The 1138555-nt window shown below is 44.4% G+C and overlaps 6 protein-coding genes and 3 long non-coding RNA genes across 11 annotated transcripts in view; 8 read left to right on the top strand and 1 right to left on the bottom strand.

Annotated features, from left to right (window-relative positions):
- Positions 1-95255: 95255 nt before the first annotated feature.
- Positions 95256-96555, top strand: LOC138667556 (uncharacterized). The gene has a single exon (XM_069755716.1). It carries the CDS (start codon positions 95270-95272, stop codon positions 96524-96526), a length of 1257 nt encoding a protein of 418 aa, XP_069611817.1. The 5' UTR covers positions 95256-95269; the 3' UTR covers positions 96527-96555.
- A 2803-nt stretch (positions 96556-99358) lies between these two features.
- On the top strand, positions 99359-99709 carry LOC138667555 (uncharacterized). The gene is made up of 3 exons (XR_011318818.1): positions 99359-99460; positions 99548-99610; positions 99686-99709. It is a non-coding gene; the product is annotated as an uncharacterized lncRNA (long non-coding RNA).
- Positions 99710-218898: 119189 nt separating this feature from the next.
- On the top strand, positions 218899-452398 carry LOC138664827 (signal transducer and activator of transcription 5B). 2 transcript variants are annotated; one of them, XM_069751807.1, is made up of 20 exons: positions 218899-219195; positions 356870-356932; positions 382697-382833; positions 386534-386690; positions 388742-388831; positions 388983-389157; positions 424655-424785; positions 430255-430406; positions 430559-430714; positions 431079-431258; positions 432260-432347; positions 433269-433391; positions 436780-436872; positions 437052-437258; positions 437615-437709; positions 439579-439709; positions 443342-443506; positions 444324-444372; positions 446210-446308; positions 450583-452398. In XM_069751807.1, exons 3-20 carry the CDS (start codon positions 382706-382708, stop codon positions 450710-450712), a joined length of 2349 nt encoding a protein of 782 aa, XP_069607908.1. In that variant the 5' UTR covers positions 218899-219195; positions 356870-356932; positions 382697-382705; the 3' UTR covers positions 450713-452398. The 2 variants fall into 2 exon arrangements, with proteins under 2 accessions (XP_069607908.1, XP_069607909.1); XM_069751808.1 differs by lacking the exon at positions 218899-219195 and having other exon boundaries at positions 356882-357016; positions 450583-450856.
- Positions 296429-913569, bottom strand: LOC138664828 (uncharacterized). Its single transcript, XR_011318392.1, has 4 exons — positions 913468-913569; positions 296758-296814; positions 296607-296666; positions 296429-296498 (listed from the first exon to the last, which is right to left on the bottom strand). It is a non-coding gene; the product is annotated as an uncharacterized lncRNA (long non-coding RNA).
- GHDC (GH3 domain containing) lies at positions 476422-553170 on the top strand. 2 transcript variants are annotated; one of them, XM_069751806.1, is made up of 9 exons: positions 476422-476470; positions 480329-480594; positions 483557-483753; positions 487459-488062; positions 488201-488390; positions 489594-489665; positions 492711-492844; positions 494443-494531; positions 551577-553170. In XM_069751806.1, exons 2-9 carry the CDS (start codon positions 480333-480335, stop codon positions 551796-551798), a joined length of 1770 nt encoding a protein of 589 aa, XP_069607907.1. In that variant the 5' UTR covers positions 476422-476470; positions 480329-480332; the 3' UTR covers positions 551799-553170. The 2 variants fall into 2 exon arrangements, with proteins under 2 accessions (XP_069607907.1, XP_069607906.1); XM_069751805.1 differs by lacking the exon at positions 476422-476470 and adding an exon at positions 479614-479747 and having other exon boundaries at positions 551577-551934.
- LOC138664825 (uncharacterized) lies at positions 557725-562921 on the top strand. The gene is made up of 2 exons (XR_011318391.1): positions 557725-558824; positions 561831-562921. It is a non-coding gene; the product is annotated as an uncharacterized lncRNA (long non-coding RNA).
- Positions 559456-562921, top strand: LOC138664824 (uncharacterized). Its single transcript, XM_069751804.1, has 2 exons — positions 559456-562144; positions 562676-562921. The coding sequence occupies exon 1, from the start codon at positions 560593-560595 to the stop codon at positions 561553-561555; it is 963 nt and encodes a 320-aa protein (XP_069607905.1). The 5' UTR covers positions 559456-560592; the 3' UTR covers positions 561556-562144; positions 562676-562921.
- Positions 639175-789053, top strand: LOC138664823 (inactive phospholipase C-like protein 2). The gene is made up of 6 exons (XM_069751803.1): positions 639175-639632; positions 726660-729140; positions 731870-732073; positions 734988-735063; positions 765143-765252; positions 788436-789053. The coding sequence occupies exons 1-6, from the start codon at positions 639393-639395 to the stop codon at positions 788622-788624; spliced, it is 3300 nt and encodes a 1099-aa protein (XP_069607904.1). The 5' UTR covers positions 639175-639392; the 3' UTR covers positions 788625-789053.
- Positions 913570-1008802: 95233 nt separating the features above from the next.
- KCNH4 (potassium voltage-gated channel subfamily H member 4) overlaps positions 1008803-1138555 on the top strand; it is a 373359-nt gene continuing 243606 nt past the window's right edge. Inside the window, exon 1 of the mRNA XM_069751801.1 lies at positions 1008803-1009097. Coding sequence (XP_069607902.1) covers positions 1009022-1009097 — 76 coding nt within the window. The 5' untranslated portion in view covers positions 1008803-1009021. The remainder of the gene's footprint in view (positions 1009098-1138555) is intronic.

Genomic DNA, 1138555 nt, shown 5'->3' with positions numbered 1-1138555 from the left:
GCTCTAACAACACATCTAGATGAGTTCCCTGGGGGGTCTAGTTTCCATAATGGTGTCACTTGTGGGGGGTTTCTACTGTTTAGGTACATTAGGGGCTCTGCAAACGCAATGTGACACCTGCAGACCATTCCATCTAAGTCTGCATTCCAAATGGCGCTCCTTCCCTTCCGAGCCCTCCCATGCACCCAAACAGTGGTTCCCCCCACATATTGTGTATAATCGCACTCAGGACAAATTGGGCAACAAATTTTGGGGTCCAATTTCTCCTGTTACCCTCGGGAAAATACAAAACTGGGGGCTAAAAAAATAATTTTTGTGGGAAAAAATGTTTGCTTTATTTTTACAGCTCTGCATTATAAACTTCTGTGAAGCCCTTGGTGGGTCAAAGTGCTTACCACACATCCAGATAAGTTCCTTAGGGGGTCTACTTTCCAAAATGGTGTCACTTGTGGGGGGTTTCAATGTTTAGGCACATCAGTGGCTCTCCAAACGCAACATGGCGTCCCATCTCAATTCCTGTCAATTTTGCATTGAAAAGTCAAATGGCGCTCCTTCCCTTCCGAGCTCCCCCATGCGCCCAAACAGTGATTTACCCCCACATATGGGGTATCGGCGTACCCAGGACAAATTGTACAACAACTTTTGGGGTCCATTTTCTCCTGTTACCCTTGTTAAAATAAAACAAATTGGAGCTGAAGTAAATTTTGTGTGAAAAAAAGTTAAATGTTCATTTTTATTTAAACATTCCAAAAATTCCTGTGAAGCACCAGAAGGGTTAATAAACTTCTTGAATATGGTTATGAGCACCATGAGGGGTGCAGTTTTTAGAATGGTGTCACACTTGGGTATTTTCTATCATATAGACCCCTCAAAATGACTTCAAATGAGATGTGGTCCCTAAAAAATAAAAAATGGTGTTGTAAAAATGAGAAATTGCTGGTCAACTTTTAACCCTTATAACTCCCTAACAACAAAAAATTTTTGGCTCCAAAATTGTGCTGATGTAAAGTAGACATGTGGGAAATGTTACTTATTAAGTATTTTGTGTGACACATCTCTGTGATTTAATTGCATAAAAATTCAAAGTTGGAAAATTGCGAAATTTTCATAATTTTTGCCAAATTTCCGTTTTTTTCACAAACAAACGCAGGTACTATCAAATAATTTTTACCACTATCATGAAGTACAATATGTCACGAGAAAACAATGTCAGAATCACTGGCATCCGTTGAAGCGTTCCAGAGTTATAACCTCATAAAGGGACAGTGGTCAGAATTGTAAAAATTGGCCCGGTCATTAACGTGCAAACCACCCTTGAGGTAAAGGGGTTAAAATAGGAAGGTGACATTAACCCCTTATTACCCCGCTTGACACAGCTACAGGGCAAGTGGGAAGAACCGGGCAAAGCATCAGAATTAGATGCGCCTGTTCTGGGCAGCTATTTTTAGGGGGGGGGGGGGAGGGGGGGTGAAGGGGGCTATATCAATGGCCCTTTACCAGCCCCCAGCTGTGAGCTTTAGCAAGGTTGGCTGTCAAAAATGGGAGGGGAGCCCACGCTGTCTTTTTTTTTTTTTATTTAAATTTTTTTTAAAAGCGCGAGGACCCCTCTATTCTTGATAATTATCCTTGCTGAAGCTTTACAGCAGGGGGTTGCAGCCCCCAGCTATGAGTTTCCTCTAGCTGGCTATCAAAAATAGGGGGGAACCCACACAATTTATTTATTTTTTTAAATTATATATAGCAGAGGAGTGGCAGATGAAAACTCCCATCCGCCGCTCCTGTTGCCACTGTAATTATCGGCTGAAGGTGTCAGATGATGTGAGCAGTAGTCCTATCAGCTGACACCAGTGATCGGAGGTGAAGTTTATACCTCCGATCACAGCTGAGCGCTCATGCTGTCTTCAGACAGCCTGGGTACTGCGGCTTTCTGACCGCCGGGGATGATTTCTCTGCCGATCACAAGCGGTGTTTGCTGTGCTCTCATGCATGACAGCGTGTCAAGCACTGTAATATCAGACCCCCCCCATTCAAGTGCATGGGGTTCGGGTCCGCTCTGCTGGATGACAGGCTGTATGGACGTATCATGTAGCCTGCCATCTAAAGGTAGCAGAGCCAAGTGTGATGTCACATATTGCTCTCCTTGACTTTTCTGCAGCGTATTGTTGTGACTGATCTCCAAAACCAGAAGAATTGTATGGCAGATATCATTTGAAAAATCTGAAGGCCCCAGTGCACGAGATGTTTGGCTGACCAGGGTTCAGCCAATGGCATTTTCATGTGGGGGCCATTACTCTGCCAAGGTAAATGGATTTGGCATTTACGAGAGTGGTTAGGCGAAAAATATTTATAACCCTTTTTACAATACATATGGGGTCACAGAACCTTATATCATGCTTTCTACTGGTCAAGCAATCTGGTTATTACCAATTTAAGCCACTTTGTGGTGGGTTCTTTTACATAGTTATATTGTACAGTGGAAAAAAGACAAATGTTCATCAAGTTCAACCAAGGAATTGGTAAAAGGAATGGGGTATAGGTAGAGCCGTAATACAATGACCCAGTCCGCCCCAAGAGCAAGTTTTTGTTGATTTTGACTGGATCAACATTCGGAACAAAAACTGTATACTTGTTGTCACGATATGGTATGAAATATCATAAGTAGTTCTCTTGCTAGCCTGCGTGGGCTAAGCCCCCCTTCTTGGAGTAACAGTTTGTAGATGCCAATTCCTGGCTTTCCTTCTCAGAGAGTGTGGGGGAGTTTTATGGCCGAACGGTATTTACGACCAGGTTAGAATCTTCCACTAGCTAGAACTGAAAAATGGCTCCAAAATTCCTGAAAGATTCTTTGTTTGGTTTTTATACGATATTATGCACCATGTTTACAGTAAGAACACGAAAATATATATTCATATTCCCACTCGGTGTATGTACCCATCCCTGGAAACTCGGGCTTCTAACTCCGTCTGGTAAAGAAGTAGGGTTTTCTCTGCAAATATGTATCCCAGATAGGACATATTTGATCTCATTAGAATGCTCACGTTAATCCGAGATGAATTATGAGTATGTTAGGACTCTGACATGTTTTGTAGTGAAGTTATAGAAATCAGAGAAAATAGTTTAAAGTTTACTCAGAAGGTAGAGAGAGGAGGGTCTGGATAAGCCAGCCTTTCTGTGATGTCACAGCCTTGAAGTTATAACTGGCTGCACACATCCCCAGCTCAGTCTTTCTGCTTGATTTCTTGTCTTCTCCTGGAAGAGCCCTGCTCACGTCCAAATGAGCTGGGACGTATGGGAAAAACTCCACTAGCCTGGTTGCCTGTCATGCTTTGAACATGTAAGTGTTGCTTTTTCTCATTTATTCCCTTTGTTATAATTACCCTTGTACATATTTGCAATTGTCTCATTTGTAACATCTTTATAAACTATTTTTGATAAAGCACTGCCTAATTATTTTTACGGGATATAATATTTCATATTAGTTCGTTCATCCATGCTCTAAACATACCCTGTCTCTTGAAGAGAATTACGCTACTGTGTTGGGTTAGCTTCGGACCCGTTTAATCGAAGCTGGTGGCAGCATACGTTTTGTACCGGGTAGTTGGGTGGCGTTATAGCGACCGCGGCATTGATAATTATTGATCCTGCCTAAGTGGGAGTAGTTATCGCGTCGTTGCAGCGTGCCCAATAGCCAGTACATAGCAGGCAGCCTTTCTGGCGACTAATTACCCAGGGTGCAGTACCTAATCTGACCTAAGAGTAAGGGGGCGCCAGAGAGCTGCAAGTGTTAAGTGAAACTGTAAGTGGGATATACATAAATCCCTGCAGTTTGTGGTATATTGAAAGCAGTGGGATACCTAGAATAAACCCCTGCTGTAAGCTAAGAGGTCAATAGCCTTGTGTGTGGTTTTTCATCACATCGTGGAGTGGAGGGATAACTAAGATAAGCCCCCCTGCACATGTGATAGCCGTCTATTGGCCTAAAGTCACCTCAATCCGTGACGTTGGGGTGACGGTCACGGTGTGAATCCTGACCAATTGGTGACAGCGGTCAGGGGAATCGTGACACTTGTACATAGGAATTTGTTATTTTCCTCTTATAAAAAAAACCAAAAACATATAAGCTTTTTTGGAAACAATCGAGTGTTCCTGCAGTGGTCAGTTTATCTGTCTTTTCTGGAAATGAAACTTTTTTTTTTTTCTTCCCTCCCCCCAGAGGAAAATGTTTTCTTATCTTTCGATGGGTTTTATATTAAACAGCTTTCTACTATACAAGTAACCTATAGATGAACCCAATAATAGAAGGCTCTCCCACATAAAATATCAATCCTACATACAAAAAAGGAGTATTATAGCCAACTTGAATACAAATAATACCTGTTATTATATATCACGTGATGTAAAAGATGTAAATACAGAGGAGGATTCCACACTACAGACCCCTTAATGGTATATATGTCACCAAGCTCCGCACATAAAACTTATATTGGTACCATGGGTAAAAAATGCATATACATCAAAGATCCTGTTTATTAGGCAATTCCCTGTATGTGTTGCGACTGTCAAACAGCCGTGAGACATGCTGGCACAGAACTCGGACATATCTTTCGAGCACCCCAAAGTCACTCGGTCAGCACCTGAGCATGCTCGAATAGCACCGTATCCCTGCACATTCGCTCATCACTAGTAAAGATGTAAATCGGTGTGGACGTCTACCAAAGAAGCACCACTGATACGCGTTTTGTGTTTGACCTTGTTCCAAGGGGTGATATTAGGGCTGGATATTTATGGTGTCATTCATCAATAAGCAACGAGCAATAATCGCCCTAGCATCGTCCACACCGTAGCCGGAACGCCACAGATCAGCGGCTGACTGCATCCACAGCAGTCCCATCAAGGTGCTGGTGGGGAGAGGCAAGGTCGGAAACGCGTGTTGTTATGGACACCGAGGATGGGGTTGACATTACGAGCACACGCTGCTGGAGGCTCTGACATCCTGTACGTGTGTCTGTGCTATGCCACTATATTGGTCTACCCGAGTCTCGGCGGTGGAGTTGTCAGCATCCTGGATTTGGTGAGTATATCATGATTTAATTAACACTTGTGGGGGCATCATTAACAATGGGGGACCCTGAAACAGTAGGTAGGGGGCCTTCATACATTATAAGGGCCTCCATAGTAGTCCCTATAAAGTTTGGGTGCAAATTTGACCCCATTATACAGTATAGGAGTTAATATGGGGTCACTTATACAGTCTAGGAGCTAATGTTTGGGCAATTGTACACTATAGGAGCTAATGTGGGGGCAGTTATACAGTATAGGAGCTAATATGGAAGCCGTTATACAGTGTAGGAGCTAATGCAGTGACCATTATACAGTTTGAGGGCTAAGGCGGGAGCCATAATACAACGTGGAAGCTAATACTGGGGCCATTATATAGTTTAGGGGCTAAGTCTTAGAACCATTAAACATCATGGAAGCTCTTGTGGGAGCCATTATACAGTTTGACAGCTAATCCGGTGGCCATTCTACAGTTTGGCTCATGCAAGGGCCATTATACAGTTTGGGGCTTAATGTGGGGGCCATTATGCAGTGTGGAAGCTAATGTGTGGGTAATTTGAGGGCTAGTGTGGGGACTAATTTGGAGTCCATTATACAGTGTGGGGGTCATTATAATGTGGTATGGGGGAGCAGTGGGGACATCATATTATGTAAATAAAAGCTGTAGGGGGTATCATACTGCGTATAGCGGAGCTTTGGGCCCACCATATTGTGTATAGAGGAGCTGTACATTGTGGCACGCAGTAGATGTTATTAAGTGTTACATTGGCACTTAAGAAGTACTATTGTTATAGGGGCACTCAGAGTATTTTGAACGTCAAAGGGGAAAAATGTAGACACTTTTCTAGGGCATAAAGGAGGCATTATTACTATGTAAGGGGCACAGTGGTGGGCATTATCACGTGGGGCACTATGATGTTTGCAGTTATTGTGTCAAACAGCAGGTGCAGTAATAGGGACACGTGGCAGTAGTAGCTCGGGGTTGGAGTATTAGTAGGATGAGGCACTTGTGTCTTTGTTGTAACCTCTGTTGATGAATAATTGCTGAAGAAGTTGCCATGTCGGTCTGGGCCAAATGGAAAATACATGAAAAATGAATGACTCCATCAGAAAGAATGCCATCTGTAAATCACTATGTATAACCGTGCTCTAATCACTTGAGTGTTCTGCCGGACTGGTATCTACCACTGGATTTATTTATTTTACTTAATTCCACAGTGCTTCACAGACATTATCGGCACTTTCTCCATTGGGGCTCGCAATCTAATTTCCCATCAGTATGATTTTGTAGTGTGGGAGGAAACCGGAGAACCCGGAGGAAACCCACACAAACACGAGAAGAACATACAAACCCCTTCCAGATGTTGTCATTGGTGTGATTTGAAACAAGACCTCAGTGCTGCAAAGCAACAGTGCTAACCACTATGCCACCATGTTGCCCTATGGCGGTAATATTAGTGTGCCACCATAGGTGTAATCAGGGTTACTCAGATATTTTGTCCCCATTGAGTTGAACCCCTAGCTATTCCTCTACCCAGGCTACACATCCTGTGACAGTACTTCACAAAATCATCCTTTTTTTTTTTTTACTATCAATCGCAAGACATTCCTCTCTAGATATCTTGTGCCAAGAGGAGAAACAAAAAATAAGTGAAACTCTCCCTGTAACCTTATGTTCTGTAACCTCTCTTTAGCTACTCATATGTACCATAGTCTCCAAACCTAGAATGCACTGCATCAGAAACATGTAAGAATGTTATTAGAAGCTACATAGGTGAGGAGTTGATCATTCAAGTGATTATTAAACATTCAATAGACCAAATTGCTATGTGATAAAGTTTTAAAACCACAGTGAAGGTAAGGTCATATAGAATAGATGTTACTAATTTGTATTAAAGAAAGTCACACTTTAGAAAATACCAAGATTTTTCACGCTCTTTTAAGTAAGTGATAAATGTTGTATATATCACTGATCCTTACCATCTGACTTCATTAACCCTAGTATTCTTTTTGTGGTTTGGAAGTAAATCCAGTTATTTCCCACAACTATTCCTGACTTATAGCCTACATCAGGTTTCAAAGCCTATCCATTAAAACCTACCCATAGATATGTTATAGCGAAACTATCTGAAATGTGAAAACCACGTTGTCTGTACTCCATGTATGTATGTTAATATATATAGAATTTCTGATAAAGCTTAGTATTTATTCAATGTGTCGGATTCCTTTTTTTTTTTAAACATTTTTATTGATTTTTTTTTTAACATAACAATGGATAGGATATAACATCAGTAATGACACTGTAAATTACCATAAGTACATATACAAATCTTACTAGTCAGATAACAGGTCCGCATAACTTTTTAAAATAGTATATAGATACGTAAATAGATCTGTCAGTGCCTTGTAACACAAATTTTGGGGGGAATAATAAGAGAAAAGACTGAGAAGGTGACTCTTCAGATTAGAGCACTACATGTTGAGGATATTTCTTTTAGTTTTGCCACTTTGGCACATCAGTGCTTTTGAGACTTTTATGTCTAAGGCTGCATCTTTATTCCATTTATTAGATATCTGACCACTTCGTCCAATGTGGGTCACCCTTTTTGCAGAACTGCTCAAAACTCTGCCTCTACCACCTTTTCTAGAACTCTGTTCTGATGCATTTATCTCCAATATGCCTACCACTCACTAGGACTTCACAGATGTCTTCTCTATGTTTAGGGCCAAGACACTTCTTCCATGTCAGCGGCTTGACTGCACGATTTCTTTTCTTCCAGGTATTGAACAACACAGAGGGAGAGTTTTTCCTTTGCGGTAAAGACAATATCGAGGGGGTTGAACCACAAATCTATATCTACGGCCGATACAAGTTTCTTCTTTTTATCCCCATCGTGATGTACAGTAGTATTCAAAATAATAGCAGTCCAATATGACTATCCAGATAAATCACTGACGTGGTAATAAAATTTATACCAAAAACAACCAATATACCAGTTGGTGCAGTAGATTCTAAGAAAACCAACAGACTCAGCATTCATAATTTGCATTTTTTTTAATGTGTGTATTAGAATAATTAATTGAAAGAGTGTGTGTTCAAAATAATAGCAACGTGGAGTTCAATTAGTGAGGTTAATCAATCTATGAAGAAAAAGAAGTGTCAGGTGGCCCATATTTAAGGGTAAAGCCAGGACACGCCTGAGAAATATGGGTCATTCAAGACATTGTTCAGAAAACAGCGTACTTTAATTAAAAAGTTGATTGGAGAGGGTAAAACTTATAAAGAAGTGCAGACAAGGATGGGCTTTTCAGCTAAAACTATCTCCAATGCTTTAAAATGGAAAGCGAAACCAGAGAGATGTGGAAGAAAACAGAAGACTACCATTCGAATGGATGGAAGACTAGCCAGAATGGCAAGGCCATTAAGTAAAATTATTCTTTTTGGGTGCAAGTACTGCAGACTAGGGTTGAGGGAAACAGATCGGACAAATTCAAAAATCGCCGACTTTCGGCAAAGTCTGGTTTCATGAAACCCGACCCGATCCTAGTGTGGGATCGGCCATGAGGTTGGCGATCTTTGCGCCAAAGTCGCATTTCGTATGACACTTTCAGTGCCATTTTTCAGCCAATGAAGGACGCAGAGTGGGGGTGGTGTGATGACATAGGTCTCGGTCCCCACCATCTTAGAGAAGGGCATGACAGTGATTGGCTTGCTTTCTGCGGCTACAAAGGGGCGTGCACGCCGACCGACATCTTCTGCCGATCATAGCATAGGGAGAGGTTGCTGCAGCTTCATCAGAAGAAGGGATTTAGATAGGGAAGATTAAGCCCCAAAATTCATATATCTTCCAGCCACTTACATTGTATTACTTTATACATTGGGCCTGAGTTTTGGTTCAGTCACCCCCAAAAAAAGTGAGATTCAAATTCTCACAAAGTGGATACACTTCTGTCCTGTTAGTTTGTCGTATATCAGCCAGCCACTTTCTGCCACTTAGATTGCTTTGTTATATACACTGGGCCTAAGGAGTGCTCCAGAGTCCCCCCCTTCCCCTCCCCCCCCAAAAAAAAAGGGAGATTCAAATTCTCACAAAGTGGATATACTTCTGTCCTGTTAGTTTGTTGTATATCAGCCAGCCACTTTCTGCCACTTCGGCCCAGTGTATATAACAACGCTATCTAAGTTGTGGTTCAGTCTCCCCAAAAAAAAGAGGGAGATTCAAATTCTCACAAAGTGGGTATACTTCTGTCCTGTTAGTTTGTCGTATATCAGCCAGCCACTTTCTGCCACTTAGATAGCGTTGTTATATACACTGGGCCTAAGGAGTGGTTCAGTCTCCCCCCTCCCAAAAAAGGGAGATTCAAATTCTCACAAAGTGGATATACTTCTGTCCTGTTAGTTTGTCGTATATCAGCCAGCCACTTTCAGCCACTTACATTGTGTTGGTTTTTTTTTGCACAGGGCCTGATTTTTCGTTCAGTCTCCCCCAAAAAATAGGGAGATTTAAAATCTCAACACGTTTATATACACCTTCTACCTTGTTTTACAGTACCATATAACGGTTGTTATTTTGGTTAGATTTTCCAAAAAAATGAAGTCAGGTGGAAGAGGCCGTGGGCAGTGGTTGTGAGCTGGCACTGATGGTGGTGGTGGTGCATCTGGTGGTAGTGGCAAAATCACAATAGCACCTAAGGCTGGAGGTGTTGAGCCAGCGTCATCGTCTGGCTACACAAGGCTTCGAGGGCTCCCTTATCTGGGAGTAGGAAAACGGCTTTTAAAGCCGGAGCAGCAGGAAAAAGTTTTGGCTTTCCTTGCTGACTCAGCCTCTATCTCTTTTGCCTCCTCTTCAGAAAGTTCCAAATATAAAAGCAGCGAGTCGTCAGTGGATGCTCCCGGTCAGGAACAAGACGTTTCCTTGTGTCCTTCACCCAAACCAAAAGTGAAGGATGCGTCAGGCGACACTACAGGTTACTCCATGGAGCTCTTCACACATACTGTGCCTGGGTTAGAACGGGAAATTGTTAACTGCCCATTACAAGATGAATCGGACATGGAGTGCACTGATGCACAGCCACAGCTAGATTATAATGCTGTTCCATTGAGTCAGATCACTACATTGCCCTCGCAGTGTACTGAGCCAGAATCTGACCCTGATGAGACTATGGTGCCCCGTCCCGAACGCTATAGCACCTTACACTGTGACACAGAGGAAGGTGCACATGACATTGAAGGGAAGGTGATAGATGACCCAGTTGTTAACCCACATTGGCAGCCATTGGGGGAAGACGGTGCCACTGACAGTAGCTCAGAAGCGGAGGAGGATGATCCGCAGCAGCCATCTACATCGCAACAGCTGTCATCTGGCAGGCCCGTATCAGGCCAAAAACATTTGTCAAAAACAAAAACAGTTTTAGGACAGCGTGGCCATCCGGTGAAAGTAGCACAGCGTGCAATGCCTGAAAAGCTATTCCATAGTAGGAAGAGTGCAGTGTGGTAATTTTTTAACCAAGATCCGAATGATCAGTCAAAAAGTTCTCTGTAAGAAATGCTCAAAGACCTTTAGCAGAGGGAGGAATCTTCAAAATTTAAATTCAATTTAACCAGCATGCACTTGCAAGCCTGGACTTAACTACCAAACGTCCCGTACCGTTGGTGCACCTGCTCAGAATGAAGGTAGTCCGCAACACTACATTGCTTCACACACTGTAAGCCCACCGGTTAGGACACCACCAGCAGCAAATGTGGAGGTATCGTCGCAAGGCCAAAGCAGTCGGAATCACAAGGTTATTGGTAGGAAACACTGTATGTAGGCCAACATCGAGAATACCATCACCAACCCTCTCTCAATCCGCCATGTCCACCACCGCTAGTTCCACCATATGCACCACTCCAGTCCAGCTCACCCTACAAGAGACTCTCGTTAGGAAAAGAAAGTACTCATCCTCTCAGCCGCGTACACAGGGTTAGAACGCCCACATTGCTAGACTAATCTCGTTAGAGATGATGCCCTACCGGTTGGTTGAAAGCGAAGCTTTCAAAGCCCTGATGGCCTACGCAGTACCACGCTATGACCTACCCAGTCGACACTTCTTTGCAAGAAAAGCCATCCCAGCCCTCCACCAGCATGTCAAAGACCGCATTGTCCATGCACTGAGGTAATCTGTCAGTAGAAAGGTGCACCTCACAACAGATGCATGGACCAGTAGGCATGGCCAGGGACGTTACGTGTCCATCACGGCACACTGGGTTAATGTGGTGGATGCAGGGTCCATAGGGTACAGCCTTAGTGGGACAGTTCTCCCTAGCCCACGGTCTAGGAAAGAGTTGGCTGTAGGCGTTCGCCACCCCTCCTCCAGAAGCGAAAGCTCGTCCACAGAGCGCAGTCGCACGACCACTCCATCCGCAACTGCCAGTGTTGCACACGAGGTGTCCCATTATCGACCAGCTAGTGGTAAGCGTCAGCAGGCTGTGTTAGAAATGAAGTGTTTGGGTGACAACAGACACACCGCAGAAGTACTGGCTGAGTACTTGCAGCAACAAACTCAGTCATGGCTGGGCAATGTATATCTTGAGGCAGGCAAGGTAGTCCGTTATAACGGAAGGAATTTTATGGCTGCAATAGCCCTTTCCGAAATGAAACACATACCTTGCCTGGCTCACACCGGAACCTGGTGGTGCAGTGCTTCCTCAAAAATTATCCGGAGTTACCAGCCCTGCTCCTGAAGGTGCGAAGACTTTGCTCGCACATCCGCCGGTCGCCCGTACACTCCAGCCATATGCTGAACCATCAGCGATCGCTGAATCTTCCCCAGCACCGCCTAATAATCGACGTTGCAACAAGGTAGAACTCCCCACTGCACATGGTTCAGAGGCTGTGCGAACAGAGGTGTGCTGTAATTAATTTGTGGGAGGATACACATACACGGGCAGGCAGTTGGATGGCAGACATGGAGTTGTCTGGTGTGCAGTGGTCGAAGCTCCAAGACCTCTGTCAAGTCCTTCAGTGTTTTGAGGAATGCACATGGCTGGTAAGTGCAGACGACGCCATCATAAGCATGAGCATCCCACTAATGCGTCTGCTGATGCAAAGTTTGACGCACATTAAGGAGCTGGTGTCTGCAGCCGAGGAGGAGGGAAGCCTTGAAGACAGTCAGCCATTGTCTGCTCAGGGAACTCTCCTGGACGAGGTGGAGGAGGAGGAGGATGCTTCACAGGGGGCAATAGAAACTGGTGGCGTTGCAAGGTCCGGTACAGGGTTTTAGCGGGACACAAGTGATGTTGATTTGCAAGAAAGTGCTCCTCAACCCAGCACAAGCAGTGAATTGACACCTGGAACACTGGCCCACATGGCTGTGTATGCCTTGCGTATCCTAAAAGGGACCCCCGCATTATCAAAATGATGACCGATGACGATTACTGGTTGGCCTGCCTCCTGGATCCACGATATACAGGAAAATTACAAAATATGCCACATGAGAACCTTGAATAAATATTGGCTACCAAACAAGCAACTCTTTGGGTCAGGCATTCCTAGCACACAGCGGCGGTGATGGTTCTCACACGAGCTGTAGGGGGCAACATGGCAGAGGTGTTAGAGGTGCACAAATCCAAAGTGGCGTTGGACAGAGGGGTCTTATGACCAGGTTGTGGAGTGATTTCGCAATGACTGCTGACACGACAGATAGTGCTGCACCGATGTTCTCCCTCACAGGTCATTTCCCTTTGATTACTGGGCATCCAAAATAGACACCTGGCCTGAATTGGCAGAATATGCATTACAGGAGCTCGCTTGCCCTGCTTCTAGTGTGCTATCAGAAAGAGTTCAGTGCTGCTGGTTCAATACTGACCGAAAAAAGGACACATCTGGCTACCCAGAATGTTGATGATCTAACCTTCATTAAAATGAACCAATCATGGATTTCAAATTATTTTGCCCCACCTTCTCCTGCTGACACGTAGCTTGCCTGAAAAATGTCTTGCTTTTGGCCTCTTCTTACTGACTTCTCCAATTCTGCCATTTGCAGCTGCTGAATGTCCACCATAGGCCATTTTTATACCTCCCTAAATGGGCTGACTCCCCTCACAGGGCCGTGGTCACCACCTGGCGCAAGCACCGTGCGAGTGCCGTTTGCCTGGACAGGTGGGTGCGCCCACTCTTGGGCGACGGCACTGGCACAGGGTCCCTCATAGTACAATGAAGTGTCTCTGATGGTGGTGGTGCACAACCAACGTCAGACACACCGTCGTAATATGGAGGGCCCTGTGCCAGTACCGCCGCCCACGAGAGCGTGTTCCCCCCAGCTCGAACAGTGCTCTACCACTTGCAATACTTACCTCTCCCTGCTCCACCACTGTGTAGTCTGTGCTGGTAAATCCTTCAATGGCACTGCCAATACAAATTTGTTGAAATGATAGTTAAAATATACAGGGGCCCTGGCCTCCATTTTGACCAGTTAATACTTTGCGCCTACTACCACTGTCTGCTACTCAGCAGAGGAGCCCACCCCAGTACCTAGCTATGCCACCTGTTTAGTCCTGTTACCAATTTTGAACTGCTTTTAGCCTACTTTTTTATTTTGGGCCTTCTAACTGTGTCTGCGCCACTCATTACAGTTGTCCTCCACTGAACAAAGCTGTGCCGCCTATTTAGTCCTGTTACCAATTTTGAACTGCATTTAGCCTACTTTATTATTTCGGCCTATATCTGTGTTTCCTCCTCATCCTGCCCATTGCCCAACCACTGCTAGATGAGTCTGCTGGTACATTGACCCAGACCACTACATTCCCCTTGCACTCTACACATCCTGAATCTAACCCTGCTGAAAGTCAGGTTCCCCTTCCCGCATACTATACCACCTTACATGGGGACAAAGTTGAAGGTGCAGATGAAAGTGCAGGTTCCTTCATCAGGTGAGGGAGCATACTCGTTGGCGACATCACTGGCACAGGGCCCCTCATAGTACGCAAAAGTGTCTCTGGCAGTGGGAGGCGCCACCCACCGTCAAACACACCGCTGTACTATGAGGGGCCCTGTGCCAGTGCCAAGTGCCAACGAGTGGGCCCCCCCTGCTTGCTCAGGATCACAGCACTTGCAAAGTTGAAATACTTACCTCTCCCTGCTCCACCGCCGTGACATATTCTGCGTTTCCTGGGCCCACGAAAATCTTGAGCCAGCCCTACCCCCCCACAACTTTAGCCAAATGACCCCCAGTTTACAATGCCTAACTATTATTATAAAGTAAATTAAGATTGACAAGCTTAAGAAAAAAGAATTGATGTTTTTGGCATTAAAATGGGCACTGTAGGTGTTTTCCTTTCCTCCACTCACTGCCGACTTTGATTCCCCATTGACTTGCACTGGGTTTCGTGTTTCGGTCGGCCCCCGACTTTTTGCAATAATCGGCCGATTTCACCTGACCCGACTTTTGACAAAGTCGGGTTTCGCAAAACCCGACTCGATCCTAAAAAAGTAAGTCGCTCAACTCTACTGCAGACAGTTTGTCAAACGACCCCAAAAACTGCATTAAAGCAGTAGTACACCCTGAAGACAGTGAAGCATGGTGGTGCAAGCATCATGATATCGGTATGTTTATCTTACTATGGTGCAGGACCTATTTACCACATACCAGGGACCATGGACCAATTTGCATATATTAAAATACTAGAAGAGGTCATGTTGCCTTACGTTGAAGAGGATATGCCATTGAAATGGATATTTCAACAAGACAACGACCCTAAACACACCAGTAAATGAGCAAAATCTTGGTTCCAGTCCAACAAAATTGAGGACAAAAAATCTGTTTCTGAGGCAAAGCCAACAAATGCCAGAAAATTGTGGGATGTGGTTCAAGCATCCTGGGCTGGAATACCAGTTGACAGGTGCCAGAAGTTGGTTGATTTTATGCAACACACATGTGAATTAGTTCTAAAAAACTATGGGTATACAACTAAATATTAGGTTAGTTATTCATAGGAATGATAAATATTAAAAAAAAAATTGCACATAGTGTGAGTTTGTAAAGACAAATGCAGACAGTATTTTTTTTTTAGAACAGCCCAATGTTAATTTTTTATTTTCTGTAAAGTAGTTAAAAATTATATACATTTTTCGATCATACATGACGGCACCATGAGAGAGGGGATCTATCCCCCGATGTAAGCTGCCCATGTGACCAGTATCACATGTGGCACCTCCAATGTTATATACTATGCCACGTGTAGATGCTCCTTGATCTATATAGGATTGACATCTAGGGAATTACGTTTGCGTGTCCGTGAACACATCAGGGACATTCGTGCTGCAAGGACGGTAAACGATGCCTCAGACCTGAAGACGATCCCCCGTCATTTTAAACATCATGATTGTGACGAAGGGACTCTTCGGGTAAGGGGCATCGAAAGTATAAATCTGGGAGTGAGGGGCGGCAACTATAGAAAAATCTTAGCACAACGGGAATCAAGTTGGATTGTGCATTTGGACACCATGGCACCCAAGGGATTGAACGAATTCCTAAGCTTCTCCTCCTTCCTTTGATTTGACCTTGTCCCAACATGGGCCTCTTTTCCTATTTTAAATCAACCTGCCTATAGTGGGATTAGATCCGTGTGATATTTCCCCAGTCATACATACCTCTCGTTCCCATCCTCATAATACCCCCTTTTGCGGGTCTCTTTTTGGGATCCTTCTTTTAAAATTCTTTTAATATTTGTTATTTTCTCCTTTTGTATATTAGTTTCACCTCATCTATCGTCAAGTCGCTGGGACCTGTTAGTTGTCACACCATCTGGGCCTGGAGCGGATTTTTACCCCTTTCTTATGCTGAAGACTTTAATACATCTTTGATTTTGCTGTTATAAATGCTGAGTTTTGTACCATCACCTCTCTAAACATGCTGTGTTCTTGTAACTCTTTACAGAATATTATTTGTTATGGTAGTGTCTGTGCAGATTTTATGACTGCCGCTCATACTGTACTTTCTCCAATCAATACATACTGGTGGTTGCATTATAAATGCCATACTCTGTATTATATTGCAATTGGATGTGTTATGTTAGTTCTGCCGTGCATACTACATTATTTGTTTGGGTAATATCCGTTTAGACCAGGGGTGGGCAATTAGTTTTGCCATGGGGCCGCATGAGAAATTTGGATGGTTTTAGAGGGCCGGACTAATATAATTAACTCATTTTCTCTGATCGCCCATGACAGCACCACGGAGAGAGGGGATCCGCCCACCAAGGACAGGAAACCTACGGATAAAAAGGCGGTACCACTCTCCTGCATCAGTTGGTTTCCTGTCCTTGATGGGAGACCTACGGACTTACCAGTTCGACGTTGGAATTCCGGGGCCAACCAGTCCGATTCAGGCAGCTGGGGTCCCTCTGCCTCGGCTAGGGTGGTGACCCGAAGCGCCACCGCTGGGAGCCAGTGGGCCGACAGGGTGTGCGGGGGAGGTGACAAGGAGTTCGCGGTCACCTCCCCAGGTAAGATGCAGCAGCGGCAACATCCAGGGGGGTCCCTCTGTGGTTGCGGGAGGTGCAGCGCGACCCTCCCTAAAACAAGCATCAGTCTGCACGCTGCACCGCCATCGGGCGTGCAGAGTAACGAGCTATAGGGACTGCATAGGACCGGGGGCGCCGGTCAGCAGCGCCATATCTGCTTCCTGGGCGCCATCTTGAAAGTTCGGCGCATGCCCGGGATCTAAGCTGGTCTCGCGAGGTAGGACGCTTCCGCGCAGGCGCCGGCGGATTGCCGCTCGAGCGCTGGGCGCGGTCTGCGCAGGCGCCGGCGGGGCTGCCGCTCGGGCGCTTGGTGCGGTCTGCGCAGGCGCCAGCGGGGCTTCCGCTTAGCGCGGTCTGCGCGGGCGCCGGCGGGGCTTCCGCTCGGGCGCCTGGCGCGGTCTGCGCAGGCGCCGGCGGAGTTGGCGCTTGGCGCGGTATGTGGACATGCGGGCGCCGGGCTTAATGCGCAGGCGCCGGCGTTCGACGCTCCTCTCCGTGGAGCAGGCGCTACTGCGCAAGTGCAGAAAAAAAAAAAAAAAGCAAAGCGGCGGGAGGCTTTAAATAGAGGAATCCACATCCTCCCAGTGGCTCTGCAGTAATAAGCAGGAGCCTCAAGAGATAGTGCCGCAGCGCCAGCTCAGCCGAGTGTCAAGGCAGCATCCGCAGACCAGCAGCAGTATGAGCGACCCGACATCACCTCAGCCCGAGTCACCTCCACCTGTAGCATCGCTGCAGCAGCAAAAAAGGCGACAGCAGAAAGGGCACCAGGACACCAGCAAAGAACGCCAAAGGTCCCAACACAGTAAGGAGTCCAGTACGGCGTCGGGGAAAAAGCCAGAGGCAGAGAATCCCCAACCGGTATTTATGGGTCCTGGAGGTGGTAAGTGGATCTTCGTGAATGTCAGAGACAGTAAGATTGTTATTTGTCTCTTTTAGGGGAGGAAAAGCGTAGGTAAAACTAAGCACAAAAGTTGTGCCATCTGTAGAGAGGATCTTCCACCTACATGGGATAAGAGACTATGCAATACTTGCATTCAGCAGACTGTATCTGAAAACCTTCCTGGGTTTGCAACAGATCTTTAAAGCCTGATTAAAGAGTAAGTGGAGGACACCTTCAGATCACTAAAAAGTGGGAAAAAAAGGAGAAAGACCAGACACAGGTCCCCATCTCCAGTCTCAAAATCCGAAAGCGATAGTGAGAGTTCAGTGTCCTCCGACTCCTCCACCTCATCTTCATCGTCTACTTCTTCCTCGGGGGGACATAACTGTTTCCCTCTAGAGGATACTGATGGCCTCATAAAAGCCGTGAGAAGTACCATGGGTCTGGTAGACTCCCACCCTAAAAAATCGGTACAAGACATCATGTTTGGGGGCCTGGAACAGAAAAAGAGAAGAGCTTTTCCTCTTAACGAAGCAATAGCAGCCTTAATTAAGAAAGAATTGAAGAAGCACATGAGAAAGACTCTCTTAACTCCAAAAAGGAAATACCCCTTCGAGGAGGAATCCTGCTCTTTTTGGGAGAAGGCCCCCAAATTAGACGTAGCAATTGCTAAAGCCTCAAAAAAATTTGCCCTCCCGTTTGAGGACATGGGGGTCCTAAAAGACCCTATGGACAAGAAGGCAGATGCCTTTCTCAAAGGCTCCTGGGAGGCAGCGGGAGGAGGCCTGAAGCCGGCAGTAGCAGCAGCATGTACTTCACGCTCCCTGATGATTTGGCTGAACCAACTAGAGGGTCAATTAAAGGGGAAAACTTCCCGGGACTCAATGCTAGACACATTACCAGTAATGAGAGGGGCCGCGGCTTTCCTAGCTGATGCCTCGGCCGACTCCATCAGGCTATCCGCCAGAGCAGCAGTGTTTGCTAATGCGGCCAGGCGCGCCCTCTGGCTTAAGAATTGGCCAGGCGACCTGCAAACGAAAACAAAACTCTGTACCATCCCCTGCGAAGGAGAATTTCTGTTCGGTTCCACCCTAGATGACATCTTGGAAAAAGCAGGGGACAAGAAAAAGTCCTTCCCCTCTCTGGGTCTCCCCTCTTATAGGAAGCCCTTTCGGAACAAGAGGTTTTTCTGTAAGAACCCAGGGAGAGGCCAGGGGAGATGGGAAGATAAGAAGAACAAAAATAAGGGGTTTATCTTTAACAAAAACCTCAATGACAACAAAAAACCTTCACAATGAAGGTTCGCCCCAGGTGGGAGGGAGATTATCCCTCTTTCTCCCAGCCTGGGAAAAGATTACCTCAAGTCGATGGATACTAAACATCATAGAATCAGGACTGAGGTTAACATTCAAGAGGTGCCCTCGTCCCTCTTTCAAGATAACACCCACAAGATCCTCGGCAGAAGAGCAGTTGACGCTAGAAAACGAGGTTGTCGGGTTAGTAAAAAAAGGAGTACTCCTGGAAGTTCCTTCTCAGGAAAGAGGGCAAGGGTACTATTCCCCTCTATTCCTGAGGAAGAAGCCAGATGGTTCCTTCAGGACCATTATCAATTTGAAAAACCTAAACAACTACCTAGAGGTTCAAGCATTCAAGATGGAAACGATAAAATCATCTATCAAAATGCTGTTTCCTCAATGCTTCATGGTGGTCCTGGATCTGAAGGACGCATATTATCACGTCCCAATATACAAGGATCACCAAAGATTCCTCAGAATGGCGGTCCACATCAAGGGAGTCCTAAGCCACTTCCAGTTCTCAGCTCTACCATTTGGCCTAGCAATAGCCCCGAGGGTTTTTACAAAGCTGGTCGCGGAGGTAATGGCTCACCTCAGGGAAGAAAACACCCTGATCGTACCATATCTGGACGATTTCCTGGTGATAGGCTCCTCCCCGCAACATTGCAAGAGTCAACTAGATTTAGTGATCCATTCTCTAAAGGATCTGGGTTGGCTAATAAACCTAGAAAAATCCAGACTGGTGCCTTCTCAGGTTCAGGAGTACCTAGGTCTCACGCTAGACTCCAAAAAAATGGAATGTCGGCTCCCAGAGAGCAAAATACAAAAGATAAAAAGTTTAGTGTTAAGAGTACAATCTCTTCCCTACATAACACTCCGTCAGGGCATGTCCCTATTAGGCTCTATGACCTCTTGCATCCCGGCGGTCCAGTGGGCCCAACTACATTCAAGAGATCTCCAATGGCAGCTGCTGTCAGAGCAAATCCTTCTAGGAGAGCATTTAGACGGGCGGTTAACATTGTCTCCTCGCACCAATCACTCTCTGACTTGGACGTTGCAGGAAAATCTTTCCCAGGGAGTCCCATGGGTAATCCCGATCTCGAAGGTCCTAACTACGGACGCAAGCCCCTCAGGGTGGGGGGCTCATCTGGGCGACCTAGTAGCCCAGGGCATTTGGTCTCCGTCCCTTGCAAACAATTCCTCCAATATGAAGGAACTCCTGGCAGTAAAATTTGCCCTTCAGGAATTCTTGGGAGTCCTTCAATCTCACCATGTAAGGGTGATGTCGGACAATCGGGTGGTAGTATCTTACCTAAATCATCAGGGGGGTACCCGTTCCAAAAATCTAATGGAAGTGACCAACTCGATCCTTCAAATAGCCGAGAGCAACCTTCTATCCCTGACAAGCCTACACATAAAGGGAGTAGACAATTACAAGGCAGACTTCCTCAGTCGATCCAGCCTAAAACAGGGGGAATGGGAACTAAATCCAGTGATATTTACCCAGATCACACAAAAATGGGGTGTTCCCAAAATAGATCTCTTCGCGAGCCATTTAAACAAAAAAGTAGCCTCCTTTTGCTCCCTATCTCCCCTGGGGAACTCAGTAGCTGTGGACGCTTTCCTAATTTCTTGGGGTCACCATCTGGTCTATGCCTTTCCTCCTCTCATTCTGATTCCAGCAGTGCTGAGGAAGCTTCGGGAGGACGGGGCGTTGGTCATCTTAATTGCCCCGTTCTGGCCGAAGAGACCTTGGTTCTCATGGATGAGGAAGATGTCAATATCCGACCCTTGGGTATTACCAGACCTCCAGGATCTGTTGTCACAGGGCCCAGTCTGTCATCTACGAGTCAAGAACTTGCACTTGACAGCCTGGCTCTTGAGAGGAAAATATTAGAAAGCAGAGGGTTCTCTTCGGGGTTAATCTCAACTCTGTTAAAAAGTAGGAAGCCGGTTACAACAAAACAGTACGGAAAAATATGGAAAAAGTTTCTGTCGTCTTCAGGTGCAAAAATAGGGAAAGAGATTCCCCTTAATTCCATATTAGAGTTCCTACAAAAAGGTTTGGAGATGGGTTTAGCCACTAGTACCCTAAAAGTTCACGTGGCGGCATTGGGAGTGTGGCACCCCTAGAGGTATTTGCCACAAATATAGTTACTGACACTGAATACAAATACTAAAATAGCAAGACTGCACTACCTCCTCCGGCCAGAAGGGGGAGCTCCAGAGACTCCCCTTGATCCATTCTGGTCTGAGAGAAGAACTGGCAGTTGGGCAGTTGGGCTAAGGAGCTGAAAGTGAGAGGTCATACAGCTGAATTTCTAACAGCCCTATGACGGTTTCCAGGCCCAAATCACCGGCCTGAGGAGAAGAGGGATAGAGAAAAAAGACATTGTGAGAACCGGGTAGCATTAATCACTACCCAGAACAGGCGCAAAGACGGATACCGGATCCGTGGCTGTATTCATTACATATAATACAGCAACCGGAAAAACGTGAGGTGATATCAGCTTCACTAGGGTCGGACGCAGCAACAGACACAGAGTTCAGCGGTACTCCCGGAGGGGGTAAGCCGATAAAAGGACTCGGGTTGCCCGTCGAACCAGGACCCGGAGGGGACAGATTGGGCCGGCAGCCAGTTCACATACAGCAGCAGGGCCACACAGATATTGCGTACAATAAGAGGCGAAGACCCCGGCAGGGTCAAAGTAACTCAGAGTTCCCATACAGACTCCGGTGACAGGACTGGTTGTAAATCCTTTTTTGTTAAAGTAAACTGGTTAAACGTTTCAGTGCCTCAGTCTTTCATTTGGACAATAGCCAATATCCAGGATCGGGATCATCGCCGCTGGGAGAACCTGCTGCTGATCAAGTAAGTGCCTGTTCCCTCACGATACCCTTTACACTGTGCATTGCCTGAGGCCACAGCACCGGGTCAAGCCACCTGTGACATCCCCCTCAAGAGACAGACCCCATTGGTCCGGTGCTGGGTACCCCGGTCTCTCGGGCGTCACAATTGGCGTCACGAACAGGATAGAGCCAGCCCATATACCGGGTATTGTGTGCCGTGATTGGAGCCCAAAACTTTGAAAACTTGGATGAAAAATCGTGAAAATTGACTTTATTAAAGAAAATTCCATTTTCCATTAAAAACTATTGAAAGTGACTTTTCCCCATTGGTTATAATGGAGTAAAGATGGCCGCCATCCCCTGAGGTACTCACCTCATAACCGTTAGGCGCGAGACTGTTAATTGAGCTACGCCATTACCTGAGCCCCAGTCTAACTGAAAAACTTCAGAATCCGCCATTACAGAGCGCGCGGCGGGCGGGAGCAGCAGGGGGCGTGTCATTGTGGGCGGCACCAAGCTGAGCGCTCTGACATCAGAGCAAGGGGAAAACCAATCCTGCTGCACAGCAGAACGAATCTACACTATCCCGACGGAAGCGGAGGACCGGAAGGGTCCGGATTAACTAAGGGGGCACAGTATGTCGCAGCACGGAGACGCCGCAGCACCCGGCGGCGCTAATGCAGCTGAAAGACAGAGTGTCGATAGAGCGTCTGGTAGCGCAGCGGTGCAAGGAGTGGCGCCCATCATGCCGGTGCTGATGCCATATACCCCAGGTGGCCCGTGGCTTCCAATGTATGAAGGTGAGCCTAATACCCTTGACGATTTCAGAGAAAAGATGCTGGCCCATTTTAACATGTTCCCCGTGGGTGAAGTTCAGCGTGTTAGTCTCCTGATGATGCAGTTAAGTGGCCATGCTAAGCGAGAAGTCACAGCATGGGCAGCTGATCTAAAAGGCACTGTTGAATGCATATTTGCTGGATTAAAAGCTACATTTGAAACCACTGCCAGCAGCAAAGCTAAGATACGATTCTTTAATTGCAAACAAAAAGTTAATGAGGGCGTGAGAGACTTTGCCTTAAACCTGCAGGAAGCCCTTAAATCACTTACACTGGCTGAACCCATTTTTAACACCGGAGCGGATAAACTGCTAAGAGATCAATTTATGGAGGGACTCTACACCCCTTCTCACCGGGGGCATGTGAGCATGCTTGTTTTTAAGAACCCTGAATTGACATTTGCCCAATTAAAGGAGAGCGCTATACGTCTCCAGCTGGCAGAGGCACCTCGGGATCAGGATCCTGCGCAACCTATGGCAGAGGCACCTCAACAACAGGGAGTGCCAGTGACATCAGCTATGTCCGGGGCCATTGCTAAGCCCCTGGGGCCCAGTACTAATGAGGCTCTTCAACAAAAGCTTGACTCTTTAGCTGATGTTGTTGCTTCAATGGCTAAAACCATGCAGGAGATGAGAGGACACAAGATGGAGTTGGCAAACTGTAGAGAGGATGTTCCATGGATGAGACCCCGGAGATACCCGACATGGAGAGGACGACCCCGCGACCGCTACCAACCGGATAGACAGCCCATTTGCCGCCGTTGCCAGCAGCCAGGCCACTTTGCACGAGATTGTGATTTAAACGGGAATCCTCTGTGAATGCGGGCCGCTTCGCAGGAATGAACTTTCAAGGCCCAACACCCTGGCACGACAGGTACGTCGGAGGACGACCCATTATCCCTATCGTGCTGGACGGAATGCCCCTCAACGCTTTGCTGGACACAGGTTCCCAGATTTCATCTATACCGTATATCCTTTATAAGAGGTACTGGGCTGATGCAGATATTGATAAAGGGCCCTCTGATGTTGAACTAGATATATGGGCCAGTAATGGTAAGTTGGTACCGAAACTAGGATTCAGGGAGATGACCATAAAGATTGGTAAAGTAGAATTGAAGAAACAGGGTATAATTGTTGATGTTGACCGGCGGAACTGTGAACCAACTGTATTGATAGGAATGAATGTGTTAGAGAACTGCTTTTCCGAAGTTATTTCTGTCTTACAGCAAATTGCTGAAACTGCCCAATCCTGCCAGCAGAGAGTTCTCCAAAGGGAAATAAAAGTATTGATGTTAAGGCAACAGGTAGAAGTTGCAGGTGGAGAAATCGGCAGTGTGAGGGTAAGTGATCCAACATCTATTGTAATCCCACCAAAAACAGAAATGCTGGTATGGTGTAGAGCAGCCATTGGTACTAAGGGACGAGATTATCAAGCCTTAATAGAACCAGTGTACACCGACAGCAGGCCCACTATACTCACAGCACGAGGGGTAGTCGAGGTACACCGGGGACGAGTGCCGGTACGACTTTTGAACTGTGGAGAGGAAGAGGTCACTTTGCCAAGGTATGCTACAGTGGCAAAGCTATATACTGTTGACAACAATGCCATCACAACCATTGAGCCCTTAGAACCAACCTGTCAGGTGGAAGGCAACGGCTCAGACGGAGAATTGGAGGATTGGTGTCAACAGCTACACGTGGGCATAAATTCAACACCTACCCATCAAACACAAGGGGTGTATAGGCTAGTGACGGAATATGAACAAGTCTTCAGTAAACACCCATTGGACTTCGGATGGATAGAAGGGGTAGAACACACAATCCCCACCAGTGACCATCCCCCAATAAAAGAAAGATATAGACCCATACCGCCCGCTCACTATCAATGTGCAAAAGATATGCTGAGGGAGATGAAACAGGCCGGGGTAATAAGAGACAGCTGTAGCCCCTGGGCGGCCCCTCTAGTGCTTGTCAAAAAAAAGGACGGAACCATGAGAATGTGCGTAGACTACCGGCGTATTAATAACATCACCCATAAAGACGCCTACCCCTTGCCTAGGATAGAAGAGTCCTTGACTGCTTTGAAATCTGCTAATTATTTTTCCACCTTAGACTTAACAAGCGGGTATTGGCAAGTCCCTGTGGCTGAGAGAGATAAGGAAAAGACGGCATTCACCACACCAATGGGTCTATGTGAATTTAATCGCATGCCATTCGGACTCTGCAACGCATCCGGTACCTTCCAGCGGCTGATGGAATGCTGCCTCGGACACGAGAACTTCGAGACCGTCCTCCTGTACCTAGATGATGTGATCGTCTACTCAAAGACTTACGAACAACACTTAATAGACCTGGCAGAAGTGTTCGAAGCCTTATCCAGGTATGGCATGAAAATCAAGCCATCCAAATGTCACCTTCTCAAGCCAAAGGTACAGTACCTGGGACACATCGTGAGTTCGGAGGGAGTAGCACCAGATCCCGAGAAAATAAGCGCCATAAGGGATTGGCCAAGACCTACCAATGCAAAAGAAGTGAGGCAATTCCTGGGATTGGTGGGTTACTATCGCAGATTTATAAAAGGATTTACCAAATTGGCAGCACCCTTGCAAGACGCCTTGGTAGGGCAGACGACGAAACCTTCAAACCGAAACCCTCCTTTTCAGTGGAACGATGAAAGGGAAGACTCCTTTGAACAACTAAAGAAGGCACTAACCGGAGAAGATGTTCTGGCATACCCAGATTACCATCAACCTTTCATCCTCTACACCGATGCCAGTAATGTGGGACTAGGAGCGGTGCTGTCACAAAAGCAAGAAGGTCGGGAGAAAGTCATCGCCTTTGCAAGTAGAAAGCTCCGGCCTACTGAAAGAAATCCAGAAAATTATAGCTCCTTCAAATTGGAACTACTGGCAGTAGTTTGGGCTGTGACTGAACGTTTCAAACACTATCTGGCTGCTGCAGAATTTATTGTCTATACTGACAACAATCCGTTGACCCACCTGGACACAGCCAAATTAGGTGCGTTAGAACAGCGATGGATAGCCCGGTTATCTAATTACAACTTCAAGATCAAGTATCGAGCAGGTCGCAAGAATGGAAATGCCGATGCCCTATCCCGGATGCCACACTTGAGAGATGTAGAAGAAGAAACGGGGGAGCTTGAAGAAATTGAACTACCAGCCTTCCATCATCCCAAGGCAAAACATCATCAGTCAAGTACCTATCAGAAACAACAAGAGGTGAATTTTAATCCGTTAGCACACCATAGATGGGCTGACACCCAAGACAGCAATCCGGCTGTGAAGTTGGTGAAGGAACTGTTAACTGAGCAAAGTGCATATCCCGATGAGGATGCCCCAGAAGAGACGCATCAACTCTGGAAAGAGAGAGGCAAAATGTTCCTGTATCAAGAGAAGCTCTGTAGAAGGTACACCAATCCAAAAACACATGAATTGGTTTGGCAGATTATCGTGCCTAAACAAGATGTCAAGATGGTCCTCGAAGCTTACCATAATGGTGCTGGTCACTTCGGTTGGAAAAAGTTAGAAGTACTTCTAAGAGACAGATTTTATTGGGTCAGGATGAGAAAATCAATCGAACAGTGGTGCAGAAATTGTGGCCCGTGCAACCTCAGAAGAAACGATCAAAAGAACCAAAGAGCACCACTGCAGCCCATAATCACCAAACAACCACTTGAACTTGTAGCCATGGACCACGTGAAGTTGACACCAAGCCGGTCCGGCTATGTCTATGCCTTGACCATCGTGGACCATTATTCACGCTTCTTGGTAGTAGTACCCGTAAAAGATCTGACAGCAAAAACAGCAGCCAAAGCGTTCCAAACGTACTTTTGTAGACCCCATGGATATCCGGAACAGGTTCTCACCGACCAAGGTACAGCCTTTGAATCAGAGATCTTCAGAGAATTCTGTAATATGTATGGTTGCAAAAAGATCCGGACGGCGGCCTATCATCCACAAACAAACGGCTTATGCGAGAAGATGAACCATATTGTAATAGAACTACTAAAGACTTTACCTGAGGCAGAAAGGAATCAATGGCCAGAGAAATTGCCTGACTTGGTGGATCTGTATAATCATGTCCCGGTGAGTTCCACCAATTGCACCCCAGCTTACCTTATGCGTGCAAGACCCGGCCAATTACCAATCGATCTAGAAATGGGAATTCTGAAACCAGACGCAGAAGTCCAAGACTCCAATTGGGATATCATACGGCAAAAGCAGTATCGCCAAGTGCAAGAGAGTGTGGAAAGAAGCCTTCAGCAAACTAGAGAAAGACAAGAGCGAACTTTCAACCAAAATGCTCTAGCGACCCCATTAAGACCGGGTGACCAAGTGCTCAAGAGAAATCGTCGAACCAATAAACTAGACAATCAGTCGGAAGCCGTACCCTACACAGTTTTACCAACAAGAATGGATAATCCTAAAATGTGTCTCATTAGCAAAAACGGGGGCTTATCATCTGTACTAGTGTCAAGAGACAATCTTAAATTATGTCCGGAAGCATTGAAAGAGACAGAAGTTGTCCAGCCAGAACCAGAAGTTATTCAACCCATGCAGGTCCAACCAGTAAAGGAAAAAGAAGAGGAAATGTATCACACCTGTATAGGAGACTTTCCCAAAACCCTACTAACATACCATGGTGCAGTAGTGGTTCCCATGGTGACCTTTTACCCAACACCGAACCCAATACCAGAAGTCCCAAGACAGGAAGAGGCTGACCCCGTACTACAGGAGATTCCAGGCCAGGAAGAACAGATTCCTGATCAGAGTGATCCCATTCACGGTGGACTTGCCAACTCCATAGTCGTGGAATTATCTTTAGCAGAGCGGGCAGATACTACATCCGCAGTAGACAGTAGTACACCACATGGCGAGATACTGCTGTTACGTAGATCACAGCGTAGTACCCAGGGTCAATTACAGGCCAGGTATGCAGATTACCAACTATAAAACTATAGTCATTGTTATCATTCTTCAACGTTTAAGCCCAGTACCTACAGAGACTTGTCTGTATGAACTTCTTGCATATTCTTGAACTTGTTATCAGCCCGGAGGCACTAAATCAAAGCTCCGGAAAGACTGCTTTTTGAACTTTGCTTTTTGCTCTTTTTGAACTTTCTTTAGACGTTATATTGATAACTCCGTTGGAAAAATGGAACTAAATTCTTGGATACAAAGTGCAGTGCCTTTCCTAGTACCTTCAAGGATAGAACTGTATTAATGGACGCTATTTGAAGTGACTTTTTACAGAACTCTATTTTTGTTTCCTTGAGTGGTTTTTGTAACTTTTCATTTTTAAGACTCTGTACATATTAATTGTTATTTCAAAATGTTATCGTCCCACAGTCCCGGAGTACTGTTCTTAACTAAGGGGGAATGTGGCACCCCTAGAGGTATTTGCCACAAATATAGTTACTGACACTGAATACAAATACTAAAATAGCAAGACTGCACTACCTCCTCCGGCCAGAAGGGGGAGCTCCAGAGACTCCCCTTGATCCATTCTGGTCTGAGAGAAGAACTGGCAGTTGGGCAGTTGGGCTAAGGAGCTGAAAGTGAGAGGTCATACAGCTGAATTTCTAACAGCCCTATGACGGTTTCCAGGCCCAAATCACCGGCCTGAGGAGAAGAGGGATAGAGAAAAAGGACATTGTGAGAACCGGGTAGCATTAATCACTACCCAGAACAGGCGCAAAGACGGATACCGGATCCGTGGCTGTATTCATTACATATAATACAGCAACCGGAAAAACGTGAGGTGATATCAGCTTCACTAGGGTCGGACGCAGCAACAGACACAGAGTTCAGCGGTACTCCCGGAGGGGGTAAGCCAATAAAAGGACTCGGGTTGCCCGTCGAACCAGGACCCGGAGGGGACAGATTGGGCCGGCAGCCAGTTCACATACAGCAGCAGCAGGGCCACACAGATATTGCGTACAATAAGAGGCGAAGACCCCGGCAGGGTCAAAGTAACTCAGAGTTCCCATACAGACTCCGGTGACAGGACTGGTTGTAAATCCTTTTTTGTTAAAGTAAACTGGTTAAACGTTTCAGTGCCTCAGTCTTTCATTTGGACAATAGCCATCTATCCAGGATTGGGATCATCACCGCTGGGAGAACCTGCTGCTGATCAAGTAAATGCCTGTTCCCTCACGATACCCTTTACACTGTGCATTGCCTGAGGCCACAGCACCGGGTCAAGCCACCTGTGACATCCCCCTCAAGAGACAGACCCCATTGGTCCGGTGCTGGGTACCCCGGTCTCTCGGGCGTCACAGGAGCATTATTCAATTTTGACTTAGCTTCAAATAGGTGGGTCTCTAGATTCATCAGAGCAGCAGGAAGATCGAGGCCTCTGCCAGTAAGAGTGGTTCCACAATGGGACCTAAACTTGGTCCTTAAAGCCCTGACTAATCCTCCATTCGAACCATTACACGAATCTACAATAAAAACGCTATCCCTCAAAACAGCTCTATTAGTCGCCCTCACTTCGGCCCGCAGGGTTAGCGACTTACAGGCTCTCTCAGCCAACCCTCCTCACACACAATTTCTAGAGGATAGGGTCGTTTTAAAAACAGACCCAGCATATCTCCCAAAAGTGGCTTCAAAATTTCACAGGTCTCAAGAGATATCTCTCCCCTCCTTCTGTCCCAATCCTAAAAATAAGGAGGAACAAACATTACATACACTAGATGTAAGAAGGTGTCTCTTACATTACCTAGAAGTCACTAGAGAGAGTAGGGAGGATTCCTCTCTGTTTGTGTGTTTTCAGGGTCCCCGGAAGGGGAAAAAAGCATCTAAAGCCACCATAGCAAGATGGATCACAGACGCCATCTTTCTCTCATACACGGCAAGTGGGATGTCCGCTCTCGGGGAGGTTAAGGCTCACTCAACAAGGGCAGTAGCAACTTCCTGGGCGGAGAAGGCCGGAGCTTCCATTGACCAGATATGTAGAGCTGCTACCTGGTCCTCACCATCCACATTCTATAGGCACTATAGATTGGACCTAATCTCCTCTTCAGACCTTACTTTCGGTAAAAGGGTTCTAGAGGCAGTGGTCCCTCCCTGAATGTACTATCTATGCAATTCTCTCCGTGGTGCCGTCATGGGCGATCAGAGAAAAATACAGTTCTTACCGATAACGGTATTTCTCTGAGCCCATGACGGCACCCGTACATTCCCTCCCTTCACTTATGGGTGCGCACATTTAAAGAGTGCCATAGTCTATTCATAATCTATTTATAGTTAGTCACGCGGTATCTTATTAGGCTAAACAGTTAAAATTTGCAAATGCCTTAGTAGTCTCCCATCGTTCTCTATGTAAACAAACTGATGCAGGAGAGTGGTACCGCCTTTTTATCCATGGGTTTCCTGTCCTTGGTGGGCGGATCCCCTCTCTCCGTGGTGCCGTCATGGGCTCAGAGAAATACCGTTATCGGTAAGAACTATATTTTTTACCCAATACTGTAGTATACATATGTTATCTTTTCATAAACAGTATGTTAAACAATGCAGAGATTTACAATACAAAGAAAATACGGAAGACATACTTACATCATTATTTAATGATGAGATGATGAACTGCACTGCAACGAGCTTGTGTTAACTGTAGAAAACTGTAGAAAACTTGCTGTTGTTACAACAGTGTTGTAGATCAAGATATGTTAGCTTTTTTAAAGACCGGTATCCCTTTAACTTGGTAAATAACAGTAAATGAAACATTTCAATAACATGAGAATCTTCAATGAGAGTAATCTAGCCTGTTTTGGGCCCGAACAAGTTCACTGAAGTTAGGTTCAATATCTGAGGTGGATATGCAAAGAACAGCACACAAGTGATCATCACTGAGAGAGGATCTGTATCTGGATTTGTTGAACTTCATCAGTGAGAATGTTTGTTCACATACGTAGGTAGATCCAAAGAGAACTAACATCCTCTGAGCATGCCTTCTTATGGGTGGAAAGTTTTCCTCTTTTGAGAGAAGAATAAAACTCCAGCAGTGATACTGATTTAAAAAGCTCTGCCAGTAGATTGTCAGACTTCAGATCAATGAGTTCTAACTGGATATCACTGGGGGCATTATCCACACAGCATGTAAAAGGAGAAGAAATCATGTGCATTTCACTCTCAACTGCTTTGAAGTCTTCAAATCTTCTGGAAAATTCATCATGTAAAGCCGCAAACCTGGATGAATATTTGTCGAGGTGATCAGCTGATGGTGTGACTTCTTTCAGTGTTGGCATGTGAGTGATAATATTGATCTTCAATTGGCTAGAAAGAAACTTCAATTTTCTCATGAAAGCTGTCAACAAGGAGAACATTTCATGTGCAAAGAGGCCTTTGCCTTGCAGCTTGGTATTCCGCTCATTTATTAGTGTAGTCACATCAATGGCAAAGGCCAGATCTGCTATCCAGTGCTTATCTGAGAACTCTGGGATGTCTTTGCCTTTCATTTGACAAAATGTGTGAATCTCAGCTCTCAGGTCCCATACTCTTTTAACCCCTTCCCAACCTTTGATGCAGCGTATGCGTCATGAAAACCTGTGCCATTCCAACCTGTGACGCAGCATATGCGTCATGGCCGGATTGGGCTCCTGCAGGCCGGGTGAAAGGGTTAACTGTAATTTCACCCGGCCTGCAGGAACAGGAGGAGTTGTACTTTAGCCCAGGGGGGGTGGCTTCACCCCCCTGTGGCTACGATCGCTCTGATTGGCTGTTGAAAGTGACGTTTCACTTTCAATCAGAGCGATAGTAATATTTCACCAATGAAAATTGGTGAAATATTACAATCCAGCCATGGCCGATGCTGCAATAGCATCAGCCATGGCTGGAGATCGTGATCTGACCCCCCCCACCGATCACCTCCCCTCCATCCTCTGTCCTGTCATTTCCTGTCCTCCGCTCCCCTCCGTCCTCCTGTCCGCTCCCCCCACTGTCCGTTCCCCCTCCCCCACTGTCCAATTCCCCCCATCATACTTACCGACCTCCCGTGTGCCTCCCGGTGTCCATCCGGCTGCTGCATGGGCGCCGCCATCTTGGAAAATGGCGGGCGCATGCGCAGTGCGCCCGAGGAATCTGCCGGCTGGCAGATTCGTTACAAGTACATTTTGATCGCTGTAATAGGTTCTATCACAGCGATCAAAATAAAAAAATAATAAATACCCCCCCCCCTTATCACCCCCATAGGTAGGGACAAAAATAAGATAAAGAAATTTTTTTTTCTTTGCCCCACTAGGGTTAGGGTTAGTTCACACTGCATCTAAGCAGTCTGTTAGATGGACTACGTTACACCACGGCATAAACGCGGTGTAACGTAGTCCGTTATGGCCGCCATTGACAGCAATGTCGGACGCATCACTAGCGCACGCCCACAATGGGTGTACGCTAGGGATGTGCCGTCATTGAGTGACGGACCCGGAGACGCGGGCTGCAGCGTTTCTGGGTCCGTCGCTGCTAGCGCAGATAGAGCTAGCAGATGCTCTATCTGCGCTAGCGCAATGCAAACATCGGCACTTGCGCTAGCAGCAGCCCATTAGCGTATGTGCTGAACGGGCTGCTGCTAGCGCAATGTGAACCTGGCCTTAGGGTTTGGGTTACGGCTAGAATTAGGGTTAGAACTAGGGTTAGGGTTAGAATTAGGCTTTGTGCACACGGTGCGGATTTGGCTGCGGATCTGCAGCAGATTTGGCTGCGGATCCGTAGCGGATTGGCCGCTGCAGATTCGTAGCAGTTTTCCATCAGGTTTACAGTACCATGTAAACCTATGGAAAACCAAATCCGCTGTGCCCATGGTGCGGAAAATACCGCGCGGAAACGCTGTGTTGTATTTTCCGCAGCATGTCAATTCTTTGTGCGGATTTCGCAGCATTTTACACCTGTTCCTCAATAGGAATCCACAGGTGAAATCCGCACAAAAAACACTGGAAATCCTCGGTAAATCCGCAGGTAAAATGCAGTGCCTTTTACCTGCGGATTTTTCAAAAATGGTGCGAAAAAATCTCACACGAATCTGCAACGTGGGCACATAGCCTTAGGGTTAGGGTTGGAATTAGGGCTAGGGTTGGAAATAGGGTTAAGATTAGGTTGTGGTTAGGGTTAGGGGTGTGTTGGGATTAGGGTTAGGGGTGTGTTGGGGTTAGGGTTGGGATTAGGGTTAGGGGTGTGTTGTGGTTAGGGTTGTGGTTAGGGGTGTGTTGGGGTTAGAGTTGTAATTAGGGTTATGGCTAGAGTTGGGATTAGGGTTAGGAGTGTGTTGGGGTTAGTGTTGGAGTTAGAATTGAGGGGTTTCCATTGTTTAGGCACATCAGGGGTCTCCAAACGCAACATGGCGCCACCATTGATTCTAGTCAATCTTGCATTCAAAAAGTCAAATGGTGCTCCCTCCCTTCCGAGCCCTGACGTGCACCCAAACAGTGGTTTACCCCCACATATGGGGTACCAGCATACTCAGGACAAACTGGGCAACAAATATTGGGGGTCCAATTTCTCCTGTTACCCTTGTGAAAATAAAAAATTGCTTGCTAAAACAATTTTTGAGGAAAGAAAAATGTTTTTTTATTTTCACGGCTCTGCGTTGTAAACTTCTGTGGAGCATATGGGGGTTCAAAGTGCTCGCCACATAACTAGATAAGTTCCCTGGGGGGTCTAGTTTCCAAAATGTGGTCACTTGTGGGGGGTTTCTACTGTTTAGGCACATCAGGGGCTCTGCAAATGCAACATGACGCCCGCAAACCATTCCATCAAAGTCTGCATTTCAAAAGTCACTATTTCCCTTCCGAGCCCCGACGTGTGCCCAGTGGTTTACCCCCACATATTGGGTATCAGTGTACTCAGGACAAACTCAGCGACAACTATTGGGGTCCAATTTCTCCTGTTACTCTTGTGAAAATAAAAAATTGTGGGCTAAAAAATAATTTTTGAGGAAAGAAAAATTATTTTTATTTTCACGGCTCTGCGTTATAAACTTCTGTGAAACACTTGAGGGTTTAAAGTGGTCACCACACATCTAGATTAGTTCCTTGGGAGGTCTAGTTTCCAAAATGGGGTAACATGTGGGGAAGCTTCAATGTTTAGGCACATAGGGGCTCTCCAAACGCGACATGGTGTCAGCAAACGATTGGAGCTAATTTTTCATTCAAAAAGTCAAATGGCGCTCCTTCCCTTCTGAGCCCTACCGTGTGCCCAAACAGTGGTTTACCCCCACATGTCAGGTATCCGTGTACTCAGGAGAAATTGCCCAATACATTTTAGGATCCATTTTATCCTGTTGCCCATGTGGAAATGAACAAATTGAGGCTAAAAGAATTTTTTTGTGAAAAAAAAATACTTTTTCATTTTTACGGATCAATTTGTGAAGCACCTGGGGGCTCAAAGTGCTCACTATGCATCTAGATAAGTTCCTTGGGGGGTCTAGTTTTCAAAATGGGGTCACATGTGGGGAAGCTCAAATGTTTAGGCACACAGAGGCTCTCCAAACGCGACATGGCGTCAGCAAACGATTGGAGCTAATTTTTTTTTTTTTTTTTTTTAACAATAAATTTTTATTGAAGTTTGGAAAAATAAATGGTACAGGAAAGGAAGGAACTTTAACGTTATCCAATAGTACATTGAATCATAAAAAGTATAACAGTCCTTCGCTTATGTTCCAGTTACCAGCAGTAAACATAACACAAGTCATAGCGAAGGACGAGTGTAACAACAAAGACAAGAACAAACATAAAATGTGGGACAAGGGTTCAGGGAGGGGGAAGGGAGAGGGGGACCCGAGAGGGGATTATAGTAAATATGTATCCGTTTGGGTAGTTTAGTCAGACGCCTGAGGACTAAGCTTAGACAGTCGAGATACCGGAGCAGCAAAAGGAGTGTGGCTTGCATAATCTGCCCAGGGGAGCCAAATAAGTTCAAATTTGTTGACTCTATCAGTTAGTATAGCCGTTAATTTTTCATTTACCATATACCAGGATAGGCGAGATTTAACTCCCGATAAGTCCAAGCCTGGTTTTTTCCAAGCCGATGCTATAGTTTGTTTAGCTGCTAAAAATATAAATGTGATAAGGGCCCGGGAATATCTAGGAATATTAGGAATACGCTTATTTAATAGAGCTTCCCAGGGGTTTTTCTTAAGGTTAATATTCGTAATTGAAAGAATCAAGAAATAAACTCTGGTCCAGAACCTTCGAACTGTTGGACATAGCCACCAGATATGAAGCATATCCCCTATGGCAGAGGTCCCCAACTCCAGTCCTCAAGGCCCACCAACAGGTCATGTTTTCAGGATTTCCTTTGCATTGCACAGGTGATGCAATTATTACCTGGGCAAGACTAAGGAAATCCTGAAAACATGACATGTTGGTGGGCCTTGAGGACTGGAGTTGGGGACCCCTGCCCTATGGAGTTACATCTCCGAAAGCAGTTTGGGGAATAGTTAGCCACAGCCTTTGCTACTCTGGCAGGGGTCAGGTACCATCTGGTTAACACTTTGTAGTTAGTCTCCAACATGAGGGTATTGAGCAAACCCCCGGTGGAGGAAGACCAAATTTGGGTCCACTCCGAGGCCGTCAGCGTTGAACCTATGTCAGACTCCCAGCGAACGGTGTAACCCAGGGACCCCCTCTGAGTTGGGGAATTAATGTGTGAATAAAGAAGGGATATGATACCCGGGGCATATGGGTTTTGGCGGCATCTCTGTTCAAAGGGGGTAAAGGAATAAGGGGGTGCAGAGTTTCTTAGTAAGGATTGAACAAAATTTTTAAGTTGCAGGTATCGAAATATTTCTCTCGATGGGAGATGGTATTTTTCATTCAATGCAGAAAATGGGATAATTCCATCCACGTTGAAGAGGTGATGAACTCTCGTTATTCCCGCAGCTACCCATAATCGGAAGTCCCTAAGGGAATCCACTCCCGGAGGGAACTGGGCATTACCCCACAGGGGGGCCAAGGGAAAAAATGGTGAAATTAAGTATGAGGAGTATTTTAATGAATCCCAGATTCTGAGAGAATGAACCATGATGGGGTTAGTAATTTCTCTCTGGTGTACTGGGAGAGTCCAGAGTATCGTATCGAGGGTACTTGAGTGAAGTTCCGAGGCCTCTAGAGCTAGCCACAGGGGGGGTTCGGAGTAGGCGTGGTACAACGTCAGTTGACCTAGTTGGGCTGTTTGATAGTATTTCGAAAGGTTTGGGACCCCCAATCCCCCTTTTAGACGATGGCGGTAAAGGGTGGCTCTATTAACCCGAGGGAGACCCCCCCCCCCCTTCCAAACAAAATAATTAATTGCTCGTTGGGCTATTTTGAGATATTGTGTGGGGACCGAGACCGGGAGGACCCGGAATAGATAAAGTAGTTTAGGGAGAATAGTCATCTTTAGTGCGCGTATTCTGCCGAGCCAGGAAAGATGAAGTTTACCCCATGACTGGAGTATTAGGCGGATTTTACGGAGCATATGAGGGTAGTTAGCCGCGTATAGTGAATCGTATTCCGATGTAAGTTTCACTCCTAAGTAGTCCAAATGGTTAGAGGTCCACTGAAACGGGAATTCTTGTTTTAACAATGTGATACTAGAGGAGGGGAGATTGATATTCATAGCGTAGGACTTAGAGGGATTAATTTGTAGACCTGAAATGCGCTCAAAGTTATTAAGAGTTTGCAGTAGAGCTGGGAGGGATGAACGAGGTAATGTTAAGAGGAGCAGCATGTCATCAGCAAACAAGAAAAGTTTATGGGGAACTGATGCGATAGTGGCTCCCTGGATGGATGAATTGAGCCGAATGTGTATCGCCAAGGGTTCAAAGGCTGAAAGAAATAATATGGGTGATAAGGGACAGCCTTGGCGAGTGCCTCTTTGAATAGGGAAGCGTGGGGAGGAGAAGCCGTTGTATCTAACATATGCAGAAGGGGAGCTATAAAGGGCCTGAATCATTGTAAGAAAGCAAGGAGGGAAACCCCATTTCCGCAGGACCGCAAACAGATAAGGCCAAGAAACGGAGTCAAAGGCTTTTTTAATATCAAGCGATAATAACATGCTTGGTAAATTGCGCTGTCTGCAATGATGCAGCAGGTGAGAGACTTGTCTTATGTTATCTGATGCTTGTCTATTGGGAACGAAACCCACCTGATCTCTATGTATTATAGTCCCTAGCCCCGAGTTTAACCGTTGAGATAGGATTTTAGCTAATATTTTAAGGTCTATGTTAATTAGAGATATTGGTCTGTAGTTGGACCATGCTAACTGATTAGAATTAGGCTTAGGTATCATAGACACAGCTGCTATCAACGATGCTTCTCCGGGTTTATTTCCGTCTCTCAAAGAATTAAAATAATTAGTAAGGTGGGGTATCAAGAGTGGGGCATACTGTATTTTTTATAGTATAAGGCTGTAAAACCGTCCGGGCCGGGTTTTTTATTGACTTTCAATTGTTGAATAGCTAACTCTATGTCATTGGAAGAAATAGGTTGGTTTCACAAGTCAATCAGACCTGGTCCCAGCGCCGGGAGTGGGACAGAGTCCAAAAAGGCATCCAGCTCTCTGGAATCGACGGTTGAAGTGGCGCTATATAGTTGTTTTAATTTCTGCTGAAACAATTGGGTAATCTTCAATGGGTTGGACGTGATTCCTGAAGGAGTACGTAGTCTTACTGGGGGGCAGGGTTGAGGTAAACATTTTATCCGTCGCGCTAGGTTAGAATTATTTTTATTATTGAGGGCATAAAACCGTTGTTGGGACCAGCGTAAGGCTCGGTCAGCGTTTTCAGATAGACAGAGATCAAGTTCAGTTCGGGCGTGGGTGAGATTTCTGTATATGTCCGGGGATGGCGAATTTTTCAATAGAGTCTCAAGCATTGATACCCTGTCTTCCAATTCAGCCTCTCTCGCAAGTTTCTCTTTTTTCCTGCGGGAGGCCGCTTGAATACACAGGCCTCTCAATACTACTTTGTGCGCTTCCCACAAAGAAATCGGAGAAGAGGCTGATTGAAGATTAAGAGAAAAATATTCCTCTAGGTGGCCTTTTAATTTTAAAGCGATCTCAGGGTAGGAGAGCAGAGAATCATTCAGGGTCCAATTATATGAATATGGTTTAGGGTGCAGCGCAGAACATATAAGCAAGATTGGGGAGTGGTCAGACCACAGGGTGGAGAGGATGGAGATGTTAGAGATGTTAGGGATGAAGGATGGATGGACAAATATGTGATCTATTCTAGTGTGGACTAGATGTCGCGGGGAAAAATACGTATAATCCCTTTGAGAGGGGTGCAAGTCCCTCCACAGGTCTACCCACTGGTATTGGGAAAGGAGTTTATTAAGGGAGGGCTAGTCCGTCGACGGGAGTGGCGATGGGATAGTAAGGGATTGTGCGATAGTTGACCTATCCAAATGGGGTTTGAGTGTACAGTTAGAGTCACCGCAGAGTATTGTGGCTCCCTGGGCATGCTCGGTGATTAGTTCACATAATTGAGAGAAAAAGGCGGTTTGATGGGTGTTAGGGGCATAGTATGAGACGATGGTGACCAGTTCATCAGAAATAGTGCCTGTAACTATCAAGTAACGCCCTTCCTTATCAGCTACTAAGGATTTAAAGACGAAGGGAACGGACCTCTTAAAACAAATGGCCACACCTTTAGTTTTATTGGGGGCGGTGGCTAAATAATATAATGGGTAGGAAGCGGATAAGAACTTTGGATAAGAACTGGCCGAGAAGTGTGTCTCTTGAAGACAGACCACGTCAGCCCGCTGAGACCTATAATAGCGAAAGGCCTTGGTACGTTTGTGTGGAGAATTCAAACCTCGAACATTGTGTGAGATGATCGTTAGCGACATGATAAAGGGATATGGGGTTCGCCTATGTTAGCTATCACTCGTGCCTCCGTGCTGGGAAAGAGGGAGTCTTCCTGGCTCAGGCGAGATAAGCTGTATTTACTCTGGTGGGAGATGAGGGGGAAGGATTGGGCAGTCGGGACATCACTAGTAAGGAGAGTCGGGTACAACAGGGGTAAAAGAGTAACAAAGGAAACTATAACATTTGCTGAGCACAACATGCTGAGCGGCAGTGTATAAGGACACTGTAAAGGCATAAGAACAGTTCAGGGACAACGCAATTTAGAGTAAACCTAATAATTAGGTGTATAGGAAGGGTAGGGTAGATGGGGGGAAAGCTGGGTATGTGAAACACCAATAAGGCCTAGCAGTATATCAGGGCTATATGTGTGTTGTTAACTATGCCGGCCTTGTAGTGACGGCTATGGAGGGAGAACTCACAGCCACGATAACTCACCAAAAACAATACATGGTGGAAAGTCCATATCAGTAACCTGAAAATATGAATAAAATACAAATAAAATAACGGAACATTGCAAGAAAAATAGACCTTTCCTGGCGTTCATAGCTGGTGGAATAACAATTCGGAGCTGAAATCCAACAAAACGATCAATAGGGGCCATAAACACCAAAGAGTCATAGAAAGGAAGCTGGAAAACAACCTAAAAATGTAAAGTGATGAAACACTAAGATGAATCAATATTATTAACACAAACTTTCTGTCTGCTATAAAACAGCCAAAAAAAAAGGAAAGAAAAAAAAAAATTGTCTAGGTGTGGAACCAAACTCTATGTAAAGCTATAGTAATCACTGAGTCTCAAGGGGGCCAAATGAGGCCTTCGGCTCCGGTCGTCTATCCCCTGCCCGCGGCAATGACGATGGCGGCAGTGAGGTAGGTGAGGGGGGATTCATAAGTTGTAGCTTGGTGAGGCATCGGCTTGCTCCTTCTGGGGAAAGGACCGTATGAACCATCTCACCGTGGGTAAACATCAGCTTAAAGGGCAATCCCCAGCTATACTTAATGTTTTTGGAGCGTAAAACTTCCAAATATGGTCTCATTGCCCGTCTTTTCGCAATAGTAGTGGGGGCCAGGTCCGGGAACAGTTCGTAGGAGTGCCCCTGGAAAACCAAAGAAGTAGAATTTCTGGCGGCTTGGAGAAGTTGATCTTTAGTTTTATAGTAATGTAGCTTTAAAATTATGTCCCTCGGGGGGCCGTTGGGGTTTTTCCTGGTTAAGGCTCTGTAAATACGGTCCATCTCAAGGCGTTCGATGGAAATGCCTGGTAGGAGTTCTTGGAACAGAGCTGTAGCTGTTGTGAATTCTGTGGCAGAGTTCACTCCTGTGGTCACAAGTGGTACTTCGGCTGATTCTCTCTGGGATCTTCCGTTTGTGGAGGAAAGTGGTACTGCAGCTTCTGAGTTTCCTCCCTCAGGTGATCTGGTGAGCTTGTTAGCTTCTTCTCTACTTAACTCCACCTGATGCTTTGATCCATGCTTCCTGTCAATGTTCCAGTGTAGGACTTGTTTTTCCCCTGGATCATTCCTGTGGCCTGCTGCTCTGCAAAGCTAAGTTTTGCTTATGTTATTTTGTTGCTATTTGTCAGTCCAGCTTGCTTTATTGGTTTTTCTCGCCTGCTGGAAGCTCTGAGACGCAGAGGGACCACCTCCGTACCGTTAGTCGGTGCGGAGGGTCTTTTTGTCCCCTCTGCGTGGTTATTTATAGGTTTTTGTGCTGACCGCAAAGTTATCTTCCCTATCCTCGTTCTGTTCAGCTAGTCGGGCCTCACTTTGCTAAATCTGTTTAATCTCTATGTTTGTGTTTTCATCTTACTCACAGTCATTATATGTGGGGGGCTGCCTTTTCCTTTGGGGAATTTCTCTGAGGCAAGGTAGGCTTATTTTTCTATCTTTAGGACTAGCTAGTTTCTCAGGCTGTGACGAGGCGCCTAGGTTCTGGTCAGGAGCGCTCCACGGCTACCTTTAGTGTGGTTTGATAGGATTAGGGATTGCGGTCTGCAGAGTTCCCACGTCTCAGAGCTCGTTCTATTATTTTGGGTTATTGTCAGATCACTGTATGTGCTCTGACCTCCATGTCCATTGTGATTCTGAATTGCCTTTCATAACAGTACAGGAAGCCAAAAGTGCTAATGATTCTCAATAGAGGGAAAAAAAAAGTTCTGAGACCATTTTTTTTTTCTTTGCACTGTGTTTTGTCATTTTTTTCCCCTAGACATTTGGGTGGTTCAGGACACAGGTGTAGCAATGGACATTAAAGGTCTGTCTTCATGTGTGGATCAGCTCACGGCAAGAGTTCAAAATATTCAAGATTTTGTGGTTCAGAATTCTTTGCTAGAACCGAGAATTCCTATTCCAGATTTGTTTTTTGGAGATAGAACTAAATTTCTGAGTTTCAAAAATAATTGTAAACTATTTCTGGCTTTGAAACCTCGCTCTTCTGGTGACCCAATTCAACAGGTTAGGATCGTCATTTCTTTTTTGCGCGGCGACCCTCAGGACTGGGCGTTTTCTCTTGCGTCAGGAGATCCTGCATTGAGTAATATCGATGCGTTTTTCCTGGCGCTTGGGTTGCTGTACGATGAGCCTAATTCAGTGGATCAGGCAGAAAAAAATTTGCTGGCTCTTTGTCAGGCTCAGGATGAGATAGAGGTATATTGTCAGAAATTTAGAAAGTGGTCAGTGCTCACTCAATGGAATGAATCTGCGCTGGCAGCAATATTCAGAAAGGGTCTCTCTGAAGCCCTTAAGGATGTCATGGTGGGATTTCCTATGCCTGCTGGTTTGAATGAGTCTATGTCTTTGGCCATTCAGATCGGTCGACGCTTGCGTGAGCGTAAATCTGTGCACCATTTGGCGGTATTACCTGAGCTTAAACCTGAGCCTATGCAGTGTGATAGGACCTTGACCAGAGTTGAACAGCAAGAACATAGACGTCTGAATGGTCTGTGTTTCTACTGTGGTGATTCCACTCATGCTATCTCTGATTGTCCTAAGCGCACTAAGCGGTTCGCTAGGTCTGCCACCATTGGTACTGTACAGTCAAAATTTCTTCTGTCCGTTACCTTGATCTGCTCTTTGTCATCGTATTCTGTCATGGCATTTGTGGATTCAGGCGCTGCCCTGAATTTGATGGACTTGGAATATGCTAAGCGTTGTGGGTTTTTCTTGGAGCCCTTGCAGTGTCCTATTCCATTGAGAGGAATTGATGCTACGCCTTTGGCCAAGAATAAGCCTCAATACTGGACCCAGCTGACCATGTGCATGGCTCCTGCACATCAGGAGGTTATTCGCTTTCTGGTGTTGCATAATCTGCATGATGTAGTCGTGTTGGGGTTGCCATGGCTACAAGCCCATAATCCAGTATTAGATTGGAAATCCATGTCGGTGTCCAGCTGGGGTTGTCAGGGGGTACATGGTGATGTTCCATTTCTGTCAATTTCGTCATCCACCCCTTCTGAGGTCCCAGAGTTCTTGTCTGATTACCGGGATGTATTTGATGAGCCCAAGTCCAATACCCTACCTCCGCATAGGGATTGTGATTGTGCTATCAATTTGATTCCTGGTAGTAAATTCCCAAAAGGTCGATTGTTTAATTTGTCCGTGCCTGAGCACACTGCTATGCGCAGTTATGTGAAGGAATCCCTGGAGAAGGGGCATATTCGCCTGTCATCGTCGCCATTAGGAGCAGGGTTCTTTTTTGTAGCCAAGAAGGATGGTTCGCTGAGACCTTGTATAGATTACCGCCTTCTTAATAAGATTATGGTTAAATTTCAGTACCCCTTGCCATTGTTATCTGATCTGTTTGCTCGGATTAAAGGGGCTAGTTGGTTCACAAAGATAGATCTTCGTGGTGCGTATAATCTGGTGCGAATTAAGCAAGGCGATGAATGGAAAACTGCATTTAATACGTCCGAGGGTCATTTTGAGTATCTCGTGATGCCGTTCGGACTTGCCAATGCTCCATCAGTGTTTCAGTCCTTTATGCATGACATCTTCCGAGAGTACCTGGATAAATTCCTGATTGTGTACTTGGATGACATTTTGATCTTCTCGGATGATTGGGAGTCTCATGTGAAGCAGGTCAGAACGGTTTTTCAGGTCCTGCGTGCTAATTCTTTGTTTGTGAAGGGATCAAAGTGTCTCTTTGGTGTGCAGAAGGTTTCATTTTTGGGGTTCATCTTTTCCCCTTCTACTATCGAGATGGATCCTGTTAAGGTCCAAGCCATCCATGATTGGACTCAGCCGACATCTCTGAAAAGTCTGCAAAATTTCCTGGGCTTTGCTAATTTTTATCGTCGCTTCATCTGCAATTTTTCTAGTATTGCTAAACCATTGACCGATTTGACCAAGAAGGGTGCTGATGTGGTCAATTGGTCTTCTGCTGCTGTGGAAGCTTTTCAAGAGTTGAAGCGTCGTTTTTCTTCTGCCCCTGTGTTGTGTCAACCAGATGTTTCTCTTCCGTTCCAGGTCGAGGTTGATGCTTCTGAGATTGGAGCAGGGGCTGTTTTGTCACAGAGAGGTTCTGGTTGCTCAGTGATGAAACCATGCGCTTTCTTTTCCAGGAAGTTTTCGCCTGCTGAGCGAAATTATGATGTGTGCAACCGAGAGTTGCTGGCCATGAAGTGGGCATTCGAGGAGTGGCGTCATTGGCTTGAAGGAGCTAAGCATCGCGTGGTGGTATTGACTGATCATAAGAACTTGACTTATCTCGAGTCTGCCAAGTGCTTGAATCCTAGACAAGCTCGTTGGTCGTTGTTTTTTGCCCGTTTTGACTTTGTGATTTCGTACCTTCCGGGCTCTAAAAATGTGAAGGCGGATGCTCTGTCTAGGAGTTTTGTACCCGACTCTCCGGGTTTGTCTGAGCCGGCGGGTATCCTCAAGGAGGGAGTAATTGTGTCTGCCATCTCCCCTGATTTGCGGCGGGTGCTGCAAAAATTTCAGGCTAATAAACCTGATCGTTGCCCAGCGGAGAAACTGTTTGTCCCTGATAGGTGGACGAATAGAGTTATCTCTGAACTTCATTGTTCGGTGTTGGCTGGTCATCCTGGAATCTTTGGTACCAGAGAGTTAGTGGCTAGATCCTTTTGGTGGCCCTCTCTGTCGCGGGATGTGCGTACTTTTGTGCAGTCCTGTGGGATTTGTGCTCGGGCTAAGCCCTGCTGTTCTCGTGCCAGTGGGTTGCTTTTGCCCTTGCCAGTCCCGAAGAGGCCTTGGACACATATCTCTATGGATTTTATTTCTGACCTTCCCGTTTCTCAAAAGATGTCAGTCATTTGGGTGGTCTGTGATCGCTTTTCTAAGATGGTCCATCTGGTTCCCTTGTCTAAATTGCCTTCCTCCTCTGATTTGGTGCCTTTGTTCTTCCAGCATGTGGTTCGTTTGCATGGCATTCCAGAGAATATTGTTTCTGACAGAGGTTCCCAGTTTGTTTCGAGGTTTTGGCGAGCCTTTTGTGGTAGGATGGGCATTGACTTGTCTTTTTCCTCGGCTTTCCATCCTCAGACTAATGGCCAGACCGAGCGAACCAATCAGACCTTGGAAACATATCTGAGGTGCTTTGTTTCTGCTGATCAGGATGACTGGGTGTCCTTTTTGCCTTTGGCTGAGTTCGCCCTTAATAATCGGGCCAGCTCGGCTACCTTGGTTTCACCATTTTTCTGCAATTCTGGGTTCCATCCTCGTTTCTCTTCAGGACAGGTTGAGTCTTCGGACTGTCCTGGTGTGGATACTGTGGTGGACAGGTTGCAGCAGATTTGGACTCAGGTAGTGGACAATTTGACCTTGTCCCAGGAGAAGGCTCAACTTTTCGCTAATCGCAGACGCCGTGTGGGTCCCCGACTTCGTGTTGGGGATCTGGTTTGGTTATCTTCTCGTCATATTCCTATGAAGGTTTCCTCTCCGAAGTTTAAACCTCGTTTCATTGGTCCGTATAGGATTTCTGAGGTTCTTAATCCTGTGTCTTTTCGTCTGACCCTTCCAGATTCTTTTTCCATACATAACGTATTCCATAGGTCATTGTTGCGGAGATACGTGGCACCTATGGTTCCATCTGTTGAGCCTCCTGCCCCGGTTTTGGTGGAGGGGGAATTGGAGTATATTGTGGAGAAAATTTTGGATTCTCGTGTTTCGAGACGGAAACTCCAGTATCTGGTTAAATGGAAGGGTTATGCTCAGGAAGATAATTCCTGGGTTTTTGCCTCTGATGTCCATGCTCCCGATCTTGTTCGTGCCTTTCATGTGGCTCATCCTGGTCGGCCTGGGGGCTCTGGTGAGGGTTCGGTGACCCCTCCTCAAGGGGGGGTACTGTTGTGAATTCTGTGGCAGAGTTCACTCCTGTGGTCACAAGTGGTACTTCGGCTGATTCTCTCTGGGATCTTCCGTTTGTGGAGGAAAGTGGTACTGCAGCTTCTGAGTTTCCTCCCTCAGGTGATCTGGTGAGCTCGTTAGCTTCTTCTCTACTTAACTCCACCTGATGCTTTGATCCATGCTTCCTGTCAATGTTCCAGTGTAGGACTTGTTTTTTCCCTGGATCATTCCTGTGGCCTGCTGCTCTGCAAAGCTAAGTTTTGCTTATGTTATTTTGTTGCTATTTTTCAGTCCAGCTTGCTTTATTGGTTTTTCTCGCCTGCTGGAAGCTCTGAGACGCAGAGGGACCACCTCCGTACCGTTAGTCGGTGCGGAGGGTCTTTTTGTCCCCTCTGCGTGGTTATTTATAGGTTTTTGTGCTGACCGCAAAGTTATCTTCCCTATCCTCGTTCTGTTCAGCTAGTCAGGCCTCACTTTGCTAAATCTGTTTCATCTCTATGTTTGTGTTTTCATCTTACTCACAGTCATTATATGTGGGGGGCTGCCTTTTCCTTTGGGGAATTTCTCTGAGGCAAGGTAGGCTTATTTTTCTATCTTTAGGACTAGCTAGTTTCTCAGGCTGTGACGAGGCACCTAGGTTCTGGTCAGGAGCGCTCCACGGCTACCTTTAGTGTGGTTTGATAGGATTAGGGATTGCGGTCTGCAGAGTTCCCACGTCTCAGAGCTTGTTTTATTATTTTGGGTTATTGTCAGATCACTGTATGTGCTCTGACCTCCATGTCCATTGAGATTCTGAATTGCCTTTCATAACATGTAGCTGTAGATAGAAGGTCTGTGATGGTTTCTGGCAGGCCTCTAATTCTAATATTGCCTCTACGAGCTCGGTTCTCAAAGTCCTCAAGCTTATTATTGAGGGTATAAATCTCCTCATGAAGCGCCTCTATGTCTTTTTCATGGGTAGCAATGTTGGCGAGAGTCAAATCCATTTTGTCCTCCAAGTCTGAGGTACGAGATCCCAGCTCCCTAATTTCCTTCGTTAAGTCTTTAGTCAGTTTGTCAGACATTTTGGATAGTTCCGTATGTAAAATAGACTGAAATTGAGAGAGTAGAGCATTATGGTCCGGAGCTGGGGTACTTGGAGTCCTAGTGGTAGAGGCTGGGATTGTTTCGGACTCTGCTCCGTCTATTATGGAGGAGTTGGAGGATTCGGACTGGGAAAGTGGTCCTGAAGGCATATTATCCTCTAGATCGGTCAGCGCCTGGAATCTATTGCTGGCATACCTAGGATTATTTCTGCACTGCTTAGTCATGGGAGCGGTTGGAGTAGATAGAGAACCACGGTTTTATACGACCAGCTTGAAGAAGTAGAGTCAAGGATGATGCATACTGTGCGTTGTCCCTTACTGGAATTGGGGGGGGGAGCTGAGTTCAAGCCATTAGAGTGGCCTCAGAGAGGCCTAGAATTAGAACACCACAGTCCATGCCACCTGATACTGAAGTGTCAATAATGTCTGGAGAGCTGTCAGGGCTAGGGTTGTTGGGCCCTTAAAAGTGTTATATGGGCAGAGGCTCACAACTGTCCTGGCCAGGGTTCGCCGCACAGAGCACTACGGCAAGACAGTCTAATAATCAAAGCCCCTCAAAATTGCCATGGAGGAGCTTAACTGTTATGACCTGGTGGTTAGGACAATAATGGACCTGGTGGTTAAGAGCACACGGAAAGACCTGATAGTTACTAATAATACAGGACAAGCTCTGGGACGTGTGAACTCTGCTGACCGCAATCCCTAATCCTATCACACACACTAGAAATAGCCGTGGATTGCTCCTAACGCTCCCTATGCAACTCGTCACAGCCTAAGGAACTAGCTAGCCCTAAAGATAGAAAAATAAAGCCTACCTTGCCTCAGAGAAATTCCCCAAAGGAAAAGGCAGCCCCCCACATATAGTGACTGTGAGTTAAGATGAAAATTACAAACACAGAGATGAAATAGATATAGCAAAGAGAGGCCCGACTTACTGAACAGACAGAGGATAGGAAAGGTAACTTTGCTGTCAGCACAAAAACTACAAAAAGACCACGCAGATGGCGCAAAAAGACCCTCCGCACCAACTCACGGTGCGGAGGCGCTCCCTCTGGGTCCCAGAGCTTTCAGCAAGCAAGACAAAAATCAAAATAGCAAGCTGGACAGAAAAATAGCAAACAAGAGAAAAACAAGCAGGAACTTAGCTTCTGCTGGGAAGACAGGTCACAAGAACGATCCAGGAGCGAACTAGACCAATACTGGAACATTGACAGGTGGCATGGAGCAATGATCTAAGTGGAGTTAAATAGAGCAGCCAGCTAACGAATTAACCTCGTCACCTGTGGAAGGAAACTCAGAAGCCGCAGCCCCACTCACAACCACCAGAGGAAGCCCATGGACAGAACCAGCCGAAGTACCATTCATGACCACAGGAGGGAGCTTGACAACAGAATTCACAACAGTACCCCCCCTTGAGGAGGGGTCACCGAACCCTCACCAGAGCCCCCAGGCCGACCAGGACAAGCCAAATGAAAGGCACGAACCAGATCGGCAGCATGAACATCAGAGGCAAAGACCCAGGAATTATCTTCCTGACCATAACCCTTCCACTTGACCAGGTACTGGAGTTTCCGTCTCGAAATAAGAGAATCCAAAATCTTCTCCACCACATACTCCAACTCCCCCTCAACCAACACCGGGGCAGGAGGATCAACGGATGGAACCACAGGCGCCACGTATCTCCGCAACAACGACCTATGGAATACATTATGGATGGCAAAAGAAGCTGGAAGGGTCAAACGAAATGACACAGGATTGAGAACCTCAGAAATCTTATACGGACCAATGAAACGAGGCTTAAACTTAGGAGAGGAAACCTTCATAGGAACATAACGAGACGACAACCAAACCAAATCCCCAACACGAAGTCAGGGACCCACACAGCGCCAGCGGTTAGCGAAACGTTGAGCCTTCTCCTGGGACAATGTGAAATTGTCCACCACATGAGTCCAAATCTGCTGCAACCTATCCACCACAGTATCTACACCAGGACAGTCCGAAGACTCAACCTGCCCTGAAGAGAAACGAGGATGGAAACCAGAATTGCAGAAAAACGGCGAAACCAAAGTAGCCGAGCTGGCCCGATTATTAAGGGCGAACTCAACCAAAGGCAAAAAGGACACCCAATCATCCTGATCAGCAGAAACAAAGCATCTCAGATATGTTTCCAAGGTCTGATTGGTTCGTTCGGTTTGGCCATTTGTCTGAGGATGGAAAGCCGAGGAAAAAGACAAATCAATGCCCATCCTAGCACAAAAAGATCGCCAAAACCTCGAAACAAACTGGGAACCTCTGTCCGAAACGATGTTCTCCGGAATGCCATGTAAACGAACCACATGCTGGAAAAGCAATGGCACCAAATCAGAGGAGGAAGGCAATTTAGACAAGGGTACCAAATGGACCATCTTAGAGAAGCGATCACAAACCACCCAAATGACCAACATCTTTTGAGAGACAGGGAGATCCGAAATAAAATCCATAGAAATATGCGTCCAGGGCCTCTTCGGGACCGGCAAGGGCAAAAGCAACCCACTGGCACGAGAACAGCAGGGCTTAGCCCGAGCACAAATCCCACAGAACTGCACAAAAGAACGCACATACCGTGACAAAGACGGCCACCAAAAGGATCTAGCCACCAAATCTCTGGTACCAAAGATTCCAGGATGACCAGCCAACACCGAACAATGAACCTCAGAGATAACTCTACAAGTCCATTTATCAGGGACAAACAGTTTCTCCGCTGGGCAACGGTCAGGTCTATCAGCCTGAAATTTTTGCAACACCCGCCGCAAATCAGGGGAGATGGCAGACAAAATTACCCCCTCTTTGAGAATACCCCCCGGCTCAGGAACACCCGGAGAGTCAGGCACAAAACTCCTTGACAGGGCATCAGCCTTCACATTCTTAGAGCCCGGAAGGTACGAAACCACAAAATCAAAACGGGAGAAAAATAGCGACCATCGAGCCTGTCTAGGATTCAACCGTTTGGCAGACTCGAGATAAGTCAAATTCTTGTGATCCGTCAAGACCACCACACGATGCTTGGCTCCTTCAAGCCAATGACGCCACTCCTCGAATGCCCACTTCATGGCCAACAACTCTCGATTGCCAACATCATAATTGCGCTCAGCAGGCGAAAACTTCCTAGAAAAGAAGGCACATGGTTTCATCACCGAGCCATCAGAACTTCTTTGCGACAAAACAGCCCCTGCTCCAATCTCAGAAGCATCAACCTCGACCTGAAACGGGAGCGAAACATCTGGCTGGCACAACACAGGGGCAGAAGAAAAACGACGCTTCAACTCCTGAAAAGCTTCCACAGCCGCAGAAGACCAATTGACCACATCAGCACCCTTCTTGGTCAAATCAGTCAACGGTTTAGCAACACTAGAAAAATTACTGATGAAGCTACGATAAAAATTAGCAAAGCCCAGGAACTTTTGCAGACTCTTCACAGATGTCGGCTGAGTCCAATCATAAATGGCCTGGACTTTAACAGGGTCCATCTCGATAGTAGAAGGGGAAAAAATGAAACCCAAAAATGAAACCTTCTGAACTCCAAAGAGACACTTTGACCCCTTCACAAACAAAGAATTCGCACGAAGGACCTGGAACACCATTCTGACCTGCTTCACGTGAGACTCCCAATCATCCGAGAAGACCAAAATATCATCCAAATATACAATCAGGAATTTATCCAGGTACTCTCGGAAGATGTCATGCATAAAGGACTGAAATACTGATGGAGCATTGGAAAGCCCAAATGGCATAACCAGGTACTCAAAATGGCCCTCGGGCAAATTAAATGCTGTTTTCCATTCATCGCCCTGTTTAATACGCACAAGATTATACGCACCATGAAGATCTATCTTGGTGAACCAACTAGCCCCCTTAATCCGAGCAAATAAATCAGACCGCAGCGGCAAAGGGTACTGAAATTTGACTGTGATCTTATTAAGAAGGCGGTAATCAATACAAGGTCTCAAAGAACCATCCTTCTTGGCCACAAAAAAGAACCCTGCTCCCAATGGTGATGACGACGGGCGAATATGACCCTTCTCCAAGGATTCCTTTATATAACTCCGCATAGCGGCGTGTTCTGGCACAGATAAATTGAACAGTCGGCCCTTAGGAAACTTACTACCAGGAATCAAATTAATAGCACAATCGCAATCCCTATGAGGAGGTAGGGCACTGGATTTGGGCTCATCAAATACATCCCGGTAATCCGACAAAAACTCCGGGACTTCAGAAGGGGTGGATGACGAAATAGACAAAAATGGAACATCACCATGTACCCCCTGACAACCTCAGCTGGACACAGACATAGATTTCCAATCCAATACTGGATTATGGACCTGTTGCCATGGCAACCCCAAAACGACCACATCATGCAGATTATGCAACACCAAAAAGCGAATATCCTCCTGATGTGCAGGAGCCATGCACATGGTCAATTGGGTCCAGTACTGAGGCTTATTCTTGGCCAAAGGCGTAGCATCAATTCATCTCAATGGAATAGGATACCGCAAGGGCTCCAAGAAAAAACCACAGCGCCTAGCAAACCCCAACTCCATCAAATTCAGGGCAGCGCCTGAATCCACAAATGCCATAACAGAATAGGATGACAAAGAGCAAATCAGAGTAACGGACAGAAGAAATTTCGACTGTACCATACCAATGGTGGCAGACCTAGCGAAACGCTTAGTGCGCTTAGGACAATCGGAGATAGCATGAGTGGAATCACCACAGTAAAAACACAGCCAATTCCGACGTCTGTGTTCTTGCCGTTCAGCTCTGGTCAAAGTCCTATCACATTGCATAGGCTCAGGTCTATGCTCAGATAATACCGCCAAATGGTGCACAGCTGTACGCTCACGCAAGCGTCGATCGATCTGAATGGCCAAAGACATAGACTCACTCAGACCGGCAGGCATGGGAAATCCCACCATGACATCCTTAAGGGCTTCAGAGAGACCCTTTCTGAAAATTGCTGCCAGGGCACATTCATTCCACTGAGTGAGTACAGACCAATTCCTAAACTTCTGACAATATATCTCTACCTCATCCTGACCCTGACACAGAGCCAGCAAGATTTTCTCTGCCTGATCCACTGAATTTGGTTCATCATAAAGCAATCCAAGTGCCAGAAAAAACGCATCAACATCACGCAATGCCGGATCTCCTGGCGCAAGGGAAAATGCCCAGTCTTGAGGGTCGCCACATAACAAAGAAATAATGATTTTCACTTGTTGAACAGGGTCACCTGAGGAGCGAGGTTTCAAAGCAAGAAACAATTTACAATTATTTTTGAAATTCAGAAACTTAGATCTATCCCCAAAAAACAAATCAGGAATTGGCATCCTAGGCTCTGACATCGGATTCTGAACCACAAAATCTTGAATGTTTTGTACCCTTGCAGTGAGATTATCCATCCAAGAGGACAGACCTTGAATGTCCATATCTACACCTGTATCCTGAACCACCCAGAGGTAAAGGGGAAAAGAGAGACAAAACACACTGCAAAGAAGAAAAAAATGGTCTCAGAACTTATCTTATCCCTCTATTGAGATGCATTAATACTTTGGGCCACCTGTACTGTTATGACCTGGTGGTTAGGACAATAATGGACCTGGTGGTTAAGAGCACACTGAAAGACCTGATAGTTACTAATAATACAGGACAAGCTCTGGGACGTGGGAACTCTGCTGACCGCAATCCCTAATCCTATCACACACACTAGAAATAGCCGTGGATTGTTCCTAACGCTCCCTATGCAACTCGTCACAGCCTAAAGAACTAGCTAGCCCTAAAGATAGAAAAATAAAGCCTACCTTGCCTCAGAGAAATTCCCCAAAGGAAAAGGCAGCCCCCCACATATGACTGTGAGTTAAGATGAAAATTACAAACACAGAGATGAAATAGATATAGCAAAGAGAGGCCCGACTTACTGAACAGACAGATGATAGGAAAGGTAACTTTGCGGTCAGCACAAAAACTACAAAAAGACCACGCAGAGGGCGCAAAAAGACCCTCCGCACCAACTCACGGTGCGGAGGCACTCCCTCTGCGTCCCAGAGCTTCCAGCAAGCAAGACAAAAATCAAAATAGCAAGCTGGACAGAAAAATAGCAAACAAGAGAAAAACAAGCAGGAACTTAGCTTCTGCTGGGAAGACAGGTCACAAGAACGATCCAGGAGCGAACTAGACCAATACTGAAACATTGACAGGTGGCATGGAGCAATGATCTAAGTGGAGTTAAATAGAGCAGCCAGCTAACGAATTAACCTCGTCACCTGTGGAAGGAAACTCAGAAGCCGCAGCCCCACTCATAAACACCAGAGGAAGCCCATGGACAGAACCAGCCGAAGTACCATTCATGACCACAGGAGGGAGCTTGACAACAGAATTCACAACACTTAACTCCACTCTGCCTTGTAGGTGGACAGGCAGGGGAGGGGTGCTGATAGTGCAGCCGAGCTGGATACCAGGGGTGCAAGCAGCAGGGCCTGCAGGTCGGCTGTGCCGTACTCACCAGGGACGAGGCGCCGGCTGACTGCCCCCTGTGGTTGTTCTAGGCCTGCTCCGTGAGGCAAGTCCAAGGTCTGCAGCTGCCGGTGTGTCTTCTCTGCGGGGCGCCTCTGTATGCGCAGTCCCAGCTGCAGGTCAGGGGAGCACCTGACTTCAGCGCTCCGGATCTGTCTGGCACCGCTTCGCCGGCTTCCGGCGCCTCACAGCCAGATGCCGCAGGGACCACTCCACCGAGGATGCCGCAGGTGCGTGTGCCCCTCACCAAGGGACCCCACTTCCGACGGTGTGTGCCGCTGAGCACCTCCGTCCCAGGCGCCGTCCTTCCAGCCGGTGCGGGTATAGCAGGGGGCCGCTGCAGCGATGGAGGATAGGGAGGGCGGGAAAGCTACTGCACGTGTGCCTAAGCGCCAATCTTCCCCCGACGGTCTCTTCCTCCTCACGCCGGCACCAGATCACCCACAGGGGTCCCAAATCACGGGGGCAATCTTCACCGCCGCCCCACGGTATGAGATCTCCAGCCTAGGGGCCCACGAATAGCAGGGAACCACGCGCCATCGCAGGCTTCAGGTCTGCAAGTAGGCCTCCAATATTCCTCACGCCCGCTCTCACAAATATGGCCAATATGGTCCAAATAAGTGGCTGGGGCCCGCAGGCAGGTGTGTGGAGCTTTTAAAACGAGCAGATTGTGACTCTAAATAGGTAGATTAAGCAGATTATATCTGCAATACGAGGAGCTCAGGGAATGTGCGTCCTGCTTCTTCTGCGGCTAGCTACGCCCCTTGGTGCTAATTTTTAATTGAAAAAGTCAAATGGCGCTCCTTCCCTTCCGAGCCCTGTCGTGCGCCCAAACAGTGGTCCCCCCCCCTCCCCACACATATGGGGTATCGGTGTACTCAGGACAAATTTTACAATAACTTTTGGTGTCCAGTTTCTCTTTTTACCCTTGGGAAAATAAATAAATTGTTGCTAAAACATCATTTTTGTGACTAAAAAGTTAAATGTTCATTTTTTCCTTCCATGTTGCTTCTGCTGCTGTGAAGCACTTGAAGGATTAATAAACTTCTTGAATGTGGTTTTGAGCACCTTGAGGTGTGCATTTTTTAGAATGGTGTCACTTTTGGGTATTTTCAGCCATATAGACCCCTCAAACTGACTTCAAATGTGAGGTGGTCCCTAAAAAAAATGGTTTTGTAAATTTTGCTGTAAAAATGAGAAATCGCTGGTCAAATTTTAACCCTTATAACTTCCTAGCAAAAAAAAATGTTGTTTCCAAAATTGTGCTGATGTAAAGTAGACATGTGGGTAATGTTATTTATTAACTATTTTGTGTCACATAACTCTCTCGTTTAACAGAATAAAAATTAAAAATGTGAAAATTGCAAAATTTTCAAAATTTTAGCCAAATTTCCATTTTTTCACAAATAAACGCAAAAATTATCGACCTAAATTTACCACTAGCATGAAGCCCAATATGTCACGAAAAAACTCAGAACTGCTAGGATTCGTTGAAGCGCTCATAAAGGGACACTGGTCAGAATTACAAAAAATGGTTAGGTCTTTAAGGTCAAAATAGGCTGGGTCATGAAGGGGTTAAGCACCTTCCCAAGGCTGAGCCATCTGACAGCTGTGTGGTAGCCTATGTCACTATGTTCACTTTCTTGCAACTCCAACAGTAAGGCCATGTGCAGTATTTTTTGCGTTTTTTTTCGCTATAAAAACGCAAAAAAACCGCTTACATATGCCTCCTATTATTTACAATGTATTCCGCATTTTTTGTGCAAATGAAAAAATCGCATCACGGGAAAAAAAAGCAACATGTTCATTAAATTTGCGGAATTGCGGTGACTCCGCACACCTAGGAATGCATTGATCTGCTTACTTTCCACATGGGGCTGTGCACACCATGCGGGAAGTAAGCAGATTATGTGCGGTTGGTACCCAGGGTGGAGGAAAGGAGACTTTCCTCCACGGACTGGGCACCATATAATTGGTAAAAAAAAAAAAGAATTAAAATAAAAAATAGTGATATACTCACCTTCGATGTCTTTCCGCCTCTCAACGGTGCACGCTGCCGATTCCGTTCCTATAGATGCTCTGTGTGAAGGATTGGTCGCGCGACCGCTCATGTGACCGCGACGTCATCGAAGGTCCTGCGCGCACCATCTATAGGAACGGACGCCGCTGAGGACATTGGCTGTCTGCAGAGGGTGAGTATAACCATTTTATTTTTTTTTATTATTATTTTTAACATGATATCCTTTACTATTGATGCTGCTTAGGCAGCATCTATAGTAAAAAGTTGGTCACACTTGTCAAACACTATGTTTGACAAGTGTGACCAACCTGATGCTACAGATCGCTTGGAAAACTTTAGCATTCTGCAAGCTAATTACACTTGCAAAATGCTAAGAAAGCCGTAAAAAAGCGCAAAAAAAAATGCGGATTTCTTGCAGAAAATTTCCGGTTTTCTTCAGGAAATTTCTGCAAGAAATCCTGACGTGTGCACATACCCTTAAACAAATTGTCTGTGATTCAGTGCTCTTGCCCTGATGAAATTAACTATCTTAATTACAACATCCACAACATGGCTGATTTGTAGCACCGACTTGCACAGCACTTCTTGATGTATAATGCAATGCAAAAATATCAATTTCTGTTCTGGGTTTATTTCATTCACTTTATCTTGCATCCGCTTCAAAAGTCCAACATTTTTCCCTGTCATATTTGGACATCTATCGGTTATAACACTTACTAATTTGTTCCATTTTAGGGCCCAGTTTGTCCACGGATGCATTTACTTTGGTGAACAAATCACTCCCTTTCGTGGTACCTTACAATGATCGCAAAGCTACCAGCTCTTCAGTCATCTCAAAGTTATTTGTTATTCCGCGTACAAAGATAAGTAACTGGGCGGTATCACGGACATCACAGCTCTCGTCCAGAGCCAGGGAAAAAAAAATAAAATGATCAACTTTGTTTTAAAGCTGAAACTCCAAATTCCCCGCAATGTCTTCTACCCATCTTGTTACGGTTCGTCTGGAGAGGGGCACATTTGAAAACGCTTCTTTTTTCTCACGACAAATTATTGCTACAGAGTCCCCCAAACATTCTTTCACAAACTCCCCATCAAAGAATGGCTTACTGTTTCTAGCAATTTTGTGGGATATTACAAAGCTTGTCCTGATGGCTGCATCCTTGGATGCGTGGAGCTTTGTAAAAAATCCTTTCTGCATTTGCAGTTTTGATAGCAAATCTTCAGATGCCCGTGCCCGCTTTGCCTCTGTCAAGTTCTTGTATTTCTGTGTTTGTTTTGTTTCGTAATGGCGATTTAAATTATAATCTTTCAACACAGCTATTTGCTCTCCACAAACTAAGCACACAGCTTTGCCTTTGGTTTCAGTAAATAAATATTTAGAAGTCCATTCCTTGCTAAAAACTATGCATTCTCCATCAATCTTTCTTTTTTTAGCAGACATATTTAAGGGCTAATTCTTCTGATGGGAGTCACGATTCTCTGCAGAAGGAGAAAATGCAGTTTTATACAATAAATATTGCAAGGTTTCTTTTTTTCATGAGTACTATTAACCCCTTTATGACCCAGCCTATTTTGACCTTAAAGACCTTGCCGTTTTTTGCAATTCTGACCAGAGTCCCTTTATGAGGTAATAACTCAGGAACACTTCAATGGATCCTAGCGGTTCTGAGATTGTTTTTTCGTGACATATTGGACTTCATGTTAGTGGTAAATTTAGGTCAATAAATTCTGTGTTTATTTGTGATGAAAACGGAAATTTGGCGAAAATTTTGAAAATTTCGCAATTTTCACATTTTGAATTTTTATTCTGTTAAACCAGAGAGTTATGTGACACAAAATAGTTAATAAATAACATTTCCCACACGTCTACTTTACATCAGCACAATTTTGGAAACAAAATTTTTTTTTTGCTAGGAAGTTATAAGGGTTAAAATTTGACCAGCAATTTCTCATTTTTACAACGAAATTTACAAAACCATTTTTTTTAGGGACCACCTCACATTTGAAGTCAGTTTGAGGGGTCTATATGGCTGAAAATACCCAAAAGTGACACCATTCTAAAAACTGCACCCCTCAAGGTGCACAAAACCACATTCAAGAAGTTTATTAACCCTTCAGGTGCTTCACAGCAGCAGAAGCAACATGGAAGGAAAAAATGAACATTTAACTTTTTAGTCACAAAAATGATTTTTCAGCAACAATTTTTTTATTTTCCCAATGGTAAAAGGAGAAACTGAACAACGAAAGTTGTTGTCCAATTTGTCCTGAGTACGCTGATACCTCATATGTGGGGGTAAACCACTGTTTGGGCGCCCGGCAGGGCTTGGAAGGGAAGGAGCGCCATTTGACTTTTTGAATGAAAAATTGGCTGCACTCTTTAGCGGACACCATGTCACGTTTGGAGAGCCCCCGTGTGCCTAAAAATTGGAGCTCCCCCACAAGTGACCCCATTTTGGAAACTAGACGCCCCAAGGAACTTATCTAGATGCATAGTGAGCCCTTTAAACCCCCAGGTGCTTCACAAATTGATCCGTAAAAATGAAAAAGTACTTTTTTTTCACAAAAAAATTCTTTTAGCCTCAATTTTTTCATTTTCACATAGACAACAGGATAAAATGGATCCTAAAATTTGGGCACATGGTAAGGCTCGGAAGGGAAGGAGCGCCATTTGACTTTTTGAATGGAAAATTAGCTCCATCGTTAGCGGACACCATGTCGCGTTTGGAGAGACCCTCTGTGCCTAAACATTGGAGCTCCCCCACAAGTGACCCCATTTTGGAAACTGGACCCCCCAAGGAACTTATCTAGATGCCTAGTGAGCACTTTAAACCCTCAGGTGCTTCACAAATTGATCCGTAAAAATGAAAAAGTACTTTTTTTTCACAAAAAATTTCTTTTCGCCTCAATTTTTTCATTTTCACATGAGTAATAAAATAAAATGGATCCTAAAATTTGTTGAGCAATTTCTCCCAAGTACGCCGATACCTCATATGTGGGGGTAAACCACTGTTTGGGCACACGGCAGGGCTCGGAAGGGAAGGCGCGCCTTTTGACTTTTTGAATGGAAAATTAGCTCCAATTGTTAGCGGACACCATGTCGCGTTTGGAGAGCCCCTGTGTGCCTATGCATTGGAGCTCCCCCACAAGTGACCCCATTTTGGAAACTAGACCCCCCCAAGGAACTTATCTAGATGCATACTGAGCACTTTAACCCCCCAGGTGCTTCACAGAAGTTTATAATGCAGAGCCATGAAAATAAAAAATAATTTTTCTTTTCTCAAAAATGATTTTTTAGCCTGGAATTTCCTATTTTGCCAATGGTAATAGGAGAAATTGTACCACAAATGTTGTTGTCCAGTTTGTCCTGAGTACGCAGATACCCCATATGTGGGGGTAAACCACTGTTTGGGCGCACGGCAGGGCTCAGAAGGGAAGGCACGCCATTTGGCTTTTTAAATGGAAAATTAGCTCCAATCATTAGCGGACACCATGTCGCGTTTGGAGAGCCCCTGTGTGCCTAAACATTGGAGATCCCCCACAAATGACCCCATTTTGGAAACTAGACCCCCAAAGGACCTGATCTAGATGTGTGGTGAGCACTTTGAACCCCCAAGTGCTTCACAGAAGTTTATAACGCAGAGCCATGAAAATTAAAAAAAAAATTTCTTTTCTCAAAAATGATTTTTTTTAGCCCGCAATTTTTTATTTTCCCAAGGGTAACAGGAGAAATTTGACCCCAAAAGTTGTTGTCCAGTTTCTCCTGAGTACACTGATACCCCATATGTGGGGGTAAACCACTGTTTGGGCACATGCCGGGGCTCGGAAGTGAAGTAGTGATGTTTTGAAATGCAGACTATGATGGAATGCTCTGCGGGCGTCACGTTGCGTTTGCAGAGCCCCTGATGTGGCTAAACAGTAGAAACCCCCCACAAGTGACCCCATTTTGGAAACTAGACCCCGAAAGGAACTTATCTAGATGTGAGGTGAGCACTTTGAACCCCCAAGTGCTTCACAGAAGTTCATAACACAGAGCAGTGAAAATAATATACGTTTTCTTTCCTCAATAATAATTATTTAGCCCAGAATTTTTTATTTTCCCAAGGGTTACAGGAGAAATTGGACCCCAAAAGTTGTTGTCCAGTTTCTCCTGAGTACGCTGATACCCCATGCAGGGGCGGACATACCATTGGTGCAACCTGTGCGGCCGCACAGGGGCCCAAGAGGTAAGGGGGCCCATTTCTTGCTCCAAAGCAAGTGCAATTTTGCATTTTTAGGAGTTCTCGGGCTGCAAAGGGCCCATATATTTTTCTTGCACAGGGGCCCTTTTTTGACTGTGTCCGCCAGTGACCCCATGTGTGGGGGTAAACCACTGTTTGGGCACACGTCGGGGCTCAGAAGGGAAGTAGTGACTTTTGAAATGCAGACTTTGATGGAATGGTCTGCGGACGTCACGTTGCGTTTGCAGAGCCCCTGGTGTGCCTAAACAGTAGAAACCCCCCACAAGTGACCCCATTTTGGAAGCTAGACCCCCCAAGGAACTTATCTAGATATGTGGTGAGCACTTTGAACCCCAAAGTGCCTCACAGACGTTTACAACGCAGAGCCGTGAAAATAAAAAATCATTTTTCTTTCCTCAAAAATGTTTTAGCAAGCAATTTTTTATTTTCTCAAGGATAACAGGAGAAATTGGACCCCAGTAATTGTTGCGCGGATTGTCCTGAGTATGCTGGTACCCCATATGTTGGGGTAAACCACTGTTTGGGCACACGTTGGGGGGCTCGGAAGTGAGGGAGCACCATTTGACTTTTTGAATACAAGATTGGCTGGAATCAATGGTGGCGCCATGTTGCGTTTGGAGACCCCCTGATGTGCCTAAACAGTGGAAACCCCTCAATTCTACCTCCAACACTAACCCCCCCACACCTCTAACCTTAATCCCAACTGTAGCCATAACCCTAACCACAACCCTAACCCCAACACACCCCTAACCACAACCCTAATTCCAACCCAACCCTAACCCTAAGGCTATGTGCCAGCGTTGCGGATTCGTATGAGATTTTTCAGCACCATTTTTGAAAAATCCGCGGGTAAAAGGCACTGCGTTTTACCTGCGGATTTACTGCGGATTGCCAGTGTTTTTATTGTGTGGATTTCACCTGCGGATTCCTATTGAGGAACAGGTGTAAAACGCTGCGGAATCCGCACAAAGAATTGACATGCTGCGGAAAATACAACACAGCATTTCCGCGCGGTATTTTCCGCACCATGGGCACAGCGGATTTGGTTTTCCATAGGTTTACATGGAACTGTAAACCGGATGGAACACTGCAGCGAATCCGCAGCGGCCAATCCGCTGCGGATCCGCAGCCAAATCCGCACCGTGTGCACATACCCTAATTCTAAAGGTATGTGCACACGCTGCGGAAAACGCTGCGGATCCGCAGCAGTTTCCCATGAGTTTACAGTTCAATGTAAACCTATGGGAAACAAAAATCGCTGTACACATGCTGCAGAAAAACTGCACGGAAACGCAGCGGTTTACATTCCGCAGCATGTCACTTCTTTCTGCGGATTCCGCAGCGGTTTTACAACTGCTCCAATAGAAAATCGCAGTTGTAAAACCGCAGTGAAATGCACAGAAAAACCGTGGTAAATCCACAGCGGTTTAGCACTGCGGATTTATCAAATCCTCTGCGGAAAAATCCGCAGAGGACCAGAATACATGTGCACATCCCGAACCCTAACCCTACCCCTATCCCTACCCCTAACCCTACCCCTAACCCTAACCCTACCTCTAACCCTAACCCTAACCCTAGTTCTTACCCCAACCTTAGTGGAAAAAAAAAATTATTTTTTTTTTATTGTCCCTACCTATGGGGGTGACAAAGGGGGGGGGGGGGTCATTTACTATTTTTTTTATTTTGATCACTGAGATAGGTTATATCTCAGTGATCAAAATTCACTCTGGAACGAATGTGCCGGCCGGCAGATTCGGCGGGCGCACTGCACATGCGCCCGCCATTTTGGAAGATGGCGGCGCCCAGGAAAGAAGACGGACGGACCTCGGGAGGCTAGGTAAGTATGAGGGGGGGAGATCAGGGCACGGGGGGGCGTCGGAGCATGGGGGGGTGGATCGGAACACGGGGGGATGGATTGGAGCATGGGGTGGGGGATCGCTGTGCGGGGGGGTGGATCGGAGCACGGGGGGGATCGCTGTGCGGGGGGGATCGCTGTGCGGGGGGGGATCGGAGTGCGGGGGGTTGGATTGGAGCACGGGGGGTGTGATTGGAGCACAGGGGAGCGGACAGGAGGACGGGGGAGCGGAGCACAGGACGGAGGGGAGCGGACCACAGATCGGGGGGCTGGTGGGGCGATCGGTGGGGTGGGGGCACATTAGTGTTTCCAGCCATGGCCGATGATATTGCAGCATCGGCCATGGCTGGATTGTAATATTTCACCAGTTTTTTAGGTGAAATATTACAAATCGCTCTGACTGGCAGTTTCACTTTCAACAGCCAATCAGAGCGATCGTAGCCACGTGGGGGCAAAGCCACCCCCCTGGGCTAAACTACCACTCCCACTGTCCCTGCAGATCGGGCGAAATGGGAGTTAACCCTTTCACCGGATCTGCAGGGACGCGATCTTTCCATGACGCATACGCTGCGTCATGGGTCGGAATGGCACCGACTTTCATGACGCAGCGTATGCGTCAAAGGTCGGGAAGGGGTTAATTTATGGCGGGCGGGTTACATGATACATATCATGGGCATTCATTTTGGTGCCCCCATAATGTCCAGATCTCATTTGCGCCCCCATAATGTCCGGATTTCATTTGTGCCCCAATAATGTCCATGTCCAGATCTCATTTGTGCCCCCATAATGCCCAGATTTCATTTGTGCCCCCATAATGTCCAGATTTCATTCAGTTGTGCCCCCATAATGTCCAGATTTCATTTGTGCCCCCATAATGTCCAGATTTCATTTGTGCCCCCATACTGTCTTGATTTGTCACTTGTGCCCCCATATTGTCCTGATTTGTCACTTGTGCCCCCATATTGTCCTGATTTGTCACTTGTGCCCCCATACTGTCCTTATTTGTCACTTGTGCCCCCATACTGTCCTTATTTGTCACTTGTGCCCCCATAGTATTGGTATAGATACAGCATGTGACCTGGTCACATCGAATAGCCCACCCTATTTGAAGGTCCTGGTGATACCCAGCACCACTTCCCCTTGAGAAAGGAAGTCTATTGGAGGGCGAAACGCGCGTCGGGGGTCCGATCTGGTGGATCCTCCCGGTGTTCCCTGCCCTGCTGTCTGGTATTGGTAAGCGCTGCTTCTTATATTTGATGATTTCATGCTGTGGGATATACTATACTCACTGGCTTACGTGGTACATTTACTTTCGGCAGCACTTTCTCTCTGCAATCGTGCATACTGGTCACATGGGCAGCTTACACCGGGGGATACCCGCTTCCTTTTTAATCATCCTTATGCGCCTTATTTAACATTGAATGTTGTACACTGCATGCACCTTATGCTTTTTAAAATTTATTCAATAAAATATAAAAAAAAATTAATTACGTATATGCTCATTTTGTACTCCTTCCCTATAGTCTTTATGGAGTTGGTTCTTTGCTCTGGTGGGGGGGTGGGGGTGGGGGGTTCTGCACTACTTAGGGTACCGTCACACAGTGGCATTTTGATCGCTACGACGGCACGATTTGTGACGTTCCAGCGATATATCCGTGACGTTCCAGCGATCTCGCTGTGTCTGACACGCTCCTGCGATCAGGGACCCCGCTGAGAATCGTACGTCGTAGCAGATCGTTTGAAACTTTCTTTCGTCGTCTAGTGTCCCGCTGTGGCGGCATGATCGCATGGTGTAACAAAGGTGTGCACGATATTGTATACGATGTGCGCATAGTAACCAACGGCTTCTACATCGCACATACGTCATGAAATTATCGCTCCAGTGTCGTACATTGCAAAGTGTGACAGCAGTCTACGACGCTGGAGCGATATTGTTACAATGCTGGAGCGTCACGGATCATGCCGTCGTAGCGATCAAAATGCCACTGTGTGACGGTACCCTTAGTGCTTTAATCTCACTCCTGTGTCAAATATGTTGCCTTGTTCTGTTATCATGCTTACTTACTATATAACTAGTTGCAGTTTTCTTTTTTTCTTTTTTCTAAAACTTCACCCCCCAAAAAAAAATATTCAGTCTGTTCTGTCAGACTGGTGCCTGTTTACAAAATCATAGTTTGTCAGGCATACGTTGCATAGTTTTGTGTGCTAGTCTTGCGCCACTGTTTTTTTTGTTGTTGTTGTTTTTTTTGTTTTTAATTCATCCAAAAGCCCCCAAAAAATTAATACAGTCTGTTATGTCAGGCTGAGTCCTGGTGTATCTGTTTTTGAAAAACCGTATTTCCAGAGGCATACGTAGCATCGTTCTGTGTGCTAGCCTTGGTCAAATTTTTTTTGTTTACATTCACCAAAAAGCAAAAAACACATGAATACAGCAGACCTGGTGTATCTGTTTTTGAAAAATCAAATTTCCGCAGTAGCATGGCTCTGTGTGGTAGCATTGTGCCACTCTTTTTTTGGGGGGATTTAAATTCACCAAAAAACAAAAAAGGCCTCATATCTGTGTGCTCCAAGTTTGGGCATTTTACGCCGGTTTTCCACTGTTTTTGCTGTCTGTTACTCTACTTATATACAGCACTATTTTGCATTTAAAAAAATACAGGCCACATATTTGGCAGTGTTGTATTTCCGTGACAGGCCTCATATATCTGCTTGCTCCAAGTTTGGGCATTTTATGCCATTAGTCCATTTTTTTCCAGTCTGTTACTCTACTTATATACAGCACTATTTTGCATAAAAAAAAAAAATACAGGCCACATATTTGTCAGTGTGGTATTTCCGTGACAGGCCTCATATATCTGTGTGCTCCAAGTTTGGGCATTTTAGGCCATTTGTCCATTTTTTCCTGTCTGCGACTCTACTTATATACAGCACTATTTTGCATTTAAAAAAATTCTACAACCCCCCCCCAAAAAAAAAAAAAAAAAAATTAAGACAGTCTGTTATGTCAGACTGAAGCCTGTTGTATCTGTGGTAGAAAAATCATAGCTTGACAGGCATAAGTTTCATAGTTCTGTCTGCTAGCCTTGTTCTTTTTTTTTTTTTTTTAATTATACAAAGCCCTAAAAAAAGATAATACTGGCTGTTATGTCAGGCTGAGTCCTGGTTTATCTCTTTTTGAAAAAACGTATTTCCACAGGCATACGTACCATAGTTCTATGTGCTAGCCTTGGTCAATTTTTTTTGTTTACATTCACCAAAAAGCAAAAAACACATTAATACAGTCTGTTAAGTCAGACTGAGTCCTGGTGTATCTGTTCTAGAAAAATCAAATTTCCACAGTAGCATAGCTCTGTGTGGTAGCCTTGTGCCACTCTCTTTTTTTTTTTTTTTTTTTTTTTGGGAGAGGGGGGGTTAAATTCACCTAAAAGCAAAAAAGGCTTCATATATCTGTGTGCTCTAAGTTTAGGCATTTTAGGCCAGTTTTCCACTGTTTTGGTGTCTGTTACACTACTTATATACAGCACTATTTTGCATAAAAAAAATAAAGGCCACATATTTGCCAGTGTTGTATTTCCGTGATAGGCCTCATATATCTGTGTGCTCCAAGTTTGGGCATTTTAGGCCATAAGTCTATTTTTTTCCTGTCTGTTACTCTACTTATATACAGCACAATTTTTGCATTTAAAAAAATACAGGCCACATATTTGGCAGTGTGGTATTTCCATGACAGGCATCATATATCTGCGCGCTCCAAGTTTGAGAATTTTAGGCCGGTTTTCCACTGTTTTTGCTGTCTGTTACTCTACTTGCATACAGCACAATTTTGCATTTAAAAAAATACAGGCCACATATTTGGCAGTGTGGTATTTCTGTGACAGGCCTCATAAATCTGCGTACTCCAAATTTGGGCATTTTAGGCCAGTTTACCACTGTTTTTGCTGTCTGTGACTCTACTTATATACCGCACTATTTTGCATAAGAAAAGTAAAAAATACAGGCCACATATGTAACAGTGTGGTATTTCTTGAAAAATACTTCTCTTTCAAGTTGTTATGGCTGCTTCATGACTGTCTTAAATGCTCCAACTACTACTACCATCATCATCATCTTCTGCCTAGAGGAAGTCACTGCGCACATAGAAAGTCTGAGGAGCAGAGTGTGAACACTTGGGTGGTGTTGTACTCTGTCTCTGTATTAGGCTTGGTTCCCATTGCGTTAATGGGAAAGTGCTAACGGACAGCGTTGCACGGTGAAATTAACGCCGTGCAACGCGTCCGTTAGCGCGCCCATTCACGGCAATGGGAACGCGCAGCACTAGCGCGTGCCATGTTCGGCACACGCTAGCGACGCGCCGGCGTTTCCTGGCGCGCCGCGGACGCTGCTTGCAGAAGGGCTCAGAAGGGAGGGAGCACCATTTGACTTTTTGAGCGCAAAATTGGCTGTCGTGTTTGGAGACCCCCTGATGTACCTAAACAGTGGAAACCCCCCAATTCTAGCTCCAACCCTAACCCCAACACACCCCTAATCCTAATCACTGACCCTAACGATAATCACAACCCTTACCCCAAAACAACCCTAATGTCAACCCTAACCATAACCCTAATCAAAACCCTAAATCCAACACACCCCTAATCCTAATCTCAACCCTAACCTCAAACCTAACCCTAATCCCAATACACCCCTAATCACAACCCTAACCTTAACCCTAATCCCAAACCTAACCCTAATCCCCAGCGTAACCCTAATACCAACCCTAATCCAAACCCTAACCCTAATCCCAACTCTAACCCTAACTTTAGCCCCAACCCTAGCCCTAACTTTAGCCCCAACCCTAGCCCTAACTTTAGCCCCAACCCTAACCCTAGCCCTAAGGCTACTTTTACACTTGTGTTGTTTGGCATCCGTCGCAATCCGTCGTTTGGGACAAAAAACGGATCCTGCAAATGTGCCCGCAGGATGCGTTTTTGCCCATAGACTTGTATTTCCGACGGATCGTGACGGATGGCCACACGTCGCGTCCGTCGTGCACTGGATCAGTTGTGTTTTGGCGGACCATCGGCACAAAAAACGTTCAATGTAACGTTTTTTTGTACGTCACGTCCGCCATTTCTGACCGCGCATGCGTGGCCGTAACTCCGCCCCCTCCTCCCCAGGACATAGATTGGGCAGCGGATGCGTTGAGAAACTACATCCGCTGCCCACGTTGTGCACAATTTTCACAACGTGTGTCGGTATGTCAGGCCGACGCATTGCGACGGCCCTGTACCGACGTAAGTGTGAAAGAAGCCTAACCCTAAATTTAGCCCCAACCGTAACCCTAAATTTAGCCCCAACCCTAGCCCTAACCCTAGCCCTAACCCTAGCGCTAACCCTAGCCCTAACCCTAACCCTAACCCTGATTTTAGCCCCAACTGCTCTTCTCCTGCCGGCCAGCAGATGGCGACAGATGGCGGGCGCACTGCGCATGCGCCCGTCATTTTCTTTCCCCATGAAGACGCCGGCGGGCAGGAGAAGAACGCAGGAGGACCCAGGGACACCGGTAAGTATAATAGGGTCCCCGAATCCCCCTATTTCTCTGTCCTCTGATGTGCGATCACATCAGAGGACAAAGAATTACACATTACTTTTTTTTTTTGCGGTCGCCGGTAAACAGTTAATTACCGGCGATCGCAAAACAGGGGTTGGTAAAACCGACCCCGATCATGTTCTTTGGGGTCTCGGCTACCCCCGGCAGCCGAGACCCCAAAGATTCTCCCGGTGCCGGACGGCGGGCGCACTGCGCATGCGCCCGCCATTTTTTTGCCGGAAAAAGATGGCAGCGCCCATCGGGAGCCACGAGGAGCACCGGGGGAGACAGGTGAGTATCGGGGGGCTATCTGGGACCCCTTTTCTCTGTCCTCTGATGTGCGATCACATCGGAGGACAGAGAAATTAAAAAGAAATCGCGGTTTGTTTGTTTTTGCGATCGCCGGTAAACGGTTAATTACCGGCGATCGCAAAAGCGGGGTCGGTAAAAAAAACCCCGAATCATGTTCTCTGGGGTCTCGGCTACCCCCGGCAGCCAAGACCCCGGAGAAAATCGGACTCTGGGGGGCGCTATTTACTTTTTCCACAGCGCCGTTAATTAACGGCGCTGTGGTTTAAGTACCCTTAGCGGCCGCCATTAAAAGGCGTATTGGCGGTCGTTAAAGGGTTAAGCCTCTATATGTTTGCTGTTAGTCATTGTAAAACATTAAGGTTTACTGAAACTCTGCCTGTGGTGGTTTGATCTAAATCCTTGTGGCTTTTATATTCTAGGGGTTTATGTTCCCTCCTCTGATTACTCCATGATATCTCAGTTTCATACAACCTTGATAGCTGGCCACTTGAAGGGATGGGTGAAACTAGAGTTACTACATAGTGTAAATCACTATATAAGACCAGAGAAACATGACTAAGACATATGCCAAAACTGGGGTACCTGTACATGTACAGTGTGCTCATACCTGCATAATTGGGGACACCCATGCAGTGTAGGTAATCTCCAAGGGGTTTTCTGACTTGGTGTTGCTTATCTTATATTCCAGATGGATGATGTTTAAAAGCCTCTTGTTGATGATGTAAGTATACTGTATGTAGTTAATCTTTATATATAAGTAATCATTATATGTATTTAATCCTTATGATATGTACTTATTAACCTTTGTATGTTAAGTACATATACAAAAGTGTACGCACTCACACTATTCAATCATACTATTCCTTGAATTTTGTACTTTGCAATAAAATTGCGTTGTATTGCAAGTATTAGCCTTCTTTAAAGCCGTATCTGAACCTTAGTGTTAAAAACATGGCAAATAAAATTGCCAAATTCTCCTGTAAATAATTCTGCAAAGAGGGAACCATTATACCATTAAAAAATACAAGTGGATTTTCATGGGCCCATCCAGTATGTTGGTTCCAAGGCGTAATGGGGTGCATATGACTGACTATGCAGCAGGGCTGGCCTTGCTGCCAATGTGCAAAACAAAGGAGTATGGGAGTACAAAATGAATATTGTGAAGTGGATTTGCATGGGCCCATCAAGTATGTGGGTTCAAAGGCTTATAGGGGTGCATATGAATTGGTAGCAGGGCAGGCCTTGCATTCAAAGCAACATTTTTTCAGGTGGCCCTTCTGGACATCTTATGAAAGGGGTATTGTGGTGCGTTGTAATTCTTGGCAGCCCATCCACTCACAACTTAAGGCCCCTTCACATTAAGCGACGCTGCAGCGATACCGACAACGATCCGGATCGCTGCAGCGTCGCTGTTTGGTCGCTGGAGAGCTGTCACACAGACAGCTCTCCAGCGACCAATGATCCCGAAGTCCCCGGGTAACCAGGGTAAACATCGGGTAACTAAGCGCAGGGCCGCGCTTAGTAACCCGATGTTTACCCTGGTTACTAGCGTAAAAGTAAAAAAAAAAAAACACTACATACTTACCTACCGCTGTCTGTCCCCGGCGCTGTGCTTCTCTGCACTCCTCCTGCACTGACTGTGAGCACAGTGGCCGGAAAGCAGAGCGGTGATGTCACCGCTCTGCTTTCCGGCTAACCGACGCTCACAGCCAGTACAGGAGGAGTGCAGAGAAGCAGAGCGCCGGGGACAGACAGCGGTAGGTAAGTGTGTAGTGTTTGTTTTTTTTTACTTTTACGCTGGTAACCAGGGTAAACATCGGGTTACTAAGCGCGGCCCTGCGCTTAGTTACCCGATGTTTACCCTGGTTACCAGTGAAGACATCGCTGGATCGGTGTCACACACGCCGATCCAGCGATGTCCACGGGAGATCCAGCGATGAAATAAAGTTCTGGACTTTGTTCAGCGACCAACGATCTCCCAGCAGGGGCCTGATCGTTGGTCGCTGTCACACATAACGATTTCCTTAACGATATCGTTGCTACGTCACAAAAGCAACGATATCGTTAACGATATCGTTATGTGTGAAGGTACCTTTAGGCTACAACAGTTTAGGAGACCCATTGTTTAATAATGGCCCTTTAAGAAGATTAATGCTGCCTGATGCACCAGTAAAAATAGGCTCTGTGACTTTAAGACTCCCCCCTTCATAAATGAAACAAGATGGGTCTGCTTATGTGTCACACACCACATGGCCAGCTAGGGATGTTAAATGTTACAATGACATTTCACAGTGAATGCATTTGTAGTGGTTGAAAGCAATGCTAAAGTTGAAAAACGCTTCAAAAACGCTGCGTCTGAACTAAGCCCAAGTGGGGGAGGACATTTTCGGTCTGGGGTTAAATATTTTGCCTTTCAGGCAAGTCATTAACCTGCAAAGCATGTGCCTTAACTTATTTCCCAGCAAAATCCGTTTTGTTTTTGTTTTAGTGTGTTTTTTGTGGCACCAGGAAAAATGGCACGAATCTCGGAAAAAAGATTGTTTAAAGCTGTGAACTAGGAGTGAGAAATGCTTCCAGGGGCAATCCCCATGATGGCCCTGTGTCATTTGAGCAGTGTTTCCATCATTTTCAGACGTATTTAGACCTTAAAAGGTCCCCGGGGGATCGCAATAAAAATACTCGGGTCTCCTATAGACTTACATTGGGCTCGTTGCGCGGGTCGAGTAACCGAGTATTCCAATTTGCTCGACCTGAGCAACGAGCACCCGAGCATTTTAGTGATCGCCCATCACTAGTTATCACCTATCCACGGTAGATGATAACTTTATAGGTAATAACATTAAACATGATAACTTTGTAGTTGGTGGATGTCTGACCCCACCTGACGGCTGATCAATGAACTCTATGTTGGTCTTCCGGAAAAAGCCAAGTGCAGATCTCTGAAAACACATAGGGAATTATTGGAACACAAGTCATACATGCGAATTGCTGCTCCACTCTAATGGGGATAAAAGTTCCTGTTTTACCAATCGGTGCCATTTCCAATAGTCGGACCCTCACCGATCAACAGGTTAACACCTGTCCTGTGGATAGGACATAAAAGGGGTTGTCCAGTTAAAACAAGTTGAGTTAAACAAAAAAAAAAAATAGGAGCAATTTAAACAAATAGGTGCTAATAAAAATCTTACTATTATTTATTACCATTTTTCTACAGAAAAAACGGCCTCAAGCAATTATGAATTGTCCCCTATGCTAAGCATGATTAAATGAAGTATAATAAATGAACAGGAAATGAGAAAAGTGTTCCAGCTCCTTAAAATATCAAATCTTTATTAATCCATTTAAAACTTCTTAGTCAGCTTGAAGCTATGATAAAGATCTATTCAGATTGAAACGCGTCGCTTTAACATGTCTTTTCCTACATGTTTGCATCCCTTGCTTGCAAGGATTTTATGCTGACTAAGAAGTTTTTAATGGATTAATCTTCGTCCGGCTGAGTAGGTACAATTGTAACTATTCCGTTTTAACCCCTTTCTGCCATTGGACGTAATATTCCGTCCATGTGGGGTGGGCCTTAATTCCCAAGGACGGAATATTACGTCCAGCGCGATCGGCCGCGCTCACGGGGGGAGCGCCGCCGATCGCGGCCGGGTGTCAGCTGCTTATCGCAGCTGACATCCGGCACTATGTGCCAGGAGCGGTCACGGACCGCCCCCGGCACATTAACCCCCGGCACACCGCGATCAAAGATGATCGCGATGTGCCGGCGGTGCAGGGAAGCATCGCGCAGGGAGGGGGGGCTCCCTGCGGGCTTCCCTGAGACCCCCGCAGCAACGCGATGTGATCGCGTTGCTCCGGGGGTCTCCTACCTCCCTCCCTGCAGTAAGTCCCGGATCCAAAATGGCCGCGGATCCGGGTCCTGCAGGGAGGGAGGTGGCTTACCAAGTGCCTGCTCAGAGCAGGCACTTGGTAACGCTGCACTGCTCTCAGACAGATCGGTGATCTGTCAGAGTGCTGTGCAAACTGGCAGATCACCGATCTGTATTGTCCCCCCCTGGGGCAAAGTAAAAAAGTAAAAAAAAAAATTTCCAAGTGTGTAAAAAAAAAAAAAAAAAAAAAAAAAAAAAAAAAATCCTAAATAATGAAAAAAAAATATATATATTATTCCCATAAATACATTTCTTTATCTAAATAAAAAAAACAAAACAATAAAAGTACACATATTTAGTATCTCCGCGTCCGTAACGACCCGACCTATAAAACTGGCCCACTAGTTAACCCCTTCAGTAAACACCGTAAGAAAAAAAAAAAAAACGAGGCAAAAAACAACGCTTTATTATCATACCGCCAAACATAAAGTGGAATAACACGCGATCAAAAAGACGGATATAAATAACCATGGTACCGCTGAAAGCGTCATCTTGTCCCGCAAAAAACGAGCCACCATACAGCGACAACAGCAAAAAAATAAAAAAGTTATAGTCCTCAGAATAAAGCGATGCAAAAATAATTATTTTTTTCTATAAAATAGTTTTTATCGTATAAAAGCGCCAAAACATAAAAAAAATGATATAAATGAGGTGTCGCTGTAATCGTACTGAACCGAAGATTAAAACTGCTTTATCAATTTTACCAAACGCGGAACGGTATAAACGCCTCCCCCAAAAGAAATTCATGAATAGCTGGTTTTTGGTCATTCTGCCTCACAAAAATCGGAATAAAAAGCGATCAAAAAATGTCACGTGCCCGAAAATGTTACCAATAAAAACGTCAACTCGTCCTGCAAAAAACAAGACCTCACATGACTCTGTGGACTCAAATATGGAAAAATTATAGCTCTCAAAATGTGGTAACGCAAAAAATATTTTTTGCAATAAAAAGCGTCTTTCAGTGTGTGACGGCTGCCAATCATAAAAATCTGCTAAAAAACCCGCTATAAAAGTAAATGAAAAAAATGTATTTATTTCCATTTTCCCATTAGGGTTAGGGCTAGGGTTAGGGCTAGGGCTAGGGTTAGGGTTAGGGTTAGGGCTAGGGCTAGGGCTAGGGTTAGGGCTAGGGTTAGGGTTAGGGCTAGGGCTAGGGTTAGGGCTAGGATTAGGGCTAGGGTTAGGGCTAGGGTTAGGGCTAGGGTTAGGGCTAGGGTTAGGGTTGGGACTAGGGTTAGGGCTAGGGCTAGGGTTAGGGCTAGGGTTAGGGCTAGGGTAAGGGCTAGGGTTAGGGTTAAGGCTACAGTTAGGGTTGGGGCTAAAGTTAGGGTTAGGGTTTGGATTACATTTGCGATTGGGATTAGGATTAGGGGTGTGTTTGGATTAGGGTTTCAGTTATAATTGGGGGGTTTCCACTATTTAGGCACATCAGGGGGATCTCCAAACGCGACATGGCGACCGATCTCAATTCCATCCAATTCTGCATTGAAAAAGTAAAACAGTGCTCCTTCCCTTCCGAGCTCTCCCGTGTGCCCAAACAGGAGTTTACCCCAACATATGGTGTATCAGCGTACTCAGGACAAATTGGACAACAACTTTTGGGGTCCAATTTCTCCTGTTACCCTTGGGAAAATACAAAACTGGGGGCTAAAAAATAATTTTTGTGGGAAAAAAAGAGATTTTTTATTTTCACGGCTCTGCGTTATAAACTGTAGTGAAACACTTGGGGGCTCAAAGTTCTCACAACACATCTAGATAAGTTCGTGGGGGGGTCTAGTTTCCAACATGGGGTCACTTGTGGGGGTTTCTACTGTTTAGGTATATTAGGGGCTCTGCAAACGCAATGTGACGCCTGCAGACCATTCCATTTAAGTCTGCATTCCAAATGGCGCTCCTTCCCTTCCGAGCCCTCCCATGCGCCCAAACGCTGGTTCACCCCACATATGGGGTATCAACGCACTCAGGACAAATTGGACAACAACTTTTGGGGTCCAATTTCTCCTTTTACCCTCGAGAAAATACAAAACTGGGGGCTAAAAAATAATTTTGAGGGGAAATTTTTTATTTTATTTTCACGGCTCTGCGTTATAAACTGTAGTGAAATACTTGGGGGCTCAAAGTTCTCACAACACATCTAAATAAGTTCCTTGGGGGGTCTAGTTTCCAATATGGGGTCACTTGTGGGGGGTTTCTACTGTTTAGGTACATTAGGGGCTCTGCAAACACAATGTGACGCCTGCAGACCATTCCATCTAAGTCTGTATTCCAAATGGCTCTCCTTCCCTTCCGAGCCCTCCCATGCGCCCAAACGCTGGTTCTCCCCCACATATAGGGTATCAGCGCACTCAGGACAAATTGCACAACAACTTTTGGGGTCCAATTTCTCCTGTTACCCTCAGGAAAATACAAAACTGGGGGCTAAAAAATTATTTTTGTGGGAAAAAAATTTTGTTTTATTTTTACGGCTCTGCATTATAAACTTCTGTGAAGCTCTTATTGGGTCAAAGTGCTCACCACACATCTAGATAAGTTCCTTAGGGGGTCTACTTTTCAAAATGGTGTCACTTGTGGGGGGTTTCAATGTTTAGGTACATCAGTGGCTCTCCAAACGCAACATGGCGTCCCATCTCAATTCCTGTCAATTTTGCATTGAAAGGTCAAACGGCGCTCCTTCCCTTCCGAGCTCTCCCATGCGCCCAAACAATGGTTTACCCCCACATATGGGGTATCAGAGTACTCAGGACAAATTGTGCCACAACTTTTGTGGTCCAATTTCTTCTCTTACCATTGGGAAAATAAAAAATTTGGGGCGAAAAGATAATGTTTGTGAAAAAAAATGATTTTTTATTTTTACGGTTCTGCATTATTAACTTCTGTGAAGCACTTGGTGGGTCAAAGTGCTCACCACACCTCTAGATAAGTTCCTTAGGGGGTCTACTTTCCAAAATGGTGTCACTTGTGGGGGGTTTCAATGTTTAGGCACATCAGTGGCTCTCCAAACGCAACATGGCGTCCCATCTCAATTCCTGTCAATTTTGCATTGAAAGGTCAAACGGCGCTCCTTCCCTTCCGAGCTCTCCCATGCGCCCAAACAATGGTTTACCCCCACATATGGGGTATCAGAGTACTCAGGACAAATTGTGCCACAACTTTTGTGGTCCAATTTCTTCTCTTACCATTGGGAAAATAAAAAATTTGGGGCGAAAAGATAATGTTTGTGAAAAAAAATGATTTTTTATTTTTACGGTTCTGCATTATTAACTTCTGTGAAGCACTTGGTGGGTCAAAGTGCTCACCACACCTCTAGATAAGTTCCTTAGGGGGTCTACTTTCCAAAATGGTGTCACTTGTGGGGGGTTTCAATGTTTAGGCACATCAGTGGCTCTCCAAACGCAACATGGCGTCCCATCTCAATTCCAGTCAACTTTGCATTGAAAAGTCAAATGGCGCTCCTTCCCTTCCGAGCTCTGCCATGCGCACAAACTGTGGTTAACCCCCACATATGGGGTATCAGCGTACTCAGGACAAATTGTACAACAACTTTTGGGGTCCATTTTCTCCTGTTACCCTTGGCAAAATAAAACAAATTGGAGCTGAAGTAAATTTTTTGTGAAAAAAAGTTAAATGTTAATTTTTATTTAAACATTCCAAAAATTCCTGTGAAGCACCTGAAGGGTTAATAAACTTCTTGAATGTGGTTTTGAGAACCTTGAGGGGTGCAGTTTTTAGAATGGTGTCACACTTGGGTATTTTCTATCATATAGACCCCTCAAAATGACTTCAAATGAGATGTGGTCCCTAAAATAAAATGGTGTTGTAAAAATGAGAAATTGCTGGTCAACTTTTAACCCTTAACTCCCTAACAAAAAAAAATTTTTGGTTCCAAAATTGTGCTGATGTAAAGTAGACATGTGGGAAATGTTACTTATTAAGTATTTTGTGTGACATATCTCTGTGATTTAATTGCATAAAAATTCAAAGTTGGAAAATTGCGAAATTTTCAAAATTTTCGCCAAATTTCCGTTTTTTTCACAAATAAACGCAGGTAATATCAAAGAAATTTTACCACTATCATGAAGTACAATATGTCACGAGAAAACAATGTCAGAATCACCGGGATCCGTTGAAGCGTTCCAGAGTTATAACCTCATAAAGGGACAGTGGTCAGAATTGTAAAAATTGACCCGGTCCATAACGTGCAAACCACCCTTGGGGGTAAAGGGGTTAAAATTGCAATAATTTTTTTTTTTTCGAAAAGCCGCAGAGAGCTGAAATTTCGTGACATCTCTGCAGTTTTGGTCCAGAATATATTGGCCAAATTTCAATAAAATATATATGAAGGTACAATTGTACCTCTGCAGCCTGTTGACGTTGTAAAATTATGCAGCCTGACAAAGGTTAATAAAGATTTGCTATTTTAAGGAGCTGGAAGACTCTTTTCTCATTTCCTGATTACTGCACGTCCAAGTCAAGAATGAGTTCCGTGCACCTGTGGCTGTCGGTGAGCTGGCTGAGGCTTTGTGCCTTTATTTTATTTCTTGCATAAAAAATGAACCCATACCAGAATATGCCTGTATGACATCAATGCACGTTTCGAAGATGCCTTCTTCAGGGTGTCCTGAACTGGACATTTGTTCACCTATTATACCACATGGTACATTATGAATATGCATCAAACTTTGTAATTGCATCATTGTGCATTTAAGTCCCATTCCTGTAAATTATTTGCACCTCCCATCATTTATTGTACTGTATTGTCTGTATTCATCTTTTCTGACTTGTCATCTCTTTGCCCATTGTGGCTCTATTTTTAAATTCTTGTATTAATAATTTTTATTATATTGCTGATCTAATAAAAATGTTTTTATTTAAGTTCTTTTCAACTCAATTCTTTATAGGTTTATAGAATTATGAAAGTAACAGCAGTAAAACCCGCAGGACCTGTGAACAATGCCACCAACACTGCATTAATTTAGTTCCTCTTCCTCGTCTGAGGACATCATGCAACACAACATTGCGTTTTGTACAATATTCCAGCCAAGCACAAAATTCACTGACAGTGCTGCCAATTTTATATTGCCTCCCAAACACAGCACTGATAAGAGCACTAAGTGTAAATTAAAAAGTATGAAAAGTGTTTCATGTGAAAATAATTTTTATGTGTGCTTTAATACTTATGTCCTGTAGGTGGCAACATTGCGCTTGTAAAAATGAAGATACAAACTAGCAAGAGTAGAAAATATCCAATTCAACCAAGGCCAGAAACTTTTTAGGCTATGTGCACATACCACCCCCAGGTTAGCCCCCCCTTATTGAGAATTTGGGTAAAAAATTATTCTATTTGTTAGATCTTTGTTAGATCCGGTTTGATCAACCAAAACTAACGTTAGATCTCCCCTACAAAATTAGATATTTACGATCTATTTCAGGGGGGGCTATCCCGTAGCTAACCCCCCCTACTTTGAAATTTGCCGTTTTTTGGATGGATTCTAATAGATATTCGTTAGATCCGGTTTGATCAGCAAAAATTAACGTTAGATCTCCTTTCGTTCCCGAGATATTGGGGGTGTCAGGTGGGGGGTTAGCTACGGGTTAGTCCCCCCTACTTTGAAATTTGCCATTTTTTGGATGGATTCTGATAGATATTTGTTAGATCCGGTTTGATCAGCAAAAGTTAACGTTAGATCTCCTTTCGTTCCCGAGATATTGGGGGTGTCAAGTGGGGGTTTTGCTACGGATTTCGTTAGATCCGTTTGAGCAGCGGTCCTGAGGTGTAGATGGAGAAGAGGAGGGGTCCAAGGACAGAGCATTGGGGGAGACCAACAGAGAGAGAGTGAAGTGAGTAGGTGGTGAGTGAGTGGGACAATCTGAAAGTTCGATCAGTGAGTCATTCTTGTCCCCCGTGATGCCTATAGGCCCGCCTCTTCACAATCATCGCAGCACACTGCCCCCCTTCTCCACCACGACACATCGCCAGTGAAGTCCTGATGCTGTCCACAACTGGCCCCCGCCAAAGTCGCCGCTGCTCAAACGGATCTAACGAATATCTATCAGAATCCATACAAAAAACAGCAAATGTCAAAGTAAGGGGCTAACCCGTAGCTAACCCCCCACCTGACACCCCCAATATCTCGGGAACGAAAGGAGATCTAACGTTAATTTTTGCTGATCAAACCAGATCTAACGAATATCTATTAGAATCCATCCAAAAAACGGCAAATTTCAAAGTAGGGGGGGCTAACCCGTAGCTAACCCCCCACCTGACACCCCCAATATCTCGGGAATGAAAGGAGATCTAACGTTAATTTTTGCTGATCAAACCGGATCTAACGAATACCTATTAGAATCCATCCAAAAAACGGCAAATTTCAAAGTAGGGGGGGTTAGCTACGGGTTAGCCCCCCCTGAAATAGATCGTAAATATCTAATTTTGTAGGGGAGATCTAACGTTAGTTTTGGTTGATCAAACCGGATCTAACAAAGATCTAACAAATGGAATCATTTTTTACCCAAATTCTCAATAAGGGGGGGCTATCCCGGGGGTGGTTGTGCACATAGCATGTTTTTGATGCGTTTTCACAGCATTTTTTTCACCACGGAAATGGGACAAAAACACTATGCAATCCTTATGCAAGCTAATTCAATGACAATCCTGAAGTGTGCACATGATCAGTAAATTTCCTTAAGTATTTCCAGTGTGTTTTTCTGAAGCATGTCAATTCTTTGTGCGTTTCTGCAGCGTTTTTCACTCATTTACTTCAGTTGAGTCAGTCAAATCTGCAGCAAAAACGCAGGTGTAAAATTGTTGCGGATTTGCTGAGTTTTTGTCTGTGATTAACCAGCTTCCTATGGTGCTTTCCCACGCTGTCATCTGTGTGACAGCGTGGGAAACACCGATGCGGTGGCTCTTATCGGTGGTAATGCAGCCGCCGGTAAGGCTGTCGGTCAGAATGCTGCGGGGCCATGCTGTCAGATGCCAGCTTGACCTCGCAGCTGTGACTGCGACCCACGGTAATGCTACCGCCGGTACTGTCGGTCAGAGCGCTGCGGGGTAACTGTCAGATGTCAGTGTGACCCCACAGCAGTGACCTGTGGTAAAAAGATTACCACAGGTTAGCAGACTTTGACTGATGAGACTACTGCTCCCTTCAGGCTACGTCTGCTGTCACTGATAACAGGGACAGCAGGTGTGGCTGATTGGAGACGTAGTCTCAACTGCTGGCGCCTGTAATCACAGTTGGAAAAAATTAAATAATTACATACACATTCACATAAAAATAAAGCACATTATGCTCACCTAATGCCAACTCCTCGATGCCCTCGTCTCCTAGAAATAATGTAAAGTAATAAACCACCATATACTCACCTTTCCACGTCCACATAATCCCAAGTGTCCCACTTCAATCTCACTTGTATATCAGTCACATCGGGAGACATGACTCCTCTACCCGGCCACCGGCGATACTCTGACAGGAGGTAATCGCTTCCGCAGTGCAGGGCCGTATTTAGAGTTTCTGCTGCCCTAGGCACTTAGACCACGCCTCTGACCACACCCATTTCACAACTAGTCACACCCATATCCACTGCTGATCACACTGTTTCATAAACAATAATTATAAACAAAAAAATATCGCCACACAGTGCTCCATACTGTATAATGGCCACACATGATGCTCAGTACTTTATAATGGCCACACATGATGCTCAATACTGTATAGTGGCCACCACACATGATGCTCCATACTGTATAATGGCTGCACCAGTTCTCCATACTGTATAATGACCCCACATGATGCTCAATACTGTGTAATGGCCACACATGATGCTCCATACTGTATAATGGCCACACATGATGCTCAATATTGTATTATGGCCACACATAATGCTCCATACTGTATAATGACCCCACATGATTCTCAATACTGTATAATGCCCCCTTCCCTTCTTGTATGCATGGCTCATCTCCCCCATCCTGTATGCATGGCTCATATCCCATCTCCTGTATGCATGGCTCATCTCCCTCCCATCCCATATGCATGGCTCATATTCCCCCCCTCCCGTATGCATGGCTCATATCCCCCCTCCTGTATGCATGGCTCATATTCCCCTCCTGTATGCATGGCTCATATTCCCCCCTCATGTATGCATGGCTCATCTCCCTCCCATCCCATATGCATGGCTCATATTCCCCCCTCCTGTTTGCATGGCTCATATCCCCCCTCTTGTATGCATGGCTCATATCCCCCCTCCTGTATGCACGGCTCATATCCCCCTCTCCTGTATGCATGGCTCATCTCCCTCCCATCCTATATGCATGGCTCATATTCCACCCCTCCTGTATGCATGGCTCATATTCCCCCCCCTCCTGTATGCATGGCTCATATCCCCCTCCTGTATGCATGGCTCATATTCCCCCTCCTGTATACACGGCTCATATCCCCCTCTCCTGTATGCATGGCTCATCTCCCTCCCATCCCATATGCATGGCTCATATTCCCCCCTCCTGTATGCATGGCTCATATTCCCCCCTCCTGTATGCATGGCTCATATTCCCCCCCTCCTGTATGCATGGCTCATATCCCCCCCTCCTGTATGCATGGCTCATATTCCCCTCCTCCTGTATGCATGGCTCATATCCCCTCCTCCTGTATGCATGGCTCATATCCCCCCTCCTGTATGCATGGCTCATATCCCCCCTCCTGTATGCACGGCTCATATCCCCCTCTCCTGTATGCATGGCTCATCTCCCTCCCATCCCATATGCATGGCTCATATTCCCCCCCTCCTGTATGCATGGCTCATCTCCCCCCCCCTCCTGTATGCATGGCTCATATTCCCCTCCTCCTGTATGCATGGCTCATATTCCCCCCTCATGTATGCATGGCTCATCTCCCTCCCATCCCATATGCATGGCTCATATTCCCCCCCTCCTGTATGCATGGCTCATATCCCCCCTCCTGTATGCATGGCTCATATTCCCCTCCTGTATGCATGGCTCATATTCCCCCCTCATGTATGCATGGCTCATCTCCCTCCCATCCCATATGCATGGCTCATATTCCCCCCTCCTGTTTGCATGGCTCATATCCCCCCTCTTGTATGCATGGCTCATCTCCCTCCCATCCCATATGCATGGCTCATATTCCCCCCCCTCCTGTATGCATGGCTCATATCCCCCCCTCCTGTATGCATGGCTAATATTCCCCTCCTCCTGTATGCATAGCTCATATCCCCCCTCATGTATGCATGGCTCATCTCCCTCGCATCCCATATTATTCCCCCCTCCTGTATGCATGGCTCATATCCCCCCTCCTGTATGCATGGCTCATATCCCCCCCCTCATGTATGCATGGCTCATCTCCCTCCCATCCCATATGCATGGCTCATATTCCCCCCCTTCTGTATGCATGGCTCATATCCCCCCCTCCTGTATGCATGGCTCATATTCCCCTCCTCCTGTATGCATAGCTCATATCCCCCCTCATGTATGCATGGCTCATCTCCCTCCCATCCCATATTATTCCCCCCTCCTGTATGCATGGCTCATATTCCCCCCTCCTGTATGCATGGCTCATATTCCCCCCCTCCTGTATGCATGGCTCATAATCCCCCACCCCTCATGTATGCATGGCTCATCTCCCTCCCATCCCATATGCATGGCTCATATTCCCCCCTCCTGTATGCATGGCTCATATCCCCCCCTCATGTATGCATGGCTCATCTCCCTCCCATCCCATATGCATGGCACATATTCCCCTCTCCTGTATGCATGGCTCATATTCTCCCCTCTCCTGTATGCATGGCTCATATTCCCCCCCTCCTGTATGCATGGCTCATATTTCCCCCCTCCTGTATGCATGGCTCATATCCCCCCTCCTGTATGCATGGCTCATATTCCCCCCTTCTGTATGCATCGCTCATATTCCTGTCATGATCCCAATGGCAGGGGATCACAAAAATTACAAGCACAGATACAAACAAGCTCTAGGGCGATGGAACCTGAGCTGACCGCGACCCTGAACCTAACACACACATAAAAGTAGCCGGGGAACGTGCCTACGATGATCCTAGACGTCTCGCTCCAGCCGAAGATCTAACTTCCCCTATCAGAAGAAACACAGACCTCTCTTGCCTCCAGAGAAATACCCCACAGCAAATAGCAGCCCCCCACATATAATGACGGTGAAATGAGAGGAAAGCACATACGTAGTATGAAAACAGTGTCAGCAAAATGAGGCCCTCTAAAGCTAGATAGCAGAGGATACAAAAGTGAACTGCGCGGTCAGCGAAAAACCCTTCAAGAAACCATCCTGAAATTACTTGAACTCATGTGCCAACTCATGGTACATGAAAAGCAATTTCAGCCCACTAGAGCAACCAGCAGCAGAGAATCACATATCTGCAGGCTGGACTAAAAACCAAATTAAGCAAAACACAAAACAGGAAAATCCAAACTTAGCTTGTCCAGAAGGTTCTAGGAGCAGGGAGCAGAGGTAACAAGACACACTGGATACATTGATAACCGGCGAGGAAATGCCAGCAAAGCCAGGTTAAATAGGAAACTCCCATATGCTGATGGAACAGGTGGAACCCAGAAACCCAGGAAAGACAAGTCACCCAGTACCATCAGTAACCACCAGAGGGAGCCCAAAAACAGAACTCACAACATATTCCCCCCCATCCTGTAAGCATGGCTCATCTGCCTCCCATCCCATATGCATGGCTCATATTCCCCCCCTCCTGCTGTATGCATGGCTCATCTCTCAACCCCCCGCTCCTGCTCCCATCTTGCATGGCTCGGCTCCCCGTCATCCTTCATCCCCCCTGTCCCCCCATATCTCATACTCACCTTTCCCACACCACGCGGCCGCGCCGAACATCCCTCTAGATCTGTCCCGACTCCCGGCGCAGTACCTTCTTCCTGCGTAAGCGGTCATGTGGTACCGCTCATTAAGGTCATGAATGTGCCCATATTCATAACCTTAACGAGCGGTACCATGTGACCGCTCACTCAGGACGAGCTGCAGGTGCTGAGACCAGGCATCTATGAAGCAGGGTGAGTATGACATCTTCAAGGAGGGTAGGAGGCGGGCGGGCAGGCGGGCGGGGCTGGGGGGCGGTCGGTCGGTAGGTGACCCAGGACTTAAATTAAAAAAAAAAAAGAAAAAACCTTGCTCAGGTGCCACCCCCCGCATCGTCCCGCCCTAAGCACGTGCCCTCAAGTGCCTAGTGGCAAATACGGCCCTGCCGCAGTGTATCACTGAGATGCCATGAGAGTTCACCAGAGTTCATCAGCTGATCAACTCCGGTGCTCTCACTTACGGCACCGCTGGGTGAGAATTTTCTCACGGCAGCTCAGTGATACATTGCGGGAGCGATTACCTCCTGTTAGTGTATCGCAGGCTGTCTTTGAGAATATCAGTGACTGCTTTCAAAGTGATCAGGATTGTCGTGGGGCATTATGGATTACCTCCTCTGCTGACAGGTGATGAACATTGTGGTTTATTTTATTTTTGTTGCAGGAGACGTTGGCATCAGTGGATTAGGCGTTCGGTGAGAATGGTTTAATTTAGATTCAATAATGGAATCCGTGTCATTATTTCAAATAAAGGACTTTATTTTGGGTGTCTTTGTGTTTATACAATATCACTATGGGGTTAGTAATGGATAGGTGTCTTATAGACGCCTCTCCATTACTAACCTGTGAGCTTGATGTCACCTGACAATACAAAGGTGACATCAACCCCACAAATAGGAACCCGACTTGCCACCGCTACAGGGCAAGTTGAAAGAGCAAGGTTAAAGGGACACTGTCACCTGAATTTGGAGGGAACAATCTTCAGCCATGGAGGTGGGGTTTTTGGGTTTTTGATTCACCCTTTCCTTACCCGCTGGCTGCATGCTGGCTGCAATATTGGATTGAAGTTCATTCTTTGTCCTCCGTAATACATGCCTGCACAAGGCAATCTTGCCTTGCGCAGGCGTGTACTATGGAGGACAGAGAATGAACTTCAATCCAATATTGCAGCCAGCATGCAGCCAGCGGGTAAGGAAAGGGTGAATCAAAAATCCCAAAACCCCGCCTCCATGGCTGAAGATTGTTCCCTCCAAATCCAGGTGACAGTGTCCCTTTAAGTGCTAGATTTGGTGCATCTTATAGATGCGCCTTTTCTGGGGCAGCTGAGAGCTGATGTTTTAACTCTGGGAGGGGCAAATATCCATGGCCCCTTACTAGGCTATTAATATCAGCCTGCAGTTGTCTGCCTAGCCTTTGCTGGTTAGATTTTATAGGGGGACCCTATGTCAATTTGTTTCTGGTTCCCCTTGTAAACTAGCCAGTAAAGGATAAGCAAACAGCTGTGAGCTGATATTAATAGCCTGGGAACCTTTATGGCTGTTGGCTCTTTCCCAAAATGTTAACATCAGCCATCAACAACTGCTGGTTATTAAAATTACATGGGAGCCCACACAATTTTTTTCTTTTCTTTAAGATTAACAGTTGCTGTCTGGCTACAGCCTATGTATGTTTGTTCTGTTAATGCTCCTACATAGGCTGGTGATAATGTGTGTGTGTTTGTATTTGTGTGTTTTTGTTTACTTATCGGCTTAGTGATGAAGGTGTCGGGCTGACACCTTTTTATTACTTAAAGTACCTTCACACTGAACAACTTAACAACGATATCGCTAGCGATCCGTGACGTTGCAGCGTCCTGGATAGCGATATCATTGTGTTTGACACGCAGCAGCAATCAGGATCCTGCTGTGACATCGTTGGTCGGAGCAGAAAGGCCAAAACTTTATTTCGTCGCTGGATCTCCCGCAGACATCGCTGAATCGGCGTGTGTGACGCCGATCCAGCGATGTCTTCACTGGTAACCAGGGTAAACATCGGGTTACTAAGCACAGGGCCGCGCTTAGTAACCCGATGTTTACCCTGGTTACCATTGTAAATGTAAAAAAAACAAACACTACATACTTACATTCCGGTGTCTGTCCCCTCGCCGTCAGCTTCTCGCACTGACTGTGAGCGCCGGCGGGCTGTAAAGCACAGCGGTGACGTCGTTGGTCGCTGGTGAACTGTCTGTGTGACAGCTCTCCAGCAACCACACAGCGACGAAACAGCGACGCTGCAGCGATCGGCATCGTTGCCTATATCGCTGCAGCGTCGCTTAATGTGACGATACCTTAAGCCTAGAGCTACAGTTAGGGCCAGAAATATTTGGACAGTGACACAAGTTTTGTTATTTTAGCTGTTTACAAAAACATGTTCAGAAATACAATTATATATATAATATGGGCTGAAAGTGCACACTCCCAGCTGCAATATGATAGTTTCCACATCCAAATCGGAGAAAGGGTTTAGGAATCATAGCTCTGTAATGCATAGCGTCCTCTTTTTCAAGGGACCAAAAGTAATTGGACAATGGACTCTAAGGGCTGCAATTAACTCTGAAGGCGTCTCCCTCGTTAACCTGTAATCAATGAAGTAGTTAAAAGGTCAGGGGTGGATTCCAGGTGTGTGGTTTTGCATTTGGAAGCTGTTGCTGTGAGCAGACAACATGCGGTCAAAGGAACTCTCAATTGAGGTGAAGCAGAACATCCTGAGGCTGAAAAAAAAGAAAAAATCCATCAGAGAGATAGCAGACATGCTTGGAGTAGCAAAATCAACAGTTGGGTACATTCTGAGAAAAAAGGAATTGACTGGTGAGCTTGGGAACTCAAAAAGGCCTGGGCGTCCACGGATGACAACAGTGGTGGATGATCGCCGCATACTTAATTTGGTGAAGAAGAACCCGTTCACAACATCAACTGAAGTCCAGAACACTCTCAGTGAAGTAGGTGTATCTGTCTCTAAGTCAACAGTAAAGAGAAGACTCCATGACAGTAAATACAAAGGGTTCACATCTAGATGCAAACCATTCATCAATACCAAAAATAGACAGGCCAGAGTTAAATTTGCAGAAAAACACCTCAAGAAGCCAGCTCAGTTCTGGAAAAGTATTCTATGGACAGATGAGACAAAGATCAACCTGTACCAGAATGATGGGAAGAAAAAAGTTTGGAGAAGAAAGGGAACGGCACATGATCCAAGGCACACCACATCCTCTGTAAAACATGGTGGAGGCAACGTGATGGCATGGGCATGCATGGCTTTCAATGGCACTGGGTCACTTGTGTTTATTGATGACATAAGAGCAGACAAGAGTAGCTGGATGAATTCTGAAGTGTACCGGGATATACTTTCAGCCCAGATTCAGCCAAATGCTGCAAAGTTGATTGGACGGCGCTTCATAGTACAGATGGACAATGACCCCAAGCATACAGCCAAAGCTACCCAGGAGTTCATGAGTGCCAAAAAGTGGAACATTCTGCAATGGCCAAGTCAATCTCTAGATCTAAACCCAATTGAGCATGCATTTCACTTGCTCAAATCCAGACTTAAGACGGAAAGACCCACAAACAAGCAAGACCTGAAGGCTGCGGCTGTAAAGGCCTGGCAAAGCATTAAGAAGGAGGAAACCCAGCGTTTGGTGATGTCCATGGGTTCCAGACTTAAGGCAGTGATAGCCTCCAAAGGATTTGCAACAAAATATTGAAAATAAAAATATTTTGTTTAGGTTATGTTTATTTGTCCAATTACTTTTGACCTCCTAAAATGTGGAGTGTTTGTAAAGAAATGTGAACAATTCCTACATTTTCTATCAGATATTTTTGTTCAACCCTTCAAATTAAACGTTACAATCTGCACTTGAATTCTGTTGTAGAGGTTTCATTTCAAATCCAATGTGGTGGCATGCAGAGCCCAACTCGCGAAAATTGTGTCACTGTCCAAATATTTCTGGCCCTAACTGTAGGTGTCAATGACAGCTGCTGACACCAATCCCTAATCCCATTACCCAGATGCCACACTGCATCAGCATAAAAAAGGTGGTGTTGAACCAAGAAATTACATCACAAAACTTTTTTTTTTTAAATATTTTTATTTAGATCAAAAAAGCCTTCATTGCTGTTCAAAGATGCACCAAAAACTTGGCAAAAATGCATGCCAAGAGAAGCAGAAACCTTGCAGAAATTTCTGCAAGCAAATACTCAATGTGCGCACATTGCCTTAGCCCAAGGGAATTCTGTTCTATTGCATAATGGAAATGGTTCAAAATATTTTGATAGTTAATTGTAATTAAAGGGGTATTCCCATCTTGAATATTCTATCCCATATGTAGTAGGTGTAGTAGTAGTAATAATAATAATACCTCCAAATTGAAATGTATTGAAATGTATAGTTGATCTGATTCAATATGTCGCTTACCCCATGTGCAGGGCATGGCAGTAGCTTAGACATCCATGGTTATGACCACTAACAACTAACTGTCACTATAACAGCGGTAGCAACCATGGATATCTAAGCTACTGCAATGCTCTACACAAGGGGTAAGCAACATAGCGAATCAGAACAACTATACTACATTTCTAATTGGAGACAGGTGATAATAATAATAATAATACACCTGCTACATATTGTGATAGGATCTTGGAGATGGGAATATCCCTTTAACAGAGGTTCCCACCTAGTGAAGACAATATGCCGAACATTTTACCATATAGCAACCATTCCTGGTTAATTTTTACAGATACGCATTTGCAGCGCCCCAGAGTCCTGGTCGTTGCAGTAATGTCGCTCTGCCACTAAGGGGAATGATGTTATGTCTGATTGCACTAAAGGAGTTCACCTGACCAGGTATCACAGTCACACACTACACTTCACACTCCGGCCACCAGGGGGAGCAAAGGGTTCTATGTATTAGGCCACTCCTCACACTTGGGTAAAACTGGGAGTTGGATAGGAAGTTAGTGAGAAAGCAGCCTGGGAGAGTTCCAAGGAGGACCTGTCAGGGGTGGGACCCTGGCAGAGACCTAGCAGAAAGGACAGATCGTTATGGAGCCGCGCCTGCACTACCTTGCGGCGGCATCTTAAGGAAGGACACGAAGCGAAGTATATTGTGGAGAAGTGAGAAACGAAATCACAGCAAAAAGGCGATAGAACCAGTAGAAATCATGCCTCGAGATCAGCAACATCCTACTGAGGCGCGTGGCCGGAACGCCGAGGAAGTAACAGACGTCAAGCATTACTTCAAACAGCGGCAGGACAGTTAAATATAGGTTGGCTGTCTCACCTAAATCACCTTAGCAGACATAGGAGGCAATCGTGGGAGAGGGGCGTCTCTAGGGTCCCAGAATAACTCCAGGCCTACCTGTCATACGGGTGAGTCCTAGCCATATCATCTGGGGGACGGAGAGAGAAAGAACAAATACGACAGTTGTGAGGACTATCCCGTGGTGCTCAGCAGGGAAGGGCTACAACACACAGGCGCTAGTAGGTAGGCACTGACTTCCACCTGCAAAGGGAACTGTGGATGTGCCTTCAGACCGGCCGGTCTCAGCTAGCCCTGTTAGCAGTGCTCTGGATTGCGGATCCCGAAGTCTTCAGTAAAAAGGTAAAGAGACTGCACCCTTTGTGTCCTCGTTATTAACCGCGCCTCACATCATCACCATCTACACTACTGGGAAGCCCTGGGGAAACACTTTACCTGTGGGAAGGTATTCCATCTAGCTGCCATAACATCACCCCAGTGAACCCCAAAGCAGCGTCGGTCACCCTGACCGAATACCACAGGTGGCGTCACGAACACTTGACAAACTTTCATCACCTTTCATTGGACGCCCCTTAGCAGGGTCACGGACCGGGTCTAGCCACCGTGACAACCCCAGGACCGAGACAGAGAGGCCCGGTACCGAGTACCCCGCGGCCCTGCGTCTGGGGGCGCTCCACATTCAATGGCTGGGGGAGCTTGGATTACTTACTGCATCATCCTCCGCATCAATAAGAACGGCAATTAGAAGCAGAGAAGAGGTACAGACGTAGCAGCAATGACACTCATTGGACCGGACCAAATACAGTGTGGGAGCAAGTCAAATGTTATTTTGGTATTAAAGGTGGTGGCATTTGTTGAGTGACTCAAAAACTGGTGACATGTTTCTTTTAACTATGGTCAATTGCTCCAGCTTTTGTTCAAGACCCAGGGAGTGTATGATATATTGCATATACTCTATGTATATGTTATGTATGGTTTCAGGTTAAAAGACAAGAAATAGGTCTCACCTTGTATGTATAGGAGCGTTGGAAAGGATGTTCTATGTTATGATAAGGTAATTCAGTACCACAATGGACATAGAGGTCAGAGCACATACGGTGACCTGACAATAACCCAAAAACATAGAACGAGCTCTGAGACGTGGGAACTCTGCTGACCGCAATCCCTAATCCTCTCCAACCTGTCATGATTCCAATGGCAGGGAATCACAAAAGGACAAGCACCAACGAGCTCTAGGGTGATGGAACCTGAGCTGACCGCGACCCTAAACCTGAACACACAAATAACAATAGCCGGGGAACGTGCCTACGTTAATCCTAGACGTCTCGCACCAGCCGAAGATCTAACTTCCCCTATTAGAAGAAACACAGACCTCTCTTGCCTCCAGAGAAATACCCCACAGAAATAGCAGCCCCCCACATATAATGACGGTGAAATGAGAGGAAGGCACATACACAGTATGAAAACAGATTCAGCAAAATGAGGCCCGCTAAAACTAGATAGCAGAGGATACAAAAGTAAACTGCGCGGTCAGCAAAAAACCCTTCAAAAAACCATCCTGTAATTACTTGAACTCATGTTCCAACTCATGGAACATGAGGAGCAATTACAGCCCACTAAAGCAACCAGCAGCAAAGAGACAATTATATGCAAGCTGGACAAGACAAAAATAAAGCAAAACGTGGAACAAGAAAATCAAAACTTAGCTTGTCCTGAAGATTACTGAAGCCAGAAGCTGAGGTAACAAAACACTCTGATAACCTTGATAGCCGGCGGGGAAATGACAAGAAAGCCCGGTTAAATAGGAAACTCCCAAATCCTAATAGAACAGGTGGACACCAGAGACAGCAGAACACAAATCACCCAGTACCATCAGTAACCACCAGAGGGAGCCCAAAAACAGAACTCACAACAGTACCCCCCCCCTTGAGGAGGGGTCACCGAACCCTCACGAGAACCACCAGGGCGACCAGGATGAGCCCTATGAAAAGCGCGGACCAAATCATCAGCATGAACATCAGAGGCAACCACCCAAGAATTATCCTCCTGACCATAACCCTTCCACTTGACCAAATATTGGAGTTTCCGTCTGGAAACACGAGAATCCAAGATCTTCTCCACAACATACTCCAATTCTCCCTCCACCAGCACCGGAGCAGGAGGCTCAAGCGAAGGAACAACAGGTACCTCATACCTCCGCAACAACGACCGATGGAACACATTATGAATAGCAAACGATGCCGGGAGATCCAAACGAAACGACACAGGGTTAAGAATTTCCAAGATCCTATAAGGACCGATGAACCGAGGCTTGAACTTAGGAGAAGAGACCTTCATAGGAACAAAACGAGAAGACAACCACACCAAGTCCCCAACACGAAGTCGAGGACCCACGCGGCGACGGCGATTAGCAAACTGCTGAGCCTTCTCCTGGGACAACTTCAAATTGTCCACCACATGACTCCAAATCCGATGCAACCCATCCACCACCATGTCCACTCCAGGATAATCAGAAGGCTCCACCTGACCAGAGGAAAAACGAGGATGAAACCCCGAATTACAAAAGAAAGGAGAAACCAAGGTAGCAGAACTAGCCCGATTATTAAGGGCAAACTCGGCCAGCGGCAAAAAGGTAACCCAGTCATCCTGATCAGCAGAAACAAAACACCTCAAATAAGTTTCCAAGGTCTGATTAGTTCGCTCCGTCTGGCCATTCGTCTGAGGGTGGAATGCAGACGAAAAGGACAAATCAATGCCCATCTTAGCACAGAACGTCCGCCAAAATCTAGACACAAACTGGGATCCCCTGTCAGAAACGATGTTCTCCGGAATCCCATGCAAACGAACCACGTTCTGGAAAAACAGAGGGACCAACTCAGAGGAGGAAGGCAACTTAGGCAAGGGTACAAGATGAACCATTTTAGAAAAGCGGTCACACACAACCCAGATGACAGACATTTTTTGAGAGACAGGGAGATCCGAAATAAAGTCCATGGAAATGTGCGTCCAAGGCCTCTTCGGGATAGGCAAAGGTGACAACAATCCACTGGCTCGAGAACAGCAAGGCTTAGCCCGAGCACAAACCTCACAAGACTGCACAAAAGAACGCACATCCCTCGACAAGGAAGGCCACCAAAAAGACCTGGCCACCAAGTCTCTAGTACCAAATATTCCAGGATGACCTGCCAACGCAGAAGAATGGACCTCGGAGATGACTCTACTGGTCCAACTATCCGGAACAAACAGTCTCTCAGGCGGACAATGATCAGGTTTACCCGCCTGAAACTCCTGCAAAGCACGTCGCAAGTCTGGGAAGACGGCCGACAAAATCACCCCATCCCTAAGGATACCAGTGGGCTCAGAATTTCCAGGGGAGTCAGGCACAAAACTCCTAGAAAGAGCATCTGCCTTCACATTCTTTGAACCTGGCAGGTATGAAACCACAAACTTGAAACGAGAGAAAAACAGTGACCAACGAGCCTGTCTAGGATTCAGACGCCTGGCAGACTCAAGGTAAATCAGATTTTTGTGATCAGTCAAGACCACCACACGATGTCTAGCACCCTCCAGCCAATGACGCCACTCCTCAAATGCCCACTTCATGGCCAAAAGTTCCCGATTACCCACATCATAATTCCGCTCAGCGGGCGAAAATTTTCTAGAAAAGAACGCACATGGCTTCATCACCGAGCAATCGGAGCTTCTCTGTGACAAAACCGCCCCCGCTCCAATCTCGGAAGCATCAACCTCAACTTGGAAAGGAAGCGAAACATCAGGCTGACGCAACACAGGAGCAGAAGAAAACCGGCGTTTAAGTTCCCGAAAGGCCTCCACAGCCGCAGGAGACCAATCAGCAACATCAGCACCCTTCTTAGTCAAATCCGTCAAAGGCTTAACAACACTAGAAAAATTAGTTATAAAACGACGATAGAAATTAGCAAAGCCTAAGAACTTCTGCAGACTCTTAAGAGATGCAGGCTGCGTCCAGTCACAAATAGCCCGAACCTTGACGGGATCCATCTCAATAGTAGAAGGGGAAAAAATATACCCCAAGAAAGAAATCTTCTGGACTCCAAAGAGACACTTTGAGCCCTTTACAAACAAGGAATTAGCCCGCAGGACCTGAAACACCTTCCTGACCTGCTGAACATGAGACTCCCAGTCATCAGAAAAAAACAAAATATCATCCAAATACACAATCATAAATTTATCCAGATATTCACGGAAAATATCGTGCATAAAGGACTGGAAGACTGAAGGAGCATTAGAAAGTCCGAAAGGCATTACCAAATACTCAAAATGGCCCTCAGGCGTATTAAATGCGGTTTTCCACTCATCACCTTGCTTTATTCGTATAAGATTATACGCACCCCGAAGATCAATCTTAGTGAACCATTTAGCCCCCTTAATGCGAGCAAACAAATCAGTCAACAAAGGCAAAGGATACTGATATTTTACGGTAATCTTATTCAAAAGACGATAATCTATACAAGGCCTCAAGGACCCATCTTTTTTGGCCACGAAAAAAAAACCTGCTCCCAAAGGGGACGAAGATGGACGGATATGTCCCTTTTCCAAGGACTCCTTAACATAATCCCGCATAGCAGTATGCTCTGGCACTGACAGATTGAACAAACGACCTTTAGGAAATTTACTACCAGGAATTAAATCTATAGCACAATCGCAATCCCTGTGAGGAGGAAGCGAACTGAGCTTAGGCTCCTCAAAAACATCCCGATAATCAGACAAAAATACAGGAACCTCAGAAGGAGTAGATGAAGCGATAGAAATCGGAGGTGCATCATCATGAACCCCCTGACATCCCCAGCTTAACACAGACATTGTTTTCCAGTCAAGGACTGGATTATGAGTTTGTAACCATGGCAGACCAAGTACTAGAACATCATGTAAATTATACAATACCAGGAAGCGAATCACCTCCTGATGAACGGGAGTCATACGCATGGTCACTTGTGTCCAGTACTGAGGTTTATTCATAGCTAAAGGTGTAGAGTCAATTCCCTTCAAAGGAATAGGGACTTCCAGAGGCTCAAGACTAAACCCACATCGCTTGGCAAATGACCAATCCATAAGACTCAGGGCAGCGCCTGAATCTACATAGGCATCGACGGAAATGGATGATAATGAGCAAATCAGAGTCACAGACAGAATGAACTTAGACTGTAACGTACTAATGGCAACAGACTTATCAACCTTTTTTGTGCCTTTAGAGCATGCTGATATAACATGAGCTGAATCACCACAATAAAAGCACAACCCATTTTTCCGCCTATAGTTTTGCCGTTCACTTCTAGACTGAACTCTATCACATTGCATTGTCTCAAGTGCCTGTTCAGAAGACACCGCCAAATGGTGCACAGGTTTGCGCTCCCATAAACGCCGATCAATCTGAATAGCCATAGTCATAGACTCATTCAGACCCGTAGGCGCAGGGAACCCCACCATAACATCTTTAATGGCCTCAGAAAGGCCATCTCTGAACTTTGCAGCCAGGGCGCACTCATTCCACTGAGTAAGCACTGACCATTTCCGAAATTTTTGACAATATATTTCTGCTTCATCTTGCCCCTGAGAGAGAGCTAATAAAGCTTTTTCAGCCTGAATCTCCTGGTTAGGTTCCTCATAGAGCAAACCCAATGCCAGAAAAAACGCATCCACATTAAGCAACGCAGGATCCCCTGGTGCCAATGCAAATGCCCAATTTTGAGGGTCACCCCGCAGGAAAGATATAATAATCTTAACCTGCTGAGCAGGGTCTCCAGAAGAGCGAGATTTCAAAGAAAGGAACAGCTTGCAATTGTTCCTAAAATTCAGAAAACTAGATCTATCTCCAGCAAAGAACTCTGGAATAGGAATTCTAGGTTCAGACATAGGAGCATGTACAACAAAATCTTGTATATTTTGAACCTTAGCAGCAAGATTATTCAAGCTGGAAGCTAAACTCTGGACGTCCGTGATAAACAGCTAAGGTCAGAGCCATTCAAGGATTAAGAGGAGGAAAAAAAAAAAATCAGCCTGGCTGCAATTAAGGCTAGGCAGCAACCTCAGAGGAGAGAAAAAAAAAAAAAAACTTCCTCAGACTACTTTTCCTCCTACTTCAGCCCAAACATTTTGGCCGGCTATACTGTCATGATTCCAATGGCAGGGAATCACAAAAGGACAAGCACCAACGAGCTCTAGGGTGATGGAACCTGAGCTGACCGCGACCCTAAACCTGAACACACAAATAACAATAGCCGGGGAATGTGCCTACGTTGATCCTAGACGTCTCGCACCAGCCGAAGATCTAACTTCCCCTATTAGAAGAAACACAGACCTCTCTTGCCTCCAGAGAAATACCCCACAGAAATAGCAGCCCCCCACATATAATGACGGTGAAATGAGAGGAAGGCACATACACAGTATGAAAACAGATTCAGCAAAATGAGGCCCGCTAAAACTAGATAGCAGAGGATACAAAAGTAAACTGCGCGGTCAGCAAAAAACGCTTCAAAAAACCATCCTGTAATTACTTGAACTCATGTTCCAACTCATGGAACATGAGGAGCAATTACAGCCCACTAAAGCAACCAGCAGCAAAGAGACAATTATATGCAAGCTGGACAAGACAAAAATAAAGCAAAACGTGGAACAAGAAAATCAAAACTTAGCTTGTCCTGAAGATTACTGAAGCCAGAAGCTGAGGTAACAAAACACTCTGATAACCTTGATAGCCGGCGGGGAAATGACAAGAAAGCCCGGTTAAATAGGAAACTCCCAAATCCTAATAGAACAGGTGGACACCAGAGACAGCAGAACACAAATCACCCAGTACCATCAGTAACCACCAGAGGGAGCCCAAAAACAGAACTCACAATACCAACCACACTAGAGGCAGCCGTGGATTGCGCCTAACGCTCCCTATGCAACTCGGCACAGCCTGAGAAACTAGCTAGCCTGAAGATAGAAAATAAGCCTACCTTGCCTCAGAGAAATACCCCAAAGGAAAAGGCAGCCCCCACATATAATGACTGTGAGTTAAGATGAAAAGACAAACGTAGAGATGAAATAGATTTAGCAAAGTGAGGCCCGACTTTCTGAACAGAGCGAGGATAGGAAAGGTAACTTTGCGGTCAACACAAAACCCTACAAAAACCACGCAAAGGGGGCGAAAAGACCCTCCGTACCGAACTAACGGCACGGAGGTACACCCTCTGCGTCCCAGAGCTTACAGCAAGCAAGAAAAAACAAATAGACAAGCTGGACAGAAAAAACAGCAAACAAAATAGCAAAGCGGAACTTAGCTATGCAGAGCAGCAGGCCACAGGAACGATCCAGGAGGAAACAGGTCCAATACTAGAACATTGACTGGAGGCCAGGATCAAAGCACTAGGTGGAGTTAAATAGAGCAGCACCTAACGACTTCACCACATCACCTGAGGAAGGAAACTCAGAAGCCGCAGTACCACTCTCCTCCACCAATGGAAGCTCACAGAGAGAATCAGCCGAAGTACCACTCGTGACCACAGGAGGGAGCTCTGCCACAGAATTCACAACAGTTCTACTCCCTGTGACATGCCCACTGGCTAAATGTATTTTATATTAATGTATGTTATCTGAGAGTAAAACCCTCTTGGGCTGCAGTTTAACCTAGACAGGGTTAATTGTAATGGCCGGCCCAGATTAGGGAGGAGGGAACTGAGAGTTGGTGCCAAGTTCAGGAAGTGTCAAGGGCAGTTAGAGAAAGTATGGGGAAGTGGCAGCAGTGCTCACCTGCAGTAGGCTGCTTGGGACAATGTGAGCCTGTTAATCCGGGAAGTGGATTGCCATAGAACCCTTCCATGCAAATCCGTCTGTTGGCCTGGGAAACTCAAGATGGATGCTGTGGACCTCAGGCGCACTGAGCCTACGCAGCTGCAGGGAAAGATGGACTCAAACTTTCCGAGGCAGGAGGTGATGGAATCATGATGCACTGCTTGTGGTGAAGAAGAATTTCTAGTGCTAGAGGAAATAGCAAGAGGAATTATCTACCTAGAACTAGGACTGAAGTTATGTTCGCTACTGGTGGGAAAGACTGTAGCCTGTTGGGCCCTATCCTATATGATTGTAATAAAGTAAAAGTTTGACTGTTTTAAAGAATTCAGTGTCCACTGGATTGTTTGCTGCACAGGTACTGGAAGATGAAAGCCTGGAGCCAGTGGAGGTTGATGGGCCACAAGTAAAGGCCCCGTCACACACAGCGAGATCGCTAGCGAGATCGCTGCTGAGTCACAAGTTTTGTGACGCAACAGCGATCCTGCTAGCGATCTCGTTATGTGTGACACGTAGCAGCGATCAGGCCCCTGCTGTGAGATCGCTGGTCGTGTCGGAATGGCCTGGGCCATTTTTTGATCGTTGAGGTCCCGCTGGGGAACACACATCGCTTTGTTTGACACCTAACCAACGACCTCATTGACGACTCAGGCACCGACATATAGGCGTGCATTTGCGTTGCCTTTTCCGCGCCCATTCTGTTCCGATTGGTGGTCGCTACTGCATTCTGATTGGTTTGCGGCCATGCTATGAGGCGACACATAATAGCCCTTCCGTCCTTTGTTCCTGAGCGCGTGGTGGATTGCAGAACGTTGTAGAGTTCTCCGGCCTGCGACTCCTCTTCCATTTCGATAATCTGTTCTGCAAGGATTCTTCTGACAACTATACATTGTGTATGGTAGGTATTGTTTGGGGTCGCAAGTGCGTTTTCATTTCCCCCTAAATTTTTATATAGGGCAACTAAAAATAATTTCCTGCTATCATTGCTGTGGAGGGATGGAGTGAGGGCTTGTCTGCTATCTGTGTACATATACTTTTACACGGGCTGATATTTTAGGGGGTCTTGTACTTGCACACCCATACAGCACGTTTTCTGTCATGCATGGTAACGGTTTTTTTTTTTTTTTTATTAACTTTATCTTCTTTTTCTTTTATGTGTTTCAGTGTGCAGCATCATGAACAATGCGCAGTGTGCTGTTGTGTTTGCTGCATTGCTGGTTGAGGAAGCTCGGCGGCAAGATGAGGCCCGGATGCAAGAGAGGCGTTCTAAACGAAAGCGTCGCATGTGGACCAGAGAATGGCTGCAGAAGAGGTCTGATTTGTCCCACATGCAACTTGTAAGAGAGCTTCAGGAGAAGAACCCTCATGATTTCCGCAACTATCTGCGGATGTCTGAGGAAACCTTCCAACATTTACTGGAAAGAATTACTCCACTGATTCAACGGAAGGATACAGTGATGCGTGCTGCCATCCCGGCCGATGAAAGATTGGCAGTCACGCTGCGATTCCTGGCCACCGGGCGCTCGCTGCAAGACTTGCATTTTTCTTCAGCCATTTCAAGGACCCTGCTCAGCGTTCTAATTCCAGAGACATGTGATGCGATTTTCCACAGTCTACGTAGCTACATGCAGTTTCCCAACACGGAGGAGGAATGGAAAAAGATTGCCTCCGATTTTGAGCAGCTTTGGCAGTTCCCAAACTGTGGTGGGGCTTTGGACGGGAAACATGTCCGGATCACTCAACCACCGAACAGCGGATCCTACTTCTTTAATTATAAGGGCTATTTCAGCATCATCCTGATGGCCCTTGTTAACGCGAATTATGAATTTATAAATGTAGATGTTGGCATGAATGGAAGGGTTTCCGATGGTGGCGTTTTAGAGCACACACTCTTTGGAGAGCGTTTGAACAACTGTGAACTTCACTTGCCTCCCAACTCTGAGACTAGAGGCAACCTTAATTTTGTTTTTGTCGGTGATGAGGCCTTCCCGCTTCATCCCAATCTTATCAAACCGTTCCCCCAAAAAAGTCTAACAGAGGAAAGAAGAATTTTTAATTACCGTTTGTCAAGGGCACGTCGGGTTGTAGAAAATGCATTCGGTATCATGGCCAATCGCTTCAGAGTTTTCCACACGCCTATTAACATGAAGCTTGAATCGATAGACTCTGTTGTTTTGGCTTGTTGTGTGCTTCACAACTTCCTTCGCCGTCGAGATTCTTTGGCGTACAGTCCACCTGGCTTCATGGACTCTGTGGGCCTAGTAAATGGGGAAGTGCAGCTCGGTGAATGGCGCGCAAATGATCCCGCAATTGCAGGCCTTCAACCATTGTTACCTGGCAGAAACACCCACGATGCGAAGACCTGCCGAGACAACTACTGCCAATATTTTAACGGTCCTGGTGCTGTTACTTGGCAGCATCAGAACTTATAGTGGGCTACTACTGACATGTATACACTGTTTTAGTTATTGCACTGATTTGTCTAATAAATTGTTTGTTTTACTTTGAAAAAGCTTTGTTTCTCATTCTTTCTGCAGTAAGGGCCCATATATACATACAGTGAGGCAAAAAAGTATTTAGTCAGTCAGCAATAGTGCAAGTTCCACCACTTAAAAAGATGAGAGGCATCTGTAATTTACATCATAGGTAGACCTCAACTATGGGAGACAAACTGAGAAAAAAAAATCCAGAAAATCACATTGTCTGTTTTTTTAACAATTTATTTGCATATTATGGTGGAAAATAAGTATTTGGTCAGAAACAAAATTTCATCTCAATACTTTGTAATATATCCTTTGTTGGCAATGACAGAGGTCAAACGTTTTCTGTAAGTCTTCACAAGGTTGCCACACACTGTTGTTGGTATGTTGGCCCATTCCTCCATGCAGATCTCCTCTAGAGCAGTGATGTTTTTGGCTTTTCGCTTGACAACACGGACTTTCAACTCCCTCCAAAGGTTTTCTATAGGGTTGAGATCTGGAGACTGGCTAGGCCACTCCAGGACCTTGAAATGCTTCTTACGAAGCCACTCCTTCGTTGCCCTGGCGGTGTGCTTTGGATCATTGTCATGTTGAAAGACCCAGCCACATTTCATCTTCAATGCCCTTGCTGATGGAAGGAGGTTTGCACTCAAAATCTCACGATACATGGCCCCATTCATTCTTTCATGTACCCGGATCAGTCGTCCTGGCCCCTTTGCAGAGAAACAGCCCCAAAGCATGATGTTTCCACCACCATGCTTTACAGTAGGTATGGTGTTTGATGGATGCAACTCGGTATTCTTTTTCCTCCAAACACGACAAGTTGTGTTTCTACCAAACAGTTCCAGTTTGGTTTCATCAGACCATAGGACATTCTCCCAAAACTCCTCTGGATCATCCAAATGCTCTCTAGCAAACTTCAGACGGGCCCGGACATGTACTGGCTTAAGCAGTGGGACAGGTCTGGCACTGCAGGATCTGAGTCCATGGTGGCGTAGTGTGTTACTTATGGTAGGCCTTGTTACATTGGTCCCAGCTCTCTGCAGTTCATTCACTAGGTCCCCCCGCGTGGTTCTGGGATTTTTGCTCACCGTTCTTGTGATCATTCTGACCCCACGGGGTGGGATTTTGCGTGGAGCCCCAGATCGAGGGAGATTATCAGTGGTCTTGTATGTCTTCCATTTTCTAATTATTGCTCCCACTGTTGATTTCTTCACTCCAAGCTGGTTGGCTATTGCAGATTCAGTCTTCCCAGCCTGGTGCAGTGCTACAATTTTGTTTCTGGTGTCCTTTAACAGCTCTTTGGCCTTCACCATAGTAGAGTTTGGAGTCAGACTGTTTGAGGGTGTGCACAGGTGTCTTTTTATACTGATAACAAGTTTAAACAGGTGCCATTACTACAGGTAATGAGTGGAGGAAAGAGGAGACTCTTAAAGAAGAAGTTACAGGTCTGTGAGAGCCAGAAATCTTGATTGTTTGTTTCTGACCAAATACTTATTTTCCACCATAATATGCAAATAAATTGTTAAAAAAAACAGACAATGTGATTTTCTGGATTTTTTTTTCTCAGTTTGTCTCCCATAGTTGAGGTCTACCTATGATGTAAATTACAGACGCCTCTCATCTTATTAAGTGGTGGAACTTGCACTATTGCTGACTGACTAAATACTTTTTTGCCCCACTGTACGTGTATTCCTATGTCTACTGATACATCCATATACATCAACATTGAAATCTACAGAGATACCTACATATACACATACATACTCACAGACATACAAATATAAATACCTATCTAAACATTAATACATATCCATACATGAAACCACCAACACTCCAGTCTTCCAGTGCAACCGGAGACACTGTATTGAGAATGCGTCACATTCAGAACGCAGTAGCGTCTTCGGTGCGACCTGGAGATTACAATACAGGCCGCTGAACGCAGTAGCGGTGACGTTGATGCGTCGTGGGCGTGGTTTACGGCGCTGATGCGTTGTGGGCGGGTTAAAGGACAGTGCTGCGGCCTTGCTTTTCACTAGTGGCGGCAAAATGGCGGCCAGGCGTCGTGCAACGCCTTGGGGTGATGCAGAAGTGCGTTACCTAATTACTGAATTAGATGCCCGTGATTATGGGTGTCATAATCACCGAGAGCATCCCGTCCTCCATAAGCAGGCTGTGCTGCGGAGGATCAGTCGGGGCCTAGCCCAGAGGTTTGGAGTACAGCGCTCCAGTACCCAAATCCGTAAGAAGCTGGCAGATCTGCAATACAGGTCCAGTGAGCGCCTAGCCAGCATCCGGTCACAGAGCCTTCCACATCGTGGTGAGTGTTGTTAACATAGGTTAGCATAGTATATGGCCACGACCGTTTTTAGTGTTTCTGCTGCCCTCGTACACACACCAGGCTCGGCTCCGCACGCCTCGTGCACACACCCGGCTCTGCTCTGCACACCTCGTGCACACACCCGGCTCGGCTCCGCACGCCTCGTACACACACCAGGCTCGGCTCCGCACGCCTCGTACACACACCAGGCTCGGCTCCGCACGCCTCGTGCACACACCCGGCTCTGCTCCGCACGCCTCGTGCACACACCCGGCTCTGCTCCGCATGCCTCGTACACACCCGGCTCGGCTCCGCACGCATCGTGCACAGTCCTGCATACAAATGAGGCCTTTGATCATATGACCAAAAATCCGGCCTTGTATATTGCGGCACATTTGTTACAACAGTAATTACAGTGCAGCACCTCAGGTATGTAATAATGTAATATTTTTATTTTTCTCCAGCACCAGCAGACCCGGAGCCCCAGCAGGAGTCAACTACAGGCTCGTCACCAACAACAGGCTCGCCAGCATCACTCCGTGACATGGGTGAAGTCATGCCCCCCGGTAATTATTGCACTAAAAAAAAAGGTCCATACAACTCGTAAAAGGATAGGACTGTCGTGTACTATGAAGTGTTGTATCTTTCCCTAGGCGGTGATGCCAGAGGATCCGGGTGGTCCCTTAGTTCTTCCTCACCCGATTTACCCGGAAACCGTAAGTGTTAAATAGCAAACACGTACATGATAGTTAGATGCATGTGCAAACTAAGTTTTACCATTCCCTCCATAGAAATCCCAACATTAGAGGACCTCCAGGCATCACACAGGAGGAGGATGGTGACACAGGGGACACTGGCTGAGCAAGTCAAACAGCACGGAGTGATGCTGGATCGTTTTGCGGCTGCACAACAGCAGAGCGGCAGCCATTAATTTTTTTTTTGTTGATGGTTTTGTATTTTGTTTATTTTGTATTTAGTTATTAGGTTGTTGGTATGTTAATATTGTTTATAAAACAAAATAACGGTTTATCTCCCCTGATGTGTACGCTTTGTTAAAAACAACAAACATGTTTCATCACGCACACTCATTATATGTATGCATCTGTATACATGCACCCAGCCCATTTCCCCGCCTACTAGACCTGCAAATAAGTATATGCTGAATTCAGTAAAGCAGGCTGGAAGTTTAGAATTATCAAAACAATTTTATTTATAACAATTTTTAACATAAAGTAACATTTAAATTTAACTCTTTAATATAAAATAACTTAACTATACTACAATTATACTTATAACCTGAAATATTTAATGGAACTATAATTCTTCATAATGGTTTTCACCGTTCAAAAATCCTTGGCTGGGCGGAGATGATAACTGCCCAAGAAAAGAATGAGAAAACCTTGGATATTGTGGTGGAGGGGCAAGCGGCATGTTCAGGTGTGATCTAAATTGACGGTGTGATGGTGTGCCACGCATTTCCCGAGGCGTTTCATTCATTCGCTGCCATGAACGGTCCATAAAACTTTGCACACTTGAACTTTCATCTAGCTGTCCAGCTGCCGCTTTGCTCAAAGTTTCAAAAATCACCCTCTCGGCGTGTATCCTTTGTTGGTCTTGCAGCTTCCCTAGCCGATCAGCGGCAAAGTTGTCAACGGTACTTTGGCTCTGCTGGCTTAACATTTGCTTCGCCAAAGTGACCAACTCTGTTGATGGCGACACGGTTTCTTTTCTTTTACGACCATTGTTTATCCGCCGTGGTACAAAAGGTGTGTTGGGGGTTGAGGGTGCAGGGTCTTCAGTAGACCCCTCAGTAGCCTCCGCCCGGCTTGGTTCATCTCCCAGCAGGTCCTCACTGGTCGGGGTGGACAGATCATCATGCCGATCTTGCTGCAGGAACAGAAAATTTAGAATTAAGGGGAGAAACTAGTAGTACAGGATAGGATTTTTTTCATTCAACGGTATGAGCACTGAGTGGGGCCAAAAAGTTAAGGATTTTACTTATCTGAAGTGGAAGGGATAACTTGGATAAAATGCAGCATAATAAAAGAGGGAAAAACTTAGTTACTAGTTACTATTTTCTACTCGACTATGGCATGAGAGACCAAGTTTTAAAGCTTTTTACAGGGAAGCAAGCAAATAAGGTACTTACATCTCCAACAGGGGTGTCAGTCGGGATCACAGGGTCTTCATCCAGGGTCTGCCGCATTGAAGATGCCATTGTATGCGGGAGCTCCTGGTCACGGGTGAAGCCAAGCAAGTCAAAGTACCATAACGATGGCACATAAACCTCGTCTGTGGCGGCACCAGACTTCTTTGACCTCACCACCTTGTTGAGCTCCTTTTTATAAACTGTGCGTAGACCCTGGATCTTTTTCTGGACAACACTCTCATCCACCTTCTCGCTGGGGTTATGCTGCTGAAACAGAGCAACAAGTTTGGCAAAAGCCTCCCTCTTCTTGTTTCTGTTGCTGTAGTCAGCGGATTTAATCTGCCAAAGGCAGGGCAGGGATCGATACATCTCAATCAATTCCCGTACAAACTCCTCGGTATTGAAAGACATCTGAAAGAAAGAATAGCATACAGTGAGCATATATGGAAAATTTTAAATAACATTTTGAAAAGAGTTATGTATGAGCCACACTACTGTGAATGTAAAATAAAGAACAATGCGCCTGGCCTCCTAATAATCTCTGCCAGTCTGCAGTCCCTCCTTCCAATAGTCCTCCACCGACCACACCAATGCTGCCTGTGTACCCCTGCCATGCAAATGGAACCGGCATAGAGCCAAATTTATTATTTAAAAAATAAGGCCTAGTAACCCTGTCTGCGGTCACTCTGTGCCCACAAGACTGCCTAAAATGGCTCCATGTGCTAAAGTATATATACACAGATACCAACAAAGCACTCCCTCCCTCCTTCCAGAGCAAAGATAGCAGATTAATAGGTGCCAAGGGAATGGAAAGGGAATGGAAACGCATTTGAGACCCCAAATGATACCTACCGTGCACAAAGTATAGATTTACGAAGAACCGTCGAAGAATAGCAACGAATAGAAGTCGCAGGCCGGAGAACTCTACAACGATCTGCAATCCACCACCACGCGCTAGAAGTCGCAGGCCGGAGAACTCTACAACGATCTGCAATCCACCACCACGCGCTCAGGAACAAAGGACGGAAGAGCTATCGTGTCGCCTCATATGGCTAGGCCGCCGACCAATCAGAACGCAGTAGTGACCACCAATTAACTGAATGGGGGCGGACAAGGCAACACAAAGGCACGCCTGTGTGACTACAACGTCACACAAGACGTCCCTCATCGAGGTCTGTATCGTTATCATAGCAGCCATGTGAAAGGGTCACAACGACAAACGACATCGTTGTACAGGTCGCTACAGGTCGCCGCATCGCTGCTGCGTCGTTGGGAAGATCGCTCTGTTTGACATCTCACCAGCGATATCATAGCGACGCAGCAACGATCCCAGACAGGTCGTATCGTTGTCGGAATCGCTTAAGCGTCGCTGTGTGTGACGGGGCCTTAAGTGTGATGCACCCCATACACAGCAGCACACCACGTCTGGGACACTTTTGACTGTAGGGGGCAGAGTGAACAGGAGCAGCAGTTTGCCCATGACTACCTCGCTCAGGCACCTTACGCATGATCTCAAGAACAAGATGATGAATGTTATTATGCTTGGCCTTCCAATGACATCTGAGAGGCTTGCTCAATAGTGTCCTGTGGTTGCTGTGCAAGCAGATTAAGGCCCCATGGACTTACTGATAAGAATGAGGCAGACACCACAGTGACTGTAAAGGTACCGTCACACTTAGCGACGCTGCAGCGATACCGACAACGATCCGGATCGCTGCAGCGTCGCTGTTTGGTCGCTGGAGAGCTGTCACACAGACCGCTCTCCAGCGACCAACGATCCCGAGGTCCCCGGTAACCAGGGTAAACATCGGGTAACTAAGCGCAGGGCCGCGCTTAGTAACCCGATGTTTACCCTGGTTACCAGCGTAAAAAAACAAACAGTACATACTTACATTCAGCTGTCTGTCCCTTGCCGTCTGGTCCCTGCACTGACTGCTGGCCGTAAAGTGAAAGTGAAAGCACAGCACAGCGGTGAGTCACACAGTGGTGACTCACCGCTGTGGCTGTGCTCTGCTTTCACTTTACGGCCAGCAGTCAGTGCAGGGACCAGACGGCAAGGGACAGACAGCTGAATGTAAGTATGTACTGTTTGTTTTTTTACGCTGGTAACCAGGGTAAACATCGGGTTACTAAGCGCGGCCCTGCGCTTAGTTACCCGATGTTTACCCTGGTTACCAGTGAAGACATCGCTGAATCGGTGTCACACACGCCGATTCAGCGATGTCTACAGGGAGTCCAGCGACGAAATAAAGTTCTGGACTTTCTTCCCCGACCAGCGATCTCCCAGCAGGGGCCTGATCGCTGCTGCCTGTCACACTGGACGATATCGCTAGCGAGGACGCTGCAACGTCACGGATCGCTAGCGATATCGTCTAGTGTGACAGTACCTTTATGCTCATTAACAGATGATATGATACAACTGTTGGCTCTAATTCAATGTTTCACTATCTATGAGTACTACCCAGCGTACAAGTTCTGCTTCCTATGTTAATGCGCGTGACTCTAGTTTGAGTAGAATGATAATACATTCTTAAGGTACCTTCACACTAAACGACGCTGCAGCGATATAGACAACGATCCGACCGAAACTCGATCGCTGGAGCGTCGCTGTTTAGGTCGCTGTAGAGATGTCAAACAAACCAACTTTCGAGCGATGCAGGAGCGATACCATGACGTAACAGCGACTCACATATCGTTCTCGCTGGTTGTTAGCACCATGTCAAACAGCAGCGGTGTAACGATGTGATAGAGAGCAAACCTAGCCAGATGGGTGTGTTTCCCCACTGGGAGACACCCAGGATGTGACGTCCCGGCGTCGCGGAATATAAACCACGACGCTACAGCGATTGATTTCATATTGCTTCAGAGCAGCGTCCACGTTCTACTGCCTTTCCAGCGTCCTGTCTGGAACGATCCTCCGCCAGCTACGATCCTCTTCACCCGTGAACGTTGTCCGGAATGCCGTACTCTATACTGCCGGTGTCTTCATTGGTTCTTTTCTTCTTACCAATGGTATGTATAGTTGTATGTATGTTTGTATAGTATAGTATAGTTATAGTATAGTTATGGCTATGCAGCAATGCTTATCTACGTACATGGTATAATTATGTATACACCATCTCCGGCAGCCATCTTGTGCATCTGGCAAGCGGACGCACAAGATGGAGGCACTTTAAGATGCTGTTTGCAAACTCTTTTGCAAACTGGCACACACTATATGGATAGGTAAACCAACTCTTTTGTGTCTGCCTAGGCCTGGCTGGCCCTGGCCTGCTCCGCTAGTAAATAAAAACAGCACACAAGCACACGAATTAACGGTAACAATATTATTTTGTATTGTTTTTGAAAAACTTAACTTTTTTTTTTTTTTTGTGGGTGTGGGGGGGGGTTTAGATAACAATAATAACAAAATTAGAAAAGAAACAAACAAAAATATTACATCCTCCCACGCCTCAACTGGTGTCGCAGCATGCGGCCATGCTGCTGTACTTGGTGCAGCAGGAACACAACAGTGCGCTCCATCCGCTGTTGCTTGGCCAGCAGCTCTCTCACGGTGTCCGGTTCTGTGGATAGAAGATAGAAAAAGTTGGAGAACGGAAGGTGATTAAGGCTTCTTTCACACTAGCGTTGGGTCGAGGTTTCAAAAGCTAGCGTTGTGTGTCCCGCACAACGGGGGCAGCGGATGCATTTTTCCTGCGCATCCGCTGCCCGATTGTGAGGTGGGGGAGGAGTTCAGACCGTGCATGCGCTGCCGAAACTGGCGGACCTTTACATGTAACGTTTTTGCATCCGGCATTTTTTGCATCTGGCGGTCAGCAACAACTCGGCGCAACGGTCGCACAACTATTGAGACGTGTGGCAATGCATCGCAATGCGTCGCTAATGTTAGTCAATTTAGAAAAATGCATCCTGCAAGCACTTTTGCAGGGTGCGTTTTTTTTCCAAAACTACGCATTTTTTTTTTTTGGGGTCGCCGATCACCCGCTGCCATCGCTGCATCGGCGTGTGGCAAACAAAATAAAACCAGTACATACTCACATTGCGGTGTTGGGCAAGTTCCTCGCCGACAGCTTCCCGCTGTGCTGTGCTTTATGGCCGGCGCTCACATTCAGTGCGGGAAGCTGACGGCTAGGGACGTGACAGACACTGGAATGTGAGTATGTATTTGTTTTTGTTTTTTTTAACATTTACAATGGTAAACGGGGTAATATCGGGTTATTAAGCGCGGCCCTGCGCTTAGTTACCCGATGGTTACCCGGGGACTTCGTCATCGTTGGTCGCTGGAGAGCTGTCTGTGTGCTATTTTTTTTGGGTTGCATTTGTCGTTGTCAAATGTGACATCCCAACGATAATCCCTCCCACTGTCTGTATACTTACGGAGAAGGGACGCGTGTTGCTCATCACTGGAGCTGCTGACCACCCATCCCCTCGCGTGGGCCAATGCAAACGCTGCTAAAAGGAAGCAAATACATATCTGGTAAACAATTGAATTCGGTGTGGGGAAGTGCGCGCAGTTTTGGTCACTTACGACTGCTCGCCGCAGGGGAGAAAGCCGCCGACCCGGGGGAGGAAGATGGGTGGCGGAAGGGCGGGGTGGTTTGCTGCGGTGGGGTAACTGCATCTGTAATGTATACAATATTTCAGCTCCCCTCTAATGTCCTGTATGCAGTTATAAAATTGCAATATATGACAGTTAACTTACGGGACGGTACGGGCTGTGGGCTGCCGCTGGTGGCCGCAGTTGTGGCTGTGGCCGCAGTTGTGGCTAACGCCGCAGTCCGGTGGCGGTGGCGTCTCTCTACACCCCAAAAAAAAACACAAAAAGAAATGCAAGATTTAGACACCAAAACTACAGAGCTCTATACAAAAAATAAAAAAATGGCGCCATTGACAGCAAAAGTTAGGAGCCAATGGAAATTTGCATGCATTTGTAATGTATACAATATTTCAGCTCCCCTCTAATGTCCTGTATGCAGTTATAAAATTGCAATATATGACAGTTAACTTACGGGACGGTACGGGCTGTGGGCTGCCGCTGGTGGCCGCAGTTGTGGCTGTGGCCGCAGTTGTGGCTAACGCCGCAGTCCGATGGCGGTGGCGGTGGCGTCTCTCTACACCCCAAAAAAAAACACAAAAAGAAATGCAAGATTTAGACACCAAAACTACAGAGCTCTATACAAAAAATAAAAAAAATGGCGCCATTGACAGCAAAAGTTAGGAGCCAATGGAAATTTGCATGCATTTGTAATGTATACAATATTTCAGCTCCCCTCTAATGTCCTGTATGCAGTTATAAAATTGCAATATATGACAGTTAACTTACGGGATGGTACGGGCTGTGGGCTGCCGCTGGTGGCCGCAGTTGTGGCTGTGGCCGCAGTTGTGTCTGCCGCCGCAGTCCGATGCCGGTGGCGGTGGCGTCTCTCTACACCCCAAAAAAAAACACAAAAAGAAATGCAAGATTTAGACACCAAAACTACAGAGCTCTATACAAAAAAACAAAATGGCGCCATTGACAGCAAAAGTTAGGAGCCAATGGAAATTTGCATGCATTTGTAATGTATACAATATTTCAGCTCCCCTCTAATGTCCTGTATGCAGTTTTAAAATTGCAATATATGACAGTTAACTTACGGGACGGTCCGGGCTGTGGGCTGCCGCTGGTGGCCGCAGTTGTGGCTGCCGCGGATGTCTGTTGCCGGTGGCGTCTCTCTACACAAAAAAAAAGAAACACAATTTTTAGACACCAAAACTACAGGGCTACAGACCAAAAAAAAAAAACCTAGGCCATTGGCGGCAAGGAGTTTAATTAAATATTGCCTTGCCAAATGTAGGTACATATATAGAAGATAGGAAGCGCCGCACGGCAGCGTGCGGCTCCTGATTCCCCCCTCCTGGCAGGGCAGGGCGCGCAGAGTTGCCAACCTCCTCGTAAAGATTTCTGGACAATGTACATAACAATAGCGGACATCCATAAAAATTAAATATATGGGGGGGGGGAGGAGATTCTGGAACCCATGACGTGAGCACTCAATCACGGACAACGCATTTTGCGCAGTCAAAACGGTCATGAGAACAAAGTGGCATGTCCAGGACAAGTTGGCAACCACGAGCACGAGTCTCCTAATTCCCCCCTCCCAGTACCGTGCGTCACCCAAATACCCCATACTGGTACTTGCCTCGCCTTGTCTCCGCCAGCAACTCTGCCAGAAGAAGTGGCTGCTTATAACGTAGATCCGCCCACTTCTTCCGGAGCTGGAGCGCACTGCGGTGGATACCAAATCTCCGCTCCATCAAACTGGCAATGCGGCGCAGGACCTCATTTTTATGGAGATTGGGGTGGGCAGAGCGACTCTCCCGACCCTCGTAATCAAGGGCATCCATTTGAGCCACAAAAAAATGGACCTCAGTCTGCCCCAGCGGAGCAGATCGCTGTCTCGCCGCCATTTTAGAAATTGAGACGCACGGCAACGCCTAGCCACGCCCAGAGGACGTCCTTGACTCTGCATTGCTGCCGCGCGATCCGCATCGCTATAGCGTCTCCGTTTATGCACAGCGTCGCTGTTGTGACGCCGGCTCCAGAACTCTCTTTTTGGCGTTCCTATTATTAAGCTGCAGCGTTCATCGTACTGGTTTGTTTTTCAGCGGCTTGTACAGTAATTTTTGGGTATTCATTGAGTATGGTTGTTGTGTTAACAAAATGTAACTTACCGTATATACTCGAGTATAAGCCGAGATTTTCAGCCCAAATTTTTGGGCTGAAAGTGCCCCCCTCGGCTTATACTCGAGTCACGGTAGCGGTGGGGTCGGCAGGTGAGGGGCTGAGGGCGCTGAGGCATACTTACCTAGTCCCAGCGATCCTCGCGCTGTCCCTGCCGTCCCACGGGCTTCGGCGCTGCAGTTTCTTCCTCTCTTCAGCGGTCACGTGGGACCGCTCATTACAGAAATGAATAAGCGGCTCCACCTCCCATAGGGGCGGAGCCGCTTATTCATTTCTCTAATCAGCGGTGCCGGTGACCGCTGATAGAGAAAGAAGCTGCGGCACCGAAGACAGGAGGGGACAGCGCGAGGATCGCCAGGACTAGGTGAGTATAGCATATTCACCTGTCCTCGTTCCAGCCGCCGGGCGCCGATCCATCTTCCCGGCCGGCGCCTCCATCTTCCCGGCGTCTCTGCTCTCTGACTGTTCAGGCAGAGGGCGCGATGACGCATATAGTGTGCGCGGCGCCCTCTGCCTGATCAGTCAGAGCAGAGACGCCGGGAAGATGGAGGCGCCGGAACGAGACGCCGGGAGCTGCAATCAAGGGAGGTGAGTATGTGTTTTTTTTTCTTTATTGCGGCAGCGGCGGCACAAATTTATGTGGAACATCTATGGGGCACAGTGAACGGTGCAGGGCACCGTATATGGAGCACATCTATGGGGCACAGTGAACGGTGCAGAGCACCGTATATGGCACAGCACAGCTATGGGGCACAGTGAACGGTGCAGAGCACCGTATATGGCACAGCACAGCTATGGGGCACAGTGAACGGTGCAGAGCACCGTATATGGCACAGCACAGCTATGGGGCACAGTGAACGGTGCAGAGCACCGTATATGGCACAGCACAGCTATGGGGCACAGTGAACGGTGCAGAGCACCGTATATGGCACAGCACAGCTATGGGGCACAGTGAACGGTGCAGAGCACCGTATATGGCACAGCACAGCTATGGGGCACAGTGAACGGTGCAGAGCACCGTATATGGCACAGCACAGCTATGGGGCACAGTGAACGGTGCAGAGCACCGTACATGGCACAGCACAGCTATGGGGCACAGTGAACGGTACAGAGCACCGTATATGGCACAGCACAGCTATGTATGGGGCACAGTGAACGGTGCAGAGCACCGTATATGGCACAGCACAGCTATGTATGGGGCACAGTGAACGGTGCAGAGCACCGTATATGGCACAGCACAGCTATGGGGCACAGTGAACGGTGCAGAGCACCGTATATGGCACAGCTATGGGGCACAGTGAACGGTGCAGAGCACCGTATATGGCACAGCACAGCTATGGGGCACAGTGAACGGTGCAGAGCACCGTATATGGCACAGCTATGGGGCACAGTGAACGGTGCAGAGCACCGTATATGGCACATCTATGGGGCACAATGAACGGTGCAGAGCACCGTATATGGCACAGCTAGGGGGCACAATGAACGGTGCAGAGCACTATATGGTTCACACCTATGGGGAAATATGAACGGTGCAGAGCACTATATGGCACAGCTATGGGGAAATAATGATCTATTTTTATTTTTGAAATTCACCGGTAAATGCTGCATTTCCACCCTAGGCTTATACTCGAGTCAATAAGTTTTCCCAGTTTTTTGTGGCAAAATTAGGGGGGTCGGCTTATACTCGGGTCGGCTTATACTCGAGTATATACGGTATGTATAGAAAATGTGAACGTAGCCATAAAATAGTATAAAAAGAAATAAACATGTGTGAACGTTACGTAACAGTATTGGATGTCTTGTGTCAGTTTAGCTAATCATATTGTGGCACCCCTAGGGGTATTTGCCACAAAAATAGTTACTGATAGTAAATACAAATACTAAAATAGCCAGACTGCACTACCACCTCCGGCCAGAAGGGGGAGCTCCAGAGACTCCCCTTGATCCATTCTGGTCTGAGAGAAGAAATGGCAGTTGGGCTAAGGAGTTGAAAGTGAGAGGTCATACAGCTGAATTTCTAACAGCCCTATGACGGTTTCCAGGCCCAAATCACCGGCCTGAGGAGAAGAGGGACAGAGAAAAAGGACATTGTGAGAACCGGGTAGCATTAATCACTACCCAGAACAGGCGCAAAGACGGATACCGGATCCGCGGCTGTATTCATTATATATAATACAGCAACCGGAAAACGTGAGGTGATATCCGCTTCACTAGGGCCGGACGCATCAACAGACACAGAGTTCAGCGGTACTCCCGGAGGGGGTAAGCCGATAAAAGGACTCGGGTTGCCCGTCGAACCAGGGCCCGGAGGGGACAGATTGGGCCGGCAGCCAGTTCACATACAGCAGCAGGGCCACACAGAAACTGCGTACAATAAGAGGCGAAGACCCCGGCAGGGTCAAAGTAACTCAGAGTTCCCATACAGACTCCGGTGACAGGACTGGATTGTAAATCCCTTTATGTTAAAGTAAACTGGTTAAACGTTTCAGTGCCTCAGTCTTTCATTTGGACAATAGCCATCTATCAAGGATCGGGATCATCGCCGCTGGGAGAACCTGCTGCTGATCAAGTAAGTGCCTGTCCCCTCACGATACCCCTTACACTGTGCATTGCCTGAGGCCACAGCACCGGGTCAAGCCACCCGTGACATCCCCCTCAAGAGACAGACCCCATTGGTCCGGTGCTGGGTATCCCGGTCTCTTGGGCGTCACAATTGGCGTCACGAACAGGATCTAGCCAGCCCGTATACCGGGTATTGTGTGCCGTGATTGGAGCCCAAAACTGTGAAAACTTGGATGAAAAATCTTGAAAATTGACTTTATTAAAGAAAAATCCATTCCCCATTGAAAACTATTGAAAGTGACTTTTCCCCATTGGTTATAATGGAGTAAAGATGGTAATCACTTCATAACCATTAGGCACGAGACTGTTAATTGAGCTACGCCATCACCTGAGCCCCAGTCTAACTGAAAAACTTCAGAATCCGCCATTACAGAGCGCGGTGGGTGGGAGCAGCAGGGGGCGTGTCATTGTGGGCGGCACCAAGCTGAGCGCTCTGACATCAGAGCAAGGGGAAAATCGATCCTGCTGCACAGCGGAACGAATCTACACTATCCCGACGGAAGCGGAGGACCGGAAGGGTCCGGATTAACTAAGGGGGCACAGTATGTCGCAGCACGGAGACGCCGCAGCACCCGGCGACGCTAATGCAGCTGAAAGACAGAGTGTCGATAGAGAGTCCGGTAGCGCAGCGGTGCAAGGAGTGGCGCCCATCATGCTGGTGCTGATGCCATATACCCCGGGTGGCCCATGGCTTCCAATGTATGAAGGTGAGCCTAATACCCTTGACGATTTCAGAGAAAAGATGCTGGCCCATTTTGACATGTTCCCTGTGGGTGAAGTTCAGCGTGTTAGTCTCCTGATGATGCAGTTAAGTGGCCATGCTAAGCGAGAAGTCACAGCATGGGCAGCTGATCTAAAAGGCACTGTTGAATGCATATTTGCTGGATTAAAAGCTACATTTGAAACCACTGCCAGCAGCAAAGCTAAAGTACGATTCTTTAATTGCAAACAAAAAGTTAATGAGGGCGTGAGAGACTTTGCCTTAAACCTGCAGGACGCCCTTAAATCACTTACACTGGCTGAACCCATTTTTAACACCGGAGCGGATAAACTGCTAAGAGATCAATTTATTGAGGGACTCTACACCCCTTCTCACCGGGGGCATGTGAGCATGCTTGTTTTTAAGAACCCTGAATTGACATTTGCCCAATTAAAGGAGAGCGTTATACGTCTCCAGCTGGCAGAGGCACCTCGGGATCAGGAGCCTGCGCAACTCATGGCAGAGGCTCCTCAACAACATGGAGTACCAGTGACATCAGCTATGTCCGGGGCCATTGCTAAGCCCCTGGGGCCCAGTACTAATGAGGCTCTTCAACAAAAGCTTGACTCTTTAACTGATGTTGTTGCTTCAATGGCTAAAACCATGCAGGAGATGAGAGGACCCAAGATGGAGTTGGCAAACCGTAGAGAAGATGTTCCATGGATGAGACCCCGGAGATACCCGACATGGAGAGGACGACCCCGCGACCGCTACCAACCGGATGGACAGCCCATTTGCCACCATTGCCAGCAGCCAGGCCACTTTGCACGAGATTGTGATTTAAACGGGAATCCCCTGGGAATGCGGGCCGCTTCGCAGGAATGAACTTTCAAGGCCCAACACCCTGGCACGACAGGTACATCGGAGGACGACCCATTATCCCTATCGTGCTGGACGGAATGCCCCTCAACGCTTTGCTGGACACAGGTTCCCAGATTTCATCTATACCGTATATCCTTTATAAGAGGTACTGGGCTGATGCAGATATTGATAAAGGGCCCTCTGATGTTGAACTAGATATATGGGCCAGTAATGGTAAGTTGGTACCGAAACTAGGTTTCAGGGAGATGACCATAAAGATTGGTAAAGTAGAATTGAAGAAACAGGGTATAATTGTTGTTGATGTTGACCGGCGGAACTGTGAACCAACTGTATTGATAGGAATGAATGTGTTAGAGAACTGCTTTTCCGAAGTCATTTCTGTCTTACAGCAAATTGCTGAAACTGCCCAATCCTGCCAGCAGAGAGTTCTCCGGAGGGAAATAAAAGTATTGATGTTAAGGCAACAGGTAGAAGTTGCAGGTGGAGAAATCGGCAGTGTGAGGGTAAGTGATTCAACGTCTATTGTAATCCCACCAAAAACAGAAATGCTGGTATGGTGTAGAGCAGCCATTGGTACTAAGGGACGAGATTATCAAGCCTTAATAGAACCAGTGTACACCGACAGCAGGCCCACTATACTCACAGCACGAGGGATAGTCGAGGTACACCGGGGACGAGTGCCGGTACGACTTTTGAACTGTGGAGAGGAAGAGGTCACTTTGCCAAGGTATGCTACAATGGCAAAGCTATATACTGTTGACAACAATGCCATCACAACCATTGAGCCCTTAGAACCAACCTGTCAGGTGGAAGGCAATGGCTCAGATGGAGAAATGGAGGATTGGTGCCAACAGCTACACGTGGGCATAAATTCAACACCTACCCATCAAAAACAAGGGGTGTATAGGCTAGTGACGGAATATGAACAAGTCTTCAGTAAACACCCATTGGACTTCGGACGGATAGAAGGGGTAGAACACACAATCCCCACAGGTGACCATCCCCCAATAAAAGAAAGATATAGACCCATACCGCCCGCTCACTATCAATGTGCAAAAGATATGCTGAGGGAAATGAAACAGGCCGGGGTAATAAGAGACAGCTGTAGCCCCTGGGCGGCCCCTCAAGTGATTGTCAAAAAAAAAGATGGAACTATGAGAATATGCGTAGACTACCGGCAGATTAATAACATCACCCATAAAGATGCCTACCCTTTGCCTAGGATAGAAGAGTCCTTGACTGCTTTGAAATCTGCTAATTATTTTTCCACCTTAGACTTAACAAGCGGGTATTGGCAAGTCCCTGTGGCTGAGAGAGATAAGGAAAAGACGGCATTCACCACACCAATGGGTCTAAGTGAATTTAATCGCATGCCGTTCGGACTCTGCAATGCATCCGGTACCTTCCAGCGGCTGATGGAATGCTGCCTTGGACACAAGAACTTCGAGACCGTCCTCCTGTACCTAGATGATGTGATCGTCTACTCAAAGACTTACGAACAACACTTAAAAGACTTGGCAGAAGTGTTCGAAGCCTTATCCAGGTATGGCATGAAAATCAAGCCATCCAAATGTCACCTTCTCAAGCCAAAGGTACAGTACCTGGGACACATCGTGAGTTCGGAGGGAGTAGCACCGGATCCCGAGAAAATAACCGCCATAAGGGATTGGCCGAGACCTACCAGCGCAAAAGAAGTGAGGCAATTCCTGGGATTGGTGGGTTACTATCGCAGATTTATAAAAGGATTTACCAAGTTGCCAGCACCCTTGCAAGACGCCTTGGTAGGGCAGACGAAGAAACCTTCAAACCGAAACCCTCCTTTCCAGTGGAACGACGAAAGGGAAGACTCCTTTGAACAACTAAAGAAGGCACTAACCGGAGAGGAGGTTCTGGCATACCCAGATTACCATTAACCTTTCATCCTCTACACCGATGCCAGTAATGTGGGACTAGGAGCGGTGCTGTCACAAAAGCAAGAAGGTCGGGAGAAAGTCATCGCCTTTGCAAGTAGAAAGCTCCGGCCTACTGAAAGAAATCCAGAAAATTATAGCTCCTTCAAATTGGAACTACTGGCAGTAGTTTGGGCTGTGACGGAACGTTTCAAACACTATCTGGCCGCTGCAGAATTTATTGTCTATACTGACAACAATCCGTTGACCCACCTGGACACAGCCAAATTAGGTGCGTTAGAACAGCGATGGATAGCCCGGTTATCTAATTACAACTTCAAGATCAAGTATCGAGAAGGTCGCAAGAATGGAAATGCCGATGCCCTATCCCGGATGCCACACTTGAGAGATGTAGAAGAAGAAACGGGGGAGCTTGAAGAAATTGAACTACCAGCCTTCCATCATCCCAAGGCAAAACATCATCAGTCAAGTACCTATCAGAAACAACAAGAGGTGAATTTTAATCCGTTAGCACACCATAGATGGGCTGACACCCAAGACAGCAATCCGGCTGTGAATTTGGTGAAGGAACTGTTAACTGAGCAAAGTGCATATCCCGATGAGGATGCCCCAGAAGAGACGCATCAACTCTGGAAAGAGAGAGGCAAAATGTTCCTGTATCAAGGGAAGCTCTGTAGAAGGTACACCAATCCGAAAACACATGAATTGGTTTGGCAGATTATCGTGCCTAAACAAGATGTCAAGATGGTCCTCGAAGCTTACCATAATGGTGCTGGTCACTTTGGTTGGAAAAAGTTAGAAGTACTTCTAAGAGAAAGATTTTATTGGGTCGGGATGAGAAAATCAATCGAACAGTGGTGCAGAAATTGTGGCCCGTGCAACCTCAGAAGAAACGATCAAAAGAACCAAAGAGCACCACTGCAGCCCATAATCACCAAACAACCACTTGAACTTGTAGCCATAGACCACGTGAAGTTAATACCAAGCCGGTCCGGCTATGTCTATGCCTTGACCATCGTGGACCATTATTCACGCTTCTTGGTAGTAGTACCCGTAAAAGATCTGACAGCAAAAACAGCAGCCAAAGCGTTCCAAACGTACTTTTGTAGACCCCATGGATATCCGGAACAGGTTCTCACCGACCAAGGTACAGCCTTTGAATCAGAGATCTTCAGAGAATTCTGTAATATGTATGGTTGCAAAAAGATCAGGACGACGGCCTATCATCCACAAACAAACGGCTTATGCGAGAAGATGAACCATATTGTAATAGACCTACTAAAGACTTTACCTGAGACAGAAAGGAATCAATGGCCAGAGAAATTGCCTGACTTGGTGGATCTGTATAATCATGTCCCGGTGAGCTCCACCAACTGCACCCCAGCTTATCTTAGGGTACCGTCACACTATACGATTTACCTACGATCACGACCAGCGATATGACCTGGCCGTGATCGTAGGTAAATCGTAGTGTGGTCGCTGAAGAGCTGTCACACAGACAGCTCTCCAGCGACCAACGATGCCGAGGTCCCTGGGTAACCAGGGTAAACATCGGGTAACTAAGCGCAGGACCGCGCTTAGTTACCCGATGTTTACCCTGGTTACAAGCGTTAAACTAAAAAAAAAAAAACAGCACATACTTACATTCTGGTGTCCGTCAGGTCCCTTGCAGTCTGCTTCCCGCACTCAGTGACTGCCGGCCGTAAAGTGAAAGTGAAAGCACAGCCACTGTGCTCTGCTTTCACTTTACGGCCGGCAGTCACAGTGCGGGAAGCAGACGGCAAGGGACCTGACGGACACCAGAATGTAAGTATGTGCTGTTTGTTTTTTTTTAGTTTAACGCTTGTAACCAGGGTAAACATCGGGTAACTAAGCGCGGTCCTGCGCTTAGTTACCCGATGTTTACCCTGGTTACAAGCGAACGCATCGCTGGATCGCATCGCTAGATCGCTAGATCGGTGTCACACACACCGATCTAGCGATGACAGCGGGAGATCCAGCGATGAAAGAAAGTTCTAAACGATCTGCTACGACGTACGATTCTCAGCAGGATCCCTGATCGCTGCTGCGTGTCAGACACAGCGATATCGTAACGATATCACTGGAACGTCACGAATCGTACCGTCGTAGCGATCGAAATGTTATAGTGTGACGGTACCCTTATGCGTGCAAGACCCGGCCAATTACCAATCGATCTAGAAATGGGAATTCTGAAACCAGACGCAGAAGTTCAAGACTCCAATTGGGATATCATACGGCAAAAGCAGTATCGCCAAGTGCAAGAGAGTGTGGAAAGAAGCCTTCAGCAAACTAGAGAAAGACAAGAGCGAACTTTCAACCAGAATGCTCTAGCGACCCCATTAAGACTGGGTGACCAAGTGCTCAAGAGAAATCGTCGAACCAATAAACTAGACAATCAGTGGGAAGCCGTACCCTACACAGTTTTACCAACAAGAATGGATAATCCTAAAATGTGTCTCATTAGCAAAAACGGAGGCTTAACATCTGTACTAGTGTCAAGAGACAATCTTAAATTATGTCCGGAAGCATTGAAAGAGCCAGAAGTTGTCCAGCCAGAACCAGAAGTTATTCAACCCATACAGGTCCAACCAGTAAAGGAAAAAGAAGAGGAAATACGGAGAAGAGGATACCCAGCACCGGACCAATGGGGTCTGTCTCTTGAGGGGGATGTCACGGGTGGCTTGACCCGATGCTGTGGCCTCAGGCAATGCACAGTGTAAGGGGTATCGTGAGGGGACAGGCACTTACTTGATCAGCAGCAGGTTCTCCCAGCGGCGATGATCCCGATCCTGGATAGATGGCTATTGTCCAAATGAAAGACTGAGGCACTGAAACGTTTAACCAGTTTACTTTAACATAAAGGGATTTACAATCCAGTCCTGTCACCGGAGTCTGTATGGGAACTCTGAGTTACTTTGACCCTGCCGGGGTCTTCGCCTCTTATTGTACGCAGTTTCTGTGTGGCCCTGCTGCTGTATGTGAACTGGCTGCCGGCCCAATCTGTCCCCTCCGGGCCCTGGTTCGACGGGCAACCCGAGTCCTTTTATCGGCTTACCCCCTCCGGGAGTACCGCTGAACTCTGTGTCTGTTGCTGCGTCTGGCCCTAGTGAAGCTGATATCACCTCACGTTTTCCGGTTGCTGTATTATATATAATGAATACAGCCGCGGATCCGGTATCCGTCTTTGCGCCTGTTCTGGGTAGTGATTAATGCTACCCGGTTCTCACAATGTCCTTTTTCTCTGTCCCTCTTCTCCTCAGGCCGGTGATTTGGGCCTGGAAACCGTCATAGGGCTGTTAGAAATTCAGCTGTATGACCTCTCACTTTCAACTCCTTAGCCCAACTGCCATTTCTTCTCTCAGACCAGAATGGATCAAGGGGAGTCTCTGGAGCTCCCCCTTCTGGCCGGAGGTGGTAGTGCAGTCTGGCTATTTTAGTATTTGTATTTACTATCAGTAACTATTTTTGTGGCAAATACCCCTAGGGGTGCCACATTCCCCCTTAGTTAAGAACAGTACTCCGGGACTGTGGGACGATAACATTTTGAAATAACAATTAATATGTACAGAGTCTTAAAAATGAAAAGTTACAAAAACCACTCAAGGAAACAAAAATAGAGTTCTGTAAAAAGTCACTTCAAATAGCGTCCATTAATACAGTCCTATCCTTGAAGGTACTAGGAAAGGCACTGCACTTTGTGTCCAGGAATTTAGTTCCATTTTTCCAACGAAGTTGTCAATATAAAGTCTAAAGAAAGTTCAAAAAGAGCAAAAAGCAAAGTTCAAAAAGCAGTCTTTCCGGAGCTTTGATTTAGTGCCTCCGGGCTGATAACAAGTTCAAGAATATGCAAGAAGTTCATACAGACAAGTCTCTGTAGGTACTGGGCTTAAACGTTGCAGAATGATAACAATGACTATAGTTTTATAGTTGGTAATCCGCATACCTGGCCGGTAATTGACCCTGGGTACTACGCTGTGATCTACGTAATAGCGGTGTCTCTTCATGTGGTGTACTACTGTCTACTGCGGATGTAGTATCTGCCCGCTCTGCTAAAGATAATTCCACGACTATGGAGTTGGCAAGTCCACCGTGAATGGGATTACTCTGATCAGGAATCTGTTCTTCCTGGCCTGGAACCTCCCGTAGTACAGGGTCAGCCTCTTCCTGTCTTGGGACTTCTGGTATTGGGTTCGGTGTTGGGTAAAAGGCCACCATGGGAACCACTACTGCACCATGGTATGTTAGTAGGGTTTTGGGAAAGTCTCCTATACAGGTGTGATACAATATGTACTAATTTTTTTTTTTTTCAGGTTGCCATGTCTAGTTCAGATGTTCCTGTGCTTGTAGCGGCTGCGTTGTTGATAGAAGCTCACAACTAGCTTGAGGCTCAAGCGCGAAAGAATCGTGCTAAGCGTCAGCGCCGCATGTGGACCAAACAGTGGCTGCAGAAGAGGAATCAATTGTCCCATATGGGCCTTATAAGGGAACTCCAGGAGAACAACCCGCAAGACTTCAGGAACTACCTTCGAATGTCGGAGGATTCCTTTAGAGTGCTACTTGCAGCTGTGGATCCTTATATCAGGTGGCAAAATACAAAAATGCGAGCTGCTGTCCCTGTGGATGAGAGGCTGGCTGTCACGCTGCGGTTCCTGGCGACTGGCAGGTCTATGCAAGACTTGCATTACTGCGCAGCTATTTCCCGATCCCTGCTCACCGTCATCATCCCAGAGACATGTAAAGCAATTGTCTCTGCTTTACACCGCAGTTACATGCCTTTCCCGGAGACCACGGATGATTGGAAACAGATTTCCCAGGGATTTCACCAGCAATGGCAGTTCCCTAAGTGTGGTGGGGCCTTGGATGGGAAACATGTCCGCATAACCCAACCACCACACTCCGGATCTTTTTTTTTCAATTACAAGGGTTATTTCAGCGTAATTCTCATGGCCCTCGTTAATGCAAACTACGAATTTATAAGTGTTTCTGTTGGGATCAATGGTAGAGTATCTGATGGCGGAGTTTTGGAGCACACCGATTTTGGTGACCGCTTGAAAGAACAGAAACTGGCCTTACCGCCCAACAGCGACACTACTGAAAACCTGAACTTTGTGTTTGTCGGAGATGAGGCGTTCCCACTGCATCCCAACCTTCTGAAGCCATTCTCCCAGAAAACTCTGACACTGGAGCGGCGCATTTTTAATTACAGACTTTCCAGAGCTCGCCGCGTTGTGGAGAATGCTTTTGGAATTATGGCAAACCGATTTCGGGTTTTCCACACTGCACTAAATATGAAACTAACGTCTATTGACTCTGTGGTGCTTGCCTGTTGCGTCCTGCACAACTTTCTCCGCCGCCGTGATGGCACTGCATACAGCCCTCCACAGTATGTTGACTCTGTTGACCCTGCAAACGGAGATATAACCCAGGGAGAATGGCGTCTAGACGAGCACAGGGTTTCTGACTTGGAAAGTCTGGGATCCGGAAGGAACTCTGATGATGCGATGATCTGCAGGGAGAAGTATTGTAACTTTTTCAATGGGCCAGGGGCTGTCCCATGGCAGCATCTTCAGCAGTAACATAACTGTTGTCATTACTTGTCATAACTTTTATCATGTATTATGCAATACATTCTTTGGGGTACATGTGCAGTGTACCATTTTGTTGAAGACCCATTAAAGTCATTTTATTTTTCAATGTCTACATGAAGATATATCTATCTATTCACAGTACTCAACTTCTGTATCAAACATAGGAATAAATATATCTATCGAAACAACATACTCTAGTTCTGTATCAGACATATGAATCTTGGGAGTCCGCAGTATCGTCACACGTCCCTATGTGTCTCACCCCTGCCATTCCATATGTATCTCTCTCCCCATCACACTCCCTATGTGTCTCACCCCTGCCATTCCATGTGTATCCCTCTCCCCATCACACTCCCTATGTGTCTCACCCCTGCCATTCCATGTGTATCCCTCTCCCCATCACACTCCCTATGTGTCTCACCCCTGCCATTCCATGTGTATCTCTCTCCCCATCACGCTCCCCATGTGATATACCCCTGCCATTCCATATGTATCTCTCTCCCCATCACACTCCCTATGTGTCTCACCCTTGCCATTCCATGTGTATCCCTCTCCCCATCACACTCCCTATGTGTCTCACCCCTGCCATTCCATGTGTATCCCTCTCCCCATCACACTCCCTATGTGTCTCACCCCTGCCATTCCATGTGTATCTCTCTCCCCATCACGCTCCCCATGTGATATACCCCTGCCATTCCATATGTATCTCTCTCCCCATCACACTCCCTATGTGTCTCACCCCTGCCATTCCATGTGTATCCCTCTCCCCATCACACTCCCTATGTGTCTCACCCCTGCCATTCCATGTGTATCCCTCTCCCCATCACACTCCCTATGTGTCTCACCCCTGCTATTCCATGTGTATCTCTCTCCCCATCACGCTCCCCATGTGATATACCCCTGCCATTCCATATGTATCTCTCTCCCCATCACACTCCCTATGTGTCTCACCCCTGCCATTCCATGTGTATCCCTCTCCCCATCACACTCCCTATGTGTCTCACCCCTGCCATTCCATGTGTATCCCTCTCCCCATCACACTCCCTATGTGTCTCACCCCTGCCATTCCATGTGTATCTCTCTCCCCATCACGCTCCCCATGTGATATACCCCTGCCATTCCATATGTATCTCTCTCCCCATCACACTCCCTATGTGTCTCACCCCTGCCATTCCATGTGTATCCCTCTCCCCATCACACTCCCTATGTGTCTCACCCCTGCCATTCCATGTGTATCTCTCTCCCCATCACGCTCCCCATGTGATATACCCCTGCCATTCCATATGTATCTCTCTCCCCATCACACTCCCTATGTGATATACCCCTGCCATTCCATGTGTATCCCTCTACCCATCACACTCCCTATGTGTCTCACCCCTGCCATTCCATGTGTATCCCTCTCCCCATCACACTCCCTATGTGTCTCACCCCTGCCATTCCATGTGTATCTCTCTCCCCATCACACTCCCTATGTGATATACCCCTGCCATTCCATGTGTATTCCTCTCCCCATCACACTCCCTATGTGTCTCACCCCTGCCATTCCATGTGTATCCCTCTCCCCATCACACTCCCTATGTGTCTCACCCCTGCCATTCCATTTGTATCTCTCTCCCCATCACACTCCCTATGTGTCTCACCCCTGCCATTCCATGTGTATCCCTCTCCCCATCACACTCCCTATGTGTCTCACCCCTGCCATTCCATGTGTATCCCTCTCCCCATCACACTCCCTATGTGTCACACCCCTGCTATATATATATATATATATATATATATATATATATATATATATATATATATTCAATCATACATAATGTGACACAGTAAACAATAAATCACAATATAATTTTTCATGTAAAACTTCTAAAGTTTATTAACATCTTACAACCGTAACTTGTGAAAAATGTGGCTCACTAACCAAAAGGTTAAAAAAAAAAAAAAGGGGAAGGCATAAAGTACTTATGAAACGGAAGTCTATTTCTTTCTGTCCAAGAACACTACAGCTGCTGATAGTAGTGGTCCATCTCGCTGTACGGCTGTGTGGCCGTAGAAGGTCCTTGTAAATAGTCACCAAAAGAAGGGGGTGGAGGTGGTGTACGGAAACGCAAATGAGGTGGGGCCGGTCTGTGGACAGGAGTGCTGTGCATGGGCTCCTGCTGGGGCCCCTAATAAAGCTGGCCACTGGGCTGATGGTCGCCGATGGTCATCATTGAAGTGTCACTCAGTTTGCCAGCGGCTGCCGCGTTCAACACCTCAAGTATCAATCTCTCCGCGTTGCTTCGCTGGGTAATGTCAAGACTGTTTAACCGTTCCCCTACGAAGGTTGGAAATCCGGAGAGCCGGGTTGTGGCATGCTGGATCATTATCTTGTTGGCCAGTGCCAGGAGATCCACCGGTTGACCCGCAGTTGCCTTTCTTTTGCGAGATGGCTGCTTTTGACGTGTCTGCTCCTCAACACACGGGCTTGAGGAGGAATGAGGGGTATCACTATCGGTCCCTTCCAGTGTATCGAGCTGTTCAGGAGGCACCTGCGAGTACAGGAAAAAAAATAAAAAGTTAATAACATACAAACAAATCAGCCCCAGAGAGCCCCCACCTGCCCAACACCTCTATGCCCGTGCGTGGGAAGCAATGAGGAACAGTTATTATCTAGGTAGCAAACCACAGGGGTTACAGAGCTTAACTACTTTTTCCGACTATACTGCACGATTGTGCGGAAGACAAAAAATTTACATGTATAGTAGACTTTTGCAATAACACAGCATTTTAAGGTTGGGAAGGACTGTTTGGACATCTGAACAGGAAGTGGAAACTGTTATTATCTGGTGGATTAAACATGAAAAATGTGAATTATTATAATTGGAAACCGTGCAGTCTCACATACATATAAGACACACGACATGCTACAAGCAGGGAAGCTACGGGGTACTTACATGCTCGTCAGGAGACTCTTCAGCTGATGGCGCACAAAGACTTGTCACAGTCTGGGCCGGGCGAGGTATTTCCTGGTCCCGTGTGAACGCCAGCAGGTCAAAGTACCATAACTTGGGCACATACACGTTGTCGGCTCCGGCCCCAGACTTCTTGGACTTTTCAACCTTGTTCAGCTCTTTTTTGAAGACTGTGCGGAGAGCCTGTATCTTCTTACGCACAATGGTTTCATCCACAGATTCTGTGGGATGATGCTCTTTGTGGAGGGCCACTAGCTTCTCGTATGCAGCTCTCTTCATGTTGCGGTTGCTATAATCCGCAGACTTTATTTTCCATAAGCAGGGCAGGGAGCGGTACATATCAATGAGTGCCCGCACAAATTCGTTGTCATTGGCAGACATCTGAAATAAAGAAATAGCAATAAGAAATTGAACGCTCAAAATGGCTGCCAACAAGCGCAACAGCGCAATTGTTTAAAAAGTTGCAAGCTCAAATGGATCTCTGCAGAGATCTCGTATACATCACTCTACAATAAACATAAATTACCATTGCTGCATGGCGGATGAAACAATCAGCACAAAAATATAACGTACCGTTGATACTCTTATAGGATTCAAAACGAAGACGTTGCAGAGTTCTGGATAGCACTGTTGAGGGACACAGAACGAAGACGTTGCAGAGTTCTGGATTGCAAAATAGGACGCACAGGTAGCGGAGGATGCAAAAGTGATTCCAAAGGCAGGACTGTATAGATTCGCGGTTTATATTTCGGAACGCAGCTACAGATGATCCCGCTGTGGCCAATCAGCGTTCACAGGAAGACGGTGTCATAGCCAGTCATTGCAGGCCTTTTTTAATTAATGTAATGTATTCATTACAGGGAGGATATTAGCGAAGGGAATGAGGATGTCGAGTCCATATGGGTTGAAATTCATGGAGGGAAAAATGGTAACAAAATTCTCATTGGGGTCTGTTACAAACCCCCAAATATAACAGAAAGCATGGAAAGTCTACTTCTAAAGCAGATAGATGAAGCTGCAACCCATAATGAGGTCCTGGTTATGGGGGACTTTAACTACCCGGATATTAACTGGGAAACAGAAACCTGTGAAACCCATAAAGGCAACAGGTTTCTGCTAATAACCAAGAAAAATTATCTTTCACAATTGGTGCAGAATCCAACCAGAGGAGCAGCACTTTTAGACCTAATACTATCTAATAGACCTGACAGAATAACAAATCTGCAGGTGGTTGGGCATTTAGGAAATAGCGACCACAATATTGTGCAGTTTCACCTGTCTTTCACTAGGGCGACTTGTCAGGGAGTCACAAAAACATTGAACTTTAGGAAGGCAAAGTTTGAACAGCTTAGAGATGCCCTTAATCTGGTAGACTGGGACAATATCCTCAGAAATGAGAATACAGATAATAAATGGGAAATGTTTAAGAACATCCTAAATAGGCAGTGTAAGCGGTTTATACCTTGTGGGAATAAAAGGACTAGAAATAGGAAAAACCCAATGTGGCTAAACAAAGAAGTAAGACAGGCAATTAACAGTAAAAAGAAAGCATTTGCACTACTAAAGCAGGATGGCACCATTGAAGCTCTAAAAAACTATAGGGAGAAAAATACTTTATCTAAAAAACTAATTAAAGCTGCCAAAAAGGAAACAGAGAAGCACATTGCTAAGGAGAGTAAAACTAATCCCAAACTGTTCTTCAACTATATCAATAGTAAAAGAATAAAAACTGAAAATGTAGGCCCCTTAAAAAATAGTGAGGAAAGAATGGTTGTAGATGACGAGGAAAAAGCTAACATATTAAACACCTTCTTCTCCACGGTATTCACGGTGGAAAATGAAATGCTAGGTGAAATCCCAAGAAACAATGAAAACCCTATATTAAGGGTCACCAATCTAACCCAAGAAGAGGTGCAAAACCGGCTAAATAAGATTAAAATAGATAAATCTCCGGGTCCGGATGGCATACACCCACGAGTACTAAGAGAACTAAGTAATGTAATAGATAAACCATTATTTCTTATTTTTAGTGACTCTATAGCGACAGGGTCTGTTCCGCAGGACTGGCGCATAGCAAATGTGGTGCCAATATTCAAAAAGGGCTCTAAAAGTGAACCTGGAAATTATAGGCCAGTAAGTCTAACCTCTATTGTTGGTAAAATATTTGAAGGGTTTCTGAGGGATGTTATTCTGGATTATCTCAATGAGAATAACTGTTTAACTCCATATCAGCATGGGTTTATGAGAAATCGCTCCTGTCAAACCAATCTAATCAGTTTTTATGAAGAGGTAAGCTATAGGCTGGACCACGGTGAGTCATTGGACGTGGTATATCTCGATTTTTCCAAAGCGTTTGATACCGTGCCGCACAAGAGGTTGGTACACAAAATGAGAATGCTTGGTCTGGGGGAAAATGTGTGTAAATGGGTTAGTAACTGGCTTAGTGATAGAAAGCAGAGGGTGGTTATAAATGGTATAGTCTCTAACTGGGTCGCTGTGACCAGTGAGGTACCGCAGGGGTCAGTATTGGGACCTGTTCTCTTCAACATATTCATTAATGATCTGGTAGAAGGTTTACACAGTAAAATATCGATATTTGCAGATGATACAAAACTATGTAAAGCAGTTAATACAAGAGAAGATAGTATTCTGCTACAGATGGATCTGGATAAGTTGGAAACTTGGGCTGAAAGGTGGCAGATGAGGTTTAACAATGATAAATGTAAGGTTATACACATGGGAAGAGGGAATCAATATCACCATTACACACTGAACGGGAAACCACTGGGTAAATCTGACAGGGAGAAGGACTTGGGGATCCTAGTTAATGATAAACTTACCTGGAGCAGCCAGTGCCAGGCAGCAGCTGCCAAGGCAAACAGGATCATGGGGTGCATTAAAAGAGGTCTGGATACACATGATGAGAGCATTATACTGCCTCTGTACAAATCCCTAGTTAGACCGCACATGGAGTACTGTGTCCAGTTTTGGGCACCGGTGCTCAGGAAGGATATAATGGAACTAGAGAGAGTACAAAGGAGGGCAACAAAATTAATAAAGGGGATGGGAGAACTACAATACCCAGATAGATTAGCGAAATTAGGATTATTTAGTCTAGAAAAAAGACGACTGAGGGGCGATCTAATAACCATGTATAAGTATATAAGGGGACAATACAAATATCTCGCTGAGGATCTGTTTATACCAAGGAAGGTGACGGGCACAAGGGGGTATTCTTTGCGTCTGGAGGAGAGAAGGTTTTTCCACCAACATAGAAGAGGATTCTTTACTGTTAGGGCAGTGAGAATCTGGAATTGCTTGCCTGAGGAGGTGGTGATGGCGAACTCAGTCGAGTGGTTAAAGAGAGGCCTGGATGTCTTCCTGGAGCAGAACAATATTGTATCATACAATTATTAGGTTCTGTAGAAGGACGTAGATCTGGGGATTTATTTATTATGATGGAATATAGGCTGAACTGGATGGACAAATGTCTTTTTTCGGCCTTACTAACTATGTTACTATGTTACTATAATTATAGAGCCCTCTTAATAAAGCCCCTTAATGTACATGACACCTCCCAGGCCGTCACCTTTTGTAATGAAAAGCGTCACCTTTCTAATTTAATTAAATGTTTTGGAAAAGCACTCTTTTTGTAATGTATAAAAAGGTGTCTCATTTTGGTATGTACTTGTTTATGTTATGTCACGATAGCATCTCCTTAAAATGAAATCCTATTAAAAGGCGTCCCGTTTTATAATGTCAGTATTGTATGGCGTCTCCTTTTTTATGTGATGTACGTTATAGCGTCTCCTTTTTAATCAAAATTGAAAAGAAAAGACGTCACCTAATGTAAAAGGCGGGTCGATTTGCAATTTTGCCACCTCCCTTGCCATCATGACTGAGGGTGTCTACTTTTGTAATGTTAAACGCCTACCTGGCTAGAACGAGACGCTGCGACGCCCCCCTTTGATCGTTGCTGGCGTCGTTGCTTTTAATGTCAAACATGACGATACAAGCCGACCTAACGACCAAATAAAGTTCTGGACCTCTAGCCCCGACCAACGATATCACAGCGGGATCCAGATCGCTGCTGCGTGTCAAACACAACGATATCGTTATTTAGGACGCTGCAACGTCACGGATCGCTATCGTTATCGTTACGAAGTTGGTTAGTGTGAAGGTACCTTAAGCTAAAAACTAACCAGTGAGTTGTTAATTCTTCGAATAGGGTTAAACAGTCCATACATTAGTTATTTAATTTTTTAGTTATATGATTTCCTTGCAATGACGTGTGATGACCAATATGACGGTAGTGAAGCACTTCCAGAAGTTGTTACCACTTCTTCCATACTAAGCAATGGCAAAAATGCAGTCATACAGTATATGGTGACCAATATGATGACTTAAAAGGGCATGTGGACAGTGGCTGTCAAAGTGAAACAATGCCTTTTATGGTCTAATCCTGCTCAAATCACCTATAATGTGAAACCTTGTATTTGTGTTTGAAAGGCCTTTAAAGGGCCACTGTCACCCCCTCCAGCCGTTATAAACTAAAAGAGCCACCTTGTGCAGCAGTAATGCTGCATTCTAACAAGGTGGCTCTTTTAGTTTTTGGTTCATGTATTCCCAAAATAAAGCGTTTTCAAACTTATCCAAAATACCTGTCTTTATCCACGGAGGCAGGTCCTCACCCCCCTGCTTGAACCGCCGCTCAAATCTTCAGGGGCTCTGGGCGCCGCCTCCTCCGCTCTGTTTACGCATGAATTCTGGCGCCTGCGCTGTGTTGGACTGTCTCATGCAGGCGCAGTAAGCTCTGGCCATCTGACGTCCCAGCCAGGCTTGCAGACTGCGCCTGTGCGGGCAGTGCGGCCACCCACCTTGGTAATTCCTGCCCCGCAGTGTGTTATGCATTATGCACAGTGCGGGACTGGGATTCCTGGGCATGCGCACTGCGTGTGTCAGCAGGGGGGGGGGGAGGGGTGGCTAGGTGAGTGGCTGACACACAGTCAATTTTCATGGACTGTCAGAAAGGAAGAGTAATCATGTAATCTCTGCATGATGATAAAGCTTCTGACAGTTGATTCTCCTGTACTTCTCAGCACCAAGAGGATGCATTTTCATGATTAGCTAAGCAGTTCTTTTCTTTAGTGAGGGAAAATATGCTAGCTAAAAATGTAAACCTAAAAATATACCTAAAAATGAAAAGTCTAGAAATCTAGACAGTCTCAGAAGAAAGTGCTCTAAAAAAATTCTTCCTGTTTTTTAGTCTTCTACATTTTCATCTGTTTACTCATCTGGTTTGTGTTCTGACTCCTTGGATAATGATGTTTGTGTGTCTGAAGAAAATTTCTTATTTAGAAAGTATTATGTGGCTTAAATTGATTAAAGCTGTTTAAAAGATTAGAAAAACTAAAATAGATGCAGTTTCTTACCAAGATGGTGACAATTTGCTTTTTTCCGCAGAAGAAGAGCCATGCTCTACCCACCCATAATATCAATATTAACAGGGTTTTTCACTTTTGGACAACCCCTTTTTAGCAGCTATAATGTACATCATAAAATAAAAAACAAATAAACATATACTTACCTCTGAAACCGTGTCTCTTGGACACTGTCAGTGACCGCAGCAGCCAATCTGAGGTCGTTTATAAGCTGTAGCCTTTCTTATTTTATTAGAATATACATCCACTCTTATGGAATTCTGAAAGGCTGCAGCCGATCAGCAGCCACTGATTGACTTCCGTCACATAACGGATGGGAGACACGGACTTGCGATAGCAGGAACAAAGCCAGACCAGGAGGAGGTACAGTACTGGACAACTGCTTTAATTCTATTCTAGAACTAAGGGATTTAGGCACAAGATTTAAGTCCATTTACGAATTAGGGAGAAGACTCTAGCGTAGATGGGGAGCCAGGGCTGTAGTCATGGCCGATAGCAATCCCTTTATCACTCTCCAGCCTACCCCCTCCTTACAAACATGTGTACCTCTCTGAATACCTCGGTGCTGTTCCTCTGCGCCATCAGGGTCTTCCCGGCATGGAACAGTTACCTCTGCAGACGATTCCAAGAATGAAGAGTCACAGTCCAGTTTTGCTTCAACTTCAACATCTTTACTCAGCAACTTGTCATCCAGGACACACATTGTTACAGCATCGGGCATCGGTGTCTCTGACCCTTGCCTGTCGCTAACCCTGCATTCGGGACAGTCAGTACTATACGGTCCCATGGTATCCTCAATGTCCAGTATCTCTGCCTTTCATGGGGGTATTCCCTGCTGTTTTGCCCCGGGTCCTGAGAATGGCGGCCAACGCAAAACCTGCCACATCTTGGTGCACTTTCTCCCACTTTGCTCAGCCTTCTTCTGTCCAGCAGCTGCAGTCCCACTATTACTGCGCTGCTGTTCCTGTAGTTGCTGTACTGTCTGTTCTAAGTTATGGCCCCCTGGATACTACTGCTTGGCCCACGCTTCCTAGAAGAATGTTATGGGGCACAATGTGCCCTGGGCAAGCCAGCCCTCTGTGAGCTGTACGGGAGCTCAGGCCCCAACTCACTAAAACAGGAAGACCTAACTGTCTTATCCCATTGTGCCCCTCCTATATTAACTATTCCCTAAACCTAAGTCTAGAGTTGAGCGACCTTGACCTTTTTAGAGTCGAGCCGGGTTTCGCGAAACCCGACTATCTCAAAAGTCGGGCCGAGTGAAATCGGCCGATTATGACGTAAAGTCGGGATCGACCGAAACACGAAACCCAATGCAAGTCAATGGGGCAGCATAGTCGGCAGTGAGTGGGGGCCAGGAAAACACCTAGAGTGCCCATTTTAATGTCAAAACCATCCATTCTTCTTAATGAAGCTTGTCAAGCGTAATTTACCTTATAATAATTGGAAGGCATTTGAAATTGGGGGTCATTTGGCTAAAGTTGTGGTGGGTAGGGCTGGTTCAAGTAATTAGTGGGCCCAGGAAATCTGGACCACGTCACGGCAGTGGAGCAGGGAGAGGTAAGTATTTCAACTTTGCAAGTGCTGTGAACCTGAGCAAGCAGGGGGGGCCCACTCGTTGGCATTGGCACTGGCACAGGGCACCTCAAAGTACAGCGGTGTGTTTGCACGGCGGGGGCGCCTCCCACCGGCAGCAACACTTTTGCGTACCATGAGAGGCCCTGTGCCAGTGACGTCGCCAACTAGTATTCCTCCCCCCACCTGATGAAGGAACCTGCACTTTCATCTGCACCTTCCTGTTTGTCCCCGTGTAAGGTGGTATGGTATGCGGGAAGGGGGACCTGACTTTCAGCAGGGTCACAATCTTGCAGTGTAGCGTGCACGGGAAATGTTGCGTTATGGGTCAATGTACCAGCAGACTCATCTATCACTGGCTGGGCAATGGGCAGGATGAGGAGGAAACACAGATATAGGCCCAAAGAATAAAGTGGGCTAAATGCAGTTCAAAATTGGTAACACAGGACTAATCAGGGGGCATTGCAGTGGAGGACAACTGGAATGAGAGGCTGACACAGAGAGTAGGCCCAAATCAGTAAGTAGTCGAAATGCAGTTCAAAATTGGCAACAGTAGTAAACAGGCGGCACAGCTTTGTTCAGTGGAGGAGAACAGCAAGGAGTGGCAGACACCGATAGTAGGCCCCAACCCAACTAGTCTAACATTAACAACTACTTAACGAGCGCCTGAAAACGGAATTTCAGGACAGGAAACCAGGAGAACAGCAAGGAGCGGCAGACACCGATAGTAGGCCCCAAACCAACTAGTACGCCAAATGCAGTTGTTCCGTTTAACCACAATTTAATGAGAGCCTGAAGATAGAAGTTCAGGAAAGGCAACCTGGAGAACACCTTGGAGTGGAACACACCATCTCTCTACAGTGGAACACACCATCTCTCTACACCCCATACCCAATTTGTAGGCCTAATGCAGCGTAGTTTCCAACAACTACTAAACGAGAGCCGGAAGATCGAAGCTCAGGAAAGGCAACCTGGGGAACACCTTGGAGTGGAACACACCATCTCTCTACACCCCATACCCAATTTGTAGGCCCAATGCAGCGTAGTTTCCAACAACTACTAAACGAGAGCCGGAAGATCGAAGCTCAGGAAAGGCAACCTGGGGAACACCTTGGAGTGTAACAAACCCTCTCTCTACACCACGGAAGGGCTGATTCTTAGGAAGGAAGGCTGTCGGAAAGAAGCAGGGCGCGTCCGAGGGTGATTATATTCTTATTAGGTATATACTCACCCTCGGACGCGCCCTGCTTCTTTATTTGTAATGAATGTTTATTTGCAATGTGGTTTTGACTTACTCTATTTTTTTGGTAAATAATGATTTTATTATTTTCATTGTTTTGCATCTTCTTGGCAATAATATAAAGAAGACGCGACAGGACAACACTCGGTGGATGCCATATCTGTGTTTAAAATTGAAAAAACCTTTCAGTTAACTACTTGCAGGAGAAAGTTATTGTAGCTGGTGGCCATTTTTAGTACTGTACCAGATTTTTGTTGTATGTGTTTGTTTTTAATGTTAAAATGTCTGCATTTGATATCTCTCCAGTATTTTCTTTTTTATAAGCAACATACTTATTTTTATATTTTCTGATGTTGGTTCCAGGGGTACACGGGCAGCAGTGGTGTGGTCAGTGGAGGCCTAGTGGAAGGAGTGACCGCAGACAGGCATCGAAGGCCTAAAATAATAACACATGGCTGTAGGCAATTTTAAATTGGTTACAGGGGTACACGGGCAGCAGTGGTGTGGTCAGTGGAGGCCTAGTGGAAGGAGTGACCGCAGACAGGCATCGAAGGCCTAAAATAATAACACATGGCTGTAGGCAATTTTAAATTGGTTTTAGGGGTACACGGGCAGCAGTGGTGTGGTTAGTGGAGGCCTAGTGGAAGGAGTGACCGCAGACAGGCATCGAAGGCCTAAAATAATAACACATGGCTGTAGGCAATTTTAAATTGGTTACAGGGGTACACGGGCAGCAGTGGTGTGGTCAGTGGAGGCCTAGTGGAAGGAGTGACCGCAGACAGGCATCGAAGGCCTAAAATAATAACACATGGCTGTAGGCAATTTTAAATTGGTTTTAGGGGTACACGGGCAGCAGTGGTGTGGTTAGTGGAGGCCTAGTGGAAGGAGTGACCGCAGACAGGCATCGAAGGCCTAAAATAATAACACATGGCTGTAGGCAATTTTAAAATGGTTCCACGGGTACACGGACAGCAGTGGTGTGGTCAGTGGAGGCCTAGTGGAAGGAGTGACCGCAGACAGGCATCGAAGGCCTAAAATAATAACACATGGCTGTAGGCAATTTTAAATTGGTTCCAGGGGTACACGGGCAGCAGTGGTGTGGTCAGTGGAGGCCTAGTGGAAGGAGTGACCGCAGACAGGCATCGAAGGCCTAAAATAATAACACATGGCTGTAGGCAATTTTAAATTGGTTTCAGGGGTACACGGGCAGCAGTGGTGTGGTCAGTGGAGGCCTAGTGGAAGGAGTGACCGCAGACAGGCATCGAAGGCCTAAAATAATAACACATGGCTGTAGGCAATTTTAAATTGGTTCCAGGGGTACACGGGCAGCAGTGGTGTGGTCAGTGGAGGCCTACTGGAAGGAGTGACCGCAGACAGGCATCGAAGGCCTAAAATAATAACACATGGCTGTAGGCAATTTTAAATTGGTTCCAGGGGTACACGGGCAGCAGTGGTGTGGTCAGTGGAGGCCTAGTGGAAGGAGTGACCGCAGACAGGCATCGAAGGCCTAAAATAATAACACATGGCTGTAGGCAATTTTAAATTGGTTACAGGGGTACACGGGCAGCAGTGGTGTGGTCAGTGGAGGCCTAGTGGAAGGAGTGACCGCAGACAGGCATCGAAGGCCTAAAATAATAACACATGGCTGTAGGCAATTTTAAATTGGTTCCAGGGGTACACGGGCAGCAGTGGTGTGGTCAGTGGAGGCCTAGTGGAAGGAGTGACCGCAGACAGGCATCGAAGGCCTAAAATAATAACACATGGCTGTAGGCAATTTTAAATTGGTTCCAGGGGTACACGGGCAGCAGTGGTGTGGTCAGTGGAGGCCTAGTGGAAGGAGTGACCGCAGACAGGCATCGAAGGCCTAAAATAATAACACATGGCTGTAGGCAATTTTAAATTGGTTCCAGGGGTACACGGGCAGCAGTGGTGTGGTCAGTGGAGGCCTAGTGGAAGGAGTGACCGCAGACAGGCATCGAAGGCCTAAAATAATAACACATGGCTGTAGGCAATTTTAAATTGGTTCCAGGGGTACACGGCCAGCAGTGGTGTGGTCAGTGGAGGCCTACTGGAAGGAGTGACCGCAGACAGGCATCGAAGGCCTAAAATAATAACACATGGCTGTAGGCAATTTTAAATTGGTTCCAGGGGTACACGGGCAGCAGTGGTGTGGTCAGTGGAGGCCTAGTGGAAGGAGTGACCGCAGACAGGCATCGAAGGCCTAAAATAATAACACATGGCTGTAGGCAATTTTAAATTGGTTACAGGGGTACACGGGCAGCAGTGGTGTGGTCAGTGGAGGCCTAGTGGAAGGAGTGACCACAGACAGGCATCGAAGGCCTAACATAACAAAAATGTCAATACAATGGTATTGTCAGTGGCAGGCACTGAAGGATGTCAGTGCATAGACTAAACATTGGTGGAGCTGTGAGATAATTTTGCAAGTGGTAGAGCACTGTTTGAGCTGGGGTGGGGGGAAACTGTCTTGTGGCCGGCGGTACAGGCCCAGGGCCCCTCATATTACAACGGTGTGTCTGACGTTGGGTGCGCACCACCACCGCCAGAGACACTTTATTGTACTAGGAGGGACCCAGTGGCAGTGCCGTCGACCAAAAGCGGGCTCACCCACCTCTTCAGACAAACTGCACTCTCACGGGTGCTGTCGCCAAGTGTCGATACCACGGCCCCGTGTGGGGAGTTTGGCCATTTAGTGAGGTGTAAACATGTCGTATGCTGGACAATCAGGTGCAGAAAATTACGAGATTGGAAAAGGCATTCAGAATAGTCCACAGGCAAGACCTTTTCATAGGAAAGCTAGGTGTCAGCCGGGCAAGGTGGGGCAAAAGATTTCGAAATCCAGTTGTGGTTCATTTTAATGAAGGTTAGATCATCTACATTTTGGGTAGCCAGACGAGTCCTTTTTTCTGTTAGTATTGAACCTGCAGCACTGAATACTCTTTCTGATAGGACACTAGCTGCCGGGCAAGCAAGCTCCTGCAATGCATATTCTGCCAATTCTGGCCAGGTGTCTAATTTTGATACCCAGTAATCAAATGGGAATGACGGTTGAGGGAGAACATCGATAAGGGATGAAAAATAGTTTGTAACCATACTGGACAAATGTTGTCTCCTGTCACTTTGAATTGATGCTGCAGTACCTGTCCTGTCTGCGGTCATAGCAAAATCACTCCACAACCTGGTCAGAAAACCCCTCTGGCCAACGCCACTTCTGATTTCTGCCCCTCTAACTCCTCTGGTCTGCTGGCCCCTGCAGCTCGTGTGAGAAAGATCACGGGCGCTGTGTGCAGGGAATGCCAGAAGCAAACGGTTAACAAGAGTTGATTGTTTGGTTGCTAATATTAGTTCCAAGTTCTCATGTGGCATTATATTTTGCAATTTGCCTTTATAGCGAGGATCAAGGAGGCAGGCCAACCAGTAATCGTCATCATTCATCATTTTAGTTATGCGTGTGTCCCTTTTGAGGATACGTAAGGCATAATCCGCCATGTGGGCCAAAGTTCCAGTTCTCAAATCTGCGGTTGTGCTTGGTTGAGGGGCAGTTTCAGGCAAATCCACGTCACTTGTGTCCCTCAAAAAACCAGAACCCGGCCTTGCCGCGCCACCAATTTCCAGTGGCCCCGGAAAAGCTTCCTCATTAAAAATATAATCATCCCCATCATCCTCCTCGTCCTCCTCCTCCTCTTCGCCCGCTACCTCGTCCTGTACACTGCCCTGGCCAGACAATGGCTGACTGTCATCAAGGCTTTCCTCTTCCTCAGCTGCAGACGCCTGATCCTTTATGTGCGTCAAACTTTGCATCAGCAGACGCATTAGGGGGATGCTCATGCTTATTATGGCGTTGTCTGCACTAACCAGCCGTGTGCATTCCTCAAAACACTGAAGGACTTGACACATGTCTTGAATCTTCGACCACTGCACACCTGACAACTCCATGTCTGCCATCCTACTGCCTGCCCGTGTATGTGTATCCTCCCACAAAAACATAACAGCCCGCCTCTGTTCACACAGTCTCTGAAGCATGTGCAGTGTTGAGTTCCACCTTGTTGCAACGTCTATGATTAGGCGATGCTGGGGAAGGTTCAAAGAACGCTGATAGGTCTGCATACGGCTGGAGTGTACGGGCGAACGGCGGATATGTGAGCAAAGTCCACGCACTTTGAGGAGCAGGTCGGATAACCCCGGATAACTTTTCAGGAAGCACTGCACCACCAGGTTTAAGGTGTGAGCCAGGCAAGGAATGTGTTTCAGTTGGGAAAGGGAGATGGCAGCCATGAAATTCCTTCCGTTATCACTCACTACCTTGCCTGCCTCAAGATCTACAGTGCCCAGCCACGACTGCGTTTCTTTCTGCAAGAACTCGGACAGAACTTCCGCGGTGTGTCTGTTGTCGCCCAAACACTTCATAGCCAATACAGCCTGCTGACGTTTGCCAGTAGCTGCCCCATAATGGGAGACCTGGTGTGCAACAGTGGCAGATGCGGATGGAGTGGTTGTGCGACTGCGGTCTGTGGACGAGCTCTCGCTTCTGCAGGAGGACGAAGAGGAGGAGGAGGGGGTGCGAACGGCTACAGCCAATTGTTTCCTAGACCGGGGGCTAGGCAGAACTGTCCCAAACTTGCTGTCCCCTGTGGACCCTGCATCCACCACATTTACCCAGTGTGCCGTGATGGACACGTAACGTCCCTGGCCATGCCTACTGGTCCATGCATCTGTTGTCAGGTGCACCTTTGTGCTCACAGATTGCCTGAGTGCATGGACGATGCGCTCTTTAACATGCTGGTGGAGGGCTGGGATGGCTTTTCTGGAAAAAAAGTGTCGACTGGGTAGCTCGTAGCGTGGTACAGCGTAGTCCATCAGGGCTTTGAAAGCTTCGCTTTCAACTAACCGGTAGGGCATCATCTCTAACGAGATTAGTCTAGCTATGTGTGCGTTCAAACCCTGTGTACGCGGATGCGAGGCTAAGTACTTCCATTTTCTAACCATAGTCTCATGTAGGGTGAGCTGGACTGGAGAGCTGGAGATCGTGGAACTAGCGGGGGTGCCGGTGGACATGGCAGACTGAGAGACGGTGGGAGATGGTATTGTTGCCACCGGTGCCCTAGATGCAGTGTTTCCTACTACGAAACTGGTGATTCCCTGACCCTGACTGCTTTGGCCTGGCAAAGAACCCTGCACAGATACTGCAGGTGGTGCGGAAAATGGTGGCCCTACACTGCCGGAAGGGATGTTGCGTTGCTGACTAGCTTCATTGGCCGAGGGTGCTACAACCTTAAGGGACGTTTGGTAGTTAGTCCAGGCTTGCAAATGCATGGTGGTTAAATGTCTATGCATGCAACTTGTATTGAGACTTTTCAGATTCTGTCCTCTGCTTAAGGTAGTTGAACATTTTTGACAGATGACTTTGCGCTGATCAATTGGATGTTGTTTAAAAAAATGCCAGACTGCACTCTTTCAAGCATCGGATACCTTTTCAGGCATTGCAGACTGAGCTTTAACCGGATGGCCACGCTGTCCTCCAACAGGTTTTGGCTTTGCCACGCGTTTTGGGCAAGATACGGGCCCGGCAGATGGAACCTGTTGCGATGTTGATGCCTGCTGCGGCCCCTCCTCCTCCGCTTCAGAACTGCTGCCGCCTGCACCCTGTTCCCCCAATGGCTGCCAATCGGGGTCAAGAACTGGGTCATCTATTACCTCTTCTTGTAGCTCGTGTGCAACTTCGTCTGTGTCACCGTGTCGGTCGGTGGTATAGCGTTCGTGATGGGGCAACATAGTCTCATCAGGGTCTGATTCTTGATCAGCACCCTGCGAGGGCAATGTTGTGGTCTGAGTCAAAGGACCAGCATAGTAGTCTGGCTGTGGCTGTGCATCAGTGCACTCCATGTCAGATTCAACTTGTAATGGGCATGGACTGTTAACTGCTTCACTTTCTAAGCCAGGGACGGTATGTGTAAAGAGCTCCATGGAGTAACCCGTTGTGTCGCCTGCTGCATTCTTCTCTGTTGTTGTTTTTGCTGAAGAGGACAAGGAAGCGACTTGTCCCTGACCGTGAACATCCACTAACGACGCGCTGCTTTGACATTTACCAGTTTCACGAGAGGAGGCAAAAGAGCTAGAGGCTGAGTCAGCAAGATAAGCCAAAACTTGCTCTTGCTGCTCCGGCTTTAAAAGCGGTTTTCCTACTCCCAGAAAAGGGAGCGTTCGAGGCCTTGTGTAGCCAGACGACGAACCTGGCTCCACAGCTCCAGACTTAGGTGCAATATTTTTTTTCCCACGACCAGCTGATGCTCCACCACTACCACTACCCTCATTACCAGCTGACAATGAACGCCCCCGGCCACGACCTCTTCCACCATACTTCCTCATTGTTTTAAAAACGTAAACAAACTAACGGTATTTGTTGCTGTCACACAAATTACACGGTGAGCTATAACTTCAGTATGATTTAGCTACCCCTTTACAGGTGAGTGAGACCACAACGAAAATCAGGCACAATGTTACACACTCTGTTGTTGGTGGCAACAAATGAGAGAGATGCCACACACGCAGGACTGTCACTGAAGCACAAATGTAAATATTAATCTCCCACTGATTTGATTTTTTTTTTTTTTTAAGGGAGACTTTAGGAAAAAAAATAATAGAATAAAATGATTTTTTCAGGAAGAATTTAGAAACCAAATAAAATAAAATGATTTTTTCAGGGAGAATTTAGAAAACAAATAAAACAAAAAAAGGCTTTCTATGGCCCACTGAGTGAGAGATGACGCACACAGGAGTCAGGAGTGGCACACAAGCCCAGAGGCCAATAGTTATCTCCCACTGATTGATGTAGTGATTTTTTCAGGTAGATTTTGGAACCCAAATCAAGCTAAAAAAAATAATAGGCTTTCTACGGCCCACAATTGGAGAGAGAGAGAGAGATGGCACACCCAGGAGTCAAGACTGGCACACAAGCAGAAAGGGCAATATTAATCTCCCACTGATTTGTTTTTTGTTTTTTGTTTTTCAGGGAGACTTTAGGAAAAAAAAAATAGAATAAAATGATTTTTTCAGGAAGAATTTAGAAACCAAAGAAAATAAAATTATTTTTTCAGGGAGAATTTAGAAAACAAATAAAACAAAAAAAGGCTTTCTATGGCCCACTGAGTGAGAGATGACGCACACAGGAGTCAGGAGTGGCACACAAGCCCAGAGGCCAATATTTATCTCCCACTGATTGATGTAGTGATTTTTTCAGGTAGATTTTGGAACCCAAATCAAGCTAAAAAAATAATAGGCTTTCTATGGCCCACAATTGGAGAGAGAGAGAGAGATGGCACACCCAGGAGTCAAGACTGGCACACAAGCAGAAAGGGCAATATTAATCTCCCACTGATTTGTTTTTTTTTGTTTTTTTTTTTCAGGGAGACTTTAGGAAAAAAAAAAAATAGAATAAAATGATTTTTTCAGGAAGAATTTAGAAACCAAAGAAAATAAAATGATTTTTTCAGGGAGAATTTAGAAAACAAATAAAACAAAAAAAGGCTTTCTATGGCCCACTGAGTGAGAGATGACGCACACAGGAGTCAGGAGTGGCACACAAGCCCAGAGGCCAATATTTATCTCCCACTGATTGATGTAGTGATTTTTTCAGGTAGATTTTGGAACCCAAATCAAGCTAAAAAAAATAATAGGCTTTCTATGGCCCACAATTGGAGAGAGAGAGAGAGATGGCACACCCAGGAGTCAAGACTGGCACACAAGCAGAAAGGGCAATATTAATCTCCCACTGATTTGTTTTTTTTTGTTTTTTTTTTCAGCAAGATTTTAGGGAAAAAAAAATAGAATAAAATGATTTTTTCAGGAAGAATTTAGAAACCAAATAAAATAAAATGATTTTTTCAGGGAGAATTTAGAAAACAAATAAAACAAAAAAAGGCTGTCTATGGCCCACTGAGTGAGAGATGACGCACACAGGAGTCAGGAGTGGCACACAAGCCCAGAGGCCAATATTTATCTCCCACTGATTGATGTAGTGATTTTTTCAGGTAGATTTTGGAACCCAAATCAAGCTAAAAAAATAATAGGCTTTCTATGGTCCACAATTGGAGAGAGAGAGAGAGATGGCACACCCAGGAGTCAAGACTGGCACACAAGCAGAAAGGGCAATATTAATCTCCCACTGATTTGTTTTTTTTTTGTTTTTTTTTCTTCAGGGAAACTTTAGGAAAAAAAAAATAGAATAAAATGATTTTTTCAGGAAGAATTTAGAAACCAAAGAAAATAAAATGATTTTTTCAGGGAGAATTTAGAAAACAAATAAAACAAAAAAAGGCTTTCTATGGCCCACTGAGTGAGAGATGACGCACACAGGAGTCAGGAGTGGCACACAAGCCCAGAGGCCAATATTTATCTCCCACTGATTGATGTAGTGATTTTTTCAGGTAGATTTTGGAACCCAAATCAAGCTAAAAAAATAATAGGCTTTCTATGGCCCACAATTGGAGAGAGAGAGAGAGATGGCACACCCAGGAGTCAAGACTGGCACACAAGCAGAAAGGGCAATATTAATCTCCCACTGATTTGGTTTTTTTTTTGTTTTTTTTTCAGGGAGACTTTAGGAAAAAAAAAAATAGAATAAAATGATTTTTTCAGGAAGAATTTAGAAACCAAAGAAAATAAAATGATTTTTTCAGGGAGAATTTAGAAAACAAATAAAACAAAAAAAGGCTTTCTATGGCCCACTGAGTGAGAGATGACGCACACAGGAGTCAGGAGTGGCACACAAGCCCAGAGGCCAATATTTATCTCCCACTTTTTTTTTTTTGTTCCAGGGAAAATTTATAAACCCAATAAAAAAAATAATAAATAGGCTTTCTATGGCCCACTATCTGAGAGACAGAGAGAGATGGCACGCTTAGGACTGGCACACAAGCCCAAAGGCCAATATTAATCTCCCTTTTTTTTAAGGGAGAATTTATAAAACCAAAAAAAAATAAATAAATAGGCTTTCTATGGCCCACTATTTGTGAGAGAGATGGCACGCTCAGGACTGGCACACAAGCCCAGAGGCCAATATTAATCTCCCACTTTTTTTTTTTTTTTCCAGGGAAAATTTATAAACCCAATAAAAAAAAATAAAAATAAATAGGCTTTCTATGGCCCACTATCTGAGAGAGAGAGATGGCACGCTTAGGACTGGCACACAAGCCCAAAGGCCAATATTAATCTCCCACTGATTGATTGATTGATTTTTTCAGGTAGAATTTATAACCCAAATCAAGCAAAAAAATAAATAGGCTTTCTATGGCCCAGTGAGTGCGAGATGACACAGACAGGGATGGCACTCTAGCAGAAATGTCAATCTTAATCTCCCACAAAAAAAAAAAAAAAAAAACAGGGAGTGTCCTTCAGTTACTATCTCCCTGCAGTAATCTCAGCCAGGTATGGCAGGCAGCAATAAGGAGTGGACTGATGCACAAATTAAATAAAAAGTGTGTACAAACCAAAAAGATAGCTGTGCAGAAAGGAAGGAACAAGAGGATTTGTGCTTTGAAAAAAGCAGTTGGTTTGCACAGCGGCGTACACACAGCAATGCAGCTATCAGGGAGCCTTCTAGGGCAGCCCAATGAGCTACAGCGCTGAGGGGGAAAAAAAAAAAATGTAGCTTCCACTGTCCCTGCACACCGAAGGTGGTGTTGGGCAGTGGAAATCGCTACAGCACAAGCGGTTTGGTGGTTAATGGACCCTGCCTAACGCTATCCCTGCTTCTGACGAAGCGGCAGCAACCTCTCCCTAAGCTCAGATCAGCAGCAGTAACATGGCGGTCGGCGGGAACGCCCCTTTATAGCCCCTGTGACGCCGCAGACAGCAAGCCAATCACTGCAATGCCCTTCTCTAAGATGGTGGGGACCAGGACCTATGTCATCACGCTGCCCACACTCTGCGTTTACCTTCATTGGCTGAGAAATGGCGCTTTTCGCGTCATTTAAACGCGACTTTGGCGCGAAAGTCGCGTACCGCATGGCCGACCCCGCACAGGGGTCGGATCGGGTTTCATGAAACCCGACTTTGCCAAAAGTCGGCGACTTTTGAAAATGAACGACCCGTTTCGCTCAACCCTACCTAAGTCTATGATGCCACCATCCTAAAACTATACGGGCCCAGGGCACTTGCTTTCCCTAACAAACATTGTGCAATTAGGGGGAACAATGACATGACAAACATATTATACATTTAGACTCTTAAAGGTAATACACCTAAGGTTTAGCAATACCATACATAAATAACAGAGATAATCTACTATATAATTGTCTACGGGTCACTTCCGTCTGTCTGTCTGTCACGGATATTCATTGGTCGCGGCCTCTGTCTGTCATGGAAATCCAAGTCGCTGATTGGTCGTGGCAAAACGCCCACGACCATTGACACGACCAATCAGCGACGGCACAGTCCGGCGGCAACATGGCCGCTCTTTCCTCCCCGCAGTCAGTGCCTGCTCCATACTCCCCTCCAGTCAGCGCTCACACAGGGTTAATGGCAGCGCTAACGGACCGCGTTATGCAGCGGTGTTACGCACTCCATTAACGCTACTATTAACCATGTGTGACCAAGTTTTTACTATTGATGCTGCCTATGTGGCCTGTTTTATATATACTGCGTGGGCTGTGCACAGCATGGGCTGTGCAATGTACTACGTGGGCTGTGCAATGTACTACTTGGGCTGTGCAATATACTACGTGGGCTGTGCTATACACTACGTGGCCTGTGCTATACACTACGTGGCCTGTGTTATACACTACGTGGCCTGTGTTATACACTACATGGCCTGTTTTATACACTACGTGCGTGGGCTGTTATATACTACGTGAGCTGTGTTATCTGGTGTGCAATATACTACGGGCTGTGCAATATACTTCGCGGGCTGTGCAATATACTGCGTGGGCTGTGCAATATACTGCGTGGGCTGTGCAATATACTGCGTGGGCTGTGCAATATACTGTGTGGGCTGTGCTATATACTCCGTGGGCTGTGCAATATACTGCGTGGGCTGTGCAATATACTGCGTGGGCTGTGCAATGTACTACTTGGGCTGTGCAATGTACTACGTGGGCTGTGCAATGTACTATTTGGGCTGTGCAATATACTATGTGGGCTGTGCTATACACTACGTGGCCTGTGCTATACACTACGTAGCTTGTGTTATACACTACATGGCCTGTTTTATACACTACATGCGTGGGCTGTTATATACTACATGAGCTGTGTTATATGCTATGTGGACTGTTATACACTCCGTTGGCTGTGCTCTATACCAAGTGGCTGTGCTATATACTCCATGGGCTGTGTTATATACTACGTGGCTGTGCTATATACTCTGTGGGCTGTGCTATATACTCCGTGGGCTGTGCTATATACTACGTGGCTGTGCTATATACTATGTGGCGCTGCTATAAACTACGTGGCTGTGCAATATACTATGTGGCTGCTATTTACTATGTGGGCTGTTATATACTATGTGGCTGTGCTATATACTACGTGGCCAGCCGCGAACAATCAGCGACAGGTGCAGTCCGCCCCCGCGAATTGGCGCTGGAGTTGAACCACGCTTCGCTAATTGGTCGTGGCCATCCAAATCCTGTGTATTCAATTTATTATTCTAAAATCTTCATAAATAAACTACATACATATTCTAGAATACCCGATGCGTTAGAATCGGGCTACCATCTAGTACTTTGAATAATGTAGCACTATCACATGACATCTGAATAGTGGGTTAAGAGGGAGCAAGGCATCAAACTATCACATCCCCTACACTAGCATAAGATGATTTTGCTGTGGCAAATGTATCCCACAAGTCATTCTTTCCAGGTGACAATTCCAATATTTTAATGGATCTTCAGTTGTAGATTAGTCAATTAGGCCATGATGTTTAATTTGGGATTACAAGAGATGTTCTCCTTTCACAATTACCTCAACTCAAACATGTGGTTGGATACTTACATGACTTCACATTGGATACACTACCTGTGGCCTCCAAGAATCTAGCACTGATCAAGTCCTCCAAATCAATATGGATCAAGATGTGAATGGAGATGTTACATCTAAGAATATATGTTTACTATGCAAAAGCGTTTTCACTGTCCTATATAAGTACCAAAAGCTGCATGAATAATTGCACTAACTGCCTTTGTGTGTGGTCATACTAAAATAGTGAAATAGAAATGAAGCAGATATACATGCGCTATATATAGAACTGTGCGCACAATGTGATGGGAACATAGCATGCATAAAAGTAAAGGATCATATGAATGAAAGTCACGGTTGACACTGTGCCTACCTGTGTAGACGGGATGTAACACTTGGAAGCTACGTGGAGCGTATGTGTCAAACTGCCGGGATGGGGGATTCTTCTATCGTCTGTAAAAGAAGAGGTCCATGAAGATCCAAGGTAGGAGGACGCTACCTCTGAAATGCATAGGATCACTTTGCAACTTGTTTTTGCCCACAGGTAATCCCGTAGCAGGTGACCTCACATTAGCTGCAAGTGTCGGTTCCTTTTGTACCAGCGTTACCTTTTTTGTACTAGCGCTACCAGCCGGAATGATGAAAACACTGCGCTATGATCTTCTGACCTACTTAATCTATCCCGTACTCTACAGCATTATATGCAGCAGTATTCACAAACCTACCTCAGATCTTCACGGACAATTACTTTTACCGACAATAGAAGAATCCCCCCATACTGGCAGTTAGACACATAGGGTGTTGATTTTTTTTTTTACAGTGCTAGGCCTCATGTACATTGATCCGGACCGTGTCTTCCTTGCTGAGTCTAAGCTACGTAAGCTCCAGCAGGGAGACCGGCCATCATAAGATTTTTGCTCAGAGTTCCATAGATGGGCTACTGACCTCAGGTGGAATGATCCTGCTCTTAAGAGCTAGTTTTGTCTGACTGAAGAGCTGACTGAAAGATTAAAAGATGCAAGTGCAGCGCCCCAGAGTCCTGGTCGTTGCAGTAATGTCGTTCTTCCACCAGGGGGAGCGATGTTACGTCTGATGGCACCAAAGGAGTTCACCCTGCCAGGTATCACAGCCACACACACACTTCACACGCCGGTCCACCAGGGGGAGCTAAGGGTTCTATGTACTAGGCCACTCCTCACAAAGGGTGAAATTGGTGGGTTGGTTAGGAAGTCAGACAGTTGGAGCCAGGAGGAGGAGAGGGAGAGAAGCAGCCTGGGCTCAGCCCAGGGAATTCCTGTCAGGCAGACGGAGGAACAAGAAAGAACATCAGCGGCTCAGTGGGAAAGAAGGACACGGAGCTGCGCCTGCAACCAATGCGGCAGCCTCCTAAGAAAGGACAAGAAAGGAAGTGTGCCATAGTGAGTGAGCACAGAAGTCATAGCAACAGGAGTGAAACAACAGTGGGAGACCAGCTAGAAGCAGGCTGCCTCCATCTGAGCGCAGATCCGGTGGCCGGAACACCGAGGGAGTAATAGACTCTACGCTTTACTTCAGAGACCGACAGGGCAGTTGATTCCAAGTTGGCTGCCGACCTAAACACCTAAGCAGACAAGGTGGCAACGCGAAGGAGGGGCGTCTCTAGGGTCCCTATAAAATAGCCTCAGGCCACCACCGTCATACGGGTTATGTCCTATCCATCTGGGGGACAGAGAGAGAGAAGTAACAAGAATGAGGACCTTATGGTAGCTAATGCAAGTAGGGACCTACTACGTTACTGTGTGCAAGGGGAAGGCTACTGATTTCCACCTGGATAAGGGGACTCTGGAATTGCCATCGGACCGACCAGACTGTGCCTACCTTGTCATCCGGCACTCTGGACTGTGGATGCTGAAGCCTTCAGTAAAGGTAAAGAGACTGCACCCATTGTGTCCTCGTTATTTACCGCACCTTGCACCATCCACCATCAACATCTACACTTCTGGGAAGCCCTGGGGATATACTTCACCTGTGGGAAGGTATACCATCTAGCTGCCATTCCATCACCCCAGCGGACCCCTAAGCAGCGTCAGTCACCCTGACCGAATACCACAGGTGGCGTCACGAACACTACCGTTATCTACGAATGCTGCTTTTTATTGGGCACCCCTCAAAGGGCCACGGTCCGGGTCGGGCCACCGTGACATCCTCGCTGAGGGAACTGAAGGACCTGGTACCGAGTACCCCATTGCCCTTACGTGGGGGCGATCCACAATAGTGCTTTATGAAACTCCTGCGTTGTTGGAGGCCGTAATTGCTCTGGCCCTACGTATAGATAGATGTCCCAGGCATAGACCTGTTGTGAATCTGCCCTCTATGGTACTCCCTAAAACTAAAGTTCTCCCTGTGTGCTCTGAAGAACCGATGCAGTTAGGGGGGCCTTCCCTCAGTATGGGTCTCTTGTGGTTCGCCGCAGAACAGAGCTGTGCTTTTTCTGTGGTCAAAAGGGTAAGCACAAAAAGCCGTTGGAAAACTTCTAACTCCAGGTTGTATGGAGGATTACAACCTGGGTGTATACATTTCCTGCGTGTCACGGTTCCACCCCTCAGCGTGTTTCGGATGAAGATACTGACAGCTCAGTCGTCCAGTCTGGTGCATAGACATGCTGAATTGTCGGTGTGTTGATTTACAGCTCAGCCATCGAATCTGAGACTGGGAAGCGCTGACTGTCTCCAGGTGTTCATTATTCCAGGTGATTGCCAGGCTACTCAACTGAGCTGTTAGTCCCAGACCTCTGCCAGGCATACATTCATCTAATGTGTGGTTTGTCCCTCTGTGCCTTGTGTTCTTTATTTTGATCTTTCGCTGCCTGACCTTGGCCATTGTTTTGACCATCTGTCTGTTTAACCCCTTCTGCGCTAATCCGCTATCCTCATGGTATTCTGACCTCGGAACTTTACCCGACTATGCCTTTGTCTCTTCCTTCTGTTTATGACGTACCCTCCTGGCTTTTGACCTCGGACTCTTTGATAATCCTATCTCACGGCTTGGTCGTGAGAAGTGAACATGTGATTATGTGCTGCACGTATATCAACTTAAACCAAGCTCAATTTTTGTGCTTTTTCTTTGTATTTTTGGGTTTTGTGCAAGCCAGGGAGTGGCATCCTTCCCTTGAGCTGCAAATTACGTTTAAAAGCTTCCTTAGGCTGGTGTCACATGGTAAGGTTTTTAATATTAGACAGCATAGGACCATCCTGATCAGGGTCACCTTGCCGATGGTGGGATGGCTTTTATGCTATTTTTGATCAAAAACAGTGTTACTAAGAATCCTGTGTTATTTAAACGCACTTTTGCATTTTACTTATTTAGTTATAGCAGGGTTTATGTTTATTTTGTTTCTTGTAGGTTTTGAATGCTTTATGGCCAAAGTGAACATGCGATTATGTGCTGCATGTACAGTACAGACCTAAAGTTTGGACACACCTCCTCATTTAAAGATTTTTCTGTATTTTCATGACTATGAAAATTGTAAATTCACACTGAAGGCATCACAACTATCAATTAACACATGTGGAATTATGTACTTAACAAAAAAGTGTGAAACAACTGAAAATATGTCTTATATTCTAGGTTCTTCAAAGTAGCCACCTTTTGCTTTGGTGACTCCTTTGCACACTCTTGGCATTCTCTTGATGAGCATCAAGAGGTAGTCACCGGAAATGGTTTTCACTTCACAGGTATGCCCTGTCAGGTTTAATAAGTGGGATTTATTGCCTTATAAATGGGGTTGGGACCATCAGTTGTGTTGAACAGAAGTCTGGTGGATACACAGCTGATAGTCCTACTGAATAGACTGTTAGAATTTGTATTATGGCAAGAAAGAAGCAGCTAAGAAAAATGAGTGGCCATCATTACTTTAAGAAATAAAGGTCTGTCAGTCCGAAAAATTGGGAAAACTTTGAAAGTGTCCCCAAGTGCACTGGCAAAAACCATCAAGCGCTACAAAGAAACTGGCTCACATGAGGACCGCCCCAGGAAAGGAAGACCAAGAGTCACCTCTGCTTCTGAGGATAAGTTTATCTGATTCACCAGTCTCAGAAATCGCAGGTTAACAGCAGCTCAGATTAGAGGCCAGGTCAATGCCACACAGAGTTCTAGCAGCAGACACATCTCTACAACAACTGTTAAGAGGAAACTTTGTGCAGCAGGCCTTCATGGTAAAATAGCAGCTAGGAAAACACTGCTTAGAACAGGCAACAAGCAGAAGAGACTTGTTTGGGCTAAAGAACACAAGGAATGGACATTAGACCAGTGGAAATCTGTGCTTTGGTCTGATGAGTCCAAATTTGAGATCTTTGGTTCCAACCACCGTGTCTTTGTGCGACGCAGGAAAGGTGAACTGATGGACTCTACATGCCTGGTTCCCACCGTGAAGCATGCAGGAGGAGGCATGATGGTGTGGCGGTGCTTTGCTGGTGACACTGTTCGGGATTTATTCAAAATTGAAGGCATACTGAACCAGCATGGCTACCACAGCATCTTGCAGCGGCATGCAATTCCATTCGGTTTGCGTTTAGATGGACCATCATTTATTTTTCAACAGGACAATGACCCCAAACACACCTCCAGGCTGTGTAAGGGCTATTTGACCAAGAATTCTTACGTATAGTCAGTTAAGCTTGGGATCATCACATAAAGTAATCATGTAAAAACTCAATCATGACCAAGAAGGAGAGTGATGGGGTGCTACGCCAGATGACCTGGCCTCCACACTCACCAGACCTGAACCCAATCGAGATGGTTTGGGGTGAGCTGGACCGCAGAGTAAAGGCAAAAGGGCCAGCAAGTGCTAAGCATCTCCTGGAACTCCTTCAAGATTGTTGGAAGACCATTCCTGGTGACTACCTCTTGAAGCTCCTCAAGAGAATGCCAAGAGTGTGCAAAGCAGTCATCAAAGCAAAAGGTGGCTACTTTGAAGAACCTAGAATATAAGACATATTTTCAGTTGTTTCACACTTTTTTGTTACGTATATAATTCCACATGTGTTAATTGATAGTTTTGATGCCTTCAATGTGAATTTACAATTTTCATAGTCAGGAAACTACAGAAAAATCTTTAAATGAGAAGGTGTGTCCAAACTTTTGGTCTGTACTGTATACCAATTTAAACCAAGCTCAATTTTTGTCTTTTTACTTAACTGAGGTGTTAGTCTCAGACATCTGGGGACTAATACTAATATTACCCACCTAATGCACATTTTAATGCCCTATTTCTATGGGTATTTATTGCTAGAAGTACCTTATTTTTCGGATTATAAGACGCACTTTTATGATTCGCAAACTTAGGGGGAAAATGGGGGTGCGTCTTATAAACCAAACACTGTTCTTTCTGATGCTACGGTCTGGAGCTGGGGGTGTTGCGGTAGTGCTGCGGTGGTCCTGTGGTGTTGGTATGGTGGCGAGCGGTGGTGGTACGACGGTGAGTAGTGGCCCTGGAGTGGTGACATATGGCGGCCACCATTCTTCTTCCATCCACGCCTGCCTCTACACGATGTCTCCACGAAAACGGGTGTGGATGCAGCACAGGCGCAGATGGAGCTCTCGGCCCAGCCTCGATGATGTCACCGCTGGTCAATGATACTGCGCTCCCAGCAGCTCATTCACCAGTGGTTTTCAGCCTGGACGGTCGCATCTTGGCACCGTCCAGGTTGAAAACTGTTTCTCCCCCAAACATGGATTACGGCGTGGGACAGAATGACTGACAGGTTTGGTATATTGTTGATTTTTTATTTTACTTTTTTTACAGGAGATTGAGGGCTTCAGTGGAATTAGGCGAGGTTGTAAGCATGGTTTAATTGTGATTATTAAAGGAGTCTGTGTCATTTTTTCAATTAAAGACTTTATTATGGCTGTGATTTTTTTACAGTACAACTATAGGATTAGTAATGGAGAGGTGTCTTATAGACACCTCTCCATTACTAAGTCATGGGCTTGATGTTACCTGACAATACAAAGGTGACATCAACTCCACAAATATGAACCCCACTTACAACCGCTACAGAGCAAGTGGGAAGAGCCAGGTAAAGAGCCAGAATTGCCACATCTAATAGATGCACTTTTTCTGGGCAGCTTTGGGCTGCTATTTTTAGGCTGCGTGGGCCAATATTCATGGCCCCTTACTAGCTTAAGAATACCAGCCCCCAGCTGTGAGTTCTAGCAAGGCTTGTTATCAAAAATGAGAGGGACACCACGCCGTTTTTAAAATTTAAATAAAAATAAGGCGTGGGGACCCCTCTATTCTTGATAACCAACCTTGCTGAAGCTGATAGCTGAGGGTTGCAGCCCCCAGCTGTAAGTTTTGCCTGGCTGGTTATAGAAAAAAAAGGAACACATGCCGGGTTTTTCATTCATTTAGTTATATCGCAGGCGGCGGGTGAGGAACACTCCCATCATCTGCTCCTGCTGTCACTGTTATTAGCGGCAGCAGGTGTAGATTCATGGGAGTAATAGTCCAAAAAAAAACACCTGCTGTCATTGTTCTGACTTGAATATAACTCTCATTATTCTCCTCTGCTCATGCTGATCGCTGGCAGAGCAGGGGAGAATGATGAGAGTGATCTTCAGCACCTGACGCAGGGGAACAGTGCTTTCAGTAGCGCTTCTTCCCCGGCGCCGATGTGTGTCACACGGATGACATCCATCTGTGTTCTCTGTGTGCTCACATGCGGGACGTTTTGCCGCCCATGCTGACAGTAAAAAAACAGACATGTCTATGTGTGGGGCACACACGTCCGTGGAAGACACACAGTCCGTGGAAACACACTGACGTGCACAGACCCATTAGATCCCAACCTGGCTTCCCCAAATACTTCCGTGAGTTCAGTGATAGTCAATGGAGCAGATCGGTATTCTTCCAGCTAGGGCTGTGGTCCTTAAGTTGACATCCTGTAAAATGTCAAATCTGTGTTCCCCTTGAGGGTGCCATGATGTCTTGTCTGTTGTTCTGTAGAGTCTCTTCTTTGCAGAAGAATAGAAATCACTTTTTATCACCACATCTGTGGTTAAGGTCATAATCCACATGTCAGAAGGGAGGTGAGAAGAGATAACTCCCATTGTTTGAGTATTTATTCAATCTGCATAGGTTCTTCTCCATTGTTTGCATGTCAACAAACTGTATGGCCTGGTAAAATGGGTAATCAACATATTAGCAAACATCGATTGTCAATTACCTTGCGTCCCTGTCCTCCAAAGATAGCAGACAATAAGAGGTAAACAGCAGTAATTTAACAATTCACAAACATCAATTTCAAGAGTCAATATTCAGACTCATATGACAATATGGGGCTGTACTGTGTGACCACCCCGCATCTGCTACATGGGTAAGGAACCATACCTGGGGCCTTTTATTGATTGTGGGATAATTTACCAAAGAAATACAATTCACTAAAGAATAAGTGACATGAGACACTTTTGATTACTTGGTCCTAGGGGGGTTCTGTTTCCCATGACATCCGGATGTGGGCACATAGCACTTTACTATATATACTTGGCAGTGTGTGGTGGGTCACACAGGTCAGGTTGTTCCCTTGCTGAGCATGCTATAAACTGTAATGTATTTGATATATCATGTTATGGATTGATATCTGGTATAAATAAAAATTGATTATATATTTTTATATTATCCTGGACTCGAACTCCCTTTCTCTATGAGTATAATGTATTGTCTATGGAGTGTCCTACATTGTTAAAGTGACTCCGTTATCAACAGTTCCTCCATATGGAGATGAACTGATATAGGAGGATTATTGGTTTCATTATGGGATGTAATTGTGTCATATGACAAGTCTATGTTTGTTTACCCAACCGATGAAAAACACATAAATTCAATAGACAACGTTCAAACAATGCCTATGTCACTTGGCCTATTGAAAATAGGCATCTGGCCTAATGAAGATTAAGGCTATGTGCACACGTTGCGGTTTTTACCGCGGAACCACAGCGATTTTGATGCTGTGGGTCCGCAGCAGTTTCGATTGTGTTTACAGTAAACATGTAAACCTATGGAAACCGCAATCCGCTGTGCACATGCTGCGGGAAAAACCGCACAGAAACGCAGCGGTTTACAATCCGCAGCATGTCACTTCTTTTGTGCAGAATCGCAGCGATTCTGCACACATAGAAATGCATTGATCAGCTTACTTCCCGCATGGGGCTATGCCCACTGTTGTGACCTGGTGGTCAGGACAATAATGGACCTGGTGGTTAAGAGCACACGGAATGACCTGATAGTTACTAATAATATAGGACGAGCTCTGAGACGTGGGAACTCTGCTGACCGCAATCCCTAATCCTATCACACACACTAGAAATAGCCGTGGAGCGCTACTGATGCTCCCTAGGCGCCTCGTCACAGCCTAAGGAACTAGCTAGCCCTAGAGATAGAAAAATAAAGCCTACCTTGCCTCAGAGAAATTCCCCAAAGGAAAAGGCAGCCCCCCACATATAATGACTGTGAGTAAAGATGAAAATACAAACACAGAGATGAAATAGATTTAGCAAAGTGAGGCCCGACTTACTGAACAGATAGAGGATAGGAAAGGTAGCTTTGTGGTCAGCACAAAAAACTACAAAAAGACCACACAGAGGGCGCAAAAAGACCCTCCGCACCGACTCACGGTGCGGAGGCACTCCCTCTGCGTCCCAGAGCTTCCAGCAAGCAAGACAACAATCAAAATAGCAAGCTGGACAGAAAAATAGCAAACCAGAGATAAACAAGCAGGAACTTAGCTTCTGCCAGGAAGACAGGTCACAAGAACGATCCAGGAGTGAACTAGACCAATACTGGAACATTGACAGGTGGCATGGAGCAAAGATCTAAGTGGAGTTAAATAGAGCAGCCAGCTAATGAATTAACCTCGTCACCTGTGGAAGGAACCTCAGAAGCCGCAGCCCCACTCACAACCACCAGAGGAAGTCCATGGACAGAACCAGCCGAAGTACCATTCATGACCACAGGAGGGAGCTTGACAACAGAATTCACAACAGCCCACCATGCGGGAAGTAAGCGGATAATGTGCGGTTGCTACCCGGGGTGGAGGAGAGGAGACTCTCCTCCAGGCCCTGGGAACCATATTTGTGTAAAAAAAAAAGAATTAAAATAAAATATATTGATATACTCACCTCTCAGTGCTGCACGCGGCCATCCGGTCTCAGGGTTGCTATGCGAGCAGGGCCTGCGATGACATCGCGGTCACATGACCGTTACGTCACGAAGGTCCTTCTCGCATAGCATCTTTGGAACCGGATCGCCGCGTGCAGCCCCGAGGAGATTGGGACGTCGGGGGTGAGTATAACCATTTTTTAAAATTATTTTTAACATTACTATTGATGCTGCATATGCAGCATCAATAGTAAAACAAGTGCAGGAGTAAAACCCGCAGCGGAAATCTGCAGGGATAACCGCAGCGGTTTTGCCCTGCAGATTTATCAAATCCACTGCGGGAAAACCCGCAGAGGACCCTGCCTACGTGTGCACATAGCCTAAAGGCTCAGGTGTTTGTCACCCACCAAGATCATGAAGCTTCACGGGGTTCCCTCCAATGTGGTGTCAGGTCGGAGGACCCAGTTTGTATCTAAATTCTGGAGGGCATTTTGTTCTCGTTTAGAGATGCATCTGCGGCACCCCAGGGTCCTGGTCGTAGCAGTGGTATTGCTTTCCTCCAGGGGAGAGTGATGCTACGTTTGGAGGCAAGAAAGGATAACTGCATCAAGGTATCACAAACATGCAACACATTCACACTCCAGGTCACCAGGGGGAGCTTTTGCTCCTATTTATTAGGTCACTACCCACATATATATAACTGGTGGTCTGTAAGGAAAGGCAGTCAGTTCCAGACAGAAGTTAGTTGCTGGCTGAGCTCAGCTCAGTCAGTTCCAGATGGTAGTCTGAAGAGGACAGAGGGTCAATGGTGCTGTGCATACTCTCAGAGCTGCAGCTCCCGGAAAGAGATATTGAAAGGCAGAATTGTATTGCAGTGAGCGTGAAGGAAGTCGAAGAAAAGGGGAGGATACCAGAAGGGGACCAGCCCCGAACAGGCTGCCTCCTTCTGAGGTGCAGAATCCCGGTAGCCGGAACACCGAGGGAGTAAGGACCTCTACGCCTTATTTCAGAGACCGGCAGGACAGCTAATTGCAGGTTACCTGTCTGCATCTACACCCAGGAGGCACGGTGACACCCACAGAGCCGGGTTATCTAAGTGACCCTATAAACAGACTCAAGTCACCAGTCATACGGGTTTTGTCCTATCGTATACGGGGGACAGAGAGAGAGCGAGAGAGCGAAACATCGCACCTGTGAGACCCTTATGTGAAGCCATAGGCAGTAAGTGACTACACCACTGCAGTGCAAGGGAAGGCTATTGATTTCCACCTGGACAAGTGAACTCTGGACTTGCCTCCAAACCAGACGGACTCTGCCTACCCTGTGGTCTGGTGCTCTGGACTGTGGATGCTGAAGCCTTCAGTAAAAGGTAAAGAGACTGCAACCTTGTGTCCTCGTTCTTCTCTGCGCCTCTCATCATACCACCATTTACACACCGGGAAGCCCTGGGGATATACTTCACCTGTGGGAAGGTATAACATCTAGCTGCCATAACATCACCCCAGTGGACCCCTTAAAGCAGTGTCGGTCACCCTGACCGAATACCACAGGTGGCGTCACGAACATAAACTTTATCCCTTTAAAGACCTTTCCCCCTTTTATAGGAACATCCCAGGGCCACGGACCGGGTTAGCCACCGTGACATCCCCCTGTGAACCGCAGGACCCGGTACCAAGTACCCCACAGCCCTGACGGGGCACTCCACATCTATCCTTTTTCTTCGGCGTTCCATCCTCAAACTAATGGTCAGACTGAACCTCTAAACCAAAGTTTGGAGACATATCTCATTTGTTTTGTGTCAGATAATCAGAGAGATTGGTCATCTTTTTTTTACCATTAGCTGAGAATCAGTGCAGTGAGTCCACTGGCAATTCATCATTTTTGGTGCATATGGCTTCCATCCACAGTTCTGTACCTTCAGCAAAGAAGGTTCTACAGGGGTTCCTGGGGAGGAATGATTTTCTTTATCACTCTCATCTGTATGGCAAGGAATTCAGAACATCATAAAAAGCATAGGGGACAGATACAAACTCATGGCTGATAGAAAAGGTTGTCAGGTCCGACCTTGGGTGTCAATTATTTATTTTAGCTGTCTAACAGAAATATTAAACTGAAACTTTCTTTTGGGAAATTAGGTCCTAGGTTTATTGGTCCTTACAAGGTGGTCGCCAAAATTACCCCTGTTGTTTTTCGTCTTGAGCTTCCTCTAACTCTCAAAATCCACAACATTTTTCACAGGTTATTGCTTAAAAAATATGTAGCGCCTGTGGAGCAGTCACCCTTGCCTCCGCCAACAGTTTTTCTTGATGATAATTTGGAGTTCCAGGTGGCAAGAATTATGGATTCATGTATAGTTCGCCGCACTTTACAATATTTGGTACGCAGGAAAGGGTTTGGTCCTCAGGAGATGATGTTGGTACCAGCAACAGAGGTTAATACCAGTAAACTAGTTTGATCCTTCCATGCAGCCCATCCGGATAAACCCATTCCTGGGCTCCAGTAGCAGCTCGTAGAAGGGGTGTGGATCTATCACGATGGTGTCACGTCCCCCTGGGGGACCTGGAGTTAGAAGATCACAATGGGTAATGAATCTAGAGACGGTGTCATTCGTGTCCTATTTTAAATGGATTTCCTTTCTCTCAGCTTTAGAATATATACAGTGGGGCAAAAAAGTATTTAGTCAGTCAGCAGTAGTGCAAGTTCCACCACTTAAAAAGATGAGAGGCGTCTGTAATTTACATCATAGGTAGACCTCAACTATGGGAGACAAACTGAGAAAAAAAATCCAGAAAATCACATTGTCTGTTTTTTTAACATTTTATTTGCATATTATGGTGGAAAATAAGTATTTGGTCAGAAACAAAATTTCATCTCAATACTTTGTAATATATCCTTTGTTGGCAATGACAGAGGTCAAACGTTTTCTGTAAGTCTTCACAAGGTTGCCACACACTGTTGTTGGTATGTTGGCCCATTCCTCCATGCAGATCTCCTCTAGAGCAGTGATGTTTTTGGCTTTTCGCTTGGCAACACGGACTTTCAACTCCCTCCAAAGGTTTTCTATAGGGTTGAGATCTGGAGAGTGGCTAGGCCACTCCAGGACCTTGAAATGCTTCTTACGAAGCCACTCCTTCGTTGCCCTGGCGGTGTGCTTTGGATCATTGTCATGTTGAAAGACCCAGCCACGTTTCATCTTCAATGCCCTTGCTGATGGAAGGTGGTTTGCTCTCAAAATCTCACGATACATGGCCCCATTCATTCTTTCATGTACCCGGATCAGTCGTCCTGGCTCCTTTGCAGAGAAACAGCCCCAAAGCATGATGTTTCCACCACCATGCTTTACAGTAGGTATGGTGTTTGATGGATGCAACTCAGTATTCTTTTTCCTCCAAACACGACAAGTTGTGTTTCTACCAAACAGTTCCAGTTTGGTTTCACGAGACCATAGGACATTCTCCCAAAACTCCTCTGGATCATCCAAATGCTCTCTAGCAAATTTCAGACGGGCCCGGACATGTACTGGCTTAAGCAGTGGGACACGTCTGGCACTGCAGGATCTGAGTCCATGGTGGCGTAGTGTATTACTTATGGTAGGCCTTGTTACATTGATCCCAGCTCTCTGCAGTTCATTCACTAGGTCCCCCCGCGTGGTTCTGGGATTTTTGCTCACCGTTCTTGTGATCATTCTGACCCCACGGGGTGGGATTTTGCGTGGAGCCCCAGATCGAGGGAGATTATCAGTGGTCTTGTATGTCTTCCATTTTCTAATTATTGCTCCCACTGTTGATTTCTTCACTCCAAGCTGGTTGGCTATTGCAGATTCAGTCTTCCCAGCCTGGTGCAGGGCTACAATTTTGTTTCTGGTGTCCTTTGACAGCTCTTTGGTCTTCACCATAGTGGAGTTTGGAGTCAAACTGTTTGAGGGTGTGCACAGGTGTCTTTTTATACTGATAACAAGTTTAAACAGGTGCCATTAGTACAGGTAATGAGTGGAGGAAAGAGGAGACTCTTAAAGAAGAAGTTACAGGTCTGTGAGAGCCAGAAATCTTGATTGTTTGTTTCTGACCAAATACTTATTTTCCACCATAATATGCAAAAAAAAAATGATTAAAAAAAAACAGACAATGTGATTTTCTGGATTTTTTTTTCTCAGTTTGTCTCCCATAGTTGAGGTCTACCTATGATGTAAATTACAGACGCCTCTCATCTTTTTAAGTGGTGGAACTTGCACTATTGCTGACTGACTGAATACTTTTTTGCCCCACTGTAATATATTCTTATAACATAGCCTATTATTTTGATATTGATTTCTCATACAGATTATTATATTGTCATTCTATTGATTAAGAGGCTGTGTTATCACTAATTGTTTATTATATTCTATCTTTTATTATACCATCTAATTTTGGCAGCATTTACTGCTACTACTGTTTATTCATTGTATACATTTTTTATCCAGGATTACCCACCTCTTTTTGTATCTGTATTAGACTGTTTCTTTATGTGTTTTGTTATCTTTTTAAAAACTATTTTTAATATCAATAAAGATTTTTTAGCCTTTTCATAGAAAGTTTTTTTTTTCTTTTAGGTGTTTATTAAGTGCCAAAGCAGCAGAATCCCCTCTGAAATTACTCCATTTTGTTATGTCTTTTTACATCAGCTAAGGAACTTGCCCATCAGACCATGTCGGGTCGCCACAACAGAGACCCTAATCACAGGACAATAAAACAATCCTTATCTAAGAATTGGCCCAAAATTTATGGACGTAACTGTTTATCACCCATGGTAATTCTGCTTCATGTCACCTGGCTTATCCATGGTTTTTTTTCCCCTCCTTTTTTTTTCTATACTATGTTGTGCATAAATATGTGATTCTTCACAATTTGTTTTAGTCTTTGCCTGATGAAGAGACGTATGTAGTCTCGAAAGCTTGCAATTTGTTACCATCTTTTCAGTTAGCCATTAAAAGGTATCAACCACTGAGGACTCTCAATTCTAAATATTTTTCCATTTTGTTAATAACACCCCTGTGGGAATTCATCTATGAGTGTAGTGACCATTTTCACTCCATGGATGATTCCAGAAACAAGCATGCAGTGGAAGTTTTATAGAAAAAATTACAAATATGCCATTCTAGTGCCCAATATATTGTTCCCAGCTTGTGTCTGTGGAGACATTCCATCCAGAAATTGTTAAACGAGCTCTACTTGAATGTGTAATTTACTAAATAAACCAAATGCTTGAATGACAAAATTGGATAAATTAATACAGTTTAAAAAAGTGGTTCTGTGTGGAAGATTTGAAAGCAGTCAGTGAGGAATAAGGCTGATAATGATGGTTAATAACAACGGGTATCATGCCTCATTCCTATCTTGTTACATACAGTACAGACCAAACGTTTGGACACACCTTCTAATTTAAAGGTTTTTCTGTATTTTCATGACTATGAAAATTGTACATTCACACTGAAGGCATGAAAACTATGAATTAACACATGTGGAATCATATACTTAACAAAAAAGTGTGAAACAACTGAAATTATGTCTTATATTCTAGGTTCTTCAAAGTAGCCACCTTTTTGCCTTGAGGACTGCTTTGCACACTCGTGGCATTCTCTTGATGAGCTTCAAGTGGTAGTCACCGGGAATGGTCTTCCAACAGTCTTGAAGGAGTTCCCAGAGATGCTTAGCACTTGTTGGCCCTTTTGCCTTCACTCTGCAGTCCAGCTCACCCCAAACCATCTTGATTGGGTTCAGGTCTGGTGACTGTGGAGGCCAGGTCATCTGTCGTAGCACCCCATCACTCTCCTTCTTGGTCAAATAGCCCTTACACAGCCTGGAGGTGTGTTTGGGGTCATTGTCCTGTTGAAAAATAAATGATGGTCCAACTAAACGCAAACCGGATGGAATAGCATGCCGCTGCAAGATGCTGTGGTAGCCATGCTGGTTCAGTATGCCTTCAATTTTGAATAAATCTCCAACATTGTCACCAGCAAAGCACCCCCACACCATCACACCTCCTCCTCCATGCTTCACGGTGGGAACCAGGCATGTAGAGTCCATCCGTTCACCTTTTCTGCGTCGCACAAAGACATGGTGTTTGGTACCAAAGATCTCAAATTTGGACTCATCAGACAAAGGCACAGAATTCCACTGGTCTAATGTCCATTCCTTGTGTTCTTTAGCCCAAACAAATCTCTTCTGCTTGTTGGCTGACCTTAGCAGTGGTTTTCTAGCAGCTATTTTACCACGAAGGTCTGCTGCACAAAGTCTCCTCTTAACAGTTGTTGTAGAGATGTGTCTGCTGCTAGAACTCTGTGTGGCATTGACCAGGTCTCTAATCGGAGCTGCTGTTAACCTGCGATTTCTGAGGCTGGTGAATCGGATAAACTTATCCTCAGAAGCAGAGGTGACTCTTGGTCTTCCTTTCCTGGGGCGGTCCTCATGTGAGCCAGTTTCTTTGTAGCGCTTGATGGTTTTTGCCACTGCACTTGGGGACACTTTCAAAGTTTTCCCAATTTTTCGGACTGACTGATCTTCATTTCTTAAAGTAATGATGGCCACTCGTTTTTCTTTACTTAGCTGCTTCTTTTCTTGCCATAATACAAATTCTAACAGGCTATTTAGTAGGACTATCAGCTGTGTATCCACCAGACTTCTGCACAACACAACTGATGGTCCCAACCCCATTTATAAGGCAAGAAATCCAACTTATTAAACCTGACAGGGCACACCTGTGAAATGAAAACCATTTCCGGTGACTACCCCTTGAAGCTCATCAAGAGAATGCCAAGAGTGTGCAAAGCAGTCATCAAAGCAAAAGGTGGCTACTTTGAAGAACCTAGAATAAGACATAATTTCAGTTGTTTCACACCTTTTTGTTAAGTACCGTATAGACTCGAGTATAAGCCGACCCGAGTATAAGCCGACCCCCCTAATTTTGCCACAAAAAACTGGGAAAACTTATTGACTCGAGTATAAGCCTAGGGTAGGAAATGCAGCAGCTACCGGTGAATTTCAAAAATAAAAATAGATGCTCTATACCGTTCATTATTGCCCCATAAGATGCTCCTTATAAAGCTGTGCCATATATAATGCTGCTGCTGCAATAAAAAAAAAAAATCACATACTCACCTCTCTTCGCTCAGGGTGCTGGCGCTTTCAATAATTACCTGCTCCTCGTGTGGCTCCGTCTCCAGCACTGACACTCAGCAGAGGGCGCGCACTGACTACGTCACCGCACCCTCTAACCTGAGCGTCACAGCCAGGAGACGCTGCAGACGGAGCGAGGAGCAGGTAAATATTGCGCAGCGCTCCCCGTATACTCACCAGCTGCGGCGCGGTCCCTGCAGTCCCTGGCTTCCCCGGCGCTGCATCTTCTTCCTGTATTGAGCGGTCACAGTTACCGCTCAGTTACAGCAATGAATATGCGGCTCCACCCCTATGGGAGGTGGAGCCGCATATTCATTTCTGTAATGAGTGGTGCCATGTGACCACTCAGTACAGGGAGAATCTGCAGCGCTGGGGAAGCCAGAGACTGCAGGGACCGCGCCGGGAGCAGGTAAGTATAATTACACAGCCCCCGCTCCCCCTCCCCTGCTGACCTCCCGGTATATGACTCGAGTATAAGCCGAGAGGGGGACTTTCAGCCCAAAAAATGGGCTGAAAATCTCGGCCTATACTCGAGTATATACGGTATATAATTCCACATGTGTTAATTCATAGTTTTGATGCCTTCAGTGTGAATTTACAATTTTCATTGTCTTGAAAATACAGAAAAATCTTTAAATGAGAAGGTGTGTCCAAACTTTTGGTCTGAACTGTATACAACATGTTCTCTGGGGGTTCTTTTTTATTTCTGTTGTTGGAATGAGTGCAATAAAATGCTGCTCAGTGAATCTTTTGAAATCTTCAGGTTCTAATGTTGAGCCAACATTTGCAAAAACAAGATTTTCAATTACCTTTTCCTGATAATCAAGGAAAGTATCTGAATTTCCTGCTTTCTTTGTATAACACAAAAAAATTATATGTGTCCACCTGAAACAAGTCAATGGCTAACTTTTTATACTAGGTATATGATTTTCTTGTTACCTGGAGTAGTGGATCCTAGCTCTACAGTGACCCTTGTGGCCTCTGTGCGGATCGAGCTGAGGATAACAATATCTTTCTTATCCTTATACTTAAGGGCAAGCAGATCTCCATTGCGTACAACCCCTGACTAACCCTTTTGGAACTTTTAATCGACCAATAATTGTGGAAATCCTTGACTATTTTTACGAATAGTCCCACAAGCCACAGTGTTAAGTTCAACCAGACTTCTAAATAGGGGTATGCTGGTGTAGTAATTGTCTACATTCTGGAAATAGCCTTTATGTAAAAATAGACTTATCAGCTCCCAAACAATTTTTCCATATGTCCCCAGATAAGTAAGACTTCCTGGTGAGTTTAGTTGGCTATCTCTCCCCTCATAAATGCGAAAATCTGATGTATATCTTGTTGAACTCTCACATATTTTATAGAGTTTAATTCCAAACCTTGCCCTCTTAGATGGAATAAATTACTTGAGGTGCAGTCTTCCTTTGAATTTTAGATGGGACTCCTCAATAGAAATGTTTTGTGTTGGGGTGTAGAGGCTTCAGAAATTTTCTATCAAGTCTTCTATGGTGGGTCTGATTTTATACAGTCAGTCATGTTCTGAGGCATTTCTGAGCAGGCATTGACTATTGTTGTTTAATCAGTAAGACCGAATACTCATTTTTTTTAACAATCCATTTGGCAAATGTATGTCCTAAAAATGTTTCATTTCCAGAACATTAGTTGGCATTCATAAATTTGATCACATAATAGAAACGTGAATTCTGACTGATAAATTGGGACATATATACACTTGTTTGTTGGACAATATGCTCTAATAAGCTATCTGTCATAAACAAATAAAATTATCTTGTCAAAAATCTTCCACCTCCACATTTATACTAGGAATGGCATTAACCCCTTTCTGACATTAGACTCTGGGGGTGCACGGGCGATCGCCGCCGGGTGTCAGCTGATCCTGACAGCTGACAGCTGGCACTAAGTGCACTTAAACCCCTGAAATGCTGCGATGGAAAGCAATCGCAGCATTTTGGGGGCAGGCAGAGGGCTGACAATCCCTTTGCCTTTGGATCGGAGACACCGCGGCGTGAGGCGAGGTCCCGATCATTGCTACGGTGATCTGATGTTGTCATGATGACACTAGATCACTATGTCACTAGAGCTAGGAAACTTGCTGGTCATGCACAGTGCATGATCAGCAAGTTTCTCTGCCAGTGCAGAGCTGACAGTTTTTACAGCATGGTGATGCTGCTGCATCCACCATCCTATAGAAGTGATCACAGCCTGCAAAAAATTATAGTCCCATAGTGGGACAATGGAAAAAAAGTTTTTTAAAAAGTTTTAAAAATATTGTTTAAATAATTGTAAAAATACTTTTAAAGAATCAAAAATAATAATAATAACATAAACAAATATTTGTATGAAAAAAATATATATAAACAGTAAGGCCGGGGTCACACCTAACATATCAAAATATGGCTCGTTTTTTACGCCCGAGATACACAGAAAATTTCCTGAACAGTGATCCGTATTCAATGCGAGAATGTGATTTTTTTCTCCAAAAATTATCCGTGTGTCGTCCGTATGGCAGCTTGCAAAATGGACATAGAATGGATCAATGGGCTCAAATATTCGTGAAAACATATATATATAGTCTATATATATATATATATATATATATATATGTCAGAGAGACACATATATATATATTTATATTTCATACAGAGCTAGATAGCAGAAAAGCCGGTAATTCAATTGCCGGCTTTTGCTATCTCCTTATCAAACCCGACAGGAGATGAGACATGGTTTACATACAGTAAACCACTTCATATCCCTTATATTTTTACATATTCCTCACTACTAATGTTAGAAGTGTATGTGTGTAAAATGTGGGAGCTCTAGGTGTTAAAATAAAGGGTTAAATAACGGAAAAAACTGGTGTGGGCTCCTGTGCAATTTTCTCCGCCAGAGTGGGAAAGTCAGTGACTGAGGGCAGATATTAATAGCGTAGAGAGGGACCATGGTTATTGGCCCCCCCTGGCTAAAAACATCTGCCCCCAGCCACCCCAGAGAAGGCGCATCTGTACGATACGCCTATTCTGGCACTTGACCACTCTCTTTCCACTCCTGAGTAGTGGTGGGATACGGGGTAATAAAGGGTTGATGTCACCTTGCTAATGTAAGGTGACATTAAGCCAGGTTAATAATGGAGAGATATCAATAAGACACCTATCCTTTATTAATCCAATAGTAATAAAGGGTTAAATAAACACACACACATTATGAATAAAGTATTTTAATGAAATAAATACACATGGGGTTTTAATATCTTTATTGTACTCTCAATCCAACTGACGACCCTCAATCTTCTGAAATAAAAGGAACAATAAAAAACAACAATATTCCATACCTGTCCGCCATACAGTCATGTCCCACGATGTAAATCCATCTGAAGGGGTTAAATAATTTTACAACCAGGAGCCCAGGCCAGTTTTTTCTGTGATTTAACCCTTTATTTTAACACCTAGAGTTCCCAAATTTTACACACAGACACTTCTAACATTAGTAATGAGGAATATGTAAAAATATAAGGGATATGAAATTGTTTACTGTATGTAAACCATGTCTCATATCTGGTCGGGTTTCATAACGAGTTAGCAAAAGCCGGCAATTGAATTACCGGCTTTCAAGCTATTTAGCTCTGTATTAAATATAAATATATACTGTATATAAATATATATATATATGTGTGTGTTTACGAGTATATATATGTACAAGAATAATACCTATTCTATGTGTAGACATTTATTTTATCGATTCTATGCTAACCTGTCAGTGTGATTTTACTGTACACCGCACTGAATTACCGGCTTTTCTGCTATTTAGCTCTGTATTAAATATATATATATATATATATATAGATAAGAAAAAATGAGTGCAGCACAGAGCTCACCGATGGGTGCCAGGCCTCCTGGAAAAGACCATCCTCATGTCCATCCACGTAATATGTCAAACAAAAAAAGGAAGGCAGCACTCCAATAGATTATGAAGGTGAAAAAGCTGTGAAGTTTATTTCAGACCCACATCTCGCGAGATGTGGGTCTGAAATAAACTTCACAGCTTTTTCACCTTCATAATCTATTGGAGTGCTGCCTTCCTTTTTTTGTTTGATATATATATCACCTAGAATATAAGACATAATTTCAGTTGTTTCACACTTTTTTGTTAAGTATATAATTCCACATGTGTTAATTCATAGTTTTGATGCCTTCGGTGTGAATGTACAATTTTCATAGTCATGAAAATACAGAAAAATCTTTAAATGAGAAGGTGTGTCTAAACTTTTGGTCTGTACTGTACATATATATACATATACAGTACAGACCAAAAGTTTAGACACACCTTCTCATTTAAAGATTTTTCTGTATTTTCATGACTATGAAAATTGTACATTCACACCGAAGGCATCAAAACTATGAATTAACACATGTGGAATTATATACTTAACAAAAAAGTGTGAAACAACTGAAATTATGTCTTATATTCTAGGTTCTTCAAAGTAGCCACCTTTTGCTTTGATGACTGCTTTGCACACTCTTGGCATTCTCTTGATGAGCTTCAAGAGGTAGTCTCCGGGAATGGTTTTCACTTCACAGGTGTGCCCTGTCAGGTTTAATGAGTGGAATTTCTTGTCTTATAAATGGGGTTGGGACCATCAGTTGTGTTGTGCAGAAATCTGGTGGATACACAGCTAATAGTCCTACTGAATAGCCTGTTAGCTGCTTTTTTCTTGCCATAATACAAATTCTAAGTAAAGAAAAACGAGTGACCATCATTACTTTAAGAAATGAAGGTCAGTCAGTCTGAAAAATTGGGAAAACTTTGAAAGTGTCCCCAAGTGCACTGGCAAAAACCATCAAGCGCTACAAAGAAACTGGCTCACATGAGGACCACCCCAGGAAAGGAAGACCAAGAGCCCCCCCTGCTTCTGAGGATAAGTTTATCTGACTCACCAGCCTCAGAAATCGCAGGTTAACAGCAGCTCAGATTAGAGACCAGGTCAATGCCACACAGAGTTCTAGCAGCAGACACATCTCTACAACAACTGTTAAGTGAAGACTTTGTGCCATCATGGCCATCATGGTAAAATAGCTGCTAGGAAACCACTGCTAAGGGCAGGCAACAAGCAGAACAGACTTGTTTGGGCTAAAGAACACAAGGAATGGACATTAGACCAGTGGAAATCTGTGCTTTGGTCTGATGAGTACAAATTTGAGATGTTTGGTTCAAACCACCGTGTGCGACACAGAAAAGGTGAACGGATGGACTCTACATGCCTGGTTCCCACCGTGAAGCATGGAGGAGGAGGTGTGATGGTGTGGGGTGCTTTACTGGTGACACTCTTGGGGATTTATGCAAAATTGAAGGCATACTGAACCAGCATGGCCACCTCAGCATCTTGCAGCGGCATGCTATTCCATCCGGTTTGCGTTTAGTTGGACTATCATTTATTTTTCAACAGGACAATGACCCCAAACACACCTCCAGGCTGTGTAAGGGCTATTTGACAAAGAAGGAGAGTGATGGGGTGTTACGCCAGATGACCTGGCCTCACAGTCACCAATCCAGATGGTTTGGGGTGAGCTGGACCGCAGAGTGAAGGCAAAAGGGCCAACAAGTGCTAAGCATCTCTGGGAACTCCTTCAAGATTGTTGGAAGACCATTCCCAGTGACTACCTCTTGAAGCTCATCAAGAGAATGCCAAGAGTGTGCAAAGCAGTCATTAAAGCAAAAGGTGGCTACTTTGAATAACCTAGAATATAAGACATAATTTCAGTTGTTTCACACTTTTTTTATTAAGTACCGTATTTTCCACTTTGTAAGACGCACTTTATTTCCCCCAAATTTGGGGGGATAATGTGGGTGCGTCTAACAAAGCGGATATACCGCTTACCATTACAGGCTGGGATGAGGGGGTGTCCGCCGCCGCTATTGCCCGCCGCCGCTGTCGTCCGCCGCCGCTGCTGGGGTTGTCCGCTGATGCCCCAGGTGATGCTGGAGGCTCCGGTGCTGCGGGGGGCTCTGGCGACATTTTGTGAAAGGCCAGAGCCCCCCGGCAGTTCGTCCTGGTGTTCCAGTATGACTAATTCCGGGAAAATGTCCGCCGTAATCTCGGCAGATGAGATTTCAGCGCTGAGATCTCATCTCTCGAGATTCCGGCGGCCATTTTCCCGGAGTTAGTTCTAGTATGACTGACTCCGGGAAAATGGCCGCCGGAATCTCGGGAGATGAGATTTCAGAGCTGAGATCTCATCTCTCGAGATTCCGGTGGCCATTTTCCCGGAGTCAGTCATACAGGAACGCATGGATGAACTGCTAGGGGCTCTGGCCTTTCACAAAATGTCGCCAGAGCCCCCCGCAGCACCGGAGACAGCCCTGCAGCACATGAGCCCGCTGCAGACCCCTCATCCCAGCTTGCAGCACAGGAGCCCCCCTGCAGACCCCTCATCCCAGCCTGCAGCACAGGAGCCCCCCTGCAGCACAGGAGCCCCCTGCAGCACAGGACCCCCCTGCAGACCCCCTTATCCCAGCCTGCAGCAATGCTCCACTCCTGCCTCCAGCAACGACCCTGGGACCCTGATCCACCACAGCCACAACCCCTGGTAAGTAATAAGACGCATGGATTATAAGACGCCCCACCAATTTATTAAAAAAAGTTTTTTCCTATTTTTCTCCTCAAAATTTGGGGTGCGTCTTATAATCCGGAGCGTCTTACAAAGCGAAAAATACGGTATACAGTATAATTCCACATGTGTTAATTCATAGTTTTGATGCCTTCAGTGTCAATGTACAATTTTCATAGTCATGAAAATACAGAAAAATCTTTAAATGAGAAGGTGTGTCCAAACTTTTGGTCTGTACTGTATATATATTTATATATATATGTGTCTCAATGACATTTACATATATATCTACCTATACTATGTGCAGACATTTATTTTATCTATTCTAACCTGTCAGTGTGATTTTACTGTACACTGCACTGAATTACTGGCTTTTCTATAGAACACCGGTGCGTATTTCTCACAAGTCACACGCATGGTCCGTGCGTAATCCGTATTTTTCTTGCCCTTCATAGACTTTCATTAGCGGATTTTTTTTGCACCATACACTGACAAACGCAGCATGGTGTGATTTTCTCAGCCCGTAAAATACGGCCGAGAAATATACGGTTCATGGGAGCTGCCCCATAGAGAAACATTGGTCGGTGTGCAATGTGTTGTTTTTGCGCCTCTCGCTCGTCCGTATTCCTCTCTAGTGTGACCTCGGCTTTAAAGTACACATATTTGGTATCGCCGCGTACACAAAGACCCGACCTATAAAACTGTCCCACTAGTTAATCCCTTTAGTGAACACCATAAAAAAAATTAAAAAAAAACAAGACAAAACACAATGCTTTATCATCATACAGCCGAACAAAAAGTGCAATAAAACACGATCAAAAAGACGGATATAAACAAACATGGTACTGCTGAAAACGTCTGCTTGTCCCATCAGCAGAAAAATAAAAAAGTTATAGACCTCAGAAAGAAGAGATGCAAAAATAATTATTTTTCTCTATAATATATTTTTTATTGTGTAAATGCGCCAAAACAAAAAAAATATATAAATGAGGTATCGCTGTAATCGTTCTGACCCAAAGAATAAAACTGCTTTATCAATTTTACCACCACATTTTGAGAGCTATAATTTTTTCATGTTTTGGCCCACAGAGTTATGTGATGGCTTGCGGAGGGCAATTTCATGACTGTTACCTTCGCCCAATGGCATGCAATCCCAGTAGTGATGCTTCCTAAGCTGATGTCCATTCGGGTGGCTAATGGATCTGTTTTACCAACCCTGATTTCCCATTGGACTATACCTCTTACTCTTACTATGCCTCCAAGACATCAGGAGAAAGTCCTGTTTCTTGTCATTCCTGAGGGTATGGATGAGGTACCCTCTGCACTAATCCGTACCTCTCACTCCTGACTCCAACACTTCTCCTGCGTTGCGCCAATCCTCTGGAATGCTCTACCCCAAGAAATTAGGACCAGCCACCATTTGCCCAGTTTTAGGCGCTCCCTCAAAACACATTTGTTCAGAGCAGCCTATCACGTTCCCTAATCAGTCCTTTTATGTGGAAGTGTGTGTAGCCCATTCACTCTCTTTGTCTATCCCCTACTCCCTCAAGATGGCTGGCCATCATTGTAAATACACACCTGTACTTTGTATCTCCCCCACCTCATTGTAGATTGTAAGCTCTCACGAGCAGGGTCGTTTTATTTTGCTTTAATTATTGTATTATTGTTAAAGTTGTTACTTATGACTGTTATGTTTGAAACTGTTAAACTGTAAAGCGCTGCGGAATATTTTGGCTCTGTATAAATAAAGATTATTATTATTATTAAGCAGGTGACAGTTAATGGAGAATTTTTGTTATCACTTATCATGTTGTCCATCATGGGATTTTCTTGTGTAAATACTGTTGAAAAAAGTCATTTAGCATATTGGCATTTTCCTCATACTAATACATCATGTCACCCAGACTATTTTTAAGGGGACCAACACTATCACTTTTTTAGTTTCTTACTATTTATGTAGTTAAAGAATATTTTGGAATTATTTTTACTTTCTCTGGCAATGAGTCTCTCTGTCTCAATCTTTGCTGCCTTGATTTGCTTTTTTACAGAATTTATTTAATTTTCTGTATTTAATGCCTCATCACTACGTACTTCTTTTAATTCTCTAAATGCTTTCTCTTTGTCACTTATTGCGCCCTTTACAACTCTATTTAGCCATTGTGGTTTCCTCCTATTTCTAGCATGTTTATTCCCATAGGGTATATATTGTGCACGGGTCCTATTCAGAATGCTAATAAACGTCTCCCATTTTCTTTGTGTACTTTTATGTGCAGTGGGCCGTGGCGTATCTAGGGGGGGCAGCCGGGGCATGTGCCCAGGGCGCAGTCGGCAGGGGGGGCACAGTCGGGCCACCTAATGCGGTGGTCCGCAGTGTCTCCCCCGGTGGCTGCATTCTGACGCCCTTTGGACTGAGAGTCGGCTGTTCTCTGTGCCGACTGTCAAGCTGACAGTATGGTGAACAGAGGGGATGTGAGAGGAGACAGTATGAGGAGGGAGGGGAATACTGTGAGGAGACAGTATGTTGGGAGAAAAATGAGTGGGCACAGAATAGACACTGAGTAGTGGGGGCGTAGCATGGAAGGACAGTGTAAGGGCACAGCCAGGAGCAGACAGTTTACCAAGGAGTGGGAGTGTGATGAGAGAGTACAGTATAGACTGAGCCCTATAGGGGTACACGGTATGAGAGAACAGTGTGAAGAGAGGGCCGGAATGGAAAGGAGAGGTCAGTGTGAAGAGCATGTATCATAAAAGGACAGTGTGGGTGTCATATTTTGTGCAGACAATATAGTGAGGGGCAATTTTTTATTCAGGAGCATTATAATGACACTTGTATCTTTAAGGACGTCATGTGGAAATTTTCTGCAAAAGAGCGGAGAAGATGGAAGTCTGCAGAGACAAGCTGTGGATAAGAAAACTTATCATGGGGTCTGGACAAGATGAAGAAAAGAAGAACGGCTACAGAGAAGACGTCATCTATGAGGTACCTGGATGTAAATGTTATTTGTGATACTAACTAACTCTTATGTTTTTATTTATGTTAGGAGCATTAAAAGGGATGTCCAGGTTTGCAATGAGTCTGCAGTCATTCTTTGTGACTGCAGACTTCTTAATTCTCACTGTGCGCTCTGCATGCTGTCAGGATTCTCCCATGCTGGCGATTTACATACATGCGGTCATGTGCTGACTAGACATGTGTGCCCCCACTCAATGAAAATGAACTGAGCGAGGTCGGGCACGTCTAGTTGGAATGTGGTCAGAAGAATACAAATCACATGCTTGCGCTGACATGACTGTCCACCAACAAGGGAGAATCCTAAAAGTGTGCAGTGCATTAGTTGTGAGAATTCAGAAGCCTGCGATGTCAGGATTCAGCTCTGCAGGTTCCAGTAGTCATCACATGGACACTTCACTCATATGCGACTTTCATACTTGTGGTCCTGTGACAACGAGCTTCTCTTCCTGCTTCTCTCAGTTTTTCACTGAATATTGAGAGCACTAGGGAGAGTGGATCGTCGGTACATGACTAAGTGTGAAAATCGCATATGTTCTTGGAGGGGGGGGGGGGGGGTTGTCGCCAAAATGAATTCTTGCCCCGGGTGCCAGAAACCCTAGATACACCTCTGTTTATGTCTCAGAATATCATCCCAGTTTATTGCACTAAGATCATCTCTCATCCGTTGGAAATTTGCCTTCCTGAAGTTTAGTGTCCCTGTAACCCCTCTACTACACATCGTATTAAAGGATACATTAAAACTTATTATTTTGTGATCACTATTCCCCAAGTGACCCCCAACCCTTATATTTGATATGCGCTCTGGCCTGTTGGTTAATATTAGGTCTAGCAGTGCCCCCCTTCTTGTTAGGTCCCTATCTGCACTATCTTCCCCTCCTATAAAATGAATATCCTCCCCCCCCAATCCCTGGTTTAAACACTCCTCCAACTTTCTAGCCATATTCTCCCCCAGCACAGCTGCACTCTCCCCATTGAGGTGCAGCCTGTCCTTAGCCTAGAACCTGTAGCCAACTAAGAAGTCAGCCCAGTTCTCCAGGAACTCAAACCCCCTCCTTCCTACACTAATTTCTGAGCCACTTGTTTATCTCCCTAATCTCCCGTTGCCTCTCTTGCATGGCGCATGGTACAGGCAGTATTTCAGAGAATACCACCTTGGAGGTCCTTGCTTTAAGCTTGCAGCCTGATTCCCTGAAATCGTTTTTAAGGACCTTCCACCTACCTCTAACTTTGTCATTTGTGCCAATGTGCACCATGACCACTGGGTCCTCACTAGCCCCTTCCAGTAATCTGTCAACCCGATCAGCGATGTGTCGGACTCAAGCGCCAGGTAGGCAGCACACTGTTCGATGATCCCTGTCTTTGTGACAGATTGCCCTATCTGTTCCCCTAATAATTCAGTCCCCCACTGCCAGCACCTGTCTGGCCTGCCCTACTCTCCTATATCCCCCTTTACTGGAGCAGACACTCCTCCGGCTTTCAGAGGACATGCCTTAGTGCAGCAGTGCTACCCCTGCACTGACACCCCCCTCATTTGCCAACTTAGCAAACTTATTGGGGTGTGCCAGATCAGGACTAGCCTCCCTGGCACTCTTCCCTCTACCCCGCCTTCTAACTGTCACCCAGCTAGCTGCCTCACTTTCCTGCAGCTCCATACTACCATCCTCCCCCACATCTATCCCACTGAGCATCTGCTCAGTGAGCAGCAGACTCCTTTCCATATTGTCTATTGAGCTCAGTGTTGCCAGCTGCACATTTAGATCCAGAACCTGGGCTTCCAAATGCACAACGTGTTCACATCTCGCACAGCAGTATGCATCCTCAGCCAGCTGTTCAAGGATTGCATACATGTGGCAAGATGTATACAGGATGGCATTGTCAAATATGGAGCTCATTTCCTAGTAGCAGTTTTCCATCTCTGCACGGTGGACCCCAGGTTGCGATTGTGCATTTTTATTTTATTTATTTATTTAGCACAATCCGCAAACCCTAACACAAAGTTATAAACTTCTGTGAAGCACCTGAAGGTTCAATGTACTCACCACACATCTAGATCAGTTCCCTGAAGGGTCTAGTTTTGAAAATGGTGTAACTTGTAAGGGGTTTCCACTGTTTAAGTACATTAGGGGCTCTCCAAATGGGACATGGCATCCGCTAATGATTCCAGGAAATTTTGCATTCAAAAAGTCAAATGACGCTCCTTACCTTCCGAGCTCTGCCGTGCGCCCAAACAGTGGTTTTCTCCCTCATATAGGATTTCGGCATACTCAGGACAAATTACACAACAAATTTTTGGTCCATTTTTTCCAGTTACCCTTGTCAAAATGAAAAAAAAAAAAAATTGGATCTGAAGTAAATTTTTTTCCACATTCCAAAAATTCCCGTGAAGCACCTGAAGGGTTAATAAACATCTTGAATGTGATTTTTGAGCACCTTGAGGTATGCAGTTTTTAGAATGGTGTCACGTTTGGGTATTTTCTGTCATATAGACCCCGCAAAGTGACTTCAAATGTGAGGCGGTCCCTAAAATAATGGTTTTGTAAATTTTGTTGTAAAAATGAGAAATTGCTGGTCAAATGTTAACCCTTATAACTTCCTAACAAAAAAAAAAACTTGGGTTCCAAAATTGTGCTGATGTAAAGTAGACATGTGGGAAATGTTACTTATTAAGTTTTTTTTGTGACATATCTCTGTGATTTAAGGGCATGAAAATTCTAAGTTTGAAAATTGCAAACTTTTCAAAATTTTCGCCAAATTTCCATTTATTTGTGAAAAAAACTGAAGGCATATCAAATAAATGTTACCAGTATCATAAAGTAAAAGATGTTATGAAAAAAAAACAATCTCAGAATCGCCAGGATCTGTTGAAGCGTTCCAGAGTTATTACCACATAAAGTGACAGCGGTCAGAATTGTAAAAATTGGCCTGGTCAGTAGCATGCAAAGCACCTTCGGGGGTAAAGGGGACAGGGGTTAAAATCAGGGATGAATGGAGTAGCTGAATCCAAAGCTTCCCATCTGGGAAACACTACATCAAGTGGCAAAGCCCCTTGCACGTTGGTATGCGCTAATTCACTAGCACTGGGGGCAATGCTTGTATTGGGCATTATTCCTTGATTTGGAGACATTTCTCTAGTAGCGCTATTTGCCCCTCTTGTACTGGTGGTTTTGTTTGAGTTTGGACCAGAATCACTGCTCATTTCTGAACTATCACTGTCGCTGCAACTAAAAATCTTGAAATCCTCATCGTTATCGTCATCTGAAATTACACTTTCTTCACTGTCAGAACATAAAAGGGCATACGCCTTCTCTGCAGTATAAGGCCATGTTCATACGTTTCTGATTTCCCTGCTGTTTTTTCTGCACTAAAAACCGCAGCTCTTGGCAGAAAACGCAGGTCCTTTTTTTGGTGCGTTTTTTGATGCGTTTTTTAGTGCATTTTTTTATGCAGTTTTCTATGCAGAGTCTGTGTGTTTTCTAGGAAGTTTTTTAGGGTTAAAATGGCTGAAAATACCCTAACCCTACCCCTACCCCTAACCCTAACCCTAACCCTACCCCTAACCAAACCCCTACCCCTACCCCTAACCCTACCCCTACCCCTAACCCTAACCCTACCCCTAACCCTAACCCTATTCTAACCTTAGTGGAAAAAAAAAAATTCTTTATTTTTTTATTGTCCCTACCTATGGGGGTGACAAAGGGGGGGGGTCATTTACTATTTTTTTTATATTGATCACTGAGATGAGGGCACGGGGGGGTCGTCGGAGCACGGGGGGTGGCATCGGAGCATGGGGGGGTGGGATTGGGGCACGGGGGGGCAGCCACACTGCAGCGGTTCTGCACCACAAACCGCAGAAAACCCGCAGATATTTTTTTCATCTGCGGGTTTTACTGCGGGTTTGACCTCACAATGAAGGTCTATGGGTGCAGAACCGCTGCAGTTCCGCAAAAAGAAGTGACATGGTACTTCTTTTTTGCCGCAGCTATTCAGCGCGGCTTTTTTAGTTAATTCCCGCATCATGTGCACAGTGGTTCCTGTTTTCCATAGGGTACAGTGTACTGTACCCTGCATGGAAAACAGCTGCGGACCCGCAGCGGCAAAATCGCGGCGGTTCCGCAGTAAAAAACGCACTGTGTGAACATGGCCTAAGACTGACGTGCCATTTTATTACTTTTTTATTTTTCATCAATGTATATAAACCTATATAGTTACTGAACTAATAGAACACTCAACAGTATTAGCTATATTTTAGTACAAACTACATTCCTATCAAATTATCTATATAGTGTATATAGTATACTATATAATTAACTATACTATATAATTAAACTAATTGACTTGACTAACTGATGTCACTAACTGATGTGACTAATTGGCATGACTACTAATAAATCATTAGTAAAACAATTGCTATCAAGCCTAATCTCAATTTTAAGCCTAACAATAACTTTAAGCCTAACCATAACCCTAACTAAGCTTAACTCTAGCCTTAAGGCTAACCCTAACTCTAACTTTAAACCCCAACCCTGACTAAGCCTAAGCCTAAAGGTACCGTCACACTAAGCGACGCTGCAGCGATACCGACAACGATCCGGATCGCTGCAGCGTCGCTGTTTGGTCGCTGGAGAGCTGTCACACAGACAGCTCTCCAGCGACCAACGATCCCGAGGTCCCTGGTAACCAGGGTAAACATCGGGTTACTAAGCGCAGGGCCGCGCTTAGTAACCCGATGTTTACCCTGGTTACCATCGTTAAAGTAAAAAAAACAACCACTACATACTTACCTACCGCTGTCTGTCCCCGGCGCTGGGCTTCTCTGCTCTGGCTGTGAGCGCCGGGCAGCCGGAAAGCAGAGCGGTGACGTCACCGCTCTGCTTTCCGGCTGCTGTGCTCACAGCCAGAACAGAGAAGCAGAGCGTCGAGGACAGACAGCGGTAGGTAAGTATGTAGTGGTTGTTTTTTTTTACTTTAACGATGGTAACCAGGGTAAACATCGGGTTACTAAGCGCGGCCCTGCGCTTAGTAACCCGATGTTTACCCTGGTTACCAGCGAAGACATCGCTGAATCGGTGTCACACACGCCGATTCAGCGATGTCAGCGGGACGTCCAGCTACGAAACAAAGTTCTGGACTTTCTTCCCCGACCAGCGATATCACAGCAGGATCCCGATCGCTGCTGCGTGTCACACTGGACGATATCGCTGGCCAGGACGCTGCAACGTCACGGATCGCTAGCGATATCGTCCAGTGTGACGGTACCTTTACCCTAACTTTAAGCTATTGCTTTGTCTGTTTTTTTTACTATATGACAATATTGCTGACTGTCACAGCTGTTATCAGCAGCACTTGTCACACTGTTTTTCCTTTGATCTCTCACTGACAGGAGATCAGAGGACTAACCACGTTTTATTAGGCAATCACCCGGGAAAGTTTGTTACTACAACAAACTTTCCTAGGGATTGCTGTCATTGGCTGGCATGATGATAACGTCATCAGGACCTAAAACAATCAGGTCTTGATGAGGTCAGGTGTCACAGCCAGCGTTCTGCACCAGAATCAACATGTATAAAGGTATTTGGGGGTCTCAATCAGAACAAAGTCGCTGACTATAGACAAATGTCAGTGCTGCAAAGCCCCACAAGCACCTGTGTTTATCTGCCGTTGGCGGTCGCAAAGCGATGAAAAATTTTCCAGTACTTAGCCCTCCACAATTGCTGACAAGTAAGTGCTAGTTGTGATTTATTTTGCAGTGTCTCTAGAGTTCTAGTTGTACTTTACCACGCATGTTTCTGACAAACAACCACATAAATCTCTGCGTGCAGCAGTTAATACCAGAATTTCTGAACAAAAGAGCCATAGAATAACTGCTGGAAAATCAAAAGGGTCAAGGTAATTACTCGTGGGTTTTTCCAGTTCCAAACCTTGAGGGTGTTTGGTGGTCAATTATAGATTTGAGAAGTCTCAATCATAGTGTTAAAAGAGAAAATCAAAAATAAAGATCTCAATCTTAAGATCTTATGGTATCTCTGGACTTAAAGGACTCTTAACTTCACGTTCTCACTCATGCAAGTTACAGGAATTTTCTACATATTGCTGTCAGAGCCGGCCAACAAACCAGGAATTTTCAATTCAGTGCTTCTCTGTTTAGTTTGTCTCCAGATCTTTAGATTTTTAAGACATATTAGCAGCTAATTAACCTTTTTAGGAAATTTGTCTAGTCTTCCATTTAGAAGACTAGTTCATAATAGCAACCTCTCATCGGGAGTTGTTATCCCATGTAAAGATTGTGGTACATTGTCTTCAACATCATAATTTTCTGATAAATTGCAAAAATCTGAGCTAATTCGCTCACATTGTAAGAGGTTTTTTCAATTTCTCTGTCATTGATAGTGTTTCTTCATCAGGAAAAGATCAATATCATTTATGGTAGAGTCAAAATTATGATTCAATCTCCACAAATTTCTCTCCAGGCAGCAGTGAGCATTTTAAATCGGGTAATATCTTTCATTTAGACAGTTCCTTGGGGAAAAAAAAACCATTCTACTGTAGATAGATGAATATTTTTCTGCCCAATGATGACAGAAGTATTCTAGGAGTAATACCTTTATTGGCTAACCAGAAAAAAAAATATTATATTCTGGTTAGCCAATAAAGGTATCACTCCTAGGATACTTCTGTCATCATTGGGCAGAAAAATATTCACATCGATTTTTCTGGCTAACATTGTACCATAATACAATTTGTTATTGTACATCATTACTGTAGATAGAGTAATTCAAGTAGAAATTTGAGATTCTTGCTCCTTGGGACAGAAGTATTCCATCTCTCTACAAAAATGTTTCCTTTCCTAGAAAGACTCGGGCATCTAGGAAATAGCGACCACAATATTGTACAGTTTCACCTGTCTTTCACTAGGGGGACTTGTCAGGGAGTCACAAAAACACTGAACTTTAGGAAGGCAAAGTTTGATCAGCTTAGAGATGCCCTTAATCTGGTAGACTGGGACAATATCCTCAGAATTAAGAATACAGATAATAAATGGAAAATGTTTAAGAACATCCTAAATAGGCACTGTAAGCGGTTTATACCTTGTGGGAATAAAAGGACTAGAAATAGGAAAAACCCAATGTGGCTAAACAAAGAAGTAAGACAGGCAATTAACAGTAAAAAGAAAGCATTTGCACTACTAAAGCAGGATGGCACCATTGAAGCTCTAAAAAACTATAGGGAAACTATAGGGAAAAAAATACTTTATTTAAAAAACTAATTAAAGCTGCCAAAAAGGAAACAGAGAAGCTCATTGCTAAGGAGAGTAAAACTAATCCCAAACTGTTCTTCAACTATATCAATGGTAAAAGAACAAAAACTGAAAATGTAGGCCCCTTAAAAAATAGTGAGGAAAGAATGGTTGTAGATGACGAGGAAAAAGCTAACATATTAAACACCTTGTTCTCCACGGTATTCACGGTGGAAAATGAAATGCTAGGTGAAATCCCAAGAAACAATGAAAACCCTATATTAAGGGTCACCAATCTAACCCAAGAAGAGGTGCGAAACCGGCTAAATAAGATTAAAATAGATAAATCTCCGGGTCCGGATGGCATACACCCACGAGTACTAAGAGAACTAAGTAATGTAATAGATAAACCATTATTTCTTATTTTTAGGGACTCTATAGCGACGGGGTCTGTTCCGCAGGACTGGCGCATAGCAAATGTGGTGCCAATATTCAAAAAGGGCTCTAAAAGTGAACCTGGAAATTATAGGCCAGTAAGTCTAACCTCTATTGTTGGTAAAATATTTGAAGGGTTTCTGAGGGATGTTATTCTGGATTATCTCAATGAGAATAACTGTTTAACTCCATATCAGCATGGGTTTATGAGAAATGGCTCCTGTCAAACCAATCTAATCAGTTTTTATGAAGAGGTAAGCTATAGGCTGGACCACGGTGAGTCATTGGACGTGGTATATCTCGATTTTTCCAAAGCGTTTGATACCGTGCAGCACAAGAGGTTGGTACACAAAATGAGAATGCTTGGTCTGGGGGAAAATGTGTGTAAATGGGTTAGTAACTGGCTTAGTGATAGAAAGCAGAAGGTGGTTATAAATGGTATATTTATATTTATATAAGGCCAATCATCTGTGCCTTTATAGCCTTTTTACTAGGCACTGCTCCTAATAGCCAGATTCCTACTCCACACTGATGAGGGGCAAACACCCCGAAACAGCTGTCTGTGGATGGATACCATGCTTGGCATAGGTGGCTTTCCTTCATTGGATGCTGCCCTTCCCGTGGTTGTTCCTTCCCGGGGAAAGGCCTGGCTATTCACTGCTTGCGTCGAGAAACACGTGATGGTGTCTCCGCAGCTTCTTTACATGCATCTGCATATTTCCCATAAGGGATGGGGGCAGTGTTCTGGAATCACTGCGTTGAGAAACACGTGATGGTGTCTCCGCGGTGTTGGATGTTTTGGTCTCCCCGAGGCCAATCATCTGTGCCTTTATAGCCTTTTTACTAGGCACTGCTCCTAATAGCCAGATTCCACTCCACACTGATGAGGGGCAAACACCCCGAAACAGCTGTCTGTGGATGGATACCATGCTTGGCATAGGTGGCTTTCCTTCATAGGATGCTGCCCTTCCCGTGGTTGTTCCTTCCCGGGGAAAGGCCTGGCTATTCACTGCTTGCGTCGAGAAACACGTGATGGTGTCTCCGCAGCTTCTTTACATGCATCTGCATATTTCCCATAAGGGATGGGGGCAGTGTTCTGGAATCACTGCGTTGAGAAACACGTGATGGTGTCTCCGCAGTGTTGGATGTTTTGGTCTCCCCGAGGCCAATCATCTGTGCCTTTATAGCCTTTTTACTAGGCACTGCTCCTAATAGCCAGATTCCTACTCCACACTGATGAGGGGCAAACACCCCGAAACAGCTGTCTGTGGATGGATACCATGCTTGGCATAGGTGGCTTTCCTTCATAGGATGCTGCCCTTCCCGTGGTTGTTCCTTCCCGGAGAAAGGCCTGGCTATTCACTGCTTGCGTCGAGAAACACGTGATGGTGTCTCCGCAGCTTCTTTACATGCATCTGCATATTTCCCATAAGGGATGGGGGCAGTGTTCTGGAATCACTGCGTTGAGAAACACGTGATGGTGTCTCCGCGGTGTTGGATGTTTTGGTCTCCCCGAGGCCAATCATCTGTGCTTTTATAGCCTTTTTACTAGGCACTGCTCCTAATAGCCAGATTCCTACTCCACATTGATGAGGGGCAAACACCCCAAAACAGCTGTCTGTGGATGGATACCATGCTTGGCATAGGTGGCTTTCCTTCATAGGATGCTGCCCTTCCCGTGGTTGTTCCTTCCCGGGGAAAGGCCTGGCTATTCACTGCTTGCGTCGAGAAACACGTGATGGTGTCTCCGCAGCTTCTTTACATGCATCTGCATATTTCCCATAAGGGATGGGGGCAGTGTTCTGGAATCACTGCGTTGAGAAACACGTGATGGTGTCTCCGCGGTGTTGGATGTTTTGGTCTCCCCGAGGCCAATCATCTGTGCCTTTATAGCCTTTTTACTAGGCACTGCTCCTAATAGCCAGATTCCTACTCCACACTGATGAGGGGCAAACACCCCGAAACAGCTGTCTGTGGATGGATACCATGCTTGGCATAGGTGGCTTTCCTTCATAGGATGCTGCCCTTCCCGTGGTTGTTCCTTCCCGGGGAAAGGCCTGGCTATTCACTGCTTGCGTCGAGAAACACGTGACGGTGTCTCCGCAGCTTCTTTACATGCATCTGCATATTTCCCATAAGGGATGGGGGCAGTGTTCTGGAATCACTGCGTTGAGAAACACGTGATGGTGTCTCCGTGGTGTTGGATGTTTTGGTCTCCCCGAGGCCAATCATCTGTGCCTTTATAAATGGTATAGTCTCTAACTGGGTCGCTGTGACCAGTGGGGTACCGCAGGGGTCGGTATTGGGACCTGTTCTCTTCAACATATTCATTAATGATCTGGTAGAAGGTTTACACAGTAAAATATCAATATTTGCAGATGATACAAAACTATGTAAGCAGTTAATACAAGAGAAGATATTATTCTGCTACAGATGGATCTGGATAAGTTGGAAACTTGGGCTGAAAGGTGGCAGATGAGGTTTAACAATGATAAATGTAAGGTTATACACATGGGAAGAAGGAATCAATATCACCATTACACACTGAACGGGAAACCACTGGGTAAATCTGACAGGGAGAAGGACTTGGGGATCCTAGTTAATGATAAACTTACCTGGAGCAGCCAGTGCCAGGCAGCAGCTGCCAAGGCAAGCAGGATCATGGGGTGCATTAAAAGAGGTCTGGATACACATGATGAGAGCATTATACTGCCTCTGTACAAATCCCTAGTTAGACAGCACATGGAGTACTGTGTCCAGTTTTGGGCACCGGTGCTCAGGAAGGATATAATGGAACTAGAGAGAGTACAAAGGAGGGCAGCAAAATTAATAAAGGGGATAGGAGAACTACAATACCCAGATAGATTAGCGAAATTAGGATTATTTAGTCTAGAAAAAAGACGACTGAGGGGCGATCTAATAACCATGTATAAGTATATAAGGGGACAATACAAATATCTAGCTGAGGATCTGTTATTACCAAGGAAGATGACGGGCACAAGGGGGCATTCTTTGCGTCTGGAGGAGAGAAGGTTTTTCCACCAACATGGAAGAGGATTCTTTACTGTTAGGGCAGTGAAAATCTGGAATTGCTTGCCTGAGGAGGTGGTGATGGCGAACTCAGTCGAGGGGTTCAAGAGAGGCCTGGATGTCTTCCTGGAGCAGAACAATATTGTATCATACAATTATTAGGTTCTGTAGAAGGACGTAGATCTGGGGATTTATTATGATGGAATATAGGCTGAACTGGATGGACAAATGTCTTTTTTCGGCCTTACTAACTATGTTACTATGTTACTATGTTACTATGACTCGTGTGAGTCTGAATTGGGGGCTGTTGCCACACAATATGATGCTGAGAAAAACTTTCCAGTGGAAATAATCACAGATTCTCCAGTTATTGACTGGAAGCCCATATCCAGGGAGTATAGACTCGGTGATGTTGGTCTCCTTCGCGCAGGCATCAGTCATCAAATTTCTAAGAACTGAAGGTTGTCAAAATGGTTTTCATGTTTTTCCAGAATATGATGATTAATAGATCTATCCTCGTTCAAACAGACAATTTGGCCACAGTGTGCTAAATAACAAAAAATGAGGAACCGAGTATCGATCGAATGAGTCTGTCTAGTGCAGTTTGCCAAACTTGATCTCCTAGATATGAAAGCAATTCACATCAAGGGAAGTTCAGACTGCCAAGCAAAATCTCAGACACCATTCCTTATATTTAGCGGAATGGGAGCTAAATAACTCAGTCTCTCTCTCAATCATCCAGAGATGACAATAGAAAATTAAAAGAAAATAGAAAGATGTTTAAATTTTGTTGCATGATCAAATCAGATCATTCAATGGGACCAGGTGTCTTTTTCATCAACTGGAGCAATTATTTCTTATCATCCAGTATCCCTAATTCCAAAGACTTTGCACAAGATCATTTGGGAACTTCCAAAAATAATCCTCCTAGTTCCTTTCTCACCTTGAAGGGCCTGGTTTCCCACACTGTTGCAGATTTTGAGAGGAGAATATTGGAAAATTCCTTGCATCCAAGATTTAATAGTCTAGAATGGATGTGGTCTTCTGCTTCCAGAAAGACTGCAACCAACAACTTGGAATAGTACAGAAACTATTTACCCACCATGGGCTTATCTAGTAAAGTTATTGAGATCTTCTAGTTTCTAGAAATCAATAGAATTTATGGAAAAATCAGCAAAAAAACTCCCTCTATTTCATGTCCTGATAATATTGTTTAAAGGAGTTGTCTTGTACTTTAACATTGATGTCCTTTTTTTTGTTTGGAACCTTCTAGGAAGTGCGCCATTCCTTGAAGACACAATTGCTGGCCAACAATTCCCAAATATCAATATGATAAATCCTCTCTGCAGGTGCAAGCAAACTTTCATAAAAAAGGCAAACATATGAAACTGACAGTGCTTTTTTGTGATAGCAACACTCCAACTCCAACCTCTGAGTCCTCTACCTCCACTACAAAAAGTGAACTAATACAGGGTTTGAAGAGAAATTTCCCTTTCACTCAGAGAACACATGGATTCCCTGAGGTTTCAAGTTGACAATAGTAGACCATTTGTTAGTTTAACCCCTTAACGACCGCCGATACGCCTTTTAACGGCGGCAGTTAAGGGTACTTAAACCACAGCGCCGTTAATTAGCGGCGCTGTGGAAAAAGTAAAGACCCCAGAGTCAGATTTTCTTCGGGGTCTCAGCTGCCGGGGGTAGCCGAGACCCCAGAGAACATGATTTGAGTTTTTTTTTACCGACCCCGCTTTTGCGATCGCCGGTAATTAACCGTTTACTGGCGATCGCAAAAAAAAAACGCGATTTCCCTTTTAATTTCTCTGTCCTCCGATGTGATCGCACATCAGAGGACAGAGAAAAGGGGTCCCCGATAGCCCCCCGATACTCACCTGTCTCCCCCGGTGCTCCTCGTGGCTCCCGATGGGCGCCGCCATCTTTTTCCGGCAAAAAAATGGCGGGCGCATGCGCAGTGCGCCCACCGGCCGGCACCGGGAGGATCTTTGGGGTCTCAGCTGCCGGGGGTAGCCGAGACCCCAAAGAACATGATCAGGGTCGGGTATACCGACCCCTGTTTTGCGATCACCGGTAATTAACTGTTTACCGGCGGTCGCGAAAACAAAAAAAAAGCGATGTGTAATTCTCTGTCCTCTGATGTGATCGCACATCAGAGGACAGAGAAATAGGGGGATTCAGGGACCCTATTATACTCACCGATGTCCCTGGGTCCTCCTGCTTCTTCTCCTGGCCGCTGGCGTCTTCTTTGGGAAATAAAATGGCGGGCGCATGCGTAGTGCGCCCGCCATCTGTCGCCATCTGCCGGCCGGCAGGAGAAAGCAGTTGGGGCTAAAATTAGGGTTAGGGTTAGGGTTGGGGCTAAATTTAGGGTTAGGGTTGGGGCTAAATTTAGGATTAGGGTTGGGGCTAAATTTAAGGTTAGGGTTGGGGCTAAATTTAGGGTTAGGGTTGGGGCTAAATATAGGATTAGGGTTGGGGCTAAATTTAGGGTTAGGCTTCTTTCACACTGGCGTCGGTACGGGGCCGTCGCAATGCGTCGGCCCGACATACCGACGCACGTTGTGAAAATTGTGCACAACGTGGGCAGCGGATACAGTTTTTCAACACATCCGCTGCCCAATCTATGTCCTGGGGAGGAGGGGGCGGAGTTACGGCCACGCATGCGCGGTCAAAAATGGCGGAAGCGACGTACAAAAAAGTTACATTGAACTTTTTTTAGTGCCGACGGTCCTCCAAAACACAACTGATCCAGTGCACGTCGCGATCCGTCGGCAATACAAGTCTATGGGCAAAAAAACGCATCCTGCGGGCACATTTGCAGGATCCGTTTTTTGTCCAAAACGACGGATTGCGACGGATGCCAAGCGACGCAAGTGTGAAAGTAGCCTTAGGGTTAGGGTTGTGTTGTGAGTTCTGTTTTTGGGCTCCCTCTGGTGGTTACTGATGGTACTGGGTGACTTGTCTTTCCTGGGTTTCTGGGTTCCACCTGTTCCATCAGCATATGGGAGTTTCCTATTTAACCTGGCTTTGCTCGCATTTCCTCGCCGGTTATCAATGTATCCAGTGTGTCTTGTTACCTCTGCTCCCTGCTCCTTGAACCTTCTGGTCAAGCTAAGTTTGGATTTTCCTGTTTTGGTGTTTTGCTTTATTTGGTTTTAGTCCAGCCTGCAGATATGTGATTCTTGCTGCTGGTTGCTCTAGTGGGCTGAAATTGCTCCTCATGTACCATGAGTTGGCACATGAGTTCAAGTAATTTCAGGATGGTTTTTTGAAGGGTTTTTCGCTGACCGCGCAGTTCACTTTTGTATCCTCTGCTATCTAGCTTTAGCGGGCCTCATTTTGCTGAAACTGTTTTCATACTGCGTATGTGCTTTCCTCTCATTTCACCGTCATTATATGTGGGGGGCTGCTATTTCTGTGGGGGATTTCCCTGGAGGCAAGAGAGGTCTGTGTTTCTTCTAATAGGGGAAGTTAGATCTTCGGCTGGAGCGAGACGTCTAGGATCATCGTAGGCACGTTCCCCGGCTACTTTTATTTGTGTGTTAGGTTCAGGGTCGCGGTCAGCTCAGGTTCCATCGCCCTAGAGCTTGTTTGTATCTGTGCTTGTCCTTTAGTGATCCCCTGCCATTGGGATCATGACAGTATAACCGGCCCACAAAGTGTTAATTGTATTGGCTGAAGTAGGAGGATAAGTAGTCTGAGGAAGTTTTTTTTTTTTTTTTTCTTTCTCTTTCCCTCAGAGTTTGCTGCCTAGCCTTATTGCAGCCTGGCTACTTCCTCCTCCTCTTAATCTTTGAATGGCTTTGATCCCAGCTGTTTATCATGGACGTCCAGAGTTTGGCTTCCAGCCTGAATAATCTTGCCACTAAGGTTCAAAATATACAGGATTTTGTTGTACATGCTCCTATGTCTGAACCTAGAATTCCTGTCCCAGAGTTTTTTTCTGGAGATAGATCTCGTTTTCTGAATTTTAGGAACAATTGCAAGTTGTTTCTTTCTTTGAAATCTCGCTCCTCTGGAGACCCTGCTCAGCAAGTCAAGATAATTATATCTTTCCTGCGGGGTGACCCTCAGGATTGGGCATTTGCATTGGCACCAGGGGACCCTGCGTTGCTTAATGCGGATGCGTTTTTTCTGGCATTGGGTTTGCTCTATGAGGAACCTAACCAAGAGATTCAGGCTGAAAAAGCTTTGTTGGCCCTCTCTCAGGGGCAAGATGAAGCAGAAATTTATTGTCAAAAATTTCGGAAGTGGTCGGTACTTACTCAGTGGAATGAGTGCGCTCTGGCTGCAAAGTTTAGAGATGGCCTTTCTGAGGCCATTAAAGATGTTATGGTGGGGTTCCCTGCGCCTGCTGGTCTGAATGAGTCTATGACTATGGCTGTTCAGATTGATCGGCGTTTACGGGAGCGCAAACCTGTGCATCATTTGGCGGTGTCGTCTGAACCGTCACCTGAGATAATGCAATGTGATAGAATTCAGTCCAGAAGTGAACGGCAAAAGTATAGGCGGAAAAAAGGGTTGTGCTTTTATTGTGGTGATTCAGCTCATGTTATATCAGCATGCTCTAAACGCACAAAAAAGGTTGATAAGTCTGTTGCCATTAGTACTCTACAGTCTAAGTTCATTCTGTCTGTGACTCTGATTTGTTCATTATCATCCATTTCCGTCGATGCCTATGTGGATTCAGGCGCTGCCCTGAGTCTTATGGATTGGTCATTTGCCAATCGCTGTGGGTTTAGTCTGGAGCCTCTGGAAGTCCCTATTCCTTTGAAGGGAATTGACTCTACACCTTTGGCTATGAATAAACCTCAGTACTGGACACAAGTGACCATGCGTATGACTCCCGTTCATCAGGAGGTGATTCGCTTCCTGGTACTGTATAATTTGCATGATGTCCTAGTACTTGGTCTGCCATGGTTACAAACTCATAATCCAGTCCTTGACTGGAAATCAATGTCTGTGTTAAGCTGGGGTTGTCAGGGGGTTCATGATGATGCACCTCCAATTTCTATCGCTTCATCTACTCCTTCTGAGATTCCTGTGTTTTTGTCTGACTATCGGGATGTTTTTGAGGAGCCTAAGCTCAGTTCGCTTCCTCCTCACAGGGATTGCGATTGTGCTATAAATTTAATTCCAGGCAGTAAATTTCCTAAAGGTCGTTTGTTCAATCTGTCAGTGCCAGAGCATACTGCTATGCGGGATTATGTTAAGGAGTCCTTGGAAAAGGGACATATCCGTCCATCTTTGTCCCCTTTGGGAGCAGGTTTTTTTTTCGTGGCCAAAAAAGATGGTTCCTTGAGGCCTTGTATAGATTATCGTCTTTTGAATAAGATTACCGTAAAATATCAGTATCCTTTGCCATTGTTGACTGATTTGTTTGCTCGCATTGAGGGGGCTAAATGGTTCACTAAGATTGATCTTCGGGGTGCGTATAATCTTATACGAATAAAGCAAGGTGATGAGTGGAAAACCGCATTTAATACGCCTGAGGGCCATTTTGAGTATTTGGTAATGCCTTTTGGACTTTCTAATGCTGCTTCAGTCTTCCAGTCCTTTATGCACGATATTTTCCGTGAATATCTGGATAAATTTATGATTGTGTATTTGGATGATATTTTGGTTTTTTCTGATGACTGGGAGTCTCATGTTCAGCAGGTCAGGAAGGTGTTTCAGGTCCTGCGGGCCAATTCCTTGTTTGTAAAAGGCTCAAAGTGTCTCTTTGGAGTCCAGAAGATTTCTTTCTTGGGGTATATTTTTTCCCCTTCTACTGTTGAGATGGATCCCGTCAAGGTTCAGGCTATTTGTGACTGGACGCAGCCTACATCTCTTAAGAGTCTACAGAAGTTCTTGGGCTTTGCTAATTTCTATCGTCGTTTTATAACTAATTTTTCTAGTGTTGTTAAGCCTTTGACGGATTTGACTAAGAAGGGTGCTGATGTTGCTAATTGGTCTCCTGCGGCTGTGGAGGCCTTTCAGGAACTTAAGCGCCGGTTTTCTTCTGCTCCTGTGTTGCGTCAGCCTGATGTTTCGCTCCCTTTTCAGGTTGAGGTTGATGCTTCCGAGATTGGAGCGGGGGCGGTTTTGTCACAGAGAAGCTCCGATGGCTCAGTGATGAAGCCATGCGCGTTTTTTTCTAGAAAGTTTTCGCCGGCTGAGCGGAATTATGATGTTGGTAATCGGGAACTTTTGGCCATGAAGTGGGCATTTGAGGAGTGGCGTCATTGGCTAGAGGGTGCTAGACATCGTGTGGTGGTCTTGACTGATCACAAAAATTTGATTTACCTTGAGTCTGCCAGGCGTCTGAATCCTAGACAGGCTCGTTGGTCACTGTTTTTCTCTCGTTTCAATTTTGTGGTTTCATACCTGCCAGGTTCAAAGAATGTGAAGGCGGATGCTCTTTCTAGGAGTTTTGTGCCTGACTCCCTTGGAAATTCTGAGCCCTCTGGTATCCTTAGGGATGGGGTGATTTTGTCTGCTGTCTCCCCAGACTTGCGACATGCTTTGCAGGAGTTTCAGGCGGGTAAACCTGATCGTTGTCCGCCTGAGAGACTGTTTGTTCCGGATAATTGGACCAGTAGAGTCATCTCCGAGGTCCATTCTTCTGCGTTGGCAGGTCATCCTGGAATATTTGGTACTAGAGACTTGGTGGCCAGGTCTTTTTGGTGGCCTTCCTTGTCGAGGGATGTGCGTTCTTTTGTGCAGTCTTGTGAGGTTTGTGCTCGGGCTAAGCCTTGCTGTTCTCGGGCCAGTGGATTGTTGTCACCTTTGCCTATCCCGAAGAGGCCTTGGACGCACATTTCCATGGACTTTATTTCGGATCTCCCTGTCTCTCAAAAAATGTCCGTCATCTGGGTTGTGTGTGATCGCTTTTCTAAAATGGTTCATCTGGTACCCTTGCCTAAGTTGCCTTCCTCCTCTGAGTTGGTCCCTCTATTTTTTCAGAATGTGGTTCGTTTGCATGGGATTCCTGAGAACATCGTTTCTGACAGGGGATCCCAGTTTGTGTCTAGATTTTGGCGGACGTTCTGTGCTAAGATGGGCATTGATTTGTCCTTTTCGTCTGCATTCCATCCTCAGACGAATGGCCAGACTGAACGAACTAATCAGACCTTGGAAACTTATTTAAGGTGTTTTGTTTCTGCTGATCAGGATGACTGGGTTACCTTTTTGCCGCTGGCCGAGTTTGCCCTTAATAATCGGGCTAGTTCTGCTACCTTGGTTTCTCCTTTCTTTTGTAATTCGGGGTTTCATCCTCGTTTTTCCTCTGGTCAGGTGGAACCTTCTGATTGTCCTGGAGTGGACATGGTGGTGGATAGGTTGCATCGGATTTGGAGTCATGTGGTGGACAATTTGAAGTTGTCCCAGGAGAAGGCTCAGCAGTTTGCTAATCGCCGTCGCCGCGTGGGTCCTCGACTTCTTGTTGGTGACTTGGTGTGGTTGTCTTCTCGTTTTGTTCCTATGAAGGTCTCTTCTCCTAAGTTCAAGCCTCGGTTCATCGGTCCCTATAGGATCTTGGAAATTCTTAACCCTGTGTCGTTTCGTTTGGATCTCCCGGCATCGTTTGCTATTCATAATGTGTTTCATCGGTCGTTGTTGCGGAAGTATGAGGTACCTGTTGTTCCTTCGCTTGAGCCTCCTGCTCCAGTGCTGGTGGAGGGAGAATTGGAGTATGTTGTGGAGAAGATCTTGGATTCTCGTGTTTCCAGACGGAAACTCCAGTATTTGGTCAAGTGGAAGGGTTATGGTCAGGAGGATAATTCTTGGGTGGTTGCCTCGGATGTTCATGCTGATGATTTGGTTCGCGCTTTTCATAGGGCTCATCCTGGTCGCCCTGGTGGTTCTCGTGAGGGTTCGGTGACCCCTCCTCAAGGGGGGGGTACTGTTGTGAGTTCTGTTTTTGGGCTCCCTCTGGTGGTTACTGATGGTACTGGGTGACTTGTCTTTCCTGGGTTTCTGGGTTCCACCTGTTCCATCAGCATATGGGAGTTTCCTATTTAACCTGGCTTTGCTCGCATTTCCTCGCCGGTTATCAATGTATCCAGTGTGTCTTGTTACCTCTGCTCCCTGCTCCTTGAACCTTCTGGTCAAGCTAAGTTTGGATTTTCCTGTTTTGGTGTTTTGCTTTATTTGGTTTTAGTCCAGCCTGCAGATATGTGATTCTTGCTGCTGGTTGCTCTAGTGGGCTGAAATTGCTCCTCATGTACCATGAGTTGGCACATGAGTTCAAGTAATTTCAGGATGGTTTTTTGAAGGGTTTTTCGCTGACCGCGCAGTTCACTTTTGTATCCTCTGCTATCTAGCTTTAGCGGGCCTCATTTTGCTGAAACTGTTTTCATACTGCGTATGTGCTTTCCTCTCATTTCACCGTCATTATATGTGGGGGGCTGCTATTTCTGTGGGGGATTTCTCTGGAGGCAAGAGAGGTCTGTGTTTCTTCTAATAGGGGAAGTTAGATCTTCGGCTGGAGCGAGACGTCTAGGATCATCGTAGGCACGTTCCCCGGCTACTTTTATTTGTGTGTTAGGTTCAGGGTCGCGGTCAGCTCAGGTTCCATCGCCCTAGAGCTTGTTTGTATCTGTGCTTGTCCTTTAGTGATCCCCTGCCATTGGGATCATGACAGGGTTGGGGCTAAAGTTAGGGCTAGGGTTAGGGTTGGAGCTAAAGTTAGGGCTAGCGTTAGGGTTGGGGCTAAATTTAGGGTTAGGGTTAGGGCTAGGGTTGGGGCTAAAATTAGAGCTAGGGTTGCGGCTAAAGTTTGGGCTAGGGTTGCGGCTAAAGCTAGGGTTAGAGTTGGGATTAGGGTTAGGGTTTGGATTAGGGTTGGTATTAGGGTTAGGGTTGGCATTAGGGTTACGCTTGGGATTAGGGATAGGTTTGGGATTAGGGTTAAGGTTAGGGTTGGGATTAGGGGTGTATTGGGATTAGGGTTAGGTTTGAGGTTAGGGTTGAGATTAGGATTAGGGGTGTGCTGGATTTAGGGTTTTGATTAGGGTTATGGTTAGGGTTGACATTAGGGTTGTGTGGTGCAGTAAAAGGTGTAGTGTTGGACGGAAGATATATTTCTCACAGCAGGATAAGTTTTGGCCTGTTATTTTCCTAGGTTGAGGACCTGCAGTGATGTCACGATCATGTGATCAGCCCATGTGATGGATACCTCACCTGTGGGTGTGGCTATAGACTATGTAATGGAGTTTCTTTTTGTTTGGCACATGTTAGTCTGGGTTTGGAGCTGGGCTGGAAGAAGCCTGAACTGTTCGCTCTGCCATACATGTCACAAAGGATGGTGACATAACGGTTAGCAACCCTGGGAATGGCACCTGGCGGAAGCCGCTGACCTGGCAGCCGCTTAGTTAAGCCCGTCCCGTGTAAGGGTGAGTCTGAGACCAGTTGTTCTCCAAGCTGGAGTATGTTTGTTTTTTTTCTTAGTTTCTGTCACGGACTGTTTAAAGTGAAAATAAACCACTGAAGTTTGGACTGGAAGCCTGTGTGTTGTCTCATTACTGCGGCCCTACCATTGCTCACCTGAGCCAATCCCCACAGTTGTTTTGGGGTAAGGGTTGTGATTATCGTTAGGGTTGTGATTAGGATTATGGATCGGGTTGGGATTAGGGTTAGGGGTGTGTTGGGGTTAGGGTTGGAGTTAGAATTGGGGGGTTTCCACTGTTTAGGTACATCAGGGGGTCTCCAAACATGACAGCCAATTTTGCGCTCAAAAAGTCAAATGGTGCTCCCTCCCTTCTGCGAAGCACTTGGGCATTCAAAGTTCTTGCCACACATCTAGATAAGTTCCTTGGGGGGGTCTAGTTTCCAAAATGGGGTCACTTGTGGGGGGTTACTACTGTTTAGGTACATCAGGGGCTCTGCAAACGCAACATAACGCCCACAGACCATTCTATCTAAGTCTGCATTCCAAAACGGCGCTCCTTCCCTTTCGAGCTCTGCCGTGCGCCCAAACAGTGGTTTACCTCCACATATGGCACATCAGTGTACTCGGGATAAATTGGACAACAACTATTGCGGTCCAATTTCTCCTGTTACCCGTGTGAAAATAAAAACTTGGGGGCTACAATATCTTTTTTGTGGAAAAAAAAATATTTTTTTATTTTCACGACTCTGCATTCTAAACTTCTGTGAAGCACTTGGGCATTCAAAGTTCTCACCACACATCTAGAAAAGTTCCATGGGGGGTCTAGTTTCCAAAATGGGGTCAGTTGTGGGAAGTTGCCACTGTTTAGGTGTAATGACCAGAGGTCCGAATAAGATCCAGTGAGTCACAAACCAAGACCAAGGCAGAAATCTCCAACGGTATTTACTCAAAGGCAAATTAATCAAGGTAATATGGAGAATATTAAGGCAGATGCACCCCAAAGATACATTAATTCAGCAGCAGCTGAAATCACTGTGCCACTCAAAGGTCTCCTGAGAACTGTGTACTACAACAGACTAGTAAGAAATTTACCTAACAGGCAACTAAAAACAGGAACAAGTGTAAATTGAATGTAGTGTTATTAAGGGAGCCCCTGGAATGGCACATTGAGTATAACTTACACAACTCTAATATAAGATACACCTCTAAAGTAACAATTTAGCACTCTGAGCAGAGATACCCGGGTATCTATAACTATGGTACCGTATCCTGAGATGGATTTCCTCTCAGGCAGGAATCCGCAGAGGCTGTAGCCAGTTCATATCTTCAGCGCCAATAAGTTACAGCAAGCTCCTCTTGTCTTGTCGGCCGATGCCGAGCCCAAACGCCGGGGACTTAGTTAGTGGTCTCACGATGTAGTCTCTGCTTCTGTAGCTCCTAGGAATGGTTCCACGACAATCCGTCCGTCTCTGTATCAGCAGTCTGTCCAGACTTGTTCCTCCACTCAATGCACAGGGAATCCACAGACTTCCAAATTCGTACTGGGTTCTTAGCAAAGTCTCCGTCTTTTCTTAGATAAAGGGTTAGCTCCTCTCCAGGAAACGTTAGCAACACAAGTCTCTCACAGAGTTAAACAAAAGGTTAGCTCTTCTCCAGGGGAACGTTAGCAACAAAAAGTCTCTCAAAAGCTTCTTTTCCTCCAAAAACACTTGCAGTAAATCCACACAGTCTCTTTTTAAGATCTCACAGCAGCTTCTCCTTTTCTTCCCGCCTTTTCTCTCTCAGCTCTCACTTCCTACTTTCACTTTACACTCGAGACACTAGACCCCACCCCGCAGCACACATTGTCTCTGGGAGGTCTGTCCTCTGCTGCAACAGGCAAAAACCACAGGGTCCTAGTGCCCTCTCAGTGGGACTACAGTTCACCCTCTTACATGCCACCCCACTAGAGGTTGGCGTCCTTGACATACCTTCCCACTCAAATTCATCTTGAGCATATCGCTGAGGCGGTATTCCTGCCGTAGATCGTGTAGTTCTCCTGAGTCCTACATCAACAGGTGCGACCTTAGAGGGAGCTAGAGTCTCTTCCGTGGTCGTGTTAGTGGGCGTAAGTGGAGTTGTCTCCTCCTGCGGCTCGATGTCCTGTGATACAGCGTCAGGACCAAGCAGTTTACCTGATGCACTCTCCTCAACAACATCCTCCATATCCCCAACATTCTCATCACCCAAGGCCAGATCGGTCACAGGGGGCAAATAAGCAGGCGCAGGAGTAAGCACACCATCAAACTCAAGATCATTCAGAGCTTCCGCCCCTTGGAACATGGCCTCTGGCTCTAGGGGGGTAGGCGCCGAATCTTCAAACCAGCACCGTTGTAACATGTTACGATGCAAATTACAGGTTGGCCCCCCTGTCCCCACCGGTTCGACCTCGTACACTGGAATCTCAGGGTTCACCTGTTTTTTTATCAGATACAGTATCGCCTCCCATCGGTCATTCAGCTTTCCTGACCGTCGTTTTGTCCTCACCAACACTCTGTCCCCCGGAGAGAACCGCTCTGTTTGTACAGGTCGCGTGTCCTTATGGACCACCTGTCGAAGGCGGTCGCCCACCACCTGATGCACCACCCTCAACCGCCGCCGATGCTCTCGTACCCACTCGGATGCAGTCCGAAGGGGGGCGGAGGAGGGATCTGGCATGTTCAAATCCTCAATGTCTCGGCCAGGTCTACCAAACATCAACATGTGTGGTGAGTAACCAGTAGTACTGTGCACCCTGTTATTGTAAGCCCACATCAATTCGGGGAGATACTCAGGCCAGCATGTCTGTTGCTGACTCTCTAAGGACCTCAACATTTGCAACAGGGTCCGATTAAAACGCTCACACGCCCCGTTACCCTGAGGGTTGTAAGGCGTTGTTCTCGACTGCTCGATACCATAGAGCTGGTGCAACTCTTTCATCAGCGTCCCCTGAAAGCAGGCCCCTTGATCTGAATGTATTCTCTGCGGACACCCGAACACTTGGAAGAAATGTCGGCACACTGCCTCAGCCGCCGACTTGGCCGTCTGATCTCTTGTCGGCACCGCTACAGCATACTTGGTAAAGTGATCTGTCATCACCAGGCAATAGGAGTACCCTGACGTAGAGTACCCTATCAACACGTAGTCAATCATGAGTAGCTCCAGTGGAGCTGAAGTCTTAATAGACTGTGTGGGAGCCCGCTGCTCAGGGCTTTTGTTGAGCCCACAAATTCGGCACTGCCGACACGCGTCGGCCACCATCCCTCCCAACTCAGGGCAGTAGAGGACTCGCTGCAACCACTGAAGTGTCTTTTCACTTCCAAAATGGGCCCCCTTCTAATGCGCCTCACGAGCGACCACTGGCCCCATCCCCACAGGAATTATCAGTTGGTACCGATGCTGCAGCTCCGATGGCAGGTACACCTTACGATACAAAAGACCTTGCTCCACACACAATTTATCCCATTGTCGAAGGAGTTTTATTCCTTCCATGGACAACTGAGCCTTGTCCTCTGCACTGGGCCAGGCCTTGTTTTGTACCCAACGGCGCACAAGTGCAATGTCCGGACACTCATCCTGGACTCTTGTCCAATCTGAGGGTGTTTTACCCAGGACACAGGGCATCCCGGTGGCCACCCCACTTGAGTGTACCACACTTTGGAAGATAGGTATCTGCCCCAAAGCTGGAGTTTCAGTATCCTCAAGTTGTTCGTCAACATCTTCCCCGGATGACCCAAGGGGCACCCTTGACAATGCATCTGCATTGCCGTTCTCTCGACCAGAGCGAAATTTAATGCGGTAATTGAACTTGGCCAGTCTGGCGACCCACCGCTGCTCCAACGCCCCCAGTTTTGCATTCTCTAAGTGAGCTAGCGGGTTGTTATCTGTCATGACTAGCACCTCAGCCCCTGTTAGATACTCGGCGAAGCGTTCTGTCATTGCCCACACCAGGGCCAGCAATTCCAGCCGGAATGAGCTGTAGTTAGCCGGATTTCGCTCGGAGTCTCTTAAAGATCTGCTGCCATAAGAAATCACTCGTTCTCGGCCGTCCTGCACCTGTGCTAGTACTGCCCCCAACCCATGAAGACTACCATCGGTATACAACAAAAAAGGGGTGTCAAACCGGGCGTAGGCCAGCAATGGGGCACTCGTTAGGGCGGTTTTCACTCCATCAAATGCCTTTTTCTGTAGGGGCCCCCATGGAATGGGGCGATTTCGAGGACCCAGCGCTGTCCCTCTCAAAAGTTCATTCAAGGGACTCACCACTTGTGAGAATTTAGGCACAAACCGCAGATAGTATCCTGCTAGGCCCAGGAAGGCCCGCACTTCTCGCAGGTCACAAGGAGGTGGCAACTCTTGTACCGCCTTAATCTTACTGGCTAAAGGTAGTACCCCGTCCGGGGTCACCAGATGCCCCAAATATTCAATCTGGTTTCGTAACAGTTGACATTTTTTTGGCTTTATTTTCAGGCCGTAGCTCTTGAGCCGCCGGAGAACTTGACGCAGCTTCTCCAGATGATCTTCAAATGAGGTTCCGAACACCACAATGTCGTCTAGATATATCAGGACTGATTCAAAATTTAGATCGCCCAAGCAATGTTCCATCAGGCGTTGGAAGGTTCCTGGGGCGGTAGCGAGGCCAAAGGGCATCCGGTTGAACTCAAAGAGCCCCATTGGCAAGACAAACGCCGTCTTGGCCCGATCTTTTTCAGCCATTGGGACCTGCCAGTACCCGCTTGCCAAATCCAACGTTGAGAAATACTTGGCCCGACCCAGGGCCGACAGGGATTCTTCAATACGGGGTAAAGGATATGCGTCCCGTACGGTGTGGGCATTCAATTTCCGATAGTCCACACAAAATCGGAGTGTCCCATCCTTCTTGCGGACCAAGACTACAGGGGCCGCCCAGGGACTCCGGCTCTCTCGGATCACTTGGTTGTCCAGCATACTGGCCACCATGCTCTTCACCTCTTGATAGAGCGCCGGAGGAATTTGACGATATCTTTCTCTAATGGGTGGAGTATCCCCCGTTGGAATCTCATGCTCAATCATCTGGGTACACCCGAAGTCCTCTCCATGTCGGGAAAATGTCTCTTGATGTTCCCACAAAACTCTCTCCAACTGCTCCAACTGCACGGGGGTCAGCTTCTCCCGATCCACTCCCATCTGCTCCATGATCACATGAACATTCCATTCCTCCGTAGGAGGTTCAGTCCGGCCTACCTCGACCGCGAATGTCCAGGATGACTGTTGGTCTGGTCGCAATTCGAACCCTGCATTTTCCGGCACCTTCTCTGCCGGCACGAACAGTTCAGCCAGTATGGTCCCAGCGGGAATTGCAACAGCTTCATCTAAAACATTGATGCATCGGACCGGCACTCGTCCATTCTTCACAATCGCCAAAGACCGGGCCACATGTACCTTGGCAAATGAGGAACCCTCTCGGGCGGGCTCAAGTAGCACTTCAAGCCCATTCAATCTCTGGGCAGCTCCCACAGGCAGCATTAAGAGTTCCTCTTGTCTGGGTCCCAGCAGGATCGGGGCCCTCGAAGTCACTCGGACCCGGCCCACCCGGCCACCTGGGACCGCACTTTTCAGCAAGTCGCAACTCAGCACTAGACAGTGTAGAATTCTCTGTGTGGGTTGGTGTCTTGTCGCACGGGCCCAGTATCGGGGTCCTTCACTGGCATACATCTGGTGATTCAAATCTCGCAGCACGTTCATTCCGAGCGTCACTTCCATCCCTCTTCTAGGGGGGTGATCCACCAGTACTACCCCTTTCTGCCCCAGCTCTTGACCAAACATTTTTAGTTGCATCCACACGATCCCTTTGACTGACAATTGACCATTATTTGCGGCGGTCAGTCGTATCACTCGGCCATCCTCTGGAATCACTAGTCGACTGAAGTATCTCTCATATACTTCTAGAGGCATTATAGTACATTCGGATCCCGTGTCAACCAAGCACCTCATCTTCAGCCCTTCAAACTCTGCTTCTATCACTGGACTACATGCAAACAAATCTTGTTCATTCCGTCGAGGGCTTTGTGTGGGTGGGGCCGCTGCTGCTTGCCCTCTCATGGCAGCGGCCGGAAGTTTAAAGCCGGCGACGGGGTTTCTGGGGCTGTAAGCGCCCGGCAGTAACGCGAGATGTGTCCCTGGCGGCCACACTTCCAGCAGGTGATTGTTCCTCGTGGGCGAGGGCTTGACTCATTCTGATAGGACGACCTGGCCATTTGCGGGGTCACCGTTCCAGGGGGTGGGGCAGGAGGTTCCCGTGAGGTGGTAGAGGCGGGATCAACTGTCAGTTGAGACAATTTCAGCTTCAACTCTTTCACCTCAGCACGCAAAGCTTGTACCACGCTTACAAGCCCCTCTCCCCCCGACCCTGATGACACACCTTCCTCCAGCTGGGCACTGTTCACTGACCCCTCGGGAACATAGGCTGATTTCTCTTCCCTTTCCACTGCAGCTCGGTAAATCTGCCAGAAAGATAACTCTGGTGCAACCCGAGCCATTTCCAACAGTTTGTCCCGGAGAAGTCTATGGGCTAAACCGGTGATGAATTGGTCCCGGAGCAAGCGGTCTACCTCCCGGAACGCCCCCATGGCCCCCGGGTCTAGTCGCTGCATCTCATTCAACATCTCTTGTAAAATATTAGAGTACTGCATCAGGGACTCACACTCTCTCTGGGGACGATTAAAGAATAGGGACCGAAGCTGGGCCACACGCGCTCGGCCCCCCAAACTCCCCTCTAACAGTTCCAAAATCTTTTCTAATGTATCCCTCTCTGATTCTGGGCGCACCATCACCATACGCCTAATATCACCCTCCAGTGCATTTAATGCCAGCTCAGCGCGTAACGCGGGGGTCAAATTACACATGCGCAGAATACTCCGGATTCTCTCAGCCCAATCTTGCAACGCCATATTGCGCTCATCGTATTTCGGCATGTGCTGAAGTAAAGCTCCTACAGGCACATACCCTCCCGGAGTCGCAGCGGCTGCCAGGGGAACCCCAACCCCCGAGGAGGATGCGGATACAGCGGGGTCATTTCCACCCTCGCCCTCGTCCATGACAAACACTGGATCCTGCCGACTACGCCAAAAATGTAATGACCAGAGGTCCGAATAAGATCCAGTGAGTCACAAACCAAGACCAAGGCAGAAATCTCCAACGGTATTTACTCAAAGGCAAATTAATCAAGGTAATATGGAGAATATTAAGGCAGATGCACCCCAAAGATACACTAATTCAGCAGCAGCTGAAATCACTGTGCCACTCAAAGGTCTCCTGAGAACTGTGTACTACAACAGACTAGTAAGAAATTTACCTAACAGGCAACTAAAAACAGGAACAAGTGTAAATTGAATGTAGTGTTATTAAGGGAGCCCCTGGAATGGCACATTGAGTATAACTTACACAACTCTAGTATAAGATACACCTCTAAAGTAACAATTTAACACTCTGAGCAGAGATACCCGGGTATCTATAACTATGGTACCGTATCCTGAGATGGATTTCCTCTCAGGCAGGAATCCGCAGAGGCTGTAGCCAGTTCATATCTTCAGCGCCAATAAGTTACAGCAAGCTCCTCTTGTCTTGTCGGCCGATGCCGAGCCCAAACGCCGGGGACTTAGTTAGTGGTCTCACGATGTAGTCTCTGCTTCTGTAGCTCCTAGGAATGGTTCCACGACAATCCGTCCGTCTCTGTATCAGCAGTCTGTCCAGACTTGTTCCTCCACTCAATGCACAGGGAATCCACAGACTTCCAAATTCGTACTGGGTTCTTAGCAAAGTCTCCGTCTTTTCTTAGATAAAGGGTTAGCTCCTCTCCAGGAAACGTTAGCAACACAAGTCTCTCACAGAGTTAAACAAAAGGTTAGCTCTTCTCCAGGGGAACGTTAGCAACAAAAAGTCTCTCAAAAGCTTCTTTTCCTCCAAAAACACTTGCAGTAAATCCACACAGTCTCTTTTTAAGATCTCACAGCAGCTTCTCATTTTCTTCCCGCCTTTTCTCTCTCAGCTCTCACTAGTGATGTGACGTTCATGAACGAGCCGACTCAAAGAGCCGGCTCTTCACTGTGAACGATATGAGCCGGCACCTATCAGTGAGCCGATTGTTATCTAGTGGCTCTCTGCTCTCCTCCCTTCCCTCAGCCTGGTGGTGGAGGGGGAGGAGAGGAGCCAGGAGAGACTGTGCTGGAGGGGGAGAGAGGAAAGCTGCTGCTGAAAGTCCTGTAGGAGAGGAGTCGGCAGCAGCGCTCAGTGTTATCTCATTCACCCGGCCAATACAGAAGCAGGATGTAAATGAGGGCAGAACATGTGACCACAGAGCAGCCAGTCACAGCTCAAGTTTCACTTGTCCTCATGCACTGTCTTCTTACATCTTTGGCTACTTTCACACTAGCGTTAACTGCAATCCATCACAATGCGTCATTTTGCAGAAAAAACGCATCCTGCAAGTGTTTGCAGGATGCGTTTTTTCTCCATTGACTAACATTACGCGACGGATTGCCACATGTCGCAACCATCGCGCGACGGTTGCGCCGTGTTGTGGCAGACCGTCGGCCGCAAAAAAAACGTTCCATGTAACGTTTTTTGCAGCCGACGGATCGTCTTTCCGACCGCGCATGCACGGCCAGAACTCCGCCCCCACCTCCCCGCACCTCACAATGGGGCAGCGGATGCGCTGAAAAGCAGCATCTGCTGCACCCGTTGTGCGGCGGAGACAACGCTAGCGTCGGTAACCTCGGCCCGACGCACTGCGACGGGCCGAGCCCGACGCTAGTGTGAAAGAAGCCTTTATTGGCATCCTGCCCTGTGTTCAGTAGCAACATCAGTCCCTTCAGAGAATTTTCTCCAAAACAGGGCAGATAATCACAGAGAGAAGAAACCGGATCAGCCCGTCCAAACTGAGGCACTTAGTGTTTCTTAATGCCAATTTGTCCTAATGACCTTCTAAAAATGTTTCACTGTTAAGTTATACTGCTGTTTTGCACATTTTTTGCATTTGTTTGATGTTGTTATAATGAAAAATAATATAAACAATGTTAATCTGTTAACTAGAAGGTTTTGTGTCATTATATTGGTGAGATTACTGAAGAGCCGATTCAAGAGCCGAAAGAGCCGGCTCTTCTTGCTGAGCCGAGCCGAAAGAGCCGATTCCCAAAAAAAACCCCGAAGTCCCATCACTAGCTCTCACTTCCTACTTTCACTTTACACTCGAGACACTAGACCCCACCCCGCAGCACACATTGTCTCTGGGAGGTCTGTCCTCTGCTGCAACAGGCAAAAACCACAGGGTCCTAGTGCCCTCTCAGTGGGACTACAGTTCACCCTCTTACATAGGCACATCAGGGGCTTTCTAAACGTGACATGGCGTCCGATCTCAATTCCAGCCAATTCTGCATTGAAAAAGTCAAAAGGCGCTCCTTCACTTCCAAGCTCTGCGGTGCGCCCAAAAAGTGGTTTACCCCCACGTATCGGGTATCGACGTATTCAGGAGAAATTGCACAACAACTTTTGTGGTCTAATTTCTCCTGTTACCCTTGTGAAAATAAGAATTTGTGGGCGAAAAGATCATTTTTGTGTAAACAAATGCTATTTTTTATTGTCACGGCTCTACGTTATAAACTTCTGTGAAGCACTTGGGGGTTCAAAGTGCTCACCACACATCTAGATAAGTTCCTTAAGGGGTCTAGTTTCCAAAATGGTGTCACTTGTGGGGGGTTTCCACTGTTTAGGCACATCAGGGGATCTCTAAACGTGACATGGCGTCCGATCTCAATTCCAGCCAATTCTGCATTGAAAAAGTCAAACGGCGCTCCTTCACTTCCAAGCTCTGCGGCACGCCCAAAAAGTGGTTTACCCCCACATATGGGGTATTGGCGTGTTCAGGAGAAATTGCATAACAAAATTTATGGTTACATTTCTGTTTTTACACATGTGAAAATAAAAAAAAATGATTCTGAATTAAAATGTTTGCAAAAAAAAGTTAAATGTTCATTTTTTCCTTCCACATTGTTTCAGTTCCTGTGAAGCACGTAAAGGGTTAATAAACTTTTTGAATGTGGTTTTGAGCACCTTAAGGGGTGCAGTTTTAGAATGGTGTCACACTTCGTTCTTTTCTATCATATAGACCCCACAAAATGACTTCAAATGTGATGTGGTCCCTAAAAAAATGGTGTTGTAAAAATTAGAAATTGCTGGTCAACTTTTAACCCTTATAACTCCCTAACAAAAAAAAAATTTGTTTCCAAAATTGTGCTGATGTAAAGTAGACATGTGGGAAATGTTATTTATTAACTATTTTTCGTGACATAGCTCTCTGATTTAAGGGCATAAAAATACAAAGTTTGAAAATTGCAAAATTTTAAAAATTTTCGCCATATTTCCGTTTTTTTTCATAAATAATCGCAAGTAATATCGAAGAAATGTTACCACTAACACGCAGTACAATATGTCACGAATAAATAATCTCAGAATCAGCGAGATCTGTTAACGCGTTCCAGAGTTATAACCTCATAAAGTGACAGTGGTCAGAATTGTAAAAATTGGCTCGGTCATTAAGTACCAAATTGGCTCTGTCACTAAGGGGTTAATACATCAATGATTTAACAATGTTTGAAAAGTTTTTAATACATTTACGATACATTTACGATAGTAATAATACTGCAAAGCATTCACCATTCAGAGATTTGAAGTGTACCCAATATTTAAAGGGAACCTGTCACCTGAATTTGGTGGGACTGGTTTTCGGTCATATGGGCGGAGTTTTTGGGTGTTTGATTCACCCTTTCCTTACCCGCTGGCTGCATGCTGGCCGCAATGTTGGATTGAAGTTCATTCTCTGTCCTCCATAGTACACGCCTTAATAGCTTGGGCTTTATTTAGATCCATTCAGAAACTTTGGCAGACAAAATATACCCAAGGAAATTCACTTTTTGAAACAGAAAAACACATTTTTCAAACTTAGCAAATAAAGAATCATCTCTAGTTTTTGAAGCCCAATGCGTACATATAGGATGTATAACTCATAATTGGGTGAAAAAAAACAAGACGTCATCCAGATATTCAACCGCATATTGACCACTTATGTCTCTGAGTATGTCATAAACAAAATTTTGAAAAACAGCTGGGCTGTTACTTTGTACTTTGATGGCTGCACCGCTTATTAGTGGAAATCATTGATACCCTGTCTACCTCTGCTGTTAAATCATTGGCCTAATCTAATACCTATAGCTGGGGGTCGACGGAATGCTAAGCGGATCCACCTCCCAGTGCGACTTGTCCCCACGCCCCTTCCACCTCCTTTCAGTGTTGGTTTAGCCATTCACAGTACCAGCCCTCTAAAGTAGAGATCCAAATGACTTTTCTTACTGCACCTGCCCCACATCCCTTTATTATACCACTGCTCCCTACCACATCTCCTGGAACACAACAACATGTAATAGCAGTGTATGCTGGTGTAAGGAGGTGGTGGGGACCCTCACTTGCCTCTTCTCTCCTATACACTGAGCCCATGCGGCACCCAATGGTTCCCTCAGGTTTACACTGTTCTGCTGTGTGTTAGGCTACTTTCACACATCATGGTTCTGCCGTCAGGCACAATCCAGCAAATTTTGAATAAAACGGACCCTTTTTTTCTGCCGGATCCGTTTTTTTCTCATACAGTTGCATTAGTTCTGGATTACGACGGATGGCTTAACGTTTCATCCAGCAAAAATAACTTTTCTGGCGGCCGGAGAAAACGTCCAGAGGAACGTTTTTTCTCTCCGGCAAAAAAACGTGCAGCAACGTCTGGCCATAAACGGATAAAACTCTTTCTCTCCCTGGAAATCAGCTCGTCGGATCCGGCAAAAAAAACAATCCGTTGCATCAGTTTTTCACAATTTACAATCCTTTTTTTTCAAAAGTCGACGACGAATCCAGCATGACAATGAAAACCTGATGTGTGAATGTAGCCTTAAAGGGACACTGTCACCTGGATTTGGAGGGAACAATCTTCAGCCATGGAGGCAGGGTTTTTTGATTCACCCTTTCCTTACCCGCTGGCTGCATGCTGGCTGCAATATTGGATTAAAGTTCATTCTCTGTCCTCCATAGTACATGCCTGCGCAAGGCAAGATAGCCTTGTGCAAGCATGTACTATGGAGGACATAGAATGAACTTCAATCTAATATTGCAGCCAGCATGCAGCCAGCGGGTAAGGAAAGGGTGAATCAAACACCCAAAAACCCCGCCTCCATGGCTGAAGATTGGTCCCTCCAAATTCAGGTGACAGTGTCCCTTTAATGTTGCATATTGTCTTGTCATGTATTAATGTGTCATGTTTCATATGTAATGAGTAATGCTTTGCACCCCCTATGCCATTGCATGTTCTGTGTCATTGCAATTGTATTAAGTTAGTTTAGGGATAGAAGGGGTTAAGAAAAGGGGCCGGTCCAGCAAGCTTACAAGGCAGGAATTTCCTGCTTCTGTGCACTGCAGAGCCCGAGCAGGCTTGCCCAAGGCAGGATGTGCTTCACTGCCAGAGCAGGGGGACACTAGCTGCCAAAGACTCCCGAACAGTGTGGATGGGCCCTAGTGTTGGGGGACCATCCCTAGAAGGACTTTTAAGGCTTCCGAACTCGAATGGGAGCTAATGCTGCTGGTGTCACAATAAGTATAGCGACCCCACACGGTAGTGGACGGCACAACAAATACTCAATGGATGGAAAAGGGGGGAGGAAGGCCCTAGCAATAGGGAAATAAAGGAATGGTCACCTCATACTCAAACCTGAACCTCACCCAGCAATCCCATAACACCCTAAGCGGGTTCTTCCCCTCGCCGCCATCAGGAATCTCGTCCCTCTCTGACACCTCACACTGCCCTGGCTAGTGCACTGGCCGGCAAGGAGCGCTAGCCTCACCTAAGCAGATAGTAACACACAGGGGACAGTGACAAATACAAAAGGGACGAGGAGAAAACACCACACAGCTTCCAGACTCAGCTGCCCAGCTCCACATCACAGATGACACTGAAGCCAGACTCCAAACTCCACTCAGCGTAGGATACGACACCAGGACCTCAAACAGCTGATAAACGCTGGCACCAGAGCGCTCCTCAGTCCTCACACATCGGCTGGTCTCCAGAGAAACTCTATCACCAACAGTCAGCTGATGCATCAGGTGACCCAGCAGCACTGCAGTTACACCAGATTGCCAGCGGGGGAAAAACTGACATTAACCCCTGATGGTCCTGAAAGGAAAAAAGCTACTTTTAAAGAGCCACTGTCACCCCCCTCCAGCCGTTATAAACTAAAAGAGCCACCTTGTGCAGCAGTAATGCTGCATTCTAACAAGGTGGCTCTTTTAGTTTTAGGTTCAAGTATACCCCAAATAAAGCGTTTTTATACTTAGCCACAATTCCTGTCTCTAGCCAGGGAGGCGGGTCCTCACTCCCCAGCTCTAACCGCTCTTCTGCCGTCACTCCAATCTTCCTGCGCTTTCGGCGCCGCCCCCTCAGCGCTGTGTACTTTTCAAAACCAGCGCCTGCACAGTGTACTGCTGTGCTGCGCAGACGCAGTAAGCTCTGGCCGTCTGACGTCCCAGCCAGGCTTGCAGACTGCACCTGCGCAGGCATTGCGGCCAGCCACCTTTGGAATCCCCGCCCCGCACTGTGCATAATGCATAACACAGTGCGGGGCGGGGAAATATTGTTAACGTTGTTACTTATGACTATTGTGTATGAACTGTTAAACTGTAAAGCGCTGCGGAATATGTTGGCGCTATATAAATAAAAATTATTATTATTTACTATTATCCTCCTATGCATGGTAGGTGCCACATAAAACACCATCCCAGGGCTTTTGCCAGGAGAAAGTTCTCCTGATCCTCTTAATAATGCTCCACTTCATCTTCAGAAGTCACTTCAACATCTCACCCAAATCTACACTGGTCTTAGCAGGAATCCAACACTTTAAAAACGAAGCCATGGTTTCATGAGCTTCTTTTGATCGAGCTATTGCTCTGGTAAGGGCGACTGGCAAGAGTCTCTCCTGGCGAAGTTTGACATGAAGTCAACCTTCCTGTGATCATGACACACCAACAGTCTGTTCAATATATTGGTATTCCTTTAATATGTTATGTTTGTTTCTTGAGTGGGTAGTCCATGCGATATGAAACAGGCCAGAGATCCATGCACTTCCTAAATTACTTCCTTTTTGTGGCAAGTGGATGCAGTCATGTTTGTCAGTATATATTGGATACCTTTAATTTCTTGATGAAGAAATTTGATGTTCCATAATCTGAGTTTAAGATGGGGGTGCCCATCACAACCTTTTATAATGGGCAAAACTATACTGAACTACTCATTAATACAATTGACATTGAATGCCTGCATAGGTGTGTATAATAGGGAGGTAATAGTTAACAGGAGCTTACTTTTTCTACCCTTAGGGTACAAAAAATAGCGCTACTGACCCGTCCACTTATTTACACAACCAGGAAAACTTAATTAGCAAAAAAAATGTTTTTCCTATTTTCTGATATCTAAACCTGAGGGTGAATTACATAGTTTAAAAAACAAGATATATGTCCCACCTGCACTGGTCAGCATCAGAACATGACATTACCTGGCGGGCGCATTCACAATTTTGCTATGTAGCCCCTTTTCTAGATACACCCCTGGATTCTTCTTTTCTTGGAGATAAAAATTAATATCATCCATATGGTGTTCCTTGTAAAAATTGGAAAGGTTGTTGAATCTTATTGAGATTTCTGCTCTGGCCCCAAAGTCACACTGAAATAAATGCAATTGTTGTTAGGATTGCTGGTTTTCAGTAATTTTGAGTAATGCTAGGGTTTTTTCCAGCCCCTGCCTACTTGACGGGTGAATGCTCCAGATCCCGGCAATTCACTTAATAGGTCATTGAAAGTACATTTGGAAATATGGGAAGAATTTTTATCCAGGTACAACGAAAACATCTACTATATGACCGCAGATTGCACTAACTTTGAATTTTCATTATTCACTGAGGCCTCAGCCCATCGCAGATTCGGGGTAGTGTTTTCGTCTCACCAGCAGTATGGCTTGAATTGGGTTTATGTAAAAATGTCACCTTGTTCAAAATCTTCTACACAATTGTAGCTGACGAGGTCTGGTAAGAATATCTTAACAACCATCACATTTGTTTTTGGACAGACACTATGATCGTGTTCCATTGTATCAACAATTTGCTCCTTTGCATGTCATTTTTTTGCTATGGCATTTTTATTTGCACTATGTTCTCATGGTAGATGTTTCGATTTTTCCATTTTCCTTGGTAGGAGTGTTACAAATTCTTACTGAAGGCAGATTTCGAAGACAAGAAATGCTTTTGGGACTTGGTGGACTTCAGTTGATGCTGTTGATTAGCTCATCTGTTACTCCAGCCACAGGAAAAAACTAGGAGGAAAAGACAGCGCAATAGGGTTATATCCAAGGGAGATAGGGGTGATAAATAAGGTTACGCTAACCTAATTTGGTTGTGTATGCACAACATCAGATCGGGGGGGGGAAAAAACAGATAAGGAGAATTTGTGGATAATCTGCACTGTTGTTATCCCATAAAATAAATCCAAGTCAAGACAGAAACTATTTGCATGTTTTCTTTATTCAGTCAATGCGTTTTACAGACTTCTTCATCCGGTCAACATATTTCTTGATATCTCATACATCAGGAGAATGAGGTCACGTAACCCATTTGACACTACAGTAAGGAGTATATCAATAGGGGCTCGCTCACATGAGCGTAAAACATAGACGACTGCTATCTGATATTTTATCGGATAGCACTCAGCCCAGTGTTATAATATGGGGCAGCTCATATCTGTGATTGTTGTCTCATACCGATTCGGCATGAGAAAATAATTGCAGCATGCGGATTATACTCACTCAAATAAATCTATTGGTGCGTGTGAAACATCGGACTACACTTGGATGTCATCCCAGAGAATAGAGAAGATGGAAAAATTAAGTTTTCCATCTTCTCTGTGCCTGTGATACGATTCATGCGATAGAATCGGATCACAGTAAGATGACACTCGGCTCCATCTCTGACAGAGTTTAATTCAAGTGACATTGAATATTCAGAAAAAGAGAATAGACAGCACCTCCAAAAATCATGCATTGATCTAATGCTGCTAGACAAAAATATATTTAACTGGACACGAGGTTCTTAGTTTAACATTCTGATCAGACTGTTTGAAGCCCACTACCATGTCATGGCGAACCTCTCAGTCTCTCCTAACTTTTATTGCCTTAAAGGAGCAGCGTCGTGTGCCAACCACCGTTGTAGTGACAATAAACCAACACGGCGAGTGGCCTGGTGTCTCACAGCGCACATGCTGCAAGACTGAGTCCCCATGACTCTCAGCTGCACTGCCCCACAAGCACAAAACCACAGCAATAATGGCCGCCACACAGCATCAGCACCAAACGAAAAGAGCATTGAAACTCACCTTCCTTAAGCTCTTACATGAGAGCAAAAATAGGTTGTACCCCCTTTGCGGTCTCCTGCTAATTAAAGTCGCAGACTCAGTCTTGCAGCATGGGTGCATGCTGGTGCATTGTCGCTGCGGCGGTGGTTAGCGCACAACACTGCTCCTTTAAGGCTATTAATGTTAGGACCAGAGGTTCGCCGTGGTGTGGCAGTGGGCTTCATGCAGTCAAATCAAAATGTTATTAAACTAAGATTCTCATGTTCAGTAATATGTATTTTTGCCTTGTGGCATTAGATCACTGTATGATTTTTTGGAGGTGCTGTCCATGCTCTTTTTTAGCGTATTCCAAGTGACATTAGTGGATCGCCCCCAGTAGGGCAGTGGGGTACTCGGAGCCGGGCCCTTCTGTTCTCAATGGGGATGTCACGGTGGATGACCCGGTCCGAGGCCCTAGGGGACGTCAGTTAATAAATGGGGGAAAGGTCTTTAAAGGGATAGTGTTCGTGACACAATCTGTGGTACTCGGTCAGGGTGACCGATGCTGCTTAGGGGTCCACTGGGGTGATGTTTTGGCAGCTAGATGGTATACCTTCCCACAGGTGAAGTATGTTCCCAGGACTTCCCATAGTGTAGATGGTGGTTGGTGTGAGGTGCAGTGAAGAACGAGGACACAAGGTTGCAGTCTCTTTACCTTTACTGAAGGCTTCAGCATCCACAGTCCAGGGTACCGACCACAGGGTAGGCAGAGTCTAGCCAGTCTGAAGGCAAATCCAGAGTCCCCTTATCCAGGTGGAAATCAGTGGCCTTCCTCTAGCGCCTGGATGTTGTAGTACCTCCCTGCTGAGCTTCTCGGTAAGGTCCTCACAACTGATGTTGGTGTTCTAGATGTTATTTCTCTTTCTCTCTGTCCCCCTGATGGAATGGATAGGACAAACCCGTATGACTGATGGCCTGAGGCTTTTTACAGGGACTCTAACACGCCCCAGCCCCCACAAGTTGCCACGTGCCTCCTTGGTGTAGGTGCGGACAGGTAACTTGGAATTAGCTGTCCTGCCAGTCTCTGAAGTAATGCATAGAGATCCTTACTCCCTCGGTATTCTGGCTACCGGATTCTGCGCTTCAGAAAGAAGCAGCCTGCTCCTGGCTTGGCTCCCTCTGATATTCCTCTCCTGTGCTTTGCTTTCCTGCACACTCTCTGCAATATGTTCTGCTTTCTATGTCTCTTCCCAGGAGTTGTAGTACTTCATGCCACAGAGCTCCTCTTCCTCTGTCTTCCTGACAGGAACTGAACTCTGAACCCCCTTTCCCTCCAGATCAGGATGTTTTATAGGGGAGTTCACCTAAAACAGGCTTAGAGCTCCCCTTCTGGCCTGGAGGGTGAACATGTTGCATGCATAGTATTTACCTGGTAAGGAGATTTCCTTTATTGCCTTCAGACGTACCATCACTCCCCCTGGTGGAAGAATGACATTACTGCAAGGACCAGGACCCTGGGGCGCTGCATTAGCATAATCGGCCCGATTCTCATGTATCAGATAATCGACCCAGCCTGAGACAGGTGGCCTTCCATGTCTGTCGCTCGCTGCACTGTCATTTATGGGAGTTCTGAAATATTAGGCAGTAAGGAAAAAACCTATGATCTGTTGTTTGGATCCATGTACACACATGACCTCTTCCTCTTTAGGGCTGATTCACGTAATTTTTTTTACAAGGATTTAGAAGCGGATACAAATCCACATAAAAAATGTTTCAAATACTCTTTGAAAAAGCTTCTTAAAAGTTATCCAATGTTTAAAATAACATGAAAAAAAACATCACTGTGTGTGAAGTAGCTTTTCACATTGAAATCAGTCAGAAACAGCATTTGATACAGTTTTTGATGTAATTTAGGAGCAGACTCTATTCCTAAACCATAATCAAAAAGCTCTGTAGCTACATGAAGTTACATTCCCAAGGTGAGCATTCGGTGAGTTTTTTGATGTTACATTTTTGCATCTATTAAGTAAATTAGCTTACTTGCTTTTTTTTTTCATTGCATTTTTAGGTTGTTTTTTTTTCTGGCATTTTTATCACGTTTTTGGCAGCGTGGTTTTTTGTCTCTTTTTGGTGTGTCATGCTTCAAATAAAGCTGCTTTGTTTTTGATACTTCATGGTATTAGGCTTTGAGAACACTTTATTGATGTCATATGTGGATTTTCCGCACCTAGTGCAGTTCAATGGGGAAAATCTGACCATAAAACTCAGCGTACTTGAAAGAGAAAGTAACATGTTGCAGATTTCAAACGTGCACCAAAGGTCAGATTACAATGCAAAAAAAATACCGGTTGGGCAGGAGTTTTCTATAAATCCCAACCATTTTGCTGGAACTGTAAGACGCTGTGTTTTTGATACACAAAAATATGCAGTGTGAAAAACTCATTGTGGGCACACAGTCAAAGTGGTGATTGATGGAGGTTAGAGTCCTGAAAGTAGGATTTGTACTGACCAAACACTGCAAATGAATTGTACTGATGGCTGGTGCGGAAATCGACTGTGTGGTTATATGTGTGTGATGTAGGTATTTGCGAGTGTGGTTACATATGTGTTGGAGCTTTTGTGTATGTGTCTCTTTTCGGGTATCTTTGTTAATCTGTACGCCTCAGCCTGTGTCTGCTTCCTGTCCCCTCCCGTTCACACCATCTGGAAGTCATGTGATTTCTCCGATGTTTACTTGTAAGCAGCCCCCTCCCCCTCTTTTTTTATTACCTGTACTCACCACTGTTATACAAAGAACAGGCTCATGACCGAAAATACATAGGTGCATAAGCAGGAATGGAAAGCAGAATAAACATTCAACACCCTATAGGTTTAGAAGCAAATTCTACATTTCTGATGCCCTCGATGTTACTGTTTTGGTGCTGACTTCAGAGACGGTTGCTACAAGAAAAGGTTACGCAGCGTATTTTTCACAAATTTCTGCAGAAAATCTCTAGTGGCAAATCCAACCCAAATTGTGCAAATGATAAAAAGAACAAAGTAAAACCTAATGGGTATACAGTTGAGCAAAAAGACTTTTGGGACGCTCATGCAGGTGGTTCATGACCACTGCGAACCTACTATTACCTGCGGCATCCCCTAACGCCTCTTCTGGTGAGTAAGCCTTGCAACGTCATTACAACTCATGCATGATGTCACAGGGACCAAGTAATCAGAAGAAGCGCAACGGGGCAGAACAATGCAAACGGCCACAGTCTATGGCAACAGGCGCTGGACCAGAGTCCTGCGAACGTTTTTGCTCAACTTTAAATGTGTATAAAATGCGCAACTACTGGTAATTTGCAGCAAAAACAACAATAGTCAGGGTCGGATGGGGTGCCAAGAGCCAACGCTAATGTTGACTCTAGGGGCTCTCTTTTCAGCTGCATGCAAACATTACCTGACTCTTATTCACACATTTAATTATGTTTCTATATATTAATACACTGAGTAGTTTGCAAAATGAATGATGTGATGTTGCCTTTGTCTTCACTCAGGCTTGGACTGGCCCACATGAGTACAGGAAAATCCTTGGGTGGGCCACAATATACTTGAATCACTATGTACAGGCATAGGCAGTATCTTATTCACTTAGAATATACCCGTTCATTGTTATATAAATCTGTGATTGGGGATAATGTCAAATTTGCATGTGGATGAAAAGTGGGGCCCTGGAGTTGACTACTGGTGGGCCCTTGGCACCACTGTCCGACACTGTGTTCCACTTAGTGAATTGGGTGTATTGGGCCAAGTGCTGCTCATATAGGGTGATGAGGGGCTCAGTCTTGCAAAGAGGCCCACCCGGGGATTCACCTTTTCTCCTGTTGGTCAGTCCGAGCTTGAATGCAATTGCGATTTGGGCTTTTCAAGTTAAAATCAATAAGGAAAATACACAACAAATATATGACATAAAAGCTGTGTTCACATATTGTATAGTGGAAATCCACAGTGCTTCAAAGTAAATGAGATCCTATCCAGTGTCATCTATATGCTGTGTCAAAATATCCATCTGCATGTAAATTCATCTACAATGTGGATTTAAAAAAATTATTTTATTCAGGGTTCTATGTATGGACCGGCGCATGCTTTCTGTAGTCATTGAATGATACACAAAACAATGGACTCATAGTAATGTATAGAGAAAGTGACAGTTGCGACGTGTGGCCATACGCCGCAATGCGTTGCTAATGTTAGTCTATGGGAAAAAAACGCATCCTGCAGACAACTTTGCAGGATGTGTTTTTTCTCCTAAACGACGCATTGCGACGTACAGCCAAAAACGCTAGTGTGAAAGTAGCCTATAGCCAGATTCCAGAAAAAGAAGCAATTGACCAGACCACAAATATTTCTGTTGATTTTTATTTTAGGGATATTTACTCCATTTGCTCCTAATATGATGTTAATGGGCTTGTATGGGAACATTCGCAGGATTAAAACCACTAGTGTAAGAAAGCGCGATGTAGATCTGTGTGAGAGGATTCCTTTCCTAAACTGTTCAGATAAGATGTGACTCCTCTATTTATTTATATCAATATATTAGATAGCAGTGAAGGCCAAAACCTTCAGGAATAATCCAGTGCAATAACAAAGTAAAAAATAGAGGGATGGAAGAGGTCTAATACAGAGCATTTCAAAGACAGCCGTCAGCAATAAAGGATTGTTAGTAGACATACACACTTAAAGGGGTTGGCCAGCCGATAATAAAGGATTGTTAGTAGACATACACACTTAAAGGGGTTGTCCAGCCGATAAAAATGTTTTAAAAAACACTTAGTTTATAAAATAACAAAGTAAGTAAAGCTGTACTAACCTCCACTGCTCCATCATTTCACACTCCTTTGCAGCTTTCTGTACTTCCAGATAGCACACCAGGAACCTTGGAGCCCAGGCAGCAGGAGGTCAGTAAGATGTGAAGACTTTTGTTATTTTATAACCCTTTAAGTAATTTTTACAAGAAAAAAAAGTTGGACAACCCTTTTAAAGGGAGTCTGTCATCACATTTTGTTCAATCTAAACTATTTATATGGGCATACAGGTTAGGCTACGTTCACATTTGCGTTGCGCGCCGGTGCGTCGGCGACGCAACGCACGACGCACACAAAACGCGCGCAAAACGCGCGCAAAAACGCTGCGTTTTGCGACGCGTGCGTCGTTTTTTGACGAAAATCGGACGCACGAAAAATGCAACTTGTTGCATTTTCTTGCGTCCGACGCTAGCGTCGGAAACAACGCACGTGTCGAAAAACGCGACCAAAAAAACGCACGCGTCCCCTATGTTAAACATAGGGGCGCGTCGCCGCTGCGTCGCCGCTGCGTCGCCGACGCAACAGCGACGCACATTAGCGTAACGCTAATGTGAACGTAGCCTTATAGACTGCTGAGGAGAGTCCTACCTGTATGCCTCAAATCAGATGCCTTGTTTTCTTTTTTATTAAATTTGCAAACATTTCTACATTTCTGTTTTTTTTCTGTCAAGATGGGGTGCAGAGTGTACATTAATGAGAAAATAAAGAACTTTTTTGAATTTACCAAATGGCTGCAATGAAACAAAGAGTGAAAAATGTAAAGGGGTCTGATTACTTTCCGTACCCACTGTAAGTATGTATCATAAGATTGCGAGAATAATACATTCCGAGTTGTCAAAGACTGACATATTGCTGACATATCCATCAATATGAGATCTGTAGTGGGCTGCCAGCACCACCGTTCAGCTGTTATCATTGTTGGACCCCTACCGATCTGATGTAATGACTTACCCTAGGGATAAGTCATCATTATGTCAGTCCTGGACAGTCACTTTAATTTGACTGTCTGTCCTTGAACATCATTTTGTTTTTTTCAAGTTATCTAAGTGGGTCAAACAATATGTTCTGTTTCATTTCTTATTAACTGTTTATAGCTATGTAGGTTGAAAAACGACTTAGGTTGAACTTGATGGACCTATGACCTATGTTATACATTCTCTAACTCTATTTATGACCCACAATGCCATTTGTTGTGCGGAAAGCATCCAGCTCTGTTTTAAATGCTGATATAGTGTCTTCCATTACTACCTTTTGTGATTAGAGTAGGCAGACAGTCATTCCACAGACTGACTAATCTAACTGTAAAGAACCATTTCCTATTTAGATGCTGGAATCACTTCCTCCACATGCAATGAGTGCCCCCTGGTCCTTTGTTAGGCCTTTGGAAGGTAAAAGTTATGTGCCAGTCCTTTGTACTGACCACACATATATTTATACATATACAGTTGTGCTCAAAGGTTTACATAACCAGCAGAATTTTTGCTTTCTTGGCCTTTTTTCAGAGAATATGAATGAACGAACGAATGAATGAATGAACACCAAAACCTTTTCTCCGCTCATGGTTAGTAGTTATAATAATAATCTTTATTTTTTTTTTATAATAATAATCTTTATTTTTATATAGCACTAACATATTCCGCAGCGCTTTACAGTTTTTTGCACACATTATCATCACTGTCCCTGTTGGGGCTCACAATCTAAATTCCCTATCAGTATGACTTTGGAATGTGGGAGGAAACTGGAGAACCAGGAGGAAACCCCCGCAAACACGAGAGAACATACAAACTCTTTGCAGATGTTGTCCTTAGTGGGGTTTAAACCCAGGACTCCAGCGCTGCAAGGCTGCTGTGCTATCCACTGCACCACCGTGCTACCCCAGTTGGTTGAAGACATTTATTGTCAAACTACTATGTTTTCTCTTTTTAAATCATAATAACAACCCAAAACATCCAAATGACCCTGATCAAAAGTTTACATATCCCACTTCTTAATATCGTGTATTGCCCCTCTAACATCAAAAGACATCAATGTCTTTTGTGGTAGTTGTGGATGAGGTTCTTTATTTGCTCAGATGGCTGCCAACTATTCTTGGCAAAAAGCCTCCAGTTTCTGTAAATTCCTGGGCTGTCTAGCATGAACTGCGTGCTTGAGATCTCCTCAGAGTGGCTCAAGGATATTGAGGTCAGGAGACTGAGATGGCCACTCTAGAACCTTCACTTTGTTCTGCTGTAGCCAGTGACAGGTCGACTTGGCCTTGTGTTTTGGATTGTTGTCATGTTGGAGAGTCCAAGTACGTCCCATGCGCAGCTTCGGGGCTGATGATTGCAAATTTGCTTTCAGTATTTGCTGATAACGTGCTGCATTCATCTTTCCTTCAACTTTAATCAAGTTTCCTGTGCTTTTGTAGCTCACACATCCCCAAAACATCAGCAATCCACCTCCGTGCTTTACAGTATGAATGGTCTTCCTTTCATCATAGGCCTTGTTGACCTCTCTCCAAATGTAACGTTTATGGTTGTGGCCAAAAAGTTCTATTTTGGTCTCCTCACTCCAAATTGCCTTGTTCCAGAAGGTTTGAGGCTTGTCTCTGTGCTGTTTTGAGTATTATAGGTGAGATATTTTGTGGCATTTGCGCAGTAATGGCTTTCTTCTGACAACTCGACCATGCAGCCCATTTTTCTTTAAGTGCCTACTAATTGTGTATCTTGAAACAGCCACACCGCTAGTTTTCAGAGAGTCCTGTATTTCAGATGATGTTATTTGTGGGTTTTTCTTTGCATTCCAAACAATTTTCCTGGCAGCTGTGGACGACATTTGTGTTGGTCTACCTGACCATGGTTTTGTTTTTACGGAGCCTTTGATTTTCCATTTGTTAATCACAGTTTGAACGCTGCTGACTGGCATTATCAATTCCTTGGATATCTTTTTGTATCCTTTTCCTGTTTTATACAGTTATTATTATTATTATACATTTTTATAGCGCCATTTATTCCATGGCGCTTTACATGTGGATACGGGGCAAATATCAACTACCTTTTCCCGTAGATCCGTTTACAATTATTTTGCTTTCCCCATGACTCACAATCCAGAAACGTCAATGGCTGATTGAAGGATGCAAGAGTCTGTCTGGATCCCAGAAACTCACTCAGCTTCTATGCGCACACACTGATTGCAAGCAAACAGGTTACGGGTGAGGATGTTACCTTTAGTAGCCATTCAAACCCATTTGTGTCAACTTCTGCGCATGTTGTCAGGCCAAAATCACCAGGCTATGTAAACTTTTGATCAGGGTCATTTGGATATGTTGGGTTGTCATTATGATTTAAAAAGAGAAAACACAGTAGTTTGACAATAAATGGCTTCACCCAAACACTAAACATGAGTGGAGAAAAAGTTTTGGTGATATTATTAATTCTCTCTGATAAAAGGCCAAGAAAGCAAAAATTCTGCAGGGGTATGAAAACTTTTGAGCACAACTGTACATGGCCGGTTTTAGACAAAGTGGGGCCCTGTGCAAAAGTTTAAAGTGGGGCCCCAAATGCTCACATATTTCACCATCACACAGAAACATTTCTGTTGTATTTACAAGAGCTAAGTTCAAGCCGCTAAATGAGAGCGATCGACAATATTGAAGTCGTTCAACGCTTGTTTCCCAGCCTGTTTAGGATATGTGCACATGTTCAGTAATTGGCAGCGCTTTGGATGCAGCACATGTCCAAAGTGCTGCCGGCTATTGAATGCAGGTGAATCCTCATGTGTTTATTGAACCATGCGAATTCACTGCATCCAGTACATTGTATGGGTAAAATTTATCTGGAGAGATGTGCCGCATGTCCGTCTCCGTTGATGAGCTGCGGGTGTATTTGCACGCATACCGGGCATGGGATTTCTTGAAATCCCATCCACTGTGCTGTAACATCTGGCCGCTGCACAAGTACGCAGCGTCCAACCCACATCGTTTACTGGCCGTGTGCACCTACCCTTACTCCGGCTGAGGAAGAATGATTGATTCAGATAGTCCACGATACAGTATAATGCAGGTCCCATATAGTACATGTAGTAAAATGCACTTCCCATGATCCTTGATAGAGTATAATGCAGCCCCCATCAGAAAGTATAATGCAGCCCCCTCAGAGTATACTGCAGCCCCCATCAGAAAGTATAATGCAGCCCCCTCAGAGTATACTGCAGCCCCATCATAGAGTATAATGCAGCCCCCTCAGAATATACTGCAGCCCTCTCATAGAGTATATTTTAGTCCCCACATAGAGCATAATGCGGCCCCCCTCAGACTATAATGCAGCCCTCTCAGAGTATACTGCACCCCCCTTCATAGAGTAAAATGCAGCCCCCTCAGAGTATACTGCAGCCTCCCTCATAGAGTATACTGCAGCCCCTTCATAGAGTATAATGCATCCCCCTCAGAGTATACTGCAGCCAACCTCAGAGTATAATGTAGTTCCCATCATATAACATAATGTATGTAACTCCTTTCTCATGTACAGCACCATGAAATTAATGGTGCTATATAAATAAATAATAATAATAATAATAATAATAATGCCTTCTCAGAGTATACTGCAGCCACCCTCAGAGTATAATGTAGTTCTCGACATATAGCATAATGCAGTCTTCTCAGAGTATAATGCAGCCCCCACACAGCATAATTCAGCCCCTCCACAAACACACACACAGTATAGTGCAGTCCCCGCACTGTATAATGCGGCCTCCACACATACACAGTATAATGCAGCCCCCACACACACACAGTTAGGCCTGGCCATGTGAAACGTGGCCCTGAGTGGTAGCTGTGAGCGAGGTGCTTGTCTCTGTCACCCCGACATGTTACATGAAGGTGGGGCCCTGACTTGATGTGTGGACTTGTGCTGTGGGGGCGCTATGCCTTTGCAGGCCGCATGTTACTCATGACTAAGGTTGGCCAGGACCAGATACTTGACAGGTCAATGAGGGAGACCACGAATCAAAAAACTTTTTAGTCAACGATAACTTGGAGGGGATTACATACATTGAATAGCACACATCTTTACCAATGTTTCTTTTACAATATGGTGTATTTTCCACACACAGTTTCAATTCCTTCCTCTTTACTCATTTGTCCTCTACCTTCAACGTTCCTTTCTACTTGACCACAGCCCAGCTCAATACTACAGTCCAGTTAGCAAGACTCCTATTCTCAACTCACGGTTCCGTGTCTTCTTTCCCTTCTAGGGAACTATATTGCCAGTATGGATGATACTTATCTTCTCTGTTCCAGACGTGAACTCCTGTCTGGTGCACTCTCTTCGTCTGATGTACTATGTCCCGTCTAGGCCCGTTACTTCTGTGAGTCATAAAGTCTGGGCCGTACTGCTAAGCGTCCTGACCCAGGACCTGTCTCCGATTGATCACTCTATCTTTTGGTCACTTTTTCTTCGCTAATATCTCGCTATTCTCTGTCTCCTCTCTCATTAAAGACAAAACCTGTCAGCAGGGTTGTTGCACAGTAACCTACACACAGTGTCAGGTCAGCACCCTTATACTGATTAAAATGATACCTTGGGTAATGAAATCATCTTGTGGTTGTTGTTTAATCTTTATTTTACCTCTGTCCCTTCAGCTTAGCCCCTCCCACTCCGGGCAAATCCCAACCATTAACTCACACTGTCCCTGTAAACTACTAGTTGCTGGGCAGGATACATTCCCAATACCATAATGTATTTCACAGTTCACTTTACACATCAACAATACACATATTCTTCAAGGGGGAACGTTGGACAATAAGTCCATGTCTAAACAGGCCTGAAACTGGGATAGGTGGGACAGTATTATATCATAGCAACAAACACAGGGGATACAGACAGTGGCATGTTATTTACATCAGGGTGCGCAGTGAAACTAATTATTTTAGGCAGACCACATTGTCATTATTATTTATTTCAGGGGTTTTCTTTGTGTGTCCTGATTGTCTATGGGGAAGGGGTGATAATGAGGAGGAAGCAACTGCAGAAGGGCTCAGACACTGCTGTTTCTTTTGGTAAGTATTCTACTGTAGCTAACATAGAAAAATTCAAAAAAACACAATATGAAGAGCAGACTCACCAAACCTTGTCAGATGACAAATGCACTCGCAGGGTGCAGCAGGCCCCCGATAATAAATGCTAAAGCAGCACAGGTGCAAGCTACTGATGAGAGCAACCACCCACTCGCCCAAACATTAGAGGGGTTGGCTGCCTAGTAGGAAAAATGCACACAGGTAAGGCCTGCATAAGACACTATTCACACAGATAAATGTGATGCACAGTGTCTGGACAACCTATTGATCACGCTCCATAGTATTAGCAGGCGGGCTGTCCAGCACTATAGATATACATGCAACACACAAGAAACAACATAAAGGGGCCCTGCTGCACCCTGCAAAAAGATGACAAAAAGTGCAAAAAAGATGAAAAATTAAATAATGTATATAATACATTAGATGAGGTATTAGTTACAATTTTGGCCAAAATGGATAAGCCCGCAACCCAACGTCAAGGGTCCTCATCAACTTGCGAGTCCTACTCTAATATCAAAAACACCTAACATAGAAAAATTCAAAAAAACACAACATGAAGAGCAAACTCACGAAAAATTTGTCAAATGACAAATGCACTCGCAGGGTGCAGCAGGCCCCTGATAATAAATGCTAAAGCAGTGGTTGGTTGCTCTCATCAGTAGCTTGCACCTGTGCTGTTTTAGCATTTATTATTGGGGGCCTGCTGCACCCTGCGAGTGCATTTGTCATTTGACAAGTTTTGGTGAGTTTGCTCTTCATGTTGTGGTTTTAAGTATTCTACTGCCTCAGCCCAATTCTGGATTCACAGTAACACTGCTCAGTACTGCTATATAATGTCCACCATGCTGCTACTGCTTCTGTGCAAGCTGCATGGAGACAGCTGGAGCAGAACCTCCTCGTCTATATGTGTTCTGTGTTTTAGAGACATAACATCTAGTCCCCACCCTTTAATTGTGGAAAAACTGAGAATTAGCTTTGGAGACTGCAGAGGGAAAATCTTTACAAAAGTGAAGGGTGCAAGTCATATAATGACCAAATAAAGTGCTATTATGTGTGTACACACAGCCGCTTTCTCTGACAAGTCACCTGAAATGCTAGCTATGCTTTGAAGGATTTGCCCCACAAAATTGTATCACCTACCCATGAGATATAATAAATGTATGATCTCTGGGGTCCAGCTGCTGAGGCTGCTCAGTGATCAGGAGCACAGGAGGCCTTAAAGGGACACTGTCACCTGAATTTGGAGGGAACAATCTTCAGCCATGGAGGCGGGGTTTTGGGGTTTTTGATTCACCCTTTCCTTACCCGCTGGCTGCATGCTGGCTGCAATATTGGATTGAAGTTCATTCTCTGCCCTCCGTAGTACATGTCTGCACAAGGTGCAATCTTGCCTTGTGCAGGCGTGTACTATGGAGGACAGAGAATGAACTTCAATCCAATATTGCAGCCAGCGGGTAAGGAAAGGGTGAATCAAAAACCCCAAAACCCCGCCTCCATGGCTGAAGATTGTTCCCTCCAAATTCAGGTGACAGAGTCCCTTTAAAGTCCCCCTGTGAATGGAGTAGTGAGCATGTGAGACCACCCCTTCTGCAGCTCATGAATGGAGCAGTGGTCAATATTCTCATCACAGCACCATTCGGATAATTGTTGGGGGTCTCAGCAATTGGTGATCATACATGTATAACCTAAGGGGTTGTCCGGGACTTTTATTTAGGATAGGTCATCAATATCTAATTGATGGGGGAAGAGGGCAGCATGCCCGCCAATCAGCTGTGCTCAGCTCTATCAATGGAATATTGGCGCGGCCAGATGCGGGTACGGCTGCTTGGCAGGAATACTGGGCGTCTCCCTCCACCAATCAGACATTGATGACCTATCCTTAGGGCGCAGTCAGACGGAGTGTGATGGGGTCACAGTGCGCGGACTGGCCGGCGGCTCTCCTGCCCCGAGTGTGACAGCGGCATAGGAATACATGAAACTGTCATGCTTGGGTAGGGAGGGCTGCCGGCCAGTCTGTGCACTGCGTACCTATCTGACTGCGCCCTAAGAACAGGGCATCCATATGAAAGTCCTGGACAACCCCTTTAATTTCTGAATTCATTTTATATTTTCCTCTCATTGAGCCCCCCTATAATAACACATGCATGTGTCAATTCACTGACAGCAAAGCGAGCTACTGAACCCAGGGAGGACCTGCATCACTTGTTCTAATGAACTTTATTGGTAGAAAACACCAGACAAAACTGCGCACATTCTGCCAAATAGCTGCTGCTGGCTGAAGAGTTCAAGGCCACTCAGCCTCGACCACCTCCTTTATTCTCTGCACTGATTGGCTGCCCCCGCAACCTTCGTCCAATAGGAACAGTCCAGAAGAGATTGTCAGCGGTTACTAGAAGGAAAGTGGCGGCCTTATATGACGCCCGATTGGCTAGGTCTCATCACGTGACGTCACTTTATTTACAAACCACACACCGAAGCAGTGCGGCTCACACTGGAGGCGGAGCTGAGTGACAGTGAGGTGGGAGCGCGCTGCTTGTATCAGAGCACACGCGCCGCATTGTGTACTGTCATGAACGCGCTACCAATAAAGTTGTGGAATTGCGCATCCGTGATTTAAAGGGGAAGTGCTTTTATTGATGGCGTAGTGTTTTTTTTCTAGCGGTAGAGTTCCATAGTCCCATACTTTATGGGTCTGTATAGGCGGACATTTTGTTGGCGTTTTATTACCTGTGTAACATTACTCTGTGGCTTCATAAACATGGCGGCTGCGCTTACAGCGAGCTAATGGGCTGCAGACACCTGTTAGCTCTAGGAGATTCCAGACTAGTGACTACAACTCCCAGTAGGTGGAACTAGAACGTGAATACTATGCGTGCGCAGCCGGGGGCTACGGCTGACGGATGGGGGCGTGGTGCTGAGCGGCGGAGAACGCGTTACCCCAGGCAGGTGGCGCTGCTGAGCGGCTGAAGGCTGCAGCTGACGCTGGGACGAGCGGGGCAGGTTCTCGCCACATTTACTGCCACAGCTCGTGCGGACGGAGCAGCCACCCGCGGATTAAATGTGCGGCAGGGAGGAAAGCAAGGAGACACAAGCGCTCGTTCTCCTCCTCCCCTGGGGGAAGCAGGGACCGACCACCTCCCTGGGGGGAGAGGCTGCAGCCCCCTGAGGTAAGGAGCTGCTGGAGAGTGGGGTCTGTCAGCTGGAGAGTAGTGTGCAGGCGGGAGAGCTGCGAGGCTGTGACACCGAGTGCAGGGGATGGAGGGAGGGAAGGAGGGCTGACTGCTACTGTGTGTACACATACTGCAGCAATGTGTGTATATATATATATATATATATATATATATATATATACATATAAGGTGTGCATAATGATGTCTATATAGATAATTTATATGCATTTGTGTGTGAGAATTAAAAAATATCTATATGTGAGTTGTGGCCAGAAGTTTTAAGACTGACGCATTTTGGTTTTCGCAAAGTTTGCTCCTTCTGTGTTTTTTCATCTCAGACAGATGTTTCTATGGTTACTGAACTACAATTCTAAAGATTTAAGAAGTTTTTCAACTTTTAGTGACAAAAATATCAAGTTTATACCAAGACCCAATATTTACGCCGTTAACCCCCTATTTTTGAAGGCTTCTGCCCTTTGTCCTGGCAGCTAGATCTCCACCTCTGGGCCAAATCCTGACCGATGACCCATTCTTGTCTGATTAGTGCTTGGAGTTTATCATCATTTCTGTGTTTTTGCTTGCACGCTCGTTTGTTTTTTTTAAAAAAATATTTATCACAGGTTCTCAGTGAGATTGCGATCTTCTTGGCCATTTACACAAGTGTTTTGTTTCCCGAGCCGCCTAGTTATCACTTTTGTCCTGTGACATGATGCTTCATCATGGTGGGAAAAGTATTGCTCATCATCAAATTGTCACTGGATCATTTGGAGGATTAGATGACATTCTTTTTATTCTTAGGCAGAATTGTGAGTGAACCCACTCTCCATGGATGGTCTCAGGAGGCTTTACTGTTTGCACAGGACTCCTGGTAGCACTCACTGTATCTTTTCCCATATATCCCATGCAAAAATATTTTTTCTCCGCGATGAATAAATATACATGTAAATTGCTCCGCTGTGTGGATTCCCCCCCCCCCCAAAAAAAATAACTTTCTTGAGTGTTCTATCTGTGAACTAGAAGATGTCTGCAGTTAGGGTATTGCTGACCTATCCAGACCCAGGGCGACCTTCAGGGTGGCTTCATTCTGAAGCCTTGTTCATACTGCAATGCCATCCCACCATTGTGTGATGAAAAAATGTGCAAGTAATATATTTTGTATTTTTAATCCTTGTATTTCCAATATCTGTAATTATTTTATCTTCTTTGAATAAAGAATGGTATCTAAATATCCTCCAAGTGCAGCTTGCACTTGTCTCAACTATCCAGGAGCAAGCTCAGCTTGCACGATTTTTATTCCTGTTCTGACGTCTGCCAGAAAACAGAGCCAAGATGGACCGATATAATAATTTTTAGTGCCCCATTCTTCCTAATGGAACAGAGCAATGGAATTACTGATGTGTGAACTCTGCATAGGAAAACATGCTCCAGGAATTTTATAGGGTGTACAGATATTATCTAAAACCGACATATCAGGATAGGTGACGGATACCTTTTAATCAATGACACCCTAAAATGTGTGTTGTTACATGTGAGTATGTCTTATGTCAGCAGCAGTGCTGTGGAGTCTGTATAAAATGGACCAAATCCAACTCCTAAAATTTATATTAAATTGGGTACAGTAATTCAGTGCAAGATGTGCCACTGTGTGACGGTACCCTTAGGGTCCTAGCGATCAAAGTGCCACTGTGTGACGGTACCCTTAGGGTCCTAGCGATCAAAGTGCCACTGTGTGACGGTACCCTTTGGGTACCGTCACACAGGTGCCACTGTGTGACGGTACCCTTAGGGTACCGTCACACAGTGGCACTTTGATCGCTAGGATGGCACGATCCGTGACGTTCCAGCGATATTGTTACGATCTCGCTGTGTCTGACACGCTACTGCGATCAGGGATCCCGCTGAGAATCGTACGTCGTAGCAGATCGCCTGAAACATTATTTCGTCGCTGGACCTCCCGCTGACATCGCTGAATCGGCGTGTGTGACGCCGATTCAGCGATGTCTTCACTGGTAACCAGGGTAAACATCGGGTTACTAAGCGCAGGGCCGTGCTTAGTAACCCGATGTTTACCCTGGTTACCAGCGTAAACGTAAAAAAAACAAACTTTACATACTTACCTTCAGCTGTCTGTCCCCGGCGCTCTGCTTCTCTGCACTCCTCCTGCATCCTGTGTCAGCGCCGGCCAGCCAGAAAGCACAGCGGTGACGTCACCGATCTGCTTTACGGCTGACCGGCGCTGACAGTGCAGAGGAGAGCACAGCACCCGAGGACAGACAGCGGAAGGCAAGTATGTAGTGTTTGTTTTTCTTTACGTTTACGCTGGTAACCAGGGTAAACATCGGGTTACTAAGCGCGGCCCTGCGCTTAGTAACCCGATGTTTACCCTGGTTACCGGGGACCTCGGGATCGTTGGTCGCTGGAGAGCTGTCTGTGTGACAGCTCTCCAGCGACCAAACAGCGACGCTGCAGCGATCGACATCTTTGTCGTATCGCTGCAGCGTCGTTTCAGTGTGACGGTACCCTTATTGTTAGCTGAGCAATAATATGAGCAAACTAGGTATCAAATAGGCATATTGGAAAGACATCTGCAAGTTCTCACCTCAATGTTCCAGCTGCTTCTAAAGCAAACCTGAGCAAGCAAAGTGTATTTACATAGTAGGGTAACTACCTAGGAAGCAGAACCCGAAAGTGAGCAGTAGAGTTGTGGAATGTAGAGAGATGGAGGGAAGGGACCGATTCTGCATCACATGCTTCATAAAGGCGACCTGACAAATCTCCTGATGTGAACTGTTAGTAAGTTATTGAATTTCCACAATAAAGCAAATTTTCTGAATATTGTGTTACAATTCTTTGTGCTGCTCTTCTTTTATTGTTACTGAACTATTTATATATATATGGGTATTTAGCACCGAGGGACGAAGCTGTGTCTCCGCACATTATGACAGTACCCAATCTGTGCTGACAGTGTCAGATTGTGTAAAGAACCCTGGGGAATGGTAACCTCTGTTTGTAAATGTATTAATAGTTATGTTGGACCTCAATTCAGTTTTTGCTATGAGGCCCCTTGGTCAGCGCAGATAATTGTATAACCTGCTTATAATGCCTGCGTTACTGGACGGGAAGGTGGGTGATTGCCTCTGCTTTTAGAACAGCTGTTGTACTTGGACAACACTGCTCACCCTGGTGACATGTCTCTGATTACAGTATATCTCAGTATTAATAATTCTGAGGGTTTCCTATCAGTCTTAGTATTATTGATCTCATCTCGTGCTACTCAGCGTTTGCCCTGGAAATGTTACCTGTCTAATATCATTTATACTCATGATTTTCTTTATATATTTATATGTTGTAACGGTTTTATGTAGGTATTGGAAAAATGCTATTGAGTAAGATTACTTTAAAAAAGGGGTTAATAACACAGGTATAAAATCTTTTTTTTTCTTCTTCAGGTGCCAGGTTTTTTTTTAATGGATTTATGGTATTAGAGGGTGCTAAATTGAAAAGTACCATTAGTTTTGCTGAATTGGTTTTAGTTTTTTAGATAATTCATCCATGAAAATGAATCATTCTCCCAATGCAACTTGGGTGTGATTACAAATGCAGTAGCTTTTGCTCTATTTGTCTGTCTTTTGACGCTTTTTACAGTGTCGTAGGTAATAAGATATCCCATATAATTATTTTGTATTTCAATTTGTAGGCTTACAGTGCTAGAGAAGTGACTCTTTGAAGTCCGAATTCAACTGTAATTAATTATTAAATATCTGAGAAACTAGAGCCAATCTGTCAAAACCAAAGTCCTATTCTTAATCAGCACCGTAAACTTAGTACAAAAACCGATCAGGCATTGTTGACACCAAAATTACTCTATACCAGTGTAATCAATTAACAACATTCAAAGTGAATGATCTGAAGAGAAATCTAAATCTAATCAATATTTGGTGGGATCACCCTTTGCCTTCAAAACAACATAATTTCTTCTAGGTACACTTTGACAAAGTCAGGGATTTTGTAGGATAATAGTCGGCTGTATGAGTAACCAATTGTGCCAAACAAGTGATAATGATCACGATTTTCATTTGTCGGTTGAAAGAGTCATTAATAGTGTTGAGCGATACCTTCCGATATCCATAAGTACCGTATCTGTATCCAATTGGATCGGCCAATATCCAAAAAATATCAGATATAGCAATGCAAGTCAATGGGACACAAATACCGGAATGTAAATAAGCCCTTTCTGTCCTTCTACATCCTGTTCCGGAGGGGGGGAAAGTGTGGGCGGTGCGTGGGCGGACACTGTGTGTGTCTGTGCGGGCCTGCCGGGGCTCTGTGCGGGCCTGCCGGGGGCTCTGTTGCGCGCCTGCCGGGGGCTCTGTGCGGGCTATACATACAGACCTACAGTACATTAAACATAGAGTACATACTCACCATTACTTGTCATTTTGATCCCCGAAGCCAGTGTCACCTGTAAAAAAGATTGAAATAACTAACAACGAATATACTCCCTGTCCGCAGAAATCCACGAGTGTCCCACGACTATCTCCCGTGGAGAACGGCAGCATCAGCTGATGCGACCGCTCTCCTGGGGCTCCAGGAACACAATGATGGGAGGAAGGTATCCTTCCGCACTGTATTCCTCCGCCGCTGTAAAAAAATAGTCCCTAGTCTCACTTTTGGCATTGCCGTGTGAGAAATTTTCCCATGCAGTAATTGCCATAAAGTGAGACTTTGAACTATAGTAACCTCAGTGATGCACTGCAGGAGCCATTGTCTCCTGGCAGTGTGTCATTGAGGGTCCTATAGAGCAGTGACATCGGGTGATGTCACTGTTCTTTAGGGGAGATCGTCATGGGACACTCATTATTAATTGGACTACGGCGGACAGGTAGTATACGGTTTATTATTTTACGTTTTTTGCAGGCGCTGAAGTATGCTAAGTATGGTTAAATGAAGAATATTAAAATACTTTTTTCCTAATGTGTGTGTGTTTTATTAACCCTTTATTACTATTGGATTAATAATGGATAGGCGTCTTATTGACGCCTCTCCGTTATTAACCTGGCTTATATTCATAGCAGGCCACAAATATTGGACCCCGGTCGTCGGCTTTACCCCTCTGGCGCAGAAAATTGCATGGGAGCCCACGCTGTTTTTTTCCGTTTTTTTTTTTTTTTTTTTTTTTTTAAATTAAATGCTCATTAAGGCCACTTTCACACTTGCGTCGGTACGGGTCCGTCGTTATGCGTCGGGCCGACGTACCGATGCACGTTGTGAAATTTGTGCACGATGTGGGCAGTGGATGCCGTTTTTCAGCGCATCCGCTGCCCATTCTGAAGTCCGGGGAGGAGGGGGCGGAGTTTTGGCCGCACATGCGCGGTAGAAAATGGCGGACGCGACGGACAAAAAAACGTTCAATTGAACATTTTTTTTGGGCCGATGGTCCACCAAAACACGACGTTAATACAAGTCTATGTGTAAAAAACGCATCCTGCGAGCACATTTGCAGGATCTGTTTTTTTCCACCGGATCCGTTTTTTTCTCACAGAGTTGTATTAGCGCCGGATTGTGCCTGATGGCCACACATTTCATCCGTTTTTTGCCGGATCCATCAAAAAAGCTGGAGCAACGGTTTTTCTGTCTGGCGAAAAAACGCACAGCGACGGATCCGGCAGGCACGCACAGACCCCTGGCAGGCCCGCACAGACCCCGCCCACACACACACATGCAGTCTCCGCCCACGCACCGCCCACACTCCATTATAGTGCATCATTGCACTATGGGAACTTCCGATTCCGGTATCCGATATCGCAAAAGTATCAGAATTCCGATACAGCGAATATCGTCCGATACCCGATATTTGCAGTATCGGAATGCTCAACACTATTCATTAACTGACACAAACTGCTGTGTAGTAGGCTTAAAACTGGGTGAGGAATGGCTAAATTCTACTACAAAGGTGAGTCTATGGAAGACTGTTTCCTTTCTCTGGTCATACACCATCACAAGACTAAGCACAGTAGTAATACACAAGTTACATATACTGCATCAGCTCGCCTCGCGAAGGCAAAAATTTCAAGGCAGACTGGGGTTTCAAGAGGTTCATGCTGCTTTGAATTGCTGCCTAAAAGTCATACCTTCAACATGGAAACAAGGCCAAAACGACTTCACTATGCACTAAAACATAGGGATTGGGGTGCAGGAAGATCTGTGGTTGGTCCTCCAAGATGTTTGATGCAACCTCCCTGATTAGCTCCTTCAAAAACTGTGTGCAAGTGTACATGGAAGAATTGATGCTGTTTTATGGAAAAAGTGCTGTCACACCAAATGTTTGATTTTGTTTAGTCATTTTGCATTTTTGTTAATTGATAAAAAAAATTAAAACTTAATAATTTTTCCACACCTGGCTAAAACTTTTGCACAGTATTATATGTGTGTATATAGATGCATAACTATTGTGCCAGTGTAGGAAACTGTGTATTGATCTGTTTGAAACCTAACATGGAAAGAGCAGAGTTTCTGATTAATGCTACTTCAGACTTTGGGCCTACAACTTCATTACTGCCTTTAGTCATATTTTAGATTACCGTATTAGTAAGATGGCTGCACATGTTTCATGTAGGCTAAGTGTACCTCCAATTTCCTCAAACGTCTGATACGTCAAAGTGATAAGTTAGGGTATGGATGCGGAGACCCCCACCAATGTCTCAAGGGGCAGGAGTGCTCCGCTGAGCACTTTGCGTCTTTGGCTGAGTTTTTTTGACCTGTACATTCAGCACACTTTGCATAAATCAATAAATGGTATAGGTGAATACTCAAAACATTGTAATATCAGAGAATTCTGCTTCTTTCTCCCTTTTTGTGAGCTATTGTTTTCTATCTGCTCTGCCTCCTGAACGCTCTCATTCACTTTGAGAAAAATGCCACAACTCAATCTGACTGCCAACACAGTGATGGGTCAGGTCACACCTATAATACTTTATACAGAGCGAATGTGGTAGCTGGAGTGATGAGCAGAATGGGAAAACAAGCAGCGGGAGAGGCATACATATCATTGCTTGCTTTTCTAATAAGTGTTATTTCTTGCCCTAGAGCTGGATATACATCTACACTGCTCAGTACTGCTGTATAAATTCTTCATAGCTGTTGCTTTTTTCTGTCTGTGTGCTAGCTAAGGAATGAAGAACAGGAATCTGTGTGTCCTGTGTATGGGAGATATCAGAAGCTAGTCTTCTACCACCAGCTAAAAACTGGTGAAAATACAGGACACAAGTCCTATAATGGCCAGAAGTAGTCTTAATGCTCATGTAGTCACATGACAGCCCATTCTGCAAAGTTTGTTGAAAGTATAGTTACCCATCAAGTTAACACCGATTCACCCCCTCCCCCATTACAAGTTCTAATTAAACCATGTTAGTAAAAGGTACTACCCATTCCCGAACCTCTATATATGTGTTATATCTGTAGGTTTTGAGGTAACATGTACAGTCGTGTGTGTGTGGCTGCATCTGCATTTTGCAGCAATAATCATAGCTGAAAAGTCTCGAAAGCCATATAAGGGTATGTGCACACGTTGCGGATTTGCCTGCGGATCCGCAGCAGATTCGCAGCAGTTTTCCATCAGGATTACAGTACCATGTAATCCTATAGAAAACCAAATCCTCAGTTCCCATGGTGCGGAAAATACTGCACGGAAACGCTGCGGTTTATTTTCTGCAGCATGTCAAATCTTTGTGCGGATTCCGCAGTGGTTTACTCCTCAATAGGAATCTGCAGGTGTAAAAACGCAGGTGAAATCCGCACAAAAACGCTGCAAATCCTCGGTAAGGCTACGTTCACATTAGCGTTGTGCGGGGCTGCGTCGGGCGCAGCTGCGGCGACGCATGCGTCATGCGCCCCTATGTTTAACATGGGGGGGCGCATGGACATGCGTTGTCTTGCGTTTTGTGACGCATTCGTTTTTTTGGCGCAACAGAAAACGCTGCATGATGCAGTTTTTTCTGCGCCAAAAATCATGAAAAAAAGAATGCATGCGTCACAAAAAGCTGCGTTTTGCATGCGTTTCTGCATGCGTTGTGCATTGCGTCGCCGACGCAGCACCGCACAACGCAAATTTGAACGTAGCCTAAATCCGCACAGAAATCTGCAACATGGGCACATAGCCTCAGTTGGACGAGAGAAACAGTCTGTTTTTCCAGGCAGCAACCGCTTCCTTAGGTTGCTCTGTTTTGCAGTATTGAGATTGTTTATTGTGTGCTATTGCTCCCGATAATTTAGCTGTGTGAGGGCATCTGATAGATGGGTGATCGGTCTCCGTAAGTGTATGTAAGCTTTACAATACATTAAGGCCAGGTTCATACTGCATTAAAGCAGCCCGTTCCACGCACAGCGTTGACGGACTGCGTTAACGCTATAGCATACACGCCATCGCGTTATGCCATACCGCTAGCGCAGATGATTAATCTGTGCTACGGTGATGGAGCCTCAGACGCTGCAGCTCGCATCCGAGGCTCCGTCACTGAATGACGGCACATTGCTATTGCATGCGGATTATGGCATGTGGCGATGTGCCCGAAAAGAGGTTATTGGCAGCGTTAACGTACTGCTCTACACCTCGTTATGTCGCGTTGTAACACAGTCCATCTACTACCATAACGTAGTGTGACCCCAGCCTAATATGTACATTGCTACCCTGCCATTCAGCCACTTCTCAGTATTGTGTAACTTGTTTAGTGCTTTACTTCCTTTCCAAAAACTTGTGCTCAACTTGTCTGACTGTAAATTGAGAAAAAGTACGAAAGAAAACTATAGACATCTCCCTTACAATGGATCTATAGTCACTGCTGGAATTAGGCTATGTTCACATTTGCGGTGCTTCGGGCTCAACCGCGGCAACGCATGCGCCATGCGCCCCTATATTTAACATGGGGGGGCGCATGGACATGCGTTTTGTGACGCATGCGTTTTTTGGGCGCAATCGTCAGGGCGCAGAGGACGCTGCTTGTTGCATTTTTTTGCGCTATAAAAATGAACGCATGCGTCACAAAACACAGCGTTTTGCATGCGTTGTGTGTTGCGTCGCCGACGCAGAACACAACAACGCAAATGTGAACGTAGCCTTAGCTGTACTATGCATGGTATAATTCGGTCCTAGATTGTTGATCCTTGTTTGTGTGTATATGATACACACTGCTAAAAAAAAAATAAAGGGAACACAGACAACACAATGTAACTCCAAGTAAATTACACTTCTGTGAAATCGACCTGTCCAGTTATTAAGCAACACTGATAGTGTATCAATTTCTCCAGCTGTTGTGCAAATGGAACAGACAACAGGTATAAATGATAGGCAATTAGGAAGACACACCCTGTAAAGTAGTGGTTCTGCAGTTGGGGACCACAGACCACCTCTCTGTTCTCATCCTTTTTGGCTATTGTTTTGGTCACTTTTGCATTTTGTCATTGCTCTCCACCCTAGAAGTACAGTAGCATGAGGGTGTCTACAACCTACAGAAATTGCTCAGGTAGTGCAGCTCATACAAGATGGCACAACAATGCGAGCAGTCGCAAGAAGGGTAGCAGTGTCTGTCAGCACAGTGTCCAGAGCAGGGGTGTCAAACTGCATTCCTCGAGGGCCGCAAACCATGCATGTTTTCAAGATTTCCTTAGCTTTGCACAAGGTGCTGTAATCATTATGTGTGTAGGTGATTAAATTATCACCTGTGCAGTACAAGGAAATCCTGGAAACATGAGGATTGCAGTTTGACACCCCTGGTCCAGAGCATGGAGCCGACACCAGGAGACAGGCCAGTACACCAGGGGATGTGGAGGGGGCCGTAGGAGGGCAACAACCCAGCAACAGGACTGCTACCTCCTCTGTGCAAGGAGGAACAGGGGAGCAGTGCCAGAGCCCTGAAAATGGACCTCCAGCAGGCCACTAACATTTGTCTCTTCTCAAATCATTAAAGGGAACCTGTCAGCAGGAAAAAAAAAATCTGTTTGAAAATGGCGCCAGCTGCTACTGCGCCGGCCCTGGTGGCACCATGTTGCTAGAGAAGAAAAAAATTTCCTCCAAGATGGATTAGTGACCTGTCAGAAGTCATACTGATGAATACCTAACTAGAGCACCACATGAAGAGCCCCAACACGGAGCACAAGCATGTCATTAACTCAAAAGTGAAAGTAAATATTAACAACCACAAGACGGATTTCATCAACCTAGGTATCGTTTTAATCCGTATAGACGCCAACCTGACACTCTCTGTAGGTTACTCGGCACAATCCTGCAGACACTTTACCTTTAACATAAAACATTAAAACTATTTCTCCACAACTAGACCGCACCTATGAGGCATACAGTTGAGACTATTTTAACCTTTCTGTATGACCATAGTAATAGCTTGAATGCGTCCAGGGGGTGACAGATTCCCTTTAATCCAGGTCTGGGAGGAGATCCCTCAGGAGACCATCCGCTGCCTCATCAGGAGCATGCCCAGGCATTGCAGGGAGATCATACAGGCACTTGGAGGCGGTACACACTACTTAGCATCATTTTCTTGTCTTGGAGCATTTCCACTGAAGTTGGGGTAACCTGTAATTGAATTTTCCACTTTGATTTTGAGTATTATTGAAAATCCAGACCTCCATGGGAAATTCATTTTGATTCACATTGATGATTTTTATGTTTTATTGTTCTCAACGCATTCCACTATGTAATGAATAAAGATTTGCAACTGGAATATTTCATTCAGTGATATCCAGGATGTGATACTTTAGTGCTCACTTTATTTTGAGCAGTGTATATATATCATACACATTATAATACGTAGAGTTCGAACTATAGCAACTACTGAGATGAGCTATACTATATATGTTCAGTCCTGCATTGAGGATCGTTGTACATAGTGAAGTATATGTGTTACAATGGGATCTGTACTTACTACTGTGAAGAACTGTGTTGTACATGTTACAGTCCTGGAATGTGGATCCCAATTTATACGTAAATCATGGATGAAAGGGATTAGTGTATGGTTTCCGTGCTTGCTGATAGTTATTGGGACATGCAGGTGCTTCTCACAAAATTAGAGTGATCTATTTCAGGTGTTTATTTCTGTTAATGTTGATGATTATGGCTTACTGCCAATGAAAACCCAAAAGTCACTGTGTTTTATTCAAGACCAAAGTCAGCGCGGCCGTCGACCGGGAAATTTTAGAGCACTTCATGCTTTCCCCTGCCAACAAGCATTTTGGAGATGGAAATTTCTTTCTCCAGCAGGACTTGGAACCTGTCTGCACTGCCAAAAGTACCAATAAAAACAACAGTATCACTTGCAAATCTATAGAGTATTGTCAAGAGGAAAATGAGAGACACCAGACACATCAATGCAGACGAGTTGAAGGCTGCTATCAAAGCAACCTGGGCTTCCATAACACCTCAGCAGTGCCGCAGGCTGATCGCCTCCATGGCACGCCACATTGATGCAGTCACTGATGCCAAAGGAGCCCCAACCAAGTATTGAGTGCATTTACTGAAACAAGCATTTCAGTAGGCCAACATTTCTGATTATAACACCAGCTTGAAAAATGATTTTAAAAAGTATTCTAATTTACTGAGATAATGACTTTTGGGTTTTCATTGGCTGTAAGCCATAATCATCAACATCAACAGAAATAAACACTTGGAATAGATCACTCTGTTTGTAATGACTCTATATAATGAGTTTCACTTTTTGTATTGAAGAACTGAAATAAATTAACTTTTTGATGATATTCTAATTTTGTGAAAAGCACCTGTATATCCCAGTGAGGTTAAACGAAACAGTGGTTTATTCAACTCGTTTTGAATTACAAATGACTTCTTCGGTAAAGACCTCAAAGTATCTGTGGTCTGTCCTGAAGAAGGGACTGGGAGCTATGTCTCAGCAAGCATGGAAACCGTCCTCTAATCCCTTTCATCCTTGATGTCTCATGGTCACTTGCTGACTCCTGGATCTGCTGCAGCTGATTTTCAACATGATATGCTTTATCAGTTTGAATAGGTGAGTCTAATCTGATTATATCACCTACCATATCTCTTGGAAAAGACCCTATTTTGTACTGAGCTCTCCTACAGCTCTTTAAAGATTTATGTGTAAAGTGAGATCTATAGTAACTACTGTGATAATCATTATATATGTTATTCATTACTCCTATGTGGATCCTTGTGGACAATTATACATATGTATTGTATGCTTCAGTGTTGATTGTGGATCCCGGTATATAGTGATTAATATATGTACAGTAGGATCTATAGTTACTACTATGATGAGATCAGGCATAATCTGTCTATAAATAAACATGACCTCTCCAAGCAGAAGCTGAACATAGACTGGCATGAGTACTTGGCATACTGGCCATGCATTATATTACTGGATTGCATGAGCATTGAAAGGGGGGTAATACTTTTATTTTAGTTATACAATCTTTGTCCTCTTGGTGTCTCATGTCCTATAACTAGGTGTAGCAAATGCTTAGTGATTGTTTTGTTGCTGTTCTGACAAATATTTAAAGGCAAGTTACAGCAGGTCATGGGGTCGCTTAGTTTTGGTTTAATTAGTTTTAATTCACTTAGTATTTATGACATTCTTATGTATATGTGGCACTAATGCAGTTTTTTTAACCCCATTTAAGGGGTTTTCCATGCTGTCAAGGATAACCGCTATGGGGGAGGGTCATATAGATCCCACCACTGTTACAAATTTGTCACAGAAGATACCGGAGAGATCACCCAGATCCCATCACTGCCCTCGATATGTCAGGAAATGCCACTCCGCTGCCTCCAATCATCAGGACAATTACGCAATTGATGAGGCCACGGCTGCTTGCACTACTAGGCCAGTTATTGGGGAACTCAGTGAGCGTTTGGTATATACAACTCCGACTCCAACACATGGAATATATATGTACCCCAGTATGTTCACTGCCAACTCCACAATAACAGCAAAAAAATAAGCCACTACTAGCTGCCACCACCAATTGTTTAAACAGACCAGTTGGACACCCTTTACAGGTAGCGTATGGCTTCAGGGGTGCGGTCTACAGAGCAAGAGGACCAGAGATATTAATTTGTATATTTTTAATCCAGATAGGCAGTGTTTATAAATAATAAACAAGATAATACATAATGGGAGCAAAACAATACGGTATATATATATATAGTACGGTATATATATACCGTATTTTTCGGACTATAAGACGCACCGGACCATAAGACGCACCCCAAATTTGGGGTGAAAATTGCAGAAAAAAAGATTTTTTTATAACATGGGGGTCCGTCTTATTGTCCGAATTTACAGTATCTTATGGCGGTGGCAGAGCAGGGTCACAGGAGGCAAGGTGGGGTGATGCTGGGATGAGGAGGTGCTGGGATGAGAAGGTGCTGGGATGAGGAGGTGCTGGGATGAGGAGGTGCTGGGATGAGGAGGTGCTGGGATGAGGAGGTGCTGGGATGAGGAGGTGCTGGGATCAGGAGGTGCTGGGATCAGGAGGTGCTGGGATCAGGAGGTGCAGTGAGAGGTATGGCGTGAGAGGGGTCCCTGGCGTACCATGCAGGCTTACCTAGGTGGCAGAGGTCCGGTGGCAGAGGTGCGGTGGCGGGGGTGTGGCAGCAGAGGAGGCGCAGGAAGCGGGGTCCCTTTCCCCGGTATGGTGATGCAGCAGGCCCGGTATGCAGCAGAGCCGGGTGAATCCTCTTGTTAACGGTGGGCGCGGCCATCTTCCTGAGGTCGCGCGTGTGCAGATGAAGCGCTCTGCTCCCGGGGCTTCAGGAAAATGGCCGCGGGAGGCCGCGCGTGCGCAGATGGAGATCGCGGCGGCCATTTTCCTGAAGCCCCGGGAAGCAGAGCGCTCCATCTGCGCACGCGCGGCCTACGGAAAATGGCCGCCACCACCGATAACAAGAGGATTCACCCGGCTCTGCTGCATACCGGGCCTGCTGCATCACCATACCGGGGAAAGGGACCCCGCTTACTGCGCCTCCTCTGCCGCCACACCCTCGCAACCGCACCTCTGCCACCGGACCTCTGCCACCGCACCTCTGCCACCTAGGTAAGCCTGCATTGCGACTATTAGACGCACCCCCCATTTCCCCCCCTTTTTTTTGGGGGGGGGGGGGGGGAAAGTGCGTCTTTTAGTCCGAAAAATACGGTATATATATATATATATATATATATATATATATATATATATATATATATATATATATATATATATATATATATATATAATGTGTGTGTGTGTATATATGTATATATGTATATATGTATATATATATATATATATATATATATATATATATATATATATATATATAGTCGTGAATTAAAAAGGAATAATACAAGAAAATTACTAAACCTGATATCACGGAAATGGTTCAGCGTTTATTGGATTGAGGCACTCAGGAGAAAATGGGACAAACAAGCAAACTTGTGCCTTCCAGAATGAGCGATGAACCAAACCCAATTACTGTAAAGCGCTGCGGAATATGTTGGCACGCTATAAATATAGATTATTATTAATTACAGCTGTTTACTAGATCAAAATTACGCTCGCATAACTTCCCTTGATGAGCTTGACGGGGCTGGTTGTAGGATGTGTTCAGCCCTTCAGAATTTTTCGAGACCCCCAACTTACAGGATATCTCCAGCCCTGAAGGTCCCAGGTGGTAGATTTTGTCGTCATGTTTCTTATCGCGATTTTATCTTTTGATAGAAATGAAATATGACAGCTATAGCATTGGCTATTGGACCATGAAGTTGAAGGGGTTAGAATAGGCCTACACTGATGAGTGGATGCGTCATGTTCATCCCTTCCCCACAATGCCAAAAATATATCTCCCATAAATATCATGGGAATAGGTCATCAATATCAGATGGGTAGGTATTTAACATCCGGCATCCTCAGCAATCAGACATTAGCAGCTTTTCGACCCCCGAATGTACACAGTGCAAGGCACCAGATTGAAACCGCTCTGTACAAGTGTTGTGTTCAGGTGCAATGCTGCTTACATCCGGCCTCTGCCAAAGCTCTGAATGGCTGACCATTGGGGCTGCATGAGGTTGGATCAATGCCAATTTCATATTGATGACTTAACAAAAGGAGGGGTACACAATAATCATCAAACATTAGCCAATTGGCAGTATCAAGTCAGAGCTGACAGTGTTGGACTATGTGGAAACGCACTGTATTGACATGATTCGGCTACGGCACGCCGTCTGCTGCATTGGGGTTCTTGTTGGAATCCTGTTTTTTGGGGATTCAACTCCAATGGAGCCTTTCACTATTATTAGACAGATGTAATCATTTTTAGACACTTTTTGGCCTCCAGTCTTGGCAGTTTGTCATTTTTTTTAGACATATGGAAAACATGGTCTGCCACGTTTGTGAGGTTGTGAAAAATACAAATACTGCTGGGACAGAGGTAAGAGAGAATCCAATAGTTATTCCATGAGTCTCAAAATAATGAATGGCTCTTCTTGGATTTTCATGAGTCTTGTTTTTTGTGGATTCCAATGAAACCCTAATGTAGTCCTTTGTGGATGTCACTTGGATATGTGTGATCCTAGCCCAATTGGTAATACCTGGTTAAAAATTTCCTTATAATTTTCTTGGTGGACTAATAGAGGAACAGTATAATGAATGAGTTCTAATAAAAGATTAAAAGATGCTGCAGAATTGTTAGTTAATAAGGGATGCATGTTCCTTTTTAAACATTAAAACATGTCATTTTGTCTTCCTGCTAATTGTATAAGAATATGTGTAAGTATGTCTTGATCCTGCCCACACACTGTACAATGTCCTGAATATTGGAGTACTGAAGTACCCTTCATTTGTGGTGAAGGGTTTGGCTTAGGCTGGGTTCACAATGCGTTAACAGCAGCCCGTTCAACACATACGTTAACGGGTTGCTGTAAAAGCAAGTGCCGACATTCCATCGCGCTAGGGCATCTGCTAGCTGTATCTGCGCTAGCAGTGACGGACCCGGAAACGCTACAGCCCGCGTCTCAGGGTCCGTCACTCAATGACGGCACATCGCTAGCGCACGCCCATTGTGGGCGTGTGCTAGTGATGCGTCCGACATAGGAATTGATGGCGGCGTTAGCGGACTGTGTTACACCGCGTTAGGCCGCAGTGTAACGTAGTCCGTCTAACTGACGAAAGCAGCGCAATGTGAACCCGGCCTTATCAACTCCGTTGTCATGAGATTTTCTGAGCACTGGCCTTCCCAGCAGTAATGGAGGGGAACTTATTGTACTGTGTATGTACTGGCTGCAAATGTCCCTGGAAATCCGAGAGAAATGTTAGCATTAGTGATGAGCGAGTGTACTCGTTGCTCGGGTGGTCTCCGAGTATTTGTAACTGCTCGGAGAATCTTTTCGTCACCTCAGCTGCATGGTTTACAGCTGATAGACAGCTTGAATACATGTGGGGATTCCCTGGCAACCCCCACAAGTACTCAGGCTGGCTAGCAGCTGTAAATCATGCAGCTGCGTCAACAAAAACTAAATCTCCCAGCACTTCCAAATACTCTGAGACCACCTGAGCAACGAGTACACTCGCTCATCACTAGTTAGCACCCATAGAACACATAGATAAAAGAAGTGAATTGTATCTAAATATATTTTCACTTTTCTAGTTCTCCTGCCGCTTTGTCAGATGGTAGAAAAAACTGTATTACCAGTCAATTGTTACATGGTATTGATTGGCAGGATGGTATTGATTGGCACCGTTCATTTTGTCCCATAGCTGTGCCCCATATAGTGCTCTGCACCGTTCATTTTGTCCTATAGCTGTGCCCCATATAGTGCTCTGCACCGTTCATTTTGTCCCATAGCTGTGCCCCATATAGTGCTCTGCACCGTTCATTTTGTCCCATAGCTGTGCCCCATACTGTGCTCTGCACCGTTCATTTTGTCCCATAGCTGTGCCCCATATTGTGCTCGGCACCGTTCATTATTGCCCCATATCTGTGCCCCATATATGCTCTGCACCGTTCATTATTGCCCCATATCTGTGCCCCATATATGCTCTGCACCGTTCATTTTGTCCCATAGCTCTGCCCCATACTGTGCTCTGCACCGTTCATTTTGTCCCATAGCTGTGCCCCATACAGTGCTCTGCACTGTTCATATTGCCCCATAGCTGTGCCCCATATAGTGCTCTGCACCGTTCATTTTGTCCCATAGCTGTGCCCCATATAGTGCTGTGCACCGTTCATTTTGTCCCATAGCTGTGCCCCATATAGTGCTCTGCACCGTTCATTTTGTCCTATAGCTGTGCCCCATATAGTGCTCTGCACCGTTCATTTTGTCCCATAGCTGTGCCCCATATAGTGCTCTGCACCGTTCATTTTGTCCCATAGCTGTGCCCCATACTGTGCTCTGCACCGTTCATTTTGTCCCATAGCTGTGCCCCATATTGTGCTCGGCACCGTTCATTATTGCCCCATATCTGTGCCCCATATATGCTCTGCACCGTTCATTATTGCCCCATATCTGTGCCCCATATATGCTCTGCACCGTTCATTTTGTCCCATAGCTCTGCCCCATACTGTGCTCTGCACCGTTCATTTTGTCCCATAGCTGTGCCCCATACTGTGCTCGGCACCGTTCATTATTGCCCCATATCTGTGCCCCATATACAATGCTCTGCACCGTTCATTTTGTCCCATAGCTCTGCCCCATACAGTGCTCTGCACCGTTCATTATTGTCCCATATCTGTGCCCCATATATGCTCTGCACCGTTTATTATTGTCCCATATCTGTGCCCCATACTGTGCTCTGCACCGTTCATTATTGCCCCATATCTGTGCCCCATATATGATCTGCACCGTTCATTATTGTCCCATATCTGTGCCCCATATAGTGCTCGGCACCGTTCATTATTGCCCCATATCTGTGCCCCATATATGCTCTGCACCGTTCATTTTGTCCCATAGCTGTGCCCCATACAGTGCTCTGCTCTGCACCGTTCATTTTGTCCCATAGCTTTGCCCCATATAGTGCTCTGCACCGTTCATTTTGTCCCATATCTGTGCCCCATACAGTGCTCTGCTCTGCACCGTTCATTATTGTCCCATAGCTTTGCCCCATATATGCTCTGCACCGTTCATTTTGTCCCATATCTGTGCCCCATACAGTGCTCTGCACCGTTCATTATTGCCCCATATCTGTCTGAACCGTTCATTATTGTCCCATATCTGTGCCCCATATAGTGCTCTGCACCGTTCATTTTGTCCCATAGATGCTCCACATAAATCTGTGCCGCTGCTGCAATAAAAAAAAAAAAAAAACACATACTCACCTTTCTTGCTTGCAGCTCCCAGCTTCCGGTCCCGGCGTCTCTCTCCGCTCTGACTGATCAGGCAGAGGGCGCCGCGCACACTATATCCGTCATCGCACCCTCTGACCTGAACAGTCAGAGCGCAGATAGACGCCGGGAAGATGGAGGCGCCGGGAAGATGGAGCGACGCCCGGCGGCTGGAACGCGGACAGGTGAATATAAAATACTTACCTAGTCCCAGCGATCCTGACGCTCACTCTGCCTGTCACAGCTGGTCTTCGGTGCCACAGCCTCTTTATCAGCGGTCAGCGGCACCGCTGATTAGAGAAATGAATACGCGGCTCCACCCCTATGGGAGTGGAGTCCATATTCATTTTTCTAATGAGCGGTCCCACGTGACCGCTGAAGAGGGGAAGAACTGCAGCACTGAAGACCGTGGGACGGCAGGGACAGCGCCAGGATCGCCAGGACTAGGTAAGTATGCCTCAGCGCCCTCTCCCCCTCACCCGCCGACCCTGCCGCCCACCTTGACTCGAGTATAAGCCGAGAGGGGCACTTTCAGCCCAAAAATTTGGGCTGAAAATCTCGGCTTATACTCGAGTATATACGGTATATAAATAATATGAGGTATTAGTTGATATTTTGGCCAAGATATGTAGGCTTGCAACCTGTGCCAAGGGTCCTCACACTTGTGAGTCCTAACGCTAAACTTTATAGATAAAAAGCACATGCAGTATTTAAATCCCATCTACTTAAAAGCACATTACAATTACAGACCTATTTTAATGTGGCTTTCCGAGAATAAAAAGAGCTCAGATTGCAGCTGTTAACCCCTTAACTGCCACTGTTAATCTGACCGCAGCATTTAAAGGAAACCTGTCACCCCCAAAATCGACGGTGAGCTAAGCCCACCGGCATCAGAGGCTTATCTACAGCATTCTGGAATGCTGTAGATAAGCCCCCGATGTATCCTGAAATATGAGAAAAAGATTAGATTATACTCACGCAGGCGGTCCGATCCTATGGGCGTCGCGGACCGCCCCTGGGTGAGTATAATCTAACCTCTTTTCCTCATCTTTCAGGATACATTGGGGGCTTATATACAGCATTACAGAATGTTATAGATAAGCCCCTGATGCTGGTGGGCTTAGCTCACCTTCAATTTTGTGGTTGACCGGTTCCCTTTAATGTGTTCGTATTAGGCTAAGTGCACACGTTGCAGAATTGCCGCGGAAATTTCTGCAGCAATTCTGCGCCTCCTGCCGCGGGTATATCGCATGCGGAATTGGCATGCATATTCCCGCAGAAAACTAGCGTTTTACAAGCATAGTTAGCTTGCAGAATGCTAGCGTTTACCCAGCGATCTGTAGCATCGCTTGGAAAACTGATTGACAGGTTGGTCACGCTTGTCAAACATAGTGTTTGACAAGTGTGACCAACTTTTTACTATTGATGCAGCCTATGCTGCATTAATAGTAAAAGATAGAATGTTAAAAAATAATTTAAAAAATGGTTATACTCACCTTCTGACGTCCCGATCTCCCCAGCGGCTTCCGTTCCTATAGATGGTGTGTGTGCAGGACCTTCGATGACGTCGCGGTCATGTGACCCCGACGTCATCTATAGGAACGGAAACGGCCGCGTGCACCGCTGAGAGGCGGGAGGACTCCGGGGCCATCAGAAGGTGAGTATGTCACGATTTTTTATTTTAATTCTTTTTTTTTTTTACCAATTATATGGTGCCCAGTCCGTGGAGGAAAGTCTCCTCTCCTCCACCCTGGGTACCATCCGCACATGATCTGCTTACTTCCCGCATGGTGGGCATAGCCACATACAGAAAGTAAGCAGATCAATGCATACCTAGGTGTGCGGAATCCCCGCGATTCCGCAAATTTAATGAACATGCTGCGTTTTTTTCTGGAATGTGATTCCGCTCAGGAAAAAAATGCAGCATGTGCACAAAAAATGAGGATTGCATTCTATTGAATAGGATGCTTAATGTGAGCGTTTTTTTGCGGTTTTATATAGTTTTTATAGCAAAAAAAGCGAAAAATCTGCAACGTGTGCACTTAGCCTTAGTATATACAGATACAATCCCCCCCTCTCCCCCAAGAGATACGTATACTACATGTGCAATAAAAAACATGAAACAAAAAAAAGTCACTGAGAATTACAAGGGATTTATAAATAATGTACCCTGAAGAATACTTAATATAGCTAAGTACCCATTGTGTTCTTTCTATAACAATAATTAATTATTCCTGGGATGTATTTATGGAGATAATATCCTGTTTCTTTGGTGTGCCAAATATTTATTGAGATGTTTAGAAGAGTATTGATTGGATTGTTGTGGCATATTTATAATGGCTCGGTTGTTATTGCTGTAGAATACATTCCTAGGAATGTGTGTGATTTTCACACATTAGAGTTTTTCCTTTGCGCTAAATTTTGGTATTTCTAGAGAGGGTGCACAAAAATAATTTTAGGGCCATTCTACATTGAGCGGCTGCACCATTTTGTTAATTTAGGGTGCCAACCTCCGTGGTAAGGTTGCGACAACTTGTGGGAGGTGGAGGGGTTTCGAGGGATACATAGTTTTCCTGTTTTCTTTTACTTTGCCCCACTCAAACGGCCTTGGTATATTTTTGTGTTTGGTATAAACACCTCTCTGCTAGTGGAACTCTTGGAATGACTGTTTTTTGGTCTCGTGTTTTTAACCCCTTTCTGACATCTGACGTACTATCCCGTCGAGGTGGTATGGCCGTATGACCACCGACAGGATAGTACGTCATCACCGGTCAGCCGCGCCAATCGGGGCCGGGTGTCAGCTGACTATCGCAGCTGACATCCGGCACTATGTGCCTGGAGCGGTCACGGACCGCTCCTGGCACATTAACCCCCAGCACACTGCAATCAAACATGATTGCAGCGTTCCGATGGCACAGGGAAGCGTCGCGCAGGGAGGGGGCTCCCTGCGTGCTTCCCTGAGACTCTCGGAGCAACACGATGTGATCGCGTTGCTCCGAGGGTCTCCTACCTCCTCCCTGCAGGCCCGGATCCAAAATGGCCGCGGGGGGTCTTCCAGGTACTGCAGTGAGGTGGCTTGCAAGCGCCTGCTCAGAGCAGGTGCAGGGAAGCCTCCGTGCAGTGCCTGTGTGATTGCTGATCTGACACAGTGCACTGCAAAGTGTCAGATCAGCGATCTGACATTATAAAGTGATGTCCCCCCCTGGGGCAATGTTACAAAGTAAAAAAAAAAAAAATATTTACACGTGTAAAAAAAAAAAAAAAAAAAATCCTACATAAAGAAAAAAATATATATTGTTCAAATATATACATTTCTTTGTCTAAATAAAAAAAATAAATAGAATAAAAGTACACATATTTAGTATCGCCACGTCTGTAACGACCCGACCTATAAAATTGACTACTAGTTAGCCCATTCAGTGATCACTGTAAAAAAAAAAAAGTGAAAAAAACAACGCTTTATTATCATACCGCCGAACAAAAAGTGGAATAACACGCGATCAAAAAGAGGGATATAAAAAAAATGGTACCGCTGAAAACAACATCTTGTCAGCAAAAAACGAGCCTCCATACAGTGTCGTCAGCGAAAAAATAAAAAAGTTATAGTCCTCAGAATAAAGCGATGCAAAAATAATTATTTTTTGTATAAAATAGATTTTATCGTATAAAAGCGCCAAAACATAAAAAATGATATAAATGAGGTATCGCTGTAATCGTACTGACCCGAAGAATAAAACTGCTTTATCAATTTTATCAAACGTGGAACGGTATAAACGCCCCCCCCCCCCAAAAGAAATTCAAGAATTGCTGGTTTTTGTTCATTCTGCCTCACAAAAATCGGAATAAAAAGCAATCAAAACATGTCACGTTCCCGAAAATGGTACCAATAAAAACGTCAACTCGTCCTGCAAAAAACAAGACCTCACATGACTCTGTGGACCAAAATTTGGAAAAATTACAGCTCTCAAAATGTGGAGACGCAAAAACTATTTTTTGCAATAAAAAGTGTCTTTTAGTGTGTGACAGCTGCCAATCATAAAAATCCGCTAAAAACCCCGCTATAAATGTAAATCAAACCCCCCTTCATCACCCCCTTAGTTAGAGAAAATAATAAGATTTAAAAAAATGTATTTATTTCCATTTTCCCATTAGGGTTAGGGCTACGGTTAGGGTTCGGGTTGGGGCTACAGTTAGGGTTAGGGTTTGGATTACATTTGTGATTAGGGATAGGATTAGGGGTGTGGTTGGGATTAGGGTTAGGGGTGTGTTGGGGTTAGGGATGTGGTTGGGATTAGGGTTAGGGGCATGTTCAGGTACCGTCACATTAAGCGACGCTGCAGCGATCTAGACAATGATCCCGATCGCTCCAGCGACCAACGATGCCGATCCCCTGGTAACTAGGGTAAACACCGGGTTACTAAGCGCAGGGCGGGGGACAGACACCGGAATGTAAGTATGTAGTGTTTTTTTTTTTTTACGTTTACGCTGGTAACCAGGGTAAACATCGGGTTACTAAGCGCTTAGTAACCCGATGTTTACCCTGGTTACCAGTGAAGACATCGCTGAATCGGCGTCACACATGCCGATTCAGCGATGTCTGCGGGAGGTCCAGCGATGAAATAAAGTGCTGGACTTTCTGCTCCGACCAACGATGGCACAGCAGGATCCAGATCGCTGCTGCCTGTCAAACCGAACAATATCGCTAGCCAGGACGCTGCAACGTCACGGATCGCTAGCGATATCGTTCAGTGTGACGGTACCTTTCGGGATAGGGGTGTGGTTAGGGTTAAGGTTAGGGATGGGATTAGGGTTAGGGATGTGTTTGGGTTAGGGTTTCAGTTAAAATTGGGGGGTTTCCACTGTTTAGGCACATCAGGGGCTCTCCAAATGCGACATGGCGTCCGATCTCAATTCCAGCCAATTCTGCGTTGAAAAAGTAAAACAGTGCTCCTTCCCTTCCGAGCTCTCCCATGCGCCAAAACAGGGGTTTACCCCCAACATATGGGGTATCAGCGTACTCAGGACAAATTGGACAACATGATTTGGGGTCCAGTTTCTCTGGTTACCCTTGTGAAAATAAAAATTTGGGCTAAAAAATCATTTGGGAAAAAAGATTTTTTATTTTCACGGCTCTGCATTATAAACTGTAGTGAAACACTTGGGGGTTCAAAGTTCTCACAACACATCTAGATAAGTTCCTTGGGGGCTCTAGTTTCCAATATGGGGTCACTTGTGGGGGGTTTCTACTGTTTAGGTACATCAGGGGCTCTGCAAACGCAATGTGACACCTGCAGACCATTCCATCGAAGTCTGCATTCCAAACGGCGCTCCTTCCCTTCCAAGCTCTGTCATGCTCCCGAACAGTAGTTTTCTCCCACATATGGGGTATCAGCGTACTCAGGACAAATTGGACAACAACTTTTGGGGTCCAATTTCTCCTGTTACCCTTGGGAAAATAGAAAACTGTGGGCTAAAAGATAATTTTTGTGGAAAAAAAAAATAATTTTTATTTTCACGGCTCTGCGTTGTAGTGAAACACTTGGGGGTTCAAAGTGCTCACCACACATCTAGATAAGTTCCTTAGGCGGTCTACTTTCCAAAATGGTGTCACTTGTGGGGGGTTTCAATGTTTAGGCAGATCAGGGGCTCTCCAAACGCGACATGGCGTCCTTTCTCAATTCCAGTCAATTTTGCATTGAAAAATCAAATGGCGCTCCTTCCCTTCCGAGCTCTGTCATGCGCCCAAACAGTGGTTTCCCCCACATATAGGGTATCGGCGTACTCAGAACAAATTGTACAACAACTTTTGAGGTCCAATTTCTCCTGTTAGGGCTCTTTTCCATTTGCGAGATAAGCGTCCATGTCTCGCATGTGAAAACCAAGCTCTGGCGCCGGCACTTGGGAGCAGAGCATGCAGCTCCATGTGTTGCTATGCAGCCGCACGCTCCACTCCGGAGTGCTGGTGCCAGAGCTTGGTTTTCACATGCGAGACATGGACGTTTATCTCAGGGCTGTGGAGTCTGAGTTAGTTTTGGTTGGAGTCGGTAGAAATGTACCGACTCCGACTCCAGCTTTAAAAAAATGTATTAATATTTCATAATTGAACTTTCATATGAATTTTATAAATGTTACTCAAATATATGTTCTATCAAACTATGAACAACAGTGATAAGCAGATAAGAACACAGCCAGTACATTTCAGCAGAATTTTTCATCTGCACTAAAAGAAATTGAGAAATTTGACCGTTCATCAAAAATAACAGTGCAACAAGCGATTCCTCTGTATCCTGACATTGTCAGAGATGTTGCCCGAGTGGTTACTGCTTTGCCACCAACCCAAGTTAGTGTAGAGATGTTGTTCTCTGCTCTCAAATAATTAGATCAGATTTGAGGGCATCCATGAAGGAGGATCTGACAGAGGCAATACTTTTTATGAGGACAAATTTATAGATTTCTTCTTATTAACTGCATAACAGTGTTTATTGCATATTTACTTACAAGAGTTTAGAGAAGTTTATAAAAGTTATTTGCTATATTCTAATTGTGTTCTAATAAACATAGTTTTTGCTCTAAGTGGTCTGATTACTTAAGATGTTAATATTTGACAACAGTAAATTTATTGTTACGAATTGGCCATTTATGAAGGAGCCGGCGACGGAGTCGGAACCTGATAAAATCCAGGAGTCGGAGACGCAACTGTGGCTTACCGACTCCACAGCCCTTGGTTATCTCACAAATGGAAAAGAGCCCTTAAGGTACCGTCACATTAAGCGACGCTGCAGCGATATAGACAACGAGCCGATCGCTGCAGCGTCGCTGTTTAGGTCGCTAGGAGACGTCAGACACCGGCAACAGCAGAACGATGCAGGAGCGATCCAGTGACGTACTTATCGTTCTCGCTGGTTGTTCGCTCCATGTAAAACATTGCAGGCATTGTTCATTTTGCTGTCAAACATGACGAATCACGCCGACCTGACGACGAAATAAAGTTCCGGACTTTCAGCTCCGACCAGCGATGTCACAGCAGGATCCTGATCGCTGCTGCATGTCAAACACAACGAGATCGCTATCCAGGACGCTGCAACATCACGGATCGTTGTCGTTCTCGTTGGTAAGTTGCTTAATGTGACGGTACCTTTACTCTTGGTAAAATAAAAGAAATTGGAGCTAAAGTAAATTTTTTATGAAAAAAAGTTAAATGTTCATTTTTTTTTTTTTATATATATTCCAAAAATTCCTGTGAAACACCTGAAGGGTTAATAAACCTCTTGAATGTGGTTTTGAGCACCTTGAGGGGTGTTGTTTTTAGTATGGTGTCACACTTGTTTATTTTCTATCATATAGACCCCTCAAAGTGACTTTAAATTTGATGTGGTCCCTAAAAAAAATGGTTTTGTAAAACTGAGAAATTTCTGGTCAACTTTTAATCCTTATAAGTTCCTAACGAAAAAAAATTTTTGGTTCCAAAATTGTGCTGATGTAAAGTAGACATGTGGGAAATGCTACTTAAGTATTTTGTGTGACATAACTCTGTGATTTAAGGGCATAAAAATTCAAAGTTGGAAAATTGTGAAATTTGTTGCCAAATTTCCATTTTTTTCCACAAATAAGCACAGGTAATATCAAAGAAATTTTACCACTAACATGAAGTACAATATGTCACGAGAAAACAGTGTCAGAATCACCGGGATCTGTTGAAGCGTTTCAGAGTTATAACCTCATAAAGGGACAGTGATCAGAATTGTAAAAATTGGTCCGGTCCGTAACGTGCAAACCACCGTTGGGGGTAAAGGGGTAATGCATATCTAATAAGTATTTTTGGGGTTTTTTGTTTGCATGTATTTTTAAATTGGACCCCTTCTTTTTATATCCACACTTTTGGCCTATAGTATAGATTAGATAAGGGTGGACCGCAGTGTGAGCAGCCTCTTCTTACCTTGGCACCCTTGTTATGTACAGTATTGGTTAGAATGTCCACTGGCACACCTTTCTTGCGTTTAAAGGGATGTTGTTTGCCTTCCTTCTGCACATGTTCAGGCTCTTGTCTTTTTAATATTCTAGGACAACTCTGTCAGTGTAACAAGGAGGTGGCTATGTTTTAATGTACTATAGTGCTCACCTCCCTCGACAAAACAAGTGTGGTTTGCTAATTTAAGCTATTTAGCAGTTTACTTACAATAACTTATTTCTGTAATTTTTTTTCTATTCATGCAGCACACCATTAAGGAATTATACATGCATAAACCAGAAAATTAGGAGAGAAATAAATATTCTATCTTTTAGGCGGCTGACTGCACCAGGAGCCACCTTCTGCCTTGTCTTCAGTAGTACACTTGATACCACTACTCTCTCAGCAGTTTGCTAGCCTGCAGGAAAAAAGCTCAGCATGACATGATCTTCTGTATGTTTGTGGGATTTTTACAAGACTCTTGAAACAGCTGTTATCCTATGCTGTCCTGTCTATGTACTCTTTTGCTTCCACCCATGGAGCTGTCTTTTGATCAGACACGGCCATTACACAGTACACAGAAAGGGCACACTTATAAGATTATCTCAGCACAGGTACATTGATTTAATCACTTCCCATTGTGGAAGCTATTTTCATTCCAAGATCTAGTAAATAAAATGAACTTTTGTTCTCGGGAAACCCCTTTTTTATGTGAGGGAAAACATTTCACTACCTGTTTAAGCAATATTTTACCTCACACAATCAGCAGTGATCTCATGATGTCCTGCTTTCTGTGTAATCTCTTTTCCCTCCTCCCCTGCCCAGACCGAGTTACTGTACAGTCAGACTCTGCCATTGCACAGTAGGGGCACATTTATAAGATTCTCTCAGCACAGGAACATTTGTTTTACTCACATCTAACGTAATTGTAGAAGATATTTTTATTCCAAGATCTACTGAATAAAATTTAACTTTTGTTTGTGGGGAAAACCCTTTTAAGGAACATGCACATTTTACTACAAACTAAGGCTGCCGTCACACTCGCAGTATTTGGTCAGTATTTTACATCAGTATCTGTAAGCCAAAACCAGGAGTGGAACAAATAGAGGAAAAGTATAATAGAAACATATGCACCACTTCTGTATTTATCACCCACTCCTGGTTTTGGCTTACAAATACTGATGTAAAATACTGACCAAACACTGCGAGTGTGACGGCAGCCTAAGCCTGCATTCATACAGCTGAATTTTTCGGTCCGTGTGCTCAGCAGACAACCAGTGCACTTAATGACACTTTTAACATGGTCTGATGGACCAGTCACATTTGCCATGTGCAGACGTCACTCGGCCCGAATTTTAGTACAACCTTCTGAACGTAACCAAAGGCAACATTCACACACGTCACAGATCGAGCTTGGACCGTGAAACACACGTGGGAATACAGCATAAAATTGAACAAGCAGCTCACATAGCGGGCAGCTGAGCTCTTTCAGCAGACACGTCTTACCCAAGCTCATGTCTGTGCAAGAAGACAACATGGTCACCTAAACATCTGTCAGAGACCAGCACAGTAGGTAGAATTGAAAAGAGGGTATATGGTCTTGTGCTGATTATCATCTTTATTACTCTAGAAGAATGTACTCCGGAAGAATGTTTTTCTCAGGAATGCCTGTGTCATTGTGTCAGGCAGCCTTTATGAGGGCATAGCACTCTCCCAACCTGATCCCTCCAAAAATGACCTCATATGGGAAATTGGTGTTGAACCACAAGAATCTGATGGTCACATGTAATGGTAATGTTGTTATATGTGATACCATACAAGTCCAGACATCTACCATACTCCCAAATTCATCTGTAATAATAAAGGACAGGTCACCAGGTCAAAAGCCGACAGTTTTTGGTCTTTAATTTTTATCTTATTTATTTTTTTATACACTGCTCAAAGTTAAGTGAATACTAAAATCCCACATCCTAGATATTACTGAATGAAATATTCCAGTTGTAAAACTTTATTCATTACATAGTGGCATGTGTTGAGAACAATGAAACCTAAAAATTATCAACGTAAATCACAACGAATATCCCACGTAGGTCTGGAGTTGGAATGATGCTCAAAATCAAAGTGGAAAATCAAATTACCGGCTGATCCAACTTCAGTGGAAATGCCTCAAGACAAGGAAATGATGCTCCGTAGTGTATGTGGCCTCCACGTGCCTGTATGTTCACCCTACAATGCCTGGGCATGCTCCTGATGAGGTGGCGGATGGTGTCCTGAGGGATCTCCTCCCAGACCTGGACTAAAGCATCCGCCAACTCCTGGACAGTCTGTGGTGCAACGTGACGGTGGATGGTGCGGAACATGATGTCCCAGATGTGTTCAATCGGATTCAGGTCTAGAGAAGGGGCGGGCCAGTCCATAGCTTCAATGCCTTCATCTTGCAGGAACTGCTGGCACACTCCCGCCACATGAGGTCTAGCATTGTCCTGCATTAGGAGGAACCCAGGGCCAACCACACCAGCATATGGTCTCACAAGGGGTCTGAGGATCTCATCTCAGTACCTAATGGCAGTCAGGCTACTTCTGGCGAGCACATGGAGGGCTGTGCGGTCCTCCAAAGAAATGCCACCCCACACCATTACTGACCCACTGCAAAACTGGTCATGTTGATGGATGTTGCAGGCAGCAGATCGCTCTCCATGGCGTCTCCAGACTCGGTCACGTCTGTCACATATGCTCAGTATGAGCCTGCTTTCATCTGTGAAGAGCACAGGGCGCCAGTGGCGAATTTGCAAATCCTGGTGTTATGTGGCAATTGCCAAGCTTCCGGCACGGTGTTGGGCTATGAGCACAACCCCCATCTGTGGACGTCAGGCACTCAGACCATCCTCATGGAGTCGGTTTCTAACCGTTTGTGCAGACATATGCACATTTGTTGCCTGCTGGAGGTCATTTTGCAGGGCTCTGGCAGTGCTCCTCCTGTTCCTCCTTGCACAAAGGCAGAGGTAGCGGTCCTGCTGCTGGGTTGTTGCCCTCCTATGGCCCCCTCCACATCTCCTGGTGTACTGGCCTGTCTCCTGATAGCACCTCCAGCCTCTGGACACTATGCTGACAGACACAGCAAACCTTCTTGCCACAGCTCGCATTGATGTGGCATCCTGGATGAGCTGCACTACCTGACCCACTTGTGTGGGTTGTAGAGTCCGTCTCATGCTACCACGAGTGTGAAAGCACAACCAACATTCAAAAGTGATCAAAACATCAGCCAGAAAACATTGGTACTAAGATGTGGTCTGTGGTCCCCACCTGTAGAACCACTCCTTTATTGTGTCTTGATAATTGCCAATAATTTCCATCTGTTGTCTATTCCATTTGCACAACAGCAGGGGAAATTGATTGTCAAACAGTGTTGCTTCCTAATTGGACAGTTTGATTTCACAGACGTTTGATTTACTTGGAGTTATATTCTGTTTAAGTGTTTCCTTTTATTTTTTTGAGCACTGTATTTTTTCATTCAAACCCACCGTATGATTTTAGAGATATGAGCTTTTATGCAGTACTAATTTTAACGGTCTTAACCACAAGGGCGTTAATCACAGGATTCTCTACTTAAACTGTGATCCATATTTAAAAAAAACAAACAAAAAACAATCCACCTGCTGAAGGGATCAACAGAAATAAATAAGATCGAAAAATTTCCACTTTTAAAGGGAATTTGTCAAACCCCCCCCCCCATGCCTTTGTTGCACTAATGCTGCATTCTGACAAGGTGGCTCTTTTAGTTCGGGTCCCTGGCACTGCTGCAATAATCGCTTTTGAAATTTGTCCCTCATACCGTGAAATTGCCAGGGAGGCAAGTCTTTCCCCCCTAATCCAGACGCCTCGCAGCCGTCACTCATGGCCTTTGCGCGCCGCCTCTTCCTTCATTAGCGTCTCCGGTGCCTGTGCTGCGCTGTAAGTTCGAAGGGCAGTGCAACTGCGCCTGCCCGAAAAAAATAAAAATAAATAACAGCGCAGGCATCGGGGACGCTAATGAAGGAAGAGGAGGCGGCACCCGGCACGCACGCAGAGGCCATGAGTGATGGATGTGAAGTGTCTGGATTAGGGGGAAAGACCTGCCCCCCTGGCGATTTCCCGGTATGAGGGACAAATTTCAAAAGCGATTATTGCAGCAGTGCCAGGGACCCGAACTAAAAGAGCCACCTTGTCAGAATGCAGCATTAGTAGTGCAGCACAAGGTGGCTTTTTTTAGTTACAAACGCCTGGGGGGGGGTGGGAGGGTGGTGACAGGTTCCCTTTAAGATAGGGACACGTCCTCTTTAAATGTGATCCCATAAGAGCAGACTGTTTTATGTGAAACTTGAGCTCCAGTGCTTCCAATCTGTTCATAGTCCATGTCTGCCCCAGTGTCTCTTTCGTGGGGGATCTGAATAACAATATGCTACTTTTTGGATATAAGTTTTGTATTTGAATGATAATTTCCTTTCTTCCTCTGGGCTGGAAACCCATTACCATTGAAATAGAAACCCACCTGTTGATCATCTTTGTTTATTCTTGGCTTTGATGCAGTAGATGCCATACATAGGCTGGTGGGACCATGTAGCAATCCTCATGCATTATGCAGAAACCACACAGCTGTTCGTGTTTTTTTTCTGAAAATAGTAAGTGATCTCCTGTCTCTAATCTGAATAGTGTGAAGGTCCTTCCTGCTTACCTCCCCTTTGTTCGTTGTCCATAGGACCTTCGGAGAAAGCAGAGTTCTGTAATCTCCGGCAGTCCCATAGACAGTGATAAGAGTGGAGAGGAGCATGCTCGACCTCTGCTCCATTCAGACAGGACTACCCAAAGCTCCATTCTCGGGGTCCCAGTGGGTTGTTTTCCATGTAGTGTCAGTGTAATTTCTCAGTGGTGAGCGCAGGATGGGCAATGAGGACTATGCGGGAACCTTTGTGATGTACCTCTCTTGTGTCAAATGGGCCAGTGTTGCTGGAGGTTCTCTGGTGATCACATCTTAGTGCTCATGTGTCGCTGATTACCATCCTCCGCTCCATATCACACCCTCATTGTCCACATTAGGCTGTTATGTAATGCATTAGCTCATCTAATACTTTACAGTCACAAGAGCCTCACAGCATTAGTACTGTCAGCCTCAGTCTGTAAATAAGCCATTTGTCCTGGGGCACTCAGACTCCCGAGTTCTGCCCTGCACAAAGCTACACTTTGAAGCCACATGGGCAGAGAATTACCGGAATGACTGACATGTCATGACTGCAGCAATGCTATAAATATACGTTTTTTTTTTTGTCTCGACTCAGGGTCTTAACCCCCACACTCACACTACTGCATATTTTTCAGCACTTTGTTTTTTTTTTTTTTTTTTTTTCAAAAAGTGCAGTGTTTATTCTAGTACCCATTTATATTACTGTTATTTTTTTGGGCTTCTGTTTTGTCCCTCATCCACCAGTGTACAGCTATGGTCAATGACTGCAGCTTTGATATGTTGTCCAATAGTATGACATCTACCCCCTGTGCTATAAGAAGCTCTGGCTGCTGCTTTTTTATTCCTTCTTGTGTTCTATTGCAGTCCTGATTGTTCAGGATCAATGGAGAGTTATCGAATAATCATAAGCTACAAAGAACTGAACCACCAGTGAGAAAAAGATAAGCAGATGTGTAACTAATAGTGATGAGCGAACATGCTCAGATAAGGTGTTATCTGAGCATGCTTGGGTGCTAACCGAGTGTCTTTGGGGTGCTCGAATAATATCGGCTGCCTTGTTTGTTACGCAAAGTGTTGCGGCTGTCAAAAAGCCACAAGAAATGCAGACGCAGAACTCGAACATATTATTCGAGCACCCCAAAGACACTCGGTTAGCACCTGAGCATGCTCAGATAACACCTTATCCCTGCACGTTCTCTCATCACTAGTAACGAACTGAGCCTTGATGTGTGGAATCTAAATCTGATGATATAGCCATGGGTAGCATGCGATAGAGACAGGCTCCCCTTTTTACACGGGGCTCTGTTTTACGCTGTGGCTCTTCCTAGAAAACTTAACTTGAAAACAAGCTGGAATCAGGAGAGGGGGGCACCAGTTTAGGCTATGTGCATATGTTGCGGATTTTGCTGCGGATTTGACAGTGTGGATCTGCAGCTGTTTCCATGCGTTAGCAATTGTTACCATCCACCTCTCGTGTCTTCCCTTTTCCTCATAGTTTGTAAGCTTGCGAGCAGGGCCCTCATTCCTCCTGGTATCTGTTTTGAACTGTATTTCTGTTATGCTGTAATGTCTATTGTCTGTACAAGTCCCCTCTATAATTTGTAAAGCGCTGTGGAATATGTTGGCGCTATATAAATAAAATTATTATTATTTTATTATGCGTTGTACAGTACCATGTAATTGTATAGAAAACCAAATCCGCAGTGCACATACTGCGGAAAAAACTGTGCGGAAAACGCTGCGTTGTTTTTTCCTCAGTATGTCAATTCTTTGTGCGGAATCCGCAGCATTTTACACCTGCACCTCAATAGGAATCCGCAGGTGTAAAACCGCAGATGGAATCCACACAAAAAAACGCGGTAAACCTGCGGATTTTGCAAAAACAGTGCGGAAAAATCTGCACACCAATCCACAACGTATGCACATAGCCTTATTCCGGCTTCAACCTGCCTGGCTCGGCTTGATTGACAGGTCTATCCTTACATGCAATTGGTAGAGACTCCCCAGTCAAGGCAATGTAGGGTTGGAGGAGTCCGAGGTAGCATCTTGGCTGAATTCCTGGGCACGCACTTGGGTTATTTGTAGGGTACAACATTCTGTAAGTTGCATTCATACTCGGGTTTTAGCTTCAGGGAAAATGTTAGGCTACTTTCACACTAGCGTCGGATTCGGCCCGTCGCATTGCGTCGAGCCGAGATTCCGCCGCTAGCGTTTGTTGTGCCGCACAACGGCTGCAGCGGATGCATTTCTCCGGCGCATCCGCTGCCCCATTGTGAGGTGAGGTGCGGGGAGTTGGCGGCGGAGTTCCGGCCGCACATGCGCGGTCGGAAAAAATGGTCTGTCGGCTGCAAAAAAACATTACATTTAACGTTTTTTGCTCCCGGCGGTCCGCCACAACACAGCGCAACCGTCGCAAGACGGTTGCGACGTGTCAATACGTCGGTAATGTAACTCTATGGGGCAAAAACGCATCCTGCAAACAACTTTGCAGGATGTGTTTTTTCCCCTAAACGACGCATTGCGACGTATTAAAAAGAAAAACGCCAGTGTGAAAGTAGCCTTAGGGATCATGTTTTTATGGCTGGCGAGTCAGGTTAAAGACTGGACCACTGAAAGGATTGTGCTTAATGGGGTATCTGCAGTGAGGTCCTCAGAAACCCAGGTGCTTTTTCACAGTAGATTAGATAGGACTGGACATGAATTGTTGCCCTGGACATTGTTAGAAGCTGACTCACCTGAAAATTGGAGACTTTTGACCTCTGTGAGCAGGCCCGGTCCTGCTGTAATTGTCACCGTGTAGGGTGACCAGTTTTGGCGGTCCGGGAACATACAATGCCACTGTCTAATATTATAGCTATGTTTCCATTAACTGGAAGGACTCTGAAATATCTGAGGAAACCAGTAAGTTAATTCCTCCCCCTCCTTCAGTGGAAAAATGATTAAAGCAGGCGTCTTTGGCTTTATCTCTGTGACCTCTTAATTTTTACTTTGTCATGCTTCCTCTCCTCTTTCCAAATAACTGTCTCCTATCTCTTACCAGCATTTCTGTTACACTTCTGTACCTTGCAGGGGCCCTCTCTGGCCACCAGCGAGTCAGCCTGAGACTGCTGTGAATGGAGAAAGGGAGTCAGCAGATGCCAGATGTTGGTCATTTACGTCCCTGCCAATATCAAGTCTGTATTTGCCATGCCAGTTGAAGCTGCATTCTCCATTTCTGTGCTTCACTTGCTTTCTTTTTCGCACTCCGCATGTATGTTTGTGCAGAAAAATAGCCCATGGCATAATCTACGGGGTATGAACATTGTAATATAGATTTGCCTTACATATACTGTGAATTTTAGATTTCTAGATTCAGTGGTTTTGACATTACTGTAGATGAGCAAATATTTTGGGAAAACTATCGCCAAATCCGAATTAGCTACCATATATTCGTGCCATGTTCATGCCGAATTTGTTAATTACGACTAGTAATGAGCGAATATACTCGTTACTTGAGATTTCCCGAGCACGCTTGGGTGTCCTCCGAGTATTTTTTAGTGCTCGGAGATTACGTTTTCTTCTCCGCAGCTGAATGATTTACATCTGTTAGCCAGCATAAGTCCATGTGGGGATTCCCTAGCAACCAGGTAACCCCCACATGTACTTATGCTGGCTAACAGATGTAAATCATTCAGCTGCGGCAAGAAAACTAAATCTCCGAGCACTAAAGAATACTCGGAGGACACCCGAGTGTGCTCGGGAAATCTCGAGTAACGAGTATATTCGCTCCTCACTAATTACGACGTGTGTGTGTGTGTGAAGCCACCTTTTGGCCACTGGACAACCCTTCCCCCATGTCGGGGCAGCGTTAAATAGGTCAAAATCAGTCAAGCCTGCTAATTTTGATGGGATCCGCCATAAATCTAATGTATATGGGACCAACAGACAGTTTTCATTGTGAAAAAAAAGTCTGGAGAAAAGATGCTTTGGGGTTTTTCCCTCTCCCTTTAAATGTAGACATGCACCCTCTATACATATGTGGGTTCTCATGTTATTGGCCCCCACTAAGCATTAAGGCAAATTGAAAAAAACAAAACCCTCATAATGTATTGTTTAATATCTTTTTTTATAGAACATCTGGCTGCATTTTTTTTACTGCAAAAAAGTGTCTGAAAAAGGGGTGAAGGCTTTCTTTAGTTGTGAATGAGCGTAAACCTAATATAATAATAAGCAGCTGTATCATTCCCACTGCTGGTCCGAGCACAGGGTAATAAGAGAAGTCCTACTCCCCGGACCGCCCTTAGCACCAGGTATTTACTGCAGCCTATGTTTGGATCATTCTTGCCTTCAGTGACAGCTAATTGGCGATTTGCCTCGTAATAGAGATTTGCTCATAAATCCTTTGCACTTTGAAAACGGAAACACATTTTAAGTGCTATCTTTTTGTAATGGCCAAATATAGCACCTAATACCGGTTTTAGTTACCTAAAGTAATGCAAGGTTTACTTTGTTACATAATTGAGTACAGTAATTATCTTGTTAAAGCCTACCTCCTTAAAACATATTTCCCAATAGTCCAAATCGCCTCAATTTATTATCCAAGTCCACTTCCGATGTGACTGGCTACTTACCGTCCACAGAGCAGATGTTGATGTATTCGGCTTTTCTTTGCAGCACAGTAGGTCTTCCCACATGTCACATCTCCTATTCTCTGCCCCCCGTTTATACCAGACTTTGTTAACCATGTCTGCTAGTCAAAAATCTGTTCTTTATGTATGGTTGTCCTGAAGGAGTTGGACATTTTACCTTACTACTGGATTGTCGTGACTCCAGGGAGCGCAGAAAAACTTCAATTCCCAATATTTTATTCATCTAAAATCTGTAAAGCTGTTTTACATACTGTACTCCGCTACACTGCCTGAAAAATATGCCCATAAGGGGGTATAGTGTACCATGTCTTAGGGGTGATGTAACAGAAGATTAAAGTCATTTTTTTTTTTTTTTTTGCCAAGTGTCTAGCAAAAAAATGTCTACCTATATATTTTCTATGCGTGATTCCCCTACTGTTCCAACCATGTGGAATGTGTTGTTTCCCTCTGTCTCTACAGATGCACAGCCTGCTGTAGCTATGAAGTCTATCGACTCTCTGATAAACTACTGCCGCCTGTGTGTCCTGCCATGTTCAACCTCCTCTTCCTAGCTTCTGCAGTCTTTACAGAAGTAGGCATTGGAGCAGAGACAACCTACACAGCTTGGAGCCATATGCTGTGGGATGTACAGTGGCTTGCAAATGTATTCACACCCCCTTCCTCAGACCCCCCCAGGCATCTTTCTTGCTTTGCTACCTCACAAACTGGATTTTCACAGTTTTTTGGGGGGTTTGCATTTCTTTTTCTTTTTTTGTTGTGAAGCATACACCAAATATGACAACATAACTGGAAACGTCAGTGTGCATATCTGCTCCCCCCCCCCAAAAAAAAAATCAGTTCTTTGTACAACCTCCTTTTGCAGCAATTACAGCTGCAAGTTGTTTTGGATAATTCCTCTGAGCTTCCCATATCTTGCCGCTAGGAGATTTTTGCCCATTCCTCAAGGCAAAACTGCTCCTGCTCCTTCAAGTAAGTAATGGATTCCATTGGTGAACACCAATTTTCCAGCCTGACCACAGATCCTCAATCGGATTAAGGTTTGGGCTGTGACTAGGCCACTAACATTTACAACTTTCCCCTTAAACCGCTAGAGTGCTGCTTTAGCAGTATGCTTTGGGTCATTGCCTTGTTGGAAGGTGAACCTCCATCCCAGTCTCAAATCACTGACAGACTGAAACAAGAAGATCCCTATATTTCGCACCATCCATTTTCCCCTCGACTCGAACCATTTTCCATGTACCCGCTGCCGAAAATTATTCCGACAGCACGATGCTGTCACCACCCTGTTTAACCTTTTTTTTTTTTTTTTTAACCAATGAGACATACTATCCAGGTATTAACAAGAAGCATATAGATTATTTATTTTAAAATATTATTTATTTAATCAATATCAATTTTTTTTTTAAAAAGACATGAAAAATATACACAAAGAAAGGTGCTGTTTGAATGAGAGAACAAAACCCAAAGTGGTAGCACTAATCTGTGGGCAGCTCAGGATAGTAAATAGTTGTAACAGAAGATGTACAGGATGCAGGGAGTAATGTTAAAATAATTTTTACTGCAAATGGTATGCATGCATTACGTTGTAACTGCTCCCCCTAACCTGGATACAAATCTTTTACTAGCAAAAGGTCAACATCAAAAGCTAAGTTGCCCAAAATGTTTGTTGTAAAAGTGCTCAATTATTCAAAGTGCATGCCCTGCCTTTTGTAGTACTACAGCATATGGAAAAACGTCAGAACTTGCAAAAACAATTTTTTTAAACATGAATACCTGTCGCTGAATGAGCAGCCATTGCCAACAATGGAGTCCGTCTTCCCCGATGCGCGTTTCTTCAGCCTCCCGAAAATTACAGGTTGTAATGTAACAAAATAGGTAAAAAGCTAAGGGGGTGAATAGTTTCGCAAGCCACTGTATGTGAGCAGAACCATCAGCTTCGTGAAACAGTCAGACGTTACAGCAGCAATATATTTACAAATCGGTAATAGAAGGCTATTAAGAAAATTGACTAATTACATTAAAACATTTAGAAAGCAATAGAACAATAACAAAAATTAATGCAAATGTATTCATAGATTTCAATTTTGTTTTATTAATGAATGGTCTGGCAAGTCTCACATCCTTGTAGTCCTCCATTGTGTAATTGGCTGTCTACTACATTTGCCACCAAAAAACAACAAATAATAAAATGATTATGAGATCTGGCTTACCTGAGCAAACAGCTTCTAGAATGACGTTTTACAGTAGCTGCATTGTGTTATACTGTGCGATCTGTTCTTGTGTCATTGCTCAGGGATGGGTAGGAGGTGAGCGGTCACCCATTATTAGTAGTGGAGATTGTGTTATTGCCAAGTAGGTTGCAAAATCAGAATTGCATGTAAAGTAGCCGCTCAATTGAAAGCCTTTGTTGACTTTGGTTGCAGTAAAGAGTTGCACTCATCAGGCGACGCTATACATTTTAATACTGAACACTGTAAATTTACTTTAGTAGATTCAATAGCCGTTTATTAGAATTTCCCCAAAAATCCATTAGAAATGTGCAGCCCTAACTACAACCAATCAGCTGCCATTTTATTCAGGCAGACTGCAATTCCAGTTGAAACTGAACAATCAGACGTAGCTCGTTTAGTGTGCATAGACTGCCATGGTTCTCGGCAGCACAGGTCCTGTTTACACAGGGCGATGCTTTGCTTAGGCTATGTGCACACGTTGGGGATTTGCCTCTGGATTTTTTTGTGCGGATTCTGCATCTCTTGGCAGAAAGCGCAGGTGCGGATTTGATACGATTTTTTAATGCGGATTTCATGCGTTATTTACCCCTGCAGATTTCTACAATGGAATGGGTACAAAAACGCTGTGGATCCGCACAAAAGAAGTGACATGCTCCTTCTTTTAATCTGCAGCTTTTCCGTGCGGAATTTTCTGCACCATTAGCACAGCATTTTTTTCCATTGATTTACATTGTACTGTAAATCACTTGCGGATCTGCAGCGTTTCTGCACTGAAAAAAACGCAGATCCGCAGGAAGTCTGCAACGTGTGCACATAGCCTAAGAGCTCAATCTTTTTGTGCAGTTTTATGTTTGTTCATCAGGTGATCGGCAGCATATTTAGACTGCACAATGATCATGAAAATAATGTTCCTTAGAGTAAGTTCACACAGGGCATTTTTGCAGATTTTTTTTTAATGCAGCAAACCAGATTTTGGCAGGAAAGAATCCGCGTCAAAAACCCAGGTTCAGGTTTTTGGTGCTCTTTTTTTTCTCTTTGTCCATGCTAATGTCCTTGAATTTTCAGCAGCAAAAACGCAGCAAATAATGATACCTGCGTTTTTGCTCCGTTCTTTTATTCAACACCCATTCAAGTCAATGGGCGAACAACGCTGAAAAAACACTGAAAGAAATGACATGCGCTATGTCCAAAAAACGCAGCAAAGCACGAAATACTGATAACACAAAAAAACAATGTGTGCGCATGAGATTTCTGAAATCTCATAGGCTTTGCTGGTAATGGAAAAAGCAACTGAAAATTGGCATTAAAAATGCAGCAAAAAAACGCCCTGTGTGAACTTACCCTAAGAATACTCATTTATGAAAATTGTGCAGTGTAAATAGAGCTTTAATGAAGTCCTCCCGTTATTATTTTTTTTTACTAAACCTTTCTATATGTGTATGTAAACTCGCCTACTGCCGCCTTCTTTGGGATCATTCGTTATTGTGCTTTTCCTCTGTGAGATGTTACCACGATCTTGACTCTCCGGGTCACGCTACACTCTGTGTAACCCAGAAGTGGCTTTTACAATACAGTAATGCATATTATAATATTATTATTACAATACATGCATATATACACAGATTTGGTTAAAGAAATCTTAATGGGAACTCTTCTTTAACCCTTCCCGACCCATGACGCCACGTAGGCGTCATGAAAGTCGGTGCCAATCCGACCCATTGACGGCGTCAATGAAAGATCGCGTCCCTGCAGATCGGGTGAAAGGGTTAACTCCCATTTCACCCGATCTGCAGGGACAGGGGGAGTGGTAGTTTAGCCCAGGGGGGGTGGCTTCACCCCCCCATGGCTACGATCGCTCTGATTGGCTGTTGAAAGTGAAACTGCCAATCAGAGCGATTTGTATTATTTCACCTATTATAACTGGTGAAATATTACAATCCAGCCATGGCCGATGCTGCAATATCATCGGCCATGGCTGGAAACACTAATGTGCCCCCACCCCACCGATCGCCCCCCCAGCCCTCCGATCTGTCCGGTACACTGCTCCGGCTCCCCTCCGTCCTGTGCTCCAATCACCCCCGTGCTCTTGTCCGCTCCCCCCGTGCTCCAATCACCCCCGTGCTCCGATCCAACCCCCCTACGCTCCGATCCACCCCCCGTGCTCCGTTCCACCCCCCCGTGCTCCGTTCCACCCCTCCCGCGCTCCGATCCACCCCCGTGCTCCCCCCCACCCCATCATACTTACCGATCCTGTCGGGGTCCGTCCGTCTTCTCCCTGGGCGCCACTATCTTCCAAAATGGCGGGCACATGCGCAGTGCGCCCGCCGAATCGGCCGGCAGATTCGTTCCAAAGTGCATTTTGATCACTGAGATATAATCTATCACAGTGACCAAAAAAATAAAAATAAATGACCCCCCCCCCTTTGTCACCCCCATAGGTAGGGACAATAAAAAAATAAAGTATTTTTTTTTTCCACTAATGTTAGAATAGGGTTAGGGCAAGGGTTAGGGCAAGGGCTAGGGTTAGGGTTAGGGTTTCGGTATGTGCACACGTATTCTGTTCCTCTGCGGATTTTCCGCTGCGGATTTGATAAATCCGCAGTGCTAAACCGCTGCAGAGTTATGGCGGATTTACCGCGTTTTTTCTGCGCATTTCACTGCGGTTTTACAACTGCGATTTTCTATTGGAGCAGTTGTAAAACCGCTGCGGAATCCGCACAAAGAAGTGACATGCTGCGGAATGTAAACCTCTGCGTTTCCGTGCAGTTTTTCCGCATCATGTGTACAGCGATTTTTGTTTCCCATAGGTTTACATTGAACTGTAAACTCATGGGAAACTGCTGCGGATCCGCAGTGTTTTCCGCAGCGTGTGCACATACCTTTAGAATTAGGCTATGTGCACACGGTGCGGATTTGGCTGCGGATCCGCAGCGGATTGGCCGCTGCGGATTCGCAGCAGTGTTCCATCAGGTTTACAGTACCATGTAAACCTATGGAAAACCAAATCCGCTGTGCCCATGGTGCGGAAAATACCGTGCAGAAACGCTGCGTTGTATTTTCCGCAGCATGTCAACTCTTAGTGCGGATTCCGCAGCGTTTTACACCTGTTCCTCAATAGGAATCCGCAGGTGAAATCCGCACAAAAAACACTGGAAATCCGCGGAAAATCCGCAGGTAAAACGCAGTGCCTTTTACCCGCGGATTTTTCAAAACTGATGCTGAAAAATCTCACACGAATCCGCAACGTGGGCACATAGCCTTAGGGTTAGGGTTGGAATTAGGGTTGTGGTTAGGGGTGTGATTAGGGTTATGGCTACAGTTGGGATTAGGGATAGGGGTGTGTTGGGGTTAGTGTTGGAGGTAGAATTGAGGGGTTTCCACTGTTTAGGCACATCAGGGGTCTCCAAACGCAACATGGCGCCACCATTGATTCCAGCCAATCTCGTATTCAAAAAGTCAAATGGTGCTCCCTCAATTCCGAGCCCCGACGTGTGCCCAAACAGTGGTTTACCCCCACATATGGGGTACCAGCATACTCTGGATAAACTGCGCAATAATTACTGGGGTCCAATTTCTCCTGTTACCCTTGTGAAAATAAAAAAAATGCTTGCTAAAACATCATTTTTGAGGAAAGTAAAATGATTTTTTATTTTCACGGCTCTGCGTTGTAAACGTCTGTGAAGCACTTGGGGGATCAAAGTGCTCACCACATATCTAGATAAGTTCCTTGGGGGGTCTAGTTTCTAAAATGGGGTCACTTGTGGGGGGTTTCTACTGTTTAGGCACACCAGGGGCTCTGCAAACGCAACGTGACGCCCGCAGACCATTCCATCAAAGTCTGCATTTCAAAAGTCACTACTTCCCTTCTGAGCCCCGACGTGTGCCCAAACAGTGGTTTACCTCCACACATGGGGTATCAGCATACTCAGGAGAAACTGGACAACAACTTTTGGGGTCCAATTTCTCCTGTAACCCTTGGGAAAATAAAAAATTCTGGGCTAAATAATTATTTTTGAGGAAAGAAAACGTATTTATTATTTTCACGGCTCTGCATTATAAACTTCTATGAAGCACTTGGGGGTTCAAAGTGCTCACCACACATCTAGATAAGTTCCTTTTGGGGTCTAGTTTCCAAAATGGGGTCACTTGTGGGGGGTTTCTACTGTTTAGCCACATCAGGGGCTCTGCAAACGCAACGTGACGCCCACAGAGCATTCCATCAAAGTCTGCATTTCAAAACGTCACTACTTCCCTTCTGAGCCCCGGCATGTGCCCAAACAGTGGTTTACCCTCACATATGGGGTATCAGCGTACTCAGGAGAAACTGGACAACAACTTTTGGGGTCAAATTTCTCCTGTTACCCTTGGGAAAATAAAAAATTCTGGGCTAAAAGATCATTTTTGAGAAAATATTTTTTTTTTTTATTTTCATGGCTCTGCGTTATAAACTTCTGTGAAGCACTTGGGGGTTCAAAGTCCTCACCACACATCTAGATTAGTTCCTTTGTGGGTCTAGTTTCCAAAATTGGGTCATTTCTGGGGGATCTCCAATGTTTAGGCACACAGGGGCTCTCCAAACGTGACATGGTGTCCGCTAATGATTGGAGCTAATTTTCCATTTAAAAAGCCAAATGGCGTGCCTTCCCTTCCGAGCCCTGCCGTGCGCCCAAACAGTGGTTTACCCCCACATATGGGGTATCAGCGTACTCAGGACAAACTGGACAACAACATTTGGGGTCCAATTTCTCCTATTACCCTTGGCAAAATAGGAAATTCCAGGCTAAAAAATCATTTTTGAGGAAAGAAAAATTATTTTTTATTTTCATGGCTCTGCGTTATAAACTTCTGTGAAGCACCTGGGGGTTTAAAGTGCTCAATATGCATCTAGATAAGTTCCTTGGGGGGTCTAGTTTCCAAAATCGGGTCACTTGTGGGGGAGCTCCAATGTTTAGGCACACAGGGGCTCTCCAAACGCGACATGGTGTCCGCTAACAATTGGAGCTAATTTTCCATTCAAAAAGTCAAATGGCGTGCCTTCCCTTCCGAGCCCTGCCGAGTGCCCAAACAGTGGTTTACCCCCACATATGAGGTATCGGCGTACTCGGGAGAAATTGCCCAACAAATTTTATGATCCATTTCATCCTATTGCCCATGTGAAAATGAAAAAATTGAGGCGAAAAGAATTTTTTTGTGAAAAAAAAGTACTTTTTCATTTTTACATATCAATTTGTGAAGCACCTGAGGGTTTAAAGTGCTCACTAGGCATCTAGATAAGTTCCTTGGGGGGTCTAGTTTCCAAAATGGGGTCACTTGTGGTGGAGCGCCAATGTTTAGGCACACAGGGGCTCTCCAAACGCGACATGGTGTCCGCTAACGATGGAGATAATTTTTCATTCAAAAAGTCAAATGGCGCTCCTTCCCTTCCGAGTCTTACCATGTGCCCAAACAGTGGTTTACCCCCACATGTAAGGTATTGGTGTACTCAGGAGAAATTGCCCAACAAATTTTAGGATCCATTTTATCCTGTTGCCCATGTGAAAATGAAAAAATTGAGGCTAAAAGAATTTTTTTGTGAAAAAAAAGTACTTTTTCATTTTTACGGAACAATTTGTGAAGCACCTGGGGGTTTAAAGTGCTCACTATGCATCTAGATAAGTTCCTTGGGGCGTCTAGTTTCCAAAATGGGGTCACTTGTGGGGGAGCTCCAATTTTTAGGCACACTGGGGCTCTCCAAACGTGACATGGTGTCCGCTAAAGAGTGGAGCCAATTTTTCATTCAAAAAGTCAAATGGCGCTCCTTCCCTTCCAAGCCCTGCCGTGCGCCCAAACAGTGGTTTACCCCCACATATGAGGTATCGGCGTACTCAGAACAAATTGGACAACAACTTTCGTGGTTCAGTTTCTCCTTTTACCATTTGGAAAATAAAAAAATTGTTGCTAAAAGATAATTTTTGTGACTAAAAAGTTAAATGTTCATTTTTTCCTTCCATGTTGCTCCTGCTGCTGTGAAGCACCTGAAGGGTTAATAAACTTCTTGAATGTGGATTTGAGTACCTTGAGGGGTGCAGTTTTTAGAATGGTGTCACTTTTGGGTATTTTCAGCCATATAGACCCCTCAAACTGACTTCAAATGTGAGGTGGTCCCTAAAAAAAATGGTTTTGTAAATTTCGTTGTAAAAATGACAAATCGCTGGTCAAATTTTAACTCTTATAACTTCCTAACAAAAAAAAATTTTGTTTCCAAAATTGTGCTGATGTAAAGTAAACATGTGGGAAATGTTATTTATTAACTATTTTGTGTCACATATCTCTCTGGTTTAACAGAATAAAAATTCAAAATGTGAAAATTGCGAAATTTTCAAAATTTTCGCCAAATTTCCGTTTTTATCACAAATAAACGCAGAATTTATTAACCTAAATTTACCACTAACATGAAGCCCAATATGTCACGAAAAAACAATCTCAGAACCGCTAGGATCCGTTGAAGCGTTCCTGAGTTATTACCTCATAAAGGGACACTGGTCAGAATTGCAAAAAACGGCAAGGTCTTTAAGGTCAAAATAGTCTGGGTCATGAAGGGGTTAAGCTTGTGAGGAGCTTTGATGCTACAATAACATCATCTCTATAATAGGGTGTATCCTTGGAAGGAAAGTGGAAATACAGGAGCGCTATCTAAGCATACACATGATGAAGGCTGGATAGCTGAAGCACGTTGTGTTTTTATAATGTTTTGAACCTTTTCCACATTCTCTAGCAATTCCATGTTAACGTATTTTAACAATAAAAGATTCAGTCGGCTTATAACTCTAGATCCTCTGTTACTTTGAGTGGAAACGACCTATAGTTTGGTTCCTTCTTCAGGATCATCTCTGTAGTAGGATGTGATATCTCACTAAGGTATCGAACTCAACCTGTCTGTGATCTGATTACCAGCCTTCTCTCTACCACATAATCCTCATCCCCTCCTCGGTGCCCTGCAATTTTCTTTGCAGACAGCATACTTTGTTTCCTATGTGACATTACCTTGTAGGCATTCACCCACTTCTTTCTCCTTAGGGTATATGTCCACGGGCCGTTTTACATCCGGACTAGCTGCGGATTGAACGCTGCGTGGAGCCGCAGCGTCCAGATGTTACAGCATAGTGGAGGGGATTCTATGAAATCGCATAGCATCTGGCGGCCCTGTGAATCTGGACATGCGGCGCGTCTTTTTAGATCGCAGCATGTCCGTTTACCTTGCAGCGCCGCTGCGCCGCCGCAAGGTCAATCACAGGGCCCTATGTGTGGGGTGTGATGATTCCGGATGTGTGCAATGAACACATCCAGCATCATCGCTTCTCCAGAAGGGGGTGGGGCTTTGGGCGGAGCGAGTTTTCCGCTCCGTCCAAAGCGGCGGCCATCCTGAAGGTGGACACATACCCTAACAGTTACCATTCATAATCTGCCTTCTCTCTTAATCTTTTCTATCATCTTGTTTGATTTGTCAATGAAAGGAGCGCTATGGCATTGTGAATGCAGAATTAGTAATTGACTGGACATTTAACTTGAATGTTAGGCCAGGATCACACATGCGAGAAGCACGTCCGTGTCTCGCATATGAAATCCAAGCTCTGGCGCCGGCACTCCAGAGCGGAGCGTGCGGCTCCATGTGTTGCTATGCGGCCGCACGCTCCGTTCTGGAGTGCCGGTGCTCGAGCTTGGATTTCACATGCGAGACACGGACGTGTTTCTCGCATGTGTGATCCCGGCCTTAGAGTGAGAATCCACAGATATGTGAAGTTCAGTAATAATTGTGTTTTCTATTTGGAAATTCTAATGATAATATTGTTACGGTAAAGAAACCAAGGCTACGTGCCCAGGATCAGCTTTTGGTGCGTGTTGGACACTGTCTATTTTCGCTGCGCTAAAAATGCACCGTCCTCCAGTTCTAGCAAAGTGGATAGGATTTATAGAAATCTCATTCCCTTTGTGCTTCTTTTTAACCCTGCGTAAACTGACTTGTGGTGCGTTTTTTCAAATCCGCAGTATGTCATTTTTTCTATTCCAGGTAAACTGAGATTTCTGTATGGATTTTCCACATTAAATGAGGAAAATGCGCAGCAAGAAATGCTCATGCGTTTTTTCAAAATGTGTTTCCACTTCGGAAATTCATAAAAAAACACAAAGCTCCAAAAAAACGGCTGAAGGAGGGTATATAATAATGCTGCTATTTGTACCTGTGTGCTTTTGCTCAGAAATGTGACATCAAAACAGTATCATCAATTCTCACTGCATCTGCAAAAGTCACTAACACAAAAAATGCACCATAAAGTATGGAATAATCTCACCCGTTCCTGAAGAAGCCATACAAGGGATGCACTCCACCACTCAGTCATTTAGGAACTCACCCAGGATAGAAAGTATTGATGGCTGGGTATTCCATCATACAAGACTGCTACCTGACCTTCATATCCCCTGATGAGTTCCTTTTCCCGGAATGTAACGCGTAGGGAGGTGGTCCTGAATAAGAAATGGTCTATGGAGTGTTATACTGAATTTCTGAATCTCCTAAATGACTGAGTGGTGGAGTGCATCCCTTGTATGGCTTCTTCAGGAACGGGTGAGATTATTCCATGCTTTATGGTGCATTTTTTGTGTTAGTGACTTTTGCAGATGCAGTGAGAATTGATGATACTGTTTTGATGTCACATTTCTGAGCAAAAGCACACAGGTACAAATAGCAGCATTTTTATATACCCTCCTTCAGCCGTTTTTTTTGAGCTTTGGGTAAGGACATGCTAGCAGGAGAAGCAGTTGTAAATTTGAGTATTTTTCTGCTTTAAGTACCGTTTCTCTGTGATTTCCTTGGATAACTGTTTGACCAACTGTTAGTATTACCGTATACATGTTTGTCTGTGTGTATTGGGTTATGTCATTTTTAGCTAGTATATTAAATGTTATGTTTTAGGTCCCTTTATTGTACTATTTACATTCATATTTTGGGTACCCTTGGCTTTTCTAAAAATTGTGGTTGGTTTCAACCTTTTGCTGTTTTCTCTTCTGCATTAGTTTTTGCCAGAAATCTATCTGAGCGCAAGACCTTTAACTCTCAATTTCTCTAGACATGGGTGACTGGGCACATATCCATGGTGTTTAATAATGAATCTTCCTTTTAAGCATTTTTATTCCATATTGTACACACTCTTCTCTGAGTTCTTCTACATAAAGCTCTGTTTTGCCATAGACAATTCTAGAACTGAGGTTGTTAGAGGTGCTTATTGCAAGTTTATGTAATGCATGTCATCCCATGGCTGCATATGACTCTTCTGCTTGTTGGGAAATTCTTAGACAATGGGCTTTTCTCAGATTGACTTTTTCTTCTTGTAAACCGCTCGGTTTTCTGTAAGACTTGGTCTTTGCATATACAGGGACGTTGATGGCTGCAGAGAGTCTCTGGCGTCATAACATAACTTGGCATTCCGTTTGACAGTGTTAGTTTCGGTCCCTAATTGCTTAGGTGGATAGCGGACTCTGATTATCATTTGTTTTGTTTGCCAAAACATCGGTTTCTTTATCTGCTGATTCTGTGGATAGTTTGGAGCCTGGGGCAGAAGACTAAGGCTAAAGGTACCTTCACACTGATTAACTTTCCAACGATCATGACCAGCGATACGACCTGGCCGTGATCGTTGGAAAGTCCTTGTGTGGTCGCTGGAGAGCTGTCACACAGTCAGGAGCCGGCGGCCCACGCGTACCAGGACAGGTGAGTGAGTCACACGTACCAGGACAGCTTTGGGGGCGCACTGAGCCACGCATACCAGTACAGCTGGGGGGGAGGAGCAACGCATACCAGGACAGGGATGAGGGGACAATGCATACCCGGCTTATACTCGAGTCAAGTAGCTTACTCAGTTTTCTGTGACAAATCTAGGTGCCTCGGCATATACTTGAATATATACGGTAGTTAAGATGGCAACACAGGTGCAAAATACTGATGAGACAGCAACTCACAGCCTACCAATCCATGGAGGGGGGGGGGGGGGGGTGACTGCTTAGTATATGATTGCATTGGCATATCTTGGCCAAAATATCGACTCATACCTCACATATTTTTACATGTGTTTTTTGCACTTTATTTTTCAGGGTGCAGCCAGGCCCATTATTTTTGGTCTTGAAAACTGGGGTGTTTTTTCCACATGGGATGCATTTAGATGACACTGGTGTGCTTAGAATCAGCAATTTTCCTTGCGTATTTGCAGTGCATTTTTTTTCTGCAGCATGACAATTGTTTGTGCAGATTTTTAGTGTTTTCCCACACATTTACTTCAATTGAGTCAGTCAAATCTGCAGCAAAAATGCAGAAATAAAAATGTTTGCAGATTTGCTGCGGATTTGCTGAGTTTTTGTTTTTACCGGCTTCCTATGGTGTTTCCCACGCTGTCATCTGTCTAATAGTGTGGGAAACAAGGACGCGGTGGTTCTTATCGGAGTTAACGCTTCCGCCGGTAAGATTGTCAGTCAGAGCGCTGCGTGGTCAGATGTCAGCATGACCCCACAGGTGTGACTGTGACCCGCGGTAAAAAGCTTACTGCAGGTCAGCAGGTGTGGGCTGATGAGACTACTCCTCCCATTAGGCTATGTCTGCTGTCACTGATCATAGTGATGGCAGGAGCCGCTGATGAGAGAAGTAGTCTCTCGTCTGCCGACGCCTGTGCTCACACTTAAAAAGAATGAAAAACATGTAAAATACAGGTCCTTCTCAAAAAATTAGCATATAGTGTTAAATTTTATTATTTACCATAATGTAATGATTACAATTAAACTTTCATATATTATAGATTCATTATCCACCAACTGAAATTTGTCAGGTCTTTTATTGTTTTAATACTGATGATTTTGGCATACAACTCCTGATAACCCAAAAAACCTGTCTCAATAAATTAGCATATTTCACCCATCCAATCAAATAAGTGTTTTTTAATAACAAACAAAAAAACCAACAAATAATAATGTTCAGTTATGCACTCAATACTTGGTCGGGAAGCCTTTGGCAGAAATGACTGCTTCAATGCGGCGTGGCATGGAGGCAATCAGCCTGTGACACTGCTGAGATGTTATGGAGGCCCAGGATGCTTCAATAGCGGCCTTAAGCTCATCCAGAGTGTTGGGTCTTGCGTCTCTCAACTTTCTCTTCACAATATCCCACAGATTCTCTATGGGGTTCAGGCCAGGAGAGTTGGCAGGCCAATTGAGCACAGTAATACCATGGTCAGTAAACCATTTACCAGTGGTTTTGGCACTGTGAGCAGGTGCCAGGTTGTGCTGAAAAATGAAATCTTCATCTCCATAAAGCATTTCAGCCGATGGAAGCATGAAGTGCTCCAAAATCTCCTGATAGCTAGCTGCATTGACCCTGCCCTTGATGAAACACAGTGGACCAACACCAACAGCTGACATGGCACCCCACACCATCACTGACTGTGGGTACTTGACACTGGACTTCAGGCATTTTGGCATTTCCTTCTCCCCAGTCTTCCTCCAGACTCTGGCACCTTGATTTCCGAATGACATGCAAAATTTGCTTTCATCAGAAAAAAGTACTTGGGACCACTTAGCAAAGTCCAGTGCTGCTTCTCTGTAGCCCAGGTCAGGCGCCTCTGCCGCTGTTTATGGTTCAAAAGTGGCTTTACCTGGGGAATGCGGCACCTGTAGCCCATTTCCTGCACACGCCTGTGCACGGTGGCTCTGGATGTTTCCACACCAGACTCAGTCCACTGCTTCCTCAGGTTCCCCAAGGTCTGGAATCGGTCCTTCTCCACAATCTTCCTCAGGGTCCGGTCTCCTCTTCTCGTTGTACAGCGTTTTCTGCCACATTGTTTCCTTCCAACAGACTTACCATTGAGGTGCCTTGATACAGCACTCTAGGAACAGCCTATTTGTTGAGAAATTTCTTTCTGGGTCTTACCCTCTTGCTTGAGGGTGTCAATGATGGCCTTCTTGACATCTGTCAGGTCGCTAGTCTTACCCATGATGGGGGTTTTGAGTAATGAACCAGGCAGGGAGTTTATAAAAGCCTCAGGTATCTTTTGCATGTGTTTAGAGTTAATTAGTTGATTCAGAAGATTAGGGTAATAGGTCGTTTAGAGAACCTTTTCTTGATATGCTAATTTATTGAGACAGGTTTTTTGGGTTATCAGGAGTTGTATGCCAAAATCATCAGTATTAAAACAATAAAAGACCTGACAAATTTCAGTTGGTGGATAATGAATCTATAATATATGAAAGTTTAATTGTAATCATTACATTATGGTAAATAATGAAATTTAACACTATATGCTAATTTTTTGAGAAGGACCTGTAATTACATACATATCCAAATGACAATAAAAGACACATTATAATCGCCTAACGCCCAATCCACCTTGCCTTTGTCTCCTAGAAAATAAAAAAAATCATGGACTCCGCCGTAGTCCACATAATCCCGAGTGTCCCACGTCAATCTCAAGTGTAGAACAGTCACATTGCGAGATGTGACTGCTATATCCAGATGCAGACGATACTTTGGAGGTAATCGATCGCTGATGTCACTCCTGCAGTGTATAGAGCTGCCGTGAGAGAGTTCACTGGAATTCATCATCTGATCAGCTGTGGTCTCTCACTTAAGGCACCACTGCTGGTTGAGAACTTTCCCACGCAGCAGTGGTGCCGTAAGGGAGATTACTGGAGCTGAACAACTGATGAACTCTTTGAACTCTCTCATGGCAGCTCAGTGCTATACCCTGCAGTAGTGATTATCTCCTGTGTCAGTGTATGGCCAGCTGTCTTTTGAGAGCAGTGACATCAGTGACTACTCTCAAAGTCATCAGGATCACCATGGGCAGGGCTGGTTTTAGACAAAGTGGGGTCCTAGGCAAAAGGTTAAACTGGGGGCCCATATGCTCACATATTGCACCATTATCACACAGAAACATTTATATTGTATTTACATGCGCTGAATTCAGGCCGTTAAATGAGCGTGATCGACAATATTGAAGTTGTTCGATGCTTGTTCCCGAGTTTCTCTACATCCGCTAAGGAAGAATGATGGGGACATGTAGTCTTCGATACAGTATAATGCAGGTCCCATATAGTACATATATATAATGCACTCATCATGGTCCTTGATACAGTATAATGTAGCCCCCCACTCATCGTATAATGCAGCCCCCCACTCACAGTATAATGCAGCCCCCCCACTCACAGTATAATGCAGCCCCCCACTCACAGTATAATGCAGCCTCCCCACACACAATATAGTGCAGCCCCCATTCACAGTATCATGCAGTTCCCCACTCACTATAGTGCAGCCCCCCAAACACACACGGTATAATGCAGCCTCCCCACACACAGTATAATGCAGCTCCCAGCCCCGCTGCTGGTACAGCGTGGCGCACAATGAGTGATGTCATCAAGCAGAGGAGGAGTGATGGGAGAGGGAGCATCATCTGACACTCTCGCCGCCATCACTGTTTTCAAATGTATCGGTATCTATGATGCTGATAAGTTGAAAGCGCAATGCACATTGGTGGTGGCACTGGGCCCCAGATCGGCCGCGTGGTGTGTCACAATTGGCGGCACGCCACTGGCTCGGGGCCTCTGGAGGTGTTGGGGCCCTAGGCAGCTGCCTACCCTTAAAGGGAATCTCACCCTAAAAATCGTATATGAGCTAAGGCCACTGGCATCAGGGGCTTATCTGCAGCATTCTGTAATGCTGTAGATAAGCCCCGATGTAACCTGAAAGATAAGAAAAACAGGTTATATTATACTCACTCAGGGGCGGTCCCGCTGCAGTCCGGGTTCGATGGGCGTCGCGGTCCGTGTCCGACTCCTCCTAGCTTCATACGATGACGTCCTCTTCTTGTCTTCCTGCCCTGTTGAGGGCAGAGCAAGGTACTGCAGTGCGCAGGCGTCTGTTGTATCTATCTATCTGTTGTATCTATCTGTCTGTTGTATCTATCTGTCTGTTGTATCTGTCTATCTGTTGTATCTATCTGTCTGTTGTATCTGTCTATCTGTTGTATCTATCTGTCTGTTGTATCTATCTGTCTGTTGTTTCTATCTGTCTGTTGTATCTATCTGTCTGTTGTATCTATCTGTCTGTTGTATCTATCTATCTGTTGTATCTATCTGTTGTATCTATCTGTTGTATCTATCTGTTGTATCTATCTGTTGTATCTATCTATCTGTTGTATCTATCTATCTATCTGTTGTATCGATCTGTTGTATCGATCTGTTGTATCGATCTGTTGTATCGATCTGTTGTATCGATCTGTTGTGTCTGTCTATCTGTTGTATCTGTCTATCTGTTGTATCTGTCTATCTGTCTATCTGTTGTATCTGTCTATCTGTTGTATCTGTCTATCTGTTGTATCTGTCTATCTGTTGTATCTGTCTATCTGTTGTATCTGTCTATCTGTTGTATCTGTCTATCTGTTGTATCTGTCTATCTGTTGTATCTGTCTATCTGTTGTATCTGTCTATCTGTTGTATCTGTCTATCTGTTGTATCTGTCTATCTGTTGTATCTGTCTATCTGTTGTATCTATCTGTTGTATCTATCTGTTGTATCTGTCTATCTGTTGTATCTGTCTATCTGTTGTATCTGTCTATCTGTTGTATCTGTCTATCTGTTGTATCTGTCTATCTGTTGTATCTGTCTATCTGTTGTATCTGTCTATCTATCCGTTGTAAATTCAAATTCAAATTCAAATGAGCTTTATTGGCAGGACTAAGTACATGTTAGCATTGCCAAAGCATATGGTAAAAATACGGGGGTGGGGGAGGGGGGGCATATAGAGGTCCAGGGAATATCAAATTCCTTTTAGAGGATAGGGGATGTTTCCAGGGTGGGGTATAGGAGTCCATGACATATCGGGCTCTTTAGTCGGGGGATAGGGATATGTCCAGTGTTGGGGTACGGGAGTCCATGACATATCAGGCTCCTCTTAGTCTGTGGCAGGCACTGACATATTCCGCTGCTACGGCCACTGCACTTTCCTCTTCCCCCAGTATTATCGGCAGTTTCTCTTCCTCCTCCTTGGAGGTGAAATCTGGGAGGAGATCATACAGCCTCTTGAAGTGAGTGTCCCTCACTGCGGAGTATTTGGGGCACCTCAGCAGGAAGTGGGCCTCATCCTCCACGGCCTCCTGGGGGCACTGCTGGCAGAGTCTGTTCTCTCGAGGCTTGTAGTTCTGTCGGTGCCGCCCGGATTCGATGAGTAGGCTGTGGGCGCTCAGTCTGTACCGGCTCAGGATCTGTCGATCTTTGGGGTTTTCTAGTTTCTCTAGATATGGGGCCAGTTTGTACTCCCTCTGTAGATTCCGGTATATTGTCAGTTTCTGGGATTTGTTTATGTCGTTCCTCCAGATGCTGAGATATTCCTCTTTGACTTTGTGTACCATTTTCTGGATTTCACCTTTTGTCAGGCCATGGAGGTTGATGGCTTGGTCAGACTGGCTTTGGGTACTTTTCCTTGGGGGGCTTCCTGAGGCTTCCTGGTGTAGGAAGGCTTTGTGATGGTAGGAGCTGGGACTGCTACTTTGTAGATGAGCCTTGAATGACAGCGCCTTCTTCTTTATTGCGATGTGTAGTGGGAATCTGCCCAGCTCTGCTCGGCAGGCGCTATTTGATGTGCTCCGATGGACTTGGAGAAGATGCTTGCAGAACTCTAGGTGGAATATTTCTGTCGGCCCAGCGTCCCACTTTGACCAGTTTGGGTATGAGACTGGGCCCCAGACCTCACTACCGTATAGAAGAATTGGGGCAATGATGGAGTCAAAATTTTTTAGCCATACGGTTACTGGTGCCTTGAGGTGGTACAGACGCCTTCTGATGGCATAGAAGGCTTTGGATGCCTTGTCTTTTAGTGACTCTATGGCTTGCTTGAAGCTCCCTGACTGGCTGAGTTCTAGGCCCAGGTAGGTGTACCTGTTTGTTTCAGTAAGTGGACGGTTGTCTATCATAAAGGTAGGATTGCCAGTGGGTTTCTGCTTTCTTTTCTGGAACACCATGATATTAGTTTTTTTCTCGTTGATTGGCAGTGCCCATGTGCTGCTGAAGGTCTCTAGGATTTTCAGATGATCTTGGAGGCCTTTCTCAGTTGGTGATAACAGCACGAGGTCATCTGCATACAGCAGAAATTTCACCTGGGTGTCATGGAGGGTGAGTCCTGGTGCTGAGGAGGACTCTAGGGCCACTGCCAGCTCGTTGATGTAGATGTTAAAGAGCGTTGGACTGAGGCTGCAGCCCTGTCTCACTCCTCGACTTTGTTGGAAATAGGCTGTCCTCCTTCCGTTGACCTTCACACTGCAACTGTTCTCTGTGTAGGAGCTTCGGATGACATCATATGTTTTGCCTCCTATTCCGCTCCCCAGCAATTTTAGGAATAGTCCTGGGTGCCACACTGAGTCGAAGGCCTTCTTGAAGTCCACAAAACAAGCGTATATCTTCCCGTTCTTTGTATTGTGGACGTGGCTCTTGATGAGGCTGTGCAGAGTGTAGATGTGGTCAGTGGTGCGGTGGTTTGGCATGAACCCTGCTTGGCTCTTGCTGAGGACGTTGTGCTCGGTGAGGAAGGTGAGGATCCCCTTGTTCAGGATGCAGTTGAAGAGTTTACCCAGGTTGCTGCTGACACATATCCCTCGGTAGTTTGCTGGGTCGTACTTGTCCCCATTTTTGTGTATAGGGGTTATGAGGCCTTGGTTCCAGTTTTTGGGGAAGCAGCCGGCCTGCAGTACAATATTAAATAGTTTTGTTATCGCAGCCTGGATGTCTGGAGGGCTGTATTTCAGCATTTCTGGGAGGATCCCATCTGGACCACTGGCTTTTTTACCTTTTATCTGTGTGATCCTTTCTGTTATTTCTGTCAGTGTGATTGGTGTATCCAGAGGATTTTGGAAATCTTTGAACTTTTCCTCCATATCTTTCAGTTTTTTCACAAGCTCTTTTTGTGCCAGGTTCAGGTCTTCACTTGGGATGTCATTGTAGAGGTCCTTGAAGTACTGGAGCCAGATGTTGCCGCTCTGGATGTGGAGGCTGTTGCTTTTCTGGTTGGATCCAAGGTGATTCCACAGTTCCCAAAATTTGTTGTCTTCAAGGGCATCTTGGAGTTGGAGGAGTTTGGCAGAGATGTCGTTTTGCTTTTTCTTTCTGAGGATGGCTTTGTAATTTCGTTGTACGGTGTGGTAGGCTTCTCTCAGAGTGGGGTTATTGGGGTCTCTGTGTTTTTTATTTGAGGCCATTCTTAGGGCCTTCCGTATGGTCTTGCATTCTTTGTCAAACCAGTTGTTGGGATTTTGTTTACTCGGTCTCTTGTTGATGATTCTTTTCAGGTCAGACATTTCTGCCATGGCATATAGAATGTCGTTAAGGTCTCTTACCGCTAGGTGTACTCCTTCTGGGTTGAGTTCATACACGTTATTATGGAAACATTGGAGCTTCTCCTTGATCTCTGGTGTGTTGATGGCATCTTTGTATTTTGGGGCCGACATCTTGGACCATTTGAAGGATGGTGGCAGGCTAAAGAGGCCGGTCTTTTGCGGGGTTTGTGAGGGTGATTTCTTTGTGGATTTGATGTATAGGAGCAGTTGGTTATGGTCTGACAGATGTGTTTGTGGGGTGACTATAAGGGCGCCAATATTTGTAGGGTCCATATCTGTGATGGCATAGTCTATCACACTGCTGCCCACATGGGAGTTTAGGGTATGTCTTCCCAGTGAGTCTCCCTTGGTGCGGCCATTGAGGATACGAAGTCCAAGGCTTCGGCATAGGTTCAACAGCGTTCTGCCACTTTTATTAACTGTGCAATCATAGCTGTTCCTGTCGGTGTGCACTGGGTTGTCACAGTCGGTATCTGCTCCAAGTATATAGATGTTTCCATCAGTGGTCAGGTAGTCTCTTTCTCTTCCCGTTCTTGCGTTGAGGTCTCCGTAGATGATAACGTTCCCAAGAGTCTGGAAATGGGCAGCTTCAGTCTTTAGGGTCTCAAAGCTGTCTGGGTTGAAGTATGGAGACTCTGGAGGAGCTACGTACACTGCACAGAGGTAGATGTCGGCCACGGATGTGAGGATGGAGCGGCTTATTCTTATCCAGATATGGCTGTCTCCTCTCTTCACTGCTCTGATATGTTCATGGAGCTCTTCTTTGTACCATACTAATATTCCTCCTGAGCTCCGGCCCTGTTTGATGTTTTTGTTTTTCAGGGCGGAGACAGAGAATTCCCTGTATCCGATGGGGACATAGGATTCATTATTGGCCTTAGTCCATGTTTCAAGGAGGATCTGTATATCAATGTCTTTCAGTCTTTGGTTAAAGTCTGGGTCATTTGTCTTGTATCCAAAGGCTGAGGTGTTCAGGCCCTGGATGTTCCAGCTACTAATGATTAGAGTTGACATTGTGTAGCTGTATACCTTGTAATGGGCTGTCCTGCATAGGACATCTTGGGTTGCTGACTGGTGAACTTGTTGTAGGCAATTGGTCCAGTCGCGTGAGTTTCTTGCATATGGAGCTGATCATGGTCTTTATTTCTGCCAGCTCACTGCTCTGTTTCACTCTGTGTGGGGAGGGTGGTGTCTTATCTATCTAGCTATTTATAAATAGATAAATTTATAGATAGGTAGATGGATATTAGTTAGATACAATAAGTAGATAGATACAATAGATAGATAATAAATGATAGATAGATAGATATTACCAAGCCCGATGTTAAGTAATAAACATAATAAAATGTTAATAAAGAGTTAGGCAGGGATCACACAAGCGAGAAACTCGCACGAGTCTCGCACCTCAATACTCGGCACTGCCGCCGGCACTCGGGACCAGAGCGTGCGGCTGCATGTATTTCTATGTAGCTCAACGCTCCGTTCCGAGTGCCGGCGGCAGTGTCAGGTATTGAGGCGAGACACTCGTTGGAGTTTCTCGCAAGTATGACCCGGCCTTAAAAGCAATATCTGTTTAATTTTAAAAAATGTGAAAAAAAATGATGTGGGCTCCAGCGCAATTTTCTGCGCCAGAGAGGGAAAGCCAATGACTGGGGGACTGATGTTTGTAGCCTGGGAAGGGGTTAATACCCACGGATCTTCCCAGACTACGAATATCAGCCTGCAGGTGTATATTTAGCCTTTACTGGCTATAAAAATAGGGGGACCCCCCAAAGGTTATGCAGACAGCTGTGGGCTGATATTCATAGCTTAGATATTGCCCCCCCCCCCCCTTCCTTGGCTACAAATACCAGCCGCCCCATAAATGACGCCCCAATTCTGGCGCTTAGCCTCTCTCTTCCCACTCCCGAGTAGCTGTGGGATATGGGGTAATGAGCGGTTAATGTCACCTTTGTTAGGTGACATTAAGCTGGCTTAGTAATGGAGAGGCGTCAATAAGATACCTACCATTACTAATCCTATAGTAGTGAAAGGGTTAATAAAAAAAAACACATGCAGAATAAAGTATTTTAATGATATAAAACACCACACAGTTTTGACCATATTTTTATTGTACGCTCAATCCATGCGAAGCCCTCATCTCTTGGGAAAAAAAGAAAAATAATAAACCAACAGTATACTACCTGAGTACGATGTAGTCCTTAATAACGAGTATCCCACAACGAGTCCAGCTCTGCTACATCTGGATGCCTGACATCCAGACATAGCAGATCTGGTAGATGATAGCCGGAGATAACTCTCCAGCGATCACCTTCATTGTAACACTCACGGTCAGCTGACCGTGAGAACTGGCCTAGTGTGACCGGAGATGACCCCCGGTCACGTGCACGGCAGTTCTCACGGTAAGCCAAGTTATCGCGAGAACTGCAGTGGACGCTGGACTTCCGGCGGAGGGACAGGTAAGAGCTTATTTAAATTAGGAGACATGTGTAGTAAGCTGCCTTTACGCAGTTACTACGCATGTGACTGATCATTAGATGTGGTTTTACCGCATCTATTATATCTATGGGAAATTTACGGTGCAGCGATGGAGCGTCACCACATTGTAAACAGACATGCTGCGTTCTGTAAAGAAGCGCCGCATGTCCGTTTACGTGGGTTTGCCGCCTGCGTGTTTTAACGCATAGTGGAAACAGGATTTTATGAAATCCCCTCCACTATGCGATAACATCTGGACGCTGCGGGTTTGACGCTGCGGCTGTACGCAGCGTCAAACACCCAGCGTTTCCTGACCGTGGAAACACACCCTTAGAGTATTGAGAAGCTTCTGCGCTGCTGGAAATGTATGTTTGTTCATTCAGCTATACATGGTGTTCTAAAGCATCACTTGGATACACAAATAATTAGCGTAGCATTTACGCATATATGTATTGTCAGCAGTAGTGTTCCAGCTGTGTGTGCAGATTTCTGCTTCTATATGTAAGAGTGGATTTCCACACCTTCTTATAAAAAGAGGCCCAGCATGGTGTGAAAAGAACCTGCATACTCGCTTTCTGATGAATTATTGCATAGCGGGGACAGGTGGTCCTGGCCATTCTTTGTAACGTCCTGTTCATGTCATTCAGACATGTGATTCATTGTGCACCACTACAGCAGTCACATGTTTGTCCCCCTGGAAACTGAAGCAAGGAGACTGATGAGGATGTGGAGATTTGTCTCGCTAATAGATTAATGGCTGGGGATTGGTATTTTCTACACAAAGTTGGGTTTGCAGATTGGACGCCGCTCTGGCATGACATAACAATGTGACGCGAGCCTTAGGAGAGTGAGTGCTGACACCTCTGGAAAGGCACCTGCACTCGGACCAATGTTGTTCAGTGAAGCAATGCTGATGCACATTTTTTTCACTGGCAGACTCTTAGGAAAAAAAATAAAGTGAAAAAAATAAATAAAATTGCAGCGTGCTGTGATTTTAGTTGGACATCTGATGCCATTTAAGTAAGTAATTCTACGCGTGTGTGGAAAACATCAGAATGCACACTGATGATGTCAAAATGTAGTCCAATTTCCACGGACTCGCAGAGTTGAGAAGATGGAGAAATTTTGTTCTCCATGTTCTCCTCAGTGTGTAATCCGTGTTAGAAGTTTTGAGTTAATGATATGCCCATGCTCTTGGGCTGGACTGTATGCAGAGTCTTATGTTCTTGCTCTAGGCCAGAGAAACCAAGGCGAGACCTGCCCACTGGCCGCCCCGAAGCGCAAACTGTCTGTTTCTATGTTGAGGAACATGTTTGTGCTTTGGGGCGGCCTGTGGGCAGGTCTCTCTTTGGTTTCTCTGGCCTAGAGCAAGAACATAAGACTCTGCCTACAGTCCTGCCCCAGAGCTTGGGCATATCATTATCTGAAAACTTCTAACACTGATTACACAAGAACAACAAGACAGATTTCTTCACAGCAGGTATAATTTTAACCTCTTAGTGACAGAGCCAATTTTGTACTTAATGACTAACCCAATTTTTGCAATTCTGACCACTGTCACTTTGAGGTTATAGCTCTGTAACACTTCAACAGATCCCACTGTTTCTGGGACTGTTTTTTTCATGACATATTGTACTACATGTTGGTGGTAAAATTTATTCGTTATGTTTTTTTTTTTTTTTAGGGACCACCTCACACTTGAAGTGAGTTTAGGGGATCAATATAACAGAAAAGACCCAAAAATGACACCATTCTAAAAACTGCACCCCTCATGGTGTGCAAAACCACATTCAAGAAGTTTATTTTAACCCTTTAGGTGCTTCATAGAAATTTAAAAAAAAATAAATAAATTAACATTTTGTCGCAAAAAATTGACTTCAGATCCAGTTTTTTTTTTTATTTTGACAAGGGTAACAGGAAAAAATGGACCCCAAGATTTGTGGTGTAATTTCTCCTGAGCATGCAGATACCCCAGTTGAGGGAGAAAACCACTGTTTGGACGCACGGCAGAGCTCGGAAGGGAAGGAGCGTCATTTGACTTTTCTTGAATGCAAAATTTGCTGGAACAATTGGCGGATGCCATGTCACGTTTGGAGAGCATCTGATGTGCCTAAACTGTGAAAATCCCACACAAGTGGCACCATTTTGGAAACTAGACCCCTCAGGGAACTGATCTAGATATGTGGTTAGCACATAGAACAATCAGGTGCTTCACAGAAGTTTATAACTTTGAGCCATAGAAAAAAAACAAAAAAAAATTCACATTTTCCCCACAAATGTTTTTAGCACAAAATATTGCATTTTCATAAGGGTAGCTGGAAAAATTGCACCATATAATTTGTTGTGCAACTTCTCCTGAGTACAACGATACCCCATATGAGGGAGAAAACTACTGTTTAGGCGCACAGCAGGGCTCAGAAGGGAAGGCTTGTCATTTGACTTTCTGAATGTAAAATTTCCTCAAATCATTAGCGAACATCATGTTCCATTTAGAGAGCCTCTGATGTGCCTAAACAGTGGAACCCCCCACAAGTGACCCCATTTTGTAAACTAGACCCCTCAAGGAATCTACATAGGTGTGTGGCGAGCACCTTGAACCCCCAGGTGCTTAACAGACGTTTATAACATTGAGCTGTGAAAATAAAAAATCACATTTTCCCCACAAAAAAATGTTATTTTGGCTGCAAATTTTACATTTTCCTAAGGGCAACAGGAGAAAATGCATCATACAGTTTGTTGTGCAATTTCTCCTGAGTACGCCAATACCCCACATGTGGGGGAATACAGCTTTTGAGGCACAGTGCAAAGCTCAGAAGGGAAGAGGCGCCATATTGGAGTTCAGATTTTTCTGGAATGGTTTGATGGTGGCATGTCACACTGGCCGAGCCCCTGAGGTGCCAGAACAACAGAAACCCCGAATATATAAGCTTATTTCACAAACTACACTCCCCAATGAATTCATCTAGTGGTGCAGTGATCATATTGACACCACGTGTGCCTCACAGAATTTTAGCCCTCTGCCAGTTCCCGGAATGCTGCAATTGTGTTCGATCACAGCATTTCGGGGGGATAAAGTGCTGGAAGCGGTGCGTGATTGCTTCTAGCACTTTGTGACAGCTGACACCCAGCACGATCAGCTCACACCCTACGGCGATTTCCCTTACACCACCCGTGTGCACGGCGCGATCGTTCAGACGTATTAATCTGTCCCTGGTCAGATAGACCCAGGTCACATGGATGGATTATTATGTCTGTCAGAAAGGTATTAAAGGAGTTGTACGGTCCAAATGAATATCTGCAGTCACTGTGTGACTGTAGACCAATGAATCCCACCAGCGCACGCACTGCGCTGCAAGGATTTGCCTGGTTCAGACATGGGAAATGAGATATATGTGAGTTATACATTCCCCCGGCCAGTGAAGTGCGCTCTAACTCTCCCTACATTTGTATGGAGTGAGGCCATGCTCTCTAGCTGTACACGCCCACTGGCCATCCACATCACTGGTCAGGGCACAGCCTCAGCTCAATACAAGAGTATGGAGCGAGGCTGTGCTCACTGGCCGGAGATATGTATAACTCATACTTATCCTCCGTTCCCGCTGCAGCAAATCCCCACAGAGCACAGTGTGTGCGCTTGGAGAATTCAAAAGTTTGCAGTCATACAGAGTGACTGCAGACCTATCCATTTTGACCTGACAACCCCTTTAGAATTAGACACTCTGGCTGCTGCAGATCCATGACCTATCTATCGCAATTAACAACATCACGCCTTCCCCCGTACCGGAAGTCAGCTGCCTCGGAGTAACCCTTGACTCTGCCTTGCCCTTCAAACCGCACATCCCAGCTCTTTCCACCTCCTGTCGCCTCAAGCTCAAAAATATCTCCAGAATCCGTCCTTTCCTTAACCACCAATCTAATAAAATGCTTGCGCATGCCCTCATTATCTCCCGCCTCGACTACTGCAACATCCTTTTCTGTGGCCTCAGTGCTAACATTAATACTGACCTACAAAGCCATCCATAACCCGTCTCCTCCATATATCTCTGAACTAATATCCCGATATCTTCCCTCATATAATCTCCGGTCCTGCCAAGACCTCCTTCTCTCCTCCACACTTATTCACTCCTCACCCAACTGCCTCCAAGACTTCTCCCGAATATCCCCCATCCTCTGGAATTTTTTGCCCTAACACGTCCAACTATCAACCACATTTGGGTCCTTCAGACGGAACCTGAAAACCCATCTCTTCAGGAAAGGGGCAGCACAGTGGCGCAGTGGATAGCACTGCAGCCTTGCAGCACTGGGGTCCTGGGTTCCAATCCCACCCAGGACAACATCTGCAAAGAGTTTGTATGTTCTATATATAAAAATAAAGATTACTATCATTATTAACCCCTTTACCCCCAAGGGTGGTTTGCACGTTAATGACCTGGCCAATTTTTACAATTTTGACCACTGTCCCTTTATGAGGTTATAACTCTGGAACGCTTCAACGGATTCCAGTGATTCTGACATGGTTTTCTCGTGACATATTGTACTTCATGATAGTGGTAAAATTTCTTTGATATTACCTGCGTTTATTTGTGAAAAAAATGGAAATTTGGCAAAAATTTTGAAAATTTCGCAATTTTCCAACTTTGAATTTTTATGCAATTAAATCACAGAGATATGTCACACAAAATACTTAATAAGTAACATTTCCCACATGTCTAGTTTACATCAGCACAATTTGGAACCAAAATTTTTTTTTGTTAGGGCGTTATAAGGGTTAAAAGTTGACCAGCAATTTCTCATTTTTACAACACCATTTTTTTTAGGGACCACTTCTCATTTGAAGTCATTTTGAGGAGTCTATATGATAGGAAATACCCAAGTGTGACACCATCCTAAAAACTGCCCCCCCCTCAAGGTGCTCAAAACCATATTCAAGAAGTTTATTAACCCTTCTGGTGCTTCACAGGAATTTTTGGAATGTTTAAATAAAAATGAACATTTAACTTTTTTTCACAAAAAATTTACTTCAGCTCCAATTTGTCTTATTTTACCAAGGGTAACAGGAGAAAATGGACCCCAAAAGTTGTTGTACAATTTGTCCTGAGTACACCGATACCCCATATGTGGGAGTAAATCACTGTTTGGGCGCATGACAGAGCTCGGAAGCGAAGGAGCGCCATTTGACTTTTCAATGCAAAATTGACTGGAATTGAGATGAGACACCATGTTGCGTTGGGAGAGCCACTGATGTGCCTAAACATTGAAACCCCCCACAAGTGACACCATTTTGGAAAGTAGACCCCCTAAGGAACTTATCTAGATGTGTGGTGAGCGCTTTGACCCACCAAGGGCTTCACAGAAGTTTATAATGCAGAGCCGTAAAAATAAAACAAAAATTTTTTCCCCCCAAAATTATTTTTTAGCCCCCAGTTTTATATTTTCCCAAGGGTAACAGGAGAAATTGGTCCCCAAAATTTGTTGTCCAATTTGTCCTGAGTGCGCTGATACCCAATATGTGGGGGGAACCACTGTTTGGGCGCATGGAAGGGCTCGGAAGGGAAGGAGCGCAATTTGGAATGCAGACTTAGATGGAATGGTCTGCAGGTGTCACATTGCGTTTGCAGAGCCCCTAATGTACCTAAACAGTAGAAACCCCCCATAAGTGACCCCATATTAGAAACTAGACCCCCCAAGGAACTTATCTAGATTTGTTGTGAGAACTTTGAGCCCCCAAGTGTTTCACTACAGTTTATAACGCAGAGCCGTGAAAATAAAAAATCTTTTTTTTTCCCACAAAAATTATTTTTTAGCCCCCAGTTTTGTATTTTCCCAAGGGTAACAGGAGAAATTGGACCCCAAAAGTTGTTGTCCTATTTGTCCTGAGTAGGCTGATACCCCATGTATTGGGGTAAACCCCTGTTTGGGCACACGGAAGAGCTCGGAAGAGAAGGAGCACTGTTTTACTTTTTCAACGCAGAATTGGCTGGAATTGAGATCAGACGCCATGTCGTGTTTGGAGAGCCCCTGATGTGCCTAAACAGTGGAACCCCCCCAAATTATAACTGAAACCCTAATCCAAACATACCCCTAACCCTAATCCCAACAGTAACCCTAACCACACCTCTAACCCTGACACACCCCTAACCCTAATCCCAACCCTATTCCCAACCGTAAATGTAATCTAAACCCTAACCGTAACTTTAGCCCCAACCCTAACCCTAACTTTAGCCCCAACCCTAACCCTAGCCCTAACCCTAGCTCTAACCCTAGCCCTAGCCCTAATGGGAAAATGGAAATAAATACATTTTTTTTTTAAATTTTTCCCTAACGAATGGGGTGATGAATTGGGGTTTGATTTACTTTTATGGCGGGTATTGTAGCGGATTTTTATGATTGGCAGCCGTCACACACTGAAAGACGCTTTTTATTGTAAAAAATATTTTTTGCGTTACCACATTTTGAGAGCTATAATTTTTCCATATTTTGGTCCACAGAGTCATGTGAGGTCTTGTTTTTTGCTGGACGAGTTGACGTTTTTATTGGTAACATTTTCGGGCTCGTGACATTTTTTGATCGCTTTTTATTCCGATTTTTGTTAGGCAGAATGACCAAAAACCAGCTATTCATGAATTTCTTTTGGGGGAGGCGTTTAAACCGTTCCGCGTTTGGTAAAATTGATAAAGTAGTTTTATTCTTCAGGTCAGTACGATTACAGCGATACCTCATTTATATCATTTTTTTTGTTTTGGCGCTTTTATACGATAAAAACTATTTTATAGAAAAAATAATTATTTTTGCATCGCTTTATTCTGAGGACTATAACTTTTTTATTTTTTTGCTGATGATGCTGTATGGCGGCTCGTTTGTTTGCGGGACAAGATGACGTTTTCAGCGGTACCATGGTTATTTATATCCGTCTTCTTGATCGCGTGTTATTCCACTTTTTGTTCGGCGGTATGATAATAAAGCGTTGTTTTTTGCCTCGTTTTTTTTTTTTTTTTATAGGTCGGGTCGTTATGGACATGGCGATACTAAATATGTGTACTTTTATTGTGTTTTTTTTTTTAATTTCGATAAAGAAATGTATTTATGGGAATATTTTTTTTTTTTCATCATTTTGGATTTTTTTTTTTTACACTTTTGGAAACATTTTTTTTTTTTTTTTTACTTATTTACTTTTTCCCAGGGGGGACATCACAGATCGTTGACAGTTTGCACAGCACTCTGTCAGATCAACGATCTGACTTGCAGTGCTGCAGGGTTACCAAGTGCCTGCTCTGAGCAGGACCCGGATGCCGCGGCCATTTTGGATCCGGGCCTGCTACAGGGAGGGAGGTAAGGAGACCCTCGCAGCAACGCAATGACATCGCGTTGCTGCGGGGGTCTCAGGGAAGCCCGCAGGGAGCCCCCCTCACTGCGCGATGCTTCCCTGTACCACCGGCACACCGCGATCATGTTTGATCGCGATGTGCCGGGGGCGGTCCGTGACCACTCCTGGCACATAGTGCCGGATGTCAGCTGCGATAGGCAGCTGACACCCGGCCGCGATCGGCCGCGCTCCCCCCGTGAGCACGGCTGATCGCGTATGACGTACTATCCTGTCGGTGGTCATACAGGCCCACCCCACCTCAACGGGATAGTACGTCATATGCCAGAAAGGGGTTAAAGCCTACAGCCTGCACTGACCCTGCTTCCTTCTCACCAACACCGGAGCTCCTGCAACCCCCAACCTACTGTCTCCTTCCCCACCATCCTGTAGAATGTAAGCCCGCAAGGGCCGGGTCCTCTTCCCTCTTTATCAGTCTGTTATTGTTAGTTTGCTTACTGTAAAGGTACCTTCACACAAAACAACTTCACAACGATAACGATAGCAATCCGTGACGTTGCAGCGTCCTGGATAGCGATATCGTTGTGTTTGACACGCAGCAGCGATCAGGATTCTGCTGTGATGTCGTTGGTCGGAGCTAGAAGGCCAGAACTTTCTTTCGTCTCTGGATCACCCGCTGACATCGCTGAATCGGCGTGTGTGACGCCGATCCAGCGATGTCTTCACTTGTAACCAGGGTAAACATCGGGTTACTAAGCGCAGGGCCGCGCTTAGTAACCCAATGTTTACTCTGGTTACCATCGTAAAAGTAAAAAAAAACAAACACTACATACTTACATTCAGCTGTCTGTCCCCCGGCGTCCGCTTCTCTGCACTCTTCCTGCATCCTGTGTCAGCGCTGGTCAGCCGGAAAGCAGAGCGGTGACGTCACCGCTCTGCTTTCCGGCCGCTGTGCTCACAGTCAGTGCGGGAAGCAGAGCGCCGGGGACAGACAGCTGAAGGTAAGTATGTAGTGTTTGTTTTTTTTACTTTTACGATGGTAACCAGGGTAAACATCGGGTTACTAAGTGCGGCCCTGCGCTTAGTAACCCGATGTTTACCTTGGTTACCGGCATCGTTGGTCGCTGGAGAGCTGTCTCCAGCGACCAAACAGCGACGCTGCAGCGATCGACATCGTTGTCGGTATCGCTGCAGCGTCGCTTAGTGTGAAGGTACCTTAAGTGATATCTGTAATTTGCATGTACAGCACTATGGAATCAATGGTGCTATATAAATAATAATACAATGAACAACTCCTGTTCATGCAAAGCAAAACAAATTGCCAAAGGGTTTGCAAGTAAACTATGGGCACTTTCAGGTTGGCCGCGTTACACTGATTAAAATGAGACCTGAGTTGAAGAAATAAGTCTTGTGGTTGTTTTATTATTATTATTACTAGATGGCAGCCCGATTCTAAAGAATCGGGAGTCTAGAATCCATATATACTTTATTCAAATGTAAGAATAATACAATTAATAAATAATAGTAAGAAAGAACAATAATAATAGGCAGTATATGGAGAAAACACCAAACAAAAGTTCAAAATTGGTGTGAAAATGTCACTGAACCACTTCACAACTAAATATATATAGTTTTGGTAAATGGTATTATCATTTTTTTGACGAAATTCGGCAGGAGCTTGAAGAGCAACGTCACTGGGCCCGCCTCCACGCAGTAGAAACTTGCTGTGAGGTAAAAATTGAAAAATCACACCAAAATGGCGGGCGGAGTGTGTCACAGTACGGCACGTTTCTGATTGGTCGCTCGCAGCAGGCGGCAACCAATCAGACACTGGACACTGTTGACGTCACTTATCTCCGGACATTAGCTCCGGACAAAGCCACGGAAGTTGGCACAAATTGCAGGAAGTAGTATTCTAGGCAATTATATATTAGATTATTTATTTATATAGCACCATTGATTCCATGGTGCTTTACATGAGAAGGGGTTACATACAAGTTACAGATATCACTTACAGTAAACAAACTAACAATGACGGACTGATACAGAGGGGCGAGGACCCTGCCCTTGCAGGCTTACATTCTACAGGATTATGGGGAAGGAGACAGTAGGTTGTAATTTTTAAAGCAAACCTTTCATCAGGATTTTGCTACGTAAACTGTGGGCACTGTCAGGTTGGCCCCGTTACACTGATTAAAATGAGACCTGGGTTGAAGAAATCAGTCTTGTGGTTGTTTTATTTTTGTTTTCAGTTGTCAGTTTGAGATTCTCGTGCTCTGAGATATTGCAGTTTATAGTGTGGGCTTTGAAAACAAACAAACAAACAAACAAACAATTTTCACCAGCTAAATGGCTCCTGTGCAGTAGCATCTATCGCTTACCAGTTTTGCTGGAGGAATAGAAAAAAACATGGCTCCAGCAAAGTGGCGCTGGCGTTATTTTGCTGAAGGTAATTTTTTTTTTCAAATCCCACACTATAAACTGCAATATTTAAAACAGGAGGCAGGTCACTGAAGAAACAGTCAGTTAAGTCACAATAATGAATATGTGGCCAGCGAGCACCACAAAGGACTTCCCCGGAGAACAAGCATATCATTGACTGATAACTGAAAACAAAGATTAAACATCAAATATAAGATGGATTTCTTCACCCCAGGTATTATGTTAATCAGTATAGTGGCGCCAACCTGACAGTTTCTGCAGGTTACTGTGCACAATCCTGATGACAGCTTCGCTTTAAGGATGGTGATAAGTCGAACCCCAACTAATGTAATCTGATGATATACAGTACAGACCAAAAGTTTGGACACACCTTCTCATTTAAAGATTTTCTGCATTTTCATGACTATGAAAATTGTACATTCACACTGAAGGCTTCAAAACTATGAATTAACACATGTGGAATTATATACTTAACAAAAAAGTGTGAAACATCTGAAATTGTGTCTTATATTCTACGTTCTTCAAAGTAGCCACCTTTTGCTTTGATGACTGCTTTGCACACTCTTGGCATTCTCTTGATGAGCTTGAAAAGGTAGTCACCGGGAATGGTTTTCACTTCACAGGTGTGCCCTGTCAGGTTTAATAAGTGGGATTTCTTGCCTTATAAATGGGGTTGGGAACATCAGTTGTGTTGTGCAGAAGTCTGGTGGATACACAGCTGATAGTCCTACTGAATAGACTGTTAGAATTTGTATTATGGCAAGAAAAAAGCAGTTAAAAACGAGTGGCCATCGTTACTTTAAGAAATGAAGGTCAGTCAGTCTGAAAAATTGGGAAAACTTTGAAAGTGTCCCCAAGTGCAGTGGCAAAAACCATCAAGCACTGCAAAGAAACTGGCTCACATGAGGATCGCCCCAGGAAAGGAAGACCAAGAGTCACCTCTGCTTCTGAGGATAAGTTTATCCGAGTCACCTGCCTCAGAAATCGCAGGTTAACAGCAGCTCAGATTAGAGACCAGGTCAATGCCACACAGACTTCTAACAGCAGACACATCTCTACAACAACTGTTAATGGCCGGAAGCACTTGCTAAATTGCGGCATTTAGCTAATTAATAGGTATGGGTCACCCACTGTTGACCCACGATCACGTGACGGGGTTCACAGGTGGGCCGATTTCCAGCGTGATTGCCAGAAGCGCTTGTTAAATTACGCTGTCAGAGTTTGACAGCGGTATTTAACGGGTCAATAGCCGCGGGTGAATCGCGATTCTACCCGCGGCTGTTCCGTGCACATGTCAGCTTTTGAAAACAGCTGACCTGTGCTGGGAAAGATGTGGGCTCACTGACGGGAGCCCACATCAAAGGGAGGGAGTCTGACGTAGGTGTACTATTATGCCCAACGTCGTAAATGAGTTAATGTATAATGCAAAATAATATATAGACTATGGTGAGTACTAATTATAGTATTACTGTGATTGTTATTAATGGATATTTACATATTCAGTTAGGTCCAGACGTATTTGGACAGTGACAAGTTTTGACATTGTAGCGGTTTACCATAACATATTCAGTACACAGTTATATAATCAACGTGGGCTTGAAGTGCCGACTCTCAGTTTTAATTTGAGGGTATTCACATCCTAGTTGGAGTAATAGTTTAGGAATTATAGCTCTGTAATATGTAGGTGCTAGTGATGAGCGAGTGTTCTCGTTATTCGAGATTTCCGAGCATGCTCAGGTGATCTCCGAGTATTTTGGGCGTGCTCGGAGATTTAGTTTGGGTCGCCGCAGCTGCATGATTTTCGGGTGCTAGACAGCCTAAATACATGTGTGGATTGTTGCCTGTTTGTTAGAGCATTCTCGCTCATCTCTAGTAGCTGCCTCTTTTTCAAGGTACTGAAATTAATTGGACAATTATCTCAAAAGCTATTAATTGGTCTGCATGGGCTTTTCCCTTGTTATTCAATCATCAATTGAGGAGGTAAAATGTTGGAGCTGATTCCAGGTGTGGCATTTGCATTTGGAAGCTGTTGCTGTGAACCTGCAACATATAGCCAATGGGACCTCTCAATGGAAGAGAAACAGACCATTATTAGGCTGAAAAAAAAGAAGAAATCAATCACAGATAGCAGAATTGTTAGAAGTGGCCAAATCAACAGTTTGATACATTATGGAAAATAAGAAGCGCACTGGTGTGAGCTTTGGAACTCAAAAAGGCCTAAACGTCTACTGAAGATAAGTGGTGGATGATCGCAGAATCCCCCTTCACAACTTTCACCCAATTTAAGAACACTCCCCAGGAAGTAGGTGTTTGAGTATCCAAGTCTACCATAAAGCAAATACTTAATGAGCGCAAATACAAAGGGCTCAACACAAGGTGCAAACCATTAATCAGCCTTAAAAATAGAAAGGCCAGATTAGACTTTGCCAAAAAGAAACATCTAAAGTAGTCAGCCTATTTCTGGAAAATCATTCTTTGGACAACTCAGACTAAGATCAACGTCTATCAGAAGAAAAAAGTATAGAGAAGGCTTGGAATGGCTCGTGACTCAAAGCATACCACATCCTCTGTAAAACATGGTGGAGGCAGTGTGATGGCTTGGGCATGCATGGCTTCCAATGGCACTGGCTAGGTCACTAGTGTTTATTGATGATGTGACTGAAGGCAGAAGCAGCCGGATGAATTCTGAAATGTACAGGGCGATATTTTCTGCTAAGATTCAACCAAATGCAGCAAGGTTCAAGGAATGGCGCTTTACAGGACAGGTGGACAATGACCCAAAATATACAGCCAAAGCAAGCTAGGAGTTTTATTTTAAGGCAAAGAACTGGAACATTCTACAATGGCCGATACAAACACCAGATCTCAACCCCATCGAGCATGCATTTCATATGCTTAAGGCAAAACTAAAAGGGAACCTGTCATCAGGATTTTGCTAAGTTAACTACAGGCACTGTCAGGGTGGCACTGTTAAACTGATTAAAATGATACCTGGGTCGATGAAATCAGTCTTGTGAATGTTTAATCTTTGGTTGTAGTTTTCAGTTAATGAGATTCTCGTGCTACAGGGCAGACTGTGGGCTGGGCTTTTTTAGTGCTCAGTTCTCGTATTTATCCTTATGGGCTTAAATGACAGGTCTCTGCACCTTCAGTAATACTGCGCCTGCCCAGTTCATATTGTGGTCTCTAGGTGTGTAGTTCACCTACACTCCCAAAGACCACATTCTAGTAAGTGGCGAGAAGCTGCTGAGGACCTCACTCAAACTAGACATCCTAGATGCAATGTACCCCAAAGTACCCCTGTCTTTACAAAGTATACATTCTCTGAAACGCCCAACATTTCAAAGTAAAATGTGCATGGCTACAATAACACAACCGTTGTCTGATTCATGCTGTCCATGGATTAGGAAGCATGTATCTACTGTCAGGTTTCCATTAAGAAAGGAAGTGCTGGGATTTTTGTTTTTCATTTCGGTATGTTTTAGTGCCGAGTCTCCTCCACCCTCCACGCTGATGTGTAACCATTTAAAGCTGCTATCAATCTGACGGCAGCATTTAAGTTGCACAATCCTGGTAGGGCTTCCATTTTATGGGTTATTAGTCTGGGAACTGCTGAAGGCCCCCATTGCCTCCTATATTGTCGCTCATGTGAAGCATAACCACATGTTTGACTTCACAAGATTGCTTGATATTTATATCATAACCTACTGAAGTATAGCAGTATATAATGCAAGCGGTTCAAGGGCCAAGTCTCCCAGAAAAAGTAAAAAGGTAAAGTTTTTAACAATCAAAATTCCCCATGCAAAAGTAAGGAAATTAAAAAAAAGCATATTTAATAATTCTGTGCCTGTAAAAGTCTGTCCTGTCAAGACCTAACATTAATTAAACCCAGAATATAAATCCGTAAGGAAAAACAAAAATTGAAATGCCAGAATTGCTGTTTTTTGGTAGCCACAAATCACTCACAAAAAATGCTATACAGTGCAATATATAAACATTGTACGTGCCCTGTGATGCCAATACAAGCTACAGCTAAGCACGCAAAAAAGCTCTCGTGCAGGTCAATGGAGGAAAAAACAAAAATTGTATTGGTCTTGGTCTTTTTTTTTCTACAACGTTCAGAATTTTTTTAAGCCACTGAAATATTTGGATAAAAAAAAAATTTGCGAATTTGAGATTGCTGAAGTGGAGTATCATGTGTTCCAGGTCATTTCTACTGCACACTAAATGCTATAAAGACAAAACCCACAGACGAATGGTGGCATTGCGTATTTTTCATAATTCCAACTCGCCTGCAATTTCCCCCCCGTTTTTTCAGTACTACGTAGCTAAAATAAATGGTGTCATTCAAAATTATAACTCGTCTTGCAAAAAAGTCAAACTCTCCCAAGGCCGTTGGCAGAAAAATAGTTATGGCTCTTGGCTACATTGTTAAGGTGTTTATATTTATGTGCAAGTATGTATATAGATCTTTCACCATAAGGCCGGGATCACACGTACTAGAAATACGGCCGAGTCTCGCATGTTAATACCTGGCATTGCTCCGCTCCTGAGTGACGGCAGCAATGCCAGGTATTAACATGTGAGACTCGGCCGTATTTCTAGTACGTGTGATCCTGGCCTAAGTGTGTGATCTCCTCAGAGGCTCTGTTAGCACAATATAAAATGCAAAGGCTCCAATAAGAATTAACACCCCCCCCCCCCCCCCCGCTCTCGTCCCGATTATTACAGGATCTGCCAACAATCTTATATATTTTGGATGGAGAACAGATGTCTACCGCAACAATGTGACAGGCTGGATATTAAACTGCACAATACTCTATTTTGGCAGCTGCTTTTTATTCACAGCTGAGATGATTGTGTCTCGCAGCTGTTATAAACTACAATTCCCAGCATGCCCGGACAGCCAGTGGAGTTATAGATTAACAGCTGTGGAGTCTTTGGCTGGAGGTCACTGATCTAGGCTGCAAACTCTATAGCTCAGTTTTCACTTTTCTTAGCTGCTTTTTTTTTTTACTTTTTTTTCCAGTTTGAACCAACAATTTTTTTAAAAAGAAAACCTTCATTTTTTTTGCTTTTTGAAAAGAATCCGGCCCCGATAAATTAATTTGCCTGTTTTACTGCTTAGTAAAAGTGGATCAGGAAAGACTGGTCCTGCCCCTTCTCCTGGTTGTTGTGACATCCACATATCTTCAGGGGGAACAGTAGGGTGGATACACTTTGTATTCCTTAACCCTCGGAAGGCTGCAGGGTCACGAACACCCATCCTTTTATTGCATCATTTGCAGTCCCTGGTATGTTACATATGTGTGCCGGAGGGCTGCACCTTTCAGCAGATTTCTGTTTGGGAGATGAGCCCTCTCTGCAGCCGTTGGAGTAAGGGTGGATCATCAGGTGTCAGGAAGCCTTTGCTGATGTGATTTCCACAGTCTGCTTAGTGATAGTGAAACTTGCTCATTGCTGCAGGGTTGAAAGTCTGAGAACAAGGACATATGTACACTTCGCCTTGTCCTGCTTGGTCTGTGGCTACATGTTTATGGCACAACACGGGTTATAATTGTATGGGGAAAGAACTATAAACAATAGATAAAAAGTCCTGCACTTATCACTTTTCTTCAAGATGTTCTTTCTTATTTGTGGGATCCTTATAAATGGAAAAATGAGGATAACTACCGCTACTCTGACTGCCATTGCATCCCTCACAGTGTTTGTCGCCCAGTTTTGAAAGCATTTTCCTAAATCTGGTAGCCAATGGTGGATAATGCATGGTAATTTTAACATGCAACTTAAATGGGAACTGTACTTCCATAAAACGTTGCGTTATAATAATCGATAGCACAAGCAAATTATATCAACGTCTCCACTAAGGAGCCACTTATTTCCTTCCCTTCTGCCTCCTGAACTCACCATCCACTCTGAAAAACACCTCAATTGTTTTATTCAAGACAAGATGGACTGCCAGAATAATGTATTGTCAAGTTTCACCTACACCTATAGATTATGAAAAGAGGAGTGGGTTGGAGGAAGGATGACCAGAGGGAAACACAGAAAGATCATGTGGAGCTTTCTAACCAGTCTTTCACCTCCCCACAAATCTGGATCTTCATATACACTGCTTATTGCTGCTGTACCCGTGTCTCCATTCTGCTGCCTATATGAGCTAAGAAATTAAGTGCAGGAATTTGTGTTCTGTGCATAAGAGACATCATGTCAGCTAGTCTCCCCCCACCAGCTCAGTAAATTGTAAATTAATAGTCTGAAGATGGGAAAACTGGTGAAAATGCAGTGTACAAGTCAAATAATGACAATAGGTAGTCTTATGTTTCATGTAAATGCACATGGTGGCTTATTCTGAAAAGTTATTTGAACGTAAAAAACTTACCAAAATCAGTTGTTCCTGATGCCCATATGTGTAGTGTCAGATAAACCCATCAGATAATAATTTTATTTATATAGCACCAACATATTCCGCAGCGCTTTACAAATTATAGAGGGGATTTGTACAGACAATAGATATTACAGCATAGCAAAAACACAGTTCAAAATAGATACCAAGAGGAATGAGGGCCCTGCTCGCAAGCTTACAATCTATAGGAAAAAGGGGAGACACGAGAGGTGGATGGTAACAATTGCTTTCGTTGTTCAGACCAGCCATAGTGTAAGGCTCGGGTGTTCATGTAAAACTGCATGAACCGGTTATCAGCCTAAATATGTAACAGTACAGACACAGAGGGCTATTAACTGCATGAAGTGTTTGAGAGCATAATGTGAGGAACCTGTTTATGTTTTTTTTTTGAATGAGCCACACAGGGATAGTTAGGTTAATGCGTTGAGGCGGTAGGCCAGTCTGAACAAATGCGTTTTTAGGGTACGCTTAAAACTGGGGATTAGTCATATTAACCTGGGTAGTGCATTCCAAAGAATTGTCGAAGCACGTGAAAAGTCTTGGGTGACGGGAGTGGGAGGTTCTGATTATTGAGGATGCTAACCTCAGGTCATTAGCAGAACGGAGAGCACGGGTAGGGTGGTAGACTGAGACCAGGGAGGAGATGTACGGTGGTGCTGAGCCATGGAGTGCTTTGTGGATGAGGGTAGTAGTTTTGTACTGGATTCTGGAATGGATGGATAATCAGTGTAATGACTGGCACAAGGTAGAGGCATCGGTGTAACGGTTGGTGAGGAATATAATCCAGGCAGCAGGATTCAGGACAGATTGGAGCGGGGAGAGTTTGGTAAGAGGGGGGCCGATTAAGAGAGAGTTACAATAGTCAAGATGAGCATGAATGAGTGAAACAGTAAGAGTTTTTGCAGATAAACCTCTTTAGTACTTTGACAATAGGGGGCAGAACAAGTGGTAGTTTAGTCTCTTAAAATTGTCTTCCAGAAGCTTTAGATCCCTTAGGCTACGTTCACATTTGCGTTGTGCGCCGCTGCGTCGGCGACGCAACGCACAACGCAAATAAAAACGCACCAAAACGTACGCAAAAACGCTGCGTTTTGCGACGCATGCGTCCTTTTTTGCTGAAATTTGGACGCAAGAAAAATGCAACTTGTTGCGTTTTCTGCGCCCGACGCTTGCGGCAAAAAAGCGCATGCGTTGCACAACGCAGCACAACGCATGTCCATGCGTCCCCCATGTTAAATATAGGGGCGCATGACGCATGCGTCGCCGCTGCGTCGCCCGACGCAAACACGCAAAACGCTAATGTGAACGTAGCCTAAGGGTACCGTCACACTATACGATTTACCAACGATCACGACCAGCGATAAGACCTGGCCGTGATCGTTGGTAAGTCGTAGTGTGGTCGCTGGAGAGCTGTCACACAGACAGCTCTCCAGCGACCAACGATGCCGAAGTCCCCGGGTAACCAGGGTAAACATCGGGTTACTAAGCGCAGGGCCGCGCTTAGTAACCCGATGTTTACCCTGGTTACCAGCGTAAAAAAAACAAACAGTACATACTTACATTCCGGTGTCCGTCAGGTCCCTTGCCGTCTGCTTCCCGCACTCACTGACTGCCGGCCGTAAAGTGAAAGCACCAGCACAGCGGTGAGTCACCGCTGTGCTCTGCTTTCACTTTACGGCCGGCAGTCAGTGAGTGCGGGAAGCAGACGGCATGGGACCTGACCGACACCGGAATGTAAGTATGTAGTGTTTGGGTTTTTTTTTACGCTGGTAACCAGGGTAAACATCGGGATACTAAGCGCGGCCCTGCGCTTAGTAACCCGATGTTTACCCTGATTACCAGCGAACGCATCGCTCGATCGGTGTCACACACACCGATCCAGCGATGACAGCGGGAGATCCAGCGACGAAAGAAAGTTCCAAACGATGTGCTACGACGTACGATTCTCAGCAGGGTCCCTGATCGCTGCTGCGTGTCAGACACAGCGATATCGTAACGATATCGCTGGAACGTCACGGATCGTACCGTCGTAGCGACAAAAGTGCCACTGTGTGACGGTACCCTTAGGTGACTGTTAATAGTTTTGTTACTGTAAATGTTAATTTACACTTTTTCTTTCCAAAAATGTACTTTGGAATGGACATCCCCCGTTAAAGAATAGCTAAGCTTTTACATTTAAAAAAAAAAATGTTTTTAAGGCACTTTACATGTCTGCAGATTGGTGGGGCACTGTGTCCTGTTTAGTGAAGCAAGGCACAGCACAACCTATAACTTTCTATTGTATCCATACTCCTCTCTATGTGCACGCCAAGGCAGGACCTGTTGTCCTGTCCTGCCTTTTTAGCTGCACACTTTTCTGTAGTCTTTTGAGAATATTATGGATCTCGGACCCCGATTGATCTAGAAGAAAGTAAAGTACCTGCAAAATATAAAAAATGTAAATGCATTTTTTTCCTGATCGCCAACATCCTATCCCAATATGTAGTAGGTATAATAGTAATAATAGGAAATACCTCCAATTAGAAATGTAGTATAGTTCTCCTGATTCGCAATGTTGCTAACCCTTGTTTGCAAGGCATTGCAGAAGCTTAGGTATCCATGGTTACGACCACTCATATAGTGGCAGTTAGCCATGGTTACGACTAGTAACAACTATCTGAACTACTGCAATTCCCTACACATGGGTTGAGTGACATAGCGAATCAGAATAACTATAGCACATTTCCAATTGAAGTTATTTGCTAACATTATTACACCTACTACATATTGGAATAGGATATTAGAGATAGAAATACCCCCTTTAATGAAAGTTTGCTGCTCTTTTAAAAACAACAACTTTGTTTAGTGTTTATGTAGAGTTATGGTCATGCAGATTCACATAATTAAGAGATCCCCATACATTAGTCTACGTCTGCCAAACTTGTCGATTTTCTTATCTGTATGTGCTCCTCCAACATCTGAATTTGGACCGCCGATCATTTTGTTCTTTAAGAGATAGTCGCCGCCAGAGATGTCTAGCAGGAGCTGTCTCCTATAGAATACAGGAGTGCTTGGCAGAGTGACTACACTTGTATAAGGCTAGGTTCACATTGCGTCAAGTACATGGCGTCAAACGGATGCGTTAAACGCATGTACAGAAACGGAGCAAAAATATGTGAAATTCGTCGTCACGGTAACGCTAGCGTTAACGCATGTGATCGCGTTTTTTCATTTTGATGTCCGTTTACGAAGTATCCGTTTGTCTGCGTTTGTCACTGTCAATAAAGTTGTTCTTTTTTTTTTGTTGGTAAATATTGGATAGAATATTTCTATTTTATATTTACCACTGGCAGTTGTGGCGACGACAGACGGCTAGGGACCTTTTTTCTTTTTTTGTCCTCCTTGTGCCACAACCTATTGTGTATGTAAAATGTAAAAAAAAATATTTTAACATTAAATAATGTTAACATTCATTGGATCAATAAATTTATGCCTGAAAAATTCAACATGTGTGCTATGTACCTTTGTTGTTTTTGCGTGTTTTTTTGGGGGAGGTCTAACAGCCTTGGGCTCAGAAGACTCCTATTCACAATAAAACAATAAACAGGATTGTTATGCCTAGCTCAATACAATGGAGTTTCACACAACATGGTTTTTTAAAGTGCAAGCCTACCGACTCAGAAGAAAAAATCGCAGACACGCTGCTGCTGCTGACATCTGTATCCGACATCTGTGTGCAACAAAACAATACATTTTTAGTACACACACATCCGACGGACATTACAGACTCCCATGATGTATACAGAGATATATAATATATAGAAATGTACTTACAATTTAGCTACGGCAAAACACTCTGTCACGTGCAGGAGACTTTGTGTGAGTGGGATATTTTAATGGCCGAAGTCACATTTCCTGTCACATGACCACATGTGACCACCTTCAAAAGCTATTAAAACGTGTGGTTCTATTTGGAAATTTTTCATGATTTGCGTCTGACTGCGTTTGCCATAGCCTTCTATGGCAGAATGAACGCTTCCGTTAGTAGTGCGTTAGCTTGGCCGGACCCGAAAACGCTGCAAGCCGCGTTGAAGGTCCGTCAGAAAAAAAACGTTATGTGACAAACGCATACCAATTTAGGGATGCGTCACGATGCGTCAGACAATGCAAGTCTATGGGCGCGTTAGTATGTGCGTTACATTGCGTTTTTACTACTTAAAAACGAGTCCGTTAGACGGACACACCTAGCGCAATGTGAACCCAGCCTAAGGGAAAGCCAGCCGAAATTCTGTTCTGCCGACATCTATCTAGGGTGTATGGGGGACTTTAGAATGGCCCTTTAAAATACTGCTAACATTAAGGGAGCCCTGGAGGGGGACCATGTTTGCTTTTAGAAGGCTCACTATTGATGATAGGGCTAGTAAAGGTAACTTGCCAGAGGGCTGCGCTAATATTGCCCAAGAGGGCTGAATAATCCTTCGATGGAGGCTTCTATTGCATATATGAGCACAGCAGTAATCTTTAAAATGTAAAATATAATTGAATGACAAATTAGGATTTGGGATTTTGTCTCATTACAGACAGTGTAAAATCATAGGATTATTGCTTTTGCCGGATTCGAGAGGGCAATACGTATTTATTATCTTACTGGTGTAACTTTTCTATGTCTTACACTAGTAATTTTTATTAGGAGTCTTTCCTTATACAGTTTCTTTCATCCATTCCTTGACACATGATCCACATTGTTGTGTGTCTTTACACACTCTATGGGCACAGACAGCTGTAAAAATCAAAAGAGATTGGAATGCTGTGCACGGACTGGCCAGCAGCTCTCCCCACCCAAGTGTGAAAACTGCATAGAAATGCATGAAGCTGGAACACTCGGGTCAAGAGAGCCGCCCCATTTATACAAATGTCTGACTGTGCCCTCAGGCAGAGTTCCCACAATGCGTCTATTCTGCCGTATCTCCACTGCTTAATTGCGTGCGAGAAAAACTCAGCATATTAGCATTCAAGCAAAGTGAATGAGATTTATAGAAATCTTATATCCGCTCTTCATGATTTTTTTTTCTTGTACACCTCATAAACTGAGCTGCAGTGCACTTTTGAAATCTGCATCATTTAAATTTCTATTGCAATAAGGCTAATTTCACATTATAATTTGAGTCCGCAACGTGGTGCTGCGGACTTCTTTCCTTAGCTCCGCCTACTTCCGTATGAGTCCTGTGTACCTATCTTTAACATTGGGTACGCAGGAACATGCGTTGTATGCGGATGTGTCCCCGTCCGTCGTTTTGATGTGCCCGTCGAACGCAAGAAAATGCAACATGTTGCGTTCGGCGGGCACGTCAAAACGACGCATGCGGACACATCCGCATACAACGCATGGCCCTGCGTACACAATGTTAAAGGTAGGTACGCAGGACGCGTACGGAAGTAGGCGGAGCTAAGGAAAGAAGTCCACAGCACCACGCTGTGGACTCAAACGCTAATGTGAACCCGGCCTTAGTATGCATTTTGTTTGCAGGTACAGTCATGGCCGAAAGTATTGACACCCCTGCAATCCTGTCAGATAATACTCAGTTTCTTCCTGAAAATGATTGCAAACACAAATTATTTGGTATTATTATCTTCATTTAATTTGTCTTAAATGAAAAAAACACAAAAAGGATTGTCCTAAAGCCAAATTCGATATAATTCCACACCAAACATAAAAAAGGGGGTGGACAAAAGTATTGGCACTGTTCGAAAAATCATGTGACCCATCATGGACCCGTGGAAGCACTAATTGTGCGAAACGGCCGTCGTCCAGCTCATTCTCCCCGCACCCTCGTCGTCTCCGCTTGTCTTTTATGCAAAGTCTGTACATGGATTAAAGACAGATTAAAGATATTCAACCTGGGTGAGTGCCGCATTCTTCTACTTTCTTGTGCAAAGTTTTACTATATATATATATCATATGCATATATGCATGTTTTTCTCCATGTCTGACATGAAATCAGAATAAACCTTTCCAGCTTTAAGTAAGTTAGGATTACCATAATTGTTGTTTGCCAATTGCCAGAATAAAGAGAGAGAATATTTTAAGGCTTTTTTATTACTTACTGCAAAGTCAAAAGTTTACATACAATACATTAGTATTTGGTACCATTGCTCTTAATCTGAATGACTTGGGTCAAACGTTTGGTTTATTCTAACATAAGCTTTTCGCAATAGTTAGTCAGAATTTGAGCCCATTACTTCTGACAAAACTGATGTAACTGATCCAGGTTTGTAGGTCGGCTTTCTCGCACCGGCCTTTTCAGCTTTGCCCATACATTTTCAATTGGATTGAGATCAGGGCTTTGTGATGGCCACACCAAAACATTGTCGTTGTTCTCCTTAAGCCAATTTTGACAGTATGCTTTGGGTCATTGTCCATTTTGAAGGCCCATTTCCGTGCCAAACTTTAACTTCCTGGCTGATGTCTTGAGATGTTGCTTCAGTATTGCCAAATAATCTCCTATCATGATGCCATCTTTTTTTGTGTAGTGCACCAGTCCCTCCTGCAGCAAAACAACCCCAAAATATGATGCTGTCACCCCCACGTTTCACAGTTGGGATGATGTTCTTAGGCTTCCAAGCTTCTCCCTTTTTCCTCCAAATGTAACGATGGTCATTATTGTCAAAAAGTTAAATTTTAGTTTCATCAGACCACAGGACGTGTCTTCAAAAATTAAGATCTTTGTTCTTGTGTGCATTCGCAAACATTAATCTGGCTTTTTATGTTTCTTTTGGAGTAATAGCTTCTTCCTGGCAGAGTGGCCTTTCAGCTGATGTTGATACTGTACTCGTTTCACTGTGGATATTGACACATTACCTGTGTTTGTACTTGTATATAATACTTTGTACAGCTGAATGAGGCACCTTCAGGTATCTTGAAATTGTACCCAAGGATGATCCAGACTTGTGCAAGTCCACAATTCTCTTCCTGATATCTTGGTTGATCTGTTGAGACTACACAAATAAGCAGTGTTTCAGGTGTGCATTAAAATCCATCCACATGTGTTTCTAATTAACTCAGATGTTGCCAAAAATCAGAAGTTTCCAAACACATGACCTCATCATATGGGCAGTCCAGAATTGTTTAAAGACATAGTAATCATGTATGTAAACTTTTGACTTTGTAGTAAGTAATAAAAATGTCTTAACACATTCTCTCTCTCTGTCATTATTCTGGCATTTGGCGAATATTAATAATTATGGTAATCCTAATTGACCTATAACGGGAAAGGTTTATTCTGATTTCATGTCAGATTTTGAGAAAAACATGCATGTGTATCTTTTTATATACTATATGTAAGCTAAAATATTTTCTGCCATGGCTGTCCTAGTATACAATATTCCTGTCTTGATGAACTTGGTCAATGCAATGCACCTTTTTCCCCTTAACTTATCAGATTGAATTAAGAAAACCCAATTTACCGTAAGTATAAGCCTGGATAAAAAAAAACTCCAAGGTTTTGCAAATTGAGATTCTGGTTTGGTTTTTATTCTAAGTTATATTGCAAGACTTATTAAAGAGTCGATACTGACTTTTAGAATCAATACTTTTAATAGTTGGCTCTAGATTTCTAGTCCTCTTCCTCTCTGAAGAGACAATTTGCATATTTAATTTCCCAGAAGAGTATGCATGGCTTATGTCATGTCAGGCCTGGCTGATCACTCTACACAAGGAAAAACGTTCAAATCTAGAGGCCAAACTTCACAAGAGTTATGGGAATTGAAAACAAATCTGGTGGTACTTTTTCTTTCTGTCAAATGAATAATTTCAACGTGCAATTCTGAATGACTCATAGTTTTCCTCAACATCAAGGCTGCATTGCACAATAGAGATAGTAACTCTAAGCTCAGTGCAGTACACAAAAACATGCTGCATGTGCAACTTATACAGATTCCTCCTAAGGGTATCGTCACACAGTGGCACTTTTGTCGCTACGACGGTACGATTCGTGACGTTCCAGCGATATCCATACGATATCGCTGTGTCTGACACGCAGCAGCGATCAGGGATCCTGCTGAGAATCGTACGTCATAGCAGATCGTTTGGAACATTCTTTCGTCGCTGGATCTCCCGCTGTCATCGCTGGATCGGTGTGTGTGACACCGATCTAGCGATGCGTTCGCTTGTAACCAGGGTAAACATCGTGTTACTAAGCGCAGGGCCGCGCTTAGTAACCCAATGTTTACCCTGGTTACCAGCGTAAATGTAAAAAAAAACAAACAGTACATACTTACATTCCGGTGTCCGTCAGGTCCCTTGCCGTCTGCTTCCCGCACTCACTGACTGGCTGCCGGCCGTAAAGTGAAAGCAGAGCACAGCGGTGACGTCACCGCTGTGCTGTGCTTTCACTTTACGGCCGGCAGTCAGTGAGTGCGGGAAGCAGACGGCAAGGGACAGACACCGGAAAGTAAGTATGTACTGTTTGTTTTTTTTTACGCTGGTAACCAGGGTAAACATCGGGTTACTAAGCGCGGTCCTGCGCTTAGTAACCCGATGTTTACCCTGGTTACCCGGGGACTTCGGCATCGTTGGTCGCTGGAGAGCTGTCTGTGTGACAGCTCTCCAGCGACCACACTACGACTTACCAACGATCACTGCCAGGTCGTATTGCTGGTCGTGATCGTTGGTAAATCGTATAGTGTGACGGTACCCTAAAGCTTCATTCAGACGACCGTGAAACATGGTACGTTATGGGCCATTATCTACAGACTGGCAGCTGGTATCCCGACTCGGACTCTACAGCCTCAGATATGCCTACGAGGCTGTCAAGTTTGGGTCTGGACACTCACTGCCGGTCTGTGCATTGCAGCCCATTTTCACAGACATCTGAATGAGGCTTTAGATTGTGAGGTGGAATAGTCTACATTCATTTGATTCTATTAGTTCAATGATGAATGACAATATTGACTGGGGTGTCAGACATTGGTCTAATAGCTGCGTTATATCTTGTGTTCATAGCCGTGTTAAAGCCTAACTTCATTGTACACTATTAGAATTATCATTGTAGATTGTAAGCTCTCACGAGCAGGGTCGTCTTATTTTGCTTTAATTATTGTATTGTTAACGTTGTTACTTATGACTTTTGTGTTTGAAACTGTTAAACTGTAAAGCGCTGCGGAATATGTTGGCGCTATATAAATAAAGATTATTATTATTATTATTAATTACCGGTACATATATTTTTTCCATAGTGTATTCCCCATAGTTCTAATCCAGTTTACAAATTTCCTAGTTGACCACCATATCTGTGCTTGAAACATCATATATTCAAGTGTCCCACAAATACTGATGTACTGTACACGAACTGCCTCTGTGCTGCATAGACTTGTCTATTTCTCTTGGACAACACGTGAAGTCATAAAGCTTCATCATGAAACTTTACTAAACAAACAAAGGAAAAGGTGCAAAAAATGGTTATGTGCACGGAGGAGGCTTATTACACACAACACGTACCAAGCGGAGATAAAATAAAGTTAATTGTGCTTACAAGGAAGCTTTATTTTCCAGGCTGTGATTTTTATGATTGTCTTTGGACTGTGTACATAGTTTAATTGCAGTCAAAGTATTAGAAAGGATCTGTATTATTTTCCCTTCCCATTATTTATACATTGTCATCCTGTGCCACAGTCATGTCAAGAATAAGCATAAAGTCACTGCCCCATTTTTACTGATATTCCAAAATCAATGGCGTTTAATAAGGGAAAAAAGTACCATATTTTTTGGACTATAAGATGCAGCAGACCATAAGACGCACCTAGGTTCTTGAGGAGGAAATTAGAAAAAATTGAAGCAAAAAATTTTGTCAATTCTCTACTTAATATCCTGGTATATATGGCTCCCTCATCCTTATCCTGGTGTGCTTGGCCCCCTCGTGCCTATCCTGGTGTGCTTGGCCCCCTCGTGCCTATCCTGGTGTGCTTGGCCCCCTCGTGCCTATCCTGGTGTGCTTGGCCCCCTCGTCCCTATCCTGGTGTGCTTGGCCCCCTCGTCCATATCCTGGTATGCACGGCCCCCTCATCCCCATCCTGGTATGCACGGGCCACTTCATCCCCATTCTGGTATGCAGGGCCCCCTTTTCTGTCCTGGTATGCATGGCCCCATTCTTATCCTGGTATGATTGGACCCCCATCCTGGTGTTCATGGCCCCCATCAGAAAAACACACAAAAAAGCCCACATTATATTTACCTTCTTGCGCGCGCCCTCGCAGCGTCTTGTTTCGATGCCAGCAGCTGCTTTATGCTTTTAAGCGACAGGGACATCATGCGCTGCTTACAAGCCAAGGGTAGCTGCTGAAATACTCACTGCTCCCCACGCTGGGACTGTGTGTGTGTTCAGAGCAGTGAATATACAGTGTTAGCCACAGCCTCCGGCTTCCTGCAGATGCCGGGTGTTCACGTGTGCTGCTAAAGGGAATGAAGATTTGCTGCATTCCACGCCTATGGGAGTGAGAGCAATGAATATTCAATCCCTTAAGTAGCGGGCACGTGCGAATGCCCGGCAGCTGCAGGAAGCTATTTGCTGAGACTAACAGCTTGTCTGCTATTAGACAGAAATTAATATTCACTACCCTCCACGCCCATGGGCGTGGAATGCAGTGAATATTCATTTCTCTTCAGCAGGCAAAGGAGTTAGCCACTACCGCCGGCTCCTGCCTCCTGTGACCCGCTGCTGCTGCCGCTTCCTATGACAGCCAGAGCAGGTACATCCAGGCTATAAGACACAACCCCCATTTTCTGCCACGTTTTTGGAGGAAAAAAGTGTATCATGTAGTCCGATAAATACAGTATGTATAATCTGCATAACAGTCTAGCTAGCCATTTGGATGCTTAATGAAAGCATTGGTGGTGCATCATTTAATATGTCATGCAGTGTTGATGGGACTGTGAACTTAGAAACTATGGCCGTCCAATACAGACTGGAGGATGACAGCTGTCAGTGCAGTTCTTTGTGCAGCGTGCTGTATTTATTGACCTTACTTACCTTAGAGTTTTCCAAACATTGGCTTCAATTGAGTCAGTCAAATCCGCAGCAAAAACACAGGTGTAAAGTTTTTGTTTGCGTTATTACTGGCTACCTATGGTGTTTCCCATGTTGTCATCTGTGTGACAGCGTGGAAAACACCAGCGTGGTGGTTCTTATCGGTGGTAACGCTACCGCAGGTAGACTGCCAATCAGAGCGCTGCGGGGTCATGCTGTCAGATATCAGCAGGACCTTGTAGAGATACTGTGACTCTCACCTGTGCTCACACTTAGAAAGAAAAAAAAAAAAAAAAAAAAAAGTAAAATAATTACATACATATTCAAATTAAAAAAAAATTATACCTAATGCTAGGTTCACATTGCGTTAGGGCAATCCGTTAAGCGCATAGCGCTAGCGGATTGCGCTAACGCAATGTTTGTTTTGGGTCGGCGTTCGGCGTCCCTGCTAGCGCAGATCCCCAAGGTTTAGATGGCTGTGCACAGCTCTGAGAAAGCTCCCTGGTCCCAGCGCCGACGTGGGCGCCAAAGCAATTTAGCGCACGATGGGGCCCGGTGAGTAGAAGCAGAAGAGGCGGGCCCCGCTCTGTACTGCTGCTCTTCGGGCCCCATTCAGCAGTAAGGGCAATAATGCCCTGATGGCGGCTCTGGGCACACTACAACAGCCTCTGCTTATATTTTTGCAGGTGATGCTGAGAGATAATTTGTTGGGAGTCTGATTGCTTTATGCCTGCGCTCTTCTAATGCCTAAGTCTGTACAAGTCCCTTTCTTAAATGTAAAGCGCTGCAGAATATGTTGCCGTTACAGAAATAAAATTATTATTTTTATTATTGTCGTTCCTCTATAGTTATGTGAAAGTTTTAAGAAAGTTTACTTACAGTTCAGACAATTGGATCTGTATAAGCCAGCCTATTTATCACCAAGGAATAAGTATTGCTGCTGCTCTGCTAGGGGGAAATATTATAGGAAACGTCCACGTGCAAATACTCGATGAGCTGTTTTATATTAAGTAAGTTAGCTACTGAGTGATTACACATGGGTATGTTAACCCTTGCAAAGGCATCTATCTAGGTCAATAAACACTACAGAAATTCCTAGGGAAGCTGACGGCTACGGAAAAACATTGGAAGTCTGCCAGTTGGAAAGTGCTGCTATATGTTACAGTGACTGGCATGATGCCACCTCCTAATCGCAATAAAGCCAGGTTATTTCCCATAATAATGGTTGGCATGTTATCACCATAGTATGTATACTTTACAAACTGCCACAACTGGCATTGTGCCTTGTGATTCTTTCTCCATGGCATGCTGGTGCCCTTTGCTCTTTAGCAGTAGTGTAGGTTTAATAAAATAGACTCTAAGGCTATGTGCACACAGTGCGGTTTCTCCTTGCGGAAATGGGCCAAAAACGCTATGGAATCCTTATGCAATCTAATGCAATGACAATCCTGAAGTGTTGTGCACATGATCAGTCATTTTTAGTTTTTTGTTCTTTCTGCAGCATGACCATTAGAGATGCCCTTAATCTGGTAGACTGGGACAATATCCTCAGAACTAATAATACAGATAATAAATGGGAAATGTTTAAGAACATCCTAAATAGGCAGTGTAAGCGGTTTATACCTTGTGGGAATAAAAGGACTAGAAATAGGAAAAACCCAATGTGGCTAAACAAAGAAGTAAGACAGGCAATTAACAGTAAAAAGAAAGCATTTGCACTACTAAAGCAGGATGGCACCATTGAAGCTCTAAAAAACTATAGGGAGAAAAATACTTTATCTAAAAAACTAATTAAAGCTGCCAAAAAGGAAACAGAGAAGCACATTGCTAAGGAGAGTAAAACTAATCCCAAACTGTTCTTCAACTATATCAATAGTAAAAGAATAAAAACTGAAAATGTAGGCCCCTTAAAAAATAGTGAGGAAAGAATGGTTGTAGATGACGAGGAAAAAGCTAACATATTAAACACCTTCTTCGCCACGGTATTCACGGTGGAAAATGAAATGCTAGGTGAAATCCCAAGAAACAATGAAAACCCTATATTAAGGGTCACCAATCTAACCCAAGAAGAGGTGCGAAACCGGCTAAATAAGATTAAAATAGATAAATCTCCGGGTCCGGATGGCATACACCCACGAGTACTAAGAGAACTAAGTAATGTAATAGATAAACCATTATTTCTTATTTTTAGGGACTCTATAGCGACAGGGTCTGTTCCGCAGGATTGGCGCATAGCAAATGTGGTGCCAATATTCAAAAAGGGCTCTAAAAGTGAACCTGGAAATTATAGGCCAGTAAGTCTAACCTCTATTGTTGGTAAAATATTTGAAGGGTTTCTGAGGGATGTTATTCTGGATTATCTCAATGAGAATAACTGTTTAACTCCATATCAGCATGGGTTTATGAGAAATCGCTCCTGTCAAACCAATCTAATCAGTTTTTATGAAGAGGTAAGCTATAGGCTGGACCACGGTGAGTCATTGGACGTGGTATATCTCGATTTTTCCAAAGCGTTTGATACCGTGCCACACAAGAGGTTGGTACACAAAATGAGAATGCTTGGTCTGGGGGAAACTGTGTGTAAATGGGTTAGTAACTGGCTTAGTGATAGAAAGCAGAGGGTGGTTATAAATGGTATAGTCTCTAACTGGGTCGCTGTGACCAGTGGGGTACCGCAGGGGTCAGTATTGGGACCTGTTCTCTTCAACATATTCATTAATGATCTGGTAGAAGGTTTACACAGTAAAATATCGATATTTGCAGATGATACAAAACTATGTAAAGCAGTTAATACAAGAGAAGATAGTATTCTGCTACAGATGGATCTGGATAAGTTGGAAACTTGGGCTGAAAGGTGGCAGATGAGGTTTAACAATGATAAATGTAAGGTTATACACATGGGAAGAAGGAATCAATGTCACCATTACACACTGAATGGGAAACCACTGGGTAAATCTGACAGGGAGAAGGACTTGGGGATCCTAGTTAATGATAAACTTACCTGGAGCAGCCAGTGCCAGGCAGCAGCTGCCAAGGCAAACAGGATCATGGGGTGCATTAAAAGAGGTCTGGATACACATGATGAGAGCATTATACTGCCTCTGTACAAATCCCTAGTTAGACCGCACATGGAGTACTGTGTCCAGTTTTGGGCACCGGTGCTCAGGAAGGATATAATGGAACTAGAGAGAGTACAAAGGAGGGCAACAAAATTAATAAAGGGGATGGGAGAACTACAATACCCAGATAGATTAGCGAAATTAGGATTATTTAGTCTAGAAAAAAGACGACTGAGGGGCGATCTAATAACCATGTATAAGTATATAAGGGGACAATACAAATATCTCGCTGAGGATCTGTTTATACCAAGGAAGGTGACGGGCACAAGGGGGCATTCTTTGCGTCTGGAGGAGAGAAGGTTTTTCCACCAACATAGAAGAGGACTCTTTACTGTTAGGGCAGTGAGAATCTGGAATTGCTTGCCTGAGGAGGTGGTGATGGCGAACTCAGTCGAGGGGTTCAAGAGAGGCCTGGATGTCTTCCTGGAGCAGAACAATATTGTATCATACAATTAGGTTCTGTAGAAGGACGTAGATCTGGGGATTTATTATGATGGAATATAGGCTGAACTGGATGGACAAATGTCTTTTTTCGGCCTTACTAACTATGTTACTATGTTACCATTCTTTTTGTGTTTTTCACCAATTGACTTCAATTGAGTCCGTCAAGTCCGCAGCAAAACTGCAGGTATAAAATTGTTTGCAGATTCGCAGAGTGTTTGTTTTGTTTTTTACCGGCTTCCTTTGGTGTTTCCCACGTTGTCATCTGTGTAACAGCGTGGGAAACACTGTCACAGTGGTTCTTCCCGGCAGAAACAGGTAGGGGATAGCTGAAAATTCTGGTAAGATGTGCGATGACAGTGTTAATAAATCCTGAGGCATAGAAGATTTTGAGCCAATAACCACAAATAGTCTGATACTGTTTTGGATCATGAGCCTTGGGATATGTAATATGCCTGACCATGGAAAGAGCTTTACAGAACAATGCCAAGTAAGTAAACGGACTCCACCAGGGTTCAGTGAACTGCTGGCAGAGGTTCTAGCCATCCAGTATAATGTGTCACTTTAAGCACATACTGCCCTTTGCCCTCTTGCTAGTCCCCTGTTTTATGAAGGTTTGTTCCGGAATGGGCTACCTATTTGTAAGGTTTTCTTTCCACTATATGCCAAGTCCCCTCCCCCACTCATACAGATCTTAGGATATCAGGTCTTGCCGTTTGTCCTAGTATATTGGCCGTGTGGTGTTCTGCTTGAGGCTTTGCACCTTGCCACCGCTTTCCTGCATATGAGGTTCTACCAATTAGTGTAGATAGGTTCCTGTTGACTAACCAACTGTGACAATGCAAAGTGAAGATGGCACAGAGGAGCAGGAATTGAGTGACAAAGCTGTTGCGTGTATGTGCTATGGGAATACATGGTGGATGCTTTCCTGAAACGGAAAGTACTTGCAAGCAGCATAATACAAAGAATAGCAGGTTTACCCAGAATCCTCTGCAGTAGGCGGAGCTATGCAAATCATCTCTTTCCACCCTAGTCTAATCCACAGCGCTTGGAACCGCCAAGCGTGCAATGCTGCGGATTAGTTTCTAAATTTACACAGCCAACCAATTCCTACCTGTGGACACGTGTTTCGGGCTTTAGGCCCTCATCAGCACAGGGCTGGAATTGGTTGGCTGTATGGAGTGGGGCTCGGTGAGCAAGCGATACATATATGCTAGCAAGTACTTTCCGTTTCAGGAAAGCATCCACCATGTATTTTCTTTAAGTAGAGGGCTTTTCGGTCTCTTTCGTCCCGCTACATTTAGCCCAACTTGGGTCTCTCCCTAAGGTGGCTAGCATATATGTGCTATGGGAAGAAAGTACATACTGCAATATGTTTTGTTTGCTGTGCTTTTTTATTAGAAGGGCACATTGAGAAAAGGCTGATCAAAGGATATCGTGCTTCTTGGACCACCAGCGATCAGCTGTAATCTGCATAGGGACCTAGCAGTAAACGTGCAGCAACCAGCACAGGGGACATTAGGCATGGCGCAGCGCTTATTAAAATCAGTGGGCTATTCTATGGCCTTGTTTCCGGATAGCATAAACACTGCATTTGTTATAGAGAAGAAAATCCCCAGACTTTCGGGAAACTTGTTCACTGTAAAAAACAAAACAAACACGCAATTGTATTTTTAGTGTAGTTTCCCAGCTTCTCTCCACTAAAAACACATACAAAAACACTGCTTCAAATCTGCAGCAAAAATGCCATGATCGGAGCAATTTGCTTTTGTATGTTTTGTATGTGGACACCTGCAGAAGACAAATGTGGTGCTTAAGCTATGTGGGAACACGGCTTGTCGTGCGTCATTTTCGGACGTGCACACCTACTGGAGTCACTCAGACGTAGTAGACTGCATTTGGGAGTCGGCATATACCCCAAAAATCATGCATGGCAGAGTGCACGTTCTCTCTGCCGGAGCATATGTCCAAATCCCGTTTTGCGGGGGGCTCTGACGTAAGCCACTGAACGAGTGCCTATAATGCAGTATAAAGGACCTTTATCTTGGTCATATCAGGTCCTTTAGAATTGGTGATCAGCAAATTCCAATACTAGTTTGATCTATAGGACAGGAAGGTGGGGGGTGATTTAAGCAAGTTCCTGTATATGCATTCTAATGTGGTGCACATCACCTGCTGAGAAGTCATTAACGTTCTCATTTTTTCCCAAACATTCATGCTTTTCAGCCCCTTCCTGTCTAGATTGGTGTTATTTGGCCAATCCAATGGCTTCTGGCACATAGGCTGTGAAATGTGGAGTACTGGCAACGGCTTAATCTGCTCATGCTTGGACCCAATCATTGAAGATGGGAAGGGGATGGCCAGTTTGACTGTTCGGGAGTGAGGAACCTCTTCTGTGACTCTTCAGCGACGCGCCTGAATTTAAACTTCTTTTCGGGATGTACTCAGTCAATATTCCCTGCAATATAACCCAGTAGTGGCCATTTATTGTGGTCTAGCATATCATTAGTGAGAAGTTCACATGGTGCCTATTTGTCCTGCCTGTGGTGTTTCATTATGTCTTCGAATTCAGTTACCTTGTTTCACCCTTGTTGCCTCATCTCTTTCCCTGTTACAAAACCGCTGTTGTAGTTTTCACCTTTTCCACACCCTATGTTAGCTGATGTGACGGACACATTTTAATCACTCACTGCTAGTGATGAGCGAGTATACTCGTTGCTCGGGTGACCTCTGAGTATTTGTTATTGCTCGGAGATATAGTTTTCATGGAAGCCGTAAATCATGCAACTGAGGCGATGAAAACTATATCTCCGAGCAATAACAAATACTCGGAGGTCACCCGAACAACGAGTATACTCGCTCCTCACTACTCACTACCACTTCACTGTCAGTCATTTAAGGTCTACTTCTGTCATTGCACACGTCAAAAGATGCAGAACTAAAGTTCTCTTAAAGGGAACCTTTCATTAGTTTCATGCTGCCAGAATCATCGGCTGCATGAATTAGAGCCTAAATTTTACTCTGAATTCCTCCAGCATTTCATAGAAAATTTAGTATGAAAAGCCAGTTGGGAACGATAGGGAGAAATGTGACTAGTTTGATGTGGTGCTTGTTGACAGGTCTCTCCCTATGTACACACATTGGAAAAACTTGTCAATCAATTGTAGTGTAAGGGTACCGTCACACAGTGGCATTTTGATCGCTACGACGGCACGATTTGTGACGTTCCAGCGATCTCGCTGTGTCTGACACGCTCCTGCGATCAGGGACCCCGCTGAGAATCGTACGTCGTAGCAGATCGTTTGAAACTTTCTTTCGTCGTCTAGTGTCCCGCTGTGGCGGCATGATCGCATGGTGTAACAAAGGTGTGCACGATATTGTATACGATGTGCGCATAGTAACCAACGGCTTCTACATCGCACATACGTCATGAAATTATCGCTCCAGCGTCGTACATTGCAAAGTGTGACAGCAGTCTACGACGCTGGAGCGATATTGTTACAATGCTGGAGCGTCACGGATCGTGCCGTCGTAGCGATCAAAATGCCACTGTGTGACGGTACCCTAAGGGGAGAAGCCGACTGGGGATTGCATCGGACCAGTTGGGTCTCTCCTTATAATCTCTGGCCTGCATTTCACTGTTTTCTCTGAAATGCCAGTTTCAATTTAGTAAAACATACCTGGCTGCAATCACTCTTATTCATGCTGCCTGTGGTTCTGACAGCCTGACTTTTAGCACAGATTCCCTCTAAAGCAAATGTCCCATTTGGCCACTGCGTTAATCGATCCTACTAATGTGGAACTGCAGTTCTTGTAGCCATGTACTGCCAAAATAATGCAATCATACATCAAAGAAACTGTTGGACTTTTGTTGGCTGGCTCTGGGCGTGCTTGCATGGGGCAACAACGAAGAACAATTGTTCCCATCAATGCTCATTTGGCTGAAAGACTCTTAAGGTACCTTCACACTGAGCAACTTTCCAACGAGAACGACAGCGATCCGTGACGTTGCAGCTTCCTGGATAGCGATCTCGTTGTGTTTGACACGCAGCAGCGATCCGGAACTTTATTTGGTCGTCAGGTCGGCGTGATTCATCATGTTTGACAGCAAAAACAACGATGCCTGCAATGGTTTTCCATGGAGCGAACAACCAGCGAGAACGATAAGTACGTCACTGGATCGCTCCTGCATCGTTCTGCTGTTGCCGGTGTTTGACGTCTCCTAGCGACCTAAACAGCGACGCTGCAGCGATCGGCTCGTTGTCTATATCGCTGCAGCGTCGCTTAATGTGACGGTACCTTTAAGCTAATGCAAGATTCCTCCGACCTCCCAGTACCTCTTTGAGAACAAAAGGATTGGGAAAATTTAATACAACTTCTGGTACAGAGAATCCGTTGAACTCTGAGTACTGCTGCACCTGCAGTCATAAATACTTTATATATTCCTGTGATTCCCCCATAACGCCATATTAACAGCCTCTGCCGGCTCTGCTAATATACTGTGACTGTAACTGGGCACTGCTTCGGATTATAACTTCAATTACTCTGCCGCCTTCATCTTTATTCAAATGCACCACCCCAAAGGACTGGGGGCGTCTGATAAATTGAAAAAATACGCTAGAGAGGACCCTATGGATAGTGGACGGACACTCAGAAATACCCCCGCGCAGGTCCAGCGTAAGGGTCAGCCTCCTGCTTGTAATGAGGAAGGGATACAGGAGGAACTAACCCTTAAACAAGCTTCTGAACAACTAATGCAGGCCATTTCCTTAACCAGATCCTCTCTTACTGAAAAGATAGAGGATGTACACACTGAGGTGGGCCGCCTGAGACTAGACATGCAGACCATGGGAGGACGCATTGTGGAGGTAGAGACGAGAGTGTCACAGATAGAAGATACTATTACACCCATGGAGGCTAAACTGACAAAAGTGGCGGGTTCCATCAATGCCTGGAAAGAAAAAGCGGATGACCTGGAGAACAGAATGCTTCGGAACAACATTCGTATTATTGGGCTACCGGAGCACTCGGAAGGTCAGCGGCCTGAAGAATTTCTGGAGAACTGGCTTAAGACCGCTCTGGAAGGCGAATTTTCATCAACTTTCTCTGTGGAGAGGGCCCATAGGGTCCCCACGAGACCCCTCCCCCCTGGGGCCCCTCCGAGGCCGTTCCTGGCACGCATCCTCAATTGTAGAGATAGAGACGCCATTCTACGCCTGGCACGGCAAAAAAGCCCTATCAAGTTCCACAATCTCAATTTTCCCTGATTTCTCCATGGAACTTCAGAAACAACGAGCACGGTTCCTGGAAATTAAGAAGCGACTCAGAGATCGGAATGTCATATATTCCATGCTCTACCCTGCCCGCTTGCGAATTGTTCACGAGGGCTCCTCGATATTCTTTACTAATCCGGAGGACGCGGCTGAGTGGTTGCGGGTCCATGAAGGGCCCAGTATGAAGACACCCTAAAACATTTGAGTGGATGATTTTATAATACAGCTCTCCGTGTGGGTGCCTAACCCACTAACAATACCGAACGCTTAATTTTTAGCGAGGGTATCCCCGATTTTATTTGATAATAGGAGCATGGGAATATGCTCCTACACTGTTTGGTTTTTTGGTTTGTTCTCTTTTCTATGTTTGTTTTATCTGTTTTGTAGACGGACCCGCCGCCAATGGATCTCTCAATTATGTACTACCCCTAAGTTTGCCTGGACAGTTATTGCTTATCATATAGTGTTGTGCTAGTATGGGGTCGGAAATAACATTTATGACCTGGAATGTGCGAGGTATCAAATCTCCCCGGAAAAAGATTAAGGTATTCTCGCAGATCAAGCGTTGCCACCCACATATTGTAGCATTGGTCGAGACACACTTAACTAGAGACACAGCCCGATGTGTACAAAAGCCGTGGGTGCAATGGTCCATACACGCATTTCATACCAGTTACTCAAGAGGGTCTCACTGTTAGTTCACAAAGACGTTAGATGGGAGATGAGGGACCCTGAGGGTCGATTTGTATTTGTGAATGCGTTAATCAATTCTCGTGAATATGTTATTTTATGTATTTATAATCCTCCTCCAGCTAATCTATCAGTACTCCGAATGGCAATGAGCTTCGCTTTGAGCTTCCCAGACGCAAACATCATCTGTATGGGGGACTTTAATCTAGTCATGGATACTTGTTTAGATAGGCTGAGATTAGGTGACGACGTGGTTAGGGAGCCCCCCTCTCAAACTTTATCCCAATTAGCTTTGTTTATGGAGGGCAGTGGTTGGGTGGATCTATGGAGAGTGCGTCATCCAGGGGTGAGAGGCTATACCTGTCATTCATCTACCAGACGATCCCTCTCCCGTTTAGATTATATATTCGGATCAACGGGGTTGGCAACATGGATAGATAGTGTTGAGCATGGCAATAGGGGAATATCTGACCACAGCCCGGTTGTTCTTAAACTTAAATTTGGGCAATCAAATGGCGGCATAATCTGGAAATTGAATCCATTTTGGCTTAAGCTGATAGATTCCAATGATAGAACTGTAGACCAACTACAGAGTTTCATTTTATCCCACCCGGAGCCCCAAGATACTAATATTTTTTGGGATACTCTTAAGGCATATCTGAGGGGGTGTCTATCATCCACAATATCTTATATTAAGAGGGTGACCTCACGGGAGGATGATGAGGTGGAACAAAGATTAAAGAATTCAGAGTCCGCATATATATCTGACCCAACCAGTGGTAATAGACTTGAGTGGCTAACTTCCCAGAGGCTATATGTTCAATATAAAGATACTAAATCTAAACGTAAACTATTTTTTACTCGCCAATCCTATTTTGAAATGGGAAACCAGGCCAGCAAATTTTTAGCTTTTTTGGTGCGCCAACATAATGTCTCAAACACTGTATTGCAGATCCGAACATCAGATGGGTCATTAGTGTCCTCGAATGAGGAGATTATTTGCTGCTTTCATGTTTATTATAAATCATTATATACCTCTAAATGTGACTTCGACATTTCTAATAATTTAGACTATCTGGCAGATATAACATTCCCTTTATTGACCTCGGCTCAGCAGGCCTTTATGGATGCAGAGTTCACTTTGGAGGAAGTTGAAAAGGCCTTGACGGATATGGCCTCTGGGAAGGCCCCGGGCCCGGATGGGTTTCCTATTGAGCTATATAGGAAGTATAGAGATATACTGGCACCGCTTTTATTGAGGGTGTTCCAGGGAGTATGTGAGAGGGGTTCTATGCCTGACACATTCTACGAGGCAAACATCATCTTACTTAAAAAAGAGGGGAAGGACCCGCTGGAATGTGGATCATATAGACCCATTTCACTGGTAAATGTGGATTACAAAGTTTTTACCAAAATTCTAGCCACAAGATTAAATTCGGTCATACTCGACCTTATACATCCAGACCAAACGGGTTTCATGCCAGGTAAAAATACCTCTATTAATATCAGACGGGTCCACTCAGTGGTACAGTACAGCTCATTGGTACCAGATAACATCTGGGCTTTGGCGTCACTGGATGCAGCCAAGGCCTTTGACTCTCTTGAGTGGCCCTTCCTTCTGGCATGCTTGAAAAAATATGGCTTCGGAGATAATTTTTTAAATTGGGTGGGCCTATTGTATATGAAACCTAGGGCTCGTATAGTTGTTAATGGCTCCATCTCTAAGTCTTTCGCACTATCTAGAGGGACCCGACATGGGTGCCCTCTCTCCCCGGCCCTTTTCGCCCTTGCGATTGAGGCCTTGGCGATACGCATAAGATCCTCTATCGAGATCAAAGGTATAAATATAGCTGATCGGGTAGACAAGGTTGGTCTGTACGCTGACGATATGGTGATATTTATGGATGAGGTGGAGGTAACGCTACCACGGGTGATAGACACTATAGATATATTTAGTAGACACTCAGGCTTGTATATAAACTGGGATAAATCAGCATTGATGCCCCTTTCTCATGTCCCGTCACTTGGTCTTGGGGCTCTCTCCCCTCTCCCTATTGTACCCAGCTTCAAATACTTGGGCATATACATCTCTCAGAACAGCAGATTTGATTTACAACTTAATATACTCCCGCTGTTAGAACTAATTAAACTTAAATTCACAACCTGGAGCAAACTACCGTTGTCTGTAGCCGGCCGTATTAATCTAGTCAAGATGATAGTACTCCCTAAGTTCAATTACTGTCTTCAACACAGTGCTGTGTTAATTCCTAAATCCTTTTTTACAAATTTGAACTCTCAAATTACATCTTTCATATGGGGGAAATCTAGGCCCAAACTTAAATTATCTACGCTACAAAGACCAAAGTCGGGGGGTGGGGCGGCGTTGCCAGATTTTTCTTTATATTACCTACCTGGTCAAATTAAGGCTCTGAATAGGTGGATGCCCGATAATTACCTTCCGAATTCAGAAAGTCATCTTCTCCATGTAGCTCAAACAAACTGCCCGCTGGCTTTTTTAGAACTGGAAAAAGTTAATATCCCTCGAATGCTTCCTCTACTTCGCCTAGCGAGATCGGTTTGGAGGCAAATTAAAAAAATTGTAAGATTCATGGATGTCGTGGCGGAGATGCCTCTATGGAGAAATGGCTATTTCCCAACTTTGCTGAATCACCCATCTACTGACTTTTGGCTCGGGCATGGGGTCTCCTCAATAGGTGATTTGTATGATGAGGGGTCCTTTATGTCTTTTGAACAGTTGCAGATCAAGCATGATATACCAAGATCCCAGTTCTTTCGATATTTACAGTTGAGATCAGCCGTACAATCACATATGAAACAGACAGGTGCAGGTCGCACTATATCCTCTTTGCCCTTGATAGGAATTCTCAAGTCACAGGGACCCCAGGGTCTTATCTCCTCCCTATATACTTACATGCTATCTTCGGGAGACGCATCTACTGTTAATTCTATTAAGGGGAAGTGGGAGGGACTTCTTTCTAATATGCAGGGGGAGGAATCTGAGGATATTCTTGAATCCCCAACCAAAGTATCTCCATCAGTTAACAACAGAATGACTCAACTATACATAATACATCAATCATATTTAACTCCGATACGGCTTTTTAGAATGGGTCGATTTCAAACATCAGAATGTACGCGTTGCCACTCCTTAGATGCAGACTTCATTCATATGATATGGTGCTGTCCTGTTGTTTCTCAATACTGGAGGGAGGTGTCTTCACTACTCACATCACTGTTGTCCATCCCGGTTCCCCTCGACCCGTTAGTATGTATATTTGGAGTATGGGAGGAGGAGACTTGGGATCACTACATTGATATTTTTTTACGTGAGGCGCTCTTTATGGCAAGAAAGGTATTGGCTTTGAGGTGGATGGGTGGTACAAACCCGACTAGGGGAGCTTGGATCGAACTGGTCAACTCAATCATCCCATATGGGCGCACGCTGTATCAGAACAGGGGATGTCCAGGCAAATTCAAAAAATTTGGGGTAGGTGGAATTCTTCCCATCTTACTCTATAGAATTGTTGTATAATAGGGGTATTGAGGGAAGACTAACAGAGTGCGGCGGCAAGTTACAAGTTAGTAGTTAGCAGTTAGCGTAGATATAGTATATTTGTAAAAAATTCATGTGTTACCAATGATCCAACAGTTTTAATAATCACAGTACAATGTTGGTTATGGATGATAACTGTACTTTATTCCGAACTTAATAATATGCAATTTGCATATGTTACAGTTTATGTATGACAATCCTGGATGCAAAATGTTTGTAACATTACTATTTTGTTGTTAATAAACGAATCTAAAAAAAAAAATTTAATACAACTGACCCTTATCAGCTGCAGTGTCTCTCATCTGGAGGGCCCCATATTCAACTGGCTATTTTAGCAATAGTTTAACGCATAAGCCATTGTAGAAGACTAAAGAACATATGAGGTGTGAAAATTATCTAAAAGTTTGTCTTGAAAAATCTGTTGCAAAATATGTGTTAAAATTATAAGAATTTTTTCTCTTTTCTTTTTAAGATTCCCGTATCGTATTTCACATGTAACGATATTTGACTGACCAATGGTTTGACCAACAAATTCTAAATCTTTTCTGGCAAATTTGTTTTATCTCTTTGCTCACTTTAAGATCCCAATAGTGACTTGTACAGTAGTATGAAAGCCTCACATCACCTGGAATTTTGTGACTGGAATTAAGAATTCAAAGTTGACTTTTGTAAGGTTCCTAACTTTTTGAATAACCAGTAGTAAAATGCATCCTATAATGGAGGAGCAAACAAAGGGCCTGATACATCAAGATTGGCGTTGCTCTTGTTGGTCTTGAGATGTCCTAGAGTCAGATGTTCCTGATTCATAAAGAGATGTATGATGAGTGGTGTATACCTCACCATAAATCCTACTGTACTACCTGTTAGAGTAAAGGTACCTTCACACATAACGATATCGTTAACGATATCGTTGCTTTTTGTGACGTAGCAACGATATCGTTAAGGAAATGGTTCTGTGTGACAGCGACCAACAATCAGGCCCCTGCTGGGAGATCGTTGGTCGCTGAGGAAAGTCCAGAACTTTATTTCGTCACTGGACTCCCTGCTGACATCGCTGGATCAGCGTGTGTGACACCGATCCAGCGATGTCTTCACTGGTAACCAGGGTAAACATCGGGTTACTAAGCGCAGGGCTGCGCTTAGTAACCCGATGTTTACCCTGGTTACCAGCGTAAAAGTAAAAAAAAAACCATTACATACTTACCTACATACATACCTACTTACCGACATACTTACCTACCGCTGTCTGTCCCCGGTGCTCTGCTTCTCTGCACTCCTCCTGCACTGGCTGTGAGCGTCGGTCAGCCGGAAAGCAGAGCGGTGACGTCACCGCTCTGCTTTCCGGCCGCTGTGCTCACAGCTAGTGCAGGAGGAGTGCAGAGAAGCAGAGCGCCGGGGACAGACAGCGGTAGGTAAGTATGTAGTGTTTGTTTTTTTACTTTTACGCTGGTAACCAGGGTAAACATCGGGTTACTAAGCGCGGCCCTGCGCTTAGTAACCCGATGTTTACCCTGGTTACCCGGGGACTTCGGGATCCTTGGTCGCTGGAGAGCTGTCTGTGTGACCAAACAGCGACCAAACAGCGACGCTGCAGCGATCGACAAAGTTGTCGGTATCGCTGCAGCGTCGCTGAGTGTGAAGGTACCTTAAGATTTTGTGGCGCAGAGAACATTGCCACCTGTCTCGCCCCTGCTCTGCCCACTGTGTCGGAGCTGGGCGAAAAAGGGCGTGATAACACCTAAAGTCTAGTTATGGGCGAACCCGTGGATGTTAGTCAGGCGGGTTCAGTCGAACTTCTAAAATAAAGTTTGGTTCAGGTACCAGAACAGTACCTGAAACCGAACCCCATTCACATGAATGGAGGGCCCGAACATCCGTTGTTTGCCACATTGTCATCTGCATGATAGCACAGCAAATGCAGGCTCTGATCGGCTGTAAGATCATTACCACTGGTCAGAGAGCTGCGGTTCCCACACTGTCACAAGACAGCATGAGCCAGCAGCTAATACCTGGATAAGTTGCATTTTTTTGGCCCAACTGCTCTAAAAATTATTTCACTTTAGAAGAAATGAGCAAACCCAAACAGTACAGTTCGGGGTCCGTACGGAACATCTAGTGTTACTGTTTCAGTTCGGCAAACAGCAGGCGTAGGCTGATAGGAGTAGTACTCATCAGTTGACGCCTGTGACCGGAGGTAACCTTTTTACAGCCGCTCACAGCTGCTGGCTCCAGCTGTCATCTGACAGTGTGGGAGCCACAGCTCTCTGACCAGCAGTAATGATCTTACCTCCTGTCAGAGCCGCTGGTGTTTCTCGCTCTGTCATGTAGTTAACTGCACGGGAAACGCCCATTTTTCTGGGTGCCGAACGAAAACAGTAAGACTGCTTTCACACATCAGGTTTTTGCCATCAGGCACAATCTGTCGAATGTTGGAAAAAACGGATCAGATGCAGATTGTGAAAAACTAATTCGACGGTTCCGCTTTTTCGACGGATCCGACTAGCATATCCAGATAATTGGATAAAAAAAAAATTGGAGCATGCTCAGTTTAAAAAAATGGAACCCGGCGCCGGAATCCGTTATTTTCCGGCTCCGGCACCTTCCGGCTCCCATAGGCTTCCATTCTAGCAAACAGCCAGAAGCGCCGGATTTTTCGCTGGAGACAAAAAAACGTTGCTGTGGACATTTTTTACCGAAACCGGAAGGGAAATCCTGACGAAAAGGTGATCTGGCGCAATCCAGCTCTAATACAAGTCTATGGGAAAAAAACGGATATGGTGGCAACATTCACCGGATCCGTTTTTTTTTTAAATTAGCCGGATTGAGTCTGACGGCGAAAACTTGATGTGTGAAAGTAGCCTAACACTGACTTCTACTGGAGAAGTCAGTGTTCAGGGTTCGTGCCCAAACAGTATGTGTTCGGTATGGACCCTGATCTTTATTGTTTGGGTTTGCTCATCTCTTCTAAAGTCAGATAATTTTTAGCACAGCTGCCAGTTGTGCCAAAATGATGCAAGCTTTCTACTCCAGAATACTGGCCCATAGTGTTTAATTGTGTCTGTTTAATAAATGATCCACTTTTTTTGTGATGTCTTCTGTAAGATCCGCACTTGTGGACTGAAGTGTAATAACTCTTGGTGATTTTATATTTATAAGGTTTTCATTGTTTTGTTTTATCTTAAACGCAATGTTGTTTTTCTTTTTCTTTCTTTCTTTCTTTCTTTCTTTCTTTCTTTCTTTCTTTCTTTCTTTCTTTCTTTCTTTCTTTCTTTCTTTCTTTCTTTCTTTCTCTCTTTCTTTCTTTCTTTTATTCTTTCGTCGTGATTTCTGTACTCTTCATTGTTGCTGGTGCATAAGCAATAGCTAACCATCTAAACCTCCTATTTATTATGCATTGTTTATATAGCGCTATCTTATTCCGCAGTGCTTTACATACATTATCATCACTGTCCCTAATGGGGCTCACAATCTAATTTCCCTATCACAGTGTCTTTGGAATGTGGGAGTAAACCGGAGTACCTGGAGGAAACCCACACAACCACATCCTTGCAGATGTTGTCCTTGGTGGGATTTGAACCCAGGACACCAGCACTACAAGGAACAGTGCTAACCACTGAGCCACCATGCTGCCATCTTTGGGTTTAATGGTATTTCTCATATATGTTTTTTTTGTCTTTGGTAACCACTTTTAATCGTTAATTTGTTTTCGGCAGATAATGTCTTTATCAGCTATCCATAGGATAAAAGAGAGCTTTCTGATGGTGGGACCTAAGGTACCTTCACACATAACGATATTGTTAACGATATCGTTGCTATTTGTGACGTAGCAACGATATCGTTAATGAAATCGTTATGTGTGACAGCGACCAACGATCAGGCCCCTGCTGGGAGATCGTTGGTCGCTGAATAAAGTCCAGAACTTTATTTCGTCGCTGGACTCCTGCTGACATCGCTGGATCGGCGTGTGTGACACCGATCCAGCGATGTCTTCACTGGTAACCAGGGTAAACATCGGGTAACTAAGCGCAGGGCCGCGCTTAGTAACCCGATGTTTACCCTGGTTACCATGCTAAAAGTAAAAAAAACAAACACTACGTACTTACCTACCGCTGTCTGTCCTCCAGCGCTGCGCTCTGCACTCCTCCTGTACTGGCTGTGAGCCGGAAAGCAGAGCGGTGACGTCACCGCTCTGCTTTCCGGCTCCCAGACAGTACAGGAGGAGAGCAGAGAAGCAGAGCGCAGCGCTGGAGGACAGACAGCGGTAGATAAGTATCTAGTGTTTGTTTTTTTTTACTTTTAGCATGGTAACCAGGGTAAACATCGGGTTACTAAGCGCGGCCCTGCGCTTAGTTACCCGATGTTTACCCTGGTTACCGGCATCGTTGGTCGCTGGAGAGCGGTCTGTGTGACAGCTCTCCAGCGACCAAACAGCGACGCTGCAGCGATCCGGATCGTTGTCGGTATCGCTGCAGCGTCGCTAAATGTGAAGGGGCCTTTACACCCATATGCAGAATGTGGGAGCTTTTATCCTTACAATGGAGCAGCAGCATGCACATGTTTGACCACCTTTCCATTCACTTCCTATGGGGCTGTTGAGTGTCACACTAGGCTATTTCCAGCAGCCCCTTGGAGAATAATTTAAGCTGCGGGTGGACAACAGCACTGGCATGTTATTCTAACTGTAATAAAAGTTCCCTGTCTTGATGATCGCTGAGGGTCCGAGTGGTTGGACCCCCACCTATCAATAAGTTAATCAGATATCCTTTGGATAGGTGATATCTTGTTTTCACTGGGGAGTCCCTTTAAAATTACTGATTGCTCTTTGATTTCATTGAACCTAGTATAAAGGTGCAGATTACGCAGGGGCTCCCGCTGCCATATTAGAAGAACTATGATAGATTTATTAGCACTGTGATAAAGGTCAACAAAATATTTTGTACCTTAGGAGCCTAAAAGTCCATTGTGACATAAGATTAGTAAGGGCGTTCAGCCCTATCCAGCTGCAAGTCCAGAGAGTCAATGGCTGCCTAGTAATGATGGGTTAAGAGCTCCTTCTCTAGTCCAGTAGTTGCATTGATTGCACACCCCAAACTTTTTATACCCTGGAAGTCGTTTTTATAGGAATTTTTTTTTTGCCGAGTTATACACAGTTTTGTTTGTACCGCTCATCTCTAGCTGTTGCTACAGTTACCACCATTCACTTTTCCTATAACGGTAATAGTCTTCAGTTGTTGTAGACTTTGCAAGTCAACTGGTGGTATTTTTTCATTTTTCTTGGAAAATGGTGACATTGGAAAGTTGTGTAATCTTCTGGGATTTTATTTACTGGCTTACTTGACTCTGTGTCCCTTTCCACAGACAACTTGTCACTACCTGTTTCTAGCAGTAGTCAGTGTATTATTATTTTTATTTATTCCATGGCGCTTTACATGTGAGGAGGGGTATACATAATAAAAAACAAGTACAGTAATCTTAAACAATGGAAGTCATGACTGGTACAGAAGGAGAGAGGACCTTGCCCACAAGGGCTCACAATCTACAAGGGATGGGTGAGAATACAGTAGGTGAGGGTAGAGCTGGTCGTGTAGCGATTTGGTGGTTACTGCAGGTTGTAGGCTTGTCGGAAGAGGGAAGTCTTCAGGCCCTTTTTGATGGTTTCCACGGTAGGCTAGAGTCTGATATGTTGTGTCTTATAGCTATACCTCAGTCTGCTGCTGAAAGAATGGGGAAGTAGCGGACTGCAGTTATACAAGTCTTCTACTCTGCAGTAGAGAGCGCAGCATCATTCACCAGCGGTGACCTCATCACCGGCTTTTTCCCACGGTCTGGAGGTCACCACAATTCAGGCCGGCCTTGATGATGTCACCTCTGGTCAATGATGCTGTGCTCTCTGCAGCTCATTCACCAGTGGTTTTCAGCCAGGGCGGTCGCACCTTGGCAAAAAAAAGGGGCCTAAGACACTTTTTTCGTCCACATTACATGTGAAGACATGGCAGCTAAAAAACATTGCAATTGTCCTTAAAAGCATTTACCGTATATACTTGAATATAAGCCGAGATTTTCAGCCCTTTTTTTTAGGCTGAAAGTGCCCCTCTCGGCTTATACTCGAGTCATTGTCCCAGGGGGTGGGAGGGGAACGGGCGGCTGTGACATACTCACCTGCTCTTGGCGAGGTCCCTGCATCTCCGGTCTCCGAGCGCTGAGAGCTTCTTCCAGCGTTGAGCGGTCACATGGTACCACTCATTACAGTAATGAATATGGACCCGACTCCACTCCACTTCCAATAGGGGTGGATCTGCATATGCATTATTCTAATGAGCGGTAACGGTGACCGCTTAACGCTGGAAGAAGCTGTCATCGCCCGGAGACCTGAGATGCAGGGACTGCGCCAGGGGCAGGTGAGTATAATGGCGCCGTTCCGTCTTCCGCATCCTCTGCAGTGACGCTCAGGTCAGACGGCGCAATGACGTGGTTAGTCCGTGCCCTCTGCCTGAACCTTAGTGCAGAGGACGCGGAAGACACAGCGGCACTGGAACGAGGAGCGGTGAGTATTGCAAGTGCCGGGGGCCTGAGCGACGAGAGGTATGTCGTTTTTTTTTTATCACAGCAACAGCATATGGGGCAAATGTCTCTATGGGGCCATATTCAACATTTGTGCAGCACTATATGGGGCAAATATCTTTATGGAGCATCTTATGGGGCCATAATCAACGTTTGTGCAGCATTATATGGGGCAAATATCTTTATGGAGCATCTTATGGGGCCATAATTGACGTTTGTGCAACACTATATGGAACAAATATCTCTATGGAGCATCTTATGGGGCCATAATCAACATTTGAGCAGCATTATATTGGGCAAATGTCTCTATGGAGCATCTTATGGGGCCCTTATTAACCTTTATGCAGTACTATATGGGGCAAATGTGTCTATGGAGCATCTTATGGGGCCATTATTAACCTTTGTGCAGCATCTTGGGCATCTTATGGGGCCCATCATGAACTGTATGGAGCATTATATGGGGTCTATTTTGTATGGAGCATCTTATGGGGCCCATCATGAACTGTATGGAGCATTATATGGGGCTCCTGATTCAATATGGATATTCAAAAACACTTAATCTACTGATATCTCAATTAATTTTACTTTTATTGGTACCTATTATTATTTCTGAAATTTACCGGTAGCTGCTGCACCCTAGGCTTATACTCGAGTCATTACATTTTCCCAGTTTTTTGTGGCAAAATTAGGGGGGTCGGCTTATACTCGGGTCGGTTTATACTTGAGTATATACGGTATTTCATTACATAGAACAGGTTTTCTTATTTTTTGGACAGTAAAGCTTGACACACTTTTTTATGTTTTCTTTTTAGCATTTGTGTGTTTTTTCTGCAAGAACCAACATAGAGTCTTGGAAGGAGCTGAACATGCTATGATTATCTGGTGTTGAGGCGGCAATTTCTCACCTCAGTGGATCGGTGGAGCTCCATCTGTATTTTGGCAGGTTTCTTTTGCAGCTCATCCAAGCAGTGATTGACAGCTCATGCATTACAAAAGATGTGCACTTTACTATGTGCTTGTTTGTTGATGACGTCAGCCCCTTTTTGGATGATAAAATGAGTAAATCTTCCAAACATATTCTCCTAGACCCTAATTCATAATCTCTTGTCCCCTCACTACCATGTGCAGTTAATTATAGTAGCTGTGTTATAATATGGTATTGGGTCCTTTTTGGGCCCCTTCAGGAGCCAAGCTCTGTTTTGACCGTTAAGTTGGCACCCTCAGTAGTTACTCGTCTATGTATTCGTCCGATGTCAAGACAAAATGTCATGTGAACATGGCAATAACATTGCAGAACTGAGTATTTCCTTCTCTTCTTTCTATTCTAATGTAAAATCAAATGATTCAATGCTACACCCAAGAAGTACACCATGTGTGCATTTCCCTCTTCTGAGATTGTGGGTTACTCAATGCAGAAATGAAATCTGAAAAAAATGTTTAATTTTTGTGTGTCCCTCACGATCGCCCTCAGTTTCCCTACTCTTCAGATCAGACACCTCCCAGTAGTCTTGGCAAGATTCAGCTCCATTATCCTCTGCCTGTGATTACAGGGAGACTGTCAGCAGGATTTCACCCCACAAACTTATTAGTATGTGCGTAGGGTGCATTGTGGACGGCCCTTCCTTAACCCCTTTACCCCCAAGGGTGGTTTGCACGTTAATGACCGGGCCAATTTTTACAATTCTGACCACTGTCCCTTTATGAGGTTATAACTCTGGAATGCTTCAATGGATTCCAGTGATTCTGACATTGTTTTCTCGTGACATATTGTACTTCATGACAATGGTAAAAATTCTTTGATAGTACTTGCGTTTATTTGTGAAAAAAACGGAAATTTGGCGAAAATTATGAAAATTTCGCAATTTTCCAACTTTGAATTTTTATGCAATTAAATCACAGATATATGTCCCACAAAATACTTAATAAGTAACATTTCCCACATGTTTACTTTACATCAGCACAATTTTGGAACCAAAATTTTTTTTTGTTAGGGAGTTATAAGGGTTAAAAGTTGACCAGCAATTTCTCATTTTTACAACACCATTTTTTTTTAGGGACCACATCTCATTTGAAGTCATTTTGAGGGGTCTATATGATAGAAAATACCCAAGTGTGACACCATTTTAAAAACTGCACCCCTCATGGTGCTCAAAACCATATTCAAGAAGTTTATTAACCCTTCTGGTGCTTCACAGGAATTTTTGGAATGTTTAAATAAAAATGAACATTTAACTTTTTTTCACAAAAAATTTAATTCAGCTCCAATTTGTTTTATTTTACCAAGGGTAACAGGAGAAAATGGACCCCAAAAGTTGTTGTACAATTTGTCCTGAGTACACCGATACCCCATATGTGGGGGTAAACCACTGTTTGGGCGCATGGGAGAGCTCGGAAGGGAAGGAGCGCCGTTTGACTTTTCAATGCAAAATTGACAGGAATTGAGATGGGACGCCATGTTGCGTTTGGAGAGCCACTGATGTGCCTAAACATTGAAACCCCCCACAAGTGACACCATTTTGGAAAGTAGACCCCCTAAGGAACTTTTCTAGAGGTGTGGTGAGCACTTTGACCCACCAAGTGCTTCACAGAAGTTTATAATGGAGAACCGTAAAAATAAAAAATCATATTTTTTCACAAAAATTATCTTTTCGCCCCCAATTTTTTATTTTCCCAAGGGTAAGAGAAGAAATTGGACCCCAAAAGTTGTTGTACAATTTGTCCTGAGTACGCTGATACCCCATATGTGGGGGTAAACCACTGTTTGGGCGCATGGGAGAGCTCGGAAGGGAAGGAGCGCCGTTTGACTTTTCAATGCAAAATTGACAGGAATTGAGATGGGACGCCATGTTGCGTTTGGAGAGCCACTGATGTGCCTAAACATTGAAACCCCCCACAAGTGACACCATTTTATAAAGTAGACCCCCTAAGGAACTTATCTAGAGGTGTGGTGAGCGCTTTGACCCACCAAGGGCTTCACAGAAGTTTATAATGCAGAGCCGTAAAAATAAAACAAAAATTTTTTCCCACAAAAATTATTTTTTAGCCCCCAGTTTTGTATTTTCCCGAGGGTAAGAGGAGAAATTCGACCCCAAAAGTTGTTGTCCAATTTGTCCTGAGTACGCTGATACCCCATATGTGGAGGGAACCACCGTTTGGGCGCATGGGAGGGCTCGGAAGGGAAGGAGTGCCATTTGGAATGCAGACTTAGATGGAATAGTCTGCAGGCGTCACATTACGTTTGCAGAGCCCCTAATGTACCTAAACAGTAGAAACCCCCCACAAGTGACCCCATATTGGAAACTAGACCCCCCAGGGAACTCATCTAGATGTGTTGGGAGAACTTTGAACCCCCAAGTGTTTCACTACAGTTTATAACGCAGAGCCGTGAAAATAAAAAAATCTTTTTTTTTTTTCCCACAAAAATTATTTTTTAGCCCCTAGTTTGTTTTTTCCCAAGGGTAACAGGAGAAATTGGACCCCAAAAGTTGTTGTCCTATTTGTCCTGAGTACGCTGATACCCCATATGTTGGGGCAAACCCCTGTTTGGGCACACGGGAGAGCTCGGAAGGGAAGGAGCACTGTTTTACTTTTTCAACGCAGAATTGGCTGGAATTGAGATCGGACGCCATGTCGTGTTTGGAGAGCCCCTGATGTGCCTAAACAGTGGAAACCCTCCAATTATAACTGAAGCCCTAATCCAAACACACCCCTAACCCTAATTCCAACGGTAACCCTAACCACACCTCTAACCCTGACACACCCCTAATCCCAACCCTATGCCCAACTGTAAATGTAATCTAAACCCTAACCCTAACTGTAGCCCCAACCCAACTGTAGCCCCAACCCTAACCCTAGCCCTAACCCTAACCCTAGCCCTAACCCTAGCCCCAACCCTAACCCTAACCCTAGCCCTAACCCTAGCCCTAACCCTAGCCCTAAGCCTAGCCCTAACCCTAGCCCTAACGGGAAAATGGATATAAATACATTTTTTTAATTTTTCCCTAACTAAGGGGGTGATGAAGGGGGGTTTGATTTACTTTTATAGCGGGTTTTTTAGCGGATTTTTATGATTGGCAGCCGTCACACACTGAAAGACGCTTTTTATTGCAAAAAATATTTTTTGCGTTACCACATTTTGAGAGCTATAATTTTTCCATATTTTGGTCCACAGAGTCATGTGAGGTCTTGTTTTTTGCGGGACGAGTTGACGATTTTATTGGTAACATTTTCAGGCACGTGACATTTTTTGATCGCTTTTTATTCCGATTTTTGTGAGGAAGAATGACCAAAAAACAGCTATTCATGAATTTCTTTTGGGGGAGGCGTTTATACCGTTCCGCGTTTGGTAAAATTGACAAAGCAGTTTTATTCTTCGGGTCAGTACGATTACAGCGACACCTCATTTATATCATTTTTTTATGTTTTGGCGCTTTTATACGATAAAAACTATTTTACGGAAAAAATAATTATTTTTGCATCGCTTTATTCTCAGGACTATAACTTTTTTATGTTTTTGCTGATGATGCTGTATGGCGGCTCGTTTTTTGCGGGACAAGATGACGCTTTCAGCGGTACCATGGTTATTTATATCCATCTTTTTGATCGCGTGTTATTCCACTTTTTGTTCGGCGGTATGATAATAAAGCGTTGTTTTTTGCCTCGTTTTTTTTTTTTTTTTTCTTACGGTGTTTACTGAAGGGGTTAACTAGTGGGCCAGTTTTATAGGTCGGGCCGTTACGGACGCGGCGATACTAAATATGTGTACTTTTATTGTTTTGTTTTTTTTATTTAGATAAAGAAATGTATTTATGGGAATAATATTATTTTTTTTTTTCATTATTTTGGAATATTTTTTTTAATTTTTTTTTACACATTTGAAAATTTTTTTTTTAACTTTTTTACTTTGTCCCAGGGGGGGACATCACAGATCGGTGATCTGACAGTTTGCACAGCACTCTGTCAGATCACCGATCTGATAGGAGTGCAGGCTGCTTCACAGTGCCTGCTCTGAGCAGGCTCTGTGAAGCCACCTCCCTCCCTGCAGGACCCGGATCCGCGGCCATCTTGGATCCGGGCCTGGAGCAGGGAGGGAGGGAGGCAAGACCCTCGCAGCAACGCGATCACATCGCGTTGCTGCGGGGGGCTCAGGGAAGCCCGCAGGGAGCCCCCTCCCTGCGCGGTGCTTCCCTGCACAAAGATGATCGCGGTGTGCCGGGGGTTAATGTGCCGGGGGCGGTCTTTGACCGCTCCTGGCACATAGTGCCGGATGTCAGCTGCGATAGGCAGCTGACACCCGGCCGCGATCGGCGGCGCTCCCCCCGTGAGCGCTGCCGATCGCATATGACGTACTATTGCGTCCTTGGGAAGTAAAGCCCACCCCACATGGACGCAATAGTACGTCTAATGGCAGAAAGGGGTTAAAGGGAATATGTCGGTAGGATTTCGCACCCCATACTTTTTATATATGTGCCTTTAGCTTTCAAAGACATGCCCAGCATTACTTTTAGCCAAGTCCATTGCTGAGAAATAAGTCTTTGAATTAATATGGTACCAGTCTGTCATCATAAATTAGTTTACTGTAAACGATATCTATAACCCTGTATGTAACCTCTTCTCATGTACAGCATCATGGAATTAATATAATAATGACATGGAGGCTGTAGATCTGAAGCCTCTGTCACTCCAGCTCCAGTCCCCACTCTGCACCGCCTCCTCCTGCCTGCTTGCTATGCTGTGTGACTTCAGACAAAGGAGCCTTCAGTCAAGGAGGAGGAGACTGCGCTGGGCGAGTAATAGATCTGGAGTGACAGAGGCTTCAGAACTACAGACTCATTTACATATCAGTTCAAACACTGATTTCTCAGTACAGAGTAATGGACTGGCCAAGTAAAGGTATTGCTGGACTTGTCTTTGAAAGAGGTATGTGCACATAGAAGTTGGTTACGATGTGAAACATTGCTGTCGATTTCGACCTTGCCCAATGCATCCTATGTAAGCCACACACAAGAAGTCTGCTGCATGCTTACAGAAGAATGCTCTGTGGCCTTTGTGATTATCACCGTGTGCTTTTTCTCTCCATCAGAAGTGGTCAGTCACTGCTTCTATATTCATTTGTTTTGTTTCCTCTTTCATCCATGAACCATTATTTTGTTGTTATTTTTCCACGTAGCCGTACGACAGTTTGTTATATGTGGGACGAGTTGTACTATTGAATGACATAATTGATTTTATCATGTGATGCACTATAAAGTAGGAGAAAAAAATCCAAGTGCATTAAAGTTGCAAAAAAAGTAATGGTAATATGATTCTACATACCGTATGAGTACACAGACACCAAACGTGTGTGTGTGTGTGTGTGTATGTGCATACTAGAATAGAATGGTAGAGTTGGAAGGGACCTCCTGGGTCATCTGGTCCAACCCCCTGCTCAATGTAGGATTCACTAAATCATCCCAGACAGATGTCTGTCCAGCCTCTGAAGACTTCCATTGAAGGAGAACTCACCACCTCTCGTGGCAGCCTGTTCCACTCATTAATCACCCTCACTGTCAAAAAGTTTTTTCTAATATCTAATCTGTGTCTCCTCCCATTCAGTTTCATGCTATTGCTTCTAGTCTTTCCTTGTGTGGACACAGTATTCCAGATGAGGTCTGACCAAAGATGAGTAGAGGGCAATAATATGACTTCACGTGATCTAGACTGTATGCTTCTGTTAATACATCTCATACTAAAATATTTGTTTATTTTTAGTGGTCTTTGTTTTTTTTGTTTTTTTTTATTGCAAATATTGTTTGTGTTGCCATTTTCAGAGAACCATAACATTTTCATTTTTCGGGATATGGGGCTGTGTGAAGTGGGGTTCTTATTTTTTCCATTCTGATATGACTCTTTTACTGATACCATTTTGGTGTAATCCGATGTTTTGATCTCCATTTATTGCATATTTTGGCTGCCAAAAAACAATAATTCTGTGGTATTGATTTTTATTTTTTTTTATTACGCTGTTTACCAATCTGATTAATTTATTTTATATTTTGGTAGTTCGGACTTTTACGTAGTGTTTTTTTTTACTTTTACGCTGGTAACCAGGGTAAACATCGGGTTACTAAGCGCGGCCCTGCGCTTAGTAACCCGATGTTTACCCTGGTTACCGGCATAGTTGGTCGCTGGAGAGCTGTCTGTGTGACAGCTCTCCAGCGACCAAACAGCGACGCTGCAGCGATCCGGATCGTTGTCGGTATCACTGCAGCGTCGCTTAGTGTGACGGTACCTTAAGGGCCTGCCGAAGATTGCTGGAGGAGATAGGTGCTGAGTGCTGACACTTTCACTGCCATCATCTGTACTCCAAATTAGTACGTTCTCATATGCAGGTAAATAAATGAAAAGCAGGGGTTTCAAAACTACTTGCATTGTTCATTTCTTTTTTTAAACTAGTGAACAGATATCTCCAACTAAAGTGATTTGCTAGGTTTCAAAACTTCCCATGCTAGGCAAAGTTCTAGAAGGTTAGAGTTTAGTTTCTCTTTAAATGAATCCTTGGGCAATATGTAGATGCACCTGCATGCAACATGCCCCTCTCATGATGTGTATTAATCACTTCCTACTGCCCATAGACATTAGGCCTCATTCATCCGTCAGACTCATCATTGATTTTCATCAGATTTTCTTTAGTTTAGTCAGAGCTTCCATTAGTTTTCTTCACAGATGAGGAAAAAAATAAAGGTCACCACCTTCTCCTATTTATCAGTCAGTGGAAAATGGACAGCACACGGATGGCATCAGAAAGCTGTAAGATTTATTTATTTATTTTTTTTAAATCACTGACCCATTTCCAATTTTGATCTTTGCACAGACCATTCGGTCCAATTGAAACGTCGGCCATAAACAGCCCTAGAGAGTGAAAGTGCTATCGATAAAAAGAAATGGACCGCACTCGTACAAGAAAAACTGACTTTTGAATGAGCCCTTACACATCCGAGAAGACTGTATATTACTCTGCAGAAATCTCATGCACACGCATTGGTTTTTTGTGTGATCAGTATTTTGTGCGATCAGTATTTTGTGCTTTGCTGCGTTTTTTGGACATATAGCATGTCCCTTCTTTCAGCTTTTTTGTTGCGTTTTTTCAGTGTTTTTCACCCATTAACTTGAATGGGTGTTGAAAAAATGCAGCAAAAACGCAGGTATCGTTATTTGCTGCTAAAAATTCAAGGACATTAGCATGGACAGAGAGAGAAAAAAAAAACGCAGCAAAAAACACGCACCAAAAACGCACCTAAACCTGCGTTTTTGACGCAGCTTCTTTCCTGCCAAGAAGATCAGGTTTTGCGGCAGAAAAAAAAAAAGCAGCAAAAGATGCCTAGAGGTCATTTATGACCCTTTTTGGGGGGGAAGGGAAGAGGGGAGGCACATTTAGTGAAATAAATGTAATATTTTTTTACCTTATTTTTGTTTAAAATCTATTACCAGTCCAAATTGCTGTTACTAGATCCCCCATAATGTATGTAAATATATAAAAAAAATTGCGAAAGTGGAATAAAATTTAACCCCTTCACGACATACACCATACATGTATGGCACATGTTGGTTCCTCCCCTTTGGTGCGTGCTCTGGTGCTGAGTACACATCTTTTCCCACACATGTCAGTTGATTTCATCAGCTGACATGTGCCCCTAACAGCCGCGGGTGGAATCGTGATCCACCCGTGGCTGTTAACATCTTAAATGCCGCTGTCTATCTTGGACAGCAGCATTTAACATGTTTGCATCGGAAGCGTGTCACAAACCATGCCCATCAGCGCCCGTGTCACATGACCGTGGGTTGCCGATGGGTTGGCATGACAACCCGGGGTCTGCAGTAGACTCCTGTGGTTGTCATAGCAAGTGATCATTTTAGCTACACACAGCAGATTGGATGATCGCAGCTTCTAGCCTAAAGAGACTATTGAAGCTAGAGAAATATATATATACTAGATGGCAGCCCGATTCTAAAGAATCGGGAGTCTAGAATCCATATATACTTTATTTATTCAAATGTAAGAATAATACAATTAATAAATAATAGTAAGAAAGAACAAAAATAATAGGCAGTATATGGAGAAAACACCAAACAAAAGTTCAAAATTGGTGTGAAAATGTCACTGAACCACTTCACAACTAAATATATATAGTTTTGGTAAATGGTATTATCATTTTTTTGACGAAATTCGGCAGGAGCTTGAAGAGCAACGTCACTGGGCCCGCCTCCACGCAGTAGAAACTTGCTGTGAGGTAAAAATTCAAAAATCACACCAAAATGGCGGGCGGAGTGTGTCACAGTACGGCACGTTTCTGATTGGTCGCTCGCAGCAGGCGGCAACCAATCAGACACTGGACACTGTTGACGTCACTTATCTTCGGACATTAGCTCCGGACATTAGCTTCGGACAAAGCCACGGAAGTTGGCACAAATTGCAGGAAGTAGTATTCTAGGCAATTATATATTAGAGATATATATATATATATATATATATATATATATATATATATATATATATATATATATATATATATATATATATATATATATATATATATATATATATAACAACAAACAGACAATCCTTGCATGTGTTCAGACTGTCTAGCAGCCGGAAATCATGCAGCTGCGGGGACAAAAACATAATCTATGAGCACATCCAAAACCCCCGAGCATGCTTGGAAAACTCGAGTAACGAACATAGTTGCTCATCACTACTCACCACCTCTCCTTGCAGCCTGTTCCACTCATTGATCAATCTCACTGTCAAAATTTTTTTTCTAATATCTATTCTGTTTCTTCTCCCTTTCAGTTTCATTCCATTGCTTCTATGTTTCCATGTGCAAATGAGAATAAGGATAATCCCTTTACTCTGTGACAGCCCTTCATATATTTGTAGACCGCTATTACCGTATATACTCGAGAATACGCTGAGATTTTCAGCCCATTTTTTTAGGCTGAAAGTGCCCCTCTCGGCTTCTACTCGAGTCATTGTCCCTGGGGGATCGGCGGGGGAGGGGGAGCGGCGGCTGTGACATGCTCACCTGCTCCTGGTGCGGTCCCTGCACATCCCTGGTTCTACGGGCGCTGACAGATTCCAGCGTTGAGCGGTCACATGGTACCGCTCATTAGTAATGTTTATAGACCCGACTCCACTCCCATAGGGGTGGAGCCGCATATTCACTACTGTAATGAGCTGTAACGGTGACCACTCAACACTGGAAGAAGCTGTCAGCGCTCGGAGAACCAGGGATGTGCAGAGACCACGCTGGGAGCAGGTGAGCATAATGGGAAGGGGGAGCACTGCGCGATATTCACCTCTCCTAGTTCCGGTGCCACTCCGTCTTCCGCGTCCTCTGCAGTGACGCTCAGGTCAGAGGTTGCGATGACGTGGTTAGTCCGTGCCCTCTGCCTGAACGTTAGTGCGGAAGACACGGCGACGCCGGAACGAGGACAGGTGAAGATAGCAAGTGCCAGTGGCCTGAGCGACGAAAGGTGAGTATGAGATATACCGTATATACTCGAGTATAAGCCGAGATTTTCAGCCCAAATTTTTGGGCTGAAAGTGCCCCTCTCGGCTTATACTCGAGTCACGGTGGGCGGCAGGGTCGGCGGGTGAGGGGGAGAGGGCGCTGAGGCATACTCACCTAGTCCCGGCGCTCCCGACGCTGCCCCTGCCTGTCACACTGTCTCCGGGTGCTGCAGCTCTTCCCCTGTTCAGCGGTCACGTGGGACCGCTGATTAGAGAAATGAATATGGACTCCACTCCCATAGGGGTGGAGCCACATATTCATTCCTCTGAGCGGTGCCAGTGACCGCTGATAGAGGAAGAGCTGCGGCACCCGAAGACAGTGTGACAGGCAGGGGCAGAGTCAGGAGCGCCGGGACTAGGTGAGTATTTTATATTCACCTCTCCGCGTTCCACACGCCGGGCGTCGCTCCATCTTCCCGGCGCCGCTCTGTCTTCGCGTCCTCTTGCACTGACTGTGCAGGTCAGAGGGCGCGATGACGCATATAGTGTGTGCGCCGCCCTCTGCCTGATCAGTCAGTGCAGAGAGACGCTGGGACGAGACGCCGGGAGCTGCAAGCATTTTTTTTAAATTATTGCAGCAGCAGCAATTGCACAGCTTCATACGGAGCATCTATGGGGCAAAAATGAACGGTGCAGAGCACTATATGGCACAGCTATGGGGCAATAATGAACGGTGCAGAGCACTATATGGCACAGCTATGGGGCAATATGAACAGCGCAGAGTACTATATGGCACAGCTATGGGGCAATAATGAACGGTGCAGAGCACTATATGGCACAGCTATGGGGCAAGAATGAACGGTGCAGAGCACTATATGGCACAGCTATGGGGCAATAATGAACGGTGCAGAGCACTATATGGCACAGCTATGGGGCAATAATGAACGGTGCAGAGCACTATATGGCTCAGCTATGGGGCAATAATGAACGGTACAGAGCACTATATGGCACAGCTATGGGACAAAAATGAACGGTGCAAAGCACTATATGGCACACCTTTCTATGGTACATCTATGGGGCAATAATGAACGGTGCAGAGCACTATATGGCACAGCTATGGGGCCATAATGAACGGTATGGAGCATCTATTTTTATTTTTGAAATTCACCGGTAGCTGCTGCATTTTCCACCCTAGGCTTATACTCGAGTCAGTAGGTTTTCCCAGTTTTTTGTGGCAAAATTAGGGGGGTCGGCTTATACTCGAGTATATACGGTATATATATTTTTAAATCGTAGCAGCAGCATATGAGGCAAATATCTATATGGAGCATCTTATGGGGCCATATTCAACGTTTGTGCAGCACTATATGGGGCAAATATCTCTATAGAGCATCTTATGGGGCCCTTATTAACCTTTATGCAGTACTGTATGGGAGAAATATGTCTATGGAACATCTTATGGGGCCCATCATGAACTGTATGGAGCATTATATGGGGCTCCTGTTTCAATATGGATATTCAAAAACCCTTAACCTTCTGATGTCTCAATTAATTTTACTTTTATTGGTACCTACAGGTAGGTTCATATATATATTTGGACAGACACAACATTTTTCTAATTTTGGTTATAGACCTTAGCACAATGCATTTTAAACAAACCAATTCAGATGCAGTTGAAGTTCAGACTTTCAGCTTTCATTTGATGGTATCCATATTAAAATTGGATAAAGGGTTTAGGAGTTTCATCTCCTTAACATGTGCCACCCTGTTTTTAAAGGGACCAAAAGTAATTGACTGCGACTACACGGCGACTTTCCCAGCTACACAATCGGATTTTGTGCGACTTGTGTGGCCATAGTACCATTGATACGTTGTAGCAGCAACACCCAGCGAACTTTGGCTGCGCAACATGTCGCTCCCAAAATCTCCTTGTTGCCCCAGCCTAAAAAAAGCCTAGTATCTTCCAAGCACAATAAAAAAAACGTCTGCCACTTTTCAAAGGCATCTATTGTCCTGACGAGCTGTATCTTTGTTGTGTGTGTGTGTGTATATATGTATATATGTATGTGTGTGTGTGTGTGTGTGTGTATATATATATATATATATATATATATATATATATATATATATATATATATTTAATGTGCGTAAATATAATATATAGTTTTTATCACGTACATAGTTTGGTCTTTTCTGTAGTAACATATGGATGTCAAGCCTGGACAATAAAGAAAGACAGGAGAATCTTATAATGTGTGCAGATCATTTAGGTCCCTCATGCTTTGAAGTCTGTAGCTGAGGGATGATCACAGAGTGTGCTCACGAAGTCCTGTATTTTCTAGCTGATTATGATGTAAAATGATTTTCCATTTAAGACCCCTTCATAATGTCCCCACTTGAGATTGGCTGTGTCCATATTTCTCTTTGGAGTAATTATATGTGTCTAGTACACACCGTTCCCAGGCTGCTCTGACCCCTGGAAATTGATGTAGTGTGATGAGGATGCCTGGCATCTGATTCATCTGAACCTGTTGACTTCAATCTGCAGAGAATTACCATACCGCTCGCACACACAAACAGATTAATGTCACCAGCTCAGAAATGCTGGAGTGAATCTGTAAACCTCTCATATGCAAGCGTTGTGTGGGCATTAATTTTTCTTTATATTACCGGTAATCTGTATATTGGAAAACTGTCTAAGCTGAAAGCCTAACAATTACCCAAAATGTTATTCTGATTTTTCAGTATTGCAGTGTTGGCAGTGCTTTGTTTCTAGTAGATTAGTTGGGGAAGCATCAAACCTCAAGCACAAGGACTAAAGCCTGTATTAGGTAGAACAGTGTTTGTACATCTCCCCAATTGAAATTCTACTCATTAGGTTCTCTGTGTGCTGTCTTTCATATTGTGCTTTACTTGTTCAGTGACCAGTAAATATTTTAATGCTCTCTTAAAATATGATTTATAATCCAAGTTTCACAATGAACACTGCACAAAATATTGAATAAATTACAGACCTGATGAAGCTGGTGTATTTACTTTGTCAATCCAAGTTATAATGGCTATATGTTTTATTTTCCTGCCTTCCAATAGTGTGGCCTTTCAAAAAGGATTGTGCAATCATTCTTGATGTGGATATTCCAAGTACATTAGCCTCATCAAGTTTAAGATCTGCTTAATGTGTGCAGTTTTGTCTTGTGTAATCAGGTGACAGAACTAGATTACCATATTTACCACAATACAAACTCCAAGCTCACTTTATGGTCTTTTCTCTCCACTTGCCACTCACATTTATGTAATCTGTTTCTCGTGGTTATTTGCTTTAGATTCAAAAGTATTAAAATCAATGGCTAGAACACTATGCTTTAAATTCTAGTGCACATAAAGAACGTTGTTTCCAAAAGGAACACTCTAGGAAAACACATTGTGTTGCCTAAGGAGGCATTTGTATGAATAATTGTAAGGACATTAATAAAGCGTTCCTGTACCACTCCTACAGATGCAAGACAGTTAATATTTTTTTTTTTGTTGTAGTGTTTTTTTTTTTTTTTTTTAAAGGGAACCGGTGTGCTCATTCATGCTGCCTACACCCCTGAAGCACGAATCGTAGACTGTCTCCCGTACTCTGAACATCTATGTTTTACTCTGAAATGTTGAGGTGTTTCAAAGGAAAACATAGTTTAAAATGTGGACTCTATGACTAGTCCAAGTGGAAGGTCCACACTGGCACGTTCCACCCGCTCAGCTAGACTGACAGGTCTGGGATCCAGCTGTCTGGGACCTGCCTCTTGGACTAATCACCCTTGTGCTTTCAACTATGTTTCTTTCTGAAATGATGCAGTATTTCAAAATAGAACATGGATGCGTAGAAAGCCTGAGCCTGTCTCTGATTGGTCCTGAGCCTGTCTCTGATTGGTCCTGAGCCTGTCTCTGATTGGTCCTGAGCCTGTCTCTGATTGGTCCTGAGCCTGTCTCTGATTGGTCCTGAGCCTGTCTCTGATTGGTCCTGAGCCTGTCTCTGATTGGTCCTGAGCCTGTCTCTGATTGGTCCTGAGCCTGTCTCTGATTGGTCCTGAGCCTGTCTCTGATTGGTCCTGAGCCTGTCTCTGATTGGTCCTGAGCCTGTCTCTGATTGGTCCTGAGCCTGTCTCTGATTGGTCCTGAGCCTGTCTCTGATTGGTCCTGAACCTGTCTCTGATTGGTCCTGAGCCTGTCTCTGATTGGTCCTGAGCCTGTCTCTGATTGGTCCTGAGCCTGTCTCTGATTGGTCCTGAGCCTGTCTCTGATTGGTCCTGAGCCTGTCTCTGATTCGTCCTGAGGCTGCCTCTGATTCGTCCTGAGGCTGCCTCTTATTCGTCCTGAGGCTGCCTCTGATTCGTCCTGAGGCTGCCTCTGATTCGTCCTGAGGCTGCCTCTGATTCGTCCTGAGGCTGCCTCTGATTCGTCCTGAGGCTGCCTCTGATTCGTCCTGAGGCTGCCTCTGATTCGTCCTGAGGCTGCCTCTGATTCGTCCTGAGGCTGCCTCTGATTCGTCCTGAGGCTGCCTCTGATTCGTCCTGAGGCTGCCTCTGATTCGTCCTGAGGCTGCCTCTGATTCGTCCTGAGGCTGCCTCTGATTCGTCCTGAGGCTGCCTCTGATTCGTCCTGAGGCTGCCTCTGATTCGTCCTGAGGCTGCCTCTGATTCGTCCTGAGGCTGCCTCTGATTCGTCCTGAGGCTGCCTCTGATTCGTCCTGAGGCTGCCTCTGATTCGTCCTGAGGCTGCCTCTGATTCGTCCTGAGGCTGCCTCTGATTCGTCCTGAGGCTGCCTCTGATTCGTCCTGAGGCTGCCTCTGATTCGTCCTGAGGCTGCCTCTGATTCGTCCTGAGGCTGCCTCTGATTCGTCCTGAGGCTGCCTCTGATTCGTCCTGAGGCTGCCTCTGATTCGTCCTGAGGCTGCCTCTGATTCGTCCTGAGGCTGCCTCTGATTCGTCCTGAGGCTGCCTCTGATTCGTCCTGAGGCTGCCTCTGATTCGTCCTGAGGCTGCCTCTGATTCGTCCTGAGGCTGCCTCTGATTCGTCCTGAGGCTGCCTCTGATTCGTCCTGAGGCTGCCTCTGATTCGTCCTGAGGCTGCCTCTGATTCGTCCTGAGCCTGCCTCTGATTCGTCCTGAGCCTGCCTCTGATTCGTCCTGAGCCTGCCTCTGATTCGTCCTGAGCCTGCCTCTGATTCGTCCTGAGCCTGCCTCTGATTCGTCCTGAGCCTGCCTCTGATTCGTCCTGAGCCTGCCTCTGATTCGTCCTGAGGCTGCCTCTGATTCGTCCTGAGGCTGCCTCTGATTCGTCCTGAGGCTGCCTCTGATTCGTCCTGAGGCTGCCTCTGATTCGTCCTGAGGCTGCCTCTGATTCGTCCTGAGGCTGCCTCTGATTCGTCCTGAGGCTGCCTCTGATTCGTCCTGAGGCTGCCTCTGATTCGTCCTGAGGCTGCCTCTGATTCGTCCTGAGGCTGCCTCTGATTCGTCCTGAGGCTGCCTCTGATTCGTCCTGAGGCTGCCTCTGATTCGTCCTGAGCCTGCCTCTGATTCGTCCTGAGGCTGCCTCTGATTCGTCCTGAGCCTCTCTTACTCGTTCTGAGCCAGTAAGCAGGGTGTCTTTTTATCCCTTCTTGGTCCTAGGACTTTTTATTTAGAGGTTTCTTAGTAATACTTTCAATTATATTAGTCATCTGCAATGTAAGCATTCTCTCTTCCATAACTTCATTTGGAGCCTGATTTTCTTTTTCCCCCCTAATTTACTTTTATTTATAAAAAGATCATCATCAAACAGTACGTCTGCACAAATTTTGTGATGAGGGTTATTTGGGGTTAGATAAAGGCACACTGCAGTCAATGCCCCCTATTGATTCATGGTCTGTGAGTGGTATTGCAATTCTGAGGCTAAACTGCAATACCATATACACATGGGAAGAGGACCTACCACCAAGTGAAAATTGGCCATTTTTTTTTTTTTGCTTTCATTTTATTCCTGCTGCCTCTCTGAATACTCATTTTTGTTTCTTTAGTTTTTTTCTAAATCTGCCACATGTTTCTGGAGATGTGGGCCTGTGAAGGATGGGGCGATTTATTGACAGCTTCCAGCTTACTCCAGAAAATGCTCAGCTGTGACAGAACAACTAGACCCCCTTCAGTGTGAGGTTAGCAGCAGCAGGGGAGTCAAGGGGGGAAGGGGGGGGGGGGCAAAAGGCTGTGAGCTACAGATCTAGCACCTTGAGCCAACTAAGCTCAGAACAAAAGGCTTGCTTGCCATGTGGATACCATGCTGTCTCAACTGCTTTGTTGAGTCAGCTATGATTCCATAAGGAGTTATGGAGCTGCTGCAGGTGCTTCTCACAAAATTAGAATATCATCAAAAAGTTAATTTATTTCAGTTCTTCAATACAAAAAGGGAAACTCCTATATTATATAGTCATTACAAACAGTGATCTATTTCAAGTTTTTATTTCTGTTAATGTTGATGATTATGGCTTACAGCCAATGAAAACCCAAACGTAATTATCTCAGAAAATTTAGAATAACAAAAAACAACTGCAAATGCTTCCTAAGCCTTTAAAAAGTCCCCTTAGTCTGTTTCAGTAGGCTCCACAATCATGGGGAAGACTGCTGACTTGACAGATGTCCAGAAGGTAGTCATTGACACACTCCACAAGCTGGGTGTTCAGAGTGCGGTATCCAAGCATATTACTGGAAAGTTGAGTGGAAAGAAAAAGTGTGGTAGAAAAAGGTGCACAAGCAACCTTGATAACCACAGCCTTGAAAGGATTAAGAAAAGGCAATTAAAACATGTGAGGGAGATTCACAAGGAATGGACTGCTGCTGGAGTCAGTTCCTCAACATATCCAGGACATGGGTTAGAAGTGTTACATTCCTTGTGTCAAGCCACTCATGACCAATAGACAATGCCAGAAGAGTCTTACCTAGGCCAAGAAGAAAAAAAACTGGACTGTTGCTTAGTGGTCCGATGTGTTGTTTTCAGATGAAAGTAAATTTTGCATTTCATTTGGAAATCGAGGTCCCAGAGTCTGGAGGAAGAGTGGAGAGGCCACAATCCAAGCTGCTTGAGGTCTAGAGTGAAGTTTCCCCAATCAGTGATGGTTTGGGGAGCCATGTCATCTGCTGGTGTAGGTCCACTGTGTTTTATCAAGACCAAAGTCAGCACAGCCATCTACCAGGAAATTTTAGAGCACTTAATGCTTCCCTCTGCTCGCAAGCTTTTTGGAGATGCAAATTTCATTCTCCAGCAGGACTTGGCACCTGTCCATGCTGCCAAAAGTACCAATACCTGGTTTAAAAGCAACAGTATCACTGTGCTTGATTGGCCAGCAAACTCGCCTGTCTATGGGATGTTGTCAAGAGAAAGATGAGACACCAGACCCAACAATGCAGGCAAGCTGAATCAGGCAGCTATCTAAGCAATCTGAGCTTCCATAACACCTCAGCAGTGCCACCAGCTGATCGCCTCCATTCCACGCTTCATTGACACAGTAATTGATGCAAAAGGAGCCCCGATCAAGTATTGAGTGCATTTACTGAACATACATTTCAGTAGGCCAATATTTTGGATTTTAAAATCATTTTTCAACCTGGTGTTATAAAGTATTCCAATTTACTGAGATAATGACTTTTGGGTTTTCATTGGTTGTAAGCCATAATCATCAACACTAACATAAATAAACACTTGAAATTGATCACTCTGTTTGTAATGACTTCATATAAAATATGAATTTAACTTTTTGTATTGAAGAACTGAAATTAACGTTTTGATGATATTCTAATTTTGTGAGAAAAACCTGTATATGTCCTAGCCGTGCACTGTGTATATTTCCGATATCCCCAGAACATGGTGAATGCCTGCCTGGGTCTTGACCCTTTCTAGCACCCAGGAGTATAGAGATACATAGAACAGCCAGTAGAAACCAGATAGCAAAGCTGTGTTTGATCTTAACTTGTAGCAGGCGCCAGGCCGGATCTGATGGCGCCAAAACCACCTCCCTAGGACCATCCATTAAAGAGTTATCATTTATCTTGGGTTTTGGAGTTTTTAGCTGCCTGAGGCAAGGGAAAGGGGATCTACGCTTGGCCCTGAGTGCAGGAGGGCAGTGACCTAAAGGGGATAAATGCTTGTGTAAAGCTGGGCAATTGCTTTTTCTCTGGCAGGTCGCGACTACATATTGTGTGAGGAGAAGTTTTTATTTTTTTTACTGATCCTAAGCAAAGTCTTCTGAAACCTCATAATGATTAGATATGTTAACGATGAATCATATTTTGCAAAGTTTGACTAATTCTGAAATTCCTCGCAGTATTTCCTCACTGTTGGGTTTTTACGTGGCCTTTTCTGTCTTCTCATATACTGGGTTTAAGATGGAGAACTAAAGCCTCAACTGCTGTGTTGCTTTTGCAGATGCTGTAAATGAGGGAGCTTATATTATACTGGAAATGTAGACGTTACCGTTCGTTGTGTCTGTTAGCAATGTTAGGTGCCTCTGTAAGTTTGTTTGTTTTTTTTTTTCTTTTAGAACTATTGTGAAAGCTGAAGGCATATGATTGTTAATGGATAATCCCCCTTACATGATGACATTTTACAGCTCCAATAGTAGCCTACATTATACAACTTCACCTACAAGACTGTGTCTCCATCAGGGACTGATAAAAGCTCACCACCCTTCAGTTCACAAACCCTTTTAGCTGCAGGTATAATAAACTGTCAGTTTGTTCAGGGAAGACAAGCCATGGGATGTTGACGGTTGCAATGTAGGTTGGAACGGGATATGGAAAACCAGCACATATAGTGCTGCTAGAATGCTGATTAAGTGGAACCAGCCACTAAAGGGAAAAATAAATTTGACAAGTTTTAGAGCATCAGAATATATTTCTGGACATATAGCACTGCTATTGCCAGAAGATATAGTCGTAACTCATGGGGATGAGGGCACAGTGTATGCTTTGTGTGAGATATACTTAAACCCTTCCTGACATGAGATGTACTAGTCGGCTGAGTTAGGCCATGTGCACCTGTTCAGGTTTTTTTGCGTTTTTTTTTTCCGTGTTTTTTCGCTCTAAAAACGCTCTAAAAACTCATTAAAAACGCATACTTTTTGCATTCTATCATTTAGAATGCATTCTGCATGTTTTGTGCACATGGATGCGTTTTTTTCTGCGAAAAAAACGCATCGAGGTAAAAAATATGAGCATGTTCATTATTTTTGCGGATTTTCTGCGTTTTTCCCGCAATTCTATGCATTTGGGGAAAAAACGCACCAAAAACACAGTAAAATCGCGGTAAAAACTCATGCGGATTTCTGGCAGAAATGTCCAGTTTTTGTCAGGAAAATTTCTGCAAGAAATCCTGACGTGTGCACATACCCTTAATCTCATACATGGTGTTAACTCTTTCGATCCCATTGTCATTGTGGGCACCCATCACCCTCTCCCCGTGCAATGTGATCATAGAGTACAATTGGGTTGATATGACAGCCGGGGCCTGCATGGCTTTGATCTGGCACCGAGTTAAGGTACCTTCACACTGAACGATATCGCTAGCGATCCGTGAAGTTGCAGCGTCCTGGCTAGCGATATCGTTCAGTTTGACAGGCAGCAGCGATCAGGATCCTGCTGTGCCATCGTTGGTCGGCGCAGAAAGTCCAGAACTTTATTTCGTCGCTGAATCGGCGTGTGTGACGCCGATTCAGCGATGTCTTCACTGGTAACCAGGGTAAACATCGGGTTACTAAGCGCAGGGCCGCGCTTAGTAACCTGAGGTTTACCCTGGTTACCAGCGTAAACGTAAAAAAACCAAACACTACATACTTACCTTCCGCTGTCTGTCCTCCGGCGCTGTGCTTCTCTGCACTGTGAGCGCCGGCCAGCCGGAAAGCAGAGCACAGCGGTGACGTCACCGCTGTGCTTTCCGGCTGGCGCTCAGTCAGTGCAGAGAAGCAGAGTGCCAGGGGACAGACACCGGAATGTAAGTATGTAGTGTTTTTTTTTTTTTTTTTAGTTTACGCTGGTAACCAGGGTAAACATCGGGTTACTAAGCGCAGCCCTGCGCTTCGTAACCCGATGTTTACCCTGGTTACCAGGGGACCGGCATCGTTGGTCGCTGGAGAGCTGTCTGTGTGACAGCTCTCCAGCGACCAAACAGCGATGCTGCAGCGATCGGGATCGTTGTCTGGATCGCTGCAGCGTCGCTTAATGTGACGGTACCTTTACTGATGCGTGCTCCCCATGGTGTGAGCAGTATTTATCAGCTGACCGGTTCCATTTAAGCTCAGGAATTTATGTAAACCCCTCTTTTTATATCTTTAAATGTTATCTCCTACTTATCATTGGGATAGGTTATCAATTTTAAGGTACCGTCACACATAACGATATCGTTTACGATATCGTTGCTTTTTGTGACGTAGCAACGATATCGTTAAGGAAATCGTTGTGTGACCGCGACCAACGATCAGGCCCCTGCTGGGAGATCGTTGGTCGCTGGGGAAAGTCCAGAACTTTATTTTGTCGCTGGACCTCCCGCAGACATCGCTGAATCGGTGTGTGTGACGCCGATCCAGCGATGTCTTCACTGGTAACCAGGGTAAACATTGGGTTACTAAGCGCAGGGCCGCGCTTAGTAACCCGATGTTTACCCTGGTTACCAGCGTAAACGTAAAAAAAAACAAACTACATACTTATCTTCCGTGTCTGTCCCCGGCGCTCTGCTTCCCTGCACTGACTGTGAGCGCCGGCCAGCCGGAAAGCACAGCGGTGACGTCACCGCTCTGCTTTCCGGCTGGCCGGCGCTGACAGTGCAGAGGAAAGCAGAGCGTCAGAGGACAGACACGGAAGGTAAGTATGTAGTGTTTGTTTGTTTTTTACGTTTAAGCTGGTAACCAGGGTAAACATCGGGTTACTAAGCGCGGCCCTGCGCTTAGTAACCCGATGTTTACCCTGGTTACCCGGGGACTTCGGGACCGTTGGTCGCTGGAGATCTGTCTGTGTGACAGCTCTGCAGCGACCAAACAGCGACGCTGCAGCGATCGACATCGTTGTCGGTATCGCTGCAGCGTCGCTTAGTGTGACGGTACCTTTAGACATGGGGGATCTGGCACCCCTCTGATCAGCTGTTACCAGCTTTGACAGCAGCCGGATATAGTCTATGTACAGAGCGGAACAGCACAGCTTTGTACACTGTTTAGTGGCCTCTCCAGGGTATGGCAGATCAGATATGCGGTATTATTTTGCAACCATAGTCTACATTTTCATACGTCAAAACTGCTGGTGGTTCAAGATCCATACTGTGATTTACGGTGTTTTGAGCTAAGTCAGCAGAAAGCCCTTTTCACCTTTTGCCCTTTTCTTTATATGATAGCAGAATCTATCTCGGCAGCAGTACCGGGCAGGATGCTGTGCTGTAGTTGGGTTGAGCGGACGATGCAGCTGGTTCACTGTATTCAATCAAAAAGGAAACCAATTGTATGTGCAATTAAATTGTCATGCACCAATTAGCAATAAAAATCCTCCCAGAAAACCAAAGTGCAATAAAAGGCAATAGTTACAGAAAATTTCTTTATTGAAAGTAATTCCAAATATTAAAGTTTTTTTTTGTAATGTTATACAGCTGATAATAGGAGCACATAGAATAATATTGCAGAAAAAAACAAAATTAATAATAAATATACCATGATAAAAAATGTGTTTAAAAAATGTGGATAATTCTCAAGAATATAAACAATAAAAATATATGTGAAAAAAACAATGTATCATACACAACAAATTATATTTTGTTATTAATAACCTAGTGTTATACCTAAATAGTGTGAATATGTAAATCGGTGACAAAACAAACACTATATGAAATTAATTGTGATAATGAATAAGAATACTGTCAAAAAGTGCTGCAGTGCAAAAAAAAAGTGCAATAGTTCTGATACTACAGATTTTATTAAGTATATCCCAAATAGGAACCGCTTTACAAAGGCCGTAATGTAAAACACTGCCGTGCAGTAAATAATATAGAGTGCTGCAGTGCCAAAAAGAGAAAAACACATTTAAATAGCAGGTAAATGCTAAAAATAAGTTAAGGGCTTCTCATACCTATCGTTCATCGGGTCTCTACGCGCGTTTTGGCGCTTGCCTGTTTGCCGGCGTGGTGTTTTTAATACAAGTGCGCAAGGTGCTTCATACAATGTAGGTAGAGGAGTCAGATGTTGATGACCAAATATGATTTCCAATCTAGGGTAAAAGTAATCTAGTGAACCCCAGCAGCACATGATCTTCCTGGGGGGGAAGGGTGGGATTATAGAGTGCCCAATCTTCTCTCCCTTGCCTTGTACATGTCTGCGATACGGAGCTGTTTATGGCGCTCATATTCCCTGCACGACAGAGCTTTACCACAGCACCATGACACTATTTTTGAGAAGGTCCCACTGTTCTGATGGAAGGCCTTGTAATTGGCCGAAGCGCCAACAAACCCCCTCCCCCCCCCCCCAAAAAAAAGGAAGAAGGCAAGCGTCGAAACGCGTGTAGAGACCTGGTGCACGATAAGTATGAGAAGCCCTTAACTTATTTTTAGCATTTACCTGCTATTTAAATGTGTTTTTATCTTTTTGGCACTGCAGCACTTTATATTATTTACTTGTTGTTTTACATTACTGCCTTTTGTAAAGCGGTTCCCATTTGGTATATACGTAATACTGTAGTAGCAGAACTATTGCTCTTTTTTGCACTGCGGCACTTTTTGACAGTATTCTTATTCATTAGCACAATTAATTTCATATAGTGTTTGTTTTGTCACTGATTTACATATTCACACTATTTACGTATAACACTAGGTTATTAATAACAAAATCTAATTTGTTCACATAAATTTTTTTTTTTATGTTTTTTATTGTTTAGATTCTGGAGTATTATCCACGTTTTTTTAAACACATTTTTTTGCATGGTATATTGGTATATTTATTATTAATTTTGTTTTTTTTTCTGCAATATTATTTTATGTGCTCCTATTACCGGCTGTATAACATTACAAAAAATACTTTTAATATTTGGTATTACTTTCAGTAAAGAAAATTTCTTTTTTTTTGGTTCACGATATTGCAGAGAAGGAGCAGCAATTTCATTTCTCTTGTAACTTCTCTATTCACGGCCGGCCCCTGTTTGTGATTCCCCTTGCTGAGTGATCGGGGCCTGCATATTCCTTGTGGTTTACACTTCTGTTTCCCCCTCAGCTTATCTCTTTCACTTTCCTTGCATTTTGCCCTTGTCATCGGCTATGGCAGTTCTATTAAAGAGCGTGCTCACTAGACTCCTACAGAATAAGTCATTTGGTAATGTGTCATGCTTCTTAGCTTTTTAGCACTTTACTTTGTTGGTGTGGGTAGTGAGTTTTGTTGTTTTTAATAAGTGCGCAAGGTGCTTCATACAATGTAGGTAGAGGAGTCAGATGTTGATGACCAAATGTGATTTCCAGTATAGGGTAAAAATAATCTAGTGAACCCCAGCAGCACATAATCTTCCTGGGGGGAAGGGTGGGATTATAGAGTGCCCAATCTTCTCTCCCTTGCCTTGTACATGTCAGCGATACGGAGCGGTTTATGGCGCTCATATCCCCTGCACGACAGAGCTTTACCACAGCGCCATGACACTATTTTTGAGAAGGTCCCGCTGTTCTGATGGAAGGCCTTGTAATCAGCCGAAACATCAAAATCTCAATTGTTGTCCCAATTTACATAGATTTTATATTTTGGCATTTTTTGTCTATAGGGATAAAAAGCTTTTACTTTTCAATGAGATATGTGAGTTATTCGAAAATACTCGTAAAATACATGTTAATGACCGCATGCAGCCAGCAAGCAGTGTAAATCTGGTCTTGTGACATTGTGGCTTATTTTTAGCTGTCCGAGTGTGTACATTGGTATGTGACCATCCTATAACATGTCTTCCTGTGGAGTTTCACAATTTACTCTGCATACCATAGTACACTGAGCAGTTTGTCTTTAAATAGGCCAGAATAATGTACCGTCACGTTGTTCTACAGAGGTGCTGTTTGTTTTTTTAATGGCGACTGCGTTCATATGGATTTGCTATATAGTATGTGTTTGCTATTATAATAGCAGGATAAAACATTGACGATTTACTTATTTTTCCGTTTATTTTTAATCTTGTATAATTTACAAATATTTCATGTTTTATTCAAACAACTTTTGTCAAGAGCTTATGTTTCCATGGTAACAGACTACAAACAAACCCTGTGTAGTCTGATCTTGCAGTCATTGCTGTTACAATTGACGTGGATGTGGGTGGACGTGGATGGATAGATGCACACAGCACATTATACTCCCTTTTATGTAAAAGCCTTTTCCTTCCTGGTTCGTCCAATCAGCTGAGTCATTCCCCTGCTGCCTCACACTGTGTGCTGCAGGAGGCTGGAGCAGGAAGGGTAGGCTCTGGCAGAGACTGGAGGTGGTTACAGCTGTCTCTGCCATACAGGGAAACTTGTCAGGGAATGAGCAGCTCCTCCAGAATCCGGAAAGAGCTGCTCACATGAATAGGTGTGATACGTAGGACACCATGCTGGCAGAGTTTATATAAGGCTTCTTTCACACTAGCGTCGGAATCTCCCCGTCGCAATGCGTCGGGCAGAGATTCCGACGCTAGCGTTTAACGTATTGCACAACGGAGGCAGCGGATGCATTTCTCCGGCGCATCCGCTGCCCCATTGTGAGGTGCGGGGAGGTGGGGGCGGAGTTCCGGCTGCGCATGCGCGGTCGGAAAAAAGCAGTCCGTCAGGAGCAAAAAACGTTACATGTAGCGTTTTTTGCTTCCGACGGTCCGCCAAAGCACGACGCATCCGTCGCACGACGGAAGCGACGTTTGGCAATCCATCGCAATGCGTCGTCAATTCAAGTCTATGGGGAAAAAACGCATCCTGCAAGCACTTTTTTTTTTTTCTTCTGCAAAACGACGCATTGTGACGGATTGCAGTTAACGCTAGTGTGAAAGTAGCCTTACACACCATTAGCATTCTGCATCCTATGTACACAAAGACAGCCCCAACAATCCCTTTAAGTTTTGTCTTAAAGGGTTTTTTCCCAAGAACAAGATTTCATCTTAATCAATACATCTTGGAATAATAATAATTTCCACAATTGGATGTGTCTAAAAAAAAAAAGTTCCTGTGCTGAGATAATCTTATAAATGTGCCTGCTGTGTAATTGCTGTGTCTGACCGTACAGGGACATAATCTGATCAAATCACATATCCTGGGCAGGGGAGAATGCAAGCAAGAGTATACAAATATTACAGCATGAGATCACAGATGATTCGTTCTTTGAAATAAAACTTGGTTTAAAACAGGCAGGGAAATTCTTTACCTCACAGAAAGAATGAGCATGTCCCTGCACGGTCAGACACAGCCGTTACACAGCACACAGGAGGGGCACATGTATAAGATTATCTCCACACAAGGATGTTTTATTTATACATATCCAATAGTGGAACTTATTATTGTTCCAAAATATATTGATTAAAATGAACTTTTGTTCGTGGGAAAATGCTTTAAAATGTGTGCTCGATGGGATTGAGATCTGGTGATTGACTCGGCCATTGCAGAATATTACACTTCCTAGCCTTAAAAAAAACAACTCATAGGTTGCTTTCAGTTGGTTGAATCTGAGCAGAAAGTATAACTCTGTGTACTTCAGAAGTCATCCGACTGCTTCTGTCTCCAGGTAAATCATCAATAAGCTTTAGTCACTCAGTGCCATGCATACCCATGCCAGCACATTGCCTCCACCATGTTTTACATAGGGTGTGGTGTGTGCCTTTTCAAGCCTTCTCCGTGCTTTCTTCTTCCCATCCTCATCATGGTGGAGCTAAAATGACTAGTTTCTTCCCATGGTGCGGGGTTGTAGCATTCGGATTGTAGGAAGTAAGATACCAGACCAGATTGTCTGGTGGCAGCACCAGACAGTATATGTGGAACCAAGAAAAGATAAAAATATATAGATAGGTTGTGTTGGTGCACTGCTAATGATGTTAGTGAGGATGCAGTAATGAAATTATCTTTTATTTAGGATCAAAGTCACAAACCAAGTGTATGGAGCAAGGCCGTGCCCACTAGTCTGATTCTGGCCAGGAGTATGTATAACTCCTATCTGCCCACCGATCCTTGCTCAGACAACGGCGATTCCCCACAGTGCGTTCGCTGGGTGATTCAAAAGTCTGCAGTCATACAGAGTGGCTGCAGACTTACAGATTTGGACCAGACAACCCCTTCAATGAGCGTCTTTAAGTGCTGTTTTCTCGGCAGAGCTGCAGTGTGTGCAATATGGCCAATCCAAAAATCATGTAAGAAAACAAGTACCGTATGTTTGAGAATTTGGTTTTAACATTCTCTTTAAGGACCATCCAGGGTAATATCTTAATTTGGTGATACCCACTCTAGGGTTGGGAGGGTTGTAAATGAATGAAGCTATGATTAACCAATTAGTTGTCACTTTCACTTCGTGTCTCATGGATTGTTCCTGCAGAGCATTCACTGGGAGGATGTCCTCTTTTACCTCCCTTCAAGGCGGCTGGATGGAACACGTCGGGAACGGCTCTCCTTAGTACTTGGCAAAGGGCAGTATTTCTTTGTCAGGACACATAATAGCATAGTTGAAGTAATGTCAATATGCTTTCCCCAGCACTTTTAAAATGTCTGAGTTTGTGTGGGGTACATATTTGGCCTTTACTAGATGTATCTGCCATTATTGGGTTTGACTAGTTTAATGTGGGTTTTAGTTATGTGAAGGCAGCAAGGAATATAACAAAGACGTCTTATCTGATCTCCTTATCTGATCTCCTAAAGAGACTATGGCGATATGCATGTGGCAAACCCAAACAGGTTACTTGGTTTTATTTTTGTGTACTAAACATGTGCGAACATATTCATTGCAATTGGCTCCATGCAATGTATTTCACTTTGCTGTCCTTGTTTTGTTGCATTTAAGGCTTTATTTTCCAATTTAACACAACATAATAAACAACAACAACCACTAGAAACGTACAAATGATGTAATAACTATCATCAATGACCATGTTCATTGAAAGCACTTCAATAAGAATGTGGAAGGTTATTTAAACACTTCCAAGCCCGGAGTATAGTAATATCAATAACATACTTCAAACTCAAGATCAATATTGTGAATAGCATAGAAAAGATGCAAGACTCATGTACCCATACACTCCTCAATACCAGCTCATTCACAACACCCAATTATACCGATCCCCTGGAGCACCCACCTCCCTCTGCTGATGTATCAACACCTTATACCGACATACGATAGCTTTAAAGATGCAGAGAGCCCTGCTGGGAATCCTATTGGGTAGGGTCTGCTATTGCTGACCACCATCCCCATACCTTATCTAATGTATAAGAACTTCTCTTCATCTAGAGAACTTTTATACAGTGGAATATATTTGTTGACTGAAAAATTGCAGACAGTGAAGCATACAAGGGAATTCCATGAATTTCCATGCCATTATAATTATTTTTCTAGCTCAGAAAAAAAGGAATCTGAAACAAAATTCTATGAAAGGACCCATCAATAACTCATCTATAATACCCAGTACTCTCACTTTAGGGGACAACACCGTAGGGAATTCAGAATGGTCTTGAACAGTATTAGCTCAGACCAGAATGGAAGAATTTTTGGACCAGACCAAATTGAGAGCAGAAAAGAGCCCACCTCCGTTTTTGAATGAAAACCTACATTATTTATAGCCACCCAAACTTCCTAAACCTCTTTGGGGTATAATAAACTCTGTATGGAAAAATTGGCCAGATCAAACAGTCCCTAGCACGCACAGTAGGTAAGTACATACCCGTAAATTATAAATAAAATATTTTTTATGGGCGATATTGATAGAGATTAATGTCTGAGTATTTCAACAGATCACACTCTTGGCATAAAGCCAGGCTGGACAGATCCCAAGTACCCAGTGCACCCAAGACTTTGCAGCTTTTGACAACTTTTTTTCACTCGGTCTGTATTGATTTTTATGGCACTTTTTATTGCCTGACTCACAAGTGTCTATACTATAGGATATACTTGGCACACTCTCGTGGGTCTGATGCAATAAGGTGTTTATTATAATACATACGGTATCACAATGTTCAAACGTTTCGGTCAACAAAGGACCTTCATCAGTGTGCTCTATAAAAAGCGAAAAAAGGGTACATGGCACAGACCCTTTAAGAGAGAATATTGCATCTGCAGTGAAACAAAAGTATATAGGTATATATGTGCATCCATCTATACGTGTGGATTAAAGAGGTGGCTTGATGGTGTTTAACCTTTGTCCGGCTGAGTAGGCACAATTGTAACTATTCCGTTTTAAAATTGCAATAATTTTTTCTCTCGAAAAGCCGTAGAGGGCTGAAATTTCGTGACATCTCTGCAGTTTTGGTCCAGAATATATTGGCCAAATTTCAATAAAATATATATGAAGGTACAATTGTACCTCTGCAGCCTGTTAACGTTGTAAAATTATGCAGCCTGACAAAGGTTAAATGGACGTACCAAAAAAACATGAACTGAGCAGGAAATCCTGAAATAAGAGGGCTATAACCAGCCGATCAAGCCATGAGTGAGGCTGGAGAGGAGGAGACAGACGCGGTATCCACTTTTGTTTCACTGCAGATGCAATATTCTCTCTTAAAGGGTCTGTGCCATGTACCCTTTTTTCGCTTTTTATAGAGCACACTGATGAAGGTCCTTTGTTGACCGAAACTGATGAAGGTCCTTTGTTGACCGAAACGTTTGAACATTGTGATACTGTATGTATTATAATAAACACCTTATTGCATCAGACTCTCCAGAGTGTGCCAAGTATATCCTATAGTATTCACAAGGTCTGCGCACCTACTTCTTCGGCACCTCCACCCTCGGGCTGTGCTTACCATTTATTATACTTCACAAGTGTCTATAGACTTTTGTCTCTCATAAAATCTCCATTTGTTGCAAAGTTTGATGAGATCTGTCGTTCTTCGGCGGGATTACTGACAGTAGTTAAGAAAAAAAATCCCTTCATTACTTTTTCCAAACATAACACCTCTTCTGAGGACTTCCAGAAACATATGCTACATGGGAAAGTGTTTAGGGGTGTTTAATATTCTTCAGAGTGGAATATAAAGCTCATTTTCCAAGAGATCCTCTCCAGCATATTGAGTGTTTATTGCAAGACTCAATAAAATGGGAGCTAAGTGTTGAGGTTTTGCTGTATGCATTTTTAGGGCCTGATGGATGGTTGGAGCCGAGCCTGTTGGATGAATGAAGAGTAGAAAGCTATGGGAGAAAATAACTTTGGGCTCAGCGAAGTCACAGAAATAGAGCCTATTAGTTCAGAGTCTCTTCACATCAGGTTACCTTCAGTGCTCTAGAGACTTGAGCTCAGCTAGGTATCACCTCCCAGAAAATCCATTTGTGTTGATATTTTGTGTTATAGTGCCTTCTGAAATGGGCATAGAGAAACTGCAGATGCTTCTCCAAGTTCAACCTAATGTTATTTCCACTGAGTTACTATTTCTGCTCATCAGAGCCAGCTTCCATGATACCATCTACTGTGGCTGTAAGGCTAAAACCAAACTGTGGCTTTGACTAACCGGTGGAAGTCAGTGGGAACTATTTGTTGCAGTTTGCCATGATTCTTGCTCAATTTATCGCTCATTTGATACATTTCTGAGAAGATGTTTCACATTAGTTAAGTGGTGATTAGTGATGTCCTTCATGGCAAGAAAATGAAGCCATGTCTCGAATAGTATTGGGTAACTCAAGTCGCACTATACTTTTCCTCTTGGTATTACTTGGCACATAGCCATCTAGCTGTAGTATAAAGCGCGTTCTTACTGTTAATCATTTAAAGCCTCTTTTAGAATGCCCTCAAATAGTCTTTGTGGTGTACCTACAGCCCCAATTATTAAAAGCTGATATAAAGGGGGGTTTTGGGTACTGTTAAGTTGTAGCGATTTCGCTGCCTGCCCTTTATATGGATACATGTCCTCGCCCTCAGTTTTCTTTCCTGTCTCGGTAGGGCAAAAACAAAAAAAACTGTGACCTTTCGACTTTGCAAAATTCATTTTTATTTTTTATTTTGTCAAGATTACGGTATAAAAAAAAAAAAATCAGTAACTGCTCCCATGTTTGACAGATGACCTAGAAGCAAGTGGTTCTCCAGAATGAGACCCTTGTACATAAAGCTACTTTCACACTAGCGTCGGACTCGGCCCATCGCAGTGTGTCGGGCCGAGGTTCCGACGCTAGCAGTGAATGCGCCGCACAACACCAAATTAAGATCTTACCCTGGATGGTCCTTAAAGAGAATGTTAAAACCAAATTCTCAAACATACAGTACTTGTTTTCTTAGGCTACTTTCACACTAGCGTCGGAATCTCCCCGTCGCAATGCGTCGGGCAGAGATTCCGACGCTAGCGTTTAACGCACTGCACAACGGAGGCAGCGGATGCATTTTTCCAGCGCATCAGCTGCCCCATTGTGAGGTGCGGGGAGGTGGGGGCGGAGTTCCAGCCGCGCATGCGCGGTCGGAAAAAGCGGTCCGTCGGCAGCAAAAAACTTTACATGTAACGTTTTTTGCTCCCGGCGTTCCGCCACAACACGGCGCAACCGTCGCAATGCGTCGTGTGGCAATGCGTCGCTAATGTTGATCTATGGGGCAACTTTGCAGGATGCGTTTTTTTTTCCCCATAAACGACGCATTGCGACGTATTGCAAAAAACGCTAGTGTGAAAGTAGCCTAAGTCCACCTCTCATTGACCTGAGGTATTTAATACAAGACTAAATTGCTTTTATGAAATGGTATAATCAAATAATCTGCAACTGTACTGTAAGAACAAGGAAAAGGCCAACGTCTGTAGGCAAATAACACGACGCTCTGGATGCCTAATAACCAGAACCCAGCTAATGTCACAGATCTCTCTCCTGCCTCACACCTTCCTGGTTTCCTCTAATGAAATGTCCTTTCCTCATGCTCCATTATCATTAAGACACAAATCTGGTTTCCTCTCTTCGTAATCTATTATAGTTCTAACCTTTACCCCCAAGGAGTGTATCAACTCACACGCCTAAGCCTTAAATCCCAAGATTAATGTGGCGTTTGGCATGCAGGCACCAGCTCGCATATCAATGTTTATCCCAGCAGAGATTTACCAAGATGCTGTGGGGCCAGATGTAATGTCCTTATAGCTGGTGGCACAGCACGTCTTACGTCTGCGTCTTCATTTTAGTAATAACCATAATCTGGCAGACTTAATGAGATCTGGATTGTGCCCAATCTGTAACATGCAAAGTGGGTCAAATAAGATGCAGTGGAACATAGAATCAAAATCCAGCTTAAATATTAATCGGGATCAATGTTTAGTGACTCGTATGTGAGAAATCATTATGGGTTGGACTAGGTGAACAAGGCAATGGCAAGTGGAATTTTGTAGCGTTTTACTACTCCGCTAGAATACAATTAAACGGATTGTCTTAAGGTAGAAAGTAAATGTCTTCTCTATCCCCATGCATATAACATAAAAGAGCCGAGTGTTGCTGTACAATGCGGTTTGCATAAATCCCATTGATCACTGTGGGACAGCATAGCTAAACTCTTTTTGAGACCCCTACCTTAGCTTGGTGGGATCTAGAAGCCGTTATTAAAGTTCTGTTACCCATGTCAGTTGGGCAGGCCATATGCAGAAATTGTTGTAATAAGAAATGGTAAAACAAATCAAATCATTTTGAAGGGTGTTTCCCACTACACATTTAAAATTATTGTCTACAAGCAATAATTATTCCTATAAAAAGCTGTTTTTCTTGTATCTTTCCTTGCCTTATAAACCAAGGATGACCATGGCGTGTCAATTTTTAGGGTCAAAATATTGTTTGAGGGTTTTTTGTTTTTTTTTTACGTACTGTTTACTGGATCATTAATGGGCTACAGAAGCCTATAGCCGCCAGAAGCAAATACTTTTTCAAGGGACGCTGCTTATCTGAATCTGGGATTTTGTTACTTACTTTAAGGCCGATTTGATTAATTCAGCTGAATACACGGAGTTAAACACAAGTGATGTTCTCATTGTCTTAAATCACTGGCTGCACAATATTTCTAATACGTTCCCGTCCCATCTGTCCGGACAGCTGCACTTTTTATGCGTGTTAATGTTAATACAAAGAGACATATATTATTCCGCGGCCTAGGATTTCTGATTAACACGAAGACATTAGAAAATATGTAGGATTATAAGACCGGTAGAGCGCCGTTCATTCAGCTCTAATACTCTGTACACATCGGCAATAGTTGTTTGTACAGAGCATAGTAAGTATTCTCATTTTGTCTTTCTGGTAAAAACACATTATAAATGTAGGATGGCATGTGTGAATGATTTCTATAATTTCGGTCCATTGTATGTGTTTTTACTCTTATGTTGTGTGCATGGTATGGTTGGTTAGATGACGTAACATGTGAGTCCATGCAGGCAGTGCGAAGGTAAAACTGTCAGCCAAACATTCATAAAAGGGTCATGACTTGTTATAACTTTTTTTTCTTTTCCTTCTGCAGAAATTGGCGAGGCTTGTGACCGGACTTTATCCACTCTGTAACCTCACGCGGGGCCTCTGTGACGTGAGTAAAAATCATGCCTCCTACGTGAGGTTTCACCCCGTTATGTCATCAGGGCTGAGTTACATGGAACTGAGTTGAATTTATGTACGTTGATCTGTTTTATCTATTATTTATCTATTATTTTATATATTTCTCATATGAATACATGAATGACAAAGGGGCAACGTTCACATTTTGAGGATTTGGTCAGCACTTTACATCAGTATTTGTAAGCCAAATACAGAAGAGGTCACGTGTTTTTATTATACTTTTACTTTCTGTTCCGCTTGTGGTTTTTGGCTTCCAGTTATTGACCAAATACTGAACGTGTGAATGTGGCCTTATATCCAGACTAGTCCAGAACTGCAGGTTTCTGATCCTTGCCTTGTAGGTTTCTTAGTGAATTGATAGTATGACAAAATATTTTTTTTTACGGAGCACCTTGCATGGACTAAAGAAATAAGCTTACACAAATTGTGAATCAGAAGTGGGGAATATCATGCGGATTCATTTTACACTCTTCAGATTAAGGGCCCAATTCATCAAGACCGGCATTGTTCAAACCGGTATTGATGAGGGGGCATGCTGGAGTCCGACTCTACTGATTCATAGAGACATGCTCCTCTTCATGAATCAGGAGCATTAGACAAGTGGCGCTGTGTGTGCCTCAACAGAAATCCTACTCTAGTCCCAGGTAGAGTGGCATAGCGAACTCTGCAATCGCCATGTCTCTGTCCCCCTCCAGCTCCTCTCACTTTATTGGAATTGGGCATAAATGGCGTGAGAAGTGTCACCAAATTTTAGCGCAGCCTCACATTATGCCAAAATTATGCGAATTTTCAAGGCTTTTTATATCAGAATATTAGCATAAAAGCTTTGATCAATTGGGCCCCAAGTGTGGTAATAAAAAATCAGAGCAAAATAAAATCTAATTTTTTTGAATTTACAGACTTTGGCTCGGATTTAGCAATACTGTCACTTTCTTAGTGCTAACTGGGACTCAGTGACTATTTGTGTTTTTTTTAAAGCTATTTTTTTCTTTGTCTTGTTGTATTAGTTGTCTTTTTTTTTTGCACGTGCGATTCATGATCTTGGCGTACAGTCAAGAATTTGTTGATTTTTTTTTTTTGATTTTTTTTTCTGTCTTGAACTGTTTTTGCAACCTTTTCGTGTCAGAAGTCACATGTTGGCAAAATGATGCCAAAGTACATCTGGGAGACTGCAGTGGAGTTGCGCTAAATTTCCAGACTTTTTAAAAGTCACAATTGATGAATCAGGTGAAAACATCTGGAATTGCTGATCTCCATCCACAAAGTGGGGAAAAAAAATGAAAACAGCCAAGCAAATTCAAAAGAGAGGCATCAATAGAATAAGTATGACGCAAATGCAATGATGGGGCTTCAGTCTTAAGAGGCCAAATTCCTCCTAGTAAATTCACGTCATATGATAAATTTGGTGAATCTATTGACTTTCTAGTCTGTTCTCACCAACGATTAGGTAACCTAGTTTGTACCAAAATTTTGTTTCAAAATATGGTGCTTTTCCTTGCGTAGTGTCGCATCTTAGATCATACCTCCTTGTTGGACAAAGAGCAGAAAGTGTGAAGCAATAAATATGGCACAAGTCCTGAAAGATGGGTTTATTTGGTAGGCAAATAGCATCAAATTGATTATTTTTCCTCTTTGTGTAGAGTATGGTGCTTATCTTTGTTTCATTAGTTTTGTCATTGCTGTATGGAACAACATTTCACTATGACGGTTTTTGCCTCTTCTTGATGTAAAATGTAATAATCATTGTACGTCAGGTCACCAGGAGCTGAACTTGCACAGTGCTTAGCTGCGCAGATGTGTCACAGCAGTGACCAGAGCATGCTCCAATCACTTCTATTTAACAATTTAAACTCTGCTGTTAATTTGATGACTCATTTGCCAATTCGCATGCACACCAGCTCTCATCGCAGGGCGCTGATGGGCTGTCATGGCAGCCGTAGGCCTACTGAAAGCCCCTACTGCTGCCATCTCGGTCTTTCTGTGAAGCACAACCCAAAGATTGCCAGTATTGTAATATAACCACTGATTGTTGTTCTAAAAAGTCCCTTAATAATAAAACTAAAGTTGAAAATACCGTAAATAAAAAATCTAAATCTAGAAAAAAAATAATTTAAGAACTTGAAGCACCTCCTTTTTTGTCCAGAAAATAAAATCATATCCTGTATCACCACGTCCATAGAAGTGTGATTTAGCAAAAGATAAATGCCAACACCATAAAGGAAAAAAATGGCAAAAATGGCCCAGACATCCCCTTTGAGGCCAGTTCCTTAAATAGATCGCAATAAGGGGAGACTGAAAGCTGGCTTGTTTTGTTTTTTTTTGCCTTTGTGAAATCTTTAACCATTTCTTAACAGAAATAAAAAGGGTATGTGTATATGGGGCGATAATGTCACAATGGGGACAAGCATGTGGCACTGTTGTTGCCTAATGGCATCCTGCGGTAATCTAATGACCTTTGCATCAGGGGACTCATGTGTTTAACACCTACGCTTTTATGCATTGTTTTTGTCACTGTTGTTCACTTTAAAAAATTGTCTGTGTCTGACCGTGTACAGAACATACCACAGCTCATGGGCAGGGGAAGAAGTGAATTATTTTACCTGACAAAAGGAATCCACTGTGATCCCTTGCTGTAATGTCAGTATTATCTTTTGCTTCCTCCCCTGCCCAGTAGATGTGGTATGCTCCATACATGGTCAGACACAGACAATTTTTAAAATGAACTTACGTTCATGGGAAAGCCCCTTTAATGTGACCGGCTTCCTGTGCCTGTAGACATGTCGTGCATCTGCCGCCAGCTGAATGATTCACTGCACCTGCACGTAATTTGCGCAGGTGCAGTAAATCAGACCGCTGCCATCTTTGTGCAGACAGATAGCGGCGGTCACATTAAAACTGCGCTCCTCCTGTACAAGGATGGCGGTGGTCAGTGAATCATTCTGCTGATCCCAGCGGCGGCGTGTTCGCGACGGTGTTCCGCTGGTGGTACCGCACAAAAGACTGTGTGTGTGTGGTGTGCGACGGTGTTCCGCTGGTGGTACTGCGCAATAGGTTGGTACCAGCAGCAGTTTCCATATTGAGACACCTATCACTTGGGTGTCCCAATATGGCGGTAGGTGAACTTCCTCTACTTGAAATTCTTGGATACGGTGACATCTGTACAGAACAGGAAATTAAAACATTACAAGGCAATTCTACGAATAGATACAAAAGCACACACACACTCCTATATACATATAGGGTCAAAAGATCTTTACTGGACCATTAATGTGCCACAGAAACGTGTGTGTGTGTATATATAGATATATACCGTGTTTCCCCGAAAGTAAGACAGTGTCTTACATTCTTTTACCACTCAAAAGTCCCACTATGTCTTACTTTCGGGGTATGTCTTACATTGGAAAAAAAACGCTGCGTTTTTTTTTCCAACGTACAGTTTACTACCGTACTAGTGTTGAGCGATACCGTCCGATACTTGAAAGTATCGGTATCGGATAGTATCGGCCGATACCCGAAAAATATTGGATATCGCCGATACCGATACCAATACAAGTCAATGGGACACAAGTATCGGAAGGTATCCCTGCATGGTTCCCAGGATCTGAAGGAGAGGAAACTCTCCTTCAGGCCCTGCGATCCATATTTAAGTGTAAAATAAAGAATTAAAATAAAAAATATCGCTATACTTACCCTCTGACGCGCCCTGGTACTAACCGGGAACCTTCCTTCAGAAGCCGCGACGTCACCGCAAGGTCCTGGAAGCGCTGATTCGAAGGAAGGAAGGTTCCCGGTTAGTACCAGGGCGCGTCAGAGGGTAAGTATAGCGATATTTTTTATTTTAATTCTTTATTTTACACTTAAATATGGATCGCAGGGCCTGAAGGAGAGTTTCCTCTCCTTCAGACCCTGGGAACCATCGAGTTTCGGCCGACCCCGACACTACTCAGCACTACGGTATTTACTACGTCTTACTTTCGGGGTACGTCTTACATTAGCCGACCCCGCTAAAACCCCCACTACGTCTTACTTTCGGGGGTGTCTTACTATCGGGGAAACACGGTGTATGTATATATATATATATATATATATATATATATATATATATATATATATATATATATATATATATATATATACACACCGTATATACTCGAGTATAAGCCAAGATTTTCAGCCCATTTTTTTGGGCTCAAAGTCCCCCTCTCGGGTCATACCCAGGGGTCGGCAGGGGAAGGGGAGCTGAGGCTGTCTAATTATACTCACCTGCTCCTGGCGTGGTCCCTGCAGGTTCCTGCTCCCCGGTGCCCCAGCTTCTTCCTGTACTGAGCGGTCACATGGTACCGCTCATTACAATAGTGAATATGCGGCTCCACCTCCCATAGGGGTGGAGCCTCATATTCATTACTGTAATGAGCGGTAACGATGACCGCTTAGTACAGGAAGAAGCTGCGGTGCTTGGGAAGCAGGGACTGAACCGCGCCAGGGGCAGGTGAGTATAACAGGGAGGGGGAGCGCTGCGCGATATTCACCTGCTCCTCGTTCCCGGCGCCGCTCTGTCTTCAGCAGTGACACTCAGGTCAGAGGGCGCGGTGACGTGGTTAGTGCGCGCCCTCTGCCTGAACGTCAGTGCAGAAGACACTGAAGATGGAGCAGTGCCAGAAGAAGTCAGGTGAATATTGAAAGTGTCGGGGGCCTGAGCGACGGAGAGGTGAGCATGTGATTTTTTTTTTTTTTTTTTTTTTTATCGCAGCAACAGCAAATGGGGCAATTGTCTGTATGGAGCATCTTATGGGGTCATAATGTTTGTGCAGCACTATATGGGGCAAGTGTCTGGGGCCATAATCAACGTTTTCTGCAGCACTATATGGGGCAAGTGTCAGTATGGGGCCATAATCAAGGTTTGTGCAGCACTATATGGGGCAAATATCTTTATGGAGCATCTTACGGGGCCATAATCAACATTTGTGCAGCATTATATTGGGCAAATGTGCCTATGGAGCATCTTATGGGACCATTATTAACCCTTATGCAGGATTGTATGGGGCAAATTTCAATATGGAGCATCTTATGGGGTCATAAACTTATGGAGCATTATATGGGGCTCCTGATTCAATATGGATATTCAAAAACACGTAACCTACTGATATCTCAATTAATTTTACTTTTATTGGTATCTATATGGTGTGTGTGTGTATATATATATATATATATATATATATATATATAAATATATATATACACACATATATATATACACGTATATATATATATACACATATATACACACACACACACACACACACACACACACACACACACACATATATATATACATAATTGTCTAAGGGGTACTTCCGTCTGTCTGTCTGTCCTTCTGTCACGGATATTCATTGGTCCTGGCCTCTGTCTATTATGGGAATCCTAGTCGCTGATTGGTCGCCGCAAAACAGCCACGACCAATCAGCTACAGGCACAGTCCGGAAGAAAATGGCCGCTCCATACTCCCCGCAATCAGTGGCCGGCGCCCGCTCCTCGCACTCAGTCCCCAGTGCTCCGCTCCCCGTAGTCTGTGTCCTCGGCGCTGACCAGATAATACCAAATAATTTGTGTTTGCAATCATTTTCAGGAAGAAAATGAGTATTATCTGACACAATTGCCGGGGTGTCAATGCTTTTGGCCATGACTGTATATAATAGAGCCCACGCAGTATGTAACCCAGCCCATGTAGTATATAGCAATGCGAAACGTGTGTCGGGTGTTGGTGGGTCCCCCAGGAGTGCCCCATTTGGTAACTATATCATTACATTGTTTTACTTGTACACTGTCCGTATTATTACTTACCTTACTATTATGCATGTTTGTACATGGTCACTTGCACAATGATTGTTTGCGTTAATATGTTTTGGTTTGTACTATGATACCACTACTAATGGAGCCCTTACCTGGGTAGCCCACCTATTCCTGTGCTTTAGGTGTGTACCCAACTGTATTTTATACATATATATTATTTTCTGTTGTTGGTTAATAAAATTTATTCTATTTTACTGACCTTGTGTGAAGGTAATTTTTTGGTGCAGCACTAAATGCATGGTTAAAAAAGACTTAAAATACAAAATAAACATATACTCACCCTCCGAAGGCCCCTTGAAGTTCTGGCGCCTGTGTGCGGTGCACGCGGAAGCTTCCGGTCCCAGGGTTGGTATGAGCGCAGGACCTGTGATGACGTCACGGTCACATGACCGTAACGTCACGGGAGGTCCTTCTCGCATAGCATCCTTGGCACCGGAACCTGCCGCTTCCACTGCCGAGGACAACGCAACGTCGGAGGGTGAGAATAACCGTTTTTATTATTATTATTATTATTATTATTTGTAACATTAGATCGTTTTACTGTTGATGCTGCATACGCAGCATCAATAGTAAAAAGTTGGTCACACAGGGTTAATAGCTGTGTTACGGAGTGCATTACACCGCGGCCCGTTAACACTGGCATTAACCCTATGTGAGCGCTCGGCGCTGACTGCAGGGCAGTAAAGCAGCGGCCATTTCGCTGCCAGACTATGGCCGTCGCTGATTGGTCGTGGCAATGGTCGTGGGCGTTTTGCCACGACCAATCATCGACTTGGATTTCCATGACAGACAGAGGCCGCGACCAATGAATATCCGGGACAGCCAGACCTGTATATACATCACCAGCCCAGCACCTGTATATACATCACCAGCCCAGCACCTGTATATGCATCACCAGCCCAGCACCTGTATATACATCACCAGCCCAGCACCTGTATATACATCATCAGCCCAGCACCTGTATATACATCACCAGCCCAGCACCTGTATATACATCACCAGCCCAGCACCTGTATATACATCACCAGCCCAGCACCTGTATATACATCACCAGCCCAGCACCTGTATATACATCACCAGCCCAGCACCTGTATATACATCACCAGCCTAGCACCTGTATTTGCATCACCAGCGCAGCACCTGTATATACATCACCAGCCCAGCACCTGTATATACATCACCAGCCCAGCACCTGTATATACATCACCAGCCTAGCACCTGTATTTGCATCACCAGCGCAGCACCTGTATATACATCACCAGCCCAGCACCTGTATATAAATCACCAGCCCAGCACCTGTATATACATCACCAGCCCAGCACCTGTATATACATCACCAGCCCAGCACCTGTATATACATTACCAGCCTAGCACCTGTATTTGCATCACCAGCGCAGCACCTGTATATACATCACCAGCCCAGCACCTGTATATACATCACCAGCCCAGCACCTGTATATACATCACCAGCCCAGCACCTGTATATACATCACCAGCCTAGCACCTGTATTTGCATCACCAGCGCAGCACCTGTATATACATCACCAGCCCAGCACCTGTATATACATCACCAGCCCAGCACCTGTATATACATCACCAGCCCAGCACCTGTATATACATCACCAGCCCAGCACCTGTATATACATCACCAGCCCAGCACCTGTATATACATCACCAGCCCAGCACCTGTATATACATCACCAGCCCAGCACCTGTATATACATCACCAGCCCAGCACCTGTATATACATCACCAGCCCAGCACCTGTATATACATCACCAGCCTAGCACCTGTATATGCATCACCAGCCCAGCACCTGTATATGCATCACCAGCCCAGCACCTGTATATACATCACCAGCCCAGCACCTGTATATACATCACCAGCCCAGCACCTGTATATACATCACCAGCCCAGCACCTGTATATACATCACCAGCCCAGCACCTGTATATACATCACCAGCCCAGCACCTGTATATACATCACCAGCCCAGCACCTGTATATACATCACCAGCCCAGCACCTGTAGATACATCACCAGCCCAGCACCTGTATATGCATCACCAGCCCAGCACCTGTATTTGCATCACCAGCCCAGCACCTGTATATACATCACCAGCCCAGCACCTGTATATACATCACCAGCCCAGCACCTGTATACACATGCCCAGCACCTGTATATACATCACCAGCCCAGCACCTGTATATACATCACCAGCCCAGCACCTGTATATACATCACCAGCCCAGCACCTGTATATACATCACCAGCCCAGCACCTGTATATACATCACCAGCCTAGCACCTGTATTTGCATCACCAGCGCAGCACCTGTATATACATCACCAGCCCAGCACCTGTATATACATCACCAGCCCAGCACCTCTATATACATCACCAGCCCAGCACCTGTATATGCATCACCAGCCCAGCACCTGTATATGCATCACCAGCCCAGCACCTGTATATACATCACCAGCCCAGCACCTGTATATACATCACCAGCCCAGCACCTGTATATACATCACCAGCCTAGCACCTGTATATACATCACCAGCCCAGCACCTGTATATACATCACCAGCCCAGCACCTGTATATACATCACCAGCCCAGCACCTGTATATACATCACCAGCCCAGCACCTGTATATACATCACCAGCCCAGCACCTGTAGATACATCACCAGCCCAGCACCTGTATATGCATCACCAGCCCAGCACCTGTATTTGCATCACCAGCCCAGCACCTGTATATACATCACCAGCCCAGCACCTGTATATACATCACCAGCCCAGCACCTGTATATACATCACCAGCCCAGCACCTGTATATACATCACCAGCCCAGCACCTGTATATACATCACCAGCCCAGCACCTGTATATACATCACCAGCCCAGCACCTGTATATACATCACCAGCCCAGCACCTGTATATACATCACCAGCCCAGCACCTGTATATACATCACCAGCCCAGCACCTGTATATACATCACCAGCCCAGCACCTGTAGATACATCACCAGCCCAGCACCTGTATATGCATCACCAGCCCAGCACCTGTATTTGCATCACCAGCCCAGCACCTGTATATACATCACCAGCCTAGCACCTGTATATACATCACCAGCCCAGCACCTGTATTTGCATCACCAGCCCAGCACCTGTATATACATCACCAGCCTAGCACCTGTATATACATCACCAGCCCAGCACCTGTATTTGCATCACCAGCCCAGCACCTGTATATACATCACCAGCCCAGCACCTGTATGTACATTACCAGCCCAGCACCTGTATACACATGCCCAGCACCTGTACAGGTCCTTCTAAAAAAATTAGCATATAGTGTTAAATTTCATTATTTACCATAATGTAATGATTACAATTAAACTTTCATATATTATAGATTCATTATCCACCAACTGAAATTTGTCAGGTCTTTTATTGTTTTAATACTGATGATTTTGGCATACAACTCCTCATACAGCACCTGTATATACATTACCAGCCTAGCACCTGTATTTGCATCACCAGCGCAGCACCTGTATATACATCACCAGCCCAGCACCTGTATATACATCACCAGCCCAGCACCTGTATATACATCACCAGCCCAGCACCTGTATATACATCACCAGCCTAGCACCTGTATTTGCATCACCAGCGCAGCACCTGTATATACATCACCAGCCCAGCACCTGTATATACATCACCAGCCCAGCACCTGTATATACATCACCAGCCCAGCACCTGTATATACATCACCAGCCCAGCACCTGTATATACATCACCAGCCCAACACCTGTATATACATCACCAGCCCAGCACCTGTATATACATCACCAGCCCAGCACCTGTATATACATCACCAGCCCAGCACCTGTATTTGCATCACCAGCGCAGCACCTGTGTATACATCACCAGCCCAGCACCTGTATATACATCACCAGCCCAGCACCTGTATATACATCACCAGCCCAGCACCTGTATATGCATCACCAGCCCAGCACCTGTATATGCATCACCAGCCTAGCACCTGTATTTGCATCACCAGCGCAGCACCTGTATATACATCACCAGCCCAGCACCTGTATATACATCACCAGCCTAGCACCTGTATATACATCACCAGCCCAGCACCTGTATATACATCACCAGCCCAGCACCTGTATATACATCACCAGCCCAGCACCTGTATATACATCACCAGCCCAGCACCTGTATATACATCACCAGCCCAGCACCTGTAGATACATCACCAGCCCAGCACCTGTATATGCATCACCAGCCCAGCACCTGTATTTGCATCACCAGCCCAGCACCTGTATATACATCACCAGCCTAGCACCTGTATATACATCACCAGCCCAGCACCTGTATTTGCATCACCAGCCCAGCACCTGTATACACATGCCCAGCACCTGTACAGGTCCTTCTAAAAAAATTAGCATATAGTGTTAAACTTCATTATTTACCATAATGTAATGATTACAATTAAACTTTCATATATTATAGATTCATTATCCACCAACTGAAGTTTGTCAGGTCTTTTATTGTTTTAATACTGATGATTTTGGCATACAACTCCTCATACAGCACCTGTATATACATTACCAGCCTAGCACCTGTATTTGCATCACCAGCGCAGCACCTGTATATACATCACCAGCCCAGCACCTGTATATACATCACCAGCCCAGCACCTGTATATACATCACCAGCCCAGCACCTGTATATACATCACCAGCCTAGCACCTGTATTTGCATCACCAGCGCAGCACCTGTATATACATCACCAGCCCAGCACCTGTATATACATCACCAGCCCAGCACCTGTATATACATCACCAGCCCAGCACCTGTATATACATCACCAGCCCAGCACCTGTATATACATCACCAGCCCAACACCTGTATATACATCACCAGCCCAGCACCTGTATATACATCACCAGCCCAGCACCTGTATATACATCACCAGCCCAGCACCTGTATTTGCATCACCAGCGCAGCACCTGTGTATACATCACCAGCCCAGCACCTGTATATACATCACCAGCCCAGCACCTGTATATACATCACCAGCCCAGCACCTGTATATGCATCACCAGCCCAGCACCTGTATATGCATCACCAGCCTAGCACCTGTATTTGCATCACCAGCGCAGCACCTGTATATACATCACCAGCCCAGCACCTGTATATACATCACCAGCCTAGCACCTGTATATACATCACCAGCCCAGCACCTGTATATACATCACCAGCCCAGCACCTGTATATACATCACCAGCCCAGCACCTGTATATACATCACCAGCCCAGCACCTGTATATACATCACCAGCCCAGCACCTGTAGATACATCACCAGCCCAGCACCTGTATATGCATCACCAGCCCAGCACCTGTATTTGCATCACCAGCCCAGCACCTGTATATACATCACCAGCCTAGCACCTGTATATACATCACCAGCCCAGCACCTGTATTTGCATCACCAGCCCAGCACCTGTATACACATGCCCAGCACCTGTACAGGTCCTTCTAAAAAAATTAGCATATAGTGTTAAACTTCATTATTTACCATAATGTAATGATTACAATTAAACTTTCATATATTATAGATTCATTATCCACCAACTGAAATTTGTCAGGTCTTTTATTGTTTTAATACTGATGATTTTGGCATACAACTCCTGATAACCCAAAAAACCTGTCTCAATAAATTAGCATATCAAGAAAAGGTTCTCTAAACGACCTATTACCCTAATCTTCTGAATCAACTAATTAACTCTAAACACATGCAAAAGATACCTGAGGCTTTTATAAACTCCCTGCCTGGTTCATTACTCAAAACCCCCATCATGGGTAAGACTAGCGACCTGACAGATGTCAAGAAGGCCATCATTGACACCCTCAAGCAAGAGGGTAAGACCCAGAAAGAAATTTCTCAACAAATAGGCTGTTCCCAGAGTGCTGTATCAAGGCACCTCAATGGTAAGTCTGTTGGAAGGAAACAATGTGGCAGAAAACGCTGTACAACGAGAAGAGGAGACCGGACCCTGAGGAAGATTGTGCAGAAGGACCGATTCCAGACCTTGGGGAACCTGAGGAAGCAGTGGACTGAGTCTGGTGTGGAAACATCCAGAGCCACCGTGCACAGGCGTGTGCAGGAAATGGGCTACAGGTGCCGCATTCCCCAGGTAAAGCCACTTTTGAACCATAAACAGCGGCAGAGGCGCCTGACCTGGGCTACAGAGAAGCAGCACTGGACTGTTGCTAAGTGGTCCCAAGTACTTTTTTCTGATGAAAGCAAATTTTGCATGTCATTCGGAAATCAAGGTGCCAGAGTCTGGAGGAAGACTGGGGAGAAGGAAATGCCAAAATGCCTGAAGTCCAGTGTCAAGTACCCACAGTCAGTGATGGTGTGGGGTGCCATGTCAGCTGCTGGTGTTGGTCCACTGTGTTTCATCAAGGGCAGGGTCAATGCAGCTAGCTATCAGGAGATTTTGGAGCACTTCATGCTTCCATCGGCTGAAATGCTTTATGGAGATGAAGATTTCATTTTTCAGCACGACCTGGCACCTGCTCACAGTGCCAAAACCACTGGTAAATGGTTTACTGACCATGGTATTACTGTGCTCAATTGGCCTGCCAACTCTCCTGACCTGAACCCCATAGAGAATCTGTGGGATATTGTGAAGAGAAAGTTGAGAGACGCAAGACCCAACACTCTGGATGAGCTTAAGGCCGCTATTGAAGCATCCTGGGCCTCCATAACATCTCAGCAGTGTCACAGGCTGATTGCCTCCATGCCACGCCGCATTGAAGCAGTCATTTCTGCCAAAGGATTCCCGACCAAGTATTGAGTGCATAACTGAACATTATTATTTGATGGTTTTTTTGTTTGTTATTAAAAAACACTTTTATTTGATTGGATGGGTGAAATATGCTAATTTATTGAGACAGGTTTTTTGGGTTATCAGGAGTTGTATGCCAAAATCATCAGTATTAAAACAATAAAAGACCTGACAAATTTCAGTTGGTGGATAATGAATCTATAATATATGAAAGTTTAATTGTAATCATTACATTATGGTAAATAATGAAATTTAACACTATATGCTAATTTTTTGAGAAGGACCTGTATATACATCACCAGCCCAGCACCTGTATATACATCACCAGCCCAGCACCTGTATATACATCACCAGCCCAGCACCTGTATTTGCATCACCAGCCCAGCACCTGTATATACATCACCAGCCCAGCACCTGTATATACATCACCAGCCCAGCACCTGTAGATACATCACCAGCCCAGCACCTGTATATGCATCACCAGCCCAGCACCTGTATATACATCACCAGCCCAGCACCTGTAGATACATCACCAGCCCAGCACCTGTATATGCATCACCAGCCCAGCACCTGTATATACATCACCAGCCTAGCACCTGTATTTGCATCACCAGCCCAGCACCTGTATATACATCACCAGCCCAGCACCTGTATATACATCACCAGCCCAGCACCTGTATATACATCACCAGCCCAGCACCTGTAGATACATCACCAGCCCAGCACCTGTATATACATACAGGGTTAATATATCTGTGAAGGCAGAGGGGTGACCTGCAAGTTGGGATGGGTAATTTGGTGAGGTAGAAAGTGTGTGACCTTCTGCACAATGCAGTGGAGATGAAGGTGGGGCACTGGTAGTGAGCTGATTAAAATCTTTGGTTTACTGTAAATTTCAGTCAAGTCACCTACACATGGACATTGTTTCCTCTCAGTTGACTGTTGTGGTTATGAGGTGCCATCCTACTGTGGTGTATAGTAACACCATTGTGCTGTAATTCATGCCTTTCCTTTCTCTGAAGTGTCTTCCTCCTTTTCGGCTCCTTAAAACTTTGCTGCCATCTGTCCTGGCTTTTAAATGCATACTATTTTTTGCCTTAACGGGTTGACTTGACGCCATGCTTGCATTAATGCTTTTAGGAATGCACTTGATTCATGCCAGATGCAGATGTGATGCCTGTGCCAATAGTAACCAGTGGGTGGCGCACTAAGCAATGCTTCCCGGCAGTCATGTGACTATAAGTTTGAATATGCAAATAGGCTCTTCAGAGGAAGAAAATTGGATCTCCAATACAAACTATTAGGAATTGAAATGCTAAATGTCAATATTGTCCCTTTACAGAGCCTTGCCACATGACTTCAGCTGTTTTCAGGATTATTGCTCTTAATCAATACATGGTAGGAGACCAGAATATTTTGCAAGATGGCAAAAAATGTTAGAATTTTTTTTTCTTATTTTGAAAGGCAAACATTTTGTGTGGGCAACATCTGATGTTGTGGATCTATACTCTTGCATTCCCCATGGCATTGCAATTACAGCTTTACAGTAAAAAAAAATACAGTTCTTATCCTAGTGACACTCAGTGATTCATTCTGCACCGTCTTACATTCAACACCAGTTATTACCTACCTGTGAAAGGATCCCTGATGGGGATATTTTCACTTGCAGGTCTGGTCCTATTGTGGTGGGAAGAGTTTTCATATACCGCTATCTGTCTGCACAAAGATGGCGGCGGTCTGATTTACTGCGAGAATTACGCACAGGCGCAGTGAATCATTCAGCTGATTCTAGCAGCAGATGCTTGACGTGTCTACAGGCGGTCACATTAAAACTGCGCATGCGCTCCTCCTGTACAAACATGGCAGCGGTCAGTGAATCATTCGGCTGATCCCGGTGGCGGCGTGTTCGAGACAGTGTTCCGCTGGTGGTACCGCGCAAGAGGCTGGTACCACCAGCAGTTTCCATATTGAGACACCCATCACTTGGGTGTTCCAATATGGAGGTCGGTGAACTTCCGCCGCTTGGAACTCTGGAATCCGGACACATCTGGACGGAGCAGGATGTGAAGACATTACACGGTAATTATATATTAAGAAGATACATATATATATTTTTTTAATAATTACATAGTGAAATGTGTTGAGAACAATAAAATCTAGAAATTATCAACTTAAATCACAACTAAGATCCCACGGAGGTCTGGAGTTGGAATGATGCTCAAAATCAAAGTGGAAAATTAAGTTAAAGGCTGATACAACTTCAGTGGCAATGCCTCAAGACAAGGAAATGATACTCAGTAGTGTGTGTGGCCTCCACGTGCCTTTATGACCTCCCCACAACGCCTGGGCATGCTCCTGATGAGGCAGCGGATGGTCTCCTGAGGGATCTCCTCCCAGACCTGGACTAAAACATCCGTCAACTCCTGGACAGTCAGTGGCGTAACGTGACCTTGGTGGATGGTGCGAGACATGATGTCCCAGATGTGTTCAATCGGATTCAGGTCTGGGGAATGGGTGGGCCAGTCCATAGCATCAATGCCTTCATCTTGCAGGAAATGCTGACACACTCCAGCCACATCACGTCTGGCATTGTCCTGCATTAGGAGGAACCGAGGGCCAACCACACGAGCATATGGTCTCACAAGGTGTCTGAGGATCTCATCTCGGTACATAATGGCAGTCAGGCTACCTCTGGCGAGCACATGGAGGGCTGTGCGGCCCTCCAAAGAAATGTCACCCCACACCATTACTGACCCACTGCCAAACCGGTCATGCTGAAGGATGCTGCAGGCAGCATATTGCTCTCCACGACGACTCCAGTCTCTGTCACGTCTGTCACATGTGCTCAGTGTGAACCTGCTTTCATCTGTGAAGAGCACAGAGCGCCAGTGGTGAATTTGCAAATCATGGTGTCCTGTGGCAAATGCCAAGCGTCCTGCACGGTGTTAAGCTGTGAACACAACCCCCATCTGTGGATGTCAGGCACTCAGACCATCCTCATGGAGTCGGTTTCTAACCGTTTGTGCAGACATACACATTTGTGGCATGCTGGAGGTCATTTTGCAGGGCTCTGGTAGTGCTCCTCCTGTTCTTCTTGCACAAAGGCTGAGGTAGCGGTCCTGCTGTTGGGTTGTTGCCCTCCTACGGCACCCTCCACGTCTCGTGGTGTACTGGCCTGTCTCCTGGTAGCACCCCCAGCCTCTGGACACTATGCTGACAGACACAGAAAACCTTCTTGCCACAGCTCGCATTGATGTGCCATCCTGGATGAGCTGCACTACCTGAGCCACTTGTGTGGGTTGTAGAGTCTGTCTCATGCTACCACGAGTGTGAAAGCACAACCAACATTCAAGAGTGACCAAAACATCAGCCAGAAAGCATTGGTACTGAGATGTGGTCTGTGGTCCCCACCTGCAGAACCACTCCTTTATTGAGTGTGTCTTGATAATTGCCAATAATTTCCATCTGTTGTCTATTCCATTTGTACAACAGCATGTGAAATTGATTGTCAAACAGTGTTGCTTCCTAGGTGGACAGTTTGATTTCACAGAAGTGTGATTTACTTGGAGTTATATTCTGTTTTAGTGTCCCCTTCATTTTTTTGAGCAGTGTATATATATGTAGATAACTAGCTACAGTAGCTAGATAATAGATGGATAGATAATTAGAATCTTCCAAGCGTCAGTGTCCCATGTGCAGTGCCAAAGCTGCTTTATGCTAGCAACATCAAAGAGCACAGTGTGGGCCAGCAGTGCAGCCATGCCCACGTCCCAAGCTGTTAATCTCTGGGAGCGCACCACCCCCAGAAAGTAGGAGGCAGACAAGCTGGGGGCACTCCTAAAAATAGAAACAGGAGTCCTACCTTTTAAGAAGACTCCTAAAATGGCCTAGAGGGACTTCTAAGCCATGGAATGCACATAGGAAGATAACAAGGTCTCTAGGGCGGTATGTTGGAGGTACCGTAGTTTTTTTTTAAAGTGGACCTGTCGTCTTGCTAATAGTGCCCAGTTTTTGTTCCTTTTTTATTCCCACTCCTCCCCCTGAATGTAACTCTCATAAAGACACATACTTATTAGGATGAATCATAATGCATTAAGCTCTTGGAGAGTGCCAGAAGTGTTTGGGGCACTTTATTTTTGACTGCCGTAGCCCCTGATGAATCCATTCAGGAAGAAACGCGTTGGGAGGCGGTCCCAACCAGGAATGGCTGATTGAATACCAAGCGATGGTTTCAAGGGTTCCTGTGTTTTTTTGACATTGGAGGGTATCACATTGACCGGATTGGTGAGATTGTTCTGATTTTCCCTTCTTTTCTACGAACCCTCTATTTTTCTAGACACCATTTACATGGTGATCAGTGGTACTGATTCATCCTAATAAGTTACATTGCTAGTGTTACTGGCAGTCTCTTTTCCTACAATCAGTTTCCCCATTCTGGTTGTGCAAAATTCAATTGTTTGAGTACCTGATTTTAAATATTGAATTTTAATAGGTATATTAAATGTTAAGTTTTAAGTCCCTATTTTTTTGCTGGTTGTCTGTGATAATTTGGGATCTGGTAAAAAATATTGATTTAATTGATTTGGCTATCTTGGAATTTTTCAGACTAGCCTAAAGACACCTCCTCCAACTAATCCTGTGAGCTACGCCCCCTTGATAAAGACCATAACAATGAACATACTGTGTGCTCTAAATAAGAAGACCCATATCTCTGGCACTGTATGGTGGATTTAAAAAATAAATAAAAAGAAAAGTGAAAAATGAAATACTTAAAGGAGCAGCTGGAATGTAAATTTCAAAAATTGGCCTCTCTTTCACCCTATGACAGGTCCTCTGTAAGGAGCCTTGCCACGTGATTTAGGACATAAAAGTGAACCAGAATCTCCATTTGCGGGCAGCTGGTTCGGTCCTGGCCTCATCTGTGCACAGTGGCTTTGAATCTAACACATTAGCTCCATGTTATTTGGGTGTTCTACGCTAGTCCGTGCTTTACGCAAGGTGGTGTGATGTGCAGAAGTCTGCAGAATTGTAGTGAGGGCACATACACGCCACGTTTTACTTAAAATAAATCAATATTCCCTGAACCTGTCATAAGATATGCAGAAGTGGATGCTTCAGTGACGGGATTCGTAACAGCGCTACCCACATATTTAGTTGGTGACTGTCGGACTCCCAGAAGAATGGAAACCTACAATTAGATGTCTGCTAGGCAACACCCCAGACCTATTTGTACCATTGCCTGGCAAATTGCACATTTAAGATTTTATTGGGAAGCGCATATTTTTTTTTTTCTTTTAGCCATGGGGTTTCACGTTTGGATAAATCTCCTGCAACATCATATGATTGTATTTATCAGAGATGACCATAAGAGTCGGAAATGAGTAATGTCTGATAATGATTTTTGTTGGACACACCTTGATCTCGAGCATTAATCCTATAAAACTCTCTGTAAATTTGTAATTCTTACATTTATTACTGTATTTCTCAAGACCGTGCCACTCAACTTACTCCAATAGTGCCCTCTAGTGGCAAAACTCTGCGTAAATTATTATAATTGCAGTAGTGATCATGAACTGGAACTGATCTGTGAAGATTAGTAGGATTAATGACCGCTTTATACTATTTTTGGCATCTGTTCTCAGTCTGTTTACTAGTAAAATGAATAATTGCAGTCACCGTGCACATGCCACTGTATTGTGAGTCCGTATATCACCGAGGTATTAATTTGGAGTATGAGCTCGTGCGTATGAGAAAGTACATTGGGTTATACGAAGGTAATTTGGGGGCCTCTAATGATTGACAACGCCTTGTTCTATACAACCACTTCTATGTATACATGAGAATAAGGGCAGCGAAAAGGATCGTCCAACATTAACAGATGATTGCCACAGCCCCCACCATCAGATGCTGACAAGGTTGCTGCTTTTTTCTACTCGGTGCCTAATAGCGGTTCCTATGTAATTGGGGTATCTTGGGATAAATGATTGTATGTCCTTTAATGCAAGACGCTCCCACTTGGATCTGTTGCCCACTTTCACAATATGGAATGCATACATTTAATGTCTCTTAGAGCTGATGAATTTAGTCTGCTTACTTTGAAAATGTCTAATCATTTTTTAACTCTTCTCTGCCGTTGTGACGAGGATTTTCAGAGTAAGTACAGCAGCCACATTGTAGACCTAATGTATGTACATCCATGTCACATTGGCTGTATAATCGTGCTATAGTTGCACTCCTAAAATGCTCATTTTTTTTATTTAACGGACCTGGTTCTTCATGTAAGGTCACCAGTCTCATCAGGTTTAAGGTTATTAGAGATGAGCGAATATACTCATTACTCGAGATTTCTCGAGCACGCTCGGGGGTCCTCCGAGTATTTTTTAGTGCTCGGAGATTTAGTTTTTCTTGCCGCAGCTGAATGATTTACATCTGTTAGCCAGCATAAGTCCATGTCGGGGCTGCCTGGTTGCTAGGGAATCCCCACATGTACTCGGAGGACCCACGAGCATGCTTGGGAAATCTCGAGTAACGAGTATATTCGCTCATCACTATTAATAATGTTTGCGGTCTGTATTGTGAAATCTGGAGACAGATCCGCTTTGGATCCAATCATGTATCTCCCTATTAGAAAACGAGACCTGGGAACATTACTGACATCTGGATTTGTAGCAGGTCCTCCTGACACGTCCCCTTTGTATTGGGGTTGTAGTCTGAGGGCCTGATATCGGTTGTATCTGCCTGTGAAATGTTCATGCTGGTGCTGAGCGTGCACTTGCTGTATACAGACTGCCTCCGACATGCTTTCGTCTTGTGATCCTATCTGTTGCTCATCACTGGCAGTCTCTCTGCTGACCTGTGTCAGGCAGCAGCTCCAATCATCTAATTAATGAGACTGATTTACAAGCATGAGATTGTGGTTACATCCAGAGTCCGCCATGATCAAACACCGACACGCTTGTACCAGTAGCTCAGGCTTCCTGATTTGGCATGCTTTAGTCCGCCAATGTTCCCTGGCCCGTGTCATTACCGCCTGTTGCACACTTTGGCTGTAGTTTTCATTTCCGTATGGGATCATGATTTTCTCTTTGCGGGTTCTATCTCATCCAAGGACACGTTCAGATCACTTGACATTTGTCTTCTCCTTGGCGTGTATAATCGGGGCCCTGGGAATAGCCTGAGTCTTCCTAGGCTAACCAGTTCATGTTTCTAGCCTGGGACTGCATTGCTTTTCTAATTAGCGCCCTGATTTGCATTCACCGCCTGAGGTCCTGGCTAGGAATACAGTTTAACGATTGTGAGTACTTGGTGCACATCCAACACCGCCCTTGTAGTTCCAAAAATCTTACGGCCTCAAATGCTGCGGTTAGCATTGCTACTGCACAGCACCTGATTTTTGAACGGTTTTGTGTAAATCCCTGGATTTGTGTTTTTCCTTAAGGCTTCTTGCATAATGTTTTTTTATTTTTTATTTTACTGCTGCTCTCTAATTTCTCCAATTGCCTTCATTGTCTTACATCTTGAGCCCCTATACCTGCTCTCAAGACATCTTCTGTACCTGTAAGTAATTTTCAGCGTGTCCTCGCTTCTAGGCTTATTAATGCATAGCCTCATTAGTCCTCTGAGTGTGCCAGTAGCCAGGACAGGTTAAGTAAGAGTTTCCATAGCAACTAAAAAATGGCATCCTAGTGATGAGCAGAGGGGGCTTAAGAGCTGGCAGACTGTCCGCTCGCTCTCTGACCACTGCTGCTAACCTTAGACAGTCACATGAAGGCTATCCGTTGGTAAGTGGATGGGCAATGGAGGACCCATGCCATTGCCTACTGTCACCATTATCACCCACCATTATCACCCCGCCTTCTCATTTCGTTGTCTGGGATGCCGCAGAGTGGGGTCTCTTGGTGACTTTGTGGTCTTGATCTGGCTTTAGCACTGCTCTGGGTATAGATTTCCCCCCAGATATACTGTGGGTGGAATACTGCGTTTGTTGAAGTAATAATTGTAGTTCCAGTATGTCCGGTTACTCTTTAGCGATACATTCCACATGTTAGAAGGAACTGGAGGGTCACTTTAAGATCAGAACGGATAATAGTAGCATGAAAGGAAGGAATGCAATGTAAAGTGTGACTATTTCTTACCTACAACGAGTACCTCCGCCTGAAGACGTCAGGGGCTGGTTAGAAGGCACACGTATAGGCAATCCATAGTAAGGAAGGTAGGCACACTTCTCCGACTTAGATCTTGGCAAAGGTTTTTTTTCAGTATCTGTTTCTCTGTTTCTTACAAAACCTTGCAAAGAGCAGTAGTTAAACCAATCACTTGCTTTGCTTTCGGCCTGTTGTGTGCAGCTTGTCTTTGTTTTCAACATTGTAGACGGCGCACCATCAGTAGGCTGAGGCCTGATGTCTAGGACTCCTGAGATGTGGAAGGACCATTGACTGCAATCTCACAAGATGGAAATGGTCCCGTGCATGTTATAGACATTTCAAACACTTTGCAACTATTGAAGAATTTTTTTTCTATATTAATGGATAGAATCCCTGTTTTCTCAGTTGTAGGTGTAACAGTGGTCCGAATGCTGAGCGGTGTATAACCCTGCCTATACCCTGGATTGGCCACTTCCTGCGTACACTGTGCATTCTCAGCAAGCTGCCAATCAGTGGTGAGGGGTGGAGTTACACAGACTAGCCTGACTGGTCTGCACATGAGACCTAGTCCTGCTGATAAAACACTGATTGTATTGAAGCTACAGCACACAACCCAATATGTGACACATTCCTGGACTCGGGGTCTCTGTCCCTATGTAACGCTACTCTCAAAATACATACAAAAAAAACTGCTGACAGATTCCAACTAACCATGTGGCCAAGATGGACTAATGATTTAAAAAAAAAAAAAAACTCAGGGACCAGCCCTTGATTTATATATTTCACCTTTTTAGACTTATTTTTTTTGTATTAATTCATTTCTAGCAGCTAAATGTTTTATGATTGTTGACTTGAGCTTTTTTTTTCTTTTAAGGGAATCTGACCTGCATTTACCAAGACCTCTCTGTATCTCTGGTTCGTCACCCGCCTTCTCTTTATCCTCTACTCCCTTGTGTATTGCAAGAGTTGCGTAACAAGAATTCTGCCTGAAATTGCTCTTCCGGCAGTAGCAGCCATGTGTCGAAATCGATACGTTAACCTTTTTGTCTCCAGCGTTGACTATTATAATTTGTACATTTTGTACCCTTCGTCCTTTGGTCTTCAGGTCTGTAGTGGGGTTGTCTATGTTTAGGCCTCGTTCAGATGCCATTCAAATCTTTCTTATACACATCAGTGTTTTGGATCGTATTGTTATCGGTTTGGTCAGTGTCAGTAAACCATCTTTCTCACATCTAAAAAGAAATGACAAAGCTTCCCCTACCCATTCCAGTGTTAAAAAATGATGGCACACCGACGTGTGCTGCCCGTGATCTTCAGAGGCCTATAAACTAGTATGGGTGATTTTGATCCATGCATTAGATCAGAAGTAGACACCTTTTTTTGCAGACAAGTGATCAGCCACATTAAAAATAAGAATGCAGAAGTGGTGACATGTTTCTATGAGGGTAGGTGCATCCGGTCAGTATTAGGCAGCACTTTGGACGCAGGTGATTCAGCATGTGTTCATTGAACCATGCGGAATCACCATGTCCAATACATCTATGGGTGGCATTTTTCTTGCGGAGGCTAGCGTCTCCTCAAGATAAATTGACATGCTGCGGTCTGGTGATCCTTGGGTGTCACAGCATAGTGGATGAGATTTCAAGAAATTCCATCTCTACTATGTGCACTAACATCTGGCCGCTGCACAAGTATGCAGCGTCCAACCCGCAGCGATTACTGATTGTTTGCACAGTATACTTTTCCTCTGATTGTTCCTCTCCTGGTTTTGGCTTCCAATTATGGAGGTAAAATAATGACTAAATACTGAGTGTGAACATGGCTCAACAGCCATGCTCATGTGATTATACCAAGACAATTTGATTTAAACTTGAGAAAAGCACAAAAATAAGTAAGTTTCACACAATGCTATACCTGTATTTTTTTCCACTAAAAACGCCGCAAAGACTGATGGCAAGGTCTTTGCTGTTTTTTTTGTTTGTTTGTTTGTTTGTTTTTTTGTACTTTCACATTGCTTTCTTTAAAAAAAAAAACTGCAAAAAAGCTGAAAGAAATGACATGCTGTAGTTTTCAAAATGCATCACATTTCCAATTTGGTCACAAAAAAAGTGTAAGTGCGTGAGATTTCTTAAATTTGTGCTGTGAAAAGCAGCTTTTAATTTGCATTTCATAAACGTGGCAAAAATGCAATGTGTGAACATAGCCGTATGTTTTTTTATGATTAGCGATGTCGCTCACCCCATGTTCAGGCATTGCACTGGCTTAGGTATCTAACTTAAGTAACTCACTATGGTTGTTCATAACCATGGATACCTAAGCTACTGCACATCGGGTAAGCGATATAGCAAATCAGAAGAACTATACATTTGTAATTGGAGGTATTTGCTAATATTATTATTATTACACCTACTACAGATTGGGATAGCATCACTGACTTACTGTGAAGTTTGTGTGAGATTAGATTGTGAGCCCTGATGGTCCATACAGTCCCTAACTGTTAGGCCTGCCACCGGGAAACGTGGTCAGTTTTTGCGATTGTTTTTACTGCTTTTTCTCTGAGTTTACCAGTTTTGATTTCTTTCTTTTTTTTCTTTTTTTGTTAATTCCGCCATACTGCTGCAGAGATATGGGCCTTTATATTCAATGGAAACTTTTATGGCCAATGCAAGGTGTGAGGCTCACAGGATTCTCTGGTGGCGAGGCTCACAGGATTCTCTGGTGGCGAGGCTCACAGGATTCTCTGGTGGCAAGGCTCTCCGGATTCTCTGGGGGCAAGGCTCTCAGGATTCTCTGGTGGTGAGGCTCTCGGGATTCTCTGGTGGTAAGGCTCTCAGGATTCTCTGGGGGCAAGGCTCTCAGGATTCTCTGGTGGTGAGGCTCTCGGGATTCTCTGGTGGTAAGGCTCTCAGGATTCTCTGGGGGCAAGGCTCTCAGGATTCTCTGGTGGTGAGGCTCTCAGGATTCTCTGGTGGTGAGGCTCTCAGGATTCTCTGGGGGCAAGGCTCTCAGGATTCTATGGGGGCAAGGCTCTCATGATTCTCTGGGGGCAAGGCTCACAGGATTCTCTGGTGGTGAGGCTCTCAGGATTCTCTGGTGGTGAGGCTCTCAGGATTCTCTGGGGGCAAGGCTCTCAGGATTCTCTGGTCGTGAGGCTCTCAGGATTCTCTGGTGGTGAGGCTCTCAGGATTCTCTGGGGGCAAAGCTCTCAGGATTCTCTGGTGGTGAGGCTCTCAGGATTCTCTGGTGGTGAGGCTCTCAGGATTCTCTGGGGGCGTGGCTCTCAGGATTCTCTGGGGGCGTGGCTCTCAGGATTCTCTGGGGGCGTGGCTCTCAGGATTCTCTGGGGGTGAGGATCTCAGGATTCTCTGGGGGCAAGGCTCTCAGGATTCTCTGGGGGTGAGGATCTCAGGATTCTCTGGGGGTGAGGATCTCAGGATTCTCTGGGGGCAAGGCTCTCAGGATTCTCTGGTGGTGTGGCTCTCCGGATTCTCTGGGGGCGTGGCTCTCAGGATTTTCTGGGGCTTTTCTTAGTCTGCTTTGCATTATTTCCCTGTGAGCCACAACCTTTTGTAAAAAAAAAAAATGTAAAAAATATGTCTGGAACCGTATGGCAGAGTTTGGAAAAATAAAAACCTAAATACTCAGAAGAGCAGCGGGAATAATATGGGAGCAAAAACTGGCCATTCTATACCTTGTGACAATTCCTCTGTAAAGCTTCTTTGTGATGGCGCTTGAACTTTTAACTCTATAAGTGTACTAGTCCCCTACAATGATCGCTATGAGCAGTATCATTTCTCATTTGTCAGGAGACTGATATTTTTAAGCCAATGCTACAAATTAATTGATCACTTGACTTTATATAAGCGACCTTTGTTCACAGGTGATTACATCCACTCTAAAGGGAAACTGTCAACTGGTTTGTGCTTCCCAACCTGAGAGCAGCATAAAATAGGGACAGGTTCCCTGATTCCAGCAGAGTATCGCTTACTGGGTGCCTGGCTGATGTTTGGTTAATATCACTACCTTTTCTGCCGCATCTCTAGTGTTACCGTTATTGATGTACACTGCCTAACCTGATTTACAGCTTTCTTCTTGGGCCGAAAGTTGCTGATCAGTGGTGGGGAGAAGGATTACTCATGAATATTGAGGAATACATAGTTGGAGGCCATCACGGACAGGACTAGCACAGCTACAGCAGATAAAACAATGTTTTATCAAGACTACAGTAAAGCTATGTTCACATGTTGTGTTTTTGCAGCGTTTTTTTTTTTCAATGCTTTTTTTTTATGGAAATTTTCACCTGTGTTTCACAGCTCCAGCAAAGTCTGAGATTTCAGAAATCTTATTCACACACCTTGTTTTTTTTTCCTGACTGTCAAAAGAGCTGCATTTTTTGCAAAATGAAACATGTCACTTCTTTCAGATTGTTTGAATCAAATTATGTTTTTATGCACTAAACTTGACAATGCTGCAGTAAAAAAAAAAGCACCAAAACACTGAAAAACTCAGCAAAACCAGCTTTTTTGATGTTGCTTCTTTACTGCCAAGAGAGCAGGTTTTGCCTGTGGGGGAAAAAACGCACAAAAAATGCAACTTGTGAACATAGCCTAAGAGGCCCAGGAAATCATATACTGCTGGAATCAGGGTCTATGCCCATACCTTTTTTATTTAACGATGGGATTACATAGTCAGAGGCCTCCATTTATTGTATATGACCCTGTGTGACATTTCATTAGGCATTGCCTGTATGACATACCACATCACATTTTTGTGTACTGTTTTGGCTTATGGTTTTGTACCCTTTACCTTCCTAAAGTTGCCTACTCCGTTCCGCCACAGATAAATAGTTTTACAAGACTGTTCTCTCCATGTCCTGCAGGTCGTCACCATGGCAGTGTGGATCCAGGCGCAGCAGCTCCAGGGCGATGCCCTACGTCAGATGCAGGCTCTGTATGGACAGCACTTTCCTATAGAAGTCCGACATTACCTATCACATTGGATAGAAGCACAGTCCTGGTACGTGCCGAATATCCCACTATTAATCTGCCGTCGTCTTCATTCTATGAGGGAAACCAAACTAAAACCCTTTTGTAATTGTGTGCTTTGTTTGGCTCAAATAATGTGTTCACATTTCAATTTTGTAATATTTCATTGACATATTATCTCTTGGCATACAGGTTTTTTTTGTGTGAAGGTGGTCTCATGCCACCATAGGAAAAGACCAGATTATAGCCATTTTAGAGCTGCCCCTAATAAAGAAAAAGAGGCTGTAAATAAACTCCTGCTTAATCAATGATGGTCCCATGGAAACTAAATACAATGTATACCCTCTTCACAGCAGCGCCAGTTAGGGGTATTGGTGTTGCACTTCCTAGAACTACTAAGTGGAATAGTATAAAAAGTGGCCACAGATTGGCTCATCAGTATTATGTCATAGTGGACATCTGCTCTGACTGAACGGTAAAGGCTGCAGTCAATCAGCGGTGAGGGCACATTGATTTTTGTCTTACATGAGGCCCTGAATTCATTAAGCAGGGGTTGTTTCCTTTTGTTGTGAGAGTTACTGGGAATCTTCCAGAAAATGATGAATACTGGCCGCTGTCAAGAGAAACTGGCCAATCTGAACTGGTGAGAAGCAACAACTCCACTAAACTGTATCGTCTACAGGCTGGTTTGTGCCCAACCAGACACACTTAAAGGGACTCTGACAGCACAGAAGGACTGTGCAAACCAAGCACAGGCCCAGTGCATACTTGGCGTGGCCAAAAATATAAGTACACCTTACTACCTACACTTGTTTTCATTGTCTCTACCCCCCATACCTACCCATCCTCTCCTCTTCGTCTTTATAGAGCCACAGACTGGGTGAGATAATAATAATAATCTATAATAATAATAATCTTTATTTATATAGCGCCAACATATTCCGCAGCGCTTTACAGTTTAACAGTTTCAAACACAACAGTCCTAAGTAACAATGTTAACAATACAATAATTAAAGCAAAATAAGACGACCCTGCTCGTGAGAGCTTACAATCTATAATGAGGTGGGGGAGATAAAGTACAGGTGTGTATTTCCAGTGATGTATTTACAATGATGGTCCAGCCATCTTCAGGGGGTGGGGGATAGATGGAGATAGTGAATGGGTTACACACACACACAAACATAAAATGACTTTGATTAGGGAACGTGATAAGCCGCTCTGAACAAGTGTGTTTTGAGGGAGCGCCTAAAACTATGCAAATTGTGGATGGTTCTAATATCTTGGGGTAGAGCATTCCAGAGGATTGGCGCAGTACGGGAGAAGTCTTGTAGTCGGGAGTGGGAGGTACAGATTAGTGCAGAGGTTAGTCGAAAGTCGTTTGCAGAGCGCAGTGGTCGGTTTGGCCGATAGACAGAAATGAGGGAGGAGATGTAAGGGAGTGCCGCACTGTGGAAAGCTTTGTGGGTGAGAAACAAGTACTTTGAATTGGATTCTATAATGAATGACAGCCAGTGTAACAACTGGCGAAGAGCGGACGCGTCCTAGTAACAATTAGCCACATGGACATCCCTGGCTGCTGCATTAAGGATAGACTGGAGAGGAGAAAGTCAAGTAACGGGGAGGCCAATTAATAGAGCGTTGCAGTAGTCCAGGCGGGAGTAGATCAAGGCGACACTGAGGGTTTTTGTTGTTTCCATGGTGAGAAAAGGGCGGATTCTAGAGATGTTCTTTAGGTGTAAGCGACACGAGCGGGCAAGAGATTGTATATGGGAGGTGAAGGAGAGATCGGAGTCAAACATAACACCCAGACAGCGCGCCTGCTGCCAGAGGTGTTATTATGGTGCCACCCACGGAGAGGGTAATGTCAGATTTAGGGAGGTTAGCAGATGGTGGGAGCAGAAGAAGTTCAGTTTTGGAGAAGTTGATTTTCAGATAGAAAGCAGACATGATGTTGGAGACTGCAGACACAGTCAGTGACGTTCTGTAGTACAGTAAGGGGGTAAGGTCAGGGGATGACATATATAGTTGTGTGTCATCGGCATAAAGATGGTACTGAAAGCCAAATCTTCTGATGGTATGTCCAATTGGGGCCGTGGAGAGAAGAGAAGGGGGCCAAGGACTTAGCCCTGAGATACTTCGACTACGAGAGGAAGAGGAGATGAAGTGGAGCCAGCGAACAGAACACTGAAGGAGCGGTCAGAAAGATAGGAAGAGAACCAGGAGAGAGCAGCGTCCTTAATGCCTAGTGACGGGAGCCTAGAGAGCAGGAGAGGGTGGTCAACAGTGTCGAAAGCTGCAGAAAGGTCAAAAAGAATGAGCATAGAGCGGTCACCATTTTGCTGTCTGAAGGTCATTGGTCACTTTGATGAGTGCAGTTTCTGTCGAATGTAGGGGCGGAAGCTGGACTGTGAAGAGTCTAGGAGGGAGTGAGTGGAGAGGTGATGGGTAAGGCGGGAGTAGGCTAGGTGCTCCAAGAGTATAGAGATGAAGTGGAGATTGGAGACCGGTCTGTAGTTATTTGTGCAGGATGGGTCGAGAGTGAGAGGGTCGAGAGCGGGTTTCTTTAATAGTGGAGTAATGATAGTGTTTGAAGGAGGAGGGGAAAATGCCAGAGGAGAGGGAGAGATTAAAGATTGTAGTTAGGTGAGTAGTGACGACTGGAGATAGAGACTGGAGGAGATGAGAGGGAATGGGGTCGGTAGTGCGTGTAGTTGGACGGGAAGAAGAGAGGAGCCTAGAGACTTCTTTGTCTGTCATGGGATCAAATGTGGAGAGTGAGCCAGGGGAGATACAGGGAGGGATGGGAGTCACTGAACTTGGTGATTGGGAGCAGATTTCCTGACGGATATTGTGTATTTTCTCTATAAAGTGGGAGGCCAGGTCATCCGCTCAAATGTCTGTGAGGGGCTTGTGCTTTTGGCCTGAGGAGGAAGTGAAAGGTGTCAAAAAGTTTCTTGGGGTTGATGGATAGTGAGGAGATCAGGGTGGTGAGGTAGGTCTGTTTGCCGGGGTGAGGGCAGAATTATAGGTTCTTAACATAAATTTGAAGTGTATGAAGTCTTCTGGTGTGCGAGTTTTCCTCCATAAGCATTCAGCACTCCTAGAGCATCGCTGGAGAAATCGAGTTAGTGATGTGAGCCAGGGCTGTTTTCCTCTGTATTTGGAGGTTCTGAGGGTGAGGGGAGCTACTTGATTGTCATTGTAGTGATGTATAGCCAGATCAGGACAGGAAAAAGAGGAGATAGGGGACAGTGATGAGTGTAAGGAGTCTGAAAGTGTATGAGGGTTAATGGCTTGTAGATTTCTGAATGTGTGGTAGGTAGGAGTGAGCGTGAAGGAGAGAATGTTGTGGTCAAAGAGGGGAAGCGGTGAGGTATTAACAATTCTATGCAGATAGGAGGGGGAGGAGACAGACAGCTCCGCCTCCTCCTCCCATCTACATAGAATTGTATCCATAGCAGCTGCCATCTCCTATCTCGTAATAGGACAGTCGAATAAAGGTTTTACCTCAAAAATGAGAATTTTCATGACGACTGATCAGTCCTGACCGACAAAGAAGCAGATTTCCCTGATGAGATATATTACAGAGTTGCTTATCTTCACATGTACTATTGATTTATGAAATAAAAATTAAACCAACAGTTACTCTTTACATTGTATGTTGAGAGCATAGCATTAAGCATGTGAAGACGACAAAATGATTAATATAATACAAATATGTAATTTACCAGGGACTCTGTGGACCCAGAGAACCCACAGGACAGTATGAAAGCCACCCAGCTGCTGGAAGGGCTGGTGCAGGAGCTACAGAAGAAAGCCGAGCATCAAGTAGGCGAGGACGGCTTCTTACTGAAAATTAAACTTGGCCATTATGCTACACAGTTCAAGGTAGGATGAGAAATGACCAAGTTATATAAACTATATAAATAATCCTATAGTTTGTATCCACATAACTACATTTAAATGTTCACATACAATTTGTATAAAAATTTGTGAGAACATTGAATTTTATATCCTGCAACGATTATCCATTACAGCGGCATTTAACGCACACAAACCAGATGCCCGTTATTAGCTCCGCCCATGGGCGCCCCTTTTACATGATCATGGGTTGCCGATGGGTTGGCATCACGACCCAGGGTCTGCAGGAGGCCCCTGTGGTTGTCAATGCCAAACTGCTAGCAGATGAGCATTTTTGGCACACATAGCAGGGCTGCAGCACAGGCGATCAGATGATTTTTTTTAATTATTTAAAAAAAATTTAAAAAATAAAAAAGGAGCGCAAAAGTTCAACTCACTCCCTTTTTGCCCCATTCGAAATAAAACAATTAAAAAAACAAATTAAAAATATACATATTTGGTATTTAAAATAATTAACCCCTTAATGACCAGGCCAGTGTCACTGTATCTGGTTATAACTCTGGAATTCTACATCAAATCCCAGTAATTTTGATTGTTTTTTCGTGTTGCATTATAATTTATGATAATAGTAAATTTAGGTCAATATGTTTTTTGTTTATTTATATAAAAAAGTATCAAAAATTTGTCAAAGATGTAAAAAACGATTAGCAATTTTGCAAATTTTGAATGATTACCTTTTTAATCCAGATAGTCATACCACAGAAAAGCATTAATGAATAACATTTCCCTCATGTCTGCCTTACATCAGCACCATTTGTAAAATGTTTTAAAAAGTTTAAAAATGTAGCAGTATTTTTTTTTCATTTTTTCAAGGAAATGTACAAAATTTATTTTTAGGGACCTATCCAGCTTTGAAGTGACTTTTAGGGGTCCTATATACTGGAAAAACCCCAAAAGTGATACCATTTTAAAAACAGCACCCCCTGCCATTCTGAAAACTGCTGTCAGGTAGTTTATTAACCCTTCAGGTGTTTTTCAGGAATTAATGTATTTTTACCACCTAAATGTTGCTAACTTCTGAACAGGCTGCTGTAGTCGGTAGACTCTTAGGCTGTGTGCACACGTTGCTGTTTTTTCGCGTTTTTCCCCGATAAAAACGCTATAAAACCGCAAAAAAACGCATACAATAAGCATCCCATCATTTAGAATGAATTCCGCATGTTTTGTGCACATGATCGCGGAAAAAACCGCATTGCAGTAAAAAACGCAGCATGTTCATTAATTTTGCGGGGTTTTTTTTGCGGATTTCCCACTACAAAATGCATTGGGAAATGTCCGGAAAAAAAAAAAACGCACCAAAAACGCATGCAGATTTCTTGCGGATTTCTTGCAGAAAATTTCAGGTTTTTCTCAGGAATTTTCTGCGAGAAATCCTGAACGTGTGCACACAGCCTTAGGGTAAGTTCACACATGTCTTTTTTGCTGCTTTTTTTTCTGCAGCAAAACCTGATCATCTTGGCAGGAAAGAAACTGCGTCAAAAATGCAGGTTTAGTTGCGTTTTTGGACCGTATTTGGTGCGTGTTTTCTTCTCTTTGTCCAGGCTAATGTCCTTGGATTTTCAGCAGCAAAAACACAGCAAATAATGATACCCGTGTTTTTGCTGCGTTTTTGCAAGCCCTCACTTGGCCATATTGAAGTGGAAAAAAAAAAGGCTCTGGGAAGAAGGTGAGCAAAGGTGGAAAAGGGGTTAAGCTCCAAATACTAAGACTGGAATTAGAAGTGTGAAATGGGGCTCACTGTGTACCTTTTATTTAAAGTATTATGGTAAAGTGTGCCCTACGTGATGTTCATAATAAACATGGGACCGCTACCATTATTGTATAAAATAGATATGGAAAAAACATACGGCACAGTAGTTGGTGGGGGGTAACAGATGTCACAATGCTCCAGCAAGTTGGTTCTGCGGATCAGTGGGGTATAAAGGGGTAGACCTACACAAACCAAACAAAGTTAAGTTGGTGATTTTTATTTTTTATTTTGAAGTCTTTAAGTAAAGTTTTCTTCCCCCTCCTTGCAGAATACATATGAAAGGTGTCCAATGGAACTGGTTCGATGCATTCGACATATCTTATACCACGAGCAGAGACTGGTGCGTGAAGCATCAAACGTAAGTCTGCATCTAAACCAAAGTCCTTAAAGGAATAGTTTACCTTTGTTTGTGCTCCATTTGCTCATCCATATGAATATGATCAAAATGGTTGGATGCATTCACTTACCATTTTCACATATTATTTTATGGACTCTGATTTCTCCTGCAGTCGAGTTCACCGGTTGGTGGTCTTGTCGACACCATGTCTCAAAAGCACCTCCAGATAAACCAGACATTTGAAGAACTGAGACTTATTACTCAGGACACAGAGAATGGACTAAAAAAGTTACAACAGACACAAGAGTATTTCATTATTCAGTATCAGGAAAGTCTGAGAATTCAGGGTAAGTGCCATTTACACCTGATTCAGGGAACTCTTCATTATATGCTATGCTTCTTCATATTTTCGAATTTAGATGTTTTTTCAGCGAGTTGCTTAATGGCTACGGAGCTCTGTGACATAGAAAAAATATTTTTAAATTTTAGTGGTTACATATTAGTTATTAAAATGGCATTACAGTTTACAGTTTTAATTCGTTCATTTTCATCCCTGTAAATATGCAGTTAGCTGCCTGATCCAACTTTCAGATTTTGCTCTTATGTTAATGTCTTCCTCAGTAATATAGCCTACATGTGAGATTTGTGTGTACCAGGGTACTGCTCTCTTAGCTGATATGTCAGCATAGCTTCTATCCTGCACTTATTTTTTCTTCATGTGATTATTTATCTATAGACTATTTTCTCTGCCCTCTTTGATACAGTAGGTACTTTCTTCCCTGTCCACATTGTAGAAATCTGTGTATCTCCTGTAATCTCTATCAGGGAGAGAAGAACGTGTAAAGGGAGAGAGATCCATCAGTAGATGGAGCTCTGATGGATTTGTAACATATTTGCAGATCACTCAGCTAGATGAAAGACTTTCAGGCACTTTGCAGTAGCAAATGTTAGAAAATGTTTAATTATGGCTATTTAGGAAATGGTGAAACTTTGGTTTATATTTTATGTAACCTTATATAATGTACCTTTTTTCCATATTAATATGTCTGTATATATCTATCCATCCATCCATTCATCACTATGTATGCATATTTTGAAAATAAATCCTAAAATCTTGCAGTTTTCACCCTGACCACTAAACCTCTATCAGTTTTTTTAGAGATTACTTTCCAGGCACTTACCTCATTACAATTCTTATCACAAAGCATTACATTGACAGATGACACCTATTTATAGATACCATAATTTCCATCATAGGTGATGGTCACAGCTCACCTCTTTTATCTCCCTGCTCAATGATCTTGGTGCAGATCACAGAGCATGCTGAGAATATTCCCCCATAGAAGTCAGTGAACATCTCCAGTTTATGGTTTGTTATTCCTTGTACCGGCTGTAAAGCAGATGTCTGAATGTTAGCAGAAGCTCAGAAAGAGTGGATGACCCTTATAATCACCTGAAGAAAATAGATTTGAGAAAATTTAATCTAGATATATCTTGTTTAAGTAATAAAAAAAAAACATAGTTGATGTATTTCCTTCAAGTACCACTTCAGTGGTGGGTTTTTTCCATTGCTGAAGTGGTGCGTTAATGTACTTATCCTCCGGGGTCTTCATCATTATTCCAGGCCTCTCCAGTCCTGCGGCACCATCTTGTGAGCACAGCTTCTGACTGGCTGGAAGTCACAAGCTACATCACAAGCTCTCAGTGTAAAGGTACCGTCACACTTAGCGACGCTACAGCGATACCGACAACGATCCGGATCGCTGCAGCGTCGCTGGAGAGCTGTCACACAGACAGCTCTCCAGCGACCAACGATGCCGGTAACCAGGGTAAACATCGGGTTACTAAGCGCAGGGCCGCGTTTAGTAACCCGATGTTTACCCTGGTTACCAGCGTAAAAGTAAAAAAAAAAAAAAACACTACATACTTACATTCCGGTGTCTGTCCCTCGGCGCTCTGCTTCTCTGCCCTGTGTAAGCACAGCGATGACGTCACTGCTCTGCTTTCCGGCCGCTGTGCTTACACAGGGCAGAGAAGCGGAGTGCCGAGGGACAGACACCGGAATGTAAGTATGTAGTGTTTTTGTTTTTTTTTTACTTTTACGCTGGTAACCAGGGTAAACATCGGGTTACTAAGCGCGGCCCTGCGCTTAGTAACCCGATGTTTACCCTGGTTACCAGCGAAGACATCGGTGTCACACACGCCGATTCAGCGATGTCAGCAGGAAGTCCAGCGACGAAATAAAGTGCTGGACTTTCTGCAGCGACCAACGACATCACAGCAGGATTCTGATCGCTGCTGTGTGTCAAACTGAACGATATCGCTAGCCAGGACGCTGCAACGTCACGGATCGCTAGCGATATCGTTTAGTGTGACGGTACCTTAAGTCTATGAGGCCAGAACGAGGCTCTCATAGACTTGTGTTGAAAAGCGACCTCCGCGCCGCTCTATTAAACAATGGAGCTGCTAACAGGTGACTTTTCTTCAGAGACCGACGGGAGTGACGCTGGAAAAGGATGAAGGCGGCAGCAGGTAAGTATGAGACAGGGGGCAGGGGTATTACATTTCAAGTACCCTCAAGTGACACAATAAAAAAAAATAAACCCGCAGGAGTGGTGCTTTAAATTATTTTCCTACTTGTTTACAGCTCCCCTGATATTGTGTCATCAAGAACACTTTATATTTTACTGCAGGTTATAATTGAGATCCAAACTGCTGGAGACAGCTAGTAATGGGAATTTCTCCACAGCTATGGGATGCTTCTCATTTTAGTTTTACGTTATGTTCTGCACATGTGCTGGGAATCTTCCCGGCGCATGCATCAGATGCACCATTAAGTCGCCATGCACTCAAAGTAATTTAAAAAAAAATTTTTTAATTTTTTTTATTTACATTGTTCTCCAAGGGATGAAACTTCTGAAGTATAACTCTAGTGTTGCCATTTTAATAGAGCCTGATGAAGGTCCACGTGATTTATCTGGTAATCTTCCCGTAAAAAGTACTGATCGATTAACTAGAAAGTCAGTTGGTAATCCTTTAGCTTAATTTTGTTTGCTGCAATCATTGTCAGCAGATGATCATGCATTTGTTGTCATTTATTCCCATACAGTTTCATTATTATTGGCAGCTCCTTTCCGGTTTACATAAAGGCATGTGCTGCCAACTTCTAGAATTTCTGTGTCCACACAAAAGATGCGATCAAACTGCAAATGAGTCTTTGCTGTTTTGGTGGGACGTGTTTACACAGGGCAGTGATCTAGAATGAACGCTCTTATGTAGTATAGGATGTTGTGGATTGTTATTGAACCCATTCATGAGCCCTGACATACATATACATCAGTGTTGGGGTGCTCATGTATGGAGTAGGCTAGGAGCTCGGCCCACTTTATACCGGGGAGGTGCTTTACATCCAGCATCTGCCTTTAACAGCAGTGACTGAAGCTGGTTACATTTGCTGGCTTTTAACCATTTCGATGCAACTGTCAGTTATAACTGCCTTTAAATAGTTCAGTTGTCTGTACACACATTCTACCACCCCCTTCTAGCTTCATGGCATTTTGGGGTCTACTAACCCCATAACCTTCATCTTTGTGCTCCTATGAAGCCCAACTTCTGGCCTGTGGCTGGGCTTCATTGAAGAACGTCTGTTTCTATGTGAAAAATACTTGTATATTTACTAAATTTAAAAAGAAATGTTTCTGTAATATGTATGTTTTTGTATTTGCAATTTTATCACATTATATATATATATATATATATATATATATATATATATATATATATATTATACTAGATGGTGGCCCGATTCTAACGTATCGGGTATTCTAGAATATGTAGGTAGTATATAGCACAGGCTACGTACTATATTGCACAGTGACGTAGTATATAACAGCGCTACGTAGTATGTAACACAGCATACGCAGTATGTAGCAGAGCTACGTAGTATATAACACAGCCACGTAGTATATAACATAGCCACGTAGTGTATTGCACAGCTACATAGTGTATTGCACAGGCACGTAGTATATTGGTCAGCCATGTAGTATATAGCAGAGCCATGTAGTATATAACATAGCCACGTCGTATATCGTAGTATATTGCACTGCCACGTAGTATATAACAGCCACGTAGTATATTGCACAGTCGACGTAGTATCTAACAGAACCGACACAACAACATAGTATATTGCACAGCTACATAGTATATAGCACAGAGCATGTAGTACCGTATATACCCGAGTATAAGCAGACCCTCCCCCCCTTCATTTTGCCACAAAAAACTGGGAAAACTTAATGACTCGACTATAAGCCTAGGGTGGGAAATGCAGCAGCTACTGGTAAATTTCAAAAGTAAAAATAGATACCAGTAAAAGTAAAATTAATTGAGACATCAGTGGGTTGTGTTTTTGAATATCCATATTGAATCAGGAGCCCCATATAATGCTCCATAAAGTTCATTATGGCCCCATAAGATGCTCCATATTAAAATATGCCCCATATAATCCTGCATAAAGGTTAATAATGGCCCCATAAGATGCTCCATAGACATATTTGCCCAATATAATGCTGCGCAAATGCTGATTATGGCCCCATAAGATGTTCCATAAAGATATTTGCCCCATATAGTGCTGCACAAACATTGATTATGGCCCCATACAGACACTTGCCCCATATAGTGCTGCACAAACGTTATGGCTCCATATAGTGCTGCACAAACATTATGGCCCCATATAGTGCTGCACAAACGTTATGGCCCCATATAGTGCTGCACAAATGTTATGGCCCCATATAGTGCTGCACAAACGTTATGGCCCCATAGATGCTCCATACAGATACTTGCCCCATTTGCTGTGATAAAAAAAAAAAATCACATACCTCTCTGTCGCTCAAGCCCCCGGCGCTTTCAATATTTATGTGGTGATCGTTCTGGCACCGCTCCATCTTCAGCACTGACGTTCAGCAGAGGGCGCGCACTAACTACGTCACCGCGCCCTCTGACCTGAGCGCCACTGCTGAAGATGGAGCCGCGCCGGAACGAGGAGCAGGTGAGTATCGCGCAGCACTCCCCCTCCCCGTTATACTTACCTGCTCCTGGCGCTGTGCAGTCCCTGCTTCCCCGGCGCTGCAGCTTCTTCCTGTAGTGAGCGGTCACCTTTACCGCTCATTACATTAATGAATATGCGGCTCCACCCCTATGGGAGGTGGAGCCGCATATTCATTACTGTAATGAGTGGTACCATGTGACCGCTCAGTACAGGAGGAAGCTTCCGGCGCCGGGAAGCCAGGGACCTGCAGGGACCGCGCCAGGAGTAGGTGAGTATAACTAGACAGCCCCCGCTCCCCCTCACCTGCCGACCCCTGGGTATGACTCGAGTATAAGCTGAGAGGGGGACTTTCAGCCCAAAAAAGTGGGCTGAAAATCTCGGCTTATACTTGAGTGTATACGGTATATTGCACAGCCACGTAGTGTATTGGACAGTCACGTTGTATATTGCACAGTCATGTTGTATATTGCCCAGCTACATCATATATAGCACAGAGATGTAGTATATAACAGAGCCCACGCAGTATGTAACAGCTCACGTAGTATATAACAATGTGGGCACTATATGCGTGGTTAAAAAAGACTTAAAAAATAAACATATTCTCAACTTCCGAAGACCCCTTGAAGTCCTGGCGCCTGTGTGCGGTGCACGCTCAGCTTCCAGTCCCAGGTTTGGTATGAGCGCAGGACCTGTGATGACGTCGCGGTCACATGACCGTGACGTCATGGCAGGTCCTTCTCGCATAGCATCTTTGGCTCTGGAACCTGCCGCTTGCATTGCCGAGGACAGCAGGCGACGTCGGAGGGTGAGAATAACCTTTTTTTTAATTATTATTATTATTTGTAATACCCATACGCAGCATCAATAGTAAAAAGTTGGTCACACAGGGTTAATAGCTGCGTTAACGGAGTGCATTACACCGCGGTCCGTTAACTCTAGCATTAACCCTGTGTGAGTGCTGAGCGCTGACTGCAGGGCAGTAAAGTAGCGGACATTTTGCTGCCAGGCTACGGCCGTCGCTGATTGGTCGTGGCAATGGTCGTGGGCATTTGCCACGACCAATCAGCGACTTGGATTTCCATGACAGACAGAGGCTGCAACCAATGGATATCCCAGACAGACAGACAGAAAGACAGACAGACGGAAGTGACCCTTAGACAATTATATAGTAGATACTAGCTGAAGAGCCCGGCGTTGCCTGGGCATAGTAAATATCTGTGGTTAGTTATAGCACCTCACTTCTCTTATTTTCCCATCACGCCTCTCATTTTCCCCCTCACATCTTAAATTTTCCCCCTCACTCCTCTCATTCCCCCCTCACTCCTCTCATTCCCCCCCTAACACTTGTCATTTCGACCTCACAGCTGTCATTTTCAGATCACTCCACTATTTTGCACTCACACCTTTTCATTTTCACCTCACACCTCTCATTTTCACCTCACACCTCTCATTTTCCCCTCAGTATATACATGTTTGTCATCTCCCTTATATATAGTATACACCTGTATGTCATTTCCTGTATATAGTATATACCTATATGTCATCTCCACTGTATATAGTATATACCTGCTGAATGTCATCTCCTCCTGTATACAGTATATACCTATGTGTCATCTTCTCCTGTATATAGTATATACCTGTATGTCATCTCTTCTGTATATAGTGTATACCTGTATATAGCATATACCTGCTGTATGTCTTCTCTATATACCTATTTGTCATCTCCTCTTTCATATAGTATATACCTGTGTCATCTCCTCCTGTATATAGTATATACCTGTATGTCATCTCCTCCTGTATAGAGTATATACCCGTGTGTCATCTGCTCCTTCTCCTCTTTCATATAGTGTATACCTTTGTCATCTCCCCCTGTATATAGTATATACCTGTATGTCATCTCCTCCTGAATAGAGTATATACCCGTTTGTCATCTGCTCCTGTATATAGTATATACCTGTGTCATCTCCCCTGTATATAGTATGTACCTGTATGTAGTAATCTCCTGTATTAGACCTTGTTCACACGTTATTTGGTCAGTATTTTTACCTCAGTATTTGTAAGCTAAATTGGCAGCCTGATAAATCCCCAGCCAACAGGAAGCCCTCCCCCCTGGCAGTATATATTAGCTCACCCATGCACATAATAGACAGGTCATGTGACTGACAGCTGCCGTATTTCCTATATGGTACATTTGTTGCTCTTGTAGTTTGTCTGCTTATTACGGTAATCAGATTTTTATTTTTGAAGGATAATACCAAACTTGTGTGTGTTTTAGGGCGAGTTTCATGTGTCAAGTTGTGTGTGTTGAGTTGCGTGTGGCGACATGCATGTAGCGACTTTTGTGAGATGAGTTTTGTGTGGTGACATGCGTGTAGCAACTTTTTGTGTGTCGAGTTGCATGTGACAGGTTAGTGTAGCAAGTTGTGTGCAGCAAGTTTTGCTCATGGCGAGTTTTGCGCGTGGCGAGTTTTATGTGTGGTGCGTTTTGAGTATGTGCAACTTTTGCATATGTTGCAACTTTTGTGCATGTAGCAATTTTTCCGCGTGTGCAAGTTTGGCGTGTAGCGAGTTTTCCATGAGGTGAGTTTTGCACGTGTGGCTAGTTTTGCATGTGGCGAGTTTTGCATGTGGCAAATTTTGCGCGTGGCGAGTTTTGAGCTTTGACTTTTGTGTTTCGACTTTTATGTGGCGAGGTTGGTGTATGTGTGGTGAAATGTGTGCTGAGGGTGGTATATGTGTTCAAGCACGTGGTAGTGTGTGGCGCATTTTGTGTGTGTGTTCATATCCCCGTGTGTGGTGAGTATCCCATGTCGGGGCCTCACCTTAGCAACTGTATGTTATGTACTCTTTGGCGCCATTGCTCTCATTCTTTAAGTCCCCCTTGTTCACATCTGGTAGCTGTCAATTTGCCTCCGACACTTTTCCTTTCACTTTTTCCCCATTATGTAGATAAGGGCAAAATCTTTTGGTGAATTGGAAAGTGCGGGGTTAAAATTTCACCTCACAACATAGCCTTTGATGCTCTCAGGGTCAAGACGTGTGTCTGTGCAAAATTTTATGGCTGTAGCTGCGACTGGGCTGATGCCAATCCCGGACACACACACACACACACACACACACACACACACACACACACACACACACACACACACACACACACACACACACACACACACTCAGCTTTATATATTGTGTGTGTATATATATATGTACTAGATGGTAGCACGATTCTAACGCATCGGGTATTCTAGAATATGTATGTAGTTTATTTATGAAGACCTTGGAATAATACATTGAATACACGGGATTTGGCCAACCGCAACCAATTAGCGAAGCGTGGTTCAAATTCCACGCCAATTCGTGACCAAACTGCGCCTGTCACTGATTGTTTGCAGCCAGCCACGTAGTATATTACACAGCCACGTAGTATATTGCACAGCCACGTAGTATATTGCACAGCCACGTAGTATATTGCACAGCCACATAGTATATAGCACAGCCCACGGAGTATATTGTTATGATCTGGTGATTAAGGAGCGACATGCGTCTAGCTCTGAGCAGGTGGCAACTATACTGACCGCAGTCCCTAAGCTCAACACAACACTAGAAGTAGCCGTGGAATGCTCCTAACTCGGCCTAGGCATCTCGTCACAGCCTAAGAGCTAACTACCCCTAAAGATAGAAGCAGGAAAACTATCTTGCCTGAGAGAAAATCCCCAAAGGATAGATTAGCCCCCCACAAATAATGACTGTGAGAGGAGAAGGAAATGACATACGTAGTATGAAACAAGATTTAGCACAGGAGGCCACTTCTAGCTAAATAGAAATAGTACAGAACAGAACGCTGTGCGGTCAGTAAAAAAAAACTAGAAAAAGTCCACCGCAGAGAAATGCAAAATTCTCCACACCTGACTAAAGGTGTGGAGGGCAAACTCTGCTGCCCAGAGCTTCCAGCTTAGCTGAATAGATCCATACTGAAAAGCTGGACAAATGAACAAAAACAAAGGAAGTGCTGAACAACAAAGTCCACAACAAGAGAACCGCAAAAGGACAAGCAAGGACTTAGCTTTGATGAACTGGTCAGAGTGTCAGGAAAGTCCTAAGAGCAATGACTCCAGGCAGGAACAATTGACAACTGGAATTGAATGAGGGATAAGGCCAGACTAATATAGCCGAGCCAGAAAGACGATCAGTGAAAACCGCTGCTGAAGCTAAATCCAAGAAGCAGCCATACCACTCAAAACCACAGGAGGGAGCCAAAGAGCAGAACTCACAAAAATGCTACTTACAACCACCGGAGGGAGCCCAAGAGCGGAATTCACAACAGTATATAGCACAGCCACGTAGTATATAACAGCCCACATAGCAAATAGCACAGCCACGTAGTATATTGCATAGCCACGTAGTATATTGCACAGCCACGTAGTATATTGCACAGCCACGTAGTATATTGCACAGCCACGTAGTATATTGCACAACCATATAGTATATAGCACAGCCCACGGAGTATATAGCACAGCCACGTAGTATATAACAGCCCACATAGTAAATAGCACAGCCACGTAGTATATTGCATAGCCACGTAGTATATTGCATAGCCACGTAGTATATTGCACAGCCACATAGTATTTAGCACAGCCACGTAGTATATAACACAGCCCATAGAGTATATAGCACAGCCCACGGAGTGTATAACAGCCCATATAGCATATAACACAGCCACGTAGTTTATAACACAGCCACGTAGCATATAACACAGCTCACGTAGCGTATAACACAGCCCACGTAGCATATTGCACAGCCCACGTAGCATATTGCACAGCCCACGTAGCATATTGCACAGCCCACGTAGCATATTGCACAGCCCACGTAGTATATTGCACAGCTCACGTAGTATATAGCAATGTGGGCATCATATCCCTGTTAAAAAAAGAATCAAAATAAAAAATAGTTATATACTCACCTTCCGTTGGCCCCGGATCCAGGCAAAGCGTTTACCGATGCTCCTCGTGCGCTCCGGTCCCAAGAGTGCATTGCGGTCTCGCGAGATGATGACGTAGCGGTCTCACGAGACCGCTACGTCATCATTTCGCGAGATCGCAATGCATAGGCAGCGTCAATAGTAAAAAGTTGGTCACGCGGGGTTAATAGTAGCATTAACGGAGTGCGTTACACCGCGGCATAATGCGGTCCGCTAACGCCGCCATTAACCCTGTGTAAGCGCTGACTGCGGGGAGTAAGGAGCGGCCATTTTGCCACCGGACTGCGCCCGTCGCGGCTTGGTCGTGGCTGTTTTGGGATTTCCGTTACAGAAAGAAAGACAGACAGACAGAAAGACGGAAGTGATCCTTAGACAATTATATAGTAGATATATATACTAGATGGTGGCCCGATTCTAACGCATCGGGTATTCTAGAATATGTATTTATGTATGTATATAGCAGCGACATAGTATATAGCACAGGCCACATAGTATATAGGACGAAGGCAGACGCCGAAACGCGCGTCGGGGTTCGGCACATCCCTGGGACACACTCACCATATAGCAGGTAATATCCATGGCTGGTTTTGTCCTATAATACTGACACCTTACTTTGTTTTGGCACTGTCTATTAGGTGCTCTATACCTATTTGGTTTTTTGGTCCTTTTGGCCCTTATCTAGTTTAGTCAACAGTATTAGCTGGTACCATCTCCTATACTTCTGCTAGCACTTTATTTGGAATCCTCCAGCCCATTGTTTATACTTTTGCACATGCACTTTACAATATGTTAGTATTTCATCTACCTTTTGACACCGCTGTATGGTCTACCAAAACGGTCTATTGATACGGATAAATTTATCATCATACTTTTTTGTATTAATTTTGTACTATTTATATGTCCCTGGTGATGTGCTGTGTTTGGTATTCTTTCCCACCGTTCCACTGTATATTTTATAAATAAATATTGTTATTTCACACTTTATTTTGGACTTTTGTCTCGGTTCTTCTTCGTTTTTTTTTATAGTATATAGGAGCCATAACACAACCAGGGAAAACTCAAACATAAGAGACCCAAAGGAGTATATAACAAATATTTATTGATACAATATAACAAAGCAAGATAAACACTACCAAGCAGGTAAAAGACAGATACAGGTGGTCCGCATAAATAACAATAGCCCAAACCCTGACCATGTACTGAAAAAAATAGCACTAATACTAAAGAAATAACAAAATCAAAAAAATATAGTATAATTGTGCAAATACCAAATGTAAATTCTAAAGTGCAAATGCTAGCTAAAGTGCTGTAGTAATACAGGTGCTACACTAATTAAGCCACCCAGGCCCCATTCAAAACCTATGCTGGAAGCACACCAATCCTAAATAGTATGCAAAGTGCATGGAGTGCCAGGATAGGGAGAGATGGGATAAAGTGCACACATATGTATAAGGTCAGGGGATGCCAAGAATAATAAAGTACGTAAAAGGAGAAAATACCTACATGCAGAAAACCATCTGAAGTCCTAGCCTGCCGCCTCAACGCGCGTTTCGCCGGTCTTCGTTTGCAATATCGGAAATCGGTATCGGAATCCATATTTAAGTGTAAAATAAAGAATTAAAATAAAAAATATTGCTATACTTACCCTCTGACGTGCCCTGGTACTAACCGGCAGCCTTCCTTCCTAAGAATCAGCGCTTGAAGGACCTTCGGTGACGTCGCGGCTTGTGATTGCTCGCGCGAGCGGTCACATGGGCGGTCGCGCGACCAATCAAAAGCCGCAACGTCATCTAAGGCCCTTCACGCGCTGATTATTTTAATTATTTATTTTACACTTAAATATAGATCCCAGGGCCTGAAGGAGAGTTTCCTCTCCTTCAGACCCTGGGAACCATTGGAAACCCAATGCACTGCATTGGGTTTCGTGTTTCGGCCGACCCCGACTTTTTTATAGGATCGGCCGATCTCACTCGACCCGACTTTTGAAAAAGTCGGGTTTCGTGAAACCTGACCCGATTTTATAAAAGTAAAAGTCGCTCAACCCTAATTGGCACTGTTCGAAAAATCATGTGATGCTTCTCTAATTTGTGTAATTAACAGCACCTGTTACTTACCTGTGGCACCTAACAGGTGTTGGCAATAACTAAATCACGCTTACAGCCAGTTGACATGGATTAAAGTTGACTCAACCTCTGTCCTTGTGTGTACCACATTGAGCATGGAGAAAAGAAAGAAGACCAAAGAACTGTCTGAGGACTTGAGAAACCAAATTGTGAGGAAGCATGAGCAATCTCAAGGCTAGAAGTCCATCTCCAAAGACCTGAATATTCCTGTGTCTACCGTGCACAGTGTCATCAAGAAGTTTAAAGCCCATGGCACTGTGGCTAACCTCCCTAGATGTGGACGGAAAAGAAAAATTGATAAGAGATTTCGACGCAAGATTGTGCGGATGTTGGATAAAGAACCTCGACTAACATCCAAACAAGTTCAAGCCGCCCTACAGTCCGAGGGTACAACAGTGTCAACCCGTACTATTCGTCGGCGTCTGAATGAAAAGGGACTGTATGGTAGGAGACCTAGGAAGACCCCACTTCTTACCCCGAGACATAAAAAAGCCAGGCTGGAGTTTCCCAAAACTTACCTGAAAAAGCCTAAAACGTTTTGGAAGAATGTTCTCTGGTCAGATGAGACAAAAGTAGAGCTTTTTGGGCAAAGGCATCAACATAGAGTTTACAGGAGAAAAAAAGAGGCATTCAAAGAAAAGAACACGGTCCCTACAGTCAAACATGGTGGAGGTTCCCTGATGTTTTGGGGTTGCTTTGCTGCCTCTGGCACTGGACTGCTTGACCGTGTGCATGGCATTATGAAGTCTGAAGACTACCAACAAATTTTGCAGCATAATGTAAGGCCCAGTGTGAGAAAGCTGGGTCTCCCTCAGAGGTCATGGGTCTTCCAGCATGACAGTGACTCAAAACACACTTCAAAAAGCACTAGAAAATGGTTTGAGAGAAAGCACTGGAGACTTCTAAGGTGGCCAGCAATGAGTCCAGACCTGAATTCCATAGAACACCTTTGGAGAGATCTAAAAATGGCAGTATGGAGAAGGCACCCTTGAAATATCAGGGACCTGGAGCAGTTTGCCAAAGAAGAATGGTCTAAATTTCCAGCCGAGCATTGTAAGAAACTCATTGATGGTTACCGGAAGCGGTTGGTCGCAGTTATTTTGGCTAAAGGTTGTGCAACCAAGTATTAGGCTGAGGGTGCCAATACTTTTTGTCTGGCCCATTTTTGGAGTCTTGTGTGAAATGATCAATGTTTTGCTTTTTGCTTCATTCTCTTTTGTGTTTTTTTCATATAAGACAAATTAAATGAAGATAATAATACCAAAGAATTTGTGTTTGCAATCATTTTCAGGAAGAAACTGAGTATTATCTGACAGAATTGCAGGGTGTCAATACTTTTGACCACAACTGTATGTTACAACTGAAAAGTCCTGGGTTCGAATCCCACCCAGGACAACATCTGCAAAGAGTTTGTATGTTCTCTCCGTGTTTGCGTGGGTTTCCTCCGGGCACTCCGGTTTCCTCCCACATTCCAAAGACATACTGATAGGGAATCTAGATTGTGAGCCCCATCGGGGACAGTGATGATAATGTGTGCAAAACTGTAAAGCGCTGCGGAATATGTTAGCGCTATATAAAAATAAAGATTATTATTATTATTATTAAAAGTCCAAATAAGGCTCTGTGCACACTTTGCAGTTTTTTTCGTGTGTTTTCGCATCTTTTTCCCCATGCAGAAATTGGCCAAAAACATTATAGAATCCTTATGCCAGCTAATTCAATGAGAATCCTGAAGTGTTGTGCACATAATCAATAATTTTCCTTGAGTATTCTCAGTGTGTTTTTTTCTGCAGCATGTCAATTCCTTGTGCGGATTATTAGCGTTTTTCACCCATTGACTTACATTGAGTCAGTGAAATCCACAGCAAAAACGCAAATATAAAAATGTTTGCAGATTTGCTGAGTTTTCATTTGCATTTTTACGGCGTGGTGGTTCTGATCAGCGGTAACGTTACCGCTGTCAGAGCGCTTGCGGGGTCACACTGTCAGATGTTGACGTGACCCTGCAGAGATACTGTGATCCGTGGTAAAAAGCTTTACCGTAGGTCAGCAGGTGTCGACTGAGACTACTACTTCCATCAGGCTACGTCTGCTGTCATTGATAACAGTGAAAGCAGGAGCCGCTGATGGAAGAAGTAGTCTTTCTGCAGCCAGGGCCTGTGCTCAAACTAAATAATATATATACAGTACAGACCAAAAGTTTGGACACCTTCTCATTTAAAGATTTTTCTGTATATTCATGACTATGAAAATTGTACATTCACACTGAAGGCATCAGAACTATGAATTAACACATGTGGAATGGTTTTCACTTCACAGGTGTGCCCTGTCAGGTTTAATAAGTGGGATTTCTTGCCTTATAACTGAGGTTGGGACCATCATTTGTGCTGTGCAGAAGGCTGGTGGATACACAGCTGATAATCCTACTGAATAGACTGTTAGCTGCTTTTTTCTTGCCATAATAAAAATTCTAAGTAAAGATAAACGAGTGGCCATCATTACTTTAAGAAATGAAAGTCAGTCAGTCTGAAAAATTCGGAAAACTTTAAAAGTGTCCCCAAGTGCAGTGTCAAAAACCATCAAGCGCTACAAAGAAACTGGCTCACATGAGGACCGCCCCAGGATAGGAAGACAAAGAGTCACTTCTGCTTCTGAGGATAAGTTTATCCGAGTCACCAGCCTCAGAAATCGCAGGTTAACAGCAGCTCAGATTAGAAACCAGGTCAATGCCACACAGAGTTCTAGCAGCAGACACATCTCTACAACAACTGTTAAGAGGATACTTTGTGTAGCAGGCCTTCATGGTAAAATAGCTGCTAGGAAACCACTGCTAAGGAAAGGCAACAAGCAGAAGAGACTTGTTTGGGCTAAAGAACACAAGGAACGGACATTAGACTAGTGGAAATCTGCTTTGGTCTGATGAGTCCAAATTTGAGATCTTTGTTTCCAACCACCGTGTCTTTGTGCGACGCAGAAAAGGTGAACGGATGGACTCTACATGCCTGGTTTCCACCGTGAAGCATGGAGGAGGAGGTGTGATGGTGTGGGGGTGCTTTGCTGGTGACACTGTTGGGGATTTATTCAAAATTGAAGGCCTACTGAACCAGCATGGCTACCACAGCATCTTGCAGCGGCTTGCTATTCCATCCGGTTTGCGTTTAGTTGGACCATCATTTATTTCTCCTTCGTCTCATTGGGGGACACAGGACTGTGGGTGTATGCTACTGCCGCCAGGAGGCTGACACTAAGTAGACAAAAAAAAATTAGCTCCTCCTTCGCAGTATACACCCTGACACTGACCCAGACAGATCCAGTTTATGCTTAGTGTCCGTAGGAGGCACATCTCTGGGTTTCCCCAGATGCATTTTTTTTTTGCCTTTATTTATGAAGATGAGACAGGGGCGACGGACCCTTTTGAAGGGGTCCGATCTCCCCAAACCAACAACGGGCGAGCACGTGGAGTGTCGCCTCCACGTATCCTCTCCCGCAATGTGGGACCTTTTGCTGGACTAATCCCTAACCACCCTAAGGTAACGAAAACCTAGGTTGTACAGGCATACATGGTCTGTCTGTGCAGCCTCCACTTCATCACCAATGCTCTGACTGCGGTGATTAAGGCTACGTTCACATTTGCGCAACGTACAACGCAAATATGAACGTATGCACAAACGCGTTTTGCGACGCATGCGTCGCTTTTTGCATGGTTTTGGGCGCAGGAAAAACTGCATCATGCAGCGTTCCCTGCGCCCTGACTCATGCGCTGCAGCGACGTATGCAACGCAAATGCAACGCATGTCCATGTGCCCCCATGTTAAATATAGGGGCGCATGGCGCGTGCGTCGCCGCGTCTGCGCCCGACGCAGCCGGGAGCGGCGCAAATGTGAACGTACACTAAAAGAGGCGGAAGGTCCCTCTCCTCACCCCCTGAAGGGCTGATGGAGTTAGGGTGCCTCCACCTTCATATATATATATTTGTGTGTGTATCAGGGTGGATTTGATTTAAATCTAACTGATTTAAATCACGATTTAAATCACTAGTCAGTAAGGCTTGATTTAAATCAGTGAGTTAAATCAAAGTTTCTACCTAAACTAGTTCTTGCTACTTTAACATGCAAGTAGATGAAGATTTTTAGAATCACTTTTTATATTACTTTTTTCTCCCCAGTTTAATGGGTTAATCATTCATATTTGGACACCACTGTTCTGTTGTACTTAGGAAGGAGAAAAATAATCCTGACCTTAATAACAATTTAAATAGATTTATTCAACTGAAACAATAACAACATTACAGCATAAGTTACTTGCTTAAACAAACATCCATGTTTGTTAACTAATTTGGCTAAGCAAAATATATATATATTATAAGAAACTTAGACTGTCAGCCCAGCCGACACATGAAAAACTTAAATACTACTGTCCCTGCTGTCCTCTGTAGCTCACTTGTCGTCATCTTCATCATCATCATCTTCTTCTTTGTTCCTATTCATAATCTGGAAAAGAAAAACAAGCTTACCTGCTTTATTGGGTCCCAACCGATTTCTCAATTTAGAATGAATGAGTCCAAAGGAAGAGAATATTCTTTTAACGCCTGCAGAAGAAGCTACTGCTGTTAAAAGTGAAATCATTACTTGAACAGTCTCTAAATCCAAGCGCTTAAGTGACTTCCACCAGTTTACTGGTGTAACCTTCCGTAAAATATCTTCAGCAAACATATATTTCTTGAATGGTTCCCCCTTAGCTCTGAAGTTTATTATAGTTGGCATTAAAGATGGATGATTGCTGGATACCCATGTCATAGCTAACTCCTCTTCCTCAGCACTTAGGTTTTGACCCTGATATTGGATATTGACAATAGTTGCCAAAAAAAGAGCTGGAGTCAGTGCTTGTCCCATTCGTTTGTTTACTGCTTGTAATTTAATTCTGTCCATGTGTAGTTCTGTTTTTAAGTGTTCACTCAGTTCCTTCCAAATTTCAACAGCAATAAAACAGCTATTTTTCTGTATTTTGTTTAAAGCTTGAGAGATGGGTTTCAGGAAGCTCAGCATATGTTCAACATTTCTCTTAAGCCCAATGTTGAGGATTTTGGCCATCTATTTTATCTCGATTTTCTTCACAAAGTGTCATCAGAATAGGCCAGTTTTTGATGTACTGCTCAAAACAGTCCACCACAGAGTTCCATCTAACATCTTGTGGGAGCGTTAGCTTGGTTCCACCCATCCTTTTCAGAGCTGCTGCAGCAAAATGATTATTACGGAAGTATTTAGCAATTTCAACAACATTAGCCTTTATTTCTGGAACACTTAAGTCTTTGGCTAAGAGGTGCAGCAAATGAGCACTGCAACCATATGTTATTAGCAGCTTTGTATTCCCTCCCTGCTCTTCTAAATCTCTTCTCATCTTGGATACGTTTGCAGCATTGTCAGTGATCAACCTGCTTACTAGACATTTGAATTTTTGTTCACATGTCGTTATAGCTTTTACTGCCACTTCTTGTAAGTATTCTGCTGTGTGTGAATTTCCTGACGTATCAGTTGTTTGTGCAAGGAAGACTTTACCTTCTTCTGTGGTTATACAAGCACATACAATAGGATCATTGTGGACATTACTCCACCCATCAATACTTAGGTTAACAATTTTACCCTCCAGAGCTGTTGCAAATTGCTCCATTTCTCTGTCATACACTTGATCCAGCAGTTTCCCTGCAACATCAGCTCTGCTGGGTGGACTGTATCCTGGTCTCAGTGACTGAACCATATTAATGAAATGTGGGTTCTCAGTCAGACGGAAAGAAGAGTTCGTTGCATAAATAAACTTGGCAATTTTTTCATCAATCAACTCTTTTTCTAATCTGCTAGTTCTTATCACAAATCTATCTATGGTGGTTCCAGGAGGTAAAGGTTTTTTCTTCCTTTTGGGTGATGGTGATATGTGGCTGTGGGTGTCTGATGATGATGCTGCTGCTAATGAAGCACTATCCTAGATGGATAACTCTGAAACTGTAGAACAGGATGATGGTGATCTTGGAGGTGGATAGTTTCCAGAATCCATGAATTCCCCTAAACAAAAAAAGTCAATGCTGTTATTTTATTGTTTATACAATTTCTGCTTATTGTACACAACACATCACTGCCCCTGCCCCAAAAGGAATATTTGTTTTACTTCATAACTGTACCAAATGACAGTAACATGCAGTAATAATAAGAAATATAATTTTTCTCACACATGACAGTTCAGTCTTTAGAAATAGGATTCAATAAAAATGTTTACCAACCTGAAGATCCTGCCTGTTCAGAAGTGTTTCTTTGGTCATCTTCATCACCGCACTTCTCATGATGTTGCCTCATTCGCGCCACCAGGCCTTGCATCTCTTTGTGGCATCGTTTGCATTTTGCACGCATGCCTGCCTTACCGATAGGCGAAGGAGCTTCATTAAAATATTCCCAAACTGGGTCTCTTTTACGGCCTGCTGCCATTATAAGGAAAGAATGTAATAAACCTCAGATCTTACACACAAACAGATCCAGACTTGTCTGTCTGTGGCTATGCTGCAGTATTGTGCTCAAAGTTTCACTTTCATTTTCTTGTCTGCTTGCCCTTCCTCCTCCTCACACTTAGATTCACATTCTTCTTGTGTTGTGCAGATCTATTCCACTTCAAACAATCAGAAACATATTGTCTAACTTCTTGGACCTGGCACTGAAGGGGTTGATTCTGTATTCATAGGTTGGTAGAACAATAGGATTAAGGTCTTTTTCTCAACTCTGTTCATGTTGTAACATTTTTGCCGTGAAGAAGAGGCTGGGACCTCTGCGGAGTCAAATTCAGTTTTGAGAACTGCGTAAGTAAAGCGAGCGTCTGTGATAATATAGGAGAGAAACTGCCCACTAATCCTACAGAAACCTCTGGAAGAGCATGGCATTGTGAATGTTACACATATACAGCCTTTATTCTACTTAGTTAAACAACTCGGCTTTATCTCATGATGGAAGAACCTTTGGATGGTAAAATATTTTCCTCAAAAAGCAGTTTATTGAAAAAAAATCCGATTTAAATCCAAAAAATCAGATTTTTTTTTTTTTTAAAACATTGATTTTTATCCACCCTGGTGTGTATGTATGCATACAGTGGGGCAAAAAAGTATTTAGTCAGTCAGCAATAGTGCAAGTTCCACCACTTAAAAAGATGAGAGGCGTCTGTAATTTACATCATAGGTAGACCTCAACTATGGGAGACAAACTGAGAAAAAAAAATCCAGAAAATCACATTGTCTGTTTTTTGAACATTTTATTTGCATATTATGGTGGAAAATAAGTATTTGGTCAGAAACAAACAATCAAGATTTCTGGCTCTCACAGACCTGTAACTTCTTCTTTAAGAGTCTCCTCTTTCCTCCACTCATTACCTGTAGTAATGGCACCTGTTTAAACTTGTTATCAGTATAAAAAGACACCTGTGCACACCCTCAAACAGTCTGACTCCAAACTCCACTATGGTGAAGACCAAAGAGCTGTCAAAGGACACCAGAAACAAAATTGTAGCCCTGCACCAGGCTGGGAAGACTGAATTTGCAATAGCCAACCAGCTTGGAGTGAAGAAATCAACAGTGGGAGCAATAATTAGAAAATGAAAGACATACAAGACCACTGATAATCTCCCTCGATCTGGGGCTCCACGCAAAATCCCACCCCGTGGGGTCAGAATGATCACAAGAACGGTGAGCAAAAATCCCAGAACCACGCGGGGGGACCTAGTGAATGAACTGCAGAGAGCTGGGACCAATGTAACAAGGCCTACCATAAGTAACACACTGTGCCACCATGGACTTAGATCCTGCAGTGCCAGACGTGTCCCACTGCTTAAGCCAGTACATGTCCGGGCCCGTCTGAAGTTTGCTAGAGAGCATTTGGATGATCCAGAGGAGTTTTGAGAGAATGTCCTATGGTCTGATGAAACCAAACTGGAACTGTTTGGTAGAAACACAACTTGTCGTGTTTGGAGGAAAAAGAATACTGAGTTGCATCCATCAAACACCATACCTACTGTAAAGCATGGTGGTGGAAACATCATGCTTTGGGGCTGTTTCTCTGCAAAGGGGCCAGGACGACTGATCCGGGTACATGAAAGAATGAATGGGGCCATGTATCGTGAGATTTTGAGTGCAAACCTCCTTCCATCAGCAAGGGCATTGAAGATGAAACGTGGCTGGGTCTTTCAACATGACAATGATCCAAAGCACACCGCCAGGGCAACGCAGGAGTGGCTTCGTAAGAAGCATCTCAAGGTCCTGGAGTGGCCTAGCCAGTCTCCAAATCTCAACCCTATAGAAAACCTTTGGAGGGAGTTGAAAGTCCGTGTTGCCAAGCGAAAAGCCAAAAACATCACTGCTCTAGAGGAGATCTGCATGGAGGAATGGGCCAACATACCAACAACAGTGTGTGGCAACCTTGTGAAGACTTACAGAAAATGTTTGACCTCTGTCATTGCCAACAAAGGATATATTACAAAGTATTGAGATGAAATTTTGTTTCTGACCAAATACTTATTTTCCACCATAATATGCAAATAAAATGTTAAAAAAACAGACAATGTGACTTTCTGGATTTTTTTTTCTCAGTTTGTCTCCCATAGTTGAGGTCTACCTATGATGTAAATTACAGACGCCTCTCATCTTTTTAAGTGGTGGAACTTGCACTATCGCTGACTGACTAAATACTTTTTTGCCCCACTGTATATATATATATATATATATATATATATATATATATGTATATATATTATATGTGTGTGTGTATTGTGAGGTTCCAAGGGGAGAAGTACTTGAAAACAGATATGTTTCTCCCCGTTTCATTTCATATGTATCACGGTATTGATTGTGAAGCTGTTTATTTCACTGTAATCCGGTCCTGGTTTTCTTTAGTGATCAGCCTGAAAGGACTGGTGCTTCCCTTCCACACATTCAATCCAGCTTTTGACTCCTGACTGATTCAGCTGATATAATCAGGAACTGCTGGGATCTCAGTCTCTCATCTGCTGGTCTGGGAAGCTGACACAGTAAGGTTGCACAAACTTCTTTCTTGTTGTCTAGGTTTATTTTGCAGTTAGTATCTTGTTGTTAGTTAGTGGCCAGACGGCCTTAGACATTTTATTTCATGTTTGGTACGTGTAACATTGTACGGCAAATGTGTACAATAAATACACCTGACACATACCTGTGTGGAACTCGCTAGCCTGCTATTGTTCGTTGTGACTGCATAGCCACCTGCTTGGGCCAAAGCAGAGATCCCTGATGAGCTATATCTCCACAATATGTGTGTGTATATAATGCGTCTCTCTGACCTCAGAATTTGTCGAGAGGCTGGGGGGGCTCCTGCTCCATCACGCAGCTCATTTTGGCACATACTGCTGGAAGATCCCGGCGCTGCTTTCCGGATATCTCCTTCCTCGACGTGAGCAGCTTATTTTTCATCCCCGGCGTACAAGGCCGCGAGTGGAAGTCCCGCCCCTGTTGTCCACGTCTACTTCCGGGTTTAGACCCCGGCTTCGGCCTGTTGCAGGCCGGTTACTGTAGTTTCCGGCGTCTAAGGCCGCTGGCGGAAGTCCCGCCCCTGTCGGCCGCGTCTGCTTCCGAGCGCGTGGACCTTCTCCCTGGATGAGATCAGGGAACAAAATTTAGTGCCGAAGCCGGTAGACCGGTAACTCTGCCCCCCTTTTTGGCGCATCCACCCTCTAATCAGGACACGTAAAGGAGATAGCACTGAAGCACGGTTCAGTGACAGGCTCCACGGGACGCACGGGGACACAGGACTGGGTTAAGTGCTACTCCTCCCAGCCTGACAGCGGCATTATTTTTGATCCAGCAGCTTATTTGAGAGTGCAGATTATAGCAGCAGCAGCAGAGTCATGTCTAGAAAGACTAAGACTCATACGGTTTTATATACCTCTTGTGAAACTTGTCGGTCTACTTTTCCGCATGCCCAGAGTAACCGTCTCTGTGAGGCCTGCGATTCCGAACGCGCTCAGGAGCCCCCCCCCCCCCCCCCGCGACCCTGTCCAGTGTGTCTGTACCTGAGACTGCGGTATCGCCCCCTGAATGGGTCATGTCCTTAGTGCAGTCTATGGCGTCCCTAACAAAGGCGATCAAGGCCCTTCAAACCCCGGCGGGGGTCAGGGACAGAGATTTGTCTGTCTTGGGAAGATCCTCCGGTTCTCAGGATCCTCCGGCCTGCAGGGGCCGTGCTCCCTCTAGGCAGATGCGGGGGAAACAAACCCACACGGCGTCTCCCAGTCCGTCGGGTGCATCAGCATCTTTGTGTTCCATCTCTCATTCTCCCTCACCTGTGGAAACGAGTGAACACGGTTCAGACTATGATTCCGAGGGGTCTCTTGATTTTGAAGCCCCTGATTATCAGGAATCAGTAGACAGCCTCATTGAGGCCGTTAACCAGACTTTGGGAGTAGAGGACGTAGCCACCTTGCCTTCGGGTCATAAGGTGTCTTTTAAGAAATTCAAGCAACCTCATAAGGTGTTTTCTACTCATCCTGAGTTTGAGGATTTAGTCCAAAGTTCTTCGGCAGCCGGGCCCCCACACAATCCGGTTTTGCATGAGAGTCTTGGGAAGGATGGTGGCTGCTATAGAGGCAGTGCCATTTGTACAACTCCATCTTCGTCCACTCCAACATGTGCTTTTGACAGCCTGGGACAAGAGCCCATTTTCACTCAATCTCAAGTATCGTCTGTCACCCCGGGTCAGATAATCACTAATATGGTGGACAATGAGTTCCTCTCTGCAGCAGGGGAAGGCTTTTCCTCCAGCCCATTGGCTGGTAGTCACTACAGACGCCAGTCTACTCGGTTGGGGAGCAGTGTTTTGCCAACACACAGCCCAAGGAACGCTGGTCCTCAAGGAAGCCATCTTTCCCCATCAATCTGTTGGAGATAAGGGCGATTCGGCTGGCACTGCAGCACTTTCATCATTTTTATGGCGGGTCGCCCGGTCCGGATTCAATCGGACAATGCCACGGCTGTAGCTTACATAAATCATCAGGGGGGCACCTGCAGCAGGGCGGCCATGCACGAGGTAAAACAAGTCCTCCTCTGGGCCGAGAAGAACCACTCGTTGATCTCGGCAGTTCACATTCCGGGCAAGGAGAACTAGGGGGGCGGATTTTCTCAGCCGACAGAGCCTTGCGTCCGGGGAATGGTCTCTTCATCCCGACGTTTTCCAGCCGATATGCCAGCGTTGGGTAACCCCGGACATGGATCTGATGGCCTCCAGGTTGAGTGTCAAAGTACCCAGGTTCTTCGCGTGGTATCGAGATCCACGAGCAATCGCCGTAGATGCAATATTCCTATCTTGGAACCAATTTCATCTCCCATATCTGTTTCCCCTTCTGGCACTGCTCCCAAACGTAGTCAGGAAGGTCAAGACAGAGGGAGTTTCAGCAATCCTAATCGCTTCAGATTGGCCTCGGCGGTCATGGTACGCAGAACTAGTACAGCTGCTTGCCGAAATTCCTTGGCAGCTTCCAGTGCGACAAGATCTTCTATCGCAGGGTCCGATATTCCACCAGAACTTAGAGGCCCTACGTTTGACGGCTTGGCCATTGAATATTGGATTCTAACCAAGGCCGGTTTTTCACAAAAAGTAGCTTCTACTATGATTAACGCCCGGAAATCCGTCTCTGCGCGTATTTATCATCACACCTGGAAGGTTTTCCTCTCATGGTGCAGGAAGCGAGGTCTTCCTCCTCTACGGTTCTCCATTCCTAATATTTTAGCTTTTCTCCAAGCTGGTCTGGATTCAGGACTCGCACCAAGTACCCTTAGAAGGCAAATATCAGCCTTATCAGTTCTTTTTCAGCGCAAAATCGCTGTCAATTCGCAAGTAAAAACTTTCTTGCAGGGAGTCTCTTACATGGTCCCCCCTTACAGAGCTCCACTGGAAGCTTGGGATCTTAATTTGGTCTTGAATGCTTTACAGGAAGCACTGTTTGAGCCTCTCCAAGACATTTCTTTAACGTATCTTTCATGGAAGGTTCTGTTCTTGGTAGCTATAACCTCCGTTAGGCGGGAGGCAGAACTAGCGGCCCTGTCCTGTCAGGCTCCGTTTTTACAGTTCCATCAGGATAATGTGGTGCTAAGACCAGCACCGTTTTGCCAAAGGTAGTTTCCTCATTTCACATCAACATCGAGGACATTGTCTTACCTTCTGATTGCCCAGCACCAACGCACCGTGTGGAAAAAGCTCTCCAAACCCTGGACCTAGTGAGAGCTCTGAGAAGATACGTTTCTCGGACTGCATCTTTTCGACAGACGGATGTGCTGTTCATTCTCCCGGTGGGTCATAGGAAGGGACTCACAGCCTCAAGATCGACGTTAGCAAGATGGATACGATCCACTATTCAGGAGGCCTACCGCATCAAGGGCATAGCCGCCCCGGCTGGGATCATGGTGTACTCCGCTCGAGCTGTAGGGGCTTCCTGGGCGCTTCTGCACCAGGCATCGGCAGAACAGGTTTGCAAGGCAGCGACTTGGTCCAGTCTGCACACCTTTTCCAAGCATTATAATATCCATGCTCAGGCCTCTGCTGATGCAAGTTTGGGAAGAAGGATTCTTCAGGCTGCGGTAGCACACGTTTAGGCGATAAGTGCCTAGGGGTTTATTCCGGTGAGTCTTCTTCCCACCCTGGGACTGCTTTGGGACATCCCACAGTCCTGTCCCCCCCGATGAGAGGAAGGAGAAGTATGGATTTTTGTGTTACCGTAAAATCCTTTTCTCAGAGTCGCTCATCGGGGAACACAGCTCCCACTCTGTTAGTCTCTTGGTTTTTCGACTGGTTTGTTCAGTCAGTAGAATTATTCAAGACATGTTGTCCTTGAATTAATGCTGTTTTATTTTCTTTCTCCTACTACTTTTGCACCAAACTGGATCTGTCTGGGTCAGTGTTAGGGTGTATACTGCGGAGGAGGAGCTAATTTTTTTTGTCTACTTAGTGTCAGCCTCCTGGCGGCAGTAGCATACACCCACAGTCCTGTGTCCCCCAATGAGGGACTCTGAGAAAAGGATTTCATGGTGAGTAGCACAAAAATCCATATTTTTTTCAACAGGACAATGACCCCAAACACACTTCCAGGCTGTGTAAGTGCTATTTAACCTAGAAGGAGAGTGATGGGGTGCTACGCCAGATGACCTGGCCTCCAATCACCAGACTTGAACCCAATCGAGTGCTACACACTGCAGGAGTGATTACTTTCTGTGTCCGTGTGGAGCTGGCTGTTCTTGAGAGCAGTCACATTAGTGACTGCTCTCTAAGTCATCAAGACCGTTGTGGGACATTATTGTATTATTATCTTCTCAGCTGACTGGTGAGGAATATTGAGGTTTATGATTTTATTTTTTGTTACAGGAAACATTGGCTTCAGTGGATTAGGCGTTCGGTTTACTTTAGAGTCAATAAGAGTCAGTGTCAATATTTCAAATTAAGGACTTTATTCTGGGTGTTTGTTTTTATAATATCACTATGGGGTTAGTAATGAGGGTGTCTTACAAACTTTTCTCCGTTACTAACCTGTGGGCTTGATGTCACCTGTCAATATAAAGGTGACATCCACCCCTATCCATTACCTCTCTTGAGATCACTAGAGGGCAAGTGGGAAAAGTGAGGCTAAGAGCCAGTTCTATAAGATGCACCTTTTCTGGGGCAGCTGAGAGCTGATGATTTTAGTCGCTAGACAGTGTGCTCAGCACAGGTGCAGCCGAGTCGAAGGTCAGGCCAGGATCAGTGGGCATGATTCGCTCTCATCATGTAGTGAGTTCTGATTGATCACTGCCCTCTAGTGCAGCGAGGACTGGAAACAAGCTGCTGCATGGAGTATATAAATTAAATTGGTTTTAAAAGTTCATTTTAATCAATATATCTTGGAATATTTAATCTGATCTGAATGTTTTTGGTGGTGGCCACATGGGTAAATTATCCAACTACCACCTTAATCTTGGGCGCTATGGATGGGGTGGTCTGAAGAGCAGCGAGTGGGGTAACTAGGGAGAGAACCTGAGGGTTCTTTGCAGTTGCTGAGCTAAGCAATTGATGGATTTAACGTGCTTTATATCAATGTTCTGTATTTCAGAGATTTCAGCAGAAAGTATACAACCCTTTTGAAGAAATAATGTGATAAATTGTACCTAGAATTTCTTACAAATAATGACATTATTGTGTTCAGGTTTTCTAGAATACTTGGAAAATAAGTGCGGGATAACAATCAGTCCTGATTGCCAGAAGTGCCCTTTCTTAGCAGTGAAGAAAGCTCTGCATGGTCCAGATCCATGACCTTCTGATTTTGTGTAGAGACTTATACTATATAAGGCAAACATCATTCCCAAATGGAAATCTGTATCTCATCGCTCAGTAATATGTATTCGTACATTTCTTGTACATATTAGGAAACCTGCAGGTACCAGAAAATGGCTTCCACATGTGCAAAACATGCATAATGGCACATTTTTCTTTTCCACTCATATCTGAAAAATCTAAAATAAATCCTCTATACTGAGTCACAATTCAGAGGCACTCTAACTTCTTTCTCCATCCAGCCCAATTTGTTACCTTTACCTTGGTTATTTGCATTTTTATAATTACTATCATTTTGACAACGATTACCCACCAAGCCGTTTTAAATAAAGGTGCTTATTATGGGAGCCTAATTACATACCCCCGCGCTGCTCTCAGAAACTTGATGGATTCGCGATTGTTAAACCTTGCCAGGAATAATTAAGCTCCTTCAGTGATTGCCTCTGTCATAACCTGTGTAAACAGTCAGACACCGAGCTGGAGGGAGCACAGAGCTCAGTGCTGGGATGGTTAGGCTGGCATGGCTGCCACTAAAGAGCATCAACAGCCAGCATGCTCATGTCTGTGCAGAGGGCAAACAAGTAGTCCTACACATATGCCTCTGTGCCCATGAGCTAATCCAGTAGAGATTATTCTTGTTGTATTGACGTGCACATTAGCGGAGTTCTCTCACTTTTCTGTAAACCTCATTGATGTTCTTAGAGTGGGCCTATTCACCTTGACTTGGGACTTTCTCGTTGTTCTTCATCTGTAGAGTACCCAACTATTGGAATTGACTTTTAGGATATAAAACTTTTACTTTAAGAAGTGATATGTTTGTTATAGGTCAATGGAAAAGTGTTTCTGAATGGGGAAAAGAGGTGTTAACCAAGGATGTTAATTCCTTAATTATAATTAGGAATTATGCACCCATATGAAGTGTCACAACTTGTATTGAAGATCCACGTCAGTGCGTATACCCCAGACTTCTAGCTAATTGCCCAAGTGGTCTCTATTTTGAACTGCTGTACCACAGCATATGACTATCGTATTCAGCTTTAACCCCGTCAGTTGGATCCTGTGGTAGAGCCGAAAGAGTGCCTACTTGACCCCAGGGCTGTGGAGTCGGTAAGCCACAGTTGCGTCTCCGACTCAGACTTCTGGATTTTATCAGGTTCTGACTCCGGCTCCGACTCCTTCATAAATGGCCAATTCGTAACAATAAATTTACTGTTGTCAAATATTAACATCGTGCTTATTCAGTTTCTCACCATCACATAAGTAATCAGACCACTTAGAGCAAAAACTATATTTATTAGAATACAATTAGAATATAGCAAATAACTTTTATAAACTTTTCTAAACTCTTGTAAGTAAATATGCAATAAACACTGTTATGCAGTTAATAAGAAGAAATCTATAAATTTGTCCTCAGAAAAAGTATTACCTCTGTCAGATCCGCCTTCATGGATGCCCTCAAATCTGATCTAATTATTTTGAGAGCGGAGAACATCCTCTCTACACTAACTTGGGTTGGTGGCAAAGCAGTAACCACTCGGGCAACATCTCTGACAATGTCAGGATACAGAGGAATCGCTTGTTGCACTGTTATTTTTGATGAACGGTCAAATTTCTCAATTTCTTGTAGTGCACATGAAAAATTCTGCTGAAATGCACTGGCTGTGTTCTTTGATGGGGATGACTCTTCTATGCGGGAACGCTTTGCACGGTCCTTGTGATCCAAATATCTTTCGAAATTAAATTCTGTTATTCCTCATGTACTCACAGTTAACTGATGCAAAGCTTGTTGAAAGGATAATACTTCTTATAGTCTTCCTCTTCTGAGTAGCAGCTGTGAGATGCTTGGAAGACGCAAACCAAACAACGAGTCTAGAGGAGGAGCTTTACTACTAAGAATTTGCAACACATTTTCATTTTGTTTCATACATTGTAAGTAGTGGGGTTGGGGCAGCTTGAGGTTAACCAAGTATAAGATTAGATAAGGGCAGTGGAGAACAGTGACACACAAGAGGTAAGAAATGTCTCTATCTCCAGCAGAACTGCTTATCACTGTTGTTCATAGTTTGATAGAACATATATATTTGAGTAACATTTATAAAATTCATATGAAAGTTCAATTATGAAATATTAATACATTTTATTTAAAGCTGGAGTCGGTACACTTCTACCGACTCCGACCAAAACTACCTCCGACTCCACGACTCCGACTCCACAGCCCTGCTTGACCCACCTATCTTCGTTCTGTAGGCCAAAGTGGATGTAGGCCTGTCATCACTGCATTGCGTCACCTGTGCCACTCTGTGTGCAGGTGTGACTGTAACAGATCATAAACTTTATTTTTTTTTAACTCAAATAGTTTGAGTATAAAATTTCAATAAAACATTTGACATACATGTATTTTCAAATTTTCTCCAACAGTAACCCCCTCTTCCTACCCCTCCCCCCTCTTCCCCAATTAGACAGCTCACGCTCTTCTCTTAACCTGTCTTGTAACAGTATATACGTTAGCATTATATAGTGTCTTCCATTATGAGCATATAGACCATTATTTTAAAGGCGAAACCTCCTCAGGCCTATCTTCCCTTAACCTCCTCCTAACCCAATTCCAGCCAAGGCGTCCACAATTTGTCATACAAGACCATTTTCCCTCTTTTCTGATACACTCCCTTTTCTAGGGCAATGACTTGCCCCATATTTAATGTATTCTCCCCTCGAGGGAGGCTCTACTTTTATCCAATTTCTTGCTATGACTTTCCTTGCCATGTATAGCAATCTAGCGATTGCTATTTTCAACTTGTTATCCACAACTATCTCCTCAACATATCCCATCAAGCACACCACTGGTTCCCTTGGGATTACACATCTGTATGCCCTCTATCCGGCTGAGAACCACCAACCAGAAAGTAGTCCATCTCGGACACGTCCAGAGCATGTGATACATTCCAGCATTCTCAGTCCTACATGTAGGGCATTCCGAATCAGAGCTCAACCCAGCTCTGTATGACATCCGGAGACCTATACACTCTGTGTACAATATAAAGCTGGGAAAGTCTATACGGATCATTCAATGATAATTTTGGTATCCATTCTAATACAGATTCCCACGTTTCATCCTCTAAGTGACCCAACTCTCTTTCCCATTTAGCCCTTGCGCCAATTGGATATCCCAACAAGTGAGTATGGAGTAAATCCTTGTATAGGGAGGAGATAACACCCCTTGCTGTCCCCACTCCACAGATGTATTCCAATACTAAGTCACTTTGGATTTTGAGACAATCCCCCTTATTCTGAGCCACAAATGCATGTCGAACTTGTGCATATTGATAACCCCCAAATGTCCTAAGATCATACTCCGACTGCAGCTGGGAAAAGGGTTTCAACTCCCGCCGCTCTAAAATCTGATAGACATATCGAATCCCCTTACCTTGCCATGCTGATATACATCCCATTGCCGAAAACTCCGGTAGATTGTTATTAAACTACATCATAAACTTTATTATTTTTTTTCAAGGTATGATACTAAGGTCGCATTATTACTTTTGAAAAGGACAGTGACTGGGGATCATTACTTTCTAAGGGGACAGTAATACTTTCCAAATAAAGCACACATTTAGCATTATTACTAGGTTAGTGGCATAATTCTTCCCTTTCCCTGATGTTGGTAACCCACGCCATGCCATTGGTGATAACCATCCAAATATTTCAATAAAATAGTCTCATCGGGGGTGACTCTCCTAAAAATGGTGACTTTGTACAAATAAAAAATACAAATTACGTTCAGATGTCTGATTGACTTCTTTTGTTTTCTTTGTTTTCTCAATGGTCAATCTCTGCCGAATATTTTATCTTTGTTCATTGCAACCCAGTCCAGTATGCAAAAGAGAAAATATCCAGTATCGAGTAATCCTATTTGTGGTAGGGAATGTGCATCATGTAAATATAGAAGGTCGCACGCAAGTCTCTCCTCTTTATTTCAGAAATAGGCTGATGGTTTTGAAATGACTCTTCTTTCTTTGTAGATCTGGAATTATTTCTCATATTCTTGTATGAAATATACAGTTACAGATCTTTAATCTGCATGTTGGCACTGTAGCCCCCCTACTGACTGTATTGCCCGAGCTATCGGCATCTTCTATAACACTTGGCTTTTACCAATCCATACAGATCAGATGTGGCTACAGTGGCTTGCTAAAGTATTCACCCCCTTGGCTTTTTACCTATTTTGTTACATTACAACCTGTGTTTAAATATTTTTGTAATCTGATTTTTGTGTATTGCATCAGCACTAAATAGTCTAATTTGGTGAAGGAAGAAAAATATAGGCAAAAATTTAATCTATGGGATCAAATAACTAAAAATTGGCACGTTAATATGTATTCATCCCTTTTGCTATGAAGACTTTAAAAATTTCTGGTGCAAGCAATTACCTTCATGAGTCACATGCTTAGTGAAGGGAAGCCCATCTGTGTGCAATCTCTGTCAGTATATACACACTTTTTCTGAAAGGCCACAGCAGCTGCAACACCACTAAGCAAGCCATATCATGAAGACCAAGGAGATCTCCAAACAAGTCGGGGACAAAGTTGTTAAGTAGTACAAGTCAGGATTGGGTTATAAAATAATATCCCAATCTTTGATGATCCACTGTCGCATCATCAAATTCATTATTTTCAAATGGAAAGAACATGGTACCACAACAAACCTGCCAAGAGAGGGCCGCTCACCAAAACTCTCAGCCTGAGCAAGGAGGGCATTAATCAGAGAGGCAGCACAGAGACCAAAAGTAACCCTGAAGGAGCTGCAGAGTTCCCAAGCAGAAACTGGAGTATCTGTGCATACGACCACAATAAGCCGTACTCTCCATAGAGGTGACCTTTGTGGAAAAGTGGGCAGAAAAAAGCCTTCACTTACACACACAAATTGTTTTGCTTGATTTGAGTTTGCCAAAAGACATGTGGGAGACTCACCAAATGTATGGAGGAAGGTGCTGTAGTCAGATGAGACCAAATTGGACATTTTTTTTCGCCACCAAAGTAAATGCTATGTCTGGCGTCAATCCAACACCGCTCATTACCCCAAGAACACCATCCCTACAGTGAAGCATGGTGGTGGCAGCATTATCGTGCTGAAGGTACGTTTTTCAGCTGCAGGGACAGGGAAAATGGTTTCAGTTGAGAGGAAGATAGATGGTGCGAATACACAGATATTCTTGAGCAAAACCTGTTTGACTCTCAGTGATTTGAGACTGTGAAGGAGGTTCACCTTTTAGCAAAGCAATGACCCAAAGCATATTGCTAAAGCAACACTCAAGTGGTTTAAGGGAAAAAGTGTAAATGTTTTGAAGTGGCCTAGTCAATAGCTTAGACCATATTACAATTGAGAATCTGTGGTCAGACTTGAAGATTGCTGTTCACCAGAGAAAACAATCAAACTTGAAGGAGTTGCAGCAGTTTTGCCTTGAGGAATCTGCAAAAATCCTAGTGGAAAGCTCAGAGACTTATCCAAAGCGATTTGCAGCTGTAATTTTGGCAAAAGGAGGCTCTACAAATACTGCCTTTAGGGGGTATATAGTTATGCACACTGCAGTTTTCCACTATTTTGTCCTATTTGTAGCTTGCTTCATAATGAAAAAAAAATGCAAACCCTCAAAAATAAAACCTAAAACTGTGACATTCCAGGTTGCGAGGTAGCAAAATAAGAAAAATGCCAAGGGAATGAGTACTTTCACAAGTCACTGTATTTACTTCTAGATTGTGAGCCCCATCGGGGACAGTGATAATAATGTGTGCAAAACTGTAAAGCACTGCGGAATATGTTAGCGCTATATAAAAATAAAGATTATATATGATATATTCTTCATCAATTATGGTCTACAAATGTAAATGAACCCCTGTAATTTTCCTCTTGTTTGTAAATTTTGCTGCATTTGGTGAAAATCTGTTAATTGATACTATTATGTACTTGCAAAGACAGGCCTTGTCCAATAAATTACTGTTACGTTGGTATACTAGTTAAAGGGGTTGTCTGAAGTCTGTGACCGCAGACTGTCCAATAGATGCACACTTTTATTCCACAGTATGCCCTGTGTGGATAGGGTGTTTTCGTACCCCAATGTATGTGATTTGCAGACTGGCGGTCACTTCTTGATCAGTCTCATTGGTTGTCATCTCATTCTAATGTCATTTTTTCCGCTGTGTTACCAGTACGAGTGGCCAGTCATGTGACCACAAGTATATGATTTGCAAACTTGTGGTCACCTGCTGACTAGATCCACATTTGCTTATGTGTTCTTAATGTTCTGCGGACTGTGCATAAAGGTTATTTTACTATACACTGAGGGTAAGGGTGTGAGCTGTCTATCACCTATTGTCAATGATGTGTGATCCGGTGTTTTATATATAAGTTAACTTTCATTGTAATTGTTACTGTGATGATCAGATACCTGCTGAAAAGTGAACTTTCCAGAACAGTAATAGGCTAATGACCAGAGTGAAAATTGCCAAATTTTAATTCCTAGATAGTGATAAGCCATACATTTAAAAGCTGATTTAAAGGAGGTCTGTCACCTTTTCGAGGTTTTGGAGTTAATAATATGGGCATACAGGTTGTATAGAGGTGAAATTAATCCTACCTGTATGGCTTTAACCCTGCTGTACTGTTCGGGTCAATATGACCCAAAATGATGTTTGAGACCCTGTAGATTTTTTTATATGAGGATTTGAAACTAGTGGTATCTTGACTTCTCCTCATTTGTGGAGCTCTATATATTTTTATTTTTTTGTTTACTTTTTGCTACACGCTGATTGTTACACTTGTACTGTTCGGGTCAGTATGACCCGATAGCATTTTATACTGTTCTACAGGTCTCTGATTATTTCTGACTGCAAAAGTTATGTTTTTTTATGTGTACTTCATCTCAAAATGGTGGTGGTTTCATTGTTCTTATCATTAAACAAGTAATTATCTAGTATTATCCATTTGCTGTTTGTGAGAGAGGAGACTGGTTGTCTATCATTCAAAGGCTGGGGGTTTCACTGTCATCAGTAATCAAGTATTTATTTAGTCCCATGCATTTTCAGTTTGTGAGAGAAGACACTGGTGTCTTATAAATTGGACACCAGTCATTTGACTTACACCCTGAAGCTAAGTCCTGTGAAAGAGACACTGGAATCTGTGAGAGAGAGAGCACTGAGCTGTGAATACACATCTTTACAGGTATTCTTTTTTTTCCAAAACTTGGATAAAAATGTTTCTAAAATGTCTATTGACTGACGCTGTGAATGCATATCTTTACAACTATTCTTTTCTTTTCCAAACTTAGGTAATTCTAATGAGCACGATGCACCATGACAATGCCGTAAGTGATAGAGAAGACTGAGAGCCTGACATTATTTTGGATTATAATGCCACAAAGGGAGCAGTTGATACTTTAGACCAAGCAATATAAACATATACATGCAAACACAAAACCAATCCGTTTCTGCATACAATGCATTTGTCTTATGGAGAGAAATCGACCCCGATTGGAACCGGAATAAGCTGCATAAAAGAAGATTATTTCTTGAGGAATTGGGCAAATCCCTGGTTAGGCCATATATTGAGAGCAGAAAAGTGACCCCCAGAAGTGAAGGAGCAACAGCCATTGTAAAAAGTGTCCAGCATGCTCAAGAAAGAGGCTTCACATCCACGGCCTCCACCAGCACAGCTACCAGCAGCACAGCTACCAGCAAAAAAAGGAAGAGATGTAGCTTCTGTCCATCAGCTTCTGTCCATCTTCCTGTGACAATAAGACTAATCTGACATGTGCTGGATGTTCAAAATATCTGTGTAAAGGACATGTGTCTTATTATTGTGTTCAGTGTGAAAACGCATGAACATGTTCAGTTTTTCTTTTTTCTTTCTAAAAAGGTTAAAGTTTTTATGATTTTTCATTTGTTTTATAAATATTGTTTTCAAAAAGTTAAATTTCATGTTTTAGTAATAGTAATGTAAAGCTTCTTTGTTATTTGTGTGCAGAATGCCAACAATCAGAGATAATTGTAAAAAGCCTGTGTAACCTTTTTATGAAAAATAAATAAATTATTAAGTTTAAATTTACATTTTTCATTCGTTTATGATCAACCATGTTCACATACAGTATAATAATGAAAAAAGTATTCAAATAAAACACTTAGAGTAGCTAAAAATCAAGAATTAATAGGTCGGGTCATATTGACCCGGGAACAGTACAAGTGTATAGCAAATGCGAACAGAACAGCAGGGTTAAGTAAAAATCATCTTTTATACCTTTGATCTTCCAGGCTTTGGGGCGTAGGCTTACCGGGATATAAGACTGCCTCTGGCCTTCATTATACAGGTTTTCTCCTCCCCTTCTCTTCAGGCGTCCCTTTGATGTCATGTGTGCCTCCTGAAATCCTGCGCATTCTGCCCGCCATCGCTCTCTACATTATGGAGAATTCACCTACTGTGTGCCGGAGATCACTGGGACTGGAAGTTGCGGTGACTCTCCAGCGCCTGCGCACATCAATATTGAAGGGCGGAACAGAGGAGAAATGGCAGGCTCTGGAGAACCCGCACAGTCCTGCATTGTGCAGAAAGCCCATTGATTTGAATGGCCAAAGTTTAATGTTTCATTTTTTTCTATGGTGGGAAATTGAACACTCCTTATGCCACAAATCCAGCTGATAACTGGGGATCCCACCAATGGGGGAACACTTTGTAATCTGTTTATTGTCAAGAACCCCTATAAGCAAGTAGGGATTGTACAAGTTGGAGAAACCGCTTATTGACTTTACAATAAATTAACCCTTTCCATGCTTCATACATAGTGATGTAATGGATCTTACTGTAATCAGTTTAACCCAAGGTACTGGAGAGATGCCAGTCACGATTTTACCCACTCCTGTATGGTAATGCAGCACGGGAGGCATAAAGCAAACGTCCATCACCTAACAAAATCAATGCGGTGGCTCATTGGCTTATAATGTTGGTTGGAATCTCTGTATACTAGATTATATCCAGAAGTGGGAGCTGGAGGCCTCAGAGGAACTTGTCAATTACGAGTAGTGTTCAGCCGTGTTCACATGTTCAGTATTTAATCATTTTTTGAGCTCAGTATTTGTAAGCCAAAAAAGTGGTGACGTGTTTCTATTTTTTTTCCTCCAAAATCAGTGGTGGAACAAATACTGATGTAAAGTACTGAAAAAATACTGAACGTGTGAACATGGTCTTCCTCTCTATGGCTGATAATCTATAAAAAGGAGAGTGGTAAAAAAAAAATGTGGACACGTGTAGTAAAGTGTGTTACACTGTACGCGTTTCTAACTAATTGTCCGTCTCTCATAACAGCTCAATTCTCCCAGCTGTCACAGCTCAGCCCTCAGGAACGCTTGCCCCGGGAGGCCACCTTACAGCAGCGGCAGTCGTCCTTAGAGACCTGGCTGCAGAGAGAGGCCCAGACTCTGCAACAGTACAGACTGGTAATGTTCACAAAGGAGGGAAGGGAATAGGGAGAGGTATGGACATGTGAATAGTGACACTCGTGCTTTGCTTCAAAATACAGAGTTTTGCCGTTTAGGGAGTTCTTGTTGTAAAATGTCAGGGAACTGCATGAATATCATTTTACTCCTAGTGTTATCAGCAGTGAAACAGAGGAAATGTCACATTAGCTAATGCTTTCTACAGGGCTATACTTATAGTAGGTGCAAGGGTTCCAATGATACCAAGGCCCAGAGCTTAGGGGGGTCCAAATAATGACCTGCGATAGTTTAAAGCCCTTTTGGAAATTTTGCATTGGGACCCATAAGCGTCAAGTTACGCCACTGCCTTTCTACCAACCTATCAGGTATGTATCACAATTTACCACAGTGTGTAGTCCACATCTCTATAGCTACATCATGCAATGGTGACACAGCAGCTAGTATATATAGTTATGGGGGTGACCATGTCCAAACCTTGCCCTGTGCGACAGAACCAAAAAGTCAACCAAATAGTAGCTATAGTTTTAATGCAATCACAATTAATTCTTTTGTAGCCCCAAATTCATGCATAGGTTACTCTAGAAGCAATCAACATGTGAATGTTTTTTTTTTACTGAACACTAGTTATTAAAAGGGTATTTCAGTCCTAAAAAATGACTTCTTATGCAGTGTAAAGATGTTTGTCAGATAAGTGCTAGACCCTCACAATTATTTATTATGCATTGCTTATAAAGCACCATCATAATCCACAGAGCTTTACATACAGTTGTGCTCAAAAGTTTACATACCCCTGCAGAATTTTTGCTTTCTTTGCCTTTTTTCAGAGAATATGAATGATAACACCAAAACTTTTTCTCCACTCATGGTTGGGTGAAGCCATTTATTGTCAAACTACTGTGCTTTCTCTTTTTAAATCATGATGACAACCCAAAACATCCAAATGACCCTGATCAAAAGGTCACATACCCTGGTGATTATGGCCTGATAACATGTGCAGAAGTTGACACAAATGGGTTTGAATGGCTACTAAAGGTAACATACTCACCTGTGACCGGTTTGCTTGAAATCAATTTGTGTGCATAAAATCTGAGTGAGTTTCTGGGATCCAGACAGACTCTTGCATCTTTCATCCAGCCACTGACGTTTCTGGATTGTGAATTATGGGGAAAGCAAAAGAATTGTCAACAGATCTACGGGAAAAGTTAGTTGAACTGTATAAAACAGGAAAGGGATGCAAAAAGATATCCAACGAATTGATAATGTCAGTCAACAGCGTTCAAACTGTGATTAACAAATGGAAAAACAGGGGTTCTGTAAAAACAAAACCACAGTCAGGTAGTCAAACAAAAATGTCATTCATAACTGCCTGGAAAATTGAACGAGATGCAAATAAAAGCCCATAAATAACATCAGCTTAAATATATGACTCTCTGAAAACTAGCAGTGTGGCTGTTTCAAGATGCACAATAACGAGACACTTAAAGAAAAATGGGCTGCATGGTCGAGTCACCAGAAGAAAGCCATTACTGCGCAAATGCCACAAAGTATCTCGCCTACAATACACAAAACGGCAGAGACCAGCCTCAAAACTTCTGTAACAAGGTACTTGGAGTAATGAGACCAAAACTGAACTTTTTGACCACAACCATAAATGTTACATTTAGAGAGAGGTCAACAAGGCCTATGATGAAAGGAACACCATTCCTACTGTGAAGCACGGAGGTGGATCGCTGATGTTTTGGGGATGTGTGAGCTAAAAAGGCACAGAAATCTTTGTCAAAGTTCAAGGAAATATGAATGCAGCACGTTATCTGCAAATATTGGTGGCAAATTTGCACTCATCAGCCCGGAAGCCGCGCATAGGATGTGCTTGGACGTTCCAACATGACAACAATCAAAAACACAAGGCCAAGTCGACCTGTCATTGGCTACAGTAGAACAAAGTTAAGATTCTGGAGTGGCCATCTCAGTCTCCTGACCTCAATATCATTGAGCCACTTTGGGGAGATCTCAAGTACGCAGTTTATGCTAGACAGCCCAGGAATTTACAGGAACTTGAGGCTTTTTGCCAAGAATAGTTGGCAGCTTTACCATCTGAGAAAATAAAGAACCTCATCCACAACTACCACAAAAGACGTCAAGCAGTCATTGATGTTAGAGGGGGCACTACACGGTGTTAAGAAATGGGGTATGTGAACTTTTGAGCACAACTGTACATTATTATCGCTGTCTGCATTGGGGCTCACAATCTGAATTCCCTATCGGTATGTCTTTGGAGTGTGGGATGAAACTGGAGAACCTGGAAGAAACCCACACAAACACAGGGAAAACATACAAACTCTTTGCAGATGATGTCCTTGGTGGGATTTGAATCCAGGACCCCAGCAGTGCAAAGCAACAGTGCTAACCACTGAGCCACCATGCTGCCCAAATCTTAACCCATTCACGAACTTTGACGTATATTTACGTCAAAGGTCGCATCCCTGCCTGTCATGTGGGCTCGCACACTGATCTCACATCTTTCCCCGCACATGATGACTTATTTAATCAGATGCAAGTAAAGAAGCTGCGGAGACACCATCACGTGTTTCTCGACGCAAGCAGTGAATAGCCAGGCCTTTCCCCGGGAAGGAACAACCACGGGAAGGGCAGCATCCTATGAAGGAAAGCCACCTATGCCAAGCATGGTATCCATCCACAGACAGCTGTTTCGGGGTTTTTGCCCCTCATCAGTGTGGAGTAGGAATCTGGCTATTAGGAGCAGTGCCTAGTAAAAAGGCTATAAAGGCACAGATAATTGGCCTCGGGGAGACCAAAACATCCAACACCGCGGAGACACCATCACATAGTAACATAGTAACATAGTAACATAGTTAGTAAGGCCGAAAAAAGACATTTGTCCATCCAGTTCAGCCTATATTCCATCATAATAAATACCCAGATCTACGTCCTTCTACAGAACCTAATAATTGTATGATACAATATTGTTCTGCTCCAGGAAGACATCCAGGCCTCTCTTGAACCCCTCGACTGAGTTCGCCATCACCACCTCCTCAGGCAAGCAATTCCAGATTCTAACTGCCCTAACAGTAAAGAATCCTCTTCTATGTTGGTGGAAAAACCTTCTCTCCTCCAGACGCAAAGAATGCCCCCTTGTGCCCGTCACCTTCCTTGGTATAAACAGATCCTCAGCGAGATATTTGTATTGTCCTCAACGCAGTGATTCCAGAACACTGCCCCCATCCCTTATGGGAAATATGCAGATGCAAGTAAAGAAGCTGCGGAGAAACCATCACGTGTTTCTCGACGCAAGCAGTGAATAGCCAGGCCTTTCCCCGGGAAGGAACAACCACGGGAAGGGCAGCATCCTATGAAGGAAAGCCACCTATGCCAAGCATGGTATCCATCCACAGACAGCTGTTCGGGGTTTTTGCCCCTCATCAGTGTTGAGTAGGAATCTGGCTATTAGGAGCAGTGCCTAGTAAAAGGATGCTGCCCTTCCCGTGGTTGTTCCTTCCCGGGGAAAGGCCTGGCTATTCACTGCTTGCGTCGAGAAACACGTGATGGTGTCTCCGCAGCTTCTTTACTTGCATCTGCATATTTCCCATAAGGGATGGGGGCAGTGTTCTGGAATCACTGCGTTGAGAAACACGTGATGGTGTCTCCGCGGTGTTGGATGTTTTGGTCTCCCCGAGGCCAATCATCTGTGCCTTTATAGACTTATTTAATCAGTCATCATGTGCCTTTAACAGCTGCGGCTGTTAACTAGTTGAATCCCACTGTCAATCAAGGGATTTAACACATTCCGGCATGGAGCACGTCATTAGTGATGAGCAAGAGTGCTCGAATAAGGTGTTATCCAAGCATGCTCGTGTGTTACAGTATTCGAGCACGCCGAAGATACACTATGTTTGAGGAGCCGTAGCTGCATGTCTCGCTGCTGTTTGACAACCACAACACATGCAGTAATTGCCTGTGGGGCAGGACTCGAGCATAGTATTTGGGCATGCCAAAGATACTCTATTAACAAACAAGCGTGCTCTGATAACACCTTATCCGAGCATGCTTGCTCTTCACTTCATGTCATACATCCTGCCCATCGGCACCCCTGTCACGTCATCACAGTGTGCCGATGGGTTGTCATGACAGACAGGGGTCTTCAAAACACCCCCGTGCCTATCATTATTCCTGTGAATGCCGACTTGTGGCCAGTGTTCATAGATCAGCACTGCTGTGTATAGCAGAAATTACGAAGCCCTGCTATGTATAGCACAGGCGGTTGGACAATCACTGCTTCATCTCCTAGTGACTATTGAAAACAGTAAAAAGTAAGAATAAGAAATTTTTTAAAATATGAAAAAAAACAAAAAACACACGTTCAAAGGCATTAATTTGCCGTATTAAAAGTGAAACAATAAAAAACACAGATTTCGTATCGCTGCTTTCAAAAGTGTCCAAATTGTCAAAATATAAAATAAATTAATCCAAGCGGTAAACAGCGTAATGAGAAAAAAATATCAAAACACCATAAGTGTTTTTTAGGTTTTTTTTTGGCTGCAATAAGAGGCAATCACAACTTCCTATCTACCCCAAAATAGTATCAATAAGAACGTCCACTCAGGACGCAAAAATAAAGTCACATAGCCCCAGATTGCAAACAATGGAAACACTATGGGTCTCGGAAAATGACAACACAAGCCATATATATTTTTTTAATTTTTGCATTTTTTTACCACTTTTAAAAAACAAAACAAAAACACAATACATGTTTGGCACCTGCGTACTCATACTGACCTGGAAAATTCTATTACTAGGTCAGTTTTACCATATAGTGAACATGGTAAATAAAAACAGAAAAAACAATTGTGGAAATGCATTTTTTTTTTTTTTTGCTATTTCAATGCATTTGGATTTTTTTTGTCCCTCGCTTTTTCGTGCAACTCGTCCTGCAAAAAAAAAAAAAGCCCTTACACGGATATGGGGTCAGAAAAATAAAGTTATGACTCTTGGAAGAAGGGGAAGAAAAGCGAAAGCGTAAAACAAAAAAATGCAAGTTTATGAGGCAGTTAAGAGTGGTAATGTTATGTCCCCCATTCTGCACTGGTTGCATGATCGCAACCAGAAGATTGACTGGAGTATCTGCTGACACTTGTGATCTGCATCCATTGTCCTAAGATGTGGGGCACATTGCTTTCTTCTTCAGTGGTGCCATATACTTTCCATGAGGCAGCAAGACAAGTCCTTAACTGATTGCTCATCCAGTGGATATTTTTATAAAGACTGGAATATACCATTGTTGAAATCAAACAAATCTGATCTTTGTTTTTCCTGCCATTGGGTGTTAATTGATTGATAATTGTTAATTGATCAGCTGATCCCCAGCTGAAATTGGTGGGTTTGAGAAACAATGGTTAATAATATATGGCCTGCATTTTTAACCTTTTAATTAAGTTTACTTTGTTTCTTTAGGACTTATCAGAGAAGCACCAAAAGACCCTACAGCTTTTACGCAAGCAACAAACAATCATCTTGGACGATGAGCTGATTCAGTGGAAGAGACGGCAACAGCTTGCTGGGAACGGTGGTCCTCCAGAAGGCAGTTTAGACCTTTTACAGACCTGGTATGTGTCTTCTGCCATTGTTTTTAGATTTGTTGTGAGCTCTTACTTGTGGGGTTGTGTTGAATAATGCCAATAGCCATACCTGCGAGGAGTGGGAGAATTTGCACATAGAAGACATTCGATTCATGTACTTGCCCATCTCTCCTTATCAGGTGTGAAAAGCTTGCAGAAATAATCTGGCAGAATCGACAGCAGATACGGCGGGCAGAGCACCTGTGCCAGCAGCTGCCTATCCCTGGGCCTGTGGAAGAGCTTCTCGCTGAGCTGAATGCTACCATCACCGATATTATCTCTGCTTTAGTAACCAGGTAACATGTAGCCCATGTGCCCCCCAAATCGATCTTCGGCATTGCCAGAAAACTTGTGAATGTGTGTGGTCTTCTGACCCGACATTAATGTTCATACTATTGTTTCCTGCATTAGGAATAAGTAAAATGTTTGAGGTCACTTAAAGGGACAAAGCCCACTCATACATTCTTCATTAATGCCCCTTTTGCAGTGCTATGTCTTCTACAGGTTAGACATGAGTCAGGCATGTCAGGGTGGCACTAGACAGGAAATAATGTGCAGGGTAGATGTAGTTGCCTCCACTGTCAGCATATTCATTGTGATGAACTGCTTGCCTTTTCTGGAAGAATTGCATAAAAGTTGGATGGTTGTTTCTATTTGCAGCACATTTATCATAGAAAAGCAACCACCACAAGTTCTGAAAACACAGACCAAGTTTGCAGCAACAGTTCGGCTGCTGGTGGGTGGCAAACTGAATGTCCATATGAACCCACCCCAAGTGAAAGCCACCATCATTAGTGAACTACAAGCTAAGTCTCTTCTGAAGAATGAAAACACTCGAAAGTAAGTCTCCTAAGTGACACCCAATGCCGCCTAGACTTCTCCTCTTTACATCTAGCCTTTTTTCTGTGCTGAAGTGGCCATATGCATTGGATTTTGATAGCAGATACACTGGATGGACTAATTATTGTGTTGATGATTAATATCATTTGCCCTCCCTGTGTGTATACAGTAGCATAGTCTAAAATTCAGAAATGCCAAGAGCATGATAACCTTACCTAGTGCATATAAATTGATGTATAATTTTTAAAGGCAATTTGACACCTGTTTTTGCCATTGAGAGCAGTGTGATGTATGTAAGGGCAGAAACTCTTGATTCCATTTACTGGGCTGCTTTCTGAAGTTTTGCTAAATCCCGGTTTTACCTGCTGAAGATTTGCTAGTTCTCTAATGCTGAGCTCTATATAACCCCACTCATACTACTGATTGGCAGCTTTCTGTGTAAACTGTGCATAGGCAGAAAGCTTCCAATCAGTGGTGGGGGTGGGGTTATACAGAGCTCATGATTATGGAGGACTACCTGGAAGCAGGTTTAGTAGCCCTCTAAGGATCTCTGCTGTGATTTTTCTTTTTACAGTATATAGTAATGTGTATGCATAGAGTGTATTGTAATGCTTACCGACTCCGGTGTCACGTGACCACACTTGTGCCGAATACTATGTGGAGCTGAGGTCAATTTTTGAATTTTCTCAATGTACATCTGAGACTCGGATGTGGACTCCCGGACTGGAGCGACGCTGGAAACAGCAGAAAGCAATGACCAGTAAGTATTGCAATACGCTCTCTGCATACATATTGCCATTTGCTATTAGAGGGGGAAAAATCCCTAGAGTGTTCAATTATTATTACATTGCTATCACCTAAGGTATGTTTTCTTATCTGCATCCTTGCTCCTAATTAGAATAGACCACCCCTTATTTGTGTCTGAACCCTATTTTGGCCATTATTTTTCCTGTGGCATAATCCGATGTAATCCTCTGGAATCCTTTGCTTTTGTTTCACAGTGACAGTAGCGGAGAGATCTTGAATAATTGCTGTGTAATGGAATACCACCAGGCCACTGGCACACTAAGTGCACACTTCAGAAACATGGTAGGTGTGCATGGATTTGGTACCGTAGTAGTTTCAAATGGTATTCCTTTAATGAACCCATAGAAGCAATCATACTCCAACGTTAGTAAAAGAGGCTGAAAAGTTTAAGCAGGTGCGGAGAAAATGCTGCAGGGTTAATAGTTTAATTTTAGCAGTTAACAAAATGCAAAGTTAAAAGACAAAAGAAAAATCCAAATCAAAACAATATTTGCTGTGAATTCCTTTGCCTTCTAAGCCTCGTCAGTTCTAGTGCACGATTTTAGAAGGATCTCGGCAGGGAGGTTTTTTTTCAATCCAAATATCGTGGATCTTCTGTGGATGTGGACCTGTGTAATCCCAAGAATAGCGGATAATGATGGGATCAGTGCTCTGAGGGGGACACATCCTCAATTCAAGGAGGCCTGGTTCTCCTTTACACTGAAGATAGTTCTTAATAACATTTGCCGTATGTTTGGAGGTGTTGTGATGATCTGGCCTCCACATCCTTGATCCCAATAGAGAGTTTGTCTGGAATTTCCACACGCCTACATCCACAGAAGATATGTGGTTAGTTCTCAAAAATGTTTGGAACAACCTCCTTCAAAAACTATGTACAAGTATACCGAGAAGAATTGATGCTGCTCTGCAGGCTAAGGGTGGGTCACAACGTTCTATTTTGGAAAGCTTTCTTACTTTGCAGTATCTTTATCACGCCTACCTAAAACTTTTGTATAGTAGTGTACAATCTGGAAGTAATGGGATCAGATGTGAATTTCCTTATTTTGCCTAATGTGAGGGCAACCAGCAGGGCAAGTTGATTCTTTTTTTTTTTTTAAAGCTTATTTGCTCCATTAGTATGGTGCCTCATAATTAGAGGGTCCCCACATGTAATCTAGGATGAAGTTATACATGTTGATATACGTCTTATTTTTTTCCACTTAGTCGTTAAAGAGGATCAAACGTTCAGACCGGCGAGGGGCAGAGTCGGTCACCGAGGAGAAGTTCACTATATTGTTTGAGTCTCAATTCAGTGTTGGAGGAAATGAATTGGTTTTCCAGGTGAAGGTAAGTAACAAAATACAAAATGGCGAACCTTCTACTGTAAGTGTTCCTAAATAGCAATGTGATTGAACTCGTTTTACAGTCCAGTTATCTGGACCCATAAAAGCATTGAATTATTGGATTTTGGACCCACTGAGTGCTTGATTTAATAATTTTGCAATACTACTAGTGCCTTTTAAGCAGATTTTATCCAATTTTCTGTAGTTTTTAATGTTATTTTATAATCTAAAAACAACGAGAGATCGGTTGGGAATTGGCGTGTTTAGCTGAAATATAATTTAAAACCTCTCAATCATAATTTTGTAGGATGCAGTTTGTCTTCATGAGTTGAGACTTAATCTTATTGTATGGGCGTGCGTCACTCTTAAGGTGTATTTATGCTGAAAGATTAGCATGAACGAGTGTTTCTTGGAGCACGCATTCACAATAATCATGCAGTGTAAACAGTCTGCTGATCACCCGATAAGCGAGCAAAATACTCGTTCATTAGGTTAAATTGATTTTTTAGTAGGCATAAAAAAAATCATTGTTCTTGGCAGCGCATCGTCCTGTGTAAACAGAATTTGCGCTGCCGAGAACAATGGCAGCCTATGCTCACTGAACCATCTATTACAGATCATTCAGTAGACACTAGGAACGTGGTCTGCCTATATAAAAATGCAATTAAATATTAAATGACCGCTGATCAGTAAACAAGTTTCTGATAGGTGGGGTGTCGTTAAGTGCAGCACATCGACTAATGTAAAAGGACGCATAGACTTTGAGCTGACATGGTGCACTTCTTCTGATCGTGTGACTGGCCCCGTATGCATGCACAATATATGTGCAATTGTAGTACCAAGTAGCCACCATTTATAATAGGTGTGTCAGTGACTGTTCTTCTGTATCTTACATCTTTGAAAGAAAGGAGGTACTCCAGCTTCACGGGCAAGCAATCCTGGTGACAGATTAAAATGCGGACACCTATTCATTTCTGGTGCTAGGAGCAGCCTTAAGGTACCGTCCCACTGAACGATATCACTAGCGATCCGTGACGTTGCAGCGTCCTGGCTAGCGATATCGTTGAGTTTGACAGGCAGCAGCGATCTGGATCCTGCTGTGCCATCGTTGGTCGGAGCAGAAAGTCCAGAACTTTATTTCGTCGCTGGACCTCCTGCAGACATCGCTGAATCGGCGTGTGTGACGCCGATTCAGCGATGTCTTCACTGGTAACCAGGGTAAACATCGGGTTACTAAGTGCAGGGCTGCGCTTAGTAACCTGATGTTTACCCTGGTTACCAGCGTAAACGTAAAAAAAAAACAAAAAACACTACATACTTACCTTCCGCTGTCTGTCCCCGGCGCTGTGCTTCTCTGCACTGTGAGCGCCGGCCAGCCGGAAAGCAGAGCACAGCGGTGACGTCACCGCTGTGCTTTACGGCTGGCGCTCACAGTCAGTGCAGAGAAGCACAGTGCCGGAGGACAGACGCCGGAAGGTAAGTATGTAGTGTTTGTTTTTTTTTATGTTTACGCTGGTAACCAGGCTAAACATCGGGTTACTAAGCGCGGCCCTGCGCTTAGTAACCCGATGTTTACCCTGGTTACCATGGGACCGGCATCGTTGGTCGCTGGAGAGCTGTCTGTGTGACAGCTCTCCAGCGACCAAACAGCGACGCTGCAGCGATCGGGATCGTTGTCTGGATCGCTGCAGCGTCGCTTAATGTGATGGTACCTTAAGTCATGGCAAATGATTTATGACTACTCCGACGAGACAGTTTTCTGCATATTAGCCCTGCCTCAAACCTGTAATCGGGCCCCAGGGGAGCGTGATTAAGATCTTCAATACTATTCTTTATACTATCTTGGAACAGCCTGTATCATGCCCAGGAATACACAATAAAGCCGTGTAAACTCTCATTGGCTTCATCTGCCCATACACAGGATGCCAAGTGCACATTGAAAGACTAGAGAGCTAGAATGTAACTACTGTGCACATTAGGCCAGGGTCTGGGCAGGCACTAGTGGCGAGCTCCATGGAATCCAGCTGTCCGCTATGAAAGATAAAAGTTGCCATTGCAGGAGAATGACAGCAGATAGAAAAAAAAAGTACTGTAAGTCAATTGCTAACTTGCTTATTTTCATGCCGTTTAATTGGCGCAATTTAATACCCCTTTAAGCTATGTTTTATAGAATAGCTTTTTCTAATAAGAGAGTTTGCTTGTATTTTATGCTTATCCATTCCTCAGACAGCTGGAAACGGCTTATATTTTTAAGTTAATGTTTTAAAGGGAACCTGTCACCCCGTTTTTTAAAGATTAGATAAAAATAGTGTGAAATAGGGGCAGAGCTGGGCTTTACACTAGTGCCTTTTTGGCGCCTTTATTCCCCCGTTAGGCTGCCGAAATACCTTTGTGAAGTGGCCGTTTTGTCCTGTCACTCAAGTTGGTCAGGTCGGATGGGCGTGGTCAAATAGCGGTTCCTCCCCCCTGCTTCTCGGCGTGTCTGTCGTAAACGCGATTTGTGAATCGCACAGATCGCGCTCTTTCTTAGCAGTTGCGCAGTGAATTCGCCTCTGGCGCCTGCGCATTATGCTTTGTCCAACTGTGGGCATAGCATAATTTACATCACTGCGCATGCGCGGGTCGTAACTTTAGCCTGGGTGCCCCGGAAGTGATCATATGGGCATAGTGTTTATCTGGATGCCGGTAAAATTTTCTCATCCCGAACTGCGAGTGTAAGTTTGGTGCCAAAATCGCTCGCAGTTCGGGCTGAGAAAATTTTACCGGCATCCAGATAAACACTATGCCCATATGATCACTTCCGGGGCACCCAGGCTAACGTTACGACCCGCGCATGCGCAGTGATGTAAATTATGCTATGCCCACAGTTGGGCAAAGCATAATGCGCAGGCGCCAAATTAGACGTTAATGCGCAGGTGCTAAACACAACGCCAACGGCGGGACTAAATTGCGCAGGGAAACGCAAGAGGTGGGGGAGGAACCGCTATTTGACCACGCCCATCCGACCTGACCAACTTGAGTGACAGGACAAAACGGCCACTTCACAAAGGTATTTCGGCAGCCTAACGGGGGAATAAAGGCACAAAAAGGCACTAATGTAAAGCCCAGCTCTGCCCCTATTTCACACTATTTTTATCTAATCTTTAAAAAACGGGGTGACAGGTTCCCTTTAATTAGTGCTGTCTTTCCTTACAAGTTAATCTAATTTTATGTGACTGCTCTATCATCCAGAATTTTTGATAATTTGACACTCGTCAGGTTCTGTTTCCGCTTGACCAAACATTTTTTTACTATGTTATTTGGAAAAATAGAATAATCTGTCATTAGATTTAGAATTTAAAAAAAATGTATTTACGGTATATTTTTTCCAAATAAATCTGTTTTTCCTGCAGACTCTTTCCCTCCCTGTTGTGGTAATCGTCCATGGGAGTCAGGACAACAATGCTACAGCGACAGTCTTGTGGGACAATGCGTTTGCCGAGCCTGTAAGTCAAACGTTTCTTTGATGTGACTTAAACGGTGCTGGTCTTGGGCCCTCCTGTTCTAGTGTGCTCACAATGCATTGCTGGTTTCACCTACATAGAAGCTATTATTCCCAGTATTTCATTTTTTTTTCCCTGTGGAAAATTTTCCATCTAGTTATGTTTGCATTTGTTCTCCACAGGGCCGGGTGCCATTTGTGGTCCCAGACAAAGTTCTTTGGCCGCAGCTTTGTGAGGCTCTGAACATGAAGTTTAAGGCAGAGGTCCAGAGTAACCGAGGGCTCAGCGATGAAAATCTAGTGTTCTTGGCACAGAAACTTTTCAACAACACCAGTAACCACAAGGATGACTACAACAACATGACCGTGTCCTGGGCGCAGTTTAATAGGGTGAGAGGCTAACTGGCCGGAGGCTATTAAATTACAAGTATCTGATTACATTCTGTGCCCAGTTAGGGGGTCACACACTCCGAGCTGGTCACAATCCAAAGTAGCTGCTTTGGAATATCACACCCTAGTCCAGCACATTGCTGAGCTACTGTGTACTGGTAATGCAAAGAGCACTATCTAATTTTTACTCGTGTCATTTTAGGAAAGGTTATGTAAGACTTGCACAACAAATAGATCGATGTAGCAGATACATTTTATAAAAACGGCTTATTTTCTGCCCTTTCCTCCATCATGGCAGATTGGGACATAAGCAATTAGCTGTAGTTTTGAATCGTGTGCCTTTTTCTTTTACGCAGGAGAATTTGCCAGGATGGAATTACACCTTCTGGCAGTGGTTTGATGGAGTAATGGAAGTTTTGAAAAAACACTTAAAGCCTCACTGGAATGATGGGTAAGTGTGAACTGTGGAAGGTTCAGAAATGCCAAGAGGCCATTGCAGCACGTCGTTATCACTGATCCACCCAACCACTTACCCACATAAACATGCTAAGTTTTCTACTGCAAATTATCTCTGGGGCAATTCTTTGCCCTTGTCTCTAATGTTAATTTATAACCGAAAGTCCTTTAAGTGAATCTCCGCCACTAAACAACATTTACATTATTCTTTTTGATTCATGTTACCAAAATAAGTTCATCATTCAATGTTGAGTAATTCTAGAATATATCCATACTAAAGATGCAAAGAAAGGAAAGTACATCCGTCCAACGATATATGAAAAATTATTTCATGCTTTGTTGAAGATTCATTAAAAACATGGAGTTTAATGAATCCTCAATAAAGCAAGAAATAATTTTTTATATATCGCTGGATGGATGTTCCATTTGCTTTCCTTTCTTTGAATCTTTGGCTGAACATCACCAGCATGATCGGCACCCGACACACAGATTTCAGCTTTCAGCATCTGACGGCATGGCGTGGTAAGCTCATAACCCTTTGCCCCTTCCCCCCTCTATCTATGCTATTCGGAACTCCATTTTTCTGATGTAGGGCTTCAGCTATCCTGTATAGACATAGGTTAAAAACATAACATGCTGGAACCACCACTAGAGAGAGCACCAGAGATTACCAAATCCAGACCTTACTCCCTCTAGTGACAACTGTAGGTAGCCGTCTTGTTCACTTTTAGGCTGTGTGCACACGTTCTGGATTTTGCGCGTTTTTTTCTGCGGTTTTCCACTGCAAAAACGCATACACTAAGCATCCCTTCATTTTTAATGCATTCCGCATTTTTTGTGCACATGTTGCATTTTTTTACACAATAAAAACGCATCGCGGAAAAAACCACAGCATGTTCATTAATTTTGCGGATTTTTCGTGGTTTTCCCGCTATTTAATGCATTGGGAAGCTCTGGAAAAAAATGCAAAAAATCCACGCACAAAAACGCGAGAAAAACGCATGCGGATTTCCTGTGGAAAAAGTCCAGTTTTTTCAGGAAATTTCCGCAAAGATTCCTGACGTGTGCACATACCCTTAAAGGACTTTCATAAACTTTTTTTTTTTCCCCCTAAACCTCGTGTATATATGTATCTAGTGTAATGGCAGGGTGTTAATATACTCCCCTAACTGAGTCTTCTCCAGTATCCAGCACTTTTTTGTTCCCACTCCACTTCTGAGTCACCTGATGGTGCTTCCGATCAGCCAGATAACTCTATGCTCGGAAAGCTATTACAATGGAAATCTATGAGGCCTCATTCTGACGCTCCATAGGCGTATATTGTAAAACCCACATCCGGGTGTGACACGGAGAGTCTGAAGAGCGTTGACGGCACTGGGTCCTGGAGAAGACGGCGGTAGGGGAGTACATTAACACAATTACATATCACAGTACATACACACATATACACAGGTTTAGGGCTAAAAATGTCAGGGGAGGGCATTTTTAAGTTTGGGTCTATTGAGTGGATTTGGAGCTCTGTATCAGAAACATGAAACTTGCATTTCTGTAATGATGTATTATGCACAGAATATTACATCTAAAAGTAATATGATCATGAAAGGTGCACCTTCCCTCTAAGTTGTGCCATCCTGTTGTCATCAGCAGTGAATAAGAACATACTCGTCACAATTAATCTTAGTTGAAAGAAGATATTAATGTGTTGTAGGCACCTGTATCTGTTATAAGCATTTTCCTTATTTTTTATCTTTCGATTCTACTAATTACTGGTTCAGTGCTACCATCCCTTGTGTAATTTAGATATCTCCCTTGTGTAATTTAGATATCTTCTAAGGTCATAGGTATATTTTATTTTTTATTTTAGGGCTATTTTGGGTTTTGTCAACAAGCAGCAAGCTCATGATATGCTGGTGAACAAGAGAGATGGGACTTTTCTCCTGCGCTTCAGTGATTCAGAGATAGGAGGCATCACAATAGCGTGGAAGTTTGAGCTGCGTAAGTTTCAGCCTGTAACTAAGGTCTAAGGCAGTGATGGGCAACCTTTTGAGCTTGGTGTGTCAAATTTCACCAAAAAAACTAACATAACTTGGGTGGGGTGTCACCTTGAGAAAAAAAACATAATTTTGCGACATGTATAGTTTAAATAACAAATATGTATAATTATTTAACTTGCCTGCTTAGTGACTTCTTTGTTCATCTGTCAGTTGGTTTCTTTTGTTGGTCTTGCTATTATTTAATTTGTGTGGGGTGCCGTGAACTAAGATAAGTGAGGGGGAGGGGGAATTCTTCCAGTGATGGCGAACCTGTGGCACTCCAGCTGTTGCAAAACTACAATTCCCATCATGTCTTCACAGCCAAAGCTTTTGCTTTGAATGGCCAGGCATGATGGGAATTGTAGTTTTGCGACAGCTGGACTGTCACAGGTTCGCCATCACTGATTTAGTGACTTTTTTGTTGCTGAATTTCATTGGCTAAATGTTCAATTGAAGGTTGGTATTTTGTACACTTCAAGCCCAAGCAAGCGCTACTAAGTTCATCTGTCAATCTGTTTCTTTTGTTGGTTTTGATATTATTTAATGCTGAGAATAAGGTCTCACAAAAGTAGGTAGAGGGAAAAATAGTGAGTAAAGCCATTGCTATATTTTTCAGGGTGCTAAAAGTGTCTGGTAACCTATTCCAGGCACTCCAAATTTCCTGTTCATAGTGGCACTCCTCTTGATTCTCCAAGCGGCGCCTTTCTAGATTCTCAAGCTTTGACCTCAAGTCAACAAACACCTGAGCCCAGATGCTGTCCTGAAATTATGCAAGTTGCATCTCCAAATCATCACTTTGTATCCACTGGAAACCATTTAATTCCAAACTACTGTATACTACTACATCAGGATACTTAATTATTTTCATGGTCTGTTCTAGGCTTCTAAATTGATTAAATCTATCACTGAACTGGTCAAGTAATGAGTCTAAAACATGCTGGTACTTTAGATGCAAGGGTTCCATTTCATTTTGTACAGCTGCACTGGCCTTCTCAAAATACTTTGTTACTCGAGGAAAATACTTATAAGTTTTAGTTTCTACATCTCGCTTGAAAATTTTAAGTTTACTTTCAAAAGCTTTTATGTATTCAAACATAACGTCAATACTTTTGCCAAAACCTTGTAGTTTAAGTTCAGTTCATTAATATGAACAGAGAGATCTGTAAAAAACATCAAGTTGTTGACCCACTTAGAATCATAGAGCTGAGGAAAGTTTCCCAGATCCTTATCCTCAAGAAATACCTTAATTTCTTCAAAGCACTCCACAAAGCGCTCAAGAACTTTGCCTCGGCTCAGCCATCTTACATTATTGTACATCAGCAGTCCACTGTAGGTGGAATCAACCTCCAGTAAAAAGTGCAGAACATTCTCGCTTGTGAAGGGGGTGAGCAGATATTAAATTAACTATTTTTGTAACAATTGACATTAAGTCGTTTAAGTCAGTGAATCCTGCTTTGGCACATAAAGCCTCCTGATGGATAATGCAATGAAAAGGCACAATCGGATGTCCAATACCTTCCGTAAACAATTTAACAAATCCGACTTTTTTCCCCACCATGTTTGGTGCCCCATCTGTCGTCACTGACACAACTTTAGAGATATCAATGCTTAGGTCACAGAATGTTTGCATAACAACCTTACATATTTCACTTCCTGATGTACTTGTTGGCACTGATACTAACTTTATCAACTCTTCTCTCATTGTGAGACCATCAGAATATCGACCAATAATGGCCAACTGAGCATGTGATGTGACATCCGTAGTTTCATCAAGAGAGATCGAAAAATATTTACAATTACTTATGTCTCTCTTTAATTGATGTTGTACGTTTGTGTTCAGTCTAATTATTCGGTCTTTTATGATATTTCTACTGAGTGGTAACTCAGATATTCTCTTAATAATTGCATCTTTATTCTGCATATCATGAAATAGAACTGGTGCACATCTTAAGAGAGTTTCATTAATAAATTCTCCCTCACTGAGTGTTTTTCCATGCTGAGCTATGGAGTGAGCAATGCTCAGACTTGCAGATGTTAAGTTTGTAGAGCTTTTTACAAATTTAAGGATGGAATTAGATTGGCTCTTATGAAGGTGTAGCTGCCTGGAAATGTATTCCTTCCTTTCATCCTCACTTTTTTTCAAGAGCTGGGAATGATTAGTTTCAAAATGTCTATTTACATTCCACGTTCTGCTTACTACCGTTTCACTACATAGAACGCAAAATGATCTGCCATTTTTTTCTATAATGCCATACATCTTAGTCCATGTCTCTTGAAAGGGTCGGCTACTGCTACTACCACTCCCTTTACTTAACTTTGTTTTTTTATTTTGTGGCTTCTCCATGAGAGGGGCAGTGAGAGAACATTTATAGTTAGCCCTGCAGGCAATTAGGGGTTAACTAACCTAACTGACCATATGATGGCACATGTAACTTTTAGGAAAGGGCAGAGTTAATAAGCAGAAATAGGTGTTAATAAGGATGCACAGCAGTAATGGTGGTGAAATGGAGTCTGTACTATGCTGCAAGATGGCGTTCCTAATGTAAATTAATGGCGGGAAACGGCACCCATAGCACAGGCCTCTTGCAGCCTCCCCCTCACTTATCTCAGTAATGGCCAATGACACCCCACAGTTCACTGGATGATGGTTGCTGTAGTAATCACAGGGCCTGCAGACAGCAATCACAGGGCCTCCAGACAGCGATCACCTCAGGCCTCAGAAGTGCGTCCCCCGCGGCATTGCGCTGCTCCCTGCTTCGCCAGCCGGAAGTTCGGGCCTACCGGAAGTCCCAGGCCTAGACGCTCTGTGCCTGAGCTCTGTTGTTTTAGTGGCATTGCGCTGCTCCCTGCTGCGCCAGCCGGAAGTTCGGGCCTACTGGAAGTTCCAGACCTAGACGCTCTGCGCCGGAGCTCTGTTGTTTGGGCCTACAGACCTCCGGCACAGACCTCCTGCATGGCATCCGATCCGATAACAAATCGGAACGGCTTGCCATGCTAAAGGATGCTTAATTTCTATGGGGCCGCGGCCGGCGCCCGTGTGCCCCTGAAAATGACTACGCGTGTCAGCACTGACACGCTTGTCATAGGTTCGCCATCACTGGTCTAAGGGCTAACGTTTCTCCTTGTGGAGAGCGACAAGCCAAGCCTGGCATGTCAGAGTGAGGAGACTTATAAGCCATGCTTGCTCTTTTGGGAAATTAAATATGCTAATTTTCTCTTCAGAGCAGAAGAGAACTAGAACTCCAGGGCCACCTATTGGAAGCAGCCAGCCTAAAAGTCAATATAGACTCTTTATCGAGTCTTGCAATATTACTTAGGATAAAAGCCAAACCAGGACCGTGTCTGCAAATTGAAATTCTGGTTTGGATTTTATCTTTATTGATATTGCAAGGCTTATTAAAGAGTCGATATTAACTGTTAGGATCACTGCTTCCAGTAGATGACGCTCGAGAAATGAGTGTTTGTATTAATCATGTTTCCTAGACCATCAGATAGTAAAAGTTTATCTTTTTTATGCAATTCTGAGATAATTTGTCAAATTCAGATATTTTGCTTCTCTTCATGAGCTAACACGCCTGTAATGTGTCTGTTTAGCGGAGAGGGCCTTGTGGAACCTGATGCCATTTACCAGCCGAGATTTTTCAGTACGTTCGCTGGCGGACCGACTTGGAGACCTGAACTATCTCATCTATGTGTTTCCTGACAGGCCAAAAGACGAAGTGTTCTCAAAGTATTACACGCCAGTGCTCTGCAATCCTTGTAAGGCTGACCCACCTGCCGATCACCCTGTAGTGGTAGAAGTGTATGCATGTGTGAGCTAGCTGCTTGTTTGATCCTAGATTGTCGCATTTTGTACCTAGCTTTCTATCCTTATCTTTGCTGATTTTGCGATATACATAATTTCCTTCCCATTCACACCTTGTACAGGTAAAGTTCATTAAAACAATGTGCTTCATCTATACAAGTTGCACTATTGAAAACCTTTTTGTAAAAATGCTGCAATGCATAATGCTGGAATATTGCTGCTCAGCACATTACTGCCCCATGACAGCATTGTGCATGTACCATCGTACCCCTAAAGAAATACTAAGGGCTAAAGGCAATTGGCATCTAAGGATCAATAATCTGTGGCATCCTGATGTGAGCTTGCTTTTACCCACTGGTCTGGGTGATGCCAATAGTTACTTGGGTACATTCTGGTTACCTACTCCATTTGCTATCTTTGTTGGGTAAATTCTCTTTAATATTAGGTAACGATAAGATGCATATATAGTTAGTTGTATATCACTCAGGCCAAAAATATTAGTTACTCAGATGGAAGGCCTGATAATAAAATCAGCTAAGTGCTCAGTCAGGCATAATGTATCTTTCAGTATTTTCAGGTATACGTGTTTGCCTTTTTATTATTATTATTATTATTATTGTTAATAATAATTATTTATTTATTTAGATAGCACCATTGAATCCATGGTGCTGTACATGAGAATGGCTGTTGGTAATAATAAGCAGCAATGAATGAGAAGTTTGGTGGCACTTGGTATGTGATTTAATTCTTCTTTATTTTCATTCCCTGTAGCAAAAGCAGATGGATATGTAAAGCCAGCCATAAAGCAAGTGGTCCCAGAGTAAGCATCCTTTCTCTGTCTATATAAATCATCCCAGAATGCAAGAACTCATGGCCGATCCCCTTAGTCTTCATCTTCTTTTCCATTACGGACCATGATATTTCTGTTTACTGAATTATTATTATTATTATTTTTTATTTATATAGCACCATTAATTCCATGGTGCTGTACATGAGAAAGGGGTTACATACAGGGTTATAGATATCAGTTACAGTAAACAGGTTTACAGTGACAGACTGGTACAGAGGGTAGAGGACCCTGTCCTTGCGGACTGACATTCTATGGGATAGTGGGGAAGAGACAGAAGGTAGGGGTGAGGCGGTGGCTCTGGCGGCGGTGAGGCGGCGGCATGGTTATTGTAGGCTGTAGGCTTTCCTGAAGAGATGGGTTTTCAGGTTCCGTCTGAAGGATCCGAGGGTAGTGGATAGTCTGACGTGTTGAGGCATGGAATTCCAGAGGATGGGGGATATTCGGGAGAAATCTTGGAGGCGGTTGTGTGAGGAACGAATAAGTGTGGAGGAGAGTAGGAGGTCTTGGGAGGATCGAAGATTACGTGAGGGAAGATATTGAGAGATTAGTTCAGAGATATAGGGAGGGGACAGGTTGTGGATGGCTTTGTAGATCAGTGTTAGTAGTTTGATCTGGATTCGTTGGGGAATTGGGTGCCAGTGGAGCGATTTGCAGAGGGGATAAGCAGGGGAGTAGCGAGGAAAGAGGTGGATTAGCCGGGCAGCAGAGTTGAGGACAGACTGGAGTTGTGCAAGAGAGTTAGCTGGGAGGCCACAGAGGAGGGTGTTGCAGTAATCGAGGCGGGAGATGATGAGAGCATGCACAAGTGTTTTGGTAGATTGTGGGCTGAGGAAACGTAAACGTACATGCACCTTATAGTATAGCTATAACCTACCGTATTTTTCAGACTATAAGACGCACCGGACCATAAGGCGCACCCCAAATTTGGGGTGAAAATTGCAGAAAAAAAGATTTTTTATAAGATGGGGGTCCGTCTTATTGTCCGAATTTACAGTATCTTACCTGAGGGCTGGCGGTGGCAGAGCAGGGTCACAGGAGGCATGGTGTCGGCAGAGGTGGGGAGGTGCTGGGATGAGGAGGTGCTGGGATGAGGTGGCGCAGTGAGAGGTATGGCGTGAGAGGGGTCCCTTTCCCCGGTATGGTGATGCAGCAGCCCGGTAAGCAGCAGAGCCGGTTGAATCCTGCGGTGGCAGAGGTGTGGCGGCAGAGGAGGCGCAGTAAGTGGGGTCCCTTTCTCCGGTGAGGTGATGCAGCAGCCCGGTAAGCAGCAGAGCCGGGTGAATCCTGTTGTTATCGGTGGGGGCGGCCATCTTCCTGAGGCCGCGCGTGTGCAGATGAAGCGCTCTGCTTCCCGGGGCTTCAGGAAAATGGCCGCGCGTGCGCAGATGGAGATTGCGGCGGCCATTTTCCTGAAGCCCCGGGAAGCAAAGCGCTCCATCTTTGCACGCGCGGCCTCAGGAAAATGGCCGCCACCACCGATAACAACAGGATTCACCCGGCTCTGCTGCTTACCGGGCTGCTGCATCACCTCACCGGAGAAAGGGACCCCGCTTACTGCGCCTCCTCTGTCGCCGCACCTCTGCCACCGCACCTCTGTCACCGCACCTCTGCCGCCACGGTAAGCCTGCATTGCGACTATTAGACGCACCTCCCATTTTCCCCCCTTTTTTGGGGGGGAAAAAGTGCATCTTGTAGTCCGAAAAATACGGTACTTAATATCCTACTTGGAGAAAAAAATCATAATTTTTTGTGTTTAGAACAAATGGCTCATTAATATATTTTATACATATTTGTTTTGTTTTGTAAGGTTTGTGACCACTGATGTAATCCCACCAAACAGCTACATGGACCAGGCACCATCCCCTGCAGTTTGCACTCCGTCACACTATAACTTGTACCAGCAGAAGTGAGTTATACACTGATGTATATATGATAAATCAGATTTCCTTTGCTCATCATTCCGTAGATGGTAAAAAGGAGGTGTACACAAACCAGAACAAATTATGTTTAGCAGATTGGCCCAGATTTATCATTGCTTTTTGCATGTGTTTTTTTTTTTTTTTTTTTCCTTTTTTTTCTGTTTTGTACCATATTTTGTTTGCTCCCAATTAATTATTGTATCTGCATGTTTATTGAAGTATATTTTATTAGTGCTCGCCTGTTTTGTTTTTTTCACTTGGTGGATGGATAGTTTGAGTCATCAGTTGCCACTTTTTGAAAAATTGCAACATTTGGTGCACCTTCACTCGAGTACCCCCTACCCATGGTGTATTTTGTATTACTTTTTTTTATTTATTTTACACCAAATTCATTAATCGCATGTGCCTGTGTCATTTTGAAGAATTATTTAACAAAAGCAGTAACTAATACCACAATACAAAGAAGGAAAGTGACTAAGCCCCCTGCCTAATGAATTAGCGCCTTTGTGTCGCAGTTTTTTTCAAAAGTTTTAGGCAGGTGTGAAAAACTGTTGCAAGGTAAGAATGGAGCCAAAATAGAAGTTTTAATAGATTAATTTCATTAGTTAACAAAATTCAAAATAAAAAAACAGAAGCAAAATCTAAATCAAATCAATATTTGTCAGGATCTCCTTCTGCCTTAAAGACTTCATCCGTTCTAAATACACCAAAATCGGGCATTTGGAAGGATTATAGTCAGGTGTATGAGTAATCAATAATCCCAAACAGGTGGTGATCAACATTTTCATGTGTATGCTGTAACACAGCCATTACCTGAAACAGGAACAGCCAAACTTTACTATGAAGGCGAGGTTGTTCAAAGGGACGAGAGCTGCTACTGCGCAGGCAGCGCCATCTTGGAGGAGAGCACCACATGAAGACCCCCCACAGGCCCGCCTCGGGGCGCGAACATATCCTTAACTGAAAATAAAGATTAGACAACAACCACAAGACTAATTTCATCAACTAAGGCAGGGGTCCCCAACCTGTAGTTCGGGAGCCACATGTGGCTCGCGGTCCCATGAATTGTGGCTCGCAGCTGTCTGCTACACCTGGAACTATTGCACTAAGCTGGCAAACAGTTATGAAGAGCACATCTGAAAATGGTGAATTTTGTGAGCAGCCCTGCACAAAACAGCAGATCTGGATGCACATATACTGGTCTTAGGGGTTTTGAGATGATTTAAGTATGGTACGCTGGTGATAAGATGACACCACCTGTCAGAGGAGGTGTTTGAAGCTGGATTTGACAGTGTCTTGGGAGTGCTTTATAGGAGAACATTGAATGGGGGTATTATAGGAACCCATGGATCTTTGTATACTGCTTTGGGGTGATTGATTTTTTGTGGAAAGGCTTTGGCTCCCATTATTGTGAGGGGGCGGGAGCTGAATGTGGCTCGCGACCCTCTCTCAAGGCTGGATGTGGCTCACGACCCTCTCTCAAAGCTGGATGTGGCTCACGCCCCTCTCTCAAGGCTGGATGTGGCTCACAACCCTCTCTCAAGGCTGAATGTGGCTCTCAAGGTCAGAAACGTTGGGGACTTCTGAACTAAGGTATCATTGTAATCAGTGTAATGGCGCCGACCTGACACTGTGTGCAGGTTACTGTGCACAATCCTGCTGACAGGTTCCCTTTAAGACCATCCATTTCATATCACAGGTCACACACCGTGGCAAGATTTAGACACATTAGTTATACTGCATCAGCAAATATCTGTCCTATGCAAAGATTTCACAGAAGACTGAGGTTTCAAGATGTTCTGTTAAAGCTCTTTTGAAGAAGCACCAATAAATGGGTAATGTTGAGGACCGTAGATGAGGTGGTCGACCAAGGAAACTTAACCCCTTACCGGCATCGGACGTACTATACCGTCCGATGCCGGCTCCCCTGCTTTGATGCAGGGCTCCGCGGTGAGCCCGCACCAAAGCCGGGACATGTCAGCTGTTTTGAACAGCTGACATGTGCCCGTAATAGGCGCGGGCAGAATCGCGATCTGCCCGCACCTATTAACTAGTTAAATGCCGCTGTCAAACGCAGACAGCGGCATTTAACTACCGCTTCCGGCCGGGCGGCCGGAAATGACGTCATCGCCGACCCCCGTCACATGTCCGGGGGTCGGCGATGCGTCTCCATTGTAGCCATAGAGGTCCTTGAGACCTCTATGGTTACTGATTGCCCGTCGCTGTGAGCGCCACCCTGTGGTCGGCGCTCACAGCACACGTGCAATTCTGCTACATAGCAGCGATCAGCAGATCGCTGCTATGTAGCAGAGCCGATCGGCTTGTGCCTGCTTCTAGCCTCTCATGGAGGCTATTGAAGCATGGCAAAAGTTAAAAAAAAAGTTTAAAAAAATGTGAAAAAAATAAAAAAAACATAAAAGTTTAAATCACCCCCCTTTCGCCCCAATCAAAATAAATCAATAAAAAAAATATCAAATCTACGCATATTTGGTATCGCCGCGCTCAGAATTGCCCGATCTATCAAATAAAAAAAAGTATTAACCTGATCGCTAAACAGCGTAGCGGGAAAAAAACTCGAAACGCCAGAATTACGTTTTTTTGGTCGCCGCGACATTGCATTAAAATGCAATAACGGGCGATCAAAAGAACGTATCTGCACCGAAATGCTATCATTAAAAACGTCATCTCGGCACGCAAAAAATAAGCCCTCAACCGACCCCAGATCACGAAAAATGGAGACGCTACGAGTATCGGAAAATGGCGCAATTTTTTTTTTTTTTTTTTTTTTTAGCAAAGTTTGGAATTTTTTTTCACCACTTAGATAAAAAATAACCTAGTCATGTTTGGTGTCTATGAACTCGTAATGACCTGGAGAATCATAATGTCAGGTCAGTTTTAGCATTTAGTGAACCTAGCAAAAAAGCCAAACAAAAAACCAATGTGGGATTGCACTTTTTTTGCAATTTCACCGCACTTGGAATTTTTTTCCCGTTTTCTAGTACACGACATGCTAAAACCAATGATGTCGTTCAAAAGTACAACTCGTCCCGCAAAAAATAAGCCCTCACATGGCCAAATTGACGGAAAAATAAAAAAGTTATGGCTCTGGGAAGGAGGGGAGCGAAAAACGAACACGGAAAAACGAAAAATCCCCTGGTCATGAAGGGGTTAATACAGCAATTTTCCCCGGGATCAATAAAGTGTAGCGTATCGTAAATGAAAGACTCATGCTTACTTCCTATAAAAATTAGATGATGTCCAGCAGTGGCATCAGCTGAGAATTAGCAGCAACTAGTCGGTCCCACCTACTGTTCGAAGAAGTCTGGCTAGAAATGGTCTTTATAGAGGAATTTCAATGAAAACCATACCTTTTACATAGAAACAAGGCCAAGCGCCTCAACTATGCATAAAATATAGGAAATGGGGTACAGAAAAATGGCAGCAGGTGCTCTGCACTGATGAGTCAAAATATCAAATATTTGGCTGCAACAGAAAGCAAGTCAGGATGGTGTCCTCAATGCTGAGAAGTAAAGGCAGCTATTTATCCATCAAAATATGCTTTGATACTGTTTTGAAGCCAAAGGCGGTTACACCAAATATTGATTTGATTTGGATTTCTTTTTTATTCATTCCCTTTGATTTTTGTTAATTGATTCAAATAAAGTACTGATACTTCTATTTTTTAAAATATTGTTACTTTGCATAATTTTTTCCACACCTGCCTAAAACTGTCGCACAGTACTGTAGTTAATATGGCTTCCAGACAAAGTTCTCCATGTCTCCTCAAGAGCAGTCTTCTAACTTCTGGAGATATAGACTTTTGTGAATAAGCCTGGGATAGGGAAATAAGTGAAAAAAAGAAAACTGGACTGCCACTGCTCTCGCGGCTGGTGTCCCCAATCAATTTGAGGGGTTGGGGGTATATGTTGCCTCCAATGAGGTGATGCTGATCTGCTCGTACATTCATTTTCTCACTGAGTTGCTGACTTCTCTGTTTCACCACAATCTGGAGAACAGGTAGTAATCAGTATGACGTCTTGTCATTTGGTAAATAACTTTACCTTAGAGCAGCTTTTCCCTTCTCTTTCAATATGCTTTCTATAAATGTGTTCAAACCTCATTGTTTCCTCAAAGCTCCGTTTAGTGTTTTAAGAGCAAATAGAAAATTGGGAGGAGGGGGATGCAGCTGCAGTTTCTTATCAGAGGGGATGTGGTTCCTTTTTAACCACACTGAAAACACTTTTTTTTTTCTTCCCTGCAGTCCTGACTCTGTTTTGGATCCTGATGGCGACTTTGACCTAGATGATAGTATGGATGTGGCAAGGCATGTGGAAGAGCTGCTCCGGAGACCCATGGATAACAGCCAGTGGATTCCTCATGCCCAATCCTGATGTAGTCCTAACCCGCGCCTTACTGCCTCCAAAAATCAAAATGTGAATTGTTTTCACAAAATTTAATTTTGGTATTTTGTGCATGGTGATCAGTAGGTTTTATTTTCTTTTGTTTATTTTATGGTACTTTTTGACAAGAAAACTGTATCTCCCATTATATTCTATTACCCATTCTGGGGGTGGTGATGCCCTGGCCACCTTTTCTCCGAAGAGAAGTCATACAGTGCTTTAACCTGCAGCACAGGAGGAGACTCGGTCTTCAGTTCCATCCACACGTTGTCTATGGAGTTACGTGTAAGTGTTGCAATGGACAGGAACTGAGCACATTGAGCCTCCCATCCTGAAAAGTGGAATGCATTTATGGCTGCCAGCTGGTGTTATGACGAGCGAGGATTCCTCTATGTTATGGGGGTATAAGTAGGTCATACAGAGGGTGAACAACCTCGTTACTTATTATTTAGTTTGGGATTTTTATCTTTGTGTCAGTATATATCCCTTACACTGCTTGAGTGGATTGTGAAACATTGCAACACAATTAGCCACAAGCAGTGTAAAGGCCGTAGTCAGCGGAGATTCGGATCATGCTAGATGTCAATCATGTTTACTTCACGATATGTCGAGCGTTCTCCTCCATATCTGAGCCCCAGTACGGGGTTAGAAGATGAGAGAGCTAATATAAATGAACCCTACTTAGGATTAATCAGGGTTTTAAGTTTATTTAACATTAAATATATATAAAAATATATATACTTCAAAATATAACTAATTATATGAAATGTTTCTATTTTATTACTTTTCTTTTTTTTCCCCACTTTTCTGAAATGGCTTCATTAATATTGGAGACATTCTCAAAAGACCTCCAGAAATGTATTCTAGTACCTTATTACAACCAGAACACAAGGGCAGCATGGCGTGTGACAAACACAAGAGGACTCTTCCCATGACTTCACAAAGTCTGGGCTGCGTCCTATGAGATATGTGACAATAGAAAAGAGACCTGCAACCATCTTGTCTTGTACACGACAACCACATTCTTCATTCCTGTAAGAGATGCCTTTTAATCTTTAAACTTTCCCATCAATGCACAAGAAATGGATCCTGCAGTGTCAATCGGGTGGTGTATGTCATTGCACCCCTATCAGATCTACTGAGAGGCTCAAAATGTCTCTCGTGATGAATAGATGCAAGGTGATTTGTGAAAGAAGAGCTGTTTCTATTTTAGCAGTCAAACATCTCTACATAGATGACCCCAGAATATTGCCCCTTAGGCTCAGGCTACATGGCCTGCACAGTACAGTGACATCGTGGCATTCTCTCAATGCAACCTCTTTTTTTTTTTTTTTTTTTCTATAGACCAGATTAGTCTTTTGCAAGGTCTAGAAATGTTGCCCTCGACTTTGTTTTCAGGGAAACATTTGGTTTTCCCTGTGTTAATGCCGCTATTTTGCCACTACTTGTATACTATCATGTAGCACTAACCTTAAAGGGAAGGTTTATCTTTGAGTCCAATTTTTTTATTGTTCCAATAGATCTAAAATGTAATATTAAGCAACACTGCAGACAAATTACACACAAATAATATATGGCCTAATTATTATTGCCAGCCATCAATTTTTATTTTTTGTTGTTGTTGCCGCCAAATGTGTATTACCAAGAAAATGGGACTGATGACTAACAGGATCAGACATAAAAAAGAAAGAGACAATTTCCATCGTACCTACATTTTAGGAAACACCTGTCTTTATTTTCCGGATTGCCATTCCAATGCTGCTGACCGGCCGGAAATATCCAATGCAAAAAATAGGTGGACAGGCACATCCAATAATAAAAAATCTTCAAGCTTTATTCCAAATACATATCTTTAAAAATCCATCCAAAAATGATGCGGCACTGTAACCACTCTGATGTGTTTCTGGCACCTACTGGGCCTTTAGTGGCACAGTAGATGCCAATAACGAGTCAGAGGTTCCCGTGCCACATCATCCTTGTATGGCTTTTTAAAGATATGTATTTGGAATAAAGCTTGAAGAATTTTTTATTATTGGATGTGCCTGTCCACCTCTTTTATTCATACAGGATCAGACAGGCTGTTTGTCATCTGGTACTATGCAGACACAATCCACAGTGGTTCTACAAGATTTTTAATTGCAGTTTTAGTTGAGAATATTGTAGATTTATTGGGACAAAAAAAAATGTTACAAAGGTGTATATTGCCCTTAATTTAAAGGGTTTGTCCCATAAACGACCTTACACCTAACCACAGGGTAGATGATAAATGCATGATTGCTTGGTGTTCGGATACTAAGGCACCCACTAATCCTGAAAGATCTATTGATTAAAGTGTATTTTGTATGAATTAAAGGGGTGTCCCACGAAAAAAGGACTTTAGGTCTCCTGTTCTAGTGATTGGTGGGGTGCCAGCCAGCGATAAATCATTTAGCACCTGTCCAATATATTTTTACTGGACCTCACCCTTAATAGACGCTTATACTAAGCTGTGACCTAAACTTTGAAAACCTGACTTTTTTAAGGTTGGCAACAAACCAGAGCCAAGCGGCCATGTTTCTATAGGTGTGCAAGAATGTGAAAAGTGACGTGGTCTCTATGTACAACTCATTGAATTCTCATTTGCACAAAGTTTTCTAATTATTCCTCATATTGTTTACACTGACACTGTAGAGATTGGAGATTTTGCACAATCATGCTCCATGAGATATGGTAGTGGTATATGATTTACTATTATCTCACTAGCGGTCACTTTTTATACAAAAAAATTCTATTTCCTCAGGACTGGGTGCAGTATGTACTCTCATCATCCTCGCTCTTACGTGATGGAGGGCATATTATATAAACAAGGAAACATCATATCAATGGCCTTGCTTGTACAGTGAAGCCTTTGATAGAGGTCCAGTTAGTAAGATAAGTCACTCCCCAGACCTCTAGTAACATGAGTATGAGATTGGGAAAAAAGATCAGCTATTTTTGTAAACCAGCGCCACTCTTGTCTATGGGCCATGACTGGTATTGCAGCTGTGCTCTATGTGATTGTTTGAAGCCCACTTGTAAAACACGGTGCATAAACAAAAGTGGTGCTGTTCCTGGGGGTACTCGTATACCTTTCTACCCCTTTGTAGATATGGGAGTAGAAGCAGGACACTGGTGGTCAGATAATGTATTTTTTTATATACAAAATACAATTACGATCTTGATTTTAGCTACATTTGGATTGTTTTATAAAAAATATCACATTTAAGGCACCCATACTTATTTTGTGAAAGTCGGTCAAACCTGCTGATTTCAGCGAGACTGGCCGACCATCTGAGGTGTTTGAGGGCCTCCTGACTCTCTCAGGCAGATGATGCATTAGTTTTTAGGGGTGATAAGCTGCTGCCAGAAATGTCTGCCAGAGGCTTTCTCTGCTCTTTGTGGAAAATGTATGTGTATGAGGGAGTCTGGTGACAGAACCGTCCAGTTGCCAGCTATCTCAGATGTGGCCAGCTTTAGTTTCCCTGTCTTAGATAGCTATGGATTTAAACAATTGGCGTGAGGTATAGCACCCAACATAAATTCTTTTATATACCAAAACACAACTGTGACTCTGAAAAAGCCATTTTGCACATTATTATCATAGATCCCAATAGTTGTTATCTATGTTATATAAGAAAAGCCATGCAGAAAAATAAATATATATATATTTTTAATATCTAGAAAATCACATATTCCTCTTTCTACAGATAGCAAAGTAAAATAATATTTGCTAGTATCATCATGGTAAATCAGATCTGATGGATCAGCATCCTGGAATACAGTCACATACTTCTCATTCCAAAGAATGGTTCAGACGCATAAATAGACATAAATGTGGTCACTTAGGGGTGGATTAAGCAGATTGACAGCTGAGGTCATCCATTGACCTGACACTTGTGGTGGGCCAGGCCGGGATCACACATGCGAGAAATACATCCGAGTCTCGCATGGTAATATCCGGCTCTGCCGCCGTCACTCAGGAGCAGAGCGTGCGACCGCATAGCAATACATGCGGCCGCACTCTCCGCTCCTGAGTGATGGCGGCAATGCCGGGTATTACCATGTGAGACTCGGACGTATTTCTCGCATGTGTGATCCCGGCCTAAGCCTATCAGTAGCACCAACTTCTTTCCCCTTCACTTTGCATGAACAATCTGATGCAACCAAATCAGATGAGGACGATATGTCTTGACTGCTGCCAAGATGCTTGTCCCCTTCTCTCCTCCGCTCTGAGACACGCAGCACTAGTTGCTAGATATAGAGTGCCATACGACAAACATCTTGTGAGTGTGGTTGACATGGAGCACATTCATAGTAACGTATGAAGATAGAACCTGACAGATGGCTGATACATGCTGTCCGGTCCACTAGCAGCATGCATCAGACACTGAATGTGTGATCTCAGCCAGGTATGTTCGACTCTGCGCACTGCAGCACTTCAGACAGGACAGGCAGGTTCCTGGCAGCTTCTCCCCACCAGCTGCCCTGGATTGACAGGTCTGCCCCTGTCTGTGTATAGGGAGTGACTGGTCACTTAGGGGGAGTGGGTAAGGACAAGCCAGGGACCAATCTGCCCAACTAGTTTCCCAAGCAGCCCAGTCCCTGGCATTTTTCTCTGGAAAAAAAACGCAGCGTTTCAGAGTCAAACATACTTACCGTAACTAAGATCATGCAGCCAGTGCCTGATACATGGTGCTTGTGGATCGGGCAGCATGTATCACCTGTCAGGTTCCCTTTAAGACCAATTTGCCTCTGATTTGAAGGCAGAGACTGGAGCAGCATATTGTGTCTTGGTCAAAACAAAAAAAATTCTATTGTAGTAAATGGAATATTTTGACGTCCGTTTCCAGACTTTAGACTATAATGATGGATGTGTGTGAGCAGAGCCTTACTTTTGTAAGTCATGTTCCAGTGGGCAAAGGCATTCTCAGATCATTCAAGTCAGTTCAGGACCTGAGTCCTTCAAGTAACTAAGTTTTGTAAGGATGGTAGATAATAGAATTGATAGATATTCCCCAAGCTGTCACTTTTTACCAAAATGTTTGATTACTGTATTGAATTTTTAACGTCCCTGGATTGCTGTTCTATATTGCGAAGGTCTGAGAGCAAGTTTGGTCAGGAAATGCCACACACTTCTGTCCGTGCCTTTCTTTTGTAAGATTGTTAGGAATCGTGCATTTCTGGACCTCCATTTAAGCTCTCCACATCTCTTCTTGGTTTTTTTACCTTCTCAGAATTTTTTTTTTATGGCGACACCTCTTTCTTCAAAGTTGGCATCTGTTTTCATATTGTGCCAGGAGGCAGATAATTCGCCCTGTAAGTTCACAACTAGAGCATAGCAGAAATAGCCTCTCACTTCTCTCATATACCATGTTTTTTTTGTTTTTTTTAAGCTACTGTGTATATGTATATATTTTAGTTATAGGTTCAGCAATGGCAAGAAAGGTTGTTTTTAATCATTATTACTAGTTCAATCTGTTAAATGTTTCCTTTGTGGCTAAGGGTTTTTGTGTTCTTTCCTAGAATTTAGTGCTCAAAAGAAAAAAAATAAAATACTGGCCTTCAAAAATATTGATAGAAATAGACCAAAAATCTTAGTAGTCCATGCCATAGTTTGACTACAGTTTAATTGTCCATATATTCTGGAAATTTTCATGAAGTCTGAACAAGGCCTAGTCAAGGGCTTCTTATATTTGGATAGCATTTCTCTCGTATTCAAAAAATGTTCCTCTGCTGACCTCTATTAGGCTATGTTCACACAGAGTTTTCTTGGGGATGTTTCTTGGAGTGGATACTCCAAAACAAACGCCACAAAGTCTAAAAAAAAAAAAATAAAACACTAGGAAAAACTTTTCCTATTCTTTTCAATATTGATTTGGTTTTCTGTTCACTTATACAGCATTTTGAATATTTTTTTTCTTCAGATTTTGGAAAACACTAGGGAAAAAAATTAAAATGCCACTACTTTGAGGCGGATTGCTCTGCTTTCGCTGTTAATTTGACACATCCAGTCAGACAGCTGCAAAAAAAAAAACAATAAAAAAAAAGCTTAAAAACTCTTCAAAACTGCTTCAGGAAAAGAAAAATTCTACGAAAAAGCTAGTTTTATAAAGCATCAAGGACAACAAAAACGGTCTGCACATAGCCTTAAGGTATACAGATGTAGAGGCGGTCCTCCATTTGGGCCACACTTCTTTCACCCATAGTACAAAGTTGCCTAAAAGAGCGTCTATTCCTTCTGGAGCATTATACACACAGCCCATTGATTTCAGTTGCCGCTGTGTAGTACCTCATTTCTCCTGCGGTGTCGCTGTAGGAGAAAGGAACACTCCCTGGCGGTAACAGCGGTTTGTGGGATCAGTTAATTGCAAAGGGATCCTTTAGATTGGTAGGGGTTGTCCAAACTGGATGACCCCAATAAACTCTTTAGCTATGTAAGAATTGTATTCTCACGGTTCTACTGTTGTATAAAAAACCTCATAATATTGAATAGATCTCAGACAAACTAATAATATATAATGAACCGCACTCAGGACAGATGTATAGTGTGTACATACAAACCTTTTTAGATACAACTCTCCAGATACGATACAAGTGTTTTTCTGAATGTTGGATTTTTATGTAATGTTACCGAGGAGAGAAATAACTATTTACACACAAACTAGATGACAACGCCAATCTCAGCGAACCTATTTAGTTTTACAACCTGCCACCGATTCCTTAACGTGGTTGGGTGTGCCTTAAAGAAGCAGAAAGTGACTCCCTTAATATGGTAGATACATTTCTGGCCATATCTTAGTACTTTTCTATTTATTTCATTTTTAAATTCTCATGGAAAGGAGAGGTATTTCTGTATTAGTACACGATAGGTTTATTGGGAAATACCGCTGCTCCATCCACATTACTATCAATTAGCTACTTATTAGCCATAGGTTGGTCAAAACTTAGTACAGTATGTTGTTTGTTTGTTTTTCGTCATTTAATAGGAGGTCGATCGTGTCAATTCAACCTCCGACTTACACCCTAATTATTACATAGGGAGTATTTCTTGGGTTTTCTTTACTTTTTTTCTCTTGAATGTTTGAAAGGTATCTGCTTCCTAAAATCTGTTATGTTTGCCTGCTCCTTGCTGTTAAGTGTCTTTCCCTGTTCTATAGTTACTCTTTTATTCAGCAAATTACATTGTGTTATGTGCATCTGTGACTTTTATTTTGGAAATAAAAATGTATTTTCCATTATAAAATTAAAAATTGGTTACATTTTTTGTTGTCCTCAAATGGAGTGCTGTGTATTTTTATTTCCATTCACAAGCTTATATCTCATGCAATTTTCTAGAATTTCAGCATTCATATATATGGGAGTCTCCTCATCAGACTAATGACCACACCAGATAGAAGACTTCTAGACCTAGAATTGTTGAGAAAAATGAACTTTTCAGCACTATGTCCAATTTCCATTTTACACATGTGTGTGCGCTATCCATGTGTTTCACAGATAGTTTGTACCCATTAATCTATGGCGCTGTTCATTTGGCCCTATTAATTTTGCAGACTAAGGCCGGCGTCACACACAGCGTAAAACAATACGGTCCGTATATTACGGCCGTAATACGCTGAAAAGTCCCGAAAATAGTGGTCCGTAGCTCCTCCGTAGGCAGGGTGTGTCAGCGTTTTTTGCGCATGGCATCCTCCGTATGTAATCCGTACTGCGTGTTTTTCTCGCAGGCTTGCAAAACCAACATACGGCTATAGAAGGGATCCATGTGTCAAAAAAAAAAAATATATATATATACATATATATATATATATATATATATGTGTCAGTAGACACACATATGTATATATATTAATATTTCTTCCAGCGCGAGATAGCTTTAAAGCCGGTAATTCAATTACCGGCTTTTGCGATCTCCTTCCTAAACCCGACATGATATGAGACATGGTTTACATACAGTAAACCATCTCATATCACCATTTTTTTTTGCATATTCCACACTACTAATGTTAGTAGTGTGTATATGCAAAATTTGGCTGATCTATCTACTAAATTAAAGGGTTAAATGACGGAAAAAGTTGGCGTGGGCTCCCGCGCAATTTTCTCCGCCAGAGTAGTAAAGCCAGTGACTGAGGGCAGATATTAATGGCCTGGAGAGGGTCCACGGTTATTGCCCCCCCCCCCCCGGCTAAAAACACCTGCCCCAGCCACCCCAGAAAAGGCACATCTGGAAGGTGCGCCTATTCTGGCACTTGGCCACTCTTTTCCCATTCCCGTGTAGCGGTGGGATATGGGGTAATGAAGGGTTAATGCCACCTTGCTATTGTAAGGTGACATTAAGCCAAATTAATGGAGAGGCGTCAATTATGACACCTATCCATTATTAATCCAATACTAGTAAAGGGTTAAAAAAACACAAACACATTAGTTAAAAATATTTTAATGAAATAAAAACAAAGGTTGTTGTAATATTTTATTCAACGCCCAATCCAGTCACTGGAGACCCTCGATCTGTAACAAAAAAAACATAATAAACCAACAATATCTTTACCTTCCGAAGATCTGTAATGTCCAACGATGTAAATCCATCTGAAGGGGTTAAAATATTTTGCAGTCACGAGCTTTGCTAATGCAACGTTGTTCGTGGCTGCAAAACCCCGGGGAATGAAGGTAAAGTAGGTCAATGACCTATATTTACCTGCATTTGCGGTGAGGCGCCCTCTGCTGGTTGTCCCTAGATCGTGGGAACTTTCCTAGAAAGCGCCCAGGCTCGAGTTCATATGAGGACAACCAGCAGAGGGCGCCTCTTATGAACTCGAGCCTGGGAGCTTTCTAGGAAAGTTCCCACGATCTAGGGACAACCAGCAGAGGGCAGGGGCTGACTGGCAAATTTTAGCCTGGGGGGCAAGCACACAGCAGTGGCCCATGAGTAGCGGCTCATCCTTAAAGGGGTTGTCGGATCTTATGCTACATGTCTACAGACACTATGTGTGAATCCTCATATCATGCGCTATGAAGATTCTCTGGTGCCGGCAACAGGTGGTCTTGTGACTGCAAGCATGCGATATATATATTCCCAGCCACATTTCGACTAGACTGTTTTGGGCCTTGTTCAATACAGTTGCATTAGGCCATGCAAGTCTGGTCGGCATGTGACCGCATGTATGCAAATCACAAACTTACAGCCACACACCCGCCAAATGACCACAGCACTGCCAGCAATGTGAGAAGCACAAGTCTGCAGTCCAAAGAATGACAGAGTGAATGCACCAATGGCACACAGACACACGCACAGCCCCACTGTATAATGACAGACACATGCACAGCCCCACTGTATAATGACACACACACACACAGCTACACTGTATAATGACACACAGCCCCACTGTATAATGACACACACAGCCCCACTGTATAATGACACACACACACAGCCCCACTGTATAATGACACACACACACAGCCCCACTGTATAATGACACACACACACAGCCCCACTGTATAATGACACACAGCCCCACTGTATTATGACACAGCCCCACTGTATAATGACACACACACACAGCCACACTGTATAATGACACACACATAGCCCCACTGTATGACACACACAGCCCCACTGTATGACACACACACGCACAGCCCCACTGTATAATGACACCCACAGCCCCACTGTATAATGACACCCACACAGCCCCACTGTATGACACACACAGCCCCACTGTATAATGACACACACACACGCACAGCCCCACTGTATAATGTCACACACACAGCCCCACTGTATGACAGGCACATGCACAGCCCCACTGTATAATGACAGGCACACGCACAGCCCCACTGTATAATGACACACACACAGCCCCACTGTATAATGACACACACACAGCCCCACTGTATGACACACACACGCACAGCCCCACTGTATAATGACACACACGCACAGCCCCACTGTATAATGACACATGCACAGCCCCACTGTATGACAGGCACACGCACAGCCCCACTGTATAATGACAAACACACACCCACAGCCCCACTGTATAATGACACACACGCACAACCCCACTATATAATGACAGGCACACGCACGGCCCTACTGTATGACACGCACAGCCCCACTCTATAATGACACACACACGCACAGCCCCACTGTATAATGACACACACACAGCCCCACTATATAATGACATACACACACACACATGTACAGCCCCACTGTATAATGACACACACACGCACAGCCCGACTGTATAATGACACACGCACACACGCAACAGCACCACTCTATAATAACAGGCACACGCACGGCCCCACTGTATGACAGGCACACGCACGGCCCCACTGTATAATGACAGGCAAACGCACGGCCCCACTGTATAATGACAGGCACACGCACGGCCCCACTGTATAATGACACACACACAGCCCCACTGTATAATGACAAACACACACAGCCCCACTGTATAATGACATACACACACCCACAGCCCCACTGTATAATGACACGCACACGAAGGTAAGGATATTGAAGGTAAGGATATTGTTGGTTTATTTATTTTTTTTTTGTTACAGATCGAGGGTCTTCAGTGACTGGATTGGGCGTTGAATAAAATATTACAACAACCTTTGTTTTTATTTCATTAAAATATTTTTAAATAATGTGTTTGTGTTTTTTTAACCCTTTACTAGTATTGGATTAATAATGGATAGGTGTCATAATTGACGCCTCTCCATTATTAATTTGGCTTAATGTCACCTTACAATAGCAAGGTGGCATTAACCCTTCATTACCCCATATCCCACCGCTACACAGGAATGGGAAGAGAGTGGCCAAGTGCCAGAATAGGCACATCTTCCAGATGTGTCTTTTCTGGGGTGGCTGGGGGCAGATGTTTTTAGCCAAGGGGGGGGGGGGGCTAATGACCATGGACCCTCTCCAGGCTATTAATATCTGCCCTCAGTCACTGGCTTTACTACTCTGGCGGAGAAAATTGCGCGGTAGCCCACGCCAATTTTTTCCGCAATTTAACCCTTTAATTTAGATAGAACGGCCAAATTTTGCATATACACACTACTAACAGTAGTGTGGAATATGCAAAAAAAAAGGTGATATGACATGGTTAACTGTATGTAAACCATGTCACAAATCATGTCGGGTTTAGGAAGGAGATAGCAAAAGCCGGTAATTGAATTACCGGCTTTAAAGCTATCTAGCGCTGTATGAAGTAATATATATATACATATATGTGTCTCACTGACATATATATATATACCTATTCTATGTGTACACATTTATTCTACCTATTCTATTGTAAGCTGTCAGTGTGATTTTACTGTACACCGCACTGAATTGCCGGCTTTTCTCTCTAATAGCGCTGCGTATTTCTCGCAAGTCAGACTGCTGGTCCGTGTGTAATCCGTATTTTTGGGGCTTCCATAGACTTTCATTGGCGTTTTTTTTGCGCAATACGGTGACAAACGCAGCATGCTGCGATCTTCTACGGCCGTAGAAGGCCGTATAATACAGATCAGTAAAATACGGCAGATAGGAGCAGGGGCATAGAGAATAATTGTGCCGTTTGTTTTGCGAGTTTTACGGACGTATTTTCTGCGCTCTTACGTCCGTAAAACTCCCAAGTGTGACGCCGGCCTAAGGCTGGGATCACACATGCGAGAAATATGGCCGAGTCTCGCCTGTTAATACCCGGCATTGCCGGTGTCACTCAGGAGCGGAGCGTGCGGCTGCATGTATTGCTATGCTCCACATTGGGGGAAAAAAAATTCCTTCCCGACTCCACATCGGCAGTCAGACTAGTTCCCTGGATCAACGCCCTATTTGGTCGGAGAAAAAAAAATTAGGCTTCATTAAGCTTGCGGCACCTGTGCAGTAGCATCTATCGTAACTAGTGATGAGCGAACATACTTGTTACTCGAGATTTCCTGAGCATGCTCGGGTGTCCTCCGAGTATTTTTTTTAGTGCTCGGAGATTTAGGCTATGTGCACATGTTGCGGATTTTGCTGCGGGTCCGCAGCAGTTTTCCATGCATTTACAGTACCATGTAAACCTATGGAAAACACAATCCGCAGTGCCCATGCTGCAAAAAAAATCGCACGGAAACGCTGCGGGTTACATTCCGCAGCATGTCAATTCTTTGTGCGGATTCCGCAATGGTTTACACCTGCACCATAATAGGAATCCGCACAAAATCCGTGGCAAATCCGCAGGTAAAACGCAGTGCCTTTTACCTGTGGATTTCTCAAATCCGCTGCGGAAAAATACGCAGAGCTCAAAACTCCGTGTGCCCATACCCTTAGTTTTCATCGCCTCGGCTGAATGATTTACAGCTACAGTTAGGGCCAGAAATATTTGGACAGTGACACAATTTTCGCAAGTTGGGCTCTGCATGCCACCACATTGGATTTGAAATGAAACCTCTACAACAGAATTCAAGTGCAGATTGTAACGTTTAATTTGAAGGGTTGAACAAAAATATCTGATAGAAAATGTAGGAATTGTACACATTTCTTTACAAACACTCCACATTTTAGGAGGTCAAAAGTAATTGGACAAATAAACATAACCCAAACAAAATATTTTTATTTTCAATATTTTGTTGCAAATCCTTTGGAGGCAATCACTGCCTTAAGTCTGGAACCCATGGACATCACCAAACGCTGGGTTTCCTCCTTCTTAATGCTTTGCCAGGCCTTTACAGCCGCAGCCTTCAGGTCTTGCTTGTTTGTGGGTCTTTCCGTCTTAAGTCTGGATTTGAGCAAGTGAAATGCATGCTCAATTGGGTTTAGATCTGGAGATTGACTTGGCCATTGCAGAATGTTCCACTTTTTGGCACTCATGAACTCCTGGGTAGCTTTGGATGTATGCTTGGGGTCATTGTCCATCTGTACTATGAAGCGCCGTCCAATCAACTTTGCAGCATTTGGCTGAATCTGGGCTGAAAGTATATCCCGGTACACTTCAGAATTCATCCGGCTACTCTTGTCTGCTCTTATGTCATCAATAAACACAAGTGACCCAGTGCCATTGAAAGCCATGCATGCCCATGCCATCACGTTGCCTCCACCATGTTTTACAGAGGATGTGGTGTGCCTTGGATCATGTGCCGTTCCCTTTCTTCTCCAAACTTTTTTCTTCCCATCATTCTGGTACAGGTTGATCTTTCTCATCTGTCCATAGAATACTTTTCCAGAACTGAGCTGGCTTCTTGAGGTGTTTTTCTGCAAATTTAACTCTGGCCTGTCTATTTTTGGTGTTGATGAATGGTTTGCATCTAGATGTGAACCCTTTGTATTTACTGTCATGGAGTCTTCTCTTTACTCTTGACTTAGAGACAGATACACCTACTTCACTGAGAGTGTTCTGGACTTCAGTTGATGTTGTGAACGGGTTCTTCTTCACCAAATTAAGTATGCGGTGATCATCCACCACTGTTGTCATCCGTGGACGCCCAGGCCTTTTTGAGTTCCCAAGCTCACCAGTCAATTCCTTTTTTCTCAGAATGTACCCAACTGTTGATTTTGCTACTCCAAGCATGTCTGCTATCTCTCTGATGGATTTTTTCTTTTTTTTCAGCCTCAGGATGTTCTGCTTCACCTCAATTGAGAGTTCCTTTGACCGCATGTTGTCTGCTCACAGCAACAGCTTCCAAATGCAAAACCACACACCTGGAATCCACCCCTGACCTTTTAACTACTTCATTGATTACAGGTTAACGAGGGAGACGCCTTCAGAGTTAATTGCAGCCCTTAGAGTCCATTGTCCAATTACTTTTGGTCCCTTGAAAAAGAGGACGCTATGCATTACAGAGCTATGATTCCTAAACCCTTTCTCCGATTTGGATGTGGAAACTATCATATTGCAGCTGGGAGGGTGCACTTTCAGCCCATATTATATATATAATTGTATTTCTGAACATGTTTTTGTAAACAGCTAAAATAACAACTTGTGTCACTGTCCAAATATTTCTGGCCCTAACTGTATTAGCCAGCATATGTACATGTACATATGGGGGTTGCCTGGTGCTAGGGAATCCCCACATGTAATCAAGCTGGCTACTAGCTGTAAATCATCCAGCTGCGGCGAATAAAAGTAAATCTCTGAGCACTAAAAAATACTCGGAGGTCATCCGAGCGTGTTCGGGAAATCTCGAGTAACTAGTATATTCGCTCATTACTAATCGTAACGTGATAGATGCTACTGTGCAGGTGCCGCCGCTGGCACCATTTTGCTAGAGAAGGATAATAAATTAAGCTCCATCAAGATGGCGCCTGTGCAGTAGCCTGCCTGATGAATGTGAATTTTCTTAGTTTAAAAAAAAAAAGAAACAATGATATTCAGTATTTAAACTAGGTGGCAGGTCAGTGAGGGATCAGTGACCAGTCGGAATCCATACATCTAAATAGCTAATCAGAGCACCACATGAAGACCCCCACAGGCCGCCCTGCAGCTGAGGGGAAGGAAATCTACACCAACATTGTCAAACAAAAACCAAGTAAAGGTACAACAATATCTGCTCTAGACAAAAGGCACAATGACTGATATATTGTGGCCTGAATGTTCATTTTCTGACCACTGAGGCACATTAAACACAGAAATCCTCCTACTAAGTTACCTGAAAATCTCCTCTTCTAGGCCCCATACACCGTATAGTTGAAAGTGCTGGTTCTCTTTTCGACAATATGTTTTATTTTATAAAAAGAAAAAAAAAACTTGTGGATTACTTGCCCTCGCCAGGTCCAACACTGTCTTGGCCACCTCCCCGGTTTCTGACTTGCCATATGCACCACAGCAGCTCATGCTCTGTGTAGGTCTATAGGGCTCCATACAACTGGCTTAGGCCAAAATAATGTCTTTTCTCCTACGCCTCATTGGGGGACACAGGACCATGGGTGTTATGCTGCTGCCACTAAGAGGACACTAAGTAAATAAAAGATTAACTCCTCCTCTGCAGTATACACCCCTTCACTGGCTACAATTTCACCAGTTCTTGCTTAGTAACATAGTAACATAGTTAGTAAGGCCGAAAAAAGACATTTGTCCATCCAGTTCAGCCTATATTCCATCATAATAAATCCCCAGATCTACGTCCTTCTACAGAACCTAATAATTGTATGATACAATATTGTTCTGCTCCAGGAAGACATCCAGGCCTCTCTTGAACCCATCGACTGAGTTCGCCATCACCACCTCCTCAGGCAAGCAATTCCAGATTCTTACTGCCCTAACAGTAAAGAATCCTCTTCTATGTAAGTGGAAGAACCTCTCCTCCAGACGCAAAGAATGCCCCCTTGTGCCCGTCACCTTCCTTGGTATAAACAGATCCTCAGTGAGATATTTGTATTGTCCCCTTATATACTTATACATGGTTATTAGATCGCCCCTCAGTCGTCTTTTTTCTAGACTAAATAATCCTAATTTCGCTAATCTATCTGGGTATTGTAGTTCTCCCATCCCCTTTATTAATTTTGTTGCCCTCCTTTGTACTCTCTCTAGTTCCATTATATCCTTCCTGAGCACCGGTGCCCAAAACTGGACACAGTACTCCATGTGCGGTCTAACTAGGGATTTGTACAGAGGCAGTATAATGCTCTCATCATGTGTATCCAGACCTCTTTTAATGCACCCCATGATCCTGTTTGCCTTGGCAGCTGCTACCTGGCACTGGCTGCTCCAGGTAAGTTTATCATTAACTAGGATCCCCAAGTCCTTCTCCCTGTCAGATTTACCCAGTGGTTTCCCGTTCAGTGTGTAATGGTGATATTAATTCCTTCTTCCCATGTGTATAACCTTACATTTATCATTGTTAAACCTCATCTGCCACCTTTCAGCCCAAGTTTCCAACTTATCCAGATCCATCTGTAGCAGAATACTATCTTCTCTTGTATTAACTGCTTTACATAGTTTTGTATCATCTGCAAATATCGATATTTTACTGTGTAAACCTTCTACCAGATCATTAATGAATATGTTGAAGAGAACAGGTCCCAATACCGACCCCAGCGGTACCCCACTGGTCACAGCGACCCAGTTAGAGACTACACCATTTATAACCACCCTCTGCTTTCTATCACTAAGCCAGTTACTAACCCATTTACACACATTTTCCCCCAGACCAAGCATTCTCATTTTGTGTACCAACCTCTGTGCCGCACGGTATCAAACGCTTTGGAAAAATCGAGATATACCACGTCCAATGACTAACCGTGGTCCAGCCTATAGCTTCTTCATAAAAACTGATTAGATTGGTTTGACAGGAGCGATTTCTCATAACCCCATGCTGATATGGAGTTAAACAGTTATTCTCATTGAGATAATCCAGAATAACATCCCTCAGAAACCCTTCAAATATTTTACCAACAATAGAGGTTAGACTTACTGGCCTATAATTTCCAGGTTCACTTTTAGAGCCCTTTTTGAATATTGGCACCACATTTGCTATGCGCCAGTCCTGCGGAACAGACCCCGTCGCTATAGAGTCCCTAAAAATAAGAAATAATGGTTTATCTATTACATTACTTAGTTCTCTTAGTACTCGTGGGTGTATGCCATCCGGACCCGAAGATTTATCTATTTTAATCTTATTTAGCCGGTTTCACACCTCTTCTTGGATTAGATTGGTGACCCTTAATATAGGGTTTTCATTGTTTCTTGGGATTTCACCTAGCATTTCATTTTCCACCGTGAATACCGTGGAGAAGAAGGTGTTTAATATGTTAGCTTTTTCCTCGTCATCTACAACCATTCTTTCCTCACTATTTTTTAAGGGGCCTACATTTTCAGTTTTTATTCTTTTACTATTGATATAGTTGAAGAACAGTTTGGGATTAGTTTTACTCTCCTTAGCAATGTGCTTCTCTGTTTCCTTTTTGGCAGCTTTAATTAGTTTTTTAGATAAAGTATTTTTCTCCCTATAGTTTTTTAGAGCTTCAATGGTGCCATCCTGCTTTAGTAGTGCAAATGCTTTCTTTTTACTGTTAATTGCCTGTCTTACTTCTTTGTTTAGCCACATTGGGGTTTTCCTATTTCTAGTCCTTTTATTCCCACAAGGTATAAACCACTTACAGTGCCTATTTAGGATGTTCTTATAAACATTTTCCATTTATTATCTGTATTCTTATTTCTGAGGATATTGTCCCAGTCTACCAGATTAAGGGCATCTCTAAGCTGGTCAAACTTTGCCTTCCTAAAGTTCAGTGTTTTTGTGACTCACTGACAAGTCCCCCTAGTGAAAGACAGGTGAAACTGTACAATGTTGTGGTCGCTATTTCCTAGATGCCCGACCACCTGCAGATTTGTTATTCTGTCAGGTCTATTAGATAGTATTAGGTCTAAAAGTGCTGCTCCTCTGGTTGGATTCTGCACCAATTGTGAAAGATAATTTTTCTTGGTTATTAGCAGAAACCTGTTGCCTTTATGGGTTTCACAGGTTTCTGTTTCCCAGTTAATATCCGGGTAGTTAAAGTCCCCCATAACCAGGACCTCATTATGGGTTGCAGCTTCATCTATCTGCTTTAGAAGTAGACTTTCCATGGTTTCTGTTATATTTGGGGGTTTGTAACAGACCCCAATGAGAATTTTGTTACCATTTTTCCCTCCATGAATTTCGACCTATATGGACTCGACATCCTCATTCCCTTCGCTAATATCCTCCCTTAAAGTGGACTTTAGACAAGACTTTACATAGAGACAAACCCCTCCTCCTCTCCGATTTTTACGATCCTTTCTAAACAGACTAACCCTGTAAGTTAACTGCCCAGTCATAGCTTTCATCTAACCATGTCTCGGTTATTCCCACTATGTCAAAGTTACCTGTAGATATTTCTGCTTCTAGTTCTTCCATCCTGTTTGTCAGGCTTCTGGCGTTTGCGAGCATGCAGTTTAGGGGATTTTGTTTTGTTCCAATCTCCTCGCTGTGGATTGTTTTAGAAATGTTCTTACCTCCCTTCTGAGTATGTTTTCCTGGGTCTTCTTTGTTCGAGTCTAATGTTTTTCTTCCCGTCCCCTCTTCTTCGTCTGTAGGAGGCTCTTGGGTCTGTTTTCAGACCCCAACTTTCTTGTTTTTAATTTTAATTTTACCCAACGGAGTGAAGGGAGCGATGGGTCCTTTTTTATAGGGTCCGTTCTCCCCCGAACCAACAACAGGCGAGCACGGCGAGTATACCTCCCCCGTCCGTCTCCTGTAACGTCTGGGGCAAATTTTGCTGGAGCAAATTATTGCTGGGGCAACGGTTCCATCCTTGGTCCCGATTTCCCCCCACTACCCCCCTCCCTGCAGCGAGCACATAGAGCCCTGCTCTCATGTACCTCTCCGGGACACGACAGAGGAAGATCCACAAAGCCCCAAGACAAACCCCTTTTTGGGGTGCATGGATTGAGTGCGCACCCTCACAGGACAGGAGGTCCTGCGACGCTGTGAGTATACAATCTCCCTGCGCCCCCACTCTGCGGCAGCGGTGCGGTCCGGGTCCCTGGGGAGAGGCGCCGTCAGCCATGGTCAGCGGTGGCAAGCAGCGCTCCGTCGCGGCCGCGCATCGCCGGGCAGGCCAGAAATTTAGTCCCCGGATTTTCAGCCGGAGTAGGCCGCAGTGGTATGCAGCGCTCCTTGCGGCCGTCGCTGCACATCGCCGAGCAGGCCAAAAATGAACTCCCCGGCTTTTCAGCCGGAGTAGGCTGCAGTGGGCAGATCCCTCCCACGGCCGAATCCCCGCCCCCTATTTCGGCGCTTCTCGTCTGGGACAAGAGGCGCCCTGCAGATCTCGGGGGCCATATTGCTCTACCTCCCTGCAAGGAGCCCACGCGTCCACAGCTCTCCAGAACGGCTAATTCCTCCCCGGGGACACAGGCACAGGATCGTGGGTAAGCTGCTTCAAGAAAGCTTAACCCCTTCCCTGCGTATACTGCCCGCTCTGTCTCCAAAGACACTATGTCTCAATCCAAGGAGACTAGAAAGGGAAACAAGAAGCACACAGTATTTTTCACTGTATGTTCCACTTGCAATGCGGCCCTGCCCCGAGCTCACACTAGCCCTTTGTGTGCAGATTGTGTCCCGGCCCCTGCGCAGCCACCGATGCCGCCGACCCTGTGGAGCCTAGTCTCCTTGAGTGGGCAGCTTCTCTGTCACGATCTATGGATTTTCTAGTCAGGGCGGTTGATTCCCTCCGGATCCCCCCTTCAGGTCAGTCCGCGGTGGATACGGGCGACGGTACGGATCCGTCCACCAGCAGGGGGTGCACGCTATCTCCTTCTCGGGGTTCCAGAAAACGGGCCCATGTTTCTTCCCCTGACCACGGGCCAGCTGGTTTTTCAGCGTCGGCGACCTCTGCGTCCCGGTCCCCTTCCCCAGACAACCCGAACGACTCTGAAATGAGTCCGACGATTCTTACGTTCAGGATTTCTCCCCCTCCCAAGAGACACTCGACTCTCTCATTGAGGCGGTTAACCAGACCCTGAAGGTGACCGAGGAATCCGTGTCTACGCCCGAACACGTGGTGTCGTTCAAAAAGACTAAACGTGTCCAAAAGTTTTTTTGTCACTCATCCTGAGTTCAAAGAAATTGTAAAAAAACATAGAGATCGCCCCGATAAACGTTTCATGGGTCAAAAACCCATAGAGGCAAAATATCCTTTTTCTCAGGACCTAATCAAGGACTGGCTGCAGTCCCCTTCTGTCTACCCTGCTGTGTCACATCTCGCTTCCAAAACCATCCTGTCCCTGTCAGACGGCTCCTCTGTTAAGAACCCCTCTGACCGCCAGATTGATTATCTGGCTCGCTCCGTCTTCGAGGCCACAGGAGCTTCCCTCTTTCCCTCCTTCGCTGCCTCTTGGGTGGCTAAGGCTATGTCCGCTTGGGCCGAGATGCTTTCCTCGACCATGCAAGCTAGAGACTTTCCTCCTGAAGCAGTCAACCTGGCTAACCAGATAGCCCAGGCTGGGGACTTTGTAGTCAATGCCTCAATAGACGCAGCCAATTGCGCGGCACAAGCAGCCGCGAATGCAATCTCCATCAGAAGAGCCCTGTGGCTCAGGGATTGGCGAGCAGATTCGGCCTCCAAGCGCTCCTTGACATCTCTGCCCTACCAGGCGGGTCGTTTGGTGAAAAACTATACCAAATCATCTCGGACACCCCCGGGTGAAAAAGTAAATTTCTTCCCCAGCAAAAGCCTACCCGGCCATTTCGGTATCAACAACCCCGATTTCGGCACTTTCGCAGCAATACCAACTGGTCTACTGCACCCTCCACCTCCGCATCAGGGCAAGGCACGCGCGGCGGCCGAGGCTCCCAGGTCTCTTACAGACCTAACCGTAATTGGAAACCCAGACCGAGACCTCCCGGGTCTAAGGGATCCCATAGATCCTCCACGCAATGACTCTTTGCGGCTTCCGGGGGGCTCCAACAGGGTAGGAGGGCCTTTAATTTTGTTCCACCAGGCCTGGCTCTCAGTCGTTTCCGACGAGTGGGTCAGGGAACTGGTATACACCGGATACAAAATAGAATTTTCTCCCCCCCCCCCCCCCAACAAGACACGCTTCTTCCAGTCTTGCCTTCCAAAATCAATGACAACAGCTCTTCTTCAGGCCATACGGGCACTTCAAGGGGACGGAGTCATCATTCCTGTTCCCCCAGACCAAAGGTTCAAAGGGTTCTACTCAAACCTATTCGTGGTCCCAAGGAAGGACGGATCGCTCCGTCCGATCCTGGACCTAAAACGGTTAAACAAATTTGTAAAAGTCCGTCACTTCAGGATGGAATCCCTCCGATCGGTGGTCGCGTCTATGGAAATAGGAGAATTCCTCGCGTCCATAGACATCAAGGATGCTTACCTCCACATCCCAATGTTTCCTCCGTATCAAAAGTTCCTACGCTTTGCGTGTCGCAGAGAGCACTTCCAATTTGTGGCCTTGCCTTTCGGCCTCGCCACCGCCCCCAGGGTCTTCACGAAGGTCATGGCGGCTGCCATGGCCATTCTTCATTCCAGGGGAGTGGTGGTACTTCCGTACCTGGACGACCTACTGATAAAAGGTCCTTCTTACCCAGCCTGCGAAGAGTCCATCACTCTCACGGTGGATACTCTTTCTCACCTGGGTTGGAAGATAAACTTCGAGAAATCCTCTCCGATTCCGGCCCAGCGGATTACCTTCCTTGGAATGACTCTGGACACTTCTCGCGGTCTGGTCATCCTCCCTCAAGACAAGGCCTTGGCCTTGCAGCAGGGAGCCCAAAGTCTTTCCCGTCCAGTCTCCCACTCCATCCAGTTCAGCATGCGCGTTCTCGGGCGGATGGTAGCTGCCATAGAAGCAGTTCCATTCGCGCAATTTCACCTCCGTCCTCTTCAGCATGTGCTTCTGACGGCGTGGGACGGCAATCCGTCTTCCCTCGACCAACGCTTCATCCTGTCCCCACGGGTCAGAAAGACCCTCAGGTGGTGGACGTTGAAGTCCTCCCTAACCCAGGGAAGATCCTTTCTCCCTGTGCAGTGGTTGGTGGTGACCACCGATGCCAGCCTCATAGGCTGGGGGCGGTTTTCAACCACCACACAGCTCAGGGGCGGTGGTCCTCTTGAGAGTCTCGCCTTCCCATCAATCTCCTGGAGATACGAGCTATCAGATTTGCATTGTTCCAGTTTCATCACCTGGCGGGTCACTCAGTCAGAATCCAGTCCAACAACGCCACGGCTGTGGCGTACATCAATCGTCAGGGGGAACCCGCAGCAAGATGGCTATGCTCGAGGTGTCCCACATTCTGCACTGGGCGGAATCCAATCATTCGCCCATCTCGGCGATCCACATTCCGGGTGTGGAGAATTGGGCGGCGGATTTCCTCAGCCGCCAGGGCCTCGCCTCGGGCGAGTGGTCTCTTCACCCGGAGGTTTTTCAGCAGATCTGTCTTCGCTGGGGGACTCCGGATGTGGATCTCATGGCATCCAGGTTGAACAACAAGGTTCCACAGTTCTTTGCTCGGTCACTCGATCCACGGGCCATTGGAGTAGACGCCCTGGTCTTGCCTTGGCACCAGTTTCGTCTCCCGTACATTTTTCCTCCTCTTCCCCTGCTGCCCAGGGTCATCAAGAAGATCAGGGCAGAGGGGGTACCAGTGATCCTTGTCGCGCCGGACTGGCCGCGCCGGGCATGGTACGCGGAACTGGTTCAGCTGGTAGCCGACGCCCCCTGGCGTCTTTCAGATCGCGTGGATCTTCTCTCACAGGGCCCCATTTACCACCAGAACTCAGGGGTCTTTGACGGCCAGGCCGTTGAATCCTGGATTCTAGGCCAAGCGGGTTTCACTCCCGAGGTGTCTTCCATGATCAGGGCTAGGAAACCTGTTTCCATGCGCTGTTACCACCGTACCTGGCGAATTTTCTTCTCATGGTGCGATGCACAGGGGCGATCCCCTTTGTTATTTTCCATCCCTGCCATACTGGAATTTCTTCAGTCTGGACTAGAATCGGGACTTGCCCTTAGCTCTCTAAAGGGTCAAGTTTCAGCATTGTCAGTCCTTTTCCAGCGAAAGATTGCCAATAGATTGCCGGTGAAGACTTTTTTTTTCCAGGGAGTCTCCCACGTGGCGCCTCCCTACAAAATGCCCTTGGATCCGTGGGATCTTAATTTAGTTCTCGGAGCTCTCCAGGAGACTCCCTTCGAACCGCTACAGGACGTGTCCCTGACTTTCCTCTCCTGGAAAGTAGTGTTCCTAGTGGCTATTACGTCCATCAGGCGGGTTTCGGAGTTGGCTGCACTCTCCTGCCACCCTCCATTTCTAATTTTTCATTCGGACAAGGCGGTATTGAGGACTTCTCCCGCTTTTCTGCCCAAGGTCGTCTCTTTCCACCTCAATGAGGTGGATGTCGGTACGTCTCGCGGACGGCTCCCTTCCGCACGTCGGATGCCCTGTTTGTTCTTCCAGAGGAGCCAAGGAAGGTTTCTCCGGCTTCCAAAGCTACTATTGCTAAATGGATTCGGTCGGCCATTGAAGAATCCTATCATGTCACAGGTGTTCCTATCCCAGCTGGGATCAAGGCCCATTCTACCCTGTCGGTGGGCGCCTCATGGGCCATTCGGCACCAGGCGTCAGGACAGCAGGTCTGCAAGGCTGCGACATGGTCCAGTTTGCACACTTTTACCAAACATTACCACATTCATTCTCTCTCTTCTGCAGACGCCGCCCTTAGCAGGCATCTGGTACATGGGGTACATGGGGTATTAGCATATTGCTCCCCACCCAGGGACTGCTTTTGTACGTCCCATGGTCCTGTGTCCCCCAATGAGGCGTAGGAGAAAAGGAGATTTTTGTGTACTCACCGTAAAATCTTTTTCTCCGAGCCAATCATTGGGGGACACAGCACCCACCCTGTTAGCCTGTTTGGCTTGTTGTTACTTCTTGGTTTTTGACATAGTTTGTCATTTGTTCATGCTCCTCCTGCTTTACTACCGAACTGGTAAAATTGTAGCCAGTGAAGGGGTGTATACTGCAGAGGAGGAGTTAATCTTTTGTTTACTTAGTGTCCTCCTAGTGGCAGCAGCATAACACCCATGGTCCTGTGTCCCTCAATGATTGGCTCGCAGAAAAAGATTTTACGGTGAGTACACAAAAATCTTCTTTTTGCCATATGAAGGTCTGGCAAATGTCATGGGCTTGTACTCATTATCTACAGGTTTTCCCATATTTAGAAGTTCTCATTATCCTGTCCTGTGAGGGTGCGCACTCAATCCATGCACCCTGGATGGGGGATGGAGAGGTCCCTGATGCGTCCTCATCCCCAAAAAGGGGTTTGTCTTGGGGCTTTGTGGATCTTCCTCTGTCGTGCCCCGGAGAGCTACATGAGAGCAGGGCGTTATGTGCTCGCTGCAGGGAGGGGGGTAGCGGGGGGAAATCGGGACCAAGGATGGAACCGATGCCCCAGCAAAACTTGCCCCAGACGTCGCAGGAGAGGGACGGGGGAGGTATACTCGCCATGCTCGCCTGTTGTTGGTTCGGGGGAGAGCGGGCCCTATAAAAAAGGACCCGTCGCCCCCTTCACTCCGTTGGGTAAAATTAAAATCAAAAATTAAAATAAAAATTAAAAACAAGAAAGTTGGGGTCTGAAAACAGACCCAAGTGCATCCTACAGACACTAAGCAAGAACTGGTGAAATTGTAGCCAGTGGTGTATACTGCAGAGGAGGAGTTAATCTTTTGTTTACTTAGTGTCATCCTAGTGGCAGCAGCATAACACGCATGGTCTTGTGTCCCCCAATGATTGGCTCGGAGAAAAAGATTTTATGGTGAGTACACAAAAATCTCCTTTTTGCCATATGAAGGTGTGGCAGATGTCATGGGCTGTACTCCTGTCTGGCTCTAGCATGGGAGCTCATTATCTACAGGTTTTCCCATATTTAGAAGTTCTCATTATCTATAGGATATGTGATCCCCCCACTGATCGATCAGCCAGTTCTGACCACCGCCCCTATGAGCCCTGGCCAGCTCTCACCAGCAGTACCATAGACTACGACAGGAGCACAGTACCATAGACTACGACAGGAGCGCAGTGCCATAGACTACGACAGGAGCGCAGTGCCATAGACTAGGACAGGAGCGCAGTGCCATAGACTAGGACAGGAGCGCAGTGCCATAGACTAGGACAGGAGCGCAGTGCCATAGACTAGGACAGGAGCGCAGTGCCATAGACTAGGACAGGAGCGCAGTGCCATAGACTAGGACAGGAGCGCAGTGCCATAGACTAGGACAGGAGCGCAGTGCCATAGACTAGGACAGGAGCGCAGTGCCATAGACTAGGACAGGAGCGCAGTGCCATAGACTAGGACAGGAGCGCAGTGCCATAGACTAGGACAGGAGCGCAGTGCCATAGACTAGGACAGGAGCGCACTCCTGGACTGTGCACCGCTGCTCCTTTTAAGATGGGCTCTGTAGATCCCAGAGCTTTCTTTTGATCGTGGAGGTTCCAACAGTCGGAGCCTCATCAGTAATTTAGCCCCAATATAATGGGTAGGGCATGAGTTAATATTTTGGGAATAAGCCTTAAAAGTGACTGAGCTGCAATACCAGATTCAGCCTATTGGCAGGAGTGGTGCTGTTTATGGAAATAAAAACAGACAAGGCAACAAATGATCAATGTGAGTTTTGCTGGAATAGATTGTCATTTGCAGGTAATGCAAGTGACTAATTACTGTCATTGTAGATTAGAAGACCTAGAAAATACTGAGACTACTCCTGTCTGATGGAACAACTTCCCCTTGGTCTTAAGCGTTTATCACGTGGAAACATGGCTTTAAACTTTGTTCTTTTCCACCAGAATTATTCCCCTTTATTATTTCACTGCCATTTTCTTTTCTCCCGACGTCATCGCTGTTTACTTGTTAGTAGCTGACAGGCGAGGACACCTAGTGGCCATGATGGGAAATACAATAAAACCAGCGCTGCTACAGTTTTTACATATATACTGCTGTTAAAAAAAGCCTACAGTTACTGAGCTCTGCTAAGAATATAGAAACCCGCAGCTCTGGCGGCATCATTAAAAACAGCTGCTTCCTGATCTGCCAGCAACCAACATGGCGCCTCATTTCTGTTTACGAAGCTTAGCCTACAGGTCACGAGGGCACCTTGCCATCAACAATCATGGCTCCCTGTGTACCATGTTATCCTAGCAGTCATTGGCTGCAGGCTGAAGCACGTGATTAGGAGGGGCGGGGTTTTCCGTCTTCTCAATATTTTGAACCTGGAAGTAAGTGATATTATTATTATTATTGTGCCGGAGGGTGGGCGCCTGACTGCCGGCATCAGCAGTGTGAGGGCGCAGCCATTGGGGAACAGACCACGGTGTCGCTCTGCAGTGAATTGTGATGAAAACTATATTTTACATAAACATTGCGAATGTAGGGAGTGCGCCCCCCACAGCCCGCCCTGTTGGAGGTCCCCACATTCTGGGGGTCACATTTGGTTGTTGGCATAATGCGCCAGGCATAGTGCCATGTGTGTAGTAGGTGCGGAGCGGGCGGCCCGGGTTCCTCGTCACGGTCCATGTACCGGATGGAATAAATATGACAAGATGTTATTAGATTGGGCGGTTACACAGCGGTGGCACATCTGGGGCCTGGTTTAGAGGTCCAGGATATATCAGACTCCTTTTAGAGGCTAGGGACATGTCCAGGGTGAGGTATAGGAGTCCATGGCATATCAGGCTCCTCTTAGGCCGGTTTCACACTAGCGTTTTCCTGATCTGCGGACTTCCTCCGTGAAGCCCCGCCCTCGGCCGCACCTCCACCGCTAGCTCCGCCTACTGCATGCGGCCTGCGTACCTATCTTTAACATTAGGTACACAGGTCGTGCCGCTGTATGCGGACGCTTCCGCGTGCGTCGTTTTGACGATGCGGAGAAAAAAAATTGCTACAAGCTGCGTCCTACGCTGGTCGCCGCATCGTCAAAACGACGCATGCGGAAGCATCCGCATCTAGCGGCACGACCTGTGTACCTAATGTTATAGATAGGTACGCAGGCCGCGTGCATAAGTAGGCAGAGCTAGTGGACAAGGGCGGGGCTTCACGGAGGAAGTCCGCAGATCAGGTAAACGCTAGTGTGAAACTAGCCTTAGTCTGTGGCAGGAACTGACATATTCAACTGCTATGGCCGCTGCACTTTCCTCTTCCCCCAGTATTATCAGTCGTTTCTCTTCCTCCTCCATGGAGGTGAAGTCTGGGAGGAGATCATACAGCCTCTTGAAGTGAGTGTCCCTCACTGCGGAGTATTTGGGGCACCTCAGCAGGAAGTGGACCTCATCCTCCTCGGCCTCCTGGGGGCACTGCTGGTAGAGTCTGCTCTCTCGAGGCTTGTAGTTCTGTCAGTGCCGCCCGGAATTCGATGAGTAGGCTGTGGGCGCTCAGTCTGTATCGGCTCAGGATCTGTCGATCTTTGGGGTTTTCTAGTTTCTCTACACACGGGGCCAGTTTGTACTCCCTCTGTAGGTTCTGGTATATCGTCAGCTTCAGGGATTTGTTTATTTCGTTCATCCAGATGCTGAGATATTCCTCTTTGACTTTGTGTACCATCTTCCGGATTTCACCTTTTTTAGGCCATGTAGGTTGATGGCTTGGTCAGACTGGCTTTGGGTACTTTTTGTTGGGAGGCTTCCTGGTGTAGGAAGGCTTTGTGATGATAGGAGCTGGGACTGCTACTTTGTAGATGAGCCTTGAATGACAGCGCCTTCTTCTGGATTGGGAGGTGTAGTGGGAATCTGCCCAGCTCTGGTCGGCAGGCGCTGTTTGATGTGATCTGATGGACTTGGAGAAGATGCTTGTAGAACTCTAGGTGGAATATTTCAGTCGGCCCAGCATCCCAGTTTGGGTTTGAAACTGGGCCACAGACCTCACTGCCATACAGAAGGATTGGGGCAATGATAGAGTCAAAGATTTTTAGCCAGACGGTTACTGGTGCCTTGAGATGGTACAGACACCTTCTGATGGCATAAAAGGCTTTGGATGCCTTGTCTTTTAGTAACTCTATGGCTTGCTTGAAGCTCCCTGACTGGTTGAGTTCTAGGCCCAGGTAGGTGTACCTGTTGGTTCCTGTAAGTGGGCGTTGTCTATCATAAAGGTAGGATGGCCAGTAGGTTTCTGCTTTCTTTTCTGGAACACCATGATATTAGTTTTCTTCTGGTTGATTGGCAGTGCCCATGTGCTGCTGAAGGTCTCTAGGATTTTCAGATGATCTTGGAGGCCTTTCTCAGTTGGTGATAACAGCACAAGGTCATCCGCATACAGCAGAAATTCCACCTGGATGTCATGGAGGGTGAGTCCTTGTGTTAAGGAGGACTCTAGGGCCACCGCCAGCTCATTGATGTTGATGTTAAAGAGCGTTGGGCTGAGGCTGCAGCCCTGTCTCACTCCTCGGCTCTGTTGGAAATAGGCTGTCTTCCTTACCATTGACCCTCACACTGCAAATGTTCTCAGTGTTGGAGCTTCGGATGACATCATATGTTTTGCCTCCTATTCCGCTCCCCAGCAGTTTTAGGAATACTCCTGGGTGCCACATTGAGTTGAAGGCCTTCTTGAAGTCCACAAAACTAGCGTATATCTTCCCATTCTTTGTATTGTGGACGTGGCTCTTGATGAGGCTGTGCAGAGTGTAGATGTGGTCAGTGGTGCAGTGGTTTAGCATGAACCCTGCTTGGCTCTTGCTGAGGACGTTGTGCTCAGTGAGGAAGGTGAGGATCCTCTTATTCAGGATGCAGTTGAAGAGTTTACCCAGGTTGCTGCTGACACATATACCCCGGTAGTTTGCTGGGTTGTCCCCGTTTTTGTGTATAGGGTTTATGAGGCCTTGGTTCCAGTTTTTGGGGAAGCAGCCGGCCTGCAGTACGATATTAAAGGGAACCTGTCACCCCGTTTTTTCAGTATGAGATAAAAATATTTTTAAATAAGGCCTGAGCTGTGCGTTACTATAAGTGTATTTTGCGTACCCTGATTCCCCACCTATGCTGCCGAAATAACTTACCAAAGTCGCCGTTTTCGCCTGTCAATCAGGTTGGTCAGGTCATATGGGCGTGGCGACATCGCTGTTTCTTCCCCCAGATCTTGCATATATTTCCGTTGGTGGTGTAGTGGTTTGCGCATGCCCATCTTCTGAATCCACTGGGCAGGAGAAGAAAAAACGCGCGATCGGCGCCATTTCCCTGGTGATCTGTGGGGGCGGCCATCTTCCTGAGGCCGCGCGTGTGCATATGGAGTCCTCTGCTGCCCGTGGCTTTAGGAAAATGGCCGCGGGATGCCGCGCGTGCGCAGATGGAGATCGCGGCGGCCATTTTCCTGAAGCCGAGTTCGCATCTCTTTTATTGTGCCCACATTTTTTAATTGTTTTAATTATTATACTGCTGTCATTTGTATCAATAAAGACATTTTTAATATTATCTCTACTGGCTGGGAACTTTTTATGGTTTTCCATAGTGTTGACTCCTGCACATGCGTCGGAGCTTCGGACAGAAGGACACATTTCTGGTTATAGTATAGGTATTATTTTTTATATTTTTCATCGTTTATTACAACTTAGCATGCTTCTGATGCCTAAAAATAAACATCATATAGATGACAATGCAAATGAAAACTTGTCCTTTTTTTTTTTTCAAAATATCAAAATCAGATTGTTTTTTTTCTACAATCGTGTTAACACAGTCTTGTAGACACCTAATACTGGTGTCACCATTGCTACATTGACATAACACCTACGAGAGCTCAAGACCCCGGCTGTAGTAGGTGTGGAATTCCTACCAACGGCATAAATCCACAGTCACACTATCAATATTTGGTCGGTATTTTACCTCAGTATCTGTAATCCAAAACCAGGAGGGGAACTATCCAAGGAATCCACGTCACTACTTCTGTATTTATCACCCATTCCTGGTTTTTGACTTACAAATACTGAGGTAAAATGTTGACCAAATACTGAACATGTGCACAGGGCCTAATGTGGGCTTTCACTTTTTTAAAATTTTTTCCTACAAATCCGAGGCTCGCCTCTTCACAGGATATCAGTTTCAGGATGTGAAGTCTCCCATATACATTTCCACGACTAAGACAGTTTTACTTTTTAGGACAATGTATCCCTTGCTAATTGCCGCAGTGACCTGTGTGAGTCTCCTTCTACTTCTCCTATATCACGGTAAGAGAGTAAATCGATGGATGTCTGACCTGACGTCCCGGTGGGGACTAACGTCTCTGTCCAGGGAGAAACACAGAGAGAACCTGGAGCGGGACACTTGTAATGCTCGGGATATACAGGAGAAACTGCTTTTGGAAACCTTAGAAAAGCATCAAAACACGGAGTATGGTCTCAAGTACAATTTCCAAAACTTACGAGGTAAGTACAGTCAAAGCCCCAAGATATTCCAGCTAACTACTAAGTTGATGGGTATCTGCCATCTTTTCATTTGAGCAACTCCAATCACACTGATTAAAGTAGTCAAATATCTACTATTCTCAGTTATATAGATAATATACTGTATACAGCCATTGGAATTAAAGGGATATTCCACCTTGCACATTTATGGCATAATGTACAGTAGATAGGCGTCACTTCGATGGGATCTGCATCTGTCCTGCGAATGGGCTGCATCGCTCACCTGCTTTCAGTGAAGAGGTGGTCACAGTTCTCATACAAATCAATAGGAATTTCACCTCTCCAGTGACAGCAGCACGTTCCATGGTCCTATTTCCAACATAGATACAATGATTTCCATTTACTACGGTATACATTTATGACTTGTGCTGTGGATATCCATAACAGCCAGTTAGTAACATACCTTTTAAAGGGAATTTGTCACCCCGGGACATATGTGACCTATTAATATGGGCATACAGGTGATAGAAATGTTACCCTAGTCCTACCTGTATGTCACATATTAATTAGGTCTTGTTGTGGAGAAATGTTATATTCTGTCTTTGGTAATGATTTCTTCCTGGCTCCGGGGCGTGAGGTGCCCGGGAAAAATCCCTGCCCCCTGTCCTCATTGTAATACTACCCCCTCCCATCAGCGTCGGTTATGGCCCCGGAATTCTGCGACTAATCAATTTATGAGCTGCAATATTGCTGTAAGTATTGAATAATAACAAGATACTTGATGTTTTTTGATCAAAGAGCTCAAAAGCCATCCAACTACATCAAGATGTACCTAATTATTATAGATGGGCCCTAAACACTACTGTCCTACCTCTTCCTTTCCCAATGTATCTCAAGTTTGGGCACCTCAGTGGTCACCACTGTTCTTTTGCGGTCCTGGGCTCAAATCCCACCAAAGACAACATCTCCAAGGAGTTTGTATGTTCTCACAATGTTTGCATGGGCTTCCTCCCACACTCCAAAGACACACTGATAGGGAATTTAGATTGTGAGCCCCTATGGGGACAGCAATGACGATATCTGTAAGGTGCTGTGGAATATACAGTAATGGTGCTGTATAAGTAAGCATAAGAATATAAATAAATAATGTTACATCAGGTTGATGGAGGAAACCTAAAGAATGTCATGTCCAGAACTTTTTGGGGGGAAAGTGGGTGAAGCATGACCAAAAGCACTGTTACACTAATACTACCAAGGCCTACAGTGTAGACCAAAAGTTTGGACACACCTTCTCATTTAAAGATTTTTCTGTATTTTCATGACTATGAAAATCAAAACTATGAATTAACACATGTGGAATTATATACTTAACAAAAAAGTGTGAAACAACTGAAATTATGTCTTATATTCTAGGCTCTTCAAAGTAGCCACCTTTTGCTTTGATGACTGCTTTGCACACTCTTGGCATTCTCTTGATGAGCTTCAAGAGGTAGGTGGGAATGGTTTTCACTTCACAGGTGTGCCCTGTCAGGTGTAATAAGTGGGATTTCTTGTCTTATAAATGAGGTTGGGGCCATCACTTGTGCTGTGCAGAAGTCTGGTGGATACACAGCTGATAGTCCTACTGAATAGACTGTTAAAATTAGTATCATGGCAAGAAAAAAGCAGCTAAGTAAAGAAAAGCGAGTGGCCATCATTACTTTAAGAAATGAAGGTCAGTCAGTCCGAAAAATTGGGAACACTTTGAAAGTGTCCCCAAGTGCAGTGGCAAAAACCATCAAGCGCTACAAAGAAACTGGCTCACATGAGGACCACCCCAGGAAAGGAAGACCAAGAGTCACCTCTGCTTCTGAGGATAAGTTTATCCGAGTCACCAGCCTCAGAAATCGCAGGTTAACAGCAGCTCAGATTAGAGACCAGGTCAATGCCACACAGAGTTCTAGCAGCAGGCACATCTCTACAACAACTGTTAAGAAGATACTTTGTGCAGCAGGCCTTCATGGTAAAATAGCTGCTAAGAAACCACTGCTAAGGACAAGCAACAAGCAGAAGAGACTTGTTTGGGCTAAATAACACAAGGAATGGACATTAGACCAGTGGAAATCTGTGCTTTGATCTGATGAGTCCAAATTTGAGATCTTTGGTCCAACCACCGTGTCTTTGTGCGACGCAGAAAAGGTGAACAGATGGACTCTACATGCCTGGTTCCCACCGTGAAGCATGGAGGAGGAGGTGTGATGGTGTGGGGGTGCTTTGCTGCTGACACTGTTGGGGATTTTTTGAAAATTGAAGGCATACTGAACCAGCATGGCTACCACAGCATCTTGCAGCGGCATGCTATTCCATCCGGTTTGCGTTTAGTTGGACCATCGTTTATTTTTCAACAGGACAATGACCCCAAACACACCTCCAGGCTGTGTAAGGACTATTTGACCGAGAAGGAGAGTGATTGGGTGCTATGCCAGATGACCTGGCCTCCACAGTCACCAGACCTGAACCCAATCGAGATGGTTTGGGGTGAGCTGGACCGCAGAGTGAAGGCAAAAGGGCCAACAAGTGCTAAGCATCTCTGGGAACTTCTTCAAGATTGTTGGAAGACCTTCCCGGTGACTACCTCTTGAAGCTCATCAAGAGAATGCCAAGAGTGTGCAAAGCAGTCATCAAAGCAAAAGGTGGCTACTTTGAATAACCTAGAATATAACACATAATTTGAGTTGTTTCACACTTTTTTGTTAAGTACGGTATATAATTCCACATGTGTTAATTCATAGTTTTGATGCCTTCAGTGTGAATATACAATTTTCATAGCCATGAAAACACAGAAAAATCTTTAAATGAGAAGCTGTGTCCAAACTTTTGGTCTGTACTGTATGTATGAGGCACCAACTGAGGAGGTGACATAGATTTTGTGGGGTTTGAGGTTTTTTATTTTTCTTTTATTAATCACATTTGGTAAAACAATGCTGTAATTTCATCTTTGTAGATGTGTCCTCATTTCAGAAGCAGCACCCTCTGACTCAATACACAGATTATAAAGACTATCTACAGCGCACATCACAGGGAGAAGAAAACGTACTGGTTCAGGGAAGACCCTCAGCCTTGGTGGCAACTGCAGGGACTTCTGGAAACCGTTCCATGGTCCCTATCAGTCATAAGAGTGCAGCCGAACGTTTCCATCAGGTATCCTCCATGCATATTTCTAGCCATGTGTTCTTGTCGTCTGGCCCTGTGACTATATTGGGAAGCTTTGATTGTCTCATATGTGATGTACCTCTGTAGTGATGGAGAGATGCGGTTACAGAATGTTTTTATTTAATATATTTTTGATTAAAAGTCTATTTATAGTAATTTGGCAGTCGTTGGACAAAATAGCAGTAGATAGGCTGTCCCAAAAATAGATATGAAATACTGTTGGTTTGCTCTACAATCAAGTAAGGTACTGATAGGTCATAATGGATGCACGCTTTATGCAGTCAAGGCATACAGGTTCTTAAAGGCGTTGTCAACTCCTATTTATTAAAAAAAAAAAAAAAAAAATAAGACATTGCAGACTTGACTACCAATCATCTGCCACTCCTCTTCTGGCACTGCCAGGGGGTCCCCTCTAGTGTCATACTCCAGAAAGGTCAGATGCAGCTAATCATTGCTATATAGCTCATGACTACTGCAGGTAGTCATTGGCTGCTGCATCTCCATGTCTGGAATAGGATATACAGTATACGAGTGGACAACCCCTTTAAAAGTATGCATTCAGATGACTTTTTTTCAAGGAGGTCTCCATCTACAAGTGCTAAATTAGAATATCATCAAAAAGTTAATTTATTTCAGTTCTTCAATGCAAAAAGTGAAACTAATGTATTATATAGAGTTATTACAAACAGAGTGATCTATTTCAAGTGTTTATTCCTGTTAATGTTGATGATTATGGCTTACAGCCAATGAAAATCCAAAAGTTATTATCTCAGTAAATTAGAATAATTAACAAAAACAGCTACCTAGGCTTCCTAAGTGTTTAAAAAAGGTCCCTTAGTCTGTTTCAGTAGGCTCTGCAATCATGGGGAAGACTGCTGACTAGTGTTGAGCGATACCGTCCGATACTTGAAAGTATCGGTATCGGATAGTATCGGCCGATACCCGAAAAGTATCGGATATCGCCGATCCCGATACCAATACAAGTCAATGGGACACCAAGTATCGGAAGGTATCCTGATGGTTCCCAGGGTCTGAAGGAGAGGAAACTATCACCAGGTTTGGTCGATAAGAGATACAGCCATCACCTTTCTGGCCTGATATAGAGCATTCTATAATGCTGTATATCTGCCCCCAACCCAACCTGCAAGAGAAGAAAATAACTTTTATTATATTCACCTGCGGGGTGGTCCGGTCTGATGGGCGTCTCTGGTCTTGGTCCGGTGCCTCCCATCTTCTTATTATCCCCGCCTTCCTGCTTGCTTCGTGTGGATGACACTTCCCTTCATCATCCACACAGTCTCTTCGGCACAGCGCTCCTTCACAGGCGTACTTCTCTGCCCTGTCGAGGGCATAGCAAAGTACTGCAGTGGGCATGCGCCTGGGCTCTTTGATCTTCCCCAGCACCTGCGCACTGCAGTACTTTGCTCTGCCCTCAGTAAGGCAGAGAAGTGCGCAGGAGCACAGTGCTGAGGAGACTCGTCATCCCCACGAAGCAAGCAGGAGGGCAGCATCGCTAGAAGAAGGGAGTCGCCGGACCAAGAAGAGCGACATCCATCGGACCGGACCGCCCTGCAGGTGAGTATAATAAAATTTATTTTTCTTCTCTTGCAGGTCGGGTTGGGGACAGATATACAGCATTATAGAATACTGTATATAAGCCCTGATAGGCGATGGCCGTATCTATTATCAGCCAAACCTGGTGACAGGTTCCCTTTAAAATATTAAGAAAATGCTATTCAAACATTTGGGGGAGATTCACAAGGTGTTGACTGCTGCTGGAGTCATTGCTTCAAGAGCCACCACACACAGACGTATCCAGGACATGGGTTACAAGTGTCGCATTCCTTGTGTCAAGCCACTTATCCAACAGACAATGCCAGAAGCATCTTACCTGGGCCAAGGAGAAAGAACTGGACTGTTGCTCAGTGGTTCAAGGTGTTGTTTTCAGATGAAAGTAAATTTGCAAACAATGCAAGCTGCTTGAGGTCTAGTGTGAAGTTTCCACAATCAGTGGTGGTTTGGGGAGCAGTGTCATCTGCTGGTGTAGGTCCACTGTGTTTTATCAAGACAAAAGTCAGCGTAGCCATCTACCAGGAAATTTTAAAGTGAATCTGTCACCCCAAAAACGGCCTATAAACGAAGGCCACCGGCATCAGGGGCTTATCTACAGCATTCTGTAATGCTGTAGATAAGCCCCCGATGTATCCTGAAAGATAAGAAAAACAGGTTATATTATGCTCACCCAGGGGCGGTCCCGGTTCTGTTCGGGTCCGATGTGAGTCGTGGTCCGGCGCCTCCCATCTTCAGTCAATGACATCCTCTTCTTCTACTCTTGTTGCGGCTCCTGCGCAGGCGTACTTTGTCTGCCCTGTTGAGGGCAGAGCAAAATACTGCAGTGCGCAGGTGCCGGGAAAGGTCAGAGAGGCCCAGCACCTGCGCACTGCAGTATTTTGCTTTGCCCTCAACAGGGCAGAGAAAGAACGCCTGCGCAGGAGCCGCAACAAGAAGAGGACGTCAGCGTATGAAGATGGGAGGCGCCGGACCTCGACTCCCATCGGACCCAAACAGAACTGGGACTGCCCCTGGGTGAGTATAATATAACCTGTTTTTCTTATCTTTTAGGATACATCGGGGGCTTTCTGTAATGCTGTAGATAAGCCCCTGATGCCGGTAGCCTTTGTTTATAGGCCGTTTTTTGGGTGACAGATTCCCTTTAAAATTTCCTGGTAGATGGCTGCGCTGACTTTTGTCTTGATAAAACACAGTGGACCTACACCAGCAGATGACCCTGCTCCCAAAACCACCACTGATTGTGGAAACTTCACACTAGCCCTAGATTTTGGGGTGACAGATTCCCTTTAAAGCACTTCATGCTTCCCTCAGCCGACAAGCTTTTTGGAGATGGAAATTTCATTCTCCAGCAGGACTTGGCACCTATCCATGCTGCCAAAAGTACCAATACCTGGTTTAAAAACAACAGTATCACTGTGCTTGATTGGTCAGCAAACTCGCCTGACCTTAACCCCATAGAGAATCTATGGGGTATTGTCAAGAGGAAGATGAGAGACCCCAGACCCAACAATGCAGAGGAGCTGAAGGCTGCTATCAAAGCAACCTGGGCTTCCATAACACCTCAGCAGTGCCACAGGCTGATCACCTCCATGCCATGCTGCATTGATGCAGTAATAGATAGAAAAGGAGCCCCGACAGATACATTTCAGTAGGCCAACATTTTGGATTTTAAAATCATTTTTCAAGCTGGTGTTATAAAGTATTAAAATTTACTGAGATAATGACTTGAGTTTTCATTGGCTGTAAGCCATAATCATCAACATTAACAGAAATAAACACTTGATATAGATCGCTCTGTTTGTAATGACTCTATATAATACGAGTTTCCCTTTTTGTATTGAAGAACTGAAACAAATTAAATTTTTGGTGATTTTCTAATTTAGTGAGAAGCACCTGTATATTGTGTACCTGTTCCCGCCGTGCTTGCCTTCTGTTTCATTGTTAGGTCTCTTTAGTACAGGCCACTTTTTTAACTTAGTAGATTCTGTAAATAATATTATGGAGCCCCCAAAGTTAATCCTAAAACTCAGGTGTTAAAGTACTTGTTGAGAATCTGCCATACTTTGTTACATAGTCACTACTTTCAGTGTGTCCTTTCTAATCTGGTGTCTCATATCCTAGGGTACAGCTGTATATCTGGAAATCATTAATAATACCTTCCCCGGAGCTTTGGAAAAAGGGTTTAAGTTCACATTTCCACCCATTGCCGCCCACTCTGATGCTGGGATTCCTATTATTCCATGTCCTTCTACCTTCTCCTCAAGTTTTCTGAAGGACTTTTCCTGTCCTCCAGTACCGGTCCATCCCACCATGTCTTACCATGAGATACTTTATACTAAGCTGCTCTTCTCGCTCAGGGATCCAGATATAAATATGCTTGAAGCCAACTTTTTCTGGCTCCTTCGTTATATGTTCTCCATTTTGGAGGATTCTTGGGAGTCTCTGGTTACTGATATTCAGAAAGGACGCCTGAGTACAGAACTCAAAGTTCCTCTAGAGATCAGAAAGCAAATAGAAGACATGCTTGTCCCTGATGCACTCCGAGCTTCAGAGCTGCGCTCTCAACTCCAAAAAGGATTTAATGGGATTGTGAAGAGATTATGGCCCAAGTTACAGGTGATCCTAGCCATGGAAAGTGGAGGCAGTGACTTGGATCATCAGATTCTTCAGGACGGAGTATGTCACGGGATTCCAGTTTATTCACCGATATATTGTACCGCAGAAGGTATTGGATTCACGTTCACCTGCTACTTCTCATCTATCCTAATGTACAGTATTTTTAATGCTTTATTGTCTCATTCTCTGTTCTTTTATTATTTTTTTCTAGTATTGTGTCACTGTACTAATATCTCTTCTTTGTAAGGTCTAAATGGAGTAAATATTTGGCCTAGAGAAGATGTCCCACGGTACGTCCTGTGCCCCCGATCTGTATTCTTTGAGTTCATACCTGTGGACATTAGTGATCAGGAGCAGCCAACCACATTGTGTATACAAGACGTGAGTGCAGACAACGCCTATGAGTTGGTTATCACAAACAGAAATGGACTGTACAGGTGAGTACGCAGCTTTCAACATCCTTTATTGGATTAAGACCTTCAAGCTTGTTTAGCGAATTGCATGTCTTAAGAATTGTACCTCTACACAATTTTCTGTGGACATCTGCAAAGTCTTCTGTGTTGATAGTAGGTCACTTTCTTAATGCAAGTCTGAGACTCCGAACGAGGCTTACATTAAGAAAGGAGCATACGACGTGTCGTCCATAATCTTTGCCATTGAAGGCTGCTGAGGGACATGCCAGATCACTTGCCTCCTCAATCAGTGGCCATGTTTATGACAAGAACATGGAGTAGTTGGAGGACTGGCTACTGACTCGTAAGTGTCACTGATCTGCTGATAACTGTATATTAATATATGGCGTATAATGTGTGTGAAAATAAACTCAAAGACTTATTCCCAAAATAACGAGTTATCCCCTATCCATCAGATAGGGGATAATTTGCTTATAACTGTGGCCTGACTGCTGGGTCCTCTGGGAATCCTGAGAATGGGACTGTCCAGTATTGACTGGACTGGATTGGCACATGCCTGGCCTTAGCTCTATTTGTTCTCCATCGGACTGAAGGAAAAAGCTGAGCACGGCGCTCCATTATTTCCGGTAGTCTCACAGACAGTGAATGGGAGCGGAGGCTGAGCATAGGTATCTCTATGCCATTCTTTCTCAACTGCACTGACAGAGATAGACGAGTCAAGCACTTGGCTTTGTCCCAATGTCTCATAGGCGATGAACAGAGCAGATGTTTGCATGCTCGATCTCCAATCCATTCTTGGCATCGATGGGGTTCCTAGTTGGACCACCAGCGATCGTTTAGTTTTCTCCTGTCCTATTGGTATCCCTGTCTGATGGATATCTTATTATTGTGGTACAATTACTTTGATTCAAATCTGTGTGCTAGCTACAGATTTCTGCAGCAGATCCTCTTGTAAAGTACAAGTGTGAACATAGCACAATATGGCCGCCTGCCCCTGATCATTCCATTGCTTGGAAATGCTCTGTGGAAATCTAAAACGTGTCCATAATGTGCCTGGTAACAATGGTACTGTTAGTCCTGTATCCCAGCTGTGAGGAGGGTTAGCGAAGCGGCGTGTTTTTACATCTAATTCATTTTATTCATACTGTGTCCGTGTGTAGTTATTTCTACTTGTTTCCTTTCTTCTTCTTCCTGTGACTACGATGATTGTGGTTATCTGTATTTTAGGTACCGGCTTGGAGATGTTGTACAGGTTACTGGGTTCCATAATCAGAGCCCTATAGTGACATTTCTATACAGGTACGTTTTAAAGGATTGGATTTTAGTATTTGCTTCTAACAAATGAGTTTCGCACATGTACCAGTTAAAATTGATATAAAAAGTTGAGATTTTGGATGACTGTTTACATGAAAAGAAAAGTTAGGTAAGGTAGGTAATTTTCTGTTGATTTGACCTATGAAATGATGACCACTTTAGGTATTTCCCTCCATACAACACACCAAATCATTGCCCGAATACTCATACTGACAGATTGTGTGGCCTGTTGGACTTATCCTATAAATTTCAACATTGAAAAGGCTTTCATTTAAACTTCTCATCCTATCAAGCTAGTTTGCTTTGTTGTGGCAGCGACATTGACGTCAGGCAATGCGACAATATTATTACAGAATAACAGGTTATCAGTTTCTTGGAGGCTAATGTCACTGCCGTTTCGTGATAACTCATTAGTACAAGTGAAAATACAAAAAGGTCTCTAGTTTCATCAGGGAAATCTGCTTCTTTCTCCTCTTATTAGCCACCACTCCTCCTTCTTAGCCTCCTGAACCCCATGTTCACTCATACATCAGTTGTGCTATAGATAAGTCTGACTGCCAGCTCACTGAGGTAACTGAGCACAGCTGCCTATTGAAATCCATGGAGAGGGTAGGGAAGAGATAGAAGGTTCAGCAGCGTGAGAGAGGCAGAAAGTCAGACCTTTCTAGTAAGTGTTTATCTCACCTTGGACTTGCTTTCTCCTACTGGGTCATTAACGACAGTAAATTGGAGATAGAGCCCTCAGAGGGGAAACCTGGTGAAAAATACAGGGTGCAAGCCATACGATAGCCAGAAATCGTGTTATTCTTCATGTACAACCCCTGGCAAAAATTATGGAATCACCGGCCTTGGAGGATGCTCATTCAGTTGTTTAATTTTGTAGAAAAAAAGCAGATCACAGACATGGCACAAAACTAATGTAATTTCAAATGGCAGCTTTCTGGCTTTAAGAAACACTAAAAGAAATCAAGAACAAAAAATGTGGTAGTCAGTAATGGTTATTTTTTTTAACCAAGCATAGGGGAAAAAATTATGGAACCACTCAATTCTGAGGAAAGAATTATGGAATCACCCTGTAAATGTTCATACCCAAAAATAACACCTGCATCAAATTAGATCTGCTCGTTAGTCTGCATCTTAAAAGGAGTGATCACACCTTGGAGAGCTGTTACACCAAGTGGACTGACATGAATCATGGCTCCAACATGAGAGATGTCAATTGAAAAAAAGGAGAGGATTATCAAACTCTTAAAAGAGGGTAAATCATCACGCAATGTTGCAAAAGATGTTGGTTGTTTACAGTCAGCTGTGTCTAAAATCTGGACCAAATACAAACAACATGGGAAGGTTGTTAAAGGCAAACATACTGGTAGACCAAGGAAGACATCAAAGCGTCAAGACCGGAAACTTAAAGCAATATGTCTCCAAAACAGGAAATGCACAACAAAACAAATGAGGAACGAATGGGTGAAAGCTGGAGTCAACGTCTGTGACCGAACTGTAAGAAACCGCCTAAAGCAAATGGGATTTACATACAGAAAAGCTTAACGAAAGCCATCATTAACACCTAAACAGAAAAAAAAACAAGGTTACAATGGGCTAAGGAAAAGCAATCATGGACTGTGGGTGACTGGATGAAAGTCATGTTCAGTGATGAATCATGAATCTGCATTGGACAAGGTGATGATGCTGGAACTTTTGTTTGGTGCCGTTCCAATGAGATTTATAAAGATGACTGCCTGAAGAGAACACACAAATTTCCACAGTCATTGATGATATGGGGCTGCATGTCAGATAAAGGCACTGGGGCGATGGCTGTCATTACATCTTCAATAAATGCACAAGTTTATGTTGATATTTTGGACACTTTTCTTATTCCATCAATTGAAAGGATGTTTGGAGAAGATGAAATCATTTTTCAAGATGATAATGCATCCTGCCATAGAGCAAAAACTATGAAAACATTCCTTGAAAAAAGACACATAAGGTCAATGTCATGGCCTGCAAATAGTCCGGATCTCAATCCAATTGAAAATATTTGGTGGAAGTTGAAGAAAATGGTCCATGACAAGGCTCCAACCTGCAAAGCTGATCTGGCAACAGCAATCAGAGAAAGTTGGAGCCAGATTGATGAAGAGTACTGTTTGACACTCATTAAGTCCATGCCTCAGAGACTGCAAGCTGTTATAAAAGCCAGAGGTGGTGCAACAAAATACTAGTGATGTGTTGGAGTGTTTTTTTTGATTGTTTGTTTTTCATAATTTTTTCCTCAGAATTGAGTGATTCCATCATTTTTTCCCTATGCTTGGTTGAATAAAGTACCCATTACTGACTACCACATTTTTTGTTCTTGATTTGTTTTAGTGTTTCTTAAAGCCAGAAAGTTGTCATTTGAAATGACTTTAGTTTTGTGCCATGTCTGTGATCTGCTTTTTTTTCTACAAAATTAAACAACTGAATGAACAACCTCCAAGGCCGGTGATTCCATAATTTTTGCCAGGGGTTGTACATACAAAGGACAGCTTATCTGGAAAACTCATCTAAAAAGGCTAACTATTTAAAGTTTTAGCCAATACGGCCGGTCTCCATGTTGTCACTTTCACAAAAATGACTGTTACAAGAAAGTGAAAAATGCCAATATTTTAGTAAAAGAAACATAATTACTAAAGTTTTGGCTACTGCTTTGTCAGATTTACATTTTCACCTGGACATGGGAAGATGCTCAATATGACTTTAGTCTAACATCTTGCTGTATACACAGGGACCATAATGGAATCATTTGATACATAAAAAAAAAAATATTCTGCGATTTATGTCTTTGCCTAAGGTGTCCTCATATGCACTGATTAATAAACCCCCTGATATTGTACGAAGGACATCTGAGCCCTCCTGGCACTCCTTACTGGGTCACTCTATAATTCCTGTGCCTTTGCCCTGTCAGTCGCCCAGCCCTAACTTCAGTGTAAAATTATCTTATTTACCTGTCTGTTATTGTTACCATAAAATACATTAACATTTTTTTTTATGTAGGAAAAGCCAAACGCTAAATGTTCGCGGAGAGCGGATTTCAGAACGTGACTTCTATAAGACTCTCCGCAGCACAGTGAATATGTGGTCCGGGGCCGCTCTTCTCAACTACTGCTGCTTGGAGAGCACCGTTCTGGGTAGGTGATCCTACCATCATATACAGTATGTCTTATACATGTTCAATGCTCATTAATCAGATGTAAATGAGTAAAATCCCCAAAATCTAGAAATTTGAATGGAGTCATTTTAGCCATTGAAAAATTCTTTTAATTTATACTATCCTTTATATATAGGTGATATTGAATTTCTTTTCTTCTTCCTCTCTGAAGAGGTAATTTGCATATTTAATTTCCCAGAGGAGCGTACATGGTGTATATAAATCTCCTCATCGTGACATGCCAGACTTGGCTTGTCACTCTCCACAAGGAGAAACTTTACCACTTAGATCCCAGATTTATTGAAGAAATGCTTTCTGAACAAGTACACAAAACACCCTTAAGGATATGTGCACACGTTGCGGATTGTATGCATTTTTACCGCGTTTTTTCGCCGCGAAAACGCATACACAACACAGCCCATTGAATTCAATGGGATTCCGCAATGCTGTGCTAATGCTGCATATTTTTCCGCGGCGCATCACGTAAAAATATGCAACATGCTCATTCTTTGTGCGGAATCGCGGGGATTCTGCACACATAGGAGTGCATTGAAACGCTCACTTTACGCATGTGGCTATGCCCACCATGCGTACAGTGAGCTCTTCATGTGCGGTGGTACTCGGGTCTGGAGGAGTGGAGACTCTCCTCCAGGTCCTTGGGAACCATATTTCTGTTAAACAAAGGTCCTTCGCACAATGCATCCCTGGGAACAGAAGCCTCTGGGAGCGCCGCTGAGGAGATCGGGGGCGGTCGGAAGGTGGGAATAACCATTTTTTAAAATTATTTTTAACATTCTAACTTTTACTATTGATGCTGCATAGGCAGCATCAATAGTAAAAAGTTGGTCACGCTTGTCAAGCACTATGCTTAATAAATGTGACTAACCTGTCAATCAGTTTTCTGAGCAATGCTACAGATCGCTTGGAAAACGCTAGCATTCTGCAAGCTAATTACGCTTGTGAAAAGCTAGTGTTTAGCGGGAAAACACATGCCCATTCTGCATGCGATATAGTTGCGGAATTGCTGCGGAAATTTCCGTGGCAATTCTGCAAAGTGTGCACATAGCCTAAAGGGGTTATCCATGAAGAACACCTCTGTCCATATGTCCTATTAAAACTTATCGAAATCTTAGCCTCTTTCTCTAGAGGACAACTGTGTATTACAATGTTTTCCATTGAATCCCATGGACTCTGTATAATACTACACCTTTCCAGCAACTTTTCCCAGGAATAACCGCTTAGTGCCAGGGTCTCTGACAGCCACACAAGATGGGGTATTCCCACCTTACACGTAGCCAGAGGAAATGCCTAAATGTCTGGTAGGAGCAGGTACCGCCTCATGTCTCGGCTATTATCTCCAGAATGGGAGCCATGACCTCCTTTCCCCGGTAAGGTGGGTGCCACATCTCAGGTGAAATATAAGTTTTTAATGGATCTTAATTCTGAAGGACCCATTGATTTGTCATAGGGTAGTTCAGTTTCAGTACAGCCAACAAGTACAAATCTTAGTTACCGAATGTGCCACATGTAATTGGATTCTTCCATATATGATACAATATCTGTTTCCGGTTGTTGCAGGACCATTATCTGGCGGCTCTGACCCACACTATGAAGTGTTTGTTGCCCTGAAAGGTGTGAGAAATCTGACGGAAGATCAGAGATATAAGGTATGCCACAATGACTTGTTCTTATTTTTAACTTTTATGCTGGACATACCTGTGCAGTGTAAAATATATAAACACACGCAGCTTTCATGAAGGTTGTATTGGTCACAGGAAAAAATACAAATAAAGCAGTAGATGTCCAAGTCACCCTGTCCTGAAAGCCAGAAACTCCTCTCTGGGCCTCTGAGTGCATCTTCCTTGTAACTCGCCACAGTTTGTATCTGTCCATTATACACTGAGTTCCAAATTATTATGCAAATTGTATTTGTGTCATAAAGATGTCAATTTTTTTGTTTTTCAAATAAATTCTTTGGATCACTGAAATCGATCTCCAACACCTCTGATACTTAGTTTACCAGGTGAGTCCAATTAAAGGAAAACTACTAAAGAAGGATCAACTTTCGTGTTAAGCAGGTCACAGGTTTCAAGCAATATGGGAAAATAAAACAATCTCTCTGCTGCCAAGTAGTGCAATGCCTTAGACAAGGTGTGAAAACATTGGATATTTCATAAAACCTTAAGCATTATCATCATCATCGTACTGTGAAAAGATTTGTGGCTGACACAGATCACAGATGGGTTCGTACAGATAAAGGCATAATGTGAAAGATTTCTGCCAGACAAATTCATCGGATTAATAGAGCAGCTGATAAAATACCATTACAAAGCATCAAACAGGTATTTGAAGCTGCTGTTGTCTCTGGAGCCCCGCAATCCTCAAAGTGTAGGACCCTCCAGAGGCTTGCAGTTGTGCATAAACCTACTATTCGGCCACCCCTAAACAGTGTTCACAAGCAAAAACTGTTGCTGTGGGCCCACACATACATGAAGACTAATTCTAAAACCGTCTTGTTTAGTGATAAGTCTTATGCAACCCCGGACGGTCCTGTCCAGATGTGTAAATGGTGGATGACCACCATGACCCAAATACGCTGCGACACCAGCAAGGAGGTGGCAGAGTCATTTTCTAACTGAAATCATAAGGAGAGAGCTGGTAGGGCCCTTTTAGGGTCCCTGAAGGCGTGAAAATGACCGCAGCACAGTGTATAGAGTTTCTCACGGACTACTTTCTTCCATGGTACAAAACAGCTAAGCGTGCGATCAGTAGTAAAATCATCTTCATGCTTGAGAATACACCACTCATGCTGCTATAGGCGTACAGGAGAGACATGGGTGATCACCATCCTTCCCTGCCCCCAACCCTATAGAGAACCTTTGGAGTATCATCAAGTAAAAGTTCCATAACAGTGGAAGGCAGATCACATTAAAACAGCAGCTCTGGGAGGCTATTCTGACATCCTGCAAAGAAATACAAGGAGAATCTATCCAAAAACTCACAAGTTCAGATGCCAAAATTGTGAAGGCGATATCAAAGAAGGGGTCCTATGTTAACATGTAACTTGGCCCGTTAAGAAGGTTTTTTTATTTCAGTAAGGCTACTTTCACACTAGCGTCGGAATCTCCCCGTCGCAATGCGTCGGGGAGAGATTCCGACGCTAGCGTTTAACGTACTGCACAATGAAGGCAGCGGATGCATTTCTCCGGCGCATCCGCTGCCCCATTGTAAGGTGCGGGGAGGTGGGGGCGGCGTTCCGGCCGCGCATGCGCGGTCGGAAAAAGCAGTCCGTCAGGAGCAAAAAACGTTACATGTAGCGTTTTTTGCTCCCGACGGTCCGCAAAAGCACGACGCATCCGTCGCTCGACGGATGCGACGTGTGGCAATCCGTCGCAAATGCGTCGTCAATTCAAGTCTATGGGGAAAAAACGCATCCTGCAAGCACTTTTGCAGGATGCGTTTTTTCTGCAAAACGACGCATTGTGATGGATTGCAGAAAACGCTAGTATGAAAGTAGCCTAAATGTGACATCTTAATGCTGCAAATTCAGCAAATGACCATTTTTACATTTGTAGTTCTTTACAACTTACAAAATATTTGGAAACTCCATTGTACAGTATATAATTTGGAACAGTGCATTTTGAGTTTTCTTCATTTTGAAAACAAATCTTATCATTGAGAGTTTTGTCCAATAAAATGTGATTTCTTTCTCGCCTCAGTGGGGGACACAGGTAACCATGGGTGTATGCTGCTGTCACTAGGAGGCTGACACTATGCAAGTAAAGAAGAAGTAACTCCTCCCCGGCAGTATACACCCTCCGACAGGCACCAGGCAACTCAGTTTTTGCTTAGTGTCTGTAGGAGGCGCACCTGGATCTAACACCAGATCCGCATTTCTTTTACAGGGATTTGTTGTGTTTTATTAACCTTTTCCCCCTTTCTTTTCCAGATACTTTTCTTCAGGGTAACGGTGCAGTTTTTCTCACCCTGTTTTCCCCACTTTGAGCGACCGAGAGAGCAGTGTGGTATCACCCACATCGCACCCTCTTGGACCCGCTGGGCAGGACTTTGTCCCCTGTCACCCATTCGGGTGTTCAGGGTGACTTTCTTCCTCGGTGGCCAGTCCTGCCCGTTTTCCCCTCCTCATCCCTCTCCTCGGAGAGGGCTGAGAGGAAGACTTCGGTCGCTTCCAGTGACCCTCTCCCCCTGGTTAGGGGTCGACGCCGTCTTCTGCGCCGGAGTTCGAGGCGCAGGAAGGAGGACTTCTTCCAGGACCCTCTACTCTACAAGGGATCCTGATGTGTTCCTCAACTCCAGGTAGGGGATCATCAAGCAACAGTACGGAGCCCCCCGCCCGCCCGCCCGGCAAGCGATCTCCTAGGGTGTCACATCTTACAGGGCCTCTGTTTAATTGGGGAGTGGGCTACAGCACTGCCTTTTTTCTGGCGCCGGGATGCACTATCACCGCACGCCGGCATTTCTCCTTCCCTCCTTTTATCTCAAACCTACGGGCGCGCGCGCCCGCAATTTTTTTTTTATCCCGGCTTTTCTTCTCCTTCGTTCGACGCTTACGTGCCCCCTTGTGGCGGCCTGCTTTACAGTGGCCAGGAGTTTCAGCGCTCTTAGGGGCGTTCCTTATGCATTCCCCCTTCGGCGCTTGTGCACTCCCACAGCATCTTGCTGTCTCCTCGTTCTTTCAGCGACTTCCTGCTCCCTGTCAGCGTCTGCTCACGGCGTGGGGCAGAAGAATCTCGGGGGTACACAGGCAGACTCCTGCGGCTACCGCTGTCGCTGTCCTTCAGCAGGCTCAGCGCTACTGCTCTCTCGGGCTCTACTCCTCCCGGCAGTACTTCTCAGCACCCGGACAAGGTAATATCTCCACCTATGTCCGACCCCACTTCGGCCTTTGCCACTACGGCCATCCATTACGCCTGCGCTCACTGTAAGAAAAAGTGGACCTCAGGTCAGCCTTCTCCTTTCTGCCCGTCCTGCGTTCCTCCCACCATGTCAGCCCCTCAGGAAGCTCCTAAGTCTCGGGATGAGTGCACCCTCCCTCCCCCTGAGTGGGCTATTGCTATGTCTCAATCAGTGTCTGACCTGACTAAGGATCTTAGTCCCTTGTCCAGGCACTTGAACGTATCCAGCTTCTCTCTAATGCCACCAGTGCCACAAACGCCTCACACGGCGATTCGCTCGCACCTGTCCCAGACCCTCACAGAGGCAGACCGGACAAAAGAGACAGAAAACGGACCTTATCTAGATCCTCTTTCAGTTCCCTGGACGGGATTCCCCTATCTGCCCGTTCCCCTTCCTCGCAGGCGGACGTCGGGTCTGACCTATCCTCTCAGTCGGATTCTGACTCTAACGCAGATCAGACTTCCAGAACACAGGAGATGGTCGATAGCCCTATTTCAGCTATCATTCAGACGCTTGAACTTAAGGAGGATGAGGCAAGCTCTCAGGACGTCTCCGTTGCGTTTAAACGGATTAAACGTCCCTCTAGGGTTTTTCCTAATCACAGGGAGTTTGACAACACTACCTCCACACACTGGGAAAACCCTGGTAAGCGTTTCCCTGGCAGGAAACGGCTAGACGTGTTATACCCTTTTCACTCCGACCTTGTCTCCAAATGGTCCGAGTCTCCTAAGGTCGACCCGCCCGTGTCCATTCTATCCTCGCAGACGGTTCTGTCTATCCCAGACGCGGCTTCCCTTAAGGTCCCCACGGACATACAAATCGAGGCATTAGCAAAATCGGCATTTGAGGCTTCTGGAGCCTCCCTTTGCCCTAGTTTTGCCTCGTCCTGGGTAGCCAAGGCTGTGTCAGCCTGGGCCAAAACCCTGCGCAGGGGCATTTTGGCCTCTGCTCCTGCTGAGGAACTGTCTGATTTGGCGGATCAGATTTCTCTTGCAGGAAAATACATACAAGAATGCCTCCTTTGATGCAGCGTCCTGCTCCACCAGGGCTAATAGCAACATTGTGGCCATTCGCCGGATTTTCTGGCTAAAAGCGTGGAACGCTGACCCTGCCTCTAAAAAATCCCTCACTGGTCTGCCCTTCCAGAGTTCTAGACTCTTCGGCACACAACAGGATCAAATGATCTCGGATGCTACGGGTGGTAAGAGTACCTCCTTACCCCAGTCCAAGCCTAAACGTCCCTTCAACAGGAGGGGCCCCCAGTCCTTTCGTCTCTTTCGGTCCTTCGCCTCCTCTGGAAACCCCAAACAGGACCGTTCTTCCTCGCAAGGGGACTGAAGGAAACCTTCTTTCAGGCCTCCACCGCGCTGGAGAGCTAAGAGCCACCCCGCAAAACCATCTGGATCTCGGGGCCACAGGTTTTCCAATGGATGACGGGTCACCCCCACCTGGAAATCCCTCCAGGGTGGGAGGCCGGCTTCTTCTGTTCTCAGAGGTTTGGCTATCGGTAGTCGACGACGCCTGGGTCAGGGAGATCGTCACGTCAGGCTACAAAATAGAATTTTCTTCGCCCCCAGGAAGTCATTTCCTGCTCTCTCGTCCTCCCAAACAGCCCTCTCATTTCCCAGGGCTTCTCCAGGCCGTCGATTCGCTCCTCGCCTCAGGAGTCGTAGTTCCGGTGCCTTATCGCGAGCGGTTTTCGGGTTTTAACTCAAACCTGTTCATGGTTCCTAAAAAGGACGGCTCTCTCCGTCCAATTTTGGACCTCAAGCAGTTGAACTGCCATCTCCGGATTCGGCGCTTCAGGATGGAATCTCTACGCTCTGTGGTCGCGTCCATGGAACCAGGAGAGTTTCTGTGTTCCGTGGACATCCGAGATGCGCACCTTCACGTTCCTATTTGCGAACGGCATCAGAGATTCCTCCGGTTCGTGATCCAAAATCATCATTATCAGTTCACGGCCCTCCCTTTCGGTCTGGCGTCTGCGCCCAGCGTCTTTACGAAGTTCATTGCAGCTGTCATGGCCATCCTATGTTCAAAGGGGATTCTGGTAATCCCATACCTCGACGACCTCTTGATCAAGGGTCCATCCCGTCGGGATTGCATCCAGAGCCTCCAGCTTACTCTAGGCACGCTTCTTCGCCTCGGCTGGATAATCAATTACCAGACGTCTTCCTTGACTCCAACTCAGCGTCTGGAGTTCCTGGGCATGGAATTCGACACCTCTCAGGCTGAGATCTTTCTCCCCAAGGAGAAGTTCCTTTCTCTTCGTTGGGGTGTCAGAGCACTAAAGAGGCCGAATCCTCTGTCTCTCCGCCTCGCCATGAGGGTTCTGGGGAAAATGGTCGCTTCCATGGAAGCAGTCCCCTATGCCCAGTTCCTCTCTCGTCCCCTCCAGCTGGCCCTTCTGTTGGCCTGGGACAGGAATCCACTTTCCCTGGAACGCCTGTTTCGCCTTTCTCCCAGAGTGAAACAGTCTCTCTCTTGGTGGACGCTGTCTGTTGTGAATTCCGCTCTTGGGCTCCCTCCGGTGGTTGTAAGTGGCACTTTTGTGAGTTCTGCTCTTGGGCTCCCTCTTGTGGTTTCTAGTGGTATGGCTGCTCCTTGGAGTTAGCTGTCATCAGCTGCCTCCACTTATCTTCTCTTCTGCTCGGCTATTTAGGTCTGGCTCTGTCTTCAGCCAGTGCCACTTGTAAATGGTTTCTGGTTGGATTCACATCTCTTTGGAGTTCCCTGTTATCCTGACCAGTTCAGCTAAGCTAAGTTTTTGCTTGGTCTTTTCTGTCCATTGATTGTGGACTTATCCATTCTGTGCTTTCTATGTTTGTCCAGCTTATCAGTGTGAATTTATTCTGTCTTGCTGGAAGCTCTGGGAGGCAGATTTGCCCTCCACACCTTTAGTCAGGTGTGGAGTTTTTTTTGTAAACTCTGCGTGGATTTTTGTAGTGTTTTATACGGACCGCACAGTATTCCATCCTGTCCTATCTATTTACCTAGACTGGCCTCCTGTGCTCATCCTGGTTTCATTCTGTGTATGTCATTTCCTTCTCCACTCACAGTCATTATTTGTGGGGGGCTAATCTATCCTTTGGGGATTTTCTCTGAGGCAAGATAGTTTTCCTGCTTCTTTCTTTAGGGGTAGTTAGCTCTTAGGCTGTGACGAGATGCCTAGGGAGAGTTAGGAACATTCCAAGGCTACTTCTAGTGTTGTGTTGAGCTTAGGGACTGCGGTCAGTACAGTTACCACATCCTTCAGAGCTCGTTCCATGTTTCTCCTAGACCACCGCATCATAACAGCTGTCCACCTCCATTCTGCGTGGGAGGTCATTCCTCCCTCCCCGCTGGCAGGTCATCACCAGCGACGCCAGCCTTCAAGGTTGGAGAGCGGTTTTTCTCCACTTCACGGCCCAGGTCCGCTGGACTGCTCAGGAGGCGTGCTGTTGTGAATTCTGTTGTCAAGCTCCCTCCTGTGGTCATGAATGGTACTTTGGCTGGTTCTGTCCATGGGCTTCCTCTGGTGGTTGTGAGTGGGGCTGCGGCTTCTGAGTTTCCTTCCACAGGTGACGAGGTTAATTCGTTAGCTGGCTGCTCTATTTAACTCCACTTAGATCATTGCTCCATGCCACCTGTCAATGTTCCAGTATTGGTCTTGTTCGCTCCTGGATCGTTCTTGTGACCTGTCTTCCCAGCAGAAGCTAAGTTCCTGCTTGTTTTTCTCTTGTTTGCTATTTTTCTGTCCAGCTTGCTATTTTGATTTTTGTCTTGCTTGCTGGAAGCTCTGGGACGCAGAGGGAGCGCCTCCGCACCGTGAGTCGGTGCGGAGGGTCTTTTTGCGCCCTCTGCGTGGTCTTTTTGTAGTTTTGTGCTGACCGCAAAGTTACCTTTCCTATCCTCTGTCTGTTCAGTAAGTCGGGCCTCTCTTTGCTATATCTATTTCATCTCTGTGTTTGTAATTTTCATCTTAACTCACAGTCATTATATGTGGGGGGCTGCCTTTTCCTTTGGGGAATTTCTCTGAGGCAAGGTAGGCTTTATTTTTCTATCTTTAGGGCTAGCTAGTTTCTTAGGCTGTGACGAGTTGCATAGGGAGCGTTAGGAGCAATCCATGGCTATTTCTAGTGTGTGTGATAGGATTAGGGATTGCGGTCAGCAGAGTTCCCACGTCCCAGAGCTTGTCCTGTATTACTAGTATCTATCAGGTCATTCCGTGTGCTCTTAACCACCAGGTCCATTATTGTCCTAACCACCAGGTCATAACAGCGTGCCTCCCTATCAACCTCTTGGAAATCGGAGCCATCTTCCTAGCCTTCATCCGCTGGGAGTCCCTCTTCTCGGGAAAGCCGGTCGGCATTCATTCGGACAACGCCACAGCCGTGGCTTACATAAACCATCAGGGAGGGACTCGCAGCAGTCAAGTCATGACGGAAGTGGCAAAAATTCTCCGTTGGGTGGAGGATCACGTTCCCTCCCTGTCAGCCGTCCACATCCCAGGGGTGGACAATTGGGAAGCCGACTTTCTAAGTCGCCAGGGCATCGTGGCGGGCGAGTGGTCTCTTCTCTCCGCAATCTTCAGCCAGATTTGCCAGCGGTGGGGCGTCCCAGACGTCGACTTGATGGCCTCCCGGGTAAACCACATGGTTCCCCAGTACGTCTCCAGATCTTGGGATCTGATGGCCGTCGGATGCGACGCTCTCGTAATCTCGTGGACCCAGGTCCAGATGCCCTACCTGTTCCCACCCCTCCCCTTGATCCCAAGGGTTGTAAAAAAGATCAAGACAGAAGGGGTCCCCGTACTCTTGGTAGCTCCAGATTGGCCTCGCAGGGCCTGGTATGCGGAACTGGCGACCTTGCTATCGGACATTCCGTGGAGGCTTCCGGATCTTCCGGACCTTCTTTCGTAGGCGCCCCTCTTTCCACCCGAATTCTCGGTTTCTGAATCTAACGGTATGGCCATTGAGGCCGCGGTCCTGAAGGACGCGGGTTTTTCTCATAGCGTCATCCAGACTATGATAAGAGCGAGAAAACCGGCTTCTTCGCGTATTTACCACAGATGTTGGAAGGCCTTTTTCCGGTGGTGTCAGGACAACAGTCTGTTTCCTATGACCTTTTCCCTTCCATCCCTTCTCAGTTTCCTTCAAGCGGGTCTAGATTCGGGTCTTTCCCTTAGCACCTTGAAGGGTCAGATTTCCGCTCTATCCATTCTTTTTCAAAGAGACCTGGCCTCCCTGCCTCAGGTGAGGACCTTCATCCAGGGGTCGCTCATATAGCTCCCCCTTATCGTTCTCCTGTCGAGCCTTGGTATCTTAACCTCGTGTTAGACGCCCTCCAGCGTGCTCCCTTTGAACCGATTCAGGACATTTCCTTCTCGCTTCTATCCTGGAAGGTAGCCTTTTTGGTCGCCATCACCTCCATCAGAAGAGTGTCGGAGCTGGCGGCATTATCCTGTCGTTCTCCCTTTCTAGTCCTGCATCAGGACAAAGTGGTTCTTCGTCCGGTTCCTTCTTTCCTACCAAAGGTAGTTTCGGCTTTTCACATCAATGAGGACATTTTCCTCCCTTCCTTGTGCCCTTCCCCTGTTCATCCCTTGGAGAAGTCTCTTCACAAGTTGGATGTGGTCAGGGATATCCGGATTTATCTCTCCAGAACTGCCTCTTTTCATCAGGCCGATCCTCTGTTCATCGTCTCGGAAGGGCGTCGAAAGGGGCTCCCCGCCTCCAAGTCTACAATTGCTCGTTGGATCCGTTCGACGGTTCTGGAGGCATACCGTGTCCAAGACAAACAGCCTCCTTCGGGGGTGAATGCTCACTCTACCCGGGCTGTGGGAGCTTCCTGGGCAGTTCGTCACCAAGCTTCGGCCTCGCAGGTTTGCAAGGCCGCAACATGGTCATCCATTCACACCTTTGTCAAATTCTACAAGGTGCATACTCAGGCTTCTGCGGACGCGAGCCTGGGTAGGAGGATACTGCAGGCGGCGGTTTCTCACTGGCCGACCTAACTCCTCTTTTTTTCTTGCAGAATTCCCCGCCGTAGGGACTGCTTTTGGACGTCCCATGGTTACCTGTGTCCCCCAATGAGGCGAGAAAGAAATAGGGATTTTTGATTCTTACCGTAAAATCTATTTCTTGGAGCCTTCATTGGGGGACACAGCACCCTCCCTTGAAGTTGTACCGTGTTGGCCAACGAGCCGTTGTTGTGGGTTGGTACATAGGTTGAGTTTTATATTACCTGTTCCTACTACTGCTTTTGCACCAACTTAGTTGCCTGGTGCCTGTCGGAGGGTTTATACTGCCGGGGAGGAGTTACTTCTTCTTTATTTGCATAGTGTCAGCCTCCTAGTGGCAGCAGCATACACCCATGGTTACCTGTGTCCCCCAATGAAGGCTCCAAGAAAGAGATTTTACGGTAAGAACCAAAAATCCCTATTTACCATATATACTCGAGTATAAGCCGAGATTTTCAGCCCAAATTTTTGGGCTGAAGTGCCCCTCTCGGCTTATACTCGAGTCACGGTGGGCGGCAGGGGCGGCGGGTGAAGGGGAGAGGGCGCTGAGGCATACTTACCTAGTCCCGGCGGTCCTGACGCTGCCCCTGCCTGTCACACTGTCTGCGGGTGCCGCAGCTCTTCCTGTCAGCGGTCACGTGGGACCGCTCATTAGAGAAATGAATATGGACTCCACTCCCATAGGGGTGGAGCCACATATTCATTCCTCTGAGCGGTGCCAGTGACCGCTGACAGGAAGAGCTGCGGCACCTGGAGACAGTGTGACAGGCAGGGGCAGCGTCAGGACCGCCGGGACTAGGTGAGTATTTTATATTCACCTGTCCGCGTTCCACCCGCCGGGCGCCGCTCTGTCTTCGCGTCCTCTTGCACTGACTGTTCAGGTCAGAGGGCGCGATGACGCATATAGAGTGTGCGCGGCGCCCTCTGTCTGATCAGTCAGTGCAGAGAGACGCCGGGACGAGACGCCGGGAGCTGCAAGCAAGAGAGGTGAGTATGGCATATTTTTTTTTTATTATTGCAGCAGCAGCAGCAGCAATGACAGAGCTTTATACGGAGCATCTATGGGGCAAAAATGAACGGTACAGAGCACTACATGGGGCACAGCTATGGGGCAATAATGAACGGTGCAGAGCACTATATGGCACAGCTATGGGGCAATAATGAACGATGCAGAGCACTATATGGCACAGCTATGGGGCAATAATGAACGGTGCAGAGCACTATATGGCACAGCTATGGGGCAATAATGAACGGTGCAGAGCACTATATGGCACAGCTATGGGGCCATAATGAACGGTGCAGAGCACTATATGGCACACCTTTCTATGGTACATCTATGGGGCAATAATGAACGGTGCAGAGCACTATATGGCACAGCTATGGGGCAAGAATGAACGGTGCAGAGCACTATATGGCACAGCTATGGGGCAAGAATGAACGGTGCAGAGCACTATATGGCACAGCTATGGGGCAATAATGAACGGTGCAGAGCACTATATGGCACAGCTATGGGGCCATAATGAACGGTATGGAGTATCTATTTTTATTTTTTTAAATTCACCGGTAGCTGCTGCATTTTCCACCCTAGGCTTATACTCGAGTCAATAAGTTTTCCCAGTTTTTTGTGGCAAAATTAGGGGGGTCGGCTTATACTCGAGTATATACGGTATGCTCTAATGGGTGATGATTTGAGCATCATACTGATTCATTTGCATCTACCGTTTAGTAAAAACAGCATTTGCTGTTATGTTTGCTAATGACAGGTGTTATGAAGGCAATCCAGAAACACAGTGTGCTTAGCGATCAGAGCGCACACAGTGATCTGACAAATACCCAAAAATACAAGAACGAGCTCTGAGACGTGGAAACTCTGTAGACTGCACACCTGATCCTATCCTAAACACAACTAAAAGCGGCTGTGGATTGCGCCTAACAACTACCTAGGCAACTCGGCACAGCCTAAGAAACTAGCTAGCCTGAAGATAGAAAAATAGGCCTGACTTGCCCCAGAGAAATTCCCCAAAGGAAAAGGCAGCCCCCCACATATAATGACTGTGAGTAAGATGAAAAGACAAAACGTAGGGATGAAATAGATTCAGCAAAGTGGGGCCCGATATTCTAGGACAGAGCGAGGACAGTAAAGCGAACTTTGCAGTCTACAAAAAACCCTAAAGCAAAACCACGCAAAGGGGGCAAAAAAACCCCACCGTGCCGAACTAACGGCACGGCGGTACACCCTTTGCGTCTCAGAGCTTCCAGCAAAACAAAAGACAAGCTGGACAGAAAAAAAACAACAAAAAAGCAAAAAGCACTTAGCTATACAGAGCAGCAGGTCACAGGAACAACCAGGAAAAGCTCAGATCCAACACTGAAACATTGACAAGGAGCAAGGATAGCAGCATCAGGCGGAGTTAAGTAATGAAGCAGTTAACGAGCTCACCAGAACACCTGAGGGAGGAAGCTCAGAAGCTGCAGTACCACTTGTGACCACAGGAGTGAATTCAGCCACAGAATTCACAACAGTACCCCCCCCTTGAGGAGGGGTCACCGAACCCTCACCAGAGCCCCCAGGCCGACCAGGATGAGCCGCATGAAAGGCACGAACAAGATCGGAAGCATGAACATCAGAGGCAAAAACCCAGGAATTATCTTCCTGAGCATAACCCTTCCATTTAACCAGATACTGGAGTTTCCGTCTAGAAACACGAGAATCCAAAATCTTCTCCACAATATACTCCAATTCCCCCTCCACCAAAACCGGGGCAGGAGGCTCAACAGATGGAACCATAGGTGCCACGTATCTCCGCAACAACGACCTATGGAATACATTATGTATGGAAAAGGAGTCTGGGAGGGTCAAACGAAAAGACACAGGATCGAGAACCTCAGAAATCCTATACGGACCAATAAAACGAGGTTTAAATTTAGGAGAGGAAACCTTCATAGGAATATGACGAGAAGATAACCAAACCAGATCCCCAACACGAAGTCGGGGACCCACACGGCGTCTGCGATTAGCGAAAAGTTGAGCTTTCTCCTGGGACAAGATCAAATTGTCCACTACCTGAGTCCAGATCTGCTGCAACCTATCCACCACAGAATCCACACCAGGACAGTCCGAAGACTCAACCTGTCCTGAAGAGAAACGAGGATGGAACCCAGAATTGCAAAAAAATGGAGAAACCAAGGTAGCCGAGCTGGCCCGATTATTAAGGGCGAACTCAGCCAACGGCAAAAAGGACACCCAATCATCCTGGTCTGCAGAAACAAAACATCTCAGATATGTTTCCAAGGTCTGATTGGTTCGTTCGGTCTGGCCATTAGTCTGAGGATGGAAAGCCGAGGAAAAGGATAGGTCAATGCCCATCCTACCACAAAAGGCTCGCCAAAACCTTGAAACAAACTGGGAACCTCTGTCAGAAACAATATTCTCAGGAATGCCATGCAACCGAACCACATGCTGAAAGAACAAAGGTACCAAATCAGAGGAGGAAGGCAATTTAGCCAAGGGCACCAGATGGACCATTTTAGAAAAGCGATCACAGAACACCCAAATGACTGACATCTTTTGAGAAACGGGAAGGTCAGAAATGAAATCCATCGAAATATGTGTCCAAGGCCTCTTTGGGACCGGCAAGGGCAAAAGCAACCCACTGGCACGAGAACAGCAGGGCTTAGCCCTAGCACAAATCCCACAGGACTGCACAAAAGTACGTACATCCCGTGACAGAGATGGCCACCAGAAGGATCTAGCCACTAACTCTCTGGTACCAAAGATTCCAGGATGACCAGCCAACACCGAACAATGAAGTTCAGAGATAAGTTTATTAGTCCACCTATCAGGGACGAACAGTTTCTCTGCTGGACAACGATCAGGTTTATTCGCCTGAAATTTTTGCAGCACCCGCCGCAAATCAGGGGAGATGGCAGACACAATGACTCCTTCCTTGAGGATACCCGCTGGCTCAGATAAACCCGGAGAGTCGGGCACAAAAGTCCTAGACAGAGCATCCGCCTTCACATTTTTAGAGCCCGGAAGGTACGAAATCACAAAGTCGAAGCGGGCAAAAAATAACGACCAACGGGCCTGTCTAGGATTCAAGCGCTTGGCAGACTCGAGATAAGTCAAGTTCTTATGATCAGTCAATACCACCACGCGATGCTTAGCTCCTTCAAGCCAATGACGCCACTCCTCGAATGCCCACTTCATGGCCAGCAACTCTCGATTGCCCACATCATAATTACGCTCAGCGGGCGAAAACTTCCTGGAAAAGAAAGCACATGGTTTCATCACTGAGCAATCAGAACCTCTCTGTGACAAAACCGCCCCTGCTCCAATCTCAGAAGCATCAACCTCGACCTGGAACGGAAGAGAAACATCTGGCTGACACAACACAGGGGCAGAACAAAAACGACGCTTCAACTCCTGAAAAGCTTCCACAGCAGCAGAAGACCAATTAACCAAATCAGCACCCTTATTGGTCAAATCGGTCAATGGTTTGGCAATGCTAGAAAAATTACAGATGAAGCGACGATAAAAATTAGCAAAGCCCAGGAACTTTTGCAGACTTTTCAGAGATGTCGGCTGAATCCAATCCTGGATGGCTTGGACCTTAACTGGATCCATCTCGATAGTAGAAGGGGTAAAGATGAACCCCAAAAATGAAACTTTCTGCACACCGAAGAGACACTTTGATCCCTTCACAAACAAAGAGTTAGCACGCAGGACCTGAAAAACCATTCTGACCTGCTTCACATGAGACTCCCAATCATCTGAGAAGATCAAAATGTCATCCAAGTAAACAATCAGGAATTTATCCAGATACTCACGGAAGATGTCATGCATAAAAGACTGAAACACAGATGGAGCATTGGCAAGTCCGAACGGCATCACTAGATACTCAAAATGACCCTCGGGCGTATTGAATGCAGTTTTCCATTCATCTCCTTGCCTGATTCTCACCAGATTATATGCACCACGAAGATCTATCTTAGTGAACCAACTAGCCCCCTTAATCCGAGCAAACAAGTCAGATAACAATGGCAAGGGATACTGAAATTTAACAGTGATCTTATTAAGAAGGCGGTAATCAATACACGGTCTCAGCGAACCATCCTTCTTGGCTACAAAGAAGAACCCTGCTCCCAGTGGTGATGACGATGGGCGAATATGTCCCTTCTCCAGGGATTCCTTCACATAACTGCGCATAGCGACGTGTTCGGGCACGGATAAATTAAATAATCGACCTTTAGGGAATTTACTACCAGGAATCAAATTGATAGCACAATCACAATCCCTATGCGGAGGTAGAGCATCGGACTTGGGCTCTTCAAATACATCCTGATAATCAGACAAGAACTCTGGGACCTCAGAAGGGGTGGATGACGAAATCGACAAAAATGGAACATCACCATGTACCCCCTGACAACCCCAGCTGGATACCGACATGGAATTCCAATCCAATACTGGATTATGGGTTTGTAGCCATGGCAACCCCAACACGACCACATCATGCAGATTATGCAACACCAGAAAGCGAATAACTTCCTGATGTGCAGGAGCCATGCACATGGTCAGCTGGGCCCAGTATTGAGGTTTATTCTTGGCCAAAGGTGTAGCATCAATTCCTCTCAATGGAATAGGACACCGCAAAGGCTCCAAGAAAAACCCACAACGTTTAGCATAATCCAAATCCATCAGATTCAGGGCAGCGCCCGAATCCACAAACGCCATGACAGAAAACGACGACAAAGAGCATATCAAGGTAATGGACAGAAGGAATTTGGACTGTACAGTACCAATGACGGCAGACCTAGCGGACCGCTTAATGCGCTTAGGACAATCAGAAATAGCATGAGTGGAATCACCACAGTAGAAACACAGACCATTCAGACGTCTGTATTCCTGCCGTTCAACTCTAGTCATAGTCCTATCGCACTGCATAGGCTCAGGTTTAACCTCAGGCAGTACCGCCAAATGGTGCACAGATTTACGCTCGCGCAAGCGTCGACCGATCTGAATGGCCAAAGACAAAGACTCATTCAAACCAGCAGGCATAGGAAATCCCACCATGACATCCTTAAGAGCCTCAGAGAGACCCTTTCTGAACAAGGCTGCCAGCGCAGATTCATTCCACTGAGTGAGTACTGACCATTTCCTAAATTTCTGACAATATACTTCTATATCATCCTGACCCTGGCACAAAGCCAGCAAATTTTTCTCAGCCTGATCCACTGAATTAGGCTCATCGTACAGCAATCCGAGCGCCAGGAAAAACGCATCGACACTACTCAATGCAGGGTCTCCTGGCGCAAGAGAAAATGCCCAGTCTTGAGGGTCGCCGCGCAAAAAAGAAATAATAATCAAAACCTGTTGAATAGGATTGCCAGAAGAATGAGGTTTCAAGGCCAGAAATAGCTTACAATTATTTTTGAAACTTAGAAACTTAGTTCTATCTCCAAAAAACAAATCAGGAATAGGAATTCTTGGTTCTAACATAGATTTCTGATCAATAGTATCTTGAATTTTTTGTACATTTATAACGAGATTATCTATTGAAGAGCACAGACCCTGAATATCCATGTCCACACCTGTGTCCAGAATCACCCAAATGTCTAGGGGAAAAAAAAAAGTGAACACAGAGCAGAAAAAAAAAAAAAAATGATGTCAGAACTTTTTCTTTCCCTCTATTGAGAATCATTAGTTTGGCTCCTTGTACTGTTATGTTTGCTAATGACAGGTGTTATGAAGGCAATCCAGAAACACAGTGTGCTTAGCGATCAGAGCGCACACAGTGATCTGACAAATACCCAAAAATACAAGAACGAGCTCTGAGACGTGGAAACTCTGTAGACTGCACACCTGATCCTATCCTAAACACAACTAAAAGCAGCTGTGGATTGCGCCTAACAACTACCTAGGCAACTCGGCACAGCCTAAGAAACTAGCTAGCCTGAAGATAGAAAAATAGGCCTGACTTGCCCCAGAGAAATTCCCCAAAGGAAAAGGCAGCCCCCCACATATAATGACTGTGAGTAAGATGAAAAGACAAAACGTAGGGATGAAATAGATTCAGCAAAGTGGGGCCCGATATTCTAGGACAGAGCGAGGACAGTAAAGCGAACTTTGCAGTCTACAAAAAACCCTAAAGCAAAACCATGCAAAGGTTGCAAAAAAAAAACCACCGTGCCGAACTAACGGCACGGCGGTACACCCTTTGCGTCTCAGAGCTTCCAGCAAAACAAAAGACAAGCTGGACAGAAAAAAAACAACAAAAAAGCAAAAAGCACTTGGCTATACAGAGCAGCAGGTCACAGGAACAACCAGGAAAAGCTCAGATCCAACACTGAAACATTGACAAGGAGCAAGGATAGCAGCATCAGGCGGAGTTAAGTAATGAAGCAGTTAACGAGCTCACCAGAACACCTGAGGGAGGAAGCTCAGAAGCTGCAGTACCACTTGTGACCACAGGAGTGAATTCAGCCACAGAATTCCCAACAATTTGCATAATAATTTGGAACTTGGTGTATATAGCAGGAGACAGAGTTTTACACATTTGTGTACTCTGGTCTCTACGTTTACAGATGACTAAAAATATATTTCCACTCACATAAAGTCTTTTTTTATTTTACATAGGACTGTAATGTTGGCACATGTACATATGGCAACAATCACTTGTTAAACGAGCAAAACACTTATTTTTCTTTTTGACTTTTTTCTCGTTAAGTCCATTTATTATTGTAAAATGAAGTTTTTAAATGAATTATTATAAATTTAATATTTTCGTTATTGTCAGCAGCACATCTTTATCGACGTAGCTATGAGTAGTATAAGGGATTGGCTTTTGCAGGACTAGTTGCATTTTTAATGGTGCCATTTTGGGTGCAAATAATGAGTTTAAAAACTTGTATTTTGGAGGGTGTGAAGGCTGGGGACTTTTATAAAGTTTGCATTATTGTTATTTTATTTAAAGTGTCCACCATGCACTATAAATTGCATGATAACTTTTCGCCTAAGGATTTCATGCTGCATCTGGGTGTCCTCCTCCAGTAGGCGTATACGGTCAAAAATGACGCATGGAAGAGCACACCTCCGCTCTGTCGGCACCATTATAACACGTCCGAGCACACCTCCGCTCTATTGGCACCATTATAACACGTCCGAGCACATCTTCGCTCTGTCGGCACCATTATAACACGTCCGAGCACACCTCCGCTCTATTGGCACCATTATAACACGTCCGAGCACATCTTCGCTCTGTCGGCACCATTATAACACGTCCGAGCACACCTCCGCTCTATTGGCACCATTATAACACGTCTGAGCACATCTTCGCTCTGTCGGCACCATTATAACACGTCCGAGCACACCTCCTCTCTGTCGGCACCATTATAACACTTCCGAGCACATCTTCGCTCTGTCGGCACCATTATAACACGTCCGAGCACAACTTCGCTCTGTTGGCACCATTATAGTGTATGAAAATGCCAACATTTGCAAAAAAGAGATGGGGGTCCCAGGTGGTCAACGTCGACGCGTTTCGACCATCAGGTCTTAGTGTTTCCAATAAATTGACTTTTTAGAAGATTCATGCTGGAGATTATTTTTTCTTTTTCATTGCTGGCTCTGGACTACGCCCTTGACCAAGTCGGCTCCGTGCGTGGACATCATTGCACTGTTGAGGGATTGGTGAGCTGACTTATTTTCTTCCCATTTTTTCCTTTTTCCCTATTTTTGCATCCCGTTTTGTGGGACATTTGGCCGTAAGCCCCAACAGGACCAATGAACGGGTGCCAAAATGCAGTGTGAAAGCACCTGAAAATGTTAAACTGTGGGGATCCTTTTTCCTAATTGTTCCCTGCAGTGTCAGCAGGAGCCCGTCTCTGTCTATCAGCCAGGCTCCTGGTTGCTTGTCTGCAGAGTTATTACCTGCCCTATCACCATGACTGATGTATCCATCATGGAGTGTCAAGGGGTTAGCTCTTTGTTCATCCACATATGGTTTGCATCAGCCTACAAATGAGAACCAATCTACAGGTTACATCATCGATTCTGCTCGTGATAGTAGGAAATCTGCCTTTGGTGGTCTAAGAGGGAATATTGTCACTCAAGTGTGAATTTTAGCATAAGGGTGAAGTTAAATATTTTTAGCGGCTACCACTTCTATTAGGTTTGTACTTTACATCTGTGTTCACTTCTTGGCATTTTGCGTACACTTCTTTATGCCATTTTATAGGTAAAGGAAGCAGTGCATCCTACAAGGATAAAAATATTAATTCAAATGTTACTCATGTTTTTTTTCTAATTCCTTTACTACTTTTAACAAAAAAAGTCAACATAGATCTATGTGACTAAATGATTAGGATGAGCTATATTATAATGGCATTACTGTGCATCCGCAGTGGTTTTTACCGCTGGCCTACTAACTAGACAAAACTGCGACTCCCAGTTAGTTATCCCAGAGAACTGGGCAAAGAATGCTCTGTATCAAAAGCAGTGTATTGTGGGTTAACAATACTACTAGATGGCCTATAGGGCCATCTAGTGGTATGCATCATGTACAACAAGGAGGTTGTACATGATCCATACCACTAGATGGCCCTATAGGCACGGTGTGCGGAAATGCCAAGACGCGCCTTAAAGCGCAAGTGCACTTAGTAGATTATGCTTTAAGGGACTCCTACAGCATTGAGGTTAACCTTGTGCTCTCCTAAAATCATCTGGCTCTTCTGTATCCTAGAAGATACTGCAGAACAGGATATAAATGAATTGGAGAACACCGTGGTCTTGCCGTTTATGGTCCACTTTTTCCACTATCGTCCCCTCCAGGAGGACTGTAGTGTTCTTCTGTCATTAGATGGTCTGTTGAAATAATAGTCACACTAGAAGCAAATCCCAATGTACAATCGGATCAGGACATGTTGTGTAAATGACAGCGCCCACCTCCTAATGTGTACGCGGCTTCCTTTTGCAGTTGGGTAGTCAGAATCCTATATCTTTAATTATTTTTTATTGGTGCATATGAGATTTAGAAGAGAATTACCGTAATAAAAAAATTTTACACTAGTATTGACCTGGTGACAAGTCCTCTGTGAAGGTGTTTCTATTGGCAGCTTATAATATGGAGTCCTGGAACTTTCTGATACAGTTTGCAGGTCCAAATGATGAAACATGTGCAGATCACACGGGGCACGACGTGTTACAATCTATCAGAGCCTAACGCTAAGTGCACGCCAGCTAATGAAAAGGGTTCATTTTATTTTGAGAAAAAAAAAAATTTCTATAGTGTCATAAATATGGCATTCTTATGTCCATTTTTATATCTGTTTATACATTATTCGAACAATTATGAAAGGCCAAATACCGTTTCCAATGTTAACAATTGCAATAGTTTGGCTAAAAGCTGACTCCATACAGATGGTGTCTATATGAAATCCTTTTTTTTTTCTTTTTGCATGCTCCATTGAAATCTATAGGAGAGGCTCATTTGAAAAACAGATGAGACTAGGACACACAACAATTCTTTCCTCCCATCTATTAGAAAACCATTCATGTAAATACCATATTGGTGAGCTTTTTTTTTCACATTGATTTACATTGTACTGTAAATCACAGTGCAGTTCTGCAGCGTTTCTGCAGCAGAAAAATCCGCTGCAGATCTGCACTAATTCTGCACGAAATGTGCATCCTGTGCACAGGCCCCTTAATAGACGACAGGAAACCATGATGCGTCTAAGGGTACGTGCACACGTTCCGGATTTCTTGCAGAAATTTCCTGACAAAAGCCGGATATTTCTGCCAGAAATCCGCATGCGTTTTTTTCCGCATTTTTTTACGGAGCTTTCCCAATGACTTAAATAGCGGAAAAAATCGCAAAATTAATGAACATGCTGCTTTTTTTACCACAATGCGGTTTTTTTCACGGAAAAAAAAAACGCATCATGTGCACAAAAATTGCGGAATGCATTCTTAATGATAGGATGCATATGTATGCGTTTTTTATGCGTTTTTATCGCAAAGAAACGTGAAAAAAAAACGCAAAAAATCCTGAACTTGTGCACATACCCTAAAAAGCGCTGTTTTGGTTACGTGCAATTTGAAAATTCTGAAGAAAACACTGTATTGTCTACATCTTTAACCCTCTCCAAAAGGCAGCTGTTGTGGAAGTGAATAGGTTAAATATAGGGGAGCCCCCCACAGCTTTATAAGTGCTTCCAGTTGCAGGTCATGGGCTCTACCCTATGTAAATGCTTGCAGATGTGCGGGGAGAGGTGGCTGCTTATGTCTGCGGATGGCACTGGCTGTATGATGTGTGTGATCAGGAGGTTATCTAGTGAGAGGAGATAAGTATGTGTAATCCTGTTTATGACCGTTCTATGGGTGGAGGGCGGATTCCAGGGCATATATTGGTGTAAGCCTTTAGGGTACCGTCACACTCAGCAACTTTCCAACGATCACGACCAGCGATACGACCTGGCCGTGATCGTTGGTAAGTCCTTGTGTGGTCGCTGGGGAGCTGTCACACAGACAGCTCTCCAGCAACCAACGATGCCGAGGTCCCCGGGTAACCAGGGTAAACATCGGGTTACTAAGCGCAGGGCCGCGCTTAGTAACCCGATGTTTACCCTGGTTACCATTGTAAATGTAAAAAAAAAAAACACTACATACTTACATTCCGGTGTCTGTCACGTCCCCCGCCGTCAGCTTCCCGCACTGATTGTGAGCGCCAGTTACCAGTGAACACATTGCTGGGTCGGCGTCACACACGCCGATTCAGCGATGTCAGCGGGTGATCCAGCGACGAAATAAAGTTCCGGACTTCTAGCTCCGACCAGCGATGTCACAGCAGGATCCAGATCGCTGCTGCGTGTCAAACACAACGATATCGCTATCCAGGACGCTGCAACGTCACAGATTGCTATCGTTATCGTTGTAATGTTGTTCAGTGTGAAGGTACCTTTAGACACCCCGGCCGGCCGGCAATTTCTCAGACAATAGTCTCTCCACCCTTAGCAGATCTATTTTTGCGGTGACATCTAGCATTATCCTGGTCATCGTCAGAACATACTTGTAACTGAGCAGCTTAATCACACAGATTCAGTTTTCCTTCAAGGATGAACATCCCAAGCTCTCCTACCCAATGTTCAGCTCCTAGACAGGCAGTATATATATATATATATATATATATACATATATATAAATATATATATATATATATATATATATATATATATATACATATATAAATATATATATATATATATATATAAATATACATATATATATATATATATATATATATATATATATATATATATATATACTATTGTCATGCCTGAGTCACTCTCCTGTGAAATTACATCTCTATTAGCTGATGCTTTTATACTCGCAGTACATTTTTAATAGAAGGTTAATTATCTTTTAAAGACATGTAAGGCTACATTCACATTTGCGTTGTTGGGCGCAACGTCGGCAACGTAACCAACAACGCATGTGCACAGCGCTGCGTTTTGCGATGCATGCGTTGTCATAAGAAAGCACAGAGCAGGAATTTCGGCGCAGGAAAAACGCTACAAGTAGCGTCCTCTGCGCCCTGTCTGTGCGTCTATATGACGCATGCGTTGTAAAATGCAGTATAACGCATACCGGCGCATGTCCATGCTCCCCCCATGTTAAAGATAGGGGCGCATGATGCATGCGTCGGTATGCGTCTACGACGCTGCGCCCAAAGGCGCAAATGTGAACGTAGCCTTAGTCTAGAAGTTAATAACCAGAAAAACATTTATGTCTACAAGAATTTTTGCAACATCTATTTACATGGGGTAAAAATTGACAAAAGAACATTTGTAGGAACAGTTGTTTCCGAAAATTGGCCAATGTAAATATTGTTGTGTAAATGAGAAATATTTCCAACAAAATAGATTCTGCATGGGGAGAAAATGATTGCAGTAACGATTGTTTTGTCTCTGTACAGTTTGAATCGTCTCGCGTGAACAGGCACTAAACAGGCGCCAATTACTTTTTATATGTAAGTGATTGGCACTGGGTATAGGTAGAAATCTTCAGTCTTGTACAAAGCTAGCAGCAGTCAATCATCTCCTGTTTCTCGTCATGTTTGGTTCAGTGTTGGTAATGTGTAACATGTGCACATGAGGAATAGCGCTATAGCTCATAATTAAAAGACCTTTAAAGGGAACCTGTCACCTGAATTTGGCGGGACCGGTTTTCGGTCATATGGGTGGAGTTTTTGGGTGTTTGATTCACCCTTTCCTTACCCGCTGGCTGCATGCTGGCTGCAATATTGGATTGACGTTCATTCTATGTCCTCTGTAGTACACGCCTGCGCAAGGCAATCTACCAATCATTTAATGTAGTTAGTTTCTGTGATGTTTTTTCTTTATTTCTTATTAAATTAAAACACATATACTTTAGTATTCCATTAATACATTGTCACCAAGAGTTTTGCTTGTTTTCATCTTTCCATTTATTTTACACAAGGTTGTAGTATTTTCTGCAAATTGTTTCTAGAGGACCACCACATTGGTAACTTGGTCTGATACTCTACTCACATTTTCACAATCCTTTTATCCTTTTATTTTGTTTTCACGTCGGCCCTAAATCTTAACTAAAGAGATTTGTGTTAGGAGCATCCTTCCTGCCCACAGAAGAAGTCCTTTCATCTTCCAAGGGCACTATCACATGCCCCTCACTTCCTTCATTCCCCGGGCTGTCTCCATGGTGTGATCAAAGACGACAAAGAAAGGTCTGCAGGATGTTGTGGAGTGAGAGGTAGATGTGTATGCCGCGGGAGAGGACTCATACTGAGTACAAGGCCTAGTGGATCAGGAAAATATGGTGAGCTTAGGAATCTTAGAGAAGTTCTTCACAACTGCATTTTTTCCTAAAATATACCTGGAATCTGATTCAACCTTGTTTTCATGAAATGTGTTTCTGAAAAGGCAAAATATAGTCACCATTTCAGCCCATTACAGGGGCAGGGGTTTACATGCACCTTTTCTAGATTCTTGTTATTATGCAGTGAAAAGACACTTTAACCCTAGGTTAGTGCATAGATAGTCATTATAATAGGTGTAGATCTGTCCATGAGGTTTCTGTGGATGCTGATGATCTACCAGAACTGAGAGCATCACTATATGTGTGATACCCAACACCCGTGTGTACTCCACACCCTGCCCGCTCCTCGTGAGACATCTAGGGTTATACTTATTTACGAGTCTTATCTGGGTAAAAATTCTATTTGCTGAGGAGATCCAGCCTCTATTGGTGTTTTTCGCATACATAACTCTTCTGGTATTTGCCCCAGGCTTACAGTGGAAGAAGACAGATGTTTCTCCAGCTTAGGATGAAGGTCTCTCTACCCTCTGACCTGACCGATAGAGTCTTTGAGCAACCATAAAAGCATGCGTAGAACTCATCTTGCCTATTATCTTGTGTGTCAGCCCCCGGCTAGGCTCTGTATGTTTTTCTTAAGAGTTTATGATACTTTATTTTTTCCTGTTATGGTGTTTATATTGGAACGTCAGTGAGATATAATTAGATCTTTTGTATTTTTTGTCTTTTTCCTTCATAAGAACTTAAACTAATTTAACCTATTCTTGCCATCAACGCCCATGCTGCATATGATGAGTATAAGAGCAGACGTTCTTATGAATGAAAGATTGTGATAGCTGTATATGTTCCAGTGGCTTCACCTTTTACCGACGCAGCTCCAATCCCGCAGCGCCATCTTTTGCCCATTACTTTTTTTTTTTTTTTAAATTCGTTTATTAACCATAATGTTGAAAGAACAACAACATAATACACAAATTTATACTCCTTAGTATTACATACAATATTGAGTACGTACAATGTATACATAATTGAATATCATAGTGTGTGTCCAACATATCTTTTACTCCACTGAAACCGTACATATCTGACGTGGAGTCATGAAAAATTTACAGTTATTAAATCTTAACTATAACTGTATCTTACTAACTACCTTTCTGCCGCCTAACAATAAACCTACGTCCCTTTCTGCATGATACCTAGAGAGAATTGACACTTTACACTAGTATAAATAACCATGAGTTATAAAGTGAGGTGAGAGGAGTTCCAGCCGCTCCAGATCTTCTCAAATTTACCCGGGCATCCTCTATTTTGATACAGTGTACGTTCGTATGGGATAATCGAATTTACTAACTCAATCCAGGCTCTGAGTGAGGGACACGAACCCCCCATCCACCGCATTGCCACCACCTTCCTTGCCATGAAAAGTGACTCTCGTAAGAAAATTGCAACGTGATGACCCCAAGTCTCCTCGTCCCACACCCCAAACAAACAATTTAGTGGCTCAAGAGGAACAGGGGCCAATACTATAGAGGAGAGTAATGAGGTCACCTCTTTCCAATATTGAAGAATGACCGGGCAGCTCCACATCATGTGAACAAAGTCCGCATCTGACAGGTGACAGCGCAGACATTCCGCAGAGTGAAGTCGACCCATTTTAAAAAGCCGCACGGGAGTTAGATATGATTGGTATATTATGTATAATTGTGTCATTCTGTTATTAACCGACGGGGATACCTTCATCGGGGACTCTAAAATTTCCTCCCATTCTTCTTCCTGTGTGTCAGGGATGAGTCTCTCCCATTTCTCCTTAATGAGTCTTATAACTGATTCCGCACCTACTGATAGCATGTAAGTATATAAAGAGGAAATGAGGCCCTGGGGTCCCTGGGATTTGAGGATTCCTATTAGAGGCAGAGACGAGATTGTGCGGCCCGTAACCACCCCCCTCATATATGACTGGAAAGCTGATCTTAATTGTAAAAAACGAAAAAATTGGGATCTCGGAATATCATGTTTAGTCTGCAGCTGTTCAAAGGACACAAAGGTCCCCCAGTCATGTAGATCCCCCACCGAGGTAACACCATGCATCACCCAGAAGGCGGTGGACGGGTGATTCAACAGCGTTGGAAAATAGCTATTTTCCCAAAGGGGCATTTCAGCTATAATATCTGTATATCCAACAATTTTTTTAATTTGTCTCCAAATTAATCTTGCCAGTCGAAGCATGGGCAGCGGATGAGGGGTGATCATTCTCTCCGATTCTAGAAAACCCAATGGACACTCCACCCGAGCAGAATGAAGCAAATGATGTTCAGAGTTAGGGAGATAACCACCAGGCATCCACGTGACCAATGCCTTAGCCTGCCCCGCCAGATAATATAGAAAGAAGTCCGGTAACGCCGCTCCACCCCCCTGCTTAGGTCTCTGTAAAACAGAAAGTTTAAGTTTGGGCCTAGATTTTCCCCATATAAAGGAAATTATTAGGGAGTTTAAATTAGTAAAGAGGAACTTAGGTACTGGTACTGCGCTATGTTGCAAACAATAATTAAATTTAGGGAGCAGAATCATTTTGATTAGGTTGATACGGCCCGCAACAGACAGTGGGAGTTTGCTCCATGATGCAAATTTGGATTTGACTAGTTCTAGTAAAGGATAAATATTAAGTTGTAAATCGGAATTGCTACTTTGGGACATATAAATACCCAGATACTTAAAATTGGATACGACCGGTAGTGAGGACAGAGTTTCAAGATTTAACATGGGAGTATGAGAGAGAGGTAGTAGAGCAGATTTGTCCCAGTTTATATACAGGCCAGAATATTTACTAAAGACGTCTATGATAGCAATTACTTTGGGCAGTGTTTCCTTTGCCTTATCCATGAATATTACCATATCATCGGCATATAGGCCGATGGTATCCACCCGACCCGCTATATCTATGCCTCTGATATCCGGGGAGGATCTCATACGTATTGCCAATGCCTCTATTGCGAGAGCAAAGAGAGCCGGTGAGAGGGGGCATCCCTGACGAGTTCCCCTAAACAATGAGAGGGACTTAGAGATGGAATTATTTATGATTATGCGCGCCTTAGGTTTCATATATAATGCCCTGATCCACCCTAGAAATTTATCTCCAAAGCCATATCTCTGTAGGCATGCTGATAGGAAGGGCCATTCAAGAGAATCGAAGGCCTTGGCCGCATCCAAGGATGCTATTGCCCAATTGTTATCTGACATCAAAGAACTATATTGGATTATGGATTGAACTCGCCTAATGTTAATAGAAGTATTTTTGCCAGGCATAAAGCCAGTTTGATCTGGATGGATAAGGTCCAATATGATGGAATTCAGTCTAATGGCCAAAATTTTAGTGAAAATTTTATAATCTACATTAACTAACGATATGGGCCGATAGGAGCCACAATCCAGAAGGTCCTTCCCCTCTTTTTTAAGTATAACAATATTTGCCTCATAAAAGGTATCAGGCATGCATCCTCCCTCCCATATGCCCCGGAACACCTTCAGTAGGAGTGGTGCTAGTATACCCCGGTATCTCTTATATAACTCAACAGGAAACCCGTCCGGCCCAGGAGCCTTCCCAGAGGACATGTCCATTATGGCATATTCTACCTCTTCCAAAGTGAATGCAGCATCCATAAGTTCTCGCTGAGTGGGATTCAGTGTGGGGAATATTATATCTGATAAATAATCTAGACATTGTGAAACGCCGAGGCTACTTTTGGAACTATATAATGATTCATAGTAGTCATAAAAACATTGAAGTATTTCTTCGGTCGTGGACACTAATGAGCCGTCTGGCGCACGAATCTGTAGTACTGTATTAGATGTATTATGTTGACGTACCAGATAGGCTAGGAATTTACCGGTTTGATTTCCCAATTCAAAGTATGACTGACGCGTGAAGAACAGCTTACGTTTAGATTTGGTGTCCATGTGCTGAGTGTATAATCTCTGTGAGGTCAACCATTCAATTCTATTGCCATTGGTTTGGCTAGCTATATATGCGGCCTCCGCATCTTTCAGTCTCTGTTCCACCCCGTCGTCCTCCCTCAAGGTCACCCTTTTTATGTATGTAATTGTGGAGGACAGGCATCCCCTCAAGTATGCTTTGAGGGTGTCCCAGAATAAATTGGTGTTCTGGGGCTCTGGGTGAGACGATATGAAACAATTTAACTGATCCTCTGTTCTGTCGTTATTATCCATTAGTTTAAGCCAAAAGGGGTTCAGCTTCCAGACCATGCCACTCCTTGGTTGTCCAAATTTGAGTTTAAGTATAATCGGGCTATGGTCCGATATCCCCCTATTACCGTGTTCCACGTTATCCACCCATGTTACCAGCCCACTAGAACCAAATATGTAATCTATGCGGGATAGGGATTGTCTAGTAGATGAGTGACAGGTGTATCCCCGCACTCCAGGGTGACGTATCCGCCACAGGTCAAGCCATCCACTACTCTCTATAAATGATGCCAATTGGGTCGGGGCCGAAGAGGGGGGCTCCCCAGATCCCCCGTCGTCTAGTCTCAATTTATCAAGGCTATTATCCATGACTAAGTTAAAGTCTCCCATACAAATGACTTGTGCGTCCGGATAATTTAGAGCAAAGCTCATTGCCATCCGGAGAACTGACATACTAGCAGGGGGAGGGTTATAGACACATAAAATCACATATTCGCTAGAATTGATTAATGCATGCACAAATACAAATCGGCCATCAGGGTCTCTTCGAGCCTCCTTAGCTTCCCACCTAACATCTCTATGTATTAACAATGAAACTCCTCTCGAGTAGCTGGTGTGGAAAGCATGTATGTACCATTGTACCCACGGCTTCTGTATATATCGGGCCGTATCCCTGGTCAGATGAGTCTCCACAAGGGCTATTATGTGAGGGTGGTAGTGCCTGATTTGCGAGAAAACCTTAATTTTCTTTCGGGGGGATTTGATGCCTCGTATATTCCACGTCATGCACACTATTTCAGACCCCATGTCTATTTATCCAAATATGATACATGCTATTATTCAGGCAAAGATCAAAGGTGGTACATAGGAAGCAAGAGCATTGTCGACGGCAGTTTCTTCTTAAATAAGGGGTGCCAGTACAGGGGTAGCACTGCTGCAGCCAGGCATGTCCTCTGAAAGCCGGAGGAGTGACTGCTCCAGTAAGGAGGGAAATAGGAGAGCAGGGCAGGCCAGACAGGTGCTGGTAGTGGGGGACTCAATTATTAGGGGAACAGATAGGGCAATCTGTCACAAAGACAGGGATCGTCGAACGGTGTGCTGCCTACCTGGCGCTCGAGTCCGACACATCGCTGATCGGGTGGACAGATTATTGGGAGGGGCTGGTGAGGACCCAGCGGTCATGGTGCACATTGGCACTAATGACAAAGTTAGAGGTAGGTGGAAGGTCCTTAAAGATGATTTCAGGGAATTAGGCTGCAAGCTGAAAGCAAGGACCTCCAACGTGGTATTTTCCGAAATACTGCCGGTACCACGTGCCACGCCAGAGAGGCAACGGGAGATTAGGGAGGTTAATAAGTGGCTCAAGAATTGGTGTAGGAAAGAGGGGTTTGGGTTCCTGCAGAACTGGGCCGACTTCTCAGTTGGCTACAGGCTCTACGCTAGGGACGGGCTGCACCTCAATGGGGAGGGTGCAGCTGTGCTGGGGGAGAGAATGGCTAGAAGGTTGGAGGAGTGTTTAAACTAGGAATTGGGGGGGAGGGTATTCATTTTATAGGAGGGGAAGATAGTGCAGACAGAGACCTGGGCACAAATAAGGAAGTTGGGGGTGGCGGTGGCATGGGGGTTGGGGTCAGAACAGTTAATAATTTAAGAAACAGAAGTACAGAGAGGAACATAAAGTGCATGTATACTAATGCCAGAAGCCTCGCCAACAAAATGGACGAATTAGAACTAATGTTGTTGGAGCATAATTATGACATGGTGGGGATATCTGAAACGTGGCTGGATGAGAGCCATGACTGGGCTGTTAACTTGCAGGGCTACAGCCTGTTCAGAAATGACCGTACAGATAAGCGAGGGGGAGGGGTGTGTCTATATGTAAAATCATCCTTAAAACCCATCCTGCGCGATAATATAGGTGAATTTAATGAAAATGTAGAATCCCTGTGGGTGGAGATAAGGGGAGGGGGAAAAAATATTAAATTACTGATAGGGGTTTGTTATAAATCTCCAAAAATAATGGAAGCAATGGAGAATATCCTCGTAAAGCAAATAGATGAAGCTGCGACTCAAGGAGAAGTCATTATTATGGGGGACTTCAACTACCCTGAAATAGATTGGGGAATAGAAACCTGCAGTTCCAGCAAAGGTAATCAGTTTTTGACAATTATGAGAGACAATTACCTTTCACAACTGGTTCAGGACCCAACAAGAAGGGGGGCACTGCTAGACCTAATATTAACCAACAGGCCAGACCGCATATCAAATATAAGGGTTGGGGGTCACTTGGGAAATAGCGATCACAAAATAATAAGTTTTCAAGTATCCTTTAAAAAGATGTGTAGTAGAGGGGTTACAAGGACACTAAACTTCAGGAGGGAAAATTTCCAACGGATGAGAGAGGATCTTGGTGCAATTAACTGGGACGATATCCTGAGACACAAAAATACACAAAGAAAATGGGAGACGTTTATTAGCATCCTGGATAGGACCTGTGCACAGTATATACCGTATGGGAATAAACATACTAGAAATAGGAGGAAACCAATATGGCTAAATAGAGCTGTAAGGGGCGCAATAAGTGACAAAAAGAAAGCATTTAGAGAATTAAAGGAAGTAGGTAGTGAGGAGGCATTAAATAAATACAGAAAATTAAATAAATTCTGTAAAAAGCAAATCAAGGCAGCAAAGATTGAGACAGAGAGACTCATTGCCAGAGAGAGTAAAAATAATCCTAAAATATTCTTTAAGTACATAAATAGTAAGAAACTAAAAAATGATAGTGTTGGCCCCCTTAAAAATAGTCTGGGTGAGATGGTGGATGAGGATGAGGAAAAAGCCAATATGCTAAATGACTTTTTTTCATCAGTATTTACACAAGAAAATCCCATGGCAGACAAAATGTCTAGTGATAAAAATTCCCAATTAAATGTCACCTGCTTAACCCAGCAGGAAGTGCGGCGGCGTCTAAAAATCACTAAAATTGACAAATCTCCGGGCCCGGATGGGATACACCCTCGAGTACTGCAGGAATTAAGTACAGTCATTGATAGACCATTATTTTTAATCTTTAAAGACTCCATAATAACAGGGTCTGTGCCACAGGACTGGCGTATAGCAAATGTGGTGCCAATATTCAAAAAGGGGACAAAAACTGAACTCGGAAATTATAGGCCAGTAAGCTTAACCTCTACTGTGGGTAAAATACTGGAGGGCATTCTAAGGGATGCTATACTGGAGTATCTGAAGAGGAATAACCTCATGACCCAGTATCAGCACGGGTTTACTAGGGACCGTTCATGTCAGACTAATTTGATCAGTTTCTATGAAGAGGTAAGTTCCAGATTGGACCAAGGGAACCCAGTGGATGTAGTGTATATGGACTTTTCAAAAGCTTTTGATACGGTGCCACACAAAAGGTTGATACATAAAATGAGAATAATGGGGATAGGGGAAAATATGTGCAAGTGGGTTGAGAGCTGGCTCAGGGATAGGAAACAAAGGGTGGTTATTAATGGAGCACACTCGGACTGGGTAGCGGTTAGCAGTGGGGTACCACAGGGGTCAGTATTGGGCCCTCTTCTTTTTAACATATTTATTAATGACCTTGTAGGGGGCATTCAGAGTAGAATTTCAATATTTGCAGATGACACTAAACTCTGCAGGGTAATCAATACAGAGGAGGACAATTTTATATTACAGGATGATATATGTAAACTAGAAGCTTGGGCTGATAAATGGCAAATGAGCTTTAATGGGGATAAATGTAAGGTCATGCACTTGGGTAGAAGTAATAAGATGTATAATTATGTGCTTAATTCTAAAACTCTGGGCAAAACCGTCAATGAAAAAGACCTGGGTGTATGGGTGGATGACAAACTTAAATTCAGTGGCCAGTGTCAGGCAGCTGCTACAAAGGCAAATAAAATAATGGGATGCATTAAAAGAGGCATAGATGCTCATGAGGAGAACATAATTTTACCTCTATACAAGTCACTAGTTCGACCACACTTAGAATACTGTGCACAGTTCTGGTCTCCGGTGTTTAAGAAAGACATAGCTGAACTGGAGCGGGTGCAGAGAAGAGCGACCAAGGTTATTAGAGGACTGGGGGGTCTGCAATACCAAGATAGGTTATTACACTTGGGGCTATTTAGTTTGGAAAAACGAAGACTAAGGGGTGATCTTATTTTAATGTATAAATATATGAGGGGACAGTACAAAGACCTTTCTGATGATCTTTTTAATCATAGACCTGAAACAGGGACAAGGGGGCATCCTCTGCGGTTGGAGGAAAAAAGGTTTAAGCATAATAACAGACGCGGATTCTTTACTGTAAGAGCAGTGAGACTATGGAACTCTCTGCCGTATGATGTTGTAATGAGTGATTCATTACTTAAATTTAAGAGGGGACTGGATACCTTTCTGGAAAAGTATAATGTTACAGGGTATATACACTAGATTCCTTGATAGGGCGTTGATCCAGGGAACTAGTCTGATTGCCGTATGTGGAGTCGGGAAGGAATTTTTTTCCCCAATGTGGAGCTTACTCTTTGCACATGGGGTTTTTTTGCCTTCCTCTGGATCAACATGTTAGGTTAGGCTATGGGTTGAACTAGATGGACATATAGTCTTCCTTCAACCTTAATAACTATGTAACTATGTAACTATAACAGAGAAAACCAGTAAAAGAAGAAAAATTGAACAAAAACCAAACAGTGTAGGAGCAACGTCCTGTGCTCCCATTGTTAAAGAAATAAGGGGATACCCCTGCTGGATTCAGCGTCCGGTATAGTTGGTAATCTGGACTTCTCCAGAGAGAGCTCCTTATTTAGTAATCCAAAGAGTTCTACTTGACTAAACATATTCAGGATTCCTTTACTCAAGACTCCCCATGAGATCGTAGCCATTCGGTCACCTCCGCCGGATCCGTGAAAAACACCGAAGAACCCTTGTAGACAACACGGAGCCGGGCCGGGAAGACCATTGAATAGATGATATTTTTGTCTCTGAGTTGCTTCTTGATCTCCATAAATCTGGCCCTTTGTTTTTGAAGCTCCACGGAGAAATCCGGGAAGATCGAGATTACAGCATTATCGAATTTAATAGGGCTTTTCTGCCGTGCCAACCGTAAAATAGTATCTCTATCCTTGCAATTGAGGATCCGTGCCAGAAAAGGTCTAGGAGGGGTCCCGGGAGGAAGAGATTTTGTGGGTACTCGATGGGCTCTTTCCACAGCAAATGTCGATGAGAATTCATCTCCCAGAGAAGATTTGAGCCACCCCTCCAGGAATGCCTCAGGTTGTTGACCCTCTGAACGCTCCGGCAGACCAATGATACGGATATTATTCCGGCGTAGTCTGTTCTCTAGGTCATCAGCCTTTTGTTTCCAGGCATTTATAGAGCCGGCTACTTTTGTCAACTTGGCCTCCATGGGTGTGATGGTATCTTCCACATGTGATACCCTCTCCTCTACTTCTGTAATGCGTCCCTTCATAGTCTGCATATCTTGACGGAGACGTCCCACCTCAGTGTGTACATCCTCTATCTTCTCAGTGAGAGAAGTTCTGGTTAGGGAAATAGCTTGCATTAACTGGTCCGACACTTGTTTAAGCGTCAGTTCCTCCTGTTCACTTCCCTCAGTACCATCAGAGGGACGATTTTTGCGTTGCATTTGAGAGGGGTTATTTCTCAGGTTACGTGTGTTATCAGAGGGATCAATTCTGGCAAATTCCTTCAGTTTGTCAGCTGCCCCTGAGCCCTTAGTGCGCTGCATGATTAGCAAGGTCAGAGTCACAGTATATATATATAAGCCCAGCAAAGTTATCACAGGATGGTGATTGCAGCAAACTGAAGTTTAAGTTATAAGTGGGGCAATCTCAAAGTTCCACTGGGGTGCCGCGCACCAGGGAAGGTTCACTGTGCCTGCAGTGTCAGCAGCCAAAAGAGGGATCCAAAGCCCTCAGGGGTAATGGCACCGAGAAGTGGAGTGTCTTATATATGAGGAGCGCAGGGCCCAATCTTCCAGGGCACACACCGCGCGTCCTCCCAATGTGTCCAGGATATGTGCTCGCACCCCCACTCCTACAGTGCTGCAGAGATATTAAGATGGCGCCGCGTCTTCAACTGCGAAGCGCGCGCTCTGAGGGTGACAGCCGCCCCACACAGGCACCACCTCTGCCCCAGTCTCTCACTCACCCGGTGCACCGCTAGCTATCAGCGCTCGCCGCTGGTGTCAGTAATCGCCTGGTGATCAGACCGCGGCCCCGTCCTGATTCAGAGTGGCACCGCGCTTCTCCTTGCAAAGCACGCTCTGCCCAAGATGGCCGCTTCCCAGCCGCGGGTCCCGAGATCTTTAGTCCCCGCAGCTCCCCGGCCACATTGATCTCTCGGCAGGGTCCCGGAAAGTCGCCTGGAGTCTAGGGGGTTCGGCGGTGGTGAATATATCACCGTATGCAGGGGTCTTGGTGCAGGATATTCAGAAGGATTGGGGAGCTCTCTCGCAGTGCGTCCTCTCTCCTTCACTACATAGCCACGCCCCCTTGCCCATTACTTTTGACTGGCCGGAAGTCAGAAATTACGTCTCAAGAGCTCAATGCAAGGATATGAGAGTCAGAGCGAGGTTCTCATAGAGATGTTTTGAAAAGTGTCCTCTGATGCACTCCATGAAACACTGGAGCTGCCAGCAGGTCACTTTTCACTGGAGACCAATGGGAGTGACTCTGGAAAAGGATGAACATGACCACAGGTGAGTATGAGACAGCAAAAAAACAAACAAAGTTCTTGACATAGAAAATAATAAAATAGAGGTTGTCATGACTTTAGTGGAAACTCCACCTTTGCTATAATCACCAAGTGACCATCCTGGACTTTACTTGCTCATGTAGAAACCTGCCGTTCTGTAATTCTGCTGTTGCCTCTTATTTATGACTTGCCAGTAACATTGAAAAGATAGAAGAATATGTGTAGAACAGGTCACAAAGTAACCGAGAACAGAGGATCAATGATGCATAAAGTTTTTTAAAAAAATTCTTCATGATTCAGCAGATCATATCCAATTATGTCAGTATCGTAAATTGAAAGATATTTGCTGTCATTGTATTTAGTCTTTGGCTAAATCCATAAATTATTTCTGGAGAGTAGTGAATCATAAAGCATCGTATATCAATTGATAAGCGCACTATAAATACACTGCTCAAAAAAATAAAGGCAACACTTAAACAACAGAATATACAGTGGTGTTCAAAAGTCCTGCATAGGATAAATTGATTTTTCAAGTTTTAAACGATTTCTGTTGAATATCTTCGATGCTAATATGACATATTATATATGGTTTTGTTCAGAATACAATTTTGCATTCTCTCCCTGTAATATTTTTAGCTTTTGAAGCAGTTTTGCCTGAAATTATTGCAACAATATGGGAGTTGAAAGCAGAACTAAACATTGTACACCTTCAAATCCAAATTTAGCCAATCACAGATGAGGTTATTGTGACCAATCATAACCTGGATATGGCAGCCAATCACATTGCATTACATTGTTTGATCTGTTGGTCTAGTGAATCATACTGTAGAGTTTTATGCTGGGAGCCTTCAGATTTTTGTCAGCGGAGGATCGTGTGCGAGTTGTGGTGCAACATGAAGAGGGTTATACTGGCCCCTTGATCGCAAGGAAGGTCGGCTGTAATCAGAGTACAGTCGTAAGAATTTTGCAGAAACATAAGCAGCTTGGAATTACCCAGGACAGGCCCAGATCTGGTCGGCCCAGAAAGTCAACTAAAAGGGAGGATAGAGTACTGATAAGAACATCCCTCGCCAATTGAAAACTCACCTCTCCTCAGCTTCTGCGAGAATGGCAAGAAAAGCGCAATATCGAGGTAGCAACATCAGCTGTTAGGAAGAGATGTTTGGAAGCAGGATTGAGAGGGTGCAAGGCCTGAAGGAAGCCATTGATGACAGCCATACAAAGACAAAGGCGAAAACTGTGGGCATTGAAATAGTTAAAATGGAGGAAGGAGGAGTGGGGAAAAAGTGCTATATAGTGATGAAAGCACTTTTTGCATTTTAGGAAATGATGGCAAGTCTTATGTGAGAAGGTTCCCACATGAAGAGTACAAGCCAGAGTGTTTGAGCTCCTCTGTGAAACATCCGAGGAAAGTAATGGTCTGGGGCTGTATGGCAGCCAATGGTGTTGGAAGGCTTCATATTGTGGAGGGTATGGTCAATGCAAAAAAATTCATAGACATCCTTAATAAGAAAATGCTGCCTTCTGCTCAAAACTCTGAATTAAATAAAAAATAATAAATCTTAAAAAGTAAAATTTAAGTCTGTGTGAACTTGCATTGAAAGTTAATGAACTTAGAAACCTGTTCACCATTCTACACACTGTACTGGTGTAGGTATGGTTATGCTGTAAAAAAAATATAAAAAATGTGCATACCATAACAATTTATACACTTGGGACATTCAAACATGAGTATGGCATACAATGAGGGATTACAAAAACATATATGTTCTACCAGCTTCACTGTAGAGATGCAGAAATATGAAAGTTTTCTTCACGCCTATGCAGGACTTTTGAACACCATTGTAACTCCAAGTAAATCAAACTTCTATGAAATCAAACCGTCCACTTAGGAAGCAACACTGTTTGACAATCAATTTCACATGCTGTTGTGCAAATGGAATAGACAACTGATGGAAATTATTGGCAATTATCAATGCACACTCAATAAATGAGCGGTTCTGCAAGTGGGGACCACAGACCACATCTCAATACCAATGCTTTCTGGATGATATTTTGGTCACTTTTGAACGTTGGTTGTGCTTTCACATTTGTGGTAGCATGAGAGGGACTCTACAACCGACACAAGTGGCTCAGGTAGTGCAGCTCATCCAGGATGGCACATCAATGCAAGCTGTGGCAAGAAGGTTTGCTGTGTCTGTCAGCATAGTGTCCAGAGGCTGGAGGCGCTACCAGGAGACAGGCCAGTACACCAGGAGACATGGAGGGGTCTGTAGGAGGGCAACGAACAAGCAGCAGGACCGCTACCTCAGCCTTTCTGCAAGGAGGAACAGGAGGAGCACTGCCAGAGCCCCGCAAAATGACCTCCATCAGACCACAAATGTGCATGTGTCTGCACAAAAGGTTAGAAACCGACTTCATGAGGATACTTGTAAAAACACAAATACACCAAAAATTTCCAATAAACTATATTAATATATATGCAAATAATTATTAATGAAACACTAATGGTGTATTGTGAAAAAATAGTTACTGAACACTGAAGATAGAGAACCAACCACAACTATAATATGAACAGCAGAGAAAGTGTACCCACGCAGAAGATTTTATCAAAATAGCCTTTATTTGTGGTGACAAGTGGCACAATAAAAATAAAAATAATTAATCAGTACGCGAACTATAACAGGACATTAAAAAAAAATATATATTTAACCCCTTCCCGACCTGTGACACAGCGTATGCGTCATGAAAGTCGGTGCCAATCCGACCTGTGACGCATATGCTGTGTCACAGAAAGATCGCGTCCCTGCAGATCGGGTGAAAGGGTTAACTCCCATTTCACCCGATCTGCAGGGACAGGGGGAGTGGTAGTTTAGCCCAGGGGGGGTGGCTTCACCCCCTCGTGGCTACGATCGCTCTGATTGGCTGTTGAAAGTGAAACTGCCAATCAGAGCGATTTGTAATATTTCACCTAAAAAAATGGTGAAATATTACAATCCAGCCATGGCCGATGCTGCAATATCATCGGCCATGGCTGGAAATACTAATGTGCCCCCACCCCACCCCTCCGATCGCCCCCCCAGCCCCCCGATCTGTGGCCCGCTCCCCTCCGTCCTGTGCTCCGCTCCCCCGTCCTCCTGTCCGCTCCCCCGTGCTCCAATCACACCCCCCCGTGCTCCAATCAAACCCCCCCGCACTCCGATCCCCCCCCGTGCTCCGAACCACCCCCCCTGCACACCGATCCCCCCCCCCTGCACACCGATCCACCCGCCCGCACACCGATCACTCTCCCCCATGCTCCGATCCCTCCCCCCCCGTGCTCCGACGCCCCCCCGTGCCCTGATCTCCCCCCCCTGTGCCCTGATCTCCCCCCCTTATACTTACCGATCCTGGCGGGGTCCGTCAGTCTTCTTCCCCGAGCGCCGCCATGTTCCAAAATGGCGGGCGCATGCGCAGTGCGCCCGCCGAATCTGCCGGCCGGCAGATTCGTTCCAATGTGAATTTTGATCACTGTGATATAATCTATCACAGTGGTCAAAATAAAAAAACAGTAAATGACCCCCCCCATTTGTCCCCCATAGATAGGGACAATAATAAAATAAAGAATTTTTTTTTTTTTCACTAAGGTTGGAGTTAGAACTAGGGTTAGGGTTAGGGGTAGGGTTAGGGGTAGGGTTAGGGTTAGGGTTAGGGGTAGGGTTAGGGGTAGGGGTAGGGTTAGGGGTAGGGGTAGGGTTAGGGGTAGGGTTAGGGTTAGGGTTAGGGTTTCGGTATGTGCACACGTATTCTGGTCCTCTGCGGATTTTTCTGCAGCGGATTTGATAAATCCGCAGTGCTAAACCGCTGCGGATTTATGGCAGATTTACCGCGGTTTTTCTGCGCATTTCACTGCGGTTTTACAACTGCGATTTTCTATTGGAGCAGTTGTAAAACCGCTGTGGAATCCGCAGAAAGAAGTGACATGCTGCGGAATGTAAACCGCTGCGTTTCCGTGCAGTTTTTCCGCAGCATGTGTACAGCGATTTTTGTTTCCCATAGGTTTACATTGAAATGTAAACTCATGGGAAACTGCTGCGGATCCGCAGCGTTTTCCAAAGCGTGTGCACATACCTTTAGAATTAGGCTATGTGCACACGGTGCGGATTTGGCTGCGGATCCGCAGCGGATTGTTCCATCAGGTTTACAGTACCATGTAAACCTATGGAAAACCAAATCCGCTGTGCCCATGGTGCGGAAAATACCGCACGGAAACGCTGCGTTGTATTTTCCGCAGCATGTCAATTCTTTGTGCGGATTCCGCAGCGTTTTACACCTATTCCTCAATAGGAATCCGCAGGTGAAATCCGCAGGTAAAACGCAGTGCCTTTTACCCGCGGATTTTTCAAAAATGGTGCGGAAAAATCTCACACGAATCCGCAACGTGGGTACATAGCCTTAGGGTTAGGGTTGGGTTGGAATTAGGGTTGTGGTTAGGGTTAGGGGTGTGTTGGGGTTAGGGTTGTGGTTAGGGGTGTGTTGCGGTTAGGGTTGTGGTTAGGGTTACGGCTACAGTTGGGATAAGGGTTAGGGGTGTGTTGGCGTAAGAATTGAGGGGTTTCCACTGTTTAGGCACATCAGGGGGTCTCCAAACGCAACATGGCGCCACCATTGATTCCAGCCAATCTTTTATTCAAAAAGTCAAATGGTGCTCCTTCCCTTCCGAGCCCCGACGTGTGCCCAAACAGTGGTTTACCCCCACATATGGGGTATCAGTGTACTCAGGACAAACTGGGCAACAATTACTGGGGTCCAATTTCTCCTGTTACCCTTGAGAAAATAAAAAATTGCTTGCTAAAACATCATTTTTGAGGAAAGTAAAATGATTTTTTATTTTCACGGCTCTGCGTTGTAAACGTCTGTGAAGCACTTGGGGGTTCAAAGTGCTCACCACATATCTAGATAAGTTCCTTGGGGGGTCTAGTTTCCAAAATGGGGTCACTTGTGGGGGGTTTCTACTGTTTAGGCACACCAGGGGCTCTGCAAACGCAACGTGACGCCCGCAGACCATTCCATCAAAGTCTGCATTTCAAAACGTCACTACTTGACTTCCGAGCCCCGACATGTGCCCAAACAGTGGTTTACCCCCACATATGGGGTATCAGCGTACTCAGGACAAACTGGGCAACAATTACTGGGGTCCAATTTCTCCTGTTACCCTTGAGAAAATAAAAAATTGCTTGCTAAAACATCATTTTTGAGGAAAGAAAAATGATTTTTTATTTTCACGGCTCTGCGTTGTAAACGTCTGTGAAGCACTTGGGGGTTCAAAGTGCTCACCACATATCTAGATAAGTTCCTTGGGGGGTCTAGTTTCCAAAATGGGGTCACTTGTGGGGGGTTTCTACTGTTTAGGCACACCAGGGGCTCTGCAAACGCAACGTGACGCCCGCAGACCATTCCATCAAAGTCTGCATTTCAAAAGTCACTACTTCCCTTCTGAGCCCCGACGTGTGCCCAAACAGTGGTTTACCCCCACATATGGGGTATCAGCGTACTCAGGAGAAACTGGACAACAACTTTTGGGGTCCAATTTCTCCTGTAACCCTTGGGAAAATAAAAAATTCTGGGCTAAAAAATTATTTTTGAGGAAAGAAAACGTATTTATTATTTTCACTGCTCTGTGTTATAAACTTCTGTGAAGCACTTGGGGGTTCAAAGTGCTCACCTCACATCTAGATAAGTTCCTTTCGGGGTCTAGTTTCTAAAATGGGGTCACTTGTGGGGGGTTTCTACTGTTTAGCCACATCAGGGGCTCTGCAAACGCAACGTAACGCCCGCAGAGCATTCCATCAAAGTCTGCATTTCAAAATGTCACTACTTGACTTCCGAGCCCCGACATGTGCCCAAACTGTGGTTTACCCCCACATATGGGGTATCAGCGTACTCAGGAGAAACTGTACAACAACTTTTGGGGTCAAATTTCTCCTGTTACCCTTGGGAAAATAATAAATTGCAGGCTAAAAGATCATTTTAGAGAAAATAAAATTTTTATTTTATTTTCATGGCTCTGCGTTATAAACTTCTGTGAAGCACTTGGAAGTTCAAAGTCCTCACCACACATCTAGATTAGTTCCTTTGGGGGTCTAGTTTCCAAAATGGGGTCATATGTGGGGGATCTCCAATGTTTAGGCACACAGGGGCTCTCCAAACGTGACATGGTGTCCGCTAATGATTGGAGCTAATTTTCCATTTAAAAAGCCAATTGGCGTGCCTTCCCTTCCGAGCCCTGCCGTGCGCCCAAACAGTGGTTTACCCCCACATATGGGGTATCAGCGTACTCAGGACAAACTGGACAACAACATTTGCGGTCCAATTTCTCCTATTACCCTTGGCAAAATAGGAAATTCCAGGCTAAAAATCATTTTTGAGGAAAGAAAAATTATTTTTTATTTTCATGGCTCTGCATTATAAACTTCTGTGAAGCACCTGGGGGTTTAAAGTGCTCAATATGCATCTAGATAAGTTCCTTGGGGGGTCTAGTTTCCAAAATGGGGTCACTTGTGGGGGAGCTCCAATGCATAGGCACACAGGGGCTCTCTAAACGCGACATGGTGTCCGCTAACAATTGGAGCTAATTTTCCATTCAAAAAGTCAAATGGCGCGCCTTCCCTTCCGAGCCCTGCCGTGTGCCCAAACAGTGGTTTACCCCCACATATGAGGTATCGGCGTACTCGGGAGAAATTGCCCAACAAATTTTAGGATTCATTTTATCCTATTGCCCATGTGAAAATGAAAAACTGAGGCGAAAAGAATTTTTTTGTGAAAAAAAAAGTACTTTTTCATTTTTACAGATCAATTTGTGAAGCACCTGAGGGTTTAAAGTGCTCAATATGCATCTAGATAAGTTCCTTGGGGGGTCTAGTTTCCAAAATGGGGTCATTTGTGGGGGAGCTCCAATGTTTAGGCACACGGGGGCTCTCCAAACACGACATGGTGTCCGCTAACGATGGAGATAATTTTTCATTCAAAGAGTCAAATGGCGCTCCTTCCCTTCCGAACCTTACCATGTGCCCAAACAGTGGTTTACCTCCACATGTGAGGTATCGGTGTACTCATGAGAAATTGCCCAACAAATTTTAGGATCCATTTTATCCTGTTGCCCATGTGAAAATGAAAAAAATTGAGGCTAAAAGAATTTTTTTGTGAAAAAAAAGTACTTTTTCATTTTTACGGATCAATTTGTGAAGCCCCCGGGGGTTCAAAGTTCTCACTATGCATCTAGATAAGTTCCTTGGGGCGTCTAGTTTCCAAAATGGGGTCACGTGTGGGGGAGCTCCAATTTTTAGGCACACGGGGGCTCTCCAAACGTGACATGGTGTCCGCTAAAGAGTGGAGCCAATTTTTCATTCAAAAAGTCAAATGGCGCTCCTTCCCTTCCAAGCCCTGCCGTGCGCCCAAACATTGGTTTACCCCCACATATGAGGTATCAGCGTACTCAGGACAAATTGGACAACAACTTTCGTGGTTCAGTTTCTCCTTGTACCATTGGGAAAATAAAAAAAATGTTGCTAAAAGATAATTTTTGTGACTAAAAAGTTAAATGTTCATTTTTTCCTTCCATGTTGCTTCTGCTGCTGTGAAGCACCTGAAGGGTTAAAAAACTTCTTGAATGTGGTTTTGAGCACCTTGAGGGGTGCATTTTTTAGAATGGTGTCACTTTTGGGTATTTTCATCCATATAGACCCCTCAAACTGACTTCAAATGTGAGGTGGTCCCTAAAAAAAATGGTTTTGTAAATTTCGTTGTAAAAATGAGAAATCGCTGGTCAAATTTTAACTCTTATAACTTCCTAGCAAAAAAAAATGTTGTTTCCAAAATTGTGCTGGTGTAAAGTATACATGTGGGAAATGTTATTTATTAACTATTTTGTGTCACATAACTCTCTGGTTTAACAGAATAAAAATTCAAAATGTGAAAATTGCGAAATTTTCAAAATTTTCGCCAAATTTCCGTTTTTATCACAAATAAACGCAGAATTTATTGACCTAAATTTACCACTAACATGAAGCCCAATATGTCACGAAAAAACAATCTCAGAACCGCTAGGATCCGTTGAAGCGTTCCTGAGTTATTACCTCATAAAGGGACACTGGTCAGAATTGCAAAAAACGGCCAGGTCATTAAGGTCAAAATAGGCTGGGTCATGAAGGGGTTAAAAACAAATAGGATATAAATAGGTGACCTCACAAAAATATAGATCTCATGCAGTTTTTGCCAAAAAATATAAATAATGGACGATATAAAAAAACAGCTAAAAAAAGGTGGAAAAAATTAAGGCAATTTTCTCCGCAGTATACCTTATTGAGGGGGGTCACCAGGTCCCGCTATCGCGCACCCCTTCATGAGGATAGTCTGAGTGCCCGACGTCTACAGATGGGGGTTGTGCTCACAGCCCAACACCGTGCAGGAAGCTTGGAATTTGCCACAGAACACCAGGATTGGCAAATTCGCCACTGGTGCCCTGTGCTCTTCACAGATGAAAGCAGGTTCACACTAAGCACATGTGACAGATGTGACAGAGTCTGGAGACGCCGTGGAGAGCGATCTGCTGCCTGCAACATCCTTCAGCATGACTGGTTTGGCAGTGGGTCAGTAATGGTGTGGGGTGGAATTTCTTTGGAGGACCGCACAGCCCTCCATGTGCTCGCCAGAGGTAGCCTGACTGCCATTAGGTACCGAGATGAGATCCTCAGACCCCTTGTGAGACCATATGCTGGTGCGGATGGCCCTGGGTTCCTCCTAAAGCAGGACAATGCCACACCTCATGTGGCTGGAGTGTGTCAGCAGTTCCTGCAAGATGAAGGCATTGAAGCTATGGACTACCCCGCCCGTTCCCCAGACCTGAATCCGATTGAACATGTCATGTCTCGCACCATCCACCAATGTCACATTGCACCACAAACTGTCCAGGAGTTGACGGATGCTTTAGTCCAGGTCTGGGAGGAGATCCTTCAGGAGACCATCCGCCGCCTCATCAGGAGTATACCCAGGCATTGTAGGGAGATCCTACAGGCACATGGAGGCCACACACACTACTGAGCATCATTTCCTTGTCTTGAGGCATTTCCACTGAAGTTGTATTAGCCTGTAACTTAATTTTCCACTTTGATTTTGAGCATTGGAATTCCAACTCCAGACCTCCGTGGGATATTAGTTGATTTACGTTGATCATTTTTAGGTTTTACTGTTCTCAACACATTTCACTATGTAATGAATAAAGATTTACAACTGGAATATTTCATTCAGTTATATCTAGGATGTGGGATTTTAGTGTTCCCTTTATTTTTTTTGAGCAGTGTATTTCCTTATTTTTAGCTCCTGCAGGAAAAATGTAATATGTGTTGGCGATTCAGAACAATCTATCCATGTAATACAATACCACATGGAGTCTGCTAGAATGGGCACACTACTGCATCGCACGGTATATTTTTCTATGGTGTCCATGTGCCTAAATATTCCAGGGCCTCCTTTGCATCAAGACTATGTTCACCTTTGCACTAAATAGGCTTTGTTTAAAAAAAAAAAATTACCATTTTGCTGCTGCAGTGTCTGAAATACGGGATTTAAACTGGCTAATTGTGGTCATTAATGGGGTTGTCCGGTCTTAAACTATAAGTCATTGCACGCTGTGACTTGTGCGGGGGGTCATGTGGCCACTTTCCGACTAGACTGTTTCGGGCCTTGCTCAATACAATTGCGTTGATTGAGGCTGCGCACGTCTAGTCTGAATGTGGCTTGGATTATGCATATCGCTTACTTGCGGTCACACGACTGCTGCTCACAGCATCGGAGAGACCTCGCATGATGTGAGGATTCACAAGCCTGCAGTAACATAGAGTGACTGCAGACTTTGCAGTTAGGGACCTTATTATGAATAAGACGCAAGTCGAAACGCGTTCATCTTGTCCCAGAATTGTAATGCAGTGCTGGACTGAATATGTTAGTCAAAATGATTTTTATCTACCGTATTTGGAATAAAAGTTACTTTTTAGCAATCTTATCTGGATTTCCCTTTTTTTTTAGCAATTTAATGGTCCAAACCATGCTAGATTGTACAGTATTCAAAATTATTTCTGCAATCATTTATTGGCAAACACTAGGAATAAATATACCTTTCAAGCTATAATGACTTAATGGCTGGACATCAAAATTTTCCCCTATATATGTCTGACAAAAATAAACGTTTCCACCGTGTTTGAATTCTGACTTATTACACACATTGTAAGAACAATGGGCTCTTGCTGCTTTGTATTTCCAGGTTTCTTTTTCTCTGGTAATATGTTCCTACCATCTACAGTATGGCAGTAGAAGTATGTATACTGTTACGTGTCTTACTTTGGATGGCACTTGCCTTTTCCCTTTAAAAATCCCGAATTGACGTGTTTGTAGCACGAACACATTAATGAGCGACTGGGGATGCTATAAATAAAATACTTTAAGTAAAATATAATATATAAAAATATACTGATTATTAATAGGGCATCTATCCCCATTGCTGCAGAAATGTTAGATTCATCAGATAATATCTCAGCTCTCTCTTCTGTGTTGGAGATAACATGTAAGGGGGACTGGGTTGTACACAGATATCCACACTGTGGGGAGAAGTTTCTACAGTCTGAGGAGCGGCAGATAAAACAGACTATAGAAAATGAGTAAACTGCACAAAGAAGAACTGCGTGCAGGATAGAAGCTGTGCTTATATATAGCTAATGGAGATAGCAGCATCCTGTATATACACAGATTTCACATCCAGCCTCTATTACTAGGAGGGACACTCGCAAGACAAAAATCTGAAACTTGAAGTAGAATTTAAAATATATATCCATGGGTCTGAAAATTCATGAAGGATTGATGGAAAACTGAAATGGAATGCAATTCTTGTTAACTAAAATTAATAATTACTAACACGTGAATTTTTTTTTCTGCGATCGAAGGAGCGTTCAGGCACGCTCATATATATTTGCTAGTTGAGCATTTTAACCCAAATCAACGGATTCTGCTGACATTTAACTATTGTGTATGACTATCTTTAGTCTGAATTGATTTTTTTTTTTATTGGAAGAGAAGAAAAATGTGTAACGCCTCTGCTCGTTGGATATATTTTATCATGCCATTTGTATTATAACAAGGGTTTCACTGGCTGATTTTGATTCAGGCCCTTGCACAGTATAGAGGACCCCATTGAGACTTGCACTGTTATACTAGGTTTAGACTGATGCTTGGACATAAAATATTCTCCCATAATGTCATGTTTCTTGGCTTCGGTTAGTGCTGTTCAGCGTAGGATGGATTTTCTGGCTTACAAGAAATATTCTTCTGCTGTTTTTTGTCCTTTTTCCACGACCTAATTTCTACAGAAAATCATCCTGCATCATCCTTTGGCTCTCTGGATGTAATCATTACAAGCAGGGGCAGTACCCATCTGAGCGTTCAGTGAATGGTTTCAGATTCTACTATATTACACTATGATGCTTACATTAGTCTTTGTTCTATCCATTCCTGGGAAAGCTGGGTGACAGCCAATATTCGTATCATAACAGCTCCCACTGGGTTACTTGCAATGCTTCACGTGCTCAGCTTTTCTAAAGGCTTTGTTACATGTGATTTGGTTTTCATTTCTGGATTCGGGGAAAGCTGGGTGACTATTTTTATAATGGCTGTAATGTCTTTCACATTTCAGGCAGGATAACAATGAGGCATATGAAGTCCCCTAGTCATTATACATGGTATTCCTGCTAATAAATGAAACACTGCTGACGAGATTCTATCTAAAAATCTCCAATCAAAGGGGTTTTCTTTCATTTATATTTGTATATTCAGAATCACCAAGGAAAAAAAGTTAAATTTTGCTTTATTTTTTTCAGTCTGTTTATTAGCATTGTATCCAAAGGTTCAAAATCTCTCTCATTAATACAAAGCATAAAACCCATCTGCCAATGTATCAGCCATTCGCAACTAATTAACCGGTTCTCCAAGTAGACCATTTAGTTGGTCCGCTGCCTGAATAAATAGAATTATGGGTACAGCCAAATACACACTGGATAATGATACCATCTTTCATCCCAGAGGTCACCTCACTGACTCTAGTAGGTAGGGAAACCTTTCTATTAGTACTGTGTGCTCATAGGAGACATGCGGGTGCAAATTGAGGTGTCTGTGTCCGCTGGTAAAAATGTGAGATCCGGGAGGGGTATGATTAAAGAAATAATATCTCAGCCTCATTAAGGTCCTGTATTTAAAAAAAAAATGCTTGGCGGTACTGACTTGTCAAATAAAGTGAAGGTCTTCTCGTGTGACACCGGGGCGTTATTTCTCAGTTTCACTTGAGCATCACTGTTGGCCTTTCTACCATTTCAAGAAATCTACTATGCCATATTTCTCTGTATGTCGGCAGATGTAAAACCAGGGTTTTATTGGCTGGTTAATTGGCTGAGGGGTTTGTACAAAAGTCTTCTATTCCACTGGTAATATATTCAAATGTACGGTATGTAAGTTCATTGTTCTGTGTGCATTTGGTAGTCCTGAAGGAGTCAGTTGATGTTGAAACGCGTTGACAATAAACCATTAACTAATTTTGATCCCTGAGCGTAAAATCCTCTTTCTTGGTATCCTGACACATTTATTCATAATGGATGCTGCAGCAGATGATATGAGATGCCGTATAGTGGTTGTCACATACAACCACATCAGGTGTGCATTAGTGATGAGCGAAGGTGCTCGGATAAGCTGTTATCCGAGCATGCTCGGGTGCTAACCAAGTGACTTTGGCGTGCTCGAATAATATGTTCTTGTCCCCGCGCCTGCATGTCTCGCAGTTAGGCCAGTCTCACACGTCCAGATAATTCCGGTACCGGAAAAATCGGTACCGGAATTATCCGTGTCCGTGTGCTCACGTGGCACATCAGTGTGGCACACGTGCGGCATCCGTGTGCCGCCCGTGTGCCGACTGGGTACCACACGCACCGTGCAGGAGACAGCGCTACAGTCAAGCGCTGCCCCCTGCATCTGGTGCTGAAGCCGCTATTCATTTCTTCTCTCCAGCAGCGTTCGCTGGAGAGAAGATATGAAAAATCTTTTTTTTTTTGGGGGGACACCTCGGAGCCGCATATTCATCACTGTAATGGGCGGCACCACGTGACCGCTCATACAGGAGAAGCTGCGGCGAGGAGAAGAAGCAGTGAGGGAGCCGGGTAAGTATTTTATTAACAGCGGGGGGTGGGAGGGGGTTGGGGACAGGGATCTTTGTTTTAAACACCAAAAAAAAAAAAAAAAAAGATTTTTCATATCTTTCCAGCAAACGCTGCTGGAGAGAAGAAATGAATGGCGGCTTCAGCACCACGCTGGGGGGACAGCGCTTACTGTAGCGCTGTCTCCTGCACGTGCCGTGTGCGGTACGTGTTTTACACGGACTCATTGACTTTAATGGGTCCGTGTAATACGTGCGCTCCCACGAACACTGACATGTCTCCGTGTTTTCCAAATGGACACACGGTCCGTGAAAACACGCTGACATGTGCAGAGACACATTGATTTTAATGTGTCTACGTGAGTCAGTGTCTCCGGTACGTGAGGAAACTGTCACCTCACGTACCAGAGCCACTGACGTGTGAAACTGGCCTTATTCAACAACTGTAACACATGCAGGGAATACCTAACAGACATGCAAGGTCCGGGACTCAAACATATTATTTGAGCATGCCGAAGTCACTAGGGTAGCATTCGAGCACGTTCGGATAACCCTTTATTTGAGTACATTCGCTCGTTGCTAGTGAGCACATCTTATATGTTACCAATCCCGCCTACTTGGATTAGACCCTATTTGCACTTTCTAATTATAGTAAAATAGCTTGATGTTGGTTAAAATACTGATCACACCAAGTGTTGTGTCTATGGAGCAGTTGAGCAAAAAGATTTAACCTACTTTCCACTTTTGTACCCAGGGTGCCTCTTGATCTTACAAGACCACATGATGTTGTGGGATCTGCAAGCACAAGAGGTGCCCAGGATGTGAAGAAAACCCAGGTCCAGCTGCCTGTAGGAGGACAGTATATATATATTTTTCCTCATCTCTAGTCCTAAAAAGTTTTCATCCCTCTTTTAATTTGTCCTTTGACTTGCACTCATTTTTGCTTCTTTATACAACACATGCATTTCTGCTGTGCCTTTTGATCTCCATATCTGTAAAAGTTTGACAAATACATTGTGTTTATTCATCTAGTTTTATAAAGCCAGAAAGACCTCCTAAAGCAGGAGTTTCAAACATGCGACCCCAAAGGCTCCATTTTGTGGCCCTAGGGCCCCTGAGACGATCGCGGCCCAGTTCAGGGGCCATCAATGTCAGCACTTCTTTTCAATTGAATGTGCATCCTCGGATGCACATTCAGTTGAACTGTATTGCAACACAGAGACCAGCTCTCTGCACTGCAATACCATCCACCAGCCAATCAGAGGCCGGCAGGTGACGTTTGCATCCCCGTCGCAGCTGTGCATTATGTCACTGATGGGGACTTGACTACAACTTGACATCACTACAAGATGAGGACATTACTACAACATGGGACCAGGATGGGGACATTACTATAAGATGGGACTAGGATGGGGACATTACTACAAGATGGGACCATGATGGGGACATTACTACATGATGAAGACATTACTACAAGGCGGGACCAGGATTGTGACTTTACAGCAAGATGGAGACATTACTATAAGATAGGGACATTACTACAAGATGGGACCAGGATGGGGACATTACTACAAGGTGAGACCAGGATTGGGACATTACAGCAGGATGGAGACATTACTATAAAATGGGGACATTACTACAAGATGGCGCCGATTGCAAAACAGTAATACTTTATGGGACTGATTGGAAGACAAAAAAGTAAAACTGTAAAAACTGAATTAAAAAAGACCTGTACCATAACCCATATAATAAACAACATTAAAAAATGATAAATAGCATGCCAAAAATGGAAAAAATAATTATGATCAAAAAGTCATATAGAAAAATAATGGTATCACTAAAAAAGTCATCTTCTCTGGCAAACAACGCAGCCCTTCATATTCAGATTTCTTCAACGTGCAGCCCATTTACCCGGCTGAGTTTGAGAGCCCTGTGCTAAAGTATGTAGTATTAAGAGAATCCATATACAGTACTTGTACTGGAACATACCAGTTTTCCTTGTAGATATCTAACTAGTGGTGAGCCGAGTCCTAAGAAAAACACCCCCTACGGTGTTTAATTGTCTCAGAATTTCCACATAATGTGTTCAGTACTGGTGAGAAGCAGCCACATTTATTTGAACTGTTTCTTTTTGCCCAATGGCAGAAACACTACTCCATCTGTCTTAGTTTAACTGACCCCCTTCTTATTTCTCTTTTATCCGTTTTCTCTTTTTTTTGTCCTGACTTTCTGCTATGACAGTTTCTATCTTCTTCAGATTCGTTTATCTTTTATATTTTCCCTCTCCTTTGTTCACCGGATTCTTTCCCCTCTCTTCTCTGGACTCTTTTTTTTCTTCCCCTTTCTCTTTCTTCTCTTTTCTGCCTTTCCTTCAATTTGTTTACTCCTTTTTCACTGTACTGCTTGATCCTCTTTTCTTTCATCTCCTTATGTATGCCTTCCTTTTTCTGATTCTTTCTTTTATTACCTCTTATCTTGTCTGCTTTCTCTTTTTATTTTTGTTCCTTTTCACTTTTTTCCTTTCACTTTTCTCTTGTCTCCATTTGCTTTCCTTTCTTGTTGTCTTTCACTTTTCTCATCTCCTTTCTCTTTTGTTCTTCTGTTTCATTTCACTTTCTTATCCGGACTACTTTCTCTTCCTTGTTTTGTCAGCTTTCTCTATCTGCTCTTTTTTTTCTCTTTCTTCTGCTTGCTTTCACTTTCTGCTCCTGACTTTTCTCTTCTTTTTCAAAAGTCCTTTCACTTTCGTCTCCTTACTACCCTGACTAGTTTCTATTTTTTTTCCTCACTCTTCTTCTCCTTCGCCTCATTGGGGGGACACAGGACAGTGGGTGTATGCTTCTGCCGCCAGGAGGCTGACACTAAGTAAACATAAAAAAAGTTTAGCTCCTCCTCCGTCGTATACACCCTGACACTGGCTACCAGAGAATCCAGTTCTTGCTTAGTGTCTGAAGGAGGCACACCTCTGGGTCCCGGATCCTTTGGACCCTTTTTCATCTCTACATCTACATCATATGGATTGAGGGGACGACGGACCCTTTTGAGGGTCCGATCTCCCCAAACCAGCAGCGGGCAAGCACGTGCGAGTATTCTCCACGTATCCTTTCCCGCGACGTGGCATTGCACACCGGACTTGGCCCTGACCACCCTGAGGTATTTAAGACCATAGGCTGTACAGGTGCCTTTAAATGTCCGTGTGACCCCCCTGATTTCTACACCTCTGTTCTGCTGCGGTGAAAGATGGAGTGGTGGACGGTCCCTCTCCTTATTCCAGTGCAGGAAATGGAGCTAGGGTTCCTGCACCGTCATATGTTCTGCTCTCCCCCCGCTAGACTTTTTACTCCATGCTGACCCTTTTCTCTCACAGGGTTCAGCTTGCAAAAAGGGGGGAAGGGTAGGAAAGGGGGGCTCCTGATACATGCGCGGTTCTTCCGGCGCTTGTCAGCACCACAGCGGTACAGTGCGGCCGGCGCCGTGGCCTTTCCGGAGGCTTCAGGCTCCAGCCTAGCATCCCGGATGCACTTCCGGGTCAATCAGGCCCGATTTCCGTGAGGCCCCGCCCCCTCTCGGGCGTCTACTTCCGGATCCGCCCTCTCCTCGCTGGGGAAAAATCGAGGCCCCGGCTTCGGCCTACTACAGGCCGCATCAGATCATGGCGGGTCCGCACCCTGAGGACTGCTGGGGATAAAGGTGGCAAATTTGCTCAGCATTTGGTGTTCGGTTCCACACTGTACGCGTGGGGACACAGGACTGGGGTAAGTGCTTCTCCCTCCAGCCTGACAGCAGATGCATTGTGTTTTTCCCAGTCTAAAGCCCTGGGTATAGCATTTACGGATCACTATGCCTAGAAGGGTCAAATCTCACACGGTCCTATATACCGTTTGTGTAGCTTGTCGTGCTGCCTTCCCGCATGCCCAGAGCAATCGTCTCTGCGAGGCCTGCGACTCTGAACACGTTCAGGAGCTCCCCCATGTGAGTTCCCCTGCAATCTCCCCGGCGGTTACTCCTGCCCCTCTGGCGGAGTCTGGGGTGGTTCCACCGGAATGGGTCATGTCAATATCGCAATCTATGGCATCCCTAACTAAGGCAATCGAGTCCCTTCAGACCCCGGGTGGAGTCAGGGACAGCAGTTCATCTATCTTGGAGAGAGCCTCTGGTTCTCAGGAGCCTCCGGCCTGCAGGGGCCGCACTCACACTAGGCAGACGCGGGGAAAGCGAAATCTCACTGCGTCTCCCGAGCCATCGGGTGCATCTGCCTCCTGGAGTTCTGTCTCTCGCTCACCCTCCCCAGCAGAAAGCGGGGAACTCGGGTCAGACTATGATTCAGAGGGGGCCCTTAATTTAGAGTCTCCTGGGTTTCAGGAGTCAGTAGATAGCCTGATCCAGGCCGTCAATCAGACCCTGGGAATAGAAGACGAACCCGTTTTACCCTCGGATCACAAGGTTTCATTTAAGCGGGCCAAACTGTCTCATAAAGTGTTTTCCTCTCACCCCGAGTTTGAGGACCTGGTTCAGCGAAACCGGGAGCACCCGGACAGACGTTTTTTAGGGCAGAGGGCCTTGAAGGCGAGCTATCCTTTTTCTTCTGAGCTATGTAGTAAATGGGCAGAATCTCCTTCCGTAGATCCGGCGGTATCCCGCTTAGCCTCTAATACTCTGTTATCCCTTCCCAACGGCTCTTCTATTAAGGATCCCATTGATCGTCTTATAGAAAGTTTGGCTCGTTCCGTTTTTGAGGCTTCAAGTTCAGCCCTTTTTCCCTCTTTTGCGGCAACTTGGGTTGCTAAGGCCATGATGTCTTGGTCAGAAACTTTGACAAAGGCACTTCAAGAGAGGGACTTGCCAGCAGAGTTGACAGAAATGTCAAGTCAGATATCCCTTGCTGGGAGCTATTTGATTAATGCAACCCTAGATGCAGCAGACTGTGCTGCTTCTGCTGCGGCAAATGCAATTGCCATTAGAAGGGCGCTGGTTAAGAACATGGCGGGCAGACTCTACCTCCAAAAAATCTCTTACAACTCTTCCATATCAGGGGGGTCGCTTATTCGGAGAGAAGCTGGATCAGCTTATCTCTGATACCACAGGAGGGAAAAGCAATTTTCTCCCTCATCAGAGGATTAGGCAGCCTTTTCGTCGCCAGTTCCAGGCCCGTTTTAGACCCTTTCGTAGTAGTAGATGGACCCCAGCGTCCGGTTCCGCTGCGCAGGTTCGACCCAATCCGGATCGAGACAATCGGATCTCCTATAGAACCAACCCGAGGGGAAGAATGCGCTCCCAGCCACCTAGATCCAGGGGATCCAGGGCTCAAAGGTTTACAACCAAATGACTGGAGGCATCCTCGGATTGCCGCCAACAGAGTAGGCGGGCATCTACTTTTGTTTCGCCAGGCCTGGCTCCATTCAATTCACGACAAGTGGGTAGGAGAGCTCGTGTCCTCAGGGTACAAGATAGAGCTGGTTTGTCAACCTCCACGCCGGTTCTTCCCATCCCGTCTTCCCAAGTCCGAGTCCCGGTGTCAAGCCCTACTCGATTCTATAGAGTCCCTTCATCTCCGCGGGGTCATCTCTCCTGTTCCAAGGGAGGAGAGATTTCAGGGGTTCTATTCCAACCTGTTTATGGTACCCAAAAAAGACGGTTCAGTGAGGCCCATTCTAGATCTCAAACGCTTAAACAGGTTTGTCAAAATTCGTCATTTTCAGATGGAATCTCTCCGGTCAGTCACTGCGGCAATGGAAAAGGGGAGTTCTTAGCCTCAATAGATATTCAGGATGCTTACCTGCCTATTCCCATATTTCCTCCTCACCAAAGATTTCTCCGGTTTGCCATAAACAACTTACACTTCCACTTCACGGCTTTACCCTTCGGGCTGGCCTCCGCCCCCAGGGTGTTCACAAAGGTCATGTCAACTGTAGTATCCATTCTACTCTCCCGAGGCATTGTAGTTTTGCCATATTTAGACGATCTTCTCATCAAAGGGCCGACCCTTCAGGCCTGCGAGGAGAATGTCAGCATTTCTCTAGACACTCTTTCTCGTCTGGGTTGGCTAGTGAACTTAAAGAAGTCATCCCTAGTACCATCTCAGAGAATCTCCTTTCTAGGGATAATTTTCGACACCTCTCAAGCTCTGTCTATCCTGCCCCAGGACAAGGTCCTAGCCCTTCGGCGAGAGGTGAGGTACCTTCGGCAGCCGTACTTTCATACAATCCGGTGCGGCATGAGGGTCTTAGGAAGGATGGTTGCAACAATAGAAGCAGTGCCATTTGCACAGCTTCATCTTTGACCTCTCCAGCATGCACTCTTGGCAGCATGGGACAAGAGTCCACTCTCCCTCAACCTCAGGTTCTGGTTGTCCCCCCAGGTCAGGCAGAATCTTTCATGGTGGTTAAACAGTCCGTCCCTACTAAAGGGGAAACCCTTTCCACCAACCAATTGTCTAGTGGTTACAATGTATGCCAGTCTCCTAGGTTGAGGAGCAGTGTTTTTTCATCACACTGCTCAGGGGCACTGGTCTTCCCGGGAGTCAGAGCTTCCGATCAATCTCTTGGAGATTCAGGCAGTTCGGCTGGCTTTGCAGTATTTCCATCATCTTCTGGCGGGTCGCCCTATCCAGATTCAATCACAATGCCACAGCCGTGGCATACATAAATCATCAAGGGGGGCACCCGCAGCAAGGCAGCCATGCAGGAAGTAAAGCAAATTCTGAACTGGGCCGAAAAGAATCACTCGGTGATTTCGGCAGTCCACATTCCAGGCGAGGAGAACTTGGCGGCGGACTTCCTCAGTCGGCAGGGCCTAGCGTCCAGGGAATGGTCTCTCCATCCCAAGGTTTTTCAGCAAATATGACTTCAATGGGGGACTCCGGACGTGGATCTAATGGCATCCGGGAGGAATGCCAAGGTTCCCAGATTTGTCGCCCAGTACCGAGATCCACAGGCAATCGCTGTGGATGCACTAGTTCTGACTTGGAACCAGTTTCATCTCTCATATCTGTTTCCCCCTCTGGCACTGCTCTTGAAAGAAAATCAAGTCAGAGAGAGTGCCAGCTATTCTGGTCGCCCCGGATTGGCCGCGACGGTCGTGGTACGCGGACCTAGTACAGCTTCTCACCAGAGTCCCATGGCGGCTCCCCGACCGTCCAGATCTTCTATCTCAAGGGCCGATTTACCACCAGAACTCAGGGGTCCTGTGTTTGACAGCCTGGCCGTTGAATCTTGGGTTTTAACTCAGGCCAGTTTTTCCCGAGAGGTGGCTGATACCATGATCAGTGCACGAAAAACCGTTTCGGCTCGATTTATTATCACACTTGGAAGGTTTTTCTTTCATGGTGCAGAGGGCGCGGATTGCCTCCTCTGCGTTTTCCCGTTCCAAATATTCTTGCCTTTCTCCAGGCAGGCCTAGATTCAGGGCTGGCTCCAAGTACTCTTAAAAGGTAGGTTTCAGCCTTGTCGGTCCTTTTTCAGCACAGGATTGCTTCTAACCTACAGGTAAGGACCTTTTTTCAGGGAGTCACTCATAAGGTCCCTCCTTAGGTCCCTCCTTATAAAGCTTCTTTGGAAGCTTGGGACCTTAATTTGGTCTTAAGGGCTTTACAGGAGGTTCCCTTCGAACCTCTTCAGGATATTTCTTTAACTTTCCTTTATTGGAAAGTCGTATTCTTAGTGGCCATAACTTCCATAAGGCAGGTATCAGAGCTGGCAGCCCTTTCCTGTCGTGCTCCTTTTTTACGGTTCCATCAGGATAAGGTGGTGCTCAGACCAGCGCCCTCCTTTTTGCCGAAGGTTGTTTCCTCGTTCCACATTAATGAGGATATGGTTCTTCACTCTTTTTGTCCGGCACCAAAGCACCGTGTGGAAAAAGCCCTCCATACGTTGGACCTAGTGAGAGCGCTGAGGAGGTACATTTCTCGAACAGCCCCTTTTCGACAGACGGATGCTCTGTTTGTCCTCCCAGAGGGTCGCAGGAAGGGATTCGCGGCCTCGAAATTTACCTTGGCCAGGTGGATACGTTCAGCTATTCAGGAAGCCTACCGCGCCAAGGGCACGATGGTTCTGGCTGGAATCAAAGCCCACACCACTAGAGCAGTGGGGGCTTCCTGGGCAATTCGGCACCAGGCCTCAGCAGAACAGGTTTGCAGAGCTGCGACCTGGTCTAGTTTGCATACCTTTGCCAAACATTATAATGTCCACTCCCAGATCTCTGCAGATGCATGTCTGGGTAGAAGGACTCTTCAGGCGGCGGTAACGCACTTATAACAACAGCTGCCTGGATATTTATAACCGGTGGGTTAATTCCCCACCTAGGGACTGCTTTAGGACATCTCACAGTCCTGTGTCCCCCAATGAGGCGAAGGAGAAATAGGGATTTTTGTGTTACTCACCGTAAAATCCTTTTCTCTGAGACGCTCATTGGGGGACACAGCTCCCTCCCTGGTAGCCTGATGGCTGCTTTTGTTGTGTCTGAATTTATCAGTCAGTAGGTCTTTTCTAGACATGAGTTTTCTATATTTATGCTGTTATATTATTTCTCGTTCTCCTACTGCTTTTGCACCAAACTGGATTCTCTAGTAGCCAGTGTCAGGGTGTATACGACGGAGGAGGAGCTAAACTTTTTTTATGTTTACTTGGTGTCAGCCTCCTGGCGGCAGAAGCATACACCCACAGTCCTGTGTCCCCCAATGAGCGTCTCGGAGAAAAGGATTTTACGGAGTAACACAAAAATCCCTATTTTTGAGCTTTTCTCCATTTCCTCTTGACTTATTTTTCCTTATTCTTCACTGAAATTTTAAGTCAAGACATGAAGAAGTTCTGAACAGAAGAGAAAAGATTAACAGTGCATGTTAAATGTTGACGTACTGTAATTTTAAAGTGCCATTTACAAAAAAAAGTTCATTAAGGCTACTTTCACACTAGCGTTTTCTGCAATCCGTCACAATGCGTAGTTTTGCAGAAAAAACGCATCCTGCAAAAGTGCTTGCAGGATGCGTTTTTTCCCCATAGACTTGTATTGACGACTCATTTGCGACGGATTGCCACACGTCGCATCCGTCGAGCGACGGATGCGTCGTGCTTCTGCGGACCGTGGGGAGCAAAAAACGCTACATGTAACGTTTTTTGCTCCTGACGGACCGCTTTTTCCGACCGCGCATGCGCGGCCGGAACTCCGCCCCCACCTCCCCACACCTTACAATGGGGCAACGGATGCGCCGGAGAAATGCATCCGCTGCCTCCATTGTGCAATGCGCTAAACGCTAGCGTCGGAATCTCTCCCCGACGCATTGCGACGGGGAGATTCCGACGCTAGTGTGAAAGAAGCCTTAGTTGTTCTTTAAAAAAAACAACCATGCAAAAACTAGCCCAGTACCGCTGCCATAAACCAAGTGCACAGAAAATACTTTAATTGTTTTAACTATCATAACTTATTTACAGCTTGAAACCAAGAAAAGAGGGATACAATGAGAATGGTTATGAGTTCAGCAGCAAGGTAACTCCTAGGAAAATTCAGGGGTGGAGTAGTAAATCTGAGACTGTATGACGGACATACAGGACTTTACCAAAATAATAAAATGTATTTTTCAGTAAATCAGTGAGATTCTCATACAAGGAACAAGATTTTGGGGTAAAAGAAGATTCTTCCAATATCTATAAGAATTGGACAAAATCCTCTGACTTCTTTCTCTTCTAACTGTAAAAACAAGAGAAGCCATTATAAGTGTTTTCTTTTACGTTTCTTTAGTGTTATTTTTTGTATTTTACTTGTATTTATTCTCCCCACAGTTGGATCAAACCCTTCAGGAACATTTCCCAGTATACAAATCCTTCCGCTTTAAAGGCAGCATTGGACCAGTTCGTGTGCATCTGACGACTCCCAAATCATTCCTCAGGGTTTTGGAGCTGGCATCCAAACTTTCTGGTTTCTCCTTAGATTGTGTTCAACCTCCACGTACAGTGAAATCCAAAGAAATGGCTGAACTGTTATGGAAACAAGTTCTATCATGATTTACTGCTATTAGAAAAAAATACAAAAGAACTATTAAAACATTGGCCACAATACAGGAAAATATACTTGTGCACTATATGAACATTTGAAATGTTTTCTACTGTTCATCCAGGTCGTTGGAGGTAATCTACCCGCCGTTCAAAATGATACTATTGAACGATTATCTTGTGTATACGGATTTTTTTTACAATGAATACCAGGGGACAAAAAGTAGTAGTATATAAACGTATTGCTAATACATACATACTGTATATACTTGTGTATAAGCCGAGGCACCTAATTTTACCACGAAAAACTGGGAAAACTTATTGACTTGAGTATAAGCCGGGTATGCATTGTCCCCTAATCCCCATCCTGATATGCATGGCTCCTCATCCCCATTTTTGTATGCATGGCTCCTTATTCCCATTTTTATATGCATGACTCATTATTCCCAACCTTGTATGCATGGCTCCTTATTTCAATCCTTGTCTGCATGGCTCCTTATTTCCATTTTTGTCCGCATGGCTCCTTATTCCCATTTTTGTCTGCATGGCTCCTTATCCCCATCCTTGTATGCATGGCTCCTTATCCCCATCCTTGTATGCATTGCTCCCTGTTCACATCCTTGTCTGCAAGACTCCTTATTCCCTTCCTTGTCTGCATGGCTCCTTGTTCCCATCCTTGTCTGCATGGCTCCTTATTCCCATCCTTGTCTGCATGGCTCCTTATTCCCATCCTTGCCTGAATGGCTCCTTATTACCATCCTTGCATGCATGGTCCCCATGAGAAAAGCATTAAAAAAATCCTACTTACCTTCCCTGCCCTCCCTCTCGTTCTGGTGCCAGCAGCTCCTGCGGTTGGGCAATCACGTGTCCCCGCTCCTTAAGGGAATGAGTATTCACCTCTCGCCAAGCCTATGCGAGTGGAGAGAGGTGAATATTCATTACCTCAATGAGCGGGCCCCCATGCTAGCTCGACCCTTGTGCACCTTTTTCTATCACACTTTTTCCTTCCACTCCACTTTCCATTAATATGCTTGGCTGCAGCACTCTGTGAACAGCCAGCTTCTTTAGCAATGATCTTTTGTGGCTTACCCTTCTTGTGGAGTGTGTCAGTGACTGCCTTCTGGACATCCCCATGATTGTGGAGCCTACTGAAACAGACTAAGGGACCTTTTTAAATGCTTAGGAAGCCTTTGCAGGTGTTTTTTGTTAATTATTCTAATTTACTGAGTTAATGACTTTTGGGTTTTCATTGACTGTAAGCCATAAGCATCAACATTAACAGAACTAAACAAGTGAAATAGATCACTCTCTGTAATGACTCCATATAATGAGTTTCACTTTTTGTATTGAAGAACTGATATAAATTAACTTTTTGACGATATTCTAATTTTGTGAGAAGCATCTGTCTGTCTGTATATATATATGTATATATATATATATATATATATATATATATATATACACACACACACATAATACTCTGCTCAAAAAATAAAGGGAACACTTAAACAACAGAATATAACTCCAAGTAAATCAAACTTCTGTGAAATCAAACTGTCCGCTTGGGAAGCAACACTGTTTGACAATCAATTTCACATGCTGTTATGCAAATGGAATAGACAACAGATGGAAATTATTGGCAATTATCAAGACACACTCAATAAAGGAGTGGTTCTGCAGGTGAGGACCACAGACCACATCTCACTACCAATGCTTTCTGGCTGATGTTTTGGTCACTTTTGAATGTTGATTGTGCTTTCACACTCATGGTAGCATGAGACGGACTCTACAACCCACACAAGTGGCTCAGGTAGTGCAGCTCATCCAGGATGGCACATCGATGCGAGCTGTGGCAAGAAGGTTTACTGTGTCTGTCAGCATAGTGTCCAGAGGCTGGATGCGCTATCAGGAGACAGGCCAGTACACCAGGAGACGTGGAGGGGGCTGTAAGAGGGCAATAATCCAGCAGCAGGACCGCTACCTGAGCCTTTGTGCAAGGAAGAACAGGAGGAGCACTGCCAGAGCTCTACAAAATGACCTCCAGCAGGCCACAAATGTGCATGTGTCTGCACAAACGGTTAGAAACCAACTCCATGAGGATGGTCTGAGTGCCCGATGTCCACAGATGGGGGTTGTACTCACAGCCCAACACCGTGCAGGATGCTTGGCATTTGCCACAGAACACCAGGATTGGCAAATTCGCCACTGGCACCCTGTGCTCTACACAGATGAAAGCAGGTTCACACTGAGCACGTGACAGACGTGACAGATTCTGGAGACGCCGTGGAGAGTGATCTGCCTGCAACATCCTTCAGCATGACCGGTTTGGCAGTGGGTCAGTAATGGTGTAGGGTGGTATTTCCATGAAGGGCTGCACAGCCCTCCATGTGCTCACCAGAGGTAGCCTGACTGCCATTAGGTACCAAGATGAGATCCTCAGGCCACTTGTGAGACGGTATACTGGTGCAGTTGGCCCTGGGTTCATCCTAATGCAGAACAATGCCAGACCTCATGTGGCTGGAGTGTGTCACCAGTTCCTGAAAGATAAAGGCATTGAAGCTATGGACTGGCCCGCCCGTTCCCCAGACCTGAATCCGATTGAACACATCTGGGACATCATGTCTCGCACCATCCACCAACGTCACGTTGTACCACAGACTGTTCTGGAGTTGGCAGATGCTTTAGTCCAGGTCTGGGAGGAGATCCCTCAGGAGACCATCTGCTTCCTCATCAGGAGCATGCCCAGGCGTTGTAGGGAGATCATACAGTCTCGTGGAGGCCACACACATTACTGAGCATCATTTCCTTGTCTTGAGGCATTTCCACTGAAGTTGGATCAGCCTGTAACTTCATTTTGCACTTTGATTATGAGCATCATTCCAACTCCAGACCTCCGTGGGATATTAGTTGTGATTTACATTGATCATTTTTGAGTTTCATTGTTCTCAACACATTCCACTATGTAATGAATAAAGATTTACAACTGGAATATTTCATTCAGTGATATCTAGGATGTGGGATTTTAGTGTTCCCTTTATTTTTTTGAGCAGTGTATGTATACATAAATATATAATATACAGTATAATATGCTCTCAAATCGTGATTGTAAACAGCACAAAAGGTTCTAATAAAATTGCATTGCTGTTATTTTTACAGAAAGAACGTCTAAAATAACAAGTTTCAACTGTAAAATCCTCACAGTTGAAAATGTATCACAACAATAAAGTTCTTTGGAAAAAGAAAATGTATCACAAAACCTTGGCAATTTACTGTAAAGCTAAGGCTACACTGAAATTGCAACATTGGATGTAATGATAATGCCATGCTGAACCTGCGACAGTCGCAAGTGTTTCCAAACACGTTGGAATTTCTGGAAGTTACGACTTTTCTGCAGCTTGGCTGTTTTTGGGTTTTTTATTATTTTTTACAGCAAAATCACAGCTCCAAATTGGTCGTGTAGCAGCAAGTTGCACAGAGAATCTGTTGCGTGACATATGAAGCCCCAGTTTAAATGTAGTTTATTGCGGACTACGCAACACATAATTGCACCCTTACAATGGCATCATACACTGCTTCTGTAATTTAGGGTATATTCATGTAAGTTATCTTGTATGCTGCTTTCTAGCTCTATTTTTGTAAAAGTATGTATATTTCTTTCCTACACGTGTATGTTTTTCCTATACATTCCTGTGTTGCTGCTGCGTGTGGCTGAAGACCAACCTCACAATGGTGGTGAGTGAGATCACAAGATTGCAGGTAACGCAGTGTTACCATCAACGTGTGTGCACACTCATCTCTGCTGGTGAGCGTGGCTGTCGACATGTGCGGCAGCTGCATCATGGGTCCCTACTGATTTTTGTCCAATTTTCTGCAATTAGACTAATATTAATCTAAATTGGAGTGTGACCTATTAGGTCGGAGTCACACTGCAGCGAAATAAGGCCGAGCCTCGCAGGTTAACACCAAGCTCTGGCACCGGCACTCCGGAGCGGAGCGTGCGGCTCTATGTATTGCTATGCGGCGGCACGCTCCGCTTTGGAGTGCCGGTGCCAGAGCTTGGATTTAACCTGCGAGACTCGGCCATATCTCGCTGTGTGTGATCCTGGCCTAATTCTGAGTTATTTCATCTTTACGCTTTATACCTTTTAAATATACATTTCTAGACTTCTTGATGGTAACTTGTCAAAATGTGAAAGTCTTAAATGGCATGCTTATGAGAATAATTGTTTATTTTTGGCCTCATTTTCTACATTGACTAGAGCAGTGATTTTCAACCTTTTTTGAGCCGCGGCACACTTTTTATACTTAAAAAATCCCGAGGCACACCACCAACCAAAATGGCACAAAATGGTGCGTCCAGGTTTGAGATGAAAGTCTGCAGTCATTCTATGTGACTGCAGGCTTCTGAATTCTCACAGCGCAAGCACTGCACACTTTCAGGATTCTCCCTTGCCGGTGGCCAGAGTGGACGGTCATGACAGCACAAGTATGTGATTTGGATACTTCTGGCCACATTCTAACTAGACGTGTCCGGCCTCAGTCAATTCATTTTCATTGAATGAGGCCACAAATGTCTAGTCAGCACGTGACCGCATGTATGTAAATCACCAACATCAGAGAATTATGATAGCAGTGCGCACTGTGAGAATTCAGAAGTCTGCAGCCACATAGTATGACTGCAGACTCATCACAACCTTGGACATCCCCTTTAATGTTCCTAACAAAAATGAGAATTAGTATCACAAAAAAAACACATTTACATCCAGGTACCTGATAGATGACGTTGTTTGTGGAGTCGCCTCTTTCTTTTCATCTTCACCTTGTCCAGATGCCATGATGACTCTTCTCATCCACCGGCAGAGCTCGTTTCTGCAGACTTCCATCTTCTCCTGTCTTCTGCAGCACATCCCGACACAACACCCTTAAAGATAGCAGTGTTGTTATAATGCTCCGGAATAACAATATCTGCCCTAGGCTGAGCCCCTGAGTAAATAATTGCCCCTCACTTTATTCCCAGCACATAATATGACCCTCACTGTCCCTCTTATGGTACATGCCATCCACACTACCCTCTCTCTCTTTTCCATACTTCACACTGCCTTCTCATACTGTGTCCCTCATAGAGAGCCCAGTCTCTCTACTGTGCCCCTTCATTACACTCCTCCTACTTGGCATACTGTCTCCTCCTGGCTGTTACCCTCACACTACTCAGTATCTATTATGTGTCCACTCACACTTTCATCCCCCCATACTGTCTGCACACATTTCTAATAGCCTCTTCCTGTACATCCTCCCCCTGCTAACATACCCCTTTGCTCTCTCCATATTTCCTCCTCACACATTCCCCCCTCACACATTCCCCCCTCACACATTCCCCCGACTCCCCATACTGTCTTCACACATCCCATCACCGTTGCTCCCAGTACTGTCAGCACACATTTTTCCCCTCGCTACTGTGTCCACCCCCATCTCCCCACTCACCCCCACAGAATATATCCACTGCCCTTCCGATAGAATAAATCCATCCCCTTCCACACAGAATAAATGCACCCTGCCCCACACATGCTAAATAAATTCCAGCCCCCCCCCACGTACACACTGAATAAATCCCCCCCACACACTGAATAAATCCCCCCCACACACTGAATAAATCACCCCACTCACTGAATAAATCCCCCCACACACTGAATAAACCCCCCCCCACACTGAATAAATCCCCCCACACTTAATAAATCCCCCCACACACTTAATAAATCCCCCCACACTCTTAATAAATCCCCCCACACTTAATAAATCCCCCCACATACTCCCCATAAACCCACCCCACGCTGAATCTTCGGTGTCTTCAGCTCCACAGCACAGGAGCACTTACCACCAAGTGTCTTCTGTCTCCTGCGCGCCGGATAGTGACGTCAGCAGCGTGATCACATGACTTGATCACGCTGCTGGCGTCGCTCTGACCCAGCGGTCAGAGCCTCAATTGTACTCGCAGCTGGTAGATGTCTGCGAGTACAATTGATCTCCGGGAGCCGGCGCGCTGCAGCTTCTCTGTGCCGGCTGTCAGCTTGACAGTCGGCACAGAGAACAGCTGACTCTCGTTCCCCGCGGCACACCCGACCATGTGTCGCGGCACACTAGTGTGCCGCGGCACACTGGTTGAAAAACACTGGACTAGAGCATGATGATTGTTTGCGCCTCTCTAGAATTTCTCTTGATTTCCACTGATGTTGTTGCAATGTCAAAGCAAATACCGCATCGCCTCTGTCTGCTGTCACATATGCACCAATTGCCTCGGATAGTGAGATTTCATTGCTGTGTCCCAAAGGAATGAATGCTTAGATGTTAAATCTAAACTGAATCGCAATGTAATGTCTGCCATAGTATATACACTACAACAGATTGGTCATGTAAAATGTATAAAGTATGGATACTGGTGTATAAAATCCGTGAAACCCTCTACATAAAACACTTCCATTTTATGGTTTCATACCCGTATGGCTTTTTTTTTCTGTTTCAGTGAGGGGTTAATGTTTAGGCTCATCCCTCCCTGGTCATTAAGAGTTTCAGGCATTTCTTTAGAAGATGATCACCGACTTTGTCAAATAACCCCATTTACTGAATACCTACATGTCTCTAACCAGAGGATCAGTAGCGTAGCCTAGACCCGTGATGTAAAGAACCTCAATGTAAAAATCCTTTTTTCTCTGTTTTTCTAATGTATGACTGCATCTTTCAAGAAGTTTATGGGTCATTGCAGATTTACATTGGATTCATATGGACAGATTTAACCCTATGGACATATCAGAACCGACGTTCAGCGGTGACTCTGAGAAACGCTATTTGTTTTTAATGCGGTATTAACCACTGTTTTCAACAGAAGGAGAAAAAAAAATGATAATCAGCTCACCTTCCAGGAAGGTCAATTCGGTGCCAAAGCCGCCACTTGTTTTCACATAGGAACCCTGGGAGTTTGGCCATAGTGTGATGCAGAGTGTAGGAACACACCAAGCATGAAAAAGGGTTGCTAGCCCGAAACACGTAAGCTTATTGATCCTGAATATTTTTTTATCATTTTTGCTTTCTCTCATCATGTTTTTAATTGCGTAGTAAAAGTTTTTATGTTTTAACATTTTCTCATTGGTGCTGGAGCCCAGTCCTCATGAACCCTTCTTCCACTGTTTTCAACAGTCCTATGTATATGTACCCTTAATAATTTACATTGCAGTATTGGTTTGAATTTTTAAGTAGTTTTAGGGTATGTATACATAGTTTTCAAATATTGCAGACATTACTTGTAGCTTGGCAGCATCTTTCAGTATTTTGTACCTTAAATTTTGCAAATCTCTTCCTCATGCTATATTGTTTTTCTGCATGGGATTTGAACTGTTGTGTTGATATTTAAAGGACATCCATCTATAAGGGCATGTAGGTCATAGGAATCTGAGTAAAATGATACATTGATATCTGCGATCCAATTCCAGAGAAATCCACGATTTTCTTATACGTAAATGAGATGTTCAGGATTATGGGTGTAATGACACCGATAGTGTCACTGTGGAAAGCCCAGATGACGCAAACAGTGGGCAGGAGACCGAGAGCCAGGAGTGAAAGGAGCAGGGCATGCTGTGCACACAAGACCTGAGGCTAAGGCACGCAGTAAGCACAGGACCTGAAACTAAACAGTCACCTGACTGCAGAGGGGCGGAGCCACCGCGCGTGAGGACGGGGAATCAGCCAAGAGCGCGAAGCACTTGTTACAAACAATAACGTAGTCAGAGGGGAGCCAGGGTTCAAAGCCAGACGAGCGCGAGGTACCAGGGACAAGACAGAAGAGTAAACCGAGATGAGCCAGGGGATCAAAGAACCAGGAAGGACAGACCAGTACCGAGCAGAAAACAGAGGCAGAAGTCAGGGGGCAAAACCAGGTCATACACAACAAAGCTCACACGCACAAAGGCACAACCATTACAGATGAGTAACCTGGGTCAGCGACCACTAACCAAGAACACGAAAGCATCACCAGACCCAGGAACTACCAGAATTAAATAGCCGTCCCAGAACCACAAAGAGGCAGCTCACATTAACCTTCACCTGACCAGGAAGGAGGCTAGATCATGACAATAGGCCGGTCACTGATCTGCATGAGACTCTGCCTCCAAAGCTTATCGTAAATGAAAGGATGAGTTACCAGTGTGCTGTGTAGTGGCCACTCTCTGCTCTCCTGATCTCATTCAGAGCTGTGTGTGATAAGTAGGGATGAGCGAACGTGATAGGTGATACTCACCTGTGTGTGCACAGTTTAGGTAATCATAGTCCTCTGTAGCGTTGATACTGGTGCTGATTCTGAACCATCATGCACATTCCTTATAGGGGCAAATCCTGTGCTTTGCTGTTTGTATCAGATACATTCTTCATTTAGGGACAGTTGCAGGAGCAGGGAGAGTGGCAGTATACAGCCTCAAGGCAGGGCTTTGGGCTTCGCAGTCTATTGCTAAATATATAAGAGCTGCATTTGACCACACTTTTTTTTTGGGGGGGGGGAGGGAAATTGAAAAATTGACTCTATTGACATTCATACAGTTTAACGTTCTTAGTGTTATATTAAGTTGGTATATAAGTTTTAAAAAAGCGTTAAAATCTATGGATGACTAATTCAATAGAGAAAAAAAACTTTAACGCACTGCTTAGTGTTACATTATGGTGGTAAATAAAACTAGAAGAAAAGCAGACCCTTCTCTCTTTCTATAAGGATCTTAATGAATATGTACCTGGCCTTACCTTCTCAATTAGTCATGATTCGTGTTCGATGAATTTTTTGGATACTACCGTTATTATTAAAGAGGACAGAAATATAGAAACCGATTTATATGTGAAACCTACTGACAAGAACAGTTTGCTGAGATATGACAGTTGTCATCCCAAACATGTGAAGAAGTCACTTCCGAAATCACAACACATTAGAATTGACAGGATTGTGTCCAATCCAGACACTCGACGCACTAGACATCATGATATGAATACCAAATTCCAGAATAGAGGGTATCCCCATTCCATACTAGTCGACAGTACTAATGAAAACCGAACATCATTAGATCACAAAATCCCTCGGTTGGCTTTTGTGAGGACATTTCATCCCTTTAATTATCTCCTTAATCATTGTATACTGAAACATTGGAACATCTTACGGAGGGCATACCCTGAAGTTAAAGAATTCCATTCTAATCCCATCATTTGTAATAAAAGGTCCCAGAACTTGAGAAATTTTCTGGTTCGAGCTGACGTAGGTTCACCCAATAGGAGACAAATACAAAGGGTTCTTTCTACACCACGTAATGGAACCTTTCCATGTTTAAGCTGTCTGCAATGTTCAAATATTACCAAAGGGGATTCCTTTACTCATCCACGGACAGGTAAAAGATATCCCATTAAGGGACATTTCTCCTGTGATTCGTCCTATGTGGTGTACCTTATAAAGTGTCCATGCGGTCTCGGATATGTGGGAGAAACTACCCAGCATATCCGAGACCGCATTTCTCAACATAAATCTACCATCAGATGTGGGAGAACACTTCTCCCCATCCCGGCTCATTTTTTAGAACACCATCATGGTATTTCCCAATTACGATATCAAATCATTGACCACGTTCCTCCATTGAGAAGGGGAGGTGATAGAATTCAGAGACTTAAGGATCGAGAATCCTTTTGGATTCATACACTTCAGACTCTGACTCCTTTGGGTCTCAATAGGGAGTATGAATTCCGTCTTTGAAATGCTAGCCCATTCATCATCTTGACCTCTATATTTTATCATTATTCCTATACATGGTTCCCCGTCGGAATCTCAGTCCTCTGGATACACTTATATGAAAACTAATGTTGTTTCAATATTCTGGACATGATGCATTTAGACTGTCTCTCTTTACCTATATATATTTAGGTTTTTCAAATATATATAATTTTTTATAAGAGGACATATTATGTACATGTATGTTATATAATTATGCACTCCTCCTCTGTTAACTCTTCCTTTTCTCCTTTTTACAGTTCACCAGCGGAGGTCCGAGATAAATGTAGCGCCGCGATCAATCTACGCATGCGCACTCACTATCTTTCTATATTAAGTGGGACTCGGTCTTTTCCGACTTTTTCCGGAGGGCACATGCGCACTAAACTCCACGCCTCGGCGTCCCCCTGATTCCGGAAGCACTATCTCACATACGGGCACCGGAAGTATAAAAAGCCGGCCCTGTGCGTCCTCACCACAGGACTCTCTGTTGTCATCACATCCAGCTCCTGCTCTCGGACCGCACAACACGGTGGCACGTTTGGCGACGTTCTTTTCCATCCATACACTGAAGGTAACTCCATCTCAGAGGACCGCTTGTGTATTTGAGTGCCTCGGACATTGTTTTTTTCCACCCTCTTTTGTTTTTTACCTTTTCCCCTCCCCTTTTATGAGGTTATATGAAGTTTTTTTCTATACTTACAGCGCTGCGTGATATTTTTCCCTTGAGGAAATTGTTTCAAGTAAGACCTTTATATACTGGGTGATTTAATTGACACTATATATCCATTATACCTTCTGGTATTGCTTATAGTCACGGGTGTAGACGTACTTTTCTCTGCTGATCTGACTTTATTTTAGTGTTTTGAGGAGGCCTCTCTTTATAGGATGCTATTTTGGGTTATGCCCATTTCATATGTTCTATTGTTTATATCTCTACATCAGATGTCCTATAGACCTGGTTAGATTAATGTATAGTAATCATTTTCTTGGATTGGGAACTCCAACCGATTTTTTTTTTTTTTTTTTTTTTGTGTTTTCGTTTTTTCCTTTTTTCTTTCTACACATGTTTTTTACTTATATTTTGTTCTTATATATGTTTCAGCTACAGATGTTTCTTGAGGAAGGCTATTTGGCCGAAACGTTGAACTACATGTCTGTATATAGAATCCTATACCTATGAAATATTTATGTGGGGATTATCGCTTCACGGACAAATTGGAGTCCTGAATCATTTATGTTTATAAGGAACATATGCATATGGAAATTTTTGGTTATACAAATTTCTTTTGGATAAGGAGTCCCATCTTTTGGACACTTCATGTTTGAATTAAAAATTCTTTGCATCGTTCTTGAGTGCCGGAGTATTTTTTATTGACTTTAGAAGAAAAGCAAACATTTTTTCTAGATTCAATTAGTCATCCACACATTTTCACATGCTTTGGAGTAAATTACGGTGGTTTCAAATTTTTTAAAATCACTTAGCCTGGTACAGTTCACAAAATATTTTTGTTCCAAAAATGTATTTACTATTATCATTCATACAGTTTCACCTGCTTTGTGTGACATTTCATTGGTTTGAAATAACAAAAAAAATGACCTTGTAAAGGTGTAAAAATTTGGTTGTTCAAAAATTGACTATTGCATACTATAGAACCTGCTTTGTGTGAAAATTCATTGGTTTAAAATAAAGAAAAATTGACCTGCTACAGGTGTACAAATTTGTTCCCTTAGCATTCAGCCCCCAGCTGCCATTATTTTTTCCCAGTGTGCCGTTCCCGCCTTATACCAGCACGTGTCTATGAACATCACCTGTGACTTTACTAACACGATTACTGAGATTGGCATGTCCACTTGTCGGTCTACTTAACGACCAACAAGTGGACATGCACTTATCACCAGGGATGCTACATTTCTCTGACAGCACACTGGGTGAACATTGTGGAGGCTAGGACTATGTCTCACCCTTGCACGGCACATGTGCTACTGATGCCATGGATTGCTGGCCCTGCTTCTATCAGGGTTTCCTCCACCTCCTACACAAGTTCCTGCACCCCCTTCTGCTCCTCTTCATCCTCCATCTCTGATGAGCCATCTCAGAGCACGTTTTCCACATCAGCTGGAAATTCTGTAACACTGCATCAGCTATATCAGTGCCACCACCAGTCTTACAGGTTGACTGGACGTCCGATTTTTGGTAACGTATGGCTTTGGGGCATGGTTTACAGAACAAAAGGAGCAGAATCAATACTATAGAAGAAAGAATCCTGGACCGCTGCAACACCTTAGCCCAAATATCCACTGTGTGTGATTACCACGTCAAATACATAGCCCTCTCGGATTCACGGGTGCCAAACCCTGTGGGCAATTGCATAAATCCATGTGCTGAAGAGAAAAAGTGTGGCACTCACCGTTTCTAAAATCCAATCTTTATTGTGACAATTTAAAACATCTTCAGCGGTAGTTGTAGAACGGGAAGAAAAAAATTGGACAACAGCCGTTTTGCGCTCCCTTGCACTTCTCAGGGTCCTGTAGAAGCGCAAGGGAGCGCAAAACGGCCGTCGTATGATTTTTTTTTCTTCCCGTTCTACACCCCCCCGCTGAAGATGTTTTAAATAGTCACAATAAAGATTAGATTTTAGAAACTGTGAGTGCCACCCTTTTTTCTCTTCAGTATATGGATGCATTCAATTTTATATTTAATCCAAACAATAGGCTGTGCTTTTTTTAAAAAAAAATGTACAAAGATTTTACAAAGGGGACAAAAGAATATGGCATATAAAATTACCGAAAATAAAAAGGGGATTAACAAAAGACTTACACCGATCACAGAGATGATTCGGCTAGCGGATGAAAGCGATTCAATTGAAAATGTCTGGTCAGCAGGATCAAGCCTACAATGACATGTATCTTCCTCATCATTCAACACATCATAATTTGTCTTGATCTCTTTATCAGTACCTGAGTTACAACCCCCTGTGATGACCTCACCATGACCGCTATCAGGGCATTACTGCCTTTACTGGCGTATGGGGCCCGGCGAGCACAAGGGACCCAGACCAGGCCCCCCATCTTCTGCTCACCGGGACCCAGGGGCAGGAGGATTCTGCCAGTGCAGTAACTGAACCTGCGTCCGGGATGCAGGTTCAGGTAAAATCTATTGTCGTGAGGGTGCACGTGGCAATAGTTAAAAACTGCCAGCCAATCACAGGCTGGCAGTTGACATCAGTGGGCACGTCACCGGTGTATGACGTCATTGTCATACGCCGGCAAGTTCGTGCTTAAAATGGATGAAGGGGACGTCGCCGCAGAACTGTGGCCAGGTTACTAGAAAGTGTTTGTTTTTTTTTAATTGAAAGCGGCAAGTCACAATATGCAAGATGGAGACAGATGAGGCAGGAACACTGGGCAGGATGGAGACACTGCTGGATGGAGACAGATGGGGCAGGAACATGGGTCAGGATGGAGACAAATGGGCAGGAACATAGGGCAGGGTGGAGACACATGGGGCACAATGGAGACACATGGGGCAGGATTGAGACATGGTGCAAGATCAAGAGGCATGATGGAGACAGTGCAAGATCATGGGGCAGGAGGGAGACACATGGGGCAGGATGGAGACAGATGTTGTGGGATGAAGACATACGGGCTAGGAACATGGGGCAGGATGGAGACAGTGTAGGATGGAGACATAAGGCAGGATGGAGACACATGTTGCAGGATCATAGGGCAGGATGGAGACATGCAGAATCATGGGGCAGAAACATGGGACAGGATGTAGACACTGCCGGATCACTTGGCAAGATGGAGACATGGGGCAAGATGGAGACACATGGGACAGGATCATGGGGCAGGATGGAGACACGTGCAGGATGGAGACAGATGGGGCAGGATGGAGACACATGGCGCAGGATCACAGGGCAGGATGGATACACAGTGCAGGATCATGGGACAGGATGGAGACACATGCTGAAGGATCATGGGACAGATGAGGCAGGATCATGGGACAGATGCGGAAGGATTATTGGACATATGAGGAAGGATAGGAGATCATATGGGGCAGGATGGGACATCACATGCGGGCAGAATAGAGACATATGAGGGCAGGATGGGAGAACATGGCTGGAGCCAGGAATGAGACAAGAGGGCCCGGATGGGGGATATTATTACTGCAGCGGCTAATGGATATTATCACTGAAGTGATGTATTATTTTTTTTTAGGATACTGTTTTCAATGGGGGGAGGGTGCTGGTATTGTGCATGGTGATACTATGTTGCCTTTGTTTCTTCATCTGGAGTAGGGTAGAAGTTGGGAAAAAAATTTAGTAATGTGCTCTGCAAGAGGTGCTCTAGATAACTGTGTTATTTGCCGCAGATGCGAGTCCTGGCTGGAAGAAGTGATGGCGATCTGTGCTGGATGAAGAAGAAAAGCGAAGATGAAGGACTTCTGCTAGAGACGTCACTGGTCAGTCAGTGTATTACATGTATACTTACACTCACCCTTCATCTTTGGTGCGGGTTTGGCAGTGTGGAAGCCAGATCTGAAATGTCCACACTGGACCTGATCGGCCTTTACCTGCGCTTGCCTTTCCTGGCACCAAGGGAGTGATTCTGATAATGCTCCAGGTACAGTTCGCATTTAATGTGGTCCTTTTTTTTTTTATACATTCAGGAGGCCATAATGGCACAACGTAAATAAAATACGTAGATTAGGACTGCCCCATTATGAGATTGCCGTGAAGTGGCGGGGTAGCTCAAAGAATTGATCAATTGTTTGCTAAATGTCTCATATTTGAAATACAGTTAGAATTTATGTGCAATTGCACTTCAGTTATTGCGTTCTGACCATAAGCAGTGCTGGCTTCTTCCCTTTTTTTTGCTTTGCATTGGTATGTGGCTGACCACCACTGTTGCCGTGCACGCTGGGTTATGTGCGCCATTCTTTCTGTGTTCACTGTGATTGATAGGCTGCTGTGCACACACACAGCAGCCCTGCCCCGCCTCAGGCTCAAGTTAATTGTGCACCTGTGTCTCAGCCTGTCTCACCCTTCATCTTTGGTGCGGGTTTGGCAGTGTGGAAGCCAGATCTGAAATGTCCGCACTGGACCTGATCGGCCTTTACCTGCGCTTGCCTTTCCTGGCACCAAGGGAGTGATTCTGAAAATGCTCCAGGTACAGTTCGCATTTAATGTGGTCCTTTTTTTTTTTTTTATACATTCAGGAGGCCATAATGGCACAACGTAAATAAAATACGTAGATTAGGACTGCCCCATTATGAGATTGCCGTGAAGTGGCGGGGTAGCTCAAAGAATTGATCAATTGTTTGCTAAATGTCTCATATTTGAAATACAGTTAGAATTTATGTGCAATTGCACTTCAGTTATTGCGTTCTGACCATAAGCAGTGCTGGCTTTTTCCCTTTTTTTTTGCTTTGCATTGGTATGTGGCTGACCACCACTGTTGCCGTGCACGCTGGGTTATGTGCGCCATTCTTTCTGTGTTCACTGTGATTGATAGGCTGCTGTGCACACACACAGCAGCCCTGCCCCGCCTCAGGCTCAAGTTAATTGTGCACCTGTGTCTCAGCCTGTCTCACCCTTCATCTTTGGTGCGGGTTTGGCAGTGTGGAAGCCAGATCTGAAATGTCCGCACTGGACCTGATCGGCCTTTACCTGCGCTTGCCTTTCCTGGCACCAAGGGAGTTATTCTGAAAATGCTCCAGGTACAGTTCGCATTTAATGTGGTCCTTTTTTTTTTTTATACATTCAGGAGGCCATAATGGCACAACGTAAATAAAATACGTAGATTAGGACTGCCCCATTATGAGATTGCCGTGAAGTGGCGGGGTAGCTCAAAGAATTGATCAATTGTTTGCTAAATGTCTCATATTTGAAATACAGTTAGAATTTATGTGCAATTGCACTTCAGTTATTGCGTTCTGACCATAAGCAGTGCTGGCTTCTTCCCTTTTTTTATACTTACACTATACACTGTATATTATACAGAGCTCTTGTGTATAATGTCACCGATGATCCCTGTATTACCTGTACACTGACACTACATACAGAGCTCCTGTGTATAATGTCACTGGTGACCACTGTATTACCTGTATACTGACACTATATACAGAGCTACTGTGTATAATGTCACTGATGATCACTGTATTACCTGTACACTGACACTATATACAGAGCTCCTATGTATAATGTCACTTGTGATCACTGTATTACCTGTATACTGACACTGTATACAGAGCTCCTGTGTATAATGTCACTGGTGATCACTGTATTACCTGTACACTGACACTATATACAGAGCTACTGTGTATAATGTCACTGATGATCACTGTATTACCTGTACACTGGCACTATATACAGAGCTCCTATGTATAATGTCACTGGTGATCACTGTATTACCTGTACACTGACACTATCTACAGAGCTCCTGTTTATAATGTCACTGGTGATCACTATCACCTGTACACTGACACTGTATACCAAGTACAGCGCTCCTGTGTATAATGTCACTTATGGTAATATTAGTATTGTGTTTTGTTTTGTTTTACTAATGATTAATATTGTAGTATTCGGTCATTATGTTGTGGCAACATGTGTTCTGGTCATGGTGTGGCGATATTGGTCCCTTGTATGTGGTGTAGGTCACTATGTGGTGGTAATATGTGGTCTGGTCATGGTGTGGCGTATTCCCTGAATGTGGTAATATGTGGTCTGGCAAAGATGTTGGGATGAAAGGAGTGTGCACCGGTAAAGAACAATAGCTATCTCTAAAGGTTGTGACTTAATAATTTGTCCAATTATTGCCAGTTTGTTCTTCTTTCATAAATTACACTAACATTTTAATTTTTTTAATATAGATTTTAATTTTGGTTTACTTAAATTATTATTTTTTTAAAAATCCTTTTAAAATTTTCCCTTAAATACAAGTGTATGTACATGAAAGAATGTTTCTTAAAAAAATTTCCTGCAAACTCCAATTTTTCATTGATTTTGAATATTTTATTGTCAGTCCTTAAAGTGGAGTAAAAGGGTGTTTTCAGCAGTGATGTGGGAGTCAGAGATGCTCCAGGGATCTTCCACATGCTATTCCATTCAGCACTTTTTCCATCCATTTTAACATTTTCACTGCTTCCCCCAGACTCCTTATAGGGTCTACTGGAAAAATGCTTGGATTTCTCGTTGATTCCCATAATACTTATAGCATCTCGAGTCAGCCTTAGGGCTCGTTCACACAACTCTATTTTTGGTCCAAGTATTGTCTGTTTAAACCTACCCTTAGTATTAGCAAATTTTTAGGGAAGTTGCGCCTGTCTGTATGGCTAGTGTTTCCTGGTGACAGTAGGTCTCAGATACAACCAAAAAAACATTTATGCGACTTTGTTATATAACTTTTCGAATTGCAATTTGACTGTAGAAAAACAACTAACAAACGGGTCACACCCAAGTCGCAAATTATAGGTACGGTAACTTACATTGAAGCTTGTGGGAGCAAAGTTACATGTGACTAATCACCAAAACTGTGACCGTGTTATACTTGTAATGGCTGCTCCCTGGTCATGGTTGGTCGTGGGTTACAGCATGACATTCATAATGCAAACCAACAATTTTAATGCTTCGTGACCAGTTTCTCATTGGAGCCCTTGTCTTAAAGTGTAACTGTTGTTCTAATTTTTATTACATAAATCAATGGTGAGAACAGCACATGAAAATAAGCAACTTTGTCAAAGATATTATCATAGAAATTTGCTTCTTTCTACTCCTGGACTGTTAATTCATAGCTACAATCTGTATTCAGTGAAGAAAATTTTTTCCGATTACTGAGATGAAACCGAAGATAAAAAAAAAAGAGCAAATACCCTGCAGTACATAAATAAATAGCAATAGTGCAAGAAAATTATATAGGGTACTTAGTTGACACAATTTTCATCAAAAAAAGTAAATGCCGTCCCACCGTGTCAAGGTGACCCGATTTGGGACTGTCCTAACCTCTAGTATTAAAACCTTAACGTGTCAAATGGCGTAAGTGGAAATAAGAGCCGAGCAGAACCAAGACCATGAGGGAGGAGCTAGAGGCTGACGAATATATTCTGCTGCAAGTTCTTCTAAAATGATTGTTCGGTAACCGAATGTGTAGGTGAGTGGCTTGATTCTCTGTTGCAGCCCCTAGTCCAGAGAACTTCTGGTTTCCTCACAAATTCCTGTGAAGTTCTTGGTCAATTGTCATGGATTACTTGGGATCCCAGTTGTTCATGGCTCAGCTGTAATGTGATCTCGCTGTATACCTGTATACCCTATGATTTGGCCCTGGAAGCACTAATATTTCATTTGCTCAGTCTAGTGAGTATTCTGTTGACCTTTGTACTTATATTACACAGGCAGTGCATTTTTTTATGACCCACAATTTCTTTTATGTTTGGGAATGATTTATATAGTGGGGTGTCGATGGACGCAAAATCTTCACCTTCTCTAGCCAACATGGTGATGTCCTTTGGGAATTAAATTGGTTATATGTTCTGGCTAAAACTTTTACTTTCAGTTTATATTGGTATGCGAGATGCATCGATGACCTACTCTTCATTTGGTGTCTCCCATACCTGATTTTGTCTCTTAAATCAACAGAAATCCATATGGTTTCTCATTTACCTCTTTTTCTCATAATTCATGTATTTCTTTCATGGATCTTAGATCAGAGGGTTTGACATTGTGATTTCTACTTTTGATAAGCCTCTAAGGAAATACAAACTTGCATGCGGCCAATGGCCATCCATAGCACACCACTAAATTGGTGCCAGTGGGTGAATTCATTTGTATCAAACGTAATTGCAGTGATGCATGTAAATTAGAGGGGAGATTTGTTGATAGTGACAGAAAGTTGAGTGGTTACTCTTCTTGGGTTCTCAGTAGGGCCAGAAATATTATGGGACAGAAAACCTATTTGTCAATAGGTGGGGTGATAAGCCAATTCTTTCTATAAAGTGTAGTAAAGTTTAATTATATTGAAAGGATAATATTAAAATATCTTGAGAAAGCCAACTTGTCTTGTGTTTTGGATTAGTGGTCCTTTAAGAATAAGGGTGAAGTACTCGTCACTCCGTTCAAAAAGGTGCCTAGAGAAGGATACCACTCCTGATTCATAGGAATATCAAAAATCTGGCACTCTAAACGATTATTGCAGAGAATTTATGGTGGAAAGCGCCATCACCAGGGAACTTTCCCACTTCTATTGCATGATACAGGGGCATTTGGTTTCTCTTACCTTGGTCTCTCCAAATATACTATACTACATATAAGTTGCCCATCTCTCAATATATTTTGTCTGAGAAAGGTCTGATTGAATGCTGATTCATAATTCTGACCAGAATGCTGCCGTGTAAAAGCGGCCCAACGCTGGAATTGCATGCAATTTTTTATAGCATTTGTTGTGCTGGATTCAATTTTTAATCATTTTTTTGTTGCTGTGTCCATTTTTCTCACCTGCAAGGTAAAAAGTCTTCTACCCAAGAAACAGTAAAAACACGTGGATGGCACACAGTTTGCAATTGTGTTTTCTATGTTTTTAGTGGACCTGTTGATTTGAATTGAGTGAGTATGATCTACAAACAAAAATGGGATCGGTGGTCTTTTTTTTTTTATGAATTAAAAAAGTGGACACGTGACCTTGCCTGTATACTATAATGGATGTGTGTTCAAGCTACAACAAAGTCATATATTAGATAGATGTAAAACGTGGACAACTGAATGAGGCCTAAGGGCTCGCTCACACGAGCGTAAAACATGGACAAGTGCTATCTGATGTTTTGTGGGATCAAATTCACTCATACAAGTCTATAGGATGTCATCTGAGTGCAGTCCGACATTCACGGATGCAATGACATTGGAAAAGATGGAGAAATTATTATTTATTATTATTATAGCGCCATTTATTCCATGGCGCTTTACATGTGAGGAGGGGTATACATAATAAAAACAAGTACAATAATCTTAAACAATACAGGTCACAACTGGTACAGGAGGAGAGAGGACCCTGCCCGCAAGGGCTCACAATCTACAAGAGAAATGAAGTTCTCCATCTTTTTCACACCTGTGCTGCGATTCAGTCAGATCACAGTAAAGGTACCTTCACACATAACGATATTGTTAACGATATCGTTGCTATTTGTGACGTAGCAACGATATCGTTAATGAAATCGTTATGTGTGACAGCGACCAACGATCAGGCCCCTGCTGGGAGATCGTTGGTCGCTGAATAAAGTCCAGAACTTTATTTCGTCGCTGGACTCCCTGGAGACATCGCTGGATCGGCGTGTGTGACACCGATCCAGCGATGTCTTCACTGGTAACCAGGGTAAACATCGGGTAACTAAGCGCAGGGCCGCGCTTAGTAACCCGATGTTTACCCTGGTTACCATGCTAAAAGTAAAAAAAAACAAACAGTACATACTTACCTACAGCTGTCTGTCCTCCAGCGCTGCGCTCTGCACTCCTCCTGTACTGTCTGTGAGCCGGAAAGCAGAGCGGTGACGTCACCGCTCTGCTTTCCGGCTCCCAGACAGTACAGGAGGAGAGCAGAGAAGCAGAGCGCAGCGCTGGAGGACAGACGGCTGTAGGTAAGTATGTACTGTTTGTTTTTTTTTACTTTTAGCATGGTAACCAGGGTAAACATCGGGTTACTAAGCGCGGCCCTGCGCTTAGTTACCCGATGTTTACCCTGGTTACCGGCATCGTTGGTCGCTGGAGAGCGGTCTGTGTGACAGCTCTCCAGCGACCAAACAGCGACGCTGCAGCGATTCGGATCGTTGTCGGTATCGCTGCAGCGTCGCTAAATGTGAAGGGGCCTTAAGATGACACTGATCAATCTGTGGCAGAGTTTGAGCCTAGTGTTATTAGCATAATTGGACCAATTTTCTCGCATGAGAGGATCGAAGGCCATGTGACCCCGGCCTTAAGGAAATATGGATACATCTCTTTCATCTCTTTTCTATCCACCCTGTGTGTGGCTCATAAACTGTCATAAATAGATTTCCGGATAAAATGGATTTCCCCACCATGTCTTATGACTTGCTGATAGGATATAAAACACTCATCATTGTGGGTCTCTCTATAACTCCTTCTATTCTCACCTGGACAGGACTATAACATCTCCTGTTGTGACCTGTGGGATTCCCAGACGTAACTTCTAATGTGTAACATAAATACGGTAGCCATTCTGGAATATATGGTTATTACTGAGACCGCTCTGTCTTGCTGCTCTGTGTGTAATCTCACTGCTAGAGGGAGAGAGTCTGATAATAAGTATATCGGGAGTTTCAAATTTATGCAGAAGATGATCATGTCTGGTTACGGTGTTCATTTTAGGACATGGTCACAAATCAAAGTCAAACATCAGAAATACTCTGTCTGATACCTCATTCTGATACTTGAGTCTGATACCTGAGTCTGATACCTGAGTCTGATACTTGACTCTGATACCTGACTCTGATACCTGACTCTGATACCTGACTCTGATACCTGACTTTGATACCTGACTCTGATACTTGACTCTTATACCTGACTTTGATACCTGACTCTGATACTTGACTCTGATACCTGACTCTGATACCTGACTCTGATACTTGACTCTGATACTTGACTCTGATACCTGACTCTGATACCTGACTGATACCTGACTCTGATACCTGACTCTGATACCTGACTCTGATACCTGACTGATACCTGACTCTGATACCTGACTCTGATACCTGACTCTGATACCTGACTCTGATACCTGACTCTGATACCTGACTCTGATACTTGACTCTGATACTTGAGTCTGATACATGAAATTAGAAAAATTTGCTAAAATTAGTACCTGGGATCACTCGAGCTTGTGGTGCAATGGTAAGGCCAACGGCTGTAGTGTCTAGACGCAGGATCCGTTTTTTTTCCGCCGGATCGGTTTTATTTTTCTGCCGGCTCCGTTTTTTTACGCCGGATCCGATTTTTTTTACGTCGGATCTGTTTTTTTTACGCCGGATCCGATTTTTTTTACGTCGGATCTGTTTTTTTTACGCCGGATCCGGGTGTTTTTACGCCGGATCCATTTTTTTTTCGCCGGATGCGTTTTTTTTTACGCCGGATCCGTTTTTTTTTTTTTTGCCTGATCTGTTTTTTTTCCGCCAGATCCTTTTTTTTCCGTCGGATCTGTTTTCTTCGCCGGATCTGTTTTTTTTACGCCGAATCCGTTTTTTTCACCGGATCCGTTTTTTTCTGTCGGATCTGTTTTTTTACGCCATATCCATTTTTTATGCCGGATCCGTTTTTTTTTTTACGCCGGATCCGTTTTTTTTTTTTTTTACACCGGATTTTTTTTTTTTTAGGATCCGTTTTTTTTTCACCTGATCCATTTTTTCTTCCAGATCCGTTTTTTTTTACGCCTGATCAGTTTATTTTTGCGCCGTATCCGTTTTTTTACGCCGGATCCATTTTTCTTCTGCCGGCGTAAAAAAAACGGATCCGGCGTAAAAAAAAACGGATCCGGCGTAAAAAACGTTTTGTTTTTTTTATGCCGGATCCGTTTTTTCCGGCGGCAGAAAAAAAAACAGATCCAGCGGAAAAAAACGGATCCGGCGTAAAAAAAAAAACGGATCCGGAAGAAAAAAATGAATCCGGCGAAAAAAACGGATTCGGCGTAAAAAAACGGATCCGGCGAACAAAAACGGATTTGGCGAAAAAAAACGGATCCGGCGAAAAAAAACATCCGGCAAAAAAAAAAACGGATCCGGCGTTTAAAAAAAACGGATCCGGCGTAAAAAAATGGATATGGCGTTAAAAAAAACAGATTCGGCAGAATAAAACGGATCCGGCGAAAAAAAACGGATTAGGCGTAAAAAAAAAAAACGGATCCGGCGTAAAAAAAAATGGATCCGGCGTAAAAATAAACGGATCAGGCGTAAAAAAAAAAAAACGGATCCGGAAGAAAAAATGAATCCGGCGAAAAAAACGGATTCGGCGTAAAAAAAACGGATCCGGCGAAAAAAAAACGGATTTGGCGTAAAAAAAAGGATCCGGCAGAAAAAAAAACAGATCTGGTGAAAAAAAAACGGATTCGGCGTAAAAAAACGGATCCGGTGAAAAAAAACGGATCCGGCGGAAGAAAAACCGATCCGGCGTAAAAAAAACGGATCCGGCAAAAAAAACCGGATCCGGCGTAAAAAAAAATGGATCCGGCGAAAAAAAAACGGATCCGGCAGAAAAAAAAAGGATCTGGCGAAACAAAACAGATCCGGTGTAAAAAAAACGAATCCGGTGTAAAAAAAGGATCAGGCAGAAAGAAAACGGATCCGGCCGACAAAAACGGATCCGGCAGAAAAATAAAACCGATCCGGCGGGAAAAAAAAGGATCGGCGGAAAAAAAACGGATTCTGCTTCTAGAGGCTACAGCCGTCGGCATTACCATTGCACCACAAGCTCAAGTGATCCCAGGTACTAATTTTAGCTAATTTTACTAATTTTACTAATTTCATGTATCAGAATCAAGTATCAGACTCAGGTATCGGAGTCAAGTATCAGAGTCAAGTATCAGAGTCAAGTATCAGAGTCAAGTATCAGAGTCAAGTATCAGAATCAGGCATCAAAGTCAAGTATCAGAGTCAGGTATCAGAGTCAGGTATCAGAGTCAGGTATCAGAGTCAGGTATCAAAGTCAAGTATCAGAGTCAGGTATCAAAGTCAAGTATCAGAGTCAAGTATCAGAATGAGGTATCAGACAGAGTATTTCTGATGTTTGACTTTGATTTGTGACTTTGATATGTGAAAGTCAGGTATCAGAATCAAGTATCAGAATGAGGTATCAGACAGAGCATTTCTGATGTTTGACTTTGATTTGTGACCATGTGTGAAAGTCAGGTATAAGAGTCAAGTATCAGAATGAGGTATCAGACAGAGCATTTCTGATGTTTGACTTTGATTTGTGACCATGTCCTAAAATGAACACCGTACTGGTGAGCTAGACCAGCACATTAGATTAGAGTCAGTTGAACCTGATATAGGGGCAACCGATCAACCATTAAATCTATTCGGAGGTTACCTGAAAATGATTTTGGGAAGAGAAGGATCATATAACTAATCCTTTTGTTCTTCCGGTATATGAGCCGGAGTTGTCTGACAATGGCTTACTTCGCTCTCCCCATAAATAACAAGTGAGATATCTGCAGAATGATGATTTCTATTTGGGAGTTTTGTCCGCTGGCCATCTGAGATACATACGATACGATACACTTTATTGATCCCTAGGGAAATTATAGTATTACAGCAGCGTTACAAACAGCATTTCAAACATTACAACATTGATTACAAGATATATGGGCATCTTAGGACCATAGTCCCACATTGTATACAAATATGATTGCTTATATTGGCTATATTGTCTAGCCCTCATTCAGACCTCCGTTTTTTATTGCATTCAAGAGAAACAAACTATTTTTCGTCAGTACTCTGGATTAGATTTTCAACCATTGTTGGTCCGTGTGCCCAGTTTTATCATCACTGTGGTATCTAATTTTTCCTGTATGCAAAACAAAACACCTATATTTGTGAATGTGCGCAGATGTTTGTTTTTTTTTCATGGACCTATTCACTTGAATGTGTGAGTTTGATCCATCAGTCGGATCAAAGTGTATATAGTTCCCTTTTTTTTTTGCAGATAAATCGGTCCACAAAAACATGATCATAAATTACAATGGTTATGAGTAATCTGCGAAAAGCATTGGTTGAGGATGTACAGACAGTACTCAGCATAAATGAGTACACCCCAACAGATTTGTCAGAATCAACGTTTTCTTTGGGATACCATACTACAAAATACTCCCACAAATGTGGGTTATTGATATGCAAAATAACAAATCTTGTTTGCAATAAAAAAAATATCTTCCTAACAAAATTATTAAAGACTGTGTTGTAAAAATGATTACACCTCAATAAAAGTCTTAAGAGCAAAGCTGAAGTTTAGACAACAAAAATCTAATTACCGTATATGGTCATGTATAAGTCAACCCGAGTATAAGCCGAAGCACCTAATTTTTCCTCGAAAAACTGGGAAAACTTATTAACTAGAGTATAAGCCGAGTATCAGGGCCGGACTGGGACTAAAATTCAGCCCTGGCATTTGAAGTTACACAGGCCAACTTGTCACATGGTGACTGTATAATATCTTCGTACACTTGTAGGCATGGCCGGTTTTAGGCCATGTTCACACCATCCTTTTTTTCATGCGGAATCGCCGCGATTTTCCCGCTGCGGGTCCGCAGCTGTTTTCCATGCAGGGTACATTACAATGTACCCTATGGAAAACAGGAACTGCTGTGCCCACATTGCGGAAAATCGCGAAAAAAGCCGCGCTGAATAGCCGCGGTAAAAAAGAAGTACCATGTCACTTCTTTTTGCGGAACTGCAGCGGTTCTGCACCCATTGACCTCCATTGTGAGGTCAAACCCGCAGTAAAACCTGCAGATGAAAAAAATATCTGCGGGTTTTCTGCGGTTTGTGGTGCAGAACCGCTGCAGTGTGGCTGCCCCCCCGTGCCCCAATCCCACCCCCCCATGCTCTGATGCCACCCTCCCCCCGTGCTCCGACGCCCCCCCCACCCCCCGTGCCCTCATCTCCCCCCTTATACTTACCCGGCCTCCCGGTGTCCGTCCGGCCGTCTTCTCCCTGGGCGCCGTCATCTTGCAAAATGGCGGGCGCATGCGCAGTGCGCCCGCCGAATCTGCCGGCCGGCAGATTCTTTCCAAAGTGCATTTTGATCACTGAGATATAACCTATCTCAGTGATCAAAATAAAAAAAATAGTAAATGACCCCCCCCCCCCCCCCCCTTTGTCACCCCCATAGGTAGGGACAATAAAAAAATTAAGAATTTTTTTTTTTTCCACTAAGGTTAGAATAGGGGTAGGGGTAGGGGTAGGGGTAGGGTATTTTCAGCCATTTTAACCCTAAAAAAACTTCCTAGAAAACACACAGACTCTGCATAGAAAACTGCATAAAAAAAACGCATCAAAAAACGCACCAAAAAAGCACCAAAAAAAGGACCTGCGTTTTCTGCCAAGAGCTGCGGTTTTTAGTCCTGAAAAAAAAGGAGGGAAATCAGGAACATGTGAACATAGCCTAAGGCAAAGTGGGGCCCTAGGCAAAGTTTAAAATGGGGCCCCAAATGCTAACATATTGCACATCACACAAATGCATTTCGGTTGTATTTACATGCACTGATCTCAGGCCGCTAAATGTGTTTGATTGACAATACTGGAGTTGTTCAACGCTTGTTTCCCGGCCTCTTTCCACCAGCTGAGGAATAATGATGGGACAGAACCATCATTAACAGATCACTAACAGATCACCATACAGTATCATGTTATCAGCAGGATATCTACAGTTTACACCGGTAATGTGCTGCTGAGAACAAGGATTTTTGTTCTGGCAAAAACAATCTGAATATGCAGCATTTTACTTGTTTAGTAAAATACACCCCATAGTCCTCCATATATTATAATGTGCACAACAGTTCTCCATATAGTATAATACACTCCCTATAGTCCTCCTTATATTAAAATACACTGCTCAGTCCTCCATATAGCATAATACACTCCTCATAGTGCCCCATATAGTATAATGCACCGCCATAGTCATCCATGTAGTAAAATTCACTTCCCATAGTATAATGCACCCCATAGTTCTTCATATAGTGTAACATACTCCCCATAGTCCTCAATACAGTATAATGCAGCCCACATATAGTATAATGCAGCCACCCCATAGAGCATAATGCAGCCCCCTCATAGTTTAATGCAGCCCCCTCATAGAGTATGATGCAATCACCCCTCAAAGAATATAAATATAATACAGCCCCCCATAGAATATAATGTAAGCCCAGAATAGAATATAATACAGCCCACCTCCCCACAGAATATAATGCAGCCCCATCAAAGAGTATGATGCAATCATCCCTCATAAAATCTAATACAGCCCCCATAGAATATAATACAGCCCACCTCCCCATAATATATAATGTAGCCCCCATGGAACATAATGCAGTCCCCCATAGTATATAACATAGCCTCCCCCATAGAATATAATCTACCCCCCTATAGTATATAACACAGGCTCCCCCATAGAATATAATATACCCCCACAATAGTATATAACACGGCCTCCCCCATAGAATATAATATACCCCCTGTAGTATATAGCAAAGCCCGCATAGTACATAGCACAACCCGCATAGTATATAGCAAAGCCCACACAGTAGTATACAGCACTGCCCATACAGTAGTATACAGCACTGCCCACACAGTAGTATACAGCACAGCCCACACGGTAGTATACAGCACAGCCCACATAGTATATAGCACAGCACACATAGTAGTATATAGCACAGCCCACACAGTAGTATACAGCACAGCCCACATAGTAGTATACAGCACATCCCACATAGTATATAGCACAGCCCACATAGTAGTATATAGCATAGCCCACATAGTAGTATACAGCACAGCCCACATTGTAGTACATAGCACAGCCCACATATACAGCACAGCCCACACAGTAGTATACAGCACAGCCCACATTGTAGTACATAGCACAGCCCACATATACAGCACAGCCCACACAGTAGTATACAGCACAGCCCACACAGTAGTATACAGCACAGCCCACATAGTAGTATACAGCACAGCCCACACAGTAGTATACAGCACAGCCCGCATCGCTTCTCCCCCCCCCCCCCCCCGAGAATGGCCCCACAGTCCAGTAAAAAAAAAAAAAACTCCTCACCTCTCCTCGTGCCTGCATTGTTCCCTGCTCCTGTCTCGGCGGCTGCCGCTGCACTGCCTGTGACACGATGAGTGCGCGCGCACCCGCAGTGTCAGAGGCAGAGCAGGGAATGATGGGAGAGGGAGCGTCAGCAGATGCTCTCTCCTCCATCATTGCATTCAACTGTATAGTTGAATGCGGTGCTGGGGGGGAGTCGGCCAGTTCGGCCCTGCCGGGTATGCACTGTCCCCTTATTCCCATCCTTGTCTGCATGGCTCCTTATTCCCATCCTTGTCTGCATGACTCCTTATTCCCATCCTTGTCTGCATGGCTCTTTATTTCTATCCTTGTCTGCATGGCTACTTATTCCCATCCTTGTCTGCATGGCTCCTTATTCCCATCCTTGTCTGCATGGCTACTTATTCCCATCCTTGTCTGCATGGCCCCTCATGCCATCCTTGTCTACATGGCTCCTTATTCACATCCTTGTATGCCCTCTCAGCATCTCGTTCCGGCTCCCAGCAACTCCTGTGGCTGGGCGATCACGTGTCACTGCTTATTAAGATAATGAATATTTACCTCTCCACTCTCATAGGCATGGAGTGGAATGAATATTAATTCCATTAATGAGCGGGGACACGTGATTGCCCTGCCGCAAGAGCTGCTGGAAGCTGGAACAAGATGCTGCGAGGGCGCGCAGGGAAGGCAAGAAGGATGGGGGGGGGGGTTTCATACTGGAATCCGGCGGCTGCGGATGTAACTGTGCACGCTGTAGGAGAAATTAATATTCATTGCCAGTGCAGTGAATATTAATTTCTCTTTAGCAGCGGGCACAGGCTTTATTAGCAGCTGCCAGCTCCTGCCTCCTGTGACCCGCCACTCCCTCTCCCCTGCCGTAAACTAGGACAATGATTCGTGTATAAGCTGAGGGGGGCATTTTCAGCACCAAAAATATGCTGAAAAACTCAGCTTATACATGAGTATATATGGTAACTAGTATTCAACCACTTAAGTCTATTTATTCAGTAAGCAGATGTCCAGCATGCAATTGACTATAAAAAGTGTTACTTAACAAAAACCCCTTCACCTTTCTTATTTATTTGTGACATTTCTCTTCTATGTAGTGCCATTGCTGATAGCATGAAATGGGAAGCCTAGAAGCTGAACTTACCAGTCAGAATACTGCAGAGAAAGTGATAACAAAATTTAACAAATATGGAACTGCAACCAAGCCTGCCACGGAAGTTAACATCTAAGCAACAGCATTTTCTGATGAGGAGGGTTGAAGAAAATCTACACGTAAGTTCCCTGCAGTTAGCTAAAGAAGTAGAAAGCCAAACCACGGTGTTTCCTGTGACGCAATATGGTGCACACTGCAGAGAAATGGTATGCATTGGCGTTCTTCACGAAGTAAGCCTTTGCTAAAGCCCATGCAGAAAAAAAGCCCATCTACAGTTTGCTAGTGCCTTCATTGAATATAAAGACTACTGGGACTCCATACTCTGGACTGATGAGACCAAGATACATTTTGTAAATCCCTTTCTTCATACAGCCCCAGGACAGCTTCAATTTGTCTCTGCGGTATCTATGTGGCATGTATGAAGGAACGATGTGAGCACTGTGGGGGAGATTCATCAAAGTGTTTTCACCAGAGAACTAGCGTAAAACATGTTAAAAATGCACAAAATTTTTGAGCATTGTGGAGTTATACAAAAATGTAGAGATTTTTGCATTTTCATGCCAGTTTGAAGCAGCTCCGCCAAAATGGATGGAGATGATGTGGCTACGGCAGAATGGTGCATCAAAATCAACCAAAGTGGCGGCATTTCTACTGCCAAAAATATTACTCTACTCCAGTGGCGTAGGAAGGGGGGTGCGGGGGGGGCGGTCCGCCCCGGGCGGCACAATGCGGGGGGCGGCCGGCGCTGCAAGAGAAGAAAAAAAAAAAGACGCCCCTTTAAATCTTCGGGCGGCGCCGTCCGCCGCCACGACCAGCTCCCCCCGCCCCCGCCCCCCGCTCTCCACTCTAAAATACTCACCTCTCCTGGTTCCTGCGGCTTCAGCGTCCTCTGACTCTGCGACGTCTCAGAGCAGAGGGCGCGATGACGTCACTACTGTGCGCGCCGCTCAGCCTCTCTGTCCTGAGCGTCGCAGAGCCGGAGAGACGCTGACTGCACCGGACCTGCGCTAGGAACGGGAGAGGTGAGGATTTTACTTTTTTTTTTTTTTTTCTTTATGTCTGACTCTGGGGGCAATGCTGGAGACACTGGGGCAATACTGGAGAGCATGGGGCAGATTGCTGGACACACTGGGGCAATACTGGAGAGCATGGGGCAGATTGCTGGACACACTGGGGCAATACTGGAGACCATGGGGCAGAATGCTGGACACACTGGGGCAATACTGGAGACCATGGGGCAGAATGCTGGACACACTGAATACTGGAGACCATGGGGCAGATTTCAGGACACATTGAGGCAATGCTGGAGACCCTGGGGCAGACTTCTGGACATACTGGGGCAATACAGGAGACCATGGGGCAGATTGCTGGACACACCGGGGCAATACTGGAGACCATGGGGCAGAATGCTGGACACACTGGGGCAATACAGGAGACCATGGGGCAGATTGCTGGACACACTGGGGCAATACTGGAGACCCTGGGGCAGATTTCTGGACACATTGAGGCAATGCTGGAGACCCTGGGGCAGACTTCTGGACACACTGGGGCAATGCTGGACACTGGGGCAGATTGCTGGACACACTGGGGGTAATATGCTGGACACACTGGGGCAATACTGGAGACCATGGGGCAGATTGCTGGACACACTGGGGCAATACTGGAGACCATGGGGCAGAATGCTGGACACACTGGGGCAATACTGGAGACCATGGGGCAGAATGCTGGACACACTGAATACTGGAGACCATGGGGCAGATTTCAGGACACATTGAGGAAATGCTGGAGACCCTGGGGCAGACTTCTGGACATACTGGGGCAATACTGGAGAACATGGGGCAGAATGCTGGACACACTGGGGCAATACTGGAGACCATGGGGCAGAATGCTGGACACACTGGGGCAATGCAGGAGACTATGGGGCAGATTGCTGGACACACTGAATACTGGAGACCATGGGGCAGATTTCAGGACACACTGAGGCAATGCTGGAGACCCTGGGGCAGACTTCTGGACATACTGGGGCAATACAGGAGACCATGGGGCAGATTGCTGGACACACCGGGGCAATACTGGAGACCATGGGGCAGAATGCTGGACACACTGGGGCAATACAGGAGACCATGGGGCAGATTGCTGGACACACTGGGGCAATACTGGAGACCCTGGGGCAGATTTCTGGACACATTGAGGCAATGCTGGACACTGGGGCAGATTGCTAGACACACTGGGGGTAATATGCTGGACATACTGGGGCAATGCTGGACACTGGGGGTAATATGCTGGACACACTGGGGCAGACTGCTGGACACACTGGGGAAAGGCTGGACACTGGGGCAGATTGCTGGACACACTGGGGGCAGTGCTGGACATACTGGGGCAGATTGCTGGACACACTGGGGGTAATATGCTGGACACACTGGGGCAGATTGCTGGACAACATGGGGGTAATATGCTGGACACACTGGGGCAGATTGCTGGACAACATGGGGGTAATATGCTGGACACACTGGGGGCAGGACTTGAGGCATGGGCAGAATGTAGACACGGGGCATGATTGGAGACACGGGGCAGGATTGGATCATGGGGCAGGATGGATACGATGGAGGCTGGTGGGGCAGGATGGGGAGATCATATGGGGTAGAATGGATACTCATGAGGGCAGGATGCGAGAACATATGGCTGGAGCCAGGAATGAGATAAACGGGGCCAGGGTGGGGAATAGTGTTACCATAGGGGATAATTAAGGGATATTATTACTGCAGTGATGTATTTATTTTATTTTTTGAGTGTACTGTTTTAAATGGGGGAACAGTCCTGTTACTGTGCAGAGTGACACTATATCACCTTTTTTTCTTCATGTGGTGTAATGTAGAAGTTGTGAAAAATTAAGTAATGTGTTCTGCAAGCGGAGCTCGAGATAACTGTGTTATTTCCTGCAGAAACGAGTCCTGGCTGGAAGGAATGATGGCGGTCTGTGCTGGATGAAAGATGAAGGACTTCACCTAGAGACGTCACTGGTGAGTCAGTGTTACCTATACACTGACACTATACACTGTATACTATATAGAGGTCCTGTGTATAATGTCACCAGTGATCTCTGTATTACCTCTACACAGACACTGCATACTAAGTACAGATCTCCTGTGAATACTGGCACTTATGGTGATAGTATTGTGGTTTTTTTTTTATTACTGATCAGTATTGTAGTATTCAGTCACTATGTGGTGGTAATATGTGGTCTGGAAATGGTGTTGTGGTATTTGTCCCTTGTATGTAGTATTATTCGGTCACTATGTGGCCTGGTCATGGTGTGGTGGTATTAAGTCACAGGTGTGGCATGTGGGGGTGACACCATTAGGCCCAGTTTAAGTTCTACAAAACAGGGAAACCATTTTTGGTATCCTTTGTGTGTATTGAGCCTGGGGGGGGGGGCCGCCAAACTCGGGAACAGCCCCGGGCGGCAAAAGCTCTAGCTACGCCTCTGCTCTACTCTCCGACTGGAGTACCCTTTCTGCTGAGGCTCACGCCACTGAGATGTGCCAAATTCATTTAAGTGACATGTGCCTCTTAATGAATTTGGCACATCGTACTCCAGCGAGCCCTACATTGAGACTGGTATGTGCAATGCCAGTCTTCATGAATCGGCCCCCATGTGTACTCTGCATACACTGGCATAGGAATGGAATGATTTCCTTCTGATAAATCTCTCATCTTTTATGAAGATTGACTCTTGCAGAATGATTCTAATGGACTCGCCCTTGCATGTAAAGATCGCTCAAGTATCTATAGAGAATTGTCCTCAGTTTATTGTACTAATCTGAAGTACTGTATGTGTGAAATAAAGACTATGTATACATTTTTAACCCATTTCATGGATGTCTATGTGCATGAACATGTCAGAGTTGGAATTTATTTTTCCTACAGTGCTCTGCATTCCTCTCTTGTTAACACCGCCTGTGCTGTTTCTATGGAATATGCATATGCTCCGTCTACCTGATTATGTAATTTTATGCGGTAAGGAGACAGTGGGTGGTATCTGCAAAATCTACGATCTGAAATTATAATGTACTCACAAAATTGTCTGTCAATGTATCTTACATATGTCACACATACATCCACAGATTAAAGCCACATACTGCTACATTTCTCGTACCTCAGTGGGTGAAAAGATTAGTTTTATGTTTATAGTTTTTAATAACTTTTCATAAGGTACTGCACTTTACCATGACCCCTTATTGTGTCAGTCCATGTCCAACAATGTTTTCCTTTAACTGAATATACAGTGTGTCCGTAAAGTCATGGTGCACTTTTGGCCAGTCGCTGGAAAGCAAGAAAAAAACAATAGAAATGTGAAATCTGCTCCAAATAAAAAAAATACTCTCCCAGTTTCATACCCATTCAGTGCAGTTCGATTTGTTGCCCTACACACATCCAAACTATAGTGAAGTTATTGCCACACAGGGGTAAGGACGTCTGGTGTAACAGAGTGAATAACATCTGTGATTCTCTGTTTTATGGAAGGTCGCCTCATCGCTAAACACAATCTTCTGCAAAAATCTTGCATCATTGTCGATCTCATGAAGCATATCTGTAGCAAACGCACATTGTTTGGTTCTATCTGCCGGTTTGATAGACGTGCAACAGCCGCAATTTGTAAAACATCTTTCTTTAACACCTTATGAACTAGTCTTGCTTAGGTGTAATTGTCGAGCACACACATGCACAGATTTTTTAGGGCTCCTTAGGAAGCTTTCCCATATAGCCTCTACAGACTCGTCACTGACTGATGGCCTACCAGAACGGGGTTTCTCCACCAAACTGCCGATTTCCTTCAACTGCTTATCCCAAGAGTAATGTTATTCCTATGTGGTGATGCATTGTTATAAACGCGCCGATATTCACATAGCACTTTAGTCATGGATTCGAATTTAGCGAACCACAGAACACACTGAACTTTCCTCTGTACCGTCCACATCTCGACTTGCATGGAAAACCACACAGCTGGCATAAGCTTGTGGTTGCATGATGTCACAGACCTGGCAGGGTATAAATGACATTTTGCTTAAATTGTGTTTTTGTGTTCCTTTTTTTTATTTGCATTTTTTTTCTCATTTCACAATCTGTATAGAAAATATTTGGAAATTTTGCAAATTTTCATAGTGGCCATTTGAGCAATTGCAGATTCATATTTCCTTTTCGAAACTTCAGTACTACATTGTCCCTATATAACAGGCACACCAAATAGCAATATATACATTTAGCAGAACAAGACATGGTAAGACACCTGTTCATGTAGCAGTACCATTATATAAGGGGTGGTAAACCGTGTAGCAATACCATCATATGTTAACCTATAGTTACATAGTTATTAAGGTTGAAGGAAGACTATAAGTCCATCTAGTTCAACCCATAGCCTAACCTAACATGCCCTAACATGTTGATCCAGAGGAAGGCAAAAAAAAACCCATGTGGCAAAGAGTAAGCTCCACATTGGGGAAAAAAATTCCTTCCCGACTCCACATACGGCAATCAGACTAGTTCCCTGGATCAACGCCCTATCAAGGAATCTAGTTTATATACCCTGAAACATTATACTTTTCCAGAAAGGTATCCAGTCCCCTCTTAAATTTAAGTAATGAATCACTCATTACAACATCATACGGCAGAGAGTTCCATAGTCTCACTGCTCTTACAGTAAAGAATCCGCGTCTGTTATTATGCTTAAACCTTTTTTCCTCCAAACGCAGAGGATGCCTCCTTGTCCCTGTTTCAGGTATATGATTAAAAAGATCATCAGAAAGGTCTTTGTACTGTCCCCTCATATATTTATACATTAAATAAGATCACCCCTTAGTCTTTGTTTTTCCAAACTAAATAGCCCCAAGTGTAATAACCTATCTTGGTATTGCAGAGCCCCCAGTCCTCTAATAACCTTGGTCGCTCTTCTCTGCACCCGCTCTAGTTCAGCTATGTCTTTCTTATACACCGGAGACCAGAACTGTGCACAGTATTCTAAGTGTGGTCGAACTAGTGACTTGTATAGAGGTAAAATTATGTTCTCCTCATGAGCATCTATGCCTCTTTTAATGCATCCCATTATTTTATTTGCCTTTGTAGCAGCTGCCTGACACTGGCCACTGAATATGAGTTTGTCATCCACCCATACACCCAGGTCTTTTTCATTGACGGTTTTGCCCAGAGTTTTAGAATTAAGCACATAATTATACATCTTATTACTTCTACCCAAGTGCATGACCTTACATTTATCCCCATTAAAGCTCATTTGCCATTTATCACCCCAAGCTTCTAGTTTACATAAATCCTCCTGTGATATAAAATTGTCCTCCTCTGTATTGATTACCCTGCAGAGTTTAGTGTCATCTGCAAATATTGAAATTCTACTCTGAATGCCCCCTACAGGTTGCTTGCCTGAGGAGGTGGTGATGGCGAACTCAGTCGAGGGGTTCAAGAGAGGCCTGGATGTCTTCCTGGAGCAGAACAATATTGTATCATACAATTAGGTTCTGTAGAAGGACGTAGATCTGGGGATTTATTATGATGGAATATAGGCTGAACTGGATGGACAAATGTCTTTTTTCGGCCTTACTAACTATGTTACTATGTTACTATGTTACAAGGTCATTAATAAATATGTTAAAAAGAAGAGGGTCCAATACTGACCCCTGTGGTACCCCACTGCTAACCGCGACCCAGTCCGAGTGTGCTCCATTAATAACCACCCTTTGTTTCCTATCCCTGAGCCAGCTCTCAACCCACTTGCACATATTTTCCCCTATCCCCATTATTCTCATTTTATGTATCAACCTTTTGTGTGGCACCGTATCAAAAGCTTTTGAAAAGTTCATATACACTACATCCACTGGGTTCCCTTGGTCCAATCCGGAACTTACCTCTTCATAGAAACTGATCAAATTAGTCTGACATGAACAGTCCCTAGTAAACCCGTGCTGATACTGGGTCATGAGGTTATTCCTCTTCAGATACTCCAGTATAGCATCCCTTAGAATGCCCTCCAGAATTTTACCCACAGTAGAGGTTAAGCTTACTGGCCTATAATTTCCGAGTTCAGTTTTTGTTTCCTTTTTGAATATTGGCACCACATTTGCTATACGCCAGTCCTGTGGTACAGACCCTGTTATTATGAAGTCTTTAAAGATTAAAAATAATGGTCTATCAATGACTGTACTTAATTCCTGCAGTACTCGAGGGTGTATCCCATCCGGGCCCGGAGATTTGTCAATTTTAGTGATTTTTAGATGCCGCCGCACTTCCTGCTGGGTTAAGCAGGTGACATTTAATGGGGAATTTTTATCACTAGTCATTTTGTCTGCCATGGGATTTTCTTGTGTAAATACTGATGAAAAAAAGTCATTTAGCATATTGGCTTTTTCCTCATCCTCATCCACCATTTCACCCAGACTATTTTTAAGGGGGCCAACTCTATCATTTTTTAGTTTCTTACTATTTATGTACTTAAAGAATATTTTAGGATTATTTTTACTCTCTCTGGCAATGAGTCTCTCTGTCTCAATCTTTGCTGCCTTGATTTGCTTTTTACAGAATTTATTTAATTTTTTGTATTTATTTAATGCCTCCTCACTACCTACTTCCTTTAATTCTCTAAATGCTTTCTTTTTGTCACTTATTGTGCCCTTACAGCTCTATTTAGCCATATTGGTTTCCTCCTATTTCTAGTATGTTTATTCCCATACGGTATATACTGTGCACAGGTCCTATCCAGGATGCTAATAAATGTCTCCCATTTTCTTTGTGTATTTTTGTGTCTCAGGATATCGTCCCAGTTAATTGCACCAAGATCCTCTCTCATCCGTTGGAAATTTGCCCTCCTGAAGTTTAGTGTCCTTGTAACCCCTCTACTACACATCTTTTTAAAGGATACATGAAAACTTATTATTTTGTGATCACTATTCCCCAAGTGACCCCCAACCCTTATATTTGCTATGCGGTCTGGCCTGTTGGTTAATATTAGGTCTAGCAGTGCCCCCCTTCTTGATGGGTCCTGAACCAGTTGTGAAAGGTAATTGTCTCTCATAGTTGTCAAAAACCGATTACCTTTGCTGGAACTGCAGGTTTCTGTTCCTCAATCTATTTCAGGGTAGTTGAAGTCCCACATAATAATGACTTCTCCTTGAGTCGCAGCTTCATCTATTTGCTTTACAAGGATATCCTCCATTGCTTCTATTATTTTTGGAGATTTATAACAAACCCCTATCAGTAATTTATTATTTTTCCCCCTCCCCTTATCTCCACCCACAGGGATTCTACATTTTCATTAAATTCACCTATATTATCACGCAGGATGGGTTTTAAGGATGATTTTACATATAAACACACCCCTCCCCCTCGCTTATCTGTACGGTCATTTCCGAACAGGCTATAGCCCTGCAAGTTAACAGCCCAGTCATGGCTCTCATCCAGCCACGTTTCAGATATCCCCACCATGTCATAATTATGCTCCAACAACATTAGTTCTAATTCGTCCATTTTGTTGGCGATGCTTCTGGCATTAGTATACATGCACTTGATGTTCCTCTCTGTACCTCTATTTCTTAAATTATTAACTGTTCTAACCCCACCCCCCATGCCACCGCCACCCCCAACTTCCTTATTTGTGCCCAGGTCTCTATCTGCACTATCTTCCCCTCCTATAAAATGAATACCCTCCCCCCCAATTCCTAGTTTAAACACTCCTCCAACCTTCTAGCCATTTTCTCCCCAAGCACAGCTGCACCTTCCCCATTGAGATGCAGCCCATCCCTAGCCTAGAGTCTGTAGCCAACTGAGAAGTCGGCCCAGTTCTGCAGGAACCCAAACCCCTCCTTCCTACACCAATTCTTGAGCCACTTATTAACCTCCCTAATCTCCTGTTGCCTCTCTGGCATGGCACGTGGTACAGGCAGTATTTCGGAAAATACTACGTTGGAGGTCCTTGCTTTCAGCTTTCAGCCTAATTCCCTGAAATCATCTTTAAGGACCTTCCACCTACCTCTAACTTTGTCATTTGTGCCAATGTGCACCATGACCGCTCGGTCCTCACCAGCCCCTCCCAGTAATCTGTCCACCCGATCAGCGATGTGTCGGATTCGAGCGCCAGGTAGGCAGCACACCGTTCGATGATCCCTGTCTTTGTGACAGATTCCCCTATCTGTTCCCCTAATAATTGAGTCCCCCACTACCAGCACCTGTCTGGCCTGCCCAGTTCTCCTATTTCCCTCCTTACTGGAGCAGTCACTCCTCCAGCTTTCAGAGGACATGCCTGGCTGCAGCAGTGCTACCCCTGTAATGGCACCCCCCTCATCTGCCAACTTAAAAACTTATTGGGGTGTTCCAGATCAGGACTAGCCTCCCTGGCACTCTTCCCTCTACCCGGCCTTCTAACTGTCACCCAGCTTGCTGCTCCCCTGTCCTGCAGCTCCATCCTACCATCCCCCCCCCCATCTATCCCATTGAGCGTCTGCTCAGAGAGCAGAAGACTCCTCTCCATATTGTCTATGGATCTCAGTGTTGCCAGCTGCACATTTAGATTCAGAATCTGGGTTTCCAAATGCACAACGTGCTCACATCTCACACAACAGTATGCACCCTCGACCGGCTGATCAAGGACTGCATACATGTGGCAAGATGTGCACTGGATGGCATTAACAATCGTGGAGCACATTTCCTAATGGGGATTGCACCACACAGAAAAGTTAAATAAAAAAAATAAATACAAAGTATTAATAAAAAACAGACAGCAATTCAGTAATTCCTCCCTTGGAAACTCCCTGAATCCAAAGTCACTGAATCACAAGTCACACTTACCGCCGTTCACACTTACCGCCGTTCACACTTACCGCCGTTCACACTTACCGCCGTTCACACTTACCGCCGTTCACACTTACGCTCAGCTCACACTCGCTATGCTGAAGATTTATAGATTTTTTTTTTCTCTAGTTCCCTTAACAGCAATCCACCTTGCTGTTCAAATGCACTTCCAAAAAGGAAGGAAGGATACACATACACTGAAAACATACAGCATCGGGACGAGAGGAAAAGGCAAAGGCAATAACATATTTTACCATACCCCTACAACACTGCTCCCTCTCTCTACAGTACACAATTGTCTTTGCACATGCTTCAACACAAAATACAGGGTCTGAATCAGTCTGTTGCTGCTCTTGTACATGTGAATTTCCTGAAAAAAACAAAAAACAAAGTGTAAGCCTAGAATACCTCAAGTGGCCAGTGTGAAAATGCAAGATTTCCACAGTTAGTTTTTTTTATACAGATTGTGATTTGAAAATGTAAAAATATTACCCCAACTTTAAAAATTAATCAAACCTAAAAAAAACCATGTAAACAGTAGGCCATTTTCTGATGATACTTTCCTTTTAGAAGTGTTCTCTGCTTTGAGTCTCCCACCAACTGGAATTCGCAAGGTAATCTGGCAATTAGGAGTTATCCATAATTTTTTCAGATTATCTATCTGGATTGTGAGCAAGAATATAAACAGCCCATCCACCATGTCAGGGAGCAAACTGGGGAATCACAGAGATATCTCATCATACTGCCTCCAATTGTCCAAACTACGCAATTGACTTACTATTGATGGACGAAGCCCGGCTACTTCCACTACTAGGCAGGGTATTGTGCGCTTCTCCGTGAACGTATAGTATATACTCATCCACTTCCAATGCATGGAATATATATATACTTTGATACGGTCATCGTTAAGCACCACAATGAACCAAGAAAAACTAGCTGCCACCACCAATTGTTTATACAGGCAGATTGGACACCAGTTTCTGGTAAAGTATGGCCTCAAGGCTTCAGAGATGCAGTTTATAGAACAAGAGGAATGAAGCTATTAGATTTGAAATATTTGATCCGAAAAGTATGCAGTGTTTATAGAAATATGCAAAACACTTTACAAAAGTGGACAAAACAATACAGTCTATACCAGACCTGGGCAAGATGCGGCCTGCACTTCATCTGCGCACGCGGCGGCCTCGGGAAGATGGCCGCCGCCACCGATATTCAACCCGGCTCTGGTGCGCACATCGCATTCCTGGCCGCTTCGTCACCTCACCAGTGGAAGGGACCCTGCACACGCCATACCGCACCTCTGCTGCCACCGCACCACCACTGCTGCAACCCCCCCATGGACACCAGGCCATGGCGTCGCCAGCCTAAGCAGGAAGGGACCCTGCTCAGGTGCACGCCGCACGCCACACCGCATCACCCCACCTCTGCCGACACCATGCCTCCTGTGACCCTGCTCTGCCACCGCCAGCCCTCAGGTAAGAATCTTACCGTAAAATACTGTAAATTCAGACAATAAGACAGACCCCCATCTTATAAAAAAATCTTTTTTTCTGCAATTTTCACCCCAAATTTGGGGTGCGCCTTATGGTCCGGTGCGTCTTATAGTCCGAAAAATACGGTAATTATATTAGTTCGGCCCTCTAAAACCATCCCACTTTCTCATGCAGCCCCATGGCAAAATTAATTGCCCACCCCTGGTCTATACAATTATATAAAATAAAAAGGATAACAAAAGAAAACTACTAGACCTGATGTCAATGAAATGGCGCAGATGTTAGCAGAGGCGAGCGATATGGTTGAAATATGGAACAATAAAAGTCACACCCACATCTCCCCTTGGTGACGTCAAATTGTGCTGGTCCATTGGATGCGACACTGGTCCAAAAAAATTATGGGATCCCCATCCTTCAAAATATTTGCCTCTCTCGAGGCCCCAGGCAGGAGATATTAATACCATATTTCCTATCATGATTTTAGCTCTCTATAGGAAATAAACATGGCATATATAATGTTACTCATTGGGCAGATATTCTGGGCCAGTCAGTAAATTCATTACATTCATCAATTTGACACAATGTGTCGAACATAACTCCTTTGACGACCAGAAGAGTTCTCTCCAGAGGTGATGCAAGCAGTATCGTTTCTCCTTGTGGAGAGTGACATGATAAGCATGCCGAGTTGAGGAGACTTAAAGCCGCAATGCTCCTCTGGGAAATATGCAAATTGTCTTTTCAGAGAGGAAGAGGACTAGAACTCTAGTGCCACCTATTGGAAGTAGCAATCCTAACAGTCAATGTCGACCCTTTAACGAGTCTTGTCACATGACTTAGGATAATAGCCAAACCAGAATCTCAATTTGCAGACACTGTGTTTCGGGGTATTGCCCCTCATCTGTGCAAAGTGAAGGAGCATTGTGGCTTTAAGTCTCCTCACCTCGACATGCTTATCATGTCACTCTCCACAAGGAGAAACGATACTTCTTGGATCCCGGTCAGATGCCTCTCAATCAGCCAAACCAGATCTCCACTCGTATAGGTGTGTGCAAGAACTTATTTATTGAGTGAAGAAATTCCAGAAATAAGTGTTTCCTGTCATAGCAGTGGACACTGCAGACTCACACAGATCTCCTCTATCCAGATGACCAATGGAGGTCAGGTACTGACCGAAACGTCTCATTTATTTCTGGAATGTCTTCACTCAATAAATAAGTTCTTGAACACACCTATACGAGTGCTTCTGTAGACCCAGCTTCCAGTGGTGGCCCGTGGTGTTGACACCTCACTGCTGTAACATTGTGTTGATATGCATAAGGTTGGGTGCACAGATTCTGGCGGGGGACCAGGATAAGCACCAGGGAAGGTATGCTTTTTTTTTTCTTTTAAATCATAGGAACCAGTCTGCTTTCCACAGGAAGCTTTGTAAAAATAAAATTCACAATTCATTATAGGGACAGATTTCTTTTATGCATTTCCCTGTGGCTTTCTTCATATCGGTTTCTCGTGAATATACCTTCATGCTGCACCACCACAGAGAAAATGAATAACCGTAACGTATAGTTCTCATTGAGATTAATGGATTATCCATGTAATACATGGACATACTTGATCCTCCGGTGTGACATGGGGTCTTAATAGAAAACCTATACACTGTAGCAATTATTTTAATGTGTTTGTGGCAGAAAAAATGAGATGTCTTAAACTAATTAAAAAATGGAAGTCTGATTTGTGTATTTAGGCTGCAGGTATGGACACCTTTGCTAAAGTATATCCATCTCCTAGTATATGCCATCCCCCCTGAAGGCTAATAAATATTGATTTGGTGTGTAGTGGCCAATCATTGCTTGTGAACGTGCCTGAATATGGCTTCTATTCAGGGGATTAGCCTTTTTTTCAGGATTACGTGCTTCATTCTTCACTCATTAAAATTACAATAGAAAAAGTACAAAGGCAATCGTGAAAAGTGTCAGAAAAACAGTAATCATTTCCTATTAATAGACGAGTGTAGTGACTGTAAGCTCCTACGTATCTACCTGACGTCACCCTACTTACAATGTTGTTACAAAACCGCCATCACCTTCAGATATTGTCCTAGCTGATGGATTTCATAAACTAAATGGAGGATGGATTAAGTATGGGGAATAAATGTATTAAAAATGGAGGGAGTCAAATCAAAGCTATTTTGTATATTGAAAAACCCAGTTGAAATAAATCCTCATTAATAGAGATTGTAGCACAACTCCAGCCGCTTTCTTCTTGATTACATGGCTAGATACGGTAACTCTTGTGTGGAGGCAGTAGGAGTTTATGTGTCGGGGCCGCAGATCTACCTACTGTGGCCGGATTTGTGGACAATAGCTTCCACCATCTGTGTTTCCATGAGTACAGTTAATTGATTATCTACCGTTGGTATGTTCTTTCATAGGTTTACAGCTTAGGAGGATTGTGCTGTATATTTTAAAGGCCAGTGAGGGTAAGAGGCCCTGTCATATTATGTGACTACATTTATAAGAAATAAGTCATTAAGGGGATTTTCCTATTTAAAAAAAGACCTATCATTTGCCAAAAATGGCATTTTTTCCCTGTTGTAAATGCTTTTGTTCTCCTTAATCTGGCTTTGTTTTGTTTTCTTCTATTCCTGTATCTTTCCATCCCTTTTTCACTGTATGTAAATCTTGTCTTGTTACCAAGGGGGTGTGGTCCTTAACTCTTCTGTGGGCGTTTTCATGAGGATGAAACGCCCCCTTGGCTACCAAAGCTGGATTAATATCTCAGGAACTGAGAGGCACATGAAGAAAAGAAAAACAATACCAGACTTAGGAGAACAGCAGCGTTTAGACCAGATACAGCAATTACATATCACTGGTAAATGATATATCGTCCTTTTATTAATTTAGAATTCTTGGTGTGGTATCCTGGATTACATCCACAGATGTTTACCTTAATGTGGTGGGTAGCAGGTTGTTTTCTAACTGTAGTGGTGTGGTACATTTATTCACATGACCACCATGTCTCTACTGGCTAGCTTCAGGTCACAGGTTAGGTAACCCAGATGAAGACGTACCATGGGGGCAACCTGGGCAAGCTGCAAGAGGAAAGGGGCCAACATACACCTCTAAGGCCTCTTTCAGATGTCTGCCTGTTTCATCCATGATTTCCATGAACATTTGGTCACAGTTTCAAAAAAAGATGTTTCTCCACCTTCTCTTTTCTATCAGTCAGTGAAAAATGGGCAGCTTACAGATGGCATCTGAATGCTGTCAGGTTTTTTTTTTTTACTGATTCATAAACTTGTATTGCTGAATTTGATCCGATACTCGGATCATTATCCGATATGTCTCCACGATTTTACATTGACCACTGCAAAAAAATCATGTGAACAGCCCCATAAACTGTCACTGGTACCAGTGCTAGCTGTGAAAAATACGGATAGCACTCACACGTGAAAAACTGACACGTGACGTGAACAAGATGGAATTTTGCATTATGATGAGTTATTGGACTGCAAATTGCCCATATGCTGTTCTTGCTCAGGGACCCTCCTCTGTCTGTGTCTGACCCTTATGTAATCTGTTTGCTTACTTTTTTATGTCTCGGCGATTCCCTTCATTCTATAACTTGCAGCATGCAAGATAAAATTGCTCACAAATATGGTGTATATGGAATGATAGGTATGTGATCTTATATTTACTGCAGAGTGAAAAGTAGTATTCCCTGGTGAGCCTACTACTGGGATTGATCTTAAAAGAAAATATTCACAAAGATTTTTTTTTTTTTCAAAGATTAGAATAAATGTTAAATATTTGCTCTATCCATTGCAGGGATTCCTGAAGATCAGTACTTATGGCTGTCCCATGGAGAAAGCTATTCCTTAAAATATGACAAGGATGGAAGGTTAGTGATTAGTGTACAAATAATATTTAATTGTTACTCAGTTTTCATATGTTCACTATGCTGTTGTATCCGTTAAGAGAAGACCTCTAGAATTGCACAAAATGGTGACCTCCTATACCTAAAGAATAGGTAGAATAAGGATAATTCCATCCTTGCGTGTTTTCAGGAAATTTCAGCAGAAGATTGAGAACATCAGAGACCGTTTTAGTCGACAACCCCCAGAGCCCTTCCTCCAAACTACCCAGCCCTCCACCTTGAAAACCAACTTCTCCACCATTACAGAAGATCGACTCTCCACTCTACTCTCAAGATCGCATCTCACCACCTGTGCACTTGACCCGATCCCTTCCCACTTCATCCCAAACCTCGTCACAGTCTTCATCCCAACTCTAACCCATCTCTTCAACCTATCACTAACAACTGGTGTTTTCCCCTCAAGCTTTAAACATGCCTCAATCACACCTATCCTCAAAAAGCCCTCTCTAGACCCATCCTCTGTATCTAGCTATCGCCCTATATTACTTCTCCCCTATGCCTCAAAACTACTGGAACAACACGTCCATCTTGAACTGTCCTCCAATCTATCTTCCTGCTCCCTTTTCGACCACTTACAATCAGGCTTCCGGTCACACGACTCCACTGAAACTACCCTAACTAAGGTCACCAATGACCTATTAACCGCCAAGAGCAAGCAACACTACTCTATCCTCCTCCTCCTGGACCTGTCCTCTGCCTTTGACACAGTGGACCATTCCCTATTACTACAGACCCTCTCATCCCTTGGCATCACAGACTTGGCCCTATCCTGGATCTCGTTATACCTAACTGACCGAACATTCAGCGTCTCCCATTCACACACCACCTTTTCACCTCGCCCCTTATCTGTCGGAGTCCCGCAAGGTTCAGTTCTAGGGCCCCTGCTCTTCTCCATTTACACTTTTGGCCGAGGACAGCTCATAGAATCTCACGGTTTTCAGTATCATCTCTATGCTGATGACACACAGATCTACATCTCTGGACCAGATATCACCACCATACTAACCAGAATCCATCAATGTCTATCCGCTATTTCATCCTTCTTCTCCGCTAGATTTCTAAAACTTAACATAGACAAAACAGAATTCATTGTCTTTCCCCCATCTCACGTGACCCCCCCAATGAACCTATCCATTACAGTAAACGGCTGCCCACTCTCCCCAGTCCCACAAGCTCGCTGTCTCGGGGTAATCCTTGACATTGATCTCTCCTTCAAACCGCATATCCAAGCCCTTTCCACTTCCTGCCGCCTTCAACTCAAAAATATTTAACGGATCCGTACATTCCTAAACCAAGAATCTGCAAAGACCCTAGTCCATGCCCTCATCATCTCCCGCTTCGACTACTGTAACCTCCTGCTCTGTGGCCTCCCCTCTAACACTCTCACACCCCTCCAATCTATTCTAAACTCTGCTGCCCGACTAATCCACCTGTCCCCCGCTATTCCCTGGCCTCTCCCCTCTGTCAATCTCTTCACTGGCTCCCCATTGCCCAGAGACTCCAGTACAAAACCCTAACCATGACATACAAAGCCATCCACAACCTGTCTCCTCCATACATCTGTGACCTCGTCTCCCGGTACTTTTCTGCACGCAACCTCTGATCCTCACAAGATCTCCTTCTCTACTCCCCTCTTATCTCCTCTTCCCACAATCGTATACAAGATTTCTCTCGCGCATCACCCCTACTCTGGAACTCTCTACCACAACATATCAGACTCTCACCTACCATCGAAACCTTTAAAAAGAACCTGAAGACCTACCTCTTCCGGCAAGCCTATAACCTGCAGTAACCACCGATCGACCAAACCACTGCACGACCAGCTCTATCCTCACCTACTGTATCCTCACCCATCCCTTGTAGATTGTGAGCCCTCGTGGGCAGGGTCCTCTCTCCTCCTGTGCCAGTTGTGACTTGTATTGTTCAAGATTATTGTACCTGTTTTTATTATGTATACCCCTCCTCACATGTAAAGCGCCATGGAATAAATGGCGCTATAATAATAATAATAATTACAAGGCCACTTCTCTGATAAATCATGAAGGAATCAGACTAACTGAAAATTAATTGGCATCCCACCAAAAAGACACCATTGGCTGGAAAACATTTTTAAGGCATCTTTGCTTTGTGTAATAGGAAGTCATCGAAACATGACAAAAGTCAGATGGCCATGGTTACATGAGAAACTGGCCACAAGATGGAGGTTTTTTAGATTAAAATTAGATATTGGTAATCAAGAGGATGATGGATAGTCACAAGCCATCAAACAAAGAAGAACTACTTAAATGTTCGCGCCAGAAGCAGTGTGAAAGACTGGAGGAAAGCATGCCAAGACGCATGAAAACTGTGATTAAAAATCATGGTTATTCCTCAAAATATTGATTTCTGAACTCTTCCTGAGTTAGAACATTAGTATTGTTTCTAAATGATTATGAACTTGTTTTCTTTGCATTATTTGAGGTCTGAAAGCACTGGGTTTTTGTTTTTTTTTTCATTTTGACCATTTCTCCTTTTCGGAAAAAAAATAAAAACAAACAATTTATTGCCTGGAAATTCGGAGACATGTTGTCAGAAGTTTATAGAAGAAAAGAACAATTTACATTTTACTCAAAAATATACCTATTAAGAGAAAAATCAGACAACTGAACATTTTGCAGTGGTCTCTTAATTTTTGCCAGAGTTGTACATATATATTTTTTTCTCCAATATCACAATGTTTATTACAAATTATAAGTTTTACAATTTTCAAACTGGCCACTAGTGCTTTTTTTAGACTCATACTTCCTGTTGTTTCAGGAAATTTACATGTACATTATCTGCAATGATTAGACCTGGACCCCATACCCCATCAAGGTTACTGGGAAAACTGCAATTTTTTTTTAAAACATTTTTTTTAAACTGCAATTTTTGATTACATTTTTAAATGGTACAAGGTAACAAGTAAGCAAACATACAATGTTCGACAGCAATTGTCAGGCAGTCATTAGAAAGTAAAGTAAATATAGTATGATGTCTAACAGCGGATGTGAGCTGAGGGGGTTGGCTCATGGGGCAAGTGGGCCAATAAGTGGCACAAATGCATTGAGTAAAACAGATGTGATAAGTAACAATTTATGCTCGCCTAAGGTTAAGTGGCATGAATAAGAAAAGAACACTATATGATTCAATTGAGCAACAGTGAAAAAAACGTTGCGGAGGAGGGTGGTTGTGTGGAAAAACAGGGAAAAGGGAAATGAGGAGGTGGGGTTAGAGAGAGAGTCACAGAGGAGTTTGTGCCTGAAATAGACAATTGGGGCAAATTGAGTCCTCTAGGATCTGATAAATGTAGGGGAGGTAATGCAAATTGGATGTGGCTATTATATTTTGACTAGGGAGACAAGACTTGATCAAGCCTTTCCACCCTGTCAGTCAAGAGGGCTGTAAATTTGTCATTAACCATATACCAAGAGAGCTGTCTCTTCGCCTTAGAGAAGTCTAGCTCTGGTTGTATTGAGGATTTAGTAATTCTTTGCTTAGATGCTAGAAATATAATAGAGAGATAATAAAGAATGTTTATGGACCTCGCGGATGCTCTTGTTCAGTAGGGCTTCCCAAGGATTTTTAATCAAGTTATGGTTAGTGTCATAAAAAGTATTAAAATCAATAACATATCTCCAGGGAGGGGGCATTCACCCCCTTCCTCTCACACAGAATCTCTCAAGGAGAAAGAACTGGCAAACTAAAAGCCTCCTTGAAGTAGAATTGCACAGTTAACATATGGGAATATTGCAGCATATTGCTGGGAAGAGACAAAACTATTTAAAATCCACTTTGAGGCTGGGACTGCTTAAGATGACCAAATAATTAAGGCAGGACATCTATTGTGGGAATTGACATGAAGTCTAGGATTTGAGGATTTAGGAGGCAGAGAAGCAGGAAATCTAACACCTTTAGAAATAACTATTTTTCTCCTCAGAAGAAACTGGATGTCTTCAACTAGTTGGTTCAGTGACGATGGGAAGTTATGAATATTGTGGTTGTACAAATCCAATATTGATGGGACATACATTTTCAACTTCATGACTAATAGGGGAAGAATATGCATATTTTTTCATAACTGTGACACATGCCTATAAGCCCCAAATCAGTAGTGGCCAGATCACTTACAAGAGCCATGCCATGTTCTGTTCCTTTTGTTCTGTAAACCTCACTCCTCAAAGCCATAAGCTACCAGAAACAAGGAGTCCAATCTCCTGTATAAACGTTTGGTGGTGGCAGCAAGTAATTCTTGGGTTATCATGAAGTTATCAGTGACTGTATTGGGATATATATATTTCATGCGTTGGAATCGGAGGTGTACATACCATAGGCTCACTGTTAGTTCTCCAATAACCGGCCTATTAGTGGTAACCGATGCAGCCTCCTCTGGTAATCGTCGGTCAATTGTTTAATTATCCTGACGATAGGGGGCAGCAGAGGACTGTTTGTGATAAAAAAAATAACAGCATAGTGTGTTCAGCTTGATCCCTCTGGCTGTGATCTTTGACAGCAAGTATCATAATAAGGGAGTAGACTCTAATCAAAAGCCTGCATACATCAGGGCATAGCCAGATATGATGCACATCTCCCAAAATATTGAGGTAATTTGAGATGGCATTGGCTATTCTAGTTGGGGTCAGATAACATCTCATCAAAATTTTGTAGTTGGTTATTAGCATCTGTGTGTTTAGTAGGCCTCTTGATGTTGAGGATAATATAATGGCTTGACAAATACCCATCTCTTTAATGGGGGTCAAAACATTGCAATCTCCTTATATTTGTGATGAACCAAAAAAAGGAATCTTAATATATTTTGGATGCTGTCGACCATCTCTGTTTACTATTTCTATATCGTAGCCGATTTGAATAATTAATTTTTGGCGTTACAGCATTCTTTAACAGTCCATATATTGGAATATTATGGTAAATTTTTATTCTAATCTATTTTTTGAGGACCATATCTGTGACCATTTTTTGATACTGTGTGCCTTGGTCAGACTACCGATGTTGGGGTGTAGGTAAGGTATTGTATATGAAAAGTAGGGGTTAAATGAACATAAGAAAAAGAGATCATGTGGGTGCATGTGGGTTCTGGTAGCAGTGTTCAATTAGAGTAAGGGAAATAGGAGTAGAAACTGACCATAGTAAAAATGTAAATTAAAAAAAAGTGTTTGAGACAGGTTGTGCCATTCTTGCAGAGGGAGGAAGGGTTTAAGTCTGTTAGGATGGAATACATGGTGAATTTTCAATAAACATGGAGCAATCCAAGCTCATAAGGCTTGTGGTGAGTCTGAGATAGAAATTGTTACCTGTCCTGGCTCTAATTCCAGATGCAGCTCCAATCTCCTTTGGCCCCCTCTATTTGCTGTAGCCCATGACAGGTTTTTTAAGTACCATGACAAGCTATTTTGACATTCTTATTCAAGGCCTTTTAAGACTGACTCAAACATCTATGTACTGTTTTAGTGTTCAGTAGCATTCCATTCGGTTGCCACATTTACTACAGGAGTTTCTGTCACTATTCATTTATCTCAGTTGGCTAATTATATCTTCACTGGACTCTTGCTTGTTCATATTTTGTCTGCATTCATGTCCCCCCTGAAATATATGTTGACGAATCGTCTGCTGTAAGCATTATAAATTCTTCTGTGCTAAAATACTGGTGCTGTTCACACTATTGCACTGCTGCAACAGTGTGGAATCTTTTCTGCAAGTTAAGATTCAGTTTGCCTGCTCATCACAACTGCTGGTGGTTAATCATTTTTTTGCTGATTTCTTTTTTTTTTCTGCCATTGGTCATCAGTCTTCTGATAGCATATAACTTTCCTTTTAACGGCGTGATTGCTGCAAGTCCTGGCTAACTGTACATCTACAGTTCCTGTGTATATCCACACTACTGGCTCTGTGTCTTCTGGTGTTCCTGCTCTACTTGTCTGACTGCCAACCTGCTGTCCTGGTTCTCGATGATCCCACATATTGTTCGGCAAGATATGCCCTCTTTGTCATTACGTTTGGTCTAGGTTATTCACCCCATCCTACACCTATAATGAGCCCATAGTAAAAACAGATCATTGCCACATACAAGTGCAAGTGGAAACAGAGAAATGAAGAGCATTTTATAGAGTCCCATAATTTCAGGGAATGGGACATGCTGTAGTTTGTAATGTGATTTTGCGTGTTGCAAGGAGCAATAAAACTGAATCTAGTGTAAGAGGATAACACTCCAGGGCTTCCACAGAGAGCCAAAATGGTGTCTCTCGAGTAGAAGGATATAAGGTCAGCCTGATAGTACTTTGTTAGATTTGGGATTTACAAACCACCTTTCAGCTTATGGCAGTAAAGCATGGCTGTGTTGACCTGAGATTGACTTCCTCCCTGCCAGATGAACAAGTTGATTGTGCGCTGGGTTGTTCCTAGAGAAGAGACTAGGATAGGGAGGAACAGCAAAAGATAAAGACGTTTAGGAAGTAGAGTAATTTTAAGAACATCAATATAGCCCAGCCAGGACATTTGGAGTTTGCTCCAAGTTTGGAGAAAGTTGCAAAGTTTCCAAAATGTGAGGGGTAATTAGCAGCAAAAAGACACTCAAATTTGGAAAAAGAAATTAACAAGGTTTTCCAGATGAAACAAGTCACTACCATTCCATAGGATAAGTTATAACTTGTTGACTGGTGGGGATTCGATTGGTAAGATCCACATTGATTGGAGATTAGGGAATTTTTATTACTGTTAGAATGGAGTGGCAGAGTGCATGGTCAACCGTTGCTTCATCAATTCCCGATGGAGCTGCCAAGAACTGCTCTTGGCTTTTTCAGGAAGCCCCATGGAGAATGAATGGAACACTGCTCAACTGTGTATCTTGCCATTCCATTTTGTAATGGGGATAAAAATTCCCCTATGTGGTAATGGATGCATATTCCAACAGAGAGTTATCCACTGATCAGTAGGTTATCACCTATTCTATGGATAGGTGAAAACTTGCTTTCACTGGACAACTGCTTTAAGTTTAATGAGATTGAATATAGTTTGAATAATAGCAGTCCAATATGACTGACCAGATTAATCACTGTTTTTGGTATAAATTATTTTATCACGTCACCCAATTTACCAGTTTGTGCAGTAGATTCTAAGAAAACCAACAGGCCCTGCATTCATGATCTGCATGTTTTTGAGTCTGTGTATTAGAATAATTAATTGCAAGGGGCTGCATTCAAAATAATAGTGGTGTGGAGTTCAATTAGTGAGGTCAATCATTCTGTGAAGAAACAGATGCGAGTCAGGTGGCCCTTATTTAAGAGTGAAGCCAGCACATGTTGTACATGCATTTCTCCCTGGAAGCCTGAGAAATATGGGTCATTCAAGACATTGTTCAGAAGAACAGCGTACTTTAATTAAAAACTTGATTGGAGAGGGTATAACTTATAAAGAAGTGCTGACAAGGATAGGCTTTTCAGCTAAAATTATCTCCAATGCTTTAAAATGGAAAGCCAAACTGGACAGGCGAGGAAGAAAATAGAAGACTACCATTCGAATGGATGAAAGAATAGCCAGAATAGCAAAGGCTCAGCCAAAGATCAGCTCCAGGTTGATCAAAGACAGTCTCAAGTTACCTGTGAGGACTGTGACAGTTAGAAGACGCCTGTATGAAGCTAATCTATTAGCAAGAAGTCCCCGCAAAGTCCTACTGTTAAAAAAAAAAAAAAACGTACTGAAGCGGATACAATTTGCAAAAGAACACATCAACTGGCCTAAAGAGACAGTGAAGCATGGTGGTACAAGCAGGGCCGTATTTAGAGTTTCTGCTGCCCTAGGCACTTTTAGTGCTGCCTCCCCCATTGGTGATGACACTATCGGCAGTGACTTTGGCAAAAAATCGCTGATGTGAAAGTAGCCTTTTGCAGCAGATCCGGCAGTTTTTCCGCATCTGCCACATAATGGATCACTTATGGCAACAGTGCGTTCGCCTCATTTATTCCCTATGGGACTTACGGACATGTGCGGCACTTGCGTTTTTGCAGCGATCCAGTAAATGCGGTACTTGCAGAAATGGAAAAAAAATGCTGCTAGCAGTGTTTTTTTGTCTCACCCAAGTGCAAAACCGCAAGTGCCGCACATGTCCGCAAGTAGCCATCACTACCTGTCCCTGCACCTTGCTAGCTTATCCCTAACCATCCCTCTCTGACCTAAAACTACACTATAAAGCTTTAGAAAAACAATTTATTAACTGACATATTCCTATGATAATGAGGGCTCCAGGCTACGGTGTAGACTGGGACGGGCAGTCTCCAGGTCTCTATTCTCTTGCTGTGCACACCCTCAGTCTCTGCCTCACTGCCTGTGCACAGACATCCCTCCACCGGACCCGGTAATCACCGCTCGCAGTAGCATACCGGCAGAGGTGTATCTAGGGTTTCTGGCACCCGGGGAAAGAATTCATTTTTGCGCCACCACCAGCACACATGCAATTTGCACACTTAGTCATGTACCGACGAGCCGCTCTCCCTAATGCTCTCAATGTTCAGTGAAAAACAGAGAAGCAGAAAAGAAGCTCGTTGTCACAGAACCACAAGTATAAAAATTATATATGAGTGAAGTATCCATGTGACGACTACTGGAACCTGCAGAGCTGAATCCTGACATCGCAGGCTTCTGAATTCTCACAACTAATGCACTGCACACTTTTAGGATTCTCCCTTGCCGGTGGACAGTCATGTCAGCACAAGCATGTGATTTGTATACTTCTGACCACATTCCGACTAGACGTGCCCGGACTCGCTCTGTTCATTTTCATTGAGTGAGGCCACGCATGTCTAGTCAGCATGTGACCGCATGAATGTAAATCGCCAGCACGACAGAATCCTGACAGCGTGCAGTGCGGACTGTGAGAATTCAGAAGTCTGCAGTCACAATGAATGACTGCAGACTCATCAAAAACCTGGACATTCCCTTTAATGCTCCTAACATAAATAAAAACATGAGAATTAGTCAATATCACAAATAACATTTACATCCAGGTACCTTATAGATGACGTCATCTCTCCTTATTTTCTTCATCTTGTCCAGACCACATGATGAGTTTTCTCATCTACAGTCGCCTCTGCAGACTGCCATCTTCTCTGCTCTTTTGCAGAAAATCTCCACATGATGCCCTTAAAGATACAAGTGTCATTATAATGCTCCTGAATAAAAAATTGCCCCTCACTATAGTATCTGCACAAAATATGACCCCCACACTGTCCCTCTTATGGTACATGCTCTTCACACTGACCTCTCCTTTCCATACTGGCCTCTTCTTCACACTGTCCTCTCGCACTGTGTCCTCCATATAAGGCTCAGTATTTATACTGTACTCTCTCATCACACTCCCCCTCCTTGGTATACTGTCCCCTCCTGGCTGTGCCCTTACACAGTCCCTCCATGCTACGCCCCACTACTCGGTCTCTATTCTGTGCCCACTCACTTTTCTCCCCCCATACTGTCTCCTCACACTATTCCCCTCCCTCCTCATACTGTCTCCTCTCACATCCCCAGTTCACCATACTGTCTCCTAATATATTTACCCCCTCACTTTCTATACTGCCTGCTCACCTGACTCCCCATACTGTGACTGCACACATCCCATCACCCTCACTCCCCGTACTCTGTCCACATACATTTTTCACATCGCTGCTCATACTGTGTCCACATACATTCCCCCGTTCGCTCCCCATACTGTCTGCACCCATCTCCCATACTGTTTCCTCATATATGCCCCCCATACTGTTTCCTCATATATGCCCTCCATTCCCCTGTACTGCTTCCCCATCTCCCCCTTTGCTCTTCATTTTGTGTCCTCAAATCTCCTCCACACATTTAATCCCCCCATCTCCACTCCAAATCTCACCCCACACATGAAACACCCCCATCCTCACTCCAATTCTCCCCACACATAATAAATCCTCCCATCCCCACTCCAATTGTCCCCCCGTGCACTTACTCTTCGGTGTCTTCTGCTCCACTTGAGCACTTACCACCATTGTTCGCCTCTGGACTGCGAGTGAGCGAAATCAGCAGCGTGATCACATGATTTATGGCGACAAAGCTATGTATATATAGCCACACACACATACATGTGTATATATTACATACCGTATATACTAGAGTACAAGCAGACCCGAGTATAAGCCGGGTATGTATTGTCCCCTCATTCCTATCCCGGTATAGGTGGTTCCCCCCGTCCTGTCCTGCTCTGTGTGGCTCCCCTGTTGTATACATGGCTCCTCTGTCCCATCTTGTATACATGGCTCCTCCTGTCCCATCTTGTATACATGGCTCCCCCTGTCCCATCTTGTATAGATAGCTTCCCCTGTCCCATCTTGTATAGATGGCTCCCCCTGTCCCATCTTGTATACATGGCTCCCCCTGTCCCATCTTGTATACATGGCTCCCCCTGTCCCATCTTGTATACATGGCTCCCCCTGTCCCATCTTGTATACATGGCTCCCCCTGTCCCATCTTGTATACATGGCTCCCTTGTCCCATCTTGTATACATGGCTCCCCCCTCCCATCCTTGTATACATGGCTCACCTGTGCCATCTTGTATACATGGCTCCCCCCTCCCATCTTGTATACAAGGCTCCCCTGTCCCATCTTGTATACATGGCTTGACCCCAGACTTAATAAAAAAAGCAAAAAAAACACCTTGCTCAGGTGCCGCCCCCTGCATCCTGCCGCCCTAGGCATGTGCCCTCACGTGCGTGGCAAATATGGCCCTGGGTACAAGCATCATGATATGGGCATATTTCTCTTACTATGGTGCCGGACCTATTTACCGCATACTAGGGATCATGGACCAGTTTGCATATATTAAAATACTTCAAAAGGTCATGTTGCCTTACGCAGAAGAGGATATGTCTTAGAAATGGATGTTTCAACAAGACAATGATCCTAAACACACCAGTAAATGAGCAAAATCACGGTTTCAGTCCAACAAAATTGAGGTTATGGAGTGGTCAGCCCAATCCCTGGACCTTAATCCGATAGAATACTTGTGGGGTGACATTAATAATGCCATTTCAGAGACAAAGCCAACAAATGCCAAAAAATTGTTGGATGTAGTCAAAGCATCTTGGGCTGGAATAGCAGGTGACATGTACCAGAAGTTGGTTGACCCTATGCAACATAGATGTTAAGCACTTCTAAAAATAAAAAAAACCTTTGTGTATACAACTAAATATTAGGTTAGTGATTCACAGGAATGCTAAATCCTCATAAAAATAGTACATATTGTTAGTTTGTGAAGACAAATGCAGACACTGCTATTTTTTTTTTGAACAGCCCAATGTTCATTTTTGTTATTTTCTGTAAAGTAGTTAACAATTATATACATTTCTCTTCATGTTTTGAATTAGAAAACAGTGTGCAATATTCCCAATGCTGGAAATAAAAACTAGTATAAAGATTTTGTGATTAACCCATATTTTTTAACAAACTATTATTTTGAACACTACTGTATTTAAGGAGTGAGTTTTAGCTTGGTTTACCTCTAGACCGGACATGAAGCCAAAGATAGTGACTGAGAAATGTTGGGCAATGAGGGGAGTTTAGGAAAAGAAGTAAATAATTGACGAACATGAAAATCTTGTATGAGACTAATGCAATCTTAATCCCATGGACCTTAGTGGCTATGAAGAAAAAGAGGTGTTCCTTTTTAATAAGAATTGAGTCCAAAAAGAATCCATTGCAGAAAACTTAGTCTTAAGGGGAACAATAGAGGGAACCAATCCATGTAAAAAAAAAAAGTGAGTAGGAAAGCCGCACATCTGCAGTACTGAGAACAAATAGGTTCAAGAAACCGAACTGAATTTTTTTTTTAATGTTGAGTATAAGAAACATGGCTTCCAGTTAACGTTGCTTACAGTGGTGCAAGAGGTGAGACACCCGGCGCAGATAATCATAATAATTGTATGCGTCTTTACATGCGCTTGCACTTTTTAATGCGCATGTGTTCAATATTTCCAGGAGGGTGTGTCTCAATGGGCTTCTCTAAATCAGTTCCTGGACATGCGCAGTCCGAAGTACGCAACCGCATTGAACGCATGCGTTCACAAAGACATGCGTACGCATGCATTCCCATATACAATAATCCATTTTTTTAACGCACTCATCCGCATGCGCATGCCTGCGCATATTTGACGGAAATTTGCCACCTCAAAAATTCCAACATGATGCGTTAGCCGCACCCCGCCACACATCGCAAAAAAACGCATGCATAAGCAAACGTGGGCAAACGCATGCACCTGCGCATACAATGTAATAGATAGGAAATCAAGACGCTTGTGGATGTATGCGTCAGAAACGCTGCGGACACAAATGAGAAACCAGCCTAAGTGTGACAAATCCAACCTAGTCCTTATGCATCAAGGCTCCCAACTCAGGACTGAGGCACAGGGCTACGATTTTACCAATAGCTTGAAATAAATTTTAATTATGTAAATAGAGTTATAATTACACACACTTAGGTGGTCCATGATCGGTTTAGGGATCATGGAAATGGTGTTTTGACAAGGCTGTGGGGTCAGATTGGCTGCTAACATGCAGAACATTTAAGTAGTTCGCAAGATGGGAACTAAGTATAGAGGTATATTTTTTGTAGTAAATGGCTGAGAACCCATATGGACCCGGTCATTGGTTTGTAAGATTGACATACTGCCCACGTTCCCCCTTGAAGACATGCGTATTGCTGTAATGTGTATTGTGGCATGCGTTATTAGTAAAGCCACGTGACGTGGGAGTCCCTGACCTGAGTGGAGACTGAAGCAGTGGATAGAGAATTCCGGAGTAGAGAAATGAAAAGTGACAGAAGGAAAGAGTGGTGCACCAGAGATGGGTTCTCAGACAGGACGCCTAGCAGTACAGTCCCGAGTTTGCCAGACAGTGAGGTAAAGTGCCAGGATGGAACAACATGGGATGAAGAGAGTGCCCCGGGGGTAGTTCCAAGGCGTCAGCAAGCAGTTAAATAACCACCATAGTGGCAAACTATCTCCTCTAAAGGGAAAAGAGGACACGGAACCCAAGGTGGAGGACAGGTCTGTCACATACTGGACTGTAGTACTGTTCTGGGTTGTGATGAAAGTAGAGGAATTTGGGGGGCAGAAACATGCAAGCTTGGATAGGTAGAGATACTATCACAGGTTTATCGCAACAGAGAGGAGCCAGAAGAGCACCTGATTTTTCCTACTGTTGCACTGTTTAGAAGCACTTCACCTTCATATTAAACAGTGCAGGTTTCTTTTAAGGTACCTTCACACTGAACAACTTATCAACGATATTGCTAGCGATCCGTGACGTTGCAGCGTCCTGGATAGCGATATCGTTGTGTTTGACACGCAGCAGCGATCTGGATCCTGCTGTGACATCGTTGGTCAGAGCAGAAAGGCTAGAACTTTATTTCGTCGCTGGATCTCCCGCAGACATCGCTGAATCGGCGTGTGTGATGCCGATTCAGCGATGTCTTCACTGGTAACCAGGATAAACATCGGGTTACTAAGCGCAGGGCCGCGCTTAGTAACCCGATGTTTACCCTGGTTACCATTGTAAATGTAAAAAAAAGCAAACACTACATACTTACATTCCGGTGTCTGTCCCCTCGCCGTCAGCTTCCCGCACTGACTGTGAGCGCCGGCCGGCCGTAAAGCACAGCGGTGATGTCACCGCTGTGCTCTGCTTTACGGCCGGCCGGTGCTGACACAGTGCAGGAAAGCTGAGGCCGGGGGACAGACACCGGAATGTAAGTATGTAGTGTTTGTTTTTTTTTTACATTTACAATGGTAACCAGGGTAAACATTGGGTTACTAAGTGCAGGGCCGCGCTTAGTAACCCAATGTTTACCCTGGTTACCAGTGTACATGTAAAAAAAAACCAAACACTACATACTTACATTCCGGTGTCTGTCGCGTCTCCCGGTGTTCTGCTTCCCTGCACTGACTGAGCGCCAGCTGGCCGTAAAGCACAGCAGTGACGTCACCGCTCTGCTTTACGGCTGGCCCTTACACAGTGCAGGGAAGCAGAACGTCGGGGGACGCGACAGACACCGGAATGTAAGTATGTAGTGTTTGTTTTTTTTTACATTTACACTGGTAACCAGGGTAAACATCGGGTTACTAAGCGCGGTCCTGCGCTTAGTAACCCGATGTTTACCCTGGTTACCCGGGGACTTCGGCATCGTTGGTCGCTGGAGAGCTGTCTGTGTGACAGCTCTCCAGCGACCACACAATGACGAAACAGCGACGCTGCAGCGATCGGCATCGTTGTCTAGATCGCTGCAGCATCGCTAAATGTGACGGTACCTTTAGTGGTGAAAGGGTTAATCTGCTCAATTGAGAGTTCTTGGAAGCTTTCCTGGATTAAGGCTCTCAGCTGTGCACTGTTGGCCACTCCCATCTCCTATATATTCTGGGGCCTGGCAAGCACCCATTGTCAGAGTAGCTTCATGCTGCATGGTGGTTTATTTTTGTTTGAGAAGGCAATGTATTTATCTGAAACTGTTGCTAGGTTTTGGTTGTGTGCTAATCCTCCTTCTTCTCCTACTTTGGTTTTACCTCTGTTGTTTGTGTGTGTATATTTGTATGATTGGTATTTTACTTTATCTCTGTTTATATTACCTTGTTAGTCTGGTTGGTGTATTATGGTACACTACTACTCCCCTCTTCCCTGAGTGGGGGAAGGGTACATACTGAGGGCGGATTCAGGAGCTATGGCAAGTTACAGGCCCCGGCATCTTCACATTAGATGCCATCCAGGGAAGAGGGTGAGCTAGACGAGCTAGAGTGCCCCAGTGATATGGACAGGGAAGGAACACCTGATCCTGAGACAACCGACAACAGAATCGTGACAGATAGGGTGCGTGAAGATTCTCCACGTTTTAAAGGCACATTTGTTAAGTTATGCACCTGCTCTCTATTATTCCCACCAAATTGCTGTTCAGGAAAAGACTGTTTATTGTTGACGGGTGATTTCCCTCATTGAACTCTACAATATCTGGTCCTGGCCAACCAAAGTCATTGGTAGCATGCACCCTACAAGAGCAAAGAGCCCCCATAGATTAAGTCCTCACACCCAGCCATGACCCCAATCTTCATGTAGCATGCCAGGGCATGGAACATGAGTACCTTACCCATGGCTACCGTCCCACACCATGTTACAAGTTCACCTTAAATTGTAGTGTGACTGTGTCCACCACTTTTGGCGATTTGGATTTGCCTAAATAATTGAACAAAGATTAGTCTAAGGAAGGCAAGGGGACAAAAATGTGTCGGTTGATTGTAGCCTGGTTTGGAGGGGTGGATTTTGAGTATAGTTTGGCTAAATGGTCTCTGAATTCCAGGACAATATTTGCAGATTGGCTGACCCCATTACAGCTGTGCAATTGAACATGTGGACGAGGTAGAGGGAAACATTTCTGGCGATGAGCTAGTTACGTAATTATCTCTAATAAGTGTATAGAATTGCTGTGGTGATCAGTAGAGCATGTTGCTTTTTCAAACTAATATAAGGCTAGGGTTATCCATGCATGTGGCAGATGGCATGATACTGAAGAAGAGGTGGAACATTTCAACTGGCCTCAAATTAGCTTACTTTTTCTTATTTTTTTTCTGTTGGACCAACCATTCTTGTTTTTGTGCAGCTTCCCGAATGCAGCAGCATCTCAGAACTGCGTTATGTGCTTCCAAGATGGAAACAGCAATTGGCTGGTTAAAGGAAAAATATTCTTTTAATCGGGCATCCCGGAGCTAGAACAATTCCGGATAGGAAAGCACAGAGTTGTTGAAGATCCAGTAGAAAGTTTTAGGGTGGAGATGTGATGAGGAACAGATATGATGAAAGAGTGGTCCGACCACGGGGTGGACAGAATGGATACAGAGATATGTTGGGTATAAAGGTTCCATTAAAAAGCATGTGGTTTATTCCTGTAAAGAGTGTATGTTGTAATAGAAAGAAGGTATAGTCTCTAGGAGTGGGATGATGCTCTCCCTGAGTGTCAACACATTGGTGCTGGGAAAGTTGCCTGGGAAAGCCACTTTGTCAAAGAAAGTGATGGTCTGGGTAGGGGGTAACTAATCTTGTTATAGAGGCATTTACAAATATATGGTAAGCCTATGTTCAAAATCTCATAGTAAGAATCTCATATAGATGTCTGGCACCAGACATGGCTACTTAACAGCTATTTAATGGTTATTTTGCACCCATAAAAATCTTTTGGCCCATACAAAGCCTCTAATTATATGTATGGAGGCTCCAAAATTGTTGCCATGTTGCAATGTACCAGGTAGTCCTCGACTTACGACGTTGATCCCTTCTTACGCGGCGTCGTAAACCGAATTTCGATGTAAGTCGGACCATGGGTTCATACAGTACTGTACCATAATAACAGTACAGTACTGCAAACACTTAGCCTATCCAAACACCTATCCTAACACAGTACCCTACATAATTAGGGTGTTATGGCGTGCAGGAGACTCGTTTTCCTCGTGTAACCGGGTACAGTGTACAGTACTGGACTCTATTCTTCTGCCCCTGCACGTAGTTCGACTTACGACGCAAAACCGTGTAAGTCGGAATGAGGCGTCGTATAAAAGCGTTGTAACCACAAAACGATGTAACTCAAGATCGTTGTAACCCGAGGACTAACTGTATACCATTTTACAGAGGCATAATCCCTATGAAGCAGTTTTCCGTCCTTTGTGGAGGGACCGTGCTTGCTGATATTTCATGCACGTGGACCTACAGGGTTTGGTCGCACAGGCTCTTGTGCATTTTCTGCAGTCTGTGCAGTTACTGCTGTGGAAATGCTGCCGATTTACCACAGATAGTCACCTTTTTGCATTAGGAAGAGTGAAATCAGCAGTAGAAAACTGCATCCCTGATGCCACAACCGTAACACGGTGCGGATTTTCCTTCTGGCTGTAGGGTAGATACACATGTAACGGTAGGATCGCGTCTATTGCGCAGACGTGATGATAGTTGCAGCAGCGGACAAATGGGGAAACGACTGTAAATAGACTAGTTATCAATGGAACTGTGGATAAAACTCCCAGCAATGCCCGGTCTAACGGAAAGAAGCGCCGTCACATGTCCTCTGGTGCTTGATATGGATGACACGCTAGAATTATTAACGAGCATGCAATGCAAGGACTGCCACTCAGAGGCGTAACTATAGGAGGTGCAGGGGTTGCAATAGCACCAGGGCCCTGGAGCCTAGGGGGGCCGAAAGGTCCCTTTTGCCCATATGAAGGGACTAGGGTTGAGCGAAATGGATCGGACAATGTTGTGAATTCTGTGGCTGAATTCACTCCTGTGGTGACAAGTGGTACTGCAGCTTCTGAGCTTCCTCCCTCAGGTGTTCTGGTGAGCTCGTTAACTGCTTCATTACTTAACTCCGCCTGATGCTGCTATCCTTGCTCCTTGTCAATGTTTCAGTGTTGGTTCTGAGCTTCTCCTGATTGTTCCTGTGACCTGCTGCTCTGTATAGCTAAGTGCCTTTTGCTTTTTTGTTGCTTTTTTCTGTCCAGCTTGTCTTTTGTTTGGCTGGAAGCTCTGAGACGCAAAGGGTGTACCGCCGTGCCGTTAGTTCGGCACGGTGGGTTTTTTTTTGCCCCCTTTGCGTGGTTTTGCTTTAGGGTTTTTTGTAGACTGCAAAGTTCGCTTTACTGTCCTCGCTCTGTCCTAGAATATCGGGCCCCACTTTGCTGAATCTATTTCATCCCTACGTTTTGTCTTTTCATCTTACTCACAGTCATTATATGTGGGGGGCTGCCTTTTCCTTTGGGGAATTTCTCTGGGGCAAGTCAGGCCTATTTTTCTATCTTCAGGCTAGCTAGTTTCTTAGGCTGTGCCGAGTTGCCTAGGTAGTTGTTAGGCGCAATCCACAGCCGCTTTTAGTTGTGTTTAGGATAGGATCAGGTGTGCAGTCTACAGAGTTTCCACGTCTCAGAGCTCGTTCTTGTATTTTTGGGTATTTGTCAGATCACTGTGTGCGCTCTGATCGCTAAGCACACTGTGTTTCTGGATTGCCTTCATAACACCTGTCATTAGCATACATAACAGTACAAGGAGCCAAACTAATGATTCTCAATAGAGGGAAAGAAAAAGTTCTGACATCATTTTTTTTTTTTTTCTGCTCTGTGTTCACTTTTTTTTTTTCCCCTAGACATTTGGGTGATTCTGGACACAGGTGTGGACATGGATATTCAGGGTCTGTGCTCTTCAATGGATAATCTCGTTATAAATGTACAAAAAATTCAAGATACTATTGATCAGAAATCTATGTTAGAACCAAGAATTCCTATTCCTGATTTGTTTTTTGGAGATAGAACTAAGTTTCTAAGTTTCAAAAATAATTGTAAGCTATTTCTGGCCTTGAAACCTCATTCTTCTGGTAATCCTATTCAACAGGTTTTGATTGTTATTTCTTTTTTGCGCGGCGACCCTCAAGACTGGGCATTTTCTCTTGCGCCAGGAGACCCTGCATTGAGTAGTGTCGATGCGTTTTTCCTGGCGCTCGGATTGCTGTACGATGAGCCTAATTCAGTGGATCAGGCTGAGAAAAATTTGCTGGCTTTATGCCAGGGTCAGGATGATATAGAAGTATATTGTCAGAAATTTAGGAAATGGTCAGTACTCACTCAGTGGAATGAATCTGCGCTGGCAGCTTTGTTCAGAAAGGGTCTCTCTGAGGCTCTTAAGGATGTCATGGTGGGATTTCCTATACCTGCTGGTTTGAATGAGTCTTTGTCTTTGGCCATTCAGATCGGTCGACGCTTGCGCGAGCGTAAATCTGTGCACCATTTGGCGGTACTGCCTGAGGTTAAACCTGAGCCTATGCAGTGCGATAGGACTATGACTAGAGTTGAACGGCAGGAATACAGACGTCTGAATGGTCTGTGTTTCTACTGTGGTGATTCCACTCATGCTATTTCTGATTGTCCTAAGCGCACTAAGCGGTCCGCTAGGTCTGCCGTCATTGGTACTGTACAGTCCAAATTCCTTCTGTCCATTACCTTGATATGCTCTTTGTCGTCGTTTTCTGTCATGGCGTTTGTGCATTCGGGCGCTGCCCTGAATCTGATGGATTTGGATTATGCTAAACGTTGTGGGTTTTTCTTGGAGCCTTTGCGGTGTCCTATTCCATTGAGAGGAATTGATGCTACACCTTTGGCCAAGAATAAACCTCAATACTGGGCCCAGCTGACCATGTGCATGGCTCCTGCACATCAGGAAGTTATTCGCTTTCTGGTGTTGCATAATCTGCATGATGTGGTCGTGTTGGGGTTGCCATGGCTACAAACCCATAATCCAGTATTGGATTGGAATTCCATGTCGGTATCCAGCTGGGGTTGTCAGGGGGTACATGGTGATGTTCCATTTTTGTCGATTTCGTCATCCACCCCTTCTGAGGTCCCAGAGTTCTTGTCTGATTATCAGGATGAATTTGAAGAGCCCAAGTCCGATGCTCTACCTCCGCATAGGGATTGTGATTGTGCTATCAATTTGATTCCTGGTAGTAAATTCCCTAAAGGTCGATTATTTAATTTATCCGTGCCCGAACACGCCGCTATGCGCAGTTATGTGAAGGAATCCCTGGAGAAGGGACATATTCGCCCATCGTCTTCACCACTGGGAGCAGGGTTCTTCTTTGTAGCCAAGAAGGATGGTTCGCTGAGACCGTGTATTGATTACCGCCTTCTTAATAAGATCACTGTTAAATTTCAGTATCCCTTGCCATTGTTATCTGACTTGTTTGCTCGGATTAAGGGGGCTAGTTGGTTCACTAAGATAGATCTTCGTGGTGCGTATAATCTGGTGAGAATCAGGCAAGGAGATGAATGGAAAACTGCATTCAATACGCCCGAGGGTCATTTTGAGTATCTAGTGATGCCGTTCGGACTTGCCAATGCTCCATCTGTGTTTCAGTCTTTTATGCATGACATCTTCCGTGAGTATCTGGATAAATTCCTGATTGTTTACTTGGATGACATTTTGATCTTCTCAGATGATTGGGAGTCTCATGTGAAGCAGGTCAGAATGGTTTTTCAGGTCCTGCGTGCTAACTCTTTGTTTGTGAAGGGATCAAAGTGTCTCTTCGGTGTGCAGAAAGTTTCATTTTTAGGGTTCATCTTTACCCCTTCTACTATCGAGATGGATCCAGTTAAGGTCCAAGCCATCCAGGATTGGATTCAGCCGACATCTCTGAAAAGTCTGCAAAAGTTCCTGGGCTTTGCTAATTTTTATCGTCGCTTCATCTGTAATTTTTCTAGCATTGCCAAACCATTGACCGATTTGACCAAGAAGGGTGCTGATTTGGTTAATTGGTCTTCTGCTGCTGTGGAAGCTTTTCAGGAGTTGAAGCGTCGTTTTTGTTCTGCCCCTGTGTTGTGTCAGCCAGATGTTTCTCTTCCGTTCCAGGTCGAGGTTGATGCTTCTGAGATTGGAGCAGGGGCGGTTTTGTCACAGAGAGGTTCTGATTGCTCAGTGATGAAACCATGTGCTTTCTTTTCCAGGAAGTTTTCGCCCGCTGAGCGTAATTATGATGTGGGCAATCGAGAGTTGCTGGCCATGAAGTGGGCATTCGAGGAGTGGCGTCATTGGCTTGAAGGAGCTAAGCATCGCGTGGTGGTATTGACTGATCATAAGAACTTGACTTATCTCGAGTCTGCCAAGCGCTTGAATCCTAGACAGGCCCGTTGGTCGTTATTTTTTGCCCGCTTCGACTTTGTGATTTCGTACCTTCCGGGCTCTAAAAATGTGAAGGCGGATGCTCTGTCTAGGAGTTTTGTGCCCGACTCTCCGGGTTTATCTGAGCCAGCGGGTATCCTCAAGGAAGGAGTCATTGTGTCTGCCATCTCCCCTGATTTGCGGCGGGTGCTGCAAAAATTTCAGGCGAATAAACCTGATCGTTGTCCAGCAGAGAAACTGTTCGTCCCTGATAGGTGGACTAATAAACTTATCTCTGAACTTCATTGTTCGGTGTTGGCTGGTCATCCTGGAATCTTTGGTACCAGAGAGTTAGTGGCTAGATCCTTCTGGTGGCCATCTCTGTCACGGGATGTACGTACTTTTGTGCAGTCCCGTGGGATTTGTGCTAGGGCTAAGCCCTGCTGTTCTCGTGCCAGTGGGTTGCTTTTGCCCTTGCCGGTCCCAAAGAGGCCTTGGACACATATTTCGATGGATTTCATTTCTGACCTTCCCGTTTCTCAAAAGATGTCAGTCATTTGGGTGGTCTGTGATCGCTTTTCTAAAATGGTCCATCTGGTGCCCTTGGCTAAATTGCCTTCCTCCTCTGATTTGGCACCTTTGTTCTTTCAGCATGTGGTTCGGTTGCATGGCATTCCTGAGAATATTGTTTCTGACAGAGGTTCCCAGTTTGTTTCAAGGTTTTGGCGAGCCTTTTGTGGTAGGATGGGCATTGACCTATCCTTTTCCTCGGCTTTCCATCCTCAGACTAATGGCCAGACCGAACGAACCAATCAGACCTTGGAAACATATCTGAGATGTTTTGTTTCTGCAGACCAGGATGATTGGGTGTCCTTTTTGCCGTTGGCTGAGTTCGCCCTTAATAATCGGGCCAGCTCGGCTACCTTGGTTTCTCCATTTTTTTGCAATTCTGGGTTCCATCCTCGTTTCTCTTCAGGACAGGTTGAGTCTTCGGACTGTCCTGGTGTGGATTCTGTGGTGGATAGGTTGCAGCAGATCTGGACTCAGGTAGTGGACAATTTGATCTTGTCCCAGGAGAAAGCTCAACTTTTCGCTAATCGCAGACGCCGTGTGGGTCCCCGACTTCGTGTTGGGGATCTGGTTTGGTTATCTTCTCGTCATATTCCTATGAAGGTTTCCTCTCCTAAATTTAAACCTCGTTTTATTGGTCCGTATAGGATTTCTGAGGTTCTCAATCCTGTGTCTTTTCGTTTGACCCTCCCAGACTCCTTTTCCATACATAATGTATTCCATAGGTCGTTGTTGCGGAGATACGTGGCACCTATGGTTCCATCTGTTGAGCCTCCTGCCCCGGTTTTGGTGGAGGGGGAATTGGAGTATATTGTGGAGAAGATTTTGGATTCTCGGGTTTCTAGACGGAAACTCCAGTATCTGGTTAAATGGAAGGGTTATGCTCAGGAAGATAATTCCTGGGTTTTTGCCTCTGATGTTCATGCTTCCGATCTTGTTTGTGCCTTTCATGCGGCTCATCCTGGTCGGCCTGGGGGCTCTGGTGAGGGTTCGGTGACCCCTCCTCAAGGGGGGGGTACTGTTGTGAATTCTGTGGCTGAATTCACTCCTGTGGTCACAAGTGGTACTGCAGCTTCTGAGCTTCCTCCCTCAGGTGTTCTGGTGAGCTCGTTAACTGCTTCATTACTTAACTCCGCCTGATGCTGCTATCCTTGCTCCTTGTCAATGTTTCAGTGTTGGTTCTGAGCTTCTCCTGATTGTTCCTGTGACCTGCTGCTCTGTATAGCTAAGTGCTTTTTGCTTTTTTGTTGCTTTTTTCTGTCCAGCTTGTCTTTTGTTTGGCTGGAAGCTCTGAGACGCAAAGGGTGTACCGCCGTGCCGTTAGTTCGGCACGGTGTTTTTTTTTTTTGCCCCCTTTGCGTGGTTTTGCTTTAGGGTTTTTTGTAGACTGCAAAGTTCGCTTTACTGTCCTCGCTCTGTCCTAGAATATCGGGCCCCACTTTGCTGAATCTATTTCATCCCTACGTTTTGTCTTTTCATCTTACTCACAGTCATTATATGTGGGGGGCTGCCTTTTCCTTTGGGGAATTTCTCTGGGGCAAGTCAGGCCTATTTTTCTATCTTCAGGCTAGCTAGTTTCTTAGGCTGTGCCGAGTTGCCTAGGTAGTTGTTAGGCGCAATCCACAGCCGCTTTTAGTTGTGTTTAGGATAGGATCAGGTGTGCAGTCTACAGAGTTTCCACGTCTCAGAGCTCGTTCTTGTATTTTTGGGTATTTGTCAGATCACTGTGTGCGCTCTGATCGCTAAGCACACTGTGTTTCTGGATTGCCTTCATAACACCTGTCATTAGCATACATAACAGGACAAATTCAAAAGTCGACGACTTTCGGCAAAGTCAGGTTTCGTGAAACTCGACCCGATCCTAGTGTGGGATCGGCCATGAAGTCGGCGATCTTCGCGCCAAAGTCATGTTTCGTATGATGCTTTCAGCGCCATTTCTCATCCAATGAAGTAGGACGCAGAGTGTGGGCAGCGTGATGACATGTGTCTCGGTCCTGTAGCGTTTCACCCACTACGTGTCTTGGGGGACACTCGCTTGGCAGCAGAATAATCATAGACAGGCACGTTTTTCCCACAAATCAGTCTATTCCGGTTTATTAAACGTCATAAACCTTATCTCAAACAGTTCATTATACCGCCATATCAGCATATGACATACGGTTTTACATTGCCTTCAGTGGTCACACTGGTATCTCTCCAGTCACCGGGTGACTGCACAGTTCAGCAACTGTCCTATGTTAGCGCACACAGTTCTTTTCCTCATACCAGGGGTTACCTCTTAGGAGCTCCTGCTCCACAGGTTGACTCCGCGTCAGTCCAAGGTCCACAACAGGACCGTCCAGGTCAATGGTCTCACAGTGCTTCCAGGACGACTCCACTCCCAAGAGCCTAGTTAGGGAGGGAAGATTAACCCTGAAACTGCTTGTGCTGTAGCGAATTCCACTGTCCAACACCACCTTTTCTTTGCAGGGACAGTGGAGTTTATTTTTTTGTGCATCAGCTCTGTAGCTTATTAGGCTGCCCTATAAGGCTCCCTGATAGCTGCATTGCTGTTTGTACGCCGCTGTGCAAACCAACTGCTTTTTTAAAAGCAAAAATCCTGTTGCTCCTTTCTGCACAGTTCTCTTGTTTCTTTGTCCACACTTTTGTATGCAGCAGTCCTTTTTATTGCTGCCATACTTGTCCTGAGATCATTGTAGGGAGATTGAAATTGTACTACAGTCTTTTTTTTATATATATATATATATATCTTCCAGCCACGTTCTGCCACTTACATTGTGTAGTGTAATACACTGGGCCTGAGTTTTGTTGCAGTCTCCCCCCAAAAAAGGGAGATTTAAATTGGCACTAAGTGGATCTACGTCACAGTTCTGTTAGTTTGTCATACATCTCCCAGCCACATTCTGCCACTTACACTGGGCCTGAGTTTTGTTGCAGTCTCCCCCCCCCCCCAAAAAGGGAGATTTACATTAGCACTAAGTGGATCTACCTCACAGTTCTGTTAGTTTGTCGTACATCTTCCAGCCACGTTCTGCCACTTACACTGGGCCTGAGTTTTGTTGCAGTCTCCCCCCCAAAAAAGGGGGATTTAAATTGGCACTAAGTGGATCTACGTCACAGTTCTGTTAGTTTGTCGTACATCTTCCAGCCACGTTCTGCCACTTACATTGTGTAGTGTAATACACTGGGCCTGAGTTTTGTTGCAGTCTCCCCCAAATAAAAGGGAGATTTAAATTGGCACTAAGTGGATCTATGTCACAGTTCTGTTAGTTTGTCGTACATCTTCCAGCCACGTTCTGCCACTTACATTGTGTAGTGTAATACACTGGGCCTGAGTTTTGTTGCAGTCTCTCCCAAATAAAAGGGAGATTTAAATTGGCACTATGTGGATCTATGTCACAGTTCTGTTAGTTTGTCGTACATCTTCCAGCCACGTTCTGCCACTTACATTGTGTAGTGTAATACACTGGGCCTGAGTTTTGTTGCAGTCTCCCCCAAATAAAAGGGAGATTTAAATTGGCACTAAGTGGATCTATGTCACAGTTCTGTTAGTTTGTCGTACATCTTCCAGCCACGTTCTGCCACTTACATTGTGTAGTGCAGTGTTCCCCAACTCCAGTCCTCAAGAGCCACCAACAGGTCATGTTTTCAGGATTTCCTTAGTATTGCACAGGTGATAATTGCATCACCTGGACAGGCAAGCATTCAATCACCTGTGGAATACTAAGGAAATCCTGAAAACATGACATGTTGGTGGCTCTTGAGGACCGGAGTTGGGGAACACTGGTGTAGTGTAATACACTGGGCCTGAGTTTTGTTGCAGTCTCCCCCAAATAAAAGGGAGATTTAAATTGGCACTAAGTGGATCTACGTCACAGTTCTGTTAGCTTGTCGTACATCTTCCAGCCACGTTCTGCCACTTACATTGTGTAGTGTAATACACTACGCCTGAGTTTTGTTGCAGTCTCCCCCCCCCCCCCAAAAAAAAGGGAGATTAAAATTCTCCACAAGTTTATATACACCTTCTACCTTGTTTCACAGTACCATATAATGGTTGTTATTTTGGTTAGATTTTTCCAAAAATGAGGAAGTCTGGTGGAAGAGGCCGTGGGCGGGCGTTGCCAGCTGGTACTGATGGTGGTGGTGGTGTTGGAGCATCAGGTGGTAGTGGGAAAAGCAAAATAGCACCAAAGGCTCGAGGTGTTGAGCCAGCGTCATCGTCTGGCTACACAAGGCCTCGAAGGCTCCCTTATCTGGGAGTAGGAAAACAGGTTTTAAAGCCGAAGCAGCAGGAAAAAGTTTTGGCTTTCCTTGCTAACTCAGCCTCTAGCTCTTTCGCCTCCTCTTCAGAAGGTTCGAAATCTAAAAGCAGCGAGTCGTCAGTGAATGCTCCCGGTCAGGAACAAGTCGCTTCCTTGTGTCCTTCACCCAAACCAAAAGTGAAGGATGTGACAGGAGAAACTACAGTTTACTCCATGGAGCTCTTTACACATACCGTGCCAAGGTTAGAGAGGGAAATTGTTAAAAGCCCATTAGAAGATGAATCGGACATGGAGTGCACAGATGCACAGCCACAGCTAGATTATTATGCTGTTTCATTGACTCAGATCACTACATTGCCCTCGCAGTGTACTGAGCCAGAATCTGACCCTGATGAGACTATGGTGCCCTGTCACGAACGCTATAGCACCTTACACGGTGACACAGAGGAAGGTGCACATGAAATTGAAGAGGAGGTGATAGATGACCCAATTGTTGACCCAGATTGGCAGCCATTGGGGGAAGAGGGTGGCGCTGCCAGTAGCTCAGAAGCGGAGGAGGATGATCCGCAGCAGCCATCTACATCGCAACAGCTTTCATCTGGCAGGCCCGTATCTGGCCAAAAATGTTTGTCAAATCCAAAAACAGTTTTAGGATACCGTGGCCATCCGGTGAAAGTAGCACAGCGTGCAATGCCTGAAAAGGTAATCCATAGTAGGAAGAGTGCAGTGTGGGCATTTTTTAACCAAAATCCGAATAATCAATGCAAAGTTATCTGTAAGAAGTACTCAAAGACCTTTAGCAGAGGGAAGAATCTCCAAAGTTTAAATACAACGTGCATGCGTAGACATTTAACCAGCATGCACTTGCAAGACTGGACTAACTACCAAACATCCAGTACCGTTGGTGCACCTGCTCACAATGAAGGTAGTCAGCAACGCTATATTGCTTCCCTCACAGTAAGCCCAACGGTTAGGACACCACCAGCAGCAAATGTGGAGGTATCGTCGCAAGGCCAAAGCAGTCATGGAATCACAAGGTTCTTGGTAGGAAACACTGTAGGTAGGCCAACATCAAGAAAACCATCACCAACCCTCTCTCAATCTGCCACGTCCACCACCACCCCCGCTAGTTCCACCCTATGCAGCTTCCCAGTCCAGCTCACCCTACAAGAGACTCTCGTTAGGTAAAGAAAGTACTCATCCTGTCATCCGCCTACACAGGATTTGAACGCCCACATTGCTAGAATAATCTCGTTAGAGATGATGCCCTACCGTTTGGTTGAAAGCGAAGCTTTCAAAGCCCTGATGGCCTACGCAGTATCATGCTATGGCCTACCCAGTCGACACTTCTTTGCCAGAAAAGCCATCCCAGCCCTCCACCAGCATGTCAAAGACCGCATTGTCCATGCACTGAGGCAATCAGTCAGTAGAAAGGTGCACCTCACAACAGATGCATGGACCAGTAGGCATGGCCAGGGACGTTGCGTGTCCATCATGGCACACTGGGTTAATGTGGTGGATGCAGGGTCCACAGGGGACAGCCATAGTGGGACAGTTCTGCCTAGCCCATGGTCTAGGAAACAGTTGGCTGTAGGCATTCGCCACCCCTTCTCCTCCTCCAGAAGTGAAAGCTCGTCCACAGAGCGCAGTCGCACGACCACTCTATCCACAGCTGGCAGTGTTGCACACGAGGTGTCCCTTTATGGAACAGCTAGTGGTAAGCGTCAGCAGGCTGTGCTACAAATGAAGTGTTTGGGCGACAACAGACACACCGCGGAAGTACTGGCCGAGTACTTGCAGTAAGAAACTCAGTCATGGCTGGTCAGTGTACATCTTGATGCAGGCAAGGTAGTCAGTGATAACGGAAGAATTTTATGGCTGCCATAGCCCTTTCAGAACTGAAACACATTCCTTGCCTGGCTCACACCTTGAACCTGCTGGTGCAGTGCTTCCTGAAAAATTATCCGGAGTTACCAGCCCTGCTCCTGAAGGTGCGAAGACTTTGCTGTCATTTATTTGTGGGAGGATACACATACACGGGCAGGCAGTTGGATGGCAGACATGGAGTTGTCTGGTGTGCAGTGATCGAAGCTACAAGACCTCTGTCAAGTCCTTCAGTGTTTTGAGGAATGCACACGGCTGGTAAGTGCAGACGACGCCATCATAAGCATGAGCATCCCACTAACGCGTCTGCTGATGCAAAGTTTGACGCACATCAAGGAGCAGGCGTCTGCAGCCGAGGAGGAGGGAAGCCTTGATGACAGTCAGCCATTGTCTGGTCAGGGAACTCTCCTGGACGAGGTCGCGGACGAAGAGGAGGAGGAGGATGATGGGGATGAACATTTATGAGAGGAGGATGCTTCTCAGGGGACAATACAAACTTGTAGCGTTGCAAGGTCAGGTACAGGGTTTTTGCGGGACACAAGTGAAGTTGATTTGCAAGAAAGTGCTCCTCAACCCAGCACAAGCAGTGAATTGACACCTGGAACATTGGCTCACATGGCAGAGTATGCCTTGCGTATCCTAAAAAGGGGCCCCCGCATTATCAAAATGATGACCGATGACGATTACTGGTTGGCCTGCCTCCTGGATCAACGATACAAAGCAAAATTACAAAATATCATGCCACATGAGAACCTTGAGCAAATATTGGCTACCAAACAAGCAACTCTTGTAGACCGTTTGGTTCTGGCATCCCCAGCACACAGCGGCGCTGATGGTTCTCACACGAGCTGTAGGGGGCAACATGGCAGAGGTGTTAGAGGTGCACAAATCCGAAGTGGCGTTGGACAGTGGGGTTTTATGACCAGGTTGTGGAGTGATTTTGCAATGACCGCAGACACGACAGGTACTGCAGCATCAATTCAAAGTGACAGGAGACAGTTATGGACCTGGTGGTTAGGAGCACCCGGAACGACCTGATGGTTAAACTCACACAGGACAAGCTCTGGGAAGTGGGAGCTCTGCTGACCGCAACCCCTAATCCTATCACACAACTAAAAATAGCCGTGGAGCGTACCTAACTAGGCCTAGACGCCTCTTCACAGCCTAAGAGCTAACTAGCCCTAGAGACAGAAAATAAAGCCTACCTTGCCTCAGAGAAATTCCCCAAAGGAAAAGGCAGCCCCCCCACATATATTGACTGTGAGTAGAGATGAAAGTCACAAACACAGAAATGAAACAGGTTTCAGCAAAGGGAGGCCAGACTTACTAAACAGACTGAGGATAGGAAAGGTATCTTTGCGATCAGCACAAAAAACTACAAAAAGACCACGCAGAGTGTGCAAAAAAACCTCCGCACCGACTCACGGTGCGGAGGTGCCACTCTGCATCCCAGAGCTTCCAGCTAGCGAGACAAAATCATGATAGCAAGCTGGACAAGGAAACAATGAACAAAAAATTAACTAGCAGGGACTTAGCTTCTGCTGGAGTAGACAGGTCACCAGAAAGATCCAAGAGCGAACTGAACAAGTACAAGAACATTGACAGCTGGCATGGAGTAACGATCTGAGTGGAGTTAAATAGAGCAGCAAGCCAAAGAATAAACTACGTCACCTGTGGAAGGAACCTCAGAAGCAGCAGCTCCACTCACAGCCACCAGAGGGAGTCCATGGACAGAACTCGCCGAAGTACCATTCATCACCACAGGAGGGAGTTCGATAACAGAATTCACAACAGGATACAGCATTTGTCCAGTATGGTTACCAACTATTTTTCCTCCCTTATCGATGTTCTCCCTCACACGTCATTCCCTTTTGATTATTGGGCATCTAAAATAGACACCTGGCCTGAATTGGCAGAATATGCACTACAGGAGCTCGCTTGCCCAGCTGCTAGTGTGCTATCAGAAAGAGTCTTCAGTGCTGCTGGTTCAATACTGACCGAAAAAAGGACACGTTTGGCTACCCGAAATGTTGATGATCTAACCTTCATTAAAATGAACCAATCATGGATTTCAAATTATTTTGCCCCACCTTCCCCTGCTGATACGTAGCTTGCCTTAAAAATGTCTTGCTTTTGGCCTCCTCTTACTGACTGCTCCAATTCCTCCATTTGCAGCTGCTGAATGTCCACCATAGGCCATTTTTATACCTCCCAAAATGTGCTAACTGCCCCCACAGGGCCGTGGCCATTTGGCGCAAGCACCTGTGCGAGTGCCATTTGCCTGGACAGGTGGGTGTGCCCACTCTTGGGCGACGGCACTGGCACAGGGTCCCTCATAGTACAATGAAGTGTCTCTGATGGTGGTGGTGCACAACCAACGTCAGACACACCATCGTAATATGAGGGGCCCTGTGCCAGTACCGCCGCACACGAAAGAGTGTTCCCCCCCCCAGCTCAAACAGTGCGCTACCACTTACAAAGCTTACCTCTCCCTGCCCAACCACTGTGTAGTCTGTGCTGTTAAATCCTTCAATGGCACTGCCAATACAAATTTGTTGAAATGATAGATGATAGTAAAAATATACAGGGGCCCTGGCTTCCATTTAGCCCAGTTAATACTTTGCGCCAACTACCACTGTCTGCTACTCAGCAGAGGAGCCCACCCCTGTACCTAGCTATGCCACCAGTTTATTTATGAACATTTTTTTGGCTGACATTTAGCCCACTTTATTATTTTGGCCTACTGTGTCAGCCACTTACAGTATTACAGTTGTCCTCCACTGAACAAAGCAATGCCGCCTGTGTACTCCTGTTACCAATTTTGAACTGCATTTAGCCTACTTTTTTATTTTAGGCCTACTCAGTCTGTCTGAGCCACTTATTACAGTTGTCCTCTGCTGAACAAAGCAATGCCGCCAGTTTAGTCCTGTTAGCAATTTTGAACTGCATTTAGCCTACTTATTTTTTGGGGCCTACTAACTGTGTCAGCCTCTCATAACAGTTGTCCTCCTCCGCTGAAAAAAGCTTTGCCGCCTGTGTACTCCTCTTACCAATTTTGAACTGCATTTAGCCTACTTACTTACTTGGGCCTAGTAACTGTGTGAGCCTCTCATAACAGTTGTCCTCCTCCGCTGAAAAAAGCTATCCTTCCTGTGTACTCCTATTACCAATTTTGAACTGCATTTAGCCTACTTACTTACTTGGGCCTTAGTAACTGTGTGAGCCTCTCATAACAGTTGTCCTCCGCTGAACAAAGCAGTGCCGCCTGTGTACTCCTCTTACCAATTTTGAACTGCATTTAGCCTACTTTTTTACTTTAGGCCTACTCAGTCTGTCTGAGCCACTTATTACAGTTGTCCTCCACTGAACAAAGCAATGCCGCCTGTGTACTCCTGTTACCAATTTTGAACTGCATTTAGCCAACTTTTTTATTTTAGGCCTACTCAGTCTGTCTGAGCCACTTATTACAGTTATCCTCCACTGAACAAAGCAATGCCGCCTGTGTACACCTGTTAGCAATTTTGAACTGCATTTAGCCTACTTTCTTATTTGGGCCTACTAACTGTGTCTGCCCCTCATTACAGTTGTCTTCTACTGAATAAAGCTATGCCGCCTGTTTAGTCCTGTTAGCAATTTTGAACTGCATTTAGCCTACTTTCTTATTTGGGCCTACTAACTGTGTCTGCCCCTCATTACAGTTGTCCTCCGCTGAACAAAGCAATGCCGCCAGTTTAGTCCTGTTAGCAATTTTGAACTGCATTTAGCCTACTTACTTTTTGGGGCCTACTAACTGTGTCAGCCTCTCATTACAGTTGTCCTCCGCTGAACAAAGCAATGCCGCCTGTTTAGTCCTGTTACCAATTTTGAACTGGATTTAGCCTACTTTCTTATTTGGGCCTATATCTGTTTCCTCCTCATCCTGCCCATTGGCCAGCCACTGCTAGATGAGTCTGCTGGTACATTGACCCAGACCACTACATTCCCCATGCACTCTACACAGCCAGAATCTGACCCTGCTGAAAGTCAGGTTGCCCTTCCCGCATACTATACCACCTTACACGGGGACAAAGAGGAAGGTGAGGATGAAAGTGCAGGTTCCTTCATCAGGTGGGGGGGGGCATACTCGTTGGCACTGGGACAGGGCCCCTCATAGTACGCAAAAGTGTATCTGGCAGTGGGAGGCGCCACCTGCCGTCAAACACACCGCTGTACTATGAGGGGCCCTGTGCCAGTGCCAAGAGCCAACGAGTGGGCCCCCCCTGCTTGCTCAGGATCGCAGCACTTGCAAAGTTGTAATATTTACCTCTCCCTGCTCCACCGCCGTGACGTATTCCGTGTTTCCTGGGCACACAAAAATCTTGAGCCAGCCCTACCCCCCCCCCATAGCCAAATGAGCCCCTGTTTGCAATGCCTATTATTATAAAGTAAATTAAGATTGACAAGCTTAAGAAATATGAATTGATGTTTTTGGCATTAACCCCTTCCCGACCCATGACACCACGTAGGCGTCATGAAAGTCGGTGCCAATCCGACCCATGACGCCTATGTGGCGTCATGGAAAGATCGCGTCCCTGCAGATCGGGTGAAAGGGTTAACTCCCATTTCACCCGATCTGCAGGGACAGGGGGAGTGGTAGTTTAGCCCAGGGGGGGTGGCTTCACCCCCCCGTGGCTACGATCGCTCTGATTGGCTGTTGAAAGTGAAACTGCCAATCAGAGCGATTTGTTATATTTCACCTATTAAAACTGGTGAAATATTACAATCCAGCCATGGCCGATGCTGCAATATCATCGGCCATGGCTGGAAACACTAATGTGCCCCCACCCCACCGATCGCCCCCCCCCAAGCCACCGATCTGTCCGGTACACTGCTCCGGCTCCCCTCCGTCCTGTGCTCCGCTCCCCCCGTGCTCTTGTCCGCTCCCCCCGTGCTCCAATCACCCCCCATGCTCCGATCCAACCCCCCTGCTCCGATCCAACCCCCCTGCACTCCGATCCACCCCCCCATGCATCATCCACCCCCGTGCTCCGATCCACCCCCCCGTGCTCCGTTCCACCCCCCGTGCTCCGTTCCACCCCCCCGCGCTCCGATCCCCTCCCCCATGCTCTGATCCCCCCCCCCCCCCCGTGCTTCCCCCCACCTCATCATACTTACCGATCCTGCCGGGGTCCGTCCGTCTTCTCCCTGGGCGCCGCCATTTTCCAAAATGGCGGGCGCATGCGCAGTGCGCCCGCCGAATCTGCCGGCCGGCAGATTCGTTCCAAAGTGCATTTTGGTCACTGAGATATAATCTATCACAGTGATCAAAATAAAAAAAATAATAAATGACCCCCCCCCCCTTTGTCACCCCCATAGGTAGGGACAATAAAAAAAATAAAGATTTTTTTTTTTCCCCACTTACCTGGAGCAGCCAGTGCCAGGCAGCAGCTGCCAAGGCAAACAGGATCATGGGGTGCATTAAAAGAGGTCTGGATACACATGATGAGAGCATTATACTGCCTCTGTACAAATCCCTAGTTAGACCGCACATGGAGTACTGTGTCCAGTTTTGGGCACCGGTGCTCAGGAAGGATATAATGGAACTAGAGAGAGTACAAAGGAGGGCAACAAAATTAATAAAGGGGATGGGAGAACTACAATACCCAGATAGATTAGCGAAATTAGGATTATTTAGTCTAGAAAAAAGACGACTGAGGGGCGATCTAATAACCATGTATAAGTATATAAGGGGACAATACAAATATCTCGCTGAGGATCTGTTTATACCAAGGAAGGTGACGGGCACAAGGGGGCATTCTTTGCGTCTGGAGGAGAGAAGGTTTTTCCACCAACATAGAAGAGGATTCTTTACTGTTAGGGCAGTGAGAATCTGGAATTGCTTGCCTGAGGAGGTGGTGATGGCGAACTCAGTCGAGGGGTTCAAGAGAGGCCTGGATGTCTTCCTGGAGCAGAACAATATTGTATCATACAATTATTAGGTTCTGTAGAAGGACGTAGATCTGGGTATTTATTATGATGGAATATAGGCTGAACTGGATGGACAAATGTCTTTTTTCGGCCTTACTAACTATGTTACTATGTTACTATGTTACTATGTTAGGGTTAGGGCTGGGGCTAGGGTTAGGGCTAGGGTTAGGGTTTCGGTCTGTGCACACGTATTCTGTTCCTCTGCGGATTTTTCCGCTGCGGATTTGATAAATCCGCAGTGCTAAACCGCTGCGGATTTATGGCGGATTTACCGCGGTTTTTCTGCGCATTTCACTGCGGTTTTACAACTGCAATTTTTTATTGGAGCAGTTGTAAAACCGCTGCGGAATCCGCAGAAACAAGTGACATGCTGCAGAATGTAAACCGCTGCATTTCCGTGCAGTTTTTCTGCAGCATGTGTACAGCGATTTTTGTTTCCCATAGGTTTACATTGAACTGTAAACTCATGGGAAACTGCTGCGGATCCGCAGCGTTTTCTGCAGTGTGTGCACATACCTTTAGAATTAGGCTATGTGCACACGGTGCGGATTTGGCTGCGGATCCGCAGCGGATTGGCCGCTGCGGATTCGCAGCAGTGTTCCATCAGGTTTACAGTACCATGTAAACCTATGGAAAACTAAATCCGCTGTGCCCATGGTGCGGAAAATACCACACGGAAACGCTGCGTTGTATTTTCCGCAGCATGTCAATTCTTTGTGCGGATTCCGCAGCGTTTTACACCTGTTCCTCAATAGGAATCCACAGGTGAAATCCGCACAAAAAATGCTGGAAATCCGCAGGTAAAACGCAGTGTCTTTTACCCGCTGATTTTTCAAAAATGATGCTGAAAAATCTCACACGACTCCGCAACGTGGGCACATAGCCTTAGGGTTAGGGTTGGAAGTAGGGTTGTGGTTAGGGTTGTGATTAGGGTTATGGCTACAGTTGGGATTAGGGTTAGGGGTGTGTTGGGGTTAGTGTTGGAGGTAGAATTGAGGGGTTTCCACTGTTTAGGCACATCAGGGGTCTCCAAACGCAACATGGCACCACCATTGATTCCAGCCAATCTTGTATTCAAAAAGTCAAATGGTGCTCCCTCACTTCCGAGCCCCGACGTGCGCCCAAACAGTGGTTTACCCCCTCATATGGGTTATCAGTGTACTCAGGACAAACTGCGCAACAATTACTGGGGTCCAATTTCTCCTGTTACCCTTGTGAAAATAAAAAAATGCTTGCTAAAACATCATTTTTGAGGAAAGAAAAATGATTTTTTATTTTCACGGCTCTGCGTTGTAAACGTCTGTGAAGTACTTGGGGGTTCAAAGTGCTCACCACATATCTAGATAAGTTCCTTGGGGGGTCTAGTTTCTAAAATGGGGTCACTTGTGGGGGGTTTCTACTGTTTAGGCACACCAGGGGCTCTGCAAACGCAACGTGACGCCCGCAGACCATTCCATCAAAGTCTGCATTTCAAAAGTCACTACTTCCCTTCTGAGCCCCGACGTGTGCCCAAACAGTGGTTTATACCCACACATGGGGTATCAGCATACTCAGGAGAAACTCGACAACAACTTTTGCGGTCCAATTTCTCCTGTACCCTTGGGAAAATAAAAAATTCTGGGCTAAATAATTATTTTTGAGGAAAGAAAACGTATTTATTATTTTCACGGCTCTGCATTATAAACTTCTGTGAAGCACTTGGGGGTTCAAAGTGCTCACCACACATCTAGATAAGTTCCTTTCGGGGTCTAGTTTCCAAAATGGGGTCACTTGTGGGGGTTTCTACTGTTAAGCCACATCAGGGGCTCTGCAAACGCAACGTAACGCCCGCAGAGCATTCCATCAAAGTCTGCATTTCAAAACGTCACTACTTCACTTCCGAGCCCCGGCATGTGCCCAAACAGTGGTTTACCCCCACATATGGGGTATCAGCATACTCAGGAGAAACTGGACAACAACTTTTGCGGTCCAATTTCTCCTGTTACCCTTGGGAAAATAAAAAATTGCAGGCTAAAAATCATTTTTGAGAAAATAATTTTTTATTTTTTATTTTCATGGCTCTGTGTTATAAACTTCTGTGAAGCACTTGGGGGTTCAAAGTCCTCACCACACATCTAGATTAGTTCCTTTGGGGGTCTAGTTTCCAAAATTGGGTCATTTGTGGGGGATCTCCAATGTTTAGGCACACAGGGGCTCTCCAAACGTGACATGGTTAAATGAAAAAACCACAAGTACACCAGTCACTAAATACCAAGAAATAAAATCACTGATATAAAGAATAAAAAAATAAATATATAATAACTGTATATATTAATATCAGTGACTAGTGTCCTGTGGAGAAGGGAGTGTAGGAAACACCAACGTACCAGACAAAAGCAACCACAGCCGACATGGAGTAATCCAAGAAGAATCACCAGACAGGGATAAGGTACAAGAAATATCTTTATTATATCAGATTGGCAATTGTTAACAATAATAAAAAAATCAAAAGAAATGTGCGCACAAGGGACAATATAATTAATAATTAAAATCAATACAGAATGGTACAGGCTGACCCAAGGAATATACCGTATTTTTCGCTTTGTAAGACGCTCCGGATTATAAGACGCACCCCAAATTTTGAGGAGAAAAATAGGAAAAAACTATTTTTTAATAAATTGGTGGGGCGTCTTATAATCCATGTGTCTTATTACTTACCAGGGGTTGTGGTTGTGGTGGATCAGGGTCCCAGGCTCGTTGCCGGAGGCAGGAGTGGAGCATTGCTGCAGGCTGGGATGAGGGGGTCTGCAGGGGGCTCCTGTGCTGCAGGGGGGCTCCTGTGCTGCAGCCTGGGATGAGGGGTCTGCAGGGGGCTCCTTTGCTGCAGGCTGGGATGAGGGGTCTGCAGGGGGCTCCTTTGCTGCAGGCTGGGATGAGGGGTCTGCAGGGGGCTCCTGTGCTGTAGGGCTGTCTCCGCTGCTGCGGGGGGCTTTGGCGACATTTTGTGAAAGACCAGAGCCCCCCGGCAGTTCTTCCATGCGTTCCAGTATGACTAATTCCGGGAAAATGGCCGCCGGAATCTCGAGAGATGAGATCTCAGCGCTGAAATCTCATCTCCCGAGATTCCGGCGGCCATTTTCCCGGAGTCAGTCATACTGGAACTAACTCCGGGAAAATGGCCGCCGGAATCTCGAGAGATGAGATCTCAGCGCTGAAATCTCATCTCCCGAGATTCCGGCGGCCATTTTCCCGGAATTAGTCATACTGGAACGCATGGAAGAACTGCCGGGGGGCTCTGGTCTTTCACAATATGTCGCCAGAGCCCCCCGCAGCACTGGAGCCTTCAGCATCACCCGGGGCAGCAGCGGACAACCCCGGCAGTGGCGGCGGACGACAGCGGCGGCAGGCGGTAGCGGCGGCGGACACCCCCTCCTCCCAGCCTGTAATGGTAAGCAGTATATCCGCTTTGTTAGACGCACCCACATTTCCCCCCCAAATTTGGGGGAAATAAAGTGCGTCTTACAAAGCGGAAAATACGGTATATAAAAATATAAAAACAGGTACATACACCCCCGGACAATTTATAAATAACTAAAATCAAATTCGTCAGGGGGACGAAGGACTGAGATCCGAAACGCGCGTCGGGGTGCGCCTTTCTGGGACCTGGCTGACCCATTGTTACAGGTAAATTAAGTATAACTTACATTCCCCTCCTATTGTAGGCTCTTATACCGGCACTTGGCTTGTGTTGTGGCCGGGCAGTGGCAGCTTTTTCCTGTCTTAAGGACAGCATCAGGATCTTATACTATTGTATGTTCATTTTTTGCGATTTTTTGCACATCTTAAATTAGCTATACACTGCTGTTAACCCTGTATTGCGTGGTTTATGCAATTTTTGTGCTAACCACAACCTTTATGGTCCTTGCACTATATTGCACATTGCACCTTTCTTTGCACTATACATTTTATGACATCTTACTAAACGCCATATCAACTTTAAATATTTTTCTGTTTAGCACTTTACACTGCAGTTTTGCACGCACATTTTGGCTTTTTTGATCGAGGACTCTTTTCTATAATTTGCACAATTATTGAACATCCATGATATGAATATGTAATTTTCTGGCCATTTGATTTTAGTTATTTATAAATTGTCCGGGAGTGTATGTACCTGTTTTTATATTTTTATATATATTCCTTGGGTCAGCCTGTACCATTCTGTATTGATTTTAATTATTAATTATATTGTCCCTTGTGCGCACATTTCTTTTGATTTTTTTTATTATTGTTAACAATAGCCAAACGTGACATAGTGTCCGCTAATGATTGGAGCTAATTTTCCATTTAAAAAGCCAAATGGCGTGCCTTCCCTTCCGAGCCCTGCCGTGTGCCCAAACAGTGGTTTATCCCCACATATGGGGTATCAGCGTACTCAGGACAAACTGGACAACAACATTTGGGGTCCAATTTCTCCTATTACCCTTGGCAAAATAGGAAATTCCAGGCTAAAAAATCATTTTTGAGGAAAGAAATTTTTTTTATTTTCATGGCTCTGCGTTATAAACTTCTGTGAAGCACCTGGGGGTTTAAAGTGCTCAATATGCATCTAGATAAGTTCCTTGGGGGATCTAGTTTCCAAAATGGGGTCACTTGTGGGGGAGCTCCAATGTTTAGGCACACAGGGGCTCTCCAAACGCGACATGGTGTCCGCTAACAATTGGATCTAATTTTCCATTCAAAAAGTCAAATGGCGCGCCTTCCCTTCCGAGCCCTGCCGTGTGCCCAAACAGTGGTTTACCCCCACATATGAGGTATCGGCGTACTCGGGAGAAATTGCCCAACAAATTTTAGGATCCATTTTATCCTATTGCCCATGTGAAAATTAAAAAATTGAGGCGAAAAGAAATTTTTTGTGAAAAAAAAGTACTTTTTCATTTTTACAGATCAATTTGTGAAGCACCTGAGAGTTTAAAGTGCTTACTAGGCATCTAGATAAGTTCCTTGGGGGGTCTAGTTTCCAAAATGGGGTCACTTGTGGGGGAGCTCCAATGTTTAGGCATACGGGGGCTCTCCAAACGCGTCATGGTGTCCGCTAACGATGGAGATTTTTCATTCAAAAAGTCAAATGGCGCTCCTTCCCTTCCGAGCCTTACCATGTGCCCAAACAGTGGTTTACCCCCACGTGTGAGGTATCGGTGTACTCAGGAGAAATTGCCCAACAAATTTTAGGATCCATTTTATCCTGTTGCCCATGTGAAAATGAAAAAATTGAGGCTAAAAGAATTTTTTTGTGAAAAAAAAGTACTTTTTCATTTTTACGGATCAATTTGTGAAGCACCTGGGGGTTCAAAGTGCTCACTATGCATCTAGATAAGTTCCTTGGGGCGTCTAGTTTCCAAAATGGGGTCACTTGTGGGGGAGCTCCAATTTTTAGGCACACGGGGGCTCTCCAAACGTGACATGGTGTCCGCTAAAGAGTGGAGCCAATTTTTCATTCAAAAAGTCAAATGGCGCTCCTTCCCTTCCAAGCCCTGCCGTGCGCCCAAACAGTGGTTTACCCCCACATATGAGGTATCAGCGTACTCAGGACAAATTGGACAACAACTTTCGTAGTTCAGTTTCTCCTTTTACCATTGGGAAAATAAAACAATTGTTGCTAAAAGATAATTTTTGTGACTAAAAAGTTAAATGTTCATTTTTTCCTTCCATGTTGCTTCTGCTTCTGTGAAGCACCTGAAGGGTTAATAAACTTCTTGAATGTGGTTTTGAGTACCTTGAGGGGTGCAGTTTTTAGAATGGTGTCACTTTTGGGTATTTTCAGCCATATAGACCCCTCAAACTGACTTCAAATGTGAGGTGGTCCCTAAAAAAAAATAGTTTTGTAAATTTCGTTGTAAAAATGAGAAATCGCTGGTCAAATTTTAACCCTTATAACTTCCTAGCAAAAAAAAATTTTGTTTCCAAAATTGTGCTGATGTAAAGTAGACATGTGGGAAATGTTATTTATTAACTATTTTGTGTCACATAACTCTCTGGTTTAACAGAATAAAAATTCAAAATGTGAAAATTGCGAAATTTTCAAAATTTTCGCCAAATTTCCGTTTTTATCACAAATAAACGCAGAATTTATTGACCTAAATTTACCACTAACATGAAGCCCAATATGTCACGAAAAAACAATCTCAGAACCGCTAGGATCCGTTGAAGCGTTCCTGAGTTATTACCTCATAAAGGGACACTGGTCAGAATTGCAAAAAACGGCAAGGTCTTTAAGGTCAAAATAGGCTGGGTCATGAAGGGGTTAAAATGGGCACTGTAGGTGTTTTCCTGTCCTCCACTCACTGCCGACTTTGATTCCCCATTGACTTGCATTGGGTTTTGTGTTTCGGCCGACCCCCGACTTTTCGCAATAATCGGCCGATTTCACCCGACCTGACTTTTGACAAAGTCGGGTTTCGCGAAACCCGACTCGATTCGAAAAAAGTAAAAGTCGCTCAACTCTAGAAGGGACCATTACTATTAAAGACTTGCAATAATTGGGGCCCCCTTGGAGTTTTTGCATTGGGGACCATAAGTTACACCACTGACTGTGGAGAGAGACTAGGAAGAAGCCCAAGGCCATCATCCGACTGAGCACTAAAGAATGTGGCCCATAAGGGGGCAACAAATTTGGGGAAAAAGGTGACATTTTCATCATGTATGTCAGGTCTGCTCCATGTCTGTCCTGCTCTCAGTGTGCGGTATATGGCGGTGCTTACTCAGGTAATTGCCCAGATAGCAGGCATACTGTGACAGGGCAGTGGAAGGGTTAATGGCGGCAGTGCCTCTGGAAGGCTGCGGCAGTGCAGGGGTTACTGGTGCGGACCCCTGGTGCAGCACATGTGAGTAAGGAAGTCCCAGCGCTGAGGACGGGGGAGGGGGCGGCTCCACACACACACGGAGGATGGGGAGACGCTGAGCCGGCTGCATAGCGAGCACCCCGGGCCATCCTGCCGAGGACACGCCGGGTGGAGCCAGCGATGACAGCACAGACCCTCGCCGTGTAGAAGTGCCCATGTGTCCCGTAGCTGACAGCCCGGATCTCCCGCACAGCGGATCACTGGGAATCCAGAGACATTGCAGCGATGATCTCCACTGATCCAGGGACCTCCCCGCAGAGATCATCATCAGTAATTCTGCACCACAGATCCCGCTAACTCATCGCCACTATAGCCAGATCCCGACTGCAGCACAGATCTCCTCTGCCCCAGGAGCTCCCACAAGGCAGATCTCCAGATCTAAGAGATCCCGCTAATTCATCACTACAGCACAGACCCCCACCACCCTGACTGACCCTACAGCACGGACCCCCACCAGCCTGACTGACCCTACAGCACAGACTCACACCAGCCTGACTGACCCTACAGCACAGACCCCCCCCAGCCTGACTTGACAGCACAGACCCACCCCCCAGCCTGACTGACCCTACAGCACAGACCCCCCACCAGCCTGACCCCACAGCACAGACCCCCACCTGCCTGACTGACCCTACAGCACAGACCCCCACCAGCCTGACTGACCCTACAGCACAGACTCACACCAGCCTGACTGACCCTACAGCACAGACCCCCCCCAGCCTGACTGACTTGACAGCACAGACCCACCCCCCAGCCTGACTGACCCTACAGCACAGACCCCCCACCAGCCTGACCCCACAGCACAGACCCCCACCTGCCTGACTGACCCTACAGCACAGACCCCCACCAGCCTGACTGACCCTACAGCACAGACTCCCCCAGCCTGACTGACCCTACAGCACAGACTCCCCCAGCCTGACTGACCCTACAGCACAGACCCACCCCCCAGCCTGAGTGACCCTACAGCACAGACCCCCACCAGCCTGACTGACCCTACAGCACAGACCCACCCCCCAGCCTGACTGACCCTACAGCACAGACCCACCCTCCAGCCTGACTGACCCTACAGCACAGACTCCCCCAGCCTGACTGACCCTACAGCACAGACCCACCCCCCAGACTGAGTGACCCTACAGCACAGACCCCCACCAGCCTGACTGACCCTACAGCACAGACCCACCCCCCAGCCTGACTGACCCTACAGCACAGACCCCCACCAGCCTGACTGACCCTATAGCACAGACCCACCCCTCAGCCTGACTGACCCTACAGCACATAACCCCCACCAGCTTGACTGACCCTGCAGCACAGACCCTCGATCAACTTAAGTGACCCTGCAGCACAGGGTCTGACAGACCCTACATCATAGACCCCCACCAACCTGAGTTACCCTGCACCCCCCACCAGCCTGAGTGACCCTACAGCACAGACCCCCACCAATCTGGGTGACTCTATAGCACAGATCCACCCCCCAGCCTGACTGACCCTAGAGCACAGACCCCTCACCAGCCCGACTGACCCTGCAGCACATTCCCCCACCAGCCTAACTGACCTTACAGTACAGACCCCCCCTCCAACCAGACTGACCCTGCTGCACAGACCCCCCCCCCCCCACTAACCTGACGGATCCTACAGCACAGCTCCCTCTCCATCCTGACTGACCTGCAGCACAGACCCACACAAACATGACTGACCCTGCATCCCATACTCCCCACTAGCCTGACTGATCATGCACAGCAAACCCCCATGAGTGTGACTAACCCTGCAGTGGACACTCCACACCTGCCTGCCTGACCCTGCAGCTCAGATCTCCACCAACCTTCCTAACCCTGCAGCAGACTCCCAGCCTGACTGACCCTTCAGTGCAGACCCCCCACCAACCTGACTGACCTTGCAATGCTGACCGCTGACTCTCCAGACTTGTTGCTCCAGACTTACTCTTGTTGCACCTCTAACAATCCTGACTGTAGCAAAGATCCCTATTAATCCAATGGCCCTGCAGCACAGATCCCTATTAAATAAATGACCCTGCAGCGCAGATCCCTACTACCCCACTGACCCTGCAGCACAGATCCCCACTACCCCACTGACCCTGCAGCACTGATCCCCACTGACCCTGCAGCACAGATCCCCACTACCCCACTGACCCTGCAGCACAGATCCCCACTACCCCACTGACCCTGCAGCACAGATCCCCACTACCCCACTGACCCTGCAGCACAGATCCCCACTACCCCACTGACCCTGCAGCACTGATCCCCACTGACCCTGCAGCACAGATCCCCACTACCCCACTGACCCTGCAGCACAGATCCCCACTACCCCACTGACCCTGCAGCACAGATCCCCACTACCCCACTGACCCTGCAGCACTGATCCCCACTGACCCTGCAGCACAGATCCCCACTACCCCACTGACCCTGCAGCACAGATCCCCACTACCCCACTGACCCTGCAGCACTGATCCCCACTGACCCTGCAGCACAGATCCCCACTACCCCACTGACCCTGCAGCACAGATCCCCACTACCCCACTGACCCTGCAGCACAGATCCCCACTGACCCTGCAACACAGATCCCCACTACCCCACTGACCCTGCAGCACAGATCCCCACTGACCCTGCAGCACAGATCCCCACTACCCCACTGACCCTGCAGCACAGATCCCCACTGACCCTGCAGCACAGATCCCCACTACCCCACTGACCCTGCAGCACAGATCCTGTCAACTGCCAAGCTGACTGACCCTGCAGATCGCTAATAATCTGACTGCAGCACAGATCCCCACTAACCCACTTGCCCTGTAGCACAGATCCCTGCTAAACCACTGGCCTTGCAACACCAGATCCTCACTAATCCACTGACCCTTCAGCACCAGATCCTCACCAATGCAAAACAGATCACTAAAACTCCACCTTCCCCGCAGCACAGATCCCTACTACTCCACTGACCCTGCAGCACAGATCCCCATGTTTACAGTGACTCCCAGGATAGAAACCCACCACTTCACTATTCTTGCTGTGTAGACCCCCACTAAACCACAGGAGATCCTCTGTTCTGTGTTGTCTCAGCACTAGTTCCCTTTCATTGTCGCTCAGATCTTCCCCAGGTGACAGTAATGCATGGCATGGCTCCATCTGCCAGTGGACTTCTCGGGTACCTGCGCCGCTCTCAGGATTAGGATGCAGAGAGGGTGAAGATCCCCATCCCTTTCCTCATGTGGGCAGTGTCTGTGTGTTTACACATCTAGCTATTCATTTCCTCAGGACCAGCATGCCAGGCTGAGGCATTGAGTCTTCTCACTATGGCAGATGGACGGGACCCTGCATCCTGTGCTGCTGCAGCTGCTGCTGTGGTGGGACTTCTAGGGGTGCAGGATGGAGGCACCTTTACCTCAGGGGGGCTACATGTACCTGATCAGGGAAGAGAGGAGCTGGTGCTAAATGGAGGATGCTCTGAGGACAGTCCACAGTCTGGGAGGAGCAGCAGGGACCACTCAGGAGAGCGAGGACCAGGGACTGTGCGGACTACTGGAATAATGAAGGTAGGACCACCATGACATCTGTAATGCCGCATTCACCTAATTACCTTGCTTCCAATCCACCATAGTTTTAGGTGATTTGTCCTGCTTCATTTCTAATGATCTGATCCCAATCCTAGCATCAAATGACCTCAATGTTCCTGCCAAAGTCCTGGGTACAATAGTCCTTGAGAAAAGGACACCAAAGGCTGAAATATGGCTCTTGGGTCAATCCTTAATCATCTGCCCTATAACGTTGTGAAATACTTTGTATTCCTATAGAATAATACATATATGAATTCTGCGTGTGACACGGTCCCTATATATCTGTTACCTATTGAGTGAGATTCCAGGTTGCGGCCACCATCTAGTAAAGATCACTGCAGAGGACACACAACTGCTGACATCCCGGAATTGTGGTGGAGGTCACTTTGTCTCCCTGGGGAAATGACTTAAAACAGTGGAGGATCATTAACAGGTGAGAGAAGTGCAGCGTAAAGGACAACACTACTGAAATCCATGGGCTACTGAAATCCAGGTGGGCATGGTGGCATTCTCCAGTGTTCCTCAACCATTAAGAAGTTTAAACTTATTTTTTTCTTTTTTGACTGGTTTTCAAGTAAAGTTTAATCCACTCATGCCGCATGATTAAATCGCCATGTTGTAAATCCCACATTTCCCTCTTATATCCAGATGTAGCAGAGCTGGATTTGTCATGGAATTATTTGGTGTTGCATAGTTAGAACTCACAGGGTTTTGGGCAATGACCATGTTGGCTCTTCCACATGTGCAGATGTGCCCCTTCTCTCTAGGACATGAGGCGGGTGTCCAACTGGCCACTCTTTCCCTGGTCTGTGTATACCCACCCTTTGCGTTCGGATGGATGCCGAGACCTCCAAATCCTCTCACATTGTCGGCTGCTTTCACTTTCAAATGGCACAAATCCCCGACTACTTCATGGCAGCGATTACCTCAGCGATCTAATTAATATGTCATTAATGATTCTGCTCTTCGGAGGCGTTCAGACGTCCGTAATGCGTCTCTGCTCGGGAACTGTATACTGTGGGGGCCAAAAGTAAGCTCGGCTGTATCAGCGGAGTCTGTCTTTTAGGCATAAAGTGTATTTTAAAGGGGTTGTCCACTACTGCACCCCCCCTTATTATTTGCAGTAGGCAGGAGTAAAAGAAAAAAAACCACCTTATGCCCCTGATTTGTGTTACTCCTCCGTACTCAGGGTAGTGTCCCCTGGCGGTTTCCCTGGGGACAACAGGTGAGCGCTGCAGCCAGTCCGCAGCCGGAGAACTTCATGTGGAAGAGTGGTGCCGTCTGGGGTGGTATCTTTTTTTTTTTTTTTTCCATTTTATTGGGCGCATTAATTCTTGTGCTACAAGTGATTTTACATGGGGGCAAGACTGATGGTAGACTTAAGGGTTAACATGCTGATCAAGAGGGGCTCCGACTAATCGCCCTCCTCCCACAATCCCAAGAATGGAGCTCAGCATCATCTGGATGAACCGGCGGCCAGGCATGCACACCACTGCTCTATTTATTTTTGATGGGACTGCCGAAAAAAAGCCCAGCATTGTGGTAGAGCATAAGGCTATATTCACACTTTGCGGATTTTGCTGCGGATCCGCAGCGGATTTGACCGCTGCGGATCCGCAGCAGTTTCCCATGAGTTTACATTTCAATGTAAACCTATGGGAAACAAAAAACGCTGTGCACATGCTGCAGAAAAATCCGCGCGGAAACGCTGCAGATTACATTCCGCAGCATGTCACTTCTTTTCTGCGGATTTTCAGCTGCTCCAATAGAAAACTGCAGTTGAAAATCCGCAGAAGAAAACGCAGTAAAAACCGCGATAAATCCGCAGTAAAAACCGCGATGGGTTTTCACTGCGGATTTTGCAATTCCGCTGCGGAAAAATCCGCAGTGGAATCTGCAAAGTGTGCACATAGCCTAAAAGGAGCATTGGTGCCCATGTGTGGCCACCGCTCCATCTATAGATTTCAGAGACCTGTTCTTGGAATTGGTGGAGGTCCTAGCAGTCAAACCCCCACCAATTACCAACCTTTCACCTATCCTATGCTGATAGCTTGCTGATCCCTTTAAGGCTATGTGCACACGTTCCAGATTTTTCTGAGTTTTTTCGGCTGTTTTCTGCTGCAAAAACGCTTACATTAAGCATCCTATCATTTTTAATGCATTCCGCAATTTTTGTGCACACGCTGCTTTTTTTTCCACGATAAAAACGCATCGTGGAAAAAGGCGCAGCATGTTCATTTAGTTTGTGGATTTTTCCTGGATTTGCTGCTATATTATTGCATTGGGAAGCTTCGGAAAAAAACATGAAAAATCCGCAAAAAAAAAAGCGAAAAATACGCTTGCTGATTTCCTGCGAAAGTACCGTAGTCTGGATTTGCTTAGGAAAATTCTTCACACTTTGCTGAACGTGGGCACATAGCCTTAGAATTGGGACTAACCCTTAACAATTCTACGTTCTCAGGAGCGCACTCCCTACCCACTACCGACAACATTGGTTTTTAGACTCCGATAAAAGATGTGATTGGCATTTTGCTTATCCGTTTGTAGAACAATGATTTGTAGAAAACGTTCTTATAAGCACTCATTGCGGGTGACTATCGGCCCCTGTAAAAGGCCTGGTCACTTCAGGCTTACAAATAGGAGGTGGTGGTCTTAATGAATGGTTGCCAGCCTTCCTAGCATCATCATGCACACGTACAAGGTAGTTGTCGATCACTGAGTAGAACCGCCCACTGGACTCCAGAATGAAGATGAGTTTAGAATGCTTACTAACTATCAATATTCTAGTGTGTCATGTTTCACCACACCTTATTTATATCAATGTGTCCTCCCTTCATTTATATCAATGTGTCACAAGATCTCCAGTCTGACATCCAGTTCATTTCATGTGTGGACAGGATCACATCACCCATCAAATCCCTCCTGGCAGCTCTCGGACCCCTCTTCTTTCGCCTGTGCGCTCTTTGTCCCTCTGTGCGTCCTCTCTTTCACCTAAACATGTGGGTGAAGACGTGGGGCCGATTCATCAATTTGAAGTTGCACAATAATTTTGCGATTTTTGCCGTTTTCATGTCAGTCTCAGACTGACGAAACTGGCCCCGAATTCATCAGACGAGACACCACTTTAGTGGTATAACCTATGCCAGAAATGTTACTCCAGTCCCTGACTGGAGCAGCATTTCTGGCAAGGCACATGCCACTGGTATGATACAATGCTACAATTTCCCTTGGGATCAATGAAGTGAATCACCGCAGCACAAGATGAACAAGAACATGAATTAATTAATAAAAATGGAACAGAATTGACAGAAGAATGTCTTACATCGCTATAATTAATTCAGATCATCTTACACCACCACGTCCATTCATTAAGGCTGGCATGTATAACACCACTCCTAATGAATTGTCTACTTTGTTTTTCTTTCAGACATTTCCTGTCTTTGTTGCTTATAGACACCAATCATAGAGCAGCTTTCATTCTGCTTTGGGAAAATGAACGCTGATCAGGAATTTGTTGCTTTTCCTATTGGACCGTTTAATAAATCTCTCTGCCTATGTCTGCTTTACATAAGAGAGCAGTGATACGGCAGGGGAACCCTGACTGAGGCTGCATCATATAGGATGTACTGAGAATGCTGTAAATCCATCATATTGGATATATTGAATCTGTTAAATACATCACATGTTATACACTGATACTGTTGTGTATATAATTCATTTGGGATACACTGAGACTGTTGTATATACATCACCTAGGATACACAGGCTGTTGGGATACACAGAGACTGTTATATATACATCACATGGGATACACAGACCTGTATGTACATCACATGGGATATACAGACCGCTGTATATACATCACGTGGGATATACAGACTGCTGTATGTACATCACATGGGATATACAGACTGCTGTATTCACATTCCATGGGATATACAGACTGCTGTGTTTACATCACATGGGATATACAGACTGCTGTATCTACATCACATGGGATATACAGCCTGTTGTATCTACATCACATGGGATTTACAGACTGCTGTATCTGCATCACATGGGATATACAGACTGCTGTATCTGCATCACATGGGATATACAGACTGCTGTATCTGCATCACATGGGATATAATAATAATAATAATAATAATTTTTATTTATATAGCGCCAACAAATTCCGCAGCACTTTACAATAAGTGGGGACATGTACAGACAATAAATTCAGTACAAGTTAAGACAATTTAAACAGTGACATTAGGGGTGAGGTCCCTGCTCGCAAGCTTACAATCTACAAGGAAATGGGGGGACACAATAGGTGAAAAGTGCTTGTTATTTCAGGTCTGGCAATTATAATAAATTGGGATTTTCATATAAAGCTGCATGATCCGGTCATCAGCCCGTGTGTTTAAGTGCAATAGTCAAGTATCAAGTGCAGTTATCATGTGCATGGAGGGTGTGGAGACAGATGAGTAGTAGGGTGCAGATTCACATGCAGATAATATTTGGAAGGAGGGAACAGGACAGTTAGTTTACTGAGTAGTTGATGTGGTAAGCTTGTTTGAAGAGATGGGTTTTTAAAGCGCGCTTGAATAGGTCGGGGCTAGGTATCAGTCTGATCGTCTGGGGAAGTGCATTCCAGAGAGCTGGCGGAGCACGAGAGAAGTCTTGGAGACGGAGGTGCGAGGTTCGGATTACGGGGGATGTTAGTCTTAGGTCATTTGTAGAACGGAGGGCACGTGTAGGGCGATAGACGGAGATGAGAGAGGAGATATAAGGCGGTGCAGAACTGTGGAGAGCTTTGTGGGTGAGAGAGATCAGTTTATACTGGACCCTGTAGCGAATGGGTAGCCAGTGTAATGACTGGCACAAGATGCAGACTACTGTTCTGCATCACATGGGATATACAGTCTGCTGTATCTACATCACATGGGATATACAGACTGCTGTGTTGTGAATTCTGCTCTTGGGTTCCCTCCAGTGGTTGTTGGTGGGAATGCAGTTGTCTCTGACTCGTAGTCCTGGCCAGGTGTATCGGATAATTACAATTCTGACTGGGATATTTAGGTGTGCAGGATCCTTTAGCCCTTGCCAGTTGTCAATGTTTCTTGAAGTGTTGGATCTCTTTCTGGCTTCTCCTGCTTGCTGCCAAATTCAGCAAAGACAAGTGTTTTGTTTTTGTATCTGTGGCACACTGCTGTGTACTTGTTTCAGTTTTATTCCTGCTCTGTTTGTAGGATTCACTGGAGTTGCAGGTATACGCTCCTACATCTTTAGTTAGATGTAGGAAGTTTTTTGTATATTCTGCTGTGGATTTTTTGAAGGGGTTTAATACTGACCGCACAGAACTCTGTCCTATCCTGTCCTATCTAGTTAGAGTGGCCTCCTGTGCTAAATCCTGTTTTTTCTGCCTGTGTATGTTTTTTCCTCTCCGACTCACCGCCAATATTTGTGGGGGGCTGTCTATCCTTTGGGGATTTTCTCTGAGGCAAGATAGCATTCCGATTTCCATCTTTAGGGGTATTTAGTCCTCCGGCTGTGACAAGGTGTCTAGGTTTGTTAGGTACACTCCACGGCTACTTCTAGTTGCGGTGTTAAGTTCAGGATTGCGGTCAGTATAGTGGCCACTTTCTCCAGTGAAAGTTCTCATGCAGCTCCAAGGTCACCGGATCATAACACTGCTGTATCTGCATCACATGGGATATACAGACTGCTGTATCTATACTCCATGGGATATATAAACTGAAGTTGATATACAATACACAGTAAGTCAGAGTCAACACCTGTGCCCATACAGGGGATAAATGTACAGCAAAATCCCATGCAACAATATCAAATAAACCCTACATAGAAAAAATTGCGCAAACGGGATCAAAAATCTAACAAAATAATTTTTATTGAGCAAACCACATATAAAATTAATTCCAACCAATCTATGGGATACTCTGATGAGTGACAACTACAATGGGGCCACAGGTCGGAGGCTACAAACATGTATATAGTAGTACAAATATCCCTAATAAATAACAACACGTGTGCATAGTGAGTTCCTGTATAATAGAACTAAATCCACTAAGCTGGTAAAGAGCATCCAGCAGCACCATCAAGACAGATATTAGGGAGATTAAAACAAAATGTGCAGCATATTTACCTCAGACCTGCGGCGCCACCACCCCTACGCGCGTTTCGGCGTGCGTGCCTTCTTCCGGGGGAGTGGCGTCGTCAGGTCTTGTTGCACTATAAATACAGAAGGCCACCCAATCGGATTGTATCATTACAAAACCCCTTAATACCAGCCGTATATCGGCGCATGCCCAGTTGGAACACGAAGCGTCCGCATCACCGAGTGCGTCATCGTCATGTGATCGCGCACGGGGACCGCCCACAATCATGTGGGAAGGTCCTTGCCCGCACCAGAAGGTAAATACGATAGAGACGCTGTAAGTGTTGCTAAGCAGCCCATGGGATATACAGACTGCTGTGTCTACATCACATGGGATATACAGACTGCTGTGTCTACATCACATGGGATATACAGACTGCTGTATCTACATCACATGGGATATACAGACTGCTGTATCTACATCACATGGGATTTACAGACTGCTGAATCTACACATGGGATATACAGACTGCTGTATCTGCATCACATGGGATATACAGACTGCTGTATCTGCATCACATGGGATATACAGACTGCTGTATCTGCATCACATGGGATATACAGACTGCTGTATCTGCATCACATGGGATATACAGACTACTGTTCTGCATCACTTGGGATATACAGGCTGCTGTATCTGCATCACATGGGATATACAGACTGCTGTATCTGCATCACATGGGATATACAGACTGCTGTATCTGCATCACATGGGATATACAGACTACTGTTCTGCATCACTTGGGATATACAGGCTGCTGTATCTGCATCACATGGGATATACAGACTGCTGTATCTGCATCACATGGGATATACAGACTGCTGTATCTGTATCACATGGGATATACAGACTGCTGTATCTACACTCCATGGGATATATAAACCGAAGTTGATATACAATACACAGTAAGTCAGAGTCAACACCTGTGCCCATATAGGGGATAAATGTACAACAAAATCCCATGCAACAATATCAAATAAACCCTACATAGAAAAAATTGCACAAACGGGATCAAAAATCTAACAAAATAATTTTTATTGAGCAAACCACATATAAAATTAATTCCAACCAATCTATGGGATACTCTGATGAGTGACAACTACAATGGGGCCACAGGTCGGAGGCTACAAACATGTATATAGTAGTACAAATATCCCTAATAAATAACAACACGTGTGCATAGTGAGTTCTTATATAATAGAACTAAATCCACTAAGCTAGTAAAGAGCATCCAGCAGCACCATCAAGACAGATATTAGGGAGATTAAAACAAAATGTGCAGCATTTTTACCTCAGACCTGTGGCGCCACCACCCCTACGCGCGTTTCGGCGTGCGTGCCTTCTTCCCGGGGAGTGGCGTCATCAGGTCTTGTTGCACTACAAATACAGAAGGCCACCCAATTCCGATTGTATCATTACAAAACCCCTTAATACCAGCCGTATATCGGCGCATGCCCAGTTGGAACACGAAGCGTCCGCATCACCGAGTGCGTCATCGCCATGTGATCGCGTACGGGGACCGCCCACAATCATGTGGGAAGGTCCTTGCCCTCACCAGAAGGTAAATACGATAAAAACGCCATCAGTGTTGCTAAGCAGCCCATGGGATATACAGACTGCTGTATCTACATCACATGGGATATACAGACTGCTGTATCTACATCACATGGGATATACAGACTGCTGTATCTACATCACATGGGATATACAGACTGCTGTATCTACATCACATGGGATATACAGACTGGTGTATCTACATCACATGGGATATACAGACTGCTGTATCTACATCACATGGGATATACAGACTGCTGTATCTACATCACATGGGATATACAGACTGCTGTATCTACATCACATGGGATATACAGACTGCTGTATCTACATCACATGGGATATACAGACTGCTGTATCTACATCACATGGGATATACAGACTGGTGTATCTACATCACATGGGATATACAGACTGCTGTATCTGCATCACATGGGATATACAGACGGCTGTATCTGCATCACATGGGATATACAGACGGCTGTATCTGCATCACATGGGATATACAGACTGCTGTATCTGCATCACATGGGATATACAGACTGCTGTTCTGCATCACATATGGTGCACTAAGATTCTGCTGTAAATACTTCAATTAGGAATGTTTGCGAACTTGAATTTTTATTTTTTTCTGGACCGCTTACTAAAAAAAATCACTGACAGACAATATTTTTTACGGACACATTGGAAAACCATAATAAATCATTATGATTATCAGTGATCCATGTTTACAAACCATAGTTCTGATATGAAGACAGCTGCATTCTCTGCAAACCATAAATTGGTGATAATTACAGTCAAAATAATCTGTATGCGTTTCATCAGCTTAAAAAAAAAAAAAAAAATCACAGACACCTTTCATTTTTTTACGGCTAGGGCAAAAAAGTGCCCTATTTTTTGGACTTCCCTGGAATTTCTCGACAGTTGGCAAGCCTGCATGGGCTTGGCTGAAATTCTGCTGCATTCATCACATGGGATGCGCTGAAAATGAAACTTTTGGTGGAGTGCTTCTTTAATTATATAAAAAGCTGTAAAAAGGTGGGAGTTGTAAGGGTGTGACTTTATGATTATGGTGTAATTACATTAATAAACCCCCCTTATGTATTTCTTTAGATTAGATATGACTCCAGATGCAACAGCTTTCCATAATTGTGATAAGTACAAATCACCTTTACCTAAATTCCATTGAAAACGCGCATTAAAACCTGCAATTAGCACATATTGTGCGCACAATCTACGCCGTCCGGCTGCAGGTGCCGCGTCACCGCCCAGTGCTAGATGCTGGATTAATAACGGTCAGGATAAGAGGTTGTTAACTAGATAATTTTTCCTGAATAGTAGCAAGTTAAGCTTTCCAGGTAATCATGATGGATGCGCTGCCGCCAGCCAAGATGGAAGAGAGGACAAGCTGTACTTCATACTCATCATCAATGCAAGACCTGCATTAGGAGGCAGGGTGGTTAATTATTCATTGCAGAGCAGGATCTGAGAGCAGGATACAAAGCCCAAACCATCGACCTCCAGAGACGACAATCTCTCACAATACAGGGCTTTTCTGTCCACAATTGTCATTTCCATGGGGTGAAGGGAATATAGACATCAATGCTATTTTGTGATAACTACATCATTGCCGACTGCAGGGAGATGGACGGTGACAGTAATGAGGATTGTGGAGTTATAAGTCAAGTGCTTTTAAAAAGACATGTCTGGCGCTAATATATGGTGGTAACATGGCGTCTTGGTGTATATATCACTAGACTATCCCTATATAGACCTATTCTATTCTCCGTCCCCCACGTATTCATCCATAAATTGTAATGTGGTTGTATAACATGCTGACGTAGTCATGTTCGGTTGCTTGCTCGTCGCTTTCCTTACCTCAGTGTGAATTGGGTCTGATAACTTCATTTGCCACTCTTACCGCTGTTTAATTTTCTCATCTTTGTAAGGACAGCATTGAGAGGCCTGCTTATCTTGTCTCAGCCTGCAGCTACTGTAGCACAGATGCAGCTCATGTGCAGAGATACTAATATTCACACAGAAGTATGTCAATGTAGGTTCTCACAATTGTACGATACGCCTGCTGATCGGTAAACTTTACACAGGCAGACCAAAGCAAACAGTGGGCACTAGATCGCTTAGTGCACATGTGCTGCAGAGAGCCATGGCTGCCGGAGTCCTGTTTACACAGGACTATGTATTACCGAGAATCATGATCTTTTAAATTGAGCAAAAGATTATTTCTCCTGATGAACAAGTGCTTTGCTCATTCATCAGGCGAATCAACCTGTTTACACAGGAAGGTGATCACGAAGCGAGTGTTTTAATATCGCTTATCACAATTACCTTGCAGTATAATTTAGTAGTGATCATGGGACAGAGATGGTTCGGGACTTCGTCTTCATAATCCAACTGAAGATCCTTCCACTGTCTGAAACAATTGGGACTACTGAGAAAATGATTTTACCAAATTCAGGTAAAATTCCTACATTAGAATAGGGCCTGGTTGATATTTGTGTGAAGCGTCATTGTCCCCTATCACAGGGGCAGTATAGTAGACCTCCATGATGCTGTGCTTAATACTGCACTGAATGAAACAGTACCCACAATAGGCAGTGTGAATGACTACAGCGTTGGCCACGTTCGGCCAGGTTGCATGTTTTTGTTTCAGATAAGGATTCTCTGTTCCTGGAATTGTTTTTGCTTCAGTTACATCATTTCCACTACTGTTTTTCAGAATATAATGCTTTTCAGAATCTCGTTTTTTTTCTCATTTGAATAGAGATGGCCCCATTAAGGGGTTTCTTGGCAAAATAAAATGTGAATTCCTGATCTTAAAGGGAGCCTAACAACTGATACATGCTGCCTGTGTTTTGGGCAACATGTATCAGACACTGGCTCTGCCATTAGGCAGATATGTTTTACTCTGAAGTGCTGCGGCATTTCAGAAAAAGCATACATTTACAAGCCATCCTGGGACCATGGCGCTAGGATAAGTAGTCCAAGAGGTCCCGGTTCAAGGAGATGCTGCTGGGGACGGCCTCCTGGGTTACCCAAGTGGTATGGTCCATGATAAATTTCTCTGATATGCAACAGCGTTTCTGAGTAAAATATACCTGGCAGAAATGAAACCGCCAGTGGATACTTGCTGGCTTTGTCCAGGCAGCATGTTTGAGCTCTAACGTTCCATTAATGACTTAGATACTGAAGTCTAGAAAATGAGAGACTGGTAGAGTAACATCAGCCCACCTTCAAGTGTAGATCTCTAGTTCTTTAGGGGTGGAATAGAAGGCACTTGACCACAACAATAATCTGGCCTGCATTGGTGTGGTGTGCTACTGAGGAGACCTGATTGCAGTATATTTTGTATTCACAAATGACCTTTATAGCTACCAAAATGGGCACAATTAAACCATTTTGTACATCCCTAATGCCAATAGAGTTGGAACACTGTAAAATGTAAAGAAAACAAGAACTCAATGACTGGAAATCTGTTATATACAGAACATAGAATACATATAAGAAGTTGAAAGTTATCAATTTTTCCATTTCATTTGCACTTTTGATGACCGCACCACATCTACAAAACGTTAGGACATTGTGTAGTATCTAGTCTTTTCGTAAGTCAGTAAACTTCTGGGATGTAAGGAGACAAATTGCTGGAGTTGTGGGAGAGAAATGTTGTCTCATTCTTGTCTGATGTAGGATTCTCGCTGGTCCATAGTGCTGGATATCTGCTGGATTTTTTTGTGTTTATATCGCACCAAATATTTTCTATTGGAGAAGTTCTGGACTGCAGGAGGCCGGTTCATCACCTAAACTGTTCTGTGAAGCCATTCTGATGTGATGAATGCAATATATAGTTTAGAATTGTTTTGCTGAAATATGGTGCCTTGCGAAAGTATTCAGCTCCCTGGAACTTTCCAACCTTTTCCCACATATCATGCTTCAAACATAAAGATACAAAATGTAAAATTTTGGTGACGAATCAACAACAAGTGGAACACAATTGTGAAGTTGAACGAAATTTATTGGTTATTTAAAATTTTTGTGGAAAATCAAAAACTGAAAAGTAGGGCGTGCAATATTATTCGGCCCCTTTACTTTCAGTGCAGCAAACTCACTCCAGAAGTTCATTGTGGATCTCTGAATGATCCAATGTTGTCCTAAATGCCTAATGATGATAAATATAATCCACCTGTGTGTAATCAAGTCTCCGTATAAATGCACCTGCTCTGTGATAGTCTCAGGGTTCTGTTTGAAGCACAGAGAGCATCATGAAGACCAAGGAACGCAACAGGCAGGTCCGTGATACTGCTGTGGAGAAGCTAAAAGCCGGATTTGGATACAAAATGATTTCCAAAACCTTAAATATCCCAAGGATATCCCAAGGAGCACTGTGCAAGTGATCATATTGAAATGGAAGGAGTATCATACCACTGCAAATCTACCAAGACCCGGACGTCCCTCTAAACTTTCATCTCAACCAAGGAGAAGACTGATCAGAGATGCAGCCAAGAGGCCCATGATCACTCTGGATGAACTGCAGAGATCTACAACTGAGGTGGGACAGTCGTACACTGCACAAATCTGGCCTTTATGGAAGAGTGGCAAGAAGAAAGCCTTTTCTCAAAGATGTCCATAAAAAGTGTTGTTTAAAGTTTGCAACAAGCCACCTGGGAGTCACACCAAACATGTGGAAGAAGGTGATCTGGTCAGATGAAACCAAAATCGAACTTTTTCGCAGCAATGCCAAGCAATATGTTTGGCGTAAAGGCAACACAGCTCATCACCCTGAACACTCCATCCCCACTGTCAAACGTGGTGGCAGCATCATGGTTTGGGCCTGCTTTTCTTCAGTAGGGACAGGGAGGATCGTTAAAACTGATGGGAAGATGGATGGAGCTAAATATACGACCATTCTTGAAGAAAACCTGTTGGAGTCTGCAAAAGACCTGAGACTGAGACGGAGATTTGTCTTCCAACAAGACAATGATCCCAAACATAAAGCAAAATCTACAATGGAATGGTTCACAAATAAACGTATCCAGGTGTTAGAATGGCCAAGTCAAAGTCCAGACCTCAATCCAATCGAGAATCTGTGGAAGAACTGAAAACTGCTGTTCACAAACGATCTCCATCAAACCTCACTGAGCTCGAGCTGTTTGCCAAGGAAGAATGGGCAAGAATTTCAGTCTCTCGATGTACAGAACTGATAGAGACATACCCCAAGCGACTTGCAGCTGTAATTGCAGCAAAAGGTGGTGCAACAAAGTATTAAGTTAAAGAGGCCAAATAATATTGCACGCCCCACTTTTCAGTTTGTGATTTCGTTCAACTTCACAATTGTGTTCCACTTGTTGTTGATTCTTCACCAAAAATTTACATTTGGTATCTTTTTTTGAAGCATGATATGTGGGAAAAGGTTGAAAAGTTCCATGGGGCTGAATACTTTCGCAAGGCACTGTATGCAAGGTCTGATATAGACATTGTCTGGATGGGACCATATGTTGTTCTAAAACCTGTAATGCTCAGCAGATATTGCCTTTCCAGTTGTGTAAGCTGCCAATACCATATGCACTAATGCAGCCCTATTTCATCAGAGATGCTGGCTTTTGAACTGTGTGCTGATAACAAGCTGGATGGTCATCTTCCTCTTGAGTCTGCAGGACACGGCTTCTGTGTTTTCCATAAAGAATGTAAAATTTTGATTCTTTTGACCAGTTTTACATTTTACCTCAGTCCAAGTTAAATTGGCTTTGGTTCAGAGACGATGGCAGCATTTCTGGATTATGTTGATAAATGGTCACTTCTTTGCATAATAAGAGCTTTCACTTGCATTTGTGGATTTCACAGTGAATGATGTTCACAGACTAAGATTTCTGGAAGTATTCATGAGCCCATGCATTGATTTACATGATCAAATCATGCCTGTTTTTAGTGCGTTGCAGCCTGATGGCCTGTAGATCACGAGCATCCAATATTGACTTGTCCTTTGTGCGCACAGATTTCTCTAGATTCTCTGAATCTTTTGATTATATTATGTGCGGTTAATGAATGGAATATTCAAAGTCTTTGCAATTTTACATTGTGGAACATTTTTTCACAATTTTTAGATAGTTGTTCGCAGATTGGTGAACCTGTGACCATCTTTGCTTCGGAGAGACTCTGGCTCTCTTACATGCTCTTTTTATACAGTCATGTTATATATTTGAAAATCGACCCTCCAGCTGTTTTCCATTAGTTCCCCTTACTTTTCCATCCTTTTGTTAACCCTGTCCAACTTTCTTGAGATGTGTTGCTGCTATCAATTTCTAATTATGTTAATATTAAATAAAATGGAAAATGTATAACTTTCAGCTTCAGATCTGTGTTTTGTTGCGAATGAATCCTGTCTAAAAGAGATATACAAATCATTGCATTCTTTTTTTTTACATTTTACACAGCGTCCTGACTATTTTTTGGAATTGGGGTTGTAATTTATGACCTTATGTGGAGACCATGTATCTAACATGACAATTCTTCTTGGTCCGATTAGTTCTGCAGTAATGGGAAGGTGCATTTGGACCACTTGGGGTGTAGCTGCAGAGGGTGAAGAGGTAGCAGTTGCACCTTGTCCCAAAAACACCTTTTGTCTCATAAAAGCACAACAATATCATAAATTTCACATGTTAGGTCGGGACATTGTAGATGATTTTAGTGTCTAAGGCTAGTTTCACACTAGCGTTTTGAGATGCTGCGGAGGGCTGCAGGCTTCCTCCGTGAAGCCCTGTCCTCAGCCTCTAGCTCCGCCTTCTTCTGCATGCGGCCTGCGTACCTATCTTTAACATTAGGTACGCAGGTCCTGCCGCTTTATGCGGATGCTGCCGCATGCGTCGTTTTGACGATGCAGAGAGAAAAAAAATTGCTACAAGCTGCGTCCTACGCTGGTCGCCGCATCGTCAAAACGACGCATGCGGATGCATCCGCATACAGCAGCACGACCTGCGTACCTAATGTTAAAGATAGGTACGCAGGCCGCATGCAGAAGTAGGCGGAGCTAGCGGCGGAGGTGCCGCCGAGGGCGGGGCTTCACGGAGGAAGTCCGCAGCTCCTCAAAACGCTAATGTGAAACCGACCTAAGAGCTTCAGATCCTGCTTCAAGGACTACTGTTCAAGTAGTTCACTTGCGCATGCTCTCTAAATTTGTTGAGTAAGGTCAGTACACCTTCAAGGGGAAGTTCACATGAAGATGTACATTAAATGTAACCTTAATTGAGGTTGGGAATTCAGATTTTCAAAGTTCTGGTGCATTGGTTGTTTGTAGCCTGAAAGCTGTAGCGACTGCCCCTCCATGCAGGAACGCTGGCTTACTCACCGCCCCAACCTCTCGGTGTGGTCCCCTGCTCTTGAAGGGGCAGTGCGCACATTTTGCTAAATGCCCTCAGCCTGTTAATGGGAGGCATGTAGTATAATGTATACACCTTCAAGATGGCTCCCAGCCAATAGCTTGGAGGCATCTTACATAAGACTCCCTTAAGGAGTCGCAAAGCAAAGAGTTTAATCATTGGGTAGTTGGTGTTCTGCAAGTGCAGTTGTGAGGTCCCCTGGTCCCGATGTGGCCAGTGTCCTGAACCCGTATTCCTGGTCCTGGTGGGGCCAGTGTCCTGAACTCGAATCCCTTGTCCCAGTGCGGCCAGTGTACTGAACGTTGTCTCCTGGTCTTAGTGTGGCCAGGTCTGAATCCGAGGTCTACTAGTCAGTGTGGCCAATTCTTGAACATTGTCCCCCAGTTCGTGTGTGGCCAGTCCATGTTCCAGTAACCGTTCTATAGAGGAGCCAGCACTTATTAGTCTGAACGGAGCTCTAGTCCTTGAACAGGGTCAGTGAACCTGACCACTTGGGTCAGCAGCTGCAGTAGCAGGATCTGCCTAGGAGTGAGACTGGGCTGCAGGTAGCTGCCAGGTACATCTCCCCAATCAGGAGCTCCAGTGAACACCAGGTAGCAGCTTAGCTACGCCCCTTCCAAAGCAGACCCGGCGCCACAGTGGGTCCATAAATCCATTGCTTCACCATTGGGCGTAACAAATGATTTGACAGTTAAACTTTTCCATCACTCGGTGCAGATCAGAGCTTACCAACCAATGGCACAGTATAGCAAAAGATAGTTATGTTTTCACAATGTCCTCTGTCATGTTCATAGGATGTCCGTCCTGAAACCACATGTGGATGAGGTACACCTTAAAAGGAAATAAGAGTGAAATAAACCATAGTTCCCTTTGGTCATAAATATTAATAAGAACAATGTATCACAAAACATTTAATCTGAAACATGTAAAAGTGGAAATGTGTTTAGGGAAGGGAAACTGTCAATTGTCCTTTCTACATTGGGGAGACCCCAGCTGTGTCTACCCTTGACACGCCAGCTATTGCCATCAGCAGACCGCATGCAATGCTAATGAGTTCAGTGCACAAGGGATGGGGGAAGGTGCTCTGCCATCTAAATTCTAATAAGTCTGATTGTATGTGTTATCAGTGCCTGTACCTAAACCCAGCTAGGGCAGGGTCTGCTCAGAACTAGTCCCTACCTTTCTGTATGAATGTATTTCTTTGCTCATATGGGCTTCTAGTTTATGTATGTGAATCACCAGATGTCAGGTGTCTGGTAGCCACAATGCAATATAATGAAGCCATAAATTAAGCAGGAGGCATAATATACACTCTGACTTTCTCCTCATTTCTACAGTATAAACCCTTTGATGGCCATCCATTTTCCCTACTCCCAGTGCATGACCCAAAAGGTATGTAGATCCTTTCTGCACAATAAATTTGACTCAGATGTGAATATATCCTTACCGTCCATAGCTTTCCTGACATGTAAACACTAAGGCTATGTTCACATGTTGCGTTTTTGATGCATTTTTTTCCGCAGGCAAAACCTGCTCTCTTGGCGGTAAGAAGCTTCCTGCCAAAAAAGCACATTTTACTTAGTTTTCTCAGTCCCCCATGACGGCACCACAGAGAGAGGGGATCCGCCCTTCGGGGACAGGAAACCTACAGGATAAAAAGGGCGGTACCTCTCCCCTGCATCAGTTTGGTTTCCTGTCCCTGACGGGGAACCAGCTAGGATGGTACCTGATGTTCCGAAGCTTTAAACGAGGATCCGGAGTCGGCCAGTCTGAGTTCTGGCAGCGGGGATGCCCCTGTCACGGCTGGTGTGTCCGAAGCTGCCAATGCTGGGACCGAGGGATCTGGAGCGTGAGTGGGGGGAGCTCAGCCGCCTCTCCGGATAGGAGATAGGGGCTTCCGAGATCGGACGCGCATGAGGAGTTCCAAGATGGATGCCGACACCGGAAATGGTAACAAACTTCCGGTTCGGGGCATGCGCATTGAGTGCATAAGATGCACCAAGATGGCCGCCGCCCCAGATCTATACACAGCATTTCTGGGTCCTTTGGCGTGCGCATGCGCAGGAAGAGAGAAAAGAGAGAGGAAAAAAAAAAGAGATTGCGCTTCCCCAGCGACGCAGCCACAGGGGGAGGGGCTAATAATAGGCACAAAATTTAAAAAGCGGTAGGTTAAGGAGCTCCTTGCTGCGTGCCGTCCCAAGGATATACCATGGAAGACAGCGACCACCAGCTCCAACCGCCGCAGCAGCAACAGCGCCACCACCAACGGGCAAAATCGGATATACAGAAAAAGCGAACGCCTGATGGCACCCGGAGTTCTAGGTTCAGCATCCATTCCACGCAGCGCAGCAAAAGCTCCAGCGTGGTTAAACAGCTACCAACTACAGACCCTTCTTTACAGGAACCTACCCCTCCTCCAGAACTGGTACCTGTGGTTGCGTCAGATTGGTGAGTGATCTTTGTGAAAGTTCACTATTGTAATTGGGGTCCCCTCTTCTCCGTTTATCTTAGGCAAGGAAAAGAATGGGGAAAACAAAACACAGAACCTGCCCATTGTGTGAAAAAGCTCTACCACAATCCTGGGATAAGAAGCTGTGTGACTCCTGTATAGGACGAGTCCTCTGTGAGGAAACCCCAAATTTTGCTCGAGTTACGATCTGTAATTAAGTCAGAGGTAGGAACTGCATTTAATTCTCTTAAAGGAGGAGGAAAAGTTAAAAGGAAGGAACTTGCTTACCCTCACTCTGATTCCTCCAGCTCCGAGAGTAGAGACTCAGATACACGGGACTCCTCCTTCTCCTCCTCGGATAACGAGAGTGGAGGTCATCATTGCTTCTCCCTAGATGAAGTCTACGCACTTGTAAAGGCAGTAAGGTCGACTATGGGGGTGTTGGACCCTCGTCCTGACAAAACGGTCAAAGATATAATGTTTGGGGGACTAGGCCAAAAAAAGCGTAAAGTTTTTCCCTTAATGAGAACATCCAAGCCTTAATTAAAAAGGAGTGGGAAAAACCAGAGAGAAAGAACTCATCGGTCCCCTCTCTAAAAAGAAAATATCCCTTTGAAGAGGAGGCTTCTACTTCATGGGATAAAGCCTCTAAACTCGACGTTGCGGTAGCTAAAGCCTCTAAAAAATTTGCACTACCCTTTGAGGACATGGGAACTTTGTAAGATCCTGTTGATAAAAGAGCAGATACCTTCCTTAAAGGGGCCTGGGAATCGGCAGGGGGATGTTTAAGACCAGCCATAGCAGCTGCTTGCACGTAGTGATCCCTAATGATTTGGGTTGACAGCTTAGAAAAACAGCTGAGGGATGGGGTGCCTAGGAATAAAGTATTAGAGTCTATCCCTATGATAAGAGGAGCAGCAGCTTTTTTGGCAGATTCATTGGCCGGCTCAATTAAACTGGCATCTAAATCTTCTGCCCTTTCGAATGCGGCCTGGAGGACATTATGGCTAAAGAGTTGACCAGGTGACCTACAAACTAAACAAAAGCTTTGCTCAATCCCATGTGAGGGCAAGTTTCTTTTTGGAGAGACTCTGGATGATATCTTGCAGAAAGCAGGTGACAAGAAAAAAGGGTTCCCTAACCTGGCCCCACCATTCACTAAACGGCTCTTTCGGAATAGAAATCTTTTTTGGAAAAGACCTCCGAGGGATCAGAGCAGATGGGATGAAGGGAAAAGAAGAGACAAGGGGTTCCTTTTTGGTAATTCCTCACAGCATAGGAACCCCCCCAAGTGACAACTCCCCCAGGGTGGGAGGGAGATTATCTCAGTTCCTTCGGGCCTGGGAGAAAATTTCATCCAGCCCTTGGATACTAAACTTAATAAGATTGGGGCTTCGAATAGACTTTCTATCCATACCTCCCCAAAACTACGTGGTAACCCCGCTGAGGTCCTCTCCTCAACAACAAGAAGCCCTAGAATTGGAAATTATAAAACTGATAGACAAAGCTGTCATCCATGAAGTCCCCCTCTCTGGAGAGAGGGAACGGATTTTACTCCCCATTATTTCTAGTTCCCAAGCCGGACGGGTCCTTCCGGACAATAATAAACTTACGAAAGCTAAACACTTATGTAAGGAACCAGAGATTCAAAATGGAGTCAAAGCCAACGATCAAAAACCTGTTACCAATCTGTTTTATGATAGTACTGGATCTCAGCGACGCATATTACCACGTCCCTATTCACAAGAACTCTCAAAAATTCCTCAGTCATGAAAGGAGAGATGAGGGAATACCAATACAGAGCTCTTCCCTTTGGCATATCAATTGCACCCCGCATATTTACCAAACTGATAGCGGAGATGATGGCTCATCTGAGAGAGAGAGAGACATTTTGTTAGTCCCATATTTGGACGACTTTCTGATTGTGAGCAACTTGGCCCAGCTCTGCCGTCAACAATGCGACAGAGTGATAGATACTCTAAAAAATTTAGGCTGGCTTGTAAACCTTCAAAAATCAAAACTAGAACCAACCAGGGTTCAGGAATTTTTGGGTCTCACCTTGGACTCTATTTCTCAAGAATGCCGCCTCCCAGTCCAGAAAAGACAAAAGATAGTAAATCTAGTGTCAGAAGCTCGCTCAAACCCTTCCATGACTCTGAGAAAGGCGATGCCATTACTTAGGTCCCACTCTGCTTGCCTTTCAGCAGTTCATTGGGCACAACTCCACACGAGACATCTCCAGTTGGACATTCTGAGAAACCAGGTTATACTAAGGGGACGTTTAGAAAGTCACATGACTAAGTTTAGCTACTATTCATTCCCTAGCTTGGTGGATGGATCCCAACAACCTGTCAAAAGGGATTCATTGGGTGATAGAGGTATCTCGGATAGTTACCACAGATGCAAGTCCCACAGCGTGGGGTGCACACCTGGACAACAGGGTCACTCAGGGGGTATGGACAGGTCAGGAACACGGGGCTTCCTCAAACCAAAAAGGACTGTGGGCAGTGAGTTGTGCATTACTGTTTGTCCTACACAAATTACAAGGGCATCATGTCCGAGTATTTTCGGACAACCGAGTAGTGGTAGCCTACCTAAACCACCAGGGGGGGACCAGGTCTCAAGCAATGAAGACCACCTCTGAAATATTCAGCTTAGTAGAGAACAACTTCCTATCGCTTTCTGCCCTACATATAAGAGTAGAGAACCAGAATCGGACTTCCTGAGCCGTACCTAATTAAAACAAGGAGAATGGACTCTAAATCAGTACATCTTTGACAAAATCACAGATCTGTGGGGAATCCCTGTAACAGACCTCTTTGCTAATATGCACAACAGAAAAGTGAAAACCTTTTGTTCCCTAGACCCCAGGGGGAACCCTCAGGCCATAGATGCATTCACGATTCCTTGGACACAGAGTCTTGCATATGCCTTTCCTCCAACTATCGTCATCCAAGCAGTTCTGCGAAAAGTCAGGGAGGACAGGTCCAGGCTCATCCTAATAGCCCCCTTCTGGCCCAAGAGGACCTGGTTCTCCTGGCTGAGGATGTTATCGGTCACTGATCCCTGGATTCTTCCAGATCTTCCAGACCTCCTATCACAGGGACCGGTGTTCCATCCTCAGTCAGAGAATCTCCACCTGACAGCGTTGAATTTGAGAGGTCACTATTGAAGGAAAGAGGGTTTTCGGACAAGTTCGTTTCTACACTAATGAAAAGTAGAAAGTTCGTGACCACAAAAATCGATGGCAAAACCCGGAAAATTTTTTAGTCCACCTCCTGGGTAAGATTACAAGATGGGGTCCCAGTTGCTGAAATATTAGAATTTCTACAAAAGGGTTTAGATCTAGGCCTTTCAGTAAGTACCTTAAGGGTATGTTCACACATTCAGGTTTTTTCACGATAAAAACACATTACAAACTACAGACATATGCATCCTATCATTTAGAATGCATTCTGCAATTTTTTTGCACATGATGCGTTTTTTTCCGCAAAAAAAGCGCATTGCGGTAAAAAAAAGCAGCATGTTCATTAATTTTGCGGATTTTCTGCGTTTTTCCCTCTATCCTATGCATTTGGGGAAAAGCGCACAAAAGACGCATAGAAAATGCGTCAAAAACGCGATTAAAAAAACGCATGCGGATTTCTGGCAGAAATGTCAGTTTTTTGTCAGGAAATTTCTGCTAGAAAATCCTGACGTGTGCACATACCCTTAAAGTACAGATAGCAGCCCTAGGAGCATTGTACTGTGAAAGCATAGCGGCTAACCCTTGGGTAACACGGTTTGTCAGACCAGCCGCAAGGTCTACACCAGTAACTATACAGAGGTTACCAGCCTGGGATTTGAATCTAGTCTTGTCAGCTTTAACAGAATCCCCGTTTGAGCCTATAGAATCAATACCCCTTAAAATTCTGTCACTTAAAACTGCCCTCCTGATAGCCCTAACTTCGGCCCGCAGAATAAGTGATCTCCAAGCCCTGTCTGCAAACCCTCACTTTACAAAAATCCTGGATGATAAGGTTATACTAAAAACAGACCCTGCCTATCTACCCAAAGTAGCGTCCAGATTCCATAGGTCTCAGGAAATAATCCTTCCTTCCTTCTGTCCAGACCCTAGAAAGAAGAAAGGTTCCACACATTAGATGTGAAAAGGTGTTTAGTTCAGTATATAAAATCCACCCAGCAGCATAGGAAGGGTCTCTTTCTCAGTCGCCCATGACAGCACTACCAGAGAGAGGGGATCCGCCCTTCAGGGACAGGAAACCTACAGGATAAAAGGGCGGTACCTCTCCCCTGCATCAGTTTGGTTTCCTGTCCCTGACGGGGAACCTTCTCGGACGGTACCTGTCATGACCGACCGGACGAAAGGACTAACCTGGTGAAGATCCGGTGCCGGCCAGTCCGGGTTCTGGCAGCGGGGAGGCCCCTGCCACGGCTGGTCCGGTATCCGAAGCCGCCACGACTTCGACCGAGGGGTCTGGAAGCGTGAGCGTGGGGAAGCGCCGCCGCCACTCCGGATAGCACACTGCCGCAGGATGCCAGGGTTCCAAGATGGCGCCGCACCGGAAGTAGTGGAGGAACTTCCGGTTCGGGGGCAGTGAGGTGAATGACTACACCAAGAAGGTGCTGCCCCGGAACCGGAATCCTTCATTTCCGGGTCAGTTAGCTGCGTGCGCATGCGCAGTGGCTGGGAAGAGGAAAAAAAAAAAAGCGCTTCCTCCAAACAATGCAGCCACGGGGGGAGGGGATAAGCGCCATCCCTTAAAAGAAGGTGCGCTTAGCAAAACCCTTGCTGCATGCTGTTCCAAGAGCCATGGAAGACAGCGATCAGCAGCTCCAGCCACCGCCGCCGCCGCCACCGCAGCAGCGCCATCGTCAGCGCCAGAAGCCAGATGCCCAGGGGAAGAGAACTTCTGCAAGCAACCGGAGTTCTCGATCCAGTAGCCATTCCACACAACGTAGTTCCAGTGTGGTAAACCTGCGGCCGGCCACGGATCATACGCCTCAGGATCCTACCCCTCCTCCAGAACCGGTACCTGTGGCTGCGTCAGATTGGTGAGTGATCTTCGTGAAAGCTCATTTTTTGTAATTGGGGTTCCCCTTCTCCCTTATCTTAGGCAAGGAAGAGAACGGGGAAGATGAAAAATAGAACCTGCCCCTTATGTGAGAAAGCATTACCACAGTCCTGGGAGAAGAAATTATGCGACTCCTGTATTGAGCGAGTCCTCTGTGAGGAGACCCCGAACTTCGCCTCTGAGTTATGTTCTGTAATTAAAGCGGAGGTTGAGACGGTGTTTAACTCTCTTAAAGGTGAAAGGAGATCTACTAAGAAATCAGTTCCTGATAGGAATTCCGACTCTTCCAGCTCCGAGAGTAAAAACTCGGATACGCAAGATTCATCCCTCTCCTCTTCAGACAGTGAAAGTGGGGGTCGTCATTGCTTCCCCCTAGATGAGGTTGACGGCCTTGTAAAGGCTGTAAGATCAACGATGGGGGTGTTGGATCCTCATCCTGATAAAACTGTGCAGGACATTATGTTTGGAGGGCTATCCCAAAAAAAGCGTAAGGCGTTTCCCCTTAACGAAAATATTCAAACATTAAGAAGGAGTGGGAGAAACCTGAGAGGAAAAATGCATCGGTTCCCTCTATTAAAAGGAAATACCCCTTTGAAGAAGAGGCTTCGGTCTCGTGGGATAAAGCCCCCAAACTAGACGTTGCAGTAGCTAAGGCCTCGAAAAAGTTCGCATTGCCATTCGAGGATATGGGAACCTTGAAAGATCCTCTTGACAAAAGAGCAGATACTTTTCTTAAAGGGGCCTGGGAGTCAGCAGGAGGATGCTTAAGGCCAACTATAGCGGCGGCCTGTACGTCACGTTCCTTAATGATTTGGGTTGACAACCTAGAGAAACAGCTTAGAGATGGGGTCCCTAGGAATAAAATTTTAGAGTCCATCCCTATGATTAGAGGAGCCGCGGCATTCTTGGCAGACTCATCGGCCGACTCCATTAAATTAACATCTAAATCTGCAGCTCTCTCAAATGCGGCACGTAGAACCCTATGGTTAAAAAGCTGGCCGGGGGACTTACAAACTAAACACAAACTGTGTTCAATCCCCTGTGAAGGTAAATTTCTCTTTGGAGAGACTTTGGACGATATCCTGCAAAAAGCAGGTGATAAAAAGAAAGGTTTTCCCATCCTGGCCCCAACATATAATAAACGGCCCTTTCGGAACAGAAAATTTTTTAGAAGGAGACCACCGAGGGAGCAAAACCGATGGGATGACGGGAGAAGGAAAGACAGAGGTTTCCTTTTTGGTTACTCCCCTCGAGATAGAAACCCCCCCCCCCCCAAGTGACGTCTTCCCCAGGGTGGGAGGGAGATTGTCTCAATTCCTCCCGGCCTGGGAGAAAATTTCGACCAGCCCTTGGATATTGAAATTAATAAGAGAAGGGCTTCGCATAGAATTTTTATCCCTACCCCCATGAAATTATGTGGTAACACCGCTGAGATCATCTCCTCATCAACAAGAAGCTCTAGAACTAGAAATTGTAAAACTAGTAAACAAGGCTGTCATCCAAGAAGTCCCCCCTCTGGAGAGAGGGAAGGGTTTCTACTCTCCATTGTTCCTGGTTCCCAAACCGGACGGAACCTTCCGAACTATAATAAACTTACAGAAGTTGAATACCTATGTAAAAAACCACAGATTCAAAATGGAGTCAATAAAGTCAACGGTAAAAAATCTGTTTCCCAACTGTTTTATGATAGTTCTAGATCTCAGCGACGCATATTATCACGTCCCCATCCACAAGACCTCTCAGAAATTCCTCAGACTGGCAGTAGTCATAAAAGGACAGACCAGGGAACACCAATACAGGGCTCTTCCCTTTGGCATATCAATTGCTCCCCGCATCTTCACGAAGTTGATAGCGGAGATGATGGCACATCTGAGAGAGGAAGATGTCTTGATTATTCCATATCTAGATGACTTTCTGATTGTGAGCAACTCGACTGAACTCTGCCGTCAACAATGCGACAGAGTGATAGACACCTTAACAAAATTGGGCTGGCTGGTGAACCTCCAAAAATCAAAACTGGAACCAACCAAGGTTCAAGAATTCTTGGGTCTCACCCTGGACTCAAGTTCTCAGGTTTGTTACCTACCAGACAAGAAAAAACAAAACATAATCCACCTAGTGTCAGAAGCGCGTGCAAACCCTACCATGACTCTAAGGAAGGCAATGTCATTACTGGGGTCCCTATCGGCCTGTCTCCCAGCGGTTCAGTGGGCACAGCTCCACACAAGGACACTTCAGTGGGATATTTTAAGGAACCAAAAAACACTAGAAGGGCGGTTAGAGAGTCGAATGACTCTAAGTTTACCCACTATTCATTCCCTAGTCTGGTGGTTGAAACCCAGCAACTTATCAAAAGGGATTCCCTGGGTGATAGAGGCATCTCAGATAGTCACCACAGACGCAAGTCCCACAGGGTGGGGGGCTCACCTGGACGACAAAGTCGCTCAAGGGATATGGACAATTCAGGAGCTCAGATCTTCCTCAAATCAAAAAGACCGGAGGGCCGTAAATCATGCACTACTGTACCTCCTAGACCAACTACAAGGCCATCATGTCCGAGTATTCTCGGACAACAAAGTAGTAGTAGCTTACTTAAACCACCAGGGGGGAACCAGGTCTCAATCATTAATGGAAACCACCTCCGAAATTTTCAGCCTGGTACAAAACAACTTCCTGTCCCTATCAGCCCTACATATAAAGGGGGTAGAAAACCAAAAAGCGGACTTCCTGAGTCGTACCCAACTAAAGCAGGGGGAGTGGTCTCTAAATCAGGGCATATTCAACAAAATTACAGATCTATGGGGAATCCCTGTAATAGACCTCTTTGCCAATATGCACAACAAGAAAGTGGAAACTTTCTGTTCCCTAGATCCCAGGGGGAACCCTCAGGCCGTGGATGCATTCACAATACCCTGGACACAGACCCTAGCGTATGCATTTCCCCCTACTATTCTCATTCCAGCAGTTCTGAGAAAGATCAGGCAGGACAAATCCAGACTCATCTTGATAGCCCCCTTCTGGCCCAAGAGAGCCTGGTTTTCATGGCTGAGGATGCTATCGATCACCGATCCCTGGGTGCTTCCGGATCTTCCGGACCTCCTGTCTCAGGGACCGGTGTTCCACCCTCAGTCAGAGAATCTCCATCTGACAGCGTGGCATTTGAGAGGTCACTATTGAGGGAAAGAGGGTTTTCTGACAAACTAGTGTCTACACTAATGAAAAGTAGAAAACCTGTGACCACAAAAATATACGGCAAAACATGGAAAAAAATTTTGTCCTCCTCTGGGGTAAGATTGCAAGATGGTGTTCCAGTGTCTGAAATACTAGAATTTCTACAGAAGGGCTTAGACTTAGGCCTTTCGGTAAGTACCTTAAAGGTACAGATAGCAGCTCTAGGAGCGTTATACTGTGAGAACATAGCGGCCAATCCTTGGGTTATACGGTTTATCAGAGCAGCCGCAAGGTCTAAACCTGTAACTATAAGTAGATTACCAACCTGGGATCTGAACTTAGTCTTGTCAGCCCTAACAGAATCCCCGTTTGAGCCTATAGAATCGGTACCCCTTAGGATTCTTTCTCTTAAAACGGCCCTCCTAATAGCCCTGACTTCGGCCCGTAGGATAAGTGACCTCCAAGCCCTGTCTGCAAACTCTCCATTTACACAAATTCTTGATGGTAAGGTTATACTAAAAACAGACCCTGCCTATCTACCGAAAGCTGCGTCAACATTCCATAGATCTCAGGAAATAATCCTTCCTTCCTTCTGTCAAAACCCTAAAAATAAGAAGGAAGAGAAATTCCATACACTAGACGTTAAAAGGTGCCTGGTCCAATACATTAAAATCACCCAGCAGTATAGGAAGGAAGGGTCTCTTTTTATCTGCTTCCGGGCCCAGAAAAGGACTCAAAGCTTCTAAGGGCACTATAGCTCGATGGGTCACAGACGCAATAGCTTTGGCGTACTCATCCTCCGGGAACGCCGTTCCGCAAGGACTGAAAGCACATTCTACAAGGGCTATGGCGACCTCCTGGGCCGAAAGGTCAGAGGTACCATTAGATCAGATTTGTAAGGCGGCCACCTGGTCATCACCTTCAACCTTCTTCAGACACTACCGCTTAGACCTAGCCTCTTCGTCTGACCTAACCTTCGGGAGAAGGGTTCTGCAGGCTGTGGTCCCTCCCTAAGCAATGATCTCTGTAATTCTCTCTGGTAGTGCTGTCATGGGCGACTGAGAAAAGTGTAGTTACTCACCGATAACGGTGTTTCTCAGAGCCCATGACAGCACCTGCTTATTCCCCCCCCCTCATCACGTTTGCGGTGAGCACATTATTTGTGTGAAGTGGTTTTTCCATATAGACACGGTGTTCACTTGTTAAGCATTATGATTAAATTGCATATTTTTTATGTTGTTGTGACTAACCTGGAGGACCTCCGATGCTCTGTAAACAAAACTGATGCAGGGGAGAGGTACCGCCCTTTTATCCTGTAGGTTTCCTGTCCCTGAAGGGCGGATGCCCTCTCTCTGGTAGTGCTGTCATGGGCTCTGAGAAACACCGTTATCGGTGAGTAACTACACTTTTTTATCTGCTTCCAGGGACCCAGGAAAGCACTCAGAGCCTCTAAAGGCACTATAGCACGATGGTTAACAGACGCAATAGCCTTGGCGTACTCATCCACCGGGAACGCCGTTCCATAGGGACTGAAGGCCCACCCTACAAGGGCTATGGCAACCTCCTGGGCCGAAAGGTCGGAGGAACCATTAGATCAAATCTGTAAGGCGGCCACTTGGTCATCACCTTCAACCTTTTTTAGACACTACCGCTTAGACCTAGCCTCTTCATCTGACCTAACCTTCAGAAGAAGGGTTCTGCAGGCTGTGGTCCCTCCCTAAGCAACAATCTCTGCAATTCTCTCTGGTAGTGCTGTCATGGGCGACTGAGAAAAGTGTAGTTACTTACAGATAACGGTATTTCTCAGAGCCCATGACAGCACCTGCTTATTCCCCCCCTCATCACGTGTGCGGTGAGCACATTCTTTTGTATGAAGTGTGCTTTTTCTATATAGACACGGTGTTCATCTGTTAAGCAATATGATAAAATTGTATTTTTTTTGTTGTTGTGACTAACCTGGAGGACCTCTGATGCTCTGTAAACCAAACTGATGCAGGGGAGAGGTACCGCCCTTTTATCCTGTAGGCTTCCTGTCCCTGAAGGGCGGATCCCCTCTCTCTGTTGCTGGCTCTGAGAAATACAGTTATTGGTAAGTAACTATGTTTTGTTACGTTTTTTTGTTGTATTTTTAGTGCCTTTTTTTCCTTGTCATGGTACATTTGTTTCTTGTGCAGGCTGATAGTTTCTTAAAAAAAATTGTCTTATTCTACTTTATCAGTTGTTGGCACAAAAACGCAGCAAAAACGTTTTCTTTTCACCAGTCATTGCTTTCAATGGGTGAAAAATGCTGAAAGAAGTGACATGATCCATTCTGCAAAACCCAAGCTTTTGCACAATATTATGAGGCCAAAAAAACCAAGCTGTGTGCATGAGAGTTCTGCAATTTCATAGACTTTGCTGGTATTGAAAAAAGCAGGTGAAAATTTTTCCTTGAATAAAAAAAAAAAAACATAAAAAAAAACTCTGAAAAAACGCAGCGTATGAACATAGCCTAAGGGTAGTCAATAGTAATGAGCAAATATACTTGTTACTTGAGATTTCCCGAGCACGCTCAGGGGTCCTCCAAGTATTTTTTTATTGCTCAGAGTTTTTCTTGCCGCAGCTGAATGATTTACATCTGTTAGCCAGCATAAGTACATGTGGGGGTTGCCTGGTTGCTAGGAAATCCCCACATGTACTTATGCTGGCTAACAGATGTAAATCATTCAGCTGAGGTGAGGAAAACTAAATCTCTGAGCAATAAAAAATACTCTGAGGACCCCCGAGCGTGCTCGAGAAATCTCAAGTAACAAAGTATATTCGCTCATCACTAGTAGTCATGCTTTCTTATATTTTTGCTCCCTCTGAACTGAAGGACCCCACACTACTTGCATAAATTAAGTAACATCACTGAGAACAATAAACCATGTCTAGTACATTTGAATAAGACAGAATGTTGTTTTGTTGTCAGTTTTTGGACACTAAAAATCTACATTTACTTTGACTTTCCTCAGGTCACTGCCTAATTACTGCACAGTGTGGACACCACTGCACAGTGTGGACACCGCTGCACCACAGTGTTCACATGACATACTGACAAGAATATTACTATTTGTTGTAGCTAATTCAAATATTGAATATTAAAAACACTATGTGCTGTCATCTGGTGGTGTTGAAAAGTCAGGCTAATCCAGGTTTTCTTTATCAGAGTAAGCCTGTCAACATTGTCTGTTGATAGGCGAAGACACTAGCAGCAGGGCAGAACACACCTCCAAGGCGCTTGCCTGCTTCCGGGGGGCATGGTAGAAGAAGGCAAGTGCCGAAACGTGCGTAGAAGACCCGGCAGGTCTTTATTGCACATTTTCTTTATATGATCCTCAGTCATCATCTTAGTATACAGAGATCTGTGCCTGTATCCGCGCCCCTGGCCCTGACTGACACTGGCTCTGCACTGGCTAAATATAGCGAGTGAAATAAATTTTGAACACGTCGCCAATTTTCTTAGTAAATATATTTCTAAAGTTACTATTGACATGAAATTCTCACCAGATGTCAGTAACAACCCAGTCAATCCAACATGCAAAGAAATCAAGCCATAGATGTTCATAAATTATGTTTATTAATGAGAAATGACACAGTAAAAGGAAACAGTAATGACCACGCTTACTGCAATGTAAGCCATTGTTGGTGATGACAGCTTCAAGTCACCTCCTGTATGGAGAAACTAGTTGTATGCATTGCTGAGGTGTCATTTTGGCCCATTCTTCCACACAAACACTCTTCAAATCCTGAAGGTTCTGTGGGCTCCTTCTATGAACTCTGAGCATTAGTTCCTTCCATAAATTTTCTATTGAACTCCGGTCAGGTGATTGGCTGGGCCGTTCTAGCAGCTTTATTTTCTTTCTTTGAGACCAATTGAGAGTTTCCTTGGCTGTGTGTTTGGGATCATTGTCTTGCTGAAATGTCCACCCTTGTTTCATCTTCATCATCCTGGTAGATGGCAGCATAGTTTTATTAAGAACGTGTCGATACATTTGTCTATTCATTGTTCCTTCAATTAAGTTTGCCAGTGCTATATGGTGAAAACCAGTCCCATTCCATGATGTGCCAACCTCCCCACTTCACTGTTTAGTATGGTATTTTGGAGGTGATATGCAGTGTGTTTTGGCCTAAAAGCGTGGTATATATTATGGCACTCAAGAGTTCAATTTTAGTGTAATCTGACCAGACTTTATTCACCCAGTATTTCACAGGCTTGTCTAAATGTTGTTGAGCAAGCTTTAAATGCGCATGAACATGCTTTATGTTCAGCAATGGAGTCTTGCGTTTTAAGCGTACATACAGGCTATGAAGGTTGAGTGCATTTCTTATTGTTTGTTTGAAACAATTGTACCTGCTAATTGCAGATCTTTCTGTAGCTCTCCACAGGTGGTCCTTGGTTCTTGGAAAACTCTTCTGATAATTCTTTTCACTACTCTATATGAAATCTTGCAAAGAGCACCTGGTCGTGGCCAGTTTATGATAAAATGCTGGATTATGGCCCCAACAGTGCTCACTGGAACCTTCAGTATTTTGAATTGCTTTCAGAATAATTTCTAATCAGTATGTTTTGCAAAAATAAGGATGCAAAGGTTTTGAGACGGCTCACTGGTTTTACCCATCATGAGATGTTTATTATGTGGTACCTTGGTATTCGGATAACTTCTTATAGGCCATCAGTTGAACCAGTGATATTATTTTTCAATAAGTGGTAAGATTGCTTTCTAGTTACTGATAGATTTCATCTGGTGTCATGACTTTCCATGGCTTTTTGCACCTCTTTTTCTTGTTCAATACTTTTTTCCTTTGTCATTTCTCATTATTACACATAATTTATGGACATCTATGGTTTGATTTCTTTCCCTGCGTGGATTGGATGGGTTGCTACCAAGATCTGGTGAGAATTTCAAGTCCATAGCACCTTTAGAAATATATGACTGCGGAAAATAATCAAGGAACTGCATTTGCAGTTGCCATTTTCCTGGTTTTCTTAAATATTCCTTCTGTTAGAATAAATGTATTTTGTCTCATTGCACATGTGCCTTTTCTGTTTCTGCTCCATATAAAAAGAGCAGCTACTTGATGGTGCAGATAAGTGGAGCTGGCTGAGTCAGTAATGACTCATTAATTTTTGGGCAGAGGGAGAATTGCAGACGGAAGCCGTCAAAAATCTAGATTGGCCACTCTCCATAGAGAAGAAAGGAACGTTTCCTCATGTCGCTTTCGCACTTCCATGATGCTCACTCTTTAATAAACAGCCGATAGGAAAATTATCATTTTTTTTCAAGAAATCTTTGTTTTTTTGTCTGATTATACACTACATGAAATGATTTATTCCGACTAATAACACAGGTCTGCAAAAAAATTTTTTTCAAGAGCTGTTTTGGTTATTCCACGTAATCTTTATGTTTTTAAGTGCGCTGAATCCGAAAATGACCTCCGTTTTGTCATAGGACATCATGTTTTCTGACAATTTAAGTAACTACCGTATGTTAAATAAGACAATACCTGAAAATAAATGAAAATAGACTCATAAAATTAATTTTTTTATTACAAATGTTTCAAGAAAACCATTTTTAACTGCAATGAGCTCACTAACACACACTAAAATCGATTCTTCTTCCCTGTGAGGCTTCTCTTGGTATATTTACGCTTGTGAGTAGCATCTGGAATGTCTCTCTGAAGCGTCCAACAGTAGTCTGCCATCATTGGAATGCTCCATCTTCCCTGGTATCTTCTTTCCATCTCTTCAGTGTCCTGCTGGAATCGTTCACCTTGCTCTTCACTCACAGCTCCCAAATTTTCAGGAAAGTTGTCAAGGTGGGAATGGAGGAAATGCACTTTCAAACTCATCAGGCAACCTAAAGCTTGAAATGCTTTCAGCATTCGTCCGACGATTTTTTTGTAGTCAGGGTCTTGTATATCTTCAATGCATTGATGTAAATTAGTTAATAGTAATTTTGACTTTCAAAACTCTAAGATTAAAAAAAAACAAAAATTGAGAAAAATATACTAAATTTGAAGAGAATTTTGCATTTTGTGGCAAATCCTGACATCTAGGATTTTTTTCAATATTTTTTTCGTTTTCAAATTTCAGCACACCAAAATACATGGAAGTTAGATGAAAATAATCAAACAGCTTTTTAGTCGCAGACCTGTGTTATTGGTTGTATTTAAGTAAAATGAATATGTCCATTGCTGGATCTGGAGTTCTGTTTTAGGATACTTAATGGTTATGGGCTTTACCTATGATCGAGCCCTTTTTTTTCCCCCTTTTTTTTTTTCAAAACTGAAATTAAGTTTGTGTATACAGTATGGTTTGGTGACTGCTCAGAAAATATGTGCAAACAAAAACCATTTCTACGACTTGCAACTGAAAATCAAACATAGGTGTATGTTTTCGCATATACTGTGAAGTGGTTGCGGGTCACAGGGTGACACCATTGATCATTAGATGTGATGTCGCAATTAACACCACAGTACTCCCGTTGCCTTGTAAGTTTCGCTAAACCACTGGACCCTGGTTGCAGTTTGTAATAGAGAAAAAAAAAAATGCTGTACTCGACCTCCCTGGATCCCACGGTGAGTATGCAATGACTAGGCTCCATGCTATTGCATCGGGAGGGCGGTAATGTGATGATGGGGGCAGGCTTTGCAGCGTTGAGAATATCCCCCCCCCCATGTGCTCACCCACCTATCCACTCTCTCTTTCCGCATGTGCTGACTTTTCCCATCTGTGCTCTCTTCTTTGACCTGTGTACCCCATGTGCTATCTCCTTTATCTGCTTTCTTTCTCCTTCCTGTGCTGTATTCTCCCCTCATATGCATTGTTTTTGTCCCAGCGATGCTGTTGCTCTTCAAGAGTCTCATTTGCCCTTTGTTGTCTTCGACGTTGTGCCTTTGCTGCTTTCCTTTCATTGTCATTGGAGTACTTTTTAGGAGGAGCCATGTTGGAGTTGATATTTGCTTTTTAAAAGGGTTTTCCCACGAACAAAAGTTCATTTTAAAAATTGTCTGTGTCTGACCATGTACAGAACATACCACAGCTCCTGGGCAGGGAAAGAAGCAAAAGACAATACTGATATTACAGCAGGAGATTGCAGAGGATACATTTTGTGAGGTAAAATATTGTTTAAAAACAGCCAGTGAAATATTTTACCTGACAAAATGAAGCCTGCTGTAATGTCAGTATTGTCTTTTGCTTCCTCCCATGCCCAGTAGATGTGGTATGCTCCATACACGGTCAGACACAGACAGTTTTTAAAATGATCTTTCGTTCGTGGGAAAACCCCTTTAATGTGACCTGCTTCCTGTGCCTGTAGACACGTCATGCATCTGCCGCCAGGATCAACCAAATGATTCACTGTGCCTCCACGGAATTTGCGCAGGCACAGTAAATCAGTCCGCCGCCATCTTTGTGCAGACAGATAGCGGCGGTCACATTAAAATTGCGCATGCGCTCCTCATGTACAAAGATGGCGGCGGTCAGTGAATCATTTGGCTGATGGTACCGCGGAAGAGGCTGCGTACGGCGTATACAGTGTGTGTGTGGTGCGACTGTGTTCCTCTGGTGGTACTGCAGAAGAGGCTGGTATCACCAGCAGTTTCCATATTGAGACACCCATCACTTGAATGTCCCAATATGGCGGTCGGTGAACTTCCGCCGCTCGGAATTCTGGGATCTGGACGGCACAGGATTTGAAAACATTACAAGGTAAGTATATATTACTAGATGGTGGCCCGATTCTAACGTATCGGGTATTCTAGAATATGCATGTCCACGTAGTATATTGCACAGCCCACGTAGTATATTGCACAGCCCACGTAGTATATTGCACAGCCCACGTAGTATATTGCACAGCCCACGTAGTATATTGCACAGCCCACGTAGTATATTGCACAGCCCACGTAGTATATTGCACAGCCCACGTAGTATATTGCACAGCCCACGTAGTATATTGCACAGCCCACGTAGTATATTGCACAGCCCACGTAGTATATTGCCCAGTCACGTAGTATATTGCCCAGTCACGTAGTATATTGCCCAGCCACGTAGTATATTGCCCAGTCACGTAGTATATTGCCCAGCCACGTATGTCACAGGTTAAAAAATAAACATATACTGACCTTCCGAGGGCCCCTTGTAGTTCGGTCACATGACCGTGACGCCATGGCAGGTCCTTCTCGCGCAGGCGTGTAGGGCCTGTGATGACGTCGCGGTCACATGACCGTGACATCATGGCAGGTCCTTCTCCCATACCATCCTTGGCACCGGAACCTGCCGCTTGCATGGAGCAGTCACCAGAGCGTCGCAAAAGGTGAGTATATAATGATTTTTTATTTTTTTAAATTATTTTTAACATTAGATGTTTTTACTATTGACACTGCATAGGCAGCATCAATAGTAAAAACTTGGTCACACAGGGTTAATAGCGGCGGTAACGGAGTGAGTTACCCGTAGCAAAACGCGGTCCGTTACCGCTGGCATTAACCCTGTGTGAGCGGTGACTGCGGGGAGTATGGAGCGGGCGTCGGGCACTGACTGCAGGGGAGGGACTAATCGGACTGTGGCCGTCGCTGATTGGTCACGGCAGCCATGACAGGCAGCTGGCGAGACCAATCAGCGACTTGGATTCCATGACAGACAGAGGCCGCGACCAATGAATATCCGTGACAGACAGAAAGACGGAAGTGACCCTTAGACAATTATATAGTAGAAGATGGTCCCTGGTCTGTTACTGTCTGCAGTGTTAAGGTCACCTTGACAGCGCTGTAGCTAGTCAGTTAGTGAGCTCAGCACCTCATTTTGTCAACTTTGGCAGAGCCGCTGAGCTCAGTTATTGGCTTTAGTACTGTTGACACAGAGACGAAAATAATAGACACCGGGAGCAGAGTTCCGACGATTCAGTATTTAACCCTGGGGAAGGTGAGTAAAACGCAGTTGTTTCTTTAAAAAAAAAAAAAGAATACCTGGAACTGGGGGAAAGGGTTTTCTGAAAGGGAAAACTCCTTTAAAGGATTTTTTCAGACTGTACCTGATTGGTGGAGTCCAACTTCTGCCATTTACTCAGGTCAAATGATTGAAGGACCTTTGGGGCAGTGGAACTGCCACAGCTTAGTACATAATGTTATCACAGTGCTGTGCCATTTCCAGTCAGCTATGGCCAATTTAATCAAAACTGTTGCAGGTGGGAGTAGGACCCCTACCATTTTTTTTTATTGCATACTTACCCTAAGGTTCAGTCAGCAATATTAAAGTTTGGAAAAAATCCATATAAGGTTTCTTTCCTTGTCTCCTATGAGCAGTGAGAGAAATTGTAAGGTTATTCCTCTCCTCTAGGCAGTATAGTACAGTATACGGTATGTAACGATGGGGTGGGCAACTGGCTTTTTGTTTCTACTGGCTAATAAGGTGGATGGCAAGCAATATCTATTGCAGCGGTATGGGTTCAGTGATCGCATGAGCCTTCCAATTTATGTTTTGTACTTTTGTGTATTTTTCTCAAAAAAGTGATGGCCAAAAAAGAGATGGATGAGCTCCTTCCAGTTGTGCATATGACTACTCATCCATGCATCTGTCCAACTACATATAGTTTTGATGTCTATGGATATTATTACTAACCATTGTTAACCATCTGTTTACGTAGCTCTGAATGTTGTAGCTCAGCTTTTATTATAGGAGGCACCAGACTAGTAATTGTCCCTGCTGAGAGAGACCTCATTTATCGCTTTCCTCCTCGATACGTTGGGATTGTTCTCACATCTATGTTAAATGCTACCTCATTTGCTATGCTCTGATGCCTTCAATAATTTCTTACTTTTGCAGCGGTGATGACTTGGATATATGAGATCTTGTTTGTGAGCTCAGAATTAATGTAAATGGCTGAGAAATCTCTCCGACTGGGCGGCTCATTTACTTGTCTCCTCTGTGGGCAGGACCCGTAACTACTCGTACTTCTGATCACTGTCATTTCTTTGTAAAATGCCAGAAGTTCCAATGTGGCAGTTTGTGTAGTCCATAGATATGACACCTAGTTCTTGTCCCAACTGGTCAGATTAAGACAAATTGATAAATTCTCCTGCGATAAGGTTTGGAATATGTTCTAGAAGTTGGATTTTGGCTTCATGTTCTATAGCCTTCATTAGTGAATAGTGAGTGGTCACATTCTGATCACGGTTAGCCAAGTCAGGGCTGGACAGAGCCCAGGAGCTTGCTAGCCAATACTGAAAATTTGCAATTCCTTTTTGTCTGCTTATGATCAAATCAGTCTGGCTTCTAGAATGGTATAAAAACATTCCGTCACATTCTAGGAAATCTATCATTTTTCCTTCAGCCAGATGATAACTTCCAACCAGTTATGTCATTGTTTTCCTTCAACATCCTAACTGATACAACCCATGGGAATTGCCTGCTACAATGAAGATGAATCTGTCAAAGACCGGACAGGCTGCTTCGGAGCGAATTTTGACTTTTTACTGTATGGCAATCTTATTTAAAGGAAAATATTAACCTAATAAATAAAAAATAGACAATATACCTGTTCATGAAACCAATAAATCTTACATGTATTTAATGCTGAGAGAGCCCCAATGACCGCTATCTCTCCCGACAGCCCCATAAATGTGTGCTTGGATTGGCCAACCATGCATGTATATTTCAGTTTGGGGAACAGTATAAGTCACTGCCAGAGACTTTTTTGCTATTTTCCTATTAATGTATCATAACTATATTCCATACTCAGCTTGACCCCATGGGAAGTACTTTCCATACACATTATCTATACACTATCGTCGTCTGGTATGACTTCAGACATGTTGAAAGTTTGATTGATGGTAGGTAGTCCACAATAGTTCTTACTGGGAAAGAATGTCCTCAAATGGATTGTTGTCTTTATAGGACATGTAGCTTGGAGCTCACTGCTGGAATACATCAGGAAAACTGAAAAAAAAAGGTTGTCGTGGAATTGAGGGTTTGTGAAAGTAAAAAAAAAAACCACAAAAATGATTTGTGACTTCTTTATTCTATTGGTACTTTGCAGATAAATACTTGATGCAAAAATAGCAACTTTTAGAAGAATCTGTAATGGCACCAGTTCTTCGATCCTAATAGCTCTTAATTGTCCAAAAAAAGATGATTTCCAGCACCAAAGGAAAGTATGGTAGTTAAATATTTAAGAATGTGCACATATTTAAAAAAATCATGTTTATGCGTTTTGTGCAGAAAAACCATCAGGGTATGTGTGCACACATTGCAGATTTGCCTGTGGAATTTTCTATGCAGATTCTGCATCTCTTGAAAAACGCAGGTAAATATTCGCGTGGATTTGATGCGGATTGTCATGCTTTTTTTCATACGGATTTGTACGCGTTTTTGTAGGCTACATAAAGATCTATTATTTAACCAAAAAAAAAGGATTGTGATGTCATTTCTTGTCCAACCTCTTCATTTACATACGCTACTGAAGAATAATGTTTACACACACAGATAAATATATTGATAAATATATAGATATATTGATAGGTAGGTCTATAGATAGATCTATAGATAAATAATAGATATATCTATAGATAGATAAATACCAAGCCCCGATGTTCAGTAATAAACATAATAAAATGGTACATAAAGAGTTAAATAAAGACAGACACACACACACACACACAAAATCTCCGTTAGGCCAGGGTCACACTTGCGAGCAATTTGCAAGAGTCTCGCACCTCAATTCCCGGCACTGCCACCGGCACTCGGACCGGAGTGTTCAGCTGCATAGAAATTACATGCAGCCGCACACTCTGGTCCCCAGTGCCAGCGGTAGTGCCGAGTATTGAGGTGCGAGACTCGTGCGAGATTCTCGCAAGTGTGACCAGGGCCATATTTAGAGTTTCTGCTGCCCTAGGCACTTTTAGTGCTGCCTCCCCCATTGGTGAGTATGACACTATCGGCAGTGACTTTGGCAAAAATCGCTGATGTGAAAGTAGCCTTTTGCAGCAGATTCGGCAGTTTTTCTGCATCTGCCATGTAACGGATCACTTACGGCCACAGTGTGTTCGGCCTCACTCATTCCCTATGGGACTTGCGGACATGTGCGGCACTTGCGGTTTTTCCGCGATCCGGCAAATACGGTATTTGCAGCAATGAAAAAAAACGCTGCTAGCAGTGTTTTTTTTTTTTTTCCACGGCAAGTGCAAAACCGCAAGAGCCGCACATGTCCACTAGTAGCCATCACTACCTGTCCCTGCACCTTGCTAGCTCATCCCTAACCATCCCTCTCTGACCTAAAACTGCACTATAAAGCTTTAGAAAAACAATTTATTAGCTGACATATTCCTATGATAATGAGGGCTCCAGGCTATGGCGTACGGGTCTCCATTCTCTCTCTGTGCACACCCTCAGACCGGACCGGTAATCGCCGCTCGCAGTAGCATACCAGCAGAGGTGTACCTAGGGTTTCTGGCACCCGGGGCAAGAAATCAGTTTGGTTCCCCCCCCAGGACATATGCGATTTGCACACTCAGTCATGTGCCCACGAGCTCCTCTCCCTAATGCTCTCAATGTTTATTGAAAAACTGAGAGAAGCAGAAGAGAAGCTCGTTGTCACAGGACCACAAGTATGAAAGTCGCATATGAGTGAAGTGTCCATGTGACGACTACTGGAACCTGCAGAGCTGAATCCTGACATCGCAGGCTTCTGAATTCTCACAACTAATGCACTGCACACTTTTAGGATTCTCCCTTGCTGGTGGACAGTCATGTCAGCCAAGCATGCGATTTGTATACTTCTGACCACATTCTGACTAGACATTCCTGGCCTCGCTCAGTTCATTTTCATTGAGTGAGGCCACACATGTCTAGTCAGCACATGACCGCATGAATGTAAATTGTCAGCACGAGCGAATCCTGACAGCATGCAGTGCGCACTGTGAGAAGTCAGAAGTCTGCAGTCACAAAGAATGACTGCAGACTCATTACAAATCTGGACATTCCCTTTAATGCTCCTAACATAAATAAAAACATGAGTTGGTCAGTATCACAAATAACATTTACATCCAGGTACCTTAAAGATGACATCATCTCTGGAGTCTTGTCCAGACCCCATGATGAGTTTTCTCATCCACAGCCGTCTCTGCAGACTACCATCTTCTCCGCTCTTTTGCAGAAAATTTCCACATGATGCCCTTAAAGATACAAGTGACATTAAAATGCTCCTGTATAAAAAATTGCCCCTCACTATATTGTCTGAACAAAATATGACCCCCACACTGTCCCTCTTATGGTACATGCTCTTCACGCTGAGCTCTCCTTTCCATACCAGCACCCTCTTCACACTGTCCTCTCACACTGTGTCATCCCCCCCCCCCCCAGTACTCTCTCATCACACTTCTCCCTCCTTGGTATACTGTCCTGTCCTGGCTGTGCCCTTACAAAACACTGTCCCTCCATGCTACGCCCCCACTATTCAGTTTCTATTCTGTGCCCACTCACTTTTCTTCTCACACTATTCCCCTCCCTCCTCATACTGTCTCCTTTCACATCCCCCTGTTCACCATACTGTCTCTTCTTATATTTACCCCCTCACTTTCTATACTGCCTGCTCACACACACCCCCCGACTCCACATTCTATGTGTCTGCACACATCCCATCTCCCTCATTCCCCGAACACTGTCCACGTACATTTTTCACATCGCTACTCATACTGTGTCCGCATACATTCCCCCATTCGCTCCTCAGTGTCTGCACCCATCCCCCATACTGTTTCCTCATATATGCCCCCCATTCCCCTGTACTGTTTCCTCATACATGCCCTCATTGTCCCATATTGTTTCTTCATACATGCCCCCAATCTTGTATGCATGGCTCTGCTCTCCCCCTCCCATCTTGTATGTATGGCTCTGCTCCCCCCCTCCCATCTTGTATTTATGGCTCTGCTTTCCCCCTCCCTTCTTGTATGTATGGCTCTGCTCCCCCGTCCCATCTTGTATGTATGGCTCTGCTCCCCCCTCCCATCTTGCATGTATGGCTCTGCTCCCCCCTCCCATCTTGCATGTATGGCTCTGCTCCCCCCTCCCATCTTGTAGGCATGGCTCTGCTCCCCCCACCCATCTTGTATGCATGGCTCTGCTCCCCCCTCCAATCTTGTATGCATGGCTCCCCCATCCATCCCCCGTCCTCCCACCTTCCCCTGTCATACTCACCTTTCTCCTCCGTGCCGAAACTCCCTGCATCTCTCTCTGTCCCGGCTCTGCAGCTTCTTCCTGTGTGAGCGGTCACATGGTACCGCTCATTAAGATCATGAATATGCATCCATATTCATGACCTTAATGAGCAGTACCATGTGACCGCTCACACAGGATGAAGCTGCAGCGCCGGGACAGAGATGCAAGGACTTTCGGAGCAGAGGAGAAAGGTGAGTTTTATGACTGCAAGGAGCGAGGTGGGGAGGTCGGCAGGTGTTCGGGCAGGCAGTGACCCTGGACTTTAATTATATATATATATAAAAAAAAAAAAACACGCACAACTTGCTCAGGTGCTGCCCCCCACATCCTGGCGCCCTAGGCACGTGCCCTCAAGTGCCTAGTGGCAAATAAGGCCCTGTGTTTGACCCTGGCCTTAAGCGCAATATCTGTTTAATTAAAAAAAAAAAAAAATGTTTAAATTGGTGTGGGCTCCCGAGCAATTTTCTGCGCCAGAGAGGGAAAGCCAGCGACTGGGGGCCAATGTTAATAGCCTAGGAAGGGGATAATACCCATGGCTCTTCCCAGGCTATGAATATCAGCCAGCGGCTGTATAATTAGCCTTTACTGGCTATTAAAATAGGGGGACCCCCCACAAAAAAATGACATGGGGTCCCCCTATGACTAATAGCCAGAAAAGGCTATGCAGACAGCTGCGGGCTGATATATCCTAGGAAGGGGCCATGGTTATTGCCCCCCTCGGCTACAAACACCAGCTCCCAGCCACCCCAGAAATGGCGCATCTCTAAGATGCGCCAATTCCGGCACTTAACCTCTCTTTTGGACCCACTGCCCTGTAGTGGTGGCATACGGGGTAATATTTGTGGGGTTGATGTCACCTTTGTATTGTAAGGTGACATCAAATCGGCTTAGTAATGGAGAGGCATCAGTAAGATAACTACCCATTACTATTCCTATAGTTGGTAAAGGGTTAAATAAACACACAGCCAGAATAAAGTATTTTAATTAAATAAAACATTGCATACATATTTCCCATATTTATTGTACAGCTAATCCATGCAACGCCCTCGATCTCCTGCAAAATAATAAAAAAAATAAGTCCACACAAATACTCCCTGGTCCGACGTAGTCCATTAACGACTGTCCCACGGCGATCTCCCCTATAGAACAGTCACATCAGGAGATGTGACTGCTCTACAGGGCCTCCAGTGACACACTGACAGGAGACAATGGCTCTTGCAGTGTTATCACTGAGGGTTCATGCTATCACTTTACAGCACTGCTGCGTGAGAATTCCCACGCAGTGGTGCCACAAGTGACAGTGACCTCTGATGGCGGAGTGAAACACTGCAGAAGGATACTTTCCGTCATTGTATCACCGGAGCCCCTGGAGAGCGGTCACATCTGCCAATGTGACAGGTCTCCATGGGAGATCGTCGTGGGACACTCGTTATTATATGGATTCGATCGGAACAGGGAGTATACTGTTGGTATATTTATTTTCTCTGTCCCCCATGACGGCACCACAGAGTGAGGGGATCCACCCACCAAGGACAGGAAACCTACAGATTAAAAAGGCGGTACCTCTCCCGCATCAGTTTGGTTTCCTGTCCTTGATGGGGAACCTGCAGCAAGTCTCACCTCAGATCGTCGTTGGAATTCCGGGGCCAGTAAGCCGGTTCAGGCAGCGGGTGTTCCCTGCCTCGGCTGGCTGGGCCACCCGAAGCGCCACCGCTGGGATCAGTAGGTCTCTAGGGTGCGCGGGGAGCAGTAGCAGGCGCTGCTGCTCCTTGGAAGAATCCTCACAGATGTCCACGTGGGGGCTTCCAGGATGGCACCCTGGGTAAAGCCCCGCAAAACACCATGAGGGGCCCCTCCAGGTGTGGGACACGGCGTGGCAATGCGCGCCCTGACAGCCGCATTCAAAAACACACTTAATGGGCGGGCACCATCTGTATATATAGTACACTTTTAGGGGATCACCACCTGCATATAGCATAAACCCAACCAGAAAAAGTGTATGCATGAGAAATTGGGATCACCACAACCATACAAAAATAATTAGCAAAATACAACTTTTATTAAGGGAACATTAGACAACATACATAAAAACATGTAGGACCGCGCTTAGTTACCCGATGTTTACCCTGGTTACAAGGGTTAAACTAAAAAAACAAAAAACAGCACATACTTACATTCTGGTGTCCGTCAGGTCCCTTGCTGTCTGCTTCCCGCACTGTGACTGCCGGCCGTAAAGTGAAAGCAGAGCACAGCGGCTGTGCTTTCACTTTCACTTTACGGCCGGCAGTCAGTGAGTGCGGGAAGCAGAGACGGCAAGGGACGTGACGGACACCAGATGTAAGTATGTGCTGTTTGTTTTTTTTTTAGTTTAACCCTTGTAACCAGGGTAAACATCGGGTAACTAAGGGCGGTCCTGCGCTTAGTTACCCGATGTTTACCCTGGTTACCCAGGGACCTCGGCATCGTTGGTCGCTGGAGAGCTGTCTGTGTGACAGCTCCCCAGCGACCACACTACGATTTACCTACGATCACGGCCAGGTCATATCGCTGGTCGTGATCGTAGGTAAATCGTATAGTGTGACGGTACCCTTAGTTCAAAATCCTCACTTCTCCTCAGCCATCCTTCCTGATAACATCTCAGAGATCTTCACCACAGGAGTGAATAGCTCTGGAACAGGAAGTCACAATATTGCTAAACAAAGGGGTTTTTCTGGAAGTCCCTCCCCAAGAAAAAAGGGAAAGGGTTCTACTCTCCGGTTTTTCTCTGGAAAAAAACAGATGGTTCTTTCAGGACAATTATTCATTTAAAAAACCTAAACAAACATCTGATAGTGGAACCATTCAAAATGGAAACAATAAAAACATTGGTGAAAATGTTGTTTCCCCGTTGTTTCATGGCAGTACTAGATTTAAAGGATGCATACTACCACGTCCCCATTCACAGAGACTTCCAAAAATTCCTCAGGGTGGCGATCGAGATCGAGGGGGTCGTAAAACATTTCCAGTTTGCAGCTCTCCCTTTCAGTCTTGCAATAGCCCCCTGGGTGTTCACCAAACTGATAGCAGAAGTCATGGCACATCTGAGAGAACAAAACACCCTAATCGTCCCATACTTAAGGTACCGTCTCACTTAGCGACGCTGCAGCGATACCGACAACGATCCGGATCGCTGCAGCGTCGCTGTTTGGTCGCTGGAGAGCTGTCACACAGACCGCTCTCCAGCGACCAACGATCCCGAGGTCCCCGGTAACCAGGGTAAACATCGGGTAACTAAGCGCAGGGCCGCGCTTAGTAACCCGATGTTTACCCTGGTTACCATCGTAAAAAAACAAACAGTACATACTTACATTCAGCTGTCTGTCCCTTGCCGTCTGCTTCCTGCACTGACTGCTGGCCGTAAAGTGAAAGCACAGCACAGCCACAGCGGTGAGTCACCGCTGTGTGACTCACCGCTGTGCTGTGCTTTCACTTTCACTTTACGGCCAGCAGTCAGTGCAGGAAGCAGACGGCAAGGGACAGACAGCTGAATGTAAGTATGTACTGTTTGTTTTTTTACGATGGTAACCAGGGTAAACATCGGGTTACTAAGCGCGGCCCTGCGCTTAGTTACCCGATGTTTACCCTGGTTACCAGTGAAGACATCGCTGAATCGGTGTCACACACACCGATTCAGCGATGTCTGCGGGGAGTCCAGCGACGAAATAAAGTTCTGGACTTTCTTCCCCGACCAGCGACAGCACAGCAGGGGCCTGATCGCTGCTGCCTGTCACACTGGACGATATCGCTAGCGAGGACGCTGCAACGTCACGGATCGCTAGCGATATCGTCTAGTGTGACGGTACCTTTAGACGATTTCCTGTTGATCGGCAACTCTCCCCAGCATTGCAAAAACCAGCTGGAGATGGTCATGGACTCTTTAAAAAGCTTGGGTTGGATTCTAAATTTAGAAAAATCCAGGTTAATACTGTCACAGGGCTACCGCGACAGAGAGGTTCCAGAGAACCACAGCGCTCTGGGCCTCATTCACACACGATGAACAGTAGCTCTTCTCCTGAATTCTGACCTGGCTGTCTTAAGCCAGCAGGGCAGGAGTTAAACCTTGTTGCTGAGAGCTGGTCTCTCAGCTGAATTGGTTTTTCTAATATCCTCTCCTATATAGACTCAGCTTTGACTACAACTGTTGTCAGTGATCAGTTCTGCTGCCTGGCTTGAAGTGGGAAGGAGCGTGGTGTTTGGGGCATGGAGGTTTATCTACAGAGATTGATGTCTGCTGTTTTGGTTGCATGTTAAACCTGTTTTCCTTCCTAGTTTTTTCCCCCCTTTTCCCTTCTCTGTGTTTACTCTGTGGCTGTGTGAGCATTTGGTGAGTTTGAGATTTTAGTTACCTTGTCTGCATACCCTGTTTACTTGTCATATTAATACACTGGTGCAGTCCTTCTCCCTGGGGGAAAGAGGAGGGCCACTGATAGGGCCTGCACAGGAGACAGGGATACGCTGGCGGCTCAGGCCTCCTAACCATTATAGGTACCCCTGAGATAAGGGAAAGCCAGGGCCCCTTTATAGTGTCAGGGACAGGTGCGGGTCCCAGTACGCCGTCCTGCCCCTTTATCGCCATAAACGGCGTGACAAATACCAAGTCAGATACAGGAATATCTGGGCATCACGCTAGATTCCATCTCCCAAGAGTGCCGCCTACCCCAAGGGAAAATTCAAAAGATGGTGGGGTTGGTGTCCCGGGCAAGAGAACTCCCCTCTATATCACTGCGAGAAGCAATGTCCCTTCTGGGGTCCATGACAGCCTGCATTTCCACGGTCCAATGGACCCAGTTACATACGAGGGAACTTCAATGGCAGATGTTGTCAGAGGAAATTTCTCTTAAGAGGAAATTTAGAGAGTCAGTTCACCTTCTCGTCAAACACAACCCTCTCATTAGATTGGTGGACAAAGGAGAGCAATCTGGGTCGCGGTATTCCATGGGTAGTCCCAATATCAAAAGTGCTAACCACAGATGCAAGTCCCATGGGTTGGGGGGCTCACCTAAACGACTTAGTGGCTCAGGGGACCTGTTCAGACGACTTGAAACCAGTATCCTCCAATATGAAGGAGCTACTAGCAGTGAAATTCACACTTATAGAATTCATGAACCCCTTTGCTCACATCATGTAAGGATATTTTCAGACAACAGTGGTAGTGGCTTACCTGAATCATCAGGGAGGCACCCACTCTCAACCACTGAAGGAAGTACCACATTCAATCTTACAGATAGCCGAGAACAATCTAGCATCCTTGTCGGCCCTTCATATAAAAGGGGTGGACAATTTCAGGGCAGACTACCTAAGTTGGTTTTGTCTAAGACAAGGGGAATGGGAGCTGAGCAATCTATATTCAATCAGATTACGGAGAAATGGGGGACTCCTGTTATAGATATCTTTGCGAACAATCTAAATCGGAAAGTGGCCACCTTTTGTTTCATAAACCCAGCAGGGAACCCTGTGGCATTGGACGCTTTTCTAATTCCTTGGAATCACAAGCTAGCATATGCGTTTCCCCCAATCGCATTAATACCAGCAGTTCTGAGGAAGATAAGGGAGGACAGAGCCCGAGTAATATTAATAGCCCCCTTTTGGCCGAAAAGGATTTGGTTTTCTTGGGTCAGAAGAATGTCCGTATCCGATCCTTGGGTACTCCCAGATCTGCCCAATCTCCTATTCCAGGGACCAGTAACACATCCACAAGTAGCAAGGCTACATATGACAGCTTGAAATTTGAAAAGGGGTTATTGATAGAGAAAGGGTTTGACAGCTTGAAATTTGAAAAGGGGTTATTGATAGAGAAAGGGTTTTCTCAAGGTTTAGTATCAACCCTCCTGAAAAGTAGGAAGTTGACAACCACCAAATAATATGGTAAAATTTGGAAGACGTTCCTTTCTTCCTCAGGCTCTAAAGTGTCTGAAGGAATCCCACTTAAAACCGTATTAGAGTTCTTACAAGCAGACAGCTGGGGGCTGTTATTATTTTGGGAAGAGGCCAATATCCATGAAGCTTCCCAAGCTATTAATATCAGTTCATAGTTGTCTGCGTAGCTTTTACTGGTTCTTAAAAAGGGAGGACACACCCAAAAAATCTCCCCCTATTTTTAATAACCAGCAAAGGCTAAGCAGACAACTGCGGTTATTAATAGGCTGAGAAGATCCATTGATATTGGCCCCTTCAAAGAATAATAACACCAGTTCACAGCTGTCTGCTTTCCGTATGCTGTGTGTTAAAAATACGGTTGCTTTTCCCCATTTTTTCATTGAATTTTAGATTTATTAGCTAAACACATGCACAGTAAACCACACACGCACTGCACTAATTATATATTTCACTGACATCTTTCTGTCTATCTATTCTGTCTGTGTATTTAGTTATTTACTTTATTGTATTCTGGCGGTTCAAAAATTTTTTTTTTTTTTTTTTTGTCGCTCCCATGTACCTGCATTGGTGAGTCTTGGCCGTTTTACACAGTCATACGTAGCATGCTGTGATTTTTCTCCTCACCCCAGTTCCAGGTGATAAATTTTTTTTCTCACATTGCACTTGCCGATTTTATACGCAGATGTGAGCACAGCCTAAGGAAAACAAAAACAGAGATTCTCTAAACTGATAAACTAACCAAATATGACTGTGGTATTGGACTACGATTTTGTCATGTACCTTGTTGTATTTGGGCTGTCATACTTTGACATAGTCAGTATTCAGACATCCTTTTCATGAATGAGCATCAAGCTAGCTAGTGTAGACGCTGTGTCTTCCTCTTGTCTCCTTTGGGTGATGCCTAGCGGATATTCCTGTTTTACAGGAAGCGGGATATTGAACAGGAAGTAAACAGCATTCCCTTTTGTTGTTTTACATCCTTCACTTTGATGTTGTCTTCTGGATTCTTCGATCTGGGTCTGGATTTGCTAACTTGTCAGTGAGATAACCTTGTGCTGGTTATAAATTCCTAAAGAAATGTCAGGTTTTAGGGCAACTGGATACTTGGGAACCCTAACCTTCGGAAAACCCAAAACAAATCTGCCATAAATAATATTTTTGTAGCTACTGATTTATTATAAAACCTTTATTTTTTGGCTAAAGCTTTTAGAAACGTGTTCCTACATCCACCTCTTCATTTATTAGAGATCCCCCATTGTGTAAATCGGCAGGGTTCTTCTTCACGCTTGCTGCTTCCTTCAGCTCTCCATGCTGTCCTCACTGCTTGCAGCAAAACTGTATGAAATAACCAATCATTTCACATTTCTTGTGTCATGAAATACGGTACATTTGATGTCCTCAGGTGGATCATAGAGATAAACCTGATGAGTTAGTCCAGAGTAAACACCCATCTGGTAGTCCATGGTCCCAGTTAGGCTAAATTCAGATGAGCGTATGAAGTTAGAAAAATGTACAATTTTTGTTACATATCAGGATCCATATGACTATTTTTTACATCAGTATTTTACATTCACTATTTAAAAAAAAAAAACAACTAACTTATAGACCCAATTACGGTAAATTTTTTAATGTAATTTTTTCAATGTATCCTTTAAAAATTGATTGGGTCCATATAATATCCATTTTTAATGCATTCATTGAACAAAAAAACAAACAAATGAGACTAGTGTTTGTGCCAATTTTCTTCCCACAATGTCCTTTTTTCCATGTGAACAACCACATTGAATAACAGTGGGCCGTGTGCGGTCCTTTTTTATAAGGACCAAATATGTAGCATATGTATGTGAATGTAGCCTATTTCAATGAATTGTGAAAAGCCTTTACAAGATGATATGGCGAGTTCTCGCTATAAATACCGTGACTTTATGGGAAATTGTATATTGTCTCAGTAAACAATATAATTTGCTTGGTACGTTGTTGTAGGAACGTTCCCAATCCAAACTCTCCGCTAACCAGACGAGTCTGAAGTCCGTTACTGAGCAACATTCCCTCTCGGCTTTGCATTAGTAAAGCATCGAGTGACATATGACATTGGCTTCAGTAGTTGGCAATCGTTAGGAAAAAGCACGCAATTGTTGAGGGCGCAGGTGCTGGCGTCTACTGCACAGTCTCTTAGGGACGTCAAAGGTAGGAAGAGATGTAAATACTGCATGCTGATTTGATTAGCTCTTAGTTATTACATTTTCAGACCTGTAGAACATATTTCTGTTGGTCTAAAGCAATTGGATGATTACGACAGACAGAAAGATTGTGGCCACTTTGTGTTCCCTGGAAGTGTATTATCAGTGAGTGCTACCATTGTGGCCCCTACTGATCCCATGTGTGAATAGTGTCTGACCACTACGCCATTCACTATATACAAGACTGGTGGTCGCACATGCTCACTACTGCTTCTGCAGACCCATATAAATAAACGGAGTGGTGGTCATGTTTGTGCACTATTACTGCATACTATTTTTTTACATGGTAATCTATGTGTGCATAACAGCTCATTAACACCTCCATAGGATGTCCACATTTTTTTTCTAATATTCGTTTTACAACTTTTGTCATAGATCTCAAGCTATGTTAGGTTTACGGCCCCTTCACATTTAGCGACGCTGCAGCGATACCGACAACGATCCGAATCGCTGCAGCGTCGCTGTTTGGTCGCTGGAGAGCTGTCACACAGACCGCTCTCCAGCGACCAACGATGCCGGTAACCAGGGTAAACATCGGGTAACTAAGCGCAGGGCCGCGCTTAGTAACCCGATGTTTACCCTGGTTACCATGCTAAAAGTAAAAAAAAAACAAACAGTACATACTTACCTACAGCCGTCTGTCCTCCAGCGCTGCGCTCTGCTTCTCTGCTCTCCTCCTGTACTGTCTGGGAGCCGGAAAGCAGAGCGGTGACGTCACCGCTCTGCTTTCCGGCTCACAGCCAGTACAGGAGGAGTGCAGAGCGCAGCGCTGGAGGACAGACAGCTGTAGGTAAGTATGTACTGTTTGTTTTTTTTTACTTTTAGCATGGTAACCAGGGTAAACATCGGGTTACTAAGCGCGGCCCTGCGCTTAGTTACCCGATGTTTACCCTGGTTACCAGTGAAGACATCGCTGGATCGGTGTCACACACGCCGATCCAGCGATGTCTCCAGGGAGTCCAGCGACGAAATAAAGTTCTGGACTTTATTCAGCGACCAACGATCTCCCAGCAGGGGCCTGATCGTTGGTCGCTGTCACACATAACGATTTCATTAACGATATCGTTGCTACGTCACAAATAGCAACGATATCGTTAACAATATCGTTATGTGTGAAGGTACCTTTAGCCTTCCATTCACTCAACTATCACCTATATCGCCGCGCCGGCCCAGTCCACTGCACCATGTCTAAAGGTACCTTCACACATAACGATATCGTTAACGATATCGTTGCTTTTGGTGACGTTGCAACGATATCGTTAAGGAAATCGCTATGTGTGACAGCGACCAACGATCAGGCCCCTACTGTGCCATCGTTGGTCGCTGAAGAAAGTCCAGAACTTTATTTCGTCGCTGGATCTCCCGTGGACATCGCTGGATCGGCGTGTGTGACACCGATCCAGCGATGTCTTCACTGGTAACCAGGGTAAACATCGGGTAACTAAGCGCAGGGCCGCGCTTAGGAACCCGATGTTTACCCTGGTTACCATCCTAAAAGTAAATAAAACAAACAGTACATACTTACCTAACGCTGTCTGTCCTCCAGCGCTGTGCTCTGCTCTCCTCCTGTACTGGCTGTGAGCGTCGGTCAGCCGGAAAGCAGAGCGGTGACGTCACCGCTCTGCTTTCCGGCCGCTGTGCTCACAGCCAGTACAGGAGGAGTGCAGAGCACAGCGCTGGAGGACAGACAGCGTTAGGTAAGTATGTACTGTTTGTTTTTTTTACTTTTAGGATGGTAACCAGGGTAAACATCGGGTTACTAAGCGCGGCCCTGCGCTTAGTTACCCGATGTTTACCCTGGTTACCGGCATCGTTGGTCGCTGGAGAGCGGTCTGTGTGACAGCTCTCCAGCGACCAAACAGCGACGCTGCAGCGATCCGGATCGTTGTTTGGATCGCTGCAGCGTCGCTTAATGTGAAGGGGCCTTAATTGGTATATGCACTCAGCCATTATCCTCACCCAAGAAGTAGGCTATTGTCTGCATTTCACCACTTATGTTTGTATACATATTCCTGAGGTTTTTAGATGTTTGACTTTAGGTGGAGGAGGACTTGTGTCAAGAAACACGTCAAAGATCTATGAGCTTTGTTAGGCTCTGTTCACATCGTTTGGCGTCTATCTTTTTTGAGAAATGAGCACCTGACATTAATGATAAAACTGCTTATAAAATTAAATAAGTGTATTATTTTTACATATGCTTTGCTAAGAAACGGTAGTACATCTTTTACTCAACTGTATTAAAAAAGTATAGCCTGACGCCTTACATTTGCAGACGTGGTCATCCGTACAGGCGCGTAGCACAGGGTTTCGAATATAACTGTAACTTACAGTATGAGGTTCCTTATCCCATATATCATGTAGTATCGATTGTACCTAAACCTAAAAGATTTGCTCTTATCGAAGCCAAGCATGTAGTGTTTCTCTCAGGCACGTTCACCTGACCTCCCCCCGCTGTACGTGGGCTGAGGTGGGGATCCTGTTCCCCTCTGTGGCTTGTGGGAACATCGGTTCACGTCAGCAAGGCTATTTCTGTCGGCTCAGACCTTCGAGTGTATAATGCAGTTTGATTTGTGCATCTTTGCATGGACATCAGAGAATTACTTACAGAGGGCAGACACGCATACAGACACATGAGTAATATTGGGCAGGCACACAACCAATCTTCATACACTACAGTAAGCAGTGCCATTATTACCACACGAGCCCCCCGTCACATCGTACCTCCTACCCACACGACCACTAAATGCCACCGCGTTCTACACTCGCAGCCTCTAATTACATGATAGGGATTTAATTTCTCCTTTTTTTTCTAAACATGAAAGAAATCATTTACGGCTTCTGTACAAAGAATCGCAGAGAAAAAAAGATCCGTTTTGCAATTTCTGCTTTTTCTGATCCCGATAGGACTCTTGTGTCTAGTCCATTACGGCCCTCACTGGCTGCCGCAAAGTTTAGTTAGGTCTAATGGGTTTTTATAATGAGCCTTGCTATTAATGGGCAGAGGGGAAAGGGGCATTAACCATGGTAACACTGAAATTTAGTTGGGGGTTTGAGTATGTGAAAGGCTTCCTATTTGTAGGAGATATTGATTTCTAGCAAACAGTAAGGGTAATAGCTACATTTTACATCGGGTCCTAGGAGATGGCGTCCCTGTATGAACCGCTATAATTTTATATTAATGCCATGACTATTGACGTATGCAGGCTCTTTATAAAGGTGTTTTACATGCTGTTACATTGAGAAAATAGAATTCATTAAACTATTTGGGAGTATACATTGTGTTCCAGTAAAATTCTGATAATCTGGCTCCTTCCCTTTTAGCTGACCTCACTATTAAATTAAAGATGGCTAGAACCATGTATGGAGATGGCCTAACCTTGCCCCATGACAGACACCTGGGAAGATGCCCATACACAGTAGACTACAATTGATGAAAGGGAAGTATTTCAGCCATATAATTGTTGAATGAAATATAAAGGGGGTTATCCAGTAAAAACAAGCTATTGCCTATCCAAAGAATAGGTAAGAACTTGATGTGGATGTGTGACCGCTAAGACCCACACCAGACGGCAAGTGGGGAATTTTTAATACCTAACAGGTCACTCTTGTCCCCATTACAAAATTGAGCAGCAGGCTGGACACCCGATCACTGCTATATTCGATTTCTATGGGGCTGTCCTAAAAATCCGCACACTGCTGCTCCATTCAAGTGGGGACAAAAGTTCCCCATTCTGCTGATCGGCCCGTGATCAGACCTAAACTGATCAACTAGTTATCACCTATCTTGTGGTTAAGTGATAACTTGGTTTTACAAATGATCGTTTTTATCTGACCAATTTCATGCTCATCATCTGCAAAAGTTATCATTTTTCATCCTTGGACAATCTGAAAGAGTGTTCTTAGAAAGTTCTTTTGTCCCTTGCAAAGAACAGCAAGGTTGTAGTGGTCAAGATGGACAAGTGTGGATGGCTGCGGCCCAGAAAAACAATCTTTTAGTGGTTGTTCAGCCTTAAAGAGGCTATCCACTACTTTATTGATGACCAACCTTTGGATTGATCATCAATATCTGATCACTCTGGGCCCGACACCTGGCACCTCCGCCCACCAGATGTTAACGGTGGCGCTGGACAGAAGTACTCCCTTGCGGAGCTGGACGTCTTTTGATAGTGGCCGCTTCAGAGTACTACACATCCGCCAACTATTCAATTAAATTGGAGGTGGATGTGCAGTACTCTGAGGCCGGCGTCACACTAGCGAGTTTTATGGACGTATGAGAGGCGCAGAAAATACGCATTGCACACGGACCAATGATTCTCTATGGCCCAGCTCCTATCTGCCGTATTTTACGCATCCGTATTATACGGTCTTGTACGGCCGTAGAAAATCGCAGCATGCAGCGTTTGTCAGCGTATTGCGCAAAAAATCCACCAATGAAAGTCAATGAGGGCGAGAAAAATACGGATTACACACGGACCAACAGTGTGACTTGCGAGAAATACCAGAATGCCAACCACCAGAGTCATAGACCGCCTACCAGGAAATTAGTGACACGGATACATGATATTTAGAATATTACTTTATTAGATTGAAAAAAATGGTAACAACATAATAATTTTCATGTGCACATGTTGGAAAAGTAAAAACAGTAATAATAGGTGACATATATTTATATATACAAAATGTTCACCCTATATAACAACCAAAATTGGCAAGGTGGGCACCATATGAATGAGAATGAATCTCAGGGCTCCTAAAAAACCTCATATAAAGTACTGAGTAAAAAAATGAAAAAAATATATAATAAAGGTGGAAAGATATAAAATATGGGGTTAAAATATATTACCCAACGGATAAGCCATAGGCTATTTGCTAGTGCAAGATGTGCGAAGTGCAATATGCAAAGGAACGAGAAAGTGCTATGTGCTAATGATACAAAGTACCGTAATAGAGGGTTAAATAGGAGAAATACCAATACCTTAATGGTGCCACCGATCCAAACTATGCGCACCCCATAGGGGTACTTTGTATCATAGATAGCAGACATGCTTGGAGTAGCAAAATCAACAGTTGGGTACATTCTGAGAAAAAAGGAATTGACTGGTGAGCTTGGGAACTCAAAAAGGCCTGGGCGTCCACGGATGACAACAGTGGTGGATGATCGCCGCATACTTAATTTGGTGAAGAAGAACCCGTTCACAACATCAACTGAAGTCCAGAACACTCTCAGTGAAGTAGGTGTATCTGTCTCTAAGTCAACAGTAAAGAGAAGACTCCATGACAGTAAATACAAAGGGTTCACATCTAGATGCAACCATTCATCAATACCAAAAATAGACAGGCCAGAAATAAATTTGCAGAAAAACACCTCAAGAAGCCAGCTCAGTTCTGGAAAAGTATTCTATGGACAGATGAGACAAAGATCAACCTGTACCAGAATGATGGGAAGAAAAAAGTTTGGAGAAGAAAGGGAACGGCACATGATCCAAGGCACACCACATCCTCTGTAAAACATGGTGGAGGCAACGTGATGGCATGGGCATGCATGGCTTTCAATGGCACTGGGTCACTTGTGTTTATTGATGACATAAGAGCAGACAAGAGTAGCCGGATGAATTCTGAAGTGTACCGGGATATACTTTCAGCCCAGATTCAGCCAAATGCTGCAAAGTTGATTGGACGGCGCTTCATAGTACAGATGGACAATGACCCCAAGCATACAGCCAAAGCTACCCAGGAGTTCATGAGTGCCAAAAAGTGGCACATTCTGCAATGGCCAAGTCAATCTCCAGATCTAAACCCAATTGAGCATGCATTTCACTTGCTCAAATCCAGACTTAAGACGGAAAGACCCACAAACAAGCAAGACCTGAAGGCTGCGGCTGTAAAGGCCTGGCAAAGCATTAAGAAGGAGGAAACCCAGCGTTTGGTGATGTCCATGGGTTCCAGACTTAAGGCAGTGATTGCCTCCAAAGGATTTGCAACAAAATATTGAAAATAAAAATATTTTGTTTGGGTTATGTTTATTTGTCCAATTACTTTTGACCTCCTAAAATGTGGAGTGTTTGTAAAGAAATGTGTACAATTCCTACATTTTCTATCAGATATTTTTGTTCAACCCTTGAAATTAAACGTTACAATCTGCACTTGAATTCTGTTGTAGAGGTTTCATTTCAAATCCAATGTGGTGGCATGCAGAGCCCAACTCGCGAAAATTGTGTCACTGTCCAAATATTTTATATATATATATATATATATATATATATATATATATATATATATATATATATATATATATATATATATATATATATATATATATATATATATATATATATATATTGCAGTGCTAGATGGCTTAAAAGCCGGTAATTCAATTGCCGGCTTTTGCTATCTCCTTCTCAAACCCGACAGGATATGAGACATGGTTTACATACAGTAAACCATTTCATATCCCTTTTTTACATATTCCTCATTAGTAATTGTCAAAAGTGCATGTGTGTAAAATTTTGTGGATCTAGCTGGTAAAATGGTTAAATCACGGAAAAAATTGGCGTTGGCTCCCGCGCAATTTTCTCCGCCAGAGTGGTAAAGCCAGTGACTGAGGGCAGATATTAATAGCCTAGAGAGGGACCATGGTTATTGCCCCCCCCTGACCAACCCCCCCCCGGGCTGGCGCATCTGTAAGATGCGCCTATTCTGGCACTTGGCCACTCTCTTCCCATTCCCGTTAAGCGGTGGGATATGGGGTAATGAACGGTTAATGTCACCTTGCTATTGTAAGGTGACATTAAGCCAGATTAATAATGGAGAGGCGTCCATTATGACACCTATCCATTATTAATCCAATACTAGTAAATGGTTAATAAAACACACACACACATGGAAAAAGTATTTTAATGAAATAAAGACACAGGGTGTTGTGATAGTTTATTATACTCTCAATCCAATTGAAGACCCTTGTCACCTGAAACAAAGTTAAAATAAAAAACCAACAATATCCCATACCTTCCGTCGTTCAGTCTTGTCCCACACTGTAAAGCCATCTGAAGGGGTTAAATAATTTTACAAGCAGAAGCCTGCTAATGCAGCCACCCCTGCCTGTAAAAATCCGGGGAATGAATGGAAAGCAGGGGAACTTAGCTACCTAGACTTGCGGTGCTGCGCCCCCTGCTGGCATAACCTCAGAAGAACTCGAGCGTGGGAATTTTTCTGAATATTTTCTCATGCTCGAGTTCATCTGAGGTTATGCCAGCAGGGGGTGCAGCACCGCAAGTCTAGGTCGCTACGTTCCCCTGCTTTCCATTCATTCCCCAGGTTTTGGCTGGGGTGGCTGGGGGCAGATGTTTTTAGCCAGGGAGGTGCCAATATCCATGGTCCCTCTCTAGGCTATTAATATCAGCCCTCAGTCACTGGCTTTACCATTCTGGCGGAGAAAATTGCGCGGGAGCCCACGCCAGTTTTTTCCGCGATTTAACCCTTTATTTTAACAGCTAGAGTCCCCAAATTTTGCACACATACACTTCAAACATTAGTAGTGAGGAATATGTAAAAAAAATTAGGGATATGAAAAGGTTTACTGTATGTAAACCATGTCTCATATCCTCATATCCTGTCGGGTTTGGGAAGGAGATAGCAAAAGCCGGAAGTTGAATTACCGGCCATTCTGCTATCTAGCGCCATATAAAATATATATATATATATATATATATATATATATATATATATATATATATATATATATATATATATATATATACATACATATAATGTGTGTCGCACTGATTATATATATATATATATACTGTATATATGTTTTAACGAATATTTGAGCCCATGGATCCATTGTATGTCCGTTTTGCAAGCCGGAGAGAAAATCTCGCTGAGCGGATGCCATACGGATTACATACGGAGGATGACATGCGCAGAATACGCTGACACACCCTGCCTACGGATGACATACGGATCACTATTTTGGGAACACTTCTGCGTATTACGGCCGTAAAAAAATGACCGTATTTTCATACGCCTAGTGTGACGCCGGCCTCAGGTAGCTATTATCAGAAGACGTCCTGCTCCACTGCCAACACGTTAACAGTTCATCGACGGTGGGGACAGGTGTCGGATAGGTCATCAATGCTAAAGTAGTGGACAACCTTTTTAAGGATTGAGCATGTTGACTTTAAACCTTGATGAATCCTTTGCTCCTCTGCTTCCTGAAGCCTGTGATTGTACCACATTGAGATTGTGCCAACTGAATAAACTTGGGTGATTGACTAAATTGAGTGTATATCGTATCCTCTTATGCGTATAGTCAGGCTTATCTCTTTCACAGTTACAGAACAACTGTTGTTTTTTTTTTCAACAATAATGGCACCCACAATCATTGAAGTTCTCTCCTGATGCTAGTTAAGAAATCTTAATAAACTTCTTTTTAATTTATTTTTCATAAATCAATATAATAAATAGCACACATGACAATAAGCTGAGTTTCTCTGTCAGAATTGATCCATAATTCTTAAAATTCTCAATTCTGAGGTAAAATTTGTATTCAGTATAGATAGACTGTCCCATTTCTGAGATAGATCGCAGCTGCTATGGATACAATTCTATCTCCATAATGGGACAGTCTGTCTTTACTGAATACCGATTTTACCTCAGAATTGAGAATTTTGAGAATGACTGATCAATAGAGGACTAGAACTCTAGTGTCACCTATAGGAAGTACCGTAATAATCCTAGAAGTTCTTATCGATCCTTAAGGCTTGGTTCCCATTGCGTTAATGGGAAAGCGCTAACGGACAGCGTTGCACGGCGAAATTAACGCCGTGCAACGCGTCCGTTAGCGCACCCATTCACGGCAATGGGAACGCGCAGCACTAGCGCGTGCCATGTTCGGCACGCGCTAGCGACGCGCCGGTGTTTCCTGGCGCGCCGCGGACGCTGCTTGCAGCGTCCGAGGCGCTCCCGCGGTCCGTTCCCCGCTCTCGCAGATCGGGGATCTGCGAGAGTGGGGACGTTACCGCGACCCCGGGACGCGGCCACATTAAAAACATTGCGTTAGCGCAACCCGCTAGCGCTAAACGGGTTGCACTAACGCAATGTGACCCTAGCCTTAACGAGCCTTGTCACATGACTAAGGATAAAAGCCAAAACCAGAATCTCGATTTGCAGACAATAGGTAGCAATAGAGGTCTAGTCCTCTTCCTCCATGAAGAGACAATTTGCGTATTTCCTAAAGGAGCATTTTGGCTTAGTCTCCTCATGTCGGCGTGCTTAACATGTCACTCTCTGCAAGGAGAAGCGATACTTCTTGGATCCCGGTCAGACGCCTCTCACACAGCCAAACCAGATCTCACACTTTGCACTGATGAGTGTCAGTACCCCGAAACAGTGTCTGCAAATTGAGATTGAGGTTTTGGCTTTTATCCGGAGTCATGTGACAAGGCTCGTTAAAGGGTTGTAGGATTGCTACTTCCAATAGGTGGCACTAGAGTTCAAGTCTTCTTCCTCTCTGTAGAGGCAAATTGCTTATTTTCGTGTGTATTATTGATTAATGAAATAAAAATTAAAATGATGGTTACTCTTTAATCATGACCCTCCACCTAGACAGAAGTTGTCTGTGGTCCATTTGTTTCCATAGGAGATAAGTCACCATCACAGGTATCTGGCCACGGCTTTCTCATCTCTCCATATGGAAAATGCATAAAAGATTGACCAGGAATGTATGTGTATGAGTTATTCGACAGACCGAGCATTTAACCAGCTGCTAGATGTCAATCAAGTGGTTTCAGATAATGTTTTAGTGATGTTAGGCATTGGCTGCCTGGTTTGTGTCATTGACACTTTGAGGGCTTTTTTTTTGTTGTTGCTTGGATAAGAAAAATTTACGGTACCTCTCATGCCAAAAATAAATTTCTGCCATCCCTCAAAATGATGTTTGCATTCTGATCACAATTTAAAGTTGTCCACTACTATAACTTTTTTTTTTCTTCAGAAATCTTGCTATTATGTGCCACTGAAAACATCCACTGTGTTTATTTTAGCTATATTACCTTTTATCATGCTGTAGCAGCACATCTTTAGTGCTGGATCCAGCTCTCATGGGGTTAATTGCCAACTTCCTTTCTCCTGACTTATTGTTCTCTAATACTACAAGTTCCATGATGCTTTGCACCGGCCTATAAGCCTGGAACCTACTACACCCCCTCCAAACACACCCAAACCCCTCCCTCCTCTATCTTCAAAAAGATGTGTGATGTCATTTCTGTCCAACCTCCTCTTTTACATTTGTCCAACCCACACATGGATGGATGATAGATACATAGATATGGGATAGATAGATAGATAGCTATGTGATGGAAAGATAGATAGATACAGTGGGGCAAAAAAGTATTTAGTCAGTCAGCAATAGTGCAAGTTCCACCACTTAAAAAGATGAGAGGCGTCTGTAATTTACATCATAGGTAGACCTCAACTATGGGAGACAAACTGAGAAAAAAAAATCCAGAAAATCACATTGTCTGTTTTTTTATCATTTTTTTTTTAATATTATGGTGGAAAATAAGTATTTGGTCAGAAACAAACAATCAAGATTTCTGGCTCTCACAGACCTGTAACTTCTTCTTTAAGAGTCTCCTCTTTCCTCCACTCATTACCTGTAGTAATGGCACCTGTTTAAACTTGTTATCAGTATAAAAACACACCTGTGCACACCCTCAAACAGTCTGACTCCAAACTCCACTATGGTGAAGACCAAAGAGCTGTCAAAGGACACCAGAAAAAAAAATTGTAGCCCTGCACCAGGCTGGGAAGACTGAATCTGCAATAGCCAACCAGCTTGGAGTGAAGAAATCAACAGTGGGAGCAATAATTAGAAAATGGAAGACATACAAGACCACTGATAATCTCCCTCGATCTGGGGCTCCACGCAAAATCCCACCCCGTGGGGTCAGAATGATCACAAGAACGGTGAGCAAAAATCCCAGAACCACGCGGGGGGACCTAGTGAATGAACTGCAGAGAGCTGGGACCAATGTAACAGGCCTACCATAAGTAACACACTACGCCACCATGGACTCAGATTCTGCAGTGCCAGACGTGTCCCACTGCTTAAGCCAGTACATGTCCGGGCCCATCTGAAGTTTGCTAGAGAGCATTTGGATGATCCAGAGGAGTTTTGGGAGAATGTCCTATGGTCTGATGAAACCAAACTGGAACTGTTTGGTAGAAACACAACTTGTCGTGTTTGGAGGAAAAAGAATACTGAGTTGCATCCATCAAACACCATACCTACTGTAAAGCATGGTGGTGGAAACATCATGCTTTGGGGCTGTTTCTCTGCAAAGGGGCCAGGACGACTGATCCGGGTACATGAAAGAATGAATGGGGCCATGTATCGTGAGATTTTGAGTGCAAACCTCCTTCCATCAGCAAGGGCATTGAAGATGAAACGTGGCTGGGTCTTTCAACATGACAATGATCCAAAGCACACCGCCAGGGCAACGAAGGAGTGGCTTCGTAAGAAGCATTTCAAGGTCCTGGAGTGGCCTAGCCAGTCTCCAGATCTCAACCCTATAGAAAACCTTTGGAGGGAGTTGAAAGTCCGTGTTGCCAAGCGAAAAGCCAAAAACATCACTGCTCTAGAGGAGATCTGCATGGAGGAATGGGCCAACATACCAACAACAGTGTGTGGCAACCTTGTGAAGACTTACAGAAAACGTTTGACCTCTGTCATTGCCAACAAAGGATATATTACAAAGTATTGAGATGAAATTTTGTTTCTGACCAAATACTTATTTTCCACCATTATATGCAAATAAAATGTTAAAAAAACAGACAATGTGATTTTCTGGATTTTTTTTCTCAGTTTGTCTCCCATAGTTGAGGTCTACCTATGATGTAAATTACAGACGCCTCTCAGCTTTTTAAGTGGTGGAACTTGCACTATTGCTGACTGACTAAATACTTTTTTGCCCCACTGTATGTGATGGAAGGATAGATAGATATGTGATGGAAGGATAGATAGATATGGGATGGAAGGATAGATAGATATGGGATGGATGATAGATAGATAGATAGATAGATAGATAGATATAGGATGGATAGATAGATATAGGATAGATAGATAGATATGGGATAGATAGATAGATATATAGATAGATCGATGATAGATAGATATGGGATAGATAGATAGATATATAGATAGATAATAGATAGATATGGGATAGATAGATAGATAGATAGATCGATGATAGATCGATGATAGATAGATATGGGATGGATAGATGGATACATACAGAGATATATCTATATATCTATGTCTATTTCCATAGATATGTCCATATCCATGTTTCTAAACCCCTTCACTCCTGGAGCTTTTTCGTTTATCGCTCCCCTTCTTTCCAGAGCCATAATTTTTCCGTCAATATGGCCATGTAGGGGCTTGTCTTTTGCGGGACAAGTTTTACTTTTGAACGACATCTTTGGTTTTACCAATGTGAAAAAAATTCAAAGTGCGATGAAATTGCAAAAAAAGTGCAATCCCACACTTGTTTTTTGCTTGGCTTTTTTGCTAGGTTCACTAAATGCTAAGGCTGTGTGCACACGTAGCGGATTTGATTGCAGATCCGCAGCGTTTTTTGCCGCACGGAATTGCATAAAATCCACAGTGTAGTGTACAACCAATGTAAGTCTATGGGAGCTGCAGACTTGTTGTGCACATGCTGCGGAAAAGGCCGCACTGAAACGCAGCTTTTTTTTCCGCAGCATGTCACTACTTTTGTGCGGAACTGCAACGTTTCTGCACCTATAGACTTGCATTGAGTCGGGCACATCCGCAGCAAAACCGCAGATGTAAAAAAGATATGCAGTTTTGCTGCGGATGTGGGTCCGAGAAACGCTGCAGTTGGGGAGGAGGGAAGTGTGTGGGCGGTGACTGTGTACGTGTATGTGTGTGCGGGGCTGTCAGTGTGTGTACGGAACTGTTCGGGTGTGTGCGGGGATGTCAGGGTCTGTGCGGGGGGTCTTTGGGGATGTGTGTGTGTTTGTGTGTGTGCAGGCATCATTCGATGGGACTACAAGTACGCAGCATCCATTCTGCAGCTAATCCGGATGTATTCCGGACAGTGGACGCGTACCCTACACTATCCATACATCTATCAATAGATATATCTATCCATAGATATATCTATCCAGATATATCTATAGATGCATACATCTATCTATTCATATATCTATATGTAGATCTATCTATCCATCTCATCCTATCTATCTGTCTATCTGTGTGTGTAATGGAGTGTGGGTTGGGCAAATGTAAAAGAGGATGTTGGACAATAATGACATCACAAATCTTTTTTTTTTTGTTCAATAATACATCTTTATTTAGCTTTCAAAAACGCATACAAAAAAGCATTAAAAAACGAAAAAAAAAGCATAAAAACCGCATCAAAACTGCACCAAAAAATGAATCAAAAACGTACAAAAACTACACCAAAAATGGAATCAAAACCGCACCAAAAACTACATCAAAACCACGCAAAAACTGCACCAAAAATTGCATCAAAACTGCCAAAAAACTGCATAAAAAATGCATCAAAACAGCACAAAAGGCTGAATCAAAACCGCGCAAAAACTGCACCAAAAATGCACCAAAACCTGCATAAAACGCACCAAAAGCTGCATTAAAAAGAATCTAAACCACGCAAGAACGCATCAGAACTGCACCAAAAGCCGAATCAAAAACGTATCAAAACTGCACCAAAAACTGAATCAAAACCGCACCAAAAACGCATCAAAATCGCACAAAAACTGCATAAAAAAAGCATTAAAACCGTGCAAAAAATGCGCAAAAATGCATCAATAATGCAGCTGCGTTTTCTGCCAGGAGATGCAAATTTTGTGCAGAAAATTCTGCACCCAAATCTGCAACGTGTGCACACAGCCTAAAGCTGACCTGCCATTATGATTCTCCAGGTAATTAAGAGTTCATAGACACCAAACATGTCTAGGTTATTTTTTTATTTAAGTGGTGAAAAAAAAAACTTTGCTAAAAAATAAATAAAATAATTGCGCCATTTTCTGATAGCCGTAGCGTCGATATTTTCTGAGATATCGGGTTGGGTGAGGGCTAATTTTTTGCACGCCGAGCTGACTTTTTTAATGATACCACTTTTGTGCAGATATATTCTTTGAATGAAAAAAAAGAAAGTATGACGGCACCAGGATGAGTGGTTATTGATGGTAATTGATATAGGCAAACAAGCGGCAAAAAATCAATGTTTCATGCGGCAGGCAGACAAACCGTGGATTAGAATTGCATAGTGGTGCACAACCAAGCAGCAAGTCATATAATGGCGTCCAGAGAGAAAAAAGAAAAAAGTTGGCACTCACCCAGCGATGAAAGTAGAAAAGTCCTTTATTTATCGATCGGGTTAATCCTTTTTTTTTTTTTGGAAACAGCCGACATGTTGCGGCTTTTAAGTGGGCTCACCACCAGAGCACACCTCAAAGCGGGGGATACTGCCAGCTGCCGTACTATTACGTCAGCTGGCTAAAAGGGGGTTAATGAACAATGTTTCAGTTAAAAAAAAAAAAAAATGGCGTGGGCTCCTGCGCAATTTTCTGCGCCAGAGGGGGAAAGCCGACGGCCGGGGCCAATATTTGTAGCCTGGGAAGGGGTTAATACCCATGGCCCCTCTCTAGTCTATGAATATCAGCCGGCAGCTGTCTGCGTAGCCTTTACTGGCTAGTAAACTACGGGTACCCACCCCAAAAAAATGACGTGGGGTCCCCCTATATTTTATAGCCAGAAAGGCTACACAGACAGCTGTGGGCTGATATTCATAGCCTAGAGAGGGGCCATGGGTATTGGGCCCCCCCGGCTACAAATACCAGTCCGCAGTCGCCCCAGAAATGGTGCATCTGTAAGATGCGCCAATTCCGGCACTTAGCCCATCTCTTCCCACTCTCGAGTAGCGGTGGGATATGGGGTAATAAGGGGTTAATGTCACCTTGCTATTGTAAGGTGACATTAAGCCGGGTTAATAATGGAGAGGCGTCAATAAGACGCCTATCCATTATTAATCCTAGAGTAGTGAAAGAGTAAAAAAAAAAAAAAAAAAAACACAGCCAGAAAAAAAGTATTTTAATATTCTTAATTTAACCATACTTACCATACTCGATCACCTGCAAAAAATTAAAAATAATAAACCGTATACTAACTTTCCGCCGTAGTCCAATTAATAACGAGTGTCCCACGACGATCTCCCCTATAGAACAGTGACATCGGGTGAAGTCACTGCTCTATAGGACCTTCAGTGACACACTGACAGAGCCTCTCAAGGCTTTGTCTTTGTGTTGCATCACTGAGAGGTTGCCTGAGTTCACTGGTCTCACTTTATGCCATTGCTGCATGGGAACTTTCTCACACAGCAGTGCCAGAAGTGAGACTAGGCACTATTTTCTCACAGGGGTGTAGCAATACATTGTGGGGAATACATTGTGGAAGGATACCTTCCATAATTGTATTCCTGGAGTCCCTGGAGAGCGGTCACATCAGCTGATGCTGCTGCTCTCCTCGGGAGATCGTCGTGGGACACTCGTTTTAATTGGATTTCTGCGAATCAGGGAGTATAGTGTTTGTTATTTTAATACTTTTTACAGGTGACATTGGCTTCGGGGATCAAAGTGACAAGTGATGATGAGTATGTACTCTATGTTTAATGTTCTGTATGTCTATATGTTGTATGTATGTAGTATGTTGTATGTACTGTATGTCTTTATGTATGTACTGTATGTCGTATGTTGCATGTCGTATGTTGCATGTCATATGTTGCATGTCGTATGTTGCATGTCATATGTTGCATGTCACATGTTGCACATCGCATGTTGCACGTCATATGTTGCATGTCGAATGTTGCATGTTGAACGTTGCATATCGAGTGTTGCATCTCGAATGTTGCATGCTGCATGTCGCATGTTGCACGTCGCATGTCACATGTCGCGTGTTACATGTCGCATGCTGCATGTTGCACGTCGCATATCGCATGTTGCATGTCGCATGCTGCATGTCGCATGTTTGTATGTTGTATGTCTGTATGTATGTCTGTATGTTGTATGTACTGTGTGTGTAATGTATGTATGTTGTATGTACTGTATGTGTGCATGTGTGTTTTTTTTTTTTTTTTACATTCATCACATTAGCCGGATGATGGGACTACTACTGTCCGATCATTGGCTAATGTATCACTCACTGTCACTGTAGCAGGCATAGCTCGATGGGACTTGTAGTCCCATCGGACGATGCCTGCACACAGAGACACACACACCAATGACCCCCCCGCCGAAGCAGACCCACCGCACAGCCCCGCAGATCCCCCACCCACACACCCCAGCACCGCCCAGCGCCCGCACATCCCAGCACAGCCGCACCGCCCGGCGCCCGCACATCTCGGCGCAGCCGCACCGCCCAGCGGCCACACATCCCGGCACAGCCCCGCCCATCCCAGCACAGCGTGCACATCCCTGCCTAGCCCTGCCCGCCCCAGCACAGCACTGCAGCCCCCAGCGTCGCCCACAGCCCAGTCACTCTTGATGAGTGACCGCTGTCTGTGGAGGCTGGTCACGCCTGCTGCTGACATCACGTCAATTTCCAGAGTCTGGAAATTGACTTGACGTCGGCGGAAATTAGCGGTGGCTGCAGCCTAGGGTCACGTGACCCGGACTCAGCCGCTGGCATAGCGCCGCTCACAGGCGAAAACGGCAACAGAAGGTATTTACAAAATTCATTAGGGGCCCCGGGGGGATACATTGGGGGGTTAATGGAAAGTAGTGGAGAACCCCTTTAATGGCCTATTCAGCCTTAGATTCTGCTATTTGTGATGTGTCATTTTGTGCTTAGTTTCACAGTTTGGAGAAGGACGTCTCTGATTTTTATGAATGGTTTCTTTTGAATTAGGAGCCTCTCAAGGCTTTGTCTTTTGCCAAGGACAACTCTACACATTATCATTGTGCGATTCCAAGCTTACGCTTCCTTCAGCACAATATAATGAGCCTCATGTATCAATTCCTGTGTTACCAGTGAGCACCACGTTCACGTTTATGAGGGCAATAGACCATTTGTGAAATGGCAACGAGTGGTAGTTTTATATCGCTACATGATTCATAAATGCGGCACCCATAGCAATCCTCATTATATCCACTATGCAGGTGCGGCCGCACAGGGTGCCAAGAAGTAAGGGAGGCCGTGTCTACCTCCAAAGCAGGTGCAATTTTGCATTTTTAGGAGCTCTTGGGCTACAACGGGCCCATATAAAATGTCTGTAAAGCACTGTGGAATATGTTGCCACTATATAAAGAGATTATTATTATTTATATATTGTTCTTGCACAGAGACCCTCTCCTGTCTGTGTCCGCCAGTGCCCTTATAGATGCATATTGCCGTATCTAAGGCTTCCATAAAAATATATGAATACTGTACCTCTCGATGCTTCTGGCTCCATGTAGGATTGTACTTCTTACGACACTGTATCATTTAGGTTGTTTGCCTTAGGAGCTTAGCTCTGTGATAGTTTAGTTTCAACAATTTTTTTGCAGATATTATCAGAATAACATGAATGACCTGGAATATGAAGTACAAGGATCCCCTCGCAGGGGGAAGTATATCAATGTAAATATAATTAATACAATATCCTTGACTTATTAATTTTAGCTGGAAAGAACAAATATACATTCGTATAACATTAGCTGCATTGTATTAATAATAAAAGTACAGGAAAAGAAATTAAAACGGACAAACAAAAAGAAAAAAAAAAGGGAACAAATGTAAAACCTTGCGGTAATACCTTTGGGGGTTATGTTGATGTACTCTCCATGTTTTAATGTATACATATAGTGACATTATTCTGGAAAAGTCGCCATCAGTCTGAGTCTGGATCCATGGGTCCCAAATACCTCTGAAGATTTCAAGAGAGTCGGATTTGGTGGCTTCTAATTTTTCGTATAAGCTCTGTAATAGTTTGATGTGCAGAAAGCCCATACTTTGAGGTCACAGTTGGAGCATCTTTTAGTGTAAGTACTCTTGGGGAACAAATACATATTACACACACATCTATATAATATTTAATAATGATTGTCAAGCAGACAAGCAGCCACACGGACTTCCCCCTTCCCGTAGCCTGAATCGCAGGATGCTGACATTCCTTCTTATACATACAGATGTCTTCTTGTTGACCTGTAGTGATTGTATGAGCAGCAGATGTGACCCTTCCATTGTTCCGGTTTCCAATTTTACACTAGGGCTCCCCATCCTCCATTATTCAGGAAGAGGTCCTGACTTAATGACATATGCTCTCTGGAGGTCATTGGATCACTGATGATTTTGTTGAAAATAATAATGAAAAATAGATCTTGCAATACATGTTCAGTTGTTGAGGGAAGTGTACCGATATTCTAAAAATGTGTTGGGTAAATGAGATGACATGCATTTTTAATCTGCAACATGTCAACTTCTGCAGTAGAAACATAAGGATTTGTTGTGGCTTTACCGCCATTAACTTTAATTGGGAAGCAAAAATTATGCCCCAAAATAAAATAGTATATAAAAAAAAATGTTTCTATGTTGTCCCTTTACACTATTCCTATGGCAAGGTTTTCCTTGCCGGGTGTTTTACTTGCCCCTTACGGAAGTATATTAAACCATTGTACCGGAAGGAATGGTTAAAGACTCAACAGAGTAGTTTCAGGCTCTGATGGCCGACGTCGGAAGTCTCAGTGCTCCTTTAATGTCATTTTCATGGGACGATGATTGGGAGGGAGTTCATTCTGTCTATGCAATTGTTTATTCCCTCTTTCTTTCATTGTTGACGGCACATTTCCACTTAACACAAGATGTGCTGTCGACCAACAATATCTCCTAAACGATCGATGTTGACTAGTATGATCATCGCCCAGAGTAATCTGGTAGTATGGCCTTTAGGCACCACTCTGTAGCTTTACTTGAATTTCCTGAGCAAAATTTTCAAGTATTATGTGCTATCCTTTGTTATGACAGAGGGTGTTGGGGACGCAGGTGAGAATGCACCTCTTATAAGAACCTATTTTCAGATCCTGGGATTTATAAAGATGTTTTCTGTTCCTCTGATTCGGTCCTTTTGTTATTTTTCTCGTTCTAGTAATCCTAAATCCTCATCTTTGACAAGGAAAGACAGGCTCGATCACCTACTCACTGTCAGTCATTGCCTGATCACAGCGCACGCCTGACAGCTGCACATCACATCTTCACCATGTTAAACACTATGTGCAGGAGTTGCCTGTAGGTTTCACACGCCAGTTCTTCAAAGAGTGCAGTCTGTATGACAAAGCTGGGGTTCACCTTATCCAGGAGAGCTGCGTTCTAGGGAGACCCCTCCATCCATGTAGGTGTTTTATAATTACGTTTAACATCTATTTCTTCCTTTCCTTATTCCAGACTGACTAATGACACATGATTATATTCTCTGCACATCTGAGTGATTATCACTTTGTGCTCTTTTTCTTTATCTAGAATAATTTTTCTTTAATCAGATACAGCACAACATATAAAATAATTAGATCAAAACCTTATAGATTAATATAATGTAGTCAAACCTGGTGCTCTGATCATATTAGAGTTTTTGGCCACGTGATCCTGTGATATCTATGTATGTATGTGTATATATAATATATATAATGTTGTTTTCTTTTTTGTGTCTACATTTACATTTTGTTTACTTGTTTACTTGTCGGATCAATGTCTACAGCTTTTTTCCTGTGTTGGGTGGGGGACAGGAAGCCCCTTCTACTTTCATCAAAGGAGTGATAAAGTATATTGTGGTATCATATGATAATCAGTATTCGACATGTCAGATGGGTTGTCACGATGTGACTTGACCCATCGTGTTGGTCAGCGGACGGCGCAACACACACACACACACACACACACACACACACACACACACACACACACACACCGGGATGGAAATGGGGAGAGGAAGTCCCTACTGATCGAGGAATGGGTGATGGTCACCACTTGAGCTCAAACCTGAGCCTGTCCCTGCACTCCACTAATGCCCTAAGTGGGTCCTCCCCTCCCCCCACCGCCATGAGGAACCTCGTCCCTCGCTGTCACCTAGCACTGCCCTGGCTAGTGCACTGGCTGACAAGGGGCGCTAGCCTCACCACTGCAGATAGTATCACACAGGGGACAGTGACAAACACGAAAGGGACGAGGAGAGAAAACACCACACTTACTGTAGCTTCCAGACCGCAGATGACACAGAAGCCGGACTCAAAACTACAAAAACAGCAGACTCCAAAGAGCTGCCACTGCAAGGTCTCCATAGAGAAACTCTTATCACCAACAGTCAGCTGATGCATCAGGTGACCATTTAAAGGAAGGTGAGAGTAGTCACCACCCACATCAGCTGACCCAGCAACTCTGCAACTGCAGTAGATTGCCAGCAAGGGAAAAACTGACATTAACCCCGCTGGTCCTGAAAGGAAAAAAGCTACATTTAAAACAGTGGAACCAGAGCTGCCTTGAATCCAAAAATGGATCGTGACATGGGTTTTTTGGTGTTTTCTATCCCATAATCTCTACCATCTGCAATCTTGGTTTGGTTTCTACATTACTTATTGCAATTGACGTAACTGGATTCAAAGAGCTCTGATAACTTTCTAGACAAGTAATGACTAAGATACACAAAAAGATATTAAAAAAAGAATCCGTGACCATGGGCAAAGTTGCAGAATTGGAATCTGACACAATAGATTCAACTAGTTGGGTTATTTCCAGTTGTATTTGTTTCAATATTTTAAAGTTTTAGGCTATATTATGGCTTTGGAATGAAAAGTTTAATCAGATCACATGAATGGTATGCCAGGAAACATTGTCCAGCAGAACAGTTTTTGAAAAAGTTTCCCTTTTATTCCACTGCTTGGATGCGATTCCATTACTGACATTCAATGTGCTTCTCATACGTAGCCTTGATAACATTGACAATAAAGCCTTAATTAGATCATTTTCGGTATTAACTTGAATCATACACATTTATATATCCAAAGTTTCCAAGACACAGACTGTTCCCATTTTAAAGTATTCAACTGTACCTACCATAAAGGTGCGGCAAGGGACATCTGTTGGCTTAAAGAGAGAGGAAGACACATTTTTGTGCCAAATAAGTGGGAAGGAACAAATGTTAGCTCCATGTGTTTGGGAGAAAATTTTATTTTATTGCAATTTCATCAGAAATCTTAGTACATTTCATATTGAGGTAACTTACATGGGTGAAATTAACGTTCGTGAAGCAATCAGATCCTTATTATTATTATTATTATTATATAGCGCCATTAATTCCATGGTGCTATACATGAGAAGGGGTTACATACAAAGTTATAGATATCGGTTACAGTAAACAAATTTACAATGACAGACTGGTACAGAGGGGAGAGAACCCTGTCCTTGCAGACTTACATTCTACGGGATAATGGGGAAGAGACAGGAGGTTGGGGGAGCAGTAACTCTGGTGGTGGTGAGGCAGCAGAATGGTTATTGCAGGCTGTAGGCTTTCCTGAAGAGATGGGTTTTCAGGTTCCGTCTGAAGGATCCGAGGGTGGTGGATAATCGGACATGTTGGGGCGTGGAATTCCAGAGGATGGGGGATTTTCGGGAAAATCTTGGAGGCGGTTGTGTGAGGAACGAATAAGTGTGGGGCTGAGTAGGAGGTCTTGGGAGGATCGAAGATTACATGAGGGAAGATATTGGGAGATTAGTTCGGAGATATAGGGAGGGGACAGGTTATGGATGGCTTTGTAGGTAAGTGTTAGTAGTTTGAACTGGATTCATTGGGGAATTGGGAGCCAGTGGAGGGATTTGCTGAGGGGAGAAACGGGAGGAGAGAGGTGGATTATTCGGGCAGCAGAGTTGAGGACAGACTGGAGTGGTGCAAGAGAGTTGGCGGGGAGGCCACAGAGGAGGGTGTTGCAATAATCAAGGCGGGAGATGATGAGGCATGCACAAGAGTTTTAGTAGATTGAGGGCTGAGGGAGGGACGGATTCTGGAATTATTTATGTATTATGTAGTTGGAGACAACAGGAGGTGGCAAGAATTAGGACGTGTGGTTTGAAGGACAGGGCAGAGTCGAGAGTTACTCCAAGACAGCGGATTTCAAGTGCGGGAGAGAGCGTGATGCCGTTTACCATAATAGATAGATCGGGTAGGGAAGATACGTGAGATGGAGGAAAGATGGTGAGTTCGGTTTTGTCTACAATGAGTTTTAGGAAGCGAGAGGTGAAGGAGGATATGGCTGATAGATACTCCAGGATTCTGGGTTGATTATGAAAATTCACCACACACTCTTTGTGGATTATCTTTCCAAATAGCTTGCAATTTTATTCATTCAATAAATCAGGGAGCGTAGCAGAATTATGCAGTGGAAGCGATTATATTAACAAAACAATGTTTCGGCTCCTCTGGAGCCTTTATCACAGAATTGCTTAATCCAATGCCAAGAGGAAGAATGCAGAGTAGAGGGATAGAAGTCCCTGTAATGCCCAGTAGAGGCTATATAGAAATGATAGTCCTTTTGGGTATATCCAGTCCCCACACAATGGAAGTGAGGCTCTTCGGCTGTCATTGTATGCAGCGGCGCTCCCACGCCAAGCTTTGGTGCCGCTGGAGCCTCACTTCCATTGTGTGGGAACTAGATAAACCCAAAAGGACTATCATTTCTATATAGCCTCTACTGGGCATTACAGGGAGTCCTATCCCTCTACACTGAATTCTTCCTCTTGGCATTGGATTTAACGATTCTGTGATAAAGGCTCCAGAGGAGCCGAAACGTTGTTTTGTTAATATAATCGCTTCTACTGCATAATTCTGTTATGCTCCCTGATTTATTTTATGAATAAAATTGCAAGCTATTTGGAAAGATAATCTACAAAGAGTGTGCGGTGAATTTTCATAATCTATGCTTAGCACCTTTGGTCCATTACACCAGCACCTCGTGATTTTTGGGCTAAGTGCACGCTAAAAATTAATTTCTACTCAGGGATTCTGGACAGCAGAGAGGTGACATTCAGGTCAGAGAGGTAGATCTGGGTGTCGTCCGCATACAGGTAGTGCTGGAAGCCATGGGACTTTGAGTTGTCCTAGGCCAAGAGTATAGATGGAAAAAAATAGGGGCCCCATGACAGGACCTTGAGGGACTCCAACAGAGAGAGGGCAGGATGAGGAGGTTGTGTGGGAGTGAGAAACGTGAAATATGTGGTTGGAAATGTAAGAGGCGATCCAGGACAGTGCAAGGTCTTTGATGCCAAGGGAAGAAAGAATCTGTAGCAGTAGGCAGTGGTCGACTGTCAAAGGCAGAGGACAGGTTGAGAAAGATGAGGATGGAGAACTGTCTTTTAGTTTTGGCTATAAGTCATTAGTAATTGTGGTGCGGGCGAAATCCAGATTGGAGGTTGTCAAGGAGAGAGTTAGATGAGAGGTGGGAGGAAAGTTGAGCATGGAAATGCTGCTCAACGAGTTTATGCTAAGTTCACATTTGCGTTGTTGGGCGCAGCGTCGTTGACACAACCCACAACGCATATACACAATGCAGCGTTTTGTGATGCATGCGTTGTCATAAAATAGTAAAGATCAGGAAATTCGGCGCAGGGAAAACGCTACAAGTAGCGTCGTCTGCGCCTTGTCTTGTGCGTCAAAATGACGCATGCGTCGTAAAACGCATTATAACGCATACCGACACATGTCCATGCGCCCCCCATGTTAAAGATAGGGGCGCATGACGCATGCGTCGGTATCCGTCGACGACGCTGCGCCCAACAACACAAATGTGACCGTAGCATTATAAGCAAACGGGTGCAGTAATATGGGGCAATAGCTGGCCATAGCAGTTGGGTCAAGGTTTGATTTTTGAGGATGGGTGTGATGGTGGCATGTTTGAAGGCAGAAGAGAAGGTACCAGAAAATAGCAATAGGTTGATGAGATGGGTTAGGGCTGGAATGAGCGTGTTAGTGAGGTTGGGGAACAGGTGGGAGGGGATGGGGTCAAGTGCACAGGTGGTGAAGTGTGATTTGGAAAGGAGATGAGTAAGCTCTCCTTCAGTGATGTTGGAGAGGGAGGTTATTAGGGAAGGGCAGAGGTCTGGTATATATGGAGTGGTTGGTGTGGTGGAACAGTAAAGGTTTGCCTTATTTGGTCAATCTTCTTTTTGAAGTAGGTGGCAAAGTCCTCGGCAGAAATGAGGAGAGTTGGGAGGTGGCAGTGGTGGGCGGAGGAGAGAGTTGAATGTGCTGAACAGTTGTTTTGGGTTGTAGGATAATGAAGATACAAGGTTTGTGAAATAGATCTGTTTAGCATAGGTGAGGGCTAATTTGAAGGCAAGTATAGCTTGTTTGAAAGCGGTGAAGTTGTCTCACAGGCATGTTTTCTTCCAATGCCGCTCCACGACCCTAGATAATTGTCAAAGTTTTTTGGTGAGATTGTTGTGGCAGAGTTGCCTATTATTGCCTTATACTAACTATTCTAACCTTAGAATAAGAACGCTTGGGTTTATTTGGGGAGCGACGTCTTGCTTTTTGATCTGTTGTAGGCTACATTAGTCTGCTTTGTTTGTGGGTCAATGGCCATGTTTGACCATGAGTTTGCATTTTCTGTAATCTGTGCAATAACTGTTGCATAATCTTTAAAGAACAGCAGAGTTTATGGGGTGACTGTAGATTTTAGCATTCCTTAAACTGGTGAAAAGAAAGGTTTATGGGATGACATTGTCCTTTTTTTTCCCCCTGTCACGATATGGTATGAAATATCATATAAGTAGCTTCTCTTGCTCAAGGCTGTGGGCTAACAAGCCCCCCTTCCCTTTCACTCAGCCAATAGCTGCTTTGCCAATGTACTGGGGGGAGTTTTATGGCCGAAAGGTATTTACGACTAGACTCAAATCTTCCTCTAGCAGAGAACTGTTTAGAAGTGTCTAGAAGTTTCCAGAAATCCATGCAAGTTCTTTGTTTAGTTTTTGTAAGATATTATGCAAACCGTTTACGGTAAGAACACGAAAATATATATTCTTATTCTCCCTCGGTGGATCTGCCCATCCCTCGATACACGGGCTTCTAACTCCGTCTGGTAAAGAAGTAGGGATTTCTCTGTAAATATGTATCCCAGATAGGACATATTTGATCTCATTAGGATGCTCACGTTAATCCGAGATGAATGCTGGGTTTGTTATAACTATGACATGTTTTGTAGCGAAGTTATAGAAAGTCGATAAATTTAAGGTTGCAGTACTCAGAATGCAGAGAGAGGAGGGTCTGGATAAGCCAGCCTTTCTGTGATGTCACAGGCTGCAGGTTTTTTAAATCTCTGCCAGATCTCCAGCCGGCCTTGCTTGCTTGCTTCTTCTGGAAAGCCCTGCGCACGTCCAATTAGCTGGGATGTATGGTTGCCTGCCATGCAATGAACTGAGTACATGTGAATGTTATCTTTTCTCATTTAATCCCTGTTTATTTTATAATTACCCTTGTACATATTTGCAATTGTCTCATTCATAACATCTTTATAAAATATTTTTGATAAAGCACTGCCTAATTTTTATGGGATATAATATTTAATATTAGTTCATTCTCCATGCTCTAAACGTACCCTGTCTCTTGAAGGGAAATACGCTACTGTGTTGGGTTAGCTTCGGACCCGTTTAATCGAAGCTGGTGGCAGCGGCCGTGTGCAGACGTTTGGGTTATGTTGTAGAGACTGCGGCGTTGATAATTATTGTTCCTGCCTGAGTGGGAGTAGTTTATCGCGTTGCTGCAGCGTGCCCAATAGCCAGTACATAGCAGGCAGCCTGTCTGGCGACCAATTACCCAGGGTGCAGTACCTAATCTGACCTGAGAGTAAGGGGGGCGCCAGAGAGCTGCAAGTTTTAAGTGGAACTGTAAGCAGGATATACATAAATCCCTGCAGTTCGTGGTATATTGAAAAGCAGTGGGATACCTAAAATAAGTCCCTGCGGTAAACTAAGAGGTCAATAGCCTTGTGTGTGTTTTTTCATCACGTTGTGGAGTGGAGGGATAACTAAGATAAGCCCCCCTGCACATGTGATAGCAGTCTGTTGGCCTAAAGTCACCCCGACCCGTGACGTAGGGGTGACGGTCACGGTGTGAATCGTGACAAATTGGTGGCAGCGGTCAGGGATTCCTGACACCCCCTCCTTAAGACCACATGAAAGATTTACTTTTAAGAGATTAAGCAGTGATACAGCTAAAGCAGAAAACTTCCAATACGTCTTAGGGCTTTTTCGTGCAATCTGATATTTCTAGTACCAGGAAAAAACAGTATCAGAGATATCAGTGTCCGTGTGTGTAATACTTGTGGCAACCATGTGCCGCATCAGTACCACATATATCAGCGCCTGGGAAGCAGCGGTACTGTTCGCGCTAATCCCCAGTGCCGTGTACTGAAGACAGTTCTCATCATTCTCCCATGCTGGCGATGAGATCAGCAGGAGAGAATGTTGACCTTTATTCTACTGATAACAGCGAAAGCAGGCGGCGACTGATGGGACTACTACTCCAATCAGCCTACACATGCTGCTACTAATAACAGTGAGAGCAGGTGGAAGCTGATGGGAGTATTCATCAGCCGCTGCATGCGCTTTAAATAAATAAAAAAACAGCATGGGTTCCCCTGTATTTTTGATAACCACCAGGCAAAACTGACAGCTGCGGCTGCAACCCTCAGCTGTCAGCTTTAGCAAGGCTAGTTATCGAGAATAGAGGGGTCAGCATGCCATATTTTTAATTATTGAAATAAATAATTAAAAAAACTTTGTGTGGTCCTCCCATTTTTAACAACCAGCCTTACTAAAGTAGACAGCTGGGGGATGGTATTCTCACGCTAGTACGGGTCCATTGATGTTGCCCCCCCACCCCTTCACCAGCCTAAAAATAGTAACCCTCAGTGCTTTACCTGGCTCCTCTCACTTGCCTTGTGGCGGTGGCAAGTGGGTTTCATATTTGTTGGGTTGAAGTCACCTTTGTATCGTCTGGTGACATCAATACCATTTTATAGATACTTTTCCATTGCTAATCCTATAGTTTTATTGTGACTAAACACACAGCAAGAATAAAGTATTTTATTTAAAATAAAAATAAAACACTGTTATACTCACTTAACACCCATTTCATTGAAGCCATGTTCTTTTTGTAATAAAAAAAAAAACCAACAAAATAGTTTTCAACCTGGACGGTGCCAAGATGCGACCGTCCAGGCTGAGAACCACTGATGAATGAGAGCTGGGGATCTGTGGTGAACTCACTGAGCTGAACTGTGAGAACTCAGTGACTTTTTCTCATGGTGCTAAGGATACCGCAGTTCAGCCAGGCTGGAATGTAGCGTCTGTGACCCACGGTAACCTTGATTACATCACTGCTGGTCACTGATGCTGCGCCCACAGCAACTAATTCATCAGTGGTTCTCCGCCTGGATGGTCGCATCTTGACAACGTCCAGGTTGAAAGCTATTTATTCCCAGACATAGATTACAACGTGGGACAGGTGAGGAACATTGTTGTTTTTAATTTTTGCTTGATTACAGGAGACGAGGGGTTCAATGGAATGGGCGTTTGGTGAGTATAACTGTGTTTGTTATTTTTAAAGAAAAAAGAAAAGAGATTTTGTTTTTATTTCAAATAAAACACTTTATTCTTGCTGTGTGTTTATTTACAATACAACTATAGGATTAATAATGGGGAAGCATCTTATAGATGCCTCTCCATTACTAAACCGTGGGTTTGATATCACCGGACAATGCAAAGGTGACATCAACTCCACAAATATGAACCCCATTTGTCTCCGCCGCAGGGCATGTGGAAAGAGCCGGGCAAAGCCGGGCAAATTGGCGCATCTAATAAACTTTCCTTTTCTGTGCGGCTGCAGGCAGCTATTTTTAGGCTGGGGGGGGGGGGGAATATCAATGGTCCCTTAACCAGGTTAACCAGGTACTAACCCCCAGCTGTCTACTTTAGCAAGGCTGGTTCTAAAAAATGGGGGGGGAACTCCATGCAGTTTTTTCAAATTATTTAAATAATTAAAAATATGGCATGCATGCAGGGGAACTCACAACTCTTTTTTAAGTTTATTTATAGCACAGGTGGCAGCTGATGATACTCTCATCAGCTGCCGCCTGCTCTCACTATTTTTAGAGGCAGCAGGTGTTGGCTGATGGGAATAGTAGTCCCATCAGCCGCCGCCTGCTCGCACTGTTATCAGTTGAATATAACTCTCAACATTCTCCCCTGCTAGCACTGATCACAAAATTTAGTCTTGTTACAGTGGGGGCATACGGTTGAAACAACAAGGCCCCATGGACCCTATTACTGTTCATAGTTCCGTGTGCATATTTTCACACCAGTCTTTTACCAGTCGGTCCTAAATCAAATCTATATTTGTTTGCATAAAGGATATATTGATCCAACTAAAGCCTGTAATGCTAAATGCCATCCAATTCTTAGACCTGGATACTATTTTTTTTTTTTTTTTTTTTACAAGACCCTCTTAGGCAAGCAGGATGGGTGGCTCTACAGAGTTCCAGCGGCCATGAAAGTGAATTTATAGCTTATTTCTGGAAATGGGTCAAGGAGGAATAGTTCTGACGGGAGGCCACTCGCATGTCTGACTGCTATACAGATTATACTACATGTACGGCATAGGAGTGATCTCTGTGTTTAGATAATGATCATTTGTGGCCCCTTGTATTTAGCAATGAGCTTTGAGAGGGTCTGGCATTTATTATGGGAGGGAGGTAACCATCATATTCATTTGGGAAAGCAGAGTCTTGAAATTCTTTTCCTTTTGAGCTATAAGTTATGGTCTTGTGTTAATGGCACAACTGCATCCTCCTAATGTTAACAAATAATTTCTGTTATGAAATCCTGTCGAGAATTGTCAGGCACTACCGTATGTATTGCCATGTTTGGCCCTGATTATGGACCCCCTCACTGTGCCATCGATGGGTTAATGGGTATAAAATCTAGGAGCAGACTGCCTGTTTGTTCCAGTGCTGGATCATTAGCTAGCAATCTCTGCTTATCTCTCTGTAAACGGGCTCATTAGTTCTGCTTAATCTGTGAGATTTAATGAGGCCCACAGGCTAGAGAGGCACGTCACGGCTACAGCGGGATTAAGTGGAAGGAACCCACGGTTTTGTGGGTCTCTCTTTTTAGAAAGGTTATGGCCTTCAACGCTGTGTTACATACTTGTGTTTACTAATTTCCTTGTTACTTTTTTTTCATGAAAAATCTGTTATTTTTGGATGTTGCCTTCTAATTAAGGGTTAAACGTTAAGAACCAAGATTTAAATGTGAACGCTGCTTTATTGCATCCGGAGATTAGTTATCCAAATCCTTGTCCTCCACAATTCCATCAGTTCTTTCTGGCTTCTTGGGATGGGGGGGGGGGGGGGGGGAGGGGAGGGGACAGTCACTTAATTCAGTGTATCACAGCGATGACTCATGTATCTCCTCTGATTTCTTACTGATTCCTTAACTATAGAGTAGCTAGCCTTGAAGTGGAGGTTTAGCCTAAAGTATTAAGACATGACACAACTGCATAAGAAAAAAAACTGCCAGTTTTCAACTGTGTGTGTATGTGAAAAAAATTATACTTGTATATAGTATATGTGCATATAAATATAATGGGAATTATATTGGGTTGGAGTCCCAATAGTTAGACCCCTGATTATCAGGCATTTGTTCTAGGATTCTAGGCATGCTCTGTGATCTATGCAGAGGTCATTATGTACGGAAGAGGAGGAGTTGAGCTGTGGCCAAGATTTCTTATATATAATATGAGTTTCACTTTTTTGTATTGAAGAACTGAAATAAATTAACTTTTTGATGATATTCTAATTTTGTGAGAAGCACCTGAAATTATATAACTTGCAGATGTCTATGATGTATATGTGTTTATATATAACTAGATGGTGGCCCGATTCTAACACATCGGTTATTCTAGAATATGCATGTCCACGTAGTATATTGCACATCCCACGTAGTATATTGCTCAACCACACAGTATATTGCCCAGCCACGTAGTATATTGCCCAGCCACGTAGTATATTGCCCAGCCTAGTAGTATATTGCCCAGTGACGAAGTATATTGCCCAGCCACGTAGTATATTGCCCAGCCACGTAGTATATTGCCCAGTCATATAGTATATTGCCCAGTTACGTAGTATATTGCTCAGCTACATAGTATATTGCCCAGCCACTGATGTAACAGGTTAAAAAATAAACATATACTCACCATCCGAGCGCCCCTTGTAGTCCTGTCGCCTGTGTGCGGTGCACGCGGCAGCTTCCGGTCCCAGGGTTGGTATGAGCGCAGGACCTGTGATGAAGTCGCGGTCACATGACCGTGACGTCATGGAAGGTCCTTCTCGCATAGCATCTTTGAAACCGGAACCTGCCGCTTGCACTGACGAGGACAGCACGTACGTCGGAGGGTGAGAATAACCTTTTTTTTATTATTATTTTTAACATTAGATCGTTTTACTATTGATGCTGCATACGCAGCATCAGTAGTAAAAAGTTGGTCACACAGGGTTAATAGCTACGTAACCGGAGTGCGTTACACTGCGCTCTGGTAACGCTGGCATTAACCCTGTGTGAGGGCTGACTGGATGACTGGAGGGGAGTATGGAGCGGTCACTGACTGCGGGGAGGAAAGGCTATATTCCCGCCGGACTGTGGCCGTCGCTGATTGGTCGTGGGAATGGTCGTGGGTGTTTTGCCATGACCAATCAGCAACTTGGATTCCATGACAGACAGAGGCCTCGACCAATGAATATCCGGGACAGACAGAAAGACGGAAGTGATCCTTAGACAAATATATAGTAGATTATATAACTTGCTGATGGAAATTTTCATTTCTTAATTTATATTCCCTCTATGGATTATGGGAATAACCAGGGCAGGCAGACTTAGTCATGAATAATGAATGCTCATTAACTCCTCAATATCCAAATAGCCTTATCATATGCTTATATGTATACTTAATATATGTACTGGGTGTAATTAGATGCTACACTTAGAACACTAAAGATGGGTAAGAAGAAACAGATCAGTCACCAGAAGTGTCACGTGACTGTAGTTTGAAATCCCAGGGCTAGGGGCTCTTTCCCCATTCCTAAATCTAGGGGCAACCTATCTATCCCTGCTTCCCGGATTACTTCTAATGGTGAAGATGCCGTGGCCACATACATTGCTGAGCTCCTGAATCGGTCCTTATCTGTCCCATCCCCCATCTAGAGAAGTGAGTAGATGTACGTAAGAATACATAAGCCAGACTAAAAAGGGAATATGTACACGGATAACTAAAAAATAACAATCATACAAATATGCATTCACAAACAACAGAGTGAAACACCGGGAAATAAAAAGAAGGGACAGCCAAATAGGACAGGATGAAGATATGCACACAGACAGACCACCAAGCAACATTCTATAGAACAACACTCAAAATGCCTCCTCAACAAACACCCCCAACTCCACACCAGGCAGTATAAAACTGACACTGGCAATCCAGATTCAGAGGCAAGTTTATATAGCAGAGGGGAGTGGCCAGCACTGAAAAGTTGAGAGCATCACAGAAGGAAAGCTTCAGAGACTCTCAACTGAACAGATTTAACCCCTGAACTGCTAGCACAAACTTCCATTGTTTAAAGGGAACCTGTCACCTCAAATTGGCGGGATATGTAAATGCCTTTTTTCCGGTCCGATAGCCGGCGTTTCGTCTTCATTTCTCTACCCCATCCGTCCCTGTTGTTGCAATATGTTCGAGAATTAGAGTACTTGTCCTCCATAGTTAGCGCGTGCATAATGCAATCTTCGCTCGCGCACGGCAAAGCCGAAAAGCATTACTGCGCATGCGCCTGCGCACTATGTCCCGGAAGTATTTTGGTGTGTTCTGGGACATAGTGGGCGGGCACATGCGCAGTAATTATTTTCGGCTTTTCCCGCAGTTGGGCAAAGCATACTGCGCGTGCGCGAGCGAAGATTGCATTGTGCACGCGCGAACTATGGAGGACAAGTACTCTAATTCTCAAACATATTGCGGACAACAGAAACGGACGGGGTGGAGAAATGAAGATGAAATGCCGCCCATCAGACCGGAAAAAAGGCATTTACATATCCTTCCAATTTGAGGTTATAGGTTCCCTTTAATATGATGGTGAAGTGGTTCTAATCAGTGCAGCAGTATGTGGAATCAGACACCGAGGTCTTCTGGACCCTCTATGTCGCGGTAAATGTTGTGAATTCTGTGGCTGAGTTCACTTCTGTGGTCACAAGTGGTATTGCAGTCTCTGGGCTTCCTCCCTCAGGTGTTTTGGTGAGCTCGTTGGCTGCCTTGCTATTTAGCTCCACCTGAGTCTGTCTTCCTTGCTCCTTGTCAATGTTCCAGTGTTGGATCTGAGCTACTGCATCTTTCCTTGGGCCTGCTGCTCTGCTAGATAAGTGCTTCTAGTTTGTTTTCTGTTTTTTCTGTCCAGCTTGCTATTAACTTTTGCTGGAAGCTCTGAGAAGCAAAGGGGTGCACCGCCGTGCTGTTAGTTCGGCACGGTGGGTCTTTTTGCCCCTTTGCGTGGTTTTCATTTTAGGGTTTTTTGTAGACTGCATAGTTCTCTTTGCTATCCTCGCTTTGTCTAGAATATCGGGCCTCACTTTGCTGAATCTATTTCATTCCTACGTTTGTCTTTTCATCTTGCTAACAGTCATTATATGTGGGGGGCTGCCTATTCCTTTGGGGTATTTCTCTGAGGTAAGTCAGGCTTGTATTTCTATCTTCAGGCTAGTCAGCTCATCAGGCAGTGCCGAGTTGCATAGGTAGTGATAGGCGCAATCCACTGCTGCTTATAGTTGTGTGAGGATAGATCAGGTACTGCAGTCTACAGAGATTCCACGTCTCAGAGCTCGTCCTATTGTTTTTGGTTATTGCCAGATCTCTGTATGTGCGCTGATTACTGCACGCTGTGTTGCCTGATTGCCAGCCATAACAGTACAAGGAGCCCTACCAATGATTCCCAATAGAGGGAAAAAAGAAATCCTGACATCATTTTTTTTTCTTAGCTCTGTCTTCAGTCTTTTTTTTCCCCTAGACATTAGAGTGCTTCAGGACACAGCTGTGGACATGGATATTCAGGCTCTGTGCTCCTCAATGGATAATCTCGTTGTAAATGTACAAAAGATTCAAGATACTATTGATCAGAAATCGATGCTAGAACCAAGAATTCCGATTCCTGATTTGTTTTTTGGTGACAGAACTAAGTTCCTGAGCTTCAGAAATAATTGTAAGCTATTTTTGGCCTTGAAACCTCATTCTTCTGGTAATCCTATTCAACAGGTTTTGATTATTATTTCTTTTTTGCGCGGCGACCCACAGGACTGGGCGTTTTCTCTTGCACCAGGAGATTCTGCATTGAGTAATGTTGATGCATTTTTCCAGGCGCTGGGATTGCTTTACGATGAGCCTAATTCAGTGGATCAGGCTGAGAAAAATCTGCTGGCTTTATGCCAGGGTCAGGATGATGTAGAAGTATATTGTCAGAAATTTAGGAAGTGGTCAGTACTCACTCTGTGGAATGAATCTGCACTAGCGGCTTTGTTCAGAAAGGGTCTCTCTGAAGCTCTTAAGGATGTAATGGTGGGATTTCCTATGCCTGCTGGTTTGAATGAGTCTATGTCCTTGGCCATTCAGATCGGTCGTCGCTTGCGCGAGCGTAAATCTGTGCACCATCTGGCGGTATTGTCTGAGAGTAAACCTGAGCCTATGCAGTGCGGCAGGACTATGACTAAAGTAGAACGGCAAGAACACAGACGTCTGAACAGACTGTGTTTCTATTGTGGTGATTCTACTCATGCTATTTCTAATTGTCCTAAACGCACTAGGCGGTTCGATAGCTCTGCCGTTATTGGTATTGTACAGTCCAAATTCCTTTTGTCCATTACCTTAATGTGCTCTTTGTCATCGTATTCTGTCATGGCGTTTGTGGATTCAGGCGCTGCCCTGAATCTGATGGATTTGGATTATGCTAAACGTTGTGGATTTTTCTTGGAGCCTTTGCGGTGTCCTATTCCGTTGAGAGGAATTGATGCTACACCTTTGGCCAAGAATAAGCCTCAGTACTGGGCCCAGCTGACCATGTGCATGGCTCCTGCACATCAGGAAGTTATTCGCTTTCTGGTACTGCATAATTTGCATGATGTGGTCGTGTTGGGGTTGCCATGGCTACAAACCCATAATCCAGTATTGGATTGGAACTCTATGTCGGTAACCAGCTGGGGTTGTCAGGGAGTACATGGTGATGTTCCATTTTTGTCTATTTCGTCATCCATTCCTTCTGACATCCCAGAGTTCTTGTCGGACTTTCAGGATGTATTTGAAGAGTCCAAGTCTGATGCCCTACCTCCGCATAGGAATTGTGATTGTGCTATCGATTTGATTCCTGGTAGTAAATTCCCTAAGGGTCGTTTATTTAATTTGTCCGTACCTGAACACACCGCTATGCGCAGTTATGTGAAGGAGTCCCTGGAGAAGGGACATATTCGCCCATCGTCGTCACCATTGGGAGCAGGGTTCTTTTTTGTAGCCAAGAAGGATGGTTCGCTAAGACCGTGTATTGATTACCGCCTTCTTAATAAGATCACTGTTAAGTTTCAGTATCCCTTGCCATTGATTTCTGACTTGTTTGCTCGGATTAAGGGGGCTAGTTGGTTTACTAAGATTGATCTTCGTGGTGCGTATAATCTGGTGAGAATCAGGCAGGGAGATGAATGGAAAACGGCATTTAATACGCCCGAGGGTCATTTTGAGTATCTGGTGATGCCGTTCGGACTTGCCAATGCTCCATCTGTTTTTCAGTCTTTTATGCATGACATTTTCCGTGAGTATCTGGATAAATTCTTGATTGTTTACTTGGATGACATTTTGATCTTCTCAGATGATTGGGAGTCTCATGTGAAGCAAGTCAGAATGGTTTTCCAGGTACTGCGTGCTAATTCCTTGTTCGTGAAGGGATCAAAGTGTCTCTTCGGTGTGCAGAAAGTTTCATTTTTGGGGTTTATCTTTTCCCCTTCTACTATCGAGATGGATCCGGTTAAGGTTCAGGCCATCCAGGATTGGACTCAGCCGACATCTCTAAAAAGTCTGCAGAAATTCCTGGGCTTTGCTAATTTTTATCGTCGTTTCATCTGTAATTTTTCTAGCATTGCCAGACCATTGACCGATTTGACCAAGAAGGGTGCTGATTTGGTTAATTGGTCTTCTGCTGCCGTGGAAGCTTTTCAGGAGTTGAAGCGTCGTTTTTGCTGTGCCCCTGTGTTGTGTCAACCTGATGTTTCTCTTCCGTTCCAGGTCGAGGTTGATGCTTCTGAGATTGGTGCAGGGGCGGTTTTGTCACAGAGAGGTTCTGGTTGCTCAGTGTTCAAACCATGTGCTTTCTTTTCCAGGAAATTTTCTGCTGCTGAGCGTAATTATGATGTGGGCAACCGAGAGTTGCTGGCCATGAAGTGGGCATTCGAGGAGTGGCGTCATTGGCTTGAGGGTGCTAAGCATCGCGTGGTGGTTTTGACTGATCATAAGAACCTTACTTATCTTGAGTCTGCCAAGCGCTTGAATCCTAGACAGGCCCGTTGGTCGTTATTTTTTGCTCGTTTTGATTTTGTGATTTCATACCTTCCGGGCTCTAAAAATGTGAAGGCGGATGCTCTGTCTAGGAGTTTTGTGCCCGACTCTCCGGGGTTATCTGAGCCGGCGAGTATCCTCAAGGAAGGAGTCATTGTGTCTGCCATCTCCCCTGATTTGCAAAGAGTGTTGCAGAAATTTCAGGCTAATAAACCTGATCGTTGTCCGGCCGAGAAACTGTTCGTCCCTGATAGGTGGACTAGTAAAGTTATCTCTGAACTTCATTGTTCGGTGCTGGCCGGTCATCCAGGAATCTTTGGTACCAGGGAGTTGGTTGCTAGATCCTTCTGGTGGCCGTCTCTGTCACGGGATGTGCGTGCTTTTGTGCAGTCCTGTGGAATTTGTGCTAGGGCTAAGCCCTGCTGTTCACGTGCCAGTGGGTTGCTTTTGCCCTTGCCGGTCCCGAAGAGGCCTTGGACACATATTTCGATGGATTTCATTTCTGACCTTCCCGTTTCTCAAAAAATGTCGGTCATTTGGGTGGTCTGTGATCGCTTTTGTAAAATGGTCCATCTGGTGCCCTTGGTTAAATTGCCTTCCTCCTCTGATTTGGTGCCTTTGTTCTTCCAGCATGTGGTTCGTTTAAATGGCATTCCTGAGAATATTGTTTCTGACAGAGGTTCCCAGTTTGTCTCGAGGTTCTGGCGAGCCTTTTGTGGTAGGATGGGCATTGACCTATCTTTCTCCTCGGCCTTCCATCCTCAGACTAATGGCCAGACCGAACGAACCAATCAGACCTTGGAAACATATCTGAGATGTTTTGTTTCCGCTGACCAGGATGATTGGGTGTCATTTTTGCCGTTGGCTGAGTTCGCCCTTAATAATCGGGCCAGCTCGGCTACCTTGGTCTCTCCATTTTTCTGCAATTCTGGGTTCCATCCTCGTTTCTCTTCAGGACAGGTTGAGTCTTCGGACTGTCCTGGTGTGGATTCTGTGGTGGACAGGTTGCAGCAGATCTGGACTCAGGTAGTGGACAATTTGACCTTGTCCCAGGAGAAGGCTCAGCTTTTCGCTAATCGCAGACGCCGTGTGGGACCCCGACTTCGTGTTGGGGATCTGGTTTGGTTATCTTCTCGTCATATTCCTATGAAGGTTTCCTCTCCTAAATTTAAACCTCGTTTTATTGGTCCGTATAGGATTTCTGAGATTCTCAATCCGGTGTCTTTTCGTCTGACCCTCCCAGACTCCTTTTCCATACATAATGTATTCCATAGGTCGTTGTTGAGGAGATACGTGGCACCTATGGTTCCATCTGTGGAGCCTCCTGCCCCTGTTTTGGTGGAGGGGGAATTGGAGTATATTGTGGAGAAGATTTTGGATTCTCGTGTCTCTAGACGGAAACTCCAGTATCTGGTCAAATGGAAGGGTTATGCTCAGGAAGATAATTCCTGGGTTTTTGCCTCTGATGTCCATGCCCCAGATCTTGTTCGTGCCTTTCATGTGGCTCATCCTGGTCTGCCTGGGGGTTCTGGTGAGGGTTCGGTGACCCCTCCTCAAGGGGGGGGTACTGTTGTGAATTCTGTGGCTGAGTTCACTTCTGTGGTCACAAGTGGTATTGCAGTCTCTGGGCTTCCTCCCTCAGGTGTTTTGGTGAGCTCGTTGGCTGCCTTGCTATTTAGCTCCACCTGAGTCTGTCTTCCTTGCTCCTTGTCAATGTTCCAGTGTTGGATCTGAGCTACTGCATCTTTCCTTGGGCCTGCTGCTCTGCTAGATAAGTGCTTCTAGTTTGTTTTCTGTTTTTTCTGTCCAGCTTGCTATTAACTTTTGCTGGAAGCTCTGAGAAGCAAAGGGGTGCACCGCCGTGCTATTAGTTCGGCACGGTGGGTCTTTTTGCCCCTTTGCGTGGTTTTCATTTTAGGGTTTTTTGTAGACTGCATAGTTCTCTTTGCTATCCTCGCTTTGTCTAGAATATCGGGCCTCACTTTGCTGAATCTATTTCATTCCTACGTTTGTCTTTTCATCTTGCTAACAGTCATTATATGTGGGGGGCTGCCTATTCCTTTGGGGTATTTCTCTGAGGTAAGTCAGGCTTGTATTTCTATCTTCAGGCTAGTCAGCTCCTCAGGCAGTGCCGAGTTGCATAGGTAGTGATAGGCGCAATCCACTGCTGCTTATAGTTGTGTGAGGATAGATCAGGTACTGCAGTCTACAGAGATTCCACGTCTCAGAGCTCGTCCTATTGTTTTTGGTTATTGCCAGATCTCTGTATGTGCGCTGATTACTGCACGCTGTGTTGCCTGATTGCCAGCCATAACAGGTAAACCCTTGACACAGGAGTTTGCTCTTTTGAGGAAGCCATATTTTTATGCAGATTGAAGAGGCGTAAAAAAATGCCCCCAAATATCTGATTAACTGATTTGGAAAAATCTGGTAGCTATGGTAAATAACAACATAAGTAAAACTGCAGCAAAATGCCCAAAGGCTGCTTTGGGAAAGGTTTTCCTGTTTATACTTCAGGGTCCAATCCTTTTCTTGGTAGTAAATTTGGCTTTATTTCAGAGCCATATTACAACAGAATGAATATAGTCCATAGTCTGACTATAAATTTACATGGCTTGTTATGTTGTGAACACTAGGTCTTCAAAGAAAAGGTCTCATCTAGATTTTTTTTATTAATTAAATTTTTTTTATACATTTTCTATTTTCTGTACATTATTGGGAGCAGCCACTCATATCATATAGGAACCAGTTTTCTGAGATGTTCATCAACTTCAATGATAGAGTATTCCAGGCATGCTCTGTGACCTGTGCAGAGGTAATTGTGCAGGGGAGGAGGAAGGGGAGCTGTAACATTCGTCTACCATAATGTAAATAGAGGATTCTGTGATATATATGGGTGTTACTTTTCATCATATTCTTGCCTGTGATGATACCAAAATGTGACCTCTATAGAACATGGAAATGCACATCTATTATGAGGTTCAGTGCCCAGAATGAAAGTGACATGGAAAATTAGAAGAAAAAAAAAAGAGAATCACCAAACAATATGTTTAACTTAAAAACTTTTTTGACACAATACGGTATTTTTTAGGTCATATTTTCTTTAATATATACATTCTTTTCTTACAGGATGGATCTCGTCAAAAGCAAAAGAAGACTGTATCATTCAGCACAATGCCTAACAACCGCAAAATCAACAGCACTGCAGCTTGCATCTCCTTCATGTTAGAAGGGTGTGAAATGAAGAAAGTACGTTCCAACTCCAGGATGTACAATCGATTTTTTCTGTTAGATCCAGATATGCGTTTTTTGCGATGGGAGCCTTCAAAAAAAGATTCAGAGAAAGCCAAGCTGGAGATCAAATCGATTCGTGAAGTTCGGGTTGGAAAGAAAACTCCAGTTCTGCGAAGTAATGGCTTGAGTGACCAGTTTCCAGAGGAATGTGCCTTTTCTATAATTTATGGGGAAAACTATGAATCTTTAGATTTTGTTGCCAGCAGTGCTGATATTGTAAATACTTGGGTAATGGGACTCAGGTATTTGGTATCTTACGGAAAGCACACTCCAGATGTCCTAGGAGCCAATCAAACCAGTTCTAGGACTCTGTGGATCTCCTCTCTTTTTGAGATAGCAGATATAGAGAAAGGAGGACAGATTCCTTTGTCAAGAGCCATTCAACTTATCAAGGGGCTTAACCCAGGTATGAAGACCTCGACGGTGGAGTTAAAGTTTAAGGAACTGCAGAAAGTCAGTGACAAATTTGGTGGCAACATTAATTGTGATGTGTTTGTAGAAGCATATTGCGAACTGTGTACCCGGCCAGAGGTCTTCTTTTTATTAGTGCAATTTTCTAGCAATAAAGAATATTTGGACTTAAAAGATCTTATGATCTTTATGGAGGTGGAACAAGGCATGGAAGAAGTCAACGAGAATACGTCTCTCGAAATCATCCATAAATATGAACCCTCCAAAGAAGGACGTGAAAGGGGTTACCTTACAATTGATGGTTTTACTCGCTATCTCCTTTCTTCAGACTGTAATATCTTTGATCCTCACCACAAAGTGGTTTGTCAAGACATGATGAGACCTTTATCTCACTACTACATCAATTCTGCTCATAGTGCATGCCAAATGGAAGACCACTACTGGGGCACTTCAGATATAAGTGGGTATATACATGCCCTTAAATTGGGATGCCGCAGCATTGAACTTGTTGTCTGGGATGGCCCTGACAACGAGCCTCTAATATACCTTGGACTCTCTGTGGTATCACAGGTAGCTTTTCGTAGTGTTGTAAGTGTCATAGACAAGTATGCATTTGAGGCATCAGAATACCCCTTAATTCTTTGCTTGGTAGTTCATTGCTCCGTTCGACAACAGCGCATCATGGCACAGTGCTTGAAGAAGATCCTCGGGGACAAACTTTACAGTGAGCTGCCTTGTATTGATGAAAACTACATGCCTTCTCCAGAACATCTGAAAGGAAAGATCTTAATAAAAGGTAAAAAGCTACCTTCAGATAACTCTGACTCTGAGGGAGATGTAACTGATGAAGATGAAGGAATGGAGATAGCCAGGAGATTGGGACATGATGGCAGAGAACACGTCAATGGAACTGGCGCCAGAAGATTGCGCCTTTGCAAGGAACTTTCAGACCAAGTTAACTTGTGCCAATCTGTTAGGTTTAAGGACTTTGAAACTTCCAAAAGGAGCCAAAAATACTGGCAAGTGTGTTCTTTTAATGAAGTCACTGCTAGTCGTTTTGCCAATGAATATCCTGAAGAATTTGTGAAATATAACAAAAAATTTCTTTCACGGGTCTACCCAAGCTCGATGAGAATTGATTCTAGCAATATGAATCCCCAAGATTTCTGGAAATGTGGTTGTCAGATTGTGGCCATGAACTACCAAACCCCAGGACTTATGATGGACCTCAATACTGGATGGTTCCGCCAGAATGGAAACTGTGGCTATGTCCTCCGCCCCTCAATAATGAGAGAAGAAGTATCGTATTTTAGTGCAAATGCAAAGGATTCCTTACCTGGTGTCTCAGCACAACTCCTTCATCTCAAAATCATTAGTGGCCAGAACCTTCCAAAACCCAAAGGGTCAGGAGCCAAAGGAGATGTAGTGGAACCATATGTGTACGTTGAGATACATGGAATACCTGCTGATTGTGCAGAACATCGAACAAAGACAGTAATCCAAAATGGAGACAATCCCATATTTGATGAGAGCTTTGAATTTCACATAAATCTTCCGGAGTTGGCGATCCTGAGGTTTGTGGTTCTCGATGATGACTATATTGGAGATGAGTTCATAGCCCAATATACTATCCCCTTTGAGTGTTTGCAGACTGGCTTTAGGCATGTCCCGTTACAGTCCCTGACGGGAGAATTTCTTCAGAACACCACATTGTTTGTACACATCGCAATTACCAACCGGCGAGGTGGTGGAAAGGCCCATAAGAGGGGGCTTTCCGTGCGCAAGGGAAAAAAGGTCCGTGAATATACTTCAACAAAGACTACTGGCATCAAAGCCATAGATGAAGTATTCAGGACGGCCACTCAGGCTGTACGAGAGGCTACTGATCTTCGTGAAAACGTTCAGGTAACCTGTTCACATCCTTTTATTTAGTTTACAAAGCTATTATCACCTATTTTATGGGAAGAATTAGGACTTCCATGGCTCTTTGTACATCACAATAGAATTTTAATTTCAAACATGTTTTCAGCACCATATTCTCGTATTCTCCTTGTGCTACTTTTCTTCCTTTTCTCCTCTCCAACCTTTTAATTAAACATAAGTCGAATGGGTATTAACATCTTGCTGTGAGTCTAAAACACAGTTTCTGAAATACTGTGCTGTAATTAAAACACACTAACACTGGATTATTCGGCTAGTGAAACACAAGGCTGTCCTAAAGTAACCTTTCCTGCAGCAACCAGGTTATTCTAAGGGACACAGATAAATCAGATTTTCCCTCTATTGTGTCTTCTAATGTTTTCCATACATTGGCAGGCTTTGCAGATGGCACTGCTCACTTAAAGGGAGTCTGTCAGTAGCATCTAACCCCCATAAAGCATCTATATGGGCATGTAGGTCATAGAAAGTTGAATAAAATGATACCTTGATATCTGCGATCCGATGTTTTATTCAAGAGAAATCCATGTTTTTCTTAATATGTAAGTGAAATGTTATGATCTATGGGCCTAGATCTTCTTTAGAATCTGCCTCCAGAGCTTATTTTAAATGGAAGGTGGCATCTCCCAGATTCTCAGGAAGCTCAGTGTGTGGCCCATAGATGTTAACATCTCATTTACATATTAAGAAAAACATGGATTTTTCTGGAATAAGACATCAGATATTATGGTATAATTTTATTAAACTCTATGTCCTGCTTGTCAATATAGAGGGCTTCGGAGGGTTCATCCTAGTGACAGGTGCCCTTTAAATGAGGCAGTTCCTGCACAGCTGGGTGTCTGTTGGCAACTGTGCAATGAAGACTTACACCAGCACTGCATCCCCTGCATTCTCAGGATTTATTGGGGTTCCCAGAGGTCAAACCTCCACTGATCCTGAAATGAATAGATACTGGTGTTCATGGTCGAGATTTTGAAATTTTGATCGGTAGATAGTCAAAGTGCTGCTCTCCCTCCTCTTTGTTTTGTAACATATACTGTAATTGGGAAGGAGTCAGATGCAGTTAGCTCTCCTGGGCTCTTTTACACGTCCTGATATTTTCGGTATTGGAATAACCAGTACCGGAGATATGTGTCCTTGTGTGTAATACTTGTGGCATATGTGTGGCAACATCAGTACCACATGCATTGGCGCCTGGGAATCAGCGGTACAATTTGCACTGTTCCCCGGTGCCAGGTGCTGAAGACCGATCTCATCATTCTCCCCTGCTCGCACTGCGATCAGCGCTAGCAGGATAGAATGTTGAGAGTTGTATTCAACTGATAACAGCGAGAGCAGGCAGCGGCTGATCAGAGTATTCATAAGATGCCGTCTGCTCTATAAATAAAAAAAAAAGGTGTAGGTTCCTCTATATTTTTGCTAACCAGCAAGGCAAAACTGACAGCTGCGGGCTGCAACCCTCAGCTGTCCACTTCAGCAAGGCTGGTTATCAGGATTAGAGGGCTCCCCATGACGTTTTTCTTTTTAAATTAATTATATAAATAATTAAGAAAAAAAAAGCATGAAGTCCCCCCTATTTTTTGACAACCTGCCAAGCTAAAGCAGACAGCTGCGGGCTGGTATTCTCAGGCTTGTAGGGGGTCATGGATATTGCCCCTGCCCAGCTTACACTAGCAGCCGCCCAAAAAAAGGCACATCTATTAGATGCTTGGCTCTTCCCACTTGCCCTGTGGTGGTGCAAGCGGGGTTCATATGTGTGAAGTTGATGCCGCCTTCGCATTGTCTAGTGACATCAAGCCCATGGGTTAGTAATGTTTTTTTTTAACCAATTTTTTTTTTTTTTTTACTTGACCAAAAATGCTAATTACTTAAAATAAAGTCTGGAGGATAATACTGAATCTTGGGCGCTACTGGTTGAGGAAGTCCAGGTGGAATAAAAAGTGGAACCAACAGGTTGTAGAATAAGTGTGTATTTTATTGTTACAAGTGTACCCAAATGTAAGAAAATAACAAAAAGGTATCGAAACTCGTTGCATGGACTCTTTACCTCCCATTTCATGCCTTTTTGTTGTTTTTTACCTTTTGAGTAACTTTTTAACAATAAAATTTTCACATATTCAGACTTCAAACACCAGTAGCACCCACGGCTCAGTATTTACCCCCAGAATTTATTTTAAGTCTAATGTGTATTGGGCATCCCGGCTCTTTTACAACAAATAATGTCAGGGCAGAGAAGGATCCGATCTGCTGAATTTCCATAGTCGATCTTTTGTTCTTCATGAGATAAACCACTACCAGAATAGTTTGGCAGAAGATCTCTCATAGAGAACTCTGGAGCACTAGCATTCTTGTGTACGGGAGAGTCGGGAGGGATTGCCGCTAGCCTACAATTATGTAATGTGCATGGAGGTCATTAAAGCATTGAGTCTCATCTATCTCAGAAAAAAATTGACATTCTAAGCCTATCAGACACAGACACCATATCTACCGATTCTGGACACCACTCACCTCTAATATGGATGGAAATGAGCGGTGCAGGAAAACCCCTTTAATTTGGTAACTTCATTACTAAAATATCTCGATTTATTTTTATTACCGAGATATAATTATGTGGAAATCAAAGATAAAATTGGTTCTTGTTGTTGGTGCATTAATAGAGTAAGTAGATAACATCATCTCTGCTGTCTTTGTTGCAGAACGCGTTAGTATCTTTCAAAGAGCTTTGTGGCCTGACACCAGCGGCGAACATGAAGCAGTGCATACTCACTCTGTCAGCATGGCTTCTCAACAGCGATAGTCCTCTCACTGTGACCCTCAACCTACGCTCCCAGTATCCACTCCTGGAGGCACAAGGACCAGTGCCTGACCTCTTAAAAAAAGTTTTCACCTCATATGAGGCGGTAAGTGTACAAAAGTAGAAGAATAAGCTGATGGCTAGCTTCTCTGATACACCATTCACTGCTGTTTAGCATGTTAAAAGTGCATTATCCAGTTGTCCATTTGCCTAAATTCATGTAGTTGGGCTAAAAATCATTTTTGCTATTCAGTTTCATTAAAAATGTTGCACCAGTTGGCTTTTATAGGCTCTTTGTTTCTTGCACATTCAACTTTGATGTGATATGTGGTCATAAATTGGCTGAGAGGAGCTCAGAAAAAGACAGATAAAGGAGCTACAAACTCCACTACTGGAATATCAGAATGCTCTCACTTACAGACCCTTAAATAACTTATTCTGCAGTCAGATATTAGCAGTGTAACACACTCTATAGAAGGCAAACAGAGCAGAATTTGTATTGAAACCCAAATACAACATTTTGTTAAACCAAAAATACATGCATATAAGTAAGAATTTTTTTTCCCAAACATGGACAACCCCTTTTAAGTTCCATGGTTAGAATTACTGAGTCATAGATGTTTTATGATTGGTAGATATCAACGAGTCTACCTTGGGATCAGGACTGTACAGAGGTACACATAGTCCCTGTGACTGTGAACTACAGAGCCATGGGCACTTCTTGTGCCGCCACATGGTCCTATAAGAGATTAAGAGGAAGAATCCCTTGATCATACAGCATTCAAATAGTATGCTGCTGTTACCTATGAAAAAAGTACAGTCGGGCCCTGTACGCATTGCTAAAACTAGGAGGTTGTCATGTGAATGAAGCATTCACGTGCCCAGACGCTGGAGATAGCGGCCGCACAAATGCTTTTTCAGTTGACAGCTATTTTTCCTGACTCCCAATACACATTCTCACTCAACTTCACTGGCAGCGTCCTGCTGTGGGGAACCATCAGTTTTTTGGCGTAACATGAAAAAAGTGGAAAAGTTCATGGGGTATGAATACTTTTCATGTCACTGTACATTAGATAGTTGTCCGGTTCGGACAACTTTAGATTTTTTTTTTGTAATAATAAAATGATGAATACACAAGACAGTATAGTAGTCAGCATTATTGTAAATTCATGAATTGGTAAGGCTAGTTTCACACTGGCGTTTTGAGGAGCTGCGGAGGGCTGCGGACTTCCTCCGTGAAGCCCCGCCCTCGGCCGCCTACTTCTGCATGCGGCCTGCATGCGGCCTGCGTACCTATCTTTAACATTAGGTACGCAGGTCGTGCCGCTGTATGCGGACGCTTCCGCATGCGTAGTTTTGACGATGCGGAGAAAAAAAAATTGCTACCAGCTGCGTCCTACGTTGGTCGCCGTATCGTCAAAACGACGCATGCGGAAGCATCCGCATACAGCGGCACGACCTGCATACCTAATGTTAAAGATAGGTACGCAGGCTGCATGCAGAAGTAGGCGGAGGTGCGGCCGAGGGCAGGGCTTCAAGGAGGAAGTCCGCAGCCGTCCGCAGCTCCTCAAAACGCTAATGTGAAACCGGCCTTAGGGTAATAATATCATTCCTAACCCTCTATATCCCACTCCTCAACACTTTTTTGCAGGTATGACCTCTATTCTCATATCCAACTCGTCGTCTTGGCAAACTGGAGTAGACTCGGTCGTGATTTCCCTAAGGCTACCTCTAGCCCCATTGGCTTTACTAAATACTCCCTTACTCACAGGTTCAGGAAAGAATATTATCCCATTCACAACAATGTAGATGTCGGAAGGCCCTGAATTCAAAGGTTTAGGAAGCAATAATGTGACTTGTATGGGTTCCTTTAGTCTGATTCAGAACATGCCTTATTTCTAACCTCTGTGGCCACCATAGGGATCATGAATAGATCGGAGGTCCATCTCCGTGACACAGCACCTATAATCTAGGCCCTGATGTTTTCTTATCACCATTGATTAGCTCTACACTGCCCTCCCTCATCTGTCACGCCATTCATTTCAGACAGATTATAGCGAAGGTCATCCAGTACCCACGTTTGCGAGGACTCTGAGTCAGCAGGAAGCGACAAGGACGTTCTACACCCACAGTACTCCCATTAGAAGGAGCTGAGGGTCACGTATTGCCTGCACTGTGGTTTTCATCTATACAATATGTAGACGCTAGTGTAAAAATAGAAGTCTGGCTGCGTGGGATTTACGGTACATCTATTCCTGTCACTTTTACCATTCATTCAGCGATGATCAAGTAGTCATGAATTCACAATGGCTGACCCGATGCCACTTTCGATGTTGGCTCAACAGAGCAATCGCGCTGGGTACGGCACAGGTTGTGGTTGTGCTTCTTTGCGTTAAATGTTCTATTATCAAAGGCAAGTCGTTTCCCATAATGCCTAGTGCGCTGGATTCTTCTATATTTGTGTGGATCAGAGCACTTATGACGTTCTACCAACTTATTGAGAATCACTTCCGTGCATCTCAGTGGGGCTATTTCTGCAGCATGTGCGTGGATTCCTTCAAGCCCTGTTGTGATGAATGGGGCAGTCAGTAAATGCCGCCTGTGAGTAATACCGTACCGAGGTACACGTTTAAGTCTCTATTATAATAATATAGGTTCACTGCGGTGCCATATCATCTCTATAAAAGAGCGAACGGCCAAGCCCACATAATATAAGTACATCATGGTGCCATATTCGTTATTTAGGTAATATCTGGTAATACTGCAAGAGCAGGTTGGGTCACTAGTTGTCAGACTCAGCCAGTATGAAGAAAAAATAAAAAGTAGCAGCAAATGACTATTTTTTTCTACATTTGCGTTGGAAAAAATACTCAAAGCAAAACAAATAAAAGGAACAACAATTGGTAAAAAAAATTGAAAAATTTAGGTTGTTTTTTTTTTAACCATTTCCTTGTATAGTAATAAAATGCTAGTCTCTGGGTAGGACTGCTCTTCCTGACTGTACTGTCTGTTCCCTTCAGTTCATACAGGCCAGCCGGACACTAATAGAGACTTCAGACGCAGTCTACAGCAAAATAATTCAAGTGCAAAAAACAGGTAAGATGCATCGTGTGGAGGGCGACGGGCTCCAAAGACCTATTTTCTGTGCCGAGAAGATTCTGTATCATCTTGTATGATTTGGGACAGTGGAGCTCCATTATGTACCCTGCACATCCACAATCTCTGGAATCTAGCGCCATTATGTTTTTTTTGTTGTTTTCACTTCTTTTTTTCTTTTTTTTGCAAAGATTACACTCGTCTCCTTCCCCATAATTTACACAAGGAACAGTATGTTGATATGAGATCTCATGTACTTACTTATAATCAATGGCAATGTCTGAGATGATTTACTTTCCATTTTTGAGCCCATGATGGTTATCATTGTCCTCATTACTGGCTTCTCACGAAGGAGACATTTCTATCGGTGCCTGCATCATTTTGTACAGAAAAGGATCTATGGCTTCCTCGAGGAAGATGGCGACTGCTCGGAAACTTGTCACCCTGTGTCTCTTGTTCCTTTACTCCCTACCAGCCCTAGTCCATTATAACAGCACAAGGCCGGATTATGGGTCCTCCCGAAGAAAGTCGATGAGTCCTCCATTCACCGCTCTACTGAATCTCTGAGCGTGAGCAGAACACTGTAGGGACGCGTATACTTTGTACTAAGCCCAGAAGCCACTTTTGAAGATAAGTTAAAGGTGTTGTCCACATTTTAGGGACTTTTTTAAATTTAATACGTGTATTTGAGGCTAAAAATGATTTTTTTCAAATGTTTTACATTAAAACTCTTTAATCGCTTGCATTCTATAACCTCTCCGTTGCACTGTCTATTGGTCATTGCAGAATGAGTTCACCGAGAACCATCAGTGAGCTTAGTCTGACAGGAGAGTTTGTAACCTCTTATTTTGAGCTCCTGTTTGCTCATGACCACAGACCACTTTAAAGTTAAATGTGTTTGGCATTCATGGGATCATTGTTTCCAGAACACATTTTTTTTTCATGAAACCCCATTGCAAAAATACTTTTTAGCCCCAAATACATGCATTTAAGAAAAAAGGCGTTTCCATCTTTGGGGACATGTTTGAATTCACTCTGCCCCTTGCTTTGAACAAACAGGGGGCCTTGGAACCTGGGCAAGCACCAATCAAGACTACTGAACATAAGTTGTAATATAGGAAATAAATGGTGATTTACCCTTTAGTAAAGGACACATTCGTACATATAAATTACATAGAGAGATAGTTAATGTGGCTGAAAAAAGAGAAATGTCCATCTGAGGGATGGCATAGGACAAAGGGAAGTGGAGCATGGACAACCACAATACATGACCAGTCTGCCACAAAAGAGCTCATCTTTCCCTCCTGATCCCAAATATTGATGCACTGTACCAAACCTTCAGAAAAAAACTGTACACATGTACAGAAGTATTTAGGTTATTTTCTTCTAAAAAGAAAAGCATCAAACCTTTTTTTGAAACCACAACGATTCCCGCTGTGACCAGCTCCTGAGGTAGACTATTCCCCAGATTAATAGGTCTTATGGTGAAGAAGCCATGTATCCTCTGGAGATTGAACCGCACTTTCTTCAGGAGGAGGGAAGGCCCCATTGTCTTTTGATGGGGTTTTACATGAAATAGCCTTTAACAATAATTTTTATATGGGTCATTTTATCTACTTGTACAAGTTATTCGTGTCCCTCCTTTGATGTCTTTTGTTAAAACTAAATGCAATAAATTGTTTAATCTTTTCTCATAACGAAGATCTGTTTTGCCCATTATAAGGTTTTTGGCTCCTTTTTGTTCTTTTTCTAATTCCAAGGCATCCTTTCTATGTAAATTTCAGATGGGGTCACACTAATGCGTTGTAACGTCCCTGTCCTGCAAGTTCATGCCTCGTTCAATACTTGACTATATTCTGCCGGCTTTACAAGCTGCTGATTGATATTGTTGCTCTTCTGTAGGCTGTGATCTACACGTACACCCAGATCCTTCTCTACAAGTGACTCTCCTAGTTTTTTTCCCCTGTAACATATCATTAGTCCTTGCGCTTATGTTTACATATTGATGGCTGAAATAAATTATTTCCTCCTTTAGCAAGTTAATCACTTAATCCCTTACAGTGGCCAAAGGGAAGTAGCCCATCTCTGTACCCTATACCATTGATCATGGAACATCCGTCTGATCCGTATCGGTCTAACCCCAGCTTATCTTTACTTTCTCTCTGCTATGTTCATTTATTAGGAGCGATTATATTTTGGTAAGGACACAAGTTTCCCAGAAGGCTCTGACCATAATGTCTGCTGTCCCCTGCAGCTCTAGCAGGAGGTCACCAAGCTGACTAGTGACCCAGGGGTCTATAGACAGATGGCTGGTTTCTGTTTTTTGTTTTTTTTTCCGCATGGAATAAGAAGTTACACCCTCAGGTTACATCCAGGCAAATAGTAAGCGAAAGAGATTTTCTCAAGAAAATTGGCTTATAAGAAAGTAATGGCTGATTATCTAAGCCTCCGTGGTTCCTGTGCATAGATAATAATGTGTTAGGGATTGTAAATGGTAACTGAAGAGCACTTCTATAAAGTAGTTACCATAGTTGCCCGCTGTGTGAGGTTGGGCGCTCGGGGATTAATTGGTACAAGCGCAAGTGTCAATATAATTAACATTGGTTATGTGCCGCTGAGGTGGGAGGGCGAAGACGGGAGAGGAGGCAGCGGTGACTGAGAAGGTGACAGCGCTGTGCACATCCTGGATCACAGATCCGCTCTGTATGGTAATTACTTGGATTGTCTTCCAGGCTGAACTGCAGGCAGGGCTGCCGTCTCTCCCGGCTTGGCTGCTATTATTTTACAATAGAGGATCCACTTGGTATTTTGGCCATTTTTTGCCGAAATAATACTCTTTAGTTAGGAATAGTCAGAAGGTGAATATATTGGATATATGGCAGGATAAACAAGAAGATGCCAAACTGGCTAGAATTTACTAGATAAGATAGAAACCCTCCTGTTCTTCATATTCGTGATGCTTGTAACAGGACGTGTCTTGGCTGTGCCCCTCTACCTAGAAAATGTAGGGGAAAAGTTTCTAAAACACACAATACATTTTTTTTTCTCTTTTAGCCCCTTCTCTTTACATTGCTTGTTTCTTCTCCGTAGATTTGACTAATCTTGACACAACAGACAATCTTTGGTGTTTGCTGTTGGGATGGGCATTTTCGGATGATTCTTACTTAGTTTATAAATATGAGTCCTATGGAAAGAGCTGCTATTATTACTCTTGTATATGTAAGTCAGCCACTGTCCAGTGCCTGATGTCGGAAAACAATAGACTGTATTCAACTGCACAGTGATAAAATATTCTTAATACCATAGACACATGGCAAAGAAAAGTCCAGCTCCCTCACCACCGGGTGCACGGATCACACTGTCTGTGTGTAATGAGAAGAAACATCCAGCTCCTACAATCCAAATAAAATAATTGATGGCTTTATTGAATAATCCACCAAAAATATGATCAAGGCTTTCCATGAAGAAGGATCGTAATTGATCTGAAACGCTTAGCATGTTTGCATTCTGTGTCTTGTTCATATTTTTTTTGTAGATTATTCAATAAAACCATATGCAAATTGCCTCTTCTGAGAAAAAGAGGACTTAAACTCTATAGCGCCACCTGTTGGAAGTAGCGATTTTACAAGTCACAATCAACTCTTTAACGAGTCGTGCAATATGACTTAGGATAAAAGCCAAATCAATATCTCAATTCGCAGACACGGTGTTTCGGGCTGTTGGCCCTCGTCAGTGCGAAGCATGAGAACTGATTTGGCTAGGTGAGAGGCTCTTGACTGGGGTCTAAGGGGTATCGTTTCTCCTTATGGAGAGTGACATACCATCTCTGGCTTGTCAAGGTAAGGAGGCTTATTCGTCGTGCAATGCTCCTCTGGGAAATATAATATGCAAATTGCCTCTTCTGAGAAAAAGAGGACTTAAACTCTATAGTTACATAGTTACATAGTTATTAAGGTTGAAGGAAGACTATATGTCCATCTAGTTCAACTCATAGCCTAACCTAACATGTTGATCCAGAGGAAGGCAAAAAAAACCCATGTGCAAAGAGTAAGCTCCACATTGGGGAAAAAAATTCCTTCCCGACTCCACATACGGCCATCAGACTAGTTCCCTGGATCAACGCCCTATCAAGGAATCTAGTGTATATACCCTGTAACATTATACTTTTCCAGAAAGGTATCCAGTCCCCTCTTAAATTTAAGTAATGAATCACTCATTACAACATCATACGGCAGAGAGTTCCATAGTCTCACTGCTCTTACAGTAAAGAATCCGCGTCTGTTATTATGCTTAAACCTTTTTTCCTCCAACCGCAGAGGATGCCCCCTTGTCCCTGTTTCAGGTCTATGATTAAAAAGATCATCAGAAAGGTCTTTGTACTGTCCCCTCATATATTTATACATTAAAATAAGATCACCCCTTAGTCTTCGTTTTTCCAAACTAAATAGCCCCAAGTGTAATAACCTATCTTGGTATTGCAGACCCCCCAGTCCTCTAATAACCTTGGTCGCTCTTCTCTGCACCCGCTCCAGTTCAGCTATGTCTTTCTTAAACACCGGAGACCAGAACTGTGCACAGTATTCTAAGTGTGGTCGAACTAGTGACTTGTATAGAGGTAAAATTATGTTCTCCTCATGAGCATCTATGCCTCTTTTAATGCATCCCATTATTTTATTTGCCTTTGTAGCAGCTGCCTGACACTGGCCACTGAATTTAAGTTTGTCATCCACCCATACACCCAGGTCTTTTTCATTGACGGTTTTGCCCAGAGTTTTAGAATTAAGCACATAATTATACATCTTATTACTTCTACCCAAGTGCATGACCTTACATTTATCCCCATTAAAGCTCATTTGCCATTTATCAGCCCAAGCTTCTAGTTTACATAAATCATCCTGTAATATAAAATTGTCCTCCTCTGTATTGATTACCCTGCAGAGTTTAGTGTCATCTGCAAATATTGAAATTCTACTCTGAATGCCCCCTACAAGGTCATTAATAAATATGTTAAAAAGAAGAGGGCCCAATACTGACCCCTGTGGTACCCCACTGCTAACCGCTACCCAGTCCGAGTGTGCTCCATTAATAACCACCCTTTGTTTCCTATCCCTGAGCCAGCTCTCAACCCACTTGCACATATTTTCCCCTATCCCCATTATTCTCATTTTATGTTTCAACCTTTTGTGTGGCACCGTATCAAAAGCTTTTGAAAAGTCCATATACACTACATCCACTGGGTTCCCTTGGTCCAATCCGGAACTTACCTCTTCATAGAAACTGATGAAATTAGTCTGACATGAACGGTCCCTAGTAAACCCGTGCTGATACTGGGTCATGAGGTTATTCCTCTTCAGATACTCCAGTATAGCGTCCCTTAGAATGCCCTCCAGTATTTTACCCACAGTAGAGGTTAAGCTTACTGGCCTATAATTTCCGAGTTCAGTTTTTGTCCCCTTTTTGAATATTGGCACCACATTTGCTATACGCCAGTCCTGTGGCACAGACCCTGTTATTATGGAGTCTTTAAAGATTAAAAATAATGGTCTATCAATGACTGTACTTAATTCCTGCAGTACTCGAGGGTGTATCCCATCCGGGCCCGGAGATTTGTCAATTTTAGTGATTTTTAGACGCCGCCGCACTTCCTGCTGAAAGCACCTGTTGGAAGTAGCGATCCTACAAGTCACAATCAACCCTTTAACGAGTCTTCTTTTTCTCAGAAGAGGCAATTTGCATATTATATTTCCCAGAGGAGCATTGCACGGCGAATAATTTTTGCCAGGGGTTGTCGATATCAATTGCAAGACCACTGAAGCTAATTTACAATTTGCTCATAGCCTCCCTGACCTGTTTCGGGATGCTTGGCTTCATGAGGGGACTGAGGCTTTATCTAGCCAGTCTAGTTAGGATATTTATTAGCTGTAGGAGAATGATATCCCATAGAGAATCCCAATGAAACCTTGCATAACAATAACACTTGTCACTTTCATTTTTATTTGTTAGATCAAATGTAAATGGTTTCAGTAAAAGTCAAGTTTTATTTACATTACCGCTTAAGTTGAGTCTATTTACCCTTTGTGTAATTTGTTAAATTTCTCATCCCTAAAGGGTTTTGTTAGACTGATTCCAGCGATTTACCAGTCACTCTCCTTCTCGTGTATGGATTTTGATCTGTCATCTTCGCTCAGCCATCACACTGGGTTACTGTTTAATTGTGAAAGGATTGAAACCTTCTCTTTTAATGTGCGGGTGACTCATAGTCACAAGAGGCTTACTGCCCATATGGCTAAATTACCATCTCTGGAGAGTGTGACTGTTTGCCACTAGCGATAAGCGAGTGTGCCCGTTACTCGCGTTTTCCGAGAATGCTCTGTGTTCTCCGAGTATCTTGCATGTGCTCGGAGATTATTTGTGTCCCCGCAGCTGCATGATTTGCAGCAGTTAGACAACCTGAACACATACAGGGATTGCTTGTTCGTTAGGGAATCCCCACATGTATTCAGGCTGTCTAGCAGCCGCAAATCATGCAGCTGTGGGGACTCCAACATAATCTACGAGCACGCCCAAGATACTCGGAGAACACCCGAGCATGCTCAGAAAACTCGAGTTTCGCACACATGCTCATCACTATTTGCCACACTTATTTCTGTTCAGGGTTTAATGTTAATTCTCATTTCATCATCTGTCATAAGTTGTCATTATTACAGTCAGTCTATACATAGTAACATAGTAACATGGTTATTAAGGTTAAAGGAAGACTGTTCTGTTCTTATGCTAAAACCTTCTTTTCTCCAGACGTAGAGGATGCCCCCTTGTCCCTGTCTCAGGTCTATGATTAAAAAGATCAGAAAGGTCTTTGTACTGTCCCCTCATATATTTATACGTTAAAATAAGGTCACCCCTTAGCCTTCATTTTTCCAAACTAAATAGCCCCAAGTGTAATAACCTATCTTGGTATTGCAGACCCCCCAGTCCTCTAATAACCTTGGTCGCTCTTCTCTGCACCCGCTCTAGTTCAGCTATGTCTTTCTTATACACCGGAGACCAGAACTGTACACAGTATTCTAAGTGTGGTCAAACTAGTGACTTGTATAGAGGTAAAATTATGTTCTCCTCATGAGCATCTATGCCTCTTTTAATGCATCCCACTATTTTATTTGCTTTTGTAGCTGCTGCCTGACACTGGCCACTAAATATGAGTTTGTCATCCACCCATACTCCCAGGTCTTTTTCATTGACGGTTTTGAACAGAGTTTTAGAATTAAGCACATAGTTATACATCTTATTACGTCTACCCAAGTGCATGACCTTACATTTATCCCCATTAAAGCTCATTTGCTATTTATCAGCCCAAGCTCCTAGTTTACATAAATCCTCCTGTGATATAAAATTGTCCTCCTCTGTATTGATTACCCTGCAGAGTTTAGTGTCGTCTGCAAATATTGAAATTCTACTGTGTGCCCCCTACAAAGTCATTAGTAAATATATTAAAAAGAAGAGGGCCCAATACTGACCCCTGTGGTACCCCACTGCTAACCGCGACTCAGTACGAGTGTGCTCCATTAATAGCCACCCTTTGTTTCCTATCCCTGAGCCAGCTCTTAACCCACTTACACATATTTTCCCCTATCCCCATTATCTTAATTTTATGTATCAACCTTTTGTGGGGCACCGTATCAAAAGCTTTTGAAAAGTCCATATACACTATGTCCACTGGGTTCCCTTGGTCCAGTCTGGAACTTACCTCTTCATAGAACTTGATCAGATTAGTCTGACAGGAACGGTCCCTAGTAAACCCATGTTGGTATTGGGTCATGAGGTTATTCCTCTTCAGATACTCCAGCATAGCATCCCTTAGAATGCCCTCCAGGATTTTACCCACAGTAGAGGTTAAGCTTACTGGCCTATAACTTCCGAGTTCAGTTTTTGTCCCCTTTTTGAATATTGGCACCACATTTGCTATATGTCCGTCCTGTGGTACAGGCCCTGTTATTATGGACTCTTTAAAGATTAAAAATAATGGTCTATCAATGACTGTACTTAATTCCTGCAGTACTCGGGGGTGTATCCCATCCGGGCCCAGAGATTTGTCAATTTTAGTGATTTTTAGACGCCTCTGTACTTCCTGCTGGGTTAAGCAGGTGACATTTAATGGGGAATTTTTGTTATCACTGATCATATTGTCTGCCATGGGATTTTCTTGTGTAAATACTGTTTGAAAAAAAGTCATTTAGCATATTGGCTTTTTCCTCAGCCACCATTTCACCCAGGCTATTTTTAAGGGGGCCAACACTATCATTTTTTAGTTTCTTACTATTTATGTCGTTAAAGAATATTTTTGGATTATTTTTACTCTCTCTGGCAACAAGTCTCTCAGTCTCAATCTTTGCTGCCTTGATTTGCTTTTTACAGAATTTATTTAATGCCTCATCACTGCCTACTTCCTTTAATTCTCTAAATGCTTTCTTTTTGTCCCTTATTGCGCCCCTTACAGCTCTATTTAGCCATATTGGTTTCCTCCTATACCCATACGGTATATACTGTGCACAGGTCCTATCCAGGATGCTAATAAACGTCTACCATTTTCTTTGTGAATTTTTATGTCTCAGGATATCGTCCCAGTTAATTGCACCAAGATCCTCTCTCATCTGTTGGAAATTTGCCCTCCTGAAGTTTAGTGTCCTTGTAACCCCGCTACTACACATCTTATTAAAGGATACATGAAAACTTATTATTTTGTGGTCACTATTCCCTAAGTGACCCCCAACCCATATATTTGCTATGCGGTCTGGCCTGTTGGTTAATATTAGGTCTAGCAGTGCCCCCTTTCTTGTTGGGTCCTGAACCAATTGTGAAAGGTAATTGTCTCTCATAGTTGTCAAAAACCGATTACCTTTGCTGGAACTGCAGGTTTCTGTTCCTCAATCTATTTCAGGGTAGTTGAAGTCCCACATAATAATTACTTCTCCTTGAGTCGCAGCTTCATCTATTTGCTTGAAGAGGATATTCTCATTGCTTCCATTATTTTTGGAGACTTATAACAAACCCCTACCAGTAATTTATTATTTTTTCCCCCTCCCCTTATCTCCACCTACAGGGACTCTACATTTTCATTAGATTCACCTATATTATCACGCAGGATGGGTTTTAAGGATGATTTTACTTATAGACTCACCCCTCCCTCTCGCTTATTCATTCGGTCATTTCTGAACAGACTATAACCCTGCAAGTTAACAGTCCAGTCATGGCTCTCATCCAGCCATGTCTCAGATATCCCCACCATGTCATAATTATGCTCCAACAACATTAATTCTAATTCCTCCATTTTGTTGGCGAGGCTTCTGGCATTAGTATACATGCACTTTATGTATCTCTCTGTACCTCTATTCTTTCTTAAATTATTAGTTGTTCTAACCCCACCCCCCATGCCGCCGCTACCCCCAACTTCCTTATTTGTACCCAGGTCTCTATCTGCACTATCTTCCCCTCCTATAAAATGAATATCCTCCCCCCATTCCCTAGTTTAAACACTCCTCCAACCTTCTAGCCATTTTCTCCCCCAGCACAGCTGCACTCTCACCATTGAGGTGCAGCCTGTCCCTAGCGTAGAACCTGTAGCCAACTGAGAAGTTAGCCTAGTTCTGCAGGAACACAAACCCCTGCTTCCTACACCAATTCTTGAGCCACTTATTAACCTCCCTAATCTCCCGTTGCCTCTCTGGCGTGGCACGTGGTACAGGCAGTATTTCGGAAAGTACCACATTGGAGGTTCTTGCTTTAAGCTTGCAGCCTAATTCCCTGAAATCGTTTTTAAGGACCTTCCACCTACCTCTAACTTTGTCATTTGTGCCAATGTGCACCATGACCGCTGGGTCCTCGCCAGCCCCTTCCAGTAATCTGTCAACCCGATCAGCGATGTGTCGGACTCGAGCGCCAGGTAGGCAGCACACCGTTCGATCCCTGTCTTTGTGACAGATTGCCCTATCTGTTCCCCTAATAATTGAGTCCTCCACTACCAGTCCCTGTCTGGCCTGCCCTGCTCTCCTATTTCCCTCCTTACTGTAGCAGTCACTCCTCCGGCTTTCAGAGGACATGCCTGGCTGCAGCAGTGCTACCCCTGTACTGGCACCCCCCTCATCTGCCAACTTAGCAAACATATTGGGGTGTGCCAGATCAGGACTAGCCTCCCTGGCACTCTTCCCTCTACTTGGCCTTCTAACTGTCATCCAGCTTGCTGCTCCCCTGTCCTGCAACTCCATCCTACCATCCCCCACCTCATTTATCCCATTGAGCGTCTGCTCAGTGAGTAGAAGACTCCTTTCCATATTGTCTATGGATCTCAGTGTTGCCAGCTGTACATTTAGATCCCGTATCTGGGCTTCCAAATGCTCAACGTGCTCACATCTCGCACAGCAGTATGCACCCTCAAGGACTGCATACATGTGGCAAGATGTGCACTGGATGGCGTTAACAATAGTGGAGCACATATCCTAATGGGGATTGCACCAGACAGAAACGTTAAATAAAAATAAATACAAAGTATTAATAAAATACAGGCAGCAATTCAGTAATTCCTCCCTTGGAAACCCCTGAAAGCAATGCTGTAAGAGAGGATGTGCTGCCTCACTAAAACACCATACGGTCGCTGACAGGGAGTCCCTGCAGCGTATACTGTATTCCGAAGTCTGTCTTATGGCCCTCTGCACATGGCATGGCCCAAGGGCCGGCGTCAGCACCCGGCGTACCCGGGCAAGTGCCGGGGCCCTGGCGAGACAGGGGGGCCCATACAGGGCCAGCATTAGGGCCAGGCAGCTGCCTAGGGCCCCTGCTCTCCCAGGGGCCCTCAGCTAGCGGTACATCACGCAGCCGCTATGGGGCATCTGTGAGGCAGGGGGGCCCGCCTGTCGCCAGCGCCAACTCCCCCGCCGCCGCATTTAACTATACTGGCGTCTGGCGTCACCTGACACTCCCTCTCCCATCATTCCCCACTCTGCCTCTGACACGGCCATTGCTATATACTATATGGGCTGTTATATGCTACGTGGGCTGTGCTATATACTACATGGCTGTTCTATATAATACGTGGGCAGTGCTATATACTATGTGGCTGTGCTATATACTACATGGCTGTTCTATATACTACATGGGCCGTGTTATATACTACGTGAGCTGTTATATAATATGTGGCTGTGCTATATACTTTATGGGCTTTTATATGCTATGTAGGCTGTGCTATATACTATGCGGCTGTGTTATATGCTACATGGGCTGTTATATACTACATGGCTGTGTTATATGCTACGTGGCTGTGTTATTTACTACGTGGGCTGTGTTATACAGGTCCTTCTCAAAAAATTAGCATATAATGTTAAATTTCATTATTTACCATAATGTAATGATTACAATTAAACTTTCATATATTATAGATTCATTATCCACCAACTGAAATTTGTCAGGTCTTTTATTGTTTTAATACTGATGATTTTGGCATACAACTCCTGATAACCCAAAAAACCTGTCTCAATAAATTAGCATATCAAGAAAAGGTTCTCTAAACGACCTATTACCCTAATCTTCTGAATCAACTAATTAACTTTAAACACATGCAAAATATACCTGAGGCTTTTATAAACTCCCTGCCTGGTTCATTACTCAAAACCCCCATCATGGGTAAGACTAGCGACCTGACAGATGTCAAGAAGGCCATCATTGACACCCTCAAGCAAGAGGGTAAGACCCAGAAAGAAATTTCTCAACAAATAGGCTGTTCCCAGAGTGCTGTATCAAGGCACCTCAATGGTAAGTCTGTTGGAAGGAAACAATGTGGCAGAAAACGCTGTACAACGAGAAGAGGAGACCGGACCCTGAGGAAGATTGTGGAGAAGGACCGATTCCAGACCTTGGGGAACCTGAGGAAGCAGTGGACTGAGTCTGGTGTGGAAACATCCAGAGCCACCGTGCACAGGCGTGTGCAGGAAATGGGCTACAGGTGCCGCATTCCCCAGGTAAAGCCACTTTTGAACCATAAACAGCGGCAGAGGCGCCTGACCTGGGCTACAGAGAAGCAGCACTGGACTGTTGCTAAGTGGTCCCAAGTACTTTTTTCTGATGAAAGCAAATTTTGCATGTCATTCGGAAATCAAGGTGCCAGAGTCTGGAGGAAGACTGGGGAGAAGGAAATGCCAAAATGCCTGAAGTCCAGTGTCAAGTACCCACAGTCAGTGATGGTGTGGGGTGCCATGTCAGCTGCTGGTGTTGGTCCACTGTGTTTCATCAAGGGCAGGGTCAATGCAGCTAGCTATCAGGAGATTTTGGAGCACTTCATGCTTCCATCGGCTGAAATGCTTTATGGAGATGAAGATTTCATTTTTCAGCACGACCTGGCACCTGCTCACAGTGCCAAAACCACTGGTAAATGGTTTACTGACCATGGTATTACTGTGCTCAATTGGCCTGCCAACTCTCCTGACCTGAACCCCATAGAGAATCTGTGGGATATTGTGAAGAGAAAGTTGAGAGACGCAAGACCCAACACTCTGGATGAGCTTAAGGCCGCTATTGAAGCATCCTGGGCCTCCATAACATCTCAGCAGTGTCACAGGCTGATTGCCTCCATGCCACGCCGCATTGAAGCAGTCATTTCTGCCAAAGGATTCCCGACCAAGTATTGAGTGCATAACTGAACATTATTATTTGATGGTTTTTTTGTTTGTTATTAAAAAACACTTTTATTTGATTGGATGGGTGAAATATGCTAATTTATTGAGACAGGTTTTTTGGGTTATCAGGAGTTGTATGCCAAAATCATCAGTATTAAAACAATAAAAGACCTGACAAATTTCAGTTGGTGGATAATGAATCTATAATATATGAAAGTTTAATTGTAATCATTACATTATGGTAAATAATGAAATTTAACACTATATGCTAATTTTTTGAGAAGGACCTGTATACTACAAGGCTGTGTTATATGCGATCATGAATCATGGTATGTGTTAAAGGGGGGTCCACTGAGACTCTTTCGCCCGGGGCCCTCAAAAACCTGGAGCCGGCCCTGCATGGCCCCTCTATTTACAAGAAAGTAGGCGCAATAGGAGTCAAATCCTATTTTTGAGTCATAAGGTGGGAGCGAACTGCAACTTAAGACTGAAAGTTACAGATTTCTCAGCTTGTCAAGATTTGGAAACTGTAAAATCTGGAGCTAAGAACATTTTAGGTATGTAGGTATGGTTTCCTTAATCCTCGCAGCAACATGTTTAGCCACCTCTCCTTGGATCATCAATCATTGTGGCCACCTCCACTTCATTTATCCAGGGGTCTTTGAGATCCCTCTTCTTCGAAATTGTTGGATCTTCCAGCAGGGAAACCTCAGTAATCATACATTTATCACATATCACATATCAAATGTATTTAGTGGAAAATGACCTTTAACCACTTCTCCCTGTATGGCATCATTGAATGACTTACGTTGGGTGCCAGTGCATGGAGCAGTCTCAGGAGCTGAGCCCACATCATATCTGGGAGTTGCCGGCTGTGGTACACAGCAGGCATCTTCCCCTTAAAAGCAGTGATCAGATCTGGCTCTGATCATTCTTGTACAACCGTTTAAATGCCTCTGTTAGTCAACAACATATTCATTTAAGTATCGCTATCACTGGCGCGCCTGTGCCGCAGCTCTTACTGACTTCCAGCAAGGTGCCGATTGGTTGTCCTGACATGCAGGGGCTTGCTGATGACCCCATAGCTGCCATCTTAGAACCTCATATGAAGCCAATGGCTAGGCGTTATAAGAAAACCGAATAAAAGATAAAGTAAAAATGATAAAAACATTTTTTACCTCACCCTCTTCAATAATAAAATAATATATTTATTTCATCACTGCATCCGTAAAAATCCAATTTATCAAAATAGAAAATGTAATAACCTGTAGGTTAATTTCAAGAGAAAAAAAACATGAAAAGCAAGAATTGTGGATTTTTGGTAACTGCACCCTGGTTCTCCTGACCCAAACCCAACAGCCTCATATACCGTATGCCCTTGAGGCTGCAGAATTCGAATCAGGAGCCTCACGACCGAACCGGACATCACAGTCCATACTTGGACCACAGTCCATACTTAGCCATGATGAAGATCTTTTAGATCGAAACGCGTTGCTATTAGCAGGATTTTGTCGCTGTTCACATTCCCTTTTGTGCAGGGATGATTTTTAAGGATATGGATCAATAAAGGACTTTTAATCGAAAAAGAGCTGGAACAATCTTCACATTTCTTACGTATTCAAGCCTCATATACCGTATGCCCTTGAGGCTGCAGAATTCGAATCAGGAGCCTTACGACCGGACCGGACATCATAGTCCATACTTGGACCATAAATGTCAGACATGTGAAACAAACCTCAGCGGAGATCTTTAGGTTGGTGCTCCCTGTAGCATCTATTCTGCTCTATTACCGTACGTTAAATCCTGTTTTCTTTCCAGTTGTCGCTCGTTTCACTATTTCACATCCTTATATACACGCATAGAAGATGCAGATGTTTATAGAAACCTATCAATATCCATTTATCCATTAATAGATTGCCTGTCATTACACAATTACTTTCCCTCCGTCTTCCTTTATGTCTTTTTCCTTCTCTTCTGCCTCCACTGCAGCCAGCGCTCTTCTCACGCCAGCCAGTAATTACACTGATTATCCTAATTACTGTGTGTGCGCAGAGAATGGATGTATCAAGTGTACACAAGAATTCAGTATGTTCCTTCAGACGTAAGTAGCAGGATATTAACCCCATCTCCTTGTAGGAAGCTTGGCTTCTTATTACTAAGTTGCCAGAAATAGATTCAGCACATTATAGGACGTTCTTACTACAGGAGGGGGCTGCAGATGGGCTGATAACGTAACTGCTCCAACCAATAACTAGTTCATCCATGGGACCATGATAACAATCCTGGAATCCAACCATTAATTTATGGGAGGGCTATGAGCCACCAATAAAAAGCTGATATTTTTTTGTTGTTATTGTCCACCATGCACTTTTACACTCAGGTGGCCTAAAGTGGTATCGGAATCTCAGACCTTTATCTCACCTATGGGACTCACATCTATTTAAAAAGCAAAGGTTCAAGAGGTGTGACCCGCATCTAATCGCACCACCAAGAAGTATAAGTCATGGAATAACGGAAATTGCATGATGAATAGACTTGTTAATGATTGCCAAATTATGAGAAAATGAGAACAACATTTTTGAAACCTCCGCACTTACACACCTTGGCTGCTATTAGTGAGGGTTTTAAGTTTGTCTGAGGAATATTCTGCTGCTCTGAATAAACTTGGGCACATGTATTATCAAGATTCGCTGCTGGTAGCTTCCTTAGCAAATCACGACCAATGATGTTCCAGATGTGCTCAATGGAAGACAAATCTGGAGACTCTGCAGGCTACGGTAGCACATTTAGGCTATGCTGGCTGCTCACCGTAGCAGGAGTAACACGTGGCCTGGTCCTGTCATGAGACACTTTGGAGAAATGGCTGTACCACTGGGTTCACCACCAAATCATTGTAATGTTAAGATGTTTATGTACCTGAAATGAAGATTAGAGGGGTCCGGTTACCGTACATTTTGCTACCCTAAACCCCAATCTTGATGTGACATTCTCTCCTGAAGACATGTTTATGACATTACTTATGTGCTGTCCATACCAATCTCCCGCCATTGTTGTGTCAAAGACAGAAGATGATCACATCACTGAATTTCAGGTTCCATTGCCGTCTGCTCTTAAAGGCTATCCTGGTGCAGAGCCAGTGGCATGAGGTCAATGAAACACCCTTAGTTCATTCAGTGTGGCAGAACTTTCCTCAGACAACCATTAATAACCTCATTGATTTTAGCCACGGAGTGTTAGTGCCTGTATTTCTGTGCATGTTCCTCATACTTGATACTGAGTAAATTAACAAGTCCATCGATCCTGTTATTTTGATAATTCCATAACTTTTCCTTCTTGGTATTGCAATGTTTAGGAGTATATTAGACTTTTATGGGGCATTCGCCATAAATATTTTGGACAGAAGTGACCCTAAAGTTTCTCAGTGGTAACAAACTACACTTATCTCAGTGTAGTCTGATCTTGTAGACAGAAGGAACTACACTCTGAAAAAATTACATTTAAAATTGGTTTCAATGACACATTTAGGCTTTGTAACATAAAGGGAATATCTGTTTTTTAGTTTGAACCTTGTGTCATTCACCTCAGCAGTAGACGTTACACAGTCTATCAGTTTTGCTCTTGGTGTCCCTTTTAAAGAGAAAATATTTGCGTCCGTTCACATTTTGCTATGTGTCTATACTTGGCTGATTTATCGGGAGACTTCTCGAAACCTACATTGGACATCGTTCACACAGTAGTGTCCTTTTGACCTCAGTCAGGGGGCTATATGTTGGCCTGTCTTTATTTTACTATTTAGGCAGTCCATTTTTATTCTGGCCGGTGGTTGGCATATAGCTGACATATCGCTCTGACGTACGCCGATGTGAGCAGAGCCTTATGTTGGAGCTGTGTGTCATCCAATACTGAATAATGACATTAGGATGTCAATGTGAGGCGTAATCCAAGAGTCAGTATTCGCTGACCCCTCTGGCGGTGAATCAGCAGGCCAGGAATTTCCTCCATATGTAATTGCGAGCAGTGCATCATGGGAGAGTACAGCAATACTTTCCTGTTATGAATATTTGATACCTTGCTTATAATAGCCGGCAAATGAATGTTCTGTGCGATGAATACAGAAAGGGAAGCAGCAGCATGAAACGTGACTGCGCTGCCTCCTGCCTCTCGCTTGTCAGAACGGTTTACGAAATCATTTACGGGTTTTATCTCTCAGCCAACAATAGTCAGAGTTCTGCTGGAGTTCAGCGTCACGACGAGCTATACGTTACATTATATACTTAGGATAATCTGCAGCCAGCAGGTTTAATTGCCACAAAAGCATTCAGCAACCTCTGTGCCATCACTGTTTAGCACATTTAGGCTATGCTGGCTGCTCACCGTAGCAGGAGTAACACGTGGCCTGGTCTTGTCATGAGACACTTTGGAGAAATGGCTGTACCACTGGGCCACCACCAAATCATTGTAATGTTGAGATGTTTATGTACCTGTAATGAAGACTAGAGGGGTCCGGTTACCGTACATTTTGCCACCCTAAACCTCAATCTTGATGTGACATTCCCTCCTGATGGTATGTTTATGACATTACTTATGTGCTGTCCATATCAATCTCCCGCCATTGTTGTGTCAAAGACAGAAGAAGATCTCATCACTGAATTTCAGGCTCCATTGCCATCTGCTCTTAAAGGCTATGCTGGTGCAGAGCCAGTGGCATGAGGTCAATGAAACACCCATAGTTGGACCTCTGGCTCGTAGCCCAATGTGGTGCAAATGTCTTTTGATGCTTTAGGCTCTGTGCCATCACTGTTATTTACAATGGTGCCCTTTAGGAGGCAAGACCCCTCTATAAAGCCCACAGCGTGGCGAAAAACTGCCTGCAGTTCTTAAATACAGTAGATAGTTGATAGCAGTTTTACCTGCAAAACAAACAATTAAAAACCTGCAATAATTTGCATAAAATGGCATGTCGTCACAGTTTGTGCCTGCGTCGTGGGTGCTACGTGGAAGCTTGGCCTCATTTATTTACTTTACTCACTTATCGGCAATGTGCACATGATGCGGATTTAGTGCGGATCCGCAGCGTTTTTTTCCACGCAGAAACGCTGCAGATCCGCAAGTGATTTAGGCTATGTGCACACGTTGTGGATTGGGGTGCAGAATTTTCTTCACAAAATCCGCATCTATTGGCAGAAAACGCAGGTTTGAGAGTAGTCGGTATGCCTTCGGTCGGCCAGTCTGATCATGCATGCCCTCCTCCCCCACATATTACCGATTTCCCGGTGGGCCAGTCCGAGCCCAAGTGGGATACTTGCAGTGTGGGAGGAAACCGGAGACCACGGAGAGAACATACAAACTTCTTACAGATGTGTCCTTGGTGGGATTTGAACCCAGGACTCCAGCGCTCCAGAGAAACAGTGCTACCCACTGAGCCACCGTGCTGGCATAGTCTGTGAGTTACTTGAATCAGTCATCATGTGCCTTTTAACAGCTGCGGGTGGAGTGGTTAATCTGTTAATCAGTCCTTGGAAAGATTTGAACCCAGGACCCAGAACCCGCGCTGAAAAGATACACTGCTACCCACTTGAGCCACCATGCTGGCATAATCTGTCAGATACTTGAATTTGTTGTACTGGAGAAATGCAGTTAAGGAGGAGGTACACTAATGAGGGTATGCAAACTTGTCTGAGTGCGGATCACTAATGCAAGGACTGCTTGCGGCTGTCCCGACCAAAACATGACACCTTCATGTATTTCTGAGAGGCTGTCAAGCTCTAGTTGGGAGAACCACGGCCAGTCCGTCCTCGGACCTATTTGAATGGATGTCTGAATGAGCCCTTACTCATGCAATCTTAGGGCTTATGGACACCCTAGAATGGTAATGTGGTAGAAGGAGGTGGGGAGAGCGGTTCCCAAAATCAGCCATTTGCTAGGAATGGGATCTGATTGCTCTTGGAGACACATTTTGAAGGGGTTATAAGGCAGATATTTTTTACATTTTGGACCGCCCCTTTATTTATGCTGGCATTCGTTTTTAAGTACATATCAGGAGCTGCCGTATTTGTCATGACATGTTTAGGTCTGAAATGAAGAAAAAATTCCAGCTCAACGAGGCGTGAAAAGTAAAAACTAAATACTTTATTCACTTCAATCAGAAGCAGAGGATGAAACATCAGCACAATACAATAAAAACACTATCTACGCGTTTCAGGTGACAGGGCACCCTTAATCATGATGCAAAGGTTAGTAAATGAGAAAATTGCATCATCATTATAATATTTAGGCTTTATTTAGAGAAATGCATGATCCCATCCGTTTAACTATGAAAATATAGAGACATAATTAATAGCCAAACGTTTTCAACCATACCTCGCCACCTCTAGCTGCACATGCATGTTTTTTATGGCAAAAAGCTCTGCTGCCACTTTAATATGGGGAAATAAAATCATTGGACAAGGAAAATAAATATTTTTGTTCATATCCTTTTTTTATATCCCATAGTCACATGTCAGGCAATGTGACACTGGAAAGCAAAAATCACATGAGTAGTGTTAGGCCGCCGTCACACTTGGCATAAGACAATACGGTCCGTATATTACGGCCGTAATACGCTCAGAAGTCCCCAAAAAAGTGGTCCGTAACTCCTCCGTAGGCAGGGTGTGTCAGCGTATTTTGCGCATGGCATCCTCCGTATGTAATCCGTATGGCATCCGCACTGCGTGTTTTTCTCGCAGGCTTGTAAAACCGACATACGGCTATACAAGGGATCCATGTGTAAAAAAAACAATATATACATATATACTGTCTATATATACCGTATATATATATATATATATATATATATATATATATATATATATATATATATATAGTCAGTAGACACATATATGTATATATATTATTACTTCATACAGCGCTAGATAGCTTTAAAGCCGGTAATTCAATTACCGGCTTTTGCTATCTCCTTCCTAAACCCGACATGATATGAGACCTGGTTTACATACAGTAAACCATCTCATATCACCTTTTTTTTTTTGCATATTCCACACTACTAATGTTAGTAGTGTGTATGTGCAAACTTTGGCCGTTCTATCTACTAAATTAAAGGGTTAAATGGCGGAAAAAATTGGCGTGGGCTCCCGTGCAATTTTCTCCGCCAGAGTAGTAAAGCCAGTGACTGAGGGCAGATATTAATAGCCTGGAGAGGGTCCATGGTTATTGCCCCCCCCCCCCCCCCCCTGGCTAAAAACATCTGCCCCCAGCCACCCCAGAAAAGGCACATCTGGAAGATGCGCCTATTCTGGCACTTGGCCACTCTCTTCCCATTCCCGTGTAGCGGTGGGATATGGGGTAATGAAGGGTTAATGCCACCTTGCTATTGTAAGGTGACATTAAGCCAAATTAATAATGGAGAGGCGTCAATTATGACACCTATCCATTATTAATCCATACTAGTAAAGGGTTAAAAAACACAAACACATTATTAAAAATTATTTTAATGAAATAAACACAACGGTTGGTGTAATATTTTATTCAACGCCCAATCCAGTCACTGAAGACCCTCGTTCTGTAACAAAAAAAAAAAAAAACAATATCCTTACCTTCCGAACTTCCGAAGATCTGTAATGTCCAACGATGTAAATCCATCTGAAGGGGTTAAAATATTTTGCAGCCACGAGCTTTGCTAATGCAACGTTGTTCGTGGCTGCAAAACCCCGGAGAATGAAGGTAAAGTAGGTCAATGACCTATATTTACCTTCATTTGCGGTGAGGCGCCCTCTGCTAGTTGTTCCTAGATCGTGGGAACTTTCCTAGAAAGCTCCCAGGCTCGAGTTCATAAGAGGCGCCCTCTGCTGGTTGTCCTCTTATGAACTCGAGCCTGGGAGCTTTCTAGGAAAGTTCCCACGATCTAGGGACAACCAACAGAGCGCGCCTCACCGCAAATGAAGGCAAACATAGGTCATTGACCTACTTTACCTTCATTCTCCGGGGTTTTGCAGCAAGGAGCATCGCTGCATTAGCAGAACTCCTTGCTGCAAAATATTTTAACCCCTTCAGATGGATTTACATCGTTGGACGTTACAGATCTGCGGAAGGTACCGGTATGTATATTGTTGGTTTATTTTTTTTTGTTACAGATCGAGGGTCTTCAGTGAGTGGATTGAGCGTAGAATAAAATATTACAACAACGTTTGTGATTTTTTCATTAAAATACTTTTTAATAATGTGTTTGTGTATTTTTTAACCCTTTACTAGTATTGGATTAATAATGGATAGGTGTCATAATTGACGCCTCTCCATTATTAATCTTGCTTAATGTCACCTTACAATAGCAAGGTGGCATTAACCCTTCATTACCCCATATCCCACCGCTACACGGGAATGGGAAGAGAGTGGCCAAGTGCCAGAATAGGCGCATCTTCCAGATGTGCCTTTTCTGGGGTGGCTGGGGGCAGATGTTTTTAGCCAGGGGGGGGACAATAACCATGGACCCTCTCCAGGCTATTAATATCTGCCCTCAGTCACTGGCTTTACTACTCTGGCGGAGAAAATTGCGCGGGAGCCCACGCCAATTTTTTCCGCCATTTAACCCATTAATAGCTAGAACGGCCAAATTTTGCATATACACACTACTAACATTAGTAGTGTGGAATATGCAAAAAAAATGGTGATATGAGATGGTTTACTGTATGTAAACCATGTCTCATATCATGTCGGGTTTAGGAAGGAGATAGCAAAAGCCGGTAATTGAATTACCGGCTTTAAAGCTATCTAGCACTGTATGAAATAATAATATATATACATATATGTGTCTCACTGACATATATATATATATATATATATATATATATATATATATATATATATATACACATACCTATTCTATGTGTACACATTTATTCTACCTATTCTACTGTAAGCTGTCAGTGTGATTTTACTGTACAACGCAATGAATTGCCGGCTTTTCTCTCTAACACCGCTGCGTATTTCTCGCAAGTCACACTGCTGGTCCGTGTGTAATCCGTATTTTTGGGGCTTCCATAGACTTTCATTGGCGATTTTTTTGCGCAATACGGTGACAAACGCAGCATGCTGCGATTTTCTATGGCCGTAGAAAGCCGTATAATACGGATCAGTAAAATACGGCTGATAGGAGCAGGGGCATAGAGAATAATTGTGCCGTTTGTTTTGCGAGTTTTACGGACGTGTTTTCTGCGCTCTTACGTCCGTAAAACTCGCAAGTGTGACGGCGGCCTTAGAGTACAAATATAAATGGGAAAATTGGCTGTGGGAATTGGAGGAGTTTCAAGCTTTTCCTGGTCAGAACGATATTTCTACTGAGATGACGGCATAATACTTGGAAATGCCATCACTTTATGATTGATGAGGTTCTGACGTCTGGGCCACCCCTTCTATAGGAAACTGCAGTGCAGCTTTTATGGAAGTACAGTTAGGTCCATATATATTTGGACAGACACAACATTTTTCTAATTTTGGTTATAGACATTACCACAATGAATTTTAAACAAAACAATTCAGATGGAGTTGAAGTTCAGACTTTCAGCTTTCATTTGAGGGTATCCACATTAAAATTGGATGAAAGGTTTAGGAGTTTCAGCTACTTAACATGTGCCACCCTGTTTTTAAAGGGACCAAAAGTAATTGGACAGATTCAATAATTTTAAATAAAATGTTCATTTTTAGTACTTCGTTGAAAACCCTTTGTTGGCAATGACTGCCTGAAGTCTTGAACTCATGGACATCACCAGACACTGTGTTTCTTCCTTTTTGATGCTCTGCCAGGCCTTCACTTCGGCGGTTTTCAGTTGCTGTTTGTTTGTGGGCCTTTCTGTCTGAAGTTTAGTGTTTAACAAGTGAAATGCATGCTCAATTGGGTTGAGATCAGGTGACTGACTTGACCATTCAAGAATATTCCACTTCTTTGCTTTAATAAACTCCTGGGTTGCTTTGGCTTTATGTTTTGGGTCATTGTCCATCTGTAGTATGAAACGACGACCAATCAGTTTGGCTGCATTTGGCTGGATCTGAGCACACAGTATGGCTCTGAACACCTCAGAATTCATTCGGCTGCTTCTGTCCTGTGTCACATCAGCAATAAACACTAGTGACCCAGTGCCACTGGCAGCCATGCATGCCCAAGCCATCACACTGCCTCCGCCGTGTTTTACAGATGATGTGGTATGCTTTGGATCAAGAGCTGTACCACGCCTTCGCCATCCTTTTCTCTTTCCGTGATTCTGGTAGAGGTTGATCTTGGTTTCATCTGTCCAAAGAATGTTCTTCCAGAACTGTGCTGGCTTTTTTAGATGTTTTTTTAGCAAAGTCCAGTCTAGCCTTTTTATTCTTGATGCTTATGAGTGGCTTTCACCGTGCAGTGAACCCTCTGTATTTACCTTCATGCTGTCTTCTCTTTATGGTAGATTTGGATATTGATACGCCGACCTCCTGGAGAGTGTTGTTCACTTGGTTGGCTGTTGTGAAGGGGTTTCTCTCCACCATGGAGATTATTCTCCTATTATTCACTACTGTTGTCTTCCGTGGGCGCCCAGGTCTTTTTGCATTGATGAGTTCACCAGTGCTTGCTTTCTTTCTCAGGATGTACCAAACTGTAGATTTTGTCACTCCTAATATTGTAGCAATTTCTCGGATGGGTTTTTTCTGTTTTCGCAGCTTAAGGATGGCTTGTTTCACCTGCATGGAGAGCTCCTTTGACCGCATGTTTACTTCACAGCAAAACCTTCCAAATGCAAGCACCACACCTCAAATCAATTCCAGGCCTTTTATCTGCTTAATTGAGAATGACATAACGAAGGGATTGCCCACACCTGCCCATGAAATATCCTTGGAGTCAATTGTCCAATTACTTTTGGTCCCTTTAAAAACAGGGTGGCACATGTTAAGGAGCTGAAACTCCTAAACCCTTCATCCAATTTTAATGTGGAAACCCTCAAATGAAAGCTGAAAGTCTGAACTTCAACTGCATCTGAATTGTTTTGTTTAAAATTCATTGTGGTAATGTCTATAACCAAAATTAAAAAAATGTTGTGTCTGTCCAAATATATATGGACCTAACTGTATATGTGACCGCTGCTGTTCTGTGCACAGCTGTTTGGCCTGCAGTGTCTGTACATGGAAAACTAAGGGGTGCAGCACTAAACCAGCATGGCGTCCTCCTCATATAGTGATGGCATAGCCTTCACTTTATTAGGTGGGAAACATTTATTAAGGTCATTACTTAGTTTGTCTTCTGATATATAACCTTGTGAAGAACATACACGAGATACAGCACATTCCATTCTGTTTGCTTTGGGCAAATGCTAATATTTTGCATATTTGTCTTCAACTTTTTATGATAAGTTTTGTAATGAACAGATGCGGAACACAGATGTATATTATACTGTATGTCTCCTCCCAGTGGAAATTAATCACTGCTCATATAACTTTTATAGAACTCTAGCTGTGGGTGGTCTGCAGTATACATCACATAGGATATGTTGAGACTGCTGTGTACATCACATAGGAGACACTGAGACTGCTGTATACATCACATAGCAGAATATACATCACTGGAGCACATACATCACATAGGATACACTGACGTTGGAGCATGTACATCATAGGAGACAGTTAGACCGGAGCATATACTTAACATAGGAGACAGTGGAGCTGGAGCATGTACATCACATAGGAGACAGTGGGGCTGGAGCATGTACATCACATAGGACACAGTGGGGCTGGAGCATGTACATCACATAGGACACAGTGGGGCTGGAGCATGTACATCACATAGGACACAGTGGGGCTGGAGCATGTACATCACATAGGACACAGTGGGGCTGGAGCATGTACATCACATAGGACACAGTGGGGCTGGAGCATGTACATCACATAGGACACAGTGGGGCTGGAGCATGTACATCACATAGGACACAGTGGGGCTGGAGCATGTACATCACATAGGACACAGTGGGGCTGGAGCATGTACATCACATAGGACACAGTGGGGCTGGAGCATGTACATCACATAGGACACAGTGGGGCTGGAGCATGTACATCACATAGGACACAGTGGGGCTGGAGCATGTACATCACATAGGACACAGTGGGGCTGGAGCATGTACATCACATAGGACACAGTGGGGCTGGAGCATGTGCATCACATAGGACACAGTGGGGCAGGAGCATGTACATCACATAGGACACAGTGGGGCTGGAGCATGTACATCACATAGGACACAGTGGGGCTGGAGCATGTACATCACATAGGACACAGTGGGGCTGGAGCATGTACATCACATAGGACACAGTGGGGCTGGAGCATGTACATCACATAGGACACAGTGGGGCTGGAGCATGTACATCACATAGCACACAGTGGGGCTGGATCATGTGCATCACATAGGACACAGTGGGGCTGGATCATGTGCATCACATAGGACACAGTGGGGCTGGATCATGTGCATCACATAGGACACAGTGGGGCTGGAGCATGTGCATCACATAGGACACAGTGGGGCTGGAGCATGTGCATCACATAGGACACAGTGGGGCTGGAGCATGTACATCACATAGGACACAGTGGGGCTGGAGCATGTACATCACATAGGACACAGTGGGGCTGGAGCATGTACATCACATAGGACACAGTGGGGCTGGAGCATGTACATCACATAGGACACAGTGGGGCTGGAGCATGTGCATCACATAGGACACAGTGGGGCAGGAGCATGTACATCACATAGGACACAGTGGGGCTGGAGCATGTACATCACATAGGACACAGTGGGGCTGGAGCATGTACATCACATAGGACACAGTGGGGCTGGAGCATGTACATCACATAGGACACAGTGGGGCTGGAGCATGTACATCACATAGGACACAGTGGGGCTGGAGCATGTACATCACATAGCACACAGTGGGGCTGGATCATGTGCATCACATAGGACACAGTGGGGCTGGATCATGTGCATCACATAGGACACAGTGGGGCTGGATCATGTGCATCACATAGGACACAGTGGGGCTGGAGCATGTGCATCACATATGACACAGTGGGGCTGGAGCATGTGCATCACATAGGACACAGTGGGGCTGGAGCATGTACATCACATAGGACACAGTGGGGCTGGAGCATGTACATCACATAGGACACAGTGGGGCTGGAGCATGTACATCACATAGGACACAGTGGGGCTGGAGCATGTACATCACATAGGACACAGTGGGGCTGGAGCATGTACATCACATAGGACACAGTGGGGCTGGAGCATGTACATCACATAGCACACAGTGGGGCTGGAGCATGTACATCACATAGGACACAGTGGGGCTGGAGCATGTGCATCACATAGGACACAGTGGGGCAGGAGCATGTACATCACATAGGACACAGTGGGGCTGGAGCATGTACATCACATAGGACACAGTGGGGCTGGAGCATGTACATCACATAGGACACAGTGGGGCTGGATCATGTACATCACATAGGAAACAATGCGGCTGGAGCATGTACATCACATAGGACACAGTGGGGCTGGAGCATGTACATCACATAGGACACAGTGGGGCTGGATCATGTACATCACATAGGACACAGTGGGGTTCAAGCATATACATGACATAGCATACACTGGGGATGGAACGCATACTTCACAGGAAAGGAGGCACTGTCTGCTGTCTTCATCAGCGGGACAGGAGTGCAGAATGCGCTAACTTCATCCATTAAGAACTTCATAAGGCCCTGTTCACATCACATTATGGATCTATGCTTGGTGTGTATGTCATGAAAATCTCCCTATGTACACCTGACCGGAAGCCAAAAAGAGACCCTGATTCCATCTATGTGTCACTTTCTGGGCAGCTTGCTGTAGTTTTTGTTAAATCACTTTTTTTTTTTGCTGCAGGTCTATCAGTTCTCTAAATGCCGAGCTCTGTATAACCCCATCCTCATCACTGATTGGCAACTTTCTGTGTATTTCAAGAAAAGCACATCCAGCCCATGAATGGCAGCGCTTCCCAGGACTCACATTCAAAGATGATATTTCATATTTTTTTATTTCATAACTTAAAATAGAAGAGATACAACGCGTTTCGGATACAGTATATATCCTTCTTCAGGTATCATAAAAACACAGTACAAATCCTACTAGTATAAAATTCAATTACACTTATATATAGTATAATATATATAGATACTATATATAAGTGTAATTGAATTTTATACTAGTAGGATCTGTACTGTGTTTTTATGATACCTGAAGAAGGATATATACTGTATCCGAAACGCGTTGTATCTCTTCTATTTTAAGTTATGAAATAAAAAAATATGAAATATCATCTTTGAATGTGAGTCCTGGGAAGCGCTGCCATTCATGGGCTGGATGTGCTTTTCTTGAACTACTCATCCTGTGTGAGCCTTACTCTGGCTCTCTCACTTGGATCCACCCGAGGCAAGCTGCAAGCCCTGTATATTGAAAAGTATCTCAGAGGGAATTTGGAGGATACATGATCTAAAGCCATTTTAGTCTTTTATCAGGTGAGTGCATAAAATTGTGCACCCTTTAAAGACTATAATATTGTGTTTACGCACTTAGGGCGCCGCGATTTGTCTGTTCTTCTCTCCCAAACAGGGTTTTTTTGTATAACTTTCTGTGTATGCATAGGCGGAAAGCTGCTAATCAGTGGTGTGGACTGGATATGCAACAAATAAAGCAATGATTTTATCAAAACTGCAGCAAGCAGCCCAGTAAGTGACACAATGCTGGAATCGGGGCTTCTCTCTCTACATCATGCTGCTTTCAGAATAAGTGCCAAAAACCCTTTCAAAATAAATTCCTGTTTAATAACAAAAGCGAACAGAGCGCAACCTCTGCCTGTAATTTCCACTTTCTCTTGGAATAACCTGTAGACGCTTTTACATCACCCATGTACTAAGCATCAGGCTACCCAGAGCACCCTGTGATAATCCCTTCACTAGCCCGGAGTAGTACACTGACAGTCGCTACCTTCTCCTTTGGCGATGAGTTAAGCATCTGACATCCCGGCCCCCAGCGATGTCTTTACCAGTTAATCACATACCTCCATCTATTTATAGTGCCGCTCCACGTGATTCCCATAGACTCCTTGCTTGGAAGACTCGATCTCTGCCAAGTCTCATTGTTCTGTCAGCCAAAGCACTATGCTGGAAGCGCTGTCTTCATCCGGCCACAATCTGGTCCCTGATGGACTCTATAAAGCAGTACTAGACATAGAAAATGCACATATAGCATGCCGCCATTTCCTCCATGAATCTTTTCCTGTTTGTTTTTTTTATGCGATTTTATCTGATATTACAAATATAGTTTAGAGATTTATAAAAAAAAATCTTCTCTTAGTCCTGACGTTCAGCCATGTCGCTTCCTCCTTCTCACTGTCCGGTGTCCGACTGTTAAGTGAAGCCCACCAAAGATATTTTCTGTCATAATTTCCATCCCTGCAACAATGAAAGTACAGTAAAAATCCACTATAAATCAGTCAAAGAACAAACATGCTCTAGATTAAAAAAAACCCCAGTCCTTTACTGTAATTAGCTGTACTTCTTTCCTGTGCAAATTCATGGTATGTCAATTCACCTAATACAACTGCCTGCAGCAGGAGCCTCCCCCTTCTGCTCTGTCTTCAGTAGGGTAAAAGATCGCTAAGCCCTGCCCCATTGGACATGTAGCGTTGCTTCAGCCAGTCATGCGTGAAACATGGAGAAGATCGTCAGGAGATTAACTTCTAGAATTGGGATCATGCAGAAGATCCTGAAGACTGACCAGAAATGTGGACACGATTTTCTCCAGTTTTCTTTATCATTCATCTCTAGGTTTGCTGCTCCTTTTAGTGATGGTATGGACTTTCATTGGGGTTCCTTACTTCATGAGTGCAGTTCTATTATAACATTTATAAAATCTTTGAAGAAGATGATGGGGAAGAAGAATCCACTGACTGTATTGTTTCTGGGAGTCTGTGGCATGACCGTGCGCTCCTCCCATCCTGCATCTCTCACTATCATTATTGTAGGCCTTAGGACCTCCCCAGGAGCATTCAAAAGTGCCCTTTCCACCAAATGACCCTTTAGAAGACTTGTATAAGGATCTCCCTACCATAACTGAGACGCCCAGCGATCATCTCTACTCTTCAGAGCAACCTGGCAGCAGCTCCTCCGCAGGAGAGAAGAAGCATTACACGTGTAATTGTGATGGATGTGTCAGGTTCTCCAGAATAAGGCTGGTCAAACCTATTCGGACGAACGTTGCTTTAGCCGACAGCCGTCCATGGCTGACACTCCCATACACAAGGAGCTCTCGCTCGGCCAAGCGCTCCTGCATTCTCTATGACAAAGCCGCCAGCTTATGGCTAATCTCAGGGAGAACAATGCGATCGGACACCTCTCCCCACCATCAGTCAGGTGGACCCCCATACACATCAGACCGTCTTCCAAATCTGTCCATATTGGTGGGTTCAGCCACCTTTTATCTAATATTTGTAGCCACTCATCACGCTGGCTCTTTGGCAATTCCAGGTTAATGGGAGGACTGGTTCATCTAATAAAGCAGAGGAGCCATTTTTAGTCATTTTGGGTCATAGTAAGTTCTATAGGAGCATTCCGCTGATCCATCATAATACGTATGAAAAGTTACTGTCATGTGAATTAGCCCAGTCACTTTGACAAGGGGAATAAAGCCGGGGCGTCCATTGCTTCATCATCACCAGCTTATTATTCCATTACAATAGAGAACTAACTGGTAGAACGCCTCATACTGGACCATAATCTCCACCATCTACCTGCCCGCAGATCCCGCCTGTTGTATGGTTTTCCCCACTGCTCCTGAGCCGGGCACTCTCGTGATGTGTCACTCTGAGACTTGTCCAATCCTCAAGCCATTTTCCATCCTGTTTTTGTTGCAGTTCTTACTGGAGTAGAAAGGTCCACATCCACATTTGACAGTCTGTGATCACGTCATTGACCGTTACTTTGCTCCACTGACCTGACATAGGCCAAAAGAACGCCATTTTTTGCCTATTTCATAACCATACTTTTAAGGTATGGAATAGCTTAGTAGTTATGCCATACAATGGTGTCCTATAGAATGCATATACCGCCTGGTTTTCAGTTTAACATGATAACCCATGGGTGACGAAGGCCACTGAATGAAGTCCATCAGAGGAACTGTGCTGGATCTGTCAGGAGTCCCCTAATATATATACAAGGGGATGAACAGTGTGCTACTTGTCTGTGGTGTAGTGTCTAGTGATATGGATATATGTCTCGGAAGGATAATAAAGCCAAGATTCTTTGTGATATCATTACATAGTGGAAAGCAGATTTTTATTTTTAGCCTTCTGTTCCTGAACTAGTCTATTGGTTTCCTGATTTTTAGGGATGGGTTTTCATGAAGACCTCCATCGGATCGGTGCCAAAGAAGGACTAAAGGGAAGGAAGCTACAGAAAGCCATGGAAAGCTTTGCCTGGAATATCACAGTCCTAAAGGTATGTGGTTCACTGCTGCCACCTAGTGTTCCAATAGATAAGTACATCTCCATAACTGCATGTTGATAATGTGAGCGTTAGGTTTGGTTCACATTGTCATGACATCCCTCATAAAGCTTTGTGTCCATGTATGTCTACATGTATACTTGTCAGTCTGTCTATATGTATGTGTACATGTCTGTGCGTATATGGGTATGTCTATAAACCTGTGTGTGTGTATTTGTGTGTATGTACAGGTGTGTGTATGTATATACAGCTCTGGCAAAAATTAAGAGACCACTGCTAAATGTTCAGTTTGTCTGATTTTTCTCTTTATAGGTATATTTTTGAGTAAATTGTTCTTTTATTCTATAAACTTCTGACAACATGTCTCCGAATTTCCAAGTATTTTTTTCTGACAAAGAAAAATGGTCAAAATTAAAAAGAAACCCCAGAGCTTTCAGACCTCAAATAATGCAAAGAAAGCAAGTTCATAATCATGTAGAAACAACAATATTAATGTTTTAACTCAGGAATGGTTAAAAAAATCAATATTTTGTGCAATAACCATGATTTTTAATCACAGCTTTCATGCGTCTTGGCATGCTTTCCACCAGTCTTTCACACTGCTTCTGGCGAAAACATTAAAGCAGTTCTTCTTTGATGGCTTGTGACTGTCCATCATCCTCTTGATTACATTCCAGAGGTTTTCAATGGGGTTCAGGTCTGGAGATTGGGCTGCCCATGACTGGGTTTTGATGTGGTGGTCTCTTAATTTTGACCAGAGCCGTATTTACTGTATATTTACATATATATTTATATCTGTCTTGTCATTTATATAAGACATCACCCATATCTGAACGAACATGATACATTTTGACTATTACTTCATCACGCTTACACTATAGATCACATATGTCAAACACTGGCCCACAGGCCAAATCTGGCCTACAGGGTGAGTATGTTTGACCTGTGACGCCTGCCAGGTCCCGAGTATATTTGCTCCGCCTCTCGGCATCGGACTTTCTACTATATTGGCATCCTAGATGCCAATACAGTTGAAAGCAATGATGGAGGAGGGAGTGTCAGCTGACGCTCCCTCTCCCATCAATCCCCCTCTGCGCCTGATGTCTCAGCGCAGTGGAAGCAATGACTTCATTACAACATGCCAGCTGTGCCGAGATGTGCAGAGGATCTGAAGACACCGGAGCAGCAGGGAAACGGGCAGAGGTGAGTACTTATTTTTTTAATGTGTCAACTATTATACTGTATGGAGCACTATGTGGGCCCTTTCTACTGTATGGATCACTATACGGGACCATTTATACTGTATAGAGCATTATGTGAGGCCAATATACTGTATGGAGCACTTTCTGGGGCAATTATACTATATGGAAGGCAATGCAAAGCCCTGTTGGCTGTATGGAGGACTATGTGGGACCAATTATACTGTATGAAGCACTTTCGGTGGCCATTATACTATATGGCAGGCAATGCAGTGCCCTGTTATACTGTAGGGAGGACTATGTTGGGCCCATTATACTGTATGGAGCACTATGTGGGGCTATTATACTGTATGGAGCACTTTCAGTGGCCATTATACTATATGGAAGGCAATGCAGTGCCCTGTTATACTGTAGGGAGGACTATGTTGGGCCCATTATACTGTATGGAGCACTTTCAGTGACCATTATACTATATGGAAGGCAATGCAGTGCCCTGTTATACTGTAGGGAGCACTATGTGGGGCTATTCTACTATATGGAAAGCAATGCAGGGATCTGTTATACTGTATGGAGGACTATGTGGGACCCATACTGTATGGAGGGCTGTGTCACCATTCTTTGTCAGGAGGATTGATGGAGGGAGTACATTGGGGTCATACAGTGCATGTGGAGGGTACTGTGAAGGAATCCACTGTGGGGATATCATACTGAGTTTGGGTGCACTTTTATTTGCATCATACTTTATTATCTGTATTATTCCAGGTTTTTTAACCTTTGATATTACATATTTAAATTAGGCCTTTGGGACGTATGCTTTTTGCTGCTCTTACATAGAATAAAATATTTGAAGAATATAATATGTTAAGATATATTAATTAAAATGTACTTTGTTTGTGGTACAACCTCTTTACGTTTGTTTCCATATGAAAAAGTTTGTCATATACTTTTTTTTAATAAATAGCAAGGTTGACCCTTGACTGTCCAAGCTATTAATTTTTGGCCCCATGTGTATTTGACATCCCTGCTATAGATTTATTAATCCTTTTTATATCTACCCTATGCACTTTTCAAACTCCTCAGTGGTATACTAGGAAACGGGCCCTGACGTTTGCTGGGGCCAGTAGTCCATCAAACAATCTGATTTTTCCACATTTCACATGAAATAAACTAATACAAATTCTGAAAATAATCTCTTTAAAGGGAATCTGTCAGCAAGTTTTTGCTGCCCCATCTGGTGATGTTTTACTTACTGAACTGTTTGCTGTAGTTTTGATACATTTTATCTGCTGCAAATCTTGCAGTTCTCTGAATGCTGAACTCTGTACAATGTCGATCACACCACTGATTAGCAGCTTTCTGTCTATGCATTATGTCCATAGAAAGCTGCTAATCAGTGGTGAGGGCGAGATTATACAGATCTCATGAATATGGGGGACGAAATGGCAGCAGGTTTACAAGGCCTGTAATGATAATCTCCTGCTGGTAAAATAGTGATTTTGTCAAAACTACACAAGCAGCCCAATAAGTGACACCACTGGAATCAGGGTCTCTGTCTCTACATTTTACTTATCTCAAATTAAGTGGCAAAAACCTGGTGACATATTCCCTTTAAAAATAACCAAAAAAAAGCCCAACTTATCCTATGAAACACAAGTGTTTAGATGATTGTATCGTTAGCCGTGTACTGCGTTCAGTCTACTCTGTCTGCCCCGTAGGCAGTGAATGGAGTGACATTACGCATGTACGACATTGCCACTGTCACAACTCTGTTGTTGGCTGTCTCAGGACCAGGGGCTCCTTCCCTATCTCTAATGCTAGGGGCGCCCTAGCTCGCCCTTTTGCCTGGGTTACTTTTGATGGTGAAGATGCCGGGGCCACCTACCTTGTTTTAGCTCCTGAATCCACCCTCAGTCTGTACCCTTACTCCACCCAGGGAAGACGGGAGTAGTGTACTGTAATTTACCAACCAGACTAACAAGGTAATAGAAACAGGGATGATGAAAAATATCAAACATAGAAATATACTCACAAAGCTAACTCTGACAATGAGCGCGAGCCAGGACTCAGTTTACATAGGAGATGGGAGTTGCTAACAGTGCACAGCTGAGAGCCTTAACACTCCAGGAGCTCTCAGCTGAGCAAACCCCTGCACTACTAAAAGAAACCTGCACCATATAATATGAAGGTGACGTGCTTCTAATCAGTGCAGGAGTAGGCGAAATCAGACTCTGCGGTCTTCTGGCTCCTCTTTGTAACGGTAAACCCATGGCAGCCAATCCATTCAGGTGTGACCATAGCTAGGAAGAATGAGAGTTGGGAAGTCCCCGTCATGTGATTGGTGGGTGTTCCAGTGGTGAAACCGCCAGAAATAAGACATTTATCATCCATCCTGTTGTTCAGTGATAAATGTCACCTCTTTAAGGACACAGCTTAGTCTGGGCCTTATGACTACAGGTCTATGGAGCTGTAGACAATTTGTGTATGCAATATAGTGTATGTTCCCTGGAAATAATGCTTAATATTAGCAATTAATTGATTTTATGTGAGAGAATATAGAATCCAACAGAAAAGATTTGTGTATGAAAAGTCATGTACAAAGGTTGAATCCAAGCGAAACATTCACTGCATCAAGGGGGTTTCCTCTCTCCCTGTACCTGCATGTATATACGATCGATATCCAACCTGGGTAGGACACGTGAGCATTCAAGACTTTGACATATTCCATCCTTCAAGTTCATGTTGTACATCATGGAGGTTCCTAAAAGGTAGAATTGTGGGGTTGTTTATTTGTTTTTTTTTTATTCCATGTTTATCCCACTGTATCCTTTATATGGCCCTCAATTTCCAATCTCTTAGCAACCAATATCTATTATAAGGGGTTCTCCACTATTTCTGTATTGAGTCAAAGCATTTCATTAGGTCTGCTGAACTGGAGAAGACTAAAGCTGTGATTGCACTGACTGACCAGCATTCAATGACTGCTGATCCCGTGACCTGCGCTGCCTTTTCTTGTGCCTGTGCCCTGCTGAACAGAGACCCATCTGATCGCTCAGGCAGACAATTATCTGAGCTTAGAGCTGTCGCATCTGGCCGCTACAGGCGCTAGCCTTCTTATTAAAGGGGACATTCATAGATTAGAGTGAGCCACAGTCCGACAAGCAGGGCTGATAATAAGGCTGTGCACAGACATGTATGAACCACAATGCCCAGTCTGACCCTTTGTCTCCTAACCAAAACTAAAGTTACAGATGATGCCTTTATATGCAGGCACAAGTTACAGGTGATGCCTTTATATGCAGGCACAAGTTACAGATGATGCCTTTATATGCAGGCACGAGTTACAGATGATGCCTTTATATGCAGGCACAAGTTACAGATGATGCCTTTATATGCAGGCACGAGTTACAGATGATGCCTTTATATGCAGGCACAAGTTACAGATGATGCCTTTATATGCAGGCACAAGTTACAGATGATGCCTTTATATGCAGGCACGAGTTACAGATGATGCCTTTATATGCAGGCACGAGTTACAGATGATGCCTTTATATGCAGGCACGAGTTACAGATGATGCCTTTATATGCAGGCACAAGTTACAGATGATGCCTTTATATGCAGGCACAAGTTACAGGTGATGCCTTTATATGCAGGCACAAGTTACAGGTGATGCCTTTATATGCAGGCACGAGTTACAGATGATGCCTTTATATGCAGGCACAAGTTACAGATGATGCCTTTATATGCAGGCACCAGTTACAGATGATGCCTTTATATGCAGGCACAAGTTACAGATGATGCCTTTATATGCAGGCACGAGTTACAGATGATGCCTTTATATGCAGGCACGAGTTACAGATGATGCCTTTATATGCAGGCACGAGTTACAGATGATGCCTTTATATGCAGGCACGAGTTACAGATGATGCCTTTATATGCAGGTACAAGTTACAGATGATGCCTTTATATGCAGGCACAAGTTACAGATGATGCCTTTATATGCAGGCACCAGTTACAGATGATGCCTTTATATGCAGGCACGAGTTACAGATGATGCCTTTATATGCAGGCACGAGTTACAGATGATGCCTTTATATGCAGGCACAAGTTACAGATGATGCCTTTATATGCAGGCACCAGTTACAGATGATGCCTTTATATGCAGGCACAAGTTACAGATGATGCCTTTATATGCAGGCACAAGTTACAGATGATGCCTTTATATGCAGGCACGAGTTACAGATGATGCCTTTATATGCAGGCACGAGTTACAGATGATGCCTTTATATGCAGGCACGAGTTACAGATGATGCCTTTATATGCAGGCACAAGTTACAGATGATGCCTTTATATGCAGGCACAAGTTACAGGTGATGCCTTTATATGCAGGCACAAGTTACAGGTGATGCCTTTATATGCAGGCACGAGTTACAGATGATGCCTTTATATGCAGGCACAAGTTACAGATGATGCCTTTATATGCAGGCACCAGTTACAGATGATGCCTTTATATGCAGGCACAAGTTACAGATGATGCCTTTATATGCAGGCACGAGTTACAGATGATGCCTTTATATGCAGGCACGAGTTACAGATGATGCCTTTATATGCAGGCACGAGTTACAGATGATGCCTTTATATGCAGGCACGAGTTACAGATGATGCCTTTATATGCAGGTACAAGTTACAGATGATGCCTTTATATGCAGGCACAAGTTACAGATGATGCCTTTATATGCAGGCACCAGTTACAGATGATGCCTTTATATGCAGGCACGAGTTACAGATGATGCCTTTATATGCAGGCACGAGTTACAGATGATGCCTTTATATGCAGGCACAAGTTACAGATGATGCCTTTATATGCAGGCACGAGTTACAGATGATGCCTTTATATGCAGGCACAAGTTACAGATGATGCCTTTATATGCAGGCACAAGTTACAGATGATGCCTTTATATGCAGGCACGAGTTACAGATGATGCCTTTATATGCAGGCACGAGTTACAGATGATGCCTTTATATGCAGGCACGAGTTACAGATGATGCCTTTATATGCAGGCACAAGTTACAGATGATGCCTTTATATGCAGGCACAAGTTACAGGTGATGCCTTTATATGCAGGCACAAGTTACAGGTGATGCCTTTATATGCAGGCACGAGTTACAGATGATGCCTTTATATGCAGGCACAAGTTACAGATGATGCCTTTATATGCAGGCACCAGTTACAGATGATGCCTTTATATGCAGGCACAAGTTACAGATGATGCCTTTATATGCAGGCACGAGTTACAGATGATGCCTTTATATGCAGGCACGAGTTACAGATGATGCCTTTATATGCAGGCACGAGTTACAGATGATGCCTTTATATGCAGGCACGAGTTACAGATGATGCCTTTATATGCAGGTACAAGTTACAGATGATGCCTTTATATGCAGGTACAAGTTACAGATGATGCCTTTATATGCAGGCACGAGTTACAGGTGATGCCTTTATATGCAGGCACGAGTTACAGATGATGCCTTTATATGCAGGCACAAGTTACAGATGATGCCTTTATATGCAGGTACAAGTTACAGATGATGCCTTTATATGCAGTCACAAGTTACAGATGATGCCTTTATATGCAGGCACAAGTTACAGATGATGCCTTTATATGCAGGCACAAGTTACAGGTGATGCCTTTATATGCAGGCACGAGTTACAGATGATGCCTTTATATGCAGGCACAAGTTACAGATGATGCCTTTATATGCAGGCACCAGTTACAGATGATGCCTTTATATGCAGGCACGAGTTACAGATGATGCCTTTATATGCAGGCACAAGTTACAGATGATGCCTTTATATGCAGGCACAAGTTACAGATGATGCCTTTATATGCAGGCACAAGTTACAGGTGATGCCTTTATATGCAGGCACGAGTTACAGATGATGCCTTTATATGCAGGCACAAGTTACAGATGATGCCTTTATATGCAGGCACCAGTTACAGATGATGCCTTTATATGCAGGCACAAGTTACAGATGATGCCTTTATATGCAGGCACGAGTTACAGATGATGCCTTTATATGCAGGCACGAGTTACAGATGATGCCTTTATATGCAGGCACGAGTTACAGATGATGCCTTTATATGCAGGCACGAGTTACAGATGATGCCTTTATATGCAGGTACAAGTTACAGATGATGCCTTTATATGCAGGCACGAGTTACAGATGATGCCTTTATATGCAGGCGCCTGAAACAGGTGATGTCTTTATATGCAGGAGTCTATTCTTGGTGATGCCTTTTATGTATATACACGATCCTACTACAGTGATGCTTGATGTCCTATGAAAGTCAATGAACATTTGCAGTCTGTTTCGTGTAATTCATGGAGCTTATGGATCTGTGTAAGAAAAGGACCATCAATGTACAGAAAATAGAATAAAAAATACAATCTAAAAGCAAAAAAATGATTTGAATAAAAGAATGTGGGTGATACTTTCTCTTTAACTTGTACATACAATAGACTCCAAATAATGTAAACTGATACCAATGATATAGCCTTAAAATGCATACAATGCACATTTAAAGGGAACCCGTCACCCCCCTCAGGCGTTTGTACCTAAAACAGCCACCTTGTGCAGCACTAATGCTGCATTCTGATAAGGTGGCTCTTTTAGTTCCTCCTCCCTGGCACTGCAGCAAAAATCGCTTTTGATATTTATCTCTCATACCGTGAAATCACCTGGTGTTCAGGTCTTTCCCCCTAATTTAGACGCCTCACAGCCGTCACTCATGGCCTCTGCGCCCGGGTGCCGCCTCCTCATCCTTCATTAGCGCCGCCGGCGCTGTAATTTTTTTTTCGGGCATGCGCAGTTGCGCTGCCCTTTGAACTTACAGCGCAAGCGCCGGGGACGCTAATGAAGGAAGAGGAGGCGGCGCCCGGCGCGCAGAGGCCATGAGTGACGGCTGGGAGGCGTCTGGATTAGACCTGCTCCCCTGGCGATTTCTCTTTGAGGGACAAATTTCAAAAGCGATTATTGCAGCATTGCCAGGGACCCGAACTAAAAGAGCCACCTTGTCAGAATGCAGCATTACTGCTGCACAAGGTGGCTCTTTTAGTTACAAACGCCTGGGGGGGGGGGGTGACAGGTTCCCTTTAATTGCCGGCGCTGTGCAATCGCCCCTGTATCCTACTCACAGAGGCGCACACACTGAAAGTCACAGGGAAATGTGAAAATGAAAAACCCTTGTGGAGTGAACAGATTGAATGGCATTCAAGGCACTTTGAAAACTGCCATCTCTTCCTTTGTTTGTTCTGTCATCTGAATAAAATGCCTGTCAGAGTCCCCGCAGACAAATTACTGTCATTATTTGGGAATTCAGCTTGTAGTGGTCTAAATAGTGTTAATGGAAACCTGAGTCTTCAGACTACGTTCTCTGATAAGCTACTTCACATGAAATCAGTTTATAGTATAGACTGACTGAAATGTGCATTTATAGTTATATATACTAGTCATAATGGGGAGAAACATGGCTCTGTTAATCATTCTCATTTTGGTCTTGTTTGTTAGCTATCAATCAGAGCTCAGCTTTCACTTTTCAAGTGTAAGAATTAATAGCTAAGCTCTACTTAGTTGCTATGGACAACAAGGCCATGCTTTCTGTTAGGCCTCATTCAGTCATCAGTGTTTCACGTTCACGGTCTGACCATGTTTTTCACAGATGCAACATACCGTATACCCATTATGGTCTATGGAGCTGTTGAAATGTCCTTGTTTTTTTCACAGACCATATATCGGTGCAAAACTCAGAGACACGTACATTCTTTTACAGCAGCACTGATGAAAAGTGCCAATACAAGTCTGTGGGTCCATGAAAAACAACATAGTGCACATATGACGTGGCAATGCTTTACATTGCAAACTATAACAGAAGCTTTGTAATTTATTTATCCAGCTGTGAAAAATAATGATGAAACTGATGACACGTGGACCAAACAAACTCCAATGACACGTGGACCAAACAAACTCCAATGACACGTGGACCAAACAAACTCCAATGACACGTGGACCAAACAAACTCCAATGACACGTGGACCAAACAAACTTCGATGACGTGTGGACCAAACAAACTCCAATGACGTGTGGACCAAACAAACTCCGATGACGTGTGGACCAAACAAACTCCGATGACGTGTGGACCAAACAAACTGCGGTGACGCGTGAACCAAACTCTGATGACTGATGGACCAAACATTGATGACCCATTGACCAAACAACCTCTGATGACACATGGACCAAACAAACTCTGATGACACAAGGACCAAACATTGATAACACATGGACCAAGCAAACTCTGATGACATGTGGACCAAACTCTGATGACTCCTGGACCAAACAAACTCTGATGACACATGGACCAAACATTGATGACACGTGGACCAAACTCTGATGATTCATGGACCAAACATTGATGAACCACTGACCAAACCCTGAAGAAATAGATCCAAAACACTGACGAACCCACATAGCCTATTATATACAGAATGAGCCCCGAATATACATTAAAAAAATCCCATACACATGAAGAAAAAAAAAACCACATACCTCACTCTTCTTCCTCTGGCGCTCTGCTCTCCAAGACACTGAGTTTCTGTAACGGTATGGCCAGAGCCTCTGCATTGTTCTCCGTCCGCCTCCATGCATGGACGCTGTCAATACTCACTTTCCCTGCCGTGCAACGTGGTCCCTCACCATGCTCCCTGCATTCTTCCTGTATTGAGTCCCGACATCGCGCCTAGGGTGCACGCGCTCCCCTGCTCTTCAAAGGGAAACATGCTCAGATAGTAAAATTCCCTAAGCCTATAGGTGAGAGGCTGCTAGATGGCTTCCAGCCAATAGCTGGGAGGCATCTTATTTAAAAGGCACCCTCCCCAAATAGTGAGAGGCCAAGCATCACATTTATTCATTAGGTAGAGTGGTGTTCTACCAGTGCAGTTGTGAGGTCCCCTAGTCCCGGTGTGGCCAGTGTCCTGAATCCAAACCCCTGGTCCAGGTGTGGCCAGCATCCTGAACCCAAGCCCCTGGTCCCGATGTGGCCAGTATACTAAAGCCAAACCCCTGGTTCCGGTGTGGCCAGTGTTCTGAAAGCGAAGTCCCTGGTCCTGGTGCGAATAGTCCTGAACCTCGTTCCCTGGTCTGTGTGTGGCCAGTCCCTCAATCCGTATTCAAGATTTGTGTGTCTTAGGGTATGTTTCCACGTTCAGGAAACGCTGCATGTTTGACGCTGCGTTGAGCCGCAGCCTCAAACACGCAGCATCCAGATGTTACAGCATAGTGGAGGGGATTTCATGAAATCCCGTCTTCACTATGCATTAAAAGACGCATGCGGCAGACCCGCGGAAACGGACATGCGGCGCGTCTTTTAACCCCTTCCCGACCTGTGACACAGCGTATGCGTCATGAAAGTCGGTGCCAATCCGACCTGTGACGCATATGCTGTGTCACAGAAAGATCGCGTCCCTGCAGATCGGGTGAAAGGGTTAACTCCCATTTCACCCGATCTGCAGGGACAGGGGGAGTGGTAGTTTAGCCCAGGGGGGGTGGCTTCACCCCCTCGTGGCTACGATCGCTCTGATTGGCTGTTGAAAGTGAAACTGCCAATCAGAGCGATTTGTAATATTTCACCTAAAAAAATGGTGAAATATTACAATCCAGCCATGGCCGATGCTGCAATATCATCGGCCATGGCTGGAAATACTAATGTGCCCCCACCCCACCCCTCCGATCGCCCCCCCAGCCCTCCGATCTGTGGCCCGCTCCCCTCCGTCCTGTGCTCCGCTCCCCCGTCCTCCTGTCCGCTCCCCCCGTGCTCCAGTCACACCCCCCGCGCTCCAATCAAACCCCCCCGCACTCCGATCCCCCCCCCGTGCTCCGAACCACCCCCCCTGCACACCGATCCACCCCCCCTGCACACCGATCCACCCGCCCGCACACCGATCACTCTCCCCCATGCTCCGATCCCTCCCCCCCCGTGCTCCGACGCCCCCCCGTGCCCTGATCTCCCCCCCTGTGCCCTGATCTCCCCCCCTTATACTTACCGATCCTGGCGGGGTCCCGTCCGTCTTCTTCCCCGAGCGCCGCCATGTTCCAAAATGGCGGGCGCATGCGCAGTGCGCCCGCCGAATCTGCCGGCCGGCAGATTCGTTCCAATGTGAATTTTGATCACTGTGATATAATCTATCACAGTGGTCAAAATAAAAAAACAGTAAATGACCCCCCCCCATTTGTCCCCCATAGATAGGGACAATAATAAAATAAAGAATTTTTTTTTTTTTCACTAAGGTTGGAGTTAGAACTAGGGTTAGGGTTAGGGTTAGGGGTAGGGTTAGGGGTAGGGTTAGGGGTAGGGTTAGGGGTAGGGGTAGGGGTAGGGGTAGGGTTAGGGGTAGGGTTAGGGTTAGGGGTAGGGGTAGGGGTAGGGGTAGGGTTAGGGGTAGGGTTAGGGTTAGGGTTAGGGTTAGGGGTAGGGTTAGGGTTTCGGTATGTGCACACGTATTCTGGTCCTCTGCGGATTTTTCCGCAGCGGATTTGATAAATCCGCAGTGCTAAACCGCTGCGGATTTATGGCAGATTTACCGCGGTTTTTCTGCGCATTTCACTGCGGTTTTACAACTGCGATTTTCTATTGGAGCAGTTGTAAAACCGCTGTGGAATCCGCAGAAAGAAGTGACATGCTGCGGAATGTAAACCGCTGCGTTTCCGTGCAGTTTTTCCGCAGCATGTGTACAGCGATTTTTGTTTCCCATAGGTTTACATTGAACTGTAAACTCATGGGAAACTGCTGCGGATCCGCAGCGTTTTCCGAAGCGTGTGCACATGCCTTTAGAATTAGGCTATGTGCACACGGTGCGGATTTGGCTGCGGATCTGCAGCGGATTGGCCGCTGCGGATTCGCAGCAGTGTTCCATCAGGTTTACAGTACCATGTAAACCTATGGAAAACCAAATCCGCTGTGCCCATGGTGCGGAAAATACCGCACGGAAACGCTGCGTTGTATTTTCCGCAGCATGTCAATTCTTTGTGCGGATTCCGCAGCGTTTTACACCTATTCCTCAATAGGAATCCGCAGGTGAAATCCGCAGTAAATCCGCAGGTAAAACGCAGTGCCTTTTACCCGCGGATTTTTCAAAAATGGTGCGGAAAAATTTCACACGAATCCGCAACGTGGGTACATAGCCTTAGGGTTAGGGTTAGGGTTGGGTTGGAATTAGGGTTGTGGTTAGGGTTAGGGGTGTGTTGGGGTTAGGGTTGTGGTTAGGGGTGTGTTGCGGTTAGGGTTGTGGTTAGGGTTACGGCTACAGTTGGGATAAGGGTTAGGGGTGTGTTGGCGTTAGAATTGAGGGGTTTCCACTGTTTAGGCACATCAGGGGGTCTCCAAACGCAACATGGCGCCACCATTGATTCCAGCCAATCTTTTATTCAAAAAGTCAAATGGTGCTCCTTCCCTTCCGAGCCCCGACGTGTGCCCAAACAGTGGTTTACCCCCACATATGGGGTATCAGTGTACTCAGGACAAACTGGGCAACAATTACTGGGGTCCAATTTCTCCTGTTACCCTTGAGAAAATAAAAAATTGCTTGCTAAAACATCATTTTTGAGGAAAGTAAAATGATTTTTTATTTTCACGGCTCTGCGTTGTAAACGTCTGTGAAGCACTTGGGGGTTCAAAGTGCTCACCACATATCTAGATAAGTTCCTTGGGGGGTCTAGTTTCCAAAATGGGGGCACTTGTGGGGGGTTTCTACTGTTTAGGCACACCAGGGGCTCTGCAAACGCAACGTGACGCCCGCAGACCATTCCATCAAAGTCTGCATTTCAAAACGTCACTACTTGACTTCCGAGCCCCGACATGTGCCCAAACAGTGGTTTACCCCCACATATGGGGTATCAGCGTACTCAGGACAAACTGGGCAACAATTACTGGGGTCCAATTTCTCCTGTTACCCTTGAGAAAATAAAAAATTGCTTGCTAAAACATCATTTTTGAGGAAAGAAAAATGATTTTTTATTTTCACGGCTCTGCGTTGTAAACGTCTGTGAAGCACTTGGGGGTTCAAAGTGCTCACCACATATCTAGATAAGTTCCTTGGGGGGTCTAGTTTCCAAAATGGGGTCACTTGTGGGGGGTTTCTACTGTTTAGGCACACCAGGGGCTCTGCAAACGCAACGTGACGCCCGCAGACCATTCCATCAAAGTCTGCATTTCAAAACGTCACTACTTGACTTCCGAGCCCCGACATGTGCCCAAACAGTGGTTTACCCCCACATATGGGGTATCAGCGTACTCAGGACAAACTGGGCAACAATTACTGGGGTCCAATTTCTCCTGTTACCCTTGAGAAAATAAAAAATTGCTTGCTAAAACATCATTTTTGAGGAAAGAAAAATGATTTTTTATTTTCACGGCTCTGCGTTGTAAACGTCTGTGAAGCACTTGGGGGTTCAAAGTGCTCACCACATATCTAGATAAGTTCCTTGGGGGGTCTAGTTTCCAAAATGGGGTCACTTGTGGGGGGTTTCTACTGTTTAGGCACACCAGGGGCTCTGCAAACGCAACGTGACGCCCGCAGACCATTCCATCAAAGTCTGCATTTCAAAACGTCACTACTTGACTTCCGAGCCCCGACATGTGCCCAAACAGTGGTTTACCCCCACATATGGGGTATCAGCGTACTCAGGACAAACTGGGCAACAATTACTGGGGTCCAATTTCTCCTGTTACCCTTTGAGAAAATAAAAAATTGCTTGCTAAAACATCATTTTTGAGGAAAGAAAAATGATTTTTTATTTTCACGGCTCTGCGTTGTAAACGTCTGTGAAGCACTTGGCGGTTCAAAGTGCTCACCACATATCTAGATAAGTTCCTTTCGGGGTCTAGTTTCTAAAATGGGGTCACTTGTGGGGGGTTTCTACTGTTTAGCCACATCAGGGGCTCTGCAAACGCAACGTAACGCCCGCAGAGCATTCCATCAAAGTCTGCATTTCAAAATGTCACTACTTGACTTCCGAGCCCCGACATGTGCCCAAACTGTGGTTTACCCCCACATATGGGGTATCAGCGTACTCAGGAGAAACTGTACAACAACTTTTGGGGTCAAATTTCTCCTTTTACCCTTGGGAAAATAATAAATTGCAGGCTAAAAAATCATTTTAGAGAAAATAAAATTTTTATTTTATTTTCATGGCTCTGCGTTATAAACTTCTGTGAAGCACTTGGAAGTTCAAAGTCCTCACCACACATCTAGATTAGTTCCTTTGGGGGTCTAGTTTCCAAAATGGGGTCATATGTGGGGGATCTCCAATGTTTAGGCACACAGGGGCTCTCCAAACGTGACATGGTGTCCGCTAATGATTGGAGCTAATTTTCCATTTAAAAAGCCAATTGGCGTGCCTTCCCTTCCGAGCCCTGCCGTGCGCCCAAACAGTGGTTTACCCCCACATATGGGGTATCAGCGTACTCAGGACAAACTGGACAACAACATTTGCGGTCCAATTTCTCCTATTACCCTTGGCAAAATAGGAAATTCCAGGCTAAAAATCATTTTTGAGGAAAGAAAAATTATTTTTTATTTTCATGGCTCTGCATTATAAACTTCTGTGAAGCACCTGGGGGTTTAAAGTGCTCAATATGCATCTAGATAAGTTCCTTGGGGGGTCTAGTTTCCAAAATGGGGTCACTTGTGGGGGAGCTCCAATGCATAGGCACACAGGAGCTCTCTAAACGCGACATGGTGTCCGCTAACAATTGGAGCTAATTTTCCATTCAAAAAGTCAAATGGCGCGCCTTCCCTTCCGAGCCCTGCCGTGTGCCCAAACAGTGGTTTACCCCCACATATGAGGTATCGGCGTACTCGGGAGAAATTGCCCAACAAATTTTAGGATTCATTTTATCCTATTGCCCATGTGAAAATGAAAAACTGAGGCGAAAAGAATTTTTTTGTGAAAAAAAAAGTACTTTTTCATTTTTACAGATCAATTTGTGAAGCACCTGAGGGTTTAAAGTGCTCAATATGCATCTAGATAAGTTCCTTGGGGGGTCTAGTTTCCAAAATGGGGTCATTTGTGGGGGAGCTCCAATGTTTAGGCACACGGGGGCTCTCCAAACACGACATGGTGTCCGCTAACGATGGAGATAATTTTCCATTCAAAAAGTCAAATGGCGCTCCTTCCCTTCCGAACCTTACCATGTGCCCAAACAGTGGTTTACCCCCACATGTGAGGTATCGGTGTACTCAGGAGAAATTGCCAAACACATTTTAGGATCCATTTTATCCTGTTACCCATGTGAAAATGAAAAAAATTGAGGCTAAAAGAATTTTTTTGTGAAAAAAAAGTACTTTTTCATTTTTACGGATCAATTTGTGAAGCCCCCGGGGGTTCAAAGTTCTCACTATGCATCTAGATAAGTTCCTTGGGGCGTCTAGTTTCCAAAATGGGGTCACGTGTGGGGGAGCTCCAATTTTTAGGCACACGGGGGCTCTCCAAACGTGACATGGTGTCCGCTAAAGAGTGGAGCCAATTTTTCATTCAAAAAGTCAAATGGCGCTCCTTCCCTTCCAAGCCCTGCCGTGCGCCCAAACAGTGGTTTACCCCCACATATGAGGTATCAGCGTACTCAGGACAAATTGGACAACAACTTTCGTGGTTCAGTTTCTCCTTGTACCATTGGGAAAATAAAAAAAATGTTGCTAAAAGATAATTTTTGTGACTAAAAAGTTAAATGTTCATTTTTTCCTTCCATGTTGCTTCTGCTGCTGTGAAGCACCTGAAGGGTTAAAAAACTTCTTGAATGTGGTTTTGAGCACCTTGAGGGGTGCATTTTTTAGAATGGTGTCACTTTTGGGTATTTTCAGCCATATAGACCCCTCAAACTGACTTCAAATGTGAGGTGGTCCCTAAAAAAAATGGTTTTGTAAATTTCGTTGTAAAAATGAGAAATCGCTGGTCAAATTTTAACTCTTATAACTTCCTAGCAAAAAAAAATTTTGTTTCCAAAATTGTGCTGGTGTAAAGTAGACATGTGGGAAATGTTATTTATTAACTATTTTGTGTCACATAACTCTCTGGTTTAACAGAATAAAAATTCAAAATGTGAAAATTGCGAAATTTTCAAAATTTTCGCCAAATTTCCGTTTTTATCACAAATAAACGCAGAATTTATTGACCTAAATTTACCACTAACATGAAGCCCAATATGTCACGAAAAAACAATCTCAGAACCGCTAGGATCCGTTGAAGCGTTCCTGAGTTATTACCTCATAAAGGGACACTGGTCAGAATTGCAAAAAACGGCCAGGTCATTAAGGTCAAAATAGGCTGGGTCATGAAGGGGTTAAGAACGCAGCATGTCCCTACATTGCAGAAACAACGCAACGACAACGCAGGTGACCTGCCAGTGACCTCAGGTGCAGATTTGGTCAGGATTTTACCTGCATAAAATCCTGACCACATCCTGATGCAATCCTGAACGTGGACACATACCCTAAACCAGGGGTCCCCAACTCCAGTCCTCAAGGCCCACCAACATGTCATGTTTTCAGGATTTCCTTAGTCTTGCCCAGGTAATAATTGCATCACCTGTGCAATGCAAAGGAAATCCTGAAAACATGACCTATTGGTGGGCCTTGAGGACCCCTGCCCTAAACCTATCCAAGTACCTGTATATCCGGACTGCTTACAACCAGTCTCCGAACACTGAAGCCTCACAGGCGGCACCTGTATCCTAAAGCTGCTTCGGCGGTACCTGAATCAAATCTGTCCCTCCGTGTCAGTATTGCCTGGGGATCCTGAACCTATTAGTCCAAACCATATCCGTATCTCCGCACCTCACCTCTGAGGTCAGCAACTGCAGTACTGCCTAGGAGTGGTATCTGGCGGCTTTTTGCAGCCAAGTCCAACTCCACCATCAGGAGCTCCAATGAGCACCTGGTAGCCGCTTTGCTATTACCCTCCTAGGCAAGCCCATCCCCGTGACACAGTGGGTTTGTGAAACCTGCGTACGTAAGAGTCTGAACACCAGCAGCGCGATGAAGTGATATCATTGCATCTACTGTCTCATAAGCTGATTGGTGGAAGATGGAGCTGTCAGCGCCGTCCCCCACCGATGTATTGACAGGATGAGGTGACAATGAGTGACTGGCGGATGGACCGCAGGCGGGAGAGGGCAAGGTGCGGCCCGTAGGCCATTGTTTCAGCCCTTTTACTGTTTCGACTTGTACTTTGCCCAAGTCTGGATTAAAGGGTTTCACTTTGTAATTAGAAAGTAAGGCTGCAGCTTTACCTCAGACTGGCTGTAAAAAAACCTCTGCAAATTAAATTGCATTCCATACCTCTGAATGGGGCTTTACTGGTTGCAGAAACAACACCAATTAGACAAATGGAAAAGATTTTCATCCACGGAAATTTCTGCAGGAAATCTGCCTTGTGTGACTATACTTTTAGTTCTATTGCTGAACTGCAATACCAAGCACAGCCTGCAGACATGTGCGGCGCTGCTTGTGGGAGAAAAAGCCTGTTTTTTTTGTTTCGTTTTGTTTTTTTGTCTACACCATGCAACACTTTCAAAATGAAATGTCTACCCTTGGAATACCAGTCTTTTTTTATTTACCATTGTCCACTAATAACAAACATCACGAATGGCGAGGAGTTGTCGTATCATCATGAGTATACTTGTCCTGCTATACTGGCAAATAGACTAATGCCTGTACATTATGAAAATAACAAAGTACAGAATTATTATTTCTTTTCTTTTTTTTACTATAATTGTAGCAACCTGATATGGTGATCCTGTATACTTATATTTATTGAATATATCATTTATGATTGATGTATACTGTAAAATAAAATAATAAAAACATTTTCTACATTTTTGCCCTAAAAACGTAAGGAAAATTAAACATATAACTGCAGGAGTGCAAATCAGGGTGTTAAATGCTGTACACGGGATTAAAAAAACTTGCCTGCTTTTTTACAAACAATGCCACACGTGTCCTCTGGTGGTGTGTGGTATTGCTGTATTGCAATACATGGACTGTGTGTGGTCATTCTACTCATTAATCACACGGCCACCATTATCATTGTTGGCACATCACCAGTCAGCCTGAACAGGGCACTGTATATATACCATGGGGAAAATAAGTATTTGATGCACTGCCAATTTTGCAAGTTTTCCCACCTACAAAGAATGGAGAGATCTGTAATTTTTATCGTAGGTACACTTCAACTGTGAGAGACAGAATCTAAAAATAAAAAAGCAAAAAATCACATTGTATGGTTTTTAAATAATTAAATTGCATGAAATAAGTATTTGATCATCTGCCAACCAGTAAGAATTCTGGCTCTCACAGAGCTTTTAGTTTTTCTTTAAGAAGCCCTCCTACTCTGCACTCCTTACCTGTATTAAGTGCACATGTTTGAACTTGTTACCTGTATAGTAGACAAATAACCCAAATTTAGTCCAATAGTGAGGCTTTGTGCACACGTTGCGGATTAGCCTTAGGAATTTCTGGTGCGGATTCTGACTCTCCTGGCAGAAAACGCACCTGCGGATTTGTCGCGTTTTTTTGTGCGGTTCCGCAGCGTTTTTTGCTGCGGTTTTCTTGTGGAATTGCTGCATTTTTTACCCCTGCAGTTTTCTATAATGGATTGGGTACAAAAACGCTGCAGATTCACAAAAAAGAAGTGACATGCTACTTCTTTTAAACCGCAGCGTTTCCGCAGCGGATTTTCCGCAAAGTCTGCACAGCATTTTTTTTCTCTCATTGATTTACATTGTACTGTAAATCAATTGCGGATCTGCAGCGTTCTGCACTGCAAAAAACGCTGCGGATCCGCAGAGAATATGCAACGTGTGCACATAGCCTAATACACTGGCACTTCCCAATCAAATAATTACCCAAATACGGACTAACGCATAACCAGAAGCCGCAAGAAGAGATCCAATTATTAACCCCTTAATCCCATATGACTTACTATCCTGTCGAGGTGACCTGGGACTTAATTCCCAGTGACGGGATAGTACGTCATATGCAATCGGCCGCGCTCACGGGCATATTGCAGCTGACATCCGGCACTATGTGCTAGGAGCGACCACGGACCGCCCCTGGCACATTAACCCCAGAACACTACGATCAAACATGATCGCAGCGTTACGGGGGCATAGGGAAGCATCGCGCAGGGAGGGGGCTCCCTGCGTGCTTCCCTGAGACCCTCGGTACAAGGCGATGTGCTCACCTTGTACCGAGCATCTCTTCCCTGCAGGCCCCAGATCCAAAATGGCCGCGGGGCTACTTCCTGCAGGGAGGTGGCTTACAAGCGCCTGCTCAGAGCAGGGGCTGGTAAGCCTACAGCCTTGCTTGTCAGATCACTGATCTGACACAGTGCTGTGCAAAGTGTCAGATCAGCGATCTGACCTTATTATTATTATTATTATTTATTTATATAGCACCATTAATTCCATAGTGCTGTACATGAGAAAGGGGTTACATACAGGGTTATAGATATCGGTTACAGTAAACAGGTTTACAGTGACAGACTGGTACAGAGGGGAGAGGACCCTGTCCTTGCGGACTTACATTCTATGGGAATAGTGTGATGTCCCTCCCTGGGACAACGTTATAAAGTGAAAAAAAAAATATTTAGATGTGTAAAAAAGAAAAAAAAAAAAAAAATTCCTAAATAAAAAAAATATATATTCCCATAAATACATTTCTTTATCTAAATAATAATAATAAAAAAGTACACATATTTAGTATCGCCGCATCCGTAACAACCCCACCTATAAAATTGTCCCACTAGTTAACCCCTTCATTGAACGCCTTAAAATAAGAGGCAAAAAACGACGCTTTATTATCATACTGCCAAACAAAAAGTGGAATAACACGCGATCAAAAAGACGGATATTAATAATCATGGTACCGCTGAAAACTTCATCTTGTCCCGCAAAAATGAAGCTGCCATACAGCATCATCAGCGAAAAAATAAAAAAGTTACAGTCCTCAGAATAAAGCAATGCAAAAATAATTATTTTTTCTATAAATGGCTTTTATCGTATAAAAGCGCAAAAACATAAAAAATGATATAACTGAGGTATCGCAGTAATCGTTCTGACCTGAAGAATAAAACTGCTTTATCAATTTTACCAAACGTGAAACGGTATAAATGTTAAATGTTCATTTTTTTTTTTAAACATTCTAAAAATTCCTGTGAAACACCTGAAGGGTTAATAAACTTCTTGAATGCGGTTTTGAGCAACTTTAGGGCTGCAGTATTTAGAATGGTGGAACACTTGGTTATTTTCTATCATATAGACCCCTCAAAATGACTTCAAATGTGATGTGGTCCCTAAAAAAAAAATGGTGTTGTAAAAATGAGAAATTGTTGTTGAACTCTTAACCCTTATAACTCCCTAACAAAAAAAATTTTGGTTCCAAAATTGTGCTGATGTAAAGTAGACATGTGGGAAATGATACTTATTAAGTATTTTGTGTGACATATCTCTGTGATTTAAGGGCATAAAAATTAAAAGTTGGAAAATTGCAAAATTTTCAAAATTTTTGACAAATTTGCATTTTTTTCACAAATAAACGCAGGTAATATCAAATATATTTTACCACTGTCATGAAGTTTAATATGTCACGAGAAAACATTGTCAGATTCATCAGGATCCGATGAAGCGTTCCAGAGTTATAACCTCATAAGGGGACAGTGGTCAGATTTGTAAAAATTTGCCCGGTCATTAACGTGCAAACCACCCTTGGGGCTTAAGGGGTTAAATATTAAAATCCACAATTTTTAACTAATAATATAAATACAAATAATTGTCACATATAACAGAACAGACAAGATTGCCCTAACCAGGAGGGACACCTGGTCCAAACCAGTGCTTCACAGTAATAAAAAATACGGGACTATTCTTATAGCAAGTGTATCTCAATATCCCAAATTGACAAATAAATATAATGCAGCATAAAAGTACATGGGCATAAGTTTATACATCAGGGAAGTGTAGAGCACGCTATGTCCCATCTAGTGACAATATATGGATAATAGCATTGCTAATGTATGTAAAAATAATCCGATTTTATCCCCTATGAGTGCATATAAATAATAAAGAACAACATATATTACCCGATTTGTGAAGTACAGTGCAGACCCGGTAGAAAGATCGGCGTCCTTCCTCACCCGTTCACAACTGGATGAGGTACATTGACGATATTTTCTTCCTTTGGGAGGGCCCATTGGATGGATTAGAAAACTTTATCAACACCCTGAATGATAATCAGATCAACGTTAAACTTACCTTTCGTTCTGGCAGGTCATTGGAATTTTTGGATTTACAGATCACGGCTGCTACTGATGGATCCCTACATACGGATATCTTTAGGAAACCGACAGCGACGAACTCCCTGCTTAGGGCTGATTCATCTCATCCCCCATCTAATATTAGAGGTATTCCCATCGGGCAGTTTCTAAGGGCCAAAAAATGTGTTCAGATGAACACTTGCTATAATAATAGTCCCATATTTTTTATTACTGTGAAGCACTGGTTTGGACCAGGTGTCCCTCCTGGTTAGGGCACTCTTGTTTGTTCTGTTATATGTGACAATTAATTGTCTTTATATTAATAATAATAAAAATTGCGGCTTCTGTATAATAGACACTTGTCCACACATTCAGTCACATTCCAATCTCTCCACCATGGCCAAGACCAAAGAGCTGTCTAGGGAAACAACGCTGGGTTGGGATACAGGGCAATAGGCAAGCAGCTTGGTGAGAAGTCAACAACTGTTGGTGCAATTGTTTAGAAAATGGAAGAAACACAAGATGACTATCAATCTTCCTTGGTCTGGGGCTCCATGCAAGATCTCACCAGGAATCGGCCCAGAACTACATGAAAGGACCTGGTCAATGACCTGAAGAAAGATAGGACCACAGTCTCAAACACTACCGTTAGTTACACACTAGGCCATCATGGATTAAAATCCTGCAGGACACATAAGGTCCCCATGCTCACACCAGCACATGTCCAGGTCTTTTTGAAGTTCATCAGTGACCACCATGGGGTGCTTTTCTGCAAAGGGGACAGGATGACTACATTGTGTTGAAGGAAGGATGGATGGGGTCATGTATTGTGAGATTTTTTCTGACAACCTCCCTCCCTCCCTCAGTAAGAGTATTGAAGATGGGTCGGGTCGTGGCTGGGTCTTCCAGCATGACAATGACCCTGAACACACAGCCAGGGCAGCTAAGTAGTAGCTTCATAAGAAGCATCTCAAGGTCCTGGAGTGGCCTCGCCAGTCTCCAGACCTGAACCCAATAGAAAATCTTTAGAAGGTGCTGAAACTAAATGTTGTCTAGCGACAACACCAAAACCTGAAAGATCTGGAGAAGATCTGTATGGATGAGTGGGCCAAAATCCCTGCTGCAGTGTGTGCAAACTTGATCAAGAACCACATGAAACATCTGTCCTATGTAGTTGCAAACAATGGTTTCTGTACCAAATATTAAGTTCTGTTTTTCTGTTGTATCAAATACTTATTTCATGCAATAAAATTCAACTTAATTATGTATAAATCATACAATGTGATTTTCTGGATTTTTTTTTAAAGATTCTGTACATCACAGTTGAAGTGTAATGACGATAAAAAAGATAGACCTCTCCATTCTTTGTAGGTGGGAAAACTTGCAAAATCGTCGGTGTATCAAATACTTATTTTCCCCGCTGTAATCACATTGACTTCTCTACTGTACAGTATCATCTTCCGGGCTGTATCACGGCATCATAGCACATCCCTTCCGCTTAATATCAGCCTCCCATACGTTCCAGGTCAATGTTTCCTTTCATCTTCTTCCAGTAATTCAATAACGTGTTCATAAACTTCACACAGTATTCTTAATGATTCTTTCCATAATCCCACAGGGCCAAGCTGACCTCCTCAAACATGCCAAGAATGAAGCTGTGGACCACGTGAGGCAGATCCACCATGCGGGGCAGTCCTGTGGTATAAGCCGTGCCAGCTACCACTCCCCTTCCTTTGATATCTTCAGACCGCGAGGGGCCCTGGAACCCATCCCCGAGACAGACAGCGGAGGCAACACTAGCTTATGAAGATGCATTCAGCAGCCAGGAGAACAAGGACTTAACCCCTGGCATGGCAGACTCTTCTGCAACAGTTTGCCATTTGTTGCAGATGTGTCCCAGCAGCTACAGGGTAAATGTTAGGCTCTCTCCACTTAGTGTCCCCTCTCTCTTCCTTTACCGCCATCCCCTGGGACACAACTGTGGAACTTTAGACTTTAGAATGACCCAAAATACTGGAGTTCAGGAGAGACGTCTAATCAAAGGCGTACATTTATATTTTTGTGCACTTACAGACCAGCCTCATGTCACCTCTATTTACACCCTTCCCAAAACAGTAAAGACTTGGGGTTGGGAGGGGAGAAGTGTATTGCTACCTCTGTTCACTTTCTTCATACCCCCCTCTGTTCATGTATTGTATGAGATCACTTGTGGTTTAAATACACTTGTTCAGAGCCATTTCTAATGTCTGTGGTCATGAAGGGGGTGCAGGTTAAATAGCCGGAGGGATTACTTTATAATTGCACAAAACGCAAAAAACCTTTTGGCATATACCAATTTTTATAGAAAAGTCAATTGTGCTGGCATGCTAGAGCATCTATTGGCTTAAATACATAGTAATTTTCTACAAAGCCAGAAAAAAAGCCATTAAATTCCTTGATGGAGTGTTCCCTCCCCCACCCCAAATCATGTGTCTTTCAAATCTGACATGGTCCTCAAATTGTATGGGAAGTCCTGACTTTCAGTTGAATTACCCTTCATCTGTTATGGTGCACAAAACAGTTGCATGACAAATACAGCTCTGTTACATCTATAAACTGTGCACTGTAAGGTGATATTATGACCACTACGCAAACTGAGACATACACATTTTCGGCCGTATTGGGCATTAATGTCTTTCAGACTGGCCATTCACACCAAAGGAAGGTAGATGGTTCTGGGAACATTTTGTCAGATAGTTTTAGCAGCAAACAATCTTTTATCCCTTGATTAAATGAAGAAATGACTGGCATCTTTCCATATTGTGGTTGTGTGCCATCGGTGGAATAAAAGATTCAGTTTTTCACACGACTAAGGTCTAGTCATGAGTGAGTATACTCATTGCTCTGGTTTTCCCGAGCACAGTCAGGTGGTCCCCGAGTATTTGTGACTGCCCATAGATTTAGTTTTTGTTGACGCAGCTGCATGATTTACAGCTGCTAGCCAGCCTGAGTACATGTGGGGGTTGCCTGGTTGCTAGTGAATCCCCACATGTATTCAAGTTGTCTATAAGCCATAAGTCATGCAGCTACGATGACAAAAACTCCGAACACTAACAAATACTCGGAGACAACCCGAGCACGCTTGGGATAACTAGAGCAATGAGTATACTACTCATCACTACTAAGGTCCATTACGATTGACATTGTCCATTTAAATCAGCGCAAGTCTTTAGTTGTATGCACCCAACACTCTGCCATCGCCCAGATGTAGCAGTGATGGAGCTCACTCTGCACTGCTACATCTGACCTATTGACGTATACTATATATACAAATATTCAATACAGACTGCCCTGATATACTCAGCTTTGCTGTGTCTGATGGCGTTGGCACACCTTCATCTCTCCGTCAAATAGACTCAACTTTGCTATATCCAACAGGGCACAAACTTAAGGTCCATTTACACTTCAACGTTGTGGTGAACGAGCATTCCTAGGAATACTAGTTTCATAATAATCGTACAGGCTGCCAGTCACCTGACAAACATGCAGAATGCTCATTGGTCAGGTGAAATGATCTTTTGTGCTGCACAAAAGATCATCATTTTCGGCAGCTCATCACCCTGTATTAACAGAACCTGTGCTGCAAAAAATAATGGCAGCCTATGTGCACAGAACAATCTTGAAAAAATTGTTCAGTGCACATCTGAACCTGGGTCTGGATGAGTTAAACTACTAATTGATCTCTGATCAGCAAACAATCGGTGGTCATGTATTGCCTCAGGTCGGCCAGTGTAAGATTATATTTTCAGCATTTTTTAGACTCCATTAAACTACATGTGGCATCAATCGTAATCAGAACCGAATTTTGAAAAATTCGCTCAACTCTTCTCATAACTTTTTTTTCTTCTTCTTTGAGGTGGTCTGGAGCGCAGTCACCTCTTTGAGATGGTAAGTTTTGAAAAGAACTCGCAGCACTAAATTTTTCCAAACACAGATGTATATCATACTACATGTATCCTCAAAGTGGAAAATTCATTACTTACTCATAACCCTTATAGAACTCAAGCAGTGAGTTATACATATAGGATACATTGAGGCTGCTGTATATGCATCACGGAGGAGACACTGAGACTGGTGTAAATACATCGATATACTAAGACTGGTGTAAATATATCACGTAGGTAACACCAAGACTGCTGTTTATACATTGCAAAGGATACACCAAAACTGCTGCATATGTATCACATAGGATACACAGACTGCTGTGTGCATCTATGACCTAAAAAACACCGAGATGCCCATGTATGCCTCACATAGGAGCCACTGAGACATCTATATGTACATTACATAGGAGATGCCGAGGCTGGTGTTCCTACATTACATAGGAGATACTGAGGCTCGTATCCATGCATCATAAAGGAGACACTAAAGGCCCCGTCACACTAAGCGACGCTAAAGCGATCCCGACAACGATACGACCTGGCAGGGATCATTGCTGCGTCGCTATGTGGTCGCTGGTGAGATGTCAAACAGTGTGATCTTCCCAACGACGCAGCAGCGATGCGGCGACCTGTAGCGACCTGTACAACGATGTCGTTGGTCGTTGTGACCCTGTCACATGGCAGCTATTTTGACGATTCAGACCTCGATGAGGGATGTTCTGTGTGACGTTGTAGTCACACAGGCGTGCATTTGCGTTGCCTTTTCCGCGCCCATTCAGTTCCGATTGGTGGTCGCTACTGCGTTCTGATTGGCTGCCTGCGACTCCTCTTCAATTTATCTATTCTTCAACGGTTCTTCAGACACCTATACTTTGTGCACGGTAGGTAGGTATCGTTTGGGGTCTCAAATGCGTTTTCATTTTCCCTTAATTTATAGGGCACCTACTAATTATCTGCTATCATTGCTCTGGAGGGAGGGAGGGCCCTCTGTTGAAGGCATGACCGCCAATCAGAACGCAGTAGCGACCACCAATCGGAGCGGAGGGGTGCGGAAAAGGCAACGCAAATGCACGCCTATGTGTCGGTGTCTGAGTCGTCAACGAGGTCGTTGGTAAGGTGTCAAACACAGCGATGTGTGCTACCCAGCGGAACCTCAACGATCAAAAAAAGGTCCAGGCCATTCCGACACGACCAGCGATCTCACAGCAGGGGCCTGGTCGCTGCTACGTGTCAAACATAGCGAGATCGCTACTGAGGTCGCTGTTGCGTCACAAAACTTGTGACTCAGCAACGATCTCGCTAGCGACCTCGCTTAGTGTGACGGGGGCTTAAGGCTTATGTCCATACATCACATAGGAGGGGACACAAAAAGAATGTCATGACATTTACTGGCTAGTGCCCACACTGGTGCTGGCCAGCATCCAGGCCTAATCCAGTGTGTGTGTGTGCCACACCGTTCAGTAGTGAGCACTGCATGTGTGCACTCTAGGGTTGAACTAAAGGGTCAGTTGCACAAGGACCTCATCCCACCTGGTGTAGTAGAAAAAACCCAACATACTTAAATGTTTTAAGAAGATATATTCTTTTCCATTGGTAATTAGAGGGTGAAAACATGAAGAAAAATCCTGTATCCATCCTTGGGATTGATGAAAGCTGAACAGAGGGAAAAGAAGATGGTTACGGGTAGGGTTGTGGGCTCAGTATGCTAAACCTCTGAATCTGATTCCGACTCCATAACACTGCCTCACTACTGAGCATGTACATAAAGTGCAGCACAGATTCATCTCAACTAAAAGCCGAGATCCCTAGATCAGGAACACAGCAGACATTAATAGGGTATTTCATAACTTTCCCAAATTCTTATGAAAACATTTACAACACATCCTGCACTGAACTACTGTACCCAATGTATTACATATTTTAGGAGTCAGAGTCCATTTTATACCGATTTCAACTACGACTCTACCAAAATGGACACCGACTTTGACTCTGGCTCCACAGCCCTGGTTACAGGTGTGATTTTTCTTACAGATCCCACATGCAGCTTTTCAACTCCAACCCGGAAGCAGGGAGTACAACTTTTTCATGCATTACCCAATTTCAAATAAATTATGCACCTTAAAGAGCAAGCCTGGTATCATTGGAAAGTTTAATTTCTGGGCTTTTATTGAAGGAATACTGCTTTTATTGATGCCAGAACTTTATTGCAGCTACAATATACATATTGATACATTACGATTAACCTTTTCACTGCCAAAAATGTTTATATAGGAAGAAAATGGAGCAGAACAATATTGTATCATACAATTATTAGGTTCTGTAGAAGGACGTAGATCTGGGGATTTATTATGATGGAATATAGGCTGAACTGGATGGACAAATGTCTTTTTTCGGCCTTACTATCTATGTTACTATGTTACTATGTAAAATTGTCATTTTTCCTATGAATTTATATGCCCATTAGTGGATATTGTAGCGATAACCTGAGTAGTTAATGCAGTGGAGTTGAATCAGTGGTAACATCCTTACTTTCGATGAAATAATCCTTTCCAGAGGTATATACATATACAGGAAGAACACCACCTCCACACATCCAGGATTCTTCTCAGAAATACAGAAAGGAGTTAACAGGGGGAGGGGAGTCTCTTTTGTGTGTGATCACAATAAAGAGTGACTCATGAGACCTGACTATAAAGGTTTGTTCCTGGTGGATAAGTATATGGTGTTTGGTACATTCTCTATGGAGGGGCACGGTTTGGCTTCATTCCAAGTAGTACTTGTAGTTTGTGCATTGTATGTGTGCACACAGTTTTGCCTCTTTGGTGCATGGTCTGCCATTTGAAAACTAGAAGTCGTCAGCGGCAACAATGTCTACCAAGTTCCAAACTGACCCTAGAGTCAAAAAGCACAAGCTGTTCGCGGGAAAATCCAAGGGTTGGCTTTTCTTGGTTCAGGAGCCACTCAAAAGCCTCAAATCACTATGTTTAATGCCATGAATATATCTAACGGTGAATTTACACATTATGGATTTTTTTAACGCTGCATTTGCAGCAAACTCTGCATCTGTGACATGCAGATATTGCTATTATTTTCCATGAATTTCACCCAACTACAATAAAAGGAAATCTATCACAAGGTTTTGCCTAAATAAATCACTGCCACCACCTATAGTCCTCTTTAGCAATGACCCTACAACTCCTTATTATGAGTCCAGTTGCCCTGCATTCCTCTGAAAATAAATGTCCCACACTATATGGTAATCAGCGACGAGTCATTTGGTGAGCATTCCTGCACTGTGCTCAGCCCACCAACGCCTTTGATTGCATTGGATGATGTCTCCTACAGCAAACAACTTGTGGTCAGCATGCGCCAACGAGGTTGGAACGAATCACGTCTGCACTTGACTCATTTACAACTGCACAGGCTCAAGATTTTTGTGGGCATCATGAATGTTATCCAAAGATGGAGGTAAGAAATGGGAGACACCAAGCATGGTCCATGAATGAATATTGGATTGCTTAGCAGTGATTTGTTTGAAGGGTAGGACAGTTCTACAACTTTTTTTGAAGCTATAATGGGCAACTGGACTCTTAAAAAGGGGTTGTGGGATGGTGCTAAAGGTGGTGGCAATGGTTTATATAGAGAAATCATGGTGACAGGTTCCATATGAAAAGGGATAAAACGTGTGACTAAAATCTGTATAATTACTTTTACAATTTTTAAAGTCAGCACTTTAGTTCAGCTTCTGTGTGGAAAAAGTTTGCAACATGTTGATTAGATTTGATATGTAAAAATGTTATCCACTTTGCATGCTACTGGGTTACGCTGGCCATTTTACATGGGAGAATGCATAGCCGTATTTCCAGATTTACTGAGAATAACACAGTAGGCAATGGTATTGTATCTCTATCTTTAAAAAAAACATACCTCCAGAAAGGAGGTCACACGGAGTCCAAAATTTTTCACATTTTGGACTACTTTTGCCTCCCTGAAATCAATGGATCCATTGGGAGGTAATGCAATTTGCTTTTTGTCTGGAATATTATTATTATTTATTTATATAGCACCATTAATTCCATGGTGCTGTACATGAGAAGGGGTTACATCAAAATACAAATATCACTTACAGCAAACAAAACTAACAATGACAGACTGATACAGAGGGAAGAGGACCCTGCCCTTGCGGGCTTCTACATATTACCAAAGTCTGTACAATAAATGGTTTCTCCAATTAGGGTGGTTGGTCTCAACTTTTACGCCTTTGAACATTCATATTTTTCTAGTTGCAATACTGATGCCAGGCTTGATTATGCATCATCATCAGCTTCTATTTTAAATAGTACAATACCTTGTATTGCAGCGCTTCCAAATCTGGCAACGCTTAACTCATCATTAACCAATTTATAGATGGACCAATGTTAGCAGGATAGCTGGCGATGAAAATATGTCCAAAATGGATCCCATTCGGCCAATTTGTCAACGCTATCCAACAAGATTAATAAATGAAGGACTCAATTACTGAAGTGCTCATTGTTGAGAACAGGAAGAGAACAAGAAAATAAAGACATGGCAAGACAGAAAAAGTACTGTAACTCTAAGTTTAAGATGCCAAGAAGTTTCAGGAGGAAATTTGGAGTTATAGGCCAGGTTTTCACAAACCACCACTGAAGGCTCTGGAGGTAAAGCTCTGAAAAGTTAATAAATTTAGGCGCAACATAGAGTTGAATGTAAGTTTTGTCACTTTTGGTGTTTTCACTCCAGATTCTTCCCAATATGTTGAAATGTGTAGAGCTGTAACTGGGGCACGGTCGGGGTGGGACACCGCAGCTCATCTAATTAATGATGAGCTGAGGTGTTTCCTACGCCAGAAATCTCGTTCCAGTACCTGGCACACAACTATTACAGCTGTTCTGAAGAAGCCATCCCTTGACTCAACCTCTACACCCTATTGCCTTAGCTACCACCCTATACCACTATTCCTGTGCGCCTCAAAATTCTTCAAACAGAAAATCCATATTAAATTTCCTCCCACCTCTCATCCAACTTGGTCTTCGACAACTTACAATTAAGCTTCCAGCCTCACCACACCACTGAAGCTGCCATAGGCAAATTTACTATCAAGTTACCTATCACCAAGGCTAATACATAAAATTATGTTCTCCTCATTCTAGTCCTTTCCTCTGCCTTTGAAACAATTGATCACTTCAAACAAAAAACACACCTAAGTATATCCTATGTATAGGGCCATGAAGCAATATGCCGGATAGATCACCAAAAAAGAATATCTTCACATACGGCCAATAAAATAAACATAATCTTTATTAAATATTTTAAAAACAAATATATCGGTACAACAAGTACATAACCACAGGCACAGGTAACAGAAGATGGGGAACCCCTGGTAATGACTCCAAACAATGCAAAAATATATAATAGCTCACAAAGGTGTTATATAACAGTTGACAAAGGTACCATGTCTAACAACTGTGTAGCCATGCACAATCGGGCACAAGACATAAAACAGTAAAAATACAAGTGTATAAAGAATCAGTATTGTAGTATATTTACCAAGGAGCACTCCTGGGGACCCACCACACCCGACGCGCGTTTCACATGGAGTGCTCCTTGGTAGTTTCCTAAAGGGGAAAGAAACTGTGGAACTGCGGGTTGAGCATAGGACTCTTGCTAACTGGACTGTAGTACTGCGCTGGGCTTTGGTGAAGTAGAAAGGAACGTTGAAGGTAGAGGACCAGAGGTGTATCTAGGTTTTCTGGCACCCGGGGCAAGAACTAATTTTGGTGCTCCCCCCAAGCACATATGGGATCTGTTACACCAGGTCCAGTCTCTGTACCTTTGCGGGGTCCCCGTTGGGACTCCCGTTCTGTGCTGGCTCCATGCTGTCAGGATGCAGCTTCCCCTCCTCTTCCCTCTCCTGCTTCCTGGCGTGCTGCCAGCAGGTTCTCAGAGTGATTAGGGCACGCGCACGCTTGTTCCTGGTCTCTTAAAGAGACAGCGCACATTTTTAAAATATGCTTCTAGCCAATGGCATTTTATTCATTGCTATTTCTAGCTCCTCCACCATAGGGAGGGCGCCGGAGCAACAAGTATCCACTGTTGCTTACTTCCTGTTCCTGTCTTCATGTGCTCCTGTTTCTGAAGTGCTTTCGCTTGTACTCCGCTTATACTGTCTGTTTCCACAGATCATCAGTTCCAGTTACCCGGCTATCCTGGACGACGACTGTTCTATCTATGCAATCCCGTCTCGTCCCGCCAATCTGCCATCATCATCACCGGACAACGCCAGTACCATTGAAACCAGCTTCTACCCGTACACCCGGTATGACCTGGTTAGCTCCACGTCTCCCGCTAACCCCGCTTGTCTGATTGTCCTGCTGGGACAGCTGCCACGAGTTTGGGGTCTAACTGGAGGTAGCACCCGTGTCCCCCAGGCTTTCCACTCTTTCCCTGTTCAAGGGGACTTACCACGGGTGTCTGGGGCTCACGTAGTCACGCCCCCTTCGGAGCCCCCCGGACCGTGGTCCCGATGTTCCACATTAAACCTAAGTAAAAACGAATGTGAACTTCAACTTCTGTGCCTCCGTTTCCATTTGTTACAGGATATATACACTTAGTCACGTTCTGACGAGCTGCTCTTCCTAATTCAATGTTCAGTGAAAAACAAGCAGGAAGAGAAGTTAGTTATCACATGAATGTTAAGTAGGAAAATTGCATGAGTGACGCGGCCATGTGATGACTGTTGGAACTTGCACAACTGAATCTTGACAGTGAGTATATCACAAGCTGTTAGGATTTGCTACAGGGCTTCATTTTATAATTAAAGGGTGCGTCCAGGTTGGAGATGAAAGTCTTCAGTCATTATAAGTGACTGCAGCTTCTGATTTCTCACAGCACATGCACTGTACACTTTTAGGATTCCCCCTTACAAAAGTATAAGACTTGTATACTTCTGGCAACATTCCAACTAGACGTGTCCGGCCTCGCTCAATTCATTTTCATTGAGTGAGACCACACATGTCTAGTCGGCACTTGACTGTATTTATACAAAGCACCAGCACAAGAGAATCCTGACCGTGCAATGCACACTGTGAGAATTCAGAAGTCTGCAGTCACATAGAATGACTGCAGAGTGCAGACTCATCAGAAACTTGGACAACCCCTTTAATGCTCCTAACAAATAAAAATATGAGAATTAGCATCACACAGAAAAATTACATCCAGGCACCTGCTAGATCATGTTGCCTCTGGAGTCGTTTGGTTTCTTTTCTTCATCTTGTCCAGAAGCCATGATGAGTTTTCTCATCAACAGCCTGTCTCTGCAGCCTTCTATCTTCTCCGGTCTTCTGCAGCACATTCTCACATGATGCCCTTAAAGATAGCAGTCTCATTACAATGCTCCCAAATAAAAATATCTGCCCTACACTGAGCCACTGAATAAATAATTTCTCCTCAGTATATTCCCTGCGCAAAATACGACCCCCACACTGTCCCTCTTATGGTGCATGCCCTCCACACTGCCCTCTCTTTTCCATACTGGGCCCCCTCTTCTTGGGTCCTCCTATAGAGCTCAGTCTCTATAATATACCCCCTCACCACACTCCCCCCTCCTTGGTTTGCTGTGCCCTAACACTCCCCCATGCTGCCCCAAACACTACTCAGTCTCTATTCTGTGCCCACTCACATTTTTTCCCCCATACTGTCTCCTTGCACTATTTCTCTAAATAATCTCATACATTCCCCCCTCCCTCATACATTTACCCTCTCAAGTTCCATACTGCCTCCTCACATCCCTCTGACTCCCCATACTGTGTCTGCACCCATACCATCACCCTCGCTCCCCATACTGTGTCCACATACAGTACAGACCAAAAGTTTGGACACACCTTCTCATTTAAAGATTTTTTCTGTATTTTCATGACTATGAAAATTGTACATTCACACTGAAGGCATCAAAACTATGAATTAACACATGCGGAATTATATGCTTAACAAGAAAGTGTGAAACAACTGAAATTATGTCTTATATTCAAGGTTCTTCAAAGTAGCCATCTTTTGCTTGGATGACTGCTTTGCACACTCTTGGCATTCTCTTGATAATACCCCCCACAAACACACAGTAATACCCCCACACAGTAAATATACACACAGTAATAATCCCCACACAGTAATACCCCCACACAGTAAATACATACACAGTAATACCCTCCACAGTAAATACCCCTACACACACTAAATACAGACATGCAGTAATTACACACACAGTAATTCCCTCCACCCACAGTCATTAAGCACACACAACAAACACACACAGCAATACCCCCTCCCCACACACACACAGCAATATTCCCCACATCCAGCAATACCCCCCCCCCCACAGCAAATACCCCCCACAGACAGTAAATGGCTTCCCCCAATTTTTGATAACTTCAGCTCCACTAATGTGGATCACACTGCTGGTGTCGCACTGACCCGGCAGTCAGAGCTTCAATTGTACGTGTCTGTAAGATGCAAGTACAATTGAATACTGGGAGTCGGCGCGTCTGTGCCTGCTGTCAGCTTGACAGCCGGCTCAGAGAACTGTTGACTTCTGTAAAGGAAATGTTCATCAAGTTGTGTGTCCGCTATTGTCTGTATATAATTTCTCCCAAGTTATTGTTGAGTAAAGAGTTTATTTTTAGCTGGTGGTCTCCCTCATTCAACTGTCAAACATGTGGTCCTGCCAACCAAAGTCATCGGTTACATGCAGAACGCAAGGGTGTAGCATCCCCAAGAGCACAAGTTTACACACCCAGCAAGGACCCCCGCCTTCATGGAATGAGCCGGGGCATAAGAGACTAGTAGGTCACCCACGGCTACCACCCCGGCACCACGTTAGACTTCAAATCACACATCCAAGCTCTTACCAACTTATGCCGCCTCCAACTCAAATATTTCTAAAACTCATTCCTTTTTCAACCCCAAATCTACTTAAATACTGACACATGCTCTCATTATCTCCTTACCCGACTATTGCAGTATCCTCCTCTGTGGCCTCACAATTAACACTCTTGCACTTCTCTAGTCTCTCTATGGATGCCTAAGCTACTTCAGTGCCCTACATGGGGTAAGTAACAAAATGTATCAGAACTATTCAACATTTCTAATTGAAGATATTTGCTAATATTATTATTGCATTTACTATGTATTGGGATAGGATCTTGGAGATGGAAATACCCCTATAACCCAACTGGTTAATGAATCCAGGTCTCCCTTCGCTACTCCTCTGCTTCTCACCTCCATCAATCCGTTCACAGACTTCAAATTCCTCAGGAAATCCCCTTTAAGCTACTAACAATGACTTACAAGACCGTCCATAATCAGTCTCTTCCATCTGCAAACAAATCTACCAATACCATCCAACATGTAATCTCCAGTCGTCACCAGACGACCTTCTGCCTTTCGTTCTTGTAAATTCCTGACCCAATTGCCTCTCAAGATTTTTCCAGAACATCCCTAATTCTCTGGAATTCACTGCCTCCAAATTTCCAATCTGAAAACTCATCTCTTCAAAAAGCCTGCAGTAACTCCGCTGCCATCTGACTACCACCGGAGCTGCTGCAACCCCCAACCCTGACTCATATTGTAAGCCCGTGGGTGCAGAGTCCTCTCTCCCTCTGTACCAGTCTGTCAGTTTGTTTAATTTTATGTATGTAATATGTATGTACTTCAGCACGTTTTTTTGTGTGCTGAAAAGGCCCCTCTCGGCATATACTCGAGTGAGGGTCCAGAAGATGGAGGGGGAGGGGGAGCGGCAGAGCAGCAGGTCAAAGAGGCAGGAGCCGGCTGCTGCGGCTCACTCCTGTGCACGCTGCTAAAGAGAAATGAATATTCACTGTGCTAGCTGGCATTGAATATTCATTTCTTTGTAATAGCGCGCAGTGTCAGCCTCAGCCACCGTAACCACCCGATGGCTGACACTGTGCGCGCTACTGAATAGCAATGAATACTTACTGCCCTCCATACACATAGTCCCGGCGTGGAGAGCAGTGAGTATTACGGCAGCTGTGCTTGGCTTGTGAGCAGCGCATGAGGTCTCTGCCATGCACTGCTTACAAGCATAAAGCAGCTGTTGGCATCGGAACAAGTTGCTGCCGGAGAGTAGAGGAAGGTAAGTGTAATGGTTTATTTTTTTTTATGTTTTTTGATGGGCCCATGCATACCAGGATGGCGATGGGGCCAATCATACAAGGATAGGGATGAAGAGCCATGCATACAAGGATGAGGATGAGAAGCCATGCAGACCAGGATAGGGATGAGGAGCCAGGCATACAAGAATAGGGATGAGGAGCCATGCATACCAGTACAGGGATGAGGAGCCATGCATGCAAGGATAGGGATATGGAGCCATGCAGACCAGAATAAGGATGAGGAGCCATGCAGACCAGGATTGGGATGAGGGGACAATGCATACCCGGCTTACACTCAAGTCAATACATTTTCCCAGTTTTTTGTAGCAAAATTAGGTGCCTCGGCTTATACTCGAGTATATACAGTAACCTTTTTCACATGTACAGCATCATGGAATTTAGGGTAAGTTCACACAGGGCGTTATTTGCTGCTTTTTTTTCTGCAGCAAAACCTGATCTTCTTGGCAGGAAAGAAGCTGCGTCAAAAACGCAGGTTTAAGTGCGTTTTTGGTGCGTTTTTTTTTTCTCCTTCGCCTCATTGGGGGACACAGACCGTGGGTGTATGCTGCTGCCAATAGGAGGCTGACACTAAGTGATACAAAAAAAAATGTGATCTCCTCCCCTGCAGTATACACCCTCCTGCTGGCTCTCAGCTAACCAGTTCTTGCTTAGTGTCTGTAGGAGGCACATGGGTCTGTTTCAGACCCCAACGTTTTTATTTTATTAGTATAACTAATTCCAGACTCATATTGTGACCTTGACCAGTTGCTTGGTCACTCTATAAACCTCCATATATATCAATACGTAAAAAAGGAGAAAAACATGGAGTTTGTTTAAAAATTATACAAAAAATCTTTAATTACATATACCAAAACACTAATACAAAAAATATATATATACTAACGAACAAACATGAAAGAAGATGATGTGTAGATGCCTAAAAACATGTACAGCGAGCCACATATCCATGAAATAGTATAACACATAATATATAGCAACAGGTGCAGGAGCACCAACCCGCCTAACGACTCCCAGAGTAGATCAAAATACCAGAATCACCCCCTCTGATAAATTAGTCCATGCTCCATTGCCAAGAACCTAGCCCCTCAATCAGGGATCTGTCTCCATAGACCGTATTGTAACAGCCAGAGCAGGGGAATGAGTGTAAGTAGGAGAAGGAGGAAGGTATGGATGTCACCTCACCAGTGGCCACGCTGCCCGAACGTCCCCGACGCGCGTTTCGCCGCTTCTTAGCCCTGCTTTCTCAAGGGGAAGTGTGGTACAATCTTCCTTTGAGGACCTTAAGTATCCTAGGATACCGGTCATGTGCGCGTCACATGACCCGGGCTAATTCAACACTGCCTGATGACGGCGCATGCGCCCACCGTCACTATGGAAACACCCGCACCCCCGCCGCCCGGACCTGCCCGAAGTGCAGCCGCGAGTGAGTACACAGTGTCTCAGTCGCGTGCCACACCAGGACTGCGCCGGACCGCAAGAGGCGGGCGCCAGTGACAGGCGCGCGCACGCGCACCACAGTGTGAAGTGTGCCCTAAGTATTACCAGTACTAGGAAAAGCCATATATAAAATACAAAAACAGATCTTAAAATCCAAAACAGTGTCCGGAAATCCAAATGGCTTGTGTGCAATTTCGCTGACGCCTCCATAATATATTCAAGTCCAGAATGTATACTAGCGATCCATGCATAACTTCTAACTTCTTTATGTTAATGCTTTCGTGGATTATTTCCGAAGTCCATAACGTATGTAATATAATGATCAAAGTCCATACATGACACTGTAGTCCCAGAGGGGATCCCATTTAAGAAAAATACAAAACCTGTATACAAGACAAAACAGTTAAAATCAAAACCACACAAACAGTTAAAAGTACAAAAAACAGAGGGATTACTAAGGGGCCACCCCATAATTTCCAATCATAAGAAGGGACCAAAATTAAGTGCCTCATTAAGTCCAGCTGGTTTCATAGTGCCTAGTGTAACAATCCATTTTAATTCCCGTTGGGCGAGGAGTTTTTTTATGTCACCTCCTCTAATGCCTGTATGCACCACATCTATACCCCTCACCATAAAGTCCTTAGGGTTACAGTTATGCACTAACCTAAAATGCTTAGGTATTGTTTTAAGTGTTGTCACATCATCAACTAGCCTTGCCGCACTGATGTCCCGTACGTGCTCCCTTACACGCACTCTCAATTCACGTGACGTCAGTCCTATATAGACTAGGGAACAACTGCATGTCGCGTAGTAGATCACATTAGAGGTATTGCACGAGATATATTCCCTTATCTGATATTCCCTCTTACTATCCGCTGAGCAGAAGGTTGTAGTTCGGACCATATTAACACAGGCTACACAGTGCCCGCACTTAAAAGAGCCTTTAACTTGATGTGTCATACCGAATGGATTGGTACTTGGCGCCACATAGTGGCTGGACACCAAGAGGTCTCTAAGATTTTTTGACCTACGCGGGGTCATTAAAGGCCTTTCGCTGAGAAACGGTCCCAGGGAGGGTTCAGCACTCAAAACATGCCAATATTTAGTTAGAATTGCTCTCATGCTCTCCCACTCATGATTATATACCGAAATAAAACGGATCATATCATCCTTATCTTCCTTTTTGGCATTGCCATGTAACAGCGAATCCCGATTTTTTAATTTCGCTCTATTGTATCCGTTTTTAATGCATCTTTTACTATAGCCTCTGTCCTTAAATCTCTGCTTCAAGTCCAGGGCCTGTTTTTCAAATCTCTGATCCGTCGAGCAGATCCGCCTCATCCTCAAGAACTGTCCAACCGGGACGGCCCTTATAGTGGCCTGACTATGTGCCGACTTCGCATGTATTAATGCGTTAACTGATGATGTTTTGCGAAAGACATCAGTCTGGACGGACAAAGTGGAGTCCACTTCCAGACTGATGTCCAAGAAATCAATTTTATAATAATCGTACCTATAAGTCAGTTTGATGTTGAAATCATTCCTATTGAGCTCTCCCATAAATTCATCCAGCTGCTGCACCGTCCCCCGCCAAAAAAACAAAACGTCGTCTATGTAACGCAGCCAGCACAGCACATGGTCAGCGGCCCCCGCGTCACCAAAAACCAACCTCTCCCAGAAACCCAGAAAGAGGTTAGCGTACGCGGGGGCACAGGCCGCACCCATGGCCGCGCCACGTTTTTGCTGGTAGAACTGGTCTTTAAACGTAAAAAAATTATGTGTAAGGGTAAAGTGCAGCAGCTGGATGATAAGCTCACACAAAGGGCCGCCCAGGTTGGAGGCCTCGAGGAAGAAGCGGACCGCTCTCAAACCATCTGAATGATTAATGCATGTGTATAACGTCTCGACGTCTGCTGTTACCAGCAGCGTCCCTTCCTCAACAAAGATGCCGTCAACCCTACACAGGACATCCGTTGTGTCTTTTACATATGAGGGTAAGGTCTCAACTAAAGGTTTTAAATAATGATCTATAAATCTACAGATCGGATCACATAAGCCATCAATCCCTGACACAATCGGACGTCCCGGAGGGTTGACGGCATCTTTGTGTACCTTTGGAAGCAAATACAGAGTAGGTATTCTCGGGAATTTCACCGTTAGTCCATCTAGAACTTGTTTGTTAATTATGCCTAAATCAAACGCATTTAATAGGATTTTTTGGAGCTCTGCCGAGAAAGACATCACCGGATTAAATCTTAATTTATCATAAACACTGCTGTCCCGCAACTGGCGGAACGCCTCGCTTTCATATTTGACAATTGGCCAAACAACAATGTTCCCCCCCTTGTCAGCCGCCTTGAATACCACGTCATCCATTGCTTGCAATTGACGTAAGCTTTCTCTCTGTTTATGTGTGAGGTTATCGAAACGGCGATGCGTTGTTAGTTTTTTTAAATCATCTGATACCAGTTTCGTAAAAACCTCTACGGCTGGGCATAATGACAAGGGGGGGAAAGGTGTTGATTTGGGTAAAATACTCCTTGGGAACGCACCTTCAGCAATCGGATTTTGTTCCTCAAGAAGTTCCTCCAAAATTCGAATGTTGTCTCTGTCGGCAGCGCTCCAATTCTCCTGTTCATATCCTCCCTTGTTGTGCAATTTTTTTAGGATTAGCTTGCGTGAAAAAAGATGAAGATCTTTCAGTGCTAGAAAATAATTAAAACCATTAGTGGGAGAGAATGATAACCCTTTACTTAATACCTCTAATTGAGTATTAGTTAATACATGGTCCGATAAATTGATTACCTGTAACCCTCCCTGGGACTTAGGCTCAGGCTGTTTGCTACCGGCTCCTTTTTTAGAATTCTGTCTGGTGTTCATTTTCTGACGGATCAGAGATTTGAAAAACAGGCCCTGGACTTGAAGCAGAGATTCAAGGACAGAGGCTATAGTAAAAGATGCATTAAAAACGGATACAATAGAGCGAAATTAAAAAATCGGGATTCGCTGTTACATGGCAATGCCAAAAAGGAAGATAAGGATGATATGATCCGTTTTATTTCGGTATATAATCATGAGTGGGAGAGCATGAGAGCAATTCTAACTAAATATTGGCATGTTTTGAGTGCTGAACCCTCCCTGGGACCATTTCTCAGCGAAAGGCCTTTAATGACCCCGCGTAGGTCAAAAAATCTTAGAGACCTCTTGGTGTCCAGCCACTATGTGGCGCCAAGTACCAATCCATTCGGTATGACACATCAAGTTAAAGGCTCTTTTAAGTGCGGGCACTGTGTAGCCTGTGTTAATATGGTCCGAACTACAACCTTCTGCTCAGCGGATAGTAAGAGGGAATATCAGATAAGGGAATATATCTAGTGCAATACCTCTAATGTGATCTACTTCGCGACATGCAGTTGTTCCCTAGTCTATATAGGACTGACGTCACGTGAATTGAGAGTGCGTGTAAGGGAGCACGTACGGGACATCAGTGCGGCAAGGCTAGTTGATGATGTGACAACACTTAAAACAATACCTAAGCATTTTAGGTTAGTGCATAACTGTAACCCTAAGGACTTTATGGTGAGGGGTATAGATGTGGTGCATACAGGCATTAGAGGAGGTGACATAAAAAAACTCCTCGCCCAACGGGAATTAAAATGGATTGTTACACTAGGCACTATGAAACCAGCTGGACTTAATGAGGCACTTAATTTTGGTCCCTTCTTATGATTGGAAATTATGGGGTGGCCCCTTAGTAATCCCTCTGTTTTTTGTACTTTTAACTGTTTGTGTGGTTTTGATTTTAACTGTTTTGTCTTGTATACAGGTTTTGTATTTTTCTTAAATGGGATCCCCTCTGGGACTACAGTGTCATGTATGGACTTTGATCATTATATTACATACGTTATGGACTTCGGAAATAATCCACGAAAGCATTAACATAAAGAAGTTAGAAGTTATGCATGGATCGCTAGTATACATTCTGGACTTGAATATATTATGGAGGCGTCAGCGAAATTGCACACAAGCCATTTGGATTTCCGGACACTGTTTTGGATTTTAAGATCTGTTTTTGTATTTTATATATGGCTTTTCCTAGTACTGGTAATACTTAGGGCACACTTCACACTGTGGTGCGCGTGCGCGCGCCTGTCACGGGCGCCCGCCTCTTGCGGTCCGGCGCAGTCCTGGTGTGGCACGTGACTGAGACACTGTGCACTCACTCGCGGCTGCACTTCGGGCAGGTCCGGGCGGCGGGGGTGCGGGTGTTTCCATAGTGACGGTGGGCGCATGCGCCGTCATCAGGCAGTGTTGAATTAGCCCGGGTCATGTGACGCGCACATGACCGGTATCCTAGGATACTTAAGGTCCTCAAAGGAAGATTGTACCACACTTCCCCTTGAGAAAGCAGGGCTAAGAAGCGGCGAAACGCGCGTCGGGGACGTTCGGGCAGCGTGGCCACTGGTGAGGTGACATCCATACCTTCCTCCTTCTCCTACTTACACTCATTCCCCTGCTCTGGCTGTTACAATACGGTCTATGGAGACAGATCCCTGATTGAGGGGACTAGGTTCTTGGCAATGGAGCATGGACTAATTTATCAGAGGGGGTGATTCTGGTATTTTGATCTACTCTGGGAGTCGTTAGGCGAGTTGGTGCTCCTGCACCTGTTGCTATATATTATGTGTTATACTATTTCATGGATATGTGGCTCGCTGTACATGTTTTTAGGCATCTACACATCATCTTCTTTCATGTTTGTTCGTTAGTATATATATATTTTTTGTATTAGTGTTTTGGTATATGTAATTAAAGATTTTTTGTATAATTTTTAAACAAACTCCATGTTTTTCTCCTTTTTTACGTTTTTATTTTATTGTTTACTTTTCTGTAAATTATTATTTTTTAATTAACGGAGTGAAGGGGGCGACAGATCCTTTCAAGGTTCCGATCTCCCCCGAACCATCAACAGGCGAGCACGGCGAGTATACCTCCCCGTACCCTTTCCTGCGACGTGGGAAGCCATGCCTGAGCTCACTTCAGGGGCGACGGTTCCTTTCATGGTCCCGATCTCCCCACACCAGCAACGGGCGACCACATGGAGTGTCGCCTCCATGTTTCCTCTCCTGGAGCCAGGCCTAATGCCGGACAACTGGCCCTGTCCACCCAGACTGAACTCCGTGGCTGTACAGAGGCCCCTCTCTATGGCGTCCGAGCAGCCCCCACTGTCCCACCACTGTGAAAGCGGATGGCACAAGGAGGTGGACGGTTCCTCTCCACCTCCCTAACAAACGGATGATGGATTGAGGTTTATCCCTGCACCGTCCACGCTGCACAGAACAGCGCTGAAACCCACATCCGCAGCGGCTCCATGCCGGGACGCGCACCAATGGTGAGTGGATCCATCTTCAGTGGGATATCCACATGCTGACAGGCAGCCTCAGCCACTTCCCTGTGGCCCACCTCTCTGAGGTAACTCTCTTGATGGCTGCAAAAATTTAGTCCCCGGCTTCGGCCGATTTGTAGGCCGCATCCTGGAAGTCTTGCCTGGAACAACCCACTGGTGACGTCCGCCGGCTACAGAAATTTAGGCCCCGGCTTAGGCCTATTCAACATCGTGTCTGTGGCTCCACCCCCCAAATTGGCGCTTCTCGCTCTCTGCGAGATTTTATCAACTCTGCAGCTCCCGGTGGCCATCTTGGTTCACCCGGCCAGCTCACACGGGGGTGACAGTATTTATTTATTTATTTATTTATTTTTTTTAATTTTTTTTTCTGGTCTTAAAGGTGCATGACCAGTATTCTCTGGTCTTAAAGGTGCATGACCAGTATTCTCTGGTCTTAAAGGTGCATGACCAGTATTCTCTGGTCTTAAAGGTGCATGACCAGTATTCTCTGATCTTAAAGGTGCAGGACCAGTATTCCCTGGTCTTAAAGGTGCAGGACCAGTATTCCCTGGTCTTAAAGGTGCAGGACCAGTATTCCCTGGTCTTAAAGGTGCATGACCAGTATTCCCTGGTCTTAAAGGTGCATGACCAGTATTCCCTGGTCTTAAAGGCGCATGTCCAGTATTCTCTGGTCTTAAAGGCGCATGACCAGTATTCTCTGGTCTTAAAGGCGCATGACCAGTATTCTCTGGCCTTAAAGGCGCATGACCAGTATTCTCTGGTCTTAAAGGCGCATGACCAGTATTCCCCGGTCTTAAAGGCGCATGACCAGTATTCCCCAGTCTTAAAGGCGCATGGCCAGTATTCCCCGATCTTAAAGGCGCATGACCAGTATTCCCTGGTCTTAAAGGCGTATGACCAGTATTTCCTGGTCTTAAAGGCGCTTGATCAGTCCGAGGAGCCCTCCGCTGCCGACCCCAGCTTTATCCTCTAGTTCCCCTCAGTGGACTTCTTCACTGACCAATCCATGGTTCTCTGACCAAGAGATTGAATCCCTCTGTGTACCCTCTGTGTTTGGAGTGCTCGCAGGACCAATATACAGGGTCCCTATCCTACATGGGAGCCGTCGGCTAGCAGGGGCCGCAAGTATTCTAGAAACATGCAGGCATCTAGAAACATACAGGTATCTAGAAACATACAGGTATCTAGAAAATGGAAGTTTTTCGTTTCCTGCTCCCTCACCAATGATTTGATGACAACAAGGCTCTGAATATGGATTGGATATTGCCTGAGCTTGCCAGAGCTTCAGAGACTAAACTCCCTCGAGAGTATTTGCCATTCAATTCGGATAAGCGATTCACTGGACAGATGCCTCTACGTGGGATGCCATGCCTGGCCTGTTTTTTAAGGGCAACGGGTCCTTTAAAGGGCACCGATCTCCCCACACCATCAACAGACGAGCACACGGAGTGTCGTCTCCATGTTTCCTCTTCTGCATCCAGGCCTAACGCCAGACAACCTGTCCTGTCCACCTGGAGACCTGTACTCTGTGGACATATAGAGGCACCCTTTTTGGCGTACGAGCTCCCCCCTCTGCATCACCACTATTTAGTGGATGATGCAAGAAGGCGGACAATTCCTCTCCACTTCCCTGTTAAGAGGTTGATGGATCGAGGGTTCCTAATTTTTATCTCTGCACCGTGAAAAGAGGAGATGGCAAGAGACTATGACCTGCTGGATGCAGCCGCACATTCTGCCATGGGGCAGATTAACCGGGTAGAATCTCCTGTGGTATACCTACCAGTATCCCTACCTGATGGGTCATCAATTAAAAATACCACGGACTGTCAGATAGCAAATCTGGTTAGTTCCGTCTTGCGGCTTCGGGTCCAGCGCTCTATCCTCCCTAGCGGCCGCATGGATTGTTAGAGCAATGGTCTCCTGGCTGGAGACCTTAACTACCCTGATTCACTCCAGCAACAACTGGCCAATCAAATCCTTTGAGCGGGAGACTGACAAAGGATTGTATAAGGATTGTCCAGCACAGTCTAGATCTGAGGGATCTTGGTTCCAAACAGGGGAACGAAAAGTAAGATCGACCCTGGACCTCAAACTGCTAACAACCTTTGACATGGTCCTCCTTCTTTGGATGGAGTTCCTCCGCTCAGCCATTACTTCAACAGAAAAAGGTGCAGTTTCCGGCATCCATCGACATTCGGGTTGCTTGCCCTCTGCAAAAATTCCTTCGCCTTTCCATTCGTCAGCAGCATTTTCAAGTCACAACCTTGTCCTTCGGCCTTGCTTCCGCACCCAGAGTGTTTGCACGGGTCATGGTAGATGTCATGTTTCTCTTGCACTCTAGAGGCGTGCTCGTCCTGCCCTGTTTGGTCTGTCTAGCCGCCCTTCCAGGACTACGCTGAGTCGTCTATATCTCTTGCGATACCTTCTCTCCTGGGCTGGCAGCTACACTTAGACAAGTTCTCCTCATTTCCAGCCCAGCAGATATCCTTTTTGAGGATGATCCTGCACACTTCTAGAAGGATGGTAATTCTTCCTCGAGACAAGGTCATGGCCCTTCAACAGTGAGCTCGTGCAAGGAGAGTTCTGAGGACTTGATTACTCACCCCCTCATTTCATTCGATTTGCTAAGAGAGTTCTGAGGAAGAATGGTGACGACAATGGAAGCGGTTTCCTTCGCTCCGCTCGTTTTCAGCAAGTCAAACAGACTTTCAGACAATAGTCTCTGAGCTCCTACTTCATCCAGGGCCTTTCTCCCGGTTCAATGGTTATTAGTAACTACCAATGCCAGTCTTCTTCTCCCCATCATTGTTCTGGAGATCCGAACGGTAGTTTTACAGCAGGTCCACTGCCTTCTGGCGGGTCACCCTATCCGAATTCAATTGGATAATGCCACGGCGGTGCCTTACGTCAGTCATCTAGCAGGTACCCATGGTCATGCGCCATAACCGAGGTACCTCACTTTCTCTGATGGGCCGAAGTCTATTATTCAGTGATCTCGGCAGTATATATCCCAGAAGTAGAACTCTGAACGGCAAACAAATTCAGCCATCAGGGTTCCGCCTCAAGTCAGTGGGAACTTCACCCCGAAGTCTTCCATCAGATCTGTCCTTACTGGAGCTCTCCAGTTGTAGGCGGGATGACATCCAGACTGAAGGCCAATGTACTCAAGTTCGTGGTTCGGCCTCGAGATCCAAGAGCCATCGCTCTCCATGCTCTGGTTCTGCCGTGGTACCAGTTTCCATAACTCCCCTTCCACTGCTTCCGAAAGCCTTTCGGAAGCAGAAAGGGGCCCCAGTGATCCTCAGAGATCCGCACTGACCACGTCCGTTTTTTGTTTGCGGAGCTAGTATCTTATCGCAGCACAACTGCAAGTAGGGACTTTCTCACAGGGAGTTTTCACACGTAGTTCTTCCCTATCGCATACCGTTAGATCATTGGGACCTTATTATTCCTAGGAGCCTTACAGTTGGCTCCTTTTTCATCCGGGCAGACTTTACTATAAGGGAAAGTCGTCCCGTTCTCCTCTGCGATATTCTCACTCTGACGAGTCTTCGGAGCTAGCTTCTCTGCTCTTTCAGACTTTTTTCCCTTATTACCTTCGAGGCAAGGTTGTCCTCAGGCCATCTCCATCCCTTGTTACCAAGGTGGTACTGTATTACCACTGTAATGAGGGCTTAGTTCTTCCCTCATCTCTTTTGGCTCCAGTCCACAAAATGGAATAAGATCCCCCATATTCTGGACGAAGTGAGTGCTCGGAGTAGGTACGTCTTGACAACGGCATCCTTCTGAAGGTTGGACGTTTTATTTGGGCTTCCTGACGGTAGAGGAAGGCTTCCTGACATTTTCAGGAAGGGTTTCATCGACCATGATAACATGGTGAATTCTTTTCACCATCCAGGAGTCCTTCCGTGCTAGATGTCAGCGTATCTCCCTGTCTATCAAGGGTTGTAGGCACCAGGCATCAGCAAGGCACGCCTGCAAGCTTGCGGATTCGTCCAGTCTGCATGCATTCTTGAAGCACTATAATTCCCACACTTCCACAGATGTGACTCTGGGCAGGCGGACTCTGCAGGCCGCGGTGGCGCACTTGTAAGTAGCGGTTACACAGGGCCTGATCTATTGTTGTCCCCACCCAGGGACTGCTTTGGGACGTCCCACGGTCTGTGTCCCCCAATGAGGCGAAGGAGAAATAGGGATTTTTGTGTACTCACCGTAAAATCCTTTTCTCCGAGCCATTCATTGGGGAACACAGCTCCCACCCTGTTATTAGCTTATGCTTGTTTTTTTTTAGAATATGACATGCTATACGCTCATATATTGTTATTGATCTCCTACTGCTTTTGCACCGAACTGGTTAGCTGAGAGCCAGCAGGGGGGTGTATACTGCAGGGGAGGAGCTAATTTTTTTTTTGTATCACTTAGTGTCAGCCTCCTATTGGCAGCAGCATACACCCACGGTCTGTGTCCCCCAATGAATGGCTCGGAGAAAAGGATTTTACGGTGAGTACACAAAAATCCCTATTTTTCTTTTAGTCCATGCTAATGTCCTTGGATTTTCAGCAGCAAAAACGCAGCAAATAATGAAACCTGCGTTTTTGCTGCGTTTTTTTTTCAACACCCATTCAAGTCAATGGGGAAAAAACGCAGCAAAAACGTTGAAAGAAGTGACATGCGCTATGTCCAAAAACGCAGCAAAGCACAAAATGCTGATCACATAAAAAACCAATGTGTGTGCATGAGATTTCTGAAATCTCATAGGCTTTGCTGGTATTGTAAAAAGCAGCTGAAAATTAGCATAAAAAAGCAGCAAAAAAAAAAACGCAGCAAAAACGCTCTGTGTGAACTTACCCTAATGGTGATCTTAAAATAAATATTAATAAAAATATAAACTTTGCTCCTCCTACCATTCTGGATCTTTTTACATAGGTAATTAGTGAAGTTACCCATCTACACTTGATAGTGTGTGAAGCGCTGAATTTTTGTAATCTCTATATTACATGTCACTATCAGCCACAGCACAGAGTAACTAACAAGCCATGTCTCCTGCACGGGAGAACTAGGACATTTGAGCTTTGGCCAACCATTTTTTTTCATGGCCATATGTAAAATTATATGTTTCTCACTGCAGTGAATATGGTTAGCCATCAGCAACTTTTTCTCGCACATTCAACTCTTTGCCAAAGATATTGGGAGCTGGACATGTTGCGATCAGCATATCATGATGAATGCCCTCACATATGGGGCTCCTTTGTAACATATGGGGGTTCTTTGTTGCATATAGTTCACAGTGCATCTTTTTTTTATATATACATGTTTCTTAAAGATTTTTATATTGACAGTGGTAAAAAGAAGAATTACAAACATCATGTCTATTAATTTCCAGATACAGTCACTGCAGCCGTGATGTTCGCAGTAGTTGATCACAGCCTGGGAGCTGTGTGCCGATCTCTGCCCATGAGCGCTACACCAATCACAGCGCAGGAACCATGGGCCAGCTGACGTCATCCATAGCCTCTGATTGTTCCTAGGCTGTGATTGGCCCAGGGCTCCTGCGCTCTGATTGGCCCAGGCCTCCTGCACCACCAAAGCACTGAAAGCAGCACCGTGGAGGAATCCAGTAAGAAAGTGAAAGTGTGTGTGTGTCTGTGTATGGGTCTGTGTAATGGTGTGTGTGTGTACGGTACACACATGGGAGGCTGCAGTGGGATACTGTGATAATGGGAGGCTGCAGTTGGATACCGAGATGATGGGAGGCTGCAATACTGTACTGTAGAATGATGGCGGCTATAATGGAATGATGGGGGTGCTGTATTGGGGACTGTAAAGGGACGATGAGGGCTGCAATGGGATGATGGGAATTTTTGGGGCTGCAAAAATGAGACATGGTGCAACTTTCGGAGCAAAAATTAATATAAGACGGTGTCTTATTTTCGGGGAAACAGAGTACTACACCTACTACATATTGGGATAGGATCTCGGAAATGGGAATACTCCTTTAAACCTTTTTTCCCAATAATATATATATTATACTAGATGGTGGTCCGATTCTAACGCATCGGGTATTCTAGAATATGCATGTCTACGTAGTATATTGCACAGCCCACGTAGTATATTGCACAGCCCACGTAGTATATTGCCCAGTCACGTAGTATACTGCCCAGCCACGTAGTATATTGCCCAGCCACGTAGTATATTGCCCAGCCACGTAATATATTGCCCAGCTATGTAGTGTATTGCCCAGCCATGTAGTATATTGCCCAGTGATGTAATATATTGGCCAGCCACGTAGTATATTGCCCAGTGATGTAGTATATTGCCTAGTGACGTAGTATATTGCGCAGCCACGTAGTATATTGCCCAGCCACATAGTATATTACCCAGCCCATGTAGTATATTGCACAGTTAAGTAGTATATTGCCTAGTGACGTAGTATATTGCGCAGCCGCGTAGTATATTGCCCAGTCATGTAGTATATTGCCCAGCCCACGTAGTATATTGCCTAGCCCACGTAGTGTATTGCACAGTTACGTAGTATATTGCCGAGCTACGTAGTATATTGCAGAGTCCACGTAGTATATTGCCCAGTGATGTAATATATTGGCCAGCCACGTAGTATATTATCTAGTGACGTATATTGCCCAGCCACGTAGTATATTGCCCAGTTACGCAGTATATTGCCTAGTGACGTAGTATATTGCCCAGTTACGTAGTATATTGCCTAGTGACGTAGTATATTGCGCAGCAACGTAGTATATTGCCCAGCCACATAGTATATTGGCCAGTGACGTAGCATACAGCACAGAGCCACGTAGTATATTGCCCAATGACATAGTATATTGCCCAGCCACGTAGTATATTGCCCAGCCACATAGTATATTGCCCAGTTACGTAGTATATTGCCCAGTAACGTAGTATATTGCCCAGTGATGTAGTATACAGCACAGAGCCACGTAGTATATTGGCCAGTCACGTAGTATATTGCCCAGCTACGTAGTATATTGCCCAGCCAGGTTTGTCACAGGTGAAAAAATAAAAAAATAAACATATACTCACCTTTCCGAGGGAGCCCTTGTAGTCAACGGCAGGTTCCGGTCCCAGGGTTGGTATTAGCGCAGGACCTGTGATAACGTCGCGGTCACATGACCATGATGTCATGGCAGGTCTTTGTAGCGCAGGCGCGCAGGGCCTGTGATGACTCCTTTTTGAAATGGGCCTGTGATGACGTCGCGGTCACATGACCGTGACATCATGACAGGTCCTTCTGCCACCGGAACCTGCAACGTAAGATGGCGGGCGGTGCGAGCTGCAACGGAGGGTGAGTATAGCAGGTTTTTGTTTTTTTTAAATTATTTTTAACATTATATTTTTTTTACTATTGATGCCGCATAGGCAGCGTCAATAGTAAAAAGTTGGGGACACACAGGGTTAATAGCGGCGGTAACGGAGTGCGTTACCTGCGGCATAACGCGGTCCGTTACCGCCGGCATTAACCCTGTGTTAGCTGTGACCGGAGGGGAGTATGCGGGCGCCAGGCACTGACTGCGGGGAGTAAGGAGCGGCCATTTTCTTCCGGACTGTGCCCGTTGCTGATTGGTCGCGGCAGCCATGACAGGCAGCTGGCGAGACCAATCAGCGAATGAATAACTGTGACAGAAGGACAGACAGACAGAAGTGACCCTTAGACAATTATATATAAGATATCCCCTATGTTCCCCCACACACGCATATGTCCCTATATGCCCCTTAGGTATATAATAATGTCCCCACGCTTAGGAATGCCCCTTCGTCCCCTGATAAGATATGACCTGGACAACACCTGGCTAGTTATATCAAACAAGATGGACAATTGTCCATCTGTTGTCTGTGGTCATAATAATAATAATAATAATCTTTATTTATATAGCGCCAACATATTTCGCAGCGCTTTACAGCTTAACAGTTTCAAACACAACAGTCATGAGTAACCATGTTAACAATACAATAATTAAAGCACAACAAGACGACCCTTACAAGAGCTTACAATCTACAATCGGTCATATGATAACATGGTTAATTACCATGTTCGGAGATAGCCACAGACTGCTGGAAGAAAGGATCAAAGACCAAAGTCCATTGTCCTGGCAGCAGCTGACGCCTGCGTGGTCTGAACATTCACAGCGATGTAATCACATTGCTATGAACACACAGCACTTCAAAACACCCTGCCACCATTCCTGGGTGTGAGCAAGGATGTGCGTGGCGGGCGGGTGGTGACATCATATCACTGTGCCGGTGCTCATGCCCTGGGAGCACACATGCAGGGCAGGAGCGCATTGGAGCATTCCCTGCTGGGATTAAATATCCTGTGGGAGCAGCGCTTACTTCCTCTTGTTGCTCTGCCCTCTGTCTCAGCCCGCGGCTCCACCACCACAGCTGCCTCTGTGTCCCTTAACTATCCAGCCTCACGTGTCCCCAGCCCTGTCATTGGTTCTCTGCTGCTCCCACTTGTCCTCTCCAAAAAAATAGAATGGAATGTGGTCACATGCAGCAGATATATAGATTTAGCAATGGACTGCAAAGCACTATGCCCTTCCTAGATGCTGTATTCTGCCACTCTCCCTGCTCCTGCAGCTTTTCCTACCATAAATGCAGAATGTATCTGATAGAAACAGAAAAAGAACTAGATGAAGCATTAGAAGGATGTTATTATGATGGTTCAGCTTTAGCACCAGTATTAACATTACAGGACTCTAGTTGAATTGTGCCCATGCAGGCAAGGAGTAGCACTCTCTTCATCCAATAAAATTGTCCCTGAGCTGTGCAATGGTGTCAGTGAACCAAGTGTGACGGCGCCTGTCCTTTTATAACCTCTGATGAGGTAATGTGGCCAGCCAATCACAGTAATACCACATTCAAGCTTCAAATCCAAGCAAATCCAATCACCAGCCAATACTCGTCGTGTATTGAGTGCATCTGAGCACCCAGATACTTGAGTGATATCTGAGTATCACCGAGCACGTTCACACAGTGTGTATATGACAACCCCTGACCCCAAACCACTAGAAAACTTGAAGAAAGGACTATAAGATGACGTTGACAGTTTTAAAGCATTGAAAGATCTGACAGGTTTCCTTTAACTGATCATTCGCTCTGAAAAAAAAAAAATCCTTACTGTTCAACACAAGACAGACTGCCAGCTTAATGACGTGTTGGATTAAACAGCATGCTCAAAGCTAAGGAGAGGGGGAAATGAGTTATAGCAGAGAGAGGCACTGACACAGGCAGATAAACAGATACCTGCTGAAGCTTCTCTTGCAAGTAATTGATCAAACCCCAGAGTTGGATTCACAGCTACACTGTTGAGTACTAATGTACATTCCTCCAAGTTGCTGTTTCTGTCTTTATGGTAACAAAGATTTAAAAAAAATAGCAGGAATGTCTATTTCTGTGTTTTTAAGGCCGGGATCACACATGCGAGAAACACATCTGTGTCTCGCATGTGAAACCCAAGCTCTGGCGCCGGCACTCCAGAGCGGAGCGTGCGGACGCATAGGAACACATGGAGCCGCACGCTCCGCTCCCAAGTGCCGGCGCCAGAGCTTGGGTTTCACATGCGAGACATGGACGTGTTTCTCGCATGTGTGATCCTGGCCTAATGTATGGAAGACATAAAAGATAGTCTCCAACCACCAGCTCAATTGCAAATTGTATCCTGCATGATTCAATTAAAAAGAATATCTATTTCAGCACTCAGTCTCCGGAAAAATATATATATTAAAACAGTGATATATTATTCATCCACATTAAAGAGTAAATTCCACACAAAACATCATATCCTGAAAAAGTAGAAAATGCATGTTCGTTTCAAACCAATACATGTGAACTGTTCTTACTCATGGCATGAGTCCCCAGTCTGCAGTCTCAAAGTCATAAAATGGCAAAAATAATGTTATATCTCATGTATGCACACAGAACAGCTTATTCTGAAAAGTTACATGAAAGTATGGTTACCCTCTACTATGGTGAAGTGGTAAGTCTCAAAAAATTGGATCAACAAAATCAGGAAAGTTCTCTAGAATTCGCTTGATGAGATTCGATCTCTGTCTCCTTCACAGAGCTGTAACAAGTTATGGGAATAAAGCTGAAATGCTGAGGTTCCTTTCAGTAAGATTAAGATCGTAGTACTAACAGGGTTCTGTCAACCATCTTATTTTTCTTCTAGATTTCTTAACTGCGTATTATTTTTATAACATAGGCTGACACATCATAGTTTATCTAGGAGGGGTTTGTCTCTATGTAAAGTCTTGTCTAAAGTCCACTTTAAGGGAGGATATTAGCGAAGGGAATGAGGATGTCGAGTCCATATGGGTGGAAATTCATGGAGGGAAAAATGGTAACAAAATTCTCATTGGGGTCTGTTACAAACCCCCAAATATAACAGAAATCATGGAAAGTCTACTTCTAAAGCAGATAGATGAAGCTGCAACCCATAATGAGGTCCTGGTTATGGGGGACTTTAACTACCCGGATATTAACTGGGAAACAGAAACCTGTGAAACCCATAAAGGCAACAGGTTTCTGCTAATAACCAAGAAAAATTATCTTTCACAATTGGTGCAGAATCCAACCAGAGGAACAGCACTTTTAGACCTAATACTATCTAATAGACCTGACAGAATAACAGATCTGCAGGTGGTCGGGCATCTAGGAAATAGCGACCACAATATTGTACAGTTTCACCTGTCTTTCACTAGGGGCACTTGTCAGGGAGTCACAAAAACACTGAACTTTAGGAAGGCAAAGTTTGACCAGCTTAGAGATGCCCTTAATCTGGTAGACTGGGACAATATCCTCAGAATTAAGAATACAGATATAATAAATGGAAAATGTTTAAGAACATCCTAAATAGGCACTGTAAGCGGTTTATACCTTGTGGGAATAAAAGGACTAGAAATAGGAAAAACCCAATGTGGCTAAACAAAGAAGTAAGACAGGCAATTAACAGTAAAAAGAAAGCATTTGCACTACTAAAGCAGGATGGCACCATTGAAGCTCTAAAAAACTATAGGGAGAAAAATACTTTATCTAAAAAACTAATTAAAGCTGCCAAAAAGGAAACAGAGAAGCACATTGCTAAGGAGAGTAAAACTAATCCCAAACTGTTCTTCAACTATATCAATAGTAAAAGAATAAAAACTGAAAATGTAGGCCCCTTAAAAAATAGTGAGGAAAGAATGGTTGTAGATGACGAGGAAAAAGCTAACATATTAAACACCTTCTTCTCCACAGTATTCACGGCGGAAAATGAAATGCTAGGTGAAATCCCAAGAAACAATGAAAACCCTATATTAAGGGTCACCAATCTAACCCAAGAAGAGGTGCGAAACCGGCTAAATAAGATTAAAATAGATAAATCTCCGGGTCCGGATGGCATACACCCACGAGTACTAAGAGAACTAAGTAATGTAATAGATAAACCATTATTTCTTATTTTTAGGGACTCTATAGCGACGGGGTCTGTTCCGCAGGACTGGCGCATAGCAAATGTGGTGCCAATATTCAAAAAGGGCTCTAAAAGTGAACCTGGAAATTATAGGCCAGTAAGTCTAACCTCTATTGTTGGTAAAATATTTGAAGGGTTTCTAAGGGATGTTATTCTGGATTATCTCAATGAGAATAACTGTTTAACTCCATATCAGCATGGGTTTAAGAGAAATCTCTCCTGTCAAACCAATCTAATCAGTTTTTATGAAGAGGTAAGCTATAGGCTGGACAACGGTGAGTCATTGGACGTGGTATATCTCGATTTTTCCAAAGCGTTTGATACCGTGCCGCACAAGAGGTTGGTACACAAAATGAGAATGCTTGGTCTGGGGGAAAATGTGTGTAAATGGGTTAGTAACTGGCTTAGTGATAGAAAGCAGAGGGTGGTTATAAATGGTATAGTCTCTAACTGGGTCGCTGTGACCAGTGGGGTACCGCAGGGGTCAGTATTGGGACCTGTTCTCTTCAACATATTCATTAATGATCTGGTAGAAGGTTTACACAGTAAAATATCGATATTTGCAGATGATACAAAACTATGTAAAGCAGTTAATACAAGAGAAGATAGTATTCTGCTACAGATGGATCTGGATAGGTTGGAAACGTGGGCTGAAAGGTGGCAGATGAGGTTTAACAATGATAAATGTAAGGTTATACACATGGGAAGAAGGAATCAATATCACCATTACACACTGAACGGGAAACCACTGGGTAAATCTGACAGGGAGAAGGACTTGGGGATCCTAGTTAATGATAAACTTACCTGGAGCAGCCAGTGCCAGGCAGCAGCTGCCAAGGCAAACAGGATCATGGGGTGCATTAAAAGAGGTCTGGATACACATGATGAGAGCATTATACTGCCTCTGTACAAATCCCTAGTTAGACTGCACATGGAGTACTGTGTCCAGTTTTGGGCACCGGTGCTCAGGAAGGATATAATGGAACTAGAGAGAGTACAAAGGAGGGCAACAAAATTAATAAAGGGGATGGGACAACTACAATACCCATATAGATTAGCGAAATTAGGATTATTTAGTCTAGAAAAAAGACGACTGAGGGGCAATCTAATAACCATGTATAAGTATATAAGGGGACAATACAAATATCTCGCTGAGGATTTGTTAATACCAAGGAAGGTGACGGGCACAAGGGGGCATTCTTTGCGTCTTGAGGAGAGAAGGTTTTTCCACCAACATAGAAGAGGATTCTTTACTGTTAGGGCAGTGAGAATCTGGAATTGCTTGCCTGAGGAGGTGGTGATGGCGAACTCAGTCGAGGGGTTCAAGAGAGGCCTGGATGTCTTCCTGGAGCAGAACAATATTGTATCATACAATTATTAGGTTCTGTAGAAGGACGTAAATCTGGGGATTTATTCTAATGGAATATAGGCTGAACTGGATGGACAAATGTCTTTTTTCGGCCTTACTAACTATGTTACTATGTTACTATGTTATCATTATGTCGCACATGTAGCACTTGGTGATATAGAAATCCACAACCTCTTTCTTATCTTAAAGTAAGATTGATCTTCTCCTATGAGTCATGATTCTGAAATTGAAAAAGTGTTTCTAAGAAATTATATAAAAGACAAAAAAGCAAATTGAATAAAGGTTGCATTTTGAATAAATAGAGAACATATAAAACAAAGAAATTCCACTAAATAGATGAGACCACTACATGAATTAGGTATTTCAGGTGCACGATGCTACTGTCACCCAGGGCAGCAAAACGCTCATACAATGCTACTATAATAAGTCTCATTAGTGTAATAAGGTCATCTGTAGTTACGTCCACTGATATGGTCAATGACGCCTGTATAAAGGGTTTCAATAACAAAAAAAGTGAATAAAGATCCATGATCAATATGATCTTTTCTCAGGTCTGGACTAAACAAGAGTCTCAAAAGCCATACACCACATTCCACTTATCCTCCAAACCTTATTAACTCCAGGTTACTCTGATACAATTCCTATTAAGATATTGTTCCCAAAGAAAACAGCATTTTATGCTTTGAGATGTTACTCAAGTATCCTGGAGACGATGGATTACCAAACTAACCCAGTCATTATAATTACCCTTTGCCTTTGTCCAGTCCTACAATCTCTGCAAATGATGTACAGAACGACAAGAAAAAAGAACTATAAAAACAAAAATAGAACATACCTTGTCACTGCCAACAAAGAACAGACATGGCAGACAATATCTACAGTATATAATAAGAGGAGATCTTAATACTGGTCTGCAGAAGAAATTCGGGAGGTGTGTGGAGAACAGACTGAAGCTTGAAGGCCACAAGCTATGGAGACCATCAACAACAAGGTAAGGACATGACATCCTAAAGCTCTCCATGATTGCACCAATAACTTAGTTAATAGATAAATTAACTGCCAAGTTAAAGCTAGGAAAGGCGTAAAATATATCTTTTGGGAATTGCAAGTTAAAAGAAAATTCACCTGAATCTGTTAGCCCAAGTGGCTACAAAGATTTTTCTGAAGGGCCAAAAAAATCCATACATTTCATGCATTCACTGGGCAACACGTAATGCTCAACCTTGCCGATGTTGGCAATGTAGGGAAACCACACACTTACTGCCTGATGACTCCACAGATTATAGCTAGTTTCTGGAGATCTGGGTAGCAAGACTCCCTGTAAGCAGTGTATTATTGAACCAGTCTCTTAACAGAAAGTTCAAAATGGACAATCCTTTAAAACAAATAAATTCCAATTACTTATACTGATTGTGGACGCCATAACTCACATCAAAATATGCAATTCAATACCAAGGAATTCCCAACTCTCTGTTTTATGGCTGTATCACTAAATGTTCATCTACATAGGTGACATTCACCATTGACACAAGGATAAACATGACAACTGACAAAGAGGTTACAGAAATTCTGAGCTAGTCTATTGTAGTAAAACTAAACTCTAACCTATTCAGTAGTTGGAAAGTATGAGCACAATCTCTCCTTATACTAGTGTAGTTAGTCTTCTTGGTCTTTTTTATCTTGGTCATTCTTCATGTTTACTAAAGGTGCAGCCATAGACAAACCTATTATTTGGCTGACCAGAGAATAAGCCCAATGATAATGTGTCTATGGTAACAAAGTAGTTTTTAATGGAAATATTTTTAAAATATTTTTGTAAAATTTGTATTGGAAAAGTTTGGAAACTGCAGTCCCTAGCTTTTAGTATCAAGGAGCTGAGGAGATTGCAACGATGACTTATGTTCTGCATGTACGTGAATTTAGAAATAAAGAAAAGTATTTTTAGAAATGCTAACATAATGATGACCATTAGAAGAAAAACTTAAAAAAAATTGAGTTTCACAGCCTTAATAAATATATATATATATATATATTAAGAGTTTTTGGCAAAGCCAGCTTACCGCTTTGAAGAAATAGGAATACATCCAACCTGTGGTTACAGTTCGCACGGAAAACGGACTGGGACAAATCCACACATGTGAAGAAAAAACTTTTTGTTTCTCCAGTGATATATATAAATATATATCTACTATATAAAGCTGAATGTGTGTGTGTGTGTGTGTGTGTGTGTGTGTGTGTGTGTGTGTATGTCCGGGATTGGCATCTGCACCGTCGCAGCTACAGCCACAAAATTTTGCACAGTCACACGTCTGGACCACGAGAGCGTCATAGGCTATATTGTGAGGCGAAATTTTAACCCCGCGCGTTCCAATTCACCAAACAATTTTGCCCCTATCTACATAATGGGGAAAAAAGTGAAAGGAAAAGTGTTGGAAGCGTCGCAGCTACAGCAACAAAATTTTGCACAGTCACACGTCTGGACCCTGAGAGCGTCATAGGCTATGTTGTAAGGTGACATTTTAACCCTGCGCTTTCCAATTCACCAAACAATTTTGCCCCTATCTACATAATGGGGAAAAAGTGAAATGAAAAGTGTTGGAGGCGTCGCAGCTACAGCCACAAAATTTTGCACAGTCACACGTCTGGACCCCGAGAGCGTCATAGGCTATGTTGTGAGGTGAAATTTTAACTCCGCGCTTTCCAATTCAGCAAACTATTTTTCCCCTATCTACATAATGGGGAAAAGCGAAAGGAAAAGTGTTGGAGGCAAATTGACAGCTGCCAGATGTGAACAAGGGGGACTTAAAGAGTGAGAGCGATGGCGCCAAAGAGTATATACCGTACAGTTGCTAAGGTGGGACCCCGACATGGGATACTCACCACATACGGGGATATGAACACACACACAAAATGCGCCACACACTACCACGTGCTTGAACACATATACCACCCTCAGCACACATTTCACCACACATACACCAACCTCGCCACATAAAAGTCGAAACACAAAAGTCGCCGCTCAAAACTCACCACGCGCAAAACTCGCCACATGCAAAAAATAGGCTCACGCAAAACTCGCCACAAGTGCAAAACTCACCTCATGGAAAACTCGCCACACGCAAAACTTGCACATGCGGAAAAATTGCCACATGCACAAAATTTGCAACACATGCAAAAGTTGCCTCACACAAAACTTGCACATACTCAAAAGGCACCACACATAAAACTCACCACGCGCAAAACTCGCCATGCGCAAAACTTGCTGCACACAACTTGCTACACTAACCTGTCACATGCAACTCGACACACAAAAAGTTGCTACACGCATGTTGCCACACAAAACTCATCTCACAAAAGTCGCTACATGCATGTCGCCACACACAACTCAACACACACAACTTGACAAACGAAACTCGCCCTAAAACACACACAAGTCTGGTATTAGCCTTCAAAAATAATATTCTGATTAATAAGCAGACAAACTACAAGAGCAACAAATGTACCATATAGGAAATACGGCAGCTGTCAGTCACATGACCTGTCTATAATGTGTATGTGTGAGCTAATATATACTGCCAGGGGGAGGGCTTCCTGTTGGCTGAGGATTTATCAGGCTGCCAATTTATCTTACAAATACTGAGGTAAAAATACTGAGCAAATAACGTGTTAACGATGTCTAATACAGGAGATCACACAGGTATATACTATATACAGGGGAGATGACACACAGATATATACTATATACAGGAGAGATGACACACAGGTATATACTATATAAAGGAGGAGATGACATACAGGTACATACTATATACAGGAGGAGATGACATACAGGTATATACTATATACAGGAGGAGATGACACACAGGTATATACTATATACAGGAGCAGATTACCTACAGGTATATACTATATACAGGAGGAGATGACATACAGGTATATGCTATATATAGAAGATGACATACAGGTATATACTATATACAGGAGGAGATGACACAGGTATATACTATATATAGAAGGAGATGACATACAGGTATATACTATATATAGGAGGAGATGACACAGGTATATACTATATATAGGAGGAGATGACATACAGGTATATACTATATATAGGAGATGACATACAGGTATATACTATATACAGGGGAGATGACACACAGTAGGTATATACTATATACAGGGGAGATGACATACAGGTATATACTATATACAGGAGATGACATACAGATGTATACTATATATAAGGGAGATGACAAACATGTATATACTGAGGTGAAAATGAGAGGTGTGAGGTGAAAATGAAAAGGTGTGAGTGCAAAATGAGAGGAGTGAGGGAAAATAGTGGAGTGATCGGAAAATGACAGATGTGAGGTCGAAATGACAAGTGTTAGGCGGGAATGAGAGGAGTGAGAGAGAAAATGAGAGATGTGAGGGGGAAAATTAAAGATGTGATTGGGAAAATGAGAGGCATGATGGGAAAATAAGAGAAGTGACGTGCTATAACTAACCACAGATATTTACTATGCCTGTTGTGAATTCTGTGGCTGAATTCACTCCTGTGGTCACAAGTGGTACTGCAGCTTCTGAGCTTCCTCCCTCAGGTGTTCTGGTGAGCTCGTTAACTGCTTCATTACTTAACTCCGCCTGATGCTGCTATCCTTGCTCCTTGTCAATGTTTCAGTGTTGGATCTGAGCTTCTCCTGATTGTTCCTGTGACCTGCTGCTCTGTATAGCTAAGTGCTTTTTGCTTTTTTGTTGCTTTTTTTCTGTCCAGCTTGTCTTTTGTTTTGCTGGAAGCTCTGAGACGCAAAGGGTGTACCGCCGTGCCGTTAGTTCGGCACGGTGGTTTTTTTTTTCCCCTTTGCGTGGTTTTGCTTTAGGGTTTTTTGTAGACTGCAAAGTTCGCTTTACTGTCCTCGCTCTGTCCTAGAATAGTGGCTACAAAGATTTTTCTGAAGGGCCAAAAAAATCCATACATTTCATGCATTCACTGGGCAACACGTAATGCTCAACCTTGCCGATGTTGGCAATGTAGGGAAACCACACACTTACTGCCTGATGACTCCACAGATTATAGCTAGTTTCTGGAGATCTGGGTAGCAAGACTCCCTGTAAGCAGTGTATTATTGAACCAGTCTCTTAACAGAAAGTTCAAAATGGACAATCCTTTAAAACAAATAAATTCCAATTACTTATACTGATTGTGGACGCCATAACTCACATCAAAATATGCAATTCAATACCAAGGAATTCCCAACTCTCTGTTTTATGGCTGTATCACTAAATGTTCATCTACATAGGTGACATTCACCATTGACACAAGGATAAACATGACAACTGACAAAGAGGTTACAGAAATTCTGAGCTAGTCTATTGTAGTAAAACTAAACTCTAACCTATTCAGTAGTTGGAAAGTATGAGCACAATCTCTCCTTATACTAGTGTAGTTAGTCTTCTTGGTCTTTTTTATCTTGGTCATTCTTCATGTTTACTAAAGGTGCAGCCATAGACAAACCTATTATTTGGCTGACCAGAGAATAAGCCCAATGATAATGTGTCTATGGTAACAAAGTAGTTTTTAATGGAAATATTTTTAAAATATTTTTGTAAAATTTGTATTGGAAAAGTTTGGAAACTGCAGTCCCTAGCTTTTAGTATCAAGGAGCTGAGGAGATTGCAACGATGACTTATGTTCTGCATGTACGTGAATTTAGAAATAAAGAAAAGTATTTTTAGAAATGCTAACATAATGATGACCATTAGAAGAAAAACTTAAAAAAAATTGAGTTTCACAGCCTTAATAAATATATATATATATATATATATATATATTAAGAGTTTTTGGCAAAGCCAGCTTACCGCTTTGAAGAAATAGGAATACATCCAACCTGTGGTTACAGTTCGCACGGAAAACGGACTGGGACAAATCCACACATGTGAAGAAAAAACTTTTTGTTTCTCCAGTGATATATATAAATATATATCTACTATATAAAGCTGAATGTGTGTGTGTGTGTGTGTGTGTGTGTGTGTGTGTGCGTGTGTGTGTGTGTGTATGTCCGGGATTGGCATCTGCACCGTCGCAGCTACAGCCACAAAATTTTGCACAGTCACACGTCTGGACCACGAGAGCGTCATAGGCTATATTGTGAGGCGAAATTTTAACCCCGCGCGTTCCAATTCACCAAACAATTTTGCCCCTATCTACATAATGGGGAAAAAAGTGAAAGGAAAAGTGTTGGAAGCGTCGCAGCTACAGCAACAAAATTTTGCACAGTCACACGTCTGGACCCTGAGAGCGTCATAGGCTATGTTGTAAGGTGACATTTTAACCCTGCGCTTTCCAATTCACCAAACAATTTTGCCCCTATCTACATAATGGGGAAAAAGTGAAATGAAAAGTGTTGGAGGCGTCGCAGCTACAGCCACAAAATTTTGCACAGTCACACGTCTGGACCCCGAGAGCGTCATAGGCTATGTTGTGAGGTGAAATTTTAACTCCGCGCTTTCCAATTCAGCAAACTATTTTTCCCCTATCTACATAATGGGGAAAAGCGAAAGGAAAAGTGTTGGAGGCAAATTGACAGCTGCCAGATGTGAACAAGGGGGACTTAAAGAGTGAGAGCGATGGCGCCAAAGAGTATATACCGTACAGTTGCTAAGGTGGGACCCCGACATGGGATACTCACCACATACGGGGATATGAACACACACACAAAATGCGCCACACACTACCACGTGCTGGAACACATATACCACCCTCAGCACACATTTCACCACACATACACCAACCTCGCCACATAAAAGTCGAAACACAAAAGTCGCCGCTCAAAGCTCACCACGCGCAAAACTCGCCACATGCAAAAAATAGGCTCACGCAAAACTCGCCACAAGTGCAAAACTCACCTCATGGAAAACTCGCCACACGCAAAACTTGCACATGCGGAAAAATTGCCACATGCACAAAATTTGCAACACATGCAAAAGTTGCCTCACACAAAACTTGCACATACTCAAAAGGCACCACACATAAAACTCACCACGCGCAAAACTCGCCATGCGCAAAACTTGCTGCACACAACTTGCTACACTAACCTGTCACATGCAACTCGACACACAAAAAGTTGCTACACGCATGTTGCCACACAAAACTCATCTCACAAAAGTCGCTACATGCATGTCGCCACACACAACTCAACACACACAACTTGACAAACGAAACTCGCCCTAAAACACACACAAGTCTGGTATTAGCCTTCAAAAATAAAATTCTGATTAATAAGCAGACAAACTACAAGAGCAACAAATGTACCATATAGGAAATACGGCAGCTGTCAGTCACATGACCTGTCTATTATGTGTATGTGTGAGCTAATATATACTGCCAGGGGGAGGGCTTCCTGTTGGCTGAGGATTTATCAGGCTGCCAATTTATCTTACAAATACTGAGGTAAAAATACTGAGCAAATAACGTGTTAACGATGTCTAATACAGGAGATCACACAGGTATATACTATATACAGGGGAGATGACACACAGATATATACTATATACAGGAGAGATGACACACAGGTATATACTATATAAAGGAGGAGATGACATACAGGTACATACTATATACAGGAGGAGATGACATACAGGTATATACTATATACAGGAGGAGATGACACACAGGTATATACTATATACAGGAGCAGATTACCTACAGGTATATACTATATACAGGAGGAGATGACATACAGGTATATGCTATATATAGAAGATGACATACAGGTATATACTATATACAGGAGGAGATGACACAGGTATATACTATATATAGAAGGAGATGACATACAGGTATATACTATATATAGGAGGAGATGACACAGGTATATACTATATATAGGAGGAGATGACATACAGGTATATACTATATATAGGAGATGACATACAGGTATATACTATATACAGGGGAGATGACACACAGTAGGTATATACTATATACAGGGGAGATGACATACAGGTATATACTATATACAGGAGATGACATACAGATGTATACTATATATAAGGGAGATGACAAACATGTATATACTGAGGTGAAAATGAGAGGTGTGAGGTGAAAATGAAAAGGTGTGAGTGCAAAATGAGAGGAGTGAGGGAAAATAGTGGAGTGATCGGAAAATGACAGATGTGAGGTCGAAATGACAAGTGTTAGGCGGGAATGAGAGGAGTGAGGGAGAAAATGAGAGGTGTGAGAGAGAAAATGAGAGATGTGAGGGGGAAAATTAAAGATGTGATTGGGAAAATGAGAGGCATGATGGGAAAATAAGAGAAGTGACGTGCTATAACTAACCACAGATATTTACTATGCCTGTTGTGAATTCTGTGGCTGAATTCACTCCTGTGGTCACAAGTGGTACTGCAGCTTCTGAGCTTCCTCCCTCAGGTGTTCTGGTGAGCTCGTTAACTGCTTCATTACTTAACTCCGCCTGATGCTGCTATCCTTGCTCCTTGTCAATGTTTCAGTGTTGGATCTGAGCTTCTCCTGATTGTTCCTGTGACCTGCTGCTCTGTATAGCTAAGTGCTTTTTGCTTTTTTGTTGCTTTTTTTCTGTCCAGCTTGTCTTTTGTTTTGCTGGAAGCTCTGAGACGCAAAGGGTGTACCGCCGTGCCGTTAGTTCGGCACGGTGGGTTTTTTTTTCCCCTTTGCGTGGTTTTGCTTTAGGGTTTTTTGTAGACTGCAAAGTTCGCTTTACTGTCCTCGCTCTGTCCTAGAATATCGGGCCCCACTTTGCTGAATCTATTTCATCCCTACGTTTTGTCTTTTCATCTTACTCACAGTCATTATATGTGGGGGGCTGCCTTTTCCTTTGGGGAATTTCTCTGGGGCAAGTCAGGCCTATTTTTCTATCTTCAGGCTAGCTAGTTTCTTAGGCTGTGCCGAGTTGCCTAGGTAGTTGTTAGGCGCAATCCACAGCCGCTTTTAGTTGTGTTTAGGATAGGATCAGGTGTGCAGTCTACAGAGTTTCCACGTCTCAGAGCTCGTTCTTGTATTTTTGGGTATTTGTCAGATCACTGTGTGCGCTCTGATCGCTAAGCACACTGTGTTTCTGGATTGCCTTCATAACACCTGTCATTAGCACACATAACATATGCCCAGGCAACGCCTGGCTCTTCAGCTAGTCTAATATATAAAGCTGAATGTGAGTGTGTATGTGTGTGTGTGTGTGTGTGTGTGTGTGTATGTATGTCCGGGATTGGCATCTGCACCGTCGCAGCTACAGCCACAAAATTTTGCACAATCACACGTCTGGACCCCGAGAGCGTCATAGGCTATGTTGTGAGGTGAAATTTTAACCCCGTGCTTTCCAATTCACCAAACAATTTTGCCCCTATCTACATAATGGGGAAAAAAGTGAAAGGAAAAGTGTTGGAGGCGTCGCAGCTACAGCCACAAAATTTTGCACAGTCACACCTCTGGACCCCGAGAGCGTCATAGGCTATGTTGTGAGGTGAAATTTTAACCCCGCGCTTTCCAATTCACCAAACAATTTTGCCCCTATCTACATAATAGGAAAAAATGAAAGGAAAAGTGTAGGAGGCAAATTGACAGCTGCCAGATGTGAACAAGGGGGACTTAAAGAATGAGAGCGATGGCGCCAAAGAGTACATACCGTACAGTTGCTAAGGTGGGGCCCCGACATGGGATACTCACCACACACGGGGATATGAACACACACACAAAATGCGCCACACACTACCACGTGCTTGAACACATATTACCCTCAGCACACATTTCACCACATACACCAACCTCGCCACATAAAAGTCGAAACACAAAAGTCGCCACTCAAAACTAGCCACGCGCAGAACTCGCCACATGCAAAAACTAGGCTCTTGCAAAACTCGCCACAAGTACAAAACTCACCTCATGGAAAACTCGCGACACGCAAAACTTGCACACGCGGAAAAATTGCCACATGCACAAAAGTTGCAACACATGCAAAAGTTGCCTCACACAAAACTTGCACATACTCAAAAGGCACTACACATAAAACTCGCCACGTGCAAAACTCGCCATGCGCAAAACTTGCTGCACACAACTTGCTACACTAACCTGTCACATGCAACTCGACACACAAAAAGTTGCTACACGCATGTCGCCACACAAAACTCATCTCACAAAAGTCGCTACATGCATGTCGCCACACGCAACTCAACACACACAACTTGACAAACGAAACTCGCCCTAAAGCACACACAAGTCTGGTATTATCCTTCAAAAATAAAAATCTGATTAATAAGCAGACAAACTACAACAAATGTACCATATAGGAAATACGGCAGCTGTCAGTCACATGACCTGTCTATTATGTGTATGTGTGAGCTAATATATACTGCCAGGGGGAGGGCTTCCTGTTGGCTGGGGATTTATCAGGCTGCCAATTTAGCTTACAAACACTGAGGTAAAAATACTGAGCAAATAACGTGTGAACGAGGTCTAATACAGGAGGAGATGACACACAGGTATATACTATATACAGGGGAGATGACACACAGATATATACTATATACAGGAGAGATGACACACAGGTATATACTATATAGAGGAGGAGTTGACATACAGGTACATATATATACAGGAGGAGATGACATACAGGTATATACTATATACAGGAGGAGATGACACACAGGTATATACTATATACAGGAGCAGATGACCTACAGGTATATACTATATACAGGAGGAGATGACATACAGGTATATGCTATATATAGAAGATGACACACAGGTATATACTATATACAGGAGGAGATGACATACAGGTATATACTATATATAGAAGGAGATGACATTCAGGTATATACTATATATAGGGGAGATGACACACAGCAGGTATATACTATATACAGGGGAGATGACATACAGGTATATACTATATACAGGAGATGACATACAGATGTATACTATATATAAGGGAGATGACAAACATGTATATACTGAGGTGATGAGGTGAAAATGAGAGGTGTGAGGTGAAAATGAAAAGGTGTGAGTGCAAAATGAGAGGAGTGAGGAAAAATAGTGGAGTGATCAGAAAATGACAGATGTGAGGTTGAAATGACAAGTGTTAGGGGGGAATGAGAGGAGTGAGGGAGAAAATGAGAGGTGTGAGGGAGAAAATGAGAGATGTGAGGGGGAAAATGAAAGATGTGATTGGGAAAATAAGAGAAGTGAGGTGCTATAACTAACCACAGATATTTACTATGCCCAGGCAACGCCGGGCTTTTCAGCTAGTATATATATATATATATATATATATATATATATTGGGAGAGACATTAACATTAGTGCAAAGAAAAATTGTCAAAAAATGAAAGGTACAAATACTCTCTGTGGCTGTTTATCTATATATACAGTTAGGGCCAGAAATATTTGGACAGTGACACAATTTTCGCGAGTTGGGCTCTGCATGCCACCACATTAGATTTGAAATGAAACCTCTACAACAGAATTCAAGTGCAGATTGTAACGTTTAATTTGAAGGGTTGAACAAAAATATCTGATAGAAAATGTAGGAATTGTACACATTTCTTTACAAACACTCCACATTTTAGGAGGTCAAAAGTAATTGGACAAATAAACATAACCCAAACAAAATATTTTTATTTTCAATATTTTGTTGCAAATCCTTTGGAGGCAATCACTGCCTTAAGTCTGGAACCCATGGACATCACCAAACGCTGGGTTTCCTCCTTCTTAATGCTTTGCCAGGCCTTTACAGCCGCAGCCTTCAGGTCTTGCTTGTTTGTGGGTCTTTCCGTCTTAAGTCTGGATTTGAGCAAGTGAAATGCATGCTCAATTGGGTTTAGATCTGGAGATTGACTTGGCCATTGCAGAATGTTCCACTTTTTGGCACTCATGAACTCCTGGGTAGCTTTGGCTGTATGCTTGGGGTCATTGTCCATCTGTACTATGAAGCGCCGTCCAATCAACTTTGCAGCATTTGGCTGAATCTGGGCTGAAAGTATATCCCGGTACACTTCAGAATTCATCCGGCTACTCTTGTCTGCTCTTATGTCATCAATAAACACAAGTGACCCAGTGCCATTGAAAGCCATGCATGCCCATGGCATCACGTTGCCTCCACCATGTTTTACAGAGGATGTGGTGTGCCTTGGATCATGTGCCGTTCCCTTTCTTCTCCAAACTTTTTTCTTCCCATCATTCTGGTACAGGTTGATCTTTGTCTCATCTGTCCATAGAATACTTTTCCAGAACTGAGCTGGCTTCTTGAGGTGTTTTTCTGCAAATTTAACTCTGGCCTGTCTATTTTTGGTATTGATGAATGGTTTGCATCTAGATGTGAACCCTTTGTATTTACTGTCATGGAGTCTTCTCTTTACTGTTGACTTAGAGACAGATACACCTACTTCACTGAGAGTGTTCTGGACTTCAGTTGATGTTGTGAACGGGTTCTTCTTCACCAAATTAAGTATGCGGCGATCATCCACCACTGTTGTCATCCGTGGACGCCCAGGCCTTTTTGAGTTCCCAAGCTCACCAGTCAATTCCTTTTTTCTCAGAATGTACCCAACTGTTGATTTTGCTACTCCAAGCATGTCTGCTATCTCTCTGATGGATTTTTTCTTTTTTTTCAGCCTCAGGATGTTCTGCTTCACCTCAATTGAGAGTTCCTTTGACCGCATGTTGTCTGCTCACAGCAACAGCTTCCAAATGCAAAACCACACACCTGGAATCCACCCCTGACCTTTTAACTACTTCATTGATTACAGGTTAACGAGGGAGACGCCTTCAGAGTTAATTGCAGCCCTTAGAGTCCATTGTCCAATTACTTTTGGTCCCTTGAAAAAGAGGACGCTATGCATTACAGAGCTATGATTCCTAAACCCTTTCTCCGATTTGGATGTGGAAACTATCATATTGCAGCTGGGAGGGTGCACTTTCAGCCCATATTATATATATAATTGTATTTCTGAACATGTTTTTGTAAACAGCTAAAATAACAAAACTTGTGTCACTGTCCAAATATTTCTGGCCCTAACTGTATTTAAGAGTGTGATTGTGACATAACATCACATAAGTGTTAATTATAATCTGAGAACCTGACAGTGAAATCAGACATTGGGTTCAGAGAAAGCTTGCATCAAAAAAGTCAACTATGTGTATCAAATGACTAGTCCAAAGTAGATTTTATGGTTTTTCCCAGCCGCATGCCCCTAGACTGACCAGTCACTCACTATATCATCTTATGATTTTTTTTTCATTACCAATCACCAGCACAAGTAGAGTTTACATTTTGCTCTTTGACTTTTGTAAATTGCATTTTAAAAATTAGCCACAACATAGGAAGAATTGTTCAGTCGTCAGACACTGTCCATTTTCACTGATAAAGGCACTCGCAGTCAGAACTTGGAGCTGTCAGTAAAGGGACTTATATATTAATATCAATATCGGCACAGACATCAAACCATTTCTGTGACAGAGATGGGAGATAAGTGTTAGATGTTGTGCGTCATCCAACATCCTACCTGCTGCTCCAAAGGAGAAAATATCATATATATTTCATAAAAAGAGCCCTAAGATCCTCTTTTCCAACCATATAGAAAGAAAAGGATGTACTGTCCAAATCTGTTATATGCAAATGGGAATTGGAGCCCCATTAACAATATTTGCTGCTTAAACGTTAATCGGGTTGTTCAGGAGTGGAAAAACATGGCTGCTTTCTTCAAAAATCAGTGCAGCGCTTATCTATGGGTTGTGTTTTGTACTGCTTAGTCCCTTTCATTTTTTTGAAGAACCACAACAGCATAAACAGCCTAAATAACTTAATTTTAGTTCAATAATATAAATCAAAAACTGGCACTTCCTTATCAGATAATTACATAGGGACTACCTGATGCCGCAAGAAGAGATCAAAATATTAAAGTCCAAATTTGTATTAATATAATATAAAAAACAAACAATTATTTAATAAAACAGACAGGCGCGCCCTAACTAGGAGGGACACTGGGTCAAATTCAGTCCTTCACAGTATTAGTGATTCGGGGCTGCTACTAAAGCAAATAGATCTTAATATCCAGTTAGGCAAATACATAGAATGTTTGTAGACATGAAATCATATATAAGGCAAAAATGCAGCAATGCTATATCCCGTCTAGTGACAATGTGTGGATGCTGGCAAAACTGACCAGTATTATAAATGCCATTTTACACAAACCGCAGATACACATAAATGCAATAGAAAAATTAAAATGGAAAAGATTCCGTTTATATTACCCGATTAGTGAAGTGCACTGCAGACCCAGTAAGGAGATCAGCGTCCCACCTCACCCCGACGCCGGGGGGCGCCTACGGAAGAAGCAGATGCAAAACATGCGTAGGGGTGAGGAGGGAGGCTGATCTCCTTACTGGGTCTCCAGTGCACTTCATTGCTGTTTTTGCCTCAAAAAAAGAAGACATAGTTTTCAAATCCCAGACATCCACTTTAAGGCTAAAGTCACACGACTGTATGTTGTCCATCTGACAAAAACAATCCAATTATGCTAACTATACTCTGATCAAAGTGTGATCTGTTGTTCTCAGATGTGTAAAATAAAAAAACAGGTTTCTCCATCTTCTCTATTCTGTCAGTCCATGAAAAACAGACCGCACCCGGATGTCATCCAAGTCCAGTCCAATTTTTCTTACGAACCCATAGACTTGAATGTCCAAATGTAATCTGAATATCGAAGGCAAACCGTGCATACTATGATTTTTTTCCATCAGTCCGAGGAGAAAAGTCAGACGTGCACTGCCACATTGAATAACATGGGGATGCGGGGTATTCGTATTTTGCAATTTTCAAAATTTTTATGCCCCTAAACTAGATAGCTATACTGCACAAAATAGTTAATAAATAACATTTTCCACAAGTCTACTTTACATCAGCATCATTTTGAAACATTTTTTTGTTAGAAAGGTAACAGGGTTGAACTTTATTCACTAATTTTTCATTATTGCAACAAAATTTACAAAACCTATTTATTTTAGGGGAAAATAACTGAAAAGACCAAAAAGTGACACCACTCAAAGTGCTCAAAACCACATTCAAGAAGTTTATTAACGCTTCAGGTGCATCACAGGAAATAAAACAATGTGGAAGGAAAAAATGAAAATTTTAATTTTTTCCACAAAAAATGTTGCTTTAGCCCAAACTTTTTCATTTTCTCAAGGCTAAGAAGAGAAAATGGACCACACAATTTGAGTTCGCCAATTCCTGGTATGTGGTGGAAAACTACTCTTTAGGAGCAAGTCAGGGCTCGGAAAGACAGGAGCACCATTTGACTTTTGAAGTGCAAAATTTTCTTGAATAGATAGCAAGCGACAAGTCGCGTTTGCAGAGCCCCAGATGTGCCTAAATATTGGAAACTCGCCACGAGTGACCCCAGTTTTGAAACTTCACCCCTCACGGAATTTATCTAGATGTGTAGTGAGAACCTTGAAACCTACAGGTGCTTCACATAATTTTATAACTTTGACCTGTGAAAATGGGAAAATACATTTTTTTGCACAAAGATGTTGCTTTAGCCCAAAATGCAGACATACCATTTTAGTGCTCGTATATTGTAGTTCCCATACATTATGCCCTGCTTGCGCTTCTGGAGACACCCACCCTGGCTCTCTTCGCTACAGTAATGCCAAACATATGGACACTAATTGTGGTTTAGGCACACTTTGGGGCTCAGGAAGAGGGTGCATTTGGATCTGGGAGCGCATATTTTCCTGGATTTCTTTTGTCGGGAGTCATGTCACTTTTTCACTTTTTTTTGTGCTGCCAGTAATGTGTACACCCCCTATATTTCTGTTAACAGATGATGGACCTAAGAGGGGACTTCTTTTTTGGAAGGTTGAGTAGTAGCTTTCATTGGTGTCATTTTGGGGTACAGAATATTTTGGATCAGTTCACATTCATCCTGTGCTCTATGCTGAGCACTTACATTGAGGTTTCCATCTAAATCTGCAGAATACGTAATTCGGATGAAATGCATAGGGATCCATTAACTAATGAGGAAACAGAGATACTCTGGGCTCTGTGTGACTTTTGTTAGGTGGTATCTGACTTTTAAGAGGTGCTCAAAACTGTGGTTGACCGTGCTTTCATGCACGCCTAAAAAGACAGACACTGCAGGATTATAGGCCAGACTTACTCCACAGTGTCTCCATCTGCCTCATTATAGTGAATGTTCCACTGGGGATTCTGTATTAAAGGGAACCTGTCACCCCGTTTTTGAAAGATGAGATATAAATAGTGTGAAATAGGGGCAGAGCTGGGCTTTACATTAGTGTCCTTTTGGTGCCTTTATTCCCCCGGGATGCTGCTGAAATACCTTTGTGAAGTGTCCGTTTTGTCCTGTCAGTCAAGTTGGTCAGGTCGAATGGGCGTTGTAAAATAGCGGTTCCTCCCCCTGATTCTCGGCTTGTCTTTCGTAAACGCGATCTGTGAATAGCACAGATCGCGCTTTTTCTTAGCGCCTGCGCAGTGAATTTGCCTCCGGCGCCTGCGCATTATGTTTTGCCCATCTGTGGGCAAAGCATAATTGACATCATTGCGCATGCGCGGGCCTTCACTTTAGCCGGGGTGCCCCGGAAGTTGTCATATCGGCAAAGTGTTATTCTGGATGCCGTATCTCATCCCACACTGCGAGCGTAAGGCAGGCGAGCGATCTTGGCACAAAACTTACGCTCGCAGTGTGGGATGAGATACGGCATCCAGAATAACACTTTGCCGATATGACAACTTCCGGGGCACCCCGGCTAAAGTGAAGGCCCGCGCATGCGCAATGATGTCAATTATGCTTTGCCCACAGATTGCCGGAGGCAAATTCACTGCGCAAGCGCTAAACATAACGCCAACGGCGGAACTAAACTTCGCAGGGAATTGCATGAGGTGGGGGAGGAACCGCTATTTTACAACGCCCATTCGACCTGACCAACTTGACTGACAGGACAAAACGGACACTTCACAAAGGTATTTCAGCAGCATCCCGGGGGAATAAAGGCACCAAAAGGACACTAATGTAAAGCCCAGCTCTGCCCCTATTTCACACTATTTATATCTCATCTTTCAAAAACGGGGTGACAGGTTCCCTTTAAGCACAAATTTCAGAGATTTATATGGAAACTCCAGTATAAATGCTCAGAGTAGAGCGCAGGATAAATGTGTGCCAAACCTTACTGCAATCAATAAACAAATCAATTGCAGGTGAAGAATTGTTTTTATTTGTTTATGTCATTCCTCATGCGGTATAAGTGATAAGATGGCTTTATTCTTCGGGTCGGTACAATTACCAGATTTATATACTTTTTTATGTTTGGCTGCTGTCACACACTGAAAAGGTTTTTTTTTTAAAGTTTTTGCATAGCCATATTTTGAGAGCTACAACCCCTGGCAAAATTATGGAATCACCGGCCTTGGAGGATGTTCATTCAATTGTTTAATTTTGTAGAAAAAAAGCAGATCACAGACATGGCACAAATCCAAAGTCATTTCAAATGACAACTTTCTGGCTTTAAGAAACACAAAAAGAAATCAACAACAAAAATGTGGTAGTCAGTAATGGTTACTTTTTTCAACCGAGCACTGGGAAAAAATTCTGGAATCACTCAATTCTGAGGAAAAAATTATGGAATCATGAAAAACAAACAAACAAAAACACTCCAAAACATCACTAGTGTTTTGTTGCACCACCTCTGGCTTTTTATAACAGCTCGCAGTCTCTGAGGCATGGACTTAATGAGTGTCAAACAGTACTCTTCATCAATCTGGCTCCAACTTTCTGATTGCTGTTGCCAGATCAGCTTTGCAGGTTGGAGCCTTGTCATGGACCATTTTCTTCAACTTCCACCAAAGATTTTCATTTGGATTGAGATCCAGACTATTTGCAGGCCACGACATTGACCTTATGTGTCTTTTTTCAAGGAATGTTTTGACAGTTTTTGCTCTATGATAGGATGCATTATCACCTTGAAACATTATTTCATCATCCCTAAACATCCTTTCAATTGATGGGATAAGAAAAGTGTCCAAAATATCAACATAAACTTGTGCATTTATTGAAGATGTAATGACAGCCATCTCCCCAGTGCCTTTACCTGACATGCAGCCGCCCCATATCATCAATGACTGTGGAAATTTGCATGTTCTCTTCAGGCAGTCATTTTTATAAATCTCATTGGAACGTTACCAAACAAAAGTTCCAGCATCATCACCTTGCCCAATGCATATTCATGATTCATCACTGAATATGACTTTCATCCAGTCATCCACAGTCCACAATTGCTTTTCCTTAGCCCATTGTGACCTTGTTTTATTCCTGTTTAGGTGCTAATGATGGCTTTTGTTTAGCTTTTCTGTATGTAAATCCCATTTCCTTTAGGCGGTTTCTTACAGTTTGGTCACAGATGTTGACTTCAGTTTCCACCCATTCTTCCTCATTTGTTTTGTTGTGCATTTCCTGTTTTTGAGACATATTGCTTTAAGTTTCCGGTCTCTTGAAGCTTTGATGTCTTCCTTGGTCTACCAGTATGGTTGCCTTTAACAACCTTCCCATGTTGTTTGTATTTGGTCCAGATTTTAGACACAGCTGACTGTGACCAGCCAACATCTTTTGCAACATTGCGTGATGATTTACCCTCTTTTAAGAGTTTGATAATCCTCTCCTTTGTTTCAATTGACATCTCTAGTGTTGGAGCCATGATTCATGTCAGTCCACTTGGTGCAACAGCTCTCCAAGGTATGATCACTCCTTTTTAGATGCAGACTAACGAGCAGATCTAATATGATGCAGGTGTTATTTTTGAGTATGAAAATTTACAGGGTGATTCCATAATTTTTTCCTCAGAATTGAGTGATTCCATAACTTTTTCCCTATACTTGGTGAAAAAAGTAACCATTACTGACTACCACATTCTTGATTTCTTTTAGTGTTTTTTAAATCCAGAAAGTTGCCATTTAAAATGACTTTAGTTTTATGCCATGTCTGTGATCTGCTTTTTATCTACAAAATTAAAAAATGAATGAACATCCTCCAAGGCCGGTGATTCCATAATTTTTGCCAGGGGTTGTATAATTTTTCCATATTTCTGCTGACAGTCGTAAGAGGGTTTGTTTTCTGCAGGAGGAGTTGGATTTTTTATTTGTACTATTTTTTGGCACATAATATTTTTTGATATGTTCCTTTTCAAATTTTTGAGAGGCAGAATGAACAAAAATCAGCAGCTTAGACATTGTTTTTTGGGGTTGGTGTTTATGTTTACTGTGTGGTAAAAGTGATAAGCTTTATTCTGGGGGAACAACGATGCCACATTTATCAATGTTTTGGCGCTTTTATACAATAAAAACTATTTTATTGAAAAAAATATCTTTACAATGCTTTATTCTGAAATCTAACTTTTTTATTTTTCTGCTGATAAAGCTTGTTTTTGGCAGGACAAGATGACGTTTTCAGTTATACCATTTTTAATTACATTTGTCTTTTTGATTGAGTTTTATTCCACTTTTTTTCCAGCAGAATAATGAAAAGGCATCTTTTTTGCCACGGATTTTATTTTTTTTTTTTTTTACGGTGTTCACTGTAGGGTTTAAATACTTGGACAGTTTTATAGATCAGGTCGTTATGGACGTGATGATTGCAAATATGTGTACTTTTTTGTTTTTACATAAATACAGTATGTGTGGTTATTGGTGTAATATTTTTTGTTTTTTATTTATTTTTAAATTTCAATCTTTTTCTTAACTTTTTTACTTACTTATTCCCTTTATGGGCATTTAACTATTATCATCTCTGTGTGCCATGACAATTACTGGCTTCCCATGATTTCGTTGTATGCTGCTGCCATAGGGTGGTTTCACACTTGCGTTTTTGTCTGCAGCGTTTTTTGCACAAAAAAAGCATGCGTTTTTTTCCCTATATTTAACATTGAAAACGCATGCGGTTTTTTATGTACGCGTTTGGTTGCGTTTTCAATCGCATGCGTTTTTTACTGCATGCGTTCATTTTCAAAAATGCAACTTGTAGTATTTTTGAGGGGCGTTTTTTGGACAAATAAAAACGCATGCGTTTTAATGCATTTTTTGGGGGCCAAAAAATACATTGGAGTCAATGGAAACGCATGCGTTTTTTTGTGCATGCGTTTGTTTGCGTTAAAAACGCATGCGTTTTTATATTAAAAAAACAGAAGACACACTGATATGCCACCCCCACCATAAAGGTGAAAAAGGGATCCTAACCCTAACTCTAAAGGGATCCTAACCCTAACCCTAAAGGGATCCTAACCTTAACCCTAAAGGGATCCTAACCCTAAAGGGATCCTAACCCTAACCCTAAAGGGATCCTACCCCTACCCCTAAAGGGATCCTAACCCTAACCCTAAAGGGATCCTAACCCTAACCCTACCCCTAACCCTAAAGGGATCCTAACCCTAACCCTAAAGGGATCCTAACCCTACCCCTAACCCTAAAGGGATCCTAACCCTAACCCTAAAGGGATTCTAACCCTACCCCTAACCCTACCCCTAAAGGGATCCTAACCCTAACCCTACCCCTAACCCTAAAGGGATCCTAACCCTAAAGGGATTAGGGTTAGGGGTATGGTTAGGGATAGGGTTAGGATTAGGATCCCTTTATGGTTAGGGTTAGGGGTAGGGTTAGGATCCCTTTAGGGTTAGGGTTAGGATACCTTTAGGGTTAGGGGTAGGGTTAGGATCCCTTTAGGGTTAGGGTTAAGATCCCTACCCCTACCCCTAACCTTAACCCTAGCTATTTATGTTTATAGTGTTTTTTTTACTTTATTTAGATGATTGGCAGCTGTCACACATTTCTCAGCATGTGTTTAAAAAACGCAAACGCATGGAAAAACGCATGTAAACGCGTCAAAACGCCGCGTTTTTTACACCACATGCAAAAACGCATGCGTCTAAAAAACGCAGCGTTTGCATGCGTTTACATGCGTTTTTTCACCATGCGTTTTTTTTTTCAAACGCATGAGTTTTAAAACGCAAGTGTGAAACCAGCCATAGCTATTGATCGAGGGTTGATCAGCCAGGGGTGGTGCGAGCACTGCCCTGGTTGTTACCACAGGAGCTTGACTGTCAGCTGAGCTGAGCTCCCATCAGTGATCGTGCGGGGAAGTGCTGATATTAACATACTATGATCGGTCAGTCAAATTGACTCAGAGAAGGAAAAAAATTGATCCAGCTTCTGATCCACAGTTCATGGAGACGTGGTTAAAATCATGAAGTCTTTATTCCAGAAGAATTAAAATCTGCAGAAAAATTCAAAAATACAAAATACAGGAAACAAACATCCTCTATGATGTAGGAGTAGTAGAGGGGACACAAATAAATGAGGATACCAGATTTGTTCAAACGCATTTGTGTTCTTATACTTGGTTTACTCAGAGGCCAGCGGCTGACATTGTCGTGCCGGCACATGACAGTGAAGTCATACACCGTCATACTGGTGTACACTGCTGACCTCTGATTGGCCAGCGGCTGGCAGTGGTACTGCTGTCCCTCTGTGGGGCAATACATTTCAATTGAGTATGTGTCTGCACATTCAACTGAAATAATGCGACCCCCTGGATTGGGTCTACGGTGTCTGTGGGCTGCATGAAGCAGCTTCAGGGGCTGCATGTGGCCCACAGACCACGTGTTTGAGACCCCTGCTCTAGAGCCTCCTTGCAGTTGTAAGGAGTAAGAATGGGCTGCGGGTACTTTCACAATGCCGGGTCCGGAACTGTCGAGGCTGTATCCAGTGTTGCCGGGGGGAAAGAATGAGGAACCAGACAAGTCCCATGACCCGGGAGGAAGGGGCGTGGTTAAGCCGAGCACTGTGCAGGAAGCACTGGAAAGGAGATCAGTTTTCCCGCTGACAGGGAGAAGAGATAGAGGTGTACGCCTCGATCTGCAGACTGAGGGACAGTGCGGAGCTGGGACTCAGCAGAGGACACACGAGGGCCCCGCAGAGACAGTGAATGCATAGTGTGTTGGGTGCCCAGCCATACAGCATGCGGTACTTGCGTTGAGAAGTGAGTGCCAGGTGCCCAGGGGCGGACTGGGCCAGGTGGCAGGAATGCATATGCCCCCCGGGCCGGTGCCTAAGCAGCTGCACAGGGCCGCTGAATGACTAGCAGTGATTGTAAGACATAGCACACCTGTAGTGCGCGGTGGCGTCATCCCGCCAGCAGCCTCGACATGTAGGCTGCAGGGGTATGTGATGAGCAGGCTCCTGTGTGGCGCTGCCACTCTGAGGGAGAGAGCCAGCAGCAATCAAGATGAAAAGTCAGCATACCAGCCTGTGTGTGCACGGAGCTTCGGCTTCTGCTCTTATCTGCTATCCCGGCAGAGAAGGAGAGACGGGGGAGGTGCCGGGACAGTGCAGAGCTGTGAGCAGGAGAAACTGAAGAGCTGCGCGTGGACATCAGCCTCCCCTCACCACAGAGGAGATTGTGTGATGTGTGTATGAGGTATCTCGTGTGTGTGTGTGATGGCTGCGTGTGTGTGATGGCTGCGTGTGTGATGAATTTGTGTGTGAGCTGTGTGTGTGTGATGGCTGCGTGTGTGTGATGCATTTGTGTCAGCTGCATGTGTGTGATGGCTGCGTGTGTGATACTGCGTGTGTCTGTGATGCTGCGTGTGTATGTGTGATGCTGCATGTGTGTGAGCTATGTGCATGTGTGTGAGCTGCATGCGTGTGTGTGAGCTGCGTGCGTGTATGTCATTATACATTGAGGCTGTGCATGTGTGTGTGTCATTATACAGTGGGGCTGTATGTGTGTGTCATTTTACAGTGGGGCTGTGTGGGTATGTCATTATACAGTGGCGCTGTGCGTGTGTGTGTCATACAGTAGGGCTGTGCGTATGTGTGTGGGCTGTGCGTGTGCCTATCATTATACAGTGGGGCTGTGCGTGTGTGTCATTATACAGTGGGACTGTGAGTGTGCCTGTCATTATACAGTGGGGCTGTGCGTGTGTGCCTGTCATTATACAGTGGGGCTGTGCGTGTGTGTGTCATTATACAGTGGGGCTGTGGGTGTGTGTGTCATTATACAGTGGGGCTGTGCGTGTGTATCATTATGCAGTGGGGCTGTGCGTGTGTGTCATGCAGTAGGGCTGTGCGTGTGTGTCATTATACAGTGGGGCTGTGCGTATGTGTAATTATGCAGTGGGGCTGTGCTTGTGCCTGTCATTATACAGTGGGGCTGTGCGTGTGTGTGTCATTATACAGTGGGGCTGTGCGTGTGTCATTATACAGTGGGGCTGTGTGTGTGTGTCATTATACAGTGGGGCTGTGCGTGTGTGTCATTATACAGTGGGGCTCTGCGCGTGTGTCATTATGCAGTGGGGCTGTAAGTGTGTGTCATTATACAGTGGGGCTGTGCGTGTGTGTGTCATACAGTGGGGCCGTGCGTGCGTGTGTCATAATACAGTGGGGCTGTGCGTGTGTGTAATTATGCAGTGAGGCTGTGCATGTGTGTCATACAGTGGGGCTGTGCGTGTGTCTGTCATTATACAGTGGGGCTGTGTGTGTGTGTATCATTGGTGCATCATTCTATATGACATTCTATGTGTGTCATTCTATGTGACTCCAGACTTGTGCATCTCACATTGCTCGCAGAGCTGTGGTTATTTGGCGGGTGTCTGGCTGCAAGTTTGTGATTTGCATACATGCGGTCACATGCCGACTAGACTTGCATGGCGAATGCAACTGTATTGAACAAGGCCCAAAACAGTCTAGTCGAAATGTGGCTGGGAATATATATATTGCATGATTGCAGTCACAAGACCACCTGTTGCCGGCACCAGAGAATCTTCACAGCGCACAGTGTGCACGATATGAGGATTCACACATAGTGACTGTAGACATGTAGCATAAGATCCGACAACCCCTTTAAGGATGAGCCGCTACTCATGGGCCACTGCTGTGTGCTTGCCCTCCAGGCCAAAATTTGCCAGTCAGCCCCTGCGGGTGCCAGACTTTGATCATCATTCCGCCCGGTTGGCAGGAGTGCAGCGGAGCACGTACCGGGCAGAGACTTCTCCCCACTGCCTATTACAGCTGTGCAAATTGATGGACTAGGGGCTCAAGGGGTAAAACTGGAGACTGCTCGTTGCCACCAGAAGCTTATCTGAGTGTTGGCGGGCAATGCCTGAAGACTTCATACCGGCCGTTACTGGTACTACTACCCCCAGCGAACTGCCTACGGCTGAGGAATCTACAGACACGATAAGTTTAATAACTGGACTGTTGTTACATCGCAATTCCTGTTTTTTTTCTTCAATTTAACTGTTATCTCCCTGCGAGGAGTTTCCTTATTGTTATAATTAAATTGTTGTACTGTTAACCCATGCTCTGCCTTCCCTGTGTTACTGCATCCCGACACCTGCTTACACAGTTTACAACTGACATGGACTATGTTGATAAAGATTTTGTTATATACATCTGCAGAATTGTTGTGTGCACCTGGAGGCTTACCGATACCTCACCCTGGGTAAAGGTACCTTCACACATAACGATTTCGTTAACGATACCTCACCCTGGGTAAGGTCTTTGTCTGAGGCTTCTTGAGCCTCAGATGAGACTTGAGAAAAATCAACTTGGGCAAGAGAGAGAGAGATGAATTTCCTCACATGATTGCTGTAGCAGACCTGGCATTACATTAATTCTTGATAGTGCATATTGTGGCACTAACCCCCTCCAGATCTCTGGGTACATGGCCCCTCAGCTATGCCCTTGAATGTGAGGGGTAATGCAAACATGTTTTCTCTCATAACCCAGTCCCACACTCTGCTCTTCTCCAGTGCAGGATGTTGACTGCAGCATGCACTCAGGTTTGGAGGGAAGTGCAGTTACACTGAGAGCTAAGTATGGTTGATAGAATACCTGGGAGAACTCCCTATTTTTTAGAGGAGTTTCCCAGACATTCCAGGGAAGTTTTTAATTACTTTCCTTGGCTCTGTTTTTGTTTCCCTGTAAACAATAACAACACTGACCCCTACAGGCAATAAATAGGTAGTACATAAAGTAAAATAAAGTACATTACATATAGACAAAAGAAGCAGCAAAGTTTCCATTGGTTTTTCATATAATTGCAGATAAACTAAATTATCAAGTGAAGTTCTGACTGCTCCATGTCGGCTACCAGACCATTTACCTACATGTGAATGAATTAAATGCCAATAAGGATTGTGACAGATCAGTAGGAAGCTCTTTTCTAATTTCTACAGCACTCAAACGGATAAATAAAATAGAACCTAGACATGTGTGGTGTTTATGAACTCACAATGACCTGGAGAATCATAATGGCAGGTCAGTTTTAGCATTTGTTGAACATGGTAAAAAAAAATCCAAAAAACATTGCGGAATTGCACGTTTTTTGCAATTTCACTTCTCTTGGAATTTTTTCCCGTTTTTGAGTAGAAGATATGGTAAATCCAATTGTGTCATTCAAAAGTATAACTTGTCCCGCAAAAAACAAGCCCTCACATGGCCATACTGACAGAAAAATAAAAATTTATGGCTCTGGGAAGAAGGGGAGCGAAAAACAGAAATGCCAAAATTAGAATGGGCTGCGTCGCTAAGGCGTTAAGGCTGTTTCAGGCCCTGTGGCCTTTCAGAAAATGTGTGTATATACTGACAGTCCATGTGACACTTAGATTGCACACAGGTGGACTTCCTGTCACTAGAAATTTTTAGAGGCTTCATAGCAAAAGTGGTGAATACATATGCACATGTCAATTTTTAGTTATTTGATCCCATCAATTTAATTTATGCCTATATGTTTCTCTCTTCACCAACTTAGATTATTTAGTACTAATGCATTACACACAAATCTGCTAACAAAAACATTTAAACACAGGTTGTAATGTAGCAAAAAGGGTAAAAAGCCATGTGGGTGAATATTTTTGCAAGCCACTGCACATAGATACAGACATGGATGAAAGTGTTGGTACCCTTGAAAATTGTTCCAGAAAATGAAGTATTTCTCCCATAAAATTATCATAATTACTATTATTATTTTCTTTGTGTGTAGTGGAACAACACAAAAAAAAGGAAAAAAGGCAAATTGGTTGCAATTTCACATAAAAATCCCAAAAATGGGCCAATCCAAATTGTTGGCACCCTCAACTTAGACTCTTATGACATATTAATGTATTTGATAAATGATTGGTGGTCATCTCTCTGCTTGAACCAAAACTCATCAGATTCGTAGTTCAACATCAAGCATTTGTGCCCTGCAATACCAATGGGGTTGGAATTGGAGGGTGAATGGAGATCCATTAGGGCATGTAGATCAATTTGTAACATATTTGTGTTATATCGATTCCAAAAATACTCTTTCGTCATATAGTTTTTACTCCATACGGTCTTTTTTATGTTTCTGTAGGTCAGGAAAACTTGCTGTGTGCTGGTTCTGGTACTCCTCTGTTCATTAACTTTGATGTCAGACAGTGCTCCAGACTGCTGCCGGCAGAAGACATGCTCCTGCAAACTGTACGATCTTCTTCGTGGCTCAGGCAATCATGCTGCTGGGATTTTGACCCTGGGGAAGAGAAAGAGCAGTGCCCAGAGCTTACAAACTCGTCTCCAGAGGTTGCTTCAAGGCTCCGGCAACCAGGCTGCGGGCATCCTCACTATGGGAAGGAGAGCTGAAGAAAGTCGAGAAAGGCGCTGTACCGATGATCAACTGATAAATGGCTTGATCCCAAACACACAGTCTCCACTCTCATTATGTCCCACATTAATGGACTTAGTGAATGTTAGCAAAGGTTCTGCTTGCCAAAAAACCCTCAACATGTAGCAGGAACTATACAGGTCACTCGGTGACAGTAGAGTTCAGGACAGAAAAAAAGTTGCCTGGAGCTACCATTGTTATTCTTTCTGAGAAGACACATAAAAATGTACCATTAATGTAATATAAATCACCATATATGTGTAATAGATGCCACTATAAAAGCACAATTTTGGTATTTTATATGCTGGTATTAATGCTAGTATGGTAGCCAGTAACATATGTAAAAAATAAGGCGCAAAAAGAGAGTATTCAAAACAGCGGCATCCAAAGAAAGTTGTCTTATTGTCAAGTTGTGCCCTGTTGGAGGGATCCATAAAAAGATTGCATTGTGTTCAAGTGTACATACACGGACCTAAGGAGAGCAATTACTGTAATGTTATGTCATATTTGGAATGCTCTTTTGTAGCTATGAAGACATACTGAGTTTTTCCATATTGTATTTCAAATAAAGTCATAATTAGAATGGTTCTAATTGTTTTATATAAACTGGTATAGTTTGTTGGCTATTATTGCGAACTTGTGTGGATTACATGATGGATTCCCATCCCCAAGAATGATTTCTACTGTGAGTGCTGTCCAAGCGAACACTGATCTATTCGAGTTTCTCCACTACTTTAACATTGATGACCTATCCCTAGGATAGGTCATCAATGTCTAAATGTTGGGGGTGTGACACCTGGTACCACCGACCAGCTGTTCTCGGTGATGGCAACCACCTAAAGTGCTCAGTAATGAAGCTGAAGTACAGTATCTACTGATGGCCTCTGCTGGGTACTGCACATCCATCCCTATACAAATCAATAGCAGCTTGGTAACTGAGGACTTCGAGCACCGAGAAAAGCTGATCAGCAGGGGTGCTGGGTGTTGCACCTCCACCGATCAGACATTGATGACCTATTCTAAAGAGAGGACATCAGTGTTAAAGTAGTGTACAACCTCTTTAAGCTATGTAACATAGTAACATAGTTAGTAAGGCCGAAAAAAGACATTTGTCCATCCAGTTCAGCCTATATTCCATCATAATAAATCCCCAGATCTACGTCCTTCTACAGAACCTAATAATTGTATGATACAATATTGTTCTGCTCCAGGAAGACATCCAGGCCTCTCTTGAACCCCTTGACTGAGTTCGCCATCACCACCTCCTCAGGCAAGCAATTCCAGATTCTCACTGCCCTAACAGTAAAGAATCCTCTTCTATGTTGGTGGAAAAACCTTCTCTCCTCCAGACGCAAAGAATGCCCCCTTGTGCCCCTCACCTTCCTTGGTATAAACAGATCCTCAGCGAGATATTTGTATTGTCCCCTTATATACTTTTACATGGTTATTAGATCGCCCCTCAGTCGTCTTTTTTCTAGACTAAATAATCCTAATTTCGCTAATCTATCTGGGTATTGTAGTTCTCCCATCCCCTTTATTAATTTTGTTGCCCTCCTTTGTACTCTCTCTAGTTCCATTATATCCTTCCTGAGCACCGGTGCCCAAAACTGGACACAGTACTCCATGTGCGGTCTAACTAGGGATTTGTACAGAGGCAGTATAATGCTCTCATCATGTGTATCCAGACCTCTTTTAATGCACCCCATGATCCTGTTTGCCTTGGCAGCTGCTGCCTGGCACTGGCTGCTCCAGGTAAGTTTATCATTAACTAGGATCCCTAAGTCCTTCTCCCTGTCAGATTTACCCAGTGGTTTCCCATTCAGTGTGTAATGGTGATATTGATTCCTTCTTCCCATGTGTATAACCTTACATTTATCATTGTTAAACCTCATCTGCCACCTTTCAGCCCAAGTTTCCAACTTATCCAGATCCATCTGTAGCAGAATACTATCTTCTCTTGTATTAACTGCTTTACATAGTTTTGTATCATCTGCAAATATCGATATTTTACTGTGTAAACCCTCTACCAGATCATTAATGAATATGTTGAAGAGAACAGGTCCCAATACCGACCCCTGCGGAACCCCACTGGTCACAGCGACCCAGTTAGAGACTATACCATTTATAACCACCCTCTGCTTTCTATCACTAAGCCAGTTACTAACCCATTTACACACATTTTCCCCCAGACCAAGCATTCTCATTTTGTGTACCAACCTCTTGTGCGGCACGGTATCAAACGCTTTGGAAAAATCGAGATATACCACGTCCAATGACTCACCGTGGTCCAGCCTATAGCTTACCTCTTCATAAAAACTGATTAGATTGGTTTGACAGGAGCGATTTCTCATAAACCCATGCTGATATGGAGTTAAACAGTTATTCTCATTGAGATAATCCAGAATAACATCCCTCAGAAACCCTTCAAATATTTTACCAACAATAGAGGTTAGACTTACTGGCCTATAATTTCCAGGTTCACTTTTAGAGCCCTTTTTGAATATTGGCACCACATTTGCTATGCGCCAGTCCTGCGGAACAGATCCTGTCGCTATAGAGTCCCTAAAAATAAGAAATAATGGTTTATCTATTACATTACTTAGTTCCCTTAGTACTCTTGGGTGTATGCCATCCGGACCCGGAGATTTATCTATTTTAATCTTATTTAGCCGGTTTCGCACCTCTTCTTGGGTTAGATTGGTGACCCTTAATATAGGATTTTCATTGTTTCTTGGGATTTCACCTAGCATTTCATTTTCCACCGTGAATACCGTGGAGAAGAAGGTGTTTAATATGTTAGCTTTTTCCTCGTCATCTACAGCCATTCTTTCCTCACTATTTTTTAAGGGGCCTACATTTTCAGTTTTTATTCTTTTACTATTGATATAGTTGAAGAACAGTTTGGGATTAGTTTTACTCTCCTTAGCAATGTGCTTCTCTGTTTCCTTTTTGGCAGCTTTAATTAGTTTTTTAGATAAAGTATTTTTCTCCCTATAGTTTTTTAGAGCTTCAATGGTGCCATCCTGCTTTAGTAGTGCAAATGCTTTCTTTTTACTGTTAATTGCCTGTCTTACTTCTTTGTTTAGCCACATTGGGTTTTTCCTATTTCTAGTCCTTTTATTCCCACAAGGTATAAACCGCTTACACTGCCTATTTAGGATGTTCTTAAACATTTCCCATTTATTATCTGTATTCTTATTTCTGAGGATATTGTCCCAGTCTACCAGATTAAGGGCATCTCTAAGCTGGTCAAACTTTGCCTTCCTAAAGTTCAGTGTTTTTGTGACTCCCTGACAAGTCCCCCTAGTGAAAGACAGGTGAAACTGTACAATATTGTGGTCGCTATTTCCTAGATGCCCAACCACCTGCAGATTTGTTATTCTGTCAGGTCTATTAGATAGTATTAGGTCTAAAAGTGCTGCTCCTCTGGTTGGATTCTGCACCAATTGTGAAAGATAATTTTTCTTGGTTATTAGCAGAAACCTGTTGCCTTTATGGGTTTCACAGGTTTCACTTTCCCAGTTAATATCCGGGTAGTTAAAGTCCCCCATAACCAGGACCTCATTATGGGTTGCAGCTTCATCTATCTGCTTTAGAAGTAGACTTTCCATGGTTTCTGTTATATTTGGGGGTTTGTAACAGACCCCAATGAGAATTTTGTTACCATTTTTCCCTCCATGAATTTCGACCCATATGGACTCGACATCCTCATTTCCTTCGCTAATATCCTCCCTTAAAGTGGACTTTAGACAAGACTTTACATAGAGACAAACCCCTCCTCCTCTCCGATTTTTACGATCCTTTCTAAACAGACTGTAACCCTGTAAGTTAACTGCCCAGTCATAGCTTTCATCTAACCATGTCTCGGTTATTCCCACTATGTCAAAGTTACCTGTAGATATTTCTGCTTCTAGTTCTTCCATCTTGTTTGTCAGGCTTCTGGCGTTTGCGAGCATGCAGTTTAGAGGATTTTGTTTTGTTCCAATCTCCTCGCTGTGGATTGCTTTAGAAATGTTCTTACCTCCCATCTGAGTATGTTTTCCTGGGTCTTCTTTGTTCAAGTCTAATGTTTTTCTTCCCGTCCCCTCTTCTTCTAGTTTAACGCCCTCCTGATGAGTGTAGCGAGTCTTCTGGCGAATGTGTGTTTCCCAACATATGTTCACATTGAGTTTTTGGAAAAGTTCAACTACAACAAATTTCACAAGTGGAAACCACTTCAGGATATACTTATTTTTTGGGGAAAATCTTTGTAGTTTTGTTTCCTGAAACAATTTTGAAAAATGTTTTTTTCTGAAGCAGGTTTTGGTGCATGTTCACTTGTGCCTAATTTGACGTGGATTTAATAAGAATCCACTTTAAGGTAATATGCCCCCCATCTGGCATTTTTCAAAACCTCTTCAGGGAAGAAAGAACACTCATACAACTTTTCATTTTGAAATCAAGCTCAATTTTGAATTTTTTTTTTTTTTAGAAGGAGTTTAGAGATGATCTGCAACAAAAAAAACTTCCTAAGAATCTATGATTTATTACTGGACCAATTCATGTGTGAAGGCAATGAGTAAGTGAAAAATAGAAAGCAGATTGACACAAAGCTAATTTAAACCCCTTCCCGACGTGCGCCTTACTAGTACGGCGCATGTCGTGTCTCCCCCTTTGATGTGGGCTCCGGCGGTGAGCCCACATCAAAGTCGCGACATGTCAGCTGTTTTGTACAGCTGACATGTGCGCGCAATAGCGGCGGGTGAAATCGTGATTCACCCGCTGCTATTAACCTGTTAAATGCCGCTGTCAAACGCTGACAGCGGCATTTAACTACCGCTTCCGGCCGCGCGGCCGGAAATGAGCGCATCGCCGACCCCCGTCACATGATCGGGGGTCAGCGATGTGTAAGGACAGTAACCATAGAGGTCCTTGAGACCTCTATGGTTACTGCTGCCGGCCTGCTGTGAGCGCCCCCCTGTGGTCAGCGTTCATATTTTTTTTAGAAGGAGTTTAGAGATGATCTGCAACAAAAAAAACTTCCTAAGAATCTATGATTTATTACTGGACCAATTCATGTGTGAAGGCAATGAGTAAGTGAAAAATAGAAAGCAGATTGACACAAAGCTAATTTAAACCCCTTCCCGACGTGCGCCTTACTAGTACGGCGCATGTCGTGTCTCCCCCTTTGATGTGGGCTCCGGCGGTGAGCCCACATCAAAGTCGCGACATGTCAGCTGTTTTGTACAGCTGACATGTGCGCGCAATAGCGGCGGGTGAAATCGTGATTCACCCGCTGCTATTAACCTGTTAAATGCCGCTGTCAAACGCTGACAGCGGCATTTAACTACCGCTTCCGGCCGCGCGGCCGGAAATGAGCGCATCGCCGACCCCCGTCACATGATCGGGGGTCAGCGATGTGTAAGGACAGTAACCATAGAGGTCCTTGAGACCTCTATGGTTACTGCTGCCGGCCTGCTGTGAGCGCCCCCCTGTGGTCAGCGTTCATATTTTTTTTAGAAGGAGTTTAGAGATGATCTGCAACAAAAAAAACTTCCTAAGAATCTATGATTTATTACTGGACCAATTCATGTGTGAAGGCAATGAGTAAGTGAAAAATAGAAAGCAGATTGACACAAAGCTAATTTAAACCCCTTCCCGACGTGCGCCTTACTAGTACGGCGCATGTCGTGTCTCCCCCTTTGATGTGGGCTCCGGCGGTGAGCCCACATCAAAGTCGCGACATGTCAGCTGTTTTGTACAGCTGACATGTGCGCGCAATAGCGGCGGGTGAAATCGTGATTCACCCACTGCTATTAACCTGTTAAATGCCGCTGTCAAACGCTGACAGCGGCATTTAACTACCGCTTCCGGCCGCGCGGCCGGAAATGAGCGCATCGCCGACCCCCGTCACATGATCGGGGGTCAGCGATGTGTAAGGACAGTAACCATAGAGGTCCTTGAGACCTCTATGGTTACTGCTGCCGGCCTGCTGTGAGCGCCCCCCTGTGGTCAGCGTTCATAGCAAGCTTGCATTTCAGCTACATAGCAGCAATCTGATGATCGCTGCTATGTAGCTGAGCCGATCGAGTGGTGCCAGATTCTAGCCTCCCATGGAGGCTATTGAAGCATGGCACAATTTAAAATAAAATATTTTAAAAAATATGAAAAAGATAAAAAAAATATAAAAGTTTAAATCACCCCCCTTTCGCCCCATCCTAAATAAAACAATAAAAAAAGTCAAACCTACACATATTTGGTATCTCCGCGCTCAGAATCACCCGATCTATCAATAAAAAAAAGCATTAACCTGATTGCTAAACAGTGTAGCGAGAAAAAATTCGAAACGCCAGAATTACGTTTTTTTGGTCGCCACAACATTGTATTAAAATGCAATAACGGGTAATCAAAAGAATGTATCTGCACAAAAATGCTATTATTAAAAATGCCAGCTCGGCACGCAAAAAATAAGCCCTCACCCGACCCCAGATCACAAAAAATGGAGATGCTTAGATAAAAGATAAAACTTAGATAAAAGATAACCTAAACATGTTTGGTGTCTATGAACTCGTAATGACCTGGATAATCATAATATCAGGTCAGTTTTAGCATTTAGTGAAGCTAGAAAAAAATCCAAACAAAAAACAACTGTGGGATTGCACTTTTTTTGCAATTTCACCACACTTGGAATTTTTTTCCCGCTTTCTAGTACAAGACATGGGAAAACCAATGTTGTTGTTCAAAAATACAACTCGTCCCGCAAAAAAATAAGCCCTCACATGACCATATTGATGGAAAATTATAAAAATTATGGCTCTGGGAAGGAGGGGAGCGAAAAACGAAAACACAAAATCGAAAAAGAGCCGCGGCGGGAAGGGGTTAACTAGGACATAAAGCTCCAAGTTTCATTAATAAAACAGATGAATTTTACATTGTTCAGCTGAATATGACCTCAGTCTTTAATGGGAACCTGTCATCAGATTCATGATGCCCTAACCACAGGCAGCAGGTCTTGGCTGGTAATTGTATCCGGTATGTTTTTCTCCGAAAGGCTAAAGAGTTTCACACAAAACATAGTTTGAAAAGTTAGCCAGAGACATGACTCTTCTGACACGGCGCCTGGCTGGCTTCTCTCCAGTGGCTTGCAGGTCTCCCCATGTACACAATTGGGAGATACCTGTGAATCAACCGAAGCAGGGAGGAGAGAAACTACATCAAACAAGTCGGATCCCTCCCCACAGTCCCTTGCCAGCTTTTCAAACCATGACTTCTCTAAAATGCCATAGTGTTTAAAATAAATTTAAAAAAAAAAAATATATATATATATATATATATATATATATATATATATATATATACAGTTGTGCTCAAAAGTTTACATACCCTGGCAGAATTTTTGCTTTTTTGGCCTTTTTTCAGAAAATGAATTATAACACCAAAACATTTTCTCCACTCATGGTTAGTGGTTGGGTGAAGCTTTTTATTGTCAAACTACTGTGTTTTCTCTTTTTTAATCATAATGATAACCTAAAACATAAAAGTGAGCCTGATCAAAAGTTTACATACCCCATTTCTTAATACCGTGTATTGCCCCCTCTAACATCATTGACAGCTTGAAGTCTTTTGTTGTAGTTGTGGATGAGGTTCTTTATGTTATCAGATGATAAAGCTGCCCACTCTTCTTGGCAAAAAGCCTCCAGTTCCTGTAAATTCCTGGGCTGTCAAGCATGAACTGCGCACTTGAGATCTCCCCAGACTGGCTCAATGATATTGAGGTCAGGAGACTGGGATGGCCACTCCAGAACCCTCACCTTGTATTAATTTAGTTTAGGGATAGAAGGAGTTAAGGGGCCGATCCAGCAAACTTACAAGGCAAGAATTTCCTGCTTCTGCCCAGAAGCCCGGGCAGGTTTGCCCAGGGCAGGACACTCTACTCAGCCAAGAGCAGAAGGTACCCCAGTCGGGGGGATGAAATACAAGCTGCCAAGGACTGCAGGGCAGCATGGATGGGTCTTGGTGTTATGGGACCATCTTAGAAGGACATTTGAGGCTTCTGCACTCGGATGGGAGCTAATGCTGCTGGACATTCTCCAGAAGTTGCAGGGATAGAGCAGGAACAGTTTCATGCACAGTAAAATTTTCCAGTTGGATCAGAACTGTGCCTGTGGTGTTTTCTTGGATCCTCATCCCCAGCGGCTGCAGGGAGCGTGAAAAGAAGGTAACTGATTGTGCTGTAGGTCTGGGACCACACCTGTTTCTTTCATGTGCAAGGGGCCATGGTGCCTATGGACTGTTGCTTTAATGGATTTGGGCATGACTACCACCCCGTGCCACCTTGTTACATCAATATGATCAATGCACCCTTATATGAATTCATTGAGAGGTGTAGTTTGTAAAATGGGGTCACTAATGGGGTGTTCTGCTGTTCTGGCACCTCAGGGGCTCTCACAGTGGGTCATGGCTCCTGCAAAACATAAAGTAAAATCAACTCTGCCTCGGAGTAACCTTTGACTCTGCCCTGTCCTTCAAACTGCACATCCAAGCTCTGTCCACCTCCTGTCGCCTCCAGCTCTAAAATATCTCTAGAATCGATCCTTTCCTCAACCGTCAATCTACTAAAATGCTTGTGCATGCCCTCATCATCTCCCGCCTTGACAACTGCAACATCCTTTTCTGCGGCCTCCCTGCTAACACCCTTGCACCTCTCAAGTCCATCCTTAACTCTGCTGCCCGACTAATTCATCTCTCTCCTCGCTACTCCTCCGCTTCTCCCCTCTGCAAATCTCTTCACTGGCTCCCATTCCCTCAGCGTATCCAGTTCAAGTTACCAATACTGATCTACAAAGCCATCCATAACCTGTCTCCTCCATATATCTCTGAACTAATCTCCCGATATCTTCCCTCACGTAATCTCCGGTCCTCCCAAGACCTCCTTCTCTCCTCCACACTTATTCGCTCCTCATTCAAATGCCTCCAAGACTTCTCCAGAATATCCCCATCCTCTGGAATCCTCTGCCCCAACACATCCAACTATCAACCACATTCGGATCCTTCAGACGGAACCTGACAACCCATCTCTTCAGGAAAGCCTACAGCCTGCACTGACTCCGCTGCCTCCTCATCACTACCGGAGATACTGCCTCACCAACACCGGAGCTCCTGCAACCCTCAACCTATTGTCTCCTTCCCATAATCCTGTAGAATGTAAGCCCACAAGGGCAGGGTCCTCGCCCCTCTGTATCAGTCTGTCATTGTTAGTTTGTTTACTGTAAGTGATATCTGTAACTTGAATGTAACCCATTCTCATGTACAGCACCATGGAATCAACGGTGCTATATAAATAAATAATAATAATAACAACACTAAATTATGGCACTCTTTGCCTTCTTAATTTTGCAGTGCGCCTCAAAAGTAGTTCCCAATTACACATAGGGTATTTGTATACTTAGGAGAAATTGCACAGCAAACTGAAAGGTCATTTGCCCTTATAAAAATTAAAAATTTTGAGTCTAAAACAACATTTTAGCGGTAAAAATGTATACCATTGGGCCATGAAGAAAGAATAATTACATTTCTGTTGTGGCACATGTGGTATCAACATGCTCACTTGAACATCTATATGAATTAATTGAGAAGTGTAGTTTTTAAAATGAGATCATTTTTGGGGAGTTTGTGCTTTTCTGGCACATCAGTGGCTCTACCAATGTGACATGGCATCCTCAAACCATTAATGCAAAATCTGAACTTCAATATGGCACTTCTTCCCTTCTGAACTTTGCCTCAAAAGTAGTTTTGACCACATATGGAATATCGATGTACTTAGGAGAAATTGCACAACAAATTGTATGGTCCATTTTGCTCCTGTTACCATTGTTAAAATGAAAAAATTGGAGCTAAAAGAACATTTTTGTGGGAAAAATTAGATTTTTTTAATTTTTACAGTTCAACATTATAAACTTCTGTGAAGCACCTGGGATTCAAGGTGCTCATCACATATCTAAATACATTCCTTGAGGGATCTAGTTTCCAAAATAGTGTCACACTATTGTCGGGAATGTCCACTGTTTAGGCACATCAGAGGCTCTCCAAACAATGTCCGCTAATGATTCCAGTAAATTTTGAGTTAAAAAGTCAAATGGCACTCCTCCTCTTCCGAACCCTGCCGTGCACCCAAACAGTAGTTTTTCTGCACACATGGGGTATCAGCATACACAATTGCACAACAAATGGTACTTTGTCGGAAAAATGTGACTTTTTTTTTTCACTGCTTAACGTTATAAACTTCTGTGAAGCACCTGGGGTTCAAGGTGCTCACCACACATGTGGTCATTTGTGGGGGGTTTCCACTGTTTAAGAACATCAAGGGCTCTCCAAACACGACATGGTGTCTGCTCTCGATTCCAGCCATTTTTGCGATCAAAAAGTCAAACAATGCTTGTTCACTTCTGAGCCCTGCTATGCATCAAAAAACTACTTTTGCCCCCACATATGAAGTATTGGCGTACTCCAAAAAAATTGCACAACAAATTTTGGGGTCCATGTTCTCCTGTTACCTTTGTGAAAATAAATTTTTTGGCTAAAATAATTTTTTTGCTGAAAAAGTAAAAATGTTCATTTTTCCTTCCCTATTCCATTAAGTCCTGTGACGCACCTGAAAAGTTCATCTTCTTGAATGTGGTTTTGAGGACTTTGAAGGGTGCAGTGTTTAGAATGGTGTCACTTTTGTGTATTTTCTATCCCAAAGTCACTTCAAATGTAATGTGGTCTCTAAAAAAATGGTTTTGTAAGGGCATAAGAATTACAAGTTTGAAAATTGTAAAATTTTAACCAAATTTCCAGTATTTTCACAAATAAATGCAAGTCATAGCAAGCAAATTTTACCACTATCATGAAGTGCAATATGTCATAAAAAAACTGTTTCAGAATCAGTTGGATCTGTTGAAGTGTTCCAGAGTTATTACCTCATAAAGTAACACTTGTCAAAACTGTAATAGGCCCAAAATAGGTACGGAAACAGGTGCCTTTTTCACCTCTGATAATGGGAAGCCAGTCTCAGGTACAAGAGGTGCCAGAAATAGAATGGAGAGCTCAGGCTGTAAAAACTGACAAAGTGGACACATGCTGTACTGTAACTGCCATGGACCATCTGATGTTAAGTATAGTTAGACTGGTAAAAATTAATACGGAGTAGGTCGTTGAATGTGTCGTGGCATCCGGATCTGGGATTGTGGAAGCAGTGGAGCCTTCAAGTGCAAAAGTGAGTGTTATATACTACACCTAAACCACAAGAGAGACAGAACACTAAGTGTAAGTAGGGTGCCAAGGTGTGGGAGAACAGCAGCCCCTCGCCCATGACTACCGTCCTGTGCCCCTTAAACCCCTTGAGACTCTGCCCAGGCTCTACCTCCACCCTTCGCACCTTCCTTAGTCCCAAAACTTTGTGGAATCAACCAAAATGGTGAGCGGTGATGATGACATAATCAGCTTGACCATCCCACTTCTGTCTCTACTGAGATGCTCACTGCTCATAATTAAAGAGTGAAGCTTTGCATGTGGACTAGGGGCCGATGGAGGAAGAAAGTGCACCTGGTGGTACTACCTAGCCCAGCCTCACCTTATCTTCTCAGCACGGATTGAGTGATAATGAGTTAGGGTGCCGTCTCACAGTGGCACTTTGGTCGCTACGACGGCACGATCCGTGACACTCTAGCATCGCACCATTATCGCTCCAGCGTCGTAGACTGCGGTCACACTTCGCAATGCACGACGCTGGAGCGATAATTTCATGACGTGTTTGCGATGTAGAAGCTGTTGGTTACTATGCGCACATCGTATACAATATCGTGCACACCTTTGTTACACGATGCGATCATGCCGCTACAGCGGGACACTTGACGACGAAAGAAAGTTTCAAACAATCTGTTACGACGTACGATTCTCAGCGGGGTCCCTGATCGCAGTAGCGTGTCAGACACAGCGAGATCGTAAGTATATCGCTGGAACGTCACGAATCGTGCCGTCGTAGCGATCAAAATGCCACTGTGTGACGGTACCCTAAGAGGAAATGATTGCCTCTTCAACAGAGGGTACTTATAACATCTGCTTCTCCTGGTGGGAACAAGGAAGTCTTGCCTGTTGGGAGTTACCATATCTGCATTTTGGTGACCACTGATTACTGTTTTTTCACCGTTCTCCATACTACAAAGAGAACTTTCCATTTCTCTTTCCTGTGGCAGAGAGGGCTGCTATTTGGTACAATACCAGACGGTCATAGTTGAAGTATCGGTCAAAAAATTCCCATCTGACAACGCAGGCAGCAGAGGCCAGAGTTCTTTGGACAACCAAGGATTAGAGAGAAGGGAGACACACTCCAGTTCCAACAGAAGCAGGGGAACACTATCAAAATTCTGGGACAGTTTCATTAGACCCTCTCAGTGCCCAGGCCCTGATTAACAGCACACTCCGACAAGGAGGGAAAAGATTTTGAAGATGGTGATGGAGTGCCTAGCTGACCGTACCAGCATCCTCTGTGATTCCTCTGTGCCGTACAACTGTTGGACAAGTGTTGGATGGCACAAGTTGGACACGTGGCATGAAATGTCCCTCTATGCCTTGGAGGTACTGGCCTGCCCTGCCACTAGCATTTTATCAGAGGAGGTTTTTAGTGCTGCTGGGGGCATAATAACTGATAAGCGCATCCACTTGTCAACTGAAAATGCTGACGGGCTGACTCTTTTCAAAATAAACAAGGTCTAGATTGGCCCAGACTATTCAAACCCCACCGGACGACAGCAGCAGTGCTCCTTCTTTTGGGGTATTCCAATGCACCCCTTTACACCAAAACATGAGTATACAGTTCTTATTTTCTAATATTTAGTGTCCTCCTCCACATCCGCCTCCACCATATCTACAAGGTCATGATCTGACCCTCGTTCGTAAATTTTCAAGCGTATGTATGATGCCCTACTATATAATTTTTAGAGGCCTACTTCTAAAATTCTGGTATATATATATATATATATATATAAATATATATATATATATACCAGTGGGATATACTACACTGCCAAAGAATATGCTATTAGTGCAAGACCTAGCAAAAATTTAAAGAAATGATTGCAGTACACCCTGGAAGAGACTTAGAGGAGGGCCTCAGAAAACTTTTTTTTAGAAGGAAGAAGTGGGCTTCCTAGACTTGAAAAGTAAATGCACTATGTGCAAGGGTTGACAAAAATTCCAAGGAGGCACTGTGATACACTGTGCAAGAGATGTAGAGGAGAGCCTCAGAAAACAATTTTTTACCATTTGGAAGGAGTGGGACACCTAGACTGGTAAAGCTGATGCACTGAATTCATGAGCAGAAAAATGTTTACCCCTGGGGTGTATATAATATTTAGAGGCCTACCTCTACAATTCTGGTATTTTCTGCCTACAACTCGTCCCGACCCTGAACAGGAGCTCTGTATATAGTGTATGGTGTACAGATAATGCAGTGATCACTAGTGACATTATACACAGGAGCTCTGTATATGAGCTCCCATCCTGACCCCATATGAACTCCAATCGTGACCTCAAATGAATTCCTATCCTGGCCCTATATGAATTTCCATCTGAGGATGCACATTCAGTTACTGATTCGGCCGAATCCAAACCCCAGAGACCGGTGAGCAAAAGCAAAAAGAGTGTAGGGGGGAAGGTCCTGGCCTCCTTGTATCTCACTCTTGGCCCTTGTTTCTCATTCCTGGCCCCTTGTGTCTCATTCCTGGCTCATGTGTATCGATCCATTCCCCATGTGTCTTCATCCTGCCTCCATATGTTCTCCCATCCTGGTCTCATGTGTCTTCATCCTGCCCCTATATGTTCTCCCATCCTGGTCCCATATTTCCTCCCATCCTGACCCCATTATGTTCTCCCATTCTGCCCCCATATGATCTCCCATCCTAGCCCTTTAACAACTCCCATCCTGCCCCCATATAATCTCCAATCGTGACCTCATATGAATTCCCATCCTGGCCCTATATGAATTTGAGTCACCCTGCCAGGGGCGTGGGGTACCCGGTACTGAGTCCGGTGTTCACAGGAGGGTGTCACAGTGGTGACTCGGTCCGTGGCCCTGGGCACCCATGTAAAAAGGGAAAGTCTTTAAAAGGGGTTTGGTGAATAGAGTTTATGTTCATGATGCCACCTTTGGTATTCGATCAGTGGGGACCAACGCTGCTTTAAGGGGTCCTCTGGGGTGATTTTATGGCAGCTAGATGGTATAACTTCCCACAGGTGAAGTGTATCCCCAGGGCTCTCGGTGTGTAGCTGGAAGATGGTTAATGGCACAGTAAAGAACGAGGACACAGGTTTGCAGTCTCTTTACCTGGTGTACTGAAGACTTCAAGCAGCCACAGTCCAGGGTACCAGATCACAGGGCAGGCAGGGTCCGGCCGGCTTGGAAGCGAATCCAGAGTCCCCTTTACCAGGTGGAGTTAAAAGCCTTCCTTTAGCGTGGTGTTGTAGTCCCTTACTGCCTATGGCTTCAGTTAAGGTCCTCACAGTTCTTCTCTCTGTCCCCCTTATAGGATAGGACAATACCTGCATGACCGGTAACTCAAGCCTTTTTACATGGACTCTAGCACACCCCAGGCTCTATGTGTTACTGTGTCTCAGGTGTGTGTGGCAGACAGGTAACTTGCAGTTCAGCTGTCCTGGTGGTGTCTGATGTAAAGCGTAGAGTTCCTTACAACCTCGGTGGTCCGGCTACCGGCTATCTGCGCTTCAGAAGGAGGCAGCCTGCTCTTAGCTGGTCTCCCCTGATGTTACTCTCCTGTGCTTCACTCTCCTTCACGCTCACTGAACAGTGTTCGGCTTTTTATATGTCTCTTTCCAGGAGCTGTAGTATTTCAGACTACACGGCCCCTTCAGACCTTCTGACACTCTATGTCAGTCTGCTCTCTTCTGTCTCTCTGACAATCTGATCTCTCTTTCCCTCCAAACCACAATATATATGCATATGCAGGGGAGTTGCCTAGGAATAGGATCAAAAGCTCCCCCTTGTGGCCTGGAGTGTGAACATGTTGTGCGTATGGTGGTTACCTGATAAAAGATATCCTTCATCGCTTCCAAACGTAACATCACTCTCCCCATGAGGAAAGCAATGCAACTGTGACGACCAGGACCTTGGGGCGCCACAAACTTCCATCTGAGAATGCACATTCAGTTACTGAATCGGCCGAATCCAAACCCCAGGGACCGGTGAGCAAAAGCAAAAAAGACTGTAGGGAGGGAGGTCCTGGCCCCCTTGTGTCTCACTCCTGGCCCCTTGTGTCTCATTCCTGGCCCCTTGTGTCTCATTCCTGGCTCATGTGTCTCATTCCATTCCCCATGTGTCTCCAACCTGTCCCATATGATCTCCAAATCTGACCCATGTGTCTCCTTTCTGCCCCATATGTCCTCCCATCCTGGCCCCATATGTCTCCAACTTGCCCCCCATATATCCTCCCATCCTGGCCCCATGTGTCTCCATCCTGTCTCCATATGTCCTCCCATCCTGGCCCCATATATTCTCCCATCCGGGTTCCATGTGTCTTCTTCCTGCACCTATATGTTCTCCCATCCTGGCCACATATCTCCTCAAATCCTGACACCATGTGTTCTCCCATTTCGCTTCCATGTAATCTCCCATTCTGGCCCCATATGTCTCCAACCTGCCCCAATATTATCGCCCATCCTGGCCCCATATGATCACGCATCCTGCCCCCATATGTCTCCATTCTGACCCCATATAATTTCATATCCTGACCCCATATGAACTCCCATCCTGGCCCCATATGATTTCCCATCCTGACCCCATATGAACTCTTATCCTGGCCCCATATTGCAACTTTCAGTACAAAAAAAGTAAAAAAAAAATTAAGTCCATAAATGTGGCGTAATACTCTGACAACATTGTTCCCAGCAGCGACCTGTGAGTTATAGAAGCATCCAAGCGTCTTCCCCATGCTGTTCCCATTCCATTTGAGAACTTTTTCCATCCATTTCAGAGATTTTACTGCCCCCGAGACCACCTGGTAAGGTCTGCTGGAAAAATGCTTCCATTATACTCGTTACTTGAGTTGAGCACCTAACAAGCACCCAAGCATTTTAGTGCTCGCTCATCATTAAGTGTAATGTTTATACGTATATTACTGGATTTACAGACATGATGTCTAAATATTTTACAAATATAAGTATATTATAATTTACCACAATTATTGATAAAACTTTCATAAAAAACAAAAATATTGTACAGCAGTAAATGATCAGTACGCATAATGGTGCCTTTTGGGAAATAACATCACGCTAGCGCCATAGCTTATGACATGCAATTCGCTCTTATTGAATTCTGCTGTATGTTAGAGGTCACACAGGAAGCCTAATTGCAGCAATATTGCCATGTACAATAAACCAAGAATTACAACATAAAACACAGTTTGTCACTGAAAAATCAATACATAACTTCACAAAAGTTATTAAGGGGAAGCAGATGGGTGGAGAAAGCCATGTTATTCTGCACAGCCTAATTTATCTCATTTTTCCAAATTACAGTGATTAAAGCGACTTCCTTGATAATTTGATCACTTTCTTCTTCCTGGAAATTTTCTTATGCTTCAACTTCCAAGAAATAACAGATGAATGGAGAATGTTATGTAAACTGTAGTGACAAGAAGTCAATCTGGAAACATCTTAATCATTTCCTGTATGAGTTTCACACAAGATATTACTGAATGCAAACCCTTGTCAAAATAGGAAGGTGCTAAACGGCCATAGAAATAAAGGCTTAATGTGCAGGATGAGGAAGGAAGAAAGATTTAAGAGACCACATATTGATTGGGACTAACTCTCCAATAAAACATAGCAAAAGAGGCAACCTTTAGGCTGCATATGACTTTTCTTTAAAAATGTAAAGGGGTTTTCTAGGATTACAAAATTGATGGTCTAAGCTTTGAGTAGCACTCCAGCTATTTATTTTGCACATACAGGAGCCTCTCACAAAGTTAGAATATCATCAAAAAGTTAATTTATTTCAGCTCTTCAATATAAAAAGTGAAACTCATATTATATAGAGTCATTACAAACAGAGTGATCTATTCCAAGTGTTTATTTCTGTTAATGTTGATGATTACATGTTGCTTCCTTCCTCATTTCCTATTCTTTTGCATGTTTGTCACACTTAAATTTTTCAGATCACCAAACAAATTTTAATATTAGACTAAGATAACACAAGAAAACACAAAATGCAGTTTTTACATGAAGGTCTTTATTATGAAGGGAAAGAGAAATCCTACAGGGCCCTGTGTGAAAAAGTGATTGCCCCTAAACCTAATAACTGGTTGGGCCACCCTTAGCAGCAACTGCAATCAAGCATTTCCGAGAACTGACAATTAGTCTTTTACAACGCACTGGAGGAATTTTGGCACACCCATTTTTGCAGAATTGTTGTGATTCATCCACATTGGTGGGTTTCTGAGCATGAACCGCCTTTTTAATGTCATGCCTGGTACCAGCACAGGTATTTACTCCCTCTGACTCACAACCACGTGGTATGCCGCTATTAGCTTAACTCCACTAAGGCCAAACTCTGCGCTTTACAGCCTCATTCCAGTAAAATGAATGTGACCGAGCAGTAATACCAGGTGTTTAATAACAATAAAGAGGACTTAGATTTTGGAAAATTTGATTGCCCTCATCAATGCTGAACTGGGACTGTAAGTCAGCCCTGGCATTTGGAGGAACATAGACCCACTTGCAGTGTAGTGAATGTGAAAGATCTAAGAGTAATTGTGGGTTGGATGATCGGGGGTATATCACATTTTCAGAATACAATTGGTCTGTCACTATAAATACCACTATACAGTGGGGGAAATAAGTATTTGATCCCTTGCTAATTTTGTAAGTTTGCCCACTGACAAAGACATGAACAGTCTATAATTTTAAGGGCATGTTAATTTTAACATTGAGAGATAGAACATCAAAAATAAAATCCAGAAAAATCACAATGTATGTATGACATCCTTATAAAGCTCTTCGGTCTTGCCCATGTTGTGAGGTTAGAGTCTGACTGATTAATTGAGTCTGTGGACAGGAGTCTTTTATAAAGGTGACTATGTAAGACAGCTGTCTTTAATGCAGGTAATGAGTTGGTTAGGAGCGTCTAACTGGTCTGTAGGAACCAGAACTCTTAATGGTTGGTAGGAGATTAAATACTCACTGCAAAATGCAAATACATTTATATAATTTATACAATGTGATTTTCTGGATTTTTTTAAATATTCTATCTCTCAATGTTAAAATTAACCTACCATCAAAATTATAGACTGTTCTTGTCTTTGTCAGTGGGCAAACTTACAAAATCAGCAAGGGATCAAACACGTATTCCCCCCACTGTCAGAGGCGTAGCTAGGGTTTCAGCTTAGGGGGGGGAGGGAGGGGGGGGGGGGTGAAAAATCTGAGTGGGCTCCTAATCAGGTAATCCTGACTACAGCTACATTGTGAGTATAGGGGAACATTAGCAGATAAACACGCTGTGATTGAAAATAAATCTATATACAAAAACAAACACTCATACTACTATATGGAGACCATACAGTGGTAGATACCAGTCATGCAGACCATATAAGAGATCACAGCACAGTTAAAGGTAGTGACTTACAGAGGACGTACTTTCTGATGGAATCGTTCACTTTTCCCTTATTTTCCATCTGGCCCAGACCGACACGACAACTTTTCTGCAGAAATTACAACAACATATCTGACTTCTCACGTTTCCAACACCGTCCCCATCTATTCCCAACCTACAAATACTCCTCATTCTGCTGACACCCCAATACTGAGCCACTGCTGTTGTAGGTGTCCCTATTACTGCACTTACTGTGCGATACAACAACTGTGCTCCTCTTACCGCCCAATATAGTAATGCCACCACTGTGCTCCTTACATAGTAATAATGCCACATTTGTGTGCTCTAGATAGTAAAATTCCCCCCTAAAAATATTAATGCTCGGTGCTAGTGCCCTCCAAATTTTGTCCCTAAAAAGTAATAATACCCCATATGCAACTTTGATGGTAACAATACATTCTGCAGCAGAGCAGGGAGACACAAGGAAGAAAGGTGAGTATTTTTTATAGGGTGCATTATACTATACAGGCTACCTAATGGGGGTGCATTATACTATACAGGTTGCCTAATGGGGGTGCATTATACTGTACTGGCTGCATTATACTATACAGGCTGCCTAATGGGGGTGCATTATACCTTATAGCAGACCTGGGCAAGATGCGGCCCGCGGGCCGCATCCGGCCCGCCTGATGGTTTTAAACGGCCCGCCAGCTAGCTGTCACTTCTGACAGCCGCCCCCGGCACCGCTCGGCCAGCTGCTTCTGAGGCGGACCGCTGGTGGCTGGAGTGAAAGCTAACTACCACATGCTCCCATGACAGGCTATACAGCTGAGCATGTCTGTGCTCGGACACTGTGTGCAGACGGCTGCAGGCAGCACATGTGACCACACAGCTAGCGGGTGTGAGGATGCGGCACGCTGACACTGCGCGGCATGCACGGTGCCCGCCAGGATGCAGCGTGTGAGGATGAGTGCGGGGATGAGCTCAGCTTCCACTTCCGGGGGAGGACACAGCAGCCGGAGCCGTAGTACTGGCAGTGGCAGCAGCGGATCGCATGGGTGAAGGGAAGCAGCCCGCGTCCTGTCTGTGTAGTCCAGGCTGCACTGCAGCTGCTCCGGTAAGGCTCCTGCTCACACGTGGAGTGGGGGGTGTACGGGTGCCATCACTGTGTGGTCATAGAGGACTTATATGCGGGCTCCCCTCCCCCAGGCGCCAATGTCACATGCGGCCACATTCCGTGCAGGTCCCGCTGCCGCAGATGTCGGCGCCTGCAATGGTGGCAGCAGGACGTGCAGAGCTCCTTGTATGCCCCCTGCTCCCGCCGCGCTGCTATCTTGTCCTTTGTGGTCCCCTTCAATGCTGGGGCACGCTTCTCACCCCTCGTAGGTTCATGCCGGGGAGTCCATTCTTTTTGGAATAATAGAATGCAGTGTCCTGTGGTGACAACTACTCCTCTCAGCACGTGTGGGGCGTGCTGGGAGTAGTAGTGCACTAGACATGATTGAAGACCACTGAAATGCTGAGTAATGGTTACACGAGTATTTGGGGGTCAGATGTGATTCATTGCTTTGCAGGAAAAGTACATGTTTGGTGCACAGGTAAATGGTGTGTAGCAGTGTCCTTGTTCCTGCTGACATCTCACAGATGTTTATTCTCCGTCGCCCTCTTATGACTGGACGTAAATCTGTCCTTCTGATTTATATTCCCTGGATCCAATCTGACCTCGGCCAGTCTCCCACAGTAAGGCTGTCATTGAGACATTATCCATTGGTTTCACTCATCCTTCACCTATGGTCATCCCATCAGATCTGGTATCAGAACTCTGCGTCGTGTCAAAGGGCTCTCCTCCACCAATCAGTGCTCCGCTGAGGCTCCGTCACGTATGTTTTCTCATCCAAGAAAATTGGGTCAATTATGCAAATCACAACATGATCATAGTGTGCTCCGATTCTCTCAAAATGAGTTAATTATATTAGTCCGGCCCTCTAAAACCATCCATATTTCTCATGCGGCCCCATGGCAAAATTAATTGCCCACCCATGCCTTATAGGCTGCCTAATGGGGGTGCATTATATTGTACTGGCTGCGTAATGCGGGTGCAATATACTATACAGACTGCCTAATGGGGGTGCATTATACAGTACTGGCTACCTAATGGGGGTGCATTATACCATACAGACTGCCTAATGGGGGTGCATTATACTATACAGGCTGCCTAATGGGGGTGCATTATACTATACAGACTGCCTAATGGGGGTGTATTATACAGTACTGGCTGCCTAATGGGGGAGCATTATACTGTACTGTCTGCCTATGGGGGTGCATTATACTGTACTGGCTGCCTATGGGGAGTGCATTATACTGTACATAGCTATGGAGAGTACATTATACTATACAGGCCTATGGGGAATCTATTATACTATACAGGCCTAAGGGGTGCATTATACTGTATTGGCTGCCTATGGGGAATGTATTACACTTTAAAGGCCTATTGGGAGTGCCTTATACTATACAGGCCTATAGGGAGTTGAAGACACAAGAGAGCACAGTGAGGTCAAAAATACACATGGGCTACTTGCACAATGAACAAGTCTGTAGGAACCTGTTCACACACCACCAAGAAACTTGAAGACACAAAAGAGCACAGTGAGGTCAAAAATACTCTGCTGTAAAAAAATTACAGTAATACAGGCTGCCTAATGGGGGTGCATTATACCATATAGGCTGCCTAATGGGGGTGCATTATACCATATAGGCTGCCTAATGGGGGTGCATTATATTGTACTGGCTGCAATATACTATACAGACTGCCTAATGGGGGTGCATTATACTATACAGACTGCCTAATGGGGGTGCATTATACAGTACTGGCTGCCTTATACTATACAGACTGCCTAATGGGGGTGCATTATACTATACAGGCTGCCTAATGGGCTTGCATTATACTATACAGACTACCTAATGGGGGTGTATTATACTATACTGTCTGCCTATGGGGGTGCATTATACTGTACTGGCTGCCTATGGAGAGTGCATTATACTATACAGGCCTATGGGGATTGTATTATACTATACAGGCCTATGGGGATTGTATTATACTATACAGGCCTAAGGGGTTCATTATACTGTATTGGCTGCCTATGGGGAATGTATTACACTTTAAAGGGAGTGCATTATGCTATACAGGCCTATAGAGAGTGCATTATACTATACAGGCCTATGGGGAGTGCATTACACTATACAGGCCTATGGGGAATGTATTATACTATACAGGCCTATGGGGAGTGCATTATACAATACAGGCCTATGGGGAGTGCATTATACTATACAGGCCTATGGGGAATGCATTATACTATATAGGCCTAGGAGAACTATTAGGCACATTATACTATATGGAGGCTATCTAGGGGGCCATCATACAGTGTGGGGATTACAGTGAAGGGGCACTCACACAGTTTGAGGGCTACTAAGGGATCAGCATACTATGTAGAGGTATATTACAGTGAGGAGGCATCATGTTATGTATAAGAGAGCATCATGCTTTGTATAGGGGAGCTGTACAGGGGGGAGACTCGGGACATTATTCAATGGCACTTACTGTTTATAATAATAACCTTTATTTTTTATATAGCGCAGCGCTTTACAGTTTGCACACACTGTATTATCATTGCTGTCCCCGTTGGGGCTCACAAGCTAAATTCCCTATCACCGTGTCTTTGGAATGTGGGAGGAAACCCACGCAAACACAGAAGGAAGATACAAACTCTTTGCAGATGTTGTCCTTAGTGGGGCTTGAACCTAGGACTCCAGCGCTGCAAGGATGCTGTGCTATCCACCGCGCCACCATGCTGCCCTACTGTTATAGGGGAACTCAGGTTACTGTGAGTATCAAAGGGGCACACAGGGCAATATTACTTTCTAGGGAGCAAAATGTGGGCACTTGCACCCGGCATTACTATATTCAAGAGGGTTGCTTTAGAATTTAGAGAGCACAGAGAACCACACCGTAGGTGCAGTAACAGCGACACATACGGCAGCAGCAATGGGGTACTAGTAGGATGAGGAGTTTATGCAGGTTGGGAATAGATGGTGACATGCTGAAAATATGAGAAGTCAAATGTGTCTTTGTTGTATTCTCTGCAGACTAGTCCTGGGTGGAAGAAGTTGTGTCGGTCTGGGCCAGATGAAAAAGACGGGAAAAGTGAACAACTCCATCAGAAAGAGCGTCAGTGGTAACTCACCATGTGCAACTGTGCTGTGATCTCTTATATGTTATGCAGGGCTGGTATTTACCACTGACCATATGGTGGTGATATCAATGTTACTCTTTGTATAGAGATTATTTTCAGCAACAGTGCAGTCATCTGCTGAGGGTCTCCTCCACTATTAGGGCACGTCACCCAGTTGTAATCAAGGTTACCTGGCTAGGGGCCCACTCAGAAGCTTCACCCCCTCTAAACCAAAACCCTACCTACGCCTCTGCCTCCAAAGCATGAAGAGTCCAGGCTTACAGGGACTTCTCTTATAAGGTTTCTGTTCCTGTCCAGCCCACATAACAAACACATGGAGCTGGAAGAGCGGGCAACTGGCCGGGAGTGACAGCCTCCCTCCCCCTGCCCCGGACACCTTGAGGAAAGTTTCACAAGTTGCCCCAACAGCTGTCGTTACAGCAGAGCAAGGGGGGACAAGGTTGAGCTGATGACAAAGCTGTGCCACCAAGAAGTAAAGTGAGAGGCGGCTCAGTAATGAGCACACAGGAGGTGTAACTCTCACACACTCGGCAGGTGAGAACAGGGGTGAACCTAGCCTCTCTGCTGCCTGAGGCAAACTGCAAAATGGCGCCCCCCCGTAGTAAACTTTTTAAATCAGTAAAGAATGGTGCGTCTTCTATAACAGACCACACCTCCGTGTCCCGAAACGCTTAGCCAATCACAAGTGCCACACACAGGGCTGTCCGGGGCTAATAAGGGCCTTCCCATTGGGTTGGGCGAGGGATGTGAGAACGGGAAGGGGGATGAGTATGGCTGGATGCCTGTATGTACCAAGGGGCGACATTAGACGTGGTGTGGAAGTTATGACCAGTCAGTCCTGCAGCAGAGACGTATGTGAATGGTGCAATGCATCCTGCACTTGGGGCATACATAGAAATGATGGGGCCCCATAGCATTAGTTCTAATTGGCCCCCCTCCAGACCCCATCGGCACACGTACTGTATTGTCCACTTCCAAATTTCTACATTCCAAAAAATGCTAACACCACTACGTAAAAAGGAAGTCAGTGATCCCCAAGATACATACTAAGTAGCTATATAGTGGTATAAGGGCTCACCTCCGGTAAAATACAGACTAGAACAGGACAATTTCCTGAGGAAATTGTTTACATCTAATGCAAATGAGGAGATTTTGGTGCCCCCCTATGACAGGTCTATTGGCCAATGAATGAAGTATATAACATGTATTCTACACTCTCTCCTCCTCTTTAGGCTGTGTTCACAGAAAGGTTTTGTTGCATTTTTACTTTGGTTTTATGCTCATCTGAACCTGCATGTTTTATAGCTGAGAGCGCGCATTGGTATTTATTTGCAGAAAGTGAAACCTGCACAGGTTTTGTTGCAATTTTTTTTTTTTGCAGCGTGCTATGGGTGTGTGAACATAGTCTTAGGGTATGTGCTCAGCATCTGGAGGGGCTGCGTCTTGGAAGCAGTGTCTCCGGACCGGTGGGAACCCGCGGGTGATCGCAGGGAGACCGCAGCTGCCCTGTACCCATGATCTGCAGTGGGTGCAGGGCGGCTCCTCCCCGCATTCACCCGATGGCGATCTCTTCTGACTCCGCAGCATGAAATCAACATGCTGTGCTGATGCGGAAGTCCCAAAACCTGCGCTGCAGCTAAAATAACGCTGCGGAGGGGAGAAACATAGTGAGGATGGTGTTATGATCTGGTGGCCTAGGAGCAGCATGAGACGGACTCTGGAGAAGGTGGTCCCTGTACTGACCGCAAACCCTGAACCTAGCAGCGCAACTAGAAGTAGCCGTGGGATGTACCTAACACTCCCTAGACCCCTCGACACAGCCTAAGATCTAACTTCCCCTAAAGACAGAAACAGGAAACCTATCTTGCCTCAGAGAAAATCCCCAAAGGATAGATAGCCCCCCACAAATATTGACTGTGAGAGGAGAGGGAAATAACATACGCAGAAATGAAATCAGATTTTAGCATAGGAGGCCATACTAGCTAAAAAGAAAGAATAGAACAGAGTACTATGCGGTCAGTATTAAAACACTAGAAAATATCCACCACAGAAAATACAATTCACCACATCTGACTAAAGACATGGAGGGTATATCTGCATCTCCAGAGACACAGCTTGGCTGCAAAAAATCCTTCACAGACAAAGCTGGACAAGACAAAAACATGAATATGCACAGAACTATAAGGTCCACAGCAGGTGGACAGCAAAAACAAAGCCAGGACTTATCTTTGTAGAAAAGCACAGCAAACTGGAGAGACCAGCAGGGATGTGAATCCTCCAAAAACAATGGACAACTGGCAGGGACTAAAGAGTACTGCAAAGCTATATACCCCAGTCAGTTTTGCAATTAGTAGATACACCTGTCCAATCCTGCAGTCCAGGCACAACTGCATTACCCTCTACAACCACCGGAGGGAGCCCAAAAGCCGAACTCACAACAGGATGGGATTCTAGAAGACTAGTGTCTTCTCATACTGAATTGGCATGACAAAAAAAATCACAGAATGCTGAGTAGCAGGGTATATTGGACGGTATGCAAACATTCAAATCAGTGACTGGGGGCAGAACATTGGACTGCACTTGGATGACATCTGAGTGCAGTCTGATTTCTGCAAAGTGATAAGATAAAGAAGATAGAGAATTCTTTCCTCCATGTTCTCCTCAGTGTGCTCCGATTCTCTTGTGAGATTATTGGACCATGTTAAGCCGACATTCTGATCAGATGCATTTAACTTAATACCATTATCCAACAGAGGAACTACACAAAAGAGTCCATCACAGTCATTAGGTCGTTGTGCTATGTCAGCAATACATATTGTTCTCAACAGAAATCTCTGATATCAGCCTGCGTGTCCGATCTGTAATAGTTTAGTCAAACAAAAAAGGAAACTAGGGAAACCGACATGATTCTCAGTCAGAGAGGAACCTAAACCCAGACTCATCACTATATATAGTGAAATGACCGTGGTCACCACTAGGGTTGAGCGACCTTTACTTTTTTAGGGTCGAGTCAGGTTTCGCGAAACCCGACTATCTCTAAAGTCGAGTCGAGTGAAATCGGCCGATTATGGCGAAAAGTCGGGGATCGACCAAAACACGAAACCCAATGCAAAGTCAATGGGATTTTTTTTTTCTCTCTCTCTCTCTCCCGTTTCGCTCAACCCTAGTCACCACTCCCCGGACTATGAGGTCCATTACTAAAATGACCAGAGCTCTGGAATCCTGCACGAACCTTCAGGAGATGTTCCACAGAGCGGACATTCTAGCTGAGGTGTGATAATGCGAGGGACGATAACTGCAGAACAAACAGGTGCTGGGTACCAGAGTGCACAGCGGTCGTCTGCACTGATAGTATGACATACACCAGCACCACAGTGCCTGCACCCCAGCACATTACTGGACAGGACTCCGGATACTCAGGGGAGCGCACATCACATACACCAGCACCGCACCGCCTGCACATTACTGGACAGGACTCCGGATACTCAGGGGAGCGCACATCACATACACCAGCACCGCACCGCCTGCACATTACTGGACAGGACTCCGGATACTCAGGGGAGCGCACATCACATACACCAGCACCGCCTGCACCCCAGCACATAACTGGACAGGACTCCGGATACTCAGCGGAGTGCACAGGTTACACTGTGCTGGATATATGCAAAGGCTTGTTAAAGGCTTGTTACTGGGGGGAATTTATTATGTGGCATCCTGCCAAGCAGAGACAATTGTGGGTTCAGGCCTGGTTATACTCAAGAATCACAGGCAGTATATTGCTATACACTCATTTATAAACAGTGACACACATACTGTACACTACACACACTATTACATACACAAGAAACCTCTGCATTCATTCACACACAGGAAAGCAGACACTATACACACCATTACATACCCTATAAATTACATTCTATATATTCACGTGTGCTGCAGCAGAGACGTCACTGCTCCCCCATCCCAGGTCACCGGGGCAGAGGACACAGGGAGCTGCTGCCTCCTCCAGGAGTCTGTGCAGACAGGATCTCCCCCTCCTCCTCTGGTCCGACTGCCTCCTGTGCTCTCAGAGGAACTAGGAAGGAGTTATGGAGGGGACAGTGCACAGAGGCAGCAGCAGGCAGTGTCAGCAGCTAGTCTCAGGATGGAATGGAGGGGGCTGGGGTAGGGAGCAGCCCTACATCTGGAGCCCTACATGAATTTGTGACGCTGCCACCTGCTGGCCACTGTATTTGTCACACACTGAGGAGATTTCTGGCTCCGAGCTCCTCCTGCTTTGTCCCTCACTGCCGACGTCCTGATCAGCCCGGAGGGTGAGGGGGAGAGAAGAAGAGGAGGAGCCAGTGCTGGAGGCGGCACCAAGCTCTGCACAGGAGCAACGCTCAGGACTTTGTGTATCAGTCTCCTGCACTGAGCGCTCCCACTGCCGCCCAGCAGGTGGCGCCGCCTGAGGCAACAAGCTCAAGTTGCCTCATTATAGGGACGCCCCTGGGTGAGAACAGAGCGGAAAGGACACCATCTGCTGCTCACACAGCACAGTGCAGCCCCTGGGTGCAGTGCCTGGTGCCCTCATGCCATGTTTATGAAGCCCCTGTGTGTCACGCTCTGGTGGTCCTGGCTCATGCTGACCCTATTGCTCTATGTCCTGTGGTAGGTGATGAGTTCTAGGTTCCTTTTTCCACTGTCACCACCTTTCTCACTTGGGCTGGGGATGACTTGGTGTATGGTTCCATGTGCCGGATTACATTTGGATTTGCTGCGGATTGGACGCTACGTACAGCCGCAGCGTCCAATGCACAGCGCTCAGATGTTACAGCATAGTGGAGGGGATTTTATGAAATCCGGTCTCCACTATGTGTCCAGGGCCGCATTCGGCAGCCCTGTGTAACCGGACATGCGACGCGTCTTTCCAGACCGCAGCATGACTATTTATCTTGCGGAGACGCTCCGTCTCCGCAAGATAAACAACACAGTCTATGAATACGATGCGGTGATTCAATGAACACATGCGGAATCACCGCGCATACAACAGGGGGTGGCGCTTTGGGTGGAGCGGGGTACCCGATGCATCCAAAGCGCTGGGTTTCCTGAACGTGGAAACATACCCTTAGGCCGGCTTCACACTCAGCGTATGAAAATACGGTCCGTATATTACGGCCGTAATACGCTGAAATGTCCCGAAAATAGTGGTCCGTAGCTCCTTCGTAGGCAGGGTGTGTCAGCGTTTTTTGCGCATGGCATCCTCCGTATGTAATCCGTATGGCATCCGTACTGCGTGGTTTTCTCGCAGGCTTGCAAAACCAACATACCGCTATAGAAATGATCCATGTGTCCCAAAAAGAAAAAAAAAATAAATATATATACTGTTATATATATATATATATATATATATATATATGTCAGTAGACACATATATGTATATATATTACTATTTTTTCCAGCGCTATACAGCTTGAAAACATAATAAACCAACAATATACTTACCCTCCGGAGATCTGTAACGTCCAACGATGTAAATCCTTCTGAAGGGGTTAAAACATTTTGCAGCAAGGAGCTTTGCTAATGCAATGCTACTCCTCGCTGCAAAACCCCGGGGAATGAGTCTAAATATAGATCAATGAGCTATATTTAGCTTTTAGCTTCATTTGCGGTGAGGCGCCCTCTGCTGGCTGTTCATAGATCGTGGGAACTTTCCTAGAAAGCCTGGGAGCTTTCTAGGTAAGTTCCCACGATCTATGAACAGCCAGCAGAGGGCGCCTCACCGCAAATGAAGCTAAATATAGATCATTGATCTATATTTAGACTCATTCTCCGGGGTTTTGCAGCGAGGAGTAGCATTGCATTAGCAAAGCTCCTTGCTGCAAAATGTTTTAACCCCTTCAGAAGGATTTACATCGTTGGACGTTACAGATCTGCGAAGGGTAAGTATATTGTTGGTTTATTATGTTTTTTCTTTCACAGAACAAGGGTCTTCAGTGACTGGATTGGGCGTAGAATAAAATACTCCAACAACCATTGTTTTTATTTCATTAAAATAATTTTAAAAAATGTGTGTGTTTTATTTAACCCTTTACTACAATTGGATTAATAATGGATAGGTGTCATAATTGACGCTTCTCCATTATTAATTAGGCTTAATGTCACCTTACAATAGCAAGGTGGCATTAACCCTTCATTACCCCATATCCCACCGCTACACGGGAATGGGAAGAGAGTGGCCAAGTGCCAGAATAGGCGCATCTTCCAGATGTGCCTTTTCTGGGGTGGCTGGGGGCAGATATTTTTAGCCAGGGGGGGGGGGCAATCACCATGGACCCTCTCCAGGCTATTAATATCTGCCCTCAGTCACTGGCTTTACTACTCTGGCGGAGAAAATTGCGCGGGAGCCCACGCCAATTTTTTTCCGCCATTTAACCCTTTATTTTAAGAGCTAGAACGGCCAAATTTTGCAGATACACTCTACTGACATTAGTAGTGTGGAATCTGCAAAAAAAAATGGAGAGAAGACATGGTTTACTGTATGTAAACCAGGTCTCATATCATGTCGGGTTTTAGGAAGGAGAAAGAAAAAGCCGGTAATTGAATTACCGGCTTTCAAGCTGTATAGCGCTGGAATAAATATTAATATATATACATATATGTGTCTCACTGACATATATATATATATATATACCTATTCTATGTGTACACATTTATTCTACCTATTCTACTGTAAGCTGTCAGTGTGATTTTACTGTACACCGCACTGAATTGCCGGCTTTTCTCTCTAACAGCGCTGCGTATTTCTCGCAAGTCACACTGCTTGTCCGTGTGTAATCCGTATTTTTCACGCTTCCATAGACTTTCATTGGCGTATTTCTTGCGCAGTACGGTGACAAACGCAGCATGCTGCGATTTTGTACGGCCGTAGAAAGCCGTATAATACTGATCAGTAAAATACGGCAGATAGGAGCAGAGGCATAGAGAATAATTGTGCCGTATTTTTTGCGAGTTTTACGGACGTAGTTTCTGCGCTCTTACGTCCGTAAAACTCGCAAGTGTGAAGCCGGCCTTATTGTAACTCATTCTCTTTTGGATGTTTCAATAAGGTGGGTCCATGGTAACCTATATCTCTCCTCCACACAGTGACACATGTGGGATCGCAAGGTTCCCACTGATCTCTAGACTAGGGGTTCCTCATACACAGGGCAGCCCATGGAGAAGAGCAGGGCCGCCATCAGGGCATTACAGCCATTACATGTGTAAGGGGCCCGGTGAGGAGAGGCAAGGATGGAGGGCCCGGACTGACCAGACACGCAGTCAGCATGTCTCATACACTTTGGGCCCCACCTCTTTTCCTGCTGGGCTGGAGGCATTATGAGGTGATTGCATCGCTCCTGCCTGATGTGGCTGCACTCACTGCAGCAGACGCTGCACAAGAACCTGGGCTTTTGCTCTGTGCAGAGCTCGGTGCCGCCTCCGCCTCCGCCATCTCTCACCGTCACCTACTCCAGAACATAACAGCAGCAGTGACATAGGGTATACGTGAGTTCCGTGACCTGGAAAAATTACCCCAATCCCCTTAAACAGACCTCTTAACAATCTAAAGAATAAACTTCTAACGTACTCAAAACAGCAGACGGAGACATATGTTGGATTTAATTGGCCACAGCAGCCATTTTATTAAATAAAAGATAACAGAACTTTTATGACAACCCAGAATAGGAGGGGCGGTCCTCGAAGCCCCAAAGTTATAAAAAACTCAGTATCCCAAAAACTCCACAATGTTCAGCCCAGGATGAGTCTTACCCCCAGCCGTAAAGCACCAGCTCAGGGATAGATAACAACCAATCCTGGTCCACCGAACCCACCCCCATGCCAGGGGCACATAAATCCACCTCACGCGGGATAACCGTACCGCGCCTTGTTCAATTCTATCATGGGGTGTCCAGGACCTCTCAAGATCCCCACCCCATTGAACCACGATTTACCATTTCCACCGACTTCGAGGACCTCCACCCCCGCCACGAACACGAATGGCCTGACACCTTAGCCAGTCATGTCCCTCCACACCTTCAAGCTTAATTCAATGCCACTACGGAAAGCCAAACACCACATATCATTTCCCACCGCGTTCAGGTGCACGCCATCAGCTCTCCAGTAAGCTCCTTGACCCGATTCCAAGTCCACATGTCTCACGGCCAACGCGCCATTCCTCACCATAAACCGAGATATGGCCCTGTTTATTTTAATCCGGGCCCTGTTCACCCCCTCGTGTGATCTAGCACCTCTCCATCTTTTACGGGGAATGATGTCAGACCACACCAACAACACTTTTGGAAACATGACCCAGAACCTCAGGATATCGAATTTAATATCTTTAATCAGCTCCCTACAAGACCGTTTAGCCAAATCATTCCCCCCTAAATGTATCACCACGATCTCTGGCACTCTATCCAGTCTAACAAAACGATGAATTTCAGGTAACCATTCCTTCCACACCATCCCCCTTTTACCGATCCATCGTAAAGTCACTGTCTCTCGAGAAAGACCCAACTGACGACCGTCCGGACGAACCGCAGCACGCAACGCAGCCCATACAACATACGAATGCCCCATGATCCAGACGAGCATCGGATCAGGCCCTGCAACACAGAAAGAAAGGCAACAAACAATTAACTTAACACAGCTTCTAACTCACAATAGGTTTGGGCGAACATACGACTGGAATCTTGAAGATTCCCACCTCCCAATTCTCCGAACCACATCCTCACCAAGGCCCCACCTAGCGGCCTCAGTCGCTGCCCCGATCCTGAAGGAGTGACCACTATATTGTGTTGCAGGTAAGCCCGCTGCCGCCAAACATTTCCTAAAAACAGAAATAAACTGAAAACGGGACAAGAAAGACCCATTTTTGTGCACTAGGAATGGCTCGTCTAACACCCCGCCCTTTGCCATGTACTTCTTCACGGATGCCACCGGGCACACCGGGGATCCTTCAACATTGAACAACACCACTTTGCACCCTTTCCCATACACGTCCGTTTTTGAAGCCTTAATAAACACTACCACCTTATTCCCTTCGACATCCACGTTTTCTCTTAACAAAATACCTTTTTTACTAACGGACGGGCTAACCAACTCACCTAACCGAAATGCCCCAAAGAAGGCCAAAGAAAAGGCTGCACGGAACAGAACCACTTCCCATTCGGAAAAACACACCTCTTGCAACTTCCGCTCAATGGCCGAGAGCACCTCATAAGATACGGGTCGGCGACCGTCCGAAGCCTTCCAGCCTTTCTTCCAACCCCGAACAACTTGCCGAACCAAGAAGGATTTCGTTATATCCTTATCCCCCCTCCATTTAAGGTTGAAGGCTAGCTCCGCCAGAAACTTATTCAAACGTGTCACAGACCAACCTGCCTCCCAATGATGACCTAAGAACAACAACAAACCATACTCCTCCTCCATATCCAGGTCCATACTTGACATCCAGGATTCCCACAAGCTCCAAGCCTGATTATAATGAGACCAAGATGAATCCGCGAGCGATTTGGTAAATAACTCTGTTACGGCCCTCGCGGCAGGTTCCACAACTCCACTGGACAATCCCGGCCCGCGCTCTCCGCCTGTGGTGCCAAATCCCGGAAAAGCTGCCACTGAAATTGAGAAAGAGCAACAACTATTGGATCAGGCGCTGACAAGCTAACTTCAGATACAATCCATAAGTTAAACTTAAGACCCAGGAAAACCAAGTGCTGCAAGACCTTCACTACTGCAGGCGTAGCCGCTGACAACGAGTTTACCGCCGTCACCGTTCCAACATGCTCACAATGAAAAGAAATCTTCAAATTCCTCAATTTGTCACCCCACAGGGCCAACGCAACTACCCTGGGGAACAAATGCAACAGTAGCCGGTTGTTTGTTAACCCCTCCTCCTTCCATTCTTCTGGCCAAGCCGCTGCTGACCAGCTACCATGAAAGAAAAGACCAAAGCCACTCATTTCAACGACATGCACCAAAATGCCCAAGGAGGTAGCATCTGCCACCGGCTGAATCCACAGAGATCTGCCATTGTACTCGTCAAGAAAATCCGCCCACATCTTCAAATCGTCCCGAAACTCTTTCTTTATCCTGATGAAATGCAAAGGGGACTTTACCCCTACTGTTGCCAAGGATAGGCGGCGGCAGAACGCTCGACCCATCGGCATGATCCTACATGCAAAGTTCAATTTCCCTAACAACGATTGCAAACTGCGCAAATTTATCTTCTTCAAACCAATCGTATTAACCACATCTTGGCGCAACGCGGTAACCTTGTCTGCAGGTAGCCTACATTCCATTGCTACCGTGTCGATTTCAATGCCTAGGAAGCTCAACACTGTCACCGGACCAACTGTTTTATCCTCCGCCAAAGGCACCCCGAAGTTTTTTGTCACACTCTCCATTGTATGCAACAAAATCGAACAATCTGCTGATTCCGCTGGCCCTATAAACAGAAAGTCATCCAGATAGTGCGAACATGAGCGTATCCCAGACACATCTTTCACCACCCATTCTAGGAACGTGCTGAAGGCCTCAAAGTAAGCACATGAAATCGAGCAACCCATGGGAAGACAACGATCAACAAAGAAGCCGCCATCCCAAAAACAACCCAATAAATGCAAACTGTCAGGATGAACTGGCAACAAACGAAAGGCCGCTTCGATGTCGGTTTTTGCCAACTTAGCCCCCTTTCCACATGCTCGAACCCACTCCATCGCTGAATCGAATGATAAGTACGACACCGAACTCAACTCGGGATCAATACCATCATTAACCGAAGATCCCTTCGGAAACGACAGGTGATGGATTAACCTAAATTTATTAGGTTCTTTCTTAGGGACCACGCCAAGAGGTGACACCCTCAGATTTGCAATCGGAGGGGCGACAAACGGGCCTGCCATTCTTCCCAGAGCAACTTCCTTATTCAACTTCTCCGACACGACCTCCGGGAATTGTAACGCCGATTTCAAATTTTTTCTTTTTAAACTAACATCCTGCTCAACATAAGGGATTTTGAAACCCTCCTTAAAACCGTCACGCAATAAAACTGCAGCTGACCTATCAGGGTATCTACTTAGAAAGGCCTCCATCACGACCCACTGCACCGGAGTCACCCCTTTTGTCAGCTGAATCTCCGACTTTTTGCCTGTTACCCCTGAAACATTTTGAAGCGCTATGCACCCCCCCGCAGGTTGAACACTCGTGCCTATATTTACACTTGCTCCCGAATCTGCATACGCCATCATTGAAGGCGAAACACAGTCCCTTCTGCAAAGCCGCCGAGTGTCCTGACTGCCCTGAACTCCCGGCGCCCCCGTGAAAAGGCTGGCTGGTCTGACCTAAACGGGACGGGACCATAACTCTCATCCACAACGCTATGTCCTTGTGATCCCACCTGATACTTGGCCTAAAAGCCTTACGCTGACGAAACTGCTCGTCATAACGTAACCAACCCTGTCCCCCATAGGTCCTGTAAGCCTCCCCTATGGCATCTAAGTAACAAAATAATGCCGAGCAATTTTCCGGGGCCTTCTCCCCGATTACGCTAGCCATAATAGCGAAATCTTGCAGCCAATTTGAAAATGATCTGGGAATCAGCCTATATCTCCGTTTCTCCTCATCTTCTTTTTTAGAGTCCTCCCTTCTAGGTCTATCCAAATTAAATCTCTCTAGGGGTAAAAGAGAAAATATTTCTATGTACTCCCCTTTCCAGATTTTTTCCCTAACCTCCTGTTTTAAATGTGCCCCTAACGGGCCCTCGAAGCAGACATAGACCTCCCCCCTAGCAGCATCGTCTAGTTGCGGTACATCCTCCTTTTCCTTATCCTGCAAAGCTCCCTCACCTGGTGCATCAATTCATGACCCAGGCCCTGGTGCTGTTCCGTCCTTCTCCCTTGATGAGCTCCGAAGTAATGTCACTATTCCTAGCTTCAGGGGAAACTATGCCTGGCAAATTAAAGATAGTGAAAATGTTCTCACCTAGCTGCCTGGGTGCTGTGAGCCCAGCAGCCGAAGATCCAGCTCCCAGCCGAAGGTGTCCTGCATCCCGACCTGCTTGATCCGCGATGTTGCCCGCCGAACTCCTGGCGGCCGTATCCGTGTCCTGGCGACTCGGTGATGCCGTCGACTGCCCTGGTGCTGCGGAAAGGGAAAAGGCCGAGCCAGCATCCTGCCGCCCGATGGAAGATGTGCGGCTCCTTGCCACGGATACGTCCCCGGCACTGCGTACCGAAGCGACGGAATGTCGCCTGCCGGAATCCGGAAAATTTCCGCCACCACCAGCAGAGGACGCAGATCCAGGAAAGTTCCGGCCATCACCAGCAGAGGGCGCAGATCCAGGAAAATCCCGGCCATCACCAGCAGAGGGCGCAGCTGCAGGAAAATCCCGGCCAACACCAGCAGAGGGCGCTGAAGCTGTAATATCCAGGCCACCACCAGCAGAGGGCGCTGCTGCGTTGAAGACTCCAGAGCTGTGCGCTGCAGAAGGCCGCACGCTGATGCCAGGGCCAGCTGACTGCCGCCCGCATAATCCTCGGCGCTGAGGGGCCACCGCACCTGACCCCCGTCTCCTCGGCTGTCGCTGCCTCCCACGCTGAGCGGCGCCAGCGGGCATGCTGGCGGCCGCCGTACCGGCTCCTGCTCCTGCCGCCCCACGTCGCCCGGACACTGAAGGAGGGGAGGAAGGATCCGCCCCCCGTTGTAGGCCCCGCCGCACTGGAGGATTCCTCCCGGCGCCGCGCTGTGAGGTGGAGGGAACAGCGCTGCTTACCGGAGGGTCCGCAGAGGGGCTCCTATTTCGGCGCCGGGCCCTGGGGATGATGTCCGGGCTTAAGCGCGCCGGAGGCCTAGTCCTCCGCGGCCGGCGCCCGTCCTGCGGTGCCTGCGATGGTGCTCCCGTTGTCCCCTGGAGAAGGCTGTTAACGGATGCATTCAGCCAATCTGTCCCCTGGGAGCTGGCTGCCGTCCGGAGACGCTGGAGGATCGCTTTAACGTCCATTCTGGTAAGTGTGACAGAGATTCCTCACTTGTCACGCAGGCACCTAAAATGGATGCCTGCGTGAGGAGCGTGCCCCTTTTTATGTGCCCCCTCCCCGCAGTCCCCTAGTTCCACCCCTTATTTTCAAAAAATGCCCCTAAAGCCACCCCTCGAGTTCCCAGTTAACCCCTTACAACCGTATCCCTTCTAACTGCTCCAGCTCCCCAGGTCCCACGTAACCCCGTCATGGCGGCCTCCCTTTACGTGCCGTGGGCCCCCAGTACGGCCTTTCTTGACCGGAGCTCTGCAGGAAGAGATTGAAGCCAGTAAAGGTCAGTAATCCTGTGGTGCTGCCTCCTAGTGGCTCCAGAACTAGGGCTTCTCACTGGGCTGCAGGAGGGACCCCGGGGCCCCACTATTCCTGTGGGATCAAGCTGCCGGCACTGCACTACACTACACTGTCCCTCCATACAGGGCCGGCCCCAGGTTTTTGAGGGCCCCGGGCGAACGAGTCTCAGTGGGCCCCCCCAACCCCCCCCTTTAACACATAAAAGCTGCATTTTGCATGCGTTGTGCGTTGCGTCGCCGACGCAGCACCGCACAACGCAAATGTGAACGTAGCCTAATAAAGTCGCCGGGTCTGCAAAGGGTTAAGAAAGGGGGGGTGCCCCGGAATCCCCCTGAGATCACGTCACAGCGGCCCCAGAGCCCCAAAAACCATGTCCAGCACATTACACCCGGCCTGGGGGCAGTGCAGCACCCACATAATCACTGGCACTGCACGCAGCTTTCTGACCATCTTGCTCCTGAATGAGCTTTATTAATTTGAGGGCAGACCTGACCCACTGACCAGCCAGGCTCAGCAGCAGCCAGCCAGGCTGCATCCCATATAATTCCACTCCCCCGGTCCCCCCCCCTTTTCCCTGCAAAGTGCAGCGTTGGGAGTTGGGACAGACCCTCACCCCCCTCACCGAAGACGAGTCACTGACTCACACTCACTGCGTCGCCGGCCCCCTCGTTGTGGACAGCAGGAGAGGGTGCACCGTCCTCACTGCAGGCTGCAGCTGCTGCTCGTCTTCTCCTCCCGCTTGGCGCTGCCGGACCTGTCCTCTCCTCATGTCCTGGATGGTGGACGCTGGACCGGAGTGGGAAGGCTTCAGCGGCGCCAGCGAACGGTGCGGTCCGACTCCGAACGGCTCTCTCTCTGTCCTCTCCTTGCTCTAGGATGACGAGCCCGCCGACCGGATGTAACAGAATAGATGACCCAGCGACCCGGAAGTGTCTTCTGTATCCATGGTGAGGGCCGGCAGAGGTGAGTATTGCTGCTATTGCAGCTGCGCAGCGCCAGGCGCCAGCGAAATGGCCTCAGACATAGCTGACTGCGCCCCCTGCAGCCAAGGCGCTGCCGGGCGACGTGTGGATGTAGTGAATGACGCGCGCTGGCGGCTGACGTGTACTACCATAAATGGGCCCCCCCGTCTTGCCAGGGCCCCGGCATTTGCCCGGGTGCGCCGGGTGCTGACGCCGGCCCTGCCTCCATAAGACCAATGCTAGGAAACTGCTGTGTAGGAAGTCTCCCTGTACTTGCATCACTTGCAGTCAGGACCGGGGGAGGGGGGGACCAAGAGTCTGCACTGGAAGAGACAGCTGCCACTCCTATTATAGTCTCCTGCTGTGCTGGGGGCTCCTACTGACTTCTGCCCTGGCTGTCTGCTGTCCTGGGATAATGGTGCAGGTGGTGAAGGCCCTGCAGCATAGGTAAGTATATGTAATAGTGTGCGTATGATACTATGTGTATATAGTGTATGTAATACAGGTCCTTCTCAAAAAATTAGCATATAGTGTTAAATTTCATTATTTACCATAATGTAATGATTACAATTAAACTTTCATATATTATAGATTCATTATCCACCAACTGAAATTTGTCAGGTCTTTTATTGTTTTAATACTGATGATTTTGGCATACAACTCCTGATAACCCAAAAAACCTGTCTCAATAAATTAGCATATCAAGAAAAGGTTCTCTAAACGACCTATTACCCTAATCTTCTGAATCAACTAATTAACTCTAAACACATGCAAAAGATACCTGAGGCTTTTATAAACTCCCTGCCTGGTTCATTACTCAAAACCCCCATCATGGGTAAGACTAGCGACCTGACAGATGTCAAGAAGGCCATCATTGACACCCTCAAGCAAGAGGGTAAGACCCAGAAAGAAATTTCTCAACAAATAGGCTGTTCCCAGAGTGCTGTATCAAGGCACCTCAATGGTAAGTCTGTTGGAAGGAAACAATGTGGCAGAAAACGCTGTACAACGAGAAGAGGAGACCGGACCCTGAGGAAGATTGTGGAGAAGGACCGATTCCAGACCTTGGGGAACCTGAGGAAGCAGTGGACTGAGTCTGGTGTGGAAACATCCAGAGCCACCGTGCACAGGCGTGTGCAGGAAATGGGCTACAGGTGCCGCATTCCCCAGGTAAAGCCACTTTTGAACCATAAACAGCGGCAGAGGCGCCTGACCTGGGCTACAGAGAAGCAGCACTGGACTGTTGCTAAGTGGTCCCAAGTACTTTTTTCTGATGAAAGCAAATTTTGCATGTCATTCGGAAATCAAGGTGCCAGAGTCTGGAGGAAGACTGGGGAGAAGGAAATGCCAAAATGCCTGAAGTCCAGTGTCAAGTACCCACAGTCAGTGATGGTGTGGGGTGCCATGTCAGCTGCTGGTGTTGGTCCACTGTGTTTCATCAAGGGCAGGGTCAATGCAGCTAGCTATCAGGAGATTTTGGAGCACTTCATGCTTCCATCGGCTGAAATGCTTTATGGAGATGAAGATTTCATTTTTCAGCACGACCTGGCACCTGCTCACAGTGCCAAAACCACTGGTAAATGGTTTACTGACCATGGTATTACTGTGCTCAATTGGCCTGCCAACTCTCCTGACCTGAACCCCATAGAGAATCTGTGGGATATTGTGAAGAGAAAGTTGAGAGACGCAAGACCCAACACTCTGGATGAGCTTAAGGCCGCTATTGAAGCATCCTGGGCCTCCATAACATCTCAGCAGTGTCACAGGCTGATTGCCTCCATGCCACGCCGCATTGAAGCAGTCATTTCTGCCAAAGGATTCCCGACCAAGTATTGAGTGCATAACTGAACATTATTATTTGTTGGTTTTTTTTGTTTGTTATTAAAAAACACTTTTATTTGATTGGATGGGTGAAATATGCTAATTTATTGAGACAGGTTTTTTGGGTTATCAGGAGTTGTATGCCAAAATCATCAGTATTAAAACAATAAAAGACCTGACAAATTTCAGTTGGTGGATAATGAATCTATAATATATGAAAGTTTAATTGTAATCATTACATTATGGTAAATAATGAAATTTAACACTATATGCTAATTTTTTTAGAAGGACCTGTATATAGTGTGCAGTATATGTATTTTCTTGTTTGTAAATAAGTGTATGGATATACTGGAGATGATCCTTGTATATGTAATAGTGTATCTGCAGTATATAGTGTAGTTAATGTATAGCGTACAGTGTGTGTGTATATATATATATGATCCTTGTATCTGTAGTATATATTGTACGTAATGTATAGTGTACAGTGTGTATGTATGTATATATATTATAGTTCTATCAGTGTAGAGATGCCATGTCTACAGAGGAGTGCTGCACTCAGTACCCTAATACCAGCACACAATGCATGTGTGTATTTTTATGAATTATCTTTAATAACACACCTCACCTATAATGCGTGAGAAGACGTCATATACTGGTATACTGTATGTATATATGTGAGCATTTTACAGGGCCGCCATCACGGCATGACGGCCGTGACTGGCGTATGGGGCCCAATGAGCAGAGTGGGCCCGCATCGGGCCCCGTCTCATCTGCTCACCGGGCCCCTACCGGCAGCCGCAGGCTAATCGGGCCCTTAGCGCCGACGCTGCAGCTGTTCAAAGCTATTGACGTGCGGGTGCGGGCCCGCACGTCAATAGTTAACAGCCGCCAGCCAATCTGAGGCTGGCAGCTGACGTCAGCCGCAGCGTGCGTGCATGTCGCCGGCGTCTGACGTCATTGTCAATCGCCGGCGAGTGCACGCTGCAGCTGCGTGGAGACAGAGAACTTCGCCCGCCGCAGGAGCACGGCCAGGTAAGAAGAACTTTTTTTTTTTTTTTTTCCTTGAGAGCGGCGATCCGGGGGGCCCAGGGAAGAACGCTGGACACACATGGGGCAGGATTGGACAGAGATGGGGCAGAGTGCTGGACACAGATGGGGCAGAGTGCTGGACACAGATGGGGCAGAGTGCTGGACACTGATGGGGCAGAGTGCTGGACACTGATGGGGCAGAGTGCTGGACACTGATGGGGCAGAGTGCTGGACACTGATGGGGCAGGATTGGACAGAGATGTGGCAGAGTGGTGGACACTGATGGGGCAGGATTGGACAGAGACGGGGCAGAGTGCTGGACACTGATGGGGCAGGATTGGACAGAGATGGGGCAGAGTGCTGGACAGAGATGGGGCAGAGTGCTGGACAGAGATGGGGCAGAGTGCTGGACAGAGATGGGGCAGAGTGCTGGACAGAGATGGGGCAGAGTGCTGGACAGAGATGGGGCAGAGTGCTGGACAGAGATGGGGCAGAGTGCTGGGCAGAGTGCTGAACACAGATGGGGCAGAGTGCTGGACACAGATGGGGCAGGATTGGAAACAGATGGGGCCGAGTGCTGGACACAGATGGGGCCGAGTGCTGGACACAGATGGGGCCGAGTGCTGGACACAGATGGGGCCAGATTGGACACAGATGGGGCCGAGTGCTGGACACAGATGGGGCCGAGTGCTGGACACAGATGGGGCCGAGTGCTGGACACAGATGGGGCCGAGTGCTGGACACAGATGGGGCCGAGTGCTGGACACAGATGGGGCCGAGTGCTGGACACAGATGGGGCCGGATTGGAAACAGATGGGGCAGAGTGCTGGACACAGATGGGGCAGAGTGCTGGACACAGATGGGGCAGAGTGCTGGACACAGATGGGGCAGAGTGCTGGACACAGATGGGGCAGAATGGAGACAGATGGGGCAGGATTGGAGACAGATGGGGCAGGATGGATACGACGGAGACAGATGGGGCAGGATGGGGAGATCATATGGGGCAGGATGGGAGAACATATGGCTGACGCCAGGAATGAGACACACGGGGGCTAGGATGGCGAATATTACCATAGGGGCTAATTAAGGGATATTATTATTGCAGTGATGCATTTATTTATTTTTTTTGAGTATACTGTTTTAAATGGGGGGCGGTCCTATTACTGTGTAGAGTGATACTGTGTTGCCTTCTTCATGTGGTGTAATGTAGAAGTTGGGAAAATTAAGTAATGTGTTCTACAAGCGGAACTCGAGATAACTGTGTTATTTCCTGCAGAGACGAGTCCTGGTTGGATGAAGTGATGGCGGTCTGTGCTGGATGAAAGATGAAGGACTTCACCTAGAGACGTCACTGGTGAGTCAATGTTACCTATACACTGACACTATACACTGTATACTATATACAGAGGTCCTGTCACCAGTGATCACTGTATTACCTATACATTATATACAGAGCTCCTGTGTACAATGTCACCAGTGATCACTGTATTACCTATACATTATATACATAGCTCCTGTTTGTAATGTCACCGGTGATCACTGTATTACCTGTATACACTGCTTACTAATTACAGATCTCCTGTGCATAATGGCACTGATGGTGATAGTATTGTGGTTTTTTTTTTATTACTGATCAGTATTGTAGTATTCAGTCATTGGTGGTAATATGTGGTCTGGTCATGGTGTAGCGGTATTTGTTCCTTGTATTTTATATTATTCGATCACTGTGGTGGTAATATGTCATCTGGTCATAGTGCTGTGGTATTTGTTCCTTGTATGTAGTATTATATGTCATTTTAAAAATTGAAAAATAAATAAAAATATACCTAAATTGTATTGCATATTTTAACAAATATTTAATAGGTTACAGCAGAGTAGGGCCCGGCCAAAAGTGTCTACTGTGTTATGGTGGCGGCTTAAAAAATCTTTTGGCCAAAACAAAAGCTGCCGGCTTATATGTGATCTGGTGATGGGAACTGTCAATGTGTGATAGGTGAGAAGTGGAGATTTTCCAAGAGAGAGTGGTGGGACTGTGGACAGTTCGAGGGGTGGAGCCTGGAGGCGGGGCTGGGGTGGAGCCTGGGCGGAGTTTCAAGGGGGCCCCGAAAATTTTGCCAGTATGGGGCCCCAAAATTTCTAGTGGCAGACCTGGAGAAGAGTAATTGGTTACCTCCTTCAGTCCCATAGACATTGGTATAGCGGTAGCGCACAAGTAACCACCGCTCAATTCAATGACCACCGCTCCATTCCAATCAACATCGGACTGGTCATCTGGAAGTACTAGCAAATGCCAGATAGGTGGTCTGGCGGTGGGCCACATCAGCCCCCAACACTCATAATATTATATGGAGGACTATGGTGGTGCATTATACTTCTTATATGGATCCTCATGAGTGCTATGTAAGCCCCTGATGAGTATAATGGTTTATTTTCTATTATACATTACAGAACAATGGCAGTACGGGAATATATACCAGGATGGGGCACCGGATAGTTATGCAACTGAGGTCAGACTATACAACATTGCAACAAAGTTATAGTGTGCAAATTGAATAGGGAAAATGTGAATTTGGGTGGAAAATATTTTGGCATTGGGGGGCCCCATTTGAAAATTCATATCGGGGCCCATAACTTTGTAGTTACGCCACTGCCTATAACAATAATGCTTAAGTGCTCACTTAACATTTAATAATGTCCCCTTTCTAGTCAACGCATGTTGTGAGGGATCTCATGGAGGAAGGGGGCATCGACTTCGCTCACCTCAGGGGAGGGGAGAGAAGGACCCAGCAGGGATCGGCTCTCTGGCACCACCACTTGCCTCAGGTCAGTCAGGGAACTGCACTGAGGGCAAATAGTCCCTGGAAAGGCTTTCCTTATAGGTACGAGTTAGTGAGGCGCTCCCAGTGAGGGGGATATATATCACCAGTCCAGCCTGGGGATATATATCTAAGCCTTAGGGGCAGCATGGTGGCTCTGTGGATAGCACTGTAGCGCTGGGGTCCTGGGTTCAAATCCCACCAAGGACAACATCTGCAAGGAATTTTTATGTTCTCCCCTTGTTTGCGTGGGTTTCCTCCAGGTACTCCGGTTTCCTCCCACATTCCAAAAAAGACCATACTGCTTGGGAATTTAGATTGTGAGCCCCATTGAGGACAGCGATGGTAATGTGTGCAAACTGTAAAGCGCTGCGGAATAAGATAGCGCTATATAAAAATAAAGATTATTATTTATTATTATTAAATCTACCCAACTGTCACTGCCAGAGCTCCTCACTAAAACAGTACGGTACTCTGCCACTAGTTCTTCATTTAAAATAAGCCCCGTCCCACAGCAGGCTTATATCAGGTCAGGAACCAACTGAGCGTGCGGACGTGGGGATTCGTGGATCGAGATAAAAGAGCAGCCCAAGATTAATTTTATATTTAATCGCCAAAGAGGCAAACTAGAAAATACAGCTATACATACAAGAACAAATATATACAGTCAGGAGTATAGTACAAGGATAGGGTATAGATAGGTTGCATTTTCTGTGTTATGTAGCATTTGACCCCAGGGAGGCGATGATGGATCACAACACAGGTCCAAATCTTAGTTACAGGCTTTCCGGGCTGCGTCAGCAAACGTATCCTCCGGCCATCCGAAAAACTCAGTCCAAAAATAAGGGCCTGCCTTATATCTCCTAGGCTGCTACCTCACTCATCTGCTCCCACCCCTGGGTGGTGCAGCTGGAGCACCCCCGTGAGCAAGGGGTACTCGGTACCGGGTCCTTCGGTTCACAAGGGGGATGTCAAGGTGGCTGACCCAGTACGTGGCCCTTGGGACGTCCGTGAAAAAGGGGAAAGGTCTTTGAAGGGGAAATGTTTGTGACGCCACCTGTGGTATTCGGTCAGGGTGACCGATGCGGCTTTAAGGGTTCCGCTGGGGTGATGATATGGCAGCTAGATGGTATACCTTCCCACAGGTGAAGTGTATCCCCAGGGCTTCCCAGTGTGTAGATGGTGGATGGTGTGAGGCCCAGTGAGGAACGAGGACACAAGGTTGCAGTCTCTTTACCTTTTTACTGAAGGTTTCAGCATCTACAGTCCAGAGCACAGACCACAGGGCAGGCAGAGTCCGGCTGGTTTGGAGACAAATCCAGAGTCCCCTTATCCAGCTAGAAATCAGTAGCCTTCCTCTAGCGCCGTGTGTTGTAGTACCTTACAGCTAAACATCTCATAAGGTCCTCACAACTGTTGAAGATGTTATGTCTCTCTCTCTGTTCCCCAGATGGATAGGACAAACCCATTTAACCGGAGGCTTGAGGGTTTTTACAAGGACTCTATCATGCCCCAGCCTCTCGTGGGTGCCACCTTGCCTCCTGGGTATAGGGTGGACAGGTAACGTGAAATTAGCTGTCCTGCTGGTCTCTGGATCAAGGCATAAAGGACTGTTGCTCCCTCGGTGTTCCGGCTACCGGGATCTTGCGCCTCAGAAGGAGGCAGCCTGTGCAGTGCAGAACTCCCCTGATATGCACTCCTTTGCTACGACTTCTTCACCCTCTCTACAATACAGTTCTCTTTCAATGTCTCTTTCTGGAAGCTGCTGCACTCAGGGCAGGCGCAGATCCGTGTCCTTCTGTCCCAGCCTCTGCAGGATCCCACCCCTCTCAGGGACCAACTACCTGAGCGAAGCTCAGCCAGCAACTGCCTAAGTTCCTATCCAGGCAACCAGTTTTACCTAAGCGTGAAGAGTGCCCTAATAAATAGGAGCATAGCTCCCCCTGGTGGCCTGGAGTGCAAAATGTGTTGTATGCTTGTGATACCTGGATTCAGTTGTCTTTCATTGCCTCCAAACATAACATCACTCCCCCCTAGAGGAGAATGATATTACTGCAATGACCAGGACCCTGGAGCGCTGCACAGCCTCTCTCCTCCCATGTCTGAGAATATAATTTTCTGCCTAGAAACCGTGGCTGGCCCATAACATTGCACCTGAAGCTCTGAATGGGTTGGTTGTACCGCCACTCGATTCCGCTGGATTTTTATCTGCGCATAGAGACTAAATATGACTACTGTATGTAATTCCTGGTAGCTATGCTTTATAACTCCATAATCCAGAGTGCTACAGGTGGCTAATATGCAAATTGCCTCTTCTGGGAATTAGCTACAGGTGGCTAAATAATATGAGCACGTGGGGGAAAGAAACGCCGATTCGTAATATGTGCCCGGCTAGTTTTAGAGGTATTGCATTCTGCTATTATAAGTCATTTTCCAGATTCAATACCTCATAGCCTTGCTGTGCCTTGTTGTACTCTGTGTTTGGTCACACAAAAGGGCCCAGCTGGCTGCAGCTCCAGAAGATTTCACACCATTGTGTGGAGAGCTTCAAAGAGGTTGAGTTAATTAAGGGTAAACAATGATCCTGAAGAATGTGGCCAAGGGTGGGGGAACATTTCAGGTGTGGAGAGACATTTACTTTGTCCCTCACACATGCACATAGCAAACGTGGTGCCTGATCACACCAGTGATATTGGGGGCTCATGCAGCCGGTGCTCCCTGTCGTGATTTGGCAGTCTGCAGTCACATAAAGTGACTGCAGACATTCATTCCAACTGTAATTAATTTTATAATGATACTTTGCTTATTATTACTCCAGCGGTGAAATGAAAAAAAAAATGCTGTATTGGTGCTTTAAAGGGAATCTGTCACCCCCCAGGACATGTATGACCTATTAATATATGACACCTCCTGATGAAGTAGCAACGAAACGTGCGTTGGGGTGACAGGGATCGTACAGACTGACTTTACCATGCTGTAAGTATTCTATACACTTTAAATTACTTTATTTTCTTAAGTCATAGCAGACCAAGTGTTTTTTTATTTCCCACGGGCCACACCATTGCTTCGCTGCATTCAGCCTCTCTGTTGTGAAAGCCTGGCAGTTTGGGGTTATTCTGCACTGTTATTTCTGCTTTTTTCTATGGAGAGTGTATCTTTTGTACAGTATTTGCTTTAGGCACTTTGTATAATTGAATCATTGTAATATGTGCCCCATATATTTGTGTATATTTATGGACTTTTTCCAGTTGGTCTGTTTGTTCCCCCATTTAGCTTAGAATCCTCAGTATTTTAACCACTATTTTTAATATATGTCTAATATAACTTAATATTTTAGGATTACACTCTATGAGCATGTAATGGAGTGCATACAATCTCCTAACAAAACAATATAATAATCAGCTTCCCAGTGCCCTGTCGCCCCTCTCTCACCTCAGCCCTCACAATACCCTCACACTGCCACATTCACCACCAGTGCCCTGTCCCCCCTCCCCCACAATACCCCCATCCTCTCACATTCACCTCCAGTGCCCTGTTCCCTTCCCCCACTTCAGCCCCCACAATACCCCCATCCTCACATTCACCCCCCAGTGCCCTGTCCACTTCAGCCCCCGCAATACCCCCATCCTCTCACATTTACCCCCCAGTGCCCTGTCCCCCCTCCCCCACTTCATCCCCCACAATACCCCCATTGTCTACCTTCACCCCACAGTGACTTGTCTCCCTCCCCAACTTCAGCTCCCACAATACCCCCATCCTCTCACTTTCACCCCCCATTGCCTTGTCTGCCTACCCCACTTCAGCCCCAACACTACACCCATCCTCTCACATTCACCTCCCAGTCACCATTACATGCCTTCATTTAATAAATCTAATAAATTCCATCCCCACTTACCTATGAAGTTTGCAGGCAGTGATGCAGGACCAGGTAAGTGTCTTGAGTGAAATGCAGTGTGGGCACTAGGACCCAGTGTGCCTGAACCTTAGGTCAGTAAGCCTGCACCATACAGTGCAGTGAGGAGACACTGCAACTGGCCACTGTGCTAGCCGGTGTGCAGAATCTCCGTCAGACAGGAGCAGGCATTTTCCTGCTCTTCTCCTGTGCTGTTTTCTGCCGCATGACTCCCGGTGGCCCCTCTCTGCTGCTCCAGTAGCTACGCTACTGCCTCCAGACTATAACCACATATTGCCAGCATATACGGTAGCGATATTACCACCATACTGATCGCTATCAAAAACCTTTTTACCAATTTGCATTTGTACTAATATTCCCACCATACACTGACCACTGCCATACAAGTGAAGGATAACATGGGAAAAATAATGGGTTCCCCTAACCCCTCAGATTGTCGCTGTGGACAAGGAAAAGAGTCCACTATCATTATATGACAGAATTATTATTTAAAAAAATAATAATATATTCTATACATCGGTATTCTTTGATAAATTATATGTGACTCAGAATGAAGTTATTAGCATGAAGCAGTGATAAACATGCTCTTTCATGGCAGATATCCAGCAAAAAGTCAGAGAATCTGTATACAGCTGGGAGGTCAGTGATCAATTACAGTTTCACATGGCAGCAAATCAGTGTTGAATATGGATTCATCATGTCACAGGTAACTGGTGCAGAACACAGAGAATAGCTGATTTTGTAGAGGAATGTGGACGATTTGAAGATGAGCTGGTGATAGAGACCTGCTTCACCTGCAGACAGAGAACAGTATCTTTAAGACTTTGGTCATCAAGCTTATAAATACCGTATATACTCGAGTATAAGCCGACCCGAGTATAAGCCGAGACCCCTAATTTTGCCACAAAAAACTGGGAAAACTTAATGACTCGAGTATAAGCCTAGGGAGGGAAATGCAGCAGCTACTGGTAAATTTAAAAAATAAAACTAGATACCAACAAAAGTAAAATTAATTGAGACATCAGTAGGTTAAGTGTTTTTGAATATCCATATTGAATCAGGAGCCCCATATAATGCTCCATACAAAATACAACCCCATATAATGGTCCATAATAATTATGATGGGCCCCATAAGATGCTTCATACAAAAATATGTCCCATATAATGCACAAAGGTTGATTATGACCCCATAAGATGCTCCATAGAAACATTTGCCCCATATAATGCACAAAGGTTGATTATGACCCCATAAGATGCTCCATAGAAACATTTGCCACATATAATGCTGCACAAAGATTGATGATGGCCCCATAAGATGCTCCATAGAAACATTTGCCCCATATAATGCTGCACAAAGGTTGATTATGGCCCTATAAGATGCTCCATAGAAACATCTGCCCCATATAATGCTGCACAAAGGTTGATTATGGCCCCATAAGATGCTCCATAGAAACATTTGCCCCATATAATGCTGCACAAAGATTGATTATGGCCCCATAAGATGCTCCATAGAAACATTTGCGCCACATAATGCTGCACAAAGGTTGAATATAGCCACATAAGATGCTCCATAGAAACATTTGCCCCATACAATGCTGCATAAAGGTTGATTATTGCCCCATAAGATACTCCATAGAATATTATGCCCCATATGCTGCTTCTGCGATTTAAAAAAAAAGAGACATACTCACCTCTTGTCCTGAGCAGGTGGGGACACCAGCACTTGCGATATTCACCTATTTCCGTTTCACCGCCGTGCACCGCTGTGTCTTCCGACTCTCTGCAGTGACTGTTCAGGCAGACGGCGCACATTAACCATGTTATCGCGCCCTCTGACCTGAACGTCACAGCCAGAGGACGCGGAAGACGGAACAGGGACAGGTGAATATCGCAATGCTCATCCTCCCCCGTCATACTCACCCTCCTGGCGCGGTCCCTGGCAGTTTCTCTGATGCGATGTCTGGTGCCGGCAGCTTGTTCCTGTGTTCAGCGGTCACTGGTATCGCTCATTATGGGAGTGGAGTCGCCTCCATATTCATTACTTTAATGAGTGGTACCACGTGACCGCTGAACACAGGAACAAGCTGCTGGCGCCAGAGACCATCGCATCAGAGAAGCTGCCAGGGACCACGCCGGGAGCAGGTGAGTATGATGTGACAGCTGCTGTTCCCTCTCCCCTGCCGATCCTCTGGGACAATGACTCGAGTATAAGCCGAGAGGGGCACTTTCAGCCTAAAAAAATGGGCAGAAAATCTCGGCTTATACTCGAGTATATACGGTACTACTTTAAATGGATTATTTCAAATGACATGCCTTGTCTTAAAGGTATAGATAATAGGAATCAAATCTTTGGGAACCACACATATGGGATTACACACTCCCCTCGTGCAAAAACAAAACAAAAATAATAATAATCTTTATTTTTATATAGTGCTAACATATTTCACAGCACTTTACAGTTTGCACACATTGAGATTATACAGCTGTGTCAAAGAGAGACCACCACATCAAAACCCTGTCATGTACAGCCCAGTCTCCAGACCTGAACCCCATTGAAAACCTCTGGAATGTAATCAAGAAGATGATGGGTAATCACAAGCCATCAAACAAAGAAGAACTGCTTAAATATTTGCGCCAGAAGCAGTGTGAAAGACTGGTGGAAAGCATGCCAAGATGCATGAAAGCTGTGATTAAAACTCATGGTTATTCCGCAAAATATTGATTTCTGAACTTTTCCTGAGTTAAAACATTAGTATCGTTGTTTCTAAATGATTATGAATTTGTTTTCTTTGCATTATTTGAAAGCACTGTTTTTTTGTAATTTTAACTATTTCTCCTTTTCAGAAAAAAATACAAAATTTTACAAAATTTATTGCTTGGGAATTCAGAGACATGTTGTCAGTAGTTTATAGAATAAATGAAAAATTTACATTTTACTCAAAAATATACCGATAAAGAAAAAATCAGGCAAAATTAACATTTTGCAGTGATCTCTTCATTTGTGCCAGAGTTGTGTCACCAGCAAAGCACCCTCACCATCACCATCACACCTCTTCCTGCATGCTTCACAGTGGGAACCCGGCATGTAGAGTCCATCCGTTCACGTTTTCTGCGTCGCACAAAGACACAGTGGTTGGAACCAAACATCTCAAATTTGGACTCATCAGATCAAAGCACAGATTTCCACTGGTCTAATGTCTATTCCTTGTGTTCTTTAGCCCAAACAAGTCTCTTCTGCTTGTTGCCTGTCCTTAGCAGTGGTTTCCTAGCAGCTATTTTACCATGAAGGCCTGCTGCACAGTTGTTGTAGAGATGTGTCTGCTGCTAGAGCTCTGTGTGGCATTGACCTGGTCTCTAATCTGAGCTGCTGTTAACCTGCGATTTCTGAGGCTGGTGACTCGGATAAACTTATCCCCAGAAGCAGAGGTGACTCTTGGTCTTCCTTTCCTGGGGCGGTCCTCATGTGAGCCAGTTTCTTTGTAGCGCTTGATGGTTTTTGCCACTGCACTTGGGGACACTTTCAAAGTTTTCCCAATTTTTCGGACTGACTGACCTTCATTTCTTAAAGTAATGATGGCCACTCGTTTTTCTTAGCTGCTTCTTTCTTGCCATAATACAAAATCTAACAGTCTATTCAGTAGGACTATCAGCTGTGTATCCATCAGACTTCTGCAAAACACAACTGTTGGTCCTAACCCTATTTATAAGGCAAGAAATCCCACTTATTGAACCTGACAGGGCACACCTGTGAAGTGAAAGCCATTCCCGGTGACTACCTCTTGAAGCTCATCAAGAGAATGGCAAGAGTGTGCAAAGTAGTCATCAAAGCAAAAGGTGGCTACTTTGAATAACCTAGAATATAAGACATAATTTCAGTTGTTTCACAATTTTTTTGTTAAGTATATAATTCCACATGTGTTAATTCATAGTTTTGATGCCTTCAGTGTTAATGTACAATTTTCATAGTCATGAAAACACAGACAAAATCTTTCCACATGTGTTAATTCATAGTTTTGATGCCTTCAGTTTGAATTTACAATTTTCATAGTCATAAAATTACAGAAAAATCTTTAAATGAGAAGGTGTGTCCAAACTTTTGGTCTGTACTGTATATCCGCAATATAAGATGCAACGCCATTTTCCCCCTAAATTTGGGGGGGGAAAAAGTGCATCTTATAATCCGAAAAATACGGTATACATACATACATATATATATATGTATATATATATATATATATATATATATATATATATATACTGCTCAAAAAAATAAAGGGAACACTTAAACAACAGAATATAACTCCAAGTAAATCAAACTTCTGTGAAATCAATCTCTCCACTTAGAAAGCAACACTGTTTGACAATCAATTTCGCATGCCGTTGTGCAAATGGAATAGACTGTTATGATATGGTGGTCTAGGAGCAACATGGAACGAGCTCTGAAGGAAGTGGTAACTGTACTGACCGCAGTCCCTAAGCTCAACACAACAATAGAAGTAGCCGTGGAATGCTCCTAACTTTCCCTAGGCATCTCGTCACAGCCTAAGAGCTAACTACCCCTAAAGATAGAAGCAGGAAAGCTATCTTGCCTCAGAGAAAATCCCCAAAGGATAGATTAGCCCCCCACAAATAATGACTGTGAGTGGAGAGGGAAAAGACATACACAGAATGAAACCAGGATGAGCACAGGAGGCCAGTCTCACTAAATAGATAGGACAGGATGGAATACTGTGCGGTCAGTATAAAACACTACAAAAATCCACGCAGAGTTTACAAAAAATCTCCACACCTGACTAAAGGTGTGGAGGGCAAATCTGCCTCCCAGAGCTTCCAGCAAGACATAATTAATTCACACTGATAAGCTGGACAAACATAGAAAGCACAGAATGGATAAGTCCACAATCTATGGACAGAAAAGGGCAAGCAAAAACTTAGCTTAGCTGAACTGGTCAGGATAACAGGGAACTCCAAAGAGATGTGAATCCAACCAGGAACCATTTACAAGTGGCACTGGCTGAAGATAGAGCCAGACTTAAATAGCCGAGCAGAAGAGACGATAAGTGGAGGCAGCTGATGACAGCTAACTCCAAGGAGCAGCCATACCACTAGAAACCACAAGAGGGAGCCCAAGAGCAGAACTCACAAAAGTGCCACTTACAACCACCGAAGGGAGGCCAAGAGCGGAATTCACAACAGTACCCCCCCCTTGAGGAGGGGTCACCGAACCCTCACCAGAGCCCCCAGGCCGATCAGGATGAGCCAAGTGAAAAGCACGAACCAAATCGGTGGCATGGACATCGGAGGCAACAACCCAAGAATTATCCTCCTGGCCGGATTAATAATTTCAGAAATTTTATAAGGACCAATAAACCGAGGCTTAAACTTAGGAGAAGAAACCTTCATAGGAACATGACGAGAAGACAACCAAACCAAATCCCCCACACGAAGCCGGGGACCAACACACCGACGGCGGTTGGCAAAACGTTGAGCCCTTTCCTGAGACAACGTCAAATTGTTCACCTCATGAGTCCAAATCTGCTGCAGCCTGTCCACCACAGAATCAACACCAGGACAATCAGAAGGCTCAACCTGCCCAGAAGAAAAACGAGGATGAAAACCAAAATTACAAAAGAAAGGTGAAACCAAAGTAGCCAAACTAGCCCGATTATTAAGGGCAAACTCGGCCAACGGCAAGAAAGACACCCAATCATCCTGATCAGCAGACACAAAGCATCTCAAATAGGTCTCCAAGGTCTGATTAGTTCGCTCAGTTTGGCCATTAGTCTGAGGATGAAACGCCTGAAGAAAAAGACAAATCAATGCCCATCCTAGCACAAAAGGCCCGCCAAAATCTAGAGACAAACTGAGAACCTCTGTCAGACACAATATTCTCCGGAATGCCATGCAAACGAACCACATGCTGAAAAAATAATGGAACCAGATTTGAGGAGGAAGGCAACTTAGGCAAAGGTACCAGATGGACCATTTTAGAGAACCGGTCACAAACAACCCAGATAACAGACATCTTCTGGGAAACAGGAAGATCCGAAATAAAATCCATGGAAATATGCATCCAGGGCCTCTCAGGGACCGGCAAAGGCAAAAGCAACCCACTAGCGCGGGAACAGCAAGGCTTGGCCCGGGCGCAAGTCCCACAGGACTGCATAAAAGCACGCACATCGCGCGACAAGGAAGGCCACCAAAAGGACCTAGCAACCAAATCTCTGGTACCAAAAATCCCAGGATGCCCAGCCAAAACTGAACAATGAACCTCAGAAATTACCTTACTTGTCCATCTATCAGGAACAAACAGCTTCCCCACTGGACAGCGGTCAGGCCTATCAGCCTGAAATTCCTGAAGCACCCGCCGCAAATCAGGGGAGATAGCAGAAAGAATCACCCCCTCCTTAAGAATGCCAACCGGCTCAAGGACTCCAGGAGAATCAGGCGAAAAACTCCTAGAGAGGGCATCAGCCTTAACATTCTTAGATCCCGGAAGATACGAGACCACAAAATCAAAATGGGAGAAAAACAGGGACCATCGAGCCTGTCTAGGATTCAGCCGCTTGGCCGACTCGAGGTAAATCAGATACTTATGATCGGTCAGGACCACAACACAGTGTTTAGCTCCCTCAAGCCAATGTCGCCACTCCTCAAACGCCCACTTCATAGCCAACAACTCCCGATTGCCGACATCATAATTGCGTTCCGCAGGCGAAAACTTTCTGGAAAAAAAAGCACACGGTTTCATCAAAGAACCATCAGACTCCCTCTGAGACAAAACGGCCCCTGCCCCAATCTCAGAAGCGTCGACCTCAACCTGAAAAGGAAGAGAAACATCCGGTTGATGCAACACAGGGGCAGAAGTAAATCGACGTTTAAGCTCCTGAAAGGCCTCAACAGCCTCAGAGGACCAATTCGTCACATCAGCGCCTTTCTTCGTCAAATCAGTAAGGGGCTTAACCACACTGGAAAAGTTGGCAATGAAACGGCGATAGAAATTAGCAAAACCCCAAAATTTTTGAAGACCCTTCACAGATGTGGGTTGGATCCAGTCATGAATAGCTTGGACCTTAACAGGATCCATTTCTATAGACGAGGGAGAAAAAATAAAACCCAAAAAAGAGACCTTCTGAACTCCGAATAGGCACTTAGACCCCTTCACAAATAAAGCATTATCACGAAGGATCTGGAACACCATCCTGACCTGCTTCACATGAGACTCCCAATCATCGGAAAAAATCAAAATATCATCCAAATATACGACCATGAATTTATCAAGATAATTGCGGAAAATATCATGCATAAAAGACTGAAACACAGATGGAGATTTGAGAGCCCAAATGGCATCACAAGGTATTCAAAATGGCCTTCGGGCGTATTAAATGCAGTTTTCCATTCGTCACCCTGTTTAATACGAACAAGATTATATGCCCCTCGGAGGTCAATCTTAGTAAACCAACTAGCCCCCTTAATCTGAGCAAACAAATCAGTAAGCAAAGGCAAGGGGTATTGGAATTTGACCGTGATCTTATTAAGAAGACGATAATCAATACAGGGTCTCAAGGAGCCATCCTTCTTAGCAACAAAAAAGAAACCCGCTCCCAATGGGGATGAAGAGGGCCGAATATGCCCTTTCTCCAAAGATTCCTTAACATAGCTCCGCATGGCGGCATGCTCTGGCACAGACAGATTGAAAAGACGGCCCTTAGGGAACTTACAACCAGGAATCAAGTTAATAGCACAATCACAGTCCATGTGCGGAGGAAGGGAACTGGACTTGGGCTCATCAAATACATCCTGGAAATCCGACAAAAACTCAGGGACCTCAGAAGAGGGGGAAGAGGAAATTGACATCAAAAGAACGTCACTATGTACTCCTCGACAACCCTAACTAGTCACCGACATAGTTTTCCAATCCAGCACCGGATTATGTTCCTGTAACCATGGAAATCCCAGTACAACAACATCATGCAGGTTATGCAACACCAGAAAACAGCAATCTTCCTGATGTGCAGGAGCCGTGTACATAGTCATCTGTGTCCAGTACTGAGGTTTATCCTTGGCCAAGGGTGTAGCATCAATGCCCCTCAAAGGAATAGGGCTCTGCAAAGGCTGCAAGGAAAAACCACAGCGCCTGGCGAATTCTAAGTCCATTAAGTTCAGGGCAGCGCCTGAATCCACAAATGCCATGACAGAAAAGGACGACAATGAGCAAATCAGGGTCACAGATAAGAGAAATTTAGGCTGTATAGTACTAATGGTAACAGACCTAGCGACTCTCTTAGTACGCTTAGGGCAATCAGAGATAACATGAGTCGAATCACCACAGTAAAAACACAGCCTATTCTGACGTCTGAATTCCTGCCGTTCTATTCTAGTCAAAATCCTATTACATTGCATAGGTTCAGGACTTTGCTCAGAGGATACTGCCATATGGTGCACAGCTTTGCGCTCGCGCAGACGCCGATCAATCTGAATGGCTAGAGACATAGATTCGCTCAAACCGGCAGGCGTAGGAAAGCCCACCATAACATCTTTAAAGGGACCGTCACACTTAGCGACGCTGCAGCGATACCGACAACGATCCGGATCGCTGCAGCGTCTCTGTTTGGTCGCTGGAGAGCTGTCACACAGACCGCTCTCCAGCGACCAACGATCCCGAGGTCCCCGGTAACCAGGGTAAACATCGGGTAACTAAGCGCAGGGCCGCGCTTAGTAACCCGATGTTTACCCTGGTTACCATCCTAAAAGTAAAAAAAACAAACGCTATATACTTACCTACCGCTGTCTGTCCTCGGCGCTCTGCTTCTCTGGTCTGGCTGTGAGCGCCGGGCAGCCGGAAAGCAGAGCGGTGACGTCACCACTCTGCTTTCCGGCCGCTGTGCTCACAGCCAGACCAGAGAAGCAGAGCGCCGAGGACAGACAGCGGTAGGTAAGTATGTAGCATTTGTTTTTTTTACTTTTAGGATGGTAACCAGGGTAAACATCGGGTTACTAAGCGTGGCCCTGCGCTTAGTTACCCGATGTTTACCCTGGTTACCAGCGAAGACATCGCTGAATTGGTGTCACACACGCCGATTCAGCGATGTCTGCGGGGAGTCCAGCAACGAAACAAAGTTCTGGACTTTCTTCCCCGACCAGCGACAGCACAGCAGGGGCCTGATCGCTGCTGCCTGTCACACTGGACGATATCGCTAGCGAGGACGCTGCAACGTCACGGATCGCTAGCGATATCGTCTAGTGTGACGGTACCTTAAGGGTTTCAGAAAGACCTTTTCTGAAAATAGCAGCCAGAGCCTCTTCATTCCATTTAGTGAGCACAGACCATTTTCTAAATTTCTGGCAGTATAACTCTGCCGCTTCCTGACCTTGACACAAGGCCAACAGGGTTTTTTCCGCATTATCCACAGAATTAGGTTCGTCATATAATAATCCGAGCGCTTGAAAAAAATGCATCTACATTCAATAATGCCGGATCCCCTGTTTCAAGAGAAAAAGCCCAATCTTGAGGGTCACCACGCAGCAAGGATATGATGATTTTTACTTGCTGAATGGGATCACCAGAAGAACGGGGTTTCAAAGCAAAAAACAATTTGCAGTTATTTTTAAAGTTCAAAAACTTGGATCTGTCCCCAAAAAACAAATCAGGAGTAGGAATTCTGGGCTCTAAAGCCGGAGTCTGGACAACATAGTCCTGGATACACTGTACTCTTGCAGCAAGTTGATACACACGAGAAAACAAACCCTGAACATCCATGCCAAAGCATATATCCTGAACCACCCAGATATCAAGAGGAAAAGAAAAAAAAAGACAAACTAGAGCACAGAAAAAAAAATGGTTCAGAACTTTCTTTTCCTTCTTTTGAGATGCATTTAATTCATTTTTGGCCACTTGTACTGTTATGATACGGTGGTCTAGGAGCAACATGGAACGAGCTCTGAAGGAAGTGGTAACTGTACTGACTGCAGTCCCTAAGCTCAACACAACACTAGAAGTAGCCGTGGAATGCTCCTAACTCTCCCTAGGCATCTCGTCACAGCCTAAGAGCTAACTACCCCTAAAGATTGAAGCAGGAAAGCTATCTTGCCTCAGAGAAAATCCCCAAAGGATAGATTAGCCCCCCACAAATAATGACTGTGAGTGGAGAGGGAAAAGACATACACAGAATGAAACCAGGATGAGCACAGGAGGCCAGTCTAACTAAATAGATAGGACAGGATGGAATACTGTGCGGTCAGTATAAAACACTACAAAAATCCACGCAGAGTTTACAAAAAATCTCCACACCTGACTAAAGGTGTGGAGGGCAAATCTGCCTCCCAGAGCTTCCAGCAAGACAGAATTAATTCACACTGACAAGCTGGACAAACATAGAAAGCACAGAATGGATAAGTCCACAATCTATGGACAGAAAAGGGCAAGCAAAAACTTAGCTTAGCTGAACTGGTCAGGATAACAGGGAACTCCAAAGAGATGTGAATCCAACCAGGAACCATTTACAAGTGGCACTGGCTGAAGGAACAGCCAGGCCTAAATAGCCGAGCAGAAGAGACGATAAGTGGAGGCAGCTGATGACAGCTAACTCCAAGGAGCAGCCATACCACTAGAAACCACAAGAGGGAGCCCAAGAGCAGAACCCACAAAAGTGCAACTTACAACCACCAGAGGGAGCCCAAGAGCGGAATTCACAACAATAGACAACAGATGGAAATTATTGGCAATTATCAAGACATACTCAATAAAGGAGTAGTTCTGCAGATGGGGACCACAGACCACATCTCAGTACCAATGCTTTCTGGCTGATGTTCTGGTCACTTTTGAAAGTTGGTTGTGCTTTCACACTCGTGGTAGCATCAGAGGGATTATACAACCCACGCAAGTGGCTCAGGCAGTGCAGCTCATCCAGGATGGCACATTAATGCGAGTTGTAGCAAGAAGGTTTGCTGTGTCTATCACTGTAGTGTCCAGAGGCTAGAGGCGCTACCAGGAGACAGGCCAGTACACCAGGAGACGTGGAGGGGGTCGTAGGAGGGCAACAACCCAGCAGCAGGACCGCTACCTCAGCCTTTGCAAGGAGGAACAGGAGGAGCACTGCCAGAGCCCTGCAAAATGACCTCCAGCAGGCGACAAATGTGCATGTGTCTGCACAAACGGTTAGAAACTGACTCGATGAGGATGGTCTGAGTGCCCGACATCCACAGATGGGGGTTGTGCTCACAGCCCAACACTGTGCAGGATGCTTGGCATTTGCCACAGAACACCAGGATTGGCAAATTCGCCACTGGCACCCTGTGCTCTTCTCAGATGAAAGCAGGTTCACACTGAGCACATGTTACAGACGTGACAGATTCTGGAGACGCCGTGGAGAGCGATCTGCTGCCTGCAACATCCTTCAGCATGACCGGTTTGGCAGTGGGTCAGTAATGGTGTGGGGTGGCATTTCTTTTGTGCTCGCTAGAGGTAGCCTGACTGCCATTAGGTACTGAGATGAGATCCTCAGACCCTTTGTGAGACCATATACGGGTGCGGTTGGCCCTGGGTTCCTCCTAATGCAGGACAATGCCAGACCTCATGTGGCTGGAGTGTGGCAGCAGTTCCTGCAAGATGAAAGCATTGAAGCTATGGACTGGCCCGCCCGTTCCCCAGACCTGAATCCGATTGAACACATCTGGGACATCATGTCTCGCACCATCCACCAACGTCACGTTGCACCATAGACTGTCCAGGAGTTGGCGGATGCTTTAGTCCAGGTCTGGGAGGATATCCCTCAGGAGACCATCCGCCGCCTCATCAGGAGCATGCCCAGGCGTTATAGTGAGTTCATACAGGCACGTATATATATTTATATATGTTTACACACACATATATAGAGTATATATTGTAGCAGAGCTAGGTAGGCTAGGGTTAAATCTTACAAAACCTACAAGAAGCAAAATGAACATAAATCCTGCTGTAACTAAACTACTAAAAAGCAAAAGTGCATCTAAATAACACAGGGTTCTTAGTAACACTGTGTTTCATCAAAAATAGCATAAAAGCCATCCCACCGTCAGCAAGGTGATCCTGATTGGGATGGTACTACACTGTGTAATATTAAAAACCTTACCATGTGTCAGAGTTGACCTCAGTATGTGAATAAGGGCAGACAAAGGACCGGATCCCAAACTGTGGACCCCAGCCTATGGAAGCTCTTAATTGTAATTTCCAGCTCAAGGGAGGGAGGCCACGCCCCAGGTTGCACAAAATGAAAAAACACAAATATTGAGCTTGGTTTAAGATGGTGTACATGCAGCACATTAACTCATGTTCACTCTGGCCATAAAGCATACAAAACCTACAAAAAGCAAAATGAACATAAACCCGGGGTTAATTTCTAGTTCTACAGGCTCTGGTTATTTGTCCCTGGCTGGCTCTGTATATAACCAGACTAAGTGTACACCTTAGTCAGTCAACTGGGGGAGGCTGACCAGAGTGGATTTGTGTTGAAGCTGTTTCGTTAGCGTTTGGAAAAGGCTAGGAAGTTGTGTATATGGTTTTGTTTGGTACTGTGCAACCAGTACAAATAAACATCACATTGTTTTGATACAAAATTCCAGTGCCTGTGTGAATGCTAGGTAATGTCTACCTGAGGGCATGAATCCCTACAATTCATGGATAAAATGCAGGCATGAAGTCCCAGAGAGCACAAGGCGTCTGCAGTGTAAAGATTGAATGTCCTGGATAAAGACAGCTACAGCATTGAGAATACAGTTTGAAAGCATGGAGGAGCTTGTTTAGCAATTGGTTCAGGCTAGTATGCAGCAGCAGCATCAACAGCAGCAGCAACAGTTTCAGCAGAAATCGCAACAGCAGCAGCATTGGCAGCAGATGGCTCTCTTGGCGGAAACTGTCAGGGAGATGGAACCTCACACCAGCCAAAGTGAAGGTAGCCATGTAAGATGTATAGTACAGGAAACCTTGCAGAAAATGGCTCTGGAGGATGATGTTAAGGCTTTCCTGACTGTCTTTGAAAGGGTGGCAAAGAGGGAAAAACTGCCCATGAGTAGGGTTGAGCGAAACAGATCGGACAATTTCAAAAATCGCCGACTTTTGGCAAATTCGGGTTTCGTGAAACCCAACCCGATCCCACTGTGGGATCAGCCATGAGGTCGGCGATCTGCGCGCCAGTCGCGTTTTGTATGACACTTTAAGCTCCATTTCTCAGCCAATGAAGGAAGACGCAGAGTCTGGGTAGCGTGATGACATAGTTCTCGGTCCCCACCATCTTAGAGAAGGGCATGGCAGTGATTGGCTTGCTTTCTGCGGCGTCACAGGGGCTATAAAGGGGCGTGCACGCCGACCGCCATCTTACTTCTGCCGATCTTGGCATAGGGAGAGGTTGCTGCAGCTTCATCAGAAGAAGGGATATAGTTAGGGAGGGAAGATTAACCCCAAAACTGCTTGTGCTGTAGCGATTTCCACTGTCCAACACCACCTTTTCTTTGCAGGGACAGTGGAGTTTTTTTTGGTGCATCAGCTCTGTAGCTTATTAGGCTGCATTCTAAGGCTCCCTGATAGCTGCATTGCTGTTTGTATGCCGCTGTGCAAACCAACTGCTTTTTTAAAAGCAAAAATCCTGTTGCTCCTTTCTATACAGTTCTCTTGTTTCTTTGTCCACACTCTTGTGTGCAGCAGTCCTTTTTATTGCTGCCATACTTGTCCTTTGATCATTGTAGGGAGATTGCAATTGTACTACAGCCCTTGTATTTTTTGATATACAGTATCTGCCAGCCACGTTCTGCCACTGACATTGTGTAATGAACACAGAGCTTGTTTTTTGCTGCATTCTCCCCCCCCAAAAAGGGAGTTTTAAATTGCCCACAAGTTTCTATACGTCAGATCTGTTGGTCGTATATCTGCCAGCCACGTTCTGCCACTAACATTGTGTAGTGTACACGGGGCTTGTTTTTTTGCTGCATTCTCCCCCCCAAAAAAGGGAGAGTTAAATTGCCCACAAGTTTCTATACGTCAGTTCTGTTGGTCGTATACCTGCCAGCCACGTTCTGACACTTACATTGTGTAGTGTAATACACAGGGCCTGTTTTTTTGCTGCATTCTCCCCACAAAAAAAGGGAGAGTTAAATTGCCCACAAGTTTCTATACATCTGTTCTGTTGGTCGTATATCTGGTAGCCATGTTCTGCCACTGATATTGTGTAGTGTAATACACAGGGCCTGTTTTTGGCTGCAGTCTTCCCGCCAAAAAAAGGGAGATATAAATTCTCCAAAAGTTAATGTACACCTTCTACCTTGTTTAACAGTACCATATAACGGTTGTTATTTTGGAAACATTTCCCCAAAAATGAGGAAGTCTGGTGGAAGAGGCCGTGGGCGGTCGTTGCCAGCTGGTACTGATGGTGGTGGTGGTAGTGGAGCATCTGGTGGTACTGGGAAAAGCAAGATAGCACCAAAGGCTTGAGGTGTTGAGCCAGCGTCATCATCTGGCTACACAAGGCCTCGAAGACTCCCTTATCTTGGAGTTGGAAAACAGCTTTTAAAGCCGGAGCAGCAGGAACAAGTTTTGGCTTTCCTTGCTGACTCAGCCTCTAGCTCTTTCACCTCCTCTTCAGAAGGTTCGAAATCTAAAAGCAGCGAGTCGTCAGTGGCTGCTCCTGGTCTGGAAAAAGTAGCTTCCTTGTGTCCTTCACCCAAAACAAAAGTAAAGGATGCGGAAGGCAACACTACACTTTACTCCATGGAGCTCTTTACACATACCGTGCCTGGGTTAGAGAGGGAAATTGATAAAAGCCCATTACAAGATGAATCGGACATGGAGTGCACAGATGCACAGCCACAGCTAGATTATTATGCTGTTCCATTGACTCAGATCACTACATTGCCCTCACTGTGTACTGAGCCAGAATCTGACCCTGATGAGACTATGGTGCCCAGTCCCCAACGCTATAGCATCTTACACGGTGACACAGAGGACGGTGCACATGACATTGAAGAGGAGGTGATAGATGACCCAGTTGTTGACCCAGATTGGCAGCCATTGGGGGAAGAGGGTGCCGCTGCCTGTAGCTCAGAAGTGGAGGAGGATCTGCAGCAGCCATCTACATCGCAAAAGCTGTCATCTGGCAGGCCCGTATCAGGCCAAAAACATGTGTCAAAAACCACAACAGGTGTAGGACAGCGTGGCCATCCGGTGACAGTAGCACAGCGTGCAAAGCCTGAAAAGGTATTCCATAGTAGGACGAGTGCAGTGTGGCAATTTTTTAACCAAGATCCGAATGATCAGTCCAAAGTTATATGTAAGAAATGCTCCAAGACCTTTAGCAGAGGGAACAATGTTCAAAATTTAAATACAACGTGCATGCGTAGACATTTAACCAGCAGGCACTTGGAAGCATGGACTAACTACCAAACATCCCGTACTGTTAAAGGCCTGCCATGACGTCACGGTCATGTGACCGCGACGTCATGACAGGTCCTGCGCTTATACCAACCCTGGGACCGGAAGCTGCCATGGACTACAAGGGGCCTTCGGAAAGGTGAGTATATGCTTATTTTTTATTTTTTAACCTGTGATAAACCTGGCTGGGTAATATACTATGTAGCTGGGCAATATACTACGTGACTGGCCAATATACTACGTGGCTCTGTGCTGTATACTACTTAGCTGTGCAATATACTACGTGGCTCTGTGCTGTATACTACGTCACTGGGCAATATACTACGTAACTGGGCAATATACTACGTGACTGGCCAATATACTACGTGGCTCTGTGCTGTATACTACGTCGCTGTGCAATATACTACGTGGCTGGGCAATATACTGTATTACGTGGCTCTGTGCTGTATACTACGCCACTGGGCAATATACTACGTCATTGGGCAATATACTACTTGGCTCTGTGCTGTATACTACGTCACTAGGCAATATACTACGTAACTGGACAATATACTACGTGGCTGCGCAATATACTACGTCACTAGGCAATATACTACGTAACTGGGCAATATACTACGTGGCTGGGCAATATACTACGTCGCTGGGCAATATACTACGTGGCTGGGCAATATACTACGTGGGCATGCATATTCTAGAATACCCGATGCATTAGAATCGGGCCACCATCTAGTTATACTATACAGGCCTATGGGGAATGCATTATACTATACAGGCCTATGGGAAATGCATTTTACTATACAGGCCTATGGGGAGTGCATTATACTATACAGGCCAATGGGGAATGCATTATACTCTACAGGTCTATGGGGAGTGCATTATACTATGCTAGATGGTGGCCCGATTCTAGCACATCGGGTATTCTAGAATACAGTCATGGCCAAAAGTATTGACACCCCTGCAATTCTGTCAGATAATACTCATTTTCTTCCTGAAAATGATTGCAAACACAAATTATTTGGTATTATTATCTTCATTTAATTTGTCTTAAAAGAAAAGACACAAAAGAGAATAAAGCAAAAAGCAAAACATTGATAATTTCACACAAAACTCCAAAAATGGGCCAGACAAAAGTATTGGCACCCTCAGCCTAATACTTGGTTGCACAACCTTTAGCCAAAATAACTGCGACCAACCGCTTCCGGTAAGAATCAATGAGTTTCTTACAAAGCTCTGCTGGAATTTTAGACCATTCTTCTTTGGCAAACTGCTCCAGGTCCCTGATATTTGAAGGGTGCCTTCTCCAAACTGCCATTTTTAGATCTCTCCACAGGTGTTCTATGGGATTCAGGTCTGGACTCATTGCTGGCCACCTTTGAAGTCTCCAGTGCTTTCTCTCAAACTATTTTCTAGTGCTTTTTGAAGTGTGCTTTGGGTCATTGTCCTGCTTTTTTGAAATGTATTGTCCTGCTGGAAGACCCATGACCTCTGAGGGAGACCCAGCTTTCTCACACTGGGCCTTACATTATGCTGCAAAATTTGTTGGTAGTCTTCAGACTTCATAATGTCATGCACACGGTCAAGCAGTCCAGTGCTAGAGGCAGCAAAGCAACCCCAAAACATCAGGGAACCTCTGCCATGTTTGACTGTAGGGACCGTGTTCTTTTCTTTGAATGCCTTTTTTTTCTCCTGTAAACTCTATGTTGATGCCTTTGCCCAAAAAGCTCTACTTTTGTCTCATCTGACCAGAGAACATTCTTCCAAAACATTTTAGGCTTTTTCAGGTAAGTTTTGGCAAACTCCAGCCTGGCTTTTTTATGTCTCGGGGTAAGAAGTGGGGTCTTCCTGGGTCTCCTACCATACAGTCCCTTTTCATTCAGACGCTGACGGATAGTACGGGTTGACACTGTTGTACCCTCGGACTGCAGGGCAGCTTGAACTTGTTTGGATGTTAGTCGAGGTTCTTTATCCAACATCCGCAAAATCTTGCATTGAAATCTCTTGTCAATTTTTCTTTTTCGACCACATCTAGGGAGGTTAGCCACAGTGCCATGGGCTTTAAACTTCTTGATGACACTGCGCATGGTAGACACAAGAACATTCAGGTCTTTGGAGATGAACTTGTAGCCTTGAGATTGCTCATGCTTCCTCATAATTTGGTTTCTCAAGTCTTCAGACAGTTCTTTGGTCTTCTTTCTTTTCTCCATGCTCAATGTGGTACACACAAGGACACAGGACAGAGGTTGAGTCAACTTTAATCCATATCAACTGGTTGCAAGTGTGATTTAGTTATTGCCAACACCTGTTAGGTGCCACATGTAAGTTACAGGTGCTGTTAATTACACAAATTAGAGAAGCATCACATGATTTTTTGAACAGTGCCAATATTTTTGTCCACCCCCTTTTTTGTTTGGTGTGGAATTATATCCGATTTGGCTTTAGGACAATACTTTTTGTGTTTTTTCATTTAAGACAAATTAAATGAAGATAATAATACCAAATAATTTGTGTTTGCAATCATTTTCAGGAAGAAAATGAGTATTATCTGACAGAATTGCAGGGGTGTTAATACTTTTGGCCATGACTGTATGTATGTAGTTTATTTATGAAGATTTCAGAATAATGCAATGAATACACAGGATTCGGCCAGCCGGGAGCGACCAATCAGCGAAGCGTGGTTCAAATCCCACGCCAATTCGCGGGCGGACTGCGACTGTCGCTGTTTGTTCGCGGCCGGGCGTGACCAATCAGTGAAGCCAGGGCTGGCTCCAGGTTTTTGAGGGCCCGGGGCGAAAGAGTCTCAGTGGGCCCCCCACTTTAACACATACCACGATTCATGATGCACAGATACAACAGAGAAATATAGCACAGCCAAGTAGCGTATAACAGCCCACGTAGTATATAACAGCCCATGCAGTATATAGCACAGCCACGTAGTATATAACACAGTCCACGCAGTATATAGTACAGCCACGTAGTATATAGCAGAGCCATTTAGTATATAACACAGCCACGTAATATATTGCCCAGCCACATAGTATATAGCACAGCCCACGTAGTATAGTGCCTAGCCACGTAGTACATAGCACAGCCCACGTAGTATATTGCCCAGCCGCATAGTATATAGCACAGCCACATAGTATATAGCACAGCCCATGTAGTATATAACACAGCCACGTAGTATATAGCAGAGCCACGTAGTATATAACAGAGCCACGAAGTATATTGCCCAGCCACATAGTATATAGCACAGCCCACATAGTATATTGCCCAGCCACGTAGTATATAGCATAGCCACGTAGTATATAGCACAGCCACGTAGTATGTAACACAGCCCAGAGGTGTATCTAGGGTTTCTGGCACCCGGGGCAAGAATTCAGTTTGGTGCCCCCACCCCCCCGGACATATGCGATTTGCACATTTAGTCATGTACCCAAGAGCCGCTCTCCCTAATGCTCTCAACATTGAGTGAAAAAATGAGATAAGCAGAGGAGAAGCTCGTTGTCACAGGACCATAAGTATGAAAATCGCATATGAGTGAAGTGTCCATGTGACGACTGCTGGAACCATGCAGAGCTGAATCCTGACATCGCAGCTTCTGAATTCTCACAACTAATGCACTGCACACTTTTAGGATTCTCCCTTGCCGGTGGACAGTCATATCAGCACAAGTATGTGATTTGTATACTTCTGACCACATAATGACTAGACTCTCAGTTAATTTTCATTGACTGAGGTCACACATATCTAGTCAGCATGTGACCGCATTATTGTAAATCGCCAGCACGAGAGAATCCTGACAGTGTGCAGGGCGCACTGTGAGAAGTCAGAAGTCTGCAGTCACAAAGAATGACTGCAGACTCATCACAAACCTGGACATCCCCTTTAATGCTCCTAACAAATAAAAACATGAGAGTTATTCAGTATCACAAATAACATTTACATCCAGGTACCTTATAGATGACGTCGCCTCTGGAGCCGTTCTCCTTTTCTTCATCTTGTCCAGACCCCATGATGAGTTTTCTCATCCACAGCCGTCTCTGCAGACTTCCATCTTCTCTGCTCTTTTGCAGAAAATCTCCACATGATGCCCTTAAAGATACAAGTGTCATTATAATGCTCCTGAATAAAAAATTGCCCCTCACTATATTGTCTGCACAAAATATGACCCCCACACTGTCCCTCTTATGGTACATTATCTTCACGCTGACCTCTCCTTTCCATACTAGCCCCCTCTTCACACTGTCCTCATACTGTGTCCCCCCTATAGGGCTCAGAATTTATACTGCACTCTCTCATCACACTCCCCCTCCTTGGTATACTGTCCCCTCCTGGCTGTGCCCTTACATTGTCCCCCATGCTACGCCCCCACTACTCAGTTTCTATTCTGTGCCCACTCACTTTTCTCCCCCGTACTGTCTCCTCACACTAATCCCCTCCCTCCTCATACTATCTCCTCTCACATCCCTCCTGTTCACCATACTGTCTCCTCATATATTTACTCCCTCACTTTCTATACTGCCTGCTCACCTGACTCCCCATACTGTGTCTGCACACATCCCATCACCCTCACTCCCCGTACTCTGTCCACATACATTTTTCACATTGCTACTCATACTGTGTGTAACAACTCTGCTGGCATCACGGCATGGCCTAGCATCTTTCACACTATCTTACCCACTGCTCCAGTTCATGATGTGGTTTCTGTTTCATGCCAGCTCCATGTTCTGTGTCTCTGCTCTCTGCATGCTTCATGGCTGTGTGTATAGGGGGGCGGCGCCTGAACTCTCTGGTTCTTATAGGAATCAGGTGCACCTGTCTAATCTGTTCCTGACCAATTACCAAGAGGCCTCCAGTATATAGTGCAGCTCTACCCTGTGGTCCGGGCCTGTGCAATGTGTTAGCTCAGTTAGTGTTTAGCTGCTGAGTTTGCCAGGCCTTTCTCTGAGTTACTCCCTCTCTGGAGGCTTTTCTCTGTGCTATGGCCTTGATCTTGTTGTCCACCCTCCAGGAGGCAGAATATCCTGGTCCCTGTGTCTTTGTCATTGTTTTTTCTCTTGTTCCTTTTCCTTGTCTGAACTTAGTCTTATCTCGGTCTCCTTGTCTGTGGCTTCCTTCCCTGCTGTGTCTTTCCTCGTGTTCTCAGTCTGCTTACACTCCGCACTTTTGCGGCTCTGCCCGCTCTGTACCTTTGTGGCTTTATCTCTGCTCTGCACTCCTGCGGTTCTGTTCCTTTCTACTCTGCTTATCTTCTGCTGCTGCAGTTATCCCTTGCTGCAGCTCCTCTCCACATTTCTTGTGGCTCTGCTCTGCTTTGCTGCAGAAACCTCTCGCTGCAGCTCCTCCTTCGGTTCTGCTCTGCTTAGCTTTTGTTGCTACACTATCTCTTGCTGCTCTACCATTCCTATCTGCAGCCTTGCGGTTCTCTTCCTGTGTGAACAGGTCCCAACCTGTTCCTTCATTCTCCTTTCCTTCCGGCTTGTTTCCGTACCTACATCTCCTGTGTGAACAGGTCCAAACCTGTTCCTTCATACCTCATTCCCTTCTGCTTGTTTCCTTTCCTGCACCTCCTGTGTGAACAGGTCCCTACCTGTTCCTTCATATTTCATATCCGTTCCAGCACCTCCAGTGTGAACAGGCCCCTACCTGTTCCTTCATACACCACATCAACCAGTCCTGTGTTCTCTGCCGTGCCCTCCAATCCAGTGTTCCTGCCAGTGCTACCGTTCCTGCCGTGCCTTCCAGTCCTGTGTTCCTGCCGTCCTAGTCAGCCCTGTGTTCTCTGCCGTGTCTCTGCCAGCCCTGTGTTCTCTGCCGTGTCTCTGCCAGCCCTGTGTTCTCTGCTGTCCCAGCCTACTCATCTGAGTTTCAGATGTGCTCTTCTGCCAGTTCTGCCTGATGCCAGCACCAATCCTGGTGTTCCTGTCTCCCAAGTGGGATCAGCAGCCATAGCCAGACACCACCCTGAAGTAGCACCTGGCAGCTGCCTGCTGCACAAGCCTGACCTCACCATCAGAGGCTCCAGTGAAAACCCAGGCAGCTGTCATAGTCATGCCCCTTCCAGGGTAGTCTGGTTTGTGGCACAGTGGGGCCACAAACCCCCCGAGCTCACGCCCTCCAGTCAGGGCGTGAGCGTGACACTGTGTCTACATACATTCCCCCGTTCGCTCCTCATACTGTCTGCACCCATCCCCCATACTGTTTCCTCAGATATGCCCCTCATTCTCCTGTACTGTTTCCTCATATATGCCCATTATTTTCCTCTACCCCACCCCATCATTGCTCTCTTCACCACCTCCATCTTTGCCTTCTCCACCACCACTATCATTGCTTTCTCCCCCACCACCCCATAATTTCCCATTCCACCACCTCCATCATTTCCTCCTTTGCCTTTTCCACCATATCCATAATTTTCTCTTCCCCCACATCCCCATCATTGCCGTTTCAAACACCATCATTATTGTCCTTTCCACCGCCATCACCATACTTGCCCATTCCACCACCTCCATCATTTTCTCCCCCTCCAATATCATCAGTGTGCTTTCCACCACCATCCTTCTACCACCTCCATCATTTCTTACCCCTTCATTATTGCCCTTTCCACCACCTCCATGATTTCCTCCTCCCCATCATCATTGCATTCTCCCCCACCACCATCATTGCCCATTCCAATTTCCACCTCCCTCATTGCCTCCCCCCACCCCATCATTGCCCATTCCACCACCTCCATCACTTCTTCCCCCCACCCCCATCATTGCCCATTCCACCTCCATCATTCCCCATTCCACCACATCAATCATTTCCTCCTCCCCCTCCATCCCAATTATTGCACTCTCCCTGTCAGCACCATCATTGCCCTCGCCTCTCCTCCCCGTACACACACAAAACCATTTACGTCTCTTCACAATCACCCACAGCGCTACGCAGCAGAGCTGCATGTGTACGGAGCAGAGCCGCATGTGTATGAGGTGTACGGAGCAGAGCCGTGTGTTTACGAGGTGTACGGAGCAGAGCCGCGTGTGTACGAGGTGTACGGAGCAGAGCCGCGTGTGTACGAGGTGTACGGAGCAGAGCCGCGAGTGTACGAGGTGTACGGAGCAGAGCCGCATGTGTACGAGGTGTATGGAGCGGAGCCACGTGTGTGCGAGGTGTACGGAGCAGAGCCATGTGTGCAAAGTGTACGGAGCTCAGCCGTGTGTGTAGGAGTAACTAGATGTGGCCATTATATTGTACGCAATATGTGTGTGTGTGCATGACTAGCGCTGCGGGTGAATGTGCAGAGACGTAAATGGTTTTGTGTGTGTGTGTACGGGGAGGAGAGGCGAGGGCAATGATGGGGCTGACAGGGAGAGTGCATAGGCAGCATCAATAGTAAAAAGTTTGTCACATAGAGTTAATAGCAGCGTTAACAGACTGCGTTACACCGCGGTGTAAAGCAGTCGATTTAACAGACTGCTACAACACTATGTGGGCAACAGGCGCTGACTGGTGGGGAGTATTGAGGGGGCACTGACTTCAGGGGAGCGGCCGGACTTTGCCTGTCGCTCCCAAGAGTGTATTGCGGTCTCGCGAGATGATGACGTAGCGGTCTCGCGAGATCGCTACGTAATCTCGCAAGACCGCAATGCATGGACCGGTCACCGGAGCGTCGCGAGGACCAGGAAAGGCCTGGGCTGGATCCGGAAGGTGAGTATATAATGATTTTTCATTTTTTTAAATTATTTTTAACATTAGGTCTTTTTACTATTGATGCTGCATAGGCAGCATCAATAGTAAAAAGTTGGTCACACAGGGTTAATAGCAGCGTTAACGGAGTGCGTTACACCACAGCATAACGTGGTCCGTTAACGCTGCCATTAACCCTGTGTGAGCGCTGACTGGAGGGGAGTATGGAGCGGGCCCTGACTGCGGGGAGTAAGGAGCGGCTATTTTGCCGCCGGACTGTGCCCGTCACTGATTGGTCGTGGCTGTTTTGCCGGGACCAATCAGCGACTTGGGATTTCTGTTAAAGACAGACAGACAGACAGAAAGACGGAAGTGACCCTTAGACAATTATATAGTTGATTGAGGACTATCTGGCACATTATACTATATGGAGGCTATGTAGGGGGGCATCATACAGTGTGGGGATTACAGTGAAGGTGCCATCACACAGTTTTGGGGCCATCAAACAGTTTGGGGGGCTACTAAGGTGTCAGTATACTGTGTGGGGGTATATTACAGTGAGGAGGCATTATGTTTTGTATATGAGAGGACATCATGCTGTGTATAGGGGAGCTGTACAAGGGGGAGACTCGGGACATTATTCAATGCTAAGTGGGCACTAGTGTTGAGCGATACCTTCTGATATCCAGAAGTATCGGATTGGTTCGGCCGATATCCAAAAAATATCGGATATCGCAGATACCGATAACCCATGCAAGTCAATGGGACACAAATATCGGAATGTAAATAAGCCCCTTCTGTCCTTCTACATCCTGTTCCCTGACGAAGGAATCTTTACCAAAACGCGCGTCGGGGCGCGTGTGCACGCAGACACTCACTCTCCAAGGTACCCTGTATGTTCGGATTAACTATAATTATACTGATATCCTAGGTTTTGCGTCACGTTTTGGATATCTATGTTTCACTCACTTACATAGGTACTCTTCCCTCCCCCCCTTTTTTTTGCCGTGGCACTAATGCACTTTATTTATCTCATAGGCACTGCTTTTATATAGCACTTGTTTTGTGATTAATCACATTGCTTACTGGTTTGTAATCCAATTTTTTGGAGCACTTTACTGGATATCTGTGTTCCCTTCTCCTCCCCTTATCTTGCTGTAGCACCTATGCACATTATTTATTTTTAGGTATTGCTTTATACAGCCTTTTATAATTGTTTTTGCAATGGATATTTAGTATTTTTAACAAGAAATCCTTGCTCACTCCTCACAATGCACGCTCTGGAATTATTTACAGTATTTGTTTTTTATTCCGAACATATGGCGTATATAAAACACTATGTTTCTCTATATAATTAATTATATATTGTACCTTGATTAGTTGTCTTGTGTTGCACCCTCTTCTTTTTTTAAATAATTTTTTGGTATTTTTAGTATATATTACTTTTGTAATTTGACCTTCTGCTATTTAAATAAAGATATATGTATATGAATTCCTTGTCTGTAGCTTTCTCTCTCCTTGAGGTCCTAGTTCTGGGTTTTGGTTTTATCCTGTTCCGGAGGGGGGAAGAGTGTGGGCGGTGCATGGGCGGACGCTGTGCGTGTCTGTGTGTGCGGGCGGGGTCTGTGCGGGCCTGCCGGGGGTCTGTGCGGGCCTGCCGGGGGTCTGTGCGGGCCTGCCGGGGGTCTGTGCGGGCTGCCAGGGGTCTGTGCGGGCTGCCAGGGGTCTGTGCGTGCCTGCCGGTGGTCTGTGCGGGCCTGCCAGGGCTCTGTGCAGGCCTGCCAGGGCTCTGCGGGCTGCCGGGGCTCTGTGCAGAACTGCCGGGGCTCTGTACGGCCTGCCGGGGCTCTGTGCGGCCTGCCGGGGCTCTGTGCGGGCATGCCAGGGGTCTGTACGGGCCTGCCGGGGCTCTGTGCGGGCTGCCGGGGCTCTGCGGGCTGCCGGGGGTCTCTGCGTGTTTGCAGGGATCGTCCGATGGGACTACAAGTCCCATTGGACGATGCCTGCTACAGTGACAGTGATTGACACATTAGCCAATGATGGGACAGTTGTGGTCCCGTCATCCGGCTAATGTGTTGAATGAAAAAAAAACAAAAAACCATACATACTACATACATTACATACATATAGACATACAGTACATATAACATAGAGTACATACTCACCATTACTTGTCATTTTGATCCCTGAAGCCAGTGTCACCTGTAAAAAATATTAAAATAACAAACAACCAATATACTCCCTGATCCACAGAAGTCCACGAGTGTCCCACGACGATCTCCCGTGGAGAACGGCAGCATCAGCTGATGCGACCGCTCTCAAGGGGCTCCAGGAACACAATGACGGGAGGAAGGAATCCTTCCGCACTGTATTGCTCCACCGCTGTAAAAAAAGAGTCCCTAGTCTCACTTTAATAATAATAATAATTTTTATTTATATAGCGCCAACATATTCCGCAGCACTTTACAATTAAGCAGGGACATGTACAGACAAAAAATTCAGTACAAGTTAAGACAATTTTAACAGTGACATTAGGGGTGAGGTCCCTGCTCGCAAGCTTACAATCTACAAGGAAATGGGGGAACACAATAGGTGAAAAGTGCTTGTTATTTCAGGTCTGGCAATTATAATAAATAGGGATTTTCATATAAAGCTGCATGATCCGGTCATCAGCCCGTGTGTTTAAGTGCAAAAGTCAAGTATCAAGTGCAGTTATCGTGTGCATGGAGGGTGTGGAGACAGATGAATAGTAGGGTGCAGATTCACATGCAGATAGTATTTGGAAGGAGGGAGCAGGACAAAGTTAGTTTACTGAGTAGTTGATGTGGTAGGCTTGTTTGAAGAGATGGGTTTTTAAAGCGCGCTTGAATAGGTCGGGGCTAGGTATCAGTCTAATCGTCTGGGGAAGTTGTTCTGTCTCCGCCATCTAATATTGTTACCCTGATTATTTGCTTGCATAATTGCAGTTTCCTCAGTATACAGTATTGATATATTCATGCCTTTATTCATCTGTGATGCTTTGGCTCCCTCTAGCGGTCAGAGTTATGTTGGCAGTTCAATCTTGTTTTTGTATTATCCATGTCTGATTCTCCTCCTCCTTTGCAATGCATTATGGTAGCTCAGCCTCCATTTCCCTCCATTTTTCCTTTCACTTTCTTCGGTTTGCCTTCAAGGAAAGACGCTTCACTTCATCCCCCTTGCGATTGCATTGCCGGTATGTCTTTATGCTTCCTATAGATAATTCTGCTCTATATTAGCTTAGTTTAACCAGTTGTACTCCTAGTTTAGTCACTAGCTTTCTAAATGTTATGCATAATGTATATCATGTGTATTATGTATCTTCTATGCCATGCACTGATTCTATGTATATCATTGTTCACAGTTTCACCGCATCAATATACCACTACGTTTAATAAAGCACAGACTCAACCACAGTCTCCTTATTGGACCCCGGTATAGCGGTTTAGCTGACTGTATAGCTACGTATGAGCCTGCCTCAGCTAGTGAGGACAGAACAGTGAAACGGCAGCCATCCAACTAGTGGGATTCAAGTCACCGGCTACACAGAGACTGAATACAGCTGCAGCAATCTCTGCACAGCCAAGCACTTTCCCAAGACACCATGTCTCACAAATCACATAGGACAAGATCTGTTACTTCCGTCTCCTCAAAGACAACATCCATCAGCAGCGCGGTCGCCATTGCCCGCGCAAATGCTGAAGCCGCCAAAATACGAGTGAGCTTTGCTGACCAAGAGATGCAACTTAAATTAGAAAAAGCACGCCTAGATGACGAAGAGAGAAGGTCACTCTTAGAGAGAGATGAGCAAGAGAGAAGGTCGCGCTTAGAGAGAGACGAGCAAGAGAGAAGGTCGCGCTTAGAGAGAGATGAGCAAGAGAGAAGAATGCAGTTAGAGAGAGCCAACCAAGAGAGAAGAATGCAGTTAGAGAGAGCCGACCAAGAGAGAAGAACGCAGTTAGAGAAGGCACGCGTGGATGCCGCCTTAGAAAGCCTAGCAGCAAAAAGGGAAGCTGCCGCAGCCCTCGCCGAAGCAGAATCGCTAGAAGCCGCGCAAAATCCCAAGCTGCATAGCCAAAGCAGTACGTCGAGTCTGGAGTTTCCACTGCAAGACTCACCACAACGCACATCTCAGTATGTTAATGACCTTCCTGATCCAAACTATAACCCTGAACCAGTACCAAAATCAGAATACGACACCTCCAGCGAAGTGAGCGAGAGTCGTCACGAGGCTCAGGACAGGAACAAACTTGAAAATGTGAGGCAAAACAACTCTGCTAATGACTACCTTGCCCCTCATCAGGTAACCAACGTGGATCACCCTGCTGACACACCGTACATCAAACCGAAGCAATACGATACCGGCTGGCGCCACCATGAGGACACTAACAGGTACGAACGCACCTCACATCACTATCAGGGCGACCCATCACGAGTATACTCTGCTGACAACCGATTCACGACAGAATTTGCCAAGTTCTTCACACGACGTGAACTGGTTGCCAAGGGACTCATGAAATTCACTGAAAGAGCTGAAGGTTACAGAGCTTGGAAAGCTTCCTTCCAAAATGTCATTAGAGACTTGGGGCTACAACACAGGGAAGAGATAGACCTGTTAGTCAAATACCTGGGAGAAGAGTCAGTCAAACACGCAGTAAGGATCAGAGACATTAATATAAACCGCCCTGAGACTGGCCTCAAAGAGATCTGGAAAAGGCTGGATGAGTGTTACGGCTCAGCAGAAGTAATAGAAAGAGCCTTGTTCAAAAGAATAGATGGCTTTCCTAAAATATCTAACAAAGGTCTCCAGAAACTTAGAGAGCTAAGTGACTTGCTAAAGGAAGTCCAAGTTGCCAAATACGAGGACGACCTACAGGGACTTGCATTTCTCGACACAGCCAGAGGTGTTAATCCTATAGTCCAGAAGTTGCCCTACAATCTACAGGAGAGGTGGCTCACACATGGTTCCACGTACAAATACAAACACAGCGTTCCATTCCCTCCCTTCTCCGTTTTTGTAGACTTCATACACCAACAAGCGAGAATTAGAAATGATCCCAGCTTTTACTTTGCAATACCATATGCCACACCATCACCACCTGCAAATCCACGCAGAACATCTGTAGCAGTACACAAGACTTATGTTTCTTCTTCAGATTCTAATTACAGGTCTGCTGGCTGCTCCCAATCAGAGACAAAGGTGCAGGACCCTGACAAGCAGTGCCCACTTCATCAGAAGCCTCATCCTCTCCTGAAATGCAGAGCCTTCAGAGGAAAATCTATGCCAGATCGCAGAAGCTTCCTGAAAGAAAACGGTATCTGCTACAAGTGCTGCTCGTCCACAGCTCATCTCGCCAAGGATTGCAAGGTCAGTGTAAAATGCACAGAATGTGGCACCAAAGATCATAACACCGCTCTACACCCTGGCCCAGCTCCATGGAGTACACAAAACACGCCAGCTGACAGTGAGCATGGCGGGGAGGAAAGGAGCACTGATACAGCTACGCCAGAGATCACTTCACAATGTACTGAGGTCTGCAAAGGGACAATAAACAGTAGGTCCTGTTCAAAAATATGCCTCGTCAAAGTATACCCGAAGGGCCATAGAGACCAAGCTGTAAGACTGTATGCTATCTTAGATGACCAAAGTAATCGATCCTTGGCTAGATCAACGTTCTTTGACATATTCAACATCAAAGGGCCAAGCACTCCCTACTCCTTAAAGACGTGTGCAGGTACTGTGACAACAGCAGGCAGGAAAGCTACTGACTACCAGATCGAGTCTTTAGACGGACAATTCTGCCTACCGCTACCTACGATCATCGAATGTAACCAGATCCCAGACAACAGATCTGAAATCCCTACGCCAGATGTAGCAATCCATCACGCTCACTTAAAACAAATAGCACACCTCATACCGGAACTCGACCATCAGGCCCAGATAATTCTGCTGTTGGGGAGAGATATCCTACAGGTTCATAAAGTGAGACATCATATCAACGGACTCCACAATGCTCCCTATGCCCAAAAGCTAGACCTAGGATGGGTCATAATTGGCAACGTATGCTTGGGACGCATGCACGCCCCATCTTCTGTGACAAGCATGCTGACAAATACATTGGAGAAAGGACGTCCATCTCTGTTTCAACCTTGTAACAATGAGTTCCATGTCAGGGAACTGCCACACAGCATCCAACTGCCCAACCATCTAATAGACTTTACTCACGACAGCAGTATAGTGTCGGGAAGCTATGAGGATCAGTTAGGGTGCACAGTCTTCCAGAGAACTAAGCAGGACAACCAAGTGGCAATGTCGGTAGAGGACAAGTTGTTCTTAGCGGTAATGGACAAGGGACTCGTTAAAGAGGAGACCAACAGCTGGGTCGCACCTCTTCCCTTCAAAACCCACAGACCACGTCTACCGAACAACAGAAATCAGGCATTACAACGTTTCTCCTCTTTCAAACGTAATCTGCAAAAGAAACTAGAGATGAAAGATCACTTTTTCTCCTTCATGTCAAAGATTTTTTAAAACTGTCACGCAGAACTAGCTCCCACTCTCAAAGACTCTGAAGAATGCTGGTTCCTACCCATGTTCGGAGTATACCACCCTAAGAAACCAGGCCAGATCAGAGTCGTGTTTGATTCCAGTGCTAAATTTAATGATGTCTCCCTGAATGACGTTCTGCTGACAGGACCAGACCTCAATAACAAACTACTGGGTGTACTTATGCGCTTCCGTAAGGATTCCATTGCCTTCATCGCTGACATCCAGCAAATGTTCCATTGTTTCCTTGTGAGAGAGAGAGACAGGAACTTCCTAAGATTCTTCTGGTACAGAGACAATGATCCTACTAAAGAAGTCACAGAGTATCGCATGAGAGTGCACATCTTTGGCAACAGTCCTTCACCTGCAGTCGCCATTTACGGACTCAAAAGGTCGGCTCAGGAAGGAGAAGCAGAATACGGAGCAGATGTCAGACAATTCATAGAAAAGGACTTTTATGTCGACGACTGTCTAAAAGCCATGCCTTCAAATGAGACTGCCATCAGTCTTCTCAGGAGAGCCCAGGACATGCTTGCCTGCTCAAACCTTAGGCTTCATAAAATAGCCTCAAACAGCCAAGAACTCATGCAAGCGTTCCCATCTCAGGACCTATGTAATGGTCTCAGAGACCTGGACCTGGGGTCAGACCCCGCACCAATGCAACGCAGCCTCGGGCTTCTCTGGAATCTACAATAAGACACTTTCACCTTTCAGGTCAGCCAGGAAGAAAGGCCTTTCACACGTAGAGGCGTCCTGTCTACCATCAACAGTCTGTACGACCCCTTGGGTTTCGCAGCTCCTGTTACTATACAAGGCAAGGCCCTACTAAGAGACTTAACTAGGGAAACAATGCAATAAATACTTGGCACTCAGGAGATCTTTTTGTATGATAGAAAGTGAACAATTCGTTTATTGGGTGCATCCACAATTTAAACGTTTTCGGTCTACTTAACAGACCTTCATCAGAAACAGATACTGGAATACTGGAAGCCACGAAGAGTGAATGTGGGCCCACAGGGGTGCCAACAATAGGCACAGTCCGGGAGAGCACGGCGCCTTGGAGAAACTGGAGCTGCAGGAGCAGGGCGCTAGTAGAAGGGCGAGTGACTCCCTGGGAGTGACGCTTCTTCAGCTGTCCGGTGCCTGTCCCTGTGGAGTCCTCAGCGCTTCTGCCATTGCGAGTCACTCGCCCTTCTACTAGCGCCCTGCAAGTATTTATTGCATTGATTTGATGGGTTGGAAACCCAACTTGCGCACCTCCTAGAAGCCAAGAGTGCCGTGCTCTATATTATTAACTAGGGAAACATCTGACTGGGATGCACCTCTGCCACCTGATAAGAGGATCCAGTGGGAAGAGTGGAAGAACTCGTTAGCGGCACTCTCCAACTTGCATATGCCAAGACCATACACCCCTGTGCCATCTACTGAGATACAGAGCCAAAGACTGTACGTATTTGCAGATGCTTCTGTCAAAGCAATTGCCGCTGTTGCCTACCTCAAAACTGTAGACTCCAAATGTCAGTGCCACATTGGTTTCGTCATGGGAAAGGCCAAACTCGCACCACAACCAGAGCACACTATACCCAGGTTAGAGCTTTGTGCCGCAGTCTTAGCCGTTGAGTTAGCGGAGTTCATCGCATCCGAAATGGATATCGACCTGACACAAGCCAAGTTCTACTCAGACAGCAAAGTAGTCCTGGGATATATCCACAACAAAACCAGGCGATTCTACGTTTATGTCAATAACAGAGTGCTACGAATCAGGAGATCAGTTCATCCAAAGCAGTGGCATTACATACCCACAGACCAGAATCCCGCAGATCATGCAACTAGAGCAGTTGACGCAAGTCGACTAGGAAGCACAACGTGGCTCTCTGGACCAAAACTATTGTACATTGAAGAATGTTTTCCAGACACGTTTGAACTAGTAGGAGAGGACTCAGATGCTGAAATCCGCCCTCAGGTGTCTACCCTTCATACAGTGACCTCTGTTATCCAGCTTGGATCTTGCAGGTTCGACAGATTCTCAAGTTGGAAGTCACTTACTCAAGCCATTACCTGCCTGACTCATATAGCTCACTCATTCAGGACCACCAGAACTCGTGACATGGAAAAATGTAAAGGAGCAGCGAGGCTTACCCACGAAAGCCTAATCACCTTCTTGGCTGAAGCTGCAGCTATAATCAATGCAAGACCCCTGGTTCCAGTTTCTAACGACCCTGAGGAGCCCTTGTTATTGACTCCAGCTACTCTACTTACTCAGAAAACGGGACTGTCCAGTGCCCCTCCAGGAGGATTCGACGCTAAGGACCTCTACAAGCGCCAATGGAGACAGGTACAAAGTCTTGCATATACTTTCTGGGACAGGTGGCGCAAACAATATTTGTCTACCCTGCAGCCACGTACAAAGTGGCAATCTGCTAAACCTAATCTGAACATAGGTGACCTTGTTCTTGTGAAAGACTGTCAGATTCACCGGAACCAGTGGCCACTTGGTCTAGTTACCGCAACGTTCCCGAGCAAGGATGGCAACGTCCGCAAAGTTGAGCTAAGGATGACCAAAGGGAATGAACCTAAGACATTTTCCAGACCGGTATCTGAACTGGTCCTATTGTTGCCTTCGGAAGAAAGGAGTAGTGACATCCGTTGATGCCAGACGGGGAGTGTTCTGTCTCCGCCATCTAATATTGTTACCCTGATTATTTGCTTGCATAATTGCAGTTTCCTCAGTATACAGTATTGATATATTCATGCCTTTATTCATCTGTGATGCTTTGGCTCCCTCTAGCGGTCAGAGTTATGTTGGCAGTTCAATCTTGTTTTTGTATTATCCATGTCTGATTCTCCTCCTCCTTTGCAATGCATTATGGTAGCTCAGCCTCCATTTCCCTCCATTTTTCCTTTCACTTTCTTCGGTTTGCCTTCAAGGAAAGACGCTTCACTTCATCCCCCTTGCGATTGCATTGCCGGTATGTCTTTATGCTTCCTATAGATAATTCTGCTCTATATTAGCTTAGTTTAACCAGTTGTACTCCTAGTTTAGTCACTAGCTTTCTAAATGTTATGCATAATGTATATCATGTGTATTATGTATCTTCTATGCCATGCACTGATTCTATGTATATCATTGTTCACAGTTTCACCGCATCAATATACCACTACGTTTAATAAAGCACAGACTCAACCACAGTCTCCTTATTGGACCCCGGTATAGCGGTTTAGCTGACTGTATAGCTACGTATGAGCCTGCCTCAGCTAGTGAGGACAGAACAGTGAAACGGCAGCCATCCAACTAGTGGGATTCAAGTCACCGGCTACACAGAGACTGAATACAGCTGCAGCAATCTCTGCACAGCCAAGCACTTTCCCAAGACACCATGTCTCACAAATCACATAGGACAAGATCTGTTACTTCCGTCTCCTCAAAGACAACATCCATCAGCAGCGCGGTCGCCATTGCCCGCGCAAATGCTGAAGCCGCCAAAATACGAGCGAGCTTTGCTGACCAAGAGATGCAACTTAAATTAGAAAAAGCACGCCTAGATGACGAAGAGAGAAGGTCACTCTTAGAGAGAGACGAGCAAGAGAGAAGGTCGCGCTTAGAGAGAGACGAGCAAGAGAGAAGGTCGCGCTTAGAGAGAGATGAGCAAGAGAGAAGAATGCAGTTAGAGAGAGCCAACCAAGAGAGAAGAATGCAGTTAGAGAGAGCCGACCAAGAGAGAAGAACGCAGTTAGAGAAGGCACGCGTGGATGCCGCCTTAGAAAGCCTAGCAGCAAAAAGGGAAGCTGCCGCAGCCCTCGCCGAAGCAGAATCGCTAGAAGCCGCGCAAAATCCCAAGCTGCATAGCCAAAGCAGTACGTCGAGTCTGGAGTTTCCACTGCAAGACTCACCACAACGCACATCTCAGTATGTTAATGACCTTCCTGATCCAAACTATAACCCTGAACCAGTACCAAAATCAGAATACGACACCTCCAGCGAAGTGAGCGAGAGTCGTCACGAGGCTCAGGACAGAAACAAACTTGAAAATGTGAGGCAAAACAACTCTGCTAATGACTACCTTGCCCCTCATCAGGTAACCAACGTGGATCACCCTGCTGACACACCGTACATCAAACCGAAGTAATACGATACCGGCTGGCGCCACCATGAGGACACTAACAGGTACGAACGCACCTCACATCACTATCAGGGCGACCCATCACGAGTATACTCTGCTGACAACCGATTCACGACAGAATTTGCCAAGTTCTTCACACGACGTGAACTGGTTGCCAAGGGACTCATGAAATTCACTGAAAGAGCTGAAGGTTACAGAGCTTGGAAAGCTTCCTTCCAAAATGTCATTAGAGACTTGGGGCTATAACACAGGGAAGAGATAGACCTGTTAGTCAAATACCTGGGAGAAGAGTCAGTCAAACACGCAGTAAGGATCAGAGACATTAATATAAACCGCCCTGAGACTGGCCTCTGTGGAGATCAGACTGAACTAAAGCAATCCATCTTGTCTTCTTCCTGAGAAATCTCGCTTACAACAAGATACATTTCTGCTGACTTGACATTTCCTTTTATGGAAGTAATCATGTGTGCATTCCTTCTTTCAATAGCAGCCTTTCATTCACCTTCCAGATGATGTAACTTTCTACTGATAAAGACTGGTATAGATTGTTTATGTAAGAGATAGTGAAATATGAGCGCTTGTGCGCATGTCTGTAAAAGAATAATTCTTTTCTATATAAAGGGAGGGAAAAGCCCAGAGAGAGAGATGTGCTCCTGGGCTTCCCCTGTATATGATCACACAATACCTTGTTTGCGTGTCATTTACTTAGGATCCCTACCTCTAGTAAGCCAGGGACTGAGAAGGACTTAACATTTCTTTGGCGCACCGAACAGGGACCCGAGATGAGAGTATTTGCTCGAGATTCACCTGCAGATACGGACAATGGAGATCTGGGATAATGGACGGCAAATGAACTGAAAAACCTGGCCAGGTAAGAGACATTATTAGTTCTCTTTTATCTGCCTTGTATTATCCGAAAGATCTCTATGAGCCGTGTCACGCTGGGTTAGTCTAGTAGTGAGTAGATACCTATAAAACTCGGGTTACTATATTGTATAGATTTATGAGTCCTGTCCCTGGCAGTGTGTGAACAGTGTGAAGGTTGTGGTATGTTGTGAAAGAAGAGCAAAAGTGCGTAGAAAAATAAGCCGAAATAGTTGGGGTATAAGCCTTATACACGGAAGTCAGCCTAACTGGGTCATGTGGTTGCGTCCTTTCGGGGAGACCTCCGCCCATGCTTGACTCTCATTTAAGTGCTTAACCTCCTTCATTTCTGGATAAGGTTTGATAGAATGAGCCCAGGACGCGGGTCCATGAGCCTGGGACAAGTATGCTAACTGACACAGAAAGTTTTGTGATCTGTATGGTGTTGCTGGGTCTGTTTGCGTGCATAATAGCACTTAAGTACATTCTGCACATTAGAAAGAATGGAGCAGATCAGCCCTTCAATATTTTAGCTCCCTAGGAGAGAAGGCAACGAGACATCACCTAGGATAAGTGATTGTCCAAACGTCACCTGGGGTAGAAATAGCTAATATTGAAAGAAAGAAAAAAAAAGAAAAATGGGAAATAAACAGACAAAAACCGTCTTAGGACAAGTGGAAGCAGCAGATATCATACAGGAAAGATGTGGGAAGACAGTCAGAAGTCAGATTAGAAGGGTAAGAGAAAAATTGGGAATTTCAGAAGCACTTATGTTCAGTACAGAATGGGAAAAACTGAGTAAAGAACGAGGTGGAATTATCAAAGACAATGGGTGGGAAGAAATCATACACTGTATGGTAGAGGTCTCAAAAACAGCTAAAGAGGAGAATTGGAAGTATGATCCAGACACTTCCAAATGGATTATGGGGAAGGGAAAAAGTTGTGACATAATCCCACCACCTTACCTAGATCCAAAAGCCCAATCATTTGTACCATCTGGAGGAGCAGAAGGAGGAAAACAATTTCCAGCCTTGTATCCCAATCTTGGTGGGGTAGGAGGATGGGTATGTTCACACTGTGGACAACAAAATCCAGATTGGAGAAATGATTGCCTAGTCTGTGGTACACCTAGACATGGCGCTGTACTTGCCCCTGTTAGGGTAGTACCAAGACCCTTTAGGGAACCTGGTGCTGACGGGGTAATGGGAACTAGATATCACCAGACCCGACAGTATTTTCCTTGGTCCCCTGCTGAAGGTATGTCCCTCCTGCATAATGCGCCTGATCCCACTCAATATCCCATCCGATTTGCACAATACATACAACAAATCATGCAGACTCATGCTGGGGTCTGGGCGGACGGGGAAGAATTATGTAGAATGAAAATGTCCCCCGGACTTTTTCAGGAATTATTGACACACCTACAGCCCAATAGACCAGTGGCAGAAGGGGGTGCCTTACAGACAGAAGCATCAGGTACCCAGTTCACAGAGGCATTAATAATTTTCATGAGAGAAAAACAGAGGGAAAGGGGATCTACGGGTGTGATTATGCAGAAATTTGGGCAAAGTATTGAAGAATATAGTCAAGAATTAGAAAATAGCTTTAGGGATGAAGGATTGGATTTGACTGATGCTTCAGTAAGGAGACTTTTTACAAAACAATTAATAGAGGGGCTAGATCCGAAAATCAGAGAAAAATTTAAATCCTCTACTCCAGATTGGAGAACAATTGAACAACCAAATATTGTGAAACAACGATGTTTAGGAATAGTCATGGATATGAGAGAGAATCGTAAGCCTGTTAGAATAGCACAAGCTAATACAGGAGGAAGAGTGAGACACAACTTTCCTTGCCACTACTGTAAAAAGCCAGGTCATTTCCAAAGAGAGTGCAGGAAGAAGTTGGCAGATATAAAGTCAGGCAAATTTGTTCCCAGAAATAACCCTCCCCAAACGGACAACCAGCAGAAATCTACCATCATAGATGGTCCCATACCAGATTCAGATTGACTCGATGTGTTACAAACTTCCCTACCAGCTAGAAGACCTATGATACAGGTGAATGTGGGGGGGAGAGAGATTCCATTTTTGATAGATACAGGTGCAACTTCCTCAATTTTGAATCAAGATTTTCTTCCGAATCCGGAAGATATTTCAGAACAAACAACTTTTGCTGAGGGTTATGATGGGGTAATTCGAACACTGCCATATACTGTGCCCCTAGAGGTCTCATTAGGACCTAAATGTTTTGCATCCAGATTTTTGTATGCCAGAGGTGCCCCAACATGTTTGTTAGGAACTGATGTCCTAAAGAAATTAGAAGCTAACATCAATTTTAGGGAAGATGGCACAGTTATACTGACTATCCCTGATGATGCAGAAACATTAGAACAATATGTTAGAATTCAGGCTTTTGAGGATTATGCTGAAGAAAAAGAGTACACCACAGATCTAGACCTCTCAATGGTCCCAGAAACACTGTGGGCACAGGGTGACACTGATGTGGGATTATTGCATATCTCTCCTGTAAAACTATCTGTGCAACCAGGAACTGTTCTCCCACAGCTCAGACAATACCCTGTGAGTGCCCAGCAGGAACTAGCGATTACAAAACAGATAGAGGGATATAGAGAGAAAGGAGTTTTGGTAGAGATACAATCACCTGCTAACACTCCTCTGTATCCAGTCAAAAAGAGAACTCTTGATAAGAGTTCTATGCCCAAATATCGTATGGTACATGATTTAAGAGAAATAAACAAAGTTCTAGATCCAATCACCCCAGTTGTACCCAATCCTCATACGTTACTATCACAGATACCAGCCAGTTCTCAAGTATTTACTGTAATAGATCTTTCAAATGCATTTTTCTCGGTTCCTTTACACCAAGATAGTTGGCATTTGTTTGCATTTACATTTAAGGGCAAACAGTTGGCGTGGACACGCCTTCCACAGGGAATGATACACTCCCCTACTCTTTATTCAAATGCCCTACAAACAGTCCTCCAGAGGTTTGAACCCGAACCACAGGTAGTAATTTTGCAGTATGTGGATGACCTACTACTTTGCTGCCCAGATCTAGAAACTGCAGAAAGGTCCACTGTGAGTTTACTATGTTTTTTAGAAAAAGAAGGGTGTAAAGTGAATAGACAAAAGCTACAAGTTTGTCAGACCAAAGTGGTCTTTCTAGGTCATTGCATTTCTCAAGGTAAAAAGCATCTTACACCACAAAGAACTGAAGCAATAAGACAGATGAATGAGCCTAGAAATCATAAACAGCTACGAGCATTTTTAGGAATAGTGTCTCATTGTAGACAATGGATTATACATGCCAGTCAACTAATGCAACCACTGTATGACTGTGTAAAAAGTGAACCTTATTTGTTGACAAAAGAAGGTCAGATTTCGTTCCAACAATTAAAAGATGCCCTTGTTTCAGCTCCAGCGTTAGGGCTACCAGACTACACCAAACCGTTTCAGCTTATGGCTGCAGAAGTTGATTCCCATGCTACAGGAGTTCTTACCCAGAAGCATGCAGGGAAACAAAGACCAATTGCATATCTTTCAGCAAGGTTAGATCCCGTAGCTAGAGCAGCGCCAACCTGTGTACGTGTAGTTGTTGCTGTCTCACTATTGTTGGACAAAGCATCAGAAATTGTCCTAGAGTATCCACTCACAGTTCAAACTACACATGATGTTTATGGGATATTAAACCAGGTCCAACCAAAACACATTTCCATGGCCAGACATTTGCGGCTACAGTGTTCTTTGTTGCTCCCCTCTACTATCACATTTGCTAGGCTTCAGACTCTCAATATAGCTACACTGCTACCTCTCGAGTCTGAAGGGGGGAATAAGGACACTGATCCACACGCAAATTTTTTCCCTACAGACACACATGATTGTACAGAGCTCATTTTACAAGAAACGGTAGGCTTACCCAATGTATCCGAAACACCACTTCAAAATCCAGATTTAGAGCTGTTTATAGATGGTAGTAGGTTTGCAGATGACACAGGTAACTTCCATACAGGGTATGCAGTTGTGTCAGAATCTGAAACTCTCAAAGCAGAACCACTTCCACCGAAACAGTCTGCACAAGAAGCAGAACTAACAGCATTGATTGAAGCTCTTAAAATAGCTGAGAACCAGACAGCTAATATATACACTGATTCTAGGTATGCACATGGTATTGTGTTTGATTTTGGAGTAATCTGGAGAGCTAGAGGTTACATGACAGCGTCAGGACAACCTGTAAAACATGCTTCTCTGATCAAACAGATCTTAGAGGCTGCACAGGAAACAAAAGAAGTAGCAGTAATCAAGGTAGCTGCACATGTGAGACTCGACACTAGGGAATCTAGGGGAAATGATAGGGCTGATAAAGCAGCCAAAGCAGCAGCTGTCAAACCCTTACAACAGGTTCATACTGTAAACCCCACAGAAAATACTGAAGATAGACTGAGACAAGCACAGGAAGATGCAGGAGAAGAGGAGAGGGACAGGTGGAAAAAGGAAGGGGCAGAAGAACAAGCGGGAATTTGGAAGAAAGATGGACTAATATGTCTACCTAGAGCCTGGTATCCGATTGTAGTTGGTGGACTGCACCACCCTACTCATGTGTCTGCAAATGCAATGACACTACTGGCAAAGCAAGTCTGGTTGGCTCCAGGTTTTGGCAACTATGCAAGAGACTATTGTGCTGCATGCGTTATATGCCTGGCACATAATCCCGGACAGACAACAAAGACCCCTATGAAGCACCACGTCCGACCTCTCTACCCGTTTCAGCGATTACAAATAGACTTTATCCAGCTGCCAAAAAGTAATGGGTATGAGTATGTGTTGGTATGTGTGGACATGTTCTCGGGGTGGCCAGAGGCCTATCCAGTTCGGAAGGCTTCAGCTAAAAACACTGCTGTAAAGCTAGTTGCCGAACTGATACCCCGTTACGGTCTCCCTGAAGTGATCGAGTCAGATAGGGGTACTCATTTCACTGGAGAAATATTTCAAAATGTACTGAAAATGTTGGGTGTTGAAAGTCAGTTACACACTCCGTACCATCCTCAAAGTTCTGGTAAGGTGGAACGCATGAATGGAACTTTAAAATTAAAAATACAGAAAGCCATGGCTGAAACAGGAAAGCCTTGGACAGAATGCCTTCCACTGGCCCTTTACTCAATACGCAATACCCCAAGGGGTAAGACTAAACTGTCTCCATATGAAATTTTGTTTGGCAGGACTGCCAATTTAGGATGTTATTTTCCACAGCAACTTGTGTTAAATATTGAGTCATTGACTTCTTATGTGCAAAATCTTCAGAAACAATTAACTAAGGTGCATGCACAAGTTTTTGCTTCCCTTCCAGATCCTGACAACACAGAAGGAAGTCACAAGTTGGAACCAGGTGATCAAGTCTATGTAAAAAGACACACCAGAAAGGCTCTAGAACCAAGGTTTGACGGACCCTTCCAAGTCCTGTTGACAACACCTACATCAGTCAAGCTTGAAGGAAAGGCATCATGGATACATGCAAGCCATTGCAAGAAAAGCAGTATAAACTCATGATATTGATGTTAATAATGATAACCTCAACGGAGGCGTGGGATAGACTGAATTCTCTAGCCCCTTTGAACAATAGATTCGTACAACATCATAGAAAATTAGTGCATGACTTGTTAAACAATACACAAACCCTGACAGATTGTTGGATCTGTACCCATTCGCCGGTATCAGCCACAAGTATACCTTTTCTAGCAGTTCCCGTATTAGCAGAAGAAATATTCGCTTGGCCTAATTGTTCAGACAACCTGGCCAACAACCAAATTGGTAATGCTAGGCTGTGGAATACTACAATCGCCATACCAATTGTGGGATGGGTAGAATTTCCTTGGTGGCAGGGTAATCTCTCAGGGAGTAACACACATCTACAATATTTAGCATTTAGGGGAGGCCACATATAGTACAAATGGGAATTCCTAACAAAATTGCTAGTACCATTTTTATTTATCCTATGTTAACACAGATGTGGGATAAATTAGTTAGAGCCACGGATTATCTAGATCAGGGGTCCCCAACTCCAGTCCTCAAGGCCCACCAACAGGTCATGTTTTCAGGATTTCCTTTGCATTGCACAGGTGATGCAATAATTACCTGGGCAAGACTAAGGAAATCCTGAAAACATGACCTGTTGGTGGGCCTTGAGGACTGGAGTTGGGGACCCCTGATCTAGATGATCAGATCTGGGATATATTGGATATACTAAACACTAGTATAGCTGTACAGAATCAGCTTATAATAGTCACTAACCAACATACCCTGGTATTGGATTACCTAACTGCCTCACAAGGGGGTATGTGTCAAATCATCGGACCCACCTGCTGTCATTATATAGACCCGAATAGTACTATGAGTATGACATTTAAATTAAAGGACGTACAACGACTCAGAGATCAGTATGACAAAGACAATGACCAGAATAAGGATAGCTGGTGGTCAGATACCTTTTCTTTTCTTAACCCAGCCAACTGGTTCAGAGGAATCGGTGGGTGGGTTGCTGGGATTATGCAGAGCATAATACATATAGTTATGATTATTGTAGTCATATACGTACTATTCCAGATTGTGCTCAAGAGTATCTCAGTATGCACAGATAAACTTTGTGTAATAGATGCAAGAGTATAAAGTTTTTTTTTCCTTCTTCTCTTATGTTATCCTTTGCTAATACTGATTATTGCGCTTATTTTGCTATCCCTTTGTAATATCTGTACTTATTGCAAAACAAAGAAAAGGTTGCGAGAGTTAAACGGAAGAATTAATACTAGATTTGATTCTCTTATTGAATACAAGCATGTACATGTGTAATACCAAATAAAGGCTTTGTCTTTGGCCCTGTGGTAATAAAATAAATAAAAGAAAATGTCAAAGGGGGGAATTGTGGAGATCAGACTGAACTAAAGCAATCCATCTTGTCTTCTTCCTGAGAAATCTCGCTTACAACAAGATACATTTCTGCTGACTTGACATTTCCTTTTATGGAAGTAATCATGTGTGCATTCCTTCTTTCAATAGCAGCCTTTCATTCACCTTCCAGATGATGTAACTTTCTACTGATAAAGACTGGTATAGATTGTTTATGTAAGAGATAGTGAAATATGAGCGCTTGTGCGCATGTCTGTAAAAGAATAATTCTTTTCTATATAAAGGGAGGGCAAAGCCCAGAGAGAGAGATGTGCTCCTGGGCTTCCCCTGTATATGATCACACAATACCTTGTTTGCGTGTCATTTACTTAGGATCCCTACCTCTAGTAAGCCAGGGACTGAGAAGGACTTAACACCTCAAAGAGATCTGGAAAAGGCTGGATGAGTGTTACGGCTCAGCAGAAGTAATAGAAAGAGCCTTGTTCAAAAGAATAGATGGCTTTCCTAAAATATCTAACAAAGGTCTCCAGAAACTTAGAGAGCTAAGTGACTTGCTAAAGGAAGTCCAAGTTGCCAAATACGAGGACGACCTACAGGGACTTGCATTTCTCGACACAGCCAGAGGTGTTAATCCTATAGTCCAGAAGTTGCCCTACAATCTACAGGAGAGGTGGCTCACACATGGTTCCACGTACAAATACAAACACAGCGTTCCATTCCCTCCCTTCTCCGTTTTTGTAGACTTCATACACCAACAAGCGAGAATTAGAAATGATCCCAGCTTTTACTTTGCAATACCATATGCCACACCATCACCACCTGCAAATCCACGCAGAACATCTGTAGCAGTACACAAGACTTATGTTTCTTCTTCAGATTCTAATTACAGGTCTGCTGGCTGCTCCCAATCAGAGACAAAGGTGCAGGACCCTGACAAGCAGTGCCCACTTCATCAGAAGCCTCATCCTCTCCTGAAATGCAGAGCCTTCAGAGGAAAATCTATGCCAGATCGCAGAAGCTTCCTGAAAGAAAACGGTATCTGCTACAAGTGCTGCTCGTCCACAGCTCATCTCGCCAAGGATTGCAAGGTCAGTGTAAAATGCACAGAATGTGGCACCAAAGATCATAACACCGCTCTACACCCTGGCCCAGCTCCATGGAGTACACAAAACACGCCAGCTGACAGTGAGCATGGCGGGGAGGAAAGGAGCACTGATACAGCTACGCCAGAGATCACTTCACAATGTACTGAGGTCTGCAAAGGGACAATAAACAGTAGGTCCTGTTCAAAAATATGCCTCGTCAAAGTATACCCGAAGGGCCATAGAGACCAAGCTGTAAGACTGTATGCTATCTTAAATGACCAAAGTAATCGATCCTTGGCTAGATCAACGTTCTTTGACATATTCAACATCAAAGGGCCAAGCACTCCCTACTCCTTAAAGACGTGTGCAGGTACTGTGACAACAGCAGGCAGGAAAGCTACTGACTACCAGATCGAGTCTTTAGACGGACAATTCTGCCTACCGCTACCTACGATCATCGAATGTAACCAGATCCCAGACAACAGATCTGAAATCCCTACGCCAGATGTAGCAATCCATCACACTCACTTAAAACAAATAGCACACCTCATACCGGAACTCGACCATCAGGCCCAGATAATTCTGCTGTTGGGGAGAGATATCCTACAGGTTCATAAAGTGAGACACCATATCAACGGACTCCACAATGCTCCCTATGCCCAAAAGCTAGACCTAGGATGGGTCATAATTGGCAACGTATGCTTGGGACGCATGCACGCCCCATCTTCTGTGACAAGCATGCTGACAAATACATTGGAGAAAGGACGTCCATCTCTGTTTCAACCTTGTAACAATGAGTTCCATGTCAGGGAACTGCCACACAGCATCCAACTGCCCAACCATCTAATAGACTTTACTCACGACAGCAGTATAGTGTCGGGAAGCTATGAGGATCAGTTAGGGTGCACAGTCTTCCAGAGAACTAAGCAGGACAACCAAGTGGCAATGTCGGTAGAGGACAAGTTGTTCTTAGCGGTAATGGACAAGGGACTCGTTAAAGAGGAGACCAACAGCTGGGTCGCACCTCTTCCCTTCAAAACCCACAGACCACGTCTACCGAACAACAGAAATCAGGCATTACAACGTTTCTCCTCTTTCAAACGTAATCTGCAAAAGAAACTAGAGATGAAAGATCACTTTTTCTCCTTCATGTCAAAGATTTTTTAAAACTGTCACGCAGAACTAGCTCCCACTCTCAAAGACTCTGAAGAATGCTGGTTCCTACCCATGTTCGGAGTATACCACCCTAAGAAACCAGGCCAGATCAGAGTCGTGTTTGATTCCAGTGCTAAATTTAATGATGTCTCCCTGAATGACGTTCTGCTGACAGGACCAGACCTCAATAACAAACTACTGGGTGTACTTATGCGCTTCCGTAAGGATTCCATTGCCTTCATCGCTGACATCCAGCAAATGTTCCATTGTTTCCTTGTGAGAGAGAGAGACAGGAACTTCCTAAGATTCTTCTGGTACAGAGACAATGATCCTACTAAAGAAGTCACAGAGTATCGCATGAGAGTGCACATCTTTGGCAACGGTCCTTCACCTGCAGTCGCCATTTACGGACTCAAAAGGTCAGCTCAGGAAGGAGAAGCAGAATACGGAGCAGATATCAGACAATTCATAGAAAAGGACTTTTATGTCGACGACTGTCTAAAAGCCATGCCTTCAAATGAGACTGCCATCAGTCTTCTCAGGAGAGCCCAGGACATGCTTGCCTGCTCAAACCTTAGGCTTCATAAAATAGCCTCAAACAGCCAAGAACTCATGCAAGCGTTCCCATCTCAGGACCTATGTAATGGTCTCAGAGACCTGGACCTGGGGTCAGACCCCGCACCAATGCAACGCAGCCTCGGGCTTCTCTGGAGTCTACAATCAGACACTTTCACCTTTCAGGTCAGCCAGGAAGAAAGGCCTTTCACACGTAGAGGCGTCCTGTCTACCATCAACAGTCTGTACGACCCCTTGGGTTTCGCAGCTCCTATTACTATACAAGGCAAGGCCCTACTAAGAGACTTAACTAGGGAAACATCTGACTGGGATGCACCTCTGCCACCTGATAAGAGGATCCAGTGGGAAGAGTGGAAGAACTCGTTAGCGGCACTCTCCAACTTGCATATGCCAAGACCATACACCCCTGTGCCATCTACTGAGATACAGAGCCAAAGACTGTACGTATTTGCAGATGCTTCTGTCAAAGCAATTGCCGCTGTTGCCTACCTCAAAACTGTAGACTCCAAATGTCAGTGCCACATTGGTTTCGTCATGGGAAAGGCCAAACTCGCCCCACAACCAGAGCACACTATACCCAGGTTAGAGCTTTGTGCCGCAGTCTTAGCCGTTGAGTTAGCGGAGTTCATCGCATCCGAAATGGATATCGACCTGACACAAGCCAAGTTCTACTCAGACAGCAAAGTAGTCCTGGGATATATCCACAACGAAACCAGGCGATTCTACGTTTATGTCAATAACAGAGTGCTACGAATCAGGAGATCAGTTCATCCAAAGCAGTGGCATTACATAACCACAGACCAGAATCCCGCAGATCATGCAACTAGAGCAGTTGACGCAAGTCGACTAAGAAGCACAACGTGGCTCTCTGGACCAAAACTATTGTACATTGAAGAATGTTTTCCAGACACGTTTGAACTAGTAGGAGAGGACTCAGATGCTGAAATCCGCCCTCAGGTGTCTACCCTTCATACAGTGACCTCTGTTATCCAGCTTGGATCTTGCAGGTTCGACAGATTCTCAAGTTGGAAGTCACTTACTCAAGCCATTACCTGCCTGACTCATATAGCTCGCTCATTCAGGACCACCAGAACTCGTGACATGGAAAAATGTAAAGGAGCAGCGAGGCTTACCCACGAAAGCCTAATCACCTTCTTGGCTGAAGCTTCAGCTATAATCAATGCAAGACCCCTGGTTCCAGTTTCTAACGACCCTGAGGAGCCCTTGTTATTGACTCCAGCTACTCTACTTACTCAGAAAACGGGACTGTCCAGTGCCCCTCCAGGAGGATTCGACGCTAAGGACCTCTACAAGCGCCAATGGAGACAGGTACAAAGTCTTGCATATACTTTCTGGGACAGGTGGCGCAAACAATATTTGTCTACCCTGCAGCCACGTACAAAGTGGCAATCTGCTAAACCTAATCTGAACATAGGTGACCTTGTTCTTGTGAAAGACTGTCAGATTCACCGGAACCAGTGGCCACTTGGTCTAGTTACCGCAACGTTCCCGAGCAAGGACGGCAACGTCCGCAAAGTTGAGCTAAGGATGACCAAAGGGAATGAACCTAAGACATTTTCCAGACCGGTATCTGAACTGGTCCTATTGTTGCCTTCGGAAGAAAGGAGTAGTGACATCCGTTGATGCCAGACGGGGAGTGTTCTGTCTCCGCCATCTAATATTGTTACCCTGATTATTTGCTTGCATAATTGCAGTTTCCTCAGTATACAGTATTGATATATTCATGCCTTTATTCATCTGTGATGCTTTGGCTCCCTCTAGCGGTCAGAGTTATGTTGGCAGTTCAATCTTGTTTTTGTATTATCCATGTCTGATTCTCCTCCTCCTTTGCAATGCATTATGGTAGCTCAGCCTCCATTTCCCTCCATTTTTCCTTTCACTTTCTTCGGTTTGCCTTCAAGGAAAGACGCTTCACTTCATCCCCCTTGCGATTGCATTGCCGGTATGTCTTTATGCTTCCTATAGATATTTCTGCTCTATATTTAGTTTAACCAGTTGTACTCCTAGTTTAGTCACTAGCTTTCTAAATGTTATGCATAATGTATATCATGTGTATTATGTATCTTCTATGCCATGCACTGATTCTATGTATATCATTGTTCACAGTTTCACCGCATCAATATACCACTACGTTTAATAAAGCACAGACTCAACCACAGTCTCCTTATTGGACCCCGGTATAGCGGTTTAGCTGACTGTATAGCTACGTATGAGCCTGCCTCAGCTAGTGAGGACAGAACAGAAGTGCATTCCAGAGAGCTGGCGCAGCACGAGAGAAGTCTTGGAGACTGAGGTGCGAGGTTCGGATTACGGGGGATGTTAGTCTTAGGTCATTTGTAGAACGGAGGGCACGTGTAGGGCGATAGAGGAGATGAGAGAGGAGATATAAGGCAGTGCAGAACTGTGGAGAGCTTTGTGGGTGAGAGAGATGAGTTTATACTGGACCCTGTAGCGAATGGGTAGCCAGTGTAATGACTGGCACAAGATGGAGGCATCGGTGAAGCGGCTGGACAGAAATATGACCCTGGCTGCCGCATTCAAGATGTCATTTTTGGCATTGCTGTGTGAGAAATTTTCCCATGCAGCAATTACATAAAGTGAGACTATGAACTATAGTAACCTCAGTGATGCACTGCAGGAGCCATTGTCTCCTGTCAGTGTGTCACTGAGGGTCCTATAGAGCAATGATATCACCCGATGTCACTGTTCTATAGGGAAGATCGTCGTGGGACACTCGTTATTAATTGGACTACGGCGGACAGGTAGTATACGGTTTATTATTTTACGTTTTTTGCAGGCGCTGAAGTATGGTTAAATGAAGAATATTAAAATACTTTTTTCCTAATGTGTGCATGTTTTATTAACCTTTTATCACTATTGGATTAATATTGGATAGGCGTCTTATTGATGCCTCTCCGTTATTAACCCGGCTTAATGTCACCTTACAATAGCAAGGTGACATTAACCCCTTATTACCCCATATCCCACCGCTACACGGGAGTGGGAAGAGAGGGGCTATGTGCCGGAATTCTGGGGCGGCGGTGGAAAGCCGACGGCCAGGGGCCAATATTTGTAGCCTGCTATGAATATCAGCCCGCAGCTGTCTGCGTAGCCTTTACTGACTATTAAAATAGGGGAACCCCCCAAAAAAAATAACCTTGGGTCCCCCTATATTTTATAGCCAGAAAGGTTAGGCAGACAGCTGCGGGCTGATATTCATAGCCTAGAGATGCGCCAATTCTGGCTCTTAGCCCCTCTCTTCCCACTCCCGTGTAGCGGTGGGATATGGGGTAATAAGGGGTTAATGTCACCTTGCTATTGTAAGGTGACATTAAGCCGGGTTAATAACGGAGAGGCATCAATAAGACGCCTATCCAATATTAATCCAATAGTGATAAAGGGTTAATAAAACATGCACACATTAGGAAAAAAGTATTTTAATATTTTTCATTTAACCATACTTACCATACTTCAGCGCCTGCAAAAAACGTAAAATAATAAACCGTATGCTACCTGTCTGCCGTAGTCCAATTAATAATGAGTGTCCCATGACGATCTCCCCTATAGATCAGTGACATCGGGTGATGTCACTGCTCTATGGGACCCTCAGTGACACACTGACAGGAGACAATGTCTCCTACAGTGCATCACTGAGGTTACTATAGTTCAAAGTCTCACTTTATGGCAATTGCTGCGTGGGAAAATGTCTCACACAGCAATGCCAAAAGTGAGACTAGGGACTATTTTTTTTTACAGTGGCGGAGGAATACAGTGCAGAATGATACCTTCGTGGGACACGCGTGGGTTTCTGCGGATCAGGGAGTAGATTGGTTGTTTGTTATTTTAATATTTTTTTACAGATGACTCTGGCTTCGGGGAACAAAATGACAAGTGATGGTGAGTATGTACTCTACGTTATATGTACTGTATGTCTATATGTATGTAATGTATGAATGTATTGTATGTAGTATGTATGTAGTATGTATGTAGTGTGTATGTAGTAGGAAGTATGTCTGTAGTATATATGTATGTTGTATGTATGTAGTATGTATGTAATATGTATGTATGTATGTATGTAGTATGTAGTATGTATGTAGTATGTATGTAGCATGTATGTATGTAGTATGCATGTAGTATGCATGTAGTATGTATGTAGTATGTATGTATGTAGTGTGTATGTAGTATGTATGTATGTATGCAGTATGTATGTAGTATGCATGTATGTAGTATGTATGTATGTAGTATGTATATATGTATGCATGTAGTATGTATATATGTAGTATGTAGTATGCATGTAGTATGCATGTAGTATGCATGTAGTATGCATGTATGTAGTATGCATGCATGTAGTATGCATGTAGTATGCATGTAGTATGCATGTAGTATGTATGTATGTGGTATGTATGTAGTATGTAATATGTAATATGTATGTAGTATGTATGTAGTATGCATGTAGTATGCATGTAGTATGTATGTAGTATGTAGTATGTATGTAGTCTGTATGTAGCATGTAGTATGTATGTAGTATGTATGTGGTATGTATGTGGTATGTATGTAGTATGTATGTAGTATGTATGTGGTATGTAGTACAGACCCCCAGCAGGCATGCACAGACCCCCGGCAGGCCTGCACAGACCCCCCCACGGTCACACACAGACCCCACCCGCACACGCAGTCTCCACCCATGCACCGCCCACACTCCATTATAGTGCATCAATGCACAGCGCCACTGTATTCAACTATACCGGCGTCTATGACGCCGATACAGTTGAATGCAATGACGGAGGAGAGAGCATCTGCTGACGCTCCCTCTCCCATCATTCCCCGCTCTGCCAGGCGCTGACACTGTGGGTGCGCGATGACGTCATATCATTATGCACCTACTTTCCTACGGGAAGAAAAACATTAGACTTGAACAAAGAAGACCCAGGAAAACATACTCAGATGGGAGGTAAGAACATTTCTAAAGCAATCCACAGCGAGGAGATTGGAACAAAACAAAATCCTCTAAACTGCATGCTCGCAAACGCCAGAAGCCTGACAAACAAGATGGAAGAACTAGAAGCAGAAATATCTACAGGTAACTTTGACATAGTGGGAATAACTGAGACATGGTTAGATGAAAGCTATGACTGGGCAGTTAACTTACAGGGTTACAGTCTGTTTAGAAAGGATCGTAAAAATCGGAGAGGAGGAGGGGTTTGTCTCTATGTAAAGTCTTGTCTAAAGTCCACTTTAAGGGAGGATATTAGCGAAGGAAATGAGGATGTCGAGTCCATATGGGTCGAAATTCATGGAGGGAAAAATGGTAACAAAATTCTCATTGGGGTCTGTTACAAACCCCCAAATATAACAGAAACCATGGAAAGTCTACTTCTAAAGCAGATAGATGAAGCTGCAACCCATAATGAGGTCCTGGTTATGGGGGACTTTAACTACCCGGATATTAACTGGGAAAGTGAAACCTGTGAAACCCATAAAGGCAACAGGTTTCTGCTAATAACCAAGAAAAATTATCTTTCACAATTGGTGCAGAATCCAACCAGAGGAGCAGCACTATTAGACCTAATACTATCTAATAGACCTGACAGAATAACAAATCTGCAGGTGGTCGGGCATCTAGGAAATAGCGACCACAATATTGTACAGTTTCACCTGTCTTTCACTAGGGGGACTTGTCAGGGAGTCACAAAAACACTGAACTTTAGGAAGGCAAAGTTTGACCAGCTTAGAGAGGCCCTTAATCTGGTAGACTGGGACAATATCCTCAGAAATAAGAATACAGATAATAAATGGGAAATGTTTAAGAACATCCTAAATAGGCAGTGTAAGCGGTTTATACCTTGTGGGAATAAAAGGACTAGAAATAGGAAAAACCCAATGTGGCTAAACAAAGAAGTAAGACAGGCAATTAACAGTAAAAAGAAAGCATTTGCACTACTAAAGCAGGATGGCACCATTGAAGCTCTAAAAAACTATAGGGAGAAAAATACTTTATCTAAAAAACTAATTAAAGCTGCCAAAAAGGAAACAGAGAAGCACATTGCTAAGGAGAGTAAAACTAATCCCAAACTGTTCTTCAACTATATCAATAGTAAAAGAATAAAAACTGAAAATGTAGGCCCCTTAAAAAATAGTGAGGAAAGAATGGTTGTAGATGACGAGGAAAAAGCTAACATATTAAACACCTTCTTCTCCACGGTATTCACGGTGGAAAATGAAATGCTAGGTGAAATCCCAAGAAACAATGAAAACCCTATATTAAGGGTCACCAATCTAACCCAAGAAGAGGTGCGAAATCGGCTAAATAAGATTAAAATAGATAAATCTCCGGGTCCGGATGGCATACACCCACGAGTACTAAGAGAACTAAGTAATGTAATAGATAAACCATTATTTCTTATTTTTAGGGACTCTATAGCGACAGGATCTGTTCTGCAGGACTGGCGCATAGCAAATGTGGTGCCAATATTCAAAAAGGGCTCTAAAAGTGAACCTGGAAATTATAGGCCAGTAAGTCTAACCTCTATTGTTGGTAAAATATTTGAAGGGTTTCTGAGGGATGTTATTCTGGATTATCTCAATGAGAATAACTGTTTAACTCCATATCAGCATGGGTTTATGAGAAATCGCTCCTGTCAAACCAATCTAATCAGTTTTTATGAAGAGGTAAGCTATTGGCTGGACCACGGTGAGTCATTGGACGTGGTATATCTCGATTTTTCCAAAGCGTTTGATACCGTGCCGCACAAGAGGTTGGTACACAAAATGAGAATGCTTGGTCTGGGGGAAAATGTGTGTAAATGGGTTAGTAACTGGCTTAGTGATAGAAAGCAGAGAGTGGTTATAAATGGTATAGTCTCTAACTGGGTCGCTGTGACCAGTGGGGTACCGCAGGGGTCGGTATTGGGACCTGTTCTCTTCAACATATTCATTAATGATCTGGTAGAAGGTTTACACAGTAAAATATCGATATTTGCAGATGATACAAAACTATGTAAAGCAGTTAATACAAGAGAAGATAGTATTCTGCTACAGATGGATCTGGATAAGTTGGAAACTTGGGCTGAAAGGTGGCAGATGAGGTTTAACAATGATAAATGTAAGGTTATACACATGGGAAGAAGGAATCAATATCACCATTACACACTGAATGGGAAACCACTGGGTAAAACTGACAGGGAGAAGGACTTGGGGATCCTAGTTAATGATAAACTTACCTGGAGCAGCCAGTGCCAGGCAGCAGCTGCCAAGGCAAACAGGATCATGGGGTGCATTAAAAGAGGTCTGGATACACATGATGAGAGCATTATACTGCCTCTGTACAAATCCCTAGTTAGACCGCACATGGAGTACTGTGTCCAGTTTTGGGCACCGCTGCTCATGAAGGATATAATGGAACTAGAGAGAGTACAAAGGAGGGCAACAAAATTAATAAAGGGGATGGGAGAACTACAATACCCAGATAGATTAGCGAAATTAGGATTATTTAGTCTAGAAAAAAGACGACTGAGGGGCGATCTAATAACCATGTATAAGTATATAAGGGGACAATACAAATATCTCGCTGAGGATCTGTTTATACCAAGGAAGGTGACGGGCACAAGGGGGCATTCTTTGCGTCTGGAGGAGAGAAGGTTTTTCCACCAACATAGAAGAGGATTCTTTACTGTTAGGGCAGTGAGAATCTGGAATTGCTTGCCTGAGGAGGTGGTGATGGCGAACTCAGTCGAGGGGTTCAAGAGAGGCCTGGATGTCTTCCTGGAGCAGAACAATATTGTATCATACAATTATTAGGTTCTGTAGAAGGACGTAGATCTGGGGATTTATTATGATGGAATATAGGCTGAACTGGATGGACAAATGTCTTTTTTCGGCCTTACTAACTATGTTACTATGTTACTATGTTACTGTGTGTCCAGGCAGACTGCAGCTGCTGAGACCGGAGCCAGGTGCAGTGCTGGGCACGAGGAGAGGTGAGTGTTTTTTTTTTTTAACTATATCACTGGGTGATAACTGGATTGTGGGGCTATTGGGGGGGCTGCATTACATTCTATGGGGGCTGTGATGTATTACATTCTATGGGGGCTGGCTGCATTACATTCTATGGGGGCTGTGCTGTATTACATTCTATGGGGGCTGTGCTGTATTATATTCTATGGGGGCTGGCTGTATTACATTCTATGGGGCTGTGCTGTATTACATTCTATGGGGCTGTGCTGCATTACATTCTATGGGGGCTGTGCTGTATTACATTCTATGGGGGCTGTGCTGTATTACATTCTATGGAGGATATGCTGTATTGCATTCTATGGGGGCTGTGCTGTATTGCATTCTATGGGGGCTGTGCTTTATTACATTCTATGAGGGCTGTGCTGTATTACATTCTATGGGGGCTGTGCTGCATTACATTCTATGGGGGCTGTGCTGCATTACATTCTATGGGGGCTGTGCTGCATTACATTCTATGGGGGCTGTGCTGTATTACATTCTATGGGGGCTGTGATGTATTACATTCTATGGGGGCTGTGTTGTATTACATTCTATGGGTGGCTGGCTGCATTACATTCTATGGGTGGCTGGCTGCATTACATTTTATGGGGGCTGTGCTGCATTACATTCTATGGGGGCTGTGCTGCATTACATTCTATGGGGGCTGTGCTGTATTACATTCTGTGGGGTCAGTACTGTATTACATTCTATGGGGGCTGTGCTGTATTACATTCTATGGGGGGCTGGCTGCATTACATTCTATGGGGGGTTGACTGCATTACATTCTATGGGGGGTTGACTGCATTACAGTCTATGGGGCCTGGCTGCATTACATTCTATGGGGGAGGGCTGTATTACATTCTATGGGGTGCTGTATTATATTCTATGGAGGGGCTACATTATATTCTATGGGGGGCTGCATTATGCTCTATGAGGGGGCTACCACATATTATATATCTATACAAAAACCCATAAGGTGTAACAAGGCACCAAGAACTGAATACGTATTATAAACCACAAGAGGATACAGTATAAGGTACCAATAAGAACAAAGTTTATTAAATATAATTAAAAACACAGTATCGTTCAAAGTGACTGCATTTCAAAACAGGAGAGGCCACAACACAGAAAATATTCCTATATGTGCTTGCTGAAAATAATGTAATAAAACCTGAAGTACCACGTACTGATATGGGATATACTGCTCCCCTACAGGATATACAGGATACAGTACATAGAAAGTTGTATCAAAGCACTTACTTGAATCTGTGTGTGGCGTCCCCCGCTGCCCCAATGCACGTTTCCCTTTCTTCGTCAGGAGGCGTGTGTTGGGGAGAGGTGGGAGTGTGTTAAATAGTAAGTGTGATCAATCGGGATTGAATATTGCGGAGGTGTGTGGGTCATGTGCCCATAGCGCCCCGCTTCAGAGAGCTCTGCATCATAGCCGGTTCCGGTTTCCAATGCGCATGCGCTACTGACGTCACCCCTGCTGTGAAACACATGGATCTGCGGCCCTGGAACGCAAGCCAGCATGAGCCGTCTTGTGAGAAAGCGCATCCGCCTGGGCTCCCGTGCGGCCACTCGTCCATATAAAATATTACTTTGCACACATTGCTTGTCATAATTTTGAAACACCATCTTCCTCCCAAAGGTAAATTTCGGGGTGCCCCTGGAAGGAAGTACACACATATGGTGTAAATATAGATAAGTATAGATAATATTAGATACTATTGTGGCTGTTACCTTTCATAATTAAAGGGTCTTACTGCATGCAAAAAGTAGTCTAGTACATAACAGAAGAGGGCAGTACAGGACAAACTGTGATCCACACTACATTCTCATAGGGTAATGACAGCACTTGTACAGGTAATGACAGCGCTTGTACAGGTACATGGGTTTGGGGCAATCACAGATATTAAGGGAAAACATTGTACAATCATCTCGGTGATTGTGCACAGCAAAGGCATCACATTTTTGTCCAATTACTTTTTCATAGAAATAATGAATTTGTCATTTGACACTTATCACTATGTGTTATCTGCAATTTACATCTGACGGTAAATATTTGGAAATACCATGAAGAGACCAGAAGCGTAACTAGAATTAATAGGGAAAAATAGGAGAGGATTAGATGGGCATCCACCAGTTTATGACAGAAAACTGACACAGCAGCAGAAGACAGTAGCAATGTTTAAAGCAAACTTTAACCCCATAATCCCCGGGTCTTTTTCCATTTTTTGCCTATTCATTTTTTGCTCCCTTTCATCCCAGAGCCTTAAATTTTTATTTTTCAATCAATATGGCCATGTGCGGGTTTGTTTTTCGTGGGACAAGTTGTACTTTTGAACGACACCATTGGTAACATATCGCATACTGGAAAATGGGGAAAAAAAATTCCAAGTGTGGTGAAATTACAAAAAAGTGCAATTCTGCAGTAGTTTTTTTCTTTTTTAACCATGTTTATTAACCCCTTCAAGACCCAGCCTATTTTGACCTTAAAGACCTTGCCGTTTTTTGCAATTCTGACCAGTGTCCCTTTATGAGGTAATAACTCAGGAACGCTTCAACGGATCCTAGCGGTTCTGAGATTGTTTTTTCGTGACATATTGGGCTTCATGTTAGTGGTAAATTTAGGTCAATAAATTCTGCATTTATTTGTGATAAACACGGAAATTTGGCGAAAATTTTGAAAATTTCGCAATTTTCACATTTTGAATTTTTATTCTGTTAAACCAGAGAGATATGTGACACAAAATAGTTAATAAATAACATTTCCCACATGTTTACTTTACATCAGCACAATTTTGGAAACAAATTTTTTTTTTGTTAGGAAGTTATAAGGGTTAAAATTCGACCAGCGATTTGTCATTTTTACAACGAAATTTACAAAACCATTTTTTTTAGGGACCACCTCACATTTGAAGTCAGTTTGAGGGGTCTATATGGCTGAAAATACCCAAAAGTGACACCATTCTAAAAACTGCACCCCTCAAGGTACTCAAAACCACATTCAAGAAGTTTATTAACCCTTCAGGTGCTTCACAGCAGCAGAAGCAACATGGAAGGAAAAAATGAACATTTAACTTTTTAGTCACAAAAATTATCTTTTAGCAACAATTTTTTTATTTTCCCAATGGTAAAAGGAGAAACTGAACCACGAACGTTGTTGTCCAATTTGTCCTGAGTACGCTGATACCTCATATGTGGGGGTAAACCACTGTTTTGGCGCACGGCAGGGCTTGGAAGGGAAGGAGCGCCATTTGACTTTTTGAATCAAAAATTGGCTCCACTCTTTAGCGGACACCATGTCACGTTTGGAGAGCCCCCGTGTGCCTAAAAATTGGAGCTCCCCCACAAGTGACCCCATTTTGGAAACTAGACGCCCCAAGGAACTTATCTAGATGCATAGTGAGCACTTTGAACCCCCAGGTGCTTCACAAATTGATCCGTAAAAATGAAAAAGTACTTTTTTTTCACAAAAAAATTCTTTTAGCCTCAATTTTTTCATTTTCACATGGGCAACAGGATAAAATGGATCCTAAAATGTGTTGGGCAATTTCTCCTGAGTACACCAATACCTCACATGTGGAGGTAAACCACTGTTTGGGCACATGGTAAGGCTCGGAAGGGAAGGAGCGCCATTTGACTTTTTGAATGAAAAATTATTTCCATCGTTAGCGGACACCATGTCGCGTTTGGATAGCTCCTGTGTGCCTAAACATTGGCGCTCCCCCACAAGTGACCCCATTTTGGAAACTAGACCCCCCAAGGAACTAATTTAGATGCCTAGTGAGCACTTTAAACCCTCAGGTGCTTCACAAATTGATCTGTAAAAATGAAAAAGTAATTTTTTTTCACAAAAAAATTCTTTTCGCCTCAATTTTCTCATTTTCACATGGGCAGTAGGATAAAATGGATCATAAAATTTGTTGGGCAATTTCTCCCGAGTACGCCGATACCTCATATGTGGGGGTAAACCACTGTTTGGGCACTCGGCAGGGCTCGGAAGAGAAGGCGTGCCATTTGACTTTTTGAATGGAAAATTAGCTCCAATTGTTAGCGGACACCATGTCGCGTTTGGAGAGCCCCTGTGTGCCTAAACATTGGAGCTCCCCCACAAGTGACCCCATTTTGGAAACTAGACCCCCCAAGGAACTTATCTAGATGCATATTGAGCACTTTAAACCCCCAGGTGCTTCACAGAAGTTTATAACGCAGAGCCATGAAAATAAAAAATAATTTTTCTTTCCTCAAAAATGATTTTTTAGCCTGGAATTTCCTATTTTGCCAAGGATAATAGGAGAAATTGGACCCCAAATGTTGTTGTCCAGTTTGTCCTGAGTACGCTGATACCCCATATGTGGGGGTAAACCACTGTTTGGGCGCACGGCAGGGCTCGGAAGGGATGGCACGCCATTTGGCTTTTTAAATGGAAAATTAGCTCCAATCATTAGCGGACACCATGTCACGTTTGGAGAGCCCCTGTGTGCCTAAACATTGGAGATCCCCCAGAAATGACACCATTTTAGAAACTAGACCCCCAAAGGAACTAATCTAGATGTGTGGTGAGGACTTTGAACCCCCAAGTGCTTCACAGAAGTTTATAACGCAGAGCCATGAAAATAAAAAAAAAAATTATTTTCTCAAAAATGATCTTTTAGCCTGCAATTTTTTATTTTCCCAAGGGTAACAGGAGAAATTTGACCCCAAAAGTTGTTGTCCAGTTTCTCCTGAGTACGCTGATACCCCATATGTGGGGGTAAACCACTGTTTGGGCACATGCCGGGGCTCGGAAGTGAAGTAGTGACGTTTTGAAATGCAGACTTTGATGGAATGCTCTGTGGGCGTCACGTTGCGTTTGCAGAGCCCCTGATGTGGCTTAACAGTAGAAACCCCCCACAAGTGACCCCATTTTGGAAACTAGACCCCCAAAGGAACTTATCTAGATGTGTGGTGAGCACTTTGAACCCCCAAGTGCTTCATAGAAGTTTATAATGCAGAGCCGTGAAAATAATAAATACGTTTTCTTTCCTCAAAAATAATTATTTAGCCCAGAATTTTTTAATTTTCCCAAGGGTAACAGGAGAAATTTGACCCCAATATTTGTTGTCCAGTTTCTCCTGAGTACGGTGATACCCCATATGTGGGGGTAAACTACTGTTTGGGCACATGCCGGGGCTTGGAATTGAAGTAGTGACGTTTTGAAATGCAGACTTTGATGGAATGCTCTGCGGGCGTCACGTTGCGTTTGCAGAGCCCCTGATGTGCCTAAACAGTAGAAACCCCCCACAAGTGACCCCATTTTGGAAACTAGACCCTGAAAGGAACTTATCTAGATGTGTGGTGAGCACTTTGAACCCCCAAGTGCTTCATAGAAGTTTATAATGCAGAGCCGTGAAAATAATAAATACGTTTTCTTTCCTCAAAAATAATTATTTAGCCCAGAATTTTTTATTTTCCCAAGGGTTACAGGAGAAATTGGACCCCAAAAGTTGTTGTCCAGTTTCTCCTGAGTACGCTGATACCCCATATGTGGGGGTAAACCACTGTTTGGGCACACGTCGGGGCTCAGAAGGGAAGTAGTGACTTTTGAAATGCAGACTTTGATGGAATGGTCTGCGGGTGTCACGTTGCGTTTGCAGAGCCCCTGGTGTGCCTAAACAGTAGAAACCCCCCACAAGTGACCCCATTTTAGAAACTAGACCCCCCAAGGAACTTATCTAGATATGTGGTGAGCACTTTGAACCCCCAAGTGCTTCACAGACGTTTACAACGCAGAGCCGTGAAAATAAAAAATCATTTTTCTTTCCTCAAAAATTATGTTTTAGCAAGCATTTTTTTAGATTCACAAGGGTAACAGGAGAAATTGGACCCCAGTAATTGTTGCGCAGTTTGTCCTGAGTATGCTGGTACCCCATATGTGGGGGTAAACCACTGTTTGGGCACACGTCAGGGCTCGGAAGTGAGGGAGCACCATTTGACTTTTTGAATACGAGATTGGCTGGAATCAATGGTGGCGCCATGTTGCGTTTGGAGACCCCTGATGTGCCTAAACAGTGGTAACCCCTCAATTCTACCTCCAACACTAACCCCAACACACCCCTAACCCTAATCCCAACTGTAGCCATAACCCTAATCACAGCCCTAACCGCAACACACCCCTAACCACAACCCTAACCCCAACACACCCCTAACCATAACCACAACCCTAATTCCAACCCTAACCCTAAGGCTATGTGCCCACGTTGCGGATTCGTGTGAGATATTTCCGCACCATTTTTGAAAAATCTGCAGGTAAAAGGCACTGTGTTTTACCTGCGGATTTTCCGCGGATTTCCAGTGTTTTTTGTGCGGATTTCACCTGCGGATTCCTATTGAGGAACAGGTGTAAAACGCTGCGGAATCCGCACAAAGAATTGACATGCTGCGGAAAATACAACGCAGCGTTCCCGCGCGGTATTTTCCGCACCATGGGCACAGCGGATTTGGTTTTTCATATGTTTACATGGTACTGTAAACCTGATGGAACACTGCTGCGAATCCGCAGCCAAATCCGCACCGTGTGCACATAGCCTAATTCTAAAGGTATGTGCACACGCTGCGGATCCGCAGCAGTTTCCCATGAGTTTACAGTTCAATGTAAACCTATGGGAAACAAAAATCGCTGTACACATGCTGCGGAAAAACTGCACGGAAACGCAGCGGTTTACATTCCGCAGCATGTCACTTCTTTGTGCGGATTCCGCAGCGGTTTTACAACTGCTCCAATAGAAAATCGCAATTGTAAAACCGCAGTGAAATGCGCAGAAAAAAACGTGGTAAATCCGCCATAAATCCGCAGCGGTTTAGCACTGCGGATTTATCAAATCCGCAGCGGAAAAATCCGCAGAGGACCAGAATACGTGTGCACATTCCTAACCCTAACCCTAGCCCTAACCCTAACCCTACCCCTAACCCTACCCCTAGCCCTACCCCTAACCCTACCCCTACCCCTAACCCTACCCCTAACCCTAACCCTACCCCTAACCCTAACCCTACCCCTAACCCTAACCCTACCCCTAACCCTAACCCTACCCCTACCCCTAACCCTATTCTAACAGTGGAAAAAAAAAAATTTCTTTATTTTTTTATTGTCCCTACCTATGGGGGTGACAAAGGGGGGGGGTCATTTATTATTTTTTTTATTTTGATCACTGAGATAGATTATATCTCAGTGATCAAAATGCACTTTGGAACGAATCTGCCGGCCGGCAGATTCGGCGGGCGCACTGCGCATGCGCCCGCCATTTTGGAAGATGGCGGCGCCCGGGAGAAGAAGGACGGGACCACGGCTGGATCGGTAAGTATGATAGGGTGGGGGGGGACCACGGGGGGGGGGATCGGAGCACGGGGGGGGGATCGGAGCACGGGGGGGGGAATCGGAGCGCGGGAGGGGTGGAACGGAGCGCGGGGGGCGTGGAACGGAGCACGGGGGGGCTGGAATGGAGCACGGAGGGGTGGAACGGAGCACGGGGGGGGGTGGATCGGAGTGCAGGGGGGGTGATTGGAGCACGGGGGGGTGATTGGAGCACGGGGGGAGCGGGCACGAGCACGGGGGGGGGAGCGGAGCACTGGACGGAGGGGAGCCGGAGCAGTGTACCGGCCAGATCGGGGGGGTGGGGGGGCGATCGGAGGGGTGGGGTGGGGGCACACTAGTATTTCCAGCCATGGCCGATGATATTTCAGCATCGGCCATGGCTGGATTGTAATATTTCACCCGTTATAATGGGTGAAATATTACAAATCGCTCTGATTGGCAGTTTCACTTTCAACAGCCAATCAGAGCGATCGTAGCCACGAGGGGGTGAAGCCACCCCCCCTGGGCTAAACTACCACTCCCCCTGTCCCTGCAGATCGGGTGAAATGGGAGTTAACCCTTTCACCCGATCTGCAGGGACGCGATCTTTCCATGACGCCGCATAGGCGTCATGGGTCGGAATGGCACCGACTTTCATGACGCCTACGTGGCGTCATGGGTCGGGAAGGGGTTAAATGCTAAAATTGACCTGCCATTATGATTCTCCAGGCCATTACGAGTTCACAGACATCCCGTGATCTGTGGTTGGTTGAGGGCTTACTTTTTGGGCTCACAGCTCACAGTGCATGTCAGACCAAATGAGAATCATGAGGAACTGGCCAAGGAGCTTAGAGACAGAATTGTGGCAAAGCACAGATGTAGCAAAGGTTACAACAGAATTTCTGTAGTACTCAAGGTTCCTAAGAGCACAGTGGCCTCCATAATCCTTAAATGGAAGAAGTTTGGGACCACCAGAAGACTTACTATATATATATGGCTGTCCAGCCAAACTGAACAATCGTGGGAGAAGAGCCTTGGTGAGAGAGGTAAAGAAGAACCCCAAGATCACTGTGACTGAGCTCCAGAGATGCAGTAGGGAGATGGGAGAAAGTTCCACAAACTCAACTATCACTGCAGCCCTCCACCAGTCGGGCATTTATGGCAGAGTGGCCCAATGGAAGCCTCTCCTCAGTGCAAGACATATGAAAGCCCGCATAAAGTTTGCTAGAAAACACATGAAGGACTCGCAGACTCTGAGAAATAAGATTCTCTGGTCTGATGAGACGAAGATAGACCTTTTTGGTGATAATTCTAAGCGGTATGTGTGGAGAAAACCAGGCAATGCTCATCACCCGCCCAATACAATCCCAACAGTGAAACATAGTGGTGGCAGGATCATGCTATGGGGGTGTTTTTCAGCTGCAGGGACAGGACGAGTCGCTGCCATTGAAGGAAACATGAATGCAGCCAAGTACAGAGATATCCTGGATAAAAACCTCTTCCAGAGTGCTTCGAACCTCAGACTTGGCGGAAGATTCACCTTCCAACAAGACAATGTCCCTAACCCCACAGGTAAAATAACAAAGGAATGGCTTCAGAACAACTATATGACCATTGTTGACTGGCCCAGCCAGAGCCCTGACGTTAAACCAATTGAGCATCTCTGAAGAGACCTGAAAATGGCTGTCCACCAACGTTCATCATCCAACCTGATGGAACTGGAGAGGATCTGCAAGGAAGAATGGCAGAGGACCCCCAAATCCAGGTGTGAAAAACTTGTTGCGTCATTCCCAAGATGACTCATGGCTGCACTAGCTCAAAAGGGTGCTTCTACTCAACACTGAGCAAAGGGTCTGAATACTTATGACCATGTGATATTTCAGTTTTTCTTTGTTAATAAATTTGCAAAAATGTCTACATTTCTGTATTCTGTCAGCCAAGATGGGGTGCATTGTGTACATTAATGTGAAAAAAAATATTTTTTTTGATTTTACCAAATGGCTGCAATGAAACAATGTGTGAAAAATTTAAAGGGGTCTGAATACTTTCCGTACCCACTGTATATAACATAGGAGTTTCACTTTTTGTATTAAAGAACTGAAATAAATTAACTTTTTGATGATATTTTAATTTTGTGAGAAGTACCTGCATAAAGCCTCATTCACATATCCATGTTTAAACACGTATGAGAAAAAATGATATCTGTGTCATCAGTGTTTTGTACTAGTGTGTCATCAGTGTACAGCCTGCGTCCGTTTTTACCATCAGTGTCATCAGTGTATTTAGTGGATGGATAAATAAATTGCAAATCTTCTCCTATGCTTTGCAATGTTAAATACATACAGCATACTGATGCCATCCAGGTGCTGTACATGTTTTTCACAGATGTAAAAACTTGCAATGACACTATTCAGCTTTGATACTGGAGGAAAATGGACATGTGAATAGCACCACCAATGGGTTCATGCTCTATCTATTAAAAAAATGGATAGAACATGTATGTGTTAATGAGGTCTTACACAGGATACTGGATCGGTTTCCCTGCTTTCTACATTCTATTGTATTTGCACCTTTAAAGGGAACCATTTATGTTGTCCAAACCACTCCAGTGGGGATTAAGAATACAAGTTACCGCCGAGAGAGTGTGTGGGTGTGGCATCCGCATTTATAAATCGCAGCAGCAAGGCCACCATCAGGGCATTACTGCCCTTACTGCTGTATGGGGCCTGGTGAACAGAAGTAAAGAGCTGGGGCCCAGACCTGGTCCAAGCCCCACCTCTTGTGCTTTTGCTCATTGGGCCCCAGGGTATCATGTGGCACGCCGCCACTGGTTCGCTCAGGAGAGTTTTGACCTCTCATGGCTGCAGCTGCAAGGGAGTCCCTCTGCCTCCTCTGTGATGACATCATGGTAACACGCTGTCATGTAAGAGCGCCGGTATGCCAGTCCAGAAATGGAGCTGCAGGGGAACGCATAAGAGGTAAGTATATGAAACACTTTTTTCAATAGAATTAACTGGTCTTGGGGGCAGCAAGTGATACATTGGGAGTATGGGGGAGAGAAAATGATGAATTGGCGGTGGGGAGAAGAAATGATGAATTGGGAGTGGGGTGGGGAGAGCAAATAATGAATTGGGAGTGGGGGTCGGGAAAGAAAATAGTGAATGGGGAGTAGAGGGAAAGCAAATGATGAATTGGGAGTGGTGGGAAAGCAAATGATGAAGTGGGAGTGGAGGAGAGCCAATAACAAATTTGGAGTGGGGGGGCAAATGATGAATTGGGAGTGGGGAGAGCAAATTAAGAATTGGGAGTGGGGGGTGGTTTATTGCAAATGACGAATTGGGAATGGTGAGAAAGCAAATGGCAAATTGGGAGTGGGGGTCGGGGACAGCAAATGATGAATTGAAGTTGAGAGTGGAGAGAGCAAAGGATGACTTGAGGGTGGAGGGGAGGAGCAAATGATGATGAATTGAAGGTGGGGAGAGGAAATTATAAATTGAGGGGGGAGGACAACAAATGATGATGAATTGGGTTAGGCGAGAGTAAATGATGATGACTAGAGGGTGGGATGGGAGAGAGCAAGGACATGACATAGTAACATAGTAACATAGTAACATAGTTAGTAAGGCCGAAAAAAGACATTTGTCCATCCAGTTCAGCCTATATTCCATCATAATAAATACCCAGATCTACGTCCTTCTACAGAACCTAATAATTGTATGATACAATATTGTTCTGCTCCAGGAAGACATCCAGGCCTCTCTTGAACCCCTCGATTGAGTTCGCCATCACCACCGCCTCAGGCAAGCAATGACATTAAACTAGGGCAGAGGGGTGCATGTAAAGATAATGAATCAGGAGAGCAGGAGGTACAGAGCGGAGGGTATTGAGGATGATGGAATGTGACTGGTAATGAATTGGGGAAAGCGTATAGGAGCTAATTAATTAATTTATTGGGTGGAATAAGTGGCTATGTATAGTTAGTGGGGGCACAGTGGTGGATTACAATTTATATTTTGAATGTCGAATTGCATGATAACTAATTATATATATTAACTAGATGGTGGCCCGATTCTAACGCATCGGGTATTCTAGAATATGCATGTCTACGTAGTATATTGCACAGCCCACGTAGTATATTGGCCAGCCACGTAGTATATTGCCCAACCACGTACTATATTGCCCAGCTACGTAGTATATTGCCCAGTCACAAAGTATATTGCCCAGTAACGTAGTATATTGCCCAGCTACGTAGTATATTGGCCAGTCACGTAGTATATTGCCCAGTCACGTAGTATATTGCCCAGTCACGTAGTATATTGCCCAGTCATGTAGTATATTGCCCAGTCACGTAGTATATTGCCCAGTCACATAGTATATTGCCCAGCGACGTAGTATATTGCCCAGCGACGTAGTATTCAGCACAGAGCCACATAGTATATTGCCCAGTCATATAGTATCTTGCCCAGCCACGTAGTATATTGCCCAGTCACGTAGTATATGGCCAGTCACGCAGGTATATAACACTGCCCACGCAGTATTTAGCAGTGTGTGCACCATATCCCTGTTAAAAAAAATAATTTAAATAAAAAATAGTTATATACTCACCCCTGGGATCCAGCGAAGCTGTGTGATGCGGCCGCCATCTTCCATTCCCAAGATGCATTGCGAAATTACCCAGATGACTTAGCGATCACTGGGAACGGAAGATGGCGGCCGGCGCGAGCGCATCGTCCAACAACGGAAGGTGAGAATAGCAGGTTTTATGTTTTTTTATTATTTTTAACATTACATCTTTTTTACTATTGATGCTGCATAGGCAGCATCAATAGTAAAAACTTGGTCACACAGGGTTAATAGCAGCGGATACGGAGTGCGTTACCCATGGCATAACGCGGTCCGTTACCGGCGGGCATTAACCCTGTGTGAGCGGTGACTGGAGTGGATTATGGAGCGGGCACTGACTACGGGGAGTATGGAGCGGGGAGTATGGAGCGGGCGCCGGGGACACTGACTGCGGGGAGTATGTAGCGGAGCGCCAGGGGCACTGACTGCAGGGAGTATGGAGTGGGTGCCGGGGACACTGATTGCGGGGAGTATGGAGCGGAGCGCCGTGGACACTGACTGCGGGGAGTATGGAGCGGGCGCCGGGGACACCGACTGCGGGGAGTATGGAGCGGAGCGCCGGGGCACTGACTGCGGGGAGCATGGAGCGGGGAGTATGGAGTGGAGCGCCGGGGACACTGACTGCGGGGAGTATGGAGCGGGCTGCGGACACTGTGACTGTAGGGGAGGGACTAATCGGACTGTGCCCGTCGCTGATTGGTCGCGGCAGCCATGACAGGCAGCTGCCGAGACCAATCAGCGATGTGGGATTTCCGTTACGGAAGTTGAGGACAGAAAGACGGAAGTACCCCTCAGACAATTATATATATAGATGGTGGGTGCACATCTATATTCAGCTGCAAAGTGTAGAAGTTGGGGAATGTGATCTGGAAGCCTTGCTCTAGATGTGTTATTTTATGTAGAGACAAGTCTGTATGAAGGAGAAAAGCAAAGATGAAGCCCTTCAACTAGCAACATCACCGGTGAGTCAGTGTGTTATCTATACACTGACACTATATACTGTGTAAAGAGCTCCTGTGTATATTGTCACTGGTGATCACTGTATTACCTGCACACTATACACTATATACACAGCTCCTGTGTATAATGTCACTGGTGATCACTGTATTACCTGTTCACTGACACTATTTACAAAGCTTCTCTGTATAATGTCACTGGTGATCACTGTATTACCTGTACACTGACACTATATACAGAGCTCCTATGTATAATGTCACTGGTGATCACTTGTATTGCCTGTACACTGACACTATATACTGAATACTACAGTTATATGAAAAAGTTTGGGCACCCCTATTAATCTTAAGCTTAATGTTTTATAAAAATTGTTTTTTTTGCAACAGCTATTTCAGTTTCATATATCTAATAACTGTTGGACACAGTAATGTTTCTGCTTTGAAATGAGGTTTATTGTCCTAACAGAAAATGTGCAATCTGCATTCAAACAAAATTTGACAGGTGCATAAGTATGGGCACCTCACCAGAAAAGTGACATTAATATTTAGTAGATCCTCCTTTTGCAAAAATAACAGCCTCTAGTCGCTTCCTGTAGCTTTTAATGAGTTCCTGGATCGTGGATGAAGGTATTTTTGAACATTCCTCTTTACAAAACAATTCCAGTTCAGTTAAGTTTGATGGTCGCCGAGCATGGACAGCCCTCTTCAAATGATCCCACAGATGTTCAATGATATTCAGGTCTGGGGACTGGGATGGCCATTCCAGAACAGTGTAATTGTTCCTCTGCATGAATGCCTGAGTAGATTTGGAGCGGTGTTTTGGATCATTGTCTTGCTGAAAGATCCATCCCCTGCGTAACTTCAACTTTGTCACTGATTTATGAACATTATTGTCAAGAATCTGCTGATACTGAGAGGAATCCATGCGTCCCTCAACTTTAACAAGATTCCCGATGCCGGCATTGGCCACACAGCCCCAAAGCATGATGGAACCTCCACCAAATTTTACTGTGGGTAGCAAGTGTTTTTCTTGAAATGCTGTGTTTTTTGGCCGCCATGCATAACGCCTTTTTGTATGACCAAACAACTCAATCTTGCTTTCGTCAGTCCACAGGACCTTCTTCCAAAAAGAAATTGGCTTCTCCAAATGTGCTTTTGCATACCTAAGCCGACTCTGTTTGTGGTGTGCTTGCAGAAACGGCTTCTTTTGCATCACTCTCCCATACAGCTTCTCCTTGTGCAAAGTGAGTTGTATAGTTGACCGATGCACAGTGACACCATCTGCAGCAAGTTGATGCTGCAGCTCTCTGGTGGTGGTCTGAGGATTGTCCTTCACTGATCTTGCCATTCTTCTCTGCCTTTCTGATGTTTTTCTTGGCCTGCCACTTCTGGCCTTAACAAGAACTGTACCTGTGTTCTTCCATTTCCTTACTACGTTCCTCACAGTGGAAATTGACAGGTTAAATCTCTGAGACAGCTTTTTGTATCCTTCCCCTGAACTACTATGTTGAATAATCTTAGTTTTCAAATCATTTGACAGTTGTTTTGAGGAGCCCATGATGCCACTCTTCAGAGGAGATTCAAACAGGAGAACAACTTGCAAGTGGCCACTTTAAGTAGCTTTTCTCATGATTGCATACACCTGGCTATGAAGTTCAAAGCTCAATGAGGTTAGAAAACCAAAAAAGTGCTTTAGTAAGTCAGTAAAAAGTAGGTAGGAGTATTTAAAACAAGAAAATGATAAGTGTGCCCATACTTATGCACCTGCCAAATTTTGTTTGAATGCAGATTGCACATTTTCTGTTAGTACAATAAACCTCATTTCAAGGCAGAAACATTACTGTGTCCAACAGTTATTAGATATATGAAACTGAAATAGCTGTTGCAAAAAAAACAATTTTTATAAAACATTAATAGGGGTGCCCAAACTTTTTCATATAACTGTATGTACAGAGCTCCTGTGTATAATGGCACTTATGGTAATATTAGTATTGTGATTTTTTGTTATTGATCAGTATTGTAGCTTTTGTTCACTATGTGGACGTAATATGTTTTCTGGTTATGGGGGTGGTGGTATTTGCTCCTTGTATGTTGTATTATTCGACAACTATGTGGTGGTAATATGTGGTCTGGTCATGGTGTAATGGTATTTGTAATTGTACCGCTGAGTGAGAGCATTCTCACCCAGTGAGCGATACCGTAAATGAGTTCATCAGGTTTGAACGCCAATTAACTTTCTCACGGGAGCTCAATGTTAAAGATTAGAGACACCAGGAGCGATTACACTCCTGTCAGTGTGTTTCTGGAAAATCCCAGTATGGGTTGTGGCAAAATGCAGCTGCTGGGGGGGGCCTGCCCCCCCATAAATACGCCTCTGTCAGTGTGGGAACTGATTGGTCTCCTAGTCTTCATTCTATGCCCATCATTCTTCATCAGCCTGTATTATGAGGGCAGTAAGCAAGTGCCAAGTAACTTTAATATTGTCAATCACACTCGTTTAAAGGTCTGAACTAAAGCTATGTTAATGCAACTTAGATGTTTGTGATGGTGCAATAAAGTGGCATGTGAAACTTCGGGCACCCCTGGTCAATATTACTATTATTGTGAACAGTTAAAGGGAACCTGTCACCCCCCAGGCGTTTGTAACTAAAAGAGCCACCTTGTGCAGCACTAATGCTGCATTCTGACAAGGTGTCTCGTTTAGTTCTTGCTCCTGGCACTGCTGAAATAATAGTTTTTGAAATTTGTCCCTCATACCTTGAAATCGCCATGGGGGCAGGTCTTTCCCCCCTAATTCAGACGCCACACAGCCATCACTCATGGCCTCTGCGTGCCAGGCGCCGCTTCCTCTTCCTTCAATGGCGTTCCCGGTGCCTGCGCTGTTATTTTTTTTTCGGGCATGTGCAGTTGCGCTGCCCTTCGAGCTTACAGCGCAGCCGCCGGGGACGCTAATGAAGGAAGAGGAGGCGACACCCGGTGCGCAGAGGCCATGAGTGACGGCTGTGAGGCGTCTGGATTAGGGGGGAAAGACCTGCCCCGTGGTGATTTCAAGGTAAGAGGGACAAATTTCAAAAATGATTATTTCAGCAGTGCCAGGAACAAAAACTTAAAGAGCCACCTTGTCAGAATGCAGCATAAGTGCTGCACAAGGTGGCTCTTTTAGTTACAAACGCCTGGGGAGGGTGACAGGTTCCCTTTAAGCAAGTTGAAGGTGAATTGATCTGTAAAATTCCTAAAGTTAAAGATAATACATTATTTTTGTATTTTAGGCATAGTTAAAAAAATATTTTCATATTTTACATTTTAGAAACTACAAAAAGGAAAATGGGCCGATGAAAAAGTTTGCGCAAGGTTAGTACCTAGTATCACAGCCATGTTTAATGTATTTGTCTATATTTGCCCCGTATTCACATGTAAAGCGCCATGGAATAAATGGCGCTATAAAAATGTATAATAATAATAATAAACGCTTTTTGTAGCCGGACAAGAGTCTTTCAGTTTTTGTTTCAGGGATTTTCATTCATTCTTCCTTGGAACATTCTTCCAGTTCTGTGAGATTCCTGGGCCGTCTTGCATGCACTGCTATTTTGAGGTCTAGCAACAGATTTTCAATGATGATCAGATTAGGGGACTGACGGCCATTGTAAAACATTCAGCTTGTGACTTTTGAGGTAGTCTATTGTGGATTTTGACATGAGTTTAGGATTATTATACATTTGTAGAAGTCAACCTATTTTCAACTTCAACTTTTTTTTTACAGATGGTGCTAAGTTTGCATCAAGAATTTGCTGAAATTTCATTGAATCCATTCTTCACTATACCCATGAAATGTTTTCTGTGCCATTGGCTGTAACACATAGCCTTAAAGCATTATTGATCCACCCCCTTGCTTAATGGTTGCCAAGATGCTCTTTTCCTGAAATTCTGTGCCCTTTTATCTCCACACATATCTTTGATCATTGTGGCCAAAGAGCTCTTTTTTAACCTCATCGGTCCACACGGTTTGTTTCTAAAATGCATCCGGTTTGTTTAGATGTTCTTTTGCATTCTTTTGACGCTGAATTTTATTGTGAAGAAGCAAGAGAGGTTTTCTTCTGATGACTCTTCCATGAAGGTAATATTTGTGCAGGTGTCTCTGAACAGTAGAACAATGCATCATAACTCTATAGTCTGCTAATTCTTTCTGAAGGTCTTTTGCAGTCAAGAAGGGGGGTCCGATTTGCCTCTCTATCAATCCTACGAGCAGCTCTAAGTGAAATTTTTCTTGATCTTCCAGATCTTATCTTGACCTCCACTGTTCCTCTTAACTGCCATTTCTTAATTACATTTAGAACTGAGGAAAGGGCAACTTGAAAACACTTTGCTGTCTTCTTATAGCCTTTTCATGCTCTGTGGGCTTCCACCATTTTTATTTTCATAGTGCTAGGCAGCTTCTTAGAAGAACCGATGGCTGCTGTTTTTGGCACAAGGTTAGAGGCGGCTCGGTTTTTATAAAGCTGGAAGATTGGCATCACCTGAACTTTCCTAATGATGATAGTGAACAAGACATAACCCTAACAGGCTAATGAAGGTCTGAAGGTCCTTGTTCAAAGTTATCTGAGCACACAAATTTCCAAACTTTTGCATCAGCCTATTTTTCTTTTTGTAATTTCTAAAACGAAAAAAAAAAATACAATATATATTTTTTTGCCTAAAATACAAAGGAAATATGTCATCTTTAACTTTAGGCCTTTTAGAGATCATTTATCATCAACTTGCTTAACTCTTCACAATAACAGTAATTTTGACCAGGGGTGCCCAAACTTGTACATGCCACTGTATGTTAGTGTTTGGGGCCCCAGTTTAAACTTTTGCCTAGGTCCCCACTTGTCTAAAGCCGGCACTAAATATACCTATAGTCTCACATGATGAATAAACACCACACTAGGGTACAGATGTAGCAATTATTGTGCCTATGTTGGCAAATATCAAACATTATATGCTTCATTGGCAATTCGTAAAAAACACAGCAACAATAATAAGCAACAGCACAGCATACCCAACCCATATAATAATCAATTTAAAGGCAACCTGTCACCCCGTTTTTTCAGTACGAGATAAAAATACTGTTAAATAGGGCCTGAGCTGTGCGTTACTATAGTGTATTTTGTGTACCCTGATTCCCCACCTATGCTGCCGAAATAACTTACCAAAGTCGCCGTTTTCGCCTGTCAATCAGGCTGGTCAGGTCATATGGGCGTGGCGACATGGCTGTTTCTTCCCCCAGATCTTGCATATATTTCCGTTGGTGGCGTAGTGGTTTGCGCATGCCCATCTTCTGAATCTACTGGGCAGGAGAAGAAAAAACGCGTGATCGGCGCTATTTCCCTGGTGATCTGTGGGGGCGGCCATCTTCCTGAGGCCGCGCGTGCGCATATGGAGTCCTCTGCTGCCCGGGGCTTCAGGAAAATGGCCGCGGGATGCCGCGCGTGCGCAGATGGAGATCGCGGCGGCCATTTTCCTGATGCCAAGTTCGCATCTCGGCTTCAGGAAAACCGCCCCCACAGATCACCAGGGAAATAGCGCCAATCGTGCGTTTTTTCTTCTCCTGCCCAGTGGATTCAGAAGATGGGCATGCGCAAACCACTACGCCACCAACGGAAATATATGCAAGAGCTGGGGGAAGAAACAGCGATGTCGCCACGCCCATATGACCTGACCAGCCTGATTGACAGGCAAAAACGGCGACTTTGGTAAGGTATTTCGGCAGCATAGGTGGGGAATCAGGGTACACAAAATACACTATAGTAACGCACAGCTCAGGACCTATTTAACAGTATTTTTATCTCGTACTGAAAAAACGGGGTGACAGGTTCCCTTTAACCTAGAGCAGTAGTCACAAATGCTGCCATTCACTTGTCCACAGAGAGCTGAAAACTAATACCATAATACAGCATAAACTAGGCAGCATCTTTACATCGCTCTCCACCTCTTCAGTACTTCCCAGAGGCTATAGGAATAAGTTCAGGGAATCATTTACAGCATATAAATGGAGGTAATGACCTGGAAATTGTACAAACATATGAAATAAAGGTTTCTATAACTGCACATCCCCAATGTTCAAACAAGATAGTAATAAATGGGAGAATGATCTCAAAACCAATTAATTCTGACATCTCACAAAAATGTCACTAACCCTTTTCCAATGCAGCCATTTCCCCCTGAATATCAAAGCCATGACATTTAGATTTTTTATGATAGCTTGATTTTTTGAGGGATAAGTATTTTTATTGCATCATTGTGTGAGAGCTTGTTTTTTTATGGTACACAACTTGAAGCTTGTGCTGATCTAATGCAAAATCTCCAACAAGGTCTTTAACTATAATAATAATAATAATTTTTATTTATATAGCGCCAACAAATTCCGCAGCACTTTACAATTAAGCGGGAGCATGTACAGACAATAAATTCAGCACAAGTTAAGACAATTTAAACAGTGACATTAGGGGTGAGGTCCCTGCTCGCAAGCTTACAATCTACAAGGAAATGGGGGGACACAATAGGTGAAAAGTGCTTGTTATTTCAGGTCTGGCAATTATAATAAATAGGGATTTTCATATAAAGCTGCATGATCCGGTCATCAGCCCGTGTATTTAAGTGCAATAGTCAAGTATCAAGTGCAGTTATCATGTGCATGGAGGGTGTGGAGACGAGACAGATGAATAGTAGGGTGCAGATTCACATGTAGATAATATTTGGAAGGAGGGAACAGGACAAAGTTAGTTTACTGAGTAGTTGATTTGGTAGGCTTGTTTGAAGAGATGGGTTTTTAAAGCGCGCTTGAATAGGTCGGGGCTAGGTATCAGTCTGATCGTCTGTGGAAGTGCATTCCAGAGAGCTGGCGCAGCACGAGAGAAGTCTTGAAGACGGAGGTCACGAGAGAAGTCTTGAAGACGGAGGTGCGAGGTTCGGATTACGGGGGATGTTAGTCTTAGGTCATTTGTAGAACGGAGGGCACGTGTAGGGCGATAGACGGAGATGAGACAGGAGATATAAGGCGGTGCAGAACTGTGGAGAGCTTTGTGGGTGAGAGGGATGAGTTTATACTGGACCCTGTAGCAAATGGGTAGCCAGTGTAATGACTGGCACAAGATGGAGGCATCAGTGAAGCGGCTGGACAGAAATATAACCCTGGCTGCCGCATTCAAGATGGATTGGAGAGGAGAAAGTTTGGAAAGAGGGAGACCGATCAGAAGAGAGTGGCAGTAGTCCAGACGGGAATGAATGAGAGCGACAGTAAGAGTCTTAGCAGTTTCAAAGGTGAGAAAAGGTCGGATTCTGGAGATGTTTTTAAGATGCAGGTGACAGGAGCGAGTGAGTGATCGGATATAGGGAGTAAAGGAAAGTTCGGTGTCGAATATCACCCCAAGACAGCGGGCATGCTGCTTGGGAGTTATGGTTGAACCCTCCAGGGTAATTTCGATGTTGGGTAGAGTGAGGTTAGTAGAAGGGAGAAACATGGATCTGTAATATTATTCGTAATCTAATATGTGCCAAAGGAATCATTTTAGCCCATTAGACTATAGGGTTCAGGTAGACTGCAACCCCTTCACCTATTATAGTTACACAGCTCCTGCTTGGCATGTGTGGTGGTGCAGTAAGAGGTAGGTGTAAGATATTTGAATCAAGGTATTAAAGGACTAATCTGAAGTTCTTAACCCCTTCATGACCCAGCTTATTTTGACCTTAATGACCTGGCCGTTTTTTGCAATTTTGACCAGTGTCCCTTTATGAGGTAATAACTCGGGAACGCTTCAACAGATCCTAGCGGTTATGAGATTGTTTTTTCGTGACATATTGGGCTTCATGTTAGTGGTAAATTTAGGTCAATAAATTCTGCGTTTATTTGTGATAAAAATAGAAATTTGGCAAAAATTTAGAAAATTTCACAATTTTCACATTTTGAATTTTTATTCCGTTAAACCAGAGAGTTATGTGACACAAAATAGTTAATAAATAACATTTCCCACATGTCTACTTTACATCAGCGCAATTTTGGAAACAAAATTTTTTTTGCTAGGAAGTTATAAGGGTTAAAATTTGACCAGCGATTTCTCATTTTTACAACGAAATTTACAAAACCATTTTTTTAGGGACCACCTCACATTTGAAGTCAGTTTGAGGGGTCGATATGGGTGAAAATACCCAAAAGTGACACCATTCTTAAAACTGCACCCCTCAAGGTGTTCAAAACCACATTTAAGAAGTTTATTAACCCTTCAGGTGCTTCACAGCAGCAGAAGCAACATGGAAGGAAAAAATGAACATTTAACTTTTTAGTCACAAAAATGATTTTTAGCAACAATTTTTTTATTTTCCCAATAGTAAAAGGAGAAAATGAACCACGAAAGTTGTTGTCCAATTTGTCCTGAGTACGCTGATACCTCATATGTGGGGGTAAACCACTGTTTGGGCGCACGGCAGGGCTTGGAAGGGAAGGAGCGCCATTTGACTTTTTGAATGAAAAATTGGCTCCACTCTTTAGCGGACACCATGTCACGTTTGGAGAGCCCCCGTGTGCCTAAAAATTGGAGCTCCCCCACAAGTGACCCCATTTTGGAAACTAGACGCCCCAAGGAACTTATCTAGATGAATAGTGAGCACTTTAAACCCCCAGGTGCATCACAAATTGATCCGTAAAAATGAAAAAGTACTTTTTTTCACAAAAAAATTATTTTAGCCTCAATTTTTTCATTTTCACATGGGCAACAGGATAAAATGGATCCTAAAATTTGTTGGGCAATTTCTCCTGAGTACATCGATACCTCACATGTGGGGGTAAACCACTGTTTGGGCACATGGTAAGGCTCAGAAGGGAAGGAGCGCCATTTGACGTTTTGAATGAAAAATTATCTCCATCGTTAGCGGACACCATGTCGCATTTGGAGAGCCCCTGTGTGCCTAAACATTGGAGCTCCCCCACAAGTGACCCCATTTTTGGAAACTAGACCCCCCAAGGAACTTATCTAGATGCATATTGAGCACTTTAAACCCCCAGGTGCTTCACAGAAGTTTATAACGCAGAGCCATGAAAATAAAAAATAATTTTTCTTTCCTCAAAAATGATTTTTTAGCCCGGATTTTCCTATTTTGCAAAGGGTAATAGAAGAAATTGGACCCCAAATGTTGTTGTCCAGTTTGTCCTGAGTACGCTGATACCCCATATGTGGGGGTAAACCACTGTTTGGGCGCACGGCAGGGCTCGGAAGGGAAGGCACGCCATTTGGCTTTTTAAATGGAAAATTAGCTCCAATCATTAGCGGACACCATGTCACGTTTGGAGAGCCCCTGTGTGCCTAAACATTGGAGATCCCCCACAAATGACCCCATTTTGGAAACTAGACCCCCAAAGGAACTAATCTAGATGTGTGGTGAGCACTTTGAACCCCCAACTGCTTCACAGAAGTTTATAACGCAGAGCAGTGAAAATTAAAAAAAAATTATTTTCTCAAAAATGATTTTTTAGCCCGCAATTTTTTATTTTCCCAAGGGTAACAGGAGAAATTTGACCCCAAAAGTTGTTGTCCAGTTTCTCCTGAGTATGCTGATACCCCATATGTGGGGGTGAACCACTGTTTGGGCACATGCCGGGGCTCGGAAGTGAAGTAGTGACGTTTGAAATGCAGACTTTGATGGAATGGTCTGTGTTGTGAATTCTGTGGCTGAGTTCACTTCTGTGGTCACAAGTGGTATTGCAGTCTCTGGGCTTCCTCCCTCAGGTGTTTTGGTGAGCTCGTTGGCTGCCTTGCTATTTAGCTCCACCTGAGTCTGTCTTCCTTGCTCCTTGTCAATGTTCCAGTGTTGGATCTGAGCTACTGCATCTTTCCTTGGGCCTGCTGCTCTGCTAGATAAGTGCTTCTAGTTTGTTTTCTGTTTTTTCTGTCCAGCTTGCTATTAACTTTTGCTGGAAGCTCTGAGAAGCAAAGGGGTGCACCGCCGTGCTGTTAGTTCGGCACGGTGGGTCTTTTTGCCCCTTTGCGTGGTTTTCGTTTTAGGGTTTTTTGTAGACTGCATAGTTCTCTTTGCTATCCTCGCTCTGTCTAGAATATCGGGCCTCACTTTGCTGAATCTATTTCATTCCTACGTTTGTCTTTTCATCTTGCTAACAGTCATTATATGTGGGGGGCTGCCTATTCCTTTGGGGTATTTCTCTGAGGTAAGTCAGGCTTGTATTTCTATCTTCAGGCTAGTCAGCTCCTCAGGCAGTGCCGAGTTGCATAGGTAATAATAATAATAATAATCTTTATTTTTATATAGCGCTAACATATTCCGCAGCGCTTTACAGTTTTGCACACATCATCATCACTGTCCCCGATTGGGCTCACAATCTACATTCCCTATCAGTATGTCTTTGGAATGTGGGAGGAAACCGGAGTGCCCGGAGGAAACCCACGCAAACACGGAGAGAACATACAAACTCTTTGCAGATGTTGTCCTGGGTGGGACTAGAACCCAGGACCCCAGCGCTGCAAGGCTGTAGTGCTAACCACTGCGCCACCGTGCTGCCCGTATTTGATAGTAGTTGATAGGTAGTTGATAGGCGCAATCCACTGCTGCTTTCAGTTGTGTGAGGATAGTTCAGGTACTGCAGTCTACAGAGATTCCACGTCTCAGAGCTCGTCCTATTGTTTTTGGTTATTGCCAGATCTCTGTATGTGCGCTGTTTACTGCACGCTGTGTTGCCTGATTGCTAGCCATAACAGTACAAGGAGCCAACCAATGATTTCCAATAGAGGGAAAAAAGAAATCCTGACATCATTTTTTTTTCTTAGCTCTGTCTTCAGTCTTTTTTTTCCCCTAGACATTAGAGTGCTTCAGGACACAGCTGTGGACATGGATATTCAGGCTCTGTGCTCCTCAATGGATAATCTCGTTGTAAATGTACAAAAGATTCAAGATACTATTGATCAGAAATCGATGCCAGAACCAAGAATTCCGATTCCTGATTTGTTTTTTGGTGACAGAACTAAGTTCCTGAGCTTCAGAAATAATTGTAAGCTATTTTTGGCCTTGAAACCTCATTCTTCTGGTAATCCTATTCAACAGGTTTTGATTATTATTTCTTTTTTGCGCGGCGACCCACAGGACTGGGCGTTTTCTCTTGCACCAGGAGATTCTGCATTGAGTAATGTTGATGCATTTTTCCAGGCGCTGGGATTGCTTTACGATGAGCCTAATTCAGTGGATGAAGCTGAGAAAAATCTGCTGGCTTTATGCCAGGGTCAGGATGATGTAGAAGTATATTGTCAGAAATTTAGGAAATGGTCAGTACTCACTCTGTGGAATGAATCTGCACTAGCGGCTTTGTTCAGAAAGGGTCTCTCTGAAGCTCTTAAGGATGTAATGGTGGGATTTCCTATGCCTGCTGGTTTGAATGAGTCTATGTCCTTGGCCATTCAGATCGGTCGTCGCTTGCGCGAGCGTAAATCTGTGCACCATCTGGCGGTATTGTCTGAGAGTAAGCCTGAGCCTATGCAGTGCGACAGGACTATGACTAAAGTAGAACGGCACGAACACAGACGTCTGAACAGACTGTGTTTCTATTGTGGTGATTCTACTCATGCTATTTCTAATTGTCCTAAACGCACTAGGCGGTTCGATAGCTCTGCCGTTATTGGTACTGTACAGTCCAAATTCCTTATGTCCATTACCTTAATGTGCTCTTTGTCATCATATTCTGTCATGGCGTTTGTGGATTCAGGCGCTGCCCTGAATCTGATGGATTTGGATTATGCTAAACGTTGTGGATTTTTCTTGGAGCCTTTGCGGTGTCCTATTCCGTTGAGAGGAATTGATGCTACACCTTTGGCCAAGAATAAGCCTCAGTACTGGGCCCAGCTGACCATGTGCATGGCTCCTGCACATCAGGAAGTTATTCGCTTTTTGGTACTGCATAATTTGCATGATGTGGTCGTGTTGGGGTTGCCATGGCTACAAACCCATAATCCAGTATTGGATTGGAACTCTATGTCGGTAACCAGCTGGGGTTGTCAGGGAGTACATGGTGATGTTCCATTTTTGTCTATTTCGTCATCCATTCCTTCTGACATCCCAGAGTTCTTGTCGGACTTTCAGGATGTATTTGAAGAGTCCAAGTCTGATGCCCTACCTCCGCATAGGAATTGTGATTGTGCTATCGATTTGATTCCTGGTAGTAAATTCCCTAAGGGTCGTTTATTTAATTTGTCCGTACCTGAACACACCGCTATGCGCAGTTATGTGAAGGAGTCCCTGGAGAAGGGACATATTCGCCCATCGTCGTCACCATTGGGAGCAGGGTTCTTTTTTGTAGCCAAGAAGGATGGTTCGCTAAGACCGTGTATTGATTACCGCCTTCTTAATAAGATCACTGTTAAGTTTCAGTATCCCTTGCCATTGATTTCTGACTTGTTTGCTCGGATTAAGGGGGCTAGTTGGTTTACTAAGATTGATCTTCGTGGTGCGTATAATCTGGTGAGAATCAGGCAGGGAGATGAATGGAAAACGGCATTTAATACGCCCGAGGGTCATTTTGAGTATCTGGTGATGCCGTTCGGACTTGCCAATGCTCCATCTGTTTTTCAGTCTTTTATGCATGACATTTTCCGTGAGTATCTGGATAAATTCTTGATTGTTTACTTGGATGACATTTTGATCTTCTCAGATGATTGGGAGTCTCATGTGAAGCAAGTCAGAATGGTTTTCCAGGTACTGCGTGCTAATTCCTTGTTCGTGAAGGGATCAAAGTGTCTCTTCGGTGTGCAGAAAGTTTCATTTTTGGGGTTCATCTTTTCCCCTTCTACTATCGAGATGGATCCGGTTAAGGTTCAGGCCATCCAGGATTGGACTCAGCCGACATCTCTAAAAAGTTTGCAGAAATTCCTGGGCTTTGCTAATTTTTATCGTCGCTTCATCTGTAATTTTTCTAGCATTGCCAGACCATTGACCGATTTGACCAAGAAGGGTGCTGATTTGGTTAATTGGTCTTCTGCTGCCGTGGAAGCTTTTCAGGAGTTGAAGCGTCGTTTTTGCTGTGCCCCTGTGTTGTGTCAACCTGATGTTTCTCTTCCGTTCCAGGTCGAGGTTGATGCTTCTGAGATTGGTGCAGGGGCGGTTTTGTCACAGAGAGGTTCTGGTTGCTCAGTGTTCAAACCATGTGCTTTCTTTTCCAGGAAATTTTCTGCTGCTGAGCGTAATTATGATGTGGGCAACCGAGAGTTGCTGGCCATGAAGTGGGCATTCGAGGAGTGGCGTCATTGGCTTGAGGGTGCTAAGCATCGCGTGGTGGTTTTGACTGATCATAAGAACCTTACTTATCTTGAGTCTGCCAAGCGCTTGAATCCTAGACAGGCCCGTTGGTCGTTATTTTTTGCTCGTTTTGATTTTGTGATTTCATACCTTCCGGGCTCTAAAAATGTGAAGGCGGATGCTCTGTCTAGGAGTTTTGTGCCCGACTCTCCGGGGTTATCTGAGTCGGCGAGTATCCTCAAGGAAGGAGTCATTGTGTCTGCCATCTCCCCTGATTTGCGGAGAGTGTTGCAGAAATTTCAGGCTAATAAACCTGATCGTTGTCCGGCCGAGAAACTGTTCGTCCCTGATAGGTGGACTAGTAAAGTTATCTCTGAACTTCATTGTTCGGTGCTGGCCGGTCATCCAGGAATCTTTGGTACCAGGGAGTTGGTTGCTAGATCCTTCTGGTGGCCATCTCTGTCACGGGATGTGCGTGCTTTTGTGCAGTCCTGTGGAATTTGTGCTAGGGCTAAGCCCTGCTGTTCACGTGCCAGTGGGTTGCTTTTGCCCTTGCCGGTCCCGAAGAGGCCTTGGACACATATTTCGATGGATTTCATTTCTGACCTTCCCGTTTCTCAAAAAATGTCGGTCATTTGGGTGGTCTGTGATCGCTTTTCTAAAATGGTCCATCTGGTGCCCTTGGTTAAATTGCCTTCCTCCTCTGATTTGGTGCCTTTGTTCTTCCAGCATGTGGTTCGTTTACATGGCATTCCTGAGAATATTGTTTCTGACAGAGGTTCCCAGTTTGTCTCGAGGTTCTGGCGAGCCTTTTGTGGTAGGATGGGCATTGACCTATCTTTTTCCTCGGCCTTCCATCCTCAGACTAATGGCCAGACCGAACGAACCAATCAGACCTTGGAAACATATCTGAGATGTTTTGTTTCCGCTGACCAGGATGATTGGGTGTCATTTTTGCCGTTGGCTGAGTTCGCCCTTAATAATCGGGCCAGCTCGGCTACCTTGGTCTCTCCATTTTTCTGCAATTCTGGGTTCCATCCTCGTTTCTCTTCAGGACAGGTTGAGTCTTCGGACTGTCCTGGTGTGGATTCTGTGGTGGACAGGTTGCAGCAGATCTGGACTCAGGTGGTGGACAATTTGACCTTGTCCCAGGAGAAGGCTCAGCTTTTCGCTAATCGCAGACGCCGTGTGGGACCCCGACTTCGTGTTGGGGATCTGGTTTGGTTGTCTTCTCGTCATATACCTATGAAGGTTTCCTCTCCTAAATTTAAACCTCGTTTTATTGGTCCGTATAGGATTTCTGAGATTCTCAATCCGGTGTCTTTTCGTCTGACCCTCCCAGACTCCTTTTCCATACATAATGTATTCCATAGGTCGTTGTTGAGGAGATACGTGGCACCTATGGTTCCATCTGTGGAGCCTCCTGCCCCTGTTTTGGTGGAGGGGGAATTGGAGTATATTGTGGAGAAGATTTTGGATTCTCGTGTCTCTAGACGGAAACTCCAGTATCTGGTCAAATGGAAGGGTTATGCTCAGGAAGATAATTCCTGGGTTTTTGCCTCTGATGTCCATGCCCCAGATCTTGTTCGTGCCTTTCATGTGGCTCATCCTGGTCGGCCTGGGGGTTCTGGTGAGGGTTCGGTGACCCCTCCTCAAGGGGGGGGTACTGTTGTGAATTCTGTGGCTGAGTTCACTTCTGTGGTCACAAGTGGTATTGCAGTCTCTGGGCTTCCTCCCTCAGGTGTTTTGGTGAGCTCGTTGGCTGCCTTGCTATTTAGCTCCACCTGAGTCTGTCTTCCTTGCTCCTTGTCAATGTTCCAGTGTTGGATCTGAGCTACTGCATCTTTCCTTGGGCCTGCTGCTCTGCTAGATAAGTGCTTCTAGTTTGTTTTCTGTTTTTTCTGTCCAGCTTGCTATTAACTTTTGCTGGAAGCTCTGAGAAGCAAAGGGGTGCACCGCCGTGCTGTTAGTTCGGCACGGTGGGTCTTTTTGCCCCTTTGCGTGGTTTTCGTTTTAGGGTTTTTTGTAGACTGCATAGTTCTCTTTGCTATCCTCGCTCTGTCTAGAATATCGGGCCTCACTTTGCTGAATCTATTTCATTCCTACGTTTGTCTTTTCATCTTGCTAACAGTCATTATATGTGGGGGGCTGCCTATTCCTTTGGGGTATTTCTCTGAGGTAAGTCAGGCTTGTATTTCTATCTTCAGGCTAGTCAGCTCCTCAGGCAGTGCCGAGTTGCATAGGTAGTTGATAGGCGCAATCCACTGCTGCTTTCAGTTGTGTGAGGATAGTTCAGGTACTGCAGTCTACAGAGATTCCACGTCTCAGAGCTCGTCCTATTGTTTTTGGTTATTGCCAGATCTCTGTATGTGCGCTGTTTACTGCACGCTGTGTTGCCTGATTGCCAGCCATAACAGGTCTGCGGGCGTCACGTTGCGTTTGCAGAGCCCCTGATGTGGCTAAACAGTAGAAACCCCCCACAAGTGACCCCATTTTGGAAACTAGACCCCGAAAGGAACTTATCTAGATGTGTGGTGAGCACTTTGAACCCCCAAGTGCTTCACAGAAGTTTATAACGCAGAGCTGTGAAAATAATAAATACGTTTTCTTTCCTCAAAAATAATTATTTAGTCCAGAATGTTTTAATTTTCCCAAGGGTAACAGGAGAAATTTGACCCCAATATCTGTTGTCCAGTTTCTCCTGAGTACGGTGATACCCCATATGTGGGGGTAAACTACTGTTTGGGCACATGCCGGGGCTCGGAAGTGAAGTAGTGATGTTTTGAAATGCAGACTTTGATGGAATGCTCTGCGGGTGTCACATTGCGTTTTCAGAGACCCTGATGTGGCTAAACAGTAGAAACCCCCCACAAGTGACCCCATTTTGGAAACTAGACCCCAAAAGGAACTTATCTAGATATGTGGTGAGCACTTTGAACCCCCAAGTGCTTCACAGAAGTTTATAACGCAGAGCCGTGAAAATAATAAATACGTTTTCTTTCTTCAAAAATAATTTTTTAGCCCAGAATGTTTTATTTTCCCAAGGATTACAGGAGAAATTGGACCGCAAAGGTTGTTGTCCAGTTTTTCCTGAGTACGCTGATACCCCATGTGTGGGGGTAAAGCACTGTTTGGGCACACGTCGGGGCTCAGAAGGGAAGTAGTGACTTTTGAAATGCAGACTTTGATGGAATGCTCTGCGGGCGTCACGTTGCGTTTGCAGAGCCCCTGGTGTGCCTAAACAGTAGAAACCCCCCACAAGTGACCCCATTTTGGAAACTGGACCCCGAAAAGAACTTATCTAGGTATGTGGTGAGAACTTTGAACCCCCAAGTGCTTCACAGACGTTTACAACGCAGAGCCGTGAAAATAAAAAATCATTTTTCTTTCCTCAAAAATGATGTTTTAGCAAGCAATTTTTTATTTTCACAAGGGTAACAGGAAAAATTGGACCCCAGTAATTGTTGCGCAGTTTGTCCTGAGTACACTGATACCCCATATGTGGGGGTAAACCACTGTTTGGGCACACGTCGGGGCTCAGAAGTGAGGGAGCACCATTTGACTTTTTGAATACAAGATTGGCTGGAATCAATGGTGGCGCCATGTTGCATTTGGAGACCCCTGATGTGTCTAAACAGTGGAAACCCCTCAATTCTACCTCCAACACTAACCCCAACACACCCCTAACCCTAATCCCAACTGTAGCCATAACCCTAATCACAACCCTAGCCACAACCCTAATCCCAACCCTAACCCTAAGGCTATGTGCCCACGTTGCGGATTCGTTTGAGATTTTTCCGCACCATTTTTGAAAAATCTGCGGGTAAAAGGCACTGCGTTTTACCTGCGGATTTACCGCGGATTTCCAGTGTTTTTTGTGCGGATTTCACCTGCGGATTCCTATTGCGGAACAGGTGTAAAACGCTGCGGAATCCGCACAAAGAATTAACATGCTGCGGAAAATACAATGCAGCGTTTCCGCGCGGTATTTTCCGCACCATGGGCACAGCGGATTTGGTTTTCCATAGGTTTACATGGTACTGTAAACGTGATGGAACACTGCTGCAAATCCGCAGCGGCCAATCCGCTGCAGATCCGCAGCCAAATCCACACAGTGTGCACATAGCCTAATTCTAAAGGTATGTGCACACACTGCGGAAAACACTGCGGATCCGCAGCAGTTTCCCATGAGTTTACAGATCAATGTAAACCTATGGGAAACAAAAATCGCTGTACACATGCTGCAGAAAAACTGCACGGAAACGCAGCGGTTTACATTCCGCAGCATGTCACTTCTTTCTGCGGATTCCGCAGCGCTTTTACAACTGCTCCAATAGAAAACCGCAGTTGTAAAACCGCAGTGAAATGCGCAGAAAAACCACGGTAAATCCACCATAAATCCGCAGCAGTTTAGCACTGCGGATTTATCAAATCCGCTGCGGAAAAATCCGCAGAGGACCAGAATACATGTGCACATATCGAAACCCTAACCCTAACCCTAACCCTAGTTCTATCCCCAACCTTAGTGGAAAAGAAAAATCTTTATTTTATTATTGTCCCTATCTATGGGGGTGACAAAGGGGGGGGGTCATTTCCTATTTTTTTATTTTGATCACTGTGATAGGTTATATCTCAGTGATCAAAATGCACTTTGGAACGAATCTGCCGGCCGGCAGATTCGGCGGGCGCACTGCGCATGCGCCCGCCATTTTGGAAGATGGCGGCGCCCATGGAGAAGACGGACGGATCCCGGGAGGATCGGTAAGTATGATAGGGTGGGAGGGAGCACGGGGGGTGGATCGGAGCACGGGTGGGTGGATCGGAGCGCGGGGGGGGGTGGTTCGGAGCACGGGGGTGGATCGGAGCATGGGGGGTGGATTGGAGCACGGGGGGGTGGATCGGAGCACGGGGGGGTGGATCGGAGTGCAGGGGGGTTGGATCGGAGCACGGGGGGTGGGATTGGAGCACGGGGGAGCGGAGCACAGGACGGAGGGGAGCGGAGCACAGGACGGAGGGGAGCGGGGCAGTGTGCAGGACTGATCGGTGGCTTGGGGGGGCAATCGGTGGGGTGGGGGGCACATCAGTGTTTCCAGCCATGGTCGATGATATTGCAGCATCAACCATGGCTGGATTGTAATATTTCACCAGTTATAATAGGTGAAATATTACAAATCGCTCTGATTGGCAGTTTCACTTTCAACAGCCAATCAGAGCGATCGTAGCCATGGGGGGGTGAAGCCACCCCCCCTGGGCTGTACTACCACTCCCCCTGTCCCTGCAGATCGGGTGAAATTGGAGTTAACCCTTTCACCGGATCTGCAGGGACGCGATCTTTCCATGACGCCACATAGGCGTCATTGGTCGGATTGGCACCGACTTTCATGACGCCTACGTGGCGTCAAAGGTCGGGAAGGGGTTAAATTGCTTTAGTTAATTTATATAGCATGAAAATAAGCAAGTTTGCAATTAATTTGCTTTTTCTATTTACTGATATTCTCTTGCAATGAGAGCTTTTATCTTTTATAGCGTACAGTTGGTTTCCCTGCAGCTTGGCCATCAGATCCTGCCTACTAGTGCCTACTAGTTATATTTCAAGATAAAAATTAACTCTTACAATGTTTGTCAGCTCTCTCTAGCCCAGTTAGTTTCCATGGAGCTTGTCTACCAGATTCTGGAGTGTATACTAGTTATATTCCAGGATGGAGGTTAACTCTTAACATCCCAGTCAGTTATCTCCAGCCCACTCATTTCTGCAAAGCAGTTAGCTGCTCACCTCTCTCCCCTCTCTCATCTTCTGAAGAGATGCTGTTATAAATCACCAGCTGAGTAGCTTTCGACTCTCTGCTCTTAGGGTGTGTGCACACGATGCAGATTTGCTGCGGATCCGCAGCGGATTTTACCACACTGAAACGCTGCAGATCCGCACTGTGATGTACAGTACAATGTTAGTTAATGGGGGAAAATAGATGTGCAAATGGTGCAGAAAAATCAGTGCGGAATTGCTGCGGATTTCAAAGAAGTGCATGTCACTGCTTTTGTGCGGATCAGCAGCGTTTCTGCACCCCTCCATGTTAAAAATCCGCAGTGGCAAAATACGCTGAAAATCCGCACAAAATCCGCGGCAAATCCGCGGCTGCGGATTCTGCCAGGAGATGCGGATTTTGTGCAGAAAAATCTACACCTCTTTTCTTACGTGTGCACATAGCCTTACTGTCTGGAGCTATGTGGTTCATCAAATGCCCTATTATCCATTGGTGTAATTACAGTGATAGCAATGTACATTAGAGAACAAACTCCTAACAGCTGAATGTGCCACAGCAGAACTTGTGCTGAACTTTGTAGTTCTACTAAAATACTACAGTATTACTATTCACCAAAGCTGTCACTCAAGGAGGCGAGCTCATTCTGTTAAAACCAGGAAGTAAGGCCTCTTTCACACTTCAGTCTTTTGGCGTCAGTCACTACCGACATAGTGACGGATTGACGGATCCGTCACAATTGTTGCGAAAACGGTTCTAACGGATCCGTTTTTTTGACGGATCCGTTACTTGGGGGTTGTCTGGGAGAAGTATCTACTTTTTGGAGCATGCGCAATTGAAAAAACGGATTGGGGCGACGGATCCGCCGAAAAAACGGTTGCGGCGGATCCGTCGCCCATAAGCGCCCATTCTATGGAATGGCGGACGCGACGGATCCGTCGCGATCCGCCATTTCGGCGTTGACAAAAAACGTTCCAATGTCCGTCTATTTTCAGAAAACGTCCGCCAAATGTCGACGGATCCGTCGCATGGCGGATGGAACGGACGACCATTCGTCACAATCCGTCACTAATGCAAGTCTATGGGAAAATAACGGATCCGTCAAAAAAAAATGACGGATCCGTTATTTGAGGAAAATGGCGGTTTTAGACTGATGCCAAATAACTGAAGTGTGAAAGAGGCCTTAGATAACTAAGGCTAGTTTCACATTTGCGGTTGAGTCTGCAGAGTTTCGTCTGCAACCGCAAACACATGCAAAAATGCATGCAAACGCAGCGAATTTTAGCTGCATTGAATGCGTTTGCAAGCATTTTTTGCTTGCGTTTGCGGTTTTTATGCACATGCGTTCGATAGGAAAAAGATTTTCCAGGAGAATTTCCTTGACACAAACCACACCAAATGGGCTTGTCTCATGGGATTTCTATATATAGACCCTTGTACTGATGAAATCCTCAGATTTTGCTCCTGTATCAAGCGTCAAGATGGATCTTCGCATGGGCAGTTTCTATCGGAATCTGGATTTGGATGTCAACTTGTTTCTTGCCTTTGCATTTGCTTGTGAGCAAGAACGGAAAAGAGAAAGACAGAGAAGATGGCGTCGGAGATTTTGCCAACACCCCATTGTTGAACTCCGACAGAGATGTGGAGCCTACCACTCCTTATTCAGTGAGCTCCGTGAAAACCCACAGAAATATTTTTAGTAACACGAGAATGTCTCAAGAGAGCTTCATGGATTTGCTGCTTCGCGTACAAGGAGCCATCAGCAGGCAGAACACCCAGCTCTGTAGAGCGATTCCTGCTGAAGAACGTCTGCTGGTGACACTAAGGTACATAATACTTAAAAATAAACTCCTGTCATAATTATTATTGTTCTGCAATGTACTTATTTTTTTCCCTTTTTCCGTTTTGCAAAACAACTGTCCTAAATATTATTGTTCTAAAAGCCATGTCCTTGTCCTTTTATTTTTTTTTTCTCTGTTTTGCAAAACCTCTGTCATAAATATTATTTTTCTGATTTTTTTATTTCTTTCTCTGTTCTGCAGATTCCTGGATACCGGAGAGAGCCTATCATCGCTCCATTTCCAGTTCCGTATAGGAATTTCAACAATTTCTGGGATTGTCGCAGACACCTGCCGGGCTTTCTGGGATGTTCTCCGTGAGAAATTTATCCCCCTAGCCACCACGGAAATCTGGCAGGACACTGCAGATAAATTCTTGGAAGTTTGTAATTTCCCCAACTGTTTGGGAGCAATGGATGGAAAACATATTAGAATTACCAAACCAGCTGGAACTGGATCCAAGCACTTTAATTATAAAAAATGTTTTCCATAGTGCTCATGGCAAATGCAGCTGCGGACTGTAGCTTTGTCGCCATGGACATTGGATCTTTTGGCCATGGTAATGACTCCCAGACATATAAAACTCGGACATGAGCCAACGGTTGTATGGCAATCATTTCAATTTCCCCCTGCCACGACCTCTTCCCAACACTCAAGGCCACCAATGCCATTTGTTGTGGTTGGGGATGAGGCCTTTCAGATGTGAATTTTTAATTACCGGCTGACCAGGGCACGAAGAACAGTTGAGTGTGCCTTTAGTATGCTTGTCTCGAAATGGCGCATTTTAGGGACAGCCATTAATCGCAAAATTGAGACAGTTGATGAGGTGGTCAAGGCGTGTGTGGTTCTTCACAACTACATAATGGCTAAAGAACGACCCAACGTTGAACTTGATGAACCTGTTTGTAACCCATTGCCAGATTACCATCATCACCCTCTCAGGACCACAGTTGAAGTTGCCCAAATGAGGAATACATTTGCATCCTACTTTGTTTCTGAGAGTGGACGTGTGTCCTGGCAAGATGAAATGGTTTAGTAAAATGTTCTTGTAATGTTATGTAATGTTATGTACCTAGAATTATTAACATGTTCCTTTAATGTTTGCTGACAGTAAAACACCTCTAGTTAAACACCTGTTCCAAGTGCCCTCTATGTTACAATAATTTTTTTTAAAGTTTAATAAGGTGATCACCGGTTCACAACTACAGTCGTTATAAAATCCACTCCCTGTCTCATGTAGATTGCATGAGACAGGGATTGGATTATAACCAAATTGGGTTATGTCACCCATGCTTTACACTACAACTCTTCTCTCTGAGGTCAGTGCTATAGTAGGTGACTTTGGATTAGCTCCATCGTCTCTTCAGTCTGCATTTCTATAGTCCAATAGATTGCATACTGAAGAGATAATGGAGCTAACCCACCTCATATCTTTACTCACATGGCCGTGTGTCAGAACTAGTGCACTCAGGATGCAGAAAACCCAGCATCCTGATTGCACTAGTGCTGACACCTGGGCAGGTGAGCATTGGTGACCCCTGACACATTGTGCTGTATTAATATATATTTTTGGAGGGTTTTCAGTCCTCTTGTGTTTTTGCCACCTCATAGCTCCATGACAGACACAAGAAGCAAAGCTGCAGTGTAAAGCAAATAAAGTAGAGGGGCAGCAGATTGTGTGTCATGGAGCTATGAGGTGACAAAAACACAGTGTGTGTAGACGGCGATGTGTGTGTTGACGGCGCACGTTGTGTGTTGCCGGTGATGAAAGAGACAAAGAACAAGCAATGATAGGGGAAAAACAACACGAATTTATTTAACAAAAAAATATATATTTTTGACGAGACAATGAGGGGAAAATAATATGAACATGGGGGTGTGGAGCTGGGAGGATTGACTAGGTGTGCATGATGAAGGGGTTCCAGGGGAAGGGCTTACTAAACTTGGAGGTCAAGGATTGAAGTAGACACATTAGGAGTGGAAGCATCGGACAGGAGAGACACATTGGAAGCGAGAGACCAACTAGATAACACAGACACTTTGGGAGGTGAGTGTGGAGGTAGTTGGACAGATTTGGTGGCATGACTTTTTTAGATTTCTGTCCAGTCTTAGCCGGCTGCCTTTTTTTTTTGTGTCTCCTTGGGTGGGAGTGGTGGAGTCAGCAGGGCATGCAGAATGTGGACCAGGCCTGGTGGTGGTGGTGGACAGCCATGCAGGATCTGGACCCGGCCTGGTGGTGGCGGTGGACAGCAATGCAGGATCTGGACCCAGCCTGGTGGTGGCGGTGGATAGCCGTGCAGAATCTGGACCTGGCATGGTGGTGGAGGTGGACGGCAGTGCAGGAGCAGGACTCGGCATGGTGGTGGTGGTAGAATGGCTTTCAGCAGCGCCAGGTATTGTGGTGGCAGTGTAGTGGTGTGCGGCAGGACTTCGCATGGTGATGGTCGTACAGTGGTATGCAGCAGAACTCGGTATTGAGGTAAAGTGTGTAATTGGTGGCACAGGTGGAAATACCACCTGTGGCTGCTGTAAGTACCGAGTCTGCTGCATAGCCTGAACGTAAGCAGTATTGCAGGCCTGCATCACATTGAGCTGGATTTCAGGCGTAAGGTGTTCTGACATGCCCCGCTCTATCTGATTTAAAAAATGGTGTACTGGTCTCTGGAGGTCGGCTTCCAGACAGTTAAGGTGTTGGTTGACATCCTGGAAAAGTGTGTTAATATGGGTCAGACCACTATCCAGTCTATCTCCCAGTGCCTTCAGGTCATTCTGGAAGACCAAGCTCAAGTGAAGAAACTCGGGCATGAGTGACCTGTCCCAGGCCTTCTGCCGCTGGCGGGAAGAGCCCCCGAAGTAAGAGGCAGAGGACTGGGACAGGGGAACACCTGAAGGACTAGCTGCCTGTTCTCAAGACAGGATCGCCGGCCCACTTGCCGCTTCACTGGTGATGGTTGGGACTGGTTCGTGGCTGTTCGATGAGGGACCGCTCCAGAGGATGATCCAGGTTCGAGGGTGCTGCTCCAGGTTATGTGAAAAGAAAAGTAAAACATTACTACCAAAAAATAACAATTGTAAAAGCACCAACTCCTGTGAAATAGAAAAATTCAGATTAGGGAATACAACACAGTGGATTACAACACAAAAATACTTACGTATTCTGAGCAAGGACAGGCCTCAGGAAAGCCAGCAACCGGTGGTACTTATTCTTCCCGATCCTTGCTGCAGCACCACTGCGAACTTGGATCTCCTGTCTCAGGTCCTTGTTGAAGTGATCCTTCATCAAACGCCAATGGGTTTTGATTTTGTTCACTGTGAATAGGGAAAAAAAATGTTATACAATGCACTTTAGGCCAGTGCAAGTTTCTCGCATCACACACGGTTGTGTGATCCCTGCCTTCAGGTTCACTGCCACATCAGACCACATTGCAATACTTACAAAATTCCTTTCTGACTCGTGGCATGGCGTTGTCCCATTTATCCATCAGCGCTTGGGCCACCTCATTCCACAGCTGCCGAATCACCACAGTGCTGCTGCTCCCGGGTGTCCCACAACGGAACTCTCTCTTGCACCAACGGTATGAGGAGTTCATTGTCAATGACATCTGCATCCCATCATTGTGAAACCTAGAAATGGAAGAAAGACATTAATGTTGGAAAGATAAAACATTAAAAAAAGAGAAACAAAAAACAGTCAAGAAAATACAAAACAGTCAAGAATAAATACAAACAGTCAAGAATACTTACACGCTGTCTTGCCACTGCAACTTGGGCCAAAGTCTGCTGCTCCTCTGCACTTGTTGAAGTGTTCTGTAAAAGAAAATACATGATTTTACCACATATAGTGACAGTGAATACTTACCAATCACTACCAAATGTACTCACTTCACTCTCCTGTCCGCTGTGTTCACTGTGCTCTGGACTTGAGTCCATGGTGATATGATGAATGCTGCAAGAAAGAGCATGGAGCAACATCATGCGAGCAGACAGCATGGAGAAACAAAAAAAAAAAAAGACATTAGCTTATATACTCACGTTTTGTTAAGAATAGCAGAGTCTTCCCTCAGAATCAGCTTGCTTCCATTTGCAGACGCTCTGGAGAGTACCCTCTTGTAAAAGCTTTGTTTGGGGGTGGCTTAAAACCAATTACTGGACATGTTTACTCATAAAAACGCATGCGTACGCAAACGCAATTGTACTGATGTCCTTGCGTATGCATGCGTTCCCATAGACAGTAATGCTTTTTGTAACGCACTCATCTGCATGCGCATGCCTGCGCATATTTGATGGAAATTTGCTGCCTCAAAAATTGCAACATAGTACATTAGCCGCGCCCAGCCACACAAAAAGACGCAGGCGTAAGCAAACGTATGCAAACGCATGTACCTGCGTCCACAATGTAAAAGATATGAAATCAAGACGCTTGCGTATGTATGCAGATGAAAAGCTGTGGACACAACCGCCAATGTGAAACCGGCCTAAGGAGATTGCATTACTCTGAACTGCCCAAGAAACAACTTGAAAATCCCCCTTTAAAGGGAATCTGTCACAAGGTTTTTGCTACCTCATCTGAGAACATCTTGGCTTTGGAGAACAATCTGTAACTCTGGACATTTTACAGTGGCATGTAAAAGTTTTGACACCCCTTGTCAAAATTACTGTTATTGTGAACAGTTAAGGAAGTTGAAGATTAAATTATCTCTACAAGGCTTAAAGTAAAAGATTTTTCTTTATATTTTAGGCAAAAATATATAGATATATTGCCATTTTTTACATTTTAAAATTACAAAAAGGAAAATGGGCTAATGCTAAAGTTTGGGCACCCATGGAGATGGGTGTGCTCAGATAATTTTGACCAAGGTTTCAGATCTTAACTATTCTCTTAAGGTACCGTCACACTGGACGATATCGCTAGCGATCCGTGATGTTGCAGCGTCCTGGCTAGCGATATCGTCCAGTGTGACAGGCAGCAGCGATCAGGCCCCTGCTGTGATATCGCTGGTCGGGGCAGAAAGGCCAGAACTTTATTTCGTCGCTGGATCTCCCGCAGACATCGCTGAATCGGCGTGTGTGACGCCGATTCAGCGATGTCTTCGCTGGTAACCAGGGTAAACATCGGGTTACTAAGCGCATGGCCGCGCTTAGTAACCCGATGTTTACCCTGGTTACCATCGTTAAAGTAAAAAAAACAACCACTACATACTTACCTACCGCTGTCTGTCCCCGGCGCTCTGCTTCTCTGCTCTGACTGTGAGCACAGCGGCCGGAAAGCAGAGCGGTGACGTCACCGCTGTGCTTTCCGGCTGCCCGGCGCTCACAGCCAGAGCAGAGAAGCACAGCGCCGGGGACAGACAGCGGTAGGTAAGTATGTAGTGGTTGTTTTTTTTACTTTAACGATGGTAACCAGGGTAAACATCGGGTTACTAAGCGCGGCCTTGCGCTTAGTTACCCGATGTTTACCCTGGTTACCGGGGACCTCGGGATCGTTGGTCGCTGGAGAGAGCTGTCTGTGTGACAGCTCTCCAGCGACCAAACAGCGATGCTGCAGCGATCCGGATCGTTGTCGGTATCGCTGCAGCGTTGCTAAGTGTGACGGTACCTTTAGGGTTATGGCTTGTTCACTATCATCGTTAGGAAAGGTCAGGTGATGCAAATTTCCCAGCTTTAGAAAAACCCAGCCCCCTCTAACCTTGTGTCAAAAAACAGCAGCCATCGGCTCTTTTAAGCAGCTGTCTAGCACTATGAAAATGAAAATGGTGGAGGCCAAGCACATATACTTCCTATCAGGCACCATAAATAGTGTATACATGCAACCAATGGCAACAAAATCTAGTAGGGAAATAAAATAGGGATATGTAATATTGATGAGCGAACGTGCTCGTTCATACTTGGTTATCACTCGAGTATCTTGTTGCTCGGATGTGCCCGTTACATGGTGAGCATTGGGCGGTGCACAATTTAAAAATTGAAACCCCACCTCCCATGTTTTGTACGTGTTACACAGCCATCTTCTTAGTGGAATTGCTGTGACTGGCTGGCCATATTACATCATAACGGGTATAAAAGGACAAGCACTGCCATTCTCGGCTCACTGATGCCATTGCACAGCTCAGGGACAGTTTGTATTGAAGGGAAACTTTGAGGGATATTTTAACCCCTTTCTGACATCGGACGTACTATCCCGTCGAGGTGGGGTGGGCCCCCATGACCACGGACGGGATAGTACTTCCAGCGCGATCGGCGGCGCTCACGGGGGGAGCGCGGCCGATCGCGGCCGGGTGTCAGCTGCCTATCGCAGCTGACATCCGTCACTATGTGCCAGGAACGGTCACGGACCGCTCCCGACACATTAACCCCCGGCACACCGCGATCAAACATGATCGCGATGTGCCGGCGGTGCAGGGAAGCATCGCGCAGGGAGGGGGCTCCCTGCGGGCTTCCCTGAGCCCCCCGCAGCATTGCTGCAAGGGTCTTACCTCCCTCCCTGCTTGTTCCAGGCCCGGATCCAAGATGGCCGCAGCATCCGGGTCCTGCAGGGAGGGAGGTGGCTTCACAGAGCCTGCTCAGAGCAGGCACTGTGAAGCCTGCAGTGCTGCATGTCAGATCGGTGATCTGACAGAGTGCTGTGCACACTGTCAGATCATTGATCTGTGATGTCCCCCCCTGGGACAAAGTAAAAATTTTTTTTTCAAAATGTGTAAAAAAAAAAAAAAAAAAATATTCCTAAATAATGAAAAAATATATATATATTATTCCCCTAAATACATTTCTTTATCTAAATAAAAAAAAAACCAATAAAAGTACACATATTTAGTATCGCCGCGTCCGTAACGGCCCGACCTATAAAACTGGCCCACTAGCTAACCCCTTCAGTAAACACCGTAAGAAAAAAAAAAAAAAACGAGGCAAAAAACAATGCTTTATTATCATACCGCCGAACAAAAAGTGGAATAACACGCGATCAAAAGGACAGATATAAATAACTATGATACCGCTAAAAGCGTCATCTTGTCCCGCAAAAAACGAGCCACCATACAGCATCATCAGCAAAAAAAAAAAAAAGTTATAGTCCTGAGAATAAAGCGATGCAAAAATAATTATTTTTTCTATAAAATAGTTTTTATCGTATAAAAGCGCCAAAACATAAAAAAATGATATAAATGAGGTGTCGCTGTAATCGTACTGACCCGAAGAATAAAACTGATTTATCAATTTTACCAAACGCGGAACGGTATAAACGCCTCCCCCAAAAGAAATTCATGAATAGCTGGTTTTTGGTCATTCTGCCTCACAAAAATCGGAATAAAAAGCGATCAAAAAATGTAACGTGCCTGAAAATGTTACCAATAAAAACGTCAACTCGTCCTGCAAAAAACAAGACCTCACATGACTCTGTGAACCAAAATATGGAAAAATTATAGCTCTCAAAATGTGGTAACGCAAAAAATATTTTTTGCAATAAAAAGCGTCTTTCAGTGTGTGACGGCTGCGAATCATAAAAATCCGCTAAAAAACCCGCTATAAAAGTAAATCAAACCCCCCTTCATCACCCCCTTAGTTAGGGAAAAATTAAAAAAATGTATTTATTTCCATTTTTCCATTAGGGCTAGGGTTAGGGCTAGGGTTAGGGTTAGGGCTAGGGTTAGGGCTAGGGTTAGGGCTAGGGTTAGGGCTAGGGTTAGGGCTAGGGCTAGGGTTAGGGCTAGGGTTAGGGTTAGGGCTAGGGTTAGGGCTAGGGTTAAGGCTACAATTAGGGTTGGGGCTAAAGTTACGGTTAGGGTTTAGATTACATTTACAGTTGGGAATAGGGTTGGGATTAGGGTTAGGGGTGTGTCAGGGTTAGAGGTGTGGTTAGGGTTACTGTTGGGATTAGGGTTAGGGGTGTGTTTGGATTAGGGTTTCAGTTATAATTGGGGGGTTTCCACTGTCTAGGCACATCAGGGACTCTCCAAACGCGACATGGCGTCCGATCTCAATTCCAGCCAATTCTGCGTTGAAAAAGTAAAACAGTGCTTCTTCCCTTCCGAGCTCTCCCGTGTGCCCAAACAGGGGTTTACCCCAACATATGGGGTTATCAGTGTACTCAGGACAAATAGGACAACAACTTTTGGGGTCCAATTTCTCCTGTTACCCTTGGGAAAATACAAAACTGGGGGCTAAAAAATAATTTTTGTGGGAAAAAAAAAGATTTTTTATTTTCACGGCTCTGCGTTATAAACTGCAGTGAAACACTTGGGGGTTCAAAGTTCTCACAACACATCTAGATAAGTTCCATGGGGGGTCTAGTTTCCAATATGGGGTCAGTTGTGGGGGGTTTCTACTGTTTAGGTACATTAGGGGCTCTGCAAACGCAATGTGACACCTGCAGACCATTCCATCTAAGTCTGCATTCAAATGGCACTCCTTCCCTTCCGAACCCTCCCATGCGCCCAAACAGTGGTTCCCCCCACATATGGTGTATCATCGCACTCAGGACAAATTGGGCAACAAATTTTGGGGTCCACTTTCTCCTGTTACCCTCGGGAAAATACAAAACTGGGGGCTAAAAAAATAATTTTTGTGGGAAAAATTTTTTGTTTTATTTTTACGGCTCTGCATTATAAACTTCTGTGAAGCACTTGGTGGGTCAAAGTGCTCACCACACCTCTAGATAAGTTCCTTAGGGGGTCTACTTTCCAAAATGGTGTCACTTGTGGGGGGTTTCAATGTTTAGGCACATCAGTGGCTCTCCAAACGCAACATGGCATCCCATCTCAATTCCTGTCAATTTTGCATTGAAAAGTCAAATGGCGCTCCTTCCCTTCCGAGCTCTCCCATCCGCCCAAACAGTGGTTTACCCGCACATATGGGGTATCAGCGTACTCAGGACAAATTGTACAACAACTTTTGGGGTCCAATTTCTTCTCTTACCCTTGGGAAAATAAAAAATTGGGGGCGAAAAGATAATTTTTGTGAAAAAATATGATTTTTTATTTTTACGGTTCTACATTATAAACTTCTGTGAAGCACTTGGTGGGTCAAAGTGCTCACCACACCTCTAGATAAGTTCCTTAGGGGGTCTACTTTCCAAAATGGTGTCACTTGTGGGGGGTTTCAATGTTTAGGCACATCAGGGGCTCTCCAAACGAAACATGGCGTCCCATCTCAATTCCAGTCAATTTTGCATTGAAAAGTCAAATGGCGCTCCTTCGCTTCCGAGCTCTGCCATGCGCCCAAACAGTGGTTTACCCCCACATGTGGAGTATTGTCGTACTCAGGACAAATTGTACAACAATGTTTGGGGTCCATTTTCTCCTGTTACCCTTGGTAAAATAAAACAAATTGGAGCTGAATTAAATTTTTTGTGAAAAAAAGTTAAATGTTCATTTTTATTTAAACATTCAAAAAATTCCTGTGAAGCACCAGAAGGGTTAATAAACTTCTTGAATATGGTTTTGAGCACCTTGAGGGGTGCAGTTTTTAGAATGGTGTCACACTTGGGTATTTTCTATCATATAGACCCCTCAAAATGACTTCAAATGAGATGTGGTCCCTAAAAAAAAATGGTGTTGTAGAAATGAGAAATTGCTGGTCAACTTTTAACCCTTATAACTCATAGTAACATAGTAACATAGTAACATAGTTAGTAAGGCCGAAAAAAGACATTTGTCCATCCAGTTCAGCCTATATTCCATCATAATAAATACCCAGATCTACGTCCTTCTACAGAACCTAATAATTGTATGATACAATATTGTTCTGCTCCAGGAAGACATCCAGGCCTCTCTTGAACCCCTCGACTGAGTTCGCCATCACCACCTCCTCAGGCAAGCAATTCCAGATTCTCACTGCCCTAACAGTAAAGAATCCTCTTCTATGTTGGTGGAAAAACCTTCTCTCCTCCAGACGCAAAGAATGCCCCCTTGTGCCCGTCACCTTCCTTGGTATAAACAGATCCTCAGCGAGATATTTGTATTGTCCCCTTATATACTTATACATGGTTATTAGATCGCCCCTCAGTCGTCTTTTTTCTAGACTAAATAATCCTAATTTCGCTAATCTATCTGGGTATTGTAGTTCTCCCATCCCCTTTATTAATTTTGTTGCCCTCCTTTGTACTCTCTCTAGTTCCATTATATCCTTCCTGAGCACCGGTGCCCAAAACTGGACACAATACTCCATGTGCGGTCTAACTAGGGATTTGTACAGAGGCAGTATAATGCTCTCATCATGTGTATCCAGACCTCTTTTAATGCACCCCATGATCCTGTTTGCCTTGGCAGCTGCTGCCTGGCACTGGCTGCTCCAGGTAAGTTTATCATTAACTAGGATCCCCAAGTCCTTCTCCCTGTCAGATTTACCCAGTGGTTTCCCGTTCAGTGTGTAATGGTGATATTGATTCCCTCTTCCCATGTGTATAACCTTACATTTATCATTGTTAAACCTCATCTGCCACCTTTCAGCCCAAGTTTCCAACTTATCCAGATCCATCTGTAGCAGAATACTATCTTCTCTTGTATTAACTGCTTTACATAGTTTTGTATCATCTGCAAATATTGATATTTTACTGTGCAAACCTTCTACCAGATCATTAATGAATATGTTGAAGAGAACAGGTCCCAATACTGACCCCTGCGGTACCCCACTGGTCACAGCGACCCAGTTAGAGACTATACCATTTATAACCACCCTCTGCTTTCTATCACTAAGCCAGTTACTAACCCATTTACACACATTTTCCCCCAGACCAAGCATTCTCATTTTGTGTACCAACCTCTTGTGCGGCACGGTATCAAACGCTTTGGAAAAATCGAGATATACCACGTCCAATGACTCACCGTGGTCTAGCCTATAGCTTACCTCTTCATAAAAACTGATTAGATTGGTTTGACAGGAGCGATTTCTCATAAACCCATGCTGATATGGAGTTAAACAGTTATTCTCATTGAGATAATCCAGAATAACATCCCTCAGAAACCCTTCAAATATTTTACCAACAATAGAGGTTAGACTTACTGGCCTATAATTTCCAGGTTCACTTTTAGAGCCCTTTTTGAATATTGGCACCACATTTGCTATGCGCCAGTCCTGCGGAACAGACCCTGTCGCTATAGAGTCACTAAAAATAAGAAATAATGGTTTATCTATTACATTACTTAGTTCTCTTAGTACTCGTGGGTGTATGCCATCCGGACCCGGAGATTTATCTATTTTAATCTTATTTAGCCGGTTTTGCACCTCTTCTTGGGTTAGATTGGTGACCCTTAATATAGGGTTTTCATTGTTTCTTGGGATTTCACCTAGCATTTCATTTTCCACCGTGAATACCGTGGAGAAGAAGGTGTTTAATATGTTAGCTTTTTCCTCGTCATCTACAACCATTCTTTCCTCACTATTTTTTAAGGGGCCTACATTTTCAGTTTTTATTCTTTTACTATTGATATAGTTGAAGAACAGTTTGGGATTAGTTTTACTCTCCTTAGCAATGTGCTTCTCTGTTTCCTTTTTGGCAGCTTTAATTAGTTTTTTAGATAAAGTATTTTTCTCCCTATAGTTTTTTAGAGCTTCAATGGTGCCATCCTGCTTTAGTAGTGCAAATGCTTTCTTTTTACTGTTAATTGCCTGTCTTACTTCTTTGTTTAGCCACATTGGGTTTTTCCTATTTCTAGTCCTTTTATTCCCACAAGGTATAAACCGCTTACACTGCCTATTTAGGATGTTCTTAAACATTTCCCATTTATTATCTGTATTCTTATTTCTGAGGATATTGTCCCAGTCTACCAGATTAAGGGCATCTCTAAGCTGCTCAAACTTTGCCTTCCTAAAGTTCAATGTTTTTGTGACTCCCTGACAAGTCCCCCTAGTGAAAGACAGGTGAAACTGCACAATATTGTGGTCGCTATTTCCTAAATGCCCAACCACCTGCAGATTTGTTATTCTGTCAGGTCTATTAGATAGTATTAGGTCTAAAAGTGCTGCTCCTCTGGTTGGATTCTGCACCAATTGTGAAAGATAATTTTTCTTGGTTATTAGCAGAAACCTGTTGCCTTTATGGGTTTCACAGGTTTCTGTTTCCCAGTTAATATCCGGGTAGTTAAAGTCCCCCATAACCAGGACCTCATTATGGGTTGCAGCTTCATCTATCTGCTTTAGAAGTAGACTTTCCATGCTTTCTGTTATATTTGGGGGTTTGTAACAGACCCCAATGAGAATTTTGTTACCATTTTTCCCTCCATGAATTTCAACCCATATGGACTCGACATCCTCATTCCCTTCGCTAATATCCTCCCTTAAAGTGGACTTTAGACAAGACTTTACATAGAGACAAACCCCTCCTCCTCTCCGATTTTTACGATCCTTTCTAAACAGACTGTAACCCTGTAAGTTAACTGCCCAGTCATAGCTTTCATCTAACCATGTCTCGGTTATTCCCACTATGTCAAAGTTACCTGTAGATATTTCTGCTTCTAGTTCTTCCATCTTGTTTGTCAGGCTTCTGGCGTTTGCGAGCATGCAGTTTAGAGGATTTTGTTTTGTTCCAATCTCCTCACTGTGGATTGTTTTAGAAATGTTCTTACCTCCCTTCTGAGTATGTTTTCCTGGGTCGTCTTTGTTCGAGTCTAATGTTTTTCTTCCCGTCCCCTCTTCTTCTAGTTTAACGCCCTCCTGATGAGTGTAGCGAGTCTTCTGGCGAATGTGTGTTTCCCAGGTTTGTTGAGGTGTAGTCCGTCTCTGGCGAGGAGTCCATCATACCAGTAATTCACACCGTGGTCCAGGAATCCAAATCCTTGTTGTCTGCACCATCGTCTTAGCCAGTTGTTTGCATCAAGGATCCTGTTCCATCTCCTGGTGCCATGCCCGTCTACTGGAAGGATAGAAGAAAAAACTACCTGTGCATCCAGTTCCTTTACTTTCTTCCCCAACTCTTCAAAGTCCTTGCAGATTGTCGGTAGGTCCTTCCTTGCCGTGTCATTGGTGCCAACATGTATCAGAAGAAATGGGTGGACGTCCTTGGAGCTGAAGAGCTTTGGTATCCTATCGGTCACATCCTTGATCATCGCACCTGGAAGGCAGCATACTTCTCTTGCAGTTATGTCCGGTCTGCAGATGGCTGCTTCGGTGCCTCTCAGTAGTGAGTCTCCCACCACCACCACTCTTCGTTGCTTCTTGGCTGTACTTTTTGCTGTCACTTGTTGCTGTGTGCCCTTTTCTTTTTTGCTTGCTGGTATTGCTTCATTCTTAGGTGTGCCATCTTCATCCTCTACAAAGATTTGATATCGGTTCTTCAGTTGTGTGGTTGGTGATTTCTCCATGGTCTTCTTGCTTCTTTTGGTCACATGCTTCCACTCATCTGCTTTTGGAGGTTCTCTGACACTTTTTGCACCTTCTGTGACCAGTAGAGATGCTTCTGTTCTGTCTAGAAAGTCTTCATTCTCTTTGATGAGTTTCAAAGTTGCTATTCTTTCTTCCAGACCCCGCACCTTTTCTTCTAAAAGGGCCACTAGTCTACACTTCTGACAGGTGAAATTGGATTCTTCTTCTGGTCGATCTGTGAACATGTAGCACATGCTGCAGCTCACCATGTAGGTTGTCACATCTGCCATGTTGCTCCTAGATCCTGCTGACTTGCTGTGTGTTTTCCTTCTTGTGTAATCTACTCAGCCAAGCTCTCTTGCACCTTACGGCGCGCGGTAACAAAAAAAAAATTTTGGTTCCAAAATTGTGCTGTTGTAAAGTAGACATGTGGGAAATGTTACTTATTAAGTATCTTGTGTGACATATCTCTGTGATTTAATTGCATAAAAATTCAAAGTTGGAAAATTGCGAAATTTTCATAATTTTCGCCAAATTTCCGTTTTTTTCACAAATAAACGCAGGTACTATCAAAGAATTTTTACCATTGTCATGAAGTACAATATGTCACGAGAAAACAATGTCAGAATCACCGGGATCCGTTGAAGCGTTCCAGAGTTATAACCTCACAAAGGGACAGTGGTCAGAATTGTAAAAATTGGCCCGGTCATTAACGTGCAAACCACCCTTGGGGGTAAAGGGGTTAAGGTTACTGAAGTTTCCAGCTGCTGGAATACCTGGAGGCTTTGAACTAAGGTTACCTTTGGTGTGTATTTTACTGTGTCCTCTAATTCTTTCTGGCACCACACCATCTACTATCTTTGCCTACTACACCGGGAGCCCTGGGGACTAAGCTTCTCCTGTGGGAAGCCATCCCATCATTGCTGCAATAACATCATCCCCAGTGGACCCCTTTAAGCAGCGTCGGTCATCCCTGACCGAATACCACAGGTGGCGTCATGAACATTCTTTATTCAAATCAACCCCTTTAAAAACTTTCCCTTGGCCATGGACTGGTTTACTGCCACTGTGATTACCTCTTTAACAACTGCCGGACCCGGTACTGAGTAACCCCTAGGCCCTGGCGGGTGCTCCAGAATGACTGTCAGACATGTAGAGAAGCTGATTTTTATAAAACTGTGTAGTGGTCTCTTAATTTTTGCCAGAGCTGTATGTGCATACATTAATCTGCCCAAAGCGCTGTTTGGATTTCTTTAACTTTTTACACACTTTTCAAGCATTGGGTGGTAGTTGTTTACCAAACCAGGCAGCTGGGTAGTTTTTCATTGTCTCATTAACTCCTTAATATTAGTAATCATAATCTGTGGAGTTTGGCACCAGGCCCTGTTTAACCTGTATCTCCTTAATCAGGAAACATATACAGTTCTATGCAATGGTAGAGCAGGTCAGCTTGTCTTCCATCATTCAGCCTGTGCCCCCTGTGCTGATTCAGGTTCAGCATAGCAGTTGCACAACACAATAGGACACTCTTGTAGCTGTGATCTACTCATCCTGGCAACAGCGCTTGGTGATTTCTTTTATTACCAGTGTGCTATTCTGAGTGGAGTGAAGGAACACCAAGGAGCATCATATTGTGTGTTGGGGCCATCTGGTGGCATCATTCTGTGTGTGGAGACACTATGGAGCAGGGGTCCCCAAACTTTTTACACAGGGGGCCAGTTCACTGTCCCTCAGACCGTTGGAGGGCCGGACTATAAAAAAAACTGTGAAAATCCCTATGTACACTACACATATCTCATTTTAAAGTAAAAAAAAACATACAGGGAACAAATACAATATTCAAAATAAAGAACTAGTTAATTTAAATCAACAAACTCACCATTATTTCAATGGGAACTATGGGCCTGCTTTTGACTGATGAGGTGGTCAATGTCTCTTTCTTGACGTCATTGTGTCCTAGGAATTCCAAATTGCTATTAGTAAAATACCAATAGATATATATACAGCCCTACAAAAACAATATACCAACAATCACCCCCATATAGGTCCAGCTCCATGCTCTGTCTTCCCCCATATAGGTCCAGCTCCATGCTCTGTCTTCCCCCATATGGGTCAAGCTCCATGCTCTGTCTTCCCCCATAAAGGTCCAGCTCCATGCTCTGTCTTCCCCCATATGGGTCAAGCTCCATGCTCTGTCTTCCCCCATAAAGGTCCAGCTCCATGCTCTGTCTTCCCCCATATAGGTCCAGCTCCATGCTCTGTCTTCCCCCATATAGCTCCAGCTCCATGCTCTGTCTTCCCCCATATGGGTCAAGCTCCATGCTCTGTCTTCCCCCATAAAGGTCCAGCTCCATGCTCTGTCTTCCCCCATATGGGTCAAGCTCCATGCTCTGTCTTCCCCCATAAAGGTCCAGCTCCATGCTCTGTCTTCCCCCATATAGGTCCAGCTCCATGCTCTGTCTTCCCCCATATAGGTCCAGCTCCATGCTCTGAATTCCCCAATATAGGTCCAGCTCCATGCTGTGTCTTCCCCCATATGGGTCCAGCTCTATGCTCTGTCTTCCCCCATATGGGTCCAGCTCCATGCTCTGTCTTCCCCCATAAAGGTCCAGCTCCATGCTCTGTCTTCCCCCATAAAGGTCCAGCTCCATGCTCTGTCTTCCCCCATATAGGTCCAGCTCTATGCTCTGTCTTCCCCCATATGGGTCCAGCTCCATGCTCTGTCTTCCCCCATATAAGTCCAGCTCTATGCTCTGTCTTCCCTCATATAGGTCCAGCTCCATGCTCTGTCTTCCCCTATATAGGTCCAGCTCCATGCTCTCTCCCAACCCCCCCATATAGGTCCAGCTCCCATGCTCTCTCCCAACCCCCCCATCCCCGCTTAAAAAACAAAGAAAACTATACATTACTTAGCAGTGCACTGTAGCGGAGCCGCTCCCGCGCTGTCCGTGCTCCTCGCTGTTCGTCTGTCAGGCCTAGATGTGCACGTCGCGCGTCACTACGTGCGACGTGCTCATCTAGGTCTGGACTGGAGTCTCAGTCTGGATTCCAGACTCTGAAGATGAGCGCCGAACTCTCGCTTCTGCATAGCGCCCACCATTCTAATACAGCACAGGGGGCCCCACCATTCTAAGATAGCGCAGGGGACCCCGATTCTGGTATAGCACAGGAGGCCCCACCATTGTAAGATAGCGCAGGGGGACGACCCCCATGAGGAGATCACTGGCCAGCTCCTGGCCACTGCTCTCTGTGGCTGATGTATGGCAGACGGCATCATTCACCAATCCAGGTCCTGGCAGCAGTGAGGAGCTAACCCTAAACCAGTGGTAACTTCCCAGCCCCTCTGGTCCTGGCGCTTCCCCTGAGCCACACAGTGCCCTCACAGAGCTACTGCAGACTGTTTCCTAATAATGACACTACTCGGTGACAGAAGGGGGCTCCTCCATGACAGGTGTCAGTAACCTGCTGCCTCTCGGAGCCTGTCACATACATGGGACGTCTCTCGCGGCTCCGGTATCACTCAGACAGCGTGGCTGGTCCTCCTGTCTCCTCAGCGGTCTCCTCGGCGTGCTCCTCGCTGTTCGTCTGTCAGGCCTAGATGCGCACGTCGCGCGTCACTACGTGCGACGTGCTCATCTAGGTCTGGACTGGAGTCTCAGTCTGGATTCCAGACTCTGGAAGATGAGCGCCGAACTCTCGCTTCTGCATAGCGCCGGGCGCTCAGAAGCGAGAGGAACATGTGAATTGCGGCGGGGGCCGGGTAAAAGGCCTCCGGGGGCTGGATGCGGCCCGCGGGCCGTAGTTTGGGGACCCCTGGTCTAACAGCCAAAATACACTGTAAAATTCAAAGATGATAATTGTACAATCCTAGCGGGAGAAAAGGTAACAATTAATGTCAAAGCAGGTAAACAATTATATCATCTAGACACATAAAAGGAACAGCTGAAGTTATGTACACATGATCACAAGAATTGTATTCATATGTGGCATAGGTATCTAGGACACAGACATCCTGAGATGTCTGAGAGTATCCTGAGAGTATAATGGCATTACAAAAGAAGAATTTGACAAAAGTCCTATTGATATCTGATTGGTCAATTACTATAAAATGTGAATGTTGTATAAAATCTAAAGCTGCAAGAGTATCTATAACTAAAGTGAGACAAAAAAAGCACAAGACCAATTGACTTAATATACACTGATCTATGTGGACCCATGAAAGTGACCACATCAGGAGGTAATAGATATATTGTGACCTTCATAGATGACTACTCAAGATACACAGTGATGTACTTGATAAAAGACAAAAGTGAAGATTTTGAAAAATTAGAAGACTATATTGACAAAGTCAAATAACAAGTTTCAGCGGAAGCAAATCATCAACAGAAGTGATAATGGAGGTGAATTTACAGGACACCAAATAGAAAACTACATAAGACAGAATAGAATAGAGCATCAAAAGACTGTTCCTTACACACCTGAACAGAACGGGGTAGCAGAAAGGAAAAACAGAACTCTGAGTGAGCTGATAAGATGTATGCTAACAGACTCCAAACTACCAGAGAAATACTGGCGTGAAGTAGCAATGACAGCTACTTATCTGCAAAACTTTTTTCAAGAAAACTGAAAAAAAACAACAACATATGAACTGTGGCAAAATAAGAAACCAAGTGTGAATCATTTAAGAGTTTTTGGTTGCAAAGTTTTTTGTGTTTATTCCAGAAGAAAAACGCTCCAAACTTCAAAACAGAGCCATTGAAGGAGTATTTGTGGGATATAGTGACAATTGCAAAGGATACAGAATCCTAGATCCCAAGACGAAAAATGAGAGAAATAACAGTGATATAACTGCAGGAACATCTGATGAGAAATAAGTGGAAATCGCTTAAAATAAAAAAACTGAATGTCTAGAGATACAGCTCCATACAGACACAGAACCAAGACGCTCCATAACAGAAAACAAGGGAAGACCACCTCAATGTCTTTCATACAAGGCAAGTACAAATAACATTTAAGAACCTACATCTTGGGAGGACATATATCAGCTTTCAGAAGAAGAGGCCAAAAAATGGATAAAGGCTGCAGAAACAGAAATAAAATCCATGCATGATTCAAAGACATGGACACTGATAGAATTACGAAAAGAAACAAAGGTTATAGGATGTAAATGGGTTTTTAAAGTAAAATACCAAGCAGACGGCACAGCTGATCGATACTGAGCAAGACTCGTAGCTAAAGGCTATTCTCAGAAATATGGAGAAGACTATGATGAGACATTTGCTTCAGTTGTCAAAGACACCACAATCAGAACATTGCAGTTGCAGCAATGAAACAAATGCAGTTGAAACATCTGGATGTAAAAGCAGCATTTCTGAATGAAGACAGGATTCAAGGATAAAAGGAAACTAAACATGGTTTGCAATCTACGGAAACGTGTATATGATTTAAAACAAGCCGCTAAAGAATGGAATGATACAATGACAGAAGTACTCATAAATGAACATTTTCAAAGAAGCAAAGCGGATCCTTGTCTATATACAAAGAAACTGACAGACAGATGGATCTATGTGCTGACAAAGGTGGACGATATTTTAGTTTGTTTTGAAAAAGAAAGGGATGAAGTGGGGGAGATAGTGAAAACTTTGGATCAACATTTCGAGATCAAAGATCTGGGAAATGTGAAACAGTACCTAGGAATACAGATAGAAAGAGAAGAAGACGGGAGTTTCCTTCTTAATGAAAATCACATGATTCAAGACATACAGTCATGGCCAAAAGTATTGACACCCCTGCAATTCTGTCAGATAATACTCATTTTCTTCCTGAAAATGATTGCAAACACAAATTATTTGGTATTATTATCTTCATTTAATTTGTCTTAAATGAAAAAACACAAAAGAGAATGAAGCAAAAAGCAAAACATTGATCATTTCACACAAAACTCCAAAAATGGGCCAGACAAAAGTATTGGCACCCTCAGCCTAATACTTGGTTGCACAACCTTTAGCCAAAATAACTGCGACCAACCGCTTCCGGTAACCATCAATGAGTTTCTTACAATGCTCTGCTGGAATTTTAGACCATTCTTCTTTGGCAAACTGCTCCAGGTCCCTGATATTTGAAAGGTGCCTTCTCCAAACTGCCATTTTTAGATCTCTCCACAGGTGTTCTATGGGATTCAGGTCTGGACTCATTGCTGGCCACCATAGAAGTCTCCAGTGCTTTCTCTCAAACTATTTTCTAGTGCTTTTTGAAGTGTGCTTTGGGTCATTGTCATGCTGGAAGACCCATGACCTCTGAGGGAGACCCAGCTTTCTCACAATGGGCCCTACATTATGCTGCAAAATTTGTTGGTAGTCTTCAGACTTCATAATGCCATGCACATGGTCAAGCAGTCCAGTGCCAGAGGCAGCAAAGCAACCCCAAAACATCAGGGAACCTCCGCCATGTTTGACTGTAGGGACCGTGTTCTTTTCTTTGAATGCCTCTTTTTTTCTCCTGTAAACTCTATGTTGATGCCTTTGCTCAAAAAGCTCTACTTTTGTCTCATCTGACCAGAGAACATTCTTCCAAAACGTTTTAGGCTTTTTCAGGAAAGTTTTGGCAAACTCCAGCCTGGCTTTTTTATGTCTCGGGGTAAGAAGTGGGGTCTTCCTGGGTCTCCTACCATACAGTCCTTTTTCATTCAGACGTCGACGGATAGTACAGGTTGACACTGTTGTAACCTCGGACTGCAGGGCAGCTTGAACTTGTTTGGATGTTAGTCGAGGTTCTTTATCCAACATCCGCACAATCTTGCGTTGAAATCTCTTGTCAATTTTTCTTTTCCGTCCACAGCTAGGGAGGTTAGCCACAGTGCCATAGGCTTTAAACTTCTTGATGACACTGCGCACGGTAGAAATAGGAACATTCAGGTCTTTGGAGATGGACTTGTAGCCTTGAGATTGCTCATGCTTCCTCACAGTTTGGTTTCTCAAGTCCTCAGACAGTTCTTTGGTCTTCTTTCTTTTCTCCATGCTCAATGTGGTACACACAAGGACACAGGACAGAGGTTGAGTCAACTTTAATCCATGTCAACTGGCTGCAAGTGTGATTTAGTTATTGCTAACACCTGTTAGGTGCCACAGGTAAGTTAGAGGTGCTGTTAATTACACAAATTAGAGAAGCATCACATGATTTTTTTGAACAGTGCCAATACTTTTGTCCACCCCCTTTTTTATGTTTGGTGTGGAATTATATACAATTTGGCTTTAGGACAATTATTTTTGTGTTTTTTTCATTTAAGACAAATTAAATGAAGATAATAATACCAAATAATTTGTGTTTGCAATCATTTTCAGGAAGAAAATGAGTATTATCTGACAATTGCATAGGTGCCAATACTTTTGGCCACGACTGTAATTGAAACATTTGGACTGAAAGATGCAAATTGAGTATTCTAGAATTTGCATGTCCACGTAGTATATTGCACAGCCCAAGTAGTATATTGCCCAGCCATGTAGTATATTGCCCAGCCACGTCGTATATTGCACAGCCACGTCGTATATTGCCCAGCCACATAGTATATTGCCCAGTCGCGTAATATATTGCCCAGCTACGTAGTATATTGCCCAGCCACGTAGTATATTGCCCAGCCACGTAGTATATTGCCCAGTCACGTAGTATATTGCCCAACTACGTAGTATATTGCACAGCGACATAGTACACAGCACAGAGTCACGTAGTATACAGCACAGACACGTAGTATATTGCCCAGCCACGTAGTATATTGCCCAGTCACGTAGTATATTGCCCAGTCACGTAGTATACAGCACTGAGCCACGTAGTATATTCCCCAGCCACGTAGTATATTGCCCAGTCAACGTAGTATATTGCCCAGCCACGTAGTATATTGCCCAGTCAATGTAGTATATTGCCCAGTGACATAGTATATTGCACAGCGACGTAGTATACAGCACAGAGCGACGTAGTATACAGCACAGCCACGTAGTATACTGCCCAGTCACGTAGTATATTGGCCAGTCACGAAGTATATTGGCCAGCCACGTAGTATATTGCCCAGACACATATGTAACAGGTTAAAATAAAAATAAACATATACTCACCTTCCGAGGGAGCCCTTGTAGTCCTGTTGCCTGTGTGCGGTGCACGCGGCAGCTTCCGGTCCCAGGGTTGGATGAGCGCAGGACCTGTGATGATGTCGCGGTCACATGACCGTGACATCATAGAAGGTCCTTCTCGCATACCATCCTTGGCCACGGAACCTGCGGCTTGCACTGCCGAGGAGAGGACGCTACGGCGAAGGGTGAGAATAACCTTTTTTATTATTATTATTTGTAACATTAGATCTTTTTACTATTGATGTTGCATACACATCATCAATAGTAAAAAGTTGGTCACACAGGGTTAATAGCTGCGTTAATGGAGTGCGTTACACCGCGGTCCATTAACGCTGGCATTAACCCTGTGTGAGGGCTGACTGGAGGGGAGTATGGAGCGGGCACTGACTGCGGGGAGGAAGGAGCGGACATTTTTCCGCTGGACTGTGCCCGTCGCTGATTGGTCGTGGCTGTTTTACCGCGACCAATCAGAGCGACTTGGATTTCTATGACAGACAGAGGCCGCGACCAATGAATATCCATGACAGAAAGATAGACAGACAGAAAGACAGACAGACAGATGGAAGTGACCCTTAAACAATTATATAGTAGATGTGCAGAGCCCCAGGGTCCTGGTCGTTGCAGTAATGTAATTTTCCTCTAGGGGAGAGTGATATTACGTTTGGAGGCAAAGAAGGAGAACTGAATCCAGGTATCACAAACATGCAACACATTTCACAGTTCAGGCCACCAGGGGGAGCTCTGCTCCTATTTATTAGGGCACTTCCCACACTTAGGTAAAACTGGTGACTTGGAGCGAAAGTTAGTTAGTTGCTGGCTGAGCTTTGCTCAGGTAGTTGGTCCCTGACAGGGGTGAGAGCATGTCAGAGATCGAGGAAGAAGGACACGGAGCTGTGCATGCCCTGAGAGCTGCAGCTTCTAGAAAGAGAAACTGAAGGAGAACTGCATTGCAGAGAGGGTGAAAGAAGTCATAGCAAAGGAGTGGATATCAGAAGGGGAACAGCCCTACACAGGCTGCCTCCTTCTGAGGCGCAGGATCCCGGTAGCCGGAACACCGAGGGAGCAACGATCCTTTATGCCTTGCTCCAGAGACTGGCAGCAGGGTCGGCTCCAAGTTTTTAAGGGCCCCAGGCGAAAGAGTCTCACTGGGCCCCCCCTTTAACACATACCACAATTCATGAATCACAGATACAGCAGAGAAATATAGGTATAGTCCAATGCCAGATTTCACTTCTTACATGAGTGATAGCTATTGTAAATTCTACAACACCATATAGCAGAGGGGCTTTATATAATTCAACCCCTTATGTGCAAATTTTTGTGACCTACTCCCTCTTCCTCAGTTACCAGTAGGCATTTTATTGTTAGCTGAACTTGCTGCAAAGAAAAAACTGCATACATTGAATATGACAATTTTTTAATGGAAAACTTTTTAGGCTATGCGCACATGTTGCAGAATTGCTGCGGAAATTTCCACGGCAATTCTGCAACTCCTGCTGCGGGTATATCGCATGCGGAATTGGCATGCGTTTTCCCGCTAAACACTAGCGTATTACAAGCGTAATTAGCTTGCGGAATGCTAGAGTTTTCCAAGCAATCTGTAGCATCGCTTGGAAAACTGATTGACAGGTTGGTCACACTTGTCAAACAGTGTTTGACAAGTCTGACCAACTTTTTACTATTGATGCTGCCTATGCAGCATCAATAGTAAAAAGATAGAACGTTAAAAAAAAATAAAAATCATGATATTCTCACCTTCCGGCGTCCCCGACCGCCTTCTCGCTCCTCGCGATGCTCCGGTCCCAATAATGCATTGCGGCAATGACCCTAGATGAAGTAGCGGTCTCGCGAGACCGATATCATCACAGGTCATTTTCGCAATGCATTATTGGGAATGGAAGCATCGCCAGGAGCGGGAAGGCTGTCGGGGACGCCGGAAGGTGAGAATATAATGATTTTTTATTTTAATTCTTTTTTTTTCTAACAATTATATGGTTCCCAGGGCCTGGAGGAGAGTCTCTTCTCCTCCACCCTGGGTACCAACCGCATATGATCCACTTACTTCCCGCATCGTGGGCATAGCCACATGCGGAAAGTAAGCGGATCAATGCATTCCTATGTGTGCGGAATCCCTGCAATTCCGCACAAAGAATGAACATGCTGCGTTTTTTTCCAGAATGCGATTCCGCCGCGGAAAAAAAACGCAACGTGAACAAAAATTGCAGATTGCATTCTAATAGGATGCTTAATGTATGCATTTTTTTCGCGTTTTTATAGAGAAAAACTGCGGAAAAAACGCAAAAAATCCTGAACGTGTGCACACAGCCTTAACCCCTTCATGACCAGGGGATTTTTCGTTTTTCCGTGTTCGTTTTTCGCTCCCCTCCTTCCCAGAGCCATAACTTTTTTATTTTTCCGTCAATTTGGCCATGTGAGGGCTTATTTTTTGAGGGACGAGTTGTACTTTTGAACGACATCATTGGTTTTAGCATGTCGTGTACTAGAAAACGGGAAAAAAATTCCAACTGCGGTGAAATTGCAAAAAAGTGCAATCCCACATTGGTTTTTTGTTTGGCTTTTTTGCTAGGTTCACTAAATGCTAAAACTGACCTGCCATTATGATTCTCCATGTCAGTACGAGTTCATAGACACCTAACATGACTAGGTTATTTTTTATCTAAGTGGTGAAAAAAAATTCCAAACTTTGCTAAAAAAAAAAAAAAAAAAATTGTGCCATTTTCCGATACCCGTAGCGTCTCCATTTTTCGTGATCTGGGGTCGGTTGAGGGCTTATTTTTTGCGTGCCGAGATGACGTTTTTAATGATAGCATTTCGGTGCAGATACGTTCTTTTGATCGCCTGTTATTGCATTTTAATGCAATGTCGCGGCGACCAAAAAAACGTAATTCTGGCGTTTCGATTTTTTTTCCCGCTACGCTGTTTAGCGATCAGGTTAATAATTTTTTTTATTTGATAGATCGGGCGATTCTGAGCGCGGCAATACCAAATATGCGTAGATTTGATATTTTTTTATTGATTTATTTTGATTGGGGCGAAAGGGGGGTGATTTAAACTTTTATGTTTTTTTTATTTTTTTCACATTTTTTTAAACTTTTTTTTAAAACTTTTGCCATGCTTCAATAGCCTCCATGGGAGGCTAGAAGCAGGCACAGCACGATCGGCTCTGCTACATAGCAGCGATCTGCTGATCGCTGCTATGTAGCAGAATTGCAGGTGTGCTGTGAGCGCCGACCACAGGGTGGCGCTCACAGCCACCGGTCATCAGTAACCATAGAGGTCTCAAGGACCTCTATGGTTACAATATACAAGCATCGCCGACCCCCGATCATGTGACGGGGGTCGGCGATGACGTCATTTCCGGCCGCCCGGCCGGAAGCGGTAGTTAAATGCCGCTGTCTGCGTTTGACAGCGGCATTTAACTAGTTAATAGGTGCGGGCAGATCGCGATTCTGCCCGCGCCTATTACGGGCACATGTCAGCTGTTCAAAACAGCTGACATGTCCCGGCTTTGATGCGGGCTCACCGCGGAGCCCTGCATCAAAGCAGGGGAGCCGGCATCGGACGGTATAGTACGTCCGATGCCGGTAAGGGGTTAAAGTAAACATTAGAAAGTATTAACGTAGAACATTTGTAAAAGGGCAAAATGGGTTGCAGGCTGCAGCATCACAACACATCAGTATTCGTTGTCCCATTTTGAATTCACTTTCGATTTGTAGTGCTGATGAGTGACCCCAATAAGAGACACGTGCAAAAATGTATACCTACAGTACATGTACGTGGCACACACATGTACATGCCACACACATACATACAGTACATATACACGGCGCACACACATACATACAGTACATTTACATATCGCACACACGTACATGGTACATACATACATACAGTACATGTACATATCGCACACACATACATGTTACACACATACATACAGTACATGTACATATCACACACACGTACATGGTACACACATACAGTACATGTTGCACACACGTACATGGCACACATATACATGGCACATAAATACAGTACATGTACATGGCACACACACACACATACATGGTACACACATACATACAGTACATGTACATGGTACACACATACAGTACAGGTACATGGCACACACATACAGGGCACACACACGTACATACAGTACATGGAACATACGTATATGGAACACACATGTACATGACACACACACATACATGGCACACTCACATACATACATGGCACACACACATACATACATGGCACACACATACATACATACATGGCACACACATACATACATACATGGCACACACACACACATACATGGCACACACACATACATGGCACACACATACATACATGGCACAGACATACATACATGGCACACACACATACATACATGGCACACACATACTGCACAACAAATGCTCATTTGATACATGTGATTCATATAAACACATACACATAGCTCACAGACAGCACACACTACACACACCACACACTATACACACATCAATTACACACACCTCACATACACAGCTTTATGCTGGAGGGAATTAGATGTTCCACACAGTATCAGCTGCAGTTCCTCCTGCTCCCAGCAGCACTATCCCAGCAGACACCTCCCTGCCCTCTCCTCTGCTGGGACTGCCGACAAGAGCAGGAGTTGCTGAGGAGCCATCATCACCAGGAGCAGCACACACAAAGGGTGCTGCACGACTTATGGTACCTCACATCACAGCTCAGGTATGTAGGTGCCGGCCCAGGTCTTAGTTCTCCCTCCCCTCAGAAGCTCCGTGCCGGAGGACTCAAGAAAGGAGGTGCACTGGCCTATGAATACATGGCCTGTGGTGACATCACAGTCACATGGCAGGTCACATGATCGTGATGTCACTACAGGTCCTCAACCAGTCTCTACACCGGAAGCTTCACTGATTATGATTATCAGTGGAGCTTCTGCCGCCCTGGCTGTATCCCAGACTGTGTGAGTGGGCCCCCCGTCTCGCCAGGGCCCCGGCACTTGCCCAGGTGCGCCGGGTGCTGACGCCGGCCCTGACTGGCAGGACAGCTAATTTCACGTTACCTGCCCGCCCTACACCCAGGAGGCAAAGTGGCACCCCTTAGAGGCTGGAGCATGATAGAGTCCATGTAAAACGCCTCAAGCCACCGGTCATACGGGTTTGTCCTATCCTATCCGGGGGACAGAGAGAGAGAGATATAAGATATATGACATCTGTGAGGACCTTATGAGAAGCTTAGCAGTAAGGGACTACAACACCGCAGCGCTAGAGGAAGGCTATTGATTTCCACCTGGACAAGGGAACTCTGGACTTGCCTCCAAACCGGCCAGACTCTGCCTGCCCTGTGATCTGGTGCTCTGGACTGTGGATGCTGAAGCCTTCAGTAAAGGTAAAGGAAAGGCCGTACTGGGCCCCTGGCCCTCAAGGGAGGCCAGCATGACGGGGTCACGGGGAATGGCAGAGCCTCAGGGTGGGCAAGGGCAAGTCAGGGTTAAATAGTTTGCTTGGGCTGTGTACTTTTGAATTTGGACAGAGGGGGGGCGGGGTTTGGATGAGGCAGGGAGGAGCAAGCGGGGGGAGCTTACTGAGGGGGTGATTTGGATAAGAAACTGCCAATTTCACCTCAACAACTGCCACGCTCACCTGCTGGTCCGGCGATGGCTGAAATCCCCACCCACCCTCCCTTTTTCTTGTTTTGATTTTGTTTAATCGAGTTTATTTTAAGGTTATGTTTTTGTTTAAGGGAAAGGAGAAATTTTTGTCATAGCAGTTAGGCGGGGGAGGGAGGTCCTCGAAGTTGGTGGAAAGAGGGGAATAGCGGATTCTAGGGGGGGTCCCCCAGAGTGGATTGCGAGTGGATGTAGTAGATCAGCCCGTGGAGGGGCTAATTAAAGGATTTGGTAATCGGTTGGTTTGGCCGGGTTGGTCATTATCGGCCTCCGAGCTGGTGCTTAGCGGCTGGAGGCAAGACTAAGCCTGGAGGCCAAGGTACACAATTTGAATTTCTGCAAGGTTATATTTGAGGCTTCGAGGACCACCACTCCCTGGGGGGATATTGTTTACATGTTGTATTTATGTTTAATAAAAGGCTGCTGTGGCCATGTAATCCAAATCTGGTGTAATGTCGTTATTCAGGAGGGGATCTTACGATAAGGCAGTTTACGAGAGATCCGATGCAGTAAGTAATTAAGGTTAGGCGTTTAAGTCAGTAAAGGCGGTCATGAGTCACGTGTACCCCTTACGTCAAGAGACTGCAACCTTGTGTCTTCGTTCTTCACTGGCCTCTCACCATCCACCACTGGGAATCCCTGGGGACATACTTCACCTGTGGAAAGTTATACCATCTAGCTGCCGTAACATCACCCCAGCAGACCCCTTAAGGCAGCGTTGGTCACTCTGACCGAATACCACAGGTGGCGTCATGAACATTTCCCCTTTAAAGTCCTTTCCTTTATACACAAACGTCTCAGGGCCACGGACCGGGTCAGCCACCATGACATCCCCTGTGAACCGAAGGACCCAGTACCGAGTACCCCACTGCCCTTGGGGGCGCTCCACATGTAATAGACTGACCTAATAAATCTTCTAGCTCGCAATTACTGGAGAATTCCTAGAGAGAAGGGGCACTCTTCTATAGTGAGCGATTACAGTGCATAGGGCCCATTTATTGTTCTTACATACGGGCCCTATGTGATCTATGTCTGCCTTAGTCTTATTCTGCTTGAAGGCAGGTGTTCAAATCGCAAAAGAAAAAAAAAAGTGTATGATCTCAGCATCCGAGAGAAATGAGAAATTATTACTAGTCTCAAGCAAATCCTCATTTCTTCTACGCCTGTAAAGAGACGGGAAAAAAAAGCTGAATAGACATAAGAGATGGAGATTGAGCCTGCCAGGCAGAGGTGTGTTGGTAAATAGGAGGAGGGAGATAGAGACAAGCTGAAGAGAGTCAGGGGACCATGTGAGTTAGAAGGCAGGTACATGAAGAGGACAGCTCAACACGGGAGGGGGGAAGAGAGAAACACAGATGGGAGGAGAGAGGGATAGAAAGAGAGAGACTCACACATGGGAGGAGAGGGTGAGAGAGAGGCAGCGGGCACAATAAAAGAATGAATGTCAATGTGTGACTCTTCATGTCATTCATTACAGGCTGCCTAGCTGTGGAATTAGGACAAGATCTATTAGAAGCCTCCTCTGGCTTCAGTGGGGCATTAGAGAGGAGGACAAGGGTGCCTTGACTACTTTGTAGCATCTTCTCAATGCTGATGCAGCGTCTCGGAAGGATTATTGACAAGGAGAGAGCATCAAGGTGGTGGAAACATGCCTGTGATGAAAGGTCTGCTTGCTCCGCAGAATACTTTCTTGGATACCATCGCTACAAGATTTGACGGGACTCGTACGTACATGACATTTTTTTTTTCATTGATTTATTACAACCGTGTCTATCACTTATTACAACAAAAAATTGTCATGTTTTCTCTACACTCATATTATTATACCATTTAGTAGCAGTTATAGTCATATTATTTATTGCTTATTTATGCTCCCTGAATTTGGCATCTACTACAATTTCCTGCATTCTTGTATAATCTATTGTATAATTTATTGTTGTGATTTCTTTTTTAACTTTTTCTAATATTAGGCAGTGTAAAAAAAAGTTTAAAACATGTTTGCAATATACTATTCACAGTAGAGTTGAGAGACTCATTAAAAAATCTTAATCTGTGTCAAGGCTCCAAGATATGAACCTTGTGAAACTTGATAAATGGATGCTTTCTTCTTCATTTTATTGTGCTAAATTAATCATCTGACCAATAATAGTAGCGATTTTAATTTTCAGGAAGTTTTATATAGGGGAGGTATAGGAGATACCAGCTTGGACAACCCAGTGGAGATCGTATGTGAATGCCATGGTCTTCCTTTGTTGATATGCATATATTACATACTCCGGTGCAGGATCATGTGGATGGTTCATTGCTGAGGACACACACAATTTTCTGGTTCATCAAACAGAAGTGGATCAGCTTTTGCTATTTTGCATCTTTACATTACTGCGTATGGCTTGAATGAGATCATTATGAAGTCTTCTGCTAGTAACCACGGCCTGGGAAGATTGCCAGATGATAAAGTTGTACAGTGTATGGTACACCTTTTCCAATTATATTGGTTTAGTGAAATGCAAATGAGGTCAGATGCCCAAGGTCAGTCTGTACTAGTATTGCCCATATAGCTGAAAAAAGACAACACCTTAACCCATGAAGCTACTGTAGATCCTTCACCAGAATGATGGAAGTAATAAGACATAGGCTTGCTGATTTCTTAATTTGCAGCATTGCTATTTCATTGAGATGTTGGCAATCAAAATGACCGATGGAGTGCATTGAAATAATAAGAGGAGGTTGCTTCTCTCACCGTAGAGACGAGAGAGTTAATATTAGGGATGGTGGTTAGGTGTGAGCAAAGGAGATGGGTCTTTTGTTCTTCGGGATGGGAACGCCAGAGCACGCTGTGAAGCAGATGGCATAGTGTACGTTTTGTAACATACGCTTCCTCACACAGCTTGCAATCTGTAGATTTGCATTACTGCAATGAATTATCCAGTGATAGACTTGGTGCATGAAAATCCACAGGGGCTAATTATATCTAATTGATGGGATCCCGTGAAAGTCTATAAGCTCAATCTATTTCTATTAGGAGGGTTCCCAGAGCCATGAAAGTGGCAAAGATCGATATATTTCTCACAACGTGAAATCGGTCACTAGAGATATTCTGATACATCAGTGATGGCATCGTAGCCCATCCTCACCTGAAGACTAGATGCCCCGTCTATAAAATATGGCAAGAAATCAGAATATCAGTAAATGCAAGTCCTTGTGATATCTTCTATCAAGTTCATGAACTCCTTCTCCAAGTCTTTGTTTCCTAGAAAGTTGAGAAGTAACATGGCTGCCATGCCCATGGGACTTACCACCCAGCTTTCCAAATCTCCTGATTGCCATATAATCCTTTTTATGTATCAGAGCATAACTATGGACTGGCAAGGCTGGTGTGTGCCAGGAGGCTGCCAATAAGCTAAATTGCTATGGCCATTAGATAAAGACAAAGGAACTGAATCCTTGCCCGAGGTGAAGGAAAGCCATGCTGTGATTCTGCATGAATGTCTGCTCCATCCAACCCCATTTCCTACACTATATATGTGATCTGAGTTCCACCAATGAATTAAGTGGTGATTAGTTGCTATGCCATTATGTTAAGTTGTGACTTACTATATTATGCTATGTCTTCCTGCACAGTACATTTGGGCTTTTTGGAGAGGCCCTGAATGTTGGAAGTGGTTATGAATTACTTCTTGACAGTACAAGGTGTGATCTTCTGGTGAAGATGGCGACCTTCTGAGCTAGTACCAGATGGAACCTACACTTGTAATAAGTGATACAAGGGCCTGTAGTGAGAGAGCCACAGTGTGAATTGGGTTAAGTGGGTTGCGATGAGCCCTAAGCTAATATGCTGTAACTGGAGCTGGAGACGACAAGCTGTGAGTTAGGGTTCATACTTATCTGCATATAAATCGGACAAGTGCAATCCGATAAAAAAATCAGATTGGGCTCATCTGTAATTTTTTTCTTAGCTGGAAGCTGCATGAGACAAAAGTTGCAGGATGCTGTGAGTGGTGCGTATATTGGACCAGAATCACCAATGCAAGTCAATGGGGGCCAGTAAAAAAAACGGATGGCAAATGGACCACGCGCAAGCCGTACGATTGTTATGGATGTGGATCGCCCCCCGTAGGGCTAGGGGTACTCGGTACTGGGTCCTTCGGTTCTCAAGTGAGATGTCACGGTGGCTGACCCGGTCCGTGGCCCTAGGGACGTCCGTGAATAAAGGGGGAAAGGTCTTTAAAGGGATAATGTTCTTGACACCACCTGTGGTATTCGGTCAGGGTGACCGACGCTGCTTTAAGGGGTCCGCTGGGGTGATGTTACGGAAGCTAGATGGTATACCTTCCCACAGGTGAAGTATGTCCCCAGGGCCTCCCAGTGTGTAGCAGCTGGTGGTATGGTGAGAGGCGCAGTGAACAACGAGGACACAAGGTTGCAGTCTCTTTACCTTTACTGAAGGCTTCAGCATCCACAGTCCAGGGCACCAGACCACAGGGGAGACAGAGTCCGGCCAGTTTGGAGGCAAATCCAGTGTCCCCTTATCCAGGTGAAAATCAGTAGCCTTCCTCTAGCGCTTGGGTGTTGTAGTACCTTACTGCTGAGCCTCTCATAAGGTCCTCACAACTGTTGTAGATGTTCTAGACGATAGGTCTCTTTCTCTGTCCCCCAGATGGATAGGACAAACCCATATGACTGGTGGCTTGAGGCTTTTTACAGGGACTCTAGCACGCCCCGGCCTCCGAGAGTTGCCATTGTGCCTCCTGGGTATAGGGCGGATCAGTAACTTGCAATTAGCTGTCCTGCCGGTCTCTGGAGCAAGGCATAAAGGACTATTGCTCCCTCGGTGTTCCGGCTACCGGATCCTGCACCTCAGAAGGAGGCAGCCTGTGCAGGGCAGAACTCCTTCTGGTTTCCACTCCTTTTGCTATGACTTTGTTTCTCACCCTCTCCTCTAGGGGGGAGTGATGTTACGTTTGGAGGCAATAAAGGAGATCTCTTTACCAGGTATCACAAATATGCAACACATTTCATACTCCAGTCCACCAGGGGGAGCTATGCTCCTATGTATTAGGGCACTCTTCACAATTAGGTAAAACTGGTGGTCTGGATAGGAAGTTAGGCAGAAGCTGGCTGAGCTTCACTCAGGCAGCTGCTAGCTGAGCTCTGCTCAGTTAGTTCTCTGTTCGTGTCCTTTCTTAGGGGCTGCCGCACGTGGGGCAGGCACAGCTCCGTGTCCTTCTGTCTAGGCCTCTGACAGGATCCCACCCTTGTCAGGGACCAACTAACTGAGCGGAGCTCAGCTAGCAGCTGCCTGAGTGAAGCTCAGCCAGCTTCTGCCTGACTTCCTCTCCAGACCACCAGTTTTACCTAATTGTGAAGAGTGCCCTAATAAATAGGAGCATAGCTCCCTCTGGTGGACTGGAGTATGAAATGTGTTGCATGTTTGTGATACCTGGTAAAGAGATCTCCTTTATTGCCTCCAAACGTAACATCACTCCACCCTAGAGGAGAACGATATTACTGCAATGACCAGGACCCTGGGGTGCTGCAGATGCACTACCATTCTGTGGCATAGAGCACGGTCAATGATTATAGAATAATAGTTGCAGAGAAAGAAAGTATTACATACACATGTCATACGGATGCTATGCTTTACACTCGTCCTACTTTTCTGCATCAACTTTGGAGCGATATTTTAAATGCTGATGAGTACGAGCCCTTATACTGAGAACTATTCTTAGAGACTTTTACTATTGCTATTAGTACCACCCCATGTGTATGCCTCAGCCCTGAAGTGTAACAGCCAAGCCCTTTACCCTTATACTGTTGTACAACTACCAAGCGCTGTGCCACATTACCGTGTGTAACTGACAAGTTTATAAGCTCTTTGAGATACTGTCACTTCCTCAAATTGAATAAGCAAGTGTTTTGCTGAATGGGAACTCGTCACACTGTACATGCAGTTCCATCTGTGGCCAGCAGGGTATAGAGAATGATAACCTGAGCAGAATGATACTGTATACAGGTTTATTGGAAAAGACTCAGTATAACTTGTATTTTGTTCATTATTCAGTATCAAGAGACCCTTCTTACCATATAGCAGTCGAGTGGACGGTCCTATTCAGTGATTGAAAGTCTTCCCTGTATGACTATGCATGCAGTGGTAGCTGTCGATCACTGAGCAGGAATGAATAAACTACAAGTTATACTGAAAAATTTCTCACAAAGATGTATATCAATCTGATCAGCCCCTGCTATATAACATCCTGCCTGCAGATCAGATATCAATTTCAACATACAACTACTCTCTCCATGTTACTAAGATAATGGTTGTAGAGTAGACCACCGAAAAAAATGACCCCCTTAGAAGCAATGAATGATTTTCTATTCAGTCTTGAAAAGTTGGGATAACCTATATGGGAACATGTTTTAATTGCCCTGAGCACATTTTTTGCCATTGGCATGTCCTTCCAGTTACGTGATTGGCTTACCCCCAAATTAACTGTTGGGAGTTATTATTGTGGCCATTGGACAGAGTTAAGTAGTTTTTGCTTATACCAGCGGGTTTGGCCAAGTTACTTTTGGAAGTGTCTTCCTGACCGTTTTTATTTATTGCCAACCTGTTGAAAAGACTCGCTTGACTTGAATTTTTAGTAACACTGGAAATGCAATTTCAACTGTTTGGGCAAAAATAATTTCTTTTAGCCACCTAACATGAATTTCATGATGGAACAGGGATCTACTTTTATGAGTTGGAGCACAGATTCCTAACTCTAATGGGAAATCACCCAAGTGTCAGGTTCCTGTACAACTTTGAAAGCTTTACCAGTTTGTAATCTTGGAGGCTTGAATACTCTACAATCACAAAATTTCCAGCATTGTCTTGAAGCTTTTATAGGTTCTCACACTGATTCTCGAGTTTAGAGTGGGGGGTTAGAGAAGCTGGATAATAATAATAATCTTTATTTTTTTTATATAGCGCTAACATATTCCACAGCGCTTTACAGTTTGCACAGATTATCATCACAATCTAGAATCCCTATCACTATGTCTTTGGAATGTGGGAGGAAACCAGAGGAAACCCACGCAAACACGGGGAGAACATACAAACTCCTTGCAGATACTGTCCTTGGTGATCTAGACTGGTTTATGTTCCAAACATTTATTAGGGATGGGCAACCTGGTTCCTTTTTTCACTGATTAAAATCAGTATATGGTAAAACAAAAAAATATATACTTTGTTTTTATGTTCTGATGTTAGATTTTTAAAATTCTATTTTCTGCACACAATATCATCTTGCCTGCTTCTGTATTTAGCATTCAGAACCTTTATAGCAGCCCCATAGAAGACAATTGACGGGAGATGAACATTGACTTCTATGGAAGAGTTTTCTAGGCATGTTGTGATATGAGCAGAAGTGATTGGGCAATGAGGGGGAGGAGGCGAGTTGTGACCATTACCTATTGTGAATGGTGGGTGCTGCGTTTTCTATATTTAGGCCTCTTTCACTGGTCAGTATTCACATTAGTATTCATACTACAAATCCGGAACTTAAACAAACAACAAAAACTATAATGGTTTTATTTCCCACGCTGATCCGCTGTTCCCAGTGCCGGAATGGCTCAGTTGCTAAGCGGGACAGTACAGCTCCGTCGACTGTATAGTGGCCATGGCTGGGTACTGCACATCCACCCCCTATTCAAATCAATAGGGAATGGATGCGCAGTACCCGGCCGCTGGTACACATTGTGCGGCTCGCCAACTGAGCAGTTCCAGCCGCCATCGACACCAAGAATAGCTGATTGGTGGAGGTGACGGGTGTTGCACCCACACCGATCAGACATTGATGACCTATCATAAGGATAGGCCATCAATGTTAAAGTCCCGAACGACCTCTTTAAGCGTCAGTCTATTATTAGGTCCAATGACAAGAGTAAAAACTACAAGATTCCAGTATCTTTTTAAAAATTAGATAGTAACTTGAATAATTAAAATAATTACATACAATTACTAAACATAAATACTATACACTGCACTTAAAAAACTTTATCTAAACTGTAGGTCATCTTCTGACAACACATTCCCTGTATTGGGGGGTAACCAAAACTTTTCATTTCCGAAAAATCCATTGCTTTTCTGACACAACCATTAAGTTTTATGCGCAACATGTCAACCTGGAAAGTGATGTCACTTCTAAGAGAGTGTAACTATGTTGATTAAGTCTCCTTCATTGAGGTCATTTAAGGAAAATTTCAGCAATTTCCATATAAGTATGTGATCTGGAGAAAGCTGTAGAGCAGTGAGGGCTCAGGTGGACAGTACAGCCGTTAATATTGCATGAGATGAATACAGAAGGCGACGGCTGCTCCATTTAATAACAATAATAATAAAATACGGTAATGATATGTCCATTCTTGATTTCTGGCTCCCATCCTTCCCATATTACCAATGTTACAGTGAGCGAGGACCGAGGATCAGACTAGGACTACGGCAGTTTTGTCCCTCCAGACGTTGCCTTTGTTTGTTGGTCTCCGTGGAGCCAGCTGCCGGCAATGCCTTGTTTTTGTGTTCGTTCAATGTCCTTGGGGGACAGTGACACACCTAGTAAAGAAGGACCTGGGGAATTTTCCACTTCGAACCATCTATTTTATTTTCATGGCAGCATGTGGATGTCAGTTTAATGACTTCATACATTACAGAGAGGACAATCATCTGTGGGAAGCGTATAGCCGCCCTTGGAGAGAAAAGCCTAGACAATGTCTGTGGAAGTCTCATCCATCTGACAGAAACTGTATCCCAGTATGCTCCGCACTATTAGTCCCAGCATACCACACATTGTCTACATTTCTCTCTATGGTTTTGGAAACTCAGATGGTTGAAAGAACAATGAACGAATGATTGTAAATCAATGACAGTAACAGAAATGTCTGAGCTGTGCAAAAGAGATTTAGGGTATAGAGAGACCTCTCATTTTAGAAATCAGCAGTAGTCCGAGATCACAGACTTCAAGGAAATTTGTTATGTTGTTCTAGACCAGCAGGACATGATCAGATTTCTGTACAATACTTTTTATGGGAAAAGTTTCAGTATAACTTGTATTTTAATAATTGAAATCCCTGATATTTGCATACATATAAGTCAAGTGGGCGGTCCAACATAGTGATTGGCAGGTTTCCCTGTGTGACAGTGCATGTAGAGATAGCTTTCAATCACTAAGTAGGACCGCCCAATGGACTTTTATATACATAAATAGCAGGGATTTCAATTAATAAAATGCAACTAGGATAGGGTCACACTACTGATTTCTCTGCATCCAAGAAAAATGGTCCAATTATTTGGAGTTTTATCAGAGTGGCATTAGTTTTTCTCAGACATGGAGAAAAAACAAACAAAAAACATTCTGTCAGTCTGTAAAAATTAGACCACACTCGGATGTCATCCGAATGGGGTTCATTTCACTTTGGGACCCATAGTAACATAGTAACATAGTTATTAAGGTTGAAGACTTTAAGTCCATCTAGTTCAACCCATAGCCTAACCTAACATGCCCTAACATGTTGATCCAGAGGAAGGCAAAAAAAACCCATGTGGCAAAGAGTAAGCTCCACATTGGGGAAAAAAATTCCTTCCCGACTCCACATACGGCAATCAGACTAGTTCCCTGGATCAACGCCCTATCAAGGAATCTAGTATATTTAACCTGTAACATTATACTTTTCAAGAAAGGTATCCAATCCCCTCTTAAATTTAAGTAATGAATCACTCATTATAACATCATACGGCAGAGAGTTCCATAGTCTCACTGCTCTTACAGTAAAGAATCCGCGTCTGTTATTATGCTTAAACCTTCTTTCCTCCAGACGTAGAGGATGCCCCCTTGTCCCTGTCTCAGGTGTATGATTAAAAAGATCATCAGAAAGGTCTTTGTACTGTCCCCTCATACTGTATATTTATACATTAACATAAGATCACCCCTTACCTTTCGTTTTTCCAAGCTAAATAGCCCCACGTGTAATAACCTATCTTGGTATTGCAGACCCCCCAGTCCTCTAATAACCTCGGTCGCTCTTCTCTGCACCCGCTCCAGTTCAGCTATGTGTTTCTTATACACCGGAGACCAGAACTGTGCACAGTATTCTAAGTGTGGTCGAACTAGTGACTTGTATAGAGGTAAAATTATATTCTCCTCATGAGCATCTATGCCTCTTTTAATCCATCCCATTATTTTATTTGCCTTTGTAGCAGCTGCCTGACACTGGCCACTAAATGTGAGTTTGTCATCCACCCATACACCCAGGTCTTTTTCATTGACAGTTTTGCCCAGAGTTTTAGAATTAAGCACATAATTATACATCTTATTTCTTCTACCCAAGTGCATGACCTTACATTTATTCCCATTAAAGCTCATTTGCCATTTATCAGCCCAAGCTTCTATTTTACATAAATCATCCTGTGATATAAAATTGTCCTCCCCTGTATTGATTACCCTGCAGAGTTTAGGGTCATCTGCAAATATTGAAATTCTACTCTGTATGCCCCCTACAAGGTCATTAATATTTTAAAAAGAAGAGGGCTCAATACTGACCCCTGTGGTACCCCACTGCTAGCCGCGACCCAGTCCGAGTGTGCTCCATTAATAACCACCCTTTGTTTCCTATCCCTGAGCCAGCTCTTAACCCACTTACACATATTTTCCCTTATCCCCATTATTCTCATTTTATGTATCAACCTTTTGTGTGGCACCGTATCAAAAGCTTTTGAAAAGTCCATATACACTACGTCCACTGGGTTCCATTGGTCCAGTCCGGAACTTACCTCTTCATAGAAATTGATCAGATTAGTCTGACATGAACGGTCCCTAGTAAACCCGTGCTGATACTGGGTCATGAGGTTATTCCTCTTCAGATACTCCAGTATAGCATCCCTTAGAATGCCCTCCAGGATTTTACCCACAGTAGAGGTGAAGCTTACTGGCCTATAATTTCCGAGTTCAGTTTTTGGCCCCTTTTCGAATATTGGCACCACATTTACTATATGCCAGTCCTGTGGTACAGACCCTGTTATTATGGAATATTTAAAAATAATGGTATACCAATGATTGTACTTAATTACTGCAATGCTTTCTTTTTGTCACTTATTGCGAACCCTAACAGCTCTATTTTAGCCATAGTGGTTTCATCCTATTTCTAGCATAGACTTGCATTCCTGATTTTGATCTGACACTTAGATCATAATTGGATACAGTACAAACCAAAAGTTTGAACACACCTCATTTAAAGATTTTTCTGTATTTTCATGACTATGAAAATTGTACATTCACATTGAAGGCATCAAAACTATGAATTAACACATGCGGAATTATATACTTAACAAAAAAGTGTGAAACAACTGAAATTATGTTTTATATTCTAGGTTCTTCAACTTAGCCACCTTTTGCTTTGATGACTGCTTTGCACGCTCTTGGCATTCTCTTGATGAGCTTCAAGAGGTAGTCATCGGGAATGGTTTTCACTTCACAGCTGTGCCTTGTCAGGTTTAATAAGTGGGATTTCTTGCCTTATAAATGGGGTTGGGACCATCAGTTGTGTTGAGCAGAAGTCTGGTGGATACACAGCTGATAGTCCTACTGAATAAACTGTTAGAATTTGTATTATGGCAAGAAAAAAGCAGCTAAGTAAAGAAAAACGAGTGGCCATCGTTACTTTAAGAAATGAAGGTCAGTCAGTCTGAAAAATTGGAAAAACTTTGAAAGTGTCCCCAAGTGCAGTGGCAAAAACCATCAAGTGCTACAAAAAAACTGGCTCACATGAGGAGCGCCCCAGGAACGGAAGACCAAGAGTCACCTCTGCTTCTGAGGATAAGTTTATCCGAGTCACCAGCCTCAGAAATCGCAGGTTAACAGCAGCTCAGATTAGAGACCAGGTCAATGCCACACAGAGTTCTAGCAGCAGACACGTCTCTTCAACTGTTAAGAGGAGACTTTGTGCAGCAGGCCTTCATGGTAAAATAGCTGCTAAGAAACCACTGCTAAGGACAGCAACAAGCAGAAGAGACTTGTTTGGGCTAAAGAACACAAGGAATGGACATTAGACCAGTGGACATCTGTGCTTTGGTCTGATGAGTCCAAATTTGAGATCTTTGGTTCCAACCACCGTGCCTTTGTGCGATGCAGAAAAGGTGAACGGATGGACTCTACATGCCTGGTTCCCACCATGAAGCATGGAGGAGGAGGTGTGATGGTGTGGGGGTGCTTTGCTGGTGACACTGTTGGGGATTTATTCAAAATTGAAGGCATACTGAACCAGCATGGTTACCACAGCATCTTGCAGCGGCATGCTATTCCATCCGGTTTGCATTTAGTTGGACCATCATTTATTTTTCAACAGGACAATGACCCCAAACACACCTCCAGGCTGTGTAAGGGTTATTTGACCGAGAAGGAGAGCGATGGGGTGCTACGCCAGATGACCTGCCCTCCACGGTCACCAGACCTGAACCCAATCGAGATGGTTTGGGGTGAGCTGGACCGCAGAGTGAAGGCAAAAGGGCCAACAAGTGCTAAGCATCTCTGGGAACTCCTTCAAGATTGTTGGAATACCATTCCCGGGGACTACCTCTTGAAGCTCATCAAAGAATGCCAAGAGTGTGCAAAACAGTCATCAAAGCAAAAGGTGGCTACTTTGAAGAACATAGAATATAAGACATAATTTCAGTTGTTTCACACTTTTTTGTTAAGTATATAATTCCACATGTGTTAATTCATAGTTCTGATGCCTTCAGCGTGAATGAACAATTTTCATAGTCATGAAAATACAGAAAAATCTTTAAATGAGAAGGTGTGTCCAAACTTTTGGTCTGTACTGTACGTTTCACATTTTTTCTGTGAATCACTTTATCCGAGGAAGAAAAAAATTGGTCATGTGCACAGACCCATAGAATATCTGTTAGAACCACTGATAGCAGTCGTACGAGAAAATCAGTCGTGTGCACAAGCTCTTAGTGTAGGGTCACACAAACATTTTCTCCGCATCCGAAAAAAATTATGATTATTCTGATCAGAGTTTCATCCGAGTGATATCAGTTTTTCTCGGACTGGGAGAAAAAAAGTTCTTCACCTTATCTATTCTGTCAGTCTGCCATATTAAATCTCTACGGGCAGATAAAATTGCGAGAAGAAACATGACAACAATATCATCTGCCAGGGACATCAAGGGGTAAAGATATCCTGTAAGTTCAGGATCTCATGGAATTCTGAAAAACCTAGCACATCCCACAACCAGCCCCCATGTGAACTCATCAAAGTGGGTACGTGGGCGAAGCATTGAGCTAATAAAAAAGAAAGTTTGGATCTCTGTCTTTCTTCATTCTGGAAGACGTAAGTTCGCAGTGAAAATGCTCCATTTTCACAATCGGAGTACTTCCCCACCATAAAGATAAGAGTCATTTATGCAACCTCATGTTTAGTAATTCTCTTTCATTATTCCTTTTTATTTTATGTAGTTGTAATGATGGTATTATTTTGTTCCTATTTTGTATCATCTTGTATATTTTTATAAACACTGCCTATCTTTCTGGATTAAATATATAAAATTTTGTCTCTGGTCCTCTTGCTCTGTAAACCGCATCCCTGATGCCATACACTACCTGTAAAGGGTGTCCAACTGGCCTGTATAAACGATTGATGGTGGAAGCTAGTAGTGGTTCCTTTTTTGTGTTATTGTGCAGCTGGCAGTGACCGTACCAGGCTATATGTATATATATATTCCATGCTTTGGAATCGGACGCATATATATACACTGACGGGCAAAATGATAACAAAATTTTAATCTTTTGAGTTTCTCACCATGCATATCTGTTTCGATGCCATCATCTTATAGACAATCATCTTGGCTATCTCATACATAAATTTGACTTAAAACTAATTAGTATATGATTAGTTATGCAGATTCTTGTCATGTCATTGTATTGTCACTGCTTTGCTCCTGGTGGTGGAAAAATCTTTTTCTTCTTGAACTCTACAAATTACAACCTGTCTCATATTCCCTAATAACCCAGTGTGTTATGAGGTTGATTCCCAAATGAAAGGTCACTGATTCGAATCGAGGAGCAGGGATGAAGATGGTTTCCCAAGAAAAGAGAAACTGCATCATCCAGCTCATTAATAGCGGTCTCTTGGACAAGAAAATTACCAAACTGCATCATGTGAGTGCCATGACAGTCAGAAGAATACAAAATAAAGTCCGTCCATCCATTCAAAATCAAGAGATGTACGTCTAGGCAAAATATTGGAGTCATCAAGTTGGCTCATCACAAGTTCTATCAGTTCTATAACATCTAATCAGTTTGACAAACTCGGTAGTGGAGGTGGCTCGTATGCTTTATTAAAGTGAGATCACAAATGTCCATGCAAGCACCATGCGATGCACAATACACAAGTCTGGAATGGTGGCCCAAAAAAAGGTGAAGAAGCCTTGACTTCAATATCGTCATAAGAATGTCTCCAATTTGCAAAAAAGTACGAAAAGTGGACAGTGGAAGATTGGAATCAGGTGATTTGGAGTGATGAGACAAAAGTCAATAGACTAGGCTCTGATGGGTGTAAATGGGTCGGGAAGAAACAAAGCAAAAAGGGGCTAATGGATATAGAAACTGAAGGAACTGTTAGGTTCAGTGGAGGAAGCCTGATGATATGGGGCTGTTTCACATCCAAAGCCGTTGGGTACTTGACCAGGATCGATGATGGTCTCAATGCTGAGTTTTATGTGAGTATCCATCAAGATGAGTTACTTAGTACAGTCGAGGACTATTGTATGAAAAGGAATGACATATTGTTCCAGCAGGACAACGTCCCAAAGCTTACGCCGAGATTGGCGAAGAAATGCTTCCATGACAATGTTGTGGAGGCGCTGGATTGGCTCCTGCAGTCAACAGTCCTCAACCCAATTGAACACTGATAGAGAGCATGAACAAAAGGATTCATGCAGTGTTGTAAGCCGAAGGTAGATTTACAAAATACTAGCAAAATTATAAAAATTAAAATGTAGAATTTTAGGAGCAAATCATTAACAATGCAGTGACAAGACAAGAATCTGCATAAGTAATTATACACAAAATAGTTGCAAGTCAAATTTATGTATGAGATGGCCAAGATGATTTTCTATAAAATGACAGTAGTCTAAAGTTCGAAGCTGTAGTGGATAATGAGATATGGAGCCTGAAAGTCAAAAGTTCAAGACATTATTACCCTTTTGCTTGTCAGTGTACCATACGCTCACTGTGAGTTCCCCAATAACTGGCCTGGACCATCACTCGTCAGCCAAGTGAGTAATTGCCATGACGATTGTGGGCAGTGGAGTTGTGTCCCCTTGGCAACTGGTGGCAGCAGTGGGATCTGTGTGATCTCTCCGGTGTCATCTGTGACAAAGTAGTAACATTGGCGGGATCTGCGGGATCCCCCCAACTGCATTTCCGTGAGATTTTCTGAAGGACTTCGGGTTGAGTACAAGATCTTATACTGTAGTACTGATCTGGGGTAATCCAGCCCCAATAGTGAGACATAAGAGCAAAAGTACAGTAAGATATATGTTATTTTGTTTAAGCAATATTAAATACTAGGTCATTTTCAAGTTGACCATACTCTTTAGATATCTGCCGGCCAAACAGTTGTTCACACAGTAGCTATCCCCAAATACTGTACATACATATTGGGCTTGGCTGAGTGTGCAGATGTGTTTCTGAATGGCAAGGGGAGTATGTTGCTGCCATACTCCTCTAGCGGTAGCTTATCTTCCTTAAGAGCAAAATGATTGGGCATATTGCAATGCAACAGCCCAATCCTGCTTGTCCACATCATCTACTTTAAGAGAATAGTCGAAACACCATCATACACATAGATGAACAGCTGCATTCAGTGGTCTCGGCCAACATTGATTGTATATAACCAGCTTTAAAAAGTGGCCCAATAATTGGCTTGTTATTATTATTATTTATTATAGCGCCATTTATTCCATGGCGCTTTACATGTAAGGAGGGGTATACATAATAAAAACAAGTACAATAATCTTGAACAATACAAGTCACAACTGGTACAGGAGGAGAGAGGACCCTGCCCGCGAGGGCTCACAATCTACAAGGGATGGGTGAGGATACAGTAGGTGAAGGTAGAGCTGGTCGTGCAGCGGTTTGGTGGATCGGTGGTTACTGCAGGTTGTAGGTTTGTCGGAAGAGGTGGGTCTTCAGGTTCTTTTTGAAGGTTTCGATGGTAGGCGAGAGTCTGATGTGTTGTGGTAGAGAGTTCCAGAGTAGGGGTGATGCGCGAGAGAAATCTTGTATGCGATTGGTGGAAGAGGAGACAAGAGGGGAGTAGAGAAGGAGATCTTGTGAGGATCGGAGGTTGCGTGCAGGAAAGTACCCGGGGGCGAGGTCACAGATGTATGGAGGAGACAGGTCGTGGATGGCTTTGTATGTCATGGTTAGGCTTTTGTACTGGAGTCTCTGGGTAATGGGGAGCCAGTGAAGGGACAGAGGGTAGAGGTTGGGGAATAGTGGGGGGACAGGTGGATTAGTCGGGCAGCAGAGTTTAAAATAAATTGGAGGGGTGCAAGAGTGTTAGAGGGGAGGCCACAGAGCAGGAGGTTACAGTAGTCGAGGCGGGAGATGATGAGGGCATGGACTAGGGTTTTTGCAGATTCTTGGTTTAGGAACGTACGGATCCATGAAATATTTTTGAGTTGAAGGCGGCAGGAAGTGGAAAGGGCTTGGATATGTGGTTTGAAGGAGAGATCAGTGTCAAGGATTACCCCGAGACAGCGAGCTTGGGGGACTGGGGAGAGTGGGCAGCCATTTACAGTAATGGAGAGGTTCGTTGGGGATGTCGCGTGAGATGGGGGAAAGACGATGAATTCTGTTTTGTCCATGTTAAGTTTTAGAAGTCTAGCGGAGAAGAAGGATGGAATAGCGGACAGATATTGAGGGATTCTGGTTAGTAGGGTGGTGATATCTGGTCCAGAGATGTAGATCTGTGTGTCGTCAGCATAGAGATGATACTGAAAACCGTGAGATTCTATGAGCTGTCCCAGGCCAAAGGTGTAGATGGAGAAGAGCAGGTGCCCTAGAATTGAACCTTGTGGTACTCCGACAGATAGGGGGCGAGGTGAGGAGGTGGTGTGTGAGTGGGAGACGCTGAATGTCCGGTCAGTTAGGTATGACGAGATCCAGGATAGGGCCAAGTCTGTGATGCCAAGGGATGAGAGGGTCCGCAGCAACAGGGAATGGTCCACTGTGTCAAAGGCAGAGGACAGGTCCAGGAGGAGGAGGATAGAGTAGTGTAGCTTGCTCTTGGTGGTTAATAGGTCATAGGTGACCTTAGTTAAGGCAGTTTCAGTGGAGTGGTGTGGCCGGAAGCCTGATTGTAAGTGGTCGAAGAGGGAGCAGGAAGATAGATGGGAGGACAGTTCAAGATGGACGTGTTGTTCCAGTAGTTTTGAGGCATAGGGGAGAAGTGATATAGGGCGATAGCTAGATACAGAGGATGGGGGCTTTTTGAGGATAGGTGTGATTGAGGCATGTTTAAAGTTTGAGGGGAAAACACCAGTTGTTAGTGATAGGTTGAAGAGATGGGTTAGGGTTGGGATGAATACTGTAGCAAGGTTTGGGATGAAGTGGGATGGGATCGGGTCAAGTGCACAGGTGGTGAGATGCGATCTTGAGAGTAGAGTGGAGAGTCGATCTTCTGTAATGGTGGAGAAGTTGGTTTTGGAGGTGGAGGGCTGGGTATTTGGGAGGAAGGGCTCTGGGGTTGTCCACTAAAACTGTCCCTGATGTTCTCAATCTTCTGCTTGAAAAATGAGGCAAAGTCTTCAGCTGAGATGAGTGGGGAGGGAGGAGGTGTTGGGGGACGGAGGAGAGAATTGAAGGTGTTGAATAACTGTTTAAGGTTGTGAACCAGTGAGGATATGGGAGATGAGAAGAAGGTTTGTTTTGCTGTGGCGAGTGTGGTCTTGAAAGTAGTGAGGGACTGTTTGAATGCGATGAAGTGCTTGTTGGAGTGCGATCTTTTCCATCTGCACTCAGCAGCCCTGGAAGCTCGCCTCAGTTCTTTGGTCAGGCTGGTGTGCCAGGGCTGTCTGTTGATTTTGCAATCTTTGGTATGTGTGAGAGGTGCAAGAGATTCCAAAGCTACAGCTATTGTGGTGTTATGTAGAGCGGCAGCGTCATCCGCATTGTGTAGGGAACTTATATCTGTGAGAGGGAGGAGGGATTCAGAGAGTGAGTGTAGATCAAGGTGTTTAAGATTTCTGCGAGGGTGTGCAAGTTTGTGGGGTCGGGATTGTAGCCAAGGAGTTGAGAGGGCTTATCTCAGTGTCCCACTGGCAGTATTCATAACCAGCTGGCAGGTAAATACAGCGTTATATAGTTCACACTGGAATTAACAGATTGTAAAGCACAAACATGGTGAATTCTGACAAGGATTCTTTTGAGCCACTTTCCTCCTCCCTGGTTAGAAAAGGGTGATTCTAAAAATGTTATTTTTGTAAATTAGACAAGCCCTTTAATGCACCACTAAAGAATTTTTTTCAATGCTGGAGTGGTGCTTCTAAGCTAAGGTTCCTGACCCTAGTCTTATACTTACCCACTGGCGCGGTCACCTTTTATCGGTGCCTTTACAGTCCCACGGTACTATCTTGTGACTGCAACGTCTGACTGACTGGAAGTCAGAGGTAACGGTCACAAGCTCTTAATGCAAGTGTATGAGAGCCAGAACAAGGCCAAAACAAGGCTTCTATAGACTTGCATTGAAAAGTGACTTCCGGCTCACCCAGCAAACACTGGGGCGATCCGACAAGTCACAAACTGCTGGAGACCAAAGGAAGCAGCGGAGATAATGATGGCGGGTTTACAAGACCGAGGGCAGGAATCTTAGATTAGAAGCAATACTCCAGGGGTAACATATAAAAAAGTGGGAGTGGTGATTTATGGATGGTTTTGGTGGCAAGACATGGCTGAAGTAGTGCATCATTGGTATTCCCAATCTAGATAACAGCGCTTTACATGATGTTAGGATACAGTTGAGAACATACAATCAATATGAGAGCTCAGCTCATAGCGTCGTACATTATGAAAAGAATATAATAACCTCTTCCTCATCCTCTCTTCCTTCAGTCCAGAGAGATTAAGAGATGTGAAAGCAATGCAGGGAACATTTTTTTTTTTTTAAGACTAATCTCATGGACGGTTCCCCCTTCACTGCATTAATGAAATGACTGAGCACTTATGAGGATGCCCTTTCCTAGCTGAATAATCAGTGTCTTGCTTCATTATCCCTCTGGCTGTCATCTAAGTGAGGCACAAACAAGCACAACTTCATTTTGGCATTCCAAACTGACTGATTCCACGCAAGTTGTGAATATCGTTTTTTTTCTATCTTGGGCAAACACTGAAGAAAGATAACCAAATAATCAGATACAATAACGGATGTCATAGATGCAGCCAATCAATTGCACTTACTATATATGTACAGGTCCTTCTCAAAAAATTAGCATATAGTGTTAAATTTCATTATTTACCATAATGTAATGATTACAATTAAACTTTCATATATTATAGATTCATTATCCACCAACTGAAATTTGTCAGGTCTTTTATTGTTTAAATACTGATGATTTTGGCATACAACTCCTGATAACCCAAAAAACCTGTCTCAATAAATTAGCATATTTCACCCATCCAATCAAATAAAAGTGTTTTTTAATAACAAACAAAAAAACCATCAAATAATAATGTTCAGTTATGCACTCAATACTTGGTCGGGAATCCTTTGGCAGAAATGACTGCTTCAATGCGGCGTGGCATGGAGGCAATCAGCCTGTGACACTGCTGAGATGTTATGGAGGCCCAGGATGCTTCAATAGCGGCCTTAAGCTCATCCAGAGTGTTGGGTCTTGCGTCTCTCAACTTTCTCTTCACAATATCCCACAGATTCTCTATGGGGTTCAGGTCAGGAGAGTTGGCAGGCCAATTGAGCACAGTAATACCATGGTCAGTAAACCATTTACCAGTGGTTTTGGCACTGTGAGCAGGTGCCAGGTCGTGCTGAAAAATGAAATCTTCATCTCCATAAAGCATTTCAGCCGATGGAAGCATGAAGTGCTCCAAAATCTCCTGATAGCTAGCTGCATTGACCCTGCCCTTGATGAAACACAGTGGACCAACACCAGCAGCTGACATGGCACCCCACACCATCACTGACTGTGGGTACTTGACACTGGACTTCAGGCATTTTGGCATTTCCTTCTCCCCAGTCTTCCTCCAGACTCTGGCACCTTGATTTCCGAATGACATGCAAAATTTGCTTTCATCAGAAAAAAGTACTTGGGACCACTTAGCAACAGTCCAGTGCTGCTTCTCTGTAGCCCAGGTCAGGCGCCTCTGCCGCTGTTTATGGTTCAAAAGTGGCTTTACCTGGGGAATGCGGCACCTGTAGCCCATTTCCTGCACACGCCTGTGCACGGTGGCTCTGGATGTTTCCACACCAGACTCAGTCCACTGCTTCCTCAGGTTCCCCAAGGTCTGGAATCGGTCCTTCTCCACAATCTTCCTCAGGGTCCGGTCTCCTCTTCTCGTTGTACAGCGTTTTCTGCCACATTGTTTCCTTCCAGCAGACTTACCATTGAGGTGCCTTGATACAGCACTCTGGGAACAGCCTATTTGTTGAGAAATTTCTTTCTGGGTCTTACCCTCTTGCTTGAGGGTGTCAATGATGGCCTTCTTGACATCTGTCAGGTCGCTAGTCTTACCCATGATGGGGGTTTTGAGTAATGAACCAGGCAGGGAGTTTATAAAAGCCTCAGGTATCTTTTGCATGTGTTTAGAGTTAATTAGTTGATTCAGAAGATTAGGGTAATAGGTCGTTTAGAGAACCTTTTCTTGATATGCTAATTTATTGAGACAGGTTTTTTGGGTTATCAGGAGTTGTATGCCAAAATCATCAGTATTTAAACAATAAAAGACCTGACAAATTTCAGTTGGTGGATAATGAATCTATAATATATGAAAGTTTAATTGTAATCATTACATTATGGTAAATAATGAAATTTAACACTATATGCTAATTTTTTTAGAAGGACCTGTAATTATGCTCCATGATGGACTCACAATCACAAATGAATATTTGAAGTGTGCTGCTGTAGTGTGGCGCTGGCCGGTAGCCACGGGCGAGGTACTCGTCTTCTGCGCACCGACACGTTACATGAAAGTGGGGGTCCTGTCAGGGTGTGCGAACTTGTGCTGTGAGGGCGCTACGCCTGTGCATACTGCATGTGCCCGAAGTCGCAGATTTGCCAGAACCAGATGTTTCGCCGTTCAATGAGGGAGACCATCATTCAAAAATAAACTCTTTACTGAATGTCAACTTGATAAGGGTTATATACAAGGGATCGCGGGTACACAGTCTTATGGGTGTTTCCTTTACAACTGGAAGCTTTTTCCACGCAATTTCCTTTCTTAGTAGTTTACTCCAGAGCTAACAATGTCCACTGTTTCTCGCTACTTCATCACAACCCAGCATTAACACTACAGTCCTGATTAACTAGTAGCATTTATTTGTTCTGTGGTTACACGCAATCTTTCCCCTTTAAAGTGCCAGTATGGCCGGTAATGCTGACACCGTGGAACTCCCACCAGGGACACTTTGCTTGTCACACGCACTCAGTCCTGTTTTAGGCCCCTTACCTTCCAGCGTAGGCTTTGTGCACACGTTCAGGATTTTTCGCGTTTTTTCGTGTTTTTTTCTGCCGTTTTCCAGGGGAAAAACGCTTAAAAAACGCATACATAAGAATCCCATCATTTTTAATGCATTCTGCAATTTTTGTGCACATGATGCGTTTTTTCAGCGAAAAAAACACATCGCGGGAAAAAACGCAGGATGTTCATTAATTTTGCGGATTTTTTGTGTTTTTGCCGCTATTTAACCCCTTTACCCCCAAGGGTGGTTTGCACGTTAATGACCGGGCCAATTTTTACAATTCTGACCACTGTCCCTTTATGAGGTTATAACTCTGGAACGCTTCAATGGATCCTGGTGATTCTGACATTGTTTTCTCATGACATATTGTACTTCATGACAATGGTAAAAATTCTTTGATAGTACCTGCGTTTATTTGTGAAAAAAACAGAAATTTGGCGAAAATTATGAAAATTTCGCAATTTTCCAACTTTGAATTTTTATGCAATTAAATCACAGAGATATGTCACACAAAATACTTAGTAAGTAACATTTCCCACATGTCTACTTTACATCAGCACAATTTTGGAACCAAAATTTTTTTTTGTTAGGGAGTTATAAGGGTTAAAAGTTGACCAGCAATTTCTCATTTCTACAACACCATTTTATTTTAGGGACCACATCTCATTTGAAGTCATTTTGAGGGGTCTATATGATAGAAAATACCCAAGTGTGACACCATTCTAAAAACTACACCCCTCAAGGTGCTCAAAACCATATTCAAGAAGTTTATTAACCCTTCTGGTGCTTCACAGGAATTTTTTGAATGTTTAAATAAAAATGAACATTTAACTTTTTTTCACAAAAAATTTAATTCAGCTCCAATTTGTTTTATTTTACCAAGGGTAACAGGAGAAAATGGACCCCAAACATTGTTGTACAATTTGTCCTGAGTATGCCAATACCCCACATGTGGGGGTAAACCACTGTTTGGGCGCATGGCAGAGCTCGGAAGCGAAGGAGTGCCATTTGACTTTTCAATGCAAAATTGACTGGAATTGAGATGGGACGCCATGTTTCGTTTGGAGAGCCCCTGATGTGGCTAAACATTGAAACCCCCCACAAGTGACACCATTTTGGAAAGTAGACCCCCTAAGAAACTTATCTAGAGGTGTGGTGAGCACTTTGACCCACCAAGTGCTTCACAGAAGTTTATAATGTAGAACCGTAAAAATAAAAAATCATATTTTTTCACAAAAATTATCTTTTCGCCCCCAATTTTTTATTTTCCCAAGGGTAAGAGAAGAAATTGGACCCCAAAAGTTGTTGTACAATTTGTCCTGAGTACGCTGATAGCCCATATGTGGGGGTAAACCACTGTTTGGGTGGATGGGAGAGCTCGGAAGGGAAGGAGCGCCGTTTGACTTTTCAATGCAAAATTGACAGGAATTGAGATGGGACGCCATGTTGCGTTTGAAGAGCCACTGATGTGCCTAAACATTGAAACCCCCCACAAGTGACACCATTTTGGAAAGTAGACCCCCTAAGGAACTTATCTAGAGGTGTGGTCAGCACTTTGAACCACCAAGTGCTTCACAGAAGTTTATAATGTAGAACCGTAAAAATAAAAAATCATATTTTTTCACAAAAATTATCTTTTCGCCCCCAATTTTTTATTTTGCCAAGGGTAAGAGAAGAAATTGGACCCCAAAATTTGTTGCCCAATTTGTCCTGAGTGCGATGATACACCATATGTGGGGGGAACCACTGTTTGGGCACATGGGAGGGCTTAGAAGGGAAGGAGTGCCATTTGAATGCAGACTTAGATGGAATGGTCTGCAGGTGTCACATTGCGTTTGCAGAGCCCCTAATGTACCTAAACAGTAGAAACCCCCCACAAGTGACACCATTTTGGAAAGTAGACCCCCTTAGGAACTTATCTAGATGTGTGCTGAGCGCTTTGACCCACCAAGGGCTTCACAGAAGTTTATAATGGAGAGCCGTAAAAATAAAACATAAATTTTTTCCCACAAAAATTATTTTTTAGCCCCCAGTTTTGTATTTTCCCGAGGGTAACAGGAGAAATTCGACCCCACAATTTGTTGTCCAATTTGTCCTGAGTGCGCTGATACCCCATATGTGGGGGGGGAACCACTGTTTGGGCGCATGGGAGGGCTCGGAAGGGAAGGAGCTCCATTTGGAATGAGGACTTAGATGGAATGGTCTGCAGGTGTCACATTGCATTTGCAGAGCCCCTAATGTACCTAAACAGTAGAAACCTCCCACAAGTGACACCATTTTGGAAACTAGACCCCCTAAGGAACTCATCTAGATGTGTTGTGATAGCTTTGAACCCCCAAGTGTTTCACTACAGTTTGTAACGCAGAGCCGTGAAAATTAAAAAAAAAATCTTTCCCCCCAAAATTATTTTTTAGCCCCCAGTTTTGTATTTTCCCGAGGGTAAGAGGAGAAATTCGACCCCAAAAGTTGTTGTCCAATTTGTCCTGAGTACGCTGATACCCCGTATGTTGGGGGAAACCACCGTTTGAGCGCATGGCAGAGCTCGGAAGGGAAGGAGCGCCATTTGGAATGCAGACTTAGATGGAATGGTCTGCAGACGTCACATTGCGTTTGCAGAACCCCTAATGTACCTAAACAGTAGAAACCCCCCACAAGTGACCCCATATTGGAAACTAGACCCCCCAGGGAACTAATCTAGATGTGTTGTGAGAACTTTGAACCCCCAAGTGTTTCACTACAGTTTATAACGCAGAGCCGTGAAAATAAAAAAATCTTTTTTTTTCCCACAAAAAATATGTTTTAGCCCCGAGTTTTGTATTTTCCCAAGGGTAACAGGAGAAATTGGACCCCAAAAGTTGTTGTCCTATTTGTCCTGAGTACGCTGATACCCCATATGTTGGGGTAAACCCCTGTTTGGGCACACGGGAGAGCTCGGAAGGGAAGAAGCACTGTTTTACTTTTTCAACGCAGAATTGGCTGGAATTGAGATCGGACGCCATGTCGCGTTTGGAGAGCCCCTGATGTGCCTAAACAGTGGAAACCCCACAATTATAACTGAAACCCTAATCCAAACACATCCCTAACCCTAATCCCAACAGTAACCCTAACCACACCTCTAACCCTGACACACCCCTAACCCTAATCCCAACCCTATTCCCAACTGTAAATGTAATCTAAACCCTAACTGTAACTTTAGCCCCAACCCAAACTGTAGCCCTAGCCCTAACCCTAGCCCTAATCCTAACCCTAGTCCTAACCCTAGCCCTAACCCTAGCCCTAACCCTAACCCTAGCCCTAACCCTAGCCCCAACCCTAACCCTAGCCCTAGCCCTAACCCTAGCCCTAACCCTAGCCCTAACCCTAACCCTAGCCCTAACCCTAGCCCTAACCCTAGCCCTAACCCTAGCCTTAGCCCTAACCCTAGCCCTAACGCTAGCCCTAACCCTAGCCCTAACCCTAGCCCTAGCCCTAACCCTAGCCCTAACCCTAGCCCTAACCCTAGCCCTAACTCTAACCCTAGCCCTAATGGGAAAATGGAAATAAATACATTTTTTTAATTTTTCCCTAACTAAGGGGGTGATGAAGGGGGGTTTGATTTACTTTTATAGCGGGTTTTTTAGCGGATTTTTATGATTGGCAGCCGTCACACACTGAAAGACGCTTTTTATTGCAAAAAATATTTTTTGCGTTACCACATTTTGAGAGCTATAATTTTTCTATATTTTGGTCCACAGAGTCATTTGAGGTCTTGTTTTTTGCGGGACGAGTTGACATTTTTATTGGTAACATTTTCGGGCACGTGACATTTTTTGATCGCTTTTTATTCCGATTTTTGTGAGGCAGAATGACCAAAAACCAGCTATTCATGAATTTCTTTTGGGGGAGGCGTTTATACCGTTCCGCGTTTGGTAAAATTGATAAAGCAGTTTTATTCTTCGGGTCAGTACGATTACAGCGACATCTCATTTATATCATTTTTTTATGTTTTGGCGCTTTTATACGATAAAAACTATTTTATAGAAAAAATAATTATTTTGGCATCGCTTTATTCTCAGGACTATAACTTTTTTATTTTTTTGCTGATGATGCTGTATGGTGGCTCGTTTTTTGCGGGACAAGATGACGTTTTCAGCGGTACCATGTTTATTTATATCTGTCTTTTTGATCGCGTGTTATTCCACTTTTTGTTCGGCGGTATGATAATAAAGCGTTGTTTTTTGCCTCGTTTTTTTTATTTATTCTTACGGTGTTTACAGAAGGGGTTAACTAGTGGGCCAGTTTTATAGGTCAGGCCGTTACGGACGCGGCGATACTAAATATGTGTACTTTTATTGTTTTTTTTTTTTTTATTTAGATAAAGAAATGTATTTATGGGAATAATTTTTTTTTTTTTTTTCATTATTTTGGAATATTTTTTTTTATTTTTTTTTTACACGTTTGAAAATTTTTTTTTTTACTTTTTTACTTTGTCCCAGGGGGGGACATCACAGATCAGTGATCTGACAGTTTGCACAGCACTCTGTCAGATCACTGATCTGACAAGCAGCGCTGCAGCCTTCACAGTGCCTGCTCTGAGCAGGCTCTGTGAAGCCACCTCCCTCCCTGCAGGACCCGGATCCGCGGCCATCTTGGATCCGGGGCTCGAGCAGGGAGGGAGGGAGGTAAGACCCTCGCAGCAACGCGATCACATCGCGTTGCTGCGGGGGGCTCAGGGAAGCCCGCAGGGAGCCCCCTCCCTGCGCGGTGCTTCCCTGCACCGCCGGCACATCGCGATCATCTTTGATCGCGGTGTGCCAGGGGTTAATGTGCCGGGGGCGGTCCGTGACCGCTCCTGGCACATAGTGCCGGATGTCAGCTGCGATAGGCAGCTGACACCCGGCCGCGATCGGCGGCGCTCCCCCCGTGAGCGCCGCCGATCGCGCTGGACGTACTATCCCGTCCATGGTCATAGGGGCCCACCCCACATGGACGGGATAGTACGTCCGATGTCAGAAAGGGGTTAATGCATAGGGAAGCTCTGAAAAAAACGCACAAAAAACGCAAAAAAAAACGCATGCGGATTTCTTGCAGAATATGTCCGGTTTGGTTCAGGAAATTTCTGCAAGAAATCCTGACGTGTGCACATAGCCTAATAAGATTTGAGTTTCGTGGCTAGGCGTCCTCTCCCATGACCCGTTTCCAGAAGGTCACTCTATCTCTTAGTCAGTTAGGCTCTGGTCTTGCTATCCTTTACTTTGGTCTCCTCTCACTTAGGGTCACCTTGGATGTTTTAGTCCACTCACTATGCACTCCAAGCCCTATCTGACTCTCTGACAGGAAATTGTCACTTTTCCTGTAACTCAGTCCCTCCCACTCTGGGCTAGTCCCAAACATTACCTCAATCTATCTGTATCTGTGTGGTCAAACTACACATATTACTAACGTACATCACAATTCACATTATACAGTTCATAACATTATATATTACATTTCACATTATGCCACATAACATTAAACTAGTTTCTTTAGAGGGAAACGTGGGCAGCATATCCATATCCTTACACTGCCTTCTATGATGATGGCAATAACCTTAGACTTAAAGTAGAAGGATGATTTTGGTAACATGATCACAAAACACAATATCTTCCATGTACAATGTAAGAAGGGATCATGCCTAGCAATACAAAACCTAAAAGTTTCATATATATGCAAATTATGCATGCTGCGATTTTTTTCCTTGGACCATTCAGTCCATGAAAAAAAAAAATCAGACTTGTGCATAGCCCCATAGATTAACATGGGTATAAGTGCTATATGTCAAAACCACGGATAGTACTCATCTGAATCTGATTTATACGGTCATGTGCACGAGCTCTTACAGTTAGACAGTATAAAGTATCAACCACTCTCAATTTTGTTATATTTTTCTATCTATTGGCTAACACAGTACATAGATATTTCCTGTTCATTTCTTACAATTTACTAAAATATTTATCTTACAGTATATTAATGTGCATATACACTTTTTGTCCAATGTTATCGACCCCTTCCCGCATGTTAAGCCCACTAAAGAAGCATTTACGTTAAAGGGAATCTGTCACCAGGATTTTGTGATGTAAGCTGAGATCAGCATAATGTAGAAGCAGAAAACCTGATTCCAGTAATGTGTCACTTACAGGCTGTGTTTTGCTGTTTCATTACAATCAGAGTTTCATCAGCAGGAGATTATCACTAGAGGACTACGTGCCTCATGCCTCGTAGTCCAACCACACCGCCAGCACTGATAATTAGCTTTCTGTCACTATACAATGTACACAGTAAGATGCCAAGCAGTTGTGTGTGGGTTATACACACCTCAACACCTCAGTTCTGCTAGATCTGCTGCAGGGAAAACTGATTCACTCACAACTGATGCACCCAGTAATCTAATCGCTGGAATCAGGGTCTCTGTCCCTACATCATGCTGCTGTCAGATTACATAGCAAAAAGATTCCCTTTAATCCTGTTAATGAGCCTAACAATGGACATTAACTCCACATTAACTGAAGAATTACATGGAAGATCTACTGCATAACACAGCTGACAAGTAAAGCGCTTGGTGTTCCCACAAGACAGCGTCTCAATGTCGTTACCCCAATTATCTACTCTTAATGTCTTGGAAAGTGTCATCCAAAGAGACAAGGAAATCCTCAAGTTTTATTTTTAGAGATGGATTTAGGTCACTTGATTATCATATTACTGATTATAAGGCTGAGACAGTTCCAGAAACACACGTAAAGAAAGAATTCTAGCATGGCCATCGTTAGGCCTCCGAAAAGGGAAATACATGAAACAGACAGGTGTCCAATTTATTCTATGTAGACACAATTTGTGATTTCTAGATAGGCAAGGCAGGTTGTCATAAAGAATCAGTTATGGAAGAAAAAACAAAATGCCGTACCCCTTACAGATGACAAGTCCATACCAGAGCATGATTGTGCCCATTTGTTCTGAGCATTGGTCGCCCATAAAAGCTTTGTTTTAATTGATTGGGACATTTCAAGTGAGAATACCCAAGGGCAAGTGATGCAGGTCAATATTTCATAGAGATGGTTCTGAGCACATGACTAGTTGACTTGATGGCCTCATATTGCATTTATGACCCAGATATGACTGGATTACTGTATGCTACTAATCTATAGCTTGGTAACGATCCCATCCCTCAAAGAAGTCAGTATTAAGCTGGAGTTAAATTCAGAAAGACATAATATGGCTGCTTTTTGGCATTTCTTTAACGATCGCAAGACCTTTGCAGTTTGACTGACCCATACTTAGATCACCATAATGACCTATTTAATTTACCAGAATCACTGAGCAGTTCACGTCTTGTGTCCACCATATTATGGCCCACAGTTTACAGCTATGTCCATCATAGCCTTTTGAGCCTCCAGCCAGGCTTCTGATGCATTATTCCTGTCCGAAACATCAACAGACCCTATTAGAAGTCATCCATTATAAGAATGCAGTGAAAATCAGATGTTATCATGGCGGTGAGATCAGAGCCATCCATGAAATCCCTGTAAGAATACAAGAAATGATACAAATAGCAGTCATATTGGAGATGAGTGCATAGACCATCGTGTTCAGCGTGAGGAGTCAAGACTCTAGACCCCCGTCAGTGTAACTTTCCACTACCTTATAGGATGGTGAAGTCCATTGCTTTACACATTTTTCAAATTAAAGGGTATCTGTCTCATTGAACGTACAGTCAAGTCTTTCATGATTCATGAACATGTTATAGAGCAGGAGTAGCCGAGCAGACTAATATATAGTTCTGTAGTAAATTATACTGTATAACTAGTTCTTAATTTTTGCTCATTCTAAGCTAAGGAGTCCAGTGGGCGTTCCTGCTCAGTTGACAGTTAACTTTGTATGCATGATTATTCATGGAAGGCTGTTAATCATTAAGTGAAATGTCCAATAGTCTAAATCTTTTCCCAAAACTCTACATATCAATCTGCTTAGCTCCTACTGCCCTAGAACATGACACCCTTAGATTGGACTGTATTTTCATAGTAATGGGTTCCCTTTGACAGCAAGAATCAAATAATTCGCAGAAGCACATACACCTCATTTTAGTTTGCATCGTGCCCTTGGTGACTGGAATCACATAATCATTCATTTAAAAAATAGCATTCCCATAAGCTGAAACTGCCAGCCTATTTGATAAAGTGCCATATTGAGACTGCAAGGATTTCCTCTAAGAGGATTATTCTGAAGGCTGCAGCACAGAATGGTAAATTAGGGTGCTGGGTCAGCTCCACAATAATTATTGAGAGAAGACCCTTTCTGGCAACATAACATTCCCACTTTCATAGATTGCACCTATAGTCCATGCGCAAATATACACAGTTATGTTCAGAATTTTTACTTTCTTGTCCTTTTTTCAGAGAATATGAATGATAACACCAAAACATTTTCTCTATTCATGGTTAATGGTTGGGTAAAGCCATTTATTGTCAAACTACTGTGTTTTCTCTTTTTACATCATAATGCCAACCCAAAACATCCAAGTGACCCTGATCAAAAGTTCACATACCCTGGTGATTTTGGCCTGATAACATGCACAGAAGTTGACACAAATGGGTTTGAATGGCTACTAAAGGTAACATCCTCACCTGTGACCTGTTTCCTTGTAAGCAGTGTGTGTGCATAAAAGCTGAGTGAGTTTCTGGGATCCAGACAGACTCTTGCATCTTTCATCCAGCCACTGACATTTCTGGATTATGAGTCATGGGGAAAGCAAAACAATTGTTAATGGATTTACGGGAAAAGGTAGTTGAACTGTATAAAACAGGAAAGGGATACAAAAAGATATCCAAGGAATTGATAATGCCAGTCAGCAGCATTCAATCTGTGATTAACAAATGGAAAATCGGGGCTCGGTAAAAACAAAACCACAGTCAGATAGACCAACAAAAATGTCGTCCACAACTGCCAGGAAAATTGTCCGGGATCCAAAGAAAAACCCACAAAAAATATCTCTCTGAAAACTAGCGATGTGGCTGTTTCAAGATGCACAATAAGGAGGCACTTGAAGAAAAATGGGCTGCATGGTCGAGTCGCCAGAAGAAAGCCATTACTGCACAAATGCCACAAAGTATCTCGCCTACAATATGCAAAACAGCACAGAGACAACCCTCAAAACTTCTGGAACAAGGTAATTTGGAGTGATGAGACCAAAATTGAATTGAATTTTTGGCCACAACCAGAAACGTTACATTAGGAGAGAGGTCAACAAGGCCTATGATGAAAGGAACAACATTCCTACTGTAAAGCATGGAGGTGGATCGCTGATGTTTTGGTGATGTGTGAGCTACAAAGGCACAGGAACCTTGTGCAACGTTGAAGGAAAGATGAATGCAGCACATTATCAGCAAATATTGGAGGCAAATTTGCACTCATCAGCCTAGAAGCTGTGCATGGGACGTACTTGGACATTCCAATATGACAACGATCCAAAACACAAGGCCAAGTTGACCTGTCATTGGCTACAGCAGAACAAAGTGAAGGTTCTGGAGTGGCCATTTCAGTCTCCTGACCTCAATATCATTGAGCCAGTCTGAGGAGATCTCAAGTGCGCAGTTCATGCTAGACAGCCCAGGAATATACAGAAACTGGAGGCTTTTTGCCAAGTAGAGTAGGTAGCTTTACCATCTGAGAAAATAAATAACCTCATCCACAACTACCACAAAAGACTTCCTGCATTATTGCAAAACACTGGTGATTGTCTTTCTGCTCTTATATCATGTCCTCCCTCCATCTAAAACTGAACCTGTCAAAAACTGAACTTCTTCTGGTTCCTCCCTCCTCTAATGTACCTATGCCTGATATTTTCTATTTCCTTTTGTGGCTCCACCATTTCTCCCCAGCAACATGCCCACTGTCTTGGGGTCATACTTGATTCAAATCTTTCATTCACTCCCTACATCCGATCACTCGCTTGCTTATGTCATCTACACCTCAAAAGCATTTCTAGAATTCAAGTTTTTCTTACCTTTGACTCTGCAAAAACTCTGTTGCTCTTATTCATTCTCATCTGGACTATTGCAACTCTCTACTAATCGGTTTCTGTTGTGAATTCTGTGGCTGAGTTCACTTCTGTGGTCACAAGTGGTATTGCAGTCTCTGGGCTTCCTCCCTCAGGTGTTTTGGTGAGCTCGTTGGCTGCCTTGCTATTTAGCTCCACCTGAGTCTGTCTTCCTTGCTCCTTGTCAATGTTCCAGTGTTGGATCTGAGCTACTGCATTTTTCCTTGGGCCTGCTGCTCTGCTAGATAAGTGCTTCTAGTTTGTTTTCTGTTTTTTCTGTCCAGCTTGCTATTATCTTTTGCTGGAAGCTCTGAGAAGCAAAGGGGTGCACCACCGTGCTGTTAGTTCGGCACGGTGGGTCTTTTTGCCCCTTTGCGTGGTTTTCGTTTAGGGTTTTTGTAGACTGCATAGTTCTCTTTGCTATCCTCGCTCTGTCTAGAATATCGGGCCTCACTTTGCTGAATCTATTTCATTCCTACGTTTGTCTTTTCATCTTGCTAACAGTCATTATATGTGGGGGGCTGCCTATTCCTTTGGGGTATTTCTCTGAGGTAAGTCAGGCTTGTATTTCTATCTTCAGGCTAGTCAGCTCCTCAGGCAGTGCCGAGTTGCATAGGTAGTGATAGGCGCAATCCACTGCTGCTTATAGTTGTGTGAGGATAGATCAGGTACTGCAGTCTACAGAGATTCCACGTCTCAGAGCTCGTCCTATTGTTTTTGGTTATTGCCAGATCTCTGTATGTGCGCTGATTATTGCACGCTGTGTTGCCTGATTGCCAGCCACAACAGTACAAGGAGCCACACCAATGATTCCCAATAGAGGGAAAAAAGAAATCCTGACATCATTTTTTTTTCTTAGCTCTGTCTTCAGTCTTTTTTTTCCCCTAGACATTAGAGTGCTTCAGGACACAGCTGTGGACATGGATATTCAGGCTCTGTGCTCCTCAATGGATAATCTCGTTGTAAATGTACAAAAGATTCAAGATACTATTGATCAGAAATCGATGCTAGAACCAAGAATTCCGATTCCTGATTTGTTTTTTGGTGACAGAACTAAGTTCCTGAGCTTCAGAAATAATTGTAAGCTATTTTTGGCCTTGAAACCTCATTCTTCTGGTAATCCTATTCAACAGGTTTTGATTATTATTTCTTTTTTGCGCGGCGACCCACAGGACTGGGCGTTTTCTCTTGCACCAGGAGATTCTGCATTGAGTAATGTTGATGCATTTTTCCAGGCGCTGGGATTGCTTTACTATGAGCCTAATTCAGTGGATCAGGCGGAGAAAAATCTGCTGGCTTTGTGCCAGGGTCAGGATGATGTAGAAGTATATTGTCAGAAATTTAGGAAGTGGTCAGTACTCACTCTGTGGAATGAATCTGCACTAGCGGCTTTGTTCAGAAAGGGTCTCTCTGAAGCTCTTAAGGATGTAATGGTGGGATTTCCTATGCCTGCTGGTTTGAATGAGTCTATGTCCTTGGCCATTCAGATCGGTCGTCGCTTGCGCGAGCGTAAATCTGTGCACCATCTGGCGGTATTGTCTGAGAGTAAACCTGAGCCTATGCAGTGCGACAGGACTATGACTAAAGTAGAACGGCAAGAACACAGACGTCTGAACAGACTGTGTTTCTATTGTGGTGATTCTACTCATGCTATTTCTAATTGTCCTAAACGCACTAGGCGGTTCGATAGCTCTGCCGTTATTGGTACTGTACAGTCCAAATTCCTTCTGTCCATTACCTTGATATGCTCTTTGTCATCGTATTCTGTCATGGCGATTGTGGATTCAGGCGCTGCCCTGAATCTGATGGATTTGGATTATGCTAAACGTTGTGGATTTTTCTTGGAGCCTTTGCGGTGTCCTATTCCGTTGAGAGGAATTGATGCTACACCTTTGGCCAAGAATAAGCCTCAGTACTGGGCCCAGCTGACCATGTGCATGGCTCCTGCACATCAGGAAGTTATTCGCTTTCTGGTACTGCATAATTTGCATGATGTGGTCGTGTTGGGGTTGCCATGGCTACAAACCCATAATCCAGTATTGGATTGGAACTCTATGTCGGTAACCAGCTGGGGTTGTCAGGGAGTACATGGTGATGTTCCATTTTTGTCTATTTCGTCATCCATTCCTTCTGACATCCCAGAGTTCTTGTCGGACTTTCAGGATGTATTTGAAGAGTCCAAGTCTGATGCCCTACCTCCGCATAGGGATTGTGATTGTGCTATCGATTTGATTCCTGGTAGTAAATTCCCTAAGGGTCGTTTATTTAATTTGTCCGTACCTGAACACACCGCTATGCGCAGTTATGTGAAGGAGTCCCTGGAGAAGGGACATATTCGCCCATCGTCGTCACCATTGGGAGCAGGGTTCTTTTTTGTAGCCAAGAAGGATGGTTCGCTAAGACCGTGTATTGATTACCGCCTTCTTAATAAGATCACTGTTAAGTTTCAGTATCCCTTGCCATTGATTTCTGACTTGTTTGCTCGGATTAAGGGGGCTAGTTGGTTTACTAAGATTGATCTTCGTGGTGCGTATAATCTGGTGAGAATCAGGCAGGGAGATGAATGGAAAACGGCATTTAATACGCCCGAGGGTCATTTTGAGTATCTGGTGATGCCGTTCGGACTTGCCAATGCTCCATCTGTTTTTCAGTCTTTTATGCATGACATTTTCCGTGAGTATCTGGATAAATTCCTGATTGTTTACTTGGATGACATTTTGATCTTCTCAGATGATTGGGAGTCTCATGTGAAGCAAGTCAGAATGGTTTTCCAGGTACTGCGTGCTAATTCCTTGTTCGTGAAGGGATCAAAGTGTCTCTTCGGTGTGCAGAAAGTTTCATTTTTGGGGTTCATCTTTTCCCCTTCTACTATCGAGATGGATCCGGTTAAGGTTCAGGCCATCCAGGATTGGACTCAGCCGACATCTCTAAAAAGTCTGCAGAAATTCCTGGGCTTTGCTAATTTTTATCGTCGCTTCATCTGTAATTTTTCTAGCATTGCCAGAGCATTGACCGATTTGACCAAGAAGGGTGCTGATTTGGTTAATTGGTCTTCTGCTGCCGTGGAAGCTTTTCAGGAGTTGAAGCGTCGTTTTTGCTGTGCCCCTGTGTTGTGTCAACCTGATGTTTCTCTTCCGTTCCAGGTCGAGGTTGATGCTTCTGAGATTGGTGCAGGGGCGGTTTTGTCACAGAGAGGTTCTGGTTGCTCAGTGTTCAAACCATGTGCTTTCTTTTCCAGGAAATTTTCTGCTACTGAGCGTAATTATGATGTGGGCAACCGAGAGTTGCTGGCCATGAAGTGGGCATTCGAGGAGTGGCGTCATTGGCTTGAGGGTGCTAAGCATCGCGTGGTGGTTTTGACTGATCATAAGAACCTTACTTATCTTGAGTCTGCCAAGCGCTTGAATCCTAGACAGGCCCGTTGGTCGTTATTTTTTGCTCGTTTTGATTTTGTGATTTCATACCTTCCGGGCTCTAAAAATGTGAAGGCGGATGCTCTGTCTAGGAGTTTTGTGCCCGACTCTCCGGGGTTATCTGAGCCGGCGAGTATCCTCAAGGAAGGAGTCATTGTGTCTGCCATCTCCCCTGATTTGCGGAGAGTGTTGCAGAAATTTCAGGCTAATAAACCTGATCGTTGTCCGGCCGAGAAACTGTTCGTCCCTGATAGGTGGACTAGTAAAGTTATCTCTGAACTTCATTGTTCGGTGCTGGCCGGTCATCCAGGAATCTTTGGTACCAGGGAGTTGGTTGCTAGATCCTTCTGGTGGCCATCTCTGTCACGGGATGTGCGTGCTTTTGTGCAGTCCTGTGGAATTTGTGCTAGGGCTAAGCCCTGCTGTTCACGTGCCAGTGGGTTGCTTTTGCCCTTGCCGGTCCCGAAGAGGCCTTGGACACATATTTCGATGGATTTCATTTCTGACCTTCCCGTTTCTCAAAAAATGTCGGTCATTTGGGTGGTCTGTGATCGCTTTTCTAAAATGGTCCATCTGGTGCCCTTGGTTAAATTGCCTTCCTCCTCTGATTTGGTGCCTTTGTTCTTCCAGCATGTGGTTCGTTTACATGGCATTCCTGAGAATATTGTTTCTGACAGAGGTTCCCAGTTTGTCTCGAGGTTCTGGCGAGCCTTTTGTGGTAGGATGGGCATTGACCTATCTTTCTCCTCGGCCTTCCATCCTCAGACTAATGGCCAGACCGAACGAACCAATCAGACCTTGGAAACATATCTGAGATGTTTTGTTTCCGCTGACCAGGATGATTGGGTGTCATTTTTGCCGTTGGCTGAGTTCGCCCTTAATAATCGGGCCAGCTCGGCTACCTTGGTCTCTCCATTTTTCTGCAATTCTGGGTTCCATCCTCGTTTCTCTTCAGGACAGGTTGAGTCTTCGGACTGTCCTGGTGTGGATTCTGTGGTGGACAGGTTGCAGCAGATCTGGACTCAGGTAGTGGACAATTTGACCTTGTCCCAGGAGAAGGCTCAGCTTTTCGCTAATCGCAGACGCCGTGTGGGACCCCGACTTCGTGTTGGGGATCTGGTTTGGTTATCTTCTCGTCATATTCCTATGAAGGTTTCCTCTCCTAAATTTAAACCTCGTTTTATTGGTCCGTATAGGATTTCTGAGATTCTCAATCCGGTGTCTTTTCGTCTGATCCTCCCAGACTCCTTTTCCATACATAATGTATTCCATAGGTCGTTGTTGAGGAGATACGTGGCACCTATGGTTCCATTTGTGGAGCCTCCTGCCCCTGTTTTGGTGGAGGGGGAATTGGAGTATATTGTGGAGAAGATTTTGGATTCTCGTGTCTCTAGACGGAAACTCCAGTATCTGGTCAAATGGAAGGGTTATGCTCAGGAAGATAATTCCTGGGTTTTTGCCTCTGATGTCCATGCCCCAGATCTTGTTCGTGCCTTTCATGTGGCTCATCCTGGTCGGCCTGGGGGTTCTGGTGAGGGTTCGGTGACCCCCTCCTCAAGGGGGGGGTACTGTTGTGAATTCTGTGGCTGAGTTCACTTCTGTGGTCACAAGTGGTATTGCAGTCTCTGGGCTTCCTTCCTCAGGTGTTTTGGTGAGCTCGTTGGCTGCCTTGCTATTTAGCTCCACCTGAGTCTGTCTTCCTTGCTCCTTGTCAATGTTCCAGTGTTGGATCTGAGCTACTGCATTTTTCCTTGGGCCTGCTGCTCTGCTAGATAAGTGCTTCTAGTTTGTTTTCTGTTTTTTCTGTCCAGCTTGCTATTATCTTTTGCTGGAAGCTCTGAGAAGCAAAGGGGTGCACCACCGTGCTGTTAGTTCGGCACGGTGGGTCTTTTTGCCCCTTTGCGTGGTTTTCGTTTAGGGTTTTTGTAGACTGCATAGTTCTCTTTGCTATCCTCGCTCTGTCTAGAATATCGGGCCTCACTTTGCTGAATCTATTTCATTCCTACGTTTGTCTTTTCATCTTGCTAACAGTCATTATATGTGGGGGGCTGCCTATTCCTTTGGGGTATTTCTCTGAGGTAAGTCAGGCTTGTATTTCTATCTTCAGGCTAGTCAGCTCCTCAGGCAGTGCCGAGTTGCATAGGTAGTGATAGGCGCAATCCACTGCTGCTTATAGTTGTGTGAGGATAGATCAGGTACTGCAGTCTACAGAGATTCCACGTCTCAGAGCTCGTCCTATTGTTTTTGGTTATTGCCAGATCTCTGTATGTGCGCTGATTATTGCACGCTGTGTTGCCTGATTGCCAGCCACAACAGGTTTCCCTCTTACTAAACTCTCCCCTCTCCAATCCATCCTGAATGCAGCAGCCAGGATTACGATTCTCTCCAACCATTACACTGATGCCTCTATCTTGTGCCAGTCATTGCACTGATTACCCATCCACTACTGAGTTCAATATAACCTTATCATTCTCACCCACACTCTATGCTTCAGCACCACTCTTCATCTCCTCCTTCGTCTCAGTCTACCACCCTACCCGTGCCCTACATTTTGCTAATGACCTAAGATTGACATCCTCAATAATCTGAACCTCCCATTTCTGCCTTCAAGACATCACGCGTGATGCGCCAATTCTTTGGAACGCACTACCCAGGACATTTACCCCCTTAGTGACCAAGCCAAATTTTTGAAATCTGACCAGTGTCACTTTATGTGGTAATAACTCTGCAACGCTTCAACAAATCCCAGTGATTTTGAGAATGTTTTTTTGTGACACATTATACTTTATGATAATGGTAAATTTTGTTCAACATTTTTTGTGTTTATTTATAAAAAATATCAAAAATTTGAGAAAAATGTTAAAAAATTAGCAATTTTCTAAATTTGAATGATTATCCCTTTAATCCAGATAGTCATACAACAGCAAACCATTAATAAATAACATTTCCCACATGTCTGCTTTACATCAGCACCATTTGTAAAATGTTATTTTATTTTGTTAGCATTTTAGGAGGTTTAAAAATGAAGCAGCAATTTTTCATTTTTTCAAAGAAATTTACAAAATTTATTTTTTTAGGAACTTTTTTAAGTGACTTTAGGGGTCCCATATATTGGGAAACCCACAAACATGATACCATTTTAAAAACAGCACCCCTAAACATATTGAAAACTGCTGTCAGGTAGTTTATTAACCCTTCAGGTGCTTTACAGGAATTAATGCAAAGTGGTATGACAGAAATGAAAATGTGTATTTTTACCACCTAAATGTCTCTAACTTCTAAACAGATTACTCCAGCCGTCAGACTCTAAGGCCACTATTTGGTCATGAATTGCCATGGCAAACATCAGGACAACAAAATCATGATCTGAGGGCACCAATTGTGACAAAGAAGAAGCCCCCACACTCTGTTAACCATTTATAATGATGTAGTCACTATTGACAGCAGCATCTAAGGGGTTAAACAGATTTAGATGGTGCAAATACTGATCGTGGCTGGTACAGCAAGTTGTCAGCTATAGTGTACAACCGACAGATGCTGGATTGTCATCTGTATGGGGATACTATTCTCTTATATCTAAGGTCAGTTAAAAGACGTATTGGCGGTCATTAAGGGGTTACACTTCGATTAATCCCCAATACCCACAGTTTTAAGTACCGTATATACTCGAGTATAAGCCGAGATTTTCAGCCCAAATTTTTGGGCTGAAAGTGCCCCTCTCGGCTTATACTCGAGTCACGGTCGGCGGTGGGGTCGGCGGGTGAGGGGGAGAGGGCGCTGAGGCATACTTACCTAGTCCCAGCGATCCTGACGCTCCCCTGCCGTCCCACGGTCTTCGGTGCTGCAGTTCTTCCTCTATCAGCGGTCACGTGGGACCGCTCATTAGAGAAATGAATAGGCGGCTCCACCTCCCATAGGGGAGGAGCCGACTATTAATTTCTCTAATCAGCGGTAACGGTGACCGCTGATAGAGGAAGAAGCTGTGGCACCGAAGACAGCTGTCCGGGGGAAGGAGCCGGACGCCAGGACCAGGTAAGTATGTAATATTCACCTGTCCGCGTTCCAGCCGCCGGGCGCCGCTCCAACTTCCCGGCGTCGCTCCATCTTCCCGGCGTCTCTGCGCTCTGACTGTTCAGGTCAGAGGGCGCGATGACGCATATAGTGTGCGCGGCGCCCTCTGCCTGATCAGTCAGAGCGGAGACGCCGGGACCGGACGCCGGAACGAGACGCCGGGAGCTGCAAGCAAGAGAGGTGAGTATGTGTTTTTTTTTTTTTTTTTTTACTGCAGCAGCAGCGACAATGGCAGAGCTTTCTATGGGGCAATATGAACGGTGCAAGAGCACTATATGAGGCAGAGCTTTCTATGGGGCAATATGAACGGTGCAAGAGCACTATATGGGGCAGAGCTTTCTATGGGGCAATATGAACGGTGCAAGAGCACTATATGGGGCAGAGCTTTCTATGGGGCAATATGAACAGTGCAAGAGCACTATATGGGGCAGAGCTATAGGGCAATAATGAACGGTGCAGAACACTGTATGGGGCACAGCTATAGGGCAATAATGAACGGTGCAGAGCACTATATGGGGCACAGCTATAGGGCAATAATGAACGGCGCAGAGCACTATATGGGGCACAGCTATAGGGCAATAATGAACGGCACAGAGCACTATATGGGGCACAGCTATAGGGCAATAATGAACGGTGCAGAGCACTATATGGGGCACAGCTATAGGGCAATAATGAACGGTGCAGAGCACTATATGGGGCACAGCTATAGGGCAATAATGAACGGTGCAGAGCACTATATGGGGCACATCTATAGGGCAATAATGAACGGTGCAGAGCACTATATGGGGCACAGCTATAGGGCAATAATGAACGGTGCAGAGCACTATATGGGGCACAGCTATAGGGCAATAATGAACGGCGCAGAGCACTATATGGGGCAGAGCTATAGGGCAATAATGAACGGCGCAGAGCACTATATGGCACAGCTTTGGGGAAATAATGATCTATTTTTATTATTGAAATTCACCGGTAGCTGCTGCATTTCCACCCTAGGCTTATAGTCGAGTCAATAAGTTTTCCCAGTTTTTTCTGGCAAAATTAGGGGGGTCAGCTTATACTCGGGTCGGCTTATACTCAAGTATATACGGTATGCCCTGAAAATGCATTTCTTTAAGCTTATTGCCTCGCCACACTTGTCTAACTATCCCTTTTTTCCATACAAAATTTCCTTCCAAATCAGGATCCTATTGTCTGTTAACACCCCCCAAGTTAACATCCCCCATGCACTTAATAGCACTCTTTCCTCTTGGTATCTGTTGATTTATGTGATTATTGTTATTCTGTAATGTCTTTTATTGTCTGCACAAGTCCCCTCTGAAATATAAAGTTCTGCTGAATATGTTGGCGCTATAGAAATAATAACATTTATTATTATTATTATTATTGTTATGGAGGGTAACAAGTGATATCAGCTTTAATTTATTGTCCTCATAAGTTGCCTTACGTGAAAAAAATATGGCTGGTATTCCGACCATAGAGCAAAAACGATCTTATTCAATTAAGTGAGTTGGTTGTGGTCAATCCTTGGAAGATAAATTATTACTTTACAAGTTTTATCATGTATATGGTAATTTAGAATAGTAAAAGTCATAAAGAATTGATCAGTATCAAAATTGGTTTAATTGGAAACAACCGAAAATGATTTTGATTACCCACATTACATTTATACAGAATATGCACACATCATAAACTTTGCTATTATCGTTTCACAGACCTTGGTGCAAAGTCATTGGTAACTCCAAAATCAGCTTTATATGGAATCATGGAATCATAGAATGGTAGAGTTGGAAGTGACCTCCTGGGTCATCTGGTCCATCCCCCTGCTCATTGCAGGATTCACTAAACCATTTCAGACCACGTCACGGCAGTGGAGCAGGGAGAAGTAAGTATTTCAACTTTGCAAGTGCTGTGATCCTGAGCAAGCAGGGGGGGCCCACTCGTTGGCATTGGCACTGGCACAGGGCCCCTCAAAGTACGGCGGTGTGTTTGCACGGCGGGGGCGCCTCCCACCGGCAGCGACACTTTTGCGTACTATGAGGGGCCCTGTGCCAGTGACGTCGCCAACGAGTTCCCCCCCCCCACCTGATGAAGGAACCTGCACTTTCATCTGCACCTTCCTCTTTGTCCCTGTGTAAAGTGGTATGCTATGCGGGAAGGGGAACCTGACTTTCAGCAGGGTCACAATCTTGCTGTGTAGCGTGCACGGGGAATGTTGCATTATGGGTCAATGTACCAGCAGACTCATCTATCACTGGCTGGGCAATGGGCAGGATGAGGCGGAAACACAGATATAGGCCCAAAGAATAAAGTGGACTAAATGCAGTTCAAAATTGGTAACAGGACTAACCAGGGCATTGCTTTGTTCAGTGGAGTACAACTGTAATGAGAGGCTGACACAGTGAGTAGGCCCAAATCAGTAAGTAGGCTAAATGCAGTTCAAAATTGGTAACAGAAGTAAACAGGCGGCACTGGTTTGTTCAGTGTAGGAGAACATCAAGGAGCGGCAGACACCGTTAGTAGGGCCAACAAAACAAGTAGGCCAAATGCAGTGTTATATTAAAAACAATTTAACGAGAGCCTGAAGATAGAAGCTAGGGAAAGGCAACCTGGAGAACACCTTGGAGCGGAAGACACCATTTGTAGAACCCAGACCCAACTTGTAGGCCTAATGCAGTATTGATTCAACAACTACTTAACGAGAGCTTCAAGATAGAAGCAAGGGAGAGGCAACCTGGAGAACACCTTGGAGTGGCAGACACCATCTCTACAACCCAGACCCAACTTGTAGGCCTAATACAGTGTTGTTTCAACAACTACTTAACAAGAGCTTCAAGATAGAAGCTAGGGAGAGGCAACCTGGAGAATATCTTGGAGCGGCAGACACCGTCTCTACAACCCAGACCCAACTTGTAGGCCTAATGCAGTGTTGTTTCAACAACTACTTAACGAGAGCCTGAAAATGGAATTTCAGGACAGGAAACCATGAGAACAGCACGGAGCGGCATACACCGTTAGTAGGCCCCAACCACACTAGTAGGCCAAATTCAGTGTAATATTAACAACTACTTAACGAGAGCCTGAAAATGGAATTTCAGGACAGGAAACCAGGAGAACAGCAAGGAGCGGCAGACACCGTTAGTAGGCCCCAACCCAACTAGTAGGCCAAATGCAGTTGTTCCATTTAACAACTATTTAACAAGAGCCTGAAGATAGGAGCTCAGGAAAGACAACCAGGAGAACACCTTGGAGCGGCAGACACCGTTAGTAGGCCCCAACCAAACTAGTAGCCCCACTGCAGTTGTTCGATTAAAAAAACTATTTAATGAGAGCCTGAAGATCGAAGCTCAGGAAAGGCAACCAGGAGAACACCTTGGAGCGGCAGACACTGTTAGTAGCCCCGAACCAAACTAGTAGCCCCACTGCAGTTGTTCGATTAAAAAACTATTTAACAAGAGCCTGAAGATTGAAGCTCAGGAAAGGCAACCAGGAGAAAACCTTGGAGCGGCAGACACTGTTAGTAGGCCCCAACCAAACTAGTAGCCCCACTGCAGTTGTTCGATTAAAAAACTATTTAACAAGAGCCTGAAGATAGAAGCTCAGTAAAGGCAATCAGTAGAACACCTTGGAGCAGCAGACACTGTTAGTAGGCCCCAACCAAACTAGTATCCCCACTGCAGTTGTTCGATTAAAAAACTATTTAACAAGAGCCTGAAGATTGAAGCTCTGGAAAGGCAACCAGGAGAACACCTTGGAGCGGCAGACACTATTAGTAGGCCCCAACCAAACTAGTAGCCCCACTGCAGTTGTTAGATTAAAATACTATTTAACAAGAGCCTGAAGATAGAAGCTCAGTAAAGGCAATCAGGAGAACACCTTGGAGCGGAAGACTCAGTTTGTAGACCACAACGAAACTTGTGGCCCCAATGCAGTTTTATAATTCTGACAGGCTGAAAACCAGCCTTTTTTTTTTTTTTTTTTTAGAGGAGGACAGCTGTATTAAGTGGCGCAGACAGACACTGCTAGTAGGCCTTACACCACAAAGTAAAGTAAATAAGGCAGCACACTGCAGCGCTAAAACATGCAAACTTGAAAACACGAAATTTGAACTGCATTACTGCACTAGAAATATGAAAAATGAGAGCTTTTAGCGCATAAAAATGGCCAATTTTATGTGTACCTGGTAGCCTCTTTACGGCATCTCTCTTATACCAGGTCCTACGCTTGCCTTACCTCGCTGAGAATAAACGTCTCCATCTGAATGGGTACATGTGAAAACCTCTTCTTAGACTAAAATTCTCTCTCTCTGTGGAGGGGTATTGGACCTGCTGTAATTAAAACACCTGAAGCTAGGAGGCGGAGTGCACGATCAGAAGGCTAGAGAATACATTTCAAAAGGCAAGTTACTTAACTATATACGAGTTGGCGACTCTAGGTTCAGCACCTGTTCACACTGTGTCTGTTTGGATGTGCAGGTCAGGTTTTTAAAATGTTACACCACAAAGTAGGCTCACTGCAGGTTGAAAAAAAGTTACATGGGTACACGGTCGGCATTGGTGTGCTCAGCGGAGGACAAATGGAAGGAGGGACCACAGACACACTTAGTAGGCCTAAAATTAAAAAAAAAATAGGCTCAAAGCACCTTCGATTATGTGGCAGGAGTACACAGGCAGCATTGGTGTGGTCAGCGGAGGAAGATTGGAAGGAGTGTCTGACACAGTTAGTACTCCCAAAAAATAAATAGATGTTAATGTCTCGCAAAACAACAAAACCAAAAAAAAAAGGGTGGCATACTTAGGTACAGGGGTGGGCTCCTCTGCTGAGTTTCAGACATAGTAATTTGGCGCTAAGTATTTACTGGTGTCAATATAGGACATTGACCCTGACTATTTTAACTAGCATCATACATGTCAACAAATTGGTATTGTCAGTGCCAGGCATTGAAGGATGTCAGCGCATAGAGTAAACATTGTTGGAGCTGTGAGAGATAATTTTGCAAGTGGTAGAGCACTGTTTGAGCTGGGGGGGGAACGCTCTTGTGGCCGGCGGTACAGGCCCAGGGCCCCTCATGTTACAACGGTGTGTCTGACGTTGGGTGCGTGCCACCACCGCCAGAGACACTTTATTGTACTATGAGGGACCCAGTGGCAGTGCCGTCGACCAAAAGCGGGCACACCCACCTCTTCAGACAGACGGCACTCTCACAGGTGCTTGCGGCAAGTGGCGAGACCACTGCCCCGTGGGGGGAGTTAGCCCATTTAGGGAGGTGTAAACATGTCGTATGCTGGACAAACAGCTGCTGCAAATTAAGAGATTGGAACAGTCAGTAAGACCAGTCCACAAGCAAGACCTTTTTATAGGAAAGCTAGGTGTCAGCCGGGAAAGGTGGGGCAAAATAATTAGAAATCCATGAGTGGTTCATTTTAATGAAGGTTAGATCATCAATATTTTGGGTAGCCAGACGAGTCCTTTTTTTGGTCAATATTGAACCAGCAGCACTGAATACTCTTTCTGATAGCACACTAGCTGCTGGGCAAGCAAGCTCCTGCAATGCATATTCTGCCAATTCAGGCCAGGTGTCTATTTTGGATGCCCAGTAATCAAATGGGAATGACGGTTGAGGGAGAACATCGATAAGGGATGAAAAATAGTTAGTAACCATACTGGACAAATGTTGTCTACTGTCACTTTGAATTGATGATGCAGTACCTGTCCTGTCTGCGGTCATTGCGAAATCACTCCACAACCTCGTCAGAAAACCCCTCTGTCCAACGCCACTTCTGATTTGTGCACCTCTAACACCTCTGCCCTGTTGCCCCCTGCAGCTCGCGTGAGAACCATCACCGGCGCTGTGTGCTGGGAATGCCTGAATCAAACGGTCTACAAGAGTTGCTTGTTTGGTTGCTAATATTTGTTCGAGGTTTCTTATGTGGCATGATATTTTGCAATTTGCCTTTATAGCGAGGATCAAGGAGGCAGCCCAACCAGTAATCGTCATCGGTCATCATTTTAATAATGCGTGGGTTCCTTTTGAGGATACGTAAGGCATAATCCGCCATGTGGGCCAAAGTTCCAGTTGTCAAATCTGCGGTTGTGCTGGGTTGAGGGGCAGTTTCAGGCAAATCTACGTCACTTGTCTCCCTCAAAAAACCTGAACCCGGCCTTGCAACGCCACCTGTTGCTATTGGCCCCGGAGAAGCTTCCTCATTCAAAAAATACTCATCCCCATCATCCTCCTCGTCCTCCTCCTCTTCGCCCGCTACCTCGTCATGTAGACTGCCCTGACCAGACAATGGCTGACTGTCATCAAGGCTTCCCTCTTCCTCGGCTACAGACGCCTGCTCCTTTATGTGCATCAAACTTTGCATCAGCAGACGCATTAGGGGGATGCTCATGCTTATTATGGCGTTGTCTGCACTAACCAGCCGTGTGCATTCCTCAAAACACTGAAGGACTTGACACAGGTCTTGTACCTTCGACCACTGCACACCTGACAACTCCATGTCTGCCATCCAACTGCCTGCCCGTGTATGTGTATCCTCCCACAAATACATAACAGCACGCCTCTGTTCGCACAGTCTCTGAAGCATGTGCAGTGTGGAGTTCCACCTTGTTGCAACATCGATGATTAGGCGATGCTGGGGAAGGTTCAAAGACCGCTGATGGTTCTGCATACGGCTGGAGGGTACGGGCGAATGGCGGACATGTGAGCAAAGTCTGCGCACTTTGAGGAGCAGGTCGGGTAACCCCGGATAACTTTTCAGGAAGCACTGCACCACCAGGTTTAAGGTGTGAGCCAGGCAAGGAATGTGTTTCAGTTGGGAAAGGGCGATGGCAGCCATAAAATTCCTTCCGTTATCACTCACTACCTTGCCTGCCTCAAGATGTACACTGCCCAGCCATGACTGAGTTTCTTGCTGCAAGAACTCGGACAGAACTTCCGCGGTGTGTCTGTTGTCGCCCAAACACTTCATTGCCAATACAGCCTGCTGACGCTTGCCACTAGCTGTCCCATAATGGGACACCTCGTGTGCAACAGTGGCAGCTGCGGGTAGAGTGGTCGTGCGACTGCGGTCTGTGGACGAGCTCTCACTTCTGCAGGAGGACGAGGAGGAGGAGGGGGAGCGAACGCCTACAGCCAACTGTTTCCTAGACCGTGGGCAAGGCAGAACTGTCCCAATATTGCTGTCCCCTGTGGACCCTGCATCCACCACATTAACCCAGTGTGCCGTGATGGACACGTAACGTCCCTGGCCATGCCTACTGGTCCATGCATCTGTTGTCAGGTGCACCTTTGTACTCACAGATTGCCTGAGTGCATGGACGATGCGGTCTTTTACATGCTGGTGGAGGGCTGGGATGGCTTTTCTCGAAAAGAAGTGTCAACTGGGTAGCTTGTAGCGTGGAACAGCGTAGTCCATCAGGGCTTTAAAAGCTTCGCTTTCAGCTAACCGGTAGGGCATCATCTCTAACGAGATTAGTCTAGCAATGTGGGCGTTCAAACCCTGTGTACGCGGATGCGAGGATGAGTACTTCCTTTTCCTAACGAGAGTCTCATGTAGGGTGAACTGGACTGGAGAGCTGCAGATGGTGGAACTAACGGGGGTGCCGGTGGACATGGCAGACAGAGATGGTTGGAGATGGTATTCTTGCTGGTGCCCTACATGCAGTGTTTCCTACCACGAACCTGGTGATTCCCTGACTGCTTTGGCCTGCACATTTACTGCAGGTGGTGCGGGAAATGGTGGGCTTACAGTGAGGGAAGGGATGTAGCGTTGCTGACTAGCTTCATTGGCCGAGGGTGCTACAACCTTAAGGGACGTTTGGTAGTTAGTCCAGGCTTGCAAATGCATGGTGGTTAAATGTCTACGCATGCAACTTGTATTTAGACTTTTAAGATTCTGACCTCTGCTTAAGGTAGTTGAACATTTTTGACAGATGCTGATCATTTGGATGTTGTTTAAAAAAATGCCAGACTGCACTCTTTCTACTATCGGATACCTTTTCAGGCATTGCAGACTGAGCTTCTTTAACCGGATGGCCACGCTATCCTACAACTGGTTTTGCCACGCATTTTTGGCCAGATACGGGCCTGGCAGATGGAACCTGTTGCGAGGTTGATGCCTGCTGCGGCTCCTCCTCTTCCGCTTCAGAGCTACTGCCGCCTGCACCCTGTTCCCCTAATGACTGCCAATCGGGGTCAACAACTGGGTCATATATGGCCTCCTCTTCTATCTCGTGTGCAACTTCGTCTATGTCACCGTGGTATAGCGTTCATGACGGGGCACCATAGTCTCATCAGGGTCTGATTCTGGATCAGTACACTGCGAGGGCAATGTTCTGGTCTGAGTCAAAGGAACAGCATAGTAATCTGGCTGTGGCTGTGCATCTGTGCACTCCATGTCCGATTTAACTTGTAATGGGCATGGCCTGTTAACTATTTCACTTTCTAACCCAGGAACGGTATGTGTAAAGAGCTCCATGGAGTAACCCGTTGTGTCGCCTGACACATCCTTCTCTGTTGTTCTTGGTGAAGAAGACAAGGAAGCGACTTGTCCCTGACCGTGAACATCCACTAACGACGCGCTGCTTTTACATTTAGCAGTTTCAGAAGAGGAGGCAAAAGAGCTAGAGGCAGAGTCAGCAAGGAAAGCCAAAACTTGTTCTTGTTGCTCCGGCTTTAAAAGCGGTTTTCCTACTCCCAGAAAAGGGAGCGTTCGAGGCCTTGTGTAGCCAGACGAACCTGGCTCAACAACTCGAGACTTAGATGCTATATTGCTTTTCACACGACCACCTGATGCTCCACCACCACTATCATCATTACCAGCTGGCAATGACCGCCCACGGCCACGACCTCTTCCACTTTCTCATTGTTTGAAAAACTTAACCAAACTAACGGTATTTGTTTCTGTAAAACCAGTTACAAGGTGAACTCAAACTTCTGATGGATTTATATATCCCTTTATAGATGGGTGAGATTGCAGGTAAAATCAGGCCCAATGTATAACAGTACACAGCTTCAGTGGCAGACAGATATGCCACTAACAGGACTGATGCAGATGCAGACACTACCAATAAAAATCTCCCCCTTTTTATTTTTTCTGGGAGAATATTGAAGAAATGTGGCCCACTCTTATACAGTATATGTTCTGTGGCATAAAATGAAAGACAGATGCCACACACACGACTGGCACTGAGGCAGAATTGCCAATCTTAATCTCCCACAATTTTTTTTTTTATTGGAGAATTGGCAAGAAATCAGGCCCACTGTTAGACTGTATGTTTTCTGTGGCACAAAATGAGAGACAGATGCCACACACAGGACTGGCACTGAGGCAGAAATGCCAATCTTAATCTCCCACTTTTTTTTCCTGGGAGAATTTAAAAAAAATCTGGCCCAGTATTACACACTAGGTTTTCTGTGGCACAAAATTAGAGACAGATGTCACGCACAGCAATGCCACTGAGGCAGAATTGCCAATCTTAATCTCCCACTATTTTTTTTTTTATTTATGGGAGAATTGGCAAGAAATCAGGCCCACTGTTAGACTATATGTTTTCTGTGGCACAAAATGAGAGACAGATGCCACACACAGGACTGGCACTGAGGCAGAAATGCCAATCTTAATCTCCCACTATTTTTTTTCCCAGGGAGAATTATTAAAAAAATCAGGCCCAGTATTACACACTAGGTTTTCTGTGGCACAAAATTAAAGACAGATGCCACACACAGGACTGGCACTGGGGCAGAATTGCCAATCTTAATCTCCCACTATTTCGTTTTTCTGGGAGAATTGTCAAAAAATCTGACCCAGTATTACACATTAGGTTTAATGTGGCACAAAATGACAGACAGATGGCACACACAGGACTGGCACTGAGGCAGAATTGCCAATCTTAATCTCCCACTATTTTTTTTTCCTGGGAGAATTGTCAAAAAATCTGGCCCAGTGTTACACACTAGGTTTAATGTGGCACAAAATGAGAGACAGATGGCACACACAGGACTGGCACTGAGACAGAAATGCCAATCTTAATCTCCCACTATTTTTTTTTTCTGGGAGAATTAAAAAAAAATCTGACCCAGTATTACACACTAGGTTTTCTGTGGCACAAAATTAGAGACAGATGCCACACACAGCACTGGCACTGAGGCAGAAATGCCAGTCTTAATCTCCCACTTTTTTTGTAACTTTATTGTGGGAGAATTGTCAAGAAATCAGGCCCAGTATTGCACACTAGGTTTTCTGTGGCACAAAATAAAAGACAGGTGCCACACACACACGACTGGCACTGAGGCAGAATTGCCAATCTTAATCTCCCACTATTTTTTTTTTGGGCAGAATTTAAAAAAAATCTGGCCCAGTATTACACACTAGGTTTTCTGTGGCACAAAATTAGAGACAGATGTCACACACAGCACTGGCACTGAGGCAGAATTGCCAATCTTAATCTCCCACTTTTTTTTCTGGGAGAATTGTCAAAAAATCTGGCACAGTGTGACACACTAGGTTTAATGTGGCACAAAATTAGAGACAGATGGCACACACAGGACTGGCACTGAGGCAGAAATGCCAATCTTAATCTCCCACTATTTTGTAACTTTATTGTGGGAGAATTGTCAAGAAATCAGGCCCAGTGTTGCACACTAGGTTTTCTGTGGCACAAAATAAAAGACAGATGCCACACACACGACTGGCACTGAGGCAGAATTGCCAATCTTAATCTCCCACTATTTTTTTTTCTGGGAGAATTTAAAAAAAATCTAGCCCAGTATTACACACTAGGTTTTCTGTGGCACAACATTAAAGACAGATGCCACACACACGATTGGCACTGAGGCAGAATTGCCAATCTTAATCTCCCACAATTTTTTTTTTCTGGGAGAATTTAAAAAAAATTCAGGCCCAGTATTACACACTAGGTTTTCTGTGGCACAAAATTAAAGACAGATGCCACACACACGACTGGCACTGAGGCAGAATTGCCAATCTTAATCTCCCACTTTTTTTTTTCCTGGGAGAATTTTAAAAAAATCTGGCCCAGTATTACACACTAGGTTTTCTGTGGCACAAAATTAAAGACAGATGCCATACACACGACTGGCACTGAGGCAGAAATGCCAATCTTAATCTCCCACTTTTTTGTAACTTTATTGTGCGAGAATTGTCAAGAAATCAGCCCCGGTGTTACACACTAGGTTTTCTGTGGCACAAAATAAAAGACAGATGCCACACACATGACTGGCACTGAGGCAGAATTGCCAATCTTAATCTCCCACTATTTTTTTTATTTATGGGAGAATTGGCAAGAAATCAGGCCCACTGTTAGACTGTATGTTTTCTGTGCCAGAAAATGAGACACAGATGCCACGCACAGGACTGCCACTGATGCAGATTTGCCAATTTTAATCTGCACCTTTTTTTTTTTTCTTCAGGGAGACTAGTGAATAAATCTGGGCCACTGTATTAGAGTATATTTTCTGTGGCAGAAAGTGGCTTGAAGAGATATAACGGGGAAAAAAAAGGGACTGTCCTACAATTACTATCTCCCTGCAGTAATCTCAGCAAAGTATGGCAGGCAGCAATAACAAGGAGTGGACTGCTGCACAAAAAAGTCAAAAGTGTGGACAAACAAACAAGATAGCTGTGCAGAAAGGAAGGAGCAACAGGATTTGTGCTTTGAAAAAAGCAGTTGGTTTGCACAGCGGCGTACAAACAGCAATGCAGCTATCAGGGAGCCTTCTAGGGCAGCCCAATGAGCTACAGCGCTGAGGAAAAAAAAAGTAGCCTCCACAGTCCCTGCAAACAAAAGGTGGTGTTGGACAGTAGAAATCGCTCCAGCACAAGCGGTTTGGGGGTTAATGTACCCTGCCTAATGCTATCCCTGCTTCTGATGAAGCGGCAGCAACCTCTCCCTATGCTCAGATCAGCAGCAGTAAGATGGCGGTCGGCGGGAACGCCCCTTTATAGCCCCTGTGACGCCGCAGAAAGCAAGCCAATCACTGCAATGCCCTTTTCTAAGATGGTGGGGACTGAGACCTATGTCATCACGCTGCCCACACTCTGCGTCCACCTTCATTGGCTGAGAAATGGTGCTTTTCACGTCATTGAAATGCGACTTTGGCGCGAAAGTCGCGTACCGCGTGGCCGACCCCATACAGGGATCGGATCGGGTTTCATAAAACCCGACTTTGCCAAAAGTCGGCGACTTATGAAAATAACCGATCCGTTTCACTCAACCCTACTCATCACCTCTCGTGGCAGCCTGTTCCACTCATTGATCACCCTCACTGTCCAATTTTTTTTATAATATCTAATCTATATCTTCTGAGGTTGTCTTCTGCTGGGGCCTCCAAATATGATAGAGACTAGGCCCATTACAAGATATTCTGGATGTGTGGGGGATTTTGTTTTGCAGGACAAGTATATATATATATATATATATATATATATTTATTTATTTTTTTTCAAAAGCTACAGTATTACTGAAATTGAATGAAATGGACACTGTGTAATGCTTCATTTTCCCTGTAGCCATGCCGCAGGGAAGTAATACAAATGTGGTTCCCTTGCAGATTTAGGTCTGCAGTGAAACTTTTTGTAGCTCTACTGATTGATTTGTACTGTTGAGAGACAGCTCAAATCCCACAAGATTTAATACAATCCATTGTACAGTATTGTCTTGGATTGTAGCTTGATAAGTTTTGTTCAGTTTCCTGTTCATTATTAATTAACTGTATATCACATGCTACATTAAAAAACAGGAATCATAGTACAAGCATCAAGAAAATCTCTCAATATAAACTACTCATCAATTACAAATGGTATTCTTCTCAGAGCCTCTAACATTAACATGCAAAATATCTCACCAAGAGTTCATTTCCCTCTTAAAATTAATTATTTTATCTCTTCTTAGCGCTTCAAATATATTACCTAGAAAAACAATATTTACCTTCTAAATTACTTTTTCCATTCTTAATTCTCCCTCTTTATTTTTATGCGCTACATGAACATTTTTTGCTAAACACAAATTGTTTAAAGGGGTTATCCAGGACTATTTAATTTTTTTTACTATGGGCCTAAGAACATACAGAGAGGTAGTTGCTAACTATCTGCCTGTTGTGCTCGGCACCAATCTCTGCTGGAACACAGCGGTTACAGACTGCTCCTGCCAGCGATTCAACAGATGTTTCTCTCCCACTCTGCTCTGTTGACGGCGTGTGACTACCGAAATCATGCTGCCTAACTGCGGAGAGTCAGCTATGAGTGATGAGCGAGCGTGCTTGGATAAAGTGTTATCCGAGCATGCTCGTGTCCTAATCTAGTATTTTTGGCGTGCTTGATAAATATGCTCAAGTCGGCGTGGCTGAATGTCTTGCGAAACAGGCAATCTCTCCATGTGTTGCGGCTGTCGAACAGCCACGGCGACTCAATCATATTTTTTGAGCATGTCGAAAATACACAATTAGGACAAGAGCGTGTCCAGATAACACCTTATCCAAGCACGCTCGCTCATCACTACCGGCTATCAAACAGCATGACGTCGACAATCATGCCCTGTCAACGAAGAAGAATTGCCGCTCTGTTGACGTGGAGCAGCTGAATCGCTGACAGGAGCGGTTTCTGACTGGTCTGAGCAGGTGCCGCTGTAGATCAGGCCTAAAAACTAACAGGCAGATAGTTGCTAACAGAGGCAACACCTGCCTGGTAATTTTTAGACCCATAGTAAAAAAAAAAAAAAAATAGTCCTTTACAACCCATTTAATTATTGAACACTCCCATCATGTGCCAAATTAAACCACCAAGCACGAAAACTATTTCTATTATATATTCCACAAAAGTCTGTTAGGGACAAGATAGACTCTATGCAAAACCATTAAAGATGTTTCATGCAACAAAACTGGTCACCTTTACTTGAAATGGTATTCCCATCTTTAGGGTCCTATCCCTATATGTAGTAGGTGTAATAATAATAATAATAATAATAATAATAATAATAATATTAGCAAATACCTCCAATTAGAAATGTAGTATAATTGTTCTGTTTCGCTATGTCACTTACCAAATCTGCAGGGCACTGCAGTAGCTTGGGTATCTATGGTTATGATCACTAACAACTAACTGGATACTGGATACCTAAACTACTGTAATAGTCTGCACATGGGGTAAGCGACAGCGAATCAGAAGAACTATATTACAAAATTACAAAATAAAAAGCCTATATCAGCAAGCCGTGGGAATAAAAGAGAAAAAATATATATTTACCACAGGAATCCATTTCCAGTTCTAGCCAGCTGTTCTGACAGTCTCCACCAGACCGCTATTCCCCTAACCGATCACCTAACCTCTACAGCCACTGATTGCCTCCTGGATCAGGAGACTGGGTGTCATACCCTTCCAGCCCTATGGAGACCATCAGAACAGCCATGAGGAGAGAGATTCTCTGGTTGAGTATTCCTTATTTTTTCATTTAGCTTCATAGCATGCCTTTGTCATTTTTTAAGCACGCCTGAGAAAACCCTTTAATTTAGTGATACCAATTCCCTGAAATCATTCAGTAAAAAAAAAAAAAACACTCCAAAGCCACAAAGTATATCCCTCATGTCTAACTTGTTGTCCACTGCCTGGAGTCAATAGTAACACACAACTAAGAGCAGAGACCGTTAGATAGGAAGTGGGGCAGGTCTTTGACAGAAGAGACCAGAAGCATACAGGAGTACCAGAAAGATGGTCTTTCAGTTCAGTGCAAGTAAGCCATGAAAAATGTCAGAAGTAAAGCATGCTGAGAAATGAAGGAAATGAACCTGTAGCACCTATAATGCTGGCAGAATGCTAGGAAGATGCACCACCTCCTTAGAAAATGTGCATAAAAGGTTAGAGAGCATGAGAGTCGCGACATTTTCAGGACATATCTACATATACTGATACAATATGATGTGCTCATTGTTGGTGCCTTATAATATAAAATAATTCTAAAAAAATTAATTGCAAAACGCCTTTTCTGGTAGGCCCTTTTGGTAGGTTAGGTAGATTTACTGATTTTATATTGCATAAACAATTTTTCTTTTCTTTTAACAATGGTTTACCTCTATAATGACCATATGTAGTGTAGCTTTGGAACCAACGTAGCGTAGTCTTCAATGATTTAGTGAGACAGATTTAGCAAGGCTCGGCTTGGCAATATTAATGGCGAGCACGGTCTTTTTTTTAGTGCTTTTACTTTGGAGTTGAGCCTTTTACATCACTGAAACTTTCATGTCATGCTTTAACAATGCAGGGACGGGTGACTAATTCTAGGGTTTGGTAGCAAGTGACTTAAATATATCTCGGCTTCCTTTTGAAGAGCAGTGGCCTCTTCAGTCTAGATCACAAGGCTTTACTGGGCTTTAAAATGCAAACACGCTGCCAGCTGTACAGATCCGTAGACACTTCATTCCGGATGATATTTAGTTGATTTAATGCTACTTGGGGGACCTGACGGCGTGGACTCTACATGTAGCACGTGTACAGACTGCGCTGCAGAGATAGATGAGGACCCGGACAGCTTCTACACACTCTGGAAATAGCCTCAGCCATTACATACAGCTTTTATAGTTTATGTGTAACATAGTAACATAGTTAGTAAGGCCGAAAAAAGACATTTGTCCATCCAGTTCAGCCTATAAAATGTACAATGTGGCTGACCAATAACAGACACTAACGGCAGAAAATATATCTTTCCTAATTATTTAGAATTCATAACTTCTTAGATTTCACCCATAAATTCAAATGTGTCCATTGTTTTACAATGCTTTATTCTCTATGTTAGTTCCCATAAATAAATATACTGAACGTTAAAAAAATTTGTGCCTGAGTTCATTAGAAATAGATATTTAGCATCTCCAGGATGGAAATAAATCTTGCCAGTTTCCACTATTGAAGGGACCTATTGTGTAAGTCAATACCCAACCATTATACAAGCCCCACAACATGATGACTGGGGATAATAGGTAGGACAGACACCAATCTACAGAGAGCTGTTCCGGGAGACTTGCCCATCATCAGTGCAACGTATGGTTTGGGTGAGATGCCCTCGTCACAGCTTTGGGGAGGAGACAATCTCCACTTTAAAATTCATACAGCCTGCCCCTAAAATTGTAATGTCAAGAAATTGTCCTTAAAGTAATCTTCAAATGAGGTTGTCTTCTTCCGGATATAAAGGGATGATAATAGGGTTAGAGTTGTCCAGTTTTCTTGAGTTGGTTCTTAGTTTCTTTTGAAGTGTAATGGCCCAAACAATGGCACAATGTTGGAAATGTATGATGAGTTAAAAGTTGAAGTAATAGGAGATGCGGATATTCTGCGCTACGGGTTGTAGAACCAAGAACATCCAATACACGGCATGTGAGGAACAGTGAGGTTTAATCTCTGCATGTTTTGAAGTACTTCTTCATCAGGACAACCACACAGTACTCCTGATGAAGAAGTTAGAGTTCTTCGAAATGTGCAGAGATTAAACCTCATTGTTCCTCACATGCTGTGTATTGGATGTTCTTGATTCTACAACCAGGTTGTTATCATATCCTCAGGGGTCATTAGTGTTGAGTCTCACACCACCTCATCAGGTGAGCAGTACCTCTTCACTCACCACATTGTTGTCTGGATAACGTGCTATTGTGCAGATTTGTCCCCGCAGCCTCTTCTCATGAGTTAAAAGTTGCCCCATAGCACTGTTCTAATAGATACTACATACAGTACATGAGAAAAATGATTAGATTTAACTCCAGTTGTCAGTTTTGTTTATTCATCCTACTTTTCCCAAAAGTCATATTGGTTACCAGTTGCTTTTTTTGTAAAGGGCAGACCAATAGAAATCAGACAAATACTGTCCAAGCCGATTAAGAAGTCCTTTTTAGGTGACTTATTGGCTGACCACTTCTACGTCTTTATAAAATGCGCCTTAAAGATTAAAGCAACTGCAAAATATTATTTTAATGCAAAACAAAAATTCAGAAAATTCCCATTACCAAACTTATGAAGGGAATTAAATGCCTATTTTATATGTAAAGCTCAGAGAGACAGAAGTAGCTTTCTACGAATTGTTAAGATATCAAGAGGAGAGATCATCTAGGGATTAATGACATGTGGCTGAAAATGATGCAGGGAAAATGGGCAGCGCAGGGAACGTTTATTGTGCCAGGATACTTTATATAGCATCCACTGAGTCAATTTTCACTGTCATTTCTGACGTACACAGCAAAAAAACACATATCCTTAAAATTGTACAGTTATAAACATTGACAGTCCAGCTAACATGGTTTTGTAACTTCTTGGATGTGAAGTAGATGGAATTAGAACAGTTTGTAGCCATGGAGATCATTGGGAGGATTACAGCAGTAGGGGATGAGTGAACTGATCTTGTGGGAAGCAGTGACCTGTCCATTTGTGTTATTATGTGAGCAACGGCAGTACTATGTGTGCGACATGAGAACAATAATTTATTGAACACAGTAATGACACTAAAATACTATATATATATATATATATATATATATATATATATATAAATCTCCAGTACTTTTAAAAAAATATGTAAATATTATAATCCAATTATACCAAGATATCAGAGAGTCGCCACATGTGCCAGAGGTGTAGTGAAACCACTAGAAAGCACTAAAACCGTGCTCCAATCATAAGCTGGACGAGAAGTACCAATGACAGGGAATATTTTAAAATACATATATTTTATTTCATAGCAATAGAGAAACCAATAAGATATACAAAGAATAAAATCATATAAATATGTATATATATAATATATTACATGTGCACGTATCAAGAAGAAGTAATATGATCAAAAGTGATCATATTAAGAAATCATTATAATAAATTGTGCATATAAGGTGCCTATAACCTTTAGACCAAGTGAAAGTAAATCAAAGGCTCAAAAAAGTGCATAGTGTGCAAGTTAAAGTGCTATATGCGGATACTATCAAAAACCACTTACTTATAAATATGGGGGATTTTGATCCAGGACCGCCAAGTACTTGGTAACGTGCACCTTATATGCACAGTTTATTATAATGATTTCTTAATATGATCACTTTTTGTTGCAAGTGCAATACACGGTCTCTCTTTTGATACTTATTTAGTCCATAGGGGTATAATATATAGTACAAATTGACCTGCCTCATGTATTAATTTGATGTTTTGATATACTTCTTGATACGTGCACATGTGATGTATTATATATATACATATTTATATGATTTTATTCTTTGTATATTTTATTGGTTTCTCTATTGCTATGAAATAAAATATATGTATTTTAAAATATTCCCTGTCATTGGTACTTCTGGTTCAGTTTCTGATTGGAGCACGGTTTTAGACATGAGAACAATAAGATCATAAAAGGAGGTGGATGAAGGCGGCACATTAAGAGAAGAGACCGAGAGGTAAGATTAGATTACAATTGGAAAATAAGTGAGAATAAGGAAATTCCAAAATTCCAACGTAAGTGGCCATGGTAGTCAGATGAGCTCTGAAACCAATGCTATGACTTAAGGAACCTCTCATAGTCACTCTTCAATGAAGCTTGCTTTCCTCCACCTGCACCACATTGTCAACCCAAGACAGCCACATTTTTAGAAGAGGGATTATCACCTGTTTCCAAATAGCAAAAAAAGCTGATCTGATTATTCATCCTGGAGGTAAAAGCTCTGCACCTATACCGAGATTGGGAGTCTGATACCTCGGTCTCACAGACACCTCTGTCTCACATATGCTGCTCTCTATTCACTTGTATGGGAGAAAGACAGCTGTGCTGGGCAAGAGAATTGAAACAGCCCTTTAAGTGGTTTAAGGAACATTCTGCGCAGGATGTGGTGTTCTTTAAATTCCTGGGGGCAATTATCATCACATAAAATTAACCATTCAGTGTCCAATGGATGTGAAAACTTTCAGACCTGTGTATGTGCAATGAAGAGCAGGCAGATGCATCACAACTTCAGAGAGCCCAACAGATGCCCCACATCGCATGGTAATGGCCATTAGTATAACCAGGAATATGGTGAACATCATACCTGGTATATGATGAGTTATTCTAAATAAAGAGCCGACTGTGGTTGGGGTGAGATCTATGTTGGTGACTTCGCTAGTTCATGGTGTGGAATTAATGGGATGCAGCTCTAGTTATTACAGTCTAATTAGAGAAAGGGATGTGACTCATGTGATTAGCAAGAACAAAGTAACATTATCGGAGGAGACCACAATGCAGATCCTGGTAACTGTGGAGACGATACACAAGGCGCATTGTGCCATCCTGTAGAACGGAGTAGCACAAAGGTGACTGCAATGCTTATTCTGAAATGTGCAATTACAATTCTTCACGTACGCCTGTAGTCTAAGGGCAGTCTCACACGTCCAGATAATTCCGGTACCGGAAAAAATCGGTACCGGAATTATCCGTGTCCATGTGCCCGTGCGTTTCTGTGGCACATCAGTGTGGCACACGTGCGGCACACGTGTGCCACCCGTGTGCCCACTGGGTACCACACGCACCGTGCAGGAGACAGCGCTAAAGTTTAGCGCTGACCCCTGCATCTGGTGCTGAAGCTGCCATTCATATCTTCTTTGCAGCAGCGTTTGCTGTAGAGAAGATATGAATGACGGCTTCAGCACCAGTGGGGGGGACAGCGCTTACTGTAGCGCTGTCTCCTGCACGGCACACGAACTGCACACGGACAACGTCCATGTGCGGTACGTGTTTTACATGGACCCATTGACTTTAATGGGTCCGTGTAATCCGTGCGCACCCACGAACACTGACATGTCTCCGTGTTTGGCACACGGAGACACGGTCCGCAAAAAATCAATGACATCTGCACAGATGCATTGATTTTAATGTGTCAGTGGCTCCGGTACGTGAGGAAACTGTCACCTCACGTACCAGAGCCACTGACGTGTGAAACCGGCCTAAAGCTGTAAGGTTCTGCTCATTTTACTGTCATGGTTTTTGTCCCTAATGGAGCCTTTACACATACAACAGATCCATTTTCAAATGATTCACAATGACTTCTAAAAGGGTCTGTTGGGTTTAAATAAGGGTTCCAGTATTTTGGACAGCAGGAATGGCTCTGCAGACTATGCTGTTCATGCCATCAAAACCACCGGACAAAGACTGAATAGAAAACAAGGCTGATGTGAACAGAGCTTTATATAATATCCACCACTTTCACCTTTCCTAAAAGGCTATTTTCAAGTTTGAAAGTTATCCTCTGTCTACTGGCTAGGGAATAACTTTCCTATCACTCGGAGTCCGACCACTAATACCCCTACCATTCCTCAGTTAAGGAGCTTCCTGCCCTTCCGTTCTCTCTCAATGGGAGTGCAAGAGATTGTCAAACACTCCACTCTGCTGGTCTTCGAAGGATGAATAGAGTGGCAGTGTGCTTGATGGACCTCTGTGTCATTCAGCTGGGCCTCTTTGGAGCTCCAGTTCCCTGGATCATGGGTGCACACGAAAGTCAGACCCCCAACAATCGGAAAGTTATCTCCTAATCAATTGAACTTTTAAACCTGAGAATACCCTTATTTTTCTTCAGATGGCCGATATATACTTACCAGTGTAGGAGGAACACATCGCATTGAGGCATGTCATGATGCAGTCATGATATCGCAGAGCCAACAAATACAAAGAGGCACCCAGGATGCTGCCAGGTAGTCGGAGTTACGCAGGGCTCTCGCCTGACTCCCACTTAGTACTAATGTTGGTGTTCGTCAAAGGTCCTGCAAATAATTTTGCTCAGCTCTACAGATAATACGAATTCCTTTTACCTTAACATCATAATCTTTGAGCCATTGAGGGAATCCTCATTAATGCAACCCCCACCATCTTACCTAGAACTCAATGGAAGACCCTCAAGTGATCAAATATGTATCACCAATCCTGTGGTTTTGTATATGGCGTAAGAATACCAAAGTGTGAAGAGGATCAAATGAGGCAAATTGAGGCTATAAGGGCATATTGGAAGCTGGACTTTGGCAGAAGCTGGAGGTCATTGGGCTTCATAATCATTATCAACTTCATTCTGCAAAAGCGTTCAGTCCCAAAAAGAGTCCACCATCTTTAACACAACATTTTGTCTCCGATGCACGATCTCATTTAGGATCGTACAAAACCATTGTGTTTTTCTCTGTATTATATAGCACAAATAACATCGATCGTCTGTATATTTGTAGTGAAGTAGGATATTTTTTGTTAGTTATCAGCTATCAGCCTTCTTTTTTTAGGCTATGGTGGGCTTGGGGGGGAGTGAACAAGGCAATCTTTAAGTTTGTCATCACAAATAATTTTTTTAAATCTCATTTCAATAACTTGCAAAAAAAATTCATAATTTTCAAGAGTTGTTTTTTATGGCTTTCTTTTCTGAACATATGCATGTTTTCCAAATAAAGAAGCGTATAGAAAAATGCATGGAGAAGTGAACATTTAAAGTATACTACATGGGAAAAAAAACCCACTATAAATGTGGAAAGATGCCACGGAATAAAAAACATTTCATCACAGAAGAAAATAGTGGAAAAAAATTACACAAACATAAAATGCTTAAAAAGGCACCAGGTTTGAAAAAAACAAAAACACCCCCTCCCCCCAAACTCCACCGGGTGTGAAATCGTGAAATCATTCTAATGGGGTTATTGCCAATCTAAAAAAATATCCCAGTCATAAGAAGGCTTAAAAATAAGGGTACAAATATTGTGCATATCAGTGATTGCCAGAGATGGCATTTGACATAGAACGTAGAGTTCACCTTGTGTAGATGTAAGATTCCCGTGTGCAGCACTTAGCACGTCTTTGATATAAAACCTCGAGGTCTCTAGGCAACTATTGCGATGGTTTCTAAAGCAAAGGCCTGAATAAGGAATTGGTCTGTGCAGGAAAGTTACAGACTTGTGTCACCTTCACAAATATAACATTCAATGTCCTCTGCAAAGAGAAACAGGAGGAAGGTGGGGTGTGTCGGCAATAGAGATGAGTACAATTGGAGGAGTATAGGAGAAGCGCTATATGGAGAGGTTTATAATGCAGTTATCATATGTTTTTGTAACCTCGTAGCACTCTGGCTTATATTATGTCCTCCGCTTTTTTTGATCATGAATGTGAAGCATTACCTTGGTTTTACAAGTGTATCATGTACTGGAAAATAGGAAAAAAAATTCCAAGTGCAGTGAAAATGCAAAAAAAGTGCAATTCGACAGTTTTTTTTTTTAAACCGCATTCACTAAATTCTAAAATCTACTGTCATTATGATTCTCCAGGTCATTACAATCTCACAGACACCAAACATGTCTAGGTTCTTTTTTATTTAAAGGGAACCTGTCACCTGAATTTGGCGGGACTGGTTTTGGGTCATATGGGCGGAGTTTTCAGGTGTTTGATTCACCCTTTCCTTACCCGCTGGCTGCATGCTGGCTGCAATATTGGATTGAAGTTCATTCTCTGTCCTCCATAGTACATGCCTGCACAAGGCAATCTTGCTTTGCGCAGGTGTGTACTATGGAGGACAGAGAATGAACTTAAATCCAATATTGCAGCCAGCATGCAGCCAGCAGGTAAGGAAAGGGTGAATCAAACACCTGAACACTCCGCCCATATGACCCAAAACCAGTCCCGCCAAATTCAGGTGACAGAGTCCCTTTAAGTGGTGAAAAAAAAAATCCAAATCTTGGTTAAAAACAATGGTGCCATATTCCGAGAACTGTAGCGTCTCAATTTTTCGTGATCTGGGGTTGGGTGAGGGCTTATTTTTTGCCGCCAAACTGATGTTTTTATTGATACCATTTTGGTGTAGATAAGATCTTTTGATCACCTGTTATTGCATTTTATTGCAATGTAGCGACGACCAAAAAAATGTAATTCTGCCGCTTTGACTTTTTTTCTTGTTACGCCGTTTAGCGATCAGGTTAATAATTTTTTTATATTGATAGATCGGGTGATTCTGTACGCGGCGATACCAAGTATGCGTATGCTAGATTTTATTTAACTGTTTTATCTTCAATGGGGTGCATGGGAGATGATTTGAACTTTTATTTATTTATTTTTTTAAATATTTTTAACAACTTTTTTTAACTTTTTGCATGCTTCAATAGTCTCCATGGGAGACTAGAAGCTGCACTTGTCCGATCGGCTCTGCTACATACAGGCAATGATCAAATTGCCTGTATGTAGCAGAAATGCTCACTTGCTATGAGCGCCGACCATCGGGCGGCGCTCTTTGCAATCCAGCACAGACAACCGTAAAGGTCTGCTGGAGATCTCTGTTTGTCATGCCAACCCATCGGTGATGTGCGATCACGTGACGGGTTCACTGATGGGTGGGATTTCTGGCACGCTTGCAGGAAGTGGGAGTTAAATACCCTTGTCAGAGATTGACAGCGGCATTTAACGGGTTAACAGCCACGGGTGGATTGTGATTCCACCTGCGGCTGTTAGAGGCACATGTCAGCTATTCAAAACAGCTGACACGTGTCGGGAAAGATGTGGTCTCAGCGCCGGGGCCCACTTCAAAGGGAGGGAGTCCGATGTGGGGGTATTATTACGCCCAAGGTTGGAAAGGGATTAAAATGTCCATAAAGAAGCTTGAAGGGTTAAATGAAAAACACAATGCAATACATCTTTATTATCGACCGTGATACAAACAAAATGTAGAGAAATAAAGAAAACTACAAAATAATGAAGTGTAGTGTTTTTAAAAGATCATAAGCCAAGTACCCCCTACTCAAATTAGAACAATGTAGCTGAAAGGTTAAGATAAATTTACTCCCTGAAGAAGCATGGGGGAAACACACATTCGAGGGTGAGGTGGAGAATACACAGCATGTATCATGTTGTCAATATCTCTCTTTTTGGTTTATTACATCTGAGAATGATTCATAATTTCCTTGGCAAGTGTTGGGTACACCTTATTGAATGTTTACCGTAGATACCATTATTCCTGCATTTTTGGTTCACATACGTCTCTTGCCCTATATATGATGACATTGTACATACAACTTCGCAAAGTGTGTGCACGTAGCATGCAGCGTGTGCATGTATGCGTAACATGCCGAGTGTGTGTGTGTGTGTTTGTGTGTAACATGCAGTGTGTGTAGCATGCAATGTCTATGTAGCAGTGCAGATCAGCATTCATAGGTGTAAACATATAGGCAATCACCCAGTGAATTAGCAAAATATCTGGTGATTATGCAAAATATCAGGTGATTTGTTTATTTTTGCTGGAAGAAAAAAAGATTGTTTTCAGCATTATATCGCCCAATGTAACAAGACGTGTGCTGTCGATATCATGATGCTGTATGGGAACAGAGCAATCTTAATAGCGATTGTTCTGTCCACATCATTATTCGTCAGCCTGTGTAAAGGAGCCAGTAAGCAAGCACTAAATGACTTGAATATAAGGCTGCATTAACATAACATATTGCAGTCATCATATTATACAGCACTGTGTACTTACACTTTGTCATTTTGCCTTTCTACCCAGCTTATGCTTCTCTTTTCCATTCGGTCTATGACATCACGTGATTACAAACTGACTAGCTGAATCCTTCTAAGCTCTATGTAGAAATAGGAGATCTATTTTTCCCTGCATGAGTCAGCATTAGAACTACAATTCCATCTCACTGTAAACTCCCTTGCAGGGGGGAGGAGCAGAGGAGATATGTCAGGAGTTGGAGTTGGCTGCCAAGGCCTCCTGGCTCAGAAGGATTCAGCTAGTCAGTTTATAAGCGCGCAATATCATAGACCTAATGGAAAAGAGAAGAATCTCAATCTCCCATTTACCCTATTGCTCACAGATCCATCCACATTATTGGATCCAAATGAATTTGCTTTTTTTATTTATCTTTGGCATGTATCCATAGCTGCTCATTTATCCAGTCACTCATTATGAAATTATTATTTTTCTTATTTCCTTTCATTTAACTTCTTTTATTATTATTAAAAAAAAAGGCCTGGATTCAATTCATGCTTCTCACGGACCATACATCTTCCATTAATATAATCAAACTCTATTATTTTCCCTACAATCCACCACTTCCCACACTTCTGCCCCCTCAGTTTAACAAGACAATGTAAATGATATTATGGAGCACTGGAAGGAGTGTCGCTGATCGAGATTGTGCCCCGCTGTGGTTGTGTTAATTCAGACACCGGTCTCGAAGACCACCACGGATATAATTGGAAGTTGGACTTGTAAAAACTGAATCACAGACATGTTGGTTTCCAAGGCATTGGTAATGAGCGCTGATGAGAGAAGCTACATGAAGACAGAGAGGGCAGTGCGGGTGGAACGAGAGGAGACGGCAGCTATGTGCAGAACACAGGGTAAATGATGCCACTTAATGAGCTATTACAGCTAATATGTAGGGAGGAAAGATGAGCACAGCTCTGGAGGGTGAGAAGAAGACCTCTGGCTGACTTGTTTCCTGATGGGAAAACATGCATGGACATAGACGGGGACACTTTGAGCTGAAGTAGTGCATGATTGCGGATGCTTAGTGAATGATAGAACAGTATTCAAAGGGCGAAAAGACAAGTATTGAAGATTTTATATAATGCACGTACAATGTAAAAAAAAAATCTAAAATAATTGTGTTTTTAAAAATTCGATATTCAGATCCTTGGTGAAGTAAGACTATGTTGTACCAGTACGGACAACTTCTTCTTTGAATATACTGTACCCCTTATATCCTATTACATATATAGTGGTATTGAGTAACATCTGTCCCTGTCCGTAATGAACTTACACGACTATTCCTATCGCTATTACCATTTTCATAAAGTGCGATTTGGTTTATTGTTATGTTTTAGGGTTTTGTAAGAAAAAAAAAAGCTACACGACCTGCTGGCCAAAACAACTTCTCATTGGCTATATGTTTGCCGGTAGGTTTATAGCTAGTGATGAGCGAATATACTCGTTACTCGAGATTTCCCGAGCACGCTCGGGTGTCCTCCAAGTATTTTTAGTGCTTAGAGATTTAGTTTTTCTTGCCGCAGCTGAATGACTTACATCTGATAGCCAGCATAAGTACATGTGGGGGTTGCCTGGTTGCTAGGGAATCCCCACATGTACTTATGCTGGCGAAGAGATGTAAATCATTCAGCTGTGGAAAGAAAAACTAAATCTCCGAGCACTAAAGAATACTCTGAGGACCCCTGGGCGTGCTCGGGAAATCTCGAGTAACGAGTATATTCGCTCATCACTATTTATAGCTTGTTTAGACAGGTTGACCGCACTTCCAATGTACAAAGGACCATCAGTAATAGATCACTCCGTGCAGATCGACTGTCATGGCTCTGAGCAGTGAAGGTCCATTTTACAGGACAATCTCCATCTGAGTAAAATAATTTAAAGGGTAATGTTGTTTTAATTTTTCTTTCATAAATCAGTAGAGCACGCAAAAATAAGCAACTTTGTCATATATCTTATCAGAGAAACTGCTTCTTTCTCTGTCAGGACTGATCATTTCTCAAAATTCTCAATTCTGAGGTAAAATCTGTATCCAGTGAAGACAAATTGTTAGATTACTGAGATAGGAGATGGCGGCTGCTACTGATATAATTCTATGTAGGCGGGAGGCAGAGGAGGAGGCGGAGCTGTCTCTGGCACCTCCTCCTCCCCTTCTACAGGGGACTACTTACGGTCAATTTCTTCAGCGAGGGAACTGTAAGAGAAAACTAATGTGTTCCCTATATCTACAATCTATTGTTTTCTCTGAGCACATTGTACTCTTCCATTATGTCACGGGCTATACATGGCTCACTCCTGTTACTAGAGAATAGTTGCCAATAGATAATATATTCTGCTGGGGAATGGTCTGTAACTGTCTAATAAGGAACAGTCTAGACTGTGCACCATATTCTAGGTATTATGTGACCATATTTTACATATTGCTTATGGTCACCTAACTTTTCTTTACATTACTTATGAATTAAGCACCACTTTGGTATTAATTTGGAGAACCCTTTTTAGCGTTTCCTTGGGTATTAAATACTCCAGCACTTGTTGTGATTCTCCAAGTTTTATGGTGCCCTACTAGATATTCAGTTCTGTATCATAACACCTTCTTTTTTAGATTCTGAATCTATTTTAGGTACAATATGGCTTAATAAAGTTTATTTTAATATCTCTATAAAGTCACCTGGATTTTCTAGATCATTTTCTAAATAAGAGCTGTAGCTAGGCGAGCCATCGTTGGTGGCTTTGGAAGACTTTTCCACTTTGACAAACAGGGACAATAGACAAACACTTTCGATGTAGACTCCATTAGGGCTAATCCCAAGTGTAGTGGAAGTGGATGTGTTATTTCATTATGCATTTTGTTACACTCATTACATTCATAGAGTTATTACCAAATTAAATTTATGGCCAACATATTTGGCAATGAGAATTGCTTCCAGTCCGTTTGGGTATAAACGGCTCTAGTGGGATCCATCTGCTCATACTTCGGTGCTTAATATCCCAATCTGTCCAGGCTGCTTGGAGCTTTAGCTCCATAGTCAGGCAATGTGCGTGTTTTATGGTCTGAAGGTAACATATATCTCTAGAGATAGGAACAAAAAGTTAATGCATAAATTAACCATTATTGTTTTTTTCAATATATCAGACCTTTTATTTTATTTTTATCATGCAGTCATTTCCTTGATGGCCAAAGACAGTCACGTGAAGAAACAAAAACATTCTTTCAAAAAGTAGTAATGCCAGATATTAAAGTCATGGTTGTACTGATTCTTTCTGCAGAATAAATGGCAAATCTGGACATTTACCAATTAATAAACTATACCAAATTCAATGAAAGGAGCAGTCCAGTGATCTTATTTAATTGATTCTGTAACTAGTCTCCAATATATTTATAATTTTCTAGTACTACATTTTTAGTAGCTCCTTTCAATGTGAATATTCATGTGGAGCGCCCACTAGGACCGTGGGGTACTCGGTGTCATGATATGTACTTTTGCCCTGTCCTGTATTTGAATAATATGCCATTTGATGTATGTAACTGTTCTCTGGTTTCTATTAGCTGTAATTTATGTATTTTCTTGGCTGGGAGTTCACCTGTAACAATGTCTCCTTCCCCCAATACTTGCAGCCCTAAGCTCTAATGTAATTAAGCTTTGTCAACATCACTAGTGGAGGAATAGCCATTCTTCCTCACAGCAGGTGGCTAGTCAAATGTACATATTACATAGACTGCCTGGAGCCCACCAGTCTAGAATCTTCTGGTGGACCCAACCATTGAATAGAAGGTGTAACCCCTACCCCCTTCATGGGCGGATCCCAGGAGCTCAGACAATCCATTCTTATTTTGAGATCAGATGTGAGTTGATCCTTCAAGGAGAAGGAGTGGGGATTCTTAGCTGAGGCAAGACCCCATGTCCATCTGGGACTGCGGAAGCGAACGGGGCGAGACTTGAGCTGAGGACATATCTCGTCGTTCGTGGGATTGTTTTGGGATCCCTTGGACTCGTGTGGACTATTGCTTTGTTACCTGGCACAAGGATTATCGGGGGTGCCCCCGAACCTGTTACGTTGGACTAATTGTGGACTCTGTAGATCTACCTGCATGTGTTGTTCCAGCGTTCTTGATAATAAATCTGTTGAATCATCCCTCGGTCTGTTGTCCCTTCTTGCTCTGCCGTACACCCCGTCACAAACTGGTGGCAGCGGTGGGATCAGAGCAGAAGGAATGGAGGACAACGGCCCATCAACATCGAGAACCAGCACCACAGAGTACAAGAACTGGAGTTTGGGGAGCCTACAATCAAAGGCCCGGGAAGTAGGAGGCCGTTTTAAAGGACTCTCCAAGGAGCAGCTTATTGAGGCTTTGGAAGGAGTTCGCCTGCAAGATGACGCTGAGGAAGGATCCTCACAGCAAATGGAGGAAAGAAGGCAGCCGGAGGTAAATACCCAAAAAAGTCAGTGGGTTGTGTGGTACGAGGAGGAGTTGGCATTGCTGGGAGAAGAGGCCACCATAGACTATAAGATGGAGGCCATTCACAGAGCTCAGGAGAGGGAGGCCATTCACAGAGCCGAGGAGAGGGAGAGGGAGGCCATTCACAGAGCCGAGGACAGAGCTCAGGAGATGGCATTGCTGGAGAGGCAGATCGCTTTGGAAGCAGCTAGAAGCTCCAGACAGACTCTAACCCCAGCACCCACCATGAGGGAACTCCCCAGAGTGTCCCGCAAAGACTTCAAGCCCTTTAATGTCAAACCAATCTAATCAGTTTTTATGAAGAGGTAAGCTATAGACTGGACCACGGTGAGTCATTGGACGTGGTATATCTCGATTTTTCCAAAGCGTTTGATACCGTGCCGCACAAGAGGTTGGTACACAAAATGAGAATGCTTGGTCTGGGGGAAAATGTGTGTAAATGGGTTAGTAACTGGCTTAGTGATAGAAAGCAGAGGGTGGTTATAAATGGTATAGTCTCTAACTGGGTCGCTGTGACCAGTAGGGTACCGCAGGGGTCAGTATTGGGACCTGTTCTCTTCAACATATTCATTAATGATCTGGTAGAAGGTTTACACAGTAAAATATCGATATTTGCAGATGATACAAAACTATGTAAAGCAGTTAATACAAGAGAAGATAGTATTCTGCTACAGATGGATCTGGATAAGTTGGAAACTTGGGCTGAAAGGTGGCAGATGAGGTTTAACAATGATAAATGTAAGATTATACACATGGGAAGAGGGAATCAATATCACCATTACACACTGAACGGGAAACCACTGGGTAAATCTGACAGGGAGAAGGACTTGGGGATCCTAGTTAATGATAAACTTACCTGGAGCAGCCAGTGCCAGGCAGCAGCTGCCAAGGCAAACAGGATCATGGGGTGCATTAAAAGAGGTCTGGATACACATGATGAGAGCATTATACTGCCTCTGTACAAATCCCTAGTTAGACCGCACATGGAGTACTGTGTCCAGTTTTGGGCACCGGTGCTCAGGAAGGATATAATGGAACTAGAGAGAGTACAAAGGAGGGCAACAAAATTAATAAAGGGGATGGGAGAACTACAATACCCAGATAGATTAGCGAAATTAGGATTATTTAGTCTAGAAAAAAGACGACTGAGGGGCGATCTAATAACCATGTATAAGTATATAAGGGGACAATACAAATATCTCGCTGAGGATCTGTTTATACCAAGGAAGGTGACGGGCACAAGGGGGCATTCTTTGCGTCTGGAGGAGAGAAGGTTTTTCCACCAACATAGAAGAGGATTCTTTACTGTTAGGGCAGTGAGAATCTGGAATTGCTTGCCTGAGGAGGTGGTGATGGCGAACTCAGTCGAGGGGTTCAAGAGAGGCCTGGATGTCTTCCTGGAGCAGAACAATATTGTATCATACAATTATTAGGTTCTGTAGAAGGACGTAGATCTGGGTATTTATTATGATGGAATATAGGCTGAACTGGATGGACAAATGTCTTTTTTCGGCCTTACTAACTATGTTACTATGTTACTATGTTAATGAGGCTGCAGGCGACATTGAGGGCTTCTTCCAGGACTTTGAGCATCAGTGTCGATTAATGGAAGTCCCGGAAAGGGACCGAGTCCGACTTCTGGTGGGGCTCTTAGAGGGTGGAGCTGCCGCAGCCTATAGAGCTATGGACCCTCAGGGGAACTGTGAGTATGCGGAGATTAAACTGACTATTCTAGAACATTATGCTGTTACCCCAGACACTTACAGGACTCAGTTCTGTACTTTAGCCTGTGATGAGGAAGTGTCTTTCAAGATGTATGCCCACAGACTCAAACAGATATGTCATCGCTGGCTGGAGGCAGATGAGGCCTTAACCTGGGAGACCTTCCTCCAGGTTATCCTAAAAGAGCAGTTTTACTTCAAGTGCCCTGCTGAGATCCGGGAATGGGTGCGTGAGAGGAGACCAGCCACTGTGGAGGAAGCTGCAGCTCTAGCTGATGAGGCTCTCACCATCAAGCCTCAGTGGAGGGTTCTGTTGGAGGATGGAGAGAGGCCTACCAGCTCCACAACACCGGTGGCCCCCTGTTCTTCTGTCCCCATTGTTCCCCGTTCCTCTAAGCCACCACCTCATGCTGATACCCATGTAAATGTGCCTCTAGTTGCTTCTACTGCGTTTTCTGGAATACGACGAGGAGAGGAAGTAGCAGAGCGCAAGTGTTATGGTTGTGGGCATCTGGGGCATCTGCAGGCCTCATGCCCAGCCAGCTCATGGAGAAGTCGTCCTCAAACCCCTACAGCACCTTCAGGTGGAAGCCGGCCTCCAGGTTCCCTTACCCCTCGCCCAAGAGGACGCCTTGGATGGAGTGAGACCCAGCAGAGATGCTATCGATGTGGACAGCCGGGGCATCTGCAAGCCTCCTGCCCAGCTGTTCAAATGAGGATTAATCCTGTACCCAGTCGTATTATTAATTATGTACACCCAAGTGCCATGGAGGACGACGTGTCACCACTACGTGAGGACTGGCCTAGTGCCTCACCCACCCATGTTGCACCACTAGGAGTTTATGGTGTGCGACCTGCAGCTATGACGACTTCTGCTCATCGAGGTAAGCACTTGCAGGAGGTCGTGCTGGATGGACAGAGACTTATTGGATTTTGTGACTCAGGGGCTTTCCTCACACTGGCTGATCCCCGAGTGGTTCGGCCTGAGGCAATCCATCGAGGACCTGGATTGTCATTGAACTGGCTGGTGGACAATGGAGGACTATTCCCACAGCCACTGTGGATCTGAACTTTGGTTTTGGGGTCAGGCGATGTGTGGTTGGGGTGATGGGTGTTCTGCCTGCAGATGTTCTCCTGGGCAATGATGTGGGAGAGCTAAGATGCCAATTTGTGGCTGCATGAAGCCACATGTAAGTTACGCTCTGCCTGTGTGTACTTAACCAGCGACCTGTAGAGGTCCCTGGTACGTACACAAATTGGGAGGGGAAGGGATTGTCATGATATGTACTTTTGCCCTGTCCTGTATTTGAATAATATGCCATTTGATGTATGTAACTGTTCTCTGGTTTCTATTAGCTGTAATTTATGTATTTTCTTGGCTGGGAGTTCACCTGTAACAATGTCTCCTTCCCCCAATACTTGCAGCCCTAAGCTCTAATGTAATTAAGCTTTGTCAACATCACTAGTGGAGGAATAGCCATTCTTCCTCACAGCAGGTGGCTAGTCAAATGTACATATTACATAGACTGCCTGGAGCCCACCAGTCTAGAATCTTCTGGTGGACCCAACTGTCATGATCCCAATGGCAGGGGATCACAAAAAGGACAAGCACAGATACAAACAAGCTCTAGGGCGATGGAACCTGAGCTGACCGCGACCCTGAACCTAACACACAAATAAAAGTAGCCGGGGAACGTGCCTACGATGATCCTAGACGTCTCACTCCAGCCGAAGATCTAACTTCCCCTATCAGAAGAAACACAGACCTCTCTTGCCTCCAGAGAAATACCCCACAGCAAATAGCAGCCCCCCACATATAATGACGGTGAAATGAGAGGAAAGCACATACGTAGTATGAAAACAGTTTCAGCAAAATGAGGCCCGCTAAAGCTAGATAGCAGAGGATACAAAAGTGAACTGCGCGGTCAGCGAAAAACCCTTCAAAAAACCATCCTGAAATTACTTGAACTCATGTGCCAACTCATGGTACATGAAAAGCAATTTCAGCCCACTAGAGCAACCAGCAGCAGAGAATCACATATCTGCAGGCTGGACTAAAAACCAAATTAAGCAAAACACAAAACAGGAAAATCCAAACTTAGCTTGTCCAGAAGGTTCTAGGAGCAGGGAGCAGAGGTAACAAGACACACTGGATACATTGATAACCGGCGAGGAAATGCCAGCAAAGCCAGGTTAAATAGGAAACTCCCATATGCTGATGGAACAGGTGGAACCCAGAAACCCAGGAAAGACAAGTCACCCAGTACCATCAGTAACCACCAGAGGGAGCCCAAAAACAGAACTCACAACAGTACCCCCCCCTTGAGGAGGGGTCACCGAACCCTCACGAGAACCACCAGGGCGACGAGGATGAGCCCTATGAAAAGCGCGAACTAAATCATCAGCATGAACATCCGAGGCAACCACCCAAGAATTATCCTCCTGACCATAACCCTTCCACTTGACCAAATACTGGAGTTTCCGTCTGGAAACACGAGAATCCAAGATCTTCTCCACAACATACTCCAATTCTCCCTCCACCAGCACTGGAGCAGGAGACTCAAGAGAAGGAAGAACAGGTACCTCATACTTCCGCAACAACGACCGATGAAACACATTATGAATAGCAAACGATGCCGGGAGATGCAAACGAAACGACACAGGGTTAAGAATTTCCAAGATCCTATAGGGACCGATGAACCGAGGCTTGAACTTAGGAGAAGAGACCTTCATAGGAACAAAACGAGAAGACAACCACACCAAGTCACCAACAAGAAGTCGAGGACCCACGCAGCGACGGCGATTAGCAAACTGCTGAGCCTTCTCCTTGGACAACTTCAAATTGTCCACCACATGACTCCAAATCCGATGCAACCTATCCACCACCATGTCCACTCCAGGACAATCAGAAGGTTCCACCTGACCAGAGGAAAAACGAGGATGAAACCCCGAATTACAAAAGAAAGGAGAAACCAAGGTAGCAGAACTAGCCCGATTATTAAGCGCAAACTCGGCCAGCGGCAAAAACGTAACCCAGTCATCCTGATCAGCAGAAACAAAACACCTTAAATAAGTTTCCAAGGTCTGATTAGTTCGTTCAGTCTCGCCATTCGTCTGAGGATGGAATGCAGACGAAAAGGACAAATCAATGCCCATCTTAGCACAGAAAGTCCGCCAAAATCTAGACACAAACTGGGATCCCCTGTCAGAAACGATGTTCTCAGGAATCCCATGCAAACGAACCACATTCTGAAAAAACAGAGGGACCAACTCAGAGGAGGAAGGCAACTTAGGCAAGGGTACCAGATGAACCATTTTAGAAAAGCGATCACACACAACCCAGATGACGGACATTTTTTGAGAGACAGGGAGATCCGAAATAAAGTCCATGGAAATGTGCGTCCAAGGCCTCTTCGGGATAGGAAAAGGTGACAACAATCCACTGGCCCGAGAACAGCAAGGCTTAGCCCGAGCACAAACCTCACAAGACTGCACAAAAGAACGCACATCCCTCGACAAGGAAGGCCACCAAAAAGACCTGGCCACCAAGTCTCTAGTACCAAATATTCCAGGATGACCTGCCAACGCAGAAGAATGGACCTCGGAGATGACTCTACTGGTCCAATTATCCGGAACAAACAGTCTCTCAGGCGGACAACGATCAGGTTTAGCCACCTGAAACTCCTGCAAAGCACGTCGCAAGTCTGGGGAGACAGCAGACAAAATCACCCCATCCCTAAGGATACCAGAGGGCTCAGAATTTCCAAGGGAGTCAGGCACAAAACTCCTAGAAAGAGCATCCGCCTTCACATTCTTTGAACCTGGCAGGTATGAAACCACAAAATTGAAACGAGAGAAAAACAGTGACCAACGAGCCTGTCTAGGATTCAGACGCCTGGCAGACTCAAGGTAAATCAAATTTTTGTGATCAGTCAAGACCACCACACGATGTCTAGCACCCTCTAGCCAATGACGCCACTCCTCAAATGCCCACTTCATGGCCAAAAGTTCCCGATTACCAACATCATAATTCCGCTCAGCCGGCGAAAACTTTCTAGAAAAAAACGCGCATGGCTTCATCACTGAGCCATCGGAGCTTCTCTGTGACAAAACCGCCCCCGCTCCAATCTCGGAAGCATCAACCTCAACCTGAAAAGGGAGCGAAACATCTGGCTGACGCAACACAGGAGCAGAAGAAAACCGGCGCTTAAGTTCCTGAAAGGCCTCCACAGCCGCAGGAGACCAATTAGCAACATCAGCACCCTTCTTAGTCAAATCCGTCAAAGGCTTAACAACACTAGAAAAATTAGTTATAAAACGACGATAGAAATTAGCAAAGCCCAAGAACTTCTGTAGACTCTTAAGAGATGTAGGCTGCGTCCAGTCACAAATAGCCTGAACCTTGACGGGATCCATCTCAATAGTAGAAGGGGAAAAAATATACCCCAAGAAAGAAATCTTCTGGACTCCAAAGAGACACTTTGAGCCTTTTACAAGCAAGGAATTGGCCCGCAGGACCTGAAACACCTTCCTGACCTGCTGAACATGAGACTCCCAGTCAAGGACTGGATTATGAATTTGTAACCATGGCAGACCAAGTACTAGAACATCATGCAAATTATACACTACCAGGAAGCGAATCACCTCCTGATGAACGGGAGTCATACGCATGGTCACTTGTGTCCAGTACTGAGGTTTATTCATAGCCAAAGGTGTAGAGTCAATTCCCTTCAAAGGAATAGGGACTTCCAGAGGCTCCAGACTAAACCCACAGCGATTGGCAAATGACCAATCCATAAGACTCAGGGCAGCGCCTGAATCCACATAGGCATCGACGGAAATGGATGATAATGAACAAATCAGAGTCACAGACAGAATGAACTTAGACTGTAAAGTACTAATGGCAACAGACTTATCAACCTTTTTTGTGCGTTTAGAGCATGCTGATATAACATGAGCTGAATCACCACAATAAAAGCACAACCCTTTTTTCCGCCTATACTTTTGCCGTTCACTTCTGGACTGAATTCTATCACATTGCATTATCTCAGGTGACGGTTCAGACGACACCGCCAAATGATGCACAGGTTTGCGCTCCCGTAAACGCCGATCAATCTGAACAGCCATAGTCATAGACTCATTCAGACCAGCAGGCGCATGGAACCCCACCATAACATCTTTAATGGCCTCAGAAAGGCCATCTCTAAACTTTGCAGCCAGAGCGCACTCATTCCACTGAGTAAGTACCGACCACTTCCGAAATTTTTGACAATAAATTTCTGCTTCATCTTGCCCCTGAGAGAGGGCCAACAAAGCTTTTTCAGCCTGAATCTCTTGGTTAGGTTCCTCATAGAGCAAACCCAATGCCAGAAAAAACGCATCTGCATTAAGCAACGCAGGGTCCCCTGGTGCCAATGCAAATGCCCAATCCTGAGGGTCACCCCGCAGGAAAGATATAATTATCTTGACTTGCTGAGCAGGGTCTCCAGAGGAGCGAGATTTCAAAGAAAGAAACAACTTGCAATTGTTCCTAAAATTCAGAAAACGAGATCTATCTCCAGAAAAAAACTCTGGGACAGGAATTCTAGGTTCAGACATAGGAGCATGTACAACAAAATCCTGTATATTTTGAACCTTAGTGGCAAGATTATTCAGGCTGGAAGCCAAACTCTGGACGTACATGATAAACAGCTGAGATCAGAGCCATTCAAAGATTAAGAGGAGGAGGAAGTAGCCAGGCTGCAATAAGGCTAGGCAGCAAACTCTGAGGGGAAAAAAAAAAACAAAAAAAAAAAAACTTCCTCAGACTACTTATCCTCCTACTTCAGCCAATACAATTAACACCTTGTGGGCCGGTTATACTGTCATGATCCCAATGGCAGGGGATCACAAAAAGGACAAGCACAGATACAAACAAGCTCTAGGGCGATGGAACCTGAGCTGACCGCGACCCTGAACCTAACACACAAATAAAAGTAGCCGGGGAACGTGCCTACGATGATCCTAGACGTCTCGCTCCAGCCGAAGATCTAACTTCCCCTATCAGAAGAAACACAGACCTCTCTTGCCTCCAGAGAAATACCCCACAGCAAATAGCAGCCCCCCACATATAATGACGGTGAAATGAGAGGAAAGCACATACGTAGTATGAAAACAGTTTCAGCAAAATGAGGCCCGCTAAAGCTAGATAGCAGAGGATACAAAAGTGAACTGCGCGGTCAGTGAAAAACCCTTCAAAAAACCATCCTGAAATTACTTGAACTCATGTGCCAACTCATGGTACATGAAAAGCAATTTCAGCCCACTAGAGCAACCAGCAGCAGAGAATCACATATCTGCAGGCTGGACTAAAAACCAAATTAAGCAAAACACAAAACAGGAAAATCCAAACTTAGCTTGTCCAGAAGGTTCTAGGAGCAGGGAGCAGAGGTAACAAGACACACTGGATACATTGATAACCGGCGAGGAAATGCCAGCAAAGCCAGGTTAAATAGGAAACTCCCATATGCTGATGGAACAGGTGGAACCCAGAAACCCAGGAAAGACAAGTCACCCAGTACCATCAGTAACCACCAGAGGGAGCCCAAAAACAGAACTCACAACACCCAACCATTGAATAGAAGGTGTAACCCCTACCCCCTTCATGGGCGGATCCCAGGAGCTCAGACAATCCATTCTTATTTTGAGATCAGATGTGAGTTGATCCTTCAAGGAGAAGGAGTGGGGATTCTTAGCTGAGGCAAGACCCCATGTTCATCTGGGACTGCGGAAGCGAACGGGGCGAGACTTGAGCTGAGGACATATCTCGTCGTTCGTGGGATTGTTTTGGGATCCCTTGGACTCGTGTGGACTATTGCTTTGTTACCTGGCACAAGGATTATCGGGGGTGCCCCCGAACCTGTTACGTTGGACTAATTGTGGACTCTGTAGATCTACCTGCATGTGTTGTTCCAGCGTTCTTGATAATAAATCTGTTGAATCATCCCTCGGTCTGTTGTCCCTTCTTGCTCTGCCGTACACCCCGTCACAAACTGGTGGCAGCGGTGGGATCAGAGCAGAAGGAATGGAGGACAACGGCCCATCAACATCGAGAACCAGCACCACAGAGTACAAGAACTGGAGTTTGGGGAGCCTACAATCAAAGGCCCGGGAAGTAGGAGGCCGTTTTAAAGGACTCTCCAAGGAGCAGCTTATTGAGGCTTTGGAAGGAGTTCGCCTGCAAGATGACGCTGAGGAAGGATCCTCACAGCAAATGGAGGAAAGAAGGCAGCCGGAGGTAAATACCCAAAAAAGTCAGTGGGTTGTGTGGTACGAGGAGGAGTTGGCATTGCTGGGAGAAGAGGCCACCATAGACTATAAGATGGAGGCCATTCACAGAGCTCAGGAGAGGGAGGCCATTCACAGAGCCGAGGAGAGGGAGAGGGAGGCCATTCACAGAGCCGAGGACAGAGCTCAGGAGATGGCATTGCTGGAGAGGCAGATCGCTTTGGAAGCAGCTAGAAGCTCCAGACAGACTCTAACCCCAGCACCCACCATGAGGGAACTCCCCAGAGTGTCCCGCAAAGACTTCAAGCCCTTTAATGAGGCTGCAGGCGACATTGAGGGCTTCTTCCAGGACTTTGAGCATCAGTGTCGATTAATGGAAGTCCCGGAAAGGGACCGAGTCCGACTTCTGGTGGGGCTCTTAGAGGGTGGAGCTGCCGCAGCCTATAGAGCTATGGACCCTCAGGGGAACTGTGAGTATGCGGAGATTAAACGGACTATTCTAGAACATTATGCTGTTACCCCAGACACTTACAGGACTCAGTTCTGTACTTTAGCCTGTGATGAGGAAGTGTCTTTCAAGATGTATGCCCACAGACTCAAACAGATATGTCATCGCTGGCTGGAGGCAGATGAGGCCTTAACCTGGGAGACCTTCCTCCAGGTTATCCTAAAAGAGCAGTTTTACTTCAAGTGCCCTGCTGAGATCCGGGAATGGGTGCGTGAGAGGAGACCAGCCACTGTGGAGGAAGCTGCAGCTCTAGCTGATGAGGCTCTCACCATCAAGCCTCAGTGGAGGGTTCTGTTGGAGGATGGAGAGAGGCCTACCAGCTCCACAACACCGGTGGCCCCCTGTTCTTCTGTCCCCATTGTTCCCCGTTCCTCTAAGCCACCACCTCATGCTGATACCTGTGTAAATGTGCCTCTAGTTGCTTCTACTGCGTTTTCTGGAATACGACGAGGAGAGGAAGTAGCAGAGCGCAAGTGTTATGGTTGTGGGCATCTGGGGCATCTGCAGGCCTCATGCCCAGCCAGCTCATGGAGAAGTCGTCCTCAAACCCCTACAGCACCTTCAGGTGGAAGCCGGCCTCCAGGTTCCCTTACCCCTCGCCCAAGAGGACGCCTTGGATGGAGTGAGACCCAGCAGAGATGCTATCGATGTGGACAGCCGGGGCATCTGCAAGCCTCCTGCCCAGCTGTTCAAATGAGGATTAATCCTGTACCCAGTCGTATTATTAATTATGTACACCCAAGTGCCATGGAGGACGACGTGTCACCACTACGTGAGGACTGGCCTAGTGCCTCACCCACCCATGTTGCACCACTAGGAGTTTATGGTGTGCGACCTGCAGCTATGACGACTTCTGCTCATCGAGGTAAGCACTTGCAGGAGGTCGTGCTGGATGGACAGAGACTTATTGGATTTTGTGACTCAGGGGCTTTCCTCACACTGGCTGATCCCCGAGTGGTTCGGCCTGAGGCAATCCATCGAGGACCTGGGATTGTCATTGAACTGGCTGGTGGACAATGGAGGACTATTCCCACAGCCACTGTGGATCTGAACTTTGGTTTTGGGGTCAGGCGATGTGTGGTTGGGGTGATGGGTGGTCTGCCTGCAGATGTTCTCCTGGGCAATGATGTGGGAGAGCTAAGATGCCAATTTGTGGCTGCATGAAGCCACATGTAAGTTACGCTCTGCCTGTGTGTACTTAACCAGCGACCTGTAGAGGTCCCTGGTACGTACACAAATTGGGAGGGGAAGGGATTGTCATGATATGTACTTTTGCCCTGTCCTGTATTTGAATAATATGCCATTTGATGTATGTAACTGTTCTCTGGTTTCTATTAGCTGTAATTTATGTATTTTCTTGGCTGGGAGTTCACCTGTAACAATGTCTCCTTCCCCCAATACTTGCAGCCCTAAGCTCTAATGTAATTAAGCTTTATCAACATCACTAGTGGAGGAATAGCCATTCTTCCTCACAGCAGGTGGCTAGTCAAATGTACATATTACATAGACTGCCTGGAGCCCACCAGTCTAGAATCTTCTGGTGGACCCAACCATTGAATAGAAGGTGTAACCCCTACCCCCTTCATGGGCGGATCCCAGGAGCTCAGACAATCCATTCTTATTTTGAGATCAGATGTGAGTTGATCCTTGAAGGAGAAGGAGTGGGGATTCTTAGCTGAGGCAAGACCCCATGTCCATCTGGGACTGCGGAAGCGAACGGGGCGAGACTTGAGCTGAGGACATATCTCGTCGTTCGTGGGATTGTTTTGGGATCCCTTGGACTCGTGTGGACTATTGCTTTGTTACCTGGCACAAGGATTATCGGGAGGTGCCCCCGAACCTGTTACGTTGGACTAATTGTGGACTCTGTAGATCTACCTGCATGTGTTGTTCCAGCGTTCTTGATAATAAATCTGTTGAATCATCCCTCGGTCTGTTGTCCCTTCTTGCTCTGCCATACACCCCATCACAAACGGGACCGGGCAGGTTCTGCACTAAAAGGGGTGGTCACGGTGGCAATGATCCCGTCCGTGGCCCTGGGCGTCCAGTAAAAGGAGGTTAATGAAAATGGGAATAAAATCTAAAGTAGGAATGTTTGTGATGCAATCTGTGGTATTTGGCCAGTGGTGGCCGACGCTGCTTAAAGGGGTTCTCTGGGGCTGATGGTTTTGCAGCTTAGATGGTATAGCTCCCCACAGGTAGAGCTTGGTCCCCAGGGCTCCCGGTGTAGCTGGTAATTGACGGTGGGGTGCTGGACTGAGGGTGCAAGAAATCATTGCAGGACACAGGGACAGCAGTTTCCTTTAACTTTTACTGGTAGAATTTAGGTACTGTCCAGGGTACAAGTAACAGGTGATGGTGGGGTCCGGGCCACCTGGAAACGCTGTATATCTGACCCCTGCTGCCTGAAGCTCTACACAAGTCCTCTCAGTAGCTGTATTCTCATCCTGTATGGCTGTTAGCTTGAACCTTTCATGGGCACTGTCCTCTCTCTCTGGCAGCCCCAGGCTCCTCACTTGCTGTGGTACCTGCAGGTGTAAGATGGGACAGGAAACTTTCAATCTCCTGCCCTCTGGGTTCAGTGGCTGGGTCTGCAACTCCCACACCACCACAGACCCCAGTGTCCGGTCTCTTGGCGCTGTCCTCTGGGGTGAGCCCGCTCACAGCTCTAGACCCCAATCTCCTCTCCTTTTGCCTCCTCTCCTCTCACTGTCCAAAGCAGACTCCCTAACTCCTCCCCAGGCCAGAATTTTTTAGGAAAGTTCCCCTGAAACCGGGTTTAGAGCTCCCCCTTCTGGTCTTGAGTCAGGAGGGTGTTGCATGTCAGTATTACCTGACTAAGGGATCCCTCCTTGTTTCCAGGCATGACATCACCTCCCCCGTGAGGAAAGCAATACCATTGTGGCATCCGGACTCCTGAGGTGCCACACATGGATTCCCTCTTCCCAGTTCAGAATTGAGAGTTGATGGTGACCTTCTGGGAATTACATGCCTTTGTGTTCTCTGAAGAAGGTCACTATTTCAGTTTTCAGTCAACAGGACTTGCTGTATGATGAAATTGCATGGACTGTACCACTGAAGTTTTCCACAAAGGAGACAGAAACTCATATCACAGTTACTGATGATTACTAGATAATAATAATAATAATCTCTCTATAGCGCCAAAATATTCCGCAGCGCTTTACAGTTTAACAGTTTCAAACACAACAGTCATAGGTAACAATGTTAACAATACAGTGATAAAGCAAAATAAGACGACCCTGCTCGTGGGAGCTTACAATCTACAATGAGGTGGTGGAGATGCAAAGTACAGGTGTGTATTTACAATGATGTACAGGTCCTTCTCAAAAAATTAGCATATAGTGCTAAATTTCATTATTTACCATAATGTAATGATTACAATTAAACTTTCATATATTATAGATTCATTATCCACCAACTGAAATTTGTCAGGTCTTTTATTGTTTTAATACTGATGATTTTGGCATACAACTCCTGATAACCCAAAAAACCTGTCTCAATAAATTAGCATATCAAGAAAAGGTTCTCTAAACGACCTATTACCCTAATCTTCTGAATCAACTAATTAACTCTAAACACATGCAAAAGATACCTGAGGCTTTTATAAACTCCCTGCCTGGTTCATTACTCAAAACCCCCATCATGGGTAAGACTAGCGACCTGACAGATGTCAAGAAGGCCATCATTGACACCCTCAAGCAAGAGGGTAAGACCCAGAAAGAAATTTCTCAACAAATAGGCTGTTCCCAGAGTGCTGTATCAAGGCACCTCAATGGTAAGTCTGTTGGAAGGAAACAATGTGGCAGAAAACGCTGTACAACGAGAAGAGGAGACCGGACCCTGAGGAAGATTGTGCAGAAGGACCGATTCCAGACCTTGGGGAACCTGAGGAAGCAGTGGACTGAGTCTGGTGTGGAAACATCCAGAGCCACCGTGCACAGGCGTGTGCAGGAAATGGGCTACAGGTGCCGCATTCCCCAGGTAAAGCCACTTTTGAACCATAAACAGCGGCAGAGGCGCCTGACCTGGGCTACAGAGAAGCAGCACTGGACTGTTGCTAAGTGGTCCCAAGTACTTTTTTCTGATGAAAGCAAATTTTGCATGTCATTCGGAAATCAAGGTGCCAGAGTCTGGAGGAAGACTGGGGAGAAGGAAATGCCAAAATGCCTGAAGTCCAGTGTCAAGTACCCACAGTCAGTGATGGTGTGGGGTGCCATGTCAGCTGCTGGTGTTGGTCCACTGTGTTTCATCAAGGGCAGGGTCAATGCAGCTAGCTATCAGGAGATTTTGGAGCACTTCATGCTTCCATCGGCTGAAATGCTTTATGGAGATGAAGATTTCATTTTTCAGCACGACCTGGCACCTGCTCACAGTGCCAAAACCACTGGTAAATGGTTTACTGACCATGGTATTACTGTGCTCAATTGGCCTGCCAACTCTCCTGACCTGAACCCCATAGAGAATCTGTGGGATATTGTGAAGAGAAAGTTGAGAGACGCAAGACCCAACACTCTGGATGAGCTTAAGGCCGCTATTGAAGCATCCTGGGCCTCCATAACATCTCAGCAGTGTCACAGGCTGATTGCCTCCATGCCACGCCGCATTGAAGCAGTCATTTCTGCCAAAGGATTCCCGACCAAGTATTGAGTGCATAACTGAACATTATTATTTGATGGTTTTTTTGTTTGTTATTAAAAAACACTTTTATTTGATTGGATGGGTGAAATATGCTAATTTATTGAGACAGGTTTTTTGGGTTATCAGGAGTTGTATGCCAAAATCATCAGTATTAAAACAATAAAAGACCTGACAAATTTCAGTTGGTGGATAATGAATCTATAATATATGAAAGTTTAATTGTAATCATTACATTATGGTAAATAATTAAATTTAACACTATATGCTAATTTTTTGAGAAGGACCTGTATTTACAATGATGGTCCAGCCATCTTCAGGGGGTGGGGGTAGATGGAGATAGTGAATGGGCTACACACACACAAACATAAAATGACTGATTAGGGAACGTGATAGGCCGCTCTGAACAAATGAGTTTTGAGCGAGCACCTAAAACTATGCAAGTTGTGGATGGTCCTAATATCTTGGGGTAGAGCATTCCAGAGGATTGGTGCAGCATGGGAGAAGTCTTGGAGTCGGGAGTGGGAGGTACGGATTAGTGCAGAGGTTAGTTGAAAGTCGTTTGCAGAGCGCAGCGGTCGGCTAGGCCGATAGACAGAAATGAGGGAGGAGATGTAAGGGGGTGCCGCACTGTGGAGAGCTTTGTGGGTGAGAACAAGTACTTTGAATTGTATCCTGTAATGAATGGGTAGCCAGTGTAACGACTGGCGAAGAGCAGACACAGATAGCAGATAGCTGCTATCACACGATTATAATGTGAAAGATTAGAGTTCAGCCTAAATGACTATAAAATCTAATAGCAAATTTAGGAGAATTTTGAAAGAAGGTATAGCCACATTGTCCCCAGAGCAAGCAGAGATGCTACTTTTCTCTAACTCGTGATGCTGAACATCATGGGATGGATAGCAGAGCTTATATAAATAATTTGCATGATGAGAGCTATTAATCCAGATGTCAGCTGAAGCAAAGTAAAGTGGAGGCTGAAGTGCATAGAGGGGAATATACTGTATATATTAGCAGACAATCAGATAGACTGTGCAGGACAGGAAAAAATGTAGCTGTTTGACACTATTGTGGTCTTGCCAATATGCTGCAGATTTTTATTCCAGATTTTCTATCACAAAGTATTGAGTATATTACAGTAACAGCAACTGGATGGCATTTTACCAAATCTGTTCCAGCATAAAAGTCGACAAGAAATCTGTGTAGAAATGTACTAAGCGAGAGAGATAAGAAGGATTTTATTTCTATTTATATTGCATAACTTTATTCCTCGGCATTGAGAAGCATTAAGAACACGGTAGGACATTAACTCATATATCATAAGAAAATTAGAATATCATGAAGTCAACGCGTTTTGTCAGCTCTAGTCATTGTAATTGGGTTGGTTATTATTTTTAGGTTGTTTACACGGCATGTGATAAGTATAAGTGTGACAATTCATCCTAGCTCTTGGGGGCATCGGATTTACAGCTGAGCACAGCTGGATAGCCATTGGCAAAGGCACCATTGAAAAGCCACTTCTGAACACCAGATTTATTTTTATTCTGTGCTCCCTGGCTGTTTGGTCTTTACAATGGGAAAAAAAGGGGAATATAGGGTGAGGACTCCTGGAGAGAGAATGCGCGAGACCATGTGAGACGAAATCCTATTTGTGGGATAGATAATTGCATACTGTGGGCTGCTCGGATGCAATGGATCCTGTGTCAAATATGCAGAAAATTGAACACAAGTAATCTAAGAATTGTATGGACACTATGGTCGCCCTCACATCACTAGCTTTATAGGGAACTGTTCAATTGACCTCTGCCGCTTCCATATGAGCAAGAAGCAGGAAGCAGGCAGCAAAAATAAGAGCTAGAGATTAACCCAAACAGTATGAGGGTATGTGCACACGTCCGGATTTTTAGCGTTTTTTTTTTGTGGAATTTCGCTATAAAAACGCTATAATTCCGCATCAAAAACGCTAAAAATATGCATCCTATCATTTATAATGCATTCCGGATTTTTTGTTCAGATGGATGCGTTTTTTACTGCAAAAAAAACGCATTCCGCAAAAAAAATGGACATGCTCATTCTTTTTGCGGATTTTTTGCGGATTTCTTAGCCAAAATGACTTTCAGGAAAAAAAAAACCGCAAAAAATCCGCAAAAAATCCGTGCAAAAAACGCGCATAAACCGCGAAAAATCCGTGCGGAAAAAAACGCGAATTTCTGGCAGAAATCTCCGGATTTTGTCAGGAAAAAAACCTGACGTGTGCACATACCCTGATTGTAGCACTCAATATCAGTAACTACCAAAGTCTAGGGGGGTTACAATCCCACCCAATAGGACAGTTTATTACAGCTTTGAAAATCATCCAAGTATGTAGACTGTAATTTATGATGTACTTATAGGTCAATTAAATGGGCAATAAATTGTAGTCTTGTCTTAAACTACACAAATAATTCTTCTGTGTGCCCCAGAATGGAGAGAAGCTGAAAAAAGTGTGAATTAGTCTAGGTTCACATCAGCTTACATTCTCTCATCTGAGAGAACCGGATCAATTATGCATATCACACACTGATCGGAGTTTGATCCAAGTGTGATCATAGTGTGCTCAGAATCTTTCAGATGCGAAGACAGAGATTTTTTTTTCCATCTTCTCCATTCTGTCAGTCCTCGAAAACCAGAGTGCACTCAGATGTCATCTGAGTGCTGTCCAATGGTTTTCACAGACACATTGACTTCCGTGGCCGAATATCTGTCCGAGGACAAAATCAGACATGTGCTTGGCCACATAAAATAACACGGGGACAAGTGCTATCTGACAAAACGATATATAGCACTAGTCTGATTAATACAGCTGCACGAGCCCTTAAAGGCAAGATTGCCTTGTGCAGGCATGTACTATGGAGGACAGAGAATGAACTTCAATCCAATATTGCAGCCAGCATGCAGCCAGCAGGTAAGGAAAGGGTGAATCAAACACCTGAAAACACCGCCCCCATTGGCTGAAAATTATTCCCTCCAAATTCAGGTGACAGAGTCCCTTTATGCGAACCAGTCATGTGAATAAACGCTATTAACTGCAGATATTGGGTTAATCTCCAGGTTAATAACATTACTAATCTGATAAGCTTCTATGAAGAGGTAAGTTCCGGACTGGACCAAGGGAATGCATTGGACGTAGTGTATATGGACTTTTCAAAAGCTTTTGATACGGTGCCACACAAAAGGTTGATACATAAAATGAGAATAATGGGGATAGGGGAAAATATGTGTAAGTGGGTTAAAGGTACCGTCACACTGAACGATATCGCAAGCGATCCGTGATGTTGCAGCGTCCTGGATAGCGATATCGTTCAGTTTGACACGCAGCAGCGATCAGAATCCTGCTGTGACATCGTTGGTCGCTGCAGAAAGTCCAGAACTTTATTTCGTCGCTGGACTTCCTGCTGACATCGCTGAATCGGCGTGTGTGACGCCGATCCAGCGATGTCTTCACTGGTAACCAGGGTAAACATCGGGTTACTAAGCGCAGGGCCGCGCTTAGTAACCCGATGTTTACCCTGGTTACCAGCGTAAAAGTAAAAAAAACAAACACTACATACTTACCTTCCGCTGTCTGTCCCCGGCGCTGTGCTTTCCTGCACTGGCTGTGAGCGCCGGCCAGCCGGAAAGCACAGCGGTGACGTCACCGCTCTGCTTTCCGGCCGCTGTGCTCACAGTCAGTGCAGGAAAGCACAGCGCCGGGGACAGACAGCGGAAGGTAAGTATGTAGTGTTTGTTTTTTTTACTTATACGCTGGTAACCAGGGTAAACATCGGGTTACTAAGCGAGGCCCTGCGCTTAGTAACCCGATGTTTACCCTGGTTACCGGCATCGTTGGTCGCTGGAGAGCGGTCTGTGTGACAGCTCTCCAGCGACCAAACAGCGACGCTGCAGCGATCGACATCGCTGTCGGTATCGCTGCAGCGTCGCTTAGTGTGACGGTACCTTAAGAGCTGGCTCAGGGATAGGGAACAAAGGGTGGTAATTAATGGAGCACACTTAGACTGTGTCGCGGTTAGCAGTGGGGTACCACAGGGGTCAGTATTGGACCCTCTTCTTTTTAACATATTTATTAATGACCTTGTAGGGGGCATATAGAGCAGAATTTAATTTTTGCAAATGACACTAAACTCTGCAGGGTAATCAATACAGTGGAGGACAATCTTATATTACAGGATGATTTTATGTAAACTAGAAGCTTGGGCTGATAAATGGCAAATGAGCTTTAATGGGGATAAATGTAAGGTCATGCACTTGGGTAGAAGTAATAAGATGTATAACTATACGCTTAATTGTAAAACACTGGGCAAAACTGTCACTGAAAAAGACCTGGGTGTATGGGTGGATGACAAACTCACATTTAATGGCCAGCGTCAGGCAGCTGCTACAAAGGCAAATAAAATAATGGTATGCATTAAAAAAGGCATAGATGCTCATGAGGAGAACATAATTTTACCTCTATACAAGTCACGACCACACTTAGAATACTGTGCACAGTTCTGGTCTCCGGTGTATAAGAAAGACATAGCTGAAGTAGAGCAGGTGCAGAGAAGAGCAACCAAGGTTATTAGAGGACTGGGGGGTCTGCAATACCAAGATAGGTTATTACACTTGGGGCTATTTAGTTTGGAAAAACGAAGGCTAAGGGGTGATCTTATGTTAATGTATAAATATATGAGGGGACAGTACAAAGACCTTTCTGATGATCTTTTTAATCATAGACCTGAGACAGCGACAAGGGGGCATCCTCTACGTCTGGAGGAAAGAAGGTTTAAGCATAATAACAGACGCGGATTCTTTACTGTAAGAGCAGTGAGACTATGGAACTCTCTGCCGTATGATGTTGTAATGAGTGATTCATTACTTAAATTTAAGAGGGGACTGGATACAGTTCTGGAAAAGTATAATGTTACAGGTTAAATATACTAGATTCCTTGATAGGGCGTTGATCCAGGGAACTAGTCTGATTGCCGTTTGTGGAGTCGGGAAGGAATTTTTTCCCCAATGTGGAGCTTACTCTTTGCCACATGGGTTTTTTTTTTGCCTTCCTCTGGATCAACATGTTAGGGCATGTTAGGTTAGGCTATGGGTTGAACTAGATGGACTTAAAGTCTTCCTTCAACCTTAACCCCTTCCCGACCTTTGACGCCACGTAGGCGTCATGAAAGTCGGTGCCATTCCGACCCATGACGCCTATGCGGCGTCATGGAAAGATCGCGTCCCTGCAGATCGGGTGAAAGGGTTAACTCCCATTTCACCCGATCTGCAGGGACAGGGGGAGTGGTAGTTTAGCCCAGGGGGGGTGGCTTCACCCCCTCGTGGCTACGATCGCTCTGATTGGCTGTTGAAAGTGAAACTGCCAATCAGAGCGATTTGTAATATTTCACCCATTATAACGGGTGAAATATTACAATCCAGCCATGGCCGATGCTGAAATATCATCGGCCATGGCTGGAAATACTAGTGGTTTACCCCCACTCATGGGGTATCAGCGTACTCAGGAGAAACTGGACAACAACTTTTGGGGTCCAATTTCTCCTGTAACCCTTGGGAAAATAAAAAATTCTGGGCTAAATAATTATTTTTGAGGAAAGAAAACGTATTTATTATTTTCACGGCTCTGCATTATAAACTTCTATGAAGCACTTGGGGGTCAAAGTGCTCACCACACATCTAGATAAGTTCCTTTCGGGGTCTAGTTTCCAAAATGGGGTCACTTGTGGGGGGTTTCTACTGTTTAGGCACATCAGGGGCTCTGCAAACGCAACGTGACGCCCGCAGAGCATTCCATCAAAGTCTGCATTTCAAAACGTCACTACTTCAATTCCAAGCCCCGGCATGTGCCCAAACAGTAGTTTACCCCCACATATGGGGTATCACCATACTCAGGAGAAACTGGACAACAAATATTGGGGTCAAATTTCTCCTGTTACCCTTGGGAAAATTAAAAAATTCTGGGCTAAATAATTATTTTTGAGGAAAGAAAACGTATTTATTATTTTCACGGCTCTGCATTATAAACTTCTATGAAGTGCTTGGGGGTTCAAAGTGCTCACCACACATCTAGATAAGTTCCATTCGGGGTCTAGTTTCCAAAATGCGGTCACTTGTGGGGGGTTTCTTCTGGTAAGCCACATCAGGGGCTCTGCAAACGCAACGTGACGGCCACAGAGCATTCCATCAAAGTCTGCATTTCAAAACGTCACTACTTCACTTCCGAGCCTCGGCATGTGCCCAAACAGTGGTTTACCCCCACATATGGGGTATCAGCGTACTCAGGAGAAACTGGACAACAACTTTTGGGGTCCAGTTTCTTCTGTAACCCTTGGGAAAATAAAAAATTCTGGGCTAAATAATTATTTTTGAGGAAAGAAAACGTATTTATTATTTTCACGGCTCTGCATTATAAACTTCTATGAAGCACTTGGGGGTTCAAAGTGCTCACCACACATCTAGATAAGTTCCTTTGGGGGTCTAGTTTCCAAAATGGGGTCACTTGTGGGGGGTTTCTACTGTTAAGCCACATCAGGGGCTCTGCAAACGCAACGTGACGCCCACAGAGCATTCCATCAAAGTCTGCATTTCAAAACGTCACTACTTCACTTCCGAGCCCCGGCATGTGCCCAAACAGTGATTTACCCCCACATATGGGGTATCAGCGTACTCAGGAGAAACTGGACAACAACTTTTGGGGTCAAATTTCTCCTGTTACCCTTGGGAAAATAAAAAATTGCAGGCTAAAAGATCATTTTTGAGAAAATAATTTTTTTTTTTTTTCATGGCTCTGCGTTATAAACTTCTGTGAAGCACTTGGGGGTTCAAAGTCCTCACCACACATCTAGATTAGTTCCTTTGGGGGTCTAGTTTCCAAAATGGTGTCATTTCTGGGGGATCTCCAATGTTTAGGCACACAGGGGCTCTCCAAACGTGACATGGTGTCCGCTAATGATTGGAGCTAATTTTCCATTTAAAAAGCCAAATGGCGTGCCATCCCTTCCGAGCCCTGCCGTGCGCCCAAACAGTGGTTTACCCCCACATATTGGGTATCTGCGTACTCAGGACAAACAGGACAACAATATTTGGGGTCCAATTTCTCCTATTATCCTTGGCAAAATAGGAAATTCCAGGCTAAAAAATCATTTTTGAGGAAAGAAAAATTATTTTTTATTTTCATGGCTCTGCGTTATAAACTTCTGTGAAGCACCTGGGGGTTTAAAGTGCTCAATATGCATCTAGATAAGTTCCTTGGGGGGTCTAGTTTCCAAAATGGGGTCACTTGTGGGGGAGCTCCAATGTTTAGGCACACAGGGGCTCTCCAAACGCGACATGGTGTCCGCTAACAATTGGAGCTAATTTTCCATTCAAAAAGTCAAATGGCGCGCCTTCCCTTCCGAGCCCTGCCGAGTGCCCAAACAGTGGTTTACCCCCACATATGAGGTATCGACGTACTCGGGAGAAATTGCCCAACAAATTTTATGATCCATTTTACCCTACTGCCCATGTGAAAATGAAAAAATTGAGGCGAAAAGAATTTTTTTGTGAAAAAAAAGTACTTTTTCATTTTTACAGATCAATTTGTGAAGCACCTGAGGGTTTAAAGTGCTCACTAGGCATCTAAATAAGTTCCTTGGGGGGTCTAGTTTCCAAAATGGGGTCACTTGTGGGGGAGCGCCAATGTTTAGGCACACAGGAGCTCTCCAAACGCGACATGGTGTCCGCTAACGATGGAAATAATTTTTCATTCAAAAAGTCAAATGGCGCTCCTTCCCTTCCGAGCCTTACCATGTGCCCAAACAGTGGTTTACCCCCACATGTGAGGTATTGGTGTACTCAGGAGAAATTGCCCAACACATTTTAGGATCCATTTTATCCTGTTGCCCATGTGAAAATGAAAAAATTGAGGCTAAAAGAATTTTTTTGTGAAAAAAAAGTACTTTTTCATTTTTACGGATTAATTTGTGAAGCACCTGGGGGTTCAAAGTGCTCACTATGCATCTAGATAAGTTCCTTGGGGCGTCTAGTTTCCAAAATGGGGTCACTTGTGGGGGAGCTCCAATTTTTAGGCACACGGGGGCTCTCCAAACGTGACATGGTGTCCGCTAAAGAGTGGAGCCAATTTTTGATTCAAAAAGTCAAATGGCGCTCCTTCCCTTCCAAGCCCTGCCGTGCGCCCAAACAGTGGTTTACCCCCACATATGAGGTATCAGCGTACTCAGGACAAATTGGACAACAACTTTCGTGGTTCAGTTTCTCCTTTTACCATTGGGAAAATAAAAAAATTGTTGCTAAAAGATAATTTTTGTGACTAAAAAGTTAAATGTTCATTTTTTCCTTCCATGTTGCTTCTGCTGCTGTGAAGCACCTGAAGGGTTAATAAACTTCTTGAATGTGGTTTTGAGTACCTTGAGGGGTGCAGTTTTTAGAATGGTGTCACTTTTGGGTATTTTCAGCCATATAGACCCCTCAAACTGACTTCAAATGTGAGGTGGTCCCTAAAAAAAATGGTTTTGTAAATTTCGTTGTAAAAATGACAAATCGCTGGTCAAATTTTAACCCTTATAACTTCCTAACAAAAAAAAATTTTGTTTCCAAAATTGTGCTGATGTAAAGTAAACATGTGGGAAATGTTATTTATTAAGTATTTTGTGTCACATATCTCTCTGGTTTAACAGAATAAAAATTCAAAATGTGAAAATTGCGAAATTTTCAAAATTTTCGCCAAATTTCCGTTTTTATCACAAATAAACGCAGAATTTATTGACCTAAATTTACCACTAACATGAAGCCCAATATGTCACGAAAAAACAATCTCAGAACCGCTAGGATCCGTTGAAGCGTTCCTGAGTTATTACCTCATAAAGGGACACTGGTCAGAATTGCAAAAAACGGCAAGGTCTTTAAGGTCAAAATAGGCTGGGTCATGAAGGGGTTAATAACTATGTTACTATTACTAACCTGCCCGGCGCCAGCAATGAAAGCCCTGCTGCCAGGAGAAAATTAACTTTATTTAGTCATGGTGGTGGCACCAGCATGAATTGAGTCTTATATCGTAATTCTAATTAATTGAGTCATGCCACCAGTCTGTGCATAGAGAGTGGGGGCTGTAACCATGCCTCCCAACCAGCACTGACTGACAGCTCGCTCAGCATTAAACCCAGCTGTCAGTCAGTGACGGGAGCTGTTACGACCGCCCCTCTCTATACACAGAGCGATGACTGAACCCATTCTGCCTTCACCCATATGACTATAACCCGAATATTACCAGGGAACGGGAATAAAGTTAATTTCCTCTTGGCAGCAGGTCTGTAAGTGCGGGCGCTGGGCAAGTTCAGAACACTAACCTGCAGATGATTTCCATTCTGTTCCCTTTCACCTGAATTATACGGACAGCTCATTAATTTAAATACCCCCAGTGAATTGCACCATGTCTCCTGAGGTGGCGCTGCAGGAGAAATATACAATTGACACCCAGGTCATATGCACATTCCTGCTGTCACTGGTAGTCGTAGAAATGTGCCATTCACAAACAAATAAAAAGGTGAATGAGAATTTTTTTTTTTCCAATTCGCATTTGTGTAAAATCTGGAGACTGTAAAATAATTCAGTGAAAAAACACCAGTGAGGCAGCTGGTGTGAACCTCATACATGTCAATTTATTTCATTTCCCATGATTACCATTGCAATCTTCATATGTAATAAGGGAACCCTTGTTCGTATACGCCCTGCGCAGCGTGGCAGACTCTCACCCGGTGCAGAATGCCAGGTTTTTGCTTCTGCAATCTCTTTTGCTATATTTGCTTTCCCTAGACAAACAAGGAGGCACTGCCCTACTTTACACCTGGCCTGCCCATTACTTCCAATGCGGTGTAACTCAGGTGCTAGGAAAGCAGAGGACATTTTCATTATTGATAATATAATCTCCAGGTTTGTTCCAAAGAGATAAAGTTTTATGGCAAGAAAAGAAGATTTTTGCTCCAAGAGATTGTAAAATGTTAATGATTATTTTGTCAGAATTCACAATAAACCTAGATGTTAGTGGTGCCCCAGATCTGTGTGCCTGTTAGATGTGCACTCGAGGGAGGTGAGGAGAAATATCCGCTGTGGCATCTATTCTGTCAACACTAACTACTTATTTAGGAACAGGAGCTGTCAAAGCTAGCGGAGAATGAAAAGATAACATCCCGATTCATAAACCGTGTCACTTTACAGACGGACTGATGCGATATCCGCCATTACATCAGCAGCACCTCTCTCCTCCTGATACAAAACTGAGAGATGCTTGATGCCCTAAAAACGCAAATACAGTATATTGATGCAGGATAAGTATGGTACTATTAAAATGTAACATTTAATAAATGTATTAGAATGATGGCATATGTCTTAAAAACATGTTCACACATCGTGAATGGTACTTATTCCCCACTGTCATTACCAATATAGGAAGCTCTCCAAATATTGGTCTCCAAATATTAGATACTATCAATAGAGAAAATAGCTCAGAAATTACCTGGTTGATGCTACCACTACAGAAACTGACACAGAGTACCAATATGTTTGTAAAACATAGTACACGTCGCAGCCCCTACAGGCATGATCACACATATATTTAAATAGTCATTTTATATTTAGTCAAAACATTAAATATACCCTACACAAAGGATAAAAATGGGGTGACAACCTTATGTAAAAAAAGGCAAAGGAAGAGTAAGAAAGTACCTTACGTCCACAGACAATAGGGAAAAAGAGGTACAGTCACTACATTTTTCACTATAATTTTCAAGTACCGGTAACTGTGGAAACCATTATAAAATATATACCAAATATAATCAGAGTGCAAGGTAATCAAAAGAATATCCCAAATGTGTGAAATATGCATAGTGCTGATTAGTAGGGACAAGCATTAAGATACCTCTGAGATCTAATAAATATAAAACACCGAGTTGTACAAACTTTAGTCATATCCGTACATGTATGTCATGGATCAATCATGTATATGTTGCAAATATGTATTACCTTGTAATGCCCGACGCACGTTTCACCCTGGACGAAGCCACCGTGAAATGGCATCAGGCAGTACCCGGCCGTGGCCGCGATCAGTAAGCAAAGCAGCATCGTAACTGGTCACTTCTAGCTACTACCGGCTCAGAAAACAGCTGATGACCATGTGATATTTCAGTTTTTATTTTTTAATAAATTTGCAAAAATTACTAAATTTCTGTTTTTTTTTCAGTCAAGATGGGGTGCAGAGTGTACATTAATGAGAAATAAATGAACTTTTTTGAATTTATCAAATGACTGCAATGAAACAGAGTGAAAAATTTAAAAGGGGTCTGAATACTTTCCGTACCCACTGTACATAGGAGAAAAATAAAAATCCATTACTGATCAGATCCGAGTAGTCTTCTTATATAAGACAAGAGGACACGTGAACGCAGCCTTGGAGGCGTAGTTATCTAGCAGATTGATGATTTCTTGGTGGCAGCAGATTTTTTTCAGTGGTGCGCAGAAGAGAAGCAAACTAAACAGAAACGTCAAGATAATAGAGAGGATGTAATGTGGCTGCTGATATATATAGCAAGTGGGCCTGTTGGATATATATATATTAATATTAAATACCCATGATTTCCTTCATTTTGTAAGGTAAACATCCATCAGAAATAAACATCAGTAACCATGGCAGCACAACAATATATCTTCATCACATAATAGAGAACTATCAGAACCTTTTCATATGCCTTGTAGCGTCTCCCTGTTCAGGTTCCCATTAAATTATTTCCTCTATTGGTTGAAATATGACAAAATTTGCTGGGCAAACAATCCAGTCCACATCACCAGCTCCTTCCTCTTCCTATACAAAAATAGAGGTGTGATATGCCTCAAGAATATTAAAAAGTGCTAAGAGACTTCCCATCTAAGGTTCCTTGACTTATAAATCGTTCTTCCCTCTCCTACTTTCCTTTCTTCGTTGTCTGGGCTTGAAGACCTCAGGAGATCTTAACTTATAGGGAACCCACCCACCAAGAAAATGCAGTCCTATCTGCAGGGCATCATGTTATAGAGGAGACGGAACTGAGCGGATTTGATAAATATAAGTTTTTTGGTGAAAAGACTTAGTTTAAGCTGTTATGACATGTGTATTATTGCCTGCTCTTCCTATCTCTGCTTCCGTCATCAGGCAGTGCTCTAATCTTATAGTGGGTGACCTGAAGTGAGAACTCTCATTCTGTGTCCTCTGGTACCTGTGGTTCCATCTGTGCAGAGCTCCAAGCTATTTACCGTAAATTCCTAAAATCCTGTTCTATTTCATGCACATGTTCTTTTGTAAAATGTGGGGCTCATAAGATATGGATGCTTTGTGGTACTAAATATCATTATGGGGAGAACATCTCCCAGGTGATGATCTTTATAAAACAGGGGCCCCCCTTTTTTTGTTATTCATATGGTTTTTTGTAGAATATATTTTGATATTCATCAGTGAGATCACATTTATGAAAATTGCTAGATAATCAAGAAAGCATTTTTTCCAGCAACTGTAAGCCCATTCCTTTTTGCTACATTATTTTTTTGCACTTTAAGATCTTTCTATCAGGGTCAGCATTGGGATAACCGTCGAGGAGTGGGGGTGCCATATGTCGTGGGGAAGCTAGGGTGCCAACCCCCGCTGTGAGGCAGGATCAGAATAGGGGCAACTTAGCATTTTTCTTGGCCTCCAAAAGTCATATCCTCTAGCCCGTAGCCTCATATGCTAAATTAAGGTATCACATTATTTTTCTACCCCTTCCCTATAGGGACTATTAGAGTAGAAGGGATAGCCGACGGTGAGCGGGGGCGCCACTGCGCAGGAAATAGGGTGCCAACCTCCGCTGCTAGGTAGGAAGCAAAAAAAGTGGTGGGCCCATAGGATTAGGCACCCCACTAGGGCTTTTCTTAATTAGATGTTGTTTTTGTTTGGTGATGGTTTTGTGTGCACCAGCTTTTAAATATAAATAATAATAAAAGGTATTTTTTTAATATTTGGGATTTCTTCTGTGAACCGGTTTTTGATTTTTCCCAACAAATCATATTTACTGTGAATTTTTTAGCCTACATCACCAGTCAGCTTCTGTGGCTTTAACCCAGGCGCCCCTATATAAGTCCAAATTCCTGTGCAGAAATTAAACGGTGAAAGTCAGGGTAACCCATGGGATCTAGTAAATGGAGTGGCTTGTGCAAAATCTGCCTGAAGGAGCCATTTATAAAGCTGCCAAGTGGCCACTGACAGACCCACGCCAAAGTTGTTTTGTTATCGTTTAGACCACTGCTCCTTCTGGGATTGTGGGTGGTCCAAGCAGTGATTGACAGCTTTCTTTGCATAAAAGTGAATCCAGAAACTGATTGGATCTCCCACAGAACCAAAAAAGAAATAGCAGAGGTTTAAATGATTCTAACACAGGTTATACTGTACTCTGCTTCTACCCTGCTGACTTGGACAAATTCTTTGAATCCGCAAACAGATTTTTCAAGGCAGGGTAGAATCGCATAACAGGTTGTAAACTATTATACAGATAGTATCATATCACCTCTAAACCACAAAATATACCCCTCTGTCTTCACCTATGCTGATGATGTCATACAGGTTCTTTATCACAGGGTCTTTGGGATAGTCCCAGGGGACAGCGATGATAATGTGTGCAAACTGTAAAGCGCTGCGGAATATGTTAGCGATATATATAAAAATAAAGATTATTATTTATTAGTATTTATCCAAATTGTGAATGGAATGTCATTAAGTGACATAAAAACTCCTATATGTAATGGAGTCAGTCTCCATCTTTAGACCGGGTACACCTACCTGATCTTTCCACAAGGACCTATAAAAGAACTATATTGAAATAGGTCTCCTGCAGACCCCTGGCTGTCATGCCGACCCATCAGCTCCCCACGATCATGTGACAGGGGCGCTGATGGGCGGGGTTAGTGACGCGCTTCCAGCACATGCATGTTAAATGCCGCTGTCAGAGATTGACAGTGCATTTGACATGTTAACAACCACCTGTGGATCGCGGCTTTTCGGAGCACGTGACAGCTGATCAAATCAGCTGTCGTGCCTGAAAAGATGTGGGCCCAGTGCCGGAGCCCACATCAAAGAAAGAAAGGCGACCTATGACAGATAGGTACATCATAGGTCGTAAAGGGATTAAGCACCATGCAGATCCATCTCAGAAATACACCATATCACTCCGGAGGCTGAATTCCCTTTCCTGAGGCTTCTTTCAGCCCTTTATATGTCTGTAACGTGGCGTACTGGAATGTGGCCGTACTGGAACGGGGATGGAAATTGAAGAGGGAGTGATGAGTTCCACTTCCTAATCACTATAATAAAACTCGGCCTGGAACTACCGTGAATAAAACGTCTCAGCACCTAAGCTGCTGCCCCACCCGTTCTACCCGGCGTTTAATATATCGCCCATCTTAGCTTTCTAGGAGAGATATACAATCCTTCCAGTATCCTCCCTGTCTGCCATCTACAGTGCTCATTCTTTTGTTCAGTCCTTGTAAGTCAGTCATATTCATATTTTGATTTATTTGGGTCAGTGACACTTCAGAAGCCCGTTGTCAACTCTTATTTAGATTCATCTTTGTTATAAAGTCTTTTTTTTTAAGTATCAATGGATGATGGCCAATAGGTCCCCAATGCATCCCCTATGGGGTTCTATGCTAGAAAGACGCAGTGACCTGTATGTACAGTATGCATTATCTATATACACTGCTCAAAAAAATAAAGGGAACACTTAAACAACAGAATATAACTCCAAGTAAATCAAACTTCTGTGAAATCTATCTCTCCACTTAGGAAGCAACACTGACAATCAATTTCACATGCTGTTGTGCAAATAGAATAGACAACAGATGGAAATTATTGGCAATTATCAAGACACACTCAATTAGGCTAGTTTCACACTAGCGTTCGGCAGGGCTGCGGACGGCAGCCTTGTTTGTTAAGCCCCGCCCACTGCTGCACCTCTTCCTTCAGCTTCGCCTACATCTGCATGCATCCTGCGTACCCTATCTTTAACATTGGGTACGCAGGCCATGCGGATGTATGCGGATGCATCCGCATGCATCGTTTTGACGCTGCGCCGACCGCAACAAAATGCAACATGTTGCGTTCAACGCAGCTCAGCGCAGCATCAAAACGACCCATGCAGAAGAATCCACATACATCCACATGGCCTGCGTACCCAATGTTAAAGATAGGGTAAGCAGGACGCATGCAGATGTAGGCGGATCTGAAGGAAGATGTGCGGCAGTGGACAAGGATTAACGGAGGAAGAAGACTTTCAACCACAGCCCTGCCGAACGCAAGTCTGAAACCATCCTAAAGGACAGGTTAAGGTGGGGACCACAGACCACATTTCAGAACCAATGCTTTCTGGCTGATGTTTTGGTCACTTTTTAGTTTCAATAAATTTTTATTTAGAAACTTAGAAAATCAAGAGAATAACAAGTAAACATACATTCAAATAAATTCAAATGTTATAGGGGGTGACAAGACATAGACATAAACAAGGGAAATGAGAGGTACAAAGGATTTATTTAAACATTATCTAAGATTGCATAACCAAACAATCTCAAATGATTAAGGCATTGATATGGGTCCTTTTCGTGGAATTATTACTAAAATTCTTTTCAGGCTATTGATCATCGCATAATTACCGTATATACTCGAGTATAAGCCGAGATTTTCAGCCCATTTTTTTGGGCTGAAAGTCCCCCTCTCGGCTTATACTCGAGTCATATACCCGGGGGTCGGCAGGTGAGGGGAGCGGGGGCTGTGTAATCATACTTACCTGCTCCCAGCGCGGTCCCTGCAGTCCCTGGCTTCTCCGGCGCTGCAGCTTCTTCCTGTAATTGAGCGGTCACATGGCACCGATCATTTACAGCAATGAATATGCGGCTCCTCCCCTATGGGAGCAGCAGGTAAGGGGAGCGCAGCGCTATAATTACCTGCTCCTCGCTCCGGTGCGGCTCCGTCTGCAGCGTCCTCTAGCAGTGATGCTCAGGTTAGAGGGCGCTGTGACGTAGTCAGTGCGTGCCCTCTGCTGAGCGTCAGTGCTGGAGACGGAGCCGCAGAGGAGCAGGTAATTATTGAAAGCGCCGGCGTCCTGAGAAGAGAGGTGAGTATGTGATTTTTTTTTTTTTTTATGGCAGCACCAGCAGCATTCTAAGGAGCACCTATGGGGCCATAAAGGTGCAGAGCATATAAGGGGCACAGCATTATAAGGAGCACCTATGGGGCCATAAAGGTGCAGAGCATACAGTTAGGGCCAGAAATATTTGGACAGTGACACAATTTTCGCGAGTTGGGCTCTGCATGCCACCACATTGGATTTGAAATGAAACCTCTACAACAGAATTCAAGTGCAGATTGTAACGTTTAATTTGAAGGGTTGAACAAAAATATCTGATAGAAAATGTAGGAATTGTACACATTTTTTTACAAACACTCCACATTTTAGGAGGTCAAAAGTAATTGGACAAATAAACATAACCCAAACAAAATATTTTTATTTTCAATATTTTGTTGCAAATCCTTTGGAGACAATCACTGCCTTAAGTCTGGAACCCATGGACATCACCAAACGCTGGGTTTCCTCCTTCTTAATGCTTTGCCAGGCCTTTACAGCCGCAGCCTTCAGGTCTTGCTTGTTTGTGGGTCTTTCCGTCTTAAGTCTGGATTTGAGCAAGTGAAATGCATGCTCAATTGGGTTTAGATCTGGAGATTGACTTGGCCATTGCAGAATGTTCCACTTTTTGGCACTCATGAACTCCTGGGTAGCTTTGGATGTATGCTTGGGGTCATTGTCCATCTGTACTATGAAGCGCCGTCCAATCAACTTTGCAGCATTTGGCTGAATCTGGGCTGAAAGTATATCCCGGTACACTTCAGAATTCATCCGGCTACTCTTGTCTGCTCTTATGTCATCAATAAACACAAGTGACCCAGTGCCATTGAAAGCCATGCATGCCCATGCCATCACGTTTGTTGTGAATTCTGTGGCTGAGTTCACTTCTGTGGTCACAAGTGGTATTGCAGTCTCTGGGCTTCCTCCCTCAGGTGTTTTGGTGAGCTCGTTGGCTGCCTTGCTATTTAGCTCCACCTGAGGCTGTCTTCCTTGCTCCTTGTCAATGTTCCAGTGTTGGATCTGAGCTACTGCATCTTTCCTTGGGCCTGCTGCTCTGCTAGATAAGTGCTTCTAGTTTGTTTTCTGTTTTTTCTGTCCAGCTTGCTATTAACTTTTGCTGGAAGCTCTGAGAAGCAAAGGGGTGCACCGCCGTGCTGTTAGTTCGGCTCGGTGGGTCTTTTTACCCCTTTGCGTGGTTTTCGTTTTAGGGTTTTTTGTAGACTGCATAGTTCTCTTTGCTATCCTCGCTCTGTCTAGAATATCGGGCCTCACTTTGCTGAATCTATTTCATTCCTACGTTTGTCTTTTCATCTTGCTAACAGTCATTATATGTGGGGGGCTGCCTATTCCTTTGGGGTATTTCTCTGAGGTAAGTCAGGCTTGTATTTCTATCTTCAGGCTAGTCAGCTCCTCAGGCAGTGCCGAGTTGCATAGGTAGTGATAGGCGCAATCCACTGCTGCTTATAGTTGTGTGAGGATAGATCAGGTACTGCAGTCTACAGAGATTCCACGTCTCAGAGCTCGTCCTATTGTTTTTGGTTATTGCCAGATCTCTGTATGTGCGCTGATTACTGCACGCTGTGTTGCCTGATTGCCAGCCATAACAGTACAAGGAGCCCCACCAATGATTCCCAATAGAGGGAAAAAAGAAATCCTGACATCATTTTTTTTTCTTAGCTCTGTCTTCAGTCTTTTTTTTCCCCTAGACATTAGAGTGCTTCAGGACACAGCTGTGGACATGGATATTCAGGCTCTGTGCTCCTCAATGGATAATCTCGTTGTAAATGTACAAAAGATTCAAGATACTATTGATCAGAAATCGATGCTAGAACCAAGAATTCCGATTCCTGATTTGTTTTTTGGTGACAGAACTAAGTTCCTGAGCTTCAGAAATAATTGTAAGCTATTTTTGGCCTTGAAACCTCATTCTTCTGGTAATCCTATTCAACAGGTTTTGATTATTATTTCTTTTTTGCGCGGCGACCCACAGGACTGGGCGTTTTCTCTTGCACCAGGAGATTCTGCATTGAGTAATGTTGATGCATTTTTCCAGGCGCTGGGATTGCTTTACGATGAGCCTAATTCAGTGGATCAGGCTGAGAAAAATCTGCTGGCTTTATGCCAGGGTCAGGATGATGTAGAAGTATATTGTCAGAAATTTAGGAAGTGGTCAGTACTCACTCTGTGGAATGAATCTGCACTAGCGGCTTTGTTCAGAAAGGGTCTCTCTGAAGCTCTTAAGGATGTTATGGTGGGATTTCCTATGCCTGCTGGTTTGAATGAGTCTATGTCCTTGGCCATTCAGATCGGTCGTCGCTTGCGCGAGCGTAAATCTGTGCACCATCTGGCGGTATTGTCTGAGAGTAAACTTGAGCCTATGCAGTGCGACAGGACTATGACTAAAGTAGAACGGCAAGAACACAGACGTCTGAACAGACTGTGTTTCTATTGTGGTGATTCTACTCATGCTATTTCTAATTGTCCTAAACGCACTAGGCGGTTCGATAGCTCTGCCGTTATTGGTACTGTACAGTCCAAATTCCTTTTGTCCATTACCTTAATGTGCTCTTTGTCATCGTATTCTGTCATGGCGTTTGTGGATTCAGGCGCTGCCCTGAATCTGATGGATTTGGATTATGCTAAACGTTGTGGATTTTTCTTGGAGCCTTTGCGGTGTCCTATTCCGTTGAGAGGAATTGATGCTACACCTTTGGCCAAGAATAAGCCTCAGTACTGGGCCCAGCTGACCATGTGCATGGCTCCTGCACATCAGGAAGTTATTCGCTTTCTGGTACTGCATAATTTGCATGATGTGGTCGTGTTGGGGTTGCCATGGCTACAAACCCATAATCCAGTATTGGATTGGAACTCTATGTCGGTAACCAGCTGGGGTTGTCAGGGAGTACATGGTGATGTTCCATTTTTGTCTATTTCGTCATCCATTCCTTCTGACATCCCAGAGTTCTTGTCGGACTTTCAGGATGTATTTGAAGAGTCCAAGTCTGATGCCCTACCTCCGCATAGGAATTGTGATTGTGCTATCGATTTGATTCCTGGTAGTAAATTCCCTAAGGGTCGTTTATTTAATTTGTCCGTACCTGAACACACCGCTATGCGCAGTTATGTGAAGGAGTCCCTGGAGAAGGGACATATTCGCCCATCGTCGTCACCATTGGGAGCAGGGTTCTTTTTTGTAGCCAAGAAGGATGGTTCGCTAAGACCGTGTATTGATTACCGCCTTCTTAATAAGATCACTGTTAAGTTTCAGTATCCCTTGCCATTGATTTCTGACTTGTTTGCTCGGATTAAGGGGGCTAGTTGGTTTACTAAGATTGATCTTCGTGGTGCGTATAATCTGGTGAGAATCAGGCAGGGAGATGAATGGAAAACGGCATTTAATACGCCCGAGGGTCATTTTGAGTATCTGGTGATGCCGTTCGGACTTGCCAATGCTCCATCTGTTTTTCAGTCTTTTATGCATGACATTTTCCGTGAGTATCTGGATAAATTCTTGATTGTTTACTTGGATGACATTTTGATCTTCTCAGATGATTGGGAGTCTCATGTGAAGCAAGTCAGAATGGTTTTCCAGGTACTGCGTGCTAATTCCTTGTTCGTGAAGGGATCAAAGTGTCTCTTCGGTGTGCAGAAAGTTTCATTTTTGGGGTTCATCTTTTCCCCTTCTACTATCGAGATGGATCCGGTTAAGGTTCAGGCCATCCAGGATTGGACTCAGCCGACATCTCTAAAAAGTCTGCAGAAATTCCTGGGCTTTGCTAATTTTTATCGTCGCTTCATCTGTAATTTTTCTAGCATTGCCAGACCATTGACCGATTTGACCAAGAAGGGTGCTGATTTGGTTAATTGGTCTTCTGCTGCCGTGGAAGCTTTTCAGGAGTTGAAGCGTCGTTTTTGCTGTGCCCCTGTGTTGTGTCAACCTGATGTTTCTCTTCCGTTCCAGGTCGAGGTTGATGCTTCTGAGATTGGTGCAGGGGCGGTTTTGTCACAGAGAGGTTCTGGTTGCTCAGTGTTCAAACCATGTGCTTTCTTTTCCAGGAAATTTTCTGCTGCTGAGCGTAATTATGATGTGGGCAACCGAGAGTTGCTGGCCATGAAGTGGGCATTCGAGTAGTGGCGTCATTGGCTTGAGGGTGCTAAGCATCGCGTGGTGGTTTTGACTGATCATAAGAACCTTACTTATCTTGAGTCTGCCAAGCGCTTGAATCCTAGACAGGCCCGTTGGTCGTTATTTTTTGCTCGTTTTGATTTTGTGATTTCATACCTTCCGGGCTCTAAAAATGTGAAGGCGGATGCTCTGTCTAGGAGTTTTGTGCCCGACTCTCCGGGGTTATCTGAGCCGGCGAGTATCCTCAAGGAAGGAGTCATTGTGTCTGCCATCTCCCCTGATTTGCGGAGAGTGTTGCAGAAATTTCAGGCTAATAAACCTGATCGTTGTCCGGCCGAGAAACTGTTCGTCCCTGTTAGGTGGACTAGTAAAGTTATCTCTGAACTTCATTGTTCGGTGCTGGCCGGTCATCCAGGAATCTTTGGTACCAGGGAGTTGGTTGCTAGATCCTTCTGGTGGCCGTCTCTGTCACGGGATGTGCGTGCTTTTGTGCAGTCCTGTGGAATTTGTGCTAGGGCTAAGCCCTGCTGTTCACGTGCCAGTGGGTTGCTTTTGCCCTTGCCGGTCCCGAAGAGGCCTTGGACACATATTTCGATGGATTTCATTTCTGACCTTCCCGTTTCTCAAAAAATGTCGGTCATTTGGGTGGTCTGTGATCGCTTTTCTAAAATGGTCCATCTGGTGCCCTTGGTTAAATTGCCTTCCTCCTCTGATTTGGTGCCTTTGTTCTTCCAGCATGTGGTTCGTTTACATGGCATTCCTGAGAATATTGTTTCTGACAGAGGTTCCCAGTTTGTCTCGAGGTTCTGGCAAGCCTTTTGTGGTAGGATGGGCATTGACCTATCTTTCTCCTCGGCCTTCCATCCTCAGACTAATGGCCAGACCGAACGAACCAATCAGACCTTGGAAACATATCTGAGATGTTTTGTTTCCGCTGACCAGGATGATTGGGTGTCATTTTTGCCGTTGGCTGAGTTCGCCCTTAATAATCGGGCCAGCTCGGCTACCTTGGTCTCTCCATTTTTCTGCAATTCTGGGTTCCATCCTCGTTTCTCTTCAGGACAGGTTGAGTCTTCGGACTGTCCTGGTGTGGATTCTGTGGTGGACAGGTTGCAGCAGATCTGGACTCAGGTAGTGGACAATTTGACCTTGTCCCAGGAGAAGGCTCAGCTTTTCGCTAATCGCAGACGCCGTGTGGGACCCCGACTTCGTGTTGGGGATCTGGTTTGGTTATCTTCTCGTCATATTCCTATGAAGGTTTCCTCTCCTAAATTTAAACCTCGTTTTATTGGTCCGTATAGGATTTCTGAGATTCTCAATCCGGTGTCTTTTCGTCTGACCCTCCCAGACTCCTTTTCCATACATAATGTATTCCATAGGTCGTTGTTGAGGAGATACGTGGCACCTATGGTTCTATCTGTGGAGCCTCCTGCCCCTGTTTTGGTGGAGGGGGAATTGGAGTATATTGTGGAGAAGATTTTGGATTCTCGTGTCTCTAGACGGAAACTCCAGTATCTGGTCAAATGGAAGGGTTATGCTCAGGAAGATAATTCCTGGGTTTTTGCCTCTGATGTCCATGCCCCAAATCTTGTTCGTGCCTTTCATGTGGCTCATCCTGGTCGGCCTGGGGGTTCTGGTGAGGGTTCGGTGACCCCTCCTCAAGGGGGGGGTACTGTTGTGAATTCTGTGGCTGAGTTCACTTCTGTGGTCACAAGTGGTATTGCAGTCTCTGGGCTTCCTCCCTCAGGTGTTTTGGTGAGCTCGTTGGCTGCCTTGCTATTTAGCTCCACCTGAGTCTGTCTTCCTTGCTCCTTGTCAATGTTCCAGTGTTGGATCTGAGCTACTGCATCTTTCCTTGGGCCTGCTGCTCTGCTAGATAAGTGCTTCTAGTTTGTTTTCTGTTTTTTCTGTCCAGCTTGCTATTAACTTTTGCTGGAAGCTCTGAGAAGCAAAGGGGTGCACCGCCGTGCTGTTAGTTCGGCACGGTGGGTCTTTTTGCCCCTTTGCGTGGTTTTCGTTTTAGGGTTTTTTGTAGACTGCATAGTTCTCTTTGCTATCCTCGCTCTGTCTAGAATATCGGGCCTCACTTTGCTGAATCTATTTCATTCCTACGTTTGTCTTTTCATCTTGCTAACAGTCATTATATGTGGGGGGCTGCCTATTCCTTTGGGGTATTTCTCTGAGGTAAGTCAGGCTTGTATTTCTATCTTCAGGCTAGTCAGCTCCTCAGGCAGTGCCGAGTTGCATAGGTAGTGATAGGCGCAATCCACTGCTGCTTATAGTTGTGTGAGGATAGATCAGGTACTGCAGTCTACAGAGATTCCACGTCTCAGAGCTCGTCCTATTGTTTTTGGTTATTGCCAGATCTCTGTATGTGCGCTGATTACTGCACGCTGTGTTGCCTGATTGCCAGCCATAACACACGTTGCCTCCACCATGTTTTACAGAGGATGTGGTGTGCCTTGGATCATGTGCCGTTCCCTTTCTTCTCCAAACTTTTTTCTTCCCATCATTCTGGTACAGGTTGATCTTTGTCTCATCTGTCCATAGAATACTTTTCCAGAACTGAGCTGGCTTCTTGAGGTGTTTTTCTGCAAATTTAACTCTGGCCTGTCTATTTTTGGTATTGATGAATGGTTTGCATCTAGATGTGAACCCATTGTATTTACTGTCATGGAGTCTTCTCTTTACTGTTGACTTAGAGACAGATACACCTACTTCACTTAGAGTGTTCTGGACTTCAGTTGATGTTGTGAACGGGTTCTTCTTCACCAAATTAAGTATGCGGCGATCATCCACCACTGTTGTCATCCGTGGACGCCCAGGCCTTTTTGAGTTCCCAAGCTCACCAGTCAATTCCTTTTTTCTCAGAATGTACCCAACTGTTGATTTTGCTACTCCAAGCATGTCTGCTATCTCTCTGATGGATTTTTTCTTTTTTTTCAGCCTCAGGATGTTCTGCTTCACCTCAATTGAGAGTTCCTTTGACCGCATGTTGTCTGCTCACAGCAACAGCTTCCAAATGCAAAACCACACACCTGGAATCCACCCCTGACCTTTTAACTACTTCATTGATTACAGGTTAACGAGGGAGACGTCTTCAGAGTTAATTGCAGCCCTTAGAGTCCATTGTCCAATTACTTTTGGTCCCTTGAAAAAGAGGACGCTATGCATTACAGAGCTATGATTCCTAAACCCTTTCTCCGATTTGGATGTGGAAACTATCATATTGCAGCTGGGAGTGTGCACTTTCAGCCCATATTATATATATAATTGTATTTCTGAACATGTTTTTGTAAACAGCTAAAATAACAAAACTTGTGTCACTGTCCAAATATTTCTGGCCCTAACTGTATATGGGGCACAGCATTATAAGGAGCACCTATGGGGCCATAAAGGTGCAGAGCATATATGGGGCACAGCATTATAAGGAGCACCTATGGGGCCATAAAGGTGCAGAGCATATAAGGGGCACAGCATTATAAGGAGCATCTATGGGGCCATAAAGGTGCAGAGCATATATGGGGCACAGCATTATAAGGAGCACCTATGGGGCCATAAAGGTGCAGAGCATATATGGGGCACAGCATTATAAGGAGCACCTATGGGGCCATAAAGGTGCAGAGCATATATGGGGCACAGCATTATAAGGAGCACCTATGGGGCCATAATCAAAGGTGCAGAGCATATATGGCACAGCATTATAAGGAGCATCTATGGGGCCATAATCAACGGTGCAGAGCATTCTATATAGCACAGTTGTATATGGAGCATCTATGGGGCAATAATGAACGGTATGGAGCATCTATTTTTATTTTTGAAATTCACCGGTAAATGCTGCATTTTCTACCCTAGGCTTATACTCGAGTCAATAAGTTTTCCCAGTTTTTTGTGGCAAAATTAGGGGGGTCGGCTTATACTCGGGTCGGCTTATACTCGAGTATATACGGTAGTTATGGGGAAAGCCTCAATGCCTGAACAAGTTGGGTATCGGAGAAATGATCTATCCAGGTCTGCCAAACCTCAAAGAAAGAGTCCCATGTGTCATTCCTTGATGCTTCTATCCTTTCATATAGCATAATATCGTTCATTTTCTCTTTCACCTTGTGGATTGACAGAGAAGGTGATTTCCACTGTGTCGCGATGTGGATTTTGGTAGCCATACATAAATAGTTTATTAATTTCTGATAGCTTTTGGGGAGTCGGGGAGATCTAACTCCCAAGAGAAGGACAGAGGGATCCAAATCAACGGACCCTCCATATATCTGTGTTATCAAGTGTTTAATCTTCTCCCATAGTCCAAATACTATCATGCAAGACCACCATATGATCTTCATGTCGCCAGGCATTCCACAACCTCTAAAACAATCTCCCGAAATATTAGGAAATATATTATGAATTTTTTACGGTACATAATAAGTTCTATGTAATAACTTTAACCCCTTTACCCCCAAGGGTGGTTTGCACGTCAATGACCAGGCCAATTTTTACAATTCTGACCACTGTCCCTTTATGAGGTTATAACTCCGAAACGCTTCAACGGATCCCGGTGATTCTGACATTGTTTTCTCGTGACATATTGTACTTCATGATAGTGGTAAAATTTCTTTGATAGTACCTGCGTTTATTTGTGAAAAAAAACGGAAATTTGGCGAAAATTTTGAAAATTTCGCAATTTTCAAACTTTGAATTTTTATGCAATTAAATCACAGAGATATGTCACACAAAATACTTAATAAGTAACATTTCCCACATGTCTCCTTTACATCAGCATAATTTTGGAACCAATTTTTTTTTTTGTTAGGGAGTTATAAGGGTTAAAAGTTGACCAGCAATTTCTCATTTTTACAACACCATTTTTTTTTAGGGACCACGTCTCATTTGAAGTCATTTTGAGGGGTCTATATGATAGAAAATGCCCAAGTGTGACACCATTCTAAAAACTGCACCCCTCAAGGTGCTCAAAACCACATTCAAGAAGTTTATTAACCCTTCAGGTGTTTAATAGGAATTTTTGGAATGTTTAAATAAAAATGAACATTTAACTTTTTTACACAAAAAATTTACTTCAGCTCCAATTTGTTTTATTTTACCAAGGGTAACAGGAGAAAATGGACCCCAAAAGTTGTTGTCCAATTTGTCCTGAGTACGCTGATACCCCATATGTGGCAGTAAACCACTGTTTGGGCGCATGGGAGAGCTCGGAAGGGAAGGAGCGCCGTTTGACTTTTCAATGCAAAATTGACAGGAATTGAGATGGGACGCCATGTTGCGTTTGGAGAGCCACTGATGTGCCTAAACATTGAAACCCCCCACAAGTGACACCATTTTGGAAAGTAGACCCCCTAAGGAACTTATCTGGATGTGTGGTGAGCACTTTGACCCACCAAGGGCTTCACAGAAGTTTATAATGCAGAGCCATAAAAATAAAACAACATTTTTTTCCCACAAAAATTATTTTTTAGCCCCCAGTTTTGTATTTTCCCTAGGGTAACAGGAGAAATTGGACCCCAAAAGTTGTTGTCCAATTTGTCCTGAGTACGCTGATACCCCATATGTGGGGGGAACCACCGTTTGGGCGCATGGGAGGGCTCGGAAGGGAAGGAGCGCCATTTGGAATGCAGACTTAGATGGAATGGTCTGCAGGCGTCACATTGCGTTTGCAGAGCCCCTAATGTACCTAAACAGTAGAAACCCCCCACAAGTGACACCATTTTGGAAAGTAGACCCCCTAAGGAACTCATCTTGATGTGTTGTGAGAGCTTTGAACCCCCAAGTATTTCACTACAGTTTATAACGCAGAGCCATGCAAATGAAAAATATTTTTTTTTCCACAAAAATTATATTTTAGCCCCCAGTTTTGTATTTTTCCAAGGTTAGCAGGAGAAATTGGACCCTAAATGTTGTTGTCCAATTTGTCCTGAGTACGCTGATACCCAATATGTGGGGGGGAACCACCGTTTGGGCGCATGGGAGGGCTCGGAAGGGAAGGAGCATCATTTGGAATGCAGACTTAGATGGATTGGTCTGCAGGCGTCACATTGCGTTTGCAGAGCCCCTAATGTACCTAAACAGTAGAAACCCCCCACAAGTGACCCCATATTGGAAACTAGACCCCTCAATGAACTTATCTAGATGTGTTGTGAGAACTTTGAACCCCCAAGTGTTTCACTACAGTTTATAACGCAGAGCCGTGAAAATAAAAAATCTTTTTGTTTTCCCACAAAAATTATTTTTTAGCCCCCAGTTTTGTATTTTCCCAAGGGTAACAGGAGAAATTGGTCCACAAAAGTTGTTGTCCAATTTGTCCTGAGTACGCTGATACCCCATATGTGAGGGTAAACCCCTGTTTGGGCACACAGGAGAGCTCGGAAGGGAAGGAGCACTGTTTTACTTTTTCAACGCAGAATTGGCTGGAATTGAGATCGGACGCCATGTCGTGTTTGGAGAGCCCCTGATGTGCCGAAACAGTGGAAACCCCCCAATTATAACTGAAACCCTAATCTAAACACACCCCTAACCCTAATTCCAACGGTAACCCTAACCACACCTCTAACCCTGACACACCCCTAACCCTAATCCCAACCCTATTCCCAACTGTAAATGTAATCTAAACCCTAACCCTAACTTTAGCCCCAACCCTAACTGTAGCCCCAACCCTAACCCTAGCCCTAACCCTAGCCCTAACCCTAACCCTAGCCCTAACCCTAGCCCTAGCCCTAACCCTAGCCCTAACCCTAACCCTAACCCTAGCCCTAACCCTAGCCCTAACCCTAGCCCTAGCCCTAACCCTAGCCCTAACCCTAGCCCTAACCCTAACCCTAGCCCTAGCCCTAACCCTAGCCCTAACCCTAGCCCTAACCCTAGCCCTAACCCTAGCCCTAGCCCTAACCCTAGCCCTAATGGGAAAATGGAAATAAATACATTTTTTTTTATTTTTCCCTAACTAAGGGGGTGATGAAGGGGGGTTTGATTTACTTTTATAGCGAGTTTTTTAGCGGATTTTTATGATTGGCAGCCGTCACACACTGAAAGACCCTTTTTATTGCAAAAAATATTTTTTGCGTTACCACATTTTGAGAGCTATAATTTTTCCATATTTGAGTCCACAGAGTCATGTGAGATCTTGTTTTTTGCGGGACGAGTTGACGTTTTTATTGAAAACATTTTTGGGCACGTGACATTTTTTGATCGCTTTTTATTCCGATTTTTGTGAGGAAGAATGACCAAAAGCCAGCTATTCATGAATTTCTATTGGGGGAGGCGTTTATACCGTTCCGCGTTTGGTAAAATTGATAAATCAGTTTTATTCTTCGGGTCAGTACGATTACAGCGATACCTCATTTATATCATTTTTTTATGGTTTGGCGCTTTTATACGATAAAAACTATTTTACAGAAAAAATAATTATTTTTGCATCGCTTTATTCTCAGGACTATAACTTTTTTATTTTTTTGCTGATGATGCTGTATGGCGGCTCGTTTTTTGCGGGACAATATGACGCTTTCATCGGTACTATGGTTATTTATATCTGTCCTTTTGATCGCATGTTATTCCACTTTTTGTTCGGCGGTATGATAATAAAGCGTTGTTTTTTGCCTCGTTTTTTTTTTTTTTCTTACGGTGTTTACTGAAGGGGTTAACTAGTGGGACAGTTTTATAGGTCGGGTCGTTACGGACGCGGCGATACTAAATATGTGTACTTTTATTGGGTTTTTTTTTTTATTTAGATGAAGAAATGTATTTATGGGAATAATATATATATATTTTTTTTCATTATTTTGGAATATTTTTTTTTATTTTTTTCACACATTTGGAAAATTTTTTTTTAACTTTTTTACTTTGTCCCAGGGGGGGACATCACAGATCAGTGATCTGACAGTTTGCATAGCACTCTGTCAGATCACTGATCTGACATGCAGCGCTGCAGCCTTCACAGTGCCTGCTCTGAGCAGGCTCTGTGAAGCCACCTCCCTCCCTGCAGGACCCGGATCCGCGGCCATCTTGGATCCGGGGCTGGAGGGAGCAGGGAGGGAGGTGAGACCCTCGCAGCAACGCGATCACATCGCGTTGCTCCGGGGGTCTCAGGGAAGCCCGCAGGGAGCCCCCTCCCTGCGCGGTGCTTCCCTGCACCGCCGGCACATCGCGATCATCTTTGATCGCGGTGTGCCAGGGGTTAATGTGCCGGGGGCGGTCCGTGACCGCTCCTGGCACATAGTGCCGGATGTCAGCTGCGATAAGCAGCTGACACCCGGCCGCGATCGGCCGCGCTCCCCCCGTGAGCGCGGCCGATCGGCTATGACGTACTATCCCGTCCAGGGTCAGATAAGCCCAGGGCACCTCGACGGGATAGTACGTCTAAGGTCACAGAGGGGTTAAGGAGGTCTCCACAAAAGAGGTCTGATGACTGCCCCTTGAAAGAGTGTCACCATTCATCTAAAGACATTTCAAACCCCAAGTCTTCCTCCCATTGTAACATATACTTCAGTTTTTTTTGTCCTGTGGAGAATTCAAATTATGGTAAATCAATGAGATCGTTCCTTTACCCTTTCAGAAATTTATTTTCAAAGTTTGTCGCCATAAGGGTAGTACCGCTTGGGAGGAGTTGTTTTGCGAAGTGAAATACCTGGTTCAATCGCATGATCTCCCAAGTAGGAGAATCGAATTTCTGGATAGCCTCTTGTCTGTCTAGTAAAATACCAAATGGAGAGCATAGATGCTTAAGTAAATGTATACCTTTCAGTGTCCACCAAGAAAAGGTCTGTGTTTCAAGACCTGGTGGAAACATAGGATTTTGTAAAACAGCTGTCAGAGGAGAAGGGCTTGACTGCAAATAATATTTTAACTTAACTTTCCTCCAAAGGAGTAGCGAATGGACTGTAAAGGTTGCGGCAATCGCTAGTCCCTTTGGTAGGTTTTCTGTGGACCACATCAGTCCCGGAAGTGAGTATGGCTTAGAGAGAAATGATTCTAGTTTAACCCATTTTGGGTTGTTGGGATGTGAACATGTGTTTATTAATTGAGCAATCTGTGCTGACTTATAGCAAAGTATAAAATTAGGTAGAGAAAAGCCTCCTTCCTTCCTATGATAAAACATGAGTTTTTGCGCAATTCTAGGACATTTACCTAGCCAAAGGAATTTAGTTATCAGAGAGTGTAGATGAGTAAATGTTCTAGTTGGTACTATAATTGGAAGGGACCTAAATAGATCCAAAAAGCGGGGTAGTGATATCATTTTTAACGCATGTAGTCTACCAAGCCAGGATATCTTTTGTAGAGCCCATCTATCTAGGTCCTTTTGAAAATGTTGAATTAGTGGAGCATAATTCCATCTAAACACAGTTGTTCTGCTAGCTATTAGATTAATACCTAAGTAAGTCAAATAGTGTTCACTGTGTACAAACCCAAATTGGGACGCTATATTAGTTTGCTATGTTTTGGAGAAATTGACGAATAAGGCTTCGGACTTGTCGATATTAATCTTTAGCCCTGATAATTTCTCAAACTCATGAAGAAGGGTAAACAAGTGTGGGAGAGTAGTATGAAGATTGTTTTGGTCACTTTTGATTGTTGGTTGTGCTTTCACACTTGTGGTAGCATGAAACAGACTCTAAAACCCACAGAAGTGTCTCAGGTGATGCAGCTCATCCAGGATGACACATCAATGCGAGCTGTGGCAAGAAGGTTTGCTGTGTCTGTTAGCGTAGTGTCCAGAGGCTGGAGGTGCTACCAGAAGACAGGCCAGTACACCAGGAGACATGGAGGGGGCCGTAGGAGGGCAACAACCCAGCAGCAGGACTGCTACCTCAGCCTTTGTGCAAGGAGGAACAGGAGGATCACTGCCAGAGCCCTGCAAAATGACCTCCAGCAGGCCACAAATGTGCATGTGTCTGCACAAACGGTAAGAAACCAACTCCATGAGGATGGTCTGAGTGCCCAACGACCACAGATGGGGGTTGTGCTCACAACCCAACACCGTGCAGGACGCTTGACATTTGCCACAGAACACCAGGATTGGCAAATTCGCCACTGACTCCCTGTGATCTTCACAGATGAAAGCAGGTTCACACTGAGCACATGTGACAGAGTGAGGAGACGCTGTGGAGAGTGATCTGCTGCCTGCAGCATCCTTCGGCATGATCAGTTTGGCAGTGGGTCAGTAATGGTGTGGGGTGGCATTTCTGTCGAGGGCCGCACCGAGATAGCCTGAATGCCATTAAGTACTGAGATGAGATCCTCAGACCCCTTGTGAGACCATATGCTGGTGCGGTTGGCCCTGGGTTCCTCTTCATGCAGGACAATGCCAGATCTCATGTGGCTGGAGTGTGTCAGCAGTTCCTGCAAGATGAAGGCATTGAAGCTATGGACTGGCCCGCCCATTCCCCAGACCTGAATCCGATTGAACACATCTGGGACATCATGTCTCGCACCATCCACCAACGTCATGTTGCACAACAGATTGTCTAGGAGTTGGCGGATGCTTTAGTCCAGGATGCGCCTCCTCATCAGGAGCATGCCCAGGCATTGTAGGGAGGTTATACAGGCTCGTGGAGGCCACACACACTACTGAGCATCATTTCCTTGCCTTGAGGCATTTCCACTGATGTTGGATAAGCCTGTAACTTCATTTTCCACTTTGATTTTGAGCATCATTCCAATTCCAGACTTCCATGGGATATTAGTTGTGATTTACGTTGATAATTTTTAGGTTTTATTGTTCTCAACACATTCCACTATGTAATGAATAAAGATTTACAACTGGAATATTTCATTCAGTTATATCTAGGATGTGGGATTTTAGTGTTCCCTTTACTTTTTTGAGCAGTGTATAACACCCACGGCCATCATAGAAGTATGATATCTTGTATAATTTCCCACTTGCTGCAGTTGTGTAATTTTTAACTTTTGATTTACAAATGTTTATATATTTCACTCAAATCAATATTATACGGGCAGCATGGAAACCTTTCTCATATGAGATTAACCAGTTTCATATCTGTGGATTCACATGGGGACAGTATCTTGATATGACCAGTGCTAGGAGGAAATAAACCAGTGAGAGTTGGATGACACATTTCCTTTATGTGCTCTATTTCTCACGTCCTTTGAGACCACGATCAATTTGTGAAGTCGCAGCCTCAGGATAGGTTATTACAGCAAGGGTTATAAAGGGCAGCAGACATTTTTATTAACTGTAATGGGGGTGGCTGCATGACTGGAGAGATTTGAATACAAATTTCAAGCTCACGCTGTGAGTACATAAATTTGTTTTTTTAATCTGTGAGTGCTGCTATTTTTTTGGGTTGCTGCATATGTATTATATATATATATATATATATATATAGCTCTCTCATATACAGTATATATATACCGTATATACTCGAGTATAAGCCGAGATTTTCAGCCCAAATTTTTGGGCTGAAAGTGCCCCCCTCGGCTTATACTCGAGTCACGGTAGTGGCAGGGTCGGCGGGTGAGGGGCTGAGGGCGCTGGGGTATACTTACCTAGTCCCAGCGATCCTCGCGCTGTCCCTGCCGTCCCACGGGCTTCCGCGCTGCAGCTTCCTCCTCTCTTCAGCGGTCACGTGGGACCGCTCATTAGAGATATGAATAAGCGGCTCCACCTCCCATAGGGGCGGAGCCGCGTATTCATTTCTCTGTCAGCGGTGCCGGTGACCGCTGACAGAGAAAGAAGCTGCAGCGCGGAAGACAGGAGGGGACAGCGCGAGGATCGCCAGGACTAGGTGAGTATGTTATATTCACCTGTCCTCGTTCCAGCCGCCGATCCATCTTCCCGGCGTCTATCTGCGCTCTGACTGTTCAGGTCAGAGGGCGCGATGACGCACTAGTGTGCGCGGCGCCCTCTGCCTGATCAGTCAGTGCAGACAGACGCCGGGACCAGACGCTGGGAGCTGCAAGTAGCGAGGTGAGTATGGCTTTTTTTTTTTTTTATTGCAGCAGCAGCGGCCATCGCACAGATTAATGTGGAGCATCTATGGGCCACTATGAACACTGCAGAGCACTGTATTGGGGCATCTATGGGGCCACTATGAACACTGCAGAGCACTGTATTGGGGCATCTATGGGGCCACTATGAACACTGCAGAGCACTGTATTGGGGCATCTATGGGGCCACTATGAACACTGCAGAGCACTGTATTGGGGCATCTATGGGGCCACTATGAACACTGCAGAGCACTGTATTGGGGCATCTATGGGGTCACTATGAACACTGCAGAGCACTGTATTGGGGCATCTATGGGGCCAATATAAACACTGCAGAGCACTGTATTGGGGCATCTATGGGGCCAGTATAAACACTGCAGAGCACTGTATTGGGGCATCTATGGGGCCAATATAAACAGTGCAGAGCACTGTATTGGGGCATCTATGGGGCCAATATAAACAGTGCAGAGCACTGTATTGGGGCATCTATGGGGCCACTATAAACACTGCAGAGCACTGTATTGGGGCATCTATGGGGCCAGTATAAACACTGCAGAGCACTGTATTGGGGCATCTATGGGGCCAGTATAAACACTGCAGAGCACTGTATTGGGGCATCTATGGGGCCAGTATAAACACTGCATTTCCACCCTAGGCTTATACTCGAGTCAATAAGTTTTCCCAGTTTTTTGTGGCAAAATTAGGGGGGTCGGCTTATACTCGGGTCGGCTTATACTCGAGTATATACGGTATATATATATATATATGTATATATATATATAGTAGCGTTTCACCCACTACGTGTCTTGGGGGACACTCGCTTGGCATAGGATTCAAGCACTCGGGCACGGTACCTCACACAAATCAGCCCATATGGTTTATTTAAACTCCGCATAAACCAGATAGGGTACAGTCCGTTTCATTACAGCCACGAAACATTATAGGACATCAGTCAGTTCATGTAGCAGATAGGCTTCTCTGCCGTATATTATAGTCCCCTTGTCCAGGGTTACCTTTCAGGAGTTCCACTCCTCACGCTGACTTCACGTCAGTCCCAGGTCCTCAACACAGACCGTCCAGGTCTACGATCTCCAGGTGCTTCCAGGACCTACAGCACACAGGCCACTCAGTGCCAAAGCCCAACCATGTGCTATTCAGGAATTCCCAGGATTTCAACACAGGCTTCCAGGGCCTAGCAATTGGACCATTCAGATCCTAACACAGGAACCCTGTGACCCAAACCCTGGTCACATTACATACCTGTAACCACTCCCCTGGGTGGGAGTGTGGGTGTGTGTGGCTAGTTTGTCCCGCCCATCTCACATAACTAGCCCTGCCAATCTCCCATTAGAACTTACACATTTACATGTGGGACTACATGTCCCAGACCACAACATAACTTTAGACTGACAGCGCAGAGTGTCCTCCTCTGCGACACACATAACGGCCATCTACAATTCTGCCGGACATCACAACTATGCCTCCAAGTGCATTTTGAAGAGCACGCGCAGCGCCCCCTGGCTGTAACCTTGGTCACTGCACCACATACCTCCCCACTTTGTTCAACCCTATTGGGGTGGACACATGACACAAACCCGTGGTTCCGATACCGGGAACCCACGTCACCTTTGATAGGCCTCCCCGCCCCCAGCAGTCAGTTTGTTGGCCTTGTGCTTCAACCCTTGAGTCACCATCTGTCTGTGTCAGCAGACCCTTTTTGGTCAACCCAAGAGATGTACCAACCTGCGGCCGTGCATGGAAAGAGGGGCCCCGACGCGCCCCCCCGAGGAAGCAGCATTTGCGAAACGCGCGTCGGGGCCACTCTTTCCACGCACGGCCGCAGGTTGGTACATCTCTTACGTGCCTTTTATTACCGCTATGCAGGCATAAATTATGTTCCACCCACTCATGTATATGGGATTCTCCCTAAATATTTGTGACTATGTATTAATGGTAGCATAGCTATATGGGGTACCTTGCCATATTAAGTCTGCACTAGGCACTTTATTTGTACTCTTACTATACTCAGTATCTCCCTGCATCAGTACATTATCTGAGAGCATCTGTCTTTTGACTATTGTTACCTTTTGCCCGGCTACTTATATGACATCATCATTTTTTATTGCTTATATGCATAATGCACTGCCCTATTTATTGATGTATGCTACTCAACTCATATGTGTATATATATATATACCCGTGGTATTAGTACAATTTGATTCTCTTGCTCTTTAGTTGAGTATAACGTCCGTGTGTGGCACTAGTGTCGCTTTTCCGTTTTTTTATTGTATCCTTTTACTCTGGTTCCTATTTGCATTATTTATGTATTTTTTAATATAGTTTTTTCAATAAAATTGTTCACTTTTAGCTCTAGTGTCCATTTGTCTTTTGGTTTTCTAGTAAATAAATGGGGTGATCACCCCTTTATTGTTGACTACTTTTTATTTTTTATATGATCACTTTGAGTTAAGTTTTGAGGTGTATTTATGCTCTAGAATTTATAGATTTTTAATAAATACCAATCAAGATATTTTTAGTTTTGCATAATTGGTGATTATATATGCAATAATATACACTCTTTCCATTTATTTGGTGGGCAGGCTGAGGCAGCATCGGTGGGCAGGCTGAGGCGACCATTAGAGTCAGAAACAAAAACACCTACATAGCAATGCCCTCACAGCCAACAGGGGGCATACCTCTAAGCCAAAACTAAATACACCTAGAAAAAAATCGCACCAGACACTCTTATCCACCCTAAATCTGGTATGGATAGCATAGGGAAAGGTAATTAACCATAGGTCTGGGCAGATCAAAATAGAGGTACCTCTATTTTGATCTGCCCAGACCTATGGTTAATTACCTTTCCCTATGCTATCCATACCGGATTTAGGGTGGATAAGAGTGTCTGGTGCAATTTTTTTCTAGGTTTATTGAGGCGACCATTAGATTCTTCTTGACTGGGTAGTGGGCGCGGTGGCAACATCGGCTGTGTGAGTAAATAACAAGTCCATGTATTTGTTTGTCCACCATTTCAGTTTTATTGATGCAATTGTTGATGCAAGTGAGTATATATGACTGGGAAGCATCTTTATTATTATGGCAGTGTAATTTTTGAAAGGGGGAAAACGGTCTGCGCTCGCACAGCAGTGCATGGACTGGGCGCCAGGTACTAAATAGGGATTTAGAATGAAAAGTACTTTGCATTTGAACCAGCCCTTAATAATGGTCAATATGTTGAATACATACAGTATGCTAAAAATTGTGCAGTGTGAACCTGGCCGTATACTGTCAGCTATAAATGACACCTGTGGCTCTATAATCAACTGCACGTTCAGATGAATGATTGACAAGTGACCCTTCATGTCGGAGAAATATATTTATATTTTTAACAATCCATCTTGCAATATTCCCTGTTTTTAGCACCACTGGATTATTAACAACTCACCACAGGGAGGCGAGGATAAATGATGAGGCTCTAGAAAAACTGTGTGTTGCTTCCCGTGTTATGTGCTTGGAGAAAAATAGCAATGTCTAATAATAGACCTGTGTGCTTAATATGTTAAACTAATGAATGTCATCCATCCTTCCAGTGTGTGAAGTTGTTACATTGTATAAAGCATTATGTCCTGCTCTCAGATGCTAGAGATGCCTCATCTTTCTCTGGTCTGAATATGGCTCCCTGCTGCAGTTAAATAAAGCACGTAACTCCTAGATGCCGATTTTCTTGTATGCTTTTTCCGCTCAAAATTGCTTAGATCAGAACTTGATTATCAAAGTAACTACATAGATTTTAGCATTTATTTGTAAAAAATTGTCCATTTTTTTAATGAGTTGTTCAGGACTAGACCATCAGCCGTTTTCTTCCACCTGTCCACAGGTTGCACATTGTACTTCAGTTCTAAGGAAAGGGAATCAGTCACCAGGTTTATGCCAACTCGTGGGAGATCAGCATATTGAGACAGAAACCGATCCCACAATGGGTCCCTTAATGGGCTGCTTGCTGTAGTTTTGATAAAATTACTGTTTCATCAGCAGGAGATCAGCACTAGAGGACTAGTAAACCTGATGCCAGGTAGTCCTCCTTGTTCTCATTCACAGAAAACTGTCAATCAGTGGTGTGGGCAAGGTTATACAGAGCTCAGCGTTCAGAGAACTGATAGGACAGCAGCAGAGAAAACAGTGATTATACTGTGCCTTGAAAAAGTATTCATATCCGTGAACTTTTCCACATTTTTTCAAGTTACACCCAAAAACTTCATGGTATTTTATTGAGATTTTATGTGACGTATCATCATAAAGTGGCAAGTATTTGTGAAGTGTAAAGGAAATCATAAATTATTTTTAAAATATTTTACAAATATAAATCTGAAAGTTGTGGCGTGCATTTGTATGCAGACCCCTAAGTCAATACTTTGTAAGACCACCTTCCGATGAAATTACTCCTGTAAGTCTTTGTGGGTGTGTCTCTCCAACTTTGCACATCTAGAAGCTGACATTTTTGCCTGCTCTTCTTTGTAAACTAGCTCTAGCTCAGTGAGATTGGATAAAGAGCATCTGTGATCAGCAATCAAGTCTTGCCACAGACTTTCAATAGGATTTAGGTCTGGACTTGACTGGGCATGAATATGCTTTGATCTAAATCATTAAATTGTAACTCTGACAGTATACTAAGGGTTGTTGTCCTGCTGGAACGTGAACCTGCACCCCAGTCTAAAGTCATTTGCAGCCTCTAAAGGGTTTTCTCCAAGATTTCCCTGTATTTAGCTCATTCCATGTTCATATCAACTCTGACCAGTTTCCCTCTTCCTGCTGAAGAAAAGCTTTCCTATAACATGATGCTGCCACCACCATGTTTGACAGCGGAGATTGTGTTTTCAGGATGATGTACAGTGTTAGTTTTCCACCACACAAAGCGCTTTGCATTTAGCACAAAAAGTTCTACTTTGGTCTCATCTGACCAGAAGACCTGCCTCATGCTAGCTGTGTCCCCTACATGGCATATGGAAGAAGGTGCTCTGGTCAGAAGAGGTCATATGATGAAATGCTCAAGCAAGGGTTTTATACAGTGTACAGTGCCAAGTGTAAAAATTACACTTTCTAGAATGGAAATCACCAGAGCAAAATTTTGAGACAGCAATGAATGTTTGCAGATTTCAGCTCTGAAAGCCTACAGAACTGAGATCACAGGTAAAACTACATTTTACCATAATTTTAAAGGGGATTTCCAGTGATTTTTTTTTTAGATCCATCGGCTTGTGTAGATTGAAAATAACAAACTCAGCAGTTATGCACCCTACCATGCTCCAGAGATGCTTCAATTGCTCTGGTTCCCGTTTATGCTGACAGGCTGCAGTCCTCATGTCGCTTTAGTCATGAAGTCATTGCTGAAATCCATCAACAGAGATTGCAGGAGAGACATCATTGGAGCATGGAGGAGGAGCAACTACTGAGTTTGTTATTTTTAAGAAGTGAAAGCCAATGGTCTTCAAAAAAAAAAGCATTGACTCATTACCAGAAAGCCCCTTCCAAGAGGACAAAGTGGTCAGTTTCTGCTCTTATTTTACCTCTAAGTACTCTGGTCTTTTTTTTTTTTTATATATATGGGTCTTTTTATTCAGTACTAATCTTTATGGCCTTTACCAAGGGGGCAATGCTCACATGGTAATTATGCAGAGCAGCCTAAAGACCTCCCCGAGAGAAGCCTGTAGACCACTTCTCATTGTAAAGATCTTAAAAATCAGCATATTGCCCAGTGGCCGGAACTCAGAAGCTGCATCACAAGCTCTCAGTGCAAGTCTATGAGAGCCAGAACGAGGCCAGAATGAAGCTCTCATAGACTTACATTGATTGAATAGGGGTGGAGCCGCATATTCATCACTGTAATGTGCGGCACCACGTGACCGCTCATACAGGAAGAGCTGCGATGCTGGAGGAAGCATCGAGGGAGCCGGGTAAGTATTTTAATGCCAGCGGGCGGGCGCACAGGGGGAGGGAGAGGGGAGATAACCGGGAACTTTATTTTCACAACAAAAAATTTAAAAAAAAATGATTTTTCATTCCTTCGCTCCAGCGTACGCTGCTGGGAAGAAGGAATGAATTCTGGATTCAGCACCCAAAGCAGGGGACAGCGCTTAACTCTAGCGCTGTCTCCTGCACGATGTGTGTGGTACCCAGTCGGCACACGGACAGCACACGGCTGCCGCACGTGTGCCACACTGATGTGCCACGTGAGCACACAGACACACGGACACGGATATCTCCGGTACCGATTTTTCCGGTACCGGAATTATCTGGACGTGTGGGACAGGCCTGATTGTTCCTCTCCTGGTTTTGGCTTATAGATACTGATGTAAAATACTGACCAAATACTGACAGTGTGAACGGGGCCTTTGCGTTAGTATTTTTCATACATACAGAGAGCTTCTGTAGTGGACAACCCCTTTAATCACTATGAACAGACTATGACCCTATATATTGTAGTGTGAAAGTGTGAATGTGGCCTTAGTACTGTATCATCATCTGCTTCTTTTACACTTAAATCTGCATTCATGACGGATCTTGAAGGCCATTGGCATTATATTGACAGACATTTGTCTAATACTCAAACAGAAATGATATAATGTCACTTGGTACTGTGTATAGTATGAAACACTACATATTACATGATGTACCCCAGTACAAAATTCTCCATACTGACACTAATTCAGCCAGGACGTTCTGCAAAATATGATATTATTTAGCCTGACAGCTAACGGAATCAGGACGTATCTAAATGCAGCATTGGGGCTGGATAATTATTTGTCAAAGAACTTTGATTTGTAAGAATACATTGCCAATTAACTACATTCATCCATCAATTCGTGTGAGTGTCTTTATTTGTTCTACAGAGTATTGGTGGGGAGGGAAGCACAAGGCGTTTCGCTTTGGGGTCTCTGCTGTCATGCAGCATTGGGGCTGAATAATTATCGGTTTAAAGAACTTTGATATGTAAGAATACATTGACATTTAACTAATATACTGGTAACATTGGGAGTTACAGTTCCATGACAAAGAGAAATTAAACTCGCTGGATCCATTTTGGGGTATTTTGAATACCTGCTGCCACACATGAAATTGCTCATCTTATCTCTGAACTTCTGAGTAAAAGTTAATCTGGGGACACGAGCTCTACAGCAAAAGTCAAGAAGCAGCAGGAGACAGTCTATCAGCCTATCCGGCTTGTGAAAGGACAGCCTTAGTAAGGTTAGTAGTGTTGTTGACCCTATTGCCACTGCTACCATTAACGTCTTCCTAAAAGCACCGTCCTATCTGGAACATGTTGGAGGTCATAACAACATTGTCGCTGGACATTAAGTAGACCACAGGCATTCCCAGGATCCTTTCGTGACTTTCCCCGTCCTCCGCTAATGAGTTCTCGCTTCCCTCACACATTATGTAGGTCACTACCTGGATTTTGTGCTCAGGAAATCCTCAGCTGATGAATCCTGAGGGCTTTCTCATTCTGGTACCTGCCACGGTCTTTGGTGGGCCTTTTTATTTTTAGCTCATTCACAGCATCATAAGGTGGGGGGGGGAGTGTTGGTAGCGGTGGAATCAACACCCACCCTCCCGCCTGAACATTGCAGATAAAACAAGTAACACAATGATCAGAAGAGGCAGGCAAATCCTTCTGTATCTTCTACAACAAGGGGAATGAATAAATAAATGTGTCATTCACTAGAACAAGAATGGAGATCTTCATGCATCTTCCTGCACATGATGTGTGAATGGATGGGCATAATAATTTATTAATAGGGCTTTTGGGAGGAATACAGGATGGGGGGTCTGGTTCATGTTGGCACATGCCATGATTTATACCTGATGTACAGAGCAGAGATAATATTGATGGATGCACAAGGGACAGACTCTGTTCAGTGTCGGATAAATATTGTTACCAGAATATTTCTATACAATGTGATATGTGCTGTGTTAGGGTATGTCGTGCACACGGTGCGGATTTGGCTGCGGATCCGCAGCGGATTTGGCCCTGCGGATCCGCAGCAGTTTTCCATGCGTAGTACAGTGCCATGTAAACCTATGGAAAAACAAATCCGCAGTGCACATGCTGTAAAAAATTCAGCCCGGAAACGCTGCTGTTTATTTTCCGCAGCTTGTCAATTCTTTGTGCGGATTCCGCAGCGTTTTACACCTATTCCTTAATAGGAATCCACAGGTGTTAAAACGCAGGTAAAATCTGCAAAAAATCTGCACTAAATCCGCAGTAAATCCGCGAGGAATCCACGCGGAAAAATCCGCAATGGAATCTGCAACGTGGGCACATAGCCCTATAGATCCAGCAGCTACATACAAGTAATAGCCATCTTTTTTTTTTTTTTCATTGCTTTTTATTTCCCTTCAGTAACAAATGTGAGCCTGTAATAGCTAAGGCTCATGCAGACGAGCATGTAATCAGACATGTGTTCCCAAGTTTTCATTGGATAGCACACAGACTGCACACTGACCCATGTTATTGAAAAAAGCTGTTCAGATGAAAAAATTTTCTCTTGACTTGATCGGAAAAAAAATTTGCACTTTCTTCCGAGTCTCAGATGAGACTCACCCATTCAGGTTTATGGGTGCATAAAAAAAAAATCAGATCCCAAACAGAACATCCAAGTGGCATCCGTTTTTTAAGGATACATTTCTATTATGGACTTAGGAAAGTATATTCGATCATGTACATTTTTTGTGTAAATGTATAAAAATGGATTGCACATGGATTTAAATATTGGACACACAGATGGCACACAGGTTTCCCAAAAATAAGATAGGTGTCCCAACCTATCAACTGTAATTTGTGGGGGAACCAGACAGCAAATATTGAATATTCAGACTGCAAAAGCCAATTCCTCCACAGATACACTTTTTTGGAGCAATTAATGGTTACAGCGGATTGATAGAGATACCAAATAAAGGCCCCACCTCTACCCCCTATATTAACACAGAATGGCCTAATAGGGTTTTTGAAAGTGAGTTTTTTAAAAACTAGAAAACCTCTTTAACATGCCGTTATTAGATTTAGTTACCACCAGTCACATAGCTAGGTGCTTGGTTTGCAAATTTCTGAGTGGGCCTAACCAGGTAACCCTGATTACAACTATGGTGATGCACCTGGAGCATCCAGGGACCGTGGGGTACTCGGGCCGAGTCAAACGGTTCTTAAGGGGTGGTCACGGTAGCAGTGACCCAGTCTGTGGCCCTGGGCATCCAATAAAATTAATGAAATGAAGGAGCAATAGAGTCTATAGAGAGTTAGTTCGTAACGCCACCTCTGGTGTTCGGCAATGAATGGCCGGCGCTGCTTAAGAGGACTGCTGGGGCTGATGCAGCTGGGATGGTTCTGCTCCCCACAGGTGGAGCAGGGCACCAGGGCTACTGGTATAGTTGATAAGTTATCGTAGATGATGGGGTGCAGGACTGAGGGTGTGGGAAATGACTGAAGGACACAAGGATTGCAGTTTCCTTTACATTTACTTATCAGTTACAGGTGCAATCCGAGGCACAGATATCATATGATGATGGGGTCCGGGCAGCCTGGAAGCAACTTGAGATCCACCTTTCCAGGAGGGTTCGGAGGCCTTCCTTCTGCACTATTCTCTAGGTCCTTGCTGCTATAAGCTCTGCTCAAGTTCCTCTCCTGCATGTTGCTTCTAACCTGTATGGCAGACAGCATGAGCCTATCACAGGCACTGTCTTCACTACCAGCCCCGGCTCTTGGTCTGCTGCGGTGCCTCCAGGCGTTCATTGTGGCCAGGGAGCTTGCAGCTCCCTGCCCTCCAGATTTGGCTGTCAGGGAATAAAGCTCCCACATAATCAAGGACTCTGGCATCCTCTTTTATCAGTGCTCTCTTCTGGGATGAGCCTGGCAACAGCTCCACTCCCCAGGTCCTCCTTGACTTCTGTCCTCTCAGACTAACTAACTCCACCTCCAGGCCAAAACTTATAGGGAAGCTCCCCTGAAACTGGGTGTTAGAGCTCCCCCTTCTGGTCTGGAGTAATGAAAAGTCTTGTATGCTGGTGTTACCTGGTAAGGGGAACCCTCCTTGCTTCCATGCATGACACCAACCCCTGTGAGGGAGGCAATGCCACTGTGGCAATTGGACTCCTGGGGTGCCACACACCCTGGTATAGAATATAGGAGAACCTCAGCAGATGACTGGCGCCATTAGTAAAAAAAATAAAAATCTCTATGCAAAGACCATCACTGATATTACTGCCATATGGTGGCAATATAGTGGTAGATAACAGTGCTGCAGAACCTATAAGAGATCACAGTACAGTCACAGATGGTGACTTACAGCTGACGTTCTTTCTGGTGGAACCGTTAACTTTTCCTGTCTTTTTTCATCTGGCCCAGATCGACACAACTTCTTCCAGCCAGGACTCGTTTGCAGAGATTACCACAAAGACACATGTGACTTCTCACATTTCTGGCACCGTCCCCATCTATTCCCAACCTACACAAACTCCTTATCCTGCTGATACCACAAATGCTGAGCTGCTGCCATATGTGTCCCTATTACTGCACATACTGTGTGCCCTCTAATTTTCCTCCTACTGGAGCCCTGGAGTCCCCTTTCATTGTACTCATGAAGTATGATGTCAACAAAAGTGCCCCAGAAGCAATGAAAGATACCTCCACAGTGATTTCCTCCACAGTACCCTCCACATGCACAGTATGATCACTCTACTGTACCCCATGTCTCAATCTCAAATCCCCCAGAAAACTATAGTGACCCCAACACAGTATGATCCCCAGTCTGTGACGCCCAACACAGTCCTCCACGCAGTATAATGGGCCTACATGCACAATATTGGCCCCACACTGTTGAGCGCAGAGCAAAGTACTGCAGTGCGCAGGCGCCGGGAAATGTCAGAAAGGTCCGGCGCCTGCGCACTGCAGTACTATGCTCTGCCCTCAACAGGGCAAATCAGTATGCCTGCGCAGGAGCCACGGCAGGAAGACAAGAAGAGGATGTCATCGTATGAAGATAGGAGGCGCCGGACCCGGACCGCGATGCCCATCGGACCCGAAACGAACCGGGACCGCCTCTGGGTGAGTATAATATAACTTGATTTTCTTACCTTTCAGGTACATTGGGGGCTTATCTACAGCATTACAGAATGCTGTAGATAAGCCCCTGATGCCAGTGGCCTTAGCTCATATACGATTTTTGGGGTGACAGATTCCCATTAACCTCCCCCCGGTAGCTACGCTACTGGTTCCCACAATGAGTTTTTTGGCATGTTTGATGCTGCATCCTACAGTTTCAAACCAACAATCCCCAAAACATAATCAGGGAAAAAGAGGCATAGACTATAAATTAAATTCTTTTAAAACCATAGTCTATGCCTCTTTTTCCCTGATTATGTTTCGGGGATTGTTGGTTTAAAAATATGATTTTGAGGTGTGCTAAGTACTATTTTGGGACTTTTGATAAATTTATCCTACAGTTTCAGCAAAGTGGATAGTGACATACCAGCTGGCTTGTCAAGGTAAGGAGGCTTATTTGCCGTGCAATGCTCCTCTGGGAAATTAAATATGCAAATTGCCTCATTTGAGAAAAAGAGGACTTAAACTCTATGGCGCCACATGTTGGAAGTAGCGATCCTACAAGTCACAATCAACCCATTAACGAGTCGTGCAATGTGACTTAGTCACAATTTGGATTACCGTGTTATGGAACTTTTATATTTGTTTATCTTACGCCCACTTTTCAAATTAGTTATGTTAATCATTTACCCCACCGGTGTGTTTTCCGGCTTAGGGCTATTTAAGTGGGACACATGGGTCTTTTGGAATGTCATGATTAAGGGAGCTCAGTCTCCAGAAACGTGTTGAGATTCTTACCCATATGGTACGTGCTGAAGTCTGTATCCTCTATGCTTAAAGTTTGTGAATAAAGAAAAATCTTTTTTACGGATTCTGTGATTTTGTATCTGCCTTGGGGTCTCCACTCCCCACTTCCCTAGTGTTTGGGCTCCCACTCCCTCTCCCCGTTGTTGTGCACTTATCTTTACCTAGCGTGACAGCTACCCATGCATCCTTTTCTTTGCTCTGCAACAAACAGAGAGACTCCTCATCTTGAAAAAGCTTACCAATCCGAGGTCCAATAAAGACTTCTTCCTTTAAATTTGCTTCACTTAGCCTTGGAAATTTATCAATTAGATATTTGAATGTTTTTGCATTTTTATCCATTGCCTTTACAAAGTTCTTCATTAGGTCCAACTTGATATGCAATTGTGTTAACAAAATCTTGTGTGGTTCAATAAGTGCTGGATGCAGGACATTTTAACTCCCTGGCCGAAGTGAATGTCAGAGAGGCCAGTCTCTTATTGTAGTGATGTTCTCTAGCACACCTATTGCGCTAAGGCCTCTTTCACACTTCAGTCTTTTGGCGTCAGTTTGAATCCGCCGTCTTCATCAAATAGCGGACCTGCCTTTTTTTTTGGGCGGATCCGCTATTTTCCCATAGACTTGCATTAGCGACAGATTGTGGCGGATGGTCGTGCGTTCCATCCGCCATGTGACGGATCCGTTGAAATTTGGCGGACGTCATCTAGACATTGACGGACATTGCAATGTTTTTTGTCTGCGCCGAAATGGTGGTTCATGACGGATCCGTCACGTCCGCCATTTCCTAGAATGGCCGCCTATGGGCGACGGATCCGTCGCGACCGTCATTTGGTGGATCCGTCACCCCAATCCGCTTTTTCAATTGAACATGCCCCAAAAAGTAGATACTTTTCCCAGATACACGGATGCGTAAAAAAAACTGATCCGTTAGAACCGTTTTCTCAACAATTGTGACGGATCCGTCGATCCGTCACGATGTCGGAGCAGACTGACGCCGAACAACTGAAGTGTGAAAGATGCCTAACACAGAAATCAGAAGACACAAAAGAGAATAGTAAAACCAAAAACACTCAGTTTGAAAAAATGTTGCAGTAATCCGCAAGTGCTAGTAAAAGATGTAAAAAACAGGGTATTTGGTTGATACGTTTTTTGCAAAAAATGTATACTAAGCTGCTCTACCAATCTTCACGGTATACCCTTATCAGAGCAGTCCTAACTAATGTATGCAATCCCTATCTGATGTATTTAAAAACCTGATCATCTGTATATAACCTGTGTGAACAGGGTTCAGAGAGGAAACTCATGCACACATGGATTTTTCCTCTCTGAACCCTGTTCACACAGGTTATATACAGATGATCAGGTTTTTAAATACATCAGATAGGGATTGCATACATTAGTTAGGACTGCTCTGATAAGGGTATACCGTGAAGATTGGTAGAGCAGCTTAGTATACATTTTTTGCAAAAAACGTATCAACCAAATACCCTGTTTTTTACATCTTTTACTAGCACTTGCGGATTACTGCAACATTTTTTCAAACTGAGTGTTTTTGGTTTTACTATTCTCTTTTGTGTCTTCAGGTTTCTTGGTGGTGTTTGAACATGATCATACAGACTTGTTCACTGTGCAAGTAGCCCATGTGTTCCTGCTAACACAGAAATCAGCAGTACTTTGTGTATCCACCCTGGATACCAAGGAAGAAGGCAGACCACCTTAATGTTACCACAGAGGGGCCACAGATATTGGTCAAAGTTCAGGCACCTCCACAGCTGTTTCATGCTGTCATAGCTTTCTTTCATGTGGACTGCATAACCAACTGGAATTGAAAGTAATGCATTGTCATTATGCAGCAAGACGGCTTTTAGGCTTCTTTTGGACAAAACGATGAAGAACCTCCATTCCTCTGGAAAATGACTTCTCTTCACAGCTTCCATTAAACTGTTGATGTTGTTGCATGCCACAAGATCGCTCTCCATGAAGAAGTTTTGAACAAGATCTTTATCATGTTTGCTGTACAAAACAATCGGAACATCACCCGCAAGGAGTTTGCCACGCATGAGAGAATCACAGCACAGGTACAGCGGAGATGCAAAAAGTAATTTTCCATCTCCTTCATGTCCTGACTCAGCATATTTTGGCCTACACTGGGATGACATCTGAGTGCAGTCTGATGTTTCACATGCACCCATAGACTTGTATGGGTGCGATTGAGCAGAATATCGCTGCCAATCACTACACAATGCGATTCTTCTCTCATGAGAAAATAATTGTTAATGTGAAATGCCCCAGAGTATAACACTGGGCCGAGTGCTACACAATGTTTTATAGCATAGCACTCAGTCGTGTTGTACGGTAATGTGACTCCGGCCTTACTTTTGGGCAGATCCAATCTACTATATAATTTTCAAAGGGTCACTTCCGTCTGTCTGTCTGTCTGCCTTTCTGTCTGTCTGTCACGGATATTCATTGGTTGCGGCCTCTGTCTGTCATGGAAATCCAAGTCGCTGATTGGGCGTGGCAAAACGCCCACGACCATTGCCACGACCAATAAGCGACGGGCACAGTCCGGCGGCAAAATGGCCGCTCGTTCCTCCCCGCAGTCAGTGCCCGCTCCATACTCCCCTCCAGTCAGCCCTCACACAGGGTTAATGGCAGCGTTAATGGACCGCGTTATGCCGCGGTGTAACACACTCCATTAATGCAGCTATTAACCCTGTGAGACCAACTTTTTACTATTGATGCTGTGTATGCAGCATCAATAGTAAAAGATCTAATGTTACAAATAATAATAAAAAAAAAAAGGTTATTCTTACCCTCCGACGTGGTGCGCTGTCCTCGGCAGTGCAAGCGGCAGGTTCCGGGGCCAAGGATGCTATGCGGGAAGGACCTTCCAGGACGTCATGGTCATGTGACCGCGACGTCATCACAGGTCCTGCGCTCATACCAATCCTGGGACTGGAAGCTGCCACGTGCACAGCACACAGGCGCCAGGACTACAAGGGGCCTTCGGAAGGTGAGTATATGTTTATTTTAAGTCTTTTTTAACCACACATATAGTGCCCACATTGCTATATACTACGTTGGCTGTGTTACATACTGCGTGGGCTGCGTTATATACTACATGGCTGCTATGTACTACGTGGGCAGTGTTATATACTATGTGGGCAATGTTATATACTGCGTGGGCTGCGTTATATACTACATGGCTGCTATATACTATGTGGGCAGTGTTATATACTGTGTGGGCTGCGTTATATACTACATGGCTGCTATATACTATGTGGGCAGTGTTATATACTATGTGGGCAATGTTATATACTGTGTGGGCTGCGTTATATACTACATGGCTGCTATATACTATGTGGGCAGTTATATACTATGTGGGCAATGTTATATACTGCGTGGGCTGCATTATATACTACATGGCTGCTATGTACTATGTGGGCAGTGTTATACACTATGTGGGCAGTGTTATATACTATGTGGGCAGTGTTATATACTGTGTGGGCTGCGTTATATACTGCATGGCTGCTATATACTGCGTGGCCAGTGTTATATACTATGTGGGCAATGTTATATACTGCGTGGGCTGTGTTAAATACTGGTTGGACTGTGTTATATACTGCGTGGCCACTGTTATATACTGCATGGCCACTGTTAGATACTGCGTGGCCTGTATTAATGCATCGGGTATTCAAGAATATGTCGTGACCTGTGCTATATATATATATATATATACTAGATGGCGGCCCGATTCTAACGCATCGGGTATTCTAGAATATGCATGTCCCCGTAGTATATGGACAATGATGATTCCAGAATTCGCGGCACACTGTGCCCGTCGCTGATTGGTCGAGGCAACCTTTATGACATCATCGTCGCCATGGCAACCATTATGACATCTACGTCGATACTGTGCCCGTCGCTGAATCAGAAACGTGAGATGTCTACGTCCTTTATGACATCATCGTCGCTGTGCCCGTTGCTGATTGGTCGAGGACTGGCGGCCTCGACCAATCAGAGACGCGGGATTTCTACGTCGATGCTGTGCCGGTCTCTGATTGGTCGAGGCCTGGCAGAAAGACAGACAGACAGACGGAAAAACCCTTAGACAATTATATATATAGATATATATATAGAATACCCAATGCCTTAGAATCGGGCCACCATCTAGTTCTCTAATAACATTGTTCAGTTCACTTTGTGTTAAGGTGTTGTTCAGTTGAAGTTGCTTACAGAAAGTCTGGGTTGTGAGAGGAAGATGCTTCATGACACGAAGCACCCTCGTCTTCCTCAGTTTACTTGACTAAAAAAGTTTCTAGTGCTTTTGGAACCAGCAGTTCTTCTGTATGTGGTACTGGATGTATTGCAGATGGAATGTTTAGATACTGTAAATTCCACTTCTACTTCCTTGAAACTCCCTTCCTAATGAGGGCACCATGCAGAAATAGCAAATGGTAGTGTGGTTGGTTGGCTGTCAATCGGCATGAGATTGGCAGTCACGCCCAGTCAACAAACCAGAGCGGAAAAGAAGTCACTACTCTGTCGACGTCATATCAGTGGAAGCTACAAAATCGCCGGCAGGAGCTGTAAGTGTGCTGTATAAAACAATTCCCTAAGGAACCATGTAG

The sequence above is a fragment of the Ranitomeya imitator genome, chromosome 2 (assembly GCF_032444005.1).
Source record: "Ranitomeya imitator isolate aRanImi1 chromosome 2, aRanImi1.pri, whole genome shotgun sequence".
In the NCBI taxonomy this organism is placed as follows: Eukaryota; Metazoa; Chordata; class Amphibia; order Anura; family Dendrobatidae; genus Ranitomeya; species Ranitomeya imitator.
This window is presented reverse-complemented; position numbering and strand designations above follow the sequence as displayed.

Coding starts and splice junctions, on each gene's coding strand:
- LOC138667556 (XM_069755716.1), top strand. CDS start 95,270: ATGAACAATGCGCAGTGTGCTGTTGTGTTTGCTGCATTGCTGGTTGAG.
- LOC138664827 (XM_069751807.1), top strand. CDS start 382,706: ATGGCAGTGTGGATCCAGGCGCAGCAGCTCCAGGGCGATGCCCTACGT. Junction 382,834..386,533: donor TGGATAGAAGCACAGTCCTG/GTACGTGCCGAA, acceptor GTAATTTACCAG/GGACTCTGTGGACCCAGAGA. Junction 432,348..433,268: donor GTGCACACTTCAGAAACATG/GTAGGTGTGCAT, acceptor TTTTCCACTTAG/TCGTTAAAGAGGATCAAACG.
- GHDC (XM_069751806.1), top strand. CDS start 480,333: ATGTATCCCTTGCTAATTGCCGCAGTGACCTGTGTGAGTCTCCTTCTA. Junction 480,595..483,556: donor CAATTTCCAAAACTTACGAG/GTAAGTACAGTC, acceptor TCATCTTTGTAG/ATGTGTCCTCATTTCAGAAG. Junction 483,754..487,458: donor CAGCCGAACGTTTCCATCAG/GTATCCTCCATG, acceptor CTCATATCCTAG/GGTACAGCTGTATATCTGGA.
- LOC138664824 (XM_069751804.1), top strand. CDS start 560,593: ATGAATTTTTTGGATACTACCGTTATTATTAAAGAGGACAGAAATATA.
- LOC138664823 (XM_069751803.1), top strand. CDS start 639,393: ATGGCAGATGGACGGGACCCTGCATCCTGTGCTGCTGCAGCTGCTGCT. Junction 639,633..726,659: donor GGACTACTGGAATAATGAAG/GTAGGACCACCA, acceptor CTTTTCTTACAG/GATGGATCTCGTCAAAAGCA. Junction 729,141..731,869: donor ATCTTCGTGAAAACGTTCAG/GTAACCTGTTCA, acceptor TCTTTGTTGCAG/AACGCGTTAGTATCTTTCAA.